Below are 1153433 nucleotides of genomic sequence, written 5' to 3'. Positions count from 1 at the left end.
TGCTTATATTAAAGTCCCAGCAATGTACTGTACCTTTCTGGTGTCACACCAGCCACAAATACAGTGATCGCGAACGCTAAAGCAAGCACTGAAGAAGAGTCTTGTCAACTAGGAAGTAGAAATTTGCTTCATTGACAGGGAAGCTCATAGATCGTTTATTGTTTTGTTTTGTTTTTTTCAGTGAACATTGACAAGCTACGATGCTTCATACACCCTACAAGAGACTAGAGAGATGATGGATCAGGGTCACGAGTACTTGCTGTTATTGCTGAGGACCCAAGTTAGATTCTCAGCACCCATACTGGGTGACTCTCAGCTTCCTGTAACTCTGACTTTTGCAGGCACCAACATAAATGGCCGAGAGTGCATGTTTGTGCACTCATGAGCACATGCACACACAAACATACACTCCCCTTGGTTAAAAATAAAATACATGAAAAAAAAACAACAATGTATGAGATACTACCTGAACATATGTTTGCCCCAAAGAAGTTCATATGTGAATGCTTACTCTCCAATACACACTCGGACAACCGTAGCAAGCAGCAGAATAAGATAAGCAAACAGCGTGGTAAATGATCAGGAAAGGCTGCATTTGTCTGACAGAATAAAGCAAGAATTTTATAGAGCAAGAAGCATATAAAAGGGTTTAAAAGGCTGTGTTAGGTGTTTTGCTCATGGGAAGAAGAAAAAGCAGACCCTTGTCTTAGCAGCATTTGGAAAATGCATTCCATCCCAAAAGAAGCTTAACCCTAGCATCGAACAGAAGCCAGGGCTCATCTGGTCCTAAGAACTTTAAAATGTTGATCAAACAAAGCCTCACCATGCCGGAGATGGGGTATGGGTCCACAGACTTGCACCCCTCTCTCAGATGGGGACACTAAGATCTAGAAAATAACAGTGTTTACTCAAGCTCACTCCCTGGAAGAGACAGCAGGTCGTTCAAGAATGCCGAAGCCTGAGTCAGGGGAGATGGAAGCTCCTGAGAGATGCCTTGTGGCTGAGTGAGACGCAGCCAGCACTCAGGTGATTGTCCAGGGAATCCAACCTAGGAGGAGCTTGGAAAGTAAAAGGCACGGGCCTCTGTATGTTCAAATGCAGAGAGGTAGAATGATAATGTCCTTTATGCACTTTTCGTTCTTCCGAACTTCTAGGTTGGCACAGAAAGTAATGGTTTTCATTATGGCAATTTCACATGTGCCGTTCTGGATTCTAAACTGTGTCCTTCCCCTACCCTACTGTTTCCCCCTTGGCTCATGACACATATCCCTTATACATTATTCTAAGTGAACCAGGCCAGTACTCCTCAGGTACCTCTGTCATGGTCAAAGCCTAAAATGTCAGGGGAAACTGGAAGGGATGTGAGTCTCCTTTACTTGCAAAACAATTCTCCTTGTGGAGGTAGAAATGGTATGGGGCTGAAAGGTAGGTTATGTTGTGCAAAAGTCTTACGGCATTTAAATGTTAACGGCCCTGTTTATGTCCAGGCACATGACTGGGTAATTCTTGCTGATGCCCATGCTGCTGTTAGAAACTGACAGCTAAAGATGATACCAAACGTTTGAAATCTCCTTGTACCCGTGCGGCTTATTTACTGCTCAGGGAACAGCGGCACTGTGTTCTCTTAATAATGTGATCCTATTCCTCTGCAGTTTATTGGCAGCCGACATGCATAAGGCTGTCATGTCAATACAGACACAGCCTTTAAGTGGACATGCACCGACGCCATCCTGAACACCCACCACAAATGAGACCCCCAACCCCCTGAGGGAGCTTTGTTCTCATAGAGATCATTAAAGGGAGTGGGGTACTCTTCCCATTTTTGATCAGCTTCTCTGAAATTAGCATCCACAAAAACACATTCTTACTCAAAGTATGCTTTACTGAGCTCATGTATTTCCTGTAAAATCTGAAATTCCTCTTTGGTCTTTATTTGCCTCTTTAGTAAGTTTTTACTATTCTATTTATGCTCATTTTATATTTGGTTTATTAATCCAGCAGCTGTGAGGGTTAAAACGCATATCCCCTCCCTCCAAAGACCTCTATTTCTGTCCTCTATGAGTTAAATCATTAATATTCTAATCTTCATCTTGAGTAGTCTCATTTACTATGTTGTTTAATGATAATAATAACAGTTATAATTTATTGGTTATTTATTATTGGGATTTTGCTTTTTATCTGACTCCTGTGTTGCTGGGATCAAAAAGGCTTGGGATGGCTCCTCCCAATATTCTGTGATAAGGGTTTTGAGCATGGATACCTTTAGTACGGTGCAGCGTCTGGTGGAGGAACCCGACACTTTTCTTGCGACCCACAGAATTCCTGGGCTTTAATTTTATAACAAGGGATAACTAACTCCCCTGTGAACACTAGGTGCATGCCTTTAAAATGGGGACAATCTTCTAGCCTCTTCAGGTGCAGAGAGAACTGTAAAAGGAGATGTAAAGCCAATGGCGTTTCTAGAGCTGAACGTTCACAAACCGAAAACAGATTTTAAAGGCCGAAAGTTTATTTTAGCTGTTTAAACCAAGTCCTTCCACCTCTTCTCCATCGTTTTCTTTCTAATTTAAATACGTCATGTATTCTGTGCAGCACCACAGTACACAGCCGGATACATCAGCCCGCCTGCCCGTAAGTTCTAAAAGACATTCGGGCAACCCAACATCTATTTCCAAACGTCTTTCGTATGTAAATGATGTTTGTGGCAGCTGTTCCCAATAGCCATCATTTGGATACACACATCACTGTATGGTCATTTGAAGTTATATAAGTTTTAAGTGACCCATCTTTCAAAATCTAACCTTTATTAACACAGGGAATTTTAAATGCGTGTTTATGAGCATTTTCATGCATACCTAAAATGTGTTTATGAAAGCCACCCCTCAAGTTTATCATGTATTTTTGAACAAAACAATTTACTTAATAAGAAGTCAAATGCATGGTTTTTTTTCATAATTTCACCATAATTTTATTTTCTATTTACAGTCTTCGATTTCTAATGCAGGGTCTAGTTGAGCATTGAGGGGATGGGGGTTGAGGAAGAGAGATTGGGTTTAGAAGAGAGGGTCAGAGGTCTGGCTGAGACAACAATCTTAAAGCTAGCAGGATGTGAAGGTCTTCCAGAAGAAATTCTTGCAGCCCGCCTTGCGTTCCCGGGGTGCCATGGCTGGGTTCGAGTTGGCAGACCTCTGCAGCTCCAGCCTCATTTCATCCTGCTCCGCTGCCTGGGGCAAGTCCTCGGGCTCCAGGGCATCATTCTCTGTCTGGTTGGGCTCGGACAGCAGCTCTGCCAAGAAGTACTTGGCCAGTTCCTGGATAGGGCAGAGAGAGGAGCAAAAGGAGGAATGGGAGAAAGGGGGAAATGTAGTTTGAAAATAATAGCCACTCAAAATCCAGTTTTCACAACAATATGGATGGTTGATGTATTCACTAGATTATGGGGGCGGGGAGCCTTCAAAAAACCCAAATCTGCTCTGTCTCTATAGGCTTAAAATACAGTGAAACCGCAGGTGATTAAAACAAAGGTGGTTTTATAAATAAATAGAAAGCCAACCGTTTGCGCAGCTCTATTTCCCTTCTCTGAGATACAGAGTGGACATGAATTCTTGCCGGTCCCCCACCCCTACCCCATCCCGGAGGTAAAGGCAAACCTCCCCGCCAGACTGCAGACTCCATAGCCCCAGCCTCGTTTTGTGGACTAGCACCGCGCTTCAGGACCTGGGTCAGCAACCCTCGTGGCAGCACCAGGGATAGAGCCCAGTCCCGCCGGGCTCACCCTGTTTGTGAATTTTCTTGGACGCCAGAGAGGAACTTACCTGTAAGATGATCCAACAGCTCTGATCAAGTCGGGATAGAGTAATAAGGGACCCCACACTTCAAAAGTTTCCCTGGGAGCTTAGGGACTGAGCGACTCTGAGAAGCGCTAGCCAAACACCTGTCGCAGGGGCTTCAGCAAAGCTAAGGGTCCGGGAAGGTGGGGAATTCTCAAGAGAGACGAGTCCCGGGCATTTCCATACCTGTTTTCCTGCGGCAGCTGCCAGAGACTTCTGCAGAAACTGACGGAGTCGGGGGTCCGAGGGGGCGCCGGTGACACCGCCCAAGGCCAGGACGATGCAGAGCGCGGCCAGTGCACACTGGAGGCGGCAGGACAGCATTTCTGCGGCCACAGGCAGCCGAGCTGGAGCGCGGTGGGTCAGCGGACGCGGGTCCTTAGCAGCAGCGACGGCTCCGGGTAGCGTCTCCTTCAGCCGCTATCGAGCTCTCCACGGTCTCCCCCTTTTAAACTCTCTCTCTGACGTCAGTCAAGGAGGCGCCCCCAGATCTCACCAGTGCTTTTACGCACCATTAGTCTCGCAAAATCAATCACAGAAGAGAGGGGAGGCGACACAATCTAAAGTGGCTTATTTTTAAAAAGGAAAAGAAAAAAAAGCCTGCACCCACGCAGGCACATGAAATTCCCCACGCCACACAGACCACACAATCTTACTTTCACTCAGTGCTGACATGTGTATTCCATAGTTCAATCACATACGTGCACACTCAATTACAGAGAAAACACCCAGTCCTTGGTCAGCATCACACATAGTTGGGTACCTGTCTCCGTACCCGGACTACTGAACTAGCCATCCTGCTTAACTGTGTTGTATGATAAATGAGACTTAAAGCCATCGTCTAGGAGCAGATGTGAGAGCGAAATATGCAATTAAGGGAGCTGAACTATTTCCTCTCCCTCCAACTCCTAAAGCCTTGTAGGAAAAAGGATGACTTGGGCCTTAAGGGGACCTCACTTTTGTCTAATCTACCTATCCTTCTAGTGTGACAAAAGAAAGACCCTGGAGGGACAAACACACACGAGAGAGAAGAGGAGGGAGGGGAACCACACCTGGAAACAGCTCTGCAAAGCAGTCTCAGAAATCATATAATAATGCCTCAGAAGTTCAGTGAAGAATGCCGAGGAGATTGGCAGACAATCGCTCTGTACAGCTGGAACCAAGACCAGACATCTGGACTCCAAGGCCAGGGTTCTTCCTCACCATGATGATTGTTCTGACAGATTCCTGGCCAGTAGAAGGAACCCTAGGTTAGGAATCCCCAGGACAGGTATATAAAAATCCAGGAGCCCCAGCAGTGTGACAGCCATTGTGTATCTGTGTGGGGAAAGGATCAAGAGACTCTCGGAGCCTCTGCCTTCTACTACAGAGGAAGTTTAAGAAGGTCTGCTTGTCATCCAGTTTGGCGAATGAATCTAGTTGGGGGCTCTGGCTGCAGTTTTCAAAATGACTGCTTATTAGGAAGATGCCAGCTCTGTTCCTGGCATAGAACAGGTGATCTCACAGGCTCTTCAAGGATTAATATTTTGGGAGTGTTAGAGAAGTCAATAGTAGAGGGTTTTTTTCCTTTTTTTTTTTTTTTCAGCCCCAGAAGTCAAATGAAGCAGAGGATTTGCCCAGTGTTGCTATGGGCCGTGCATCATGAGTTAGACCATTCTCAATATTTGCATTCAGATTAGGAAGTATACGGGTGAGAGGGGTTGGCTGGTATCTTGAAGTGGTTTGGATAACATTCCCTTTGGTATCTCTAAGCCAAAGCAAAGAGAGTATTAACAGCAGGAAGTGCTAAAGCTTCTTGAGCTCACCAATTCCAGGCAGGGTAAGCCCAAAATAAAGCGTTACATTGAAAACAAAATCACTCATGTGTTGGAACACACAGTCTGCAAACCCAACCCTAGAAAATAAGTAGTAGTCTCTGCACCCTGGATCTTTCCAGGCGCAGGTTGTGGCCTCAGAGTCTGTACTGGTCACCCATCGTGAGGCATTCTCGGATCACCGACCCCCCTCTCTCCTACTGTGGACCTGGCCCTCGGCAGCCCCACAGCGTAGAAAAAGACAACCAGTTAAAGAACAAGTGGCATCTGGCTATCTCGCTGTCATCTGCCTCCTTCTCCAGACCATCCACATGCCTGCCCTTTCCCTCTCCAGTTTGACCTCTCTCTTTTCCTCTTACCATACCCTTCTCCTAAATCTCTCCCAGACTGTTTCTCACTCCCCTTGCCTGCCCTCTCCCTATACTCCCAGCTTTGCTTCTTGTTCTTAACCTCACAGTTCAGTTACTTTTCTGACCCTCCCTCTGCTTTCACGGTTTCCTGCCTTTGCCTCTCCATCCCCCTTTCTCACCCTGCCTGGCTAATGCCTAGCTCAGACTCTGCCTCTCAGCAGCTTTCCTCTCTGGTCCCCTCTTCCCTGTCTTGTCTCCTCCACTGTTTCCTGCTGAAAACACTCTTCTGATTCGGGAGCAGTCTGAGCACCTACTCTGGAATCGCAGAGCGGGAGCTGCTTCTCCCACGCTCCCCCCGAAGTGCTGAGGCTGCAGATGGACGACATGACTCCTGGGGTTTGATTCTCTCTTACAATCCTTGGATTGTTAGGAATCTGAGAGCCACTTAAAGAAAGAGGCAGGGCGCATTTTTTTTCATGCCCCGCAACAGGCAATCTTAGTACAAAGGACGGTTTAGCATTGAACTGCCTCAAACTCGCTAGCCTGCACACCCTGAAATAATCTCCAGAACCTCTGTCCCAGCTCTCTAGGCTAAGAGGGGAAGGTAGACTGTCCTGGTGGTCACCCGGAGTCACTTGCCCTCGTCCTTGTGCAGCCTCTAGGGGTCACCAACACTGCAGGCTAAGTTGCATGTGTCACAGAAGGAGATTGAGGTCCTGAGAGCATAAGGACTTTGCACTGGGCCTGAGGAGGGGAGTAATATGGTCAAAGGAAAATGCACCATGTTTCTCCCACAGCCAGGATTCGCCGGGACTTGATTCGACTCACTTGCGCCCCTAGTGGCCAAGGAAAATTCTTGCTGCAGTTACCAAAAGTTCTGCTGGCCTAGAAGTTTGGGTTCCAGAGGGGACAGAGCTCCTGCTTGAAGACAGAACAAACATTTCATTGATCTGGAAGCTCAGAGTTCCTCCTGGCCACTTTGGGATTCTTATGCTCCTAAACTAACAGCTTAAAAAGGAATAATAGTATTGGGAGGAGTGACTAATACAGAATGGCAGGATGGTAGGGGGTGATAGGGTTGTTTCTCCACAATGGAAGTGAAGTTGTTTCTGGGGTGCAAGAGATTATTTAGGGTGTCTCTGGTTATTACTATATCCTTTAATTACAGTCAATGAGAAACAACAGTAACTTAACCCAGGTAGGATGACAAAGGGCCCTTCGGGAAGGAAGATGTGGTCCATTTCTCCAGAAAAAGAACTCAACCCTGCCCAGTTGCTGTCTGAGAGTGGAGGACACATAGAACGCAGAGGAAGGTAGTTTTAAACACCAGCTAAGGCCAGTTGCAGAAAGATGGTTTGTAATTAACATGAGTGTTTCTACTTAAGTATTATTAGTAGCCGCGCACATTAGTGCATGTATGCACACACATTAATTATTATTAGTAGCCGTGCACATTTGTGCGTGTATGCACACACATTGAACAATGTCTGTGTTCCTCTAAAATGTTTTCACATTTCTGAAAATGCAAGAAATTTTTCTGAGAGTTCCTGAGAATTTCAGAAGCCTGGGCGTATGCTGATGACTTCTCTTGGGCATCTTGCAAATGGAAACGCTTTTACATTCCACAGAGAATAAACTGGGAACAAAGTCATTGGTGGGGAAATTAACACAGTCTAGAGGGACACGGGCTACGTGTCTGAGACCCTAGGCACAGATATCCAGGTTTTTCATGCTGACCATCACCAGAACAGTTCTTACAGGGTTTAAGGACCAGGTCAGGCAATGGAAGTGAAGGTGCTGGTAGCCATGAATCAGTGGAAGACTATGGAGGCAAGGTGTTGCTGTCGTTCCTAGATGGAAGTAGCCAGCCCTACCCTGTGGACTTATACCGAATGAGTCAGCCAAATACTGTAGGAAGTAAGCTGTTCAAACTGATGTCGCGGCCCAGTTAGACAAGCTTTCCTCCTGGGGGCAGGGAGGGCATGGCCCTAGAGGCCAAGTAAGAGGTTTTCACAAAAAGGCAGCAAATGGATGTTGACCTTCCCCCCCCCACACACACACACACTAGAAAACCCTCTTTTCTCCTTCACACCTTTACCGTGGAAACAAATGTGGTGTAATTTAGAAATGATTAACTGTTTTGTATGGTTTTACCAGAATTGCTTTCTAGATTTAGAGCTGGCTCACAAAAGGTTTAAGTCAGGTGGAGGAAGATGCATTTGCAACATGCAACCCTCTCCTTACAGAGAGCAGACTTGCCAGGGTATGGTGGTAGAAATGAGAGTAAGCTGTATAGAACCTATTCCTCCCCAAGGGCAAAGCTGCTTGAGAGAAACTCCCATGAGTGCCCCTACCATCAAGGAGCTCAAGAATGAGCATGCATAGTCCTCCAAGGATTCCGCTCAGCTGTAGGAGTCCAGCTCACCCCCATGAAGTTGCTGATGCCGATGGAGACAGACGTTGCTGCAAACTTCCACAGAGCCTATACCACAGTGACTGCCGTAGATAACAAAGAGTGAAAAGCTTGCGGGTTTAACATTGTCTGTAGGGAGGAATGTGTGTGGTAACATCTTAGAACTATCTTATCTGTTCTTTCTCTTCTCCCCTTCCACTGCAAAAGCTTTAAACCCACTGTCCTCAATTCCGAATACAGACACACCAGGCAAGCAGGCATGTTTCCCCAGATCCAGCTTTTCTAAATCAGGCTCACACCAGGCCACCCCTCATCAGTCAGTCCTCCTGGTCTCCTAAGCTCTGGTTCCTCAGTGCACATGCCCTGTTCTCTCCATAGCCACTTGTACCGGCTGTTTCCTCTTCCTGGAATATCTTTGGTTCCTCTCTGACAGTTAGGTGGTACATAGTTCATTCCAAGATATTTCCAATGACTCCATACTAAGAACAAACCAGCTTTCTACTGTGCCCCAAAGTGGGTCTTCTGCATCCATTGTCCGAGACCCTCCCAGGTCATTCTATATATTTCTGTGTCTTGAGGGTCTGCGTCTCATCCACAAGCCTAGGGACTCACGGAGTGCAGTCACCTGTCCCAACCATGTCTGCATTCTCATTAGACACAGGCCAGGCTTGGTGCCCTGTACCTGCAATTCCAGCACGCAGAGGTCAAAACGGGTAAATTGTGGCAGCAAGGTCTGTAAAGCCACCTGGCAAATCTAATGCCCGTTGGGGCTTGATATAAAATCCTCATCTTAAAACAAGAAAATTGGGCACACGGTGGTTGTTGAAAACCGATGTTTAGGTTGCAGACGAGCTTCTTCCTCCTTACGTGTGATGCCTCCGTGGATTCTAGGAGTAGGACAAGCATCATGGGGCTCAGGTTCCTGAGGACCACATCCCTTGACAGATGCTACTCACTGCGTACAGTCTTCAAGGACATATGTATATTGGTCTCTTGTTCCTTTCTGAGCTTTGTAAAGAAAACAAATCAACCTAAACACTACTCACTGTGGTTGCTTCTATGCTGAGAGTTTACACTGTCCTATGACATCCTAATAGAGTTTGAAATATATGCCCTCCTAGTGACCGAGAGATCTGGGTAGGAAGCATCATCAACCGCCAAAGCAGGCTTCTGTTCCTAACCCAGCTCTCGGCTGTGTTTCACGGTTGACTGGGTGCGTTAATGCCAACCAGACAGGGGCCCCGTGCCACAGTGCCTCTGCAGCTGGATTGGCAACAAGGCCTCTTCTGCCACTCTAGCCTGTCACTGGAGGGAGGAGTTGGGAAGGGACTTCTGTGCCTGTCATCTCCCCATGTCTCCCTTCTCTATGTGAATTCCTTTGGTTTCTTTAAAGTCTGCTAAGGACTTCCTCGTGAAATGAAAGCCAAGCTCTGTCCCCAGGTAGTGCCTGTGAGATCCTTTCCCCCGTGTGCCCACTTTCAGAGACTTAAAGCTGAGGCGCTCCAAGAATTTCCCCAGTGCAGTCAGTAAGGAGCAGCACTCTTGGCCAGAGTCTTCCATCAAGGGGTCTGAAAAGTAGGGTTGGAGATCACTGGCCTACTCCTCAGACCAGCTGGCAAAAGACATCTTCGGAGTGATTTGAAGTCCTCTGTGTTGATAGATTGATAGAGTCCATCTGAACACAAAGGACCCTTGTTAAATCAGCTTTCAATTTCCCACATTCAAATCTGAGTACTACTCTTAACCCTGACCCCGTGTCGGGACTGGCAGTCCTGATCTAGGCTGGCCTCACACTCAAGAACCTAAGTTTACAACTGGAATTTCACACACACACACACACACACACACACACACACACACACGGAAATCTACTCCCCCGATATCATTTGTCTATTTCATCCATCTCATGTTCACCTCTGCCTCCTCACTGTGTCCTTGCTGGTCCTCTCTCCCAATTGTTTTCCTGGCTCCCATTCTCTCTTTTGTCTCAATCACAATCCTCTCCTCCCTTTCTCTCTGGGGCTCAGCTTTGTGGAGTCTGAAGAACCTGCTCAGCAGCTTTCCCAGGGTTTCCCCAGGTTGAGGGCAGAGGCAGAACTGCCGCGGAAAATGAAGACTAGTCTAGACCAGAGCCTTAGAAAGCACCTTATTTCACACCAGGAAAGCGGAAGCCAAGCAAGAAAAGGGCACTGCTGGGGCTGCATGACTGGCACCATTTAGACCCTCGGCTTCCCCTGGTCTGTTTTCTTGCCTTGTGACAAGTACCCCATGAGTTAATCCTTGGTTCCTTTCCCCTGCACACGCACACACCCTTAAGTGGTTGGAAACCACACTGTGATGGGGCAGCTCCTGTTCTATTCTCTACAGACCCACAGCGCGCATGCCTAAAGCCTCAGAGATTGGCTCCCCGACAAGGGTATTATTCTGCAGGAGAAGCTTTGGTAATCACTAGGTAGAAATGTGAAAGTCCTCCAGGCTGTCATGCCATGTCTCTGTCCTTTGGGGTATTTTCTAATCTCATAAAACCAGCCAGACCTGCTGTGCTGTCTTGTGCTGCGCTCACAGGGGAGTCTACCGTTGCTAAACCGAGCTCCTCTGCCCTCTGCTGGCCCCACCAAGAGCAGACGAGCATCCTGCTTAGGGCGGGCTTTAGCCAATGTTTCACTCTCAGTGTTACAGGTATTGTGCTTGAAGTGGGAAGCCCACAAAAACACACAAACTCAATTCTGTTCTCAAACTTCCAGTGTTTCAACAGCTTGTGTCAGATGCTGGGCAAGCAGACACGAGCAAGACTCCATCCTTGGTTTCAGGAAGGATCCAAAGGCTTGGCCAGTAACAGATTTTTCCCCCTGAGCCATGGGATGAAAAGTTTAACACTAAAAGGGACCACCAACCCCCTCTAAGTCTCTCTCTCTCTCTCTCTCTCTCTCTCTCTCTCTCTCTCTCTCTCTCTCGCCTACTTCCTCCCTTTCCCAAAGGCATTTGGGGACCATCTCCTCCCCGCGTGCACAGGGATTGCCCAGATAGAGGGAGCATGTGTATTTCAGGAATTCTGCCCAATTGACAGGTTGATGCCAGAAAGTTTCCTAAGAACAAGAGTTGGAGAGGAAACCAAGTTAGAAGGCAAGGGTTCTAGAACTAACTCTCCTCTTGCATGGGAATGGCCCACCCCGGAACCTATATGTACAATCAGTGTCGCATTTCTTAGAAGCTGCTGCCAGAACCAGGGATATAACTGCCTTTTCTCACCTTCACGCCAGCAGATCTCACTTCTTTGGCCGGCGGAAAGGAAGCACAGGAATCTTGTGTGTTGTGAGCTCCCTCTTGTGGCTCTTCTCTGCATTGCCGACGTGCCTTACCAGGCCTTTCAGGGCTCCCTGTCTGGAACCAAGGACCCTTCCTGACCAGCGCCCCTCTTCCTGATACGCAGAGGGACGCCTTACCTCTTATCCTAATGCCCACTTGCATCCAGTTCTTAAAATACTTGCTTTTAAACATTTGCAATAAATTTGGACGCTTCCAATTTAATCTTTGGGGCCTAGATCCCCGGAACCCCACAAGGCAAATGGCTGGACCACTGAAGATCCCAGCTCAGTGTGTTCTTGCAGCTCCTCAATCTAGATGGGGTGCTCTGTAGCTGCCCTTCCATTCTGGAAGCACTGGTGCTCACCTTTTTTCTCCCATCCTTCTAGACCAGTGTTTCTCAACCTGTGGGCCGCCATCCTTTGGGCCTCAAATGACCCTTTCATAGGTGTTACCTAAAGCCATCATCGGTAAACACAGATATTTACTTGATGATTCACAGCAGTAGCAAAATTAAAGTTATGAAGGAGCAACAAAAATTATTTTAAGGTTGGGGGTCACCACAGCGTAAAGAAGTGTACGAGAGGTCCCAGCATCGGGAAAAGTCGAGAATCACTCTTTTACACAATCTCATCACAGAGCTGCCTGGCTCCCTGTTTATTGAAACACAGAGTTTACTAACTGTAGGAGGCTGAGTGGTGCCCCTCTCCCCAAATTCTCGTCTCTTTCCTAACACCTAGAAACTTCCAATATGCACGTGTTCAGAAATGGGAGTTTGGTAGCTGGAGAGTGCTCAGAGGTTACGAGCACTGACGGCTCTTCCAGAACACTGTATATATAATAAATAAATAGATCATTAAAAAAGAAAAGAAGTGGGAATTTGCAGAAGTAAGCCAATTAGGGTTCTCCCGGTTAGGTCTCCTGGGTTATCCAGGTGGAGACGGTAACCAGGGGCAGGAATCCTTGCTGGAGACGGAGGAAAAGGTGGCGGAGAAAACCTTGTGTAATCTGAAGACCAGCAGGGAAGTGACACGGCCCTGGGCCCTGGTACACACAGAGCCACCAGAAGCTAAAAGGTACCACAAAGCCTCCTACCCTTTCATCTTATGAAGTTTGGCCTTGGCTCACACCTCAGTTTTAGATTTCCATCCCCACCCCCAGAACTGGAAGAAAAGACTTTTCTGTGATTTTAAGTCACTGTCGTAAAGGTTAATAGCAGCCATGGGAGCATACAACCACTAAGCCATTCTCCGCTTTCTACTGACTCAGACTGGCCCAGAGAGATGGATAAGACCGGCTCAGTTCTGCTCTACACTGGGACCACGTTTCCGGTCCACCTCAACTGGGTTCCCAGAGCCAGGCCCAGACATCAGGGTGCTTTTCCCCAAAGACTAGGCTCTACTCAGGCCTCTAGGGTCTACTTATCACTGTCACTTAAAGCGAGTTCCTTGATCAGGCTCCATCTTCGTCAGTTAAATTCCAACTGGGGCACGCTGCCGCTCTTGTTGACCTGAAAGCCAGGCTTAGCATTGCTATAGCAATCTAGTGGGCTGAGTGGGAGGGTTCAAGTCCTAAGGAGTGAGAAGATTTGCCCAAACTACACTGAAGTAGAGACAGGTGGCTGTTAGCAACATAATGAGGAAGAGTTTGGGAATATTTACCCCGTTCCAATAGCGTTATAGAAAATATACTGTTTACATAGGCAAGGTCAAAGCAAAATGCAGTGGGGTATTTTGTATCCACTCAGCTTTGAACCTTTTCCCGTCGCCATCTGCTCCACTTGCTGGAAGGGGACTCATCGCTCCCATGCTCTCGTTTACCCTAGCTCGGCACCTCTTACTCATGAAAACTTTCAGATAAATTGATGAACCAGTGTCATGCCTCGGGGAAAAAAAAATAAACCATTGGCTAAGCAACATTTGACAGCAGGAGTCACAGGGAAGCAGATGTCAACTTTGGGCTCCTACCAAGAGGACTGGCTCAGCAGAAAGCTGTTCTTAGATGCCTCGAAAGGAGAGACGAGCCCCAGGCAGGAAGGATTCCTGCAATGTGCAGACGAGTGCAGAAGATACCCTTCTCGCACCCCACCCCCACCATCACTCATGCCTCGGCCTATGCTCATCTAGGGTTGTATCTTTTGCAGGCAAATCCCCATTTCTTTCTCTTAAAAAGAGGACACGCATTTTTGTAGCCATGGCATTGTGCATGCCAGGCAAGTGTTCTCTCAGTGAGTTATAGCCCTGGCCCTCTGGACACTTTTGACCACTTCATAGGATCCAGGCAAAAGCATGCACCCAGCCTTCTGAGAAGCCACAGGACAAAGGGGCAGACGTACTCCTAAATAATTCTGAAACAAGACATGTTAGATGCTTGCTTGTTTTCCATTACAGCAATTGTGTTATTATTTGTCTTTAGTTCTCCTGTCTGTTGGTTCCTTGTTAAAGAGGCTTGGCCTTTGTTACCAGAGAGCTTTTCTTAAGATTTAGAGACATGCTTTCTTGTCTTGGTTTGCCCTGAAAACTGCCTGGATATATATAGTAACTTCTTGCAAAAACACGTACGGAGCATTGCATGAATGTGTAATGTCAATCATAATCTTCAGCTATCAGCTTTATGCAAATGACTTCTAAACTAACACACACCCTTTCCTCATCTGCCTGCCTCGTTGTCCCTCTGTCTCTCTCATTTCTGATGTTGTTTTTAACTACTGCCTTTGTGGGTTATTTAAATGTTTCTTGTGTGTTTCTTCTTAGTTTCTCTCCATTATTACCAAATTAAGCCCGCACTCCAACTCAGGACCACAGTGTCTCTCTTGTAGACATTTTAAAAGCTTTCTAACTATCCTTCCCATCACCTGGTGTCCCCATCAGCACCACCAACTCTCTCCCTTCCAATTTACCCTATACCATGTGTCCTCACTCAACTTCTAATATTGATTGGGCCATGTATCTGTCTTCACCAAATAATTCACATAGAAATCATTGGCATCTGCATGCATAGGAGGTCCCCAGTCCTGAAACTGAGTCTTGAGGTCCTTCAGAATGACCTTCTAACTTCTTCAGTTCTGTTCAATGCACACACAGCCTCATTCAGAGGTCACGTGTGCTCACCGTTCCCTAAGACTGCTGTAGTACGGCCACACCCATCTCCGCTAGCACACACTTTTGTCAGAACTTTCTGCTTCCTAGCCTCCAGAAGGAAGTGGAGCTGCTGCAATTTGGTATGGGCAGGCATGGGCTCCTTAAGAAAAAAAAATGTTGTTGCGTGACTGTGGTGGCGCACACCTTTGATCCCAGTACTTGGGAGGCAGAAGCAGGAAAATCTCTGTGAGTTTGAGGCCAGTCTGGTATACAAAGCAAGTTCCAGGACAACCAGGGCTTATCTTGACAAACCAAAAAGGGGGAGGTATTTTTAATTTTTATAAATACAGAACTCTCTCTTCACAGAGTATGGAGAGTAATAGAAATTCACTGCACAAAGAGATTGAAATATAGTAAGGATCAAGATTCTAAATTAAATTCCCAGGAAAGTTGCCTGATGGGGGGGATGGTAAAGATGAATGTAAAATGTTGCTCATCTCTACAAACCTCATAGTTTCCAGCAAGAGAAAGGGAACTATACCAACATGAATGATGCGGGACAAGATGCACTCACTGAGAACAGATTTGAGAGAGAGGATATGAGGACATGCTAGACGGGACGCTGCTGTCTCTAAGTCTACCTCAGACCACAAAGGAAGTCTCTGATAAGGAGACACTGACTGACAGTCAAGGTTCGCCCTGTTGGTTGGACTAGAATAAGCCACCTTTTGCTGAGAATGAGAATCAGACATTGTAGGCTGGGAGGTTGCGTGTTTAAGGGCAGGGAACAGCTTAAAGGACAAGGCACAGGGCCATGGAAGTGTGCTCCAGTGTGAGAACGCGTCACCTAGATGAGACTGATAGAATGGTCATGATTAGGTTTACCTCCTGGGACAAAGATAAAACTGCCGCGGCTTTTGAAGCAGAGCCCCTTGTTTCTTTCTTGAATTCTTGCTTGATGATCCAAGAATGCCAGGGCACTTGGTGATAACAGGAGCTGGGAGAGCTTCTGTCTTGTTCCCAGCTTGACTGTCGGCTCAAAGTTGACAGGCTCAGTGCTGAGACAATTTGGAAAGAGAATGACGCCAATGCTCTGATTAACAAAGAAACAGCAACTATTCTATTGCCCCGAATGGGAAGCAGGAGGCATTTCTGTGGTTGGAATATTATTCATGCTTCTGTCTCTGTTCCAACATAATTCTGGAGTGGAGTTGGCCTTACCTTGATTGCTCGTCATCACACCATGGCCATGGATGAGAATGGTACTGTCTGGAATTGTTCGCACTGAATAGGTGAGCTTCCTAGCCTGGCTGTGAATGCCAGGCCAGCTCTTTTCCTCTCTCTGCCCTTGTATAGACACTTTGACAAATAAGCACAAACGTATGCATATTCAATCAGAAGCTATTATTCTCCTGGGTGTGTTCATGCACACCTGGAACTCAGAAGGCAAGGCAGGGTCCTAAGTTCCTGGCTAGGTTGATCTATGTGGTAAAGCTTTGTATCAAAAGATTTCATCTACAAGGAGCTATTAATTTATTAGCTCATTAATTTATTAATTTGTTGTGAGGTGGTTAAAGGAGAAGGATTTGATGTACTCATGAAAATGATAAAAACTTAAGGTTATCAATACATTATTTATCTTGAATTTATGATCTCCAATAGACACATGAATCAAAACATCACATCATAATTCATTAAAGGTACGGATACTATGACAATACAACTTTTTAACTATCTTTAACATCAGGTCTTCTGATCCCACCCACCTCCCTTTCTCTCCCTACCTCAGAATAAAACAAAATGAAATTTAAGAGAAAAAAGATGAGGGGAGAAAGGGAAAATCTCATCATGAAAGCTGCAGTATGACACAGTGAGTCACGCAGTAAACCCTTTAGCTATACATTTTTACATGCAGGAGTTCACCGCAAAGAATTGTTGGTTTGGTTGAAGGCCCCTGCCTTCTGCTACACCATTGAGACTGGACCCTCCCTGGGATTCTTCCTGGACATTCTGCTGCTGCCCTTTGTTCTGGAGATCCTGCAGTCCTGAATCCACAGGACTGACCCCACTCCCATCCTGTGCTCTGGCAGATCACAGACTGGGTGGATGTTGGAGTGGGCCAACCATAATCTTGGTTCTGGGCCTGGGTAGTTGCAGGGTTGGTCAGTCCTCCAGCTCTTCTCTGTTTTCACCACCAGGGGGAGCTCTCCAGCATTACCCTGGCTAGTTCACCTCTTACAGTGATGAACAAGGGCTGGGGCCAGTTCTGCTGCTTTCATATCCTCAGGGTGTGTCCCCCACACCCACACCCTCAGGGTCAGCTCTACTGTGCTGCCCAGGTGAGGTGTATGTGGTACTCTCCTGAGTGCTGCAGCTGATGAGGGGCAGGGACAGCCTCTCTTGCTCCTATGCCCTCAGGGCCAGCTCTCCCACCTGCCTCTGATGTGGAAGAGCCTGTGGAAGGGATATGAAGGCATCACCCACCCACCTATGCCACCACTTGACAGAGTGATGGGGACAGCTCTCTCATGCTCACAACTTTGGGGCTGGCTCACCCACACATCAGCCAACAGGGTTGGCTCTTTTGTGCTTTTGTTTTCCCATGGGTGAAAATGGACTCAATCCTTTGACTGTCTTGTCCGAGTAAGGTGTGATTTCTGGAGCCCCAGCAATCACATTCCTTCGCATGCCTTCTGTCCTCTTTGTCAAGTAGCCTGTAGCCGTCTACCAAACAGCAATCAGTGACTGACTTGCTTATTCCATGGTGCAAAGTGAGCAGAAAGAAACACAAGGCATTTAAAGAGCAGGGACTTGACATACAACACAGGGGCAGGCAGACTATACACAAACAAAACCAGGGTCTGCGGACAGAGCTGCGGAACAAACTTGCATGAGCTCTACGAGGGCTCTTGCGTAAGCTTTCTATTTTCTCCACTGTTATTAGTTCTTTTAGAATTTCGTATACTTTATTTTGATTGTATTTACAAACTTCCCCATGAATGAAATAAAAGGAGGAAGACATGACTACCCCTCAAGTATGGAGAAGATTTTTTTTTTACTGCGGATAGAAGGGAGAAAGCAGGCAGAGGGAAAAGTCCAGGCTGAACATGGCTGGCAGACTAAACAGGACCAAGAGAGGAGAGAGGGAGAAGGAAAGCAAGAGAGAAGCCAAGAAGTGACCCAGGTCAAGAGACCAAGAGACTGGAGTGGCCAAAATGGCTGAGTTATATAGGGATTGGGTTGAGGGAAGGAAATTAATTGGAAGCCCAGCCCCTGGGGGTGAGCGGTTCCTTGGAGGTGTGGTGAGAATTGCTGAGAGGAACCATAGATACTGAAGGATGCCAGGAGAGCTTTGGTAGCCACAGGTACTGAATGAGACCTGTCTTGAGATCGAGACCTAGCATTCCAGCCTACTGTTGAGGAGAAAATGGGTGACAATCTCTTCTCTGTGTGCTGCCTTAACTGTTTGGAGTTCATATGTGTGACTGCCGTGTGAAGAAGAGACTCCCTGAAGCCATTCATTGTCATGTCTACGACAGTTCCAACCTTTCTGCCCCCTTTTCCTCAATGATTCCTTGAAGGCAATGGTCCTGGGAGGGAGGGATGTGCTATAAACATTCCATTCAGGGCTGGGCACTCTGCGGTCTCTTATTCTCTGCACCTTGTGTTGTGGGTCTCTGTGTTAAGTGCCATGTACTGCAAAAGGCAGCTCCTTTGATGGGGGTTCACTGGTTCACTAATCTATGTGCATACTGAGAAGTACTGATAAATTATTTATCAAGAAATGATGAATTAGGAGTCAAGTCAGCACTATACCCATTGAACATAAATGATAGTAGATTCTTTTCTAGGGTCTATGACCTGTCTAGCCACAGATTCTTGTCCCCAGTGATAATGTCAGGTGCTCATTTCAACTTATGGAGCAGGCCTTAAATCCAACCCAGAGGTTGGTTACTCCGATGCCATTTATGCTAATACTTCACCAGTGGGCATGTCTTGACAGGCAGGTCTTTGTCGCAACTTTCTGGGTTTGCATCTGGATAAAGCTGATAGTTATTCTTCCCTGGTAAGATGCATAGACCCTTCCAGTTTTGAGAAAGCTAGCTAGTAGGGATGAAACTTCCAGGGATGCCTCAGACTGATTTCACCATGTTCTAGGACTCAGGTGTGTTGTATCATCAGCAATAGGGAGTCGGTGGGACCTCATTGACCAACAACTCCAAAAACGGCAATACTATTTAAAAGCATTCTCTCTTTCCTCTCTCTCTCTCTCTCTCTCTCTCTCTCTCTCTCTCTCTCTCTCTCTCTCTCTTTCTCTGTGTGTGTGTTAGAAAGCTTATACAGTAGCAGGTTTCTATATTACTTTTTAAAAATGTCTTTAGCATTAGATTGTCCTTACCCCCACCCCCTCATCTATCATGCCCTCCCGTCCCTCTCTCCATTAAATCCTTCTTGTATTATTATTATTCCATTTAACCCTTTATATAACTGCCTTCTATCTACCCTCTTTTTAAATCTCCCAGCCATGGACCCTCACTAATTTTCTGACCTCTGTGGGTATTCCAAACGGAACATTTGTGGTTTAAATGCATTGGTGATTACCTCTAAGTCACCAATAATGCATGAGTGTTTCATTAAAGAAAGAAATGAAAGCACTCCCCGTGGAGTCATTTGACCAAGAACAAGTCCGGCGTTGAACTCTCTCCACCTGCATCTTCCATCTTCTGACTGTTGCGTGAGTCCCTGTCTGTGACTGCCTGGAAAAGGTTGTCGTGTAAATTTGTCCATGAATCTGTGCCTGTTCCTGCATGCGGAACTGTGTCTTCTGTCTGTGTGTTTCCTTCCCTAACAAAGAATTTCATTCTGTCTTTATTGAACAGCCTAGAAAGCGTCTCATGGGGAAGGAATAAGGGGTAGTTTACAGGAATCTTTAACAGAGTTTTCTAAGGATGGAGTAACTGGTTGCAATTGATCCCAACTGAACCCGACTACAAGCATCATCATTTATCAAGTAATATCCATAAATGGTGGCTTTTAACTTCTGTATTTGCAGCTTTCAGCAAATGATACATGAGCATTGCTTACGTCAGGGGCATAGAAGAGCACGCTACTTAAGACTACAGCTGTGTATTAGCTTAGGTTGCAAAAGTTGATTACATGGGAAATCCAAGGCAAATAAGTCGGTTATTACATTGTGCTTTTAAAAACAGATTACTTTCTGTCTCCAGATGGTGCTGGGAAGCCAAGCTGTCACCCAGATATTAGGGGGTTGGTTCTGCTCTCTTGACAAGGTGTCATGGTCCTTGCAATGGCTGTTGAACTGAGCCTCATTATGTGCTCTTGTCTTGGCTAGGGTTTCCGTTGCTGTGATGAGACCCTGTGACCAAAAGAAGCATGGGAAGGAAAGGAATTGCTCCACTCACAGTTCCGCGTAGCAGTCCATCATCAGAAGCAGCGAGGGCAGGAGCTCAAGCAGGGCAGGATCCTGGAGGCAGGAGCTGATGCAGAGGCCTTTGAAGGGTGCTTAGTCCTTATTACTCACTTGGCCTACTTTCTTTTAGACCCTAGCACCACCGTGCCAGGGATGGCACCATCCACAATTGACTGGCTGTCCTCCACCAGTCACTAATTAAGAAAATGTCCTACAGGCCTGATCTTACTGGGACATTTCTTAGTTGAGGTCCCCCCTCAGATGACTTTAGCTTGTGTCAGATTGACATAAACCAACCAGCACAACTTGACACACAAGCGTCACTTTTCAATTAGAAGCCTTCCTTTCTCTTTTATCCTCAGTATGACACATTAATATTCCTATCACAATATAAAACATAAATAACTTTTAAAGTGTAAGTCTTTATAAATTCAAACACATTATAAGTTTAGTTACAAAATCCTAAATCTCTTCTAAAAGTTCAAAGTCTCTCCACTGCGGGCACCTATAAAAATCAAAACTAAACAAAATGCTTTCTTAATTCAAGAGGAAAGAACCAGAGCACAGCTACAATCTTTAAAAACAGCAAAACCCTACTTCGGCAGTGTAAATAACTCAATGTTCACTATCGGAGATTAACTCACAATCTTCCAGGCTCCTCCAAGGGGCTTGGGGCATTTCTCTAGCTCCACCCTGTAAAACACCACAGTCTGTCTCCCAGGACCCCGGTGGCTCCCCTCCACTGCCGCTGCTGTTTGTGATGGTCATCCCATAGTTCTCCAAAATGCTGGGGTCTTCTGCAACTGGGCTGCACCTTCACCAACAGTCTCTCCTAGGCTCTCTTCACAGTGCCAAGGCTCGACTTCTCTCCATGACCCCTTCGATCTTGGGCCTTCAACTGCCACTGAAGTTGCACATTCACCAGTGGCCTCTCCTGGCCTCTCAAAGTGCCAAGTCTCAGCTGCTCTCTATGACCCCTTCATGCCTTTAAAACTAGTACCACCTGGGTGACTCTTATACTACCAAGTGTGTCTCCCTGTGTCAGGTACAATCTTGGCCCCCTCTGGAACACAGCTTCTATATGCTCTCAGGAAACATTTTCCAGAAGACTTCACATCAGTGATGCTGGTCCCTTAATCACTGTTAACTTCTCAGTCTGGCTAACCAGCGTCAACTGTCCCAATATCTTGAAGGTTTTACTTTACAGTGCTGGTCTCTTGTTAATCATGGCTGATTCTTCAGCTCCAGCTGACCAGACACCACAGATTCTTCACACAAATGGCCTAAAAGAGGTTTTGCTTCTCCAGGAAACTTCACAAGCTAGGCCTCCATCATCTGTACTATTCTCAATACTCTTATCTTTCAAGCTAATGCAAAACAGCTCACCAAGCACTAAACACTCAATGCACTTTGCTTGCATAAACTTCCACAATCCTCCCCAAAACAACATGGTCATGTCAGTAGCAAAAATACCCCCACAGTCCTGGTCTAATGTGGGAGGTCCTTCTGTCTATATATTGCTTGTATTGGTTAATGAATAAAGAAACTGCCTTGGCCTGGCAGATAGGGCAGAACTTAGGTAGGCATGGAAACTAAACTGAATGCTGGAAGAAAGGTGGAGTCAGAGAGAAATGCCATGGAGCTGCTGCCTGAGATAGACATGCTAAAATTTTGCTGGTAGGCCACGACCTTGTGGTGATCCACAGATTAATGGAGATGGGTTAAATTAAGACGTAAGAGTTAGCCAATAAGAAGCTAGAGCTAATGGGCCAAGCGGTGATTTAATTAATACAGTTTCTGTGTGGTTATTTCAGGTCTAAAGTAGCCAGGTGGCCGGGATGAACAGGCGGGCCCTCCCTCCCACACCAGTCTGTCTTAGGGTTTCTGTTGCTGTGATGAAGCATCATGACCAAAAAACAAGTTGGGGACTGTGGTGAAATTATTAAAGACTCTGGGTACTTTTAAAGTTAGATTTAATGCATTCATGTATTATAATATGGTTACAGTCTATGGGGGCCAGAATGTGGTGGTCTGAAAGAAAATGGCCCCACAGGCTCATAGGGAATGGCACTATTAGGAGGTGTGGCCTTGTTAAAGTAGGTGTGGCTTTGTTGGAGGAAGTGTGTCACTAGGGAGGCAGGCTTTGTGGTGTCACTGTAAGTTGTTTTTCATCTTTTTGGTCCCCAATACCCAATACAGAGTTACTGTTTAATTAGCACAATTGACTAATTCTTGTCCTGTTGAGTACAATATTTCTTATCTTACCTTTCTTTACCCCAAGAACAAATTGCATGGATTATAATTCCTCTCGTAGAGATGAGAAGGGAATCTTGACTTTGAGCCATCATTCATGTTTTATTTATTCCTAATAACTGACAATTTATATGCTAGAGTTACTGACACAGGAAATTGAAGCTTAGTGAGTTCAGTATTGTAAACCTTTGTAATTGCCTGAAAGCTGGTACTGGAACCCAGAATGCCAAGAAGTATAGAATTAAGCCTGGTGGTCAAGACCTATGGGGTAGGGTAGAGCAGCAATGAGGCATCTGATGGCAACATGTCACAAACACAACATGGGACACGGTTGCCAAGAGATGTGAGGTGGAGTAGGCAGTGAAGAAGAGTGAGAAGACAGCATTCAATAAAGCAAAGAGAGTGTTGGTTAAACTGTGTGGGGTTGGGTAGCACAGTGCAGGAAAAAAGAACACAGCATACAACCAACATGGCATGGGAAATGGTGGCCAAGCAGCATGGGGTGGAATAAGGCAATGAAGGGGGATAAGCAAACAACACTCAACATGACATGGGGCATGGTGGACAGATTCTGAGGAGTTAGGTAGAGAGCCAAAGAAAGACAAAAAGAGAACACTGGATTGTGAAGAAGCAGAAGACCTGGGTTTGGCCAGGCTGATTTGATAGGGAGCGACTGGTGGTCAGATTGCCTAGTTTATGTGTCTGGAGCTCCGTGTAAAAGCTTGGAAAGCCATAAAGACTGAGAGTTCATATGTGGTAAAAATCCAAGTTGTGAGGAGAAAGTTGGGAAGAGGGGAATCTTGGGCATCCCAAGTATATAAAGGATGAATGAGAGGAAATGTCCCCAAAGAATATTGCAATGGAGAAGGAAGATGATTAAATATGAAGAGCCGGTGCCATACAGCCACTATACAAGTTCCTAGGGAAAAAAAACTAAAAATAGAAGTTGGTATATACACCAAAGAATCTAAGTCAGAGAACCACAGAAGTGCCTAAGTTTATTATGACAGTATTTACAATAGTCGAGCTATGAAATCAGACAAGGTGCCCATTAACAGATCAATGAACAAAGAAGAATATGTGATATGCACACAATGGAATATAGTCAGTCATGAAGAAAAATGAAATAATGCCATTTACTGGGAAGTGGATGGGACTGGAGATCATATTAAGCTAAATAAGTTAGATGGAGAGAGGGAGGTATCATATGCTTTCCCTCGTGTGTGAAATGGAGATTTTTAAATACAAATATGAAGGCAGGAAAGGGATCGCTTGGGGACGAGGGGACCAGTTGTTGGGGGGACAAGGAAAGGTGACAGATGGGTGGGTGTGGTCTAAATACATGGTCTATGTGTGTGGGAACATGAGAGTGAAACTCGCCTTTTCAATTAACAGAGCAGTTACAGAAAAGGAGGCCTGTGAAAGGCTGCAGACACGGGAGACAGACACAAACAGAGAAGCAGCCAATGTTTTGATCGTGAGTATGGAGTGCTGGCTGTAGGGGCAGAGAAACGAGATTTAATGGATTAAAGAGGACATATGTCTTGGAAGCAAATATAATCTACTCCCCCAACCCTGAAAGGGTAAAAACATCGCCGTGGTTGGAAGAGGACAGATGTCAAGTCAGGGAACAATCTCACTCTAGTTAAACATGAAAATGAAGAAATCATTCTTTTCTGAGAAAAACTAGCTGGTGGAAAAACTTTTCTTCTGGAAACGCCCCGCCTTGTTTCTCTTCACCTATTCTAGCTTCCTTGCCCGGCATCCATTTTTTCAGCAGGGCTTCCTCCCTCTAAGGCAGTGGCCAAATGCCCCAGCTTTCCTGATCATCTGAGGCATGACCTTTTTCCTTTGACAGAATCTTGGCAATCTGTTTCTAGACACAAAAACCACATTTTAGCAAGAGATGCAGCCTGGCGCCTTTTATCCAGTCCTGTCGCTCAGTGTTGCTTTGAGGTTCCCAGGGTAGACAAAGCATGGGATGGAAGCCCTCTGGAAATTTCTTGATACCCAACTTTTGGTGTTCTTCTTCCTAGAAGTCACCCTTGTCTGCCATTGAGCAATTGTCCCTTTGGGGACAAATTCTGTAAAAGTCTAACTGAGCTCAGAACTACTAAGGAACAGTTTGTATTTCATTTTAATTAATTTAAATTGAAACAGTCACACATGGCCAATGGCTAACCCATTGGGGTGTGTGCCATTGACCATTTAACCCCCTCCAACCCACCCGCATTTCCACCACTCCCACCTCCACTCTTATCCCAGACCTAGCACCAGAGTGAAATATTGAGCCTTTTACAGCTTAGAAGCCAGATGCCCAGGAAGACCAGGTGACTGTCCCTGTGTGCTGAATGGAAGGTAGGCACGAGGCACTGCTGTCTCCAAGGAGAACCATGCAGGACAACTAGAGAGAACTGAAAGTGAGCCTGACGATATGACAGAATCAAGAGGAGACCTAAGGCTAAGAACATAAAGCAAAAGAAGGGCTGGTGGTGCCTGCAGAGCGAGAAATGAAGGGGACAAGACAGCCGTGTAGACTTCAGACTCAAGCCGAAGCCCAGCAAGCTCCCAAAATTCCCACCTCTCCCTCCTTCTCCTCGTTGCTGTGAAATTAGCAGAAAGACCACTGAGCATCTCTGAGGGCAGCTTCCTCGTTTGGTAGACGAGTGAGCAGGGTGCAGATGATTGAACTTGCAGCAGAACCAAGAAACCGAGTCCTCAGTCTCAACCCCACACCCTCTCTGCCCCCCACCCCTGCTCCTAACCAGCTTCCCTAAAGAAAGCCAGAGCGGCCTCGGAAGAACTGCAGATAGACAATAACCAGGCAGAGGGTACCCCAAAACAGACACCAGCGAAATGAGAAGAAGTTGTAGACAAAACCGGCCTGGCCTTTCCTCTTGGAGGCATCGGTATAGGTAGCGTCCTCCTCCAGCAGCTTCTCGCTGGGCTTCCAGTGCACGATGCCTTCCTGGCAGGCCTCGCAGAACTCGCTGCGGTGCAGCCCGCTGTCCGGTCTGCTGGCCACGTGGATGCGGTACTGGCCACCATCTTCGTCGTAGCACTGCTCACGCAGGCTGGTGATGAGGTTGTCCACCAGGCCCTCGATGTTCTCCTCCAGCATGCTGGACTCGTCCAGCCGTGAGGTGCCGCACTGGTAGCACAGCTGCTTGAACACGCGCATGCGCACTGAACCAACACGCTGGGCACGGTCAAGGTGCATATGGAAGAGGATGACCACATTAGCCGACTGCCAGGTGTGCCAGCACCAGGAGCAGTGGAACCTGGCAGGAAAGAAAGGAGGACTAGAGCAGGTGAGACTCTCATGGACAGCCAGAGCTGAGGAGCACAGGAAAGAAAAGGCCAGAGCGTTAGAGGCTGAAAATGGAAGGACATGTTTCCCAGTCTATGGGGTCATTATCACTGGAGGCAACCAACCAGCCACCATCTCCTCCTAGTGGTCACCCTGGGGGACCCGAGTAGCATCCTTAGCCTAACACTGGAGCCATTGGGTAACCAGTCAGTTGTCATCGGGAAGCAGCCTCCTATGCGCCCTCCTATGACCTCTGCCCTCCTCCCAGCCTATTGCAGAGTGGCATCTGGTCAACCTTCAAAGAAAGCATGGCTCTCCTTCTCTGCAACTCGTTTCTCATCTGCTACCTGCAGCTTGATGGTGTCCGTGCTAGACTTTGTGCTCAGACATCAATGTGAAAAGGAATGGCAATGTCACCCTCTGACTCCTGAATATGGCCTGCTCTGATGAGATGACGTTCAGATCCTAGCACATTGTAGGACTGTAGTAAGCTCGCCAGAAAAGCAGGATAGATTGACAGCCTGCAATAGACAGGATCAGAGAGAATGCCAAGTTGGATTCTTACACCTTCACTGCCCGTAACGAATCACCCCTAGTCACCGCAGCCATCCTGTGTGAGACGGGAAAAGTAGACTCTGTTCCCTTGCATTCTCACCCTCACCCCAACTTTCATGCAGGTCACTTTGTCTAATCTAGACTCTTAGAGTCACCACCTCAGAAAGCTGGAGGGCAGTGGCCTGGGGCTCACCTGCCAAGCCCAGCTCCTCCTACACACCTATGATGGAGCACTCCTTAACTCCAGGGAGGCACCTGTGACCCTGAAATGTCCTCTTGTAAACCCCTGCTCACAAAAGCTTCAGAGGAGCTTGCATGTCCACCGGGCCATTTCTGTCCTCACGGCTGGGTCTGCCTAAATCCACTGCACAAAGGCTTCAAAGGGCCTCTGATGAAGAACTCAATAGATGTAGCCAGCACCAACTGTGTTTTAAGCACTACTCAGCCACTGTGGAATAGCAGTGACAGCAAAGCAGCCTCTGACCCCTGAAAGTCACTGACAGCATGAGCATTGAACGATGTGCTACCCAAGACATAGTCAAAAGGGAAGGGGAATCGGGCTGGCCCTGGATTGGAAGGCTTCCTCTCTTCTCCATCCCTGCACTGTCGGACCTGAGGTTTAATACATCTGAAAGATTAAAAGCCAAAGGGCTTTGATCAGAATGACTGTGTTTCAGTTCTTCCTGAGGCTGGCTGGAACTGAGCCCTAAGATAAGAAGCTCTAAGAGCCTTCGGAGCTGTCCCCAAACTCTGGAAGCCCCACCTACCTGTTCCAGCCTTTGGCACATTGTCCTCCAAGAGGTTCAAATGCTTCCTGTTTTCAGTCTCCTATATCTTTTTAAATAAGTCAATCCATTATTTCCCCTCTCTCAAGCCAAACCCCACATCTCCAGAAGTACCTAACGTGGGAGAGCATTTTGGGAGCAATGAGACTGAATCATAGGAAATAAGAGAACACACAGCTACTTAGAAGAACACCCAGTGCCCAGTGTCTATAACAGGCGCCAACATAAACCAGTCACCCTCTGCTTTCTGACTTACATCAATGCAGGTTTGCATGGTCTGCAGTAAGACTCCAGATGCTCAGGGTCCCCACCCAAAATCTGCCTCTTTCTACTCCCACCCTCATGCCGTTCTCTACCCAAGAGGCTTCACACCCATACACTATGGACAACCCTTGTTCTGTTCACACCTCCACAACATAGTCAACAGCTGGTCTCACATGAATCCGAATGACCAAAGAGGAGACTGGTTAGCGCTCCTGCAGGTGGCCTGGAGGCTGTGTGAATGGGAAACTGTGACCCCAGTCCTAAGGCATCAGTCTGAAGGGGAAATAATGTCGGCTTTAGAAAGCCGCAAGGGACACTCGGCATGGTGGGAAGTGAGGAACACTTAGAAAGTGGAGAGTCTCTATTGTCTGACACAGGTGGGAGAGCTGGCCCTGTGGTCATAAGCATGGGAGCGCTATCTCTGACCCCACCAACTGCAACACTCAGGAGAGCAAGCATTGCATCTCACCAGGACAGCACAATAGAGCCAACACGGTTCGCGCAGATCTCACTGAGACAGTCCTGAAATTGTGAGCATGGGAGAGCTATTACCATTACCCATTGGTCTTGTGGCCACATGGACTGTGGCCGCATGTCCCCTCCCCCACTTCCATCAGTGCCTGGAGCAGGTGGGAGAGCTGGCCCTGTGGTCATAAGAGCAGGAGAGCCGGGCTGGAGAGATGGCTCAGGGCTGGAGAGATGGCTCAGTGGTTGAGAGCATTGCCTGCTCTTCCAAAGGTCCTGAGTTCAATTCCCAGCAACCACATGGTGACTCATAACCATCTGTAATGAGATCTGGTGCCCTCTTCTGGCCTTCAGGCATACACAGAGACAGAACATTGTATACATAATAAATAAATATTTAAAAAGAGAGAGAGAGCAGGAGAGCCAACCCTGTTATTGCAGGTATGCGTGAGCCATCCTCAAAGTAGTAAACATGGGAGAGCTGTCCCCATTTCTCATCCTGCCGGCCAACCCTACAGCTACCCAGGCCTAGACCCAGGGTTATGACTTGGCTCACCCCAACATCCACCCCACCTGTGGCCTACTGCAGCATGTGGAGGAACCTGTCCGTCAGACCCAAAGCTGCAGGATCTCCACAGTACAGGGCAACAACAGGATTTCCAGGAAGAGTCCCTGTGAGGACCGAGCATCCACCATGTAGGAGAAACCAGAGACTTCAAACCAGACCAAGGACTCTTTGCAGTAAACACTTGCAAGTAAAGCTATATGGACAAAGGGGTTTATGGCATCACTCACTGTGTCACGTTGTGGTGTCCATTATGAGAATTTCCTGTCTAAAATATTTTTCATTTTTTTTCTTAAATTTTGCTTTATTTGGGGGGAGAGGCAGTGGTTCAGGGTTGAAAGGCAGATGCAAAGGGACAGAGGAATGAATGGGATCAAGATACATAATGTAATAGACACATAGAATAGATTTTGAAAAAGTCATCATAAAATGAAAAAAAAAAGCGAAAAAGAAGAGAGTCTAAGGGAACCCCTGCGCAGGGTCAGCAGTTTCATCACCCATTCAGAGTGAAGTCAGAAGGGTTTGAGTGATACGCTGAGAGGAACTGAGGTGTGAAAACTGGGAGACAGAGAAAGAAGAGGGTATGCTCAAGTGCACAGAGCTATGGAATCAAGTTCTCAAACGCACCATGTGTTCAATAACTTATTCTGTCTTCAAGTCCAGTTGCATTTGACTGAGCAGACGGATACCGGAGGCCCAGAGCACAAGTCCCCGACTCCTAGCTTGGCAATCCCCATGGCATCTCCTCTCTATTCCAGCTACACCAAGCATCTGAATTTTCAAGGCACTGAAGAATTACCACTCTTGATCTTTTTACGGAAAATTGAGATTCAAATGCAGAACACAATTTGCTCTGAGTAACGGGAGAGTCTGAAGAGCTGTGGTTAGATGCCAAGCCTCTGTGGCTATCTATTCTCTGCTTGTCACCTGAGCTGACATGGCGAGACCCAGTGCAGGACCAGACTTGGAGGTTCCCCAACAAGGGGGAGGTGCTGCACACATAACCCTCCCGCCAGCCTCTCACCTGCCTGAGGCATGCTGCTCCAAGTACTGCTTCCAGCCCGGGCCCAGTTCGTTGGGCTTGAGGTTCGGGTCTATGATGAGCTCCCAGCTGTCAGCTGGCTTTGCCACCTCCATCTTCTCATAGAAGACCTTCTTCCACTCGCAAGTGGTCAGGCTGGTGGACATGATCCCGCCGGCCTGGATGGAAATGTGAGCCCTGTCTGAGGAAGAACACAGAAAGCGTGGATGGATGCAGCCCGGGCAGCCTCTGTGGTCCAAAAAGCCTCACCCACAAGACCCAGCTCCCTCTTTTGTCACCTTGGAAGCTGTTGCTATGACAGCCAGGCAGGTACCAGGAGCCAGAGCTAGGGAGGGGGAAAGTCCCAAGTGGGAGTTCCAGGGTTCTGAACTAGATCATAGAGGCAAACTGAGTAGGAATACTGACCAGGTGGAAAAAGCAAGTAGGCAGTGAGCCCCAGTCCAAACTACCCAGGGCTGACAGAGGTCCCCAGGGACAAAGGCTATGTGGTGGCCCTGTTCACCCCACTGCTCTTCCACACTTTCTCCATCTGTGTGCTGTGGCAACCGTAGTACCCTAGGGAGCCCTGAAGAAATGGTATGGAGGTAAGTGACCTGACGCTCCCACGCTGTTGATACTCTATGACCACTGTTCGTTGCGTACCAAACACGAGCTACTTGACCTGTGCATTAGCCCAGACAGACCAGAAAACAGGCTTACGTAACCTCCAAAAGCTCATCCACAGTTCAGATCCAGGCCTTTCCAAATGATACCTATCCCTTTGATTGTTGCAAGAGTAACTAAGCTCCGGGCAGAGTGATTAAGAGAGGAATGACACTTAGCCCTTCGCTGGAGAATTCTCGGTCCAGTTGGTGAGACAGAAGTAATGTAATACACCATGAAAAGCACAATGAGGGCAATTCAGACTACACAGTTGCACCATCCACGCCCTGCTCCCAAGGCTCACTGAGGCTGCTTATAGGGGAGCTATTTCCTTCCGAGCTGCAGGTTGCTGCTGCCTCAGCTGCTGCAGGGCAGGCAACAGAACACCTCAGCTCCCTGAAGCCCAAGTTAAATTCTTTAGAGACCAGAGGGGACTTAACTCTACGCTTGCATAATCCAGGCGAAGGTGATTTCCCCACAAAGGGGAGGCAGTCTTGGGCAGGGAGAACCCCGGTAGGCATGATGTTATACCTGGGCTTTGCTCAGAAAGCTGTGAGGGTTCCATGATGCCTGTTGTCTGTCAGTTGTAAGTTCTTTAACGAAAGCTCCGGCTCCCTAGAACCCCGGAGACAGCAGAAGTGTGCAGAACTAAAGAGGGTTGCTGGGGCTGGGAGTTCTCAGGGCTGCAGGGTTCCAGAGTTGTCATGTGCCTCCATATGGTTCCCATGTGGGATGAGTTTGGAGCAGTGCCACCGGGTGTCCTCTGGTGTCCTTTAGAGCAGAGAAGTGATCTTCCTCTAGCTTTGTGCCCACAACCTCAGAAAGGGTGAAACTGTGTTATAAAGCCATGAAGAAGACTGATTTCTGGTTTTTCTATTGTTCTTAACTCAAATCCCCACTCCCCATCCCTCTTTTCCTTTCCTTTTTCTTTTAAATTTTATTTTTTATTTATTTCCTTTTTGGAAAGGTCTCACTATGTAGCCTTGACTGACCTGGAACTCACTATGTAAACCACACCGGGCTAGAACTCAGAGAGATTTGCTTGCTTCTTCCTGAGTGCTGGGACTAAAGGCTTGGACCACCACACCCAACCCCAATCTCTTCATAGTGAATCAGGACAACCGGGGCCTGGAAATGGGCAACTACTCCCCAAAGGAACCCAGGGCTGGGTGGCTCCCTGAGGACTGTCCTGAAAACAGCTACAAAGCAGGTGGCCTGCAGGACCCATGAATTCCCAGGACCTGAAGAAAGCTGAGAGCGGACTTGGCCTGCCTAGAGCTACATGCCACCGTCCAGCTCTGACCTGCCTAGAGCTTCGTGCCACCGTCCAGCTCTGAGAGGTACTATGCCATGCCATTGTTCCCAGACCAAAGGGTAGTGGAGGGAAGACAAAGGGACCACGAGGACTGCCAGGGTTCATCTGTTTTGCTTTGCTTTGCGTTTCCCTTAGATGATGCAATCCCCATAGGCACAGGATCACACTTAAGTTAGAATGAAATCCTTTAAGCAGAGAACAGTGCCGTTCATCTTTCTGTACAACAGTGACGTTTGCTGGAAAGTCTTTCCTGGGGTACCATCAATGGGTGTAGCAATGACTAGACAAAGAGTGTAGCAATTACTATTCAACAAGGTAGCAATTACTAACTCGGTCTTCTCAGTGTGGCGCTGGGCTGCACCATTCAAAAGCTCTCCATGTGGGTGCATTGTTTACTGGCAACTTATGTTTCAGAGCCTCCTCCTCAACACTCTGGGTGATATTCTTTAGAATGAACTAAATTTAGCCTTAATAAAATAACACTGTCCACCCATCTCCCACAAGCAAAATAGGCCACTCTTGTACTCCTATATGGAATGCTGAGTAATAAATGTTTTTGCAAAATGTTCATCATTTAGAGTGTAATTGTCAGAATACGGTAAGACAGACACATCAATGTGGGACCTAACATGATGAAGCAATGAAGAACTAGGAAGTATATAAATCAGAATCGTCTGGGAGATTCCTCCCAGAGATGCCTGCACACGCTCTTCAGGGAACACAGTCACCCTCTACCAGCTCCGTGCTGGGCTGAGTCCCCGCACAGCCAGCCATTGTTACTGATGGGCATCTGCTAACCCATTGGGTACCAAAAGTTTAAGTTAAATAACTTACTGGCTCGTGATATTGCTAAAGAAATCCGGGGAAACAAAGGCGGTGTTATACCTTTCTGTCTCCAAGTTCAAAGAACCTTAGCAGGTCCTTGGTGGACCCTTTTCAAATTATTTCCATCTACAGACCACAGCACTCAGCTCACCGTGGTCCATGAGCCACTCTTTAGGTGGAAATGACCTTGGAGTCTTAGGACAGTTCACAGGCATCCAGTAGAGGGGCCTAGTGAAGAAGGCACATTGCCCACATTGCCCTTTCATCAGTGAGCAGCAGCCAGGGCAAACAGCAGCTGGCCACATTCTACTACCACTAATATTCCAGGGCTTTAGCTCTCCCCACTTTCTTCCAGCCCCTGTTGGCTCGTAACAATTTAATGATTAGACAAAAATAAAGCATTCTGGTGTGCACTTGCACACAAGGGTGACTAAGGATAATGATGCCATACTGGATAATTCAAAAAACTAGAAAAGTTATTTTGAATATTCTCACCATAAATAAGTAATAAATCTTGAGGAAATAGATACGTCCATCTTAATTTTAACATTATACAGTGTATACATGTATCTCTCAGCATCATATAACCCTCAACTAATTTTTGATTTTCACATGTTTATTTAAATTAATTTATATTTTAAAAAATCAGACTGTCTGGTCTATGGATATGTCTCAGTGGTAGAAGAACACTTGCCTAGATGAACAAGGCCTGAGTTTGAGCACTAGGACCCTTACACAAAAGAGAGTGGCCACATCTATCTAGTTATACCATGTTAGTTAGTTTTCTCTTGCTGTGATAAAGCATCATGACCAAAGCAACTTATTAAAAGAAGGCTGCTTTGGGCCTGCAGTGCCAGACATGATGGCCATATAAAGGCGTGGCACCCAGAGCAGAAAACTGAGAGCTCACATCTTGAATCTCAAGCATGAAACAGGGAGAGAATGAGAAACAACCCAAGTCTTTTAACGCTCAAAGCCCGCCCCAAGTAACACACTTCCTTCATTAAAGCCACACCTCTTGTCAACCTCCCAAATAGTGTTATCAAATGGGGAATAAGTATTCAAATGCCTGAGACGATGGAAGCCATCACATATACCGAGGCAGAGACCCAGGAGAGGATGTCGTACTACTTATGGATGTTAAGAAGTAAACAAAAGATCAGGGAGGGAGAAAGGGAAGCTCTATGCAAGGATCATGGGCAGGAGCTGAGTGGGAAGCAAGGGACACTTTGAACTAGCACAGTTGGTTCAAAGTTGAGGGACTCCATTAAGTTTCCTTGGCTGTATTCTGATGCTGCTAGTTCAACTGGGTGTCATACACAGAAAAAATTATGATTCTACTCTGGTACAATCCCAGGCATCAAGGTGTCAGGAAAGGGGAACCCAGGGTAGCTTTGTTGGCTTTTCAAACTTTCATTCTAAAGTGACCCCAGTCCTTTCCTGTACTGATTTGGATGAGAAATGTTTCTCATAGGCTCATGTATTGAAATCCTTGGTCCCTAGTTGATAGCACTGTTTGGGAGGTTATGGAAGCTTTAGAAAATGCACTTTTTCATGAACAATGGCAATGGGTTCTTGATCCTATTGCACGTAATGGCTTTGTGGGAGCCCAGGTAGTTTGGATGCACACCTTAATAGACCTGGATGGAGGTGGGTGGTCCTTGGACCTCCCACAGGGCAGAGAAACCTGCTTGCTCTTTGGGCTGAGGAGGGAGGAAGACTTGATTGGGGGAGGGGGGGATGGGAGGTGGTGGCGGGGAAGAGGCAGAAATCTTTAATAAATAAATTAATAATAATAATAAAAAAAAAGAAAATGCACTTTTTCTGGGAAAAATATGTCACCATAGGACGGCTTTAAAGGTATATAGTCTTACTCCATTTCTTGTTCTCTCTCCCTCCCTCCCCCGTCCCCCCCCTTAGGTCTATGTATAAACGGAAACGTGACCTTCCACCTGCTCCCCTTGCCTCTACACTCTCCCTGACTGTTGCCATGCCTTTGCCCTCACTGAAGGATTTTATCCCTCTGGAAATACAAACTAAACCATTTCTTTCTTATGTTGCTTTTGGTCATGGTATTTTTATCTTGGCAACCAAAAAGTTCCCTGCCAAAAGCAGACAGCTTGATAAAACAATGGAATGAATGGCCTTTTAAAGATGAAGTTACCACACCAATTAGGTGGCAGTATAGTATGCTGTATGGCTGGGGCAGGGCTCTCCAGAAAGTGCTATGTGTTTAGAAGCAGTGTCCAGTCCTTGATCATATAATATATCTCCTGTAGCCAGGATCTACAGGGTCAGGAACCAAAGAGTAGAAATGGAAATGGTTCCAACTCAGGTAAATGGTGACCCACTTGGGAAATTTCTGTTACTAGGCCTTATATTTTACTGTCCTAGAATTATCATTCTGTTGAACTGGAAGCCAAGACTTTCTCCTGGATACTTCTGGCTTCTAATGCCCTTAAGCCAACAGACTAAAAAAATAGTAATAGCAATGTTAGGTGAGGTGGTTAATCTAGATTACAGTGGGGAAATTGGATTGCTTCTTCAAAGTGGAGGTAAGGAAGACTATGTCTGGAGTACAAGAGATCCTTTAGGACAGCTTCTTGGTGTTACCGTGTTCTGTGATTGAAGACAATGGTGGATTACAGCAACCCATTCCAAGCAGGATGACAAAGTGCTCAGACACTTCAGGGATGAAGGTAAGGTCACTCCTCCAGGACAAGAACCAAGACCTGCTGAGATGCTTGCTGAGGGGTGGAGGACACACAGAACGGGTGGCAGAGGAAGGTAATTATATAAATATCAGCTGAAGTCACATAACCAGCTGCAAAAATGAAGATAGTAATTCACAAAAGTGTTTCTATCTTATTTTGTGTTTCTATATATACACATATATATTAACCTGAGAGTTGTGTTCTCTTTTCTGTATTTCTCTATTGGGATATGTAGCTTCAATTACAGATAATATCAGTGGTTAAGTGTTGAGAGTCTGTGTTATAGCATTTAAGTGATGAGACATTCAAAGACTAAACACTCCTCAAGGGACTTTGCCACTTTATCTAAAATACACACTGTGCCTGTGGTTGTATTTGGAATCATGATGTTATGTTTGGTAAAATTATGATCTTGCTTTCATTTTCTATGGAAATTAAACATAATATAAGGAGATGTGATTGGGCGTCAACTTGATAAGGGGTGGACTTGTGAGGCTTCATAACGGCTGTCAACCTGACTAGGTCTGGAATGAACTGACATACAAGTTTCTGGGCACTTTCTATAAGGGACTTGCTTGCTCACTCTAACTCTGGGTGCCACATTTTAGTGCAGCCCAGATAAAAGGAAATTTGTGGTTGGTTCGAGCACATTAATGATAAACTCCAAGTCACCAATAATGTGCTGGTGACATCAAAGCATTTCCCTCTGGGGTCATTTAACTAAGACAACCCAGATCTGAATTCTCTACTTTGTTCCCCTGTCCCCTGTTCTGTCTTCTGTCCCACATCTGTTTGTTATATGAGTCTGAATCTGTGCCTGATAGAAGGTCATATTGTAAATCTCCCCCATATCTTTCTATGCCTACATCTGTCTGTCTATCTGTCTATGTCTGCGTGTGTCCATGTCTGTGTCCATGTCTGTAGATGGAAAGCTTTTCTCCATCCTTCTGGTCCCACTGGACCAGTTTCTCTCCTCCTCCTGGGTCCCCATAGCTGCTTATGAAAGAACCACTCTGGGGCTTAGTATCAGTTGTTTGGTCAGTGGCTTAGGCTTCTAACTGGCTAGCTCTCTTTTTGATCTGTGTATCGTCACACGGCCATGGCCTTACTTCTCTATTCTGGCGTCTGTCTTCTTAGGCTGCTGCTGGTCTCTCTTTTCTTGGGTGGCTACATGGTGTCTTCTCCTCCAGCCCTCCTCCGCCTTCTTTTTCTCTCTGTATCTCTGTTCAGATTACCTGCCTTGGTATATTCTGCCTGACCATTGGCTGGAACAGATTTATTCATCAACCAATAATAGAAACACATAATCACAGCATGCAGAAGGGTATCTTATATCACATGTCCATGTCTGCCTGTGTCTTTCTGTACCCATGTTCATATCTGTGTGTCTGTCTGTGTCTGTCTTGTATCCGAGTCTGTCTGTGTCTCTGTCTCTCTGTATCTGTCTGTGTTCATGCCTGTATCTATGTCTGTCTATGTCCATGTCTGTGTCTGTCTGTGTCTGTGTTGTCTGTATCTGCCTGTGTCTGTCTGTGTCTGTGTGTCCCTAACAAAGATCTTAGGTATGTATTTATTGAACAGCACAGAAAACATCATATGGGGAAAGAATAAGAGCTTCTTTACAAAAATAGGTGGTCATTCTATAAAGGATTAAGTCACTGATTCCAACTGGCCCAGATACTAAACAGCATTACAAGCGTCACTGTTCATCAAGTAATATCTGTATGTTGTATTCAACATTTACAGTCGATTTTATATGATTGATTTTAATTTCTATTTTTGCTGGTTTTGGCAAATGATTAGAAGATGCCTGCACTACTCCCGGTCATGGCCTTGGAAGAGTACATAACTTAAGATTACAGCTATGCTTTATCTTAGGTTATGAAAGCTGATTGCATGGGGGATACAAGGCAAGTATGCTAGTTGTTAAGTTGCTCTCTTTAAAGGCGTGTTAAACAAGCAGACTGAGTATACAGGATAGCAGTCGTAGGTCTTAAGGGATCTCCAGGTACATAATTAACTATGGCTGTGAGTTAGGCAAAAAAAAAAAAAAGTCCCAGTCTCTTAGCATGCAAGAGATGTTTTCATCCTCCTGCATCACCAGGGATGGGAGAAGGGAACATCGCTTTTTGCCTGCTTGCTTTCATTTTAGTTGACAAGTTTATCAAGCCTATGACTGCTGCATCCCTTCTCTGATATTAGAAACAGTTTCTTTGGGATTCCAACAGAGCACAGCATGAATTCTAATTGGTCTTCATAATAAAAACTCGGAGTCGGCTATTACCGGGTGAAAGGTGAAGGATCAGAGAAACTGAACAGCCATCCAGTAGTTCTTAACTCTACCAATGTTCAGACCAAGGGGGCAGTCCTGTCTCTCAGACTGAATCCTCAGACTGCAGCTGAGCTCCTGTCTCCTCCTGCCTTATATTCCTCTCTCTGCCCAGCCATATCACTCCTGTCTCCACCTCCCTAGTGCTGGTGTTAAAGGCACGTGATCCCAAGTGCTGGGATCGCCTTTGTGAGAGCTCTGTTTCTCTTTTAGACAGATTCACTCTCACTTAGGCCAGTGTGGCCTTGAGCTCACAGGGATCTGTCTGCCTCTGTCTCCCAAGTGCTGGGATTAAAGGTGTGTGCCACCACTGCCTGGCCTCTATGGCTAACTAGTGACTTAGTTCTATACTCGGATCTTCAAGAAAACTTTATTTGTTAGATTACAACTGAATACCACTGCAACAGAGAATGAAGTCCGGAGACTCTCCAGAAAGGAATGCTCCTGGATTTCAGCTTTAGGGTGGAACTGTTGAGCTATCTGCCTCATGGACTAAGCAGCTACTGAATTCTTGACCTTTCCCGTATATGACATCCTTTGCTAGACTACCTAGACCATACTGTGTGAGCCAATCCAAAAATTCTGTGTGTGTGTGTGTGTGTGTGTGTGTTCTATACGGTCTGCACCTTCAGAGAACTCTGAGTGACAAACTTCCCCTCAGAATCCACTGGGAAACAGCACACCAACCCCACTAGGATAGGAGGGGAAATGAATCCTTCAGAAAGGAGAGGCACTTTGAGGAATGAACCCGAGTATTTTGTAGGGGTGTAAAATCCACCATAACATTCCCTGAACGAAGGTTAGGAAAAGTTCTACTGTGTAGGATTCCCAAATCCTGCTGCCAGCTGTTGGCCTCTTGACTGGCTCCCTTGTGATCAGTGAACAAGAGGCCTCCAGGAAGATCCGTGTGTCACGACAACTGCCCTATTGCATGATATACATGTGCTTAACAGACAGAGGGCCACTGTGGTCCGCACCGAGTGGCGCAGAATCTTAATCCTGGACCTTTGGAGAGCTACTTCTGAAGCCCTGGCCAAATCCTCTTAAGAAGAAAGGCAAGTTTGTTTTCTAACTAACAAAATAGGAGGTAGATCTTAAGGACCCCAGCTTCGAGAACTGCTGTGACTATTTGAAGAGGCATCGATTTGGAGGCCAGAAGCAAGGCTGCTGCTCTCTCTGTTTCCAGTCCCCGGAAGACTTGATTAGATAGACTAACCAATTCTATGAACATCATTTTAAAAATGTGCTTTAAAATATTATGTGTAAAAGCCCCGGAGACAGAACAAGTTGAAATAAGTCATCAGCCCAGATTTGCTCCGAGATAGAAACCCAGCATGAGCAGAGTGTTACAGCTACCTGTCCTCAGAAGGCCATTGTCAACTTAAAGGGAACAAAACCGTGTATCTCTCCCTTTAGAAACCCAAGTGGGGGGAGCTGAGGAAATAGTTCAGCTGACAAAGCACTTGTCATGTGATATGATCCTCAGAACCCATGTGAAAACCTAGGCATGGTGGCATGTACTTGTAGTACTACAGCCAATGAGGTAGAGTCAGGCAGATTCAGGGCATGCTGGCCAGCAGCCTGCCTAATCGGTGAGTCTTGAGCCCTAGGGAGAGACCCTGTCTCAAATGAGCAAGGTGGATAGCTTCTGAGTAATGGCATCCAAGGATGACCTCTGACCTTCACATGCAGGTGTGTTAATGACATAGTAGTCACATACCTCTCTCTCTCTCTCTCTCTCTCTCTCTCTCTCTCTCTCTCTCACACACACACACACAGAGAGAGAGAGAGAGAGAGAGAGAGAGAGAGAGAGAGAGAGAGAGAGCAAATACATGATGGAGAAATGGGAGAGAAGGGGAAGGGGACTGGTTCATGTGCTGAAGAAAGAGGAAGAATGAAGAAGCAATGGCAGTGGAGAACAGGCTGGTATGGGTGGCCTGCTTGTCACCTGGTACCACGGTGATGTCCAGGCCTAGGCTGCTGCCAAGGGCCTTGTCTGGGTCCCTGGTCTTACCCCAGCTGGGATCTGTGGCCCATGTTGCTCCCTAAGATCACAAGGATGACTGGAGTCTGGGTCACCACCTGTGCCCATGTTGGGGTCTGAGAGCCACACTGCCGCTGCTCCATACTGACCTGAGTGGCCTGTTCTGCCACCTGGGGCCATGCTGATGTGAAGGACTGAGCTGCAGCTGGGCCCATGTCTGGCCCTAGCAGCCAGGGTCTGGGTTGATGTCCATGGCTCCTGTTACTATTGAAGTCCATGTGGATACCCAGAGTGTGGCCAGCCATCCGAGACTGCCAGTGCACCATGCTACTGCCTTGGCCATACTGATCTGGGTGGTCATGGTGACCTCCGGGCCTCAGTTGCTGCCAAGGGCTGTGTCTAAGTCTGGGGAGGCCCAAAAATGTATGTCTATTCTGTCTTGACTGATGGTCAGAGAGTTGGAACTTACTTCTATTCCTTCAAAGTTATTGTCTGTTTCTTCCTCAAAGTCCCACCTTAATTTAGGTCAGAGTTCTGCTCTCCAAGTTTATTGGCAACAGGTGTGACTAATATCCAGCCCTGCTATTTCTGGTTTTGAGAAGTAGATCTGTTTCTACCTCAAACAAAAGTCTACGGATCCAACTAAGTTCCCACTCCCTTAGGGAGATAACTGTGGATTCCACCCAGGAATGTGGTTTGCCTACAGAACGGTTTGGTCTAGGATGTGAGTGTTTCTTGACTTGTTCTGGCAACAGAACATTTAACTAAGAATGTAGCCCGTAATTCTTCAAGTGGTCTGTTTATTTCCTTGCGTCATGTTAATGCAGTTCTTTTTTAAATCTTACTTCTACCTTTTGGGGAAGGGGTTTTTAGACAAATGGAAAGTAAACAAGGGCCATTTCGGTACTCACTGGAACTCCCTCCCAGAACTATCCCATGTTCTGTTTTATGATTTTCACTCGCATCTTCGTTCTTTTTACTAATTTTTAATCCTCATTCCTCTACCCTGGTAAGTGGTATCCTTGTCAAAACTGGTCTCCAACACAGGACTATATATGGTCCAGTTGCAACTGGAGTCTGTGTTAACATTCATGGCTCATGTTACTACATTTATACAAATCTGAGGGTCATACTGAATGGGCACCACACTACAATGGTCCTGGGAGAGCTGGCCCCACTCCTCTCTGGACACAGTAGCAGAAGAGCTGGTCCTGCCCCTCACAGAAGAGCTGGCTCAACACTCAGGAGAGCTGACCTACCCCTCACCACAGGAGTGAGAGACAGTATAGATGTCAAAGAGTTGGCTCCACCCCTCGCCTGAAAGGGGTAATCCCAGTGACCCAGACTGACCAATTCAGCTACCACCCAGAACCACATCCAAGGCTTTGAGTTGACACACCCCAGCATCTACCCCATCTATGATCTGCCTGAGGATATGAAGGGACTGGTCCTGTGGAGCCATTTTCAGCAGGATCTCCAGGGAGATCCAGGATGTCAGGGAGGCATCTCAGTGAGGGTCCAGTATTGATGGAGTACCAGATGCCAGAGGTTTTGAACCAGACCAACTCATTGCAATGAACATTTGCAAGTAAAGCTAAGTGGACAAAAGGGTTCACTGTGGAACACATGCAACTGCCAGTACCACTAAGACAACGAAGAGGATATGGAGAGGCAGGAAAGGTGGAGGAGCAAAGTGAGGTTTTTTGTTGTTGTTTTGTTTTTTGTTTGTTTGTCTTGTTTTCAATTAATGTATTTTTTTAAATTTTCTTTTGAAAGAGATGGTAGGGGGGTAAAGAACAGATATGGAGGGACTGGGAAATGAGTGAGATTGGGGTACATGGTGTGAAATTTCCAAAGAATCAATAGCAAATTATTGTAGATGGAAGTTACTGTCCTACTCAGTCCCACAGCCATTCAGTCCCAAAGAAACACACAGATGCTTATATTGATTATAAACTGTTTGGCCTATTGTTCAGGCTTATTACTGTCTCTTACAACTTAAATTAACCTATAAGTCTTATCTATGTTTAGCCATGTGACTTGTTACCTTTTCTCAGTAAGGAATTTTCATCTTGCTTCCTCTACTTCTGACTGACAATGGTGTCTCTGCCTTTCATCTTCCCAGAATATTTCTAGTCTGGTTGCCCTATCTATACTTCCTGCCTAGCTACTGGCCAATCAGGGTTTTATTAAACCAATATTAATGATAAATCTTCACAGTGTACAAGAGCATTATCCCACAGTAAATTATGTTAAGAAAGAGAGGAAGGAAGGGAGGGAGGGGAAGGGAGGGAGGGAGAGAGAGAGGGAGGGAGGGAGGGAGGGAGGGAGGGAGGGAGGGAGGGAGGGAGGGAGGAAGGAAGGAAGGAAGGAAGAAAGAAAGAAAGAAAGAAAGAAAGAAAGAAAGAAAGAAAGAAAGAAAGAAAGAGAAAGAAAAGAAGTTTGGGCAGGAAGAATTATACAAGAAACTCCAGAGAACAAAAGGCAAACAAGATGTACCCAACACTGATTAAACAAGAAACAGCTATAGGTATGAGCCTGTGCATCAGACAAAATGGGAATGCAGAGTGGGGCAAGACTGACATGGAAAATCAATGCAGACCCTGGTTCACTACAAGCATAGTGGATTTTCCTTTCAATGTGACACCAGTAGCAATGAGCCTACTTATTACATACACACAAGTTTCTCCATTAAGGAACTAAAAACCGTTGGAAAACTCAGATGAACAATCCCTCATTAGCACTACTGTTGATCAGTGATGCCTGCTAGCTAGTACCCCACCCCCGGGACAGTGGACAATGGCATCTGCAGATGACTTCTCCATGTGACCTGAGTTCTAGTTGCTAGAGTTCAAGAGAATGCAAGCCTACTACAAAAGCAGTGTCTCCTTTCATGACCTGCTCTCAGAAGGCACACCCACTATTGCCCAAAATTAAGAGGAAGGAATGGAAAGTCCCATATTTACACATGTAGAAAGGCAGAGTTATGTTGAAGGAAGAAAATAGAAGCCAGGAAACAATGTTGTGATTATCTTGCGGTGGTTCACATTGCCATGGCTTGTGGGGAAGCTGAAGATTATTCTAGAATATGGAGACATACATTTATCCTTAGAGAATGAGAACCTAGCAGGCAAACAGGGAGGGCAATCTGTCTGGAGCTGTGCAGCCTAGGCCCAGAAGAGCATATGTCCAGTGGGTTTCCTGGGGGCAAGGCACCCGTGGAAACAGATTCTCATTTGACAAGAACCAGTAGTCTATGGGACAATGTAGGAATTTGCAAACTTCAGGTAGCTTGCAGACTCTTTTCTTTCTCATTATATTGTTGTTTCTTTGAGTGGTTTTTGTTGTTGTTGTTTTGTTATACTTTATCAGTCACACACGCAATAGCTCTAATTTTTCCTGGAAATTCTGTTCTTTCTTGAGTGTTTTCCCCTAAGATTCAGCAGGAGGCTAATGTTTCTTAAATCTCTTACCTAGAATTACTAACTACAATGCCTAATCCTGGGAACTTTTCTGACTCAATAGAGACAATTAGGTACATATGAGAACAAACCATTTGGAACATTAACCCTGTCTAGTGGTTCTGGAAAGGAGAGGAAGGCGGCACGCATACATAGAATAGGGAGAGAAGCCTAGGGAACACACATAAAGCCAACTGTTAAAAGCAAGTTTCCTAGGCACCAAGCAGATAAAATCAATAGTAGGATCTCACAATGATCCAAGGGGAGAAATGCAATGTGAAATATGGGATGGAGAGATCCATCTTTACCATGCACAGGAGCTTGTATTGGTGGGAGAAGTATGGACCAGTGGGATGGGGAAAGAGCATCTTATCAAAGGCCGCCTTTTATAGAGAGTGCAACATCGAACCCTCCTGTAGAAAAGGGAACTGCATGAAAGCGTAAGCTGCAGACATGAAGGGATTGTTTGGGTTTGAATATCGGCATCATTATAGCCTTATACCCATGTCTGTTACTTTTTAACTTTGTGACTGCGAGCAGCTGCCCACTGGCATAAGCGCTGCAAGAGCAGGGTGTGTCTGACTCCAGAGTTAAGCCTGAAAAATTGCTGAACTCTACGTCTAGAATAAGGTTACGTAGGAGGTAGGAAAGTGTACTTGGGGAAGCATAAAGGGGAGCAATGGGAGCTTTCATAATGATTACAATGTACTTCTTAAAAATGATGTATTATTTAAAAGTCAAAAGTAGGAGCCAATAAATAAAGCTGTGCATGTAACTCTGGTAAGAAAATTTTTTTTAAATACAAATAAAGATAGCTAGAGCTACTCAGGCTGGCTAGATCTATTCAGGGCCACTTAAGTGTAATCCACCTGGTGCTCCAAAGTTTTCCTTGCACCAACTCCCCTTTCCTATCTCAGGACCTGAACCCAAGCTGAGGCTGGACTCTGGCATAAACCCCTTCATACTGAGCAGAAAGATGCATGTAAAAAAAATCTAGAACCATTTGTAAAATTCCATACCATTTGGTATGCTGGGTTAAAACAGAAGAACAGTTAAAACCAAGACCTCCAAGATATGTAGGATGCCATTTCTTTTTTACCCTCAAGAGTTAAGTTGTTATTTTAAGGTGATGCATAGTCTCTGAATTGATTTAATTCTCAACCACATGATCACTTCTGCCTTTCGCTAACAGGCTACCTAAATACATTGCTCCCTCTGGTTTCCTGTCCTGACCGGTATTCATCATGTTTCCTTGACACATTCTCTCTGATTTCTGCTCTAATTCCTTGAAACTCCAGGCTCCTCTGGAAGAGATGACTTTAGCACACACTCCACTCCACTGTCCAGACAAATTCTGTGGAATGTTCTTTGCTCGTTTCTAGTTAGAACTTGCAACATTGGGTGTTACAATGAAATGGAGAAATAATTGACTGTGTTTACATTGGAAAGGAATTAAAAGTACTTGCCAGAATCAAATATTGAATTTCTTAGTGAGACTTTACAAGTTTTTGTGGCCTAGTCCCTAGTGAAGCACATGCAGACTAGAAACATGCTATGACTTGAACTTGTCCCTCAAAAGCTGTGTCTTAGAAAATTACTCCACAGTAGAGGAACGTTGGGAGGTGGGCCTTACTCAGAGATGAGTAGGTGGCTATCTGTTTTTGCTCTCTCGACAGGACTAATCTTATGGAAGTAGATAAATAGTTTTGTTACCATGAGTTTAACCTTGTTTTAAAAGTGAGATGACTGGAGAGATTACTCAGTGGTTAAGAGGATGCTCTGCTCTTGCAGAGGATGAGAATTCAGTTCCCAGCATCTGCATCGGGCAATCACCACAGCCTTCAAGTCCAGAGCCAGGAGATGCTGTATTTCTTTCTGGCCTCTGTGGTCACTGCAGTCGTGTGCACACACACACAAGAAATTTGTCTGGTCATGGTGGCATGTGTTTGCAGTCCCGGCACTCAGAAAGGCAGAAGGATCATTGAGTTCAAGGCCAGCACTATGGAGGCTGGCAAATCTCTGTGAGTTAGAGGGCAGTCTGGCCTATAAAGTGAGTTCGTGGGCAGCCAGGGCTATTATACAGAGAAACCCTCCCCTTTCCTAAAAAAAAATTAGAGAAGTATTTAGATGCTCCTTTTTGGGGGGGTAAATCTATCTCAATAGGGTTACAAACTGTTACCTCTCCAGGATTTTGAGTTGTGAACTGTGAAATAACTCAGTGTGACTCGCTAGTGTCTCTTGCAAGTTCCTTGAGTTTCAGTGGCATGACGAGCCACGGCCAGGGAAGACTCAAGTCCTGGGTAACTGAGCAGGTGAGGAACCCTGGGAACAGTAGGCTAAGGAGTTGGACACCTGTGGTTTCGGTGAGTGGCTGACTTTCCCAAACATTCCAGTGAGCATGCACCTCCTGTCTCCTCCCCCACTCTCTTAGACTGGAGAAGTCAGAGGCACTGAGGAAGAGTTGTCGGCTCTATGGGCTCCAGAGTCACCTGGGAGATGGACCCCTGGTGTGCCTGTGGGGGGTGATCTTCATTTCATTAATTTTCATTAATTGTGGTAGGGAGACCCACGACACATGCACACATGCATACAGACCACACACACATCATACACATACCATAGCACATCACACACAAAACACACCACACATACACACGATACACATACCACACACACAACATACACATCATACACATACCATAGCACACCACACACAAAACACACCACACATACACACGATACACATACCACACACACACCACATACATACGTCATACAAATACCACAGATAAACCACATACACACCACATACACACAGGAAGTGGCACCATTCTCTAGTAGCATGAATTCATGCCTCCTTCTTTGCGTCCTAATTATGGATGCAGTGTTACTGGTTATTTTCTGTTCTTGCCACAGGAACTGTACCCTGCAAGTGTGAGACAGAACAAGTTCCTTGTCCCTTAAGCTTCTTCTGTAGAGTCTTTCATTACAGCAACAGAGAGAGAAGCTAAGACAGCGAGTATTTAGGGGTAGGGGGTTGTCCCGGAAATCACCGCTATGGTCTTTTCAGTTGCAGCTAGAAACCTGAGCCTGAGGACTATCAGCTTTCCCACCAAGGCTGAAGGCTGCTCAACACTGGCACCAGATCTTGAGTGAGGGCTGTTTGTCTGATCTCATTGTGGTGGGGCCCTGCTCCACAGAGATTCAATAAGCCTCCACAGTCACCCAGTCTCGGGGTATGACCCGAACAATGTCTGGGTGCAGTTCTGCCTGTCACTGAAGGGTAACAGTGAGAGTGGAGGTGTGCCCATTCCACAGCCTTGGTAGCACAGTCTGGGTGTTCCTGGAAGCTTCCTCTCTAAATCCACCCAGAACAGGCAATATCACTCCCCCCAAACCTTCCAACTCTGAAAACTTAATTCTCCTCTTGAACGATGTTATGCAATGGAACAGCCGTGCACTGGACCGTGCAGAGACAAGGCCATGAAGTTCTAAGGAATGGCTCTGCCACCTGGGCTCCAGCCTGGCCACTTACCAGTCCAACGTTCTTAGCTCATTCTCACCATTTGCTTGTCAGTTAAGGTGGAGTTTTTCTTGTTTTGCTTTTGTTTAACCGGTAAGATGGTGGTGAGGATCAAAGCTCTTGGATTGGAAACTTTTCTGACCTAGAAAGTGCACTATGTTCGTTAGCGGTATTATTTGAAGGACTTGGAGGGCTCTCGCAGAGATTGGCCTCATTTGACTGAAAATTGGAGCAGGACTTCCGATTTCCTCAGTGTTCAAGGAAAACTAGAAACCTACAATTCATAAAGAAATGCCAGAGTGGAAATTTACGCTCTCAGGTAGGCCCTCAAATCACACCTCATAAGCCACTAACCACTTGAGTTGAAAAGGATTAAAGGAAGGGAGAAAGGCTCCTATGGGAGGGGCTCCAAAAGACAGCCCGACCCAATTTGCATCTTCTTGGGGGGTGCAGGGTGGGCCTTGGGGTGGGCTTAACTAAAACTGCCACTTCTTGTCCTACCCTGCCACCTTGTGGCTAATTTCAGGTTGCACAGGTAAAATAGTCTCAAAATGGGCAGCCAAGAGTTACTCAGAGAGGGAAAACCAATTTAGGGTGAGCGCCCAGTTGGTTCCAGTGATCAGTCCCCAAAACACACATACTAGCAGCACTGAAAGGGCTCAGTATACTGTGTTTATGTGTTTATTTGTGTATATAAACATATATGAAGAATGATTTAAAAAAGAGGTTATGAATTTGAGAGGGAGCGTCTTCCCATCTCGATTAACTTAATTTTATCTAATTCCTACTAGGCATGCCTAGAAGAAATTCGTCTCTCAGTAATTCCAGATCCAGTCAACTTGATAGTCAATATTAACTATTTCAAGTCCACCCTTTGTCAACTTGACACCCAAACACATCATGTTTAAGCCATAGCCCTTCTGCTCCTTGTCCCCATAGGCTCGGGGCCATTTCATAGTGCAAAATGTGTCCAGCCCAACTTTGAAAGTCCCCATTGCCTTTAGCAGTTCCAACACTGTTTAAAAGTCCAAAGTCTGAGTTTCTTCTGAGAGTCAAGGCAATCCCTTAGCTGTAAACTATTTTTAGTTGTGAGCTTAGCCTTTAATGGCTGAACCATCTGTTCATCCCATACATACCTACAAAATTTAAAAAAAAAAAACATGCTATAGACCCACCTGGGAATTGGAAACAGACAAGATCACCTGACAAAATTGGGAGCATGGGGGTCAGGGGGTAGAAGGAAGGGGAAAAGGGGAGGACTGAGGAGAACTTGAGGGAATGGGATAGTCGAGATGAAGGAAGGACAGATATGAGAGCAAGGAAAGAGATATCTTGATTGAGGGAGCCATTATGGGGCTAGCAAGAAATCTGGCTCTAGAAAAATGCCCAGAAATCTACAGAGATGACCCCAACTAAGTCCCTAAGCAATAGAGGAGATGGTGTCTAAACTGTCCTTGCCCTGTTGTCAGACTGATGTTTATCTTAAATATCACCATAGAACCTTCACCCAACAACATGGAAACAGAGGCAGAGAACCACATCAGAGCATTGGACTGAGTTCCCAAGGTCCAGTTGAAGAGTGGAAGAAGTGAGAATATGAGCAAGGAGGTCAAGACCATGAGGAGTTTACCCACTGAGACAGTTTGCCTGAGCTAATGGGAGCTTACCAACTCCAACTGGACTGGGAGAGAATGAACATAGGATCAAACTAGTCCCTCTGAATGTGGTTTGACAATTGGGGCAGACTGAGGGGCCACTGACAATGGCACTGGGATTTGTCTCTACTTCATGTACTGGCTTTTGGGGATCTTATTCTCTTTGGATGTATACCTTGCTCAACCTAGATGTAGTAGGGAAGGCCTTGGACTTGCCACAGGGCAGGGTACCTTGTCCTCTCTTAGGATTGGAAGGGGAGGGGGTGGGAAGGTGTGTGGAGGGAGTGGGAGGAGGGGAGGGAGTGAGAATTTGGATTGGTGTTCTCTTAAAGTAATAAAATAATAAGAAGAAGATATAATGGAAAAAAGAAAAAGAAAATACAACCATTTAGATAGTTTTAATACATAATAGTATCAAGTAAGCATTCCCATTTCAAAATGGAGAAATAGCGACATAACAAAGAGCGATCAGACCAACTGATCTTTCAGTGCAAACATGAAGCTCTGAGTTCAGTATCTAGAGCTTGTTAACTTCATCCGGGCAGCAAAGAGATGAATAGCCCTGCATCTACAGCTCTGCCTCCTATAACACACACACACACACACACACACACACACAAAGAGAGACAGACAGACAGACAGACAGACAGACAGACAGACAGACAGACTCTGGAATCCACTCTATATCTGCACCTTCCCTTAGCAGGAGACCTGTGGTCCTGGCATCTCCATCATTCTACGGGCTCCATTGCAACTTTAGCGGCTTCTTCTCCCCAGTGTTGCGTAGTGGTCTCTTGGGTCTCCTGGCCACACATTGCCTGGCCTGACTGACTTTTAGAGACCTTGGTGCAAGTCTGCATTTTTCTTTTACTCTTTCGTCTTTCCCACCTGCAAATTCAAAGTCAACTAGAGTATGCTGCCAAGTTCTACTGCAAAAAGAATGGCTCCTTGTCTTCTTTATGAATAGAGTTGTGGTGGCCTCTGTGTGCCTTGATGGACGAATCTGTGAAAATGTCCTCCTGGGTGGTTATTTTGAGCAAGAAACTTTTATGTAACATTCTTGTTCAGACTCTCATTTCCAAATGACATTCGCACTTTCACATGAAGGAGCTTGTGATTGGTGAGTTCTCACTCTTGGGATATTATTTTTACCAATAACCCAATGCAGCACAGGAGGTTTCTCTTTGGTGTTACTGATCTCTTTAACAATTCCAGCCGTTTTCTCACCACCTACTTTACCTAGACCACCAAGCAATCCATTCTCGTATGCACTGGCTCCATTATTGCTCTTGCTCACTGCAGACCTGGATCAGAGCAGCGAGCTGTAGCTTGTATACCATCCTATCTCCAGATTTTTCTCCATCAAAAAGATTAGTCCATTGCTTCTTAATTGGGCCTTGTTCACATTCTCAGAACAAAATAAAGTCAGACTCTGCCAGGATATCACACAGATGGCCTCTACTCCAGTTCCTGATAGATACTGTGCTCCTCCCTAGAAACTCGTGAGCTGGGCCTACACTGTTACCACGTCTCTCAGCATTCTGGTCTAATCGTCTCCCACAGGATGGCCTGTTAAGTTCTGCTCATAGCATCTAGGGCTTCTCTAAGCCACAGTTCCTAACGTTGCCACATTCCTCCCATAAACCAGTCCCAATGGCCCAATGACCACCTGTTCAAGTTTATCCCAGTCACAGCAATCGAAGGACCACTTCTGGACACCAATATTCTACAGTAGTTACTTTCCTCTTTGCTGCACCCCAATACCCAACAAGAAAAAACTTTAAGAGACAAGGGTTCATTTCAGGGACTGGGGAGATGGTTCAGCAGTTAAGAGTACTGCCTGTTCTTCCAGAGGTGCTGAGTTCAATTCCCAGTAACCACATAGTGGTTCACAACCATCTATAATGAGATCTGATGCTTTTTTTCTGGCCTGCAGGCATACATGGAGCCGAACACTGTATCCAAAATAAATAAATAAATAAATAAATAAATAAATAAATAAATAAATCTTTTAAAAAAGAGAGAGAGTTTAAGATTACAGTCCAAGAGAATACAATCTAGAATGGTGGGGAAGGGATAGCGGCAGGAAGGTGGGGTGTCTAGTCTAATCATGTTGTATCCACAGTTAGTATATAAGGATATATGAGCATTGGTGCCTAGTGGACAGTGAACTTTCTCTTTTCTTTTTTTTTTTTTTTTTTTTTTTTTTTTTGGTTTTTCGAGACAGGGTTTCTCTGTAGCTTTGGAGCCTGTCCTGGAACTAGCTCTTGTAGACCAGGCTGGCCTCGAACTCCCAGAGATCCACCTGCCTCTGCCTCCCGAGTGCTGGGATTAAAGGCATGCGCCACCACCGCCCGGCTTCTCTTTTCTTTTGTTTCAGTGTGTGTATGTGTGTGTGTGTTATTGGTTGGGACCAAATCCAGGCCTTATTCATATACTAAGTAAGAGTTCTGTCTCTGAGCTACACCCCAGCTCTTTTTGTTCAGTCTCAGACCATAGATCATGGAATGGTGCCATCACACTTAGGCCATTAGGGTAGGTCTTCCCAGCTCCATGAACACATTCTCTGAACTCCCTCACAAACACACCCAGAGGTTAGTCTCCTAGGTGAGTCTAAATCCTGTCTAGTTGACAATCAGTATTAACCAGTACACAGTCATTAAGATTCATAGGCATTAATGCAACGTGGCTGATGTGTCTTTGTTTTTTTTTTTATTGTAGGTTTTCTTCGGCATTTTATTTTTTCTTATATGTTTAATTGGATATGATAGTTCTACACACTTATTGGCATATGTGTGCGTTGGTCCACATAGGTTTGTAATAATCAGATCTGCATAGCCTCACTTTATTAGTCACTTCTTCATGGTAAAACCACTCAATGTCCTTTCTTTTACCCAATTTTTAAATATCTCCTATAAGAGTGTTAATAATTGTTATTATCTATGCAATACATCACAAACCATTCCTCCTACCTACCCTCTGCCTATTGGCCATACTTTCTCTATTTCTAACAGCGATCTCTGGTTTCTGCTGAAGCCATTCAACTACAAATAATAGATCCCTTCTTTTACATACCACATTTTCTTTATCCGTTCATGCACGTATTGATACTAGGCCATCCCCACTTCTTGGTGGCTGTGGCTCACTCTGCAGTGAATATGGGGTGCTGGTCTATGATTTCATTTCCTTTGAATGTGCATAACCAGCAACCAGATTGCTGGCTCATCTGATAGTGACATTTCTAATTTTTGAGGAACTTCCATACTGCTTTCCATAATGGCTACATTAATTTACATTACCAAGAATCGCATGTAGAGTTCCCCTTTCTCCACTCATGTGCCAGTAATTAGCACTTCTTGCCATTTTGATAGCAACCATGCTAGCAGAATAAGGTGATAGCTCGCTATGATGGCGATTGCATTTCTCTAATGATTGATATGATTGAACACTTTTTTCATGTTGCTATTAACCATATGAATGCCTGATAAATCGATACCATTTTTAAAAGTATTATTATTAATTATTAGTGTACCTATGTGTGCAGGCACGTGGGCCACAGTTGTGCTTGCAGGGGTCAGAGGCAACTTTGTGTATTTGGTTCTCTCTCTCTCCACTTTTCCATGGATTCTTGGGATCAAAATTAGGTCACCAGGCTGTGTGGCAAATGTCTTCATCCATCCACTGAGCTGTCCCACCAGCCCCCATAACCACTTTTAGTCTGATCTTCTCTTGCTTTTGAGTAGCTTGAGTATTGTATAGAGTCTAGGTCTTGACCCTTTGCTGAAGGCATAGTTTGGAGATATTTTTGTCTCCTTCTATAGGTTGTCTCTTTGGTGTGTTGAGTGTCTCCTTCTCTGTGCAGGAGATTTTAAGTTGGTGTGGTATTAAAGAGGTTAGTTACATATGTACTTGTGAGAGTGTACATGTGCATACATGTGCATACACACACACACACACACAGAGAGAGAGAGAGAGAGAGAGAGAGAGAGAGAGAGATTTCTTGAGGAAAAAGACAGACACAATGTTTTCATAAGCCAAAGAGAACTGAAGATTGCTAGGAAGCCACCAGAGGCTCAGAAAGAGGCCTAGAGCAGACTCCTCCACTTTACTCAGGAGGAACTCGTTTCAGAAATCCAGCCTCCAGACCTTGGAGCAGCAACTTCTGTCGCTGAAGCCACTCACTTTGTAATATTTTGATATAGTAGCCCTCACAAGCTCTAGAGATGGTCACATCAAGAAAGATAGCTCTTTCCAAATGGAGGTGCCCTGCCATCTCATAGGGAAGGCTGGGGCTCTTGAGACCCCCAGGATACTTATCTCAGCTCAGCTGCTCAGCAAGTTTGGTGGTCTGAATGAAAATGACCCCCAGAGGCTCACAGAGAGTGTGACTATTAGGAGGTGTGGCCTTGGTGGAGTAGTTATGTCCTTGTTGGAGGAAATGTGTCCCTGTGGGTGAGCTTTGAGGTTTCAGAAGCTCAAGCCAGGCCCAGTGTGGCATTGTCTCTTCCTGATGCCTGTCAGTTCAGATGTAGACCTCTCAACAGCTTCTCTAGCACCGTGTCTGCCTGCGTGCCACCATGCTCCCCACCATGATGATAAGGAACTAAACCTCGGAACTATAACCCAGCCCCAATTAAATCTTTTCCTCTATATAACTTGCCTTGGTCATGGTGTCTCTTCACAGCAATAAAAACCCTAACAAAGACAGCAAGGCTGGCCACCACGTAGTACCTCGAGGTAGCAATGTGCCATTCCAACTGTCTTCCCTCTCTAAGTCCCAGAATTCCTAGGATCATCACTTATTGACCAAAATTTTAATGCCTTTTCATATTTCTTTCTACATTATTCATGGTAAAGTTTTCCAACCTAACTGCAAATGTTTGAGGGCCTGGATCATGCTAGAAACCTAACTCAGGAGAAAAGGAATCTTCCTGATCATAATTCTTGTTGTGACCCTTGATGTCTTTCGTTTCTGGGCCTGGTTTCCTTGACTATGTGAAATAATTATAATCCCTAAAGTGCCTCAGTTACAATAGTCAATGATTCTCACTCCGTGCATGCTTGCTACTTAACCAGCCTGGCTGCATAAGATATAAAAGCAAAAGAAAAACTTTGTATGGTGGCTCACACTTATAACCCTGGCCCTACAAGTTCAAAGACAACTTGGGTTTGTAGTGAGTCTCAGACAGGCCTGCTATGTCTATCTTCAAAACAGAAGGACGGCTTGATTCATTTGTTAAGTGTACTAAGCAACTATTCATCTAGGAAGGTGGACTACCAAAGATGGGAGGAACAGTGGTCTTCTACACATCTCCAGACCCTTCCTAGACTCCAAGTTCTTTCTGCCTTGCCCCCCTTCCTAGAACTCTGCTTTCTCAGTGCCTACTGAAGAGTTTTCCACTTGTGATGAAAATACCCCCGATCACCGTGTTGGTGTTGCTGGGTACCCTAACCCCCTTTCTCTTCATTGGGGATTAAAGGAACTTGGTCTTTCCCATTGGTCACAGTACTTTGGGTAGACCAAAGTTTGTATTTTTTGTGAGGAATGCAGCAAATGCCAGCCACCTTTAAGAAAGTTAGACGTGCAGCCAAGGAAGTCGCTCCATTGGTAAAGCACTTGGCGTGGGAGTGTAGCAAGCTGAGCTCAGATCTCCAGCAACCACAGAAATGTTGGGTTGCCTTAGCAGCTGCCTGGAACCCTAGCACTTGGAAGATGGAAACAGGGGGTCCCTAGGGCCAGCTGGCTAGGTAGATTGGCCAAATCAGGAAGTTCTGGGTTTAAGTTAGAGGCCTTGCCTCAATAAATAACATGGGAAAAGACTGAAGACACCTGAGATAAACCATATGGTCTCCACCCACATAAACATGGGTACCCACATGTAGGTGAACACACATGCACACACATATTTCACACACACACACACACACATACTCCAACGGCAGTTACTGTTTTGTTAATTGTAACCAATTGCAAACTTTGGTTTAATTTAATTCTGAAATGAATTTTACCCAAAAGGATAGGAGCCATGGGAAAGCTATGGCAAAAAGTGTGTGTATTCTTTATGAAAAGTCACCAAGTTATCTGCTCTACTGATCCACTGTGAAATGCAACCTTTTATTATAGTACCATAATTAAATGTGAAACTGGTAACGTAACTATTGTAAAAAAAAATCCCCAAAGTCGGACACTATCTTTCAGGGTTTTCTTTCTTTCTTTCTTTCTTTCTTTCTTTCTTTCTTTCTTTCTTTCTTTCTTTCTTTCTTCCTTCCTTCCTTCCTTCCTTCCTTCCTTCCTTCCTTCCTTCCTTCCTTCTTTCTTTCTTTCTTTCTTTCTTTCTTTCTTTCTTTCTTTCTTTCTTTCTTTCTTTCTTTCTTTCTTCTGTTTTACCCCAGGAGCAGCAGTGACAAACAGGTATGAGCTAGCTGATGTGGATGCTGGGAACTGAACTCGGGTATTCTGAAAGAGCAGCAAGCCTTCTCTGCCAAGCAGTCTCTCCAACCCCTCGGGTTATTGTTCCTTACAGTCGTTAACACAAAATGATCAAGTTGTTACAAATGAATGTATTTTTCCTTGCCACATTTTAGGGAGCACTGAAAAATGTTTCATTACTTAACAGTCTCACACTCGCCTTTAGCCAAAAGGGGGAGCAGTTTAGCCAAAAGGGGGAGCAGTGTTACTACTTAACAGTTTTCAGTCATCTCATTTAGTAGTCTGACTGTAGATAGTTTCTCCTTTGCTACTTCAGAAACTAGTAAATGACCCTTTTGATACATTTTAAAGTAGTTATGTCAATAATAACTTGGTAAATAAACAACTTAAAACCCAAAGATATATCAAACATGAAATATAAAATATCTATGAAGTCTTGCTACCAGCATAAACTGTGCTCTGATTCCAGGAGATAGGAACCCATACAGACTAGATCATGTAAAGAGAAGGTGCTGGACACAGGTACCCTATTATAAACAGTTGTGAGAAATAGCCAGGCTCTGACAAAATTTGGGAGCGTGGGGGCAGGGGCAGAAGGAAGGGAAGAAGGGGAAGAGGAGAGAAGAAGGGGAGGGTTGGGGAAAGCTTGAGGGAATGGGACAGTTGAGATGGAGGAAGGACAGATATGAGAGCAAGGAAAGAGATATCTTGATTGAGGGAGCCATTTGGGGGTTAACAAGAAACCTGGCTCTAGAAAAATTCCCAGGAACCCACAAGGATGACCCCAGTTAAGAACCTAAGCAATAGAGGAGAGGGTGCCTTGCCCTGTAGTCAGACTGATGATTATCTTAAATATCATCATAGAACGTTCGTCTAACAACAGACGGAAACAGAGACCCACATCGGAGCACTGGACTGAGCTCCCAAGGTCCAGTTGAAGAGCGGAAGGAGGGAGAAGATGAGCAAGGAAGCCAAGACTATGAGGGGTTAATCCACTGAGACAGTTTGCCTAAACTAATGAGAGCTCATCAACTCCAACTGGACTGGGAATGAATGAGCATGGGATCAAGCTAGTCCCTCTGAATGTGGTTTGACAGTTGTGGCAGACTGAGGGGCCAATAACAATGGCACTTGGATTTGTCTCTCCTGCATGTACTGGCTTTTTGGGATCCCATTCTCTTTGGATGCATACCTTGCTCAACCTGGATTTAGTGGGGAGGGACTTGGATTTCCCACAGGGCAGGTGCCTTGCCTTCTCTTAAGATTGGATGTGGTGGGATTAGGGTGTGTGGAGGGAGTGGGAGGGAAGTGGGAGGAGGGGAGAAAGTGGGAGTTTGGATTTTTTTAAAGTAATAAAATAATAATAATACTAAAAGAAATAGCCAGTCTCATAGAAACGTAAATCCAGGAAACTCCAAATAATAGCAAGCTCCAGAGAACTCTGTATTGGAAGATCAGCTTGCTTTGAGAGCTTTGCTTTGGGGCTCTGCCATTGATGGGGCCTGACAAGTGCCCAAGGGGTCAGCTCTTTCCCGGTTTTCTTCCCCACTTGTTTTCCTGAGCATGCCTCTGGGAGAACATGAGACGGTTTCTTATTAATTACTGCTGCGAGGGACACAAAGAAATGAAAACGAGCCGCCTGAGTCCTAACCATTGACGGAACTTGAAGTTCTACAAATAGCTGGGTGTGGGAACTCAGGCAAGCTGGACACTTAGCTGCATGACCTCGGACCTGCCATGTCGTCATTACTAAATCAGAACACGCACCTGTTTTTTCCAAGGGCTGGGGTAAGGAGGAATCTGGTCTCGGTACTTGTCCAGACACTAGATGGCAGCCGACCTGTTTCCCCGCAGTCCCCTAGTGGGTCATAGGAGACGCTTGAACTAGAGGGTTCTCTCTACTACATGTCTTCCGACTCCTGAACAGCTCTGCTTGTGTCTACTCAGTCATGTCCATAGGTCTACTGCCATGACTTGGATGTACAGTCAAGCCTCCAGCCCCACCAAAAGCTATAGTTTTAAAGGCTTATCCTCATATATATACATATATATATATATGTATATATATATGTATATGTATATCCTCAGCTGGCAGCACTATTTTAGAAGGTTCTAGAAACTTTAGAAGTTGAGGCCTAGCTGAAGGAAATAGGTCACTCCAGAGCATGCCCTTGAAACTGTGTCTTGTCCTTCTCTCTCTCTTTCTTTCTATCCACCATGATACCCTGTCAGAGTTAGCAGAAGCAAGGGCTATGGACAGAAATATCTGAGCTGTGAGCTTAAAGATGTCAACACTTCCTTGCCGTGTTGAGCATTCTGCCACAGCGGAAAGAAGTCTGGGTTGTTCAGTTGTCCACTCCACTCTCGCCAGGGTCATCTGGAAGTAGGAACCTCAACTGAGAAATGCTGCCCTCAGACTGGCCTGCGGACAAGTTTCTGGGGACATTCTCCTGATCTGTGTTGCTGTGGCAGTGTCCTGGGCAGATGGGCTAGGGTGGCGTCGGACAGAAAACAGATCAAGCCACGGAGAACAAGCCAGCAAGCGGTGTTCCTCCATGCTTTCTGCCTCTTGTCTTGCCTCTAGGTTCCTGCCTTGAGTTCCAGACCTGGCTTCCTTCATGGTAGACTGTGATCAGGATTTATAAGCCCGATAAACCCTTTCCTCCCCAAATTGCTTTTGGTCAGTGTTTTATCACAGCAATGGGAAGCAAACTACAACAAAAGCTAATACACCTACCTCAATACACACCTCAACTTAAACCTTTGCCCCTAACCCTTCCATGATATGAAGAATATCAATTATAGCCTGGTTTCTGAGAACTTTTTTTCTTAATATGAAAATGGATTCACCCCATGTGTTTGTAATAAAATTCTCTCTCCCCTTCGCTCCGGCTGTATTCTTAATAACTCTGTTTAGAGATGTTTTCTTTTTACTTATTATTAATCGTCAGCTGGCTGTAGCAGCTCTGTCTTTGATCTCCCTTTTGTCGGAACACCGCCCTCCCTGTCTGCTCCTCCGTCTCCCTCATAAATAGTAATGATACAAAAACAGACTCTCAGGAGCGAAAGGAGCCTGGGGCCAGCCTCCGTCAGGCCTGTGAATTGTCATTCCTGAAGCTGTCTATTCCCTAAGTTCTTCTGCCAGGTTTCTATGGGAGCCGAGGGATCATTTTCTCCCTTTCCAAAGAACAGGGTGAGTCGAGGCCTTGAGCTGGCAAGTCCTTTAAAGTCATTTTCAAAGGAAACCTGAGCTGCAAGGCCATGCGGTTGGCAGAGGGTGGCGTGACTTTCTGAAGCTCTCTCTGGGGCTTTGGGTGGTCAGCTCCTCCAGCTTCCAACACGTGCTCAGAGCCTGCTGCAAAGTCACTGCCAAGAGCTGATCAGTGGGCACATGTCCCCTCTCCACTGCCACCCAGGAACAGGAAGGGGATGCCGGCTTTCTCTTCTGGGCCCATTACCAGAACCACACTTGTCTTCCCAGTTCTCAGATCCTGCCAATCAAACTTGGTCCTCGGGGTTTTCTGAGGTAAAATAAAAATGGATGCCAAAGCAGGCCAGTGTGAACTGACATCTGAATCACGGATTCATAAAAGGTCTAGTTAACCCAGTCGCCTCTCGGATAAGCTGGGACACAGAGCCATGGCAAAAATGGTGACCCAACACACACAGGAGAGGTGGCTGTGCTCCAGCACAGGGGCAGAGGCTTGCTTGGCCTCTGTCCAATCAGAAAGCGTTGAAGTCTATAAATGTCTGTTGGTCACCCAGGAGACCTCAAATGCACTGAAGCTGAGAAGTGTGTGACTTAAGCCTTTGACCTGCCCTGTGTAGCCAAGTGAAGGAAACTTGTTTACGAAGCCAGGGCCAAGATGGGTCCTCTCATTTTAGAAAAGAATAACCACTGAGGCTCAGAGCAGTGGGGGAAGGGGGGACTATGAAATGTTTGTGTCTAAAGCGCAAGGGCAAGCCACAGAGCGCAGCCCAGAGTTAGGGGATTCAAATCCTCCACCTGACCTTCAGGCTGGGGTCTGCAGCTGGTCGTGTGCTCAGGACAAAAATAGGCAGAAACAGGACAAACCCCAGTCTACCCTCAAGCAACGACCCTCTTTAACATCTCACTGACCAGCGGCCCCTCCCTTCTTAGAATGGCTCCCACTGGAACCCGAACACTCGGAGGTCGGACCCGCTTGGATCTCCATGCAAAGATAGAGCTTCAGAGACATCTCCCTTGACTTTTCAACGTTTTATTCTTATATTTGTACAGCTATATTTTACAACGCAATAATGCAGTTTAGACACAGCCAAACCCTGTCTCCGGAGTAATTATAACGACAAGCATGACGCAGAATGTGGGAGGAGTCAGACATTCCCAAAGAGAGTTTAGTTAGTGACAACTTCAAGTCCCTGTGTCTGCTTACACTTCAGAAAGGGACGGCGCACGCTCGCCCATCGTTGAAAACTTCCGTGAAAAAAGGCACCGTGAGGACACGTTACAGGTATATACAAACTGAAAACTAGAACAAAAGTATACATTTCTCCTTCTGCAGCTTTTTTTGTTCTTTTTTGTTTTTAATACACACTTTTTAAATTGTAAACCTTCACTTGCAAAAAAATACAAAGACACTGAGGCATTTTAGACAAAATATTTTCTTACTTATACAGACGCAATACTTAAAATATTCTCTGAAGTGCTCTTTCTCAATAGATTCTCAGATCCGTGTCTGCCTGCAGATACAAAATCGAGCCTTTAACGCAGTTCTATATTTTCAATATATCTTTTTAGGTTTATATATTTATATTATATATATATATATTTATATATTTACAACTCTGCCATATATTCCTTCACCTTTGGTTAAAAAAATTAAAGCCCTCTCTTTGACAACATACTGAAGTCTTGTCTTTGAAAACAATACACATTTACATACAAAAGAGATTTCTGTTCCCACAGAACGTTTACATTCCTCGCGTTGCAACCTGTCACGTCAGAACTTTTGCCTTCTCCCCTACTTTGATATAGAAGATGATTTTGCTTTTTGCTGACATGGTTTGTTCGCCTTACACATAGGAGAAGAAGCAATAGTATTTTCTTAATGTTGTATGGCAGTGTGGGAAGGGGAGCCGCCTTGGCTCCCGGTCCCGCAAACCCCACCCCCACCCCCCACCCCAACTATGATCTGCACTAGTGGATGAGAGAGGCACTACATCATGGGGTGACCTTTGTAAAGTGTTACAGCATCCTTTGGGGAGGTTCTGAGAAAGGGCTAGGGAGAAAAGAGTCAACACTCCATGCTTCAGCAGGCTTTGGGGAGCTCCGGAGGCAGGTCAGCAGCCGACACGCGATATTGCACCTTGGTGTTGGTGATGGCGCCATGCTTCTGGCGCAGGTGAAGTCGCAGTTGGCTTTTGTGACGGAAGTGTAGGTTGCACTTCTCACACTGGAGAGACACCAGAAGCAAAACGTTAGTTATCAGCGACTCAAGAAATGAGTCCTTTCTCAAAAACCCAGAGCAGGCAGTCTCTGTGAGGGAGGGGTGGAGGCAGCTCCTCCCTCTAAAAGGGAACCCATCTGAATCCTGGCTTCCACTGGAGGTTAAGTATACACTGCTCAAATGTCCCTGCTTTCCCTTCCAGGTCACTCATGTTTCCCAGGCTTGAGATGCACTTCCCTGACTTAACTGCATGATTCCAAATCTTATCCAAGACACAGTTCCGATGCAAACTCCCCTAATGAGTAACCCATTTCTGAGTCTAAGATAAACATCCATCTCTTTTTAGATCTTGGATTTACAGCCGTGCCCCGCTACCATCTTTGTGCATTCACGTTCTCATCATGTGGCTAATACTTTGAAGTGCATACTTCTCATCCAAACCTTGGATTCTCCCTACGATCTAGCAGAATGCACCCTCAGAAAACTGCGACATCAGTCTGAATACAGCAGCACAGTTGGATTATATGGCCTAAATTCGTGGAGATTCTTGAGTCTGGGAGATTTGTTTTCAAACTGCACGGGTCCACGCCAACTGTGCCACCATTGTCCTGCATCCTGTCATGGCATCTACCAAGCCCTTAGCTTTCCCTTCGGTAAGGGATTGGGCCAATTAATGCCAAATGTCACTCTCAGTTCTTGTTGTCTCTGTGACTAAAATCAGAGCAGATCATGCCGTGGCCACGAGCTTGAGTAACTGGAAGCACTGAATGGATTAGTTACTTAAATACAGCCGGTTCATGAAGTAGGCACTATTTTCTGGATCAATGTACAGATGAGGAAACTAAAGCACTCAGGGTGAAAATAACCAATTTACCAAGAGACCAATAGCAAATACAGAGATGCTCATTCAAAGCCCGCTGCCACCGATGCATCAAAGCAATCTCAGAAGCTATGGAAGCAAATCAGTGTGGCTCTGTTCCAATTATATGTTATTTAGGTCCTACGGAAGTTAAATTTCACAAAACTCACAATATCCCAGTTTTAACCTACACAGCATTTAAAACTTAACCAGTGGACTGTAGTTTGCTGAGACTCCGCTCTGGCACACGCTCATGCCAACAGCCTGTCCTTGACTTGGCACAAAGCATGAGGGCACCTGCTCTTTCTTTTGAATTCCATTTATTTTTATGTACATGTGTGAGTGATTATCTATATCTGCACCATATGCGTGCCGGGACTGGGGGAGGCCAGAAGAGGGGGATGAACCCCCTGAGCTGGAATCATAGGCTGCTGTGAACCACCCAACTCAAGTGCTGGGAACTGAACAGCGCAGGTGCTTTTCACTGCAGAACCCCCCACGCTGTCCCAGCCCACTCGGCCTTGAAACGATGTTTTCTAGGCTTATTTTTGGTTCTGGTTTTGGTGTTTTCCTTTGCCATATTTCTCTGGTTGCTCTCCTACTAGGCTCTGCTTTGACATCTTAGGTGCTCTTCAATACATATCTAGTCTAGAGCTACGATGGAGACACTCGGAAAATATTTGTGGAATGAATAGCCCAATTGCGCTGCCTTTCCTAAGACCCAGGTCACTGAGACCAATGCCTCCGTTTCCAAGATGAACACATTGAGACCTGGGACCTCTGCTGCCCTCCGGTTCCGCATCCCTCCCCCTCGGGGCAGCCAGCGGCCATAGCTAGGGTTTACCTACATGGTAAGGTTTCTCTCCTGTGTGGATGCGCAGGTGGCTCTTTAGAGTCTGAAGGTGCCTGAAGCGAGTGCCACAGATTTCACAGGGGTACGGCTTCTCTCCCGTGTGGATGAGCACGTGGGCACGGAGGTGGGCCACCTGGAGGGGGAGCACAGTGTGAGAGACGCTGCCTGGGTGCTCGGCCAGCCTACGCCCAGGCCCTCACCCCACCCCACGGCACCCTTTCTCCTTGCCGCCCTGCTCACCTGCACAAACCTGGCCCCACAGGTTTCACACTTGTAGGGCTTTTCTCCAGAGTGAATTCGAGTGTGGGTCTTCAGGTTGGCTGGCCGATTGAACTGCGCTCCACAGATGTTACAGCGGTAGGGCTTCTCACCTGTCGCCAGACACATGGAAAAAAGGGATCATATTTAATGAAGGTCTACACAGCCCCTTCCTTTCAAGGCAACTGGCCAAGATGACTTAGGCCTTCCCTTCTCCATAGAAAGGTCAGAGGGAGAATCTAGGGCAGTGGTTCTCAACCTTCCTAATGAATGCTGTGACGCTTAATATAGTTTCTCGTGGTGTGGGGACTCCCGATCATGAAATTATTTTCGTCGCTAACTCATAACAGCAATTTTGCTACTATTAGGAATTGTAATGTAAATGTCTGCGTTTTCTGAAAGCCTTAGGTGACCCCTGTGACAGGGTCATTCAACCCCCAAAGGGATCACAACTTGTAGGTTAAGAAGCACTGATCTAGGGACCCGCCATCCTTCACACACACACACACACACACACACACACACACACACCACACTCAGCAGGGGACAAGGCCCAGAAACAAGCAGTGTCATGGTGGGATGTGGACAGTGCTACGCCTGGGACACACGGGGGAGGCTTCGAGAAGCCCGACCTGCAGAACAAGTGTTGCCATTAGGGCATCAGCCTATAAGGGCTTGAGCAAGAGACTGTCCTTCTCTGGGCCTCAGTTTCCCTCCCTGAGTGGGAAGGGCTGATTTAGACGACCTGGGAAGACGCTTCGGGTTCTTCCCTTGGACTGACTGATGCAATCATCCACTCGCTCGCCAGGGAGATACAATCAGGCTGCTCTAGTTTCTCTCGCAGAACATACTTTTCCGCTTGGGGCAGGCACCTACAGCTGTATTCCATTTGCAGGCCAGGCGGGGTGTGGGGCCGAACAGAAGCTGGGCAGAGGAAACCAATCTAGGGTTGAGCCTTCCATTACGGAAAGTTTTGGGGATAATGGGGCCACTGGAAGGTCTGAGAGCTAGTTAATGCCCACAACAATGAGGCTGTGCGACTTGCCCTGGGAAGAAGACTGTAAGTTGGTTGATAAGTCCTTGAGGGGCAGCAAGCGGCTTTTGTTGTTAGCTGGCTCTACCCGAACCCAATCCACTTTGCCACTACCAGCATTGGTCTCCTCACTGAACCCCAGCAGAGGCGGGGAAGCAGGACACACAAAGGGTAAGGGGAATGGCAGGGACAAGACAGGGCTAAGCCCCTAGTTTAGTGGTTCTCAACCTTTCTAACTCTGCCACCCTTTTATACAGTTCCTCATGTTGTGGTGACCCCCCCCCAGCCATAAAATTATTGTCATTGCTGCTTCATAACTGTAATTTGCTGTCATTATGAACCATAATGTAAACATCTGACACGCAGGATAACTAATACGCGACCCTGTGAAAGGGCCATTCAATTCCCAAGGGGTTGCCACCCCTACGTTGAAAATCACCACCCTATGCGAAGTCAGGGTGGGGCCTGCCTTCGGCTTCACTCCAACAAAGTCCCCAGGTTTATCCTCTTGTCTGTAGCCCTAACTGGAGCACTCACTGTGGGACAAGGCCATACCCGTGTGGACGGTCTTGTGACTGGCGAGGTTGCCTTTGTAGCGGAAGGAAGCCTGGCAGCGGTCACACTTGTACGGTTTGTCGCTGTGCGTCTGCAGTGTGTGCCTCTTGAGTGAGGCCTCCTCGGAGAAGCGGCAGTCACATTCATTGCAGAAGAAGGCCCCGTTCTCTGCAGAGAATGGAGGGAAACCACGTCAGCATGGTAGACAGGTAGACACCATGGTAGAACTCAGAAGCCTCTGTTCTCTGGAACTAGGCCAGTGCTACCCTGGACCCCGGGCTCCCTAACCAACACTTAGGGGAACCCAGAGGACCAGTGGGGGTTTTTCTCTTTCTCAGCATTTAGTCGTGGAAGACAGAGATGGGAGACAGATTGAATCTCAAGGTCTAGGGCTCTCAAACGGCCTTACCAATTTGAGGACACCTTAGGCTTTTTTCCTCCTGGAGCGCTGAGAAGGCTTTCTTATCAGTTCAAAGTTCAACGTCTATTCATACACAGCAGCCCTGGGGCAAGACTCTCTAAGCCTCTCTGAGTCTCCCAAGTCAGGCTAATATCCTTGTCCTGCCTACTCACAGGAGCACATTATACTATGAAAAAGAATGATAAAATTATGGGGACACGAGACCCAGATCTAACCTGATTAGTCTTTAAATCCCTTCAGGAGGGATTAATGACAAAGACTCCATGGTCATCTTTGCATCAAAGACAAAACCCTAAAGGTGATGGCAGAAATGGAAACAGAGGCCCAGAGGCAGGAACTGGATTGCAGAAGAGTCATCTGAGGTCAGGCGGGCACAGTCCCTGTTCTCCCTCTGATTTGTGGCCCGGTGCCACGCTGCTCACAGTCAGCAGCTTCTCTATTTTGTCACAACAGTTTGAGAGTGGTATATCCCTGCAGTTTAACCCTGATTATATATCTCCTTGGTCACAAAAGATAGTTGCTTGAGCTGTCTTCTAGAGTGAGACTTTTTACCGGGTTAAAAACTGAGGGAGCCAACACTGACTATACGGAAATGTGAATTTAATAATTCAGTTCAACTAACTTAATCCAGCAAACCTTTTCTAAGTACCTCCCCCATGCTAGGAACCAACTAAGGCCTGTAAAAAACACAGGAATGACTAAAACCAGAAGTTTCTCCAAAGAGAATCTATAGCCTTCCAAGAAACACTACCATGCATCCAGGTCGGTACAGTAGTTTTGGCACAAACAGGCTGAGGAAGCTCTGGGGGTCCCAGCAGCCCTGCAAGTCACTGTTGCTGGAGTGAAGCTGGATTGCTCAGCCACTCAGTTACCCAAGTTCAACGCCTACCCCTGATCAGCTCCGTTCCTGGTAGACGACGGGGCGGGGACGACTAACTATTGTTGGTGATGGTGAGTACCAATGGATTTATAATCCAGGTCATTTCCCAGAGACAGCAGCACCAATAAAATGGAAACAAATCCCACGGAGCAGAGGGGCCTCCCTTCTCCCAGGCACTGAGAGGCAAGGAGGAGAAAGGGACTCACCACAGCTGGAATCTGAGTACTCTGAGTGAGTCTCTCCCATCTCCTCGGGGAACGTGGGCCCAGCAGTATGGAGACACATCTCTGTATGCTGTGGGGACTGGGAGCCACAGGACGTGCACTTTGGGGGGTGCATGTAAAGTGGCGAGTGGCTCTCACTGCTGCTTCGGGGGGAGCCTGTCAGGGACCTGTGGACAGAAAAAAAGGGGTGTCAGCAGCCAGCAGTAGTAGTCCACATGGTCTCCATGCTAACCTCTCCCTGTATGCTCAGGTAAGCCCAGAGATCACAGTAGCCTTCTGCAGTTCTAAGGGTCACCCTCCTCAAGCTCTCTTCTGCTGATTGGTGTCAACAAGTACCTAACTTCCACTTCTAGGCTCAGTTGCTCCTCCTAAGGCCTGCAGCCCACAGCCTCTTTCGGTCTAAAAGGAGGGTCCCCTGATCCATCACGACCACAGGAAGTGCCTCTGGGATTTGTGGAATGCTTTTCTCCCACACAAGGCAATGCTCTCTCTTGCTACAGAAAACAAAAGAAAATGAAACAAAAATACAACTTCCGTGAACTATGCTTCATGACTCAGGCTAACTCACGCTCATACTAGTCCCCCTCAGCATTTCAGATAGAAGGCTTCACAGCCCTGCACTCTGCATCCATCCTTGGCTGGGAAGCTCAGAACTGAGCACAGGCAACCCCTGACCTTAGACCCACGGCCTCTGAAATCACCTGTTCACGATGTTATTCAGTCGGCTGGCTTGGGGGATAGTTGAGTCCTCTCCGTTCACACTGAGCTTGGTTGGGGACTGGAGACCAAGGTTCTCAGGCTCCAAAGGTGGCTGGCAGACAGGTGGGGCTGGGTAGACTCGAGGGGAGAGGCGGCCCAGCTCTGCCTGCTCAGTGCCCTCTGATTTGGCATTCTGGTTGAGGCTGTTGAGCACAATGAACTTATATTTCTTCCAGTTGCAAGCTTTCGGGTCAGTGGGGCTCTTGGCTGGAGGGGAGCCAGAGGCCTGAAGGATGCAGGCGTTCTTGCTACTGCAGGACTCTGTGGGTGAGTTGGGCTGGCAGTCAGATTTCTGGGGACTCTGGGGACTAACCAGACCCTTCCGGTTCAAGGGTGCATTAGGGGGCTCGAAATGCAGGGCGATTTCATCCTCCGAAGAGGGTCTCTCTTCTTCTTTGCTGGCCTTGTCACAGGGGAAGTATGGGGCATTCCGGGCAGAGGGGGCAGCAGGCTTGGGGCCCTCAGTCACACTGTAGTGCATGTCACTCCGTGCCTCCTCTGGGACTGCCTCCTTGGTTGAGTAGATGTTGCTGTGGCACAAGCTGGGGGACACCTCCATGGCCGGTCTGCTATATTCACCGGGGACTGGCCTGGCACTGTCGCAGGAGAGGGTCCGTTCCTTGGGGAAGTGGTTGGCCACAGGCATGCGGGCATGGGCATCTCGTAGCTCTTCATCAGAGAAAAGGAAGCTGCTGAGTGGGAGGTGGCTGTACATAGGATACGAGGCTGGCGGTGTAGACAGGCCACTGTAGAGGCTAGGGGGAAAGGCTCTGCTCTCACACCCAGGAGGATTTCTTAGCGACAGGTTGTTCTCCACGACCTCACGCCCTCTGTAGGCCATGATGTCATGGGGCATCAGCATCCGGCTGTTCAGGAACTCTTCTCGGGGAGGCTTAAGTGCTGGGGCCATTTCTGCTTCGCTGTGGGGGTTAAAAAAAAGACCCCAGGTTAGAACTGTTAATCAGGTGACCTTCCACTGCTATATGACCACTTCTGGGTCTGAGTCAGCTAGACATGGAAGATTTGACTCTGGAGTTAGAAACACAATTATAGGGCATTAATACTCTGAGGTCTAGTAGCTGGGCTATAGTTGGGGAAACTGAGGAAGATGAGTCACTCAATTAGTCTGTGTCTGACTGAACCTGACCTTGCAAATGGCGAGGCCCATATGTATGCATGTCTTGGGGACTATAATTCTTCTGGTGACGTAGAATTTGATGGGCTACATAAAGCATTTAAGGCCCGTATATCGTTTCAAGCAATGAGCTAAATCATTCGAGTAAAACCTGCAGGGAAAGGCAGGCATGTTATACACATGGAAGCAAGGAAGGAAGAATGTATGCAATGTTAGTATGATACACTCGGAGAATATCATCTAAAGACCTGGCCCATATGTTCAACAGATGCACTGAGAAGACCACAGAGGAGGAGAGCAGGAAGTGACCAGTGCAAAAGCCCTGGTTCCGGAGCAGCCTGGCCTGGTTTGCAAACGCAGCTCTGACCTGGAGCAAGTTGCTTAACTATTGGGAGCACAAGGCCTGGCCTGTATAAAGTACTCCCAAATGAAGGCAATGATGAACTCGCCGCCATTATCACCCACTGGAGACAAAAACATTGGCTGCAAATACTTAAAGGGACTTATGTGGGTGAAAAAAGTAGGCCAGCTCAACCCGCTCTTCAGCTAACAGAGCCAGAATCAAAAAGTGAGGGCTGCAAGAGCCAGATTTTAAGAGGCTGTCAGGAGGGATTTTCCAGTTACCCCAGGTGGATGGTATGGCGCTGAGAACATGAGTTCTTAGTCCTTGGAAGTGGTCAGATGCAGACTGAAAATGCCTTCTGTTAAGAAAGAAGGCCATTTCCCTGAAGCTGCCAAGGTGAGTGATTCTGAGACAGTTGAGCCTCAAGTAGCTGCTGCATTCAGCAAGGCTCTCCACTTCCTCAGCTCTCAGCATCGTCGACCTCCACGGATGTTCACGTCTCCTACTCTTTGGGTAAGGGCTAGACCAAGTGAACTCGATTCAATTTCTTACGCATCCTCCCAAGGGGAGCGTGGCTATATGGGTGAAGAATAAGGCAGCCACATACACTCTGGCGGCCCGTGCTCTGGTAGGGCGTTAAGGCACATGTGTAAATAGTTACAGTAGAAATCTAAAGGAGGGCCTACATATGCACACAATCGTTAAGAGAAGGTTGGAAGGAAAAGCAAAAATGCTGCCTGCCAAACACAGAGGAGCAGAGGGAGTTGGCTAAACCTCCGCGGAAAAGGTATCCAGTTCTGGCCCTGCAGGGTGAGTGGAAGGAGAGAGACTAAAAGAAAATGGGGCAGGGTGTGGGGGGCAGAGGGTACCCAAGACATACACATCTGGGCTGCTGCAAGGAATGACATCTGCCTAGAGTACACGAATAAAGGGTAGAAACACGCAATTTTTGTAGCGAGGTGGGTGTAATGCGTCCTAGATGCTGTCGTGGCAGGCACAGTTTCTGATCTGAAAGTATCCTTTCTGCACCCCCAGCTTCTACCTAGAGAGCAGCTCACCTGGCCTTGATGAACTTCCTGCACGTGTCCACAACGTGTTCCATCTGCAGGTACATGGCTGTAGCCATCACAGCCATTATGTTTCCTTCCCGCAGGTTGAGCCTAGATGTATACATGAAGTCCAAGAGGATGCAGAACCCCTCAGGGTTGATCTCAGGATCCAGATTGATTACGCTAAGGTTGCACTTCAACTGGTCAGTGAAGATGCTGTAGAAGAGGCCGCTGTAAGACAAACAGAGGTGCAACTGTAGGGGTCACAAAGCCTCTGTGTCTTGTCATCCCAGAGCCCAGAGCCCTAAGCTCTGTGGCACTTACTAATACCTTCTACCTGTGGACAGCCTAGCAGATACCAGGAATTTGTGGATGGGACTGTGCTTTGGTTTCCCGGCCACCCAGACCCGAACAGTCACACAGAAGCTATATCAATCACAACACTGTTTGACCAATGGCTCGGGTGTATTTTTAGATAGCTCTTACACCTTTAATTAACACATCTATCATATCTGTGTATCTCCACGAGCCTGTGGCCTACCGGTAACGTTCTGGCATCTTTCTCCTTCAGCAGTTACATGGCATCTCCTTGATTCCATACCTACTCTCTCTATATATCTCTGTTTGGATTTCCCGCCTGGCTTTACTTTGCTAAGTCATTGGCGAAAACAGCTTTACTCATCAACCAATAAAAGCAACACATAGACAGAAGGCCATCCCACATCAGGAATTTTTTAAGTGTTTTGTATGTTTACATTAACCTCTGTCCTTTCTAATCCTGTGAGATATGTACCACCAATTTCCATCTTTACAAATGGGGAAACTGAATTCGCAGAGTGTGGGAATCACGGCCTGCTTTCCTGTTGCCTGACTTAGCTCTCATCTGCAGCCACTACTCTGACTTTAAGTTTTTGTCTAAGTATTTCCTCTCTTTGCCACAATATCCTTATTTTAAAAAGTCGATGACATGAGGAGCAAATTAGGGCTGGGTGACAGATAATAATATATCCATATGCTCCACCACCTTTCTCAAAGGCCAAGGATCATCAGGACGTCAGTTATTCCTAGAAGATTTGAGGTAAATCCCAGGCCATGTCTTCAGGTCATGTTGTCTATTCAGCTAAAACTAGAATTCTAGACTAGCTTGTCATCTCAACATTACTCTTTCTGGGTGGGTTGCCAGAAACGAACCAGACCTTCCTTCCCCAATAAGCAATTCTTCAACCTTGTCTAATACCCTTAACTTCTCTGTACCTTGGTTTCCTTATCTGCCAAGGTAAGGGGAGAATTGTGTGTGCTTAATAGGATTGTGGCAAAAATGAAAACTGTTAGCGGTACCACTGATGCTTGGCACACAGTAAACACTAGCTATTATTTTATGTCTGTACAAATTTCTGTTCTCTGTATTTTAAATTTTTAGTGTGTGTGTGTGTGTGTGGTGTGTGAATATGCTACGGAATGGGAGTGGAGGTCAGAGGACAGCATGTCAGAGCTACTCCTCTCCTTCCACCATGCTGGTCCTAGGGTTGAAGTCAGGTCATCAGGCTTGGAGGCAGGTGCCTTCACCTCCTGAGCCATCTCATCAGCCAGCCCTTCACATTATTTTTTAAGTGCTATTATTAGACATTAGCTACTTTCTCTAATTGCAACACAGAGCTGAACATCACTGCATAGACCTGTTCTTTGCTTTCATTGCAAAATGGAGACAGGATACCATCCACAGGAGACGGCTTGTGGGGAGAGCTTAGAATTGACTTAAGATGATATCACCCAGGAAACTTGAAATTCAGGAAAATACGAAGAATTATCAGACTTACTCACTCTCTACTTAAACCATGGAACTATAGTTATAGTATAAATTAAGTCCAACAATCTGGGCACAGTGGTTCATATCTACAATCCCAGCACTTGGGGTAAGAGGATCAGAATTTCAAGGCCAGCCTTAGCTAAGTAATGTGTTTAAAGCTGTTTCAAGAAATATTTTGTTAATAAAGTACAGCCGTGGCATAAAAGGGCAAAAGCTATGGGGCTTAGTTAAAGTATTTAGAACCTGCCCTTTGCTTTTCATCCGCACACTGGATAACTGCATGTCTTTTAGTTAACCAGCATGTGTCTGTGTCTCCCTGCTGGCTTCAGACGCATCGTGCCTTTGAGAGTTCATTTCTTCACCCCCTATGCCTCTGTTCTCTAAAGCTGTGTTCCTTCCATTGTTTCCTGAAAGTCCAGAACACCAGGCCAGGTGCTGAGATCTGGAGACTAAGGGAATATCATCACAGACACAAGGAACGACCTACATATTCGTCTCGCTGGCGGCTGCCAATCCTACCTCCCCGTCTTATACAGTCACCCCTCACTCCAACCCCACTCACCTGCAGGCCATGAGCACTGTCTTATGGGCTCTGAACTGTTCACGGCTCACCACAATGACAACATCCGTCAAGATGTCCCGACTCCGGAGACGATTAAGGTTAAGAAGAACATCACTCGCATGGCGGGTGAACTGAATGCAGCTGTCAGCCGGCGAGGCCATGTTGTCTTCGCCTGAACAGAAATTAAATTCCTATTAGTCCTCTAGAACCTACTCCCTGCTTACGAAAAGACGTAGACAATGGTTTAGCAAGCTAAGGTGTAGAACGCAACTCAGGTATTTAATGGACAATTCCTAGTCCATCTCGGACATTTCTATCCATAGCTGTCGAACAGGGAGAATAAAAGCAAAGGTAGAAAGCTCTTTAGGGGAAAGGGGAAGGGAAGGACTGTTAAGTGTTTTTCCCACATACTAAAGACACTGCCAATCATTGAGAGGCAGTGAGTATGTTGCAATGAAGAAAACCACTCTTGGAGAGTTACCCAGTTCACTTTGCCTTTCACCAGCTCTATGACGTGGAGTGTGCTGTTACTGTTTCTGGGCTTTGGTTTTCCGAAATAGGAAGGGCAATACCTATGTGGTATTTAAAATTAGAAATATGTGCCTAGACCATAATAGGTTCTTAAAAAAAAAGGTGCAGCTATTTTTATCTGTATGTCATTTCATTATCCATCCCATGCTCTGGGATTGTGAGTTGTTTTGTTCAATAATTTGAATACTTTAGCACCAGCAAACCCTGGCCGAGTAGGTGACCAGACTAGCCTGAACTGTGAACGAATAAGGGATGAACGAATAATACCATGCAGCGCTATTTAGTCAGTTAGTATCAGGACAGAGGGGTAAGCGCTGAGATCTGTACAGAGAGAAGTCATTATCCTTTGCTCGTCAAGCGAAAGGTGGCAAGCTTAAAAAGAAGCACACATGCATGGGTGGGTGAAATTCAAAAGAAATAATTCACCTACAAATCTTACAGCCTATGATTCGATTTACTCACCCAATGCCTTGCTTCACAGTCCAAAATTTTGCTTTAAAACTGCAGAGAAGAGAGCAAACAGAGATTGACTAAATGAGTGTAAGATTGTCCACTCGGTCTTATTTTAGGACACACGTAGTTAGCTTTGCTTTGATAGCTGCAGCCTGCCAGCTGGTGCGGTTTTCCCACAAGCTAGCAAACATATTCCATCTCTGCGCTTATAGAAACAACAGGCACTCAAAGCCATTTGGTAACAATGCCTTAGCCTTACTGCTGGGAATACCACTGCCAACATTAATTACAAATACCTGTATACATATATTTCCTTTCCCAGGGTAAATATATATATATATACACACACACACACACACACACACACACATCAAAAGACCATTTGAGTTTATGGGAAACAAAAAAAAAATAAGTAACTCTTTCAATATTAATGATAATGATTCTTCAGGGACCGAAAAACACTGGATGCTATTCAAACCCTTGCTAAAAATATTATCTTTCAAGTCTTAGAATGATTCCACAAGGCTGATACGGCCAATATCTTTATCCTTATTTCACTGGTGATGAAATTGAGACTCAGGGTTCAAATGACTTGTTCAGGACAAACAGCCAGGCAGTATCTCCTCATTCTCTGGAACACTTAAGACGGAATACCAAGTCTACAGAATAAAACCCGAGACATCATGTTTGTGCATTCCTTGAGTATCTTTGCCCTCTTTTTCAAAGTTTCCCCTCCCTCTATTTCCAGGTCTAAAACTAGACAGAGGACTGACCATAGCTTCCAAGTTTGGCCTTCTCCTGGCTGGTGAAAGATTTAACTGTGTGGTTTAGCTGAGAACTGGCCAGGGAGCCTTAAAGAGATTTAATGAAATATGTGCTCTCTCCAGACTGGTTTCTCTAAAACAAAAATCATTAAGAACATAGGTGCAAGACTCCCCTTTATGATCGGATGTGGGCTGCAAAGCAGAGTGATAATATATCGGAACTCTGTTCTCCCATTTAAACAGCACGGCCCTCCAGAACTGCTTTCCCAGTAAAGTAGCCTAAGGCCAGTGAGGTCATGTCGGGCCACGTAGATCACTGATGGCCTGGCCCTAGGTCTTCTGGCTTAGATTCCTGTCCTCTTTCCAAGTCAGCCTACGTGCTGTAAAAAACGCAGGACAGCGGCACCCTGAGGTAGGTGAATCTCAGTTTTAAGCTCCTTCCCCCACACCAACTTTGTCCCATTCCACGGAGCTGACTCTTACCAAATGAGCACTCTAAAATGAGAGGTTTCCTTGAGTCTGTAACCACTCAGATATTTCTCTGTGGTGCCAAGGGCCAGTCAGTCAGTCTCATCAGCTTCGAGCTTAAGATGTGTGTGTGAGTGAGTGAGTGGGTCTGGGGTAGAAAACGGGGGAAGAGAGAGGGCAGAAAAAGACGAAAGAACCTAGTTCTTCATGAACCCACCCCAATCCAGAGTGAGGAAACAGGTTTCACTTGGGCCTCACGGAACTTCAATAAACTTGTCTCTTTTGAAAATAAATGCTGCAGACACGTGACGTTTATTTACTAACTTTCTCCTGCTTCCCCGCAGAAGAGATCCACAAACCCTTCTGGAATACTTGTGCTGAGCTTCAACCACTTGTGGATTTCCAGTCACAGACTTTTGGAACCACAGGAGGCCCAGATTTGCCATTTCACCATGACAAGTGGCAATGACTCACTCCAGATGAGGACAGACCGAAAGCAAACCAAAAAGGCAGTCCTGCTAAGTCCACTGTCAGGCTGGCCTTGGGCTTTTCCTTTACGCCTGTCTCCTTCTACACAGCGCTTGCCCAGACCCCAGCAGCCTGTGCTCTGCAGAGTCACTGGCTCTAGGATTCACTTCTATATGAGCCAACTGTTCTCAGCAGGCCCCACCACAACTCCCAGGGTGCCGACTAATGTTCTAGCTGAACGGCACCTCCCTCCAGGCGCTGCAGACACGGAAGCTCCGCTAACCAGCCTTTCCCACCCATCATTGTACCTTATCTTTATAACGGTCAGGATTCACTATGAAGGAAACTGAGGCTCCCGGAACAAGCCCTTGCCCAAGATCTCAAAACCATCCTCCAACAAGGTTCTATGAAAACAAGCCCAGGGAGAATCAGGCCAGCAAGGAGAAGGGAACCAGAACTGGATCTCCGCTCTAACTCCAGGTCCAACTGCAGTAATCCCCAACTAAGAATTAAATGATGACTAACCCACCCCTGCATCCTTTCCCTCCCTGGGCGCTTTCCTTGTGTGCACTCAGTGAGACAGCTTCTCTAGAGGAGCTTCAATTGGGAGGAAAAAAGGGGGGGAGGAGAGAGAGAGGAAAAAAACAGGCAAAGAAGGCAGCAGAACTGGGAACAACTGGGCAGGAGAGAGAGAGAGAGAGAGAGAGAGAGAGAGAGAGAGAGAGAGAGAGAGAGAGAGAGAGAGAGAGACAAGCAGAGAGACCTGAGAGGTGAGGCAAGAGCTAGCAAAGGAGCCAATGCGAAAGAATTCATCCTTTCCCTTCCCTTTTGGGCGGAGGTGGCACTAGGCAGTCGCACTGCTTGCTCACACACACCGGCACAAACCCCAGCCCCGCCACCTGGCAAGCCTGCGCAGACTCGCTCACCGCACCTGGCTGTCTGTACCTGTCTTCCTGGGACCGCCCACCCCCTGGCGATCGGTTGGCACTGCTGCCCATCCGCCACGAAGCCCGGGAAGGTGCGGCCAGGGCCGGGTGGGAGGACTGTAACGGCCCTCAATTTGGTTACATTCAAATAAATGTTTTCGTGAACGTCGGTAGCCAACATTATGTGCGACTTTTTTTTTTTTCCTGTTACTCTGTCAAAGTAGGGGGCCACGAGGGGAATGGCACAGCCCTCTCATTCCCGGAACGTTGTCGACCTCAGCTCTGAGGATTTCATAGAACACTCCTGCCCAGCGCGGGCTCCAACGAGAAGTAACTTTCCAGGAAGCCCAATCCGGGTTTGCTGGCTATGCAGCATTGGCCGGGGACAGAGCACCCTTTCCCCTAAATCCGCCGTCCACATGGGTTCTGGCTTCCAGGCCCGAGTCCACCTGGTCCCCATCCCTGCCCCCAACAAGCTAAAAAACCGCAGTGTGGAGCCCAGGAGTCTGGAGACAGTCCGAGGCTCGCTCCATGATTTCCAGTTTGCCCCATTCTGACAACTGGGTGGCTGGAGTTTGTTTGCTTTTGTTTTGTTGTTGTTTGTCTTGGGGGTTTGATGTTTTTTTCTTGGGGTTTCTTTTTGTCCTCTTGCTTGCTATTTTTAGAAGGGAATGGGTGGGTGAGAAGTCAAGGTCAAAGAGATCAAGTCCCCCAGGAGTAAGGGTCCCCACCCTTCTAGACCTGGCCGAATGGGAAGAAAACTAAACCTAAAAGAAAACTAAACTGAAAGTCTCTTCCGCCTACGTTGGCAAGAAAGGGGAGGTTTCCGCCCAGCCTTCTTTAGAGCCAGAGCTACCAGGCTGAAGCCAGACAAGCTCCGGGATTTCAGAATCTTATTTTCCCGAAAACGTAGAGACAGGGTAACCGTGCCGACTGCTGTCCGGAGCTCTAAGACCCCGCAAGGCTGCCTCTCCATCTCAGGAATGTCCCCCGCTGTGACCACCCACTAAGTGCTCTCAGCCGCCTGCGTCTTTGGGACGGTTTCTGCACAACCTAGTCCAGTCCTAAAAGTAGCGGGTTGCATCTCTGCGCCGCAGAGGCGGGGTCAGGCTCGCACCCCAGGGATGGGGTCTCTCTTCTCTTAAGATCCTGTTTTCTGTTTTCCTCGTCCTTCGCCCTGGGCTAAGGGAATTTTTAAACCGGACCGGGTTGAATATCTGAGGAGTTACCGCACTTCTCACAAGTGCAATCACATTAGTATTTACCTCGTCCCGACGCTAGAGAGAGCCCTCCATCAAGGTTTGAAACTACAACTGGCTGCTCGGCCCGCCCCTCCTTCCCATTGACCTAGTTTGGCCAGTGTCTGGATTTGGAGAACGCCTTTCCACTCCTCTCTATCCAGGATGGTTGCTGGATTATTGGTAATCTAATAACTCCAATAGCTCGCCGAAGAATTCCAAGAGGATTCTCAAAGTGTAAAGCACTGTCTAGGGGCAAGGAGTTTGAATAAGGCCAGGTGGGGGTGCGGGGCTGACGCGTTGAAACATGTCTCTGGGCTCCAACAGGACCGCTCTTTCCTAACAGGGTACTCAGGTCTAGCCACCGCGTTCTGGAGATAACGGGTAGAGTCAAAGCGTTGCTTCTGTTCAGGAGGCAGAGGAGGACAATATTGCTGCTCTTGCCTCTGGGTGGCGATGACACTAAAGATAATAAGAGATATTGGTCGCGTGATGGCCTCCCAGCTGCTTGAACTAAACTAACCAGAGGATTTTATGTCCTGACTTTCATTTCTGTCACACGTCCTGCCCCAGAGCTCTTGCAAGGTTGCAAACTTCGAGGAAATAAAATAAAACAAAGGGATGTGTTTTATCATCAAGATCTGAAGAGCCGAGGGGATGCTCCCCATGAACCTGGCCAAGACAGCATCCAGAAGGCCTGCAGACAATGCCAGCAAACCATGTCCTTCAGCAGAGATCTCTTCCCCCATCCTGGCTGAACTGGGATCGGCCTTGGGGTACGGGGGGGTGCTGTTGAGCAGGAGAGAGACGCATGATCTCCCCAAGCAAACAATGCCTTTTAAAATTCGATCTAGACAGAAGTCAGCCAAGGTCTTTATTCACGTTAATGAAGATGGAAGGCACTAACTGTCCTTGGAAAGCGATGAGTCAAACTTGACCGCGCTTCAGACACGTCCCCAGATTCGTTTCCAACACGAACAGAGGCGCATTTCTCCGCGCGGCGGCCTGGGACAAATCCCGCAGTGATAGAGGGTGAACTGGATTCCACCCGGCCTGGGCGGGGGAAGACAGCTGTGTCTCTGCGGTGGGGACGCAGGCTGCCGCTAGAGGTCGCCCGCGCGCCGATGCAAGCGAGCCATCTCAGTTAAGAGCTTTGAGAAAGAACTTTACTCAAGAGATGGGGCACAAATTTTCAAAGAATAATTTAGGCATAACTAACTTCTCTCTCTCTCTCTCTCTCTCTCTCTCTCTCTCTCTCTCTCTCTCTCTCTCTCTCTCTCTCTCTCTCTCTCTCTCTCTCTCTCTCTCTCTCTCACACACACACACACACACACACCAACCTGCTTTCTCTCCAGGCCACTGAGAAAAGGATAAACGGGATGTAAAGACAGACAGCTAACTGGCGCACATCCCCAACTGGACTAAGTAGTCCCTGGCCACCCAGTACAAGCACGTGCAACAGCTTTGAGACGCCCCACCCCCTCAGTACCTCTGTAATCTTTTCATGTCTATTGTCAAAAACCTCATGCTAAAGAATGGTAGAGAACGCTCTCCAATGTGCACTGGCAACTCCAATGACCTACGGTTAAACTGCTGTCCCCCCCATGAACTGAGATTCTTTGGAATTCAGAAACTTACTGTTCGGCCTAATTCCACAAAAACAACGACGAAGTAAAATCCTAAAGATCCTGAGGGTTTCGAGTGTCATCTTTTTCAGCTACCAACTTTGTCCGTGAAGTCACAGATGTCCTCAAAGACAAGACCGTTTCTTAGTTGAGATAGATATTTAAGACTGAGCGAGTGTGGATGTGGACGGCGTGAGCATATGGTTTTCATCTGTCTTGTCAAAACTTTGAAAGTCAAATGCCATCTTCGTTGGAGAATGCCCTTCCCATCAGTTCTGGCTGATCAGATCAGACCACCGCTCGCTCCGAGCAGGAACCTTGACCATAACCTACCACTAGGTGGCGGACTCAGTCCGTTCAGTCTGTTAGCCTAGACTTCCACGGTAGCCCTGTCCAGAGGCTTTCTGTCTGTTTCTTGGGGGTGGCGGGAGGGGGGAGGGGGAGGAGATGCTTCCAAAACTGAAGTAGGAAAACATTTAGTTGAGCAGATGCAATTCTGTTCTTCCGGTGCTCACGCCTCTATCTAACACCGCACCGTTTCGGGAACTGCTTTCGGGTATTATTTGGTTATTTGTTCCCCTCCTCCCCTCCTCAAAGCTGGCTACACTCACTTAAAAAAAAAAAGTGATACCTGAAAGTTTTAAGAGAAATTCATGCAAAAGGAGAGAGAAAGAAGAGGAGAGAGAGGGAAGGGGAGGGGGAGGGGGGACGGAGAGGGAGGGAGGGAGAGAGGAGAGAGAGAGAGAGAGAGAGAGAGAGAGAGAGAGAGAGAGAGAGAGAGAGAGAGAGAGAGAGAGAGAGAAGCAAAGGCCTGGAATAAGCTCATGAGCCATCCCCACGGAGGAAGGGGGAGCCGGAGTTAAGACCTTGACCCACTGAACAAAAGCAGGAGAAGGGAACCGAACCGACTATATCCTTCGAGGGGGGCTACTGGTCTGGAAATGGGAAACAGAAAGGGTTGGAAGGAGCGAAAAGAAGCCGGCCAGCGGGGCCACTGTGCAGAACCCTCGCGCGTCGCTGAGGTTCCACTTGTTGCGCAGTGTAGGAAATCGGCACGCGCCACACTGCCTTGACTCCCACATGGCTGCAGCCCAGCCTACCGCTGCTACCTGCGGTCCACAAGCCTCTCCCCACCACCCGGGCACACGCCACCACAGACCCGGGGGAAACTAGGGCACTTTCGTTCCTACGGGTTTTCGCACCAAAACATTCCTTCTATTCTCAAACTCAGACCATCAGCAGACTTCGGGTATCCTGAGCAGTCAAGTCCGAAGTGGAAAAATAGCTACATCAGCCCAGTGAAGACGCAGCTAAGAGCCCACCTCCACCCCGGCAAGGGTGTCCCTTCATTTACGGGAAGAACATCGTGCTCGTTTTGAAAACAACGTGTTTCTATCCTATTTAAGAGACTAACTGCAAGGTATTAAATTTAAAAGTTTCATCTCTCAAAGTTTTTGAAAATCTCTCAGAGGGAGTTGGGGCCACATGCCTAATTAATTACGGTCATTTCGCAATTATTTTTCAAATGCTCGGCTTTTACCAATAGTTTCGCCCACCAAGGGGTGGCGCTGCCGCACCACCTCCCCTGAAACTTAATTTTTTTTTTTTTTTTTTTCACAACAGAGTGGGATATCCCCAGCAGGGGACAGAGGGAAGGAAGGATTTTGACATCTAGTCATGGCATTTACTCAACCCATAACTGCAACTCCTCCTCGGGGCTCAGTAAAAGACAACTTAGAAATCTAGGATGCCATTCCTGACCACCAAGCCCAGAATAGATTAGTCTTTTCAAGAAAATATTGCTGTAAACCTTTCAAAACTGAGGAGAGGAACAAGGTAATGCGTAAATACCCGTTTTTCCGGGCGGTCTCTCCCCTCCACTGGCTTAGTTGTCCTGAACAGCATCCAGCCTTATTGTGGGTACCAAACAGACCCTTAAAATCATTCAACGCCTGAAAGTATTAGAAAAGAAATTCTTCCAAATAGGATACTGGAAACTTCTATTTATAAACGGGGATGGGCGGTGGGGGTTGTCTATCTACAGGTTTCTATTTTGGCCCCAGGGCTCAACTGCAGTCGTTTTAGTAAGAGAAAATGTCTATCCCCTGGTGTTTTCTCGCCATTTTCTCTCCCCCCAGGGACAAATCTCTTTCCTTTTTATTAAAATCGGTACATAAAGAAGAGTATGATTTCATCTCACTCCTTTGAGCTCATGTTTGCTACCTCCAGGAATAGCGTGTGGACTAGGGCCAGATGAACTTCAACTTGGGCTGCAGATTTACGAGGTCCTGCTCAAGTGCCAAAGGCTCTTGGTAGCAAATAGAGAGCAAAATAGATAGCCGTCTCCGGATGGGTCATGCTGCCCCCCTCCCTTATTTTAAAGTTATTTATTAAAACCACACACAACACCTCGCAAAGAAAAAGGGAAACCAGTGAACTGCAGAGGAAGCCAGCGGCATAGCTCAGAGCCACAAACTCTATTTCTAAACAGTCCTTTCGGAAGATCCCCCTCTCTCTCTTGCCCCCTCCCTCTTTTCTTTTTTGCTGTTCTTTTTGTGGATAGTAAAGCATCCACTGGCATAGCAATATCTTCCTCCTGGGAACTATACAATGTTGGGGGGGGCAAAGGTAAAAAAATCACTTTTTAAGGAGGTGGGGTGCAACGCTTGTCTCAAGGACCATGTAACAGCTCTAGAAGGCCAGCACCAGGTTTGAGGTAATTTCTCACTATCCCTAGCACCAAAACTAAATCTCTACGGGAGAGAGCACAACACAGAGGTTATTTATTTTACTCTTAAAAACAAAATGTTGGTTGGTGTTTTTTTTTATGGGGGAGTTTTAAAACTCATTTTTGCAACACTAGTTCCATTTTCTCCAGGGCTCCAATAACACGGTATTATAAAGGCAACGCAACCCACAGTTCTCAAGACATTTAACGTTCACTGTTTCCGGCAGGGTTGCCTCTAGCTCCCGCTGCCCCCGAGGCAGCCAATTTCCTAGGTTCCAACTCCCAACCCACTCCCGCCCCGGGCCGCCGCCGCCGCTTTTACCCATTCCTACTCCCTCGAGGAGAGCCACAGGTTGCAAATCCAACCAACCTCGCAATCTGTTTTTGCAAAATCACTCACAAAGATCTCCCTTTCGCACCCGCTCCTCCCATCCCGGGTCCCCCAGCCAGAGTCACAAAGTGTCCTTCTTCCCTCCCTGGTTTTTCACATCAGGAACGCGGACTGGGGCTCTGTTTTCATTCCTTCGCCCAAAAGAAGGACCTTGGGAATCTGAAGCCTGGAATCCGCTATACCCAGGCCCATCGCTGCCTTTTTACACAGCTTGCACCAAGGGGGAAAAATGAAATTAAATTTAGGAAAGGGAGGGGAACTACCGCTGAGAGCCAACACAGTCACGCAGCACCCAAAATACAAACACCGCGGCCGCCAGAAATCCCGCCACCTCCCCGGAGCTCTGGACGGGCTGGCCAAGATCCCCGGGGTCCTGCACGCTGAAAGCGCCGCAGGTGCAAAAAAGAAAAAAAAAAAAGCCGCGCACCCCTCTCCCGCTCACCCCCAAAATCCCTGTCCCGCCTTCAAGCCTCCTTCCTCGGGCTGGGGAGACCGAGCGCACCCGGGTTCCCGACTGCCTCGACTCACAACCAAGAAAGAATAATTTTCAAAGTATTCAACATCCCCGCCCCCCCCCCCTCGTGCAAGCGAAGCCTCCCCAAAACACTCTTGTCTCTCCTTGGGAAGATCACGGCTCTCAAAGGAAACTGCAGACACGCTACTTCATCTGGCTTTATGACCAAAAAGAAAAGGGAAAATAAAACAACCAGCCGAGGAGTTGGCTTGCATTCCCCCCCATGCCGACTCCCGGCTCGGCTGCAAGGCAAGGGACTGGTGCGGGGCCGGGGCCGGTGGACGGCCGCCAACGCGGGCACCGGGAGAACTGAGCGGGGAGGGAGGCAGCGGCGGGGAAGGCAGTTTGCAAGCGAGCAGAGAAAGCAAGCCAAGCCGCGCGAAGCCGGCGGGGCCGCCGCGGTCCGCCCTCCCAGGCCGCGCAGCCCAGCGCCCGCCGCCCCGCGCCCCAGCGTCTCCAAACACCGAAACAACACCGGGCAGGGCGGCACAGCCTCCCCGAGGCGGCCCAGGCGCTCCAAGACAGCAAAAAAAAAAAAAAGAAGAAGAAGAAGAATACGTATGCGTAAAGCTAGATCCTACAGTGGGAGAGACGTGGGGCTGATCTTCGGCATTTATTTTAACACCTGACAGCTAGAATCAATAAATAGATACATTTATATCAATAGATACACATAGGAAACTTGGAGCCAAAGCATTTGGCAAAAGCGGGAAAAAAAAAGAATTAAAAGGTAAAATCATGATCATGAGCAGCGGCGGCGGCAGCGGCACCAGCGGCAACAGCGGCGGCGGCGGCAGCGGCAGCGGCGGCGGCAGCAACAGCAATAATCACCTGGTGTCCGGCCTTTCCTAGAAACTTCTTGCATCACCACTTCTAAGAACCCCAGTTCTAAGAATCAACAGAGCTCAATTCTCGGAATTTGAGCTGCGGGCTTTACCACTGCTCCGCAGCAGGGGAGGACTCGGTGACGGCGCCGCACACCGCGGCGCCCTCCTGGCCGGCACAGGGCCTCGGAGTCACGCCGCTGGCCACCGTCCGGGGCCGATCGAGCTCCCCGCAGCACCGCCGCCCGGAACACCAAAGGTCCCGCGACGGGCGAGCGCAGCTGGCAGGCGACCCTCCCTGCCCCCGGCCGCCGATGGAACAGCCCGCTCCGCCGCCGTCACGTGGGCTCCTCCTCCGTGACGTCGGCGTCTTCGCTGTAGCAAAGCTCGGCCTCTGGAATTCTGAGAACTAATTTGCTATTCGGTGACATAAGAGGGGGAGTGCGCTACGCTTTCCCGGGGTCTGGGGCTAATTCTTCCTCTCCTACCCATAAACTCGGCTCCAGGAGCTAAATACACAAAAGGGAGCGAGAGATCTGAGCCGTTGGAACAAGTATGTTAGAGGCACGTTTAGAGAGGCGAGTGAGAGAAAACAATAAATACCACAGCTCCTTCCAGCTAGAATATTAGGCACCACGAGAAAAATATTTGCCAAGCAGTTTTCGGTGGGTTCATTTGTTTTCTTTTTATTTGGGACAAAGTATGTTGGTGGTGGGAGGTGAGGGTTTTCTTTTTCTATTGGGGTGGTGGCTTGAAATTGCGTTTTGTTGTATTTTGATGATTTAGAGGGCTTTTTTGCTTCTGATTTTTACCTTTTGCAAGTTTGTGGCGTTATGTAAAGCGTAGGACCCGTCATCCGTTGGTTTTATTGTCTCTGTTCTTTCCCTTTTGAATCGCTCAGGCATTTAAAATATGCATTATTTCAACCCCAATACCATTGACAGAAGCTTAAATTTTTTGGCCACATATGACAACCTCAACCCCCCCCCCCCCCCCCCCCGCACACACCGCCCTTGGTGCAGCTTCCTTTTCCTCTCGGACTTTTACTGACGGGAGGCTTTCCTGCACTTGAAAGAGATGTAAAAGGATTTGCTTTGCTTTGGTTTGTTTCTTTCCAGGACAGCAAGTGGTGGGTTTACTCTTTCTGTTACTATTGACTCTTAGGAAATTTCTGGCTGTTAGAAACGTCTGTGTGGGTACGTGTTTGCTTGTCGGCTACAAAATTCTCTGCATCCAAATTCGTGTTTGTGTTCTGCTTTTTCTTAAGGTCTGGAACATTTTTTTTTTCCTACCCTCCACCCCCCGGGTTCGTTTCAAGGTCGTTAGAGGAAAGAAAAAAAAAATCTCTTCGGTGCGTGTTGAAGGGATCAGCCTGAGGGAATTCTAAAGGCCTGCCTGCCAGGATCACAGATACTGCGTGTATTGAGGACAGGCTGTGCCGCCACTAGACGCACACTGCACGCAGTCCGGTCCTCTAGGCCCTGGAGCAGAGCTGAGAGAAGGAGGGGGGATCTTTCTTTCCCTTCTTTCTTCTTTTATTTTAAAGGTGAATGCAGGGCCAAATCCCTTTACTGTGGGCCCTGGTGTGTTTATTCATAGCTGCCAGTTTGCCTGTTTAAATGTTGGTTTTTTTTTTTTCCCTCCTACTCATCCCTGAATGAGGGAGACTCTTGTTTCTATTATGTCTGTCTCTTGAAAGAAAGGTGTGAGGGGAAAATAATATTCGGATTCCTTAAGAATGAACCCCAAGTGTTTGGAGCAAAAGAGGCTTTCAAAGGTCAGGCTGTTCTAGACTTTAGCTGTGAAAGTCCTTCAAGTGGCTTGTTAAATCACGGATGGGCTCTCTGAAAGGTTCTGCAAAATGTCCTCATATATTAATTTCTCGTGAATATTTGTGGGCCACAACCCCAAACGTGGCCTTAAAAATACAGATGTGAGCAGAGCTCTGAGCGCTGCTGACGGTTTGGGGTTTCGGAGGAATCTCTGTCCCCCAAAAATGGTCCTGTAAGAAGTTTCAGCTATGTTGCTGGAGTAACACCATCGCTTCAAAAGGTGATGTCACGGGTTTTAGAACTGCGAGAGTCCAAAGGACCTGATTATTTTCCTCAGGGCTGGCACTTACAAAATCTGTTGTCTGTCCCCGAGAAATCTGAATATTTGAATACTTACTGGCAGATGAATTACTGCAGTCCCGACGGAAAAGCCTGTCTTGGGAAGGAGATTTAAAGGCTATACATAGGCCTAATCCTACCACTGTTGTGGAAATGAACATTTTACTTCCAAGACACATGACATTGTCAAATGGGTCCACGCTGCCGGGAAGCAGGCTAGCTGCTTTGGTTTTTGTATTTAGAGTTCCCATTCCCTCTCATTTTAGAGGATTAAATAAATCCCATTGGACCACAATGACACCCTGATGTTCTTTGTGTAGCTAGCTGTCTACTGTTCCCGAGCAATAAGTGCGTCCGTTTTCTAGCTGCAGTTGTAGCTTTGCAACAGGAATTGTATGGTTTTGCTGTATTGTTATTCCTATAAATAGAATTACTTTATTTATTTTTTGATTATTTTCTTTGTCCAAGTGACCGTGTGCCTCATCTCGACTCCTACCCCAACCTTAATCACAGGCGCGCAGGCACACACATCTTGTTCTGTCCATCTAGTGTTCTCTTTGCTTCGCCACTCTTAGCCCCATGGGGGCGCTGCAGAGCAAAGGGAAATGTGCTCCCTCAGGCGGTAGAGCCAACCAGAGTGGGGGCTGGGAAGGAATTTACCCTTCTCATACCTCAAGCCCTGCTTTGATTCTCTCAAGAGTTTCCGGAACAAGAGCCCACCAGGCCTACTTATAGATAATTATCCCCATCACCAGAGGCCTTACATCCTCCCTGGGACCATGCGCCAGAGTTTGTATGCCTGTGGTGAGTTTTTGTTGTTTTTGTTTTTTATCTCTCTCTCTCTCTCTCTCTCTCTCTCTCTCTCTCTCTCTCTCTCTCTCTCTCTCTTTTCTCCCTCACCAAAGTGTTGATGTTGGAAGAGATTGACCAGCCTCTTTTCTCTCTCCTGAATGTTGAGGAAAATTGTGCTCTAACCTTTCGATTTTTTTCGATTTTTGGGAAAGTAACTTTATCAAGTCTTATGCCATTTTAATTTCTTTCTGAATATCCTTCCTCCCCTCATTATTAGTCTTTCCCCATCACTTCCAGTTATGTGGACTCCCTGAATTCTACAGTGCTATCATTGGGCTAAAATAAATAAATAATTAAAATTGGCATATATTCAGCGTCCTTTAAATTATTGTTATGGAGCCCACACGAGCAATTCTATTCCCTAGGGTCCTAAGGAATATTTCTGCAAACTTAAGAACACATGTATCAACTAATGCCATGATTTAATATTCCTGGTTGCTATTCCTCAGAACAGAGGCTCGGCCAGGCCAGCTTCCATGCTGACCCACGGACTCAGCATAGGAATGGGTCCCTGAGCACAGCTGCTGGGTAAACAAAAGCTTTAATACAAAATAAAATATCCTGCTAGTAATATTACATGTGTGTAAAGAATGGAACATATTTCACACCCAGTTCCCATCACAAAAGCTTTCCCGCAATTCAGCTATCTTTGAAGAGGAGCCTGTGGCATAAAGATTGTCCTGTCCATTGTCCCGTAACCTCTCTGTGGAGAGTTAGAAGTGTGTTCCAAACTGCCAGGAGATTCTGGGACCTTCATAGGTCTCTAAAGTGTCCTATCAAGATTGTAGATTTTAGAACAAGAAGGGGCCTTACAGATAATCACTTCTCCGGGTCCTTCTTCCCGAAGGCGGACTGGCCCTATGAAGGGGTATTGCTAATCTAGGATCCACGAGGCTATGTGAATAGAGGGCCGGCCCTGCATCATTTCTGAAGCTCAGGCTGAGCTGACAGTCTGCCCTTGGGTTGTGTATCCTGTTTCTTGCAGAATGGAGGAAAGAAAGACTGCATTAGGCTTCACGTAAATTGTAGCTGGTTCCGAGAACCAACCCCAGACCATCCTTATGGGAGCTTGTTTGGCCATTTGGGTTTGGTTATGTGCATGGCCTGGGCTCTGGAACACGACTTTTGAAGAATCTGGGGAGATGTTTGTTAAAGTGTGCCTCTTTTTCTTTCTTTCTTCTTTTTTTTTCCTGAGACAGGGTTTGTCAAGCTTCAGAACCTATCCTGGAACTAACTCTTAGAGAGCAGGTGGGCCTTGAACTCCCTGAGATCCTGCTACCTCTGCCTCCTAAGTGCTGGATTAAAAATGTGCACCACCACCACCTGCTAAAGTTTGCCTCTTTATTCATGTCAGACCCTTCCCTCATTTAAAACTGCTGTAAACAAGCCAAGCTAAATCTGTAACCCCAGTACTCGGGAAGGTGGAGGGGAAAGAATTAGCTGTTCAAGGCTGCGTAGCCAGTTGGAAGCCAGCCTGGGCTACATGAGGACTCATCTTGGAGAAGCAAACTAAACAGCAACAAACAACAAGACCAACCTGGATGAGCCCTGCTGAATATTAACCCTTAGACACCAGAGAAGACTCGTGCCTTTTTAAGAGTGCAGGGTTAGGAGAGTGCGGGAAGGTGGAGGGCAAAAGAGGAAACTGAGCAACAATGTGGAGGTCTTGGGATAGGAGGGGTCAGACCCAGGCTCAGTCCCAGCTGTCACCTTCTGAAGAGGATGCAGCTGCTCTTCATTTTCTCCTCCTGCTCAAAGCGGGTTCATTTGCTCATCCATCCATCCATCCATCCATCCATCCATCCATCCATCCATCCATCCATCCTTTGTCATCATCATCATCATCTTTGTCACTATCATTATCTGCTCCCCTTTAGCAAACCTCTCCAGCCTGACTTAGAACTTTTCCATCACGATGCTGATTGTCCATGTTTTCCTCGCCGACTTAGACAGGCCAGGCATATCTGAATTTTAAAATGGAGAAGTGTTGGGGATGGGAACACGCAATCATTTTGGTGTTTTGCATTCGATCACTGTTTTGAATAGCAAGGTTTTCACTTCCTATGAAACCTTAGCATGAGGAAAAGCGGAAACTGGACTATAAAGTGAGAGCGGCGCAGGGAGGAAGGAGCCTGGGTGTTTGTAAACGCAGAGCGGCTGGCCTGCCTGCCAGACTGCTCTCCTGACTACCTGAGGCTCAGAGTGGAAAAACTTGATTTACGTGTTGTGCCTGCCTCTTTCTTTTTTTTTTTTTTCTTCTTCCCCACACCGCCCTCTGTACACCTGACCGTGCACAAACCTATCTGAAGCTGGCTTGGTGGCAGGGAAGACTGGAGAGCGGAAGAATGTGTGGAGGGAGGGCGGGCTGGTACTTTTCCATTCACATCTCCACAGTGGCTTTTCTTGTTTATTTCAGCCTCCACCCGCAGAAACTTTTTCAGCTGCCTGAAATTCAAGTCATTAAACTGTCCCCTGAGGTCAGGCTGCCGAGGCTGGGTGCATGTGCCCTACATGCCAGTGTCTGTGTAGCCTGTGCACACACAAAAGAACACAAACCTGGCTCTGAGGTACACAGAGTGAGGGAGGAGAAAAGGCTGGGCTGGCTGCCCAAAGCTCTTGGTATCTAATTACAAAGCTGCCTGGAACTGTTTAGAAGGCAAGGGGCAGAGCCACTGTGAGGACTCAGTTTCCTCAGCCGTGGGAAGGCAGAAGAATAGCCCAGTGACTTATGGAGTGCCAGGGGGCTGTGGCTTTTACGGCTCTGTATCCAGACATACATGTGTGCCACTTTAGAATGGGGGCAGAACAGGTCTGGTGTGTGTCTGGGTCTGGGCGTGGAGTGGAAGGTTAAAATGTAAGCTTCCAAGTAAAGGAAGGCAGTCCTCAAATACTCGCCTTATCAATTTTTAACCAGTTGTAGACCAAAGTCTCTGATTGTGCTGAGTGAGTCCAAAAGCCAAGGGAAGGTTTTAGATGCTCAGGATCGGAAGAGGCAGGTTCCGAGATACCGAGACACCGTGCCCCCTCACTCACCCCAGCTCATGATCAGAGGTGGCAGACACTGGAAACTTTTCTGCCTTTCAGTTTTTGTTATTTTCTTTTTTTATTATTTTTGTTCGGGAAAACTGTCCCAGTCAGTGAGAAAAAAAGAAGGACAGCTGTAAGCTGGGTAGTCTTGAAGCCACGGGACTTCTGGTGAATCTGGGAAATACTTCCTGATGTAGAGAGGGAGGCATGGACAAGCAAGCAGGCAAGCCAGCGGCTTCCAGAATCCATTAGACCAAACTTGAAAGGAATGACACATACTTTCTATTATTATTTCCTAACATTGTTGCTCTCTGGTCTTTGAAAAAGAAAGGTCTGACGTCTCTTGAGGCCTGATTGTCTAAACAATCTATGACCTTTTCCTGGCATGGTCAGAAAAATAATACAATTCCCTTAATTCTTTAGCAGTGCTCTCCCTTCCAACCGTCTACCACTTAGACTATCTGAATACGGGACCTGTGTGTAAGGAGGGGTGAAGCCAATTACATTCCTTCAGCCTAAGACTCTTAAGTGTGCTAAAAGTGGGAGAGGCCTTTCCTCTACCCAAGCCAATGTAACAGATCTTATGTCGCTAGAAGTTCACCGTCAGAGAGAATGCATCACCTTGTACTGTCACCGAGTTGGATCCAAAGCTCATGCCCAGGTCTGGAACTCACTGTGGTAACTGCATTGTTCATTAGAGAAAGCAGGAATAGGGTGGGCAGCCTGGTACAGACGCTGTTTTGCATGCCAGTATGAGTGGCGTTTCTGTTAGTGGTGCGCTCACACGACTGCGAGAAGGCCGTAGTTCCCTTACAGGTCTTACATTCAGGACCATAGAGTCACACAGTGCTGTGGTTTGCTGCTCTCGCCGAGTCTGCAGCATCTTACAAAAAGGCAATTGCATCATTACCCTGTGTACGCTGGTGCTTAAAATGTAAGCTCTGAAATGTGTTTGGCCTTGACGCAACGACCCACAACAGGCACACCTAGTGCCTAAACCTAAGTTTCTCATATTCGAAATGGAGTTTCTCTGGATAGCCCTGGCTATCCTGACTCTCCTCTGTAGACCAGGCTGGCCTGAAACTCAGAGAGTCACCTGCCTCTGCCTTCTAAGTGCTGGGATTAAAGGTGTGTGCCACCACTGACCAGCAGTCTAATATTTCTTATTGATACGAAATCGAGAAAGAAGACTCCTTGGGGAAAGGGCTGCATTTAGAACCAGAATGGGAAATAGACTAAATAAAAATGAAACAGGGTGGAGGACGTGAGGTATATAATTCTGAAAACAAAGCTACAGTCAGGGTACTTCCAGGCTACATGGGACCCTAGTGCAGAGCTCTACCAAGGGTGGACAGATTTGGGCAATGAAGTAGAATAATATTTCAGATTATTATCTAAAATATAGAAAAACCATCCAGAAGTCCATATATTATAAATTATTTTTAAACATTAATAACAGAAGAAAAAAGACAAATAACCAATGCAAAAATCCAAATAATTTATATAGGGGAAGCATGAATCCTAACTCTTTATAGACATTTATTCATTTGTTTACTTAGTTGTTCATATGTGTGTATGCGTGTGTGTATACATTTGTCATTGTGTATGTGTGTGTTGTGTGTGTAAACACACATTTGTCATGGTGTGTGTGTTGTGTATATGTGTGTGTAGATCAGAGAATAACTTGCTAAAATCAGTTTTCTCTTTGGATTTCATAGAACCTTTTCCCAAAGATACAATATGTAGAAACAAGTAAAGGAAAGTGAAAATGAAGAAGTCTGGCAACCCTATCTGAGCCCGATGCAAGAGCACTGCCAGCAATAACAAGTCATGTTGATAGTATGTGCCCGTTCTACGATGTGATAAACGTAGGGTTTTATCTTTGTGGTCCTATTTCCATAGTCCATATCTAATCATAAGAAAAACATCAAGTATGCTAGTAGGGACATCCTACAAAAAGCTTGACCAGCGTCGCCTGAAACAAGGCAGGTTAGAGGGAGTATCACAGCTAAGAGCAGCCTAAGTGACATGGCAAAAACAGAGGAGCATCCTGGATGGGATCATTGAACAGGAAAAGTCATAAGAGAAAAGAAACCCAAGTAAGACTGAATCATGATAGCAACACAGAATGTCGTTTAGAAACATGCTTGTTACTAATTACCAATAGGAAGGGAAATTAGGTACAGGGTCACTCTCTGGACCACTTTCTTACTTTTCTGTTAATGAAAAATTATGCTTAGAAATAAAGCCTATAATTCAAAAAATGATATTTATGTGTGATTTTATTTTCATTATTAGAAACCTCCAAATGGTGACCTAGGCATCTATTAAATTCAGATAAGTCCTTATCATCACTAAGAGTCAAGACACCGTGTTTATTTATTGTTTGCAATATCTATTTATCCATTCATTCAATTGGTTCTTTGAAACAGGATTTCACTATGTAACCTCCTGATCCTCCTGCCTCAGTTCCCAGGGTTCTGTGACCAGAGCTGCCAACAATATTAGTCAGCTCTTCTGTTTATTCTCCTAGCTCCTAAATTGAAAGCACATCGTCTTTATGTGCCACGGTCTAGATAGCCATGAGATGGCCAAGGCCAAGCGCAGGTATAGGAACAGATGACCCAAACCTTTTCATCAGTCCACAAACTTAGCATTTCTCTGTGGAAACCCTCCATGGAAACAAAACTCTCAGTAAACCTGCCGTCAATCCATATGGGACACACAGAACCTAGGGCTTTGTTGCTGAAGGTATAGGAGCTCTCAACGTACAGGTGCCTCTTACAGAGTGTCGGGTCTTATTCAATAACTCCAGTGGGACTGTGGGTCATCAGAGTTGTAACTCTGGATGTGAGATGTGAAGATGAGCCATGGACTGAACCCCCAGGCACGAGCTTGCCTTCATTAATCTCATACAACTCAGTCTAAATGGGGAAAAGCCTCTGGTTTAACCTTCATTTGATTGAACTGAGCTCTCTAAGGCTGTTTTTCGTACACCCATGCTCTCTAGTCTCATCTTTGTACTCACGAGTTTTATGTTTGGGGAAAATTCAGAAAGGGAAATAGTTTACAAAGGCCACCTAGCCAGTTTATGTGGCTACGTCCCATCGGATCTACACTGAATCCATTATTTAGCCTCGGTGACTGCTTTAGCCAATTGCTACATCGATATGTGTAATGACTTTAGATGTCGCATTAATTCCTAGCTGCTTGTCAGTGACCAGTGGCTTCTAGTTCTGAAGCTCATTCAAGTCAAGTGTCTCTTTCCTACTCTCCTTTGGCTTTTCCCACATCTCCTAGCCTCTGTGTCAACTATTACAGGGTCTTTGTACCAACACTTACATCCATTGTATATATAACATTTAAAAATAATTCTTGGAGAAATGCTGTAAGACTGAGTTCTACGTTGACTAATACATCTTTTCCAGAAACCTATCTAGTCCCATGTGTCAACAATCGTAAACACAGTCATGCCCTTTGACCCAATGTTCCACTTCTAGGAATCCACACTCTGGGTAAAATTAAACTTTCAGGAAAGCAAAATCTTTGAATATATACCTGTTGGCACTGCGTCAAATAGCAAAACTTTAAACAGTCTACATGTCTGATCTTGACTGGGCTGGTAGAAACGGTATTAGGCAGAGAATGGTTAAGTAAATTACAAAATACCAAGTCTGAAAATATATTGAAAAATATCCACAGGGCTGGGCGTGTTGGCCTGTGCTTTTAATCCCAGAACTTGGGAGGCAGAGGCATGTGGATCTCTGTTAGGTGCAGCCAACCTAATCCACAGAGTAAACTCTGGGCTAGCGAGAATGACTTGGTGAGACTTACATCAAAACAAACAAACAAAACAATTAAAAGAATGAAGTTGGATACGCATACATATACCTATCATAGGTCCACATAATATACTTGCAACTATATTTCAAAGTATTTATAGGAAATAGATGAGCTATAAACAAGAGTATACCATTAACAAAATGTGTAAGGTGACTATTTTACAGTAGTAGGATTATGGATTGTTTTTCTTCTAATCTTTGACTTTAAAGATGTCTAATGTCTAGCACCTATCTTGCCAGCTCACACTCAAGACATGGAAAACCCCAAGTGAAGCAGACAGGGAGTTGCTTGTTTTCCAGTTTTGAATATTTGACGTCAAGTGGCAATCACCTCTGTGAGGCTCACAGTGAAAGTGAGAGTTGCCTGTGCATTTCTGGAGAGAGAGGGCCCTCTACTCTGGAGATACCGGCCTCCCCAAGAACAAGCTGCCACCTCTCCTATGGGCATTGACTGCGAAGAGATAAAGGGAATCTGCAGGTCTCTGCTCTGTCTCCCCCCCCCCCCGCACCCCGATAGTGTGGGTATCTTGTTGGTTAGTGTTCCACAACATTTGCGAATGTCAAAGGGGTTCCTGGGGCTGTGCTATCCTGGCAGCTAAATCCCCAAGACCCTCTTGGGTCAACGGGTGGTTGATAGCATGTTTGGCTAGCAAATGCCGGGGGGAAAAAGCAGATAAACTATTTCAGTGTGTTATCACCAGAGAATCACAGAGCTGTTAAAAACTTTGGGGATTACGCCATTATCAGAGTCACTGGTCTTCCAAGAAGGGTATGGCTGTAGATGTCAGGATCTACTAGAAGGTGAGAGCAAGGATCGTGGTTCCAATCAGACTCTGTTAAACTGCAGACACGATGGCTTGCTTTTTCATGCATGTACTTCCATGTTCAAGCTCACATGTTCCATTAACCTTTTGTGAGGTAGACACTGTGCTGAATGAGCAAAGTGTGGGATCCTCACCACAGGTGTTCACCATCTGCTGAAGGTGTAAAGATCCAGAAAGGTGGTGAGACATGGCTTCAGTTATGCAAAAGATGGCGCCTGGACGAAGATTGGCCCCACATGTCCTGATGACTTCTCAGAGGTTCTTCCTTGACATGACTGTCATATGAGGGTGAGGCACTGGCTCCCTCTTGACAGCATCAGTTCTTTGAAGCGCTTGATCTAGTATTTATAAAAATCGAGTCTAGCCCAATGTGTCGATGTACCTTGAGGTACATCTAGCTCTCCACATAGAGAGAGCACTAAAGATGCCCACAGCATCAGCTTTGTCCCCCATCATCAGCCTTTTTGCCCAACCCTCAGACCACAGCAGCACAACTTTATCCCAGGGAGGCTAGAACCCCAGCTTAGATCTGACTTGCTCTTTCAACCGCCTTGAAAAGCCTATTGTCCTGGGCTACATGTTCAGTACCTCCTGGGCTCTACCATAAATAGAGATCACCCAGCATTATGTTCTTCTGCTGCACACAACCTCAAGTTACATTCACATCCTGGACTCTAGACTCCAACATTGTTCACAGCAGAAACTGGGCACCATGAGGTCTATTCATCCAAGGCTAAGTGCACCTCTGCTCTATGGGCATTCTAGAATTTGGGGTCACAAACCTTAGATATTATGCACCAGCCCCACAACAAGATGTGTTTCCACAGCATCCCAGTCATCAAGACCCAGCCTGCCTCAGGTTGGACCTCTCAACCAGGAGTTGTGACTATTTTACATAGACAGGCAAAATAAATTAGATACTGTAGCAGTCAACTTCCTGTCCCTATAACAACTGCCAATGCAATAACATTTAAAGAGAAACCGTTTATCCTGGCCAGGTTTTAGAAGTCTCAATCTGGTTCGTTGAACCCGTTGTGTGGGCTTTGTGGCAAGGCAGCTTATCATGAGAAAGTGGTACATTCACTGTAAGGTTAGAATGCCGAAAGAGGTCACACCCTTGATGAACTGAAGCCCTCCTAGGAGAGCTACCTCTTAGAGTGTTTCACCTCTAGTGAGATGGAGTCCAAACTTTAACGTATGGCACTGTTGGGAGGCATTCCCAATCCAGACTGCACAGATACTGAGATTTTACAATTAATCGAATGTCTAGCAGCTTTCAATGTTTAAGCATCCTATTACTGAGATCAACCTTGCTGCTCATAAGCATTGGCAGTAAAATTTCAGCAAAGTATTCAACACAAAATCGACAGAAAAAGACTAATAATGATGTTTTAATAAAGGCCATAATTTAGAAAGGTTTATTGGGAATCAAGAAAGTGATGCTAAATCAAAAAATGAAGCCCTTTGGGCTCTCTGTCTTCTTTCCAATCCCATACACACAACTTTCTACACTGGACTCCCGTAAGAACCATGCAGTTTCTCCCACTCCACACCCACAGCCTCCATGCCTTGTTCTCTGCCTTGGGTATAAACTCAGGATGAGAGGTACTTTGTTTTTGTTTTCTTAGCATATGCCTGACAGACGATGCTCACTTAGCAAATGTTGACGGAGTGGAAGAAGGAAGAACTGAAAGAGAATTCAGTGCAAAGCCCGAGGACCCAGGTGACAGCGAGAAGCTCCACAGTTGACTAATTCTCTGGATCTCAGTTTCCTGTTCTCTAAAATGGTCATTTCTATCAAGGGCGAACCTAAGAGGCATCTTATGAGGATTAAGAGCAACAGAGGGAAAGGTGATCCAGAAGTTACAGTTCGGAGTGGCCTGGGAATCCTTAATTGGATAACAACTGTTCCAGCCACAGCAAGGCATTCCCTCATTTGATAACACACTCCAAGAACCACATTATTTCTAGAAAAACTGTATTTCAAGTGCCCTGTCTTGACTTTGTAACCATTCTTAAATATGATAATTTCACTTCCTTAAATGCTTTAAGCCTTTAAATACTGGAAGACATACATTTCTGCTAAAGATAAACACTGATCCAAAGAAAATTTAAAAAGATCATCAGAAAGTCTTTTTGTTCTTGAAATGCAGAATTGGAAATGAACCATTTTCTTGTAGTGGGAACCGAAATCCAGTGTTAGATCCTTGTTTCTGGTACCTTCTTCCCCTTTACTTTAGCTCCTCCCTACGCCTCTTCTATACCCAAATAGGAAAATAGCCGTTGTTTTCGGCTAACCTCACTCTTAGAAAAATGAACAGTGAATTTCCAACTGACTAAGCCTGCGTTCTAAGATCTACAAGGTCACTGCTTACAATGTTTTCAAGCCATTGAAGGGATGAGTGCGTTATCGAAATAACGAGGGAGGATAATTATCTACCCCCGAATCCTCAGCGATGGAAAAAGTCCTGGTCTAGCTCTATCCCACGAGAGAATCTCTACATCTATCCCTTTTATCTCTGCAGCAAATACAGAGCCATCCCCAGGATATGACAGTCAATAAAAGAGGATCTTCATACGGATTAAAGGAAATATCAGCAGTGGTATTTAAGGGGGAGAGTCAACCACTAGCTGAAGAAGGCAATGATAAAACAAAACAATAGATGTTTGACATCTGCTATGGTGTAAATTCAATAGACTAACCACTCGAAAGCCCACCTTGTGGGGCTGGAGAGACGGGTAAAGATAAGTAAAGTGCCTGATGCATAAGTGTGAAGACCTGAGTTCGAATCCCCAGCTGTCATGCGAAAATCCTGGCATGGTGGTGTGAATCTCTAACCTGGTGTACATCTGAGGACAGAGAGGAAGGCAGACAGAGTCAGGCTCTTCCTCAGATTGCTGACCAGCCAGTCTGGCCAGTTGTTGAGCCCCGAGTTCATGGAGAGACTCTGTCTTAAAATATAAAATGGAGATCATTCAAACAAGACACTCTGTGGTTGACTCCTGGTCTCTACACCACACACACACACACACACACACACACACACACACACACACACACACAAAAGCCAGTCACTGTGGAGTACATCTGTAACCTCAGTGCTGGGGGATGCGTGAAAACAGCCAAAGCCCTGGAGCTCAATGGCTAGCAAGCCTAGACAAATTAATGAACTCTGGGTTCAGGGAAAGAGCCTGCCTCAAAAGATATGACAGAGGACAGTCATGGAAGATCACGGAAGATACTCAAAGATCAATCCCTAGCTTCCATATGCATACGATGAACATGCATACATAACGTGTGTATGCTCACATGAACATACACACATATGTTCATGTATATGAACACTCATGTTTATGAACCACACTCACAGAAAATAAAGCTAAATAAATAAAATAATAATTTAGAAGTCCTCCCCTTTCCCTCTGTCCCTCTCTCCCTCCATTTCTTTTCCTTAAAGATTGACTCCAAACTTACTATGTAGCCTAGACTGGCCTTGCAGACCTGACGTTCCTTCCTCTACCTCTCAAGTTATTGAGATTAAAGGTGTGTGCCACCATCTCAGGCCCATTCCCTGTGTATAGTCTACAGTAAGTACCTAAATGGGACAGAAAGTTGAGGGGATTCCACAAGTATGGATTCCCAGCACCTCCAAAAGGCTGAAGGTGGCAGGCTGTAGCATGGCATGAGAACTCCCACAGTATGGAGCTTGCCTGCAGTACTTGCCAGTCTAGTCGCACCAAGTCCACAATTAATAGGGCTTTTTTGGGGGGATTCTGAGAGGTAATGTGGCAAGAATATTGATGTATATTATATAGACTAAAAAATGAATATGGGCGCACTGGAACAGAAATTAGGATCCTGAACAATGCCCATATCGAGCAAGGACAGCCATCTCCCACTATGGATCCATTTTATCCTCTTTCCACTTATCCCATCCCCAACACCTTCCACCCAATTGTACTTGTGGGCCCCTTATTCCCACCCCAAACTAACTATATCTAGGGCGAGCAAAGCAGAGGAACTATCGTAACAATGTCTGTCCTTCTCAACACTGGAAACTGAGCTTGTCCAAGAGGAGAATAGAGTACTGTCTGATTTATGGAGTCTAGAACAGAAACATGGACAAACTAATCACAATCCACTGTATTCCCCAGTTGATCACTGACTTGGTTGTACTTTTTCAGCATGGGATTCACCACAGAGACATATCTTCAGGACTTACTAAATCGACAACCATGAGAGTCAAACCCACAAAAGTTAATTATGAACTGTACACCGAGTATACACTGAATTCTAGACTAGAGTTAACTAATACAAAAAGCACAGACACATCCCTGAAGGAACTCACGTTCTACACGAGGAGACACACATTCACAAATCGATCCTGCCAAATTGTGACAACTGGGATACAGGAGATAAGCGGAGCAATGAGACTAGGGAAGGCCACAATTCACCCAGGCAGACAGGGATAGCTGGGAAGTAAATTTTAATATGAGATTTAAAGGAGGAGGCTGCACTAACCAGGCCCAAAGTGAGAGAGAGCTTGTTAAGGTCAAGGAAATAGGAGCGAAACATTTCAAAGCACAAATTTATGGTATGTTCAAACGGCTGAAAGGCACCGGAGTAAAGTGAGCTGGGGGAGAATCTGGAGGTAAATTGGGTGGGGCTTCACAGATCACGCTTAGGACAGGTTATTCCAAATGTTTAATGAGATCATGTGAGGGTTTGTAGCAAGATGGTAACAAGATCTGACTCCTGTTTTCAGAAAATTCTGTCTGAATTTGCTTAGTAGTACTGTGATAAAGCACCATGACCGAAAGCAATGCAGGAAGGAAAGGCTTTATTGGACTTAGAGTTTACATCATCAGGGAGGCAAGACAGGAACTCAGGGCAGGAATTTGGAGGCAGGAACTGAAGCAGAGACCATGGAGGGGTGCTGCTTACTGGCTTGTTCCCCATGTCCTTCTCAACCTGCTTTCTTATCTCAACCCAGAATAACTTATCCACAGTGGCTAAGCTAGCACACACCAATCATTAATGGTTGCCTGTAGGCCCATCTTATAGACTTCTTTTTTCTTAAGTTGAGGCTTCATCTTCCCAAATGACCGTAGCTTGTGACAAGCTGACAAACACAGCTCACCAGCTCATCCTTCCAACTGTTTATGGAAGAAAGGGGCCTGAAAAGATTTTTTTTCAGTTTTTTGAGACAGGGTTTCTCTGTAGCTTTGGAGCCAGTCCTGGAACTAGCTCTGTAGACCAGACTGGTCTCAGACTCACAGAGATCCACCTGCCTCTGCCTCCTGAGTGCTAGAACTCAAGGTGTGAGCCACCACGGCCCTGCCAGAAGAGAATTTTTAACAAGGCTATTGTAGGATCCGTGGTGGGAGGTGAACTAACACGGTCTAAGGAATTAGCTTTGTAGATGGGAAAGCCTGAAAAGACTTGAGACATACTTTGAAGTGAGAACTGACAGGATTTAACAACAGACCAGGCTGAGCTGGGGTAGGTGGAGAAGGAAGGAGAGCTAGCGATAATAAATCTCAGAGTTTTTGACTGGGCATCTGGAAGACTGTTTCTATTTATTCACTTAGAAACAGGGTAATAAAATCTATTAGGGGCAATTATTCAAAACTCAGTTTTGAACATGATATGTTTAGATGTCTCTGAGGTAGGTGTTTTAAGGGAGGCAATTGAATATTCAAGACCTGAATTCAAAAAGGATGCCAGTTTGGAGACACAAATTTGGAATTCATCAATTTTTGATAGAAGGAGAAAGAATTGATTTTTTGTACCAGACAAGTTTAAAACAGAAACACCAAAAAGAACTAAGGCCAAAGTGGTGGCTGGGGAAGGTGGCTCACTCTTGCGGTACCCATCCTCAGAAGGCTGAAGAAGGATGCCATGAGCTTAATGCTGCCCTGGACTGTAGCAAATTCTAGGCTAGCCTGAGCTAATCTAGACCTGATGTGCAGGTTAAACAATTTACCCATTCAATGCTTGTTCTGAATTAGAGGCAACCAATGAATAGGAACTTCTATTGAACTTTCTGTAATATCTTGCCTTCTCTTTCCGTTGTTCAGTTTTTAAAATACAGTTGTGCTATGGCACAATGACTACTAACGTGATGCAAGAACCCTACAGGTGCACTATTGGCACAGATACCTTGGCAGTAACCAACAGCTCTCTAACTGGACTTAAGGCCCACTCAGCAGGAGGGAAATCATGCCTGGTGATCAGAAGAGAACCTACAACCACAGCTTTACTGAGCCAGTACAATCCCTAACATTCCAAGTCTTAGTTCTTACTCAGAGAAGTGTAGTCCCCACCCTTGACAAGGAACCCTTTTCCTTTGCAACTGTTGGAGAACATTACAGAAAACCACAACCAACAAAAATCCAAAATGTTGGAGCCCTGTCTCAATGGATACATCTACAAAACAACTCTCACACCCATGACTCAGGGATCATTCCAGAAGAGGGGACAGAAAGATTGTAATAGCCAGGCATTTGCATGAGATTGTATGTCTTAGGAATGAGAGAAGTTACACCTATAAAGTCTCACCAACATGTCTGGCTAAGCATGATCTAAACAAGAACAGCAGTAGACATACCAGAGTGGAGGGAGGAAAGTCCAGAAGGCCTTGCAAAGACCGACAGGCCACTAAGGACTGAAGGAGAAAAAGTCTTCCCCAGCAGGTGGTTAACCAATCCTAAACGGTCAGTCCTGAAAACACAGCTACAAATAACATTATACAGAAAAGGAAGCTGTATTTAGGAATATATATGTACATACATGTATGTATATGCAACAATAAATAAAAATGGAGGGTCATGAATTTGAAAGAGAGCAAGGAGAAGGATATGGGAAGTTATGGAGGTAGAAAAGGGAAGGAAAAGTGATGTAATTAGATTATAATCTCAAAAAATAAAGTATTTTAAAATATATAGTTATTTAATGAAGGGTGTAGTAGCTGCTATCCTGCATGGGCAGGCATGTCCCTGTGGTTCCAGTTGCACACTTTCTATCAACAACGATTTAACATGCACAGACCATGTATACAGAGGCCAAAGACATAGCCTCTGTCCCTCGGTGCTCCAAGGTTGACGCAGGAGGGTGGTAACAGCAAACAGAAGCATTGACCAGAGCCGTCGGAGACAAACAATATAATTTAGTTGAACATAATTCCATGCTACTTGAGACTAAAAGATCGAGCGGAACTTCTTAGAGGTGAGAGATTTTAGCATAGCATTGAAACAAAGAAAAAAAATATACATACCCTTGAAATAACAGGCATAAAACCAGTCAACGGCTTTGAAATGACTAGTCCCTTTTTACCATAGTACCCAGTACGGACTGTTCTAAGAAAATATTTTGTATTTACGATTTATTCAGTCACCGTAACAATCTTAGAAAGTTGTTGGTGGTGGTAGTGGTGGTGGTTATTGTCCCTATCTTACAGACCGGAAACAGATATGTAGAAAGGTCAAGCTCCAGACAGCTGAGCTGGCACCTGAACTCCGAAAACCTGCAGCGTGCACTTCGTTGTTATTCTAGACCCTTATGAGTGACGCTCAGAACTTCAAAATGCAGGTCAGGGGAGGGAGTGTGGAGAGGCAGCGTTCTAGTTTCATCTCCATGGTCTCCCTGTGTGGTGGCTTTCCTTGCCTTTCGAAGGGGAAACAGCTGGAGTCCGACTACTTCCCGGAAGCCTAGTGCTTTTCCCCGAGCCGTTCTCACATCCACGTTCAGGCTCTGCTCAGGTTTTGTCACTAAGAGCCCTGGGACCCTAAGAATCCACAGCATCACCTGTGAGTTCATTAGGTAGCTTTTCTGACAATGGAAAATCCCAATTAATATCTTCGCCAGAATCTTCCGGTTGCTCTTACATTTGGCCGCCCTTTCCTGTGTGGTGAAAGTCAATATTTAAATATGAAACCTGGCTTCAGTGTTTTCAAAAAAAAATTTAATTCCGTTATTAGAACTGATTGAAACCGGGCTTCGTGTCTGTGGAAATGGCTAGGAATAGAGCAGCCAGTGATACCCCAGGCTCAGTCTATTGCTGAAATAATGACAAAACTCTGTACTGCACTGGTGGTCACATAGGTACAGTTCAGTAAGTACCACTCCTAGGGCACAGATTTAGACCCTCCAGGGAGACTATACAATCAGTGTTCAGAGAACAGGACTGGCTGCATAATGGATCCTGTGGCAAGTAAGTCAAATGCTAAAAGAAAGATAATCAAGAGATGAGAGAAAAGTCACAGCCAGCTTGACAGCCTCTGGCAGCAAGGAAGGGCTGGCTTCCCAAGCACCATCAGATTTGTTTGTACATGTTCAGTCAGGGATCCTGATGCAGAGGACTTTGTGTTTTGTTCCTTTGTCTTCCAGATTCTATCACAGCTCTTGGGAGGATTTGATCTCAGCCCAGAAAGGCAACATTTCCAAAAGACAATAAGAAAGACAACTAAAGCTTTGGATGCAAGAAGAGAGAAGACACAGGGCAAAAATTTGAATATTATTTATCATATTCAACTTACATATACATTTTACATATGATTTATCAAGGCTATATTTCTTTCCAGAGAAAGGCCTCATTCCTAAATGCTGTCAAGTCTTCCAGAAGAGTCTCTCCTCATTGTTCAACATCATTATTTCTCTCTAGGGCTCATGCTTTTGGTTTGGTCCTTTGTAGAAGGGAAAAGACACTGCTACCATGTGGGCAATACATTGAGGACAGTGGTATCTTGTCAGCATCAATGCAGAGAGTGGACTTTCACATGCTACCATTCTCTTGGCCTTCTGTTTAAAGGGGGCAGGACTAGAAAGACTCATTGAATGGAGCCTTTTAGATCACCTGAGGATGGTAGATGAGCGGGAGGAAGATGGCCAAGTGTGCCTTGCCCGAGTGTGAGGGCACACAGGACCTTGGAGGGCGATGGAACACTAAGAACCCTTGAACTGGGGCCTCCCTCTATGCCTTTCAACTGCAGAGGCTCATTTCTTCCTGACCAGAGACACATGAAGCATGTACCTATATTTTATAAGTTTGGAACCCAATTAGAAGACCAAAAAGTGGGTGCAAGGCAGACTGTCAGGGAGGTGAAGCTGAACCCAGATTCCCGAGTCCACAGACCTGACTCCAGCCCATCTCATCAAGATTTTCCTCTCTTTCTTCCTTTCTTTCTTTTTCTTTTCTTCCTTGCTTTCTGTTTCCTTTCAAAGTCCTCTTTCTTGAACTTTCTGTGGTACCTTCTGTGCACAGGGGTGGCCCAGGAAGGAATGTTTGTTTGAATGGTTTGAGTCCGCGTGTGCACCACAGTGTAACTTTCCTCTGTGTGGCTCAGCTTTGAAATCCGAAGTGGTTTGGTGTACCCAAAGACCCAGGCTTCCTTATCTCAGCACTCTCTAGTGGGCGAGTCACATGGGAGGAAAATTGTGCTTCTTTGCCTCCAAATACCAGTGTTCCTTAACTACAGAAATTATAACCTCAAATTGCCTATGTGTGTTTCCTATGGTCTTCTGAGGTCACTGCAAGGCACTATGCCCCTCATTTCCTGTTACCAGCACACGGAGGTACTATACAAAATTTTTTGTGTATTGATTTTAAAATAGGATCTCTCAGCATTGTATACACATTTACAGGTTAGGCATGTGTATGAAACGTCTCTGCTCTCTGGGCTCTGTTCATCCATTTGTACATCCGTCATCCATCCTTTTGCGAATATGAACTTACATATTTACGGAAACTGTGCCTTCACCATGCATATTCTACATGTATCCATGAATATATTTAGTAATCGGTGCTAAGTCCCGTTCAGTGACAGGCAGTTGCTGAGTGACTATCATACCAAAGATCTTACTTTCATTTCACCAATTTGAAAGGGAAACCTGGTGTATAGAAAGACCAGAGGGCATCATTCCCGGCCCTAGTTTTTCATTTACTCTTAGTGAAAATATCTATCAAATACCTGATTTCTTAAAAAAAGAAAAAAGTCATCATGTACAGCAGAATAAAATATTCACAGCCCTGGGCCTGGATAGGTCCTGGTTGCAGGGTTGGGCGCACCTCAGCCCTCTTTCCCACCTTTAGGATGTATCGAACAACTCAGTCTGGTACCTCTTTTGGCTCTGCTTTAAATGTATCTACTTTTCTACATCCAGGCTGCTTGACACAGCACCATCAGGGCTTAATTGTTGGCATTAAGGTGTCTGAACAGGCAACTTAATGGAAAGGGCACAGGCTATAGAGATGAAGATTTTCTTCCCCTGAGATTGACACTAATAGCCGCGTAACTGTGGGTCAGTTAAACAACCTTCCTGAGCTTGAGTCTGCGGGTCTCTAAAGGAGGTAGCACCATCTAATGCGAGCGAGCATGTATGTAAAGATGAAAGGAGAAGCGATCCCTGGTTGTTCCGGGAAGAAAGAGCACCTTGTTAGGACACTCACCACATCCTCAGGAAGGTGTGCCTTCTACCCCACCCCTCCAACCCCCATTATATTACTCCCCTAGCCAAAAGCTAGATGAAGGATCCCCCAACTAGCCAAAGTCTGGATCTCCCCTCCCCATTTCCTCACCACTGAGATGAACCCGAGGAACTTTGTATCCACACACTCACTCATCCTACCGATCCCTACAGTGGCCCAGCTCTTGGAAGTGGAGCACCTTCCGCTGTTCACCTGGTTTGAACTCCAAACAGTCCCCGGGGAATTGCAAGCCATGACCGTTTTGGTAGATGTGCGAGCCGAAGGCGGGAGAGGTTAGAGGTAGATCACAGTCATAGTTCTAGATCCAGCTCCCTGACTCTGACTCCCACTATGAGCTGTCCATTACACCAACAACCACAGGGGGCCATCACTTACAAGAGAAAGGTAATGATAATCCGGAAGAAATAATGTCAGGAAGGTAAATGTTGATGGGGAAAGGCCAGAGGGTCCAGTCTTACATGGTACCATCATCCACTCTCTGGGGCTCTGTTCTGGGTCCTTCTCTTGAGCAGCCCTGTTCAGAATCTCTCTTAGTCTGGTCCTGCCAGTGATGTGACACCTAACCCAAATCCAGTTCCTTTTTGATAAAAGTCTTTGGTCAATTGCTCTATTTATTTATTTGCTTGATAGTCACTAAGCATCTGATATTAGTCTCCACTTGTGGAGTCTTTCTCTAGCAGACATAGCAATGAATTCAATAGCACATGGAGAACTTGTTATACACCTGGAGTAAGGTAGAGAAGCTAGGAGGCAGCTAGAGGGAGGAACTGTAGAGAAAGAACCACACCCTTCTCCAAAACCTTCAACACCAGAAATCCCTTCACTTAGGGCAGTGGCTCTGAACCTTCCTAACGCTGTGACCCTGTCACACAGTTCCTCAAGTTGTGGTGACAGCCCCCCAACCATAACATTATTCTCATTGCTACTTCATAACTGTAATTTTGCTACTGTTATGAATCATAATATAAAGATCTGATATGCAGGATATCTGACATTCGATCCCTGCGAAACGGTCGTTTGACACCTGGAAGGGTCTTGGACCACAACCTGAGAACCACTGCCCTCGTCCAACCAGATGACCATCCAAAAAGATGAGGGCCTAGTCCTTCAAGATCTTCTTCAAAATCTCATAGCAACTGTGTTTCAACCAAGACTGAAGACCAGGCCTCCATGGGACCTTCTCTGATGCAAATTTACTATTCCATGGGAAACATACCCAGTATTTCCATACATTACTTTCTTGGTTGACAATACAACCCTAATCAGTAAGGCTCTGATGCTGAGACAAGACAATGTCATGGCCAGTGTGGTGCTCTGAGAAAGAATGGCTCCATAGGCTCATGCATTTGAATGTTTGGTCCCCAGTTGGTGGACTGTTTAGGAAGGATTAGGAGGTGTTGCTTTGCTGGGGTGTATCACTGGGGATGACACGCCATGCCCAGTTGCTTTCTCATCCTCTTGCCTACAGATCAGCAGACCGAACACAAGCTCTCAGCTCCTGCTCCGGGGCTGTGCCTACTGGTCTGCTCCCGGGCTCCATAATGATGATAACCTAAGCCCCCAATGAAGTGCTTTCTTTCTTAAGTTCCCTTCGTCACAGTGACTCTTCACAGCAATAGATCAGTGACTAAGACACCCAAGGTCACATGGCCTGCGGGGTGCGTTCCCAGGCCTTTTTGACTTCATGACCTCCTATTGCCATAGCTGGCGCCTCATCTGACAACTCAACTCCAGCACATCAGCATGTCCACAGTATGCGCAAGCGCCTTAGGGGCTCCCGGAGTCCCAGCAGGTTAGGACCCTCTGCATCAGTGTCTTAGTGAAGTGGTTTAACTTTGAATCCACGGTATGGACTTTGGAAGCAAACTGCCTGTGTTTGAATCATGATTTTGACACTCATTAGCTAGTGACTTTGGCCCAACTAACTTGCATAAACCCCAGTTTCCTCATCCGTAAATGAGGACAACGATATACTTCCCTCCAGGGAGGTAGGATTAAGTAATATTTATTCCTATAAATCACCTAGCATGACCTCTGACATGTACAGTGTATGTGCGGTAAATGTTAAATATAGTAGGGAAATGGAAGACATTTTTTTTAAACCCTAGAGCTATTTTGTAATATACTGTCTTAATGCTTTCAAAGTTGATCCTGTACCAGTCAGAACTCAAGCAGGAAAGTGGAGCCACAATAAATGATACAAAAATAAGAATTTATTATGGAGTTAGATCTTATATACATGATACAAGGTCACAGACACATAGCACCAAGTCCTGAAACATTCTTTGGAATGCCAATGAGAAAGAAATAATAAATGCATGTATGTATTATAGGCGGCATATAAATATGTATAAGTGTGTGTGTATGCATATGTTATATTGTGTATATTATATGCATATACAAAACACTGAAAATAAGCTCACTAAAATATTAACAGTGGAACTCTTTGAATGACCGAACAATAAGAAGTGTAATTTAAAATTCCATTTATTTGTTCTCTAATTTTGAATGGTGAATGATTATTTAAAAAACAAATTATTTATTAGTATATATTGTTCATTAACTTCTTAGTTTTTCCAAGATTTCTTGTCTTGCAAAAGTTCAGCATGGGAGTGGAAAGATGTTAACCTTAGTAAAGTTCCCAGCACCCACACTGAGGAAGCTCACGACCACCTGTGACCCCAGCTTCAGGGGATCAGACACCCTCTTTTAGACTCCGCAGGCACTTGCAGTCCCATGGGTACATTTTTACCCACAGACACACAAACACATGTACTTTAAAATAAGATGAATCTTAACCAAAGAAATTCAAGCTAATGTCTTGGCACACTACAAACACAAAGTTATACACGGGGAAGAGAAAGTAGATGAAACAGAGAGCTCCATCCAGTGCCAGACTGTGTCGTCCAGTTCTGATGAGATAGCTGGAGACTATTGGCTGCAAAGCTGAGCCGTTTGCCCAAGATTACAGGGCCCTGACAATAACCTGGGGCTTCCTACTCCTAGCTAAGTGTTTCCCACCACACATCCGTCTCTCTAAGTTTGCACTCGTGGTTAATTTTACGGTGCAGGTAGTGATCAAGAGAGGACAAGATGGGGGAAATAAGTCTTTATTCACAGACTTAATCAATAAGAAGTGGAAATTTCCCCCACAGGTGGGCACAGTAAACTGAACTGTTTCCACAGGTACCCTGCTGTGACCACCGTAGCAGGCTGAACAGTTTCTCAGGGGGTGATCTGTGCCAGGCAAAGTGTGAGTACGTGTGGACCAGCTCTTGCCGCTCTCACTAGCATGAGAGATGAACTTGTCTATGGTCAATCCCTGGGCCATAACAGCAATATCATAACTGGATACTGATCCCAGAATGCCTTCTTACTAGTCAGGTTAAAACATAGCTAGCCTCTCAACTACGACAAACAATCACCAAGAAATGTCAAAAGGTCTGGCTTGGGTTTGCAGGGTTCTGGTTTGGGTCTCAAGAAAACAATTGTAGGCTAATAAATCTTCAACCCACACTTAAAATATAACCCTCTCCCTTGGTATTGGGCCCAAACTGTAGAATCTAGAGCCTTATTCTTGGTGTAGATTAAAAGCATTCCAAATAAAGAAAGTATATAGTCTATTCCATGTTTGTAACTATCATCAACAAACAAGGTATTTCACATCCTGGCCTCTCTGGAAAACTGTGATAATATTTAAACCCATCCTTTTATAACCTACTGTTTAGAGACCAACAGAGTCAGCAGAACAACATTTGAACATCATCATTTGAATCACTTGTAATTCTAGTATGGTTGTTCAATGACTTTAGGTCTCTCCTCAGAATGAAGTTGATCTCTTTGTATCCAAGGCTCTGAATGGTTTGGGATATGCAGGGCATGCAAAGAAAACACCATTCCTTTCCTGGAAAGCTATGTTTCTTCATCCTCTTCTTGGAGCAAAATCTCCCAGCCACCCCACACAGCACAGAACAGAGGCTTCTCTTTGATGTCACCACTCAACCAATGGGCACTTTCACTTCCCCCTTTTCACAAACAGATTCAAAGACCTTGTGTTCAGGCTGTTCTGGGGACCATGTTAAACATTTAGGGCCCCCAACTCAACACGTGGAATAAGCAAAAAGGAAACAGATCTGAGAAAGAACAGGGATGGTGAGAGGAGAGATGGTTGGTTCCTAATGAGAATTAATTTAGTTTAGAGCCAAATGGTTTCCTTCCAGCAGAGTAGGTCATAGCAACCCCAGACAGGAGCAGGCAGGAGCAGGAACATGAGCTTATTCAATGAGTAGGGATGCCACCACCCATTTGTGTTTCCTGTGAGAGTACCAGAGCAAGCCAGGCCCTGACACCTTGCTCTGCTTTGACAAGCACGGGCCTGGCCTTTCAGGTATAGTCCTAACACGGAAAGGCCTTTCTTTCCAGACTTGGGTTCAGCTGAAGCCAAAGTGAGCTCCGAGCCTGGCTTGATGCACACAGAGGCAGCTGCCCTGAAGATAATCGGTTAGACTAGACTACTCCTCCACCAGGTTAGCAGATCAACACAAACCCGAGGTAAGCCACGGGAATCCAGAAAAGGAGACAATTGGGGCTTTCTGAAGACCCGGGAGGCAAGCACTAGCCAAGAAACCCTTCCATCACTACGCCAGGCTTTAATTCCGGAGTCATTCTCCAAACCCTGAACTTTAAAACCAAGACTCCACAACCTTACCAGATCTGGAGAGATGCTTCGGATGCCTCTGGATGCCTCTGCTGACTGGACCAGCTGTTCTCCCTGCTGCATTCCAGGTAATCCCATGAACTTCCTCGCAAGTAGCTGATTCTCAGATGGATGAGGGAAAGGCCAGCCCCATAGACAACAAAGCCAGAGCTCATTACCCAGTGCTCACCCGTGGGCAGCGCAGGAGTGATTAACCAGTCGATTTGATGCACGTTCTATTGGGAAATGCTGCATTTTAAGGAAGTGCAACCTTTTAAATCTCGAGTTAGACCTGGCAGCCCGCCAAGAGAAGGAGTGGATTAAACGGCAGGAGAATCTGGTGGAGCCTGGGCACCGAACTGGGCACCAACCAAGGAGGCTTTGGGATTCTCAGAAGATCTGGGGGAGAAATGAACAGATAATCAGCAGGAACCCTAGCAAATACCAGCAAGGTGATCTCGCTCCCTTCTGCTTGCCAAGTCCAGGTTCGGGCATGTCAGTGTCCTCTACTGACTTTATTATTTATATTTATTTATTTATTTATTTATTTATTTATTTATTTATTTATTGTCACAATGCTGCCATTTCTATTTTAATTGCATTGCATGGCTCAGAACCCCGGAGCCCAGAGTTGTCAGCACTAAGCTTCAACTAACCGTGTGTCATCTCTCTCTTCCCTAACAGGGTTGATGTACAGCTCCTTTATAAAAAGAAAAAAATCCCAATATACAGCCTCACACCCCTACTTCTAGAGTTGGCTTTGTCAGAATGAGGGCCACTAGAGAATCATAAAAGCCGTTGGGTTCAGAGGAAAGTGAAAGACCAAAAAAAAAAAAAAAAAAAAAATTCTCTGTTTGAATCTCTAACCCATCACCTCTGTGAAAGCATCCAGTTTGGGGGTATCTCTAGAGAACAATCTGTCTCTCAAGTTAACTCTTTCTATGTTCGATCAAACTGGGAAGTGGAACAGTTTGAATTTGAACTTGTGGGCTAGAAAGAGGGCTGAGCCCTTACAGGCTGGACTGACAACCAAAAATATTCGTTTGAACTCTTTGCTGACTTAACTATAAGAAGAGATACTGTCACAATGCAGTATCAGTTAGTAATCATGTTTAGGGATATGTGGGACTTCAATAGATGGAAATAAAATCTGGAACTATGCATTGTACCCCAGCTCCCTACCATATGTACTTACGGTCAGAACAAGAAGGAAGAGGGAAAGGCCATTTGTGAAGCAGTGCGCCTACTGCCAGGACTAGAAACAATGTGGACAGGCATCAGACTTAGGTATCGGTGACGAAGGCTGTTGTGAAAACAATGGTCTGTCACAGGGGAGAAGAGCTGGACTGACTCACTTAAATTTGAAATTCCAATTTTAAAGAGCTGTGTGGACAGATGACCAATACTGTGTCTATTTGGACATGCTGTGGATAGTTACCATCTCCAACACCTGAAGTCATTGTTATAGATTTTTCTTCCTTGTCTGGTCTTGAATCTATGTCTAAAACTTCTGAATCCATAGAAGTAGGTTCCCGTCATAGTTTCAGAGGAAAGTTGTTTTGAGGCCAAAAAGACAAGCACCTGTGTCTAAATTCACACAGCTCTTTGATATCAAATCAGAAGCGAACACATCTCCCAATCCTATTTTTGGTGCCGTTCTCGTCTTTATCAACAGACCACATCCAGTGTGTGTAGGGTGTGATAGCCTTGCTGGGGTGCTTTCCTGAAGACACTAAAGAAACTGTTACAGAGAAAACAAAGGAGTCAGCCTCCTTTGGCTTTGAAGGCGACAACAGTATGAAGCAATATTGGTCTAAAAGCAAACAAATACAGCACACACACAGTCTAGTGGAATCTTGGTTCAAATGTGCCAGACAATCGTCCTCGTACCAACGGCATCTACTGTGTTGCAAGTGCTTTTCATACACGATTGGTTCTCAGCTTTCCGACAGCTTCATAGGTTTGGTTGTTTTTTGGTGAACATGCTGAAGCCCGTCAGGCGAGTAGCCAACGTGACAGAGCTGAGGTTTGGCCTGTTCTGTTTTGACCACGACTACCACCTTCTCTAAACTGTCTCAGACTCAGCTGAAGTCTCACTCAAGAGAAAGCCCTAATATGACTATTGCTAAAGTACCATAGACTTGTTTCGTTTGTCTAAATTCCTGTAAAATTAACTTAGTTTTATCTCCTCTGTCAGTTCAAGATGCATCTTCCATATTAATTGGGTCCTTGTATTTAAAGTATTTTACAGAAAATATGACAAATTAAAACCTTTAGCATTTGGTGGCAAGCTAAAATGTATGACAAGTAAATAAATAGAATTCTGAAACACTTATTCCCCTTTTATAATTTTAAAAATTGTTTGTGCTAAAACATGTTCATAGTTTAAAAAAATCTATAAAGTTTAAAATCAAAAAATTTTCAAGAAAGCTAAGTCTAGCATTTGACTGTTAATTGTTTGCATACAATTATTATTTCTCCAAAGTATATTTTTTAATGTTTAAAATGTGTCTTAAATCAGCATTTCATTCTTTTATTCAAGTATCTACTTTTGAGGTTAGAATAATATTTTTGTGTTCCACAAATAGGTCATGGGTTCTGATAAATCTACTGCTATGTTTAAGTAATAACGAAGATGACTTAGTGACCTTAGAAGACTGGCCTTCCCTGCTCCCCTCTGAGTTGAACGTGGAATTCATAGACCCAGCGCAGAGTGTACAGTCCACTCGCAGTGTGGCTATAGAGAAACGTGACAAACAGCAGCTCAGGGGAGCCTGTCTCTGCGTTGACGGGCAACCATCATCTCAGCCAGAAGGTGTTAGAATATGTACGATAAATGATGCTGTGCACCTATCTCAGATCTGAGTAGGATGCGAACATCGTCTCTTCCTTCCGAGATTCTCTGGATACTTCAGTCTAAATTTACAGAGTTCAAAGCACACACAAGTAGCCAGCCTTTACCAAATATTTCCTATCAGCCAGCCACTAGTCTGTGTACTTCACAGGTATCAACACCTTGTTCTTCATAATGAGGTGATGGTAGAGTTGTTATTACCTCCTCTTTGCAAACATTTGCATGACTGCTGACTGGGAGAAGCTTTGTTTAGAGTAGTGGTTCTCAATCTGTAGCTCATGACCCCGTTTGGGCATCACATATCAGACATTCACATTAGGATTCATAATAGTACCAAATAACAGTTATGAAATAGGAACGAGATAATCTTATGGTTGGGGGTCTCCACAACATGAACAAATGCATTCAAAGGTCACAGAGTTAGGAAGGTTTAGAGGCAAACAGAGTGAGTCTAGGTCTTAGGGTCTCCTACTATTCTGCTCCACTACCTCTGTGACGCCCCGGCAGACTGACAGGGTGCAGTCATCACAAGGACCAAGAAGCAAGAACGTAGTCACCAGTGTGGTAAGAGCCTCAGCGGATCTTTGTGGTTTAGGCATCCTTGGTGCCGCCATCTTTCCCAGAGAGAGCTTCCTATTTTGATGGGTGAGTCATCCGGTTATTCTTCATGCCCTTCAGCTCAGTTTCCTCCCCCGAGGGTCCTTTATTCCTGCTCAGGATGAGGCTTACCTTAATGGCCACCTGTCACGTTCTGTTGGGGATTCTCTGTGTTCAAACAACCCTTCTTCTTTCAGCCGCATCTTCGTACTTAGGCTTGAAAAACATCAGTCATTCGCATTTTTATCAAAGATGAGTCTCCGAAGAACAGAGCAAATGGCTGATGTATTCTTTTCTCCTGTGCCACCTGTCCAAGGCATGGCAGCCTACTTACAAATGCTGCAGGACAGGCTGAGGGCTAGCCAGACACAGCAGGCTCCTTCGATTCCTTCAGGAAATGTTTGCTGCACAGCCACTACCTAGAAGGAACGCGAGGCTCCGTATGGAAGAGAGACAGGCTCGGATTTGAAGACTGGCGGGGTTCCTCACCCATTTACCCTGTTCTTTCAGTTAATCAAAGCGCATTTAGTGAGGGCTTCCTGCTCTACCCCCTGTATAGTGTATGGGAGCGTGGACGTGGAAAGGATTGGCACCACAGAACCCGGGATTCCAATTTGACCTCCCCACTTCACAGCTATAAACTTAGACACCTGTTCAACCTGTGTGAGCCTCTGCCTCCTGCTAAGCAAGGGATTAACGTTGTTGGTCAGCAGAAAGGGTTAAAGGGGATCTCATGTGTGAAGTGCTCCCTTATCTCTTAGCATTTGATTGGCAACTGAAACAAAGAAAAACTGTTGACCTCAAAGAACCATGCATCCACAGCAAGGGAAGAGTTCGGGCATGGGGTCCAAATATGACAGCCAGCAAGTCTCAGATTGACCTTGCAATGATGGCAGGAAGAATCAATTTTCCTTTCTTGGGGAGATTAAGATTATCTGGACAGGCAGAGAAAGATATCCCCCAAAAGTAGAAAGAGTCCAACCGGGCAGTTAATATGAAGACATAAATGGGTTAGATCAAGACAGCACAGGGAAAATCCTTGACTATATTGTGAAGGTGTATTTTAAGATCCAGGCAGGCTCTGTCCAGGCTCTGTCCAGGGATGTCTCTGTGCATTCACCTGCATCATTCACTGCTTGTAATTTTGTACCATGGTGCTGGGACTCGAACTCAAGTCCTCTGGTAGAACAGTGAGCCCTCTTAGCCACTGTGCTGGTTCTCCATCTCTTACCTCTTAGATTTGAGATAATACAGTCTTTTCTGCTCCAAAATCTCGATTGCCTCCCAATGTGCCCTTACGGCCATTGTTTTATTTTGATGTTATCTAGTAAGGTAGGGCGCACTGGCAGAGGTGAGACCAAGACAAAAAGCACGTGGGGAGGCCAGGTATCTTGTGTCTGGCCACGCCTGTTACATGGCTCAGCTAAGATGTGAATGTCATTGTTTCTGATTTCAGGAGTCTTTTTTGAAGTAGGGTTTAGGGAACGCCGATATGCGAGAATAACAGAGGCCAGGTAGCCTGCATGGCAGAGCGGAGACATTTGGACAGCTCTCCTACTTGTGATTTGTAGTAGTTAAGTGCTATGAAAATGAAATCAGCTGTAGATATTTTCTTGCTCTCTTGGCTTAGCCTGTTGGGTACCTTTCTTCTGGCTGCATCCCAGGTTTTTTAAAGGACATCAAAAGAAATTGTTATTGACCAGACTCTGGGGTAATTTATAACGGACATTCCATCTCTCAGTTTTACTGTCCTCCGTGGAAGAGCTGGGCTCTTGATCTGAACCTTGGGGAGTCAGAAGCCCTGTTCACTCTATTTAGGTTTCAGGACATTGGATTTTTTTTTCTGAGAAGCTCAAAGTTCCACTGAAGATAAAAGTAGCCTGTGCCCAACGTCTTGACCATTTAAAGAACTTACCTCTTTCTATTTTAAACCTATCCTCATACTTCCCCAAACTGAAGAGTCCTCTTTATTCCTTCCCCCTTTCCTCTGCACTCAGAAAGTAGAAACAGAAAAATCCCTGTGAATTCAAGGCCAGCTTTGTCTACATAGTGAGTTCCTGGACAGTCAAAGCTGTTATACAATCTTGTTTTCAAACTTGTCTTGAAAAACAAAACAACAGCAACCACAAACAAACAAATTAAAAGAACAATTTTTAAGCATACTTTAAAGGAAATTTACTTATGTTATAAAATATAAATATGCTCATACAGCCATTTATTTAGAATTCTGTGAGGTTTAGTTTGGGAAAAGGCTCAGTCTCTGTGTTCTATGTCTTTTAAAGATTGCACATTTGTCCTTGTGCACAGTAAATGATATGTCACTTAGAGATCATGTACATGTCTCTCTGTGAAGGGAATAGCTATCATCCATAAATACACAATTTCTGTAGTTTATATATGTGTTCATAATCCTGCCTACTAACCACCCTCTCCCTCTCACATACAGATGTATACACACAAATGCACACATAGACAGACATGCACAAGACACACACACAAACACACACATGCATAGACACACGGACACATGAACATACATAGAGACGCACATATACACAAACACAGGCACACAATACACATATACACACATATACAAACATACATGTGTAAACAAATATAGATACATACATACAAACAAGTACATGCCCCCATGCAAAGACAGACACAGACACACATAGACACACACAAATACACACATACATATACACACAGACACACACACATATACACACAGCCACAAACACATCCAAATATACACACATGCAGATACACACATACATACAAGCACATGCCTGCCAGGCACACACACACAGGCACATGCATAAATTCAAAATTGATTAGCTCTATTTTGCCTACTTTTTATGTATACTGATTGCAAGTCACACACAACATTTGAATGTTTTCTTTTGGTAGTGTTGATTCAAGGCAACATCAAATGCATCTTGCAGGCCTCTAATCGGTCTTTTTGCCTAACAGTTATATAACCGAGGGTTCTAGACACTTCGGACTTTAGTTTTTTTTCATCTAAAAAATGGAAACAACAATGGGATCTGACTCTTCTAGAATCAAATGGAATGATGGGAAATAGGAAACTTCGCTCAGTCCTTGACATGTGCTCAATAGGTGTTTGTTAACATGTCAACCGTATGTTTTTGTCAAGATTGAAAGAACAGTATGATGACATGATAAGCTACAAATAAACTTTGGCATTAGGTCAGGTATAAAAATTCAACAGTTTCTAAAAGTTATTTCTACATTTCTTGTACATAGTCTGTCCATTTAAGCAAGGTATTACAAAAGGCTTACGGGAGACAAGAGAGACGATGCACTAGCCTCTAACAGTCCTCTCAGCTTTCCCAGAGGACCTGAGTTTGGTCCTGGCATCTCTACCAGGTGACTCATGACACTCTAGAACTCCAGTTCCAGAGGAGCCAATGCCCTCTTATGGCTTCTAAGGATACTGGCAAACATGTGGCATACACTGACGTGGACACATACACATAAATAAAAATAATTTAAAAGAAAACAAGCAAGGGCTTCACAATAAAACAATGTAAACAATACCCTAGCTAGCATATGTGTTAGAAAAACGAAGGTCATCAGCTGACATTTTTGGCTGTGTCTGTCTTTCACAGGCTACTGGTTGGAGCTGGAATCTTATCTCTTCCAATCCTTAGTTTTCACAACTGCTAGGGAGGCATTATCGCCTCTCGTATCTGAGGGGGCGTAAAGTGACTTGCCCCAGTTCTCACCACTTAGTATGTGGCGAGGCTGCAGATATGTTCCAGAGCCTCCGGTCACAGGGCCGCCACCCCCAGGAAAGAGTGGGGAGACCATCACCCCTTGGAATGAGCTCCAATCACCAGGTTCCTTTTTCAAGGTCAAAGCTCTGCTGAGGGTACTAAGGCAATAACCCGCTCTGGACTGGGTAAGTCTGTTCTAAATCTTGGTCCTACTGCACTCTAGCTGTGTGACCTGGGGCAGGGAACACACTTCCTTCAGCTTTGCTGACTAGTCTGTAAGAAGAAACAGTGAGTCTTTAGGATTCCTGTAGAGATATAGCACTGATTGCTGGAACACGGAGTATTGGTGTCCTGGACGAAACACGTCAGTCTACCTTCGGCCTTGGTGGCCCTGAGGCTGGGGAGGCTTGGCTGTTAGAAACTGACTCAGAAAGAGGATTTGACTGTTAAAGGATAATTTCCAAAGAGGGAAATCCAAGCTCAAAATGGCAGATGGAGCCTGTAGCTGCCCGACCCTTTGGACCTGGTTGGAATACAAAGAGTATTCGAAAGAATGAAACTGAGGTCAGAAGGTCAGAGTTCAACAACGCTTCCTATTGTTGATTTAGTTGTGTAGTAACTGGTTCATTCTTCTGAGCCTCAGTTTACCAGCTGAGGAAAAAAATGCATCAAGAATATGATGGCTTAAAATTCCATCACAAGTTCCAGGGAGTGCAGATGAAGGAAGGTAAAGTTGTGGCTGAGTCTGGCTTAGCTCATTAGTATTAACTGACTTGAATGAAATACTGCATACGTTAGAAACAACCTTGTCCTGAGGTGTGTGTATATCTTTCGGAAAGATCACTGAACAAACCTCCACACCTGGCTCCTAAAATTGGGTGTCATAAAGTTAGCTTCCTCCATCCCCCAGCTTTCTTCTCCACTGAGGAGATCTGGGAGAGACTGTCTACCAGACGTGACCACTGTTCTTTCTAGGAGTCAGTTAAGGCCCTGGATAACAGCTTTTAGCCACTCACTGAACAATCTACACAGAGTGCTGTCTAGTTAGAAAAGCTAATTCTGCTCACTTTACATCATGAGGTGGTTAGGCAGAAACTGTTTGTGAATCCTTTTGCCAGAGAGCAGACTTGGTATTGGGGAAGTCTGTAAGCTCTGCCTGTGTGAAGCCATCAAGCGCAGATTTGGATCGCCAGCTGAGGATCTGGAACCTGTCCCCAGAGCTCCCACACTGTGCTCTGACACCTCCAGACACTTCATTCCCGCTCATCAAGAGCACAACCTGCCTCAGCCCAAACCACCCGATAGCGTTAGCGCCCGTAAAACAGTTGGCTTTGTCAAGGCTGACACAGTGACATTGCACCCATGCCTGTCACCTTGTTTACTCAGGCAGGAAATAATAGTTGTCTGGATTTGACAGAGTGATGGAACCCACCCCATGCGAGAGTGATAGGGCCCTTAGGTCTGGGAGTTGTCCACTTGGCCAGTTACCGGTTGGTCCTTCAGGAGTATCTTGCAATTTGCCATGCTTGGTACCATAGCAAGATCAAGAGCACATGAGACCATGTCTAAAGGAAGCAAAAATTGGACTAGCGCTTGCTCAGTGGTTTAGTGTGCTTGCTTACTGTTCTAGGGGACCTGAGTTCAGTACTCAGGACACTTAGACAATTGTAAGAAACCATAATCCCAGTTCTTGTTCCTGAGTGTTGTCTGACATCTTTTTATAGTATTTTTAGTTAAAAAAAATTGTTTATCATCATGCATGTGAATGCTGTATGTATCTAGACATGCACCTGTTATGGACATCAGAGGAGAATTTTATGGAGTCAACCCCTCCTCCTCTCATTTTATGGGTTGCAGGGATTGAAGTTGGGCTGACATGCTTGCTCTGCAAGCTCTTCACCTGCTGAGCCATCAACTTTGACCCCAGACATTTTAATGACCAAAAGTCTAACACCAGAAAGAAGTCAACCTATAAAGAATGTGTCTCACTCTAAATAGTGCTTTTGTTTGTTTGTTTTTTTTGATCTTATTGTTTTGTTTTCGCTTTTTGAAGTGGGCTTAACCATAGTCCAAGCCTCAAACTTTCTACAAATTCAAGAATGACCTTGAATTCCCTATCCTTCAGCCTCCAGGTCCAGAGAGCTTGGGACTCCAGGCATGTAGCACCACTGTCAGCTGAATACTCTTTCCTTAAGGATTTACAGAGTGTCTCTATATTCCATATGCATTTCAAAGTAATAGAATACAGAATTGGATGAATAAAACAGGTACATTCTTGAAACAACAGAGGTTACATTTATTGAGGGGGTGAACAAAAGAAAAGACACACACACAAAAAGAAAAGACACCGCAGGTTTTGCCGAAGTCTGTTCTAAGAATATCTTAAGCAAAGCACACGGTGCACAAGGCCAAGGTGATGCTTCAGTTGAAACACGAAGGCGTGCACCTGTGGCAACTGGAAGGAAGACTGTTCCAGACATCATTTGAAGTGGTACTTTTTGTGTGAATTTAATTGAGCATCCTCGGAAAAGCGAGGAGGCCAGGGGACCAGAGCAGAATATGGAATGGCATCCACATGTCAGCAGGAGAACCTGCTGGGCATGTGGTTCTAACTTTGGAGGAGATGGGGAGCCATGGGGGGGGCATCTGAATAGAAGTTCCACATGATCCCACAGGGTCAAAGTGATCATTCCAGCTGCGGTGGTGGGGAGAGCAGACCTGAGGATAAAAGGGAGTGTTGAGAAAAAAAAAATGTCTTTTAGGTTAGAGCAGGAGTTTAGAACTCAAGCAAACAATAGTTCATATTGTTGGGTCCAAATAAAGCGAAATCTCTGGGCTATGTTTGGGCCTAACTTAATGTTGTAGGCTTGAACTATGGGAGGATGGGTTCAGGAATATTTAAGTTTGGCTCAAAGTTACTTGCCAGTTCCACCTGTTTATGGTGAAGTTGCCAGCAGCACATCTATCTGAGAGACAGATTTTCTTTCCAACTGGTTCACACACCCAGCCATTTTCCCCCTCAAGCTTCAGGTCCTTTATGTAGACCCTTCTCTTCCTACATGAACAAGCTCAACACCTCCTTCTCAGTGTCCGAGTCTAGACTTTAGGGGCATGGCTGAATGCGAAGTACATCTTTTCATGTTGGTTGTCACTGTGGAGTGACGATGGTTCCAACAATCAGTTGTGCCTTTCAGAGTAGCTGAGAAGCTGTTAAACATTCTCAACCTAAACTGATGATAAATACCTCCAGTCATAGCTGCACCAAATGCTGCACCGAATGCTTGATCTAATCATCACGTGCTGCATATGGAGACTGAAATGGCACACTGTGCTCCACCTGGACAATACTGCAGAACAAACAGCAGCAATCTCTCTATTCTCACTCAAAGCTACAGGACTGGGGTTTGTTCAGGGCTCACTCCTTCACGAGGAAGCAACAAAAGCCTAGGGTAAGACACCAGTCCTTTCCTTAAAGAGTGCTAATCGGAGGGAAAGTCTGTTTGCATTAGGGGGAAGTTGTTGTGGGTGCTTCTGTAGAGGATACTGTTCTGGTATCTTCTCCTCTTTCTGTAATTCGTAATAAGTCCGTGAAGCTGTGCTCAGCAAAGTACTTATAGGAACGCTCCAATTAATTCACCAAAATGCTTCAAAATGAGTGAATCAAGGGCCTCCTTATAAATGGGGGAGAACAGAGACTTGGAAACTATTTGATTCTCCTAAATACTGAAAACATTTTGTCATCTGTCATGGTTTTACAAGGTTAATGTGTCCTGTTTGGGGTGAGGGGTGACGTGACCTGGAGCCACTCTTTGGAATCATGCTTCTCAAATGACCAGAATCTAAAATCTGAGGGAAATGTAGAATTCTTTCTATCTGAGAAGTCTTGTGGCTTTTTCTTCACTTCCAGAGGTGCTGGGACTGAACCTAGGGCCTTGCGTGCTAAGCAAGAGCCTTACCATTGAGCTAGAACCTTAGCCTTTTTGTTACTCACTGTTGTGAGCCAAGTTTTTATCTCCCCTTGAAAGTTGATCTCACATATTACCCATCTGTAATGATGATCCCTCATCCTAAGGCCCATGCTGATGGCCACCATCCTGCCTTCGGGTGTTGGAGCTGTTCTTTCCTTGCATGGCTGAAATGCTTGTGCCTAACATTTTCTTTCAGCTGGGTTTCCTGAGGTTGAGGTCATGCCTAACTCACCTGTTGACTCTACCTTGTGACTTACAGGGTTTTTACTTGGTGTTAGTTCGGTGTTCTGCTTGCTATTCCCTGGTGACTCTGTCAGGCAGACCCCAGGTTCAGCTGCTCTGACAAGGTCCACAGTAAGAATGGCGTAAACAACAGAATGGTTTCCTTCTGGTTTACATTGCTAAAGTTGCCTTAAGGAGAGAGTGGGTTGGTACCGCACTGAACAGCTCTGGAAAGCCAGCCCTGCCCCTCTTTGCTAACACCTCCTCCAGACAGTAGCAACAGCCATCGAGTTTGTCACACAGTTGGGTGGAGGACAGAGGCTGTGAATATTAAATAAGAAAGTTCTTGTGAACATCTTGGGCTAATAATCTTAAGTAAGATATGTAGGTTTAAAACAGAACAGAAAGCAGGTGAGGGAAGTGTCAGCAAACATTACCAGGCAGCCAGGGGAACCGAATTTGATTCTAAACTTCTTGGAAACTTAACCAAAAAAGAGAATAGGTTGGGTCAGTAAATTTCTCTTTCTAAAGAGACAAAACTTGTGAAGTCATCTGCTGCAGAAACCAACTTTCCATGATTATTAAAGTGGAAATATCATTTCCCACTCAGCTGGAGTTTAAGCTTTATCACATCTCTTGTACAGAGGATGGCGAGGGGGAAGGCGGAAAGGAGAGGTGGGAGAGGGAAGAGAAAGAACACACAAGCAAGCAGAGCGAGGAGCAGCGAGAAAACAAGCTTTCAGACTCCTGTAAGACATCCTGCATGAACACCCTGCACCGCCTGGCCCCTCTGGTCTCGGCTGGGTGTCTGGCTTCCACTGTTGCTCTCTATCATAAATGCTCTCCTGAAGGGCAATTGTAAACCCGGCCTGCCTCTGTCTCGGTTGCAGTGTTTGTACACTAGACATTCTTAACCGTGTGAAACACTTGACCTTGACCAAATCATGTCCTTTATTTCCTTTACATGAAATTTTACTGGCTTTGCTCCTGATCTTGAAGTGCTCTGCCTTGGTTTCCGCTACAACTTCATAGGCTTCTTTCTATTAGACATTGGCATACTTCTGACTTTCTTTTTCTGGACTCCTTCCACACTTCCTTCCTTCCTTCTCTGCCTTTCTTTTTAACTCGTCTTTTCTTTCTCTTTCTAGAAACTGTCACCTACTCAGATAACTTTAGTTTAGTCTCTAGATTTTAATAATTCCCAATTTTGTCTTCACACAAGTTTATTCTTTAGATGTTTACAATTAACTAATTTATTTATATGCATGTTTGTCTGTGTGGGTGTATCTGCACAGACATGTAAGATGCCTGTGGAAGCCAGAAAAGGCACTGGATCTTCTGGAGCTGGAGTTACAAGTATTGCTAGTCCCCAGGGAGGATGTTGGGAACAACACTGGGGTCCTCTGCAGAAGCAACATCAGCACCAACTCCTTACTTGAGTTTGTAATTTGCATATTCAAAATCTTCCTGAAATATATATGCGTGTGTGTATATGTGTATATGTATATATTTATATATACATATATATTCACTGAATTGTAATATTTATAATATATCCTAAATTGTTCAATTGCAAATGTCCCAAATAAGCCAATATTTCTTCCTTTTTTTTTTTTTTTTTTTATAAATTTCTTATGTCTTCTTGGTCTCTGTGAAGGGCTCTACCTTCTACTCAAAATTTCAAGACTAAAGGGTAGTGGCGTTGGATGTGATACATTGTGAGTAGGTATAAAATTGTGAAAAAATAGATAAAAACATTTTTAAAAATTCCTGTCGTTCTCTTTAACTTTCCCCTTCTGTGCCTCACCCCCACCCAGCCTCAACAGCACTAAATCACAGAATCCTACTAACCCTACTTCCTAAACCCCCTTCAACGAATCTATGGATCCTATCCCCAGTGTCACTACCTGTGAGTCCCTGGGATTCGCCCTAACTCATAGACAAGTTCCCTGCCCCAGGCTTGCCATTCTTGTAACTGGTTCTCTACAAAGTGTCCCACGTGACCTTCTGAGGACACATTCTGAGCTTGTCTTAAAATGTAAAATGCAGTGGATCTCAATCAAGCCCTAGCTCTATACTGAAAGTTAACTGCTCCTGGCTGAGCCAGCTCCTCTCCCTCTTACAGCTTATCTCTTCCTCCTCCAACTACAAAGAGTTCGCTCTCTCTGACTGAATCCCTTCTCAGTGGCACCCTGTTATTTGTGCTGTGCCCATGCACCCACACATCTCCTGGACTGTCAGCTTTCCACTCAACCTTATAAACAATCTATTTGTATTTTAAAAATACAGTTTATTTATTCTCTGACTTTTTCATGTATGTATGCAATGGGTCAGGGTCATATTGTAGTATTGTTTTTTATTTATTAGTTTTTATGTGTATGTGTTTTTTGCCTGCATGAATGTATGCATACCAGATGCAAAGGGTATCAGACCTCTTGGGTCTGCAGTTACAGACAGGTATAAGCTGCCATGTGAGTACTGGGAATTGAACCCAGGTCCTCTAGAAGAGTAGCCACAGTGACATCTCTCTAGCCCTGCTCTTTACGTATTTAGTTAACAAATATGAACTGAGCACATATTATGTGCCAGGCACCATACAGTCATTTGTAACATAGCAGCTCTCTGCCCCCATGGTGCTAATCAGAGATGCCTTCCTTGATTATTTTCTGGAGTGTGTGTCCTCTGTGGCACCATGTCCCATGTGGCACTGTTTTCCATGTATTTAGTGACTTTTTAGTGAGCTGAAATCAAGATCAACTCTTTGTTTCTATAAATGCTATTGACTGAGGTTTTAGAACTGCAAGGTCCAGGGTCTCTGTTAGTACTACTTAACTTTGTACTGACAAAGGAAAGGCACACATGAAAGAAGTGTTACGACTGTGCTCCAATAAAACTTTATTGATGTCCAGCCCGATTTGGCCATTGGCCATATCATGCAGAGCCGAATAGCAAGAATTAGATATTGTTGTTTACTTTCATATCTGCAGTGTAAGCAGAGTATTTGACATTACAACATATCAATAAAGGTTTGTTAGATAAACACGTGAATGATAAACCAACAAATTAGGGTTGACCTGCTTCCTGTTTTTCCTCTGCTCTGTATGTCCACCGTTACAGTATGCTCCACATTCATTCTCTGTAGTCAGTGACTGCATCTGCCATCTCTGCCGTTGCTGTTCCAGCTGCAGTGTTCATCCATAAATAGTGTGTCATCCATTTTGGTTCCTTTGTTGGGAGTAGTTGGGCATTAAAGGTTGTGAACCTACCTCTAGTCATTTCCTACAGGAAGTATGCGTATTTTCTTTCTTGAGATGTCTGCTAGTTTTATATTATCCATCACTTATAGACTTCAGTAGTTTTATTTATGTGCATGTAGATGTATAGGCATGCCTCAGAGATATTGTGGGTTACGTTTAAGATCACTACCATAAAGCAAATACTACATTAAAGTGAGTTACACATACACACATTTTGTGTATGTATATAGATATATCTACATATACGCCATATACATATGTATACATTCACACACATATACATGCTTTTGTGTATCCTAGGCTGACATTAAACTCATTATGTAGCTGAAACAAGTTTTGTACATCTGACACTAGCCTGTACAGTTATAGGGTAATCTTTTTTTATGCTGTAAAGAGATATCTCTGCCTAAGGTGCCTTCTGATTGGCTTAATAAAGAGCTAAATGGCCAATAGCTAGGCAGGAGAGAATAGGCAAGACTTTTGGTGAGAAAGAGGAACTCAGGGTTAGACACTAAGCAAGCTGGACATATAGAAAGGAGGAGAAGTAAAATGCTACCTGGCAGAATGTAGATTAATAGGGAAAGGTTAATTTAAGTTATAAGAGCTACTTGAGACAAACCTAAGCTAAAGGCCAAGCTTTCCTAATCAATAATAAGTCTCTGTGTCATTATTTGGGATCTGGTGGTCCAAAGAAAGTCCAGCTACACTGTAACCCCAGAGTGCTGGGATTGTCGGCATGGACCACATGCCGCCATAAACTGGGTACAGTTTATGTGGTGCTGGGGATCAATGCAGGACCTCATATGTGTTCACCAAGTACTGTACCAACTGTACTATAAAACTTACTCCCATACAAAAAACATTTTGTTTTCTTAGTGGATGTCCTCGCCTCAATTTTGACAACTGTTGGCTCGTCAGCTTGGTGGTTGGTAATACTTGGGACAGCTGTAGCAATTTCTTAAGACAAATTAATACTGGGAATATTGGGTTTAAAGCATCAATGATTCCTCCTTTCATGAATGATTTCCCTGTAGTATAAGAAACTGCTTGATTACACATCTTGTTTTTTTTCTTTTTTGAGACAGAATCTTATTCTACAGCCCTGGCTGTCTTGAAATTCACTATGTAGACCAGGTTAGCCTCCAACTCTCCCTCATGCTGGGATTAAAGGCTTGGATACTATGCTGGCTGATGGAGAACAACTTCCTGATAATAAACCAGCCATTCTTCTCAAAGAAGAACTGCTCTTCCCTCTAAATTTGTATAGTATTCAGGAGTCTTCATTGTTATTCAACAGTGTTGTAGCATCTTTGCCACAAGTAGATGCCATGTCAAAAAAAAAAAAAAAAAACACTTAAAAAGCTAGTCTTGGCCGCTTTGCAGATGCCGCTGTCCCCTCTCACCGCTTGCTGCAGCCATGGTCAACCCCACCGTGTTCTTCGACATCGCGGCCGATGGCAAGCCCTTGGGCCCGTCTCCTTCGAGCTGTTTGCAGACAAAGTTCCAAAGACAGCAGAAAACTTTTGTGCTCTGAGCACTGGAGAGAAAGGATTTGGATATAAGGGTTCTTCCTTTCACAGGATTATTCCAGGATTCATGTGCCAGGGTGGTGACTTCACACGCCATAATGGCACTGGCGGCAGATCCATCTACGGAGAAAAATTTGAGGATGAGAACTTCATCCTGAAGCATACAGGTCCTGGCATCTTGTCCATGGCAAATGCTTGACCAAACACAAACGGTTCCCAGTTTTTTATCTGCACCACCAAGACTGAGTGGCTGGACGGCAAACATATGGTCTTTGGGAAGGTGGAAGAAGGCATGAACTTTGTGGAAGCCATGGAGCGTTTTGGGTCCAGGAATGGCAAGACCAGCAAGAAGATCACCATTTCCGACTGTGGACAGCTCTAATTCTTTTGACTTGCAGGCTTCTTACCCATCAGACCATTCCTTCTGTAGCTCAGGAGAGCACCCCAGCCCCATCTGCTCGCAGTACCCTGTAATCTCTGCTCTCACTTAAGTTCTTTGGGTTCCATATTTTCCTCATTCTCCTTCAAGTCTAGCTGGATTGCAGAGTTAAGTTTATGATTATGAATAAAAACTAAGTAAGAGCTGAAAAAAAAAAGCTAGTCTTCACTTTGTAAGTTGTATGCTGAGACTGCACCAGTCAGGGGCTTCTTCAGACTCCCCATGCTCCTCCGACTGTGCCCACTCCATCTGCAGTTGCTCCTCCACCGAAGTCATAAGCCCTTCAGAGTCATCCACATACACCGGGGCCAGCTTCTTCTAAACTTCCGTTAATTCACGAGACCTCCCACAGGTTACAAATGTCCCTCATGGCACCTGAAAAGGTGCACCTTTCCCCCAAAGTCTCCAGTTTACTATCCCCGCATCCATCAGCTGAGCTGCTTCTCTACAATCTGGGATGTCTTTGAAAACTAGGACCCGAGTTTTGGAATTGCTCCTTGTATGACAGAGTGGATGTTGTGTGTGGGGAGGGGGGGGGGGCGGTAAAGCATTCATCTCACTGTGAGTCCCCATCTGAGCTCTTAGGTGCTTTGTTAATAAACAACGATATTGGAGATAAATGAGTTTACTCTTTGGGGGTAGTCATCACAACAGTGGGCTTAATTCTCAGTAAAGCAAGTTATAAACAGATATACTATCATCCAGGCTTTGGCCCATTTAGCCAACACAGCAGAGCAGATTTAGAACCGTCCTTAAGGGCTCTAGGCTTTTATAATAGTGAGTGAGCTCTGCCTTGAACTTTGAGTTACCGGCGGCATTGTCTCCTGGCAAAAGTCAGTCCGACCTTTGAACATTTGAAACCAGCCACTGAATTCTCTGTAGCTCGGAAAGTGCTAGATAGCCTCCTCATCCAAGACCAGTCTGCTTTGTTTACAGTGAAAATCTGTTTCAGAATGTAGTGTGGCTAGATCCGGAGCCTTTCGGTGGCCCCTATAGCAAGGCTCGATGCTTCACATTGCTTTTTTTTTTTTTTTTTTTTTTTTGTTGTTGTTGTTGTTGTTATGGAGATGGCTTTTCTTCTCTCCCACTTCAAGCCCTGGGAGCTAACCTCTGCTACATTTTCTTACGCAGTTTCCTGCCCTCTTTCAGCTTTCACAGAATTCAAGAGAGCTCAGGTTTAAAAGAATGTTATGGCTACTTTGAACTACCTAAACCACGAACTCTGCCTCCATGTCATCAGTAAGGGTGTTGACTATCTATGTTATCACTCTTGTTGGAATTGTATTTTTAAACTGTTTGCTTTGCATTCAAATGGCTCCTTTTGGGGGGGGGGGGTAAGGAGCCTAGTTTTCAACCTTTTTCAGTTTTTGACATGCTTTCTCAAACATACATTTCTAAGTTTTGATTCAAAGTCAGAAATACAAGATTCTTCCTCGCATTTGGATACATCTGGGCCACAAGGACATCCTTAGCTGGCATAATTTCAATACTGTTGTGTCTCAGATAAGGAGGGGCAGGAACAGGGATAAAAGTGGAGAGGCAATTGGTGGGTGGGGCAGTTAGAACACCCAAGGCTCTCTTCAGTTGACTTGGCTGCTTTTAAAATAAAAACTCTTGACATCCCGGAAATTTACATCAAAGACCACCAAGTAAAGCGTACCTTCACATATGTAGCAATAACAGGACCGTGTGACATGGTGACAAAATGATAAGACTGTGACACAGATAGCTGGGCATGGTGGCATGTGTTTTTCAACTCAGCACTCGGGAGGCAGAGGCAGGCATATTTCTGTGAGTTTGAAGCCTGGTCCACTCGGTAAGTTCAAGGACAGAGGGATCCTATGTTAGAAAGAAAAGCACAGAGATACAACAGGCATACCGTTGGGCAACTGACATTAATAGAGCAGTTTTTGTTTGTTTTGATGCTATAGAATCTAGGGGAGAGAGTCCAAGGTGTTGTACGTACCAGAGAAGTATTTCCACTCAGCCGTAGTCTCAGTTCACTTAAAGACACGTTTAATTTAGGGCTGCAAGAACCTTTAGGCTGTAAAAGTGTGTTATCTGCAAAACACAATAAAATGCCAGGCAGTAAAAAAAAAAAAGTTATGTCTGTATGAATTCCTTTCCTATGTAAAACTCAAAAAAAATTTTAAATTGGAACTCTTTCTTTCCAGGTGGGACGTTAGGGGAAAACCTCAATTAAGTCAACATATCAATCATTTACTACACACTGGGGAAGGTTTCAATGTCACCAGGGCAAAGACAACTCAGATAAGGCAAAGAGAGCAAATGTCAATAAATAATTCGAATAAATTGTCCAAAGTCTTCGAGGCGGTAACCAGCAAAGTACTCCTGGGACTTTCAAAGGAAGTGAAATGTAGTCTTTGCTTCAGTCAAAGTGATTGAAGAAGGCTCGACGGGAGAAGAATCTGCTCTGGGAGTCAGGAGGTAGGTGCGTGTCTGCAGTGCAGCTATGACGCCAAAGGACCTTGGTGCAGAGAACCACACAGGCACACCCACCTGTTACTAGAAAGCAAGTTTTAATGAGGCCGTGTCTAGGGAATGGTTGATAATGTGAAGCCGAATCTCTTCGAGAAAGGGCTAAGTCCATTCTGGTGGCGAAAGCATTGATAATTAGAAGCTATGTTCACGGACTGCAAAGTGACATTCTACAGTTCTCCCCCTGAGAGAGAACCCCGATCCTTTACAGTAATTAACACCAACGGGAACAGGTGTGTCAAAATAAATCACCATGGTCCAAACACAGACACAATCAGTTCAATGGTTAAAAAGCATGCGTCCTTATTAGCTCCACCTACACACACAAAATCAGTGGCAATTAACATTCAGAATTAGACAAGACAAGGGGAGTTCACAGCTCCCTCCGCAAAATTCTGTCTTATGGTTAGATTCACAGTAATGAAGGTCCATTTGCCCTTCCCAGTCTTGGTCATGTTAATTCATTGCTAAAGGATCATCTTTGTTTCCTGAGGGTTATGGGGAAGAACTTGGATTCTGAGCATATGAAATGTTTGGGTTGGAATGCAAAGGTGTCCTCTGCCAAAACACAAAGTGTCTGCTCGTTCCCTCCTTCATGTCTTATCATGTCTTCTTAATGGAGACCAAGACATATTAGTTGTTTTTCTATTGTTGGGACAAAACTCGATGACCAAGGCACTTAAATTTTTAAAAAGCGTTTAATTCATCTTGTGGTTTCAGGGGCTTAGAACCCATGATGGCGGAGGAAAAACATGGTGGCAAGAGTAGCCAGAGCAGCAGCCAAAAGCTCCTATCTTGATCTCTGAGTAAAGGCACAGTGAGAGCACACATGGGGAATGGCACGAGTCTTTTGGAGCCTCAAAGATCATGCGCAGAGACACACCTCCTTCAAGAAGGCTCCACCGGCCGGGCGGTGGTGGCGCACGCCTTTAATCCCAGCACTTGGGAGGCAGAGGCAGGCGGATCTCTGTGAGTTCGAGACCAGCCTGGTCTACAGAGCTAGTTCCAGGACAGGCTCCAAAACCACAGAGAAACACTGTCTCGAAAAACCAAAAAAAAAAAAAAAAAAAAAAAGAAGGCTCCACCTCCTAATTTTTCCCAAATAGTTTCACCAATTGGAAACCAAGTATTCAAACATATGAACCTATTGAAACCCTTCTCATTCAAACTCTTACACAAGGCAGTTTGCTGTGTCTCCAAATTGATAGTAGAGCCGGGCGGTGGTGGCGCACGCCTTTAATCCCAGCACTCGGGAGGCAGAGGCAGGCGGATCCCTGTGAGTTCAAGGCCAGCCTGGGCTACAAGAGCTAGTTCCAGGACAGGAACCAAAAAAGCTCAGAAAAAAAAATTAATAGTAGAATCTGCCCTGGATGTCTTCAACTAGTGTGAACAGCATTGATTTGGAGCAGAGAGGCACCACCTGTAGAAGTCCCAGCGGCCCACACTAAAGAACAGAGGTAGTTGCCGTGGCTCAGATGCGATTCTCCACGTAAGAGTTCAGAGGTTTCAGGTTTGGTTCTTAATGAGGCAAAGTTGAGGTGATGGGACCTTTAATAGGGAAGGAGCTCTTTAGGTGGTTTGAGAATGTTGCTTTTGGAAGTAGTTAAGTTCACTCTTCAGGATCTTAAATGAGTTATTATGATAACGACTTAGTATAAAATCTTGACTCCAGGGCTGAAGAGATCATTCAGTGTTTCAGGGCACGTGCTGCTCTTTCTGATGACCCAAGTTCGGTTCTCAGCAGCCAGTTTGGCAGCTCCCAACCACATGCAGTTTCAGGGAAGCACCCACACACACGTGCACATGGAGCAGACGTACACATACGCATAAGTAGAGATAAAACTAATATTATAAAGATAAGTTAAAAGCCTTGATCCGAATCCCTACGTCACCGGGGTTCTCTCTAGTGAGGCTATCTGTCCCTCTGCCATGGGCTCCTTTTGGTGCCATCTATGGCAAAGCCTTCCTTAGAGCCAACTGAGTATTAATGCTATGCTATTGAGCTGCTTGAACAATGAGTTCAATGAACCTGTTTATTTTATAAAGCTCTCCCGTCTTGGGTATGTTATTATAATGACAGAAATCAGGTTAATGCAGCGGTGAGACACCTCAGTGTATGTTATGAAGTTGTCCTTGCCATTTTCTCACCATGTCACATCTCTATCAGGGATTGAGCTTTCGCTGTGGAACTTAGGTGTCAGGATACGAGGGGGCAAACCTGCCATGGAGCTGTGGAGGAGCTGAGGAGAAACACAATATGGTATCATAAAGAGGACACTGGTCAATGGTTCAGCAAGACTGAGTCTCAGCTCTGTCACTCACTGTTTTGTAGACCTGGTTAAGCTGCTTATTCTCTGGTCTTAGTCTCCCTGTTCATAAAATTAAGGACTTAGTTGGGCCACCTTACTACTCTGGGATCCATAGATTCTTGCATGTTGGTGTTGTTTGGGTTTCTACCCTTATAGCACCAAAGTCTTTCACCTTGCCCTTTGCCACTCAGTGACTTGGAAAGACGTGGTGACTGAAAGGTAAAGTACTTAACCAGTTTTTATTCTTCATTTCCAAATCTGTGAAAGTATTTCCCATATGTCCTTTCCCCAAAGATTGTCACTTTAAAAACACATGATTGACCTGCAGTACGCAGAAGGCCTTATACAAAACATGGCAGAACACACAGGTCATTGAGAAAGACTGAGAGAATCAAACAGAATTAAAGTGATATGATGCGGAAATGTAACTGAGAGCTGAGAGAGGAGTTAGCTTAAAATGGCATATCACACACAGAACAACTCAGGCCTCTTGCTTCTAAATCCCCATGCCTTTTTCCCTTTGACTTTAGAATGTTCAATCTGAAATTGGGACTTATAGATTGATTAAAACATGTCTATTTTTATCTAAAGATGCAGAGCTATGATCCACAAATAAGAGGGGCCATGTAGCATTTCTGGGTCTGAGTTACCTCACTCAATATGTTTTGTGGTCTGAGCCATTTACCAGAAAATCTCATGGTTCCATTTTTATTTATCACTGAGTAAAATTCCATTGTGTGTGTGTTCTACGTTTTCATTATCTGTCCATTGGTTGATGGACAGCTAGGTTGCTTCTGTTTCTTCGCTATTGTGAATATAGCTGTAATAAACACAGGTGAGCAAGTAGCTCGACAGCAGGCTAAAAGTCCCTTGGACAGATGCCAAGGGGTTGGTAGAGCTGGGTCCTTCAGTAGATTTACTTTATCTTCTGGAAAATTCTCCACACTGATTTCTATTGTGGCTGTATCAATTTGTGGTCCCCCCCCCAGTAATAGATGAGACTTCACCAGCATTGGTTGTCAGCTATTTTCTTGATCTTTGCCTTTCTGTCGGTGATGAGATAAAAGCTCAAAGTAGCTTTAGTTTACATTTTCTTGATTGCTAAAGACAGAAAACACTTAAAGATACCTCTTAGTTATAGTTATTCTTACTTTTTTTTGAGAATTCTCTATTTGGTTCCATAAAACATTTTAATTTGGATTGTTTGTTTTCTTGATTTTTGTGCTTTGACGTCTTTGTATAGTCTGGATATTAATCCCTTCTCAGATATAAAGCTGGCAAAGACTCATTTCTACTCCCTGATTTTCTCTGCACTCAACTGATATTTTCTTTTTAACTTTTATGAGGTCCCATTTGCCAGCTGTTGGCCTTAATTTCTGAGAGAATGGAGTTCTATTCAGAAAATCCCTTCTTGGATGTGTGTGTGTGTGTGTGTGTGTGTGTGTGTGTGTAATCTTAGACTACTCCATATGCTTTCTTCCAGAAGTTTCAACATTTACAGTTTCACAGTGAGCTATTTGATTCATTTGGAGTTGCCTTTTGTGCATAGTGATAGATATGGATTCAATTTCATTCTTCTGCATGTATGTGAACATTCAGTTTTCCCAGAATCATTGGCATCTTTATCAAATGTCAGGTGGCTGTAGTTATGTGAGCTTAGGTTGGATCTTTAGTTGTGTTTCCATGGCTCTATGTGTCTGTTGTGTGCTCATACCACGCTGTTTTTATTGCTCTAGCATTATTCCTTTTCTCAGGATTGTGGCTGTTTGTTAGTTTTATGCTTTTATATGAATTTTATGATATTTTCTGTCTCTGTGAAGAATTTCATGAAAATTTTAACAAAGATTTTATTGAATCTGTAAATTGTTTTTGATAGGATGGCTATTATTCCAATATTAATTCTACCAATACATTTTAAAGGGATGGTCCCACATGGTAAAGCTAGGCAAGATCCCATGATGGGAAAGGTCTCAGACCCTAGAGGAGAACCTACTAATGGCATTTTCCACTATAAATATGTTATAAATACAAATACATAAACACTTAGCATTATACCCACAAGTGCAAGTCTCACCCCTCATAAAATAAGCTTTTTTTTTTTTTTTTTTTTTTTTTTTTTTTTTTTTGTGCAGTAGACAGAGGCCAATACAGAGATTCATGGCTGCTCGAATGTAAACGATAAGTGGCCATGGGGAACCCAGCCATGATTGGTATATGTATAAAGTAACCCTTACCCCCTAAGGCTCAGGAAACAGCTTGGAAGAGAAGGTAGAAAAAGTGAAAGAGCCAGAGGACCAGAACACGCACTGTAAAATAATGTCTTCTAGACATGACAGGGATGCTGCGCCCATGAACGATATGGTTGCCTTTTCAAGACCTCCAAAAAGACTGCACCAGTTGCTAGTTCAACATACATGGGGAAGCTTCACATGGCCTTACCCGCAGATGCGTGGAAGAGGAGGAGAATCTGTTTTCTTGAGGGATGAGTTCTAGGATGGCTGTTCAATCCTAAATGCTCATCCTTAAACACATGCACACGTGGATAATAATAAACAATAATACTGTTGTCGTCAATAGGATTTTGTGTGTGTGTTGGTATTATACACATAATAACAATAATAATTAGAGAGGAAGAGGTCACCAGTTCAAAAGGGGTAGGGAGCAGGAGCAGACTTGGAGAGGAGAAGAAAATATGGAAACGATGCAATTCATTGGATTTGTGTATGAAATTTGTAAAATAAAATGAAGCCTACTTTAAAAGTTTATTTCTAAATCTCTCTGTGTGTTTGGGGGTTGTACACAGGAATGGGGGTACCTGTGGAATCTATAAGGCAGCGTTAGATCCCATGGAGCTGGAGTTACAAGTGGTTCTGAGCTCTGGATAGAGATGCTGGGAATCAAACTGCAGTCCTTTGTAAGAGCAGTGCACGCTCTTAGCCACTGAGTCTTTTCTCAAGCCCAGAACACTTCTGCTTTAATTAAAAATGTCAGTGGAGCTTGGCAGTGGTGCAGAGCGGTTAAATCTCTGACCGATAGTTTTTGTTAGGGCAGCATTCACTTTATAGATGTTTTTAAAAATTATTTGTGTCTTTTTTTTTTCTAGTAAAGCCAGTCTCCCTGCCTTGCAAACATACAAATAATCGGGAAGTCTATTTATTGGCTTGTTTGTATAAAAACTTAAGACTCAGTGCCAATATACCCTACCCTGTGTTTCTTTCATTGAATACATCTGTGTTCTATGTCACCTCACTGACTCTTTCTTAACAATTATCTCAGCCATTTTTCACAGTCCCGTGTACCTGCTCCTTTCCTTCGTTACGAAGTTTTAAACACTGAAAACTTGGAATGACTTCATTTTCAGGGACATAAACGGTACTCAGGTACATTCTGTTGGATACATAAATGAAGAAAGCACTTCTTCCATATCTCAGTTGTGGCCTCAGCGATTGGACACTTGGTCGCAGCCTCTGTTTTGTTCTAAACAAGGAAGCAGAAGGGATAAGGAATGGGCCAGACTCCAGGTGTAGGCCAGGGGTAGAATGCTAGCCTAGTGTGTGCAAGGTTCTGGGTTTAAGAACAGGCAGATATATTGGCCGTGGCTGCATCAACTTTCTCATCTAACATCTTTGTGAAGGTAAAATCATAGAGTTTATCCATGGCCACTCATGGGTAGCTTAAGTACACAGAGTGATCCTGCCAGGAAAGGGGAGAAAGGGCAAAAAGACAATCCATAAACTTTGGGTTGCCAGACTCAGCATGAGGACATCCACGAGCCAACCCCCTACCGACTTTGGACAGGGTCCTGGATCTGTGCTCTGTACGTTAGCATAGAGCAGCTTAGCCATTGGGAAGGGAAGGTGGCAAAGGTTAAACAGGACCTGGGCCCGCAACAGCATTGACAGGAGCTGGAAACAATATTCTCTTTTCTCGGGTGCTTAGGGGAGGAGAGAAGTAGCAGAGAACACAAAAAGCCATTAGACTTCTGTCCAACACCGTGGGCAGGAAAGCACAGGGGGAAGCTGGCAAATGTTGGGGAAAGGTATGCTGGCATCAGGGTAGGAGCGAGGCCTCAGTGGAAGAGCTAAGGGCCCAGTTAGACTCAGTCCCTTGGAGTCTGAACAGGTTCCAAGGACCCCCACAGAGTCAGCACAGCCCAGCACAATCAAGCCATAGGCTAGTTCTCAACCATGTTTGTGAGTGAAAGTCCTGTAGACTGGAAGGAGGGGGAGGGATGGTATGGGGAATAGAGAGTACCAGACAGAGACAGGAAGACTGAGAACAAGACCAGGAAAAGGGAAGGAAAGAAGGGAGCGAGGGAGAGAGAGAGTAAAAGATGGAGGGAGAGGAGGAGGGAGCGAGGGAGGAAAGAAGGCTGACGTACCCAGGGAGAAAGAAAACAAGGATGGGGTGAAAGAAAAGCTTGAAAAGATGAGGAGGAACGGTCACAAGACGCAGGACAACTTCAAGCAGGCCTGTGCCACTCAGTTCAAGAAGCTCACTTTTGTAAGCCTGGCACAGGGAAGATCTGGGCACAGAGGAAAATGTGCTGACTCCCGCCTGCGGCCATCAGAGGACAGAAACAGATCAATTAGCCTGGGTGGAGTGCTACCGCCAGTGATCAGTGGCTGGCTGAGCCAAGCCAGGCCAAGGACTCTTACATGATCATTGTGCTGTTAAAAGGCCAGTGGCTTCGGGGCAGGCTCAGCCTTTACCTTGAGAACACCCCTGTGGTCACACCCCTCTGCTGGCCTGGCCACTAGTTCTGTTCCAGGATCAGCTGAGGACCCAGCTAGACTAGGCTCCTTGGAGTTTGAACAGGTTTCAAGGACCCTTCAAGGAGTCAGCACAGTCCAGTGTAACCAATCCATACGATAGTCCTTGGCCTTGTTTGTGGATGGAACAATGGTCACTTGGAGCAAGATAGTCCTCATAGATCTTCAACCAGTAGAAAAAAACATACTCTAGGGAGAAATTTTTCTGTGTAAAGAGACCTTTGAAACAAAAGCTAGGCCAAAGAGAGGACTCATAATCCATACATTTGGTATTTCTTCACCCACTGTGAGCATCTGCCTTGCATGGGCACTGCCACGGAGGCTGAGGATACAGACAAGAGTAGACACACATCAGTGTCCTCTGGGGAGAACAGTGGCAATGCAGCTCCCCCTGCCCAAGATAAGAGAGTGCTTCAGAGCTCAGAGGGAGCATGGATGCTTCTGTTGTGAGGCAAGTGAGGTATTTAGGAAGGGAGACAGACATTGGAGGGCAGTCTTGAAGGCTGAGTAGGACCCACAAGGCAGACAGCGTGTAGGAATCCAAGGTAAGGCAGGTAGAGGCAAAAGGTAAAAGGTGAAAGGTGTGAATTCACATGGAAGTTGGATAGTTGCAGGCAGGGCAGACTAGACAAGGCATATAGGTGAAGAAGAAATAAGGTAATAAACAAAAAAAGCATAGGTGAGGGTGATAGTGGGCATGCTTGTTTGAAGGAGCTTAAAGGAGTGCACATGTCATCTGCCCAATTGACATTTTCAAAGACTATTTGTATAGGAAGAAATCTGTACAGGTGGGACAAGTCGGAAGAGTACCTAAACATGGTCACAGGATGGATGCTAAAACAAGGCAAATGTTGACCCCAGGAGACCCCTAAAACAGTTGGTGGTGTGGGAAGTCCTTCTGTCTATGTGTTGCTTTTATTGATTAATAAATAAAGAACTGCTTTGAGCCTATGGCAAGGGCAGAACAGAACTAGGTGGAAAAAGCTAGTCTGTATGCTGGGAGAATGAGGGCAGAGTCAGAGAGAAGCCATGGAGCTGCCAGAGTCAGACATGCTGAAAATGCCAGTAAGCCACTGTCACGTGACATTACACAGATTAATGGAGATGGGTTAACTTAATATGTAAGAGTTAGCCAATAAGAAGCGAGAGCTAATGAGCCAAGTAGTGATTTAAATAATACAGTTTCTGTGTGATTAATTTCGGATCTAAGCTAGCCGGGTGGCTGGGAACCAACAAGCGGCCTCCTCCTCCAACAAGTTGGTTCTCACTGGTGACTTTCTTTCGGAGAAACCTTCCTCTTCATGCCTGCTCAGGCATTTTTCTTTGCTCCCCTGTTACCTTAGCTGTGACCCACTTTCTTCCTTGGTGGGGGGGGGTCTCCTCAGCCCTGACCTTCAGGCTGTCACTCTAGAGCTAGGTTATCAGACAGTAAGGGCTTCCTGTCAATGCCACCATCCTCAAACAACAAGCATTTCAGGAAGCATTTAAACAGTTGGCTCATCTTTGAGAAAGGGCAGCAAACGTCAAAACTACCCTTCCCCCACTTAAAACCAAGAGCCTAGACAGTGCAGGATTTCCCTCCACTCTGTTAACATTTGTCTATCAGGATATTTTTCTCAGACCTGACGAAGAGGGAGGATTGTAAGCTAATGTCTAGCCTGGCCTATACACTGAGAACATGTCTCAAAACACTACCACCACCAACACCAAAAAGAGCATTTTCAAGAGCTAAACACATTGCTGTGCACATTACACTGACGTTCTTATTTATAGCAAATACTGACCTATACTTTTTCCCTTTAATGATCTATTTATTAATTTACTTTACATGGTATGTGTGCCTTGAGTTTATCGACGTGTTCCCTATGCATGCAGCTAATCCTGGCAGCCAAATGCAAATGCAATCACTGGATTCTCTGTAACTAGGCTTACAGGTGGCTGTGAGCTGCCTGATGTGGGTGCTGGGAACAAAACCTGACTTTTCTGTAGGTGCAATAAGCACCTTTCACTGCTGAGCTGTTTCTCCAGTTCCAACAAAGTTTTTTTTTTATTTTATTTTAAAATATTTTGTGGAAACAACTCCACATCCTATAGACTAGACATCTTGCCACTTGCTTTACCGTTGATAGACATTGGTGATGATTTGACATGTTTGAGCGTACAAGTGACACTGTCACAGACAGGCTCATGCAGGAATCCTTGCATATATTTGTCGCTATTGCCGCTATAGCATGGATTCCTAGAGGTTAGAGAGTTGTATCTATGAAACCAGGCGTTTATAATCTTAAGAGGAACGGTGTCATTCTTTTTCCAAAGGTCACACTGGTCTATATTCCAACTGGCAATTGCTCGATTGTCTCCTCCCCATTCAGGCCCCCAGCAGCAGGACTGTCACAGCATATGACAGGTACTGAATGCCAGAACCAAGATCTACTGTCCACTGCCCCCGTACAATAAGGTGATGCACGTAAATCAGTAAGAGCAGTGCCTAGCATGGGACAGACGCTCACCAGATATTTGCTGTGTTGGTGTTAGTAAAGCGCATCGCCCCAGCGAGAACCTTCAGCTTTTCACAGCTGCTTTAGTACCGGAGATGAGTAGGGAAGGAGAGAAAAGAGTTGCGAAGAGGCTCTGAGTTGGTCTTTCTGTGCTAGAAGGTAATACTTTGCCTCAATTCCGTGTGTCCTCCGCCATCTTGAAACCTCACATTTAAATGTGTTGATTCACTGCCCACCACACTACTTTCCCTGTAGGACACACACACACAAGTGAACAGGAGTGTTCTCTCTCTTCGGAGACTAAAGACAATAGGCTCCGACGAGGGAGGCACGCTCACTTACATGCCCACTGGGATCGAGAATCACAGCTTTTGGAGACGGCATTCATTCAGTTGTTTAATGCCCGAGGGTTTCCTGGGAAAAAAGCAGGCTTTGCTCATAAGCCGGGTTGTTGCTTTTTTTTCCAAGCGTTTCCCCCCTCCTCAACAAGCATGGAAACTCTATAGAGGACAGACTAAAGCTTTTCTCTGACCCATCACAGCAGCATGGGCGGTGAAGGACTTCAGAGACCACTCGATACTCGCAAAGTGGGGAACACAACTTATTACTGGTTTTTCGTCTAACTTTAGGAAATTTAAAGCCACACCTCCTGGAAATGGATTGATTCAATTACTATGCGAATGTTTATCTCAGTCAAAGTTACCTCTGCAAATGATGAGCTGTGCTCAGAGCTGTCTTAGGCCGGATCACTGCTAACTACTCCTGCACACTTCAGCAGGCCAGGCCTCTTGGATCTGGGTGGGCCAGAGAGAAATGTCTGGGGAAATGGGATTGCAGAAGGTAACAGTTATTGGAACAATTTGGCCCCAAAGCCAAGGATGCCTCAATCAATATGCATGACTTTCAAAATTCCTATTTTAATCAGCGAAACGGAAATGAAATTCCCAATGTAGCTTTTAGTTAAAAAAATAAATTACAAGTGGTATATGATATTCATGCATACCATTTCCTCTGAAGTTCTTTTTAAGAATTGAAGAAAATAACCATAACACATACTGGAAAGAAACTAGCCTGCGAGTCCCGAGAGTTAGTTTCATGCCTCAAATCTACCACCAGGCAACTATGGGATCAAAAGCTATAAGTTGCCGCCTTAGCTCTTTTCACTCGTATATGGAACGAAAGAGCTGATGATTTGTAAGTTCCCCTCAATCCCCATGAGACCGAGTTGCTAAGTCCTATTTAGTTTAGTGTCAAGAATTCATCCATCCATCCATTCACCCACGCATCCTACCCACGGATGTTTAGTGAATCCCTACCTGGATGGTATCCATGTGATTCGAGTAGACAGGTCATGGTAACATCATGCTTCTGTGCACCCAGACACATCTTTGGTAGACTTTGACTCTCAGCTCCTCCTCTGTCACTGGCCTCACCTTCAACAGGCCTTGTTTGTCTTCAGTTTCTGCTCTATCCAACCTCTTCCATATCCTTCCTGCTGCCCTTCTTCTAGCCCTGCCTTTTCTCGTATGAGTTGTGGCAATAAATAAATAAATAAATAAATAAATAAATAAATAATAAATTCCTAACAGCTGCTAGACTTTTCCTTCCAAATAACATGCTACATGCTGTGTCCACAGCTGTCTACAACTTTCTGGTTCAGTCAGCAGTTTTTGAAAGGCTTGATGAATGGCAGCATTGTTCAGAGAAGAACACCAACACATTGCTAGATATGAAGACATGATGTGGGGCTCTGTTGGGGAAGAGGTGTTCTGGTGTTAGGCCCCTTCATCTCCTCTCACAAAGGCTTCACCTTAATCATTCCATTCCTTTCTTATGCTTCTGAGCCCTCACCTTTCAGATCCAATTGCCATTCCTTCTTGAGCTGGTTCTCTTCCCCAGACTTAGTAACTTGGTCGCAGGGATGGGAGGAGGACAAGCCATCCTTTCACAGCCTTGGGGAGAAAGCCAGACCCTGTACTGGGCATTGAAAGTCCTTTAGAGCTTGCAATTACCTTTCCAACTAATTCTGCTAATTAACTCACCTCCTTTCTCTCACTACAAGTTCATCTCTGAAGTCCCATCCTTCTGCCATGGGGCAGTACAGCCTTCCTGGAAAGGGTGGTGACCTCCTCCAGGGCTCTCACTTCCGTTCCTCTTGAATGCTCAGTATAGGTTGGCTGCCTGGAGTACCCTAGCCTCCCTTCAAAGCCTGGTTTGAATTCTATCTTTTCTAAGAACAGAGAGTTCTTGCACCGTGTCAGAAACAATTTTTACCAGCTTCCTGATATTTCTTATGGTAAACATCCTGATTGTGTTAAGGTCTCTTTCCTACTTACTTGCTATATAATGCTGACATTTTGGAAGACATGCCTGTGTTGCTTGGATTTTGAGGTCTTCTACAACACAAAGAACTTAGTGCCTGATCCTTGCATGTGCTGATTTTGCATGGAACAGCTGTCATATGCCAGTTACTGCCCGTGACTTATGATGCTACATCTTTTTAATTTTCCTTGCTGGATATGAAATCCAGGGTCTTGTATATACTGGGCAAGTATTCTCCCACTGAGCCACATCCACTCAGTCTTTCACGACGCTTCATGGTTACAACAGACGATGAAACTGGACCCAGACCAAAACTAGGTGAACTACCCATGGCATCAGCAAGCAATACAACTAGGGCGGCATCAAGAGTACCTCCTGGCTGGGCAGAGGTGGTGCACAGTTTTAACGCCGGCACTCGGGAGGCAGAGGCAGGTGGAACTCTGGATTGGAGGCCAGCCTGGTCTACAGAGGGAGTTCCAGGGAAGCTGGAGATACACAAAGAAACTCTGTCTCAAACAAACATACAAATAAACAAAGAGTACCTCCTGTTAACCTGGCCCTCTAATTCCCACAAGAGGCTCCTCCTGTCCTTGCTGGATGCCTTACACACATAACCATCTGGACAAGTGGGAGATGTATTTAACAAAATCCTCATTACCTAGAGAGATTTCTGAGGTGTTTGAAAGGAAGGGGCATCTGATCTTGGTGCTGAATAATAAGTAGTAGCCATTTGACAAAGATGCAAGGATATTGTAGGAAAAGAACTCAATGAGAGCTGGGTCTCCCAGTAAGTTCAAGGGATGCTTCTGAGGAGAAGAAAACTATTGGTTCATTCAGGTCCCCAGCCGGATTGTTAGCATTCTAGGGAGGGAACTGCTTTGTTCTTGCTCCAGGCTCTCCTAGCTCTACTGTTTGTGTCCAGACAGCACTCGTAGGATAAATATGTCACGGGAATTACTCTGCTCAATAAATACTGCTTGAGCGTTTCCTGTGTCTACACTGACAGTAAGCAGTGGATTGGGATACGTAATACTCTCGCAGACTCTATGAAGGTCTAAGGAAGCTCCAACCAAATCATAGACCCTGAAAATGAAACCACAGACCCCGGAAGTTTCCCTGACAATCCCTGTTCCACGGACTGGCTGAGAAACAGAACAAAACAGAGCAAACTATGAAAAAGAAAAAAGAAAAGAAAATCTTTCAGTTCCAAGACTTCTTTATTTTCAGTATTTGGAGACTCGAGGGCTTCCATGATGTCAGTTCATTTCCAGTTGTGTGTGTGTGTGTGTGTGTGAGAGAGAGAGAGAGAGAGAGAGAGAGAGAGACAGACAGACAGACAGACAGACAGACACAGACACAGACACAGACACAGACACAGACACAGACAGACAGACAGAGACGGACAGGCAGGCAGGCAGAGCACGCCTCTGCCACAGGCATGGATCTGCCCCTGCAGACTGAAGTATTAAGTAGCGGCTGCCTGTGTCGGCCTGCAAGGCTTCTAGTTTTGTCCTAGAATAGGCTATAAGCAGGTCTGTGTCAGTGAGTGGTTCCAGGCCACATTGTGTTGAATCAGTGAGTCAGAAAAGCCTTCGAGCAGAGCTAGTCTAAGGAGAACAAATCATGGGGAGGTAGGAAGTGTCTTAGCTTGGGGTTAGCAGGGGAGAGAATAGACTTTTCGTTCTCAAGATTATGTGAAAGACCTTTTGCAGTCAGCTCTTTCCTCTGCCTTGATTTCTCTCTCCGGCTCTGAATGGCAGACCCTTATTGTGGTAGAAGGAAAAAGAAAACACCGGCAAAATACTCATAGTTGGCTTAGGAAAGGAGACACAGCTCTCTATGGACATGTCACATGGCAATAGAGGTTTTTTCTTCATTCTTTCTCAGGGGTTCCCACCCTCTGGACAGTGACGGCTGGTTGAGATACAATGATTTGTTTTGAGTGCCGCTCTGTGAAGTTTCAAATGTTCTGCAGTATCTCTGATATACAACCCCCACGAGTGATGTCCACCTTTTCCTCTTCACTTGGATACCCCAGTAAGTCTCCAGACACTGTCAGATGCTCCTCAAACAAATAAACAAAAATGCCTCTACTTGAGATTTTCTGGTTTGGGTTGTATTGTCGGTCCAAATGGATGGATGTGGAATGGGAATCACTACAGAGACTCCTACAGTTCCTATGACCTAAAGATAGGGTGTTCTATGGAGCCAGAATAGGCAGGACACCTGAAATTTTCAGGCAGAGCTCTATGCTAGTAGTGACTGGCTGTGATTCTCATCAGCTTAACCAGCCTCTGTGAGCCTCAGGGCCCACATGACCCCAACAAATGTAACTCTTCTCCTCCACGAATCCTTCATCCCATCCTCCGTCATGTCCACACACTGTCACATGGCTGCTAGGAAGACTAAGTGTTAACGCATGTGGGCAACATAAAAGAATGAAACAGCAACAAGATAGAGCAAATGTGTGGGGGCTTTGCTGTTGTTTTTGTTTCTGTATTTGTTTGTTGTTCTTCTGAAAAATCAAAGAAGCAGATATTTACTCCTGGGCTTTTGTTGATGCTGATTCTGCCAAGAATGGTAATGGTGGCATCACAGGTCCCCTCCCAGAAGTTATAAAATCAGACAATGACGAGCTTCATTCTTCTGCCATGGGAGTTACTCTGCATCTCTCCAGTATATACAGAAGCCCCTCAAAGAAAGTGCCACATGACAAGACAAGGTCCAGAGAACTTTAGTTGACTGTCGGTGTACCTGGGAGTAGCTTGGCTTAGTGTTGCTTCTCTCCTCAGGAAGCCTGTCTTCCTGCAGGGCGTCTGAGTGACTGTGTCTTCAGTAACTGAGATTCTCAGAACTGAGAGAAGTGTTGGGTGAGCTGGTAATTTCCTAGGAAGAGATGGCCTGAGCTCTGGTCAGTTGGACTAGGGTGGATGGCCCTCTCAATGCCACAGGCCCAGTCAAACTAGGTCCTCTGGTTAGAGTTAAATTGTTCAAGTTCTAGCAAACAGAGAAGACCTTGGGCCAGCAGGCTACAGACTGCTCAGCATGCTGCTCAGTTAGTTTAGGATCAAACTACAGTTTCCCTCTTCCTCACCATTTATTTATTTATTTATTTATTTATTTATTTATTTATTTATTTATTTTCAAGACATGATCTTACTCTGTGACTGAAGCAGACCTCAAACTCATAATTCTTCTTACACCTCCCAAGTGCCAGGATCAGCTTATGCCATGACACCAAGCCAAACTAGAATTTTCCATCAGAAGCCTCTGGAGTTGCAGATCAGGTTCAGGAGGAAGAATGTGAGCTACAGGGGTAGACACTTTTGCTTCTGGCCTGTTTCACCTTTTGCACGCAGTGTGGAACAACGGAGAAGAATGCTCACCCCCAAACCTTGAGCCCTGCTCTCCCTATCTCAGTGCCTGTGGGCAGCTGTATGGAGAAATGCAGCCTGTACCACTCAGTGTGCCACTTGGCTTCCCAGGAGCCTCTTGGATTAGTGGTGTAATCACCTTCCACATTGCACATCAAGTCTGAAGTTCAGACAAGGGCACCTCCACACAGCATGCCCTCCTCTGAGGTCATGCTTCCCTTTCAGCCAGCTGAATGCCACCTGTCCCTCAGAATCTGTGCAAATGTAACCTCCTCCACATGTTCGGCTCCCAAAGGAGCATTAAGCTCAGCTCCCTATAAGCCCGATAGCATTTTGTTTGTTCTCTGTTTCACTGTGACACTCACTCGGACCAGAAAATCCCCAGCATGAGAAACATAACACACAACAGTGTGGCCAAGGTCACAGGGAAGCCAAATGCAGATCAAAGAAGAAATTCTTTCTTCCTACAGCCGTATGCCATTGTTCCTTTGAAGGGCATGATCTCTTCAAGATACAAGGGCAACTCCATATATGCTACCTCTCTTGGGAGGACGGACTAGGTTGGTAGCAGTCACTCCTGATCGACTCCTACTCCAGCACATAACCAAAACTCGAGGGGCCGGAGTTTTCAAATGCTTAAGAAGTGCAAATGGTACAGAACCAAGAAGAGCTTGCTGATGGGTAGACAGTGATGTATGGTGGCAACCTATGTAGAAACCCAGCCATCGCCCAGGGCGATATGCTCACATTTCACAATGGCTGAGTAAAGGACAAGAGTCAGCTATAGAAACATAACCCTACTCACCAGTAAACCAGAGAGAAATCTGGAGACGGAAAATGGATATGAGTGGAGACTACCTCATGCGCTTGAGCCTGACCTGTAGATGTCTGCAGCAGCATCCCAACCCAACCCTGACCTTTCTTGATTGGTCAAGTCATAACTTATCACCTTAAAAGGTCTCTAATTATTCTTCTTCTTTGTTGAGGAAGATGTAGAAAATATTTAACATTTGTGGCTGAGAAAGTTTCATTACAGGGTATTGAGTACAATCTAAATTTCACGGTAGTTTCCTTGTTCTGTCTGTTTTTTTGGGGGGGGGTTGAAATTATATTGATTCTGTATATTAAAATTTTAATTTTCATAGATAACACACACGTTAGGCACAAAGTCAATATCCTCCAACCCCCAGTTTTCTTCTAAGTGTTATATCATTCATTCCTGAGTTTCCAGCTTGCCAATGTCCATTTGTGAGTGATTTAATGCCTCTTATTCCTTGAACGTTCTCAGGAACCAAAAAGTGCCTATAAAAAAGAAACGTTTTCAGTGCAATCCATCTATGCTGGTAAGATACAATTATGCCGTCGTCTGCATGTTGCCTAACCACAATTTTATAGCGTAGATCCTTCCAAAAAAATGTTCCCAACTGACAGCAGTATTTGGAGGCACCCAGTCAAGACATGTCTCCTTGACAGGTGCCTGACCCAAAGATTCCTGAGAGAAGTTCCCAGGACTCGGCAATGGTTTCTTTCTCAAGCTTTGAAACAGAGGACAGAACTGAGGTCTCTTGGATGTAGCTACCAAAACGGTCACCCCCCAGCCCAGGCTCCTAAAAACAGATGTTCCTCTCCACAGATGAGACTGACAAAGATTTCTTCACCTTACTCTGCCTAGGTCATATGGTGTGAGTGTGTGTGTGTGTGTGTGTGTGTGTGTGTGTGAGAGAGAGAGAGAGAGAGAGAGAGAGAGAGAGAGAGAGAGAGAGAGCATGTGTGCATGTGAATTCCAGTACAAAGAGGCAGATTAAGGCTGTCATTTCCATAAAGTCTGCTCAAAATAGAGAAAACCATTCTATCTATACTTACTCAAACTCTGCCCTCTTCAAACTTATCCTAACACTCAGAAGTGTGTTACCAGGGCACAGGTTGTTGTTTGGGAGTCTCTGCTGTGGGCACTGTCCAGGGCCTCTTCTCCCACCCTACTGTCACCATTTGCCACCTTTCTGTGGCTGTTTAGCAGTCATTCCTTTAGAATCGGCACTGTGGGTCCTTCCCATGGCCTATCCTCCCCACAACAGTGCCATCACTTGCCACCTCTTTGTGGATCTCTTCCTCAGCAGCCAGGAACAAGGGCATTCTGGGACTCACACCAGTTTGGAAGTCAACTTGCCAGTGAAGTAAGTCTCCCTCCTCCCTCTTTTTCCTCCCAGGACCCATCTGATAGAGTTACAGAAGGCATCTCAGCTTCTCAACAACCCTCACCAGAACCTCACTGAATAACACATCGTCTGGCGGCAGGAGGCGTTTGATTTCACTTGGAAAGGATGCCTGTGTCAACTCCAGTTGTCTCTGCAATGCAACTGATGGGCCTCACGTGCAGCCGTCAACAGTTTGCCCTCATCCACTCCCCTCGCCATAGCGAACCTTCTTCTGGGAAAACAAGAAACCTACGTGCCACCCTGAGTGAGAGACAAACAGGAACTGGGTCCCGTCTTCACATCCCAGGCACGGCAAGCAAGAGACGCGCTGAACCATCGGCAAGTCATGCTTCGAGCATCTCCAGAGAAAAATCTCGGAGCCAAGAGACCCAAGGACTCTTGTCGCTGCTTGCATTTCAGCTCACAGGCCTAAGTCCTCGTGGCATAAAGTACCACGCTGCTGTCCCCTTTAGCAAACCTTCTGACCCCCTTCCCCGTTAATAGCTTACTTAGCTGTGATCCTGTGGGCAGAACTATGTTTTGCAGAAGTGCCCCTGTCCTAATCTTCAGGACCTTTGAATGTGTTACTTCACATGACAAGGGTCAATTAAAGCTCCAGATCGAATCAGGCCTGTGGCAGCTGGTTTCAAAGGGGAAAATGTGCGGGCTGTCTGTGTAACACCAACGCCATGACAAGTATTCATGAACAACAGTGACCAGCCGAGTCCAGAGCAGAGTGGTGGCATCTCAAGAGGGTTCCACCTCCATTGCTAGCTGAAAGATCGGGCAGGAGGACTATGAACCAAGAGCGGGGGCAGCCCTGGAGGCCTGGAAAATGGATTCTTCAGCCCCATTCCCTGCATTTTAGCTCAGTGAGAGCCAGGCTTCTAATGTCTGGACCTGCATAATAATAAACATGTATGGTTGCAACGGCAGTAAGTAGAAAACCTATCCGGTGAGTGTGGACCTGGAACCTCATGTTGCAGGGCTTTTCCAAAGCCAGGAGCTTTACACCAGTTGTTAGGGACCAGCTAAGGAACTGAAGCCACTTCCTATGTCTATACAGAAGGATTTGCAGTTAAGTCGTGGCTACACAGGTGATTGGAAGAGTGAGAAGCCGTTGCAGGCATTAGCAAGAAGAGTTGTTATTCCATGGGCAGTTGGTGAGGCCAGTGGGACAAGGAAAGAAGGTCACGTAATTGAAGACCAGAGTCTAGAACCTCCTAGTGAAAGCCGGGCCATGGTGGACTCCAGCCGGAGCAGGAGCCAGGAAGATGACAGAACCCAGCTGAAGAAGCCTTTCTGTTGGGGTAGTAAAGGAAAAGTTCCTCCCAGCTTCTCCCTTTTGCTTGTCCCAGCATTGTGATGTTGTTTCCCAGCTAGGGGCCTGCTGGTGTGGGAACCTGGATTTGTGGCAAAGCCAGACAAGGGCAAGGACGAAGTTAATGAATATATTGTCGAGGTGGAAGTGGGAATGCACACATCGTCTGTGTTTGAAATTCTTTTATTTTTTCTTAGACGCCCTACAGTATGGTTCTTCCCTAACTTCTTGGCCCTCTCCAGTGCTCTCCCTTCTTCCACAGCAGGTCCCGCTCCCCTTGGCTCCTCTCAGGGCCTGTGCCTTTGTAATCTCCCTTAACTTGTTTTCGTATGGGTCTCCGTTGTCTGTCATTTGGTCAGATCAACCCTTTCTCCATCTAAAACGGACCTGACACTCCAGGCACTGAGGCCACCCCTCTGTTATTATGTCCATATTATGGGGGATGTGTTGTTGTTACGCGATGGCCTGTTCATCATACCCCCAGCCCGCCACCCTGGACACAGAGCTCTCTGAGGGCAAGGGTACTTTCTTCGCTCTTGCTGTCTTTGTAATCAGCGGCAGTTAGCTCTCTCCGGATGACTGTATGTGTTCTTGGGAACATGGTGGATCATTTCAAATCCTTTTTCTTGAGATGGGGTTTCTGTGTGTAGCCTTGGCAGTTCTGGAACTCACTTTGTAGACCAGGCTGACCTCAAACTCAGAGATCTGCCTGCCTCTGCCTCCAGGGTGCTGGGATTAAAGCTGGGATTAAAGGCATGAGCCACCAATGCCCAACTTCAAATCTGTTCTAGTTAGGTGAGCTTAAGTGCTAGTTGCTAGAATTCTAGTGGAAGTGTACAATGCAGCTGTCTAGGACAACCTTCTGTGCCCATTCCTATGAGTTTCACCTCCTGCCAGGTAACGACAAGGCCCTGGGGAACGGTGGAGGCACAAGATGAAAGAAAGTCCGGCTCCTGAACTACTAAGTTCGGTAGAGTTGCCCCAGCAACTGACATGCCCAACCAGGACTGTCATAGGAACGAGAAGGGAATCTGTGTTGACTCATTGTGTTTACCTGCCCAGCAAACAATCCCCAGTGCCAAGAACCGCCTCCTGGACAGCGATTGGCCCTCAGGAAGTAGTGAGTGTGGGACCAAATAGTAGATGCTCAAAAATGGAGTGTTTCCTGGTAGGATGTCCGGTCCCCATTCTCACTCCTCATCCACTCGGTACCACGAGGACAGAGAAAGGTTCCATGTATTGCCTCACACGGCGTGCTTAGTCATTGCTCAGCGAATGGGTGTGATACTGAATTTCTAGGTTAGGTAAGGGGAACGCTGGCTGGGAAGCCTGGTGGGAAGGCATGAGACCCCAGACATAGTCGGGTGCCCTGCCTTGGAACAAGCAGTGCTCAGCTAGAGTTGACAGAGGGCTCTTCATCTTGCTCCTGTTGTGATCGCAATTTTATAGGTATGAGATTTGAGCTCACAGGGGTTAAGAATCCCGTGAGAGCATAACTTTTGAAGCAACAGTGCTGGAATTAATTCATGGTTCAAAGATATTTATTGAGTGCTTACAATACGGGCTACGCCCACCCCACACCCACTCTGGCTAAGCTCTCTCACCTAGTAAGGGCTCAGGAAATATGAGAACCCAAGTTGTGAAGGAATTAGAATTACCTCCCAGAAGATCCATGCTGGGAGGGGATGGTGGACTGTAACCAGGGCAGAGAACAGTCACTGAGGTGACTGCGTGCCACCGATGGGTGCCTTCTGTGTTTCTGGGTGGTCTGCCAGAGGGATCTGAAGTCAGCAACATCTCTGACCCCCTCTGTGACTCTCCCACTTGCCTCAGCTAATGGCCTTTGCATTCCAAGCCTGCCCTTTTCCATACATTCTTTCTTGCCCTGAGTGCCAAGATTTTGGTCGACCGACGATTTCGAGTGGGTTCCGGGCCATTTAGCTCTGTCAGAGATTTGGGTGAAAGTTTCCTCCCACTCGGCCTAGGCCTCAGATAACCCGACTGGGAGGGTGTGAACAGCCTCTGCAGAAGGGCGGGGTGGGGAGCTTCTGGAGGTTTTCAGGCAGGGCATTAAGGCTGAGGTGTCCATAGCTACTACGTGTATCAGCCCTGATCCAAGTGAATGTAAGGTGTTGCCGATGAGCTGATTGGGAAAATTAGGGAAGAGAGCTGAAGGCAATGGAACGTGTCTAAACGGACACTGCAAAGGCTCCCGGAAGGTGCCTGGCAGCTTGGGTTATCTGTCAGGGTAAGGGGACAAGTGCAGGTGTCTGACACGTCATCAGTGGAAAGGGAGGGAGAGAAAGACCACCACGGGGGCATGCAGGGGCTGCTTGCACAGGGAAAGGTCTCAGCATCCCTGCAGCCTGGAGCCTGGAGCCTCTCCTTGCTGAGTCTGGGTGCCTCTCTCGGTAAATAAATTCCCCAGTGCTCTTCCAGAGCAGAGTGTCCCAAGAACGGTGCATCTGAGGTGCGGTGAGAGACAAATAGGCCTTTTCATAATAGCTTTACACCTGGAGCACTGGAGGACTGGTTTATTACCTTGGTAAACACAAGTGAGAATTCAAGCAAAGTACAAACTTTGCCCAAGGCGCTTTTAACAGCACACCCTGTGTTTGTGAAGTGAGCAGATAGAGCCAGTGGGAGGCGGGGCCCCGCTTTGTTTTCTACACCCCCTTCTTCTCTTGTCTGATTTCCAAGGTTTAAAAGTTCGTGTGTGTGTGTGTGTGTGTGTGTGTGTGTGTGTGTGAGAGAGAGAGAGAGAGAGAGAGAGAGAGAGACAGACAGACAGACAGACAGACAGACAGACACATCAGATAGACAGAGAGGGGGTTTGAGGGCTAGTTTGGGGTAATCTATTTTGGCTCTGGCTTTTCCCAGCATTTTGAAATCACTTTACTTGGTGTGAAAAGAGACATGGGAGCCAGTTTCTATTGTTTCCAGAGATAAGTTGCTCCTTGTGGCTTCTGGTGACAACTAGTGTTTCTGAGCGGGAGATCAGGGTGAACCAGTTTGGGGAACACAGAAGGAATGAAGGTCTGCATAAAAATCATACTTAAATTAAAGATTTAATTTGCAGTAAATATCGACTCAGTTCCTCTTTCATGCCAGGTACTGAACATGAATTTTCCATAAATATTATTTAATTTAGTCTTCATAACTACATGAAGCAGGGACTTTTGAATGAAATGTCCGTTTTATGGGTCTGGGGAGATATGGAGGACTGTCCAGTGCTTGAAACACAAGTGTGGTAACCTGAGTTTGATCCCCATGTGAAAAAAAGAAACAAAACAAAAACCAACATTTTTTTTAAGTCGGGGATAGTGCTTTGAGCTTGCGTTCCTATAGGTGAGGAGGCTGAGACAGGCGAATCCCTGGAGCTTGCTAATCATCCAGGCTAACCTAACTGGCGAGTTCTAGCTGGCAGTAAGAGAAACAAGATGGACGCCTTGTGTTTACCTGCCCAGAGGTTTACTGCTGGCCTCTATATGTATGTACACACATGAGTACATACACCTGTGCACACATGTACGAGCAAGCATGCACATGCAATAACACACACACACACACACACACACACACACACACACAGTCACTATCCCAGGACTTGGGAATCATGCTAGGAAGACCAGAAGTTTAAGATCATCTTCAGCTACATAACAGCTTGGAGGCCAATCTGGAGGATGGGCCAGGAAACAGAAGTCCATGGCTACTGGGGTGATCTGAGCCTCAGGGGCCTAACTTCAAATTCAGGACTTTCTACACCACTCTGTAATCTTTATTTAGGGTCACAGACTATGTGATATGTGAGTTTCTGTTTTTTTCCTGCTACCCCCACCCCTGTCTTTCTGCCTTGCTCTGCCTGGCTTGGACCTGGTTTTCACTGTCCTTTGGTAAACTTCTACACAGTGGATTTACCCGCTTTTTCTTTTACAATTGATTTTATTTTTAATTGTATGTATATGTATATATGGGGGAGGTTGCAATTGCCCCCTTGGAGGCCAGAAGGATTTGCTCTCCCTGAAACTGGACTTACAGGGAGTTGTGAGCTGCCTGATATGAGTGCTAGGAACTGAACTCAGGTCCTCTGCAAGAACAGTCTGTATACTTAATCACCCAGCCAGGTCTCCAGCTCCCGCCCTGAAGCTTATCTGATGCATTTATGCTGGAGGTGGCTGGACCTGCTCAGGGGTGTGTGTGTGTGTGTGTGTGTGTATGTGTAGGCCGCAAAATCTAAGCCCTACTCTTGCTTCCTTGCCTCTGCCTCTGTTTTCAGGCTGGCAGGGTGTCCCCCACACTCCAGACCCTTCTCAGGGAGTTCTGCCCCCTCCCCGGGTTTTCAGAGCAATGTTATCAAAGCAAGTATCCTTAACCAAGTTTGTTCCCCAGCTCTGGAGAACCCCATTCCACATCCCTCCAGGGCTCTGGCAAACAGACATCCTGTTTAATCCATTTGCGACTGAAATCTCTTCCATTGTAACACCCATTCTGTGTTCCAAACTTTTCCTCAAAACTCGCAGTAAATAGGTCCAGAGGCAATCCTCAAGGACTCGAATTAGCAATGCATTAACAGCAGTGGGGGGTGTGAGAGCTGGAGTGGGGGAGACCCTGTGTTCTCTTGATATGCTCTGGCACCCTTAGACTGCTGAGCTGATATTGTCCAAGTGACATGACCCCTCTCTAGTGCGTTTCCTTAAGGTACCTTTTCTCTGTGAGGACCAAACACCAACTGACTCATTCATTGAGATTTCTTTGAAATATAAGCCTGAAGAGTTCACCCTCACTTGGGAATTAAATGGGACTTAAAACTGTGGATGAAAGAGTTAAAATTTCACGGAGATGAGGGGCATAATGGGCAAGCCCCGGCTGAACATTTGAGGAGCAAACATGTCCAGCTGGGCAAAGGTCGTGAGGCTAAAGGCTTGTTTGGAAAAGCTTCCAAAAAAATCCCCAGGCTTTTACTAAAGCTGATCTGTGCCTCTAACTTTGGTGACTCCATTCTGAAAACCCAGAGGAAGCCGGGGTGAAATAAGAATTCTCAGATGACTGTGAAGAGCATATTTTAAAGTCACTGGCAGCTCAGAACGGAGCAAGAAAGCCAAGGTCCTCAGGCTCAGCCTCCACCATGGCAGACCCGGAGAAAGTGAAGTGAAACGCCAAAAACTGGCGTTCACTTTTGGCGTGGCTTTTCTTCTCCTGGCTTTTCATCACTGTTAGTCAATAAATATCCACAGATTGAGCCGCTGGGAATACGTTTGCCTTGAGAAAAAAAGTGAGGCTGGAGAGATGGCTCAACGGTTAAGAGAAAAAAAGTGAGAGACGAGAAGCTTGGAGTGCTCCCGAAACACTGACTGGGAAACTCAGTGTGAAGCAATCCTGGTGTGTCTTGCCTTGGTCATGACTCTAGACCAGATGAGCCATGATTCGAAAAAAAAAAAAATGTGGATTCCTGTTTTAGGTTCAGTCTCACTCTCATTAGTGTTTGAGATTGCCTTCCTAATGACTCTAAGATAACCAAGATTCTTGCCATTGGAAAATGCACTTAGCTCATGGCTGAGTTCTAAAGTGAAGGGAACTAGAGGGTAGTATGAAACATGCATACTGGGGCCTAGAAGGAAGCTGGACCGGATGCTTCAGTTGACCAATGGCTACTGTGGGGGCCCCCGAGGTAACTTTTCCTGGTTTGCTCCATGAGTTAATGGCCTGTTAATTTCGGAGTCAGCCAACCATGTGGAAGAAGGGTCCGATCTTTCCTCAGTGAAGAAGTATCTCCCTTTGTAACACTGGGTTGGGTTTATGAATAATAAATGAATTGTGGCCAACTCCAGGGACTTGAGAGCTTACTGCAGCTTGGGTTTAATTAATCTGCGTTCATCTGATAGAGATGTGGACAACAACTTCTTGTCATCTCTTGTTTTACGGAAAGATGGGTACCCAGAAGCCAGAGGAATTTCCCAAGATTCCAGGATTGTCGGCAAAGGCTCTCTGGTGGCATGTGTTACCAGATGAGGAGGCATGACATACATACCCATCTTCACACTGTGGCTGACCACGTGGGAGCTTTTGAACAAGCCACTTGGGGCCCAACCCGAGTCTTGGTTTCTCCAGCAGAGAAGGGCTTCACTTGATGGCTGAGAGCACTTTAGCTCTGATGGCTCTGGCTCTTCAGTCTCCAGGCTTAGGCTTTGTAGAGCCTATAATACAGCTGTATGCAGCTCCCAACCAATTGCAGAGGGATGCTCCTGCAGGATGTCCCACAGCAGGAGGATCAATGAGTTCTGCCTCCACACACCGGGGAGCAAAGTATCTTTAGTGATTTGTATGCATGATAGTAATAATAATAACAATGATGCCGATGAATCTACCTTTATTTTTTCCATAATCCTTTTTATCAGCTTCTTTGTGTTTGTCATCGCTTACCTGCTCAGAGGGCAAGTGGACTGTAATCGGCAAACAGGAGAATTAGAAGCAGGATATTTATTATTTTCTGCTTTTTGAGATTCAAGAAGAATAATACTGAACACTTACCATGTATCACATGGTTCATGTATAGTCTCAATTAAGAGCTATAATGAAAAACAAATAGACAGGCTGTGAACAATCAATGCTGTCAAGTTCCTTTTATAGAAGAAACAATGTATCAAGTTTGTGCAAAAGTGTTAAGTAATAAAAGTTAAGCTTGAAACCGGTTTTTTTGACTCCAGAGTTCATATTTCTCACAATTTTTTTTTAAAACAGCCAAAAATACAACCATAATTTAGTTAGGGAAAAAATCCTAATTTTATGTAAAAATATAAATGTATTGACTTTTTATTGGAAGATTCAGGGGATGATGGGTCAGCTTCCTGGGACTGCGATATTTAAACAGCTGTGATACAGGCCAAAGAAGAAGACTCAGTTTGACTTTGCCCAGTATTTTAGCAGGGTTCTACTTCCTTATCTAGAATTATTCCAATCAAAAGGATTTTCCAAGCAAGGCCCTGGTGGTGCACTCCTTTAATCCCAGCACTCAGGAGGCAGAGGCAGGTGAATCTCCGTGAGTTCAAGGCCAACCTGGTCTACACTGCTAATTTCAAAACAGCCAGGACTACACAGAGAAACCCTGTCTCGAAAAACAAAACGAAAAAAGAATTTTTACCAGTACATTGGCTAAAAGGCTGCATGGAGGTAGCTGTCACCTTGGGATTAATGTCAGCTCCTATGTGTCTTAGGTATCTAGCCCTGTCCCCAGTAATCAATCCTGTAGTCCTTCTAGGGACACAGATGAATACCAAAACACGCTGAAGAATCAGTTTCTGGAGTCTGTATGGCTCTCCTCAAATTTGCCAATCCAGGGATCCATAAACCTACAGACCAGCATAGGACTCGATCCTACAACTTGGCTCACTTACTTCCTAACAGTTTTGGGTGCTTCCAGCTTGCTGCAGGGCTAGCCACAGAAGACTTATCCTTAACTGGCCTTGCACAACCAACCTGAGCTAGGTCTGGGCCGCAATAAAAAAAATTGTAGACTGCCTTGTCCTGTACTGCTTCCAAGGTCTAGGGTTAAATGTCAAGTCATGTGGCAAAAGCACCATGTTTTCTGTTTGTATTTACCCCAGAGTGGAAGCCACAGGGCCCAGTCTGTCACCAGCCACAAAACAGAAGCCTATTAAAGTGCGAAATGACTCTGGAGATCCAGCTGTTGCCTCAGTTCCCTAGAAGAGTTCCCTCCCTCTTCTAGGGTGGCGGGCATTGGAAGATTTGTTCGAGGTAACCAAGAGAGCATGGGGCTAGACTGGAGCTAAATCTGGGTCTCCAGGTTCCAGGTTCAGCACTCCTAACGTGACAACTCTCTCATTACCTTGATATCAGAAGGCCTTAAGGAGTTCGTCTTAGGGTTGTTTAGTTGAAAACTTCAGGACCCAGTAAATAGATCAATCCGCTTCCACAAACGGCAGTGCTTATAGTTAAGTTAGACTGATTCTATAGCCTGGAGGGGTGGGGGTGAGGTGGGGGTGGGGTGGGGGTGAGGGTTATCCCACACTGCAGTCGCTATGGACAGTTTGAATATCCCAGACCTGCTTATGCTTTGTGCTCAGCCTTCCCTAGGATTGCAGTACCCTCCCATTTCTTCTCAGAACAGGTGATTATCCTTTCAAACCTAGTTGCACTGTTCCCTCTCTGGAAGTAGGGTGGGTCTTGCCAGATTAGCACAGGCAGACAAACTACATTTCCCAGAATTCCTTCCACTGCATTGTTACCTGTTGATATTGGCCGTAGGAGATGTTTTGAATGATACCTGGCATATAGAGGTGAAGCCACCTTGTTTAAACATATAGAAGGTGGCTGGTTCAAGGTGTTGACAACATGTGTCACAGTGCCAGAAACAAGTTGTCCCTGGTTGGCTGGCTTATGTGGTTAAGGAGTGGTATCAGCTGACACTGCCCAGTTCCTCCAGTTCCTACACGCTTTCTTCTCAGGGCAACTCTGAATCCCAGACCAGCACAGGCAGGGTGTCCCTGTGGGGTCCAGGCTGTCTTTTTTCCTTCCAACTTACTCCATTCCCCTTTCCCTTTCCCAGCTGTCTGCCCTTTGGATTCAAGTGAGGCACAAACTGAAGAGCCCCAGCCTGACCTATTTTAATTAGCTGGTGCTTACAGCTGTGTGGATTAAGGCTCAGTAACAAGTCTATGCTGTTCTTCCATGATCCACAGCCTCTCCCCGACTGCTGATGTTAGCTGACTGATAATGTCCTGTGTGCTTGTTTTGGGCCCAGCACTGTTGTGAGCCCTGTTTAATCCTTACAACCACACAGTGAAGCAACGGATGCTATTAGTATTTCCATTTTAGAAACAAGGCAACTGAAAACCAGGCAAAGCAAGTGATTGGCCAATGCTCTCTCAACCAGGAAGTGAGAATCCAGGACTCAGGAGCCTGGCCCCAGGGCCAACACTCCTCTCCCTGAGGTGGCTCTCCCACAGATGAATGGGTGCTCTGTCTACTTGTCTTGAGGAGAAAATGACTTTTCTAAGAAGTCAGAGTTGAGAGAAAGTTGATGAAAATGAAAGCTTTATGGCCTAAGGTGTTTCTGCATGGATCTTCAGTGCCGTTCTTTTCAGAAACGAAGTCGGTATTCTAAATGACCCATCGTCAACCCTTGTTGGTAGATCTGCCGAGCAATTTCCACCTGAGAGCCATCAGCACACTCCGTGGGAGACATAAATATTAACCAGACACACCCCTAGATGAGCTTGCTTTCCTGCTAACCCGACAGTGCCCCACCTTGGGCGGAACTCCCTGGGTTTCCTCTGGGGGAGAATTGAGCCTGGATAGATGGAAGGGTTCCTGCACAGGTGCTAGGCATGCAATTGATATATGACACTTCACTTTTTATATGAACAATGAAATGCATTTTTAAACTATGCATCTATACGGAGTAAGCGCAGATGGAGATGGTTTCGTTTTTAATGGTAGATTGTCAACAACCAGATTCAAACTAAAATGGAAAGCTAAGTTTACAGTTCAGACTGAGTAACTGGGGCGGTAGAGAGTGCCCCGTTATTCCAAGTGTGCAGTTGGCTGGCCCTGCTCCCCTAGGTATAAGGACTGCAGGAAATGTCAGGGCTCTAACTTCTGTGATAAAACACCACATAGATCCCCTTTACACACAGAATAAAGAAAGAAAACGAAAAGTGAGTGGAAAATATACATCTAAGAAAAACAATGAAGATTCAAAGTTGGTGCCATAACATCGAGGTCACATGCTGGATTGTCCTTCTAGGCACAGAGGGTAGACAGATAAAGGGCAGACAGGGTAGATGCGTAAAGGGCACAGAGCGAAGATGGATGAAGATCTAGAAGCTTGGTGCACACACAAGAGAGAACAATACACTTTACATTCCGTACACCATGGTCATCGTCATCACTGTGTGTATGGTGTATGTGTGTATTCCTGTAGGTGTGTGCACACGTGCGTGCCTTCATGTCTATGTAGGTGGACCTATGGGAAGGTCAGAGGTCAGCATCAGGTATCTTCCTTGCCACTTCTCTGCCTTATTTTTGGAGAGAGGAGCTGTCTGGAACTCGTTTATTCAGCTAGACTGGCTGTCCAGGGAGCTCCAGGAATCTCCCAGTCTGACTCACCAGCCCCCGAATTACAGACGTGCACCAGTATGCCCAGCTTTTCCTTGGGTGTTGTGGATGCGGATCCGGGTCCTTATGCTCTTTGCTGCAGCACTTACCCCCAGAGCCATCTCCTCAGCCCTTACTGCTTCCTACTTGGTATTATGCAAACGTCCCACAGGAGCCAACGCATGAGAAAGGAAAGTAGGATAAAATTTGAATTCATGATCCGTATTCAGGGCCAGACTTGGAGTGGAATTGGATTTATCACGTTCAACCTTTTATTTGCAGATGAGGAAACAGGCTCTGTGAAAATAGATCCTCCAGTTCTGGGAGAAGCACTCAGGAGAGCCTTCCTCCAGGTAGCAGCAGCAGCAGCAGCAGCAGCAGCAGCAGCAGCAGCAGCAGCAGCAGCAGCAGCAGCAGCAGCAGCAGAAGGCTTAGACATGAGGCTTGGAGAGAGACTTGTTTTCCTGAATGCAAAGTCCTCATGAAAGAGACTCATCTGCTGCCGGGACCAGGACTTCCCATGTCTCCTCAATGGGATGCTGCTGTACTAAGATGTTGATGTTCTAACTTGGAGTTCTACTGGCAAAAGAAAGAAAGAAAGAAAGAAAGAAAGAAAGAAAGAAAGAAAGAAAGAAAGAAAGAAAGAAAGAGAAAAAAGAAATTGCCATTTCCCAGTCTGCCTTATGTTCTAACCTTCCTCGGACTTTAGTCTAAACTCATACACTCATACATTCTTCACGTACCTGAGAGCTAGCTTCCCTAAGAAACCTGCTACATCCCATTGTCCTTAGGAATCTCACAAGGACACGGAATTAATCCAAAGGGGAAAGGGACCAAAAAACTTTGGAAAAAAAAAAAAACCTTGAAGGGGCTTGGGCTTGATTTCCCAGTTCTTTTATACATTGTCCATAGTGCTTTTGCAAACCCTCATGCCAGAGTGTGGCCAAACTATCACACCAGCAAACACACACTGTCTCACTCTCCAGGTGAGCCGAGTTTATGGAGGAGACGAAGACTGTGATTGGTCCAGGTGGGAGTTTACGGGGGGGGGGGGGACGATTCCAGGCAGAGAGGATTATATTTGGAAGGTATACAGCAGCCCCTAGCTTGGTTACCTAATGCTGTCAAGGAAATAGTGGGGAGAGATACGGGAAGAGAGCGGTGCAGGGCCATTCCCATTTGGGGAATGGTTCCTTGGAATAAAATATGACCAGTGCAAAAGACCAGCAGAGATGTTCCATAGTCTGTGTGGTAGATAAAACGGAGGCTACAAAAAGGAAGTGCCCTGTCTTATGGGCACACAGGTAGGCTGGGACTGAGGGCTCTTCATTCAGGGTGTTGATAACCTGAAACTTGGGGACCCAGCTCTCTGATTTTGAGCATTTGAGTTGTTTTCAATTTGGTTGGAATTGACAGGTTAGATAACATGATGTTCTTATCTTAGAATACATATCAGGGTACCATACATATGCTTCCACGTCATTGAAAACAAAACACCATCTGCTATTGATTCCTGGTGACAATTTTTGTCAATATTTAAATTTGATAGCAATTGAAATTTCATTTTTTAAACCCCCAAATCTTTATTATTGTGGTTTATTGTGATAGTCTAAAGGGAAACGAAAAAGTTGGAAAGAAGAATTGTGAACTGCTTGTAATGGCATTGTACAAGGGCAAGAACCCTTGTGTAGCACCTTGAGAACTTGTCTCTGTGGAAATCCATATACATTGTCCATAGTGCTTTTGTAAACCTCTATGCCAGAGTGAGACCAAACTATCACACCAGCAAACACACACTGTCTTACTCTCCAGGTGAGCCGAGTTTATGGAGGAGACGAAGACTGTGACCAGTCCAGGTGGGAGTTTACGGGGGACACGATTCCAGGCAGAGAGGATTATATTTGGAAGGTATACAGCAGCCCCTAGCTTGGCTACCTAATGCTATCAAGGAAATAGTGGGGAGAGATACGGGAAGAGAGCGGTGCAGGGCCTATAATGTGAAGGTTGTACTTTGAATAGCTTCTCTGGCTGTGCCAGGCACAAGAAGATTCAACGGTGTGTGAAGGATGCTCCTTGGGGCACTCACAAGCCAAACTGCGCTTTTTCCTCCTGAACACCACGATGAACCACACAGACTGCAGTGAGATTGCCAGGGTTTTGTGGAAAAACAAGTAAGACCCTGAAACGCGGCAGCCTAGTCTGGCAGAGGCAGAACATAGCCAGGCTTGCATATTCTCTACTTTTCCCTTTTGCACAGAAGCATGGATAACTTGGCTGCAGAACCTGCATGGGTCAAATGTAGACCAGTAGCATGTGCACACACACACACACACACACACAGAGAGAGAGAGAGAGAGAGAGAGAGAGAGAGAGAGAACCCTACCTGAAACATACTTGTGGATACCCTCTTATAAAACAGGCAATCTCTACCAGATGTTTTGAGGAATTGTGAGTGCTCCTGCCCTGGAAGGACCTGCCTCATCCTGTGGTCCTTGCACCATTGTGGGAGCCTGGTTCACACGTAAATGTTGTTTGGTCTCCAGACCACCCACAGACAGGAGACCATTTCCAGACAAACAGGATCTCTTCCTTTGGGATTTTCCAGGTCTGTATCATACACACCCCAGGGGCATGCTCTCTTCAGCAGGTAGGGTCGAGGGCTCCTTGTTCGGACTCTCAGACCACAGGGCCCAACAAAGACCTCTGAAGAGTAGCTGCAAGCTAGGTTTATCTGTGATGCAAACCCTGAGCTGAGCTGATTCAAGAATTACCTTCTAGAAATCACTCCACAAACATTAGGATGCGATTATAGCACTGTATATTGTGTTATGGCTCTTAGGCCTTGTCTCTTCTGACTGACACTGGTCTTATATAAGCCTTAGATCATCACACCTATCAAATGAAGATACCAAGGTTCAAAGAAGCTCGCTGACTGGGGCCCAGGTGACATAATTCTCTATGAATTATTGGGGGAGAATCAAAGGCCTACTGGGTTTACTTCATGGGTCCTAGCCATCTAGGGAGGGGCACTTAAAAACACACACAGAAAGAAGGCAAATGAGCCAGTCTTAGGGAGTAGATGGTGATGAGGCTGAAGGTGCATGAGAGAAGCTTAGAAGAAGCCTGGTTTACTGAGGCACATGGGCCAGCTGCTCCCCACCCAAGAAGAGCATGGGGACACCAGGGTGACCTGAGTGCTCACAAGCTGTGCAGGGTCGCACGCACCTCACGTGAGTTCTAGACACTGCTGAGTCACCGCTGACCCTGTTAGTGAACCTGGAGGGATATGGTATGGGGCTTAGAAATGAAATGGGTTGAAGAACTCAGGGCAAGCAGCTGGATTCTGAGCAGGTGTGAGGGAGCCAGCTCCCCTGGTTCCTTCTGTTCTCTATTTTCACAGATTGTTGGGTGGACAGGCCCAGAGTTAAACTGAAGGGCCATGGCAGAATGGCCAGGAGGTTTGGGGAAAGAAGCCTTTTCCTTTTTCACGCTCTAGCAATGATTTTCTTGGCAAGACACCGTGTTAATTTGAAGACGCTCTTGATGGATAAGTTATCAGGTTAGTGTGTCACACCAATAAACAGCACATTTTGTAACTGAAAGTTAATGCTTACCAACTTGAGAAAGTAAAAGCTTCAAAGAGGAAGTGTTAACAGGCTGGAAAAACCCAGGGATTTTTTTTTTTTTAAAAAAAAACCAGATTAAATTATAAGAATACACATCTCCAGCATCCTGTAGAGCTATCCTTAGGGAAAGAAAAAAAAAAATCAAGAATGTAATTAGGGCTGTCTCTTCATTCCACCTGCATCTCCAGTGCTGTGAAGCAAAGCCCTGCACCCCAAGGATGCGGTCTCTGCTTCTGGGGGTGAGTCTTTCAAAGGGTCTAGCTTGCTACCTTCCTGACAACAGCTGCCTGGTTACCAGCAGGTAATCCTTTCAATGTCAGCTCTAGAGAACACAGCAGTGTGTAAGTCATGGATGGTAACGCAGTGGAAATCAGCTGTGTATTAAGTTCCTGGGACTCGACAGGTCCTGCACTAGACAATAGAGTAATATCCTGGACCAGGACGCAGGGTGCTTGCCCAGAGGAGCTTCTACTCCACCGGTTCCTGCAGGTGGGAGAGGCCACAAAGGCAGTTATGTGCTCAGAATGAAAAATAGAAGTCAGTCAAAGCTGGAGTGAGGACCGAGAGTCTGTCACTCACAGCTTCCACTGCAGTGATCCTAGATAAGTTCGTGTCACTTACAGAAGAGGAATGAAGGGCTCTGTACTTCACAGTGTGATCCAGACACAGTTGAAGACGGACGCTTCAGGGGATGTGGGCATAATCAAGGGACAGATCACTAAACAAACACAGTTACCAGTGAAATGTTTTATCGTTTTGTTTTCTGGGGCAGGATCTTCATGGGTGGACCAGGCAGCTCCCTGGCTCCCAGGCTCCTTCACTTTACCTGCCTTAGCTTCCACAGTGCCTGGGACTACAGATGTATGCCCCATGCCTGAGGAGATGTTTAATTTTTAAAAAGGGAGGGAAATGTTCAGCATTTAGGTACTTAACCTGAAAAAAATACCAGTTCTTGTTATACTCTTTCCTAATTTTCCAGATCCTTTTGTTTGTATTTGCATTATATCTACTAACCAGAAAATAAATAAGTCAAGATAATTACATTAGTATAATATAGGGCAATAATTAGTGCAATATGGGGCGACATTACTTTGAATAACAAGAGGGTACATTTTATGCTATGCATATACTGCAAAAATTCACAAAACAACGACATGTGCCTTGGAACAGTGATTCTTAACCTGTGGGTCTCAACCTCTTTGGGGGACTGAATGATCCTTCCACAGGGGTTCCATATCAGACATCCTGCATTTCAGATATGTACATCACAATTCATAACAGAGGCAAAATTGCAGTTATGAAATTAGCAATGAAAACAATTTTGTGCTTGGAGTCACCCACCATGAGGAACTGTATTAAATAGTGAACGCATTAGGAAGGTTGAGAAGCACTGCCTTGGAGGTTATTGGTCTGGCTCTCACCAACAGAATGCCTGGGTGGGTTCCTTACCGTGTGTGCTCCACGAAGGAACTGGAGCCGAGTGTCCAGGTGCTCACAGCTGCTAGTATGAGTGAAAGGTGTGTGCAGAGTGTCAAAGGCCACAGAACAAATCCCAAGTCAGATGGGGCTAAAATCTTGATGCAAACTGGGAAGAGCCACTGTGGCTGCTGAATTAGATGCGTGCCTTGAGCATTATATATGAGAACATGGCTTTCAACAATTTTATACCCACATTAGTTTTATTTTTCTTAATTTTCTGTTCTATTTTGTTTGTATCCAACTAGTGAGTCTACAAGCCCACTAATGAAATAAACCCGTTCAGGCAGCGGTAATTTTTGAGACAGGGTTTTTCTCTATGCTCAGAATACCATGGAGCTTACTGACCTCAAACACATAGGAATTCTCCTGCCTCAGCTTCCCAAAGTGCCAGGATTATAGACATAAACCAGCCCCCCTTCACTAGAATACAGTTTTAGATGTTCTGCTAACATGTCTGCTCTTTCAGATGAGACAGTAGAGTCCAGTGCTGATCTTTTTTATTTCCCTCTGCGGGTTGTGTTGTCAGAACGCATCGTCTGACAGGGAAAGCCTCAAAGCTGCCTGGAGGTCAGCAATGAACCTGAAACACCCGGAACCTTGCTAAGTAGACACCATGCTATTCCCACCTATGCCTTCGGAATGTCTTCTATGGTCCCAACTAGCTACATGTTCCGGGGAGTTTAGGAACACAGACTACACATATCCTGGGCCTCTGGATGTGGACAGATTCTTCCAGGGTGTTGAGACAGCATACAAGGAGGTGGTAAGTGGAAGGATGTCCCTGGCCTGGGAATCAGTAGCACTGTCCCTATCTTTCCCTGCTGTGGCTTCAGGAGAGCCAACTGCTTTGCTCATGTTTCCACTCACGCATTGGTTGGTGAACGAACCCAGAACGAGAGTAGCGAGTCTGCCAGATCTGACTCTCTGATTCGTTTGCACGTTGACTGAAGGTCACGGACTGAATCGTGCCCCCTTAAAATCACTATGTTGATGGCCTAACTACTAGTAACTTGGAATGTGATCTTCAGTAGAAATAAGGTCAGGACAGATGTACTCAAGCTAAAATAAGGGCTAATTCAGAGTGGGCTCTAATCCAACACGTCTGCTATCCGTGTAAGAACATCTGTACAGAGACAGAGATCTGGATACAGGGAGGACGCCGTATGAATAAGGAGAAGCCACTTGTAAGTCAAGGATGTGGCTGGGAACAGATCCTTTCTTCTCAGCCCCTGTAAGCAACCGATTATGCCCACACCTAGACTTTGGGTATCTAGACTCATGCCTGGAAAACAGTACCTTCTGATGGTTACACTGGCTCAGTCTGCACGGTGTGGCATTCCCAACAAAGACATCAGAGTGACTTTTTGCCACATCCTTCCCTGTTTTGAACTTTCTCCCACTCAGCTACTTTTTTATTTGCCTCTTATCTGGCTTTTTAGGCACCAAGACCCATAATCTCTAGAAGAGACACCCCAAGCAGCTTTTCAGGCAGTTCCTTGTAACTACTCCCTAAGAGCCTTAAAATCTAAGAAGCAAGGGTTGCATTCCATGAGAATCTCAACTCCAAAGCGTGGTGGGGCGGGTGGCGTACCCTGGGCCAGGGTGCGTTGTTGATATATGCTAAGCACTTGGTGAACAGGGAGAACGGTCTTGGTTCCTAAGTGTCTCTGATCTCATTCTATGGCAGACTACAGTTTGCTCATTCTAATGAGCTCACAGAGGGTGGAGATGGGCACAGAGGCTTGGCACTCACCTGTTGAGGTGAGAGAAGAAAGGTTGGTACACCACTGCCACCTGCAATGTACTCTTTTCTTGGTGGCTTGATGCCTAAGCTGATGTTCAACCAGTTGGTTCAATATCAGGAAACCAGAGGCCTTTGGATTTACCAAGTGAGCTGTAATAAGCTTCAAGGCCTCAGGGTTCATTGCCGTGGAACAAAAGGGTTTGAACAAATTGGAGGCCTGCCGTGTTGCCAGCTAGGCCGTCACAGGATTAGAAGAGGCACGCGAAACACTAAGGGAGAAATAAGCCCCTCACTAACAAACGTGATTACAGAGTCCCTGCCAGCTGAGATGTTTTGAGTTCCTCCGTGATCCTAGAATTCTAGAATTCTCAGTCTCAACCCTAAAAAGGAAGCACAGAGGGCATGGGTCAGGGAGGAAAGCAGGAGGGCTGCCAAACCCAGAGAACATTCCAGTGAAGGAACACAGGCTCTTTTCAACTATGCCCCGGATTATGCCACTCCTTTGCTCAAGTCCTCCCTCGATGCCCCGTTTCTCTAGAGCGACACCCCAAGTCCCTGAAAGCACTTACACAGTCTTGCAAGCTTATCCCCATGTTGCCTCCTTGTCCTCAATGCCCACTCCCTTCCCGTGCCCCTCTACCCAGACATGATCCAATGCTGTTGCAGCTACACGGCCTCCTTGTCTCTAGAATGTACTCCGAGGCTGGCTCCCGGGCAGGAACCTCTCCGACTATTTGCTTGGTCAGCCCCTGCTCTCCACTGAGGCCACTGGAATCTCATCTCCAGTCTGTGAATCAGGTCCCTGGTCACCCCAAGCCAGGGCTTGCTGTTGGGACGTAACCCCTCTTGGCACAACAGTTCCTTTTCTTGCTTGTGATGTTGAATAACATTGGTCTTCCTGCTAGGAAGTGAGGTCTACAGAGGCAGTGTGAGGTGCCTACGGTGTCTGCTCAGGCAAAGCTGCCCAAATGGAAGAGAATGCAACTAGAGAGAACCTAAGAATTACCTTTCTTGAGGTAGTTTAAACTTCATCCAGCCGTGACAAAAACAATACAGGTTTCGAATGCACTTGCAAAGATGCATTGTGTCACACATTTCCCTGGAGACTAGTGACATTAATAATAACATCACTAGATACAATTCTAACGGCACAGGCAGAAGAACCTTTGGGCTGCAAATGGCCTTTCCTCCTCGGCCCTTCCTTCCCCATACTCTGCTCTCTCCTCTTCTTTTCCCTCCTTTCCTCAACTCCCAGACAGATCCTATCTTTTGAGGCCAGGGAGGACAAAGAGGAGTATGCCATGAACTGACAAGGAGGCTTATCAAGGCTTCACGGTTGGAGAGAGAAGGAGCAGGGCTACCAGTGACCTGGGCCTTCCTAACTCACAGCTTGTCCCTGGTTCTTTGGGCAGTGCAGCCATTTTTCCAGTCAGGCCCCTGTTCCTCCGCGCTGGTTGCCGGGGCTCGGGTGCTTTACTGACAAGGTGAAGATGGCAGCTGCCACATGGAGGCTGGGATGGCCCCGAGCAGCTGTGACCCACGCTACAAAGTAGTGAGTCACCAACATTTCTGTCCTCTGCCCTGCACACTCTCCCTGCACTCAGCCCTGTGCTCTGTGCCCACAGCACCAGAGGGAGGAGGTGCTGCCCGTCGCGGCTTACCACAGGGTCCTCAGGCGCCCTGCAGCCTGGCCGCTGGGATGCCATCTGGCACCCACCACAGCTGCAGGGCCTCCAGCCTGGCCTAGAAGTTCAGAGCGGGGGCTTGGCAACGGTGCAGGGAAGCCCTCTGGCCTCTTCTCGTGCCCTGTCCTTTCGTAGATGGAACAAGTTTCTGATTGGCTCCAGGTCTCACACTCCTCTGCTGTCTGGTCAGGAGAATGAGTGGCTCTGGTTCCTTCATCTTGTGTTTTCTCAGCCCTGGATCCCCCTGATATTCAGGAAGGAGCCTTAGGTCCCATCCCCAAGTAGGAAAATTACTAAGCATGGAGAAATGGAGAATCGCGAGCAGCGGAAGAAGAGACCGAGGGAGAGAGCCGACAGGGACGCAACTGCAAGGATCAGATGACTTAGCATAGGTCAAGCATGTAGTCAGTGGTCAAATATTTGCAACGGCAGGAGTGAGAATGACATCTGTCCTGAGTCTCAACGGCTCCTGCCACCCACCCTACGCCAGGCCCCCGCTTTCTGCTGCCATGCCCTCTCTACGCTATCAGCACTCTCCCTCCCCACCCCCCAAACTCCGTCTTCCTAAAACATAGCTGCGTCATGCATTGTTTTCCTGCTCAAAATCCTACATTGACTCCCGGGCATCCCTCGAGATAGCACTAATGGTTCACAGTGTCAGTCAAGAGTCCCAGCACACGAAGCCACCTCCTATCTTTCCCTCCATACTCAATTCCAGCCCTCAAGGCCCGACAGTAGGTGATAGCTGTTGATTTCTGGCAAAGAGCAATTCTACGTGACTCGGAGGTCAGAAAACTCATGCTTGATAACATGTGACCTTCAGCAAGCAGTGTGACCGCTCTGAGCCTCCGCGTCCCCATCTCGACAAAAGGGTCTGATGATGGCGCCTCTGGCGCAATGGCGATAAGGACAGAAGCAGGATGGAAGGTAATTGATCTCCAGTGATTCCCACTGAGTATGTCTGTTCGGTAATCACAGCCTGTATTGGCTGGGTTCTCCCTAGGACTTAACCTTTTCCTGGCAGTCTCAGCAATCATGCCCCATCTCTCCTTCCTCATACGCCCAAGGAACTCCCTGCTTTCCCCTTTGTAGGGCAGTGATTTGACTGTTTTTTTTTTTTTCTTTTTCTTCAGCCAGAAGTGAAAATCCTGGACGTAAGAAGGGGCCTGTCACCCACAGGTATCTTTCTCAGCGTCTCGGACAACGCCCAGCACTTCCAAGTTGTCTACTGGAGTACAATGGATAAAAGGATAAGACAAAGAAAGTAGAGCAAGGATTATGGATCACTGAGATTTGGGGGAAGCGCCTTGTAATTTAAAGGCTGAGTGATCTCTTCCACAATTGGGATACAAGATGACTGCGTGCCAGCTCTAAGTTAGGCATGTCTCCTCCCATGAGTGGATAAAGCCACCAGGGAGCCTAGACTGCATGACGTTCTTTACTCATGACCGTGGGGCAGTGGAAGAGGCTTAGTGTGATGGACAAGTGAGGACAAAGAGTTCATGGGGGGAGGGGGCAAGAGAGGCAAAGAAAAAGTGAGACTTTGTTCCGGTTTACCTCTTACCTGCTGGGGCACTTGGAGAAGTTACCTATTCTGTTCCATGAAATAGAGGAATCAAGCTCTTAAAAGACAAAACTAAACCCCAAACAAAGCAGTGACTCTCAAAGGTCATCACCAGAGCAGCAATGGAGTTTTATAAAAGAGCAACAGGAAGCCCCGTGGTGGCGCATGTCTTTAATCCCAGCACTCGGGAGACAGAGACAGGTGGGTCTCTGTGAATTTGAAGCCAGCCTGGTATACAGAGAGAATTCCAGGACAGGCTCCAAAGCTACAGAGAAACCCTATATTGAGAAAGAGAGAGAGAGAGGGAGAGAGACAGAGAGACAGAGAGACAGAGACAGAGACAGAGCATGCGATAGGAATGACATTGTGTTCTGATAGTCAGAATCAGCAGCTCCACAGAGGAAGCCAGCTAGCCACCTTTTTGATCTGGCCCTCGGATATTCTGAGGCATGGTCAAATTTGAGAACCACAGGGCTATACACCTGGGGGCTTCTAAAGTCCTTTCCTTTCGGTTTGTTATCGCCACAGATTATTCTCCTTTTCAGTGAAGTCTGAGGCCCCTGGCTGATGAAGAAGCCGGGCCCCACACATTCCCACTCTGCACTCTGCTTTGGAAAACTCTCGGCCTCTAAGACCTCAAGGATGTCTACAGTTTAGGACCCTGGGGTGCGTCTAGGTAAGGGTTCCAGCGGTTGATCCTTTGAGAGGGTATCCTATGTCCAGTGGCCCACCCGGCCCTGGCCAGGATTCATGTCAGAGGCCCAGGAAAGCCCTAGTGAGGAGGGCGGCTGAGGTTCAGGTATGTGACAGTGTAATTCCCTTACCACAGAGGAGGCAACTACTGTTTCATACCTGAGGACATGAGGGATAGCTGTTCTGTGTTCTGGGAGGTTGCAGCCACAGTTGGTTTTCACTCTGTCTGCTCTTGGAGATAAGATGGCACCACCCTGATTTTTAGATCCCTTTCATGGGGCTCGGCAAAATACCATGAAGCAGTCAACAGGCTGCTTAAAAAATACTCACCCACTGGGACCCACAGACTCTCCCCTCCTCCTCCCCCCATGCCATGATGACTCACTTCAAGTCTCTTCCCGTGCCATTTTATGGAGTCATGGTGATGGTGAGGAGGAGCTTTGGGGGTACAGAGTGGTTGGGGAACCCCGTGGTTAGAGAACCTCACTACAGGCTGCACTGTTGCAGAAGCAGAAGTTGGAAGGTTTGGATAATGCTCTGTGTGATAGATGGAGGCAGAAGAGCCCAGAACCAGAGAAAGAGCAGGCATCTTTTCACTGATGGGGCCAGCATCCAGGCCTCCACTCATTTATCCCAAAGCAGAAACCATAGCAAGAATAAAAGGGGGAGGAAGAAGAGGCAGGAGGCATGCTGGACCCTGGAGCTTGTGTGCCAGTGGGCACCTTCCTAACCTCCCAGCAGTTGCGCCTCCAACAGTCAGGCAGAAGGAAGTCTCTGTGGTCTGGGGCCCCACCCCTGGATAGTTCTGTAATGGTGCCATTCTCAGCAGAAGAGGAAGTACCATGGCATGGGCAAGTGTTGCTGTCTTCCCACGGAGGGACGGAGGGACGCCCCTCATCTTGGTCCAGGTGCTGTGGAATGAGACCCATGCCTCTTCCTATCCCTGGCTCTTGGTCTCTGAAAACAGGGAATGGTAACAATGCCAGCACAATCCCTCTGCCTAGACACAGGAAAAAGCACAAAGGGTAGGGTTGGTCATCCTGGCATCTTTCCTCTAAGTTGCCAGTCATAGGAGGTTTCACATCTCATCTGATGCCCTCCGCAAAGTCTGGCCACAAATTCTTATCCTTGTAAGAAAGACAAGATCTAAAGAAGTTGATTTCTCCCAGGGTCACACAGTCTGGAGAGGCTTGGGTGTTTTGATTTGGGGCTTACACCTTTCTGCTGTCTCACCCATGACATGCAAGGCATTTTTCAAGAAAACGTTTCCTCCTGATTGTGACACCATTGCTTCATGTCACTCCAGATGCTTGCCGCCCTCACGAACAATATCCCATTTCACCCCATTCCTGAAGCTCAGCTTTCCCCTCAACAGTCTGTAACTCCGTTTCCGCTTGACAAGGCTGTGACTTCCACCCTATTTTTCTCAGAGCCAAGACAGAATTCCTCAGGATTCCACAAGGACTTATTGCCTTTACTAGTTTTCAACGAGGTCAAAGGGAAACACCGCTTTCTTGTGGATTCTCGGGAACATGACCTTGCCCTCTAAAGTGGTTTAAGCTCAGAGACTGCAAGACTTCATAAAAGAAGGAACGGTTGGGGGGCTTCGCAGTGGGCATGCTCTTCTCCATGGTTGGAAATCACAGTGTGGGCTCAGGCGCCTATTGCTCCAGAGCTAGGCCCCTTGTCCCACCTGTCTTCATGGTGGCCCGTCCCTCACTTGTCTCTGAATTTTCTCTTCCCCGCTCTTCTGAAGACAGGATGGCAACAGCTGTCTATAAAATTCCATCATGCACTGGAGCCAAGAATTGTGGAACAAATGAGCTGGGCCTAAACTCACCTCCCAAGGCATTCAAGTGTGGAATACTTGTAGAAACCCAAACGCCATGGCCGGAAAGGGTATTTTAGCAGTTCACGTACCACATCATCTATTCAACCTCACCCTCCCTGAAGCCTCTGATGTGAACCCCACCTCAGGCCTTCTGGGCCACTGGACCAACACTGGCTGCCTCCTCAGGTTAAGATGGCCCTGTGTTGTGCTTCTTGAGACAGCCGGTTTCCCTTCCAAACAGCAACCCACTTCCCTGCAGCTCATCATTGCCAAGCAGCTCTGTCCTGAAACAAGTGGGAAACTGTTTTCCATCCCCCCCTCTGAAAGAACTGCCATGGTGAGCCTGCCTTCCACCTCCATTTCCTCCAGTAGACAGAAGGCAGCCTTACTGTCCTTTCTTTACAGGGGGCTTGAGATCGCTCTCTCCAGTGAGCCTGCAAAAGTGGCTTTAGGCATTGAGTTCTACCTTCTCCTGGTCCTTCCCTTTTTATCTTGGAATGAGGGCTTTCTGCATTCTCCATCCCCACATGCTTGTGCCCTAGAGGGGCCTTCCAGTTTGCCACCAGAGTGCTATGGTTGGGGCCTGCATAGAAGAACACCAACTTGATTGAGAAAACTGTAAAAGGAAGGATGGATGGAAGGGTGAGGTAGCTACAGAGGGTGAGGGCTTCTGCTGGAAGATGGAGAAGGATGGTGTTCACTCTCTACAGCATGCCTGTGGCCCCCGGAAGGGATATTCATCACAGACACACCGTGTTTAGTCTTCTAGTGAACACATGCCGCAAGACTCTTTCATCATGAAGGATGCTTAAGGCTGCAGATGTAACAGAACAATGCTTCAGAAGCACTAGATCATGTACATAGCAAAGAGTGTCTGAGCTCAAATCTCTAACTTTCTGAGACTCATTTCGTATTTGAGGAGCATTGATCCACGGTCAACAGATTTGAGTTCAAAACCCTAGGTTGGAGTATAGACTTCCATTTTTTTTTTTTTTGGCTGTGAGATATTGATCAAGTCATTTCAGTTTTGTGACTCTCAGATTCTCAATCAATAAAATGGAGGAAGAGCATCCCTGAGGTGTGTGTGTTTTGTTGCTGATGCTTTCAGTATTAAATGTGTCACAATTTCTTTTATCACCTACTTCAATTATTGTTTACTAATTAATTATTATTATTAGAATGGCCAGCCGCTGGATCATCCTGTCATTCAAGATATCAAATGCTAATATGTAATAAAACAGAGTGACAGACATCCTTTTAGTACCCTCCATGTTTCAGGATGCTATATTGCATAAAAACAGTTCTGAGCTTTTACCGGAATCATCCCTATATTAACTAGTGAGATAACTTGTTACCGCTTGCACTCTAGTCTGCTCAAATGCATTTTGGGAAACGAAATTTTTGTATTCCGTTTTGGTTTGAAATCTTTGTAACCTATCAAGATATGTTCCCATTTGTGTAGGGAGCAAATGAAGTCTGGAGTGGATGGGTATTGTTGATATTGATGTAAAAGACCCCAATGCCTCAGACATATAGTAATTGCAAGGCCTTCCCCAGACCAGAATGTGAATACTGAGAACATCTACAGAAAGTCTCAACACAGCTTCCTCCTCCCAGGGTTCTACAGTCTGAGACTCTGAGACTGCTCTCTCTCTCTCCTCTCTCTCTCTCTCTCTCTCTCTCTCTCTCTCTCTCTCTCTCCCCCCTCCCTTCTTCCCTCCCTCCCTCCCCCTCTCTCTCTCTGTCTGTCTGTCTGTCTCTATTTCTCTGTCTGTCTGTCTGTCTCTCTCTCTCTCTCTGTCTCTGACACACACACACACACACACACACACACACACACTCCTTGTTCTGGTGTATACAGTAAACTTGCATCTTAATTCAGGTATAACATAAATGTGCCAAGTCTCCGGACTGTTGGTGTGTCACCATCAGAGCACACAGCCTACCCAAAGCCAGTTTTTCTTTTTTTTTTCAAAGCCAACTTTACTGTTCATGTGTCTGTGTGTCCTTCTATCTTTGCAGCCCCAGTGAGGACAATCCCTAAGCTGTACATATCAAGGCGCAGTTGCCTTTGTAGTATATCAAGTTACGTTAGAAAGAATTTATACCCAGCCTATGACCCTTGCTTCCCATTGCTCCAGCAATTCTTTCATTCATTTATTTATTCAGCGACCACACTCACTACCTCTGCTATACGCAGTGTAGGCCTCAATATAGTTCTTCATCTAAAGAACTCACTCTGTAGTTGGGGGTATGAGACACACACACAAATGACAGTCTTGTACGACAGCGTGGAGTAAATACTGCAGGTGTTTCTAAGTACGGAGATGTGGGAACTCAGGGAGGAGTGACCAGGCCCCTACCAGGAGGACGAAGGAAGGTTCTGCCTGTTCTGGAGAAGGGACCTCACAATGACTGTGGTAACCTACCATTATCATAGGTTTGGTACCTGACTTTCACTTTTCTTAGCTGTGTGACTCTGGAGCTCTGTGTCCCTCAACTTTGTCACAATTCTCCTCCTCTCCTAGGATCACCCTGACAGTTAGATGAAGTGACACAGGTTGGGCACACCACGTTCCCTGCTCCTAGGCTGGTCCCTCTGTGATTGCACGCCAGAGGTGCCAGGCAGGTGAGCATCCCTGGGAGAGCATGGTTGCGAAAGCCATGGAAGGGAGACGAGGCTGCTCCAAGGAGGAGCCAGGTGGAGCAAAGTCCCAAGGGAAGAAAGTTTTCAGAAAAATGACTACCTTGTGCGTTTGTGCAGCAGAACGTGTGGGCGATGACAGGGCGGGGCGGGCCGGAGACGATGGAGGTTTGGGTAAAGAAGTAGGTCGCTGATCTTGGAAGGCCAATGATTTTGATCTTGGTTGAACAAGCTTTCTAAAAGGAGGCACACGCTGCTGGGGGGAAATGAAAATTGAGCTAAATTTTCATTTATATTTACTTTTACTTTAAAAAAATAGAAAAGCATTGACATTACTGTTATTTTATATGTGCCCTGACCCCTTTGCCCAGTGGCTTCTTGTTACATCAGCAGCTAAGGCTTTTCTGAGGCACTATGAGAATGGCAGACTGGGGGAAGGGGGAGGGTGAATCTGCTATGCTCACTCCTTCAGCCTGTTTCACGGTTTATGGAGTCCTTATATAGACCACACCAAATAAACCCTCACAGGGATGGGCCAGTGTTGAGCCATTCGGACACTAACCAGGCGTGACATGCTAAGTTCCTGCACTTGGGGCACTGAGGTGGGACAGCCGTAGACAGGCATCTGTATTCTTTAAAGATACCTTTGTAAACCCTGGGAGATGAAGAATAAACCCAGAAGAAACAAGCAATTGGAAAGATCATGATGGGGCTTCCTCTTGTCCTGTTTTTCCTTTAGTTACACTTTGGGGACCAAAGCCAGTGATGTCCTGGTCATATGGAGCAAATAGTAGGCAAATGAATAAATATCTAGGGACAGAGCTTGAAAAAATAGATTTCCTACACTAGTGTTAATGGTGAGCTTCCCGAGCTGCTAATTAGTCCTAAGAACACAGTGCAATGCTGTTGAGATGAATACATTTAGAAGCTTTCTCTTGTACTAATAATTAATAATTCTCTTATTTTATAATTTCTAGCTTTGATTGGTTATTATGTGGCTAACATATTGGGATGGATTTACTGGGATAAGTTCGCATGTGAGCCATGAGTCTCTAGGGCCGCACAGGCAAACTATTTTTACCAGCAGAACTTACCATTTCGGAAAGTTTGCTCGCTGCATTAGACTATTTGGAGCCATCACCAAGATGCCCAGACAGTAGGAGTTAGGCTCTGAGCTGGATTGGCGGGTGGGGGTGGGGCGGGTTGTGTGTGTCCCCATCTCATTTTCTCAAGGAACCCAAAAAGTGTTGAAAAGGAATGTAGGAGGTGGAGTCGGGAGGTGAGTTGTAAAATAGCTTGACTCTTTCCCCCAAACCTTTCTCTTTTCAAGGTAAGCCACTGACCTCAAACCACCAGCAAGAACTATATGGGTCTTGTTCTGTGAACCAACCCTTCTCTGGCTGCAACACAGGAAGAGGGCAATGGGAAGCCTTCGGCTCCTTCCTTTCTCCCCAATTTCAATTTCTTCTTGTAGAAGAAGCCAGCCCTGAGTCCTGTCCTGTGTTCTGAGATGGAATCCCAGGCTCACCTGTTTGAAGGAGGCAGCGTTCTAGGCTCATCACAGGTATGGATTCGGGACTCGGGCAGCCTGTGTCCCCATGCCGGCTTTCTCAGCAGTAGCTGGGGGCTAGTTATTTTCTTTATGCTTCAATATCTTCCTCTGTAGGGTAAAAATAACCTCCACACCTGTGGGGTAGTGTGGGAGAATAGCAAGACCATAGAATAGGAGTTCAGCTCCTCACGGGGGCCATGACCCGAAGGGCCTGGGGTAGAACCCAGGAGACTTCCAGGAATGTGGATCCTTCACTCTTCATTAGCAACACACAAACACAAGAATCCATCCCCAAGGCGGCCTGCAAGCCCAGGGATGCCTCTTCAGGGACCAGCTGTTACCTTGGGTCACCCTCTTCCAGTTCACCTGGTACTTTTTTGCGCTCAGGCTATGGCTGTAGCCTCTCCCGAGACGTTATGAAGCCAATGATCTGTACAGTAATGCCTGGGTGCGTAGGTGACCCTGGGCATGCAGCCAATCCTTGCACACTTTAAATTTCCGTAGCTTTACTCGATTCTACATGTTTAATTTCCTGAAAGAAAAAAAAGAACAACATGCTAATAATCAAATTCAGAACTTTGGAATGTAAAGCAATACTCTGAGTTTTTACAGGGTGGAATTTGCCCAAAGGAGGAAAGAAAAAAAGATATTGTGGGCAGGGAGGATACAATCTAGTCAGTCCTAGCCATGCCCTTTTTTATTTCAACAACAACAACAAAACTGGAGGATAAAACAGGAAGGATAGCAATAATCAAGCTATCATATTAATAACTGCTCACTTATCTCGGTCAGAAGATATCTATAATGCTTCCCTCTCCCATAGTAACAATAACGATACTATTCTTGAGCTGGTCCTTAATCACCTCTATTCTCTTTTAATCTCCTGGCACTTCCAGTGATAAAACCAAGGTTCTGAGACTCTCCAGATCCCAGATGAAAAAAATGGACTGCGGAGGAGTCAGTCTTGGGGCTCAGATCCTCCTTCCCCCTCCCCCAGTTCATGTGACTTCCATGGAACAACTCCACATCACTAAAGGTCCCTCCTTTTCTGTTTTAGCCTTTTGTCTTTGGCAAAGACACCCTTATGCTAATTTCTCTGGCTAGCAAGTTTTGCACATGGTCCTGCTGACCTTGGAAAATTGTCTCCCCAAGCAGGCACTTTCTTAGAAAACTGGGGTCCTCTCTACTTCACCTGTGGGTGTCTAGCACCTAGCCCAGAAACTTGGATGTGCTAAGAGTTGAGCCACACCTGCTGATTAAGAGACCTGGAAGCTCCCTTGCAACTCTTGAATTCCTATCTCCTCTAATCCCAGTTTAGGGCCTTGGGTATAGCCTTTGTTTCTGCAGCGCAGCAGAAGCACAAACTCCCAGCCAGATTCTTAGAGCAAATGAATCTGAACCTTATCTTTGAGCTCACAGGGTTCTTGAAGGAAAAGATCACATCTGAGTTCCCAAGGGGTTGCTCATGGGACCTGGGTCAGCTCTGGGAAGAGTGGGAGCATGTGCCCACGCACACATGACTGCCTGCATTTTGGTAAGAGCTGGTGAGACAGGTTGGTGTCAGAACCCAAGGTGCCTTGCCAGGAGCAAATTGGTAATAGACAAGAGCTGATAACTAGAGCCTAGCCCCTCCCTGGCCTATCAAGGCCCCTTTCACAATCCTGAGACTGTCTCAGGGATGTTTTTGCAGTTGGGGAATTCCTTGAAGCCAGAAAATTGATCTCTGAAGGGACTGAGTTGGGAATGAAAGGTGTCTCCACAACTCACCTGTGTGAAGATGTGTGACCCAGTGGCTTACTGTCAGGTCGAAGCCAAAGCCAGGGGCTCTGCGAACAGCTGGTTCTGAACAGACACAAACCTGCAAATCTAGATAGTGAATACGGTGGGGAGCCATTACGGTGAGCTTGCTTCAGTGGCAGGAGGACTGTGATTAAGAGCTGTGTGCCCAGAGAGATGACTCAATCATTAAAGGCAAGGCTCACACTCAAAGGGACAAAAGTTGTTTGGCACCTATAACCCCAAAACTCAAGAGACAGAGGTGGTGGGAAAGAGAAATTCAAGGTCATCCTCAGCTAGTTAACTAGTTTGGGCTATAAGAGACCCCTTCTTAGAAAACAACAGAAAACAGCAACAAAGAAAGACTGGGATTAAGTTAGTCCACGGAGGTGAGAACCAGCTCTTGATCACGTTCAGTGTTTTGGACCCTGTAATTCCAATGTTAAAGATCTGCTCTAAGAAAACAGTGAAAAACCACGGGGAAACGGGAGAAACGAGGTCTTATTGAAAACAAAAGTGAATCCCAGGTAACCTAAGAGTCTCACCTTGGCATCTGAGTGCTGATATAAGTTAGGATATGTCAAATAATGAGTGCTTTGAAGTCACTTGCCTCTGTTATTCTTAGGACCACATTGGTATTACTCATTGTGTGAGGCTCACAAAAAAGATCAGAACGCAAAGGCATCTTTGTGCTCTATGTCCAACACTGGGGGTGGGAGGGGGTAATGCTTTTTTGGAAAAGACAGGAAAGAATGAAAATAGATGGTTTGTAAAGATAGTAAGCCTGTGGGTGGCTTTTTATTTCCATAATCATGGTATTATGTTTTTGTATAATTTTAAAAAAAACTTATGTTAATCAGAAACTTGAAAGAATAACACCTTAACGAAAATGTGCCGCACACCGACGCCGTCCTGAAGAAGCTAACTTTCAAATTGCTCCTCACGGACTTTGTACACTTGAGTCCAGTGGAGAGTTCCCTCACTGACAACAAGTTTGAAATCGCACTCGTGAGAGATGCAATCCTTTGCACTGGAGATGGGCATAGAGATGGTATGGATCCAGACATAGACTTAAATAGAACTTCCTTCAAATACAAACCTCTCACATCAAATGTCTGATGCAAAATTATGCCTATGCAGGATGATCGGGAGAGATCATGAATGTATGGATTTCAGTGTCCTGGCAAATGCAAGGGAACTTAAAACCAAGGGGTGGGGACCGTGTTTAAGGCATGCCCGTGGAAGACACTTCTAGCCTTTTTTCCAGATGATTCCCAGGTACCCACACCCCCGTCACCCCCAAGGCTCCATGTCACTTTGCTCAGTATCCCTTTAAACCTGTTAGCAATCTGAAAACCCAGATATCTTTCATCTCAGCAAGACTAAGATCTATGTTCTCCCTAAATACCAAAGTCAGTATGAAGGAAACTATCACAGCCAAACCCCAGACATTCCCTACTCCACCCCTCAATTCTCCAGAGCTCCCGTTTCTTTAGCTACCACAAAGAAATTCTAGGTCTTTTCCAAAGGCCCAGACACCAGGTTAGGTCTTCAACTCTCTTGCCTGAGAGAACAGCAATTGAAGTCATCAATAAAGTTATTATACCAACACATACCTTAAAATGATCTATAATTTTACATATCATATCCAAGGATTGTTAGGAAATACATATGAAAAAATTATGCATGTGATGATCATTCTCAGAAAGCTTTGACATTCTAGTGTACACAGTATTTTTTTAAGTCTCCCCCAATTTTTTTAAATGTACTTCGATAATTAAAACCCAACCAGAAAACCAGGTTTTTGCTTAACAGAGTTTGCATTATTACTCACAGTGACTGGAAAATACATTCTACAGCTTGAAGGCTATTTATATATAATATTTTATCTCTCTCACAATCTCAAAAATGCTTTATTTTCTTCTAATTTTCTCACATTTTTACCACGTTTTGGCATATTTGACTAAATGTCTTAATTCAGAAAAAGTATTTTAATAAAAACTTTAAAATAAAAAGCATGAAAATTTGCTCTCTTTGCAGTATTATACAACTTAAATATTAGTAACAATCAACAATTTATAATTAAACAAGAGGAGATAGTACGAATTCAAAATTAATGTTATTTTCAACCAAGACCACAATTTTTTGAAGCTTTTCTAGTTTTTCTTGCTTCTTCTAATGGACCTATCTTGCATAAATTTTAATAAAATGGCCAAATATATGTTTTTGTTTTTTCAAGATCCACGGCCAAACCCCCAAATGGAAATATATGAAAGTATTATCTTGGATTTGTCCTGACATATATGAATTCAGACTTTTAGACTTCTGACTGAAGCTCATCTTGCAATAACCATATAATTTATAGACCACAGATAGCACAGAAATCACTTTGAATTTGGGCCTAGGATTCCAGTTCAGAGCCTTTTCTTGCCTTCGTTCCCATTACTGATAAAATAGTCTTGCTTTCGTCAAGCTTTGAGATAAATGAATAAAACTGAAGACAACTGCTTTGACTTCACACATAAATCAAAGCCTGAAACCCCTGCCCCACCCCCAGTGTGCAGCCAGTGAAACTCATTTTGACATCTTTATTTTCTCTTTGGTGTAGGTCAGAGATGTCCTTGCGTGTTCTTAGTTGTTTGATGTGACTTTGCCCCTGGAACAATCTAGGTCAATTTGTTAATGAAAACTCTTGTTCTTTCTTATTTGTCTTATGTGTTGGAACATTTCGATTCCCTTCCAAATGATTTCCACTGAGTCCAGAACTTTAGAAAATTCCCTGAGAAGGTGGATCAAAAGGTTAAACTGTTTATGGTTTGTCAGATCATTCCCAACCAGTAATTTCTCTTTTCTTTATGTGGGGCAAAACCAGAGTGTGTTTATGAATGAAAAATCCTGAGAAGAAACAAACAAGGGGCACTCTGCAGTTCTCTGTCTCAGAGATGCAATATTCAGTGAAGTAGGTGTCTACTTTCAGCTCATAACACTGAGCTCACAGCCCAGCCCATTGCTGGGGAAGGAGGATCCGAGTCACCCATCTGTCCTCAAAATCCCACCTGGACTTCTCTGTCCACGGAGCCATTTGTTAAGGAACTAGCCCGTTTACCTGTCATTTCTTTTTCTGTTTAAGCTTCCTTCTCCTAAAAGTCCCTGGTGCTTCTCCAACCCACAGCCTCTGTCTTCAGCGAAAAGTCATGTTCAGGCTCCCCTATTTCTCTCAACAACTGTACCAGTTTTGCTTGTGAAACTCTAAAAACTGCCCTTCAGTAGGGTGGCCGCAGACACAGGCCAGCATTTAAACCCTAGCCGAATAAGATACAACAAGGGTGACCATCTTCAGTTCACCATTTGCCTTGTCTGAGCTTGTGGTGCTGACGGGCACGAACACAGAGCATTTCCATGGTGGCAGAAAGTTCTAGCAGACAATGCAGATTTAAGGAGGAAGGCTACATTTTCATTGAAATGTAAATGAAAGTCAATGGAAAAGAGCAAATTAAAATTACTTTTCACACACATTTCTTCGAAAATATTTTAAATATTAAAAATGATGAATTAAGATTCCTAGGAAGTCTATAAACAAACTATAATTAAATGATACCAATGTCTTAAAATAAAAATTCCTTGAGAAAAGCCAAGGTTTTAAATTTAAGATTTTGAAAATTCAATCTGTCTTAGCTGGTTCTTTAAACAAGTTGAACTGCTTAACAACTCCAGTTCCTAATGGCTACTTAGTTGAAAATGTCATGGATCAATATCATACCAGGTATACAGATCTCATTACTTTAAAAGGAGTAGGACTTGCTTAATTTGCATAGTTTCCCTTAGCTGCCGCGTGGAACAGTTGGACACCCATGCTAATTCATGACCACCTCAAGAGGCACAGAAGAGAAAATAAAGAGAGAAAGAAAGTAGGCACTCGGGTCTAGAGTTAGCACACATTTACACAGCTGAGCTATTTAACAGGAAGAATGTCCCCACTAATGGACTGCTTTATCCTGTCCCCACAGTACTCCAACCTCATTCTCCAAAACCTTAACCATCTCCCCAAGTCCACAAGGAGCTCATCTCCCAACCATACCCAGCGGCTTGCTGTGTCTGAGTCATAGAACAAATGAGATCTGAAGGCCCGGAAGGGTCTGCCACAAAAACAAACAGCTTGGGGGTAAGAAGCAGATCCTGAAGGACCAAAATGGCTACACCTCCTCTTTCAGATTCATGTGATTTTGTGCTCAGGCTGCATGAGGACATTTGTCTTGACAGGTGAAGTGAGTGACCTAAAGCAAGGAGAGCTCAGCGGTAATGTGGAGCTGGTTGGTTGGTCTGACCTAGCACTTACAATTGATGATCAATTCCATGCGTTTCGTGGAAGTGCTGTGCTCGGTTTGCCCCGGCTAGGAACCTCAGTGAGGAAGCACGGTGGTCCTTTCATTCCATTCTACCTGGACCAACCAGGCTTTGGAGGCATTCAGTAGTTTGCCCAGGATAGCTCAGCTGATTCGCCACAGATCCAAGTGCGAAAGCAGAACTTTCTGACAACAAAGCTCTATGTGTAACTGTCGTCTGTCCCACCTCTCTAACTACTTTGTGGACAGGAGAGTCTCCAGACCTCCAGAGCTAGTCACCCAAAGGATAAAGGTGACCCAAAGCTGCCTTATCTTACGGCTGAAGTAGGGCTGACCATGGAGAGTGGGTAGGGACTGGCTCAAGCAGGAGCATGATTACGGAAGCGTGGCTTCTACCCTCACACAGACTAGTCACATCTTTCCTGGTTCTAATTCTCCATTTGTTTTCCTTGGTGTTGCAGGGCAGGTACCACTCCTTGCTATCTTCTTAAAGATGCCCTCATTTCGCCCCAAGCAACTGATGTAGCTGAGTCTTTACTCCCACCAACCTCCAGAAGAGCCTCGGTCTGAGCAAACATTGGGTTTTTGCCCCAACCCCCAACTGACGCCTGCCTTTTCATGCGTTCTTCCTTTAGCTACAATGCCCTCTTTCTTCCTGCCTGTTTGGAGAAAACATGTAATTCAAACGGCACACTCAACATATGATGCACACCCGTAGAGGGCTGGTCACACCATCCTCTTCCACCTTCGGAGTGCCTTCAGCTCTCAGTTACAGCTTACAGGGTCCCTCTGTGTCCACTCTCTCACCAGGGAGTGTGTTTTGAACTTACAGCAAGGCCCTGCATCCTTGCTGCTCCCACCACGCACAATCCCCGATTTAAAAAAACAAAACAAAACAGGCTCTTGGTTTGCAATATGGCAAAAAAAAAAACAAAAACAAAACAAAAAAACAACAACAGCAAGAACAAAAAAAAAAAAAAAACGAACAAAGAGACAAAGGTAGGTGACCCTGAGGGCCTCATGTCCTGGGAGAAGACTTTGTCCCCAGCACCCACAGCCCCCTTTGAGCAATATCCCATCCATGGCATTGAGCCACCACTTGGAGCCATTGCACCAACTGGAGCTTAGGGTGGGGCTAGCACAAAAACAAACAAGGAAGACAAAAACAAGCTGTGTGTTGAAACCTGGAAGGGTTCAAGCTGGCCACGCCTTCTAAGTCAGATGGGTGCTTGGTGCAATGTGCTGGGATCGTGACCATCCCAGGTATAGGATTTTAGGATCAAAGCTGAGGAACAAGGAGGGAAACAAAGGGAGAGGAGAAACCGATCTCTTTGTTTAGCTTTTTTTCCTTGTGTTTCTCTTTCCAGATGGAGGAAACTCTGACCTTCCTCAGCTTAATTACCTAATTATTTTGACACCTTGGGTTGTTGCATCACCTCAACACTGTGTTTGTCAAGGGCACCGCACTGGGTGTTTCGAGGCTTCGAGAAAAGTGAGTGACAAGAGACAAGTTCTGACAGCCAGAGAAATGTTGAGCTGAGGACCAGAGCCAGCAGAGGGAGGAAAGGGTGGGGGAAGAGAGAAAAAAGGAAATGCTTGGTATGCTGGGAAGAGACTGTCTTGAGAGAGGTGTCATCGAGGTAGCAGAACTGGGTGTCTAGGTCTGGAAGGTTTCCTTGAGCAGACTGTGAGCCATGTGGCACCCAAGCAGGAAAACTGGCATGTTGCGGATCTACGGAAGGCACCCGATACAATACGGTTTGTGAGTCTGGGGCAGGCATCTGGGTAAGAGGTTTTCTTTACTCTGGACCACCTTCAAGACAAAGTCAGGCTAAGGAGGTTTTCCCCGAAGCACACCCCAAATAGTCCCTACTGAACTGCCTTTAAAGCAAAAACTAGGAGAAAGAGAGCAGTCGTAAATCAAACTATTCCAAAAATTAACTGTTGAGAATTCCAAAATCAAACACGAACAAAGATTATTTAACAAAATTGTGAAACACAGCCTCATCACAGCCCAGAGAGTTCCCGCTAATTTGCACTTCCCAGGACTGGGTGCAGGGATGCAAACAACAGGGATTATAGAGTCACCAAAAGCTTGAGGGTCTTGATGCCTGAGGATAAAATAGGGTTCGGGGGTGTGGCCTAGGGTGGGACTTAGGAGACCTGCACCTCTGACTAGCTTGGTATTGATGCCTCATATAAATCAGCCTAGATCTTCCAGCTGCAGAAGGACCTAGCTCTGTCCTCATGGCCTCATGTTGTATGGACAAACCCTGGCAAGATATTGGTAGCCTCTTTGGTGAATCATCTTGCAACTTCGATTTTAGTGTATTGGCAAAGGCTTTTAAACTTTGTTTGGGCACTGTTAGGAGTATAGTTCAGTTATAAAGTACCCACTGTACTTTATTGCAAACATTAGGACTTGAATTCGATCCTCTGGACCAGGAGAGTTGGTTAAGAACACTTGCTGCTCTTCTCAAGGACCCAAGTTTGGTTTCTAGCCCCCACATGGTGGCTCACAACTGTCTGTAACTCTAGTTCCAGGGAGATCTGAATCCTCTTCTATCCTCTGGGCACCAGACATACACATGATATGAACTCATCCATGAAGATAAAACACTCAACCACAGAAAATAAAAATAAATTATAACAGTCAATAATAATAATAAAAGCCAGGTGTTGTGGAACACAGATGTAATCCCAGCTCTGAAGAAGTAGAGACAGGTAGATGTCTGGGACGTGTCTCAGAAACCTAACCTAACATGTCCAGGCCCAGGTTCCAGTGGGAGACCTTGATTCGAAAACATGGCAGAATACTTCTACAGACCAACACTTGAGGTTGCCCTCCGGCCTCTGCATGCAGGCACACACCCCTGTACCTCCCACATATCTGTACATACATGCACACACACACACACTCACACACACACGAACCCAGAAAATATTCTTTTCTCATTAAAAAAATAATGTATTTGTTCAACAAAATATTTATTGGGCATCATTCTATGCTAGCTACTGGTTTAATATGAAAGTAAACACAGGTATTTTGTGGAACAGTGTGAATAAGTTATATGATCTAAAAATGTACCCTGAATAATTATTTTTTATCAGCAGGGTAGTTCTCAGCTGTAATCACGGCTCTTCCCTCCGACAACATGACACACGTTTGTCCTTTTAGGCCCCTTTACACACATCAAGGAGCAGGAAAGTGTCTGACCGACCTTCAGTCTCTCTCGTGCAGGTAAAGCTTAGACGCCTGAAATGATCCATCCCTCATTACTGTCACTATGGAAAAACTGAGGAAATGGCCAGGTCCAGCACTGCTGTACACCTCTGAGATCCCTAAATATCCAGGGTGCTCAAGACCCACTTTTCTTCTCCAGAAAATGAGAAGAAATGCTGAGTGTGTCTGCATGGAGAGGGTTATCCTAAGGCCGGCATGCAATCACATTGCAACAGAATTCAAAATTCTAAAGAGCTACCTTTAGGTATCTGTGGCTCACCTAAAGCATGCTGGCGTGGAGCCTGTACCCCTAGATAGGACTCCCCGACTCTTGCTGGAACGGCCCTCTACGGCTCTGACACACTAGGGACCCTCCTCTACTGCAGGTAGCTGCAACCATGTCACTGCCACACACAAGTTGCAGTGATCCACAGAGGAGTGGACGAGCGCACACTCACAAACGGCAGGTAAGAAGGCAACACACTGTCTATCGTCATCAGTTTGGAAGCGGAGCTAAGAAGCGAGTAGACAGAAGAGCCCTGCACAGAGAACAATGCCAAAGTCCCCACAAGAGCAAGTCCAGGCAAAGGGAGTTCCCAAAGGAAGTGAATCACTCAGGGAGGGTCTCTTTGATAAGCCACGAGGCAGTGCTAGACGGATTTTGATTACGGCAATATCAAGCCTAGAAAGAGATGGACGACCTAGTATCCTGGACCACTCCCCGCCTTACCCCAATCCTCGCATCTCCTCCCTAGAGCTTCCTCCCTGACTCAACACTGGGAGCACTTGGGCGGAGGTAGAACTTTTCAAGACCATGCCAAATGCACTCTGGTGCTTTCTGCTTCTTTGAGGCTCTTATTCAAGTTTCCCCTGTTGTGTCACTGGAGAAACGAACACCGCCAAGAGACCACCGTGATTCAAGTTTCCCGTCACCGCACATTAGAGAACACCCGGATCAAGGAATCCCGGCTTCCCTCCTTATCTTAGTCATGTGTCCTTTCAACTCAATTGTTTTGTAGGTTCATTGAGAGAAGAGACCTGGTTTTCATGGTTTGTCATAGCAACTGGCACACCTCAACATCAGAAGCAACACCTAAAAGGCCCTTTGCACGGTATTCATCAGGATCTGCGTGCCCACACACATCTGTATTTCCTGCGTTTCATCTGTAAAACTCAGTGGTTTGGTGAGATGAACTTGAGCCCCTTTCCATTTCTAGCTAAGTTTTAGACAAGCTGAATACCTTAACACCATATGCAGAAAGAGTGGGACTCACTTTAAGGAAGTGAGTGCGAGTCCCCGAGACCAGTGAAGATGTGGGGACAGAAAATAAGTGAGTGTGAGAGATGAGCTCAGCTTCATGGAGTCACAGTCCTGGCAGAATAATTGCCTAACCAGCATGGGCAGCGGTAGGCTGTGAAGGTCAGTGGGAAGAGCCTCAACACGATTGGGAGCCAGCCATGTGCGCCTGTGCTGGGCCTGTCCTTGTTTGCCCGAGGACCTAGGGAAAGTCACCTCCTTCCTCTGAGTTTCCTGTTAGCGTGGTTGGAAATCACAACATCCATTCTTCCAGAATGTCACGAGAAAGCAAGGGTCTTAACAGCGGGCATTTCTGTCTGGGTGAGCACTGATTCTCAGAAAGAGTTGGAAAGCTTGCTAACAGCGTCCTTAATGACACACCCCTCAGTGCTCTTGCTGGTCAACTGATCAGCAATTTGTGACCCAGTTCCTGTACAGTATATTATTCTTTGGGGAATTACTGTCCCCCACAAGTCTCTATTTTCTGTGTACCAAGCTCACATTAGTCACTCACGAATCCCATAGTAACTAATTGCTTGAAAAAATGTCTAATTTTGAGCCTTTTCTCCCTATTTTTTAATCAAGGGAGGGTTACTCACTTTTTTAATTCATGAGGCAGTTCCATACAATTGATTGGGATTAAGCATTGGCTGGATTGACGTTTTGTTTTGGGCTTACTCCAAAGTGATGTACCCAAAGTCCGGTCATTTTCCCTCTCTGAGTCTTAGTTTCCTGGTCCATAAAATTAATAATGTTTACTTTTGGACTTGGGAGAATTGGACTGTTGAGAGAATTAAGTTGAGAATTCAGATGAGGTGGCTTGTCCCATAGAAGTGCCATTAAGTAATTAAGAAGACATATTTTTTTTCACGGTTCGACTTTATGTACGATCCAAGTCCCTTTGGCATCACTGACCATCTTATTGGTCTCGGTTCTGTTCTCAGAGCCTAGCAAAGTAGGCCTAAATCCCATTTCTACCTGGCTGTCTTTCAAGAATTTCCATTTGACCACAAGCCCCAATGCATGGCAAAGGGCCTCACCAGAGAAACTGAGGTGGGAAAAAAAAAGTGTATCCAGGGCTTCACCACAATCTGGAAGGAGAACCAAAGAATTTCTGACTTCTGCCCTGGGGTGATCGACCACTCCACACCTCCCTCCAAGAACAGAGGGGGCAGCCAGAGCTCTTGGAAAACTGCATCCCGCTTACACAGGCCACTGAAGTGCTGAAATACAGCCCTTTGATGTGGCCTCAGTCCACAATGTTGCTTTATTTCCATAAGCTGGAAGATAAACCTGGCCTCTAGAAGAACTTTAGTCAGGAGCACAGCATGGCCCCAGAGGCTTTTAGGGATTCCCCACAGAAGGACTGGAGCCAGTTGGGCAATTCTGAAAAATGTTTTCATGCAAATCTGTTTGGTAAATATGCAAAATCATTCCCTGAATTGTTTTTATAACCCCACATCCCTATACTATCGACATTCTTAGATAACCGGTTCATCCTTTCAGGTAGAAATAATATATGAAGCAAGAGAGAGTTTGAGCAAGGAACCAGAAACTTGGACAAACTGTTCTGTGTGCTCAATAGAAACTATAAGAAATCTATGTACTGCCTTTCTGCCTGCTTGGGATGTGAGCATCTTGGGATCCCTTGTTTAGAACTGAGACCAGCAGACAGTGGGAAAATACCTTCTTCCTCTTTATGTGGTCCTGTCACTTGTCCCACGGGGAGCCCTTCCTGTTTCTAGACGATTTTGAAGCTTTAGTTCCTAGCTGAACACAGCTTATTAAGGATATCATGGTGAGACTATTTCACCAGGATATAGGGTAGGCTCACCATCTTTCAAGATTACTTTTAAACCAGGAGGTGCTATTTTCTCATCTACACTTATTCTAATGGTGAGATTGCTTCTGGGGAGAATCTCATGAAAAGGTGACAGTGGAGGCTGCATTCACTGGTAACGCAGAGTCATATGTCTTGGTCAAAGATCCAGGGTTTTAGTGTGCTATTTTCCATTTAAGAATGGAAAAAGTACTCCGTCCCATGACTGACAGCTTGGTGAGGGTAGGACCAGCCATGGGTTTTATTTTTTCCCTACTGTCTGTGTCAGGGCGGGGGCCCAGGGCACTACTATGCTAGCTAGATCATAAAGTTGACTTTAGTAATCACCTATAGAATGTCCCAAGCAGTGTTTGACTTCTAAGAGTCTCAGAGTTGATTCATTCCATTTTCTGTACCTGGAGCATCTAGGATTCAGGGCCATTTGCCTGCAGTAACCAATGTCCTTTGCTGCCTATCCTAGGATAGTAATACCATGGCTTGATCTCTGCGTGGGGTTGGGACTGGGTGCGGGATGACCCACTGAGCTTCACAGTAATGTTAAGTTTTTCAAAATATACAATGTTAATTTAAGACTATGGGAACAATAAAAACCAGCCAGGTTTTTGTTTCTGCCCTCTTTGCTTCTAAAGTCATACCTAACATGTGAGCCTCTTCCATGTGAACCGGTGAGCACCAACTTGCCGCCACTGCCTGACTCAATTTCCCCACTTCGTGAGAGAATCCGTAACTTAGAAGATGTAGCCAAATCCCAGGAGTTTCCTCACATAAACTAGGTGAAAGGCATTGACCCCATCCCCACTCCGTAGCAACCCTAAAATAGAGTCTACCTCAGGTCCTGCTCACTCAGCTCAGATATGGTTTCTTCCCAGAAGCAGTCCCTGACTCTCCACATTCCTCCAGCCAAGCTGGAGACATGATTGCTCCGTTCTCGAAACATTCACAAGTCTTGTTCTTTCTTTTTCTGACAACAAAGAGCAGTTTTTGAATCCTGGTAATTCCCGAGTCAGTAGCTTTCTAGACTCTGACATGGCGGGGGAGCAGGAGGGGTCGTCTTAACGATGTGTTGCTTTCAATATCCCTCAAACCACTCCTGGCGAGACGAATCAGATATGAAAGGAAACTGGAAGATGAAAGACAAATTAGCTGGACAATTTGCTTTTTGGCCACAAAAGCACTTCTATTTTATTAATTTGGAAATTTGAGTTCCTCAGGAGGGATTTTTGGGAGCATTCTCTTGGGAGCTTTCGAAAATTCTAAAAATCCATGGCAGATTATTTTATAATTTTAATAGCACAATCTAGAAGCAAGCAAGAGCACATGGAAAGCATTAGACCTTGCCATGAAGCCGAGAAGCACAAGCGAAAACAAATTTCAAGCATTTACATATTAAAGCAGAAAAACCCTTTACGTAGCAAACTGAATACTTGGAAGACTTGAGGTTAAATTGGTTAGCAGTATTTTGAATTAACACTTTTTTATATACAAAACAGTATGGAAGTCATAAGATGTCTGGGCACAGTTCCCCAGTCATCTCCTCGATGGATTCTGGAATCCAAGCAAAGGTTATGGAGCTTAACAACGCAGAAAGCGAAATGCACAAAGATCTTCATGAAATCATGATTTTTAAAAAGCAAACACCGAGAGAGAGAGAGAGAGAGAGAGAGAGAGAGAGAGAGAGAGAGAGAGAAAACTTAAGGCAACTCAAAGGTTTCAAGTGAGAGCATGATTTTATTAGTTAGAAAACATCATGCAGATTATATTATCCAGGCATTATAATGCAAACTTTAAAAGGAAGTGCTCATTATGTAATGTTAAGTGAAAAAAATCAGGCCATAAAATGAAATATGCATTATGCATGCATATGATGAAAAGACAAGAAATAGATAAGAATATGCAGAAATACAAATAGTTGGATATGGTGTGGGATTCTGGCTTGTTTTCTGCTTTAAAGACATTACATCATCTTCCCAGTGACAAGCTACATTCTGAGTTATTGAAAACAAAGTCTCATTAGCTTTGTCCCTGCATAAATTCCCGGAGAACACATTATTCTTATTGCTTTTCACCTCTGCTACTTGTCTTTGATTTGGACCTGCTCCACCTTCTTTTACTTTTCATTCCTTAACTAGTCTGGAAAAAGAAGTAGACCCTCATGACACAAGGAAGCCAAAGGCACCAAACTGCGCAGAAGCCCTGCCGTCCAAACTGGAAACCAGCGGAGCGGCTTTAATACCTTAGCTTCTCCCCAACGTCACAAAGACAGACCCAGATTCTTCAATGACCACAAGTGGCCTCAGTTTAACAAGCCTTGCCAACAAGGCACAATGTTCCCATCCTCAGAAATAGAGCCCAGCAGAGCTTCCAAGGACCCATAAAAGTCTGCACTCTTGGAAGAATGTGGCAACCCTGGCACCAAACACAGATTCGTCATTCTCTATATTAAGAGAATGTTCAGTTGCATCAGGCTTTTGAGCAGGGCCAACACTTAGTAAAAATTTGAAGTTGGCAAAGTCACTTTTCATCTAGCCCAGGGCTCCTTTCCCTCCAGCTGATCGATAAGAACACTGTAAGACTTGACAAAGTCCTTCCACACTCAGCTCTCATCTGAATCGTGTTATCGCCCTAATTACATTGGTGTTCTTGCTAATTTGACATTTCAGAAGTGACCACCGAGGCTCAAGCAAGGATAGTGTTTTGTCTAAAGCTCCTCCACTAGTCCAGAAAGAGAAAGAGAACAGGAGGATAGTGAGGCCTCTGACTGGCACTCATCCTCTTTCTTCTGAACACTCACCTCATATGATTCTCAATGAGTACTTACTTGGTGCATGGTCCATCTCAAAAATACCCATGTTTTTTTAAATGACAAATAGGGAAAAGGTAGTAGACAGTGTGCAAACTGTGAGAAGAGAAAGCAAGGTGGGATTCTGAAGATGCTGAACTAGCCTGACCCGAGGAACCACAGAGAAACAAAAAATTACCATTTTTATTTTATTTATTTTTGACTGTGGGGTGTATGTATCTGTATGGTCCCTATTTAAAGCAGAGAGTATCCACACTACAGCTGTTGTTGCTTCTCCAAGTCTCCATCTCTCATTTCCTTCTCAACCCCATTGCCTTGGAACCTAGATTTCGTGAACAGGGCTCTCTCTCAGGGTGATGCTGAGACCTGGTACCTGAGTGAGAGAAATGAAAACACCAGATGCATCAGCCTTAGTTTCTCATCGCCTCATCCTCTCCCTTAAACCTCCAGGGCTGGTGGATTACAGTTTCTTCTTCACTAAGGGCACATTTGAGGAGTTAATTGGTGGGGTGAGGAGTGGTCAGTTCTGGTTTCTAAAACCTATAAGCCCTCACTCTGGGTTCATCTTCCATCCCCAAGCTCCACCCTGAGCTCTTCAGTACCTGCAAAATGGAGTCTTGCCTTCATCTTCTGCCATCATCGTTACTGAACAGAACCACTTTAAGAAGTGGAAGCTTGCTGGGTGGTGGTGGCGCACGCCTTTAATCCCAGCACTCAGGAGGCAGAGGCAGGCGGATCTCTGTGAGTTTGAGTCCAGCCTGGTCTACAAGAGCTAGTTCCAGGACAGGAACCAAAAGCTACAGAGAAACCCTGTCTCGAAAAATCCAAAAAAAAAAAAAAAAAAAGTGGAAGCTCATGGCTCAAAGATGAAGCAAATGTTTCCAAGTGAAAGGAACAATTGACAATTCCACAGAAGTCGAAGGTATTAAAAGTGACATGTCAAGAATTTACAAACAACCTTTTCGTCCTGGGTTGCCTCATCCAGCTGGATATAAGGGTTTGAACCCAGTTTTAGTGTAACTTGTTAGGACATGATCTGTGGATATCCCTGGGAGATGGACTATTGGGTGGGGGTGAGTAAACACAGGAGGAGTTAATCTGGGGAAGAGGGGATGTGGAGGGAGGAACTGGGAGGAGTGGAAGGAAGGGAAACTCAGGAAGTAATGTATGAGAGAAGAATAAAAGTTTAAAAAATTCCTTAAAAGTAGTAGCTGGAGTGGGAAAAAAAAACTAAACAAGGATCAACTAAATTTATCAACAGCTAAATATAAGTGGGGTTTACCCACCCCAATGGGATAGTGAAAAAATTGCACACACAGTAAAGGGGTCCTGTTAGTAATATAAAAGGAGTCATAGAAAGAATCAAATAAAATGTTGAGGGTAAAAAATAATTTGGGGCTGGAGAGATGGCTAAGTTGTTGAGAATCAGTACTGCTCTTTTAAAGGACCCAATTCAGTCCTAGCACCCATGTCAGGTGGCTTACAACTGCTTATTGTTCCAGCTCCAGAATATTCAAAACCTTCTTCCGGCCTCTGGGGGCAGCCACACACATGTGTACATACTTACACTTAGACACATATGCATATAATTATAAATAAAAAAATCTTTAAAAGTATGAGAATGTTGATAATGGTGGCAACTAGAAGCATAGATTCGATAGTTCAAGGGGATAGCAAACTGGGAGATTGGCTTGAGGAAATCGTTTTAAAAGTAGAACATATGTAGATGTTGTGAAGCAGTTTCCTCCAAGGTTGAAAGGAAGCTCCTTCAGCTGGAAGATAACCAACACAAAAGAGTTCCAGGAAGTTCCTGAAACTGACCAGATTCACCAGGCACTTCTCTCCCAAGGGTAAATGATAAAGACTGCCAAGAGTCACGTTCAGACAAACCAAGATACAATTAAGGCACTCAAACCAGACCAGTCGCCTGGAAAAAGCAGAAACCAACCAAACGGCCTGGAAGAGGTTTAAACCGACTGGGTCATTTGGAAAGGACACTCTCTAACCTGCTGAGATGCCTGCAGGCTGTGCAGTGTGCTCCAGGTTCCCGACTTTTGTGAACTGTCACCCATCCTGGGGTGAATGTTGGTGATGCAGCTGTCCTTGAGTCATTTCTACTCCTGTAAACAACCCCTCACCCACATTCCTGTAAATAACTTCAGTCAAGCTCATTGGTTCACCAAGCTGATGTTTGATAGAATCTGGACTTTGGTTTGTCATTGGCTTCCTATCTGGAGTGAGTAGATGTGCGTGTTCCATCTCCTCACAAAATCTTGTTTACACAACAATAGTCAATAAAGAAAAGCCAATGATAGTCCTAATTTTTTTTTAAAAAAATGGGGAAGAGGAAACATTTAAGAGAATAATGGGAGATAATAAGAGGTAAAAGCTCAAAGATTGAAAAAACTCATAGAAGAAAATAAAATAAAGAAAATGATTTTGACACTACTGGTCCAATACTGTCAAGATGATAAGTGGGGTTACCAACTTCTCTCTTCGTTGCATTTGAAGCCTGATCCCAGGATGAAATTTACACCTAAAAACTGTAAACATGATCAAAACCCATGGCTAGGGAGGGCATAGGCTCTACTGTAGAACTTACTGATATTTCTTTTGTAAATGGTCATTGAAAGGGCTCTAATAAGCCCAAGCATGGCAAACATGGCTCTGGCAGGCCTTGCCCTTCCCCCATCCCCTCTTCCTAGCTAACAGTCATTAGATTACACCCTAGTCACCAATGTCTTTTACCTTATTTGGCCACTACCTTCTCCTGAGGCTGACCACCAAGGTCTAGCTATCAAAGTATTAAGGTCCAGAAATCAAAAACTGGCTATTGAATACCCTAATTAATATTCCCATCAAAATTAAACATGTTATTTTAACACAGAATTTCTCCATTTTCCTTTAAAAACTGCCATTTGCCACTGCTGTCTCCTCTCTTCCAGAGGCCGTCTCTTGCCCCTCTATGGTAAGTATTCGTTCCCCTCTCCCTTGTCCCTTTTCTCCCCTCCTCATTCCTCTTGCCTTCTCTCTTGTTCTCTTTCTCCTGCCTTTTTCTCTTATTCCCTCTCCTTTGCTCTGGTGGAGAAAATAAATCTCCTTTGGGCTGAGAACTTGGTCTTGGGTGTCTTGTGCTGACTTTGGGGTCCTTTCAGTTATGTTGTCAAATGGCTTTCTAAATATTTGTTTATATCTATAGACTAGTTCTGCTCTCTACTTCAGTCAAAGAAGCTGCCTATTGCAGTGTTAGTGCAGAGACTGTCACTGTGCAGAGGAAGTAAAAAGAGCCAGAGGATAGAGGAGTGCTGTGAAATGGATATGGCTGTTGAACGTGTGAACTCACGGCAGCTGTTCAAGACCTGCATAAGAACAAGCCAGTTAAGAGAGTCCAGCATGGAGGAGGGAGTTGTTCCTGAGGCCCTGGCAGGTGATGGCTGTTGGGGCAGGGAGAGTCACTTTTCTTTATCCTACATCATTGGTAGGTTCCCCCTGCCCCAGCAAATGACCCTACACTTAAGTGTGTATGCACAGCACTACTTGACTCAGTGTAAAAAAGAAAGATATGTACTTGGTTTTAAAAAGAGGGCTTGAAGTTGGGAAGAAAATTGGGTGGAGAGTTCCTGGAGAGGTATGAAGGGAGGCATATATGATCAAGGTATGTTGTATGTATACATGCATGAAAGTTCCAAAGGATAAACACAAAGTAACAACAATGATATTAAAATTTTTCAGCAGTAAGCAAGGATGTAAGAAGACGGTGGAGCAATGTTACCAATTATTTGAAGATCCAGAATTTTGTATCCAGTTGAATGTTCACGCAAATGGAAAGACGTGCTAAAATGCACTAAAACATGCAATTTTGAAAGCTTGGCATGCAAACAACCATATGTAGAAAACTTCCAGTGAAACACATGAGAGGCTGGTGCGAGAGATATGTCATGTCACGTGACCGAATGGCTTTGTAAATTTCTTATCATCTTAAAAAACAAATTGAGAGACCAAAGAAAAGAGGAAGTGAAAGCATGTCCAAAAAAGCCAAGAATTGAAAGTCTTGGTGAGATCCCCACAGGTAACAGGTAAGGGATAGTGAAAGTACATTGAAGATCATGTTTTATATGAGTGAAAATATGGACAACTTTATAGAACATAATCCAAAGAAGAAAAAGAACACAGGGACATGTAGAAAATTGATGTTGTGCTAGAGTAAAAGGAATAGTTATATGAGTAACCACTTCAGATATAAACTAGCCAACTCATCAAATAAAAAATAAATCTACGTATTTGCTCTTTATTACACACATTCTAAAATAATATACATTTGAAAATATGATATAATGTTTAATGAAGAAAGAATAAGTAGAGCAGTTGTCAACTTGATGAGATACAGAATAGCCTGGGATGTGGGCCTCCCAGCACGCCTATGAAGATCATCGTGATTATGTGGACTGAGGTGAGAAAGTGAGGCCTCTGTGGGTGGCAGAATTCTGGATTGTGCAAGCACAGAAACGAAGCAGAGCAGCATGGGGAGCATTTATGGCTCTCTGTTCGGCTGCCTCAAGCACCTGCTGCCTGAATTTCTCCTTTGTGATGAGCTGTACTCTGGAACTATGAGCCAACATAAATCCTCCCTTCCTTACAGGATTTTATTTCAATACAGCATCAGGCAAAGAAGCTACGACAGTTACTATTATCAGATAGCATGAAGATTACAGATTTTATACCAAAAATAATGAAGGACTAAAATGAGAGAGAGAGAGACCACAGCTCAACAGAATTTTAATAAATTTATTTTAATAGTTTAATTTTGTACACTGAACAAATCCAATGGTACATGATAATTTAATATTGGAAAAGCTATAAACATAATTCATCTTATAAACTAAAGATTACCAGTAAATAAGGGAAAAAGAGAAATTAGGTGCTTAATGACTGGGAAAGAGGAGATAAAAAATTGCCTTTTTTTCTTTTTTGGCGGAGGGTATATTTCTTTTCTTAGAAAAATTGTGGACTGGAGAGATCTCTCAGTGGTTAAGACTACTTGTTAGTCTTGCAGAGGATATGGGTTGAGTTCCCAGCACCCAAAAGTTAGGTAAGAACCATCGAGAACTCCAGTTCCAGGGGATCCGACTTCCTCTTCTGAACTCCCCAGACATCATGCAAGCACATGATAGGCATACATACATACATGCATACATACATACATATGGGCGAATCACCAGGACACATAAAATAGAAATAAAATTGTTAATCAATGGAATATTACTCAGTTGTTAAAAAGAATAACACCATGAAATCTACAAATGAATGGAACTAGAAAAAAAAATTCTGTGTGACATAACCAGACCCAAAAAGACAAACATGGTCTGTACTCCTTATAAGTGGGCATTAGCTGTAAAGGATGACCGTGCTACAATCCACCGGCCCAGAGACTAACAAGGAGGTCTCAAGGGGAGGGGCGATGACACATGGATCTCCCTGGGAAGAAGGGATCAGGTCATGGGCCGGAGGGAGAGAGTACTGAGAGAGACTGGAATTAGGGGGGCATTTCAGGGATAAGGTGCCATGGAAACTCCCAAGAATCCATGAGCCTTATCCATCCATCTTCTATAACCAGGCAAGGCTTCCAGGACAGGGGTTGAGACACCAACCTAGCCAGAAAACCTTTGCTCTACAATCTGTCCCGCCTGCAAGATGTGCCAAGAGAAAGGTGACATACAACTGTGGGAGTGGCCATCTCAGGACCTGTCCAACTTGAGACGCATGCCGTGAGAGAGAACCCATGCCTGGCACTGCCTAGAGGGCCTGGAACCAGAGTCTAGACAGGCCAGAGACCTAGGGTAGAACCAAACACAACTGGGGAGTGGGGCAGGGAACATCAACAACATGATTCCTAATGATACTCTCCATACTCATAGATTGAAGTCCCTCCCACTCATCCTCAGAGAGGCTTCATCCAGCAACTGATGGCAGCAGATGCAGAGAACCATGGCCAAACATTATGTGGAGCTCAGGGCATCCTGCAGAAGGGGGGCGGGTAGATTGTAGGAGACAAAGGGGCAAAGAGCCCCACAAGAGTACAGCCCACAGAATCAACTAAGGAGGGCTCGTAGGGGCTCACAGAGACTGAAGTCAGCACCAGGGAGCCTGTGTGGGTCTGACCTAGGTCCTCTGCATATATGTTATGATTGTTTATTTTGATGAACTTGTGGGACTCCCAACAGTGGGAGTGGGAGTTGTTTCTGACTCTTATGCCTGCTTTTTTCCCTTCTACTGCATTGTCTGTCCTCCCTTAACATAAGGGGTGTGCCTAGTTTTATTGTAACTTGACATGCCATATTTGCTTGATATCCCTGGGCAGCCTGCCCTTTTCTGAAAGGAAACAGAGGAGGAGTGGATCTGGCATAGAAGGGAGGTGGGAGGGGAGGGACTGGACGGAGAGGAGGGAAGGGAAACTGAGTTAAGACATAATATATGAGAGAAGAATAAAGAAAAAGAAAGAAAAGCAACAGTATTTGACTAGAGTGACTGATTATAAAATTTATTTGAAAAAGACATTTGCGTCTCCACAACAAGCAACTAGAAAACATTATTTTTTAAGGGTAACATCTTTTGTAGAAATATCAGAAAATATCAAATCCAGGGGAAAAGGTAGGTACCAAAGATAGGCAAGACTGCTGTGAGAAATAGAATATGTTATTGGAGATTCAAGGACAATTTTCATTCCTTCCTCTCTGAAGTTTCATGCTTTCACTTGGGATTGCTTCATGTGTTGTTTGACACACAGATTCAAAAAAAAACTTTTAAAAATGGAAATGGCTTTATTTTTAAAGAATATTTTTGTTAGGGATCAAGGCCTTTTTCTTTTGTTTTTGTTTTCTAGACAGGGGTTCTCTGTATAACAGTCTTGGCTGTCCTGGAACTCGCTTTGTAGACTAGGCAGGTCTTGGACTCACAGAAATCTGCCTGCTTCTGCCTCTCAAGTGCTGGGATTAAAGGCGTGGGCCACCACCGCCTGGTTGCTAATGTTTTTAAATGTGAATGTTTCCTGGTTTGTTTAAGTTCATGAATGCTGTTTCCTCCTTAGACTGTTGGAGACTTGGTGAGCTTCTTCTCTTTGGGGGCTAATTTTACTACTACTACTACTACTATTACTATTATTATTATTATTATTATTAGAGACATTCTGACCAGTATCAACTCAAATACCACTTTTGCCTTATTCTCTCTTCTCTTTAGTTGGAACCTTTGACTTTATCTCTTATGATATTTTTCTAAATCAATTCACAGGCCAGTTGTAAATGATGGTATTTTTATTCATGCTTTCCATTTTTTTAAATTCTTTATTCTTGTGTTAATATTCTTCTTTGGGTATATCTGTTGTCTTGTTCTGAAATTCAATATGTTGTCTTCTATTGGTCCAGTATGATCTTATATACTTTTAAAGAATCTTTACTTCTTAGCTACTATAAGAATTATAAGAATTTGAAGTGTTTAAAATAGATTCTATAATACTATAAAATGAACTTTCTTTAAGCTTTTCATGTTTCCTATGTTTTCTTGAATTTAATAATCACACACTTCTGGCCCTGATAAATTAACTCCAGAATATGATTCACATCTGAGTTTAGGAGTCTACCTATTTTTTCCTCTTAGTTTGCAGTTACTTGTTCATTAATGTTAGTGTGCCTTTTAAGTTTTGATGTAATACTGAACACTGTAAATGTGAACTTCAGAAACTTTTGGGTGTCTTATTTTTATATAAAGAAAATGGAATTTGTTTCTGCCAGGGGATAGGTGAGCAATGAGCACACGGCCTGGTTTTAGACTTTGTGAGACATGGTCCCCTTCAGTCCCTCTTCCCATAATGGTACCATTCCTCTCTGGGCTGAGACTCTTTGTGAGCTTTAACAGAATGCCCATGTGACCCACTAGGGTCCTTTGCCATGAGAGTACTTACACTCTGTCTTCTGGGCCTGAAATACCTTCTGTTATTGACAGCTTGGCTCAGCTTAGTAGATTTCTTTACATGTGTATCTCAGGAACTGGGCAGAAGTAAAGAGAAATTTCTGCTTCTCTTCTTTTTTTTTCTTTTCTTCTCTTCTCTTCTCTCCTCTCCTTTCCCCTCCCTTCCCCTCCCCTCCCCTCCTCTCCTCCTTTCCTCTCCTCTTCTCTTCAGAATTTACCCTTCCGGCCTATCTAACCTGTCAGAACTCCTCCCTCTTCTCCTCAGCCCAGCTCCTCCCTGAGCTTCCCTGCTTGGGTTCTATTTCCCCACAACTGAAGTGGAAAGGGGGAAGAAAGAGGAAAGAAGAGACCTTGTGAGCTTCCCATGATTCAAGCGTAGTAATGCCTCAACTTCTGCCTGATTTGGCTTCTTTCCATGATTTCCTTCTGTTATCTCATAGACTTTGACCAAGTTTAACAGTTAGTTTTCATAAGAGGCATAGTCACGGCTAGAACTATAAGTTTGGAAAACCACACACACACACAAACACACAAACAACTTGACACTCTCTTGCAAAAGTGAGAATTTATGGACGTTATGAACTCTACTCACATAACAGTGCTTCAAAAAACTCTTTACATGTGTAGACCAGAAATATGAAAATGAACATACACAGAATGACTGCACATGCCAACAAGCTGTTAGAGATGCACTCAATAGGAGAACTGATCACTACGCCACTGGACATTCTCACAAAGCAACAGTAAAGTTGAGTGAACTGTAAGAAGCAATGTAGGTAAATGAGTCTTCACAGTACAATCCTGGTTAAAAAGGGACAATATTTGAGAGCCAATTGCTCACAAGGTTCTTTACACAATGTTAAGAACAATATTAATAAGACATGCTTTAAAATAAATACATGCAGGTAAGAAAGAAACTGTGCAGAAAAGGAAAGCAAGGAATGAGAAATACACAGCAGATTCTTTGGCCAGGAGTGGACTAAAAGAACACACAGGTTCGTGTGCTCAAAGACCTAATTTTCACACAGAAAAATGTTTTGTGAGTGTTTACTAAATCAGCTAAGTAAATTAAAGGCTACATATGCCAAAATTGTGACTAACTTAGTCTTAAGTTCTTGTGTCTGTGCGAGTATTCCTATGTACAGGTATATATATATTTATATATATATATTTATATATATAGTATTCCTATGTACAGGTATATATATATATATTTATATATATAGTATTCCTATGTACAGGTATATATATATTTATATATATATATTTATATATATAGTATTCCTATGTACAGGTATATATATATATATTTATATATATAGTATTCCTATGTACAGGTATATATATATATATTTCAAACTGCAGAGCTCATGCACTGAGGCCCTGAAGGGGGAGGTTTTAGTAGTAGAGCCGTCTGAGTCAGAATAATTTGATGACCTTTGCTTCATTGTCTTTGAAGTCCTACATAATTCCTTAAGTGTGTTTTGAAGACCATGGGCAAAATTCCTAACTGCACTGCTCAGATACCTTGACATTAACCAGAGTCAGGCACATGGCTTCTGTAGGAGTAGTAACCTAATGAACGTCCTCAGCCCAGCTCTTCCTTACAGTCTTCCATCTTAGCTTTCCAGAGTGCTGTGAAGTGCAAGGTTGACCGGATGGTGTTTGCTATTTCCTCTGGAATCAGGCCTTTAGATGATTTCTATCTGCAGAAAATAGAAGTAGCTTTGTGTCGTCACTACACCCTGACTATGAATATTCATGACCTGCACAGTCACACTTGCCCTGGGCTTTTGTCCATACCATCCTGTCTACAATGATCAAGTTCACATTTTATTGACATTTTACTTATTTTCAAGTCTCAGTTCACTTTTCACTCATTTGCCTCTGTCTCTCTCTGTCGCTTTGTCTCTGTCATCATCTCTCTTTCTCTCTCTCATGCGTGTGTGTGATACTGTGTATTAATGATGTGTGTGAGCTGATGTTTATATGTGTGAGTTCAGGCACACATGTACCATGGTGCAAGCATGGAGGTGGGAATCCAATCTCATATTCCTACTACATTCTATTATAGTAGGAAGGGCCACTTGTTGGTTCCCGGCTTTCAGCCCTGAAATAATCACACAGAAACTATATTATTTAAATCACTACTTTGTCCATTGGCTCTAGCTTCTTATTGGCTAACACTTATATCTTAATTTAACCCATTTCTAGTAATCTGTGTATTGCCATGTGGCTGTGGCTTACCGGGTAAAGTTCCCTCTGGCTCCATTGGGGCTACATGGCTTCTCTCTGACTCCACCTTCTCTCTCCCAGCATTCAGCTTAGTCCCACCCCCACCCCCGCCTAGTTCTGTTCCCTATAGCTCTGCTATAGACCCAAAGCAGTTCCTTTATTTATCAATGGTAATCACAGCATACACAGAGAAATCCCACATCATTCTATGTTTTTTGACACCAAGTCTCTTCACTGTTTCCCCACTGTGTGCTTCAGATTAGCTGTCCTTGAGTTCGCAGGTACTCGTCCAGGAATACAAAGATCACAGATGTGTGTGCATCCAATTTTCCTGTGACTTCTTGAGATCTAAACTCACCAGGCTTTTGTGGTAAGTACTGAGCCATTCCTGCTGCTCTTCAGTGGCCATTTCTTTGAATACCTGGGAAGAAGCAGCAATGGTTTGAATATGAAATATGCTCCAAAGCCTCAAGCACTGGGGCCTTGGAGCTAGCTGGTGAGAAGTGGTTTGTTCCTGGGGGCTCTGACAAAACCAATGGATACATCTCTTGATAGATTTGTAATATCTTGGCATTATGGGAATAGGAAAAGGTGGAGCCTGATTGGCAGAGCTGGACCTCTGAGGTCCAACTCTGTAAAGATGTATCTTGTTTTTAGTTGTATAGTGTGTGTGCCCATGTCCCCCATCCTACCCACCACCACCACCACACACATTTCCTGAATTTGAAGAGTTAAGTAGTTTTCTCTGCTGCACAATTGTGACACCATGGCGTTCTGCCTCGATTCAAGCTTACAGCAGTCTAGCAAGTGAACCAGGAATGAAATCTCTGGAACAACAGACAAAAACAGAAAACCAAAACAAACTTTCCTCTTGGAGCTAGTTTCTCTCGGGTGTTTGTCACCGTGATGGAAAACCCAACTGACACAAACACGGAGAACTAAGCCAGGCCTGGAGCTTGCAAATTGCCTCACAGTAGCAAATGTAGGCTTGGTTATGGAGGTGTCCCTCTGGATCAGAGGGACCAACCTTAATGATTCTAAAACTCTGTCTCTGTCCCAGCCTCCCAGGCATGGTTTCTAGGCAGCATGCTGTATGGACAGAAGTCAGGTTTTGGAATTAAACCAACATGGGTTAAATTCTTGATCCCTCTTTCCCAACGTATCAAATGTTTGGGAATTAAAATATTATTTAATAAGGGAACCATTTACAAACAGTGCAGATGGTTCTGCCCACTACTTCATTAAGCTAGTAGATGGGACCCAGCAATCAGGAGATGACACACTGGAACCCGGCGCTCACGCAGAACCACACATTCTGCGCTTCGGCAACAACCTGAAGGATTTCCAAAGCACTTTTGAATAGGAACAACTATTTTTTAAACTTATTTTAAAATTTAACCCTTGGGTGAGAGACTACTCTGGCTTTGCAAATGAGAAGCGTCCTCTCGGCCTCTCTGAGTTCAGATTTCCTTATCCTGAGATACGCTTAGAAAGAATGCATTATTCCAAATAAGGACATGCTATCTCTGATTGTCACAGTTCTCTGCTGCTATAACCAAACACCATAGAACACCTTAGTTCAGGGAGTTTATGAAGAAAAGAAGTTTAAGTAGAGCTCAGAAAGGTTATCTCACATCCCATAAGCTGCTCACCCTGCTGATAGTTTCCTTTGCCTGGCCAAAGTTTGAATTTCATGTAATCCCACTTGTGAGTTCTTAGACTGTTTCCTTGGCTATTCAGCTTCTATTTAAAGTTCTTGCCTCTCCCTGTGTTTTGAAGTGGATGCCTTGTTTTCTTCTCACATGGGGCTTCTGAACTTCCCACTGTCGAGACCCTTTCATATCGTTCCTCATGTTGTGATGCTCACCACCTGTGAAATTATTTCATTGCTAGTTCATAACTGTAATTTTGCTATTGTTATGAATTGTAATATATATTTTTATATATAAGATATCTGACATACAACCCCAGTGAAAGGGTCGTGTGACCCCCCCAAAGGGGTTGTAACCTGCAGGTTGAGACCCTCTTCTCTAGTAGTTTTATTGTTTCAGGTTTTAAATTAAGGTCTTTAATCTCCTTTAATTGATTTCTGCTCAAGGGGAGACATAAGTATGTCATTTCATTCGCCAATGGGTATATTCAGATATACCAGCACCATTTATTAAATAGGCTTTTGTTCCCTTCAGGGCTTATTTCTTATACATTTATTTATGGCATGTATACGGAGAGCAAAGGACAACTTGCAAGAGTTGACTCCATCCTAACACCATGTAGGTTCTGGGCTTTGAACTCAGGTTGTAAGGCTTGATAGCAAACACTTTTACCTGATGAGTGACTTCACTAGCCCCAGGATGTGTTTTTGATACTTTTCTCCCAAAAGTAGGGGATAATAGCTGTATGGGTTTGTTTCTAGATTCTCTCCAGTTGTTCCATGAATCTGCGTCTGTCCTGGTGCTACGATGTCTTTGTCATTCTGGTATTGTAGTATAGTTTAAGGCCAGATATTATAACCCCCTGCTGTGCTCTTCCTGAGTAACAAATTATAGAAATTGCCTCTTAAGAGATGCTGGGTTCCTTCTACTAGGGATTGCTTTGGCTATCCATGGTTCTTGTGTTACTGTATATAGTTTTGCATTTTTTTTCTAGTTCTGTGAAGAATGTCACTGGATAGGAACTGCATTGAGTCTGTAAATTACTTTAGGTAGTCCCATTCATGCAATACTGATTCTGCTGATACAGGAACGTGGAAAGTCTTTACATCACTGGTGTCTTTCACCTCCTACTCTCTCAGACTTGTTCCCAGACATTTTTATTTCTTTTTCTTATTGTGAATGAAATATTTTCCATATTTTTCAGCAAGTTAATGATTAACATATAAAAAGGTATTGATTGTCATATGTCAGTTTTGTATCCTGCAACTTTACTGAAGCTGTTTATTAGATCTAAAAGTTTTCCTGGTAGAATCTTAATGTGTAGAGTTGTCCCATCTGTGAATTAAAGTACTTTAACTGCTTTTCCAATTTTTTATCTCTTTCACATCTTTCCCTTGTCTCATTGATGTAGCTAAGAATTTGAGTACTATATTGAATAAGCATGGAGAGAGTGGCCATCCCTGTCTCATTCAAGATTTTAGAGGAAATGGCTCAATCTTTCCCCTTTCCCCTAACTATAGGTTGTCACATATAGTCCTCATTATGTTGAGTTACTTTCAGTCTGTTCACAGTTTTTCAAGGTATTTTTTTCCATGAAGCCATGCTGGGCTTTATCAGAAGTCTTTTCTAACTCTATTCATACATTCTCTTGTCTCTAAAGACAATTGACAGTGTGTATTCCATTTGCTGGGTTTTATATTGAATTAACCTTGCAATCCTGGAATGAAAGCAACTTGGTTAAGTTGCATGCTTAACGTGTTCTCGACTTTGATTTGTAATTCTTTTGTCATTGATTTTTGAGTGCATGTTTGATAGAGAAATTAATCTGTCATTTGTTCTTCGATTCTACCAGTTTTGGTATGATGGCAATGCTGGATTTATAGGATAAATTTGGTATTTTGTGGATCAGTTTAAAAGTGTTGGTATTGAATATTTCTTAAAATCTTTGTAATATTTGTAATTTAGAAAAAAACACAAAAATAAACATCACAAACACCACCACCACCATCAATCAATACATTGGCCAGTGAACTTATCAGACAAATCTTAAAAGAAGAAATATGAAGAGTTTTTTTTTTTTTAATGTTCGGCATCCTTAACCATCAGGGAAATGCAAATTCAAGCTACTTTGAGATTCAATCTCAACCCAGTCATAACGACTGTCACCAGAAAAACAAAGGACAACAAATGCTAGAAGAGATGTGAAAGAAAGGGCTCTGTCACTGTTGGAATGAGTGCAGGTGACTGAAGCCACCATGGAAGTCCAGGTGGCATTGGCTCCAAAACAAAAACAACAAACAAAATAAACAGATCAGTATATATCTACCTTGAGAGCAGTGATGCCTCTTGATGCATGTTTGAACAGGGCTCTATGTTCAAACCCAGAGTGCTTGCATGTCCACTTATTGCTGCTATAGTCACAAAAACAAAGGTATTAAGGCAGCCAAGATGTCCATAACTTGATGACTGGGTGATAATTTTATTCCCCCATAAAGTAATATGAAGTTGTGAAGTTTGCAAAAGAATGGATAGAACTGGATAATATTATTTTGATTGAGGTAACCTGGGCTCAGAAAAACAAACCCTACACATTCTTTCTCATGTGCAGATCCTAGCTCCCAATTTTTATATTATACTTGTGTGTCTATGTGGGAGTGGGGGAATGGGTGTGGACAGAGTTCATGAAAGTAGAAAGGGGCCCATGAGAGAAGAAAAAGAGTCTTAAGAAAAGGGATGGGGAAGGTAATAGAATTCATGTGACTTGAAGGCAGAAGGATAGTGTGGGGGTGGGGCTGTGACTTGAAGGCAGAAGGATAGTGTGGGGGTGGGGCTGTGACTTGAAGGCAGAAGGATAGTGTGGGGGTGGGGCTGTGACTTGAAGGCAGAAGGATAGTGTGGGGGTGGGGCGAAGGGGTACAAGTGGTAGACAGATCAAATTGATGGGGGAGATAAGCAAGGTGGGGGAAACATTGACCAAAGCTGAGTGTTATAAAATGTCCTAAGGATGTCTGTTGTTGTGCTAACTGGGAATTTCAGGGACAGAAAACCTGTCTCTGCAGAGGACTTCCAATACTACATCATAACATGGTAGAATGTAAAAGAGGCCGTGAGAGCCAGCTGAACTACTCTAGAACAATTCACTCTAGGAACTGGCTTGCTTCTGCAGCAATAGTGTTGGTCTATTCCTTAGGGCCCTGCCTCTCTAACCAAATCACCTCATAAGGTCCATATTTCAGGACTGTTATATTAGTAATTCAAGTCCCAAAGTATAAACTTCTGGAAGACACAGGCCAATCACTAAGCTCACCATCTCTTTGCTTTCTCCCACTGAAGGAGTGGAATTTACACTCCCTGGTCGCCCATCTCCACCCCTACCCCCCCATCCCCCACCCCCTGCAGTGCAAGTGAAGGTAGAACTTGCTTGTCAGCAGCAAATTACACCACAAAGAATACAAAGGACAGGACCTCAGTGCTAGGTCAAAAAGGTCACCTATCTCTTGCCTTAGGTGGTAGGGAGGTTGGAGGTTGAGCCAACATCACAAGTAAGGAGGATCATTACCTGGATGCCACCATGCTGGAAGAGAGCTTCAGTGACAGGGAAAGGTGACTTTCTAGTGTTCTAGTCTGAGCAGAGAGGCAGTATATACTTCTAGGACTGGAAATACTTCCCGATGATTCTAATCTACAGCTGTAAACCTCCAACCTGTGCCTCTTCCAGCCGAGGCGCAAGCATCCTGAAGTAGAAGCAAACTGACTCTTTTATGTGCTTTTGGATTCCTGGTACAGAGAATTCATACTCCTAGTGAACTTATTTTGTGTCTCTGAGTTTTGGGTATAGTTTTCCAAGTGTCAACAGAAGTTGAATATAGGAACTTTGAGCAATGAACAAATTGTATTTGATGTTCCAGGTACAGCCTGTTCCAGTGCTGTCAGATGCCTGGCCTTGTAGCCTTAGATAAACGTTTGTTTCATGGGTCTACAATTTCCCCTTAGATATACGTGCCCAAGTCACTCAAATGGTTATAGTAAAGATCAAATAGGGTAGCGGATGTGAAAGCACTCTGGAAGGTCAAATGATCTATACAAATCAAAGAGGTGACTGCGTGTATATGATACCTGGTTGTGAAGGATTCTGATTGGGAAGAGCTCTATTAAGAATCCTGTAGCAGTTAGTATCTGAACTCCTAAGGCCAAAAATCTTGGCTTGAGGTCTCAAATTAATCCCTTGTTAGAGATCATTAAATCCAACTGCTAATCAAACAAGAGTTTACTATATCTATTATACGATAGAATGGTTGAATGCAGTGTGTTTTGTGTGTGTGGGGGGGTGAGAATGGAAAAAACAAATTTAGAGCAATCAGTCCTACTGTCAAACAAAGCCCTGTGTTATTTGAATGTCAAACAATGGACATAATGACAGAATATACCAGGAGCTTTCTACTGGCTGTTTCCACAACTCCCTGGAACGAGAGAGGAAAGAGAAGAGAATTAGCATGCTTGTAGAGTCTACAGTGTGCCAGGAGCCATGCCAGACTCTATACATGTGCCATCTCACTGGACCCTCACTGTGGCTCTACAAGACGACTTACATCGTCTGCCTTTCCCAGTGAGGAGACAGACATTTGTGTCGATTGTCTTGGCTAAGGTCATCTCTGTAGCAAGGCAATGGCAAAGCTGAGGGTTGGAGATGTTATCCCATGTTACTAGCCCCAAGTATATTTTCTCCATGAATCATTTCTCTACTCACATTACTAAAAATCAGAAACAAAAACAAAACAAAACAAAAAATGGACACTCTGCTCAAGTATTTGCCTGTTGGTTCATGGAACTCTTACTCTATCAATTCTAAAATCTCATAGTAAAATAAGTGATATCTCATTTACACAGGACTTCGGTGTTTACAAAGTGTGTTCATATATTTTATTTCTTGATCTTTAACAGTCCTATCAGGAGGGCATTGTGAGAGCCAGCATCATACAGGTGTTCAGCAAGGGAAGGGTCTGTGCTTCATTTGCTGCCACATAAAGGCTTTCTGTCATGCACAGGATGTCCACAGAATGGCGTCTTCACATCCTTGACTATATCATAACAAAACACACGCTTTTGTGAAGCGTGACTATAAATCTATTTTCAAACTTACTCCTGGATGCCTGCAGTTGCTCTGTGGTTGACTTCCTGTTGCCTCATGTTGGATAGTTATTTTGTGTCTGGTAGAAAGAAGTTTTCTCCCTCACTATCTGACCAAAGATGGCTTTGAGCATCTGATCCTCCTGCCCTTACCTCCAGATTCTGGGAGGACAGATGTTAGGCGTCCTACCTGGCTTATGTGGTACTGGAGACTGCAGCCAGGGCTTCAAGAATACTAGACAAGCACTCTAGCAATTGAGTTACCTCCTCAGTCAGGGAAAGTTCTAGAAGATACAGAATAGGCAACTCTATTCTCTCCTTGTCTGATTCTCCTTGCGGCATAGATATTATCGTCAATCTGCTAGTTGTCCAAATTCTTTATGGGAGAAATCATTTTACCACATTGAGGTCCATTTTGAAAAGATAATACAGGATAATACAAACTGCAGATCCACTTGATTGGGTACCATTAACTAGTGGATGTCACTGTACTGGATGTCTTTGTATCCCTTGACATAAGCTAGAGTCATTAGAGAAGAGCCTCAGTTAAGGAAATGCCTCCGTGGGATCCAACTGTAAGGCATTTTCTCAATTAGTGATCATTGGGGGTGGGCAGAGCCCATTGTGGGTGGTGCCATTCCTGGGCTGGCGGTCTTGGGTTCTATAAGAAAGCAGGCTGAACAAGTCAAGGGGAGCAAGCCAGTAAGCAGTACCCATTCTTGGCCTCTGCATCAGCTCCTGCCTCTAGGATTCTGCCTTGTCTGAGTTCCTGTCCTAACTTCCTTCAGTGCTGAACAATGCTGTGTAAATGTAAGCCAAATAAATCCTTTCCAATCCACCATCCTTTAGGGCTTGATATTTCATGGTAGCAATCAGAATTAAAGTCAAAATCCTAAGACAGTCACAACACACTGAGAGTCAACAGATTAACGAATTGATGTGGGGAAGCAAGGCATGTCTTCTTACACAAGTGTCATCTTCGTACTCAGGAGGCGGAGCTAGGATAATTGTCCCAAGCTCAAGGCCAACTTGGTCCACACGTAAGCTTCAGGCCTGCTAAGCAACACTGTGAGTCTTTGCCTCAAATAATCCAAAACAACAACAAAAGATCAAATGTGGATTGGGACAACCTTCAATTCCCATTCTCCCAGTTGGCTCCAATGTTACAAAATATGCACACATATAAGCTGGCAAAGTTTTCTTTATTTTTAAGATCTAAAACATAAATAGAACTTCTTGGTGACCATGAATCTATATCTGGGGGGGGGGGGGAATCAAGAACACATGCATAGGGAGAACATGCAATTGTGTGTGATCTCAACACAAGGCCTGTGGCTTGCAAAAGTACTGATTTCCCTGATTTGATTTTGAACGGCAGTTGGAGAAAACTAGGTGAAGGGTGCAGCAAGCCACCGTTGATTTGGCCTTGCAACTTCCCGCGTGTCTACAATTATTTCAAAATATCCCATAACCAGGAAAGCTAGCACTTTGGCACTCCACAGTCACTTGGTGGCCCCTAAGGGACAACGGTCATAGCCACTCTGAGACCTGGAAGAGGTGGTCTCCTCTCTCAGGCTCAGTCCCCTCTTCTGGAAAACGGGAAGTTATTCATTCAGTTCTAAAATTCTGAGACTGCGTGTGCAGGCTTTTGAGTAGGAAGGTATAACTGTTCCTTGGTTTGGAGTTGGCTGTGTTTATCTCTTCCATATATAGTGTTCTTTCCTGGAGCGTGGGCTCCTTCACCTTTCCCACAGGATCCTTCCAAGGGGTTCATACTAAGAAAAACACAGACTATTTGAAAGCAAAACATTTTAAGATTCATTCTATTTCTCTCTGTGTGTTTATGTGCACGTGTGTGTGCTGGTGCCCCCAGGGATCAGAAAAGGGGTGTCAGATCCCTTGGGGCTGGAGTTACAGGCATTTGTGAGGCACCTGATGTGAGTGTTGAGATCCAAACACCTGTCCTTGGATAGAGTAGTGAGTGCTCATAACCACTGAGTCATTTCCCGCCCTGAAAATGTTTCTATCAAGCAATCTGTACCCAGTGTCCCAGAAAGTGAGTGAAAGGGAGAGGTGACATTACCTGCTGAGATGCTCACCTCTTCTGGGCCATGCAAGTGCTTGCTAACTGTTCTTTGCTTCTGTGGCCTCTCCAGGCTGTCCAGACTGCTAGCTGCACAGGTAATGGCCCTTCAGCTCCCAAATGATAAGAGATTGTAAGGGGATTTGTGTAAGGCTCAGAGCATGTTCAAAATTGTAATGTCTCCCTGACGTGGAAGAGGAAAGTTGTCCTCAGATGCATAGCAATTAAAAGCACAGAAAGCTGGGGGGAGGGGCGGGTTATGTTGTTCCAGATTTGTGTACATCTCCTGAACCTTGGAAACTGCTCAGCTGGGAATAAATATTTATCTAGGATACAAGAACCAGAATGATCCTTACAATGTCTATGGGGGTAGCTGGGGTAGTGCCGTATTCAGCTACATATCCTCCTATGATCTTGTCTGTTTATCTGCATTTATCCACATCAATAGCCACATGTTGATAAAGAGATGGATATAGACATTTCCTTACAGCAGCATGCTTGAATGTAAGACTCTGAAAACAGTTGTAAGGTCCATCAATAGGGGAGTGGTTAGAGCAGTGGTTTTCCATTTTAGCAGAAATGATATAAAGATGACATATCTTCTTTTATGCAATAAATATTACAAAATGGTATTAATCAACAATGCTACAGCCCCATGCAAAAGAAAAGGAATAATGTTAGGCAGATGTTCTATACAAGAACCTCTGGAGACTACTGTCAGCATGCTGGCAAGGAAAAGGTTCTTCAGTGGGTCAAATGTTGATATCTGTAGAAAACTTATAGATTAACATTAATATTTTATCAACCTTAATTTCCCAGGTCCTGGTTTTACTAAATGCTGAGAGGACACTCACAAGTAATCCATATTTACAACTCTTTTATAAGCCTGAAATCATTTTATAATACAGAGTTTAAATTTTATCTGTCCCCTGCTCAAAAAGAGGAAAATCATGCCTGGTACTAGAAACCCAGCCAGCTATTCATGGCTATTGAAAAGTTGTGGATCTTGGGGGAGAATGTGTAATCACCACTTTACTACACCAGCATAATCTGATGTGGGATGTTTTGCTTTTATTGGTTAATGAATAAACCTGTTTTGGACTATAGCAGGACAGAATATAGTCAGGCTGGAAAGATAAATAGAGAGAACAGGCAGAGTCAAAGAGACACCATGTAGCTGCCAAAGGAGACAGATGCCAGACCCTTACCAGTAAGATATAGCCTCGTGCCAATACACAGATTAGTAGAAATGGGTTAATTTAAGATGTAAGAGTTAGTTAATAAGAAGCTAGAGCTAATGAGTCAATTAATGCAGTTTCTGTGTGGTTATTTCAGGACTGAACAGCCGGGAGCCAACAAGTGGCCTCCCTACTACACATACACATGAAATAAAAATAAGTAACTCTTTAAAAAAAAAAAAAAGGAAAAATGCAACTTGTTAAATTTGCAGGCAGATGACATGCACTTAGAAAGTATTGACTAGGCTAACCCAGGCTCAGGCAGCTAACACTGTAGCCCTGTCTCCTGTGTGTAGCCTAGCTTCTGAGTTTTATAAAGGGACACATGAGGCAGGGGGGCAGGGGCTTAAGGGAAAGGGATGGGGAGTACACAGGTTACATGAAAATAGAAGGAGGGAAGAATACAGAGCAAATGGTGGAATTGGGGGGGCGATCTTATTGGAATCTACATATATTAATAACTGGGGGCAGAAACAGCCATTTGACAACATGGTAGTACGTCTTGCCTGGGAATTTCAGTAACAACAACATACCCCACCCACCTTAATCTTCCTTGTCAACAGGTCATTGGAAGGTGAGGAAAGCTCAGTTCTCCCTGTGGTCAGGGCTGCTTGCCCAAGCCAGGATTTTGAGATAGGTGGATTCAGTCTCAGTCCATGTTTCCCCCTTCCTTCCTTCCTTCCTTCCTTCCTTCCTTCCTTCCTTCCTTCCTTCCTTCCTTCCTTCCTTCCTTCCTTCCTTCCTCCCTCCCTCCCTCCCTCCCTCCCTCCCTCCCTCCCTCCCTCCCTCCTCTCTCTCCCTCTCTCTCTCTGGTTTGGTTCATCTGCTGAGGGAGGAGGTGGTAAGCCAAGAGACTTACTTTCTGAACTAGTGAAAGTAAAGCCTCCCCTCTGCTCATAGTGAAACATCCCTTGGAAAAGAGAAGTGACTGCTCGCAGCCCCTGGTGACAGTGTTCGGTCTGTGAGCTCTAAGGGATTGTGTTTGACGTGCTCAGTAAATATTGGATAAGTAAATAGAGCCTGAGCTGGCCCTAGACTAAGATTCTCTTGTCACTCTGGAGCCCGTGCCCTTTTCAAGCGACCTGCATCTTCCGCTTCCTTAAGTGTGTGTGAGCCGCAAACCCCGTGTGTCTTTATTCATGTTTGTTTCTGTCCCGGTACTTTGTGGATACAGGGACTTCATAAGATTCATAGTAAGAGTTCAGTCAAATAACAAAAACAAATAACCTGTAATAATATTTAAAGGGACCCCTTTGCTTATTTGTTGGTGACTTTTTTCATTACAAAAACTACTCTGGTTGCTCATCTTTATGGGTATAGTGTCTGCGCAATACTATAAGGTAGGTTCCAGTGTTTTGTCCTGCACCATCCTTCATGGCTGTCTCAGACCGAGTGAGTAGTGTCTCCAATGTGTCCTGGCATCTTGTCATCTTGTTTATTTCTCTGTTACACCGTGTGAATAATCAAATGTTCAGATAAACAGTCTGGCCTGTGGAGGGAATATCAGTTTTCAGAGCAAAGTCTACACCCTCAGCTTTTTTGCTGAGGAACTAAACGTGGGATGACTATATCAGTGTTTTTTTGGATAAATGATCAAACAGTTTTGAGGTGGAATAACCTTAGTTTGGGACTATCTTGAAATGTGCAGCTGGATTGTTGTTGATGGGCTGCTTTGGCCTGGGAAACCAGATGTGCGAAGCTGAGTAAGCTTGTGCTGTTTGTTGTAGTTACTGGCTGTTTGTTGAACCATCTACGTTGCTTGGTGCATTGCCAATATGAAAGTATGAAGCCAGAGTTGAGAGTGTCTCTCCTGTGCCTCACACGTCTTTTTCATTAGGCCATTGTTAAGCCAGCAAGAAGTCCCAGCTTAGAAAGATACAGGTCTGTGATCCCTGGGAGAGGAATCGTGCAACTAAAAATCCCGCCCGTCATGCGCCTCGGAATCACAGGTGTACTCAGCGCTTAGATAAAGAAGTGTTAAGAAATCATCAATAGGAATCATTTAGAGAAGACACTGTGGATGACTCCCAATTCTAGCTCATTGTGCCAATTACCATATTCCTGGTGGCATTTGTAATGTGGTTTCTCTTGCCTTAATTACACAGATAAACATTAATTCAGACAAAGTAAAGACACAGGCAGAATTTTGCTGGGAAAATAGAAGATTCAAATATGACCATGACAGCTTTTTTCACACGTTCAGGTGGAATATGGGTGTGGGACTTGTAAAGGCCCCAGTTACTACCACCAAGAGGCTGGCGAAGCATCATCTGGACTTGGTCTGGTTTACTGCAGAGAAGACTTTTAAACTCCAGGTGGTGGAACACACAGACATCCGAGCACTTAAGATACAGTATCTGCAGGTTCAAGAGTTTATTTTTATTCTTGTCTTCAGTAAGTTCAAGACCCAACTGTATCAAAAAAAAAAAAAAAAAAAAAAGCAAGAAAAGAAAAAGAAAGAAGGAAAAAGGAGGGAGGAGGAAGAAGAGGAAGAAGGGGAGAATGAGAAAATGAGGAGGAAGAAGACAACGAGGACTGCTCTGTTAGAACCGTTTACAAATGACAAATGGAACAGGCTGCTTGGGAAGCGAATGAGTCATTGTCGGCTAAACACTGTTTATTGGTATTGGGTACAAGCTGGGCACTGTTTAAAGAAATGAAGTTACAGGGAATAAGGACAGCCAAATTATTGATCTAAAGCAAACACAAGTCAAGGAAGCAACAAGAGTAAGTGAGAGTATTTTGACAAATGGTTCCAGCAGCGGTGGAGGGGACCTACAAGGCCACAGGAAGAACTTTTTAAAAGTCTCTGACCAAGAAGGGCTCCAGAGAGAAGATGAGGTTTGAATGGAAGCTAAGAAAGTAATTCAGCCATTATAAAATACAGGAAATACTTAGGTTTTGAGGGGGTGGGGAAACAGTAACTTTGGGAGGGACTGTGTCGGATAACTGGATGAACATTTTTTTTATCCCAAAGTGTCTATCGCTGTCTTGCTTTGAACACACCTCAAAAACTTCAGCTTTGAGGGTGGAAGCAGCAAGGATGATGTAATTACATTTTAATTAAAAATAATAAATTTAAAATTTTCTGTTTCTCTCCCACCCCAGGAATACAAAAATTTAGAAAGTGAGTATCCGTAAGGCTCGGCCAGTAGAGTAACCACTCAGGACAGGACCCTGCATTTGCTGTTAGTAGGATGGCAAGATGTTCAGCTGCTTTGAGTACTGCGGGTCCTCAGAACATGCTCTGGGAAGAACAGGTTTCTATACTCTTGTAATTCTATCACATTTCCCATGTTCCCAGAAAACCCATTCATGACGGACGGCATCAGGGCAAATTATAGTCTGTTTGGATGATTCGTGCAGTGCCACATGGGATTCGACTCTCAGAGGCTTCCGAAAGAATTTCTGTTCTCCATCTTATAGACAGAGCCTCGGCCAGTAAAAGATGTTTCCTTTTTCTGATGAACTGCTACCCGGATGACAATGCATCTACAATGCGTTCAATAGATTCTAGAGAACGGTTAACAAGTGAGATCTTTGGTGACCTGGAAGTTTGTCGTCAGGCCTTGGTGATCACTTTTTTCGTCTGGATGTTTTGCTGCATCAGCTATCATCTTGACTCACCACCATGACGGGGGGTGGAGAGAAAGACCCAGGGTTGCTCTTGAATTTCCATGGGATCTTGTTTGTTTGTTTGTCTAGTCTGTTCTGCTGGCTGCCTGCCTCCTGAAGGGAAGTTCTGATGCCTAGACTAATTTGCCTCGGTTGCTAGTTTCATATCCTGTATTAGTCAGATTGACTCTAAAATAATTGATTTTTAGAAATCCTGCAACACCGGTCATTAAGTCACCTACAACTGGAATATAAGAAGGACAGGCACACTGCTTAAGCTGAGACGATTCAGCTGTCTTCCTGGACCATTTCTACCATCTTCCCTTCAAGTAATACTAATTTCCTAACCCATGTTTACCAAAATTTCCAGAAATTAATATGTATAGAATTTTATTCATGATCACCTAACACTGGAAACAACTTACACGCCCATGGATTGGTGGATGACTAAAGCACTGGAAAATTCACACAATGAACTTATCTTTGGCAAATAAATAAATAAATAAAATCTGTGCACATGAGTTTCCAGTGAACTATAAGTAGAGAAAACAATTCTAAAAAGTGATTCTGTGATTTATTCCACTTATGCAGTATAGACAGAAGTTTCTGTTCCACCTGGCCCCTTAGCTGTTCAGTACCAAAGAAACACACAGAGGCTTATATTAATAATAAACTGTTTGGCCTATTAGCTCAGGCTTATTATTAACTAGCTCTTACAACTTAAATTAACTCATAGTTCTTGTCTATTTTAGCCACATGGCTTGGTACCTTTTGTCAGTGCAGTATTCTCATCTTGTTTCCCCTGCGTTTGGGTGGCAACTGTGTCTGAGCCTTTCCTCTTCCCAGAATTCTCCTAGTCTGGTCGCTCTACCTGTGTTTTCTGCCTGGCTACTGGCCAATCAGCATTTTATTAAACTAATAAAAGTGACAAATCTTTACAGGGTACAAGAACATTATCACACAGCAATGTGGGACCATTAAAAAGAAAAAATACAGCACTGACTACCAGGATTTTGGGATAGGAGCGGTATTGATGAAAAATGATCAAAAATAATTTTACTTTTCATTAAACTGTTCTATGCTTTGATTGTGATTGTCTAGACATCTATATTCATAGATGTCAAAACTCATAGAATTAGATGATAAAGATGGGAAGCAATTATTGTAGATAATTTATAAATACATAAACCTGATTTGAAACAGCAATGCAGAAACAGAACAATCTCTTTTATTGAACTGGACTTGGGCCTTTCAGTCTTATTCCCACCCTACACACACGCACACACACACACACACACACTTTTGACCCATCCTATTTGCCAGCTTGAACTTCCACTTTCTGTGTTTTGGGTTTCAGTTTACAGCTGACAAGATTTGTATGATGTCTGCACACTCTGCTCAGCGTCTTCTCGATCCTTAGCAAACTCTACAAGTTTAGACCCTCCATCAGGTGCCCCTCCCCTTAAGGAGGAGCCTCTGCTTACTCTTGTGAGTAAGGCTCCTGCCTTCTGAACTCCCTCAACACTCACTCATTCAGATGTGATAATCCATACTGGCACCTTTGTAACTCCTGTGTGTTAATCTCTTACACAGAGGAGCAAACCTGCCACATTCCTTTTTTTAAATAAAGAAAATATGATCTCTTATTTAAAATAGTAATAAACTCATAACAAGTTAAAATGGAATATTAAAAACAAAACAAAACTCTTTTCCTCATCAAAATAGATGCAGTGAAAAAGACAATTACTGTTTTTAACAATTTTTTTTTTTTTTTTTTTTTTTTTGCAAAATCTCTCTAGTGTCTTGCCTAACTGGGGACAGCTGAACTGTCCTAGCTGCTGCCACATGCCCTTGGTTGCAACATCACATGTCATGTTGCCTCTGGAAAACTCCATCCACATTCGTGATTAAATGAGTGTGAGAGAAACAAGTAGCATAGTGTGCTGGGGTCATTATGAAATCCGTGTTGTGAAATTAGCTCTGCTCTGTATGTCTATTCAGTTCCAGAGAGCCACGGGGGCTCCAGGACCACACTCTAAGAACCACTGCTTATAACGGTCCCTGCTTTTTATGTTGCAGCGGTTTTAGGTAAGAACAGCATGAATGGGTTTCCATATAGTCCGTCCCTACACATGTACAAATCCCCTATTATTGATGACCTACACCCCAGAGGAACATTTCTAGGTGGTGTCCCTACAGTGAATGACACAGTATTGTCACTCAAATCTTCCAGTTTTTGCATTAGTGTTCACTGTAGGAGCTGTATGCTCTCTGGGTTTTGACAAAGAGATAGATGATGCTAGGTATCCACCAGGATTACATATTATTTTGTCGATCATGAGTGGGTATTAGATTTTCTCAAATGCCTTCCCTGTATTATTAATCTGCTCCTGTATTGTTCATTTTTTTTAACTTATCACCACATGGTTTCATTAACTGGTTTGAGAGTGTCAAACTACCTTTTCTTTAGACACTTAGGATAAGCTCCACTTGACTGTGGTTCATAATTATTGATTGACTCTGTGTGTGCGCGTGCGCGCGCATGCTTGTGTGTGCGTGCACGCGTGCGTGTGTGTGTGCGTGTGAGCGTGTGTGTGCGCACATGCGTGTGTGTGTGTGTGTGCGCCTATGTGCACTCTTGTGGGGGCCAGAAGGAGGTGTCTTCCTCTATCATTTCTCATCTTACCTTCTTGAGTCGGGGTTCTCTTACTGAACCCTAATTTCACCTTTCCTAGCCAGGCTGACTGGCCTATGAGGTCCTAGGCTCCTCATGTCGCCACCTCCCAGTGCTAATGACAATGTTAGGTAGCCATGTCTGGTGGGGCTCATTTTGGGGTGCTAAGAGGCAGACTTAGGTCCTCATGTTTGCAGAGCAAATGCTCTTACTCACCGAGCCATCTCCCCAGCTCCATGTGTAGAATCTTTTAAAGCATTGCTTGATTCAACTGTTATTTTGCTCCAGAGCTTTTGTCTCTGTGTTCATTAGCGATGCTAGCCTACAGAATTCAGCTTTATTTGTACTGACTGTCTGGTTTTGGTATTATGGCAATGTTGGTGTCAGTGAATGCATTGGGAAGTATTTCTTGTTTTATTATCCTCTGAAAGGGAATTGGCATATTTTTTTCTTTAAAAATTCACTAGTGAACCCATATGATTCCCTCCCCCTTAAAGAAAAATGCATCATGGTGACTGTAGCCTTAATTCAGGTGTAAGTGGAGACAGAGGCAACCTTACCTATCATTGATCTAGTCTCCCCCAATGCTAACATCTTGTGGCTGTGTAGTGCTATATCACAACCAAGGTCTTCGTATGTGGTCCAGATTAACATCAGATTCACTGTGTAGCCTAAGCTAACCTCAAATTTGCAGCAATCTTCCTGTTTCGGCTTCCTGAGTGATGGAACTACAAGGCATGTCCCACCATGCCTGCATGATACAATCTATGTTATTTAAATTTCTTCATTTTGCTTGTACTTGCTTTTGCATCTCTTTTTAGGTCTATGAAAATTTAGCATAAGCATTGTCGTGTTAACTGTAACCGGAATCCAGATACAGGAAAACATCTAGATTCCTTTTTTATCCATATGGTCACAATTTGGACGCATCTTTGTTGTGATGGTTGACATTGATTTCAACCTGACAAGATGTGATATCACCTAGGAGACAAGCCTCCAGCTATGCCTATGAGAAAGTATCTAGATTAAGTTAATTGAAATAGTTACGGGTGTTTTAACTGTGGGCAGCATCATTTCATAGTCTGAGATCCTGGTTCGAGCAGTGGCATTCATTTTTCTGCTTCCTGGCTGTGGATGAAATGTGACCAGCTGCCTCCCATGCCTCCCTCCGCAACTTCCCCACCACAATTGACCCGTTGCCCTCAAACCCTGAACCAAAATAAGCCTTTCCTTGCGTAAATGGTTTTTGTTGGGTGTTTCATCGTAATAACAAGAAGAGTTGCGAACACAATTGCCAGCACATTGTTTTTAGGGGATGGGCAGGAGCAGTTCTCAGGATGTTCTGTTGTCTGTTGGAGAAGTCTCATGGACCATTGTGATCTGCGGCTCGTGTGCTTATCTCTTTATCAGTTACGGAATTCAGCATCATGTACATGTCACATACGTGTCACATCTTAGGTATTAGGAGCTGATGGCCACACCACGTCTTTCCCCAGGTGAGAGATAACTTATCTCCAGTTTCAGAGCTGAACGACAGCCCTCCACATCTGTGACAGTCAATAAAATAAGTGTCACGTTCGACCTCACTCCCAAGAGTGTGTGATAAGGTTGTGTCTACACAGCGTTTTGCAAGTTTGGGAGAGAGTGACTCATTATATAGCCCATTTATGCATCAACCGGTTTTGAGAGATGCCTTTTGTGTCAGTCCCAATAAGGAACTAATGATGAGTTGAACGAATATTTCTACAAACAAAACTTATATACCAGTCAGGAAAAGATGATATTTGCATGTCATTAGTCTTCTGCAATATGACCTCTTTACAGCACTGTACCCAAGCCAGGCAAACAGCATTCACTAGACCTCACATGGTGTCCTTATTCTACTCTTTTTTATGTTATTTCTCCTCTCTTTAAGAACACTTTCGCAATACCCCTAGCAGGCTCTCTCTTTCCCCTGTAGGACGCTTTTCCTCGCCATGAAATGCCATATACTCTAAGTCACTTACATGCATGTCTAAGCTCCCTGGTAGATAAATTACTTGGCTAATAGGAACAAGGTTTACAAAACTGAGGTCCTAATCACGCGTCCCCTGACATCGGCAAATGCAGAAACGTTCCGATAAAGCACAGGCAGTCTATAAAGCAGGAGTCATGCCTGCTCCCCCCATCCATATCGCTACGCATCAAAAAAAACTGAAATACAGTTAGGTTGGGAGCATTTGGCGTGGAACTTAGAAAACAGGCGCATGAAGTGCAGGACCAAAAAAATATATTCTTAAATTTGTTTTGTAATCCCAAAGCTGACAGGCATTCCTTGGTTTCCTGCGGTAAAGAACATCCCTCTAGGTTCTAACTAAAACTCCCCCAGGAATAGAAAGATTAGGAAACACTCTGCAACAGAACACGCAGCTGAACAGTGCCTTAGGGATCAGCGCAGTCAACAGACTTGTTTCAAATATAAGGAAACTGAACCTCAGTGGAGGGTGAGGGTTTGTTCCCGGTTACCATGTCAACTCGCCAAGCCAATTTTGTCCTTGCCCAATAGTCTGCCTAAAGACACAGCCTGACTTGACCTTGAGTGCTCAAGCACATCGTCTAGTGTGCCCTCCACGAGCCTGGCCAGCTTTGTTTGAAGTTGACAAGCCCTAGAGAAGGAAGAAGCTGTGCCCAGCATGCCATCAAGAGAACTGAAAAGCCTCCAGTGACCAATGCAAGAAAAAGTTCGTGGTGCAGCTGGGAGGGAGTCCATCTTTAGAGTGAAGGGAAGAACCCTGGGAAGCAGCTAGAAGAGAAACCAGGAACTGGATATGAGAGGGACCTCTCAGGTTCTAGAAGTGAACCTGGGCGAGATACTAACTCCCCATCTCTAGCACCCAGTCTCCAACCTACGTAAAACCAGCAGGCATTAAATGATACCAAAGGTGTTTTTCAGAAATGTGATTTGTTTTCTACAGAGCCTCCTGTTTCCTGAGTTTGACAGGCGAGGAAGCAGATGTAGTTCTTTTGAAGTGAGGTGGTAGCCTAGCTGTGATTAGAGCCAAGGCCAGTTTTCATCCATTGCCCATGTGGCTGGAGTCGTCTCTTCCACATTGTCCTGGAACCTTGGTCTGCCCTGTGCATTGCTGTCCTCAGGCTCACTCTTGACCTCCTTACCCCCGAGACGATTGGCAGTGTTGGAGCCTGAACACATTCCGAAAGTGGTACATGGGTCAGGGAGTCGTCTTCCCTTTCCCTATTAAAATGAAACCAAAACAGGTCTGATCAGTACCCATGCTCAGCTGTCATCAGAGAACCTTTCTCCTTCAGCAGATGGGAACAAATACAGGGACCCACCACAGTCAGACATGATGCAGAGAGCAAGAGACCTTGGGACACTCCGTCCTAAATGGGATGTCTCCATCAAAGTCCTTTCCTCAGTCTTCATGGGCTTCAGGCAAACCCATGGAAGAAGAGGCAGAGGGCGTGTAAGAGCCAGATGGGATGGGACTCCAAGAAAGTACAGCCCTCTCTAAAGAGCTTGTTTGATGGACATATGGACTCATGGTGACTGAGGCAGCACACACGGGGCCTGCACAGCTCTGTACCAGATGGGGTCCTAGAATGGAAAGAAGTGAAGCATGCCCCCATCCCGCACCCAGAAGCTATCTCCGACTTATAGCCACTTGCAAAGGAAATTTTACTTTTTTTAAAGTAGTCTCACAGGAGTACGAAGCTACTCTTAAGGGCAGGCTGCCTGTCCAGCAGTAGATGACCAACGCAAAATGAACTCAACAGCGTCTTCGGAGGTTCCTTGTCTTATAAGATCATATCATGACCTCTTCTTTTTTTTATTTTTGTTTTTATTTTTAATCCAACAGGTCTTTTGCATATATTTTATAGCTTCTGGTCTTGTGTTTTTTGGAATTCCTGGGTATGCGAATGAGTGAGTCTCTGGGTCCTATATCTCTTTCTTGTACCTTTTCTTGGGCTCTTTTCCTTCTGTTTGTTTTTTGTTTATTTTTGATCTATTCTGATTTAGCTTTGTCCTATCTTATTTTTGTATTTTATTAAAATCCCTTATATACCTGTTTTTTTTTTTTCTAATAAGAAGCAAAACGGAGGTAGACATGGAAGAGAGGTGGGGTGGGCAGGAACTAGGAGTAGTAGGGGAAGAGAAACCCTAATCAAGATATATTGTTTAAAAAAAACTATTTTCAATAAAAGAAAAAAAACAAACACCTCTGTGCATGCCCATTTTTAAGATTGGGTAAGTATTAGAATTAACCTGACTCACAGGCCAAGCTAGCAAAGCCTGCATGTTAAGATCTCCTACCTTGTAGACACAGCTGTCAGCTCAATGCACTCCTTATTGCCAGAAAGTGGATTTGTCACTAGTTTTAAAGAGATTCCCTCCTCTGAATGGAAGCAAAATCTTTTTAACACTAACAGTCCCTCCAGAGAGCATGCTCTGAGCAGGGAGCTAGCACTACAAGGAATGTCTGAAGACAGCACTATACCAAGACGGGGATTTTAGATTTAGGATAAATACTTCGTGTCCTCTAGGTATATTCTTATATCCGAGGCCTTTACGCCATTCAATGGTCTCCCTAAGATATTGTAGATTAGATAGTTTAAAAATAAAGAGGAAAATTCTCAATTGAGTAACTAATGGAAGTAAACATTTAAATTAAAACAAAAGAAGGGAGGAATGGAAGAAACAAAAAGTGAGGTGGTTTTAAGATTTCATATCTTTAAAAACAGAGTCTCAGATACACTCAAATCCCATTTTCAAATGTATACATATATATATATACACATAATGTATATAATATGCACATATGTATATATATACATATACGGGCATATGATCTCACTCCTTAAACTAGTAAATAAAATGGGTGTGGATTAAAACTATTTAAACTAATTGTGCTTTATAAAAAGAACAAATATGGATTTTTTTAAATGAAAACAAAACAAAGTTCCTCAAAGTGGACGGGAGGACAGAGAGGCGGGACTGGAGCTGCCCCTGAGCCTCTTCATGTATAGACCTTTTGTCTCCCAGAAGAACAGATGGGTCTGCCTGAATTCTGCAGGGTAAAGCCAGGCTACAAGTTAGGGCCTGGGAGTGAGATTACAGCTGAGGCCACAGAGCGGAGGCTGCATCTAGCCTTGCTGGGACACTGACTTCCTGTTTGAAATGGCTTTTGAAATGGACCATCCCTGGACAGTTTCCCAACCATTACTAGAAATCGGATGATGTTCTTATCTTAGTCATATGTGACCTGGGTCTCTCATTTTCCCCTCAAAAGGCCACATGACTCCATCTATGCCCCGGTCAAGACAGCTCTCTTGAGACTGCCCAGTCTTGACGTGACTTGACCCATGTGGGAGGGCAGCATTGAAGGCAAGGTTACATAAATCGCCTGCCTCCCAGTTCCTGTCCTCTGTTGTTAGAGGCCTATCATGAGGGTAAGAAATCAAAGCAGTCACCAGAGAGACAGTGTAACAATTGCTGAGTGGTTAAGAAAGTGCAGAAGACCAAGGTCAGAGGAGAACTTGAGGCCATCGGGAGTTGGCCAGATTGCATCCAGGTCCTCAGGAGAATTCTGCCCTGATAGCTACACAGAGGCAACTTTGGAAGCCAAACCCAGGCCTGTGCTTCTAGAAAGGGGTCAGATCTAGGCCCTTCTGAATCCAAGCTGTGCAGAGAGCTGGACCACAAGCTGGACCCAGGCTGGAGCACACATTTTTCATCAGAGACCTTGAGACCCCAAAGGGACCTTAATTTCATTCCAGCTTCTCACTTTGTAAGCACAGACATCAGAGTGCCGAGTGAATGGTGGGATGCAGAAAGTGCACACAAGGTCACTTGGCAACTTAGAAAGAGCATAGCAGGATCATGGTGTTGGCTGTGGTGTATGACGGTGCTCAAAATGCCCACGTGGCCACTTCCTAGCTAAGACCCACCAGGTAAACCACCTGACCACCCTGAATATTAAGGTTGGGAATGTTAAGTGGGGACCTAAGCACACCTTCCAAATTACAAGGCTGGTTGGACAACTGAAGATGTGATCTGCACACCGGAAGTCATCCTTCAAGTGTTAGCTACTGCTGACGTGAACCGACAGGCTGGGCATAGTGGCGCACTCAGATATTCCCAGGTAATCAGGAGTCTATGATGGACGATCTCCTACTTGAACTCTTTAATAAACAAAAGTAAGATAATCAAAAGTCTTAATCCATCCTAATAATAACAGCAGCAAGTTTTCTGCGAGCCCACCACGTGCCGAGCGCTAACATTTTTTTCCCTTTTCTTTTCTTTCTTTTCTTTGTTTGTTTGGGGAGTTGTTTTGTTCATGCATTGGCTCCAGGACTCTAACAGTCACATATCTGAAGCCAGTTTCAAGTCTGTTCAGATACACAGCAGATTTGAACACAGCCTCTGTTAACGTTTCTTCAGCCCAGCTACCTGGGCCTTGGATTGTGCTCTTAAGCCACAATTCCTTTCTAACCCCCACTCCTGACTCTCACATTGCACAGTGAGGAACAGGTAAGCAAGCTCCTAACCTCTTGTACTTTGATCCAAAGACAAACTTTGTTTTCCTTCTTATGTTAGGCACGGGAAACTGCTAACAAACTTTCTCCTCATGAGTCCCAGTGAATGTTGGTCACCACAAAACAAATCCAGGCAGAGTCACAGGAGGAACTTCAGCTCCAAGAAAAGCCATGAACTTCACTAGGGAAAGCAGCCCAGAGCACCGAACCTGGTTCTAAGGATAGCCACCCTGTCTTTCTTTGGGTTTTCCTAGACTAATGACCATTGAGAACTCTGGGAACAGTTTGAAAGAGTAGAGTCAAGACCAGTTGTTTAATAACCTTAATTTTAGAACCCAGAATACGCAAGAATGTTTGACTCCAGGACAAATAACACTCTTTCATTGTCCTTCTTTTTTTTTTTGGTTTTTTCGAGACAGGGTTTCTCTGTAGCTTTGGTGCCCATCCCGGAACTAGCTCTAGTAGACCAGGCTGGCCTCGAATTCCCAGAGATCCACCTGCTTCTGCCTCCCAAGTGCTGGGATTAAAGGCGTGCGCCACCACCGCCCGGCCTTCCTTTTGAAAAGAATCAACTAAAAGTAGTCTGCAAAGTCAGACACGTGACACTGGGATCTTCTAGACAGCTAACGTCTCTGATCTCAGCTTCCTTGTCTCTAAAATGGGGTTTAATAGCCAAATGATGGGACTAAAGGGGGAATTAATTTGGTAGCCAAGAGAAAGGTTGTGAGCCACCTGACCCGGGTCCTGGGGAACATACTCAGATCCTTAGCGAGAGCACTATGAACTCCACAGCTGAGCCAGAGTACCAGCCACCATCACAATTGTTTTAAATACAAATAATTTCAAACTAAGTGATTGACAAATGTTATCTTGCCCCCCCACCCGCACAGCCCTTTCTCTTCGCTTTTTAAAATTTTTACTCCTTTGATCAATTTAGAAGGTAATTGTTGATTTTATTTCCTGATTAGTGAAGTCAAAGTCATAGGCTCTTCTAAGGGCTGAAGTTGAGTTTTAGGTAAATTCTGATCTAAATGGATGGGAAAGAACCACACACTGGTGAAATGTTCATTCCCACTGACAAGATGCAGCAAGGAAGGGCTTGCACGGATAACACGCTGCTCTTGGCAATCTTGCGGCCAAAGGTATTTTTAAGGCTCCTATTCGAATGAACTTATTACTCATCAGCATGTGTCAGTTCTGGTATTTTTTTCTTGTTGTTCCATGAGTGAAATATGGCATATTTTACCAATTTCAAACGGGCAGCATTAAACATGCAATTGTTTTGCGTACCAACAGCATAAGGTTTGCATATTTGAGAGTGGTGGTCTATATTTTATTACTAAAATCCAATGTTCACATGGAAAGTGGCCTTGGAAAAGATTTTCACCTGTTTAAAATCACTTTCTAGTTATTGCAAGATATGTTGGAAGAGTTCAAGCTGAAGAGTCTTCATGCTTAACATAATGGTGATTGGGACTGGAGAACTCGTGTTACTGGTTAAGAGCTTGTGTTTCTCTTACAGTGCAGCTAAGTTGGGCTCCCATCACTCACAATGGGTGACTCACAGCTACCTGTAACTCCAGCTCCAAGAGAGTTTAAGCCCTTTGACTTCCAAGGGCACTAGCACACACACACACACACACACACACACACACACACTTACACACATATGAACACATTTAAAAATATGTTTAAAAATTAAGGTAATGATGATAATAGCAGTGGTTCTCATTTGTGTCACATGACTTTCTTTGCCATCATTTCTTTTAAGGCTCCACCCTATGAATTAGGCATAGAAACATGGTTTATCTCAGATAAAAAAATAGAGCACTCACAAGTCTCAATAACTCATCCAGAGGCATGAGTCTCATTTCCTCAGCCTGAAAAGACCACACAGAGCTCCAGCAACTGGAGGCGGGAAACAGAAGAATTTATTCACTCATAAATCCTGGTAATGTGTGAGCCCTGTGCAGACAGCAAGAGCAGCTCCATACTAGCCCTCCAAAGGGCTGAGTGTGTGGAGCAGAGAGCACACAGCCCATCAGCCCCTGTGGTAGCTGGATAAGGGTTAGAAGAAAACCAGAGTAGGTGTGTTTGGAACTGAGGGCCATGAGAAGGGGCTGTTGTGAGTTTCTGATTGCTGCTCTAAGGAAGTGCACAATCGCTGTGGTTTCAAACAGCACAAGTTATCTTCCTAAGTTCTAGATGCCTCTGAAGTCTACATTAAATCTAAGGATTCTTTTTTTCGTCTCTTCAGTCTCTCCTCTTTGATTCGAACCTCTTCCTCAGGTTTTAAAGTCCATTGCTCAGATATCTCTGCATGGCATCCACCTCAACTCTCCTTTCACCTCAGTTTTAAACAACCCCGTGCTCCCGTGGTCCCTTCTGGATGATCTGTGACGCTGTTCCACCTCTCAATTCTCAATTTAATCCTGTCTGGGAAGGGGGGTAGCATGCATTCACAGCTCTGGAGATTAGGTCGTGGGCATCTCTGGGGCCATCTTTCAGCCTATCACAGGTGCTAAGGTGACAGGCGGGTGGTGGCAGTTGTTTGGTGCTGGCAAGTGCACCACTGGTTGTGTTTGCCTGTTGAAAGTCACTCTCCTCTGCCACCTGACATGCACGACCAAAATAGAGCCCGTGTCTTCTGAGTCAAAATTAAATGCTCTTTCAGGCTAAGCACACTTTGCCTCTCAGCCCCGGCATTCATTCTTGCAGATAGCCCGTCCTTGTATAGATAGTAATTAATATTTGCATAATGCTTTAGAGTTTACAGTGTCCCTTTTTATTTACATGAAATCATTAAACCCCTACAATAACCTTCTGAGACAGTTATTATTAACACAGTTTTACATATGAAGACACTAAAGCTCGGAGGAGTGAAATGGCTTGTCCAAGGTCACCCAGCTGGTAAGGACAAGACCACAATGCAAAACTCTGAGCCTTCACTATGCTCAGCTCTAAACAACAAGTCTGACTTGTCTGACCTCGCTCGATGCAGTAACTGCTCCTTTGCAGGTACATGGATGACGTCTGGGATCTCAGACACACTTTTGAGAGAAAGTGAGTTTAGTTGCGTCTTGGTCCTTTGTAGTATGCAGAATGACTCCCAACACAGTTCCATCCTTTCTGCCATCACAGACATTACCAGCACCATCCCTTTCTCCCTTGGTTCTGGAGACCAAGAACATTCAATAGGTGAAAACACTTGATTTTGGTTTGGAGTATTGACCCCCGCTATGTTGTAGTCCTTAGGAACAACGCTGTTTTAATACACCTAAGGGTTCTGTGGCTTGTTGTCCACCATGCAGGTGTGACTGTTGAGAGCAGCCAAACTCTTGTGTCCTTAAACAAGGTGGCTCTCTGCTTAGTGAAGCAGGAGTCCTTGGGCACATTGCTTTATTGTGGCCCTTCCCCATGCATGGTGATGCCCACTATCTTTTATTCCCTTTTAGTTTCTCCTTCCTTTCTCTCTCCTTCTCTCTCTCCTTCTCTCTCTCTCTCTCTCTCTCTCTCTCTCTCTCTCTCTCTCTCTCTCCCTCACTCCACCCTCCTTCTCTCTTCCTCTCTCTCTCTTTCCTGCAAGGCCACTTGCTAGGTATCTCAAGGCTGACTACTTGGCTGGAAAGGAGGAATTCAGATTGAACAGGATGCAGGACAACGGGGACCGTGGACTGTGGTCAAGTCCTGACTGCTCTTTCTCAGGTGGAACTTCACTTCAGCACCCCTCTGGCTCTTAGGCCTTTTTTAAGAATAGCCACCAGCATCTGAAATTTGCAACCTCAAAACCAAACTAGGGGTTCACCTGGCGGACTAGCCAATCTGCCCGCCACATGTGGGGAGCAGTCAGCCGGCCCCCACTTCATTTGAGTGAGACCGCCAAAAGCCTTCACGTGGCGCCTTGGCCACAGGAGTGTAATTAGGAAGTGCTCTCTGCCCTCCACCATGGCCACCCTCACTGGGCCAGGCAGGGGTGACAGAAGGGAGGCAGGTGCATTCAAATGGTCTTGGTTTGACCAAGGGAAATGAAGTACTAAAACCAAGACAGTTCCACAATGAGTCAGAATGGGGGTGGGGAAGACTTGTCTCGGGCCCTTGTTCTTAGGAACGGGTGGTGCTTCTGGTAGTTAGCCTTACGAACCATGGATCTGGTACTGGATTGCTACCAGAGAGGTGCTAAATTGTTTCTGGCCCTTATCAAGAATGACTTTCACTTTAAAAATCAGTTTCTTTATCATGCAAATTCCAGCCATCTGAAATGTTCCCTGACCCCAATAATCCATGCCTCTGCTTCTTCAGATCCCTCCCGTACGTCATGGTCACAATTACCTTCTTAGAAGTCTTTCCTTGGCCCAGTGAGGTGGCACGTGCCTGCAGTCTCCACCCTTGGAAGACCATAATAGGATGATTGCTGTTGAGTTAAGGACCAGGCTGGGCTACGGAGTGAGACCTTATTTAAAACACAGCAGTGAAAAGAAGTCCCTAGGCAAACCTAGGAAGCCCTTTGCCACCAGAGCGCTCTGTACCCTTTCGCTCTCATTTATGTTTATCAAATTGAAAATGAAAATGGGTTCTCACCTAAATGTTGGGCACCTGCTAAACATTTTCACACTTTCTGTTGTTTAATTTGCTGTTTCACTCCCTAATACTAGACAAACAGCTCCATGAAGACAGAGAGAGACAGTCGTTCTACCCCTCACCCCCCCACACACACACCGGGCAGTATGCGCTCCATACATCGTTACTGGATTAACAATTTTAGAAAACGACTTGAAAACAAAATCTTAGCCTGGCAAGGGACTTCAAGTTAGCCCGGAGTGGCCTCACTTTGCTCCTACCCTGCTTCGGTTGCTTCAGAAGGCCCTTCCCATGCCTCTTCCCCACTGCAGCCCTCTTTCTGGGGTCCCTCTGTGATCCCCAGGGGACTCTTCACTGCCAAGTGAACCTTTTTGCCGTTTTCCTCATTCTCAGACCCACAACAACAGCATTTTCATTCAAAAACCAAAAACAACTGCTCTGTCCAGTCCTCCAATGTCCTGGGAACCAAATCTAGTGACTTGTACTTGCTAGGCAAGCACTCTACCACTGAGCTACAATCCCCATTTCAAGGGCTTTAAAGATCTCTCTTGGTCCCCCAGTGTCCATCCTCTGATGTGTGCATGTCAATACTGAGATTCTTCAAGAATCCACTTTGAGTTTCTACCTAGTTCTTCTTTCTAGCTACACTTCAAATCCTGATGTGTCCAAAATCCCATGCCACTTGCCCCTAATTCTCCCCCCCGCCCCCCAGCACTACGACTGCCTTCCTGAACACCAGCCTCTGCGTCCAACTCCAGTGGAGTGCTTCCCACTGCCATTTAGAAGAAAGTTCTCGAAAGCAAGTTCTCCTTTTCCATCCTCTCATTCCAGGGGCTGAATCTGCTCCTGGTTGTTTGTGCTCGGCCCTGATTAGTACCATTTGCATCGTCTACACTGAGGAGTGAGAGGGCAAGCTTTCCTTGAGGGCCACATGCCAACCACTAATCCCAAGGGTTAAACTTCTGAAGATAAGATCTCAGCTGTCCTGCCCTCCCACCCATAAAGCCCTGGCTCAAGTCCTCATTTCTTCTAACAGGACCCCTGCATCACCTACCCCCCCCCCATGTCCCTTCGTGTTCTCCTTAGAAAGCAAATATAGTCAAGGTATACTCCCACATTAAAAAAACCCCTTCTGGTCCACTGCCTACAAAAAGGAGGTAAGATGTTCTGGCTGGGCACACATCCCTTTTGACAACTTTTCCTCTTCATCTTTGCCACCTCATGCAGCTACTGAGAGCTCTGAAATCAACAGCCCACTTCCTTCCATCATTTGGGGCTAGGGAGGCCCTGCACATGTCTGTCCATTTTCCTGGGATGTGCTTCTGTCCTCTGACTGACAAGCTCGGTTGTAATTCAAGACCTCAAGGACGCTGCACCGTCCCTGTGAAGTAGCCCCCTTTCCTAGCCAGACAGACTGTGTGCCCGCTGCTCCAATAGCCCACAGCAATTGTTTGGATGTCTGTAATGCCCCATCCTGTTGTAATTCTTGTCTTCATATGTAAACCAATGTTGTAATAAGAGCGGCAGGGCTGCGTCCCCAGCACCCAGCCGCCCGCATGGCTAGCTTATGCCCTGAAATAATTACACGGAAACTGTATTCTTTTGAACCCTGCCTGGCCCATTAGTTTCAGCCTCTTATTGGCTAGCTCTTACATATTGATCTAACCCATTTCTAATATTCTGTGTAGCACCATGAACTGGCTTACCAGGAAAGATCTTAACCTGCATCTCTCTGGAGTGGGAGAATCATGGCAACTCCCTGACTCAGCTTCTTTCTCACAGCATTCTGTTCTGTTTACTCCACCCACTTAAGGGTTGGCCTATCAAATGGGCCTAGGCAGTTTCTTTATTAATTAACCAATAAAAGCAACAGATTAATACAAGACCCACCTCCATCAAACCAATCCGTATGCTTTACGATCGGGAGGTCTGACAACCTGCGCTCCCTTTCACTGTCCTCGGATTTGTTCATCGTCAGCCCTCTAATTCCTTATAATTAAAGATTAGGAAGCACACTCAGAGGTTCTTTGTGATAAAAAGAGACCTTTCGGTGAAATGAAATTGTCTGTAGATGCTAGTTCCAGATCTAATAAAAAGAAGATGAACTTTTCAGGCACATGCGCATACTGGAATTCAGATCTTCCCTCTATGAGAAACTCCACAAAGGATGGTGAGCAAGAGGCCTCAGTTCTGTTTCTTCATCTCTAAATACCTAGCTCTAAGTATTGTAAAGTATGTAAAGTAGAGAATATAAAATCCAATGAATAGACAGGATCACTAACAGTAACGGAGTGTTACTCTGAATAGTCCCTTCCTCTCTCTGGGACCCCCTTCTAAGAAATGAGTTTTCACTCCTGTCCCTGAGGTGGTAGCAAGCTCCACCAACCATCCAGCCACGAAATTTACCCTGCCTCAATAACTTTTTTTTTTTTTTTAAGACAAGGTCTCACTACACAGCCTTGGCTGGCCAGGAACTTGCTGTATAGACTAGATCCAACGGCCTCTGCCTCCTAAGAGCTGAGGCCAAAGGGAAACACTACCACGCCCAACCCTAACCCTTCAATTATGAACTCCAATGATCTCTTGAGTTGGTCTCTTGAGTGTAAACTTTGCTCACTGTCAGCGAAGTCAAGTTCCTGAGCCACACAGACACTCCCTAAGCACACCAACTGTTTACTGCTCCCTTCCCCATTGTGTCTGATTCGGGATAGACACTGGAAAGGCCCCGGAGTCTACCCGTGAACAGAAGGAGCAACTGGAAAAAACCCAAGACATCTCCAGGGGTCAGCGTGGATCGCCAGGACAAGGCAGTGCAGATGTCCCATCAGCTCCCGGCTGCAATTTGGTGAACGTATTTTGCAATCCCTTATTTGTCCCTCAGCTCATTCTCATTACTGCCCTGCTAACAGCTTCACTGGAACTGTGGCTACCGTATTTCACACAAAGAACACATATGAGTTCTATTTAAATGTCTTTGGAGCGTCTCAGGGAAGAGGTGGCTTTATCCCACATTTGCACATTTAAAATTTATTTTTGACATCTTACTATGGTTGTTTTTGTTCTAGTAAAGCATTGGAGCAGAAAAGAAAAATAACTGGTTATGTTTAACCCCCCCCCCAACATTAAAAACAAGGGAAATAGCCAATTATTTGGAAGTGAGTTGTTTGGGGTAATAGTTGAGGTCTTTCCGAGTGAAATAATTAGTCATTTCTGAAAAATAAAAAGCAGAGGACTATGGGAAAGCAGTGTGCTGAGGCCTTTGTATGTGTGTGGGGAGCTTTCCCACTCCAGGAGGGGCGATTCCAAAGATCCACTCTGTGGTGGGAGGGGCCTGAACCCCAGCTTCAGCCCCGACCTGGCTTCCACCTCTTATCCTCCAGTTGTGCAATTTAGGGAATTCCTATGACACTGCTTCCCCATTTATAAAATGAGGACAATAATAGCGCATATCTTACATTGGCACTGGAAGGATTCAAAGAAAAAAAGTCTAGAAACCATAGTGTATACACAACAAATGTTAAATCCTGAACTATGAGCAAGAATAATCCCAAAGGATTGGAGTTATCTTCTTGCCTTGCCCTCCACTTTCACTTAAGACTGTATGTATATGTATACATTTATATACATATATATGCTTATAGATGTATACATATTCAAGAGAAAGTAAAGGCAATACAGTAAGTCAGGCTGAAAAGTTTGGCTCACAATATGTGAGATTCTTTAGCCTCAGGCGAGTGCCAAAGGTCAGAAGTCTGGAAGATAACCTGTCACCCAGGGAAAGCCCACAGTCTTCCTGACTGAAAAAGCCAAACAATTTTTTTAATGGAAAATGTTCACTAAGAGACAAGAGATCTAATTCCCTTCCCTATGGCTGAGTGACCTGGTTCAGATCATGCTTACTGCTCTGGCCTTCATGTCCTACTTGGTACACAAGGAAGACTGGGCAAGGTGAGCCTCAAACCCCTTCTAATGCCTAGGTTTTACAACCTTGTCATTTTTCGGAGAACATCTACAGTTTCTTCATCCAGCTGCTCACAAATGATGAGACATTTTCCCTGGGATTTTTCAGTATAGATAGGAAAACTCATTCTTCATCTGTAAATGTGGGCTGTTTCTTTCTCGTCAACCACAGGCCCCCTGACAGAACTCTACAAACCAAGATTCTCCATATATACCAGTCTCCACATCAGCAAGCATTACAATGGAGCCATTGAAGGCAACTAATGGTAACACGGGCAGATCTAGATTGCCAGATAAAGAGAAGTTATTTCCAGAACTGTCTTCTTCACGTCGAATTCCCAACGGTTGGCCTTTTTGTGCGCACAATTCGTCATTTCCTTTCTTCCTCGCTCTCAGTGGGTCTTGAGGAGGGCGTGCGCTCTGCTGAGATGCTGAGCGTGAGGAGTCGCTCACCCTTTCTCAGGAGCATGAGTCGGTGGGATACAGCTGAAGCTGACTTTTTAGCCATTGTGTTGTGATTTGTATTCTAGCTCATGCCAGGACTTCGGTGAATGTGTCTCTTTTATGATTGAGAAGGTTAGATGGAGAGGAAGAACTCTCTTTCTTTCGGATACAAAGAACGTCTCTCTCCATCAGAGTGATGCCACTCACTTCCTTTAGTCTCCTCTGAGCCCCCATCCTGCAAACACTCCTCCACACTTTTCTCAGTCAGAAAAACTCTGCACTCCCCTAAATTCCCTCCTCTTCCTCCATGTGCCTTTCTTCCTCCAAAATGTCTGTGCCCTTGCTCCTTGCAGACAGAGTGAGTCACCCAAGACCTCTGAGCAGCTACGAACAAGCCAGAACTGAAATTCCATTGTAATTTGCAAAGTCCCCAAACTAACACCTCCATCCCCATTGGTAAACAGAATCTTTAGTAATCTTTAGTGAAATTCTATTCTCAAGGCTCCAGGAAAGCATTTACAAAATTCTTAGTAGTGCAACAGCTCCTGTCTTTGTTGAGTTTCTCAGTGCTTCTATGATGCCAACAGTTCCCCCAAATGGTCTGCACATCAGGCCCTCTGGTGATCTTCTAAACCTTCCAGGGTCCCAAGATGCATCCAGTGTAATTGTCCTGAACTCTCTGATGGGTGGTATGAGCCCTTAATATTTTGATAAGTTTCTCCCCAAAGATTCAATACATAGAAACATTCTGGAAACAGTGGCTTACAGTAATGTCGTAACTCAAACACAATAAACTCTGTATTGCAATTATTAATACACCACTGGTTATAAATTGTAAATTAATTGTTTTATTTAATTTCTGTTCTCCACAGAACCACACCAAAGGAATAGCACAGAAATATTATTAAATAATTACATTGATTTACTTAGGTTCTAGCCTGTCAATGAATACAGGCAAGTTAATGAGTCCAGACAGCAGGCTTGGGATGGTGCGTATTTGGGGACAAAAGCCCCTTAGTAGAAAAGACTCTGGAGTTATGGCTGCACACAGTTTAAAGAGGGGATGGGAACTTATCTACCACCACATGAAAGCTAGGCCAAGAATTATGAGTCTCTGATTTAATTTTTCTAAGAAAAATGGGTCTAGGCTTAAATAGGTTAGATTTTAGAAACTAAATCCTAAGGACCCAGAATGGAAGATTCTGGATTTGTAACCAAAGAAAGGTAGAGAATCAACTTTTAAGGAGAATTTAAGAAAGAACATAACTATTATTTTTACTTGTTTTTATTTTCATGTTTTACTTTTTGAGACAGCTTCTCCCTATGCAGCCTAGGCTGTCCTGGAATGCACTTTGTAGCCCAGGCTAGCTTTCAATTGGCAATTCTCCTGCCCCAGCCTCCAAAGCGCAGGCATTACATCATGGACCACCATGCCTGGATTGCTTATAGTTCTTAACTGAAGAGGCTGGGTAAAACATCTACTAAGAACTACAAAGAGAATTTATTTTTTCATCTGTCAGTGTGGTGAGTTTATGATGTTTGCTTCGGGTTACAAAACAATCCACTGTATTCAGTCCAGGCTATAAATCCAGGCTTTCAGATTGCTCAGAAGACTGTTTGAGAAAGCAGGAGGCAGAGGGTCCAATCTGGCTGCTCCACGTGCCAGGAGTTATTAATTATGTCTGTTCTAATAACAAGCGCCGGGGAGCAGCAAACTCAAAACATGAGGGAAAACAAAACAAAATAAGATGGTGGTTTGCCTTAATGACAGGAAGCAAGCGGTCACAGCTACAGTCCAAATCCTGCCAGCAACAGATTGCAGCTGTGCCTGGGCATGATCACCATTGCTATGGTGATCTGAGAACGTGGAGTCCCAGAGGTCTCTCTAACATCTGCCGTGAGCAGTGAGGTCACCTTCTCTCCTGTCCTTTTCAGGGAGAGGTGAAGGAGGATTAGTGACATTAAGAGGGGCCAATCAGCATTTACTGCTCTATGGATCGTGGGTTATAAGAGCTGTGTGGTATATTCTACAGATCAAATAAACCGCCCAACCCTAAGCACTACGATATGTAAACAAGCTGCATTCTCGAGAAACTGAGTGGAATAAGCCAAGTTATCAAACAATAGCAAAGTAAGAGCTGGGCTTTCCCCATTCTCCTTTCTGCCTGAGACAACGGCCTGCCTTAGCTTCCTACCACCTCCCACAATAGTTACGAGGCTCACTTCAGAAGATATCTAGGCGTGTAGGTCTTCATTTCGCCTAGAGCATCATGGGCCTCTGCCCAAAGAGTGGCCACCACTCATCCTATTCTCTAGTCTTTCCTTGGTGTAAGGTTCATAAAATCAGGCTCTAAACAGGAGCCGGCGTTCATATCAGATGGCACATGGAAGCTCTGATGGCAGGACAACCATCATGTTACCTATGAAACCGGTAGGACTGGTTCCACATAGGAGACACCAGATTTGCCTCAGGTTGTCATCCCTTGACCTACTAACGTTTGGCCAGCTGCTCAAGAGTCTCTAAAGACAAAGGCACAAGCCTTCTCTCTGACCCACTAGGCTCCGAGGCAGGAATAGATCATGGTCATCTTTGTATGCTGATTGCTGTCGGGATGACCTTTTAGTGTATTGTAATAAATGAATGGGTCTAGCACTTAGAGAGGAAATCGTACTGATTAGAGCTCACACTCAGGGAGGGAGCAACCTGGGTTGTGGGATGACAAGAATTTTTGAGGAATGAAGGATCAATTCCAACTCAAAGAAGAGGCTAGACAAAATACTCACTGGGGAAGCAATTATTGTCTTTAAGTAGCCAGGGGCTAAGTCTGGGATGATGAGCAGAAGCTAGCTCTCAAAGGCTTCAGGTGAACATGAGAAGCCCTGGGAAAGGAAAAGACGGCCCATGTCTATTCAAGATACTCTCATTAAATATGCAAAGAGGAAGAAAGAATTCACCAGGAAGACAGTTGGACAGTTTGGAACTGGCAGGGACCGCTGCCGCTGTTACAGGAGGCCACACTAAAGGCAAAGGAGGAACCCTTGCACTAAGTTGAACTGGAGACAAGGGGTAGGAAAACGTGAGTTCAAGGGCAGGATAGGTGTGTTTGTCCCTCCTAAGTTCGCTCTTCATTTAATAGCAGACTGACTATTGAGTGTTTCTATTTGCCAAGCGCTGTATTAAAACTTCAACCCTACTGACAATAATCCCCACAGAGGAACAATCAGAAAGTTCCACTGCATACAAGCTGAACTTGAAAAAATAAAGGAAATTGATTAAAAAAAAAAACAAGTTGGCAAGGTTTCTTGAAACTGGCTTTCTGTGTTGCACAGAAATTGAACACAAATTGAAACAATCCGTTTGGAGAGCCATTTGGCAATACCATTCAAGAGCCATAAAACTCATCTAGTGATCCTACTCCTAAGGATTTACCCTAAGGCAAAAGTCTCTTAAAAAAAAAAGAAAGAAAGAAAAACTGTATGCTCAGAGCTCCTTCAAATAGCAAAACCTGGAAAGAAACCAAATTCCCTGGGAGATGGTTAAATAACTTATGATATATTAGCTCCATAGAAAATTATATACCCATTAAAATGATAAACGAGAAGACTCTGTGGCAACATGAAAGACACATAGCAAATAATGTTCAAGGGTACAGTGGAACTCTTATCTATACATATGTTCTGATGGCAAAAAATAAAGCTAAACATTGAGACATAATGAAGACACATAAAAATTATTGAAATTTTGTGTATAACTATTGCATATCTTTAGGAAAATGAAAACAGATGAACACTTACCTTAGCTAGAAAAAAATCAAACCCATAGCATGTTAGATACCATCTTTTATGTCCTCCGTTAATGCTCTCATTTTACAACTAGACAAATAAAGCTCCGAGAAAAGCAGCTGCTTTGTTCCCTAGCCAGCCAGTGACAGACTTGGGATTGAAACACAGGAGCACACGGCAGAAGAGCCCTGGAAGATTCTGTTGCAGAGAATGGCAATGCGTGGAAACACAAATGAAGGACATTAGCAAAATTCGGGCCAGAAGTTTTCAGATGTGGGCAGCAAATGCTGTTGGCAAGAAGGGACTCTTCCCCTCTTGACTAAGGCCAGCGATAGCCACTCACAAAGTGTGCTCAGTATGGAAAACAGTGGCTTGTCGCCTTGACAGGTCATCTTCATCCCAATCTCATTACATTCCCCAAGGTCAAGTTTTCTCTACCAATCACTATATGAACACTCGTTCAATTGTTAAGCCTGGAGATCCTTTGGAGAGCGGGCCGTAGACGGCTTGTGTGCTAGCGGTGATGTCACCTTATAGTGGAAGACAGAACAAACAAATCAGGGATTTGCCATTGATAGTAATGGGTACTAATCAAGAAGCAAAGTAAGAAAGTCAACAGAGACCAGTGAGGAAGATCATTCAGGAGGGGACTGGGAATGGTCTGAAGAGTCATGGGTAAGAAACCACATGGTGTGGGCATTTGAACACTTCTGGGGCCTTTGTTTCTAGGACATTTGAACAGCAGTGCCATTCCTCCCCTCAGCAACACTTTCTGTCTTTTCTTACTGTAGTCAAAGAGGTCTTTCAATAATTTAGATGGGATATTGTATAAGCTGAGGACAAGGCATGGTTGATGGGAAGACTTTTATTGTAGATTTGGGAAGAGTACACTGGAAGACTCCAGAGCAGAGAAAGTAGTAGATTCAACCTAGTGGGCAGACCTTCCAGGATCATGAGAGAGGGAGGGAGAGGAAGAGAAGTAGAGAGGGTGTAGGTTAAGAAGATGGGGTGGGGAGAAAGAGATTAGAGGGCCAAGGAAGACAAGAGGGGGAGGAAGAGGAGAGGAGAGGAGGTGAAGGAGTGGCAGGGCAGGGGAGGGGATGGGATGAGGGGGAGGGAGAGTGTAATGCCAGGACCTGGAGAAGTTTAGGGTGAGGCAGGGATGAGAAGAGCTGAGAAGAGCCAGGGGTAGCTGTGATACTGAGGGCATCTAGAGGCCAGCATGTGCTTTAGTGTACTGGTGGGTGCCACAGATAGTCATCTGTCCCGAGTTTCTTTTGGATCCGACAGATAGGACATTGCCCCTCTGGAAATTGTCAAAGATCCTTGTGAGTGCCTAGCTAATACCCTAGTATTCAGCACAACTGTGAAGGGCTCCCCACTAGCCTCCCACACAGCCTTCCCAGTTAAAGAAACAGTTCTCCACCAGAGTCTCAGCTTTCCTTGGCATGCCCACCTCCTGTTCCCTGCTCTCACGGAATGCAGCTCTTATCTCTGGCTGGGCACTGGGATGGGGCATCTGCCTCTGTGATCATCATTCTGTTTCTTGGCTTAGAGGATCCATTCCCTTCCTTCCTCGAGGACTATTTGTATGTGTGTGTGTGTGTGTGTGTGTGTTTGCCACTTCTTAAAATTCTTTCCTCACTTATCCAGGCAGAGGAGACGAGGAGATTAGTCCCCAACTTCTGTGTGCTCAAAACATGCTTGGTTCACACTTGTACACATCAGATTGAATCATAAGCATTTGTGTGTGTGTGTGTGTGTGTGTGTGTGTGTGTGTGTGCACAGAATAAACTGCTGGGAAGCAAGCACCGTATCTTCATGTTTTTATAGCTAGAACTAGGCACAGACTGCATGCCTAGCAGCAGTGAGTATGTAAGGATCGATAGGGTAGATAAATCATTGGATGGAAAAAAAATGTATGCATAGGTAGGTAGGTAGAATTTACTGTTGCATAAATGAAAGATGGTTGATGCCCCATTTTCCAAGTAAGCCAGCTGTGGTCTGGTACACACTCTTGGAAGAGAAGACAGAAGAGATGAGGCGACTTTAAAACTCATTTCCAGATCTGATGTCCTTGGGTCTAAGAGTCAGTAAATCACAAAGGATTATTGTCATTGGAATCAGAGATCCTACTTAGCCTGGTTGCTTGCGATAACTCCAAGGGCTTCCAGGTTCATAAGTAGAGAGATCAAAAAGTGTGTAGTCTCTGACCTGAAAGACAGATATACTGGGATTTAAAAAAAAAAATGTTTGGGCACAGGCTGAATGTCCTCCCGTCCCAGTTGGCAACATTCATAATACATCAACATACCTACCCAGGGAAGAAACCTCTAGCAAAACAGGTTCTGGGCTGGTTCAGAAACAGCACGGCTATACATTCCTGTAACTTTCCAGGGCTGTGGGAGGTCTTGATCAGATGTATATGCACCACCAGTTTCCATGATTCCAATGGCCAGCTTTGCCTTTCCTCGGCCCCTATGGGTATAGAGTTTAGAACAAACTTGCACAGATTTAAGTCAGATGTCAAGACAGAGCCTCTAAATCTGCTTCCAGCTGGAGAGGGTGAAGATGCAACATTCCCTCTCTGCCTGAGTAGAGAAGAAGTTCATCTGCAAGGCCTACCTTGATGCGGTCACATGCTAAGCCCTGTCTTAGGTGATATGGAGGACACAGGGGACAATGCAATGCCTCAATCTTTGGGGAGTCTACACGTGCATGAGATCAGTGGCATGCCATGATGGCGCCACTAAATAATACGCAGCACTGAGAGGAAGCAATGCACAGATGAAGTCCTGAAGGAGGAAGGGGAGAGGAAGTGTGTTCAACAAAGAGAAACAGGGATTCGCCATGTCAGCTAGGAAAACTGCTTAAACAAACGTGTTCAGCCGGGCAGTGGTGGTGCACGCCTTTAATCCCAGCACTCGGGAGGCAGAAGCAGGAGGATCTCTGTGAGTTCGAGGCCAGCCTGGTCTACAAGAGGTAGTTCCAGGACAGGAACCAAAAGCTACAGAGAAACGCTGTCTCGAAAAATCAAAAAAAAAAAAAAACAAAAGAAAAAACCAAACGTGTTCAGGGCTTGACCATAGACACCAGAGAAGAGCGAAGCGTGGGTGAGAGAAGAAAAGAGGATGTTGATCGTATGATGTTTGAAGATATGACAAAGAAGGAATGGCCACCTCTAAGGACCTGACTCCTTATTTAATTTTTTTAAAAAAATTATCTGGTGCCAGTTTCTGCGAGACCCTGCTGTTATCCCTGAATACCAACACCCACATTGTAGAACACGCTGCAGGAAATGGAGATTACTAAAGAGCTGTGTGACCTTGCATCCCGCTCAACCCAGATGACCACTAGCAGAGAGGCTTGGTAGTAGTCCCATCCACATGGAGAGCTAGATACGAAACCTCTCTGACCTTTTTCCAAAGAGATTCTGTGATAGAGTATCTTTATAACCAACACAAGGAATTTGTAGGAAACAAGAAAATGTTCACACACAGACACACATCCAGATGTCTTTGATGTCACCGGGAACTGCAAAGGTAAAATCTAGAAGCCTGGACACCTGAGGCCAGCTCTGGTGGGGCAGGCTGCTGGGTCCCATGGACCCTGGGATCTTACAGATGACTGCCTTCACTCTGAGCTATGATCCAGGCCTCTCATCTTTCCTGCAAGCAATAAGTTTTCAGGATCAGAGGTAGGAGGAAAGAGAGCTGAAGAACAGAGGGCCTTTGCTCTGGAACTCAGAGAAACTATGTCCAGACCACCAGAGCCCAGGCCAAACAGACCAAATCCTGCCCTTAAAAGCATAAACAGCACCTGTCCATGGTGGCACACGCCTTTAATCCCAGCATTGGGGAAGCAGAGGCAGGAGGATCCCTGTGAGTTTAAGGCCAACCTGGTCTACAAAGCCAGTTCTAGGACAGCCAGAGCTACACAGAGAAGCCCTGTCTGGGTGTTTGGGTGGGGAGAGGGATTGTAATCAGCATATCAGCGTGGAAATCACCAACTTCCTTCTTCCCCTTCCTTCAGAGGGAAGAGCCACAGTGAATTCATTGTAAAAAGGTGGTGAGTACAGGGTTTCTTTTTAAAGTGCCCAAGAGATAGACAGGGATGATTCAAGTTCAGAACACAGGCAAAGCAAGACAGCCATGAATGTAGACCTGCCTGAGTGGCTTTTTGAAAGCTTTTCTCACACATGTGGGCTCTCTCACTATTTTTGGAAGGTTTTCATTTTGACTGAATCCTGGGGACTCTGCTCATCCCTTCCTCTGAGAACTCTCTCAGGTCTGGACTGAGGGCGCTCACACAGAAGAGGACTTGATAACCTTCAACAAGAATGATGAGTTCCTAGAGCCCCAGAGTGAAGTCCCGTGTGGGTTCCACCACCATCTTCTGTTGTGCCTGAGTGGGAGGCATTCTGCTTGCCATAGCCCTAGCCAGGCCTCAGCAGATATGGTGTGTGTGTGTGTGTGTGTGTGTGTGTGTGTGTGTGTGTGCATGTGTGTGTGTGATATTAAATCAGCAACTGTCAACCAGACTTGGGCATGAGGCTGTAGAGGACTCACAGACCCTCTCTATGCCTGAGTTTTCTCTTGTAAGAGATAATGGTGGGCCAGCAAGATGGCTCAGTTGGTAAAGGCACTTGCTGCCAAGTCTGCTGACATGAGTTTAATCCCTGGGAATCATAAGGCTTTAGATCAACCACCTTCTAGTTGTCCTCTGACCTCTGCACACATGCTGGAACATGCTCACACACATAGGTGTGGACGAGCGTGCAGATGCACGTGTACACACACATAAATAAATCAGTAAATGTTAAAAAAAAAAGCTGATATGAAATGGTGACATTTGCAGTTTTCTCTCTGCGACCTCTGGCACAATTGTTGCTCTGTTCACTGATTTTGCTCAAACATCAAGCTGGAGAAACAAATGAATCAGACTGTTTGTTTTCCCTAACCTTTTCCATCTGTCTGTCTGTCTGTCTGTCTGTCTGTCTATCTATCTATCTATCTATCTATCCATCCATTTATCCATCCATCCATCATCATCCATCTATATGTCTATCACCTATCTCTCCACCTCCCTTTTTAAAGAGTTCCAGCTGGGCACTCATTATGTACTCCAAACTGCTCTTACCCTCTTGGAAATCCTCCTGCCTCAGCCTTTCAAGAGCTGCAATTACAGTCATGAGTCACTGTGGCCAGCTTTCCTGGTATTCTCGAGAAGAAGAGTTTGGCAATGCAATAGCCAACTGTACACCCAATGATATTCAGCATGTCTGCTGCTGAATTTCTACAGGTCACCAAACTGAAAGATGACAAGATGCTTTATCACCCGCGGCAGCGCCAGCTATCTCAATGGTCTGGCTAGCGACGTCCTACAGTCGCCATCCAGATTTCCACCCTTTCTGCATTTCCACTCTGGGTCCTAGAAAATGAGAAGCGACAATGCTAATTATGCCATCGGGTGCTGACAGATCCTTGGGCACCTTGTGAATCACCGAAGAAAGCTTCAGTCACACTATCGTTTTCGCGTTCAGCAACGTGTGTTGTAACTACTTCTTTGGAAACCTAGAATCTCAAATGATATGGACGGTAACCAGATGAACCAGAATTTTCCATTGCCTAGAATACTCCATTCCCTGGCTGCTTTCTGTAAACAGGGACTTGCTTTAACATTAGAATAATAATAACCTACAGTGACTAGATAGTTGTTGTCTCTGACTTGCCAACTGTCTGGTGGTGTGTCAGTCACAGGATTGCTGTCCACGGCAGCCAGGTATTATGGGGACCCAATCAGATCCCATTTCAGAAATCATGGGCGGTGTTTCCATGGAGCTCTGCCCAAAAAGAGGTGATCTAAATCTTACATGAGAGATGTACATCAGCAGGGAGCTTTGCCTAGAACACTGTGACCTACAAAACCCTCCTGAGGAGCTCAGAATACACAATCAGTTTCAGAGACGTCAGGTGACCTTGTGCAAGGCATCCCACATATATTGCCTTGCCTACTTTGCTGTTTCCCCGAAAATATAAGCGACTGCCTCTATAAACACCTTGGCCAGCAGCACCCCAACCTGGGAGCGAGCATGCTGGCTTTCACTGCGCTGTTTTTTTAATGGCTTGTCTGTTGATATTTTTAAGGCAGTCCACTCCTTCCAGCAATCATCCTGTTGCCTGTGCAGTCTGGAAAGGCGCACACTGATTCACAGGGAAATGCTGCCCAGTGCTCAGACTGGAGCAGCATCCTCACTGTGTCTCCTGGAGGTCCTCTCGTTTTCCTTTTGATAGCCCTTAACCAAGGATGCTCGAGTATGACCAGGAAGGATTCGGCTGACCCTGATCCATAACTTCTCTCTCTTTCATGGATTGCACAATGCAATCTGCCCCCTTTCTTTTTGTCTGAGCTCCTAAGGACCTCAAAATCATGCTGCATGCCTCATTAAAATTATTCTTATTGTGGGTTTTCTTCCTCCAACTGTTCTCTCCCATGACAAGGTCTTAAGCTTTTCTCCATGCCTTAGTGATCACTGTACCCTTTTTGGAAATAAGGGGTCTGTGGGTAAAAATTCAGGCTAATAAATCTTATGACGGATTTCCAGATAAGGACATTGGGATGCTTAATCTGTATTCTCTGCTTGTTTGCTAGTGCTTCATGGCCAGCACAGGTTAGCCATTAATATTCTAATTTCTATAGGTAAGGCAAAATGATGAATCTTTGAATAGTTCTTTCCATCTATAAGGCAAATACTTCCCCATGCATGATCTCATTTGGTAAGTAGTGACTGCACTGTCCTGATGGGGAAAAAGAAGTTTAAGAGATTAGATGGCTAGCAGAAGGTCAAAGAGAAGCTTGGACCTTCTAATGCTAAGCTGGGTTCTGTTGAAGTTTTCCCTTGGTACCACCAGTTTCGCATGGACTTCTCAATAAGCCAGCACCTTCTCAACATTCCTGAGCAAGCTTTTTTGAATATGTCAACTAGAAGTAAGTAAATGTGCTGTCTTAGTGGATCTTTCCCATCTTGAGATGGCCTGTGAAATGTCTGGAAACCACTCATGGCTCCCTGGAGGAGACCCAAGCTCCCTGTTACCCAGGGTTTCATGTTTTAGTATCCGATAAAGCTTTTCCCAACACCTAACTGTCATATGGTAGCTTGTTGGGACAGTCAAGGAGAAGAAGGGCTATGAGTTGTTGGGGCTTCTTGGTGAGAAAACACATGATAAGATCTCAGGGTCACATGGTTCCACTAAGTGGTTCAGTTGGCTGATTTCCTTTAAATGTGACTCTGAAAACAAGGTGTCGGGAGGCACTGCATTCGTGATTCTGTTTTCTGTCATTTCAGGTCACTCAGCCACTGCCAAGGACTTGGTGAAATGCTTTGGTGATGGTCCAGAGGATCCTTTGCCTGTAGAACCATTTGGAAACCCATGCATCCGTGATGTTGTGTCTGATCCCTCTTCTCTAGATGAGGCTAGACCCCATTCTGGCTTCCAATTAGGCCCCAGATCCTGCCCACAGTCTGGGGGCTGGAGAGGCTAATCTCAAAGGGCCAGATATGAGTCAGTTTCCACACTCAACATCAGGCGTGTGGCTTCCTGAAGCACAGACGAGGAAGTGCTGAATTTCAAAGAGCGGGTCTTTTTTTTTTCTTTGCATACCATATCCGGAACTGAAACCACCGATTCATTTCACTTAAGATCTCACACTAAACTCAGATCATCAATTACATTCCAGAGATAAGATACTAACGCTTCACGGGCCCAGTCCTTGTCTCCCCTGACTACCCCTTTTCTGTTGCTATGTTATTGTAGGGTTCTTCCTTTTCAACGTTCCCACTCTTTGTCTGAACAGCACAGACTGTGTGAAGGCTTGTCTCCCTCGCTACCCCGCCCTCCCTCCACATAATGGTGTTTATGACCTAGGAGCTCAATATCCAGACACCTGGAGAGAATGGGTAAAGCTCAGAACTTTCTACTTTCCCTGCTAGTCACCTCGGCTATCTGCAAGTGTGGCCAGCCGGCCATATGTTCAGTTGTCCCGTGCCTGGGGATAAGTGGATTGGGGAGAGTGACAGGCCACCTCATTAGCTCGTGACAGCGGTTAAAGGACAGAGTCTGCGGACAGATTCATGCAAAGCACCCTCAGGAAGAATGAGGCAACGGAAAACAGACACATCCTCTAGGTGCTGTCTGCAGCATCAGCCTGCTGGCAGGAGGAAGGACTCCTGTGGTACATAGCATAGGACAACTTTACAAACAACTTTCACATCCTTTCTCTCTCTTGATTCTTACCAGAACTTGTGAAATCAGTCACACAAGCCTTACCCTCTCCACTTTAGAGATGACAGGACCTGATGCTAATGAGAGTGGGAAGATGGGCCTGCGCAGTAACAGTGAGAACTCCAGAGGCACCAGGGCTATGGTTCCTAGGCCAGTGTTCCTGTTACTTCCATCTAACCTTACATAGAAGGCTTTATTGCACCATCACCCATGAGCTAATGCTACAGGCACTTGGCGACTTCGTAAATTTCGGGATCTTAGAGGTCAGACTTCCTGGCTATTTGGTCATTACATTGACACAATCCTGCTAGGCCTCGGTTTTCATTACTCAAAAGATGAAGAAATGGTATCAAATTTAGTGTTGCTTTCATTTCAAACACCCTGTGGATAATGCATGAGTGACTGCTGAATTCAAAGTGTTTGCTCTGGAGTGTGAGTTCCCAGAATGGAAGTACTGTCGGGCAAACATGCTAACCTGACTTCCATGACAAAATAAGTTCGTAAAAAGCACCATTATTCAAAACAGTGCTTATCTCCAATCCTGTTTAAGACTTCACACATCTATGAAAGGGTCTACAGACATGCAGCATTCCTCCGACTCGGCCCTAGACCCTGGATCTCACGGAATAAGCATTCCATGGTGCCACGTGACAAGCCGTAAAGCATCCCCAATGATCCCATTGGGCTCTCAAAGCAGTAGCATACATTCTGACCTAGATTTCAGAACCACTTCCAGCCTATAAACCTCCACACTCACCCCTGCTAGCCTTGTACGTTCTAGACTATGCAGTGTTATCCTCCAAGTCCAGCCGGAAGTTAAGCGATTCCAGCTGTCCAATTTGAATCCCGATCACACCAGCCACAGAAGCTTTGTGTCAAAGAAAAAAGAAAAAAGGAAAGAAAACTCACAACCCACTTGAAAGCAAAGATTTCCACATGCCACCTGAGTTTAGGAACAGAGACAGTGCCTTGTGTTGTCTTGGTCCTTTATTGCCCTTTTATTTGCCCAGAGAGCAGAACCCTATCATTTCCTTTCAGCAAGAGGGGAGAGATAAGCTTGCCTAAGTTCTCATCTACTTATTGCCATTCCGTTCCCATTACCTTTCTAGAATCTTCCCCATTCAAAGAAAGGAATTCTAGACCTCTGGAGAAATTCATGGGAAAGCAACTGGGACATTTTCCTATCCTGCAACTGTCTTGCTTTCTCTTCCCATTTATCACCTGTCCTGTTGCCTCTGTCGGAGGGCTTCCGGGATGAGGCTCTCACGAACTACAGAGCAACGCAGTTCCATGTTTTATCAGCTTATATTTTTCAGACGTTCTTAACTGTCATCTGTATAGTAGCAACTTTCCCCTCTGGGGTTAGCTTTGATCAAGTCCGATCCTACACCCAGAACGTGCAGAACGTACGGTCTCTAATTTGTCAGGTTTCCCCCTTTGTCTGAAACCATTATCTTCAAGGTCCAATGAACTGCAAGCCTTTCCAGATCCACAACCTTCCTATCCCATTTTTTAGCTCTCTCTTCCCATCTCATCTGCTCTGGAGGGCAAGTCTTCGGGGTGTCACAGATATGGATCACCTCACACACAGTGGGGCCTCCATTCAAAGTTGAGACGTGAGCTGAGGTCAACAAACAACACAGAAAAAGGTAGTACTCCTACTTCTGCTCATAGACAGAACCGGTCCATGGTTGCAGATTCTCAACCTAGTGACACAATGAGACACAAATCAGCTTCAGTTCTAGACGGCACCATGCAGGATCTAGGACTGGGTGATGCAAAGGAAACTTCGGGATGAAAGACGGCTGTACCACACAGACGCTTACACCGGCCACCAAAGCAGGGGCTACCGCTTAGTTGGTAGAGTGCTTGCCTAGCATGCAGGATGTGCTGGGTTTGACCCCAGCATCACACATGTCAGATGTGGTGGAACAAGTCTGTAATCCCAGCACTCAGGAGGTGGGGCCAGGAAGACAGTTATGAAGTGCGTTCATGAGACCAGACTGTGATGCTTGCTTCACTGTTTCAAAAACAAAACAAAACTTTGGATATCCTGTTTTATTTAAACAAAACAAAACAAAAAAAAAATTGGTTTTCACTTTTCCTTGAATTGAGGTTCTGTGGTGTTTTCATCCATTCGGCCCTTGAAGATTTAACCCAGACATTTCCCTTTTGTTGTGTTATTAATCTACCTTCCTGTCTTGTCAGGTCAAAACTATTGCATCACACCATCGTGTTTTAATTATTTTACAAGCACACTGATGTTTCTGAGGTCACTATTATGGGTGAGAATTTCAACCTTTTGTCTTGTTATCAGAATCCTGGACTGTGATTCAAACATCGATCCCTGAATGACACTGGGCTACTCTTGTTCTCTCTTTGCTGTTCTATAATCATGAAGAGATTTGGGGATAAACTAAGATAATCCCTAAGAATCTAATCTTGGTCAGCATCTAGCAACTGCATACCCTTATCACCAAGGAACTGCAAACCCTTATCACCAAGGAATCAAAGAAACAAAGTCGAATCCAGGAGTGCAATCTTTTCCTCACTGCCTGGCACCCTTTGGTGTGTTAAAAATATCCAGGCACTATCTTTTTATCTAAAGGACAAACAGCCCACGGCCACTCATGACAAGCACCATGACAATCACTATTTTTTACTGTAGAAACTCTGCTTGGTTTAAGTGAAGAAAAATTTGAGAGAAAGTTCAAGTCTTGAAACTGCTAATGTCTTCCTGTTATAGAATGTGGGACACCATGGGGGCGGGGAACAATAAGCCAGACAGTCATTCTTAGGGGTAACCTCTTTGGTTTATGTAAAATATGTGACTCAAAGCAAATTTGCTCTTGTAGACTGTGGTGCCCAAAGGAGGACTTATCCCACCTTAAAAGTAATTGAGCTTTTCATAAATTTAATCAGTTGCAATTTTGCATTTTATGTTGTGATGGCTAATTTCCAAAGGAAAGATCATTTACAAACCACATAAACGATGACGCTTTTGGAAAAGAAAAAAAAAGTTGAAAAGGAAAGCCCACGACTCCTACAAGTAAAGATTTCAGTAAGAACTTGCCTGCTATTTGTATTTTACACCTACAGTCTTGAGTCTATTATCTCCAGAGCAATTTCAGTTTCCAAAGAGCATTGGTAGACTCTTGTGCTAGGGGCTTTGGATAAACAGTCAAGTTTCTGCAGAAAGGAATTGTGTGTGTGTGTGTGTGTATGTATGTATGTGTATGTCTATCTCTCTCTGCATGTCTCTGTCTGTGTATCTGTGTGAGGTTTTTTTGTGTGTGTACGTGTGTGTGAGCGTGCATTCATGTCTCTGTTTCTATCTGTCTCTGTCTGTTCATGTATCTGTGTGCATGTGTGTGAGTGTGCAGGCATGTCTCTGTCTGTGTCTCTGTCTCTCTCTCTTGTGTGTGTGCATGCACACGTGCGCATGTGTGTATTGAGACACAGACTGAGTGAGAAAAGCTGTTGGGCAGAGGGAGAGAAAATAAGACAGCAAATCCCTGACCCATCATGGCTCTTCCTCCACAGTATCGTTTGAGACTACAAGGACCTTGTAGGCAATTTCATTCAGGCCCTAAGAAGAAAATGTCTCAGGAAGTTTTGTGTATGAGCGCTAATGCATAATGATTTCCTAGTTATACACAAAAGCCTATGAAGCTGATGCTCCCAGCCCATTTCACAGATTCTTTTTTCAAAAGGTGAATGACACTGGGGTAAGCTCTCAAGTTCCTTTATTCACCCTGAATTAAAATTTCATCTGACCATCGTCGCAACCTCATATATGCTTCTTCAGCGAGATGGGATCTCAGGTTCTTTTGAATGCCCTGTCTTCATTTTCCACCATTGCTGTGATTAAACAAACAAACAAACAAAAAACAAACAAACAAAAACTAGTGAAAGCGACTTATGCTCGAGCATAGCTCAAGGTCCAGTCTATCATGGATGGTCAGAAAAGTCAAGGCGGTGGGAGCTGGGAGCTTGTGGCCACATCGCGTTTACAGTTGAGGAACACAGAGGCCTGAATGCACACTATGATTCAGTTCCCTCTCTACATTTATAAAATCCAGAGTCCTCTGCTCAGGAAATGATGGTGCCTGCAATTAAGAAGGGTCTTTTCATGTTAAGTAATGAAATCAAGAAAGAATTCCCCACAGTCATGTCCAATTAACACTAACCATCAAACTGCCTGAAGCTTTTTTAGAGCACCGAAGCCTCTGCCTTAAGTCACAGAAATGGACAGATGTCAAATAGTAGAAGATTCTAAGCTGCTGGTCAAAGCCATATTGAATTCACACTGTTTTCCCATTGCACAAAGAAGGCTCCAGCACTGTGTGACTCTTAGGGGGAAAAGATACAGCAGGTGCCTCTGATAAGGTATGGTCAGCTAACGAGCCTATCAAATTGATAATCACCACCAACGTGGGGCCTTGGAAGCTAGAAGAGAATCAACTCCTGCCACTTTGCTAAACTAGTGTAATTCATAACTTCATTCTAAATACTTCTCCCTGTACCTACAGATAAGTGTATTTCCGACCCTTCGTGCTTCTTCTCGCAGTAGATGGAAGTCATTACAGAAGCCACAACTGGTCAAATACAGAGGTCAACTGACTGTGCGGTGACCAGACCCAATAATACGTTGACGACTCATCCCTGCACTTAAGGTTCAGGGAGCGTCACGGAAGAGGGGGCTGGAAAATAGTAAGAGTCAGGGGACAAGGACATATGCTGTGTGACAGCCGGAAAAACAAAAAGAGGGCACAAAATAGAGACAGCAAGGAGTAGACTTGGTTGGAGTTAGAGGGAACAGCTGGGGTGAATATGATCAAAATATTTTGTATGAAATTTTCTAAGAAATAGCAAAAAAATGCATTTTTAAAGAAATAAAGATAACCTGCTAAGGTTCTTCCACTTTAGCCTTTTCCAGCAGAGAGGGATGATGTGCCTCAAATAGAGGCCCCTCTCCCCCCAAAAAAAGAAAGAAAAGAAAAAAGTAAGTTAATTTAATTAGTTAGGTGGGAATCAACTCAGGACAGATGACTCCCAAATGAGACACCTCTCTCCGTTACCCCTTTCTAATTTCTGGCACTGTGTTATAAAATGATGATTCCTAAAAAAATAAAGTTGGTCTGGTTATATTTGGGCTAAACATTTGATATGGGTTTGAGTGAGTCCTCAGGCTTGAGGATGAGTTCCAAGGTACTGGATGACAGGTGGCCTCTATTTTTGGTTACAACTCAACGCGTGTGCCTACCAAGGCATGGGGAGATGAATTAGTTGGTTGGCATCACCAGAAGAACATGAGTCATCCTTCTCCCCAGCAATAAATCCAGTGTGCCTGGCACAGGGCATTTGAAATGCAGAGTGGCCGTAGAGATTGGGGCATTCTTTAATCCCTTCCCAAGCTGGCAGAAAACGTTCCGTTGTCCTTGCAATGATGGTCAAGGATTTGTGAGTAGAGGCTTTTTTTTTTCTTACTGTTGCTGGTGGCTGAAGGAGGGGGAGAATGAAGACCGTCTGGGTAGATGGAGTGATAAGTAGGCAGAGACAGGAGGTCCAGGAGTGTGTCCCAGCCTTGATTTTGACTCTGCGTGACTTTGGACATGACACCTCTCTCTAGGGACTCCATTTCTCCTTCTGAAACTTGAAGGGGCTCCCTTTCTACTCGCAGGCTTTGCCGAACCCACGAGCTTACTGAGTCTTTCTCTAATGTGGTGCTGTGCTTGCTCAAGCAAGCAGCAGTTTAAAAATTTCTCACCTCAGCTAACAGTTTTGACAGAACCAGGTAGCGGTCACTGGAAGCACCCCAAGAGTAGAGTCAAAAGAGCAAGCTCAGCTTGAGTCTCAGCTCAACACGCAGGTGATTATGAGTTAATTCCCGGCCTGTTTGTTTATTTTCCAGACAGGACCTCTCTCTCTAGTCCTTGTTTCCCTCAAACCCATAGTGATCCTCTCGCCTCAGCCTCCTGAATACTGGGATTAAACATGCACCATCATGTCTGGCTTAATTCCCTTTTGGAATCTTCAATTCTTTCTTTTGTCAGACAAGTAAGTTATAATGTCTAGTTCACAAAGTCATCTTGTGTGTGGGTAGATGGAAGTGCTGGGAAACTGAGAACCTGAAGGAACTGGTCCGTTGGACATGAGGATTTGCTGATTTCCCATGAAGACACACATGATCTACAGGTTCAGGTTCAAGAGCAACAAATGTAAAGAGGCAGATGTTCTCTGAGCTGCTGTGTGTGTTCTTCTAACCATGAGAGCTATGCCTGCAGCTCGCACATAAACGTTTACCTTAGCATCAAGTCCCCCAAGGTCTCCCTAATCCAATAGGAGCTGTCGTCTGCCTTCCGTCTTACGCCTTTCTTTTTCCCCACTCCATTTCACTGGAGGCCCGATCAGGATGTCAAATCAAATCTCCAATTTAGACTTCAACCTTTCTTTCTCAGTCTTGTAGATTGTTAAAGGGAAACAGCTCATGGATGGAGTTCTCTCCGTCCATTCCCTTCTTCCCCTTTGACTTGAGGTCAGTGCAGTTTGCCCCTAAGGCAATCAAAGCTCTTGACCAGAAAGACTTTCTGTCTTCAAGTGTTTCCTTGGCACCAGATTTCTGGGTAATCAGCAGGTACACTGGCATTTTGGTGTGGTAAAGCTGAAGCTATCTGATCAAAATGATACATTTAGTGCAAAACTTGGCCTTTCATGCTAATTCACAAGTTTATTCAGCTATGAAAAGCTTCAAAAATGTGTTATTAACTTCAGTCTTCTATAGTGTAAAGCGCGGGAAAAGCGTTCTGTGGAAGAGAATGGCTGTGCGGTATCGTTTAGACTAGAAACAGAGGACATTCAAAGAGCATCGAGAACACACTTGTCTTTGGATAGATGAAGAAATGGAGGCCCAGTGCTGACAGACTTTTTGAATTAAAGCACCATTGCTGACTTGCATAACCTCTGAGCCTAAGTGTGCTGCTCATTTCACAAGACCCCATAAAATATGCACAGTATGGAAACCGCGTGAAATCAAGATTTGAGGTTAGCTGATAAAACAATGGGCTGTCCAGAGGCCTTGAACCAGACCGGTGACTCATTGCAGTGAGCATTTGCTATCAAAGCTGATAGGACAAAAGGGTCTAGTACGTGACACACTGAGGCTCCCAATGCTTCTAAGACTAATAAAGAAGTGTTGGAGAGACGGAAAGACAGAGGAGCAAAACGGGCTTTTTGTTTGGTTGGTTGCTTTGGTTTGACTTGAATGTTTGGTTTTTCAATTTTCATTTTTTGAGAGGGATGCTGCAAGGGTGAAGGGCAGCTATGGAGGGACTGGGAAATGAGTGGAATTGGGGTATGTGATGTGAAATTCCCAAAGAATCAATAAAGAGATTAAGTTTTAAAAAAGCGGGTCATTGTTTATTTACATCTGGGTAAATAAATTTACATTAACGTTTCCGAACTCCCGTTTACCCTATCAAAGCCGCGTGAGGTATTCCTGTGGACAGCGTTATGAATGTACAACTGTTTTGTGATAGAGGTTTGGGACGTATGGCCATAGGCAGAGGCTAACTACACAGATTTGTTTCATCCAACCCTGAAGGCTGGATAAGCCTCGGAAAGGGCAGTTTGTTAATCTCAGGAGGCAGCTTGTCTGTGGTGATCCAAAGTTGGGCCTGACTGGGTGAACGTTAAGCCAAGAAATGCAAGGGCTTATGTGTGCCTTGGGCTCAAAGCCTGCTGCCTACTGCAGGCTCAACTGCTTTTCAGGCCAGCGGTGTGCTTCAAATGTTTAGTAGCCGGTTCACAGACAGGAAGCCCTCATCTGCTTCTGTTTGCCAATGGCCTTGGTGAAAAAACACTTCCAACAATGGCCGAGTTCAAGTTGGTAATGGAACATCTCTGAACATAAAATTTGGAAGACCCACAAGCTATACGTCATTGTATACTCTCTCCAGCATACCAAGGACTGATAACGTAAGCAACATCAAGTGTATAGTTACTAATACTAAGTCAAAATAAATAGGAAACAGCAACTTGTAAGCATTTAGTATTGTTTTGCTAATTCTTTTGTTGTGTGAATTAACTATTGTAAATTAATATTATGATTTAAAATAATCTTTCAAGCCAACTGACCGAGCCTCTGAAACTCACCAGTCAACTCTTGTGACCTGGAGGAAGCTAGCTTTCAACAGTCCTTTTTCTGTACAGTCATGAGTTTGGAACCAGCCTATTGATCAGCCAGTTGTGTCACATCAGGTGACACTCCCGAACTTCTTGGAACATTGGTTCTCTCATCTATTGAGGGTGACAACAATAATAATATCATCATGGTTATTTTGTATGGTGAGTAAATGAGTTAGCAAGAACAGGGTAGAGAAAGCTCAGCAAATAATTGCTGGTTCATTCTCAAAACAAATTCAGATGCTTAATAGTTTGCAAGAAATATGTATGTATGTATGTATGTATCTGTCTTAAGACAGGGTCTTCCCCCCACCCCCGAGACAGGGTTTCTCTGTAGCTTTGTAGCTTGTCCTGGAACTAGCCCTTGTAGACCAGGCTGGCCTCGAACTCACAGAGATCCACCTGCCTCTGCTTCCTGAGTGCTGGGATTAAAGTCATGAGCTACCACTGCCCGGCTGAAATAGGGTCTTACTCATAGCCCAGGTTAACATAGAGTCCACTGTGTAACCCAGGCTGATCCTTCAACTTCTGATCCTCCTGTCCACAGAATGCTGGGATAACATGTGCAGCCACCACCCCCAATAAATAGCACTTTTTAAAATAGCATCCTATTCAGACATTACTCTTGCCTTGCCTTCAAGAAGCTGATTGGAATATAAGACAGAGGCAGCAAAATAAAATGCAGATTAACGTGTGACCAGATCACTTAGAAGCAAAGAGTATGGTTGTAGCGATATTTTGTTTGTAATCTAATCTAACATATAAACCTTGCCTGAAGATTAGAGTGCAGGGCTAAGGCACTAGTTAGCCATAGAAGCCAGATGGTTGTGGCACACACCTTTAATCTCAGCACTCAGGAGACAGAGGCAGGCGGATCTCTGGGAGTTTCATGCCACCCTGGGCTACACGAGATGGAACCTGTCTAAAACAGAAATAGAGCTCATACAAAGGTGATCCCAAGATTTAGGATCACACGCCTTTAATCCCAGCACTAGGGAAGTGGAGACAGGAGTGATATGACTGGTCAGAGAGAGGGAAAAAAGGCAGAAAGGAGACAGGAGCTCAGATACAGTCTGAAGATTCAGCCTGAGCCTGAGGTCTGGGGATTTGTAGGGACAAAGATTCGTAGGGACAGGATGGCCCCTTTGTCTGAGTATTGGTAGAGGTAAGAACTCTCTAGTGGTTGGCTCCTCTGCTTCTCTGATCTTTCAACATTAACCCGTATATCTAACTCTGGGTTTTTATTATTAAGAACAATTAGAATCGGTGTTACACATTGGTAAGCATGGGCAAGAGGGATCAGGAAGGATTTGTGGAGGCAACCACATGCAGTTCAAGTATTTCAGAACAGATATGACTATTCAGAGAGACACCGAAGAAGGCCACCAAATGGGGTCCAGAAGAGAACCAATGATGAAGACCCAGATGGTTTTTAATTCGGTAGAACAAAGCTTATGAAAAGGAGTGGTGGAGGCAACATCAAAAGATAGCAACTTCTGGATGCTGCTAGCCCAAAAGCTAAGGAGTTTGCTTTATGCTTACCTGGGAAACCAATGGCTTGAGATTGTCTGGTAGATGACATATATCATTTAAAATACCTGGCTGTTGGGTAACTACGGATGGTAACTGCGAAGAACTACAAGGAAGCAAAGATATTTGTAAACTAAGCAAGTTTCCCCTCTAGGCGGAAATGCGCTGTGTGCAGGAACGGAAGGTAGCATTAGAATTCTTCACTGACCACTTTAGAAACCAGTATGGTGGATTCTCAGAAAACTGGGAATCAATCAATGTAAAGACCCAGCAATACCAATCTTGGGCATATACCCAAAGGACACACAAGCATACCACAAAGACACTTGTTCAACGATGTTCATAGCACGGTTATTTGTAATAGACAGAGCCTGGAAACAACCTAGATGCCCTCAACCAAAGAATGGATAAAGAAAATGTGGTACATTTACACAATGGAGTAACACTCAGTGGTTACAAAAGAAAGAAAGAAAACAATGAAATCTTGAAATCTGCAGGCAAACGGATAGAACTAGAAAATACCATGCTGAATGAGGAAACCCAGAAAGACAAACATGGTATAGATTCACTCAGAAGTGAATATTAGACCTAATCCAGGCTACAATCCACAACCCCAGAGAAGCTGGGTAAAAAGGAAGGGGACATGTGTGGAGGGATCCAGGAGAGGGAAAGAGTTAAGATCTGGGCCAATTGGGAAGGGGAGTAGAAGGGAGGTGATGGGGAATGGGAATATGAGGGCTCGAGATGACCCGGCGGGGGGAGGGGCAGAGAGGAGGAGAAATGAAAGAGATCTTGACACAGAGAGACATGGGGTTAGAGAGAAACAGATGCTTGGGAAATTCCAAGGAATCCACAAGGATGATCCCAGCTAAGATTTCTAGCAACAGTGGAGAGGGTGCCTGAACTGGCCTTCCTCTATAATCAGATTAGTGACCACCCTAATTGTCACCATAGAACCTACCACCAGTAACTGATGGAAGCAGATGCAATGACCCACAGCCAAGCACTGGGCTGAGCTCCTGGAGTTCAGCTGAAGAGAGGGAGGAGGAATCACATGAACAAGGGGGCAAGGGTTCAAGATCATGATTGGGAAAACCACAGAGACAGCTGACCTGAGCTAGCGGGAGCACATGGACTCTGAGCTGACAGCTGGGGATCCTGCATGGGACCAAACTAAGCCCTCTGAATGTGGATGGCAGCTATGTGGTTTGATCTGTTGGGAGGGACCTGGCAGTGGGACCAGGACTTACTGGGTGCATGAACTGGCTTTTTGGAGTCCATTCCCTATGGTGAGATACCTTGCTCAGCCTGTTTCAACCTTGTTGGTAAAGTGGGGAGGGGCTTAGTGCTGCCTCAACTAGGTATACCAGAATTTGCTGAGTCACCAAGGGAGGCCTCACCTCCTCTGAGGAGTGGATGTGGGGGGGGGTAAGGCAGGAGAAGAGGAGGGAGGGGAAACTGGAGATAGTATGTAAAATTAAAAATTTTTTAAATAAAAAAGAGATTTCTTAGTCATTTATTTACAGACTTTTGTAAACACAGGGAAGGTTCTAGCCAAGGGCAGTATTTCAAGGGTTCTGAGTTGTTGTCTGCTGTGCTCCTTTTGCATTAAGGCTCATGTACAAAATTGTCATGTGACTTACATCTTTAACTGCTCCAGTCTGAAGCTTCTATGTCTAGGCTTTGGTTATGAATGTTCCTTCCTAAGGAAAGGTCGGGCCTTGCATAAGTACCATCAATGCAAAGCCCTGCAAAGGGGGGCCCAAGCGGGAGGTGTGCAAAAGTCACTGCTGACAGGGAAATCCTGGCAGTTTTTTGAAAAAGCAATGGTCTTAAGCGTTCTCACAGAGAAACCTTGGTGTGTGGTTCTAGGGCCTTTTCCTTCTGGCTAATAAAACCCTGTAGATGTGAGCCTGCTTTGAATCAGCAGGCAGGCTAGAATACTCCCACCCAAAGCACACACACATACACACACACACACACACACACACACACATGCGTGCACACATATGGGTGCACATACTTGACCTCATCAGACACGGTGGGTATGGTTAACTCCTCCTCCTCACATCAACCCCCATGGAACATCTGGAGGTGGAACTGGGGAAGGCGCCTCTATCAGATAGGTACAAGCTGATGTGAGGTTTCCGGTCCTCGACACAGGCAGGGTACCACAGCCACACTTGGTCAACACTATAGCACCAGAGGAAGGTGAACTCTTACTTTTAATCTGAAAGTTCCCAGGTTCAAATACCACTTCATCAACTGCTCTCTCCAGCTGAAGCTTCAGGATGAAAGCTTGCGAAGATGGTGCCATTTTAGGAACGAGGCCTGTGACTGAATTTGGAGCCTTTCTCAATGTCAGTCTCTTGCCCAGAGTGAAATGACTTAGCAATTATGCCAAAGAGATGTGACATTTCCTTCCCTCAACATATAAGAAATTGAAATTCAGAGACAAGCAATGACTTGCCCAAGTTGCCTGGATGGCTAAGGAGATGAGCTGGATTTGTGATAAGGTCATTGCCTTCCAAGATCAGGCAGGCTCTTGAGAGACTGGGTCAAAGACTACTGTCCTGTAGCCAAATCCTAGCACTGGGATAGACAGCGTTAGCATATAAACTAGGAAATGACATTGTGCCATCCTCAATTAGGCAAGCCTCACACTGGAGTCATGATAATACGGGGCTCACCTTGTCATACTGAGTAACATGTCCCGTTGAAGGGCAGAAGAACCTGTTTCTGCTTTTATAGCAGCTAGTATCAGGTACCTATCCCTGTATCTACTCATTTACATCTTATAAGAAATATTTTTGAGGCTGTCCCAGGCCCTGTTCTCCACACAAGGGCCACTGTGTTGTATGCAAAACCATAAGTAATGATGATTTCATGTAACTTACATAAATTGGTGGCTCCCCATGTATACACTTGAAGATAATCTATAATTACACAGCAATATGACACATACGTAGCTTCCCCCTTTTCTACCTCCTTGAAGTGTGAACCCATCAGGGGCAGGAGTCCCACCTAATCTACTTATGAATCTTATCGTCTAACACCAATAATTTACTGTTTGTGTGATCTGTGAGGTCTCGGATACTTGTAAGAACTAGAGCTGATTTGGGTCCCTTCTCTCATTTCTTAACCAGCTATAAAGAAAACTCTGTTCTTTAGCTTGGCGGATGAGACCACATGTATAGCAACCTCACATCTTCTACCCATAAATATCGGGTGTCCCCTACCTGACTTGGTTTCATCCCCTAAATGACCTTAGTTTGCCCTTCTCTAGGGTGTTGGTGTCTTCAGTCCTGCAGATAAAGTGTTTCTGATCACTTTAAAGTTTCTCAGTTGACAGCTAAGAAAGGTCTGTGCTCCAAGAGGTTGCCAATAGAGGGATTCTGAGAGAAAGACTTGCTTCGATTTGCATAAAACAAAGTCTAAACTCTTGGAACTAAATAGGAGAAAGCAAAGTAAGCAGGAGCTCATTCTAGGGCAGCAAGAGGGCTGTCTGATCAGATAAAACTTTCGACAACTGGAAAAGTTCCCAGAAGACAAGTACCACATCAATAACGAGGCTGGGAAGTCACGCATGGGGTGGAGAGGATAGCTATCAAACGCCCCTTCAGCCCCGTCTTCTATGCCCCTCCACTCTTCATCATTAGAATCACGGCTATACCAAATCCATGCAATTTCACTTCCCTTTCATCTCTGTTCATCTTCCTCAGTTCTCAGGTTACAGTAACAGTGCTGATCTGAGGCAAATCTCTTCTAACTTAACTTTCTTCAGACTCCACATGATCGCACATATACCTGTCGCAATCCCCTTCCGACTGTAGGCTAATGTCCCATGTAATTAGTACGACAATTCAAGACCCTTTACCATGAAAGTCTACCACACCAGCCTTGAGTCTAACATTGAGCCCATTTCTATCACACTTCTGCTTCCTTTGTCTGCTGAACGCGGAACTTCTGAAACTCCCATTTCCCTCATATCCACAGTAGTCTCCACACTGTTCCAGTACCATCGGCACTCCCGCCATCTAAACCCTCATGCCTTGGAGTGTATCTGTGGACTTCATTGTCATCTGCCCTGTGCATGCTCAGATGATCTTCACTGGGTAGAAGTCAATTTTTTTTATCTTACAGAAAAAGGAAGAGCACACTGGCCAATAACTTTATGTGAGTCCTAGCTTTGCTACTGGCTGATGAAGACATTAGTCAAGCACTAGCCCTTCATAGCACCTGTAGGTCGGGAGCAGTGATGGCCCTACCTCATGAGACCTACATGAGCTGGGCTTTGTACTCACTTCTGGGCCAGCTAAACAGCTATCTACTTGGGTTGTGACTGTTGATTTCCTAATGTGCCTTTATCTCTCCCTCCTCCATGAATAATAATTCTATTTTCCATGTATGAAGCACTTTAGAGTTTACCAAGACCTCTTACATGAGTTTTCACATTCAGTCAGCCCAGTTCAATGCGAGGTAGGTGTTGCTATTGTCTGAGCCTTTGGGTGACACAGGTAATGCATGGGCGGCGGAGAAGGTGACAGGCCCTGGATGATTCTGGTTTTCTATGCACAACGTGATCAACGTTCTCTTCCAAGGCTGAAGCCTTGGAACAGTTGGGATGCTGTTCGCCACATCATCTCCACGAGTTCCATACAGGTCCTTGCAGACCCAACGTCTTGTTCTGGTTCCTGCTGAGCCTGAGTAGTACATCAGTTGCACTTCTGGGTCAGCTGGGGAGGCGGGGATGGGCTGGTTCACACACTCCCTGGAGGCTTCGTGGTTTCATTTCACCTCTGCTGCTGATTGCTCCGTGACCTTTGTGCTGTGTCTGTATGTAGACCTTTCTCCGTGCAAGACACCACGTAACAACAGAATCTCTAAGGAGAAGAATAACTTGCCCAAGGACTCCACTACTGTCTGTGCTCCTCCTCAGGGCAGGGCCATGTTTAGATGCTGAGTAAATAAGAACAGGCTGGGTCTGCTTTCCAAAAGCATGAAGCTTGGTTTGCTCCTACTCACTGCCTAGAATGAGACATGCATCTGCCACATGCTAGGCGCTTCATAAATGCTTCTTGGAAAAGTGATTGAGTGAATGGCTGTCCTCTCAGCCAGTCCCAAGCTGAGGTGCAGATTGCCAGGCCAGGGCATCACTCACTGCTCACACTTTCTACCTCCCCACTTCGGGACTCCCAGTGAGATCTGAGGAATAGCTCATTGGCGGTGAGGCTCACGGTATGCAAAGGCATGACGGGCATTTCATGGTTTTCTGTTTATTGTCTTTATTGAGTCACAAGTGGATTTCAACTCACCATGTATGGTGTTTTCCCTACCTCTCTCCTCACGTGACGGATCATCAGAGGGTCCTATTCAGGAGCAGCACTGACAGTTCCAGAAAAAGTTTCTGGAACTTTTAGACTGTCTGAAATATCCAGTAACTCATATCGACTGCTAATAGACACCTTAGTATGTTTCAGGGTTCCCGCCTACACACCTAAATTTTAGTTCATTTTATAGTGTCCAAGCTTGAAGCCTTGGAGACAATTTGTCTTAATAAACCCTTTATGGAACAGACGCAAAGCTGAGAGTAAGGTCAGGTGTCATGGCATGTGTTAGAGGCCCCTGCCTTTAATACCAGAAGACAACAAACCCACGAAACAGAGGGAGAATGCACAGCGCTGATATTTACATGGCTTCTCCAGAGTGTCTTGTTTGTCTACACAGACCTTGGCCTCCACTGCTAGCTCTGGGCCTGACCCTTCCCAGAAATCCCGTCTCAGCCAAACACTGCTGACAACTGGGTTGATCTCAGAGAACCTTCTCATGTGACACAAGCCCCAGGTTCACAGCCTGGAGAACTCCATGTGGCTCAGAGGAGAAAAGAGCCCATGGCCTTGGAATAACGGTGGTGGGATGTGAAGCCGGCCTCTCACCGGTGCTCCATCTTCTTCCTTTATGCTCCACATATTCCGATATGAAAGATGTTTATGGGGTGGATGAATAGAAGACTTACGAGCACAGTAATCAATCACTTGCAAGAGACAAGTCTGACAAAAATTCACCCCAGAGTCTCCTCAGGGAGAAGTCTTGTTTTTAGTCATCATGGTGACCTGCTAGAACTTTCTCTACTTGACACCTGATACATGAATGAGGAAAAGCTAAGAACATCTAACCTCTGTTTGGTTTCTCTCATGTTAATCTTTATCCAACTGGAATGGTTCAACGGACCACAAAGAAAGAAATCCAACCCATCCTAAAACCACACTTAGAGATGACCAGGAGTTAACATCTTGGTTGAGTGTTCACTTTTCAGTCTTTTTAGTCAAAGAGTATGTACAATTTTTTAATAAATCTATCCTCAACAAATGGCTTAGAAATGTTTCTTTTTTTCTTCATTTAATAGTAAATCACAACTATCTAACCTGATGTATATACCAAAGGAGAGAATGAACATAACATTTTGACAGCATTTAATCCTTTGAGATTCCTAAACAGTGCCTTCCACTGTTTTTCTCAGGGGCCGAGAGAAGTTATTTGCCATCTTATGCCTGAGATTTCCTATGTAAATTGACTAAGGTGCTGATGTTGTTAAATGTGAGCAGTTGTAAGGCTTGATAGTACAGACCTATAATCCCAGTTTCAGGAAGCTACAGCAGGAGGATTGCAGATTTAAAGGTCTAAAAGCATGGGATAAAACCGGACTCGCTGAACATAGAGGACAATGAGGGCTGCTGAGAAGTCAAGAACAATGGCACTGGGTTTTGATCCTACTGCACATACTGGCTTTATGGGAGCCTAGGCAGTTTGGATGCTCACCTTACTAGACCTGGAAGGAGGTGGGAGGTCCTTGGACTTCCCACAGGGCAGGGAACCCTGACTGCTCTTTGGGCTGCTGAGGGAGGGGGAACTGGTTGGGGGAGGGGGAGGGAAATGGGAGGCGGTGGCGGGGAAGAGGCAAAAATCTTTAATAAATAAATAAATATTTTAAAAAAAGATCTGTCTGTGCTACAGAAGAAGTTCAGGGACAGAGAAAGAACAAACTTTTGTCTTAAAATGAAAAGTAAAAAGAGATGAAAATATGACTCAATGGCAAAGTGCTTGCCTAGCGTGTGGAGGGCGCTGGGTTGATTCCCTAGCACTGCAATGTGTACACACACATACATGCATAGATGCATATATACATACACAAATATGCACACATATACATATATACACATATACATGCACAAATATGCACATATATGTATATACACACATGCACATATACATATACATATACATAGATGTGTGTGTCCTCCTCAGTGAGAAGTCCTGCTTATGATCATGATAGTCTGCTTTGTGCATATGAAAATATACACACACTACAGTGTATGCACACATATTTTTCACATATACATGAAATCATATACATTATATAATTATTACACATTATATGATATAATCAATCATATGAAATATGTTGACTATATAATTAAATATATCATGTAAATTAAATATAGATATAATTCACACATATATGAAATTAAAATACTTTTGAACAGCAACTTAGTTGACACTCGTTCTTGCCAAGTGTGCTCAGCAGGCAGAAAGGGAATGGCATCTATCTCCTTCATGATGCACATCAACCCTGGAAGAGAGGCAGTTCTTCCACCCTTAGTTTGTTCTGTTATTCATAGTGTGTGTTCATAGTGTGTGCATGCGTGTGCATGAGTGCATGCATGTGCACGTGCATGTGTGTGTGTGTCTGAGTGTGTGATGTGCTCACCTGCGTCTGCAGAGGAGGATGTCAGAGGTCCCTTTCTGTCCCTCTCTGTCTTATTTCTTGACGCAGAATCTCTCTCTGAGCGAAGGAGCATGTCAGAGGTCCCTTTCTGTCACTCTCTGTCTTATTTCTTGACGCAGAATCTCTCTCTGAACGTGTGGCTGAGCAGGCCTGCAATGGATGCTTCTGTCTGGATCTGTAACTGCCCTGGTGCTAAAGGGGGACTTGGTCACACTCAGTTTTTACTTGGGTTCCTGGACCCAAACCTAAGTCTTTATACTCTGGCACTCTTACCCACCGAGCCATCTCTCCAGGACTCCCTTCCAATAGTTTTAGACAGAAATGGAGGCTCAGGGAGGTCATATGACCCAGCTGGATTCATTCATTTACTCATTTGTTTAGATACTATCTTCAAACGTACAATTACTTTAAAAATGATCCGGTGTTCAAAGGTAAGTTTCCTATGGCTGAAGGCTAGTGATGCTTTTGTTTACGATAGACTGGAGACTGGGAGACATTTTGGCCTTTCTTTTCAGCTAACCCTTATTCCTTACTGCACTGAGGAATGCCTGAGAGTCTTGACTCTACTTCAGTCCACAGACTGGGAAGTACATCTAGGTGATCATGGCAGTTTCTGTGTTGCCCAAGCGCGACCAGCGTCGAGTGCTGACGGTGCGTTCTGTGGCCTCCACCGATGGGCTGAGAGTGCCTGTCACATCTGTGGACAGGATTGAATTTGATTAACGTGGGCCACTAGTCAGGACACCCTCTCTTGTTCAGCCAGGCAAGAGCTTCTGGGCATGGCTGGCTGGAGGGCCACTGAGTGGTTGTGATTCATTTCTGCCCCGGGCGCCCACCTGGCGAGGGGCCTGCTGCAAGTGCTGTGGGACCTGGGGAAAGTGAGAGGCTGCAGGCGCCTGCCCGAGAGCTGAGCCTCAGGAGTAATAGCGAGAAGAGGGTGAGAGCGGCAGCTGCTGAGGTCGATATTTATATAAGGGCTCTCTGGCTTTGAGGCAGGAAGTGAAACCCGTGGTGTGCTGAAGCACTTTCCTTCCCCCACACCTCTGCCCAAGGCAGCTCCTGAGGGTCCAGCCTCAGCAACAGGCCCAGGCAGGGACTCCCCGGGCTGCAGCACCTTAGCTGGGAAATCGGAGCAGATTCCAGAAGGAGGTTCCCCTCTCTCGGGGCTCACATCGTCCTTGGTCCTTTTCTTTCTCCCTCACCTAGTTTCTACCGCGGTGCTCCACCCAGTTTTGCCGGGAAGCAATGGGGCACGCGGGACAATACCTGTAAAACATTGATCGCACTTCTCTGCAAACGTGCTGTGCGCTGTTCTGCAGGGGCCACTTGCAGTTTTTTGTCGCCTGAGGTTTCTCTGGTGTTCCCTTCTGTGTCTCAAGTAAAAATTCTGCCTCGTTTCTGAATCAGAGTCTGAATTATAAACAAGACCATCCTCATGGTCCTTCTACGTTGAAAAGTCCTACCTTGTCCAAGATACTCAACAATAGGTAGAAATAAAAACCTCAAAGATAGCGGATCTGCCCAAGCCACCATCCAGAATCAAGATGGACCCTAGCAGTATATTTAATATATGAGCCTTTCCTCACACAAGGCCTCCGTTGAGATTGAAGGCAGTACCAGCAGAATGTTATAAATAAGGCAACCTCTCTTTTAACTTTTACACCAAATTTTACTGATAGGTATCCTATTAACTTTAATTGTTGGCTTGACAGCCTACAGTCACCCAAGAAGGGAGTCTCAGTTGCGGGCTGATCCTGATCAGACTGACCCGTGATCGTATCTCTGAGGCTGGGTGTGCCTTGACATCAGAGGTTAGCTGGTGTAGGAGGCAGCCTTCTGTGGGTGGCAGCATTCCCTAGGCTCCTGGGGTTCATAAAACCTAGCTATGTGTGACCCTGGAGCAAGCCAGGAAGCAGAAATCCTTCACAATTTTCTGCTCCCAGATCTTACTTGAGTTCCTGCCCTGACTTCCATTAACAACAGACTGACCCAGACGTGTAAGCTGAATGAACCCTTTCCTCCCTCAAGTTGCTTTAGGTCAAAGCGTTTTATCACCGCATCAGAAAGGAAAGTAGAACAGCACTGTTCACTTTATCTAAATAATACAAGATGTGAATGAGTTGTTATTGGCTCCTCGAAGCTCTTGCCTGGCTTGAGGAGCCCTGACACCCACTGCATTTCCCAGTATCCAGTATTGCTTAACAAAGGGTTCCTTTCCTCAAAAAAAATTATTTGAAAAGAAGTTTCTGGGTGCTGGCAAGAAAAGAGAAGTGTATTATCAGGTGTCTCGGGCAATTCTGTCAGGGAACTTGCATGGAAGACTGTGAATGACAATATATTTTAGCATCATAAATGGACAGAATTGGGAGAGATAGCGGAGATATTTTATTCCACCCCTTCCACTATCAAACGAAGGTGTTCCATCACAAGGAGAAGCAGACATTTCGCTCAGGTTCATCTAGGACATTACTAGAACATAGGAGTTATCCGTCTCGCTTGCCTCTCAATCCAAGACTGTGTAATGTCTCTTCCAACCAAACGCAGTGGGCAAACCAAATGCGTAGATCAGTAGGACTGGGTAGCATGTACTGGAGGATTCTGGAGCAAGTAGTAATTAAAGGGTGGGGTTATTGTACAGAATATAGTCATTCTTCTAAAAGGGAAAAACTTTTTATATTATTAAACCAGGAAAAAATGTCCCGCTCCCCACAGAATTCCACCCATATGTTGGGTGACCTGGACGTTATAAGATAAAATGCTACTTTACTGTCTGGACCCTATAAGAAAGATTGTTAGCATGGAATGGCCTATAAGGTGCAAAATGACAGGTGCATTTTAATGAGCCATTGTTCTTTAAGAAATCAGAACTAAGCTCCTAGGAGGGGATGACTGGCACAGAATTTAATGTTAAGTAATGCAAGGTGTCTGCCATTGGTGTTTTATAATAAAGAACTAGTTGGCATGGTGCCATGCTCATGAATGGTGTCGGTGCCGTAAAATGTGTTATACCCTGCCCATGCAGAGGATAATATCAAAGACCTGCAGAAATTACAAATCTGGGATCAGTAAGATCAGAGTTGAGTCTTCCTTTACATTTAAATGAATGAATCAGAAGTAAAAAGACATAAAGTAATCGCTTTTCCAAATACTTGCCACAGCGCCCCACTGTCGGATTATGCTGCTTCACTGTCCGCAACCCTCAAAGCACTCCATGAGGTCGGTAAGCAGGGAGATGCCTTCTGTCCATCCATGTTTGACACAGGGAACCCACACTACCAGGGACAATAGCTTTCCAAAGCGTAGGGCACTCGAATCTCAACTGGTCTCCAACCTCCTCTTTCTCTTGTGCAGTGTGGACGGACGCTACCAGTAACCGCACATCTCTAAGGCTGGTTTGCATCGGGATGATTCTGTAGTGTGAAGGCAAGCCCCCGTGAGGGACCAGGAGAACATGAATTGCTGTGCACAGTTATCCTGATGAATTATGACAAGGACGATCTGAAATAGTAGGATTTTTTTTTGTCTTTCTTCATATAAGGAAACTGAGAACAGGTCAGGAAATTCTCTGTTGCCACAAGCTAGAACTTGTCAAGACTTGAATTTTAAGCCAACTGGGCTCAAACTCTGTGTCCCAGATCAAGTATTTCTGTGGTCTCAATGTTACAGGAGAGAGAGAGAGAAAGAGAGAGAGAGAGAGAGAGAGAGAGAGAGAGAACTGAAAGATGTTAATTGACCAAGATTATAGAGCTAATAAATCAGATGAAATTCACATTGGAATCATCTGACTTTAAACCTCAAGGATATAGAGGTCTCAGAAGAAACAGAAAAGAGGGGTAACAACTGAGTCCAATTTGGGCAAATATGGAACTGTCTTGGGGAAAGCATATGACATCTCTATTTCTAACACTATGGAGTCCAGCAGACCAAAACTCAAAATATGTTCCATGTGTTTAAAGGTATTTCATTTCCCTTCCATAAACACATTGAACACAGGGACCCTGTCAGATACCATTCAGTACACTTGCATGGATCATTCTTTTTCTATCTCTTAAGATTTAAAACCTTTACTTCCTATGTTCATGTTTGTCTGCATGGATGTAGCTACTTGTGGCTGTGCATACATGTACATGAGTGTGTGTTCACCTGTGTGTGTGTGTGTGCATGTATGTGTGTATGTGCATGTTCATATGGGTGCGTATCCAGGTGAAGGTGTGTGTGTGTACAACTGTGCGCAGGCCAGAGATCAACCCAAATGTCCTTCAGGAGCCATGCTGTACATACCGCTGAACTATGGTTGGGACAGTCCTGTGCCGGTAGGGTGTTTTTACTTTCTTTCTTTGAATTGAGAAACTGACAATAGGTCAGTAAGTTGTTCATGATCACAAGTTAGAAACTGACGAGCTCTGAAACAGTCAAGTGGGCTCAAATTCTGTGTCCCAGGTCAAGCATTTCTATGATCTCAATGCTGCAGCCTTGAGCATTTCCTGTTGGGGGCTGTTGTTTGTTTGCTTATTTGTTTGGTTTGTTTTTGGTTGTTAACCAATCATCTGTTTGTTTTCAGGCCTGTAGTTCATGACTGGGGAGATGGCTCAGTGAGTGAAATGTTTGGTACGCAAGTATAAAGACTTGAGCGCAGATCCTCGGCATTCTGGCACTAGCCAGTTTTGGTGCTGTGCACCTCTAACCCAGCCTTCTGAGGAGAGGGTGTCAATAAGTGGGTCCTGAGGGCTGGATGGCTGATCAGCCAAAACACCAAGATCCAGTTTCAATGAGAACTATAGAAAGTTCGTGAGCCACCCTTTGCACAGGACAGCAATGTGTGGGCTCAGAAACGAAAACCATGGAGGTCCTATTCAGGACCTTAAGGAAAGTCTAGTGGACCAGGAACATAGGACAGAAACAGAGAACTGTTCAGGTCACACGTATGATGGAAGCCTGTTGGTATACAGGCGGAAGTGAATTTCTCCAACCGAAAAGGAGCCAGAAGAGTGGGGATTTGAGAAAGCATGATAGCATGGAACTGTGCACTTAATCAGCAAATCTCACAACAACAGCCTCCTTCACCCCCCAAGTTTGCCAGGATTAATTTTAGAGTCAATAAAAGGAAGTGCTACTTTGCACAGTAGATGCCGAGCTCCGTGAGAGATAGCAACCGCTTGGCCGCACACAGGCACAGGTGGCCTTAAGAGGTGATTATTTAAACACCCGGATCGACTTCAGCCCATATGGGTCTGCTGAAGACGCGTGAGACCATGAAGGTTAGCAGACAATAAATGCATCGACTTCCTAAGCCCCTGCTTGCTCACCCCTCACAGGAAACAGTCACTTCCACGGCCCAGCATTTAAATTTTGATAGTGTTCAGTGCCAAAAAGTCTTCCTTAGCGTTCAGCCAAACCTCCCTCTACAATTATCCTTATTATATCCGTTTGGGCTCTATTTTTGAATTTGAGATTCCAATCAACAAATATGAGGCTCATGTTTTATATCCTCTAGATTTTGGATTCTGTAGTCAGTCCTATTTATTAAGGCCAGAGCTGTGAGCAGAATTCTGATACACTGAGTGACTACATAAGGGAATCTTAGAAACCAGAGGAATTGTACTATTTATCCTTCCTAGCTTTTTGGAGGCTACAGAGATAAGTGTTGTTACGGTGCCTCAAGAAACCTGGGTGTCTGGCAGTCCTGTGACTATCTGAAGTCCACATCACAGAGTCGGCCATCCATCAGCAGACGGACCTCACGTGTCTTATTCACATTACCGACTGCAAGATACAAACTGTGCATGGTAGTGTTTGTTTTTCCTTCTGGCATGTATCTATTAATCTGTGTGGTTCTGAGACCCATGGCTACATCTCCTAACAACCCCTTCAAAGTATCACCCACCGCTGGGATGGCATCGATCCAATCCCCCAAGATGCACCAGTGTGAAGTGGACATTTTGTTGACTGGGGTACATATTCATTTCCCTTTCTTTTCCAAGTCTTTGACAGCATGTCAGCATCCTCTTTCTTTGCTTCAGCTAAGCTGCTCACAAGTCACCAGAGGAAAGTCAGGAAGAGATGTCACTCAAGAGACAGAACGTATAGAAACTGAGTGATGATCCACGTGACAGGAACCATTCTACAGACAGGTGCAGGGCCAGTGATCTCGATCTTGGCCAGTGATCTTGTAAAGCATAGGAGTTTCAGGTGACAAGTGTCTTTGTATGTGGAAACCACTTAAGAAACGGAGGGACTATGACCATTCTGTGGAAGGTCCAGGGCAGCACACTGGAGCATCTTGAGAGTCCCAGGATCAGGTCCAAGACTCAAGCAAGGCTCCCAGTCTTGTGTTGGCATCTTAGGATCCTATGTGTGTGGTTTATGCAACTTCTGCACGGCAGCACTGTGCTAGACTCTCCAAAGTATGCTCTTCACTCTGGTCCTCTTTTCTTAAAGAGAAGAAGCGGGGACTTCGGCGCTTTAGCTAATCAGTTTTTATTATTGTGTGAGCATGAGCAGGGCACATGGAGGAGGCATGCCTACCACAGTGTGGGTGTGGAGGATCAGAGAGCAACTCACAGCATCGGTTCTCTCCTTCAACCTTTGCATGGTTGTAGGGACCAAACTCAGGTTTGGTGGCAAGTGGTTTTTTTTTTTTTTTGCTAAGCCAATTCATTGACCCACAGCTGCCTTGCTGACAACAGAAATGAATTTCACTAAAGAAAGAAGTATATCAAGTGTTCTGATATCAAGGTTCTGGTCTTTCGTTTAGAACACAGATGCTTCTCAGCTTGTCCACCTTAAACAGTTAAAAAAGAACACAGTTCATCCTTCTTTTTAAAAATGTAAGGTACCCTTGTGAGACAAGCATGAATTTTTTTAATGCTCATTTTTTTTCACAAATGGAAGTCTTCAAAGAGAATTGGTGCCTATCAGAGGCACACACACACACACACAGAGAGAAAGAAAAATAGCACTGAAAAACTTTCAAGAATTCCACTAAAATTTAAACAAACAGCAAAATCAACGTGCTGAGTTCATGGGATATGTGAATGTCTTTGTTATGGAATCTTATCCCCCAGGCCTCTTTGTGACCCCAGAGGATGGAAGTGTGGACTGAGAATAAAGGACAGAAACTGATACTGGGGGTGTGGGCCAGCCTGTCTCCTGGGATACCCATGGGTTTTTTTTTTTTACACCTTGCCTCTGGCTATATATTTCTGTCCATCTCTTCCACTTCAGTTTTGTAAATAAATAGATAAATAAATAAATAAATAATAAATAATGGGCTCCCAGTGCTCAGGTCAGGAGATGTAATTCCTACACAGTTCAGATGGCGATTGATTTTAACTGGACCAACTCTCTGGTTTTGTGTGTCTCTGTGTGCGAAATAGGGTTTTCGAATAAATGATACCCAGGACCCCTCTCCGAGGTGGTCTCTCATTCCCTTCTGTTAGTATTCCCTCTTCTCATGCAATGAGCCCCCAGCAGCGTAGGATGAGTGGCCTAGTGCTTTGAGGGACTCCCCGGTGCTCCAGGGTGGGCGACTGCAGGGCCCACTACTCTGATTTATATATGCAGATAAGGTCCATGAAAAAGCAAGTCCACTAAAGAGGAAATGACTTCTTCTTTGTGTTCCTTTTGGCCTTGATTTTCCCAGAATCATGGGAAGACAAGAGATCAAGGCAGGGCCCCCTTCTCATCCCTTCTTCCTGAAGTCACCTGTGTGGTATGAGTCAGGATGGAGAAGTTCCTTTCCATTTTCAGTGGGGTATTCTATTCTACAATTTTGTTAGGCCTTTGAGAGAAAGAGATGGGAATGGGAGGAAGGAGGGGAAGAAGGGGGAAAGGGGAGAGGGAAAAAAACAGAAATAGGCACAGAGAGAACGAAATGGGCTTTCGGGTCATCCTAACAGTCAAGTGGCCCTGGGAAAGCTAAGCCCGCACTGCCTGGGTTCTGATGAAACCAGGCTTGTCTCCTTAACCAATTCTCGGTGTCTACTGACACATGAGTCCTCACAGAACACTTCTTCGGAAGGGAGTTAAGGCCACCTAACTCCAGGTCCAACCTCTGTCCTCCCCCCATGTCCCTTTGCTCCCCTCGCCCCTGTGGGGGCTTCTGTGGTTGTGTCCACCCAGCTCAAGTTACATAAACCATGAAGAAACACAGGCATGGGTGCTCGCGCAGGACTTTGATATGGTGTCGTCTTTCCCCAAATAGGCTATGAGCTTTCTGATTTGGCCTAGCTCATGTGGAGCACTCTAGCAGCTGCAGAAGCCCAGTAACGTGCTGGGCATATTCCCCTATGACTTCCTCTTGAGAAGATGCACGGTGCTACATAAGGGTAAAATGAAAACTTTCTGATTCATTCAGGTCCCACCCTCAGAAGCTTCTTCCAGCTTCTGTTGACTTCTGTTACCAAGCATTAGACAAGCAGTGCCACCTCATACCCAGTTCCTCGGTTCCCTGATTTACAACTCCCTTGCCAGGCTTTCCCTTTCTGCTCACCACCCTCTGAAGGTATTTATCTGCATGTCCATCAGAATGAATCTCAGTTTACTCTGGGTTTTATGGTTGATCCAACTGAAGCTTGGATTCTGGAGCGCTGGAACCTCTCCCTTCCTCTATGTCGTTATTAACTCATGGGAAAACTAAGTGACAATCAAGACACGGAGGAATACAAATTGGAATGCGATCGCTTTCCTAACAGTAAGATTTCCGTGTGTTCAGGATGTAAAACACGTCGAGAAGTAGCTGTGGCGTCAGGCAAATGGCCACAAACACTCTAAAACTAGGAGAGCAGATGAGACGACCACAAACATACTCAGGGTTGGAGGGTTAGTCCGAAGATGCGTTTGGAAGGGACCGAAAGTCTGAAGTTGGGTTTGCACTCACTGGACTGGGAAACAGGAGGAGACTAACAGTGGAAAAGTACAGGGGAAGGAAGCATGAGCAGCTTTACCTGGCGGGCGCACAGCGCTGCGTGCTCAAACTGGAGCAAGAGGGAGAGGGCTAAACAGGAAGGTTGAGATGCAGGCAGGGGTGTAAGGAGCAGAGAGACCAGTTGGAAGCCTTCTGAGACACGAGAGGGCGGGAGCAGCGAAGACTGGAGGGAAGGCATAGAAATGAGAAACCCAAAGGGTTTCAACACAGTTGCCCGAATTCTTCCAAGGCCTTGACTCATGCGCCTTCCCCTGCCCCGCCCCCTTAGAAAGCTTATCTTTTGATCCTCCAGGTGCATGACTTTCTGCCCAATTACTTGTCTTCAACCCCTCAGAGCAGGTCAACCATGTAGCTCAGAAGTCTCGCTGTCACACTTGGCCTCGGTTGCTCCTGGCACTGTCTGCACTGCCGGGACTCTGCATCGGAGCCTCAGGAGGAGAGCAGTAGCCTGAAGCCCCCGGATCCTCACGGAAGGTTTCCTCATAAGATGCTACCTGCAGAAGGATCGAGCATAGGATGGCCGTGGGGAATATCCTCTTCTGAGTCTGATTAGAGGACCTGCCATGATCCAGCCCGTCACGCCCACTCCCGTGGGGGTAGAGGGGGTGGCAAGCAAGAGGAACAAGTTAAATGGGTAGGGAAACCAGATCAGAAGGAGTAAAGGGCCTCACTTTGGTAAAGGAGCAAACTCAGCCACGATCACCACTAGTCCTGAGATTCGCAGGCCAAGAAAATCAGAACAGAGAAAGTACAAGATCCTGGGCCTCTTTCCCTCTCTAGGCCTTAGTTTTATTCTAGAAGATGGGAATTATGACATATCCCTTATTGCTTTGCTGGGCTGATTTTCATCTAGGAAAGGATGTGGAGGCAAGATAAGGACAGAAATCACCAGACTGTATCTCAGGTGACTGTCACCCCACTCTCCAGAACACGCAGGCATGGAGAGGAGTGAGAGAAAGCCTAGCAGGAGAGGGGAGGCTGTGGATGCCCTCTTTTCCACGTCAGACTGAGCACCCGGGACCTCGGGCTAGTCTCCTTGTGCGACTGGTTCTCACAGGAGAACCAATGGTCCATGATCACAGAGTGAGTCATAGGATAAGTCCAGGTTGGGAGGATCCCCGCCTCCCAGCCTCTCTTTCACCACCCTTGCACCCCTGGCTAACCAAAAGGAAGCTCGCCAGAACACAGTCCATGGCCCAGGGACTAGACTCAATTGACTCCTGAATTACTCCTGAATACTTACATAATTGGGAAGAAGGAATTGCTTAGCCCGGGGCTGGATCAAGCCCCGTTGTTTTGTTTTTGTTTTTTAAATCATCTTGTAGAATCCTCAATAACCATTTCCTAAGGTTTACAACATTCATGCACTGAGAAGATAGTCCAGGGTCCAAATCTGGGGTTTCCCACCTACCTCCCTTTTTTGTCCCTAGGCACTAGTTGGCCTCCAAGATGAAGAAATGATAGTCCTTTGTGCTAGCTAGTACCTGCCCTGTAGCAAAGACTTTGTAGGAGCCAATCCTCCAAGAAACGCTTTCCAAGTGCCTACCTTATTTTCTCCTCTTAACAACTGGATGGGAAGTTAGGATACTTCTATTTACAGGAGGAAGAAAGAGGGAAGGAGGAAACCTAGAGTTTTAATTTGGAGAACTCAAGTTAAGACCATTCTGATCACAACAGTTCTCAGAGAGGCTGGAGCTTCCATTCCAGCTCTTTAAGAGCAGGTCCTGTCTCCCTCCTCACGGACAGTATTGTTGGACAACAGAAGCCTTTCGCCCTCCCAGGAATCTATAAACACAGACTCTGCCTAAGCCACGAGCCTGAATGGTTTAGCCTTCTGGTGAATTCATTTCTCTGTGAGCATCTCCCAAGGACAACACTTAGCTGGGTTCCAAGAGGCTGGGCCACTCCCTGGTCGTCAATGCTTTGAAGGTGAGCAAGCAGCAACGGGGCATATCATCAAGTCTGTTCAAGGGAGGGTAACTGGGTCACAGGAGGGAAATAAAGATTCCTGTCTGGAGCAAAGAAATCAGTGAATAGGAAAAAGGGATATGTGCAGGCAGCCAGAGCATCCAGGACAGGCAAGCCAGGTGGATGACCGGCAGAGGACAAGCTACAAGAAGGGAGAGATGGGGCTCAGGCCAGAGACAGCCAGCATTCTGGTGAGCTCTGAGGCTATACCGGGCTGCTCAGTGAGTTTGCTGGACCTACTTCATCCCAGATATAAGTGGCATGGCTTCTTAAAGCCTCAGTGTCCCCTTCTGTCCAGCAGAAGCCAGGAGTGTTCTCCATAGATGACTACGGGAAGGCTGGATCAGGAGCGCGCCGGGAATGCTTAGGTCTCCCCAGGCTTGCGCGCAAAGGCAATGCAAACCTTAGTTATTTATAATGGCGCCAAGTGAGGCTCTGAAAAGACATTGCCTCAGCTGCCAAGCACTCCCTCTGGAATCCTGAAAGCCTGCTGCCTGCTGCAGGGCTGTGCCCAGATCCCAGCTGGAAGCAGGCTTATCTCTTCTCAGCTCCTGGCGCTTCTTTCCCGGCTGCCAGGATGTTCTTCATACAACAAACACTAAGCTGCCTGCATAATTCCGCCCACGGAGGAGAAAGTTCTGCCATCCCCTCGCAGAGAATGAGGCTAGATCCTGCACACTCTTCATGGCAGGTTCCTTTTCTGTGCCATGAGCATCTCACCAGGCAGCCCAGCTCAGGCTGCTCCTTCAGGGCTGGAAAGGCCTTGGCTTGGGAAACAAACCAGTATTCCCCAGTCTCTTAAGGCGGACCTTCAATTGGTGGAGCTGTCCCCTCCCAACCAGCCTTGTGCTAGTCCTGAGGGACTCAGACACCGGAAGGATTAATGAGCAAGGCAGGGCTGGGGTGGCAGAGGGCTCTGAAGGAAAAGCAGTCTGTGGGGTTCTAAATGTAAACAGAACTTCCTCACCTATGGTAAGAAGAGAAAGGCTACAATGTTTTCAATTTTTTAATCTTCGAAATGCAAATGAAGTCAATTTTCAAATATAATCTTCATTTTTCATTCCTCCTCCTCCTCCTCCTCCTCCTCCTCCTCCTCCTCCTCCTCCTCCTCCTCCTCCTCCTCTTCTTCTTCTTCTTCTTCTTCTTCTTCTTCTTCTTCTTCTTCTTCTTCTTCTTCTTCTTCTTCATTTCACTGCATGGACCAAGTTGTCTTATATAGCCCAGGCTGGCCCTAAAGTCTCAGTAATCCTCCTACCATAGCCATAGGTGTTGGACTGCAGGCATGTACCAGTATCCTTGGTTGTCTTATTCCATTTTTTAAATTAGACATGACTTATACAACTGGACCCCATTTCTTGGTGGCCCTCTAAGGAACTTCAGAGAGCAAAGAGTGGTGCATTCCAAACTTGAGTACACATGTATGTCTAGAGTGGACATGTCTGTGTGCAGGCTTTGGTTTAGAGCCTCACAGGTCTGGAACAAGAGCTGAGAATCTCTCTTTCTAGAAAGTTCCTAGTTAATATGGGAGGTGCTGACTCGTGCACCCAGTTTTAAGTAGCAAAGGCCAGGAGCTCTAATTAGAGAGGTTGAAAAACTATACATCTTTAGGGTAGGGAACCTCCCACCCCCATCCCCAGAGATGAGAGGCTTCTGGATTGCACCTCTCCAACCGCACCATGCCAGGTTCTTCTGCTGACCCCTCCCTAACTCCTTCAGGCTCTGGATGTCTATTGTCCAACTGGCAGGCTGGGGAAATTCCTAAGTGCCCTGCCATGAGGAAGAGCTTGAAGGCATAGCCTTTACTCCAACAGAGAAGTACAAAAGGTCAAGTCAGGCCATCCCATCCACACCTGCCACTGGAGCACGCCGAAAGAAGAGAGTTGGGCTGGGGGAGACAGCTCTGGCAGGCATTCTCTAAGGAGGACCTTGGAACATCCACCTTCCCCTGACCTCTCCTAACCCCATCTGATGGAAGTCACATTCCCTCTTTAAACCCTCAGTCCCTCAAGTCTGCCCCCTTTGGGTCCCAAGATGCTCTCACTGAGATCAGGAGTATTTTTAGTAATGCCATGTGGCCCAAACTTCGCCAGCCCTCGTTGGACATTGATTCTGGATTCCAGGTCTCTGGATCCAGGATGGCTGGGGTGGAGGGGATATGTGAGCGCATTGGAAAATGCACTGTGTGGCCTTTTGAAGGTTTAACCTGGTTGCTCTGCCTGATTAAAACAATACCAACACCTGCCCTTTGGGAAGCATTTCAGCATTTACAGAGCATTCAATCTAAACTTCTTGCATCCTGTTTTTCCAGGAGGCCCTCGAGGAAGATAGGGAAAAGACTGTCCCCTTTCCTATTAGTCGGGTAGGCAATATGACACAGTTAGTAAGTGCCCCACTTGGGTCACTTAGCTCCCAGGCCTACCCTCGGGGCCTTTATCATAACCCCTTGCAGCCCTATTATGCTTTGGTTTTGAAATGTCCTCCCATGTTGAAATTCTTGCCCCTGGTGCGTTGATAGCATTGATATACCAAGATGGGGCTTTTGGGGTATCAGTGAATCATGAAGGCTATGACCTCATCAATGACTTAATCCCTTGATTGGTGGGTTCACAGTCTGAGGGGCTATTGGGAGGTGATGGAGGGAGGAAGTAGGATCTGTCATTCAGGGTGAAGCTTTGGTAGCTAGATCTTGTCTCAGGGTCTCCCTCTGCTCCTACCCCCTCCCTGTTCTTTTCTCCTCTTTCTTCCCTCTTTTTCCCTCCCTTGCACATCCCCAAATTTCTCCTTCTCATCTCTGTGAGATGAGCAATTTTTTTCTCTTACATCTCTCCTGCCATGGTGGTCAGGAAAAAGAGGAGCCAGGTGACGATGGATCCAAATTTCTTTCTGCATTTAAATTATTTATTTCTGCTATTTTGCCACTCTGTGAGAAAGCAACTCCCATCAACTCCTACCCTTGCTTCTTCTTCTATAACACTTTAAAAACAAAAACAAACAAACAAACAAACAAAAACACTGAGAGAGACAGCATCCATAGACCATATTACTACCTGGTATCAGGCTGGAGACATAGTTCAGTGATTAAGAGCATACTTAAGAAGCACTCACTTGAGATGGCTCACAGTCACCTGTAGCTTCAGCTCCACGGGATCTGGCACTCCCTTCTGGAAGTCCAGACACATACCCACTCCCCTGAAAATTCCCACATCCTCCCACAAAATTCAAAACAAATTTGAAAAACTGGAGTCAGTTTTAATGTTCTTAAGACATGTTAGAGCAGAAACAGGAACCAGGGCAGAGTGTATCCGTGGTCCTGGAAACAAGAAACACATTCAAAGTGCAGGAAGGAAGAGAAGTTAACGGTGATTCCCATAAATGCAGGCATGGTTGAGAAGGTGTGGGAGACAGCCGTGCGTCCTGAGGCTTCCAAGAACCGAGAGAGAGCTCTCCCGGTCCTGAGCCTGAAAGAACAAGGGGAGAGGCAGTTCCCTGAGTCTAGGGAATATTGGAGAGGTGTGGAAGAGGCCAGCCTGGCGATAGCCTCAGCGCTCATCTGACTCCAGCAGGAACTAACCGGCCAGGGATGCTTCCAATCAGTATCCACGAAACCCATCTTCCTGGAGAGGCTGGGAGAAAGGTTTGTGGAGAGGATGTGGCGCAAAGTCAGGGAGCAGGCTGGCTCTGGCCTTCCAGAATAAGGTTCCCTAAGCTCTGCTGCAACTCTCTGGAAGCCAGTCTGTAACGGGACCTTGGGAGAGCTCCACAAAATCCAGAGCAAGAAATTCAAGAAGCCCCACGAGCTCCAACAGGGTTAGGGTCCCAGCCCTTGCTTTCAATCCCAATCTGACTATTCTACTTGATCTCAAGAGACAATTTTAATAACCTCTGTGCTGACACACTGGGGATACTGTATGGGGAGCCACAAACAAATACCATGTATACTCAATGGCTGGGGTGGAACTGAACCTCATCTGCCCTCTGCAGACCACAGCTCACCGCACCTGCATCTCAAGAAGTGAAGCTAGAGAAAGCCTGAAAGGGCGTGGCCTCCTGCAGACAAAACTCCTACAAATGCATAATCAACTGCTAGGTTACAATTTCAATCTATTTTAATCCCATTTCTTTTAAAATAACGACTCCCCCTCCCACCCACAGGGCAGAGGCTGGACCCTCTCACACAATGTCACAGTGAACCTCCCCTGTCTTTGCCTGTGACCATCACTAATGAGATCTTTGAGGGCAACGTCAAAGGTGGATGCTTCACCTGGATGAGAGTGTGAATCCCCGAGAGCAGCAAGTATGGACACTGGCTGAAAGCAGGATTCTAGGAGTGTAGGACATGGGACAGATAACACTGGCAAAGATTCGGGTTCAGGCCATGGCAAGTGGATGGCTGAGAACACACCCTAGTCTGACACAGGCGGGAACGGCAACCCAGAGAAGCTAATGGGCTCAACAGAGCTCCCGGCGCTCAGTTCGCAAAGCATTCCCTCAGCAGATGGTTTAGGGAACAGTGTTCAGTAGACATATTCAAATCTAGACTCCAAAGAGTAAGAAAGACTAGACTGTGTCGTGCTTTCCTGAGGATACCCTGAGCTGCGCAGCACATCTTAAACTGAAAGGCAAGCTCCTACTCTCTGTGAAGGGCTCCAGCTTCTAGACTGGGCACCTGTCACACCCCACTGACCTCACCCTGTTCTGCTTCTGTGTCCTCTGCCCCTTGATTGCTGCTCTGCCCTGGAGGTGGGGGAGGGTCTCAGTCTCTCCCTGAATTTACTCAGTCATCCCACTGAGGCCCACAGTTCATCTCAAGGAGTCCCTATGCTCTATTCTCACCTTCAAGCCCAAGGTGACGAAAACTATCACACACACGTCACCAAAACACACGTGTGATCAGGACACAGGCTCAACTGAAGCGCAGACTCAAGTCAGAGAGCAAAGCTTCTTGCTGGGCCTAGAGGGGCCTTTTCAGCACAAATATCCTAAAGAAGAGAAGCCCTGAGCCGAGAGGCCTGAAAAGCCCCCATCTTGAGTGCCACCAGTATCTAAAGGTGCACAGCATTGTGTCTCTGTGCTGCAGGCGGTGGGGTGGGGGTGTGTGTGCGCGCAAGCTCTAGAACAGACTCCAAGCTCCACTACCCACTGTGCCACCTCACCTGAGTTGTAAAACCTCTCTGAGCTGCTGTCTTTTCCACCCCTGGGCTACAGTGTCTATAGAGACCTTCTAAAAGACTTGAGAAGACACTCAGGCTTTGTTTTCCAAGCCACACAAATACTCAGTGAAAGGTCACTGCTGTTGGAGGCACTCTCAGGCCAAGGAGAGACACACAGGCTAATCTAAGGCCGTTCACCTTGTTGGAAGACCGAGGGCTGTAAACTAGATGTTCTAACAATCGGGCCGCATTCTTCCCCATCTACAGCCCTCCTGCCTACCGTGTTGATGTAGCCTTTATCCCACTAAATGCTCAAACAAGCCAGGAAGTTTTGAAACTGTGTCCCTATTACAGAACCTTTCTCACTGTGGGGCGCGAGAGAGGTCCCACTTCTTCAACTCCTGGAACCTCGTTGCTACTATCAACCGTCTGCCTTACTCTCTTGACAGAAAAACTGGAGTCCCTCCCCGCCTTCTCCCACAGCCCTGCTCCAACTCCTGCTTCCTGTTCTTATCTCTCTGAGCCACTGTACTCTTCAGTGGCCACTGCCTTATCTGCTCTGCTCTGCTTAGATGAGGCTTGTTTGGCAAACCTGTGTGAACTGCCATGTGAAAGCCTGGGGTCCAAGGCGGCTGGAGACCCAGTTGATCCTGCTTCTCTATTTTGGTGGCAGTAAGCCAAGGAACACTGGGATTTTTGATATCTGTGAGGCAAGATACTCGTGACACCACCGCCACGTATTTAACAGCCCACTGAATGCCGACAACCTGCTCCTAATTTTGCTCGAATTCTCCTGAACTATATAGAGGGCTCAAGATTCCAAAGAGGGCACCATGGTGTTAGAAATGAGCTGTCTGACCCTCTTTATTGCAGGGACGGTGATCTTAAGAGGTGACAGGGGAAAGCGTTCTGAAATTGGACTCTGTAGCCAAACTGTTTGGGCTTGGCTCTGTCGCCGACTGTGAGGCATGAGCCAAATTGCTTCACAACTCCATGCCTCCGTTTCCTTATTTGTGAAAGAGACATGACAGTCATGTTGCAAAATTGCCGCCAGGGAGCTCCCAGGCTGGATGAGGGTCTTCAGATTCCCCCTCCTCTACTGAGATGGAAGATGTCACAGACCATGGTCCTAGAAATACCACCTTGTACTTTCCTTGTGCCCAAGAAGCTCTTGGAATGGGCCAAGGCAGAATGGGATCCTCAGCAGGCAGACCCTCTCCATCAAGAAAGAAGTCACTATGGCCATGGGCTCTGCTGTCCTGCGAGGCCCCTTGGAACCTTGGGAAAAGACGCTGCCGGCACGTGCTCGCTGGGGCGTCCCGTCAGACAGCCTGGACTCAACAGTTTGTTGGGCACGCTCGCCCTGCTCTGTCTCTGTGATCTCTCATCTCTTCTGTTTGATCTTCTTGGGGTGGCTGATGACTCAGAACAGACTCTCTTCAGTCCCACCCAGGTATTCTCCTTCAGACTTCAATTCCAATAAAAGAACCCAGTGATTCATTCGCCACTGCCTTTCTCAGGTTCCGGGCCTGGGGAAGCAAGAACGGCTGAGAAAGGGTACAATCTGCTTGACTACAAAGCGTCCTATCCTAGAGGGGGCGCTCTCACTGAAGACGGCGGAGGGGAGGCGGGCTTCGTGATGCAAGATTGAGTGCCAGGAAGCTCTGGGGACACCTGTGCAGCTGCACCAGAGAGGAGTGTTGACCCTGGTGCTCAGAGCAAGAGAGGAGGAGACAGGTGTTCAGCCCCCCCCCCCCTCGGCGACTTCTCTGACCCTGGCCAGCACAGCTAGCTCAAGTCCCCATGGCCTGTCAACATTCCTGTCTCTGAGCCCACCCTCTTCTAACTTAACTCCCAAGGGTCAAATTTCTATCGTTTTTTTCAATGCCCTTAATCCTCAATGGTCTTAACTCCTACAGTCCCCTCAGTCGACCCAAATTTTAGGGTTAATTCTTTACTCTCCACGAAGAGTATCTCATCGGGAATCCTCCATCAAAATCAGGTTCTGATCCTTTCCTCTCTGGTGGTTCAGAGAAGTTTATGTATTCTCCTCGGGCCTCAGTCTCTTCATCTGCAAAATGGGATTATCTGGAGCCTTTTTTTTTTTTTTTTGCAGAGGACTTTCATGAAGAGGAACTGAGATAAAATGAAAGCTCAGAACACAGTATCATGAGCACACAATGCTCTAGAAAAAGTCAGCGTAAATCACAGTAATTAAACTAATAAAGGCATCGTTCATTGGCTTATCTCACGTCATCTCTTTGGAAAGACCTTCTGTGATCTCACGTCGGAACCCCTTGGTCCCATTCCACACTAATTTTTGAAGCAGGGTCTCTCACTGAGGCTGAATCTCACCTATTCATCTAGACTGGCTAGACATGAACTCCAGGGATGCGCTGCCTCTCCCAATCCCTGCCCCCCATGCTGAGGGTACAGATGTGGAACGCTGCCTTGCTTTATGTGACTAGTGGAGACCCAAAACTCGGAGCCTTGTGATTACACAGTAGGCTCATTACCAACAGAGCTGTGCCCCCCTTGTATTTTTTTTAAATTGTCCTGCATTCTGCAGGACATTTCAGTGAGTTACTCACTCACTCTGTTTCCTCCCTTGAAGGTAGGACGGTGACAGTTCCACATCTGAGCTCTTCACCTAACCTGAAAGTGGTCCTGGAAATTCCCACCAGCCTTTGCTCTGGACTGTGCATCAAAAGCTTAAATCAATGGTTCTCAATCTTCCTGACGCTGTGGCCCTTTAATACAACTCCTTGTGTTATGGTGACCTCCAACCATAACATTGCTTTCATTAGCATTTCATAACTGTGATTTTGCTATTGCCATGGACTGTAGTGCAAATATCTGATAGGCAGGATATCTGATATACAACCCCCCAAAGGGATTGTAACCCATGGGGTGAGAACGTCTGGCTGAGAGGCCTTTGGTGGTGGGGAGGAGTGGGGGGTGTCTTCTTCAGATAGAGCAGCTTTTTATGAAACATCTCTGCCTCCATGGATACACACTGTAGCCTGGGCCGCCCAAGGGACCGAGTAGTCATCTTGGTGAACGTCACGCTCACATCCCAGCACCCAGAAGTCAGAACTAATAATACTGTTCTTTTTGGCCGGGAAGATTGACGGTAAGCAAGTTCGAGAGAGAAAGTTCATTTATCACTGAGAATCTGCTTGGTGATGGGGGAAGAGAATGGCGGAGATCTTACTGTCTAAGAACAGAAGCAAAAAAACGAGAGTGGAGGGAAATGATCTAAGCCTCGGGATCCCAGGCTGAAAGAGCCTTGATGTTGAATAAGAAATTCTCCTTTGGGTCCACAGCACCTCACAGCACGGGAAGCAGAAACTCAGAAAGGCCTCACATTTCTTAGTCATCTGACCTACACAGCTGCCTCTACCCCAAGACAATCGTATTTGAAATTCTCTAGGCTGCAGTCACGACCAAACTTAGAGCCCAGTCACAGAATTTGGTTGCTCTGCGGTTCGGTTCATGTCACAGTTGTTATCCTTCTGCATTTTAGTTTGAAAAAGACAAGAGTCAGAAAGAGGTCTGGATCTAAAAGAAACCCCAAGCATCACCCAGTCTACTTCAACCCTAGCCCAGAAAGGAGGGGCCATCGCAGCAAGCAGCGACAGAGCAAGGTCTGGAATGCAGCTCTCTGGCTCTGAGTCTGGTGCACTTTCCACTACCTCAAAATGCCCCCATGGCTGTTCGATCCAAGGACATAACCCCTGGGGAAAAGAGGTTGTGAAATGCTTCCACTTGAAGCCCAGGGCTGGCGGCAGGCCCGGACGCTTCTCTATCAACCCGCCGCCTAGTCTCAGCTCAGCTCAGCGGTTCCCATCCTGCCGGGTTATATTAACCATTCTCCTCCACAAGAGCAAGCCCTGTCTTCCTTCCCTCTTTGTCCTTAGGACAGTTGTCACTCCCGCATACCCACCTTGCCACTGAGCCATAGACTTTGCAGCCTGACAGGTCTTTGTCCTGCATATTGCTTAGCAACTCTAAAAGCCAGTAGCCCAGATGTTTATTTTAAGCTCAAGGTTGAAGAGGCAGCTTTGTACTTTTTCCTCTTCCCTCGGGTTACTAGAAACTTAGGGTTCTTGGACTCTTGACCGTTCCATAGGCCTCCATCTCACACTTGCTTCCAGTCGGGTACAGGTGACACTGGGAGGTCCTGGGGAGGAAGAAAATGGGAGCATGACCCTGGAGACGAGGCTGGGTCTCCGCCAATCTCCCCTCCATCCCTCCCCAGGGGCTGTCAACCTCCCACCGCTTTTCATCACATTTGCCCAGCTATTTCGTTATCTCTCATGTTTGTCCTGCAGTTTTATTGTTTTCAATGCTTTTTAATCTTTCTCCTTGCGATGGACACTCCAGCACCTTCCTGGGGGAGAGTCAGGACGGGTTTGAACAGTGGAGGGGAGGCAATCCGATATATTTATACTTATATCTGGATTTGTATCAACCAAGGTTACACAGTTAGAAAGAGGTAAGCCAGGGGGCTAACAAGATGGCTCAGTGGGTAAAGGGGCTTGCCACCACACCTGGTAACCTGAGTTGTATCCCCAGGACCCCGTTGTAGAAGGAGAGAACCGACTCCTACAGGTTGTCCTGTCTTCTGCGAGCACAAGAAGGCACATGTGCAATACACATGCATACACATAAACATTCATTAGTCAATTAAAAACTTTTAAAGAGAACAGGAGAGTCCACCTGACTCCATACTTGGTGTCCCTGTGATCTTCCTGCTGCTAGGCACTCTTTCTTCTTATTCGTCTTGCCCGTCCAATTAAATAAAAAGCTTTCTAGAACACTGTTCTTCTCAAACTACTTGCCCATCCACATACCCTCAGCAACTCCGAAACATGCAACAGTTAAAACTCCAGCCTTTTATTTGGCTTCTCTCTAAGACCATACCCAGTGTGGCTTCGGAATGCCTTCCCGACATCATTTCCACAACTTTAACCGGATGGGTCTCCTTGAACCCCATCACTGCCGAATGTTTCCTTACACTTCAGTACAGACCTACCCTTTATTAAAGATTACCTCCTACTGCTTGGTCCTGCCTCAACTTGATACACCAGGCTTTGTTGACTACCATGGGAGGCCTGCCCCTTTCTGAACAGAGACAGAGGAGGACTGGGAGGGAGTCAGTAGATGGGATGAGGGGGTGGGGGGAGAAAACAGGAAGAGAAGAGGGAGGGGGAACTGCAGTTGGTATGTAAAATAATTTTTTTTTAAAAAATGAAATAAAATACCTCCTACTAAAACATTTCTGGGTTCACCCCAGCTCACAGTGACCCCTTCCTCAGAAGTCCGGAAGCTTGAGCTTGCCTCACCACTGGCTCTCTGAACCTGTAGTGAAGAGGAATACCAGGCAGGGTATTCTGTCAATTGGACCCAAACTAGAGTCACCTGGGAAGAGGGACTCTCAGCTGAGGAACGGCCTCTATCTGATTGGCCCGTGGGCGGCGTATCTGTGGGGCATTTTCTTGATGAAGGATGGATAGGAGAGAGCCGAGCCCTCTGTGGAATGTGCCTCTCCTGGACAGGTGGTCCTGGGTTGTGTAAGGCTGGACATGCAAAAGGTACATAGTTTTAAAACCCAAAATCCCAGCTCTGAGCAGGGGAAGTGGACACAAAGTCCTGCTCCTCACTAAGAAGCTACGGGGATGGATGCCTGCTGGGAAAGGGAAAGAGGAGTTTTCTCCAGCCGAGGGCCACTGGGTGTATCCACCACAACCCAGAGCAGGCCTCACGCCCAGGAGTAGCTGGCCGGCACCAAGCAGACCTCATGCCTTTCGTGCACTTTTTGTTTGGGTGTTTATGTTGTTGTTGTTTTGGTGGGTTTTTGTTTTTAGATTTTGGGGTTGTTGTTGTTTGTAGCAAGAGCGAAAGAGAGAGAGCATGAAGTTAGAGAGAGAGGGAGGTGGGGAGGATCTGGGGGAGATGGGGAGTGGGGAAAGAATTTGATCAAAACATATTGTATTAAAAAATTACATAAAGATTAATTTTTTAAAAAAAATTGGAACCTCAACTCTTGGTCATGATGGGTTGTTTGTTTTTTGTTGTTGTTGTTTTGTTTTGTTTTTACTATCTAGCTTATTAATAAATGAGTCATTTTGGACAATTAAAAAAAAGGAAGAATCAAAGAAAGAAAGCAGTCTGGGCAAAGCGGCAGGAGCACTACAATAAGCTGTGATCCTCCCCAGCTTCGACTTCCGCTCCTGCCACAAGTTCCTGCCCTGACTTCTCTGGGTGGTAGAGTGTGATGTGGGAGTATGAAGACAAATAAGTCCTTTCTTTTCCAAAGTTGCTTTGCATCATGGTATTTATCACAGGACCAGAAGGCAAAATAGAATACCCACCATCTCCCACCTCGGCCCGAGGCTGGGCTTGGCAAGCCAGGAAAGGGTTGCTTCTGAGCAGCTCATGGTGATGATCTACTGCAATATCAAGACTGGACTTGAGCAAGGCTTTTACTCTCAAGAAGTAACAGAAACAGAAAAAAAACAACAACCAAAATTATCCTTCCCATGACTCTTCCTCATCAAGGACTGGAGGGGGACAAGCTGGAGGACTATACTTGAGGTATAAAAAGGACAACATTCATGTCTCTGGTTCCGAAGGGTTTTATAAAACCCACCTTGAGTGCATACTTGGGACCTTAGATCATTGCTTCTTGGAGCCTCAATTTCTTTCACTAGAAAATGGTGACCAGCCTCGCCTGTTCCATCCCTCTGGGGCACGGGTGTGAATGTACTGCTCTAAGACACACATGTGAAAGGTGATTGACTTCCCAAGCCCAGGTACCTGCTGGAGCACCTGCCTTATGGCTTCCTCTAGTGTATTTCTGAGCCTACTGGGATCTGCAGAGGGCAAACACTGTCTTCTGTACCTGTGCTCTTAACTTGTGGCCTTCTGATGCTGGAAATGCCCCATGATGCTTGGTCTATTATTAGGTTTGGTGAAATTGGCAGAGGGAGGCTAAAAACAGCCAGCATAGCCAGCACTAACCTTTTGGTTTCCCATTTCAGGAGCCTGTTTCAAAACAATTTCTAATTTCTTGGCTTTTATAAACCCAGTGCATTCGGGCAGTTCTGTACAACACACGGAAAGGGAAAGGGGTTTGTCATCGTAAGACCGGGTAGTTCGTCTTTTCTGAGTTAACTCAGCTTTGGTCTCTAACCTAGGAACGTTAGTTCCAAACTAGAACTTGAGCGTTGAAATTCAGCCAAGTTGGGTGGACTCCCTGGTGCCTTCCCGCTGGGCTGTCTAAGGCTGGATGCCCTGCCTGCCCTGGAATGAATGCCCATGATTCCAAATGGAGCAAGTCTTCAGGAACAGCAGGAGGGTGGAGAGGGAGGAATTTGGGACTTAGGAACCCACAGTTTACTGCTCTAGGGTTAATTTCTGCCTCTGAGTTAGCCAGAAGATTTTGTACCACCCACACTTGTTTTATGTATTTGTCATTTCTTTAAAGTGACTAATTAAAATTTCACGTACTTAAGACATGCAGCATGATGTTTTGCTATCGGTACCCATTATGGAGTGACTAAATCAAGCTAATTAATATATGAATCACCTTATCATTTTTGTAATACTGAAAAGAAATTCTTTGCAATTTTGAAGCAGACAATCTATTATTACTATACATCAAATCTGCTCATCATGCACAATGGGATTCTTGGATTTATCTCTTTTAACTGAAATTGTGAATTATTTTGACCAACATCTCCCCGATCCCTTCATCCAATGACCTCTGTAATAACCATTCTCTTTGCTTCTGTGGGTTCAATGTTTTTGACATTGCAAGCATCCTATTTTCACCTTCGGGCCCAGGGTTCCCAAAGTGTGACAGACTCAGAGGCCTATCCAGCACCCCAACACATGTGCACCCTCACTCACTCCGCACCCCCACCAACTCTAAATCAGCCCAGATATTTTAAACCTTGTTTTGATCTCCTTTGCATATCAGTTACACTATTTCTGAGTGTGTTTATTTTTATTTTTGCTCGGGTGGTGAGCACATTGCTTTGAGCCCTCGGGTAGCACGTTCCCACTTCCTCTCACCTTCCTGCATGCCTCTGTGACCTCCAGGCATGGGGCTCAGAGCAGGCTCGATGGTTTTCACACATCTGAGAGCTTTGCTGTAGCCTGGGGACATGGGCTCTCCCACTGCTCTTCCACATTGCTCCCGGCATCCGCAGGGGTGAGATGAAATTCCAGTTGTTTCTTTTGCCCCGGCTCCCAAAGAAACAGGTCTCATCCCCAGTCTGATGTGAGGGAAAGACACTGAATAGCACACAACAGAGACCAAGAATTTACTCCCGGCTGTGATACTGATTTTCTGAAAATTCCTCACCTCCTTTAGGTCAGACCTAAAATTTCCGAAGTTCCTATGTGTGTGTATTTCTAGGATACTCAGCAGCCTGGGAACGCTGCTGTATCAATACAAAATAAGTTATGTAGTAAGGGCCATGTGGAGCCCGGACCTGGGACCAACGCGTTAGCAGTACAAGGAGCTTTAAGAAAGCAGTTCCAAAAGCGATTATTGAGGGTTTGTTTTTGTTTTTTGAGTGAGTTATCCCTTTCGGATGGCATCTTGTGAAACGTGTGTGATATGACTTGTGAGACGTGCTTGCTAAGCTCTGTGAGTGTGTTGTGCTGTGTTCGAGCCACACACTCCCACATTTTTCAGACAGCGGCATTCCCGGCAAGGAATATCATTTGCCCAGAGTACTGGGAAAACAAACACACTTATATCTCGCTGGTTAGCAACCTGCCTACTGATTCTGACTGCGCTGGGCAGACTTTGTTTGGAAAGCCCTGCTTTAAAGATCTCGGTTCCTTGACTATCCAGGAAAACCACGGCATGCTGACCTGTTAGAATATGAAGTCTTAGAGTGGAAGAACAGATAAGAGGCGACTCCTGAAGCCAGACCCTGGGATTCAGATCGAAACCCCCATTTGCCCTTTGTGCAGTTTGGGACACTTCAAAGCCGTCTTTGAAATGGAAACGAAGCTGTTTGGCCTGCACAGCCCAGGATGAGGTAACTGCCCGCGTCGGTGTTCAGTGCTCAGTACAGTTGGCTCGTCTATTCCAGCGCTAGACAGGAAGTTAAAGGTCATCTGGTCCTGGCCCCTCGCACTTAAAACAATAGGAAACTCTGACTCTCGCCTCCTCGCACAGATCTCTCAGAGTAGCGGTGACTAGGACTTCAGTTTTGATTTTGAGACAGCATCTCTGTCGGTAGCTCAGGTTTGCCACAGACTTGCAGCAAACCCCCTGCCTCAGCTTCTAGTGCTGGGAGAACAGGCACAAGCCACCACCCCTGGCTAAGTCTTCTGATTTTCATGCTGTGATTCTACATTCCATAGAGCACTGTATTTCTTTCTTTATAACAAGCACAGGGTTCCTGAATTTTCAAAACGTTTTCCTTCTCAGAACCTAGTTAGAGGTTAGGGCTGTTTCTATTTGTTTCAAGCTAGTTTAACAGCCAACCTGCCTAAACACAGCAGCTTGAATGAGGTGATGGACCTATTTGCCTTGTATTTTAAGTGCGTAGTCAGGTGTCAGCTTCCTTGGCTTGAGAAGAAGCAGGGATGGGTAAAGTGGCTGATGGGTACAGATTCCAAAGCTACCAGGTTGTGTATCCAGAAGTCTCATCTTACATATGAACATACTGTAACTCTGGACATTGTACACAACAGTAAAATGAAGACCAGACAGGTGTAAGGGGTTTCCCAGAATTCCAGAGAGATGGGAGAAGATACTGACTGCTTCCCCCAAACAATGAATAGCCTCATGGCCTTCGACTTCAATTCTTCATTTCAATGTTGCCAGACTAAGCTTCAGCTGTCAACTTGACATTAGCCTAGAGTCACCTGGGAAGGGAGACCTTCAGCTGAGGAATTGCCTACTCAGATCGGCCCATGGGCATCTTCTTGATGGCTAATTGATGGCGGAGGACCGAGCCAGCTATGGGCAGCGCCGTTCCTAGGCAGGTGCTCCTGGGCTGTGTAAGAGAGGCAGCTGAATGTGAGCAGGAAAACAAGCTAGCCCATCCAGTGAGTAGCCGCTCTCCATGATCTCCTTTGCAGTTCCAGTTACTGCCTTGAGCTCCTGCTGAGATCAAGGCTTTTCCTCTTGAGGCTGCTTTGGGTCATGGTGTTCATCACAGCAACAGCAACCCAACCAAGACAAAAGTGGCTTGCCCTTTCTTACCTTCTGTTTCCCTTTGCCGCAAAGAATTCAGGTAACTTACAGAAAATGCAATAACACACAGCGAGGAGTGTAGAGCAATTAATGCCAGTATCATAAAAGTAGACTATAAGATATTTGGGTCCATGCTGCCAGTGTGATAGCTGTGTGTTTATCTACCTTAAATTAATTAAAATTAAATATGGCTTAAAATTTCATATCAGGGCTCACGGAACATATTTTAAGGCTTAGTAGTGACATGTGGTTAATGACTATCTGCTGGACATTGCAAACAGGAATACTGCTACCGCTGTAGGAATTTCTACTGGGCAGTGGTGTCTAGACAGATAATACATTTGCAATAAATTACCAAAAACTTTGGCTCCGAGTGTCATATTATCCAACCCAAAAGAGGAAAATGAAAATCAGCGTGGCATTGCCAATTCATCAAGGAAAACAAACCTTTTCAGGGGTCCCCTTGTGGTGCTTCACACAAATACTCCCAGACTTACAGCAATAGAAGCCAAAGCTATAGAGACAAGGCAATAAGATTTTAACATAGTTCTTGTCCAAGGTGAAGGTATTAGTTACTCAAATTCAACTCACTGGAAGTAATTCCTCAGCAGTACAGTTGGAATTTGCAGGAAGGTTTTAGTGACTTAGCTCAAGTGAAGTGGAGGGCCAGATGAGGCTAAGCAAGGTGTCGTGGCCAGACCAGAAAGGCCTGTGTAGTCATGGTGACCAGTTCAGCAAGAGGGGCTATTTTACAGCTTAGGAAAAATCAGGCAGTGGGCTGGGAACACAACTCATCCGATGGGGTAATACGGTCCTGTAACCCCAGGACTGTAATCTCAGGGAGCGAAAGCACAGAATTCTGAATACAAGACCAGTCTGGGTTATGTATAAAACTCTGGCCCATAAAATGAAACCCTGTCTCAAAACAACTGTAAAAAACTGAGGGTGGGGTGAGGAGAAAAAAACAGCCACTGCTCTATGAAAATATGGCTTTACAGGGTGGTCAGAAAGCGGGCAGGAAAAGTAGGAAGACAGAAGGAAATAAACCAGTCACCTGTGGAAATGCTGAGACACCATCTAAGTTGAAGGGAATTTCAGATATAAAGTCAACATGACTTGAATGATTGGTTAAAATAGAATTTGAAAAAAGGGAAGAAAATTGCGATAATTGTTCTGTTCGCTGCTAGACTAGACACCACTCGCTGTGATGACAAAGATTTGAGAAAGAGGAATGGGAGCGGGGAGGAATTGATCCAGAGTGTAGTGTGGTTCCCAGTGTGTACGGAATGCCATTACCAGTAAAAAAAAAAAAAAAAAAAAAAATACAGAGCTCTCAGCTCGGGGCTCCAGGGAGAGCTGGTAAAGACAGAGGTTTGGAGTTGTCCGGGTATAGGTGGCTTTGTAAAGCCATGAAATTCAGAGGTCCCCCAGGAAGTGTGTACACAGCAAACAACCTGGGAGCAATTCAGACTGTGATGTACAAGAGAGGGCTGCAGAGAGGCAAGGAGGCGTTGGTCACTTGGGATCCCAGAAGCTTGGAGGAGAACATGTTTAAAGAGGCACAAAGTCGCAATGCTGTCACGCCGTGCTCAAGAGCCCAGTTAGCTGAGTACATTTTGGCTTTAGAAGAATGTAGGTCATTGGTGACCTTGATAAAGGCTTCTTAAGTGGCGTGATGGGTCAGAAGAAAATTGGAGCAGAGTTGAGACAAGACTGGGAGCTGAAAGAAGTGCAGACAGGAACTGTAGATCTCATTTAAAAACAAAAACAAAAAAACCAAAACAACTTTTGTGACAGCACCAAAGGTAACAACAGAGTAGAGGGACAGATATACAGGTCAAAAGAGAGTTACTGATTTTTTTTAATGGTTATTTAAAAGGTGTATTTGGTGGCCAGAGGGTATATACTTTAGGACCAGAGAGATCTGTGTAACAGGAGACAAAGACAGAAAAGGAGGTGGGATCTAGAAGGAAGATGGAAGTCAATGCCATTAGAAGGAGCTGGGAGCAGCTGCAAGAGAAACCGACACAGGCAAGCTAAGGAGCCACTGATAGTGATGAAATGCTTCTCTGACAGTGAGAAAGAAACGTCATGACTCTGAGGTCCGGGGGTGGGGCAGAGTGTGTGGGGAATAGCAGGGGGCCGAGATCTGGGAAAGTTGATCCAGAAACTGAAAAGATAATTTTCTGGAAGTGACTGTGGGGCCCACCTGGTGAGCCCATAGAAGTGTCTGATCATGTACTTAAAGGGAGCCAGTCAGTATAGCTTTTTTGACAGCAGCCTGTTGATGAGGTGCAAGAGAACACTAAGAAGCATGGTGTTTTGCTAGCTGGGCGCTTGCCATGTACAATTCAAGGGACCCCTGCAGGAGAACTGAGATGGTTAGAGAGAGAGGTTACAAAGCAGAGTAGGCGGGTTGGAGTAGGGAGTAAACCCAGCAGTCACCAATGGGCTGCTCATATAGTCTCGCAGTCTGCCAGGACCCATTAGAACACACAGTTGTCTTTCCCCCCATAAGGAAGCTCATTCCTGATTTCCCCTGGACCCTGCCAGATTCAGAATCCCCCTCCCATCAGGGTTGTGCTTTTCAATGAAATCTCATGCATTCCTTAGACCCGGGAGGCAATGTGGTTGGCAGGAGAGAACCTCAGACTTGCTGGGAGAAGACCTGGGCTGGGGTCCCTTTCGGTGGCATTTAGCAGATGGACCCGGTCCTCTCCCACTCTGGACCTGTTCCCCTCTTGTGGTAACCACCCAACCCAAACTGGAGTTTGGCGCACAGATCTGATGAGACGGTAAATGTCAAACCGTTAAGAGGGAGAAATTAGAAGACCGGGAAAGTTACCGGATTCACCTGATGCTGCAAGGAGGCACTGCACACAAATCTAAGACTCTTACTGGTATGAGGTTTGGATTTCAAATGTCAGCGAATATAGGTCACCACGGCCCATAAGCAATTTACCTGAAGAGTAGAAACTGATGAAATTCTCACAGGGAAAAACAGAGCATTTCAACATCGGCCATGGGAAGCAACAAGCTCTTTGTGCAATGACTGGTCAAGCCACAGCTCACACAGGATATTGCTGCAGGTGGCCATTCTGGTCTCTCCAGAGTGAGAGAGACAACCTGTGATCACTCTGAGTGCCGTGGTCTGTAGAAGCCCCACTTACCATCTCTGCAAGGAGTGGAGAATCCTGTTACTTCCTCCTCAACCACATCAGCAAGATGAGATGATTATTTTTTATCAAGAGACAAAAAAATCACAGCTGAAAATTACTTTGGATTGCTCTGAAAAGACGACTAGACAGAAAAGTGAAGTGTCGCTATTATTAAGTGTGAGGCGATCCTTCCCACCCCACCTGGTCCCAGGGCTACAGGGCGAGCTGTGTGACAGGCTATTTTTAAATTCCCATCTCTGGAAACATATGGTCCTGCACCATGCCAAAGAGAGAAAAATGACCTGCTTCGGTCTGTTTGCTTGTTTGTTTGGGTTGAATGTTGTCTGTGTTCCCAAGAAAGATGATGTTTTCTAAATGTTCAAGGTGAGTGGTAAATCTCTCTGGCCTTGTCTGGAAGAGTCCATGGCTTCGTGGCTTACTTAGCCCCCCCCCCCCCCCGAGAGTTCTAAGCTGGGCAAGGAAGTATGTACACAGATTTTCTCTGGGGTTTCTCTGAATCGACTGAGATGTTTGGAAGTTAGTGGCTTATGCGGCGATCCGTGATTTTTTTTCTCTCGTGTTCAGACATTACTGTTCATTCCATGACAGTATCTCTAGCTGCAACGATTTTTTGCAAATACGAGAGTTTCTATTTCATGAAATACAGGAGGCGCCTGTGCTTCAATGTTTCCTACAAAAAGACAAGACTCATCCTGTGGTTTTCCTGGTTGTGCCTCATTATTTCTTTTGGTTTCTGTTTTATTCATATCAGCTGCTGTTGACCAAATCCTTTTACTGACACAAATACCTGGTAAAGCCATCATTAACTTCAGATTCGTTGCCTTTCGAAGCGTATTCACTATGCTGGTATTTGAACCCAGGACCCTGTCCATGCCAGACAAGCACTCCAGCCAACACTGAGCTTACTTATTACTATTATTGTTATTTTAGCAAATACTGATTGTACAAATCAATGTGTTTCATGATTCCATTTTTTATTTAAATGTAGAATGCAGCCTCCTGTTGGTTTGTCTTTCCCAATTGTCTCTCTTCTGTTTTCATGTTGATATTAATCATCTAGAATCCACATATAAGAAGAAACACATGATAATTATCCTTCTCATTGGTTTATCTCACTTAACATGATGGCATTTAGTTCGGTTCATCTTCCTGACAACGGCATAATTTTCTTCTTCTTTACAACTAAATAATATTTCATTGTGTAAATATACTGTATTTTCTTTATCAATTCATCCATTGGTAGGGGTCTAGGTTGATTCCATCACTTGGCTATTATTATAAATGGTATTATAGTAAACACAGACGGGCAGGCGCCCCTGCAGTGTGCCAATCTGGATGTTCTCAGGTGTCTAACGAGGAGTGGTATAGCTTGGTCACACAGCACATTTCTGCTCTTAGTTCTGTCCAGCAACCTCCATGCTCATTTCTGTAATGGCTGGACTAACTTTATTCCCACCAACAATCTTCGAAGGCTCTTTTGCCCACATCCTCAGCATAGCTGCCCTTTATATGTGACCTAACCTTCCCCCTCTGTCCAGCTATGTGACGGCCTTGTTCTCAATCTTGTCAAACTTCCCGCTCGCTAGATTTGATTTCTGACACAAATCCCTGAAAAGACATTCAACTGACCAGCTGGAAGAGCAAAGAATGAAAACACTTATTTCCCAGGTTATACAGAACCTGAATTTTTAGCCAAAGGAGAAAAAAAATCCCATTAAGGACAATATGAATCTCATAATTTTTTTCCTTTCTTTCCTCTTTTCCCATCTCTTTCTTTTTTTCCTATAAGGTCCAGGATTCCACTCTCCTGCCTTTAGGTCATGATGAATGAAGACAGAATCAAACATATTTCAATGCACTTTATTCAACAAAAGGGAAATCATCACTGAGATGGTGAGGCTTACTCAAGAAGGCAGGCATACATCTTTTTTTAAAAATGGGGGGACATAATCAAGAATTTATAAAAAGGAGTTTGGAGGGTTTTGCACAGCCCTGGGGACTAATAGTTTAGTAGAGCGTAGTGTTTATCTGGTTCCCAGCTCTCAGGAAGCTGAGATAGGAGAATCATAAGTTCAACCTCCAGTGCACAATGTATTTATACTTACAGAGACAAGGGAGAAGATGTTCATCTGGGTTCACACTTTCAAACAACTGCTGTCCATCACTGGGGAAAGCCTGCTGAAGTTCATGGCGATGGAAGTCTGTGGCAAGGTGTTACTCACTTAGCAACATACGGGAAGCAGAGTCCAGTCAGAACCAGGGCTAGGTGTAACCTTCAGGAGCCAGCCCACAGTCACCAACTTCTGACCAGGAGGCTCCACCTCAGAAGCCTGGCCCTGAGCATTCAAAATGCAAGCCTGGCCAAGGAGGACATTTCATATTCAAACCATAATCTTCCCCTGGCTCCTAAAGGATCAAGCCATCTCATAATGAAAACTGCATTCAAAGCAACTTGAAGAGTCCCCAAAGTCATGGTAGTCTCAAGATTGTTCAAAAGTCCAACGTCTTTTCTGAGATTTATCATAAACTCTTAACTGTGAGTCCCTCTAAAAAAAAGAATTAAGTTAAACACTTCCAAGACACAGTGGCATAAGCATCCCCATTGCAAAAGGGAAGAAGAGGAACATCCAGGAAAGGCTCGACCGAAGAAAGACTGAAGCCCAGCAGGACACATATTCAACCCGAGAGTTCCATGGATGGGATCTGGGTCACATGAAGACACTATACAAACTCCAACACATTTGAGGTCTATCTGCAGTACATGTGGGCTCTCTCTTAGGGCTGCAGTTTTCCTTAGAGGGTGTTTCATGGTGCTGCCATCTCTAACTTTTTGAGGTCCCCAGTGCAGCTTGGGCTTCACTTTAATAGATCCATAAACTAGCTTTTCAGGGCCTCTCTTCAAGACATCTATCCATGTTCCACGTTCCCTGGCTCCCTAAGCCATTCACTGTAATCTTTAATGCGAGTCACCATAAGCCCAGAACCATGTAGTTAGGCTTGATTACAGTTAGAATCCTCCTCCATGATACCAATTTTCTGAATTAGCTGCCTTTCTCATCATGACCAAAACGCCAACAGAAACCTGTTAAAATTGGAAGAATTTATTTGGGCTCACGGTTTCAGATGGCTTTCATTCACCAGGGAAAGGAAGGAACAGTGGTATTCACAGCAACGGGAGCATTGTAGCAAGGAACTTGCTTGCATGGCTCCAGACAGGATGCAGACACTGCAGCCTGAACCAAGGTTAGTTATGACCAGGAAAGGCCAACCAGGCCCACCCCTAGTGACCAACTCCCATCTGTCGGGCTCCACCTTCCCAGGGCTCCACAGACTTCAAAGTAGTAGCCCAAGCTGGGGACCAACTATACAAACCATGAGCCTATAGGGGACATTTCAGATTCAATGACTATAAGTTCTGCTGTATAGAAGTAGACTCAGTTTGGCTGGACAGTGTGTCATGTCTGTCTGACCTGCTTATGTTGTGCCAGTGAGAAGAGATGCCAATGAGAGAGAACACAAAGCATTTGGGGGTGTTTTTGTCTAGGAGATCAGCAACCTGAGATGTTGCTCTGGGCACCAATTCATCTGTGTTTTTTTTTTTAATTCTCTGACAACCACAGTCACCCTGTCATGTTGAAATAAATTTTAAGATGTTGAAAGTATAGTCCTTTTCCTCAAGAAAATATCTCTCCGAATTTTCTAGTAAAAACGTCTGCCAACTTTGTTCAGCCAAGTTCCTCTCTCCCTTCTTTTCTTTGACAATGAAAGCAGATTTGGTGCCAACACTCAGATCTGGCAGGTGTTTGATGGCACATGTTCCTGATAAATGTTGATTACATAAGTTCATTCACGCTAGCTACCATAACTTTGGAGCCTTCATTGCTACTTAATATAAACTCTCCTTGAAAGCCAGATGTCCAACACACACCACAAAGGCCTATTTTATTCTTTCTTCTTCTGGGTTCTCTGGGTTCTCTTAGTGTCTGGGTGCAATGGAACAAGGAGAAATCTGGGGCTCAAATCCTGAATCTGCCACATGTGACCTGCATGGCCCCCCAGGAAAACCACTTCACTACTCTGAGCTTTGGGCTGTCCATTTCTAAACTCAAGAGGTCGGAGCGGTGATCACCAAGATCTTTAACATTTTCTGATGAAAGGACAGACTGGCGTGGCAGGTGGGAAAATCCCAGTGGGACAGGAAGACTGTGTGTCCTTTCCTCACTGGGAATATACTTGACACGATGGAATTTGCTGGTTTTAGTCTCGTCGTTCTGCAGTCAGGTGTGAGGTTCTGCGGCTGGCGGGGATGCAGGATGCGTGCAAGGACAGTTGACTGAGGAAAGCCAGGCTGGGGAGAAAGACCTGCAGACAGCAGCATGGCCTTGGCTGTGTGGCACTAAGTTCTGGGCTTATGCTGAGTTAGAGTGCAAAGACCTGCAAGACACTTCAAGTGTAAAATCCTGGGGGAGGAAGGCCACCAAGGACGCTTCAACCCCAAGACTGATCTAGCTAAACAGGAGCTTCACTTGGGAGCTTTTAATTTTTTATGACAACTTACTTTTTAGGGAAAAAAAAAGTTCAGAAAGCTTGCATGTAAGCATTGAAAAGTAGTAAAGCTGTCTATTATGAGTCCTCAAGGAACCACACGGTGGGCTTTTCCGCGAACCCGAGAAATAAATTTTTCCATTTGCTCTTTGAGGCAATCCTGAGAAATACGCCGCCATCACGGCCTTCCTTTACCAGGTGGTAGAAAATCAAGATGCTAACACATCAAACCGCTTGTCAGAAAACTCAGGCGGTGGGGGCAAGGCTATGTGCGCTCCAACCCAGATCCTTCCCTGCTGACCCGGAACTATCTATTGCTACTATGCTCCCAGGCATTTTTTACTCCACAGGCTACCCTTCTTTGGCCTCTGGCAGCCAGTTCTGCAAGCCCGAATTAGGGTCATGCCCCTGAGTTCTGCAGACTAATGTAGAATCAAAGACCATCAGAGCAACAGAAGGGTGCCAGACGTTAACTGACTTGTTCACCTGACTTTCTCCGCTCTCTGATACTCTGGGATCCAAAGCTGGCGAACTGAGCTCCGGAACCCTCTCCTACCTTCTCCTACTCTTTTAGAGACTTACCACCCAAAACCAACGAGATTCCATGGGTCCATCGCCACAGACACGATTGGGAATTTTGCGAAGCCATGTGCTACTGCTGGCTAGGACTAGACAGAGTTAACATTCACCTCAGTTTCTGTAGGGGCTTCCATTAGCCAACCTAACCAATGAAGTCCAGTGGGACTAAGGCAGGAAGAAATGTGACTGCCTGTGAGTCATTCAGTCTCGACCTTCGGCATGTTTTGAAAGTGTGTCGTGAAATGCTTTCCAATCAATATGCCACTGGGCAAGAGCAAGGCTGGGGGTTGTGCAAGAGGGGAAGCGGAGGAGCATTTGTGCTGGGTCATTTGAGAGGCATCTAACTCCTGCTGAGAACAAGGACCCCAAAACACAGGGCCCCCATAACAGTAGCTGATGGGTTCACAGAGAGACCTAAGCATGAAGGAGGAACCAAAGTGGACGCATTTATTTGCAGGGGCTCAGGGGAAAGGGCAGCCTATGCTCATACTCCCAAGCTAGGGAGTCTAGGCTATTCCGTCAAGGTCCAAGACTAGAGGTAACTCAAGCTTGCTGCTGGACACTTCTGTGCTGCAGACAGTAGCCTAATATCCAAGCATTTCAAGTGTCTGAGGGGAAGAAAGCAACTGGCAAGAGAGGCAGGCTCACAGAGCGAGGAAGCTGGAGACGGTTAAGTCCCACATGCCACTTGCAAGGCCTATAACTGCAGGAGTGGCCACATCACCTGTCAGACCCCGAGGCCTTTCCTTTCCACCAAGGAGAGGAGGCATCTGCTCCACGGACCCCATGAAGCTCAGAAGCCACAAGGGGTCTAAAAACACTTTTGCAAGCCTCACAGTTGCAGAGGACTATTAGCGGGAACCCATCGGTGTGATTTTTGCAAGCTCAGATGGAAAGAATCTCCCATTTAAGGAATGGCACTCAGGTATGACTTGTGGTTACAGTCAAAACCAGCCCTGAAGACGAGCCCGTGCAGATGACAGAGAACATCTGAGTGCCAGTTGGTGCTAGTCACACTTAGCAGCAAGCCTGGGTGACTGGTGAATGTTTAACAACTGCTCCTGCGGTGGTGACCCAAACCCTGAAATGTGAAATTGGCTTGGTTCTGTTGAGTAAGTGCTCGCACCATGGCCTATTGACTTCGCAGTATCAGTAAGCTGTCCATACCACGAGGTGGGGAGAAAATGCCCACAGCTCGCCCACACATGTAGGCCCATGCCAGTGCAAGCTCTGCTCCCCACTGGAAACTTCAGAAAAACTGCTTAGGACAGCATACTTTGCTAGCCTGATGGCACTCAGATTAGAGCCAGTCTCTAGAGCACCTCCTCTAATGCTTCAAATGGGGGGTGGGAGCTGCAGAGATGACTTGGGCTAAGAGCTTTGCTGCTCTTCTGGAAGATCCAGGTTCAATGGCCAGCACCCACATGGCAATTTACATCTGTCTGTAACTTCCATTCCCGGGCATCTGCCACCCTTGCACAGACATACATGCAAGCAAAACACCAATGAACATAATATATGTATATACATACATACATACATACATACATACATGTATATATATATACTCAGATGGGAATTCTTATTTTTATTTAAATTGGTATTGGTCATTGTTATAGGGAATCTTAATTGTGTCTCTGTCAAGACTGTTGATCCCTAAACGACAGTGCTGACATTGTTGGTGGTGGGGTTGGAGGAGATGATCCTTGGTTTTCAAATCCAATGACTGAAGAGTTGAATCAATAGGGTAGAATGAAACAATGCAGGGAAGAGGAGTCAGAGAAATCTGGAACCATCAGTCACCTTCTCGGTGAGGCCTTGTACACGCTGCCTGTTTTCTGAGGCCCAGGCTCCATCTGTAAAGGGGGATCAGCTCCGCCTTTGCCTCCCTCACGGCGCTGCAACTCAGAGACCAGAGACACTAACCCAAGGGCAGGAGTTTTGAGAACAGCAAGATCAGATTGTTCTGCATTGTTGTTATTATTTACCTCAATCATTGATTAGCAGGACCGCTTGACTTCACTTTTGATAAGTAGGAACCTGTGCTGTAGCAGCCCAGCCCTGCCCAACAATTCAAATCCCATTTCTAGAGCTCAAGTCCCTATAGTGTCCTCTGAGAAGGGACACTCTGTGCTCAAGAAGGGCTGTGAGGCGTGCACAGAAGCCCCTGAGGGCAGCCGGGGAGTGGTATTTTCCTGGACCAGGGGACATTGGGAGCTGCTTTTGCCACAAGCCTTCATACCACCAGTGATCCATGGAGTTTCGAAGCAATATGCAGGCCAAGCTGTGACAGACACAACTTAATCATAGCCACCAAGAGCAGGACATGGTCCCAGCCAACTTTAAAGCCTCAGCATTATAGAAACCTGGGAACCTATATTTTAAACAAGTGGTCACAGTAATTCACTTAGAAGCAGAGCTGAAGCAAAAATAAATAAATAAAATCTGCATGATATGAAACCTGATGGAGCAGAACAAAGGGAGGATTCTCTATTGATTGATCCAAGCACTCAATAGAATACAGAGCTTCTGGGGAAACCCTGCCTGTGCGGTGGGAGCCCTCGTAACACACTGTGAGGCTAGGCTTCTTCTTCCTTCATTACTAGCAAATCAATAATTCTATCCACCCAGAAGCACACACACAGGATGGCTAAGATGCACAGCCATGCCCAGGGAGGCATACTTGACCTCTGTATAGAACAAAGCTATTCCCTCCTGCCTAGCTCTTCCTGAATGTCAACCAAGAGAGGACATCAGACACCTTTACCTAAAACACAAAGCTCATCCACTCATTCCTCCAGACTCCTTAGAGGAAAGTTTTGGCAGTAGACACAATGTGTCTTATCCCTATCCCATCAGGCATCACACCCCAAACTGTTCACAACTGTTCACCCTCAGCCTGGTGTGGTGGCACACGCCTTTAATCCCAGAACTCTGGAGGCGGAGGCTGAGGATCTCTGTGAGTTCGAAGCTAGCCTGGTCAATATAACAAATTCTGGGGCACCCAAGCCTATGTAGACAGACCCTGTCAAAAACAAACAAACAAAATCTGTTCAATCTTTGTATCCACTTGCATTATCAACAAGTGCTGATCAGACGCCAGCTACTTTAGGCAGACGTGTAAAGCTGGAAATGTCGGACGTGCAATTTCATTTTAAGGATCGGAGATTGAAACTAAGCCAAGAGTCACAGCAGACGGTGATGAGTCTGAGATGCACAGGCTCTGTGGTGCTTCGAGGAAGAGTAGCCTAGCCGGGTGTCATTGCAAGGGGACCCGGCAAGTACCCTAGAACAGAACTCAGGTTTGCAAGAGAAAAGGAATATAGTCTTTACAAGGCATGCTCCAAGTGTCGAACACTGAGGGAGGAGCCATCGCATGTACCAAGGGCATACACGGTGGCCTGCCTTGCTAGAACATAGGATTTGTAGGGCGTGTGGCAGCAGATGAGGCTGGAATTTAGCAGGGGACATGCTCACGTTCCCAGCCCCGAGTGTAGATTTCTCCTTGAAAGCAACGTGCAGTCTTTCTGAGAGTCTCCAAAAGATGATGTCTGCTTTCTTTTAAAAAAAAGAAAAAAAATTAAAGACCAGAGCTTCTAGAGAGGCAGTGTGGAGCCAGGTTGAAATAGCAAGGCGAGCTGAGAAGGAATTACGACAGTGTTTGGGTGAGCGATGACAGCCTTCTGAACTACAGCAGTGGGGATGGGCTGAAGGCAGAGGGAGGCTATCAGTAAAGAAGTAGAGTTTCCAGGACAGACTGGGTATGGGTGGGTAGGAGGTAGTCCCCAGGGTGGCTTGTGTGTGTGAGTGTGTGTGTGTGTGTGTGTGTGTGATACTAATACAATGAGCATGGGGTGCTGGACTAATTTTAGAGGGAAGTTAACAAGCGCACTTTGGAAAATGTCCCATTTGAGGTGACTTGGGAAATTAAGTCTGAAGTTTACAGATCCTTACAGACAACTAGAAACACTGACGCAAAATAGGCAGCCAGAAAGTATGGGGAGGAAGGCCAGAGTAGAGGGGCTCCAGCCCTGTCTGCCTTCCACTTTCAGCCCCAGAGCACATGGTTCTCCAGGAGCACATGTTTTGACTAGAGCAGTCTGCCAAAGAGCTGGACAAAGTCTCCCTAGTTATACGGGATACCCTTAGGTTGGGGGGCACATAACATCATCACAATGATGACTTTCAGAATTGAGAAATGGGGTCCTGTCTTTATCATCTTCGCGGGGCAGGGACAGTAGTCATTTACCCTTTACAGGTGTGCGTGGTCTCTCGCGGCATTTCTCGGGCCCTATTTAGGATGTTCAGCGCCTTCCCTCGGATCCAAAGTGAGAAGGAAGCAGCAGTAAAACGACACCCTTTCTGACTCCAGAGCACACCACCCCGCCATCCTAAGGCCTGACCCTCGCAAGTGTCTTCTGAGGCAGTTTGGAGGAAACTTGACTAGGCCTTCGCTCAGCCAGAAAGGAATCCTAGGGAGGGCTGCCAAACGCCCGTGCTCTCTCTTGCTGTTTGCGCAGGCAAAGGAGGCCTTTGACTCTGTGATATACCCCAACAGTACCCAGGCACTCAGAGTCTTCGCGGGCTCTCAGAAGGAAGCGCTACTTCAGGCTTCAACAATTCGCTTACTGGCACGATGAGGTGCTAATAACAGCAGCCACCAAATGGCTGGGTTCAACTAAGCTAACTTCCCCCCTCACTAATGTCTGCGGCCACTTGTCCCCACATAGTCAGCCTGGGGTTTGGAGTCCCTTTCTCTTTTCCTTCTAATAGAATTCATCTGCGTTGAGCTGAACCAGATAAAAAACCTGAAAACAGCCAATCAATAAAACAGCCATCTAAACTGGGTGACAGTGGCGCCCACCTTTAATCCCAGCACTCACTTGGGAGACAGAGGCAGGTGGATCTCTGAGCTCAAGGCCAGCCTGGTCTACAGAGTGAGTTCCAGAGCAGCCAGCACTACACAGAGAAACCCTGTCTCAAAAAAACAAAGAACAAACAAACCAAAAGAACAGCCATTTAAAAATAAGTTTGTAAAGAATCATTCAATGAAGCTCCCCAAAATGACTCTTCTAAGCCATGTGACCAGATGTGACCTCACTGACGCTCTCTGAAACGTAAAGTCAGCAATGGCCCTCTCCAGCCTCACTTCACAGATGGGAGGGTCTAAGACCATTGTCAGGTGTCATTAAGACTTGGATACCTGTCACTCAAGGGGCAAAGTGGTATCAGAAGAAACAATAGTCTCATAAGGGCAAGCACGCGGACAAGACGGGAGACACTCCAGGTGACAGCCACAGTTATACAGTGACCCTTTCCCACGAAGATCCACATTGACAAATTGACTAGAAAACATAGTTAGAAACCGCTCCCAGGAGTCAATTTGTTCCACCATTTTAATCCCCAGGGAAGAGAAAATGTACAAACTTTCGGTAATCCATCAGTTCTACAAGCCTCTTGCAACCTTAGCCAGACCTTTGAAAACTGCTGGTGTTCACGTTTTTGAAAGGTGACAGACAGAGGTGGGAGGAAGACACTGGGGTTTAGTCAAAGATCATCTTGGTCTCTAAAGACTGAACTCTGTTCTCCGATAGAGGACAGGAATCACAGTCGGTAGGGCCAGATAACCTTCCAAAGACCTTTTTTTTTCTCATTGAACCCCACCCCACTCACACTGCAGAAAAGGAAACCCAGACTCAAAAAGATAGGGCCCTGCTTCCAGCTATACCTCAAGGCAGAGTCAAAGCAACCGTGAGCCGTTTCTCTTTCCTCGGCACACATTTGCTGAGTGTCCCCCGAATTCTGACTGGGGAAACAGGAGGAAGAAGTAGAATTCAGGGAAGACAGCAGTACAAGCAGGACCCCAGCCCAGAGGGCACACGCTATATTAGATAAACAGGGCGTTATGGAATATGAGAATTTATTGTGGTAATTCCACCCCGGGGTTACCAGAGAAGGCTCCACCCTGGAGTAAGCTTCTGAGTACTTAAAGCAGACAGAGAGCATTCCAGGCTCTCCAGGGGACGGAGTGAGCTAAAGCAGCGGGTAGGAAGAACACAGGGTATGTAGAAAGCACCATACACGAGTTTGAAACAGCTGGGGGGGGCGGGGGTTAGAAAGTGCCCGCGAACTATCTCGGGACGGCAGTAGGGCTCAGCTGCTGTTCTCCACCTCATTTGGCATGCTCCCTGGGGCTATGGCCCGTGTCCACCTAATGGGCCAGTGCGACACCTGGCCAAGTGCTGATGGCATGGTAGGGCTCAATGAATTCCCTTTGAAGATGAGAGGCTGGTGAGGGAGAAAAGAATTTGCCACTCAAGTGAGTCAACTGGAACGGAAGGTGTGTCCTGGCTCCCTAGGCCTGATGCTCTGGCTGCCCAACCAGACAGCTGGGGTCACCTCCCCGGGGACCACAGGGTTCCACTTGGGAACATCAGGTCTTTTTTTTTCACTGAGTCTTACAAAGCCACAAAGCTTCTGCTTCACTCCTAGCCTCTGTAGCATCACCAACATAATTGCTCCCAGAGCTCTGCTCCTGCAAACCCATTGGCTTCTTAGGGAGTGATGGCACACATGTGCCCTCCCTACTCAGAGCACCTGCACATCACAGCCCACCCCTCCATTCCACCCCCATGGGACGGTAAAGAGGACATGCAACCAGAGGCATAAATAGCACTACACTTTAAAGTCTTCCTTCTGGGTGCTCTGTGCTTCCTGTCCTGAGCTCCACTTTTTCCTTTGGGGGCGGCTGAGACACCCAGAAATAAACAAAGCCTTACAGCGACTCTCTCCCTGCAGAGGTGAGAGTGTTTCAAAATCTCTGTGTAGTCCTACCTTCTGTTGGCTAGTTGCCGGCATCATGGGTGGGGACAGGAGAGAGCACGGAGTATGACAACTCCTTCAGGTGTTCTCACACATATACCAGGTCTGCAGCACGTATAAACACCCAGGCAAACTGTGCCAGGATGCACCGTGTTGGGGGAAGCCATCCACATACCACGGTAGCCATTAAGCAGCCCAAACAACCCTCAATGACTAAGGTTTTTTTCCACTTACACTTGGTTCTTTTGCTTTCACTACACAGTTGTATTAGCAAATGAAGAGTTCTTAACAGGCAAACAGGTCCTTCCCTGATTCTCCTGCAGGAACGAGGTCCTTAGTTCACTCCAGTGTCAGGGAGCACCTATTCACCTAGGCTTTTCAAAACACAGCTCCCAGCAGCTCTTGCCACAGAGTTGCTATGCTCCGAAGAGTCAAGGGAGTGCAGGAGACAAGGGACAGCCTGCAAGCCAAAGAGACCGGGCAGGGAACGAAACCAAAGAGTAGTCAGATACAGAGAGTGGATTGCAGTTTAGGTGACTGACAGAGGACGAGCACCCGGGACACAGAAGGGAAAATACACACAGAATGGAAAACAGAAAAAAGCTATCAGACTGTGCATGAACACGCAGAGCTGGGGAAGGAAGCGATGCCTAGGCACACAGATGCCTTCACTAATAGCCAAGGGAAGGCTACTGTGAAAACAAGAGCTGTCATTTTACAGTGGTCCCTTTAGCCAAAATGGTTTACATCCGACAACAGGAAGAGCTGGCGATGTTGAACAGCAATAAGACAATCAACTAAGAGCTGATAGAACTCTAGATGAATATAGCCACCATGGGGAGAAATCTGCAATACCCCCAAAGGGGAGGCTAGGCACACCCTGCATTTGAGAAGCTCTACTTGGCCTTGTACAACTGAGGAAATCCTTGCATAAATACACAAAGGACCCTTGCAGAAGGATATTTTCTGCATCATTGCTCCTAAGAGGGAAACGCCATTTAAAAGCTCACCAGTGCAGAATTCCTTAAGACTTTGTGGCACACACACATAAGGAGATGCTATGGAGGCAGAAGTTAAAGTGAATGAACTCGGGCTAAGGCACCAGTGCTGGTATGCCTAAAGCAACAAGGTTAAAAGAAAAAGAGCAATTTTCAGAACTAATCAGTATTATATCATTTCTGAATTTTTCGAATAATAAAACAATGCTCTATATTATCCTGGACGCTTATGGTATAAACAAGCCAAACATAGACAGGACATGAACACATCTTTGGGATGGGAGTTGCACTTGCAAGAGAGAAAAGGCTAGGAAGAGGTCAGCTACAAAGGGTGGGGCTATTTTTGTTTCCTTAAAAGGCTGCAGGGGCTATGCAGAGAGTCCAGATGGCTGGAATAAGAGGAGTCAGGACAGACTTCACGTCCGGGAACTGCATCATGGTCGTCACACCACAGGGACACTGTGACTGACCCTTGTTCTTCAAACAAGGACTTGGAACAAATGGCTCCAGGTGGCCTGACCTTCCTTGCTTTTGTTTACAGTTCTGGAGGGTGACAACAGGGAAAGCCTACAAGCACCAGGGACTATCACCTGCAAAGATTTAATCAAGTTCAGGGCCTGTCACTCAAATTTCCTCTTGCCTTGGGCATAGTGCGATACCTCTAGGGCCTCAGTAAAACCGGTGGGGTGCACAACAATAACACATCTCTGAACAGTTGTGATAAGCAAATACATATGTAAAATGCTTTGTGCCTGTAACGTGCTATGCAGATGGTCACTACTATTAATGACCTGGATTTTACTGCAAAGGAAACCTTGGGCCAGATTTACATTTCTGGCCGACAGTGACTCATACAACTTCCCTCCTCGAGCACCTGGTTGAGCAAACAGGCCTAGGCATCATACTGCGGTTAACTGCTTGAAGAGTTCACTGATTTTTCCTTAGGCAGGTGAGTCTCCAAGCAGGGATTGAGCACAATTGCAACCGCCCCCCCACACCCCCCCAGGATGCTGGAGCAGCTCAGGTGAGAAGATTCTCTAGGCCTGGGATCCACACCTGCCCACTGCAGGATGAAGGAGAATAGTGTTAGCAGAAGGTTTAGTTAGCTTTCTCAGGTTTGCAGACCACAAAGCTGAAACAGGAGGGGCAAAAATAGTGACCCTCCTCAAACAGCAAGAAATGGGGGGTTCATCCAGGAGTCTTTTCTTAATTCAGGGTAACCAGGGCAAGACCTTTCTGCTAAGTGCGTTGGTTTCTATATATGCAAACGTTTTTAAAATTAAACCCGACCTCCATTGTTCTAATGACTGCTATCTGAAGAACACTCAATTCTATTAACTATAAAATGCAATAGAATTTTCCCTAATTGATCTTTCTGATCCAGGTGTTGGTTTTGCTGGGGGGAGGGGGCTTCTTGGAATTTCTTCCTTGACTCCTCTTGAATGGCACATCTGACCCTAAAAGATGGTTACTGGTGTTTTGCCACTAGTCCCGCCTCTGCCTTACCTGGTGAACACTCCTACCCACCTACATACCTGCTCTGGGACATGGCCCAAAAGACCTTCTAGGGGCGGCAAAGCAGAAAGGTCATAATTCAGAAAACAGATGTGGCATTTGAATACAACCCCCAAGGTACTCCCAGGGGACTGTGTGAGTGGCAATATTGCTGCTAACATTTCCCCCAGAGACTGCAGGAGGCTACACAGCTAGAAACAGGGGTGCTTCTGACAGGCAGCCACAGTGGCATCCTGATTTGAAGGGAGGGGAGGACCAAACTCTTGTCAGGCTGCCTAAGAGCTGGACCCTAAGACTGTAGTATTCCTTCCCCACAGCCACTAACTTGCTCCACTAGCAGCCCCCAGGATTTGAGAAAAGACTAATATCCCCGGGCATAAGAAGAGGGGTCCATGACACCTGTAAAACTCATCACCTCCAGGGTATCCTCATGCCTGTTAGTTCTTTGATTTTCATGCCGACCTAGTGGGGGGGGTGGCTGGGGAAAGGCTCCGCCTCCCTTGTAGATGAAGACTCGCTTCTGAAGGCAAGAAGGTTGAAGAACTTGGGTCAGATCTTCTGATTTTAATTTCCATTCTCTCCTCACGTACAGTTAACGTATCATCAGCTTGGGGAAATATTTTATTAGGGATCAAGACAGAAGGCCAGTATTCTAAGCCATCGCCAAACGCATAGGAGCTAATCACCCCTGCCCTTCAGTGAACAGTTTAGGGGAAAGAACCATTTGTGAAATTATGCAGCATTTACACTGCAGTTCCCATTGTCTGGTTTCTAGAATCCAGGTCTTCAGTGTGTACCCCTCCCCAACCCTCACTGTACTCTTTTGTCATCTGGCTTCTTCAGTTCACTAGATGAAGAAGAGAAAGGTGGGGACAAAGCAAAGGCTCAGAAGAACACCTGCCCCCTTGCTGTGCCTCTTGCCATGTGTGCCCAACATCAGAATGTCTACTTAAAGCATTCTCAACCTGTGGGTCATGGCCCCTCTAGGGACCGAACAACCCTTTCACAACAGTCCCATATCAGATATCCTGCATATCAGATGTTTACATTATGATTCATAACAGTAGCAAAATTATAGTTATGAAGTAGCAACGAAATGATTCTATGGTTGGGGGTTCACCACAACATGAGGAACTATATTAAAGGGTCCCAGAAGATTGAGAAGCAGTGCCTAGAGAGACATTTTAAGGCTGGAGGTAAGAACAGAAACACTGCCCTACTATCAAGACACTTCAAAGGCTTCCTGTCGCGACAAGGGGTCCTCAGAACACCGCAGAAGCGTCACCTGGGAGTTCATTAGGAGTGCAGAATGTCAGGGCCGCCCAGACTGCCCTAGATCAGAACTGTATTTTAATGAGACCGCAGGCACCGGCTGTACCCTTGGCTTTCTCCTGCAGGCAACCCTCACCAGCTCCATGGCCTCCTGTTTCTGTTCCAGCCTGGGATCCTGCAATTTCTTCTCTGTCCTTTTGTCCCTTGGGCTAAATCTTTTCTAACCAGTAAAGACTGCCTTTAAAATCTCACCTCCAGCAAGAATTCAACCAACTCTTGCCATTTAGAGGTCTCTTCTTCTTCTAAGTCCAGATGCCAGGGCCTTGAACTTTCTGCCTCAGATTATGGGATTTTTTGATCGTAGTTTGATGGAGTAGTTCCTCTCTCTCTCTCTCTCTCTCTCTCTCTCTCTCTCTCTCTCTCTCTCTCTTGCTCGCTCTCGCTCTGTGTGTGTGTGTCTGTCTGTCTGTCTCACTCCCTCCCTCCCTTTCTCTTTCTCTCTCTCTCAGTTATTAGCATTTCAAGCTGAGGTCTACATCTGATTTATTTCTGTGTTTCTCACAGCACTTTGGAATGCTCCTGTCACAAACTAGTTCCGCAATGCTCCTGTCCATAATGCTTCTCTTTGTTTCTACTTTACATATTGAAAGAGATTTGTAGTTCCAATTATTAATTACTTTTGTTATTTTCAGTTAGTTATTGCCAAATATGATTATGATATAGACTCAGAAATAGTTACCTAAAATGTTTATCCACACACCTGCAGACATACCCTGCTTCAAATACGTGTGTGTGGGCTTACGTGCATGAACACGCGCACACACACACACACACACACACACACACAGATTTTAATTCTTTGTTTTCCCATAGCTGGAATCACAACTAGTAGGAATTTATTAAGACTATGTGGGAAATGACTGCTACCCGCATTTCATAATCTTACCAAGAGAGACAAAGGAACATGATCCCATAATAGAATGGAACATAATGACACACACATCTCAGAGTCTCTATCAGCATCTGCATTTGGGACAAGCAAAGGTCCCCTGGCCCTTGTTCAGTTGCTTAATGGAGAAGACTCCAAAGACAGAATGCCACTGGTGTCCTTCCAATTATAGAATCATCTGATTAGAATTACAGTAAATGCATAGCTCAGTTTGCATTGCCCTGACGTGAACTGCAAAGGAAGACTCTCTTCCTGGGCCATCTGAGGGTATTGAAAGCTGCAACTGTACTGCCTCGTCACTTCAGGATCCTCACGCCAGGACTGGCCTAGAAATGGGGCAGAAACAAGTTAGGACATTCCATATCTGGGGACCTTAGAGCCCAAGGCACCAGAGCTAGACAGGGTTTTTAACGAATGCTTAGAAGAGAAACTGGAATGTCATACACGTTAGCTTTTAGCTGAGTCTGGACATGTAGAAGGAAAGTTGTCTGGGGTAATTTTAGAATTTGTTATTCTAGCTTACCTCAGTCTGGTTTATGGACTCTAGCGGTGGTCTATAGATCACAAGTTTGTAGCATCCTAGTCCGTGATGAAACTGGTTCGGTGTCCTATCTGGGTAAAGAAGCACAAAGCAGGAATTCTTCACAATTGCAAACGCATCCTTTTCTACACATTCTATTACAGCTTGAGGCTTGGGCCCCATCGGGTTTTGGAACCGACTCTTACTGTTGTGTCATTACTGCGTTTCTCTCGGTCATCAGACTGTGAAGGAATACAGCCTGAAACCCAGCCGGAGCCTGCGCTGGGATGGGAGCTGCACTTGGAAGTCACTAAGTCAGAGTGCTAGCGGCCGAAACTCTGCTCTAGTGAACCATGAAATAGGCTTTCAAAGGGGCAGAGAGTAAGAGACGTGTGAACCATGAGTAAAATTGTCTCACCAGCGTGGTGACATTCATAATGAAGTAAGCGGAAGCCCACTGTGTGATGGGCATCTGTCCAAGTCACTTGCAGAACCAAGCCAAATGGAAGCCCAGAAGCACCAGAGAGTCAGCTCCGGAGGTCTCAGGACCTTGTGCCACTATTGTGAATGACAAGACATAAAGTCACAGCAGACAACTTCGTTCAGGTGTAGTTGTCTTTAGTGCTACAATATACTACCCAAGTGACCTTCTGAGCCTACTCCTTCCTCAAATCCTACTTACCACACTGGGTTCTCTCTCTCTCTCTCTCTCTCTCTCTCTCTCTCTCTCTCTCTCTCTCTCTCCTGACTGTCCCAAAACTCTATACAGACCAGGTTGGTCTTGAAATCACAGAGATACGCCAGCCTTTATTTTCTAAGTGCTCAGATTAAAGGCTTGTGCCATCATGCCCAGATAGCTAAAGAAATTATATAAGAAAGTTACACTAATTCAAGTTGGGTGGTGGGGAGGATAAATCCACTTTTTAAAAACTGTTTTATCCCAGGATAAATCAGCCAGATTCTCCTTGGCTGTCTTAGAGCTTTGATTGAAGTTCTTGACACTTTTTATCCCTGCTTCAAACCAACCAAATGAATAGATACATGAGGGATTATCTAGATTAAATAGAGATATTGCAATCAAGGAATACGCAGATATCAAATCATAGATCTACTATATATGTACACGCACCATTGTGAATATGTGAAAATAGGCGAAGTACTAAATTTCTCAAGCAGACTCTTAGCAGGCAGGGGAATTAATCCTTAGACTCCTGGGTGAGGGAAATCACTGGAGAGTGGAGGTGAAAGGGACAGGTTTAAGGGTTGCTGGTTTGGACCAAGTCAGTGTGCCTATCTGCACTCTGGCAGGCCACATCATGGTAGCCACCATGGTCCCCCAGGATTGCAACAACTGAACCCTGTGCTGCTGGAACTCTAAATCAAATGGCATCGATGCAGAGGCCTCACCAACCAAAAACTATTCAAAGTGTGTAGAAGGCATCCATAAAATGCTAGTGCTGCCTGTGTGGAGGAAACCCTTTTTAGATTGGATTCAGACAGCAGAGTACGGGCAAGAACAAGAGTGGGCCCTTCTGGTCCATGAAGTAGACAATCTAGTCTCCAGCCAACGACCCAGTCCACCAATCAGGTGACCCGAATCATTTTAGATGCTGCCCACTGTCCTCTGCAAGAGCTACAAGGCCTTCAGTAGCTGTCCACCAACTGCTTTGTTTTGGGAATGAGAAAATGGGGCTAGAGTTGGGAAAGCAGCCATGTCCAAAAGTCACCAGAGAATACATGGTGAAGCCAAGACAAAATGCTCTGTCGTGCCTTGAGAGATGGTGTCCACATAGCCCATCAACACTCCGAGAAGTGTCACAGTCCACACGGTTCCCAGGAACATAAAGCCCCCAAGTACCATGGAAATCATTTTGCAATTGTCTCTGAACACTGTAGAATCTAACCATCCTTAGGCTCTTATATAACAAAGCAGAAAACCCTGACCTGGCCTAGTTTTCAGCAGGTGGTCCTTAAGAATGTGGGATTCTAGACTCTGGTCCCATCCGGGACCGTGATCCTTGTATATGATGTCCTTTGGCTCCACACTGACGTTCCTTTGAAATTCTTGGAAGACAGTGCCAAGAAATGGAGGCAGTTCTCTCTTCGCAAGAGCATTCCAAGGAGCACAAGCATCGGTTCAAAGCCCACCTCTTCATTTTAGGTATATGTGGGCATGGAAATAAAATGCCACACCTGTCCACTGGAGACAGACGCTGTACCTCCTGGGTTCTATGTGTGTACGGACACGGTCAATCCCAGCTACGGACATGGTCAATCCCAGCTATGGACATGGTCAATCCCAGCTATGGACATGGTCAATCCCAGCTATGGACATGGTCAATCCCAGCTAAGGTGCCTTCTTTCTGTTTTCACCATCAACCACATTGCTTGGTTTCTTGCGTCTATAAACAAATTCTGTGCTGTACCAGAGCACGTGTTCTATTGCATTCAAGGAGAAGGAGATGATGACCCATGAAGGTCCTAGTTACTGAGAAAAACCAAGAATGAAAACCAGTGAAAGCCAAGGCCAGGGCTCGGCAGCTGCTTCTCAGAATGAACTCAAGGGCATGACCCTGGCAACAGAGTTCAAGGAAGTCAGCACAGTGTGGCTGGCTTCCAGACCATTCTGTCTTGTTAATTTACCGGCTTACTTGTCCTCCTATCGGATTCCTTTCATTAAGGTCGTCATTCTGGAACATCTTCCCCTGTTGCTGTTCCCTGTGTCCACTGACCTCCCCCCACACACACACACACACAAGGAACACCTCCTGTTTGTTGCTCAGATTCAATTTTGATGCCATTTCTTCAAAGGGCCTTTTCTTACCACTCCCAAAGTACCAGTTCCCCCTACTCTCTGGACTCACTACCACTGTTAACATTAACAAGTTTTGAAAACCATCATTGAAATGTGGCCATTTCATGCATCTCTAAGCTCCTCAAAGTCAAGACAGTTCTTTCTTCTGAGTCACTTCCATAACTTCATCAGTAGCATGTGCAACCGAGGGTCCACACAAGCGATAACTGACTGACTGTTAGAAAAACCAAGTATGCGAAACTTCAGCAACTCCTTTCTTATTCCTACTGCTCTAAAGGCTTCTTTCAATCACTTAACCACTGCCATTCTGCTGCCGCTTCACATCTAACCTGGCACCTGACATTTCCCATAGTCCCCCATGCCAATACACTTAATTACCATGACCCTGGTTCCCAGCCCCAGATTCCATGTTTAACAGAAGCTTCACACTACAAGATGTATCTAAAGAAGCTGAGTTATCTCCCTTGAACTCTTTACTGAGAGTATTCAGCGCCCATTCTATCTTTCTGTGGCATCCTGTGGATTGTAGTAGAAAGTGGCAAAGCAGTTCCATTCACCTGCCTAAACATCTTCTACAATGATGCTACTTATAGGTGGTGTTCAGAGACTCTCAAGGGATAAGTCAAAGGACAAAGGGCTCTCTTAAGGGACACTGAGCTTCTCAAGAGCTCAAGTCCTTTAGAAATCCCTCTAGTGTAGTAGCAGGCTAGAGCACAGGGTAGGTAGTCATGGTGAATTGGCTTGAAAATCATTCATCCCTGGAGGTGATATAAGGAGGCAGAGAAATGTGGTACAACACCGCGATCTCTGAAGTATTATAGCTGAATGTGCAGTATAGCCATAGGAGAAGGCTTAACTCACTGAGGAGAATGCCAGTGCCTACGACCAGTGTGGGAGTGGATGTTGACAAAGCCAACATTTGCTGAACATCCAAGACGGACTCTATCTCCATCACACTTTTCTTCCCTTCTTTCCCCAAGAATCATGGACAGTAACTTCTAGGAACCTAAGAGTGCTCCATGGATTGAAAGCCCAGAGTTAGAGACCCTTTCTCTTGTTCTCATAATGCTTCTACCCTTTAGTGTCTTCTCAAACTCTGTGCACCCCGATGGAGGGAGGGGTGACAGGAATAGCCTCAGAGATGACTCAGTTCGGTGACTAAGGCGAGGAGGTACTGGTAGTGGGAAGCAGGTGGGGGCGAAGAGGAAATGAGTGAACGCTCTATCTGATGGAGGCTGGCTCTAACATAAGGAGATCTGATCTGGTCCCTGTCCTGGCTGTAACCACACAGACACACTGGGGCCCGAGCGCTTCCTTGTGTATTCTTCTACTTTTCCTCACAGTGTGCTTCCTGTATGCCCTTCAGCACCAACGCTGAGCATCCCCAATCCTCCAGAGACAGTTACCTGGACATTGGACACTTGCATACCACAGGAATGTGCTGGATGTTTAAACACGTCCTGTATCACCAAGGTCAGTGTGTATCAGTTCTAATCCCGACAGCCGGCTAGACCCCAGACTATGCCCCATAGTTACACGTTGACATCCCTGAGCATTGGGCAAGCAGCAGGTCTACACAAGGTACCAGCTCACCCGGCCACATTCGTCTCCTCCGCTGGTTGACTGTGCCGCCATCTACCTCATTACTCAGGCTAGACCGACCCCAGCACATTCTGGGCTCCGCTTCCTCATGTGTTCTTAATCACGCCTGTGTCTAGATGAACACCAGCCCCAGGATTTTCACACATCTTTTCTTTTTCCTTCCCCTTTGCGGTTGAGCTGGACAACTCACCACCATCGCTCATTGGTTGCTTCTCACCTTTTCTGACTTCTCTCCCTGCCTCCTAGCCTCAGCCCGGTTCTCAGTTTGTGTGCGGGACAATGCTTTCAGATTTCATGTATCGTCTTGCTGTGCGTCGGTTTACCGTCTTCCAATGTAGTTCTCATAGGATGGTCCAGATTCAGGCCTTTCATCATCCGACACCTCTCTGCCTGCTGGTTTGGCCGGCTGTCCCCAACACCAAAACTCAGGCTCACAGCGACACACCCAAGATTGCAGCCAGCCCTAGGAGTCCTGCATCACACCGCCCTCTTCCCATGTCTGAATCTCTGATCATGCTTCTCCTCTACACAGAGATGTGCATCTCAGGCAAACTCTCTGTCTTCTGCATCTGACTTGGATTTTCTCTCCCATGGAGTCCTCTACTACACCTGTTTGATTATGCTTTTCTTCCCCCCCACACCCCCGCACTGAGAGATCCTTGAAAGCAGCTTTCTAAAATACCTGCTAGACAAATGTCTGTTGAGTGTGTGGACTATCAAAGGCAGGCATGAAGTCCTGGAGCCTATTTGAGCCCCTGGCCCCCAGGGTTCCCCCACCACACAGGAGTCTGATCTTGGCAGCAGACAACCACTGCAGTCTCAGATCTCGGGCTATATTGTTCTTCAAACAGGCAGCTCACACTTCTGACTTATCAGTCAGCAGAGGAGATTGCTGAGTTAATTTTCCCAAGGAAAGATCGTGGGTTCACCTACACACATACACACACACACACACACACACACAAAAATGGCTGCTTTCAGAAACTCAGGTTGAAGCCACAAAATGCCTTAACACTAGCACCCAGAACCTGGGCCACCTTAAAACAGGATTCTAGCTATGCCACCAGCATGGCTGACCTCTACCCACTGGGTGTTCTTTCGACAGCACTCACCCAAAGATTGCCACAGCATTCAGGCAGACGAGGGTGATAGCTATGTGCAAAGAAAGCCACCCACAGAGTCTCACCTCTTCTGGGTCACCGCTCTCCCATCCCTTCCCTTTCCAGTACCACCCACACTTTGAGGTGCCACCCACAAAAGCGCTCTCTCTCTCTCTCTCTCTCTCTCTCTCTCTCTCTCGCTCGCTCTTTCACACACACACACATGCACACACACACACATGCACACACACTCGCGCGCGCACGCTCACAGAGTCAGCTTGTCCGTCTACAGACCCACAGTTCTACACTTCAGACCACCTCACCTCTCGAAAGGAAACCAGTGTAATTTAGCAGTGCCGAGGGCTATGGTTTTCCAGGTTCTAACAGCAGTCTGCCCCTCGCTGAGCAGCTTCTGCCCCTGAGAAGACCTGAGCTTAGATTTTTCTGGGAGAATTATTATCCTCTCAGGCCCCCCAGTTTTCTTATTTATAGGATAGCACCGAGGGCTTTGCTTACTACCTCCTTCCTAGTAAAACCAAGACGCATCAAACCAAAACTTGCAAATGCGTTTTATGACCACAGGTAGAGTGTAAATATATAAGATTCATAGTAATGATAAGGCTAGTAGGTACCAGGTTCTGTCTCTAAGGAAGAGTATCCTTTCAAATAAAAAAGAACAACTAAAATCCAAACAGTTACTGGGTACATGTTGTGTGAACGAGAGCACCACCAACCATAGCCATAACTACTTTATACTGCACTTGATAACACAGCCCTTTAATGTATATGTTTGAAGACAAATGCTCTACATTTGAGGTTTAAATTTAGGTTAGTGCATTTTACGCATATGGGAAAAGAAACAACATTTGCATATGTACTGATATGTGTGTTGTTTCTGAGAGAAAACAACACTTGCCTGTATTCACTTGTCAGGAATAAAGCATAAAGAAAGGGATGAATTTCAGAGTAAAACATATATACATTCACTCATGCATACATACAAATAAATACGTAGATTTAAATCCTGACTTACTCATTCACTTTCTGATTCGGGATAATTTTTACTTAACTAGTCTCAATTTCCCTGCACTAAAAAGAAAGAAATTAAGAAGCCAGTCGTATAGATTTCCTGTGTAGATTATACAAAAAATACATTATCTAGGACAGAGAGGGCCCAATCCATGTCATGACCCCCCCCCTTCCTGTGTTCTCTCTCTCACCCACACAAGGTGCAGCCTAGGGCAAGTCACTGACCCCTGGGAGGGCGGGTACTTTCTCATCTCTAGGAACAGGTGGTCTGGATGACTCCCTGGATTCCTTCCAGACCTCAGATGCTGTAATATCAGATATCAAATATTTATTTTATGCATGGGCCTGAATCTAGATAATGAGCATAGCCCAGGGGAAGCCCCCACAGCCCTGGGCTCACTCCCTTTCCAAAGCGTTTCCTTTCCCCCAGCGTGCCAGTTGCTTCCTCTCCTACTTTCAATACAGGGCCCATTGATGACCACAGAAAGGAATGCCCAAGTGCAGCTGCGGGCCCACTTGAGGCCTCCGAGCGGGCACGCTCAAGCCTGTTGTGGGCTCTGTGTTCCCAGAGCCTGTTGCTGGAGTGCTGTCTGGAATCCTCAGCACCTGCACGCCAGCTTCCTGAGCATGCCCACTGCCCCCTCCTCCCCATCTTCCATTTGCATCTGAAATGCAGCTGCTCTGGCCCCCTGAAAGGGGGTGGGGTGGGGGAGCCAAAAGGACAGGACATCTCCTTGTTTGGTCTCCCTGGCTGAGCCCAGCCTAGCCCGAGAGCTCCTCTGTATGGAGCCTTTTGTGGTTTTGCCATTATGTTTAAATGAGCTTCGTGTGCAAGAGAATTTCTTTTCTTTTCTTTTTTTTTTTTTAATGAAATAAAATGAAACAACCACAAAAGACCACAGCAGAAGACATCTGGTCTTTAGATAAAAGCTCTTCTCTCCTCTTGAATTAAAGCAAAAGAAAGAGGAAAAGGAAAGAAAGAAAGAAAGAAAGAAAGAAAGAAAGAAAGAAAGAAAGAAAGAAAGAAAGAAAAGAAAAGAAAAGAAAAGAAAGAATGTTGAGCTTTATTTGTACTGTGCTCCCTCCCCTCCCCAAGGAAACCAATACAAACAAATTAGCACATGCTTGGGGCAATGAGAGCCAACGGATAACCTGAGACAAGAGGAAGGCAAGAACCTTCTCCCATCCCTTCAGCACGGCCTACACACTTCTCACCAGAAACCCTCGGCCCCGTTACTTTTTTGAAAGAATGCTCCATCTTAGACTCTTCTGCGCCCACTTCATAGATGACATGCCTACGAACTGTCTAGCTGTGATTAAACCCCTGACAACTTCCTTACTGAGCACCACAGGTGGGTGTGGTGTAGGTGGCACCTGGTAAATAGTTTGAGAAGCAATGCATGCCCACAACTCTATCTCCACTCTAAATCCCCCCTCTGCCAACAGCTGCTTCTTCCTCGCTAGGTTCCTATCTCTCTGACTGGTTCCCAGCACCCACATTCCAAGCACCTGACACCCACCTTAAATTTCTGTATCAGACTCCAAAGTCCCTCTCTCCTCAAGAACGCAGCATTTATCCCCCTGCCCTACTGCCAAGGTCTGTGCTGCCAAAACATCTCTGTGTTTCTCCTCTCCCCACCTTCGTCATCATTGCTGGCTGAGTCCAGACCACTCTACCCACCTGCTTGTCCTGCGTCTAGACAGTCCTCGCACTTAGCAGTGCTGACAATGACCATTCCTTGAGCAAAACACTTAGGAGGTTCTAGGTTGGCTTCTCCTGGACTGTATACTGTCTACTCTTAATAGCCCCTGCCTATACTACCACTGCAGCCCAAGCAGACATCAATGGTCTGCCATCAGTGTGCTCCCTCGGGCTGGGGCACAGTGCCGCTTTTTGTCCCTGGGGCATTCTCCTGACTCTGTCTCGGTTTCTCTATTCTCTCTTCAGGGGCCACTCTCTCCAGAAGTGGTTCCTGACCACAGCTAGCAACCCCCATCTTCCAAGGGTTCAGCACCCTGCAGGTTGTTCTCAGCGTGCAAACACCACCTGTCTCATGGCACTTCTTCAATGTCCTTTTATTACTTAATATCCCATTTTCTCTGTTGAAGAATCTGATAACACAGGCATGGATCTACTATCCCATATTAATACAGTCCCAGCCCTTCATCTGCTACCCCCATACCCTTGCTCTTTTGATGGAAAGACCGCTTTCAACGAAAATCAAAATAGGGGGGAAAAAGTTAAGCATTTTTTAAAATGAAATCTTCCTGTGGACTGACTTTTAGGAGTATTCAAAATACACATAAACACACACTAGAAAGTTCATCTACCACTGCGATTTCCTTTCCCACTCTCAGACCATAAATCTATTTACGCGAGCGAATGTCAAGCGTGAGGCTTCTTCACTTGCAGACCCACCCATAAGAGAGCCCCTTATCTGCCTCTCAAAGTCTCCTGATACCCTCCTTTCCTGAGATTCTCAGTCAGCCTGCACTGGTTATTGACCCATGCCACGCACTTTGCGAGTGTCTTAGGCGATCTCTTTTGCCTCCTCTGTGGCACAGGGACCCTTCTCTACTGTCCCATGAAGGAACAATTCACCAGGCAGGCAATGGGACGCACTGACTTGTGCTCCCACTGCTGGGCGTGGCAAAGGTGGAGCATCGCCTCTGCTCTTCAACTCGTATGGACGAACTTTGCAGTTCTAGGCTAGGTCCTTTCAAGGAGTGAGAATCTCGAAAGAGGATTGTTGCATAGAGCAGGAAGCTTTCTCTCTCAGAACCTGGGTAGTAGCCTAAAAAAGAACAAAGCCAGCAGGATCCAAAGCCCAGCCCAGCTGAAAGGCAGCAGCTGTAAAGCCAGGCTCTTTCTAAAGTTATCAGTCACACTAGACCTCCCAGGCAGGTGCCATTGCACATGGCTGGGTGTCCTTTCATGTCTGCTCTCCATGTACCTTCTTCAGAGTCAGGGAAACTGCCACCATTTTAAGGGACCAGCTATAAAATGGAGCAACGGTAGCAACTGCCTTCCTGATTAAAAACTGCACTTCCAGGCCCAACGTTCAAAGTAAACAGTTCTACTTTGTTTTTGATAATTGGTCATGAGCGGAGCAACAACTTCTTTGCTTCTTTCCTGCTCACCTCCCATTCTTTCCCCGGTTGTATTTCCTTGGGGAGAGGAAAAGGCACATGCCTATAAAAGCAGCCAGGGTTATGGTTCTAACCAAAGACCATCCACGGGATTGCTGGCTCTGGGTGAGTAGGGTCGGCTGAACTTGCTTACCACTTCACCCCCTTCACACACTAGAATCTTGAAAGTTAGACTTGTAAGAGGCTGAAACAAAGACTCTGGTGTGAGGTCAATGCCCCTAGATGGTCCACTTTAAGCCAGTGCTCCTTGTGACAAAGTGGACTAAGAGAAACTGATTTTCTCATTCATCCTGGGTCTGAACACATGGACTTGGGGGCAGATTGAGCACAGGGACTATAAAGGTGGCAGAGCAATCATCAGTTGACATTTATTCAGAGCCAAGTAAGAAATCTTGAAACATAATAATATTACGTATGCAATTTAATTTAGTCTTGAAGCCGTGTAAGGCTATTTTGACCCTTCTTTTACAGAGAGAACCATTGGCATTCCCGAAAACATGGAGCATAGCAGCGTACCCTGGAGGAAGAGAAGACACGAAGTCAGAGCCCTGGGTTATAAGAATGAGCAACGAAATAAATCTAGGCTGTGGCCTTTCGGGACAGAAGGAGATGGGAAAGATCAGTCCTCAGCCTTTGACAAAGAATTGGGACAACAGTGATGTCCCACGTACCTTCTTTAGCCGTTTCCGAACATCTCCTTTACCCTCTGAGAAGCTGTGGAGAGGACAAGGAAGTCCTTGAGGGAAGCATGTCCAGTGGTTGACATGTGTGCTTTGTGTGCCTGTCGGAAGGAAAAGACACCAACTATTGAGGCCCGAAGAAGAGCTACTGGAGCAGTGGTGCCGAAAGCCTGGCCTGGAATGTGGTGAAAGTGGCAGCAATTCGTAAACCCTGATACTAGAGCCTCTGACCTATGAACAGAGGAGAAAAATAAAATACACACACACACACAAAGAGAACCCCTCACGTGTCCTGCACGTCCCACTGACATCCCACCATCTCAAAGGTACCAAGCAAAGCAAGCATCGGCGTGAGTATCATGGCTCCCTGCCTAATAAGGACAGCATGTATATTCTTCAATTTAAGAGCCAAGGAATTCAAGTATTAGGAAAGTCAATGTTAAGTGCCTATCGGACACCCAGAACTAGGGAAAGATGCAGAGTCGATATGGGGCGTATCGACTAGCAAACAAATTAAGGACAGAAACACTTACAAGGTTAGAAGGCCAGGATGTAAGAGCGCAGGACCAAGCATAAGGAAAATGGCAGATAGGATGGCCTGGTTCTTCAGGGTAGGAGAGAAGAGTCCTGTCTGAAGAGATGTCCTTCATTACTGTGAACCAAGAAGAGGAGGAGAAGGAGGAGGACCAGCCCGCGGGAAGCCTCTGAGGATGGAAAGCGAGGTGGCCACTATGGGGGGGAGGGGGACAGGCGCTGTTAAAAATGAAATGGACTCAGAGTTGAGAGGGAGCTTGGAGAAGTGTGTATGATCACTCATGGTATACGTGTATGAACTTCTCAAGGAAACGGCAGAAGAATTTCAAACAGATGCATCTCTGGGGAAGGTAAGGCCTAGACTCAAGGGTCATCTAAGCCTTGGGAAGAACACAGAACTTCCATGAAGGTGCTGAGGACAGTGGGAAGCCGTCTGAGTCTCAAGTAGGGATGTGACTTGATCTCTTAACATGCTGTTTTAAATGGTCTCGTCTAGTGCGCAAAACGGATTGGATAGAACAAGGAAACTGTTACTTACAGTCTCACAGGAAGTTGTTGGGTAGAGCTCCAGGAAGGTTCAAGAGTAAGTGACCTTGACCCAAACCACAGGCCCTTTATATAAATCAAATAACAATTGTTTATGATTTATCATCTTTAAAATGCACATCATGTTACTAAACTGAATCAGATTTTCAGCTGTCTTATCAACGTAGATCATAAGAGTCAGAGAAGGTTGCTACAAGGAAGTACAAATTCTAGATGATGCTCCTAGTCGCCTTTTTCTGCTTCCCAGGTGTTCCAGGAATGATGGCGGAGAGGAGCGGTGACAACGAGGGATGCGTATATAGGTCACTTGTGTTGGGTTCGCCTACACAGCCTCAACCTCATTACACAGCCACAGCGACAAATGTCAGTGGCAGGAAGTACACAACAAGAAGAATTAACCACATGGTTTTTTTTTTCATCCAAATTCAAGAGTCACACACACATTTACAGTTGGTTTGATGGAGCTTGGGGGTGGGTGGGCTGGCTTCTCACATTTTTTTAACCAATAGGATTCCACGGCAGCCTTCAGCACAACAGCCTTTGGTAGCTGACCTTTCACGCTAGAGGGTTTGAAGGGAAGAAGAGAAAGAAAAGAGAGAAAAACATGGACTCTGTCCATTTGTCATACTAATGGCTGAGCACTGAATCGGTCTGATGTTGCAGATGCATTAATTTGATTAAGATACAATCCATGGGTCATTCAGGCATATAAAGTACCCTTGCTTAATTGCAAAATTAACAATGGGACAGGATAAATCATTACCAAACTGGAGGTTATTCTGGGACTCATGGATTTTTTTTTTTCTCACCCAATCCATTTTTCTCCATCTAGAGTTGTTTTTGACACTTGGTTAGAGGAAAAATCTGGACGAAGGCAACTGTGCATGCATGCCAACTCTTCAGGGCATCCGTTAGGGGAGGTTAGGCACACTGAGAACAGGAAGTACTGGTAGACCCATCTTACAAAGAGCTTCCCAGAGTCCCTTTGCCTCCCAAGTACTCATAACCATTCCATGATTCACAGGGCTTGGGAAGCCATCCATTGCCTCAAGAAATCCTGGAAGATTGAAAGCTGAAAACTTACTTTCCATTTTTTAACCACCTTGAATTTTTTTTTTCTAAACAGCCTGATTTTTAAGCATAAGCAACTTTTGGTCCATCACTTACTGATTATTTATTATATGATGTAAACACACTCTCTCTCTCTCACACACACACACAATACAAAGATTTAATCCCTGACACAACAAGCTTCCACTATGATCAGTCACTGGTTTCTTTCTCTTTTGTGATTCTATCAAAAGCACCTAGCTAGACATCAGAGCCCACAGATAGCTGGAGCAGAAGAAGCATTCGAAGAGACCATGAAGACAAAAGTAAATCTATCAGGGAGTGGATGTGGTTGGTATTGGCCTTACACTATGGGAAGAGTTGTCATGCAGAAAGGGGAAGAAAGAGAAAACAACATTCCCTTCACAGACAGTCCCAACAAGAAGTACAGGTCCTCGTGGTCCCTAGGGAGTAAGATCATGGGAGAACGGAGAACATATCCCATACCACACAGAAGGAAGGACTTTGGTCTGGCACGCAAGAGACATTGTCCTGTATCTATGGCCTTGAACTGGGTGTTTCACCTGCAAGGACCTTGATTTCCTCATCTGCAGAATGAGAATAAAGATCCCGCACTGACTAGTTTTATGCCAGCTCGACACAAGCTGTAGTCATCTGGGAGGAGGGAACCTCAATTAAGAAAAGGCTTCCATACAATTAAGAGGCCACTGGTACAACCTTGGTAGCAGTTGAAGACCTGGGATTGAAGGGGTCATGAAGACAGTTGGCACCATGAAGAAAGCCCAGGGGATGCTATTGGTAAAAGTGCAGCTCAATGACAAGAGACTACCCCAGAATTTTAGAGATGCCAGTAACAGGGGGTGACCCCCCAATGCCAAGAACAGCTTTAGAAAGGAGGCAGCCTGAACTCGAGACAATCTGTGTGTGCAGCAGAGGGTGGAGCCAGAGAAATGACCTTTGGAGGAGGCCAGAAGATCATGAGTGAATCCCAGACGTTGAGCATTGATTTATTTACACTAGTGGAGTTTGGTTTGATTTTTGATCCGATTGTGACTGTGCCCAGATTTTTCCCTCTTGGAATAAGAAAGTATTTATTTTTGATTTTGCTGGAACCCACAGTTGAGAGACTTTGGACTTTTAAAGAGGTTTTGGAGTTTTGCAGAGATTTTATGTTTAAAAGGACACTGGAGATTTTTTTTAAAGAGACAACCTTTAAAGTGTTTGAATGTGTAAGGCTATGGGACATTTAAGTGGATAAAATGTTTTATATTGTAACTTTGATAGTAATGTGTGATTTTGGAGATAAACAAGAAAGGAAGGGTTATGTTTTAACAGTGGTGTGTTTTTGTGTCAAGTTGACAAGGGTCTGTGGTGTTGGCTAGATTTATGTCAACTTGACATAAACTGTAGTCATCGGAGAAGAGGGAACTTCAATTGAGAAAAGGCATCCATAAGATTGGGCTATAGGCGAACCTGTGGAGCATTTTCTTAATTTGTGATTGATGTAATAGAGACAAGCCCATTTTGGGTGGTGTCACCCTGGGCAGGTGGTCCTGAGTCGTATAAGAAAGCAGACTGAGCAAGCCAGGAGGAGAAAGCCAGTAAGCAGCATTCCTCCATGGCCTCTGCATCAGCCCCTGACTCCGGATTCCCACCCAGTTTGAGTTTCTATCTTGGCTTCTTCCCTCAACGAATTTTGACTTGGGATAAGTGAGCCAAATAAACCTTTCTCACAAGTTACTCTGGGTCATGGTATTTCATCACAGTAATAGAACCCTGACCGACACATAAGGCAGATCTCTCTCCCATCTACTTCAGAAGCCCTTTTGGGAGCCAGTGAAATCATACATACAAATTTCACTGACTGTATAAGGAAACGCTGAGCTTCAAATCCCTTTTTGATATCTATGAAGCAGATGGATCACCGCAAAGCGGTCATTAGTCAGAGATAGGAAGTCACTCTCTAGCTGATGTTTAGAAGACCACTTATTCTGTGCTCTCACAAATGGCTATAGTTACCAATATAGCAACGGGGCCAATTTCTCAGGATCAATGGTCACACGGAGAACAAGTGACATGTGTCTTTTGATATGGTCTCCACCACCCCTGTTATTCAGACCCGCTGTTTCTCAACTATCTCATACAGTGTGCTGCAGCCGAGTCCCACAAGGCATCCTGTCCGATTTCTGATTTACAGAGTCAAAGCAATCATTCTGGCCATGAGTGCAGTCTCAAGAGATCTGTGAACTAAGTCAAGAACCCTTGGAAAGGACCTTGCCTCTGGAACCCCTAGCACTTTGGAGGAAAAAAAATCAAGAATGAGAAAAACAATTGATAACTGCTTCAAAAAGATTCATCACTGTATGATAGCTAAGATGAAACTCCAAAATTATGGGCATCTTGCTTTCTGAGCCCCACTTCTGAGAGGCTTGACGTGTTCACAGAGACCAAGGCACAATTTTGCCATTGGTAATCGCTTTATTTCAGAACTCAAGGCTCCACTCTTCCCATTTCGAAGTGAGACATGAAAATGCCATGTCAGTGGTGATGGTTGCTTAGAGCCAGAGCAGGCTGTGGCATTTGTTCCATCCATCCCAGATGGCAGCTTCATCCCTTTGCTCTCCTGTTGTTACTAAGAGAAGAAGCTGGTCCACTCTGTAGGGACAGCCCAGGGGACTGGCGGGATGTGTTAGGTCTACTCTGCAGCTTTAAGCACACTTACGCACATTCCCAGTTTTGATCTTTTTCCAGTGTTAGCCTCAAAAGGTAGACAAGATCTCTGCTATTTCTTTCAGTTCTAATAGCCTGAAAAACTAAAATTCTTCCTACTGTACTCCATTAACTTGGCCAGAGCCAATAGTCATGGAGAAGAGGATCACTTGGGGGCCTCTCCTCTCTCCCCTCTGGAATGAAGATGACAGCTATGCTAAAGGGTCCTTGGGAGCATTAAGTGTGATACATGCCAAGCTGCTAACAATGTGTTTGGGACCACTGTATGCCTACAAGTGGACCTTGAGCCCAAACTAAAAAAGTCAGCTGCCTTCACACCCCATGCTCCAAATTCTAGGCATCTTCACGCTACAGGCACACGGTCCCTGACCTACTGTTGATCATCTCAGGCACCTGAAGCAAGTACAACATCTAGACATGTATAAATATGAGAATAATGTTCTTATTCTGCCTAGAGGTCATGTGGAAAGTCTATAAGGTTTTCTGTTCCTTTCAGCCTGGAACCTTGCGACCATGACCTACGGTGTGCTTCAGGTATCTGAGAAAGACACCCACAGGAGCACTACCCTGCCAGGTGGTGATGACACACACCTTTAACTCCAACACTTAGGAGCCAAAGACAGACGTATCTCTCTGTGAGTTTGAGGCTAGCCTGGTCTACAGAGCGAGTTCCAGGACAGGCTCCAAAGCTACAGAGAAACCCTGTCTGAAAAAAACCAACAAAAAGAGGAGTGCTATCCTCCAAACAGCTGCTTGACAGGACACGGTGGCACATGCTTTTAATCTCAGCATTTGGGTAGCAGATTTTTCTGGATCTCTATGACCAGCCTGGTTTATGTAGTGAGTTCTAGGCCAGCTAGAGTGATGTAGTGAGACCCTGTTTCAAAACCAAAACCAAGTAACCTCTTTGTCCACTGTGCTTGGGTTTGTAAATGATTTCTCCATCTCTGTGGTGGCAGAAAAGAGAATACAGGAGATGGGAGACCCAGAACCTAGAGTCAAAGCAGTCGGTGCCATTGGTTTGTCTCTGCAGAAGCAGTGGAGAAGGGCAAGCTTTCCTCTGCCCCAGCAATGTCATGACAGGATGCAGGTTGGAGGTTCTAGGAACATCTCTTACTTGTTCGCAGTTCTCATCCCCTGAAGAATCTGCAGAAAGAAAATCAGAAAATTCCATTTGCTTTTTCCTATTTAATGAAATCGAAGATTCTTAAGGATTGAAGAGGGCAGGTCCAGCACAGCTTTTAGTTAGCTGCAGGAACCTGTGTTCCAAATGAGCCTTGTCCCCAAAGCTGCCAGCTTTCTCTTCTGAAAAAGATGGGAGCTCAATTGCCTTTTGCCTGGACAAGTCCCCCAGCATCAAGGTCACATGGAGAAATGGCCCCCAATAGAATGCCAGAATTTGTACAAAGACCTTGAAGAAAGTCGATTTCGATCAAATTTGGGGGTGTTTTTGGATAGCCAACATGTGATAGTGAGCTTGGGTCAGTTTCTCCAAGCCAATAGCAAAAAAAATAAGGACTTTGGAGTCAAATAGACCCTGAGTGATACCTTGCTTTCTCTTCTGAGTGGCTGTGTGCGTTAATTCAGGACTGGTAAGTTCTATCCCCACATTGGTGATATAGAAACCTGTGTCTACTGCCTAGGATAGTTGAAAGGAGTAAATGGGTCTTTAAGTGCTCTCCAATGCCTCTTCCCTTTCCTCCCAATTGCAAGACATGGCGAGCCTCCCTGCTCTGCCCCTTTCCCAGGGTTGAGCAATGGACCAAAGGGATACTGTGATACAAAGATCAGAACTTTGTCTCCTGGCTTTCCAGCCTGGGGCCCTGCTCGCTTTCTGGCTGTGTGACCATGGGCAAGACCCAGGGCCTCTTTGTCTATTTGCATTCAAAAAGAGAGTAATGTGAGTGGCTTCTCTATAGGATTACTGGCAGGTCTAAATTAGAAAGTGTACAAAAAGCCCTTGCCTAGTGCCTGGCACATGGTAAATGCACGATAAATTATTAGTTCATAACGGCAGCATTAACATCCGAGAGTGCATTGTAAAACTTAAAAATCCTCTACAACGTCCATCTTAAATCCTTTTTGGAAAGAATGCGTCAATGTTAGCAGTGCTTATGTAAATGTAAGTGGTTATTATTTATGTAGGAGAACATTACTGGGTATTATTCAGGAAGAGGGAGAGAACAATGTAGAGGAAGAGAAAAAATTTATGACAGGCTTCTTGGAGGAAAGAGGAGCATAGAATCTCTCACCCATCAACACAGAAGCAGGCGGCCAACTAACCTGGGGCAGCCCTAACTGAGGCTTAATCAGTAGTCTCCTTAAAAAGAGAAAAGGGGGGGAAGGAAGGGAATGGAAAACCTCATTCTGCTGCCTCTAAAATTAACCCTAAAGCTCTATTTTTTTAAACAGAATCTCACTAAATACACAGCTCCCGGGAGGCAGTGAGCAGGGAGTGTGCAATATCATGAGAATCCTACAGTAAAGACACAGCCAACCCACTGAAGGCAGAGAGGGGGTGTTAGAAATCCTTTCCACCATTAGTCGAGGTCTTTTTTATGGGATTTCCTTTCTTTATTATGCCATCTAATTTTTCTATAAAGAACACTGGTCAGTTGACATCACAGAACGAGTTATATGCAAGGGGTATTAAAAAATGGACATAGAAATTTTGATAAAAGTCAAAGGAGATGCCAATGGCAAATGTTAGAATCATTACTGGACTGAGCATGAGATTCACCCCGGAGTCTCATAGAAGTCAGGGCAAAATAAGAAACCCATCCCTACAATTTAATATTTCATAAACACATCCTTGACCTCTTAAGCAGTAGACAAAATCCAGATGAGGTCTTACTTGAGTTTTCTGTTCAGTGAACACCTGTAAAAGGCATGTTATGTGTGCTTATGGATTCATAGGGTAATGTAGGGAGACATAATCTTTTGTTCATTTGTTTCTTTTTTTGTTTTGTTTTGTTTTGTTTTGACATTTGGTTTCTCATTGTAGTCCTGGCTGCCCTGGAAGTAACTGTGTAGACCAAGCTGGTCTCAAACTCAGGCATCCTCCTGCCTCTGCCTCCCAAGTGCTGGAATTAAAGGCATGTGTCACCACTGCCCAGATAAAACCTTGTATTTTTTTTAAAGCACCTGTAAAAAAAAAATCACTAAACTTCTGTTGATGCCACTGCTTTTCATTTTTGTGGAGGCTGCAACTGGTTCTGCTCATGTCGATAAGGTAAATGCACATAGAAACGAAAATCTGAACGACCTTCAAGTCATTATGCCTGGCCTGCTAATTTTGTTTTCCACAAGGTTTTGGTCTCCCCAGGGCTCTGGTCTGTCCCAGGACTCTCTCAGGTTAATGCTGCTGTTCTTAGGTCGCCCCCACTTAGAGAGGTGGGTGGCAGTGAGGATAATTAGCCAATTGTCTAGAAAAGCAAAGCTGCCTGCTGGCAAGGATACCTGCTTCTGAGAATCACCCTGACTTCTGCATGCCACTGACTAAGAAAGGAAGGAAGGAAGTGATAGCGTTAAGAACCTAGGTCGGGGCAGGCTGCGGTGAAGCCCGGCTGTTATTGTGTTGGCTGGGTTCTGACCTATTGTTATGTCTTTTATAAATCTGGAAGAACCAAGTCTGCAAGCCTCTTTCGAAGCCTATATTTTAGCCTTTTAAAAAATATCATCCTTGACATGCTTGGGAGCTTGATCAAGGAGGAAGAGTTAGAGAGAAACAAACACAGGATGAAAAGTCGAAGGAGGTAAATAAAAAAAAAAAAAGAGTGTGGAGAAATGCGAGCCAGGGAGAGGGATCAAACCAGGGTAGCATGGGACCTTTCTCCGACAGGGCCCCTGAACGTGACTTCCCAGCCTTCGGCCAGTTGACAGGAAGCCATCACTAGGCCTGGGCTGAACAGTCAGCCTCCCCACACGTGCCGGCCAATGCTGTTCACATCTGTTCTGCACATTTGGCCCCTGTTCACTGACCAGCTGCTGGCTCCGAATCAGAAGGGGCAGGTGGGAGTCCTGGGCAGGGGCAGGAAGGAGAGAGGGGATTATGCACAGCTGCTCCTCACAGGGAATGAGGAGGCGGCCCTAAGAATGAGGCTGGGAGGGGTCAGGCCCCAGAGCAGCAGGGCAGGAAACCCACAGTGGTGGTGGGCCTGGTGCTAATCGCTAGTAGTGGCAGGTGAAGCCAATGCTTGAGGTGGGGGTGGGGGGGTGCATACAAGGCTTCGTGCCAGGTTTGGGCTGCTTCCTATGCTTTCTGAAGCCCCTTCTTGTTACCCCCAACACTGAGTCTTGGGGGGAATTTCTGACTAGACAGCACATTGCTACCTATGAAATCGAACAATTTATCTCCCACCTCCAACAATGCTTTTGCACTCTTTCAAGGCTCACGAGGATCTCCGAGCTGCTCAGATTCTCGTCATTAGCCAGAGAAAATATTGGAAAGACCAAGCCTGCCTGCCAAACACAGGCCCTAGGGAGAGTAAGGGATACTCCTGAAGCCACCTGCTCAGCCAGTGGTAGAAGCCAGAGCAAGCACTGGCTCTTCTTCCCCAGCACCATTTGCTCTCCCCAGATTTCAACTGTGAGCTGCGATATTGAGCTGTGAGTGGTAAATTCACTCACTGGGAGAGCCATCTTAGTGAGCCATCCTAGAAACTGCCTCATTCCACAGAAGCATGCTGCCTCCTCGGGAGGCTTGCCCGCTGGGGGATCCCTCTCAAGGTCTCAGCCCGTCTGAGTGGCCACCTCCTAAACAGAACATTCAAGTCACTTCCGCTGTGTTGACAACCTTGCAAGTTCATCAGCTCTGCATCTGGGCGCGCCTTTCCCATTGCCGGTGCCCCATGTGCTAGAGTAGGCAACGCTCCACATGTCAGCTGCAGCTGGTCAATTGTTCTGTCCTCGCGAGCACCAACATCTGTTTACTTCACTCTCAGCAGCCAGAAGGTCATGTTTACTTCTGGGTCATTCTCAGTAGCCAGAGAGGGTCAAAGCCAAGTGACAAAGAATCACCAATATTTACCTCAGATTTTATTTTATTTTTTTAGTTTTCTTTTAGCTTTAAATGCATGTGTGCTTTGCATGTGTGCCTCTGTACCGTGTGCATTTCTGATGCCCAAGGAGACCAGGAGAGGGCCACAGACCCACTGGAACTTGAGTTGCGGTGGTGAGTCACCATGCGGCTGCTGGACATTGAAACTGGGTCCTCTGGAAGAGTAAAATGTACTGTTAACTTCTGAGCCATCTCTCCCACCATCAGTCTCAAATTTTAAACATCATTCCATGAGCTTTAATGATACAGGCTCAGCCTTTGCACAGTGTTAGGGAGTCACACCTGTCCCTTGACACATATTTAAAACAAGGACACTGCCACCATTCATACCCGGAGGGGGCTGTCGGGAAAGAAATCCCCACCTGGTGTAACTGGCACAGATTTTGGCCACAAGCGTCACATGATCAGAGGTTTATGGAGAATGACAGTGGGGTTTTCCCTTTGTGGCCTGGGGGATGGAGAGGTTGGGGGTTGGGGAGTACCTGCTATTTATCTATCATATCCCACCACCCAGGGCTCCACTGGGTTTTCTTTTCTTGAGAGCCTAAGTTCCTCTTGTTCCTCTGAAACTCAACATGCAAAACATGGAAAAGCAGAGATTATACATTTCTTATCTATAGAAGAGGAAACCTCCTTAGAGGGCCTTCAGGTTCTTCCCAGAGCCGAGCCTTCTTCTCAACCTCCTCCTGGAAGCTGGTCTTTCCAGGACTTTACGGCCTTTTCTCTATCTTTCCAGCTCTCATCCTAGACCCCGGTCCTCGCCATGTACTTTATACTTTGGAGTACCGCTTTCCCAATCCCTAGCTCACCCGGATCCACATCTGTCAAACTACTGCTCTACTTCCCCCTCCTTCAGTTCTCATGCCTTACACTGCAGACAGCTGTGACTGGTCTCAACAATACCATGGAACGATGCCTGGCCATAGGATATACATGAACAAGGTATACCTGAGCAATTTCAAGGCCGCTTCCTGGACTATATTTTGTCTTGAAGTACTGTAGATGCAAAGTGTGTATCTGGAATCATTCTACCTCGGTCCCTATCTCAGAAATTCAACTGCTTCAGCAAGAACTTTATTATCAATATATTGACTGGCTGACATCTAGAGCGATTCTAATTTTGTGCTCAGCCCTACTTCAGGGTTGATGGCCTTGACTTTGTTTTGTGTTAGGAAGAATTTAAGAAATTGGATTCAAGTTCCTCCCTTTCTGTCACGTACTCTGAATCACTGGCTTATCTCATCCTGTCTTCATTCCTATAAACCACCAATTCTCCTTGTCTGAACTATTTAAGAAGCCAGCGTGGTCCAGCGCCTTGCTCCCCAACCCAGCGGTAGAATGGTCGCAGACCCCAGGCTTGAATTATCTGTTGCTTCATCTCTATCTGATGAGGTTTCAGTCTCCTAGCTTGTCAAACAAGGAAAGTGTCCTTATAGAGGGTCTCTAAGAATTGACATGTATCACAGAGTGTCACATAGCATTGTGTGGTGAACAGTTCCTACTTTCCTAAGGATGGACATTAATTAGACAAACTGAATACTTGATGCCAGCTATGGTGGCCAGTCATCACTTACTGCTGACACTTCTTGCATCCAAACACACACATGCCTACCAAACTCCCCATCTGAGTCCCCACTCCTCTGCTTCCTCCCACTGAGCCTTTGTGTGTCTGTCTGTTCTGACTCTTGACAGGTCTTGTGCTAGGGTCAATTTGTTACCAGTTATTGAGAACTGGTTCTTGACACCTCTTCCCAGTGGCCAGTAGCTATCATATTGGGAGCTCGAGAGCAGCCATAGTAGGGGTGATATGCAATACAAAATGAAAATAAAGACAAAAGCAAAGAATCCTGACCCCCACTGTGAGTTAGCCACTTGCCCTTCAAGAGTGGTTTGTTTATATTTACAGGCTCACAGGTGCAGATGGATATTTGATAGTTTTCTGTTTTCTTTGGACTTGATCATGGAGCTTGAACTTGCAACTATAATCCAATCAAGAGGAGGCCTCAGAATTTACATACACAGACTAGCCCTGCAATTCAATGGAAATAATGCTAAATCCTCATCAAGATCTGCAGAGTAACCTCGGTTTAAAGAATGGAACTAGGAATTGGATTGCTGCTAAGTGCTAGAGCATATGCCTAGCATCTGTGGAGTCCTGAGTTCAATCCCCAGCACTGAAAAAAGAAATGGAAACATCACAACAGAAGCCCAAACAGCAAATGAATGTACATTAATGTCAGGATTAACCCCACGACTAATGAGATCAAGGCAACACAGCCCAAATGCTTCCTCCCACTGACTCTTCTTCCTGGGGATGCATTCTCCTGGGCCAGGTGGTCCCTTAAGCGCTGATGGAAATCTCCCAAGCTCTCAGTGACCGTGTGTTCCATCCATTCCAGGAATGCCTCGGCTCAGCCTTGGAAAAAGCTCCTGCAGTAAAAGCTGTATGGAAGTAGGCAAATCCTTTGCAGATGAAAAGGAAACCCTGCCTTTCCTTCTCGGTTGGGAGAGCTCCAAACAACACACATGTGCTAAGGTACAAGCACCGTGGGAGCGCAAACCTCGTCTTAATTTGCAGCTCCTGGAGGAAGGAGGCTGGAGGGAGAGCAGGGGCTTCTTCTTCTCAGTGTCATTCAGGGAAGGCTCACTGGACCCAGGACTGTGGTGAAAGTGTACAAGAGCCCCTCAGTGCCAAGGCCACACTTACTATCCAGTCCTCCCGGAGAAAGACTTTATTAAAGAAATCAATAGGTGTGCTACCTGTGAGTAGTGGGGCGGTGGGAATATATCCTGAAAAGAAACTGTGTCTGCCTGTGAACCTACAACTCCTGGAAGGCGTTTCTGTGTCTGCAGAGACTGATGGCCCAGTAGGAATTTCAGTACTGTGAAGAGGCTGGAATTTTGTTAAGTTCAGAGGCTAATGACTCTCTCTTGGGCTAGTTTTAACCTTCTGGAATAGCTGCTCCTTGGCCCATTTTGTATCTGACCTAACACCCACTCTGAGAGCTAAGAATGTCATCAGGTATCATCTTAGGGTTATAAAACAGCTTCCCCATCTCGCTGTCCCTCCCTCTGGTGCACCCACTCATGTATTTTAAACTTGCCTAGATGCGTGACTGTCTTTGTTCTATAAATCTACGAGAACCCTCTGAAACAGCTTCCACATTGGAACATGGAATTTGGGTAACCGAAATCTGTGTTCCATGCCATGATTACTCAAGATGGTTCCAGAATAAACTATCTCTTATTCCTTTAAGATGAGAGCTGTGGTCTGTCAGCAGCAGGAAGCAGGGTAGGTCTCCTCCTGAGGAAACATTCTGCTGAGTTTTGAGGGCTGACAGTTCTCTGCTGTCGTGAAACCCTGCCCGTCGGTCACGGGGTTCGTGAGTCTCCTCTGAGAAGCTGGGTTTTTTTTCCTGTCTGTACTTGAAAGATTTCCCCACAGCCCAATCCGTGGAAATTCCTGCCAGTTAAACCTTAAAGCCTGTGTCTCCCCCACTGGTTTCTCAAATCCCACCTATTCCCATCTCTTTGTAACTGTAACTGCTGTGGAATGCTGAACACTTTCTCCCCACCCAAGTCCTCCCACAAACCCTGCAATCCCCAATCCTGGCAAGTGGGCAGCTTTCTCTTTGGGAGGTTATGACCATCTCCTCAGAAGTAACGACAGAAAACCAAGACCCGGGAAAAGGACAGAAGTTCCAGGACTCCCCCAGCTGTCTCCTTACCTAGGTCTCTCGTTCACACTGCACCTGACAAGCAAGCTGTTCTTCCAAACTTGTCCCCTTTTCTCCCAGCCTCTCCTCCTGCCTTTGAGACAACATCTCCTGCTGTCAGGTACACTATTGTGCTGAAGCAATGCCCAGGGGTCCTTCACAGCTTGCAAGCTCCATTTTTGGTCCCTTATTTTAGTGATGGTGCCCGTCCCCCCAAGTGACCTAGGCAGGCACTGATGTGACTCTCATCCTTTGGAAGAGGTGGGACTGGTATAGTGACTGGGGTCAGGGGACTGGTCACAGCACCTACGCTTTTCTCGAATTGTGTTTATGAGAAACCTACACCCTCACTTCACCTACCCCCACTCTACCCTTGCAACAGTTTCTGGTCTTGGCAGATGGCCTTCATCCCCAGACTTTCAGGGTCCAAGTACACACACCCAACTCTCCTCATTTTTCTTCCCATCTAGTGAGAGGAGACTTACTTCAGAGCAGTTCAGTTCTTCCTTGCTGAATATCTGCTTTCTAGTCCAAGGAAACAGCAATCATCCAACAACAGGAAGAACACTACTGTATTGTACTTACCGATTTAAGCTTCGACTGCCTCGCATGGATTTTTATAATCAGATGGATTTCTCTCCATCTGAATCAGTTATCTCCTGCCGCAGGTGGGGTCAGAAAACAGAGCAGACCAAACCACAGAAAGAGCTGCCCGGTGCTGACTGCCCGGTGCTGAGCAGATGTCTATCAGCTGGCTGGAGGATTCATTTATTCATTCCCTACACACTTAATTCATTCCCGACATTCATTCACATTTATTCATTCCCTGCACACTTAATAATAATGTAACCTGAACTTCAGATTATAATAACTAGCAGCCCGTTTTCAATTAGACCATGAGGCCTTTCAGAAAATCTATCTTGTAATGTTGGCAAGCTCAGCTAGTGCCTGTTTGGCCTCCGAGTCTTCATTGTATATGATGAGTAGAGAGAAAAATTCAAAGCCACCAATTGACCTTCTTCTGTGTTCAAGAAATGTAACATGCACAGGCCTACAAGAGGTAGCGGGGAGCTCAAAGAAGGAGAAGCTGGGGCTTCTTAGGAGGAATCAGGTAACTGCTTGACCTTGTAAGTTATGCAAATGGAGGAAGATTTAGAAACACCCCTACTAAAAAGAATACCCATAAACAGGAGGAAATGGGGCAGGCCTCATGGAGCAGAGCAGCTGTGCCGAGCTGACATAGGAGTCGGATCTCAGTGGGCCAACAGAGGGGCCAGTTCAGGCAGGGAACATGAGGAGCCATGGCACAGACTGGGACATCCAAGAGGCTCAGGGAGCCGGGCATGCTCATTCGTGACGGCAGCTGATGGAGCAAGCAGGGAGAAAGGGAGATGGGCTCGAAAGGTTCTGTGAGGTCAGAGCAGAGAGGCCAAGAGCGAAGCATGGTGAGGAGCTGGGCCAGGGAAAGTGACCTCACTGGCTAAGCTTGACTGAGCCCTGCCCCTCCTCAGACGGCCTGGGTGTGGGCCCAGAGCGGGGGCAAGTGGCAGCAACTGGCAGGGAGGGGGCTGGCAGCTCCACCAAGCTTGTTTCTTCACCAGGAAACAAGGTTTCCTGTAACTCAGGCCCATGAATCAGCATTTCCTCTGTCAATAATACCCAGCGAGAGATACGACAGCTCAGAGCTTGGGGGAATGGAAGAAAGGAAGGAATATTCCATGACACTGCGGCCTCTGCTTGCCTTTCCCTACTGATAAGCTCCCAAATAGCATTCAGATTTCATAAGGTCCTTTTTCTCTGAGCAGTTCCCAGTCCCCATGAAGACAATCCCTGGCTTTCCTTGCCCCGTTAGGAGTCTCTGTTACCAAGAGGAGCCCGCTCTTGGATTCCCCTCCTGGTGTGGGGCAGAACCAGCAGTGTTCTGACCCGGCAGTGATTTGCACATGAGTGTGACTTGCCTTTGAGTCTTGGCACGTCTGTGTCATGGTGCTCTTAAACTATCCCAATAATCCCATGAGGTTCACTGGGAGTACGCAAGCCTCTTCACTTGCAGAGACACCACATCAAGACAAGGAGGGGAAATGCTATCCTGTCTTGTTTACAAGAAGTCAAGCCTGACCTGGATCCTCAAAATCTCCCACCCAGGAGCCTTTGCAAAGTCACAGGCACTGCAGAAATAAGGGCATCTATAAAACACTTAATGTGTTTATCTCAAGTCTAGGTAATGATGGCAATTGAACCAATAAAATATTTAATAGACTTAATTTATAGTAGTAAAATAGTATATGTGTGTGTGTTTTACCTATCACTAGAAAGAATCATATTTGCTCTCTTACCCCATTTATCCTGCCAGGCTCTAGCCTAGATACACTCAGAAGTGCACAGAAACAGACACCGAGTTCTGCCCTCTATAAAGCTTATGGTCTGGTTTGTGCAGAGCAGACACTGAGTAAGAGACAAGAGTAGACCAAGCTGAAGGGATCCATTTGCACCATGTGTGGACCAGAGAGCACAGGGAATTGGGTGAGTGCACTGGAGAGGAATGGGGACAGTGTCTTTGAAAATGTTTTTAAAAAGTAGGCTCTGGCGAGGAAAACAAGGTGTATGGGGTAATGGGAGCGACAGAAATAGCGTGTACAAAGGCCCTGAGACCAGTACCCACTGGCGTGTTCAAGAAGCAGGAAGTAATGGAGAATGAGTGGAGTGGAGAGGGAACTGGGGAAAGGTTAAAGACACAGTGTGAGGTGGGACCCGTGAGCTGAGTTACGGAACTGCTATCATCTGCCTAAAATAAAAGCGTGAAAGACAGAAGAAGACAAGAGAAGCAGTAAATGGACAACGACCACCACAAAAACACGTGGAGGAAAGGAAGACGGGGAAGAGAAAGGAAGGGTGGAATGGAAAGAAAAGAAGAGATGTGGTAGCTATAGTCGTCTCCCTGACCCCCAAGCTGGACTTCACTCTGATCCAGTATCCAGATCCTGGAGCCCATTGCTATAGGAACTGTCTACAAGGCCAGCAGAGGGAGACCCCATCACTGGCATCAGATTCCAGGAAGGTTCCTCTCAACTGGGCCCCAGGACCCAGCAGATTTCCACTAGTCAGGACTACAGGGAGAACACAAAAGCTGCTCACATCGGTTCCATCGCAGATTTCCCAGGCCCATCTTTATCTTCGGAGGACAGCCCGTAGCAAGCATGAGGCAAGAGGCCCCAGGAGAAGGAGGGAGCAACTGACAATGTCAGCTCTATTTGCAAAGGCTCAGTCCATAAGCACAAGGGTTCATGACCTTGCTTTGTACCAGACTGACCTCTGAGGGTGAGCAATGTGGGCGTAGGGGTGATGAGGATATGGTCTGAAGGACGTGAGAGGAACAATGTCTTCACACTAGAAGCCAATGTTCCTTCACTTTTTGTTCCTTCTCTTTATTAATCCCATGGGTTTCACAGGCAAGCTCATATTCAGTTCAACCCCATATTGCCCATCCCACCTTTCTCCTACCTTGAAGAATTTTGTAAAAAAAAAAAAAAGTGAGTGGTGCAGTTCAGCCCCTGCAAGTCTCTGTTTGCTTTGCCTCATGGTGTCCAGAGATCAGAGCAGACAAACTCCATATCAGCAATGGACACTGGGTGGAGAATTTCCTTGTTGTCATCAAGCAAGGAGTAAAGGAGAGAGATGCTGTCCTCCAGAGAGAGGCCTGAGAGCACCCGATCAGCAAGGAGATATGACCATGATGGAGAATGAGGAAGGTAAAGTAGCTCTTTGTCTTCCGTTTCTCACCAATGCATGTCTACAGACAGTCTGGTCATTCTGCCACCACCATCACCGTTGGGGGTCAACTCTGAACTTTTATTTGAAAGCAGCCTTTTATGTCAACATGATTGCTGTTGAAAAAATTATATGGCGATTCTGTACACCTTTTTACCTGCTTTTCCAGATGTTAGCTTTCTGTCAAACTCTACTACGATATCGTGAACAGTTATCATTGATATTGGAATAGTACTGACCAGTGAACATCCATTGCCGAGGAATCCTTCATTACTGCTTCCTTGGATCCACGCCCACTTTTCTCTTGTTCCAACCTCTTCGGAACCCTGGAAACTGTTATTCTCTTCTTTGCGTAAATTTTCTTTCAACTTAAAAATATAATATAAATGGAAGTAGAGCAAGTGTAACATTTTAGTACCAGCGCTATCCTTATGGGATAATTTCTAATAAGAGATTTATCTAAGAGCCAGAGAGATGGCTTGGCAGTTAAGGGCACTTTCTGCTTTTCCAGAGGACCTGAGTTCAGTTCCCAGCATCCACACTGGATGACTACGAACCACCTATAATTCCAACTCCAACTGATCCCACATCCTCTTCTGGCCTCCTTGGACATCTGAACATATGGGGCATGCACTCACAGAGACATGGACACATTCTGACACTCCTAAACACACACACACACACACACATACACACACAGTGCAGACTCAGTAACATGAATAAAATATTCTTTGTGTGTGTAAAATAAAAAGGCTATAATTAATATAAGAAAAACTATATACAATAAGTATAAAGACTATATACAATATATACAGGCAATAAGTATAGCACACTGACTAGTCCATTTGATTCTAACAAATTCAGAGAAAGTACTACATATGTATCGTAATTTGATGAGTCCAAAGTCTTGTACCTAATTTACTTTCTTTTTTTAAATTTTTTATCACTTTATTAATAATAAGAATCAAAATTTCCACTTTGTCCCCTCCTCCCACTTCCCTCCCACTCCCCTACTCACCCCTACACCCCTTCCAGTTCTAAGAGAGGGCTGGGTACCCTGCCCTGTGGGAAGTCCAAGGCCCTCCCCCATCCATCCAGGCTTAGGAAGTGTGCATCCAAATAGAATAGAATCCCCAAAAGCCATTACATGCAGTAGAGACAAATCCCAGTGCCATTATCATTGGCTTCTCAGTCTGCCTCAATTGTCAGCCACATTCAGAGGGTCCAGTTTGATCCCATGATGTTCAGTCCCAGTCCAGCTGACTTTGGTGAGCTCCCATTAGATCAGGCACACTGTCTCAGTGGGTGGATCATCCCCTCGTGGTCCTGACTTTCGTGGTCATCTTCTCCCTCCTTCTGCTCTTCAACTGGACCTTGGGAGTTCAGTCCAGTACTCCCATGTGGGTCTCTGTCTCTATCTCCATCTGTCACCAGACGAAGGTTCTTTCTGGATCCTCGCAGCACAGGAGCAGGGCCTCTTGCCTGGCTCCAAGGACCTCTCAGTCACCTGAATAAAACATTTTAAAAAAATTAAAAAGTCCATTGTAAAGAGGAGATCCATCCAGAATATTAATCAGTAGCTGCTGATTATTGCTGGGTTAAATCTTGTGAATGAACGCTGTTCAGCTTGCCCACCTACTGAAGGGCACCTAGGTTATTTCCAACTTGGGACTATTATGAATTTCACGGTGTTTTCTGGAGTTACTATGAACTTTCCTGTTTAGGGTCTCGTCTGAACACAGGTCTTCCTTTCTTGAGGATAAATACTCCGCGTACACTTGTTTTGCATATGAAAGGTGTGTTTTCTTCGGCTTCATTTTAAGATTTATTTTACTGTTAATTCTGTCTCTGTGCCTGTTTACATGTGGGTATATGCACATGGATGCAGGTACAGCCAGAGCCCAGAGGCATATGACCCCCTGAAGATGGGTGCAAACCACCTGATGTGGGTGCTGAGAACCAACACAGGTCCTCTGTGAGAGCAGTCCACACTTAAACATGGAGCTGCTCTCCAACCAGCGTCATTTCCTCTGGGGTTTTTGCTTGTTTGTTTTATAGTTGGTTTTTGTTTGTTTGTTGGTTGGTTGGTTTTTTTGTTTTGTTTTGGGGATATTTTGTTTTAGTCTTTTAAAAGAGGGTTTCTCTGCGTAGCCCTAGTTGTCTTAAATCTCACTATGTAGACCAGGCTGGCGTCGAACTCACAGAGATCCCCCTGCCTCTGACTCTTGAGTGCCTAGATTAAAGACGTGTCACCACTGCCTGGCTTCACTTTCTTTGTTTTTTTAAAGACACCGCCGAACTACTTTCCAAAGAAAGGGTGCTGTTTTGCCTTCTCACCAACCATGGAAGGTGTCGGTGGGGGGAGCCAGTTTCTCTGCAGACTTTGCTAGCACTTGGTGTTGTCACTGCTTGCTGTTGTAGTTGCTGTTGATTTGGTACTCTGATGGAGAACGTCGAGATACGAAACTTGCCATTTCTACCTTGGGTCCCCACTCATAGATAACACTGAAATCTCTCCTTACACTTATTTGCCAGCTGTGTGTAATCTTTGGTGGAATGTCTTTATCGATTTCATTGATCTCATACTGTATGATTTGGAGAGTTTTTTTTTCTTATTTTTATTTATTTATTTATATATCTGCTTATTTATTTATTTTGGTGTTTTGAGACAAGGTCTCTCTGTGTAACTCTGACTGTCTTGGAACTCTCTCTGTAGACCAGGATGACCTTGAACTCACAGAGACCCTCCTGTCTCTGCCTCTCAAATGCGGGGATTAAAATAGTGTGCTTTTATTAGGTTTTTTTTTTTTTTGAGAATTTTGTACAATGTATTTTAATGGTATTCAGCTCCTTCCCCTAGCCCCTCTCTTCCCAGATCCCCTCTCCCTACACTGCCACCCCCTGAGTTTTGTATTATTTTGGAAAATAAACCTAACAGGACCAATCAATCTGTGCTGCATGTTTAATCTTAGATATGCAGCCTCCCACTGAGACATGGTTAACCCACCAGGGGCCACACTTTTAAGGAAAACTGTCTCTCTCTCTCTCCTTGCAGCTATCAATTGTCAGTAGCTACTTAGCTATGGGTGAGATTTCATGCTCACCTCCGCTCCCCGTATGGCAGTGTTTCTCTGGCATATTCTTGCAAGGTCTTACGCCTGCTGTCGCAATTGCTGTGAATGCACAAGTGCCCTGATGTGTCCAGTAAACACTGTCTCCTTGTGGTCATCCAGCTCCTCTGCCTCTTGCAATATCTCCGCCCTCTCTCCCACAATCATCCATGAGGCATGAGAGGAGGGCAGGTGACAGAGAGGTCAAAGGCGAGCGCTCTGCGGTCTCTTATTCTCTGCACCTTGGCCAATTGCGGGTCTCTGTGTTAATCAGTACTTTTTGCAAGAAGCTTCTCCGATGAAGGTTTAAGGAGAAATAGATATAAGTATAGATATTAAAGTCATTAGGGCTTGGTATAACCTTATGTTCATTTAATAGAGTAAGAGCGGTGTGGTGATATTTTGTGTGTGCTTTAACAAATAAAGCTTGCTTGAAGATCAGAGTGTAAAGCTAGCCACTAGTTAGCCATAGAGACCAGGTAGTGGTGGCACATACTTTAACCACAACACTCTGGAGGTAGAGGCAGAGGCAGATGGATCTCTGTGAGTTCAAGGCCACCCTGGACTACACACGCTTGATCCAGTCCAAAAGAGAATCAGAGCCAGGCAGTGGTGGCTCACACCTTTTATCCCAGTACTTGGGAGTCACAGGCCTTTAATCCTAACACTAGGGAGGCAGCAACAGGAAGGACTATAGCTGGGTGATAATGGAACAGGAGGGGTTGAGTGGTGTGGGGACCGTAAGGCTAGGGTTGAAGTATAGGGAGGGATCTAATACTGAAACCTTTGAAAATGCCAAATAAAAAACTATTACTTTAGACCCTTCCTAAAATATATGCATAGACACATATAAAAAGTTTAAATAGAATCAGCCTGGAATGGGAAGGCAGTGCCTCGTTCAGACACCAGAGGCTGTCAAAATAAAAGCCCAGTGTTGAGTATAGATTTCTTCTTTTTGAGTTGTAGGTTAGTGGGATGCTATAGGCATCCCCCCAACATTACAGACTATTCCATTGGTCTTGGCCACCCTCTAGAACTTTATGGTTACCCTCTAGAACTTTACCCAGTTGAGTCATAGAATATGGAGACATCAAGATGGTACCTACCAGATGCTTCATTCCTTCCAGCTACCATTCATAGTGCTGGAAGAGTCTTTTTGTTTATTTGTTTGTTTTTTCGAGACAGGGTTTCTCTGTGGTTTTGGAGCCTGTCCTGGAACTAGCTCTTGTAGACCAGACTGGTCTCGAGCTCACAGAGATCCGCCTGCCTCTGCCTCCCAAGTGCTGGGATTAAAGGTGTGCGCCACCACCGCCTGGCTTGGAAGATTCTTTATATACTACTAGGTGAAAAAGTCACCAACTGTCTTACTCATCTATAAGCTGCTGGGACAGGTCCCGCGGAACCGTAGCTTCATGATCTCCATGACTCGAGGCAACAGAAGGATACTGGAGAGGAGTTTCATTGAGGGTCCAGGATTGATGGTGTACGAAAAGCCAGAGGCCTTCAACCAGACCAACAGTTCATTGCAATGAACATTTGCAAGTAAAGCCATTTGGACAAAAGGGCACACTGTGTGACACACCGCAGCTCCCAATGCCACTAAGACAGAAGAAGAGGTGGTAAAGAGGCAGGAAAGACAGAGAGAGGTATTTTTTGTTTGCTTGCTTTTTAATTAATATTTTTATTTTCCTTTGATAGGGGGAGCTGCAAGGGTGAAGGGCAGATATGGAAGGACTGGGAAATAAGTGTGATTAGTGTGTATGATGTGAAATTCCCAAAGAATCAATAAGAAATATGATAAAAGATAAAGGGTCTACCTTCTCTGATATTAGCCAGCCACGTGTGCTTTCTTTGAGCAATGTCTGAATGAATGCTCTATCTTCTGCCCTTTTCCCTTTCACAGCCTTGTATGTGTGGTGAATTTCTGGGGGCAGCTTACATACATTTGTATCTCTATACATAGGTATGTTTTCACATTTCATTCAGGCTTTTATTTTTCTTTAGACACCATTTCACTCTACAGTCTGGCTGACCTTGAACTCACAGCGATCCAACTGCCTCTGCCTTCCTACTGTGTAGATTAAAGGTGTGTACCACTACATACAACCTATAGATCCACATATTTTACTCCACTTCATATTTTAGTTGACATACATGTACATAGTCATATCATTAACATACAACAAAATTACAAATATAATCGATGTTATCTGACATTTTATTTCTTTTTCTATTTGTTCTGTTTTCATTATCCTGCTTTTTCCTGACTCTTAAAATGTTACGTGAACACTTTAGGGAATTCTATTAATTTTATCCATATTGTTCTTGAATATATCACCTAATAAAAATTTTAAAAAATCAATTTCTTAGGCTTTACATCACATATACATGCCACAATTTAAAGTTTCCTAAAGTATAGAAAATCTATGTACCTTATCTCTTACTCCTTCTGCATTACATAGATCTCTTCTCGCTATAGTTTGGGGTAGAGTTAGGAAGCCGTATGCTTTGCATCAATCTTCAAGCGCAAATTGGAAGACTTGAAGGAAGGTCATTTGCACTTGCTGGAACTTTGGATTACTGTATTTTTCATTCTCAGTCTTGCAAGCCTTCTCATTTTTCACTCCCTTCTGTTTAAAGAGTGTCTGTTGACATATTCTCTGAGTCTTCCTCCTGCCTCTACCTCCCAAGTGCTGGCAGCCCAGGCAGGCATCCTCCTGTCCTCTTGCTCGGCGATTTCCTTACATCTGAGCATGTCTTGCTTTTCCTTCACTCTTAAAGGATGTGATGCTATGGGATGCCGGACCCTGGATTCACTCACTTCTCTCTAGAACTTGGACACCGCAGGGCTGCTTCTCCCTGGCCTCTGTGGTTTCTGATGGGAAATCTGCCCCCCAGCTGCTTTCCTCCTACAGTCAAGGATCAGCTTCTCTCTGGCTGCTTTCAAATGATGTCTCAGAAATTGGAGTATGGTATACCTTGGTATGAAATCGCCCAAGTTCGTTCTACCTGAAGTTGCCTCCCATCTGTGAACCTGTCTTTTGCCAAATGTGGAAGTTTGGGGATAATTTTTTGTTGACAGCGCTTGTCAGAGAAAGGAGCATGCCTTGTCACTGCAGACCCTCAGTAGAGATCCAGGTTGTGTACTTAAACCCTGCTGACATGAAGACAGGCTCTGCATTACTGCTGGGCAGGACGGAGTTTGTCCCCAGGAAGAGCTGCACTGAAACCTCTCAGTTCACAAGTGAAGGGAGGCCTCACTGACACCACCGGTGTGGCCCATCCCACAGAGCAGCTCTCACTCTCCAGCTGGGAAGGATACAGAGACTCAGAGCAACCATCCAGGGTCCAACATACATCTGGTTTCAGCTTATACTACGGTAATCAGAAAGGGCGTTATATCAACCCTCAGCTCAGGGAAGATACAAATAACCAGCCACCACTGCTGCTCTTTCTGGCACTAACCCGATGAACAGACAGATTTGGGGGCACAGCTTGGCTCCCCGAGGAACCTGTATTTCCATTTTTAAAGTTATATTATTCATTTATTTGTTTATGAGGAACACATGCATATAACATGGCGTGCCTATGAAGATCAGAGCACAGCTTACAGGAACAACAGTTCTCTTCTTCAGCCTTCTAGGTCTTTGAGACAAAACTCAGATCATCAGACTTGGTGGCAAGTGCCGTCACCCAGTCAGTCAGTTCACCACCCTGAAATCTGTGCTTTCTATTGGTTCTTTCTTGGATTTTGTTGGCACTCGTGAAAGAAAGTCCATGACTTTTATGGAGTTTGGTTGAGACAGAATCGTTTCACTCAAAAGTTTTCAGTTTGGTTTGTTGCCCCTTCTTCCATCTCTGACCGGGAAAACTAGACTTTTGTTGGAGAAGACTGTGTTATTTATATTTGTTTTGTCTATGTCCATAGGTCCTCACAACTGCTGGTGTCGCTAGCTCCATAAACTATAGGAGAAAGAAAAAAAGAAAGAGGGAGGGAGGGGGGAAAGGAGGAAGGAAAGAAGGGAAGAAGGGAGGTAGGGAGGAATAAAAGAAGGCATGGAAGGATGGAGAAAGGAAGGGAGGAAGGAGGATGGAAGGAAGGGAGGGAGGGAGGGAGGGAGGGAGGGAGGGAGGGAGGGAGGGAGGGAAGGAGGGAGGGAGGGAAGGAGGGAGGGAGGGAGGAAGGACAGTAACTGAAACAGGCAGTGATAGTCCAAACTTTAATCCCTTCATTTGGAAGGATAAGGCAAGAGTGTCATTGGAAAACTGACAATTCTTCACCCCCTCAGGTCTTGAGGGCCCTAACTAGTCTCCTTTCCTCTACCTGTCAAAATACCTTGTACTGGCTTTGTGTCGGTTCTCCGGGGTGTTTAGTTGCCCCCAAGCAGGAGGAATGCAAAGATCAGAGCCTATGCATCTTCCTAGGAGCCCGTGTCCCGCTGAAATCTGAATTGGTTTTGCAACGGCTCAACTCAGTGTCTTATCCCAGCAGACTGTGATGCCACTTGCGAAATACTGACAGACCATTTTCATTCTTATGACATCTTGAAGCTGCTGAAACAGCATAGACCCACCGCACGGTGTGTGAAGTGTTCATTACCCGTCTGAAGCCTCTGAAACAGCCTAGTGACCTACCGTGTGATGTGTGAAGCTCTCATTATCCATCTGAAGCCCCCCCCCCCTTCAGTTCGGCTTCTCCACTCTGGAACTCCCACCTCTCTCATATTCCTTGGAAAAGCTTCTATTTCTTGCTTCTCTTCTTCCTTTCTCCACTCCGTGCAGATAGACAACTCAGCGTTTCATTTTTTTCCCTCTACATCTAAGCACTCAGAAACTGGAGCCTAACTTTTCAGCTTCCTTTTGAATTTTCATGAGCTGAATAATCTGTGGCCTTTCTGTGATGTGGAATGCATCCTATATCTGCAGAGGTAGTTTGTGAGCATGAATTGATCTCCATGGACAGGCTGTGAGTTCCTTCAGGGAGTGTTCTAGATTCCTTTGTGCTGTTGACCGAAGGCAAGTTAGGGAAGAATGTATTTGGTTCAGCCTACAGGTTATGATCCACCACTGAGGGAGGTCAAAGGGCTTGAATTTGAAGCAGAAACAACAAAAGAGTGCAGCTTTCCTCACAGACCAGTTTATGCACATTGCTTTCTTACACAGTTGAGAGCCGTCTGCCTGGGGATGCTGCAGCCCACAGTAGACTTGGCCCTCAGCATCAGTCAACAGTCAAGACAATCTCACACAGGTAAATGGCAAATGGATGAACCAGTCTCATCTGGGTAATCAGTCCCTCAACTAAGACTCCTCAAGTGACCCTAGAATGTGACAAATTGACAGATAACACTAACTAGGACAAACATGAAGTTAGGAGTGACACTTTGGCCTTCTGTATAGGCCCTGGAACAATGTATACAGAAAGAAAAGTAGCTGAATAATTAACTTAAAATTTTTTCCACATATTAATTAGTTCAACCAAGAAGTTTCTTTGACTTCTCAAGTTCAAGTATTTAAAGAACTATATTTCAGCCAGGTGGTGGTGGCACACAACTTTAATCCCAGCACTCAGGAGTCAGAGGCAGATGGATCACTGTGAGTTTGAGGCCATCCTGGTCTAAAAGAGCTAGTTTCAGGACAGGCTCAAAGCTACAGAGAAACCCTGTCTCAAAAAAACAAAAACAAAAAGAATTGTATTTCCAGGACTAACTCATTAAATATGGTTTCTTGATTGTTGGAGAGAAAGCATCAGGCTTCACCAAGCCAGGCACTATGGGAGGACATGGTTTAGCTTTCAACACCATGACAACTCAGAATACTGCAAGTGTTATGTAATGATAACACATAGCAAGAGAACAAGAAATCCTCTGGTTGATGGAACCAACGCCCTTTCTCACACTGGTCAAATCAGTAGTGCAAATTCTTGTTGACCGTGACAAACCAAGCGAAGGCACAGTATGAAAAAGTGACTTCTATCTGTTCCCAGTTCAGCAGGTAGCCATATGCAATAGTATCATTGCAGTTGGCTTTGCAGAGAGAGGTCTGAGCTGGGGGTGACTGGCTCATCTGCCATCACAAACCAGGAGGAAGAAACTAGGCAAGCTGGCAGAGGCAGGATGAGAAAATGTGAGAGAGAGGCAAAAAGTTTTCTGTCCTTGAGACTGTGAGGACCCACTTCATTCTGTTGCCCTTCCTAAATGAGCCTCTTTTCTCCACGCTATGCCTACCCAAGGGCCACCTCCAGCAAAGAAGGGACATAAGTGGGGGGGTCAGCTCGCCTGGCATTCCCGTCAAAGTATATTCACTCTGTCTCTTGGGGCTTTCGTATGCCTCAGGCACATGCGTTATTTTAAGGGGCTCAAGGAAACAGTGTCAGGAGGCCCACTTTGTAAGTACGTTTATTATTATCTCCGCTGTTCAAGCCACACAAAATTAATGTCTGGCATTTCCAGAAATTGCTATCGATTCAGCAGCAGATTTTTACAAAGCCAATCAATAACAGTTTCCTCCCACCCTCCTCCTCCCTCGCTGGATATTTATTTGTGACCAAGCTTTCAGTTGATCCTCTGCTTTCTAGTGTTTATAACTGGTACAGAATAAATCGACGATTTCATCTTTTTCCAGGAAAAAAACAAAAGAAAGAGTAAGGACCTGGCTATTAAAAATGTCTCCCTCCCCCCACACCAAAGCAAAGGTGTGTGCATTCGTGTGTGTATATAAGACATAGATAGCTAGATGACCGAAGACAGAAAATGGATGTTTAGATGGGCATGGAGATAAGCCCAAGCTACAGCCATCACCATCGGCTCCTAAGCCATGGCTTCTGAGCTCTCTCAACATCCTACACCACACTGAAGTCCCAGAAAGCCACACAGACCTTTGTGGTCACAGGTTCCTCTATTAACATTGTCTATTTTAACACCATCAACTGTCACTCAGAAATTCAATGTATTCTAGAACTTGAGGCTTCCAGGCCACCTCCCTCCGAGGTCCCAAGAGAAAGTGGGTATCTAAATTCATGTCTCTTGTGTCTTTGTCCCCAGTGTTCTCTTGCTATCCCAGGACTACACACGTGCCACTGGAAAGAGCAGAGCGCCACAAACAACGGCAAGGAACTTGTGACACCACATACCCTCTCCTGCAGCTCACTACGGAAAGAAACTTGTCGCTTGTTCCCTAGTGTTTGGAGTAAGAACAGGGCTTGTCCTTCCTACTTAGTCCTTACACGGTGCCGAATTCACTCAAGAGCTTTGCCCCTGATCCACAGTGAGAGCAGCGTGTTGCTGGGCAGCAAATGGGTGTGGGCACATGTGGGCACCGTGCCAGCCTAAGCTGCTGATCTAAGTCTGTGCCCAGAACAACACTGTTTCCCTTGTGACGGGTTGAATCGTGTTCCCTCAAACTATGCGTCGCAGTTCTGGTTCTGTTTGGACCTCAGACTAGGACCTTTTTTGGAAATCATGTCTTTTCTGGGGTAATCAAGTTAGGATGAAGTCATCAGAGTGGGCTCTCATCAGATATGCTCGGTGTTCTTATAAAAAGGAGAAATCTGGACACCAAGAGACACACAGAGAGAACATATGTAGACGACGCAGACAGAGATCAGAATGTCTCTTCTTCGAGCCAAGGAAGGCCAGATTTTTATCAAAACACCAGAAGCTCAGAAGGGAGCCTGGGACAGATTGTCCTCAGAGGGCCCAAGTCTGTTGACATCTTGAACTTAGGCTTCTGGACTACAGAACTACAAGAGAGAGAATTACGTTGTTCAAACCACCAAGCATATGGTCTTGATATCTAATCCAGCCATGTCCTCAGCAGTGAGTATCCAGAGATCCCAGGACTAAGTCATAACTAGATTTATACCTTAGAAACTACCCTTGACAATCCTTCCCTAAAGTACAGGAGTTAGACGAAGGCTGGAGACTAATGAAGATCATTGTTGTAAGTGAAAGAAGTTCCACAGATAAAAACAGTGCCTGTCTTCTCTCAGACAGGAAGCCGGGGGCGGGGAAGAAAAGAGTCATGGGAACTAAAGGATCTACTGGGAATGGCAGGGAGGGATAGCAAGGAAAGCAAAAGAAGCCCAGCACTACCTGAGAGAAAAGTTAAGAGCCAAATATGAAGAAATCACATTGTGCCTTAGCTACTGTCCTACTGCTGTGAAGAGACACCACTACCAAGACAATTCATATAAAAGAAAGCATTTAATTGGGGCTTGCTTACTGTTTCAGAGGTTTGGTTCATTACCATCAAGGCAGGGAGCATGGAGGCACTCAGGCAGGCAGATATGGTGCTGGAGAAGGAGCAGAGAGTTCTACATCCAGTTCTACAGGCAGCAGGAAGAGAAAGACTCAACTTGGCCTGGGCTTTTAAAACCTTAGTAATACACTTCCTCCAACAAGGCCACACCTCCTAATCCTTTCAAATAGTGCCACTCCCTGGTGACCAAGCATTCAAACATCTGAGCGGAGAGGGGCCATTTTTAGTCTATTCACCACATATTGTATGTGCAAAATGTCAGCCGTAATAAAATCATTTCTACACATGTAGAATACAGTCTACATGTATTAAACATGACAATAATTTTAAGTGAGGATGTGGATAAAAATGCAGAGAACATATCCCAATTTCTCAAACAAAGGAAACTTTTTTTCAACTGTGGAGGAAGAAAAATATTGCCAAAATTAGATCAAATCAGTTGTCTATGTGGTAAAGCATAAATCAAGGTACAATACAATTTGTTCTGTGATGCGATGAAGTTCATTGATTTTCCACCAAAGCAGAATACTAAGGAAGAGCACTGTATCCTCCCACAATGGGATAAGACCTATTTCATGAGTCTCTTTTGAATGAACATAATACTATATTTGCCACTCTGCCTCACTACCAGAGAAGACCATGTGATCAGTTCTAGCCAAAAGATATAAGTAGATGTGACATCAAGCAAAGCCCAGAAAAGTGAATATGATGCCTAGGAAGACGGACTCAGAATTGAAGAACTGCCTCCATCAGATTGACTGTAGATATGTCTAGGGGGCATTTTTTTGATGACTAGTTGATGTAAGAGGGCAGAACAACCTTCAGGCATGTGAGCCTGGGCTACACAAGAAAGGTAGCTGAAGAGGAACCTGGAAACAAGCCAGTAAGCAGCCTTCCTCCAAGGTTTCTTTTTTTTTATTATTATTAATTAATTTATTTAATTATTAAAGATTTCTGCCTCTTCCCCGCCACCACCTCCCATTCCCTCCCCCTCCCCCAATCAAGTCTTCCTTCCTCCTCAGCCCAAAGAGCAAGCAGGTTTCTCTGCCCTGTGGGAGGTCCAAGGACCACCCACCTCCATCCAGGTCTATTAAGGTGAGCATCCAAACTACCTGGGCTCCCACAAAGCCATTACGTGCAATAGGATCAAGAACCCATTTCCATTGTTCTTCAGTTCTCAGTAGTCCTCATTGTCCATTATGTTCAGCGAGACCGGTTTTGTCCCATGCTTTTTCAGTCCCCGGCCAGCTGGCCTTGGTGAGTTCCCGATAGAACATCCCCATTGCCTCAGTGTGTGGGTGCACCCCTCGCAGTCCTGAGTTCCTTGCTCGTGCTCACTCTCCTTCTGCTCCTCCTTTGGATCGTGAGACTTCAGCAGCACAAACGCTAAGGACATCATTGAATAAATGGGACCTCCTGAGACTGAGAAGCTTCTGTAAAGCAAAGGACACTGTCACTAAGACAGAAAGGCAACCCACTGACTGGGAGAAGATCTTCACCAACCCCGCAACTGACAAAGGTCTGATATCCAAAATATACAAAGAACTCAAGAAATTAGACCGTAAAAGGTTAATCAATCCAATTATAAAATGGGGCACTGAGCTGAACAGAGACTTTTCAACAGAAGAAGTTCAAATGGCCAAAAGATACTTAAGATCGTGCTCAACTTCCTTAGCAATCAGGGAAATGCAAATCAAGACAACATTAAGATACCATCTTCCTCCAAGGTTTCTGCTTCAGATTCTGGCCTTGAGTTTCTGCCTTGGCTTCCTTCAACAGTGGACTGTAACCTAGTAAATGAAATAAGCCACTTCCTTCTCAGGTTACTTTTGGACGTGGTGTGTTTGTCACAGCAACAGAAAGCTACCTAGGAGGGACATCTTCTACACTCCCTCCTTTGTCTTGCAGGCACTAGGAGCTCGATGCTGAGAACTGAAGGTGCAAGTTAAAGTAGACATTGTCGCTAATTGAAGGGTGGCTACCTTGGAGAGCTGTGTAGTTCCCAGGGAAATTTCTGTAAGAAATTCTCCTATGATTCAGAACAACCTAACCTAACACTCTAGTCCATCTTCCTAATGCTGCCATCCTTTAATACAGTTCCTCATGCTGTGGTGACCCCTCAACTGCGGTGCGCAACTCCGCCAGCAGAGAAGACGACCACAACAGGATTCTTCTTGGAACGTACTTTATTGGAGCACAGAAGACTGAAGATAAGATGGAGGCGAAAAGACCCCTAGCCCGACGGCGGCGGGGCGGGGGGGGGGGGGGGGGGGGAATGATATATACAGCGCCTGGTCCGCCTATGATGTGTCATTGCTTGATTGGCTCGGCCCACACTGATGCGATCGCGTGAGCAGGACGTGTGAGCAATTGATAGGTGGAATTCAAACCACTCTTGGGCCAGAGGCGAGCATGCGCAGAAGTTGTTTACTAACTAGGGACAACTAGCAAATGGCGGCAACGGGCTTAGTGCCAGACCCTGAGAACATGACAGCGCCGTGGCGCGCTACACTCAACCATTAAATTATTTTGTTACTACTTCATAACTGTAATTTTGCTACTGTTATCAATTGTAATGTAAATATCTGTGCTTCCCGATGGTCTTAGGTTAGTTGAAAACCACTGCTCTAGCCTAAACCAACCCAATGGTTTCTTACTGCAGTGAGCCATATTTGACTGGTTCAATCTTTAAATGCCAATAAGCCATTTGGAGATTAATAAATTGAAATTTCTTCTGTTCGTAGTCATTGGCTGAGCGACCCACTGTAACTTATGTCCACCCAAACCACTTTGGACTCCAAGATAATGGCCATGGCTTCTCCATGGTCCTAAACGGTCTCCAGGAACAGCTTGGAAAACGTGTTCTTTCTACTTTTTGGTACAACTGTTATTGCTAGAAATCTCTTTCCTTGGGCCTCCTAAAAACAGCCTTTCTGTTGCTTACACCTATCAACCTTCTCAGTTCGACCCTCCAGAGCTCTGAAACAACAAAAGACAAGCTTTTACTTCCCCTAAACTTCTCCAGGCTACTATGATCAAAGTTCTTTCCAGAAACCTCATTAGTCAAGCCATCTCTAATAAATCAAATCCCAACAAAAGGCGCCAAAGCGTTGTCCCAATTGTTTTGTTGTGTGAGCATTTTGTGGCGTAAAAATTATTTCAAGCGAACGGAATTCCATGCCTGGTGCCCAACACCCTTGTAGAAAGGTTTGCTTTGCAGCAATCTCCCTCTCCTCCAGGTTTAACTTCTCCATTGTGCTGCTAAGTGCTTTGCCCGTGACTGCGGGGTAAAAAGCTTTCCACCTCCCTGATCTCAAAGAGAGAAGCCAGTGTCTGAGGGGCCGGTAAACAGACTGTGATTGCTGCATGAGGAGCTCTTTGCACAAGCTAATGGGCAGTCTAACCTCTGCCCACAGCCGTCCCCTGTAGGGTCTTCTAAATAGATTGCCAAGGAGTTGTTGATTTGGCGAATCGATACACGAGGTTTGCTGGACTCCTCATTTCTGTGAATGATTGTTAGGGACTTTAACAACACATGCATGTGCTAACACCTAGTGGGGCGTTCCTTAAAGGAAAGACGTGACCTGGCAGATGTAACACTAATGCAGACAAATCTATTCTCTCTTCCTAATAATTGACCCCCTTCATATTTTAGCTGGAAAATTGTTAAGATATGTATATACCGAGGCTTCTGAGTCCTCAAGTTTCCAGCTATCATTATAGCTCTAGCAGGAGAAATAACATAAAATTTTTCTTTGCACAGTTAAGCAATCAAATCAACAGAAAGGTTAAAAAAATAAAAATTTAATCTTAATATAATAAAATTGTTTATTTAAATTAGGCCATCTGGTATTGGCTTGACTACAGAAATACATTTATGTATTCTTGTGGGAGTATAAATTGAGGCAATTTTTCCGAAAGGCAATTTGGAAAATACTATCAAAAATATTCAAAGTAGGCATACCCTTTGACCCACACCCAGTGATTTTACTCCTAGGAGCTTTTTCTAAGGTGATGGTGATGTTGTTTGTATAAAATTTTTTTTTCACAATGATGATTATTGAAACATTATAACAGCAGCAAGTAGAATAAGACAAATAGCCAACAAGCACAATGACTTTAAACTGTTATATTATTATTATGTACAATGCTATGTTAGAGAGGCGGTAGGAATTATGTTACTGAAGAATTGTTACTATGAAAAAGTAGCCATTGTGTGATGCTGAATATTAAACAGGAAGCTTCAAAACAGTATTTGCAAGGTGCCCATTTTGGGAACACTGTACAAACGTAGACTAAAGACACGAAAATTCAACAGTGATTTTCTCTGGAGGTCAGGCTTCTCAGTGGCTTTTCTTTCCATCTTCAGTCTCTTCTGAACTCTTCTAAGAATTTTCTAACAAGCATATAACACACTTGTGTAGAAAATATCAAAAACAGACTTAAACTCATGTGTAAAAGTTTCAGTTTCTCAGTGTTTTGCTGTTACTAGGAAAGCGAGCCCATCTCTCCCACTGGCTTCAAGTGAAGGGCTAAGCTAATCAAAAACTTTGCTTTTGACTTTTCTAGCTGTTACAGGGCCAAACCGCTCTTTAAAAAAGCTTGAAAACTAATGAACAATTCCAAAGTCAGCCCAGAATCTCTGCTCGGTTCTTTTTGAAATAAAGAGGTCTGTGGAGTTGTTAGTAATAGCATCACCACTTCTCCAGAGCATCTGATATAGGGCAGACGGTTGCATGAAATCAGCAAGTGATCCCTAGGCAACTGGAGCAGGTCTCTTGGTGCTGCTTAGACTACAGCTCCAGACTGGAAAGCTCTGGGTTCATAGATAACTGAAAAATAAGTGATACAAAAGATCAAAGTGTATTAGTTAATTCTTCCTTTTATTTTTGGAGAATATATTACAATTATAGCATTTCCTTCCGTTTTTTCCCTCCAACCCCTCCCATATACCTTTCTTTGCTCACTTTCATATTCACAGCCTCTTTTTCCGTTAGTTGTTGTTACATATGATGTGTGCATGCATTCATGTGTGTACCTACATACATAAGTACAGCTTGCTCAATATGGATAATGTTATGTGCATTTTTTTTCAGGGATGAACATTTGGAATTGAATAACCAATTGGAGTGATCATCCCAAAGGACAATTATCTCTCCCACTCTCAGTGTTCCTTACTTGTCTGTAATTCTTGTGTAACACTGAGACCTTGTGAATTTTCCCTCATGCACGTTTGCATGTCTTTTTCTGTGGTCTTGCTCAACTCATGTATAGGCAGTTATGTTAGTGAGACTTTATGGATATAGCTTCTGACATTTCTAGGAAACACAAGCAAACAGCAATCTCCCTGTTCCTCTGGCTTTGATGGTCTTTCTGCTCTTCTCTGTAGTGATTCTTGAGCCTTAGGTGTAGGGATTGTATTGTAAATATATCTTTTGAAACTGGGCTCCATAGCTCTGCATTTTGATTGGTTGTGGTTTTCTTAATGGCCTCCATCTGATGCAAAGAGAAATAATTACAAGCTTCCAAAAGAAGGAAGCAACCATCAGTCTTACACAGCTGTGAAGTCGATAAGTCACAACGAACAGCATGCCATAATAACGCGCGGAATGCAGTACTGGCACACATACCTTGGCAGCAACCAACAGCTCTCTAATTGATCGTAAGATCTGCTCAACATGCCTACCAGAAACCTAACCAACTACCCAGGGCTAATGAAGTCACCAATCTTATAGGAGGCCCTAAAACTGCCAATCTTCCCACTCTGGATTTTTTTTATCTCTGTGGCTACCACAACCATCTTAAAATTACCAATTTTTAAAATCTGCATAATCCCTAACTACACTCTAAGAATTTGTCCACAGATAAATGGAGTCTTCACCACTTACTCCATCAAGTAAATTTCTCAACATATATTTATCTTAATTATTACCAAGGGCAATCTTACTGCTGTACATTATATAGCTTTGAGTCCTCTCTAACCTCCAGCCTAGATCTACAATAACCAATAACCAATTTTTAATACATAAATTTGGTGTTTAATATCTTAGTACTACATATACACATATATAAATGTATATAATATATAGTCTGTAGTATTGAATACATGATAGTATTCTTGTGCAGACTTTATGACATAACAATGTTATTCTCATGAAGACAGTAAGCATTTTTCTTAATGTTTACCGTAAGTAATTAACTAGAATGACATAATAATAATTCCTTTACAGATTAGATTATAATAAGCTGTGTGCTTTTGAGGCAAGTGTTTTAGAGTGGGGAATTAAAGAAATATTTTGTTACATTTCTGATTTATTTAATTTGTATTTAATTTAATTTGTATATTATACTTATTCTAGTATTGTCTTTTGTAGCTCATTTTTCCAAACATACACCCATGCGCCTAAATATCAAGAATATTATAACATATATTTAATTTAGGAATATATTTACCAACATTACTGAGACATTCAGTAGTCAGTTTTGGATATAACTGTTGTAATATGCGCGGCAGGGCTGCGTCCCCGGCACCCAGCCGCCCGCATGGCTAGCTTATGCCCCGAAATAATTACACGGAAACTGTATTCTTTTAATCACTGCCTGGCCCATTAGTTCCAGCCTCTTATTGGCTAGCTCCTACATATTGATCTAACCCATTTCTAATATTCTGTGTAGTACCACGAGCTGGCTTACCAGGAAAGATCTTAACCTGCGTCTGTCTGGAGTGGGAGAATCATGGCGACCTCTGACTCGGCTTCTTTCTCCCAGCATTCTGTCTGTTTACTCCACCCACCTAAGGGCTGGCCTATAAATGGGCCAAGGCAGTTTCTTTATTAAATGAAAGTAACTCCTCCATCATTTCCCCTTTTTTTGTTTAGACAAAAAAGAAAGACTTTAACTTTAACATAGTAAAATTACATATAACAAAATGGTTATCAAGCAAGAATTACAATATTTATATCTATTATATCTCTTATCATAACTAAGGAAAACTATAACTATCTATCCATTCTTCAACTCCATCAAAAACTCCAGAAGGATATAATATTACCTAAGCAAACAAGAGATCCAAAACTCTAGAAATGACAGAGACATCTCACTGCCTAGACAGTCACCCAAAGTTCTTTTGTACCGTTGGGGCATCCATCTTCAGCCTTCAGGCCCATAGTATCCAGCAGACATTTTCATCAAGCAGGAAATTCCAAAGACAGTTCAGTCACTTTTTGCTGTGTCCTACAGAATGTCTCGCAGACTCTTTTATGAGTCAGGAACCCCGAAAGACCGTCTCACCTTCAAGCAAGTTCAGCAGTCCTCTCTCTGCGGGTTCTCTGTGTCCAGTTTATGCAACAGTCCAGGCAAGAGCAGTTTCTTGCCCAAATGGCTATCAAACTCCTTAAGGAGCCTCTTCGATGCCCATCTTCCTCTTGAAGTAGATTGGTGCTGTCAGGAGCAGATGTGTCTCATTTTCATAAAAAGCCCTAAGTTATTAAAACATTAAATGCCATATTCTGTAGTCTTTGAAAGATATGAAGAATGCCTATCCAACTGAAATATATATCCCTAGCTGAAATATATCTATGCACATCTAGAAAATCTAACTAACATGACTAAAAGCTTTACTATTATCGATGATTATCCATTAACAACCTATATTTACATTACATTTTTAAATAAACTACATAATCACAATACCTTAAGAGCAGAAATACATATACATATAACAAAATTAACCTTAAAATCCATACCAATGCAAATTATTCATATCTATATCATTTCCCCCTTTAAATGTAAAAGAACATTTATAAACCATATTTGGGAACATGGGCGCAGTTTTTCTCTCCAAACTGCTTTCTGCTGAATGGGGGCGCTGTATTCAGATCTTTCATGGTGTAACCTGTGTGTCAGGGTCAACTCAGTTGGCAGTTGAGTGAAGTAATTTTCTGAAGGTGTTCACAGCAACCTTTCAGGAGGGCGTGGTCTATCATACCATATCGGGATAGACGCAATCCACAGAGTCTCATCCTCTGTGAAAACAAACGAAGACCCTCTCCAAAGCATCATATCCTTAGACCCATATTCTGAAATCATAATACCCTTATATCCATTCTGGTTTAGCTTGGCAGCCCATATAATGAAATGTCTCTTTGTACTTAGCTCCTTTACAGTCAAAAATTTTAAAGAAAACACAATAATACAAAGAATCCAGACTCTCTGTGAATTTTCCATTTTTACGTGGCTTATTTTTCTTTATTTCTTTTAATCTATAACTATCTGTACTCCGTCTCTTTAAAGACTTTACCCTTTTTTTAAGACATTAACTTTATTCTTTATATATATATTTTTTCTCTCTCTCAAGCCTACGTACATTCATCCAACAGTGTCTGAATCAGTTCTATTGTGAATCTGTAATTTTTTTACTATCCAGGAGCATTTCTTAAAATGTTAAGCACTTCTTAAAAACTTAAGTTGCACCATAGACAGATAACACGGTACCGTCTGTGTCCTGCCCAGTCGAAACCTTAACTGTGCTGTTATTATGGTAATTACGGTAGTTCCTGCCTGAGACCAGCACAGTTCAGCATGGCGGAGCTGAGCTGCTCCTGCCTCAGAGCCATTTGGTGACCCTGAGCCACAGCACGCAATGACTTCCTTTTAGGCACACAGCGAGTCTAGTTGCCATCAAACAAATCGTAGCACTTTATTCCAAATGCTCCATTCAAAGACTCTTTCTCCCGCAGGAGCCAGACAGAGATCGCAATGGCGGCACAGCCCAGAAAGTCGGCATTTTAAAACAGCCAGTTTTTTCCTGCTGCTGAGTCAGGACAATTTCTTTGCGGCATGCAACCCACAAACAGCAAAAAACTGTCTTGAATTCGCTCTCTCTCCTTTTTAAGCCTTCTCAGGTTTTACTTGGAGTTCATTAGCACGTTGGGTGCCACTCTGTTGTAATATGCGCGGCAGGGCTGCGTCCCAGGCACCCAGCCGCCCGCATGGCTAGCTTATGCCCCGAAATAATTACACGGAAACTGTATTCTTTTAATCACTGCCTGGCCCATTAGTTCCAGCCTCTTATTGGCTAGCTCCTACATATTGATCTAACCCATTTCTAATATTCTGTGTAGCCCACGAGCTGGCTTACCAGGAAAGATCTTAACCTGCGTCTGTCTGGAGTGGGAGAATCATGGCGACCTCTGACTCGGCTTCTTTCTCCCAGCATTCTGTCTGTTTACTCCACCCACCTAAGGGCTGGCCTATAAATGGGCCTAGGCAGTTTCTTTATTAAATGAAAGTAACTCCTCCATCATATAACAGCCCAAATAACCGGTTTTCTTGACCTTTTCCTGGTTATTTGTTGTATATGTAAAATCAAACACCTGTGTACAAACGAAACAAGTCTTAAATGTGCAGTTCAACACGAGTGTCAATCTAAGGTCTGTGTCAGACCTACTTAGTTAAAAATTAGTGCAGCCTGCCTTCCAAAAGGTTCTTACGCCCCATCCCAGTCACAGGCCTTTTCTCTGTTGGGGTCTGGCAAGGCCTGATGTCACCATTGCCATTTCCTGGAAACGCTTTACAGTTTCATCTAAGCATGGATTTCCGAACAGCATGGTGGCTTGTGTTTACTTTTGAACTTTATATAAATGGACTCAGGGAGAGAAAAAGTTGTCAAGATAATGGATACTTTTTTTGTCAAGTGCAAAGTACACCCAGTTAAATACCATCACTATCAGTAATTTTATTACGTGAAAATGGATTTTAACCCTTCAAAGCCAGCAGCTAGCATCACAGGTTTGAAGTTATTCTCAGTCAAGTTTAGATCATCTCATGCTCTCGGGTGGTAAGTGCCAGCTGCCGCTCGGGGGTCCATTTGGGCTGTTGGTCACTTCTTATGCCACCTGAATGGAAAAGTACTCACCGAAGGCTGAGGGGTCCACACTAGCAGGCTTCCCTCTCCTGGGTGAATTCCCCAGCTATTATCAAAGCTCTAAGGTCATATCTGGTTAATGGTTGGCTAGAAATTGATACGCAAAGAGCGATGGTTTCTGATAAAGGTGCATAATAAGCAGGTTCAAGCTCAACAAACTAACTGTCCTTTTGCTCTTAGATGTTGAAAAGAAGTTGCTGGCCTGCTCTCTAGTTGGAAAAATATAGTCCCACTCCACTACCTCAAGGACTAATTTGCTTTTTAACGAGGTCCTCTCTTTGTCCAGTCTATCCTGTACTTGGGCTTAGCTATTCAAAGGCCACTCAAATATTTTTCTTTCCTTTCTGTTAATTCTAAGGGAAAGTGTCAACTTACTTTCTGGAGGCACAAGACCTGGGGTTCTGAAACAAAACTGTCCCTCTTTGATGTTGGCAGCTACCTTGTGAACTGATCCATGGAGTTCCCGGTGCCCAAGGCTCAGGAGTGCTGGTGGGTTTCCCAGCTGGGAAATGACCAATGCTTACCATTCCTCCTGTGCAACCACCCATGTCTGTATCTACAAGCGTGTGTGTGTGTGTGTGTGCGTGTGTGTGCGTGTGCGTGTGTGTGCGTGTGTGTGTGTGTGAATGGGTGGATGTGTCCACGCATGTGTTAACATCGTGTCTGGCTCATTCCTCAGGCAGGCTGTAGCAGTAATAGTAAGAATGCCCTTCATATAGTAAATGAGTAAACAAACGAACGCATGACCAACGATGCACCTGGTTCAGTACCCCTAGCATCCCTCCTCTTCTCGCAGCTGAGGCCACCTGAATGCAGACCAAATATTTTGCCACTTCTCAGGCTAAACAAGACTTATTTGAACAGAATATCAGAGGCTATGTTCTACACTCCCAAACAATGCAGCATTTTTATGTATCTGATCTATGCTCCCAGGAAAATGCTGAACGTGGATTTGGATTTCTGTCTGGTTCTTCTCCTGTATGTATTTTTGTAGGCAGATCTGGAGCAATTTCTACCCATTTTGAGGTTCTTGCTGATGGTATCTACTCCTACAAAACTGGGTACTTCCTACTTTAGGACCCCACTTCTTGATTCCCCTTTGACACTCTGATGCCACCAGAGTCAAGATGTGATGTTCTCCCATCACTAGGGAGTTCCTGCCTTTCCCTAGTCCTTGCTGATCCCCACAAGATTCCCTTACCACATCTGTTGCTAGACTTCCTCAGTCTACTAGCAGCTGGGGCTGCCCCTAGGTTACAGCCACTGGCCTCCCTGTTCTGTAGCTCCACTCTTTTCTTGATTAGCCTTCCTTTTACTTGTAGAAAGGTCTTTTGAGTTTCAAAGTGAAAAGAGCAATAAACTTCAACAGGAGACTTTCAAAGAAGAAAATAAACAGAAAGTGATCATAAACGTTAGCTAAAATCAGGGCAAACAGAAAGACAGAAAAATGTCACAGATAGGAAAATTCAGTCCAATTAAGATAATAACTGGTTTTTTTCTTTTTATTTTGCTTTGTTTCAAAACAGGGTCATGACCTCTATCTCCTGATAGCCTGGAGCTCACTATGAAGCCCAGACTGACCTCAAACACAATATTTCTAACTCTACCTCCAGGGTTCTGGGGTTTTATGTGTAAGCCACCACTAGGCTAAAATGCAATCCTTATAAGTATTCATATAATTATAGGTAATTAAGAATGTTTCAATAAAAAAGTATAATTTTTTATTAATGAAGAAAGTGGTTCTAAGATCTATGTGTAAAAACAAGGGAGTTAGGATAACAGAAAAAAACAGAAAGAATAAGGTTGGAGGAGCCACCTTTGCGATTTCATAGTGTGCACTAAGGTACTCAGTGCTGTGTTGCAAAGTAGATGAGCACGGAGGTCACTGAAAAAGGGCACACAGTCCAGACATAGACGTACATGTGAATAATCAAAAATTTAAAAATTAAAAAAATCTGTGTTGTAAGAATTGGATTTCTCCATACAAATGCATGAACCACTTAGCATCATATCACATGAACACTAACTCAACATGGTCTGCTATGCAGAGGCGTTTGATACAGGAGTGAAAAGACAATGTATAGCAGATTAAAATGTTCATCAAACTAAATAAACTAAATTCATTTCTCTATTAATACTTCTGTTATGAGAAAAAAGCAAGGTAAAGAATGAGGACCGTTGATAATCATGTCTTAAGAAGGCATTTCTGTCTGTATATAAATAAAGCTCAGAACTTAAGAGTAAATAATTCTTCTAATTTTTAAAAAATGCACCTACGCTATGAATAAGTGTTTCATCTTTGAGGATGCATGGATGGCGAATGAGTGTTTAAGATGCTCAGCATTAGGAAATGAAAACGAAACACACCGTGCTTGCTGCATTCCTATGAGTGGATTACTAATGTGAAATCATTTCTAAAAGCTAACAATAGCAAGTGCTGAGAAGAGTCCAGTATAGCCATCACTCTCTCTTATATGATGGGAATGTAAAAGGGCAGAGTTTGACGGATTCGCACAAAATGAAAATCCCCTTACCACAGGACCGGCAAAGTATGTGCTTGTGTAAAAACCTACATATAGATATGATGGGAGTTCTGATCACAGTGCCCTTGAGAGACAACACCTTAAATCTCCTTAAAGAGAAGAATAAACAGATAACTGAGGGCTAGGGACAAAGCTCGGCAGCATTGCATGACCCCATTTCCATAACCCTCTTGAAAGGGGAATTAGAGCAGCAGGGAACACCATGGGTGCAAGGCAGGATCAGAAGGCCACGTGACTCTAACTGGTAGCACAAGGTGTATTTGACTTGATGACCATCCATCCTGACTGCGGTGGTGTTCACACAAACCTACATCTTACTAAAACTCATAAAACTGTACTCTACCCTTTATCGAGTTAAGAATACAACTTAAGAAGTCACCATACTGCAGGTATGTTTTTCCTATCTAACCCTGTATTGATAGAATCACTCTGTATTGCACAACATGGAACCCATTCTAATTTTACAATACTAACTTTTAATATAATTAAATCTGTGTCTGCATATCAAGATTCAGGGTTAACTCATGCTACACTGAATTGATATGAAACATGTATCAAGCATTGAATGCGACTGGGCATTCCTATCCAGCCTTATATTGATAGACTCACTCTGTATTAGACAAGATGGAACCCATTCTAATATTGCAATGCTTACTCTCAAAGTAATCTGTGTCTGCATATAAGTTTAAGGGTTGGCTCATGCTACTCTGAATTGATATAAAATGTATCAAGTGTTGAATATGGCTGGGCATTAGGGTTGATTATTACTTTTATTATTAGAAGCAATGTAATGATCATTCTTATAGGGAAATAGGTACATAAATCTTTAAACTTCAAAGATGTTTAACAGTGGCCTTGCTGGTCCAGAGGTTTTCCTTCAGTTTTCTTCCTTTTCTTTTTTCCCTTGCCAGTGTCTCTATGCTTGTCTGAATTGTTTTCAAGAATGACAGTAATAGACTGTGTTGTAGGATTAAAATATATGTATATATATGCAAATTGCTAAATATACATATACCTGTTTCTGCAATGACATGGTATTTTTTAAAGTCTTGATATATTTGTCAAGATATCCCTCAGGAAAAAAAAAATGGTGTTGAATTCCATTTCCAGAAGACAGGAAGCACCCAGCTCCCCAAAGCCTCCTTGCCCACTTGTTGCTATTACATGATGCAATTGGAGTTACAGCTTCTTTGAAATCCTTCCCCATCAAAGCATGAGGAATTATCTTCAAGAAACAAAGTAACTCTCAGGGTCTTATAAGTGACAAGACACAGGATGGGCTGCATAGTTGTATTTACATGCTGGTTAAAACAAACAAATACCCTAGATTTGGTACTGAGTTTGCCCACTTAAAGCTAAACTCTTTTGAGTTATTGATTTTTGAAACAATAATCATGAATGCAACACTGGAGCAGTGATCCCCAATTATTTCAAATCAACCCCACAAAAAAAGTCATACCAAAGCATTTGTTTAGACTTTTATATTTTATATGTGATAACTCTTTAATCTAGACCATAAAGAATAATAAAGGTTGGCTTCTTTTATACTTTAGATATTTTCTAGAATTTTCTTCCCACTCTCCAAAAGATAGTACTTTACATAACATCAATGGAGATGAATTGCGGACTGCTGTCCCTAGGGAGGATCTCTTCTGTGCTGAACAGGACTGGATATCACAGCTCCTGCCTTCAAGAGCTCAAAGCAACCCAGGAAAAGGGGCAAGAGAGCATCTATACTGCAGGTGGGAGAGCAAAGGGGGTGACTTAGTCTAGGGACAAGAAGGCCCTGGACAAGATCATGGTGAATAAAAAGATAGTTGAATTCTGTGCCCTGAGGGAGCCTCTCTCTCCCCCAGATCTTTCCAGGTGCAGTAGCGTCACAGGATGTCAGGGCGGAGAGGCCAACTGGGGGACACCTGCCATGTGTGACTGTTGGTGGGTTTTGCTTTTGTCTCCTTTTTTCCTGTTTGTTTCATGTCCTTTGTTCTCGCCTGCCTTTGGGACATCGTGACACACATTTCTGCTTCAGCAAGTACACTACCACAGCAAAGACAAGACACTCCTCTAGTAGGGAAGGCTGGACTTCATTAACTCAACCCTAAAGCAGTTGGGGGATAAAAAAAATCACCCAAATATTTTTTTTTCCAAGACAGGGTTTCGCTGTCATTTTGAAACCTGTCCTGGACCTAGCTCTTGTAGTCCAGGCTAGTCTTGAAGTCAGAGATCTGCCTGCCTCTGCCTTCCAAGTGCTGGGATTAAAGGTGTGTGCCACCACTGCCCGGCCTATTCAAATATTTTTAATCAACCCTGCAATAATGCTAATAATGATGGTGTCTCATAATGCTTTATTGATTTCTGTTCCATGGCTGTTGGTGTATGTGTATGTGTCTCTCTCTGTGTTGATACTGTTGCTATTATTGCTATTGTTTTGAGACAGGGTCTCACTATGTAACACTTCACGGCCTAGAGTGCCCTATGTAAAGCCTTAAACTCACAGAGGTTCATTTGCCTCTGCTCGCTGACTACTAAAGGGAAAGATTCCCACACCAGTGATCTGTTGATATATGAATTCCACTTTCCAGAGAATGGCAACTGTTCTCTAGAGACCTTCAAACTTTTGCTGGCTCTAAGGTACCCAATAATGTCTGGTTTTTGGATTTGGTTTTGTTTCTTTTCACTGTAAGATTTCCTTTTATTAAAGAAGTTGATCTTGCCCATGCTTATTTCAGGGGAATTGCTCACATTCCAGGTCAGCCAGGGTTACAGAAGGAAATCTAACCCCATAATACTTCCGATGGGGGAGGTACTTCTGGATGCTTTTGCAATTATTTTATGCAGATAAATAGATGTGCTTTGGAAAACTTGAACACTGTATCTATATGTAGGTTATCACTGCTACAATGTATATTGATGCTTTTCATGAATATATATATATATATTTATAATTCAAACTATTTACCTTTTTTAAAATATGAGGGGTTTCCTACATTATATACCATTGGCTGGCTTTAAACTCAATCCTTCTTTAGTCTCTCTGGTGCTCAGATAGGTCACCATCCTATCTCAATGCATTATACATAGATGGAATTATCAAAGAAGCAACTTCATTATTAAAAGGGGAGCTGGAGAGCTGGCTCAGCCACGAAGAATGTTTGCTTCATGCATTTGAAGAGGACTGGAATCTCATGCTAATAATAATGGGACTCAAGTTGTGTGGCTCACAGCTTCCTGGAACTCCAGCTGCAGAGAATGCAGCAGCACCTTCTGGTGTCCACGAGCATCTATACTCATGTCCAAAGGACACTCTTTCTGCTTCCTCTTCTGCAGGTTCCCTGAGCCCTGAGGGGAGGGATCTAGCAGAGACATACCTATTAGGACTCAGTGTTCCAAGAGCTCTCACTCTGCACACTGTCTGGCCTTGAGTTCCTGTATCTTTTCCCATTAGCTGTAGGAGAAAGCTTCTTCCATGAGCAAGGCACTGATCATATTTGGCTTTCTGGTTCTGGGTTACCTCACTCGGGATAACTCTTTCTTGTTTTTTCCATTTACATCTGATATTACATCCAAAATATATAAAGAACTCAGAACACTAGATATCAAGAAAACAAATAACCCACTTAAAAAAAAACTTGGAGTATAAGATCTAAAAATAATTCTCAAAAGAGAAAACTCAAATGAGAAACACTTAAAGAAATGTTCAACTTCTTAAGTCATCAAGGGAATGCAAATCAAAACTACTTTGAGATTTCATCTTACACCTGTCAAAAGGGCTAAGATCAGTAACACGAATGATAGCCCATGCTGGCAAGAATGTGGAGTAAAGAGGAACACTCATCCATTGCTGGTGGGAATGCAGATTTGTACAGCCGCTATGGATATCAGTGTGGCAGGAAGATGGGAATAGATCAACCTCACGATCCAGCTATATCACTCTTGGGCATATACCCAAAGGATGCTTCAGTCAACCACAGGGAAATTTACTCAACCATGTTCATTTATGTTCTATTCATAACAGCCGAAAATTGGAAATGACCTATGTGTCCCTCAACAGAAGAATGGATAGAGAAAATGTGGTACATTTACACAACAGAATGTTACTCATCCAGTAATGTCTTTTAAAAACAGAGAGGGAAAAAACACACACAAGTCTAAATGAGCAGGACTCCTCAAATTTTCTTAAAATATGGCTTGAACCATACCACCACCCTAATTAACAGTGGCAGTGAGATTTTCCCTGCACACACAAGTGTCAAATATTCCATGTGACATTCAAAGCACTGCATATTCTTACCTCCACCTTAACACTTACAATCTCCCACAAAAGACACGAAAACACATGTTTCTTGGTGCACATGAGTATCAGCCCTAACAACAGCCCAGACAGCTAGGAATCTAAGTGCTAAGACCCACTTTGCTGAGCACTTATTTCCCTCCATCTCTCTGTCTCTATCTCTGTCTCTCTTGGTTCTCGGTTTTTCTTTATCAGCCAAGGAATACAACCATCTGTGTCCAGTCTTTCTGTATCTCATCCTAATGAAGTCAGGACAATCAACTGTAGTAACAAACAGCGGTATTTCTTACCTTCTATAGGAAATGGCTTGATTTTTTTTTCTGAGTGCCAGTATTTATAGCTGGAAGAACAGGTTGAGGAGGATAAAAAAGCTTCATAGCATTGTTTTTACTTTTCATATGTGAAAAGTCTGCGGAATTCTCAAATAAATATATTGAGAAAAGAACCCAGGCTCCAGTCAAGGCTATTGGTAGCTCTCCACAAACTGATGGCAAGGCTCTATTACTGAAGACAATAGCTACACATCCCCTTGAACAGGGAGAAGCAGAGTTGGTATGTAAATAGAGCCTTCACCCCTAGTAAAGGGGTAAAGTAGTAAACTAGTATTCGTGCTACAAGAAGATACAATGAACACTACCAAAGAAGAAAAGTAAATATCAACCCAGCTACAAAAACATTTCCATTCACAATGGTGACCTGCTTGCAAGATAAACTGGTGCAATAGTGTCACAAAGCTTTAAGGAGTAACCAACCAATATCTGGTTTGACTTAAGACCCACTCCATGAGATGAACCCATATCTGATGTTGCTTGAATGGTCAAAACCCAAGACTAGATAGGCCTGAGACCTAGAGAACAACCAAATACTACTGGTCTGCTAAAGGAACGTAGCAATAAAAAGACATTCTGCTACACTCATAGATTAGTGTCTTGCTCAACTATCTTCAAAGAGGCTTCCTCCTACAGAATATGGGAATACATGCAGAGACCCACAGCCAGACAATATGCAGAGACTGAGAGACCTTGGAAGACTCAGTCCTAAAGGGGATATCTTCAGCAAATCCTTCCCCTCAGGGCTCAAGGAACTCTGTAGAAGAGGATATGGAAAGAGTGTAAGAGACAGAGGGCATGAAGGGCATGGAGGACACCAAGGAACCAAGGTCTTCTAGACACAACAGGGCTGGTGCACATAGGAATTGACAGAGTCTATGGCAGCATGCATAGGGCCTACAGAGGTCTGCACAGGTCTAAGATGGGTCTTAGAATTGAAAGAAGTGGACACATGTCCCATTCCTAACTGAAAAGCTATTGCCAAGTGATATCTATTTGCAAATGAAAAATTAATTTTCTCCAAGGTAGAAACAAACCCTTCTTAAGGGTATGCCTCATGCCCAGCGGTAGATGTCCAACACTAAATGAACTTGACAGCATCTTTGGAGGTTCTTTGTCTCATAATGTTAACTCATGTCTTTTCTTGTTTTGTTTTTGATTTTGGTTTTTGTTGTTTTTTAATCTTACAGGTCCTTTTGTGCGCATATTATTGCTTTATGTTTTGTGTTTTTATGGGATTCCTCTGTGTGTGTGTGTGTGTGTGTGTGTGTGTGCGTGCGCGCGCGCATGTGCCTCTGTGCCTATATATGCTTCTTGCACTTTTTCTTTTGTTGTTTTTCTTGTTTGGTTGTTTTGTCCTATTCCGATTTGTTTGGTTTTGTTTTGTCTTATTATATTATATTTTATTAGTTTTTCTTAGATGTCTGTTTTCTGACAAGAGACAGAAAGGGTGTGACTTCAGAATGGAGGAGAGATGGGGAATAACTAGGAGAAGCAGGGGGAGGGGAAATTATAAACAGAACATATTGTATAAAAAACATCTATTTTAAATAAACGAAAGAGTATGTTCAGGAAGTAGCTGGACACAACTGAATGGATATAAGAAAGCTAACAACCCAACATTCATCAGCATACAAATAGCAGTAAAATTTGAGAGACTATGACATTCATTAGGCTGAATATAATATGAAAAGTGCCTAAAGACAGATTCTTTCTTGTTGATTTTATTGAGCTATACATTCTTCTCTGTTCCCCTCTCTTCCTCTTACCTCCCCTTCAACTGTCTCCCATGGTCCCCATGCTCCCAATTTACTCAGGAGATCTTGAAAGACAGAATCTTAAGGGTCACCAGATTCAACATTATGGAAAAGAAGTATCCTCAAAGAAGACCAACATGCTGTAATCAAAAAGATAAAAGGACAACTAGAGATTTGAAAGTTTCAAAGAGGAAGGAAGTGGTAAACTGTAGAATGCTATAGAAAGCCAAGAAAGAAAGGGCTAAAGTACGCATTAACTTTGGCAGTTGGAAAGCCCTTCATATATCAACAAAAGCATTTCCATATGGTTAAATGATGAATTGATACTATGCTAAAAAAAAAAAAAGAGGACAACTTTTTCCAAAACTTAAATAATTATAGAAGAGAAAAAGTTGCATGACCTAAAAGGTACATTATCTTGCTGGTGGTTGCAAAACAAACATTATCCTATTTATTCATTAAAGGACAGAAATTAATCAACATTGTATACTAACAATACATAAAAAGGATTCTATATATCACAGCCAGTAAAGTGAGATTCATCCCAGAGGTGCAAGGTCAATATAACATGTGAAAATGATAGAAATAGAATAAAAGAGAATGATAATTTCAATATTCACAAAATTATTTGATAATGTTCAACATTATTTCACAATAAATTAAAATAAAACACTCAACAAGCTAGAAATTGAGAGAAATTTTCGAGCATCCATGAAATTGCAGAGCTATTATGTCCTTCAAAATGATATAATGCTGAATGAGTTCTTAAGATAAAGAACCAAAGGATGATGCCCATTTTCCACTTCTACTCAGTGTACTAAAATTCTTACTTAGGACAATTTAGCAAGAAAAATAAAGCAAATTTAGACTGAAAAAGTAGAAGTAAAAGTATTTCTACACATAGACGACATGATCTTATATATAGGAAAACCTAATCACAGACACACACACATATACATGCACACACACAAACATAGCGGAGAACTAATAACAATTATAGCAAATTTGCAGAATAACACTCCATTATATTTCCATGGACTGGCAATAAAAACTCCAACAACTGAAAATAACTATTTTGTTTATAAGAACATCAAGAAGAATAAAATACTTAAGGAATAAATTTAACAAACTACATAAAATACTTGTACAAAGGAAACCACAAGTTATAGTTATAGAAAAAAATTAAGAAATGGATTTATCACATGTTCACGGATTGAAAGACTAATTAAGGAGCTGGAGGGATGGCACACCATTTAAGAATACTTGGTGTTCTTACAGGGAACCTGGTAAATTCCCACCATCCTGATGGTGGCTCTCGATCAGCCCTTACTCTAATTCCAGGATGCACCCAATGTCCTCTTCTTTTCTCCAAGGGTTCTGTACACATATGCAAACAAAACACTCATACACATAAAAGAAAATGAATAAATCTAAAATTAAGAGGAAAGACTAAATATTAAAATAGTAACCCTCCCTAAACTATAGATTTAGTGGGAACCATTTTCAAGGCTCATTTAGCTTCTTGACAGAAACTGACAGTTGCTCCCAAAACTCAGATGGAAATGTAAAGGAGCAGGTGAGTGAAGGCTACATAAAACAAACAAACCTGGAGGATGGGCACATCCTGACCTCAAGGTCAATCAAAAGCCACCACACCCAAGATAGAATGTACTAGTATATATAGATTTGCAGGTCATTGAAGCAATCCTGATAACCCAGAAAACAAAACAAAACAAAAAACCTTTGTCAGTTGACTTCACAACAACAACACAATAGAGAAAAATAAACTTTTCAAGAATTGATGTCAGTATACCCACATGAAAAGGTGATTTGGGTCCTCTATTCTAGTCAATATATAAAACTGTAACTCAAAAATGGATTACAGACATAAACATAAGAACAAAACATATAAACTCCTAGAAGAAAAAGTAAGGAGAAAATAAATCTTTATCATCTGGATTTAGACCTTCTTTCAAGATAGGCAACAAAATTACAAGTAAATTGGACTTTATCAAAATTTAAAAGCATGTGTGCTATTAGAAACACAAGAAAATAAAAATGAAAAGAAAGTAAATACAAAAAAAGATGGAAGCTAAATACAAAAAACCAAACCAAACAAACAAAAGAACCTATAGAGTGGAATAATATATTTTCAAAGTATTAATCTGGTAAGGCACTAATACACCAAGAAAATACTTTTAAAAGTACAACTCAACAATAGACAAGCCAGACTTTTAAGTAGACAAAACATGGGAATAGATATTCTCCAAAGAGGAAACATAACAGAACGTCACATGAAGAGAGATTTGCTATCAGGGGTCATCAAGAAAATGGCATGTCATTTCCATTGAATGGGCTTGATATAATAAAAAAAATAGTAATATACACATTGCTGAAGGTGGGGAGGTGTAGCTGGGCCCTAACATCTTCCTTGAAGGGGAGATAAGAAGGTTTGATGTCAACGGACACAGACACCGAGAGTCTGGCAAAAGGAATACAGCAGACTCATTCATTTAACAATGGGGGGAAACTTATATACCCTCCCAGCACCCAGGCATTCCAATCTGTTGACACCACATGGTCACCCTTCATTGGCTAGGCATGATCAGAACCTCTGATGGTGCCTGCTGCTGGGCCTTCAGACAATATCGTGTGTTTCACCCTCATTGCCTAGGCAAAATCAGGACCTCTGATAGCACTAGGCAGACTCCCAGTTGACTTCTCTTGGCTTAAAAGACCTTATCATCATCCTACACACCCACCCTTTATTATTTATTACATGGGCACTCAGTGGGAGTCAGAGTTTTTTGCTCAGGCTTCCTTGAACTCAAAAGGATTCAGCAACTGGACTGTGTCTGCCTTAGGTTGGCCTGCTGAATAAGTTCTTACTCATCACTGACTACCAGTCTTCAAAGAGCATTCATTCCGGGAGAGCTGTCAGGATGGAAGGACTAGGCAGTAGTCTTTTGAATTACAGATAACCAGGCATGCATAACCTCTTGTGTAGGACTGCGAGAAGGATGCCTAGGAGCCATTAACACCTGAAGAGTCCTACTAGTTATTGTCTGCTACTGTTGAATCTGCTGCAGGAGACATTTAAGGAGAATTAACAATACCACCCTGCCAATTAATGGATATGTGAGCATCCAGGAGGGATCATATAACCTTCTTATATTATGCCAAACTTTTTCGAAAAATGGATTGTCAAAATAATTCATTCTGTCCTTAATAAATCAATTTTGGGGGGGAGTAATGAAATCAAGAAAGGGGAGTATAAGCTTTACCCATCCTGGGTTATTCCCTCATTGGTGGAAGCAAGCTGATCCATGGCTGATCGTACAGTTCTTACTGGGAACCATTTTGGCATCATGGCAGTCTGAGGAAAAACACAAGCATACCCTCTCCCACAGGTTAACAGGGGGACTAGTGGCCACCATTGGATGGAGATAGGATCTCTCCATCTCACCAGGGGCAGGAGTGTGCCCCTTGGCAGAGATGCCCAGTGCTTGTAAGCTGGGTTGAACCTCTTGTCATCAAAACTGAGAGAGTTCATATGGAAGAGGATCTCTGCTAAGGTCAGATGAGGATCTCTCCTAGTATCTGGTGAGATAGTCCTAGCCAACAGCTCCTTAAGAGCTTTGTTGATCCTCTCCACAATGTCTTTTCCTTGTGGATTACAAGAGATGCCAGTGACATAGGAAATCTTCCAGGACCCCAGAAGGGTTATTGAATGGTTGAGATGTATAGGCTGGGCCATTATCAGTCTTAAGTGCCCAAGGTACCCCCATAACTACCATGGCCAATTTGAGAGGGCCTTGATAGGATTGATGGCTTTCTCCCCAGAAAGGGCGAGGCATAAACAAAGGAGGAACAGGTATCTGTTATCACATGCACATATTTAAGATTGAAAAAGGAGTTATAGTGCATGCATGCTGGGCGAAGTTGAAGTGGTAGCTGAGGAGCTAGATGGCAAGGGGCTATTATTTTCACTTTTAGGAGTGGCCATAAAAATGGTCTTAAATATGGGAGAAGCATAAGCTGGACCAGAGATGGCAAGGGAGGAAGAGTTGGCAGGTGCACTCAGCATCCTAAACACAATGTTGGGCTTTGGGGTAGGTGAGGGAGCCATGGAGGCTGGGGTTATGACAGGCTGCTCAGCCTAAGGGACTCCAGGGGACTTGGTGTCAGTGAGTGGTGTTACAGAGGAAGCAGGAGTCAGCCCCAGGAAGGTGGCTGTAGGTTTGGAGTCTGAGGAAGTGCTGGCCAACGGCCCTGTCAGCAATTACAACATCACCAGCCAACACCACACCTCTCCAGATTTCTATTGGATTAGTCACTTTGCTGATCTTCTCAAAACCCTCCTTGGTAATAGAACGTGCCAGAACAGTAGCAGTGGTAGTGCCATCCCCAGCTTCCTCATTTGTGTTATTGGCAAAATCTTGAACAAGTATACTCCAATAATCTTGCATTTATCCTTTAAATCAATTGACTTTGTAACAGTGACCCCCACATTTCGTTACTTTGGGACTTCCCCAACTCTGCTCATTGATCACTGCTCTTCCTGTTGGTCCCATTGGTGGGCTGGCCTTGCCCAGGTAACTGCCCATGAGTAGGAGTTCAGCAGGGTCCAGGCCTCCAAGAGGTTCACAGAGGCTGCTAATGACAGCTGACTTGACCTGGGGCAGCGAAGCAGTGAATGTGGCCAAAGGTGGCCACACCAGTAGCACATGAATAATGATGGACTGGCCAGGGGAGGGGAGAAAGGAGGGATTTCACAAGGGCCACGCCAACCTCCATGACCAACCAGGCCAGTGTGACCACTTTGAGCGCTAGGCTGAGCAGCACTAGGCTGAGTGTCCCATGCCCACTGGTCCTCTACAGCAGCAGGCCTGGCCCAGACCACCCAACAGGGGCTGCTGCTGCCGCTCAGCCTCACCAGCCACTCCAGGAGTACTGCAGAGGAAGTGTATCTTCTGTGCCGGCTATGGAGCTGACTGGGAAGCAGCATAGCAGTCTTACCTGTGGCTGCACTCTCCTCAGCAGGCCTCTCGGGTCTGAACTGTCTCCTCTTCATCTGACATAGAGAGATCAGACATGGAAGGGTTGATTGCCCATCTTTGTAGAGAGAGACAATAGTCAGTCAGCAGGGGTGCGAAATTGTGTAAGAAAAAAAAAGTGCCTTTTTAATCAGATGGGTAGACAAACCTGACAGACAACACAAGAGAAGGAAAGGATGAGGATCCCAACACTTACCTGCCAAAGAAACTGAGACCTCATAACATCGAGGGGCCTTCTCACCGAAAATACATTGTTTTGGGGGGTGCTGTCCAGCACTGCTATTGAAGAGAGGGAGACAACTAGAATCTGTTTCAGGCAAAACCCCCAAATTACAGCTCCAACAAAAAGGAGGACTCTGACCAGGCAAACTCAAAACCTACCCTAGAAGTGTTCCAGGTCTAGATGTAGCTGGGTCCTAACGCCTTCTACAGGAGAGAGGGTAAGAAGGCATGTCGTCAATGAACACAGACACTGGGAATCCTGTGAAAGGGATACAAGGGACTCGTTTATTTAATAATGGCGAAAAACTTATATACCTGATGTGGAATTCCTCTCTGTATGCTGTGAATATGCTTTATTACCATTGGTTAATAAAGAAGCAGCTTCAGCCTATGGCAGTGCAGAATAGAGCCAGGCAAGAACAGAGATTAGAGAGAGTAGGCAGAGTCAGGGAGATACCATGTAGCTGCCGAAACAAAGAGACACGCCAGAAGCCTACTGGTAGGCCACAACCTCGTGATGACACACAGGTTAGTAGAAATGGATTGTTGTAATGTGAGCGGCGGGGCTGCGTCCCCGGCACCCAGCCGCCCACATGGCTAGCTTATGAACCAAAATAATTACATGGAAACTGTATTCTTTTAATCACTGCCTAGCCCATTAGTTCCAGCCTCTTATTGGCTAGCTCTTACATATTGATCTAACCCATTTCTAATATTCTGTGTAGTACCACGAGCTGGCTTACCAGGAAAGATCTTAACCTGCGTCTGTCTGGAGTGGGAGAATCATGGCGACTCCTGACTCAGCTTCTTTCTCCCAGCATTCTCTTCTGTTTACTCCACCCACCTAAGGTTTGGCCTATCAAATGGGCTAAGGCAGTTTTCTTTATTAGTTAACCAATGAAAGCAACAGATAAAATACAAGAACCACCTCCATCAATGGATTGATTTAAGATGTAAGAGTTAGTTAAAAGGAAGCCTGAGTTAACAGGCCAAACAGTGTTGTAATTAATACAGCTTCTGTGTCATTGTTCGGGTCTGGGTGACTGGGAAATGAATGAGTAGTCTCCATGTACATATACCCTGCCAGCATTCAAGTGTTCCCTTCTGTTGACAGCTCGTGGTTACCCCTCATTGGCTAGGCATGGACCTCTGACAGCAGCAAGCAGACTCCAGGCTCCTCCTCTCAGTCTAACAGAATTTAAATTCCTATGGGGGAGGGGGGGTTGGAAACTGAATGACTTCCTGGTAGGAATACAGTACAGTTAATTTGGGCAACATTTGCCAGTGGAGTATTGGCTGGAAAGTCATCTTTCTGCTAGCTTGTGTTCTCTGTGACAAGTATGAGTGAGAAGGGATTTGACACAAACTGGCAGTTGCTTTTTATTTTGGAGGAAAGATTCCTTCTGGTTCATAGTTTCAGAGGTTTTGATCCATAACATGCTTGGGGTGAGAATGAACCACCTTGGAGTAGGCAATGGGAGAAGAAAATTTCTGATCTCGTGGTGGACAGGGAGAAGAGGGGTATCATTCAAAGCCATATCCCACAATCACTCCCTCGAATACCATAACCTCACCCTCCATAGTTTCTACAACCTCCTAATAGCGCCATCAAGTTAGGGAACTGTGAGTGAATCACTCCATCGATTAGATCACAGCCCTCATCATTCATCTGCTTCTAGATATATGGGGCCATCATAACACTCTATGTCCCAGTAATTTTATTTCTAGGTATACACCCATGATAAATAGGCAAATTAAATGTGGTGGACTATTATCCGTACATTAAAGCGTTAATATATGCTACAAGGTGGTTAAATCTTGTTAACATCACATTTAGTAAAAGAAGGCAGATGCAAAAGACAAATTTTTAAAATATGAGCCCCTTTAGGTGAAATGCTCAGAATGGGAAAATTCTAGACACAAAAAGCAGGTAAGTGGTTTCCCGGAGCTGGGTTGCAGAGATAAGAAGACAGAAGGAGGACAAGGACTTTCTAATGTGTTGGAGTTGGGGTCTTTTGTTTTGATAGCTATATTCTAGAATTAGATATAGACGACCTATATGGCATGTTTATGAAACATTAGAGTACCTGGAGGGACGAGCTCTGTGACGTCAGTGATATCTGTACAGGGATGCTACGAGAAAGGAGGCAAGTGCTATGATACAGGGATGACAAGAAAGTCTAAGGCTGCAGCAGCTACTCTATGCAGATCACTTGTACAAGGTCCTTGATCCAATCTCTAATCCTGCAAAAACAAGAAAGAGGACAAAAGAAAGAGAGAGCGAAAGGCTAGCCAGCTATACCGAGGGCAGTCGTGGCTTCAGATGTTCCTGGGGATGATGAGCAGAGCAGAAACGAACTAAACCTGTGAGGAAGCCGGGGGATGGATTGCATTGAAGGGATTTGACTAAATAGCTTTCATTTTCTTGAAAGCAATGAGTTAGGAGTTTGGTGGGGAACCTGAGAGGGAGATGATTAAGTAAATGTCGCCCCATGAACATGGAAGAGTGGTGGCCTAAGAAGAGATAGCAGGAAGCTGGTATTTGCTAAGACTTCCTATGTGGCACCTGACGCTCAGACATGCTGTACTGTCTTTCTGGCACCCAGGGTCATCTCCGCTAGGACTTCAATACTATCCGTAAAGTATGCAGGCAGACAAGCAGGGTGACGGGAGTCTCGGGGCTTGGTGTGGCTGTTTTCCACACCACCGGCCATAGTGCCACAAGGTCAAGCACCAACTGTTTGTGGTTCCAAAGATTCTTGCTCCCACTGGGGCTCCTCTTGTTTAGTCTGTTGTTATGTTATATCCTGTGTCATGGAGAGCCTGTAGTTTGGGATCTACAGGCTCATCCCCTTCAAAAGTTCCAACAGTTCAGAGATGAGGTGGATGCTGGAGAGGGCTGACTCATAGCCATGGTTCTGGGTCTGGGTGGTGGCTGGGTTGGTTGGTCCATTTGCTGGCTTTCCCTCATTGCCACTTCCCTGGGAGAGCTCTCCAGCACTGTCTAGGCGACCTTACTCAGTACAACCTACAGCAAGGAGGCGGGCAAGTTCTACTGTTCTCGGGTACTCAGATCCGGGTCACCCACTCTCATATGCCAAGGTCAGCTCTCTTGTTTTGCCCAGGCAAGGTGCAGGGCCCTCTCTCCTGCTGTCAAGGACATAACTGAGTTGGGAGGAGGCACAATTTGCGGGATCAGCTCTCCTGCTCTGACACACTCAGGAATGGCTCACCTGCAACACTGACAACAGGGTCATTTCTAGTGTGCTTCCCCAGACGGGATTCAGGGTGTGCTGTAGCTAGGCTGGCTCTCTCACTCTCATGACCCCTGGGCCAGGTTTCCAGCCTGCCACAGGTAGTAAGGGACAGAGAAAGGATGACGTGTTCCCTCACCCAGGCCATATCAGTGGTGTAGCAGAAACCAGAGACCTCAAGCCAGATCAATGACTCTTAGCAATGAAGATGAACGGACTAAAGGGTAAACTGTGTCTCAACGGGCCACACTGAAGCTTCACAAGACGCTTCTCCTCCTTCTTCTGTGTTTTTGTTTTGTTTGGTTTGGTTTTTCTTTTAAATTTGGTTTGTTTGGGGGGGGGTTGCAAAGGCAGAGGGCAGATTTGAGGGGACAGGGAGGGAGATAAGTGGGATCGGAATACATGATGTAAAATTCACAAAGAATCAATAAAAGGTTTTACTTTTTCTTAAAAAGGGGTGGGGGGAAACCCACACAGATTTTTGCTCTTAAATTTACCATAAAGCAGTTCTGGAAAATGCAAATTTTGGAATCAGCGTAATTCACAGAGGCGGCTCAGGGATCCTTAGTGGTCTGCCAGTAGGGGCACCACACTTTCCTCTAGGAAGTCCCATAGAGGGGGTCACCACAAGGGGGTCCCTCTCCCCCACCTTGGATTGGGAGGGTGAGACGTGGTACATATCATTCAGGGGCCATTAGCAGTTGAATAAGCAGAAAGTGTGCCTTGGCTGGTGGTGTGACTCAAGAGTCCTCCCTCTGCACCAACAGAAGGGACAGTGGGGCAGCGTGAAGATACTCAGAAGTGCTTAACACACGCTTAAAGGCATGTCAACACATCCAGGCATATCACTGTAACACAGTCTAGTGAACTGCAGAACAGCTCCCTAAGCCCCACAGCTCTGACCATTGGAATATAATTGTCTTTTGGGGGAAAGGTGGGGAGAGCATCGTAGATGGCGTGAGAAATCCATTACTAGCACTCACGAGCGACAAGCGAAGGGGAAGAACACTGAGCAGTTGGCCCGTGAAGACTGACCTAAGAAGATGGCAAGTAAGTCAAGGGTCCTTGGCATCACTGGAAGCCAGAAGAGGAGAGAGTCGGGTTCCTCTCCCAAGGCTCATGGGGTCCCTTGACCTCCAGCCTGGCTCCAGCCTTTCTGTAGTTTTAAGCCATCCCACTGTGGCTGTTACGGCAGACCTAGAAAACTACTGTGAATGATGGCATTCGATGTTTTAAGCATCTGATTGTGAACCTGTAGAAACTAAAGAGGGGAAGAGAGCTCTGGAGGTCAGCTGACGGACGGTCATCGCCCCCTCCCTCGTCCTCCTTCCAGTCGGCAGACAATCACTGTCCCGGCTCCTCTTCCTCCTTTCTGAAGAGTTTTCAGTTTCCTTTCTAGTAATCACCATGCGCTTCTCCCACCACCACTGCCATTACAGGGAAAGAGACATAGTTAGTTGCTGAGGCTCCCCATGAAAACTTAGGTGCCAGTGTAAGGAAAAACATCCGGTTCAGAGCTAAACAGCGGTCGATACCCTCATCTGCCGATTCCAGGGTAGCTTTGGGCACCAGCTACTGTCCCCCTCCATAAAACATTTAGTGAGAATCAAATAATTAAAATTTAGTGTCCTCATGGGTTTCCCAAAGGGGAAAGATTTTTAAAAGTGTACCTACTAATGCATTCGTTTTGTGTGCGTGGGTGGAGGGGTTAGGGTGCTAGAATTCCATGGTAGCAGAACAAGAGTAAAGGGAAGGGCAGTAAATGAGGAAAAGAAGCTCAAGAAGGCAAGCATTGTGCTTCTCACCCCCACAGGGAGTATGGCCCATGATGGAGGCCGTAGGAGCTGGTGCCATACATAACAGCACACTCACGGAGCTAGAAGGAGCCAGAGGGAAAGTAAGAATATCAGTCACCCTCCTCCCAGGCCCCGCCACTCAGCACACCATGAATTCACTGACCTAGGCTCCTGTGTGGGGCACCTGGCTGTTTCTGGCAGCCAATGATGACGCTGGCTCCACTCATACCTCAGAGTAAGCTAAGAAAACCTGTGGGTCACACCTGAACCCCAAAAAGGCTGAATTGTATTAGTTCCCTGGCAGAAGACTTTTGAGAGGCCAGGCTGCAGGCCAACTCCATCTTGGGAATGGTCAGAGGACATTTGAGGTCTGACAGTGGTGGAAGACACCTTGAAGGCTTCCATCCTTGAGCAATCTGAAGACCAGGGAGCAGGTGGAACAAGCAGAAAGAACCACATATACATGGCACTGGTTTCCCTACAGCCAGGTCATAGTTTTAACTTCTGTTGTCTTGAGGAAGGGTTGCCTGGCTCTCTGTCTCCCTGTCTGAGTCAGGGTATCTTGCTCTATAGATCTGCCAGCCTTACTCTCCCACGATGAGTCCCCTAACTTCAGAATACAAGCACATGCCACCATGCCCTGCTCATCTGAGTCATTTTGATTCCTTCACGTGCACCAAGCACCATTTATTTGGATGTGATTTGTCCTACCTTGAAGAGTAGTATGTTAATGTAGCAAAGGTCTTGGTAAGGGTTTGGTTCTTAGCCAACACAGTCACAATGATGAGGACACAGACATTTTGGGTTTGACACACATGGTCCTGGGGCTCCCTGGGAAAGACTGAAGATGTAGATTTATGATCAGAGTCTTAGAGTGTGAGAAAGAAGAGGGCTCATGCAGCAGGAGAAATTGGTAAGTGGTGTCATGGGGCTCCAGGAAGTCCTACCCTTTGGAATTGGAGTGGGAGCAAGGTTTTATATCCTGATATTTTTTAGTCATTGGATCTAAGCTGCCCCTAGGATAAGTGCATCTTTTAGAACATTTCCTGGGGAGAAACCAATTATAATTTACAGTAGTAATGAGTAGCAAGAAAAAGTTCATTGATCCAGAAGAGGATCAGGGAGGTGAATCACAGGTTCCATGACAAATGTTTCTAGAGAACTGGAATTAGGAGATGGCGGCCTTTTTCTTCATCTCCAATTTATTTTGTTAGCTGTTTTCTAGTCTGCAACAGAAGCAATGTCCACCATCTTCGTAATTCTATGAATAGGAAGCCTTCTAATCCAATCCTCCTTTCCCATTTTAAGTTGTGAAACAGACGTGTTGAGGATTTTCAAGTCTCCTCATTTTAATGCCACCCCTCTCCTGCGGTGATGGCCTCAGAGGCTGACAGTCTCCTGAGGGTGGGCTCCTTGGAGCTCTGAGGCAGCCTCATGCTTGGAGGAGCTGTCCCTTTTGCTCTCTGCACCTCTGCTCAGAGCTGTCTAGTAGATGATCTTAGTCTGCTCCTCTCCCTTGTCCAGCTTCTGTCACTGTGGCTGGCCAGGTTAGTCAGGAGGCCTGTGAGCTTATAGGCCCAGACACTGGCCCCAAAGAGCCTCATGTCCAAGTTGCTTCTCAGTCTACAAACGGAGCAATGCATAGCAAGCCTTAACATAGCCGATAACCTTTTCGATTTTTTTTAATTCTTTTAATTTTTTTCAGTTTGTATTCATTTATCAAATGTTATTAAATGATGCCAGGCTAGGACTGAGTACTGGGGAAAGGTGAAATAAATAAAACAGGTGAGATTCCCTACTCTGAGTCTTTTTTGGTTGTCATTTGTATATTTGGTTTGGTTTCTTGAAAGAGAGTCTCACTACATGGTTCAGGTTGGCCTCAAAATTGTGATTTTCCTGCCCAAGCGACAGAACTGCAGGGCGCAAGCCATCACAACTCGCTTGAAATGTACATTTTATTAGGGGTAGGAGATTGTAAATGAATCTTAGGAAAAAACACATGAGGTCTTGTAAGGTACGTAGAAGTGCTGAGATAAGGGGTACCTGTAAGGGACAGCCTGGGGTGGGAGAATCAGCCTCAGGTGGGATAGAATGTTTCCTTGAGGTAGAGATATCTGAGCTAAGATTTCAATGTCTAGGAAATCGGACATGGGAAGCTATACAGGAAGATTCCTGACAGAGGTAGGAACAACCAAGGCTCTGAGGTAGGAATAACCAAGGCCCTGAAGTAGGAATAACCAAGGCCCTGAGGTAGAAAGAACCAAGACCCTGAGGTAGGAATAACCAAGGTTCTGAAGAAAGAATAACCAAGGCCCTAAGGTAGGCATAACCAAGGCCCTGAGGTAGAAACAACCAAGACCCTGAGGTAGGAATAACCAAGTCCCTGAAATAAGAACAACCAAGGCTCTGGGGTAGAAATAAAGTTGGCAGACTTCAAGACCAAAAGGTAAAACAGCTACTGAGAAGGATCACATGTAAGAGGAAGAGGACAGAACACAAACCCAGAGCAAAGACAGGGCAGGTCGCGCAGGGCTCTCTGTGCTCAGCCATAGTCTTCTCTAAAATGTGCACATCGCTGGTGCGATACTAGCGTTTGGAACCGTAAATGTGCAAATATTTGTATTGGAATAATTATAGATGTGTTTTAGACTATATTAGAAAAAACATAATTATCACATCAAAACTATGATTTCCAAGATATTATTCTTCTGGTGAAACTAAATTATAATGCAAATCAAGTTAAAGAGAATATTAAGTCAATTATAGTACAGGTGTTATGCAGCCTCGCCGAAGATCTCAAAAGTGGTGTTTACAGAGCTGGAGCCTGGGAACACACGGCTTACCAAGTAGAAAGGAGATGAGCGAAGGGCGCATCTGTACTCTCTGTTCACAGGCTTTCCACATCAACTGCTCAAAACTGAGATGGGGAGAAGGGCCCTGGAGTGGCAGCAATGGCCTGTGTTCCTCCAAATGTCCCTTGAGGCTGTCTTTTCCGTGGTCACATGAAGTCAAACCACACAACTCATGCTGTTCACACGAGAGGTAGAGAGGGCTCCATTACACTGCATCCGACAAAAGGAGTTTCTTTCCTAGGCAAGGCTCTCCCCAGTGGGATATTTTCTTCCTTGTAGAATTTACAGCCATAAGATCTCGCTGTCCCATGTCCTTTTGCATTGGATCACTGGCCTCTGTGGTATCTCCGTTAGATAAATTAATCAGTCAATATCTAGAATTATTTCCCCTTTGGAGGGTACCATGTCCGAAGACCATGACAAGCTAAGAGAGATGACTGGCTTCAATCTGCCTTGAGGAAGGTAGTAGGAAGTACTCAAAATGATCACCTTTCAAGAGAGGGATTTTGGTACTTCTGAGATGGCTAGGCGTATGAAACCTCATAAGACAGTTTTCATTATTGCCTGGACGATCATTCTGAAACATCACAAGCCAGATGCTTGCGCACTCCAACACGATCTATTCAAAGGAAGGGTGCAAGACTAGGAGGGACTAGGGCTCTGCACTGGCTGCATGAATATCTCTACTCTTACCACCAAACTCTGAGCCAAAGCCACCTGCTATTACAGGAGAAGGCTGGGTAGGAAGCGGGTGGAAAAGGGTTGGGTAAGAAAGCCCATCTCATGTGTTTTGCCCTTCATATCTGTTCCCGAGGACTTGACCCGGTAGGCTGTGATGCACAGGCCAAGTGAGCTCAGTCATGTGGTGGGCTCCGGCTTCACAGATCATAGACCCTGAAAACATTTACTCCCAAAAGAGCATGCCTGGAACATGACTTAGCCCTGCAGACCCAGAAGTCAAATGCCCAACACCAGCCTCCAGGTGCTTTGCCCTCCTTTGAAGAGAATCCAGACCGAGCATGGCCAGAGGAAAAAGTGGGGTTCAGCCAGTGGAACAGAGTTTTGAAAGACATGTGCCCTTGACAGGCTGATTGCTCAATCGGGGAGACTAGAAGTAGGTGACAGGACACTGGAGGATCTAAGCAAGGACTCAAGTGTTAACGCTGTTAGGTCTAGGCAGAAGGGAGTGACCCAGGCCTGAGGTGAGACAAGAAAAATCTCTCTTCCCAGCACTTTACAAGGAGGATTCAGAACTACTTCCAAGGAATTTGGTTTTGTTTCTCAAGACAAGGCTTCTCTGTGTAACAGTCCTGGCTGTCCGGGAACTCACTTTGTAGCCCAGACTGGCCTCAAACTTACTGAAATCCACCTGCCTCTGCCTCCCAAGCACTGGGATAAAACGCCCAGTCCAAAGAATTTTTAAACCCTAATAACAGAGATACACACACTATTGTGAGGTAGCATTAGCAATTGTAACCATCAAAAGAAAAAAAAATTACTCCTGTCAGAACAGGAGACTCTCACGGCCACCTTTTTGTGGTACCACTAGGACATGGAACTCCCACTTTGTCCCTGAGAATCCAGCTTAAGGGCCACCTTCCTTGACCCTCTGACCCTCCACCCGACCCCTCACTACTCCCAACCATGAACTCAATTGTGTCTCTCGACTGCTCTGCCTGTCCATCTACTTTATAATTTAATTGCTGCCCTGTCTTCCTGTTTGGGGCTATCTTTCTTGGTGGAAAATAAATTCCTTGAGCATAACTACATCTTCCTAAAGCCTAGCAAAGTGCCTGTGCTGTAAGACGGGCAGGAAACAGGTCAAGATGAATGAGTGAGTCCATAGTGTCCCGTCTCAACACTGATGTATACGAGGTGAGTTTCCAAATCACAGCTCAATTAAATGTCCCATGAAAGTTGAAAATGCTGCTTCAGGTCAAGTCTTGGTGATCTGGTTAGGGCTGCTCTCCTTTTTTGGGACACCACAGGAAGGCAATTGGTTGTTATTGAAAGACTGGAGGTAGCAGGCTTACATTGCTGTTGAAGCACGATGGGAAGAAGCCCCAGCCTTGCCATCAAGGTCAGGAGCCCAAGCAGGTCTCTCTGTGACTGTCCCTGGGACCAGGTGACAGAATACTGAAAGTCACAGCATCCCATGAACTGGGAAGAGACAGTTCTACAGAATCACACAAAACACTTCCTCTTCTAGTGTGACGCCCCCGGGCTTCTGCTCTCAGAATCCCTACCCCCAAAGACTCCAGAATGGGCTGCAGGTACAATCTGGACCGTGCCTTCCTCTTATAGACGGGGGTGGGGGTGGGGGGGTGGGGGGGTGCAGGGCAGAGAGGCCTAAACATCCCAGTGTCCAGACAGTGATAAGCAAAGTCAGGACCTGTCTGTGCCATTCTCCGCTCAGTGACGCAGCACCATGGATTCCAGTCATGCAAGGACGTCTGAGGCTCACTGGAGAAAGAGGAAAGGCACAGCTCATTTTCACTCTCACTTCCTCAGGGTCCTCATGGGCTCTAAGCGACAGTGACACCGCATAACAGTTAACCTTTTTGAGGTACACAGTTTAGCGTCATTCAGTCCGTCACTCTGCTGCACAACTACACACACACACACACACACACACACCCAGACAGTTACAAGGTATTTTCATTCTACTCGATTGCATGGCCAGTTTCTCCCTCTTCCAAGACTATCAACACCTGACTATTTCCCCTGGACATGGATTTGTTTAAGTAAATGTTTCACGTGAGTAGAATCCTAGCCTACTGTGGCCTTGAGTCTGGAGTTCTGGGTGTAATGTCTTCAGGGTCTATTGTGTTGCAGTATGTATCAGCATTTTGTTCCTTATGATGGACGAATAATATTCCACTTTGAACATACACAACATATTTTATCATATCTGCCTTTGATTAAAGGTCAAGGACTGGGGTGATAAGCAATCCTTCATCCTGCACTACTTGATCCAGGCACCCAGAGGGCTCAGGCACTTCTGGTGTTCAGGCGTTTATTGAATGCCCGCCACGTATAATGCTTGGTGAGGTTCCCGGGCCTGGCTGGTAGGATGATGTGCAGCTCAGACTAGATGTCCCATTCCACACATCTGTAACCAGTCGTGAAGCTGGAAGCAACTTCTCCCCGTCTCTGGGTCTGTTGGTTTGCCTCTAAACCAGGATAAGGATTTTACCTTAAGCCGTGGGGTGCAGTAACACCTTACATCATGGTTCTGTGGTTTAAGAGCAACATAAATCCATTTCTCACAGGTCTAGAAACTGGATTTCCAAGGTCGGGAAGCCAAAATGGTGAGGTTCTGGTGAAGATTTACTCAAAGATGGTTTGCTCAGGGCTACCACTGTCAGCTCTTCACTGCAGAGTGGAAGAAGGTGAGAGAGCTCCCCAGGCCTCTCTTATGAGGACACTGATCCCACCCAGAAGCACTCTGCACCATGAACCAAACATGAGGCCTCCACAAGTTACCACCTTCTGATATCCTCAGAGTAAAGACTGAGTTTCGACAGATAGATTTTAGCTCAGCACAAATATTCAATTGCACATCTATCCATCCACTTGTGGTGGCTACTGGGAGGCCTGAATGCAATTGTCCCCCTAGCGGATTTTATTATGTCTTATACGGAAGCAAACAAACCAACCTGCCCATCTACCGTAAACCTGTAATGTATACCTGTCCATCTACCATATACCCGTAAGGTATACCTGCCCCCTACCATACATGTAAAGTATACCTGTCCATCTACCGTATACATGTAATGTATTCCTGCCCACCTACCATATACGTGCAGGGCATACCTGTCCCCCTACTATATACATGTAAGGTGTACCTGCCCGTCTACCATTTGCCTGCAGGGCATACCTGCCTGCCTACCAAACACCTGTAAGGACAAGGTTATTTACAGTTGGCGATGAAGTGGAGAAATATTTTCTACCTGACTTTCTTTCAGGTGCAGCTTAGGGAAATACCTGGGTGGGCACAGAAGGCGCGTGACTGTGGGGTGCTACTGTGAAGAAGACAGAAGAACTCAGTTGCCTCTTGTTCAGACAAATGAACTGGAAAGAAAATAATAGCAAAAGCTACCCACTCTGTGGTAATCCCTCTTCTTATTCAAAATTTTCAGCAGTTATCAAACTCAAAAAGGTCTGGGAGCAAGTGGTTTTTTATGAAGACCGAGAGAGACGACTGGGTCTTGTCCTCAAACGGATACAGGGCAGGGATCAATGATCTATGTCCTGCGGGCATTCACGGCGAGTATATTGTGCTATTCATGTCAGACATCTGCCACTAGACGTGTGCCCCGGTGTGGTGTCACTGAGGGTTGGAGTATCCCCTCACGAAGGATACAGTGACTGCATCGCCTTCCACCCCGGGCAGCCCTCTCTCCTGACGCTACCATCTTCCTTTCGCTGTCGAGCAGTTTGGATTCAGAGGCCCTTTACGCGGCAGTCACGGGGAGATAACCTCTGCACACCACGGACCCCTGGAGCGCACACATCGCTGCCCACCCCGTGTACACTCTGCTGTCAGCAGCAAAGAACTTGTGCGGGAACAGCTTCCCTGAGGACTCAGCAAATGTCTTCTCTGCTGCTCAGTTGCCAGGTGACATGCTAGTTCCTGGCTCCGCGAGCTCCGAGCCAATACGATCAGTACGAGGCTTACAGCCCTTCCTGACACGGTTGGCATTATACCAGAGGCGATGTGGCTGCCTGTGAAATGCTCCAAACTTTGACCAAGTCCATTCCCCCCTTGAATCCAATCTTAAGAAAAATCCATAAAAGCACAAAACTAAATAAATGCTAAGATGTTCCTTTAAAATGTATCCATAATGCTAAGCAGCTGGGGACATAAATTTCCAGCTATAGGTAAGAAGGAGAACGCTCCCCATGAATCACCACAATGGCATCTCTGGAGCCATAAAATGAAGATTGGAGCAATATGGCAAGTGTATATGATATTAAGTGAAAACACAAAATGCCGAATAGCATTTGCATGATGATTGCAACCACAGAAAAGATATATTGTGTACGCACGAGATGAGAGAAAATGAAAATGCCACCAACGACGAAAGACAAACAGGTAAGTTTTTCTTTAATGTTATCCTTGACGTACTTTGCTTAGTATTTCAGTAGGTTCAAACCTGTGCTCTTACCCAGCGGGGTATCTGCATCTGTTTTCCCCACCCAGTCGGATTTCATACATCTGCCGCTATCAAGATATTTATAGTTCTGTTTGTGCTGACTTGTTGCTAACTCTGTAAGTGAAACCCGTAGGACACAGAACAAGCGGTGGCTCAGCAGTGGTGTCCCAGGCTGCTGATCTTGGGGAATGTTTAATGACGTGGACCTAAAAGGGCCATAGCACTCACAAACGGAAGGTACCTTTTCTGTTTGGAAAAAAGAATTATTTACCAATAGGCCTGAGATAACCTTCCCAGAAACCAGCACGCACAGAGGAGAGCTTCCAGATGTGATCGATCCTGATCCTCTCAGAGTAAGTGTCGCTCCATTACTACTAGTAAGCAATACAGTGGTCCAGCATCGTCACGGAACAGGAGAAGGGCTTCAGTGCGATGAGAAGGCAAGGCAGAACCCCACAGCATCAGTGGAAAAGGTAGGAGCAGCAACAAGAGACCAAGCAGAGTGAGAAAATATCCCCAACCTGTTGTTGGTATAACAAACAATATCCAGTTCAGGCCAGCCCAGTACATGGGGGGAGCTAGAGACAAGACACTTGGAGAGAAGAATGCTAAGAATCACTCCCCCTCGCCCCAGCCACCCTCAGGACACACAACCCTACTCCCCACCAAGATCTTCCAGAACTGACGCAACACCTGAGAGGACAGTCCCCATCCGGCTCATTCTGAGCTTCCTTAATCGCCTACCAAAGCAACATTTAAGTGCCATCCCACATGTTAAGCTCAGATTTCCTTCAGGTAATCTTCAAGTGGGGTCAAATTAGAGGTCAGGGGTTGCTCCAGGCTTGCCTGTGTTAAACGAGGTCTTCCGGCATGGAGAAGCAGGGTTTTGCACTCTGAGGAGAAAGACCTGGGAGGACAAATGCCCCCAGAGAACTCTGTGCGATTAGTGCTGCTTCATCCTGTATACGCATGTCAGGGAAAACCTCTGGTGATTGTTTGCCTGCAAATATCCCAGAGAATGAGGCACCAGAGAATCGAAACACACACTGCTTCGGGGAGGAAGGAAGAGGGCAAAGTGGAAGAGGAGAAAGCCTCGTACTATTTGAGGTTTCAAACTCTCCATTACTACACTGGATAACTGTATGAATAATGAATTAGCAGTTAGATGAAATCAAACAAAATGAAAACGTTCAGGGCAGAACTGTCGATAGCATTCCCTCGTGTTAGAGGCTGAGACTCGCCAGTCGACCGCATAGGTGGGGGACTAAAAACTAAGAAGAAAAACACCAAGACGACAACAAATGTGTGCTTTACCTAGGGGACCGCGATCATCATGCTGATGACTACTCCTTGAAATGCTCTCTTTACAATTACGGCAGCACTACACCATAAAATGATCATACACATCCCTTTAAGGAGAATTAAACTCATTATCATCGAAAAACCCATAATGAGCCATAATCAGAATTTCTAGTGCAGAGGCAGTGTCTGCAATGTCAAGGAAGAAATTTGATGGCAGTCAAAGTTTGCGACCAAGGTGCAGAGCATTGGCCGTTCAGGGACATGCTTCTATAGCCATGCAGCCACACGTGAGGCTCAGCTCAAGACTACGTGTCTGCCCACGTTGAGTCAGACATGCCGTGCAGTGGGACAGGTCAGGGACACTGAGGGACTTCACTGCTCTCTTCTCGAGGTGCTGGGTTTGCCTGAAGGGTAAAACCACTCAGCAGAAGGCCCATGTCTTCTAGGTGGAGTGGTAGCACCGCAGGAAGACAGTACCCCAGAGAGAGGAGGGCAGGGGGAATCCCATAGTGCCAGGGGGAGCACGGGTGTAGGCAACAGCTCTGCTATCAGAAGCCATGAGGCAAGTACAGAAATGCAGACAGTGGACACCTTACAAAAGACAGACTTGTAGAAGGCTAAGTCATAGTGTCTTTTCTTTTTTAACTCTAGAAATATATATATATATATATTTCTATTCAAAAGAACAGAAGCTTAGATTTCTAGTACACCTCTGAACAGTATGACTTGGGTATGAAGAGCCTCAAAGTGAAAAGAGAAAGGAATCAAAGCAGCCAATCCCCACCCGCTCCTGAGGGAAACATTACCAACTCTTCAGACATAGCTCAAAGACCCAGCATGGCTGGATGCTCTTGGTGGACAGCCTGAGAACAGCATCCCTGACTGTAAGAAGAGCTTACCCTGACTGTAGAGAACCAGGGAAGGCCATATCCCACCCCCAGTTCTTCCTGTGTGCCTGAAGCTATCTCAAGCTTCTACCCTATGCCTATAGTAACTATAGCCATGTCTACTGAACGCTCAAGTGCTCCCCGTCGCTCCTGCCTATCTCTTGACTCTCCTCACTGGTATTCGAGACCTCTAAAATATTATTCTCGCCTATTTCCCAGTCCTAAGTCCTTCCTTCCCCCTTGTATCCAGCTATGCCTATCTCTCTACAGGCACTGTCAGAGCCTCAAACTTCCCTTTAACTGAGTCTTCCCAAAGTAGTTGCTTCTTGTAGAAATTAAATCTCTTCTTTCCACTCTCTCAAAATGCTACTTCTCCAGTCCTAGCTTTTTTCCCCACCTCTACCCACTCCTCAAATGTCATCTTTTCTACAACCTGTACTGATCCGTTCCTCTATTCCTCCAAACACCTCATGTTGCCAGAGTCATCTGAGAAGGGGGAGCCTCACCTGAGAAAATGCCTCCGTCAGATTAGACCGTGCAAGCAAGCGAGCCAATGGTGTCTGATTATTGAGTGATGTGGGAGGGCCCCGCTCACTGTGGGCAGTAGCACCCCTGGGCTGGTGGACTCCGGTGCTATAAAAATGTAGGTCGAGCAAGCTATGAGGAGCAAGCCAGTAAGCAGCACCGCTCCGTGACCTCTGCATCAGTTCCTGCCTCCAGGATCCTACCTTGAGATTCTGCCCTGACTTCCTTCAGTGAAGAACGGGAAATGTAAGATAAAGTAAACCCTCCCTCCCCGAGTTGATCTTGGTCAATGATGTTTTAGCACACCAATGAACTCTAAGAGATGTAGTCAAGAAAACTTTCCCTCCAGACTCCTGAGACCACTTCCCTGTTAGGTGGAAAGCTGCTCTGGCGGGCCGGTTCAAGTGTCTCATGAATCTCTGTGTGTCTGAACAATCAAAGCCAAAGGCCACATTAAAGATCTTTTCTGCTCCCACCCCACTGTCAAGTTCAATATCAGGTTGAATGAGGTCTTCTCGGACTTCCTTCGCCTGGCTGCAGAAAACGCCTTCTTCCCGGGGCTGAGCAAGGCTTACAGTTCTTGCCCAAAGAAAGATAGCTCTCGGTCTGGGCAGTCCGTGTTTTTCCTCAACACAGTTCTGTGTCTTGCAGGCCCTCTGGCCTGCCTGGCACAAGTGAGGCGCTTGAGGAGAGTCACCTTTCTCCCGTGGGTTCCAAAGGCTACTGTTTTCCCATGGGAGGTAGGAAAGGCAAATTCACGGGGCCTACCGCACCGTCCATAAGTCTCAGCCTTCCGCCCTTATTCACCAGACTGAGCAGAGCGCTAATTCTTGTGTTCACAGAGAGACAAGCTGTTGGCGAGGCCAGGAGGTCAAAGCGGGATTCCTTTACTCATGCGTCCTTCAGGGAAAAGACAGAATTCGATTTCAATCTGTTTTCTGGGTAACTCAGCGTCAAAAAGCAATGAGGCCAGGGACTTGGCCAAGTCTTTGTTTTGTTTTGTTTTTTTCCCCTTTCCTCCAATCAGCGCTGGGCGCTGAGGAGTGGGTGGGTGTGAGGAGTGGGGGCTACAGTGTCAGGACTGAGGGGGAATGCTGAGCCGGCAGAAGTGGTCCATTGAGAGCTTCACGGGTGGCACCCCCAGCCTACTGCCACAAGGGCAGCTCTGTCCTGCAGGCCTGGGGCTCTATCCCACTGGCTGAGAGGGAACAACATTTCCTTATAAGGCCCCGGGGCTGCCTTGCCAAGGCTGGATGGCTCCAAGAGACTGTAGCTTTCCATTCTCCTCGACCGGCTCCAGTGCAGGCCTTGAATGTAGCCCTTGTTGTCAGGCCCCTCCTCTGCTCCACAGCCCCCACCCCACCCCACCCACTTCCACTCTCTGCCAGAGCCAGCCCCACTGGCTCAGGATAAACAGCCCAGAGGCCTCTCCCACGCATGGCCCGCTGTGGCTCAGGCCTGCTGGAGGCAGCACAGGGTAGCGAAAAACAGCGTCAGTGCTGCGCTCCGGCCTGCCCTGCGGTTACTTTACACATACATGTGGCTTCAGCAAAGGTCCTGACTTCTGGGAGCCTGTTTCCTCTTTTGGAGAATGAGTATCCAACTAACCAGTTAGCCTGTAGCCTGACTTCACTGCTTGATACTGTATTCAGTACCCCCAAGACCTGATTCCTCTCAGATCTCTCTGCCAGCCTCTCTCTCTCTCTCTCTCTCTCTCTCTCTCTCTCTCTCTCTCTCTCTCTCTCTCTCTCTCTCTCTCTCTCTCTCTCTCTCTCTCTCTCTCTCTCTCTCTCTCTCTCTCTCTCTCTCTCTCTCTCTCTCTCTCTCTCTCTCTCTGTCTGTCTGTCTCTCTCTCTCTCTGCTCTCTAGGGCTTCCACAGCTTCAGGTGTGTGGCTTTCCCCACCAAAAAGGCTCTCGTTTACCCTCACAAGGTTCCTCTCTACTGGTGTTTTTTCCTCCTGGGATGGGAAAACATGGGTCGCCTTGCTTTATCGCCCCAATATTTGTGTGTACCTCTCACGGTTTTTCATACTGCTTCATGAAAGGTCCTCATATGAATGCCCGGCATACCAAAAGGCACAGTGGTTGTGCAAATATTTTATAAAGTATTAAGTTTTGTGCACAAGCGGGCAGGTGATACAGGGAAAGGCCCCTTCATATAGCATGGTGGATCGGGACGCTCTCAATCTCAGATTTTACACTTAGTTATATTCTACAACCTTTGCCCCATCTGTCCAGTTCTGTATCCTGAATTTCAGACTGCCTGCAAGTCCTCAGGAAAGGGGAGATCTCTATCTCTGAGTTGTTATTTAACCCCCAGAAGCCTGGTGTTGGAAGCTAAAAGGAACCCATTCACCATTTCTGCCCTGGAGCCCATGGCTGCCATATGGCATCACAGTGAATGGATAAAGGGGCCCTGAGTTGCCCGCCCCACTTCTAGTACACATGCTATGCTTACCATAGCGTTCACAGAAAGGAAAGAAAATCTTGAGACTTTGAAGTTTCGGCACGCTAATTAATGCAATTTCAACATTGGCATTCAAGAATATGAAACCCCGCTTTTGAAAAAGTGCCTTCATCATGGGTCAGCTATGGCTTGAGACCTTATCTGGGGTCTCTGACTCCTGTTTCAGTTCTGCAACCATGATGATGGATGGACCTGCATCTCGTCAAGGTGGATCCTTAAGGCGCCGGGATGCTGTGAGTTCCAAATAAGGAATTCCAGTCTCCACGGGATGAATCTTTCTAACCTAGGACTCTACGAGTCACCAGGTCAGTGGTCCTCAAGCGCAATGCAGTGAGGTACTGCAGCGTGGCCAGCCTCATGCCTCACATCCCAGACTATGTAAAAGACAAAAGACTTATTCCTGATTTTTAAAAAATGCCCTATTCTTTCTCCATGTTCTCCTTATGCAAAGATGGTGTTTGTGGAGCAGTGCCAACTGATCATGAACTATATTCCGACACAACTATCCGCAGAGCCAAAGTCAGAACACAAGGTAGGGTCTACCTTAGGGCCCAACCGAAGGGAGACCTTGTTATCATTGTTAGGGGAAGAATACGCTGGATATGCCTCAGGGCCGACTCTGCCGCCAACAAGAGACTTAGGCAATGCTGAGCAAGGAGACGGGAGACTAAACTTGTGTCTCATTTCTGGTGCTCAATGGGAAGCCTAAAGCAAGCCAATTGTCTGAAAGGGATTTGTTTTCTCTACTGCATAGGGCTAGTGATGATGTTGCCCATCATTTCCCCTCCAAAGGCCGTGAGTTAAACCAGCCAGGATCCTGGCTACGGCAGTGTGAAGAAACAAGACCCAATTACGTTAATGGACGGTGCTTCTCTCTCTGGACTTGTTCTCCTGTCTGCTGAACACGCACACACACACACACAGTGCTTTCCTCTCTAGGTTCCTGTAACGTCCACTCCCCCAACTCTTTCATGGCCCCTGGAACCCATGTCATCACTGATAACTTTCCAGGAAATCGAGGTGGGTGGGGGAGGGCCCCTGCTGAGGAATCGCTTCAAGAGTCTGCAGAGGAAAGATGAGAACCACTCCTTCTCTCACTATGGTCCTCTCTACTTCCTTCCCAAGTACAGAGACAAGGAGTTTGCCAGCTGGGCTCTGGGAAGACTGAGTAGCTGACCTGGAAAGTCGTTTCTATGAACTGTCATCTCTCAAAAACAAAATGAAGAATTCAGACACAAACAATACACAAGTTTATGGCAACTATGTGATTTATTGCTAATGCAGATAAACAGCTTTGAGAATAAAAATTTATAATATTGGTAATCACACCAGGATGGTTATGGACAGGACGATCTCAAGAAGGCAAGTACACACAACATTTTACTGAGCACTGCTTCGGCCGGCACTGTCATAAAAACAAAATAATCCCAAGGAAAGGAGAACTGTTTCTTCCGTATCCTCTTAGCCACTTTTAATGACCCCATAGATTGTCTTTATGTTGTTCTTTGTCATTCAGTACAAAGTTTAAATTGAAAAAACTCTGCGTGTAACAGGAAACAGCTACCTCTTCTGTCCTCCGTAATAAGTGGATGTGGCTCTCAGTTTCGATTTTTTTTTAAAGACCTGGAAAAAAATCAAATAAGCATCCCTGTGGGAAACGCAATGTTTGATACCGGATGTGTGCCTCTTATTGGGCTATGTTCACAGGGAGACACTTGATTCACAGATGCGCACTACCTCTACCTAGGACCCTTGCACCTAGAAAGTTCCTTCATCTTCCTTGACTATGATAGTCAAGGCAGATTCTTTTAAAGGACCCCTGAGGACTAAGGATGACTAAAGCCTTAATAATGCGCTAAGTTGAAAATGAGGAAACCAAAGCCCTAAGATTGTTTTGTACAAAATTACCCAACAGGACCCAGATCCAGGTACAGAGTTCAGATTACCAACCCCTCCAGCATTCCCTTAGGGTCTGTCAGCCCAACAGAAGTATGCGCCCAGGAAAGCATCCCTGTCAGGGACCCAAAAACTATGATTTGGTTTTCTAAAGTAGAGGAATTGCATGCTATTCCAATTCTTTTATCTTGGAAAAAATGAGAATTAAAGAGTATTTAGGTCTAGAGCAGTGCTTCTCAATCTTCTTCATACTGAGACCTTATAATCCAGCTCCTCATGTTGCAGTAATCTCCCAACCATAAAAGTATTTTGTTGCTACTTCATAACTGTAACTTTGTGACTATTATGAATAATAATGTAAATATCTGATATGCAGGATATCTGATATGTGACCCTGTGCAGGTTATGATCATCTAGTTATGACCTAGCGTATTAAAACACACACACCATACACACCTATATTATTTCCAGCAAAGATTAAATATAATGCAATTTCCTTGTAAGTAAAGCTTCCATAATTCAAATTTCTTTTTTTTTTTTTTTTTTTTTTTGGTTTTTCAAGACAGGGTTTCTCTGTGGCTTTGGAGCCTGTCCTGGAACTAGCTCTGTAGACCAGGCTGGTCTCGAACTCACAGAGATCCACCTGCCTCTGCCTCCCGAGTGCTGGGATTAAAGGCGTGCGCCACCATTGCCCGGCTCCATAATTCAAAATTCTTACCAGAGCCTTGGAGTGCAAAGCAAAAAGAAACTTACAGCGTAGCTGCAACATAGACAGTTGGAAAGCGCCGAACTCTGCACTTGGGTTCTGGCTTGTATGACAAATTCCTCCTCTGTCATACAACCTCAGACCATGCTGTTTACTTTTTCCGGGCTTCAACGTCTTCATCTGTAAAATGAAAGCTCCAAGATAGGAAATGCTTGAAATCCCCCCAGTTCTAATTAATGCCCGTGAGCTCACGCCTGTTCAGTGCTTTTGAATGGGAATCATGCTCTTTTCTAATGTTATGGATTTGCTGCAGGTCCCTGGCAGCTTGCTGTGGGGTAGAGACCATGCGACAGGTCCACAAACAAAGGTCCCCAGCCATGTGGCGGCTGGCTGGTCCCCGGCGAGTGGTGTGGGCAGGCAGCGGGTGGGAGGCACAGATGCTGCAAGTCTCCTGTACTGCTGGGGACCCGAAAGCAGCCAGTCCCAGAGACCACACGCTAGGGAAGGTGGCTGGTCCCCGGCAGCGACAAATGGATAGGTGGTGGGCAAGAGCCACAGATAGGGACATCATGTAGAGTAAAGCTGGACATTTATTAGGGAGGTTATAGACAGATAGGCACATCATGTAGAGTAAAGCTGGACATTTATTAGGGGGGTTATGGAGATCTCACAGGAGCCACAGCCTAGAAGAAACCTGATATCAGAACTGGCCAGTGAATGGCTGATGCCTCTGGTTTCCACTCCTTCTCCCTGCTGTCAGTCACTGCAAGTGACCACCTGTCAACCACGGCAAGTTGTTGACACTACCAGTGCCAGATAGAAAGAAGCAAAGAAACGGGTCACCTGCCACAGCACAAACAAGAGATACTGGGTAAATCAGAGGCATTAGCCGTGTGGCCCCATTAGTTGATTGCTTGTAAATTCATACGGCTCCAGTAATCCTTTCTTAAGGCCTGATCATTTATTTCCTTCCTTCCTTTGCAGGTGACATGAACACCGCGGTAGGGAACTGTTCTTATAAGGTAAAAGAACAACTCGATGACACTCAGCCGTGTCACTGTTTATGTCTAAATAGTTCTGAAAGTGGAACAGAGAAATCCCAAAAGCATGCACACACGTGGTTTGTTTCATCCTAAGGACCAACAGCCTAGCTTGTGGTTCTGAGCTGAAGATTTGGATCCACGACATCAAATCTGTCTCTTTCCTTTCAGAGACAGGTGGAGTCAGGTGGGCTTGGCAACCATCATTTCTACTTGTTCTGCATCCACCTGTAGCAAGTCTTTCTCTGTCTCGCCTGCCAGCTGCCAAATAATGACATGAAGACTTCTTACTAATTATAAAAGCTTAGACTTATCTCAACTAGCTCTTATAACTTTAATTAACCCATTTCTATTCATCTACAGTCTGTCACATAGATTGATCCTCGTGTCTCTTGCACACCTAGATTCCAGGAGCATCAAGAAACCAAGAGACTCTATAGTCAAATGGTTAAGTTACATGGGAGTCGGAAAAGTTGGGGAAGGGAAGTTCAGGGACTGGAAAGGTTAGAGTAGGGCAAGCTGTGTCAGCCAGGAGGACTCTGTAACAAGTCCTTGTGGTGCTGAGGACCTAGTGGCCAGCGTCACTTTTGATGTGTTAGATGAGCACCTCAGTTAGCCATTTGTCCTGGGTTTCTTTGAGACCTAACATTTTCTTTCCTTCCTTCCTCCCTTCCTCCCTCCTTACCTCTCGTCCTCTCTTCCTTCCTTCCTTCCTTTCTTTTTTTATTTTGTTTTGGTTTTTGAGACATGGTCTCTCTGCATAGCCTTGGCTGTCCAAGAACTCACTATGCAGACCAGACTGGCCTTGAACTCATGGAAATTTGTCTGCCTCTGCCTCTCCAGTGCTAGGATTAAAGGCGTGGGCCACCAGACCCCACAACTTCAGTTTTTTTATCTTTAAATAACAGACCATAAAAACAGTGTAGACTTCATAGAACTATTATAAACCTCATTAACAAAACCACTTGTGTACTTTGTCAAGCCTGCTACACCACGTAGAGTAGTGTTGGCCAATGTTGTTGCTTTATGTTAGCTTGAAATATCATCAAAAAACAAGCTGTCAGGACTAGAGAGATGGCACTGTGCTTATGAGTATCGACTGCTCTTCCAGGAGCCCTGGATTTGAGTCCCAGGACCACTCACGTGATGACTCACAACCGTCTGTAACTTCAGTGCCACGGAACTCACCAAGTACACACATGGTATATGTATGTACATATTCAGGCAAACACTCACACACATAAAATAAAATTAATATTTTTGAAAAGAGAAATAGAATATTTTCATAAGAAAGCCCAGGACCAGAAGGACTTACCTAAGGAAGCATGGTGCCTGGCTGAAAAACTAGATCCAGCTCAAAACTCACATGGTCCTTTTTCCTTAGCATTTTTAAAAATAGAGACATAATATTTATATATCTTTATGGTACACAGTCTAATAGTGTGCTATGTATATAATGTATAATGGTTAAATCAAGGCAACCAAAGCTCTTTTATCTCATCAAACATTAGTTACTTTACATGCTGGGGACTTTATACTCTTCTACTTACTTTGAAGTACAGCACAGATTGCTATAACCAACAGTTATCCTGCTCTGCTGCAGAAAACCAAAACTAACTGTGTTTATCCAGCTTCTGTCTGTCCATCTGTGCCCTGCCTCTCCCACTCTCTCTTAGCCACTAATACTTTCCATTCTTCTATGGGACTAACTTTACAGTTTCCGCAAGTGGGGGAAGAGATGCCAACTCACATTGTTCTTTAAACTATGCACCGAGCCGAGACGCAATGTCAAGTTGTGTCTTCTTGTTTACACTCTCATTCATTTTTCTGTCTTAGTACACGAATGTACACTTGTTCATCCAGCAAATATTCCCTGAGCATCATGATTCTCTTTATTACTAAAACCCATCATTACTAAATCCTTCATTGCTAAAACCCAGACGTGGGTTCTATTCCCCAGCTCTTGTTCGCTGCCGAGAACAGTGACAAGTGGCTTCTCTTTAAGCTTCAGATTCTAAGGAAACCTGATAAGATTTTTCTCAGGCTCCTTCCAAAACAAGTGCCTATTGGCTGTCCTTAAATTACATACCCAGAAGACAGCAAGATGCAGATGATAGCCCTTGCCTCCTGGGAGTTCATAGTCCTGTGGAAAAACAACAGCACAACTGACATGCACTTGGTCCCTCATGTTAAAGAGTAGCGTTTGCACCTAAAAAATAACTTTATGACCGAATCAATGTGATGCAGCTCATAATCCAGGGTTATCAGGAGAGCTATTTTCTCATTGTTCTCCCCAAGGTGAATGAACGGTCATGGATGGAAACGTCAAATAAAACTGAACCCTGGTGGTTTTTTTGGTCCTGTGAAGACAGTGCCAACGTTTTGTTTGGACCATGCTGAGTTTTTAAAAATTTAACTCAACATTTAGCAGCTGAGAATTTCCTCATTAAAATTCAGGTTTCTGGCTGCCCTTGCAAAAGCTTGCAATCTATCAGCTCTGGCTGCAGGGCAGGTGATGGCACTACTAGGTTAAGAGCTTCGCTTTTTCCTTTTAGAATAAATGGGATCGTTTAAAGATTTATTTAAATTGTGTCTGTGTGTGTGTGTGTCCGTCCACATGCGTGCAGGTGGCCTCGGAGGCCAGAGAGAGCATCAGATGCCCTGGAGCTGGAGTTAGAGGTAGCTGGGATCTAACTGACATGGATTCTGCATATCGAACTCAGGTCCTCTGCAAGATTGACAAGTGCTCTTAAACACGGAGTCCCCTCTCTAGTCCTACCCCAGATCTCTACTTGATGATCCAGTGACAGCATCAAACTTCCTACACCCGAAACGAGGTTTTTATAGTCCTCCAAAAGTCTACGGCAGCCGTTCTCAACCTGTGAGCTGCGACCAACCTTTCCACGGAGGTCACATATCAGATATCCTGCATGTTAGATATTTACACCATGATTCATAACAGCAGCAAAGTTGCAGTGGTGAAGTAGCAACAAAATACTTTTATGGTGGTGGGGGTTGGGGTCACCACAACATGAGGAACTGTATTAAAGGATCCCAGCATTAAGAAGGTTGAGAGCCATTGTCCATGGTATTCCACCACTAAGTTCCTCCCACCCGGCTCCCAGCTGGAAAGCTCTGCCCGTGAGTCCTTCTCAGTCTCTTCTTCCCACCCAGACATAAATGTTACATGACCAACTCCTAAGTTTGCCTTAAAAGGTCTAGTTCCGTGCAAGCCAACCCAACAACCCCAAATAGGCCCGTTAACTCTCACCTAGAGGCCTGCTCGTTTCTTTTCTGCTTGCCTGCTCAGTTTCCTATACTCACTTTCCAGAAGATATCCAGAGGGATCTTTTAAGACCATAAATTAGATCATTTACTTCCTTGTTTCTTCCCATCCAAGGGCCTCCCACTGATCTCCGAAGCCCTATTCCTCCATGTTGTCTGGCACTTACCCGCCAGCCTCTCTGTCACCCCCTCAAGCTTGAGGTCTTTCCATCCTCTGTGTCCTGGCTCACCATTAATTATCTGCTGATTTTTCTCTTTGTCCCCGAATATTTGTCATCATCAGTTACTTCTCTCCACCCACCCTATTCCCCGTTCTACAGCCTGCCAGTTCTCTCTCTCTCTCTCTCTCTCTCTCTCACACACACACACACACACACACACACACACACTAGTAATTGAACGAATTAAGTTAAGGGCAAAGTGAAGAACTTTGATAATTCAGTTGTTTTCTTCTGGCTCTAACATTTTGCAAGCCTCTAGGCTTAAGGGTGTATTTTCATACTTACTGGTGCAGTTCATCCCCTGTCAAGTAGAAGGGAAGTAAATGGATGGGGAAAGAAGGCACGGGCATTCAGTAGCAGGGGAGACTCCCTGGAGGCAGTGACAGATGCACTGGAATTTTTCAGTGCTCAGAATTACTTAGCAGAAAGCATTCGTTATCTTACAGGATCTAAACTTCATTTCAATCGCCAACTGCTCTACTGAGCTTAAAATGTCATTGTGTTGGTAGGAACTTGATGGGCACACTTTTCAGGAATATCTGCCTTCTAAACTAAATTGTCCTTAAATGACAGTGAGCATGGGGGGGGGTAGGTGTGGTGCATGCGTGTGTTTCTGTGTATGTGCATACACGCACGCATGTGTGTTGATTACCAGCTTTATTTTGACACAGATAAGAGCTTACCGAATTGGCCCAGAGGCCCACTGACTTGACCCCCTTCGCTGGCTCCATATCTGAAGGATCTGTTCCACACCTGGGAGAAGACACACTTAGGACAGGAAATGAGTCATCTGTGTCCCACAGGACCGCTCACAGGTTGGACTATACTAAATGTGAAACATGCTGGAACAAAGTCGTGACATGTTTGTTCCTTCCCACACCCTGCGACATTTCACAACCCCGTAGTCCTTTGCCCTGAAGCTTTCACAGGTTTGCCAATATCACCAATTTGAGCCTCTTGGTCTATAAGGGGGAACCTGAGCCAGCCACAGGGTAAGAAGAAAAGAAAGAGGTGTCTCATAAAGGTAAAAAAGCCTACAGACAAAATGTAGACTAGAAACAGGATAATTTAAGTTAGAAAAACTGGGTAGAAACAAGTCAAGCTAAGACCGGGCATTCATAAGTAAGACTAAGTCTTCATGCATGTCTTTGGGAGTTGAGTAGTGGGCTATCAAAGAGTAAATAAAGAAAAAAGCTACATAAACTGATTGCTAAAACTCAGTTTACTTTTTTGTTTAGTGCTCATATGTAGCTTGGTGATTTATTTTTGACAATATGTAGTTTGGTGATTTATTTATGACTATATGTAGTTGAAAAGAATTAAATTTTGTAAGGTGATCTGCAGTAGCATGGAGGTTCTTGAGCATCCCAAAGGAATCAGCTCAAAACATTAAAAGGAGTCACTGCATGAAGAACTATGAAAGCCCATGCCTGCTTATAACAAGAGGTAAATGTTATTGGAACTCTCTGGCTATGTCATTTTAAACAAGCCAGACAATGAATCATTTTCATTTTCTATCTATAAGTAAGATGATTTATCATTTTTGGGTAACTTAAAATCTGTTTTTAAAAGTCATACAAGGAATTCCACCAGTCTGTGACTGGTGACGTGAATCGTGGTGACTGGAGGAGGGCATGAACTCAAAAGACAACAAGAGCTGTTTGTGAGGGCCTGTGCAATCACCAAGTGGACACCTGGATGGAGAGAATAACTACAGCATTTCAGGGCAGCTGCATTTAAAAGGGATGGCGCTTGATGACCAGCAGAATTCTTTTTTTTTTTTTTTAAGATTTATTTATTTATTATGTGTACAACATTCCTTCCATGTGTGCCTGAATGCCAGAAGGGGGCGCTGGGTCTCATTATAGATGGCTGTGAGCCACCATGTGGTTGCTGGGAATTGAACTCAGGACCTCTGGAAGAGCAGTCAGTGCTCTTAACCACTGAGCCATTTCTCCAGCCCCAGCAGAATTCTTTTGCTCCTTTGTTTACACCCAGTCAGAGAAGATGCAAAGGATCCCTCAGATTGTAGCAAGAATTAGAAACAAAATATGGCTCCTTACAGTTTCCTCTTTCCTTGATCTGACTCCACTGTCTTATGTTCCCACTTGTGTCAAGGAACAGAGTTGAAATAGACTCAGCGCTTCTGTTTCAGAGTCCGCTGCAAAACAGCCTTGACCAGTGGTCTTCGCACTTGGAGTGTCTAGAAGCCACCCAAGGAATCTTTTCTAGGGCCGCTTCCGGAGCATCACATTTCCTGAGTGTGGGAGGGCACCCGAAAACTGGCGCTCCCACACTCATGCCCAGCTCATCCAGACACACAGACATGGAGGAAAGTTCTCAGACCCTGCCAGTCCTCACTCGCTCTTCCTCCTTGTCTGTTCCTCCACGGGGGAGAACTGGTCCAGTCTCCTCTCTAAGCTTCTGCCCTGATTCAGGCAACAGAACTTTAATGACTTGGGAATTGGCTGTCCCTTGCCTCTAGTTGCCTTGGTAGTTCAAAGAGGCCATGTGCGTACGGAAACATTTGACTCAAAGATAGATCATTTATGCAGAACACAATGTGAAGGGTGCGGCGGCTGAGGGCTCCCAGCTGGTTCCTCCATGCTGCATGCCACCCACAGTGTTCTGACTGGGAGTTACTGTCTTCCACACCAGGCCCCGTATATACGATCACATCTTTAAGTAGGACCTGCACGACCCATTTTTTGTCCCAAGCAGGAGTGTCTGGGAAGTGAACTGAATCTCTCTAAAACGCTTCCTTTTTAGATCTGGAACCCATCAGACCTCTTCCCTCAGGCTCACCCCACAGAAGGATGTTCCAGGTGAATCAAGTTGAAATGCTCAGAACAAATAAACCCTGGGAAAAGGGTGAATTCCTTAAAGATGGGAGACACAATGCAGGTGAGTGGTGTCTTCTCTTCCCTTGGGGGTTTCAACGAATCCATGTAGCAAATTCAATTTTTTTTTTAACATTTGCAAATCCTCAAAATGGTGAGAGCCAGATGCCATAGTTTGATTTGATACAGCTCATATTTATAAAACTCTGATTCCTCTAGGACATAAGTTTTCTAGTTTTTTTCAATGCCCTAAAACTAAAACTTGTTCTTATTTATAATTGCCCATCATTCCCTTCTGGGAGCAGGTGTTTTCATCCAGTCCTTTCCAAGGTTAAAGACATCCATAAATCCCTAGCTCTACATGTTGACTCTGGACTATTTCTACTTATTTATTTACTTACTTATTTACTTATTTATTTATGTGCATGGTTGCTTTATCTGCGTGTCTGTTTCTGTACCACGTGCACATTCATCTTCCGTGGAAGCCAGGAGAGCGTGTCGTATCATCTGGAACTGGAGGTACAAATGGTTGTGAGCTGCCATGTGGGTGGGGAACCGAACCAGGTCCTCTGGAACTGCAGTCAGTACTCTTAACCCATGAGCATCTCTTTGGAACCCCTGGATTGTTTCTCTGAAGGTTTCTTGAGCCTTGTATTTTAAGATTCAACAGTTAGTCCATTTTTTCTTCATCTTCTCCAAATCCTTCTTTTATTTCTATATCTTTCATGAGATAACAAGGCAAAGCTCTTGGCTAAGGCACAAACTATCTGTCTACAGAGGAAAAAAAAGCACAAATTGTCAAAGTCAATACTGAAAGTACGCTGGCATGCTCATTGGCTGAGAGCTGCTTGAGGGTGGCTGAGCCCAGTCAAGCTTGTTTGGCTCTCATTGACTAGAAAATGCACCAGCCCTCTAGTTTCTGTTGGAACTATAGTGATGTAATATGATACATGCTTCAAGAAAAAGTAGAGTTATAATGAGTCAGCACCATTTTATGGTGTTTTAGACCTTTATTGTCAACATGGCATCTCATTTGGGGCAGTTCTGTTAGGTTTTTGGAAGCACTGAAAGTATTGTTGCCATGCCCCATTGGCTTGCCTTGAGATCAATCCCTCTTTGGGTGGCAGTGCCCACATTTCCTTTAGGAAACCATCTCCCCATCGCTCCTTAGTTTCCTTTTGGCTGTAAAAACTGTTAACTGATGATGCTTGAGAGATAAATCTAACTCTCCTGAAAATTTAGAGAAGAAATGACTCTTCGTTTCCACTAGTTTTTGCCAGCCATATTGCCACCATGAAGGTTGTGGGGATTTGAGTAAGAGCAGCCCCCAAAGACTCATATACTTGAAAGCTTAGTCACCAGGAAGTGAAACTCTCTCATAGCATTTGAGGGATCAAGAGGTGTGGCCTTGTTGGAGGAAAGGTATCACTGGGGTGGGGGTGGACTTTGATGTTTTCAAACTTCTACACCAGGCCCAATGTTTCTCTCTCTCTCTCTCTTTCTCTCTCTCTCTCTCTCTCTCTCTCTCTCTCTCTCTCCCCCTCCCTCTCTCCCACTCTCCCTCTCTCTCTCTTTCTCTCTCCCTCTCTCTCTCTTTCTCTCTCCCTCTCTCTCTCTTTCTTTCCCTCTCTCTCCCTTTCCAGATCAGGTTGGAGCTCTCAGACACTGCTCCAGACCCTGCCTGCATGCCCCCATGTTTCCCACCACAGTGATAATGCACGAAACCTGTGAAACTGTGAGCAAGCTCCCAATTAACTGCTTTCTTTCCATAAGAGCTGCCCTGGTCATGGTGTCTCTTCCAGCAATAGATGATTGACTAAAACCAGTGTTAAGTCCCAGCAGTAACTTACATGGGAGCAAAAATTAGAAGTGGTGACCAGAGACCAACACCAGTCTAGAGCAGAATATCAGGAGAAGTCAGCTCTGTCTCCAAAAGTAAATTGGTCTATCTTTTCTTCTCTCCTTTGTTTTCTTTTTGCTGTGGAATAACTCTCTTGTTCACTGTAAAGATTTGTCACTTGACTTGGTTTAATAAAAAGCTGACTAGCTGGTAGCCAGACAGGAAGTATAGGGGGACTACCAAAGTAAGGACACTGGGAAGCAGGAGGGTATAGTCAGGGGCGTCACAAGCCAGATACAGAGGAAGCAGGACATGTACAAAATGAGGTACGGAGCCATGAGCCACATGGTAGACCTTAGATCAGAAATATGGGTTAATTTAAGTTGTAAGAGCTAGTTAATAATAAAGGTGGGCTACTGGCCAAGCATTTATAATTAATTTTAAGTCTCCTCTCCATTTTGGTTATTTGGGAACTGGCAGGTTGGAAAGAAAAGTCTGCCAACACCCTTTCTTTTCTTTTCTGGCAGGCAATTCCAGTTTGACTTTTATCATTCACAGCTAAAATAATTCTATTTAATGCCCTCTTCAGTCATTACTACTAAACAGACTTCTGTACACCAATGATCCTTAGTTGGACATAACTAACCAAGGATGAGAATAATAAAATTTAAATATCAAACTCCTCAGATCATTGATTACTGAGGGCTTATCATGTAAAAAAAAAAAATTACCAGGACCTATAAGAAACAAGACTGCTTTACCTGTCACACTGTCCTCACAGACTATAGACAACCAAGGAGCGTGTCTTGTTAAATTAAAGAGTCACGTAGAAAGTATTAAGTGTCTTTGGAAAGTACCAACTGGTGCCATGAATGTTCAAGAAAGAGGAACTTCCAGGAGACATCCTTAGAAGGCCTCATAGAAAAAGGCTCACTGGAGTTTAGCCTTGAAGAGTTGAGACATAGTTGGTCCTCTTAGGCTAGTAGTGAGAAGCTTAAATTCAACAGGGGCTCTAGGTGGATGCTAACCCAGGGTCAGGATGGAAGAACAGAGCAGATGCTACTGGCTCCCCAGGCACTGGCCAGGCACTGCAAATGAACACCCAGAGCCCTCGCTTTGAGATGAGGCTCTGGCTGCTCAAGGGCATGATGGGGGCATGGTAAGACAAGGACTCCCCACTGTACAGCCAACTCATGGCAGCCAGAAATCATAAGAACCAGTATCGTAGAATCACAAACTAGCAAAGCTGGAAGATTGGTGAGTATCTGGAAACCTGGAGAGACAGTGGCTTGTCTAAGACCAGCCCTGCAAAGTCATGCCAGGGCCCCGGTCTCTGCAGAACTGGTTCACCACCGTCAATAAAGCAACGTCTTCATTTCAATCCCCATTTCCTGGGAGCAAGGGAATTTCAGAATTGTATTTCCAAAGCACTGTCTTTTAGCTGGTCTCTTCGGCCCCACAAGAAAGCCAAGGTGGGAATGGGCTCCTTCAGCCCTGGTGGAAGTGTGGATCCTATTTTGTGGTGGCAGTGTGGCAGTCTGGTTCCAGTGTTTGCCAAAACTTTCCTCCAGACGCCATAATACAACATAACCAATAGAGAAATAAAAGTGTATATGAGACGAGAGAGTCCACCTGAGTTCTGAGTTAGAAGCCTTTTCCCCAAAGCACGTGAAGAGTCCTGAGTGGGGTGAAAAGAAACCCCACCCCAAAGCCTAATCACCTTCCTCTTTTTGTGTGGACTTTGCCATTCACATCCATTTCCTTTTATATACAACTATAGATAAGATTTTTAAATGCTTTTAGTTTGTTATGTTGGCCATCGCTTTACTTTGCTCTTATTTGATGCCCCTTTATTATGACCCTCCCTCGGTTCCTGTGCCAACCCCTCTGCTTCCCTGGCTCCGGTCATGGAGGTTCTCGTTTGCTTTCATGTCACACTTTGGCCATTAATCTCTTTTCCCTCCCCTGCCTTACTAAAGATCTCTTCCTCCTCTTCTCCGTTCTCTGTTTACTTTCATATTCTGCACCAGGAGAAAAATCACACCTTTGTCTAAAGCAAGGCCTAGCCACTCTGCCATTGGTTTCCTGTGCTGTGTAGAAGGTTTGTAATTGGATGTAATCCATTCAGATGGGAGGGGGAGTATTCTTTGTGCCTTTGGGTTCTTTTTCACAATTGGCCTTTCCTGTGCCTAGATCTTGACGTGTTTTGATCGGTTTTCCTCCCGCAATTTCGAAGTTTCAGGTCTTGCATTCAGGTCTTTAATTCATTTGCGGTTATTTCCCAGGTGGGGAGAAAGATTTTGTAACGTTCTCTACAGGTAGAGGTAAGATTTTCCTACAACTCATTGATGAGGCTCTTTTCCTCTGATCTATGTTTTGGGCATCTCTGATCAAAATTAGGTATCTACAGCTGTATGTGCATATTTCTGGGCTCTACGTTCTGTCCCGCTGGTCTGTCTCATTGTGTTCCTGTGGCTCTGTAGCCTGACCTGAGCTCAGGGACTGTGATGTCTTCCACATTGCTCTTTCCATTTAGGGCCGTTTCAGCTGCTTGGAGCCGTTTGTGCTTCCATATGAATTTTAGGATTATTTCTCTGTTTCTGTAAAGAAGAAAATTGGACTTTTGATAGAGGTTATTCTGAGTCTGCAGATTGCGTTTAGTAGCACGGCCAATTTTACAATATTGACTCACCGATCCATGGGCGTCAGAGGACTTTCCTTCTCCTAGTGTCTTTGATTGTCTTAAATCTTCCACTGAAGGAGCCTTTCACTTTCTAAGATAGGTTTATTCCTAGAAATTCTGTGTAATTTTTTAAATTGGTATGAACAAGATCTTTTTAATTGATTATTAGCAAGGCAGTTATTACAGAGAAGGACTATTGATTTCCGTGTTTTCATTTTGCTACTTTGACAAAAGTGTTTCGAGTCTTCGGGTGGAGTCATGAGGGATGTTTAGCAGTAAGATCCTGTCATCTGTGGGCAGGGATATTCTTTCTTCTTCCTTGCTATCCCTTCTAATTCTTTTTCTTGTTTTACCGCGCTAATTAAGACTTTGATCATTATATCGAATAAGAGTGGTGACAGTAGCCACCCTTCCCTTGTTCTGACTTTCGGAGAAACACTTTCAGTTTCTCTCCACTCAGGATAACGTCTAGAGGTTTGTTGTCTGTAGAGAGTCTTTATTATTTTGACATGTGTCCATGATTTCTTCTGGTCTCTTATTGGAAAGTAATGTTGAACTTTATCATAGGCTTTTTCTGTATCTATTAAGTTCACCCTGGGATTTCTGCCCTTAGTTCTATTTGCATGTTGAATTATATTTATTAACTTATTTGTTGAACAGTCCTTGACCCACCCCCCACCTCCCATCCCCCCGCCAAGGTACTGTATCATGATATAGGATTTTTCTGTGATGTGTTCTTAACTATGATTTATAAGAATTTATTGAGAGGATTTATCAGGAAGACTTGTCTATATTTTATTTCTTCGTCTGCTCTTGCCAGTTTTGGTGACAGGGCAGTACTGACTTTGTTGAATGAGTTCCCTAGTGTTCTTTCCCTTTCTTTGTGGTGATGCTGTTTGAGGTGATTGGTGTTAGTTTTGAAAAATGAATTCAGCAGTGACTCACTTAGTCCTGGGGCTTCCTTTATGAAAAGAGGGTTTACAACTGCTTCAATCTCAGTGCTCGTTAAAGATCTGTTTCCATTGCTTGTGTCTTCTTGATTTAATTTTGATGGCTCGTATGTGTCTACGAATTTATCCATTTCTTATAGATTTCTGAGTTTTAGGTGGCCTAAATTTTCAAAGTATTAATTAAAGATCCCTAAAGGGAAACTGTTACAACTGCCCCCTTGTCATCTCTAGTTTTTACTTTGAGAATGATTTTGGTCAGTTTGACTAGGGATTTGCCAGTCTTGCTGATCTTTCCAATGGACTTAGTGTTTGCTATTCTTTGTTCTCCCTTTAATGCTGCCCTGATCTTTATTGTCGTGAGTTACCTGCTGCATTTGGGTGTGGCTGATTCTTGTTTTTCTAAAGTCATTAGTTGCATCAAGTGTCTCAGTTAGCATTAGCTGTCAACTCGACACTGCTTAGACCTGCCAGAAAAAGAGTACCAACTGAGTAATTGTTTTCATCAAGCTGGTCTATGGACATATCTGTGATGGATTGTCTTGGTCGTTTTAACTGATCTACGAGGGCCAAGCCCACTGTGGGTGGCACCATTGTACCGAGTGGCTCCAGAGCTGTAAGAAAAGCTGACCAAGGGTCTGGAGAGATGTCTCGTGGTTAAGAGCTTGTACTGCTTTTGCAGAGGACCCAAGTTCAGTTCCCAGGATCCATGTCAGTGCCTTATGATGCCTACGGCTCCAACTGCAGAGGATCGGACAACCTTCCGTGACCTCTGAGGGCACCCACATACGTGTTTACAAACATAAAACGGAGCACATACATAGTGTAAAATTAAAACAAAATAAAACAAGAAAGCTAGCTGAGTATGAGCCTGTGGGTGAGCCGTAGAGAAAGCAACAAATGAGCCAGCAAGCAGCTTCTCTCAGAGGCTCAAGTCTCCTGGTTTCTGCCTGGAATGCCTAACCTGATTTCCTTCAATGATTCATTGTGATGCAAATGTAGCCAAATAAGTCTTTCTCTCCTCTAAAGTGCCTCTGGCTGTGGTTTTTTTTTATCAAGGCAGCAGAGAAGTAACTAATACAATGAGGTTATTTATTTGGGATCTCTCTGGTGTTTTGTAAGTATAGGCACTCAAGGCTATTAACTTCCAACTCAGAACAGCCTTACCAGTGCCGGAAGGACTCCAACAGTTTCACTTGTTCTGGGAACATTTCAGTTATCTAACTGGCTCACTGTTTGTGGAAGAGCATATAACTTAGTCTCCATATATTTTGTAGTTTCTCTTGTTATTGGCTTCTACTTTTTGTTATTAGGGTTTTTTATCATTTTATTTATGTGTATGAGTGTTTTGCCTGTGTGCATGTCTCTGCACCGTGCGTGCCTGGTGACCTGAAGTTAGAAGAGGACGAAAATTCCCCTGAAACTGGAGTCATGGACAGTTGTCAGCTGCTGTGTGGGTCCTGACTCCGAGTCCTGTGCTCTGAGTCCTCGGCAAAATCAAGGGTTGGGTTCTTTTTTTTTATATTAATTAATTTATTTAATTATTAAAGATTTCTGCCTCTTCCCCGCCACCACCTCCCATTCCCTCCCCCTCCCCCAATCAAGTCTTCCTCCCTCCTCAGCCCAAAGAGCAAGCAGGTTTCTCTGCCCTGTGGGAGGTCCAAGGACCACCCACCTCCATCCAGGTCTATCAAGGTGAGCATCCAAACTACCTGGGCTCCCACAAAGCCATTACATGCAATAGGAACAAGAACCCATTGCCATCTAGATGTCCTTCAATGGAAGAATGGATGAAGAAAGTATGGAATATATACATATTAGAGTACTACTCAGCAGTGAAAAACAATGACTTCTTGAATTTTGCATACAAATGGACGGAAATAGAAAACACTATCCTGAGTGAGGTAAGCCAGACCCAAAAAGAGGAACATGGGATGTACTCACTCATATTTGGTTTCTAGCCATAAATAAAGGACATTGAGACTATAATTCATGATTCTAGAGAAGCTAAATAAGAAGGTGAACCCAAAGAAAAACATATAAGCATCCTCCTGAATATTAACCTTCATCAGGCGATGAAAGAAGACAGAGACAGAGACCAACATTGGAGCACTGGACTGAAGTCTCACGATCCAAGGGAGGAGCAGAAGGAGAGTGAGCACGAGCAAGGAACTCAGGAACGCGAGGGGTGCACCCACACACTGAGACAATGGGGATGTTCTATCGGGAACTCACCAAGGCCAGCTGGCCGGGGTCTGAAAAAGCATGGGACAAAACCGGTCTCGCTGAACATAATGGACAATGAGGACTACTGAGAACTGAAGGGTTGGGTTCTTAACAACTGAGCAGTCTCTCCCGCCTTGGACTTCTAGTTCAAATTCCCCATGATCTTAGAAGATACAGGAAATCACTAATTCTTTTTTTGTTTGTCGAGACATATTTTATGACTTACGATACGGTTTATTTTAGCGGGTCCATAAACTACTGAGATATATATATATATATATATATATATATATATATATATATATATATATATATATAATTCTATAGTATAGTTTAATGATTTTTTGTTGCCCTTCCATATTAATAACCCATTTAAAGATAAGATTGGGGTATTGAAGTCAGTTACTACTGTTGACATATAGGACCTAACAGACCTTTTATATGTATGGATGCTTGCTTCTTATAAGATTAAGTATCTCAACATATGGTGCTGCATATATAGTTTTAATTAGTATGTAAAGGCCTGTGTCTATTCTAATTTTGGTTAGAAGTCCACTTTATTCATTACAGTAGCTATGGTAGCCTGTTTCTAGATTTATTTTGCTTGATAAATTGATTTCTGACCTTTGACTCTCAACTTTGGGTGTCCTTATCAGTGAGATTGTATTAGAGACAATGAACAATTATATCTAGGCTCTCTATCAACAGCCAGTCTCTGTCTCTTTATCAGTGGGTTGAGGATACTTCAGATTTTGTTGAGAGGTTTATTAACCTCTGTGATTCTGTAGGTTGTTTTTCTTGTGGCTAGATTTTTGTTTCTTCTTTCCTTTTTCCCCCGTTAGCATGAGGGGGTTTCTCATTTATTGTTTGGATATAGCTTCCCGTTATCCATCTATATATCTATATATCTGTATTCTTTCCTTTGCTCTTATTACCAAGGCTGGCTTTTTTTCTCTCCCTTATGTGTGTACTATTCCTTCAGGTACCTTCTCCAGCCGAGTTCTGTTGTCATGAACTGCCTTAGTTTGTGCTGGTCTCAAAATGCCCGTATTTCCTGGTCAATTTTAAAGAATAGCTTTGCTGGATGTAGCAATCTTTGTTAGCAGTGATTTATGGTCTATGTTTTCCTGGCTTTCAGAGTTGTTTGGGGGAGAGATTATTCTGAGGTGTTATTTTTGTGGGTGAGTTGGCATTTTTTCCTACACAGCTTTTGATAGTTGTTTGCCTTGTATTCTTCACATCTTGAAATGTTCTGGAGAAGATCTCATCTCATGGTGTCTACTTGGTGCTCTAACTGACCCTTGTGTTTGGACATCCATTTCTCTAAATTCAGGAAAATTTTTGCTACAATTTCACCAAATAGATTGTCTATTCTTTAGCGTTTGTCTCAGTTTCTTTTTCTAGCCTCTGGAGTCTCCAGTTTGGTCTCTTGAGACTATCCTAGAGTCCTTGAATGTTGAGGATCCTGTCATCACTTTTTTTTAACTTCATCTACTCAGTTGAATGTTTTCATTTCCAAACTTGCTGTTTGTTTAATTTTTCAAAATCTGTTTCCTTTCTGAATTCTTCTTCCATAGTGCCCACTTTCCCCCCATATTGCTCATCTTCTCATTCATTTTGATGTCTTCTGTTTTATGTTGCTGATTTTCTTGTTAGGACCTGCCTTGAATTCATTTGCTTGTGTGTATCCTCCTTAAGATTCCTCATCATTTTTACTAGTAAACTTTCAAAGTCTTCATGTAATGTTTTACCGGTATTAGCATCTTCTCATTCAATAGTTAAGGAGCTGTGGTCTTTGGGAGGAGGCTTGTCACCTTGTCATTTGGTATCTCTTGTGTTTCTGTGATACGATTTTTGCATTTGTTGGACATCTCATCTAGTTGATTTGGGGATTTTCTTGTTGAGTAATCTACTCTTGAGGGCTTACTCTCCAGTACCAGTCAGTGGGGAGAAAACAAGCTATCCGAATGGGATCAGTACCAAGTGGACAAGAAATATAGGCTTAGACTTAAGATCAGCTAATGATCATTGACATCACCAGTGACCACGGACCAGGAAAATGGGCAAGCTGATGTGGAGTGTGCCTCCTGGCCCCCTTCAGGCAGCCCCACAGCTGGCGCTCTGTCTGGCAAGACTTTCTCTTCATGCAATGCCTGCCTTTGGCTCTGCCCTCTTTAGGAATCCTGTCACTACTTCTGTGCATTTCTGAATCACTTCCTCTTTCTCCTCTTTAAATTCGGTGTAGTTTTTCATGTTTTGATTTTTTTTTTCTCACCTGGTCACACAGAGGCAGGGTGACCTTACCTGGAAGTACTCTGCATTTGTTTTTATACTTCTACCTCAACAGCCTTTTGAAGCATATCAGACAGAACTTTATGATGAAAAAAAAAAAATCCCAGATAAAGTAACTGATGTTTTTAGATAGGGAGCAACCTGTTCCCTAACCCCAAGCTCAGTGGAGAGTTGGAGCAATCAGAAAATCTATGATACCTCGCTGGTGACCTCATACTTTTGGTCCATGGTCAGTCCTCATCCACCACTAGCACCAGTGAATGATGAAATGCCAGAGCCATTTTGTGAGTGATTAGGGGGCTGAAGCACGAGGTTTGTCTGATTTCATGACCCACGTATGACATTTGGCAAAGGACTGATTGGAGGGGATGTTATAGAGGAAACACACCCCAGTTGTTAAGTAACAAATAAGCCCATTAACTCTCTTACACACGAATAAGTCACACTTATTGGCTAAATTTCAGCTCTGGAGCTAAACAATGGACATGAGACTGTATCTAAGCCTTCTTCCTTTTCTGATGAGCGTGCATTCAAATAGGAAAAAAACACAGTCTTGCAGAAAAATAACTGCTCACACCCAATAACAACAGCTGAAGTACAGAGAGGTACAGAGGGCTCTGGGAGCCCAGAGGACGAGGATGTGACTAAGCCTCCTTCCCTTGTGATCAAGCCTTCTGCCCTCTGGGCTGTGAGCTTCCCAAGGGTAGCAGGGACTGGCATGACTCATCGTTATCAAACATAGCACAAGGAACATCTGAGATCACCTGCTAATGCTTGCCGAATACACTCTCCAGGACTCCTGAGGTGACTGCAGTACAGCTTACTCTGGGCCGTGTGATTGAGTCCGCACAGCTCCCCAAGTTCTCTGTCCTGTGACAAGGACCCCAGCCATCAAGGCCCCTGCTTTGGTCCTGTGATCAGAATCTGCTGGCCTGGAGGCCTCTCTCACCTGCCACGGTTATCTTGAAAAGCAGAGTGAGATCAAGGCTCCACAGTCTGCAGTAAGCCAGCTCATCCGTCAGGACTCCGGCACCTCACCTTGAACAAGGAAGATAAGGGAATAAAATAACACCTGACACAGCCTTATCATCTGATAATACAACTTCAGTTTTTCCATTAAAGTAACTGAGAGCCATAGTCGTGCACTTCGCCTGATAAAGAGATCACAGGAAACAAAGCTATTCATTTTTATCTCTGCTCCGCAAGAGCAGTTTGGAGCGAGTGCAATATATCTGGGGCTGGGGAGGGGATTACTCTTTCTAACAGTCCAACTCGATGATATTCTTTTCCTCCTCCTTGCTCATATTTCTCACATTTTATGTCAAGACCTCTAGGAGTTTCTAATTGCAGATGTATTCAACGCAGTAGATCTGACTTGGTTATCACCAGCACATAAATCAAATCTTTCTGTTCTCCATGCTCTAACCCTGTGCTGGGAGGGGCGGGGGATCTTACATGGGTAGTTAATATATAATATATGGGACTTGAGCGGTTCATGACTTCAGTAGTTTGGTAGTTCCATCTTTAAAATGAGGAATTGGACAGATGGTCACTGTGATCATCCGGCTCCTACACGTCAGGGTCCCAGGACTGAGTAGGTTAAATAGGTCACCGAGCAGGTTTCTGTGCAAAAGAGCTACAAGACAGCAGTAGAATCAGCCAACTGCCATTCCTAGTACAGGCTCCATGCCTCAGAGTCCAGAGGCCGGCCTTGCCCGCCAGGTGAGAAGCACACGAGACCACACAAATGTGCTCCCACAGAGTGGTTCCAAGTCAACATTCAGGCCATAGCTTATCTCTTCCCTGGTTCCTCATACCTAGGAAAGATCACAACTCTAGGACTCACATATTTTTTTATTCCTGTGGTTCACTACTACTTGTTTGTTTTGTTGACTTACTAAGGACACGTGTCTGAGCCTGGTTTATTAGGACTATGAAGGCCCAGACCGTAACCTTTAATAGCTCCAGGAAGAACAGCTCCACAGCTCCACTTCACCCTAAAGGTGGTCCAGGGATGAAATAAGCGAGTGGCATTTGTTATAGTGAGTGACATTTGTTATGGCCCTTAGAGGTCATGCATTAAAAGCTTGGGCCTCAACGTATCATTATTAGGAAATTGCAGATACTGGGGTGGTGGTAGGGCTTAAAGAAGAAAGGTGGTGGCGCACGCCTTTAATCCCAGCACTTGGGAGGCTGAAACAGGCGGATTTTTGTGAGTTCGAGACCTGCTTGGTCTACAAGAGCTAGTTCCAGGACAGGCTCCAAAGCTACAGAGAAATCGTGTCTTGAAAATAAAAAAAAAAAAAAAGGAAGAAGAAGAAGAAGAAGAAGAAGAAGAAGAAGAAGAAGAAGAAGAAGAAGAAGAAGAAGAAGAAGAAGAAGAAGAAGAGGTCCTTTAGGATATCTCTTTAAAATATAATGAGATAGTAGCCCCAGCCCCATATTTCCTTCTCTCCTCTCCTCTCTTTTCCTCTCCCTCTTCTCATCCCCTCTTCTCTCCTCTCTTCTCTTTTCCCCTCTCCTCTCTCTCTGACAGAATGGCCAGAGCTTTGCTTTACCATAGCTTCCACCATGTTCTGCCTTGCCAAGTACCAGAGCTTCAGAGCCAATTAACCACAAGCATGAAGCCACGAGTCAAAAATAAGTCTCTCCTCCATATTGTTGGTTATTCCAGATGTTTTTTTCTCCAGGAGAGAAAGCTGACTAACACAATAGTTTTATGTCCCAGCTTCACTCTTGAAGAATACTTCAAATGAAGAACATTTGAGAAACACATCAGTGTGAGGTGCCCACATCTGTCAGTGCCAGGCCCCCAGTGTCACCCTGCCAAGGATGTCTATTGACAGGGTCCCCAAATGCACTCTTAACTGGCCCGAGGATGTTGAGTGAGGGACGGAAGTGGTAGAACAATAGACTTGGAAAAATTCTTGTTGAGGATGAGGTGGGGAAAATGGGATTCTTTCTATGCAGATACTGTCAAATTGGGTTGCTTACAAATCTTAAGGTTAGATTGGAGAGATGGCTTGGCAGTTAAGAATACTTCACTGTGCTTCCTGAGTTTGATTCCCAACAACCACATGGTAGCTCACAAACCAACTATAATTGGATCTGATTCCCTCCTCTGGTGTGCATGAAGACAGAACATATATATACATAAAGTACATGAATAAATAAACCTTTTTTAAAAAAAAATCTTGAGGCAAACCCAGAATCCTTCTCCAGCTTGCCTCTAGGCCTCACTGCTGGAGTAATCTAATTTTATACTTTAAATGCACATTGTTGGGGGAAGCCACTTGTTCATTCCTGGCTGCCAGAACCACAAAATAATCACGCATAAATTATATTATTTGTAATACTGTTTAACTAATAGCTAAAGCATATTTTTAGCTTACTCTTATATCTTAAATTAATACACTTCCATTATTTTCTATTTTACCATGAGGCTCATGGCCTACCAGCAAGGATCCATTTGGCGTCTGTCTCTGGCAGTGGCTATATTTCTTTTCCTTGACCCCGCCTTCTTTGTCCCAGCATTCAGTTTAGTTTTCCCACCTAACTCTATTCTACTTAAACCACTGACCAAAGTAGCTTTATTCATTAACCAATAAAAGCAACACATGGACAGAAGGAATTCCCATACCATTTCCCCTTTTCTGTTTAAATAAAAAGAAAGATTTTAATTTTAACATAGTAAAATTACATATAACAAGACAGTTATCAAGCAAGAATTACAGTTACAACATTTATATCTACTTTATCTTTTATCATGACTAAGGAAAACTATAATTGTAACTATCTATTCTTCAACTCCATCAAAAAGTCCAGAAAGACATAATATTACCTAAGAAAACAGGAAGTGCAGTATAAGCAACTTCCAGAACTCTAGAGTTGACAGAAACATCTCTCTGGCTGGACAGTCACCCAAAGTTCTTTTGTGTCATTGGGGCACCCATCTTCAGCCTACTGGCTCATAGTATCAGGCAGACTTTTCCATGAAGCAGAAAATTTTAAATGTGGTTCGACCTATATTGGCAGTTTGTCGGTCACTTTATTCTGTGTCCTGCAGAATGTCTGGAAAATTCTTTCATAAAGCAGGAACTCCAAAAGACAGTCTCACCTTTAGGCAAGTTCAACAGTCATTTTCTGTGGATCTTGCATGTGCAGTTTATATGGAATAACATCAAGCAGTCCAGGCAAAAGCAGTTTCTTGCCCAAATGGCTAAGGAGTCTCTTCCATGCCCATCTTCCTCTTGAAGTAGATTGGTGCTGCCAGGATCAGACATGTCTCATGTTATGAAAAGTCCTAAGTTATTAAAACATTTTTAAATGCCATATTCTGTAGTCTTTGAAAGATCTGAAGAATGCCTATCCATCTGAAATACATCTCTGTATATCTAGAAAACCTAACTAACATGACAACAAGCTTGACTATTATAGATGACTATTAACCTATATTTCTTAATTATACATTATATTTTCAAATAAGCTACACAAACACAATACCTCAATCAAGAGCAAAAATATACGTATAACAAAATTGATCTTAATTTGTATCAATAGACCAAGATCCATACCAATGCAAAGTATCCATCTGTATAGCATGTCCTTCTTTAAATATAAACAAACATTTATAAACAATATTTGGGAATTTGGACGTAGTTCTCTTCAAACTACTTCCTGCTGTCAATTGGGCAAAGTAATGTTTGGGGTGTTCATGGCAGCCTTTCAGGAGGGTCTTGGTCCATCAAACCACATTAGTCTGGAAGGATTCCACAGGTTCTCATCCTCTGTGGAAACAAAAGAAGAACCTCTCTTTCAAAGCAACAAATCCTTAGACCCAAATTTTGAACTAAAGATACCTTTATATTGGTTTATCTTAGCAGCCAATACAATAAAATGTCTCTCTGTAGTTAGCTCCTTTACAGACAAATAATTTAAAGAAAACACAATAATATACATAATCTAGACTCTCTGTATATATTCCATCTTTACGTAGCTTATTTTTCTTACTCTATTGCTTTTTCTACAAGTTTAATATTTATTTTATTATCTTTCCTCCTTTCATCTATGACTATCTATATACTCTTTTATATTACATTTACTATCTCTTTACTCTTTTTCTTCTCTCTCCCAAGCCTATGTACATTTTCAAACACACTGTGTCTCATTTAGAAGTCTTTTATGTCTGAATCTGTCCTACTGTGTATCTGAAATCCTTTTCTGCCCAGAAGAGCTTCTTAAAATGTTAAGCGACTAAACGTCATTACTAAGACTAAGGCTGTTTTACCTTTTGTTTCCTCCCAGTCCAACATGGCAGAGACATGTTCGCTGCCTCTGGGTGCCATGCTCACAACCCCACTTTTAGGCACACAGCAGGTCTGTGTTGCCATTAAGCAAGTTGTAGCACTCTGATCACAGACCCCATTGAAATGCTCCATAGCTGAACCTCCCAAAAGTGTCAGAGCCATCCGTGCTGCTGAACCAGGAAGTCACTGTTTTGAAACCAAGCAGTATTTTTTTTTTCTGCTACAGTTGAATTAGGAAGACCTCTCTTAAAGGAGGTGTGGCATACTACCAGCAGACAGCAAAATGCTGGCTACCAAGAAGCCGTGCTTAATTCTGTTCTTTTGTGTCTAGAATTACTTTTTAAGCTTTCTCAGGTTTTATGTGGATATAGTCAACCAAGTTGGTATGCCAATTTGTTGTAGGAGTCTGCTTGTTTGTTCTCAGCTGCCTAGACTCAAATTAACCACACAGAAACTGTATTAATTAAATCACTCTTTGGCCTATTAGCTGTAGTGGGGAGCTGCGGGCTGGTGTTCCTGCCACCCAGCTCCTGGGCCGCCTGGTTAGCTTATGCCCCCAAATAACAACATACAAATTGTATTCTTTTAAACACTGCTTGGCCCATTATATCTAACCTCTTCTAGGCTAATTCTCACATATTAATTTAGCCCATTTCTAATATTCTGTGCAGCACCCCAAGGTGCACTTACCGGGAAGATTCTAGCCTATGTCCATCCTGGGTCGGAGCTTCATTGCGTCTGCCCTGGAGAGCAGAAGCATGGCATCTAGCTCTGAGAGGAGCTGCCCTGCATCTGAGCTCACTTCCTCTTCCTCCCAGCATTCTGTTCTGTTTACTCCACCCACCTATGTTCTAACCTATAAGGCCAAGCAGATTTTTTTATTAATTAACCAATGACTTTCCTCCATCAATTAGCTCTATCTTCTTATTGGCTAGCTCTTACATCTTAATTTAACCCATTTCTATTAATTCTGTATCACCATATGACTATGGCTTACTGAGTAAAGTTCTGACATATCTGTCTCTGGTGGCAGCTGCATGGCTTCTTCTTGATTCTGCCTTCTTTTTGCCAGCATTCAGTTTAGTTTATTTCATCTAGCTCTATTTTGCTAAGCCACTGGATGAAATAAAAGCAACACATAAACAGAAGGACTTCCCACACCAGCACATCTCAATACTTGTTGTGTTTGCTTGCAAATAAAACAATAGCTGGATTGATTTCCTTATAATTTAATCCCTATCCATCTCAAAAGAGAGAAACTAAAATAATCCAAATCAAAATACCTAATAGGGAATTATAGTTAAAGCACTAGAGTTTTAAATATGTAGATATGGGGGCTGGAGTGGTGGCTCAGTGGTTAAGAGCACCTACTGCCTTGCCAGAGTGTAGTTGTTGTTGTTTTTTGTTTGTTTGTTTTTGTTTTTTTACTCTTTGCTCTTTGGGGGCCCACCATCCAGTTTGTAAATAAATACATGAAGACTTGTTCTTACTTATGAATACCAGGCCTTAACTAGATTAATTTCTAGCCAGCTTTTTTTAACTTAAATTATTCCATCTATCTTGTGCCTCTGGGCTTTTACTTTTCTCTAGTCTATATTCCCCCTCTTTGCTTCTTACTCCATGGCTTGCTGTGTAGCTGGGTGACTGGCCCCTGACATCCTCCTCTCCTCCTCCTTTTCTCACTCCTCAATCTTCTCTTTCCAGATTTTTTCCTTCTATTTATTCTCTCTGCCTGTCAGCCCCACTTATTCTTTCTCCTGCCTACCTATTGGCTGCTCAGCTCTTTATCAGACCAATCAGGTGTTTTAGACAGGCAAAGTCAACACAGTTTCACAGAGTTAAACAAATGCAACATAAAAGAATGTAACGCATCTTTGCATCATTAAACCAATATTGCACAACATAAACAAACACAACACATCTTAAAGTAATATTCCACAACACCGGAGGACCCTGGTTCCATTCTTAGCATCAACAGGGAAACTAACAGTCCTCTGTAACTCTGAGTCTGATATACTCTTCTGGACTCCTCAGACACTGTATGCATATGTTGCATAGACATACATGAAGGGAAAACACCCACACATCTAAAAAGCTATTTTAAAAGGAAATTATACTCATGCACGCACACACGCGTGCACAAGCACACACATACATATGCGCTCATGCACACACACACACACACACACACACACACACATCATTGTATAAAATAAAGGAAATGATTATCCAAGGAACCTCACATGTCCTTGTCATTACATGATGTGAATCCCTGGAGAGAAACCGCCTCTGCAAAGATTGGTGGATGGATTAGAACTGCAGCCCTATGGAGAGGTTAGAATGCTGCCAATCCAGAGCCCAATTACCTTATCTTGAACTACATTAAGCCCCAAAATAGTCATTCCTTCTCCACTTCTGAGTCAGAACTAACACCTTGTGACTAATAGATAAAAACCTTTTGGGATCTCTTCCTATCTCCTATCACCAACTTCCACCAACCCAAAAGCTAAGGCCATCATCAGATAGCACCGGAGGCCAGTAGGAAAGCTTCCCCGTCTTCCTGTACCTCCTCTCTGCTACACTCACAAATGTATTTTCAAACTGCTTTGACTTATGGAGTTCTTCATTCTGTTACTATAAACCCCCCAAAACTGCTTCCATGTTGGAACACTGTATTTGGGGAGACCCATGTATATGGTTCCCTAGCCATGATCACTCACATCTGTTCCAGAATAAGCCATTATTTCCTCTGAGGTGAGAGCTGTTTCTTTCGATAACATGGAATATAAAAATGAAATAGTATGGAGGTTTCTGACAGCCATTGCAAAATGGGGCAGTGATGAATTGCCTGGCTGTGATCACGTGATCCGAAGGCTCAGTACCATTCTTCAGGGGAAGCAGCCTCTCACTGAACTGAGAGCTTCAGCTAGAATTTTTTCTTCTGCCTCCTTACATAAGAGGCACTGAGTGGCCAAAAAGACAAGCTCTTCAGCAATGGGTTTCCAGTGAATGTAGAATCATTTTCCATACGGGCGTTTATTATATTGGCATGTCTTAATAGCTAAGAATAGGTTTTCCGGGGGAAAGAAGTGTAAAGACCTCGCTAAAAGAATGTGAACTAATATGATGTAAGTAAACAAAACCGACAGAAGAATACAACTCTGGAAAACCAAAGGAATGGACTGTTAGGCAAACACATCTCAGGATCTTCCCAGACTCCTGGCAGTACCTGATGGTAAAGAAACACAAAATTCTATTCAGTGGGATGTGGAGATAAGAACTCAGTCATGACCTCAACTCCGAGATAAGATGAAACTTCTTTTTAAACGTTTTGTCTTTCATTCTAAAGTCTGCTACCATTTGATCATACTACTTTGTCCAAACCTGTCTGTTGATTTCAATAGAAAATTAGGTCTCCCAAAATATACAGTGAAGTTGGAATCCTAGAAACACTGTGGTTTGGAGTACGCCCTAGAAGTTATGAAGTCATACAAATACTTGTGAAAAACAAGACTTCAATGGCCCTTTCTCCAAGAATTCTGCATGACAAACTGATGAAGCAAGTATTATCCTGTTTCATGAATGGGGAGATTAATGAGCAAATAAATTAAGTAATTTCCTAACAAATTAATTTTTTGTATTGTACCAAAATACATAAAGTGTGAATGAAACCCATATTTCCTTTCTTCAAGCCCAGCCCTTTCTCTTGGCTTCCATGTTGATTTACTACTTAGGAAATAACCATGGAGTGAGCTAGAGGATCCCCCTGAACTCCAGGATTTTGCACTGGTGAAGAACAACACTCACTAAACCCACGATGAGCTAGATGAGTAAGATAGCCACACTAGGCTCCCCCGATCGTACACATAGCATCCCAGTATCTATACATGTCTTTTGATCTGCTGCCAGATTCCTCTTTAGCATGAGTCACTCTATGCTCAAATATTTCTCTCTAATCAATTTATCCATCAGTGATATCATTTGCCTGGAAGGAAGGAGTCTCCTTTCCCCGGGCTCCCCAGCAAATCTCTCCAGTCGCTATAATAGTGACAGTAAATCTTAGCCTCGGGAGCAGCTAATCGAAAGCAGCATGAGGCAAGGAGCAGGATGGGAAGCCAGAACTCTGGCCTCCGGGATCCTGAACTTGACTCAGCCAGGATATGATTGTGGGAAAAACTTCTTAATCCATTTGGTGTGGGATGGACCAGGAAATGATGAGGCGGTCCTCAACCATCCTCCCAAGAAGATGGTAGGAACAGTGAGATAATGTCTGGGAAGCTCTTTGAGCTCCTCAGAAGCACGAAGCTGCAGAAGCACAAGGTGTTATTACATCCAAGCCCACATCAGCCAAGGACACCACAGTTAAGGCTCCTACAAAAGCCTTCTCACTTGCCCCACATGAAAGGGCTGGCTGATCCTCGCGCTTCCCACCCTCACCCAGCCCCAGTCAACTCTCCCAAGATTCAGTGGATTAGGGGAGTGGGTCATCTGGTTAGAGAGGATAAGTGCTGTTGGAGTAGTCTTCCATCTTAAAGTCACAGGCTCTTGGCACTAAAGAGGATTTCAGCCAGAGTGCCTGTGTGCTTCATCTAAAGAAGGGAAAGCCCAGGACCCAAGCCTGCCATATAGCTCACACTCCTGATGGCAGTACAGGGTAAGATGGTGAGCAGGCTCTTCCCTCTGACTTCACAAACTTCTGCCTCAAGGGGGAGCAGGCAGCTTCTCAGGAATGTAAGAAGCAATACCCCATCTTTGCAAAGTGCCACCAAGACCCCAAAGCCCAGACTACCTGGTCCCGTTGCTGCTCGTCCTTGGACAAGTCACTTCAGCTTGTGAAAGTTTGGAAAAATGGAAATGAGGGCAATGATGTCAGCCTCTGTCGTTTTTTCTCATGATCAATAGCTCCCTAGTCTGTTTATCATCACTGATGGCTGCCGTTGTTGTAAGGAAGGAGAAGCACAGCAGGAGGCCAATGTCTCCACACTGCACACCCAGGACCCGAGGCTTTGATACGTCCAGCCCTGGTGTGTGACCCTAGCCTGACAAGGTGGCTCTTCTGGAGACAAAATAGGGCAGTAACTGGACTGTGGTCCTCGGCGGGCTACTTCTCCATTTATGGGTACCGGCGAGGTCTACCTTCTTCCTGCACAAAACGTCTGTAGATCTGCAATTCAGAGTGTCAAAGGTCAAAGTAATGAAACTAAGAGGGCTTGTAAGACGTATTTAGTCTAAGAAGAAAGTTTTGTAAAAAAAAAAATTAATCTCTTTTTCTTTTAAACTTAGCTACCAACAAAATATGTCTTAATCTAAATTACACAATATACTTTGAAAAGAAGATATTTTAATATTTAAATTATAAAGGAATACAAATACAGCCTTACTGTGAAAGGTGAATACCACCACAGTTAACATCACCTCGGCCAGAAAGTCAGAAACATTCTCCACTTTCGACAATTTAACGCCTGAGAACTTTGTATGCAATTCTGAGATTTTTTAAAAGGTATACAAATCAAACATTTAAACTGGTAAAACTAATAAAGAAATTTATTTTAAACTAGTTATAGAATATGCATATTGTTTCACCATATGCTAAAGATAAAAGCAGGTTTGCATACTAGTAAAATGGGTATGTTATTTGTTTGCATAAATAAATTTTGGCTAAATGTTTGTTTCTGCAGGATATGGAATGTCTTCAATATTTTTCAGAGTTGATCATATTTTTATTTCATAATCATCAATGCTGAGAATACCAGTTCACATAAATATACAGTACAGAGTGGCATAAATACGTTTAGGGCCATTACAGAGGATGCTAGGAACTCTGTCGTAATCCCAAGCTAAAACTCATTTAATGCCTTTAAATCACTTCATTCATCCATCTGTCCATCCATCCATCCATCCATCCATCCATCCATCCATCCATCCATTCATTGTATGTAGGTGCTTTGTCTGCTCACATATCTATACAACATGTGCCTGGCTACCCAGAGGCCAGAGGAAGGAATCAGATTCCCGAGAACTGGAGTTACAGATGGCTGTGAGCCACAGTGTGGATGCTGGGAATTGAACCCGGGTCCTCTGGAAGAGTCTACAGTGCTTTCCTCACTGTGCCACCTCTCCAGCACCCATTTAATGTTTGTAAAACTGGAACTCAACTCAGAAATAAGAAAGTAATTTTTAAAAATTTTCCACATGCTATACTTTTAAAACTTCCTAACTTGATGCATGGTGGCCATAGGAAAACGTTAAGAGTTCTTTATTTTTTCATAAACAAACAGTTAAGCTCCTGTAAGAACAGTAAACTTTGTATTACAATAGAAACACTGCCATTCATGACAGAAGGCGTCTCAGGTCTCAAAGGGATGTCTGGGCAGTGTTCATTGACGGTGTGTCGTTTTTCACGAACAGCTCAAACGGCAAAAGTCGTGCATTCAGAACAAAGTCTGCAGTGAAGTCTCCACAGCAACGTGGGCCAACACAGCCAGAAACACCCTGAAATCATTATACATTGATTTTGAATTAATTTTTGGTCCTAGTGTGTTCAGAAACATTTTACTATTGCCAACGATTTCATGATCTCCAGATCCAATGATGCTCCTACAGATTGAAGAACTGTTCCTTACTCTTGGCAATTTCATACATGTATATAATGTGTCTTGCTTGATATCCACCTTCACCCTTCCAAGCCCTCCCAAGAAGCCCCCCATCCTACCCTACCTCCTTCCCAATTTGATATCCTCTTTTTTTTTTAATATAAAACCTTTTAAATCCAGTCCCACCGAGGCTGCTCATATGCACCTGGACATGGGCCATCCACTGGGACATGAGGAACTGACCAGTGGTCACACTCTCACAGAAATTGACTTTCCCTCTCCAGCTACCAGTAACTGCCAACAACTCCTCAGCTAGGAGTGGGGCCTTAGGAGCCCCTCTCCAGCCCCGTGCTGGAACTTGCTTCTGACTTGATCTTAGGTAGGACTTGTGGTAACTACACCAGCTGCTATAGTTGTACAATGACCCTGAAGTGGGGTTGGACCTCTGCAGTGTCGCTGTCCCAGTTCCCATAAGCCCCTAGGGTGTGGACCTGTAGGCAGTGCCTATTTTTCTTTAATTTACTCTAATCACTGTTATGATGAATAGTTTTGCTTTTTCTCTTTAGAAACTCTTAAAATGACTGCTGGCAAGGAGAGGTGCATGGGAGGATTCGGAGGGAGAAAAAGACAGGAGGAAGTGATGTAATTATAATCTCAAAAGCTAAAAGAACTCTCTGAAAAGAATTTGAACGAGAAGATGTTTTCAGTTTTTACAAATCTACCAGATAGAAAAGCTGTATTCTCATCTTCTTGATAAAATGCGATATTCTCAATGTTCTAGACATTTTTCAACTTGATAATAAGAAGAACACGTAGTGCTTGTGTTTATTTGCATCTTCATTTGACGTTTCCCTTTAATGTGGGAAAATAAAGTGGTAACCGCCTCTAGTAAAAGAACGCAGGGACTGGGAGTGAAGGCACTAACTAGGTGACTTCTGAGTCGTGCCACTGACAAGTCGAGGGACCGACTCCTGGAAAACTGCTCAAGAGTCTCACCTCGTGCACTGCCTCGTGTGTGGACTTGCTTCCTAAGTGGTTGGCACCCAGCTTCTGAAGTTGATCGAACGAAGTTCAGCCAGGAGGGTGCATACCCCATCCTCCTCACAACTGCACGAGCTCCTATCCTCAGTAACAATATAGTCAGCCACATTTTCTTAGCAATCCAAGAGATTAAACTGTGAGTTTTTCATTATGGTTGCCTGGTGTGTGTGTGCATGTGCTTGCATTTTGTGAGTGTGTGCATGTGTGCGTGCGCATGCATATATGCGTGCATGCGTATGTGGGTGTGTGCATGTGTGCGTGCATGCATGCATGTGTGTGTGTGTATTGTTATTGTTGTTTGTTGAGGTGGTCTTGTTATGTAGCTCTATTTATCCTAATACTGTTCTGCTCAGGCCAGCCCTGAAGTTGCAGCAATCCCCCTGTTTCAGTCTCCTTAGTGTTTGGATTACAGGTGTGTACCACAATGTTAGCTTTTAAAATGCAATTCAACAGTTGTGTGTGGCAATCAACAGCTGTGGGATATGGATCTCAACATAGTTCACCCATGAGAATGTTTTTCTTAGTATATTTCTGTTGTCATAATTGCACTGTTAGAAAGTGAAGCACACTCAAAACCGAGGAAATTTGATAAACACAGAAAATTTGATAAACCCTTACACAATGAGTGTATTATACCTATAAATGCTAAAGAAGCAACAAAAGATATTTAATTTTTTTCCACAGAGTCCTGTTTCCTTATCCTAATCCTAATCCATACGGGGTCCACGGGATCTAAATGGGCTCCTCCCTTTCCCCCCAGGTGGAGCACAAAACCTAGGCTTATGTAATTAGCTCTGTGTACTGTCCAGCTTGTGATTGGCCCACAGGAGGACACATGACACAAGGAGGCCAATCAGAGTGAAATGTTCAGTTTTTTAGGAAGAAGGTTGGGCTGGAAAACTTTCCTGGTTTCCTACAGCACATGATCCAGATAGGACTTTGCTCCAGAAACTTCTGAAAGCCTTCATGGGGAAAGGAGGGTCTTATAATTGAGCCAACATAAAAAGAGGAGCTAAGAGATGGGAGAGGAGAAAACAAATTCCAGGACCCGCCACAGCCCCACACAACCTGACTTCCTGTTACACAGGCACAGATCCCATCTCCCCACAACACAGGCTTCCCAAAAAGCTTTCTCAGGGATGTAGTGAGGAGTCTGCACGCGAACACGCTCAGTGTTTCTCCGCTCACACAGAGGGTAGTGTCAGATCGAAGCAGAAACCAGGCCTGGAAGGCAGGGGCTCTCAGCTTTGTCTCTTTGAGTCTTGGGTTCTGTCACCATAAGCTCCTGAAATGGGACAAATAATAAGGGTCAAGATGCCTTCCTCCTTACTTTCCGAGACTGTGATCCTGTGACCACAGAGACTGTCAAGTATTGACTCTGGTAAGCATTTCATTTATTATGGGAAAGCGTGGCTTCAGTGACCACCAACGGAGTGGGAGGAGATCTGAAGAACACAAAACAGTTTTGTACCCTGTATCTTCAGTAGAACTGGCTCCAGAAGATGGACCAGCTTTGCACACAGAACAGTCTCCCCACTGGGCTCTTTGAGAAAACGCTTCAGTATTGTGGAGGGTGCCTCTGGTTATTCAGGGCTTGCCAGGGGGAACAGCCAAGAAAGACAAGAGGTCACATGGCCCGGCCAGCCACAGGCACAAAATGTTCTGCGCAGCTGATGGCTGGATAGGGATACGGGCTATTCCAAGCCCCGTTGAGGTTTTCTAAGAAAGGTAGGCCAACACATTCTGCAATCGAATCTACAGATGCTTCTGCAAAGCCAGATTTGGGTTGACATGAGTTGATCTAGAAGACTAAATGAAGATACATGCAAAGTGTCCTCTTATGCGTTCTTTTTCAAACATTGTAAATAGGTCAATTATCACCTTATAATGTTTACAGTTTATGTGGTAGAAAGTGAGATTCCAAGAGGTAAAGTTGTGGCAACTTGCTGCGTGTCACCCAGCAACAGTGTCACTGTTAATGTTGCCATTAAGGACAAGTTAATGACCCGCATGGCCAGTTTGCCTTGTTTTCTCCTGCTCCTCCACTGGTCCAGGGACAGGAGCCACCGGACACAAGGATCAGAAGTTTGTGCTCCAGTCCCTCTACACAGTTGTTTCATAATCACCCAGGCACAGAATAGTCCCCTTTGTGTGTGTGTATGTCACACTCTTTTTTTTTTTTTTTTTTTTTTTTTTTTTTGGTTTTTCTCTGTAGCTTTGGAACCTGTTCTAGAACTAGCTCTTGTATACCAGGCTGGTCTCGAACTCACAGAGATCCACCTGTGTGTCACACTCTTAATGTCTGGTTGGAAGCATCACCCCAGCTCCCTAACCCCTTTATACAAAAAAGTCTGGATTATTTGCCTGGGTGCTTTACCCCAACTCCATTTTAAGCCCCCTCTCCTGGGAGTTGCCTTAGTCCAAACTCCATCTCCGAGAAAACCCACTAAATGGTGACCACTCCCACAGGCTACTTAAACTGCCCCCCAGAGAATGAACACGTGGTTCCCACTTCTCTCTCTTTCTCTCTCCTAGGTGCCACCTAGGAGCATTGCATTAAACATGGGTGTCTTTTTTTTTTTTTCTTTTGGTTTTTCGAGACAGGGTTTCTCTGTAGCTTTGATGCCTATCCCGGAACTAGCTCTTGTAGATCAGGCTGGTCTTGAACTCCCAGAGATCTGCCTGCCTCTGCCTCCCGAGTGCTGGGATTAAAGGCGTGCGCCACCACCGCCCGGCAACATGGGTGTCTTTTAATTGGGTTTAATTTGTCTGATTGAAATCATTTGCGTTGGCAGAGAGGCTTGTCTTAAGAAATACCTAACACTTTGAGTGGACTTTGAGTTCTTGGATGTTAAGGCACCGTATGATTCAAAACCTAATGGTGTATCTCAGCATAGTTCACACAAAACAGTAATGTGGAAAACAGTCCCCCACTCTGACTCAAAGCAAGACTGGACCAGGGTTGGACCAGGGTTGCATCTGGAGGACCAGCAGGCAGTGGAGTCAGGAGAAATTCCAAACCAGGCATGAGACAGTAGGGAGGGGCAGGAAACAGAACAGAATGTGCAGGAACTGCCAGCACCACTCGGGTCAAAAAAGTTCCTAAATGGCGGTTCAGCCAATACATAAAATGGACTAAAACAGGCACTGGGTTGAATCCATTTGGCCCTCAGACACGTTTACAGCCCCTACTGAGGCTCAACTCCTGAGCACTGCACTCTGCGTGGAACCAACATCACACCAGTCTACAGTGAAGTCCATGACTAAGGGTCTCCATGCTCTTGTTGTCCTTGTCTGTTGTTTGGAGGAAGTGTTCGTTTCTTTTGTTTATTTTGTAGTGCAAGTGACCAAACCCAGGCCTTTAACACGTAAGCAAGCAGTCTCCCACAAAACCTCATAGCATCTTAGGCAAGCTGTTAGTTTAAAAGCTATGCTTGCCTCTAACTCCTGGCAATCCTCCTGCCTTTAACCTAAATTCTGAAATTATAAACATAAATAAGCCTTTAAAATTAAGCTAGTGCTTTTCTTAAAATGCTATGAGCTTCTATAAAGGAATCTAGAGCTCAGTTTCCACTCGTCTGGCAAACAGAATGTTGATCATATTCTCAGAGTGAAAGTCAACCTATATTGACTAGCTATTGGTAGCATTATATGGGGTAAATATCCTTTATCCAAAATGCATCAGTCTAGAAATATTTTTAAATGTTTTACTTCTTTTTGGATTTTGGTATATTTGAATGGACGTAATGAGATGTCCTGGATATAGGAACCCAAAACTAAACACAAATTTTTCTACATTTCAGCTTCACTTCATATACATCCAGAAGGTAATTTTATACAACATTTTCAGCCTACTTGTGTTTTGATTGTGACCTGTACATGAAGCCAGGTAAGGAAATCTTTTACTTGTTACATTTTACTTGCACTCAAACCTTTGGCACACTGTAGCCTTCATGGTTCAGCTTATAGCTCGAAGAGTCTTTAGGACCACAAAGTAGTTGATGAACCCCTTACTCTTAAATGAGAGCTCCAGTTGGGTCCATCTATAGAACATCGAGTCAGTCATTGTTGCCTTCAGCAATTATGTCGCTAGGACCACATCAGTGGGCAATCCAGACACAGTGCCTGCCCTCCTGAAACTTATGGTCACATCATCAGTTGAGCACACGAATAACTGTGTGGCATAAAACTGGTGCCTGAGAGGATCGCATCTGTGGTATATCCATTAGCCTTCGGGAATTAGGGAGGCAAACCACACATGCAAAGGAACCGGGGAAGAAGCTAATATACAATGTATGGCCACTGTAACCACACAGAGGAGGAAGACAGGGTGCAGTTTAAGAGACTGATAGAGGCCACAGCATCACAGGCCTGTGGGTTAAGAATTCTTGCTGTGTTTTAAGGGCAATAGAGTAAATCCCTGCCTCGGCTGGTAAGAGTGCTCTTTGCAGAGGCTATGACTTCATGGGACATCTTTTGACAATGGGAGTGTGTGCCAGCCAGGGAAAAGACTTTAAAACTCTTTGGTTTGGGAAAAGTTTTTTTCCTTCTTAGGTTTGCAAGTGGCATTACCTTGGTATCATCGATAGACACCCACTGGCATTAAGTGTTAGAGACCTGACATTAGTTACTTTGTATACAGTGTTATGTGACCAGATATTTCTTATCTCCTACATGAATGAACTACATTATGACCTGCCGGGACTGCCCATTAAATGTCATTTTTAAATGTTTTTAACATTAGCACCAAAAATATGTAGACATAAATCTAGTAAAATGTGAACATGATGTGCACATGACCTCTATGAGGAAAATGACAAACCACTTGTGATTTAAAAAGAAAATAAATAAATAACAAATGATCCAGATTCTGGAGAGAGAGTTCATTCATTAAAGTGCTTAGTCTGCAGTGTCTGGTCTTCTCTCTCTCTCTCTCTCTCTCTCTCTCTCTCTCTCTCTCTCTCTCACACACACACACACATCTGCATATGCACATGAACATGTGTACACAGACAAAATGATATTCTAAATAGATGGGAAGATATTTATTTCAGGACTATCTAGATGTCCCTGTTCCCCACCTTGATTTAAAGATTCACTGTAACAGCAATCCAGTCCCCAGGAACAGGAGGTCATGCTGAGAGATGCCTGCAGCGCCAGCACCTGGGAGACTAAGATAAGAGAGGCACAAATGGGAGGCCAGCTTTGCTGACATAGTAAGACTTTGTTTTGAAAGAAAAGAAGAAACATCTCAGCAAATTATTTTGTGGATATGAGCACCTACCCCCCAAACAAGCTCAGTTTAAAACAGAAAACTAAGGTTCCCTAGAGGCAGCATCGAGGCTCCTGATGACCACAAGATTTCTGACAAAAATACAAGTCATCAAAGAAATGACCACCTGAACTTCCTTAAAATTCAAAAGGTCTACTACAGACTTTTGTTGGTAGCAATGTATCAACACAATACAAGAAGAGAAGTGGGGGAGGAAGGAGAGGATGCATAAGGAGCTCTCTAGACATTGCTGAAAGGGTGAGAGCACAGGCCACTGACTAGGAAAAGAATACTTGAACGATATTTGATAAAGACCTGGCATCCAAAACATATAAAGAACTCTGTTTTGTTCTGTTTCAATATACTCAGTCTCAAGTTTCTCTCCCTCACCTCCCACTATCCCCCCCACTGCTGCTTCCCCTCTCTCCCAGACCCACTCCTCCATTTTGTTCTAGAAAAGAGCAGGACTCATAGGAATGTCCACCAAACACAGCATAACAAGATGCGGTGAGACTAAGCACAGACCTTTATATCAAGGCTGGACGAGGCAACCCAGTAGGAGGAAAAGGGTCCCAAGAGCAGGCAAAGAGTCAGAGGTACCCCTCCTCTCACTGTCAGGAGTCCACAAAAAACACCAAGCTAACAACCATGGCATAGCATGTAAAGAACTTTTAAAACTCAGCAATAAGCCTGGGAGTGGTAGAGTACAACTTTAATTCTAGTACTCAGGAAGCAGAGGAGGCAGGTGGACCTCTGTGAGTTCAAGGTCACACTGGTCTCTGCTAGGAGTACCAAGCCGGCCAGAGAGGCAGGGTGGGACCCTGTCTCAAAACAAAGAAACACTCAACAGTATAGAAACAAACAGCCCAATTAACACATAAGCAAAAGATCTGAGTGGATGCCTCAGAGAAGATAACCAGATGATATAAATAAGCATAAAAAAGGACACACACACACACACACCCACACCCGAGCAGGGCAGTGGTGGCACACGCCTTTAATCCCAGCCCTCGGGAGGCAGAGGTGGGTGGATCACTGTGAGTTTGAGGTCAGCCTGGTCTACAAGAGCTAGTTCCAGGACAAGTGCCAAAGCGACAGAGAAACCCTGTCTTGAAAAAAGAAAGAAAGAAAGAAAGAAAGAAAGAAAGAAAGAAAGAAAGAAAGAAAGAAAGAAGGGAGGGAGGGAGGGAGGGAGGGAGGGAGGGAGGGAGGGAGGGAGGGAGGGAGGGAGGGAGGGAGGGAGGGAGGGAGGACCCCAGATGTCATGTGCCATTAGAGACTTCAAGTTCAAGCAACAGTGAGACATCAAACCTATTAGGATAGGAAAACCCAGAATACTGACAACAGCAAATGTTGCTGGGGATGTGGGACAGCGAGGCTTTAGTCAGTTGATGGGACTGCAAAATAGAACAAAGTATGGAAGACAATTCAGAAATTTCTTACAAAATTAAATGCAAGCCGGGCGGTGGTGGCGCACGCCTTTAATCCCAGCACTCGGGAGGCAGAGGCAGGCGGATCTCTGTGAGTTCGAGGCCAGCCTGGTCTACAAGAGCTAGTTCCAGGACAGGAACCAAAAAGCTACGGAGAAACCCTGTCTCGAAAAAAAAAATCCAAAAAAAAAAAACACACACACCAAAATTAAATGCAGACTCATGATACTATCTAGCAAAAGCATCCCTTGGTACTCACCCAAAGGAATGAAAACCTTGCATGTGGATGCTCATTGCAGCCTCATGCATAATTACTAAACCTTGGAAACAGCTGAGATACCATTTAAGAGGAGAATGGATTTTCTTTGAACACTGTGGTACATCAATACAATGGAATGTTATTTAACAATAAAAAGAAATCAGCCGCTGGTCCATGAAAAAACACAAATTGCCAATAAGTATGGGGAAAAAAAGAGTCAATTGAAAAATGCTGCTCTCTGCACAAATCTAATCCATAACATTAGAGAGACAACCAAGAGTCCCAAGGTACCTGAGTAGGGAGAGGAAGTGAAGAATACACTGATGGACAGTAGTGAAATGGACTGCAGAAGTTCACCCTCTCCCTCCATCATGTTGGTCCTGAGATTGGACTCAGATCATCATGATTAGCATCAGGCTCCTTTAGTTTAGCCATCTTGCCAGCCCCTACGCTGTGGGTTTTGTAGTCATGTATTTGTCAAAACTCATTGAACTCAAAAATTAAGGCCTAAGGCACAATGAATACTACAGACTTTTGTTGGTCATAATGTACCAACACAAATGCAAGAAGAGAAATAGGAAGGAAAGACAGGATGTATAAGGAACTCTGTAGACTGTCTAATCATTATGTCTGTACATCTAAGATTACTTCATAAGTATGATATAGTTATGAAAAGTCTAATAATTAATAAAATGCATAGTGAGAAAACCCACCGTGTTTTAGCAGAGTTTCTGCATTGCATTTCATCATAATTGCATCCATGTATACTTGAGAAAACGGAGTGAGTAAAATAGGCCTGTTGGCAGTTCTAGGCAATCCCAAGACTATGCCTTGATGCAGAGATCCCTTGTGATGATTCCCCAGGTTTGAAAGAAGGAATTGGGGATCCACTGCTGAGAGATGCATGGACCTGTTGATTTAACTAATCCACATCGCCTTGGAAATGGTAGAAGATAGTGATGGATGCATAGTATTGATGTCGGTCTCCATTCCTTGATTGGGAAGGGCTCCTGTAATATCTGCCTTGCTGCAGAGAGGAGAGAAGTGAGTGCATGATTTTCTGTATGAACATGCAGCCAAGTGATTGTTATAGAATAGCTTCTTGACAGATTCACCCAAGCCAGGCTGTGTTGCTGTCAAGGAGAGCATATCAGGTTTGTACTGGACTGATGGACACCCAGTGTCTCTCCCATTTGGACCTGTGACTCAGATACGGATACATATTCTATTTACATTTATTTATTTTATGTTCATGAGTGTCTTGATTGAATGTATGCATGTGTACCACTTAGGTGCCTGGTACCCACTGAGGTCAGAAGAGGCCATTGGATTCCCTGGAACTGGAGTTAGGGATGATTGTGAGCAACCATGTGGGTCCTGGGAACCAAACTTGTGTCCTGTGCAAAACACTAAATGCGCTTAACTGCTGAGCCATCTTTCCAGCCCCTACAACCACATTTTAATGCCTAAATGTTTTGTAATCAGGGGACTGGGGATGGAATGAGATGCAAAAAAAGTGGGATGGTGGCACCTTCTTACAACCAAATTCCAATTAGTGTCATAGGCTCCTGGAGTCTGAGGCTCACAGGCAAACTTCAGTGGGATCCTCTACTTCTCAGGGCAAAAGCAACAGAAAGTCGTGTGGTTTTTCCATGATGATATTTCATGTGCAAAACTGTTAGCGCATACATCTCAAAACTCCAGTGTTGTGGAGGAATAAAAACACATCTCCTACACACAGCGAAGCTTTCACTGCGCTTATCCAGTCAAAGTATGTGTTCCAACTGTGTCCGAGGCACTAGCAGCGCTGGGTGCCTGGATAGCTGCCTCTCATCTAAATGATAAAATGTGTCCTAGACATGCTGTTCTCTGTAGCCTTGAGAACACAGGGACCCAGCATTTCCCACCCACTCTGCTGCCAATCAGGCTGCTTACCCCGTTGTTGGACAGAGCCCTGATAAGACCTCTGGAATCCTGCGCAACCTAGAGGCAGATTCAAGTGAGAAAGCACGAGAGACAAACCGCAAAGCCCCGTATAGGGAAGACAGGAGCAGGAACCAGAAGCCAATTCTGGGAGCTGATCCACTTTGACCAAAGATTTTTTGAATTAGTGAGAACACTGACAGAGACTGCATGGCTAGGTAGTGAATTCCCCTCTGCTGCAGGTGTTCACAGGCCAGACGATCAGCAGACAAGAGCTTGCAAATGAGACTTCTGCAGTCATTTGGAAATGGGGGAGGGGTACTAACGCTACAGCATTAACTTTCTCTCCAGACCCATCTATAGAGAGCTGTGCAGTACAGCGTTGGCTGTGCTAATTGTTTTTGCATTGTGCGTCAGGTTAGTCTTCTGGCTCCCGACTGTGTCTATGCATCTTTCACAGTTTGCAAAGCAGTCTCCTAAATACGACCCCACTCTTCTCAAGGTAACCGTTTGAGAAAACTAACGCACATATAAATGATCAACACTTTATTCTTAAATCATTGGGGAAAAAAAAAGCAAAACCCAAGTGATGTTGCCAATGACAAAACAGAAGGGAATAATCAGAACAGGATGAAGTCCCATTCCCCCCCTCCATTAAAGAATCAGAGACTTTTCAGTGAGAATTCATCAAATTTTCAGAACAGAGACACTAAGATTATCAAACTCCAGACAACAGACCTGTGTTTTGAAAGCAATGAAGATAACACTGATATCCGAGACGAGCGTGGTAGTATGTACCAGAGCATGGTGGTGTGTACCATAGTTCAAAAAGCAGGAAGCAGTGTCTGAAATCAAGGAGCTCACACCCAGCAGGTGTCTCCTCACAACACACTCCAGGGAACACTCAGGAAGACTTCTGACCAGAAGGGAGACAGCAAGGCTGTTGCCTCAAGAGTTGGAAAAGACAGGAAGATAGGACTGTCTAGGATGACACTGAGTTGAAGAAGTCCAGGAGGTCGATCAGGGAACCAAGCAAACGTGGTTCTTCCTGCGAGCATGCTTTGCATCTAACAATACAGCCCAGTGCTCTCCAAAGAGGGCACACGTTGAAAAAGCACATTGCTCCCGAGAGCTGACAAAGGCATTAACTTCTCTTTAATAACTGTGTTGTGTTTCTCTGAGGCCTTTCATCTGTAGATCTCAGAAGGTTTTGCAAACATCAATTAAATATTGCAAAATTCCCTTGAAGTAAATATTATGACACCTATTTTCCAGATGAGAAAACAGAGAGTCTAAGGGGTTTGCCTAAGGGCTACCCTTTGGGAGGTTAGGAGGTGGAGAATCTCCAACCTAGCCACATGAGCTTCGGCCTCACAGGGAGGCCGTGAGACCACTCAGCAGTGCAGTGCTGCTATCTGGCTCGGACAAAAAAAAGTTGTCAAGATCTCTAAGGTTCCCTTATCAAGGAGACTATGTTCAAAATTCAGGAGAGAGAGAGAGAGAGAGAGAGAGAGAGAGAGAGAGAGAGAGAGAGAGAGAGGCACTCGTGAGTCGTTCCTTGGCCTCTTAGGTAGATGCTATTTCTCACCTTTCACACAGTCAAAAGCTAATGTTTTCACTTCTCTATGGTTTACTTGGAGTATAATTATTTATGTGGCACCTGGTTTTTCTCACAAGACTTTGGACATTTCACTATCCTTCATGCCTGGATTGGAGTATGAAATCAGGAGTGGATGTGATTTTCATTTAGAGGGGAATTAGAAGGAAAAATATGGAATAGTAGACAACTTATAAACCCTCTAAAAACCAAGGTCAACAATTCTTCCCTCTATGAGAACAAAAATCAGGCCTGCCTACAACTCAGATTTTTCAGGTCAGTAAAGGCCTCACTGGGTTTTTATAACTACCAAATATTTCCAGTCTTCATACCAGTATTCTATAGGGATGCTCGAGATTATCCAAACTTACATGAGAGAGTTACGTGGGAAGCCAAGTATGTGATCCACACACAGGTCTTGGCACGAATATCACATCTTACAGCTCTACAAAGCATTCTTCCCACTTTTCTCCTTTTTATTCATTTGAGGACCCAAGTCCATGGGATGGTACCACCCACACTCCCTCCTCTGTTAATCCTCTCTGGAAATTTCCCCACAGACATACACAGACATGTGTCTTCTGGGTCAATCTAAATCCCATTTAGTTGGCAACAAAGACCAACCCATCATAAAAACTCACTTCTCACAACTGTTCATCATAACAACCCACCTCGCATCCCCAAAGGCTCACAGACATCCCCAAATACAATATGCATTTAGTTCATTTTTGAGAGTCCTCTAAACCCTAACATTTCTAATAGGGGTCAAAACCCCCAAGTCCAACCTAGTGCTTGTTTGCTCCAGAGCCTCACACGTCAGGGCTCTGCTGTATGCATATCTCTCCACATTCTGGTCTCCCAAGTTCCCACAAAAAATGGCTTATGGTTTAGAAAGTGTGTTTACAGAATTCTAGGGCTCCTCTAGCCCGCCTTTCCAAGGTCTTCCACATTTCTTGGCAAAGACTTAAAAACCATACCGCCAGGTTTGCCGTAGAAACCGTCTACTCCATTTCTGCAATAAACTATCTGGCAAAGCAACGTAAGGAGGGGAGGGTTTGTTTCGGCTCGGAGTTTGGAAGCACACCTCATCATGGTGGGAAAAACAAAGTGATACTAGAGGCGCGAGCTGTGGCAGAGGGAACATAAGGCAGGAAGTCACGTTGCATCTCTAGCCAGCAAATAGAGAGCTGGTGCCCTATAGAGCGTTTTATAAGTACTTACAAATTTGATCCTATCAAGACAGCATGGAGCAGGCAAATGAGATGTTATCATCTTATTGTATTGATGAGTTTCTTCGAGGTTTGTGACCTTCCCTAGTCTCACAATTAGTAACTGATAGGACTGAATCAGAAATAGAGACGCCTTGGAAAGACTCCTGCAAAGGCACAGCCATAGCCTCGTGAGCATCCGCCTGACCCCCAGGCTTCACTTCCACTACACAGAAAACAAAGACTTCTCGTGTGGACACCACCCTAGGGCTAGCCAGCCCGCTGTGACATCCTACCTTGACCACCCTAGGGTTAGGCAGCCTGCTGTGACATCCTACCTTGACCATCCTGGGGCTAGCCAGCCCACTGTGACATCCTACCTTGAGCTCTCCATACTAAACCTTTGAACCAATCAGCGATATAATTCTCCGTTCCTTAGCATGCCACCATAGTTGCATTATTAGCCCTGGATAACCCTAGGATTCTAGCTATCTACAATGGTAATTAACCTCTTTTGTAAAACGCCCTAGGAAGCAATCCTTGACATAACAGGCTTACCTGTGCTTAGTCACTGCTTTCACTATTCCACAGGCTCAGTTTAGCTCTATGCAGGAAAGGCAGAAATGGCTGCTTCCATGGTCAACCTTCCCAGCCTCAAGTCTCCCATGATCGTCGCTGGCACCCCCACACACTGTCGGAGAACTGCTTTATTCTTTCAGCTTGCTCTCTATCCCAGAGACCTACTAAGTGGAAACTGGCTGATAAGCACAACCAGTGTGGGCGAGGAAGAAAGCAGCCAGTGACCCACTGGGGTCTGGGAAGAAGTCTATAAGCTCAGAGACTGAACCACCTTTCCATACTCTGAGACAAAATACGACCTGCCTTTAACTCCAGAATGTTTAATGGGTCCCCACCACGTGCTGGTTCTCCACTAAAGTCAGACACTCAGGCACACCGCAGGCACAAGAGAGCAGACTATAGGGTCCGGTTCCCAGGGGCCTGCTCCACCTTCACCTGCCAAACTGTCCGCTGGGAATCAAGCTTGTCAACAAAGACCCGGGTCTCCCCGTGAGTCTGCCTGCGCTTCCACCTTTACTTAACTTGACAAGTGTGTCAGGCTTCTTACCTGGCTGTGTAGCCCCCTAGCAGTGCGTGATGCAAGGCGGGGGCTCAGTCAGTGTTTGTTGAATTATATTAACTTTTTGCATGATTACAAGGCACTTAGCAGAGTGCCGGCAGGACGACTGTTAGCTTCAGTCACAGGAAGCCCAGCAGCGACAGTGACGGAAACTACGGCAGCCGGATTGATGTTCCCTAAGAGCTCTTGGTGTCTGTGCACCTGCTGGGCCACAGGGTAGCTGTCCCTTGTCCTCCAGGGCTCTTCCCAGCAGTCAAGTATCTGTGTTTGGAAGACCCCAGCAAATCTCTTCCCAGATCTGCAGCAACTCAGTGATACAGGTCCAGAAAAGGACTTTGCTTGTTTTTGTTTGTTTGTTTGTTTGTGTTTTTACCAAGTTTACCCAGCTTTACCAAGGACAGAGGGAGCAGAGACCTGCCCACATGCAAGAGTTCGCAACGATTCAAACTCTGCATTTCTCATCCGGAGTATCTGGCATTGAACATTCTAATACACTATAATAAGTCAAAAATAATTGTAGAAAGGCAAAATCAGTAGATCTACAATTAAAGAGGACTTTGCTTTTAACCGAAAAAAAAAAAAAAAAAAAAAACCGACTTCAGCTACCCAAACATGATTTGTCTAAGTCTAAATTGGGACATGTATTTGTTAATAGACTATGGTAAACACACACTGTAGCACCATCATGAAGAGAACACAGACACGAGAGTGGAGGCTGCTGCAGCTCATTTGCGTACAGTTTTCAAAATAAGATATGAAAAGCACCTCGCAGGAGAAATCGGAGCTTTTGAACGGTGATATTTTGCAGTTCAGTGATTCTTTTTTTTAATTTTCTTTTTATCTTTGTGCCTTCCACATTATGTATCTTGAGCCCATTTGTTTCATGTCTCTTTGTATCCACCCTCTGCCCTTGCAAACCCCCCCAAAATAAAATTTAAGAGGAAAAACAAAGAAGAAAAGGAAAACTCGATTTCGTCGTGGCAGCTGCAGGGTGACACAGTGAGTCATGCAGTAAACCCTTTTATCCATTTATCTCTACTTGCCAGTGTCCATTGCAGAGAATCATTGGTCTGGTTCAGGCCCCTGGTTTCTGCCACACTATCCATGCTGGATTGTGGTGACTTACATACCTCGTTGCCAGCAGGGATCAATCAGGAGAGGTTCCTCTCATGGCCAAGGTCTTTCCTCAGTTTTCATTTATTTGATGCTGGGATTGAACCTGAGTCATCGTGCATGTTCATCAGGTGCTCTCCCCATTGAGCATCACAGCTTGTCTATGGCCATGATCGTGTTTGCTGTGTTTACTCTGGACCATCCTTAAAGGCAGATTTGATCAGGAGAGAAAGGAACTGGAGATTAGAAGGTGCCTAGCCTGTCGGCTCACCTCCAAATGGCCTGGCAACAGAAGTCACCACTGTTCCTTCCACCCACAGAGAGCAGAAAGAGGTCAGGAGCACCCCACCTTGGAAGCACCCATCTTGAAGGAATTGTCAGAATGGAGAATGAAGAAGGAAGAGCCCTTCCACCCCTAACAGACATAAGACACATCTAGAGAAACAGACTCTGGGCCATGGCTGCCTTGTCAGTTCTGTTGGGATAACTTCCTCCGAACAGCAGAGGGAATGAGACCAAGCATCAACACACACCAGAGGAGAAGGCACTATTAAAGACTAAGAGGTTATTCTATGGGGCTGATGAGTTCGCTCAGTGGGTAGAGGTGCTTGCTGCAAAAGCCTGCTGACCTGAGTTTGAGTCCTTGGAACTGTGTGCAGATTGAAAGAGAGAATAGACTCCACAATGTTGTCTTCTGGCCTCTACCCACAGGCCATCCCCATGGCAACACATGCACACAAGCATGCATGCAAAGATTAAATGTTTAAAAAATTGTTCCAATGTATAATATCTCTACATGGCTAGTTTCTCCCTTACCCCACGTCTCTCAGCAACAATATTCCTTTCCAGTAAAGGCAATAGTAGCTTTGATTTGATAAATGAGAGAAACTTAGCCACAAAGTGCCCTTAAGGGTTCTGAGTATAAAGTTGACCTTACATAGTGTATAAAAGGCAGCTTTTCTATTTACCCACCAACAATCTCGCCAACTAAATATGAGTGCATGCGAAGAGCAGTCACAGGTATCATTGAGAATCACTGAACTCACGCCGGAGAGTGGCCATCACACCACGCCTGGGTAAGACAGCCTCCCCAGACGTATAAACCACTCTCTTCCGGCGGCCACTTACTACAGAGAGTGAATTGAAGGAAAAGTCAGAAAAGAGAAACCAAACACCTCAATCCCTTGCATCTCCCACGACGTTGCTGTTGCGGTGACTGAGAAACACATTTGCTCATCACCTACACTGACTTCACAGCCTCTTGTTCAAGTCCCCACACGAGAGGCTTCTGGTTGACCAGCACCGACGAAAGCGGCTGGCATTGGGGCTGTCTGTCCATTTTCTGTTCCCCATCTGGGATCTTGAAGCTGTAGCAGCCCCACCCCATTTCATTCACCACCTCCCAGGGGTCATTCCTCTCAGGAGATATCTCTTTTCCATGGACAAGCACATCCGCTCTGGTTGTTTTCTGCCCTCTTTTCTCCACTGATCCTAGCCTCTCTTTTCTCATGAGTTGCGGCACTAACCACTCCCTCAGCCTGCCAACCCCGAAGAGCACGTGAGCTGTAGCTCCAGCGAAAGGCGGAGGAAGGTCTTCACTTTCTAGTGAAATTAGATATTACACAGAAAACACTTCACCAGCCTCAAACAATCCTTAAAAACACCCAGAAGGTACCGTGAGAAATTCTGCAAAAGTTTCTTATCAATAACCTCATCTATTGTGTTTCTCAGGTCCCAACATTCCATCCCCCTCTCTGCTGCCAAAAAAAAAAAAAAAAAGACAAAAGTACTACCCTATATAACTACTATTGTCTTATTGTTTCCAACACAACCATTCCTTGCTTCAACCAGGTTATAGGGCAAAAGCCTTTAGAGAGGTGAGATTGGGCTTTAGTGACCATTGGAAACATTTTCCAACATGTTTATGCCTAGAACTCCAAAGAACCAACTGGAACATGTCTGGACCCAACTCACAGATATGATGTACAAACCCTATAAACTTTGGAGAATTCCTCAAGGAAGTCAGAGGCTGGGGGTTAAAACTGGAAATCAGCCTTTCCAAACAATATGGATCCCCTATTGAAAGAAAAGGGGGGATGGCAATGGAATGCAGTCGGTATCTCAGGGTGGCCCGCCTACCTGGGAGGAAGGCTGCATACCACTTTGAGCACTTCTTTGGCTAGAATCCAGATGCATCAGCCTTCTTGGTTTAGTTGGGGTCCACAGATCGCCAGTCAGCTCTCTGTCTGTCTGTCCTCCTACCCCAGCAGTCTGAAGAGGGGAACCGTAAGTCCTGGGGCCACGGCCACCTCACTGTGCATGACTAGCTATCACACCTGTCAGGCAAAAGCAGCTGGGCTCGGGACAGGGTGGCTTACAGAGCATGGGTTGCTAGGGGATTTCGGGTTTTGTTAAAAAGAATAAAGAAAAGAAAAAAAAGCCTTGCGGGGTTAAAAGTCAGCAGTAGATGATGTGTAGAAAACTCTAGAAAACTCTAAAACTGTTCCAGGGAGGGAGAAGGCTTCGGGGGCCAGGGCATCCTTCTGGATTGGCCAAGGGTATGTGGTTTGAAAGGTCACGAGCTTATGGAGGTGAGTGACAGTGGACTAACTGGCTTCACGCGCTAGCGGGTGTGACTGTGTATAAGAACTCGAAGGGAAAGTCAAGTACCTAACACTCGGGGACTCCTAGGAAGCTGGATTCCAGAGCAGACCCCCTTGTCTGTCCAGGAAAAGACGCCTTCTTCCAGATCTATTCGAAGCTAGATTTTGGTGTGGCTTGTGAGGACGAAGCTGGATTTGGTAATCGTGTTGTTCTTCCTGCTGGGGAAGGGCAATGGTGCTTTCTTTCCAAGGAGGCTAGCGGAGAGTGACATCCCAGGAATGTTTTGCGGTAAGCAGGCTTACAACAGAGTAGAACAATGAGAGCACTTACTGTTCCCTGGCGGGGATGGGAAGATGGGCTAACAAGTAAGAGTACTTTCTGTTCTTGAAGAAGACCTGCATTCGTAGGTCCCGGCACCTACGTCAGAAGGCCCACAACTGCTTATAACCATAGTTCTAGGGGCCACAAAGCCTCCACGAGAACCTGCGTGCAGGTAGACTCTCTCACACGCACACTTAAAAACAAACCAACAGATAAAGCTTGATGTGAAACTGAAAATCTGCCTGCAGAGTCATCTCCTTGTCTTCTAGGTCCTATGTGTCGCCTCCTCTCTCAAAATACTTTGAGAGTCACTTGATCTGCACAATTCCTGATCTTCCCCTCCCCTCCCTCATGTACTCGCTCTCTCTTGGTTAGCCTTCCTCACCTGCTCCTCTGATTTCTAAAGAAATCTATTTTGCATACCATGGCGAGCTTAACACTCCTGAAAGCTAGGCCTGCCGCTGCCCCCCCCCCCCCCGCCCCAGCCCTTAGTCAGAACGGGCTGGGTCCACAAAACAACAAATGGCATTTCTCAGTCCCCCTGCACACCTTGGTTTGGCAGCCGGAGAATCACAGCTCCATTACTAGTCCCCTGGATTCGAGACTCAGGCTGTCAGACCAGCTGCTGCTTCAAACACTGCTGGGACTCGAGATGACAGAAAAGAAAAACACCGAGGGATCAGACTTGACAACACGACACTGGTGGATGTGGTGAGTGTCACTGCTCCTCACGATGGATTAACCCCACCCACAGGTAGCCAGGAGCTAAGGTCCTCTCAAGTGTCCGGAAGATACACATGGGAGCAGCATCTCCCGTGACTATTTTGTAACTCTTTTGTTTAAAAAAACAAAACAAACAAACAAACAAACAAAAAAACCCACGCAGGCTAAGAATCTGAAAATCCCATGTTTTCCAAAATCAAAACTCAAATGCTGCCTTCCTGTCTGGCTCTACCATACCTTCATAATGGCCCAACCTGGGACGTTTTGTGGTTTTAGCTCATTTTGAGTTCCGTGGCAGAATATTTATAACCCAGTCACAAGTCTAAGATGTACTTAAGAGACCATTTCATTCTTAAAGCTCGGTATGTGCTACCAAGTCTCTCTACTCATCTGTTTCAAACTCACAGTTCTGGGGAACTCGCTACCTCCCAGGTAACACATTCCACCCTTCCAAACTCCAACAGGCCTGATCGATAGCTAAAATAGCAAGTCTAATAACACGTGTGAAATCCTTCATCAGATGAAGTGTGGACCTTCTGCCTTTTCCCAAACAAGGCAGCCAAGTCCTGCTAAAAACGAAGGCGTTTCAGCAAGGGAAGAGCGCAAAGTAGTTCTGGCTCTGTTTGTCTCGTTGTTGTGCAGAGGCTTCTCGGGTCTGTACCTAAGGGACAGAGAGGGATGGAAAGATACCAAGGCAACCGCACTGCCTTGTTTACCAGAGAACTCAAGGGTACCTTCTTCACAGCTGTGCTAAGCGGAAGTATTTAGACAGAAGGCTGTGTGGTCCTGGGCTTTGTAGTGACACACTGGCAAGGCTGTCAACCTGAACTCCTGGAAACCCCAAGCCACGTGCTCCGGGTGGCCAGGGGGCAGAGCAGCAGGGGTAGCCTTCGAAAGGCTCTCCTGCACTACTGAGCAGATGTGGAAAGGGAAGCCTCTGAGCGTGGTGCACAGCTCTGTTGATTTGTTTTTTTCTTTTTGGTTTTTTTTTTGAGACAAGCTTTGTCTGTGTAGCTTTGGAACCTGTCCTGGAACTGGCTCTGTAGGCCAAGCTGTCCTCGAACTCACAGAGATCCTCCTGCCTCTGCCTCCCAAGTGCTGGGATCAAAGGCCTGCGCCACCACTGGCCGGTTTAAACTCTGCTGACTTTTGATAGTAGCAACATCACTGCTGTCTTGCATTTTGAACCTACACTGAGAATCACGGCACTATACTCATTGTGTGACCCTAGGTTGACCCCATCAGTGTCATGTGAGGTACACACAGGTCAAGTAACACTTTCTCAGACTGTAATGAGGTTCACATGAGAAACAGACAGAGGCCTACCATGCTGTCCTCAGTCGGTCGCAGCTCCCTCTAGTCTCTTTCTAGTCTTTCCAACCGGGTTTTGCACCTTGGAAGCTCAGACCAGCTTTCCTCCAGATGAGGGCTCCTCTACTGCCTGAGGAAATGAGGCAAGGAAAATTCTGCCTTAATCTGTCTCGAATTATTGCTCTGAGGCTTCAGCTCTGAGTTTACAGAATATAAGCACCTTGTGCCTACAGCGTCGTGATCAGTAACAGACCAAGAGACCTCATTTCACATCCTACACTTCACACATGCAAGAGGCAGACCCCACCCCGCTCCTTCTCTTTCCTTTATTTCTGAGTCTGATCAGCTAAATGCACATTTCTACTTAGTGTCTTTCCATTCTTGTGGCTGAATAATGTGCCATCCTAGGTCTATGAAACAACTCACCTCTCTATTCATCTGTCAGGAGACACTGAGTTTATTCCATCTTCTGACTTGCTCATCTCTGATGAAGACTAGTGTATACGGGGATCTGTTCTGAGCATTGTTTTGGGCTCATTGGTGTTTATGCTTAGGCCTGGAATAGCTGGCTTTATAGGGTACTTGTGTCTTTAACTTCTTGAGGCGTTGCGACACTGTTTCTGGCATATTCCTACCAGCGATGGATGAGGTTCCCATCTCTCCAGACACTGACCAACGTTTGCAATTTTTTCCTTTATCGTATGTGTCTGCAGCATAGCCCTTTAGATAAGTGTGACTTGGGATGTGGGGTGATGACTTCAGTTGCATTTCCCTGGTGACTAAGGATGCTGGGTAGCTTTTCATGTGCTGCCTTGGAGCAATGTCAAGGAGAATCTAATAGGATAGCTCACATTCTGGGGAACAAAAGGGAAATAAAGCCCCAAGATAGCTTAAAATAGTTACAAGTACCCAGTCACACATGGGCCCAAATAGAGTCAGTCTCTTCCTCATTTTGCTTCAAGTCCACCTCCCTAAAGCCATGAGCAGAACCATTACTAACTATATGTCCCACTCTACCCTCAGAGCCCTGGCACTCAGGCCCACATGAACCCATCTGTTCTCATTCCCAGCCCCAGGTACAGACAGCTAAGACCCAGGTTCTCCTTATGGCACAGCCTTACTGTGTATTCCTTTTCAGAGACCAACACATCTATGAGACCACATACTCCTCAAAAGCCGGAGTGCCCCGAGTTGAGGATGGGAACAGTGCTCCCCGTGCAGCTCCAAGTCCTGTGATTCTCAGTCTCCTCACAATAAAGGGAGCCATTGAAAGAAAATGACCAATACCCCTTCTCTACCCACTTTTCATTAGAGGAAGTTAAGAGTGGGGAGCTCTGGTTCAGGGGTCCAGGAATGCAGCCTGGTATGAAAGTAGAGCCGTGACCTGGGCTTCTCACCCACTTCATCTAAACATAATACAAAACCTCATTTCCAGTGTCACCAGCAGGCGATGGTTTAAGCAGAGACCAGCTATGCTTTTCTATGATGATCTCAGATAGATGAGGCAGTCACAACCAGGAGAACCAATGAGATTATGTATACGGACATAAGCTTGGAGCTCACTGGAAGATAGTAGATAACAAAGGTGTGTGTGTGTGTGTGTGTGTGTGTGTGTGTGTGTGTGTGTATGCTTAGCTTTTTTTTCTTTATGGCCTAGTTGAGGTGGAGAACCGTTTGGGGACAAGTTGGAGACAACATGTGCTTACTAACTAGCTGCACCTACCTCTGCTGCACATTCTAGTCAAGGCACCCAGGTAGATTTGTAGAAGGAACGGCAGGCTGCATTCCCACCCAGCTCCTGCATGGCTAGCATTATACCCAAAATAACAACACACAAATTATATTCATTTAAACACTGCCTGGCCCATTAGTTCCAGTCTCTTCTTGGCTAACTCTCACATCTTGACTAACCCATTTCTAATAATGTGTGTAGCACCACAAGGTGGTGGCTTAAGGGGAAAGATTCAGCATGTCTGACCTGGTGACTGGCTTCATGGCAACTGCCTCACTGCCTTCTTCCCAGCATTCTGTTCTGTCTACTCCGCCTACCTAATTTTCTGTCCTATCAAAAGGCCAAGGCAGTTTCTTTATTAGCCAATGAAAGTAACACATAGACAGATGACCCTCCTCCATCATAGAATAACACCCTTTCATTAAGAGGAAAACTGCTCTGTCAGACATATTCCAGAGCTCAGGGTCTGAGCCCTCTACTGTGAGTCTGTCCTAAGGATAGGAAGTAGTTTACACCTAGTAGGAGGGCAGAGCTTCAGAAAAATGAAAGAGCTGGATCACATTGCTCAACTATATATTTTTATATATTATTTATATTTAATATATCAAATATAGTTTATTTACTAATATTTATATATTATATATTGATAATGTTTAATATATATTAAATCAGAATGTTTCCTTAAAAACAAAATCTCCCAGGTGTGTAAAATCTGATACCGTGAAAGCCATCTTGACTAGATGGCCTCTGGCTCCTACCCACCTGAAACCATATCTTCTGCCTCCAGCTCACCAGTTTGAAATATTCCATGGTTCTATGCTGTAGGGAGGAGGCTGCTTGTTGGTTCCTGGCCACTTAGCCCCAAAATAATAACACAGAAACTGTATTAATTAAATCACCGCTTGGCCCATTAACTCTAACTTCTTATTGGCTAACTCTTACATATTAATTTAATCCATTTCCATTAATCTGTGTATGGTCACATGGCTGTGGCTTACCAGCTAAATTTGCATCTGGCTCCTGGGGGGCTACATGGCTTCTCTCTGACTCCACCTCCTTTCTCCCAGCATTCTGTTTACTTTTCCCCACCTAGCTCTCTCTGTTCCCCTATAACTCTGCTATTGGCCCAAAGCAATTCCTTTATTAACCAATGATATTCACAGCATACAGAGGGGAGTCCCACATCAGTTTTAGGCCATGAGATTGCCTTGTTTGGTTTATATAGAGTTAAGCAGGGTAGCTGGCTGGAAGGGGTGGGTAGGAGGGGGGTGGAGGTAGTAGGAAAGCCCTTTGAAGTGGCAGTTCTTCGACAGCAGCTTCACCATCTATGACTTCTGCCCAAAGAGGAAACTGAGGCTGGCTTGTTAAGATTCCAACTTTGTAACTTTTTGACCCAGGAAGTTTTGAGAATGATAATAAGGAAATGATTATAGAGTACTCTGAGCTTTGCAGAGACAAGCGGTATTTAAAATACAAGGTATTATTACCTCCGCAGAGGTTTCTTTTGACTACCACTGTGCTTGAAAATGTGGGCAGAACACTTTTATTTTTCAAAACTCAGGTATTTAAAAAAAAATTCACACGCACAATACCTGCCCTCAAGCCTTATAAGCTAGTCTCAGTTTTCTTGTCACTAGATAATTTAAATGTTCAAAGAAATCTGGTATTAGCTTTATCAGCTAACTTGGTCGCGTTCCCACTAAGGCTACCTATCCGTTCCTGCTCACTCTCGGCTCCTGCGGTTTGAAGGACGGCTGGATTAACTAACTGTGAAAACAATATTACATTTGAGGTCTTCGATGCAAGTACTAGACAGACGTCGCTCATTAGATGTGTAAGGGAGGAATGGGTCTTTAACAGACCCCAAGTAAATCCAGGCTGCCCTGGGCCAACTGATCCCTTGACTGAGGGCCCGCTGCTGAGTCCCGGAACTCATCCCGAGAGAGGATTCCGCACCTCCTCTCATGACCGAGACACCTGTGTCTTGGGAGATTCCGAAACTGAAAGCCAGAAGTCGGTTCAAGTCCCCGTTTCAGGTGTGTGGACTGTTCACTGAGACGGCCCTGAGGTGTCCCCTCTGCTTACTTGATAGCCCCACACCAGGAGTCCCACTGAAGTGGCACGGAAAGCCTGTGTATCCCTTACAGGGTGGTACCACGGACCCAGGCTCTGAAGAGAATCTGGCACCGGTTCACACCCAGGGGATCTGTGGCTGGCTGGAAACTGGTTGCTTGTCTGCTCTGAATCTGTTTCCTCAGCAGAGATGGGAGGCTATTCATAGCCTCCCTCTCTCTCTCTCTCTCTCTCTCTCTCTCTCTCTCTCTCTCTCTCTCTCTCTCTCTCTCTCTCTCTCTCTCTCTCTCTCCCTGGGGTTGTTTTGAGAATTTAAAGCAAGCACAGTGACCAGGACGTTGGAAAGACTCAATTCGTGTTAGTACTTATTAAAAAGCTGTAACAGTTCATGAGCCCGAGGGGCGGCGGGCGGTGGGAGAAGGCGGGGTGAAGGGGCGGAGGAGGGTGGCTTACTGTTATTTCTTCAGAGTTCTGCTTTCAGCGCACAGTGGAACTAAAGATAACCATGCAGCTATTGTCTCTGACCCGCCTGGGTGCTCTTTACTAGAACGAAAGGAAAAAGGAAATACTCTGTGGCCCAGAATGGGGCTCCAGAGAAATCCAAAATGAGCTGCGGTCTAAAAGTGACTTCTCTCCAAGCCTATTTTTAACCAGCTGTGAACTTCTCTAATACGCAAAGAGTGATGCTGGGCTCCCTGAATAGCTCCGCTGACAAGCTCCTGCCTGCTTCTGCTACTATGAGAATTTATGGAGTTCTGGTCTCACACTTCATTAAAGAAATATACAGTGGCGCGAAGACAGGAGGCCAGACACCTATAACTCTTGTCCTGGTCTCCCAGTGGTAAATCTTCCCTGTGCCTCATTTGTGGAGGAAAATGGAGTAACCGAAGAGATCTTGTCTCCAGCCCCTTTGTGGGTGGCTCTGCTTGGCTTGCCTTTCCTTCTCTTTTCTTTGCTCTACATTTTTTTTCTTTTCTTTTAAGTTGTTTCCCATAGACAACTTTGTTAAGAGATCATGAAACAAAAGTTCTGGCCAACAGCACTCTCAAATCTGTAAGATTCTCTTTCAGTCAGAAGTTTCCAGCCAATCCCTATTTTACCTCATGCAAAAAGATTGTTTGTCACATACAATGCTGCTTGCGATATTGAGAGGCTTGTAGACAGCAACGGTGTGCAGTCGAAACTCTCTAGACTTTGATTGACTGGAGGTTGAATTCTGTTGCCTCCAGTACCAACCATCACACACACACAGTCTCGGGGGTGGATAAAAGGAAAGTGTGACATCTATGTCACATTTCTAAGAATCCCTAGATGTGTTTTACCCTTTTACTGTCTTAGCTAAAATTAGGTCAAATGGCCACCCTCGAAGGGAAAGCGACTTGAACAAAAGGCTTGAAATGGAGGTCAGACTTCGAAAGTGTGTCTGTCACAACCCTGATAAATATGTGCCGAGGAACTAAATGAAAACTGGGTGTGGCGACCTAAGAGCCTAATCCCAGCACTTGTGAGGGAGGCCAATCTCCGATGAGTCCGGCTTAGTATCCAAGGGAGTCCCAGGCTAGCTGAGCTACATAGTGAGGCCTGTCTCAAAAAAGAAAGAAAGAAAGAAAGAAAGAAAGAAAGAAAGAAAGAAAGAAAGAAAGAAGGAAGGAAGGAAGGAAGGAAGGAAGGAAGGAAGGAAGGAAGGAAGGAAAGAAAAGGAAAAAAAAAGAAAAGAGAATTACTTAAAGAATGTTGGGTCTGGAGCTCAATGGTAGGATACTTTGCCTAGCACACACAAGGCTCTGGGTTCAATTCCAAGCATCCCCCAAACAAATGGCAACAATAAAATTTGTTTATAGAGACAGATCAGTCAGGTAGTGGTGGTGCATGCCTTTAATCCCAGCACTCGGGAGTCAGAAGTGGGCAGAGCTCTGTGAGTTTGAGGCCAGCCTGGTCTATAGAGTGAGTTCCAGCATAGGTTCCAAACCCTGTCTCAAAAAATAAAATAAAATAGGAAAAAGAAAGAGAGAAAAGAAACAAATCAACAAATGCATGACAGACCACCCTGCCCACTGATTCAACCGTCATTATTTTCTAACCCCGTTTCTAAGTAACACAGGCCTCCACCCCTCCCCACTCAACCAAATAACCCTGTGTTATGGGTCCCTTCTTGACTACCTGATCACTTGTCCTGCTTCTTGACTACTGCTAAGTCCAGTGGTCATACCCGTGCTTCCTTCTTTATTCTCTTCTTTGCCCAGCTCAGTGCCTAGAGTACACTGATTAATTTATAAGTAACTGTGGTTTTATCAACTCAATATATTCTCAAAACACATAATTGATCTATTATATAGGAAAATGAAAAGTCTACCAAATCCACCATTTGAGTTTATCTACCTAAAAACTTAGAACCATAGTGACAGCATGGTGGTGTGGTCTTCCTTAATGTCAATTAAAGAATTCAGAGATATTCTTTTCATTCTGTTTAGCCTAAAATATCACAAGTTATTTTTCAATGAATTAAATCTATTACTCACTTTAAAGCCTTTGACCTAAAAAAGAACGGCAATGCAGAACAAAGAATTGTATTAATAACGACACTAAGAGGACCTGTCTGGGCTGGATGTTGGGAAAGTAGGGTCCTTAATGATAGGGAAATGGGGTCCTAAAATGGCTTCTGAGCAGACTTGTTTACACTGGGGTACCGTGGGCTTCTCTTTTGGATTCCTGCACTCCCTAATTCACCCTGTGTATTGTGTGAGACCTCAGAAGTTAAACCAGGTTAGAATGTGCATACCTGTGTCAGGAATGTGTGACGGTCATGACAACGGTCATGTCTGCATCCAGGGGAGCCCTCTAGGATCAGAGTGCACCAGGTGAGAGGAACCTCTGGGAGGGGAGAATGCTGGGAATCCAGTAGGGGTCAGATCACATTTAATAAGGCCTTAACGATGAGGCTAAAGGGAGTAAACATCCATGCTTAAGCAAAGGAAGATCACTTTTGTGTGGCGATCATGTGCACCAAGATGCCTGTTTACAAATTCCCTCTGTAACATTCGTGAAGATAGAGTGGGGGGCTGAACGGATGAAGTGTCTGTGTTTGGAGGGAGGGGTCAATTCTCATCTTATTGCAACAGTCTAAGTCGGACAGGCAGGTCTCACTACCAAGGCAGTAGTAGCAGGAATGTGGCTACTGAAGGGCCCTTGGTGAGGTTGAAATCCAGATGTGTTAACTGGTGATTAATGTCAGTTAACAGGAAAAGCTCAGTCACTATTTTTAGGTGGGCTCTCCCCCAGTCTCCTGCCTCTTACTCTTTCGTGTGGAAGATTTCTCTCATTGGCATATTTCATCTGCCTCAGCTCTGGTCTCTGGGGAACCTGTGCTTAAAAAGTGAAGGACAATAGAAAAAGTCCCCATCCAGTGGAGGGTAGTCAGGGATATTAACTGCAGAGAACAGAGAAGAGAGGGTCTAAATGTCAAACAGCAACTCAACAATGGTGCAAGCGTCCTGGGAAAGACCCAGCACCGCGCTAACCAACCGCATGGCTCTACGTGGAGCTGGTGTGGCAGGGAGATGTGTCCTTTAAGTACAGATTGCTCTTCCAGAGGACCAGGGTTCAGTTCCCAGTTCCCACATGGAGGCTCGCAACAATCTATAGCTCAAGTTCTAGTGGATACAGCAACCCTCTTCTGGCCTGCATGGGCACTGCACATGTGTGGTGTACATGCATGCATGCAGGCCAAACATCATACACATACAATAAAATAAAATTTTTTTAAAAAAATTATGTGTACTGGTGTATGTGGGTTTTTCTAACATTGAATGACCATGAGAAGCTATTTATTTATTATTATTGATTGATTGAGTTAGGGATCAAACCTAGGGCCTTGTGCATGCCAGGAAATTGTCTGCCTCTGACCCCACCCTATGGTAGATTTGACCAATAGTGTAGAAGCAGAAGTGCTGGGACACAGCTTCTGATGGCCTTACTTAAAAGACAAGGAGTGTGCCTCTTCTGTTGCCTTCCTATCCGGAAGACCAGTGCGCTGGCTGGAACTCGTCACCGTCTCACACAATGAGGATGAGGTCTTATGTGGTCATACATGGCTAAAAGCAAACAAGCAAACAAAATCATTAGTGTTTGTTTAAAATACACATCTTTTCGGGAGGTGGGGTTACTTTCATGTAGGTATGAGCCCCACATGTTTGCAGTACCCATGGAGGCCAGAACATGGTATCATAGCCACATAACACTAGTGATAGATTGTTGTGAGCACCATGTGGGTTCTGGGAACTGCATCCTGGTCCTCTGGAAGAACAGCCAGTGCTTAAAGTACTTATTTTTATTTTATTTAAACAAGTGGGACGGTGTGGTTTTTTTTTCTTTGCTTTTTTTTTTTTAACTTCAAATTGGTAACTTATTGTATGTGAATGATATTTGGGTAACAAAGATGTAAGTGTATACTATTAACATTCAAGATAAGCGAAACAACTCTGTGTATGTACAATTCAAAATAACTTCACGAATGCTTTTAAATCACTGTCGTATGGTATATGAGAGACACTGGTTGGCAATCCCTTGATTAGACCGATGATCAGGAATACCTATAGCAAATTACAAATGTGTAGATACCAGAGCCATGCCTCAGGTACCTTGACTCAAACTCAGAGAGTCAGTTTGGTACCTAGGCCTTTAGGTAGTGGCCATCACACCAGTCTGAGGACATCAGAGAAAAAAACGAATGCACAATAGGCTCCATTTTCATGCATGATGTTGACTGAGTAGAGAATTTCCTCCTACCATGCACTGTCTGGGTTAAGGGAAGTCCTTGATGTTGAGGCCCAGAATTTTTTCCCACGGAGTGATGATTCCTAGTAATCTACAGGGGAAATTAAACTCGGAACTGTTGTTTAATGAGAGCAGGCTTGAAAAACAAGCTAAGACACTTGTTCCTGCTTAATGTCAGAGGGAGAAGGTTGGTGCGTGTGTCCAGCCCTCCTTTCCCAGGGGCTTATTTCACCAGTAAGTGTGTATATGTGTGTGAGTGTAGTGTGTGTGTGTGTACATTGTGTGAGTATGTGAGTGTATTGTGCATCGTGTGTGTGTGTTTGTGTGAGCGTGTGTGCACGCTCATGTGCATGTGCATGAACAGGATGCTCACCTGGGAAGAGTAGCTTGGATTGCAGCCCACCTGAATGCAGCCACCTCTGCGAAGGAGATGGTTCTGTGAGTTCCATCTAGGCACAAAATGACGCAGACCAGACTCACCAACAAGTCTCCAAATGAACACCTTCTGTGGCCTGGAGGTGAACTTTATTTTACATTAGAAGATCCCTAAAGGGTCCATACCAGGCCCTTTCTCTTTCCTCATCTACAGAGTTTGTATTCTCTATAGAGGGGATGAAAAGTTCCTCCACGGCTCCCTGATGTGCCCTCCATTGTCACTTCCCCTGCTGGCTTGCTGGTGTCTGCATGACTTGCCTGTGCACAGTGTACACTCCCCACCTCTGGCAAGACATCTGCTGTCAAGACCATTTCTCAACACTCCTGTCCCCAGGTGTCTGTCCCTCCGTGTTCTTCATTTCTTCCCAGGTTAGAGTTGTAAGTCGCAGTTTCAAGCTAGATTTGTCTTCCGCTTGTCAGCGCCTTGAAAGAGAAAGGCGCAGGTGGACTGTTCCCAGAGCAGATAAGCTCTATTCCTCTTCAGGCGGTGAATCCTTTTCTAACAAGCCATCATTCCGGAAAGGAAGAAACTGATTTGTCCAATGGTCAAACAACCCTGAACTGTGTTCTTTCCGCGGTAAGAGGCCCAAGTGACATCCCAGCCAAGCTCTGTTCTCACTGGTGGGTTATCACTCAGGCGCTTACAAAGCGCTGTCCCTTGTTGCCCTTCAGACCCCAAACCAGCACTACCCCAGGGCTTGGGAGGGGCTTTGCTCTGTGGGCCTGGGCTTATCATCTGTCTCCTGCTGTGTTTGCTTTCTCCATCTTTATCTAAGGTATGACAGTCTAACTTACACACTGCCTCCATGTCTCTCTCTGCCCCTGCCCAACCTCGGCTGCAGAACCACACTCTGAGGTCAGAAGGGATGCCTTTGAGCTCTCCCATCCCAGTGATGCTAATTTGGGCAAAGCACCCTCACCGCTGCAGCGGGCAGGTCACCTGTCAGCTCCCTCTCTGAACAGCAGGAGGGAGCCAGGTCGCACCCAGCTCAGTTAGCTAGCAGCTGAGCAGAACAGAGGAGCCTTTGGAAGTCTCCTAGAGGCAAAAGAAAGGTCACGCTCCTTCCTTTGTAAAGCTCCAATCGGACAGAAAGTTTGATGCTAGGCTGCAGAGTTAATAAAGAGATGAATGGTGAGTCTCTCTCCAGCTACAGCCTCGGCTGTGGACAGTTTCCCCACGGTGGTTACCTGGCAGCTGTCTTTTCTTCTCCTCCAAGTTCTCTCTTGCCTTTCTCTGAAATACATCTTAGAAAGAGGATGGCTTTCTAATGAGGCAGGACAAGCAAGACATCAACCTCCAGTGCCGATTTTAGCTCAGGAAGTTGAAAGCATCCGTTTAGTCAGTAAATGCTACCTGCAGGGCCCAACTGCTTGCTTTTTGAAATTTTGGTCATGGATTTGAAATGCTACCCCCATCCCGCCCCCTTTTAAAAAAAATAACTAAACATTCTTTTATTAGAAAGTTCTCTGTAACAAAGGCATGGCACCACCTTAATATTCCAAAACCAAATATGCTCTAGGCAAAGGAAGACAAAGACGCTTGCTAAATTCATCGTGTGTAATTCTCTGTAATATTTAATTCATTTACTGTTTGCTTCCCGAGTGAATAACACACACAGGGTACGGGTGGAAGAAGAGGGTACAGAGACACGCAGTTCACTATAGTCTAATCCTTGAAGAATTTAGTCTGTCTCAGCACTTAGGAGGCTGCAGCAGGAGGATTATAAGTTCCAATCACACTGTGCTGTACAGTGTGACTCTATCCCAATATATGCAATATATGTGCATGCACACACACACACACATATATTTGTGGGGAGAGAGAGAGAGAGAGACAGACAGACAGACAGACAGACAGACAGACAGTCAGAAGAGGTCAAAGAAACTCATACCCACCACAAATTTAACACAAGCTGCACAGGCCAGGCTAGAAGACATGGGATTGGTTGCTGGGACACACTTAAGTAGTGTTTCAAAATAGTGCACTGAAAAGGACTTCTGATTGGTGGGTTCATGGGGAAAGGGATGAATGTTTAATGGATGAAGCACCATTGGCACTCAAGAGTGAAGGCACACATGACTTGAACGATGTGGTAAAGGAAGGAACTCCCATGAGGAAGAGATAGTGTGAGCTGACACAGGGTAAAAGGTTAGATGGAAGAGAAGCAACCCCTATGCAGCTTGAAGTTCAAAATGAGGCTGGAGATGCTGGCTCGTGCCTTTAATATCAGCGCTTGGGAGACAGAGGCAGGCAGTTCAAGGTCAGCCTGGGCTACAAAGTGAGTTCCAGGACAGCCAGGGATAGAGAGACTCATTCTCAGATTGCAATGGGAATGACAGGTCGTACTGGTGCATAATCACAGACAGCATCTGGCCATGAAAACAGGACACAAAACCGGAAAGACGCTAGTAGGAGGGGACCATAAAGATGATTCCAATCTTCCTACCCTGGGAAATCCCACAGAAACTTTGGGGAAGGAGGGCCGAGGTTGGAGCTATGCAAGACTTCCCCTTGTGAATAGCAACATACTCACTCTAATGCTACAGAGAAGAGCATCCCCAGTCACTAACCTTCTCCACCTCTATGTCCTCACACCCTCCCTCCCCTCTGTGTTTTCCAGTCAACACTACAGAGACTTAAGCTACACCAGTGGCCTTTGATTGATATGTAAGAAAACAAGTACCACAACTCTCAGGCAAGCAACTGCTACTAACTTGCTGTCTACCACCTGTGGCTAGCAGACCACAGCCTGCTCTCGAGCTCCAGCTCTGCCCTGCTCTCCGTCATCACCTTCCAGACTGGTGAATGTCTACCCTACTCTCCGTCTCTCTCATTAGGAGAGAAGTGGGGCTAACTATATATGCTCTGTCCACCGTAAGAGTGGACAGCATCTACCCTACTCTTCTCTCCACCTCCCTCATTTGGAAAGAAGTGGAGTAATGATATCCACTCTGTCCACCTTAACAGAATGGGTAGCATCCATCCAATCGGAACAGCAGCCCCAAAGGTAGAGAGTAATCAAAGGCATTGCTAAGCAGAAGGCAACCATGAGGATGTATCAGCCAGGAAGGACCAGGAGACACGTGACCTCCACTTGGCGCCAACCCACATTCACACTAGACTCCAGAAATTCCAAGCCTTGCAGTTCTGATTGGACAGAGAGAAAGAACCTGTCATCGTGTCATCATTGTCCCAGGAAGTGCTAATTGCTGCCCCAAGTCTCTTCCACTCACTAACCATCCTGGATCTGGCTGGGCACAAAGAACATCAAGTCACAGTCTCCATTCCTAGCCTTTCCTTGGCTCGCTATTTTCCAGGGACCAATTCCTGGTGGTCAGAAAGCAGCAACTGTTTAAGTGTGGCTTTCAAAAACTCCCTGGAAGGGGTTCTAAAGAGCTTCTCTTCTCAGACTGGAGATGTGATGGCAGGAGCTCTGGCAACCATAGTTGCCCTGCAGGTTGTTCTGTGAATAGAAATCACACAGCAGAGCGAGAAGAGAGGATCGCTGATTCAGGGGACTGGAGCCACCTACCCCATGCCGCTTGCCCCAGATGTCTTTCAGGTGTTTATAATCCTTTCTAATTGCTGCTCTGTCAGCATAACATGGCACAATTTGTTTTAATCTTAAGGTTCTGTGGAGGTCTGGCAGGGATCTTGAAGAGATAGGATCAAGGTGTCAGCTGTATGTATGCCTTCCTTTCTGGAGGTTGCTGGGGAAAACTGGTTTCCTTGTTTTTGTTTAGCTTCTAGAAGCCTGCTGTGTATATTTCTTGAATCTGGACTGTCTCCTACTATCAAAGCAAACCATGTCAAGCCAATCCTTATGCCATTATATCTGGCCTCTCTTTCCCTTGGGATTGTATCTGTCTTGCTTAGGTAATGCAAAATCATCTGTTTCTAAGTCGGTTTATTAGCAAACTTAGTTTGATCTTCCTTAATTGGGGCTTGGCCTATAACCTAACTCATTTATAGGCCACAGGGCTTTGGGCCAGGACATCTTTGTGAGACCACACTGGTAGCAAAACCAACTTCCCTTGACCCAAACCATTGTAGGCATGTGTTACGCGTGCCTTACTGCAATGTATGTCAACTGAATTCCCACAACTCTCCCCAGCAACGCTGCTTGTGGTCTGCTGATTCTGGCGGCAGAACACATACACTTTCTGCCCAGCGTCTGCCCTTGTGTCTACATGTCCACAGTAAACCAGAAAGAGGTCATCCTGTGAGCTGATCACAATTCCTATGCCCCAACGCCTAAAGGTTTGCCTCTGCACCAAGAAGGAAACAGAGACTGCAGGAGCTGGGATCCGAAGTTCCACAGCAAGTTCGTGGCATCGGCCGCTCGGGAACCAAGGTCTCTGAAGCCATGCCTGTGTTACCTTCTCCCTCAAACCCTCCTTTGCTTTTCAAAGAAGGATGTATTAGTTATGCTACCACGGGGAGTGGATCACAGCCTCAGCCCAGATGGGCCCCATGTTCTCCTCCTTCCCGATCATTCAAATGACTCCAGATGTGGAAGGCATCTGCTAGATGCCTGTACCCTCTTCCCAGCTCTAGCCTACCACAGCCAAGTTCTCTGTCATGTGCTCCTGTTCCCTGCTCCCCGACTCTTCACTGCTGTCTCTCCTATGCACCACCTGAGGACACTTGGTGACCTGGAGGCCCTTCATTACAGTATTAGAAGAGCTGGTTAAAGACCAACAACCAGAAAGAGGCATCTGCATTTTGATGTTACGACTCGACCTTCATCTCTCTAGGCATCAGCTGGTTCCATCTTAGCAATGGGGCAGCAGCACAAAAATCATCGCAAGGGACAGCTAAAGAGATGTATTCCTAAGCTCTGCACCACCGTGCGTGCTGTCCTTAGCGCTGCTGACATCATCGAGCAAGGAAGAATCCTGCCTGCCCGGCTGGCTCCAAGTCCATCTGTCCATTCAGCTTTGTAACAGTAAATGAAAGCGAGAGGAAACAGAAACAGGCCTACAAGGTGGACAGAAACAGGAAGTGCTCAATAAGCCCAGGACAGGCGCACGGTGGGGAGCCAATGAGCCAGGCAGTGGGAAGGTGCAATCCTAAAGCCTCTGACTCCACTTCTTCTCTAAAGACATGATTTCTAAAAGCCTCTGGTCCTTTTTTCCAGTCCTTTGACCATGTGAAGAAATAGTCCACAGAATCATTAGCTAAGGCTTAACCGCAGATTCTTTGAGTTGAAGGTCAGTGACAATTTCTACACTACCTAAAACTTTGGACGATTAGAAGGACATTTGACTTTTATATATAGCCACAGACCTGTAGACCAGGCAGAGCATGACAAAGGGACAAGGTGGGACCCCTGTCAGAGTCTGAATGAAGACAAATAGAGCATTTCCAAAGGGGGAGGGGCCTGGAAAATGTCACTGAGAAACCTCTGTCCCCCTGGTTTCTGTGACTATTTATTTGAGATAAATGTTGTGAGTATGGTCTTAGGGGAGGAAAGCCGAGGGGAAAGTTTAAACAGAAATAATGAATAATTCACTGAACAAAAGACAATAATGTAATCTCATGCCCCTGACTAGTAGTCAAGGGGGCAGTAAAGGAGTCATGGAAGTTAGGATTCCAGAGAGTTAGCGGCACCCACAGACACTGAAAGATTCAATAGTAGTGAGGAAATGTTATTGAGGGGTGGAGGGATTATCAGAGAAAGAGACACATCTCTCCGAACAATTAGTCCCACCCCATCTTGACATCACCTTGGAGTGGGGAGATGCAGGTGGCAGAATACTCAGTGCGTGGCATGCATCTAGGTGCTGAGTGTAGACTTTGTAAGCTTGCCTCATGTGACTTCCAGGGGCTCTGCTGAAGACTCCAATGTTTAGGAAGGTCATGGGAGAAGACCTGACTCCAAACAAAGAAAACTTCCCTAAGGTATAAGCTGCCCCAAGGGAGACTACATCCTGGAGAGACTGCCTTGCCCCATGCCAAGGACACTCACTGTTCCTGGGGTTGGGGGCAGATTCCCATGGTGTTTTCTAATCCCTAGATTTCAGAGATTCAACTCTGTGAGTTCAAATTCACAGAGCGCCGCCTGCCTCTGCCTCCCAAGTGCTGGGATTAAAGGTGTGCACCACCACCGCCCAGATCGTATGTTCTATTTTTGAAAAATCTCCTTTAAGCTATTTTAGTTCTTTTACTATATGACCTGAAAGACAACAAATCTTGTCCAAGACCCCTACCACAATCACCAAGTCTTCTTACAACCACAACATATCTCTTCCTGTTAGTAAAGCAACTAAAACCAAGATCCATCTCTCAGGAATATTTATCATTTCTGTATGACTTTGGGCACCTGATTGGCAGGTCATCCCCTTATGGAGCTTTTAAATGCATCTTCCTAAGCGTTTTCTTTTTTGTTCTTTGTTCTGTCAATAAATATTGGATAAAATTCTCTAGTAAGAACCACAAGGAAATTCAATTAAAATTAAAGTGACTAAAGGAAAATAATGCTTAAAAAAATACTCTTCTTCTAACTCCTTCTGCAAGATCACCCATGTTTATGTGTTTCAGAAACATGGCGATAGAAACGCAACAGATTCTCCTCTTACCATCGGCTTTCTCATGTCTTCTTAGCCTGGAATTCCCTTTCCCCAAGTCTCTTACTGAACATTCAAGTTCCTGTCTCTCAATGTGAAGAGTTTCCAAACTAGCCCAGGAGATGTGGAACCAGCCTCTCTCCAAGGCGTATCAGTGGGTCTCATGAGAGAGATTTTTATATCGCATCTCATTCCCCTCCACCACACTGAAGTTTTTACAGGACCCAAATCAAGTGAGGTTTCCACGGGCCATGCACAAAGGCTCATCGGGTGTACTTGGCATGAGCTGATGACATGAATAAAATTAACATAAAATGTCATTTCCCCTTTTTCCCACGCCTTATCAGACATTCAAAGATATTCAGCATGTCCCTGACATTCTGTCAGGGAGACAGGAAGATGGTGACTTCCACTTACAATCTGCATCTCCGGTTCCACAAACACTCCGCGGAGGGGACGCAAGCTGCTTCTGTTAGATGTGCTTGCCAGGAATTACTAGAAATGGGGCACAGCTCCCCTGCTCTAGTAGGTCATCAGGACTCCTTGTCTTTGTTTTCCTGAAAAGTACATTTAGTGTAAGCTTTGGTCTCCTGGTTCAACACTAAAGAGAGCGTCCACAAACCAGAAATTGCTAGGTTCCCCCCTCCCCCGCTAGAGGAGGAATGCAGGATCTAGCGATGGTTCCCGTACTAAGAAAATGGCAGCGAGGCCTCAGAGGGAGTTACCTGCCGACAGTCAAATTTTAAGTTCCTAACACACAGAAATAAGATTGGGATTCCTGATAAAAATGCATATGAACACCTATGATTTTGAAAACAATGTGTGTGTCTGTGTGTGTATACATGTCATGCAAGTGGAGCTCAGAGGGCAACTTGCAGTTATCTCCTTCCATTATATGGATCTTAGGGGTTGAACCCAGTCAATCCCATCCTGCCACCTCCAGGTGTGAATTCCACTACATCCTCTGAGAACTACCTCTCTCTCTCTCTCTCTCTCTCTCTCTCTCTCTCTCTCTCTCTCTCTCTCTCTCTCTCTCTCTCTTGTTTTTCGATACAGGGTTTCTCTGGGTAGATTTGGAGCCTGTCTGCCTCCCAAACGCTGGGGTTAAAGGCGTGCGCCACCACTGCCCAGCTGAGAACTGCATCTCTTGTTGCACCCTCAGTTAGCCTGCCGTTCCTAAGACCATCAGTGTACAGGTCAGGCCAGCCTTGATCTCCTGCTGACCCTTGCTCTTAGTCACAGCTGGGTCCAGGATAGATGCTGTGTGTGTCCTCTCTTTGTTCCAGCAGCCACACCTGCTCACTTCCTTTAGTACTTCTGTTGCCAGGGAAGCCATGCATTAGACCATAGATTTAGTTGCTTATTTGTTTCTTATGGCAAACGTGTGGGTCATCATGTGAACTGCAGGGGACCCAAGTCACTTGCTCTAGGCCACACAGCCTGCCAATAGCCTGAGAGCCCAGGCAGGAATTAACGAATGAAAACAGAAATAGGCAGATGTTTATGTGCCTCCAGCCTGATGCAGCCCTGATCTGCTTGCTCACTCTTTTCTCTCAACGACTTCCATTCCCACCACTGCTTTGGGTGGGGATTTGGGGAAATCTGTCCTTAGCCTAGAGAGTCACCTTTTAGGGGGCAGTTAGAAGTTAAGAAGTTGGATCTTCTGATTGGAGAAATTTTCCTTCTAAAAGTGGCACTCACGACATTTTTTTTTTAAATCTGTAAATGGGATATTTATATTTCCTCAGTAGAAAATTTCACCTTCTGGGTAGAGTATCCTGTGGAAAATTCCAGGAAAGAAAGGAAAATTTCTTGAGGTGGTGAGCCATCACAAAAGGAATTTTGACACAGGATAAGCAGGCCCTCGGGGAGCCTCCAGTTCTTGTGACTGCAAATGCAGATGTAGTCCTACCTAGCAGATTGGTGTGCACCTCAGACTTAACAGGGACTCTGGGCTTGCCGTGAATAGAGACTCTCGCGAGGACTGAAGTCTGATGACCCAGTTCTGATCCTTGTTCAGCAACAAAGCCAAGAGGCAGGACAGATTACAGCAGCCTAAAGGAGAGCGGTATGGGTGGACTGGCAAAGTAAGGAGTTTCTCTCTTCAGTTAGCAAATTCCTGCAATCCTGAGTTGGGGGACTCGGGAGAAAAGAAAGGAAAATGGGGGGGGCATGGAAAGGGTGGGAGGTGAGGAGAAAACTACCCATTTGTGCTTATTGTTTTGTGTCATCTGAAAGGACACATTTCGGCCTGCGAGATGGCTCGGCAGATAAGAAGAATTGCTGCACAAACATGAGTAATTGAGTTTGACTCACCAGCAACCCTAGCTGCTCCCTGTAACCCAAGCACTCTGTGGGGTGGATTCAAGAGGGTTTCTGGGGTTTGCCGGCTGTCATTCTGGCCCCAGGTTCAGTGACAGCCTCCTTCTTAAGGGAGTAAAGTAGAAAGTGACAGCCAGAGCACAACACCTGATGTCCTCCTGTGGCCTCTCCACATGTGTGAATCCTCATACAGGCACATCACACGCACACACACACATATACACACACACATGGTGGGGGTATCATAAATTCTACTGTACTCTAAATTTGCCAGTCATGAATTTAACTCCGGTTTTGAGCACATAATCCACACATGAAAATAACACTCAGGGGGATTACCCAGGGCAGTGTGTAGTGTGTCCATTTACAAACCCCAATCCCAGCTAGTCAAGCCCCTCAGCTATCTCGTGGGTTTACAGTCTCCTCTTCTCAGAGCTGCCGTGGTGCTGTGCACGATCTCGAGGGCGGGCTCTCAGAGCAGTTGGCACTGTCAAGAGGCAGGAGGGATGCTCTGTGAGCTCAGCTCTGGCCCCTCTGACACCGAAGACCGTAAATACCTCCCCTGGAGGAAGAGACAGAGAGAGCAGACGTTCGGTGGGAAACAGGAGGTGAACTGTCTAACCCAAGAGACACCACAGGGAGCGGTGCCGGCTCCTTGATGGCATCGCTCAGCGTGTGCTTAGGAAATCACTCCCCGGGGAAGTGAAAGAGTACAAGAGATAGGACACGGCCTGAGAGTCCTGTCCAACTCCAGTATTTCATGTTTATGATTAAAATCACATAGGTCATTGTTTCTTTTGCTAGCTATACAGAAGTCACTGGGCTGAGCATCCTGAGTGGACGCTGGGTGTCTGCAGTTATGAGTGAACCCAGGCTCCTAGAACCAGCCTCAAAGGGGAGCCTGGTTCTTAAAGGCAGAAAGGACACCAAATTGCTGCCAGTGGCCTAACTCAAGATAAGGGATGAGACTTTCCAGTGTAAGTCAAAGGCTAAGACTGAAGCTGTTGGCGCCCTGGGTTTAGAGAGGGTGTTTCCCAAACCTGAGACAACCATCTTTGTCCTCACACCCACCATAATCAGCCCAACACTTACTATACAGGCCAAGCTTCCTGACAGCCCAGTTCCTTTCAGAACCTCGGAGGTCACCCACTCAAGATGGTCTTAAGCATTCCTACTAAATAAGTTCCCAGATTTCCCAGAGGTGACTCTGTCTTTAAAGGACGTTGATTTTGGAGAAATATCTTGGGTTGGTGTGATCCAAAGGTCTGTTTCTTTGTAACCTTTACCACTGGGCAAGTTCTGGCCTCTGAGGGCTCGCTCAACAATGCTTGCCCTTCTCTCCAAGAAACGCCAAGCCTTTGGCAATGACAGACCTAGCCATTTAGTCTGCTTCAGGAAAAAGAGTGCTAGCGCTTCTAATGACAGGGTTTTCGAGACTCTTACCCCAAGTTCTCCAAGCAGGATGTGAGACTGGGGGATAAAAGAACCACATATGAGTTGTGCTTCCACCAACAAGTTCCATTCCATATGCAATCAAAGGTCTTCTGTAGGATTAGTAAGAAAAATTTACAAACGATAGACTCTACAAAAATTATTGTGGCTCACTGCTACTACTACTACAGATACTAACGGGTATATTAAATAAGAACATATCCTAGCTGTCTCCTGAGAAGGCAGGTTAGGGAAGGCAGACCTCTCTTGTTCTGAAAATCACATTGCTGTGAATTCAGCCCATCATAGCCACAGCTATTTTGGGGGGCTGCATCTCAGACCTGGTTCATGCTGAGAGACCACTACACCCTGCAACCTCAGTATACAGAGCTGTCAGCCTCCGTTTCTCCAGTTCCTGCTCTTGGTTGGTTGAGGTGTTTACATTTGTTCCTGGTATCTTATTTATTTCATTTACTTCACCCTGTTCAGGTGCTTTTGGGGCTATGATTCAGCCACTAAAAACAGTGCTTGCCATTCTTGGCTTTGTGTCAGAAGCATCTTGGAAATTTTTTTATTCGTATAACTGTTTCTTCAAAGTCTCAGTCATGAGGTTTTGAGTCATTTAATTCTAGGGTGGGGCTCAGAGCCTGTATCCCAAATAAGCATCTTAAATGGTTCTTTATCAGTCAGAGAAGTGGGCTCCTCCCGTCTGCATCTGGTACTCCAAGTACACCACAGCCTCTTTGCCTTGATTTTACTTGCACACTTGATAAATATGATTTTTCTAGGGAATTGCTGGGGCAGGGGAGCGGCTAAGACTCTACCTAGATAAAATGCTGGTGGTGACTCCCATCTTTTGCATGCTATTAAGGTTTTCTTTCACAAGTTATTTCTTCTTCATTCCATGAAAAATTATATATACAGCAACCTGTAAGTGAGCTGGGCAGAAAGATCATCAGATGTACAAAAATTTTAAAATGTCCAATCTCTTTTCTTTGAGGCAGAATATTTCTTACTCATACCAGCAGTATACAATCTAGCCAAAGACAGTGTCTGAATAGACAGCCCTCCCAAAGGAGACTAAGTACATAATATATATAAGTTGAAACCTATTTACATGCACTATGTAGCTCGTATCTGACCTCTTAATTTCCTGGAAAAGCTAAGGTGAATAAGAGTAATTCTTCCTGGGCCAGAAGGACCCCTGGGCCTTTCTCGTTCGCTCTCACAACTCATTCGTTTAGTAAACACGTACTGAGAATACCGTGTGTTTTAGGCCGACATTATTGGAGAAGGAAGAGCCATAATCTTTTGTCTCCTGCCTGAGGAACCACCCGAAGTGGGTGGGGATGAGCAGCAAAGGTCTAGTGATCTTTGTTCTGAAGAAACATACTCACCTTTCACACAACAACATTAGTTTCCCACAGCAGAGAAATAAAAAAAAAAACACGTGACTCCTTAAGTCCACGTCTGCACCCAAGTGATCCCTTCAAATCTCATTTGGGGAGGGAGCTGCTGTCTTCCATCTCTAAGGCTCAACGCTCAGTGTCCTACGGCACATGCCGGGATCCCCTCCGCTGTCACACAGCTTTACTTCCTCTTAAGTTCTGGGCAGGTAAGAGCACAACTGTGCTATTTCTAAAGACCGTTTTCAAGTCTTCACTCTGTTAACGATTGAGGTTCTTCAACCAGGTGGCTCCTGAAGGACTTTCTGTGTATTACCACGGCTGTCGTCTCATTTTTATGTGACATACATTCTGTAGATCCAGAGGGCACTTTTGTGCACATTCAGGTTCCTGAAGGCCTGTAATAAGCCTCAGACTCACTGTTCTCAGAAGCAATCATTTCTTTAAACAAAATGGCATCGTGTGTGTAAGGCTCAAAACTCCCTTGTCTCTGGTGAGACAGGATTCAGCTCTTTTCCCACTATACAGGTATGTGGCATGCCCCGGAGTCTGTACTGACGAATGTGCCTGTTTGTCTTAGGGCACAGTTAAAAAGCACCTCTGCAGACGATGATTCATACTCTCCCTTTCTGCCTTTCTGGAGATTTCTGTTCATGAATCAAATGAAGAGGCTGATTGCGCTACTATTTTAAAGAGCCAATTAAAAAAGTTCATTAAGCCATACTGGAAGGCTTTTGTGAAGATTGTGGAAGTTCACAGCCGTACGCAAAGTTAACCAGCTGGTGGGGGTTGCAACTGGATTTGATGGTAGAATGTGTTCACTTTTACAGAGGAATCTCTCGGAGGATAATTGCGTTCTCCTCTAGAGGACAGGAGTGGGTCGTTAGAAGGTACCATTGTGGTATAAAACAGAAAGCCACATGTTACGTACTAGATGTTCACTGACGACAGTGAATGATTATCTCTTTAGAAGAAAAAGCCAGATTTGAACCACACCGCTTAAGCTTGGCCCATTGCATTGCAGGACTTTGGGAGGACTGGGGATCAAATAGTAAGACAACTCAAAGCAACTACAATGGACCTAGGACCTTGAGTGCAGATCTCTGTCTCCTGTCTAAGTTCATTCTCTTGGATTTATAAATGAACCCTAATATCCCCTTTTGGATGAGAGAACCAGAGTCCTACAGTAAATGATTCTAAAAGGAGATGATTTATCCTTTAGAATGTTCTAGGTAAATGGACTTTATACCTGTATTGAAACAGAATTTCTCTGTTGTAACCACCCTGGCTGGTTGGCTGGCTGTCCTGGAATTAGCTCTTTAGACCAGGTTGACCTTGAACTCATAGAGAGCTGCCTGCCTCTGCCTCCTGATTGCTGGGATTACACATGTGGGTTGTCATGCCCAGTTTATGACTGTGCTGGGGATTGAGCCCAGGACTTCATACATGCTAGATGAGCACTCTACCAACTGAGCTAAACCCCCAGCCTCCCATCCACCTCTAAATATTTTCTACTGCATTACAGACGGTTTGTTTTTAGAGTATAAAACCTTCTAACTTACTATTCTTCAAGAATGGAACCGTTAGCTACCCAGATGCTACAGACTTCCATTGTCAGGAAAGGTGAGACAAAGAGGAAAGAGTCATTTGTCAGGGCTACCCTGGGAGATTTCTGTCCCTGGCAAGAGAAAGGACAGAAACCAGACATCAAGTATTAACGAAATAGTCATGTACTGGAGACCAATGTTTTCTATGCTTCTGGTTCCACTGTCATCAAAGGCTTTCAGGCTGAAGCCTTGCATTGGAACCAATGGGAAAGCCTGGGTCGAGCACTGAACTCCTTGAGACTAAGTTCTGTAGTCTAGATCCGTTGTTGGCTTGTTTGTGAGGAACAGTGGGTCCTGTGCTCAAGGATGAGTACATAATCTCCCCACACAGTCATTTTGTATGAATTCTGAGTGCTCGTTCCAGGCAATCCTGCACATTCTTTAAAAAATGTGCTTTTATAAAAACAGAAGAATTAAATCTAGTCCCGGGGTTGGAACCTTGAGTCAGATAGTCTACCGGGAAGCTAGTTCATAGACATAGTTCAAGAGGATGGATGAGGAACAAAGCAAATGCAAAAGGAATTGCTTCACATCTAGCTCCGAAGGACTGAAGACTTCCAGCCAATGAGAGATGTTAAATGGTCCTTAGTCATCTGCTGTCAACCCCACTGCCTGTTTCAGAGCAGGCCAAAAGGACCACACCCCACACCATGACTTTGGGTCCCATCTAGAATGAAATCTCATGATGCTTAACACCGTGCTCCTTCCAGCTGGCTCCCATCACCTTCCCTATCACCTCCAACCCCACATGGCAGGCTGCTATCTTCTCAGCAAAGCCTGCGGAGGGCTCTGCTCACACCCTCGGGAGAGGTGTCTGTGACGCGCATGTGTGGGGGAAGCTCTCACAGCGGTTCTTGCTTATGCCAAAAACACCCCGGGAATAAATAAAGGCCCCCGATTCTAACACCTTCTAATCATACCCAAACCGCATGTGAGCAGAACAGAAAGCTTAAAAATAAAACTCAAGGAAATAGGGATTCTCTGCTATCGAAAGAAATTCCTTAACACACGCATCTCTCAGGTAATGAGTGCTTCCTTTGACGGAGCCCATGCACATTTTTAGAGCTAGAAATGGGGCCTAAGACTTGAGTCGCCTAAATTCCGGTGACACAAGTAAGCACAGTGCTGAGCAGAGGCGCGCATCTGGCCAGGCAGGCGGGGCGAGCTTTGGAAATAGAATAGCTCTCTTTTCTTCCCGGACTCCCTGAGGGGGAGGTGACTGGGCGGTGTTGCCCAGATGCTACAAATTAAGTAGCTGGAGACACTAAATCAGCATTCCTTTCAACTTCAGTAGTTGTTGCCTAAACCCTTCGTGAGTGCGAGAGAACAACGGCAGGCTTCAGGCTAGGTCACCCCTTTAGAAATGGGGTGTGGGACCCGGTAACCTACAGATTTCACTTTACCTGTGTGGGAGGTAAGGAGAGTGGACCCCGCTGTTTACCTAATTGTCCTGAGGATGAAAGAAATAATTTTGGTAAAACTCCGAGCCCCATGCCTGACAGAAACTTCAGGATGAGTGAAATGTCACATACTTCACTTGGTTTTCTGCTCCACCCATTACATCTTATTGCTTCCCTATGAACTGAATCGGGAAAACCAATGGGGTTTGTTTATTCCTTGGATTAACATTTGTTCTCTGAGTTTGAGGGCATTCTCACAAAAACAGCCAAGACCCTTGCAGACCAGACTTTTATTTCTGGTACAGTGTTGGCGCAGATGAAGGACTGAGGAGTTACGGGTGCCAGGTTAGCGGGGCAAATTGCTTTGTGCTCTTGAACCCTGAATGAGGTGTTCTGAGTGTCACTGGTATGTGCTCCTGTACGCATGTGCTTGCGCGTGTGTCCTCTCAGAGGCTGTAAGTAGACATCATATCTCCAGGAGCTAGAGTCATAGATAGCTGTGAGCCACCCAATATTGGTGTTCAGCCACCCAACATAGGTGTTAGGCATAAAATCTGGATCCTCTGTAGAAACAGCAAGTGCTTCCAACCTCTAACATAGCCACCAGTTGTACAATGATTAGACTATTGATATGATTATTTTACTTAAGCTCCACCTCTGCCTTCAGTTACCTCTAGCTTTTGAGTTTATTTCTGTCCCTCTGGAGTTACAAGGACAAACTTGTCTCTCTTCTGTCAGTTACTGAAGGAAGAAAGCCAATGCTTTTTTAATACCAGTGCATAAAGATTTATATAAGAATATCAAAACATAGACCATTTCACTCTCTAAAATTAACCAGAAATCTGTTTATGGTGACCATGGCAACAGGTGGGCAATTACACACACACACACACACACACATATATATATACACATACATACATACACACATAAACCTGTGGCTTAAGTTTTAACAGAGTTATAAGCTCCCAAACACCATTGTCAAGTGAAGATCAAGCTTAGACTTCATAGGCCAGTGTTAGGGCATTGGCAGGCAAACTGATCCCAAATCAAGGTTCCCAAATTGAAAGGAAATTGAGACTGTGGTGGAGTTCTAGAGCTCACAATAAGGTACACAACCTGCTTTTACATGTGTATGGAAGGCAGATTGTTGCATTTGTAGTTTCTGTGAATGAACAGTTTGAATTGCATGGGTTACCATTTCACACATTTGGCAAATGAAATCTCGATTTAAAAACAGATAACATAGAGCGTTGGGGTAATATCTGATCTTAGAACTGAGTTCTAACAATTCTCTCTCTCTCTCTCTCTCTCTCTCTCTCTCTCTCTCTCTCTCTCTCTCTCTCTCTCTCTCCCTTCTGGGAAAGAAAGCACATGTATTTGGTGAAGACAAAGATGGGCAAGGAGTCTAGGAAGCCTCTGGGGTAAGAGAAATCCCATACTGAGCAAGTCACAAGTCACAAGCTTTCCATAGTTGATAAAACTATTGCTGTCCTCACATCTGCCACCAGTATCTCTATTTCTTCCTGGGCCATCTCCTCACCCAAATGCAATAAGGCTAGGATTTCAGCATCCACATGATAATACTGTTCCCTTCCTTCTCAATTACATGAAAGCCTTCAGTATAGTCCTCATGGGTTCTTGGTCACCATCTGCAGCACGGGCAGGAAGTGCTCAATGTCCAGCACCCATCCCTTCGTTCTTGGAGTTCCCCAGGACCTTGGGCACCTTGGTGTTGGTAGGGTTCTGGCCCAGCACCCTCATCACATTTCCATATCTGTGGTACAGGTACAGGCCGTCGCCTGTTCCATCAAACAGTTGGCTGGCCTCCTTGATTTCTGTGGTCTGGTTCTCAGTGAAGTCACACATCTTGGTTACTCAGCTCTGTGGGACCTTTTCTGGAAGTAACGACCAACTGTAATGATTCCTAATTCCAAACCATGTGTGACTTTGTGTTTGAAAACACTTGGTAAAATATAAAGTGAATGATAAGTATAGAGATTACTGAGAAGCATGGTCTTTGTAAGTCTAAAGCATGTAGTAGTATCATCTGTGGGGGAAAAAAAAGGGCCAAAATAGTCCCATGAAAACTCCAGCCTTCTATACTGTTTTCTTTTCGATGGCGAGTTTGTGTCCAAAGTGTTATAATGACCCTTTTCATTCCAGACTCTCTTTTAAAAGTCTAGGAAACTGTTAATGGCCTGGACAATTTCACCAAACTAAGGGCTTTCAATGGTATGCATTGTATACATCAGTTAGCATTTTCTGTGTAACCAGCCAGGGTGAAGCTGAGTGCCAAACATAATTATTGCCCCACTAGTAATGTGAGCTAGAATCAGCCACATAGTCATTCTGATGAACTTGCCTTCATGTATTCAGACAGCTACCTACAAGCAGTAGGTCAGTTTATGACCAATTACTAGATATTATGTCTCTGTCATTTAGTAAGCTAGCCTAGGCTTTTCCACATGGCTGGGTTATGTATGTAAGAAAGACTACGTATGTACATTATGTATGTAAGAGCAGAGGCCACAATATTCCTCACCACCAAAGAACAGAAGAACAACAAGCCAATTCTGCCATCAACAACACCAGTCCAGATCAGTAAACTTCACTCCTGTATGAGAAAACTAGCAAAGTCATACTGTAAATATATGTACATATGGCAAGGTAAGATTATCATTGCCACCTATGTAAATGTACGATTGCCCAAATTAATGCCAACTTTTGCTTAAAGAGTAAATTTGTTATTTTTATTCCTTGATATTTCAACAAAGTACAGTACGTTAAAAAGAGCAGTTTGTGAAGCAAAACATATGCAAGTCATAAAGAATGTGAAAATAAATTTAAATTTCCTCCCCCCTTCGCTGAGAACTTGCTTAGGTCTAACCTGTGCACTCACATTGCCTTGATGGATTAATTACTTCTCTTACCCCTCTTACAAAATACCTGACAGAAGCAACTCAAAGGAGGAAGGGTTTGTGTTGTCTCACAGTCTGAAGGTGTAGTGAGCATGGCGGCAAGTGTGTCACATGGTTAGTCACAGGACCTCTACAGCCGAGGAGTGGGAGGAAACAAATGCTGGAGTTCAGAGTCTAGGCTGGCTTCAGAGTCATAGAGATCCACTTATGCTTGCCTCCTGAAAGCTGGGATTAAAGGCACATACCACAATACCTGGGTAATTTTCAAAATTAATTTGTTTTGATGAATTAATATTGTTATTTGACAATCTCATGCCAAATCTCTATTAGTGTATTCTCATTCCTCTGTCCTTGACATCCTCTCTTATATCCTACTATCCCTATCGGCCCTACCTTTTTTCCTGTCTTTCTCTTTTATGACTTTTAGTTTTGCTTCATAACCCATTTGATTTAACTATGGTCATCTATGAGACCACTGGATTAGAAGTGCCCATTGGGAAGCTATAAGGCAGTGGTGCATGCCTTTAACCCTAGCACTTGGGAGGCAAAGGCAGGCAGATCTCTGAGTTCAAGGCCAGCCTAGTCTATAGAGTGAGTTCAGGACAGCCAGGGCTACACGGAGAAATTCTGGCTCAGAAAACCGAAAAGGAAGAGGAGGAGGAAGAAGGCGTAGAGGAGGAGGAGGGGGGGGAGGAAGGAGGAGGAGGAGGAGGAGGAGGAGGAGGAGGAGGAGGAGGAGGAGGGGAAAGTAGTGTCCACTGGAGCCTGATGGGGTCACTGGTAGGTTTGAAATGTAAGACAGTTATTTCCCTGCACCTGGATCTATCATGGGGCCCCTTACTTTCCTCACCCAGACCTGGCTGTGGATAGACCCGTTCTTTTGCAGACTCAGCACAGGGACCTGCAGCTGCTCTAAGTCCTGGAGTGCAATTGCTGGGTCTCGCCCAGATTGTGACACTGAGCGCTCTTCTAGCTCTTGTGTTCCTTCTCCCCCACCCCTCCTCTTCTGCAATGATCCCTGAGCCTTAGAGGGAATGATATAAATGAAAGCCTTGTTGAGGGGGTGGATGCTCACTGACCTATCCCTTGGCACCTTGTGCACCCCTGAGTTTCTGTGTTCTCCACCACTCACTGCAAGGAGAGGCTTCTCTGATGAAACCTGAGCATAGTATTTGTACAAACAAGTACTCAGAAGGCTGTCCAACACCACGTCAGCTTATTAAACAACAGTATTCTGATCCTTGCTAAAACTTAGGTTTTCCCCCTTCTTGGGTTTTGGACTAGATTTACACTACCAAGAACAAATTCTCACTGTGGAGTGGATCTGAAATCCAGTCAGAAAACCAATGCTCCCCTGATCTTAGTCCCAATATTACACAGAAGGGCATTGCTTGCTTGGCAGGATGGCCTCATAGGTCATAAGGCTCGCATATGCACTGGACCACTGATGCCTCCTCTTCTCCTGCACAGTGCCCCATGAGAGCTAGCTGGTAAGGCAGAAGCTTCCTTCCTAGTTTCAGTCTGGTTTTTCTGTTTCATGCCTCCTAGTGTGTGGCATCTTCAGCAACAGGTCTTATGTAGTGATGAAGCGAGCAGGCCTGCTTTTCATCCCACCCGGCTCCCGCATAGCTAGCTTTACACCCGAAATAACAACACACAAATTGTATTCTTTTAAACACTGCTTGACCCATTAGCTCTAGCCTCTTCCTGGCTAACTCTCACATCTTGATTAACCCATTTCTATTAATGTGTGTAGCACCACGAGGTGGTGGCTTACGAAAGATTCAGCATGTCTGACCTGGCGGCTGGCTCTATGGCATCTGCCTCACTTTCCTTCTTCCCAGCATTCTGTTCTGTCTACTCCACCCACCTATGTTCTGACCTATAAGGCCAAGCAGTTTTCTTTATTAATTAGCCAATGAAAGCAACAGATAGATAGAAAACCCACCTACATCAGTCTTACCGTCTAGTTCCTGTGGGGAACCAAGAGCAATGGCAAAACCTTCAGTGTTTCGAGGGCCTCTCTGACCTCCCTGATCAACAACTCATTAGGAGGTAGCCCACCCCTGGCACTGGGAATTTTGTTTATTAACCCACAGCTTGTGGCTCTTAATCACTCTGCCCCTTGCTTCTTGGGGGAAGTGGGACTCAAACAAGCCATTCCTACAGATGGCTGTAGTGAATCTTTCTCTGCCCTGCCAATCATCTCCCAAATGGAAGACATGGAGATTTCTTATTAATTATAAAGTTTGACTGGTAGCTTAGGTTTGCTTCTAACTAGCTCTTATAATTTAAACAAACCCATTTCTATTCATTCTTGTGCTACCACATGGCTCATGGCTTATTACCTCATCCTGTACATGTCATGCTTCCTTTGCATGTGGCTGGCAACTTCCTGCGACTCTACCCTTCTTCTTCCCAGGATCTTTTGAGCCTAGAAATCCTGCCTAGCTACTTGCTGTTCAGCTTTTTCTTAAGCCAATCAGAGGAGCAAATCTTTACAGTGTACAGCAGATGGCCTTGCTTCATATAGCATTCACAAGGCTTTTCATAGTTTTAATACCTTTCATAGTTTAGTTTTAGTACTAAGTATATGCAGATTAGTTCCAAAATTTCTCAGAGCAAACAGTATGAATGCTCAAGACCCTTATCTATAATGGCATGATATTTGTATACCAGCTACCTATATCCTCCCATGTATTTTATATCTCTAAATTACATGTAACACTTAATACATGTAAATGCTATGTAAATAGTTATATGTTGCCTAGAGAATAGCAATGGAAAAAGTTTGTAAATGTTAAGAACTCATGCTTTTTAAAATTCAAAATTTTTCATCTATACTTGATTGACTGTGGATAAGGAGGACCAACTGCATAGATGTGCCTAAGATTCTGTCTTGGGCTGACGTTCATAGAAGAATAAGGGTAAAACATAAAGAGACAATTGGAAACATAGCAATGTTTAAAAAAGAAAATATAAAGTATTAGACCAGTACCATGAGTGCTGGGAGTGGTAGGTTATGTTTAGTGAGAATCTAGATGGCTAAACAGAAAAAGGAAAATGAGATTTTTTTTCACTTAGGCAGCTAAGATAATATATGAGAACACAACAGACTCAGCATGATTGAGTATGGAAAGTGATTGAGTATGATTAGTGATACTCCCTTTATAAAAGATTAGAAAACATACTTATTTGTGTGTTAAGGGATTGTGTGGACATAAGTGTGGTATCTACAGAAATTAAGGGCATCAGATTTCCCTCGAGCTGGAACCATTGTGAACCACCTGGTATGGATTCCCAGAACAAACTCTGGATTTCTGCAGGCCAATAGGCCCCTCTACCTATGCGAGAATCAAAATCAGACCAAATCAAACTGAATTAGAAAAAGTCCATGTTTAATGGATACCAATGCTCCCAGGTGGCCTTCCAGCTCCCCAGAGAGGAAAATCATGTGTTTGTTCTCTGGGCTACAATTTAAATGCCCTGGGGGAGTGGTCTTGAGCATCTCTGGGGAGGGGTCATTGTTTGGCAGGCTTTCTTGGAGGTGGAGTCTGGACTGATACAACTCCCAGGGGAGGGGTCTTGGGATGGAACTTCTACCAGAACATTCCAGACTCTTTGGATCTATGGATGCCAGGGGCTGGGGTGATGCTTCCACCCAAACAAGCAGTACAGACTCTTAACTGCTGAGCCATCTTTCAAGTCCTCTCTTGATTCTCTTCAACTACAGCACATTAGAAAGTCAACTCAACAATCATTGATAAAGATACGACATAGATGAGTCAAAACCATCATTTATAACATTGTAAATGAATAGTAGTTATCCATGTTTACATGGACAGTTAGTCTGATGGTGTGTATAACCTATGTAGTTGATAATATATCTATAAACACAATAGACTTTTCATATACTTTTTTATTGAATGCAAAAGTTGGTCATTTAACTGGAGCTGGGGACACACACTTTGAAGAAAGCAGAGCTTTCCTAAACTTCCAATGGCTTCATGAGAAAATGCAATTAAGGATTGCTAGTCATAAGGAGAAGCTCCAGAAGCTGGGGTTACTGAGTCATGCCTGATCATGACATGCTGAGTCATGCCTGGTCATGAAGACAGAGATTAATTGAGGACAGCTGGGTTTGGATAAGGCACGTCTTCACTTGAGAAGGTCAGCAGTTCATAGAGGAAACCTCTGGCTTTAAGTCTTTCTAGAAAGAAAAGATTACCCAATATGGCAGGAAAGTGATGGTCTGAGAATGGATGGAGAATTAGACTGAACTCTGCTGTAACTCGCTAAGCATTGTTAACAATTGTGGTACTTTGAGACTATAGCACTTGGACCACAGACAGCATCAGAGCCCTCTGAAAGCAAAACATGGCTTCACCATCAGTTTTGAATTGTAGAAGGCCAGCCTTGAAACAGGCCTTAGAATTATCTCAATCCAAATTCGTTTCTTCTAACTTTAGAACGAACTGCTCCACTAGAACCAAGTAAGTGACATTCCTAAGGTAGGAGCGTGTGAGTATGTGTGTGTCTGTTTGTGTGTATATACCTGTTTGCAAAACGACTATGACTTTAATGCATCAGTTCCAAAAGGAAATGCAGTGGACCACGTAAACAAAATATATAATAGGAAAAAAAAGACAAATAAAGAAGTAAATACTGTAGTTAAGAAACAAAAAAGTATCTGAAGGTCAGAAAAGACGTCTTAGCGACTGAGAACGCAATTTCTAGTGCTCTGGCAGGAGATCAGAGTTTGATTCACAGCACCCACATTTGGGGGCTCACACAGCCACTAGAAATGCTAGATCCAGGGGATTCAACACACTCTGGCTTGGCGGACACCCGTTCCCAGGTACATGCATATAGACATGGACATACACACATGCACACAGACACACAAATAAACCTTAAAAAGAAACTCTTTTTAAAATGTATTTGCTTGAGTTTTTTCTCTTTAACCTCCCAGAGCTATTGGCCCTCACTGTCTTGCTATCCTGGCAGAGGGGAGAAGTGCTGCAGCAATGGGCAGAGAAAAAAAATGCCATACTCTGGTTTTCCCTCTAGGATCTGCTGAAGCCCAGGACAAATGAGCCATCATCCACTTATTGATCCATCATCCACTACCTCTTATTGATGAGTATTATTATTGGGTGTTTTCAAAACACCAAGAGGCCTGCAGGAGTTCACCATACAGTACTACTACCGATACTACCATGACTACAGCTACTACTGTGCTTAGTCAGAAAGTTACGAGGCATATAGATACAGAGATGGGTCGCAATAGCAGTGATCTAACTATTAGGGACGTCTTCCTGAATACCTGGGCAATACCTGGGCAGGCCTTGAAGGACCGTAGAACTTGTGTTCAAGGGCATTTTGAGTAGTCCAGGAGGTGGAATTTTTTTTCTATGTGTGTATGTGTTATAGTAACATATATTACTGCTATGTGTACTTTATTATTATATACCATCTTATTATATATTGTACATATGTACTATAGATACTAGATACACACTATATTATACTATATTATATGTATAGTATATATTATAACACACACATATACACATAGGGCTATGGGGGTATCCCCTCAGATAGAAGAGTCTAGCCTTGCTGCATTCGTGAATTTTTTTTGCATACCTTGGTGCTGACTGGGGGCTGCCCCCCAAGTGAGTCATATATATATATATATATATATATATATATATATATATATATGCAGTAATATGTATTTATTTGTGTGTCAGTGTATATGGAGCCCAGAGGTTGTCTTCCTCAATCACCTTACACATTTTTTTGTACAAGTCTTTCACTGACTCTGGAACTTAATTATTGGCTAAGCTAGATGGCCAATGAGTTTGTGGATCGGCCTGCCACACCCTACCCCAGCATTGGATTACAGATGTGAGCCACCCAGCTACTCACATGGGTGCTGAGGATCTGAATACAACCATACAAACGAACAAATAAAAGAATATAATTATTTCCTATTTTTGAAGCACACACAGCATAGTACTTTCAAACATAATAACTAGATTAACTTTATATTAGCATATAATAACATAATAACTTTGTAAATTAGCTGTATGTAGCCTATCTATTCTTTTTTATTTAACAGTAGGATGCATGACTGCTTCAAAGATTATGCTTGGAAGCATTTTAGATAATAACCACTCAGGAGAGGTTTATCTGAAGAAGTCCTATCCTTCAGGACAAGCAAGACGTTGAGTCCCTGAATTTGCACGGTTTTGAGAAGGGTAACTGTCGTAGTCAGTGTTTCTATTGCTGTGATGAAATAACATGACCAATTGATTTACACTTCCACGCCATTGTTCATCATGAAAAGAAGTCAGGATGGGAACCCACGCAGGGCAGGAACCTGGGAGCAGGAGCTGATGCAGAGGCCACGGAGAGCACTGCTTACTACCTTGCCCTTCATGGCTTGTTCCTCATGGATCTTTCTTATAGAACCCAGACAAGCAGCTCCAGGATGGCCCTACCCACAATGGGCTGGGCCCTCTCCTATCAATCACTACTTAAGAAAATGCCTGCAGCCTTTTTCTTATCTGAAGTTCCCTCCTCTACGATGACTTTAGCTTGTGTCAAGATGACACAATACTGTGCAGCACAGCAATGCTACCAACCACATAGGATCACCCTATTTAACAAATTACAGCTAAGATTTATGTTTTGGATTTTGATTCAAGACTGAAGGTACCAGATCGGGAGGAGTTTCTGGCATTGTATCCACTCTCCAGGACGACAAAGATCCAAAGTTTATTATTTCGTAGTCAACTAATAAGCAGCGAGTTAGAGACAGGGACAGATAATTGCCCAGGAGTCTTAAGTCTCTATTCTTTGCGCCAGTGAAAGCTGCTCGCCTTTTGATGAAGTCGGATACATGCCATAGGAGACACAGCAATTTAGATCATTTTGTGAGTTCTAGTCATTAGTCATCATAAAATAGAAAGAAACAAAATCAAATCTGTTCCTTCTTGCATCTGCCAGGGTGATCAAGTGTAATCCTTTAACTGTAATCAAAGGTAGGATAAAATGTCAAAGACATATGCTTGGAAGAACTAATTAGGGATTCTGTCCTCATCCTAGTGTAGCGAGCACTTTTCTTCCTTAAAGAAAAACATTCAGGGTATTTAGACATCAATGTGAATCATTTAGACATCAAATCTTTATCTTAAGAACTTAATGCTGGAAAATCATTCCTGCTCTGGGGAAATCAAGGCTTGTATATACTGAATTCGGGTCAGTCTGAAGTTTGGGGTATCTTTTGTCAGAGATTGACCCATGAAGGGCCAAATATACCACAAGAGAGCATTGAAGGTTAAATCTGAGCAAAGGCTATTGGGTGGAACTTAGAAAAGCAGTTATGAATCATGAACTTACCAGGCATGGTGGTGTACACCTTTAATTCCAACATTCGGGAGGGAGAGGCAGAAGGATCTCTGTGAGTTCACGGTCAGTCTGATCTACAGTGCAGGTTGCAGGCCAGTCAGGGCTATATAGTATAATGACAGCCTGTCTCAAAATAAATAAAAAATTGTAAACTCAAGTACCAATGAGTTCTGCATTTGTGTAGTGCTCAGTTGCCAACACACTTTCATATTCCTTCATGGGCCTTACTCATGCCATAAAGAGACAGAAGAAGGTGGAGCGGGAATCGGATGAATGAATAAGTGGCTGGATGGATGACTAAGGATGGGGGAGAAGAAATACCTGAGGCCACACCTTCATCTGCAGAGTCAGAGCCTGAGCATCCTCCACGTGGACCTGCCATTTGTGATCTCTCCTACCTGGCATTTATTGATGCCAGGGAGCTGCTTATATACCTATTCAGGAGAACCATAGGGTTCCAGTGTTTCTCTGATTCTCTTATCACATGATGTGTCGTGGGCAAATAGAATGCTAATGGTAAACTACCTTGCTCAAAGAAAGCTAGAAGGCCAGAGTCTTCTTGGTAACTCTGGTTCTAGGCTGCAACCAGGTGGGGATCTGGAGCAGAGGGAACGATTGTTCACTGCCAGTGAGTCAGCACGTAAAGAGAAGTCGCATGCTGGGAACTGAAAACAGCAGGCCCTTTTGGCTTAAAAATGATCATTAAAAGAACGCAAGCATAGAGGCTATGTTCTAACTTGTTACTCTTGCAGAGGATCCAGGTTCAATTTCCAGCATTCACATGGCGGCTAACATGGCTGTCACTCCAGTACCAAGACATCTGTGGACCTCTTCTGACCTCCTCAGGGAACCAGGTATGCATGTGGTACACATACATATATAAGGCCAAAAATTCACACACATAAAATTTAATAAACTAAAATTAAAAATGCAAATGCAAGTCACTACTCTATTATTAATTATAAGAGAAATTTATTTCAGTTTGTTTATTAGCATTATTAATATTGTATATTCAGACCACATTTCAATTTTTCTGGTAAATATTTAGTACAGACCTATCCAATACCAGTGTTAGTAAACTCAATGAAAGCATGCAGAACAGGTTTTTTCTCGAAATTACTTTTGAGCCCACCATGCCCCTTTTCCCTTTGACTTTAGGACTCCCTGGCTGAGAGCTAGAAGCAGCAGTTAACTTTTAGCTGAGGCCATGTTGAATAAAATATGGGGATTTTTTTTTTTTTCGAGATAGGGTTTCTCCGTAGATTTTTGGTTCCTGTCCTGGAACTAGCTCTTCTAGACCAGGCTGGCCTCGAACTCACAGAGATCCGCCTGCCTCTGCCTCCCAAGTGCTGGGATTAAAGGCGTGCGCCACCACTGCCCAGCAATATGGGGATATTTTATTTAACTATTTTTTATGCGATATGTTGATCATATTCTTTTCTTCGCAAACTCCTCCCAACTCACCCAACTTCAACTTAATGCTGTCTCTCTAGTTCTCTCTTTAAAAAAACATGGCAAAAAGTCAAAAATCAAAAAATGAAAACTAAAACTAACAACAGCAAGGAAACAAAAATGCTAAGATGAAAATACTGAAATGAAACAAAAAGCCCACAAAATACCATAATGCCACACCTTTTGAGGTGGTGTGATCTGGGAGAGTGGAGCCAAAATATGATGCAGATTGAAGTTGCACTCAGTAGACAACTTTATCCAGAATCTCTGACAGTTTATAATCCGAGGGTTAAAAAAAAGTCACATAGTAAAGTCAAGTCCTCATAAATTCTCATTGCTGCATGCAATCACAACAAGCTGCAAGTAGCAAAAATAAGTTTTACTGTAGAGGTACGTAAACATTTCATTGAACAGCAACAGCAAGCAGTAGTGAGAAATTTGAAGTAAATGCAACTCCTCTTCCAACACACCTGGGAGGAACGCGTAAACACATTCCAAGGATAATTCCAAGTTTTTGAAGAAACTGAGACCTCAAGAGTCTTCTTGTTTTCTTGGTTTTGTTTTCATACTTACTCAGAATTCTCCTCACGCAACTCCATTCCCGGAGCATGTTCCAACACCATAATATCTATTTGGTGTTGTCCAACCACGACTGGCTGTGAGACCTGCCGTGCAGTGTGGCTGTCTCCAGTGACACTCCATTGGGGAGACCTTCCTCTGCAGGCATCAATTGCAAACAGCTTCTTGGTTAGGGGTGGGACTTTGTCTCCACCTCCCCTTCTCAGGATGGGACATCACGAACCTGTACAGGTATTTTGTGTGCTGTCACAGTGTCTGTGAGTTCATACGTGTATCAGTCCTGTTGTATCTGGAAGATGGTCTTTCCTTGAAGTTATCCATCACCTCTGGCTCCTTACAATCTTTCTGCCTTCTCTTCTGCATAGACTCCCGATTTTGAGGGGAATAGTTTAATAAAAACATCTCCTTTAGGGCAGAGTGCTCTGTACATTTCCAGTTGTGGGTCTCTGTCTTAATTACCGTTCACCAAAAGAAGGAATGCCTCTGATGAGGGCTGAGTGATACACTTACCAAATGATATAGCAGTATGTCATCAGGAATTATTGCTATGTTCCTTTATCATGATAGTAGCATTAGGTTTTTCCTTTGGACCAGTAACTTTGCTAGTCTCAGGTTCTTTTCTTTTTCATTCTTTCTTTTTTTCCCCAGACAGGGATTTTCTGTGTAACAATGTTGGCTGTCCTAGAACTTGTTTTGTAGACCAGGTTGGCCTCAAACTCACAGAGATCTATCTGCCTCTGCCTCCCGAGTGCTGGGATTAAAGGTGTGAGCTGCCACCACCTGGCTAGTCTCAGGTTCTTTCTCACATTAGCAGAGTCAGGGATAGAGTTCATCTCATGGAGTGGGACTTAAAACTAACCCAAAATGGATGGTTACTCACATAACATCTGTGCCACAGTTGCTGCTGTAGGTTGCAAGGTTTGTAGATGGATGATATTGATGATTACTTTTTTTATTCAGTAGTACCTTCCAGTACCATAAATGCTCACCACTGGGGTAAAGATTTTAGTTAGGCACCAGCTTGATTTGTCTATGTTTATATCATAAGTAAGTTGTGTCTTCCACAGTAGGGCCTTACCATCATGTTCTGGAAAGTAAACAATAGGTTGGTAACAACCTGTGATGTTTGCGAGTAGTGTATGGGACCCTTTTTTGGCCAATGACTCAACAAGAGATAACTAATTCCTAGCCCTGGAGGTAATACTTGGTAGCATAAGATGTGTAGTTGAGGTACTATCTCCCCCACTAAATATGGGAATATTTAAACACTTGCTTCAACTACTGAGTTCTAGGACAGCCAGAGCTACACGGTAAGACCCCACCTCACAAAAAACATAAAAAACAAAATAAAATTAAAAAGCAAAAACCTTGCATGAGAGGACTGACTGCAAGTGGGGCTTCCATCGCTGTGTGCACTTATCATCTCTGCTCACATTGGATTTACAGAAGTTAGAGACGCCCATGTCTGCTTTCCGGATCCAGAAGGAGTATTCTCACAGTAGAGAGAGCTTTAGACTACGTCTGGCAACTGATTGAGATGGGGATGAGTACGAGAGGGAGGCCCCTGGATTGTAACTGGGTAGATTATCAGGGGAGAGAGGAGGCACTGAGAAAGAGCTCCAGTACATACAACTTTAAGCCATAATAAATTTGATGATTCTTAAATAACGGTTGGATAAGCAACCTTTAATAAGCTTTACCCAGAGAACATCTACACAGAGAAAAAAATGGAAAGTTATCCACATCAGGAGTTTACTGAAGCATGATTAATAAAAACTCAGAGATAGAAATTGTGGTTCAACCTAAAGATCTAAAAAGCTCTTACCTTGACCTCAGTCTGAAAATGGCTATCCTGCCTCCAGGAATCTCAGAGTGAGGTTGTGTCTGTGAGTTGTTTCTTTTCATTTTATAATTCTCTCTAGTGCTGGCATTAAAGTCATGCACTGCCCAGCTTCTATGGCAACTAGCGTGGCTAATGGTATTAAAGGTGTGTGTTACCACTGCCTGGTCTGGCTGACCAGTGGGGCTGTTTGACTCTCTGATCCTCAGGCAAGTTTTGTTAATTAAAATACAAGTGAAATGCCACTACAGTTTATAGTTAAAATTACATTTAGTTGCAAATAAGAGACCCAGATTCATTCAATTTGTGGTCTAGTTTATTCCTTACGAGAATGTACGTGGGCAAGGGGCAGGGCTAGCAATGTGGATAAATACATTGTTAAGCCTTTTGAGATAATATCCTATTCCAAACTAGCAGGAGCAGACCATTAGGATTATTCAAGAGCAAGGTGAGCATCTTCCAAATATTAAATATTAAAAAGACATATTGCTTTTGTCTTATTAGAGATGCATAAGAAGATTTAAGTGATACATTTTGTATACGAAAATTAAAAAAAATAGATAACCAAAAATAATCCTGCCATTTAAAGATAAATATTTTTCAGAATTTGGAGCACCTATAAGGTCTGTTATGCTTTTCCTCTATTTTAAAATATCAAATAATGAAGAAAAATGAAAATAGATGTCCACAGTGAAACTCACACATGCATGTGGGAAGTAGATGAATGTGGATTATTGACATGAGCACAGCCATGTCGATTAAAGAAAAAACCTGTTCAAATCCATGGGAACAGCAAAGTCTTTTCCGGCCCAAGTATACATGATGACAGTGTGTGCAGGCAGTATCGACCACAGCTTCCTCCTCTCAGATGGCTGCAGCCTGGGACTGCTCCCTGTAGAGACTCCCCGCTGGGATTAGGTAAGCCCTTTGACCTCATTTGTGCTTATATAATAAATGTGTTGAGTTTCCGGGTTGTTGTTGGTGCAACTCCATCAGAGCACACGGCTCATTGGATTCCAGTTTTTCTGCATGTGTGCCTATTATTTCATTTCCTGCCGCCCCAGTCAAGACAATCCCACGGCTGTGCAGGTAGTGGCATAGGCATAGTCACATCAGCCTCCACATGAAAGCAAACAATCCCAATATTCATTAGCAGATAAGTAAACATAACAAGGCATAGCCACAGACCAGTGTATTATTTGGTCATAACAAGTAATCAATATATGATCAGCAGGTATCAATACATGATGCCAGAACATAGGCAGACCTTGAAAGTTAGCAAACATTATCCTAAGTGAGAGGAAGCACCTTAAGAAAACCATGCAATATATATGATTTATTCAAGTGACATGTCTAGAACAGACAAATATATACAGGCAGAAATCAGAGAGTTGTTTAGAGATACATGTGGGAATGAAGAATGATTATAAAGGGGAGTTAGGTTTCTTACTGAAGAGATGAAAAATTCCAATATTAGGCTGCATCAATGGGTCTACAATTCTTAAGTCTACTAGATTTACTAAAATCACCTGAAAGCTTCAAATGCATGAATCTTATGATAAAAAATATAGTTCAATTAAACTACATATATATGTAGGATATTTATAAATTAGTTTAATTGAGGGATCATTTTATATGTAATCATATATATTGAGAATATTTATGTCATCTGTCAATCACTTATTTTCTATTAGTCTAAAAGTGTCTTGAGCCATGTGTGTGTGATGGCACATGCCAGCTATTGCAGCACTTCTAGGATCAGAAACTTTAGGTCATCCCAGGCCATATGCTCAGCTGGAGGCCATTCAGTGCTGTTTAGAAAGACCCTTTTCCAAAAGTATAAAAATAAAACTCCATGCCTTGTGATGTGAAATTCCCCTCTGTATGCTGCAAATAAGTTTTATTACCATTGGTTAATAAAGAAGCTGCTTTGGCCTATAGCAGGACAGAATATAGCCAGGCTGGAAGAGATATATAGAGAGAGTAGGCAGAGTCAGGGAGACGCCAGGTAGGTGCCGGAGGAGACAAACAATGGATCTTCACCAGTAAGCCACAGCCTTGTGCTGCTACACAGATTAATAGAAATCGGTTAATTTAAGTTGTAAGAGTTAGTTAATAAGAATCCTGAGCTAATAGGTAAAGCAGTGTTGTAATTAATATAGTTTCTGTTGGGGAAATGAAGAACAGTCTCCGCCTACAACCCTGGGGTCTGTGACAGCTACTGCGTGGATGATACTGTGGATTACAGCCATCAGCAAAGGTTTTTTGTAAGCCTCTGCCATGAAGTCCTGGTTACTAAGTATGAGTAGACAGTCTTCTATAAAAACATCCTAAAGGGATTAGTGATGCTACTGATAGAAGCCTTGGCTATACAGAGCAAATCCTTGGACATCATGATCTACTTTCTGGGGCTGCTGTATGAAAGCAGAAGCGTGTTCTACATTTGACTTTCCCAGTGGGAACTAGGTATCTCCAGGTTCATTCAGCACCATCAGAGGGACTCACAGTAGCTGCAGTCCTTCCAAGCAATCCCTCAATCCTACAAACCTTTGTGTTAACACACAGGGTAGTGATTTTATTTACTCTTATGAATTTTCTTCATTCCCAAAGGTAACAGTTAGGGGTATCTTAGCTTGCTTTCCTGTTGCTGTGGCAAACACCATGACCAAAAGCAACTCGGGGACGAAAGGGTTTATTTCATCTTGCAGGTGCAACCCAAAGCAGGAACTCAAGGCAGGATCTTAAGACAGGTACCATAAAGGTCTAATTACTGTTTTACTTACTTGCTGGTTTATATTTCTCTCTCTCTCTCTCTCTCTCTCTCTCTCTCTCTCTCTCTCTCTCTCTCTTCTCTCTCTTCTCTCTTCCCTCTCTCTGGCTTTTTTTTTTTTTTTTTAGACAGAGTTTCTCTGTAGCTTTGGAACCTGTCTACCAGGCTGGCCTAGAACTCACAGAGATCATACTGCCTCTGCCTCCCTAGTGCTGGGATTAAAGGCATGCACCATCATGCCTGGCATATTTAGCTACTTTTCTTATACAGTCTAAACCTACTAGTTTAAGAATGGCACCACCCACAGTGGGCTAGGTCCTCATATATTAATTAGCAACCAAGAAAATGTCTCACAGACATATCTTCATGACAGTCCGAAGGAAGCAATTCTTCAACTGAGCTTCCCTTGTCCCAGGTATGTCAAACAGACAACAAGAAGAGCCATCACAGTAGATACATGATAGATAATTGATACAACAACAAAAACAACAAAAGGGGACACAGATGGTGTGTTTTGGTGTTTGAGCTTTAGATTCTTTCCAATGGACACAAACCAAGAAGGAATAAAGTTCTGGTTACCAATATCACCAATATCACACATTGGTTTCCGTGGTCATCATTTCTAGGGATAATTACAGCCCTTCTAGGCTCTAGACTCACCTTCAAATAGAGGAGATCTCCTGGATAAACTGTGAGTGGGAGTGTGAGAAGGGAGAAGACGGGGGATGGTAACATGAAGGATCAGGATGGTTGAGTTGGAGGAGGGATAGAGAGGGAGAACAATGAAAGAGATATCTTGATGGAGGGGTCCAATTTGGGGTTTGGAGAAACCTGGTACCAGGGAAACTCCTAGGAATCCACAAGGATGACCCAGCTAAGACTCCTAGTGGTAGTGGAGAGGGTGCCTGAATGGGCCTTCTCCTGGAATCAAATTGGTAACTACCCAGAAGAGACACTGAACGTTAGACATTTAAATAAGTTTGAGACTGTTATAGACTATGGGTCTTTTGAAGTTGGACTGAATGCATTTTTGCATTATGATATGACTACAAAGCTTTGGGGGCCAGGAAGTGGAATGTGGTGGTTTGAAAGAAAATGGCCTCCAAAGGGAATGGTACTATTAGGAGGTGTGGCTTTGTTGGAGTAGGGGTAGCTTTGTTGTAGGAAGCTATCACTGTGGAGGGATGCTTTAAGGTCTCATATGCTCAAGCCACTTTTAGTGTCTTAGTTTACTTCCTGTTGTCTTTGGATCAAGATGTAAAATTCTCCAGCACCATGTTTGCTTGCATGCCACCATGCTCCCTGCTATGAGGGTAATGGACTAAACCTCTGAAACTATAAGCTGCCACCTTAATTTTAAATGTTTTCCTCATAAGACTTGACAAAGTCATGGTGTCTCTTCACAGCAACAGAAACCCTAAGACGGTCGGTGTCATAAGGTCGGTGTCATAAGGTTGCCACATCTAAGATTGGGAAGTAGAGAGGGGAGAAGGGAGTGGGTTTGCTATACCAATTCTCTCATGAGGAACACCCAGGAGTCACAGGAGAGTGGCTTTATCTATCAACATTTTTGAGGGCAGGGCCTGCAATGACCCCAGGGTCTCACATAAAACCCCATCTCTCTTAAAGATCTTATAACCTCAATAGTGCCATACTGGGGACCAAGTCTTTAACATGTATACCTATAGGAGACAGACTGTATCTCAACTATGTCCATGACTTGGCATTTTAATGACAAAGTTGATGAGAACTGGTAAGATATTCATTGCTTTTATTACAGATGTGTTCTTGAAACAGACCTATATACTGAATTTATAAAATTTATGTGTACAATAAATTAAAAGTCCTAGAAGGTCTCAAAGAACACTATGTAACAAATGACAACTACGGAAGCCCAAAAACGTGAAACTATTTCCACCAAATGACCAAAGGTCAGAGAGTTGGAACTTAACCTCTTCCTTCAAGGTTATTGTGTTTCTACCTCAAACAAAGGTCCCACCTAGATATAGGTCAGAGAGTTCTGCTAGCTTAAGGTTATTGTCAACAGGTGTGGCTAATATCCAGACCTCGTATTTCAGGAATAGAGAAGTAGATATGTTTCTACCTCAAACAAAGGATCCAACTAAGGTTCCATTTCCCGTAAGGAGATTCTACCCAGAGAGTGGTTTGCCCACTGAATGTTGTGGTCTAGGGTGTGAGTATGACTTGTTTTGTTTTAGCAACAGAATATTTAACTATAGATGTAGCCCGCCCACCTTTAACTGAACTGTTTATTTCCTTGTATAGTGTTAATAGAGTTTTTTTATTTATTTATTTTTTATCTTACTCCTATCTTTTGGGGTCGGGGTATTTTAAGCGGTTGGAAATTCAATGTGGGTAATTTCAGTATCCACTGGAACTCCCTTCTAGTACTATCCTATGCTTTCTGTTTTATTATTTTCGCATCTTCATACTCTTTATTTCTATTTCTAATCCTCACGCCCCTACCCTGGCAAGTGGTATTTTGTTGAGGTTGGTCCTCGACAGACAGCCATCATATGTTCCTTTTGATTTGCCTTGTGCCTAGGGTACAAGACCAAGCTTCAGGACAAGATACTTGGTTGCTTTTCTAGAAAGCACAAAGGATTCTTTCTCTCTCGTTCGTTGACATTTAGTTATAAATGCCGGGTAACTGCCGTATACACGAAACACCATTAAGTGTTTACATGGGACAGCCTGCAGGCTAGTCTTACGTCAACTTGAAACAAGCTAGAGTTATCTAAAAGGAGGGAACCTCAGTTGAGAAAATGCCTCTATAAGATCATTCCATAAAGCATTTTCTTTTTTTTTATTAATTAATTTATTTAATTATTAAAATAAAGCATTTTCTTAATTAGTGACTGATATGGGAAGGCACAGACCATTGTAGGTTGTGCTATCAATGGGCTGGTGGCCCTGGGTTCTACAAGAAAGCAGATCGAGCAAGTCATGGGAAGCAAGCCAGTAGGCAACATCCCTCTGTGGCCTCTGCATCAGCTCCTGACTCCAGGTTTCTGCCTTGTTTGAGTTCCTGTCCTGGTTTCCTTCAATGATGGACTACAAGGTGGAAGTGTAAGCTGAATAAACCCTTTCCTCCCCAACTTGCTTTTGGTCATGGTTTTTTTTTTTTATCAGAGCAATAGAAACCCTGACTAAAACAGACAGAAGGGATTCAACTCATTTGAAAAATATAGAACTGCAGGATAAGCAAGTATGTATCTTTCTTAGAAGGCCGAAAGGTTACTTTCATTATCAGTGGAGGTCATGTGAAAGGCTAGGCACTGGTAAGACCATACCTTTCTGGGAAGCCAGCAGGAAGGGGCTGGGGCGGTGGAGGATGGAGGTATAGCCTAAAGTTTGGAAAATACCCACAAGGACTAGTTCAGGGAATATGGAAAGAGCAGCAGAAGGGTCTGCCCTTAAGTCCAATGATATTTTAACTTTGCAAGTTAAAGTGTGATGCCATGTCTTGTGGAAATGAACTTGGTTACTGATGAGAAGGCTGAATCAAGTTTGGAAGCTGGAGAGAATGTTGTAGAATATCAAATCCAATAATTTAACTACATGGGAGAAAGAAATTGAGACCGTGGAGGAAGTGACTCTGGGAGACTCCTAAAGAGAATGCACAACAACCCGGAAGTAAATCAGAGGCTTCCTTTCCTCACCATGAGCTAGCCTTGGTGTCACCTTCAAGTTTTTGGAGTTTTGACTCTTTCTGTACTTTCCCATTGGCCTGTTGCTATCTAGATCTTATTACTTGACGTTGTTCTCTGATGATTAATTTAAACATGCAGGCCTTCCGCCTTCTCCATTTTCCCTCTGCCTTTGGACAGGATCAACAGAAAGGAAAAACAAATGAAATTTTGAATGCCCACAATGACCAAGACAGGAATAATGTTAGGGACTCTGGGATACTTTACACAGTGTGTCAGAGGTACTAACCACAGAGCAGGGAGTGGTATGGAGGTGGCACAGGGGGTAGACGAGTCCTCAGGAAAGACGAGACTGCACAGGAGCTTGAAGGGTTGCTAGGTGGATGGAGAAGGAAGTTTATTGCGGAGAGCAGAACCTGCACAAAGAGCAGGCGCCTGTGCTTAGGAACCTGCTCTAACTTCTACTGGCTACATACAGCTGGAGGGTTGCAAAACTGCAGCAGAAGGCCCATGCCAGTGCCGGATCATCAAGGCAAACCATGCTGTGGAGTCCGGCCCAGATGAAGCAGCATCAGACTCATACCACCTCCCATCTTCCCTGGCGATTATGATCTTCCTATTTCGCCTGTAGCCTCCCCTGTGCTCTTCCTCTCCATGGCTGCGGATTATGAGCCTCTGCAATGGAATGTTCGCAGTGAGAGCAGATGGCCACTCTGCAGTGTGAAGACAGGCGCCAGGCTCCCTGGGTTCACTGTGGATTCTCTGTGTTCCCAAAAGCTCGTATTAAGAATAAGCTGCTTGGCTTCCTCCATCTTTCGTTTCCTCATGTACCAGCTACAGAAAGAAAATCAGCCCCATCAAGGGAGCTGCAGGTTAAGTGAATTGCATAGGAAGGCCTTACACTGTTGATGGGCACAGAGTCCAGAAAAAGGGTTATAACTTCTGAGCGGCCTTCGGGTATAGGAAGGTGGCGAATACAATGGAGTAACAGGATCAATCAGCCTGCCTGTGTTTTGCCACTAGACAAGTGACAAAGGTCATAGCACCCGTGAGCCTTCCTCTGGCCACAGGGCCACGCCCTCTACCTCATCTGAAATCTTGGGCTACCTTTATTTTCTGCAATGGTTAAGTCGGTATTTAAACTGCACTGTGTTTGCAAGTGTGAGCAAACTTTTGATCTGGCCCGTGTCTGTGCGCACTGCACGTGAGGGGACGAAAGAAAGCAGAACAACAAAGCAGAATGAGGCTTCTGGTTTGGGTTAGGACTCCTGATGGCCCGGCCTGTGGTTCACCAAACATTCAACTTCTGACCTTGTCACTTACACTCCTGGGGAGGACCTCAGGAGCTGCAACTACCTATTGTGATTAACTTTCTATAACGTTCATGCCTACCTGAGGAATTCATCAGCGTTTCAGGAGAAGAAATACAGTGATCTTCCCTAACACACAGAACACTTTCAACATAATTAGCAGCATTTCTGGATCAACACAGCACTCTTATAATATGTATGATGGGGGGGAAATGAATGACTCTAATTACACCTTATTAAATTTTATTAATCCTTATTAGAACCCTATTATTCTTTATAAGTGGGTTACGGAGAAGGGAATAAAAGCAAGCAAGCAATGCCGGTCAAGTTCCGTTATGTCTAAACGAGCACTGGGTGATTTCCCCACAATCAGTAGTAGATAGCACGCAGGACCCAGATTGGCGGAAAAGCTTAGGACAGAGGGAGCAGACTGTGATCTTTCAAAGTCTGAACGCCAGGAGCTTCCCTTCTGATACCAGGTTAATTATAAGGAGAAAAGATTTCATTATTGTGTGTAATGCATGCCACTCTTGATCTTCTCTGTTGCTGCATTCCGACTTTTGAACACGCAGCTGGGAAAGTGGTGCGGGGCAAAAGGGTTAAGTAGTTGAAACCCAGAAGTGTTTGAATTTGAAGACTGCAGGAGAGGCGTTGTTTAATAAACGTTAAGCACAAGAGTATGTACTCTGACCCTGATTTGCTTAATTCTTAGTCAAATGTCATCGAAATCGCACCCAAAAAGAGTCATGTTTAAGCTTCCCTGCACCCATAGGTTCTTGGTGTACTTTGTATGTGCATGACTGGCTTAGCTACAGGAGGTCAAGGAGCACGGGGGGGGGGATGGAAAGTGGCTTCGGAGTGGAAGGGTTCAGAAGCCTGTCCAGGCAGTTGTGTGGATACAACCCATTTGAGATGGTAGTAATGGGTGGGAGAGCCATTAGGGTGGGCTGGGGTTGCTGTCAGCGTGGACCAGGGTGAGGCATTTCTTTTGTGTAGGAACAGGAGAGACAAAAAGAACTAATCATAGGTTGTTTATGTTTTTTTTTTTTTTTTTGGCGGGGACAGGGACCACATAGACTACCTTCCTAGTGCTGGGATTAAAAGCCTTCAATACTGCGGCCCAGAGGGCCTCCAGTACCTCCTACTCCATGTCTTCATCTGGTACATGGGGTTCTCATCATTGCTCACTTTTACAAATATCAAAGACAAAAAAAAAAAAAAATTAACCCCAACCTTCCAAGAACAGGCCTGTCTTTATTCAAACCAGTTCACCCAGTTTGTGTATTTTCTTTTCTAAGCGCTAAGAGCAAGCTTTCTGGTATTCCGGCAGAGCAGGGTTGGGAAGCAAATCTTAAACTCCAAAGGTTCATTTCTGTTCTGAACAAAGAACAGGAAGTTGCCCTGATTGCCACTGTTACTCAAGGCTTGTCAACCGCAACCTTCCAGGAACTGGGGCTAGTCACTTCAGTGGGTGGTCGAATCATCTGCCAGGTCTAACTCGGTTCTCAGTTCACAGCCTCGGAGCTTGGGTCCTGCCTGGAGACGGAAACCCAGCTGGGAGTAGAGAATGGGCTCTGCTCCTAGATTTGCACTGTGTACGACTAGGTCAGGTCGCAGCTCCTGAGAGCTTCGGCGCTCTCACGTGTGAAGTGAACCGAAGTTGCTCTCCACCATCCCGTAGTTCTGAGTCCTACTGGAGTCCTGGGCAGGGCTCCAACAAGACTCTTGGGGTGGGGAGAGTGGGGGTGAGGGAGTGTTCCGTGGCAGGATCTCTTCGCTCAAACTCAGTTTTCCAATTTATCGCCTGCAGAGCGGACCCTAGTGTGCCGGTTTTTCGACTTCCTCCTGCATCTCCTTCCTCTTCCTCCAGTGGAGGCAGATCCCTCTTTCCCTTCCTCTTCCCAAGCTTCCTGCACCCCCGTGTCCCCTCCTCCAGGAAGTGCACTGCCCAGGGTCGCCCACCTCGAGCGGGCGCTGCCCTCCGCGCCCCCTCCCAGCCGGGCTAGCGCAGCGGCCCCGCGGGCACACGCCTCCCCATACCTTACATGGACAAATGCGTGCAGGCAAAGTCAGGAATTCAGGCCCCTGACGTCAGCCTCCAGCGCTCAGGGCACCGCACGGGAGACCGCGGGGAGGGGGTGGGGAGGAAGGAGGGGGAGAGCACCAACCAGCAGCCGCTCCCGGCCTGCCGAAGTTTCACTTTTTGTCTGTGGGTTCGCTCCCGGGCCCCGCTCCGAGCGTTCCCGGGATAAGTAGCATTAGCGGCGGGAAGAGCCGGCCGCTGCAAGGTAAGTGCCAGCAGCGGGGACCGGGCACGGGGAGGGCGCTGGGCCAGGCGGAGCGGCCCGCTGCGGGCTGCGGGCCGGGACAATGGGAGGGGGGAGTGCCCGGCACCTCCTCCTCCGCCCGAGCCTCCGCCTCCAGCCGTCGCGGCCACCGCTGCCCCGTCCGCCTCCTCCCCCAGGTATAGTAGCGAATACTTCCTCCCGCAGCCTCGGCCCGCGGGTGCCCGCTCGAACCCCGGATCTTCTCCCCCTCCCGGGGCGAGCCGCTGCGGTGGCGGGAGCGCGGGACCGCCCTGCTCCGCCCTGCTCGCCGCGGAAGTGCGGGCTCCCGGCCGGGAAGCGGGGTGCACGGCGTGGGGGGAGGGGCGACGCTGCGGGCGTCCTCGGTGAGCGCCCCTGGCCCGGGCTTTTCTGGGTGCCCAGGGGGCGGGGCCGCGCCCGGCTGCTTCGAGCTTTCGTGGAATCTCAGTTGTCACAGCGGAAAGGGCCTAGGGACCCGGTGACGCGAGAGTCTTCCCATTTTACAGTCAGGGCTGGCGAGGTACCGAGAGGCGGGCTTTCCTGGAAGTCATTCCTGGAAGGTGGAGCCCTGGCTAAGACCGGTGGTGCCTTAGGATCGCGACCACCTTTTTCTGTGAGCTGTTTTGGAGTTCCCACTGTTTTCAAGCACTGTAGGTTACTCCAGGCCAGACTTTGCCCTCAGGGAGAGCTCCCTGGAACGCAGGAGCTAAACCTGACCAAAGTAGGAAGAAGGCCAAATGCTGGGGAGAACTCGAAGATCAGGCTTTTTTAAAGGGGGATTTGCTGGGGAAAGAGCGTCATATTTCGGTCTCCATGAAGAGACCAGAAGTGGTCCTGGAGGGCTGTGTGTGTTTGTGATTGACTGTTCTGAAGGAAGGCAAGGCCTTTCTTGTCAGGGGAGGCAACTGCTGACCAGAGAAAGCTAAATAAGGGTGGGGATCGGCCATTGTGCTGATGGCTTTGGGGTGGGAGTATGACAGGAGACCATAGCAGTGGAGTTGTGGCTTGGGTACTTACTTGGACCGGAAGGTGGTGTAAAATGTCTCTAACCTCATTTCTGTTTAGGAAGGGGTCCACGGCCCCCCCCCCCCCCCCCCCCAGGAAGGCCTAGCAAGACCTCACCAGCCATCCTTTCTGACTTTCTCAATAGACTCCAGCGTTTTGTGTCTGGATCCCCTCTCCCCTTTGCAAGCTTGCCTCCCCAATAAAACTTTCTTTTCAAGATGTTGGTGACTTAATGGTTCACTACTCCCCGCCCAAGCAACTTTTTAGAAAACCTTTAGGGAAAGAGAGGTAAAGTGTACAGGGCTGCTGCGGAATAAATAAACCTCTGCCTGACCGCTTTTCTTCGTTTTTACAAATAGGGAAACCAACCCAGATCCGCAGAAGTTGAGTGCCAGTCCTGTAGTCTTTGGTGGATAGTGGTGGACTGAGGTGTGTGTTTGGGGGAGGGTGGTGGTGGTGGTGGTTTACAGAAACCCAGTAAGATTCTTCCTGTCCCCAGAGTCTCCTGGTGAGGGGCATTTAAAGAGGAAATTATGTATCTTGTATTTAATCTCTGGAAGGCAGCCTGTGGAGTTCAGAATGCTGTCTAGTGAGGATTCTCTGTGTGAAGGGTAGGGGGACATGCCAGGGGTCCTGAGACTTGGACAGTATCTTGTCTTGCATCTTCTGACCCTCCTTCTTCTCCCCCACCCCCAATTCCTTGTTAGCAGCTTTAGCCTGGAGTTGGGCTTAGCAAGTGGGAGGGGAAGCCAGTTCTTGACTTGGTCATTATTGCTGGGATTGAATGTCCCTTCGTGGAGGGACATTCTGGCAAGGAGGTGACTTCTCTGAGAGGGTAGACTTTGCCAGACAGTGATAGGTAGGAGAGGAGAGTTGGTTCTGGAAGGCTTTAGGAATGCCAGGCCATATGACTTTTGAGAGTTTCGAGCAGGCAGGAACATGATTTAGAGAACTGGCATGGAGAAGCCTCCTGCTGCCCAGGTTCAGTGAGAGAGGTGATAATTTGGCTTAAAGAAAATGATCATGGGTTGTTTGATTTGCCTGGCATGTGTTGCTGAACGCCTGTCATGCACCAGCCCCACTGTCAAATATGGTTGTTATTTTTTATTGAGGCAGATTTTATTAAATGAGTTCTGAGCTACACCTTTTCCCCATTTTTCTACCACTGAAGTGTGATGGTCTTTTAATCACAGATGCGCCCTAGCTGAACAAGGTTTTCTTCTAAAGTTGGTAATGCTGTGCATTTTACAGTTGCTGTTTTAAATTTGATAAAACTTGGTTGCTAGGTCCTTTATAAATGCACTTTATAAAAAAAAACCCGTTTCCATCAAATATTCTATGGGAATTTCTTGAGAAGTAAGCATGGTGACAGACCTTCTCCATTTTAACCCTTTACCTGAGGTTGCGGAGCTAATTAGAGGGGTACAGGAAAGTGGTAATTCCAAACTTGGAGTTCTTGGTGGGAACGTGTAACTTTGCCCCACAGTGGATCTATTGGGTTAGTGCTGAAGCAGAGGCAGGTTAGCTTTGACTTCAGAACTATGACTTACCGTGCTGGGGTCCTGGGACCAGGTAAACCAAGGACTGTATAACTTGGCAGGGCTGGGAACCAACTGCAGGGTAACCCCATACAGCAGAGGCTGAAGGCGGGGCAAGGAGGAGACCCAGTGTGGAAGCCTGCCTCAGGCCCCGAAGCATGCCTCAGGCCCGTTCCCTGTGGATCAGGGAGACACTAAGCTGGCTGCTGGGCATATAAGTTGAGGAGGCCACCCTTCCTTTGCCAGAGGAGAGCCAGGTGTGTGCCAATGCAGAGAAGCATGGAGGGTGTGGTCAGTGTTTCGGCTACACAGTGGGCTGGAAATGATGAGCCGCAGGGAAGCAAACCCCCGTCCATGGCTACTGTCTGAACTGAATCTCCAGCACTAAGGAAGAGAGGCGTGAGGGGAGGAAGGAAGGCCTGAGATGGAGCCGCTAGACAAAGGGTCCTCTGTGCAAGGGTAGAGGACAGGGCGGTTTATTTTAGCTGTGCTTTGAAGGGTCAGCATGTTTGGGGAGGTTAGAGAACAACTTTGTGGCATCTGTTGGGTTCCAGAAGCTCAAGCACCATGTTTGTACTGCAAGAACCTTTGCCTGTGGAGCCTCTTGGGCTGCCCTAAAAGGGAGGACTGATTTTTTCTTTTATTTTTTCCCGAAGTATAGTTTTTATTTGTCTTGCAGCTGTGGGGGCCATTAGTCAATCCTATTGAGAGTCATGATTCACAGGGTAACAAGGCTGGGCAGGGCCTCTGGAAGCTTCGCTGTGGGATCGAGTGTGTGATGTCGAGGCCGAAGGCATAAGAACACTTTTCATAAGTGGAGAAGTGAACCTGAGACTTTGATCCAGTGCAGTAAGGAAGGCCCCAGAGCTGGATGTGTGCATTGGTGGGTGGGGACGTTTCCTGGAATATGGCTTTGGAATGCAGCGTTCTGCCTAAACTCACTGGAGGAGCGGGGGTGGGGGGTGGGGGGTGGGGGGTTGTTGCTGCTGCCTGGTAAAGGTAGAACCTGGGTAGAAATCTGTTTGTCTAAAGGTGCATATAAAAACAGAACATGAGGGCGAGCCGGAGAGGGGCAGTGGAAGTTTGTTTTGGGAGTTTGCTGGAGCTGCCTCAAGGCTTGGGGTGTTCCAAATGTAGGTCACGGGAATGAGATTGGTCACTAGCTGAGGGTTAAAGGTAGAAAGGCTTAGAAGGTAGCCATCAGGCTGAGGCTAGAGAATGTTCATCTTCCTGTCCTTTCTAGGTAGCAGTGTAATTTAAATGTTTTGAATGTTTAGCGTATGCTCATGTGATCACCACATTGATTCCCTGAGATTTGATTGCTGTGACTTGGGTGTGGTTGAAGACTCAGTGTTGAAGGCTTGGTTCCCAAGTATGTGCAGAACAGAGGGACTTTTAGAGGTGAGGCCTAGTGGATTGTTCTTTAGGTCATTCAGGGAATGTCCTTTGAAGGAAGTTTTTTGAAATCTAACTTGGTTGGGTAGTTAGGGAAAAGCGAAACTGACTCCTGATTGGCTCTGGCTATTTTCCTGTTGAGTGGTGTGATTTTTCTCCCGTGGACTCCCCCCCCCCCGCCCCGCCTTCGTTATTTTTGTGCCATCCTCCAGGCCTTCACCAGAGCAGCGGTGACATTGGTGATGTGCCCTGAGCTTGTAGGAACCCTGAGTTAAGAAGGCCTCCTTTCTTCATTATGGTCCCCAGTCTCTAATATTGGCCTGATGTGATGACTGTCAGTCTCATTTTACAGTCGAGAAGATGAGTTTGGTGAAGTGAGGTTGCATGGCTAAGTGGCATGTTTAGTTCTAAGCCCTTGTCTGGTCTGTGGCCTCTTTACTGGACATGAATGTCTGTGTTCACAATCAAGAAAACTAGAGATCCAGACTCTTGTGCACTGGGCTCTGGGTTTGCGCCTGAGGATGAACCTGGGCCAGTGGGCTTCTGGGTTCCATGCTGGTGTTACCACAGACCCTTTCAGTCTGTCAGCAGGTTGCTATGCCTCCTCCCAAGCTGCATTGTGTGGAAATGGAGCCAGCAAGTCAATGCCCCTTCCACTGTGTCTCCCGTCCCATGCCCTTGCAACGCATCTGGATTCCATGCACCCAGGCGAGAGGCAGTTGGGGCAGTAAGAAAGTCAACCAATAATGGGAGACTGGTTTTCTGTCATTTCCCTGCCTTTATGGCTCCTCCAGGGAACCCTATTCTTCCTGTGGCTCTTGCCCTCCCGTAGGCTGTGACACTTTTGAAATAACCTTGGCCCTTGTCTGGTCAGTTCTTCTGCCATCTGCCACCTTCCTGCCTCAGGTGCACAGTTAGTGTTTTATGGCTCAGAGATAAAGCCCAGCCTTGATTACTGTGCTTGGAGCCTTGATAAAACACCCGGAGAGCAACTTAAGGAAGTGTTTGGCTGGGGAATCACAGTTTGAGGATTAAGTTCACCATAGTGGTGAAGTCACCTGTGGTCACGGTGGATGGTGGCAGAAACTTGAGGCAGCTGGTCACATCGCGTCCACGTTCGGTAAGTCGTGAGAGGTGAATGCTTTTGGTGGGCTGGTGTTCTCCAGTTTGTTCAGTCTCGGGTCCCAGCACTTTGAATGGTGACACCGACTTGGGTGGGAGGTTAGTCTTCCCACCTCACTTAACCTGATCAAGATAATCTTTCACAGGTGTGATGGGAGCCTCGCCTCCTAGATTTTCTAGGTCCTGTCTAGTGGACAGTGGTCCCAGTCCCAGTCTTATAGGAGCTGTTTTATTTGTGGAAGAAAGACAGACCCCTGCCTGCCCCAGCGCCCAGCACGGAACCTGGGAAAATTAATAAAACTTTTTTTCTTGTTCTCAAGTTCCTCTTATCTCTGATACTCTGAAGTAGCTGTTAAGTAAATAAGCGGTTTATAATATCATGATAGCCACTTGATAGGCTTGCTTTTTCTACTTCTGTTCTGCTTTGATTCTCCTTTTGAGGCAAGGTCTCATGCCATCCACGTTGGGACTGAACTCACTATGTAGCTAAGGATGGTCTCGGACTCTTCTTTATCCTGCTGCCTCAGCCTCTTGAGTGTGATTCTAGGTGTTTGCCGTTAGGCCTGGATTTCTTCTTTGCCTTCGATTGTCCTCATGCGCTGGAGATGTAACTCAGTGGTAGAGCCCTTGCCTAGCCTTTACAGACCCTGGGCTCAATCTTCAGTGAGAAGGAAAAGCTTCTCGAGGTTTGCAAGGATGTGTGCGTTACAAATGGCTTCCTTCACAATGCCTGGAAGAGCGCCTGTCACATGATAGCTGCTCTGGAAATATTTTCTGCCTAAAGAGGGGGTGACATTGTTAACTATGACCACAGGATGCAGACTTGGGGAAGGACCAGTGTTTTGACTGCCTGGGGCGTGCAGAGACCTGGAATTGGGTTGAGAATTGTCTCTACCTGCTAGAGGTGGCATTGGCCAATCATGTTGTCACTGGGTGAAGACCAAGGGGCTTCCTGGGTTATCCATGATGAAGAATTATTACAGGAGCAATTCCTCTTGCCTGTTTTCCCCCCATGCGTCTGGGAGGTCGGCTATTCTTGAATGCCCCTCTGCTTTTTGAATGGATACCTCTGTTTGCTCACCCGAGGTTCATAGACTCAGCCTTTTGTAAACTTGATTCTCAAGACCAGAGGTCAAAATCCACATTGTGACATGAAGAAATTTTTAGATTTTTTTTTTTTTACTTACTCTGTCTACCCTGTGGTAGGTATGACAGTTAATAGCTCCTATCTTGTATGTGTCCTGTGTGATTAGACTACCCAATGTCATGTAGACATGCTGCATGCTGACTTACAGGGAAGTCTGTGTTTTTGAGGAGACCCACGTAGGCAGCCTAAGGCCCCAGTGAGTTGGGGGGAAAGCAGCCAGATGGAGCCCTGAGAAAGGCATAGCTGATCACCTGGAATCCCAGCGAAGAGCATGGCAGAGAAGACCTTTGTGCTGGATCTTGAGGAATGAACAGGCATTCTCACAATAGAGACGGAAAAGCTTGACTGGCAGGGGAATTTTAAACTTTTTGTCATTATTGTTCTCCATCGGTTTGTGTGTGTGTACCTTGTACTTGCGTGTGTAAGTGTGGCGGGCAGAGGATAGAGGAACAGCTTGGGGAAGTTTGATTCTTACCTTCTGTTGTGTGTGTCCACAAGGTTTGAACTCAGGCTTGGCAGCAGGTGCTTTCGCTAGCTGAGCCGTCTCACCGACCCGTAGGCAAAGGACCGTCACAATATGTACCCAAGCCTGAGACCTAGGAGTGTTGGAGCAATAAAAATCAAAAAGTGTTTATAGATAACTGGGAGCATTGGAAGTGGTCAGGGAAGAGGAGATGGTAAAGTCTGGAAGCTGACCTGGTGAGTCTGGGGCAGAGGAAATGAGTGGCTTCTATTATAGGTGGTTCGAACTGCGCTCCACCAAGCTTTGGTGGCGAGTCAAGGCTGGACTCGGGGACCCAGCCTAGGAGGCTGTTGAGATGTTCCAGCCAGGGAAGATGGGTCTTTAGCTTATTAGAATAGAGGGGGGAGGACAGCAGACTCTGGGAGCTGTTTGCTGATAAGTACTGTCAAATTGCTTAGTTCCTGCTCCTGTTTCTGACTATTTGCCAGCTTCTCGGTCGTGGCTGAGAAAGAACCATTTCATGGACACTAAAGCTCACAGGCAGCAGGGGAAGCACAAGCTGCCAGCGAGGGCCTGCCTTCCAAGGAAGTGTGGGCTACGGTCGCGGCAGTAAACATTGCAGCCTCTGATGTCACAGGTGATGAAACATGATGTCACACAGATGAAACAGGAGAGGCACAGACTTGCCCAGTAGCACCTGGCCCTTCTTCCCAGGCAGGCCTTTCCTGCAAGGTCTTTAAATATTCAGTTTGCTAGGTCCGGTTCGGGGACCAGAATCCCAACCCTACTTCCACCCGCCCCACCCCCGAGTCATAATTGGAGTTCACTGTGTCTCAGGCTTCCTTTGAACTTTGAAAGCAGTGTGATTAAGGTGGAGGTTCAGCTGCAGGCTGCCTGGTTTGGGATTTCTTCACTCTACTGCTGTTGACGACTGTTACTGGCCCTCAAGACCCGCACTTCTGAACCTCTTAGCTTCCGCAGTTCTTGAGACAGCCCTTGTCATTGCCATTCCCCACCATTTAAGTTTTTATATATTTATTTGTTTTCTTAGCTGGGGTCTCATCATATAGCCCTAGCTGGCCTAGAATTCCCTATGTGGACCAGCCAAGCCTCCAACTTGCAGAGATTCTCCTGCCTCTGTCTCTCTAGTGCTAAGATTAAATGTGTAGACCACCATTCTAGGGTGCATGAACACTTTTTCTCATCCCTTTAAATCCGCATAGCATGACTTACCTCTCCAAGCCCATGAGTACTGCATTACCTTCAGTAATACTTGCTCTGCGGCAAATGCATTTTATAATCATTTTTATTACTTAGTTCCTGGTTACAACTCAAGAGATATATTGGTAAGATCTATCTTGTCTGGCAGAGTGGGTAAGAAGTCATGGGTGAAGAAACCTTGCCACTGAGGCCCAGGGCTTTGAGTGACAGGGTGAGAATTGGACTCATGCCCAAGCTTTCTGTGTTGCTCCTTAAGTTCTTCATGGGAACGTGAGATAATTGTTATGTGTGCCCTTGCTGCAGTGGCACAGGCGGGAAACAGTGACTTCCCTGTGACAGAGGCTTCACAGCAGCATGAGCTGCCTGTGTGGGGCTTTGAAAGCTTAGGGGAAGGTGACACTTGTGACTGCTGGGCCCAAGGGTCTGGGGCTATAAGTGGGCTGTCATTTTGACAGTGCCATCACTGGTGGCTTTTGTTGAAGGGAAAACAAGACATGCCTTTGTGCCACTCAAAGGTGCAGTGATCTTCAGTCAGTTCTGGAACATTCCTGAGCTTCAGGTCCCTTCAAAGGGATCATATGATGTATCAGAATGCACTTGTAAAGATCAGAGGCATTCCCGTGACATTGCTTCAGGGGCACTGATCCTGTGTCTGTGTAGCTCACCTCACAGGTCTTTTGTGAGGTCCTAGATCTCTGTGTAGGACCCAGATAATATGTAGATGTGGCCAGTTCAGGATGTCCAGCATGGCTTCTGACTCCTATGGTGACCCTCTCCCTGATGGGATAGAGATGATATTTAGATATTGGCACCTCTATGATCAAGCTTTACTTGTACCATTTAATAGGGGGACTCTCTCCAAGGCCTGACATTGGGACCTCTCGCTCATAGAAGGAACACTCTAAAAGGGAGGGAGTGCTTCAGACATTCACAGGCATTTCCAGCTGTGCACAATGTTCAGGAACCAGCTGTGCAAGGCCCTTCCTTCTGCCGTGACTACCCTGCTCTAGCTTGCGTTTTCTTTGGGTCATGTTTGCATCTTTCTAGCTACTGGCTACTTCTGTAGTCATTGACTGTGATGTGGCCTCACGTCACTCCAGGATGGCTCTCAGTAGCTAAAATGGAAAGCTATCATTGAAGGGTGGAGCCAGACTTTGCACAGAGTCACGGGTAACACGTAAACTAGGTGATCAGGCCAGGCCAGGTCACTGGCCTTTGGTGGCTCAGCACTCTCAGCATGTAATTTTTTTTTCCCTGCTGAAGCTGTTCCCTGTGTGTCTTTGTTGCTCATTCTGGCAGCTCCCAGTTCAGTGCCATCCCGCATAGAGCTTTGGGGTGGGTGCATAGAAGGTGCTTCCTCAATAGCTGATATTTACACCCTGGAGCCACCAGGCCTGGCTGAAACGCATCTTTTTCTATATTAAATATTTCTGTCTTTAAGGTCAGCCTCAATTTCCTTACATATAAAAACATCTACAGTGGGCTGGTGAGATGACTCACCCCGTCAGAGTACCTGCTCTGACATCTGTATGTGTGCTGCAGCATGCGAGCATGTGTGTGCACACACAACAAATACATAAATAATAAGGAAAATAAATAAGTAAGTACATGTAATTGATTAAAAGCGCATATGCAGCAGCACCAGCTGCCTCGGGTGAAGCAGCCGTCGTTTCTGCCTGTGCCCTGGCTCATTTGCTTTTGCTTCTTAGCGGTGCTCTGATTTGGAGGATCACTTATAGGTTGTCCTGTCTCCACGTGAAGATTGAATGGGGCCTGGTAAGTGACGTGCATGATGCCAGACCTGAATTAAGGACTCAGCAAACATCTACTGTCTTGTCTTGGGTGGGGCTTTGTACCCATGGAACATGGAAAGGCTGAAATTCGGGGTGTTTGCAGGTGATGGGTGCCAGCATTGTAACCACTGAGTTCATTCGGATGACGAGAAGCAGGTTCCCAGAATATGTGAAAGTGCTGTGGGGTTGCTGAAGTGGCCTCGTGGACTGGGGCGTGGGCAGGGGCCTGCTGGGAATGCTGGGCTTGTTGAGACATCGGGAGTGGGAAGGCTTAGGCCTAGATGTGCCAGGTAGCCCAAGTGCTCTGGCTACCCGGAGTTGAGAGAGATTGATTCTCTCTTTGCGTGCTTCCGGTGGGTTCCTGGGTCTGTTGCTTTCCGTGCTGTGACCACCTTGATAGTGATCCCTCAGTGTGACTATGGAAGCCCAGCACTGTACTGAACCACAGTGCCACCCACACTTACCCATTCTAGTGAGCTCCCGCCAAGTGCCGCCTTGTGTACCTTCCAGGAAGAAAACAATTTTGTTGGCACTTGCACCTTCTGTCTTGTTTGGTATGGAAAGGAATCCGTTTCAGGGACTAGGGACAGGTGTAGCCACCCAGAGGGCAGAGTGTTCTCTGACTCATGGGAAAGGTAAACTCTCCGCTGACCAGGCAGGTAAGTGGTACCTTTTCTTAGACAGAGGTGAAATGGAGGTCACCATCTAGTAGTTTGTATTTCTACCCCTAAGAGTCTTTTTTTTTCCTTGCCAGTTCACTTGGAGAGTATTAGTGTTGGCAGGTGGACAGAGCCCTAAAAGTGTAGTACATTTCCCATCAGTTTGAGCCGGTATATTCATTAATTCAACAACATGTGGTGACCTTACAAATATATGGCTATCTCAGTTGCTGTGATAAAACACCGTGACTAAAAGCAGCTTGCGGAGGAAAGGGTTTATTTAGTTTACACTTCCAGGTCATAGTTCATTACTGAAGAAGTTAGGGCAGGAACTTGGGGCAGGAACTGAAGCTGAAGCCATGGAGGAAGGCTGCTTACTGACTGGCGTGCTCAGCCTGTTTTCTTATCCAACCCAGTACCATCTGCCAGGGTTGACTCCCTCTCTCTTGCCATAGGATTGGTCCACCGACATCAATCACGGATTAAGAAAATGCACTGTAGACTTGCTTACAGGCCAGTTTTATAGAGCATTTTTTTTTTTTAAATTAAGGTTTCTGCTTCCCAGAAATGTCTAGGTTTGTGTTGATAAAAACCAGCAAGCACAGTGGAACAAGCATGGCTTTGGGAATTGGAAGCCTGAGTGCTGAGTGAGTGCCCATGTCTAGATGATCATGTAAGTTGCCAAGTCACTATGTACTTGGGAGGCTTTGGCAGGAAGAGATCATGAGTTCCGGGTCAGCCTGGGCTATAGACAGAAAGGCCCTTTGTTAGAGGAACAAATTACAGCTTTGTGTAGGTAATGTCTGCTGGCTGTGATTGGCTGGTGACGAACTTCAGGTCCTTTACAGGGGCCTCCGCAGCTCAAAGGATTGTTATTTGGGCGGGCATTGAAATCACAGTGGGAATTTGGTGAGCTGGGGAAGAGAGAGAATGTGTAGGGCAAGTAACGTGGAAGACAGACACTATAGAGGCAAGTAACGTGGAAGAGAGAGACTGTATGGGGAAGTAACTTGGAAGAAAGACTATCTAGGGGAAAGTAACTTGGGCAGAGACATTAGGTGAGGAACTGTGTGATATTTGGGAAAAAATCACATTTATGGGCATGGACTGTGCAGCAGAGATGCCATGGGGATGGTGGGTGTCAGCACAACTCTGAAGTGACCTTGTCTTCTGTCCTGAGAGTTCTAATTGTTCGTAATAACAAAAACCCGGAGTCAGAGGGGGTTGAAAGCTGAAAGATTAGGGAAGCAGAACAATCAGCCACTAGTTCTTAACTCTACGAAATCCTCAGATCAAAATTGGCAAGATCCTGTCTCCACGAATCCTCAGCCTGAATGGGGTATCCTGTATCTACAAGTTCTCAGACTGAATGCCTCCAGCTCCTGTCTCCTCCCATCTTCTATTCCTCTCTCCACCCAGCCATAGTCCTTCCTGTCTCTACCTCCCTAGTGTTGGGGTTAAAGACCTGCGCCTCCCAAGTACTGGGATTAAAGGTGTGAGCCACCACTGCTTGGCTCTGTTTCTCTTTGAGATTGGATCAATCTCAGGGTGGCCTTGAACTCACAGAGATCCCTCTGTCTCTGCCAACCAAGTTCTGGGATTAAAGGTGTACGTCACCACTCCCTGGCCTCTATGACTAACTAGTGGCTCGTTCCATACTCTGATCCTCAGGCTAGCTTTATTATACCACAAAGAAAGTATCACCACAGTCTTCCTCTGCCTAGTGTCATAGAAGGGCATCTTAGTCACTGTTCTGTTGTTGTAAGGAGACACCATGACCAAGGAAACTTACAGAAGAACACATTTAACTGGGGACTTGCTTATAGCTCCAGAGGGTGAGTCCATGGCCATCAAGGTGGGGAGTGTGTTAGCAGGCAGGCAGCCATGGTGCTGGAGCAGCAGCTGAGAGCTCACATCAGAGCCACAAGTTTCAAGCAAAGAGGGCCACACTGAGCCTGGCATGGACTTTTGAAACGTTACAGCCCACCTCCAGTGACACCCTTCCTCCAACAAGGCCACACCTCCTAATCCTTCCCAAACAGTCCAATCAACAGCGGACCAAGTATTCATATATATGAGCATATGGGGACCATTATCATTCAAATCACCACAATCAACTCATTTAAAGTTCACATACTCAGTTTCACAGAAACCAAAACCATGGCCGTTCTCTTCCTTAGGATACTTTCCTTTGAACTCTCATGGGTCATATTCTTTTTTTTTTTTTTTGGTTTTTCGAGACAGGGTTTCTCTGTGGTTTTGGAGCCTGTCCTGGAACTAGCTCTTGTAGACCAGGCTGGTCTCGAACTCACAGAGATCCGCCTGCCTCCCCAAGTGCTGGGATTAAAGGTGTGCACCGCCATGCCCCACTACCCCATTTATTTTTTACTTATGCTTAAAGTCAGTAGTAAACCAGCACCAGAAAGCAGAAGGTTGATAATCCAAGAAAGTTGGATTAATTGTGAACCCATTTGGGCATGTTTTTGGTAAATTGGAAGGACGGATGACATATTTTCCCATCAAATAAAATAGTCAATTTAGATTTAATAAGGCAGTTATCATCAGGTAATAAAAATTCAACTAACTTGCCATAACTATCTTGTTTAAAGTCAATTAAGAGCCTCATATTCCTCACTTGCTGGGTGAAATTTAATAGAACTTCAGTTAAGCATTTATTGCTTATTTAATTCAAAATTAAGTTAATCACCACAGTTAGTAACAACCACTGAGTATTTAATTAACATTCAGCAAACTATCTTATTAAGTCTAAATTAGATACAGTAAGGTCTTGTGTAGCCCTATCTATTCTCCTTGTGCCACATCCCCCAACTCTTGCCCCCAGCCACCCCCGAAGGACAGTTGATGTTCCCCTGCCTTTCCTCTTCTCAGTTTTTGTCTTCCGATTGACAATAGCCTTGAGTAAAGGGAGAGACAGAGCAGGGCTCTTTCTGGGGACTTTTGGTTGACATACAGCCAAGACACTTTTCCCTTCGATGTATTGCCTCTCTAGTTTGCAAGGCTTACTGAGTGCCTCCTGTGTGTGTTTCTTAGTTTAAACACTAAGAAACAGTGAAGGTCGTCTTGACGTTTTGGGTTTCTCTCATCTAATCGAGAGGCGTGGGTTCTGCTCGTTCATGACGCAAGGATGGACTGTAGCGAGCGAGACCACTTTCTTGAATATTCAGGGGTATCACACAGGGGTCTGTCCTTAAGGAGGACATACGGTCTAGAGTGGGAGCTGCCACGTAGGAAGGTGTCTTAGAATGCTGTGTGTCTTCGAGACCCTGGTTCCCAACGGCTAAACTGTTCTCTGTATGTAGTCTGGCAGAGTCTAAACTAAGTCAAAGGAAGTAGCTATCTTTACCCAAACTTTTCTGAAACTTTCTTAAACTTTCTTAAACTTGCAAGAGGATTGTTTCCCAGTGAGTGTGTTCCCTCTCCCTTTCTTCTGCTCAGAACGTTTTGTAGGATTGATGATCTGGTGGTAAAGCTGCTTTGTATTATGGTTGCTGTCTCCCACCTCTCCTAGCCACGGACGAGCGTGAATTTACTCTAGTTGCTATGACAGAGAACCACATCTGCTCTTGGAGATGATTTTCGACCTCAGACCCAGAATCTGACCAGATTTTCCTCATGGTGGGTCTTCCAGGTGAAGATTGTGGGAGCAGAGTACTTGTGGGAGCCACATAATCACTGAGCTGCTTGGGCGGACATCCTAACACAGTGACATACCTTAGATTAGCTTGTATCTGGAGGGCAAGAAACAGGAGACTGGTACCTAACTCTCTTTTTTGGGTTTGTTCCATCTGAGCAACCGCCGTCTGCTGAAGTGATTGCCAAGTCTTCTGTAAGGAAGGCGTTCTGGTACCTTCCTGGGGCAGAGCCCCACCCTTGAGAATCTACAACCTGGCTTGAAAGTCAGTCCTGCTTCAGGACTTGGTGGGCTGCTTCATCACTACAGGCCGGTTTTCATTCATTCTCTTATGGATCACATCCCCCATCTTTTCCGTCCTCCCCAGCTTTTCTTATTTTGGTGAATCACCTATTTTTTTTTCCTGATCTTTATCTGTGTGATCATTTTCATTTAAGACAAGCTATTCTTTCATATATTCTGTTTTATCCTTCACCCCAGATAATTCTACCAATGTTTGTTCTGGTAGAAACCAGCAGATGGGAAATACTAGATGCTATGGAGATAATCTGCCTACAAAATGTGCTCCACCATCTTGCTGGAGATGTGGCCCCAGGCCGCATCTTTTCAGTCTCTAGAATAGTCTCCTTGTTTCCACACGTGTATGGAAACAGGTGTAGGTAGAATAGCAGGGGGACATTTTTCTTCATTCTATTTTTGTGCATGAATATTCCTTTATCTGAACCTGTTTACCCATCAATGAAATGTATTAGGCTTGATGCACTTAGGGCCTTTTCAGTTGAGAGGGTATATTTCAAATAGAAACTGCTGAGCCTTAACATTTACTAAGTCAGTATACGGTGTAGTAAACCTGCATTGTTGATCAGACAACATTTTTTGAGGGTGGCTCTATGACAAAACTTGTATAGTGAGCCTAGCTGCATGCCCACACATAGTAGGTGTGCGTAATTTCATTCCTGCCCATAGTAGGCTGACATTCCATGAATTCCACACTGCTGTTAGGTCTTATGCTATTATGTTGGCTTGTAGTCACAACTCTGTCACCTGCTCAGTGTCTGCCCATTGTCTTTTCTATCTACTGCTCTCAGTCTCTGTTTTATTCTCCAGCATCTGCCCATGGAAGGTGTCTCCTTGGGAACCTTTTAAAGCAAAGACAAGTCACTGCAAATTTGGGAGAGACTGAGGGTTTTAGGATCTGGGCAGCCACTAAGCTTTCTGAGAACCCTCAGTTCTGGAGAACCATTATTTATTCAGCATCATTGTTGAGTGAGTGAGACCAGTGTTGTCCACTATGTAAGGAGAACATCTCCTTTTTCCGACAGGGCAAGGTATTTATAGGTGCTCTCGTGACTCTTGAGTGCCTAGCCGAGTCAGCAACCTGCATATCATCACTTAGCGTGGCGGACCCTGGAAGGTCTGTTTTGTTTCACTGTCTTCTGAAACGGACATTTCTGGAGCTCAGTACCATCAGATGTCAGACTGGAGGCCGTACTGTGACTGATGCCTCCAGCTTTCCTAGAGCAGCATCTGGAAAAGGCAGGCTATGGGGCGAGCGAGTACAGGTTCGTACTTAGATGTGGAGAGGCCGTTGACAATGGCGGTGAGGTCTGCTTCTCCGGTAGAGCTTTTCAAATTGGCACGTTTGCCTTAAGAAGCTTTCTGTTGCGTGTGAACAGTATGTGTAGTCTTCACATTTCCCTCTTTGTGATCAGTCTTAGCTCTATGATCATCGTCTTACCTCTAGGTAGACGGGCCACTTGAAAACTCTGCTAGTATTTGGAAAACACTGGTCTAGATATGCAGCATCGAAGAGCATGGGTTCTTCTGAGCTAAGCTGCTAGATTTGCATCTGGCTCTACACCTATGTCTCAGCTTGTTACTGAGCCCTTTCAGGTTCCTTCATCCATAAAACAAGCCTCTGAAAACTGTGTCTCACGTGGTTGGCAGCATAAAGGAGTTCATACACGTTAGGCGCTGTTGCTATGTCTTCTCCCTATGGCTTCTTGGAGCAGTGATTTGAAGGAGATGCAAGACCACCTAGATGAGCAGGGACCTTTGGTCGTTGTTGTTTTCTCAGCAAATAAATGTACACTTTTCTGGCAAGAAAAGCTGTGGGCATCGTATAGTGAATTTCCACACAATTCACCTTCGTGTTCATAGCTTTGACATGTATGTTATTTGGTATTTGTCAACACTGTGACGCTGACACGGGTACACTCCTGTGAGCCACATTTTATACCCACTCTGTGTTGATTTCACCAGGTTCTCCACGAATTTCCTCTTCTTGTCCAAGGTACAGTCTGCGTGGCATGTTACATCTAGTTCTCATCTCTCCCCAGTCATGAGTGGTTTTAATGTTTGCCCTGTCTTTGCCATTGAGAAGATGCTTTATGGGAAAATCCGGTACAGCCCATGATGTCTAATGAGTGAAGTGGACTGGCTAAGGATGGAGTGAAGTAGGACCCATTCTTCCCCCTGCTCCTGCTTTTTCTCCTTGAAGGGATCCCGGGAAAGCAGTCCATGCTCTTGTTTTCAATGGGAGGAGATGCAGCTGGCAGTGTTAGGGGAAACTGGAGCCTAGAGGAGGTGACAGGAAGGTCCTGGGCATTCCTTGAGTCCTGCCATTGAATGAAGGAGTGAGCAACATCCACAAACTCGCATAAATCTGCATTTGGATTCAGGCTCTTTCACCTTCCTCCTCCTTAACTTCAAAATACGATCAGTAGCCTGCAATGCTTTCAGAGGTAGAGGCTCACGGTGCAACAGTTGCACCTCCCAAGGTGTTCGCATCAGCAACAGCTCAGAACACAGTTCTCAAGGCATGCTTGCAAAGGAAGTCCCGAAAAGCCAGCACCACCCCTACCATTTCATTCAGGAGGACTGGGGGGAAGTTGATGAGAAAACCAGGAATAGTCAGTCATTCATGAGGAAGTCTGTGCTACACGCGGTGGAACCAGTGTACGCACTGCTGATAAGCAGGATGTGCTGTCTGCTTTATTCCTGGAGGCTTTTATCATACAATACAACCTTATGTGGCAGCCTGGTTTCCGCACAAATTGGATCCCAAAACTTCTTACGAGAATTAAAAATACAAACTCGTGGGCAGTATGTGTTTTATAAATTACACACAACAGAAGTGTAAAGATATGGCGTAGTAAGAAGAGGGGAGCCTGTAACGGGCACTAACAAGCGCCCAGAGGAATGCATGGGTGAGGCAGCAGGGATGGCATGGGAGCCAGGAAGCCTCAGCAGGCAGCGGGTGCGCAGCTCTGTCCTTAGTGCCAGTAGACTTGGAGGAGGGGGTCCTGCCGGGGATGGGGGCAGGGGGAGGTGGAAGCTGAGCTGCTGGGTAGGAAAGCCTCTGTGTATCTTTCTTGTCTTGCTGTTGAATGGGGCCAACTGTCTTTTGGAATCTTCACGATGCCCTTTCTAGTTCTCGCCTTTGTCCTGGCATGTCCGTAGTTTAAATCACTCTTCCTCTTCATCGCCCCTTTGAAGCCAAATTGATCTTCAGGCTTCAGCATGATAATACCATCTCCATAAAGTAAGTCATGATTCCTGCACACCTGCCCTAAATTGACAGACAGTTGTTTCTCATCTCCCATGGCCCTTTTCTATGCCACTGGGCACTTTCTTTTATTGTAGTTGTCTCAGTTTCGGCTTTTAAGTTCTTTCGAATTTTCATTCCAGCTTGTGGTCGGGCAGACGCACAGTATACACTTGAAGGATGGCTGCATGGAGGCACGGGTAGATGGAAGGATTGGTGGACAGAAGGGTAGGTAGGCTTGATGTTGCTCGTACTCAACTCAAACTTTCTTTTAGACTAGGGTTTTAACTTGTGCATATCTGCACCTTCTAGTGCCATAATTGGAGCAAGATGTTCGTTTATTCATTCCTTCATTCCATGGTAATTTTAGGCAGTAGATCAAGAGCTATTGGAACTAACAGTCCATGGTACTTTGTGGCATATTTCTATACTTTTAAGCTTTATCTGGATTGTCTTATTCTTGCTTATTTTTAGATATTCTTATGAAGCCTAGGATGACCTTGAATTTGTTATGTAGCTGAGGCTGGCCTTGAACTCCTGATCCTCTTCTCCCTCCTTAAAGTAAGGTTTACAGGTGCACACTACCGAGCCCTGCTTGGGTTATTTTTATTGTTTTGATACATAAGGATCAAGCCAGAAATGGTTTGTTATGTCTACATGTATCCCTGCGGTACAAAACAAATGCTTTAATTCATTTATGTGGACTTGTATTAAAAACGTGAGCACTCGTGCTTACCAAGACCCCATTTCTTCGGATTTTAATGTAATTCCTTATTGACTTAGCCCAGGAATCAACCAACCCCCTTACAAGTTTTTGAAAGACAGTGCCCGGTGCCTGTGTTCCAAAGGCTGGTCCTCCTTCCTCATGGTTTGATTTTTCTTTTTAAATACAGTGACAGACTATGTACCGCTGAGGTGGTAAATGGAATAATGTTCCCTGGAGGAAACAGACTATGTCTTCTGGTCCACTGTATTCATCTCAGGAGGAAGCTGTCGAACCCAATCACATGAACTACCCAGCTGACTTAAGTTCATCCCAGATCAAAGTCAGAGTGGAAAGATTGTGTGTGTGTGTGTGTGTGTGTTGTTGTTGCTGTATGTGTTGTTGGTGGTATATATGCGTGGAGGTGTTGGTGGTATGTATGTGTATGTGCACACGTGCATGCAAGGGGAGTGTGTTGTTGTTGTTGGTGTGTGTGCGCGTTGGGGTGTTTGTGTGTGTGCGTGTGGGGTGTGGTGGTGTTGTGTGTGTGGGGTGTTGGTGTGTGTGTGTGTGCGTGTGGGGTGTTGGTGGTGTTGTGTGTGGGGGTGTTGGTGTGTGTGTGTGCATGGGGGTGTTGCTGCTGTGTGTGTTGGTGGTGTGTGTATATGTATGTGTCAGGAGGGTGTTGGTGTTGGTATGTGAGTGGATGGGTGGTGTGTGTGTATGTGTGCATGGGGAGTGGATTGGTAATGCCAAGCGAGGAAGAAACTTTGGGCACTTGAGTGGTAGAGCTGGCAGGATCCTGAGACCATGGCAGAGTAGCTGCATCAGCTAGGTTTGCTGGACTTGCCCCTCCTCCCTTGTGGCCTCTGACATGGTGATTGGGTAGGGCTCATAGACTTGGATTTCTAACAAGTTCATGGGCAGCTCCAGTGAGAACTCCTGGTCTAATCTAGCTTCTGGTCCTCTCCCCGTTTCTTATTAAAGAGGAATAGATGGGGATTCCTGATGTTTTGTGGCAAGGTTTGGCCTGTCTGGTCAGTTATAGTCAGGTCACAGGGGCTGGCTCTAGACCACACCCTGCTGTTTCCAGTGCTCCTCAAGGAGCGACATCAATCCTAGCTCTCCCTCAGAGTCAAACCGAGTTTCACCAACGTTACTTCATTTGGTTGTCTTTCTAGGACCTTCTGTTTGATTCTCCACAACAAAGTGTCTAAAGGGACTTAACCTGCCTGGATTTGTGTTTGGACTAACGGTTACAAAGCACTGTTGTGGTCTAGTACAGACTACGGGTCAGACTGTCAGTAATTAGTTTTGTGGTTTCTTTTTAAATTTTTTTTTAAAAAAAAATTAATTTATTTATTTTATATCCCACTCGCAGCCTCCCTTTCCTCCCCCTCCCCACCTCCCTCTGCAATTTCTAACCCAACAGCAAGGGTAGTCTTTCTCCCAGGGGTATGGGTCTACCTGAGCAGGGTCCTCCTTTTACTCAACAGCGGTCACCACTAATATTTGGCTCCTCCTCCCTGTGCACAGGTGGGTTCCTGGAAGGTGCATCAGGAGGAGACAACCATGACTAGTGACATAAATTCCACATTGGGAATTAAGAGCGCTGGGCTCAAGCTCAGGTTCATCCCCAGACAGGCACCTATCTGAACTGTAATGTGAAGCAGGCAGACATAGAGATCAGCCGGTAGCACAGTAAGCAAGAGGCAGGGTGGGAAGTGGGAAGAGGTTGTGAGCCTTAGCCTTTTAATGGTGGAGCTGTCTCTCCAGCCTAAGAAGTATTACCAGCCAGATACAGAGTATCAGACAGACATAGTTATTCTGATGGAGAAGGATCTTGGTAGAAGGCCTGGGCATCCAAAGCCTGGCATCTGAGGGGCAGCCAGACCTAGGGGTGATCCACTGACAGGTGAGTGGGTGGCCCATCCCAGGGAGAGGCTTGCCCCAAATTCAAGAGAGGAAATCTCCTTTCCGTGGCAAGGCTGCTGCCAAAGAAGGCAGAAAGGCTCCTTGAAGCGAGGTTAAACTATCAGTGCAGTTTGGTGGAGGCATCTGCCGTAGACACGGGCCTTGAGAATCTTCCCCGGTTCTGTATCCTAGACAGTTGGTGGGTAGCAGACTGTCCTGTGGTTCAGATCTGGACTGACTTTGGCACCTTAATATTTGAGTACCTGTGCTACTTAGATTTTGCCACCTTGACATAAACTAGAGACACTAGAAGGCTCCTCAGTTGAAGACTTGCTTCAAGCAGATTGGCCTGTGTGCATGTCTGTGTGCAGTTTTCTTGAGTGCTAATGGACGTGGGAGGGCCCAGCCCACTGTGGGTGGCACCATCCCTGGGAAGGTAGACCTGGAGTGTATAAGAAAGGTAGCTGACCATGAACTTGGGTACAGGCTAGTAAGGGGCATTCCTCCATGCTTTTGTCCTGCAGATTCCTGCCTTATCTCGTGCCCGACATCTCCCAATGGCCTGCTCTAATCTGTGAGATATAGGGCAGCACCTTTGGCAGTGACAGGATTGGGCCAGAGGGACTGGCCGTGACTGCTGTGTCTTCTGTGGTGGATATAGGAGCACAGCGAGGCCCAGAAAGTTGGCTAGAAATTGAGAACATAAAGTGAAGGTATTCTAGGAACTTCAGCTTCATCATGTGCAGAGTGGGGTGTGGTGGTGGGTGATTCCGTTTGGGCTGGATTGAAGAACTTTGCTGTGGGAAGGCATTTCATGGTCATAAGATCCCAGAGAAGTACGTAGTGTTCCAATTACATGAATGTAGTGAAGATCTGGGGAGGGTTGTGAGATGGGCAGAAGGAGCTGCCCAGGGGACTCTGGAACATCTGTCTGGGAGAGAACTTTGGTAGCTACTGACTGAGGTGGGACAGTGACTCTGGGGTGATGACTGTATGGACTCTGGAGTCATAGTTAAGAGTCCATATAAAGTGTCATATGCTCCGGCCCATTGGTCCATAGTCTTTTTTTCTCGTCCACATCTGTCTCTTTGCTGCATGGGTGGACCTGAGAGACCCAGAAGGTGACACTCTTGGTTTATAAGCGTGGGAAGGATGAAGCTGTTGTGGTCTCGCTCCAGTAGGGTGTCAGGCTGTGCTGGTACTCCTGGGGTTCCCAGGTGGCCTTGTTACTTCACCGTGAAATCTCAGTGGTTCACCTTCCTTCCTAGGTCGGGAATGACGCCCCCTGGGAACCTGACCCTCGGTGAAGACACTGCGTGGCTGAGGAAGGGCTCCTGGAAAAGAGAGCTTCGTTCTTCTCCTTTCTCTGTGACAGTCCTCGTTGTCTCTTCCTGCTGAGTCTCTCAGAGGCTGTTGGTCTGTGTTAGTCCACTTCCTCTTTTCTCTTATGTCCGGGAGCTACTCCACGACTTTGTTGGTGGCTGGCCACTCCCTTTTCCGAGGTGTTGTTGGAATCTTTTTTCTCTCGGGTGACAACTGCAGGCTCCACCATCTCGTTCCCATAATAGTTTATCTTCTGCCCCTTCCGAGTTGCCTTCCTTGGTTGATATTGTATCCTTAGCCATCATTCACCTCTGGTTCCCTTGACTTTGGGTCGCACTGTTTGTTAGTCAGAGAGAGAAGCTGAAGAGGATGGATGTGTCTTTTGAAGAAGATTAACAGTTATTTGTGGAGCAGTAAGGACTCTTGTTGACCCTGCCCTCTTGTCTGTCATTCCAGAGAATGGGTACAGGTGCATAGTATCATTTTTGGCCTGGACAGGAGGTTGTGGTCAGCACAGGAAAGAGACATGCAAGCAGAAATTGGGCCAGCATTGAAGTCCTGCTCTGGTTGTGTATGCACTACATATAGAAGTTGCCCAGTACTTGAGAGTCCTTAGTATTGTAGCTTGGTGGTGTTGTGGACATGTGACCTATTAGGACCGGGAGGGAGAGAGAGATGTTGAGATAGATGGAGATTTTCAAAACACTGATATGCATCTCACTTATTCAGATCCTTCCTCATTAGCTAATAACCGTGGAAACATTTGCCCCTTTGAACTTGCACGCCCCCTCCCCCCCCATGGCTGCACACTTAGTCTTCAGCAGTCATGTATTTTAGTGGTGTCTTGTTCGAGTATAGCTTCTGTATTTGGCTTATGTGCATGCCCCTTCCCGGCAGCCCTCTGTCACACTTCGCCCTCCACCATACTCTGCTCCTCCTCCTCCTAGGCCCCTGTGCTCACTTCTCCAGTTCACTTACCCCATTGCCATCCCATATTCCCCACCCCCACCCTGGGCTTGGAGAGTTGGCTAGACCCACTTTGCCTTGGTTCCCTGAGACTCCAGAGCCCCTCCCTTCTGGGGTACCCATATCTGGGCCACACTTGTTTGCCTGGTACATTTTCTGCTGTTAGAGTTTCCCCTTGCTCTTACATTTCCATTTAAAGCCCTCTTGAGAGGTCTGAGTGTCTCCTGCCAGCAGCATTCCTTCTGGCTTACTGGAACCCCTCTTGGTATCCTGCTAGGAATCCAGCCATGAGTGGGCACCAGCAGACTCTCTGTAGCCTCCTGTCGCCTCCCAGACTGTGCCCTCCGGCTGTGACAAGTGACATGGTGGCCTCATCTCACCTCAGAGACCAGCCATTAGTTTCTAGCATCTTCTTTCTACTGCCTGGGGCGGGGGGATTTTTTTCCTCTTCTGCTCTGCCTCCTTCTGCCTTGGTTCTACAACTGGACAGTTGGACGGCGACAGCCACAGACCCCGCCTCTGCTTGCTACCTGTGCACGGCAATCACAGGTTCCTTCTGAGGCGACCAAGTACTGCCTGTCTTTAGGAGGAAATCTTTTAGATTGTCTTTTAGACATGCTTGGACAAGAACAAATATTTTTACTTCCCGATGCAAAGATTTGTGGGGCCTTGTCTGAAGAAAATTAAAGAGAACCATTTGAGAATAGAAATGGGTCCAGGACACTTAGTTCTCTTCTGCCCTGCCCAGTATTGGTTCTGTGGGCCTCACTTCTGCTGTGATTAAGGGCACTTGAGAAAGCGTTTCTCTTTCCACTCCCAGCTGGCGTCTTGCCTTCTTCCTCCCCATCTTCCTTGGCTATGGGTCAGTTACTATCCTCACACCTTAGTCTTGCCAGCACCTGACTTTGCCCGTGCCCAAGGTTCCCCCTGCCCCAGCCATTGCACTCCTGCTTCACTGTCCGCCCCCCAACATCCCGCCCCCCAATAGCATGCAGGTCCCACTGAGTTGCATCCATCTGTGTGTCGGTTTCCTTGCAGCCCCAAGGGACCACCCCTTCCTATTGTCAGGTAAATGCCTGCTCATCCTTCAAAGCCCAGCACAGACGTCTCCTCCTCCCTGAGTAGCCTCTAACTTCTTCCCCAGGGGGGAATGAAGGCAAAAGCAAACCCAAAGAAGTTTTATTATGTGTTGTATTTTTCTGTAATAAAAGTAGTACCACATGCCCATAATAGAAAAATTAAGAAACAAAACCATATAAAGAGAATGAAAATCACTCATAAATTCAGGGTTTAGAGGCAAGCACAGTTTATGTTTTTAATATTCTTTTGCAAGTCCTTGCTTTTATTAGTTCTTCTGCATTTGTGCTGTACTGAGTTCAGACTTGCTGGATGTGTGGTTTTATGTCCCCCTCACCGAGCAGTGGGGTGTGAGCCGCTTTTCATGGTGTGCCGCCTTCATATTCGTGATAACTACAACTTTTGCCATCCCAAGAGGACTTGGTGATCTGTGTTCTGCCGCTCAACAGCGCTGTGATCGATGCCTTTGTTATCAGTGGTTCCTGTTCTTTAAGCTAGATTATTAGGGGGTGCACTTAAACACAGGAAAAGCAAGAACTGTTCTGAACCCTAATTTCAAGAGAAACTGATGGCCACTGGAGAAAGTTAGGAACACCTGGGAATGTACAGAGAGGAAAACAAAACCCACCTATGGCTACTTGTAGTAACTAATACGAAATTGGATGTTAATTGAGTCTGTGTATTGCCTGTTGCTTTTACTCCAGGGGTCTGAAGATATTGTTTCTAAAGGGCCAGACTGAAAATGTATTAGACTTTCTAGGAAAATAGATTGGGTTCTGTAGGGTATATGAATCCTCCCTCCGTCCCTCCGTCCGTCCGTCCGTCCCTCCGTCCGTCCGTCCCTCCGTCCGTCCCTTCCTCCCTCCTTCCCTCCCCTGTCTTGGAGCTTGCTCTGCAGAGCAGGCTGGACTTAGACTCTCAGAGATCTGCCTGCCTCTGCCTCCCCAGTGCTCCATTTCTGCACCACCACACCTGGCTTCCTCCTCCCCGTTCTCTTCTTGCTCATCCTTCTCCGTTCTGTTTGAAATGTACTAACTATTCTTGGGGTAGTAGAGCTATAAATACCGTTTGCGGATCTTGTTCTCAAACATGGGGCTGTGAATGGGGGCTGGGGACACGGTTCTCTCCTGTGGCATCTTGAGGGGTTCTTTTCAGAGAACGGCACTCAGGTGAAGTCAGGATTTTTGCTTGACTGTGCAGTACAAGAGAATCTCAGGATGAGTCACCGTGAGGCAGAGTTGGATTTCATTAAGAGATTTTTGACATCGATTCAAGCATGGGCATCAGAGCACACCCAAGTGTGGGTGTGTGCTTCTCCAGACAGCCATTTCAGCATCATCTGGGGAATAGCTGTACTATGACTGCCGGTTTCTAGGAGACCCCTTCTCTATCCTTCCTCTTCCTCTTTTTATTTTTGCGAAATGAGATCACAAAGGAGGGGCCTTGGGTAGGATTACTACCTGAAACCATGGGTTACAAAGGCTGCCCAAGGGGATTAAGAAATAAGGCTTGTCTTTTACTGAAAATGGAGTTCAAAGTCACACTTGGTTCCTAGAAAATGAAAGGTTTACACCTGGGGAAAGAGAAAGGCCAACCCTGGCTGTGAACGCTTCTGCCCTAAGCATCGATGACGACTATTTCAGTATCCTGGAGAGAGCTCTGTAGGAAGGAAGCCTGTCTTTGTATGTTGACAGTGCCACAGCAGACTCTGGTTTTTTTTTTTTTTTAATTTATTTTAACTTTGTTTTATGTGCATTGGTGTAAAGGTGTTAGTTTCCAGGGAGCTGAAGCTACAGGCAGTTGTGAGATGCCATGTGGGTGCTGGGAATTGAACCCCGGGTCCTCTGGAAGAACAGCCAGTGCTCTTAACCTTTGAGCCATCTCTCCAGCCCCAACACAGCAGACTCTGTTAATTGTGCTGGAATTCTTGACTTTGAACTCGCCAGGGTTTTCAACAGACTTGTGGGTGATGGGCTCTTGTCTCTGTCCTCCTTTCTTGCCTCAGGACCATTCTGTACCCACGTTGTAATTGTTCTCTTTTGCAATTTAACTGCTCCACCATCGTTCCTGGTGGTTCTGTCTCATGCTGGCCAAACAGAATGAATAGCTTCCTTCCAGGATGGTCCCAGTGCCTCCCCTCCCCCTTTGATCCAGACCTTACAGCACTTTTTTATTGTGGGTATTCGCTGAGATGTCTCTTTTCTGTGTCTTGGGTATGTCTGGTTTCCCAGCCTGGCACATCCCCTGAGTGAGACTTAGTAGATGCCCAGCAAATCTGTGTAGGAAGGTCACTTTAGGCTTCAGGTTTACCTTTGCCAAGTGCTTGCATTCAGAACTTTGCTGTCAAGATCTGAGTCTTGGGCTGGTGGACTAGCATCATCTTGGGCCTGTTAGAAATGCAGCCCCATATCAGAGTTTGCAATTTAGCACACACCCTGAGTGCTTCATTTGCACACTGTGCCTACTGAGTAGCACCCTGGGTCTCACCTCCTTTCTACTGGGCATTTAGGGATTACAAGAATCTCTGCCCCGTTCTTCTCAAGGCTAAGAGCCTCCAGTGAATGGACTGTTTTTGCTAACTCAGGAATCCATCTGGGAAGTCCTCGGTTTCCCAAGTGGTCCCGGCTGTTTTCTTGCCTAGTGGAACTAGTTGGTGACTACTGCTTTTGTCAAGGTGGCGGTGTGTTGGTGGAGGAAGCAATCATTTAGTTTGAGGGGACGGATGGGACTGTAAGGCTTGCAATTCTTAAATATCAGAATTTGAGAATGCTAATTCAGCTGCAACCCTAGTCTTGATTCAGAATCTCTGAGAAACAGGTCTGGCATTTTAGAAGTCTGCCTTAGCATTTCTGCTGAGCTGGTTAAAGGATTAGCAGTCTCTGCCAGTGTTGTACAAGTAAGGAAAGCGAGGCCTTAAGCCATCTTTGGCATCCCAAGGTCACAGGGATTTTAACAGCAAGACCAGAACTAGATCATTGTGCATTTTCTCCAGGCACAGTTTGGAACACCTGAACTAGCCAACGTGCTCTTTGATTTGGACGAAGAGCCCTTGCCTTGGGATTCTAAACCTGACCTATCAAAATGCTGCAGGTGACCTGGGTCAAGGCTGGAGAGGCTGGGGAGGCTTGACCCAGGTACCTACTCTAACGTCTGAGTCCTCTTTCATCTTTGTGCAGTGGTGAGCAACACGCTGAGAGGCAGGGCCAAGAGGAGCTCTGTTCTCTTGTAGTTTCTCTGTGGCTCCCCTTGCTGCCGTGTCTGAGATTTTAATGGGGACTCTAGACAGCCTTTTGTTTCTGGTCTGTCATGTCTAGTCAGTAGCAAGGCAAATGGGATGTTGGCCGAGGCTTTGCAAAGACATCCCATGGAAGGGCTTATGGACTTCACAGAGACCAAGGGTGTGATTAACACTTTGATTGTGTGGCAGGCCGGAATGGGAAACAGGAATAGAACTAATTACCATGATAGCTGCCATTTATTGAGTGCTCACTCTGCCAGGCAGTCCGCCTGCATCATTTCCCTTAATCCTGTAATAGCCATGAGGGAGGGGATGGGGTGGCCAGCGACTTCCTCAGTGGTAAGCTGGGAGGTGAACTCACTGCTGCTGCCTGATTTCAAAGTCCTGATACCCTGCTTCTCCAGCCGCGCTCATGGCCTCTGATGCTACACAGATTATTAAAGATGGGTTGATCAGGATATGAGAATTAGCCAGTAAGGGCTAGAGCTAATGGGCCAAGCAGTGTTTAAAAGAATACAGTTTGTGTGTTGTTATTTTGGGGCATAAGCTAGCCAGGCGATCAGGAGCTGGGGCGGCAGGAACACAGCCCGCAGCTCCCACTACACTACTTGGTGAGTTCCAGGCCAGTGAGAAACCTTGTTTCAAACGCGGATGCCACACATACACATGTAGGCCCCCTGTGTACCTGCGTTCACTTGACAAGGCACAACATGCTTGTAAAGAATCCATGGTGGGGAGACTGGCGGCACATGCAGTCAGACCAGAACTAGCAAGCTAAATTGTAACTCAGAGACACAAGCATTCATCTTCTCTCCCTTCTTTCATTGTAGCTATGTGGGTACTTCTTGTTTTCTCCGTGCCCTGTAGGTTGCTGGCTTTGTGTCTCGTTCAATAGCCGCTGATTATAAAAAACAGTCTTGTAAGTTCAGACCATTTCTGTTGATTCAGGTCAAGCCTCCTGATGACTTCTTAGGTGCTCCAGCAGGCAATGGTTTTCTCTCATCCTGTCACGGGCTGGATCACTTTTTACTTGGTGGCATCTCACCAGCAAGCTGCCTGCAGATCAGAGGTCAGGGCTGGCTCACTGCTACTTGTCCTGTAGCACCGAGCACATCACTGGGTGCACAGTAAGTCCTTCGCGGATGGCACTGGGTGCACAGTAAGTCCCTCGCAGATGGCACTCATAGGACTGCAGAAACAAGAGGATGAGCTGATGGCTGGCATTCATTCCCTTGGCTTCAGAAACCTGTGAGGAGAAGTAAAGATGATTGAGGAGTGGATGTCAGGCCTGCGGGTACCATTTCCTCATTCAGGGCGCAGGCCCTGACTGCCTGGAGCTGCAGATCCTTGAGACTTACCACCTCAGGCCAAAATCTGCCTCCTTTAATTACCTCCTTTCCAGGGAACAGGAGTCCTTGTTGTCTGCCCTGAAGTTGCTAAATATAGCTCCAACCTCGAGGCCTTGTGTGCTTATGGGCCATAGCTCTGCCGGCTGCGCTGGCTGTTGAGTCCCGGCTTTCCTCAGGGATTCTTTACATTTTTAAGTTCTCACTGGGGACACCTTTGGTTTTGGAAGCCAGCTAAGAGAGTTGAAGGGCAAAGAGTGTTTAAAATTGTACCGGAAGATGGCAAGTTTGGGGAGCGTAGAGGAAAGGGACAGTTTTAAATGAAGGCCACGTGACCTGTGTGGACCCCTTGTCGCTGAGTGATCTCAAAAGATTGACACTTCGTCAGTGGTTTCCTAGAAAAGTCCCCTTTTTTCTTTCTTTCTTTCTTTCTTTCTTTCTTTCTTTCTTTCTTTCTTTCTTTCTTTCTTTCTTTCTTTCTGCTGAACTCTCAGCCATGGTATCTTAAAATATTATTATTATTATTAAATATATTCAGTATAACTTAAACATATTTAAGCAACAAACATTTTTAAACATTTATTTTGTTTGAGTATGTGTGTGTGTGTGTGTGTGTGTGCGCGCGCGCGCGCGCATATGAAGGTCAGAGGACACCTTTCCGGAGTTAGCTCTCTCTTACTGTGTGTGTTCTGGGGGTCCTACTCAGGCCAGCAGTCTTGAGGGCAGTGCCTCCCCCTCTTGAGCTTTTTTCCCAGCCCAAGCACTTCCTTTTCACATTGAGATACTTTTGCCTCTGTCTCTTTTGCTTTGTTTTTTTGAGACCGGATGTCTCTACATAGCTTTGACTGTCCTGGAACTCACTCTGCAGACCAGGCTAACCTCAGACTCACAGAGATCTGCCTGCTTCTGCCTCCTGAGTGCTAGGATTCAAGACACATGCCCTCATATCCCACTCGTCTTTGTCTTTAATGCTCATAACTTAAAACACAGTCCAGAAGTGTTTATAATAAAATAAAGATTTCTTGTCCTACTTCTTCCCAAACACAGTCTCATTCCCAATAGTCAACCGCTTGTACCCGGTTTTGTTTAATTCTTCTTGTGTTTACTGTCATGTCTGGGGAAAAACATGTTCCCATCTTTTCTTCTTGAGTTACTGGTTGGAAATATGCCTGTTGACTTTGCTCTAGGATAGACAAGGATTGGTTATTTATAGCCTGTTCACAACGCGCAGTTCCCTTAGTCCCTTGCTGTTAGCCTAGACTCTGTTTTAACCCTTTGTTTTCCTTATAAGTTTATATCACCTGCCTAGTGGAGATCGCTGAGTCAGCTGTCATAGTGTCTTCACACCGCTGGCATGTCCTTCAGCTGCCATGGTCCTCTAGTTTACCCTTGAACTTGTCAGTCATGACTTCAGCTACTGCTGATCTCCTAAAGGGTTATATGGACTGCATGTACACCTACATGTCCTTCGCAGCAATATCGAGGGCTTCCGTGCTCTGTCTGTGGTTTGCACTAAGTTGAAAACAGTGTCATGTACATTATGATCTAGGTGACATTGCTGCTTACAGGGGTAACTCATGTGCTGGGGCCCCATCTCCTTTTTAGAGGTCATGACCTTTAAGCCACTCACAGAGAACTAACATTTTCCTTACGTCAAAGTCTAGCTTTCCTCCAGTTCTTCACAATCACGCCAGGTTTTGGTTTTAATTCTACAATGAACTGGTTGGTTATTATGATGTATTTATTTTCCTGGAGTTTGAGGTTTGTTTCTCTTGCTGGGGAAAGGAAACTAACCACGCTGAACCACATCCTTTATGTCTTTTGTCTGTCTCATGATTTTTTCTTCCTGTACCCACCCACCTATTCTCTTCCCTTGGACCTGGTTTGCATATTTGGGCATGCTTTCTCACGGATGCAGAATTCCTCCCCTGGAGATTGCTGTTGCCTCCTGTCGTGCGACCTTTCTGGGGGAGACACGTTCAACTGTCCATGCACTTCCGACAGTGCTGATGGCAGACCAGAGAATTAATGCCACCCAAATTGAGATTGGTGGCACACCGAGTTGATTGTGTTTGCTCACAGGAAGGTGTCTGCCTCCCCAGCATCCCATCATGAGAAAGCTCACAAAAGCTCATCCCTGGAGCTTCCTGCCCAGTTTGCAGGCAACTCTAGCAGAGAGTCTCCTGTTTCCCAGGGATTGTTTGCTGTTTCTATAATCTTGCCTGTGGTCTTCCCAGTTTACTAACAGTCTTTGGTATTCTGGAGCCTTGTAAGTTTCCTGGAGCCCTGTGAGTCCTTAGTTTTCCTGAGTTTTAAGAGTTTCCCTCTTCCTGCCAGGAGGGAATGTTTCAATTCCAAAGAAGTAGCTTATAACATCTTTTTCTCCAGGAAAGAAACAGATTTACCTTACACTGTGATGGTCCGGTCTATACCACAATGTCTCCTTTTATCTGAAGACCAGTCTTAATGTAGACTCCTGTTTCTAGTCGGTCACTGATGTCTCCTGCTGGGGCTCTTTGAGTTGTGTCATTCTTTCTCAAGAGAAGATAAATTGAAATAGTGCTCTCCAACTTTTTCTTAATTATGCTTTTATTAAGCAGTTTCATCTGCTCCTCACCCCTCCTGTGATACTCATGCCTTTTCCAGCTTAGCTTATGGTTCTCAGGTGTGTCCAGCTGTTGTACGGAGTGCATGGATGTGCTGTTTGTTACATATTGTTGGATGAGGGTTGTTGATTATCGATCACACTGTTACGGGCATCTCTGTACAGAGAGCCCCTGTCTTTGCTTTATTTCATGTGGGTGCCGTTGCCAGCATGTCTGGGTACCGCTCTCATTCCTGGCACTTGTGATGGGTTTTAGTGGATCATACGACATACCTCATTTAAGAGTTTCGTTCTTGAAAGGATCAGCAGGGTCTGGGAGAAGAGCAGCATCTCTTGGGGGCCTCAGTCAGGAAAATACATTATGACTTGTCTTGGTCTTGTTGCTGTCTGGATAGTCATGCATCAGGAATGAGGCCCAGAATTATTCGTTCACCGTCTACTCTGTGGTCAGTTCTATCACAACACTGACACCTCCAGCTGGATCACCACCCATAATTACTAGAATTCTTTCCCAGTGACTTCTGGAAAAATGAGATTCTTTCTTAAAAAGCAAAGAAGAATTCTCATCAGAACACTGTGCATGACTTACAACTGCTTATGTAGTTGGTATAGCAGGAAGAGACTTAAGGACTGGCCGGTATTAGAATCAGCAGACCGCTGTGAAGAAAGCCCTCGTCCGGGGAAGCATATGCTTTGGTAGATGAAGGGAGCTTAATGTTCTGTTGCCTTACGAAACTTCGTCAGGCGACTTTGACAGCTTGGTTACCAAAGAAGCCTGAATGACATAACCTTAGGAAAACTAGACTGTGTTAACTCGTTGATGAGCACTGCGCACACATACCGAAGGGTGTATACCCAGATGCACTGGAGGAAAGCTCCGGGCTTAGTGACTCACAGTCTGGTTATTCGATGCGGTGTGATGATGTTGTATTGGAGGTGATGCGAGGCACAGAGAGCTAAAGTGGAATCGCTTGGAGTGGATGTGATCCGGCGTGAGAAGCAGGGCCGGACGGGAGATGGTCTCAGCTCACTCAGGGTTAGTAGTGAGTGGCATACCCCGTGCTAGACTTCATGTATCTCTGTCTCCACTGCTCAATTTCTGCACCACCTCTTAGGATTTTAAAATGTGTGCGGCTTAATTCCTCTATGTGGACTGTACTTTATGAAGATAGAAATGAGAACTTTTTCATCTAGGGCGATGCGGTGCATTAAATGGAGAGCAGACATATGGCTGGGATGGCCTCAGGGGGCCTTTAAGCTTAGACATAAGGAACCATTTCCGAGATGAGGGAAAGTGGCAGGAAGGGCTCTGTCATAATGGCTGTTGTTTTTAATGTTTGGGATACTCGGGGTTTGCTTTGAGCAAGACGCCAGTTTTCTCTGTGTCACATACTTGATGTCTACAAAATAGGAGGGTGACATTTGGTAGGCTGGTAGGGTCTCTTCTGCTTTGATTTTTTTCTTTCCTTTTTTTTTTTTTTTTTTTTTTTAACTTTGTGGTTCTGATTTAGGTCCCATGTCCAAGATAACTTGGAGGTAAAAAGTAAGCAAAAAAAGACCTTGCTGAATCAGTTGCAGCATCACCTGCCTTAGTCTGGGTGGGAAGTAGGTCAGAGCTTGGCAGACATGGGAGTGTGGTGAGCGCCAGCTGTGAGGTCTGCCCTTTGCAGACACCTGCCTCAGAAAGGCAGAGGGAATGACAGTGGGAAGTAGAGAAGGGCAGGTTTGTGGCTTTTGGTGATGCAGGCAAGGAGTGGTCCACGGTTGATAGAGGAGCCTTTTGGGCTCGCTGGGGGTCTGGTAGAGAAAAGGAGAGGCAAATCTATCTATTGCGAGTGCCTCTCTTGTGTAGACTGTGGGTTCATGCACTTGACTTCTCCCAATAACAGTGGGCTGGACCATGGATGTTAAAGAGAATGAGGTTGAGGCGTGGAGAGATATGGTTATTTGTGGTTCTGTGACTGGTAACGGAGGAGGGAATTGATATTGGCTTGATAGGATTGTGCTCTGCCCTCTTCTAGGTTCTGGGGCGAATGAGGGCAGGTGGAGCCCAGAGCTTCCCAGTGCTACAAGTTCATGGGTAAAGAGAGATAGGAGCCAGGTAAGGAAGTCATATTTCAGATATAGTGAACGTACTAAGCAAGAGAATGCAACCGTTTTAGGAGCCAGGGAGTAACGGTGGCAGTATTTCCACTTTCTACTCTGAGATATTGCGTGGCTGAGGAAGCCACGGAGTGCAGTGCTGAGATTTTTGGGATGATAATTTCTTCTGAGCCATAACATATACCAACTGTGTGGCTCGAGCAAGTCACCGCCCTGTTATAGTAACAACACTGTATAACGGAGGCGAAGTGGTTCAGTATCCACTTTAAAAACAACCTTCCGTTATCTGCGCACAAGGAACTGTTTTTTCAACAGTTTTGGTTACTTTTCAAAGGGAGATTTTTTATATTTATTTAGTGCCTTCTGTGTGCTCGGGGGAAACAACTGTTTCCTTTGCTTGTTTTCTTATTCCTGGAACGAGGGTGAGAAGGAGAATCCTTGCCGTCTGTCTTGAGCAGGTTTGGATTTGGTTGGCGATGACAGAGGACCTTGGATGTGTTAAACAGAGGGCTGGCTTTCAGGTTGTAGCTTTGAAAGGAGGCGAGGATGGGCTAGAGGGGCCCTGGTCCCTGGTCAGGAGGTCAGCTGAGTAAATGGCAGAGCCTGGAGTCAGATTGGGTCTGGCGTTGCCGTTGTATGCATGGGTAGTTGTTGAGTTCACCTTTTTGAGGCTTACGATGTGCCAGGCTGTTGCTGAGCAGGGAGGCACAGCAGCTACTGAATCAGCTTTGCGTCTGCAGAGCCGAGGGTGCTGGATGCTGGGAGTAATGAACTCTGTGTCTGAAGGAGCTCTCCACCCACAGTGAATTGGCCCTCGCTTTGGTAGATGCGCTGTCTACATGGACTGAGATGGTACTGAATGGCTATGGTACCCTGTACTGATTATCACCAGTTCTGCCAGGGCAACTTTCTTGCTGGTGTGTGGAGGTACAAGGCGTCCCAGAGAAGGGACTAGGAAAATTAGGTTGTCGTTAGCATACTTTAATCACCCGTTACTGTAATCACCCGATAGAAGGGTTTCCTTTTTCTTTTTAGCCAACGTGCAAAGAAATTTGTTAATCTTTTAGCAACACGTGTTGCCATTTGTCTGTGTCCTGGTTAGCTTAATTCTTGGTTTTCTCTCTCATGGTGTCATCAATACGATAACTGATGCAGCCTGAAGGTTTCATGGGGTTACTGATGCTCCAATTCGTATTTGTAATAAGAATAGGAGTTTGGGAAATCCAGGAAGAAGAGAGATCAGGTAAGAAGTAAGAGTGGAGTTGGGGCTCAACTGAGCCTTTTGGAAAATTGAGCGCAGGTAATTTCGAGTGTAGTAGTACCCCCTGAGGGAACAGTGAAGAAAGGGAAACCCTGAAGGAAAAAAAGCATCCACTTTATCCTTTTCAAAGGTTAGGGAAGAGAGAGAGAGAGAGAGAGAGAGAGAGAGAGAGAGAGAGAGAGAGAGAGAGAAAGGGAGGGAGGGAGGGAGGGAGGAATGTTGGGGTCGTGTTTTATTATTATTATTTTTATTTTAAATAACTTCTATAATGCCTCAGGTGTCAGGCAGTTTGTCAGTGTTGTTCCCAATCTTGCAATAACCCACGAGATAGGAATTTTCATCCGCCATTCACCTTGCAGGTTAGGAGCCCAGAACTTGGACCCAGTCACACAATGGCAGATACAGTACTTGGGCTCAGGTTTGTGGACTGCGAAGGCTGAGCGTTCTACACCTGCCGACCGCATCGCCTCCTTATCCGTCCATCTGTGTGGCATCCACGAGAAACACGGCTTTTCCTTGCACAAACGCTCAAGTGCTGAAGGGAAGCAGAGGTGTTATTACTCTTTTCTACAAAACGGGGTTGAAAGTTCTCATCTCAAAGGCTGGCAGTGCCGAGGCAGAAGGAAACCTCAGCTCCAGGGTGTCTGAGTGTTCTCTGCACCGCTGCCTTGAGAGCGCTGCCTTGAGAGCGTGGCGGCTTCCGTTTGTCTGTCTTCTCTGCCCCTGAGACTCGACTTTCCTTTCCCCGAGACAACATCCTGATGATGAGAGAGGGAATGTGCTGATCATTTGGATGGTGGGTGTTTCTGGTGTGTAAAAGGACTTTTTTTTTTTTTGCATATGTCGATGACATGGTTCCTGGTAAAGATTTGGCCTCTCCTGTCGCTTCATTATAGGGAGAGAAGGCTGATTGTGTGCTGTGCGCACACTCTTAATTTCTCGCTGTACGCTAGGTGGGTCTTCTGCTATGCTCCCACTACCTACAACACAAACAAGGATACAGAGGGAGGTGGCATAGCGCTGTGATGAGGAACACAGAGTCAGATGGCCTAGGTTTGTTCCCCTGCTCTGCCACAGTCTACTGCTGTGTCTGCTTTTGCCTCCGTTTCCTCACCTGGAGAGTGGGCACAGTGATGAAGGTAGTTGCTTTGCAGGATTGCGGGGACAGTGGAATGAACTAGTATTTCCAAAGTGTGGGAAACTGCCTGGCATCTACCAGATACCGTGTATGTGTTAACAATGAAGTTTCATGGACTGGCCCTGCCCTCTACTGCAAAGGCAGATTGTGGGCGGGGGGGGGGCGGGGGGGGGGAGGTGTTTAGCACCTTAGGTTATCAGGCCCTAAACCTAGCATGCTGATGGTAGAGTATTGAAGGAAGGGTTTTTGGTCAAGGCTGTTTTTTGCTGGGGACTCTGGTCAGTAAAATCAGCATGCCAATCACCTTATTTTTATTTCCATTTGGTGAATTCTCCTTTAAGAATTTCTCATTTCAGCGCTTCACCCTCTCTAGCCCCCCAGACTGCTTCAGTGAGTCATGCATAGTGTGAATCGGGATGCAAGTGGTGGTGAATTTATGTGGACCACTTGCATGCATATGCCTGTGGGTGCCCCGAGTGGGATTACTGGCGGTTATGAGCTGCCAGGTAGGTGCTGGGAACTGAAGCGTGGTCCCTTGCACGAGCCGGATCCCTGTGGTGTGTGTTTGTGTTAGGGAGCTACTCCTGGGTTCTGTGCTAGCGCCCAGTTGTATTTTCGCAGTGCGCTGTTGTGTTTTCGCAGTGCGCATGGGCTTTACGGTGGGCCTGCATGACACGTTGAGTTGGGGTTTGCCAGCGACTTTGTAGTGAGGGAGAATGAGACTCTCGAGGAAGGGAAGTCTCCTGCCTGAGCTCTATGTTAGCGGTAGCTCCTCTGACTAGCATGCGACACAATTGCTTTACCACCCCTCTGCTTCCCCAGAGAGACTGACAACAGTTGTCATTTCTAAAAGAAAGAGGAAAGAACATTATGCTGCTAATGTTAACATTAAGTTATATCAAGACTTTATTCTTAATATAGCCTAGGACTCATACTTAAAGTATAGTTGATTGTGAAGAAACCTGAAATTTCTTAATGAAATGACAGTGTAGCTCATCTATCCATTCTGTCTGTCTGTCTGTCTGTCTGTCTGTCTGTCTATCTATCATCTATCTACCTATCAACTATTATCATCTATGTAACTATCATCTATCTCTCTATCTTATCTATCTATCTATCTATCTATCTATCTATCTATCTATCTATCTATCATCTATCTGTCACCTAACTATTATCATCTATCTATGTAACTATCATCTATCTATCTATCTATCTATCTATCTATCTATCTCCTATTATCATCTATCTATGTAACTATCATCTATCTATCTATCTATCTATCTATCTATCTATCTATCTATCATCATCTATCTACCTACCTATCTCTCTCTCTCATCATATTGTAAGAAATGCATTGTGTCAGGTACCATGCTAAGCCCTGATTCATCCATCTTAAATCAGAATGACATGCGGCAGTAGTGAATTCATAATGTGTATAACTCACGTGAGCTGTCATTGGAAAATCCTCATCAGGTTTCAAAAGCTTAGTACAAAAATGATATAAAATATCTTTTTAATAAAGTTGATTTTTTGGTGCCTTTAAAATGGTATTTGGATATTGTTGTATTAGATGAAGTATGCTCTTGAAATTGGTCTGTTATTTTTCAAAAATGCAACTGCCAGGAATTAGCATTTCAGTGACGCCTGTGGTATGCACGCTTCTTGAGGAGAAGGCTAGTCTAGAGGTTTGGAGGGAGACATGATGTCTGTTGGGGATGCCGGTCTCTGAGCTCCGTCTCGCTCTCCTCTCTCCTTACATTTACACGGGTGTCTATACCCTTCTGTCTTTTTGCCCTGCCCCTTTTCAGCCCTGAGAGGTGTTCCACTCTAGTGTGGGAAGCCAGCTCCAGTATTTTGCAGATCTGTTCCATTTGGCTCCTGCAGTGGTACTGCCAGTCGGTATCCCTGGCATCCTTTACCTCTCTGGGCTTTCTTCAAAATTTCCTTGCTGGCTTCTGTCCTCACACCACAGATGTAGGGCTTACAGAACTTGGTCTTGGATCGTCTCTGTGTCTTGGTGTGCCACGGTGCTTGAGGTTTTCTGGTTTCGATCTCCTGAGCTGTAGGCCCATGTGTGTAATTGACACTTGGAAATGTTTAAGGAGACCTGAGACTCCACACGTCATTGTCACTGTGTAAAGCATCTCAGCGCCTATCTGCTGAGTCACAGGAGCCTGAAAATGGGAGTGGGGGTGCTCTGGATACTTGCACCCCTTCCCTGTCTTCAGATTGGATACCATGTCAGCTGGGGTAGCAGCCTCTCCACACTCCTTCCTCTGGCCTGAGGTGCCCTTCCCGAGTGCAGGCTTTCTCTTGCTCACTCAGCTGGCCTTCTTTTCCTGGTCCCACCCTTCCTGATTGTGTCCTCTGTCTCTCTAGCCTGGAGCTGTGGACTCAGAAATCTGCTAATGTTTACCTTTCTTTTTCAGATTCTCCAATTTCTTTGCCCAGGGTAGAATCCCAAATCTTTTGCATCTCTTAGAGGGGAGAGGTGGCAAAAGGCAGGTGTGTGTTTAGGTGTACCCCTGAATTTTCTGTAACCGCTACTAACACTCATGTTTCTTCTCAAGCGCTGGTGCACCTTCCAGGACTTCACTCTCTTACCGCCTTTGAACTTGCTTATCTCGACTTCCTCCATTTTTGGCTGTTGGTTGAACCTGGCTGCCTTTCCCTGAGGGAAAGGGATATTCTTTTCATTTCTATATAGTTAGGTCCAAGATAGGTGTTCAGTAGGTATTTGTTGAGCAAGTAAATGCTCAAGAATAAAGAGTAGAGGTGCGGTGAGTCCGGGGGGAATTTTAGCCAGGTAGGGGTGTGACAGGGAAGGAGTCCTAGGAGAGGTGACCCTTGAGCTCTGCCTTGGCGATACTGGGGTGCAAGGGTACAGAAGGGAGTCTCGTGGCCATCTAGTCTACTGTGTTATGTAGGAACAAAGGCATTGCAGAGGCCTGTCTTCTGGTCAACACTGTCCTCTTCATAGTAAACTAAAGGCGGTCACCTTAGGGGTCTTTTTGGGCAAGTGCCCGCTCTTCGCCTGTGGACTGGCTCACACCACTCAGAGAGCTTTCTCAGCACTTAGCTGGCGTACCAAGCGGGCTCCTCAGACCTTGCTGTGAGCTGCCCTGGAGGAAAGGAAGCCAGGACGGCTGCTTGCATTTATCTCTAGTTCTCCTGTGGAGCTGCGTTTTTGGGATAGCGGAGAGGTGACCTCAGCAGCCGGAGACAGGAAACAGCCAAGTGAATCATCTCAGGCCCCTAATGAGGTGCACGAGGGACCCTTCCCGCGAGCGAGGGTCAGGTGAGGTCATGCTTTGCCGCGGGTGAGTTTTTGCCTTGGGGCTCCGGTTGGCACTGGAGCAGAACTGAGCTAATTTTACCCACAGGAGCTGACTGTGCTGAAAGACAGGGCTTCTGACATTGGCCTTCTCATCTTGCTGTGCCCAGAGGTACAGCCCTGCTCTGTCTGGACTGCTCTTCCCTTTCCAGTTAGACACATCTCTCATCAAATGTGCTTGTCGGGAAGCTGAATGGGAAGCGCTTTGGATTTGGTAGACTGCTGGGAGGCTGGACCTGGGTCCTGCCTGCCCCCCTACCTTTTTCAATAGGCTCCTGGCTTTGGACAAGTATGACAGTTGAATGAGTCTCGGTCTCTTCATAAGACAGGACTTAAATCTGTGTCCTCAGATTGTTCTTCCATTCACACACTTGGTGACATTAGGAAGTGACACTGTGTACCACACTGCTGTAGCTGCTTCATCTGTATTGGTTCTGTGAGGAAGGTGTGCTTCTGTCCTTGTTCTACATAGAAGGAAACCTGTGCCCAGGGAGGTCAGACCAACAGCCAGTCCTGACAGAGATGGGAATTGAATGTAGGCCCGAGATGCCAGGGTGTACACTCCCAGCCCCTGGAGCTGGTGGTCTTGAAGCGATAAGAGTTTTTGCTTCGTTTCTAGCCAGGACTTAGTGTTTTTCACCGGTGTGCTGTGTCGGTGGCCTTAGGTTCCATGCTGAGTAGGAGGGCAGGAAGGCAATTGTGCTGTATTGGAAACGTGGTCGCAGTAGCAGGGCCGGAGTGTCGTGGTAGCCCACAGCTACAAAGAGGGCTATTTTAGTGCCTGATATTTCAGGTGCTGGGGGAGAAGTACCCTCACTCCTTTCTCTCAGTTCATCTTCACAAGTCCTCTGGCAGTTAGACTTTCTAATCATACTCACCCATCTTACAGATGAAAACAGAGGACCGGAGAAGCCCCGTATTCCTCAGCACACTTACTAAATAGAGACGGAATTGGCCAAATCTACTTAGCCTGTGCCTCTTTATCTCAATTTCCTCCATGAAATCTCTGTGTCCCAGAGTTGCTGTGACAGATAGAGCCCATACCTCATATCTGACCACCTGCAGGGGCCACTGTCCACAGACACTATCATCAGTGAAGCCAGGCAGGTCTGAACGGTCAGAGCAGGGGACAGAGAAAACTGAAAGAAGTGGAAGGCTGTGTTTTGTGTATTCTTGCTTTATAACAGGTTATCTTTAATCTTAGGGCATATAACAGTCATTTATGCGCATGGGTTTTCTGGGTCAAGAATTTGGGTGGAGCAAAGAAGACAGGGACATTTTTCTCCCTGGCTCAAGTCTTTATGGTACGAGGCCTATGGCCTTGGCTGGGAGATTTCAGGCTGGACACTAAAGGCGTGTCATGGTGACAGGTCACAGGTCAAGATGTCTGTGTGTGCTTCTCCATATAAGATTTCTTCCCAGCATGCGCTTCGTTTAAAAGCCTTGAAAGGAAAGATGGGGGTTAGAGGGAAATAGGGAAAGGACAGAGATGGGGAAAGGAGGGAGGGGTGGAGGGAGGGAACCGAACACTGACAACCCATGCTGGCAAGGCAGCAGGTGCTAATCAGAAGTGGTGTCCTTCTGCTGCATTGGTTGTACTAGTCCTGGAGTCACCCAGGTTTCAGGGAAGGGGATTTAAATCTTTCTGCAGTGGCAAAACTCTGTAAGAGCTGGGCATATTTCTGGGGTGGTCCTCCAGAGCATAGAGTGAGAGTCTCCTTTTAACCAAGAGGAGAAAGGAGCAGATGTTTCTCAAGTCCTGTGCTGTGGGGCTGTGTGGAGCTAGATGGCCCAGGAGCTCAGCCAGTAATCCCGTGAGGAATGAATCTGGAAAATAGTCCAATCTAGGACCTTTGTGGAGAAGGCCAATAATCATCTCTCAGGCCTGCTTTATTTTATGTGACTTGGTATTCACACTGATCATAAGCTTGTTTGTGTAATTGTGATTAGATTATTATTCCTTTTATGTCACTTTGAGAGTTCTAGCTATGTTGGCTTATTGCGATAAAAGTGAGGAGTTTTGGCCTGTACAGAGGAGAGATCTTAGCCATAGTGTCGGGCAGATGAGAAACAGAGATGGATGGTCCAGCCAAGTAACCAATTCTTTCTTTTCCTTCTGTATCTATTAGAAAACCACTGGGGGAAGCATTCTATATACTTTAAGTAGAAAGGAATTAATTCAGAGCCAGAGGTGCTAACAAAATTGTTGGAAAGATGCGAGCAGTGGAGACAGAAGGTGGCATCTCGAGCTGTTGAGTTTCCAAACTGATTATTGCCACGACCGAGGGACTGTCCCATTGCCCCCTTGGTTGGTGACTGGCCATGATTGGGTTGGCTGCCAGTGCAGAGGTTGTTTGACTCTGATCGCATTCTACCCTTTGGGAACAGAGAGAGCAGCAGGAAGATTTGGCTTCCCTGTCACACACAGGTACATGTCAGTGATGGAGCCTCATCTCCTAGCTTTGAGAATGTAGGGGCATGTCATTTGCAGCGGAATGCTTGTAGTGCAAGGGACCTCAGGGCAGGGAAATGGACTCTTAGCCAATGGAGAGATTTTACATGACCCTAACACGTTCCTTTAAAAGTCCCAGGAGTTATTATCCTGAAATACTTAATGTTTATAACTCATCTTAATATTTTAGTATTTTAATTAAATGTAATACCTTCTATTTAAGTTTATTTATATAAAATTAATATGCTTAATATCCCCAAAGAGTAGGCTATTTACCTACATTGAGTTTCTTAATTGTATTTTTCTTAGTTTTGACCAGAGCTGCTTATTTGTGATGTTCCAGTTCATGTTAATCTCTTTCTAGGCTCTGTGACCTAGCATAGTTGTTCTTTTTTTACATAATTTGCTTTCAGGCTTTTAATAAACACTGATTACAGACCTGACCATGAGCCTTACTTTGGCACTGTGGAGAGAGGTCTACTCTGGATTCTTCCTGGAAGAGCCCATACTGGGAAGGAGAATAAATCAAATTTCCTAGTAAGAATAGTATAAGGAAGATCATGATGGATGTTCTACATACGTTGGGAAATCCAGGAACGAGCATCACACTAAAAGGTTGGGAGTGAGGGCCTTTGCAGACCAGCATCTTTTTAAGGGGATTAGAAAAGGCACGGGATTGTTCTGTTGTCTTAGTCCCCAGAGGCCGGGTCACCAATGGTATTTAGAGGGCATGTCCAAGAGTGCTAGATGTTCTTTTGTACAGGACATAGAGTAGATAAATAACTTACTTTCTCCTAAGGCAGTCCCACCCTGCTGAGAGTTCCTAGTATTCCCCGAGGGATATGTAGAACATGCTTCTTTGGTTGGAGACTGCAGAAATAGGAGGGACTTTGTGAGCCGAGACTTCAAGGAAGTGTCTTGATGGCAGTGGGATGTATTGACCCCGGGAACAGAGTGTTGAGGCTGGGTTCTGGAGACGCTGGAGCTATTACACAAAACCCTGGGACTTTGCGGTCTTTAGGAACTACAACGCCATGTAAGATATTGGAGCAGGGTCTTCGCGAGTACGGACCTTCCCTTCATGTACCACGTGCTCCACAAAAAGATCAGCAGTGTTTCGATTTGTTTTGTGTTGTGTTTCTTCGTGATTGAGTGCCCCAGACAAATGGTTTCCAGGACTTGGCTTAGGTGACACCTGGCCTTTGCCAGGTCTAGGGTCTTGTAGTCTGGAGAGAACCTGACAGACAGCATTAGCTCTTTGTAGAATAAACAGGGGGCATGCTGGCCTCCACGTCAATATCGCCTTCATAGCTAAACAAGAATGTGGTGGCCAGGTGGTACCAATGGGTGCCTACGCTGACCAGAGAAGCAGATCTTCCAAGAGTCCTCTGGGAAAGTGTGTTGTTTCCTCTTCTCCCTTGTAAACCATCAGGGGCCTAGATTCTCAGCCATGAGGTGTGCCGGGTACATACTGTGTCCTTCATGTTAACGTTCTTGCATCCTGAGTTGGTTGTTATTGCCACTCAGCCCAGCGTTTTGCTGACGAGAGTGCATGCACTGTGACGATGGCCACAGTTGCTGTTGGGGAGCGACTTGCTGGTCTGTGGGATGGTGGCAGCTGCAGGCTGTTCCCTTTACTCTTCTGGAGCTCCCGGTGGGTTTTTGACACTTCGGGTAGGTTTTCCATGGCTTTGGTGGTTGGGCAGGGAATCTCAGGAATGGAACTGACCAAATATGCCTATGTGTGTGAGGCGAGACCTGGTTTCATTTCTGACAGCTTTCAGGGTGACATGGAAGGGGCACGTGGATGCGTAGGGCGGCTTGGTAAATCTCCTTTTATGGATAAAGAAACTGTGGTTAAAAGAATGAAAATGACTTGCCTAGGGTCCTGAGTGAGCTGGCCTTGGGCCTCCATGGCCCCTTTAATTGTAGAACTTGAATTGCACCCCACTATGAGAGAGAGAGAGAGAGAGAGAGAGAGAGAGAGAGAGAGAGAGAGAGAGAGAGAGAGAGGGAGGGAGGGAGGGAGGAGAGAGAGAGAGAGGGGATGTGAGTGAGTTAGTTCAGCGCACATGCTGCAGGTCCTAAGTGGGGCACGTGACTTCTGGCTCAAGTACTTATTAGAGGACTATGTAAGATGGACAGCGTGGTTTTATCTGCCAAGAAGCCTTTAAACAAGGGAGGCACGCGAAAAGCTTTGTCACTGCGAAGAACCACAGAAACATTCCGTCATGGTTTGGATGTCTGTGCACTGGTCATTGTTGGGCCCAGCTTTAGCGAACGCGTAGGTTAGTGAAAATACTCCTGTTCCTACACGTCATCCCCAAGGGTTCACGTGTGCACTGTACCGTGAGGAGATCAGGTGCCTGCGACTCCTTTGTTCTGTGTGTGTTGGGATTGTCCTCACCCCATCTGTGCACACCAGGCACCTGCAGGTCAGAGGGCAGCTGGGACTTCTCAGGTCACTTAACCACTGTCTGGATGCTGGTGTCAATCAATATGCAGAGACTAATTCTTTCCCTTCTTCTCATGGTCTGGAACATGGTTTTTTCGTTTTCTTTCTGTATCCTTGACTGTCTCGGTTGTTGTCAGAACGCAAAGGCCCGGGATTGCAAAGTTTCTGAAGATAAACCTTAAGATATTAGGAAATAAGTTGTTCGTAGAATTTGGGGCTCAAACTGTGTTTCTCAAACTAAATTACAAAAGAAAACTCTGGGAATTTTATGCATGTACACAATGAAAGATCAAATACATTCTGGCTCCCCCAACCTCTCCCCATGCCTCTCTTCCTCTGATAATCCACTAAGTCCAATTAGTGACATATTTACATGGGTATGGGGCCACCCACTCAGGTATTGGAAACCTCCCAAGGGCCACACCCTCCAGTTTTTACATTCTTCTTTCTTACTCATTCTTTACTTCTGCCAGGGTGTTTGTTTGGGTTGAACATGTCCACAAGTGTACAAAGGCATGCAATTATCTTCTTTCCCATGGATGACCAAGATACAATTAATTGATAATCACTGCAGCCTGTATTGTGGCATTCTGCTAACTTGTTAGGCGAATTCATTGTCTTGAAGGTCTTTTGAGGTGGATGTTGTCCCTTTTATAGGTGAGAAAACCGAGATTTAGATAAATGAAAGAATTCTCTTGAAATGTGTTTTTATTTAAAATAGCATTACCTCATTTCCCCCTCTTTCCTCCCTTCACTCCCGCTGTGACACCTTCTCTCTAACCCCTCAAGCCCCCAAGTCACTTTTGCTTTGATTACTATTGTTATCTATGTACATACATATAATATGCATACAGCCACACAAAAGCACAACCTGCTGGATTTATTTTTGTTGGTGATGTTGGTTTCAAGGCTGTCAGTATCAGCAGAGTGCAATTTCACAGAGTCCCATCCCTAGACAAAAATCTCAGGCAACTCCTAACTTCTGGGAAAACAGGATTCTTTTTTTGGAGGAGATACTTTTGAGATAGGGTTTTTTTTTTTGTGTAGCCCCGGCTGTCCTGGACTCGTACTGTAGGCCAGGCTGGCCTCAAACTCAGATCCACCTGTCTCTGCCTCCTGAGTGCTGGGACTCAAGGTGTGTGTCACCACAGCCGTGAACATAGAATTCTTACCCCACATCCTTTATTTGGGAATTCTTTGTCTGGTACTATGCCGCATCCATACTATGTGTGCTTCTCATACAGCTAAACCTACAAAACTGTGAAGGAGGTACCTCTTAGATCCCCAACGTTACTGACATCAGAGATGGAGGGTCCTTAAAGAGTTCAGAGTGCTGATGGTTTTCAAGCCCTGGTGGAGGTTCCAGTGTGGTATGAGAGCTGGGGTGCCAACGAAGTGAGAAGTGGAAGGCTTGAAGCCTGCTGGCAGCTCTGGTTTCCCTGGGCTTAAAAACCAAACATCCCATAGTATTCACTTAAAGGAAGAATTGTGCTGAGCGATGAGAGGTTGGAAATCACCATGGTAGCCTAACAAGTCTTTATGAAGGCTACAAGGCCAAGTGGCTTAGTGTAGCTACTAGCTGTGATGGTCGCAGGGCGGAGACACCCAGCTCTGCAAGGCCTGGACTCCCTGACACCTAGCTGAAACCCTCTCTTTGAACTCACATTCCGGGCTTGGTGGGATGTGGCTGTTTGCCTTTTTCAAGAAAGTATTTGATCTGCTGAGCTCCCTCTGAGGTCTTGGGAACAGCAGCTGGAGGTTCAGGGTCATTCAGCTCTGCACAGCTGCGGAAGCCTCAGCCTAGGCTGCCCTGTGCACAGTGTCCTTGAACTGTGCCTGTCACCCTGGCTAGGTCTCCCGTTTGACCTTGGCAGTCTTGCTTTGCCTGGTTTAATTTCTGTCGAGGAAAAAGAGAACGGTTATGGCCCATATTATATTACCTTCCTGACCCAGCCTTCTAGAGACAGTGCCCGTTTAAGAACACACAGCCATTGAGTGCTCACTGGCAATGGCACAGTTATTGTCACCTACTTTTGGAGGCAGCTGTGCTACATCGGATTACTGTGCGTGTGTTATACGGAGCGTATTTTATCTCAGGGAAGTGACGTGGGTAGAAGGTGGGCTAGAAGGTAGAATGGAGAAGAAGGACATAGAGTACTTTCGGGATTGCGAGGGGTCAAGTTTGTACTGTGAACACGTTAGTATTGGCCTCTTGCTTTTATCATCTCTGGGATTTTAATAGGTTGTCTTTAGCATTCATTCCCTCTGTAATATGAGAAGAGAGTGCCTAGCTCATACGGTTATTACTGCCGTTAAATAATGCACCCCGCACAAATCTCTGTTCATGTGAACTGTAGTACAGTTGCTAACATAAAGCAAACCTTTATCACACTCTAGTTACTGCTGTTAGTGTTTCTCAGTGGGGGAGCAAAAGCTTATTTTTAAAAATCTTATCAGTGGTGTGATCATGGCTTTACTTCCGTAACAGAAACAAACAAAGCAAACACCCCCCCTTCCCCCCCGCTCTTTGATCTCAGAGCAGTTGGTTTTATTCAGGGCTTTGTGTTGCCTCTGTTTCTGTCCACCTCCCTGGACACCCCTCACCAGTGACCTGTGTACCCTGGAGACTGACTCCAGCCGGCTGCTGTCCCCAGCATGTCTTCTCAGTGCCTACGCTGCAAGCTTTCATTTCATCTACCTTTTCCTGTGCACCTTCGTGGGTGTTTTCTGCTGCAGCCACTTTTAATACCTAGCCCTATGTCTGACCCAGCCACTGGGAGGGAATCGAGGAATTATAGCTGCCCTGCACAGTAGTTTCCTTCTAACAGGGGAGACAGCATTGAACTGCTTTCAGGGGTGCATTTCTGGGGACTCTATGGCCCCTCCGTAAATGACAGTGAGTGCTGGATTCTTTGCAGGACCTGAAGAGAATCCTGACAACTAGCATGTTGGAAGAGGCTTGAGAAGAAGGCAGACAGGAGGCTTTGCTCTCTGAGCTGCTTGGGACCCCTCTTCACGGTGGTCTTCAGTGAGAAGGCTGGTATGTAAAGAGACCAGTTAACCCTTCTGGCTCACAGGGGCTCCACCTTACACGTGCATGTATGCCTGACTCCAGATGGAGCGCCTGTGAGCCAGAAGGGTTAACTGGTTGGAGATCCTTATCCTTCTCAGTATCTGCAACTTGAAATGTCTTATGCCCTTGATTAATTCATGCTTGGACGCTTCCTCAGGCTCCTTGGTAAATAGCTCCTTACGGTACATCTATTTCCCCACGGGCTTACTGCAGTGAGACTGGAGCCAGTGTCTCTAACAACTGCTCCAAGGAAAACATCAAAGGCCACCTTTCCGGAGCCAAGACTCTCAGGGGTCTTCCAGACGTCCATCTCTCTTACCTCCTTCTTGCCCAGCCTTTGCTTTTAGCTGAAAAGGGAGGTGTTTTGTCTTGAGCGGCCCTGTAGATGTATGCGACTTGGAATTTGAGACCCTGACAGCTGCTGCCAAGCTTTGAGCTCCCAGTGTGAGCAGCTTATAGACGTAACCTGTAGAGCGGGGATGGTTCTTTCTTGATTCCCAGGGCCTAGCGTTTCTTTGTCTTGTCAATGACCTCATTGCTTTTTGTATTTGTAATGGAATGCAGAGTCATTTACAAGTAATCACCCAGTAATCCCTCACACTTGGAGAATGCCTACCTCTCCTCCAGAGGGCTTCTCTCTCATTAGCTCATTTGATCCTTATAACTGCTCCAAGAAGGAGGCAGAACCACTGCTTTAATCTCCGATTTTCAGGTGTAGAAACCGAGGCTTAGAAAAGTTAAATAGAAAGCCAGAGGTCACACGTTGAGTCTAGGACAGTCAGACCTAGAGTCTCAGGGCTGCCTACTCTTCTGTTGCAGTGACCTCGGAAGTAGACATGCGGGCTCGGAGCCTCTGGCTGCCTTTTGTTGGCACAGTGGGTATTATGTTGCTCTCAAGGCAGTTTTGAGTAGAGAGTCAATGAGACCGCCTGGGAGGCATGTATGCATGGTGGAACACGCGAATAACATGAAGCCCTGTAGTCCCCCACCCCACTGAACATCTGTGAGGTCCTCCAACCCTGTGATGAGCAATTGACCTTGCTGACCCGTGTTGTTCAGAGAATTGTGCTGACCCTTCTTTGCTACAGGATTCATTCTTAATGGTCTTTGGAAGAGCCTTAGAGGGTGCATTTTGGGGTTAGGCAGGACTGGATTCTAATACTGAAGCGTGGGATCTGCATTACAGACTTCATCTGTGAGGGATGGGCTCATAGCGGTGCTGGTGGAGTAGAGGCAGGTTTGCTGGTTTTGGTTTCCCAGTGAACCAAAGTTTATTTGCTGTGCATGGTAGCACAACCCTGTAATCCAAGGTGCTATGGGGGCCACAGCAGGTGGATCTCAATCTTCAGGTACCTGGGGTATAGAAGTGAGTTACAGGATCATCTTGAGCCACTTAGTGACCCTCTGTTTCAAAGTAAAAAGGAAAGAGGGGAAAGAAGGCTGAGATTCAGCTCAGTAGTAGAGCACTTGCCTAGCTTGTCTGTATCTCTCTTACACACACACACACACACACACACAGTAAGTGGTGGGTGGGTGAAGGAGAGGAGAGACTGGATTTTGTAGGGCACTTTTGAGTCACAGGATAGCAGTGTACCTGTTGAATGTGTTACTTAGCATTGACACATTGGAAAACACTCCAAAGAATGGATTTTATCTTGGTAACAGTTGAAGGATGATGGGGTCAGGATAACGGCAGGGTTGACTGTGGACCCAGGGCTTGGATAGCTTTGTTTCTATATACGCAGTTACCTACAAACATTCCACACCAGGGAGATGAGCTTTGACATATGGTTCTCAGAAGCAGAATGGGGGCAGGAGGTTGAAGACCAGAGAGTCAGAGTTTGGTTCCATATATGGAAGAACTTTCTTGTGCAAAGATGGAATTAACAGCTGTAAGAAATATGATCTCGGTCTCATGGGAGACAGTGGGGATGCTCAGGGGGATTCAGGAACAGTCAGGCATATTGGGTCAGAGGCGCTCCATGGCTGGGAGGAAGAAAGAACCCAAACACGGAGGGCATGAACCGTCCCTTGGCTGCTAAGGGGACTACCCTCTAAATGTTTGCAAAGTAGAGGAGAAATGTGAGTCTTTTGTTCTGATTTTCACGTTTATCCTGATGCCTCCCTGCTTGGAACTTGATTTTGGAAGTTTTCAGCCCTTTCCCTCAGAAGTGTTTACAGCAGAACGTCTTATTTCTCTCTGAAATGCTCCTGCCTGTGCACGAGCGGAAGCTGTGCTCCAGACAGAACTAGGACCACTCCTTTCCCCTCCATCCTTGCTGGGGTGGGCAGGGAGGGCTGCAGCTTGGGAACTGAGTACTGAGTTCTGGTTCTGGTGTGTGGTGCCGGTGCTCTGATCCGGTTGTGTTCCCTATTTCCAGGGTCACTTATGTTTGTGTCCACATGCTTATTAAACTAGCAGTGAGTTTTCAGAATAAGCGTGGATGGACTGAAGAACTCAAAACCGCTTCTCGAGCACATAGCTGGGTAATTTGGGGCTAGCTGGTCAGTTTCTGGATAAGGAAATGTGAGCCGCCGGAGCAGAACTGACGGGCACAGCCTTGTCCGTTCAGGAACAACTGGAGAACAGTCCCCACCAGCACCCATTGATTCTCACGTCTGCCTGTCATTCTCCTTTGATTTGGCCTTGAGTCCCTGAGACCAGATTCATTCTTGATTAGCTTTCCGGCTCCGATGTAGTCATCAAACATGACACAGAAGTTTGGGGTTAGAGTTGATGTTTACACATTTTACTATCTGATTTGCCTTCCCTTCCCCTAGCAATCATGTTCTGCTAGTAGTCTGACGGCTTGACTGCATCAGGGATCCTGATGTCTGCCTCGTGATGAGAATTCATGCTAAATCAAGTGCTCAGGAAGGTCCCCAGCCCAGAGGTCTGCGGAGACTTGTTTCAGTGTCTGTGTCTCATGGGCTGCTGAAAATGCCATGTATTTTTATGTGTATTATTACGTGTAAGGTATTGATTTTTTTCCACTCGACTTAATGTTGTCTAGAATCATTGTACACAGTGCTAGGTTGTGGTAGGACACTTCAACACATTTATGTTGTATGTTCTTCTCCCACCCCAGCCCTTTCCTACCTCCCCATTCCCACCTTGAATTAGTTGCTGTCTGCATAGACAGGTTTTCTCTTCTGCGTCCATGCTATAAATACATAAGTGATTTTGTGTCTATGTAAAGTCAAGGGACTACAAATGAGAAAGAACATCCTACGTTTCCCTGAGACCGGCATAATGCTCTTCGTGTGACCATCTCCAGCTGCATCTGTTTTCCTGCAGGCGGCATAACTTTATTCTTTTTTATGAATGCCAACGTACTCCATCATGCATATATGCCACATTTTCTCCATCCACGCCTGTGTGTTCTGTTTCTTAGTTACTGTCAATGTTGCTGTACTACACACGGATGTTGGAGTATCTCTCTAGCATGGTGACTGAGAGCTTTGTTTTGGTAAGTACCCAGGAGTAGGATAGTTGGATCCCATGGTAGTTGCGAGTTTAGCTTTGTGAGGGACCTCTATCCTGGTCGTCATAGTGGCTGGACCAGTTTTCATCCCACCGACAGTGTTTAAGCGTTCTTTTTTGTCCACATACACGCAGCAGTTGTTGGTAGAGAGTGACGGACTGATTGGCGTGTTATGGAATCTCCGTGTAGTTTCCACCCGCAGTCCTCTGATGGTTGGTGACATGGACCATCTTTCGCTTGTTGGCCATCGTGTTGCATCTTTTGAAAGCGGTGTCTTCTGCCCGTTCGTTCATGGTTTGGGTTTTTCAATTTTGTGTTGGTTGCTTTGTTGAGTCCTTCGTTTATTCTAGACATGAATCTTCTCTCAGATGAATAGCGAGCGAAGGTTTTTCTCCCAGTTGGTAGGCATTTTGTGGCAGTCTGGACAGCCCCATTTCTCAGGTAGACTTTAAGCTTTCAAACCAGCCACTTCCTCTGTTGGGTGGGAGACTGTTTTCCTGGAACAGGATCCTCCCCTCCCCCCCCACCCCATCTCTCTTTCTCTCTGTCTGTCTGTCTGTCTGTGTGTTGCAGCAGCAGTAGAAGTAGCTGGTACTCGGTGTCTTTTTGTATGTCGTAGTAGTAGTGGCCGAGACTCCATGTCTGTGGGGTTAATGATTTACTCAGTTTAAGGAGGGCTGCCTTGTGTGGGGCATGTTCTTGAAGCGCCAGAGAGAAGGCTGATTTTCTGACATCCTCCAGCCTTCTTCTCCATATATGGAAATGTTTACCCACCACACTCATCTATTGGAAGGGAAGGAGGTGACTCAGGGTTTGGGAGAAGCAGGATTTGAATTCTCGTTTCCTAAAACCAAGTGGAGCCCCCTCCCCCGCCTCCTGCCCTTCCCCCTCCGTGCCTCTGCCCCTTGCTCTGGGAGGCACCTCAGCTCAGTTCCCCTCAGGCTTCTGGAGCACACCCCTGCGTCTTTCTGTCCTGGGTCAGGCTTCCTGAGAGGGAGCCAGGGCAGTGAAGGCCCCCCGCTGTGGTGGTGACCTCCTCACGTGAGTACATCATTATTGCCAATGGCATTTCTGCTAGCCGACCTGGGATGCTTGCTGGCGCAGGGACGGCGGTGGGAAATAGTGTGAGGCCCATGAGTACTTCCGTCTGGAGTGGGGACAGCTGCTTTCCCAGGGGAGCAATTCTCATGGGTAGATTTAGAAATGGGGCCAACCAGAGGAAAAATTTTATTTGTTCCTAAACCCACACCAACAGACAACAAACTTAAACAGATATTTGTTCCCACCTGAGGCCTAGTTTCGGTTGGGTAGAAAGATAATTTGCGAGTGTTGTCTGCTTACTAGGGCGAAAGATCGGACCAGAAGGGATGTGCGTGGGAACTTGGGGAGGGGCGGTCTTACCCTGCAGAGCAGAGCTATGGTTGGACTTGAAGTGTGACACGCTGGTGTGTCACATTTCTGTGGTCCACAGAGTCTGGAATAAATACTTTGCATGTATCACCGTGTGTAGATAGCATGGGTTGCCCGTGTTGCAGAGAGCCAGCCCTTAGCCAGTCCGTCTGTTGTGCTGCATAGCAGTGTGCTGTGCAGGAGGCCTTGAGAGTGTCCTTGTCCTGGTAGGTGACTCTGCAGGCTTAGAATCCAGAAGTCTCTCAGTCAGTTCCCCTGACCGTGCACCCAGTGCTGTTCTACAAGCAAGGCAGAAGAGGCCCTTGTAATGAATGGCTCTGCTGAGCTTGGGAGAAGGAGGAAGAGGGTACAGGAGGGAGCACTTGACTGACTGCTGTTCATCTGTGTCTGGCTCGGGGAGCACATCACTGCTTTCTGAGTCTTGCCTAGAAACCGTGCTGTTGACAACATGTACTTCGTCTGTGCCGAGCCCTACAGTAAGCAGTCTGTAATTACCTCTAATTTTCCCATGATAGAAGGTAGATGTTCTGATCCTAATTTACCTATAAGGAAAGCAAGGCCTAAGGAAGCGTGAGAAGCTGCCTGGGTCCCTCACTAGCCCTTGCATACAGGCTCAGTGATCTGGGTCTGTTTGACTGTGAGGACCAGGGGTTAGCGCAAGGCTAACATTTTCCCTTAACCTGCCGGGCTTCTTCTGTGTCATGCATCCGTCTAATCTTATTAACTCCCAGGTCTGTGAGTGTGTGTGTGTGTGTGTATGCAGGCTAGAGGACATCTTTAGGAGCTGTCCAGTTTTTAATTTTTTTTTTTTAATTTAAAGATAGGATCTCTTATTTGCCCAGAACTCACGAAGTACCTATCCAGTACTTGAATTACAAATGTGTGACCCCGTGCTTGTATTTCTAAAGCCTGAGTTCTAGGACTTGGACTCAGTCCTTTACTGACTGAGCTATGTCCTTGGTCTCCCAATGTTATTGACCATCAGAGTCTCTACTGCTGTACCTTGTTCTGTCGCAGGCATTGTCCCAGCACAGGGTGCGGCCTGCATAATTAAATATGCAGAGCAGCAAGGGTGTTCTAGGGGAGGAGATAAGAAATAAACCTGGAAATGAGGGGGAGTAACCAGTAATCTAGAGTCACAAAGGGCTGAACGTGGGGGAGGGGCTCCGGAAGATCTGTTGCAGTTGAATCTGAGTGAGGTGGACCAGCCATGGAAAGAACAGAGGCAAGGGCCCTGCGTGCAGGCAGTGGGCAGCCGGTACAAAGTGGGAAGAAATTCATGTGTGGTGAACTCGGGCTTGCTGTACCAGCAGCTCCAGACTGCAGGTGCAAAAGCAGCAGAGGTGAGCCTGCGTTTGCTTCCAAGTCCCCAAGTCTATGTCTGCTGCTACCCCACCCCCCAAGTTACGTTTTTATGAATGTCTTTCTGACAGCTGTGTGAGGAGTTCTTTGAAAGGTGAGGACAGTAGTGGAAGCGTGAAGCTTAGAGGCGTTTGGCACATTCCAGGTGTGTGTGTGTGTGTGTGTGTGTGTGCGTGCCTTGGAGCAGTGCTATGGCAGTGGGATGGAGGAGGGAGAAGTTCAGGATTTGATCGAGTGATTCCTTTGGAGAAATGTCAGACTGAATGGACCCAGAGCTGCAAACAGACACATCAGTGTTATTTTGTGTAGAAGCTACCAGAATTCCAGACCCAAGAGTATGGACTTTGAATTCAAATCTCTAGCTTCTAGCCAAGCAGTTGAGGGTGCAGCGGCTTCTGGCTTCTGACTCCTACCTCAGAGCAATAAAAATGCCCCCAAACAAGGCCTTCAGAATGTGTAGCTGCTTTTGCTCTCTCAGGATTTTTTTTTTAAATAAAGTATTCCTTATTTAAGCCTTCTGAGCGATTATATTTATCATGCTCTCTTTTTGTCTTGTCCAGCACATGTGTGTTCTACCACTGAGCTATGTCTCCAATTCTTTTTCAATATGTTTTCTGTTCATGAAGAGATTTCTGTCTCTTGTCCTAGACCTTTAGCAACAAACACACTCTCTGTCATATAAAACGGGACCTGCAAAGATCCCAGAGGGGCTGCTGCATCAAAACCCCTTGTGGCTAGCGACTATGACAGGAGGCCACCTACCTGTCTTCACTTGAGTTTAGCTTGCTCTTGCCTGGTTCTCCCTAGGCTTCCTGTGAATGAGCTGGGCTTTACAGAAAATCCCCCTGCTTTTCAGCATAGAGAAAGGTCTCCGAGTGGTTAGGCAGTGGTTTAGTCAAAGTCCCACAACAAATAATGTCAGAATCAGGTTGAGAAGCTACAGTGACTAAGCCCTTACCTCTAGTCACCAAGCCAAAATGACCTTGCATGGGTCCTATGCCTCTGGTTAACACATGGTCACCTCTACTAAAACTGTCTGTTTTGGAACATTCTTCAAAAAGTCCTAAGTCTGTGAATAGTCATTTTTGAGGCTTCTTTACATGGTCCTTTTCCAGTAGTTTACAGTCTAAAGTTACCAGGCTTTCTAAAAAGGGAAAAAGAAATCAGTTTAACACCATCTCTTAAAAAACTGTGCTTTGTTTGTGCTTATTCGGTTTTTTTTTTCTTCAAAATTTCTTTCATACCACCCATTCAGTCAACAAACATTTATTGAGTTCTTACTGTATGCCAGGCATTGTGCTAGGTGCTGGGGATTGATTCAGAGATAATTTGGAGGCGTATGGAAGGGGAGTGGATAATTGCAGCACAGTGAGATCAGTGCTATAATAGAGGGATATATAAAGAGCTAGAAATAGCACTATGAATAACATCTCTGAACAAATTGCCGTCTTTTTTTCCTTCTGGATTATTCCCTGATGTATATTGCCCAAAGTGGGATTACCGGGTCATTTAAAAGATGAAAACAATTTGGCACAAAAAGATGTAATGGCTTCGCCTGGGGAATAAAGCTCCATTTTCAGCAGTAGAAGAAACTGTTGACAACTCCGGATTTAGACCGCTTCTCCTGTAGGACCGGTAGCTTTCACACTACACTGTATCAGCGCGGTGCCTTCTGGAGGGGGAGCACCTGTGACATACGTGTCAGCTTACATGCAGGAACACATGTCTTCACCGTCAGCAACACAGATTCCTTGCTTTCACTGTAACCTGGCTCTGAAAGTGTCGTTTTCATCTTATAACTGTGTCCTCGTTTAAAGGAGGTGACTTGCTAAAGACTCTGCAGGTGAAACTGGAGAAATCCATGACTGAGTGGAGTATAGTTTTTTACTCTAATTCCCGCCCCACTCCCCATGCTGTGTTCAGAGAACCTGGGCACTTATGCTCCAGGTAGGGCCCGGTTCACTAGTGTCGTTTCTCAAGAGTAGGATGTTCCTACCCCTAAAACGTCAAAACTGCATACAGCATCCTTCTCTCCATCAGCTCAAAGAAACCCGAGGGCTCCATACTATGTGGCGTCCCCCAACCCCGCCCCACCTTGGAACATGGAATCCCAAGGAAAACTGAAACTGTGACATGGTTCTCTTTGAGATGTGTGGTTTCTCTAGTAGTCACAGTTTGAAGCAATACTCCTGTCCCTACTATTGAGTGCCTCTCATAACTGGAATCAAAGTGTGTGTTCACCTTAGACTCCAGTGATACCCCCGTCTCACAGCGCATTCTCTGCCTCTCCCCAGACATCCTGCACTTGCTCACCTCAATGCTTCCGCTCTCGCTGTTCATGTAGAGGTGAGATGAGCTCACTTCTCTCTCTCTGTAGAACTCTTGTCCTTTAGAGGAATCAGTCGCTGTCACCATCTGCTCCCTACCACCACCTCCTTTGCCCTCACAGAGATTCTACTGTGTTTACAGAGTGTATATGCTCATGTTTAGAAACACGAGATCCCGGCTTGGCTCCTGGCGGTGGTACTTCCTAGCTGTGAGCTGAAACATGCCAGAAACATATGACTGAATTCCTTTTTCATGACATGGGTGTAATGAAATGATGACCTGTGTTTTCTGGGACATAGTGTTTTCTGTGCTTCTTCCTCAACTCTCACCCTTTCCCCTCTCCATTTGTCACTCTCCTTTCATATGGAGCTACTTAAGGGCACAGAGAGAGTATTTCATTTCCTGGATCTGTGGATGGATGGAATTGCTGCCAGGACTCCTTTAAAGGACAGAGCAATTCTATACATCCTAATTGAGCACATCTAGCTAGGGCATTGTTAACTGAAGGTTCTGCTTTGGTGTGCTAGGCTGGCTGGGAAGGAGCTTTCTATTGTGGGATTCTCAGCACACACAGGGATGAATCTGGTGGGATACTGCTTCTTGAGAGATAGGGAAGAGTCTAGCGCTCTGCCTATCAGAAGTCTCAGACAATCCAGGGTCTCAGCCAGTCGAGAGTCTCAGCCACTTGGGAATCTCAGTCTATTGGGAGCTCATGGCAGAGTGGGGGTCTTGCTTGGGCATGACCTAGCTTCTTTCCTGTAAGAGTTGCAGAGTTAGAAGGAAGGGGTAGTGGAGCTGAGGCTAAGAGTCCACTCAAAAGCCATCTTCTCTAGGAAAATCCCTTCCATGTTCATATCTTGCTGTTATGGAAGGTTGACTATAGAAAGGGATCTTTATTAAAATGATAGTTCAGTCGTTTAGCTTTTTCTTGTATCAGTCCCTCAAATGCAGCACCTACCATGAGTCTACAATTCAAGTCCTCTAGACCAGGATACCAAGTCCTCCATGTTCTGGCTATGTCATCTGTCTCCAGGTTTATGTCTCACCGTGTCCTTTTAGCTAAGTGCTGCTGTCCTCACTAGGGTCTCTGAGAATAGCCTGGCTTCATCCTCAAGGCCTGTGCACCTTGGTCTCCTGTGCCCATTCTCTTCCTTTATAGGCAGAAGCCCTCTTGGGTTTTCAGGCTTCCTTGAAAAGCCGCCGCCTCAGCAGAACATGGCACGGACTTTCTTTTATAGTCTTTTCACCCAGTCTTGCATGTTCAAGCATTAGGGAATTTAGACACGTGTCGGCACCTGAGCCTGCTAGGTCTACACTGCTTCATCAAAGCCCGGCTACTGGTAAGCATCTGTTTTCTGGGCACTGACTGCGGGGAATATGCCATCATGTCAGCTAACAGCTGTCCTAGGGGGTCTTAGAAGTCGATACCAGGGTTACTCAGGATTTGTTTGATCAAGAACGCAGCTGTTTGAAATCTGTTTTAGAATTGATCTGGTGCTATGTCATGGCTGTCCTTTCTCAGGCCTATTCTGGACTCCTATAGGTGTGTCTGATTCATGCCGGGCCTCTGAGCTTTTTACTTAAGAACTTCACAGCAAAGTAGAAGAGACAACAGATTTGCAGGTTTCTTACATGAACGTTAAAAAAAAAAAAGCAGCCATTATTTTTATACCAAAGCAATTCGAAGTGTGAAAATGGCAGTTTTTTTTAAAGGTATATTTCTGCCCCGAGAAGAAGAATAAATGTCCATATTCTATTTGTGACTATACTTAATAAAACCCTTGTCATAGAGTTTGGTTTTTGAAGACTCTGGTTTAAGACTGGTGCTATAATCCCCCAAACCTTTGATGTGCACACCAGTGCTCAGGTTCCTCTGTGAGGTAGGAGCTCTTTCTCAGTGTTGATAGAGTTTAAAGAAGATTTTGGATGTGAAGTTGATTAACGTGCGATTAAAAATTAGGTTTGGAAATATTTTTGAAAGTACCGAATTTTTAAGCAGTTTGCGTTAGAAGGAAAATATATGTAAAGCGTTCGTGTACTTTATTTTTGAAAATGATAACATAAATAAATTTACTTTGGAGGACCATCACGTATCTTAGGGAACATAAATGATCTATATTAAGTTTTTAATCCAAATAATTTATGTCTGTAGGTCATAGTCGTTGAGAAACGATAGAGACCTCAGTGCGCATGTGTAGCCTCTGTAGTGCCTCTGCTGAGTGCAGAACTCAGGGAAATGGTTGTCCACACCCTGAAGGACAGGTAGTGTCGGCCCTGTTTTGTTGACAGGAAACTTGAGCTCAGAGAGGTTCACATCATTTCCACAAGCCCCGGATTTGCAACTGTACTGCTGATGGCTTTTAGAAACCCTTCTAGTTATCCACGTGCCCTGGCTTTGTTTCTTCTCTCTGTCCTCTTTCACCATGACGGTGGCTGGTTTAGGGCCAGATCAAGCAGTGGCAATCTGCAGTCGCGACCCCTTTGATAGTGGGGAGTCCAGATGAGTTTCTTGGCATTCGCTGCCAAGAATGTGCCTTCTCCCGGCTTCTTGGGGAGACATTGGTCATTTCCACTTCAGAAGCCAGGAGGCTATGTGAAGAGGGTTCCATAGTTTCTTTTAAAACATCTAAGTGACAAATCAAATTCACTAGTGTTTCTCACCATCTTCTGGAACATGCAGACTCTGTGTGAAAAAGATGTCCATTGGCTAGAAATTGGGAGCTGTCTTCCTTGGCTATATCACTCTCCAGGGAGACGGTTTCAGACCGACCCCTCCCTTCACTTACAGGTCCTTAGCCTACTTACCTGGTGAGAGTGCGGGCCCTGATGTGATTTCTAAGGTTCTAAAATTCTATATATTTTTTCAAAGTCTCCAAGCCATGAGTTTCTGCTGAGCTGCACATTCCTGCAGCTGTTTCTCTGACACTTTTCAATCTTTACATTTAATCTCTTCAACAATGTATAATTTTTTAAAGGGAAGCTCTTATAGACACTTCTGAAATATAAGGGAGGAGGGAATAAAAGGATGTTAAAAAATAGAAAACAACCAATTAAATAGTATATAGCATATAATTCTCCTTGGAAACTTACTGCGAAATTGAGGAGCACTTTAACAACTGGTAATTTAAATTGCATTTGAACTCTACTAATGGTTTGTTTGCATGGGAACCTCAATCATTTCACAGCAGTTCTTTAGCAAAGCGGCTTGTTCTCTTTATGGCAACGGAGAAGAAAATTATTAGAAGAGAAGTTGACTCTGGGAAAGGGCGGCCACTTACACTGGCACACCGGAGGAAGCTGGAGCGTGGATGTGACTCCCCGGGGACAAGGCTAGAGGACTGTGTCTTTACTGAGGCTTAGAAATCTGAGGAGTCAGACGCCCTTTGCCTCTCAAAGAAACTGTTTTGAGTTTCTCTCCCTCACCCCTTGCTCTGCATAAGGAGCTTTGATTTTATGAGGTTTGGGGTTGGAGGTATTTACTGTCCATAGTGGTAAAGTTGGCCTCTTACTGATCAGTTTCTCAGCAATTTTGAAGTCCTATCTCTGGTAAAAATGATTTTCGAGATTTCTGGTATTGGAAGACCTCAAATTCTCAGGAATGAACGGCTTCAGTGGGCTCGTCTTGAGTGAATTCCGCTTTCCTTATGGGATTTCTTTCTGTTGTTGAGGTATACTTAAGTGTATAAGAACTAAGGCAGGTTCCTGGCCTAGTTAGTCTCTGTTAAAGATGGGCAGTAACTATATGTAGTGGGCTGAGCCCTAAATCCCCTGTTACTAGTGATGGCCATTCCCCTACCCCCCCCACCTCCCCCCGCCACTCTAAGCTTATACACTGATGGGAAGACTGTTGTCAAGGACATGGAGCAATTATATGATTGGTTAGAAGATGCTCAAAGATTCTATGAGAATGAGGGTGGAGTCTCAGTTCCATGAACCTTGGACAAGCGTTGCAATAGTCCACAGCTCTGGAATATACATTTTATAATCCCAAGAAAAGAGCCCTATTTCTCAATGAGATAAGTCTGCATTGAGGATTTACCAAGGAATATTAAAACTTCGCTGCTCTTTATGACTCCCTTGTTCTCATATTACAGGGAAGGAAACTGAAATTCAGAGGGCCGCTACGTTGTGTTTTTTTTTCCTCCTTGATTGCTCTGTATTGGACTTGTGTTGTTTAGATGGGCCTGTTTTCCAGGAGTGCTGGAGACGAAGAGTGGGAGCATTCTCTTCCCACTTCCTTTGAGACAAACTTGCTAAACAAGAGCGCCTGGTGCTGACTGGAGGATTTGGAGGTCTGGAAGTCAATCAGACATCATCCAGTATGGACCAGTCAGGGACATTGTCAGCCTAGGAAGCCGTTCTGATGCTGGTTGGAGCCGGGAGCCTCAGCCATTCCTCTCTCTGTTTTCCGCAGGTGGGAACTGAAGCAGAGAAGCAGAGAGTCAGCTGGTTCTGCATTTGTCATCGTTCCCTGGTCCCTCATTGGAGAGGAGGAATTTTCCCTTAGCTGGTGAGTGCTACACGGAAATGTGCTTCTTTTTTAATAGCAAAATATATATTTTGATCAGTTTTTAAAAATCACAGGTTCTGGGAGCAAGAGTTGAGAACTGGATAATTCTAAAATGTTCATCATCATCATCATCTGAATTGGTTTCATGGCAACAGACCAGATATAACAATGTCAATAAAATCTGTGGCAAGCAAAGGTGGGCTTCACGTCTGGCAAGGTGGCATACAGAGAAACTGGAGGAAAACTCAGTGGCAATGATTTCATCTTGCCAGTAATTGTGTGGCTCCCTTCCTTTTCCTTTGGCAGAAAGTGGAGTGTCATTGAACTTGAAAGACTGGCATGAAGATAACCCGGAACAAGCTAATGTTTTTTTGTTTGCTCCTGTGTGATGTGCTGTTTTCTTTGGCAATCTTATTTTATTTTCCCATCAACCTTTGGAGGTGGAGAGGGCTAGCTTAGCCTTGGCAGAGTGTGGAAGCCCCCGTTTTAACAACCTGCTAGTGCTCTGGTGCTAATTGAGTGTGGGTTTTGTTGCCGTCCTTCGGAAAGGAAAGTGGTGATAGATGTGTTGTCTTGCAGCGGTTCTCTAGTTCATAGGTGCATTGGTACGGTGGATACGGTATGTCCTGGGGCACCTGGGTAACAAGCTGAGGGGATTCTTGCTTCTACTGACTGTAGTTCTGTGGTTTCCATGATGAGGATTAATCCCTATGTCCTACAAGGATTGACATTAAACTACATAAATAATGTATCCCACTATGAGTGTTGTGGAGTTTTTCAAAACACAGCAAATGTTATTGTGATTGGAAAAAAGCCAACTTGATTTGAAAGTGTAACTGACTTCATCCTTGTCTTGTCATTTTGTTTGACTCCTTTTCGTGGAGGGTTGGTGGCCATAGCATCAGTAACCCGTACTCTTTTTCTTTGACTTTGCAGTATTTATTAAAATCTCAAACATGGACTTGAATATACCACTCCCACAAGTTATGGTTGCAACATCAATGGAAAGGTATATTACCTGCTTCACCTTTTGAGTTTCTCAGTATTTAATCAGAAATTGTGGTAGCCTTGAACTTGGGTTTAATGAACTCGAGTGTTGTAATGGTAGAACAGGAAAGACAGCCTTAAACGAGGCAGCTGGAGGAGACTCGGAAGTTTCTGTTATCCTTAGATTGTTATGATTCAACGGTGGCTCTTGCTTCTGAAGCCCTGACGTGGCCTGGGCATACGTTATTTAGAACCAGGTGGAAGGGTGACCTTGCAATCCCAGAAGACCTGGTTCAGAGGGAGATGACTTTCGGCTCCACTGGAGTAGGATGTCATCTCTGATGCTCTGCCGTGTTCTTTGCTCTGCCCCTTTTTGGTTGCTGACTCTCTCATCCTCAAGGTATTTGCCTTATGGTTAGTAGATCACTGCCCAGTGATCAGGCTGAAGACATCTGCTTACCTGTTTGGAGGAGAGGAGGGCCTTGTTGCCACATTCACAGAGGTTTTGGTTACTGCCCAGTGATGAACCGTCACTGAGGCCGAAAGGTTGGGACTATGATACTTGGAATATAGACACCAGAGACTGTCTACTCAAACCTCCTGTCAGTCACACAGCACAGATGAAGCGGCTTCTCAGAGCAATTATACCATTGGGGAGAAAGGACTAGAAGCCTTGCTCTCAGCCCTCATTAGTGTCATGCTTCAGTGCTCACGGCATCTTTTGGAAGGGATGCTAGTCAGCTGGACTCTGCAGAGGTTCTGAGAAGACCAAGATGATGTGCCGTCAAGAGCTTCTTAGAAGAGTGCGATTGGAAAAGGCAGGATACTGGGTCATACATGATCTTGACCTTCAAGAATATGGTACCCACGGGGCTGGAGTGATGGCTCAGCGGTTAAGAACACTGACTGCTATTCCAGAGGACCTGGGTCCATTCCTAGCACCCACATGTCAGCTCACTCACAACTATCTGAAACTCTAAGATCTGACACCCTCACACAGACATTCATGCAGGCAAAACACCGAAGTCATAAAAATAGTTTTTGAAAAATAGAATACCCAGCCAGAAGAAGGACACTCTCTGCCTTTGTCCTATAGTCTAGTGGGGCATAATAATTACATGACACATTTTCATGGATAGAAGAATAAATCTAATTCTGAAGGTTGGGAGTGTCCCTTTCCCCAAGGCTGCTCTACCAGGTCCTGACTAAATCTGTTGGGGTTGTTTTACAGCTGGATAGCATGATTTTATGAGGACTAACCAGATGACTGTACAGAAGGAGGCTTTTGAGAGCAGTGTAGCTTCAGACATGTACTGTGAGTGCGTGCAGTGGCAGAGTATGGCAGGATGGGCGAACAGAAAACCTGCCCAATGTTAGCCTTTCTTTGCCTTCATTTTCCGGATCCCAGAATTGTAGGTCACATTGATTGTCTTGCCTGCCCCTTAGGTTTGCTTTGTGCAAGTCTGTTGGTAGTCATTTATCAAGTGTGGTCCCTTCATAGGTTGTTGTAATTGTTTTCTCCTTCAAAATTCAAAATGAGTTAAAGGGAAGTAAGATACTGTAAAGGTTGTGTATAGCACTGTGTCTCGGACATGGTATTTATGCTTGCCATTCGTCCTTCTCCATGCCCAGACCCTGTCCTCACCAAGACTGGGTGAGCAGTAATGCGTTGCGTTCCCAGTCTTGGAAAGAATTTGGAGCTTTTTTTTTTTTTTTTTTTTTTAAAAAAACATTAAAGTTGAGACCTAAAGCAGGAAGAGGTGTAGCAGGTAGATGCAGAGACCTAGGAAACTGAGTACCCAGAGAAGCTGTAGTCTAGCCTGTGGGACTCTTGCTTTGTTCTCGTAATCATGCCTTCTGCCCCAAGCATGCCTGGCCCTGCAGGAGTCAGGAAGGAAATGATTTCCCTCTTTGGATATCCACGTACAATTGTTGTAGCCAAGGCCTCTCAGTTTTAATATTTCCGTTTTGGTCTTAAGAGCTACCAGGTATTAGAGTCTGCCGGAAGCAAAGCATTGGTCATTTCTGGTAGAGGTGTGTGTCTTGGCTCCCTGCAGTTCCTTGGCCAGGTGGCTTCTGAGTATTTGTCACCATCTGCTAAGCCAGGTTTCATTTTTATTTACTTGTTTCACAAATTACAAGGGGACTTACTGAGTGGGAACCGAGGCCCATGCAGTCTCCCAGAGTCAGTGGGTCTTCCTGTAATGCTGGGAGGATTGCTTATAGGAGATAGGATTGCTGTGAAAGAAAAGGCAGAGGAATTTCTTTTCAGCCTTCTTGACTTTCAGTGCAGCAGAGTTGCCTCTTTCTTTCCTTGCTATGGACCTAGGAGATCAGAGTTGTTTTTAAGAGTTCTTTTTCATTGGTTCCTTTGTGGTAGAAGGTGTCAAAAGTCTGTACGGCTAAGTGTGTTGTACCATTGCTGCACAACTACTTCTTGTTATAGTATATACCGTTATTTTCTCCCCTTTGTCAGAAAGTTAGCAACTGCAGAGTCTTTTTGTTTTCCTTTCTGGAGTCCTGAAGATTGAACGCATGGCTTTGTGTATGAGGAGCAAGCTGGCACTGAGCTCCATGCGCAGCCCAGTCTTAGACTCCTTAGGATACAGTGGCGAGTTAGGCTCACTCCCTGATCTCTAGAAGCTTGTAACTTTCAGGGAAGTTTCAGCAAAGAGAAGAGTAACACACACACACAAAGCCAAAAGATGCATAGAGAAGACAGTCACCCACAGTGGAAGAGATGCAGAGAGAAGATGGTCACACACAGGGGGAAGAGAAACATAGAGAAGACAGTCACACACAATGGGAAGAGACGTAGAGAGAAGACAGTCACACACAGTGGGAAGATATGAAGAGAGAAGATGGTCATATAATGGGAAGAAAAGTAGAGAGAAGATGGTCACACACAGTAGCTCCAGATGCAGAGAGAGAAGATGGTCACACAATGGGAAGAGACGTAGAGAAAAGGCAGTCACACACAGTGGGAAGAGATGTAGGGAGAAGAAGGTCACACAGTGGAAAGAAAAACAGAGAGAAGATGGTCACACAGAGTGGGGAGAGATGTAGAGAGAAGACATCCCACATAATGGGAAGATGATTGATTACAGTATTTTTATTTGTCACAAAATGTGTTTCAAGCCTTACTATATTGGGACATGGAGGTAAGTAAATCACAGACCCAGATATCCCTGAGTCTAGACAAAGGGCATGGAGAGTGGACAGGATCTTATGGACAGTTTCCGGGGAGAAGATTTATTTCTAAGGGACACCCGGGGGATGGTATGGTGAGCCTGTGACCATAGTTGCGCCACAGAGGTCAGTCAGTATCTGAGGATGGAAGTGGATAATATAAAAATTTGACTGAACACGTCAACATTTCATGTGTGATTCTGTTTCCAGCTCATCTCTAATCACATGCTTCAGCAGAAAGTGCTGCCCTGAATTTTATACCCTGCTGTTATATTCACAGTTATGCGTGCGTGGCCAGGGTGTGCCTAGCTCTGTGTCCCAAAGGTAGACAGCAGCTCTGTGTTCTTGAGCAAAAGTGTTTCTTTCCAGGAGAGTTCCTGATACTGGACCCTGGTGATCTGATTCCTAGGCTTAACGCAAAATAGTAGATTTAGTGGGGTAAATCAGAAAATATTCTAGAATTTGAACATTCCAAACTCTCATACAGTATTATCTCATATAGTATTACTGTTTCTGTGTAACATTTCCCCCAACTTTTCCATTAAAATAAGAAACATCCATTCAAGCTGGGTGGTTGGCAGTGCACACCTCTAATCCCAACACTCAGGAGGCAGAGGCAGGCAGATCTCTTAAGTTTCAGGACAGCTAGGGCTACACAAAGAAACCCTGTCTTGGAAAAAACAAGAAATAAACAAATAAACAAAAACAGAAAAGAGAACCATCTATTCTTTCCTAGTTTCTATAGGACAGAGATTTGGCAGCTTAGATGGGTCCCTCAGGCCTTCTCCTGAGGTTGCAGGTGAGCTTTCCCACACTGGTTGTCTCTTCTGTAGGTTCTCTACAAAGTCCAGTCACATGACTGCAGCAGGGGGAACTAACCCCCTCAGGTTGCTCTGAGGGCTTCCACTCTTGCTGTGAAGATCTGCCCATGGGGCAAGCTCCAAGGCAGTTGACTTCTCTGAGTGTCAAAGGTTTTTTTGTCTGTGTTGTAAGCCATAGTCTTTTTTTTTTTAAGTTCATTTTGTTTTACTACTCTTAATAACCCTGGAAATGATACACTCTTCTTTGTGTGAGATGTGTTTCACGTGGGGTAATGGGAGGGAAATGACTTGACTTCCAGGTTGAGGATTATAGAGGACTATCTGAATGCCTTCTGGGTACAGATTTCCAGGCTACCTAGGATACGCTGAGAGTCGGATGACCGGAAGCTACCGAATAAACTCAGCATCTATGTAGATCAATTTGCCTTGGAAGCGTTTTGGAGGAAAATTCCATGAGAAATTTGCGATGAAGACATTGATGCACACACAACAGCATGGAAGCAAAATCTCGCAGCTAACGCCATCCTTTTCCCACCTCTCCATTTTTGGCTTTTGTCAGCAGTCAGAGCTGCTTTGGTGGAAATGACTGGAATTCTTGCCTGAGCCCTTAGCTGCGTAGGTGAGACGCCAAGAGCCGGGGAGGGGACAGACCTGCCTCAGTGTGCAGTGCAGGGAGAATTCGTGAAATTCCTCTCAATATTTTTTTCCCTCCTGCCCACCTCAGCTCTTTGAAATGACTCCATGTAGCCTAAAGGCGTGTTTTCATTCCTTTTTCTAACCTTTCTTCTTTTCCAGAAATGGATTAGGTCAAAGTAAGTTAAAATTGGCTCGTTGAGCCTCCATCGTGTCCCCTTCATTATGTTTCAGGGCTGCACTGCCTCTGTTGGGTCATACTGTGTCCTGAGAAGTTGAATAAATCAGTGTTTCTTGGCTCAGACAGTGTGTCTCTGTAGTTATGAATACCATTTGCATTAGGAACAGAGAGCTGATGCACAGCCGTGCCACGGGGATGACGGGATCAGACAAGAAACTTCAGCCAATGCCTATGTCTGGCAGAGAGTTTCTTTCCAGGACATCCGTCTCTTTCCCTGACCCGAATAGTCTTCTCCTAAGAACAGGCTCAGCAGGTCATCTTATAGGTGGGTGTCAGATTCCCATGGAGTTCATCCCCATCACCACTCTCAAAGTCAATGGAAAGAGAGATTTAAAATCAGGGTCAAGGTTATTAGTAGCCCTGGAGCCCAAGACAGAGGAAAGCGTAGCTGTGGTCATTTAAAATGCTACTGGCCAGAAAGTCACTTCTCTGTGCTCGATGGTCTCTTTCAACTGTCCTTTTTAAATATACTCTCAGTGCATTCAGAGTGTTCCATGCCCAGGATTTCATTTGTTGAAAACATAGGAAGGCATTGAGTTCTGTGGCTGAAGGCAACACATTAAGGCCGAGTTTAGATGCAGAACCTTACTTAAGTGTGTTCGTTTGAAACCTGCTTTCACATCTGGTTGTGGGACATAGAGTGCCCACCTTGTACATCTCTGTTCTCCAGAGTGTTGTGAACATGTAGTTGATGTAGCATTAGTTTTATCTCTTCTTCTTTTTAAGATTTATTTATTTTAATCTTATATGGGTGTTTTCTGCGTGCATATTTGTGCACCACATGCATGCAGTGCCTGCAGACGCCAGAAGAGGGCACCTGATTTCCCGAACCTGTAGTTCAAGGTGGTTCTGAGCCACTCTTAAGTGCTGGGAGCTGAACCTGGGTCCTCTATGAGAGCAGCCAGTGCTTGTGACTGCTGCCTTCCCTCCGGCCCCAGTGTTCTTCTTTCTAGGGCATGTATAATCTTAGCTGGAAGTCGCTCTTAGTCATTTTCTCTACTCCACCTTTGTCTCCACGTTTTCACCCTGCGGTGCCCTCGTGGTTGGGGGGACTCCTCAGTGCTGGCATGCCAGTCACCCCAGATTTCATGTTTTCCTGAATACCCGAAAGCCTCACTATTGCTCATTTACTCCAGTGGATTCTGGGATATACATTCAGACACCACATGATGCTCATCTTTGTTTCTGAGGAGAATGTCTGTAAACTGTTTTATGAGGGAGGCTTTGGGGGCACCAATAGTGTGTAGGTGGTTTTTTTCTGATATGAGGACGGCCCTCATGCAAGTTCTGGTGGCCACTCTGCGTCTCTACATAGTGTTGTCTCTAGACCTGCCTGGTGATGACCTTCCTTGGTTCCTCCTTGGGCCTGCGTAGCATAGAATTACCTCACCACCTCAATGGCAACTGACTTGAATTATATCGGTTATTAAAAATGATCTAATATTTTCCTTTTAAATCAGTGGGCCTGGCTCATTCTCTGATTTAAGCTAGTGATTTATTTATGATAAGGTATGAGACGGCTGTAGCCACTCTATGATGTAATCTACGAATGACATGAAAACAAAATGGGCTTAAACGTAATGAAGCTATTCCTGTTAACCAGTTGATGTTGAGACTGGAAATAGGCTTTGAAGGTCCCCTTACCTCCTTTCTTAACCTGCCTTTCTGTTTTGAGTTTTCAAGCCATTAAGTTAATTTCACCAGGGTCACGTGAAACTGCCCAAAACCTGCTTTATTCCCCTATCTTCCCTGTTCCCTGCTTCCCTGACCACTGCCGTCCTTCGTGGCTCCTGTGATTCTCCCTGCAGCCTCCCTCCTCTGCTTTCTCATGCCAATGCAGTCTGCTAGGCATAGCTGCTCCACTGTGGTAGTTCTGCTCATAGACACTTGTGTCCTCTTTGACATCCAGCCCTGCAAAACCTTCTGGCCCCTCTTAGAAACCTTTGATGCGGACTTCTCATAGCTTAACGCAGTAGTGAAGAATAGCTAGGGGGTAACAGAGTTAGCCGTGGAGGTGGGCTTTCTTCTTCTAGATTGGGCACTTCATCCTGAAGTTGATCCAGGTTGTGGCCTGCCCATGGACCTCATCTTTCCTGGTCTGAGGAATAGGGGTTTGTATTTCATTTTCCATGGTCCACTGGTATATTGGCAAGGTATTTTGGATGGATCATAGTGGAAAGGATCCCGAGACTGCATGCTGTTGAGCCGAGGCCATTTAAAGAATCTCCTGTGGTTAGGCAAAGAAGTGAGAGTGAAGGCATACAAGAAGTTGCTTGACCATTGGCACTAGACAGTGTGAAGCTTCTCTTGGGCATATGGGGAGGACTCAGTCAGTGCAGTACTTGCTGTGCAAGCCCGAGGGCCTGAGTTTGGCTTCTAGAACCCACGTTTAAAGACAAAGCAAAAACTGGCTGCAATCCCTGTTCTGGGAAGACAGGAAGCCTGGCTTGCTGGCTGAGCCCTGGCTCGATGAGAGACCCTGTTTCAAAATATAAGGCAGATGATGGCAAGGAAGAGGGACACCTGGAGTTGTCTTCTGGCCTTTACACATTTGCCACCAGACAGTGAATAAACACGTAAAAATGAAGTTCTCTCTTTGTTTTGCTCTCTGATATTCTTTGGTTTGTTTGCTTTTAAGTGTCTTTTCCATGACCACATAGCAAATTGTAACACTAGACTCAGTTCTCAGTTGTAGGGGAGGTTAAAAGTTCCATACGCTGCTGTCAAGTTTAACTATATATGCTGCTTGAAAGAGTTGAGAAACTTGGACCGGGAGTGGAAGGCTCCTCACTTTCAGGAGCATGACTTCCTCAATTCTGTGTCTCCGCATGAAGTAGGACCAGGAGTCGGCTCTGTCTGTTTTTGTTTTGCTTCCCCACAATGTTCTAATTTATGCTGAAGGTGGCAGTTAAAGGTCCAGGTCAGAGAAGTAATTGATGCCCCTGGAGTCATTCTTGAACTGACCTTGCTCCTTGATGCCATTAGATCTTGTGTCCTCCCTGCCTCTCCCAGGCTCAGTGGTTAGCTCTCAGCAAAGAGCCCGACTGTCTGTGTGCTAGGTCAGTTCAGAAGCCATGTCATGGAATAGTGAGAGAGGCATAGAGGAGACGGGAGAGACCACTACCGTGGCTGTCTTCCACCCTTTCTGCTCATCAGTGATCTCCTTCTGCACTGGCTAGGTGCATGGAAAAAGTCTGGAGAGGGAGAGCTGGAAGGGATCACTGTGGAACTAGCAGAGGGGATGGTGAACTTTCATGGGACTCCAATAAGAGCTAAGCACACTTTGACCTCCGTGGGAGCTCTGGGGGTGTGGACAGAATAAGAGAAAGAGCGTGAGGCTGCATTTTCAATATGGAGAACAAGCCACGTTTAGAATTTTTGGGGAGGTGGGGCAGGGAGTCAAAGAGCTCCATCATTACAGTCGTTTAAGTAGGGCAATGAACAAGTTAGAGTCTTTCTCAGTGAGCAACCTTATTGCCTTTTACAAATTACTTTTATTTTATATGCATGAGTGTTTTGGCTACATGTATGTCTGTTTACCACCTGTGTGCCTGGTACCCTCGGAGCCCAGAAGATGGTATCAGAATCCCTGGACCTGGAGTTGCAGATGGTTGTGACTGCTGTGTGGGTGCTGGGAATTGAACCTGTGTCCTCTATAAGAGCAACCATTGCTCTTAGCCACTGAGCCATCTCTCCAGATCCACCCTTAGCATGTTTTTGGAAGGCTTCCACTGTCTTAATCTAAAACTTTCTGAAACTGAATTTTGCGTGTATTTAAAATTCCCTGGTAGGATGAAAGCTCGGAGACAGCGATTCTTCTTTATTTTGCAGGCGTTGGCACCCGGAATTGCTGATAGGGCAGGTGCACACAGTGCTGTTGGTAAGGAAGTCTTATCGCATATAAAGCTATTGATAAGGAACACAAGGAGCTAACTGAGGACTCGTTAGAACTTCTTTAAACTGACTGTATTTTTGTGAGTGTTTTTTTTTTTTCTTCTTTTCATGAAAGTTCCAGAGACTCACGTGCTTTTGGCCTTCTCACCCTTGCCACTCATGGTCAGCGATTTGCTGCTGGTTACCTGGGTGCTTTGCCTGATTGTCCATAGAGCATTTACGATGCTTTGTTCTGTTGCTTTAAGCCATCACCAATGTTTCCTTGTCCACTGGATTGAAACTTATTGAATTCTCCCTTAATTTCATTAGAGGTCTATGGTGCCTGACATAGTAAATCATTCTAATGGTGACTTAATTTAAGACCTTTTGGGCAAACGCCTGCAATGTGCTAGACCCTATTCTAGAGGGTAGGCGCACATGTGAACAGGGCTATGAATGAGACAAACCAGAAAGCCAAAGAGACCAGAATGGGGACAGAGAAAGTGTTTCAGAATGAGTGAAAGTATTTGCAAAGCTCCCGATGCTGAAGTATTCTCGGTCCATGAGAGACTAGGCCGGCACAGCTGGAGCTAAGACCGAAGGAGGGGGGTCGTACAGTCTGATAATAAGAGTGCCAGCAGATGCCATCAAGCACACTTTGAGGGTACTCTGGAGGAAGGGGAAATGCGTCGATCCCTTAAAGGAGCCACAGAGATGTAGCAAAAAGATTTGCTCAAGTGGGGTTGTAACTCTGGGTGGCTCAGTGTAGAGCCTGAGAGTTTTGGTTTGCCTCCACCTGTAGCTCTCCATGGTGTGGTGGGGGAGTGGTGGTTGGGGGGAGGCTCTCGGTTCAGATGTTCTGCTCCTGTGCGGCGCACACCTGCAAGGATGCTCGGCCCGTGCAGATGGGCAATTGCATGCCTAATCACCCACTCAGGCACCCACTTATTTGTTTTCCACATGCAAATGTGGGTTTTTTTTTTTTGCAGATGGATTTAGTATATTTGTTGCTTCCCCATTTTATTTAAAACAAAACAAACGGCCAACCATGTCAGTTGGGGGTAGCAAATAGAAAGGTGAATATTATTTCTCTGCTGTCAGTTTCAATTACATGGCTGAGAGGGATCGCAGGCAAATGAGTCTTTTCTGAGCTCAATTTTACTTTTGTTTTCTATCACCTTTTCTTAGCCATTATCAATTTTTATTCCTTTAAAAAGTTTAAAACAGGGCTATGCTGTTAATTTACTTTCCCAAATAATTTTCTTATCATTTAGGCTTTGTATTTTTATTGTGTGGTTTTGCTTTCATCATCTTAGTTTCTGAACTTGGGTCTGTTATCTTAAAGAGACATTATAGAGTTTCCAAAGGCCATTGGTGGGTGATGCAGAAACTTTCTTAGCCTGGAAATAAACAAACAAACACAAATGAGAAGTATGTGTTCTTTCCTGTTGAGGCATTGTTACTGTTGATCGCACAACATCAAGCAAAAAGTAGCTTTTGTTTGTAGAGGAGGTACCAGGAGACCCCAGGAACTAGATGGAATGCGGCATTTGCTTGTATATACGGCATTTGCTTGTATTTCTTATGGAATTTCCACAGGGTCAGGTTGGAGGAGACAGCACATGGTTGTTTCCCTGGCCTGGAGTGATGAAGAGCGCCTAACCCTGCAGAGGGTATTATCATCATCATCATCATCTTAAGGTGGGGTTTGTGTTCAATGGTGTCTGTGTGTCTCATTTTCCTTTATTTAAAAGCCTGTTTTGTATTGAATTTTAAGCAAAGAAGTAGGGAAGGGGAAGGTAGAGGGAATTGTTTGGAGCTTGCCATACAAAAGTTGATTATTAGGTAAGAATGATGTGTGTGTGTGTGTGTGTGTGTGTGTGTGTGTGTGTTGGGGAGGGGCATCAGATCAGAGTGGGCAGAATCTCCCAGCAGGAGAGGTTAAACTCTCCCGAGATAGGAACTTCATTTTAAGTACTGAGTTCCTAGGTGAAGTCTATTGCTTCCTCGAATTGACCATTTATTCTGCAAAGGAGAGACTGATTGATGCCATTGGTGGCTGAGCCCAACACAACCGATGCTAACTGATGGGTTACCATTTAGAACAGCATCCTTTGGTAGGCGTTTTTACTTGGGAAAAGGATGTTTGTAACCCCCACATCTTATTGACTAGTTAGCTAATGGGGTATGCACGTGAGAGGAAGCGTTGGCCTTCTTAGGGGACTTCCGCTACCAGATGCAAGTTTTGAAGCAGGAGCCTGGCCTGGACTATTAGAATCCTGTATCAGGCAGGTCCCTCTGGTCCTTGCAGGCTGGTGCAGGCACATAATCAGAGAGTAGATAAATCCTTGGGACCATGGACCTCTTCAGCAGCTATGTTAAAGTAAAGCCCTGAAAGAGGTTCAGAGATGAAACTCAGTTCCATTTGGTAGGGCTTTTATATGGTGAATATGGGGCCCTTTACTTTAATATGAAATATTTAATTAGAATGTTAAATTATGAGACTTGTGTGCCAAGACCAAAGTCGTCGTCGTCATCATCATCATCATCATCATCATCATCATCATCATCATCATCGTTGTTGTTTTTGAAAGTGGTTTTATGGCAAGAATGTCCACGTGAGTGAAAGGACAGTTTTATATGGAGAGTATGAGATAGGAAGGGCTAACATTCCCTGTCCTTTCTGCGGGAACACTGAAGCGTCCTGGGAATCTTACTGCCTTAATATGCAGCCTGAGCTGGGCCTGCTGGGACCTATCCATGCAGGCCACTACTGCAGTGTACCACCCAGCACCTACTCCATGCATCTCAGGCTGACTCCACTGCACACTCCTGCTTGGTGTTTGCTATTGACTGTGCTTGAGCATGTGAGACAGGTGACCCCCAGGGATCCAGGTATCTTCCTTGGTTCACCCCGTCTCTGTGAGACTCTCCTTTGTCGGGCGAGGAGCTCAGAACTGACATTCCACTTGTGTTGGCTTGATAAGAATTCATTTTCTGCTTACTTTAAATGAGCCACCCTATGTTAGAGCACATGGTAGCATAGTTGGTTATTTCTCCCCCCCCCTTTCGCTCCCTCCCTCCTCCTCTTTCCCTCCTTCTCTCTCTCTGCTGTAAAGAAAGTGCTCTTAACTCCAGGCTGTTCATCAGAGACAGTGGTTTCCTAGTGTGTGTGAGGTCCTGAACTGGTTCCCCCACAGTGGAAAGGAAATCCCCTTTATTCTAGACACCCACCTCTCTCATCAACAGGGACAGCCTGTTTTGAAGGATCTCTAGGGAACTGTTGACCTTGTTGGACCTCCTAAGCATTTTGGATGGTGGGGTTTCAGATGTGGGAACCGTGAGTTTTCTGTCCAGTAAGAAGGATTTGCACCGGGGAATAAGGTGTTCTGAACATAAGAAAAAGAGGCCAGATGCACTGCTGACTTCATGGAAAGAAAGATTTTCATTCCAGTGACCTCTGTGCTCCTTGGAGAACTCTGCACTGCTAGATTTCATGACGTAATGCTGAGAGTCATGATACAGGGACTGCTGAAGTTAAATCAGAGGACAGAGGACTGTCCTTATTGGGCTAACCTGTGCTATGCAGACATACTGTTCTTTAGCATTTTTTTTTTTTTGCCTTGTTTTTCCAGTAGTGTAATGTTTTATGAGTAACTCCATCAAACTCTCAAATATAGGGATCAGGCAGAGAGTGCAGAGCATCTGGGGAGTTGACCCTAATGGTTGCCTGCATGGAGATTAAATTTTAACATGGTCAGTGGCTAAGCCATTGCATCTGCTCAGTGAGTTTTATATTTATACGGGTATATCTTCTTCTCACCTCCTCTCGACTTGGTTCTTTTTGAATTTAGGTTGCTAACCAAACACTCACACACTGACTCGGGGGGCAGAATTGTTGAGCTCTTACCCCAGCTTTGCAACACCTGCTGTGTCCAGACTATTAACAGACGCGCTCATTCATTCAACAAGTATTTAAATGAGCACTTTAGACACCAGCTCTGGAGACTGTAAAACATGTAAGATGCGCTTTTGATCCCTCTGCCCACCCTCAGGAGCACAGAGCCACGTACACAAATAGGCCACGGAACCACTTCTCCTTTCTCAGTCTCTCTTTTCACGTGCAAGAGCCAGAATTGGACAAGAGGATCAGCGAAGGGTCCTTCGGATGCTAACGTGCAGTCTCTCACACAAATTCATTAACGATCCAACAGTTATTTATCAAACTGAAAATTGGCAAACATTTCCCCTTCCTCCCATTTGTAGACTATAATGGTGAAGATGAATGGGGCAATGTCTACAAAATGCTTTAATAAGTGAGTTGGAGAGAGATATTATATAAGTTTGAGGCACTATTATTAATGGAAAAACGAAAACAAGGGCTGATGTTTTCAGAGGGAACAGATGGTTCCTTTGTTTAGAATTTTGAGTATAAAGGGGAGAAGGGGGGAAAAGATACTTGCCATATTGTGTAGGCCTTGAATTTGAGTGACTTTAAAATGCCAAAACAATCTGGTTAGGAAAGTCCCATAGATTCAAAATAGCTCCTCACTGATCAAACTGTAATTAAACTAACAAAAAAAAAATGACAGTAAGAGACTTCCTAATAAGAAATGCCATGGTGACAGTTGACACAGCCTCACAGACACTCCCTTTGAGGAGTGCTCCAGAAATGTAATTTTTCGTCTCTTCATGAGTTTCAACACATCATGGAACAAATCCATGAGAACGGACTGTGAGCTGCTTCTTTCTAAGCTCTCATCTCAGTCCTTCTCTGTGCATTTAGTTTCTCGTGACTCGGTTTGATCCCTGGGTCCCATGTGATGGAAAGAGATCTGGTGTCTGAAGTTGCCTCTCGACCTCTACACATGAACCCCATTTTAAATAAATGTGAAAAAGTGAGAAACGTGGATCTTCCACTGCCTCCCTTTAGTTTTGGTAAGAATTATTTTGTATTTGATAGGCCCTGCTTTTGCACAGGTCAAATACTGGAAGATGTGCTGTATTTTCTTGTTCTCCATCCATGACATCTGCGATCGTCAGTCATCACGACTGCTCTTAGACTCTGCTAGGGAGGACACCTATGGATGTGTCTCAGTGGGTGTTTCAGAGCTGTTTAGCTGAGGACTGGAGACCCTCTCTGAATGTAGGTGGCTGCGCCTCCCGGGGTGGGGTCCAGAATGAAAGGAAAGCGAGTGAGCTGGGTACTAGCATCCATCTCTTTCTGATTCGTGACCATGGCTGCCTGTGATCACTGCCTCACCCTCCTGGGGCCATGGCTGGAGCTGCTGTTGCTGGCATACTGCCTTTTCCATGGTGCCGCACCTTCAAACTAAGCCAGGACAGCTCCCTCCTGAACTTGTTTGGGCCAGTCCTTTGTTATAGCATGGACTAACATAACCACAGCGTCCTTGTTTTTCTTTGTTTTTTAATTGATGAGGAAAATGGAGATTTTGTAGATTTTGTGTGTTTTCCTATTTTATTCCTTGGATAGCTAAACTGCTTAGATTAGCTTTGAATTTGTCACCTTTGTGTCTGAGTCCCCTAAGAGTACCTACTCACGCTATTCCTGGAATATTCTGTTTGTGATCTTAATTGTTTTATCTTTGTGGGCAATTTTTTCTAACCCCTAATATTCACTGACCTGTAAAATATGGTTATTGAACTAGATAATTTCCTTTATTATTTTTTCAATAACATTAAATCTGTAGTGGCTGAGGGCTTTGGGATCAGGCAGGTTTATCTAGGTGTCTGATTCATTTTCCTACCCTTTAAGTAGGAACGTTGACCCATCACGCTCAGTCTCTCTCAGACGCCTCTAGGAAGCAGCCAGCCTGCAATTTGTTCACTAATCTGTTTGTGATTAACTTCCTCTGCCCTTTCTCATATCCCAAACTCACTGATTGAAATTAATTATAGGGAATTCCTTCCTCTCGCGGAGTTGTGTACCACTTGTGTGTCATTTCTTTTACGAGGAATCCTCTGCTGACTTTCCACCTCTTAATTGATTTAATAGTGTAAATAGGACTTGATATTATAAATATTCTTTTTGCTTCAGGTATTTGCTGCTCGGGTCTCACTAGTCTCTGGAGATGGGTGACAGCCTGGGAGCCCCGGAAGTCAGCTGTGTCAGCAGACCCACTCTTGGCTTGCCTCTGATGTAAAGAAGACATAGTGTGTGTGTGTGTGTGTGTGTGTGTGTGTCTCTCCCCTGAATTCTTCAGTTGTGTGAGAGCCTTCTTACTTTGTTGATGGGGAAATGGAATCTTAGTAACAGTAAATTACTTGCTTAAACACACTGATCGAGGGAGTGGCTCTGTACCTTACTGGTGACTGAAACTTTTCTTTGATTCTAAGGCCTCTGTCCAGAAGTTATGGGGCCTCAGGGCCGTTTGCTAGAGATTGGCAAAGCAAGCCTGGTGAGGCCACAGTGGTGGCGGCATCTTCCTATCTTCCTCCTCTCCTCCTTCTCTTCTTTTTGGGGGGGGGTGTTGATTTTCAAACCGGGTTTTTCTGTACTTTGGAACCTGTCCTGAAATTTATTCTGTAGACCAGGCTGCCCTCCAACTTACAGAGATCTGCCTGCCTCTGCCTCCCGAATGCTGGGATTAAAGGTGTGCATCACCACGACCTGGCTCCTCTTCCTCTTTTTCTTCAGATTTATTTCTATTATGTGTCTATTATTGGAATGTATGATGTGTACGCATGTGTCCTTGGTGCCCATGGCGACCAGAGGAGGGCATCAGATACCCTAGAACTGATTACAAAGGGTTGTGAGTTACCATACACACGCTGGGAACCAAACTGGGGTCCTCTGGAAGAGCATCAGGTGCTCATCACGCTGAGTCCTAGCTTCAGGCCCACCTTATTATATAAAGACCTGTAAATCCAGTGTGAAGGCCTGAGTGTGCATGAGAAACAGTCACTTGAATTTTTTGAGCCTCTCTAGAACCATTTTGAAATGGGGCTCTGAGCCATCCTGGTGACTTTTGGAGAAGTTGTTTGTCCCGAGGCCTGTAATTTAATAAGCTCATCATATTCCCACGGTACTGGTTGTTAGGTACTTTGGTTAAAAGGTTAAAGCCTTCATTTGTTAGCTAATTGGTAGTAAGGCAATAGCTCTGGAATGTAAGGGATAGTTTATACAGTAGAGTGTAGAGAAGCTAATGAAGGTAAGACATATTTAGAGTGGTTGAAACTTTACTAATTGCTTCTTTGGAGTAGCAAAATCGGTTTTTTTTTGTTTTGACATTTTCTTGTTTTGGAAGTTTGAGTAAGATAAAAAGTAAGTTGATGCTATCAGTGGAAGTCAAGAGGTCAAAGGTCATAGCATCAGAGGGTGGACACTTTTCCTGCAACTGAGCAACTGAACAGTAATTTATAACCCTTAAGTTCATGGCTTGCAAAATTGACTCCCTGTGTTAAATTCTCCAGAAGAACTTTAAACAAACAATTTGTTTTTAAACTACCCATCCACATTCAAGTGTCCATAGTGGGGACTCGAGTGACAGTCTCAGTCACCTCCCCAGGTTTGAGGACTGATTTCTAGCCTTGAGTTCCAGCTGTTGCATTGATAGCATCTTAGTTGCTGTCTGTCTTGATAGGCTGCAGCTCTGGGTTATCCCCTCCTGACACTCAAGTGAGAACTGCTGTCCAGTCAGGAGTTCAGGCCAACAAGAGCGTCAAGGAACTCCCTGAGAGAGCCACCTAGCCCGAAGTCAGCATGTACAGGAAGGGCAGGAGTTAACTTTTTTTTTTTCACTATCAGAATGTGCTGCCTTTTTATGCTTCCGCGAATGTTTAAAATTGATAGCAAGTAGTATATTTCATTGCTTTAATTGTTCAAGGTCTTTTTAAAGGATGCAATAAAATACCATTTAAGCTTAACTGACCTTTATATTTTAATGCTCTTTGGAAGGGAACAATACCACGTCTTATGTTGCAGCATAACTTTTCATTATTTGGATCTTCAGGCAGCAGAGCCTGCCTTGGAGTCCAAGACTAAGGGTCTGTGGCTCTCCCTGAGATTTAGCCCATTTCTGCATAAGCATTGAGTTCAGTTCTGTTGGTGGTCCTTGACACTTACCCAAGAAGGGGACTGGATTCCTACTTGTTTCCTCTTGGAGGTACAGGTGTGGGAGGACGGCACATATGACCTAATCCATAATTAGGAGGAGGGGAGCTCTCTGCTCCCCTTCCAGTCCATTCAGCAACAGTGTTTAACCCCAAAGGCCACCGCTAATAGGTTTTTAAAAATTGATGCTGTTAGATATAGCTCATTTTCCAGCTCTGAACTTGTTCTTCTAGAAGGGAAATAGTCCTCAGGTTACAGACACAGGGCACTGGAATTTCAGAGGCTTCTGTTGACCTATAAGTCTTGGAAAGGTAGATGGGGTTCTGTTCCCACTGTGGCCGAGGACATGGGTTGTAGTCTGCCCATGGTGCTTAGCAAGAAACAGGATTCTTTTTTCTCATGCTAAGAAATTATACACAGATACTTAGGTAGCTCTGAGAAAAAGATCTGTGTGTACATATGCATCCACATACACAAGTAGTATATGTAATGACATAGTTCGGGCTGAATTTAAAAATCATTTTCCAGTCATGCTAAAAAATAGAGTGAATTCTCAATTGTTACATTTTTATATTATTCCCCACTGTTTGTTTTTTCCCTGAAGCCCTCTATTATAAACAATTCCAGTTTAAATGCTTTGGAAGCAAGTGGAGTCGGTATCTCTTCTGCACAGTCATCTGTTGTTTATATTTTGTCTCCTTGGTTTTATCATCTCCCCACCTGTGTTTCTGCTGTTTCCCTACTTTAGATGCATAATCTTTTCTGAAGGATTTGAGGATCAGTGTGCATTGCTTCTTGAAGTTTTGGGTAAGATCAAGCGAGAACAAGTTGCGTAAATGTGCGTGGTTCCCTACCCCTGGATACAGGGCACGCTTCCCAAGAGTAGGGGAGGTGACAACCCTCATCCTGTCACTGTATGGTGTTTCTCTCTCATCACCTAGCCTGGTTATATTCTCAGTGCCATTCTCCTCCTTTAGCACCCGGGCCGGCCTAGACTCATTGTCATCGTGTTCTCATTTCTCTTTGGTCTCCTTTGATCTGGAACGTTTTCCCCATCCTTTCACGGTGCTGGCATGTCTGCACACATCAGAACCCCGTCTAAAATATTTGTTTTTTATATTAGCTAACTATTTATGTTTAGGTTGAATTGTGCATTCCCCTGGAGGATGTCGTGTGACTGCTACACGTCCTCATGTCACATGGGAGACTTTGCCAAGATGCTCTTTGATGTATGCTTTATATAGCTATTATTCTGCTCTTTGCCGTTATTGTCAGCGCTCTGCTTGTTATTTTGGTTTCTTTGGGGATGGAGTCTCACTATATGCTAGGTTGACCTTCAACGCCTGACCCTCCTGCCTCTACCTCCCAAGAGCTGGGCTACTGGCATGCCTGGCTGCCCTTTGCAGCTTTTCAACAATCCACGAGGAGATACTTTAATCTTGCTTCTATGAAAATTATCTTCTAAATTTGTGCCTAAGCCAGTCTGTGTAATGATCATGGCATTCCCACCTTCGTTATTCCTGCATGTTTTCTTTCCACGTCTGCTCTAAGCAGAGTCTCCTGCTATGCTCTCCCTGGCACCCTTCCTCCCTTAGGTAATATGGCTCTTAGGACTTTGAGTCCCAGTTCTCAGGATCCAGTGCTGCCATGCTTCAGTTTTCTTCCACAGTCGGCTCCAGCATTAGCCGGTGAGAGTAAGGTAGCTTGGTGCACATCTTATTCATGGGTGTTTATGTAGCTGTTGGGAGTAAAAAAGGCCTTCCGGTATCATCTGCCCTCATTGTCTTGCCTCTGGAAATACCTTTCCCGCAGTGTATTCTCCTTCCTTTGAGTGCAGAATGTCACTGGATACCAGTGTCTGAGTGCCAGGTGTGCTCGTTGCTATTGGTAACTTCCTTTCTAGGAAATGATGCATACACATGCACATTATGTATGTAGTCATGGGATCAGTTTTCTTTGTTTGCTGGCAGTTCCCTTGTTGGAATGTCCCACAATCTTCTTTTTTTTTTTTTTTTTTTTTTTTTTTTTTTTTTGTTGATTAACTTTATTTCCTGTCATTTCTGATAAATGAAGCATTAATTCCTGAGTACAGATAGATACATCAAGTTTTGACCATTTCTAACATAACTAGACAAGCTTATCTGAGGATATGTGTTTTTTTTTTTTTTAATTTATTTTTATTCTTTTTTAATTAAAATTTCCACCTGCTCCCCATTTCCCATTTCCCTCCCCTCCTCCCAAATATTGCCCTCCCCCCACTTCCCTCCCCCTATCCCCACTCCTCTTCTCCTCCCCCCACTCCATTCCCCCTCCCTCTCGATACTGAAGAGCAGTCCAAATTCCCTGCCCTGCGGGAAGACCAAGGTCCTTCTATCTACGTCCAGAAAGGTGAGCGTCCAAACAGGCTAAGCTCCCACAAAGCCAGTTCATGTATTAGGATCGAAACCTAGTGCCATTGTCCTTGGCTTCTCATCAGTCTTCATTGACCGCCATGCTCAGAGAGTCCGGAATCAACCCATGCTTATTCAGTCCCAGACCAGCTGGCCTTGGTGGGCTCCCAATAAATCAGTTCCACTGTCACAGTGGGTGGGTGCATCCCTCGTGGTCCTGATTTTTTGCTCATGTTCTCCCTCCTTCTGCTCCTCATTTGGACCTTAAGAGCTCAGACCGTTGCTCCAAATTGAGACTCTGTCTCTACCTCGATCCATCGCCAGATGAAGGTTCTAAGGTGATATGCAAGATATTCATCAGTATAGGATAGGGTCATTTCAGGTTCCCTCTCCTTAGTTGCCCAAGGTACCAGCTGGGGACATATTCCTGGACACCTGCGAACCCCTCAAGAGTCAAGTCTCTTGCCAACCCTAAGATGGCTCCCTTAGATAGGATATATACTTCGCTGCTCCCGTATCCATCCTTCCTATATCCCAACCATCCCAATCCTACGAGCTCCTCCCATCCTCCCCTTCTCATATTTCTCATCCCATTTCCCCTTTGCCCCATGCCACCTCACCCGCAAGTTCCCAGTTTTTGCCCTGGAATCTTGTCTACTTCCCCCTCTCCATGCGGATGACTATATGATTTTCTTTGGGTTCACTTTCTTATTTAGCTTCTATAGGATCACACATTATATGCTTAATGTCTTTTATTTTATGGCTAGAAACCGATTATGAGTGAGTACATCCCATGTTCCTCTTTTTGAGTCTGGGATACCTCACTCAGGATAGTGTTTTCTATTTCCATCCATTTGCACGCAAAATTCGAGAAGTCATTGTTTTTTACTGCTGAGTAGTACTCTAATATGTATATATTCCACACTTTCTTCATCCATTCCTCCATTGAAGGGCATCTAGGTTGTTTCCAGGTTTTGGCTATTACAAACAATGCTGCTATGAACATAGTTGAACAGATACTTTTGTCATTTGATGTGGCATCTCTTGGGTATATTCCCAATAGTGGTATTACTGGATCTTGGGGTAGGTTGATCCCAAATTTCCTGAGAAATCGCCACACTGATTTCCAAAGTGGTTGCACAAGTTTGCATTCCCACCAGCAATGAATGAGTGTGCCTCTTTCTCCACAACCTCTCCAGCAAAGGCTATCATTGGTGTTCTTGATTTTAGCCATTCTGACAGGTGTAAGATGGTATCTCAAAGTTGTTTTAATTTGCATTTCCCTTATCGCTAAAGAGGTTGAGCATGACCTTAGGTGTCTTTTGGCCATTTGAATTTCTTCTGTTGAGAATTCTCTGTTCAGATCAGTGCCCCATTTTTTTATTGGGTTCATTAGCATTTTAAAGTTTAGTTTCTTGAGTTCTTTATATATTTTGGTGATCAGACCTTTGTCTGTTGCAGGGTTGGTGAAGATCTTCTCCCAGTCAGTGGGTTGCCTTTTTGTCTTAGTGACAGTGTCCTTTGCTTTACAGAAGCTACTCAGTTTCAGGAGGTCCCATTTATTCAATGTTGCCCTTAATGTCTGTGCTGCTGGGGATAAACGTAGGAAGTGATCTCCTGTACCCATATGTTGTAGAGTACTTCCAACTTTTTCTTCTATCAGGTTCAGTGTGTTCAGACTAATATTGAGGTCTTTAATCCATTTGGACTTGAGTTTTGTGCATGGTGATAGATATGGATCTATTTTCATTCTTCTACACGTTGACAACCAGTTCTGCCAGCACCATTTGTTGAAGATGCTCTCTTTTTTCCATTGAATACTTTTAGCTCCTTTATCAAAAATTAGGTGTTCATAAGTTTGTGGGTTAAAATCAGGGTCTTCTACTCGGTTCCATTGGTCGACTTCTCTGTTTTTATGCCAATACCAAACTGTTTTCAATACTGAGGCTCTGTAATAGAGTTTGAGGTCAGGGATGGTAATGCCTCCAGACGATCCTTTATTATATAAGATTGTTTTGGCTATCCTGGGTTTTTTGTTTCTCCATATAAAGTTGATTATTGTCCTCTCAAGATCTGTGAAGAATTTTGATGGGATTTTAATGGGGATTGCATTGAATCTATAAATTGCCCTTGGTAGAATTGCCATTTTTACTATGTTGATCCTCCCTATCCAAGAGCAAGGGAGATCCTTCCATTTTCTGGTATCCTCCTCAATTTCTTTCTTCATTGACTTAAAGTTCTTGTCAAATAGATCCTTTACTTCCTTGGTTAGGGTTACCCCAAGATATTTTATGCTATTTGTGGCTATCGTGAAGGGTGATGCTTCTCTGATTTCCATCTCTGCTTCCTTATCCTTTGTGTATAGGAGGGCAACTGATTTTTTGGAATTGATCTTGTATCCTGCAACACTACTAAAGGTGTTTATCAGCTGAAGGAGTTCTTTGCTGGAGTTTTTGGGGTCGCTTATGTACACTATCATATCGTCTGCAAAAAATGAAAGTTTAACTTCTTCCTTTCCAATTTGAACCCCTTTGATCCCCTTATGTTGTCTTATTGCTATTGCTAGAATTTCAAGCACTATATTAAAGAGGTATGGAGAGAGTGGACAACCTTGTCGTGTTCCTGATTTTAGTGGAATAGCTTTGAGTTTCTCTCCATTTAATTTGATGTTAGCTGATGGCTTGCTATAAATAGCTTTTATTATAGTTAGGAACGACCCTTGTATTCCTAATCTCTCTAAGACCTTTATCATAAAGGGATGTTGAATTTTGTCAAATGCTTTTTCAGCATCTAATGAAATGATCATATGGTTTTTTTCTTTCAGTTTATTTATATGATGGATTACATTGATAGATTTTCGTATGTTGAACCAGCCCTGCATCTCTGGGATGAAGCCTACTTGATCATAATGGATAATTTTCCTGATGTGTTCTTGGATTCGGTTTGCCAGTATTTTATTGAGTATTTTTGCGTCGATGTTCATGAGTGAGATTGGCCTGTAGTTCTCTTTCTTGGTTGTGTCTTTGTGTGGTTTTGGTATCAGAGTAACTTCAGCTTCATAAAAGGAATTTGGCAATGACTTCTCTGTTTCAATATTGTGAAATACATTAAGGAGTATAGGTATTAGGTCTTCTTGGAAGTTCTGGTAGAATTCTGCATTGAAGCCATCTGGACCTGGGCTTTTTTTGGTGGGGAGGTTTTTTATAACAACTTCTAATTCTTCGCGACTAAGAGGTCTATTTAGATTGTTCACCTGGTCCTGGTTTAACTTTGGTATATGGTACTTATCTAAAAAAGTGTCCATTTCTATAACATTTTCCAATTTTGTGGCATACAGATTTTTGTAGTAAGATCTAATGATTCTCTGAATTTCCTCTGAGTCTGTGGTTATGTCTCCCTTTTCGTTTCTGATTTTGTTAATTTGCGTATTCTCTCTCCGCCGTTTGATTAGTTTGGATAGGGGTTTATCAATCTTATTGATTTTCTCCATGAACCAGCTTTTTGTTTCATTGATTCTTTGGATTGTTTTCTGTGTTTCTATTTTGTTGATTTCAGCCCTCAATTTGATTATTTCCAGTCTTCTACTTCTCCTAGGTGAGTCTGCTTCTTTTTTTTCTAAAGCTTTCAGGTGGGCTATTAAGTCTCCAATGTGTGCTTTCTCCGTTTTCTTTAAGTGGGCACTTAATGCTATGAATTTTCCTCTTAGCACTGCTTTCATAGTGTCCCATAGGTTTGAGTATGTTGAGTCTTCGTTTTCATTGAATTCAAGAAAGACTTTAATTTCTTTCTTTATTTCTTCCTTGATCCAGGTGAGGTTCAGTAGTTGACTGTCCAGTTTCCATGAGTTCATAGGCTTTCTGGGGATAGCATTGTTGTTGAATTCTAACTTTAATCCATGGTGATCTGATAAGACACAGGTGGTTACCGATATTTTTTTGTAACTGTGTAAGTTTGCTTTGTTACCGAGTATGTGGTCTATTTTCGAGAAGGTTCCATGAGCTGCAGAGAAGAAGGTATATTCTTTCCTATTTGGGTGGAATGTTCTATAGATGTCTGTTAAGTCCATTTGATTCATTACCTCCCTTAATCCTCTTATTTCTCTGTTAGGTTTCTGTTTGATTGACCTGTCCATTGGTGAGAGAGGAGTGTTGAAATCTCCTACTATTAGTGTGTGTGGTTTGATGACTGCCTTGAGTTTTAGTAACGTTTCTTTTACATAAGTGGGTGCTTTTATATTAGGGGCATATATATTCAGGATTGAGATTTCATCCTGGTGAATTGTTCCTGTTATGAGTAAAAAATGTCCATCTCCATCTCTTTTGATTGATTTTAGTTTGAAGTCAACTTTCTTAGAAATTAGTATGGCCACACCTGCTTGTTTCTTAGGTCCGTTTGCTTGATAAACCTTTTCCCAGCCCTTTACTCTGAGTAGATGTCTGTCTTTGTGGTTGAGGTGTGTTTCTTGTAAGCAGCAGAATGTTGGATCCTGTTTTCGTATCCAATCTCTTAGCCTGTGCCTCTTTATAGGTGAGTTGAGTCCATTGATATTAAGTGATATTAATGACCAGTGGTTGTTAACTCCGGTCATTTTTCCTTTCTTTCTTTCTTTCTTTCTTTCTTTCTTTCTTTCTTTCTTTCTTTCTTTCTTTCTTTCTTTCCTTTGGTAGTAGAGTTTGTGTGTTTCCCTTCTTCAAGTTGTGCTGGTGAAGGGTCTTTAGATGTCTGAGTTATTGTGGGCATTGTTGGACTCCTTGGTTTGTGATTTTCCTTCAATTACTTTCTGAAGGGCTGGATTTGTGGCTACGTATTGTTTAAATTTGTTTTTATCCTGGAAAACTTTGTTTTCTCCATTTATAGTGAACGAAAGCTTGGCTGGGTATAGTAGTCTGGGCTTGCATCCATGGTCTCGTAGTTTCTGCAGTATATCTATCCAGGACCTTCTGGCTTTCATGGTTTCCATAGAGAAATCAGGTGTAAGTCTGAAAGGTTTACCTTTATAGGTAACTTGACCTTTTTCCTTTGCAGCTCTTAATATTCTTTCTTTATTCTGTATGTTTTGTGTTTTGATTATTATATGACGAGGAGATGTTTTTTTTTGATCCAGTCGATTTGGTGTTCTGTATGCTTCTTGGACCTTCAAAGGAATATCTTTCTTAAGGTTGGGAAAGTTTTCTTCTATAATTTTATTAAATATATTTTCTGGACCATTGAGCTGTAGATCTTCTCCTTCTTCTATCCCTATTATTCTTAGGTTTGGTCTTTTTATTGTGTCCCAGATTTCCTGAATGTTTTGTGATGAGAATTTGTTGGTTATGCTGTTTTCTTTGATGAGAGTGTTTATTTTCTCTATGGTATCTTCAGTGTCTGAGATTCTTTCTTCTATCTCTTGTAATCTGTTGGTGGTACTTGTCTCTGTAGTTCCTGTTCGTTTATTCAAATTTTCCATCTCCATCCTTCCCTCGGTTTGTGTTTTCTTTATTACTTCCACTTCGTTCTTCAAGTCTTGAACCGTTTCCCTTACCTGTTTGATTACTTTTTCTTGTTTCTCTTGGTTTTCTTGGGTATCTTTGAGAGATTTATTCATTTCCTCTACCTTTTTGTTTGTAATCTCTAATTGGTTGTGGCAGTTTTTCACCTCCTGTTTAAGGTCCTCTATTATTTTCATAAAATTCACTTTTGAGTCGAATTCTTCTAATTCTTCTGTATTAGGGTTTAGACTTCTCATTTCGGGATTCCTGGATCCTGGTGATGTCACGTTGCCTTTCAAGTTGTTGGGGGAATTCTTGCATTGGCGCCTGCCCATCTTTTCCTTCAAATGGAGCCAGGAGAGGCCTGATGTCTTGGACCAGTCTTTGCTGTGACTAACTCTCTAGGTGTATCTCCTCAGTGTAGGGGCAGGAACCGTTCCCTTCCAGGTGAACTCCTCAACACCAAAACATGGATGCGTGGTATTCCAATGACCCGCGTAAAGAAGGCCGAATGCAAGGGGTCGGGCGGGGTCCAGTAGAACACAGGCGACACTGCAGTACAAGCTAGAGGTGCCTGCGCTCCCTTTCGGGGGTTGCTGAGGCCTGCCCGCTGCTCTGGTTGGGTAGCCTTAGTGTAGGGGCGTTTGTGCTCTCTACCGGGACCGTCCGCCCCAGGATAGTACACACTCACCCGTCCCGATGAAACTTCTTGGCACCTACACAGGAACTCCTGGATGCCCCAATGAGCCAGGGACTAATGGAAGTAGGGCGCAGGCAGAGCAGGTCCAGCAGATCACAGCAGAGACTGCAGCCCCAGCAGCAGGGGCCCCTGGCGGGGACCTTGAGGCCTGCCCTCTAGTCAGGGACTCACTGCTCTGGGTTGGTAGCCTTAGTGAAATGGCAGGAAACTGTTCCACAACTAAGGACCTTGCAGACAAGGCAGGTTTGGGGGTGGGGGTGGGGGCGGGTGTGTAGGAGAGCAAGCCCTGCAGCAGGAGCTGGGGGAGGGGTGTTTGTGCTCTCTACCTGGACAGTCCGCCCCAGGATAGCACACACTCACCCGTCCCGATGAAACTTCTCGGCACCTACACAGGAACTCCTGGATGCCCCAATGAGCCAGGGACTAAGGGAAGTAAGGCGCAGGCAGAGCAGGTCCAGCAGATCACAGCAGAGACTGCAGCCCCAGCAGCAGGGGCCCGCTTTCCCTGGCGGGGACCTTGAGGCCTGCCCTCTGGTCAGGGACTCACTGCTCTGGGTTGGTAGCCTTAGTGAAATGGCAGGAAACTGTTCCACAGCTAAGGACCTTGCAGACAAGGCAGGTTTGGGGCTCCCACAATCTTCTTTAGCCAGTGTCTGTTGAACTTTAACTTGTTGCCAACCGGATGGGTGAGAAATAGTTTGGAGTTGCTGGTACCCTGGTATAAGTAAACCCGGACATCTTTATTCTTTGTCTCAGTGATCATATTTATTTATGATTTTCAGTTTTGTGAATTGTCTGTACCTTGCTTGCTATTATTATTGCCACTATCACTATATTGTCAAGTCACAGTCTCATCCCTTAGCTCAGGTTAGCTTGGAATGCAAACTCCAGTGAGCTTCCCAAGTACTGAAGCCTTTCTAGGGTTTGGTTTACAGATGTGAGCTCCCCTGCATCCCTCTTAGTGGCTCCTCCTAACCAAAAAGCTTGAGTTTTTACCTTCAGATCTGATTAGTTTGGGGTCAGTGTATACAGTTTCACGTTGATCTAAGTTTAGCTTCTTTTTCCAAACGATAATTTATGTTCTCGCAAGATTAACTGTGAAAACATCTTTGCCCATATTGTCCGAAATTGGTCATTACTTTTTTATTATTTTACTTTTTTTCATGTGTGGGCAGTGCCCTGTTGCCTAGGCTGGTTTAGACATTCTGGGCTCAAGGGATCCTTCCGCCTTAGCATCCCAGTAAGCTGAGGTGACCAGTGCTTACCACTGTCTGGTTACTGTTAACATTTTAACACGAGCTCTGACTAGGTGGGAGGAAGGACAGTGACGGAGGCAGCTGGGAAATTAGCGGAGAATCTGTTCCTGGTTTGTTGATGTCAGGAATCAGATGAAAGCTGAACTCTCTTTATATGAATTAAGCATACTTGACCTTTTCCAAATCTGCCTCTCTGATCTCTCCCGTTCTTACCCCTCCCTCCCTTCATCCCGCCCTTCTTCCCTCCCTTCCTGGTAACTTTATTAACAGGAAGGAGCGTGGCACAAAGACTGGTTTAGAATTGCCCCTGCCTTCCCTCTTAGCGGCCTTCCTGTGTGCATTCTGGGAACTTGATTGCATGGATCTTCAACAGCAATGAGACTCTAGTGTCTTTTACTCCTGTCTTGTGCTAAGTCACCACTGTACCCTTTTCTGCCAATTGCTGTTTCGGTGGGGCCTTTGCCCATAGGACACCTATAGCCACATAGGGTGAGAAGCTGACCAGAGAAATTTGGGGGCTTGATGATCTGTGTGATTTAGGTAGGTAGGGGAAGTGGACTGGGCTGTTTATGTGTCTGTAGTTGGGGACTAAAAGTATCTTTCCTCCAGAATATTGGCAATGAGAAATTCCAAATACATAAATTTTTTGACCTCGAAGAATCAAGACATTTAAAATTTTTATAGAAAGCATAAGCTTTACTGTTTCTTAAAGAAAAATAGTTCCCCCATAAGGTGAAGGTCTTTGCACATGCTGTTAATCTTCTTGATGTTGTTCATCAGTATCCCATGAAAAGGGGAGTCAGTTTGTGAACAGGCATATTTGGAAACATGTTTACTTAAGCAAATTGAGACCGCCTTTCTTTGCTGTAGAACTTCTCAGAATATTTGCTATGAACTAATCTTTCTGGATCTCTCCCCGCCCCATCCCATGTGTGTGGTGGTAGTGAGGATGGTGATGGTGATGGTGGTGGAGGAGGTGGTGATGGTAGTGGTGGAGGTGATGGTAGTGGTAGTGGAGGTGGTGGTGGAGGTGGTGGTTGTGGTAGTGGACGTGATAGTGGTGATGGTGGTGGTAGAGACTGTGGTGCTCTTGATCAAGGTGGTGATGGTATTGGAAGTGGATTAGACCAGGCAAATGCTAGATAAGAAGTCCAGCATTGAGCTGCATCCTTGACTCTTGGTTTCATGAGTCAGGGCTTTCCTATGTGGTCAGGCTGGCCTTGAACTCCCTATGGTGCCGCAGAAAGCATAGAACTTAGGACATAGTGTCTCTCCTTCCTGAGTGTTGGGACTACAAATGTGTATCTCTGTTTATACTTGAATTTCTCAGGTCTGTTAGGAACAAAAGTTTGCCATTGCTTCCCGACTAAAGGACATTCATCCTCTGGTCTGTAAAGGTAAACTTGTAGGTGATGGCACTGGACTCCTTGTGTCCCCCTAATTTATTATCTTCCCTTAAATTCTTTCCGAGTGGAGCTCTCTGCAGGCGGATTATCTGTTTAAGGCATGAATGCGTACCTGCACCCCACAGCCTGCTCCGTAACAGTGGATATTGAACACTCCTGAGTGTGAAGCTCTCAGCCTTCCTTTAGTTTTGTTGAAATGTTTGTGCTTTGATTCTGCCTCCTACATGTAGATGTTTTAAATAACAGATTCTTACTTTTAGTATAAAACAAAAATCAATAAACGTATTCACTCAGACTTGTATAAGTAACTCCTTGGCCTTCCTAAGGATGTAAGGCTTAACCGTGAGTCACTGAATATGCTTTAACTACTGCTGTTCACCACACAGAGCAGGCGCACACAGATAGACGTGTTTCACCTTCTCTCATGCTGCCCAGAGCCACCTCAGATAGGCACAGAGGAATATATAGTATAATATAGACATAATTATATCTATCTATAATTATATATAACACATATATGATATGTAATACATGATAATATGTAGACAGATATAATAATAGACATAGGTACGTGGGTTAAGCTTAGCTGTGTGCTGCCCAGGATGAGCACCTAGAGTTGGCTATAGTTTCAGCAGCAACTCATACGCTGGCTGATCCTGCTGTTCGGTTGGGGATGTCTGCTGGACTCTGCTCTTGGTTTCCTAAGTGCCATTCCTCTTTTCCTGTGCAGCAGGTATATGTGTGTGTGTGTGTGTGTGTGTGAGTGTGTGTGTGTGTGGTGTCCCCTACTCCTCTTTTAATTTCATGTGCTTGAGTGTTTGCCTGCCTGTATATCTGTGTAGCAGACATGTGCCTCATGCCCAGGAGAGCCAGAAGAGGGCATTGGGTTCCTGGAACTGGAGTGATGGATGGATGGTCTGGAAGCTGCCGTGTGGTGCTGGGACTCCTTTGACAGAGCATCCAGTGCTCTTAAATACCGAGCCACCTCTGTAGCCCTGTCAGCACGTATTCTGTTGTGTTTTACTTTCCGAGGCTCTGTGAGATGAATGTCAGTCTTTTGGAAATTGTCCAGTTTTCCTGAGCATATAATACATCCAAACAGGATCCCGTGCATGAGTCATATTATATAGGATCTAGTCTCACCTGTACATGTGTGTGTGGATGGGTGCACATGCATGTGCCCACATGCACATACACACACACATATACACGTGTGTATTTTTTCATGCATCTTCTAGCAAAGGACAGTATGTTATTTGTAGAATCTTATGTAGAATATATGAACACAAAATTCTGAGCATGCTATCTCCCTTTTCATTTACTCTCAACTTCTGTCCCTGGAGTATTACTGTTTTTATTCAAAATGACCTTTATTGGTGCTCTTTGAAGATAATACATGTATTAATTCTTTTAGAAACCTCTTTCCCCCCAGTGGACACAGGAGGAGCTGGAAAGGGAATGAGAGGAAGGAAGATGGAAGGAAGAATTACCTATAATCTTATTATTCTAAATGACAGATAGTGCATAATGTTAGTAAGGTGTGTGTGTGTGTGTGTGTGTGTGTGTGTACACTATGGACTGCTATTCTGCTGTTTGCCTTTTAAACCCATTCTGTTTTAAGGACTGTCATGGAAAGAACATTTACAGTAGTTTGGTATTGCAGCACTCAATAGAATACCTTCACTCAGTGCCTGCATTGCACTCAGTGCAGTGAGCTATGCCAGTAAAGTGACTGTAGCTTAATTCACTTTTCTACTCCCAGGGTCTCTCTCCAAAGCTGTCTGTATACAAAGTGGTTTCACACAAAGCGTCTGGTAAATTTAAGTGAGTACACACTAAGCTGGAAAAATACCTGCCCATCTTTTCTTAAGAAATTAAACTTGGCACATGATGCGTTCCAGAACTACAAAAGAAAGGTGAGAGCCAGAGCAAGCGAAGCTGCCCTTATATGGACATGAAGAAGCAGACTACAGTGTGGTAGGTGCTGCCTTTGGTGCATGGGAGCTGTCTGATGCTCTGAGACAGGGCCTCCTGTACCGCATGGTCAGTGCTGTTTGTGGCTGTTGTTTATTAATTTGGGCCCAGGTACCCCTTTAAATAAAGGATTTTCCTGATGGGAACTGGCTTGCATTAATCAAATGTTTAAGGCAGCCTGTGATTAGCTCGATGTAATGTTCACGTGCATCTGGGAGCATGAGCGTGCATTCATGCCATTCCATTCATTGCTGGTGTCATCACTGGTGTTTTCCCTGTGCCTCCGAGGCTTCAGAAGTGGAGTTGGTTGTCAGAGTCATTGTGTGGTGAAGGATGACTGACGTAGCACTGAAGGCACCGGCATCCCATGTCATCAGGTGCAAGGGAGAGAAATCCTTCACTGCCTTTCCGCAGGTCGTTAGCTGAAGGATATATGGCCTTTCTAAACCAGCTCCCAAAATAGGGCTGTCTTCCTGCATGCTGATGTCCTCAGCAGACATACATGGGCATTTAGACCTCTAGAGACCTTAAACGTGCTGTATTGTCAATCACTATATGGTTTTCCTCTGTGTAATCATTGGTAAACTAAGATAAGTCCTTATACCCTACTTACACATGATGCTTCCAAGATGAAAGATGAGAGCCCAGATAGCTGAAGCTGCTGGAAGCCTTGCTTATCTTATGGAAGGGAACTGGAAAACCTTAGAGTGATTTGTGTAAGTATTGCTTCTGCTTCAGCTCCCTCACTCGCTGCTTTGAGAGCTTGTTTTTGGTTCAGCACGAGGTTGAAGTTGTGAACCAAGTCGAAAGGTGATAGAACTGTGGTTGTCTGAGCTCTCCGACTGTGTGGGTTTTCTGAGCTCACCTACTCTGTGGGTTGTCTGAGCTCACCTACTGTGTGGGTTGTCTGAGCCCACCTACTGTGTGGGTTTTCTGAGCCCACCTACTGTGTGGGTTTTCTGAGCCCACCTACTGTGTGGGTTGTCTGAGCTCACCTACTGTGTGGATTGTCTGAGCTCACCTACTGTGTGGATTGTCTGAGCTCACCTACTGTGTGGGTTGTCTGAGCTCACCTACTGTATGGATTGTCTGAGCCCACCTACTGTGTGGGTTTTCTGAGCTCACCTACTGTGTGGGTTGTCTGAGCCCACCTACTGTGTGGGTTGTCTGAGCTCACCTCCTGTGTGAATTCATCCTGGGAAAGTAGCAGAAAAGAGACTATTGATACTGAACTTTTTCGAAGCGTGTGCTGAACGCCCCGCTAGATGCACTCTGTATACATTTGCTCTCTAGTACAGCTGCAGAAACTTAGGTGTAGTGACCATGTTAGCCTTCCCAGAACTGAGGCTCAGTCATGTTGAGAGAGTGTTGGAATGTGTGCTTTCCCATGTACCTGCCACCTGCCACATCCTGTCAGAGATTATTCGTTCTTTGAGTTGTTCATGAGTCTGGGCAAGCAAGCTATAGTCTAGGGCTTGAAGTCTTGTGAAGATTTTTCTGGCCCCTCCCATTCCCCCACTATGCACTCCATGAACCTTGTAATGGTTGGTTGTGTGCACGTTTGTCTTTAGTGTGAGGTGTGAGCTCTTTTAGATGTCTTGCTGGACTGTCTAGTTGGTTGTAGGTATTTGATACATACGCCTTGATCTCTCTTCCATGGTTTATTTGCTGCCTTTCCATAGTCACGAAACACCCATACAGTTAGGTAACCCAATTTAAGAATGCCCAGATTTGACATTAGCATTTGAATAAAACCTGCCTTGTTTTTAGACATCTGCTTTTAGCCTTTAGAGGGTAAAGCTGCCCGGCTCTCACCCCCATTAACATTTTGGTCGCTTGAATTTGTGCATAGCAATCATTGTGTGTATGTATGATCAGAGATGCTACCACTTTTGTGTGAGTACAAAAACATTAACAATGTGAACAGATAAGTACAAGTACTTCCGAGTTGCTATTGACACCCAGATAAGCACCTCGGAATGTAGGAGAGCATTTTGCATGCAATATGCAATGAAAATCTTTTAAAAGTGTTCATGCGCTCTAATTAGTCAGTTGAAATATTAACATAAATATTCTGAGTAAAATGTTATGATGGTCATGTGAGCTTTTTGGTGGATAAAACACTTTATTAACAATTTTGAAATAGTTAAAGTATTAAAGAAATTGGTGGTTCACATATATTTAGACTAGCTAAATATTAGACTACATGAACTCAGTTCCTGGGAAGATTATATTCTTTTGAAGCCATCAAGTGACTATGAAATATGAATTAGAATGACAATATTTTTTATGAGATGAGATTATATCATAATTATAATTGTCTTAGGACTGCTTGATGAAATCATTAAACAGAATGACCATTAAGAAGTATTTTAAATTTTTAATTATTTAATTTTACAAAAGGCTATAAATCTTTCAAGAAAAAGTCTACTTAAGAATTTCACATCTAGTGATTTAAATCGAATAGCTGTACTATTCCCTGGAACTCGGGTCAGGGTCAGGAAGCTTTCTGTTTATTCTTATAAGAGTTCAGATGCGGACAGTGATGGAGTTCAGCACTGGTTTTGGCTGAATACTGATTTTAACACTTAGCCATTTGGTACTGGATCAATTGTTATAGCAATAAACCTTTATTTGTATAGGGAGGTACAAGCGCCAGTGGGGGAAAAAAATTCCCATTTATTGTCTATCAGTTCACTTATAAATGGTTTCTTTTTATGTACTAATTCTTCTGTAGGAGAGAATTAGTTTCTTCTTCTGTTAGAGAGAACTGTTTTTGGTTTATGTGAGTGACATATGTATGTATGTACATGAGCTGTCTATTGTTTTTCTCCTGCATGTTTTCATGCATCTTTATTTTCAGCAGATAATCTTGTCATGGAATGCAATTTCAAATTTTCATATTAATCTATTTGCTTGATAATCACGGTGATGTTAACATCATGCCAGATCTTGGGAAAAAACAGCAACACGTAAGACATACACTGCCATTTCCACTGTGCAGATGCGGAGACTGAGGCTCAGAGAGGTCGAGAGGACCTGCTTGCACCCCCCTTGGAATATAGTGGTCTTTGTTTACTTGTTGCTTGTCTAGCTCTTCTCCAATCCTGGATCTTAATTACCCATTGCAACGCTCCAACACAGAGGGCTGGAGATTGGGCTTGCTCGCTCTCCCTTTGCCCTGTCATGGTGTGGAGTGGAATGTGACAAGGCTAGCTCTGGGCCCCGTTTGCAGGAGACCTTTGGGTGGTGCTCTTTCCACGATACTCCTGCTTCTGCTGACAGGCCCAGCCGATCCTGACATTGTCATGACAAGACGCTCACTCTCCAAGTAATGCCAGGGAAACAGACTTTGCAAGTGAGTTGATTTTCCCCCAGGGTTACTGTGATGCCCATGCTCCATGGTCAGCCCTTTTGGTTCACCCACATTCTCACTGTCCTGTGATCATTTCTACTTCCCCACCCCTCCCTACCTAGTTGCATGTTAAAATCACCTGGGTAGCTTTTCATCCCTCAGCATGGTTAGGCTTCCCTCTCTGGGTTCTGATTGGAATGGGCTGGGCTGGAGCCTGCTTGCCTAGGAAGAACAACCGCTTCTTGTTTGCATCCCTTTTTTGGTGTGGTGGACTTTCTATTTTGAAAGCAGCAAACCCTCAATCTTACGATGTTATCATTCCATCGAAGGGTAGGATTTACTTACTGAGAATTTTTGCGGGTGGCCACGGCTATGGAAAAGATGCTACAGGCATGGGCATGAGCAGATGTTGAACTTTGTCGCCTTCAAGGAGGGGACTGAACCATCTGGACTGGATCAGTGAGAGCCACCTGAAGACACAGCGGTGGCTTTTGCCAGTGTTCCCTCCATTATCTTCTTCCTTCCTCACCAGATTTTCAACTCTGAAAGGATGTATTTTCCAGTTGTGAGGAACAGTCATTCCCAGCAGTTTTCCCCAGAACACATTATAGATCGTTTACAATAACGTCGACATTTGTTTACAGTCTCTTCCTCTTTTTCCTCCAACATCTTTAATTTACTGGTACACATAAAGATCCTCCTCAACTGTCATACTCCCTAGGGCACACACTGTGCGTACGGTGACAGTCTGCCTTGTTGCTGTGGAAATACCCAAAGTCCCTAGCCTGGCACTGAGTGTTCTTTTCAGAATTAAGGTCATCCTTTGCTGCCCTGGGTGCCAGCCAGCGGAGCTGTACCCTGGCCTTGGATCTGTCCCATCCGACTTTGTTCCGGTGTCTCCTGGTGGTGGAACACTGACTGTCCTGGAGCCACCTGTCATTCTCCCAGCTAGAAATAATCTTCCCCTTGCTAGAGCCACACAGTGCTTTGAGTGGGAACGCGGAGAACTCATCACATTGTACCTCGAGCGTCTGCCACTGCCCGTGTCTGGAGGGTGGGGTGGCCTCTGCTTACTTCTGGCACCTTCTGCTGTGCCAAGAATATGGGAAGCATTCCAGAGTGGTTTTCATGAGTGACGGTGCTGCTTTTAGTTCATCTCAGCAGTTGTACAGAGTTAGCCTCCTGAGCTCTTGGAGGCTTTGGTGAGCGTGTGCAAAAGGTCTACAGTGAGGAAGCAAAATCCAGTGACCTAGTTACAGCCTGTTCCCTGCATCCATGCTTCTGAGGAGGCTCCGGCCTCGGCTCTGAGGGAGATGTTGCCTTCTTAAGGGGCTTGTTGTTGACATGTCTTCCTAAGGGACCTTTTCTCTTTTTCTTTTTTATTAAATACAAAAACAGTGAATTCTCGTGTAGAAAATCCATTAAATGCAGACTAGGACTCAAAAAGAAAATAAAATTCACCTTGAGTGCGTCTAGCTATTGCTTCAAACCTGCCCTGGTTTAATAGGCATGACGGTGGGGCGACTTGTTCGGGTTTATGTCCTGCCCAGTTCCCCACAGCCAGCAAGCCCCCAAAAAAATCACACAGAGACATCCGTAAGTTATAAAACTGATTGGCCCATTAGCTCTGGCTACTTATTAGCTCTTGTAGCTTATATTAACCCATTATTCTTGTCTATGTTAGCCATATGGCTCAGTACCTTTCTCAGCAGGGCAGCTCACATCTTGCTTCTTCAGTAGTCTGGGCAGAACTGTGGAGGGAGCTTCCTGCTTCCCAGAATACTCCTGTTCTCATTGCCCCGCCTCTGCTTCCTGTCTGGTTGACCCACCTATACTTCTTGCCTGGCCAATCAGCGTTTATTTAAAACATGATCGACAGAATACAGACAATTCTCCCGCACCACTTCCTGAATGTATGTATGTATGTACCTATGTACGTACATGTCTCTGTGTATACATGTATATTATTTGTCTATCATCCCTCCCTCTGTCCATCCATCTTTCCATCCATCCATCCATCCATCCATCCATCCATCCATGTATCCTTTTTCATGATTGCATATTTTGCCCCAAATTTTAAATATTGTTTTCTTAACTGCTGGTAATATTTACAATCCTATATATCTTCATAATTAAAGCAATAGTTTAGTTACAGTTGAATATTAAGTACATTTGCTACTGAAATAATTCCTCTTAATTTAGGAAACAGTATTAGACTGTGGCAGATGCTGTGCTGTGTGCTAGGATTGAAAAGTGTGCAATATGCTTATTCTTGCCCTCTCGAGGCTCCTAAGCAAGGGAAACAGGTACGTTAAAAGAAAAGGAGCCAGCAAGGTGGTGCAGTAGGTAAAGTCTCATTTTGCCACACAATACAAGTTTGAGGATCAGGGTGAGATCCTAGAATCCAATTAAAGGTGGAAGGAGAGAGCAAACGTCCCAAAGTTGGCTTGTGCATGCTTACTCACACGCCATATGACACATGTAATAAGTATGTTTCATAAAGGAGAGTGGCTTGTGCTGTAGGGAGCTGTGAAACATCTTGGAGTTGATGGCTCTCCACTCTGTTCTTCCCCTTCAAAAATGTCATATGAGCTCATGTGTGAGATTGGAAATTACACATGTGTGGAAAAGAAAGGACATTTATCTGTGATCCTCCCTTTGGTGACTAGCTACTGTACATTTCTTTTGTGGAAATTAACTTGGCGATATGACCCTAGGTGGTTAAGTCTTAACTGACCCTCTGCAACCACCTTCTCAGCCTACCTTATATAACACTGTTAAGAACTGAAAAGAAAACAGTATCTCAACTAAAATGATACTTGTATATTTTTAATACACTTTCTTACCTTGTCTGTCTCTGTGTGAGCCTGTGTGTGTGCGCGCGAGTGTGCATGTACATGCACATACTCCAAAACATTCACTCACACATGCTCCTTCTCATATACTTATACACTCACACACTCACACTTACATACTTACTCACACTCGTACACATTCATATTCATGCGTACATACACACACACTCACTTTACACACACTCACATATACATACTCACATACAAACATATATATACTCATGTATACACAGTCACATACACATACACACAAATGGTCTACACAAGCAGGGAAAATTATGCTAGGTGAGAATCAGCCTCATTTTACAGATGAGAAGACCAAGTCCTAGAACTTGTCCAGGATGACATGCAAAGCTGAAGTGGCAGTTGCACGCGCTCAATTCCAGGTCCACTGAGTCCCTTCGGCATTCTCCATTCTCCAGTGACACTGTCTTGCAAGGTCTTCGGAGCAGTGGCAGAGGGAGAACGGGAAAAACACGTCCATTCTCAGAATGTCCTTTAGCGGAGCTATTTTTGTGACTATTCAGTACATGTACAATGCTGCCTCTTGGAGTGTTCTGGCCAGACTGAGAGCCCATTCACTGCTGGCTGAAGCCGTGCTGTTCCTCCATGGCAGATTCCATGGAATCCTTGGCCCAGAAACCAGATGGGAACAAACTATTCCAATAAAAAAATATCCAATTTTAGAGTGAGAATACATAGAAAATAAATTAGCACATGCGCTGTCGGACCAAATACGTTTCAGTGCAAGAGTGACTTCTGAGTGTGTTGAGTCGAGGTGGGGGTGGCGTTAGGGTCTGGTTACCATCTAGGCTTCAGCGTGTTCACCAACTCCTGTCTGTTTTAAATACAAACCCCGAATCGTTCCTTCTCCTTAAGCCTGATCATGCTTTGCTCCCAGTTCCTTCAGCTGCTTCCTTGTGCACATGGGACAGAACCTCCTCTGGTCTTGCCTCCCAGCTCAACTCATGACATCTACAGAGAGGGTCATAAGAGCCAGTTTCTGTAGCATGCTGCTCCAGAACCAACTTGCATCTCACTTGCTGATGCCACCATTGGGTCTCCTGTATCCTGGACATAGGGTTTCTATAAAGTGTAGATGAGTTAATCTGTGAACAGGCTCTAAAGAGTTCACAGTCTACTGCATAGAAACTGCTGGTAGTTTATGACATTCTCTCCTAATCTGGGACTGATAGCGTTTCTCCTTTGTGCCAGGCTTCTGGGCACACCTCTCATTTCCCACTTCTGTAGCTGTAACCCTCAACCCTGAGCTATCATTTGCTTTCTTGGATTTCTGTCTGCCCAGTCTTACCTCTTCTTCAACCATTGTCTAATGAGTCTCCATCTTACCTCTTCTTTGGCCAATTCTCTAATGAGTCTCTGTCTTACCTCTTCTTTAGCCAATTCTCTAATGAGTCCTGTCTTACCAATCTTTATCCATTGTCTAATGAGTCTCCATGCATTTAATCTTCATTTGCATATTTGTTCATTCCTTTAACAGGCTTCTTTGTGTGTGAGGGTGTCTACTGTGTGCCAGGGTCATTATCTAGGGAGCCTCTCATAGTCCTCTGAGCTACTTGAGGTCTGTCTGGAGTATTGTCACTATGGACTTACCGTAACGTTCAGACGGGCTTGTTCAGTCTCTCCTCCGAGGACATAAGGGCCATGGAAGGTAAGGTGCATATTAGTAGGTGTTTATTATCCTTTATTTAAAAAGACAGTTAGTGCAGGTCTGTAATCCCAGCTCATTGAAGGTGGAGGCAGGAGGGTTGCAAGTTCAAGGCCTGCTTGGACTACTGAGTGAGTTCAAGGTCATCTTGAGATGGTGATGAGCCAGTCTTAAAATAAAAAGTGCAAAGGGGACAGGAATGTAGCTCAGTGGTATAGTACTGGACAAGTAGGCAATGCATTTTTTGAGGAGTTACCCCTTCCAGGGCTTTACTACCTTTGAAGAAGGCATGGTTGATAGAAATACTGGTTCATGAGAGAGACAGGAGATGAGAAGAGAGGGTCAAGGAACCTTGGAGTAAGTATGAGGGTGTGTCACTCTCTCTTCCTGTGACCTGGATGTAAAATTCTCAGCTCCTCCTGCGTGTCTGCCTGTGTGCCACCATGCTTCCTGTCATGGACTAAACCTCTGAACTGTAAGCAAGCCCCAAATTAAATGTTTTCCTTTATAAGAGAAATAAAAGAAAAGAATGAGGGTGGGTCTGGGGCCAAGAATCACTTCCATGGTCGAAGGAAGACTAAACAGAGGAGAGGGGAGCTGTGGGATCTCAGAAACGGAACGAGGCTAGGAAATCCTCTGGGCCATACAACATTCACCTCCAGAAGCCCTTTCCCTTAAGTGATATAAAATGTGAACCTAAGTGGGTCCAAGGTGAGGAAGGGAGATGGGGTTTGTGGAAAGAAAGTGATCCTTCACTGAAGAGGGTTGCCAAGGCAGAGCTGAGGCGGTGGGTCTCTCATTCTTTGAGCGTCCTGATCGCTTTCCCAATCCTGCCTTCCCCTCTGCCTTCCCTCCCACACCACTCCAATTATTGGCTGCTGTGACTCCAAAGACAAAAGCAGCTACACAGTGAGCAGATGATTTCAGTGTGCTCTCACTGCCAGGTTACAAAAGTTCACCTTCGGTGTGTGTACCTGTTCCACTCATCTCTTTTCTATTGGCTGCAATTCCCTTCCCCCTTTAGTACCTCAGTCCTTCCCCATTTTCTAACTTCAGGCCAAGAGCAGCATTGGGTAGTATAGCTGGTTTGGGAGAAAAGAGCAGGCAGTTATGGATGGAGAGCTGACACTGGAGACTTAGCAGGAATTGAATCTGTAGCCTTTCCATTTTATATTGTTTTTCAGGGTTTTTTGTTTGTTTGTTTGTTTTCTTACATTTTAAGATTCGCCTAGCAGCACATAAGAATAAAGCTTCCCTGTGGGCGTGTGTTTGCTGACTGCCTGTGGATAAAGGTCTTGAAGTAACTTTTGGGAGTGCCCCTGGGAGCCTGGCTTTTGGGGAAGGACCTTGGGAGTGGTCAGGGGGAGGTGAACAGGTGCCCTCAACAGTTGAGCATCCTTGGAGTCAGGCTGCAAAGTCTGCAGTGCCTTGGCAGAGCCAGGTGCTCTGCCCCTGCAGCTGCGAGGGGCGGCATCATAGATCTCTAATAGTTTCATAAACAAAAGAGAAGCTTGGAAGTCAAAGGGTGTAGCAGAGTCATGAAGACAGGGAGCGGAATTTGGGACTGGTAGGCCCAGCCTGCAAGGCTTGTGGAGGTGAAGCATCTGCCTTCAGTCCCTGAGTTCTCCAGAGCCTGCTTACAGTGTTTGGGGCTTTGCTTCTAAAAGCTGTGGAGAGCTGTTACCGTGGAATTTTGGAGACGAACCGTTCTAAGATTACTCTGGGGTATGTGTGTTATATTTTGTTTTGCTTTTTTTTTTCTTTCTTAATTTCTGTCTTTTTAGGAACTATTAGGCAACTGTACCTCTGGGGAATGTGCCCTGCCTGTCTTTATATGCCTTTCCTTTCCTGTTCTTTCTTGCCTGGCTCAGTTCCTTCTCATGCTCCTGATAATGAAGTGTGGCAGTCCGGCCCCTGGCACAGCAGTGAGACCTCAGGGCCCACCCCGTGCAAGCCCTTGCTGCTCTCTTCTCCCCCCTCCTCTTCTCTTCCTCCTTCCTCTCTGTCAGCAGCCACCTCCAGCAGCTGCAGCCACAGCAGCACTCCCCTCCCTAGAATAAATAAGCCAGCCACTCAGAAAGGTTCCAGGCGCGTTAGTCACATATCCCAGAAGTTTAATACAGAAGTATTTTGACAGCGAGCACAAGAAGGTGCTTTCTAGCTGATCGCACAGATCTTGCTTATTCCAAGCGGACTTGCTGCCGCACAGACAGATGATATGTTTTTAGATGGAATGGCTGTGCCGCCAGCACCTGGGACTGTGACGCCTCCCTTGGATGTGTAGCAAACTGCTTGCTACCAAAAGTGTCTGCGATGAGATAGAAAACCAGCGTGGGGATGGGAGAGAGTTATTTCTCTCTTCCTTGCTTATTAAAGTCTCAAGAGGTCTATAACAATGACACCTCCCCCCCCCCCCCCGCATCAAAACCTTCCCCAGTGACAGAACACCCTGCTCCTACAGGGCGGGTAGCAGGCACCTGTCCCTAGAACCCTCTTTCCCCTCTACTGCTGGTTTCTTCTGGGCAGGGGAGGGGGAGGAGGAGGATATCAAGTTTTTATTGTGAGCATAACTTTCTCCCTAATAGCTTGCATGAGTCACTGGGAGATCTCTGTTTATTTATTTATCTGGCTGGCTTGTCCTTTTTAAAATCCAGGCTTATGTGTGTCCTGAGAGTCGGGACAGATGCAGTGGCTGCAGTGCGGGTGGCTCGGCGTGCATTCCAGCTGAGTGGCACTGCCGGAAATACTTCTTGACTCACTTATTTTTCACTTTCTGTTGCTGTTACTGGGCAGGTTAAAGAGGCCTGGCTGCCCTGTGGTCACACGAGTTTAGAGCTGTGGCATAGAAGGAGGAATGAAGAGTTTAGGCGCCCCTACCCGTGAGAGATTCCCCCCCCCCCCCCCGCTATTCCACCAAAGCACCCGAGGAGTGCAACATGTCTCCTCTTGCCTACTTGGCCTCTTCCTTTAGGGTCCTGCCAATAGGCAGGAGGCCTTTTCCTGAACAACAGATTCTGAAGGCTTTGACTGGCTGTGATAGGGGCAGTAAATTCTTTGACCCCAGCGTTTTCAATGTTTTCTCTTACTGAGATCTGTTTTAAGAAACTCTTCATAAAAATCCAGTTGGCTTCTACCGTGGGCCAGGCCAGCTGTCCATGTTGGTATGTCTCCATGGAACCCACCGTGGAAACACTGTATTAATGCTTCACCTGCGACCTGTGCCCTGCCTTCTGTATGTCTTTGGCTACTGTCCATCTCTCAAGCCTGAGAACATGGCATCTGTGCAGCTGAGGACAGACTCCACAGGGGCTTAGCATGAGTCCTTGCTTGCCCCTTCTGTATCATTTCTCTCAGTAGGTTCCATACCCAGCATTCCTCAGGTCTTCATACCTCAGTCTGAACTTGCATGTCTGGGCAACTACTGGGCAGCTGGGCCATCCTTCTGAGTTGTTCATAATCCTGTAGAGACCTGACATTGACATTCTCAGGAAGCTCTTCACCTAGTGTTGGGACTTGAGGACAAAGGCCTCTGTCATTGGAGTATTTAGGAGAAATGGTTCTAAGTTGTTTTTAGGAAAACATCAGACAGAATCAGTTGGGTCAGTGGAAGCTACAGCGTGGATTTTTTTTCTCCTCAGCAGCTTGCTGATGCTTCTCTGGCCCCACGTTCATGTGGACTGTGCTGTTCTGACCTTTGTGATCACATTTCATACTCTTACGTTGCAAGGCGATTTCTAGAGACCTTGTCTGACTTATGTCTCACTTGAGTCTTATAGTAACTCTGAGGCAATGGGGACTGAACCGAACAAGATTATACATGCTTTCCCAAGTTGACTGGTGGCAAAGAACTGTGGGAATTTGAACCTAGGCTTGCTGGCTCTTGCCTTAGTTCTTCCGCAACCATTGTCATTCAGCAGGAATTAGAAATCCTACTGAAAGGTTCGGTGGACTTGGTGCTTAGTTGTATGTCCAGCACTGTAAGATACTTCATTAAAAGCCCATTTAATCTTTTCAACTACACTATAAAGTAGAAATGATTATGTCCAGTTTGTAGATGAATGCCTAATTATATGGTAGATAATACGTTATTCACTGTTCAGTTTTATAGAACTGAAGATTCTATTTAGAATCACCTCGGATGTGGGGGGCGGGGCTTCCAACATAGAATGTGATCCTTGCCCATCCTGGTCCTCATTAGGAAGGTCAAAAAATAGAACCCCCCCAAACTAGCAAAGGTGTCTCATGGGTGACCACATACTGGATCTTACATGGTGCTCAGGGTTTGCAGTTAGATTTTTTTCTCTTTCCCTTTGCTCTTGGGTGCTACCATGTCTCATAATATTCATTCTGTTGATTGCTTTTTACAAATAATATTTTTTTTACATTCATAATGAAATTATTAACCTTCTACTCTATAGAATTGTATGCCAGGCAAGGTATTTCCACTTCTGATACCTTGTTTTCTTCTGAATAGAATAGTTATTCTTCCTGCTCAAACCCTTCCTAAGTTTTATATGACTTGAGGATGTGTAAATTGGATTTGAATAGTGCTTTAAGAAAGTGTTGTTTGGACTTAATTACAGATCCTTAAAATGTTGTTTTAGTACAGGGATATTTCAAATAACATTTTTGCTCTTGTAATGCAGTTTCCAAAATTTGAAAGTTGATACCACTTGAAATATCTGTGTCATAGCGGGAAGACAAACACTCAACCTAGGTTCTTATTGGCTACTTGGTTGCCTCTTGCTTTCTTTTGAATTACCTTTTTCTTTTGTCCCTAGCATTTATGTTTACAGCAGCTCTCCTTTCCAAGCACACAAGCATGATTGTGCTCTTGCACACACACCCACACCCACCCACCCACCCACCCACCCACAGACACCCACACAATTATGCAGTGTTTATTGCTCTAGTTGACAGCCTGAACCTCAGAGAGCGGGACCTAAAAATGAGCCTCATGCAATCACCAACTTTATTCAGAGCATCAGACAGTGTGTGCTCGGAGGGTAAAAAGAGTCCCCAGTAAAGTGTCCCATCACAAGGACAAGCCACTCATGATAAAAACCGGGTTTTCCATAGACACACGAGTGACACCAGCTGAAGTCAGCTCATGCCTGTCCACTACACCTGGGAGAAACACGCAACCGCATTCCAAGAACACTTCTGTGTTTGGAAGAAACTGGTCACAAGACTCTTGTCTTATTGTCTTCTTCCAAGGTCTCAGAAATCTCCCACAGTGTCAGTCATGGATGGTTTTCCAACAATGGAGAACAGAGGCCTCTCACACTTGCTAACCCTTGCCACCTTCTTTTCCAAATTTGCTTCTCATCCCCTCAGGTGAGCCTGAGAACACGAACCAAAACCCAGCCTTTTCTTTCCTTTCTAAGTTTAGGGTATGAATCACTTCTCCCTGCTCTCTGCATTTCAGTGAGTGTTTCCTAGATGTACTCAGTGGGTTTCCAGTAAAGACAAACAGCTCAGAGAGCAGATTGTATTCTCCTACCCACAGCCTGAGTGAGTTCTGGGACCCAGACATTGGAACTCAGTGCCGTATATGGTCAAAAGAGGAGCAGGAGCAGGAGCCGAGGAGGATGCCAGACACGGCAGCACATTCCTAAGAAACACGCACGCAGTGCTGAAGAAACAGGACCCTCCTTGATTTCCATGTTATACAGAATGTGAACTGTGAAGTTCTGAGAAAGAAGCCAGTGTCCCAGGCATCTGCCACAGGGAACAGTTTATTTTCCCTGGCTTTTCAGACACAAGTCGGCTTAATGCAGTTACTGTTCAAGTCAATACAAGCATGGGATCAGAACTAAGAAGTGATTCTTACAGCCAGCAGACATAGGTTTTCTGCCCAGTTCAACTGCCATTCAACTGTGAAACTCACTTTCTTCCTGGCATGTCTTTTTCCATAGTAAAGTGGCAGGCTTGGATGCGATGATCCGCAAGGTATCTACTGTAACTGTTTGCCTGACATCTAATTTTGCCTGAGATAATTTCATTTCCTGTGGAATTCCCCAAAGGAAGCGTTTTAAAAGTCTTCCAGATATTTTCTGTGACTTGAATGGAAAAGACAAAATAAATACTGATCTTGCATCTTCCTTTGTGATTTCCTTAAGCATGCTGTCGTCTTTGCTTTCCTGGCAGACCTCTTCTTGCTCGTAGGCGCATGATGCATTTTGTGTGCCTTGGTTTACTGCTACCCTCATCCTTTTATTGCTGGACAAGTCGTGCATGTAGGGGAGGGTTCATCCAATACATGCTGTCATGGGGCAGGTTTACACTAAGTCAATGCACCATGGCGCTGTCAACTGTCTGCTGCAATCACACATGCAGTCTACTTTGTGGGAGAAGGGGGACCAGGAGTTCCTTCCTATTGCTTCTTTACACAAGATAAACTGGACATGAGATAGTTTCCCAGCTAGTAACTGGATGAGCCCCTGGCTGTCACAGATTTTAACGATGGAAAAGAAATGGGATCGCAGAACCTGGCCCTAGAGTCAACTACAGTCACCTGCCTGTGAGACGTGAAAGGCTTCAGATGTTTTTCATCTTTTTTTTTTTCAATTTGTTTTATTTTTTTATTTATTTTTATTTTATTTATTTTTTTATTCTTTTTTAATTAAAATTTCCACCTGCTCCCCGTTTCCCATTTCCCTCCCCTCCTCCCAAATATTGCCCCCTCCCCCCAGTCCCCTCCCCCTATCCCCACTTCTCTTCTCCTCCCCCCACACCATTCCCCCTCCCTCTCGATACTGAAGAGCAGTCCAAATTCTCTGCCCTGCGGGAAGACGAAGGTCTTCTATCTATGTCCAGGAAGGTGAGCGTCTAAACAGGCTAAGCACCCACAAAGCCAGTTCATGTATTAGGATCGAAACCTAGTGCCATTGTCCTTGGCTTCTCATCAGCCTTCATTGTCCGGCATGCTCAGAGAGTCCAGTTTCAACCCATGCTTATTCAGACCCAGACCGAAGGGAGGATACGGGAGCAGCGATGTTTTTCATCTTTATGGGTTTTGCAGTCTGTTGTCACCAAGGCTACATAGCCTTGTTACAAGCATTTGTGACTTACGGTCCTTTCGGTAAAAGGTTATAGTCAAAGTTGACCTATTCCCATTTCTACAGTATATTTCTCACATGAGCTAAAGGAATTTTCTTTGCTCCTTGACAGTTTTCCAGCCCGTGGTTATTACCATCTCAGTGGTGGCCTGTAGCCCAAACTTGTCTATCCCGAGTAACTTTGGAAAATTACTGCTCTGAGAAAATCGTAGTGGCTTAAGAGTGCCCCTTCCTTCTGTTTGTGGAAGACTGTGTAGAAGGTCTATTTCTCGGTTACAGTTCCCTCTCCTCAGGCTGGCTACAGAGCAGCCACCTGGTCCTGGGATGAAGGGAAAGACAGAAATGAGGCTGTTATGAGAATGGGATTGCTCTGGAGACAGGGAGAGAGAGATCTGTGGCTGGTGAGTCTGTGCCAGAGCTCACTCGGAATCACGGTGCTTCACTCTCTGTGATCTTCGTTTCTTTCTCTGGCAAGAATTGTTGTCAGTCCTCGACAGTTTCTTCTAGCCTTAAAGCCAGAACTCAGTGCGTGTCCAGTTTTTTTCCTTATGTTTCATATTGTCCCTTCTTGCTCTCCTCTGATATACCAAGAAGGTCAATTTGCACCAAATTACCATTGCTCTCTTTTATAACGCGGAATAGAGCCCAAACATAGCCACACCTTGCATTGTGTGTATACATTGCATGGCCACGCCTTTGCATTGTGTGTATACATTGCATGGCCACGCCTTTGCATTGTGTGTATACATTGCATGGCCACGCCTTTGCATTGTGTGTATACATTGCTTGGCCACGCCTTTGCATTGTGTGTATACATTGCATGGCCACGCCTTCACATTGTGTGTATACATTGCTTGGCCAGGCCTTCACATTGTGTCTATACATTGCATAGCCACGCCTTCGCATTGTGTGTATACATTGCATGGCCACGCCTTCGCATTGTGTGTATACATCACACCAGTGCAGTATTGGAGAGCAGATTCTTCAGTGTAGCATTTGACTCTTTTTGTTACCCTGGTACCTACGGATGGTGCCAGCTGAGGGAAACCATTTGCTGCCTTGTGTGGTGCCATTTTTATGTTGAGCTAACTGTGAGTCCTTTTTACTGTAGAGGTAGGAGTGCGAAAAACAATGAGGACACTGAACACTGGCATGGCAGCCTCTGGGTCAGGACTAGAACTGCAGGGTAGAGAGCAATCAGGATGTCTGGGTTCCTGGAGTAGACTCTACAAAGAGTTCAGAGGGAGACTTTCGGATATTGACACCAGTGCATCTTCTGTTTCAGTAAAAGCATAAATTTTAATGGTTACAAATGCTTGGTGCTATTATGAGAAAACCACAGGAAAGACCAGTCATATAAACAGTAATAATTTGTTGACCATGACTAATCCTTTGGGGAGTATGATATGTGACGTAGGCATATAAGCCCTTTACAATGGACTAACCTCTTTCACACTTACTAATTTATCAGATCCCTGTAAGTTGTCCATAAGGTGGCAGACTTAGGAATATTACCTCCATTTTACTAATGACCGCAGGGAGGCTCATAGAGCATTGTGTGGTCAGGAGGCGGCAGGATAGATTCTTGTGTTTTAGGCAAGTACCTTTACTTTTGTTTAAGACAACTTTCCTTACGAAGGAGGATGAGAACCACACTCAGCTGTGCCTTGTACACAGCTATACACAGAGCAGAGGAGGGTAGGGGATGGTATTTAATGATGTGCGCTGAGCCAGTCCTGTGGTTGGCAGGGCTGTGCGTCAGCCAGTTTCCTTTCACAGCTGAATTATCCTGGGCTCCCTGCTGGACAATGGCACTACGGAGGTCTGGTTGCTGATGTTCATTCACATGTGCCTGCTTTCACTTAAGGCAACAAAGAACTAATCATTCTCGAACTTTGCTCTTGTGCCAGCCTTTGGGGCTGGGTGCTGCTCTTCAGAAGTAATTTGTGGTTGCAAATTCAAGGCCTGGGAAGGACCTGAAAATGTATGGAATGTAAAGCGGTGGCTCTGGCTGGCCTGACACTCCAGTAGAGCAGGCTGGCCTTGACTTTGAGCAGTCCTCTTGCCCCTGACTCTTAAGTCTTGTGATTAGAGACAGACGTGAGCTTCTGTGCGGGGCTCTCCTGCCTCTTCTGTGTTGTTGTTTAAAGACAAGGGCTCCCTGTGTAATCCAATGAGGCTTCGGGTTTGTCACCCCCCACCCCCCCAGCATGCCCCGGTTCCCTCTTGTCCCTCAGGCTCTTTCCCAGTGTTTGTGGCTGGTGATGAGTACAGCTTGACTGCTCTGGGAGATGTCTGCAGTGGAGAGTGGCTGGAACCTTCACTATTTAGAGCTACGTATTTAATTCCTAGTTTTCACTAACCCACAAAGGCACAAGAGTGTAAGGAGAACTAGGCCTTTGTTTTAAACTCCTATTTTCTTCTTAAACGTTTCTTAGATTTATTTGTTCTTTCTGTCTCTGTGTCTCTCATTGTCAGCTCTCATTTTTCTAAAAAGTCCCTCTTCTCTGTTTTGAGACTTCCTGCCTTACTTAATCTGGAAAGTACAGACTGGAGAAGTAAGCCGTTCTGTGCTTCCCCCTTTGATACCATTTCTTTTGGTAGTGGAATCACATCCACACAGTGGCTCAGGTTTTGAGTTATGTAGGAACATGCTCTACACCCTTTCACATGATATGTGAAACCTAGTTATACTTTTCTTATAGCCACGGGGGGGACCATGACAGCCCTCTCAAATTGCTCTGGAGCATAAATTCTGAGGTTCAGAGTTGCTGTAACTCCAAACAGCTAGCCCAGCGCCCAGTGAATTCAGCGAGTGTTGAATTGCTTTGTGTTTCTTGTTCTCACTGTTCTTTTTGCTTCTTCCAGGGAGGATGGGTGTGGACCTATCCAGTGTGATAAATGAGTGAATCTTGGGGTTTGCCTTCCTCCAAACCCCAAGGGCTTGTGCTTTGTTTAGATGTAAGAATGCTGAGTAACTGATAAAAACTAATTCCGAAGCACTCTGCAGATAGAAAGTGCTTCATATGTAATAAATAATAATGGTTTCTCAAGATGAGGCCCAGCCCCAGATAAAAGTGCCGACCTTGCAGGCCATAGCTAGACCTTCTGGTAGAAGGGTGGTTGGTTGAAGCTGATCCCCTATCATCATTATGTGGTGGTTACCACGCTCACCTCCAAGTGATGGCACATTTCCCGTTGTGAGCAGTGTTTATTTTCTGAACTCTCTAGGAATGAACTCCTAGTTCTGGTTGGTCAGTCTAGCTGAAGGAAGCAGTCACAGGCAAGCTTTTAAGTCAGGGCTGGAATCCAGCCCTTTCCATGTCCTGTCCCATTCTCCAATAAAACAGGAGTTGCTTATCATCTTTGTTACTTCAGTTCTTAACAGTGAGTGTCTTTTTTTAAAACTTTTTTATTAATTGAAATGTAAATTTTGAGACAGGGTTTTATTAAGTTGACCTGGACAGTGTTGAACTTACTCTGTGGTCCAGGCAGATCCTCCTTCTTTGTGAGTAGTTGGGAGTATTGACTTGTGAGAACAGGCGTTATCCTAAGAGATGGATGTTTGTACCACTTCCCAAAGTAGTCAGTGGCTCCCCCAGGATCTCCTTTGGTTCTGGACCATCACTTTCTGAGTAATGTTGGTTGATCGGACAGGGCCCATTTCCCCACACTCCCTAGACAGGCCCTTTCTCCTTGGGAATTGCATGTCTTTTGTTTGTTCTGGCAATGAAGGTCATGTCATTTTGTGCCAAGTTTGGTGACTAGATGGTGGCCCTAGACAGATCCTTTTTGTTCTTGAGATTTCCTCTGGGAGACTGCATGCCTAAGGTCATTTGTGTCAAGGTGACTGGACGGTGGTCATTACCCAAGAGTCATGAACCAAAGTTTCAGCAGTGTTTTCTCATCTTCTTAGTGCCAGGAAGCAGAAGCGCCCACTGAATCTTTCTCTTGCAGACCCTGAGAGTCTTCTCCTCCTTAGCAGTATGCATCCAGTAGGACTGCAACAGAGATTTAGTCAGGCAGGACCCAGCATGTCCCAGGAACTTCTATAGGCGTAGGTCAGTGAAAATTCCTTATAGCAAAATTAAAAATCTGAACAGGAGTTTGATTGTGAAAAACTGATCTGACAGAAGTACACTTAAAGATATAACAAGCGAAGTTGATGGTATCTCTTTCACCGGCCTTTCTTCTATGCCTTTCTTCACTCCCCCATCGGTGTTTCTCCTGGGTAGTCGCAGTTGGCATTGTGACCCAGGCTGCTCTCTCTTGTTTGTCCCCTTGGGCTCTTGGACTGTTTGCACAAGGAAGAAGTAAACTTGGACTGAAACTCAGCTTTATCTAGCTGCTTTCCTTGCTCCAGGCATGGGATGAAAGTGGGTATTGAGAATCTGAGAACCTGGAGGGGAGACTGGCTGGTGGCCGTGGGACCTTAGGGCCCATCTAGTGTTACTGCTTTGTAGGATTCCTTTAAAGAAATGATGGCATCCCCAAAGGCTGTGGCCTGGTTGCCTAAATGCCACAAAATTTATTCACTCAGACTGCTATACTTGATAGAAATTATTTAATAGTAATAATGATAAATGATAGGTAAGAGCCTAGTAATAAGATGTAAATCAGCTTATTCTTTTTCTCTATCTATCTATCTATCTATCTATCTATCTATCTATCTATCTACCTACCTATCATCTATCTATCTATCTATCTATCTATCTATCTATCTATCTATCTATCTATCTATCCATCTATCTATGACAAGGCTTCTCGTGTAGCCCTGGCTATCCTGGAACTTGCTTTGTAGACAAAGCTGGCCTGGAACTCAGAAATTCAGATAGAGGATTAAAGACACATGCCACCATGCCCAGTAAGAGAGAACTAATTTGTTCTTTAGTTTTATGTTACTGTACCTATTTTAGCAAGTTCCATAGGAGGCATGGAGCAAGTCCACATGTTAGCTGTAGAGGACCGTGGAATAGTCTGCTCTTGTGAAGAATACTTCCTTGTTTTGGAATGAAAATTTGGGCCACATTTAACATTCAGGCCAAGATTTCAATGGCAGAATTCCGAGATCTGAGGTCTGTATTGACCAGGAGTTAGGTCGTGCTCTTCTCTGACTTCCACCAGAGCCTGGAGTTTGAACATGCCTGACCATCCCTGCACTACTGGTGCCCATACCATGGATTAAATGTTGAGGAGTAAGGACAGCGATTGTTCCCAAGTAGCAATAAGGCAGAGCCTCTGGGAACCAGTATTTTCCTTCTCCATCCTCTTGGCATAGACCTCTGACCTCTGCTTCTTCTCTTGTCTTTGTCTCTATGCCAGACACGAGCCCCCCACACGCTGAGGTCATTTGTGCTAGCATGATTGTGCTCATTGACTGGGCACACACAACGTGCACCAGGCAGGGCGGTAAAGTGCTTCTTGTGCCTTATTTCTTGTAATCCTCACATCCATCCGGGGCAGCAGGTAGGTTATTTATATCGAGTGGCAAGTGACTGGACAGATGCAAACGGTTTCGAATGCTCCAAGGTTATGCACGTTGTCATGGCAGGGTCAGGGTTAGAAAGAATTCTCTCTGACAGAAGAGTTTGATCTGTGTATGCTGTGTTCACCGTTGCTTTCTTCTTGCTCTCCCCCCTCCCCCGCCCTCCTGTCCCTGCTTGGAGAGGGTTCTCACTGAGGCCTGTGTGAGTGCTCTGCCCTTACTTCTTCCTCCCATGGCGCCTCTCGCTGGAGCCCGCCCCGCCATCCATTATTCAGAATCTGACTCTTCAGACCCTGTATTTGCTGTCAAGGGTAAATTTGCTACAAAATACCTTCTAATGAGTTCATTATTTTTCACGGCTTACTCGGTTTATCGCTGGCTGGGGACAACTTGATATTTGCTTTCCTGTCTGTAGTCTGGGACGATGTACAGATGTTCTCACTGTGTTTCTTTTTACATGGCCCTTATAATAAATACATCATGGTGTGGTACAGTCTAGAGACGTTTCTGAGCATTTGGGAGAAGCCTGAGAATGAAGAATGAAGTCTTTGGAGGGGCCTGGCCATTGCTTCTGTCGGTGGATGGTGTTGGAGGCTGTGTAGTACATCCTGGCACATGTGAAATCCCCACGCTCTCCTGGGAGCAGCCTCAGCCTCAGGCACTTATAGTATTGGTGCTTAGCATTTTTGTATTACTTTATATTTGCAAAGTGCTTTCCAGTGATTTATTAGCTGTTCTTGTTTTTAATAGCCCCCAGAGATGAGTTGGTATTCAGCCTTCCGAGAATATAAATGCATAGAGTAGGCTCATCTCATCCGATATTATTGGATCTGGGTCCAGGACTCTGACCTCCTGGGATAAGGCCATTTGGGGTCACTGTCTTCTGTGGATTAGTAGGGGATCAAATGGACTTAACTCTGGCTCCCAGAGTCTCTAAGGCAGAAATGGAATGACTCCAGCTATTTGAGGATGTGGGATAGGAGCTGTTAGCATGAGCTAGATAGCAATCCTGCCTCTGCTGTTGGCCGACCCTGTTGAGTCTGCACAGCTGCTTTGCTGACCCATGTCTCAGACTCACTCACTGGCACAACAAGGGCTTTCTGCGCGGTCACTTCAGGGTGAGGATTGTGTTAGGTGTGGTTCGGTGCCTCTGGCATTTTTCTCAGGAGCCCTGGTGCGGCTCATGGATGATAGAGTGGGGAAGGTAACTATAGATCTCATGGATGATAGACTGGGAAAGGTAACTGTAGATCTCATGGATGATAGAGTGGGGAAGGTAACTATAGATCTCATGGATGATAGAGTGGGAAAGGTAACTGTAGATCTCATGGATGATAGAGTGGGGAAGGTGACTATAGATCTCATGGATGATAGAGTGGGAAAGGTAACTATAGATCTAAGCCGTTGGAGACCTTGTATTCCAAAGATGCTAGCCTTGCTTTTTCTCGGATCCACGGTCTGGCAGTGAGGGCCCTTTATTTAGCTTTATTTTAAGAAGCACGCTGTCCTAGTCATGGTAAAACGGAGAGAATGTGTGGAGCTGCTGGTGAAAAACCAGGCTGGAGCCAGAACTATCAATTCTCTCTCTTCTGGGTGTTGTAGAAAGTAATTAGCAGTCTTGATTATCTCAGTGGTTCAACGTGTGTTTTAGGGCTGTGATGTAATGCGAGGAAGCATTGAGTTGTCAGGCTTTAGGGCTGTATCAGATTTATTCGTGCAGGAAAAGTCTAGTTGTCCTGGCAACCTGAAATTGATTTTCTTTTTACTCTTGTCAGCTGAAACTGGTCCCCTTTGAATCATTCCTCTAATTTAATATAGAGAGCTGTATGTCCCCACCTGGTGACTGGATTGTCCTTAATGACAGGCGACTCTAGCAAATGGTTCCTCTCTCCTACCTGGGCCAGGAGCTGTAGTTTATTATGGCTGTCACCTTCTGTTGTTCCCTTTGTGGTTATTTATTTGTCTATGGAGTTAGGTGTAGAAAGCAAGTGGCATTCAAATAATTAAGAATTTAATCAGGCCTGGGTGACGTAATTGGCAGCCAATCACATCCTTTCATTTTCAGTTACCTCAGGCCTGAGTGGGATTCCAGTGAGCTCCAGGAGGGGGAGTCATTTTGTGGGGATGCCTAGCAGTTTCTTAACCTTGGAAGGGTGATTTTATGGCCCAAAATACAGCGAGAAATCAGAGGTTATGTCTGTCTTTTTTCTCTGTCAAGGAGAGAGAGGTGGCCAGAAGATATAGAATTGACACTTACTGAGAAATTGCTGCTCATGGCACACGAGGAAGAGGAAGAGGGTCTTTATGTTTGCCTAAATGATCCCAGGCCCTGTGGGCTGCATCTGAGGCATCTCAGGGTCCAAGGACAGAGACCTTCTGGTGAGGACCTGCTCTGCTGCCAGTCATTTTGATGAAACCTGGAACCCAACAGAAATGCCAGAAGTGAGGAGATGAGGACAGAGATAGCAGTTATCACAAAAGCTGCTATCCGGAGTCTCGAATCTGCTCACTTCAGTGGTAGAGTTCAGAGCCAGGTATCCAGAGTCTCAAATCTGTACAGTTCAGAACCAGGTATCCGGAGTCTTGAATCTGCTGACTTCAGTGTGATCCCTGGTAGAGTTCTAGAATGATTTATTTCACAGATGCTATATGCGTTTTTGAAGAGAAGCCATTTTTACCGGGACTCAGCAGGGTCACTTAACCTTTCGCTAGCAGCAGTGTTGGAACATCCGGACACAATGAGAGAGTGCTGGCTCTTCACTGGGATTTAAAACCAGGAGTCTCTGCTTTGCAGCCCCATGATCTTAGCCAAGTGGCCTTGTTTCTGTGACAGTATTCTCCTCTGTCAAAGGGCTAATGGGACCTACAAAGGCATCGGTGAAGTTCACGTGAAATGTTCCAAGGACAATGTGCTTTCATTAAGCATTTCATCAATGCTGCTATGGTTATTATTTTTCAGAAGGTATTTGAATGCACCAAAACGTTCAACAGCCTTTAACATAGTTGTGGATAAGGTAGGAACATGCCAAATGGGTTATCCAATAGGCAGTGGCTGAGTTTGTGGGTTCATGTGTACTGGTCAGTAGTAATACGGTAGAGAAACAATGTGTGTCTTCGTGTGAGAAGATCTGAAGTCTTGTTTCAGGAATATACAGGGAAGATGCAGGGCGGAGGAGAATTAATGACTATTTTTACAACTTACCCATCTAACTAACTAACTAACTAACTAACTATCAACTAACTAATTCATCTCTTATACATTTTTTTTCTCTCACGAAGTAATCATCATGAACAATTTAGTATATGTCTAGTTTCCCAGAACGCTTTCCTGCCTAACATATTTTGGTTGAGCAGCTTCAGCAGTCATGCATATGAAGTTGCGCCCTTTGTTCCTTGTGTGACCTGTCGGGACTGCGCGTTGAGCTGTCCCCGAGAGTAGCAGTGCTGTCTGAACCTTCATCCCTGCGTCCACAACGCAGTGTAAACTGTTTTCACTCTCACACCCGTGCCTCGGGAGACTTGGCCTTTTCCTTTCTCTGACACTTTCTAAATTGTCTGTCCCCAACCCAGATTGTCTCCTCCACTCCTTTCTATTCTCTCCTGTCTCTAATTTGCTATCTACTTGTCTTACTGTCTTTCTTACAGACTTAAAGCTCTTGCCGACTTAACATGAATCTCAATGACCAGCCATTTCTGACGCGATGGATCCATGGAGAAGCAGGCTATGGCCGTCTGGTCTCTTTTCTGTATTACCAGGTTCCTTATCTGGAACCCTGGATGTTGTGGAGATGGGTTGTCTGGCCTTAAAGCCAGGACTCTGTTTTGTAGTCACATGAGTCAACTCTGCAGCCTAGGAAACCATGGCGGGGTATGATCAATACATGAGTTGTGCAGTTTCTTATCCTGTATGCAGGCTGATAGGACAAAGGCTTGCATACATTTATTTCCCCAGGCTAGCTGGAAGGATAGACTTCATCTCCATTAATCCCAAGAGCAGTGAGCTCAGCACCTCGGTCAGGAGCCTGTTTCGTGTTTGCTTGGCAGAGTCATGTCCCTCATTGGAGTGACACCCTGCCTCAACTTCTCTCTGCCTTTCTGTCCAGCGTCTCTCTGCACACCAACTTTTCACAAGCTGTCTCAGGAGACGGCCATCTCTTCCAGGAACTCCTTCATACCCTCTCACTTCCCACGGCCCCTGAGCCCCCTTAGCTTTCCATTTGGAGCGATTCCTCCACCTTCGACCCGTGATACATGCTTGTGCCTTCAGGAGCTCTTGGGTCTTGGTGGCACCTCGCACCTTTCCTTGAACCTGTCCTGTGTTACACTGCGGAAGTCTGAGGTGCAGAGGGTTAAGAACAGGAAGCCCAGGGAATGAGAAAGGCCTCTGGGAAGTTGTTTTAGGGGCCGAGCTCTACATAGCAGCTGCTAGTCTTTTTCACCACTTCTCTTTAACCTTCTCCCATGCAGAGGGAGACAGAGGCATGCCTGCTCCCGACACTGGGCTGCTGCAGCCAGGAGAGAACATTGTCTGTCTTCCAGTGCTCAGGTCCTAAGGGGTCACCCTTTTATCAGAAACATTTGCCCTTTCGAGCGAGGAAGTGGTTTGCATGACGACCTCCTGGTGTCTGACTTTGAGTTTTACCCCTCTCTCCTTGTCGCGTTTATCACCAGGGATGGAACTCGGAACCCACCTCTGCCACTGAGGTGCTTCCCCAGCCTCTGATCGTTTATCTCCTTTAGGAAGACTGCGCGTTCACCCTGTTACCAGGAAAGCAGACACGGCCAAGGTGCTGTGTTTATGAAATTGGGGGAAATTACAGCTTTGTTTTATGAGTCTGGCCTTTGGCAACGGTCCAAGGTCAGACTGCTCCCCATTGTCCTCGATAAATCCACTTCCCACCAGCACTGGTAGGATCTTAACTAGATTGCTGACGGTGAAACGTCATCTCCTGACTTGCAGTTCAGGGCTGCTTCGAGTGACTCATAAGCAATAATCCTTTATGTTTAAATGCTCCTGACCCAGAATGGAAGGAGAGTGAAGATCTGTGCTGGCAGGGACCGTACAGAAAGAATAAGCCCAGGATAAGTTCCCAGTCTGCCCACACCAGATGAGATGCGTGAAGCTCTGTGAAATGGGCCAGTCTTCAGGAAGGGTTGTTTTGTGAGTTTTCTGGGCTTATTTAAGAGGAGCCCCTCTCAGTGTGCCTGGCCCTTTCAAACACTACGAAAATACCGTCCTTAAATGGGCAGTGTCCACAACTCCTCCTCCGTGGCCATATCACCTTCCTCTGTCCTGGTTTCTTTTTTGGAACCCGGACCCTGGTGCCGACCCAGTTACAGAAATGCTGATCTTACTGCTGTCCCCAGACTGGGAGATCTGAATTTTGAATTATTTCTTATTGCACTCCTGTTAGCTGCGGTTTTTTGTAAGTTCTAAGCTTAGTGCATTTTACTCTTATAAACCATGATACTGGCTATCCAAAGAATAGAGTGTGAAGAGTGTTAGAAGTATCCTTAAAATCGTAATGTTGGAAATTTGGAGAACTCTGTGAATGCTGATTTATTGCCTCTCAGTCTCAAAGGGGAGCACAGCAGGGTTTTCAAAGCAATGAGAAACTTGGTTTTTTTTTTTTTTCAAAGCCTGATATAATTCTAAACTGTATCATTGTTGCTGAATAAACATACTTAAGAAAATTAAAATAAAACAGAACAAAACCCAGCGGTGTCATAGCAAAGATGTACAGACTCGAGAATCTGAGCTCGGAGGCTTCTTGTACTTGAATGACGTGCCCGACTTCAGCGAGACTGAATACCAAAACCTATTTAAGTCTCAATCTCAGTGACTTTCATTAGGGGTAAATATGCCTTGTGTGCTGAGTTGTAAGGATCAGAGGATACCTGTCAGGGCCTAGAATAGTGTCTGGTACACGACCCTCCCAAAGGGCCAGCCTCTGGAATGTGGGCCTTCCTATCGGGGTGGCATGCTCACAGGTGCTGGCTGCTGTTCAGCTCGCTGGCCGTATTGCCTTGCTCTGTCCCAGTTTCTCTTTAGAATCCCAGACCTTGGCACCAGCCTGGTCCTAGAGTTGCTGATCTTAGGAAGCTATAAACCACAGTGTGCATAGCCAAGGGCAGCAACTTTGATGGAGGGGTTTTTAGAAGGGTTGATGAAGGACTCTTGAAGAACCTGACTGAGTGTTATCCGAAAGGGTAGTAGGGGAGGGTTGAGGCTGGTGATGGAGAGGGCGAGTTAGTGTTCACTGTAGGTAAAAGTGACCAGGCCTGATCTAGAACTGTGGCAGGTGAGGCTGGGAGGAAGGGTGGGCAGAGAAGAGGCCAAGGGAGAAGCTGAAGTGTGAGGTGTGGGTTTGTGATCGAGTCTGAGATAGTGTAGACTTGCAGCATATAGCTGCCGCATTCTGCAGGACCATCTTTTAGTCCGTGCCCCATGTATGTGTTTGCATATCTGTGCGTAAGTGTGTATGAATAACAGGGCCGGTGAGCTCAGGGACTTACCCAAGGCCGTAAAGCTAGGAAAAAGCTTTCGTTTGACTGAAGAGTTAAGTTTGGTAATGACTGTGAGTGATAGCAATGGTCGGAGGAGCTCCGAGGGAGAGGACTTCTGCCCCGTTTCCTGCCCCCCAGGCAGCTATGAGTAGGAGTTTGAAGTTTCAGTATTTGATAGCATCACCTCCTCTGCTTTCCCAGAAGCTATTCCTCGAAGTATGAATTGAGTCGTTGCTCTGTTGGGAGATGTCTCAGTTCAGAGCTGACTTTCTGCTCTGCTTGTTTACTAAAACAGGGTAACAACGGGTAATTTAGAGGTAGCAGAGTCAAATAGGAACAAAAGGAAGCAAATGAACAACAGCAGTAGCAACAAAATACCTAATGCTGTGGCATCGGGAGGCCTGGGTGGGGGTCTGGAGGCCTATGTGGACTGGACAAGTTCATGCCGCTGCTTCCGGTTGCCACCTGTAAATCAGAGGCTGATGGTTTCTGTGTGGTAAGTTTATTCTGACAGTGTTTTGCAAACTGAGTATGGATCATATGATCATAAGATTCAGGGGGTATGGACTCGAATTCTCTTTCCCCATACCTGAATTGGAAGTGAAGAATTGACCAGCGCTTGGAATTTGTGCAAGTCGTAGAACATGGCAGGGCCCTCATATAAGAGCTGTGTGTTTGTGAGTACATGAATGTATGCATGTGTACACACATGTGTATGTCTACACACATACCCACATACACGACTTGTTTTAGAGTGTGGTGGTTGAATCTACCCACTGTGTGCTTCTACTCTACCCTTGGTAAAGGCCTGCCATCAGGGTCCTCTGCCCAAGTTAGGGAATAAGAACCCTTTAGGTCTAGAATTTCTTAGCTTACTGTGTTGCCTTGTGAGAATTGCTGAATTTCTAGCCCTTTGATAATAATAATCATAATAAGCTCACCTGTGCCTGCATGAGTACGTGAGCTGGAGAGATCGGTGAACTCTCCCATGCTTGCTGCTAGTGGCCTAGAACTCCCTTAGTTTTCAAAAAAACTTACTGGTCAGAAGAGGAAAGGGAGAACATTGAGGGGGAGGGGATTCTCTAAGGGCCTTGGAAATCCCTGAACTCAGATCTATGCCATACCTTGTTACAATGCGCCACAATTGTGAACCTGTTTTTTTCCCCCCTCTGTACCTAGGTCTTTCACAGAAGAAGACAGAGATTGCAGGGTTATTTAGCTCCTGAATTCTTGAGAAGGTGGGAGAAGCCTCTGGTTGGTGCTGTTTAGATGCGGAGGCTCTCCTTCCCCTCCCCTACGTGTGCCAGTGACTCCTTCCTTGGCTATTCAGGTTTGAATGAGTCAACACACTGTGACCCTGTGGTGTGCTTGGCAGCACACTAAAATTAGTCAGAAGGCTAAGCTACTTGTTCTAACCGTAGAACTCACACACTCTGCATGGTTGACAGTCTCTGAACCTTCCCTTCCATGACCATGGTCAATTTGAGAGTCTTCTCTCTCTTACTGCCTTATATGAGGTTGATGTGGAAATCAAGAAGAATTTTATTTTAAATGTAATATTGTACTCTTTAGAGCTCAAGCTATTTCAAAGGGGTAGCTAGGGACAAGTAGGATGATTCAGTGGGTAAAGGTGTGTGCCAGTAAGCCTGGTGACTTGGGTTTGAGCCTCAGAATCTCATGGTGGAAAGAGAGCGTCAACTCTCAGAAGTTGTCTTCTGTGAGTGTTACACTATGGCTTACATGCCCTGCTCCCTTAACATATAAGGCTAGAAGAAAAGAAGCAACTTATATCTTGCTTCCTCCCTGAATAAATGTTCTGATTCTAAAAAAGAAAATCAGGTTAAACCTGAGGGCAATTGGAAAGTGGTCCCTGAATTTAAACTGGTACCATTTTGGGGATATTTATTTGATTCAAAAGGAACCATGTAAGTTTGAGCTGAAGACATTTAGCCTTCTTCCACCAGCCTCCACCCATCACAGTTCAAGTGTTGCCATAGATCCATGACCTTGAGAGCCCCACTTTAAAAAACAATCCCCCCAACTCGTATGTGTACCCATGTTCATTTTTGTGCCAAAGCATACATGTGGAGGTTGGAGGACAGCTTGAGAGAAGGAGTCTATTCCCGTGCTTTGTGGGTCTTGGGGGTTGAATGCAGGTGGTCAGGCTAGGAAGCAGGTGCCTTTACCAACTGAGCCATCTCTTTGACCCCGGATCCCTTTTTTGAAGCAACCCATGGAGATATGTTTCTCACGGGGACATAGTCACCGTGTGGCAGAAGGTTCCTACTGATAAGTGGAGGTCTGGCAAGGTCACTTGTTGAGGAAATAGCAAAGTCGAGACTAGAAGCCATCACTCCCATCCTTGGTTCTCTGTTCTTTCTAACACATCACTCCTCCCCGCTGTCAGGTGAAGAGAGAACCAGATGGTTTGACAAACGGTTCTTGTTTCTGTCAAATCTGCCTTTCTTTCTGCTCTGACAAGCAGTTCTTACCTTCCCTCTTTTGGGAGGGGGCGATGATGGAAGCGGAGGCAGGTGGAGGAAGGAAAACAATCTGCCGGATTCTTTATGTGGCATAAGTGTCCAATAAGCTCTCGTTTCTCCCGCAAGAAGCAAGGCAAAGGTAATGAGTAGTCGTCACCTTGAATTTCAGCACACAGAGGCCTAGAAATGGCAGGCTGTGTTTGGAGACATCGATTTCATATATATCTATCTTCAAAAAAAATCATGTTTCGGATGCTATATCCATAAATACTAATAAGACTGTCTGATTCCAATTTTCAGGTGAGATTAGCTTTTATTGAGTATTTTATCTGTCAGATTCAATACACTATGTACCATCCTCCCAGGCTTATTAGCATAATTGCCGTGCTTAAGCAACAATAAAAAATTCAGCAGTAAAATAGCAGTTAGTGCAGGCAATTTGTTATCAAAAGCTTTTACTTAAGGACAGCTCCAGCCTGCATTTATTAGCGAGTAAGGGTTATAATTTATTTTTATTTGGAAAAACAAAAATAGGGAAAAAAGAGTTTTCATTTTTTATTTTAGAAATAATAGAGGAATTAGAAAGATTCGCCTCTCTGGAAAATGGTCCACATCCTGTCCTCTGTTGCTGAATGCAGGCTGTGCTGGGAATAGACTCCACTTGAGGCATGTTGGCTCAGACAAGATGGTGCTCTCCCAGGCATTGGAACAAATGAGTAGAAATGTCCCTTCCTGTTTGTACAGACATTTCCAAAACACTTTCAAATATGTGTTACTGCTTAAATTTCATACCAGTTCTGTGAGGCCTCTGTTCTTAGAAATAAGGAATTGAGTTGGAATCAGTCTTGCTAGTTGGGGCATTTCAGTGACATAGCCTCTCAAGACCTCTTCTTCCAGCCTCTAGTCACACCTCTGCATGGTGATGCTTCATGTCACTGTCCCCAATTCCTGGCTTGGGTATTATTTACCCTGCTGTGTGATGCAGGATTTTTAGCATGCCGTATCTCATTAGGTTGTTCTGTGCATACATACATAGACAGACCAAATGACAGGCAGGCAACATACATAAACATATCTTCACACACAGACTTGTGTGTGTGTATACATATATATGCATATCTATGTGCAAACATATCTAGCCACATATATTTCCCCCCTTCAAACGTTTTTTAATTTATTTTGTATTTGTGTGTTATATGCATGTGTGCATATGTATGTGGTTACCCTCATCCCTGTGGGTGCACAGAAAGGCCATAGGTCCTGTCAGCACAACTTCCTTTTTGAGACAAGGTCTCTCATTCAGACTGGAGCTTATTAATTTGGCTAGACTGGTTCTGCAAGCCTCTGGGACTTGCCTGAGTGTTACTCTATTGGTGTTACAGACAGTGTGCCTCCATACCTGGTTTGTATTTGGGTGCTGGGGTTCCAAACTCAAGTCCTCTTGCTTGTGTGGCAGGCATTGGACTTACTGAGCCGTCTTGAATTCCTTGTTCGTTTGTGTTTTCTTAGGTAATTCTGCCACATGAGTTTCTCTCGACTCAAGTGTCTTCCACTCTCTGTCTTTAAAGTCTCGGTCTCTGGTCCGGTCTCTGGTCATGTCTATCTGTCGCTCTCACTCTCTGGATGACTCGGCATAGTACTGGTGATTGCCACCTGGCAAGGGCCTGGTACAGGAGAAATGGTTTTTATAAGTAGCACGTCAGCTTTTCAGAGCAGATGGATCGAATTTTCAAAGGTGGGGATTTAGAAGTCATTTTTCATCTGTAGTTCTTGAGAAATGTAGTATCTGAAATGAAAAAAGAACATGAAATTGATGCTTTTTAGTGTGGTTTAGGCTGAAATTATGGTAATAATTTTCAAATTGAAGATAAAGTTTTTGGTGAAAATGGGCAATTGAAGCTCGTAAACTTTAAGAAAAGCTATTGGAGCGTCTTACATCTTTTGTTTGCTCAGTAAGTTCCAGGAAAGACTATCATCACCAGTTGAAAAGTCTGATGTGAGTCTTTGTACAGGGCACTTGGGGTTTATTGACTAACCCAGTTGGTGACAGAAGACTGAAGACGCGTTTCTACTTTCAGAAGGGACAGCGCTAATAAATGAAAACGTTCTCCTCCTTGAGGACCTGTCATATAATAGGAGCTCAGCTAAGATGCTTTCTTAGGACATTGGGTTTTCATGTTGCATTAATCTACTCATTGAGTGAGCATCCATGACGCATTTACTCTGTATGAGACAGTTTGGTGTGCTGCCCGCATCATCTCGTTTAATTGCTGTCAAAACTGGTAGCCTTAGTTGCTGGTTTTGTTCCCAATGTGTAGATGAGGAAGCCTAGGGTGGAGGGCCTAGGTGATTGGTCCTTGTCACACACCTGACAAATAGCAGAGGGGCCCTGCAGCTCCCCCCCCCCCATACATCTCATTGTACCACTTGGCAAAGGAAGAAAGTAAATGGTGGTGGTGGAGAGACTGAATGGGGAGACAGATGAGCCATAGTACAAGATGTGGAACCTAGAGATTGAAAGAGCAATGAATTTGAAGCTGGACAGGATCCTTCTTAGTGTGCTTCAAACAACTCTCTCCCTCTCTCTCTGATTTTCTGAGACAGGTGTTACAGCCCTGGCTGTCCTCGAACTTGCTTTGTAGAGCAGGCTGGCCTCCAACTCACAAAGGTCCTGTGCCTCTGCATCCTGAGTACTGGGATCAAAGGCGTGTGCCAACATGCCTAGCCCCTAAATCTCTCTCCTAATACCACAATGGAAATAATTCTCTCTTTTTAGTGTCATTATGGAAATAAATTTGACAGAAGGAAAAAAACAAGGCATAGGAAGGCTAGCAGAAGTGCATGATTCCTGGTGATGTCTAGCATCTCTTGAGTTGCCCTAGAGGCAGCAGTTTTGTGTGCTGGTAAGGGACAGCCACCAAAGTTGTTTTTTTTCCCCTAGGTCCATTATACTTCATAATATGTGACCTTGGAAAACATCTTATTTGTCCATCGGTTTCCTCATCAGTAAAATAAATTCCTTAGGATTATGAGCATCATGTGAGGATTACATAGATTAAAATAAAGTATGCAGAATAGTACTTAGGATGTACAAGCCCTTACAGTGTTAGCTTTTCCTGCTTCCTTGTGCTCTAGTGGTAAGAGAATCCTATAGGATTCTTGTCCAGTTCATCAAGCACAGTGAACAAGTTTAGCTTTGGAGGGAGGAATTGATTTACTCAGCTACCGATGTCCTTGAGAGCTTTGTGTTTCTCTATCTTTGACCTTTGGTATCAGCAGATAGTGGAAGCAGCAAGAAACCTTAGGTGACAGGGGATGGGTGGGATGGAACGCACCTATGTGCCTGATAAACTGTGCTGGCAAGTTGCCTTGTGGCTACCACAGGTCAGCTTGCTGGCCAGCAATGGGCCGAGAGTGGTATTTTTCTGGGTCTTCTTGGCAGGTTCTCTTTCTTTGGACTATACATGCCTGGGTCCTGTCCTAGAGCTGTCTGACATTTCTCTTCTCTAGAAAGCATTGACAAGTTGAAAGTACCAGGGGCTGGGTAGAAACTTTCAGAGATGACCTACTCCAACTAAGCCTCATCACCCAGCCACTGTAGGCAGTTTTACAGGTGTCCTGTGGAGGTGAACGCTATGACGGAGGCTTCTTCAGGCGATTGTGCTTTATTGGTCTCATTGTTTTAAACAGCAGCTGTGCAGTTTGTGTGTGTGTGTGTGTGTGTGTGTGTGTTTGTGATTTCTTGGAATTGATAATGTGGATTTGGGGGCATTTCTTTGACCTACTCAAATGGCCTGCTTTGCTCATATCATTAAAAAAATAGTTATAGGAAAGGACATTAAGATGAAGCCTTATATGGAGTGTGGGGCTTTGTGGTTTCTAAAGCACTTGAACCCATTTCCTTCTGTGTGCTTCGTGGTGTCACCGAGAAGCAGGCAAGGCAGGGCTGCCCTTCTATGTAAGTCACAGAGGGTCATCGAGGTGCAGTGAGTTTCCTTGCAGCATTGATGGATGTCAACCCACAGCGTTTGGACTCTGGGGTGGGTTCTGTTTTGCTGCCCTGCTTTTGAGTTCATTGAGCTCATTCTTACCAAGAGCTACCAGGTTATATATAGAGAGTGGGAATTTATCCTGGTGATGCTCACGCTGCCTCTCCTCCTTCAAGTAGGTTGGTTAAAACTATCTGTAATTAGCTATGAATTAAGTATAAATAGAGTTAAATCTCTAGGACTTTCAGTTGAACCAGCATGTGTTTCTCAAAAAAATCAAATGTCAATGTATTTCCTGAAACTTGCTTTAATGAACAGGAGAGGTGAAGGAAAAACTCTTTTTTTTTCTTTTTTTTTCTTTTTGCGTGGTGATTAGGAAACAGGATGTGGGAACCCGCTGTATGAATTTAAAGAGGTGCATCCATGCTGATGCCAGACCTGGATGGGCACCTCACAGGGTTTCATGCTGGCAGAAGTGTTAAATGAGAGAGGTTCTCCTTGAGTATGTTAATTACTTTGGTTTGGGGGAAAACGAAGCCGTTTCGCTAAGTTGGATCCGAGAGGTTACATGTCTGTATACATAAGAACAACCAGGCCTGACTCAAGGATCCAGTTCTGGTTACACGGCGCCTTTATCGTAGAGTCCTGAATGTCCTCAGAGGGCAGAGCAGAGGGACAGAGATGCTCTTGAACTTCTTAAGGGCTCAGACTCTGCATGCTGCTTACTTGGTAGTGGAAAGGATTAAGTTCTCTCTGATGCATGCTTTGGGAGTTCCTCAGAGTCGAGCACAGAGAATGTGTGTTTTGGATTATTATTTCCTATCTTCTTACTGCCTAGCTTCTTATGTGCATCTCCTGTGTGTTCCGTTGTCACACTCTTGAAGGCCTGCCGTGGAGACAGACAGAACACGCTTCCATTTGTGTGGCTGACTCTCTTGATTCCTTGACTTTCTGTGTTTGGTGGTTTTTCTTTAGGTCTGCGGAGTCTAATAAAAAATCCTTTTTAGTGTGATTGACGCATCAGGTAGGGATCAGCCTGTGCCTTTCAAGGTCACATAGTTGTGGAACCTCTCCTTTCAGGGGAGTCTGTGTATTGCACGCCCCTTCCTCCACCTCTCCACAGAGGCTTAGGGATGAAATCCCTAGTGTGGCAGGGGAGGCACTAGAGGACTTGGGGGATTTTCCTCTGTGTTTCTCATATTTTTTTGTTGAATCAGGTGTTGGATGTGTCATCTCTGTTCGGTTCTGAACTCCCGGAGGACAGGTGTCCTGTACTGATCACCACTTTGTACGTGGCACACAATGGTGCTGATTGCTAAGTTGTTGGGCTTTTTGATGTTAGAAACTGAAAAGGTGGTTTTTGGGTGCAGAGAGATGGTGGTACATATTGGTTTTCTAGTCTATTTCAAGGTTGTCCACTCAGAGCCCTGTGCCTGTAGCCCCTGCCTAGGGCCACACCATCTAGCTATCTCAACTTTGAGAGCTGGGAAGCCAACCCTTATGCTCTCCTGATATCTGTGTAGAATGCTGTCACCTCTGCCCACACGTTATAAGTATGTAATATACTAATGTAGCCCTTTTCTTGTAGGCCCATATTTCTGTATGGCACAAGAGCCATTAGCCTGGTCTGAGCTGATCACGTAACTCTGTAGACAAGTTGTCTCTGTTTAACAATAGCCAGGATGTGCTGCTCCTAGGTTTTTTTTTTTTTTTTTTTTTTTTTTTTTTTTTTTTTTTTTTTTTTTGTTATAAATGTAGATTACCTGAGAAGAGATGTTGGCTGAAGCTGATGACTTAAGAGTTTAGGAGGTTTGGTGCTTCCTTCCTTTGTAATTTGGAGGATGTCTTAATAAGATGCTAATTCATGGCCTACCTGACTGCTAGCATACAGGTAGATGCGGACATGACTTGAGCCCACGCACCAGGTTGCCTAGGAGACAGCCTAATGTGTTTTCCAGCTTAATTTATGTGATGATATATAAGGTGTTTGGATAATAAAGAAGAGATCTTTGAGGGAGAGATCTTGCCCTTCCATGATGACCGTGTAAGCTGTGTCCGTTTATTCCTCGCGACTCCGTTCCAGTCCAGTTAGGGAATCTGTGTTGGACCCACACGGGCCCCAGCATTTTCTTAGTCACCTTTCTTGTGAGATAACCACGAGTGGTTTTGGGTGTAAAATAGGTACTGCTCATTTTTTTGTAGATGGAGTTTGTTTAATTCTAAAATGTGGATTGGTAGAAAATCAACATGCTATACATCTTTAAAATGGAACATCGTTCAGCAATAAAAAGATACAAAATGCTGATTTTTGCTAAATCATGCCCAAACCTTGAAAACGTTGTTCTAAGTGGAAGGAGGTCACAGAGGACCATGCTCCATGGATTCCATTTCTCCGAAAAGCTCAGAGTCTATCAACATGTATTTTAGATTAGTGGTTGCTGGTACGTTTGGGGTAGGTAGTAGGGACTGACAACTGATGGTATGGGTTTCTTTTAGGAACCTTGAACATACTCTTAAGATAGATTTTGGTGATGGTCGTACAAGTCTGTGACTATCTAAAACTGCATATAGACTTTATGTTGTATCTGAAATACTTCTCAGTATGATTATGAAGAAAATCAGTCCGCACTTCAGTGAGAAATTTTTTCGAGTTCCTTTAGGAAATCAAAGTAGTAGAAATTGCCAAGTTTTTAACTCACCTTGACTTGTTTGGGGGCAAGGTTGTTTTGCATCCTTTAGTGATGAAAACAATTTGGAAAAGTTTGGTGACACGACCGGAGCCACCAAACCGGAAATATATTTCTCCTTTACTTTGTGCACAGCCTGTTTTATAAGCTTTAAAAATTTATACTTCCTAAGATGTTGATTAGTGAGATATCCGATAAGAAATAACAGGGTCCTGACAGCCTGATTATATAAATAGGCGTCTGGGATTGTGTTCCTGGTGTGCTTGTCAGCACAGGAGAGCTGTGTGATTATGTTGAATGATGCTTAATTTTCTTATCCACCCATTTTAAAAATAAAGATATACAGCTGGAAGACAGGTGCCCGGGAGGTACAAAGGAGACTTGCAACCCTATTACTGAATTCCAGAAAGGGTTTAGAAGGAACAAGTTCCAGTGTAGGTGTTGGCAGTTGAGTCCTGGCCGAATTCCGGTCATTCTGTAGTGTTGGAATCTGTGCCTGGTATAGACTGAAACAAAGGATGGTTCATTTACTCTTGTTTTGGGGTGAGTCTAGACAGCTGTCCCTCCTCTTCCTTATAGGTCATTGTCCTGTCCTAGTGGATGTGTGTGGAGGCAAGAGAGGACTTGTCTTTCTACTTCTGCATGGGCACGATTCGTACACAAACAGTCCTCTTTGATTAAGTATCCAGTGAAACCAATTCACATGAACTCCAATTAAACTTTAATGAACAAGTGGGTGTATTAATATCAGCTGAGTAATGTAGGCAGCGTGGATTCCAGTAAGTGACTCACTTCTCCGAGGAGCTCATTGCCCATGCACGGTTAGAGTTACTAGAAAGCTTCCAGCTCTATCTGAGTGGATCTGGTCTGGGTCTTGTAATTCTAGCAATCCTCGGGACTTGTTATTCATCTAGTGACACAACCAGAGTCATACAGACCTCTGTTTTCAGAGGCGGTTTGGGGCTGGGAGGCTTGTTCACATTGATCAATTAGGCTTCCTCTGGCGCACTGCCCATTAGCGCGTTTGTGTTCTGCCTTCTTTCTGTGATTGCCCCCACTCCTCCAATGGCAATTTTTTCCTCCTCAAAACCTAGAGGCACCTGTTTTGAATTAGCATCTCAGTAGCCTACTTCCATCTGTGTCTGTTGGTCCGCCTCTGCCTATGAACTCTCATGGCCACACCCCAAACAGCATGCTGATCTGGGAATGGTGAACCTTTGTGGGTATAGCCCTGTTCTGTCTAGAGAATGATGATTATACCTTCTTCTTGGGAAAGATGATAATCAATATAATGTCTTAGTTTGGGACCTGGCACATAAGATCAAGGGGCTGTTTAGTGACTTGGATAAATGGAAGAGGGCTGAAGAAGATGACTTGGAGATGAATGGTTCAGTTCCTAGTTTTTGTAGACCATCGGATTTATGTTGAACTTGAAATGGCTATATGATTTCAGTGACAGAGGACAGATACTGGGAAGAGGTCATATGTAGTGAGGATTTAAAGAACAAAGAGGCGCTGGATACTGGCTGCGTGTGAGAAGGCGAGGGACTGGGGCAGACACAGGTGAGGGCTTGGAAAGGCAGTCCCAGGCTAACCGTGAGTGTGAGCAACAGTAGAGGCATGGCTGTCCAAGGCGGTGAGCATTCAGTGTGTTCAAGTAGGAATGAGGCATCTCATCAGTGGGTTGACATTTGCCCTTGGCCACCAAGTATCATTCCAGTTCCATTTGCTGTTCTGACTGTTCTTTTGGACTTACTAGAAACCAGTTGAAGCTGATGCAGAGGCCAGGCAGAGAGCTTAGTATGAAAATTGTGGAAAGGTTTTAAGTCTTTTGGCTCAGCGGGCTTGGCAACACAGTAACCTGAGTCATTTGACTTTCTCTTGGGCAATTCCTCCTCCATAAGGGGCTACATCAGAAAATGCCCAACCTTGCAGATCAGGGAGTAGAAGCTCCAAGTAGTCAGCTGAGTCGCAGAGGTTTGGAGGAAGGGACTGGCTGCACATGACTGGTTTCCTTTCTACAGCAGACAATCCTGTCATTCACCACCTCCCTTCCTGCGGGGAACAGAGGGATCCCAGCAGAAAGGGAAAAGGCCAGAAGGGCAGGAGATGTTCTGATACTGCCTGGCTTCTTGCCCTCCACACTCTCCACTGTCAGTTCAGTTCCTTTAGGGGAAAACTGGGAGGGAGGGCAGAACAGAACGACAGGGGCAACTTGGGGAAGCGAGGAACCGGGCATGGTTTTCTGAGCAGGCACTGATGTAATTCGGTCTGTAATTTAGGCTGCCTAATCTACTGATGCAACTGCCCATGAAGGCCACACTTAGATAGCCGAGTCTTAAACAAACAAATCTTGTGCAATGCTGTCAAGGTCTGTGGTCCAAGGGTCAGCTCCCAGGCAGAAATAAGCATTCCTTAATGGCAAACTTGGGACAGACCTCTTCAGCATCAGTGTGGGTCTCCTTTCCAAGTATATTCCTAGAGTCTGTCACAGGCTAAGAAATGTGAGGAGAAAAGGGACTCATTCCCTAATAAGCTTGGTTCAGGGTAGTTAATTGACAAGGCCCAGGTTTTGAAAGTTAGAGGAAAGCAGAGGGGATTCTCACAAATCAATAATCAAATAGATCAAGGCTATGCAAGGGGAACTGTAAATTGCTTATAGAAAACAGGGATGCCTATAGATATTCAAAACACGAGCCAATAGTCTGCTTGTTCTGCATTTCTCCATTTTTTGGGTGTGGACTACAACATTTGCATTTTGAAACCCTTCTTGGGTAATTCTGATGGATACTGCTCAAAATTTATCAAATTTCAGCCCATACCGATTTAGTTATACAGTGCTTCAAGTGCCTGAAAGAGAAAGACACACTGCGAACACGGGAAGAGTGAGGCGGCCACAAAGGTCATAAATCGGGTGTGGTCCCAGCTGGAGAGGAAGCTAGAGGAGACGCAGGGGAGGAAGAGAGCATCCTGACCGCCTGCTGCTGCTCTGCCCTAGGCTGATTCTCACAGTCTGTCTTTAATCCGCCCAACTCTACGTGTGCACTAGGTTCTGGTCCATGGGAGCAGACTGAGGGCAATTCTCAGCCTTAAGGAGTTTTGTGGGAGTCCTGTTCTATAGGCTTCAGTGTTTTCCTAATGAACCCACCGTTTCTTCTGAACTGAAGCCCTCAGCAGACTGAACCTTTTTCTCTACATGTTCTCTGTATAATGAACCAGCCCTTACACCTGTAGGGGCCCTTTAGATTGTTTTCAGAATCTGTTAATTCTTTGTCAAAAAGGGCCGACCAGACAGACACTGAGTTTGCTCCCTGAGGAAGCCATTGTTCTTGCCCCAGCGCAGGCCCCTCCCTGACCTCCGTGTGCACACCATGCAGAGGTCTTATTGTAACTTTGCAGTCATATCTTTCTTACTTGGAAACCATAGAATTTCTCCTACTGCCTTAGCGGGGAACACAGCGTCAGTAAATTCTAATGGAAAACGCTGTCTGCTGCAGGGACAGGAAAGTTTTGCAAGCAGCCTTGGTGGCTCATCCTGAGAGAGCAGCTAGACTTGAGCTGCCTGCCTTCCTCTGTGCTGAGGCAATAAGTCTACTTGGTGTGATTGTCGTCTTAAGGCCTTTTGAATCTCCCTCCCTGATGTCCCGCTTTTGAGTCTCTCCTGTCTAGATTACTGCAACCGTGTCTTCTTAAAAACCTGTGCTAGGTAGGACATCCTCAACAGGGGCCACATGACCTTGTGAGGCTCACAGGCCTTGTGGGCTCTTGACAATAGCAACAGTAAAAAGTCCAGCAGGGCTTCAGGAGGGATGGGGCGTAAGGGGCAGGCCGGCGAGAATGTGCAGCTTTCTGTTTCAAGCAGGATGGTAGAACTGTGAGGTGAGAAGGGAATGAAACTGTTTCGGTGTCCTTTTAGAGAAAAGTGAAACAAACCCCATTTCTTAGCAGAGTGAATGGACCTTGTGTTACAGCAGGGAGCTAGGAAGCTAGGCCGGCCTCTGTTGCTCTGTGCTCTTGAACTCTCGTCCGTCATGGATGCTAGCTAGTTCAATTACAGGTTACAAAGGCTCTTTTTGGAAAATTGACACACAAGTACTTTGGGGCACTATTGGTCCAGTCAACATATGTAACTATATCACATGCGCGCACGCACTCACACGTACACGCATTTGGTTTTGTTCTTTTTCCATTTTTTAATGTTAATTTTTTAAATTATTTTCTATCATATAACATTCTCCAAATAAAGTGCTTTAATTGTGTGATGCTGAATTATGTGTTATATGCATTGTTATACACCAGGATGTCACTTCTTTTCTAAGGGACAGCTCTTTACCATGAAAAAAAGTACTTTAAAATGAGGTAGGGGCACTTGACCATATTTTTATAAAAAAGGAATTTGAAGTATTTGATGTCATCTCATGCCTTAGACTGGAGTTCAGCAGTATTTTTGGCTAAGAGCTCGGTGAAGGATAAAGTTCATACATATAGAATTGATACTGTAGAGAAAATTCTTGACAAAATGTGGCGCCCTTTGTTGTGTTACTTAAGGTGACATTAGTTAGAGAAACAGTGGCAAATCATTCAGTCATCCTGTGACTTTGCTGCCTTAGGCACGCCCCTGTAGACCTCTGGAAGGTCTTTCCTCTTCTCATTTTAGACGGGCAAAACAGATTGCTTTGCCCCAAGCTTGTACTTCTTATTGTTGGGCAAATGTCTAAAATTGTAGCTACTGTCCCGTTAGTACATGGCCCGAGATGAAGAGAGTACTCTGAAAACTTGTATTTGTGAAAACCTAGGGGAGAGATTAGCTATGAGAGAGGCCATCAGCTGTTGCGGTCCTGAGATCCTGGATCTGTCTCCTGTCTCCCTGCACGCCTGGGTAGCATCTTGCAAACCTGCTTGTCCTTGTCCTTGGCTGTTCTCCCACCACCTAACTGTCTTGCGGTCCTTACCTGTGTTTCCCGTCCTTATTTGTGACTGGTAAGTGTTGATCAGCTTATCTTCGTCTATGCGAGCTCATGCCGGCCATCTATTTCCAGGTCAGTGGATGATTTTCATGGATAAACCTCCATTACATTTGACTTAGAGCTTCATGAGCACGAGCTCATGGGAACCAGAAAGTGAAAATGGCGAGAAGAGCCATTTTTTGTTTTGGTTCAAGATCTAAAAGGATGTTCAAAACTGACTGGAGCACCCATTCTCTAAAGTTCCCAGGATGTTCTCAGAAGAATGCATTTTGGGTAATATCATTCCAAATAACATTTTTCTAGCAATCAGTCACCAAGACATGGAATTAAAAAAAATTGTTTACGTCAAGTGGAAAATTTGCAGATATGCCCAAAGGCCTTGTCTTCAAATGCATTGAATCAAAACAAACATATTGCAATATTTTCAGAATGTTAGATGTATGATAATGGACAAATGCTGGCCAGAACTGAAGGAACCTGATGAACCATTGATGAAGCCAGTTCCCTGCTATGTCTGGGAAAGCTGCTCTCATATTGTGTAATCTTCCCATCAGCCTTGCAGTGTACTAGTAATCCCAGTTTTGAATAAGAAAGCAGAGACTGAGACCCTGTGTGGTTTGTTCAAGTTTACAAGTCTTGAGCATGGATCAGAGACGAATTTGACTCTCTGGCTCTTGTTTTCTGCAGTCAACAACACAGAAAACATGCAGAGAACTTCAAAATCTTGTGCTGCACTTGCCTACCAGCTTTCCGCTTCAAACCTTAGAACAACTCAACCCTGTAAAGAACCCTACAGACAGCCCAGGTTTCAGTTCTTTTCTCCGGAGACTAGACGGTTTTATACAAGCATAATAAAGGCAGCTCGAAGCATATGGACAAAAGATTGGATGTGTAAACATCACTATGAAATTTGGCATGATAAGGGTTTCTTCCTATTTATCTTTAATCCAAGGCTAATTCCCTACACAATCCTACCCAAAAGACACATTGGTGTTTTTCCACAAGGTACATTCTAGAAAGGTTAATAAATCATTGAAACGAAGAACATTTCCTCAAACTTTGGTAAGCTCTAGGAAGCTGAGAAAGATAGCTATTGTAATATCTTATGCCAGGACAGCTGTTACACTCACAAATGAGCCCAGAATAGTAATGGCTTCTGAAATCATAGCACATTTAGTTCTTAACTTCCCATAGGTTTGAAAGCCTCCCCCTCCCTTTTTTTTCAATCATGCTAAACTGTAACTTTGCTAACAACGCTCTATTCTGGGTAGGAGTTCATTTTGGCACAATTAAGAATGAAGAAGGAAATGACAAAGATATTCTGCTATAGAATTCATCCTATGCGATTTTATTCCAAGGTTTAGTTCTTATTTTACTCTTTAAACAGTCAACTGCCTACCGTGTGCCCACATGTGTGCTGTGTGGCAAGAACATACCAGAACAGAGGTCAGCTCACTTTTCTGCAAGGGATGACTTTTGCCTTTGTGTCCATGTCGCCTGTATTTGACTACCAACTCTTCTCTAAGACAGTACATAAAATACAAGAGACAGTACGTGAGCAGTTACCACAGAAATCAACCCGGAGCACAGATGTTGCCTTGTTTTTACTTTATTTGGTGTGTGATAGGTGCCCGGTACAGATTTGTTGAGTGGATGTATTAATTCATGAGTGAATGCATTAGAACCCATGCTTTGATCTCTATGCACTCACAGTCAAATGGGAGGTTAGGAAACATAGATTTGCAATTCATCACTTTAAGGAAGTGTAAAGGACTGTAGAAAGCAAGAGGAGGGTTGTTTGGCAATCAGAGGAATTGGCATGATTCTTGGAATAGATCTTAAAGGTTAATATATGTCACCAGGTAGAGACGGGAGAAGCCCATTGCAGGCAGAAACAGCTCTCAAAAGAGACAAAAGAGGTGACAGTCCTACCGAATAATGAACAGATCAGAAGTTTTAATCTGAGGTTCTCAATTTATCTGATCTTCACAGCCAGTTGCTATTAACCTGGATTTTCCTTGTACTCCTATTAGACTTTGGCCGGCTAATACTTGAAAAGGAGCATGATTCTGAGAAGACACGCTGCAACCATTTCCTTTTGGAAATAACATTCTAACTTTCCCAAAGAGGACCTGTATTGAAAAGTGGTGTCTAGACCTATAGTTAATTCTATCCCGTCTGTGCCACAGAATGGATGAAGCACCTTGCTGGAAATCCACTCTTAACCTGTCTGTCTTTAGACATTCCTTGAGGTGTGGGAGCTCAGCAGCGTTTTGTGAGGAAGTGATATATTGAGTCAGTCAGCTAAGGTTGTGTTGATTTGAATGACAGTGTCAAGTCTGGTGTAGTTATGTGTAGTTACTAGATCTAATGCGTTTGGGTTTCTGGTTGGAAACGTTTGAAATGGGAAACTAGTTAAAATGACAGTAGGAGCTGTATCTTCTTGTACCTTTCATCCAGAGGGTAGTTTAAAGCCTGTGTTTCCTTGTAATGCCCTGGAAGGACTGTATTATCTAGGCTGTCTTTGTGAATATGTCTACTAAAGGGTGGGCTGTCAATTGTTTGAATTCTGCTACTCACTTACCAACAGAATATGGTGCTGATGTGAAGTTACTCAGCTTCGTGTTCTTTTCGTAGCATCATGCCCGTTTTATAATGAAAGTCATGAGTGTTCCTTCCTTTGGATGCTTGCCACAAAGTTACGTTTTTCTTTTCTTTAAAGAATCATGTGTGTGTGTGTGTGTGTGTGTGTGTGCACCTCTACACACAAGTGCCTGTAGAGGCAATAATAGGAGATGGGGTCCTTTGGAGCTGGAGTTAAGTGCATTTTTGTGTCATCCGATATGAGTGCTGGGATTTGAACTCCTGTCTTTGTGGTTGAACAGTAAGTGCTCTTAACCATAAAACTATCTCCCTAACCCTATGAAGTTGCATCTTAGTCTCGTCTCCTAGGCCAGTAAGCTGCTGTTTCTCCCCTGCAGCTTGAGCTCTGTTCTCCAGAGAGCATAGCATAGATCCTGGCACCTAGTGGTGGCTGTAGACTTGAGATACCCTGAGCGGCTTTCCTTTTGGCAGTGTTATTGTCAGAAGTGTCAGTCTTCCAGGAGTCCTGAAGTACAAAGGTGCTGTCTCTTAAACTACCTTTAGAAAAAGTTGAATTCCCCATTTTGGCTGAGACCTTTCTTAACAGCTCTTCTGATCGTTGAATGTCAGCAGCTTCAAAAAGAAATGTCAGCAAATTATCAGAGAAAGCAATTGCACATTTACTTAGATGGATATATTATAATTGACCATAAATTTATAGGAAAATACCAAGAAAATTCTCCTTTTTGGTAAACTTTTTTGTTTGTTTGTTCCCATACTGTTCTGTTTGGTTTATGTTGGCGTAATCAACATCATGACCAAAAGTAACTTGGTGAGGAAAGATTTTTTTTTTTTAAATTTTATAGGTTATTGTCTATCATCACATGACACCAAGGAAGGAGCTTGAAGCAGAAACTGTGGAGGAGAGCTAATTACTGGCTCTCAGGCTCAGGGGCAGCTACTTTTTCTATACCGTGCAGGCTCATGGCCTATTGCTGACAGTGAGTTGGGCTCTCCTTACATCAGTTAGCAACAGTCAAGAAAATGCCCCCAGACATGCCTCACTGCCAGTTTGATGGTAGGCAGTTCTTCAGTTGAGGTTCCCCTCCCTCAAGTGTGTAAAGTTGACAACTAAGATCATCCATCGTACATATTTTAGGAAATGTAGTTTTTATTTCTCTTGATTGTGGTTATTTATTGGGCCTTTGTTCCTTCCGATAGATATATGATGATTTCTTTGAAGTGGAAACACTTAAAACATTTATCTCTGCATCCTACAGACATCTGGCTGTGTTGCCCTTGTTTGGAAAATATGTTTACTTTAGGGAATACCCTTAGAAATGGCCAATTATATGCTGAACCCACCTTTATTTTGCAGTTCTCAGTTCAGCAACCAATTAACATCTGACTTTGCATGGTTTGTGCCCAGCGTGGGTTGTGGGGATCTCTGGAGTCAGAACACACAGTGAATAAACACAGATGTTGTCTGGTGGAGTGACTGCATGCATGTAACCTGAGTACTCTAGAGACAAGGTCTAGAGGACGGAGTTCATGGCCAGCGTGGCCTGCATAGCTAGACTGTTTCACATTGACTAGGGGGAGCATAGAAAGACGTGGTTAATTTGGTGGGAACGCTACCATAAGGAGGCAGTGAATTCTGGCAATGGGAATCAAGAGAGGTTTCAGCAAAGAACATTTGAGATGAGTCTTAGTGTGTTCTAGTCTCTTTGATATTGATCTTGATCTGTCAGTATAAAAGCAGTTATGTATGTGAACACAGTGATATTTTATGTTTGTGATCAGTTCACCTACAGATTTAATAGTATTTTCACATGAGGTGAGACAGGAGCAGAGCAAGTTTCATGACGTCATCTGAGGCTTTCTTCAGACCTGAAAGACTGGACTGCAGGAACAGATAGTAGCAGTAGTAGTGACGTGGACGAGAGTTTCTTGGTGATGGGTTCTGCCCCCGCCCAATGGTTTTCTTGTCTTGTTCCTACAGGAGTTGGAGTTTTGGTTTGGAGGCCCACCAGTTCGACTCTATTTCTTTTCTTTTCTTTTCTTTTCTTTTCTTTTCTTTTCTTTTCTTTTCTTTTCTTTTCTTTTCTTTATTGTTTTTTTTGAGATAGGTTTTCTCAGTGTATAATACACTGTCCTGGAACTTGCTCTATAGACCAGGCTGGTCTCAAACTCCCTGAGTTCCGCCTGCCTCTGCCTCCTGAGTACTGGAATCAAAGGCGTGTCAGCCTGAGTCTCCTGTTTATTGTGACTGAGGGTTGTTGCTTACCCATTGCAAGGCTCAGTTTCCCTATCTTTGGAAATGGTGATAATGAAAAACAGTCTCACGTAATTTTGGGATTAAAGGGGCGCAGGTCTGCAGAGTTCTCTTTTGGTGTCAGGATGTGAGAAGTCAGATGCCTGCAGAGCCAGGAGGGTCTTGAAACATAAGGCGCTTTATCCAGTGCAACCTTTCCTCCCTGCATAGTGTTGAGGACGGGGACTATTTTGTTCTTTTCCTTAGGTAGCAGTGCATGCCTTCACTGGTGCAGGACTGGCTCCTGGCTTCACTCTGCTGGTGAGTGGGGAAAGAGCTTTGGGGTGTGACAGGGTGAGGGCAGCAGGCAAGGACCACCTCAGAAAGAGGTGACGGCTGTCCGGGCCTGCCAATTACTGCCACGCAGGATTCATTTCCTTGAGGTTCCCTGTAAAATCATTTGTTTAAAAATCAAAGGTTGTCTAATGGTTTAGATGTTTTGAAAAAACCACAAGGGGAAAATGCAACCTGTGATATCACGCAGTATGCCAAATTTTCTTCCAAACGGCAGTAGAATCCTTTCAAAGTTTACCCTAGGTGCTCCGGACAGAACCCATCTGAAGACCAGTTCTCCAGTTTGCATCTTCTGTTTTCTTTCTTTCTTTTGTCTCTATCAAATGTGGAGTTATTCAATGACAAGCATTTTCTACAGCTGTACCTGTGGAACATCACATGGCAAAAGTGAGGTGTTTTTTTTCCCTCTACACTTTTTTCCCTTTTTAAAAAGCTTATTAAAAATGAGGTTGCTCCTAAAAATATAGAAAGAAGTAAATGTAAATTCACAAAAAAACTGTACATTATCAAAAAGTCACTAAGACACCACATTTGGTTATATGAAAAGTCAGTCCCTTTGGCTGCAAAAGGAACATGGAAACTTGTCGGTGTTGATGATTTCTTGCTGTTACCAGTTAGGGGAGGGGACGCAATGGGCAGGTTTTTTTTTTTTTTTTTTTTCTTCCTGCTTTCCTCATCAAGTACTCTGTCAGTAAGAGAAAATCCACTTAACTCCAGGGGCAGTGGAGATGAGGAAAGAAAAGTGAGAACTGGCCCCTTTGATCATGCCATACCCCACTTCTTCAGATCAAGTCTAGGACCTCCACCCCACCTTACGAGTGCCTGGTCCCTAGGAAAGAGCTGGAACTGAGGAGGAGCACAGAGCAGACAACAAAGTCCACACTCTCCCTTCCTCCTCTAACAGTGAATGACTCTAGTCCATTTTATTCCAAGGGAATCTTGCCATGGGGAGAGTTATCCCCAGTTCTAACAGTTCCAAACATCTGACTGACACAAAGTTTGTTACGGCTCAGTTATTTAGGTAAAATATAAATATTTATGAATAATAGAAAGTCAATTTAAATATTCTTCAATCCACCTGTTACTTAAAAGCAAAAAAAAAATTTCTCAAATAAAATTAAGTTTTGAGGTTTATCGACAGAAAAGGTGACTTTAGAAATAGGCAGTAGAGAATATCGTGAGGGTGGGGTGGGAAAGAGTAAGGGCTGCCCAGGAAATGCACTCCCCCCACTCCTCTCAGTATGGCCCCCACCAGTGGAACATTGCTTGGATGCCTCAGCTCCTGGCTTAGGCCAGCTAGCAGCCACCTCCCTAGTGCAAATACCCGTAATTTCTGATGGGAGGGGCTCTGCTGATGATGCTTGTTAGCTAAATGTGGCGTGGCACTATGGAATGCATTCTAGCCAAATAGCTTCGAATTTTCATCATATTCTTGCTTTGCAGTAGGTGACAGCAAACACTGCACCCGTCCCATGTACTAGGCTGTCTCTACAATTACTTATGTCATGGAGTTCCCGTAGTAACCAAAGAGGTCTCTCATTTTATAGATACAGCTCATGGGAGCTCAGAGAGATTAAGCATTATTTCTGAGACCACGCGGATGGGCTGTCATCAGAGTTCCCAGCAAGTCCTTCAAAGTCATGTGTACCAATGGCTCTCAATCCCCATGGCTTGTCAGGATCACCAGAGTGTCCTTAAAACTGCTGCTGTCCAAGCTCTCTCTCAAACTCAAGAGTGTCAGGGTGAGACCCCAGTGTGGGTACGCTACACCTCTGGGTAGAATGAGAAGCAATGGCCTTGCCTTTCCTCTTGGGATGCACACCCTGCACACCCCAGATCCCCTCTTGGTACAGCAGTGCCTTGCATATTGGAGGTGCCCATTAAATACTCACTTGAATAAGTGTGCTTTTTCTACAGGAAGCTTGCAATCCACGAGGGAAACCATGCATACTTGCTTCTGTGAGATCAACTAGTAACAGTAATGTTCAAGATTGCGTCATTGACACTCAAAAAGCTGTTCATCTCTTACGTGCTGTTAGAATAAATTATCTTGTGCATTGAGTATGCTGTGTACTAATCTTACTCCTCTGTGTGTGTGTGTGTGTGAGAGAGAGAGAGAGAGAGAGAGAGAGAGAGAGAGAGAGAGAGAAAGACAGAGAGAGAAAGACAGAGAGAGAAAGACAGAGAGAGAAAGACAGAGTGAGAGAGTGTTTGGGCAGTGGGGTCACGCTCTTATTCCCTGTTTGGATACAGCTTTTCGGTGAGGCGACTAGAGGTAATAAGTAGAACATTCTAAATTTTGTCAGCCAAGTATCAATCCATATAACACATTCAGTACAAGAGTAGGATTTTCTCCCGTCTACATGGAATTGGGATATTTTCTTGCCTTTCCAGAAAAGCGTTGCCGGCTACCCTGTAACTACCATGTACAGAAGCGGTTCTCAACCTTCATTCATCCAAGACACTCAGGATGGGTAGCATTTATATTAAACATACTATGGGCTAGGATAGAAGGTTGGCAAGCCAAAGCAAGGAGTCACCATAGAAGAATCTGGAACTTATTTTTTTGCTCCGCTGACTTAACAGAACGACCCTGTTACAGGGATAGCTTAGGTAGAGCACCATTTTCTAAGAAGAAAAAATCATTTGGAACTTTAGGACTTTAGTAGCTACTTACCACAAGTTGCCTGTGACACACCTGACAGTTGATGAACCCTGGTGACAGTGCAGACAGTCATCTGCTGATATCGCCCAGGCAGTGAACCAGCATCGATGACTAAACTGGTGCCATTAGCCATTCGCTGGTTGCCTCACCATTGTCTATGGAGTCACAGTGGGTCAGGATGCAGCAACTAAGAGTCACAGATGTGCGAGTTATTGATAGAAGCACATGCACAGACATCTAGGTTGCTTATCCCAGACAGAGAAGAGTGGAAAGAGCCTTTCCCGCATTGGGAAAGCTTGTCTTGAGTGCCTGGTCTTCCCACCTGTTGCTGGTGGCGGCTCAGTGAAGCACTTGCTTCTTTCTGAACTTGTTTTGCCTTGTGGATGACAGGAGGCAGGCAGCTTTGCCTCATTTACTTCACAGCCTTCCCATGCTGACGGAGCTCCTGGGAGAGCGGTGGAGAGCTGACGTGTGTGTCATAGGCAGATCATGGCGAAGGCTGTGAGCGTGGGGGCTTTTCTCGTGGACAGACTGATGAGCCATGCCTTTTCCATTTAAAATCCCTCTGGAGGCTCACAGGAGGGGCTCAAGGTGGGATTTGTCTTTGCTGTCATTCTCTAGAAAACATGCATTTTCTGCATTCCAAAGAGAAAAGTCACTCTCATTCAGAGCTCAGCTGTGGAGCTCAGCCAAAGGGTCTGAGTTTGTATCTGATTAATTTTCATGGGACGTGCCACGTGTGGGGTAGCTGGTTGTTTTGCAAATGGGCGATTTGACAAAGGGGAAAAGTTGGGATTCACTTACTGGAAATTGCAAGTAAGAAACAACAGAAAATTAAATATTAGAAGAACTTGGCTATCACGAAACCACATACTTTCACATCAGTAAAATGTGGAGTTCTGAGTTGAGTGAAATGTGAAACTTCTTGCCGACCACAGAGAGTAAAATGGAGTACTTTTGTTTCATTATTAATACCAGTGTCCTTGTTTCTTCAAATGAGAATTGATAGCAACCATATCAGAATCTTTTTCAAGAACAAAACAGGAGAGGAAAATAAACAAAATCAGCACACACAGAGGCCCTAACACCACCAATGCAGTGCTCGGGGGAGCTGTCTTTGCACACACAGATATCCTAACATCACTATTGCAGTGCTTGAGGGAGCTGTCTTTGCACATACAGAGGCCCTAACACCACTATTGCAGTGCCTGAGGGAGCTGTCTTTGCACACACAGATGCTCTAACACTGCCATTGCAGTGCCTGGGGGAGCAGTCTTTGCACACACAGGTACCCTACCACCACCAATGCAGTCCTCGGGGGAGCAGTCTTTGCACACACAGGTACCTTACCACCACCAATGCAGTCCTCGGGGGAGCAGTCTTTGTACACACAGGTACCTTACCACCGCCATTGCAGTGCTTAGGGGAGCAGTAATTTTTTGATTTGTACTTTCTAGTATTGCAGGCCACTCAGAAATGGCTTTCTTTTTCTTATTCTTTTTCTTCTTATTATTAAACATTTCTCTCTCCTTCCTTCCTTCCTTCCTTCCTTCCTTCCTTCCTTCCTTCCTTCCTTCCTTCCTTCCTTCCTTCCTTCCTTCCTTTTTGATCCTCTGTCTTTTTCTTCCTTTCTCCTTTCTCCCTATCTGATCCAGTGACATTTTCTTTTAGTAAAACTGTAAGGTAGGTAACTATGTTGGTATTTTCTTTTATATATAAATTTCCAAGTAGTATGTGTCAAGGACTCCATGAATCTATGTTTTCTGTGTTGGTTGAAAAGTTGCCTTTGGGGCTGGAGAGAAGACTTAAGTAGTGGTTATGAGCATTTACTGCTTTTGTAAAAGACATGGGGTTTTAGTTCCCAACACCCTGGCTGGTGACTTAGTTCACAGCACCCTGGTGGTGACTTACAGCCACCTGTACTCCAGCTGTAGGGGAGTCAATGTCCACTTGTCTTAAGGGCACCTGAGCTCAGGCAGTACACAGCAGCTGATACAGGCACACAGACATGAACTGAAATAAGTGAAAAATGAGCGTTAGAAAGAAAAGCCATGTTTTCTACACATGAATTCATCAATGCTTAAATATTTGTCTTTTAGTCTTTATATTTTATTATTTTATTTATTGATCCATTTTTACTGTGTTTTGCTTGCATGTATGACTTTCTACCAGGTATCATATATCTATATATATGTATATGTATATATGTATATGCATGCATACTCATTTTGAGGGGCCAGAAGAGGGTGCTTATCTCCTGGCCCCTGGAACTGGAGTTACAGATGTGAGCTCCTGTGTGGGTGCTGGGAACTTATCCAGTCCTCTGGAATTATAACCTCCTAACCACTGAGCCATCTCTAGAGCCAAGTATTTACTCTTTTAATGCTTTGAAATTTGCATGGCTTTTTGAATCTGCCACTTCATGTACCACCACCCCATTTTCATGTATTACAAATGTATTATGTAACTGTCTGATGGGGTCACCTTACTTTCCTTAGGCATTTTTTTAGGAAATTCTGTGGTTTTGGTCCTTGTTGATTTTTCCATGAACTTTAGAATGCACTTGTTTAATTTTAAAAATAATTCTCTAGTGATATTTTTATGGGCATTGCTTTCCACTTACTCAGTATCCATATATACAGTACATTATAATATGTTAATTTTTTTTCTGTCTGGGAATGTCTTTTTTTGTGATGTCAGGGATTGAACCCAGTGTCACACAGTTGCTCGGCAAGTGTTCCACAGCTGAGCTATGTCCTCTTGAAACCTGGAATGTTCCCAGGAACATGTACATGTTTCTTCAGATAGACCTTGCATGTTTCTTACATGATTGCCTTCCTAGGTATTTCTGCTTGTTATAATTACAATTAGGTATTCTATCATTTAATTGTATGTATGTGGGTTTAAAGTCTTGAATTCTGTATAATGACTTTCTTCTCAGCCTCTTTACCAAATTTTTACTTTAATTGAATATTTAGGTATATCTCTTTATATTGTTTTTAGGTCATCACATCATCTGCCCAAACTCTTAATTTATATTTTTCTTTGAAATTGTAGAATGTCTTAGGTTTCTTCTAACCATGTTGCTATATCCAGAAGAATTTACTTGAGAGTAAATGTCTTACTGCACTTGACTATAATGGAAACGTTATTAATTGTGGTACTGGCTTTTGGAATCATCTATATTATGCTAAAAAGCATGCATACTTATTTTGAGAGTTTTCACTTTAAAATGGAAACTGTTGTTAAATGCCTATCTGAATCTCTTTTTAGATTTTTTTCCATTTAAAAATGGAAATCATACATTTTAAGAAAATGGCTATTTTTTCATTCTGTACATTTGCTGTACTATATAAATGAAATTTCAAATATGATATATTCATATTGCTCAGATATTGTGTATGTCTATGTGTGTGTATGTGTGTATGTGTGCACATGTGAGCTCATGTAGCTAGACTCAGGGAGTTAGTAATTTTTAAGTGATTTTTCTATTTTTTTTTCAGATTATTTGGAAGTTCTGCATGCAGTATGTGTTTATTAGCATTTTAAGTTTTAGCATCAGCGTTGTGCTTTAAATTATGTAAACTAATAAAGGTTTTTTCCCCTATTTTAAAAACTGATTTAAAGACCATCTATACAACTTTTTCTTAAAAATGTTATAGAATTTCCCCCTGAAACTACCTTGACTTGGTGCTTTGTTGTGCATGTGTATGTGTGTGTGTGTGTATAGAGGTTTATTCTCCTTAAATTTTTTAATATTTCTTTAATAATGAATAGATTTCCATACATATATTTCTGTGGCCCTTTTCTTAGATCTTAGGAAACCTATTTTTCAAATTCATTTATATCGACTTTAATTACTTGAAGCTGACTTGTATTTGTTTATTTTCATCTTACAATTTATAGTTTCTGGCTTTTTGTTGTATTTATCTATTCTCCCATTTGTTTGATACAGCCAAAGTTAATTATTTATTTTAAAAGATCAACTTCTGTCATACTTTTTGGCTCTTCCATCTTTTTATTGACTTAGATTTGTATTTCCTTTTTAAATCTTCATAACTCCCATTTTGCCTGGGTTTATTTTGGACGTTTTTCTTTTTCTTTTATTTTGGTTGTGTGTGTTGCGCTGTGTGTATGTAGTGTGTGTTCTTGTGAGTGTGGGTGTGTATGTGTGCATCTGGAGGGCAGAGGCGATATAGGGTATCTTTCCTTCACAAATTGCTGCCTTATGTTTTGAGACAAGCTCTAGTCCATGAATCTGAATCCACTCATTTGGTGAGACTTGCTGGCCAATGAACTTCAAGGACCTGCTTGTCTCTGCCCTCACCATAGTTCTCACCCAGGGCTAGGACTACAGGGCAGTGATATCGGGGATCTGACCTTAGTCCTTATGCTGGACACTTTCCCAACTGAACAACCTCTCTAACCCTAGTTCTGTTTTTTAACTGATATCAGTATACTATAAAATTTCCTCTAACAGGTTCTTAGAGGAGTTCAATACATTGTATATTCTTTACTACTTTGTATTTTTCATTGGGTGACTTGACTATGGACAGTTGAATGGTATACAGATTCCATGAGAGACAGTACAGGAACCCTGTCTGTTTGACTTATGCCTTCCACAGTGCCTCTAATGTATTTCATAGAGCTTCATGTATTTAAGTGGTAAAATATTTTGTAATTTCTTAGGCTAGTGGGTGGAGACTCTCGCTGCCCAATCCCTGTAACCCGTGTTTGATTTCCAGAACCCGTGGGAAAGTAGAAAGAAAGAACTGACTTCACAGAGTTGCCCTCTGACTTCCTCGTGGTGGTTGTAGCGCAGCGCGCACCTGAAGCTCACACACAAAACCGAATAACAAAATAAAAAGTTAAAATTATATTTGAGCGTTTCAGATAGAGTTGATCATGTGGACGTTAGTCGGAGTTGGCAATGCCCAGAGAATGTAGCTGCTTGCCCCTCCCCAAACTTTTCCCGATGCATCTCTTCACCTGTGTCCTTCGAGATAACTTTTTTAACAAACCTATCATTATAAAGAAGAACAGAGAGGAAAAGGAAATGTTTTCCATGTAAGAACATCATTTCTCAAGGAGTTACTGGAACTGGGGCTGCTTTCCTTGCATTGCGTGTGTTCATCCTTGCTTTGTCAGACATTCTCTCTAGGTATCTGCCGCTGTGGGGGCAGAAGGTAACGGTAGGCACCCTTCACATCACTCCTTCAGAGCATATTAATAGGTTTATTTTTAAGTTCTACTAATACAATTTCTTTTATGTCAAATAAACCTGGATAATCTTTCTAAGAGATTAACCCGTGAGGGAAAAGTACACCGGCAGAATCAGGGTACCAGACAGGTGGGATAGCAGAGGTCATAGGATGCTGGTGACCCTTGTGGTCTTAGATGTGTTGCCCAGCTCCAGCACTGAAATGATAAAGACAGAACCGTGCCAGGGGAGGAAGCCGTGCTGAGCTGGGGAGGCCAGACCCTTAGCTGCCGGCCAGCTTTCTTCTGCTCTTCCCTCATGATTCTTTCCAAAGCCAGCTTTCATTCAGAACTCAAGCTTCAGATTCAAGTGCAAAGGGAAATACAAAGAAAACAACTGATTGCAGTACTCTGAGTGCCATAGAGCTGTCATGAGAGACTCCGACACGACTCTCTGCCTCTGTAGCCAGTGCTGTTTCCATTTTCCCTGGGAGCCTTCTGTATCTTGCCCCACTGTGCATTTTCAGAAGGACTTGACATTTGATTACTTCTCTTGGCAGACCCAACACTTTTTGCTAAGGCACAGGCTGTGTACTTGCTGATCGCAGAGGGGAATCTGTGATGTAGCTTCCGAGGTCTAAGAATTGCAGACTTCCATTCTAGTCTGCTGATGAAGCTGCTAATCTGGGTGCCAATGGTGTTTCTCTACAGGGACACCTGCCCACACAGCATGATTAGAAATTATAATGAGGACGACGATGAGTCTTCCAGGACACCCACGTTTTTTGCAAGATATTTTCACTAATCGTCTCTACCACAATCAGTTAGAGGAATTTTTTTTTTCTCTCCTTCCTCTTTAATCTCTTTAATGTTTTCTCTTTCTTTCTAAGTCCACCGAAAATGACGGTGCAATTCTAGTATAGGTTAAAGATATTTCATGTAGATGATTGCACACCTCTGAACATGCAGTATGATGAGAGTACACTATACCACACAAAACAATATTTGACATCAGACTCCAGCAGTGCCAGATATGCCCAGGTTCCTTCCAGTCTTTGCAACTGTACCTCCTCTTAAATGGATATCCAGTTCTGTTGTACTCAATATATTAGGATTGTAAGACTCAAATAAGGTCATAAGGAAGGAATGCTTCATTAAGGCTACACCGCTAATGAAGAGGATTGTTATTCAAGCTATTTTTGCATTATTGCCAACTTAGCCAATTAAGGTTATATTTAGTGAAGTACAACCAAGGAATGTAGGTGTGAGAACTGGAGGCCGATTGCTATATGAAACCAATACTGGGAGCGGGGGAGTCAAGATAAATAGAGAACCAAAAATACCTGCACTGTGCTGTTTTAAAGGGCTCTTCTTTGAACTGCCATCTTGAACTGGGGAAAAATTAGGGCCACAACGAGCTGGTGCTTAGGGAGAAAAGTGGATCTCAGGAATGAAGAGTCTCAATGGAGGAGGAAGAGGAGAAGGATGATAATGGAGGAGGAGGAGGAGGAGGAGGAGGAGGAGGAGAAGAAGAAGAAGAAGAAGAAGAAGAAGAAGAAGAAGAAGAAGAAGAAGAAGAAGAAGAAGAAGAAGAAGAAGAAGAAGAAGAAGAAGAACAGGAGGAAGAAAAGAGGCGGGAACAGAGCTTGTACAGGTGGCTCGAGTGTGTGTTAGTGGAGTGAAGTTCTGGAGGCAACAAGAGCAATTAGACAATTAGAAAAATGCTAGCACTGTCTTTGGACACATGTATCTGGAGTGTGGGAGGACAGGCAGACTCACAGGATGGCTGTGGGGAAAACAGCATTCTCCAAAAAGAGTCTTCTCCAGGAACGCTCTCCGAGGAAGGCAGGAACGGGTTCCAGGCTGTCACACAGTCTTCTCTCATTGAGTCTTCTTTGCACCTGCTAATTGTGTACTTTGCTTCCCACCTAGTCCTAAACATATTGGGGGCTACCTTTTTATTCAAGGTCTGAGCACTCAAGGAAATTCTTAAGAGGGCTTCTAAACAGGAAAGAGCTAACAAGGAGAAATTCTGGTTTTCTCTGCTCCTCTGGAACATTTTGGGCTCCATGATACTTCTATGATACTCATTCCCTCTGTCTAAGGGAAAATGTTTTGGTTATGGTTAAATGTTATGATTAAAAAAATCATTTGGCGCATAGGTAGATATTTTGGTTATAGTGCTGTGGGAGTCTAATAATTTCTTTTTTTTTTTTTTTTTTTTTTTTTTTTTTTTTCCTTTTATTTATTTTTTATTCTTTTTTAATTAAAAATTTCCACCTGCTCCCCGTTTCCCATTTCCCTCCCCTCCTCCCAAATATTGCCCCCTCCCCCCACTCCCCTCCCCCTATCCCCACTCCTCTTCTCCTCCCCCCACACCATTCCCCCTCCCTCTCGATACTGAAGAGCAGTCCAAATTCTCTGCCCTGCGGGAAGACGAAGGTCTTCTATCTACGTCCAGGAAGGTGAGCTTCTAAACAGGCTAAGCTCCCACAAAGCCAGTTCATGTATTAGGATTGAAACCTAGTGCCATTGTCCTTGGCTTCTCATCAGTCTTCATTGACCGCCATGCTCAGAGAGTCCGGAATCAACCCATGCTTATTCAGTCCCAGACCAGCTGGCCTTGGTGGGCTCCTAATAAATCAGTTCCACTGTCACAGTGGGTGGGTGCATCCCTCGTGGTCCTGATTTTTTGCTCTTGTTCTCCCTCCTTCTGCTCCTCATTTGGACCTTAAGAGCTCAGACCGTTGCTCCAAATTGAGAATCTGTCTCTACCTCGATCCATCGCCAGATGAAGGTTCTAAGGTGATATGCAAGATATTCATCAGTATAGGATAGGGTCATTTCAGGTTCCCTCTCCTTAGTTGCCCAAGGTACCAGCTGGGGACATATTCCTGGACACCTGCGAACCCCTCTAGAGTCAAGTCTCTTGCCAACCCTAAGATGGCTCCCTTAGATAGGATATATACTTCGCTGCTCCCGTATCCATCCTTCCCATATCCCAACCATCCCAATCCCCCGAGCTCCTCCCATCCTCCCCTTCTCATATTTCTCATCCCATTTCCCCTTTGCCCCATGCCACCTCACCCGCAAGTTCCCAGTTTTTGCCCTGCAATCTTGTCTACTTCCCCCTCTCCATGCGGATTTCTTTGGGTTCACTTTCTTATTTAACTTCTATAGGATCACACATTATATGCTTAATGTCTTTTATTTATGGCTAGAAACCGATTATGAGTGAGTACATCCCATGTTCCTCTTTTTGGGTCTGGGATACCTCACTCAGGATAGTGTTTTCTATTTCCATCCATTTGCACGCAAAATTCGAGAAGTCATTGTTTTTTACTGCTGAGTAGTACTCTAATATGTATATATTCCACACTTTCTTCATCCATTCCTCCATTGAAGGGCATCTAGGTTGTTTCCAGGTTTTGGCTATTACAAACAATGCTGCTATGAACATAGTTGAACAGATACTTTTGTCATTTGATGTGGCATCTCTTGGGTATATTCCCAATAGTGGTATTACTGGATCTTGGGGTAGGTTGATCCCAAATTTCCTGAGAAATCGCCACACTGATTTCCAAAGTGGTTGCACAAGTTTGCATTCCCACCAGCAATGAATGAGTGTGCCTCTTTCTCCACAACCTCTCCAGCAAAGGCTATCATTGGTGTTTTTGATTTTAGCCATTCTGACAGGTGTAAGATGGTATCTCAAAGTTGTTTTAATTTGCATTTCCCTTATCGCTAAGGAGGTTGAGCATGACCTTAGGTGTCTTTTGGCCATTTGAATTTCTTCTGTTGAGAATTCTCTGTTCAGATCAGTGCCCCATTTTTTTATTGGGTTCATTAGCATTTTAAAGTTTAGTTTCTTGAGTTCTTTATATATTTTGGTGATCAGACCTTTGTCTGTTGCAGGGTTGGTGAAGATCTTCTCCCAGTCAGTGGGTTGCCTTTTTGTCTTAGTGACAGTGTCCTTTGCTTTACAGAAGCTACTCAGTTTCAGGAGGTCCCATTTATTCAATGTTGCCCTTAATGTCTGTGCTGCTGGGGATAAACGTAGGAAGTGATCTCCTGTACCCATATGTTGTAGAGTACTTCCAACTTTTTCTTCTATCAGGTTCAGTGTGTTCAGACTAATATTGAGGTCTTTAATCCATTTGGACTTGAGTTTTGTGCATGGTGATAGATATGGATCTATTTTCATTCTTCTACACGTTGACAACCAGTTCTGCCAGCACCATTTGTTGAAGATGCTCTCTTTTTTCCATTGAATACTTTTAGCTCCTTTATCAAAAATTAGGTGTTCATAAGTTTGTGGGTTGAAATCAGGGTCTTCTACTCGGTTCCATTGATCAACTTCTCTGTTTTTATGCCAATACCAAGCTGTTTTCAATACTGAGGCTCTGTAATAGAGTTTGAGGTCAGGGATGGTAATGCCTCCAGACGATCCTTTATTATATAAGATTGTTTTGGCTATCCTGGGTTTTTTGTTTCTCCATATAAAGTTGATTATTGTCCTCTCAAGATCTGTGAAGAATTTTGATGGGATTTTAATGGGGATTGCATTGAATCTATAAATTGCCCTTGGTAGAATTGCCATTTTTACTATGTTGATCCTCCCTATCCAAGAGCAAGGGAGATCCTTCCATTTTCTGGTATCCTCCTCAATTTCTTTCTTCATTGACTTAAAGTTCTTGTCAAATAGATCCTTTACTTCCTTGGTTAGGGTTACCCCAAGATATTTTATGTTATTTGTGGCTATCGTGAAGGGTGATGCTTCTCTGATTTCCATCTCTGCTTCCTTATCCTTTGTGTATAGGAGGGCAACTGATTTTTTGGAATTGATCTTGTAACCTGCAACGCTACTAAAGGTGTTTATCAGCTGAAGGAGTTCTTTGCTGGAGTTTTTGGGGTCGCTTATGTACACTATCATATCGTCTGCAAATAATGAAAGTTTAACTTCTTCCTTTCCGATTTGAATCCCTTTGATCCCCTTATGTTGTCTTATTGCTATTGCTAGAATTTCAAGCACTATATTAAAGAGGTATGGAGAGAGTGGACAACCTTGTCGTGTTCCTGATTTTAGTGGAATAGCTTTGAGTTTCTCTCCATTTAATTTGATGTTAGCTGACGGCTTGCTATAAATAGCTTTTATTATAGTTAGGAACGACCCTTGTATTCCTAATCTCTCTAAGACCTTTATCATAAAGGGATGTTGAATTTTGTCAAATGCTTTTTCCGCATCTAATGAAATGATCATATGGTTTTTTTCTTTCAGATTATTTATATGATGGATTACATTGATAGATTTTCGTATGTTGAACCAGCCCTGCATCTCTGGGATGAAGCCTACTTGATCATAATGGATAATTTTTCTAATGTGTTCTTGGATTCGGTTTGCCAGTATTTTATTGAGTATTTTTGCGTCGATGTTCATGAGTGAGATTGGCCTGTAGTTCTCTTTCTTGGTTGTGTCTTTGTGTGGTTTTGGTATCAGAGTAACTTCAGCTTCATAAAAGGAATTTGGCAATGACTTCTCTGTTTCAATATTGTGAAATACATTAAGGAGTATAGGTATTAGGTCTTCTTGGAAGTTCTGGTAGAATTCTGCATTAAAGCCGTCTGGACCTGGGCTTTTTTTGGTGGGAAGGTTTTTTATAACAACTTCTAATTCTTCGCGACTAACTGGTCTATTTAGATTGTTCACCTGGTCCTGGTTTAACTTTGGTATATGGTACTTATCTAAAAAAGTGTCCATTTCTTTTACATTTTCCAATTTTGTGGCATACAGGTTTTTGTAGTAAGATCTAATGATTCTCTGAATTTCGTCTGTGTCTGTGGTTATGTCTCCCTTTTCGTTTCTGATTTTGTTAATTTGCGTATTCTCTCTCCGCCGTTTGATTAGTTTGGATAGGGGTTTATCAATCTTATTGATTTTCTCCACGAACCAACTTTTTGTTTCATTGATTCTTTGGATTGTTTTCTGTGTTTCTATTTTGTTGATTTCAGCCCTCAATTTGATTATTTCCAGTCTTCTACTTCTCCTAGGTGAGTCTGCTTCTTTTCTTTCTAAAGCTTTAAGGTGGGCTATTAGGTCTCCAATGTGTGCTTTCTCCGTTTTCTTTATGTGGGCACTTAATGCTATGAACTTTCCTCTTAGCACTGCTTTCATAGTGTCCCATAGGTTTGAGTATGTTGAGTCTTCGTTTTCATTGAATTCAAGAAAGACTTTAATTTCTTTCTTTATTTCTTCCTTGATCCAGGTGTGGTTCAGTAGTTGACTGTCCAATTTCCATGAGTTCATAGGCTTTCTGGGGATAGCATTGTTGTTGAATTCTAACTTTAATCCATGGTGATCTGATAAGACACAGGTGGTTACCGATATTTTTTTGTAACTGTGTAAGTTTGCTTTGTTACCGAGTATGTGGTCTATTTTCGAGAAGGTTCCATGAGCTGCAGAGAAGAAGGTATATTCTTTCTTATTTGAGTGGAATGTTCTATAGATGTCTGTTAAGTCCATTTGATTCATTACCTCCCTTAATCCTCTTATTTCTCTGTTAGGTTTCTGTCTGATTGACCTGTCCATTGGTGAGAGAGGAGTGTTGAAATCTCCTACTATTAGTGTGTGTGGTTTGATGACTGCCTTGAGTTTTAGTAACGTTTCTTTTACATAAGTGGGTGCTTTTATATTAGGGGCATAGATATTCAGGATTGAGACTTCATCCTGGTGAATTGTTCCTGTTATGAGTAAAAAATGTCCATCTCCATCTCTTTTGATTGATTTTAGTTTGAAGTCAACTTTCTTAGAAATTAGTATGGCCACACCTGCTTGTTTCTTAGGTCCGTTTGCTTGATAAACCTTTTCCCAGCCCTTTACTTTGAGTAGATGTCTGTCTTTGTGGTTGAGGTGTGTTTCTTGTAAGCAACAGAATGTTGGATCCTGTTTTCGTATCCAATCTCTTAGCCTGTGCCTCTTTATAGGTGAGTTGAGTCCATTGATATTAAGTGATATTAATGACCAGTGGTTGTTAACTCCGGTCATTTTTCCTTTCTTTCTTTCTTTCCTTCTTTTGGTAGTAGAGTTTGTGTGTTTCCCTTCTTCAAGTTGTGCTGGTGAAGGGTCATTAGATGTCTGGGTTATTGTGGGCATTGTTGGACTCCTTGGTTTGTGATTTTCCTTCAATTACTTTCTGAAGGGCTGGATTTGTGGCTACGTATTGTTTAAATTTGTTTTTATCCTGGAAAATTTTGTTTTCTCCATTTATAGTGAATGAAAGCTTGGCTGGGTATAGTAGTCTGGGCTTGCATCCATGGTCTCGTAGTTTCTGCAGTATATCTATCCAGGACCTTCTGGCTTTCATGGTTTCCATAGAGAAATCAGGTGTAAGTCTGATAGGTTTACCTTTATAGGTAACTTGACCTTTTTCCTTTGCAGCTCTTAATATTCTTTCTTTATTCTGTATGTTTTGTGTTTTGATTATTATATGACGAGGAGATGTTTTTTTTTGATCCAGTCGATTTGGTGTTCTGTATGCTTCTTGGACCTTCAAAGGAATATCTTTCTTAAGGTTGGGAAAGTTTTCTTCTATAATTTTATTAAATATATTTTCTGGACCATTGAGCTGTAGATCTTCTCCTTCTTCTATCCCTATTATTCTTAGGTTTGGTCTTTTTATTGTGTCCCAGATTTCCTGAATGTTTTGTGATGAGAATTTGTTGGTTATGCTGTTTTCTTTGATGAGAGTGTTTATTTTCTCTATGGTATCTTCAGTGTCTGAGATTCTTTCTTCTATCTCTTGTAATCTGTTGGTGGTACTTGTCTCTGTAGTTCCTGTTCGTTTATTCAAATTTTCCATCTCCATCCTTCCCTCGGTTTGTGTTTTCTTTATTACTTCCACTTCATTCTTCAAGTCTTGAACCGTTTCCCTTACCTGTTTGATTACTTTTTCTTGTTTCTCTTGGTTTTCTTGGGTATCTTTGAGAGATTTATTCATTTCCTCTACCTTTTTGTTTGTAATCTCTAATTGGTTGTGGCAGTTTTTCACCTCCTGTTTAAGGTCCTCTATTATTTTCATAAAATTCACTTTTGAGTCGAATTCTTCTAATTCTTCTGGATTAGGGTGTACACTTCTCATTTCGGGATTCCTGGATCCTGGTGATGTCACGTTGCCTTTCAAGTTGTTGGGGGAATTCTTGCATTGGCGCCTGCCCATCTTTTCCTTCAAATGGAGCCAGGAGAGGCCTGATGTCTTGGACCAGTCTTTGCTGTGACTAACTCTCTAGGTGTATCTCCTCAGTGTAGGGGCAGGAACCGTTCCCTTCCAGATGAACTCCTCAACACCAAAACATGGATGCGTGGTATTCCAATGACCCGCGTAAAGAAGGCCGAATGCAAGGGGTCGGGCAGGGTCGAATAGAACACAGGCGACACTGCAGTACAAGCTGGAGGTGCCTGCACTCCCTTTCGGGGGTTGCTGAGGCCTGCCCGCTAGGCAGGCACTCACTGCTCTGGTTGGGTAGCCTTAGTGTAGGGGCGTTTGTGCTCTCTACCGGGACCGTCCGCCCCAGGATAGTACACACTCACCCGTCCCGATGAAACTTCTCGGCACCTACACAGGAACTCCTGGATGCCCCAATGAGCCAGGGACTAAGGGAAGTAGGGCGCAGGCAGAGCAGGTCCAGGAGATCACAGCAGAGACTGCAGCCCCAGCAGCAGGGGCCCGCTTTCCCTGGCGGGGACCTTGAGGCCTGCCCTCTAGTCAGGCACTCACTGCTCTGGGCTGGTAGCCTTAGTGAAAGGGCAGGAAACTGTTCCACAGCTAAGGACCATGCAGACAAGGCAGGCTTGGGGGTGGGGGTGGGGGCGGGTGTGTAGGAGAGAAAGCCCTGCAGCAGGAGCTGGGGGAGGGGCGTTTGTGCTCTCTACCGGGACTGTCTGCCCCAGGATAGCACACACTCACCTGTCCCGATGAAACTTCTCTGCACCTACACAGGAACTCCTGGATGCCCCAATGAGCCAGGGACAAAGGGAAGTAGGGCGCAGGCAGAGCAGGTCCAGGGGATCACAGCAGAGACTGCAGCCCCAGCAGCGGGGGCCCGCTTTCCCTGGCGGGGACCTTGAGGCCTGCCCTCTAGTCAGGCCCTCACTGCTCTGGGTTGGTAGCCTTAGTGAAAGGGCAGGAAACTGTTCCACAGTAAAGGACCTTGCAGACAAGGCAGGCTTGGGGGTGGGGGTGGGGGGCGGGTGTGTAGGAAAGAAAGCCTTGCAGCAGGAGCTGGGGGGTTGGGGGGGCGTTTGTGCTCTCTACGGGGACAGTGCGCCCCAGGATAGCACACACTCACCCATCCAGATGGGACTTCTCAGCACCTATCGGGAGTCTAATAATTTCTAAACTCTTTTATTTGATGGAAAACTTCAGCTTGTAAACTCAGCTGATGATTGTAGTTTTTATTCTTCCTGTCTACTGACATGCAGAATATGATAGACTTTTAATTTTTCCTTCTGTTGTTCATTCATTCTTTTCTTTCTGGGTGATTTATGAGTTATGTAAACTGAAATTTCAAAATAAAAAATATAAATTATCATGGAAAGTTTTGAAAGATAAAATTTCATAATTCACTTGGAAGATTATTCTTAAGCATGGTACAGAGTTTAATAGCATTTCCAGTGGGAACTTAGACACCTGGGCACACCTGATCTCTGTAGATCTCTGCCAGTATGTTGCCTGAGAGTCTTTCTCTCTGATAGACCTCCTTTTAGGATGTCAGGACCCTATGTTCTTGGAAACCATCTCAGGAGGTTTGGAAAGATGGTTCTTTCTTTGCTTTCTGAGACAAACTTGCTGTTTGGTTTCATCTGGCCTCAAAAGAACCCTCCTGCCTCAGTCTTTTGGGAGCTGTGGTCACAGGTGTGGACCAGTATTCTCAACTGTGATGATTATTTCATTGTCACCAGCCCAAGCCCAAAATTAACCATTTATTTTACTGATGAACAAAATGGTAATTTTACAACAACAACGTCTTGTGGTAATGAGGGTCAAGTTGACTTTTCTCATCCACTTATTTCTTTTATTTTATTTGGAAAACTGTTGAATTCAGCTATCTATCTATCTATCTATCTATCTATCTATCTATCTATCTATCTATCTATCATCTATCCATCCATCCAGTGAACCATAGAAACTCTTAACCTTTGTAAGAAGAACAGAGCCCAAGTTAACGCTGTGTAATACCCTTCACTGTTCAGCACGAGCGGCTCTTTTACTGATGACATTTTTCTTGGTCTTGAGGTAGTCTGAGTAATATTTCCCTGTTGACTTTGGTGAGGTATAAGCACAGTTTAGAGAGCTCTCTAGGCATCTCCCCAGATTCCTCTCATGTTACCAGTTCACATAAGCAAGGTGTGCTTATTGGAGCTAAGAAGTTGACTTTGGTGTCACCTGACTGTTGAAGCTAGGGATTTTCTTCACAGTTTTTCCTGGTGTATTTTGTGAATCAGCATCCAGATGTGGATGGATATTCCTTTGCATGTAGTCATCATGGCTTTAATTGTTTTCCAGCTCTTCTCATGTTTTATGACCTTGACACTTGAGAAGTTCCAAATTTCCAAGCCTGGCTCAACATAGCATCTCTATTGATTTTTGTTTATTTAATGCCTTCCCATGATTAGACTGCAGCTCTATATTTTTGAGTAGACTATGACCTGGCAAAATGCTTTTTTTATTGATTTGTGTCATTGAGTATATGGGCTCAATGTGACTTATGACTAGTGATGTTACCTTAGGGTTGGCCAGTTTTGCTTTTTTGTTTTCTGTTATAGTGGAAGACTGGTTGTCTTGCATTGTTAACATTTGACACCTTTGCAAATTACTGGCTATTGTTCATACTGTTTTATAATGGAGAGTCTAGACTCCAAAAGCACATTGTTTCCCAACCTCAATTAGAATACATGGTTTATAACTAAAAACCATGTTGGAGCTTGGTATTCATAACCTTCAAGCCTGAATCCTGAGCTCAGTTGATGGATAGATATGAACTGTAGTTTTGAGTATGTGTGTGCCTACCTAGTCAGCGAATAACACATGGACTAGGGGCTGGTACAGAATGAGTCTCCAGTGGGAAGGGTTACACTAGAGAATGTAGGAAGGAGTGAGAGATGTCTGTCTTTCACTCTGACTACTGAAAATGTCCGTTCCTTACTAATTACAGCTTAATTGGTATCCCCATTCTCATCCATGAGCCGGAAAGAAGTGATGGAGGGTGATGGGGAGAGTGTACTATTATTTGACAAGGGCATAGAAATGTCTTCACTGATGGACCCCAGATCAAAGGCATAGATAAAAGATGTTTTCTCAATACTTTAGATATCTTTATGCAGTGAACCTTTTTACTTTTTATTGAACTCTTCCATCGTTGTGGTATTTTCTAAGGATGGCCAGAGGGTTGGCAAGAAGAAGTATTGGTGGTTAGAGCTAGAATGGGAGCGTGGTTTCAAGCCACAAAGGCCTGTGGGTAAAATCCCAAGTCTCAAATGTGATGCTGTCTGCACTGCCTCTTTGTCAGTATCCCCTGGTCCTGCTTGCTTTCCTCATCTTCACATACTGATGCATTTCATAGCCATGGCCATTTGTCATCACGGTGTATTCCAGGCTTTTGGTCCTAACGGTATACAATTGAGAGAAACTATATCTGAATCTTGACAGCTATTACTCAATTTATCTCCGTGTCTTCATCAGATGCTATGGTCTGCTTCTAGGCTGGGAGGGTGACGCTGGTAGAGAATTGGAGATGAGCTGTACAGCATAGTAGCCACTATTACCACATGTTGTTACTGAGTACTTCAGATGTGACTAGTGCCATGTGTTGAAAGGATTGTATTTTGGATATATTTGTAAAATAAAATTTTAGCTTATTTTTAAGGCATATCTACTAGAAAATTCAAAGTTATGCATATGACTTTTATTATATGTCCATTGAACATTTCTGTGTCAGAGTCTGGGGAGAATACAGAACACAGGAAAATGCCCTGTGTTCTCATTCTGAGTTCTAATAATAATTGGCATTAGAAGGGAAAGCTACAACAGTCATAATTTTCATTAAAAATATTCTGGATCAGGAGAATTGGCTGCTTTTATGTTATTGCTTGGACTGGAGAAGAATTTGACATTTGGTATTTTCATAATTGAGAACATAACTTGCTGCCTTTTAAAAAAATCACAACATTTTGTGCTTGGCCACAGGTATCAGATTTTGGCTTTTGGAAAGCAAGGACCAAGACTTTTCTCTTGTTAGCATCCTTGGCACTGCCCGAAAGTCCACACACATGTGTGCCAGGCAATCAGCTGCTTGTTGAGAAACTAAAAGGCTTTGAAAAGGAGAACATTTTATGAAGCTACCCTATATTTAACGGGAAAGAGAAATGTCTACCTTCAAAAGGCAGCTCATTTTCTTAAGACAGCCACCAAAAATACAGAACATGGTTGCAAGTGTTTATTTACTTCTTGATTTAATTACTATTCTCATCAGGTGTCCCTGTCAGCTCAGCTCCTGATAAAGAATCTTTCAAAATACTTAACCTCCCACCCCCTCTGGGTGAGGGAGACAGAAAAGGATGCTGCCTACACATGTTAATCTTTACCTCTGCTCAGATGTTCTATCCGAATGCCTCCAGTCTAGATTATTCTCCCTTCTCCCGTTCTTTGATCCTTTCCCGTGCCTATCTGTCGGAGGAGGTGTGGATAATAGTGGAAGAACGAGTTTAATCTTAGACTAAATTGACTTTTTCTCTCCTTATTTTATTTTATTAGACTTTATAATGAGTCAAGCGCTCTCTGAACTAAAGGCCTCAGTCGTTCACTCCCTACTTTCGTTTGACTCTTGCTCATGTGGTGTGCAGCCTAGTACTTGGTGAGGGACAGGGTTTTGTGTGATGTTGTGTTGTCATGGTAAATTCAAGAGCCTTCATGATTCCAGGACAGCTAAGGGCACCCCAAAACCAGCCACAGTGTGGTCTTGTTCAGAGGCCATCCTTCCAGAATCTACTGTAGCCCTATTATTTTTTTGTCTCTTCTTAGGCACAGCCTCCTTGATTCTGCTGTAGAGCAGAATGGAAGATAATGGGTACTCTTGGGGGCTACAATGCTCAAGACCCGGTTTGCTTCCAGGGTCTGTTGTTTGCTAGTTGCATCACTCGAGGCAAACAGCTCGTTGCCAGGGAACATGCATTTTCTTCACCTGTCCAATTGGCCAGTATCTTCTGCCTTACAAGGGTATCGCCATTAGTTGATGTATGTAGGATACCTGCCTCATGTGGATACTTGGGATTTAGAAACAGTAAATTAATAGTTTTTTTTCACATATATCTGATTTTGCTGGTCATAGGCCAATAACCCTTTTCCGTCCTCCCTTTAGAGGAGGGAGAAAAGGGCATTGGAGTGGCTGTGTGGTAAAATCCACTTTAATTCTAGCTGTGAGAAAAAGAACAGTGAAAATGTGGTAAGCAATTGCTTCTAAAAAGCTCGGACTAAAAGCACTTGATGGATTTGTGCTGGCTTCCCGGTAGACTGGTCTCAGGGCTGCCCGCATAGCACAATTAATAGTTATTACTTGAGAAGGAACAAATAAAAAAGGGAGAGGGAGAGAGGGAGCAGGCATAAAAACATCCCTTTCATCTTCCTGAGATGGCTCCTTTGTCAGGCCTGTGGAACCATACCTGTGAATCATCTCAGGGAAGCACAGTGTGGGGGACCAGAGGGGAGATCTTGCGGGGGAAGCACAGTGTGGGGGACCAGAGGGGAGATCTTGCGGCTCCTTTCTTACCCACTTCCTATGCTGGGGAGAAGCATCTGAGCTCATCTTTCTTAGTGGCTGATGTCTTGTCAATATCTCTTGCCATTCACCATGCATCTTCAAAAGTGCAGGCCTCTTTCTCACATCCGTGCTGCAAACTGTGTAGCGGCACGACTACTTTCTTGGCAGACAATGTTACAAAAGTTGGAAGTCAGTCAGGTGCGGGGCTGTAGCAGAGTCCTGAAGTCAGGTGCGGGGCTGTGGCAGAGTCCTGTGCTGCGAGAATGAAGACTTAAGCAGTTTTGATGAGTATAGGGACTGGCCTGTGCCCTACTCCAGCTATGTTCGGTCTGAAATGAATCACAGCCTCCATGAGATCAACTGCTTTGCCTTTAGCTCCTCACTCCATGACTGCTAGAGTCTGTGTGTAAGAATTTGTCAGATGTGGTCTTGAAAAATCAGTTACAGGAAAAGGGAAGTCTGACTTTGAAGATCAGTGTTCCAAGTGAGCCTACCACTGCCCCCTAAACCCAGTGTCCTAGGCAAAGGGAAATATGGGCTCGTGACTTTAGGGTCTGCTGCATGAAGGAGTCCAGCTGATACTGATGTGATTCTGAGTGTTATGTAATCTCTGTGAGCATCAGTTTGACATTTGTTAAATAAGCATGAAGTTCCTGTCATATTAGAAGCCAGCACACGTGAAACTGCCAGGAAATAAGCTCTCAACAAATGGCTGCTGTTTTTATTATTATCTATAACCATTTCTCAGGGCTCTCCACTTTCGGCTCGATGAAGTATTGGCTGTGAAAGTATCGTGCATGGGATAGACAGAAACTACTTGGTTCTTTAGTGGGAAAGAGTCAGTAAAGTTCAGATTCAATAATTCAATCGTCTTACTAATTTCTACTCATGTTATTTTTCCTTTAGCTTCACATATTTTCTTATCCCTTGATTTTTTTCTCCTTTTTCGTAGTTTGCCTGTTATTGTTCTAACCAAAACTCTTCTTCCTGCCCATCCTAATGGTGTTGCTGCCTCTGTAGTCTCTTGGGCACTTCTCTGAGTGTGGTCCACAGAGCAATAGTAAGATCTGAGCATTTGCTAGAAAGGACTCACATTACCCTCACCCAGACCTGCTGTTGGATCATGGGTTGTGTTTGCTCACATGATGCAGGGCCTTTGTCTAACCCGTTTTAACACACGCTTGCCAGTGTATGTTTATCCTCTTTCGGGGTCCTTCCAGACTGTGAATGATATCCCTGCCCTCTTCAGTTCACCCAAACTATTGTTTGGACTCTGACACTAAATCTTTTGTGGTCTTTTTCAGCATCTCATGGGGAGTTCTCCTGGAATATTTGAGTGCATCATATTAACATAGCTTTCCCTTGGAAACCGCACAGTGGATTTTCTTGTGTCTGCAAACATTTAAGGGGTGTTTCCATGGCCTTTGAGACCCTAGGATATACGCTAGCTATCACATTTTATGATTGTATTCAGTGAACTCTAGACATACAGATTTGTCCTTGGCCCAGCGTACACATCAAGCTTGTTTCCACCTGATGGTAGGTACGCTTAGATAAAATTGACATGGAGTCATGATATAAGCACCTCAAATGTCATATTTTTTAAGAGACCATCCCTTATCTTGAGCTCCAGCATCGTGAGTTTCCTTGATGTTTTCTTCTACTGTGTTGTTTTTATATTCTGTCTTGTGCATATGGTTCTCTGAATACATGATTAGTACTGGAGGTATTTTTGTTTCCTTTATTATTTTGGCAAATTCTTGGTAGGAGGGATGTGTTCTAGGAGGATTTTCTGTTATATGGGATATACTCTATACAGCGAACAGGTCATCAGTGAACTTGATTGTCCCATTCTCATTAATGGATTGCTAATCTGTATTTTTGTCTTCCTCTTGTCCTAAGGATGTCAGCTCCTTCAGGGTACAGCCTATGTCTGCTTGTCACATCTATAAACACCACTTGTAGAAAGTCCCCTACCAAAGTTAGTTTGTTTAGGAAGTTCTTGATTAGGAAATGTTCAGATCCAAGAGAACGCCACAGGAAACACAGAATCTCTTTCGTCACTGATTGGAGGTAGTATTTCTCTGGGGAAAATACCAAGTTTTTTTCTTTTCTTTAGTCTTAAAAAAGGGGAACAGGTGCTGGGATCTGGATCTAGGATTTACTTTTCTGGCCCTGGATATAGATGATGATCCTGAATTCACCTGTTTGGGAGAGTGGCACTTGAATGGACACAAACTATTTCTATACCTCCAGTTTGGTGTTTGGTGTGGCTGGAAATACCAGACCTTCTGACTTTTATGTTCGTTTTGCGCACATTAGTGATGTGCGTATATGAACCTTTTATTATTATGGACTCAGCCAGCCGTAACCATGGTGAGTAGACCTATCACACAGCATTTTTTTCTGAGTCAGTTTAAAATGCTGACAATTAAATATACCGTACTCTTTTAAGCAATCCATCAGTCTCCCTTGTTGTCATGGTGACCGGAGTATATTTAGAAATGTGACAAGTACACTGAGTTCAATTGCACTTTTGCCAAAACATAGTTTTGCAGCTAAAATTGAATTTCCTGATTGAAGATCCAAGTGCTGTTAAGGGGGATGATCATTTCTATACATTAGTCTACAAGTTGAACATATCGTCCTGTTAAATCAGCCCTTGAGGCCCCACAGGCTGTGAAGATGCTGCTTGAAGTGATTTTACTTTAAGTTAGTGAGGAAAAGTCAAATAAAGAGGTCGCTGTGCTCTTTCTTCTTTCCACGTGAACTTACGCCTGACTAATATAATTACTTTAATGATTACCTCCTTTATATATTTATCTCTGAATTCTGTGTGAATTTTGTATGTCTGATTCCCAGCATTATATTTTAATCTAGGGCATTATCAGGGTTCTCTTCCTCACTTTCCTGCTTACAGTCTATTCTTAGAAAAATGAGAACATCTTTTTGTCTTTGGCTCTGACCTTGGATAGACAAACATCCCCACATTCCACAATCTTTTGATTTTCTGATTTAAATTGAAGTATAGGAGTAGTATTGAGTAAGAGTTTTTGTTCAGGTACAGGAAAGGGGGGAAAAAGCTCTTTCTTATCTAACTATAAACTTGGTTGGAATCTTCATTTCTGTTTCTTCCGTTGGCTTGTCCGTGAAGTTCTGAGAATGACCACGGTTTGAGCTACTTGCTCACTAGATCACATAAACTTTGGGATAGACATAGTTGCTGGGTCATAATCACAATTCTGATTTCATTTCAGCCCAAATGTTTTTGTCTTCTGCTCCAGAGGTGAGAAACCAGTACTCCAGGACCATCATAGTTTATCTGCATATTATATTCATTGTGCAAAGTAATAGTTTCTCTTATGTATCCATCCCAATGAGTCCACCATTGGCATCCATCATGAACCTGTGGGTATATATGATTAGACAGTCTTTATTCGTTTTGAGAACATGGCCTGTAAGCTTTCTTAAGCTATGGCATTATTGCATCCTAGATGATGAACGTATTGGATCGAATATGTTATTCCTTGGGTCTGCATTGTTCCTTACAAAGCTTCCTTTAATTTTTACTTTCTGACAAGGAAGCAGCTCAGAATGGAGAACAAGAGGATAGATGAAGTGATAGTGAGAGCTGAATTCTGATCCAGATGACTTGTGACTAGTGCATCAAGGAAGATGTAGAGTGTGTGGTCAGTTTTACTTAGGAGTGGTCTACTCCATGGCGAGCGTGTACAGAGCTGTTGTTCCAGGGTCTCTGTGACATATCCTTTCTCTAAGGATGAACAGAGAGCAAGTGTTTCTTCTATCTTGGCTTTAGAATCTAAAGACATATACTGAGTAGGGAGAGCTTAAATGCCACCGAGTCCAGTGATTTAATTTCTGAATTCCTTTAAACTCAGAAGAAATGAATTTTTATTCAGCTGTGGTAGATCTAATATTATCTCTCATATTAGAAATTTAAAATGAGAAAAGATAACTTTAATGAAAATGTTTGCATGAAAAAGTACATTTTTGTTTATGTGCTGTCCGAGTAAGCAAAAGAGGTACATTCTCCCTGCCCCCCCCCCCGCCCCTTGAGCCTGCGGTGTCTGTCAACTTGTAAATTGTTTACAGATATGCATGTGGGAATGTGCATTTATGTGTGTGCACTGCCTGTGCAGGCCCGAGCTTGGTCGTGGGAATCTTCAGTTACTCTTCCACTTTATTGCTGAGGGAGGGCACCGCAGTCACACCCAGAGCTCACCCTTAAGGCAGACTAGTCAGGCATGCTTGTGGGTTCTCTGGTTTCTTGCCTTCCAAGGCAGGCATCCCAGGTTGGCAGCCATACGCATCCAGCCTTTTGACATGGGATGGGAATTAACTTCAGACCTTTTCCTTGTGAAGCAGACACTCGACCTGCTGCTCCATCTCCCTCACCCCAAACAGAAAAGAACAAAACAAAGAATGAGAAAATCAGTGTCTGGAGTCTGAATTTCACTGTCGTGGGCCTTTGTTTTGAGTCAAGATCACAAAGAAAACCCAGTCTCAAAATAGCTCTCCAGTTGGAAGACGAAGGAAGGAAAGGAAATTAAAAAAAAAAAAGGAATTGTGGGTTTTCTTCTTTGATGCTATACCAAAACTTAATCTCGATAATTACCCAGATTGGTTATTTCTTAAAGGTTAGTTCTGATGCAATTCTGAAATTATCATAATAAAACGTCTACACGTATTACTGAAACCCACTGGCCTGTTCTCTCTGGGTCTTCTGAGAGTCAGCATCCTGTATTCATCAGCTGGAGGATGCCGCCTCACTGAGTTATTCAGACCTTCCCAAAGTTCCCACAATCCACAGTTCATTCCATGCAACAGAAGTGATACTTATGAATTTCACCAACAATTTTATCGAAAAAAATAAAACCCCTGAAGAATCAGGTGCACAGTGCTATGTTTCAGACTCTCAGAATTTTTTTTTTTCACTTTAAAACTTGAATTGTTATTAACAACAAATGTTACTGATTGTTTTCCTCAAAATGCTAGACTCTTGGCCTGCCTTTTAGAAAGTCTATCAAAACATGCACTTACAGAACCTGAGCCTGAGACAGGCGGATCAATTACCAAACTGAAGACCCAGACCTAAATCCACACACCCATGGACACCTGACTTTTGACAAGGAAGCTGAAATTATACAGTGGAAAAAAGAAAGCATCTTCAGCAAATGGTGCTGATATAACTGGATATCTGCATGTAGAAGAATGCAAATAGATCCATATCTATCAACCTGCACAAAACTCAAGTCCAGCTGGATCAAAGACCTCAACATAAATCCAGATACACTGAACCCGATAGAAGAGAAAGTAGAAAATAGCTTTGAACACATTGGCACAGGAGCCATCTTCCTGAAGAGAACACCCATCGTGCAGGCATGAAGATTTACAGCAAATAAATGGAATCTTGTGAAATTGAAAAGCATCTGTAAGGCAAAGGACACTGTCAATAGGATAAAATGACAGTCTACAGAATGGGAAAAAAAATTCCCTTCACCAACCCCACATCTGACAAAGGGCTAATTTCCAAAATATATAGAGAATTCAAGAAACTGGACATCAGTTAACCAAATAATAGAATTAGAAAATGGGGTATGAATCTAAACAAAGAATTCTCAACAGAAGAAACTCAAACGGCCAAGATATACTTAAAAAAAATGTTCAATATTTCTAGCCATCAGGGAAATGCTAATCAAAATGCCTGAGACATACCATTTTATACCTGTCAGAATGGCTAAGATCACAAACACAAGTGAGAGCTCATGTTGGAGAGGATGTGGAGTAAAGGGAACAGCCCTGGTGGGACTGCAAGCTTCTACAGCCACTTTCGAAATCAATATAGCAGTTTCTAAGACAATTGGGAATCGATCTACTTCAAGACCAAGCTATAGCACTCTTGGGCATATATCCAAAGGATGCTCAATCATACCACAAGGACACTTGCTCAATTATGTTCATTTGTAATAGCCAGAACCTGGAAACAACCTAGATGTCCTGCAACTGGAAAATGGATAAAGAAAATGTAGTACATTTATACAGTGGAGTATTACTCAGCAATACAATGATATGAAATTTGCAGGCAAATGGATGGAACTAGGAACAAATCCTGAGTGAGGTAAACCAAGACCTAGGAATATGATATGTTCTCTCTTGTAAGGGCATAGATATTATCTGTAAAGAATATTCGTGCTACAGTTCTCAGGTGCAAAGAGGCTAGGTAACAAGTAGGCCCAAGAGGGGAATGCTTGGATCTCCCTGGTAAGGGGAAGTAGAATAGATTTCGTGGGTGGATTGGTGGCAGGTAGGGATGGGAACATAGGGGATGAAGAGGAAGAAAATTAAAAGAGATGACAGGAAAAGAGGGACATTTTGGGGCGAAGTAGAAAACCTAGTCCTAGGGGATCAAGCCAGTAAGCAGCACGTTTTCATGGCCTCTGTATCAGCTTCTGCCTTTAGGTTCTTGCCCTGATTGAATTTCCACCGTGACTTCCTTCAGTGGTAAACAGCAATGTGGAAGTGTAAGCTGAATAAACGCTTTCCTTCCCAACTTGCTTCATGGCCATTCTGTTTACAGTTGCAGCAATCGAAACCCTACCTAAAACAAGTTGCTACTATGGTTGAGGTGTTGCTGTGATGGACTTCACCGTGTTTTGGGGAGGATTGTGTTGTGGAAGGACTTTGGAACTTTGGGCTAGAAGAGCCACTGAGTGTTAAGAACTCTCTGGGAGGTTCTCTGGCAGCTTGGAAGATAAGATTATTGAGAGCAGTGGAGAGGCTGGAGGCCTGGCTTGTGGAGTTTCAGAGGGGAGTGTAAAGATTGTATCAGGCACATTTGTTATTCTGAATTAAGAGTCTGTGGTTCTGGTTAGCTGGGGCTGAAGAGTCAGCTGTGATTAAGAAGATACCAGAACTGCTAAAGCAAAACTTTGTCTTCTTTGCTTGGGTACTTGATGCTGATCAGCTGGAGCTAAGCAATTAGAGGCAATTAAGAAGAGACCCACCAGAAAGAAACCTGATACAAGGGAAGCTCCTAGGAATCTACATGGACGACCCCAGCTAAGATTCTAGCCTGTGACCAGGCAAGACTTCCATTGAAGGGACTGGAACACCAGCCCAGCCATAGAGTCTTCTACCTACAGTTTGTCCTGCATACTGAACGTACGCTAGGATTGGTTCCTAGCACAGTTGACATCAGAGAGGCATTTTCCAGAAACTGATGGAAACAGATGCAGACTCCCGCAGCCAAACATTAGGTGCAGTTTGGGGAATCTTGCAGAAGAGAGGGAAGAAAGACTGTAAGATTGAGAGGTGTCAATGACACGACAAGAAAACCTACAACTGAGAGACCTGCGCTCCTAGGTGCTCACAGAGACTGATCTGACAACCAGGGAGCCTGTGTGGGACTCACCTATGCTCTGTACATATATGTGACAGTTGTTTAGCTTGGACTTCCTGTGGGACTCCTAACAGTGGGAACAGGGACTGTTTCTGACTCTTTTGCTGGCTTTTGGGATCCTATTTGTCATATTGGGTTGTGAGGGAAAATGCTTAGTCTTACTGTAACTTGACATGCCATGTTTTGTTGATTTTCTTGAAAGGCCTGTCCTTTTCTGTATAAAAATGGAGGAGGAATGGATAGGGTGGGGGAAGTGCTAAGAGGAGAGGAGGGAGGGCAATCTATGGTTGATTTGTTTTTTTTTTTTTTGTTTTTTTTTGAGACAGGGTTTCTCTGTGCTTTTGGAGCCTGTCCTGGAACTAGTTCTTGTAGACCAGGCTGGTCTCGAACTCACAGAGATCCGCCTGCCTCTGCCTCCCGAGTGCTGGGATTAAAGGCGTGCGCCACCACCGCCCGGCCCCAATCTATGGTTGAGATGTAAAGATAAATTAAAAAAGTGCCACATTGAAACTGATATTGTATATGCTAATTAAAATTATATATTAAATATATTACATATTATATATTAGATATATATTTTAAATACATATTTAAAAGAACCTAGGTTTGTTCATTACTTTTTCAGCTTCCATAGAGTGGTCAGTTAGCATCTCTCAAGGCCATTACCCAGGGACAGGCATAGAAATAACTGTTATTGCTTGGTTTTTAGTGTAGATGTTTTGTTGATCCTCGAAATTTTCTCGGAGTAGTAAATAGGTTTGTACTCAAGAATATTGAGATAGTAACATTAATATTATGTATCAATGGCAGTCTTAAGGAAAACTGCCCAGCTTTAATGTGTGAGACAAAAGATCGTAACTGCAGTGACTACCAATACCATTGTTTTAATGGGTATTTAATGTTTATGCAGAATTATGGGCTGGCACACGGATACACGATCAACTGAAGGCAGTTGTGTTTCTGTTACCTCAAACCCACTCTTCCTGGATTTCATTGTGAATCCTCCACTTCCCCTTCCCTCCTTCTCATCTTCTCCTGTCTGTCCCCTCTTCCCTCTTTTTCTCCTCATTTCGTTTGGGGCTGGTTGTGGAATACATTTCTCCTTCTTTCTCTTTTAGCTGTGGTTACTATCTTCTGTGACCTGTTTTGTTTAGGTAAAACTCAGCTGTGAAACTGTAGAAAATGGAGAAGGTTGTAGAAGGAGACCCAGCCACTGCACCTACCCGTCTTTGTCACTTCTGCTTTGGGGGAGCAGGAGGAGAGGGGCGCTTGTCCTTGCTGGTGCTAGTGTGTAGGTGGGTACATGGATGAGCACTGTAAAGTCTAAGTAGGCTTGCAGCTTCTTGAATACATGGTCTTAATTGAGAAAAGACTGGATGTTCATCTGCAGGTTCTCATTTCCCCTCTCTCTTCCACTTGTGAACTTCTGGAGTTAAATATTAGGAACTTCTCGATTCCTCACTGTCTTTCTCAGTCACCCTGAAGTGTGATCTGATTGGAATATAGGTTACCTCTGTGAATTACAGCTTCTGTGCTTTGGTGGCAGACTTCATCCGTATTGCCTGACTGTGGGTGTTTGAACTCGGGCATGTTCTGCCTCCCTCTGATTGGTAGCATCCTACACTGTTCCTTTGGAAAACAAGGAAGGGTAATAGAGCTCACCTCCCGGATGCAGGCGTCTGGGGATGTGCTGAGTAGTTTGATCCAGGAGTCTTTTCTTTAGAAGCCATCTTTCAAAGTTTTATCCAGAGATCTGTGATCTTGTTTTGCTCCCAAGGTTGAGCTGCTTAAGCCTCGGAAATACAGAATGCAATTGCCCATCCTTCACTGCAGATGCCTACTGAGGGCATGATGTCACACATGGCTTCTCTTAGTGATGGCTGTTTGACTCCTCCATGACAAATACCAGCTCTGGCTGAAACACTTGTGCCCTTCTGTGGGCAGCCTGGCATTTAGAACTGTCCACCAAATTGTTCTGAAACCAAGTTTTCCGTTATTTCAGTCTTCGTGTTCTATGTTCTTGTGTGGAGACATATGCTGTGGTTTAAACAGTGCATGTATGTCCTAAGGGTCATATATGTCCTTCAGTGCCGGGTTATTTCCTTCAGTGTATCTCTGTCATCAGCATTTCCCTCATACTTTTGTCAACATTGCTTTTGCCTTTTCTGTGTTACATTCTGGATTTCTTTATGCTGTCCAATTTTAGGGACTCCTTTCGGCCCTCCTCTCTGTGTTCTGAGAACATGCTGGATGCAGTAGATGTCTGTATATCTAAAGGCTAGGGTATGATTTCTAGCATGATGCTTTCCAGGTATATGTGAGCTTAAATTGGTTACTTTTTCTTTATTTTTAGTGATTTTATTTTTATTTTACATGTATGAATGTTTGCCCGTGTATGTACCACGTGCATACTGAGGACCCTGGAAATGTCAGAAAAGGGAGTGGGATCCCCTGTAACTGGTGTTACCGATGATTGTGAACCTCAGTGTTAATCCTGGGAGCCATACCCGGGACCTGTGCAAGAGCAACAAACACTCTTAACCTCTGAACTGTCTCTTCAGTCCTTTATGTTGTCTTTCTAAGTTCGGATTACTCCAGATGTAAAGCTGATTTAGTAATGACTTTCAGGAATAATATAAAGGATAAATGTACATAAAATATCTAACTCTGCTCTGAAACTTATTAAATATTATTTCTTCAAATTTAATTTACTCTGAAGTTTTGGGGTGCAGTTTTTTCTCTTTTCAAAATTATTGGGTATGCTTTATATCTGTAACATCAGATATACATATTGTATAATGCCTAGTATCATCCAATCCATTTAACATATCTATCATCTCTCATTCTCATTGACAAAGGCAATTATAATCTGTTTGTTTAGAAAGAAAGCCCTATTACTAGTCCTGTTACAACTAAGAGTCCTTTTGCTTTGTATTAGATAATTGACTTGTTCATTCTACGTATTTGTTGCATTGTATTTTTTGTTCTACACACCCCATTTCCTGCCATAGGACCCAGCATCCCAACTCTGATAACCGTTGTATGCATTGTACACATTGCTTCTAGCTGGATTGTTTTGCCTGTGTCACACACAGTTCTGCTTTTCAGAAAACACTTGCGCTTGGTTTTTTAGAATTTATTATTTCAAGAGTTCCTCTATGTTTATGTCTCCTTCTCACCATGATGCACTGGATTTTAGTAACAGAGTCATGAAAAAGTATGGAAACTCCCAACTTCACTAGTCTTATGTCCTTTCATTTTTTTCCCCCATAGAGTTTAATTTTTTTTTTCTCTCCCAGAAATACTGTTTTCTTAGTCATGAGTTTCTTAGTAGCTCATATATTAGTAATCGCCTTAATGGCCTTCATGGGAAAAATAGATGCCTACCCTTCTCTAAGGGGTCAGTGGCGCTGGTCTCATGGCAGGCTTCTTTATTCCTAGCGGATCCCTCACCTACCTCCAAACTTTTAGAATCACTTGTACATCATTTTATTACCATCACTATTATTATTATTAATAATATTATTATTATTTTGAGACAGGTTCTCACTATGTACTCTTGGCTGGTCTGGAGCCTGCTACGTAAACCAGGTTGTCCAGACTCACAAAGATTTGCTAGGCTCTGCTTCCCAAGTGCTGGGATTAAAGCTGCAAATTTTAATTCACACATTTTTTTTATTTACAAATATGATTTATTTCTCAAATTGTTCTGTTTTCCTCCTTCATTAGATGACAACATATTTACAATCAGAAAAAAAATATTTTACTGATATAATATTTCAACTAATCTTCCTTGAGCATTGTTGTAATGAGAAGCGGCAGGGTGTGTTCTGCCGCCCGGCTAGCTTTACCCAAAATAATTACACGGAAACTGTTCTTTTAAACACTGCTTGGCCCATTAGCTCTAGCCTCTTACTGGCTAATTCTCACATCTTGATTAACCCATTTCTAATAATCTGTGTAGCACCACAAGGTGGTGGCTTACCAGGAAGGATCTTAACCTGCGTCCATCTTGAAGAGGAGAGCTATAGTGTAGCCTCACTTTCCTTCTTCCCAGCATTCTGTTCTGTTTACTCTGCCTACCTAATTTTCTGTCCTACCAAAGGGCAAGGCAGTTTCTTTATTAACCAATGAAATTAACACATAGATAGAAGACCCACCTACATCAGAGCATCAATGAGACAGCTCAGTGGGGGCATGTCTGTGGTGTGCAGTGCTGGAACCTGACCTTATCAGCATATGAAGATGGCCAAAAATAGATCCCTCAAGGTTGTCCTCCACACTAGACGGATCTCCTATGGCCTTCAAATCCCCTGATCATAGTACAGACACATACAACAGAAATGTTTTTGCTTTTTTAAAAATAAATCTCATTGCCATTAAATTATCTGGTATCTCATTTCCATTAAATTATCTGGCTTCCCTTAGATGGCAGTATTTCAAGACGAAGTGACAGATAACTAAAGAGGACATGAAGGAGCATGGAACACAAAATGATATACACATATCCATAGCACATCAGGCTATGTTATGATTACATAGTGTTGATTGCTTGTTACCTTATAAATTTATGATTTGGATACACACAATACAAACCACAACCACAACTGAAGTATTTGGTTTTGCTCTTCTCTATTAAGCATTTTAACATATAAGACTGTTAAAACATTTAACAAAACAACACACAACATTTTCTAAATACATTATGGACAACAATCATTGACTTCACATAGGTATTCATTTGTTTTTCCCAATAACATTGCCTCCCCCAGTTCTGTCATTTCTAATCCCCTCTCTTTGTTTCTTTAGTCAAGCCGTGGGTTAGGATTCAATACAGTAAGTTTGTTAGTTCTATTGAAGGTGTGTGATCAACGAGAAATGATCAAACGCTGTGATTTTGGTGTTCAGTATGTGAATCTGGGCACCAAGGTAGTCTTCTCTCTAATGACCTGGCATAGTATCTTGTTCTGTAGTGCTGGTTCTTGAAGGGCTTAGGCAGTGAGGTCACCAGTTTCAGGCTAGCCTAGACTACAGGCCTCAGAAAAACGCAGAGGCTTGGCTTCAGAGGTAAAATGAAAGAATTAATTTTGCAGGAAAATGGATGGATCTGTACGATATTAAATGAAGTAACCCAAGACCTAAAGATAAAATAATCATGCCTTTATCTTTGGTTTAAATATAAGGACATGGGAACAGACCCTAGTCTATGGTCTTTGTTTGTTTTCAGTGGAGGTCAGGGTGGGTTTTGACTGTGGGACTACAATGAATAGTAGTAGTCAGGGGGAAGATGCAGTGTTGAGGAGCATGTGAGAGTTTGCATGTAATTGGCCCCCATAATCCCAAGGGAGTGGCACTATTCGGAGGTGTGGTTTTGTTGGAGTAGATGTGGCCTTGTTGGAAGAAGTATGTCACTGTAGGGGCAGGCTTTGAGGTTTCCTATGCTCTGGATACCACCCAGTGTATCCAACTTTGTTTGCAAGAAGTAGGACTCTTGGTTGTTGCTCTAGCACCATGCCTGCCTGCATGCCATCATGTTTCCTGTCATGATGAAAATGGACTGAACCTTTGAACTGTAAGCCAACCACCCCAATTAAATTTTTTTTTTTTTATTAGAATTGCTACGATCATGGTGACTTTTTACAGCAATGGAAAACCCTAACAGGACACAAGTGGCACAAGAATGGGAAATCAGACAATAAAGGGGAATTGAGGGGGTGGTGAGAGCCAAGTGGGGAGAATGAACAAAGACAAGTTTTGTTTGAAGATGCCATAATGAGACATACTGGGAATGCTAAGTAAATGTTAATAATAAATTTCTTCTAGGGAAAAAGGTCTGCCTCGTCAACCTTTGCAGTACCCCAAAACCTTTGCATCAAAGGGGACACTTGAGGTCTAGTAGGGCCAGAGTCTACAAGAACGACATGACACACCACATACCAAGGGTTGGCTTACCTTGGATTCCAAAGCTGCTCTTTGAAGACCTAACCTTTATGTTTGTTTCCCCCCTCCCCCACCCCTTTCCTACCCCCATTGTATGCACCCAGTGGCTTCCTTTCTTCTGTTCAATTGAGAGTCTCGAGATAGGTGCAGAGTAACTCACATGCAAGTTTTCCACTCTTATGGACTCACTTTGGGACCCAATTATTATTGCACTCATGCGTGTGTCTATTTCTAGGTAGGAATAACATTAGTGTATTAGCATAATCTCGTGCCAGGAAGCTGTGCGGAGTATTTTCCTGTCATTTCATTTATTTCCTCTAAAAGAGTTTACTGCTCAAGGTTTCCTAAGTGTGTTTCAAACACTGTTTCTGATATTATCACTGAATAATTATATATGGAGGATTTATATTTTTTCCTCTCTACTGAGTAATTGTGGTGTGTTGCTAAGTTCACATAGAGCATGAGGCCAGGCCTGTCCATGACTAGGTATCTAGCAGTTGTTTTGCTGTATCTGGAGAGATGGTGCAGTTCTTGCTGCTCTTCCACAGGACCTGGGTTGGATTTCCTGCACCCACATGATTGCTGACAGCTATCTGTAGCTCCAGTTCCCCAGGGGATATTATATCCTTGTTTGGACTGTGGGCTTCAATCATACACATGGTGCACAGGCATATATATATGCAAAACACCTATATGCTTTAAAAAAAATCTAGGTGTTCCTTTGTTGTTTGAGCCTCAGTGGTGGGCCTCCTGTCTCATGCAAAGATGGCTACTATTACTAATAACACCAATCCTAGCTCGCTCAGTTCCTCTTCTCTGATCAATCTGCATGGAAACATACATTGAGCTGTTGACAGTTATCAATATCAATGGCAACTTCTGAGTAGCCAGATTATTATTGACTATTATATATTATATTTAATGTTATTTTATGTACATTATTAAGTAGTATTATTTAAGGCAAGCTCATACTCATTCTTCCTTAACATATCTCTCAAATATTCCGAGATAACCACGCCTCTTCCTGCCTGCAGGCAGGCATGGTCCACTGTTGTTCTGAGAACACTAGTTGATTAAATTTCTTTTTAAAGATAGTCTTGGCCTTTTAATGTTCACATCTCTAGATGTGAAAATAACTTACATTTCTCCTCGGGTCTCCTAAAGTCTTCTATTTAATTTTTAGATTGTTCCATTGTAGACCTCTCCTAAATATTAAATTATGAAGTTGTGCATTACCTGTAGGCCAAAGCAATTTTACTTTAAAAAAAAATCTTGATTAATTTGAACATAATCAGCTAGTATGTCAGATGATTTCACTGTTTCTGATCGATGCTGACAGGTGAGGAAATTAAAATCAGGGAGGGAAGCAATTAAATACTGACAAACATTACCTTAATGAGACAACCAGATCATTTATAAGCTGTTGAATATGTTGTATTCTTGATAAGTATGTTAGGATTGTGACTGAGATAGTATAGTTAAAAATCACTTGGCGCCGAGCGATGGTGGCGCACGCCTTTAATCCCAGCACTCGGGAGGCAGAGGCAGGCGGATCTCTGTGAGTTCGAGACCAGCCTGGTCTACAGAGCTAGTTCCAGGACAGGCTCCAAAGCCACAGAGAAACCCTGTCTCGAAAAACCAAAAAAAAAAAAAAAAAAAAAATCACTTGGCTTTTGATGGTTAGAGTTGGGGGCCACCCATAGTTGTCGTCTAATGCCTTTGTCCTAATCTAACATTTTACTTGCGTCTGGGGACTGAATTCCAAATTTATATCATAACATCATTTACTTGAAATAACTCTTACTATAAGTAATCTTTTTTGCCACTTGCAATTTATGAAAGTACAAAAAATGTAGAAGAAATAACTTTTGGAATTCTCTAAATGGTTTCTAGGCAGCCGTAGTCTAGACCTCTGAGCAGAGAAACTCAAATATATATCTTTTCTTACAAACGTTAGCCATCAGACCAGGAAGCTCTGCAGGAGCCCAGGTGCTCAGTTCTCTCCTTGCAGAGTTCCTTGCTTGGCAATGATCCCTATTCAGAGATGGCTGGGATGATGTGCTTACTAGACGTCAGCAGAATTGTTTTTCTCACAAAGCTCTTGTCATATTGCTCATTTGCTAGATTAGACTTTGCTACTTAAACTTTTTGTTGTTGCTTTTTTTTTTTGTATTATTACATTAGGGTTTGAATTTTTTATTGCTTGAAATGATAGATTTGAACCATAGTTCATGAAAAGCCCATTGAAATGATCTCTGTTGTGTACTGTGGTGTATGTGTAGTATGTGTGCATGTGTGTGTGTGTGTGCACATATGTGTGCGTGTATGTGTGTGCATGTATGTGTGGTGTGTGTGCGTGTGTGCCTGTCCTTATTGTCAGCATTCTCTCTGTTTTTTTCTCCTGTTTTCCACCATAGATTTTACATTTATGCTTGATTTTATATTGAATAAAACAGAAAATTTTAATAATGCTATTTTAATTTCAGTTAGGTTCTGAGTCTAACTTTACATAAATTCCAGTTAATAGGTTGAGAAGATACAAGTTTGAATTTGAATATATAGGGGTTTTTTGGCATTTGTTGTTTTTTGGTTTTTTTCTGGCTGAAATTGCTTCTGAAGGTGAGAGCATTCTTGGGAGAGGAAAGATCATTTGAGAAGTGATTTATCTATTCCTTTGGGCCAGTAGGCCTAAAATCCACAGAAGCAACCAAGGATATCTGGCTTCACTGCCAAAGTTGTCGTGGGTTTACCAGTTGTCCTGACCCCGTGTGAGTAATGGAGAGTTTCACTGCCTTGTGGAACACCCGAGAGCTGTAGAGGACACCTCACCGTCAAACCCTGCGCACAGGCTGGTGACTGCATGGCTAGGAACCTTTCCACTGCTGTGAGGAGAGGTTTTGATGAAAGTCTGCTTGAAAGCCACGGTTGTAGGTTCTTCTTTAGTGGCTTGTATCTTAACACTTTGGGTGAGGACAAGGCATCTGTGAAACTTCACCGGGGCGGCCCGAGAAAGTGTTCATGGTCACCTAGAACTGCACACTGCTTTACTTAGTCATGTGTCACCTTCTGCTGAGACCACAGATGGAAAGTTGTTCTTTCTGCCCTTTTACTTGGTGCTAAGGCACAATCCAAACTAAAGCGCATTTTTAAGATGGTATTTTTTATTTGTACACCTGACTGGCTTTCATCACGATCTCTACAATGTACTTCAGTTCTGTTCATTCATGTTTCATGCACTCCCAGCCCCTTTACTCCATCAGTTCCCCACTTTCAAGCCTCCCTCCCTCCCTCCCTCCCTCCCTCCCTCCCTCCCTCCCTCCCTCCCTCCCTCCCTCCCTCCCTCCCCCCTCCCTCCCTCCCTCCCCTCATCTTCCTTCTTCCCTTCTTTCCTCACTTTCTTCCTTTCTAAAATCTATTTTTCATTCTGCATATATGAGAATACAGGAGATATTTATTTTTCTGAATTTTGCATTCTCTGCTTAATTGGAATTTCTGTTTTACATACTTGTTTTCCAGTTCCTGAACTTAAACCGTTCTCTCGAATCAGGAGGCTTCTCGCCTTTTATAAGAGGCAAATGCTTGGTATAAGGGTTCGAGGTTAAATTTTCATCTGCTCTGTGTTAGGTTTGTGACCTTTGAAGTTGTAAAATTGGAGGTATAAGGACTTATTGAGCATATAATGAAGATGATTTAGGATGTAATGGGCATGTTCTATGTTCTAGACTACAAAATAAAATATGATGTTAAAGAATGGTTAACGGTTAGGAGATGAGATTTTGACAGGACATTTTACCAGCCATGTTTCTGATTGCATTTTGAGTGCTTTGTAAAAGTGGACATTCAGTGAACCAGTTTTCTAGCCGTCTGTGTAAAATATCCACTGAGTTCTCTCTGCTCGCCTCAGGCAGTGCTATAGGCACAGACCTGGAAAGACTGCAAACTTGGAGCAGCTCTTCTACCTAAAGCTCCAGCTTTAGTTTTTGCAGTTTAATAAGGCACTTGAGTTTCTAATATTATTGTAATTTTTGTTGCCTTGTGTGTACATGTATGCTCATGTGCATTTGTGTGTGTCTGCTGAGGCCATTTAAGACTGACATAGAGAGTAGACATTGCCAGGGTTTGGTTGGTGCCTTTGATCCCAGCACTCTGGAGGCAGAGGCAGGCAGTTCTCTGTGAGTTTGAGGCCAGCCTGGTCTACAGAGTGAGTTCCAGGACAGGCAGGATTATTGTGAAGAGGAACCCTGTCTTGAAAAACCAACAAACAAACAAATGACATAGATTATCTTATGATATTTTAAAACTAGGACCACCAATCCCAGAAATAGCCATCTCAGAATGGCTCCAGCAGTGTTTGTTTGACTCATGAAAAGAAATATTAGCAATTTGTGCATGACCACTGTGGATATGGAGGAAAATCTCCCTGCTCCACTAAAGGTTTAGGTGAGGACAGTTTTGACTAGGCAATACAGATAATCTTCATTTTCTCTTTCTCTTTCTCTTTCTTTCTTTCTTTCTTTCTTTCTTTCTTTCTTTCTTTCTTTCTTTCTTTCTTTCTTTCTTTCCTTCCTTCCTTCCTCCCTCCCTCCCTCCCTCCCTCCCTCCCTCCCTCCCTCCCTCCCTCCCTCCTTCCTTCCTTCCTTCCTTCCTTTTTTTCTTTCCTTTCTTTTTTCTCGAGACAGGATTTCTCTGTAGCTTTTGGAGTCTGTCCTGAAACTAGCTCTTGTAGACCAGGCTGGCCTCGAACACACAGAGATCCGCCTGTCTCTGCCACCTGAGTGCTGGGATTAAAGGCATGCGCCACCACTGTCCAGCCCCAATAATCTTTATTTTCATAAGATGAAGTTGATGGAGACCTTTAGTATCTTGCCCCAGGCCATTGGCGAGAGTAAGACAGTTGCCAGGCTCTGAATGCCATGCGTTGTTCCTGTTCAGCACATTCCTTATTGTAGTGACATAGAAACTGAGGCAGAAAGCGTAGATCACTAAGCCAGTGGAGAAGCCTCGTCTTCTGAATTCATGTTCTGCCATTTGTTGTACTGTACTATATATTCTTGGACAAGTTATCATTTCTGAGCTAAAGGCCATTTTTAATGTTGTTTGTGAAATTCTACATAAGACTTACCAGTTCGCTTGTCTTTCTCTGCCTCTCTATGAAGTCCTACCTCCCTCACTTATGAATGGGATAATCTCTTTCTGCTTATTTATCTGGCTCACATGGATTAGATGAAATTATGAATGGAGAAATGTTTTCAAAACAAAATGCTGCATAGATATAAGGTTGTTATTATGGATGGGTTAAAGTACGCTTGGAGTCCAGTGCCCACAAGTAACTTCTGCCTGTTTTAATTTACAGAGCCTAACACATCGTCTGGGTGAGCCTTGCCCATTGTCCATTCCAAGAGCCAGAAGCTGCTTGAGGTAAGAGAGGATTGGAGTCTTCACAATTACATAATGCTAATAGGCACCCTATTATGCTTAAGGTTGATTCCCAATGGAAGACACAGAAAAGTATTTTATGTTCATCAGAATTATGAAAAATATCCAAGATGGTAACCTGCCTTCTCTTTATGTCTTCTTGTTTTAATTTTTCCTTTCAATTTCTGCTCTTTGAACACCTAAAAGGGAAGCATCTGGACAATATGGAAAATTGACATTTAATCAACATCGGAGAATCCACAGCGGTGCTATACATTAGGGTAGTCTTTTCCATGGTTTTAACATGCCATTGACTAATGTATAACAGGCTGGCTTTCAACCTTGTCTGCTCAGCTTTCCTTCTTTGAGTGTAATTTTTACTCTGTGATACCATCAGAATTGTTTGACTCTGGGCTAAAGAATGCTTCTTGGGGTTAGTCATTGTGTCTGATCTGCCTGATAATCATCTAGTCCCACACCAAGGACTGCAAGGTTTCAATGAAGTAAGAACATAGAGAGTGAGTTAGTCTTTTACAGTGTCTTGCCCCTCTGTTGATGGATCACTACTAAGGCCAGAGAGGTCATTGGAGAGAACCTCAACATGGATTACTGAGTAAATGGAGGTTGTTAGAAGAGAAAAGGAACACCTGTCATTCAGCTCTTCTAGTTTTTCTTATAGCCAGCCTGCTGGCCTTTGCCCTTCCCAGTGAAACCTCTGTGTTCAGTATGATCGTCTTTACCAGGAGGTGAAGTCGTCAATAGGATGTACCTGACCCGAGGTCTTGGAGTAGAAAGCGGTCCTAGATTTGGAGTCATCATTTAGATTGCTATAAACGTTTGTTCCACAGAACATTTTGTTAATAACTTTGGTGTACTATTTCCGTGATGATGAATTGCAAACATGACTTCACACAGTTCTTTTTTAAAAGACCTGAAATTGGTTGGTATTTTCTCATAAGCACAGGAACTACTCATTTAGAATCAAGTGGGAATTATAGTTTTAGGCTAATATGATTTTCAAAGCTAATATTTATCAAATATACTAAACATGTAACAGGTGGGTGACACAGATTGAGAAACGTCTTGAATTAACTCAGTTGTGAGTATAGGTGAATTTTTCTTAGCTCTACAAAAGAAAATGTTATTAAGAGACGTGTATGCCAAAAAAGATGCAAGAAAGTTTCTTTCAGTCATACTATGGCATACAAAATTCCCGCACAAAGCCTTGTGTCTAACATATCATTGTCATGGGCAAATATATCAAAAGAGAACTTCCTGAAGACAGCTCTTGTTCCAGCTTTTGATAGACCCCATAACATGTACATTCAAGTTGGAAAGGAAGAAAGGTAACTTTCCTCTATTCTCTGATGTCAATATGGGGTCTAACTTTCGGGGTGATCTAGCCAACTCACCCACAGTCAACCCCCTAAAGAAAAGGGAGTATGCCCATCTGTCCTCTGAGTTATACTGGGTGAATCGTTAGACCGAATAGGACAGGTCAGAATGCCTAATGCAAAGGGGGTTTACAAAGTGAATCTACCTAAATTTTCTACTTCAGAAATCTGCTCGAGAGAGCTGTTCCTTTAGGGACTGCAGTTATCACATGCTTATTCCCGTAGTTTCTCTTATTAAATGGTGATGGGATAAACCGGGAAGGTTATTTAGTTAGCTGCATCCCCTCTCCTCAATGGCATCCAACTCAGGACTAAAAAGCTATTTTAATTCAACCTTGAAAAGTCATAAAAATTGCTGTTTAAAATGGGAAAATTTTCTACCTACTTACCTACCCACCCCGCTACCAATTTACCTATCTATCTACATCTATCTGTCTGTCTGTTTATTTCTCTTTCTCTCTTCCCACCTACCTACCTGCCTCATTACACATCTGTTTGTTACCCATCCATGTGCATCTGTCAGTCATCTATATATCCTGCAATGTAGTCCCTATCTTTTGGACTTATAGGTTCGTGGGGGACTAAGAGATAGAATTATCTCAACCTTTGGAAGATGGAGAACTAAATATTCTGGGAGCATGATGTACACGTGTAAAACAGTCTTGTAAAAATGGGTATAAGTGGGAATAATAAAGAATAGCCATTTAAATCTGTAATTAGACTTGACAGTATACATGTCAGCAGATATCAATGAGTGTAATCATTGTTTTTCCTCTCCTTTTGATGTTGATCCACCAACTGTGGTGTGTTCCTTGTCCTGTTTCCAAACCAAATCTATTTAAAGCCTCACTTCATGGGATTTGAAATTGTACACCCTGTTTACTCTTAAAGAACATAAGGTATCATTTCCAAATCGTTAGTCTCTGTTCTAGAATAAGAGCTGACTTCTGGCCTCCTGCAGACCATTGGCTGTCTCCATTTTCTGCGTGGTGACTCATTAGAGGAATAATACCAAATTAATCCCCATGGACTTGTTTATATCACCTATATGCAATGTTAAATTTTTAGTTTTGGGAAATTGTCTTGGTCTGCCTTGAATAAACCTAGTCAGCTACTGTTTCTTCTCTTTGACGTGGAGCAGAAGTGGTAACCATGTGTGGGTTTCTTCCTTTGCTACCTGATAGACTCTCATTGCTTTGGGGCGTGCAGCAGTATGCTCTCTGTGGCATGTGTACTGGAAGGAATCAATGAGCCTGTGACTGTCCCTCGTCTTGGTATCAGCTGATTGTGTCACCTTGGGCAAGGCCTCTTCTGTCTCTGGGATCATCCTAGCATCTGCTGATGGGCAAAGGTGGATCCTGGTTTTTCTTCTGTTAAATATTCTAGTGATTATAATATTATCCTTCTCCCTTCTTCCATGTTTCTGCAACCCCGTGACTTCATCAGAGAGCCTGGTGTGGAAAATTGGGATTGTATTTAACCCTTAATTCTTTGATCTAATGGAGAACAGTTACTGATGGGAATTTTAGAGTATATGGATTCTGTAATTGGGTATTGGACACCTGACTGTCCCAAGCTCCAACAACACGCAATTGCAAGTTAGAAAGCAAGGGGCTCAGCCGTCTATGTCAGTGGCTGTTAGCCCTCCTAATACTGCAACCCTCTAATACAGTTCTTCATGTTGCGGTGACCCCCAACTATACAATTGCTTTGTTGCCACTGTATAAGTGTAATTTTGCTAGTGCAAATACTTTTGGCGATAGGGGTTTGCCAGAGGGGTTGTGACCCACAGGTTGAGATCTGCTGCTCTATCGATATTGTTGTGTGTCCTGATTATCAAGGCTCTGGTAAACTCACCCATTACTAACACCATTAAATAAAGGTTAGTCCCTTGTCTGTTGTTTGCATTATCCAGTGTGTTAAGTCAGAATGTTAAAACTGGAGAGGGTTTTTAAGAATACTAAGATTCGGAGATTAGGAGCTATTTTGCTGTCTGTGGTTCAGACCCTTGCTCTGGTCATTGTGTGATGACATTAGGAAGGGCAGGACTTTTCTTTGAACCTCTGATTCTACTTCAGCAAGTTGAGAGTTGGTTAGAGATGCTAGGATCCCCAACTCTGGTTTCCTTAATTTCCAGTTTACCTCTGCTCTCTTAGCAAGTTTTCAGGCATGCTAGGAGCGAAATACAGAGCATCCCTTTTGTTTAATATGATCATTGCTACAACTTGGGTTGGTGGAGACAGGAGAAGAGAAAGGGGACACGTACAAAACTATGACCTATCTCAAATATACACATCCTCAAAGAATGCCAGACAGCTTGAAGGCTTTATAGATACTCTGAAGGCAGTATATACATGAGTTCTAGGGTAGACAAATGATATTTCTCTATGTGAGAAGCTAGATTTTTCCATTTGGTTGTTTCATGCTTCATGTTTCTTGGGTTTTTAATCATAGATCCTGTGTTATTTTTCTCTGCCAGCCTTCCTTACCATGACTCTTGACATTCACACACACATACCTGGAACTAGCTCTGTCCACCAGGCTGGCCTCAAACTCATGGAGATCCGCCTGCCTCTGCCTACCAAGTGATGGGATTAAAGGCATGCACCACCACCGCCTGGCAACACACACACACCTGTTAAGTGATGTTTTAATCTTGAAATCCTTATTCTTCTTGTTCCATTTATTAAGTTATTCTTTCAGTAAGTGTACTTTTAACTCGGGAATTTGCTAGGTGCTTATAATTTTAATACAGTAAATTATTTACTTTCAAATTTTATTTTAATATGATGAACTCAAGCCCCCCCCCCCCATAAAGAACTTAATCCTAGAAAGTGGAAATTCCTGTTCAAAGCAGTGTGGCTAGTAAAGAGCCAGGTTTGGATTCAAGTCCAGAACAACCACAAAACACAAGGCATTCCGGAGATGGCGTTGAGTATGAGTAGGAATCCTGGTAGGTTATGGTGAATGGGCCTCGTCCGAATGCAGGGCTGACATTCTGGGATTTTTGGCGTCACTTATGTGATAACTCACTAGTTAACATATCTCAATCTTCGGGCAGAATAATGAACATCAGAGAATTATAACTAACTCATCGTTTCCCCTTGGTTTTGGACCCTCTGGTATGGCTGTCTTTGTAAGAGAAGGGAGAGCAAAAAGCAGCTAAGGTCACAGCGTCCTGAGTAGAGTCTGAGTTACCGACAGGTGTGGGACTTGGGTGCTTAGGGAAGTGTTTATTCTTTCTTTTTTGTTGTCCCAGGCATGGGGCTTCTTATAGAGACATATTTCTGTCTGTACGTATTTCCACGTAATTCCAGATGTGAACAGCTGGGATTTGGTTTCTGCCAAATTGTAATGACTGCCACATGGATGAACCCCATACTTAGTGCTGGTGACCCACTGTGAACGTATGTGGGAGCCAGAGAGTGAAAGCCTATGCCAGAAGCAGAGGAGGCCTCAGTGGTTGCCGGGGCAACACCCTGGCCTTACAGGTGGGGAAGTGGAGGCAGATAGAGCAGAGGCGACATAGCCAGGTTCAGGTAGCAGGTTAGTAGCTCCTTGGGAAGAATGGAGAGGAAACAGATTCCACAGCAACTGTGTACGGGAATGCCTTCTGTATTTCCTGTTTTCTGCTGGCACAACCTCACTGAGAGGCCGGTGTACCAGCTCTGTTACCTCACGGCCCTCACAAGGATACTTGATTCCATCTGGTACCCTCAGCTTTGTTGCCCCTAAAATGGAAATCATACCCTCATTACCAGTCCTGCAAACCAGTCCCTCTCAACCTTCCTAACACGGCAACCCTTTATGTCCTCAGCCATAATGCATTTTAGTTGCCACTTCATAACTGTAATTTTTCTACTGCTAGGAATTGTAATATAAATATCTGATGGGTAGGATTTCTGATAGTGACCCTCGTGAAAGGGTTGTTTGACCCCCCCAAAGGGGTGGCAACCCACAGCGTGATCGCCACTGATTTAAGTCCTTAGTAATCCTCATGGCTTCATGAGATAGACACGGTTTCCTCATTGTTACTTGCTCTATTTCCTCACAGTGTGTTTTAGGTCCTGGCCCATCAGAGACCAGCAATGCCCATGCTACCTGGGAGTCTCCTAGAAAGGCAGATACATCCCAGACCTTACCCTCCACATCTTGAATCAGTCTGCATTGTTACAGAATCCCCAGGTCTTTCCCATGTTTATTAGCACATGAGGGACATTCTTATAGGCCACAGCCTGCTTGCAAGCCCTGGCTCTCTGCCAGCATTCTTGGGGCATGTGGTACCCAGGTCTCCAGAGAGAGGGTGGGAACACCATGAGGTTACTCCTTGGGAATAGGGGAGGACTAGGCTGAAGGGATCCAGACGGGTTTATCTTTTCAACACCCTTCATTTCCTCAGAAGTACCGTTCACAGAAGCCAAACTGGAGTGGATTCCAGAGTCTTTCTGATCCCCCAATCCATGTTCTTTTTATTAAATTGTAATGTCTCAGTCAAGAGGAATGCAGGGTGATGTGTATGATAAGGCTTCTCTCTCTGTAACATGACTGTGCCACACTGGTGCTCCGCTCTATCATTCAGTTCCTACGGGGGAAGAATTTAAAAAAAAAAAAAAGAAGAAGAAGAAAACGCAAAAAGCTTGCGTTGAAAGCCAGGATCCTGCAGCTTAATCAGTTATTTTCGTTTTTTAATGAGGGTGACTATTGTGAAATAAGTAATTATTAATTACTCAAAACTAATGAAATATTTTAGTTTCCTCGCTATAAAAGCATATGGAAGCTAAGAGAAAGCATATGGGTGTTTTTTTTCTGGAGCATATTGGTGGATGGACAAATTACGGTTGTGCCAATATGCCGTAGCTGTCTGGCTGGGGGCATGCCTATGCTACGTGTGCTGGCATCTGAGTCCTCATCTGCCAAAGGGCTTCTAAAGCCTCCCGCCTGATTTGTGCCTTGGGTTGCTTTGGGAGTTACAGAGTTCTGTGTCATAAATCCTTCCCATTCAGATAGTCTTGGTTGAGTGTGGATTCAGTGCAAAACCTTTATGGCAAGTGACTGCAATGGGGCTCCCTTGGCAGATGTCTCTAATCCAGCACACTAGATGGAGAGAGCCTGCCCAGCTAAGGATGAGACATTGAGAGTTTATCTACCCAACACAATAGCACACGAGGCAAACAGTACCTTGTCCCAGCTGACATTCCACGTGGGACCCTGTGTGAGTCCCATGGGCACACTCTCTGTCTCCACATCCTGATGTACTTGCTTCTAAAGAGGCACAGTAGCAGTGGTGTCCCATTGTTCATGTGCATTGCTGCCTAGCCAAGCTGCAGTCTATGTCAACAGTTCTTTTGCTTCATCCATGGCATGTTAAGACACTCGGTAGGTTGGAAGGTGATTGGAAATAGTGTGTTTGATTATATACATGAAGGCTTGTAAGGGTCTCAGGCAGCATGGTGCGTTTGAGGTGGTAACTGGCTAAGTGACCGAAAAAACATTTTATAGCCAAGCCAAGTCCCTGAACATTGATGGGTCACCTATATAAAATAACTTACTCTACGGATGGAGCCAGGAAGCATATGGAGTTGAGTTTGATCTAGGGCCAGTCAGGATTCAGGGCAGTGTGTGAGCCCATTGATAGCTTGTGAAGTGATGTGTAATCCCAGCGATACCTTGTGGGGTGAGGGGATTTGGAGAAGCTATTTTTTTCTTAGAGGTTTCTTAGATGCCCAGAGACTAGAGCTATCTTTGAAGATAATTAATTGGATCTTGATAGAGCAATAAAAGGAGCTGGAGATTCAGCCTCTGACATACAAGGAAAGGTTGGCTTGAGGCAGATGAACTTCAGAAATGGCAGAGACTGACGGAGATCACAGAAATACGTTCTTGAAAAGAGGCTCTTTTTTGTTCTGATTTTTGAGTCTTTTAAGTCTTGAACCTTGAACAAGATAATTTTCAGACACCTTGAACACCATCTGGAATTCTACAAGATTTCTTTTCTTTATTTTGGCTTTTTGAGATAGGGTTTCTCTGTGTAACAGTCCCGACTGTCCCGGAATTCATTTTGTATACCAGGTTGGCCTTGAACTAACAGAGATCTGCCTGCCTCTGCCTCTAAGATTTTCTTGTTTCTCTAGGCCAATAAGCCCCTTAGCTAAACCTACTGTGCTAATATGGCAGTGGAGCAAGCCCGCAGCCCACGTGGTCTTCATTGCTCCCTCTCTTTCTGCCTTACCCTTCAACGGTGGCTGGGAGGGTGTTCATTATTCTAGGTCACATGTAGGAAATGCAGACTGTTAAAGTCACCCAAGATGGGAAGCCACTAAACTCACCAGTCTCTGAGACTGATAGCCTCTCTGCTGCAGGGTACTAGCTCTTATGAACACCCCCCTGACCTCCATTTGTGTGTATCTAGTACTATCTAAAGGACTGTCCCTCTGTCTAGGGAGGCCATCTATGTCTACCGCTTAGCTTTGGAATCTGCCTTACCATTTAACTTGGCTATTTTTTTTTTTTTAATTTTTCCTTTGGGGTGGAGTCTGTTACACAGGCTGGTCTTGAAGTCCCAGGCTCAAGTGATTTTCTTGCCTCAGCTTCCTAAGTAGCTGGAATTAAAGACACATGCCATTACATCTGGTTCAGTTTTCTTTTATACCTACATTTTATTTTGTTTTGCCCTGCCTTTATTGCCTCCCCTCTTCCTGAGTTTCACTAGACAGAGTTTTCAAGGAAGCAGCTCACAGAGTTATATTCTTAATAATGTTTCCTTCTGCTGTTGCCTGTATCTGAGCTGGGTGTATGAGGCTTACATGCTTATCTAGTCTTAGAAGCCTGAAAGAACTTAAAATAATCTGTGTATTGCAGCCCACTCCCCTTCGCCACCCGCTTTATCTGTCTGGTTCCTGGCAGACTAGAAATTCAGCCCAATGTTACCAAGCCTGAGAGAACTGGCTGGTCTCGAAGTCACTGTGTACCACCTAAGGCCTCGGCTGTCTCCTTTGTTTCTTTGAGAGACCATGAGGAATAATGTGGTACAGGTAACATTAATCTTGGACCTTACAGATGGTTACAAGACCGTATCATACCCCACTGGGTGTTTGCTATGTGCCAGGTTCTGTGCTGGCTGATGTTACCAAAAGCTAGAGTTCCCTTTTCTCTACAAGGGAGGGAGATAGGTTGCTTAGCAATAGGGCAGTTAGCAAAAGCTCTCACTGTATGCACTGAAAAGTAATACATGGTGCCTAGGGGCTTACTTGTACCAAACGGGTGCAGGGCTCCGTGGAGTGCCTGCGAGCCTGCTAGAAGGGGTGAGGATTATGGAGGCGAGTGAAAATTGTCAGTGGGCGTGACTGGTGAGGAGGGAGGAGGACACAGCCGCCCAGATTCTTGCTCATGTACATCTTTGAATCTTTGCAGAGGTAGGGCATAGTGTTTGACTGAAAAGCTCCTAGTGTGCTTTCATATGCCCTTACATCATGTTCTCCTTTCCTTGCTGGCTTTTGGTCCCATTGAGAATCTTTTCTCTTTAATACTCACTTCTCTTCTGTTTCTTTTACTTCTCCCACCCAAGTAGCCCAAAGTCCTGAAGGCCCAACCCTAGCATCGTCCCCTGTTTCGGACTGCGGGCAGAGAAGACAAGTCGCCGATCTGTGAAGCCCACAGTAAAAATAGCTCATGATCTATGGGATTCAGTATTAAGCGAGATGATATTAACGAGGCTTGAGTGCTGCTTGGAAATGTGGCAGCTGCGCACGCATATTGGCTGTGTTTCTCCCTACCTCTGGCAGCTCGCTCGCGGTGTTACCATGACACCCCTTGTGCTCTGTTTAGATCAGCTATTTTCTGAAGGAGCCCCTAACCTTCCCAACAGCTTGAAATTGTCGCCGTGGTCATATCGGAGCTTCTTCATCATCCATTTGACTGCTGGGCCCTCTTGTCGCTTGGAAACTGTGGGGCCCAGACATTGAATGTGTAGGAGCAAGAAGAGCTGGTAAACATGGTCCAGCACTGCTCGTCAGTAGGGATTGCGGCTGCTGAGTGTCAGTGGCTGGAGGTCTGATTCTCAGCCAGGTGGTGCTTCTCCTGTCATATCGAGCCCTGCCTCGCTATGAATGGAGCAGGGTGCAGTGCAGATATCACTGTTCCTCAAAGTGGCCAGAGAAGGCACACAAACGGGACAGTAGCTCAGCACAGAGACAGAAACACGCACGGTGTTAGATGTCTTCTACCAAATATGAGTAGGTAACCTAATTCTGGTGCAGCAGGATGGCTGCTGGGCTCTTTTAGAGGGTCATTAGATTAGAAAGGCTCTGCCACCATGAATGCTGTGATCACAGGAGTGGCATAGTTGTCGCAAAGTGGGGGTTATGATAACATGAGCTTTCCTGTCTTGTGGCCTTATGATGATGGAGCTTTCCCCTCTTGCTCCTAGGGTATGATGACTGGAGTTTTCCCCCTTTCTTCACCTGCCTCAGTCTTCTTTTGCCCGTCTGCCTTCTCTCATGAGATGATATTAAGGAATATTATCTTAAGCTGTGTTGCTTTGGTTTATGCTGCAGTTGTTTAACTCTGTGAAGTTGTGATTCTTTGCCTGTCTCAAACACCTGGTGGTGCTGAGAAAGAGCTGAGTGACCAATGGCGATGCAGGAGCAAGGGTAGGCGGGACTGGCAGGCAGAAAGTGTAAATAGAAGAAGAAACAAGAAAAGGAAACAAAACAGACAAACAACAACAACAACAAACAAGCGAGGAGCAAGAGAATAAGGAGAGGAGGCCATTAGGGGCCAGCTACACAGCAAGATGCGGAGGAACAGTGAAAGTCAGAGTTGCAGAAGAGAAAGCTAAAACCCCATGGACAAAAGGAAGATGAGATAGTTAAAGCAAAGCTGGCTAGCAACAAGCCAAGCTAAGGCTGGGCATTCACAAATAAAAATAAGACTCTGTATGTGATTTATTTGGGAGCTTGGTGGCAAGCCCCTGAAAGAGTAAATAGTGAAAAGCAAGCAACAACGAGATGACATGGCACAAAGCCCCCATCAGATGTTGCTACACTGTTTCTGGATTTCCCCAGGACCGCAGTCCTGGTAAACCTCCATTCTTTCTTTCTCAGTTGCATAGTATCAACTAGCCTGTTAGATCAACTCAAATGAACTAAGATGAGGATTAATGCGCTCAGAGCAACTGCCAAAGGTGCTGAACTGCAGCCAGTGCCCCTGTGCAGAGCCATGGTGGCTGGACAGTCCTGTCGTATTCCACATCTTCAGTTGGAAGAACAATGGCATGGTCTCTGTTGTTGGAGCCGTTTCCTCTTGCCATGTCTAGCATCCCTAAGTCGCACAGAAACCGTTCACTACCAGTTCCAGGCTTTCTTTTTGTACTTTCTTGTCCAGTTCCACGTGTTCTTCTGAAAGCTCGCTGTCACATTGTAAAATGAGTGAACGTTCTTAGGGACCGAAATGGTGGCTTGGAGGACTTCTTCCTTTCCTCCCTTGTCTTTCAATCCTGGCATTAAATAGAGACCTAAACCAACAGGTCAAGCATTTACAGTAAATGTTTGTTGAATTGAACTTAGTGGGATTTTTATGAGCTCTTTAATATTTTTATTATCTGCTGTTGAAAATTGGCAAATTTAGATTTTGGGGGAAAAGTGTTCTCACCAATTTAGATTTTATTAAGACTTCTGGTATGCTATTTAATATTCATAACAGCCCCCAAAATTTTATTGTCCACATTTTGCAATGAACATATGAAAGTGAAATTGACCTCAAGTAAGTGCTTGTGGCTGGAAAGATGGCTCAGTGGTTAAGAGCACTTGCTGCTGTTCTAGAGGACCTAGGTTTATCTTAGCACCTGATGGTGGCTCACAACTTTCTGTACCTGGGGATCTGATAGTCACTGCTGGCTTCTGTGGTCACCATGCATGTGGTACAAAGATAGGCACGCAGACAAAACTTCTGACAATAAGTAAAAAATTTAGTATACATATAAAAAGTGACTGAGAATGGATTGACATCCAAATATGTGTACTATATGCTGTGATGTCACTTCTCTTCTGCCCTAGCACTTAAGCTGTGATGTCACTTCTCTTCTGCCCTAGCGCTTAGAGGCTTCATTCCTCACCAGCGCTTCAGGTTTCTTCTGAGGAGGCTCCAGACTCTGAGGGTTGTGATCTACCTCTATAAGAGTTTGGGGAGTTAATGATAAGACTGAAGTTCAAAAAAGCCATTACACTTTGAGGGGTACAGTAACTAATGTATTTTCTCAGTAGGCCAAGGGAAAAGGACTACATTTCTGTCGATGGTTTCTAAAATTTCCAGCAACTTTGGAAATAGTTTATGTGACTCCTCTAACCTTTAACAGTGGCATATGCAGGCTTTTTGCTCTGTACGATTCGATTCATGAAACACACACTGCAGCTATATTCCTTTCCGGATTGCTGAAGGATATAGGAATTTTTTAATTTGACCATTTAAGTCTTTATTCAATATTGGCCTTATTTATTAAATGGTGTTCATTTTGTTTTCCTAAGGTTTTTAGACTCTGGATGAGTTTTGTTTAATAATTATATTATGTGTGTGTGCATATTGTATGCATGTGCGAGTAAACACATGTACAGTAACATGTATGAATGTTAAGGACAGCTTTACTGGGGCAGTTAGCTCTTCCGTTTGCCCAGTTCTGGGCATTGTACTCAGGCTGCCAGGCTTACACGGCAGACACCTTTACCCACTGAACCTGGGTGAGTTATTGATAGCATTTTATTTATTGATGGCATTGGCATCTTTTCTGAGAAATCACAAACCTGGAGCACAAAACTGGATCAGTTAGTTTTCTTTTATATAAAATAAAATGTACTCAGAGAGAGAACATTGCTGCCTAATTTAAACCAGTATTGAGGCAAACTAATTTGTAGTAAGTGTAAATCTGGCTGTGTATAGCTCTCAGGTTTCTTTTTTGTGCCTTTTTGAGTGTTTGGAGGGGAGCGAGTGGAGTAATAACAGTGTAGAGTCCAGAGAGAAAGTTGAAAGCACAAGAAAAAGTATCTGTCTTGGTCTGCCTTTGTAGTGTGTGTGTGTACACATTCTTGTGCACTTATATGCCAGTTTAATCTTGTGTGTGTGTGTGTGTGTGTGTGTGTGATGAAGCCTACTTGATCGTGTCCAATGGTCTTTGTGATGTGTTCTTGGATTTGGCTTGCAAGCACTTTCAGTATTTTTGCATCTGTGTTCATCAGGTAAATCGTAATTGTTTTCTTTATTGAGTCTTTATCTGGTTTGGGTGTTAGGGAAACTGTCGCCTAATAATTGGGCATAAATGAATTGGACCATGTTCCTTCGGTTTCTATTTTGTGGAATAGTTTGAGGAGTATTGGCATTAACTCTGTTTTGAAAGTCAGGTAGAATTCTGTGCTAAAACTGTCTGGCCTTAGCATTTTTTTGGAGGGGGACATTTAATGACTGTTTTCTATTTTACTAGGGTGATAGTCCTATTGTTCATCTGATCTTGATTTAACGTTAGCGAGTGGTGCCTATTGAAAAAATTATCCATTTTGGTCAGATTTTCCAGTTTTGTGGAGTCAGGTTTTGGAAGTATGACCTATAGATTCCATGGATTTCCTTGCTGTCTGTAGTTATGTCTCTCTTTTTATTTCTTATTTTGTTAATTTGTATAGCCTCTCTTGGTCTTTCATTAGTTTGGATAAAGGTTTGTCTATCTTGTGGATTTTCTAAAAGAACCAACTCTGTTTCATTGACTCTTTGTACTGTTGTCTTTGTTTCTGTTTTATTCATCTCAGCCCTCAATTTGATTATTCCCTGCCATCTAAGCTCCTGAGTGGGCTTACTTATTTTTGTTCTAGAGATTTCTGGTATGCTGTTTAGTAGTTAGCGTGAGATCTCTCTAGTCTTTTTATATAGGCACTGACCTGAACACCAGCCCAGCCATAAAACGTTCAACCTACAACCTGTCCTACCTGCAAGATCTGCTGGGGCCATGGTAGTGCAGGACTTTTGGGAGCAGGCAGCCGGTGTCTGTTTTACCTAGAGGCCAACAGCACTAGAACGAGCCCATGTCTGGCACTATTTGGATGGCCAGTAACAAGAGAATGAGTAGCCAGAGAGCTAGGGTAGGACCAAACAGGAATGGAAAAGAAATCAACAATTGAAGTGATTCCTCATGATATTATGCTATATTCCTGGGCTGATGCCTTGTCCAGTTGTCATTAGAGAGTCTTCCTCTGGCAGCAGGTGGGAGCAGCTGCAGAGATGCACAGCAAACATTATGTGGAGAGAGAATCTAAATTGGAGGAGTCTATTGGATTCCTCCCTTTGGAGCTCAGAAGAGGGGGGGTGGGTTTTGTCAGAATCAAAGGGGACGGAGGACATCAGGGGAATGTGGCTCAGTGAATCAACTAAGCAGGGTCCATATGGGCTCATGGAGACCAAAGTGCAAGTTTGGGCCTGCATCGGTCTGCACCAGAGCCTCTCTACTTACATTAGGGTTCTTAGTTTGGTGTTTGTGAGACTACTTACAGTGAGCAGGGCTAAGGCTGGCTCTCTTGCCTGTTTGGAGGACTCATTTTCTCCTGTAGGGTTCCCTTGTCCAGCCTTGGTGTGAGGGCTTCTGCCTTGTCTTATTATATCTTGTGTTGCCCTGTTTGTCTGTAGGCTCTCAGAAGCCTGCTCTTTTCTGAAAGGAAATGGAGAAGAGAGGAAGGGGGTATAGGGGGAGGGGGATGCAGGGGTGAGCTGGGAGGAGTGGAGGGAGAGGAAACTGGTTGGGATGTATTGTATGAGAGAAGAATCTATTTTCAATTATTAAAAAAGGGGAAGAAAGGAATTTCAGGGAAAGGGAAAAGTTGGTGGGTGTTAGTATGAGATGCAAGTCAAATACGCTTTCTCTAAAAAGAATGTCATAGATTTCAACATATTGTGTATTTCTTACTGTCTAGTGATAGCCATACCTTGTTTAGTTGTATTAAGCTGCGTGTGAACAATTACTCTCCCTAAGAAAGGAAAATGCAAAAAGAGAAAGAAAAAGAAAAGAAAAAGGAAAGCAACAAAAAATACCCCCAAACCCCAAAAGGCAAAACCCCCAACCCCCAAAGCATGGCTTTGTTTGTTTGCTCTTCCTACCTTCCCCTCCCTCTGGGCTTTTCTTGCTGCCTATTTCCTTCTGGAGCTGTGCAGCACCCTGAAGACAGGAACTCTCTTAATGTGCTTACGACAGTGGCTTCATAAAGGTGGGAACAGGAAGTTAATGCAGTCTTTCTAGAACCCTTTGTGGGAGCATGAAGACTTCTCCAGAGTCTCTTCCCAAGTCACTCCTGTCAGTCACCCCATCTTCCCACTCCTCAGGCTCCTTGCCAAAGAGGAACATCTTTCAGGAGTGGAGTAGCCAGCGCATACACCAGCCCAAACGTCAGTGGAGGGGACACTTTCATAGATTATAAACTGCTTCAGAGCTAGACAAATATACATGTGTAGTAATATATAGAGTGGATATATATGTACATATATATGATCTGTTCCCTGTCACAATATTTAACCCAAAGTGCTATTTACAGTAATGAATCAAAATGTCAATTTTAAAAATACGAAGTGCCAGAGTGTTCCCACGTTGCAGATACGGTTGATGTGACAGTTTGTTAATCATATGACTATTACATCCACTGTGTCTCAGAAGGGTTTCTGCTCAGCGCTGTGTCTTGTGGCTCCTCATACTCTCTTGGTGAATTCCTGGTTCAAGTTACTCACCCACGGAGCGCAATTGGGTTGCGTGTCTCCTGTACCTCACAAAGGCTGCTGTGTTTTTCTGTACTTAAAAATGAATGGATTTCACATCGTTTCAGACGTTTGATTTTGTGCCTGACACATTTATGAATAGTAGCTTTTTTAAAAAAAAAAAACAAAACTTTAATCTTTCTATTTTCACTGCAGAACCTTCCCTGGGACTTGAGTTTATAGAATGGGTGTTTAGAGCTTTCTCAAGCTGTTTTCCCTAAGTTTCAGAAGCTATCTGTGTTTGTTGCTGGTCACTCCTTGACCTTGAATGCAGGTGTGACTTTTGCTTGGCACATTGTTTATGTCAACTAGGTCATCCTACAGGTACTGAATTTGGGAAAATGCAGTCTGGTTTCTTTTAGGAAAATTGACAACTGTGCTATATACTACTTCTGTCCCCATGGGCCACTCTTATTTATTCTCTGTGCCTCAGTCTCTTCTGAAGAGTCATTGAGGGTGACATTTGATTGTATCAGGTTTTTTTTTATTTTTTTTATTTTTATGTTTTAATGCTTCCGCTAAGGATGCTAAGGTTGGAGAAGTAAGGCTTTCTAGGAGACAGTCTGAAGAGGACAGTGATTCTCTGGGTCTTGATTTGTTAGTGTCTGCTCTCTTATGCAGTCACACTGAGGTGGGAGTTGCACACTGTGGATACCAGTCAACCCATTTGGGCAGAAGGTAGTGTGTTCTCTGACTTCTTGTGGTTTGTCTCCTGCAGGTTGTTAGTGGACATCAGTGCCAATTGCTCCCACCTGTTCTGGTGCCTGTGTAAATCCTCTCAGGTTAGAGCTCTCCACACTGACACCTGAACTGCGGAATTCTGGGAATTAACTCATCATCTGTGTCTGACTTTAGTTTTTGCTTCATTTTAGCTTTTATTTCCTTTTTGTGTTGCGGGGATGGAATCTAGTTCCGTTTATATGTTAGGGAATCTGTCTACCATTCAACCACATCCATTTTTGAATTGTTACCGTTCATAAATATATGGTCCCCGCATCCCAGGACTGTAGGGACTTTGTCAAGTGCCTTGTCTGCTTCTAGTAGAGAACATAAATTTTATTCTTAATGAGCTTCTATCTGGCTGGGGAGAAGGATGCATACTCAATTGTTGTTACTGGTCCCTCCTTAACCATTGCATGTGTTGATTTCTGCTCTCTGTACTCTCCTCCTACCTCCAGACACAGCTGGCACTACCATGAACCTCTTTGCATGGTGTATTTCTGCCCATATCCTCAGATCTGGCAGGGTAGCATAATTTAAAAGCTCTGAATGATAAATAAGCCTGGAGGCTGTCAGCACTTGAGGCAATCTAGGCATGAATTTATAAGAACTTTCAAAAGCAAGTAAGTATTGAGAAAATCAAGTTGGGATTTGAGTTGGAACCATCGCCACCACTTACTAGAAGACTATAAATGAAAGCATCACTTGTTAAGCCAGGCAGTGGTGGCACACACCTTTAATCCCATCACTTGGGAAACCAAGGCAGACAGATCTCTGAGTTCCAGGACAGCCTGGTCTATATAGTGAGTTCCAGGACAACCAGACTTACATGGAGAGAGCCTTTCTCAAAAACAAACAAACAAAAAGCATAGAAAGAAATTTAAATGTATGCCCAAGCAGCTGGTGATGATGATGACATCATTAATTCCTAACTGCAACAGAATTTTGTGGTCACAAGTCTCATGGTTTCTGGGCTTCTTCCTCCTGGCTGCTGAGGAGCTATTACTGTCAGTATTGTATGGGTCAGGGGTCACCACTGAACTTCAGGCCCACAGAGCCTGCACCCACGAGAATCCAGAAACTGCAGTCTTGCTCAACATTTCTTAATGCTTTGTATGACTTTCGAGCAATTACAAGTTCTGTTTGAACTGTTCCTTTTTAAGGCCCTATTCAATGACATTGGATGTCTCATACCCCAATAAAGGGAGTGCATTGTTACTGTCATTTAAAAATATACTAGAAAACAAAACAGAAAAAAACTGAATTGAAAAAATAATTTCCCAAGGATAAAAGAAATACACTAAATCTGGGGAAAAGACGAATAGCTATTTCCTCCATATTGAAGCATTATGACTACATTTCTTAAGCTATAAGAGTGTGGAATCAATTCAGTACTGTATTTTAATGACTGAAGTCCACATGGGAAAGAATGACCAAATATTGTTTTTGAACAAACGTTGAACTCTTTCATATAGGTCTTATAGTGAGACAGGCTCATAGTAAGAGATGTCTAAAACTGCTGAGCCCAGAAACAGCAGCCGAGGACCAACTTCCAAGTGTTCTTTCCAAAGTCCCTTGTCAGCCAAGGAGATGTACCTGATAGATCATGAGTTTTCTTGACTCAATGTCTCATTTTTATTATCAGCTCCCTTCCTCCTGGTGTGTGTCTGCTTCTTTGTATTTGCCTAGGTTCTACCTAAGCCTTGAGCCCACACTCCGCACACATTCATTCATTAGAAATAACCGTGAATCCTGCCCTCTGCTGACTTGATTTCAGGTCCTCAGGTACTTGGTGCTGGGGGAGGGGTCATTTATATTTTTGTTCATCTTCTAGGTGATGCTGAAAGTTTGCAGGCAGACTCATTGTGCTTACTGCTGCTTCCGTTTCCGTTATGAATTTCTCAAATGCACATGCAAGCAGTGACATCTCGCTGGTCATTGTCACGCATAGGTTTGGAAGCTGATGGTTGTGAGTATATTCAGGTTTCCTTAAAAATACGTTGTCCGCAGTCAGAATACATCATGAGGAAGTGTCCTCTAGAATTGTGTAAGAAAGTGCACCCTTTCCTCAAGGATGCAAGTATCTATTTTCTGTATTGCTGAAAAGAATAACTACAGGAGCCTGTTAAGGAAGGAAGGGTTTATTTTGGCTTTTCTTTACAGGGTACAGTCTGTCATGGCGGGGAGGTCATGGTGTTACATTGCATGTACAGCCACCAGGTCACCAGGGTGAGTGGTGAATGGTGATACTCTGCTCAATTTTTCCTTTAGTCAGGGACTTCAGCCCAAGTAATGGTGCTGCTCATAGTTTAGGTAGATGTGCCTGTCTTAGTTACCCTACTTACACTCCCTCACAGGTATGGCAAGGGACTGATCTCCTGGATGATTCTAGACCCTGTCGTGTTGACAATAATAACAATGACAAATACCCACTCTGCAAAATCAAGGCCTGGCATTAAGGAGTACATTTTGCTCAGAGGACTCCCTTTCATCTTGGAGATAACCATGTGTAGGAGACTAAGCAGCTCTCGTATAAAGCACAGTTCACTATGGGGACAATGACAAGGTAAGGAGAAGGCTATACAAACCCACAAGTGGACTCGGCTGCAGGTGATGGCATTTGAAGTCACTTTCAAGGTTGACAAGTTTCAGCAGATGAACTCAAAGTGCAGAATAGACCGGAGGAAGAGTGCTGGTACCTTGAGCTCCTCCTAGTGTTCTCTAGGAAAGGCTGTGGGCAAAGGAATGTGGGAATATCTCCTTTGCAGTCCCTTTGCTGATGCTCTCGGCCATTTGACTATGCTTATTACTACGGGTTTCAATTTCGTGTACTTTCTTTTCTTACTTACTCGTAGGCCATTTCTTTGGCTACTTTTCACTCACAATTTTCTTACTAGTCCTTCGTTTCTGCCCCATGTGGCTTATCCATGCTGCCTTGTTTCTTGGGCTTTCCTTTTCATCTTCAGATATTTAGTTGAACCATGTTCCATCTTTTACAGCTATTCTTGTTCGCAGCGTTCACAGGAGATTCCGCTTTGTTTCCCTGTGTTGGTTGAGCCAATGTGTTTGTTCTAGGAAGACATTGGTTACCCTCTTGCTGGTGTCTGGTCACATTTGTTGACAAATTCTCATGTAGTCAGCTGTGTGTGTATTGTGCTTGGTGTTGACGAGAGGCGATGAAGACGCCACAAGGAAGGGTGTTGTCGGACTCCATCAGAGTTGTCAGAGAATGTAGTTGAGACTGTGTTCTGTGGCCCCATCAGCAGGCCTTTGGCTTTTAGAACATTATATTTTGATACTTATAATAATGCAAGAACATTTATATCAACTGGCTCAAGGAAACTTTTTTTGCTATCCACTACATTATTAATTCCAGATGGGAAAATTCATTAGGCCTCAAATTTTATTTGAGGCCAACTGTTTCTTAAATTATTATTACAATTATTATCTATTTACTTTTTTACAACTGATGGGAAGAGAAATTTAGCAGCTGTGTGATTAGCAGGGCATGAAATTAAAAATGTTTTGCATAGAATCAAGAGGTTGTTTGCTACAGAATTCCTCATCGGAAAATTAAGTGTCATTAAGATTGGCCGCAAGATGCCCCATCTCACTGTTCGAGTTTGATTTCCATTGCTTTGCTAAAAGGCCCTTTGCATTCTCCGGCAGGGACTTGCCTGTGGACAAGAGCATCAGCTCTCATCATGGTAATAGTCAAGGTAACAGCCGCGGGCCCTGGACTCGCTAAGTAACACAGCTAGTGCTGGAGGCTCTCTGCTTCAGTGAAGATTATGTAAGTTCTGGTTTGAAGAAACGAGACAAGTTAGTAAAGATTTCAGCCTAGTTGGTCTCCCTTCTCAGGTACCAGCGCATGTGTGTGTCCACAGGAGGCCATAGGAGGCAGACTAGCTCCCTGGACAGTCATGTTTATCTTTCTATTGCCTTCCACTTCGATACACCCTTTATTTCTTATGTCATTTGCCTACAACTGTTTTTATTCTGCTTCTAGAAAATGCTCCTCCCTTCCACCGGGTAAGATGTTTGCCGCTTTTTGTACAAGCCGAGCATGCTAGCTAGAATGCCTTAATTTAGGATTGAAGATTTAATTCCTCTCCAAGGACATGAATTCTGTGCACCTCAGGCCTCATTCTCTTCAGGAAGAAACAGTGACTCTTAAGGGTTACTGTGGTGTGTGACAAAGTTGTTAGGACTGGAAAATTCTCATTCATGGTTGACACTGTTAATGTTAGCTACCTCTACTTTCCACTCCTTCCCCTTCCCTTTCCCTCCCTCCAGCCCCTCCCCTTTCCTCCTGTCCTGTGCTGTTGGGGACTCAAATCCAGGGCTTCACACATGTTTGTGCTCTACCGCTGAGATCCGTCTTCAGCCCTACCTCTAGCTGTCCCCATATGAAATGTCTTGTTCTGTATTTGAAGGCATTTTCTCTCTATTGCATAGTCCACTGCTCAGCTTCCAATCCGGAATCCTTCGGCTCTCTTTGCCTTACTGCCTTTGACAGAGTCTTTCCCGTATGATATTTATTTGCATTATTCTTTAATCCAATATTATCTTTTTAAGACTAATTTTTATTACATTTAGTTGTGTGTGAGGGTTTCTGCATGGGTATGCATGTGTGTACACACACTACTACATGTATGTGCAGGTCAGAGGAAACGTTTTGGAAGTTGCCTTGTGGGTGCTGGGGGTCACTGGCTATTAGGTTTGGTACGAAGTGCTGTTTCCCACTGAGCTATCTCACCAGCTCCAATTTTTATCTTCATATTTGCTGAAGTAAGTCTACATAGCCTCTTCCCTTAAAGGTCTGCCATTTGGGGAAAATGGGTTTGGCGGCAATCAATGCAGGTAACTTCTCTTGGAGATAGACCTGAGAACTTTTTAGATATATAGGTAATGGATCTGTGGTCATCAGAGGACAGAAACAGTAATTTTTTTGTTGGTATCTGAGACATGTATAGGCCAGTAGCGCCTTCTAGAAGGAGAAGTGGTTGGAAGTATCACCAGCATGTTGGGAAGAATTTGACATGCCTCACAAAGGAGGGGAAAAACGTTTCCAGGCTGTGACGGGTATGAGCTATGCCTGTTTTCTCTTACTTGCTGTTCGTTACCATGGTCAGTGCTGTGGAGAGGAGTCACCTGATGTACCAAGGCGCACGCCTCAGGGGATGTGAACAGTGACTGAAGCAGTCACCTCGTCACCATGACAGAATATCTGGCAGAAGCAGTGTGGAAAGAAAAGGTTTTTGTTTTCTCATTATTTCACAGCATTTCAGTCCATCATGGCAGGAAGCTCATGGCAGTAGGGATGGCTGAGATCATGCCAGAGGGAGCATGTGACTGTCCCCTTGTAGCTATAGGCAGGGAAACCAGAACTAGCGCAGAGACGTGGCTCCTTCAGAGACTGGCCCCTGTTAGCCCATGAGTGCCAAGCGAGGCTCGTGTCCCAAAGGTTCCAGTTTCTCAAAACTGCTTCCCCATCTGAGGACCAGAGGAATAAACACATAAGCTGTAGTGGGATGTTTCCTCCATGATCCATGAATACAGTGAGCCAGGAAGGAGCTGCTGGCACATTCTAGTGAATGTCTCCCAAAAGGGGCAGGCCTCTTTTCTGTGAGAGACAGACTTTCACGGGAGGGACTAAAGCTGAAAATGGTGAAAGTGTGTAGAAGAATTGGAGAGAGAAAGACCTCTTTAGAAGACTAAATCAACTAATAAAGGAATACTACCTAGTCCTATGTCTTATTTACTTATTTACTTTTTCCATGAGTTTAAAACATAATGTGAATACACAATTTGATCTTAAATTAAAAAGCCAATTAAAAATATCAAATTTTATTCCATATGTCTTTAATTTCTTGCGTGCCAGCACTCAACTGCTCTTGTCCTTTGCCATTAAAAGGTGAGCCTGTCCTGGAATGCTCGTGCCGTGCAGTAGGTCTAGAAGCCATAGCCCCTTTGCTGTGGGCACTCACTAGGATACTCCCAGCAGCTCTGCACCGGTTGGCCAGTGTGTTTTAACCCTGTTGGTGCTATTTCTCCTCCCTACGTGTAATGGCGGTTTTAAATTTACTGTCACGACGAGGCACCGAAATATGCTTGTGGCTGGCCACACATTCTATGCCATACCTGTGAAATCATAAGGCCGTCGCTGTGGCCAACACCCCAGAGCATGTAGCAGCAAGTGCTGGAGGTAATCAGGCAGCAGTTTCTCTGTGGGCGGAATGCAGACATAGGAACACCAACTCCTGAGCTGCTGCCATTGTTCAAAACATCCTTGGAATTTTTCCTCCCTCTCTTTCTCTGAAAAAGTTTTATTTGTATTTAAAAACATTTCTATTATTTTTCTTCTATAGTTGGGATATGAGAAGTTTGTACATTTAAGACGGGCTCTATATTTTGATATATATTTTGCACTGTGAAATGGACATGACAATCAAGCTAGTTAACAGATCTGTCAGCCTGCATAGTGGCTGTTCTGAACATGAGGCTAACTGCATTGAGGGTATTGCTTAGAACTTTCAGGTGTACAAGGCAGTGTTAACCTCGCCCTCATGCTGTCCGTTGCATTCTGGGACTTCTCACCTTGAGTTCCTGAGTTGCTCTATACTGTCATCAGTGCCTCCTGCTCTTCCTCCTTAGTTCCTGGGGACCAGCATTCTCTCTGTTTCCTTAGCTAATTACTAAACCCCACATGTAATTGACTTCATGTCTTATGGTGTTTTTTTCTTCCTGTTCTTGGGATATTTTAGTGGACATGATTTCTCCAGATCCCATCCATATTGTCAGAAATTGAAGAAATTAACTTTTAAAAATTTACTTATATTTGCTTACTTTTTTAGATGGGATCAACCAGCTTTCTGTTGACCTAAAGGCTGAACTATTTTAATTGTGTGTGTATCTATGTCTATCTATCACCTACCTACCTCTCTAATCTGTCTGTCTGTCCATCCATCCCTCTCTCTGTCCCTTCTTCCCTCCACTTATCTATCCCTCCTTCTGTCCATTTATCCATCCATCTATCCATCCACCACCCTTCCTTTTCTCCCTCCCTCCCTTCCTCCCTCCGTCCCCCTCCCTCCCCTCCTCATATTTCAGCACCTGTCAGTGAACACTGTGTTGGTTCTGGGTCCATTTGTTGTGAATACTGCAAGTGTTTGTCCGTGAGATTCCTTCTGCTGTAAGATCAGTATGGAGCTGAGGGCCAGCAGATGCTCACTTGACTCCGCTCATCTGGGAGCCGCATCTCCTAGCACTGTGCTTCGCAGGCTTTGCGAGTAGGGTAGCACAGGAAATGGAGATGTCCTTCCCACTTCTTTCTATCATCTTTTCTTATTTCTGTGCTCTGTGTTCTGCAGTCTGCCACTTGGATGCCTTAGCTGTTCTACAGGTATTTGCGTGTATGGATGCTTCCTCAGATGCCTTCTGGGAGGGGTAAGCACTGCTAGCTTTGTTTTCTTCATGGTGATACTCTCCTTTGACTTGTCTTCAGTGGTAACAGTGCATCATCCCTCGAAATCACACAGCAGTGTCAACTGAAAACATCTCATGGATGTGAGAACACTGAGGCCCAAGATAAATCCTCACATGTACTGCAGGGCCCTTCTATTGGACAGGACTCTCTAAGTTTTGTGCCCTTGCTAGCTCCCTTGCCTGATGTTCTCATGTGTTGTTTTTTCCTTCCACAAAGAGAATTGATTCATTTTTAGTTAACTGTATTGAGGGAGGTGGGGAGAAGCAGGAGATAGGTGATAGAGGAGGAGGAGGAAGAAGAAGCAGCAGAGAAAGGGAGATTTCCCTTGGCCTTGTCTCCTGTCATATCACATATCATTAGTAGAGGGAGAACCAGTCCTTCAGGAGTGCTTTTATGTCTCAGGAAATGCTCAAGAAACAGAAGTCATTTTAGCTGACAATGATTGGACCTAGATGTTATCCATGAATTAGATGACAGATTTGCTATAGATAAAAATAGCTTGAAACATACTAGTTGATATGTAAATGTAGTACTGGTAAAATAGTTGAGCATGCAGTTCTCAATGAATGTGGTGTTTAGCTTAATTTTGGGATGGGGTGCTGTCAGATGTAAAGCCATGTCCTGTCTCAGTCACTTTGTACGTTTGGCGAATGTTTCCTAAACTGTGCGGCAGAGTGCCAGCTCCACGTATGGCCATTCACTTCAGCAACCCATGCTCCTTAGTCCATCCATTTTGGGGTATGGCCTGTTTGTTTACCAAGTTTAACTTTGAGAAGGTCAAAACAAAGCAACAAATGAGCCCAACTTCTTTCCTGCTGTGCTCAATTTTGGCTTTATCAAATTAACATTGTATTGGAATGGTTTTCTCAATAATATCCCAAGATTGTAGAACATTCTTTGGCCACCCTGACTTCATTGTTAAAATCCTTAAGGTGCATACTTGTGTTCTTGCAATCTTGTGTGAAATGTGAATTTATTTTTGGCTTCATTGTAGACCTCTCCCTGTCTACCCTCTCCACAGGAGAAATTACAGGTTTGTTTAAGTCTTTAAATGAAATATAAGGTGGAGGAAACCATTTAGAGTCTGGCTAATAGCAGTGAAAAGACATCATTGCACTGGCCAGACCAACGTGTGACTTTGACCTGTAACCCAGATGGCTTTCTGAAAGCAGCCTGTTTTTCAGCAAACGCCTGTTATTTACAGGGGCTAGCCTTTTCACTACCGAAAACTCTGCGTCTTGGGAAAACCAAAACCAACCAACCAACCAACCAACCAGTGAGAAACATGCATCTTTGGGGATTTTTAAACTGGCTTGCATGTGTATTCCGTCTCAGAACTTGTGCAGAATTAGCAGTTTATTTAAGTATTTGGAAATAGTTGGTTTGACCATCATGACATTTTCTCTTTGCTTGTTTGGAATTTAGCTGTTTAGTTTGGAAATATCCTTAAGATCTCATAGAATCCCACACTGTACAGATGGAGAAACTGAGGCTAGTTGGCAACCTTCCTTCTGGGTCCCTTGTTGGTGACAATGCTAGCCCAGGAACTGTCACCTAATGCTGCCGTTTATCTTTTATGCCCCTTAAAACAAAACAAGATAGAACCCAAACACCGAATCCGAGAGTTAACTGTCTCTTTGGTTATGTTGTAGATGCATAAATAGGAGGTAGGTGGTCAGGTAGTCCGTGTTTGGAAAGTTCCTTAGCCTAGAGAAGAGTCTCCACAGGCCTTCGACTGTTTCCTCTTTAAAAGGACTGCGTTGACCTCAGGCCAGTCTTTTTAAAACTAATCCATTTAAAAGGAAGTGTGTGGAATAGTGGGTCGTACCCTGTGTTTTCTCCATCTGTCTTCTGATAAAGTTATCTTTAACATGTGCCATAGGAATTTAATACTTGCTAAGTGTGTGGTGTGATGGGCTTTTGCTTACTTATGTATTTTGTGGTTTCTTCTACCCAGTTCCACCTCCATTGTCTTTGTTGAAAGCTGGAGTCTAACTTTCCATAGAAAAGGAAGGTAAGCTCTAGGGAAGATTTTTGTTTTGCTAAGTTTAATCAAATCAGAGCAGACCTGATATCTATTAACACGTGCCTTGGTTTTCTTGACACACACAGAAAGATTTGAGGAGTTAGGGATCATGGGCAAGATCTGTTGTTTAAATTCCCCATTTAAAAAGTTGGTTCGGTCGAGACCAGCCTGGTCTACAAGAGCTAGTTCCAGGACAGGCTCCAAAACCACAGAGAAACCCTGTCTCGAAAAACCAAAAAAAAAAAAAAAAAAAAAAAAAAAAAAAGTTGGTTCGGACTCCAATCTGATATAGCATCCTGTGAATGGAAGGGACTTCACCCTCAGGCATGGGTAATAGTTGGGGGCTGGACATCTCTGGAAGTAGCAACAAAGGTACGGTAAAGTCAAGAGCCATCTCAGCAACACTTGGCCCAGTTTCTTCATTTTGGCTTCAGCAGTTGTGACCTGTTCTTAGCTACCGTCTGGGTGGTTGTAGGGATTAACTAAGATAATAGATATGGAAAATACTGTATGTGAAAGCTACATTATTGCCAGGCATAGCAAACACACACTGCTGCCTGTTAACGCGGTACTGTCTTAATCACATGGCGTTTTGGGTACCTCCGATTTCTGACGGCAGTTCTCCTCAGTGAATGACCCCAAAGCATCGTGAAGCAGAAGCTCTTGGCTCCAGGTGTTTCAGTGACCGACTTACTGCATGTATTTAGGTACAGCCCTTCTTTTCCTTGGCCTGAGAATTCCTTTTGTAGATAGAACAATAGACGCATGTAAACTGTACAGCTCCTTCTCTTTAGACACACGGGATTCTTTCAAATGATTGTTTTGGGTCTTTCAGGCCCAGTTGCTAGTTCATCAGAGTTCACTTTTAACTGTGTACTCTGATAATCTTCATGTCACAGATAAGGAGTTTGGGAAGCACAGAGTGCCCTTGTCAGCTCTCTAAGACTGCACAGGCAGTAACTAGTGGCACCAACCTTCGACCCTGGCTCTTGATGGCAGCTAGATAGACTGGTATGGCTTGCTGGCAGTGCAGGTGTGTGATGTCATTAGCATCTGGCCACATCTAATCAGCAGCATGATTATCAGCCAGCTCTTTAGGTTTTCGGTTGGTCCTATCCTTAACTTCACAATTAGCTTTCCGGCATCTTGATTGCAGGGTTTCCGTACTGGAGTGTGTACTCCCAGCACTGATCAGGGCTGCTAGGAGGTCATGTCCTGCCTGATGAACGCAGTGTGTTTCTTGTCTGTCCTTTTGATTCTCTGAACCCCTCAGGCAGAGCTGCTGCTGGCATCTACCACAACTGGGTTTGGCAGAGCTGTGGTTCGCATTGCCCCATGCAGGGCGGGGAAGGGCATTTGAAGAGGCTGCTCTGGCGTGCTTCTGAACTAGTCTCTCCCCAGGGGAAGCATGCTTTCAAGTCGTGGCCTGCTTGTTTTCCATATGGCATGTGTGTTCACCCTGATTGTTCTCTGTGTAACTCAACTAACATCTTCTGGGTGCCGCAGTTTTGTTTTGCTTTGTCCTTGTTTCATTGTGTTTTTCCAGGGATCTGGTTTTCTGAGGCGCTGACCAAAGACAACACAGGATCGTAGCAGAGAATGGCACGTGACAGAGTCATGCCCGTGAACACCAGGAGAGAGTTTACTCTTGGATGGCCAGGAAGTTGTTGGAAATCTTAGTGCAGGCTTTATTCCCTGCATTGAGTTATTTGAAGTCTCCTCCTGGTGCCATATTTCTTCCTATTCGCACACTCACTGCCTTTGTTTCTCCAATAACACCTCAGAGTTTAAATCCAATTAAACAGCCTGCATTGAAATTATCAATTATCTACATATGTTTGGTAGCTGTGTGTTGGATACTGACCCTGCCTTAGATCATACTAACATGGATTGGACTGAGACAGGAAGCAGATACAAGTGCTCTTCTCACAAGCTTTGGTCTAGGAGAAAAGCATTCCGAATTTTGCATCTAGTTTTGTAGCTATGGTTGCCATTCACAGTCTTGCAAATGCTGCAGTCGTCCTAAGTGCTGCAGTGGAATGGCATCATGAGCTGTGGGGCAAGCTGTGGGTTGCTCTGACCTCGTTGGAGGGGGCGTACCTTTGCCCTGCGGAAGGTCGAGAGAGTGGCAGCCCAAACATTACTCAGGTTTAGAGAGGAAGAACCTATGAACTCATGAGTTTTCTTTGGTGTATTGTGTATTAAACTGTGTTTTTTTATATTCAGGTAAAGAGGTATTTGAAATATTTGGCATGCTCTGAGTGTTGTGGTATGAGAAGTATCATGTTCTTTCTATATTATGGAAGTGCAAATAAAATTTCGTGTTTATGAATGGCAAAAGCTGTTGCGATAGGGGAATGGCACAGCCAGTTAAGTGCTTGCTTTTTAATCACAAGGACCTGAGTTTGGATCTCCAGTACTCGCATAAAAGCTGAGTGTGTGTGTGTGTGTGTGTGTGCGCGCGCGCGCGCGTGTATGAAAGGAAGTCTGTGACCCTAGCTTGGGGCTTTGGAGATAGTCAAATTCCTTAGAACCCACATGCCACCCGCCTAGCTGAATCTGCAAGCTTCAGGTTCAGCAAAGACAGTATGCAAAACCAAGGAACTAAGCAACTGAGGAAGGTAGCTGATGTTGATCTCTGACCTCCCCAGGAACATGCATACATTTACATACACAGAACCATAGAAATATAAACCTAGAATTTTATTTCCCCTTCATTAGTGTATAAAGACCACAATGCTTTACAGGTACACCGCACACACACACACACACACACACACACACACACACACACACACACTCTCACTCACTTGAGGACAAAGTCTCTTCAGCTTATTCTCTTCCCGTTTCATCCTATATAAGTGGTTGTGGTAATGGCATATAACTTTGGTAGTCACTATAATGAGGCAAGAAAAGTATCTTTTGTTTTTATTACATTAAAACTATTCGCTACATTTCATATGTACAAAACTTTTTGAATCAAATTAGTGAGAAGAACACTTTTCATGATGTTCTTAGGTAATGAGAAAATGATCATCTGGTAAAAGTGTGTGTGTGAGAGAGAGAGCGAGAGCGAGAGCGAGAGCGAGAGAGAGAGAGAGAGAGAGAGAGAGAGAGAGAGAGAGAGAGAGAGAGAGAAGGAGAGAGGGAGGGAGGGAGGGAGGGAGGGAGGGAGGGAGGGAGGGACAACCAGACAGAGACAGACAATTCTGACTTCTGTTCCAACCCGGGATGCCTTCATGTATGACATATGTCTAGAACAGTCATTTTCATTGTGAGGCGATTTCTTCTGTCCCATGTGCATGTGTTCTGGATTGTTGGAGAAGAGAAGAGAGTGGGTTGAGCCAGGGATGCTGCTTATACCTACTTAAGTTGTCTTCTTGCAAACTGGCTAAAAAACCGTGGTCTTCATTTGCTATGTATCACGAGATCCAGTCTTTTGTTTTGTTTGTTTGTTTTCTAATTTTCACAGAAGCACTTACTTCCTCTCAGCGGACTGCGTATAGGAATATATAGCTTGTTTGGTTTTCTCTGAAAGCACACGCAGGCTATTTATGGAGCCAGACGTGGAAATAACCACAAATGATTCTACTGCTGTCCAGACCCGTGTGATGGCTTTTGAGGGTAGAGAACGGAAGTTGTTACCTTTGTTTTACTCTAGTGAAGAATCTGAACCAGGCTGACTTTGCAAGAAAAAAAGCAGGTTATTTAACTCAGGGTCTGAGGAGGGCAAGGGATGGTAGTTGGCAATGCATTTCTTCCTGATAGCGAAGAAGGCAGCAGGTGGCCTTGGTGGAACATTCCTGTGTGCTCTCTTGTCCTCTTCCTTTGAAACAGCAGGGGTTGAATCATGAGGCCCTTCCTTCGCTAATGACCTCTTCTAATTCCAGCCACCTTTTAATGTCCCTAACCTCTAAACACCATCTTTGGGATAAATTTCCTTCTTTGTGCTCATTCACAGTAGTGATTAAATGTCAGCATATGGCTCATTGGGGTACACTCAGATCGTATCCAAATCACAGCCATGTAACCTCAAAACGATGCATTAGAGCAGTCTCTGAGAATGCTTCACGAACAGCCATGGGTGTATTGAAATGGCTGGAGTAGAGTTGATCGTGGACTCATGAACTCATGGACATGTTGAGACAGATGAAGCTGGCAGTACAAATGAGGCAGATCCTGGGGTTTAGGAAGAACCTTTAGCTTTCTGAGACGCAGTTGGCAGTTGATTGTGATAGATGAGTGATATGACCTTGTGTGTATAATTTGAGCCACCCAGGTAGGTAGGAAAGGGTAGCTACACAATCACACCGCCCTCGCTCTGATGTCTTTCTTTCTGGGTGCTTGCTTTATACCTCAAGTACGGAGTGACAGTAATCTCCCTTTGAACTCCTTACCTTCCTATTGTGGATTAGTTGTAGCCTTGAGTAGTTTCTTATATTCTTAGAATATGGGATTTACCTATTAATTGGATACTTGAGTAAGCAATGTGGGAGGAAGGCAGGGTTCAATCACACCCTCCCCAGGGCAGGGCCAGAAAGTCAGGGTGAGCTATACCTGCAGGTCCTGGGAGCCCACAGACCAACCTGGAGCCCACGGGCTGACCTAGACCTCACAGGCTGGTACGAGCACCGTGGCCACATAGTGGAAGGTGTGCTATGTCTTTTACACACTAATAATATTTATCACCAACAAAAATGACTGAGGCCTGTTCTAAGGTACATATCTAATTGAGAAGACAGCCATTTTAGTGTGAACATTCAGATACCAGATTGGACGAGAAGTATACTTTAGGAAAAAACTAAGTGGAGACTTTTACTAATTTGCCAGGGTGTTCCTCTCAAGATGTATTTAATCCAAAATTCTACCTACCTGCCGAGCCTGCTGTTTTTGTTTGTGATTTTTGACTTCCATTCTCCTGGCTGTTATTTTTATTATGATTTGAAGAATATTGGGAATATAAGATTCTCTTTTTAACATGGCGAGCAACAACAAAGCAACAAACCTCACAAAACGATCTGAGGGATGGCTGTTTTGAATTTTAACATTGAGGAAACAATGGGCATTAAGGACGGGTCAGACACGCGGACCTACCTTGACCACTGGCCAGAGAGGTTGGTGGCTCGGACTCTTAGTGGATTAGGCTGCAGGCACAAACATGCAACTGTATGTATCTCCCCACCTCACCCACCATTTCTTGCTGTCTTTTAGATAAAGGATGATTTCTTTTCCTTGTTCCTTTCTAAATATTACCTCCGCTGGGACCTAATTACAGCTGTTGCGAATGTACAGAACATCAGAAGAATAGTTGTGGACTCCCAGTGTTATCTTTAGCTCTCACAGAATGTTAGACACTAATTATAGACGTCCATTGCACACACAGGTATAAAACGCTTCCCAGTTTGTTGTCAAATTGCTGCGAGGAAAAGTCAAGGAAATAGTTCTCATTAGCGCTTGAATTTCATGTAAAGTCCCCCCCAAGGGTGATAATATTGAAGAAATGGACTTTAGGTTCTAAACCTAACGCCCAGAGCCAAACCTCACCTTTAGTTTTTTATGAGTGTTTTTGTTAATGGTAACATTTTAGAAAAGGCTGTTTCTTAGTGTGTATATATATATATATATATAAAACAAGCTTTGTAGAAAATGCATCCTTTGATGTCTGCTGCTTTGTTGAATAGCCATATTTAAAGAGGAGTTTAATTCAAACTGTAGCTCATCATAGCATTTTCTGAAAATTTAAAAGCAATTGCTGTCTTTGACATGTAACTGAACACTGCTATTTCCAATTACATATGTATAGTCCATGAAAACATTACACTCTCCAGAGTTGGCTTACCTGTAGAGAAGCAAGGGAACAAAATGCTATGTAGAAAAATAATGCTATTTCTTAAATCTGGAGGAGACCTGCATCACATCTCATTTCTGTTTCTGTTTCGAGGGTCTCAGGAGAGATATTTCTATCACTTAATTCATTTCACATCACTTAATTCATTTCATCCATGCTGAAATTGCACTTTTTTTTTTTGAGTCAGGCTTTCTCTTCTTTGCCTAGGCTGTCCTGTAACTCGTTATATAATCTAGGGTGGCCTATAATTCAGAGCAGTCTACCTGTTACAGCCTCTCGAGTACTGAGTTTACAGGAAAAGCCACCATACCATTTTTGTATTTATACAGTTATGATCTAGTCGGTACCTAAGATTTTCTGCCTTCTATATACACACACAGGCATACATGCATGTGCACATACGTGTGCTTGTGCTTGCACACACACACACACACTTCAACTTAATTGAATAAAGTTTCAGCATTGTATCTCAGCTAACATTGAAGATGAATCAATATCATTTATAAATCTACCCTCATGCAGCTTCAAGTTATCACTTTGTGATTGCCTTTCTGGGGTTCTTCTGTTAGCATAAATTATCTGATGCTGTGTACCTCAGCTCTCTATATTAAACATCTCACCTACTGCCGCATTTTATTAAATGATTATAATTTTAATATCTCCTTAATATTTCATTGAGTGGCCAGGCAGCAGTGATAGATGCCTTTAATCCCAACACTTGGGAGGCAGAGGCAGGTGGATGTCTGTGGGTTCAAGGTCAGCCTGGTCTACAGAATGAGTTCTAGGACAGGCTCTAAAGCTACACAGAGAAACCCTGCCACGAAAAACAAAAAACAAAAATAAAAAACAAACAATACTCCCCACCCAAATTTCATTGAATGACTTTAAATATCTTAGTTACACATTATATTATTTTAAAATTGTTTTGTGATCAATACTTTGTGCATACATACCTCTTAGTTCCTCAGAAATCTCAAATGTGAGGTCAAAAGTTTGGGATGTCAGGAGTCAGAGGCTAACCTTTTATATTTATTAATACCTATTTGTCATCTTTTTCTCTCTGTGGCATTTCTGTTTCTTCCACAGGAATATGTGAATCTCAGTCATTCTCTCTCTCTCTCTCTCTCTCTCTCTCTCTCTCTCTCTCTCTCTCTCTCTCTCTCTCTCTGTGTGTGTGTGTGTGTGTGTATGTATGTATAATTGGAGTTTCCTGTTTATTGTAAGATTAAATATGCCTCCATACTTAGCAAGCCTAATCAAGATTTCATATCTCATTTGGAAATGAATGGTTTGTAAAGTTAGGATCACATTTATATCAAAACAAAAAGTAAACATCTTAATAAGCATTATGAATTCTTTTAAAAGGAAATTCTAGAACTTTTTTTTTTTTTTGGTCATGCAATGAGCCCTTTGAAAAAAAATTGAGAGGTATGCCTTATTTTAAAATGAAATGTAGAGATTGGCGAGTGGTCATTTACCCCCTACAGGTCTGTAATCTGAGCACATTTTCAAGCCAAGTGTTCTTGAATTTCTTTTTTTAAAATTTTCAATGTTTTCAGAATTTCATACATGAGTACTATATTTACATAATTCCCACCCGTCCCTCTCCCTCACCAACTCCTCTCTGGTTTGCACACTTCCTCTTTAAGTCCATGCCCTCTTCTCCTTCAGCTATATTGGTTGATTAAATACATGTGTATATGACATTAGTTCTCACATTAATTCCTCCCATATGTATCTGAAGTGGGTGGTGTCTTCAGCAACAGGTTCTTACCTTCAAGTTCCGGGAGGCAACCAAGGTTGATGGTAATAACCTCATATGTACAGACAAACACACACACACAGAGCAACCAAGGTCGATGCTAATAACCTCATATATACACACATGCACTCACAGCAACCAAGGTCAATGGTAATAACTTCTTATACACACACAGGTACGCAGGCTTGGTGTTTGTGTATGCATATATATGTGTATATATATATTTTTTCTTCTTTGTCATTAGTGTTGCTTGCTCTGTATGTTTAGGGATGACTAGTTGTGACTGAATTGAATTAGGGGTTCATCCCTGGGGAAGATGAATTTCCCTCTCTCACGTCATTGATAGTTACAGCTCTTCATCTAGAAATAGAGCCTGGGAGATTTCCGCCATCCCTATTGGCCAGCCAACAGGTGTTGTTCTTGGGCTTCTCTTGCTTTGATAGCCATATTACTGAGATTCTGTGACTGTATTCCCTGTCACAAACACAAGATCATCTCGAAGATGTTCTGGTCTGCCGGTTCTTTCTGCCACCGTTTCTGCCATGTTCTCTGAGCCATCGGTACAGGGCTTGCATTCCATCACTCATTGTTGGCCAGCTGTGGGTCTCTGCAGTGGTTTCCATCTGCTAATAAAGAAGGATCTGTGCTTAAGGGCGAGAGGTGCATTTGTCTGCACGTATAGGGATAACTATGTAGAATGCTGTTAGAAATTATACTGGGTTGGTAAAGAGACAGCAGTAGGTCCTCTTCTAGGGTTGATGATGTCGTTGACTAGGTTTATAGTTCCAGGTGGAGTTCTCTTCCATTGAGCTGGCCCCATGTTCAATTCGATTAGTGTCAATGTTGTATCCTTGGGGATGTCTTACTGGGATGATCATTGTTGTGGTTCCTGGGCTTACAGCTTGGTAGGCCTTTGATTGTCTTCTCCTACGGCAGTTTTATCACACACTCCTCAGGAAGGGCTTCTTCTGGGTTGATTCTTTCAGGTTCTGAGTTGTGTGTTGTCTCTTTAGCAACAGGGTTTTTGGTTTTGGTTTGGTTTTTCTTTTTCTTTCTTTTTGTTTTGTTTTTTATTTTTGGTTTTGTTTGTTTGCTTGTTTGTTTGTTTTTGAAGACAGTTGTTTTTCTTTCTGTGAAACAGGTCTTGCTGTCTTGGAATTCACTGTGTAGACCAGGTTGGCTTCAAACTCACACAGATCTGCCTTCCTCTGCTGGGATTAAAGGCATGTGCCACCATTGCCTGGAGTATATAATGTATTTTTATGTAAACATAAAATAGCATTTTCTATGGTTTTCCAAACATTCATTCCCCCTATATATTACCCACCCTCTTCAGTCTCCAATTAAAGTTCTCTGCCTTTTCCCCAATTTTCTCCTTCACAGCAACTGTGTCCTAATCGGCCCCTCCCTGAGGACATCCCCGAACCCACAGTTTTTCTTTACTTTCCCAATATCTGCAGTTGCTCCCGGTCGCATACTCACATATAATGAGTTGGAGCTGGGATCCACAAACAGGAGAGAGTATGCAGTGTTCTGTTTTCCTGGACCTGCGTTGCCTCAGTCTGTATAATATTTTCTAGTTCCAGACATTTACCTGCAAATGCCAAGATTTAATTTTGCTTGCACCCAGATGGATTCACAGAAGGATTCTACCAGTCTTTCACTCCTTCACTGAAGCCAGTAGTACACTACTACCCAAGACAGGCAAAGACGGATCAACATCAACAAATAGAATATTCTAGGCCAGTATCTCTGATGAGCACAGTTGCAAAAATTATGAATCAAATGCTTGCAAACTAAATACATATATATATGTGTGTGTGTGTGTGTGTGTTATACACCAAGATTAAGTTGTCTTAGCCTTTGATATGCAGGACTAGTTCAATATATGTAAATGTAATAAATCATATAATTAGACTTAGAAAAATCACATGATAGTTCAAATAGATGGAGAAAAGATGTTTGACAAAAATCTAACATGCTTTCATGATAAAGTCTTAGAGAAAGTATGACTGGAGGGAGCATATTTCATTATAATGAAAGGTGTATATATGACAAACTGATAGCCACTATCCCCCTAAATAGAAAAAAATAAAATCCAAGTAAAATCAGGAATGAGACAATTGTCCACTGAATCCATTCTTTTCAATATAGTGCTTGAAACACTAGCCAGAGCAATGAGACAGAAAAGGGGAGGAGAGGACAGCACATAAGAAAAGAAGAAATCAGCTCATCCTTATTTGCAGATGGTTTGATATGGTGCATAAAAGAGGCCATGTGATATTATGCATTAGCAATCCCAAGAATTTTACCAGAACAGTTCTAGAAATGATCAATGCCTTCAGCAAAGTGGCAGAATGCCAGTCAACACACAAACACTTCTGCATTCCAACGGCAAGCATAGAGGTGACAAAGACAGAAGTCATGGAAACACTGTCCTTCACAATAGCTTCAAAAAAGGATGACTTAACCTAACCAAGGAATGGAGACCTCTGCCCTGAGGAAAGTCCTAACACTGGAGAAACCTGCCATGATCACGAAGTGTTAGAATCAATGTGACTATTTTATCAACAGCAGTTTGCCTCCCAGCCCCTCTTGGAAGTATTTGAACTAGTAATTCGCTGCATGTTTTCTGAACCTGCCTTTCTATGCCATCTCGATGCTGAGATCCAGCTGTGGATAACGTCTGCGTTTGTATTTCTGTTTATCTAGGTAAACAGATATCCACGCTGGCCGCTTCAAAGGACTGCCAATATTCGATTTCACTTCTAACTTAAGTCATTTCTGTTTTCTATTTGGTAGAACTGAGAAATTGATGAAGACACTTGTATAAGCCACTTAGAAAACTAAAAAAATAAAGACTTTTCATTAAAAGCTTTTGAATTAAAATCTAATCATAGCATTTCCCTCTTCCCCGTTCTCCTCCTGTGTTCCTCAAATTGATCGCCTTTTTGATTATTATTGTTGCATACTTATATAAAATGCATACATAAATGCATGTTGCCTGCTGTGTCCGTGAGTGTGGCTAAACGAGACCTGAGTGATGATACCAGGAAACAAGCCAATGCAGAAAGAGGAGTTGGCATTTGTCCCGCCCCTAGACAAAGAACTGTAGACAGCTCATTCTGCTGAGGGTGGGAGAATTACAAAGTGGGCAACCCCGAAGTCACATACACGCAAGACTTCTTTCAAAGGAAGTACTTTGTTATTTTCAAAAGTTTGTGTTTGCCTGTGCATGTACTTGCATGTGTGTTTAGGTACATGTAGAATACTGAAGGGATTAATGGATCCCTTGGAGGGAAGTTAGAGGTCGATGTGAGACACCTATCAAGGGGATTCTGAACTAAACTCATTTATTTCCAGTGGCAGTTCACGTTCATATCCACCAAGCCATTCTCCAACCTCCTTTTGTATAAGTGTTTGACCAGGTGTATTGGGTATTGTGTGTGTTTGAAAATTTGGGCATGTGTGAGCATGTGCATGTGGAGGCCAAAGGTCATCCTTGGATGTCATTCCTCAGGGGCTGTCCCCGCTGGTTTTGAGACAAGGTCTCTCACTTAGTCAGGTGTTCACAGAGAGGGTAAACTGGTTGGCAGGTCTTGCTCTACCATCTCCTTCCTGGTACTTAGGTTTGAAGTATGTGCCACCATGCTTGGCTCTTTCTTCTGAATTCTGAGGAAGTATGCTAGCAAGACACACCCCTGCTCACTGTCCATTCTCCCAAGGAGCACACTCTGAAGAGCACACTTGGTGAGATGGTTATTATGAGGTAGAAGTGTCATTTTCTCAGGGCCCTGTCCCACGTCCGTGGTGTGTCATAGCTGAAATGTTTGTGCTGCCCCTCCCTGCAATCTTTCCATTGTTGTGTGTGCTACAGGAACTGAGAAGATTGTGACAGCCTCAGCTGGTTTCTCTTCTCCTTTAGACACCATCGTTTGCAACAGTTCTGATCACCGTCTTTCCTCAGCGATCACATTGTAACGTTACTGCTGTATTTAATTCCCTTTGGTTACCCTGACGTGAGAATATTTATTTATAGCTTTCCTTGAAATGCCTTTGCTAGTACTTTTCCTTTCTGTGCACACACACATACACGTGTATGCACACGCACACACACACTACAAAATTCTCATTCAATTTTGCTAAGCCAGTCAAAGACTAGTGTTTTCATTTACAGCCGAGGAAACTGAGGTCTGTGAGCCCCGTGGGGCCTGAAAGCTGTGGTGTGAGCTCAGTCAGTGCTGGAGTTGGTACAACTGCACCTTCTCGGCCCTTCTTGTTATTTTTCATCATATTTACCAAACTTTTTCCATCTCATGAGTTTCTGGAATTTTTCTTCTTTTTGGCATGAGTGAATTAGTGACTTTTCTTGAGCAACATCAGTAGTACTGAGTTTGGGGCATAGTTCTCTCCTGCTTTCTGTCAGTCTCTGTACTTCAAGAGGATCTAGGCTGTGTAAGTATCTCCCCTTCCCTTCTTTCAAGATGCTGAGATATTTCCAAAGAGAGATGTTGTGGAGCTAGCAAGCTCCTGCTCTGGTATGTTTGCAGTCCCCCGGCGACTCCCTCGAAGTCTAACTGTAGATTGTTAGTATCTGAACATTTGTGCTCAGGGATTCCTTTGCCCCTTTAAGCTGTTTCTGGCCTTTTTTTTTTTTTTGTGACCTTTGTTTCTTCACCTTCATCTTTGAGGGAACTGAAAGTTTAGGAAGCTTGGTTACAACAGGAATCCAAGTAAATTCCCTCATAAGCATGAAGACTGAGTTGCGAATGTTGGAGGCAAGGGACTTCCCCTGTGTGTTGTCTTTGGTTAGAGAAACAGCCTGCAATGGAGCTCAGAGCAGAATGCTGAGATTAGATGTTTTGGGCAGTAATTGGCTTCATCATCAGCATTGAGTGCTTTGTTGGTTGAAACCTAGTCTTCCCAGAATCTACAAGCTCTAAGAAGAAGGCCTGGCTGCTGTCTGCATGGCTCATTTCCTGGGATGGCCCATCGCTCTGCACAGACAAAATGGATGACCTGGGCATGTCTTTTTCTCATAATATATTGTTGCTGTCCATTTTGTTAATCAAATTGTTAGAACCTTGTGGGGGGTTGTTTTTCTTTTAAAATCAGGATTTTGCTATAAAAAGTCAGCTGTTACAGGTATTTAAGTAGAAGAGATTCAATAGGGCTTTAGTAGCTCAGAATCCATCAAAAGGACCACATGGAATAGATGATCTATTGACCATCTAGAATTGAACCCCAGAATTACAATTAACCCCATTATTTTATAGCCAAGAAAGAGAAAGGTCACCAGGCGTTCTCTCAACTATTGAAATCAAGGATATACTCTATAAGAGGCATGATCAGAAAGGTGGTAATGGCTTCTAAGACATGGGATCCAGGTACTGTCTGCCACAGCTGCTGCTGACAAGTCCTCGTGCTGAAGAATGGCTATGAGGCTGTCAATGTAAGAGACAGCCCCCTGTCCTCCACCAGGGTTCCCAAAGAAAACAGGCAGAGTCCCAGACATGACCTCTGCCCGTACTAGCCTTCCCAGTTTCAAGACAGTACCTATCTTTTGGCAGCATTTTTTTTTTTTTTTGTAATCCATGCCTAGCACCAGTGCAGCCCCTGTGTTCGGTGGCACGTGTGAGTGCTAACTCACTGTCCACCACAGTGAGTTTGAGGGACTTCACCGAACGCTGTGGGGCTTGAATGTGTGGTCAGCACTCCGATGGGGCTCTGTATTAAGTCTCTGCTTGACAGTATCATCTATTATATAACCACCTACTTCAGGGAAATCCTTTGGGGAATTCCTGTTTTTCAGAGAAAGTGCCTAAAAGGGAAAGGCCATGACCTGGGAGAGTAAAGTGTTTCGTTACAACATTTTGGAAAGTCCTAGAGGGAGACCCAGAGTATTACGGTCGTGGTCACTGTGTCTGGGTGAGTTCTGTCTTAAGCAAAGGTTGCCAGATTCCCACCCTGGGTTCTCAACTCTGCCCTGTTCCTTCCCCAGCCTTAAATGTGTGCTTAGAATTTGCAATGGAAATCAAACAAAACAGTTTACTTAAAATATATCATATAGAGATACGACCTGTTGGCCTATAAGTAATTATTTCGACTTCTTTCTGTATGCTTCCGTAACACTGATTTAGAAATGTGAGAAAATTGTTAGCAATTCTGCTTGCACTACGCATGGCTGCCGAGCGAATTGCTTGAAGCACACGGTAGATGCTCTTTTTCATGTTCTAAATTAAGTCCCAGGTAAACTTTTTTTTGCAGTATTTTCAAGAAAATAAATATTATAGTTATTGGTAGTGCAAGGTATGGGAAAGATGGATGGTACACACGTTCTTGGAGCGTTTCAGTTTGTCTTTGTAGCAGGCAGTGTTTGCTACTCTAGGAGAAAGGGCATAGATTGAAGTTTGAGCTCTTTACTTCCTTTATGTGACTGGGATTTTCTTATCCTTTCTTTTCATCTTATTTGTTTCTTTTGAGATTTTATTTAGTCTTATTTTGTGTTTACGAGTGTTTGCCTGAATAATGTCTGTTTACCATATGAGTACAGTGCTCACAGAGGCTAGAAGAGGGTGTTACATTTTGGGGGACTTGGGTTGCAGATGCTTGTGAGCCACCATGTGGGTGCTGGGAATTGAGTCCTGTTTCTCTGCAAGAGAAGCCAGGACTCTTCACTGCTGAGCCAGCTCTCTATTCTCCAGCCTTTCCTCCTTAGTTGGGGGCAGATGCTCTCGAGTATCAGTCCTAAAGTGTGCCTCCTGCTGCTCATTGCTCTGTGCACCTGTAATCAAGTTCCAGGCTTGAGAGACTCATAGGTCTCTGAATCCCTTGGATCAGTAGCTGACTGCATTTGAGCTTCACTCTTGCCAAGGGAATAAGACATCATCACAGCTCCTTGACCGGGTTACTTATTATCCCATTGGAGCCACTTTGAACAGCTTCTTGTTAATGGGTACATCAACCAAAACAGCAGCATAAGCTGAATTTACAATCACTTGTAGATAGGAGGAACCGTGGAGAATAGTGTCTGGCATATGACCTAATGATTCAAACTTAGAGCTTAACTCTTAGTATTCCCAAACCTTTATGATTTTGTGTGTGTGTGTGTGTGTGTGTGTGTGTGTAGTCATCCTCTCTGGTTGAGCAATGATGGGATGGACTCTGGGCGTTTGAAAGAAAACTAGGGAAGGTAACATCAGCGTTGGCCATTCACTCATAGTCACCGCTCCAATTATTGTGACGTAGTGGGTTTCCAACTCAGTTCATAGCATACGGGGAATCAAGGAGGATGCCTTTTATGTTCATGAACAAGGTTGGCTGCATTGACTGTCCTTGACTAAGGTACCGCAATTTAAATGTTCCAATAACTGTGGTTTTTCCCCCCAATTTTCTAGTTCATAATTAGTATCTCCTTTAAGATAGACGGCAGAAAGCACTTTGTGTGTGTGTGGAAGAAAACTTTGAATTTCATTGTGTAAAATGTGTCCTGAAGGTCAAAGACCAATTTTTGTTTTTAGAGAACCAGACAGAACTTGTGAGGAAGATATACATTGAGCAGGGAATTAATGACATTACTTGTTTAGAGGAGCGCCATGCATTAGAGAGTCTGTGGTTACCGAGCGCAAGTTGAGATGGGCCGGTAGTCCTTACGTGTGGATTTCAGCTGTGAAGAACTTTATAGCAGCCATCACGGTTGTGTCATGGAAGGGGTTGTCTTAAGATGTAAGGAGGTACATGTGGATGCATTTGCATTCCACAATAGAAATATTTGAATAATTTTATGTCTCGTTGATATTGCTTTCTGTAGTGGCCATTGTTATTAGCTACTGATTTAAATTTTAACTAAAAGTGTGTGTGTGTGTGTGTGTGTGTGTTGTATGTGTGTATTGTCTCTTATTTTCCTTGACTATTCAGTCAGTTTATTGTGGTTTTAATACATTTTAGTTCTTTAGCATTGTGATTAAAAAATGCTTCAGAAGGCTCAACAGCAGTGTTCTTGGAGAGCTTTCAGAAGGACAAACCCCCTTTGCTGTGCTTCTGAAAGGGAGCTGAAACATCCAGCCTGGTCTTGCTCTGCTGCCATTGGTCAGTGGCTCACCAGATTTTGCCTTATTTCAAAATCTTGAAATAAAACTTGAACAGTTTCCAACATTGTGGAGAAAGGTCTACTGTTGAAACTCCTCCCAGTTGTTCCACTGTGAGTAACTGCAAATGTGGCCTTCCTTATGTAGTCTGAATTAATTGCCTGGCTTTCATACCATTTCATACACGGAGTCACAATCTGGTTAACTTTTTAATTAATCAAAAAATTATTATTTTAAAACCTAATTAAATATATGCATAGGGTTATTTCTTCTCGTCTTCTAAAATCCTTTCATAATATTTCTTGAAAATCTCCATCACCCTTACCATCACTTCATTTTTCCACTATCTGAGCATTTAAAATGTTAACTTTCATTTCTATTTCACTTTTAAAACAGAAACTTAAAATAGTTTAAATCACAAGTGGAGACGCGGTTTATACCACAGCGTTTATCCTAACATCTAAAGCCCGTGATACTAACTCCAGTAAAGAGTGATCAAACTGACTTTGAAAGCAATGGGATAGCTTTGCACAGTGGCTGTTTCCCAGGTGTTGGTGAGTGCTGTGGTGTTTGGGTTTCACAGACACGCAGTGTTATGTACAGAAGTACACCAATAGCACCCTCCTCATGAAAAATTTAAGCATCTCTCCCTTTTCAAGTTATTAGTAAGATGGGCTTTGTTGTTCTATCCCTATTTTTGTTAGGATACAAACAAAGGCATTAAAGAATTAAAAGTAATTAAAACATACCTCAAGTGCTAGTAAAATTCCACGGCCTATCTAATGGGTACAACAGACTTGTAAACAGATAACTAAAGTGTGGCGTTTAATACAAGTTTGAACACGCTGCTGAACGCAGACGAGTGAGCAGCAATTAACCTGCAGACTTGAGCACTTATTGGTAGGTATAGCAGGAGAGATTCCAGATAACCACTAAAGAGACTCCTCAGCTTTATTAGGGATTATATTGTTGGCTTTTCCCATCTTCACTTTCTCAGCCCTTGGAAAGGCAAAACCTTTGTCAACGGGGCACATAGCATCTTAGCATTGTACATCCCGATTTCCATGTTCAGAAGTAAATTCTCCGAGTGCACACAAACTGAAGTAGATCTTTGCTCCTCGGTTTTAGCTGCTCACACATAGCACAAGTTTGCTGTAGCCTCCTGGGGACGACATTTTTATGTAAGCCTAGGGTTCTGCCCAGAAGAGCAATGTTATCAGAGAGTATAAAATGCGGTGGGAGGAAATTGATTTTAGAGTTGGGGAAACTGAATCTGGAGATATTTTTTTTTCTTGTTCTCTGTGTCAGACAGAGCTGTAGAATGTGATTTAGAGTGAATGGTTGGGTATCAGGACTGAGTCTTTGGGAAGAAAAGTGCTTCATTCTCACGGTCAGTTTAGTTATCTTTTATCCAGTCTTCCTGGTTATCATCCAGTGACCAGCAATGCTACTGACAAACCTAGACAAGCTTCCCACTATGAATGTTCTTTCTGGTAGAATATGTGGGCCTGCACCCTGCCTCTGATAGCTTCTAACTGCTTTGTTAAATCGGGGTAGCCTCTTCAGCTTCTCTAAATGGGTGGGGACTTTTGCATGTTACATTCCAATGAGAAGAAAACACATTAGTTCCTAATGTGTGTGGGACTCCCAGTGACCTCTCTATTATCTGTAGCGTATCTTGTCGGCTGTCAGCCATCTTTCCTTCTTCTGCTACTGCTAAGAAAGTGGCAACGGAATCTGCCTAGCGCTAGTCCCCTCTCTCCTGGCCTTCTCCAGAGCCCTGGTGTTCAGTGCTGTTCCTTGTTTCTTTTTCCAGTGATACTGTGAATCTGAAAGCCAGGTGCCTTCTAGGGGCCTTTACTCCCTGGGACCTGCTGTTTTTCCTTTGGCTGTTGCTGGGTTCCTTTGGGGTTTTCAAATGCAGTCCGATTTTTCTGGCTTCCCACAGTGTTGCCAAGAGTAGCGAGCAGTACATCAAGTACATTATTTTCTATGCCAGGCAGGTCAAGAATCTGTCTTGATTCCTATTCTACCCCTCCATACCTCCTCAGTCTGGGGGGGGTCAGAATTTCTAGTAATTAGAACTTAGGTTTTATACGAACCCTCAGTTGACTCAGCTTATAGTCATGGGGAACTATGGGACAGGAGAGTTATTGGACAGTGTTTGCAGGAAACTCATTCTAACTTCCAGCTGAGGAGCCGTACTGGATTTTAAAGGTATACAGGGCTAAAGTCAGAGAGCTGATTAGTGACTGAGTGAGCAGTTGTGGCTGACCGTTCTGTGTCTAAGTCTGGTGCTGCTTCCAGTGTGTCCAGCGCCTCTGAGAAAGCCTATATAAAGGGTTGGCATTTCTGTGGAGTTCTTCTCCTTGCTCTTTCTGAGCAATGCCAGCTGTCCATGCAAGGAGTGGGGCGTATAGCCAGTATCCTTCCAAGCTGTCTGTAGAGAGAAGTTAAGGGAATACATGACATTTTCATCTCAGCCCGGGTCCCGCTTTACCCTTCCTGTTCTGTGTGACCTGATGCTTCCGAACATGATTGAGTTTGCCATTCTGCTAGCAATTGTGTGTAATTTTCAGCCCGCCTCGTTCCTCAGCGCTGCCTTCCCACGCTTCCCTCACCCGCTGCAGCCTATCTGCTTTGTAATTACCCTGGCAGGGACTTACCTGTGCTGTTTGGAAAAGCTTTGCCTAAAGTGCTTATTTACTTGTGCATAGTAAGTCTTGATTGATACCTTGGTAATCACTGAGATTAATCCAAGACTCCCACCCATCATGGGAAGGGTCACAGAATTAGGAAAACAGGTAACAAGAAAATGGGGATGGGGGGTGGAAAGACAGTGTATTTCCTCTGATGAGCTGAGAGGAAAATTATAGCTGGTTTGGGAATCTTCAGACCTAACTTTACTTGGTTTTTAATAGTTTTGCTGTCAGGATCTTTTCAAAATGCATGATGCCTGCGAGGAGACTCATGTTTAGTATGCTCCCAATCCAACTCTGGCGTCTTCAGAGGACATTTGCTCCTAGAGAACTAAAGTTGCACTATAGGCTCCTGTCTGAGCTATGCCTGAAGGCTGATTCTGAGCTTCGAAGGTCAGAAAGCCTCCAGCCAGATACTGGCATGTAGTACAGGATGGATAGCCGTGCCCTCACTAGTGAAGTGTATTGTTGCAGTTGAAAAGGTAGCAATAGGGGTGGGGATCGGTAGCTGACTGGAAGAGGACTCGCTTGGGTGAACGGTGACTTGTGTTCAGATCCTGCCTCAGGGTGGGGGAGCGAGGGGAACATTGAAAAGGAGAAGGAAGGCATGATGAAATCAGCTTTGAATTTCACTGAGATTCCCTTATTCAAGTCCGAATGACTATCTTCCTATATTTTTGGTTGTGAGCCGAGCTTTTAGTGGCTGAGCCATCCCTCCAGGCCCCAAATGACCATCCTCAAATAAGAACACCAAATGCTGATAAAGACATGGGAGAAGAGGAAGCTTTTCTGCTATCTACCATTCACAGGTGACTTAGTTATGGAATCAGGCTCTGTGGCACCAGAGACAAGTGGGGAAAGAAAATGGAATGAGTATATGAGGCGGGGTCTCATCCAGCTACAAAGAAGAACCAACATAGATTGTTTGCTGAAAAATGTGTGCAACTAGAAATCATACATATTTGAGGTACAAAACCCAGAATCATAAAAACAAATATGTTTTTCATGTATGTGGAGTAGGAAAAGAAATGTGAAAATAGGCAGAAAACTATTAGGGAAGAGACAGGAGACCAGAAGGAAGCGGGGCAAGAGAATAGCAGGAGGGTTGAACACGTTGAGAGTATATATAGACATGTATGGAAATGTCATAATGAAATCCCTCTTTTTGTGTAACTAATAATGCTAATAAGACTCCTACAGCAGTATTTTGATAATTCGAGAAAGGCACTGCCTTTCCCCTGCAGAGGTCAGCTAAGAGAAACCCTTCATGGTTGAGGAGCATGTTATTTGAGTCTTAAATGCCTGTTCACATGAAAAATTCTGTTGATGATGGACATGAATGCTAAACTGAAGTCTGCCATCAACTTCTCTTGTTTGAACCACAGGCCCTGTCTCCAGTTCCTACATCACTGAGTTAGTGGGTGTTAATTTCTGTGCCTCCCTCCACATCATCAATTTATTCATCACACTGACGAAGCAGTTATTGAGGGACTAAGGCAAAGATGAATATGAATGCTTTGTGCCACTTAACTCTCAGCCCTGAAGTCAGAATGTCTACATAAAGATGCTAGGGCTCCATCTCAGCCGTGCAATGCTAGCTTGCCACACCCTAGGATCTGTGAGACCCCATCAGTGCAAAGTAAATAATCAGAAACGTAAACAGATCCCACATGAGCACATTTGGAGGTGGCTTTAGAGACCACAGTTTAAAGCTTATAGCACCAGATGTTGCATGATGCCGTTTAACGGTGGCTTGTTCTTCAGTGATCTTAGTTGTGCTTCTAGAATTCAGTATTGATTTGGAGGGAAGCAATAGGAAATCCTGATCCACTATCAGCCTGTTCTCTGTCACTAATGCGGGTGAATTGGCATTCATAGACTCCTGGAGAGGGTTTTTCATTTTACTGTGGTCCTCAGTTTTCTTTACTATACAGGGAGGGTCTTGATCATCATCAACATCTTTGTCTTCTCTGTGGTTTTGATTAGTTTGGTCTGTTGGATATTGGCTTCGTCAGTCTTTGATTATGGAGTATGATAGAAAGGATGTATTATAACCACTATGATCCAAGAGGGGCAGATGGGGATGGTAAGAGCCCAGACCACTATTTCCAGAGATGCAGACTTCCGGGAAGAATTTATCTTGAAGCTTTTTTACGTTTGTGATTTGGTGGTTGTATATCCTAATCAATTTGTGCAACCTCTTAGAACTTTCCTTTTGGGGATGGTTGGGCAGGTAGCAATACTTGGGGTCAAATCCAAGGTCTTACCCATACTAGACAAGTGTTCTGCCACTGAGCCATAGCCCCATCCTCAGCCTTATATTCTTGAACTTTAAAATGTGGGTCATGATAATGCACCCCCATATCATACTGTGATGACTCTGTGGTCCTTAGACATCACTTCACATATAGTCAACCCTTAGAAGACACTCAGTATTTCTTGTCTATCGGCTTTACTGTTCCTGTATAATTGCTGGGGAGAGATTACAAAGAGAGCCACAGATATGGTGATCAGTGAAACCATGTACATTTTTTCTACTTGCTTTGCACTGAGCCCAGACCCTGAAGGGACAGGGCACAGTGTTTGTACTCTTTTAGCAGCAGCTATGTGGCTAGGATCAGGGCCCTTTCTCCTGTTTTCCTCCCTAGCAGCAGCCATTGGCTGGGATCAGGGCCATTTTTCCTGTTTGCCTCTCTCCTGGTGCTGCAGCTTCATTTTCAGTGTCTGGGGCGGGGGTGGGGGGTCTTCTGTTTCACTTCTTGATTTCACGATTGATGATCATAAGCCTAGAGTGAAACCTGCCTCAGAGGCAGAGGAAGGAAGAAGCTGTCAGACAGAGGAAGGAAGAGCAAGGTGAGGGCTGGGACAGCAAAGCGCGCTCTCACCCCTGCCTGCGTGTGTGTTTTCTTCACTGGTTCTGTCCCTGACAAGCTAATAGGGGCCTCGGCAGGCATTTGCCATTCCATCCGTTCCTCGAACTCGCTTATCAAAAGTAAGTTGAAGATGTAGAGAAAGAAGACAGCTATAAAACATTAGAGCTTTTGGAAGTTTACAGATGTTCAGTTTGCAGATGCACATTTTTTTCTTGTAAAAGTCTCTCTAATTTAACTGAGACTCAAAATAGGGCCAGAGGGACTCCATATTGAAAACATTGCATTTACCATGTTCCTTGGATCCATCTTGCATGAACTAATATCTCTATCCCTTACACATACATTGATTTGTTTCTGTTTGTCTCTTCCTCCCTCTCTTCCTCCCTCCTCTTCTATTTTCTCCCCTACTCCCCATCATGTTTGTGTGTTATGTCAGGTCAGGGTACAACTTCAGGTATCAGTCTTTGTTACCTTGTTTTTGAGGAAGAGTTTCACCGTTTTCCACTGTGAGGGCTAGCTGAGTTAGACTTTCTGGGGGTGATACTGTCCCTAGCTACAATCTCCCTGTAGTAGCATTGTACAGATGTTCACTACTCTGTTCCGTTTTTATGTGAGGGCTGGGGATTTGAACTCACGTCCTTACACAAGCATGGTAAGTGCATTAGCCACTGAATCTTCTCCTCAGGGCCCGTGTTGTTCATTCTTGCCATGGTTCTTGTTTCTGTTATATTTCCTAATCTCACAGCTCTCCAGGTCCTGATAGGAGCCGCCTCTCTACACCTGCTCTCGTTCTTTTGACAGATCCTCGCATTTTCCTGTCTCCTTTCTATGTTACTCCCTTCATTGCACTTAGATAAATGTAACTCCCCCAGACATTATACTTTTTGAGTCACGGAGGAGATTCTGATTCATCTGGAGGAATAGTGATAGGCATGCATTTATTTGATCATTAAATTAATAGGTATTTTCGTTGCATTCTTATAATGAACTAGACTTTGTGGTTATAATATGATAAGAGTTCTGCTCTCAAGCATTGGAGACTTGACTTTGGGACATAGGTGTGCTGCCAGCCATGTGATAGTTTGTGACAGCAGGGCAATAGTACTGTGACTGAACAGGGTATCCAATCTGGACAAAGGATTTTAAATGCATGGCTTACAGTCTAAAGAACCACCGGCAAGTAATTGCTGGGCCATGAGAAATTATTTGTAACTGAGGGGTAGCCTTTTTGAATGGGTGCAGTGATAAAATCTTGAGCAAAAGATGAATTTTCTGTAAGATGTAAATGCTGTCACATCATCTTAGGAATATTCTCATAAAGGTATTAGAGATAGGCTTAGTATCTGTTATTAAAGTATCATCACATGTAGAAGTATTTTCACCAAATTCTGATGAACCTCTGAAGATCAGATTATTCAGGGTCCTTATTAAGTTAATTGAGACCACACTGGGATTCAGAGCCTCTGAGAGTGAAGTCTGCTAATGAAAAGGAAAGTGGCCAAGGGCACACCTCTGCAGAATGACCTTAGGACCTCATGCCCAAAAGTCAGTACAAAAGATGAATTTTGCAATTGTATGGCAAAACACTATAATTGTAATTTATAATTTTTTCTAGGATTACTAAGATGTTTCAATATCTGGGAATCTATCAATATGATTCATTACGTACTTACATACATACATACCAAGTTAAGAGAGATAAAGAAATTGTGTCAATGAATGCTAATGGGGAAGTGGAGTCTCTGTACAGTTGTGAGTAACTGCAGAGGAGGTACATATGCTAATCAACCACTCCTGCTTAAGATATTTTCAAATTGTCTGTATCTTAGGATAGCACAGTGACACCACCCAGCAATTTCCCAGTCATTGCAGCAGGTTGGGAGATTGATAAGTTGCTTTCTAGTAAACTAACATTAGTGTGTAAAAGTACTAGAAGAATCCAGTAAAAGAATATGCTGCTACCCCTCCCCCCCATAGGATGGTCACACAGCCCAGCATCCGAGTTGGGGGGATTGGAAGAAAATGGAGTCAGTGGAGCTAGGCAAACCATAAAGACAGGGTCAGCAACACAGAAGATTATGAACCCCGGAGCACTGATGACATCTAGAAGATGCTGTGCTGGCCATGTGCAGACAAATAAAACCCTCTGTGGAGGGCAAGCTCCAAGTGCTTCACGCGAGGGCGAAGGCATGGCAAGGAGAGCTCACAAGACAGAGGGTGCAGAGCTGAGTTTGATTTTCATGAATCTTACCCTCTTCCTCCTGCTACAGTTCCAGCAATTACCTTTTCCTTTATGTCTGCAGCGTAGCTAATTAACCCAGCACCCTAGAGTTAGTAAGTAGTGCTGGCTGGCTCTGCAGATCTTTGGCTTTGTCTTCAAGACCATCACAGGCTGTATTAGTTCGTATTGAAAGGCTTTTGTTTTGGAGTAGCTGAATGTGCAGCAAAGGAACCGGGATGCTATTAACCAGTTTAAAGATAAACAATCAAAATTTATACTACAAGCATGCAGAGGGCTTTGGAACTTTTAATCCTTTCTGGATTTCATTTATTCACTATTTTCTCTTCACCTTAGTCGTGCTGAGAGTAAAGATAGTACTGTTATCCCAATTTCATAAAAGAGGCTCAATTAATAAAAAAAAAGTTTTTTCCCCCCTCTACTTTAGAGAAAAGTTTAGTTTGGGTTTGAGTACTTAAGTCTGTTTGAATGATTCTAAATGCTCAGCTAGATTTAAAAACTCTTAGTAAAATAGACATTTATTGATTATTGTTCTTTATTGGTTTTGTGGCATGCCTTAGTGCGGAAATTTGTGGATATCTAAAATACAGTCCCTGTCTTCTCATAAGCTCACAGTTTGTCAAGTATATGTGTCTTGGCACATGTACACAGGGGAGGACAAGGAAAAGAAGGGTTCTGAGACCTGAGGGCCACCAGTGTCATCTTTGGCCTGTTTCTTTAATCTCAACTTCCTTCCCTTTGGTTATCCATAGAGTTACCACCATCTTTGGAAAGAATAATGCCTGTTTCTCTCTGGGTCCAATGATCTATAATTCTCAGTCACTTTCTGTGAGAATGCAGGCATTTCCCCCTTCGTTTTCATTACAATTGATGGTATGTGCATAAAGCCCTTTGGATTTTTTTTTCCGAGACAGGGTTTCTCTGTAGCTTTTGGTTCCTGTCCTGGAACTAGCTCTTGTAGACCAGGCTGGCCTCAAACTCATAGAGATCCGCCTGCCTCTGCCTCCTGAGTGCTGGGATTAAAAGAGTGTGCCACCACCGCCTGGCCTCCTTAGATATTTTTTAAATTGGTTTTCATAAAAGCTCCATGAATTAAGGCAGCCTGGAATTTTTAAATCATGATTCTTTTGGCCCTGTCCTCAGTGGAGTCCTAGATCATTCTGTGTGCCCGTGGCGTGGGCACACACGAATTCCTCAGAATACTGCTTCACAACTTTTTCTTCCCTCTTGATTGCTAAGCCACATGCTGAGGCCTCCATTTGTTCCTGCATTTGCTCTGTGCTTTGTCTTTATAGACATCTGGAAGTAATCATGCCACCCTCTTAATTAATTCAGTTCAATTAATAAATTACTAGGTGGATTTGGGGCTAGGAGTGGGTGCAGGGCCTCTTCCGGCCTCCCTGTGCTGGAGGGCTCTTGCAATCAGGCCTGGAGGGCCCTCCTCAGAAAGTCAGTGAGACTCTTTCCCAGCAGGCAGGCTACCTGGAGCAGTGATTGGCATATCCTGACAGAGAACTCGAATCTCTCTTCACACAGAATGGATACTCTGTTAGAACAGTGTCTGGACTGGGCTGGTACTCCCTCATGGAGATACTGTAGCTTTTTCTGCATTTCCCGGCTTAGTTAGGTGTTAGCGGCCTTTCTTTGATTTGTCAGGCCATCATTTCATTGCTGATGTTGAACATTCTTTCTCTAATAAATGTAAGTGTTTGTTCCAGGCATTTTGGTAACCAACGCCTCTCTGCCCTGCCCCCCCCAAGTGACTCTTCAGGGTAGGGGGCAGCTAGTCTTGTCGAGAAGACATGTTGAAGTATGCTGTCATGTCTCTGCTAAGAAAATAAATATTTCCAGTTTTTCTAATGCCTACTGGATAAATTTAAGCCCGGGTGTGTGTGTGCAAAATTTTCTCTTGGGCCCCGTCACCCACTCTAAATTTTTGGTCAGCTTCTTTCTCATACGTCCCTCCATCCACACTGAACATTGTATTGTCTGTTTTCTGTTTTTCTAACTGCAGATTTCAACCATGTCTCACCCATCTTGGCTGCCACCCAAAAGCACTGGTGAGCCTCTTGGCCATGTTCCTGCACGGATGGAGACCACCCATTCTTTTGGGACCCCCAGTATCTCAGTGTCGACACAACAGCCACCCAAGAAGTTTGCTCCAGTAGTTGCTCCAAAGCCCAAGTACAACCCGTACAAGCAACCCGGAGGAGAGGGTGAGTCGTGGGGCCTGGAGTGGGAAAGAAATCAGCATCAGAGATGTGATTTGTAGTTAGGTAGATCAGAGAAGGAAGCTTCTCGGTGTATTTCCCACAGTTTATGAGCCGCCCCATTTTAATGAGCTCCCCATAGTCATCTGCACCAACCACCTTTTAGAAACAAGGAAATTAAATCCTCACAGAGTTGGATGGCTGGGGTTTTACATTAATAAAAAGCAATAGTGGCTCAGATAGAAGCGTGACCTCTTTGTTTATAGCTCAGAGACTTTGTGTAGCCTGACGGTCACCTGTCCCTATCCTCTTGTGGGGATGTGTCCTCCACCCTGTGGTTCTCGTTGTTGCCATCAGACAAGTGTCAGAATGGCACCAAGCAGTAGTCTAATGAAAAGCCATAGGACAAAAAACAAACAAACAAACAAACAAAAAACCTGCAATAGTCCCTGGACTATGTTGCTTTTCTCTCTCTGTCAGACAAAGTTGTCCTTGACACCCGTGTGTGTTGAATTTACAGCTGGTTCAGAGAAACCCGAGTTCAGTTCCGGGGTTTTTAGTAGCAATGCATTCATTGTACATCAAGTAGATTTTGAATGTCTGCATGAGCTGAGCATGCAATGTGTGGATCTTCCATGCGCTCTCACATTAGCATACTTGGCCACTACGGCGTCTTTGTATCTGTACCAATCACTGTCTAAATCTCCTTCATGTACGAAGCAATAGAGATGAATACCAAACAGAGTAGCGTGAGACGTCTAGAACTTGAGAATGAAATGCATGCTCTTTCTCTCTTCTGTGCCATCCGACTTTTGACAAATGGCTGTTCTGTCTCTAGGGTTCCTTCCCTTGTGTTCTTGGATGACATCCTTGTGTTTGTTATAGTAGGGTTGCCGGGGATTATTTCATACCCCATGGTATTGCCTCTACTTTCTGGTTTCTCTTGAGCCATCCCCACCTTCCAGGAACCACACCATTAGTCTGCCACTTTATCTACTCGGTTGGCCTGCTAGTGTTTTAAGAATTTTGTCATACCTGTTGTTCAGATGTCTGCCTTCTGTGAGGTGACTTCAGGCCTAGAGGATATGGGAAGGAAGGCCAGGCCTCTTTGCATACTCGAGCTGTGTATCTTTGCGGGTTTCTGTGGTCCCTTCCTTGAAAAGGCATTGCCAATGTATGAGCATGCTTTTCTGGGAAAAGTACAGGCTGTCCATGTACTCCCTGAAACCAGAGCCAGGACTGGACGCTTCATGGCCCTTGGAGGAGACGGCACTTCTGCAGTTCATTAAGGTCTTTGTGAAGCTGGTTTGCAATGACTCTAGGCAGCGATTGTCAACCTGTGGGTCATGACCCCTTTGGGGTTATGAAACAACCCTTGCCCTGAAGTCCTATATCAGATACTTTACGTATCAGATATTTATATTGCAGTTCATAACAGTAACAGAATTACAGTTGCGGAGTAGTGACAAAAGAATTGTATGGTTGCGGGTGGGGGGGTCACCCCATCCTGAGGAACTGTAATGAAGTTCCAGTATTAGGAAGGTTGAGACCCACTGCTCTCGAGAGTGGAGGACTCAGACATAGTTAAGGGGGGCAGCCCTTGCTCAAGAGCAGGGGAGCCCTGTGTTGGCTTCCTGGCTTGTTTTCTTGGTTTAGTTCGTTTCCTACCTGGGGAGTTCAAAGGGACTTCCTGCTAATAGGAAGGGAACAATGGCGGAGGGCTTACACAGAAAAGGGTTGTGTTGTGGGAGCTACAGTGGACATGGGAGCTGAGCAGATGTTAAAGGATCGTTTGTACGCGGGTTCTACAGAAAGTACGTGGGCCATCCCGAGGAGAGACACAGGCAGCGATGTTCTTTCTTCCCTCCTGAGCGCTAGGAGTCATCCATAGTGTCTGCAAACATTTTCCTCGCCGTCACATTTCTGGACTTTTTACTGTTGCTCCTGCTTACCTTCTGTCGCTCACTGAACAGGTAGTATATACCCCATTCTTCTGTTTCTCTTGGATGGACATTTCATGGAACCCTATGACGTAGCCCACACCCACTCCCACAAAGAAACTGAAGCTCCCAGAGGGGAGATAGACCTCACTGTTTTCTGGCTAGGGATTTTCTGTGTCAAGGCTGTTCTCTTAGGCAGCGTGGGTCTTCAAGCTGCCTATTTCAGTGACTTTCCTTCTCCCGTACCCATACCATGACGTTTTCATTGGAGAAGTTGCTAAACAAGACTGCCTTCAACTTACCAACTGCGTTTCTCACATTAGCTTATGTCTGTGATCTCTAGGGTTCGCTTTCTTACTTTTAAATTCTGACTGTGAAAGTAGAAAAGCACCCACATGTTTTCCACATCAGCTTATATTTATGTGTTACCCATATGCTATAATTTTCCTTATAAATCATTATGGTACTAATCTTTGTCTAAAGGGCTTTGACACACGGTTGGGTGTGCCTTCTCTCGGTCAGTGGTTCTTTAAGCCTTAAGCCCTTTGATTCTCAGAGATTTTTAAATGAATTTTTATTTCCTCAACTGCTTTGAATGCCCCTACATTTCCAAATACCATCTGTGTTCAGCACTGAATGCTGAGGTAGACCCCGGCCCCTCGTGTGTGTGTGTGTGTGTGTGTGTGTGTGTGTGTGGTGGTGGTGATGTTGTTGTCTGGTATGGAATGCATATTTTTTATTGTGTATGAATGTTTTCTAAAGCTCTTTGATATGGATTATGATTTTTTTTCCTCAAGAGAAATGAGATAGATAGCCCAATTTTCTTCAGGTTCATAAAGTGCCACCTTCCAGGACTGTTTATCCTGTAATCTGGCTTCTGCCTTAAGAACAACTAGGCTAACAACTAAACTTTGATGGTACAGGGAAGTGGAATTCTTTTTCTGTTCTGCAAAGGCAATGAAGTATGCCATCTTTCCTAAGGTATTGTTTATTTGAAATGGCTTTGAGGTTATTCTGTTATTGTCTGTCTGCCTGACTCTGTCTCTTTTTCTGTTTCTCCATTGTTTGATAAGTTTGTAAAGTTGGAGTTGCCTTGTGATGTAGAATTATCTTTCTGTAATCCCTAAAATTCCATTTTTAAAACATTTTTTATGTTTGACAAGGGACTCTGCAGAGCCCCGACTCTGGGTGGTCACGTGGTGCGGTCCTTGATGGTTGGCTCAGCATTTGCATTGCATTGTTTTGTTTTTAAAAATTTTCAGAAGTTTTACTGTTGCTTTCTCAGGTCAACAGAACAGATGTTTTTCCCATTTTACTGATTGCTAGACCACCAGAAATGAAGAGCTTGTTAAAGAAGGATGTAACAGGGCTGAATATATAGTACTGTATCGAGTGCACGCACACATGCATGCATGCAAATGCACACATGCACGTGTGTGTGTGTGTGAAGACATGCATCACATAACAAAGGTGATTCTTCATTTTCATATTCCTACTGATTGTAAGATTTAAAAAAAACTTTTAAAGATCATTTATTTTATTTTATGTGTGTATTTGCCTGCATGTATGTCTGTGCATCATGTGCGTGCATTGCCCATAAGCTCAAAGAAGCCCTCATGTTACCTGGAAACCCCCATGGAGTTATAAACAACTGTAAAATACTAGGTGATGGGTGGTGGGAATCGAATCCAGGTTCTCTGGAAGAGCAGCCAGTGCTCTTAACCCGAGCCATCTGTTCAGTACCTGATTTTAAGATTTTAATGTATTATGTTCTTTGGCTATTTAGCTATACAACCTTGTATTTCATATAATTCTACTGTTCTTATATTTCGTGATATTTGTGTGCAATTAGATTTAAAGGTTGACCCTTTCTGCAAACTATTCTTAAATATACTACCTTGTGCACTTCTGCGTCAAGAACAATGCCTGTGCTTTTCCTGGTCTGAATCTAAGAGGGCAGAGCAGATGAATGTCTTCAGATGGGGATTCACAGGCCAGCACGTTTTCTTCTCGGTTCTTCTGTGCTGTCCTCTGATGTCAGTAACTGCACTCCATCCAGAGGAAATAGTTGCAGAACATCGCTAATGAGGCGTAGTTAGTAACAAAATGCCTTGACTGCCTTAAGAACTGAGTTTCCCTGCCAGAAATATATCTATGCATATTTCTTTTCTGTGTTCATAGTTGGGGCATTTTGCACACATTAATATCGAGTTGTTTTGAGTGTTAGAAACAGGAAGGGTTTGAGAATTGTTTTGCGTAGTCCTTCCCTTTGATGGCTGTATATGCATCATCCAAGTGCTAGACAAGCGCCCTACAACAGCACAGCCCTGCCATAAAGAGCTGGGGCTAGCACCCATAAGGTGCAATCCCACCTCTAGAGTCCTGTTACCTTTGTTCCCGTAAGGTCATCTTCGATGTGACATTGGAACTACAGATAGCACACGTATTTTAATGTGCTAGCCCATTCTCATAAATCATCAGTAACCATAGTCAAGCTGTTGCAGTGTATGAGATTTTGCTTGTCGTATTTCAGAGGGCATTCTGAGGATCTTCAACATTCAGCAGGATATCGGCAACTCCTCTGAGCTGTGGTGACGGGCATGCCCTGTGAGAACCTCACTCTTCAGTCTCCCTGGTGTACAGGACAAGGCTGTGGATTTTCAGATCCTCTTGGGCAAAGAGGACCAGCTGTTTCTTCATTAAAGAATCAGATGCTAATGGTGTTCAATTGATGGTTACATCTTGAAGAAGAAGGAACTTGTAATTCCTGGGATATTATCAGGTCACAGCAGGTGTTCCTAACCCTCCCTGCCACCCATTCTACCACACAGCACTGGGTGGATGGTCTGTGTTAGTTTTACCATGAATTTGGACAGAATACATTTCTTCTTCACAGTCTTGTTTTACAAAGGGAACTATCTGGAAATATTGTTTTTCAGATTTTTGAGGGTCAACTATGATGGTAACTATGAAATGTTTTTAAAAGGCAGAGTGCTTCTGAACCTTGGGGAACTGTTACTGTATGCTCAACCCTCACAGCAAACAGATTTTGTGGTAGACACTCTTCTAGGGGCTGAAGTAACGGCAATTAGCAAGATGGAGTCTCTTTGCTAAGTATTTTCCTTTACAATAATCATGAGTTACTAATAATCAAGGTACTAATATTTAGTATCTTTCTAAGTTATAAAGTAGAATTTGTATAATAAATTTAGTTATAGTAGTAAAATATTATTGTGAGTAATTCTAAATTACAAACTGTGATAGCAATAACTACTTATTTTATTTGTATTAATAAGTATTTATGGATTCCACAAATACCAATAACTATTACTAAACTTATAGTGTTAAAAAGCACACGGCCTAAATGCTATAAACCGAAAAAAATGATATCTCCAGGCAGACAGAACACTAGAACTTACCTCATACATTCTTTCATTTGCTAAATAACAGGAGTTGATTCCTAGTTATGTTCGTAGAAGACATGCAAACTTTGCCCAGGAATGCTTGCTGGCCAGCGTGGCTGACTGTGGAGTGCAGGCAGAGGTTATTACCCAGGGATCAGGGACTCCAAGTCTGAGTGACTAGCTCAGTATTAGATCACAATAAGTGAGAGAGCTGAGCCTTGGACTTCTAGGATCTCTTGCATGATTACCATAACTGTGCATCGCAGATGACTTGTTTGGAAGCTACCCTGAGAACTAATACACACGAACAGAGTAGATTAGATGTTTGAGAACAAAGAGGTGTTCACATAATTGGTGACAAAATTCTCATTTATTTTGTAGCCTGTCAGCCTAATTAACTGTTGAAATGAATGTGTAATAAGGTGGTGATGGATTCCTGATTCTTACACGCTTTGAAAAACAGTGATTAATACTGATCTGTATGGGAGGCCCTCTTTATTCATCTTCACTTTAAAATGTATAAATGTATACTCCATTGGCATGTTTTAAACCTGTCTTCATGTTTAAATATAGAAATGTATACCACTGTTGCTATATTTTAAAGTCAAATAACTAAATTTTTCTCTCACCAATAAAAATTGAGAGCCCCCAGTGCGGACTTGCACAGCTTCCAGACAGGTGAAGGGAAAAGCCTCACTACGGGGATGAGTTTTCATGGCATGGCTCTATCCACAGGCAGTTCAAAGAGGAGAAAACTGCAGAGATGAGCGATTGCTAGTAGCCAGAGATAAGCGGAGTGGGGCAGAGCGTGGTGCTCATGCCAAGAGAAAGCTGAAGAAGCCTTCTTGTGTGGCGGAAGTTCTGAGTGTCTAATCCCGAGGTGTGTTTGTTGCATAGAGCTATACACACGCATGCTGATGGTGTAAGCCAAGAATGCTGGAGCAGGATGACATCCACCCACTGTTAGTGGGAACAGTTTCTGGTCTTGATGATCCACGGAAGCTATATGCCATGTTGCCATAGAAAGAAGCAGGGTAAAAACATTCTATAGATTTTATACTATTTTTGGAAATTACTATTATTTCATATTTCCAGTAAATTTTTAATGATTATGAGACAAGTACGTGATTTCATAAAGTGCTTTATGGCCTACATTCTATATTTCATGAGTTACTCTTACATCTATTTTAAACTTCCAGTTTTCAGTGGTAGCTGGTTTTCCAAAAACTTGAAAGACAACAGAGAAAAATCGCATGTCCTGTTTAATCTGTGTATAAATAACAAGTAGTATTACCAGTTAATTCTGATCGGTATTCAGTCAAGCAGTGGTCTTCATGAGTTTATTCCACGACCACCAAGGCCCAGTGTTCTCATGTTAGAGTGTGCATCCCAGTGCATTCCTCAAGGTTACAGACAGTAGCCTTGAGCATCTGTTCTCCTGGGAGCAATCATTCAGAACCTAAGTCATTCTTCCTAATGCTGTACCTCTCCCTTAGTACTCTCTTCTATGATACCAGGCTTTTACATACATCGTTTCAACAGGTGTTGCTTTATGATATAAAAATAGAAGGTTTTAAAAGAACAACGTGAGATTGCTTCCTTGAAGATGGCTCAGGAATACTCAACTTTTGACTTCCCAGGTCTTTTGCTATTTTGTTAACTTCATATAGTGATATCTGAAATCTCCGCTGATTTTGGGTCATAGCAAGTCTATGCAAATCGTCTATAAATGGATTCATTATGGCTACTATAAAAAAAATTCAACACCTGAGCCTTTGGGCAAATAGACTATATTGAGAAATCATGGCCTAGAATAATGGTTGACCTAAGGAGCTATAAAAATAATCGTTGCATAGTATTTTTGTCATCCTTTCTTAAAAATACTCATGGACTGGATTGTTGAGAGCAAAGCCCGGGGGGAGGAGGGCATATCCCAGTTGATCTGGCACTCTGGGACGCCCAGCACTTTTCCCTGTCAACAAGCTCTCCGACGACCTGTCCGTCATGTTTTCTGTGTGATGCTGTGCTTATGCAGATTAGATAGTCTGTAGTCAAAGTTATCTCATATAGAAGGTCACACTATTTATGGTTAGTGTCATAAGAGAATTTGAAACATCCCTTATAGGAACACTGGGGAATGCCTCATGGGGACAGATATTTGGTTTATTGCTTGGAGAAAGAGTTCAGGCTTTACCAGGCAGAATACATCAATCTACAGGATCTGTCTGCAGAAGTAGGAGGTTCAGCTTATGATCCTCAAAAGTACACAGAGAATCCTGGGGCTTCTCTGCCATGAAAATGGGGTGAATTCACTGTGGGTCAACCCATATTTCCCAGTAATCTCATCACTTACCTTTCAGAACAGCTCGTACAGAGAGCAAAGGGAGAAAGGAAGGCATGCCCGTCGCATAGCATGGTCGGCAGCGTATGGTGCTAGCCAGAAGTGCCATTGACAAATCTTGCTACATCTCTGGCACCTTCTGATGAAATACTTCTGTGAATATAGATGCTAAAAGGAGAGTCATTTTTCTGAAGCCAAAGATAGACCTTGACTTTTTCAAACATACACCCTATCGAATATGCGATTAGATCCAACCTAAACTTTTTTGTTTTCTTTACTGAGTTATCCACACATACTCAGAGATGATTTGGAGAAAAAAAGTGTAAAAATAGGGTTCATTTCAAAATATTTTTTAGTTCTTTAAAGATCATGTATACAAATGCAATGTCATGTCACAGTCGCGCTTAACCTAGTTCAATTGCCACAGGTCATTGAAACTTCATTATTGTCTTTACGTTGTCTTTGTTCCTAGTGACAAATGAGTAACCTAAGATTCAGGAGACTCACAGTGAGAATAGCAATAGAGAACACACATGCAATTAAGTATTAGTATTTCCTCATGTTAGTAATTTACAGAAGCCTGAGCATAATAATCATACTTGCTAGCAAGTGCTCTTTGAGTCCTCATCCCCTCTCTCTCCACTAACTGAAACTCTTTAAAAAACAGTTTCTCTCATAAATAATATATACATGATGTAAATACCTTATATTAGATGTGTAACATTTACTGCATGTGGAATCCATTTGTATTTTGTTTGTACCTTCCTAGCTTTGCTGTAAAAGATGCTATCACTTGCAGATAATAGAGATCACAGAAGGCAGGAGATCCAGCTCAGTGGTAGAACACTTGTGTAGCTTGCCTCTCTCTGTCTCTGTCTCTCTCTGACTCTCTCTGTCTCTCTCTGTCTCTGTCTCTCTCTGACTCTCTCTGCTTCTCTCTCTGTCTCTTTCCCTCCCCACCCTCACACATGAATACAATCACCCAGGGCACAATTGTGATGTAAATCTTTTTCTCTCATCATAAGGCAGTTTCTTCTTCTTAGATCAAAGTCTACACTAACAATTTTGTTACTTAGTCTATTAAAAAAGAACATTTTACTGTTACTTTCCATACTGATTGTTACTGAGTGCTCCTTGAAAGTTAACATATAAATATATGACTTAGAATCGCCTCAACTTGGATGTGAATGAGGTATGGCAGTATCCACCAGCCATAGGAATCTGAAGTTACAACTAAGGAGACATTATTGCAGAAAGCCTTGGGAATAGCCCTTTCAAATGTCCACTGATTCAAATGGGTTGTGTCATCTTGCTTAAACTTCTTAGATGACACTAGTAGTTTCCATGACATTAGAATGAAATTAAAATGACATATTAACCTGTCGTTATTTGATATTGACCTGTTAATTTCTACTGTAGTGATTTGAGTTTTATTAAGTACTTCTTTAAAAATTACTGTCTGTAAAATAAATCTATAGTTAATATCAGCTGTTCCTGGAAATGACACCCAATATAGGACCTCTCATGGATATTTTACTTTTTTATGTCTTGCTATCATATTAATTAATGCCCACTCCATTATTCAGTCCAATTCAGATCTATTTAATGTTTTTTTTTTCTTTTTGAGATTGGGTCTCACTGTGGAAACCTGTCTGATCTGTAACTCACTATATAGACTAGGCTGATCGTAAATTCACAGATATCTCCCTGCCTCTGTGTCCCAAGTGCTGGGATTAATGTCATTGGCCATCACACCCCACCTCTTATGCTATTTTTATTTAACAAGGATATGTAACTATAAGTTAAACCATTCCAAATCCTTAATAAATACTTTATATTTTCAGGAGAAAGTTGATCTATCAAAATGACCATTTCACTAAGAATATTAAGTTTTTATTTAAAAAAGTCATAGTTTGGAAATTGGCTACATGTTTAACTATCAGAAAACTCAGAATGAAGAGTTTTCTTGAGTTTAGACCACTGAAAGACCAAAAAGAAAACAGACTTGGGGTAGGCCATTGTTGGGTGTGTGCACTTGAGTCAGACAGTTCTGGGCTTCATTTTTGGCTTCACACTTTAGTTTCTCTGGGAACTGGACTGCTGGGCTGAGTATCTATCGTGATATTGGTTGGGACTATGCCCTAGAGATGTACGGATCTCCCACAATTATGGGCATTCAGTGTCGAATCAGCACCACACCTGCTGTTTAATGGTAGGACGTCAGGGAAGGTGCATCAACAGTGTTGCTAATATTAAAAATAAATCATTAAATAGGGGCTCTTAATCCATAATTTCTGTCTATCTGTTTTAAGTCATAAGTGCCACAATGTAAATCATCCTGGCAATTTGAAATGAATCTTTGGCAGTATCCCTTTGCAAGTGCTGCATACTTAGTGCCCTGCACTTTCCAATTGTTTTGGGGTTGGTTTCTCCTTGCATTATGACAGGTAGATGTGTCTTGTGGAATGTTCTCTTATGCGATGAGATTCAGCCAGTCTCCATGGCTGTACTGACACTCACACGTGTCCCAGATCCCCAGACACTTAGATCCCATGCCCTGCCCAAGTGGTCTCTACTCTCAAGCCACTTATATTAGTGTTGCTTAAATATTAACTGGGTTTCTATTTTCCCCTCCCCTCTCCCAAGATTTAGTGTGCGGTCTATGCAAAGAAGACTGTGAAAAGGTGCTAATGATGGACTTTCCCATTTAGAGGCCACCAGGTATATGTGTCTAGTCAGTTATGATATGTGGGTTTTAAACGTATTCATATTTTTTCTCCCCTTTTCCCTTGAAGATTTGTACACCTCTCCTGGGCTGTGCTTATTTGTGCAAGGCAGGGTGGGAATGGATGTGCCCAGAGACTTTCCCCCTGAGAATGAGGCCAGGAAACGATGCTTCCATCCATTGTGCAGGAGAACAGACTGAAGCTCGAGGGTGAGACATTTGTATGGCGTCCTGACGGTGGGAAATAGTCACAGTGCTCCCGACTCAAAAGGAGCGTCTTAAGCAATAGCGTGATTTTGGTTGCTTAGCACATAACTAGTACCTGTACGTTTTAATTTATTCCTCTTACATGGGAATTTCAAATGCCATATTTTTTTTCTGCTCCATTATTGCAGTTTTGAATGATGATTCATCAGTGCAGTGGCCTATTTAAGTGAACCACAATAGCTTGGGTAGAAAGAAGAAAAGATCCAACGTACTCGAGAATGGAAAGCAGCCATCTTTTTATAGCTGAAATTGCAAACATCTGGCAATTACTCTGTTCTACCTCCCCTCAAAAGAGAAGAATTGTCCCCTCAACTGGAGCCTGCTGCTGTGTTTAATCAAGGCAGCTATGCAGGCCTTAAGGAGCAATAGGTTTTGATTCAAGGAGGCCATTGCCTCACCCACTTGGGCAGTGAGGCTTTGGAAATACACTGCTTAATGTTCCCCATATGCTACCATGTTACATAATGATACCGGCGGTAACATAGCCCTTAATAAGTACAGAAAATACCCTTTGCTGTTCTGTCTGACTTGCTTGTGTGACTCTTACGGCAGCATTCGCATTTTGAAAGTTCGTTCCTCAGGTCAAGTTTATCTCTTGACTAACCGCCCTTAAGCCTTTTGTGTCCTGGAACAAAGATTCTACTAAATCAACACAGCTAATTCTTTCTGATTTGCTTGTTTTATAAACTGGTCTAGTGACACTGAAGGAACAAACCCTTGTCATTTTAAAGCTTGGCATTGATCTTTTAGTCAAAAGTTAGTCTGCCGTGTTCACTAGCCTCTCCTACCCCACCCGCACCTTCGTGTCTTCTTCGGATCATTGTTTATGAAACTAGTTCTTCCTCCACTGGCAAAAGTCGTCTCGGTGGGCATGGGAAGTGAGAGAAACTGGTGGTTTGCAATAGATGCCGAGAGTGAGGACTTCCTCATATCCCTCTCAGGGCTGACCTGGGTGCTCCCCATGGCCGCCACTGACGCCTTTTCCTTTCTGTTCCCCATTTCTCTCTCTCTTCCTCTGAGTCTCTGAAGGTCGGGGATGGTCTTTACCTACCACGGCCTGTGCTTTTCTCCTTCGTCATAGGTCATCTTGGGAAAGAGCGTTAGCAACCACGGAAGAGCGAACAGGGTGTGATAGGAACAGCAATCAAGGCTCCCTGGCGTAGTGGTTCTCAAAAAACAATCTCGCATCCTAAAAATAGGTCATTCTCTTGTGTTGATCTTGTACTATCTGAGCTCAGAGACTTTCAGTGAGGCCTTTGAGGGTTTTGTTCCCCTGCTTTTGTTCTTATACCTTGACACAACTGTGTTGATTGAACAAAGCCAGAGCTTTCCCTCTGATTTACTGGGCTGTCGATTCCCAAAGTCCCAGTGAAATTTGCTAACAACTCATCAGGCTAAGTCCATTTTCTGAAGAGCGAATGGGAACGGTTTCTAGCCAACACAGGAGGACGGGATGGGAACTTTCAATAATCTAACGTGTACAACTTCTTCAACTCAGCCATTCCATGTGGAGCTTGATCAAATAATGGTCTCTGTAATATCCAAATAAACGTCTTTACTTTCCTCCACCTTTGTCCATTTGGATAGTCATGATGGCCTTTCTCTGGATGCACATTTGAAATTTGAAATACTTCATTATAACCAGTCTTGATGCCGTGGAATTTTTCCTTGATGACCTTCCAAACACAGAAAATGTTATGCAGTGACCCTTCCCATATCTTACTTTTATTGACGGGCTTACAGTTTGCGAACTCCTAATAATACAGGCATTCTACATAATACAGGGGATCTAATTGTGTACCGACTCTTTAGCCAGAATTAGTTTGAGAGCTGAAACGTATGTTGAGGGCTGAGCTCCATCCGCTCAGTTGGAGAATACTTGACTGTCTCCTGCAATGTATAGAGAAGTCAATCCTTGCATCATTACCAGATAATGGCAGCAAAATCAAAGCAGTTATCAAAACTGGGCAATGTCACTCCTTTCTAATATAATCAGTTTGGGATGGGCATTAAGTTTTAAAATCTTCCTTTTTACAAAGCTACACATAGGCAGGCCGATTGAGAAAGTTAACAATTGCTGGCCGTGTGTTTGGTTATTACTTAAAGCTACAAGCATCCACCATCAAAAACAGTATCGGAACCAAAACCTCCTCGCTCTGTTCTCATTTCAGCAGTTGTTTCCCAGACCTTGTCACTTGGGAGCTCTCTTCTACTTTCTGGTCATCAGTCTCTGAGAAACAACAAGACACCATAGGGAGGGGATATTCTGAAACGAGGGAACATTAAAATTTGCTCTTCGACCTGACTGTTGACAGAAAGCTGCAACCCAATGCACGGAGCTGAATGCATTTCTCTCCTTTCTAGTTTTATGACAATTTGACACATTCTAGAATCATCTGAAAGCAGGGACCCTCAATTGAGAAAATGCCTCTGTAAGATCGAGCTGTCAGAGGGTATTTTCATATTTAGTGATTGATTGTGGATGATGTTATTCCTGGACTGGTAGTCTTGGGTTCTATAAGAACGCAGGCTGAACAAGACAGTAAGCGGTACTCCTCCATGAACTTGCATCAGCTTCTCCCTCCAGTTCCTGCACTTTTGAGTTCCGGTCTGGACTTCCTTCTATGATGAAAGTGTTAGCCAAATGTGTCCTTTCCTCTCATGCTGTTTCATCATAGCAATAGTAACCTTAACTAGGACAGTGGCCAAGACATGGAAGAAGTCTTGCTCAAAGACTTGCACCTTTATGCAGCCTTGAGTTTTGTTTGTCCTGGCCGTATGGCAGAGCTGATAGCATAATTAATTTATAGCATTTTCCATTGTTATAAGTAAATTGAAAGTTTTTTCCCCATATTTATTGAAACCTGCTGCTATCCAAATCTATCTTTGGTCCTGCCTTTCTAGATTACAAAACACATACCTAAGCTCTTTTTGTTACCTCATTAAACATTTCAAATGTGTCCTATCTTCTTTGACTTAAGTTGGGTGGTTCCATTGCAAGGTCTCTAATGCATTAGTGACTTAATCTATCTTGTCCTGAAAGTTTTGTGTGATATTCCAGAACTGTATGCAATGGTACTGAACATAGGTAGAAAATGGCAAGCTCTCAGACAATTCCTGTTTACAATTAGTGCCAAGAAGCAGTTGTTCATTTTCTATATATTGAGTTCTGACTTATGGGACTGTCCTGTATGTTGTCATTGTGGCTGATTATTCTCTCATATCTATCATCTATCTATCTATCTATCTATCTATCTATCTATCTATCTATCTATCTTTCTATGCGATATATAGATATGAGAGAATATATATATTAGAGAATAATCTCATATACATGTATATTCTCCAATTTATATATCTCACTATATAACTATATATATATAGTTATGAGACTATCACATATATTCAAATTTGAAAATCTTATTGATTATGCATTAAAAATATAGTTACTGAAGTCATAAAATGAAGTTAAACAATTTCTATCACTTGAATTGATTAAGAAATTATTTTTCTGAATAAATAATTTGGAACCCAAATAAGTATAATGAAAAAAATTGGCATTCAGTAAGACTTAAGAAAGTTTTCAGAATTGCTTGTGTGGTTAGCTTTTGGTTGTTTAACAGTTGACCTAGCTCATCTTGTTTGTGAGTTTAGCTATCTTTTAGTTCTTTGATTTTTGTTATTTCTTTTATAAAAATATGCTAATTATATCTTCCCTCTGTCCATGTCAATGATTTCTAATGTTTATGTTGTAGTTGTATAGCACCAGGACCTGCGTCTAGTGCTCCAAACCCTCCCAACTCACATGCTTACAGTGTGGAAGCTGCAGTGGCAGTTGCCCTTGGACACTTTGGTGATTTGTTACCTGGTGTGTTCACACGCGATTCCTATCTGTGAACATCTGGAGCAGAAGCACTGATGAGGTTATCATCCTAAATTGTGGGGACATCTCTATAGCAACCTGTGGAGACAGACACATAACTCAAAACCTATAAAATAAGCACAAGTTGTTAAAATTGAAGATACTTTTAGAGTATGCTTGATGACTTGGATCATTTCTTATAGCATCCTCTGGATTCATATTTTTTTTTTTTTTGTGCTGGGGTGTGTGTAGATTTTATATCTTCCAGAATTTTCAAGTTACTTGTTGAATAATTTCATAGTTGCTTTTTTTTCCTGACAGGTCTCTTGGTTTCTGGATGATTTTGTTCTTTCATAGAACTATAGACATCATCTCATTAAATTAATGACTTTGAGACATCATATTTTGCTAGTGTTGAATTTAAAGTTTCTTTTGTTTTTGTTTTTCCTGTGTTGAATTAGTCTATATAGAGATGTTACCAGTTCTGTAATGAAATTGTCATCTAGCATTATTGTCCCTCATCCTTCAAATCAGGCAACCTGAGACTGAGTGCACATCTTGGCTGATAGAGTCTGTATTTGGGGACAGTAGAGAATCTTCATTCTCTTGAACAACTAGTTTGCTGCCTGTTGTCATGTTACTAACTTGGAAGACTGTTAGAAGTGAATAAGAAGAAGGAAAGAGAATAGAGCTTGAGCTACAAAGGAAGGATGGAAGCTTGTGGGTAGAAGATGGGTACCACGTGGATTAGCAGCATAAGCCTACCCTTACTGCCACCTGGTATCTCATTGTCATTCTGTGAAGAGCTAATACTGCCTTGGTCTGAGCCACACTGAAAAGGAGTAGCATGCAGCCAGAAAGGCTGAGCATGAGCTAAGTCATGGAAAAGTGTGAAAATGGACAGAGCACAGGCCTAGTCATGATAGTCACTAAAGAGTGGGGTTTGTTTACTCAGTTGTAAAAATAGTGTGACTGAGCAACACATCTTCATTTCTGTCTTACTCTAAAGTGCGAGAAGGTGTGTTTCAGCTACAGAAATTGTGAAAGACTGTTTACTGCTGAAAGGTATAGAGTAAGATTGTCTTCATGAAACATGAATTTAGTCAAGTTATACAGTAGACCTTAGAATTTCCATTCTGTGTTCCCTCTAAGCTTGCCTATGGGCTAATTCTTTACCTATTCTTCCACCGACGTTCATGAGAAGTGTATGTTCACCATCTTAAGTGTCTCTAGTTTACATGTGATCCCTCATTAAGTATGTTCCAGTTGCTTGTTTTGTCATTTTAATAGCATTATTACAACTTGACACTGACATTTCTTGTTTGGAAACAAATGAAATTGAAATTCAGACACATAAGCTATCCAAGGTCTTGTGGCGGATAAAGAATGAGGTTTTGATTTGAGCAAAGCTATTATGTCTAAGTGACAATTCCATAGTCTAATGTTCTGCCTTCCAAAGTCTTTGTAAGAGTTTTTTAGTTGAATGTGCACACACCAAACTTTGGATAACTGTGTGTATATAGGTAGTTAGCTATGTAAATGGGAGAGCTCTAAATTGTTTATGAAAGTATATTACAATGGAACACTGCTAGCAGGGTTTCAGTTTTTATAAAAAGCATAACCTTAATAGGCATGAATGAAATTTGAATAATCAAAGCTCACACTGATAGGAAAGGAACACAGTAGGTTGGGTGTCTTTGTGTAGATGTCACAGATGATCATATATGAATTTGCTTTGAATTAAGAAAATTTTATTTAGAATTTTATTATTCAAAAAAGTTTCAACTGTGGTGTGTGTGTGTGTGTGTGTGTGTGTGTGTGATATACAACTCATAGGATTTAGTGCTCTTTTCAACTTTTGGGTTCTGGGGATTGAACTCAGGTCAGCAGGCTTGGTGCTTTTACCTACTGAGTCCATCTTGTGATTCACCAAAGAAAAGTTCCAGGTTGTCTTTGTGATGGGGAAGTTGGTAGAATACATAGATGAACGTGAGTGCCTCTTCCAAGCTATGTGAAGGAAATATCAACTGAGGACAATTGTGATCCTTGTTGGGAATCTTTATTTACACACTTACTCTGTGATGCTTGATTCTTGGTCTGTTCTGAGGTCTGTTTTTAAAAGAAAGTCCCAAGTTTTCCGGTAGTGTTTTCCCCCGAAGTAGATGGGTGACTAGGCAGGCTGACTAGGAAACTCAAGGAAAGAGCTCAAGCTCAACACTCAACCCTACAAGCACTGAGCAAACACATGGGGTTTTAGGTTTTCTGCTCTCAGCTGGGCTTAACATTGGGACCACAAAGGTATGACCTTTGCTCTGGCTGTTTGTAGTCAAAAAGCAATGAGAAATTCAAGTTTCTGGCCAAGAAAAATCATCAGCGTCCTTATCCAAGTTGGAGATGGATTCAGAATGGTGTTTTCTGAATCACTTTCTCATAGGTGAAGTAAGAAAATATCATTATATTAGGTAGCATGGGACTCTTAAAAAAAGTGCATTGTGGAAGGTGGGGCTGATCTCTTGGGAACTCACCAAGGCCAGCTGGACAAGGACAGAAAAAGCATGGGATAAAACCGGACTCTCTGAATATGGTGGACAATGAGGGCCGCTGAAAGCCAAGGACAATGGCACTGGGTTTTGATCCTACTGCATGTACTGGCTTTGTGGGAGCCTAGGCAGTTTGGATGCTCACCTTCCTAGACCTGGATGGACAGGGGAGGACCTTGGACTTCCCACAGGGCAGGGAACCCTGACTGCTCTTTGGACTAGAGAGGGAGGGGGAGATGAGTGGGGAGTGGGGGGAGGGGGAAGGAAAAGGGAGGGGGGGAGGAGGCGGAAATTAAAAAAAATAAATATACGTAGATCCAAAAAAAGTATACTACATGTATACTACATAGATTTGCTTAGCATAAAATTTATTTTAATGAGAATATTAAATAGCAATAAAAATGCTAAACTATAAAAAAACAAAAAAATCAAAACAAAACAAAAAGTGCATTGTGGTGTTATCAGCTGCTACAGTGGTGGGGACCAGTGTTCTACCATAGCACAGCTTTAGAGCAGGGTGAATCCTTTGACTTCACTTGGGGCACGGCTCCAGGAATCGTCATCTGTGGGAGCGAGAGGGTTAAGAAAGTCCATCAGTTTGTAACAGGCCCAGGGATCTTGTATGAGCCGTGTCAGGATGTTGTCTGCATGCTGTCTTTGCTGATCACAGTAATCGGGTCATAAGAGAAAGAGAAGTAATAGAGTGTCTCTTAGCAACCAACCCCAGGAGAAAGAGAAAATTACTCAAACCAAGCCTTTCAGCCAGGGAAGTAGAAAGAAAAATGTTCTGAAAGACTGAAAATGTTCAGGTTCAGTCTTCAATGCAGCAGACGGGTGGCAGGGTGGTATGGATTTTAATAACAAAAAATCTGAGAAATTGAAATCGTCTCCCCCCCCCCCCCGCTTCCCCTTTCCTTCTGTCCCCCCCCCCCATCCAAGGAGAAAGAAATGGTGAGCAGGACTAAAGAAACATTGTCTCCTAAGACAGGACCTGGGAGGTTGAGACATGGGAGAAGAGGAGCTGTGTGCTTGCATGTGCGTGGGTGCGTGTGTGCATGCATGTGTGTGCGTGTGCACATACACACACAGAGCTCTATATGGCAGATGTGTGAAATACAGCTTCCTTTACCTGGTCTGTCCAGTGGTGAACTGGACTGTTATTCAGAAGGAGTGTGGAATCTAGGGGTGCTGGGTTCCGTTCCCCAGATTTCCTCCCCCCTTTTCTACAGGCCAGTTGACTCGGTGCGCGCCAGCTTTGTAGCTACTTGTCCCTGAGCACTCCTTCTGTGACTGTGACTCTCACACACTTTTATGGTTTGTCCGTGGCGGCAAGAAGTACATCTTTCTTTGAGAGTGGTGCATATATAGTTTGAAATGGGATTTTCTTAGCAACACATGCTTTTAATTTATGTGTTTTATCCTTGTGCTTTTTATTTTATTTTATCTTAAAATCTTCTGGAAACCCACAAAGTTGATATCGTGGCCCTCCGTGAGTATCTTTTCACCATTGAAGACACCGTAGTCCAAATACAGTATTTGCCTTGCATTTGGGCTTCATTAAAATGTTGCAGAACAATTTCAGTGCCGGGGAAGCATCCTGCAAGACACTGGGGTGGATACTCAGGGTCACAGTATTTTAAGTTTTTGTCCTTTTTGTTTTTTCCTTCTGTCAAGTAAATGTATTTTAAGAGCCTAGTGTAGGTTCAAGCCATAAAAGGAAGTAAACCCAAGGCACCCTCCCACCCCAGATCAGCAGAGGGTTAGAAGGGTGTTCATGAGGTGGCCAGGAATCACTGGGCCAGAGAATGCCACAGATCCCTTCTGTTTCTATCATCCTGGAATCCAGACCTGGAAGAGACCCTGGGAATCACTCACACTAACGTCTGTTTCTAAGAGTCAGGTCTAGAAAATGAACATTGATCAACCCCTGACTTTCTTTAAGGCTGTTATGAACAGATATTTGCATAAGGCTGTTACTTAATTTTGAAATTTAAATATTCCAGTGTAGTAGAGGAATATTCTGCGTGTATGTGTATATAATATGTACACACATATACTATATTTACATATAAATTTTAAGAAAAGATACAACTTGTTAAAAACTATGGATGATGGAGAATTCAGTTTACAAAAAGCAACTCTGGAAAGAGGATTTGGATGACAGTCTTCTCGTTGTATTGGCATAGACCAGCAGTTTTCAGCCTTCCTAATGCTGAGACACTTTAATACAGTTCCTTCTGTTGTGGTGACCCCCAAACAATAACATTATTTTGCTGCTACTTCATAACAAATTTTTCCACTGTTATGAATCATAATTAAAAATATAATATGCACAATATCTGATATGCAGGATATATAATATGTGACCTCTGTGAAAAGGTTGGTCAACCCCAAAGGGGTCGAGACCCACAGGTTGAGAACCAGTTGGTATAGACGGAGCCAGCATTTGTATCCAGTTTCTGGGGATGAGATTCATGGTGTGCTATCACTGCAGGTAGATACTTGTTTTTGGAAAAGGAAGTCTTTCCTGCTCTCCTGACTTAGATTTTTACTTCAGTGGTCTCCCATTGTCCTTTATTACCGACATACATTTTACAGTTGGCTCTTGCCTCCGCTAGCATGTACAGCCCATTGCCAACTGCTTCTGGCTAGGTGAAGTTTCATTAGTACTGGGCAGTATGATTGGATTTGGGAAAACTTTCTTTCCATCAAAATAAGGTGTATATGCCCTTAGGTTTGAAAGAAAATAAATAAGGACATAGAAATTAATACCTATTGTCTGTTCATAACAAAAAACACTTTAATTTTCTTACTAATTTTCTTTTTCCTTAAGGCAAGAATTCAATTTGATGGCACTTTTTTAGGAGTTTGTTGGCCATAGAAATACCCTATTGTTGAGTATGCTGGAAATACTCGCCCATGACGTCACTGTCTGACCCACACTGAGGTTTGTTATTAAGGGAGAGTTAGCAGAAGCATGTCGTGTTTGTCCTTTGTTTGCAGATGCTCAGGGCACACATATATCTTATTCTCTCTCTGGTGCTTTCCCTCACCCTAGTATAATGTCAGAAAGGTTTATTGTTTTCCTGTAGTTTGTTCTCTGTCCTGTTTCCTTGGCACAAATCCCTTCTGAAACATTCCCACAGAGCCCTCATGCGTCCTCTGTCTCAAACATAATATTAACAGTGACAGAGGCCAATAAACTCTCTTAATATTGTGCGGTGTCTTATAACACACTTGGAGAGGCATTATTTGATTTGATCTTCAGAACTCTTTGAAATCTAAATGCCAGGGTTATGCTCATTTTATGGAGATTAAGCTGACTGTCCCCAGCTGTTTTCATGTAATACCACTGACTATAACAATGCAGAGCAGGGGACCAGAAGGGTCAGGGTGAAGCAGAGCCTGGAACCTGAGCTAGAGTAGGAAGTAAAGATATAAACTCCCTAAAATTAAAAGCCGTACCCATTTCACCATTTATACTGCTGTTCACATTATAGGAAGTAGAAAACATGACAATGTTTTTTGTGAGCAGCCGGCCCACACACCATTCCCTAGGCTGCTGGTGAACACGGCTCTGGCACAGTGCTGCCTCTGCAGGCTTTTGCCTGCTCGGTCTCTGAGCAGCCTGCTGCTTCTGTTCCAGCTGCCTCATTTTGGGAGGCATTTTTAGTGACATGCGTTCATGTATCTGTTAAGAAGAAAAGTTTCTGTTATTAGGAAATGTTGCTATTTTTGAGTGTTTTAATGGTATAACTCTATCTTGGATTCTTTTATTTGAGGACTTTATATACGTTTGAAGATTTTTCTTCAATCATATAATGGCTTTATAAGATAAATAAATGACTTTGTAAGATCAAGAAAGCAAATTTACTTAAATAAACCCATATCTTATTTTTGCGATTTGATAGCTCCATTTCTTTATAATCATTGCTTGTCGTTATATGTCTATAATTTTCTTAAAGGCTTATCTTTTTAACTGTGTGTGTGGGTATGTGCATATGTGAGTGTTTGTACCCTCAGAGTCCAAAGGAATATGGTGTTCCCGCGAGTTGGGAGTTATAGGTAATTGTGAGCAATCCATCCAGTGTGGCAGATGGGGAACAAACTTAGTCTTCTACAGGAGCAGGAAGAATTTATAACTACTCAGTCATCGCTTCATCCCCAGGTCTGTAGTTTTTATAATATGCAACTTGCAATAGACGTCACTTTACATTTTCATTTACTATGATAGAATAAAAATGTGTCATGTGTCTTATCACTTTTAGCCACATCTTATTAAAGTTATTGCAGTGGCATAATAATTTTTATCACCATTGCCCTATTACTGGTCATGTATTTTTCCTATATCATAGGAAAAATATCATACACACACACACACACACACACACACACACACACCATAGTCAGGTTCTTCGTAGGTATAATTCTGTGGGTGAATGTCTTGGAAGAATTCAGATGTTCTGCCTGCTTCTCTGAACCAGTACTCTGCAATGTATGGCAGTCATGGTAAGATGTTGGGAACCATTATTTGAAAGTGTTCCATGTGTTGAAAGGGGTAGAGGTGGCTCCACCTTTTTTTTTAGTCATATTCACAGAGCTTAAACAACAAACTCATCAAATCAGGTGTAATTTGATGACAGCACCTGAAATAATATCCTTTGGGGACCTGAGAGGGTATATAGCTTAGTGGTAGAGTACTTGCCTGGTATGTATAAGGCTGTGAGTTCAAATCCCGCACTGAGTATATGAACCAAAGGAAAAGCACACCATTTTCATTTTTGTGGCCCACATAGTTTCATTGCAGTAGGTGATGGATGACAAGTGAACCAATAGACAGAGATCAGTTGGCATGTGTGTCCTTAGAGCTACTTCTGTCCCTGCGACAGACTGAGACTCCTCTTCTTAGGGTCCCTGTTGTAATAATACTAATGAGACCTGTAATCAAGATTCTCGAGTTTTAACTGTGTGCTCAATACCCTTCCAAATCTTGTTCACCTCTCTCAGTTCTCACATTGATTTTAAGAAATAAGTTTGTTAGTTTTTCACTTGATGCAGGCCTGGATGAAGACTTATCACGGCCACACTTCTTCCTTCTAAGGAAACAGAGGAACCAGTCATGGCTTTGCAGCCAGACTGAGGTCTCCTCCGTGTTCATATTTATTAGACGTAACAGAGGTGCACTCCCGAGGCGCAGATCAGAACTAGAAATTTAGCGGTCTTGATGGGGTTGTCCCAAAGCAGGAAGAAGAACATTGCTGTGACAGCCAGCAGGGATCAGTCTTCTTTGCAGCTTTCACTGTTTTCTTTAGCTCTTTTCCTGAGGACCATGAATCTGGCACACAGTTGGTCTCCACTGTTAATTCCAGATTCAAAGGAACGAATGAATAGTTAACTATTGGACTACTTATTTCTTCTGTATTTGGATCATGTGTGATCATGTATGGCATTTCTGCTAATGCAAAATCTTGTATAGTCTTAAAACATAATTCTGGAATTATGAAAAGATGTGAACACATTTCAAAGTCTGTTGGTTTGATTTATTGTTTTCTTGCTCTGGTGAAGATAGGGGATGAGCCCTTTCTGTTTGGTGATTAAGTCACCCGCCACCTGTTCTATTCTGGTGGTTGTGGTAATAGATGTTTCCTGGAAATTTTCCCCCTGTTCTATTAATACAGTAAAAGGGGGTTACAGCCGTGACTCACTCCAGGAAGTTGGCCGCCATTCGCTTCCTCAATCTCACAAAACAGTCCGGCCCCTATGCACAGAATCAACGACTTCTGCAAATCACGTACTTTACAGTTCTTCAGAAACTTCTAGAAAATACAGTATTTGTGGTCGACTCTGCGCTTCCTGTGATGGTGGGGGAATGTACAAAAGTTCATGTTTTACTTCTCAGTGTTCTTTAAACCCTTGCCCCACTTGTTTGGTAATATGGTTTCTTTTAAAAGAACTCCTAGTTGACTCCAAACAAATCTTCTAGGAACCCATCCTTGTAAAGTTATACCCCAGGGTAGTGGCTTCGTCAGGTAGGAGCTAGAGGTCAGGATCTTCAGTGTAGATTAGGTGTGTGCCAGCTCAGGGACCCACCTTCACTCCTTTGCTCTCTTTTTGATGACCAGATGGGTACATTATCACATGAATTTTCCCTGTGTGTTTGGCATTGTGTGTACTATTCAACGTCCTCAGCATGGACTCAGCGCCTCTCTCGGGAAGCTTCCACTCTCCTTACTGTGACTATTACATAGTTAACTGTAGTCAAAGAATTTCAGAGCATGAACTCATCCTAAAAGTGACCAGCCTCTACTGATGTGAATAAAGTTGTGTAGAGTAAGCTAAGCCATTTAATTCTATGCTGTATTTGGCCTCGGCTTCATCTAGAGTTTAGCCTCCCCTCACTACTCCATTTAAGCACAGCAGTGCAATTTCACTCTGTATTTCTTTGGACCTTTTATTTTCTTCTCTGTCTTATAATTTATATTCTTTCTTAGGTGTTTCTTTGGGTAGTGTCACTGTGTGACTTTTTCCTGAGTCATTGACATTTCCCCCTCCCTGCCCTCCTTTTCTCCCGGAACATTGTGAGAGAAGTCGTACCTGTTCATTGTTTTTGGGATTTGCCAACTGTGTGACATTTGACCAGTGAGTGAGCTTCTCTGAGTCTCTGCAATAGGAATGGGAGACTAACAGCTCCTGCTTCTTGTGAAGGTTAGATATTATATTTAACATTCTTTTAATAGTGCCTGGTACTTAGTAAGCACTTACTAAATGCTATCATAAATAAATGATCTTTCAGCTACTTATAAAGCAGCCGCATGGCATTTCCTTCTAGGATTTTCTTATAGTCCTTTATGATGGATAGAGAAGAGACATGCGGTCTAGGATTTCATGTCAGCTTTCTTTATATAAGAAGCCAGATGTAAATATGCTGTTTCAGTTGCATGCATCTCATATTCTTGTTTGATTGCTGACAAAACATTAAGTAACAATTATGCTATCATTTTCCCTTAGATGTCAATGCAGGGTCTCATTAAAGTCACAGATGTTTATCTGATACTGCTGTCCCCAGTTCTACAAGTCATGATATTAAGTACAGTCGTCGTTTAATGGTTCTTCTTGCCCTTTGTGCATTAGTGGTGATCTTTTCCCCATTCTGACTGTGAAGAAACGACTTATACAGCCCCATCCTTCCCTTTCATATAAAACTTTGTTTAATAAAGGGTAATGGGGGGATTGAAATTTTGCTGCTACAGAAAAGGACTGTAATAAGAAATACCTCCTTCCGTCCCTTCAAATGCAAGCGTGAATATATTTATATGCCTATACATATATGTTTATACGTCTACATATGTGTCATACATTTGGGTGGATGCATTTTTGTATATATAATTTTCAGAATTCTCCTGTTACTTGTTGACTAGTTACCTGTGTGGATGCTGCTGCTTAGATCTCGGAGTCTCTTTCATGATGGCAGAGTCAGCAGTCAGTGTACTCCAAATCAAGGGTTGCTCTATTATGTGTGGACATGTCATCAGAAGATAATGTGCATGCATGGCTGGAGGTCAGAGTTGAAAGACGCACTTCTAAGTCCTCAGTACAAGTCAAACAACAGTGGGTTTGCATCTCTCCATCTTTAACACTCTTCACAGTTCTTCTTATTAAAATTGTCTCCATTCTCTGATAAGCGGACCCTGGAAAGGACAATATCAGAGTTGAATGGAGTGGCTCCCGTGCCCTAAATTTACCATTGAACACTTCACACAGTGTCGACAGTATATGGGTAACCGTTTGTTCATTGCCTTCCTCTTTATAACAGTTCAATCATTGTCTTCCTCCTGTATTCAGCTTTAACCTCCACAGGTCTCCATTTCATGTTTTGGGTCTACCACAATGCTTAGCAGCCTGTAGATGCTTAGTCATTGCTGACAAATTATTAAGTCACCTGGGCATAAAAAATGGTAAATGATTAAGTTACCCAAATGTAGAAAAGTCTAATGTAAGTACTGGAGGGACCTTTTTAAATTTCTTAGTTTAAGTTGATGATATGTTAATGAGAATCACACCTGTTCCGGCCACCGACACAGATAGTTTGCATTGCTAAGCAAGACATGGCATCTGTTACTCCAGAGCCTGGTAATTTCTCATGACTATCTTAAAGACTACAGAATCTAGGCAAAGTTTGTTTGGAAGAACAATCAGATAGGATACTCCTCTCCTGACTGTGGACATTATATAAGCCTCCCTGGAGACAGATTTCTTCTGTATTTTTGTGAACAGGTTTTCCATGGATAGGGGCGATGCTAGGAAGTGACTGGACCAGCTTGGAAGAACCACCGAGTGCAGGGCACAGTGAGCCAATGGCGAAGGTTTTCCACTTTCCATCAGAAACTGCGTCTATCACATCTTCTTTCAACTGTCTATGCCACCATATTCCCTTGTTCCTTGTTCTTGTCACAGGTTGAATACTTGGCGATGGTTTATAAGACTAATGTGCCATGCCTAGTAATGTGTCCTGTGGTACCCTGGGCAAAAAGATACCCTCTAACATCTGTAGCACGAAACAAAGAAAGATGTAACCTCAGCTATTCTTGAAACTTTATTTTTTTTGACATTTGATTATATTTTTATGTGCCCATCAGTTCAGTCTATTAAAAATCATTATGTGTATGGCTGTTTAGACTGCACGTCTCTCTCTGAACCATGTCTACATATTGCTTTGAGGCCAGAAGGTGTTGGATATCCTGGAACTAGAGTTACGGATGGATGTAAGCTGCCCGCCCGGTAGATGCTGGAACGTGGGGCCTTAGAAAGAACAGGCAGTGTTCTTAACCACTGAGCCATCTCTGACACCTGTGTTCCATCTTCCTTGTGAAGAATTTTCTAAACTTAGGAATCAAACTGGGCGCATTTTAAATAGAAGCTCCTTTAATCTAGCAACAGGTCCATCAGGGTGCTGGTATTTTGCCCTGAGGGTGTCCCCACCTTCTCAGGAAGTAAACACCCTAGGGAAGCTGATGATTTAGCACTGGGTCTTTTTTTTTTTTTTCTAGAGTCTTTCTTAAGAGCTTGTTGGAGGGGCCAGTTTTTGTGGTACACTTTTGTAACCCGGATCTGGAGGCTGAGACCGAAGAGCGAAACAGATGTGAGATGTTTGTCTTTTAAAGCCATTCTGGAGATGGTGAAACTGCTCTAGGCCTACAGTTCTTCCTTTTGTTTCAAGACAGGACAGAAATAAACAGAAAAATCATTCACAGAATATTTGTGACCTCTCCTCTCAGCACTCAGGTTTCCATGATTTAATGGCTTATTGAATATAGAAAGAAACACACTCAGTGTTCCAGAAGGGAAATTCTATAAACTCAGACTTCATTTAATTGCTCATTTAGCTGTCTCTTCAACTGCAAAAGTGACTATTCTTGTCAGTGACTGAACACAATACATAAAAAGTGAACTTGTTAGTCGTTATAGCTACAAGGGGGTTGACATAACAGAGTACAAACACATTCAGCCCTTGCCTGTCATTGCCATTGCAGCCTGGCTCTATCTCTGGCAGGCCTCTTGACCTACCTTATATAAACCTAGCCAACCTGAGTTTCTCCATGAAGCAAATGCAGATGAGAAAATATTAGCCTGCATTTGCTTCCCTTCCACTAGTGGATTTAGTTGAAAGATGGTGGTGAATTTGAAATGCTGAACATGTAGGGAGGGCTGTGGTTATCTCCCTTTGACTGAGAGAAATTGGTAGGATGAATCAGACGGCTTGCACTTTCTTTTTTTTTTCTGTTTTGACCCCCATAGCTTCAGAACTACTTTCTCTGACATTCCTAGTTAGCAGTGGGGAATCTTATACAGCAGTTTAAAGAGATATATACCATTTGTACTAGAGAACACCTGTAATGATTTGCCGTCAAGTATCTTTCTTAAAGCCTTGTTTTTGTTGTTGTTGTTGTTGTTACTGTTTTGTTTGTTTGTTTATTTTTCGAGCCAGGGTTTCTCTGTGTAGCTGTGGAGCCTGTCCTGGAACTTACTTTGTAGAGCAGACTGGCCTGGAACTCACAGAAATATGCATACCTCTGCCTCCCCAGTGCTGGGATTAAAGGCTTGCGCCACCACACAGGGCTCAAAACCTTCTTTCTTAGTGAAGTTTTTCCCTTCTTCCACGTCCCATTGGGCAGGGATGGGGACATTTTCATCCCCTTTCCACCCAGTGTTTTTATTTTTCAGTAGAAACATCTATGTAAAGATGTTGTGGAATTCCTCTCTGTATGCTGTGATTACCACTGGTTAATAAAGGAACTTCTTTGTGCCTGTAGGAGAGGTATAGGGGAACAGAGCTAGGCAGGGAAAACTAAACTGAATGCTGAGAAAAGAAGGGCATAGTCAGAGAGAAACCATGTAGCTCCGCTGAAGATAGACGATGGAACTTTACCCAGTAAGCCACAGCCATGTGGCAATACACAGATTACTAGAAATGGTTTAAACTAATATGTAAGAGTTAGCCAATAAGAAGCTAGAGCCAAGGGTCCAAACAGTGATTTATATAATATAGTTTCTGTGCGATTATCTTAGTTCAATATGGCCGGGACCAACCAACAGCCTTCCACCAACATAAAGGCACGTCTTGTGTATATGCATTGTGCTTAATAATGCCGAGGGGACTTTCTTCACAATACTTAGCTCAGCTTGAGCCAATGCTGAAATGCCTGGAAATGGCTCTCATGTATGCAAATGTCTATCATTTTACCTTAATGTGCAGGGTCAGCTTCATTTTGTTACTCAGTCTCACAGGGCCCTCCTAAACCAGGGAAAGCAACAGTGGCTTTTTGTTTTCTCTAAATATGTCCCTTTCTGATGTTCTCCTGGCTTTGCCAGTCAGGCCGTATGGTCAAGACATTAAGGATTGAATTGTTGATCAATTTCATTTCATTTTTTTATTTTGAAAAGCAGCATTATAGTCTGACTGTGGGTAACATTTTCTCCCTTTAGCTTCCGTGCTATCTATAACCTGTTTTGACCATCTAACCCCACTCTGCTTTTCACATTTTGTTTCTCTGAGTTGCCTTTAGTCTATGCTGATAGATGGAAATACCGTGCCTCATCCCGGTGTTCCCTGGTGCTGGTTAGTGCCTCTCGGTCCTTAGTGTTCTCCAGGCTTTGCCTCAGCTTCTACCACCCTTTGGGTTGCTGATGTCTTTCCTTTCAACATGGCAATGAGAGGGGGTAAGGTGGTGAGTGACTGTTTTTATGTTTCCTTTTGCTGCTTCTCTCCGTTCTTTTAAACCCCTGTTCTTACTTTCCAGCTTTCTAGAAAAGCTGCTTTCCCTACATAGCACCTGCTGTTTGTCACTTGTCCTGGCTGTGCTCTGGAGAACAGGTGCTGATGACTCCAGGGCTGGAGAAAGAGCTTCCCTCTCTCCCTGTCCTTGTCCCCATTGTAGAGACTGTCTGAGCTCCTAGAGCTGGAGAGCCCCTGATGCGAATCCACAGCCAGAGAGCATCATAAACACCCACTGAGAAAGACTGACAGGCAAGCCGAGTGTTGCAACGTTGATATGCGGTGCATGGAACCTTCGAATGACTGTGCATCTGCCATGGCAGTAGCTTAGCTGAGCTGCTGTGCAGCATGCCAGGCCCTCCGTTTCGGACTGCTTTGCAGAACAGGCTTTGCAGATCATCCATTACGTTTTCCATGTCAGTCTGTGAAGACAGAGCTGAGAAGCATATGATTAGATGAGAACATAAGATCTGAAGCAAAAATGACTCATGGTACCCATGACCTGAAGGTGTAGAGAATGCTTTTCTCCTGGTGAAGAGTCAATACTGTTGCTACTGTACAATGATATGATATGATATGATATGATATGATATGATATGATATATATTATTGACTCTCAGTCTTCATCCTATGGAGCATAGAGAAGTCTTGAAATCGAATGATATGGGAGAGTAGACTGGAGTTTATCTAATGCTCAGAGGGTTTAATATTATACATAGGCCGGGTTTTGAAGCTGTTGACCCAATGTGTAGAGTCCCAAAGAGGGTGTCAAGGGATTAACATTAGAAGGGGGCTCAAATATTCAAGGAATATTTTGGTTTCCTTTCTGCTCTGTGGATTTCTGCTCCAAGGTGTTTATGGAAGCCTTTAGGTACACAATATACTCTAGAAATACATAGTGCTGGTTAAAGTGACATAGCCATCATTTCTTGGCCACATTCCCACCTTTTCAGGTGTGTTTTCTAGCTTTTAAATGTATCTACAGTTAGCAGTCCTGACATAGAACTCAAAGAATCTTCTGTTTGAAAAATGGGACCAATGAGGCAAGAGAATGTGAGGTGTCTTCTGAGAGAGAGACGCTGAATTGGGGTTCAGAATCAGTCAGGCAGGTTGTGGCTCCCAGGGCTGTTTTGAACCCTTTATCTGAGGCATCACATGGACATGGTGTCAGCCTGGACCTTACCATTTCTCACCATATTTATGCTGGTTGCTTAGTAAAGACTGTTTGGCACTCAATAGGTTAATACTGCTATCAATAATAACAGAAAAATAACATTTTGGAGGATGAATAATTGTTCGATTTATTTGATTTGAATAGATCTACAATACTAATATTATCTTGATAATGTGAAAACATTAATATATTATCTTACAAACTGGTCAGATTTTCGCAAGATATGTTTAGACACAAATAATGTTTGATGAACACACATTGGTAAGCAACCCAGCGGGGCCTCTGGTTCCCTCACTGTCCACACAACAGGAACCACTGCTTCAGGCTCCCTAATGACTTTAAACAAGCATATTAATGGGCTTCTGTCTGCATGACTCCAGCCTTCTAATGATCTAGAGGCTTACTGCTCCCTACAAGAGTACCCCATCGTGTATGCTCACTGTATTTCATGATTTGTCTCCATTGATACACCACAGAGTGATTTAGGTGTGTACGTCTAAGTCCTTGGTCCTTTGTACTTGAGCGGCTGGGGCATCTTTATGCAGTCAGGACTGGTAGGCTGAGGGTGTGGTTGGAAGTCGTGAATCTACATGCTCAGTCTAGCATCTTCTGTCGGTTTGTTTTACCTCCAGACTACATGAGGGTCGGAGTATCTTACCGAGGTATGCTTGTCTTGTTTTGTCCTGGCTTCCATGGTACCATGGAAGCATTGAAAGTTTTGCTAATATAATGGGGACAGTAATTGTTCCCAGTTCTGGATTCTGTTTCTAGATGAGAAAAACTCACTCAATGTCTCACAATGACTGTGTGGAGGAAGTCTCTCTCCCATGAGGGCAAAGTGTCCTTTTCTGGTCAAAGAGCTGTCTAGGACCAGAGTTGCAGGGAGTCATATGGCCTCTCAGCAGATTTTAGGAATGGGAACCAAGTCCTTTGAAAATAATGCCTTGGCCAAGATAGGCCACTGTGCTGACACTCTTGAAGGACCTTCCATTATGTTTGTTTCAGCATTTACTGTGTGACAATCATCCTAGAGACTTCTTTCAGGTCCTTGAGAAAATGATTGTAAGCAAAATAAGCATAGACTTTGGTTTTATGAGACTCTTAATTTAGTTGGGAATACAGGTGATCAGATGCTCATGGAAATATGTAATTGTAAACCATGGCATTTGCTATGAAGAGAAACAAGAATAACTATGGTGTCTTAATAGTTGTCACTGGCTGCTGTGTATGCCTATTTGATGAAGGTTCATGCTAAGGCGATTTTAGGTCATAGGCTGGGAAAGTTAATGTAGTAATGGATTAATCAAAGTTCTCTAAAGGAATAGAACATATGGAATGAATGAATATCCTCATACATATAAGTTATATAAATGACACATAGAGACAGACATAAATAAAGTAGAGGGGATTTTTTTTAAATATTTATTTATTTATTTATTTATTTATTTATTTATTTATTTATTATGTATACAATATTCTGTCTGTATGCCTGCTGGCCAGAAGAGGGCACCAGACCCCATTACAGATGGTTGTGAGCCACCATGTGGTTGCTGGGAATTGATCTCAGGATCTTTGGTAGAGCAGGCAATGCTCTTAACCTCTGAGCCATCTCTCCAGCCCTAGAGGGGATTTTTTTATAAGGATATAATCTTTGTGTTTTACCTCTACTCTGGAGAGGCCAAGAATCCTGGAGGTGCCCAGGCCGTGAGGCTGACTGTACAGCAATGGCAGTTTGGAACTGAATGTCGGGAGGGTTCCTGAAGAGTCAGTCTGTATTGGAAGTTCCTTCTAATATTGGTGAAGGAATGCTTAACGGAGATGCTGAGGGAAGTAGGCAGAAAGCAAAAATCCCCTTCTTCCATGCTTTTTCATCCAGGCACCAACCAACCACATTTAGGAAGGGTCTTTCTGCTTCCTTCAGTCTGATAAAGAAACCCCTATATGTGTTTTAGGTAATTCCAGCTGCAGTTGAATTGACAAGGAAGATTAGCCATCCCAAGCTGGGGAGGACATTCAGACAGAGGCCAGAGGGAACTTGATGGCTGCTGGGTGTGACCCCACCCACCCATAATTGCAATGTTTAGTAGGCAGAATCGGGGCTAGAAAGAGAGAAGCCAGCCTGGCCTCCTGAGCGCTAATCTGCCCATGAAACAGGAAGATGCGGTTGCTTTGACTCAGTTCATCTGTTTTCCATATTTTCATTTGGAGGTTTGCAAAGTGGCTCAGGAGGTAAAGGCACCTGCTGCTAAACCCAATGGCCCCGCCACCTAGACTGACATGTCGGAAGGAGAGGACAGACTCCTGAAACTTGTTCCCTGCCCCCATCACACACTCAAACTCATTTTCAATTTTGTGTTCCCATGTTCTGGAGTCTGGAACTGGACAGCAGACTGTGGGGAGGGGAGAGTGAAATGAGGCCCAAAGGGTGGGTGACAGGCTCTGCCTTGTTCTTAGCTCCCTTGAGTTTTTTTCCATAGGCAGCCTTATACTGATCTTGAAGAAGGTTGCTTTTGGCATTTCTCTCAGACAGAAAAGTTTTTCTCTCATTTTCAAGAGGTCTAAATAGGACTATGTAAGTAATTTTTAAGTGTTGAACAATAAGAGATGGTGTGGTTTTGAAATTTATTTCTGTTATCAGTATATCACTTACTGTTCTGTGACTCAGGCAACATATCAGGTAATGTTCAGAGTCATGTCCTTGGATTCCCTATAGGTGCTTTCAAAAGATAGCATTTGTGGGGTCTTATGTGATGGCTCAGTGGGTGAGGGTGTTGTTGCCAAGACTTAAAATCTGAGTTTCGTCTCCAGAAACCCATATGGTAGAAGAGGGGTACCAGCTCCAACAGAATTGTCCTTTGACCCACACATTTGCACTGTGTAACACACACATACACAGAGAGGCATGTGTACACTAAAAAAATAAGTATAAATTGTTAAAACCAAAAAGATAGCACCTTAGCTCTGAGCAGGTCGTCTGGCTCACTGATCTCTATCCCCTACATTTTCTCTCTCAGAAAACCGTCACTGGCTATGTGGCAGACTATTGTCTGAATACTCAGTATTGCCAATAAAGTTCTTAACAGTTCTTTGAGAATTTGTTATTTAAATTGGTTGTTATTAGGGGAAGATAGAAGCATCTCTCCTTCCTGAAGTGACAGACATGAAAAATAACAGCAATAAATGGGCTGACCTTGGCTCCTTTTCTACCCATTCCTGACCTCTAAACCCTTGACTTGATAGTTAATGCCTGCTGCTTTGCCCCCTTGCAGGATCTTCTGTGGAGATTTCTTTATGACCCCTTCACATTCTGAAGGTTGCAGGGGTCATAGCACCTAGTGACAGCCCATGGAGTGAGAACAACCTCTTTTTCCTTGTCTTTTCTAGAGGGAGCTAATCTGTGTACCATTTTATAGTCACTCTTCCGTGTCTTCACCTCAGTTTGATAGTATTTTCTATCCAATTCTCTACCTTTTTGAACTTAACTGTCCATTGTTTAAGGTTCTTCCTTAGCTGGGGCCAACATTCTGGGTACCTAAGAATTGTCTTCTGCTCTTCTGCCATTATCTGCTTTTTAGAATTCTTAAATCAGTTTACATATGAGTCTCACTCAATCTGAAGTTCCTGCTTGTACCAGGACAGCTGACCCTTGATCCCTTGGGATTCACTTCTGTCTGTCCTTAGTGCTGGAGTTACCAGCGTGTAACTGTACCTGGTCTTTTACATGGGTGCTGGGATTTGAACTGTTGTTCTCCCTCATGTGCCACAGGCAATCTTGCCTAGTGAGCCATTTTTCCATGCCCTGAACTCCGTTTCATGTACAATATTTATTTAATCCTGGAAATGATTCTGTAATGCTGTGGGGAAGAAATCCGAATTCAGCTAGGAAACTCGGAGCCTTCATTGGTACCCTCTGCTTCTTCAGTCTCCAATCCAATTTCTCTCCATCTCCTCGCTGCTGCTTGGATTAGAGCATGACTTGGTCTCTAAGAGGCACCATCACTCCTGTCCTCATCTTTTCACTTACGGTCACTCTGTGTCCGGTGATATTTCAACACGTCTCCTTCCATGTATCTGATATATAATATTTATCAGAATAGTAGTGCCGCTTCTCGTAAACTTCCCCTGAGGGTTAACTGAAAGGTAATTTTGTCTGTGTTTCTATCATATGTTACGGGTTTCTCCTGTTATTGTATCTTAAGATTCTGTAGACAAGGGGATGGGACTCTCTTAGTTCACAGATACAGTATACAGAGCTGTATAGTCTAAATTCTCATTTTCACTTGAAATATCATATTTGTTCTATTGTACAATTTTTTTTCTTTTTCATGTATTTATACCTAAAGTAGTATTATAGAAGCCCAAGAGCAAATGGCCTTGTAGTTTAACTCTTAAAAGCTTAGTGTAACCCATGATATATGTGTTTGTGTTTGTGTGTGGAGGAGTGTCTGTCTTAACCTAATTTTCCATAAAAAATGGTGGAACAATTACCATTACTATTCTCACTTTATATGTGAGAAAAGAGAGGTCCAGTGATGTTGCAGAACTTGTCCACAGCTGTGCAGTAAGCACCTGACAACCAGGCTGGCTCCATAGCTGTGCTTTGAACGTAGCTGCTGTGCTCTGGGTGAACAGGGACTGTCAGTGCATGCTCAGTTCCATGTTGTTAGCTCTTATGTTCCTCACTGCATGTGCAACAGAATCCCAGTATATCTTGTCAAAACAAGTGTTATCACTTGAATATTTTTTTAGTGTTCTCTTTTGGACTTAGGAAATTTGCAATTTGAGATAAACTAATCACTAATTGTTTCCTTCTCGCAGCTAAAATCATTTGTGTGTATTATTTGAAATCATTTTTACTTTACTCTTACTTTACTTTTGCATAGTATATATAAGAACTATCTAACTACTTGTCCTCAGGTATGTCATAGATGATATGTTAATATTCATATTACCTATTTTATTTTAGGTTTATAATAAACCTATGTTTACTAACATATCACCTATAGCTATTAATGAAACAATTTTTTCTTAGATAATGGAGAATTAGAGAAGCATTCCTTTTACAAGTAAGATGCAAGCAATAGTCTGATGTAGGATTCCCCTCTGTATTCTGTGAATATGTTTTATTTCATTCGTTAATACAAAAGCTTCTTTGGCCTCTGACAGGGCAGAATAGAGTCTGGGGGTGACTAAACTAAATGCAGGGAGAAAGAAGGCAGAGTCAGGCAGATGCCATGTAGGTACTGAAGGAGAAAGATGCTGGAAACTTACCGGTAGCCCACAGCCTCATGGTGATACACAGATGAATAAAAATGAGTTAATTTAACATGTAAGAGCTAGTCAGGAATACACCTAAGCTATTGACCAAACAGTGGTGTAATTAATACAGTTTCTATGTGATTATTGTGTCTGGGCATCCAGGAAGTGAACAAACAGTCTCCATTTACAATAGTCAATGCCTGATTTTCTGTTCGTCTCTGAGCTGGGACAGAGTCATGCTTAAGCACTAAATAAGTGGAGTAACAGTTGTATTGGTGAAGTAGGTATCATTGTCAGTGTGGATGGCTTCTTTTTTCTTGTTTTTGACTTTATAAAGATAAATTATTTAGTTGAGATCCCAATGGAATCATAAAACCATTATTAGTAATTTTAGAAAGTAATAATAGGAGTAATATCACGGGCACTGACAAGGAGGGAGAACAAGGTACCACCCACGCTGATTGTCAACATTTCTGAAGAGGTGTGTTTGCATGTTCAAGGGAAGTAGAAGCTAAAGTGCCTAGGTTAATGATTTCTCTCTGATTGGTTCATTAGGAAATGCTGCCTTGCTTGCAGTCCTAGCTTAGTGTCAGGTCTTTAGCACTTGGACTCCTCATGGTGCTTGTGGGAATTTAATTCTGGCAGTCCCCCCTTACCTGTTTGGAGCCCTGGATTAATACCATGCGAATAACGATGGCCCTTCCTGATGGTCATGTGCAGCACTCTGGTTTCCAACCATGAGCTGTGTACCCCATTCCTGACGGTCATGTGCAGCACTCTGGTTTCCAACCGTGAGCTGTGTACCCCATTCCTGACAGTCATGTGCAGCACTCTGGTTTCCAACCGTAAGCTGTGTACCCCATTCCTGACGGTCGTGTGCAGCACTCTGGATTCAAACCATGAGCTGTGTATGAAGCAACAGAAGCTGTATTTTTAGTTCATTTCCTTAGGCAAATACAAATATTTTACTTGCACAGCTACCTTGGGCATTCACAAACTAGACTGCCAGTGTAAACAGTTACAAGTCAGCATGTGCCACGGGGAAGCTATTAGTTTTGCATCCAGTAGACACCTCCTCAAGCTTCTGAAGAGAAAATCGAAAGGGGACTTGGATATGGGTGAAACACCACATGCATCTAACAGATTCAGTAAGGTTAAAAACCCTCTGGCCTCCATCAGTGATAGAACTTCGGCTTAGGATGTATTGAGCTATGTATGCTTTATCTCATGAGGCCTGTGCCATTCAAACAGGAGAAATGCCCTATCATACAACAAAAGTATATGCTCACCTATGTTCATAGCAGCATTGTTTGTAATAGCCAGAACCTGGAAACAACCTAGATGCCCTTCAATGGAAGAATGGATGAAGAAAGTACGGAATATATACATATTAGAGTACTACTCAGCAGTAAAAAACAATGACTTCCTGAATTTTGCAGGCAAATGGACGGAAATAGAAAACACTATCCTGAGTGAGGTGAGCCAGACCCAAAAAGAGGAACATGGGATGTACTCACTCATATTTGGTTTCTAGCCATGAATAGGGGACGTTGAGCCTATTATGCGGGGTCCTAGAGAAGCTAATTAAGAAGGTGAACCCAAAGAAAAACATTTAGGCGATGAAAGGAGACAGAGACAAAGACCCACATTGGAGCACCAGACTGAAATCTCAAGGTCCAAATCATGTGCAGGAGACAGAGCACGAGCAAGGAACTTAGGACCGCGAGGGGTGCACCCACACACTGAGACAATGGGGATGTTCTATCAGGAACTCACCAAGGCCAGCTGGCCTGGGTCTGAAAAAGCATGGGATAAAACCGGACTTGCTGAACATAACGGACAATGAGGACTGCTGAGAAGTCAAGAACAATGGCAATGGGTTTTTGATCCTACTGCACGTACTGGCTTTGTGGGAGCCTAGGCAGTTTGGATGCTCACCTTACTAGACCTGTATGGAGGTGGGTGGTCCTTGGACTTCTCACAGGGCAGAGAACCCGGATTACTCTTAGAGATGATGAGGGAGGGGGACTTGATGGGGGAGGGGGAGGGAAATGGGAGGTGGTGGTGGGGAGAAGGCAGAAATCTTTAATAAATAAATAAACAATAAAAAGAAAAAAAAGAATGTATTTCTTAGCCTACGAACATTCAAACTTGTTCCGTGTCTTTGAAAATATGTATACTGTTTTTAAATTTTTGTCTTGGAAATTTTCAAATATTTGAGGTAAGAGCTATTTTTAGCATATCTCTCTGCATACACCACCGTCTGCAGTAACGGTCGCCTCATTTGCTTGTCTGTAGTTCTTCTACTTCTTTCCTTCTGTGTAGTCCTCCTCTGCACAGTATTCCGTCCTTCTGTGTAGTCCTTCTCCTCTGCACAGTATTCCGTCCTTCTTGTGTGCACCCCGATCCTCTCCTCTGCACAGTATTCCGTCCTTCTTGTGTGCGCCCCAATCCTCTCCTCTGCACAGTATTCCGTCCTTCTGTGTAGTCCTTCTCCTCTGCACAGTATTCCGTCCTTCTTGTGTGCACCCCGATCCTCTCCTCTGCACAGTATTCCGTCCTTCTTGTGTGCGCCCCAATCCTCTCCTCTGCACAGTATTCCGTCCTTCTGTGTAGTCCTTCTCCTCTGCACAGTATTCCGTCCTTCTTGTGTGCGCCCCAATCCTCTCCTCTGCACAGTATTCCGTCCTTCTGTGTAGTCCTTCTCCTCTGCACAGTATTCCGTCCTTCTTGTGTGCGCCACGATCCTCTCCTCTGCACAGTATTCCGTCCTTCTTGTGTGCGCCACGATCCTCTCCTCTGCACAGTATTCCGTCCTTCTTGTGTGCACCCCAATCCTCTCCTCTGCACAGTATTCCATCCTTCTGTGTAGTTCTTCTCCTCTGCACAGTATTCCGTCCTTCTTGTGTGCACCCCGATCCTCCCCTCTGCACAGTATTCCGTCCTTCTTGTGTGCCCCCCGATCCTCTCCTCTGCACAGTATTCCGTCCTTCTTGTGTGCACCCCGATCCTCCCCTCTGCACAGTATTCCGTCCTTCTTGTGTGCACCCCAATCCTTCCCTCTGCACAGTATTCTGTCCTTCTTGTGTGCACCCCGATCCTCCCCTCCTGAATTATTTTGGAGATAATTTCAGGTATCATACCATATGCTAGTATAAAATTTAACCCTCCTCAGGTGTGTCTAAAGCACTTCTTTTCAACTGTAAATAATGTCATAAATTACCTTTTTTTTTGCAGGGTATTTATTGATCTTGTGGCTTTTGGTTTGGGGAATATCACAGAATAAAAGTTTTAATTGCGAGTGGGTTCTTTGGTTTTGTCAGGTGATCTGTGTGAATTGTTATATAGAAAATTAAGATGTTTAGTCAAATAAGCTATATTATCATTAATGATCCTCTTATATTGGTAGTAGAGTTTGAATTTACAAAATGTAAGGTACAGAAAGAAGCACAGCTGTATATGGCCAACACTTCATTTGAGTGATTTCTCTGACTTCCTAAATATGGGCAATAAGTCTTTGTGTGGTAAACCCATAAGTGTTGCAAGTTTTATATACTTGGATTGAAGAAACCCAAGGAAGCACAGGTAAGGGGGCGGGGCATCTACCATAGCCCGAGTGCACTGATAGATACTCCCCAGCCCCAATTGCCTGTTTTCACACTACATCTCCACAAGAGCTTCCCAAATCAAGGGTGTCTCAGAGTAATCCTTTTAGGGGAAGGGAGAAGAGTGTGTGCTGGGACCTGTTCGCCCTGATCAGTGTGTTTCCTATTCAACACTGACTTCCCCAGGCACTGGGAGAAGTGCACTTTTCTCAAATAATCCTCTCAGATGCACTTTGAATCTTGCAAAAAGCAATTATGGATTTTAGTTTGTTCTGTGTCACTGTGACCAAACACTGTAATGTAACAGCTTAAGGGAGGTGAGGTTGATCTTTACCCATGCTTTCTAAGGGAGACTGGCAGTCCATTCCATCAGGGAAGGCACGGTGATACAGCTCAGGCTGTGGCTGTGTAGTGTCTGCTAGAGTTCTTCGCCTTGCTGGCCATGAAGCAGAGAGATAGAGCATCACCAGAGGTATCTCCCATCAGTCAGGACCCAGTTCCTCACAGCGCCATAGCTTCTAAAATCGTTCTATAAACTGGGGCTAAAGGTTCAAAAAGGATTTGGTGGGGGCACTTCATATTCAAATGATGGCACCGTGAGAAGGAAAAAGTCTGAGAAAACTTTCTCATGAGCACTTATTTGTCTACCAAAAAATGAGACAGCCTTTCACATCAAGCCTAGATCTAGACCTTAATACCCCGTTGTTAATAATAGAATCATCATCCGGGCATGCATGTTTCCTGCTATCAAATGCATTGGTGCTCTATGGCAGAGCTCTCCTTTTGAGTACAGAGAAGTCCTGGTTATGTGTTTTGTATTAGTTGCCAGGTTCTTGTGGTTCTCGCTCGTACTCACTTCTCCTTCTCTTGCAGTTGGCCTGTCTTCATTCAGGGGCTATTGCTGAAGAGGGGGTCCACGGTTTCATTGTCGCAGTTTGATGGAGTCATTTCCTGCACACTGAGTGAATTAGTCAGCTTGTAAATTGGTCTGACTTTAGTTTTACATACCCCATGATAGAAAATTTCAGAAATAAGTAAGTGTCTCATTAAGTGACAAGCGTGCTATTTCTGTCCACCCATACAACATCAAATTTTTTATGTGTCTTTCCTGTAATTTTTTTTTTAATTAGGCTTTATAAGATGTAGAAACCCAGCTTGTGAACATCTTAGACTTGCTGGAGTTTGGATTTTCTTATAGATTAGCCTTGCATTCTTGAGAGCATTGTCTCTGCTTTGTGTTCATTTTCCTCTATTTTAGGCCAAAGATCAAACTCTCTTGCCTTTCCTTTTGGCTTTGAAGACTTACCTATTTTGTAAACTCTGACCATCAAACCTTATGATCACTAGGCAAGAACTCTGCCGCTGCTCTACACCGTTGGCTCCTCACAAGGCGGCTGATTGATCTGGACACTGAGCACCTTCTCTGGGGACAGTGAACTTGCAAGCCAGATTCTGTTCCTGTGAACCACTTGACTTGTTTCTGATTGGTTCCTGTTGATGGAACGTAGTCTTCTGCCCACATGATGAGCATTGATTTTATTCTTAAGACGTCCATTTTGTACCTTCATCTCTGACTTAGCAAGTACGACACGATGTCAGGAAATGTAGTTAGCTTCTGAAACCACTTTTTAGTGTAATTGTTCCCACCAGAATGTCTAATTTCAAAGAGCATTTGTAAAGTTGAAAACAGGGAACATAGATTAGGATCATAAACAGACAATCAGTAATGTCGAAAACTGTTCAAGGCATAGATCCTCTTTGTTACGTAAACTTAACGTGAGGCAGCCATATGGAGTAAGGAAGGCCCGTTTGTCTAAGACTCCGTTTTCCTGCTGAAACTCAACCAGGAGTTCTGGAGTTCAGTTGAGACTACCCCATTTTAAGGTTAGAGGCACCTGGAAACCTCCAATGATGTGGGGTGTTCGTTCTCATGAGGAACTGATGCAAGCTCTGCTGAGGTGGTCAGAAGACAGGGATCATGTGCCACAGCAGCACCTGGAGGAACCCAGATGATGCCGTAAATGGGATCTTCAGAAGCACATCTTCATTCTGTAGGAAAATAGTGGTGGCAACATGACCCAGAGGTAGAGTAAGCTCTCTGGGAGGCTCAGCCAGTCTCAAAAGAGGATAGCTGAGCCTCAGGCCAGTGACCCATGACAGTGCCAAGATGCACAAGAGAGATCAGCTTTTGCCTCTCGTAGTTCAGCCACCGTCCTCTAAATATAAGATAGGTTCTATTTATAGAATGATGAATAAATTGTTATGCTTTCTTTAAACGTGGTAGCCTTACGTGTAGGATAATTCATATATGGTCATGCATGGGTCAATCATGGTTTCTCCAGATTGAGCAAACCTAGAAATTCACCCGTCACTTGGACTGGTTTCTTCCCACAAGGAAGCTGGGATTGGGATATATTACAGTTTGTATTAGTTTTGCCAGTTTCATGCTTTAATTAAAAAGAACCATATAGCATTATCAAGCCTTTTTAATTCATCATTTGCATTTGTTTGTGTGTCGGGTTTAAATAGCTGTGCTTTCGGCAGCTTTCCGTATTTTAGTCTACAACATAACATGACAGTGTTAGGGGTAGAATTTGAAAAGTCATGTGATCAGTGTTTTGACTTGTAAATTTAGGTTGTTTCTGGTTTCTTGTTACTAAAGTCTTTGGGTTCATTGCCCTCTCTTTCCATCTACCATACCCCTTTATTCTTTTCCACACAGTAGTTCAAATTGATTTTCATATGTGGAATTGTCAAGTAATCCAATACATTTTAAGGTAATTGGATTCATTTTCCTAAGTTCTTACACCAAAGTCACCAATTTATGATTCTATCAGTACATAATAAGCTTTTCTAGTCATATGCTCACAGTAATGTTAATCTGTTAATTTTATGGGGAGGCTTTTTCTTGAATTATTAATAAGGCAACTTTTCCATATTCACAAAACAATTACATAGTTGGTATGTACAGTTAGCACCGTGCGGGTTCTTTATAAACATTGCATCTTAGTATCGCTAATGTTCGCATTCTCGTTGTTCAGATAGGGAAAGTGAAATACAGATTTGAAGTGATCTAACAAAGCTGCTTAGCGCCTTGTTTGGGATTTTTCTCCCTGCTCCATTGCCCTTGCTATCTTGTTCTCGCACCTCACACATGTAATTCTTTTTGATTCAGATGTGTGGGGAGGGAAGGAGATGGATGGGGAGAAGGAGGGAGGGGGAGACAGAGATTATGTTAGCATATATGAGCATGTGTATTTTATGTACATATATATTAGTTTTATCTTTACATTTGGAGTGTCTTTTAATTTTGTTGTAATTTGCAAGTGAAATAAAATTCACTCCAGTTTGTTTTTGGTTTATTAACTGTTGGTGAAGGGTGAAGACTGAAGCACTGTCTCTTGTGTTTCCTCTCTAATTCTCCTGGCTCTCTCTGTGTGTTTGCTGTCAGTTTGTTCCACTCATGTGTAGCTCCTCCCCCTCACTTTATGTTTTCTCTGCCATCTCTGTGGTTTCTCTACTAGGACAGAGGACTACCCTTTCTGCCTTCCCTCATTGTACTGCCTGCTTGCCTCCTTGCTGGTCACTGTCTGTGCTAAAGTGTAAACAATGCTGCTCAGCACCTCTCCTCTCCACCTCTGCTTCTCCTCTCCACCTCTGCTTCTCCTCTCCACCTCTGCTCATCCCGAAAGCAGACTGTGAAGTGTTTTCTCATTGCCTGATCTGTAGTAAACTCTCCTGAGAAGCCAGGCCAGCCTTTGCTTATCAGAATGTCTTCATTTAACATCCATGACAGGGCTAGCTAGCATCAGTACTTGGGGCTTTCCATAGCATTGCTATATACATATTTCAACAATGTTTCTCTGTGTACTATGTCACTGTTTTAGTTTCTATCCTTCTCTTGCCTTTAGTACAATATATGAATTGAGGTTTTGAAGGAAAGTAAGGCCTGGTGACTTTCTCTGTTGGCATAGCTTCATTGGAATGAAAAGAAGGTCCAGAATATGCTCATGTGTTGGACTTTTTTTTCTACATTCTATTTGATGTTATAATTTTGAAAGAGAAAGTTAGATTTCATAATTTCTAGACACTTATTGTGATCCTTGGGAAATGGAATACATCACCCTGTGAACATATCAGGGATAAATCCTGACCCCCAATATGGCAGTTGCCATTTATATGCTTCTGAATTTTAATTTATATTAATTAAGATAAATACAATTTAAGAATTAGTTTTACCCACTTTTTGTATTTCAGGTGATGAATATTAGTCAGCAAATGCTTGGGCTGTTTATAATATTCCAGTGTTTCACAAGGTCATATTTTCCAGTGTCAGTAGAAATGACTTCATAAAGGGGAGTGTCAGGAAAGGGGGAAATTGTGGTGAGCTGTGCCTTACAGCTTTCTCTAACTCTAGTGCAAGCAATATTCGCTTTGTTGATAATCAGTAAAACATTGAGATGCATGGGTGTCACAAATGGAAGAAATCTGCACTCTCAGTGTGTCAGTGACACAGGACAGAGCGACACTTAGGCCTGTTTTATAACTCAGAGGATTAAGAGTGCCACACACCTCAATACCTAAACTATCAGAGAAACAAAGGCCACAGGTGTTGGAGTTGTTTGTTTGGAGTGCTGTTTCCAGAAATGTGCTCTTCTCCTGTTTATACCCCCGCTGGCTTGGGATAAAGCGCCACAGTGGACCCTTTAATGTTGGGGCATGTATATCAGAATTTCGAACTCTACCGTGTCGTCTAATTCAAATCCAGTCTGAGGTCGAAAAGCAAAAACTTGACTATTAAAATACAAAGGTCAACCAAGTAGAATGTAAATGAATGCCATGATGGTTTTGTTGTTGTTGTTGTTGTTGTTAGATGGAATCAGAAGGTGTGATTGATATGTTCTGGTATTTATTTTCCTAAGAATGACGTTTTGACAGATATGCCAGGACAGTATTTCCCCCTTTGGGGACAGACAAGAAGCAAACTGTAGTTAAATTTCATTTCCAGAGCACTGTGCTTTGATTTCCATTCATTGGCACCTAGGATCTGGTGTTTGCATTGTGACTAAGAGCAGTGGGTGGGGGGTTCCTATGAGAAATTCCACAGGGAATAAGTTAATGTTGGGTGCCAAAAGCTCACATGTCCTCTTTAAGGCTGTGTGAAATAAACCGGACCCTCCTAATGAGGGTGGCCCCAGAGACTGGATTTAATCCTCTGGCGTGACTGCTTTCACAAGTCTTTTCAGGAGCCTAAGCACCATAAAACACAACCACAAAAGCTTTCGCTCCAAAGAATGTGTGTGTCGGTTCATGTCAAGAGCTCTTAGCGTGGAACAATGAGCCTAAAGCCATAATCTAATAAGCAAACAGATAATCCAGTTCAGGTTTGTCTAGGTAATATAATGTCTCCATCAAGCTATTTCCTGCACCTTTAGCTCTATTCAGAGGGAAAGGGTTCTGCGTGGGAATGTGTGTGTTTTCTTAGGAGGAGGATATGGCTCCTGTGACTGCGGAGCTTGTTTTTCTCTTCTGGGTAAGTCTCGTTGCTCATGGTGGGAATTTTCCGTCTTGGTAATTTGGTATTTTCCTTGGGTTTTATTGTGAAGGCTGGAGATGTGTACACCTTCATTTCAGGTGTCGTGTTGCGTCATCCCTGCCAGCTTCCTTGCTGTTGGCCAGGTCAGCCAGGACTCGCCCGTCTTCATGCCTTTCTACCCACCAAAACTTTCTGTAACCACTGAGCATGAAGGCTAAACTGTTTCCATGAAGCCAGTTCAGAGATTCCTGGGGGAATTTCCCAAGGTCCAAACTCCTCTTTATTCCCTTGAGACAGTTGAGATGCTTGTGGAAAAGGACGGCTAGTGACAGGCAGGACTTCACTTTGGAGAAAACTACTGGAAGCTTATTTCCAGTATGGCCGTGAGGTCTGGGCATGCTGGGGTCAGTCATTGGCAGTGCACATTACTGGTTGCTGTTTGTCTGATCTTGCCTGGAGAATTATGTTTTATGTATAACGTTCAGTGAGTGCCTCCATGCACTTGAGCTAACTGCCCTGCCATAACAGCAGGGGCTATTTTCTGGCTACTCCAGTTAAAAACAAGTCTGAGTCTCTTGGCTGTTAATTGACTGTCGTCTTTTGAGTCATGGAGTCATAAACCAACAGTGTTGAAAGGGTCTTTAAAAGCTATTAAGCAAGTTCTTCGCACTTAAAGAGCTGTAATCTGCATTACAGGGTTCCTGTGAATAGCCTTCTGGCCCCAACTTGAAAACGTGGCACTCTGCACTTTCTCAAGCCGGCTATTTTCTAGATCAGTTTTACTCTCAAGAGTCAGGACCTTAACAGATGCAGTTACATTGTATTGACACACTATTGCCTGTGTTTCCCTGGAACTCTTTATAGTTTTTCTAAACAGACATTTAGTATTTCCAGCTATATCCTAACAGTAGCACCGGCTGATAACTCTGCATCTCCTAGCGTCAGGCGTGTGTATGTCTGAAGAGATGAATTCAGTTACAGTGGCTTTTCATCATCTCAGGTGTACTTCCTGGGTATAGTTCTGCCCATGGTTTGTTCCTTAGCCTCTGCTTAGAAGCCATAAACTAACTAACTCTCAGATCCTTGGCTCTGATATGGACCATCCTCCTCTGGGGAAGCCTCAAAAAGTTTTGGAAGCCTTTTCTTTTTAAATTGATGGAGTGAGATAAAGAAAAGCAGCCCACAGGTAGAGTCAAGAATTGTCTTAGCTGAAAATTATAGAGATACAAAGAGAAGAACAATGTGGGATGGACAAAATAGAGTGTTGAAGTAATGTCTAAACTTAGAAAAGATCCTGAAATAGGAAAGATTTCTTAGGAAGTTCTGGGAGCTTCAGACACTCCATGCCCCAGCTGGAGGGCACTCCCTCTGTACTAAGGAATTGTTCTTCTCTCATCTTTTCATACTTTGTGCTACTGCCTCCTTCATGGCACTCTCTGGCAGGTGGAATGGTTGGTTGGATGATGCCAGGTCCTGATCATTGCAACTTGTGAGTAGTTTCATGACATGGCAAAGGGGAATTCATAAATGGGAATTTATGAGTTTACATGGCTAAGCATTCTGAGGGTGAGCCCAAAATTCACAGGAATTTCCTTAGAAGTCAGTGCAGGGCAGCAAAGAGGTATTGGATAGAGACTATGAGAGAAAACCCAAAGAGTGTTTGCTGGCTTTGAAGATGGAGGAAGGGAGCCATATTCCAGGGAAGGAGAGCCACTTTTAGAAGCTGGGCGGTGGTGAGACAATAGGTTCTCTGCAGAAATTTTATAAAATAAAGCACTTTTGTAGATACTTTGATTTTAATTCCCTGCTATGCACGATAGACTTTTGTTCATAAAACAATAAGACCAGAAATTTCCATTAGTTTAAATGCTAAAGTGGTAATTTGCTATAGAAACAATGGAAAACTACCAGAGGCCACATTACACTGAAATTGTTTGTTTGCTTCCTTCTCCTTTTGGAAAAGGAATTTCTCAAGTTCTACTATGTCTTAAAACAGTATCTCAACACAACTCCATCTGAAAGGGACATAGAATCCCCTGAGAGATCAGTCAGAACTAGTGTTTACCCAGTCTGTGTACAGAATGTCTGATATTTTGCTTTAAAAATATTTTTTTGACTTTTTGATAATAAGTGTACCCTTACTGAATCTAAATTTTCTTTCGTATAAAATGAGTTTGTGAACAAGATCAAGATCAGAAAGCTTTTCTATAAGTCCTCATAGTTGCTTTATATAGACTATAGGAGTATGTAGTATTTTCTTCTCTCAGTTTTGCCACTGGAATGAGAAAGTTGTCATACATAATAAGTAATTGAATGGTTGTGGCGGTGTTCCAATAAAGCTTTATTTGTAAAAGCAAAAATTGGGCATTTGCTCATTTAGAAATTGTTTGTGAACCTTAGACTGTTGAACTTTCTTATTCTGTTCTAATTTCCTTCCAACCTGATTATTTGGTAGGTTTATAATGTTGCCTAGTGACTACTTCCACATTGTGGGAGTATCAGTAGGATTTATATCCAGCCTCAAGTGAATCTTTTTGTCAGAAGCCCTGTAATATTAGCAGACGTAAGTGCCAGGAAGGGAACTGCTACCATGTCCTTGGCAAATGAACCTGGGACAAATGCTCTTAAGGAGGAGACACAGGGAACCCCTCAAATGCCAGGGCTGAGCTCACTGAACTTGAGACTCTCAGAACCGCAACTACTGTTGGAAGAGTATAAGGGTGCAATAAATCCATCGTGCTAAGGAATGGTAGACCTCTCGAGGCCGCTGGCCAAATGAAGTCAAAGGAAGGAAGGAATTCCTCACTCAGCTAAATTATGTCTTTGGGCTGGTGAAACAAGTCTGCTAAAATAGCAAGGTGCCTGCACTGTGGTGCCCAGAATACGTCATCAGACACTGCTGTTTGGAATTGTCTTCCATCACAGGACCTCTGGGTCTGAGTGAGGAAGGCGAAGTGAATGAAATGGAGGACTACCTTCCTAGGGGCAAAACTTGTTTTGTTCCAGGGAATTTCCTAATTATTGATGTCTTCATTTTATCTTGATAATTGGATGATAAACTAGTGGATTTTGGATTTCCTATCAAGTTTCTACTGGATGCAGGACTTGAGCATGTTTACATATTGGGTATGGTTTATAGAGTAGCATGGGGCAAGAGATCCAATGTTCTTTGTGCACATTGAATTGTGTATATTGGTCACCAGATTTGGTCTGTGTTTTGGTTTGGCTAGTACATTTGATTTTGAGGGCAAATCTTTTCTCTTCTTGCTATTTGTCACATTTCTTTGTTATATCTTACAAACTGTTAAGAACAGATTGTCCAGTAAGAAAAATGAGTTGCCTGGTGATACCCAAGCCCAGGGGAATGCAGGGTTGGCTGTTACAGAAGAGTTTTGTGCTTTGGATATTTTGAGGAGAACCAAGCTATCAGCAGTGAGGTCTTCCTCTGGCTATCTCTAGTTACACATTTCTTTTTCTTTTCTGTCTCTTCAACTCTGCCCTTGTGTCTATGGAACTAAATGAAGTAAGGGCCATTCCTAGTAAACTTAGCATATTTAATTATATTTTTTATATTTGAGTTTTTAAATAGTTGTGAAGAAAAGGGGATCATTAAGTTAATTAAAAAAAAAAACCACCTCATAGTTAAACCAAATATACATTTGTATAGGACATTCAAGTTTTAAAGACAGCCCAACCCTAAGTAGTATCTAAGATATAAACTGTTATTCTTATTTTGCAAAGGAGTATAGACCTAGAATCTCATAGTTTGCCCAAGTTTCTGAACCTAGTAAGTGATTTGCACGTGATGTACCCTCCAATGAAGGCTGCTTGTGTTCTGTGTCTAAGTCCTCATGTTCTGGGCATGGGCGGATAAGGGAGCTCTTTTGGAAGAGCTGTCTCACGAGCTGGGCCTCTTGTTTAGTTTTCACTTTTTCTCTTTCTCTCATCCCTACCTTCTCCTTCTCCCTCTGGATAGAAAACAACACACGAGGAACGCTGGGTCAGGTCTCTTTAGAAAGCCTTATATGGGGAAAGCAGGTGTGTGTAAACTTGATCTCAGGGAAAGCCCATGACTGCACACTCTTCTGGGGCAGTTCTGAACTCTCAGATGAGGCTTTTCTTAGAGTCAAGCACCAGCATCCTCTCCCACACTTTACCCTCAGCCTTCTCCTCTTTTTGTCTTGTCTCTCTGTTCCCCTCCCATACTCCCACAGATTTTTAGACCAGTATCTTTGCACTTTTTTCAAGTTGTTTCTTTAAGGACTAACTTAGGTGGCTGAGATTCAACTTGGGGGAGGGGGAAGAAGAAGAATGCATGTACACACTCAGCAAAAATTTTCAAGGCTTTTTACTCTTAGTTGTATAAGTCTTTGGAAGAGGTGCTCTTGGGATAGACTATGAAGCTGATATGTTAGCTGCTGTCAGGGACGGCACAGGGCAGTGGGGTAAATGTTTCAATATTTTTCATATAGCACCAATGTTAATTGCTGTAGATGTGTTGTAGAGAATTAGTAGGTGGAGAAAGTCTTTGGGGTAGCTAAGGATATCAGTGTAGGATTGTGTGGTCTGCATGTTCAGGAAGAACATGGGCTTCTACATGAAAAATAAACAAATAAAGCCAATCAAACAAAATCCCAGCAGACTGGGTGGTACTGATAGGAAGGTGTGAATGAGCAGGGTTTTTTGGGTCTGGAGTAGAAAAGACACAACTGTGCAGACCACCAGAGTGGCTGAGTAAAAGGGAGAAGCCATCCTCCTCAATATGGCTGCAAAATTTAAACACATCTAGGAAAATATTTAAGGAAGAAAATGTGTGAAATGTGCAAAGAAAATCATAAAACTTTAGTGAAAGAAACTCATAAGGACTCACCAAAATGAAATATCATAGGTTTATAGATTAGAAAATTAATATTGTTAAAATGACTGTGGCAACTCAGTAGTCTTCAGTTCAGTATAGTTCCCATCAAAGTACAAATGACAGTCTTAATAAACACAGAACAGATGAACAGTCTAAAATTTATGTTTCACCACAAACATTCAAAACACTCTTATACAATTACCGGAGTAGGAGGTGAACAGTGCCTCGCTTCAAAACTTTCTATCAAGCTGTGGTGACCCAATGGCAGAGACACCAATAGGAAAGGTGATCCATAGACCACGGGAGCAGAGGAGAGAGCCCTCTGATGCATGCCACAATTCATGAAGAGCATCTATTGGAGAAAAGACACTGTCTTCAGTACGTGATGTCAAGAAAGGTGTGTGTGTGTGTGCATGTGTGCGTGTGGTGTGTGTGTGTGTGTGTGTGTGCATATGTGTTTATGTGTGAGCCCATGTGTGTGTGCAAGCACAGGAAACTAGATCTCCATTTCTCGCTGTACATTAAAAAAATCAAATAAAATTGGGTCAGGAATCTAAATATGTAATTTAAAACTGTGAAACTACTAGAGAAAACATATGTAAAACAATTCAACACATTAGTGTAAGCAAAGTTTTTTTTTCCTTAATAAAACCCCCAAGGCAAAGGCAATAAATGTAAAACTGAAAAACTAAAACAATCTCAGAATCAAAGGTTACACAACAAAGAACAGTCAATGAAGCAAAGAGCTAGACACCCAGAAAAATGAGAAAAACATTACAGCTGTTTATCTGGAAAGAGATTGATATTTAGAATTCATCACCACTCAAGAAAACGATAGGAATAACCCACTAAAAACATATAAAATGACTAAATATTTCTCAAGAAGATGAGCAACAAATATACAGCAACAAATATACAGAATAATTTTTCACATCACTCACCACAGGGAAATGCAAATCAAAACAGCAATGAGTAATCATGTCACCTATTGAAGTGGCTATTACAGATGAGCAGTAATGGATGGTGATGAGAATATGGTAGAACGTATGCTTTGCATAGTGTTGCTGGGAGTGCAAATTGGTACGCCCACTGAGGAAGACCATGTTAGGATTTCCTTAAAGTAAAGAATGACCCACAGATCTCCTTAGTGAATATATAACCTAAGATAATGAAATCTCTAGATCAGGGAGATATCTCTGCTCTTATTAAACAATATCTGAGATACAGACTCAAGCAGGACTCTGCCAGTGAATGAAAGAATGCACATGAATAGTTATATAACGAATAAAACCCCATCTTTTACAGCAATATGATTGGAAATTATACACATCAAAGAGATACAAGAAGGCAAATACATGTTCTTGGTCATTTATAACAACTAAAATAAATTATTCTCAAAGAAGAAGACTGTGGGATGAGGTCACTAGAGAACTGGAAGGGTGCCATGAAAGGGAAAGCTGATGGGTAAGGCTCATCAAAGTATAGCAATACTTTACAGCATTAGAGTCTACACTGATCTCGGATGGATTTCAAAATAATTAGGTTCAGAAGTTCTCAGCACAAAAGAATGGTTTAGATTTGAGGAGGTGGAGCTGATAACTCCTCTGATCTGTTCACTTACATTGATATACACATGTATGGTTATTGTGTACCTATGCATATACACTGACATGGCTCAACCAACAGAAGTGTGCATGGAACTTCTGATGTCCAGAGAAATTGTTTGCACCTAAAAGATGCTAACTGGCCAGTGTATTTGGGTGCTGGACCATACCCACTGATCTTGTCAGTTCCTCTATATTCTTAAAGAGTCTTCATCTAGCTACAGAATTCCTTCTATCCAGAATGTGATCTTGTCAAATCTTGGGGAACCCCAAACAAGGCTTCTCACAGGCTTCTATTTACTATTTCCCCAAACCCTACCCTGATTGCCACAGGATCTGTCTGCCCCAAGTCGAGGGCTTGTGTCTACACTGTCCGTTCTATCCATTGGAGGATGTTTTCCCTTTTGCCAGCACGAGCTTGTTTTTCTTACTATGGTTTTGTGTCAAGTTGTGAAATCTCGAAGTAGATCCTTCTCCTTTAGAACTGTTTTGGTGATGCATAAGGGCATCATTGGGAGACTCTGTCTTGGCTCGTATAGATGTTACTTTGGAAAGTCCTAGCTCGGGAAGAATGGAACCATTTGGACCATTTCTTTAGTCTAAATATGAGGTAACTATGCATTAAGTATAATATTTACATAGCAGTAGAGATGAAGAATAGTAAAATAAATTAAAAAACATTGAAGGTAATTTATTATAGTTCCCTTGCATTCAGATCAGATGCCTGGGACAAAAACAATTAGGCATTTTTCAGCTTTGTGATGTGGAGAAACTGAGATAAAATGAACAGAAAAGTAGAAGGCATAGAATGAGGTCAGCCGGTCTGTGGCCAGCGTTATCTAAGTCAGATTTTGAGTACCGGGCTAGAGATTTAGTCACTGATGCTCAGCTGATACAGTGATCAGAAACATGGAACGGGATCAGCGAGTCTGCATTGCTTGTTAATGGCATATGCATTTAGAGTTTCTTCTTTGTGGTGCACATTTTTTGTTACCATGGTGGCAGTGAGGCAATCAGAGGAAAATAGCTGGGGAGAGTGGCAAAAGTGACCTGGTTGAAGACAGTTTGGGGGAACCTTCTGCAGTTTAGTGTGACTCAGAGAAATGGTGCTAGGTGGTTGTTGACATGTGTTTGATTTTTGAAGTGAATGTTCTTACTAGGGTTGGAAATCCTCTGCCTTCATCTCCCAGCGACTAATGTTCCTGTTCTCCAGCTGAGAGAGACTAATTCACCATCTTGTGTTGTAAACACTCACTCATTTTAACTGATTACACCTCCAATGATTCTCAAATCACTAAAATTACTAATTGCTATTCCTTACACATCAAAGAGTGAATCCTGAATAATTAACCCCAAATAAAATTAGATGAATTGGCCCTTTTAATTAGAGTCCCCGCTGCTGTTTGTTCTGAGCTTCCTTTCTTACTGCTAAGAGACTTTTAGAATGATTAAAACTGTTTAAGACTTAAACAGCCAGTGACCTTTTAATACAATATAAATCCATGGAAGCAATATTTCAGCTAGCAGGTGGTGAAGTAAATTTTTAGAGCAAGTACCTGTCAGCTCCAGTATTCCTGTGGGGGGGAAATGCATGCCAAAAAACAACCACCTTGAAGTGAAGTGAGTGTCTCTATTTGATTATTTTTATAGCATTTATGCATTTGCTAAGCTTCAGGCTTGATGAAATAAATGGCAGGGTTGAAGGAGAGTGAGTAATGGTTGGCATCATTTTATATAAATAGTAACAAGAATTTCTCAGCAAGAACTTGAAGTGCATAAAAGATGAAGACTGGAGAAGTTGCAGAAGGCTCCTAGTCACGTGGCCATTCATGTCTGCATTTTCCTGAAACAGAGGAAGGGACAATGGAGAAATGGTAATTACTGGGATTTCTGCTCCTATGGTCGGAGCGTGGATTACCAGCCTACCCACGCTGTAAACCGCATTTAGGCTGCTTTTGGTTGAAGTCCTATTCCAGTTCCTACCGTCTACCGGGGACCCCTCCAGTGGTCTTCAGCTTTTAGGAGTTGTAAGAAGGGTCTGTTCTTCCTATTTCCCCCCAGAAATCTCAGTTCCTCACCTCAAATCTGCCATGGGCTTTGAGCTCAGGAGAGTTTGGATCGGATATGTATTCTACACTATTTGGCTCTTCGCCATACTGGCACCAAAATTCTCCATCTAATAGCTTGAAATGATTCAGTTATTCAGTCTTTATAATTGAAATTTTCTTAACAGTTCAATTTCTATCATTTAAAAGTGAATTTTAGCATGCTATGCCGAAACAATTGCAGACTTTATAAACATTCAAAAACTTGTGTCAAGGATACTTTATTACTTAGTTTACCCAAATATTCGCATCTTATGTAGTCAGTGTAAACCTACCTACAGCAAGTAGTTATCATATACAAATTAATAACACGTAGAACTTACTCAGACTTCGTCAGTTTCTATCCTAATATGCATTTTTAGTCTCAATTCTGTTGAGAATTGGGTTTCAATTATTGATTCTTTTCCATTTGTGACCTCTGACTGTCATTCATGTTGATCAGTGATGCTTAAGTGGGAATACATATCAGCATCTCCAGGATGCTTTGCAAAATACCTGTGTTTGGCTTCACAATGCAAAGATTCCAGTTTAAGAATTCGAGACTGGTGCCTTCTAGTTCCTGTGGTAGGTGGCAATATATGGGATATTCCAATGCTTATTACTTCATTAATGCATCCCTATTCTTAGAACCAAACCAATAATATATGCTTATGTGTATATTAGCTTTCTATCACTTTGCTAAAACATCATGATTAAAAGCACCTTGGGAAAGAAATGGTTCCTTCATCTTATACCTCTACAACAAAGTCCATCACAGAAGGGAGTCAGGGCAAGAACTCAAGCAGGGAAGGAACCTCAAGATGGATTGGATGCAGAGACCATGTGGGAATGCTGTTTACTGCCTTATTCTTCCTGGTTCTCTCGGGTTGCTTTCTTAAATATCCCATGACAACCTTCCAAGGATGAGTTTGGCCCATTGTGGGCTAAACTGCCCTGCCCCAAATCAATCATGAATTAAGAAATTGCTCTGCAGATATGCCTATTGGCCAATTCTGTGGACCCCCCCCCCCCCAATTGACGTCCCTTCTTCCCCGGATACTCAGGCTTTTATGTCAGGCTGGCAAAACAAAAAACCCAACTAGCACAACATGCAAACAAAGGTACATCTGAGTGAAGTGTGATAGAGAAAAGGGAAGAAGAGAAGCTAAATAGTGGTGGAGGAGGAGAGACTGAATGCAGGCAAGTAACAGGAGTTGTTGCAAAGGGGGACATAAAGCTGATTTCCTGGTTCTAACTCTTTCATGGGCTTTTCATTTTTGGTGGTAAATAAGTGTAGGAAGAGAGGGCCACTTGTTGGTTCCCAGGCGCCTGGCTAGCTTAGACCTGAAATAACCACACAGGAACTGTATTAATTAAATTACTGCTTGGTCCATTAGCTCTAGCTTCTTATTGGCTAACTCTTACATATTCATTTAACCCATTTCTATTAATCTGTATATTACCACGTGGCAGTGGCTTACTTGCTAAAATTTTAGCACGTCCGTCTCCCTAACTCTGCCTTCTTCCTCCCATGCTATAGGCAAAACCAGTTTTCTTTATTCATTAACCAATGAAATTAACACATAGACAGAAGGAACTCCTACACCAGATAAGTGTATAAAATATGTTCAGTAGAGAAAGTATAAAACCTAGTATGGAGTTCCACCACTTCTGCTTTGTATGCCTGCTCTAACTGCATCGAACTTCATTGAACTGTATAGTGTGGGGCTGGTAAATCTTGATGTGTGTGTGTGTGGGGTTGCTATTCTTTATACAGTAAAGTTTAAAATAAAAAAGCAAATAATAAGATATAAAATTCAGATTTTTTTCTACAGCCCTAGCAGTGGTGTTTGGGAATTGTATTTCACCTCTATTCCCTGTTCCATCACAGTTTCAACCTTACAGAATGAGGCTTTTTTCCCAGAAATTCTTGGGGGATTTGTAGAACTTTCTGGATACCTACTGATTATAGATTTCGTGAACGTCTATTCTCGGATCTTTGGTCAGGGAAGAAAAATCCAGTGCAATGAAGATAGTTGCAACCCTCCTGGATGCTGAAATACCCCCAGACCAGATGGTAATTTAGGGTTCAGGACTCGGTCATTACACTTGGCAGACTCAGTAATTTAAGGTGTAAACAAACAGGAAGACATAAATCAACAACAGCAACAGCAAAACAAAACTTGACAGGTCCTTTGAGACTGGCATGGTTCCCTGCCTGGCTGCCAGGGTCACAGAAGACCTCTCATCCCTGATACTAGTCTCATAGGTAGAAGTTGTGCTGCATCTTCCATCAATAATTGGAAAGGACCAAACTTGATTGTAGCAAAAATAGATGTGTTCACTCACAGTTCATTTGAGTTTATATCTAATACATGTTTACTAATATCTACATGCACCTTAGAAAACACATTCTCAGTAAGTAGTAATAATCTGATGATAAATTATTCAAAAAAAAAAAAACAACCAGGAAGCCATCTTTAGCTATCTCCTACCTAGTCTAGTAGGGAAGGCAAATAGACAGGCAGTTAATCTAGAGTCAGAATTTGTACTGTGGTGGTTCTCAGTACATTGTCATTAGTGATGGTCATTCACAGTCAGAATCAACAGAGGCAAAATGTTTTCAGTTACCCAATGCATTGTGTTGAGAAAACACACCCCCTCAGACACTGTGGCTGCCTTCAACTGGAAGGGAACCTTCTGTATTGGATGGGCACTCCAGGGGATGGCCTGTCTCTAACAGGATGGGATAATCTGGGGAGACTCTTTCAGTAAGCCAGTATTCACTGCCAGCTTCTTTTCTGAGTTGTAAATGAAGATTCTTTTTCTCCTTTTTTGATTTTGAGTTGATCTTTTCCCATATGATAACGTCTAATTTTTTTTTCAGTTGTCTTCACACTGAGAATTTCACATTCTAGTATTGGGGCTGAGGGTGTCTCACTAACTGCTAGAAGACCAACACATCAAGGTTAACCCATTGTCCTGCTTATTTCTATTGCCTACATTTGGAAGTCAGAATATATATGGACGTGGTTTGTTGTTTGGATAGCAATTACTATGCTTTTGTCAGACAAGTGGCACCCGACAAATTCAGACGTGCCTTTGGTTCAAGTCCATCTTTCTGAACCAAATCCTCCTTCACTTTTCGTACTCTGTGAAATCCATTCCGTGTTTTCAACTGAGAAAATGATTTTTCTTTTTCAGCAAATCGAAACTGCTATGTGATAGAGAAGTATAATATGCTCAGTTAGAAACAGCACACTGATGGTCGCTGCTGCACAGAGAATTTATCTGGAATTTAAACAAGAGGATTGTTGAAGACAGTGAAGTCCCAGAAATTCGGTATTAGCTAAATATGGAGTGAGACTGTCCAATTTGAAAGTGGAGAGACGTCATCCTCTTGAAAGATAATAAGTCTTCTTGCTTTTAATTTGAGAATCTCAAAGAGCATTTCGAGCTAAGTTATTTAGAAAGATGACAGCACATTAAATTTTAGCTTGGGTAAATATAGTGATGCATTAAAATTACACTCTGAGTCTGAGTAGATTCTGCGATTCATTTCAAAGTATCTTTCTTCTGATTCTGAAAAAATGCAAGGATACAATTCATATTTATTGTATGGAATTAACTAAGAAGGAGAGGACTACAAAACAACATTTGTTTTGCCGTAAGCTCCGGCCAACCTCTTATTTCCATAGAGCCGGGTAGAAAGGCAGCACCGTGCTGGCAGCCCTGTGCGGAGCCTGCCCGTCTCTTCCACTTGGTAATATACTCGTTCCTCCTATCCTGCCCCCAGATATTTCGTGACTCACTCCCTTACTCCATTTAAGTTTTTCCCCAAATGCCACTTTGGTGAGGCATTTCTCAATCCTGTTCTTTAAAGCTGCAGCATCCCACCACCATCCTACCAACTCCCCTTCTGACTCTGTGTTTCTTCAGTATGTTCCTTGCCACGTGACATCCAGACTCTAGGGTCTAGTACAGTGGTTCCCAACCTGGGGATATCTGCTATGAGACCCCAAGAAAGGGGTCTCATAGCAGATATCCTGCATAGCAGATATTAACATTACAGATTATAATAGTAGTAAAATTACAGTTATGAAGTAGCAACGGAAATAATCTTATGTTGGAGGTCAGCACCGCATAAGGAGTGATATGAAAGGGTTGCAGCATTTTAGGAGGGTTGAGCACCACTGGTCTAGAGTAATACCCGGTGCACAGAGAGCAGAATGGGTGCATACATAACAGAAGCGGGTGGACACCATCAGCCTGATGGCTCTCCTGCTTTCCCATGCACAGTACTGCAGATTCTTTGTGGGCAGGACTGTACTGATTAGCATTGTGATGGCTTTCTCTATATTGCATCATGTTGAAGATGCAGACTCTGCTTTGTTGCATGCTTTTTTTATGTTACTTTGTTGCAGGATGAATTATTGAATGTGGATATTCCCGAATTAAGGCCTGTAAATATCATTAAGTACTCGTTACCCTTTGCAATGTACTGTAAAGGGATGTTTTAGCTGATATTACTTCTGTTCCTGCTAGGAGCACATACGCCTTTTTACATGCTCATGAATACTGTGTTTCAACTGTATTTTTACGCTTACATATATGATATTTCTAATTGCAGGGTGGTAGTTATAAAAGCTTATGTAATCATGTCAGATGTAAACTTTTGATACATGCATATGTGAAAGTAGGCACAAAACAGGGTAATTAGCATATTTCTCACCTAAGACATGTTTTCCATTTGTAATTTTAACGTTAGTATTTTCCTAAAAATATTTTTTTCTGTTAGAGAATTAAATATCATCAGAGTTAGTAATTTGTTTAGTTAACCAGAAGAAAATGAGGATGTAAAAAGGATCGAGGATTAGTGTTCCAGTGCCTTGTTGTGTATCTCCAGGAGCCCCAATGTGAGGTTGTCCAGGTGGCAACTAAAAGCACCTTAGTTGATGTCACATCTCTTCTTATGGACAGTGGAGGCTTCCTCCCTGGGGAGGTGTTGTTGCTGAGTCTTTGATGATGAAGATGGACAACCAGGACTGCCCATTATTTATGTTGATAGTGAGCACTGCCCCAGCTAGTTTTCAAAAGAGCTGTACACTGGGAGACCAGGAATCTAGACACTAAGTAATAAGGGCTCTGTGAGGGAGGCTCCGTCTTTCTATGGGACTCTGGGTGTACTTGGGTGATGTACAGACTTCTCTTCCTACTTCCTCTCCACGTAACCTCATTGCGGGAGCCACCACACTCACTGAGCTCCAGTTGCTATGCTGTGTTCTGTTCTTTGGAGTTGTCCAGTCAGACCCAGAAAACAGACACTGAAGCAAGAGCTGAGTGAAGAGAGTTACAAGTTCGAGCTCACCTATAGAGACCATGTCCCAAAGAAGAGGAAGGGAGAGAAGAAGGATGGATATTCTCATAGGAGTGTCTGGATCCATGAGTTTGGCAACCTCCCCTTGTCAGAGGATAACCAACCTCTGGGGGAAGCATGTGAAACAGCTTCATCTCCAGGAGAAAGACATAGGTTCATATTTTTGGTTATGACAGAGGAGTCCACAGGTTGAGGAGATGGAGACAGTGATTCCTTGAATGAGACAAGGCTTCCATTTTTCTCTTGACCTGCCACGTCACAGCCCTTTCAGATAGTTTTCAAAGCGCTGCTGCTCAGCTCACAGTTTGGTAATGACCTAAGTTCTTCATATCCCTGGGGCTCCCGGGTCCGTGCCTACCCACAGTCTCTCTCCCTCTGCCCTCAGGTGGATGTGGAAACATGGTCACTGTGGCATTCAAAGGTTCTCCCTGTCTCTTCAGGGATGGTGGGATCCAAACTTGAAACACAAACATAGGAGTCCTTAAGAGGAAAGGACAAGGAGCTGGGTGCCCCTTCTCCCAGTGTGAAACAAGAGGAATAAACCTAAGTGGTTATGGTTCAGCTTAAGACAGCTTATCATGGTCACGGTTCTCCCCGAGAATACATATTGTGTGTGCTTATCACGTGTGTACACTGAGCATGCTTGTCTGCTGGCGGCTCATCTACACATCAGAATTGTCATCATTCTTGGAGTGATTTCAAAAGTTGTCCAAGTTCTTTCTGGATATGCAGCCCATGCACCCCTTCTCAGTGCATCCCCTGCCTCCATTCTCCTCCCAGTACCCCACCCCGTTTCCTATTAGCATGACATTTACTAGTTCTTGTCTCTAATTCTAAAATGTGAGTCTCAGAATAGGATGTATTAACCAACCTTTGAATGGTTGGACTTGCAGAACTAAAACCTTGGTGGGAGTTAGTATTTGATGGTTGAAAGGTTATCAGTTGGGTTTTAAAAACCTACATGATCTTGCTAAGGATTAGGAACTTGGTTGTTTTTACATTATTTTTCTTTTTTTAAAAAATCAGTTTTCTGTCCGTGTAATCCTTCCAGGATTATCTCCAGCCTGTTCACCTCTATATTTCATTTTTATAGAGAAATGGGGCGAGGAGGAATGTCCATAGAAGGGATCTCAGAGACAGAGTACTGTACCTTTATTTTCTAATGAATTTTCTATGACATTTTGTTCTCTTCGTGTGCCTTTTATTCTCCCTGTGTGATAGGAATGCCAGGAACGCTGTCGGCTTTAATAGTGTATGGTGCTCTGATAATTTTGACTGTCACACAGAATCTCATGGATCAGAAGGTTCTCAGAATATTGCTTTAAGGAGATCAGAAGACAGGCCCAGAGAGAACACTAGAATCGAAACTTAGGATGGGAATAACCTCGTCATGGCTTCATCATGTAAAACCTTGTACATAGTTTTCTCCTTCATGCTGATATAAGGTAGAATTTCACGAGGTGTCCAGCCACACCAGACTTCCTCAGTTCTTGCTGCAAGTTGAGTCCCCCAGGCTTTAAAGAAACATTGGCACCTCTCATTTTGTCCAATCCCAAGGATTCTCCCTGAATCAAATCCATATGAGAGAGTTTGGACACCCCTAGTTTTAGGTGTCTTTCTTGGAGATTCCAGTTGTGGCCAACGGATGGGAACTGTTAGAGGCTTTAAAGTTGTAACAGGATAAAAACATGTTTAGAAAGTTGTTTCTCAGCCGGGCGGTGGTGGCGTACGCCTTTAATCCCAGCACTCGGGAGGCAGAGGCAGGCGGACCTCTGTGAGTTCGAGGCCAGCCTGGTCTATAAGAGATAGATCTAGGACAGGCACCAAAGTTACACAGAGAAATGCTATCTCAGAAAAAAACAAAAACAAAAAAAATGGAAGGAAAGAAAGAGAGAAAGAGAGAAAAAGTGTTTCTCAAGAGAGAGGCAGAGATACAGGCAGATCTTATATGACAGAAGTTTTGTAGCCTTTCTAATCCTGGGGTTCTTATGCAAGTATAGAATGTTCTCTGGAAAATTCGGTGAAACTTGAAGTATGGTCCAAGAACTGGGGCCACTGGAATTGCCTGGGCTTTTTAGAAAAGCGAATCATTGGTGCCCCTCCCCCTGACACACAGAGCTGCTCAGTCATTGTCTGTGGGCGTGCAGGCCAGCAGTCTGTATCTTCCAGTACCTCTCAGAGGCTCTGATGAGCTGGGAAGTGAGAAGTATTCTCATAGAGGGTGATTGCAGGACGGGGAGGGAGGTATGGAAATCAACCAACCCACTGCCAGCTGCCTAGGCACAGCCCATTTGACTGAATGGGATGGCTCAAGGGACAGTGTCTCAGCTGCTGAGTGTGGCAGAGTTAGACCTGGCTGCTCTTAGCCGCCCCTCCCAGTATAGCACTCTAGGTATTAAAGACATTGGAGTCCAGGTGTTTCAAAGCCCCATTGACTCTCCATCCTTCACAGGACTCCTCTCTCTAGTCCTAGACTGACTTTCCTTCCAGGTATCCATGTTGTGACACTTTGGTATTATCTAGAAGTCTGGTTCTGAAGCCTGCTTCCTGTACCTCACCAATTGTTCAAAAGCTGAAATGCAAGGAACAGCGACTTACATGTACAGAAAACTTCTAAGTGGAGCATCGAAACGACATTTTTAAAGGCACAACAAAAATGCTTTTTCCAATGGCTAAAAAAATAAGCCAACCCTGGTGTCCTATTTCCTAACTAAATTCATTTTAAAACCCTTTTAAATATTTCATACCATGTCATACAGCTTTGGATGTTTGCCTCAGACATCAGTAGACACACATCATTTTTCCATGTGCATTCTTGCTGGCTGAAGAGGTTGGGGACGTTCTTGTCTCTTAAGTGTATTGTACTTAGATATCTGAACTATCTACTTTGTGGTCAAGTGTCCGCTCATCTAGTCTGGTTCCTTGTCTGCACGGTGAAAGCTGGACTCCTTCTGGGTGTGACTCACCTAGCTGTTTAGCACCCAGCTACTTTGTCTTACTTCTCCTGTTTGGATTCCGATGGTTTTTGCTATGGTGTAGTTGACTTTGTTCATGTTGTAGCTTACGTGACTTGTATGCTGGTATTCGTTTGCTGCGTACAGTGCGTCTGTTGTCCAGGTCATACAGGTGAAGGTAATGATAGCGCAGCCTTCCTTTGTCCTGCCTGTATGCAAGCTTTATTTTAGCTAACTTCTCAACGTTTGTCTTCCTCATAAATTGAACTTCTTGTTATTTTTACATATCTACAAATCTTGTCTTCCTCTGCTTGGTTAGGATTTTATTAATGCCAGTTATCAAGTCTTTTATTTCAGTGTCCCTAGTCCCCACCTCAAGCACACCCCTTGCCTTTGCTTAATGTCCTTGTCCCCTCTACACTTAACTTTTATGCCATTTTATAATATCAAATTTGGCCTTTTCTCCTATGGTGGCTAAGGCTGTCAATTAAATCCATGTTAGCTAAGTAAGGTAAGTTTTTTTATATAAGGCAAACACTGGGTCTAAACCAGTTTCAGTAAATTGTCAGCAGATGTATCTTTTAAACGGTACTGTGAAATGGTATCCCTCTTAAAATAGCATATGTATTTCCTTTCTCTAGGTGATTTTCTCCCACCCCCACCTCCACCTTTGGATGACCCTGGTACCATTCCTCCTGGCCCTGGACACTTCCCTCCTCCTCCACCGCTGGATGAAGGTGCTTTCAAAGTGCAGGTAAGAGCAGACGGAGATGTCAGGTTGATAAGACATGCTAGGATGTCTGTGACTTCACCAGTGATTTCTGTGTCGTGAGCACTTACCTCGGGTCTATCGGGAGCTTTGCACCTTGCAAGGAGTTAACATACTTGAATGCAAAATGCCCAAGCCGCACTTCTCAGAGTTCTTCTGGCTTACAGTCTGAAGCCAAGGGAAACTTTTACATATTAATTTCATTTTAAAACCTAAGGTGATTTTTTTTTAAAAGAAATGTGTTTGAGAAGTTTACACTTTTTTTTTTTTGGCACAAACCCAGGCCTTTAAAATTTATCTTTTCTCTTTGTCCTTAAGCTCTGTATTCTTATAAGTAAGTGATATTTAAGGCTCTGCTTATTCATTGTGGACTCTCACTGGCAGCTACATTGTTTTCATGAAAGCAATAGCAAGACACCGTAGGGCCGTTTTTTTTTAGGTTTTCAAAGATGAATATTATAGATGCGTATCAGTGATATATGAGTTTTGTGCTCAGGAGAGTACGAAGTAACTAACTGCAGCTAGATGTTGAGTGGCAAGAGAAACTGACCAAAAGTGATTTGTGACCAGCAGCCCCGCTTAAGCTTGAAGACATCATGTCAGCACAGAAAAATTATAAGATTACTAAGATTGCCATTCTCAGATAAGGTGATGTTATGCAGAACTTGTCTTAGAGAAATCCTGGCTTTTCAGATGAGATGTCATGGTGTTTGGTGTTTGTTTGTGCACAGTCAAGCATCAGAAACTTATGGCTTACAACACAGGGACACTGTGTTAATGTTGACTGTTGTGTGGCTTGTTCTGATAGTTAGTGTGCTCGCCTATGTGTGTCTGCAGTGGCCCCCAGGGAATGGGATGGAAGGGAAGCTGTAAGGAAGAATTGTCTAGGGTCTGATCTGTTGTCCTTTCTCTTGAAGATTAGGTTGGGAGAGCAAAGCAGAAATTATTCAATTCTTTCCAAATAGTCTTCGTTCCAGTGTAGATATTATCTGAGCACTGGAGATCTTAAGGCACGAAAGGCAAGACTAGTTTGCAAGGCTTTGCAAGGAAAGGGAGTATGAGCGGCATTGTGTATTCAGGTGGGGTTATGTGCTGGGGAAGCAGGCATGTGGTGGACTTGCCAGAGTGGCCTTGGTGAGTGGAACCTCCTCAGGACAGCGCCATTAAACAGAAGCTTAAGGTAGAAAGGCATTGTAAGCAGATGGATTCTTGTGGAGTATATTTTCATGCGGTTTAGTCGTATTTTAATGAAATATTCTTGGTTGCTTTTTATATGCTGCTGTTTATTATTGGGATGCTTCTTTGTGTATTGGTTAATGGGCATAATTTTAAAATTCTCTTCTGTTTTCTTTCCTGGATTGTTATTAAATCTATTATGGTATGTCTTGAATATTTCTGCTGCTAAATGTCTGCAGTTTGAAAAGTAGTTGAGAAGTATGTTCCAAGGCAATGCCTGTGGGCAGATGACATCTAGCTGTCCTTTAGAAAGAAGGTAACGACCCCTCCTTAAAAAGGTGATAAAGTACCGATGTGTTTCAATGGACTAGTTAATATAACTAGGTGGTATTTTGATATTCCTGCTGATACTATGTAAATCAAATAGCAACAATGATAATAAGATTGTAATAGATATTGTATGAAGCTGATAAAAATAAAGCTATGATTGTTACTATGAGAAGTTACTAATCACAGTTACAAGAAAGTTTTGCCCATGGGTTCCATTTAAAAAATCATCTAACTCCTGAACATAGACTCTTTAAAATAATTACCCCTTGCTTGACTTTTATCAGTGTTGGATAGTTCATTGTAAACATCTTTCATATCCTTAAAATATTATATTCCAATTTATTTATGTTTTTGTAGCTACTATGAATGTGACTTTTTTGATTATTTCTTTTTCAGAGTTGACTGTTAATATAAATAACCTACTTACCCTTATAGGTTGATTTGATATCCTGCAATTTTTTGAATTTATTAATTTAATAATGCTTCTTTGATATTTGGACTTGTCTGTGTGTTCACTTTGTGTGAACAGGTACAATGCGTCTTCCTCCTTTTCCAGTTTGGACCCCCTTTCATTCTTTGTCTTGTCTAATTTCCCTGGCGAGGACTGCCAGTTCTGTGCCGAACAGAAGCAGTGAAAGTGGCGTCCTTGCCCTGTTCCTGGGGCTTTCACGAAAGTCACAAAAAGTCCCTTTCTATGTGGACTTTGTTCTGATAAATGTACTCAAGCCATGGCTTTGTTTTTGAAGAGGAAGGAAATAAACAAGAAGCCTGTTGCCATGTTGGCTTATGTTCTCTGTAAAACAGAAGGGAGGATGATAAAAAAATAAAGCAATGTTTGCCAAATGGAAAAGGACAAATCTGGTAGGGAGAGGGAGTTGTTTTTGAAGCTCTTCCTATGACATTCTTGGTAACTTAAAAACGATGCCCATGTCCCTCTGTCGGGCAAGAGTGAGTTGGATGTGACAGCGGCTGACCCTGCTCTGGCCTTGTATCAGCACCTTTAGATGAAACTCAGTGCAGCCAAAACAGTGTAATCACTGGGGACGATTTTGCACTTTTTCCTCTCAACTCTGGTAAAGCCTCATCTTGCCAATTCCAAATCATAGCTGGTAAATGTGTGTTTTATGTAGAAGTCTGTTTATATTTCCAGCCAGATTTTCAACTCGGAGCCAGAAGACTGTCTACTAAGTAGGGCGATTGCAAGATACTCAGGGCTGAAAGGGAGTTTGGTGGCCATTGAATCCAACCCTAGGGCGAGATGTCTAGAATAAAGCACTTTCCATCCTCCACTGATGGAATTAATTCCCTGGCTGGTCCGACCCTCTTTGAAAATGGGGAGTCTGAGACTCAAAGAGGTGTCTGTAGATACTGTTGTTCTAACAGAACTCTCACCTAGAAGCCTTCCCTTTTGGCCATAGCTCCCCACTTCCACTGTTGATTGTTTTTATACTGTACTTGGCCTGTCTTAGTACTCTCTTAAGCCGTCAGCTCTCGGATGCAGAGTAGGGGGTTGCATGTTGTATCTGGCAAGAACAGGTGCTGCTGGAGTTTCGCTTGGCTCTGTGCATTTATGATATATGTTATATAAACCTCCATACAAATGTAATAAATATTTATTGCAAAGAAGTATTCTTGTCTTGAGAATTCACTTTTTTTTTTTTATGGGAATGATGAAACTGAACACAAATGGGAGATTTGATTTGCTTTCTTTGCCAGAATCCATTTAACTTTTCTGCCTGTAAAGTTTGCACTGGCCCATTGACAGTCCCTGCTTTCATTTGTTCTTTACTCTTTCAGAATAAAGTGAATGTACTCAGTAGGTAGGCACATTATGCTCCAGGTAGTCTAGCCTCAGAACTTGGCCTCCTCCGTCTGGCAGTCCAGGAGTTCAACCTTGGCACTTTGCTCTTAGTGGATGTCACAGTCTGCAAATTCTCCTTTTGGTCAGCCCAAGAGCAGGTGCACAACATTGCTTATCACTTGGATAAGACAACAGAATATCCTTTGTAAGGTATTTTAAAATATCTTTTAATAGGTCTTATTTTCCAGGAAATTTGACATCAGACTTTTTAACTCTTTCTATTATTTAGTTGGTAGGGGTTTGCTATTGTCTTAATTTATGTCACTATTTATATAGTGAGGCAATGGTATGGTGGTGGATAAAGAGATAGATTGATAGATTAGATGTAACACACACACACACATGCACGCGTGTGATCTCATGTGCATATACCACACACGGAGAAAACAAACCACATGCACATAGCTCTGAGTTGCTTGATGGCTTCCCAAGCTCCCTTAACTGGCCCTGTATGTGACACTATGGCTTGGTCTTTCCATGACCTCCAGGAAACCACCTTTTGCTTGGCCTGGTTGTGGTTTGACTCTGTAGCTTGGTTCTCCTTTCCTGGTGTGCAACAGTTGCAATTGGTTGGTTGTCTTTTCTCTGTTTATCTTTACTCAGGCCAGTGCTTACATATATATAAAAAACTGGTTGGTTCACTTGTTGTAATAAGAGCGGCGAGGGCTGCGTCCCCGGCACCCGGCCGCCCACATGGCTAGCTTATGCCCCAAAATAATTACACGGAAACTGTATTCTTTTAATCACTGCCTGGCCCATTAGTTCCAGTCTCTTACTGGCCAGCTCTTACATATTGATCTAACCCATTCTAATATTCTGTGTAGCACAACGAGTTGGCTTACCAGGGAAGATCTTAACCTGCGTCTGTCCGGAGTGGGAGAATCATGGCGACTCCTGACTCGGCTTCTTTCTCCCAGCATTCTGTTCTGTTTACTCCGCCTACCTAAGGACTGGCCTATAAATGGGCCAAGGCAGTTTCTTTATTAAATGAAAGTATCTCTCCTCCATCATTTCCCCTTTTTTTGTTTAAACAAAAAAGAAAGGCTTTAACTTTAACATAGTAAAATTACATATAACAAAACGGTTATCAAGCAAGAATTACAGTTACAATATTATCTATTTTATCTTTTATCATAACTAAGGAAAACTATAACTATAACTAACCATTCTTCAACTCCATCAAAGACTCCAGAAGGATATAATATTACCTAAGTAAACAAGAAATAAGAAACTTCAAACTTTAGAAATGACAGAGACATCTCGCTGCCTGGACAGTCACCCAAAGTTCTTTTGTACCGTTGGGGCATCCATCTTCGGCCTACAGGCCCATAGTGTCCAGCAGACACATTTTCATGAAGCAGGAAATTCCAAAGACAGTTCAGTCACTATCTGCTGTGTCCTGCAGAATGTCTCGCAGACTCTTTCATGAGTCAGGAACCCCAAAAGACCATCTCACCTTCAGGCAAGTTCAGCAGTCCTCTCTCTGCGGGTTCTTTGCATCCAGTTTATGCATCAGTCCAGGCAAGAGCAGTTTCTTGCCCAAATGGCTATCAAACTCCATAAGGAGCCTCTTCAATGCCCATCTTCCTCTTGAAGTAGATTGGTGCTGCCAGGAGCAGACGTGTCTCATTGTCATGAAAAGCCCTAAGTTATTAAAACATTTAAATGCCATATTCTGCAGTCTTTGAAAGATATGAAGAATGCCTATCTAGCTGAAATATATCTATGCTCATCTAGAAAATCTAACTAGCACGACTACAAGCTTTACTATTATCGATGATTATCCATTAGCAACCTATATTTCCTAATTATACATTACATTTTTAAATGAATTACACAATCACAATACCTTAATCAAGATCAGAAATACATATACATATAACAAAATTGACTTTAAAATCCATACCAATGCAAATTATTCATATCTATATCATATTCCCCTTTAAATGTAAAAGAACATTTATAAACCATATTTGGGAATATGGGTGCAGTTTTTTTTTCTCCAAACTGCTTCCTGCTGAATGGGGGCGCTGTATTCAGATCTCTTTCATGGTGTAACCTGTGTGTCAGGGTCATCTCAGTCGGCAGTTGAGTGAAGTAATTTTCTGAAGGTGTTCACAGCAACCTTTCAGGAGGGCGTGGTCTATCATACCATATCGGGATAGACGCAATCCACAGAGTCTCATCCTCTGTGAAAACAAAAGAAGACCCTCTCCAAAGCATCATATCCTTAGACCCATATTCTGAAATCATAATACTCTTATATCCATTCTGGTTTAGCTTGGCAGCCCATATAATGAAATGTCTCTTTGTACTTAGCTCCTTCACAGTCAAAAATTTTAAAGAAAACACAATAATACAAAGAATTCAGACTCTCTGTGAATTTTCCATTTTCACATGGCTTATTTTTATTTTTCTTTTAATGTATAACTATCTGTACTCTGTCTCTTTAAAGACTTTATCCCCCTTTTTTTAAGGGCATTAACTTTATTTTCTCTCTATATTTTTTTTTTCTCTCAAGCCTACGTACATTCATCCAACACTGTGACTCATTTAGTGGTCTTTTATGTCTGAATCTGTTTTATTGTGAATCTGTAATTTTTTTACTATCCAGGAGCATTTCTTAAAATGTTAAGCATTTCTTAAAAACCTAAGTTGCACCATTTAGAGGTATTACGGTACAGCCAGTGTCCTGCCCAGTCTAAATCTTAACTGCGCTGTTATTATGGTAATTACGGTAGTTCCTGCCTGAGACCAGCAGAGTTCCCATGGAGGAGCTGAGCTGCTCCTGCGTCAGAACCATTTGGTGCCCCTGAGTCACTCACAGTTCCAGGCACACAGCAGTCCACATTGCCATCAAGCAAGACGTAGCACTTTACTCCAAATGATCCATTCAAAAGCTCTGTCTCCAGCAGGAGCCAAACAGAGATCGCAATGGCGGCACAGCCCAGAAAGCCGGCATTTTAAAACAGCCAATTTTTTCCTGTTGCTGAGTCAGGACAATTTCTTTGCGGCACGCAACCAACAAACAGCAAAAAGCTGTCTTAAATTCTCTCTTTCTCCTTTTTAAGCCCTCTCAGGTTTTACGTGGAGTTCATTAGCACGTTGGGTGCCACTCTGTTGTAATAAGAGCGGCGAGGGCTGCGTCCCCGGCACCCGGCCGCCCACATGGCTAGCTTATGCCCCAAAATAATTACACGGAAACTGTATTCTTTTAATCACTGCCTGGCCCATTAGTTCCAGTCTCTTACTGGCCAGCTCTTACATATTGATCTAACCCATTCTAATATTCTGTGTAGCACAACGAGCTGGCTTACCAGGGAAGATCTTAACCTGCGTCTGTCCGGAGTGGGAGAATCATGGCGACTCCTGACTCGGCTTCTTTCTCCCAGCATTCTGTTCTGTTTACTCCGCCTACCTAAGGGCTGGCCTATAAATGGGCCAAGGCAGTTTCTTTATTAAATGAAAGTAACTCTCCTCCATCAGTTCACTGTTAAAATTTTCATATTCAAATGCAATCTTTCCCTTTAACATTTATTTTTCATACCTCGATTACTTTAGTCCTTGAAAATGATGCACAAAGGGTCAGTTGGGGCTGGACAGGATGGAGAGGGCAGTGTACCACAAAGAGCTGGTCAGCAAAGCTGTGGCTAGAGGCTGGCATGTTAAGGCTAAAGTGAACTCCGTATTGTGAACTAGCCTCAGAATTACCAGTACATAGGAAGAAGAAACCCCCCAATTCCTTTCTTAAAGTGAGATTCGACACCTTTAAGCAAACTCACCTTTTTTGAAAAGAATTTAAAACATATATGTGTGTGTGTGTGTGTGTGTGTGTGTGTGTGTGTGTGTGATGGCTGATACTTTCCTATTTTCCCATTTTACACAGTTTAGGCATAATGACCCCAAGTCCACAGCCATGGCCACCTTCCTTTGTGAGCCCACAGAAACTAGCTTACCATAGTTTGAATGATTCTTATCACAGAAGTTTCCTCTTCCTCTGCCCATGAATATGATGAGGGAGGAGGATACTCACACAGAAGCAGATCCAGGCTCCCAAGCCCCAGCCGGTTGTAGTGGGGTGTGTTGCAGGATCATGAGTAGACTGGCCAGCAGAGGCGCTAACCCGATCTAAGCCACGTGCCCTTTCCTTAGGGTGTTCTTACAGAGACACGTGATGCATAAAACGATGAGAAAGCTTGTCATGCTCTTCTCTGCGTCACCCTTCACCCTCTTCCTCTTAGGCGCGTGGGCCCTAACTGATTTGTAGATAGTGGTCCCGGCTGAAGAGCAGCAATCGGGGTGGCTGGCATTGTGATTTTCTCCTCCGTCTGTTTGTGTTTGTATCCCCCACCTCTGTGTGTGTGTGTGTGTGTTTAACCAGACTGGCATGATCTTTGAAAGTTTCTGAATTTGCCTGTTTGCTCTTTGTTCTGATTTGGCCCCTGGCTGGGCATTTAGGTGAGCTGGGCAGATGGTGGAAATGTATGCTTGTAAACTCCTGTGGACAGCGAGTCTAATGCTGATGGCAACTCTTCTAGTATTTCCTGGACAATATCAATTCTTTCACATGGTACCTTCCTCCTCCTCTGCTTTTTCACATGTCTTCCTTTTTCAAGGGGCCGGGAATCAAGTCGAGCACTGTATACTTGCCATGGCAGTGGTTCACAGCATCCACAACCAGTCTCTTTCTATTGTTACATTTGTTCAACTGGGTGTAGTTTTATACACCTAGAATCCCAGTTCTTAAGAGGCTAAGGAAGAATTGTGTTTCAGGCCAGCCTGAGCTATGTAGCAAGATCCTGTTTCAAAGTCAAAACAAACAAATGATGAATTCATATGCGTTATACTGTTTGGGATTTGATTCTGGAGATATATGTATACCTAACTTTTCCAAGCCTTCAGAAATAATCCAGGATACGTCTGTGTTGATAGTGGTGGAAGTTTAGTGAATCTGTGGTCAAACAGTCCCTGGGGAAGTTGGTCCCGCCCAGTTCTGTTTGACTGTGAGTTAAGCAGTGTGGTTGACTCTCAGCCGGAGTTGTGTGTAGGGAATGACTTCTTATGCTGTGTGCTCCTGACACGTTCCTTGGGCCATAGGAATATGAACCTGTTGTTGGCCTCTTTTGAAGTTTTGGAAGTTCATATCCATTTTGTCTTTCCCATCATTAATTTTAATGGCTTCATTAAGGCTGAATGGTGTATTTTTTTTTGAAATGGGTGTTGCATATTTTCTACTTAAAAGAAATAATGTAAGGAAATCAAGTAATATAGATGAAAGATTTGCATGTTTTTTAATCAAAGAATAAGTATACTCTACATTTTATAGACAGAGTAAATCTTGAGTAGAACTTGTTTTCCCTTGCCTCGTGTGTTAAGATGCTTTATTGAGAGTGACTTTTAGCATTATTGTTCCTTATGCTGGATTTTGTGACCACAGCACCCTGCTCTCTCCCTTTCAGGCCTATACTGTCCTCTGGTTTGTGTTTGCTTTCTGTTGCAGTCTTCTTCCCAATTCTATCCTTTTTGCATGTGCTTGCTGTTTATGCTATCGTGCTTCATGAGGTAACTTTATGGAAGGCTATATGAATGACCTATTCTCCCAATTTTTCAGTATTGGACAATACTTTATTTCTGAGTAAAATGCTACCTAAAAGTATGATGATAGATTTACATTTACCATATCTAAATACTATAATAAAGATCAGTCCTGTATCCCATAAGAGAATTGAGCAGGGTTGCGAAGGTTACTAATTTCATTCATGTATGCTATGATTTGAACGATGTTCAAATCAATGTTCTAGTCATCAATGTGTGTCCACCAAAAATTGGAGACAGTGACATATATACAAGGAAATCTTAAGTGGCTCCCCTTAAAACATGGGAAGACACAATACCATAGTGGACACATAACAGCTGTCTCAGTGAGTCAAAGCAATCGAATCATTGCAGAGATCTTTGGCACTTGGAACGCAAAGCACTCCCTGCTTTCCGAGCTCCTACCATGAGTTGCAATAGGAAGCCTTGCATACTTGCTTGCCAAGCTGGGGGTTTGTTTAGTAGGGACTGTACTCAGAAATTAAACTAAATTAGCCACAGTTTACAACCCAGGCTTTTGCCTGGGAGTTGGAAGCCTTCAATAGACTCCGGAGTTCCAGCTCTGTCGCATCATATAGGTGATGCCTTTGCTGCTTTTGTCTAGTGGACAGGGCAGACTTCCTTTAACTGCTTCCAACTCTGCCATCTTCCCAGAACCCGCTGTCTGTCCTTTGACTCCCCTGATACATTCCCCTTACTGGATCTTCTTTCTTCCTGTTGGTCCTTTTGGTGCCCAGAGAAATGTCTTCCTTTGACCTTCTGTCTTCTCCCTTTAGAAACAAGAATCTTAAGAGAATCAGCTCAGTCGTTGTTCGTCCGCTGGCTCGACCTGGTTATGATTCCTGCTATGTATGATATTTGTAGGGATCGTCATTAATCCTTTAGGTTTTTTTTTTTTTCCTGCAGGAAAGCCAGCTCTCTGTTTATTCCCAGTGTTCCTGAAAGTGTATTCATCATCTGGTTTGACATGCATCATATTTTGTAGTCTCCCACACTCTAAACCCTGTGGTTCTCTGATCATTGTTCACATGTCCTGTTTTTTTCCCCTGTATTTATCAGCAAGGTCTTTGGGCATAAAAATGAGTCTCAGCTCTGTTCCAGTCCATTGATTTCATTGCCCATCATTTTAGCTCATTCTTTCTCCATAATACAAGTGACTCATCACCTATATTCTATTTTTTCATATTCTAGCTGAATATCCCTAAACAGTTAGTGGTCAAGAAATTATTATTATTTTCTTCCTGTGGCTGTTTTACTTCCTGCCACATGAATTTTCTCCTTTTATCTAGCTGTTCAGAGCATGCCATGGCCTACCTTACTTATACCCCAGTGTGTTCTCTGTATGACCTTTGCTCTTGATATGATCCTTCCATTATTAACAAATGCCAAGTTAAATTTCCCTATTTCATTCTTGCTATCTGACACTTCCTCCTCCCTTTTCTTTTTACTGGCCAGTCATTCTTTTCATTTTTAAGGAAAAAAAAATGGTACTTTATTATACACTCCTTCTCATGTCTGCCCAGTGCTCTGACTCCTTCTCTGCACCTGCCTCGACACTCCTGATGTCCTATGACTTAAGGATTAAACCCTCCTGTATGTTCCTTACCTTCACATTTCTCAGATTCATGTGCAAAGTGTCAATTTCAATAATATTGTCCTAGAAAATTCTTCTGTCTAGCAATGTCTGCCTCATTGTGAAGGCGACTGTGATAATCATTTAATGCTTCTTCATGCTCCCGTCATCTTACGTATGCCTCTTTGTGGGGTGATGTGATGAGTTCGTGTACATTAATCCTGACTCTCAGCTGTGTTTCATAAAACCAGAAGTACAACATAGTATAGAGAACTCCTGTATAAGTAATTTAATATCATAAAACACTAGATTTGACTGGTCCCTTTGACTGGTTCCCGCCACTGGTCTTATGATGAGGAGATAGGCCCATATTTCTTAACTGGACCACGCGTCCATGGCAACACAGTTGCTAGGCAAGCTGACCACTGACTCAGTGAGAAGTTTTGGTAGTTCTGCCTTTGTATTCTTCTCATTGTTTCCCTTTTTAGCACCTACCTAGACTGTACCACAGTTCCTCTATGATCCATAGTCCTCACTTTGTTCTGAGGACGTAGATTAGCAACTTGTATAATATGTGTGGATCAGTTGTGTGATTCTGTGATTTGACAGTAGGAAATTTTGGAAAGTAGACTATGGAATATGTGCCACACTTATCTGTTTGATGCTGTTGTGAGCCTGCCAAGGGTTCACCATGTACTGCTTCTGTTGGCTTAGGGCAGTAAGAAAAGGAAACGGGAGAGGAAGTTATATACATCTTGAGCAAATCAAGGTTTTCTATTCTTAGTCTTTTGCTACTGTTTGGAAAGTACAGCCTCCATTCATCGCAGCCTCGCATGTGTTTCCTTAGTGCCGTTTCAAAAGGGAAATAAATTTGGGATTTTTTTTTTGTAGTGAAAATAGTAAAGTCACATAGATTTCCCCTTTTTCTGTTGGTTAAACCTCAACGCAACTAAGCAGATTCCTCAACTTCAGCCATGTATGTCAAAGCAAAGCACCTAGAGCAGGAGACTGGAGCCATTGAAACCCAGTATAATGAGATATACAGAACCCTTAAGGGACAGTGCAGCAGGGAACATGGAGCCACTGGCACTGCTGCTCCATATTCAGTGAGCTGCTTTGCACACATAGGGAGTTGCCCTTGTTGAATGGGGGCTCAGAACTGGTTACATGGGGACAGATTGCTGTGTTCTTTTGCTACAGCTATCCCTTCTCCATAACTTTTCATGGTAACATTTACCCTGGGTGTCTCACAATCCTTGCTCCCGGTCCCGATAAACAGATGATTCTCTTCAGCAGTTAGGATTGGCTTTGAAGACTTTTTCTAATTTAAAGCTTGATGGATTATTTGAGAACGATCAAAAGCTGCATGCTCATGCCTGTGTCCATCTACTGTGTCCTCCAAAGGATAGGACTGAAGTTTCTGTCCTGCCCGGTCCCACAGCCATTTGTCCCGAAGAAATATACAGAGGTCTACTACATTAATTCTAAACTGCTTGGCCTGTTAGCTCAGGCTTCTTATTGACTGATTCTTACATCTTAAATTGGCCCATTATTCTTGTCTATGTTAACCATGTAGCTTGGTACCTTTATCAGTGAGGCATTCTCATCTTGCTTCCTCTGCCTCTGGGTGTCAACTGCAGATTGAGTCTTGCCCCTTCCCAGAATTCTCCTTGCCTCACCTCTACTTCCTGCCTGGCTACAGGCCAGTCAGTGCTTTATTACAGCAATACACGTGGCAGAATAAAAGACCATTGTCCCACAGCACTCACCTGAGCAGAAGCAGCAATGGAAGGATGGCTTGGCCTCCTTAGAGTGAGACTGTGGCTGGATGTGTAGTAGTCACCCTGATGTTGGCAAAGGGAGCTTTGGGAAAGTGAGCATTTTATGAAGCAGTAGCTGTGTGAAGGGAGGCAGGGCCAGGTGGTGCGGTCGGAGCAGGGCACAAGGTCTTTGCAGGAGTCCCTCTTTCGTCAGGGTGGATGGTTAGGCATGGTTTTGTGTTTCTGGAATGAAAATATCCTCCGAGGCCAATGTGAGTACATATTACTAGAAGAAATGTTGATAATATTCCCTCCTCAATGAGGGGTTCTATGCAGTCTCCAGATAGTGTGGCAGGAGGATGAAAATAATGCCCTCCTAATTTGTAAATTTTGCCATATTGTTGTCATTGTTCTTTAATTAAATATGTATTAAGCTCCACCAGGGTGCTACAAATAGTGTCAACTTATAGTCAATTTTCCAGAACACTCAGAAGATTTATAAACACCAATAAATGGAAAATCACAGCACCCCTTGGAGGTCGTAAACATATTTACCCTTTCTACAAATGGGAAGTAAAGTAGGCTGTGCTCAACCCTGCTAGGAGTGTGCATGAAAGCCAAGAACTAGTGAGTAGAGAAAAGTATTTTCCATCATTAGGGTTTGGATTAGAATGTATTATTAAGGAATTATGCTTAAATGTGCTTAGAGCTGTAAGGTTTTAATTAAATTGTTCCACTTACTGTTAGCTTTTCGGTTACCAACAGGCTGCCAAACTATGCCACTATATTTCAAATTTAGTGTGGAAAAGAATTTGGAAAGAGACTGAATTCTTAAGTTTAGATTTGCTCACAAATCTAAAAGCTCACAACTTTAGATTTGTTCAGTCCAGGGGACGTGTTAAAGCTGCACCTGTTAACAGATGTCTCCGAATCTTCTGCATCGAAGACAGCGTACCTTCCCTTTGATGCCCAATTCCAGCCTGTTTTTGTCAATACAATCTTTCCCTGGAGCCAGGACTCTTCCCTTCATCCATTAACAGTCTCCTAGAACTTAGCTCATGTGAGTCTTCTCCAGAAGCATTACCTGTTACCAGTTGCAGAAGGCCTGCCACATGCCCAGCCTTCTGACCCGTGTGTCTCTCCCTCCGCCCAGTAGTCAACTTTTATCTCTGGGGTTGTGATACTGTTCTCCTGTTTCTTAAGTGGAAACCAAAGTGAAGAGCATATGAGTTTGTTAAAGAGTATGTGTCTTTAAATCCTTCCCATTTAAATCAAGTTGGGACTTAGATTTCACCTTTAAATTTGAACCACACACAGGAGACTTTTTAGACACTGAGAAAGTCGTAAGTCAATTATAAAACCTTTAGACCTGGTTGAAGTGAAATGTGACTTTGAGATAAAATTCCTGTCTGAAGAGGGGAGAGCTGGGAAGTCAAGGCAGAATGACCAGTTCAGATTTTCATTATTCCTTTGTTTGGTGATCTTATTCACACAGATTCAGCACTGAGCCCTTGCTGAGGGCACAGTAGGTCTTTGATTACCATTGACTCTGAGTAGGCAGTGAACAAGGAAGTGTTTGTCAGCGAGGCCTGCGATGAGCCAGGGCAGAAGTCTGAATTAGAGGAAGGCTTTTTAAGTTGGAATGAGAATAGTCAGACTTGAAAAGACATCATCCCTTGTCACCTACAGAATTTCTTCACCCTCTGGATGCTGACATCACTTGTCATGGCCGTCTGCTAAATTGTCATACACCCACAGAATAGGTTTCTGATTAGGTCATGATTGTTATGCTGCAGAATCACGCCTATTCCCGACTCGGGCAAGATCAGTGGTTTTCTGATTTTGTCTCAGACTCAGTTTTTATCAATGGTAACCTTGGGCATAAAAATAGGAATTCCTGTTGGGAGTGTTAATGTAAACTATCTGAGCACTTCCTAAAATATATGTGATTCATGCCATGTGTCTGTTCCCACATCAACACCGAGTCCCAGGATGCAATTACCCATGCCCACTCTCTGCTTCGTCATGCGCTGTGTTTATCCTTTCAGCAGCCACATCTGGGAGCAGGGCCAAGCTCCTTGTAAGATCTATACATGTGTATGGCGTGATCACCCATGACCCTCTGAGTCTGGCCTCTCTTTGTTCTTTCCTGAAGAACAGTCTTGTTGCTGGGCTTGCGTACGCTGCACTCTTCCGCCAGCATCCTCATGCTCTTCAGCTAAACAAACAGCTTCCATGGTCTTCTCCATCCAAAGTCCTCCCAGTTGTTGTATTGTCCGTGAAGCCCTGTCTACTTTTACTTTTTGTCTTCTCTCTTCGTTTTTGATTTGTTTTCTCTCGTGCCTTTTGCCTCATACGCTGGCCCGCATCTACTCCGCTTTCTAATGAGATCTGTAGATAAATCCACACTGGGAGGACTGATCCTTCCTGCTTTCTCCTTCCTTCTCTGTCTTTCTTCTCCATCCCTCTCTCTCCTTTTTTTGCCCTTCCTTCGTTGTCATCTACTTTCTCATCCATTGTGCCAGACAGTATATTCTTGATAAGTAATAGCATTTTTATAGGAATGTGAATGAAATTATCCCACATAGGGTATTAGAAGGCAAATGAGATTGTTATCAATGCTTGGGTTTCTTTTTGAAATTTGAGAGTGAGGGGCAGGAATTGAGAATGCACATGTGCAGGTGCACATGCAAGTATGTGTGCATGTGTGTAAAGTCCAGAGGTGGCTGGTTTCAACTAGGCTGACTGGCCAGTCAATTCCAGGAATCTGTTTGTATCTTCCCCCAGCCCTACCCCAGCCTTGGGACTCTTGGTGCTTAACCACCATTCCCCCCTTTGAGGTCAGTGCTGGGAATCTGAACTCAGGTCCCCGGGCTTCTGGGGTATGCTTGTCAGCTTGACACAAAGAATTGTTATGTGAGAGGAGGGACCTTAAATGAGGAAGTGACTCCACAAGACCTGGCTGTAAGGCATTTTCTTCATTAGTTATTGATGGAGGAGGGCCCAGTCTGTTGTGTGTGGTTTCCTCCCTGAGCTAGTAGTCCTTTGGTATCCAGTTCTGATAAGCATGAATCATAAGATCTCCAGGTTTCTAAGGCTACTGGGATACTTAGTGCGAAGTCTGTGAAGCTTTGCTCAGTGTAACTGATCTGTTGACCATGACAGTGCAAAAGGCCGGGCACATGAGCTGCATCGCTGGGCAGTGACTGCTGCACACGCAAAGGCTACTCCTCAGAAGGGAAAAGAGGTTTGATAAGGAGAAAATAGCATCTAGACTTGGAGCGCCTCTCCGGCAGCTCATCTTCCTTTTATTGCTAGCAAATACGGTTTCTCTGATTTTCAGTTCTTCAGCATAAACGTGACTTCCATTTCAGGTCTTCGTCATAGGATGTAATATGTCTTGCCTTTTCCCCGCCTAACTGTCTGCTGGAATCCAGCCATTCTCACCTTGTTGCTTCCATCTCCTTGAAGCAGCAGGTGACTCTCAGACAATGAGCTTCCTCTAGAAAAATGTTATCACTGCCTCAATTTGAAATGAATATGTCAGGCTGAATCTATAACTTCTAGAGTTCCGCGTATCAAAACAATGCTTAAGCTAAATGGAAGCCGAGCGATGTAGCTAGAAAAGAGTGCTATAGGTGAACACAAGACACACTACAAACTAACTAAAACACTTTATGCCTCTGTATTGCCGTGTAGGCTGCAGTCATGTGATTAGACAGAGCATCACTTCCCTTTTGTAAGAGCAGAAAGAGCAAGTCCCGGCTCGTATTGCTGAGGAGAGGCTTAGAAAAGGACAGTGATTTCCCAGCTTTCCCTTGTATGTGGTGGCAGAGCCAGGATAAGATGCCCAGGGTGGTGCTTTGCTCCCTGTCTGTCTCAATTGATTGCTCAGGGAGTTTGGAAGTTGACTAGTAGGCAGTGTCATATCTGGGTCTAAAATATCTAAGTGGTTGCTCATGTTCTGACATGAGCTCGTTTATGAGCGCCTTAGCCACTATCTCCTTTACTTTTGAGTGGGGCTTTTGAATTAGGGAACTGTGATAGCAGGTCTGCATGTCTCATGGTTATCCCGTGACTAGGTGACTGTTAAGCTTTTACTTCCTTATTAAATGAATAAATATTGGTAGGTGCCCAGAGTCTGACTGTAAGGCTTTGTAGACACTGATGGTAGGATTTCTGCAGTGTGTGTGTTGCACTGTAGACGAGCTTGAAGATGGGCTCTTCTTTGCTTTATTTTGCTGTTCCTACCCCATCAACGAGACTGGCAGTCAGTGAATGTTGTTTTCTTGGGCCCCTCTATTATCAAGGTTTTCTCATTTGGAAGAGGGAGTAAAATTAACTTTCCCGTTTATTTTATAGGCTTCTGAAATGGCCCTTTGATGCAATCTATGTGGTTTAGCATTAGAGATGTTTCAGAGTATGTGTGGGGAACAGGGGGCACCTTATAGCCTTACGGCACTGTTAATGAGCTGTTATCTTAGACAGGTCAAATCATCTCTTTATGAGAATTTTATCCTGAACGAAAGAGGTTGTTGGAAGAGCTCTTTGAGCTCCCCTTGCCTCCTAGGCCTAACATTTCATTAACCTGCCTGCCTTCTCCTGTGCTAATCGTTGTCAGTCACTCTCGTGAATATGCCTTCCCTGCACACCCTGATTAGTGGTTGTCCTAGCTAGAGTTTCTATTGCTGTGATTAAACACTCTGACTAAAGTAACCTGGGGAGGAAAGGGTTTATTTCATCTTTCACTCGGTGACAGCCCATCACCAAGAGAAGTCGGAGCAGAAGCTCAAGACAAGCAGGACCATGGAGGCAAGAACTGGAGGAGAAACTCTAGATGAACATGATGTCCTGGCTTCCTGATTCTGCTCTCTGTCCACCAGGGCCATCAGCCCAGAGGTCAATCATTAATCAAGACAGTGTTCCATCAGCTTGTCTGCAGGCAGTCTTCGTAGGCAGAGTTGAAGCTTCCTCCTGTTAGACAACTCTAACCTATCTCAAGTTGACAGAAAGCTAGGCAAGTACCTGGTCTTAGCTTCTGGAAGAGGAGCCTGGAGTTTCCCGGAGTTTCTCAGGCTCACTTGTCTGGCATGTCCCTTCTTTCTTAGTTCTAGTTACCTAGCATGGAATACTTGACATGGGACAGAACAATTTTTCTTGATTTCATATTTTGCTGGCGAGGTCATAGAAAGAACTCAATCAAAAAGGTTTGAGAACCCAGCATCAAGCTTATAAATATCCAGTCCCTGAAAAATGTGTGAACGTTACTATACCCAACTTACTGAATTGTGTTGGATCAAAATATGCTTAAATGTTAATCTGCAGTCGAGTTGTTGCAAGACAAAGCATTATTTGTTTTGCTGCTACTGTGATCAAAGTATTTATTATACAGATATTTATCGGGCAGCATTTAGCAAGTATGAATTTAGTATCTTTACTGCTTTATGACGTGAATGGGGATCTAAGTTCAATAAGTTAAACTTACAAAGCAAGCAGATATTAGATCTGCATATCAAACCCTCATGGTGTGAATCTAGAGTCTTTGCCAGTACTCATCTTTGTGTCACGTCTTTGGGGGCAATGATTTAATTAAAAAGAAATAGACCATATAATGATCATGTCCTCAGATACAGATGATCACTAAATTAGATAAACATTCTAAGCTTTGTTGGTAATAAAGAATATGCCCTTTTATTGATTTTTGAATATATTTTGGCCATCTTTTTCTCCTACTATGCTGTAAGTTGGGTAATTATGAATTTTTTTTTTGAAAAAAAATTTTCTGCCTCCTCCCCGCCTCCCATTTCCCTCCCCCTCCTCCCGCCCCTCTCCCCCTCCCCCCACTCCTCTTCTCCTCCCTCTCCAGTCCCAGGAGCAGTCAGAGTTCCCTGCCCTGTGGAAAGTCCAAGGTCCTCCCCCCTCCAACCAGATCTAGGAAGTTGAACATCCAAACTGTCTAGGCTCCCACAAAGCCAGAACCTGAAGTAGGATCAAAACCCCGTGCCATTGTCCTTGGCCTCTCGTCAGCTCTCATTGTCCGCCATGTTCAGAGAGTCCGGTTTTATCCCATGCTTTTTCAGTCACAGTTCAGCTGGCCTTGGTGAGGTCCCAATAGATCGGCCCCACTGTCTCAGTGGGTGGGTGCACCCCTCGTGGTCCTGACTTCGTTGTACATGTTCTCCCTCCTTCTGCTCCTCATTAGGACCTTGGGAGCTCAGTCTGGTGCTCCAGTGTGGGTCTCTGTCTCTATCTCCATCCTTCGCTAGATGAAGGTTCTATGGTGATATGCAAGATATTCATCAGTATAGCTATAGGATAGGTTCATTTCAGGTTCCCTATGCCCAAGGAACTAACTGGGGACATTGCCCTAGGCATCTGGTAGCCACCCCAAGTTCAAGTCTCTTGCCAACACTGAGTCTATAATTTGTGGTCCTAAGGAAGCTAAACAAGAGGGCAAACCCAAGGAAAAACATATCGTTATCCTCCTGGCTATGGGAAATAGACAAGATTGCCGGGCAAAAAATTGGAATCTTGGGGGTAGGGTGGGATGGTGGTAAGGGGAGATGGAGAGAGAAAAGTGTGAAGGAGAGGGTGAGGGGAACTTGGGGAAACGGGATGATTGGGGATATAGGAAGGTTGGATAGGGGAGCAGGGAAACTCATATCTTAGTTAAGGGAACCACCTAAGGGTTGGTAATTATGAATTTTAATAATTACAATAGGAAAAATAGTCCATTTGCTTTCATATTAAGTCATTGAAAAAATAGACTTGAAAAGACAATAACAGTGACATATATAAGTATGGTTTGCTTTTCTTACTTATTTCCTGAATTTCCAATGATGAAATTGTTTTCTATTCCTAAGTGTTCTGGAAGAAAGTTATTTTTCTAATATCACACAAGGGAAGTGCAATCTTGGTCATTGCATGACGGACCCTCTTTTCTCGTTTTGTATGAGCTTGTCTAAGGAGTTTCTGGAGATCTCTAAAGCTTGATACAAACACACACACACACACACACACACACACACACACTACCGTTTAGAGCATTTAAGCTTCCTTTCTTTCAGAAATTTTTGGTTTGTTCTTATTTCTACTTTTTAATAGTTACATGCACACCTGGGTTAAGTCCCTCTTAACATGATATGCCAACATGCTTTGTGAGATTCTGGGGACTTCTGAATGCCAGTGACTTTTGTAATCTGGGTGTAATATTGTATGTTGGTTGTGATTCTAGGAAACCAAATTTCTAAAGTGACTAATTTTTTTTTAATTTTTTAAAATTTTTTAAATTATAAAGTAATTACATTATTTTCTCCCCTTTTCTTCCCTCCCTTCCCACACATCTCTGCTATCTTTCTCTTAAATTCAAGGGCTCTTTTTCTTTTATCATATAAATCTCTCCCTCCTTCTCTCCTTCCCTCCCTCTCTTCTTCCCTTCCTGTTTTCAGCGGCAGCAGGAGCCCTCCAACACTCTGATATGCTCACTCTCATGATTCATCCTGCTCCCTCACCTTTCATTGAAATGAATGCTTGAAGCTTTATGCCATGCAAAACAAGATCAGTTCATTTCCATTGATACATATTGATTGGCCTGACTGGTGTACAGCCGGTGAAGCCAGCATCACTTCAGGCAAGGACCGTGTATGGCCACTGAAGCCTGTGGGCAGATTATCAGTGGAGGTTCCAGTACAGCCTCACATATATTAACCTATAAATACCTCAGATACTTTTACAGGAGTAGAAGCTGATAGAAACTGCCTGGATGATGTCAGTCATCAAAGTTAGCATTACAAGATGGGATTTCTAGGTGAGCCGACAAACTTCTTGGTGGGATGTAGTTAGAAAGGCATGCCTCACGCTTATCATTTCTCTCTAGCTCGTCTGATCTACATTGAAGAATCAACCTCGTTCAGGTTTTATAAGCTGACTTGGCCTGACCGACAAAGCAATAACAAAGCTAGCCTGTGAGATGTCAACATTTCATCAAGGATTTAGCTGCAGCATCCGATAGAGTTCACAGAAGTGGGGTGCAAGCGTGAAGAAATAGTGAACCGCGGGAATAGATAAATGAATAGAATTCCTTGTTCATTTTCCAAAACATTTTTGATTTCTAGTAAAAATGTTAAGTGTGAGGAATGAATAAATAAATATAACGTCTCTGCCTTCCTCAGTGCTGTCGCCTCCTTTCTTTTGCCCTTAGTTGGTTAGTAACATTTGGGCTAAAGGATGGTCCATCTACGTCAGTCTGCCGGGATAGTTTGCCTTTATTTTTCTCACATGCTGTATGTTAGTTTGGGACCTGTGTTTCATGTTCTCGTTTTTATGTTCTTGCCACAGTGATGTCATCTCCCTGTAACTCTGCTAGTAGTGCTGAAAATTAAGGTTTTGTTTCCAAATGATATGATGAGCCTCCCATGTAGTTTTAATTTGGGTTCAGTCATTTACATGTATATATGGGATGAATGGAAATACCTCTTATGGCAGATTAGGTCTTGTGAACAGTTCCATCATGGGAAGCACGGTGTTTGAATACCCCTCTTTAGCCGGACATTTTTCTTCCTAGTTCATTCTCGTGTTCTTATTCTAGCCATTGCTGCAGTGACGAGCTCTGCATGGGTGTGATGCGGTGGGACACGTGCTATCAATCCTTTGTCCTCACCTGCGCTGGGCCTTCTTCATAACCATTTCTGTTGTTTGATCCGTGCTTGGGGAAGTTTGAAGTCCTATAGCCATTGCCAACGAGTAAAGGACAAGAGACCTGAGAGGAAGCATCTCTCTTCATCCTTCTGCTTGGGAGATCTATGGACCGGTTTGCGGAACAAGTCCTAAGAGGACGGATGAACTGCCCAAACTGCTGATAAGCTCAGTCTAAGTCTCTTGAATGGCACTCTTCCTGTTCCCCTGCTCTTCCTGTCCCGTCAGCATTCACCCTTAGAATTGACTCCCCAAATAACGTGCATGCCGGCCTTGTGTCGAGGGCATTGTGTCTCAGGGAAGCCAGCCTTAGACAATGGGATCTTTCTAGTTATGACTGGAGAGTGTGGGAACTTACTACAATGGACACTTTATTTGAGTGCCCACAATATCTAGAACAAAGCTCCAGCAGAGCATCAGGAGACTCTTCCTAGCCGCTCTTCAGCCTCTGGTAAGTTATTTTCCCATCCGATTGACGGCAGGGGCACAGTAAGAGTTTGCCATGGAGATAGGTTTGTAAGACTGGAGGATTCGTCCAGCTTCTTTTAAGACTGTTCTGTGGGAGCACAAGTGTATGAATCCAAAGGTTCTGAGCATGGTTGAGAGTTTCAAGGAAGGGGTTTGTGGGAGAGCTTGGGCTGAATTCCAGTGATAGAGCCAAGATCCAAAGGAGACATCTGGGAGGGAGAAAGCGTTCTTTCCTTGTTCATAATGATGGCCACAATGAGACACCAAGCTGTTATATCAGGTCAGGCCAGGCAGTTTGGGGTTGTTCCTATAAAGGCCACTTGAGTGAGGCTGGGGCTCGTTAGTCAATTGCATCAACCTATTATGAGAAAACGAAGTGGGGATCAGTCCCAGCTTAGACAAGAGCATAGGCAGCTGGAACCAGTGGAGGGCTACAAGCTCGGGCTTCTTGCCTTCTCTAATTGCTTGTTTCACTGTATAGCTCAGGTTAATCCTGTGACTTGGGTCTCGGTGGTTAGAATCCTGTGACTCAGGCCATAAGTAGTTGGGTATTTTGTGTTAGAGTAACGTATAGAAGTTGAAGACCTGATTATATCCTGTCTCTTTGCTGCTACCCCAAGGGAACACTTAATGAGTGATGCTTGCCTCAAGAAGAAGAAGAATTAACAATAGCTATATTATGCCTATTAATTTATAGTTACTGGTTGCTATAATTAATGCTATTTATGAAAATCATCATAATTATAGTGCTTTACAAAGTATGTTCCCATCCACTTTCTTATCTGAGTCTTCAACATCTCTCTTGCTGAGGCAGGGCAGGCGATGGTCTCCTTGCTTTCCAGATGAAGAAACTATGGTTCTGGGAAGCATTTAACCAGGCTCCAATCCAGTGTCCTTGCCATTTTGCTGTGTTAGCTATGTGTATGTGTGGATGCCCCTATCAGATTTCTGCTCATCATAATTTCAAATCCATACACAGGAATACCAAATTCATTTGGTTCTCAGTAGCCATCCTGTGGGGTGGTATGTCCTGCCCTTTCACCTAGTCCCAACTCTGTCTATGCAGAATGTTCCCCGACACTTCGGAGGTCTTTGTCTTTACTTTTTTGAGATGTTGATACAGTTGTATTGTGGGTAAAGATAGGACTCTGTGATAGAGAAATCAATCAGTATTACTTCCCTGATAGAAACACATCTACCCTCATAGCTTTGCCATGGGCTAGTGAGATGCCTCCGTGGTTAAATGTTTGTGATGTGTACATCTGGTGACCTGGCTTCTATCCTCAGAGGACACATAAAAGTGGAAGGAGAGAATCAATACTACAGAGTTATCTTCTAACCTCCAATGCAGGCTATGACCTGTGGGTGCCTGCCTGTACATGCAACCCACATGAGAGTGCAAGTGTGCGTACACATGCACACACACATACACACACACACACACACATGCACACATAAGCACCCCTCATATCGATAATAAATAAAAGAATATAAAATTAAAAAGTTGAATAAGACGGAATCTCAGGATTAGATAAGAACACAACTACCTAATACACCACTCTTTTTCCAGTGTTGGCTGGTGTACAAGTTCTGAGAGTAATTTTTCAGTTTTATAAATCCAGTCTTGGAAACTGTGCTCTCCATCCCGCTGATCGTTTGAATCAGGGTGCTCACAGGTGCACATAGTCTGAACTATTTGATTTCAATTTTTGATCATATAGTAGAGTATTTCCTGTTTCTTGGTATATATGTCATGTTCAGTACCTGGAAGATGTTGATACAAGCAAGGCCCTGAACGAAAATCCTTGGAATACTGACGGTGTCATTATTCACCAATGCATTTAAAAAAAAAAAAGTAGATTGCCTACTGAAACATGTATACACTTCAGGCCCTGAGCAGGAGACTGTGGGGCACAGTGTGACCTAAACGAGTTGCATCTTTATTTTCATCAGTCTTGCATTGCTGTAGGCATGACAGGGCCGTATACAAATGGATATAAAAGAGAGCACATCATTGGTGGTCAAGATGACTAGCCAAGTGAACAAGGCAGATTGAGGGGATAAAGGAACAGAGTCGTCTCGGCGCATATCCCAAACGGCAAAACACCTACTTTAGATGACGTGCTAATGGGCACCCATTTTAAAAGAGGGCTCACACACAAGGAAGCAAGGGTAGGATCTATGGAACTGATGCTCAACTTTCAACATACGAGGAGCTGATTGTCCAGTTTTCCTGGTGTCAGCCCAGGACTGGGGAGGCTTAGCTTGTGCTGACTGTCTTTGCACAATGCCAGCCAGTACATCAGACTCCAGTCATGCTACCTCACCACACGTAAATAACTTCTAAGACTCAGGGAAAGTGGCGTGATGAGAAAAGCACTCAAAATAAATAAATAAATAAAGTAAGTAAGAAAACGAAGAAAGAAAATAAAAATAGGATTTAGTCAGGTTCTGCAGTGGCATGTTGGGAAAAGCACTCTAAATAAACAAACAAGTAAATAAACAAATAAATGGGGAAAGAAAGAAAGAAAGAAAGAAAGAAAGAAAGAAAGAAAGAAAGAAAGAAAGAAAGGGGGAACTAGTCGGGTTCTGTAGTGTTCCTGATGCCATTTGTTTTATAAGAAAGTATATTTGATTCAAAGTTATAAAGTTAATACACCACTCTTCTTCTAAATCTTCTTATGTGTCCTTGCTTTGAACTGGAGGCCGACTTTTGCTTGCTTTCCCCAGCTCTGTGCACAGCCGCTGAACGTGGCCTGTGACAGCACTGCTGCTCTCCTGTTCATTCTGAGGGCAGGTGACGCGGACCACTGGTGGCTAAGGCCCATTGCTCCCCAGCTCCCTCACACAGGCTCACTATGCCTGCCTCCTGTGCTGCTCTGTGGCCGCTGTCCTGCGTGACCTGCTTCCTGTGCTGGCCAGTGTCTTACGTGACCTGCTTCCTGTGCAGTTCTGTGGCCAGTGTCCTACGTGACCTGCTTCCTGTGCTGCTTTGTGGCTTCAGTCCTAAGTCACCTCTTTCTATTTCATGTTTTATGAGCTGTGCATGGGCTCCCTTACATACACTGCTATTACCTGCTGACCACTGACCAGATCAATAGTTTCAGGCTTCATGGTGCCTGGCGTTGATTTTTCTTATAGGACACTGTTTCCCCTCCCTATCCTTTGCTTCTGTACTAAACCATCAGCAATTATTTCTGAGTACAGAGGGCCTCTGAGATTCTGATCCTACAGTGTAGACATGGGGACATGAATTTCTTCTACTTAAATCTTCATCAGAGTGTCTAAATATATGACTTCAGAGAAAAACATTTCCAGTTTTTTTCTGTTTTCTTACCTATCAAAAAGTGATGATAATTTTCTTCTTGCCTACCTTGTTAAGATTTGATGCAAAACTAAAAAAAAAAAAAAATACGTGTAGGAAATAGTACAAAAGAGCAAATTATAGCATGAGAGATTTGAACTCATAATGCTATCCAGGGAGGTTTATTGAATTCTAATGTGTATGTTTTTATCAGGGAAATCCTGGAGGCAAGACCCTGGAGGAAAGGCGGTCCAGTCTGGATGCGGAGATTGATTCCTTGACCAGCATCCTGGCTGATCTGGAGTGCAGCTCTCCCTACAAACCTCGGCCCCCACAGGTAGGTGCTGTCCACAGCATCCCTCCTGCCATGGTCCTCACCCTATCAGGAGAATGAAGTGTGTCTTAGAACCTTCCATTCTTTCTCCAACTCCTTGAAGTTGGTGGCCCAAGATGTACCTTACCCCTGATCTGAGAAGACCTCGCTGTGTCACAACCTTCCTGTACCACATCCCAAGTGCATCCATGATAGGCATCCACCTCCATGCTGACAACGGTTCGTCTTTGTTAACTCTCAGCTCATGTTGGATCACCAGCAGTGACTTCTTAAATGTGCATTGGCGGCTTCTTCCTTTAAAAGGACACAGTGCAGCTTCTCTGGGTTAGAGGAAAGCACAGCTCATTTCATTGCTGTGCCCTTTTCCTGAACCTGTCTTTGTGGATATCCACCTACGCATTATTGCGGTCTCTACATATATGACTTGGCATGCGTGTCTGTATAAGGTTCTAGTGAGGGCATGTCTTGTTTTCCTTATGTTGCATGTTGAGGAAGCGTCTGTTTTTGTGGCTGTTAGTAGTAATGACAAACACTAAAAGACTTCTACCAGTGTGATTCCCACACACAAGAGAAAAACAGACTTTTTTTTTCTGTCCTCTAATTCCTATCCCCTGCTTTCCTCCCCTCTTTGAGACTAGGTCTTGGCTGACCTGGAACTCACTATATAAGCAAGGCTGGCTTTGAACTCATGGAACTGCCTCTCAAGTGCTGGGGTTAAAGTGATTTGCCACCAAACCTAGCCTTTTGGAAGTGTGTGCACACTGGTAGAGAAGTTGAACTATGTTGGTTTCTCCTAGGATTCACAGGAATTAAACAGATCAGTTATTGTGTTTTTAGTGTTAATGGTGCATTGTTAAAGTTTTGTTTCCTATTTTTGCTTAGAACTTGAAAATTTTTCTGCATTTTCATTCATCATCTACATTTTTGGAGCTGGTATTCCATCACTGAGCAGCATCCTCCACCTGGCTAAATATGAAAGGGGTGAAATCCATTGCAGGGCTCTGTGTCCTCAGAAGGATTCTAGATATCAAAGTTAGGTGGGTCCTTTTTGTCACTGTGTGGCTTGATCCGAAAATGCTTTTATTTTTCTAATTGACAGTACATGCATCGCTGCGTGTCCCACTCTTGTTGGTGAACAAAGGCCATTGTACTGTCAGTGATCCCTTAACAAATTCTAGAGCAGCCCAGCTTCCATGCTGTCAATCACTCGCTGCTTATCTTCATCTAAGATGGAAGTGTCCTTTTTAGACACGTTCCCTATCACCCGCCCTACTCATGTAATGGGACTGGCACTTATGTTGGGAACAAAAGGCCAAACAGACAGAAGATGAGCTCTTGTGTCTGAGTGGCTTTACCAGTGCCACCAGTGCACATGCTCTTCATGTCTTACTCATTGGCTGAGCTTTGGGTGGAGAGCAGGCATGGAGGCTTTTGTCGGGAACTGAGAGGCAAAGGAAAGTGTTGGGAGCAGAGTCAACATACTCGGTAGTTGTCTAGTAGCTCCTGGTACTCTGTGAGATAAACCGCAGCTGCTGTGGCAAGGGCACAGGAAGACGGCGATAGATTTTTAAGAAGGTGGCAGGACCTGAACAGTCTTACCCACAGGCTTGTGAATATAGCCAAACTGGGTGGAGTCATGTCACTGGAAACCCAGGGCGAGATGGGACTTTCAAGCCTATGAGGCCATGGAAGCCACTCCACCAATGGCTTGCCTTGACTTTGAGGCCCTGGATCAGTTTTGATGCTCAACTGACGTTTTAGCTCGTCAATTATAGAAGGAGAATGGAAAGTTCTTAAAGGGTCTCTAGCAGGGGAAAGCTAAAATTTATTCTGAACAGAAATGCTGGAAACAAGACCAACTCTGAAGATGCAGGGGGAGAGATGGAAGCTCCTCCTAGAAATGATGCCTACATTATCATCTGACCTTAACCAATTTATAATTCCAGCCAATCAAATAGATGCCACATGCCTAGTGTCTCAGGATAGCAAGTCCATGCCCTGCCACTAGACCAATCGCCTTCTGTAAAATGCTTCTATGCACTCATTTTAAGCAGGGTTTTTGTTTAGTCTTTGTTTTTCACTTCTAGAGACTTCTTATTTTCCCCTCCATTTTTCTTATACTGAAAGTTTTTCTCATAATTTTGTGGTTCCAATGTACTCTCCCCTAACTCCTCCTGAGATTCTTCCCACCATTCCTCTACCTCAATCCACATCCTTTTCTCTGTCTCCTTAGAAAGCAAGCAGGCACCTAAAGAATAATAATAAAATTAATATAAAACTAAAGCGAACAAACTGGAGTGGGGCAAAAGGATGATAAAGCATCAGAAACAAATATAGATACAACGACACATACATTCATACATATGGGAATTCCATAAAAACTCAACAGTGCAAATAACTAGTAAGTTGTGGCGGGGGGAGAAAGAAATGCCCCAGCAAAACATTTTGAGACAAAGAAGCTGTTGTATGGAAAAGACTCTGCTGAGAGGGTTCTCTTTGTCATGGTTTTTCTTCCTTAGGTCTGTGCCTACACATGCCTCCCATGAAAAGTAGTGCATTCCAATTGGTTCATTCAGCTGTGGTCTTCCTGTTGGAATGGTCTTACTATACATGCACACTCACAATCACTGACAACGTGCACAGCAGGTTACTGATTGTGAAGCCCATACCCAAGACTCCACACGTGAGCCGCCATATCTCGGAGGCAGGGGCTATGCACTTGTTTTGTGGACAGAGCAATCAAGACTTGCCCTGTAAATGACTTCAGTTTTTGACTACTATGTGAATACAGCTGGACCCAAACCATAGACTTTTGCTTGACTGTATGTTCTAAAACTGTATTAAGACTTTGGTTATTTATTTTTAATTGTCTTACTATTGGAAGAAATCACGAAGTCGGTCATGTAAGTGACATTGTTCCTTAGGAATCGCTTTCCCATAAAAAAGCAAAACATTCATGAGGTTCAAATAATAATTAGGATGACCTCTAAGTTAAATAATTTCATAATGAGGCTGAAGTCTACTTTCAGTGTGTCTGTTCCATACTCAAATCAAAGGTTGGTCTAGTCTGTTCTTTTCAATTATTCTAATTTAAGAAAGCAAGAGTTAATTAGGAGCTCCAGCTCCTCCTGAATTATCTTCGCTCCCGTGGAACTGAGGTAGATGCGTTAGTATTTATTGCTAATGTAATTATATGTTGTGAGAACAATAATCACACACTTAAATATTAAAATACGTGCCAAGAGCAGATGATGTCTGCTGTAGACCGTGTTGTGTTGTGGCTACACGACACCTGAAATGTCCTCGAAGAATAGACTTTCATGCCTAACTTTGATGTTTTCTGTTTTTGAGGCAAACCAGATTTCAAATTCACAACTGGTGCGTGACCTGAGCACCTCAAGTAGGTTCCTAGGTCTGTGGTCCCGCACTCCTCAAGCGTTCATTGTGTCTTACCAGTTTGTTTCTTAATTACCTTCGTATGGCCACTTTGACTCATGATCTGCAAAAAAATGGTACGTAATGTTTAACGTTTGTGCAGGAAGAGGTCCCAGAGAGCAAAGTCCCATAAGAACTCCGAAAGTGCCTCTGCCCTTGGTAGACTTTGCCAAAGCATTTTACCCTTTTTAAAGAAGGATCTCGCATCTCATGTTGCCCGGTGTTAGTTCAGCTTCCTTTTTTTTTTTTAAATCCTTGTGTCTCTTTGGACAATGCAGCTGAACTCCATATATTTGAAACTATAAAGGTCTTTTATAGCCAAGAGACAGAAAAGTTGTCTGGAGCAACACAAAAAGGACCTCACTGTGCTCTTTCTATTGCCATGTGCCCCCCCACCCATGTACTGAAACTATATCAAAAAATCACACAGATATTAGCATTGTGCATTTCAGAGTCAGGGGGACCCCACCACATAGACAGCCATGTGTGCTCTTGACTGCATCTGTCCTGGGAAGTTCACTGAATTTCAGAAGTTCCAACAGTGATGACAGTGAATGTCTTGTCTAGTGCATAGGTTATTGCAAACAGCAAAATAAAGTGTGTGGCCTGTTAAGGAGATTGACAGATTTCAAAAATTCAGATGCGCCTAAACCTAGTAGCAGGCTTACTGCTTAAGGCTTTCACAGTAAAGAGGAATATTTATTAAGGAGATCGATAGTGTTTCTAGTGCCTTTACTGAAGTTTATATCAAGTACACACACACATACACACACAAAGATATATTTATGTATGTGTGTATGACTATCATATAGATAACATGTCTCTATAATGTTTGATATAGCATAATCTATAAAATATTTTAGGTAAGTTTATATGGTATAGATCATATATAAGTATCATATAAAGTATAAAAATCAATATGAAAATACGTTTGTTAAAGTTTACATAATTAATGTATATACACAATATATTGCACATAAATTATATATATAAACCACCCTTTGCAAAATTTACATGATGGGTATACAAGCACACACATACACAAACATACAAACATATCCATGACACTACATGAAATTATATAATTAAATATCTTAGTGTTTAGAATCAAAGCTTACAAGCATTTCATGTTAATAGAGAATAATCTCAGAAGAATACACATGAGAATTGAAAGGGATTCTAGGTGAACTGCAGCCCAAGATGATCTAAAAATATCAGGACTTATTTGGCTCTTAGGTCATGTAGTCAGACTCATAATTTATAGGTAAAGGGTTTTTGTCCACACAAGGAAGGACCATGGCTCTTAAAGGCTTACTTAGTAGCAGGCAGAGGAACTGTTTTCATTTTTTCTGGTCCATAAAAGAGCGGTTCTCTGTGATGACAGCAGCCAGCCAGCAGAATTTCCATTAATATCTTCATTTTATTTCCAAAATTCTGTTTTATATGTCACTTGCCTTTTAATATCTTGCCGATTTATCAAAGGATTAGATGTACCAAGAGGATATCACAAAGGTAAACAGAACATGTCAGATGGTATGCTACGCTTCCATTACCCAGTCCCATCTATTGAATGTCTTCGCCACCAGAGTTGCAGCCTAGTTGGAGTCACCTCGGGTTCATGCTGACGTGTGGACCCAGAAGGATTTCATTTAGCCTAGTGTAATACTGCAGATTTATTATAGAGTTAGTTGTGATTGAGAGAGAGTAAAAGAGAGAGAGGCAGGGGGTAGAGAGAGCCAGCGCCCCATGATGCCTACTGACAGTTTTCCTAATACCCTCATAAACTGAGTGGTAAAGGTGACAGGACAGAGGAACAGCGTCTGTTTAGTACCATCTTCCCTTTGACTCTGATCCTGATGCAGGCCCCCTAACCCAGAGTACCCGTCGTTGATAGCACTGCTGTTTCTCTTTAGGAGGTGACTTTTGAAGAGCTCTTGGATGAGGGGAGAGTCACTGAAAAGGCAGAGCTGTCACTTAAAGACTGAAATTTTTGGCTCTGTCTTCCATCTTCAGAGGCAAGGAGAAGAACTGAGATTGAACAGACCACCTTTAATGAAAGCTCTAAAAATCCCAGTAGATTGAGCTCAGAGAACTTGCTAGTGCGGGAAGGTGTCCATGTGCCTGCAGAATGGCTGTCCTTAGTTACACAGGGACAGAAGCCTCTGCAGTTAGGTCCTCAGAACTTCTCTTTCACATCTTTTCATCTGTGACTTTACCTTGGCCTCTGCAATTCACTGCCCAATGTAAAGAGAAGACTCCCCAAGTTCCTTGAGCCACTCTGGCAAATCATCAAACCCATTTCGCTAGGATCACCAGATTGAAGCCAAGTCATGCAGAAATACAAATAACCCGACAATCAGTACTTACAGCTGGCATGGGACTGTGCTCAGCCTGTGGGATTAGAGGCTCTGCAGTGGTTAGAGGTGTGTGGTGTTGGAATTGAACTGTTGGATATTCACTGGTGTCTGAGAGTAGACCTATGAGGGAGAAAATGGTTATCAAAGTGAAGATTTATGTGGAGCATACATTCAGAGAACACAAGTGTGTTTTCCTTGTCATCTAACAAGAAACAGTTGGAGAGCTTTTAGAGGCCAAGGTTATAATGGGTCTACCATTGGCTGCTTTGTCTCCGAGTCTGCAAGGCAAAAAGTGTACTGCTTCTTCACAGCCATGGGATACACCCCAGAAAGATCTCCCTTGACAGGAACTGGCCTCCAGCACTGGTTTGGGTAGGACTGCTTTTACTGCTGTCCTGGAGGTTATTAGTACATGTCTGGAGTTTGGGCTGATTCCTTCTGAAGATCCCTTGTACTGAAAAATATCACCTCATCCTTTCAAGGACAGAAAAGTATTGAAATTTCTTAGTCTCTTTGGCGGTTGAGTACATACATGCTTCGTGTCGGTATGGATACAGCCTGAACTGCAGCCTCAGCCCTCCCACGCTGACTTCATTTTATAGAACGGTCACCTGTGAGGCAACCCGAGAAGTCCATTCATGGAAGCCCATGTTCCAGTGAAGGTTGTTTATTGAGACTTCAGGTAGCTTGAGGTATTATGTACAGTCATCAAGGTGGAGTCTTGTGGTGCCATGAATTGTCTCTTCTCTTGTGCTCCCATGTTCTAGCTTGCAAAAGGTGGGAGCAGCTGCAAGAGAGATTTATTAGTAATTAAAAATGTAATGTGTTGTATTATTCAGCGCTATCTAAACATGCTGTTTACTGGAAGATCAAAGCCCCAGCATGCTCATACTGTGTGAGGAATCATGTCTTCCTTACAGACTAAGGATTTTACCTCCTTGTGGTGGCCACCTTCTTGAGAATCGTGATATGAGCATAGTGTTCTCTGTTGAAGCAAGGACTGGGATAGTGTCCTCACCATATTCCTCTTCCTGTGTTGTTTTCGGTGAAACATCCCAGGAGCAGACCCTGATCTCCTGAGAGTCAGTTTCTCTGCATACTGACATGGTCTGCTTACTATAGCTCTCTCTCTCTCTCTGAGAATGTGGTTAAAGATGAAACGCTTTAGAAATGTCATGTGGAATATTGTAGCTGGAACACAATAAAATGTGAAAAATAGCCCTTTAGGAAGCAAACCGATAGGCATTTTGCAGTGCCCGTGTTTAGAGGATCTGGGTTATTTTGAACTAGTCTGTACCTGCCAGAAGACCTAAAGTTAAATAACAATGAAGTGGGGGCGGACAAGCGGTTAGCTGACTCAGAGTTGCATGCTATGGGTTTGATGATGGGCAATTAATTTTTAGATTGCATATAATTGCACCTCTATAACATTTATACCCCTTCTTTCCTTTTAAAAAGATGATGCTTATGTTTCTGTCATACGTGATCCACAAAATCAAGCTTAGCTGCTAGATTTTGTTGAGAATGTTACGAAATGCTATATTCAGAATGAAAATTTAGTCCCCCAAATCTCCCTTGCCTTGTACCCTGCAAACATGAGGGCCAGTTTAAAGTCTCCAGTGCATGCATCTCCTCTGACAGTGAGCAAATAGCTGTGCAGTGTGCTACGGAGCACCCACTCTGCTGAAGCCTAGGAAGTGCTGGTCCATCTGGGGCAGCTCAGCTGTGGTCCAAGAGGTAGGTAGCCTTTTGCTGAGATTTCCTTGATCGACCTTGGTGATTTCTCGGCACAGAACAAGTGTTCCATTACACTGAATCTCTCAACCCAGTCACTGGTTTACAGGAAACAGACAGAGCTACCTCTTTCTTGAGTGTTTCTATTTTATAACAGCATCTTAGTGTACATAATCAGCCCTATGTCCATGCAGAAGCCCACATCACATTTGCAAAATTAAAGCATGCTCTTGTTAGAACTGTTCTCTGTGTAATTTCACCCTCTCCCACTGTTTAAATGTCTTGCTCAGACACACCATGCTTCTTTTAGGCCCCCCCTTTTCCTTTTTAAATCAGCAAATAAGTAATTTAAAGCAAATCCAATTGTGCCTTTTTTTCCATGTAAGATTTTTAGACATAGCCACAGAAAATAAGTTACATTTTGTGTGTATGTACTTTAAGAGTAAAAGCTGTGTCTCCACATTGATTGGTCCATTTGGATACCCTTTATTTGGTTTATAGCCAAAGTAAAGTATAATGATGGTGATGGCGTCTATAGACTAACAATTGGAGCGTTTAATCACCAACCTTACATATAACATTATTAGACGTCGTGAGTGACTGGCTGGCTCTTCACCCAAAATTCCACGTGAGGGCTTTAACTACTAAAGTTATTTCACATCATAGGAAATTTCCAGAGAAAATCAAACATTTTCTTTTAGTTGATATGTTTATTTCTTATATGAAATTTGGGTTATCTATGTTTTGTTGCTTGAACATACCTATTTCCTCACAGAACTAATGAATTGATTTTGCATTGGATTATAAGGTCAAATTGGACACACGGTACTGTTGCCTCCATATTCGTTGTCCTTTTGACTCTCATGTGTGAATGGAGGTGAGGCTATTTGTGTATTTAGAACTTATCTTTCTGGTCTGACATCGGGGCCCCCACTCAAGTGCTTGTGTAAACCATGCTGTCATATTCAGGTTTAGTAGCACAGAAGAAAAGTCAAACTGTGCGTTATTATATTGAACCACAAATTATTCAAATGAGAAGTAAAATCTCTAGACATTTTGCCTCACGAAATATGCATTACTATGTCAGTATAAATTATAAAATCCCTTAACTTTGAGAAATTATCAAAAATGATTGTGATAAATTCCAGAAGACCCCAAGGCAAGATCAAGATTATCACCTGGCTCGACACAAAAGAAGCACTCATATTTATGTTTGTTCAATAAACAATTGGAAGCTGTCATCAAATCCAGGCATCTGCCCTTTAGAAATGTTCTAGAAACCTTGTCTCAGGCTGCCGTGGGGTTAGTGCAGCAGTCACACATCTGTTTTTGACTTTTCTATAATGAATGTATAATTGTGCTATAAAAATGTATTCTAGGTAAACAGTGGTTTCGCAAGGGCAACTGAATGGCAACCACTGATTGACGTGAACTTCTCAGTTTTTCTTAACAATAACTTGTGTCATTTGAAGGCAGTGGATGTTTTGAGAACATGTTCTTACTGTGAACTATAATTCAATATTATACCCATTCTCTTATTATTGGAATGACAAAAAATACAAACAAAACCTTGTGTGTGTGTGTCTGTGCTGACCCTGCCCCCCTCTACATGAGACCATCTCATGCTAATTTCAGAGCAACTACCAATGTGATAAATTTCTTGGACTCATTGACAGGAAACCAAAGCTTACCTGGCTAGTGACCTGGTGAGTTTTTCTTTTCCAGAACCATGTAAACGACCTACGAATTCTGTCTCTGCTGCAGTCCACAGTTGTAGGAACAGCACTTTTGGTCTCCTTCTTAGTTGGATTTTATTTCTGGTACTCCAGCCTAGTATTGGCAAAATGGTGTGTGTGTGTGTGTGTTATGTTTGTGCCATTTCAACGTACATTACTTGCCTACCATTTTGTCAGGCTTTTATTAGTTCTTTGAGCATTTCATGTGTGTTGATCATATTCACACCCCTCCTTAACTCTTCCAGATTTCTCCTTCCCACCTAACTTTTTGTCTTTCTCCCTCCCTGAGGACGAATTTGTACTGTCTAAAGTCTCTTGTCTGCTGAAACATGGTGGACTTATGAGAGGCTACACTCTTGGAGAAAACTAACCCTTATTCTCCAACACCTAATTATTACCAAGAGTTGGTCAGCTAGGGGTAAAGCATCATGTCCAGCTTCTCTCTCCCTGATGGGGTTTGGTCTGGCTTCAGCTTGCACAGGTCATGTGCATGCTGCACACCCATTTCCAGTTCATATGTTCATCCTCCCGGCTGGGCCCAGAAGGTATTTTTCCCATGGTCATCAACTGCCTCAGGTTCTTATGTCCTTTCTACCCCTTTAAACCTTTGGAGGAGGAGGTATGATCAATGTGTTCTTGGAGGACATTCTCCAGTCTCTTAGTCTCTGTACCTTCACCAGTTGTAGGTCTCTGTTTTGGTTGCCATCTACTAAAAACAGAAGCTCCTCTGACAAGAGAAAAGTGATGCATGAATCTAGAGTTATAATGATAAGTCATTAGGAGTTGGTTAGATATTCTGAATACAGTTGTAGGTTCTCTCCTAGAAACCATGATCTTTATAGCCATGGTGTGTCTTAGCCCCATAGGGATGCCACTCTGAGTTTAATCTTGTGGAGTGGCTTTTCAGTCAGAAAGTGAATGGTATGGTAACTCCCATGCCGCTTGTGCCACTATTATGCTCCTTAAGTGGAAATAACTTTATTTACGTATATAAGCTCATGAATATTTTTAAAGGTACAACCTGTAGGCTTTATGTTAAGAAGAAAAGAATTGAATCCTAACTAGATTTTTGCATATATGTCCAATAATCAGTAAGTTCGAAATGGCATCCTGCAAGTGCAAACAAAATGTACAAATTTCAGTGGATTAAAGGATGAACCAGTTCGATTATTTCAAGAATTCAATATTTTATTATCCTTTGATTTCTCATAGTCACACAGTGAGCCATTTATATGGTGTCTGGCACTGGTTTTAATTCTGTTTTGATGTGTACTGCACATGGGAAAGTAGTGAAGTTGTTACTTGTTAGTTGCTGTTAGGGATGCTAGGCTCCTTCTCAGTATGTTCCTCCTCTGTGCCTTTCCATCTCTTCAGCATGCCCAGAGTCACAGTTTACTCCCCCAAATGGACCGTTTATGTAATCCTTTCTGGCAGCCAAAACCAGGAAATAGATTTATAGTTATTGCTTCCAACAGCATCCCAGATGACTTAGTATTTCCTGGGATTCCAGTTGTAGAGCCCATCAGCTGGGCTATACAAAGCAGAAATCTAAGTTTTGGCTTTGGGTGTGAGGAAGTGAATTTCCCCATGATGTGTGGATCTGATCTCACAGGAAGAATTATAGTGTTCTGTTTGCAACAGTGCCAGAACAAGTTCCTTGGAGTCAAAAGGAAGCATGTGGTCAGAGGAAGGTGAATTTTTCATGGCCCTCAGCTTTCTACCATTTTTGATCTGATAAAGTGAGCAAAGGGGGTTGAATGGATTTTCTAAAGGACAGTGACATCAACCTTGAGAAAAAACCTTCAAAGAGGATGTGAGCTTTAAGACAGTGGCCGTTTTTCACCTACTTACTTAAGGATTGCACGATTCAATCTTGAACTCTTTTTCTTTGATTATGAAATAAGCATAAACCTGTTCAATTTCTCAAACAAAATAGGTCCTAATTACATGGAAAGATATCCAACTTTCATTGTTTCGGGATAAACATTTTAGATGGGGAAGGTAATATACCTTGTAATTGGATTAATAGTTTCGAAGAAAACCTTTCAGAATCCCAGATGGGTTCTTTTTAGGATTTGATGAGCTGACCCTGAAACTGAGTTGCATTTTCAAGCAACTTGGAAGTGCAAGATGGTTCAGAAAAAGGCAGAGGATATTAGAATACTAAAACCATTTCAGATTTTATTACAAATCTCAAAGAGCCTGGCAATGTGGTACTGACCTAAGGTAAGTGTAGATATTAGTACAGCAGATTTGAGTGTCCAAAAGTAATCCATCTTTATCGTTAATTGATTTTTTAACATGGTCTTAAGATATTGAAGAATATAAAGATTAGTTTTCCAACAAATCATACTGGTATGACTAGATTATCCATTTGTAAAAGATTAATGAACAGCTTCTTACATAAGGCACATAGCTCACAAATAGAGATGATACAGATAAACCAAACTTAATGGAAATTAAGCATTTCCTGTACGTCAGATGACTCCATCTCATAATGGAACAAGGCATAACAGGCTACTTGTAGATCACATGCCTGAGAAAAAAATTCATATTTAATATGTATTAAAATGAATCTACCTCCGTAGATGACAGCTTAATTCAAAGTTGGGCAAAATATTTGAATGAACTTTTCTCACGAATTAATGTCTAACAAGGACAGGCTGTGATAGCGTTTGTCATCAGAAAAATGCAAATCAATGTGACTGTGAGATACCACTATGTGCCTACTAAAATATCAGTCATCGTCATTGTCATCATGGGCTGATGGCAGGGGACAGGAATTGAAATCGTTAGATAATGCTGGTGTATTGTGAAAAATGTGTAGGTTTGCAATAAGTCTGACTGCTTTCAAAGCATTAAGCATTAAACATAGTTGCCACATAATCATACAGTTCGACTTGTGTGCATGATATCAAAGTGAACTCAAACACACGGCCACACAGAAACTGCCTCCATTGAGTATGCATAGCACCGTGATTCACAGTAGCTAAACTGATTGTGTGCCTGCATTTGGGCTGAAGGGCAAGTAGGGTAACTGCCAGTATCCAGCTGATGTATTTTGGGAAGACTGAAATTATTCTAGAAATATTAGGATACATTGCATAATTGTTAAAATGTAATTAGTCCTTTAAATTATAGGTTACTATATTTTCCTATATCACTGTGTTTTACCCATGTGTATGTAAATGCACTGTGTCTGTGCATGGTGCTTCGGGAGGTCAGGAAGAATGTGTCAGATACTCTCAAACTAGAGTTACAGATGGTTCTGAGCCACCATCTGAGTGCTGCTACCTGAATGCAAGAGTCGCAAAAGCTTTTAATTGCTAACTGATCTCAGTAGGCCTAATTTTTTTACTTTTAAAGGGTAAATTTTTTATGATATATGCATTACTGTACCTAAAAACTTAAAAATACATGATTAGGAAGTTGTTTTGAACAATGTTTCCAGAATACACACATGACATTGGAAAATGAAGCTACCCTCATGAAGCTTGTAGTCTAATACCTATAGAGAAGTATAGGCAGAATGTAAAAGCATATAGGATGCTATGAACCCAGTGATGAAGAAAGATGCCCAGAAGATCATGAGAACTCCTGATCCCTCCTATCATCCCTTATTGGACAAAATCAGCTATACAAAAAATTCTGACTATGCCCCACTTCCAGAAACATGATCAAGACCAATGGCTTTACAAGCCAAGCAAGGGCCATCAACAATCTAAAAATGCTGTGTATTTTAAAGAACTGGCACTTGGAGTTTAGTGACGCTCACTTTAGAGCATGGCGGGATGATCTTCTGTGGTGACATTTGAAATGAATTATTTAAGCTCTTTATAATACATAAGCTCTTGGGGGTCTGAGCTAGTAATTCAGAGTTGACATGAGGACTATGTGGAATAGTAGGCAGTCGTTAGTGTATGCCTTCAGTCTTATATAATGTGTGCCATGTGGAATAGTAGGCAGTCGTTAGTGTATGCCTTCAGTCTTACATAATGTGTGCCATGTGGAATAGTAGGCAGTCGTTAGTGTATGCCTTCAGTCTTACATAATGTGTGTCGTTATTCCTATGGCTCTCACCATTGCCAGCATTAGCGAGAGAATCTGCTGTCAGTGCAAGGGCAGAAATCCAGACAGCAGATGGAAGGACTGATGTGAATGATCTGAAATTTCAGGGTTTTCTCATGTCTAGCTCTACATCTTTAGGAACTCTCATTCTTAGAATTTTTTGTTCCCTGCTATAAAGCTTGGAAGGATAGATATCTCTGATTCTGTTCCAGGCCTCTAGTTGGCTATTCTTGGCCAAAGGCAAAATACTCTCCTAACTTAATCATGGCCTTGTAACTTGCCGTGATGTTGCTGTAGGTGCTTCACTTATTCGAATTATTGCAGACAGAAACCTCCAGTGACCTCAGAAGACAGCCCTAATGCGTAGCAGTCATTATAAACACATAAAAAGGGTCCAGATGCAGCACGAAGGGTCTCGCAGAAGGAGACAGGTTTTCATTCAACCTTGCTCATGCTGCAACCCTTTAATACAGTTCCCCATGCTGTGCTGACCCCAACCATAAAATCATTTACATTGCGATTTCATAACTGTAATTTTGCTACTGTTATGAATTGTAATATAAGTATCTGATATATGACCCCCGTGAATGGGTTGTTCAACCCCCAAAGGGGTGGCTACCCACAGGTTGAGAACTGCTGATTTAAGATGTTTTCAGGATGGGATAAAAGAATCTAGTGGCTGATTTCTAACCCTCACTCAAATTCAGTATTGTTCATTGCCCAATGTATTATGAAATGCTATAGGCAGCCTTTCATAATCATGATGGCTTTGAGTGGGTATTTCTTTTGCTACATATTACACACCAATATGAACATTATTTTTGAGCATTTGTTATTTTATTAAAGTGATACTGTTTAAGATTAGTTATTGTAGTTGATGGGATTGATTTTAAACAATCAGAGGTAGATATTTGAAGGCGGCAGTAAGAGCCAATCATGCTCTTGACAGTCATTTGACCCCAAATTCATTATGTTTAGGATGAGGTGTGTGTACACATGCATGTGTATGTTTGCATGTGTGTTTCCCTTGCTAACTTCGAACTCCCTTTGTAGATCAGGCTTGCTCAGAACTCCCTGAGATCTACTTGTCTCTTCATCTTCACTGATGGGGATAAAAAGACATGATGAATTGAATCCAAGCTTATGCAATTATTGAAATGTATCATATAATTAAAATAATGGATTGTAGAACTGACATGCTTTATCATCTAACCTTACCTCTATCACTTTTTAGATGCTACCTGAATAAATTACTTAAAGCTCTTGTGCCTCAGCTTTCTCCTCTCTGTGAAGAGATAATCCTTTCTCCTAGGATAGCAATGAGGACAATATTAGTCAAAATAGTAGTTTATAACGAGTCTCAATGTGCAAAGCACTTAAAACAGTGTTTGGCATATAGTTAGCACTATATACATTAGCAAATCTTATTGGAAGCTCAATGCCTATTTTTAAATTGTTATTGCTTTTCTGTAAAGATATTGATATATAAATTTAGTCTGTGGCATTTTATCCAAGTCTGAAATGGTTCATCTCACTCATTTGAGCTGGGCATCCTTCTTACATTTTTCAAGGACAATCCAGCTGTCTGTAGAGTTTGCCCAAACCCTTTGGCTGTGTCCTTGGTTTCTAAAGCATGGTCTCAAAAGCCAGAGCTTGTACCGTATTCTGACAAATGTATGAGTCACTCCTGTTTTTGTGGATTACAAGGTAATTTTTCTGTTGAGTGAACAAAGTTCTCTTAAAAACTAAAATCATGAGTCATAGATTATGAACTTGCTGTAAGTTAGTAAGTCTATCATTGGCCTGTTGTCGGGAAGTCTCAACTGTCCAGAGACTAAGCCCTGTAACGTAAAATGCTTAAAATCACCTATGGATATTTATGGAAGGCAGCTGAGTAATTAAGGTTGGGTGAAACCAGAGAAAATGGGAAATAATGGCTTATATTTGGAAACTAATAAAATTGAGAAAGTTCTTGTTTGCAAATGCTTAACTCTTTTGTATTCTGCTCAATGATATCTTCAAGCAATTACCATTTTGGTACTGGATTTTTTTTTTTAAACTAGAGTCTGATTCACAAATAGGAAAACCCACAGTTATTTGAGTGTTTGTTTCAATCAGTTGCTAAACTTATTTTTCTTTTAATGACTCATTTCTTCAGCAATCTCGCAGATGGTAATCTCATGTTATTCAGGGGATTCGGACTAAACTTAAAGGAACACAGTGAACAATTAGCCCTTCTAATGCTGTACTGGACTTCTAACACATGAAGTCAATGTGTAATTATGGGTCAAATGACGCTGGGCTCATAAACAAGGTGATGGATTCACTGAGGATGATGCTCCGCTGTCTTTCTGAAGCCTTTATCTGATGACATCTAAGCAAATGGGTTATGAGCACTGGAAATGCCTGGCTGAGGTGAAGCTTAGGCAGTGAGAGCAAATGTCATGAGTCAGGTCTGAGAGGATGGTAGGTAGTTTCTGCAGATTCATTGCCTCCTCTGCCTTCCTGTCTGTCTATGAGGAGATCATTTTTGCATGAGCGTGGCTTTTATTGCCCATTCAAGCATAAGCATTTGGTACTAGCTAGAGGGAGCTGGAGGCAGAGATAGTCAGTATGAGCCCTTTCTACTAACCACGAACAGCTTCTCTTTGTATGAGAAACTAGGGTATGAGCACTTAAGAATGATAAATGTACAGCCTCGAAACCTAGGATGTCAACTTGGAGGTCTTTGCAAATGAGATGGCGGAATTTATGCTCATTGATTGAATAACCAGTAGTGCAAAGAATTATTGCAGTGTGTTCATAAGACTTCCCCTTCACAGGTTTCAGTGACCCCATCTTTCAAAGAAAGTATTTACTCGTACTTTCTACAGCTGTTTCTTCCTCCATTGTCTTCTACTGGATTATTCTATGTCATCCTGCCACTCAGGATCTGTACTGAGCATGTGTGTAGTAGGGCTGGACTGATTTCTACGTAAGAGCCGTTTCGACATGTCATGGGCCAGTCACCCAGAGTGGGATAAATTCAGGCATGGGCAATATGTGTGCATATTGGCATTGGAAAATCATGTCCATTGCCGATTTAAATGCCAGCTGATAGACCTTGGACAGTATGTATGGAATTCTAAGAGGATCGGTAGATGATCTTGATCCAAGAGAAGTATCTGGTCAGTAGGGTGGGATTGGTATGTAGGTGAAGCTTAGTTACATGGCCCTGGGCTTTTGGTCCTGGGTTCTGTAAGAAAGCAAGAAGAGCAAGCCAATAAGCCACACCCTCCATGGCCTCTGTCTACATCAACTTCTGCCTCCAGGTTCCTGTCCTGCTTGCGATCTTATGCTTACTTCCCTTAGCAGTAGACTGTAATATGAAACCCTAAGCTGAAATAAACTCCCCCCCCAAAAAAAGAATATAATTTCTTTACTTTTAATTTTTATTTATCTTTGGGGATTACTAGTTTAGTCTAGGTATCAAAGAGCTAAAATGAATTTCTAAGTAGAGCTAAAGTAGATGTAGAAGTAGGCAGAGTTTTAGTTCTTACCTTTTCCAGCTTCTAGAGGCTGCCTACATTCCTTGGCTCATGGCCTCTTCCTCAGTCTGGAAAGCATGCATTAAATCAATTCTTTGTGTAAGCTTCTTTTGCTATGACTGCTTCTGACCATAACTGGGAGCGTTTCTGCTTTGGGAGCCTATCATGATTAGATGAGGTCCAACTGAGTAATTTAGGTCTTTCTCCCCATCTTGGATTTTTATGGTTAATCACATCCTCACTGTTCATTCTGTCAAATAAAGTAATGTGTCCACAAGATCTAGGAATTAGAATTTAGCTATCATGAGGGTATTTATTCTACCCATGACAGGCCTGGCTATGTTTCTTTATAGTAGTTGGAGGGATCAGACAGAAAGTCTGATTTGGACTTTGGTAAAAACATTCTGAGGTTATGTTGATTGTAATGGGGAATTGATGCATTTAGTACAGGGATGCTCTATCTGTCAGGCAATATCTCATTGAGGCCAACAGCAGGTCCCCAGGAGGCAACAGTGATTTGTCTCAGTTCCTGTGGGAAAATGAAATGCATTTTTTTCCAACCTGGTCTTGGATCACAGTTCAGTATCATGCGTGTTAGAAATGTTTGCATCATTTTTCTCTTCTTTCTCCTTGGTTGACCTTTGTTGGCCCCGAGGGAATGCTATTCACGGTACAAAGCTTTTCTCCGAATTTTCCTTGCTTTTTGCACTCCATGTTTTATTACTGTAACAAAATACCAGAGGCTTAAAAAACAGCCCTGGAGGTTGACATCCAAAAAACATGGCTCTGTTAACAAGCACAGTCAAAATTTTCGGCCCCTGCCTCATGATAAATGACACCATAGAGGAAGTACTTTGATGGGACAGATCTCCTCCGAGTACATCCGAACCCAGGGTTTGCTCCCATGGGCATTCACTCACTGAGCTAATGTCTTCACTAAGATTCACCTTCTGAAGGTCCCCCCATCTCAATAGTACCATGTTGATCAAACTTGCAGTTTACGGACTGTGGCAGGTCATGCTAAGCTGTATGCAAACCAGATTACTGATGCTGTGAAAAATTGCCTATGCTTTTGGAAGCAGCCTGTAGCTGGGACGAGGACAAAGCGATTATGTACCTGTCTGCCAGCGCAGCACACTGGAGCAGGCGTACACCAAGGAGGTGTGTGACCTCCACGTATTCAGCACAGAAGCAATACCCAGTTTCCCTGGGATGGGGAACAGTTCTAGGAAGTCTAATAATTTGCTTCTATTTCCTGATGCCTTTAATGCAGGAGTAGGTGGTTAACCTGTACACTTGACTAAGAATGACTTGTAATCCACATGTGCCGAAGCACAGAAATAGATTGAAAGATCCTCCTGATAGAACAGGGAAGCTAAGATTTATTGTTCAGTCAGTTCCAATTACACTGTTGTGTTGCAGAGCGAAGCAGCGAAACAGGATGTTCGCTTGTAGCTCTACCAAGGTGGGATCAACCTCAAAAGAGACGGTGTCTGTGTGGTATGCCCTGCCTGAGCCTCTGCCGTGTGAGTCACCAGCGTGAAAATATCTTGACACAGATAGAATCGTGGAGCCCACACTGTATCTGATCACAGAAATGTTACTGCATAATGGCAAGCTGGTTTTGATCTCTATGGGATTGCAGGCTGGGGGATCAGGAAGGGTACATTTTGAAAGGTCATCTCTACTACTCGGGAGAAAACAGAGTATCACATCCTCTGCATCTGTGAGCTTGGGTATGAAGCATCAGAAATGAATTCAGTAAAGGAAAACTGCGAGTTATTCTTCATGTGTGAATGTGGCTTTCTTTTTTTTTCTGGAAGAGTTTAGCATCCTGAATCCTTTCCCTTCTCTGTTGTAGTTGATGCTATCTCACACCCACTGGCGTGTGAAGAGGAAGAAACTTCGATCCCTGCTTTCTGCGTCAGTGATGTGGCATAATGTTTTCTGGAAATGCCACACAATTTCAAATGTGACTTCTTTCTTAACTTGTGAATAGAGTTGACAACAGTGAAATATGTCCTGTAAACAAACCCTTAAAGACTAGCTTTTGAATGAGTGGTAGTTGAATTCATCCCAAATCACAGAAGTGGGAAGTCCCACGTGGAAGGAATTCTTTCTGCTATCCCTCGGCACATGAGTGGCACTGCCAGGGCTGGAACCTTTGTCACCTAGCTACCCTTGTTCTGGTCCAGCACAGGTGACTCCAGGTTTTATATTTCATGCCTCACAATCCAAATCTATGTTGACATATATTATTTTGCTTTTATCGTAAATCTGCAACCTACTTTTCTAACTGATTGAACTGCCGAGTGAGTTTTATGCTATTAAATTTTCCAGTCATATCTTATTTCTAGCGCTCCAACAGCAGTTAACCGAAGGAATCATTTATCTCTTTTTATGATGTACTTATTGAACATTGTTGGGTGCCAAGCTGTTTTCTAGGCAGTGAGGGTACAGCCACAAATAAAGCAAACTGTTTGTCCTTAAGGAGTTCATTTTCCTGTGGGAGGAATTAAAAGGAAGATTATTAAATATTAAAGTCTAATTAAATGCTAGAGGGAAAACAGAAGATAAAACATAAGAGGGGAAGGGATGATCTACTAGTTACTGATTTACATGGGATTCAGGAGGAGTTGGCATTGGAGCAAAGCCTTCTGGGATATGATGATGTGTGGTACGGAATACATGTCACAACGTGTTCCAGACTGGCAGTCACAGGTTATGGCCAGCACTGGCATTGGTCAGAAAGTAAAACAGCTGGAATAAAAGGTGCAAATTGTGAGCCAAGAGGCTAACGACTCGGTGCAGCCAGCATGGAAGCAGTCCCTAGTCATTACACAGGGCTCTGGGCTCCAGGTCTCACTTGAGTGAGCTGGATCAAAATCTGAATGCAAAGGATGGCATGGCTATGCAAATTGTCTTGGGTACATGCTGTCTGCTGTATATATGACTATCTTTGTATGGACAGCAAGCCCTCGCTTTTGTAAATACAGTGGGAGGAAGATAGGGTTTTTCATTTTCAAAGAGCATTAGTATTGCTTTCATATTAAGGATAGGCAGGTAATCTATAGACAACAAAATAAAATGCCTAACATCTGTATTTGTTTTACTCTATCCTAGATATGTCCTTACCTCTGTCTTCCCAGATGTAATACAGGAAACTAAACTAGTCAATTGCCAGCATTCTCTGGATTCAGAGTGCAGTAGATGGGAATTCTGGGAACACAGGAATGGTTTCCTCTGCTAAAAGGTAGCCTGGTCTCCATCTTGTGACTGGCCCCCATGCTGAATTTAGGCATCTCATTGTTCATACGTTGAGAGTGTACGAGTTCCACAAGGCTCTTTAGTGAGGGTGAACAGTGAGACCTACATACCCCATCAGCAGTGTGTGTGACGTGGCCTCTTTGGAATCTCATCCCAGTGCGAAGGGACGAGATGTGCAGAGGATGAAAGAGGTTTGGACTGAGGAGCCAGTGATGCGGTTGGGCTTTTATGAGCTACAGACACAGTGCATATTCACAAAGACAAGCCTTTGAGAGTCTTCTTTCTCGCTTTTCTATTTCCATGTTCACAGAATCCACTGTTTTCACCGAAACCGAATAACAAGGCCTCCGTTTAGTTCATCTGTCCAAGCCCCTTGGAGTCCTCATGCAGGCCATTGCATTTGCCAGTGTTTGGTTATTCCTTGTCTCTGTCAATGCCAGGAAGAGCAGTATTTTTATTGAAGAAAAGGTACCAACCATCCTCCAGTTTCTTATTAGAGAAAAGAAAAACACCTCTCACATAAACCCACTTTAGAAAACCTGAATGTAGCACTGTTTCTCAAACCATCTTCTTTGCATACTGGCTGTCCCCAGCACTTTTCGTGACCTCCTCCTCCCAGGCCCCAAGACCCTCCCATCTGCTGGGCCTGAGCATAGAATAGCACCAACCAGCGGAGCAACAGAAAGAGCCCTTAGTTTCTCTTGTACCTAGACCCAGATTCTGCTTCCCCCATCAGGAACAGTGGGAGTTCTTGGAGAATGCTTCATGTCTCCAGATGCGAGTCTCCCTGATAAGCCAGGCAGGAGTGAGGACATCTGGTTTTTCACAAGGCCAGACCTAGGAGTGAAAGCGCATGGAGGGGGTCTCTCGTACACTACCTGACACCCAGTTGATGCACTTCACCTCCCCTCTGTGTGGTCCAGGGTCTCTGAACTATGCTTCTTCCCTAGAGCATCTCTGGCCTGTGCTACCACTGAAGCACATTCCACCACACTAAGGAGTCTTTGGTAATCACTGTGGACTGTTTCCAATTTAGTGAGGCACCGGCTCTGTTGGCATGCTCCGTCCCATTGTGGTGTTAGTTGGTTTGTATGTTTCTCGGACTTCTGTGATTTTATAGTCTTCCAGTCAATGTAGTGAAGCGTAAGTGAAGTATCTAAAATGGGATCATTTAGACCTGCCTTCAAACCCTGTCTCTTACATTAGCCTACTGTTTGGCTGACATTGTATCATTGCTTTCTTCATATTTAAATGCCGTTCCTGTACCGTAGGTCTCCCCAGAACTGTGTAGGCTATTGAAGACCATATATTTAGGCTTGAGTTACTAGATGTTCCAAAAGGAAGGCCATTCCTTTTTCTGTTTCCTTCCTATTCTAGAATAAGAAGCTATATGTTCTCTGCCAGAGTACAAGGTTGCCACATTTTTATGTGTCCAGCTGATGTAGGAGTCCAGCCTCTGAGGACTGGCCTTTCTGATTGATAAACATAATTGAGTGCATTTACCTAAGATTGCTGTTTGCAATGGTCATTTACCTGCTGGCATTGAAGTTTCCCTTGACAATACAGCATTCTTTCCATGGTTTAGACATAAATCATCCAGCTGAGAGTTGGTTTGTCCACATATTGTAACTGGTGCTTTGCAGCCTGAATTTTAAGCAGGTCTCTTTCCCAGGCCCAAGTCCTGTTGAAACTGAAAGTTAAGCATAGTCTAACTTCAGGTTCATCAGTTCTTAAATAAACCTGTGTTTTCTCACCTGAAGATGAAGTACCACTTTCCATCACTTCCTCTAGCCTGTGGGAAAGTCTGTTTTTCTGTCATTTGTTTCTCTGAGTTCTTTATCAGCAGATCCAGCCACATGGGTCTTGAGTTAGCGACTGCCCCGGCAATTGGCAAGTACAGACTTGTTTCTTGTTATTCTACCTACGTCACAACACAGCTACTTAAGTAACAGTTATGTCCCATTACTTGTTATAAATAATCTGAAGATCACTCAAAATGCCCAGGGGAGTGCACACCATTTCAGTGCAAGTACTGTGTCCCGGGAGGCTCTGGGTAAATTTCCTGTGATAGTGAAGGATGGCCCCATTGCATCTTTCAACTCTTTGTCAAGCTAATGGGCATTTGACTCAAGTGTAGACATTTGCTGTTGGCTTTTATGGAGCTTGGTGTAAAACTTTCATTATGATCAGTTTAAAAACTTCACCGATGCTTGCTTCTCCTAGACACTATTCTGCTACCCAAACTCTATGAAAAGTATGTTTTCATTAATAAGCAGCCTTTATCTCTCATCCATGATATTCCTCCCATATCTATTAATTCAGTGATTTTGTCAATACGTGTCCTATCCTTTTACTAAAAAATATAGTCAAATACTATAGTGCAGGAAGAGTACAGAGCTAAAATACAGGAGAGTTTTCTTAGCCAGTCCCTTGCACTAATCTTTTAACATTGGCCAGGGCCATTACTTCTGAACATCTAGTCTTCCTTGTATAACGCATACTTCAGCTTCTTTTCTAAGGTTCATTTCAAATGTGCGGAATTCCCTAGCATGTTAGAATTTTCATTCTACTAAGTTTTCTTTTTTAATTTTTCCCTGTGGAATACCTACTGTATGCAGGATTAGGAAGCCTGTAGAAAGCAGTCTCTGTTTGAAGTAATAAAAGCAGAACAAAGTTTGAAAGAGGGAAATGCTCTCAATGAGGAAACTCTTGGGGTATAGATATGGCACCTGGGTGACGCTGATTTGTTGAGAACAGAAGGTTCTAGTCTGCCTTGTGTGGGGTAAGCAGTCTGTTGGCAGGAGGGGGAAGGGTCTTTTGGTTTGAGTTTGCAAGCACTCCAAAGAATATAGGAACATTTTGTATTTTGCGCACGCACGCATACACACACACACACACACACACACACACACACACACACACACACACACACAATGGCCTGACTACCTATTGCTCTGGCCACTTCAGTTCATAGACTATAAAGGTTCTAAAGTAAGTAAGTTCGTACATCTGAGAAGTGTGGCCACAGCTGAAAGAATTCAACCATTCTAATGTCTTGGATTCTTGAGTGTCATCTGGGATTGTAAGCATCCATCCTTCCTCTAGGTTGAAGTTGTCTGTGAGCTAGAACTTCGTGCTGGTTCCTGAGCTGCCATGCTGCAGCGTCCCTGTGGGTGAAACTCAGTGGTCAGTTCTCAGAGGAGCCTCTCTGCCCTCGTTCATCAGAGTCCCGGAGGAAGGCTGACAGTTTTCTTATATAGAATAATAAGCAGGGCTTTGTGTGTGTGTCTTTTAATGAGCCACCCATAACAAAATAGAACTCGAGCAGAATTGACAGCCTGGATCTGTAATCTGCCTGACCTGACAATTACAAGAACTTATTACCGTGTCAGCCTGCCAGATGGATCGCCTTGAAATGTAACGTGCTGCACTTCTGAAGTCAATTCAGCGCGCACTTCCTTTTCTCCCCCCTTCGTGTTTGTTGAGTTTGGGAAAGAAGCAGTTTTACTTGAACTAAACCCACTCATTTCAAGTGTGTTTAATGACAGCAATATGTGGCAGATAAAATAAAATCCTACGGCCTTGTTTGATGTTTGTTTTAATTTCAGACCTTGGTGAAAGAATACAGAGAAGATAAAACAGTATGGCTCAAGTGAGGAGCTGGAAACAAATGCTCTCTGAACATCATTTAGCAGTGTCTCTCCTGGAGCGGTCGGGAGGTCGGATGATCCGAGCAGCGTTTATAGAGGTTGTTGAGGTTTACGTGGTCCTTGGCCTTATACAGAGTAGGCTTCTGTTTTGTGGTTACAGCTTTTTGATGACCGGCCCAGAAGGCACACCCTGCTCGCACACAAGTGGACTGTGCTATGTCAGGTTCTAATTCTGAGTGGCATAGCTTTCCTCAAGCCTATTCCAATCAATTTTAATGATTCTTCATGCACCCTGTCAGGCCCACTCACTGGGCACGTATGTGATATAGTAGGGTACTTTGTGCATGGCCTTGTCTTTCAGCTTTACTGAAATGTACTTTTGTATGAAATACTCAGTTCTCTTTCCATGAGAGCAACAGCTCTCAACCTGGCGCTCAAGCAACCCTTTCACGGGGTAACAGATCAGATATCCTGCATAGCTTATATTTATATTATGATTTATAACAGCAGCAAAATTACAGTTATGAAGTAGCAATAAAATAATTTTATGGTTGGGGAGTCACCACAACCTGAGGAACTGTGTTAATGGGTCACAGCTTTAGGAAGTTTGAGAACAGCTGCCTTAGAGTATTTGAGAAGAAATGGAGGTGAACAGAAATGTGTTTTCTTCCCCACCCACTGCTTCCACAAGCTAATTGCCCAGGTCGTAATGCGTGGTCCTTGGAAATGCATTAGTATGTTCCTAATATACACAATACATACTGTAGGTATGTAACTGTGACGTCATAAAGTGTCTCCATTATCTACTGTCTCTAATTCACTCTTTCCCCTTCTTTCTTTGTCAGTTAGAAGGAATAGGCATATGTATTTTAATGCTTACACAGAACTCCATCATACAAAACATAACATTATTTAATGTATCATATTGCTTGGTTTCACCTTTTCTTAGTAGTTACAAGATAGAAAGATGGGCTTCTTTGCTGGTCTGCTTCGGCATGGAAGGGAATTTGGAGTTGCGGTCTAGCCTGACTAATGGTTCTGTCCTCATGCTAGCTCATGTTGTCCATCCAGGCTTCCACTCACTCAGTTGCTTGCTTGGGAACGTGTCGCTCAAGCACTTCTCTAAACAGACACTTGTGACCAAGAGAGAAAATTTGGAGGAGGTTATTTTCTATAGCCCTGGAATTTGCATGGAGCTACTCGTTGTAGAAGAAGAATAGGGTAGACTTGTCATAGTTTGGTTTATTTAAAAGTCATCACTCCAGTGAAATAGAATAAGATGCTTAATACTGTAGAAATAGCTGCTGTCATTAAATGTGTTATTGTAGCACTACCTTTAGCTTGTTCATTGGTAAGGAAGAAAGTACTAACATAATCAGCCATTATTTTTATAGATTTGAGTTCTCAGTAGTGAGTATGGGATTTGAATGTCCAGAAAGTGACTTCCATGCCCCAAGTCACCCTACTTCCTTTGACATTCCAAGTGCTCATATTGGACGTAGTTGAGAGGCCCTGAGCTCAGAATTGTTTTGTGAATTAGAGAATCTCCCACAAGCATTTTCCCAACCCAGAGATGATCTGCTGTTCCATAGCAAGCACAGAGATGAAAACTAAGCTCTCATCTCTTTATTATGTTTTATCCACTATATTAATAAATTATTCATTTTAAAAACCATCATATACCATATGATGCAGAATTCTGTTTATTTACATTTTACTAGAATAAAGAAATGTTCATCGGCTTTGTTTAGTTACGCCCTTGTGATACACAGGAGGTCAAGATGATTAACAGTGGATAGACAAAGAGGTAAAATGTACAAAAGAGAAAAGAAGATGTATTTGTTAAGAACACCTGGCTTCCTGGAGATTTGGTATGTAATTGCAGATCCAACGTAGCTAGTTTTGTTATCCTTGGAAATGAACTTCCAGACCCACGTTGAGTGGTCCCTAGACAAGGACTTAGCTTCCCTCCCTCTTTCCTTCTTACTGTTGGTGGTTCTCTTTAGTTTTTTTGTGGACGGAGAAGGTCTTTCTGTGGCCTTGTGGCTTCTTTGTACTATCTGCCTTACCCCACTCCATCCTTGCTCGTGGTTATTCCTGCTCTGGATACTTACACTCAAGTGCCCAAAGCAGTGAGGCCATTATTTTAGCTGGTTTTTCTCCAGGACAAATAGGGAAGGGATTCATCCACTAACACAGCTCATGGGTATCTGGTCTGGCTTTGGTGTAGTCTCCAACCCAATTATTTGTGGCCAGAGTTCAGAATTACCTGTTACACAACTGTGGCAATGCATTTATTAAAGTAAACAAACGCTTCTAGAGGCTCTTTGCCTGACCATGGTGTGGAGAAACTCCACATTTTATCGTAGTGAGACTCTAAAACTTGGGTAAATTGAGGAGGCTTAAGATCCAAAGAAACAAAGTGCTTTCAGAAAACCGACGTTCAGTGTCTCATGTTTAATAAAGGAAATGTCTGCAAACGGGTTCTTTTTGAGCTTTAGTCCTTTTGGAATAAAAAGGGGGTGAGTGCAGCGCTGAATGTTCTCTGTCTTTGTTCTCTGCGAGAGAAAGCAATTCTTCTGGAGGAGAAGGCCCTTATTAGGGAATGGAGAGAAGGAAGGGTTAGAGTAGGCATTGAGGAGTATGATCAGGAATAGAGTTGGTGCCAGGCGGTAGTGGCACGTGCATTTGGGAGGCAGGAACAAGCAGGTCTCTGTGAGTTCAAGGCCAACCTGGTCTACAAGAGCTAGTTCCAAGATAGCCGGGACTGTTACACAGAGAAACCCTGCCTTGACAAAAAACAAAAAACAAACAAACAAAAATAGATCTCAGCCATGTCGGGTACCTGTGTTCCTTGAGAAAAGATGAGTGTATCTATAGACACCAGTAGATAGCTATAAAGAGAATAACTGAAGGAAAAGAATTCTGCCGCATAGAATCACTTTCCTCAAAAGCAGGGCTCAGTGTTCTGTGTGGATGAATTAGATGCCGAGGCGGTGGGCTTTTTGAAGTAAAAAATGCACACATCCATTAAATGATGTTGTTGCTCTGGGGCTCAGCAGATGTCATGATCAGGTCTGTGTCATGTTTCTCCTCTGTCTCAATACCCCAAGCCAGTTCAAAGCACATTGCCACCATCTCTGGTTTAAGGTTAGCAGAAAAGCAGATGAACAAATTTTAGCAGAATGTTGACTGTGACTTCAGAAAATAGATTGCACAGGTCTCCACCTCTGTCTAGAAATAGAGACTTCAGGCAGATGGCTTCAGTGTTTGAGCCTAGCATTATCAGAAATGTATGGATTTGGCCTTGAGCCAAAGGAAACCACTTTATTTCTACAAAGATAGCCTTGTCTTACTGGTGACCTGAAGTTCTCTCCTGTCATAAGATTGCCTCTTGTACACTTCAGGAGTTAGAGATACAGAGAAAAGTGTGATATTGTAGACTATCTACCTGCCAAGGGCTGAAACAGAGCTGCTCCGTTTCCCCTCTCAGACTCACTACCAGATGAATGTCGCTTCTCCTGAGAACAGTGAGTGAAGGAAAGACACAGGTAACACCTGCGTCTCCCTGGACGCTTCTGTCCTTTGAAAATACAGGAAGAATTTCCCTTCTGTGATGGAACCATAGTACTATTTTGAGATGTCCCTGTAAATATCTAGCCTTCTTCCTCAAATGAGTAGAGACGTTCCGTGGGCTAGAAGAAAGTAGAATAATGCAATTTCTCTGGAAGGCTGAAAGAGTTTAGGAGGCAAAGGGGCGATGAGGATGGAATTACGTTGTGGGAGTGGTCGATGAGGATGTGAGGGGACTAAGCGCTGAGCGTCCCTGACTGGCTGTCAGCGGTCAGAGGGTCAGGGGAGAGGGAGGACTTAAAGTCAGTGTGAAGCAGAGCTTAGATTTGCTTCCCCTCAGTCGTGTAACCTACAGAGCTCTGTAACTCCGAGAACGGTTCCTCCCCGGTTCCTCCTGCCTCTCCTCTTGGCCTCTAGATCCACATTTTCCCATTTGTGTTTAGATTGCATTTTGAGTTTGTTTTAAAAAATGAGAATCCTTCTTGTACTTTCTGTTGGGAGGACAGAATAGTGTCTTGTGGTTAATGTAAAGGTCCCAGGGCCTGGACAGGACGGTCACGGCCAGCCTTGCCCCTCATCTGCGGTGTCATAAGCCACCTTCATCCATCTTAAGGGAGCTGATAGTGTTTTGGTTGATTCAGATTTCTTGACAAAATTTGCTTCTCAAATGAGATTCTTCTCACAGGATTATGATATAAAAAGATCACTGCAAGGGGTTGCTTTTCCAACAAAATCCACATCTTAATGGCTCCTATAAGGGGTAGCACTAAGTGTGTATGTTCTTCCTTTCACTGGTGATCAAAACAGTATTTATAGAAGTTTAGTGGACGCTCATGTACCGAACCCTAGCAATGAAGGCTTCCTTTCATGGTGGCTCTCCATTGTCTGCTCTCTCATGGTAGGTATACCATTCAGGTGGGTAGAACACACCCTTGTAAGCGCAGCATCCCTGAATATGTAGCAAGAAACCTTTCGTCAATGGAAAGCATTCCTCCGAAGTGACAATATGCTTTAAAATATACAAATTCTCAGTGTCTGAACATTACTCATCAATTTTTTTTTTTGGGGGGGGGTTTCGAGACAGGGTTTCTCTGTGGTTTTGGAGCCTATCCTGGAACTAGCTCTTGTAGACCAGGCTGGTCTCGAACTCACAGAGATCTGCCTGCCTCTGCCTCCCGAGTGCTGGGATACTCATCAATTTTTGAAAATGGGATTGACTCAGGCATTAGACAGGTGTAAAACACCAGTGCTCCAGTTACTTTCAAGGGGCTTTCACAGCCATTTTGATTTCGCTGAAATGTGAGGCCATTGGTTTCCCCCTCTTGCTCCTCCCCCACCCCTTGTGTTATTACCGTCTCCCGCTACCTCCTCCTCTTTAGCCATTGTTGTCATGTGGACATGTACATGAATATATTACAAATATAACCTGCTGAGTGTGTTCAGTTTTGCCTGTATGAATGTGTTCCTAGGGCTGAGTCTGTTCAGTTTTCCCCGCATGAATGTGCTCCTAGGACTGACCACCATTATTGGGTGTGGGCCTCATCCCTGAGAAGACTAGTTCTCCCCTCAGAAGTTGTTAGTCCCTTGTCAGTCTTCATCGAGTTTGGGACCCTATGATTTTCCCCCACCCACGCTGGCATGTCAAAGGTTGCCTTTAAGCAGCCACGTTGTTGAGATTTCGTGGTTCAGAGCTGTCCTTGCTGGAAGGCCTGCTCACACGCCACTTCCTGGGCCTCTAACTGCTGCTCGGTTTCTGTTCAACTTGACATTTCAAACCATTTCAAAAGTTCTTGAAAGGGAATTTATTGTTTTTTATATAAAACATAACATTTTTAATGTATCTTCCTATGGTTAAGGAATTTAAATAACAATAAAACATCAGATTTAAAATAATGAGAAACATTTAATATTTGATGCCTCCAGGGGAAATTGACTACACTTCAAGGATGTTGTTTTTGAACATTTGTCTTTAGAAAAAATACATAGAAATCCCTTTATTGAGAAACTTTCAAACTCTGTAATGAGGACCACTCTCCTTGTAAGAGATGCAAGTTAGCTTTATGTCCTGTGAAGAGATGGTACGAATGGAGGTGGGGGATTGCATAGCATCTTCTAGGGTTTAGGAACAAAGGGCTTCAGAAAGAATCTACTAGTGAGAATTATTGTTTTATAACAGGACTGACTTTTTCATTTAGGAGGAGTATATATGAACCAGCCTTAGCTGTCTATCCTCAGTGCCTCAGCACTCTATGATTTGATGAGCAGATACTGGCACACTGTATCCCGCCCTTACTTGTCATGTATTCGTGTGTATGTTTCCAAGGCAATGTATAAGGCTCCCCTCCTGGTTCCTTCCCCTAATACGTACATTAGATTTTCGCACGTGGTTGGGGACTTTATATGTCTCGATTCATAAGTGTGGAATCAGAAATCGGCAGACAGTTTTTGATGAATTCGAGGTAATTTTTCTGATAGAAGAATATTCTAAAAAAAAAATACATCTTTTAAAGCTGCCATTTAAAACAACAAAACAAACCTAATAAGACATATTTTCCCAGCTCTTTGCCCCGTGAGCTATCAGAACTCTGAGCATCCTAGAGTTCAGTCAGGAAAACTTTACTGGTTAAATGACACCATGAAGAGGAGCATAACCTCACTTTTAGTGTTGATTTAATTTTCTCAACATTGTTCCATTTTAACAGTATTTATTTCCTTGCCCATGTGTATGTGGAGGGGGCACTCACTCCTTGGCGTTGGTGGCCATCAGAGAACAACTTGTGAGGGCTGATTCTCTCCCGTTCCATATAGGTGGCAGGAATCAGACTCAGGGTGGCCAGGCTCAGCTACAAGCACCTTTTCTGGCTGATCTGTCCCCCAGCTCCACTCTTGGTGTCTGTTGGACTTCCCAGAATTGTAGCTATTCATCTATATGAATCTCTTTGAAAATTCTCTAAGCATTTAACTATGGTTTCATACAAATTAACTTCTCTGGTCCTTTATTTCCACATATGTAAGATGGATCTAATCATAGATGCTGTTTCATAATGTCGTGAGGAGTGTTACATAGGTAAAGCTGTATCTTTATTCTGTGAAGTATCTTTTTATTTATAAATTAGCGTTTTATGTGTCCGAGTGTTTTGCCTACACGTTTGTCCGTGCAGCACATGTGTATCTAGAGAGGCCGGAAGAGTGCGTCAGACCCCCTGGAACTGGAGTGGCAGGTGGGTTGTGCATTGCCGCGTGGACACCAGAAATCAATCTCTGGTCACCTACAAGAGCAGCAAGTGCTCTTAGTAATTTAGCCATCTCTCAAGGCCCCAGTGTCTTACCCTTGAAAGTCAGTTTCTTAGAGAACAAAATCAGTCGGATAAACTGGCAATGTTATTTCTTTCTTCATGTTAAAAAAGAAATGTTCAAGTCCATGCATTCACATAACCTAAAGCATTGTGTACCATGTTTGTGTTTGTTTAACTTCTGGTTTTAAATTTATTTTATTTAAATAACTTGTTAAAATTTATTTTAAATACCAACCAGTTTCCCCTCCCTCCTCTCCTCCCTTCCCCTCCCCTTTCCATCTGTTTTCCTCCCCATCTCCTCCTTCTCCATCTCCATTCAGAAATGGCCAGGCCTCTCCTCTGTGATTGTGGTTCTTACTGCAGTGCCTACCACACTTACAGAGACTTACAGAATATTCCAGAATATTTCTGCTGTCATTGGTTAAAATTTATGGCACCGTATTCATAGCTGTGGTAACTCCTATATGTTACTACATTGTCAAGCAGATAGTTTTTATGATCCCTGGTCTTCCCTGGTCTTTTTTTTTTTTTTTTCTTCCCTAGTGATGAGGACTGAGGGAGAACTCAGGCCTGTGAGTTTGTTTATATGACCTTATAGAAAACAGAGATTAAGGAAACATAAAGACTGAAACACTAAGCCAGTAACCCACCTTCTCTAGTGACAGACATCAGAAGTGCAGATAGACATGTCTGTGTGCTTGCTGAGAAGGTGGTCCAGGGCTCCTCTGAGCAGCTGGTCGCTGAAGAGAAATCTTAAGGTCACCATGGCAACTTACCCTTGGTAGATAGATCTTGTGCTCCAAGGCAGGAATGAACTTGGGTCATTTTTGGAGCTGGCATGAGCCTGAGTGGAGCAGGAACAATTGATGGCTATATTCCTAAGGGAAGAGAGTGATTTTAGGGTCCAGATAGTAGCCACTGAAAATCTTTGTTTGAAGAGCAAAAGAAGATTTATTACTAAAGCTTACAAGCTTGAGTTTTAGATATATTTGAGAGTTCCATGTCCCCATGAACAGGGCCAGCCATTGTGAATCCTTGACCCTACTTACCCAGTGAGCACACTGGAGGCTGCAGCTAGGGAAAGGCTTCCTCTTGGATTTTTGTTGTTTTGTTTGGTTGGTTGGTTGGTTGGTCAGTTTTGGTTTTTCAAGACAAGGTTTCTCTGTGTAACAGTCGTAGCTGTCCTGAATCACACTCTGTGGACCAGGCTGGCCTCGATCTCAAGCAAACCACTTGCCGCTGCCTCCCGAGTATATTATATTAAAAGTGAACGCCACCACCGTGCAGCTCTCTTGTTTTTTAATGACAATTAGGTTACTAATATCTAGTTGAGTCTCATACTTACTTAGATGTCAGTTTTGGAGGGCCTTTTAAAGCTTCAAATTTTACAAATACAAATTTTTAATGCTATTAATCCTTAAATGAATATTCTTTATACCCTATGGAATTGTTCTATTAGTGAAATCACTGTGTCTATTTCAATTTCTATAATTCTTCATATTATTTCTTTTAATACTAGATCTTAAGAACTTTTATTTCTGCCTTGAAATAAGACATCTTACATCAAACCAAGATATTTCTATTTCTCTTCTAATGAATATCAATACTTGGATGGGAGAGATGGCTCAATGGTTAAGGGAACTGGCTGCTCTTCCTGAGGCCCCAGGTCTGATTCCAAGCACTTGGATTATGCCCCACAGCTGTCATTAACTGCAGAAGGGGATCTGATGCCCTCTTCTGGCCACCACAGGCATCAGACAGCCACATATTGCTCAGATGACATTAAAAATAATAATAACAGACCGGTGTTTTCTACATAAGGCTTTGCTGCCACAACCAGGATGTAGTAGTCTTTGCTCATAAGAAGGCATGCCTTTGAGATTCTATTGAAAATAGTTAGTTTCTCTGTAGGAACCAGTTCCTTGTGACTGGTTTTAGGAGTGTATCTTGTAGCTGCCATAGGTTTCTACCTGCTGAAGAACCACATATAAATTAGTCCTTTGCAGAAATATATATATTTATGTAATATGAAATATTATAATACAATACTCATGTTATAATATAAAATAAAACATAATATATTGTATTAATATATATTTTGTATATATTATATATTCATATGTGTATATTATATATGTTATATATTGTATTAATACATTGCATTAATATATACTTGCAGTTCTGCTTATTTATTTATAAATATTTATATGTATATATTTTTACTATCGCCAACATAACTGTTCCCCTTAAGGCACAGTAGAGTCAAAGCATATAAGTCATTGGAGAGGTTAAACTGTATGGAGATTATTTGATAACTAAGGTTTTTTTTTTAATATTTTCAATATACAGTTCTTTTCTTTCACATCTGTAAATCCAATTAGCTTAGCTTTTTAAGGAGTTGATCAATACATTAAATTAACAAGTATTTTTTTGAGTGCCTGCCGTGAGCCCTAGACATTTTATGTGCTAGGCTTAAAACCCAGTTTATAATGACGTTTGCATTAACAATGTTCTGTGCGGGTTTAAATACAAGTGCTGAGGTCAGTGTCGTTTGCTGTGCCTTCCTGTTGGAAGCACGGGGAAGTCAAATGTTGTTGATTTGAGGAGTTCTTTGAGAAGTCTTCTGAGGGGTTATGGTAACATCTGTAGTCAGAAAGTCTGGGAAATGGAGAAGACCAAACTTTTCTGGGAGAAAATGTGTGACGGCTCAAAGTAGCTCAAGATGCCTGACCAAGTGACAGGTAGGAGGGACAACAGTTGCTGAGTACTGTGGGTGGAGAGTCTGTCCTCCAGCGAGCCCTGTGTGAGTGTGCCCTCTATGAGGTCACAAAGAAAGGAGAGGCCGACTGCAGGATATATGTCATGGCTTGTGGGTCACAGACTTTGCCACAGTTAGTCTAGGCAGTTGACTTAAGCAGAAGGCCCCACAATTTTAAGAGTAAGATGTGTATAAAAGATTCGTGTTTTTGCCTTTTTAAGGAGTTTGAAGTGCTTGGAAAATGGAGTAAGTAGACTAGAGAAAGAACGTATCTGAAAGAATGCATTGGTGATGAAGGGGGTTCAGTGCCGTGCATTGACTTTGTGTATTGTGCACCCTGTCCTGTAGGCTGCTGGGGAAATTAGGGATATGCCTGAAGAAGAACCAGAGAACACTGAAGGTTTGTGATAACAAAGTGGTGTGCGGTGGAGAGGTGACTTGTGATAGACTTAAATTGGAAGGGCCTTGTGTTGTGAGTGAAAGCCAAATTTGGTCCTCCTCCTGTTCGCGGGCAGGGTTTATCCAAGCAGAATGTTATGTAAACCCTCTCTAGTTAGCCTTTCTGCAGTCGTAGCTAAGTAGTTCTTACCTTAGGGAAGTTATACTTAAACAAGATATCAAATAATAACTGACATTTATTAAGAATCTTCAATATGACTTTCATTAGTCTAATCACTTGTAACAATATTCATTTCTCCATATTTTACTCTTGAAATTTTAACAGAAAGGTGCAAACCACTAGGTTATTTTGTGCACAGATGTGGTTCTTAAGCTAAGACGGTGTGGCTCTTCATCTAAATACATGAATTGACAAGCTGACACTTAGAGCAATCCTGGAAAGAGGTTTTCCTACTCTGCTTTTGAACGGTTCAGGATTATACTATAATACATTCACGCCATACTTAGTCTAACTGTTAAAACATTTACAACTCTATCCCCCTGTCCGCCACTTATCATGCCAGCCCCAGACAACTCTCTTAGTTGTTAAGAAGCTTTTACATAAATATCTCAGTTTAGTTTGTCTTTGTCTGTTTCTGCGTTGTTGCAGCCCAATAATCTCACTAATTCAGGAGCTTATTGTTGAGTGAACTAGGAATTGTGCTCTGGACGAAATCAGTCACTTGGGTTAGTTAGCCCGGCATGAAAGAAGTAGAAAGTCTGTGAGTCCTTTGTCAGGAGAGGACGCAGCCCTGGTCGTCCCCCAAGTTCTCTGCAAACCTCACAGAGAGGGCAGATTTAGAAATAGAAGAGGATTCCCGTATGATCCTTTTCACAGTGTTGGGAGATCATGATGATGTCATTTCCCTCTTCCCTTTCCTTCTTCAGAACCTCCCGTGGATCCCACCCCCTGTTTAAATTTTTGGCCTTTGTTTCTTTAATTGTTGCTGGTGGCAGCGGTGACTGTGTGTGTGTGTACTCCTAAATATATAAATACAACTTGTTCAGTCTGTATAATGTTACTAAGTTTTGATATGCTAGTTGAAAAACTTGTTTTCTTGTTTGTTTGTTTGCTTGTTTTTTCCAGAAGCCACTGATATTCAATATCTGTGAAATAATGGAATGTTTGCCATTTTAAGATCAATTCTTCATCAATTTAAAGTAAAATAATGTTCTCTGTACACAGTAGAGAAGTAATCACTCCATATGAAGAATGTGTGTTGTAGAGGACCTTGGTGGACAGTTGGTCTCAGCAGGGAACATCAGATAGGACCCTGAAATGTCACTGCAGTGCCCGAGTAGCCGAGCCTCCTTGTTAGCACTGAGCTCTAGGCTGCCTTAAAATAAAAATCGCAAATGCAACAGATTTAATCAATCCTAGTATTTCTCTCTCTTATTCTCCCATTCCCGAGTTAAAAATAAAATTCGCCTGCCTCATTTTCCTGCGTGTTAGTTAGTGGGATTAGCTCAAGCTCTCGACGGGAAAGCAATAGATCCAGTAGACGCCATTGTGTGGTGGGTGAAAGCCCGGTAGAGATAATTATACACTCACTCCTACTATGTTACCCTTCAAAGAAACTGAGCCTGATATTCTCCTCCTAAGCAATTTAACCAACTTCTAAAAAAAAGTATAAGATATTATTTAGAGAATGAAATAGCTACTGTATATAATCAGGAGGGAGAATTATAGCAAACTATTACACGCTTTTGATAAGTGTATAGAAACCTACATTCAAAGCTTTGTAGTGAGCCTCTTCAGTAATTGCTCAATTTTCCTAACTGTCCTGTACAAAGGGCAGTTGAAGAGCTACTAAAAAAGTCAACCATTGTGGCAGAGTCCCCTCAGCACAGACTAGGTCCTACTTTCGTGTTCCATGGGATCCAGCTCCTTTTGTTCTTCAGATGTTGTAAGTGATGACCCCTTGTCTGTTTTCCATTTCCAAAGAAAATGTCCATGTATACACACAGAGAACAATAAAATGCAATAAAACTGTATGTTGCTATCTAGTGAGCATATGTGTGTATGTATGCCTGATTGTATCTGGACCTATTCTTTATATGTATACTCCACTCCAAAACAGTTTTTCCCAAAATAAGACGGTAGACAGAACTTCCCAGAGTAAGGACAGCCCCAAATCCCTCAACTTGTCCACCCACTTTATCACCAAGTTGACAGTAATATTGGGGTTATTTTTCCTTTGATTTTCTTTAAACAGAATAAATATATAAGTGTGTAAACATTGACACTTCAGCGATTGAGGACTTGTGTTTGTGTTTGCCATTATATTTTCTCCACCAAGACAAACAAAAATAAAGCAAATAGAATAAAAGTTGAACTAATTGCTATTAAGAGAAGCTGTGCACTATCGATATATGGCTGAACAGCCTTTATAAGCAGTTGTGCAGTTATCAGACACTCTTAGAGGAAACACTATCCATCACTTGGCAGCAGTGCTCAGCTAGTATCTTAATCTCTAGATGCTTCATGAAAGAATCCCTGAAGGTATAGGCTCTAAGACTAAATCTTACTCCCTAACAGTTGTGGGCATGAACCCTGATGTACATGGAACTGTGGAGCCCAGCATCTCTCACATATGATACTTAGTAATTCTATACCATTTATTCCTGTTAATTCTTGTTTCCTATTGGTCAGGTGGCAGTCATGATCTAGTGGTCACCGTGCAAGATCATCAAAATCGATCATGAACGTTGACAGCATGGATGATGGCCCTGGTGACAGTGTCATTCCTGCTGGGCGTGGTGACAATATGGAGAAAATAGAAGTATTATGACTCTCAGTTGAAACTTGATGCAAGGACTGAACTCTAAATGTGAAGAATTCTTTAGAATACTAAAAATGCTTCAGTCTGCTTTGCATACATTTGTTCCTAACTGCAGGGGAGTGACACATGATTTAATAAAACCAATGTAAGTACATAATTTCAAGCCATGTCTTTCAACAAGTATATAATAAAAATTTAATGAAGGAACAGCCATGATTTAAATGACAACAATTTTTGTTTCCAGAACTATAATAGCAGAGGATATGTTTTATAAGCAGTGCCTGTGATCTGATGAGACAGCACAATAATCACTCACAATGTTATGTTCCTCATTAGAGGTTAATATTGCTAGGATGAGGGGGCCCATGGGCCTTTGACTCTAAGAGCACTATAAAAGGAGGTTTGGGAGTTATCAGAAGAGTGAAGAACTTGAATTCTGACTATATAAGTGTGTTGTCCTGTATATCCTTGACAGTTGTTACACAGACCTGAGCTGAAATTCATGTCTACCAAAGATTTGTTTCTTTATCATTTTTTTCTGGATTATGAAGATTTAGTTGAATGACAGAGGAAATCCATACTATAGCTGAAGTAGGAGGGCTAAGTCAGAGCCCTGGTGACTCTGGTCATAAAAGATCACCACATCTGCCTACAGCAGACTTCAACCATTCCTTCTGCAGCTTGACCATCATATGTTGAGAAAGGACCTTGGCACATTATCTCAATAGCCACCCTCTCAGAATTTATTGATCTCTGTCCCAAACAAAAGCTCGCTATCCGGAACAGGCAATGACTTGTGCTACTCCATTACAGCAATGACCCCTTTGGCTCACAGCTCATTTGCATGGCTTCAACAGAGGCAGTGATGTGCTAACAATGGCTTGCAACCTGGAACGTTTCTTGTGCATTCGTAGTGTCAGAACATTAGGAGAGCACAGGCCACAGAATCAACTGAGCAGGGTTCACCGGGGGGTTCACAGAGACTGAAGCAGCAATGGTCCTCTGTATATATAGTATAGTTGTTAACTTGGTGTTTTTGTGGGACTCCTAAGAGGGGGAGAGGTGGATTCTCTAAATCTTCCATCTGCTCTTGGGACCCTTTTCCTCCTGCTGGTTGCCTCATCCTGTGTTGATATGAGGGTTTGTGCCTAGTCTTATTATATCTTGTTAAGCTATGTCCAGCTGATTTTCCTGGGGTAGCAGCTCTTTTCTGAAGGGCAATGGAAGAAGAGTAGATCTAAAGGAGAAGACGGGTGGCTGGGAGGAGTGGATGGAGGGGACATTGGTCTGGGTATATTTAAAACAAAACAAAAGAATATTTGAAAAATAAATTAAGGTGTTATGAATAATAACTAAAAAAACAAGTGTTTTGTGTAGATCGTGTCCTTCAGGCATCATTGTCGTCTACAGTAGGCAGGTGAGAAACCAAGACCCAAAGATCAATTAACTTATTCAGGAGTAGCAGGCAGTGAGTTGCGCAGCAATTGTAAAGTTGTGCGCTTCAGTTTGCAGTGAACCAGAATTTTTGTTTGATTCAGTCTTTTCTTATCTCAGTGGTGGTGGGGGTGGGGGTCAATCGAGAGTCTTGGGAATGTTAGGTAGTATTCTGCTACAGAGCCATAGCTAATCATACTGGGGTTATTTTTTATGATTTTTTTCTGGCATTTATTTTTAACCTATTGAAAAGAAACAAATACAGTTGAAAATTCTTCCCCCAAAAAATAAAACAGTGAGCAACGTGATTCCTATAGTCTTCTAAGAAGATAGATTCACTTGCCTTTAGCCTAGAATGACCACCTCTAAGGTGACATGGGTCTTCGCTTGGTATCAGCCTGAGACCTAGAAGCACCCACCATTTGATAGCTTTGTTCCCTTTGCCATTTGATCTTCAGGAGTCCTCAGTAGTTAGTGATCAGTGGCATGGTGCTGCCCTAGTGGATGAAGCCACCCGATTTCAGCATCACATGACCAGCTGATCACTAGCAGTCTGCCAGCTCTGTTAGCCCTGTCTCACAGAACCAAGGAATATGGTACCATCCACAGCTCTGCTGGAAAAGAAATCACATGACCTCACGCCATCCAATAAAGAGTGAGCACACCAATCTGCCCAGCAGTCACTGCAGGTACTTTTACGTGTGTGAGAAATTTCGCAAAGTTGAACATTTAAGTGGAAATCAGCAGTTAATAAACAGAGACACCTGAGGTCAGCCATGGGTCCACAGCAGGGAAAGAAGGCTTTCCAGGCCCTAATGCCCAAAGAGATTCATGGTAGCTGTCCCAAAAGGAAGCCTACAGCATCCAAAGGTCTCTGGGCCACCTTACACATCCAGCTCGATTAAAAGCTGTATGTAGTAACTGTGTGCCTGCCTCCTGAATCTCCTGCAGCCTTTAATAGCAAATGTTCCTCAAGTGCTTCAGGCTCCCTGTTTGGGTAGATGTGACTGAAATGCAAAGTACCTTTCGTGCCTTATTTATTGCTCCAGCGAGCACGCTATATGCTGGCAGCATTTATCTTCATTTTAATTTTATCTCCCACAAATATAGGCATTAATTTAAATCACATACAGAACATAGCAGTTTTTATCAAGGCAAACTTATTCCAGCGTGCTGCATTTTAATATCGCACTTCACCATCTTTTCTCACTTGATTCAAGAATAGTATCTCTTCCTGCCTCAGCATTTAATCTGAGGACAACAGAAACTTTCCGCCTGTGTGGATTCTTGCTCTCAAACTTTCTCTTCCTCGCCCCCCGCCTGTTTGCTGACTGAAGACCGTGTGTGTTGGGTGCAGGTAGATGCCTCTTCCCTTCTACTCTTTTGCCTCCTTAATTCTTGATCTAGGGGCAGAGTGTGGAGCATGAAGGATTTTACGGCTGTCAAGAGCCCAGCTGCATTTTGGATACCTTTCCTGATGGTGACACAGAGCAGAGAACCCCCCCTCCTGTCTCCTAAGGCACGTTTGTCAAAGAAGCTCTTAATCATCTCCCACACCCCCTCTGTCGCTTTATTCAAAGGTCTCTTTTCTGTCTTCCTCATCTCTACTTGTGGAGGCTACTTAGCAGCTTTAATCTTACCCCTGCAGGAAAATGGACTTAATGGGCCCCCTGTATTTGTGACTATGAAACATCCCACATAGCTGTCACACCCTAAGCAAGGATGCTTTCCCTGTCCTTAATTTGTGGCCTGAAAAGCTGCAACCCTCCTCAATTAATTCTCACAGAGCGGCCCCTGATGTGTAACATGTCTTCCCAGAAGTCAGGGCCTGAGAGGCAGAAACAAGTGCCTCAGCAAAGACGACTTGGCTTTCAGAGCTACCTCAGGCGCTCTCCACAGGGGCCTTCCTTCCAGTAATGTGTATTAAAGAGAAAGTACAACTCCCATTTGTCTCTCTGCTGACCACTGGATATTTAGGCTTGGCGTTTTGGTGGTTGCCTTATTTTTTTACCATTAGTCTGCTTTTTTTTTTTTTTAAAAAAAAATGTACTGGCAACTCTTCCATTTCCTGTCTTATGACCGTCATTTTGTTGATGCAGAAGTGAAGCTTCGAGAAGTTTAAGTTTCCCCAAATCTCACAGCTGTGCATGGTGGGGCTGGGACCGATGCACTCTGTCCACCCTTACTAATGTACTGCTGGCAAAGCTCTTTGCAGCCGAAATTCTTGACCTCCTGTTTGTTGCTGACTCTTTCCAAGCCCTTCAATTTTGTGCTCTCAGGTGGATTTTATCTGTGGGTAAGAACATGGTTACCCTGGAAACTCGCTCGCTAGAACAGCAATCCAATTATAGCACCATCACCCGGGTTTATTAAACTAGTGTTGCTAATGACGTAGACTTTTGATTGAAAGATGCTGAGAATTGGATTCTCACCATGTCTCAAGCCATGAGGGGTCACTTTAATCTATACTTCAAATTCAGACCAAAACATGTTCTTTATCTGATGGATTAGCTTTAGGAACCGAATGGGGACTATCCATTTGGCCCATCAGTTTTCTGCTATGGTTGGAGCTGCCAGTACAAGGAAAGAGGCTGGGGACATTTCTGCCTCTCCTCACACTGCATCTGTCCCCAGCCCAAAGGCCTGCTGACTCTGGCCTTGCTTGAATCTACTGTGGCTACAACTCCATGGGAAGTCCCTGTTTTCTCTTTATTGCTGTCTATTCAAGGTCCTGTTTAGTCCAGGAATGGTCATAGCTCCCCCTTAGGCTCTGGTCCTTCAGAGACTTCTCATACACCAAGAATTTCCTTGGGTTCAGACTGTTTGACATATTGCCTTTAAATTACACAGGTTAAACCATCCAGTCCGTGTGGCCAGAGTTTTGTCTTATCGTACCAGCTTGCTGGAAAGCCCTTGATTCATGCCCGTGGCTTATGAGCAAACTGTTGTTGCATGAGGCAGGCTTGTAATATGTTAAGGTATTTGCATCTGTATAACGTGCTGTGCCAGGCTCATCACCTGCTACCTGCTGATTGTCATCAGCTTCATTGTTATTATTAACAGTTTTGTGACTTGTTTCTCCGAATGTGTAATACCAAAGCTATCAACAGGGTCCTGCTAACCTGCAGGGCTATTCAGCCATGCGTTTGGGCACTCTGCAGCTCAGCGCTCTTTTCAGCGCTAGTGATTCAGTGTCTTGACTTTCCTCTGAGGAAAGGGTCAGAAATATTGTCTCTAAACCCTTGAAGTTGTTACTCTTGTCTAGAGCCATTATCATCTTGCAAACTGCACACCTTTAGCAGAGCCTTGTGTAAAAGCATAGGAATTGGGGAGGAGAAAGGCGAGGCTTCATCTTTCTGTGGCCTGGAGAGTAATGGTTCTCGGTTTTCTTCTTATCATCCCTGGCTAGACGTCCAGACCCAGGAGTTCAGGTTGGTAAAGAGGTTCTCTCCTGCACCTTCAGAAACCATTGTATTTTCTGTGCTAGCCTTCTGTTTTCAAGATAACTTGAGATCCTCATGCAGGGGCTGGACTCTAACTCAGTAACGCCCCTCTGTTTGGTCCTCAGAATTCCTTGTCATACTGAAGAAATGTAAGGTTGCCTTCTCTCTCACATTCTCTTTGCTTACGCTATCTGCCTAAGATTTACCCGGCTTCTATTTATTTTTTATATAGTTCATCTCTAATGGTTGACTCTTGAACTAACGAATCAAATTCTGTTTTATTTTTTCTAGCAAATTCTCTAATTTCTTGAATGATGTGAGCACTACTATTTCAGTTCCTTCCATGTCTAAAGTATCCTTCCGTCTATAATCTGCTTGCTGTGTCCATGTTAGTGTACACGTTTTAACCATTCTTCCACATTCAGTGTGTCCTTCCGTATAGAATTTCAGTGCTGTTTGTATCCATGTTAGTGTACATGTGTATAACCCATTCATATTTTTAATAAATGAAGAGGAAATATATGCTAATAGTTGTTAGATCTGGGGGCATGGAGACCTTTCTTTATATCTGTACATAGCCCTAATGTTTCTATAATGCGCCTGTTGGTTACCATTCTACATGTATAATTTTTACAGATGTTTTACCAATGTCTATGTAGCATGTATAGTGTCAGTGGACTTTCTGTCACTGTAACAACATACCTGAGAAAAGCCGCCAACAATGAGGAGAGTGTTATGGTAGTTTGAGTTCAGCGTTGGTTGGTTCTATTGCTTGGGACCTGTCACGAGGGCACTGTCATCGCACAGCACACAAGGAAGAAGAGGCTGCTTACCTCATGCCTGAAATGAAAATGAAGATGGAGTGCTAGGCTCATTATGCCCCGCCAAGTGCATGCTTTCAGGGGTGTAACTGCGTTCCATTAACCTCTACTCGCTAATGGCTCTACCCCTCCTAGCAGAACCTACAGTAGAATCATGCCTTAATGTATGCTGCGTTTGGGGACATTCTAGATCTAGACTATAGCAAACAGGTATAGTTTAATATATAATTTAACATATATTGAACCAATTTATTTCAGTATTTTGTGTGGTGCAATATGTATACATGTGTGTGTGTGTATATTAGATGCATACAATATATTTGACAATGTAGAACTCACGATATATGTCAAGATATATTATAATTTCCATTCTCGCTTGGTCCTTTCCTTCCCCTCTTTCTCAGCACCCCCCACCTCTCTACTTCTCTCTCTTCCTTTCCCTTCTTTCTTTCCAGAAAATCATTGCCTGGTACTTTTCACAGCTGAAACTGTGAACCCTAGACCTTAAATATAGGATGGCTGAAAAGCGGGGTGAGAGTTTGTTTTACAGGAAGTAATTTGCCCTTGTATATAGAAATCCTTGGCCCAGTATTCTTACAACAAAGGTATAGTTATTACTTGAAACATTAATGTCAGTATTTTTTTCAACAGTTCTTTCTCCTTCACCACTGCCCTGACCAGAAAGGACAGTTAGTTTGATTTCCTGTCCCTTCCTTTCTCCCTCTCTCACCCCCTTCTCCCTTTTTCTTCACCTCCGGTCTTTTCCATGCTTTTCTCCTTTCCACTTCCTCCTCTCCAGATCTCTTCGCTTTAACTTGTCTGGAAACTTTTGACTGGCTTGCCTTTTCTCATACAGGAATTTTGGTCACCAGATCTAAAGCTAATAAGTCTTATTCCTCCTCCCCTCTTTAATCTGCTTTTATCTGCTATAATGAGACTTAATTTTCCCCTTTTCTGGGACTCTCCCTGTTGAATTTAAATGTGGATTGCCCTCCCCCCCTTCCTGCACAACAAATGCTTTGTTAACAGTCAGTCTTTGCTGTGATTACTCTTAGCTCTTTTAGTACTTTTATTTAGTGTTTTTAAGGGGGAAATAGTTTCTCATCATAAGGGGACTTAGCAACCCATCCCCAATGGACTTCTTTTTCTGCTGTAACAGTCTCAGCCACCTCTGCAGCAGCCCTAAGTGGTCCTCGGAGTCACCAAGGATGCTCCAGCTACCTGAGCCTTCAGTGCCTGTAGCAGAGGTTCAGCCTGGGGAGGAAAGGGTGGGGGCTCTTTCAGTGACTCAGTGAAGCTGCCATAAATGTTATAAGTGATTATTTCTCTTTCTCATTTCCAGCCCAGACTGAGTCTTGACTTTGCAAAATCCATTCAGTGAAATGTATTTCCTGTGCCTGTTAGTCAGTCATTTACCGAAAGGGGCGAGGTGGTGAGACAGAAAGCAAGAGTTTGTAACAGTTCCCACGTACTTGGCCTTCGCTGAGTGAGTGTTACCAAAAAGCAAGCTTGGCTAACCAGCATTCCCACTTGGATTCCTATGGCCTGAGCAGTCTCTAAATCCTGCCAAAAGCATACCTCAGGCCTTTGCGGAGATGTGGGGCCAGGGGTGGGGTGGGAAGATGGAGGTGTGCCTGTGGATGCACTTCAAACCTTCCTTGTGGAGGAATATGTAGAAGAAAGAATAGCAGGGGGAGAAGATAGGAAGGCTGCATTTTAAACCTGGTTCTGATCCATCCCTACCCTACAAAGTTTATCTACCCACCTTGTACCTTGTTGTCATGTCCAAAATAAAGATACTGTAGTAAGATCTTAAATTCTCAACACTTTCTATTTCCAGTTATTTCAATGTGGAAAAAACGGATATGTTCATCATGTGTCTATGACCAAGAAAAAAATGTTTAGAAAACTAAAGCAATCAAATAAAAAATGGAAAAAAATAATTTTGATTATGTAAGATCTAATTTTATATTTTCAAAATATTATTAAAGTTTAAAAACCACGAAAAGGTAGGTGCTTAGGTTCAAATATCAGTTCCTATAAATTATAGAACTGCTGTGCAGCCATTGTCTGGAAGAGTGCAACTGTGGCAATAGAGAAATAAATATTAAATAAATAAATAAAAACACCATCATGTTATGCTGTCCAAGAGAACAATGCTATCAAAAAGAAGCACTTTTCTCAATAATTTTTTTCCAAGTTCAAAAAAAAAAATTTAAACCTTCCCTAATTATCTTTGACATTTGGGGAAGAATTTTGTTTTGTGGACTTGCTCCCCTCTTTTTTGTGGCTTATACCCTGGAATGGGATTCATGCGCCTGTCTTGTTGAAGGCCCTTGGGAGGCGCATTCCTGTTCTTTTCTTCTTAGGAGGAGGAAGGCCTGTTTCTTAGAAGTGTCTGGCTGGGTTTACTTCATGGTGGAAATCTTGATGTAGCAGGAGAGCACACTCGTCTTGGCATCCGGGGCATGTGTTATGGTTTTCTATTCCCAGTCAAAGGTCACTGTGTTTGATAATACCCACAGAGAGTTTGGTCAAGGAGCAGAAGCAGCAGGGGGTATATTATGGGGAGTGATTCTGTGGGACATCTAGGAAATAAGAAGGTCACATGGGAGGGTAATGACAGCAGGTTTGATGGAGGAGTTACTTTCATTTATAAAGAACTGCCTTGGCCCATTTATAGGCCAGCCCTTAGGTGGGTGGAGTAAACAGACAGAATGCTGGGAGAAAGAAGCCGAGTCAGGAGTCGCCATGATTCTCCCACTCCAGACAGACGCAGGTTAAGATCTTTCCTGGTAAGCCAGCTCGTGGAACTACACAGAATATTAGAAATGGGTTAGATCAATATGTAAGAGCTAGCCAATAAGAGGCTAGAGCTAATGGGCCAGGCAGTGATTAAAAGAATACAGTTTCCGTGTAATTATTTCGGGGTATAAGCTAACCATCAGGGCGGTTGGGTGCCGGGGACGTAGCCCACCGCTCTTATTACAACACAGGTTGACTCCCTTGCCCCCAAAGGGTTGAGCCTGCTGCTCTCCAGTGGCATTCCCTCCCTCACCCCGAAAGCCTCCAGCCTGCCTTACAAATGACAGATTCAGGCTCACCCAGATAATCCCTTATTAAAAGTTACTTGATTGGCAAGGCGGTGGTACACGCCTTTAATCCCAGCAGAGGCAGAGGCAGGTGGATCTCTGTGAGTTGAAGGCCAGCCTGGTCTACAAGAGCTAGGAGAAACCCTGTCTCAAAAAACAAAACAAAATAAAACAACAATAACAAAAAAAAGCACCTGATTGGATTTTAATTAAATCTAGGAGATATCTCCAATTAATGTTTGGTCTCAAGGACAGTAAATGAAAATGCCAGTCTGCTTCCAACACACGACATGCTGGGACCTGGGCTGGAGAAGCATGGCTTGGCAATGAGTACATGCGTGTTCTGCCTTGCAAACTGCAGTGTTGGCTGTTGCCTCTCGTGTATTCTAGTTAGTGTTTTTCTTATAATCTGTTTTCAGAGTACAACAAATGAACTGAAAGATTATCTTGAAAATTTTTTTAATTTAAACACCTCACTTTTTCCCTCCCTCTCTTCTTCCTAGCCCCTCTCAGTACCCTTCCTCCAACCCCTTCCATGATTCCAGTATCAAATTGTTAGCCTCTTTTTATTTAATTATTACTATTACATAAACACATGTATGCACAAATATATAGATACATTCTGTGGAGTTCTTTTCTGTCTCCCTCCCTCCCTCCCTCCCTCCCTCCCTCCCTCCCTCCCTCCCTCCCTCCCTTCGTCCCTCTCTCTCTTGCCTTCTGTGTATATGGTTTCAGGACTGACCACTTTGTATTGATAAGCTCATTCGTGGGAGAGGCTAATTCTCCCGCTCCGAGTAGTTATTAGTTGTCTAGATTTTTGTCTAGGGGTGAACCCTGTGAATTTTTCCCCCTCCACATTAGCATTTGAACCCACTTCCTGGCCTTCTGTCTCTTAGACTCTTTCCAGCCTTTTCCTCCAAGTTCCCTGTGCCATGGTTATAGGAGCTGCCATGTAGATGTATCTATCTTCCATGCTGTTGTCCTCCAGAACATTTCCTTTACTTCCCTGACCACAGGGCCGAAGGCTTCTCTCCTGCATCCAGTCCTGGTAGAGCATTTCAGGGCCCTGTTTGATGGCCTCTTGACCTATTGTTCTCTCATTCCTGCCACTCCACCCAGCTGTAGTCATTAACATCCTGAATCTTATAATTGCTGGTCCATATTTTAACTCTGGACTCATAAAATTAGCCTCATTCCCACAGCACACCCCGGTATTTTTCCAACTCTCTCCCTTAGGCAACTCCCAGTTTCTAGTACATGTTTACCTACGCTCAATTTTACTTCTATCTCCCATCAGTGATGTCTGTATTTCTTTTCTTGTCCAACACAGAATTGGTGGCTCGGTTCTTTTGACCCTTCTCATTCCCCTTTCAGTAGTTTGTTTTTAGAGTTTCCCACCATGCCCACCTCAAAGCCAACCTGTGGCTCATTCAGGTCTCTCCAGCCATTTAAGGTCATCACACACCACCCTCTTGGTTTTCTTCCCAACTTTTCTGCACAGTCCCTCTTTAGGAATCTCCTTAGCGGTTCCTCTTGTGCCTCTCAAATGGTGTTTTTCTCCAAGTGAGAGCATCCTTTGTAGGGCCTGTTCATGGCCTCAGCTCCCTGTGATGTCGTGTTGTTATGGACTATATTCTACTTGTTTTCTTGCCCTTCAGACGTGGATGATTTTCTCTGCTTCTTCAAAGTATATTTGGATATGCTACAGAAATTTCAGTCTCTGTGTCCAAAAGAAATCTCATCTCTGCAGAGAGTTCTTTCTTCTGTGGTGTTTACTGTGGCACTGCTTTCCAGCCAGTTCCCTAAGCAAGACATTTAGGTACTCTGTCCAGGCTCCACTGTCTCTGAGACTCTGCTCTCTTAAACATTTTGCTTCTTGTCTCCCCTATCTTCACCACTGGTCAGTAATTTCAGATCATTGTACCATCCCTTGGACCCAGGGTACATTAGTCAGCTTTTTGTCAGTGTGTTAAAGTACCCGATATAAAGGAGGAAGGGTTCGTTTTGCCACATTCCTTCACAGATTGTCCACAGTGCTATGGGCCTATGCCGGGTCAGAGCATCCTGGCAATAGGAAGGCATGGCAGTGCAAAGCTTCTCAGAGGAAGGCATGGCAGGGGACTTACTTAGGGCTTTTATTGCTGTCAAAGGTGCTGTCTTACTTAGGGCTTTTATTGCTGTGAAGAGACACCATGACCACGGCCACTCTTATAAAGGAAAAACATTTAATAGGGGTGGCATACATTTTCAGAGGTTTAGTCCATTATCCTCATGGTATGACAGGCTGGCATGCTTGCAGACATGGTGCTCATGACAGAGATGGGATTCCTACCTCCTGACTCACATGTAACAGGAAGTGGTCTGTCTCACTGGGAGTAGCTTGAGCATTGGAGACCTCAAAGTCTACTTCCACAGTGACACACTTTCTCCAACAAGACCATACCTCTGAATAGTGCCATTCCCTTTGGACGCCATTTTCTTTGAAAACCACCACAGGTAAAAGGAGAGGTGAGCCATTCCCTACCCCATAGGACCTGCTTCTTCCTGCTGGGCCCCACCTCCTCGTTGTATATCCAGCTCTGCATCAATGGATCAGTCCATGGATGTCATTAGCATTTTGTGCTCTCATCACCTCTCAAAATTTATTAGCTAAGCTTTCAGTACTGGGGCTGTAGGAATACTTCCTATCTGATAATAACCATAGATTATACCTTTCTACATCAGTTCCTTGTAGCCCATTGCCTCCCCTGAGCTGCATCTCAATTCATGTACCAACCAACTGCAAAACTTCTGCATTCATCTGCATTCATCCTCTCAACACTTGTCGTAAGCTAGTGCACAGCACTAGTGAGCAGGAAAGCACACCCTGAAGTCAATAGCAACAGGTTTGGCTTTCACCTTTCATATGAGTGAGAGACAAGGACCTATAGTACCTGTTTGCAGGTGGTGTACCTCTGTGGATTCTTCTCCTTCTGCCCCAGTGTTGGTCTGGCCACACACACGGGGCAGATGCTGAACATCCTCATGCTCAGCTCTATGCAAGGAACCCTGTTTCCACTCCAGCCCTTCACTGCTGTTATCATATATGACAGTTCTCTTAGGATTGTTCAACAAACTCCTCTTGCCTAGTTCAGTTTTCACAGCCTTGGGGTATTATTCTGTAATTTTACTCTTAAATTTCCCAAAGCTCATACTTTCCACCGTCTGAGTGTTTGTCTCCTGCTCGCAAGGCTCATTCTCGCTGCACCCATGGTAAGTTCCATAAGACCCTTGACCTGTTACCCATACCCGTCTTGTTAAGCTGCGTCTTGTTGACCAGTGCTTATGGCCATGTCTAGATTAGGCGCTTGATGAAGATTTGGGAAATGATCATAATGTGACCTCCTCATTTAGTGCATTGGGATTTCCCATAAACTGATCACAACTTTCATTTCATAGGAGAAAACATAAAATAGAACTTTGTTTCTGCAATGGCTCCTTCAGAAGCTGACTGCTTTAGAGAGCTGTCTGTATAATCAAATCAAGTGGCATTTTCCAAGGAGGAAAAGCCCCAGGCCAGTTCTTTCTCTAGTCCTCAAAGTGCTATGACTGATCTTCCCTTTGCAGATCTTGATTTCAGCAAAGCAAATCCCAGTCCCTTCGCCCAACCGCCTTATACTCCTATCAATTTAACTTGGGCATTGAGAATTCTAAACCCGCACTATTGTTTATAGTAGGTAAGTTTTGGTAGGGGCAAACAGGTACCCTACTTAGTATAACTTGAAGATGTTTCTGGGTGGTTTAAGTATGAACATTCGTGGAAAACTGCTGTATTTTATTGTCAAGCTTTGTTTGGGGGATTTTTTCAAAACAGTTCTATGTGATAAAAGGAAGTTTATAATTTTTAAAAGGAAGTGTGGCCTTCTTCATTAGCTCCTTTTACCTCATGCTGACTCATGGATGAGAGAATTTGTAGGCGGCTAAGCCGCAGGAAGAATAATCCCGTCATTTACACTTGCCGGTTGTTATGCTTTCCAGAAAACTCTTTCTGTAGGTTGCAAAAGTGATTAATCTCCCGTTGGAACTGACGAAGAGGCTCTGATAACAGAGAAAATGGAATGGGTGGGCTTTAAAGAGCAGGCTACTCTTTCCAGTTTTAGATGAGGAAAAAAGTTTCCATGCCATTTTTGGATTGGAGTGGGGTGTATGTGCCTGAATCTGATCATGACCTGAAATGACTAAAGGAGTCTCTATCGGAACTGTACCTTTCTGCTTTCTTCTTGTTGCACTTAAACTATTAATTTCTGCGCCCCATTCTCTTGTTTATTTTTTTGCTTTCTGTGTTTGAGTCTTTACTTCTGAGAGCCAGATTTCTTGAGCAGACTTCCTTTTTGATATGAGACGTGGTAAAATATGCTCACACCACTGCCTACATTAAACACAGTGGGTCACAAAATGAAGGAGAAGGATGTTTGCGCAAAGGGTTCTATTGTAAGTGGAGAGTGTTAGTTAGGAATGGGCGGAAGAGCCATTCGAATGCATTTTATACAGCTATAGAAATGTTTGAAAGACCAAGTTATTTTTTTCAAAAAATAATCTTGTTCCTTCTATCAGACGACTTGCCCCCTCTGTGAGAAACTGTGTTCCTGTTGTGCCTCTGCAACATGCAACTTGGGCCAAAGTTGTTAATATGATTGAAGTGCAATATCCATTCTTCGGATTTTTCTTCATAGTTTTGTTTTAAAAGTCATTTTTCCACTGAGGGCAGACAAATAATGGTCTGGTCTTTGATTGGATTCCACCTCCCTGTATCTCCAACTTGAAGAGATAATACATCGATCTCTAACATACTCTAACTCGTACACAGCCCAGCAGAGAGCTTTTTGTCTTGAGCTGTTTTGTTTGTTTTTAAGTCGGGCTATGTTGCCCGGGCTAGCCCAGAACTTCTAGCCTTGGCCTCTCATTTTTCTTGAGACTCTGGTAGTGTAGACTTCCTTCACCATGCCCACAATTTGCATTTAGCTTCTGTAAGTGGTCTGATTTTTTTTTAAAGACAAGTTCTTATGGATTCCTAATGCCTTGCCTTTCGCCCCGTTCCTTTTGGTTTTCCACCCCTAAGCCTACCGTGTTATTTGGGGGCTGTGTCGGGTTCCTTTCCCTTCTCACCTTCTGTGCTCCTCCTCATCCCGTTGAGAACCAAGTGCCTTCACTGTGGGTAGGGTGGAGAGGATTTTCTCTCTACTCTACCAGTGCTGTCTCCCAGCCAGGAGGAGAGAAAGAAATGTCCTTTAAAAGTATGACACATAAACACATGGGTAGATATACATGTATACAGGTACATGCACCGCTGGGCGAGCACCATGTAAATGACACTATTGGGCATTCTTTTTGCTCCTGGTTGTTGTAAGGCTTAGTCTGTAGCAGCCTGTGCAATAAATAATGCAGTGTTTGGGAAAGGGTCTCTTTGGGGTATGATGAAGTATGAAGACATTTAATGTCCTTCATTTAATAGAACAAAGTGATTGCAACTAACAAGTATCTATATGCGTCTGTTTCAGTTTTTACAGCCACAAGGGAATGACTTTTATGCCAGAAGGGAGTGGGCCCCTCATTGTGGTGGTATTATTTATTATTGCCACGGAGATTAGCTGTCTTAATTTACATTGCCTGCAGTGCTTTTAAGTTAGAGACATTTTGATTTGATATTTTTAAGAGAGAAAGGTTCTATACATATTATGGAAGAGCCTTTTTCATAGTTAAATGCCAACAGCAAAATTTAAACCAAAAAGTATTCGTGAAGCAATGGTAATGAGATCGGATTGAGGTTTCGTAGGGGAGAAAAATCTCTGGAGGGAACGGTGCACGTGCAGTAAATTATGGCTCGCTGTTGAGGAGGTCTCGTTAGTCCACACTGACTGGGCTTTACTGACATTAGGAAGGGATCTGAAAAACTTTGGGAGTTACATAGAAGACAGCTTGGTGTTGAAGTAAGGAATGTCGTTATCAGTCTAGGTTTTTTGATTGCGAAACATCCAGAGAGCAGCCCCTGTGCCTCAAAAACCTACCTCTTAATGAGCACTTTCTAAGAGAATGAACCCCAGAATGCTGGGCAGTGTAATATGTGATATGTCTGGTTTGTCCCCTCATCCTAGATATTTGCAGCCAAATAGAAGGAGCTATAAATGTTGCAGAGAAAGTTCAATCAACGGAAGCGCTGAGCCCAGGAGAACAGCTATTGCGGCTGTTTCTTCCCAGTACCCGACCCTTGTCTGCAAACCAGAGTACCAGATGCTAAACTCCACCAGATAATGCATCTTTAATTAAATATTTTATTTGCAATACAATTAATAATGCGATCTGTTTCTTTAACCTCATTAAGAAATTAACATAATTCTCATATGATAGGCTAATAAAAAGGCAGAGTGATTTGAAACAGCCGTTCCTAAAGTGGTTATGTACTTTGTGCCTGTTGAGTTTTGGATTTAGATTAATTGATTGTGGGCAAGAACTGCATGGTACAATATACTCGTGACTGTAAATCAGGAACGAATCTAGTAGAATGTGTAAACTGCAGACTGAAATAGCTCCCTCATCCCTCAGTGTGCTCACTCCTTCAGAGGCTCAGAGAATGATTCCCTACTTGCTTTATGCTTCTGCCCTCCTCTGACTCTTTTTAGAAGCTCGGTGTAAAGCAAAGAGCGCTAATCCCAGTCCCCAGTCCCTTGTGCTGTGATGGCTCCTAATGAATGGGAGGTCGGGCTTCTGGTTCTTTGCTGTTCCTGGTGGTGTTTTAATTTTCACAATGTGTTAACATGATAATTAAATTTCCCTAGCTGTCCTGTGAAGAAAAAAAAATTTAAATTGCCCTACATGTAGAAAAAAAAAGTTTAGTGTTAAAAAAATAATATCAGTAAAACTGAGATCATCTGTTGGTACAGAGTAGTGTCTATAGCCATGACAATGGGGCTCTAATAAAGTAACATTTACCAAGCCGTCCTTTTAAAGACTGTAGGAAATGTCACCCCCACCTTCAGCTGTACAGAAGTAATTTGCATCAGAAGTGTGTGTGCCCTTAACTCTTAATGAAGAAAGCAGCCCCTCTCTGCAGGGAGTAACTGCTGTCCCTGGAAAGAGGGTTTTTTCTTCTTTTTTTTTTTTTCCAGCACTGTCTCCAGCTTGCCCTTCATTTACCTTGTGATGTGTCCCGTAATTGTATCAGATTAGTTATCAAGTAAAATTAAAGGCAGCTGCTACCCTTCCCAACTTGTCCTGCTCTCATTGTGTAGTCGTCTCCCTACACTGTAGAGAGGTGGCTGACGGCAGAGGTGGGAGTCATGGAGTCTATAATATGAACCAACAGGACCTGTGCTCATGGACAGCTTGCAACTCTCTGAACTTCATTTTCTTCATTGTGAAAGCAGAGACAAAAATAGGATCTTCTCACCCCTATGTAAAGCATTTTCCTGAGACTTGGCATAATATCTGTTATTATCCCAATTTATCATGTTTGAATGCTCTCTAAATATCCTCTGACCTTGTCTCCATGACTCCGGTATATGCCGAAAACAAGACACTTTCTCTCACTTCCAGAGTAGGTGTGTGTGCGCACAGACACAAGAGCATCCAAACAGACAGAGCTCAGCCCGTCTCAGCCTTCTGGATTGAGGACGATCCGTCTGAAAGCTTAATATAATAATTTCTCTTTGCCACTTAGCATTTTGAGTTGTATGTTGCAGCCACTTAGAAATATTCTGTCAGTTTTATTGACATATAGGCTCTCAAGGCTGGGGATATCTGTGCTCAGTTTCTCCCAGTGCCTTGAGATAAGCTGTTACACCTTATTTACTTATATATGATTACATGGTATAATCTGGTCTTTTATTTTAATTAAAATAAAACCACTTTCTGTCTTCCCTTTCCTTGCTCCAATCACTCCCTCTACAATTTAATGTTCAGTGTTATTTTCTTGTATGTGGTTTCAGGGCTGATCACTTTGTATTGGATCCTCATGAGTGAGAATCCCCAATAGCACGAATCCTCCTCCTCTGGGCTCTTGGTATTTGCCCGCTATTCTTTGTCTAGGAGTGAGAGGCCCTGTGATGTTTCCCTCTTTACACATTAGTGTGTCTAGTGGTCTTGCCCTTTGTCCAGTTCTTGTTTGGGCAGCCATATTGTTAAGGTATCATGGGTGTAGCTTCCCTGTGACTTCTAGGAGACACTAGCAGACTTCCTGTGCTCCTCCAACCCTTAAAACCGACCTCTCTTCTGCAGTATTCCTTGAACCATACTCAAAACAAAACAGAACAAAACAACATCTTAAACCTAAGTCATGAAAAACCCAAAGTTGAGTTGTTGGTCGCTGTTATCCAAGTGTCTCCCAAAACAATTTAGGCTATTGTTGCCCTTGGTTGCCTCTCAGAGGTTAAAGGTCAGTCCCTGTTGTTGAAGGCGCCACACACTTCAGACACAACTTGGAAGACTCTGGCTGTCTCTAACCTGAAGGCCTCCTTCCTAGAGTCTAGCTTTTATAGTAACAGAAGGTGCTATATCAACGGCTGTGGCTTGGAAGTTTATCAGTGCTATCCCGTTGTGATAGCTGTGAACCCAACAATGACCAGCATGACAAAATGCCCCTAAAGCTACAGTAGTGGTGCTTATATCTTGGAGGGAACCAACAGCTATGTAGTTGGACTTAGGGTTCACTTAGGAGGAGGAAAATCACACCTGATATCATCGATCATAGGGTGGAACCTAGTACTGCCACTTTAGTAGAGGAGCAGAATCCCTAGCTGCATTATGAAGCTTGAGCTCATACCCACGGATCAGTCTAACCTTGGCCCTGCATCACATAAGCATCTCTTTGCAGCAGTTGGAGACCATTACAGAAACCACAACCGATCCAAATACAGAGGTGTGCCCAGCCCTAAGCAATCAAATACAGATGGTGTGCCCTGCCCTAAGCAATCACATAGCTCTTACACCTACAGTTCTTGATGTGGTCTCTTATTTTCACATTACAACTTGTGGCTGGTTGGACAGATGACATAGTGGGTAGAGTGCTTCCTGAGCAAGCATGGAGACTCCAATTTGGATACCCAGAGTCCATGTTAAAAAAAAAAAAGTTTGCACATGGGGTTACAGGGAGTGGGGTAGAAATACATGGATCCTAGAGACTCCCTGGACAGGTGGTCTAGCTGAAGTGATACAGTAGAGGTCCATTGAGAGACTGTCTCGAAACAGTAAGGTGGAGGATGCTACAGGAACACACACATTCATATATGTACACACATGCACACATGACCACATTTTCTGGGAGTTGTTAGTGGTCTGGAAAATAGGAGGACATAAACTAAGAAGTGTATATAGCCTTAGTTTAAGCAATAGGTAAGTTGCTTTGGTTGCCATTCTCATTATTTAGTTCTATGTTTTGCAAAAAAATTTAACATATTCCTTGTTTAAAGATAAATGAAAACAGATTTGCTACTTCAACATATGTGTGGCCATCTTTATCAGAAGTGAATTGATAGCAGCATTTATAGGCATTTGGTTTATGCACATGGATACTACATATACAGACACTGTGGAAGATACCTCTCCTACATAATTTTTGTTACAGGAGATAATGTTTAAATAAACATTTGTTATTGAACAATGTCTATATGGCTATATTCAAAAAATCAAAAGCTTGTATGTCTGTAAAAACATGCTCAAAAATGAAGTTTTAATACCATTTATAAAAGTTGTTGTTTTCTAAACCTTTGAAACGTTTTCTGAGGCTCAAAGTTTTTTTTAAATTTTTATATATCGATACTTTTCAGTCCAGTGTTTAGATAAAAAACCACAAAAATAGTTTCATGAAGTCTACTGGGTAATATTTTATTGAATTTAAAAATGTAGACTTGTTTACAAAGCATATCTTTAATGAAAGTCATGCAAAGAATGGCTTATATAACTATTGGAAAGGATGAAAATATTGTTTTCTTTTCAAAGTGATGTCAGATTTGATTTTGTATGTTTTAGTTTAGGGTTTTGCTTTTTGTTTTTTCTTTGTACTGTTAGCAATGTCTGTGATCTTTTTCTTTCAACACTGTTTGACGTAGGCTAAAATGATGTCTGTGGATCTGCAGTGCTGAATGAGGGCTCTCCTAACTGATGTTGGTAATTGTGACATCTCAGATCTAGTTAAGTAAGCTGACGAACATGATGAACATGTAATTCTTTCATGGCAGTATTAGAGATTGTTGCCCTTTGCAGATGCTTTTTGTTTATATATAGTACTTATAGAAATGAGCATATATCTTTTGTGACTTTAGATATCCATATAGTAAACTTTAGTTTCTAATGGGCATTAATGTTTGACTGACCGCTGGCCACTGGTGAGGAAATGCTGTGGAATGGCGGGAGTATTGTAATCTGGAGGACCCATCCATTCGCTCGCTAGCTTGAATTCAGGCTTAGGGTAAAAGTGTAGACTCCTGTTACTAGATCCTTAGAACAGAATTCTGTTTCCTTGACCCAGGATCTCTAAGATCATGTATGAAATTGAACACCACTTGTCAGTTTAGTGGTTTAACAGATAGAAACAAAGGGTGATTTCTGCCCTTAAGATAAACTATTTTTTTAAAAGTCAAGTAAGTATCAAACAATGCCATTTGTTACCTGTTATTTCTCTTCTCTGATATTTTTCCTTCCTGCCTAAGCACTCAGATAGGAATTCCCACAAGCCCATACTGATTTCATAGGTAGAGATGAGACTGTCTTCATTTTTACTAGGAACAAGAATGTTCATGTTACATAGATACCTGTGTGTGCCTTGAAGCGAGTTGTCTACTGTGTTGTTAAGGCATATGCACTAAAACTGTGTTGCTTGGAACAATGAAAGCTATTAATCACTCCCCCAGAGATTCTTGGACTAGAGAATGTGAAGACCACTTAATTTGCCATCCTGAATTTAGGCCTCCACTTCTGTCATGAAAATTATTCCTGATTCTTTTTCTCCATTTTTTTTTCTGATGCTCTAGTTTATATTTTTCTTAACAAAGACTTTTAAACATATGTTCTTGACTTCTGTCAAATTAGTCACATTCGTGGATCTCATTTACCTACGCACATTTTCACTGCACAGTGTGAAAAATGCCAGCAAGACTTTTGCTGGGCAGAATCTCCGCAATTCTCAGCATCTTTGCTAATATCCCAGTCGCTTTTCCTTTAGTATACCGTCCTTTCTTGCCTGGGTTTTGTAATCCCTTTCTGGTGTGCATGACATAGGGCTTTCCACAATGCACCTTTCCACAATGCAGTGATGCGCTCCTACCGTAGTTGTTGATTCCCCTATAGTGGGGTCTCAGAAGGAATGGGAGCGATGGAAAAGCAACAAAAATACTACTGGCAATAAAATCACTCATTTGTGACTGCTTTTAGATGCTTCTTTCCATATATCACTGTTTTGAGACTAGAAACTTTAGGAATTCGATACTGGAGAGTTTAATACTGAGGTATTTGGCCTGTGTCTGGCTTACTGTACAGTGGAGGCTGGTAAGTTGCTGTAATACGGAAGAAGTAAGGGAGATGGTCAGTTGACATTCTGTTAGAAGTGTGTTCCTGGCATTTTGGTATGCCGCTGAACCTTTTTATTCGGTGTTTTCAGAAGCAACTTTTTAAAGAGAGTGAAGTCTAATTCATAGCTTTGCCACAATTCCTTAACGTGTCGCTTTATGGTCCTCATCTTGAAGTTAAATGTGTTTGAACAATTGTGCCCTGACCGCATGTGTCTCTTGAAGCCAACTGACTTCTTGCTTAGGACGTTACAAGTAGCTTCTTCAAGAGTTTCAAAAAGTTTTAAAACATCTATTGTCTAATGTTAAATGAAACATAAGATATAAAACTTGACATAAATGGGGTTTATATTTAAACACTGACACACATCTTTGCCACACACACATGCATAAATATACCGTATATAAAAATAGAAGATGTAGGAAAGACTGGGAAATAAGGTGACTATATGTTAGACTGTTATCACTGAAGTTTTTTATTGATAAATTTCCTTGTGGTTTTAATACCCATATAGCCAACATTGAACTATCTTTTATATATAAAAAAATAAATCTTGAGTAGAATTGTTTTCTATTCTTTGGGTGGTCTTCATGGAGAAATTGTATGTTTGGCTTTTTCATTGTTCTTTTTATTGACTCTTTCCTGCTGGCATCCTTGAGGGAGACATTTCCCAAGAAAGACTTGGTCTCCTGTGTGCCTGTGCATCTAGGCATCATTTGCTGGTCCTTCCATCTCTTGGCCTCGTCCTTTCATCCCTGTTGGGAGTCTTTTTCCAGTCTTCTTACTAGATGCTCTCATAGTTGTTGCTGTGGATGATGCTTTTGTATTTCTCTGAAGCACCCCTTGAAGTTCCCCTACAGATCTGCACAAATTGGAGAGTATCGAGAAAATTAGGAAGAAATCTGTGCTTAAATATATTCACTCATTCTAACAATTATTTATTCACTTCTCAGAGACATTTTGGTGCTTAATTTTGTCTTATTGACCTCATGCTAACTTGCTTTAAGGAACATAAGGTAGAAAGAAGAGGATTGGAGTAGGCCCCCACTCTTGAGTTTCACAGTTACAATACTAATCTATCTCAGGTTTTGAGTCTGAGATGTTCTCCCATAGGCTTGTGTGCTTGAACACTTATTTCCCTGCTGAGTGGCACTGTTGAATCCTTAGAGTTATGGAACCTGCCAGTTTGTGCTAAGTCACAGGGATGGATCCTTAAAGGTAATACCCACTCCTGGTTTTAGCCCAAGTATTCTGCTAAACGTCTGTCATGTGAGGGATTCCATTCCACTCTGCTGCCATGGAAACACCCACTATGCTTTCTCTGCCGCAATAGATGGTATGGCCTGAAACTCTGAGCTAACACCGCCTTTCCTTCTTACATAGTTTGTATCAGGCATTCTGGTCACTGCAATGCAAACATAACTAATACCAATACTGCTTTTTGAACCTGACATTTATTTATATTCTACATAAGTATATTCATCTGAGCTCCATGGAGGGGCAAACTCATGTTTGAAATCTGTTGCTGTTGTGTGAAATTAAGAAAGCATTTTTTTTAACGTAGGATTTTAAGAAGGAGTTAAGTCATGGAGACAAGAGCATGCCTAAAAACATTTGCTAATTCAGCATAGAATGAAAGCCCTGGCCTCTGCTTCTGAAGCCAGCATCCTTTGGCTAAGGGATTCTGGCATGTGTTTGGAGCATAAGTGGGTTGGCGTGCAAGTAGACCACATGTTGGAATCAATCTGAGACTTTTTCACTGGTTCTTTGCCTGCTTCTCTGACTACCTGTGGGCTCACAGAAGCCAGGAATTCTAGAAAGGCCATTTGTTTGTTCCTGGCTTCTCAGCCCCAAAATAATAACACAGAAAGCATATTATATACAATGTTGTTTGGCCAATAGCTTAAGCATATTTCTGGCTAGCTCATATCTTAAATTTACCCATCTCCATTAATCTGTGTATTGCCACAAGGCTGTGGCTTACGTGGTAAAGTTCCTGTGTCTGTCTCCCGAGTGGCTACATGGCTTCTCTTGACTCCGCCTTCTTTCTCCCAGCATTCAGTTTAGTTTTCCCCACTTAGTTCTACTCTAACCTATCAGAGGCCAAGACAGATTCTTTATTCATTAACCAAAAAAGCAACACATATACAGAAGGACTTTCTACACCAAGGAACGACAATTCCCTCTGTAGCAGGCTACATTACTGATATTATCTGCTCAGTCAAAGGTAGCTGAGTGTGAATGACAGCACATTCAAAAGGGGATTCTATAGTCATGCATATAAAAGCCAGCAACGTGTACGTCTTTGCTTTGGGGTAGTTTGGGAAAAGGTAATGGGCTGTCTAAAGGAAATATTTAGAGATATGATTAGTTTTCTTTGCAAATAACTATATTATTAACTAAAAAGAGAAAATTGTGGAAGAAAAAGCACCATGTCTTGATTTCTACTTCTCACAGTCACTATCCAAAGCTATTGTTGTGTTTTTCTTGGTACTGGATTTTAATCATGATCTATATACAAGTTTCTTTCCTGTCACTTTCTTATAATCTTACAGCATTGTAAGGGAATTAGCATTTTATAGCCAGTCTAGGTTGAGATTTGAGGGAAAAAAATTGAAAATATGCTCATTTGAGATTGATCTTTTTATAGTCTGTGTCAAAGGATCTTGGTTACCAGAATTTATCCATTATAAAAAGTGTCCTTCCAAGAATCTTTCTGTTTTAGCAAATCATTTATTTCTGTAAAGAGGAACATGAACTGCTAAGTAGGATAGAAGGTCATTTCTCAGGCTCATTATTTTCAGGCATTGTTCCTAGAGAAGAGCAAGTCCGAAGGATATTTAGTCTGGATTTGCTGTTGTTCCCTATTATAAAAAGAATGGGAAAGAGATGAACTACTTCTTTCCTTCACTTTCATTTCTTTGGAGAAATTAATCTCAAATAATTGAGTTCAACTGTTCACATCCTCATTCGAGGAAACCACGTCCTACCCTTGTTGCTGATCCTTTTGTGCATATAGTTAAGGCCCCGTTCCCTTATTCTTCATAGTGCCCTGTTACTGCATCATGGCAGCGTGCCCTACTAACCATCCATAGATTCCTGGCTAACAGCAGGCATCAGTCATGACAATCACCAACTTTCTGTGCAAGTTGTGTGGCATTACTACATGATCTCAATTATCAAATACGCTTCATCAGAAAGGCTGTCGAAACTACAGGTAAAATAGCAAAGGGTGTTTGGGGGACCACGTCAGCAAGCACTGTTTTATTCTGTGAGATGTTGTTTTTATTAATAATACTATTCGTATGTTGTGAATCATATGGCCAAATGCCTTTTACCTCTGAGGTTATAGCAAAGGCAATCTGTTTTTTCCTATAGGATAGGTAGAGACTGGTGTGACCTGCCTTTTTATCATTTTCCTTTGCTTTCTTTTAGTTCAGTGATTGTCCAAGCGAGGTGTAAAAGGCCCTTTTTTCCAGATCCTTCTGCTCTCTCTCTCACCCTTTTCAAGTCACATTACTGCAGTAATGAATCCGTCCATGTGGTCACCGCGGGGTTCGTCTGGGTGTTTGCTGAACCTGCTTACGCTTGATTTCTTCCAAGAGACATGAATTTGGCATGGGAAAATGAATTCTTTCTGGGACGGCAGACGTGCCTGGTACACTCATTTGCTGTAACCATGTGTGCTGTGGTTGAGGGAAAAAAAATGAGAGTGCAGGATTGTTGAAAGTGGAGGGTTAAAATAACAGAAGCATTTTGGTGATTACACAGAGTTAAAATGTGAGCAGTTTTGCCACAGTTACTCACCCTGTGCTTCCATGGCTTGTTTTACAAGGATAAAGGGATGTGTGCAGGTCTGCAGAATAGAGCTCTTCTGTGCCCTTAATAGTCACTCTGTGTGAAAACATTTCCACCCTTCCTCCTACTCTGTGGCAAAAGAGTTCTTTGCTCAGAAACTCTGTCCTTCTCAGTCTGTTCCTTTTATTTGTCTATAGCCTCTGGATCAGCTGCTTGTTTTTCTCAGAACAAACATGTTAGTAGGGGAAAAAAAGCCTTATTTTGCGATTGAATATACAATGGGGTTGACATGGTTTTGAGCGTAATGATACAGTGATCACTTTGAAATGAATGTGTTTTCTCTGAAGAAAGAAGGAAAACCCTGAGCAAAAGTCTTGTGACTCTGCTGTGAATATGGCCTGCTCTCTAAGTGTTGTTGTTTTTTTTTTCTGTTTTAGTTTCAGTAAGCCTTGTTTAGGGGATTCTCTGAGGTCTGAATCATAATACCTATTCTATTTTTGCTTTGTTTTGGGATACCCAAATTCCTTTGGTATATGTGAGGGGGAATCAAACATAGCCACTTGCTCACATGCATGGATTTTCTGGCTGAATTCCAGCATCAAAACACAGCAGCCCAACTGGTCCCCACTGATTCCACACTGCTGCCTGGTATCTCAGCCCAGAGGTCTGCTTCTTTTGGAATCATAAACAGGCCTTTTTACTTCTGTAGATTATTAGAAGGTCTGGTCATTTGGTGTGGTGGTTGGAACTACGTTCTTCAGTTCTGGAGAAGTGCGCTTCTGACCATGATGCTTACAGGCCTTCTCTGAGTGAATCTTGCCCAGCTTTGTTTCCTTGAGGAGACTCAGTGGCGATCTGTGGTCTCCACCTTCTGTTCAGATCAAATGTACCATGATGCTATGAAGACCGTCATCTGGTTCAGTTTTGCTCAGATCAGAAATATCCTTTATTTTTTTTGTTACTGAAAATCCCTTCCTAATATACTGTTTCAAACAACCCTTTGCAAACTCTGGCTTTGGCAGCATTCATAACTTAACCTCTAATACAGTAACACACACACACATCCAGAAAACCCTGCAGTGCTGGGGTTTAACCTCTAATACAGTAACACACACACACACACACACACACCTCTGCACTGCTGGGATTTTCAAGCCAGAAAGAAGCACACCATTTTGTCCTTTTTCTTTTGATGGTTTCTGAATATCAGAAGTAGTCTGATTACTATAGTAGATTCTTATTATAGTAGATCAAACAATGTGCTATTGTTGTAGGAAAATCATCGTGCCAAACTACTTACCATGTACAGGAAGAAACCCAGAATTCATCAACTCAGAGTTCTTCAAAACTAAGTTGAGTTACAGCACTCTTCATTATGCCCAAATATGCTTAGATCGATGATTGACGTGTTGGCCTAGCACTTCTGGTACAGGGTAGAGAAGGCTTTGAGACAGTTATGATTTGGCTAACTCTCCAGCATTAGCTTATTGAATTGATTTTCTCATGGAATTTATCACTGATACAGGATTGAAGTGATGCTGAGTGTTTAATGAACATCCCTTCCTAGGCCTACAAGATAGAATGCTGAACTTAGTCCTGGGCCACATGAGCTCAGGAAAAGTGCCTATTAAATCATAATGGAGGAGCCAGGATGCTCTAAACTGGCATGTGGAAAGGTGTTGCCACTGGATACCTTGACCAGTTAGGGAGTTCAGGGCTGACTGGCATCCCAGAAACATCGTTTTATTCAAAACCTAAAGGATGGCAATGCACTGTGGGGGGCTAGGGCTCTGAGTCCCTTGTCACCAGAAGTAAGAGGGCAAGGTCACGCTGTGCAGCTAAATAGCAATCCATCCTATGAACACTAAAGTTCTTCCAGGGAGTTTAATAAAGGCAAGAGCCTTCAGAATATTCTGGTGCCAGCATACAGTTATGTATTATAGGACAGAATAAAACCCAAAATCAACAAGCAAAGCAGTGAATTTAAAACGACACATAACCTTGCTTCTGCTGCCAAACGGGGACAGTTTTCCTTGAAAGGTCCCACACAGTTGAAGGAGACACCCAGTTTCTACAAGTTGTAATCTGATCTCCACATGTATCCCGTGGCCTGTGAATACATCCACACTCCCACAGAGGGAGGTTAGAGTGAGAGACTAGATGCTATCATCAGTAAATAAGTAATTATATATCAATGTACATTTATGTATTTTAGACTCTCAGTCACTGGTGATACTGGACCAGACAAGCCCACCAGAAAGCTCGTGTTGAAAAGAGGGAACATTATTGGCACATAGAAATATCAAGTAGAGATATTTGTGGCATTCCATCATGTTACAGATTTTTAGGTATGGGTCTTCGCTTATAACTGGTTTCCACAATGTTGTCAGTTCACATAGACCCTTTCTTCCGATGAACATTTCTGTTGCATGCCCTTCCTCTTAAGCTTTATAGCATTCCCCATATCTATGTGCCATAGTTTCCCCATTCTTTTCTTCATTTTTATTCATATAAACAGAATAATTCATGTGTATCTTAATTATTCTTCATGGCAAGGTTGCCCACTAAAGGAATCATGCTGATATTCTTTGTACAGATTAGGGGAAAATATACCTTTCTGTTCTCGTCCTAAATCGATTTTGTATTTCCTTGGCCTGACGGGAGAACCTTGCTAGGCCTTGGGGGTGTGATAGCTCAGTTAACAGGATTTTTAGGTATGGAAATGGGCTCTTTTCTTATCGCAGTCCTCGACAATAGTATGCTTAAATTGAATAAACCTTCATGTCAATGTGTTCTATCCAGGTATGGACACATGAATGCTAGGGACTTCGTGGGCTGTGCTGTGTGTATTTATTCCATTAGAAGCCTTGGTGATGTCCAAAGTTCAAACTGATGATGTCTCCTTTGAAAGATGTTTGGGGTGGGTGGGAGGCGCTCCTTACAGTGCTGGCTCTCTGGACTTTAAGGATGCTCTTGAATTTGAGCATGTCGGCCTCACCTGACCTCTGGTTTGTCTGTATAAAAATCAAGGAGGAAAAAATAAAAAAAAAAGAACAGTTTCAAGGGAGGATCTGAATGCCCCCACTTGACTTGATTTTACTTCTGAGAAACAACTTGACATCAGTGCCATCCTTAGCCAGGGAGCTGCCTGTCTTCACAGTCTTTTATACCCTCTCGGAAGTGTGGCGAGAATTAATTAAATGGAAAAGCTTCTGAGACCAACTGCTCTAGAGTGCCACATCAGACCATACTGTTTCTGCTATTTCTGCCTCAGAAGTTATTAAGAATAGCCCATCACTAGCTGTAGTATGTGTTTGCAGAGCACAGCACTGTGAAATGAACAAGTGTGGATGTGAGGAACAGAAGCGAGATGTTTATGCCTGCATCTCTCTGGCAGGAAGTCTGTAGAGACTTTGGAAGGCGAGTGTGTGTGTGTGTGTTTGTATTAGGTCTGTCCCATGTTGGGATTGTCCCAGGACACCACTTGAAAACATCTGTTTTGATTCTGACAGAAACATTTGCAATTATTTTAACTATCACTACGGAACCATTTATGAGCGTGCTTTCTTCCCCCGTAATATGCAAAAACACAGGAAAGAGTGAGCAAGTGTCTCTTGATTAGATTGCCCAATGTAAAACTTTAATCAGATAAAATATATTAAACCTTTGTTTTTGCTGTTTTCCTTTTGTGTATTTGTTACACTAACGTTACTTAATATGCCTTAAGCATATACTTGCTTATATTTTTAGGTGAGAAATACTGTTGCACAGATTATATATGTTGATAAATAATATTCATTTTTAATATTTTGACCTCTTAGTGGTTAGGTCTATAATATGTTTTGTTATGTTTTTTTTTGGGGGGGGGGTGAGACAGGGTTTCTCTATATAGCTTTGGAGCCTGTCCTGGAACTAGCTCTAGTAGACCAGACTGGCCTCGAACTCACAGAGATCCACCTGCCTCTGTCTCCCGAGTGCTGAGATTAAAGGTGTGCACCACCACCACCTGGCTTATGGTATGTTTTTTGAAGGCCTAAGTGATTCTGTTTTATGGTGAGATTTGAGAAGTGCTCTTAAGATATACATTAGTATTTCCTAGACCCTGGCATTGAGTACTGTTGCCCGCCTGTTCATTTATTCATTTGTTTCTTCTAGTCAGCAGTTCTCAGACTGTGAGTTGTGACTCTGTGGGGTTGCTTATCAGATATTTACATTATGATTCATGACAGCAGAATTGCAGTTATAAAGTAACAATAAAATAGTTTTATGCTTGGAGGTCACCACACCATGAGGAACTGTATTAAAGGGTCACAGCATTAGGAATGAGAACAACTATTCTGAGGGAAAAAAGTAATTTCTGTGTCTATATCATGATCACAGAAGTTGAAGAAATATGAAAACCATAGATAGTCTGAAAAGGTCTTTTGAGGTGTCGGTGGAGGTGCTGGTGGTGGTATGTGTGTGTTTGTTTTGATTTGGTCTGTTTTTATTGGTGAGCATTAGAACTGAATGGTTAGAATGGTATGCTTTTGTTGTTGTTTATTTTGGTTCTGATTTGTCCAATTTTGAGACAGATGTCTCTTTATATAGACCAGGCTTTTCTTTAACTCGTGATTCTTTTGTACCAGTCTCCCTGATTTGGGAATTACAGACATGCATCATCATGCCTAGCTTAGAATAGTCTCGTCTTTAAGACACCCAGTTGCAGTCTTAGACAACCTGGGCTTGACCAGCATCATCTAGAAAATACGATTGTCATTCTTCTCTCAATTGTGATTGTGAGAATTGTGTATGAAATGCACTTGACGGTGTTTACATAAGATGAGTGCTATATAAACGTTTGTTGTTATGATGTATTGATTAATTTCCAGCTAGTCCTTTAATTTCTGTTTTCTGAGACACAGAAGGCAACATGGATAACCACAAGAGAAAAGCATCGCATTTGTCAAGTAACACATAGCTGTTGTCATGAAACAATACTCCCTGTCCCCATTGTTTAACAAGTTAATTAGGAATCCCTCTGTACATATTTTTCTGTTTCGTGGCTATGTGGAAATATCATTATGCCCCTTCAATTATGTTGTATAAAAGGCTGCCTCACAGTTTACTCTTCATTTCTTAGTTATGTTTGGGCATTTTTTATGTCATTGCTTTCCTTGATCAAGATATAATGTGGGTGTTTGAATATTATCCTGCTGTTTAGATGTGGATCTTTACCTTTTACCACTGTCTCCTGTTGTCTTAGAAAATTTCCATCCTAAATAGAATTTATTTTTACTCATGTATATTGCTCATCACATTCTTCACATTACATTCAGTAAGCATGCATTTGCCAAGAATCTCCACCATCCTTGTCTTGTTGCAGCTCGAACAATTAGCAATTTCTGACACGGAGCTTCCTTACAACAGATGTTTATTGAGTAAAAAATTAATTGTATTTGTGTGGATATACATGGAATATTTTATTTCCATGTTTTTAGTTATTATTTGATCTTTTCATTTTGTTTTTGTTTTGTTTTGAGAAATCGTTTCTCTGTGCAGCCCTGGCTGTCCTGGATCCCGCTCTCTAGACCAGGCTGCCCTCAGACTCACAGAGATCTGCCTGGTTCTGTCTCTCAAGTGCTGGAATTAAAGGCATGCAACTACCACCATGATTTTTTTTAACCTTTGATACAGGGTTTTACTGTATATCCCAAGCTGGCCTCAAACTCACTCTGTATCCTGGCCTGGCTCTGAATTTGTGGTAATCCTGCTGCTGTAACTTCCTTTCCCTATGCCCCATGAATGCATTTAAAATTATTCTAGAACTTTTGCCTGGGGGTTTGTAAGAAGATTTGAAGTTAGAAATTGCATTTGCACTATAATCATTTAAAGGATAATATGTAGCCCAGTGTCCTGGTGTATGACCTGTGATCCTAGAACTCAGAAGTCTGATGTAAATTCAAGGCCAGTCTCAGCTAGTTGATAAAACCCCCCTTCTAAAACAAGCAAACAGAAAAAAAAGCAGGACCTCAGATGCTTCTTGAAAGATAATAGTATTACTAATTCTATCTTAAAGTCAATTTACTAGAGAAAAGAGGGACCTGATGGCACTACTATAGTTAAGCATGTATCTAATGTAGCCATGTATTTAGTCTCAATTTCATAAGGAAAAATAGATGTTGGTATTTTGAAGTTTTTTTACAAGACAAATATTCATTCACTGATCAAATGCCTTCTAAATTTCTTCTGTGGGCTATGATGTTATAAACTATTTAGATGTCTGCTTCAGTAAAAGTGACAAGTCCCTTTCTTTGAAGAAGCTGACACATACATATAGGATATTAAATAAAAGGAGAAATGGGGAACACTCCAACAGAGGGTTCAAGCCAAGGTTTGTTTAGGAGCTGGACATTTGGGTAGCCACAGATGTGAGAGAGCTTAGTAACTCAGATATGGATGAAAGTCAAGGGCACGGCATGTCACTAAGACAGGAGATGGAATGGTTCCAGTCCATTATTCCACAGACTTACACTTAAATAATAAGTGAGTAGGATTGTATGCAAATCTGAGAAAAATCACTGTAGCTGCAGACAGAAGGATCTCCTGAGGAATGACCAGGTTGGATATTGTTGAAGAACACCAAGTGCTTTCTTAGCAACGTGGACATACCTGGAACAGGAAATTCCCTATTTAAAGATTGATAGCAGGGTTCGGCGTTTGAGTGGTCATCAGGGGAGAGGCTCAGGTAGCCCCCTCTGCTCTCATTTGAGCTGGCTGAATTAGGAAAACTAGAATAAAGCAGCTGTAGGAGGGATGAAAAGGTTTTCATATGTTAAATCTGAAAAACATGTAAGACATTCAAGTCAATAGATGAAGTAATTGGTTGAGTGTCTAAGTTCAGGGTAAGAATACAGATGAACCCAAGAGACAGTACTTTTGTGATACTGATCATGTTTCAAGCTCTGGACGTGGATCTGAGAAAAGAATACCAGGAAAAGAGGTCACTTTGTGGATTGAGGGCTTTTGACCAGCTTGTTGACCATTTTTATTGTTATTAATTCTATGTAAAGATTACAAAATTATTTGTAAAGATATGAAGCTTAGGTATTTTAATTCAGGTATGTAAGCAGAGACTGCTCATTCTCTCCTGGCCTCCCAGACCAAATAATCACACAGAAACTGTGTTAATTTCAACGCTACTTAGCCTTTTAGCTCAGGCTTCTCATTTACTAACTCTTACATCTTAAATTAACCCATTTCTGTTATTTTATGTTTTACCACAAGGCTCAAGGTTTGTTACCTCTTGCTTCTTGAACTGCTACATGGTGTCTGCCTCCTTTGGCAGCTACTTGGCACCTCTCTGATTCTGCCTTCTTTCCTCCTCTATCTTTGTTGGGAATTCCTACCTAGTTTTATTCTGCCCTGACACAGACCAAAACAGTTTTAATTCATTAAGCAATAAAAGCAACACATATACAGCAGGGCATACCTCATCATAGGTATGTACCTTTTGTACACTTAGGTTAAACAAGAGATAAAGATGAAAACATTCCCATGGGGCAGTAGATTATGATCTCATTTCCAGTGGTTTTCAGCCGGATACTTACTGACCTGGGTAAGGTTGGAAATTAATATAGACTTTTGATTACATGATTATTATGAGCTGCTATCAACATTGAATGAACAAGAAGTCAACACATCAGTTGTAAACCCAAGGTGATAGCAATGCTGCTTGAGAGATGCCAGTGGCACATTGACTGTGAATTTTTTCTATTTATTTATTTATTTATTTATTTATTTATTTATTTATGATCTCTGCCTTCTCCCCGCCACCGCCTCCCATTTCCCTTCCCCTCCCCCAATGAAGTCCCCCTCCCTCATCATCTCTAAGAGCAATCAGGGTTCCCTGCCCTGTGGGAAGTCCAATGACCACCCACCTCCATCCAGGTCTAGTAAGGTGAGCATCCAAACTGCCTAGGCTCCCACAAAGCCAGTACGTGCAGTAGGATCAAAAACCCATTGTCATTGTTCTTGAGTTCTCAGTAGTCCTCATTGTCCGTTATGTTCAGCGAGTCCAGTTTTATCCCATGCTTTTTCAGACCCAGGCCAGCTGGCCTTGGTGAGTTCTTGATAGAACATCCCCATTGTCTCAGTGTGTGGGTGCACCCCTCGCGGTCCTGAGTTCCTTGCTCGTGCTCTCTCTCCTTCTGCTCCTAATTTGGACCTTGAGATTTCAGTCCGGTGCTCCAATGTGGGTCTCTGTCTCCTTTTATCGCCTGATGAAGGTTAATATTCAGGAGTTTGACTATATGTTTTTCTTTGGGTTCACCTTCTTATTTAGCTTCTCTAGGATCACGTATTATAGGCTCAATGTCCTTTATTTATGGCTAGAAACCAATTATGAGTGAGTACATCCCATGTTCCTCTTTTTGGGTCTGGCTCACCTCACTCAGGATAGTGTTTTCTATTTCCGTCCATTTGCCTGCAAAATTTAGGAAGTCATTGTTTTTTGCTGCTGAGTATACTCTAATATGTATATATTCCATACTTTCTTCATCCATTCTTCCATTGAAGGGCATCTAGGTTGTTTCCAGGTTCTGGCTATTACAAACAATGCTGCTATGAACATAGTTGAGCATATACTTTTGTTGTATGATAGGGCATTTCTTTGGTATATTCCCAAGAGTGGTATTGCTGGGTCCAGGGGTAGGTTGATCTCGAAATTCCTGAGAAACCGCCACACTGCTTTCCAAAGTGGTTGCACAAGTTTGCATTCCCACCAGCAATGGATGAGTGTACCCCTTTCTCCACAACCTCTTCAGCAAAGGCTATCATTGGTGTCTTTTATTTTAGCCATTCTGAAAGGTGTAAGATGGTATCTTAAAGTTGTCTTGATTTGCATTTCCCTGATTGCTAAGGAAGTTGAGCATGACCTTAAATGTCTTTTGGCCATTCGAACTTCTTCTGTTGAGAATTCTCTGTTCAGTTCAGTGCCCCATTTTTTTAATTGGGTTGATTAACCCTTTACAGTCTGGTTTCTTGAGTTCTTTATATATTTTGGAGATCAGACCTTACAGCTGATAAACACCTTTGGTAATGTGGCAGGATACAAGATCAACTCCAAAAAATCAGTTGCCTTCCTATACACCAAGGATAAGGAAGCAGAGAGGGAAATCAGAGAAACATCACCTTTCACAATAGCCACAAATAACATAAAATATCTTGGGGTAACTCTGACCAAGGAATTGAAAGATCTATTTAACAAGAACTTTAAGTCTTTGAAGAAAGAAATTGATGAGGACACCAGAAAATGGAAGGATCTCCCTTGCTCTTGGATTGGGAGGATCAACATAGTAAAAATGGCAATTCTACCAAAAGCAATCTATAGATTCAACGCAATCCCCATCAAAATCCCATCAAAATTCTTCACAGATCTGGAAAAGACAATAATCAACTTTATATGGAAAAGCAAAAAACCCAGGATAACCAAAACAATCTTATAAAATAAAGGATTGTCTGGAGGCATTACCATCCCTGACTTCAAACTCTATTACAGAGCTACAGTATTGAAAACAGCTTGGTATTGGCATAGAAACAGAGAAGTCGACAAATGGAATCGAATAGAAGACCCTGGCTTTAACCCACAAACCTATGAACACCTTATTTTTGATAAAGGAGCTAAAAGTATACAATGGAAAAAAGAGAGCATCTTCAGCAAATGGTGCTGGCAAAACTGGAAGTCAATCTGTAGAAGAATGAAAATAGATCCATATCTATCACCATGCTCAAAACTCAAGTCCAAATGGATTAAAGACCTCAATATCAGTCCGAACACACTGAACCTGATAGAAGAGAAAGTGGGAAGTACTCTACAACACATGGGCACAGGAGAACACTTCCTACGTACAACCCCAGCAGCACAGACATTAAGGGCATCATTGAATAAATGGGACCTCCTGAGACTGAGAAGCTTCTGTAAAGCAAAGGACACTGTCATTAAGACAAAAAGGCAACCCACTGACTGGGAGAAGATCTTCACCAACCCCGCAATTGACTGTCTGAGTTCTCTCTTCTGCAGCCCTCCCTTCTTGGTGATTAAATGGCTACACTCCTCACCTCTCACAACTAGTCGTCTCCAGCCTCGAGGAGATGATGGTTACTCAGTGCAGGTTGCAGGTCCCTTTTCTCACCCTGCCTGCTCACCATGTACACGATGCCTGTATGTATCAGTTCTTCACGAATGCCTGGTTGGAGCATGTTCTTGTCATTTTTCTTTGGTTCTGTTTTGGAGGATCCTGACTCCTAAGGCTATCTTTCCAGCATATTATTTTTCTCAAGTATGGTTTCCTGGGGAACTTGTAATTCTAAGACACAAGGTCTAATTTTAAATTCCTGATTTGGTTCCCTACAGGATTCTGTTGAATACAGAATTTGTTTAATTTTACAACTTGTCATTTACTGTCATAACCCAAGCATTTTGGATGTTGCTAGATAGGTGAAGGGTTCCTTTTCATTCAGGTGAAAGTGATCTTCATAGTGTCCAATCAGAATAGGAATGTGTGTGTGTGTGTGTGTGTGTGTGTGGTGTGGTGTGGTGTGGTGTGGGGGAGTATGTTTAACTAAGCAGTATATTATTAGAATATACAAGCTGAAGACATTAATGAAGAAGGACCCAGTTAAGACCTTGACATTCTGTACCAGACCACATGGAAAAGTAAACTGAACCTAGAAAAACCATAAAGTTAGACTTTTTCCCCCAGTCGATAATGTCAATCATTAACATGTCACAGAGGTGAAACTGATTGCAGAAGGGATTAGCTTTGATTTCTTTGATGACTCATCAGCAACAACAACATAGAGTTCATACTTTTTTTGTTGTTGTTGTTGTTTTTAGAGACAGGGTTTCCCTGTCTTGTTCTGGAGCCTGTCCTGGAACTAGCTCTTGTAGACCAGGCTAGCCTCGAACTCAGAGATCTACCTGCCTCTGCCTCACAAGTGCTGGGATTAAAGGTGTGTGCTACCACTGCCTGGATAGTTCATACTTTGAACATCTTACAGACTTGACAATAATTGCATACAGTGACTGAGGAACTGGCCTAACAGAAGTCACATTCTCTAGTACAGCTGTAAACTCAGCCCTGGAACAGATGCTTAAAGTTCCATATCTTTTGAAAACTAATGCCAATCAATTGCATTTAAACAGTGCAATAATGTAGCCCTCACTTCTTAGAAACAATTCACGAGTTTTCTTCTCGATAAGCAGTTTCTCTCTCTCTCTCTTTCTCTCTCTCTCTCTCTCTCTCTCTCTCTCTCTCTCTCTCTCTCTCTCTTCCACATTCTTTGAGTGATGGTTTCAGAGCCCCATCTTCAGAGCCATTGTGTGCTTGTCTAAAATTCCACATGATCTCTCCTGTATGCAAGACCTCATTTTGAATTCTTACATGTGCTTGCATGTGTGTGGGTGTGAATGCTGATATAGCTCCTTGAGTTAGAAAGGGACTGAAAGAGAAGAGAGGAGGGTTGAAGGAAAGGGGATAAGAGGGTACTAATAGGACGTGTTTGATATCAAAGTGGAAAGGAGACAGGGACAGGGGCAAGGGAAACCACCCCCCAAAAAAGAGTCTGTATGAAAATGCCATAATAAACCCATTACTCTGCTAAGTACCAAAAAGAAAAGCATTCCCTAGGCAAACCTCCCCCATGTCCCCTTTTCTCCACTGTGTGTTTTATTGCGTGTGTGCTGGCACGTGTTTGGATATTTTTATCATAAGTGTCTTTAAAACTAGTATATTTTGGTGTATACAGTTTTCTTCCCAAGTTTTACATATTTTATCTTATTGGATGTGAAAGGAAAAAGAGCAGGAATAATTATTTTAAAGTGTATGTATTTGTGTTCTTCATGGTTAAAGAAAACTGTGCCAATGCTTATCTGGTCCACATAATCAGTTAATTGAAGAGTCATGTTGCTGAATATTTTCTGTTTATTGGATTATTTGGTGGTTCCAAGAATATATTTTGACATTTTATCTTATTTTTGATTTTGTACGAATTCTTGAATTTTTGTCATAATTTAACACTTCGGTTTGGAAAATCGAGCACATTTAAATATCACACTCATCTATACATGCATGTATGTGTGATTTTCTGAGACTTGAATCTTTTTATGTGCTGATTTTTCCACCATTCGTTTTCCAGGCGTCTTCGGTGTATATTAATGAAGCCCTGTTGTGTTAGTGTGTGCCTGAGGTAGCACTCTTCGCCGGGACACAGTGAGAATTGCTGTGCACATGAGACAGGAAGACACGGCTTTGGCTCTGACCTGTCCCTTTTTAGGAGCCAGGCCTTGCCTTCCCTTTTGGTCATGTCAGGATAGCTTCTTGTTTTCCTGTCTCTTCCAAGAAAACTCTCATTGCACAATATATTATTGATGATAGTAAGTACATTATTGAACAGTGAACCTTCACAGCTTATCTTGCTTGACTGAGAATAGATCAATTGATTGGGAACGCCCTGTTTAATATCCACACCCTCCCCCATTATGCTGGCTAGTTTTACATCAGCTTGATGCATGCTGGAGTCACAGGAGAGGAGGGAGTCTCAACTGGGAAAAATGCCTCCGTAAGATTGTCTGGTAGGCAAACCTGTAGGGCATTTTCTTAACTGGTGATTCATGGAGGAGCGGACATCTCATTGTTGGTGGTGCCTTCCCTGGGCTTGTGGTCTTTGATGCTACAAGAAAACAGCTGAGCAAGCCAATAAGCAGCACTCCTTCATGGCCTCTGCATCAGTTCCTGCCTCTAGTTTCCTGGGTTGCTTGAGTTCCTATCCTGATAAACAGTGGTGTGTAAACAGAAGCCAAATAAACCTCCTCCCCAACTTACTTTTCTTCGTGGTGTTTCATCACAACAATAGACACCCCAACTAAGACACCAGCCCTTCTCCACTCTCATCCCTATTCTTGGCTTTGGTGAATCTTAGGTATTTTCAACATTTCATGTGGTAAAATCACGCAATATTTGTCTACTGATAAACATCTTAAGTATTTTTTCTTGTTATTGTAAATTGTGTATAATGAACATAAAAATGACACTTTCTCTTGAAGATCCACATTCCAATAATACTGGATATGTACCAGTAAGGGAAATTGCCAGGTCATATGTTGTTCCATGTTAATATTTTGAAGACTTCTCTACTGTATTTCCTGTCTGCCCTGTTATTTTGCCTTCCCAACGGCAGCATGCAGAGACCCTACCATTCTTGACAACACTAGTTTGCCTGTTGGCTTTGCCTGATTACAAAGATTCTGATGAAGATGTGACTCCTCATTTGAATTTGGTTTGCATTTCTATATTAGTAATTTTGAACTGTGTTTAATGTTTTGTCTTTTGTATGCCATTTAGGGATGTATTTTTGTTGTTATTTCTAAATCCTAAGGCTTGTGTTTTAAATTTTCCTTTTTTTAATTTTTATGTTTAGTTTATGGACATTTTTTGCATGTGTACATACATGTATACCATGCGTTTCTAGTGTCCCATGAATGCCAGAAAACAATATCAGATCCCCTGGAGCTGGAGTTATGGGTGGTTGCGAGCAGGCATGTGGATCCTAGGGACCGAGTCCTCTCTTGAGCCCCTCTTTGTCTCTGTGTACTGTGCCATAAGGCTTTCTTAGTGACTTTGGTGGTTGGCCCCTTACCGGGATACGTAATCATCTGCTTCCATTCATGGCTTGCATTTCATGATGTTTTTGCTGTGTAGAGATTTTCAATATGATATCGTTTCCCTGGTTCATTGTGTTTCTGTTGCCTGTGCTTCCGGTGCCATATCCATTACATCATTGTCGAGACCATTCTCTTAAACTTAATTTCTGTGTTCTCTCCTCGAAGAGTTTCCATCTTTAGAAGGATCTTGAGTTGGTGGTGTAAGACCAGTCTTTAATTTGTTTTCTGGTTGATGAAGCCCAGTGTTTCCACACAATCTGTAAAAGACACTGTACCTTCTCCACTCTTTGTTCTTGGCACTCATGTAGAAAATAAGAACTTTATATGCGTTTGTTTGTTTCCAGACTGCCTTTTCTGTTCCTTCCATCCTAGGCCTCTCTTTAGTTTGTTTCCAGTCTGCCTTTTCTGTTCCTTCCATCCTAGGCCTCTCTTTATGTTGTTGCAACATTCTTTTTTATTAAGATTGGCAGAATATTTTGAAATTAACAGTGGGGTGAATCCTGCTTTGCTCCTCCTTTCCACGAGTGGTTTGGCTATGTGTGGTCTCTTCCGTTCCCATCTGAGTATGAAATAAATAACTGCTCTATTTGTATGGTTTGATAAGTATCACTCTAGACCTGAATTTTTACAAATTTATTTACATACTTATTTTCATCACTGCTTTCCTTTTCAGTCAGTAAATAGTCCGTGTTTTGGTTAAGCATATTCCTGGTGTTTTATCTCATTGGTGCTGCACACAATGACTGAGGTTCAGTTAGTGAGCTCCTTAAGGAAAGGCCATGCCTTATTTATACATTTTTCACCTAATTCGCCATTCTCCCTGTTGCGTATTGTTTTTCTTTTATTGCTGATCGTTTGTTATCAAGCTTCTCTTTCATTTCAGGGCTCTGCTAGTCTAACATCCTCTCCTCCTGTGTCTACTCCCGTCACGGGACATAAGAGAATGGTCATTCCAAACCAGCCCCCTCTGACGGCAACCAAGAAGTCGGCGATGAAACCACAGCCTTCGCCCCAGGCTGCACCCATCCCAGTTACACCCATCGGCCCTCTCAAACCGCAGCCTCAGCCAGTTCCAGCCTCTTACACTACAGCGTCCACACCTTCGAGGCCCACCTTCAATGTGCAAGTGAAGTCGGCCCAGCCCAGCCCACATTACATGGCTGGCCCATCTGCTGGACAAATATATGGCCCAGGGCCTCAAGGCTATAGCACTCAGCCAGTTCCTCCGTCAGGACAGGGTCCTCCTGCTTCAACTCGTGCTGCTGCTGACTATGCTTATGTTCCACCCCCGGGGCATCCGCCTGAGCCGGGATACGGGTATACCCCCAACCAAGGACGCTATTATGAACCGTATTATGCAGCAGGGCCTGGTTATGGGGGCAGAAATGATGTGGATCCTTCTTATGGACAACAAGTTCAGCCTAATACCTGGAAGCGGGAACCTGGGTATGCTGCTTCTGGAGCCGGGAATCAGAACCCTCCCGGGATGTATCCCGTCAGTGGTCCCAAGAAGACCTATATCACTGACCCTGGGCCAGCCCAGTGTGCACCACCACTGCAGCCAAAGGTAAGAAGTTGACTGACATAGCAGTGGGGGAAAAAGGCAATATCTGCTTAATCTGCCTTCCCTAGAGAGCAGCACTAAAGACAGACATGCACGTGCGCCTCTTTCTATTAGCAGATGGCACCCCGGAGGAAACCAGTGAAGCAGGAAAGCTGAGTGTGGTCCTGTTTGCTCAGTACCAATATAGTCACTGTTTAACATCCAGTGCAACCAACTGCCCAGTAACGAAGGATTTTCTTTCCAAACACGAATGAACATATATCTCAGAAAAATCAGATCTGGAGGAAGTAACAAAAAATAATTCATCTTCCAGCTATTATATTCTGTCCATTACAGCATCCCTTTCTGGATAGTGCAGAAGCATCTTCAGACATGTTGCACTTGCATGGCACCTGGATATTATTGAAATATCTCATGCTTTGTCAGGTACAAGGAATTCCCGAGTCTATAGGTGAGACGTGTCCAGGGCAATCATATGAGCTACTGACAGGCAAAGCCCATGCTAAGGTGGTAAGAAGTCAAGCAGCATTGGTACCACAGTGGCCACAAGAGTCAAACAAATAGCCAAGGGCAGGTCAAGTGTATCTAAGACAGGCAGGCTACTTTCCTTGGGAAATAAGCGTAGATCATAGGGCCTGTCATTGGCCCTTATTTTTTAGATTACATATTCTCTGGCAAGAGTCTCACCCTTCAGTCTTTAACTCCATTAGGAATGTTTGAAAATCCGTTGTGAATGGCGGCTCCCTTCTGTTGCTAGAGTTAATAGCCAGCACCGTATATAGATTTCGTTTAAAATCAGTTTACCCGGTTACTGCTAGTGACTACAGGCACTATAGAGCAACAGTATATACAATACTCCCTACTCATCGTAACTTGGGTGTTCCCCTTAGTCCCGGGACAACACTGTGCTCTGATCAGAATTACTATTAAGGGGATGAAATGAAGAAACTGAGCCGGCTTTCAGTCCCTGGCTTAGGACAAAGTCCTCCTTCCCATTCACTAAGAGGTGTGAGGATGCCAGGCTTCCAGCGCCTTTGTATATCTTGAAGCTGAATGGGAATTTGAGGTGATGAATTGAGGAGACAATTAGACTGTATTTTTTCAATGATTTCCAAATTTTGATCAGATTGTCAATGTCATAGCAGATCTTTCTCATACTCAACTTTGGAGCAAAAAATAAAATTTTAAAAATGCCCTGATATGTGCGAGCACTAGTTCATCGCTCTTATGTGAAAGTTGCTCTTGTATCATTGTGCTCCAAACAAGTATCAGAGTCTGTAAAAGTACATGGTGTTTCCAAGTGGGGCCTGTGATGTGCTGGAGGAATCTGCAGGCCTCATCTATGACCTTTTATCAAGGTAGGCTAACCTGGATCATTTTTCTGAGGCTCCTGCAATCAAAGTCAAGTGGCTTTTGGAATATGACTGAAACCTCCTAACACAGAGGAAGCTCTTCACGGCTGGGAGATGAATTTGTGGGTAAATTGTGAGGACCATTAAGTGTGATGACCCATATAAAAGCTAGATATGTGTGGTGGCCCTCCTGCAATCCCAGCACCAGAGAAGCAGAAACCAAGGGAGTCAGGCTGGCCAGAGCAACAGAGATTGCAAGCTTCACATTTAGCGAGAGAGACCAGGAGTTGACCCTGCCTCGAACTACAAGGAATCTACTGTGATGTTTAGGAAGGCTGTGGCCATGCAGCTTATTTAAAAACAAACACAAACCTAGCTTTTTTTAAGGGATGGTATGTATGCACACATAGGGCATATATGTGTATGTACTTATGTTCACCCATGTGAACATGATACGTAAGGTTGATTTTTGGTGTCTTTATCATTCTGCACCTAATTTATAGAGGCCTACTCAGAGAAAGAGGTCATGTCACAATCCTTCAAAGGTGTTATTTCACCTTTGGTAATCAGAGAAGACAAAAGTACATATATAATAAGCAAGGCATGTTTTGACCCCGGATATTATAAATCCCAGTTCAGTATTTGTTATAACTCCTGAACAGAGGGTGTAAAACTTTTGTTTGATTCTTACTGGAAGAAGGTAATGGCCCCAAATGACTAATAGCATCACTGCCAATTTGGGGTGTCGGTGGATTGCATATCATTTTTTAAAAAGTGGAAATATTTGTTTCTCAACATTGTCGTGTATTTTCACCACAGATTCAATTTGCAAATTAAAAACGAAACTCAGTCATGTACTTTTCCCTGTGATTATGGAAGAGAGTGGTTCGAGACTGGTATTTAGCCATCTGTCTGTGCTGGGGGAAGGCAAAAAGAAGGATGAAGCGCCATGGCATCTTCTGTCAGTAGGGTGGTCTTCCGCCGATGAGGAGTGGGCCCTTTGGCAGACACTGTCTAAGCAGAGCACTGCCGAATCCAATTCCTCCTGTATTGAGTCTATTTGGCTGAAAGATGTGATTTCTTCCATCAGAAGTAAGCTCCTAATTTCTATCGGAGTTCTTTCTTTACATCCTTTGATCAGTCAGAAGAAAAGCTCTTGACTTCTTTGTCATATTTTCAGCCAATGCTGAAGGCAGGGGTCATCTTCTCTAATTAATTAGCAATGACAACGAGTTGGACATTTCTACAGCTGGAGTAACTCCCAAGGGAGGGCTAGCCACTGGCTTTCACTTGTTTTTGTTTATTTAGATACTAATGGAAAAGATGCTTTGTATCTTTAAACAGGGATTTAAATCTTTAAATCTTCATTACACTGAGGGTTTCAGAACACTTGACAGTGAACCTATTAGGGCTTTTTTTTTTCTTTCCTCTGCTGTATTTGGGATCTGTGGTTTTAATTTTTCTACATTTTAGAACATGAAAAAAAAAGAGTGGAAGCATGGGAAAGATGAGGAAAAGAAAAGTGTGAAGAAAGAGAAAGTCAGAACTTGTGAGGTCAGGATTATATTTGTGTTCCCACAATGCCTTGAGCAGCGAGTTTGCGTGCTTCAGTAGCCTGCAGTGTGCTCCCAGTACCAACCGGGTTGAGATTCCCCTGAGAACACTGTAATAAGCAAGCCCTTGCAAGGAGCAGACATTTCCTTCTCAAAGTCCTCTTGAAAATACACTAGCATCTTTTCTTCCAGGCTGATTTATACAGGCTATCTTTAACTCTGTTTCTCTGTGTTAACTTCCTTCTGAAGAGGCCTATGTGTTTCTTGCAATATTCAGGTAAGGTGGCCCAGCTTGCTGGATGCCAAGGCAGCGTTTTGGAGGCATCGTGATTCTCAAGCATATATTGATGAAGTGAGTTTAGCAATCTGTTTTTTTGCCATAGACTAAGATCTAGATTAGCCTCAGCCATGGGGCTGAGGGGACAGCTGTTTGCTGATGTGTGAAGACACGGGTGCTGTGCACCCGAGAAAAGTTGCAGGACTATCTTCCCCCGTATTATACTTATGTTAAAGTCTAAAGTCATGTTCTATTAATGCGCCCTTGAAATGCCCTCCAGGATGATTGGTTTTTAAAAATGTCAGACCCTCCCTCAATGCACCTAACACAGAAGGTTTCATTACCAGAATGCAACAGACTTTTTTTTTTTCATTTAGATTTGGGACATGGAGATACATAATAGTTAAGGAAAGAAAAAGTGTCAAAGGAATTCTCAGTCCTGTAATTTCTATAAAAATTAAGAAAATATTTGAGATGGTGTAGTACCGTTCCATACATCCCAGTAGTGTCAAAATGTAGAAATGTCTTTAGCTTCTTACAGTGGTGTGTGTAGAGTGGACTGCAAGGAACGGCTGGTATATTAATGAGCCATCTTTTTGGAAATCCTCGTGTTGGCTGCCTCTCCTTCCTAGGAACAGAGGAACAGTAAGGAAACATTCAGGGCCTGCAGAAAGGTGGGCTGGGACATGCGTCTAGCCTCTGCCATTGGCATCTCATGCCGCATGGTGATGAGGATGGAAACGGTAACTTGAGGCCAGTGGCAGGGATGTTGGTCACTGCCCTTGGGGACCACTGTGGCCCTGCATGACCATGGACATTAAGTGAACTCAAGTCCAAGCTTTATTGTTCCTCATTCGTGAATCACTTGCCTGTGTCATGTGTCAAGTTCCTAGAAAGCCGCAAAGTCAAATATTTTGGAGATTATCTGCGTTCTCAGGGTAGCAATGACCTGGGTCTTGGCATCGCTGGGTATTTGGAAGGCAGACGCTCCGTATCCATGCTGTTGCACATGGACTTACAGTGGCCTGGGCTACTGTGCGCTATGCACAGGCCCCAGCCTAGGCAGCTGTGGTGCAGTGTGAGTGAGGTCAGCGGTTTGGGGGAAGTGGGAAAATCCCCACTACATCCCTATAACCAGGCTTTCTCTTCTCCATTCCTCATTGTCCCTTATGGTTCACGGAATGATATACAATGGCCATACTTTAGATTTGAAAAAGTGAGTCCATTATATGTTTAGCAAGCGAAAGTAAAAAGAGAGAAGGGGTGACACAAATGCACAAATCATCAAATTGGAGGCTCCAAACATGCAGCAGAAATCATCTGGGGAAACCCCTTTAAGATACCCAGCTGCCATTCCCAGAAAGAGAGTCCTAGGCACAGCACGCTTTCTCCGTAGGTAAAGCTTTTAAGAAAAGAACATATAACAGCAGGAAGGTATGACATCATCAAACTAGACGATACAGGCATCCAACAGAAATTGACTGGCACACTGAAGCAGGATGCTAGAGGACCCAAAATGTCCAGCGCAGAGTAGTGTCCCAATGTATCACACACACCCCCGACACTTTTATATCATGGTAAACAGTAGGAACTTCTCTTGGAAATGCTTTTACTTCTCACTTTTCTCAAGAACACGTTTCTACCTCATGAGCTGTGTACCTGAGCTCTTCCCTCCCTATCACAGGGGAGGGGCATCAGTATCCCATCCAGGGGCCTGGGAAGATACTTGACAACAAGCATGCTTATGTCTGAAAGTGGGGACACCATTTCCTTTTGCTTCTGAGTTCCTTTGTTTCTCTCCTGCACCCTTGAAATCATCTGTGTTTGCTGTGATCTGAGTCTAACTCAATGGTAGAGATCAGACCTGTTTTGTTCTAGGCCCTGAATTTGATCACTAGCTCTGGTGGTCAAAAAAAGGAAAAGGAAAAAAGAAAGTTTTCAAGTGTTTTCCCTAGCGTAGTGTTTTGCACTCGGGCAGCCACGTGGGAGAGGTCAAGAAGTTTCTCACTTTCCCAGTGCTTTCTCATCAGGCCTCTGGCTAGCCACTCTTCTGGGATGTAGTCCTGTCCACTGTGGTTTAAATTTACATTTTTCTTTTGACTGCTCATGTTTAATACATGTGTTGGATACTCCTATTTCTTTCTCCTGTGTTAGTTTTCATCAAAAATTTGCCAATTTTAATTGTGCCGTAACCTGAATAGGGAAGAGTAAATACTGGGTGATAAAGAAACATGAGAACCTGGTGATGGGCACAGGAGGCTTGAACGAGGTATAAAACTGTGTTTTCTATCGTTTTAACCCTGTTATATTTTGTTCTGCTTTCGTTTGTGTTTGTTTGCTGGTTCGCTGTAGTTAAGTACATAGAAGTATGATTGGCAATGAGCGTATGAGCTGCAGAGAAGCTCGACAGCCCAAGAATGGCTGTTCTAGCTGCTGCTCTCGAAAGAACTGTAGGTGTTTTATAATTCCAGCCCTGCCTATGCCCGCCCTTAATATTAAATGTTAGTTTCCAGAGCCCCATCCTAGTACTTAAGAGAGGTTTGTTAATTTTATTTTTCATCTATACCTTGTATGTGTGACAGTGCCTAAAAATTCACATCGCTAATGTTTTTTTGAAAAATTAAATAATTGCAGCATCAGATATTAACAATGTGGTTTTTCTGTGTTCACAGTAAAAACCTATTTCAAATTATTGATTTCATCATTTTGCTTCATTGTAACTTTATAGCAAAATAAATCCCTGGCTTATGGACCTGTACTTTTGAAATTTTCTTTCCTTCCTGGCCGAGGCAAACCCTAATGCTTCCCAATTTCAGAGGCAAGTCTCTGGTTGTTCTCTTCCTTGAAAACAGAAATGTGCCCTTTATTGATCAGTGGTGAGTATTACAAACTAATTAATTTAAATATACAATGTCAGGATTTTTCCCACGGTGGAAGAGAACTTTTGGGGGGCTTGGTGGAGAGGACAAAGATGGGAGGATATGACAAGGTCTCACTATGTAGCCCAGGTTGGCCTTAAACTTGCAGAGGTCCTTTCGGCGCAGTGTTCCAAGTGCAGGGATTTATAGGCAGGAGTCTCTCTGCCTAGTTAAGTCAGCTGTTTTAGCTCTGTGTCATTGTTCCAAAAATAAAGATTTACTTGTTATTTTAGATCTCTGATTTCCTGGAAGATGGAAAATCCAAATTTATAAATATTCTTAGCCAATAATATGATGTGTTTGCTCCATTTCTTCCTTGGAATTTAAGGAATGTTCTTTAGAAAATATGGTTCTTTTTTCCTGACTCTGAGTTAAAAACGTCACTGAACTGTATACAATAGCATGTAATTTTTAAAAAGCACACGGTATAAAGTGCACGAAGCATGTTCACACACAGGGAGCACCCACAGTATTTGCAGAGTTAGCCTTTCTAGTCTCTTTGCCAACCCTGAGCACAGGAGGAGAGATGTGAGGTCACTCGCCAAGGCCCACCCAGCGGCGTTATCTCCACCGCAGTGTCTGCCTCCCTCCATCCCTGGGTGTCTTTGTTTACGTAGTCATCTCATCGTTCAGTTGTCCAAACATAAAATATTCCTTGGGCCTAGTGGTTTATACACTTATATTTAGCATTGTCTTTCTGGGACCTACCATTTGAAAACCCAGTATCTGTCAAGATTTGAGGAGGTGAAACTATAGCCTAAATCTAAAATCAAGATAAGAGGTCCTGGTTTTTTTATTCCGTTTTTATAAATGTCATGCATATTGTTGTCTCTGTTGTTATGTATCTACGGATTGTTCAGATGGGAACAAATGAAGTGTGTGTCTGACTCTTAGTGCTCTTCATTCGTTACTCTTTATGGTTCATACAAGTATTCTGTCATGCCAGTTTGCATAGAATTACCTTAGGTAATGTCTCAGCATTCCATCATTATAAAAATATTGTAGGGCATCAACTTATTGAGAAAATGCTGATTTTTGTTTACTTGTTTTGAAGGATTGCTATGGCATATGAAGCGTATTGGCAGAGAGATACTTCCAGAACAAGGCTTGATTACTTCATGGCCAGGACCTGAGGGAGAGAATGGAAAGAGACTTGGGATTGACAATACCCTTTGGGGCGTGCCTTTAAGGACTGAAAGATGACCCCCACCCCCAGTAGGTCCCAGCTTTTAGCACTTCTGTTACCTCCCAATAGCATCAAACTAGGTACCAAATGTATAATAAGCAGCCTTTAGAGGGCTGTGAACATCTGGACTACAGTAGAAGTCACTTACAGTTTATCTGAGGAAGCCTGCTACTAAGCCATCCATAAGACAAACATCTGTTCAGAGTTATCTAGGGGACAGCTGGTGCAGGTGGTCTCTGCAAGGACAATGAATAATGGGTCCCTAAGAATTCCTGGAAAGCTGCCTCGAGAAGATAGAAAATGACCGTGCTACCATGGCCCATGGACTAAAGCTCTCCTTAGCCTTGTTTTACAAATAGCATTTACGTACAGACATCCTCGCTAGTCCACATAATGTCCATGATGTCTTTATTCCTCAACAGGGACAGTGAGGTATCATGGAAATCCTATGGCCTACATAGCTTAAGACATGATTTGTATGTCACTAACAGAGGATGGTCCCTGATCCTTTGTCAAAAACGTGATAACTTGGAGCCAAATAAGATGGCTCTGTGGATAAGAGTGCTTCTGTAATGCCTGACTTCCTCAGCTCAGTTCCAGGGACCCACATTATGGAAAGGGAGAAGCATATGTGCGTGCACACTCATGTGTACATGTGTACACACACAGTCATACACACACACACCTCACTAATTCAATAATAAAATTTTTTAAAGGAAATAAGAAAGCTTGAAATTATGTTGCTTCTTCCTGCGTGCTGATTTTTTTTTTTTTTTTAATCTTGAGTTAGAATGTGCTGCCATAGTTGGACTTTTTAGGGAGAAAAGAAGTAAATATAAAAGTGAAAACTAGGGGCTGGAGAGATGAGTCAGCAATTAAAAGTACTTGTTCCTCTTGCGGGAGACCAGAAATCGATTTCGAGTACCAAAGTGGCAGTTCTTGACCCGCGGCAACTCCATTTCCAGGGAATCTGATACTCTCTTCCAATGTTCCTGGGAATCATTCCTGTATGTATTGCAACATACATGCAGGCAAAGCACTCGCTTATAAAATGAAAGTAATAAGTCCAATAAAAAATTTAAGTGAGAGATTAACTCACTGTTTGCAGAGTGGTTCCAGCAGCCTGCCCGGTTTTCCCAAGCCTAATGAAATAAATACTCCTGTTCAGTTTTCCTATCTAGGTGTTCATGAGGCTTGGCCATTCAGCTGGCTTCCCTATGATCAGCTTATTCTCTGGAATTTTTCATGGCATCACTTTAATTCTTTGCTATGATATGTGCTTATTGGGTATATCTTATATCTTATTGTGTCTATATTATATATTATTATATCTTCATTATATCTGTATTATAAAAATAGTGTCTTGGTTGAGATGATTTGCATCTGATGTGTATTTTCTGTTGTGTGTGTTTGTGAGAGCGAGGTTGTGTCACCCTCTCAGTCACTGCCACTTTCTCACCCCTTATAGAAACCCCTTGTCCTTAGCAGTTTCGCCCCTAGCATAGCAGCTGCAGATAGTAACTCAGCTATCACCATCAACGCATAGACCGATTCTGACATGGAATCATATATGGTCTTACATAACTGTCTCATTAGTCTGGTTTTTCAAACTCCATCCGTTTGTAGTGTAGATGAGTAGGTCCGTTCCCTTTTTGTTACTGAATAGTAACCTCACCGGTTTTCCAAATCGTATCTATTCTTTAACAAGCTGATGGCTTTGGATGTTTTCCTGCTTTCTGTTTGTATTTCTGGGGCATGTCTTTCCAGCTGTCTTGCATGTATGTCTCGCAGTAGAATTGCCTAGTGATCGTGAGCATTGTGAGGTATTGCTGGACTGGTTTCCAAAGGAGTAGCAGGACTGTTCTCCAAGACCGATTGCGTCCACGTGAGAGATGTGCAACGGTCTCAGCCTCTCTGTATTTTCCAAACCTCATTTGATTTAAAAATCTTTACTTTTTAAATTAATTAGCTGGTTTCGGTGAGACCATACTGTGTAGCTCAGATAGGCCTCAAACTTCTGATCCCCTCCTGCCCCTGCCTCCCAAGTGCTAGGCTTATCTGTTTGGTCTGACTCCTGTTGTGTGACCTTCCCTTCAAGTAGAAAGGCATGTACTTTGGGAGCAGGAAGCATGCATGTGCTCTCCTTTATTTGTCTCTGACACAGTCAGTACCTATCCCGAGTCAGGCACTCCTGAGCAAATCAATAAAGCAATCATAAGTGAAATGGTATTTATTGATTGCCATGGATTCGTGAGTTGTTTACATGGATTTTTAATGTATATTTTAAATGAATGTCTTCTTCTTTAATTGCAGTTGTGCTCTTCAGTCTGGTCGGCTGCTGAAATCCTACTTTGTATCATAACAAATTAATCTCCACTGGCTGTAGTCTGTTTTAGTCACTGGGGTGAATTTCCGGCCCCATACCGTTACAGTTTTCCTTCTTTGCGCTACAGTAACTTGAGATGCTTTACCCCTGGCCTGTCGGGGTGAAGCTGGTTTCATGCTCAAGGGTCAGTATGGAAATATTGCTTCCCACTCTTCCCCCCATTCAAGCCTACTCCTCCCACTCACAATCCTCATCTCTTCAGAAGTGTTGATTTTGCTCTTCCAGAAACTCAGGCTTGAAACCCGAAGCCATTTTTTACTATTCTTTTCCTCATAATATATTCTTCTGCGTTTCCCTAAAACCTCATATAGGATCTGCACCTGCCCAGTACTCCGGTGCCCATGGGCTGGCCTGCCCCATCACGTCGCCTGAGTCGTAATTGATTCCTATTGCTTAGCTCCCTTTGTATCTGTCTGTCTTCATGCTGTTGGTCTCCACAGTGATTCTCTGGAAGCCCTGCTATCTTAGTACAGTCTTGGTGTGCTGGTGAGGCCCCTCTAACGCCATCCAGGGATAAAGACAAAACAACTGTGCTTGCAAGTCTCTTTGTCCACTTACGACTGTCACGATCTTACCTACCGTATGTCACTACAGTCCTTAGCGGTCACTTTGCATTCAGCCATGCACCTGAATACAGGCCTTGACTTTGCCTCCTTCTACTTAGAATGGTCTAACAAGGTATCTCCGTGGCCCAGTGTATATCCTATATGACATCATTCACATAGTACTTAGTGGAGGTCTTCACCACTCCACCAGAGATACTCTGTAAACTCTCTCCACTCTGTTTCATTTTCCCCTGTAATATTTATCACCACTAAACACACTGTTTTCATACATGTATTATGTGTGTGATATTTACATATAATATGTGTATATACAGAATGTCAGATATGTTTGAGTACTGTTTGTGTGCTATGCAAATATGTGTGAATGTTTACGTATGTGCTTATCTATGTGAATGAACTTTGGGTGGCATTCTTCAAGAGACATCCTCATTGTCCCTAAAGGGACAGTCTCTCCTTGGGTCCTGGGACTTGCAGATTTTGCTAGAGTGGGTGGCCACCAAGCCCCCAGGGCGCCTTCTTTCCTGTAGTGGGTTTACAAGTGCTCTCACGTGTCCTAATCACCGGTGGGTGCTGTCTATCTGTTGCCCTCAGGCCCGTGGGAGAAGCACTTCTCTGACTGAGCTATCTCCTAACCTCTTGTTATCCATGTTAATCATTTAGATGTTGTTTTTTAGGTTTTTTTTGTGTGTGTGTGTATGTATGTGTGCTTGTCATTTTAACTGTTAACATAGCTAATGTGATTTAAACACAGCGAGTTCTCAGTGAAAAAATGCATTTCTAACAAAAGAACAAGCAAGCGTTGGTTTCAAAATCTCCCTTCCCGAAAGTTGTATCCAGGTAGCTCTGCCGTGCTGTGACAGTGTCTTCTGAGAAGCGGGAAGGCCATATGATTCTGATGTCACCATGTGTGATACCCACTTCTAGAGGAATCCCGCGAGTTTTCTCCTCTCCGTCTCCATCTTGTCCTCCGCCACCAGCAGTTGCTGTAACTCCGTGTGTTGTCTGTTGACTTTGGATTTCAAAGGAGAAGACAGATTGTGCCCTCCACTGTGGTGATAGATGTCGAGGCGCTTTTTATTCTAAAATGCCACTTTAACTTGACGAATTGTTCTCCTGCACTGCTGGGCTTAGACTAAAAATAGGGCCTAAGATTTTTAAATGATAGACAATCTTTTAAATGTCTTAAAGCTCTATGGATTAATAACTGCCGATATTGATTGTTTTTGTCAGGCCCAGTGCTAAGAGCTTATGTGGATTGACTCATGTTATCTCATTAGCATGTTCAGTAGATGAGATGATTCTCCTTCAGATAACAAAGCTGACAGAGATCAAGTACTGTACTTGATTTTCATTTTATGAGCTTTCATAAATATAAACATAGGTGACTATTAAGACAGAAGGGCTCAATTATATGTCAACTTGCGCATTGTAAGATCATCCCTTGAAAAATCAGAATATCCAACTATGATTTGGTGCCAGGGTTGGACTCAGAAAATGATAAAATTACTTTATAAGCTCTTTTTTTTTTAGTATAAAATTCTGTTTATTGGAGAGAGGCAGTAAGATACAATCAGTGACCCCTGCTCTGATTCATATAAATATTCCTACTATGAACTGTCTAGTCATCTTGACTCCCCTTCCTTTTATCCTCAATCTTCTCCATGTCCATTTCCTCAGCTGAATTTGCATTGGTGACATGTTTTGAGCTGGGTGGCATCCAGGGTTACTGATTGAAATAGCCGACTTAGGGTGAGTCTTGGAATCAATGACGTCTGGACCAATGCTAAGAGGATGAGCTAAGTTCTAAGGACCGAATGAAAGCCATTACAGGCTAAGGAAATAGGGGCAATGCCAAGTCCTCCAAGCCTGCTGTTTACAGGGGTAGAAGGAGCGAGGGTGAAGCCGTCCGTGGAGAAGAATGGAGTTAAATGGCACTGGAACACCTGCCCAGATTGCAGTGAAGGATTGGTGAAGCCACTCCCCTCACCGGAGTGTGTGCAGAATTTTCCAGAGAGGACAGCCTAAGTGGGAAGGGCCCTTAGAAGGCAGGCAGCAGTATGCTCGGGTTCTTAGGCTAGACTGGCAGGTGGAATACGAGGAAGAAGAAAGCCAGTTAGTAGCTGCTTTTTCATTGCCCGACCTCTGCTCCGACACTCTCCTTGGTGTGATGGGCACAGACCTGCACAGTTATGACCTAAGGAGGTTGCTGATGTTGAGTGGCGTATGCCAGATATGTTGATGCAGTTGTCAAAATAGAATCCTTCTCATAGATTTGGTAATCTTTCAGGACTCAATCTGCTCACCCGTTCTCCCTGATTCATTACTGGCTCAACTTTCTTTTTTCTTCCTTCTTTTAATCTTTTTTTTAAAATCTACTTTTTATGGAACTGGATCCTTTCCACCAGAATCAGGTATGAGTTATCTCATGCTAAACAAGAATGGGTTCTGAGGAGACCACCTCTCGGGGCTAGCGCCAAAGGCCATCTAGGAGGATCAGGACTTGCTGTGTGGTGCCTCTGACTGCCAGTCACACTGCCAGTGTGTGTGGATTCTACTCAGACCCGGATTTTTCACCTTGCAGAAAACTGAGCCTCAGGGGGCATTAAACCTTGGAGGCATTCTCCTCTAGCAGTGGGGTGGTTACCGATCTAGGGCTTCCCTTACCTCATTTGTCTTATCCAGGAGACTAGAACTGTTGCTAGAATTCCAGCAAAGAATAACCAAAGTTCCCGCCCTAACTTTCCTACTACACTTTACTGCCTGTTTATAAATAGGTAAAAGATGCTCAGCAATGCTCACCAATTGTGAAATCACTTCTCTTTTAATGTCAGGCAAGCCTTGCGTGTTAAGGTCCTCAGTGTCACTCCTTAATATGAAGCCACAGAGTGACAGCCAGCAAGCTTCCTAGTTATTTTTTGAACAAAGGATATCAGGCTGTCTCTTTGTTATTCATCATCTAGTCCAGTGGCTCTCAACCTTCCTAATGCTGCGATGCTTTAATAAGGTTCCTCATGTTGTGGGGACCCCCATTCATGAATTATTGTGTCCTGCTTCATAACCATAATCTTGTGAGGCTAACAGTTTGTACTATTAGCACAGGTCGGAGCTGGTCAGTTCTGTTCTGTGCTGTCTACATTGGAATGAGTTACACTGGAGTGCGTTTGTGATTGTTCCCAGCACACTACTGAGTACTTCCCTGGTAAGAAAATGATCTCCGTGTGTGTCTCAGCCACTATCCCCCATGTGCGTGGCTAATTTTACGTCAGTTCTAACATGGGGCACTAGGTCTTTGGCCTGCCTGCTGTCTCTTTCTGCAGCATAAGCCCCATGCTGGCTGTTGCAGGACACATAGATATCACAGCGTTTTTGACTCTCTGTATCAGTGAACTAATGCAGAGTAGAAGCGGGACCATTAGAAATAGTCTGGGAACTCATCCCTATGACATGGTAACTGGCAGTGACATGGACTCAGATTGTAGCAAATCATATTAAAGTAGCTTGTTACATATGGCTAAATGTCCCTGAGCCAGCAGAATAGCTCAGTGGATGAAATGACTTGTCACCAAGACTGACAATCTGAGTTCTGTTCCTGGTGCTCATGTGATGGAAGGAAAGGGCCAACTCCCACGAGTTGCTCTCTGACCTCCGTGTATGCAGTTTTGACACATTTGAGCTCACATACACACACACACACACACACATACACACATGCACACACACAGATGCATGCATGCATGCACACGTGTGTATGTGTAACATTGATGCACATGTATGTATATACATATACATACATATGTGTGCATCTACATAGACACACAATAAATAAAAACGTAGTAAAATAAGTTTAACAAAAGAAATAAAAACGTACCTCCTTCATTTCCCTTATCTGTCCCCCCACATTCCCATGATCACAGTGATACAGCCTCACAGGAGCAAGGGTGGGTATCCATGGCCATACTGCTCAAGACCCTCTCAGGACTTCATCACAGTCCAGTATAGGTGTGCGCCCTGGATGCTGCTATTCCTTTTTCTCCATCCAGATTTGTTTAAAAGTTTTCTTCTACTCTGGCTACTTGCTTGGAAGTCATTCCTTCTGTGACTTACTCCTTCCCCTTGCTTTTATTTCTTCATCAAGCACTGTTTTTTTTAGTATTTGCCATGCTGTGTACCCCATTTGAAAGATTAGACACCCATGATGGTGTTGACAACAGAAACAGGAGAGTCCTCAGACCTTGTTCTTACATTCAGTTGAGTGCTTAGCCAAGACTTCTCTAGGGAGTTCCCTTTATTCTGGCCTAAAGGGAGTGTGGTTGAGATTGGGGAGACTGGGGAGAGGAAGATGACCCCAGTGGTGTGCTGCTGGATGTTGCAGCACTTCTTATGGACTTGCTCTGGGTTTGCAACAGTTCTAGTCTCCTGGATAAGACAAATGAGGTAAGGGAAACCCTAGATCGGTAACCACCCCATTGCTAGAGGGGAATGCCTCCAAGGTTTAATGCCCCCTGATTTAACAGGTTGAGAATTTCGAATCGCCTGTCTGTTCTGGAGACTCTAAGTCATTTCTTTGAGAAAAAAATCTGAGTAACATTCTACCAAGACTCGTGCCTCAGTACTAAGACCATGGGAGAATGAATGCTTGTTGGACCCACTTCGAACCTGTTCCTGTGTTCTCCTCTGGTCTTGAGCTTCCCTCGGATTCTGTTGTCCTTTTTCCTGTCCCTCATTTGCAACTACTCCTTTGACTCAGCGTTACAGAAGTCAGCCTGTTGCTGACCATATCACTGAGCTTTCCTTGGCGCAGACAGAGGACAGTCTGGCAAAGTATCTCATTTGCCTGCAATCCCGGGCAAGTCATGGGCTCTGCATTACCCAGTGTGATCAGAACCAATGGGGGCATTTGAATATTTACACTTTGCATAATTATCCCTGGTTATACCAGTCTGTTAGTATTTTAATTTTTATAGATGAGCTATATGCTACTGCCAGCTTATTGAATTCTGGACTACTTAGGGGAGGGATGACAGTAATACATATCACTGTCTGCTGTCTGATAACACAAGGACACCCACCAATCTAACCAGAGGCCTTTGCGGTCATGGCCCACTATACCGTTAAGTACAATTCCTTAGAGTGGCTCTGAAAATGTTCCTGCATTGGTGGTGTCATGGTTTCCCCAGCTGCTCTCTCTATAACTTGATGAGAAGAGATAAGCATAGGCAGCCGTGTGGGCTAACCGCCCTGAAGACATTTAGCAGTGACAGAAGCAGGTTTGTAACAGTATTAGCTTAGCCCTCTTGTGGGAATGGCTATCTGTATACTGAGTTATTCAAAGTCGTTATGGGAAAGACTATCCCAAACCAGGTCATCTATTTAAAGTGAAGAGATGCTCTGTTTAGAGCATTAGCTTTCGCAGGATTTTGTGTCCCATGGTGATTTTCCTAACACATAATCACCTAACAGTGATTTTCCTGATGCTATCGATACATTAAAACCAAATGAGATTGGGTGAGGGCCAGCATGCTAGCACAAAGAACCTGCTGACCTTTGGCCAGAAACAGGTATATACTTTTATAAAGCGTACAGGTGAAATGGCAGAAAGAGAACTGGAAAATTCGTGGCATGTCATTGTGCTTGTCAGTCTGATTCGCAGGTCTGTCTTTGGTGGATGCCAACTCGTATATTGTAGACTGTAGAGCTTTTTCTGGTTGCTCTTTTGATTTTAGTCTGGAGCATTAATTTGGAGTCTTCGAACTTTTTGATCCCATGTTTTGCCTTGTTCCTGACATGGCTCACTGATTCTCTGGGAGAACTCTTAGATGAGCTGTGTAGTTTGATTAATCCCAAAGCATACACTGGCTTCTTCCATCTGGTTTAATACACGATATATTGGCAGAAGACCTATGCAAAGGCCGAATAAAAATGTTCCATATAAACTATGCCTATATAAACCATAGAAAATAGAGTCAAATAAACATCAAGCACTAGGAGGCACTTAGTGCTTTAGATTCAGGAATCAGAGTTTTTTCCTTTTCATTCTTTTTCTCAGACATTCAGGTCACCATCCTGAAGTTTCCCTATTTAACTTTATCACAGGATGGGGGAGCTTATGTAGCGTGTTTTTCATATCCTTATTTTTCTTATTTGTCCTGCAGACACTCACTGGCCACTTATTTATGTCAAATCTTTTTCTTGGTGTTATAGATTAAAAGGAGATGATGTTCCATCCCTCCCAGGTAGTAGGGAAAGAAATATATGGCGGGATTAACTCTTGGGTCATTTACTTAAGACCTCCTTGGTGTGGAGGATCTAATAGGCTAGAGCAGAAGCAGCAATCCCTTCCTGTCTGCCTTCTGATTCAGCAATCTCAGGGGTCCTTCCACTTAACCAAAGACTTCCAGAAACAGTGAGACAGAAATAAGCTCTGCGCTTTGTTGCATAGATCACAGATTCCACGGATTAACTCTGTTCCGATGAGAGGTTTTGAGTGGGTCCAGTGACATCTGGAAGGAGGAAGAGTAAACGTGACATCGCTAAGATTGCAGCAGAAACCCCGGTCTCACTTTCTGGGTTGTTAGGGAGCTGGTTGTTAGTATTGCTCCTTCCCATTGCGCAGGCACGATGGGAAAGGCTGGTTGCGTCTAAGTAGGCTCTGAGGGTTTGGATGCATCTCTAATCCACTTTCATTGGAATGGTGGAGCGTAACGCTCACAAGACACCTTGTTCTCGGGAGCTCACCAGGACGTTTGGTTCTACTTTCTCCACAAATAATGTGAGAAAAGGCTTTGCCAGATTATGCTGACACGCTCAGGCATGGTGTTTTGAACCATCTAGGGTTGTATGTCCAAGCACAAGGGAAATACAGACAATCCTGTGTGAGTATCAAAGGGGCTCTGTCTCTGTGTGGGGTGGGGTGAGCTTGGAAATTGCCCCAACAAATCAGCATTCTATTTACACATCCAGAAGTTCTGTGTTTTGTAACTTGTTACCGTGAGCACTGAGACGATATCCTGGGGTGTGGAGAAATGATGTCGCCTTCACTTGAAATAATGAGCATTCATTTCTCACATCTCTCAAAAGACACAATAAGCTCTTAATGTTTGCTGAAGTGAATGCTGATTCCTGATTGGAGTTCAGTACTAAAGGGAGTTCAGTGGCCCTGCTGATGCTGATGGGGCATGGGGAGAAGACAAATTGGGGAGGGGAGAGAGAGACGGGGTGCCCTTGTATAGGATATAGGGAAGCTCTACCATGCACAGAGTTGGGATTACACTGACAGTTGGCTTATAATTAAAGACTCTGCTTTTGTTTGTTTGTTTGGTTGGTTGGTTGGTTGTCTTTTAGACATAGTATGTCTTTAGAGTCCCTACCAACTTCCTGAAACAGACATAGAAAGGAAAGTTGAATCTTTTATAGATTCATGGATAATAGATCCTAATGACCTCCCAGTGACAGACACTCAAGGCTTTAAGTCAGACCTGTAGGATACTGGTGTGCCTCTTCTAACTGAAGCAGTCTGCATAGCATGCACTTCTGCTGTGTGCTGCCTTTGGCTTCCCAAGGGGTCTCTTTTATGCTATTCCATTTTTCTGTATATGGTATTATCCAAAATGACAGACACTGGCCACAGGAAGTAGAAGCTCTGACCTCAGGGTGAAGACCAGGATTGTTTTCTATACCATGACAAAGATTAATGGCATATTTTTTTAAAATCACATCTTGCCACGCCTAAATTCATGTTGATTTGTTTTATTCCTGAGCAAGTAGCGTTTATTACTATACCGTGCACTTCTCGATGACATTGACCATACCGTTAACATCATGTCTGCATAGGCTTGCTCGCACCACAGTTTATTCTAAATCAGCAATCTGGGGTGAGTTTTCCAAACTCAATGATTCCAGGGATGAGGGCACATTTGTAGTCGATTTGTCTCAGCAGGTGACATCTAAAGAAGTAATTAAGGCCCCACGTTTCTGATTTGCAGCACACAGCGCTGTGCCTTTCCATTAGAGGAGAATAAGTGAGAGGATAAAGGGAGACTCTCACATTGCAGTCTGTGTGACCTGTTTTTGAATAAACATCATCATATTCCACAGTCAATTATCTCCTGAGTACATGGTGTTCTCTAGCCAGATAGAGGGGGAGGAGAAAGGGAGAGAGAAACAGAGGCTGTCAGCAAAGGACACATGATCTGAAGTGTACATTCTTCTTTTGTCCGCTGAATAATTTTATACAATTTGGGAGGGGGTGAGGAAGATTATACAGTATTCTTATGTGATTTCATAAATATCAAATTGTAGTCTTCAGTGAGAGGGACGAGCATGGTTAGGAAAACAAAATGAGGCTTGTTATGTTCAACACAGTAATGGGCCTCAAAACACCAAAGGAAAAAAATAAGTCGTTAGTTAGCCCTGTTGAATAGAAGTGGTCTAATCACGGCAGCAGCGAAAGTGTCCCATTGTACTGTGGCTTCGTTACATGTTTTTGCAAGACTCTACCGTGCCAGTAGCAGCATTATTTTCCATAGCAGCCCGGCAAGGGTTCTGAATCTAAGAGCAAAACCGTTATTTTTGTTTATAGCTTGCAACTCTGCCGGGAGAGTAAAGAGTGTTTTGGCTGCTATTTCTTTTATCTGATCTATTCTCTTCACCTATGAAAAGATCAAAATTGTAGAAAAATATGTGTTGGGGTGTGATCACTAAAACACTTAGGCTTGATCAAGCTAGTGTTGGCCACAACGAAGACTAAGACAAGTATGTACACAGCCCCGAGAATCAGTGGGGGATGGTTTGCTTTTATTTGTCTTTTCTTTGTGGTTCCTAGCCCCCCTCCCCGCCACCCCCGAGGTAAAATTGGAAGCAAAGAAGTTTTAGCTGCCCCAAAGTACAGAAAGACTTCTGTTAATTGACATGGGGACCACACAGTCTCCCACAATAGCTGTGGCACTTGGCTGTTCTGATAGAAACCTCTTTTTTTCTGTGTGGCTTGGGGTTTAAATCCAGAAGCCTTTGATCCTCATCCTCTCTCCTGATTGGGTACTAGGCAGTGTGGCCCTGATCCAAAGGTCATGTCCATACCCTTGTTTTTGTAGCGGTGAAGTCTGATTGTTATTGATAATATTGGTCCATGCTTCCCTCTTTATTCATATGCTTAAGACCTCTACATTTTAGGGCATAAAGCATCATCCCTGTGTTACACCATAAGGCTGACCATGGAAGACCAATAGTAGACTACCCCTCCTTCTCATCATACCAACCAGTCCTCAGAAATTATTTATTTCTCATTTTAGATGCTGGACAGTGACTCACTGTGCCCTGGAAATATTATCGCTGTAGTAATTTTCTTATGTGGCTCAGCTTAATGTTCGAGAAATGGCTAGTTACAAGTCCAGACACTATAAAGATTGGGCTAAATATTCTAAAAATAGGATGTTTGGTTAACATTTCAGAGTCAACAACTTTCCTCCAGCCACACACGGTGCCGGACGAAGAAATGGAATAAATGGCCTCATGTAGCTCTTGGTAAAACCATGCAGGAGGCGAGGAACCTGCTAACACTAAGGGTTTGGAGTGTGCTGGACCCATCTTCCAGGGATGTTATGTGGAAGGAATCCCTTTTTAACTGAAAAGATTAGTATCTGGAAGAAAAATGTCTTCCTTGTAGTTGATAGATGGCAAAAAAGCTGACCCAGAAAAGTAGTTTCAATTATAATAATATGAAGGTATCAGAAAAACTGATGACTTTTTGGCCACTGAAAATATTTTTCTCTAGTTTAGGTGTGAAAATAAGCAAGCTTGCTAATTAAGAGTGGATAAGAGGGAATTTTTTTATCACTACTGCATTTGTTCCTTTTTTAAAGTTTTGAGTGGAGACAGAAATTGATGACCATTTAGTTTACTCTAGGATTTTGTAGAGGAAAGAAATCAAAAGATCAGGAAATTAAGGAATATCCAGGGCCAAAATGGCTACATTGTGGCAAACTATATTCAGTTCATTTTGCTAGATGAATGTAGCATTTTCATTCTTCTGTTTATGCAGAATCCAGAACATTCTGGTGTCTAACCCTGCCATCTCATCACTTCATCTTCATTATGCTGTTGGATTCCATTAAATACATACTACAGCAGTTCATCATAAGTAAATACATACTACAGCAGTTCATAGACTCATCAACAAAGTCTAGAAACACCTGAGACTTGGCTCTTCAGAATGCCGGCATATATATTGCTAGCTAGGTTAACTGTGATGGCAAAACCAACCCTAAAAGTAAGACACCCCGTTCACTGGCCTTGGTTCTTGAACTGCATTACAAAGAACACTAACACTGAGTGCTAGTGTTCCCTGTTTCATGATTGATGTAGTGGAACCAGTGGCCAGGCTTTCCCTTCTGTGATTGACTAAACCCTGGGACCAGTGACCACATCTTCCCTTCTCTGATGGATTGAACCCTGGGACCATCAGCCAGCCCTTCCCTTTTCTGATGGACTGAACCATGGAGCTGTGAACCAAAACAAACCTTTTCTCCTCTAAGTTGTTTTACTTACAGTGTCTTTTCACAGCCATGAGAAGAGTGATGAAGACAAGGACCAGACCTGGAATTCATCAGCTGGCGTTGACAAAGGTTTCTGTCCCACCTGGTTCCATAGCCTTTCAGTCCCAAGAAACACACAGAAGTCTACATTAATTATAAACTGGTTGGCCTATTAGCTCAGAATTCTTATTAACCAATTCTTACATCTTAAATTAACCCGTAATTCTTGTCTGTGTTAGCCACGTGGCTTGGTACCTTGTATCAGTGAGGCATTCTCATATTGCTTCCTCTGCATATGGGTGACAACTACAGACTGAGCCTATCCTCTTCCCAGAATTCTATTCTGGTTACCCCACCTGTACTTACTGCCTGGCTACTGGCCAATCAGTGTTTTATTAAACCAATACAAGTGACAAATCTTTACAGGGTACAAGATCATTGTCCCACAGTAAGCCGGGAATCACATCGCCACTACAGGATGATATAGAGATGTTGTGCCGTTTTTGCCAAATGTATACCACATGAGCCTGAGAATTAATTTCTCTGATATTTTCATTAGAAATAAACAAAGTTGTAAATTCCTCCAAGGGGGGGAAAAACCCCACAAATTCCTTGAATATATTAGTATAAGTAGCCTAGCAGTTTAGAATTAAAGCTTCAACTCTGTGTTTCTGTAACTTGCGATCCCAAGCATACCTTAGAACATACCTGAATTATTACTCTAAACGACTCAGTCTTTGTGTAAGATTCAGTGTTTATCTACTAAGTACCATCTATGTTGCAGGTTATGTTTGGACACGTGTACGTACACGCACATGAGTTACACACACATGCACACACATACACCAAGCAAAACTATTGGGCTGTTTTCCCTAAGCAACTATAACTAATGCAAATAGCAGAAACACTGACAGAAAGTAGTGCCAAGGTAGAGATAAAGATATTTAATATTTATAGGAAGGTAAAATATTACTGCCTGGTACTTTTTGAAAGATTTTCCTGAAAAACGCAATGTATCATTATCCAATATCGATTGAACACTCAGCTGTAAGGCAAGTGTTTATATTAAGAAAGAGAAATTAGATCATTTTTCCCATTAGAATATTCACAGTTAAGGCTGTTTCTGCCTCTTTTGCAGGATTTTGGCCTCCCACTCCTTATACTGGGTCACCTTTTTCAGCCTTACTACATGGGCAGGTGCTTATTCTTTCTACAACTTGATATGCCATGCTTCTTTGATATCCTTGGGAATCCTGCCCCTTCCTAAACAGATTGAACTGGAGTGGGGCCAGAAGGGATATGCAGAGAGAGACAGGGAGGAGAGAAGGGAGGGAAGACTAGCTAGAATGTAAAATTATTAAGTTTTTAAAAGAATATTCATATTTTGTGAATAGATAGAGGAATGAGATAATATGTTTCATTTTTCCACGTTGAAGTTTAGTAGGTTAGATTTCAGTAGAGAAAGAGTTACAATTCATTTTTAGCAAAGGGAGGCAAAGTGGGGGGAATTAAAATGCATCTCCATGATTGGCATGAGTAGAAGGTGTAGCTACAAGAGAAAGTTCTAGGGAAAGAACTATGGAAACTTGATTAATAGATCCCATCTTACAGAATTTGTCAAAAAATATTCACATGTCCTGGAGAAATTCTGGAGAATGTGGCCTCAGAACACAGAAATAGCTTACATTGGGAGGTATGGTAGTTTGGTTGTCCTCAGAAGCTCATAGAAAGCAACACTATTAGGAAATGGTAGCCTACAGACTGGGGAAAGACATGCACTAACTCCACTTCCAATAGAGGGTTAATATCCAAAATATATAAAGAACTTAAGGAACTAGATATCAACAAACAAATAATCCAATTAAACAATGGGGTCCAGCACATACAGTAGGAGAGGGAGGGGGAGGGGAGTGGGAGGAGGGGAAGGGAAATGGGAGGCAGGGAAGAGGCGGAAATTTTTAATAAAAAAAATATAAAAATAAGTAAAATAAAAATAATAAAAATTTTAAAAATGAGGTCCAGACCTAAATAGAACTCTCAGCAGAGGAATCTGAAAAGGCAAAGAAACACTTATAGTGATCAGGGAAATGCAAATCAAAATGCCTAAGATTCCATCTTACACCTGTCAGAATGGCTAAGGTCAAAAACACAAGTGACGGCCCATGCTGGAGAGTGGAACGAGGAGGACCCTCCTCCATTGCTGGTGGGAATGCAATCTTGTATAGACACCGTGAAAGTCAGTGTGATGGTTTCTCAGAAAATTGGGAATCTACTTTAAGATCTAGATATACCACTCTTGGGTATATACCAAAGACACCCTGTCCTTCCACTGGTATACTTGCTCAACTATGTTCATAGCTCCTTTATTCATAATATCCAGAAACTGGAAAACAACCTAGATATTCCTCAACCAACGAATGGATAAAGAAAATGTGGTACATTTACACAATGGGATATTACTCGGCTCTTAAAAAAATAAATGGCATCATAACATATGCAGGCAAATGGATGGAACTACAAAAGATCATCCTGAGTGAGGTAACCCAGACCCAGAAAGACAAACATGCTATGTACTCACTTATAAGTGGACATTAGCTGTAAAGGATGACCGTGCTTCAGTCCACAGATTCAGGGGAGTTAGATAAGCTTTTGTGTCCAATACTTCAGAAAAAAATTTACTAATACCTTCAGTCTTTTCTTAAGTAGCCAATCTAGGCCTTGAGTAATTTTTGATTAACAGTGTCTGAGAACTCAGTGGGTCCAGCGGGCTGTCCCCTGGACTTGTGGTTTTAACTGAGGCAGAACATCCCTAGGCGCTAAGTGCCAATAGCAGCTGTGTCTTGGGAGCTTGATTCCCTTCTTGGTAACACCCATTGTGCCTGTGGTGCTCTGGAATGGAGAGCGCCTTGCCCTTCCTCACTCCTCGTGAGGAATTGTTTGTAGAACCGTCCATTTGGAAGTCAGCTGGTTTATGCAATCTTTTCCTGATAGGATTTAAGCCTTGCCTTGTCCTCAGTATCCTGGGTCCGTTCCTTAAAAATATTTTTTAAAAGAGAAGAAAAAAATTTTTTAAAAGGATTCATGAAGGATACCTAAAATAATGTGTCAGATTAATAGATGTAAATTCAGTAAGTTTTATAGGAAAATGAGTGTTTCAAGCCACTGTGAGGGTCACAGTAGCTTCCCCTGTCACCGTCGCGTGTATCTTAGGAGTTACATTTCAGCCTTCGTCAGTTTAAACAAAGAAATAAAAAAAAGGAACAAAAAAACAAAGTCACCTAAGATATTTTCTGGCCTTCACCTTAGGTGGAGGCCCCATATTGATGCAGAAAATTCTCTTTCCTGATAGCAGGTTTGTAGCGCAAAGGGAATATTATGGGAGTGACATGGTACTATCCTTGGCCATTCATGTAAGTTCCTGGTCTTCCCTCAGTTTTCCTTCAGGGCTTGGCTTAGAATGTTGGGTCACTTGGTTACCTGTGATAGCAATTTAATGCAAAATAAACCACAGATATTGTATGCTAAGAGAATTCCGGTGGCTAGAGCTTCAGTCCTACAGCCTAGCCCTTTAAGCCACAAGAATGCTAGGAAAGTCTTTAGATAATTGTTTTTAGGGTATCGCATACATTCATTTGATCTGCTCTATAACTGTGAATGGCTTAAGGCAGTGTTTCTATGGTCTCAGTTTCACTAATGAGGCTACCGACACCTTTGTGTGAGGGCAAAGTTGTCCAAGTAGCTTTATCCATGGTAACCCAGTTTGTTGTGGGGAGCAATCTCAAAACCATTCTCTTATACATTTAGAAAGCAGAAACCCTGGAGTTGCCGAGAAACAGCGCCTTGCCACAGCTGACGTCTTCCTTAGCTAGTTCTTTATCTCTTCCCCATTTGGCAAGTGAAGGCCGCAAACAAGCTAGACGTGGTCTCTTTGATTACGTAATGCGGAAGCTTGGCAGAACAAACCTTGGAAGCTTGAAGGCCATAGTCCCTGGCATCTGGATACTTGGTGCCCAGTTGTTTTGATTTAGTGTGTTTACACCGAAAACGTGTCGTCATCTTTAAATTATTTCAGTCTTGATTCAGATCTCTTCCCTGTCTGTGCGTTTGTATTTGACTCACTCCTTCCTCTCCCTTCTTACAGTGAATGTCATGTACCCATCTGGGTACTGACATCTAACCCAAGACATCATGTGAGTGTCTCACCTATTTTTCGTACTTTGATGAGTCCTCAGCTCATCCTGACTTTCTTGCCCATTCCTCTTTCCTCTTCTACAGCTGGGACTCCTGTTTCGTACTCTATCCTGGGCTCCCTGATGCTAACTAACTCAGTAACAGAAGGGAGTGGAGTTGAACAGGGGGCTCTGCCTCCATGTTGATGCTGCTGGTCCTGTCCCATGAATGACACTGCTTGCCTTGTGATATCTTTAGTAGTCCTCATATAGTGCTTCCTGTACGTATACGGTACCCAGCACAGTTAACTAAGGAGTTTGACTTGGTGTCTGTTAGTCTATTAGATAAAGCTTATGAATGGATCTTTTATTAATAACAAGCCATTTCCCAGAAAAGACTATAAACAGAAATGAAGACTTGATTCACTTACTCCTTTTCTCTCGCCCTCTGTTAGGTTTGGTTTGATTTAGTGTGTTTACACCACAGGACACGGTCAGTACTGATGCCCTTCCAAGCTTAAGAGAAAACTTTCCCTGCCTCCAAGCCCGACCTCCTCAGACCTTTTGGACACCTTTAGGTGTCAACAAAAGCAGTGTAGATGTGAGACAGGGAATGCATTCACATTAGTCCCAGTTATTATGAGGCACACGGAGCAGGCATCCCATCCATCCTGTCCACACGGGATTAACTCAGACCATCTGAGGCCAGAGTTTACCTCCAGCACATTCCTTCAAGCAAAGGGTCACTGCCGGTCATTTCCCTAAAATATCATCGCTGTCCCGACCTGATCCTTCTCAGCTTCGCCTTGGATACACGAGCATACTTTCCACTCGTCAGAAAAGTGTCCCTGTTTTATAATTAAGCGTGAGGTGGCACCAGTTGAAGGGACGGCCTGATGTGGTCAGCACGCAGAGCCTGTGGTCAAAGATAGGACTCCAGTTGTCGTTTGGTATTTGGGAGCCTAAATGTTTTGATTTGTAAGTCTGTTATAATTATATCAGATCTTTTTCTTCTGTTGTGTTGAGGTTCAAAAGTTGGTTCGTGAGAACAGTCTCTGTTGACAATAACTTGTTAGATAAATAGGAAAACAAATTTTCAAACCTTCCTCACAGTCCTCTGCCTTATCGTAGTATTTAGTCTAAGCACATGGCATAGGTAATGTTATGATGAGCTTGACTTAAGTGTCTCTAGAACAATCTCTAGCCACTAGTGTGATTCTGCAGTCTTCAGGCCATACCAAGGATGATTTCTTTCCACCCTGACCTGCTTGTGTAAAAGATTCTGCTTGATGCACATAGGTAAATCTAAGCCTCCCAAACAGTCCATTTGAACTCACAGAGATTACATGATGCTGAGTCAAGACAGAAAGTTTGATATTGGTTAATGCTTCTGAGGTCTCCCTTCAGACCATCACCTATGGCCCGTTTGCAGTGAGATCCCTGACCTCTGTGCTCTGGTCGCCTACCCTCCACTACCCCCTCCCCAGTGTGTTTCTCTGTCTTGATGTCCAGGTCTCATTTGGTATTTGGGGAATGTCTCCATTTTGTGTAGACTTTGGTGCCCAAAGACTAAGAAGTTTCCACTTGGTGGATCTGGCCCCGGAGATTTGTTTTTCCCCTTCGATTTTATTGGTGTCCAGCTTGGACCAGCATGTTGCTAGGCTGTACTGGTTTTTTGGCGCTTATAACCAGGCGAAGTTGCACATGTCAAAACAATTTTTCGTGCCTCTCTGCAAAGGTCTTCCCCTCCTTGTATGCGATGCTTCAGAGAAGGAGAGGTTATTCACTTGATTCTAATTCTGACAAATGAAGTACTGGCTTACATTTTTTGTAAATCATTTGTGTTATTTTGTCAAAGTCTTATTGTCATTGTCACTCTGAACTCAATAGAAGAATGTTCTGTTTGTACCAAGGTTATCCCACACTCAAAGGACATTTTACACACAATAAAAATCAGTACGGAGACACTAATTTTATATTTCTAAAAACCCTCAGTGTATAATGCTCTGATAGTGCCATTTATAGGATAAAGCTGAACTCATCACTGTTAATATATCTCTGTTATAACACCACTGTTAGACTGTAACTATACAGTGTGTGAGTGTATGTGTGTGTGTCCTTGTATGACCATCCTAGCGTTATGATTGTGGTTCTGTGGTTCAGTTAGTTTCAGTGCTTACAATCAGACCACCCTTCATCTCAGTTTCTACAGAGAGACAGGGCTTGACCTGACTGCTACCCAGAGTCCCTGTAGTGAGGCTCGTACTGCTGTAGAAAGTAATAACCATAGCTAAAATTGTGGTCTGGCTACAAACCATCTTTTCAGTACTGAAGTGAAATCAAAAATTTAATAGTTCCTTGTCCGGCGTCCAGTTTTTCAGTCTTCAAGTGGATAATGAAGTTTTTACCTTATCAAGTCCTCTAGTTAGTCATGCAGAAATGGAGAAAGGAAATAGGGGGAAGAGGAAAGAAGAGGAGATGGGATGAGACAAGACAGCAAACAGAGGAGAAACAGAAATGAACTAAAATTTCTGAGTGCAGTATGATTCTTGTCTTCAAATGCTCATATTTAAGAAGTGGAGATGGATGTGTAAAACCTAATTTCAATGCCCTGTGCCAATTTTCAAAAACATGATGAAATACATAGATGGCTTTGGTGAAAGATTTACGAAGGATCTGACCTCAGCCAGATGTCATACCATGTTACTCTATTTCCATCTTGTCCAACTATGTTGCTTAAGCTACCTAATACTTACGTCTGTATCTTTGTATATTTTCCAGCTCATGCTGTGCTAAAGAATAGATTAGATGTCTCACTTGGTAGATAGTACTTCTAGTCCTCCACCCAGCCATGAAAATGTACTGCAACCTCAATGTAGATTTCAATTAAATAGTAACATATAATTCAAAAACAGAGAGAACACCACCACTAAAATATTATGGATGTCTAGGGGAGTTGAAGAAACAGTGTTGTGTGCTGTGACTGGTGCCATCATCATCTTACTCTATACAAGAACAGTGCCTATGAGCTAGATCAAATCTCTGTACCCACTGTTCCATGGGTGTTGACTATGCATTTATTCTGTACTAGTCTAAAGAAGGACACACTACCTCCAGACAGTAGAAGGCATTGTTTTCTGATGCTGTGTGCTTCTGCAAGTGAGTAGAATTGTCCCTGTGCCTGCCATAGATGAAGGATGTACACACTGACTCTTAATGCCTGCCTTTCTGTTATCCTTTGTTCTTGTGGATGGGTTTCAGTGGACTTGTTCTTGATGGACTCATCAGTGAGAAGTTAAAAATCAGGATGCTCAAGTATTCTCAGAGGTCCAAACATTAGTTGCAACTTAAGATTAATCATTGAGAAAACTGATGCTTAGTGTTCTCACCATTCCTTGGAAATATTAGAAACAGGAGAAAGGGAGTCTGGGGATAAGTCTCAGTTGTAGTTTGCTTGGCTAACATCTTCTTTATGCTAGCCGTCATCATCCTCCAACAAATAATCTAAAACTGTCCAATGGAACTAGAAGATAGTGGCCCATGGGACAAGGCCAGTCTATGACCGCGATCATAGATATGTCTCTACTACAATGTAGTCATGCCCCCTTTTTAATGATTTGTCTATAGGTGACCTTGCTATTCAAAGTTGAGTGGTTACAAAGGGTTAAATGGCCCTCAACCTCTGTAGTATTAACTGTTTATCTCTTTATTTCAAAATGCTTGCTGGTCTTTGAAATCTAATATTAATATTTTGAAATAAATACTAATTAGTGGAAAGCAAAGGAAAATTTTTCTGTCACATAGTTCTGAATCTCTCAATTAGATTTAGAAAAATTAAAACAGAACAGAAGACACATATACACAATGCCTTTAGCTAAGAGATGATGAAAAAGGAGTGTATACAGTCCCCCTCTTTGTCAGTTACTGTTTTATACAGATATCCTGTGTCTTGGTGATTCTGTAAGATCCAAGAGTATTGGCACAAGGCAACGTGGTGTACTTCTAGAAGTTCCTCACCTCTGGTGAAGATGAACTTCACATGCAGGAATACTGCGCCATCCTGTGCTAGGACATGAAATAAAGAACTAAGGAGAGGCTGGACACACAGGGACTTTGAGTTCCAGGAAAGATCTCACAGGAAAAGTAAAATAAACCTCTGTAGCTGGGCAAAATAAGAACCAAATGTTTGCTTTCAAAGCACTTCGTGTCTATAGTGAAATAATTCGATATGAAATAGTAGATTCACAGCATATGAAATACTGCTACAACTTTTATTTCTTTTGTCTCTTCAGTAGAATTTTGTTATAATCATTGTCTCCATTTTATTAAGAAAAAATCTTGTTCCTGGCAGCGATGTGATTTGCTCAAGGTTCCAATGCTTATAAACAGCAAAACTGGCCCAACACTATTTATCCTTCCAAAGCTATAGGACTGTCTCTTTGGTCAAACTTTCCTGGCCTCAGTCTACAGAGATGCCCTTGACCTTGTAATGAGTCTTCAGTCCAGCAGAGAAAGGCCTCTGGCTGTAACTGCACTGGAATGGGCTGTCTAGTTTTAGACAGTGCCATGTTCTGTTTTGTTTTCTAGATTTTCACCTGATGTCACCACACTTTCTGCTGGCTGCATCACCAGGAGTCTGGATGCCATCAGCCTCCCCACTGCCTCACTGCCCTCATTAATGTCCTAAGACTCTTGTTATAAGTGTTGTTGCTGATTTCTCTACTTCCCCTTCTCTTCTCTTTGTTGTTAGAACAGCCGTGGACCCTCAGCAGCTGCTTTTACCTTCTCATCACAGTTTTTCTTCCACAGCAGAACTTAGGTGAGAGGAGGAGGTCTTCGTGTCTACAGTTCCTAATGTGGGAGCAAAGAAAAGAAACAGGGCCCAAGCCCCAGCATTCACTGAGCCCCACAGTTTCCCGTCTGAGGCTCCACCTTGCATGCTCCTTTCCCTTCTGCATACTGCCCGGTGTCATTCATTCATTCATTCATTCATTCATTCATTTATTATGTAAACAATGGTCTGCCTGCATGTATCCCTGCAGACAGAAGTTGGCACCAGAGCTTATTACCGGTGGTTGTGAGCCACATGTGGTTGCTGGGAATTGAACTCAGGACTTCTGAAAGAGCAGTCAATGCTCTTAACCACTGAGCCATCTCTCCAGCCCCCTGTCTGGTGTATTTATCACATAGATGAGCTGTCTTCTCTCTAAATCCCTGGCCCCCAAAGATAAGGCTCTTTACCCCACCAAGCCTGTTTGGTCTTGGTTCTTCTCTGCAATGGATCACAGAAATTTCCGGTGGTGGTTTGGAAGTGTGCCGCCTTCCCTAGTGGCCTTTCCGCAGCTGGAGGAAAGATTGATTGGGCTAACTACCATCTTGTAGCGCTGAGTGTGGTCTAGAGAAGTTGGGTGGGGCTTTCAGCTCTTTCTTAGATGGAAGAGCACAGATGGTGTGAGACCGTCTTGTCAGAGTCTGTACTCAGGCTCCTGTTTGCGTGACTTCATTCTTTCCTGAACGGTGAGCACCTCTCCTAGCCTCTGTGGGCATAAGCTATGACAGAAATTCTACATGAACTTTCCTGGACGCTTGTGTGGATTAAATAGGCACGTGTTCAAGCTCTAAGAACCATTTCTAACTGTAAATTTCAGTTATTTTCATTATTATCATTTTCCTCTTGTGATTGAACTTGTCATGTCATGTCTCTATTTTGGGTTCCAAAAACATGGTTAACATAATTACGGGTTTAATAGAATTTTTGGATTAGCTTATGATCCCAACATTCAATTATAGTGCTGTTTTTATAAGACGATGAATTCCCGAATTCATTCCAGGCAGATGAGTTTGAAGGAATGTCTTGGAGATCTTTGAAGTTGCTGAGGGAACTGATGGTGAGAGGCAACTGAACAGCTGCCATATTTTTATTTGCTTCTTTGATAGGTTCATACAATATGATATGATATTTTGATTATATTTATCCTAATTTCTCCAAGATCTATACTCACCTCCTTACCTCTCAATTTTATGTCTTTTTTTTTTTTTTCATAACCTCACCACACCAGTTTGTGCTAGCATTTACTTCTAGATGTGAGACTATCCATGGAGCATGGTCAACCCCTCAGGAGCCAGACCCTTAAAGGAAACTGACTCTCCCTCCCCCAGCTGTTTATGGCCCCTCATTTACGGTGGAGCTTGTCAAGCCTTCACCACTCCATCCTCGAGGATTGGCTGGCTCAATCTTGTGCCAGTTTTGTAAAGGCAAACAAAACACCTCTGCATTTGTGAGTGAGGAGGTTCTGTCATATCCAGGGGATGCCTTTTTACTCTGATAAAATTTTCTTTCTGTGGTGCCAGGGATTGAACCTAGGGGCTTCCTGCATGCCAGGCAAGTGTCGAACAGTTAAGCTATACCACCAGCCCCATTTGAATGTAAATTCTTTCTATGCTGCAGTTTGTACGCATGGGCATTTCTTTTGACCTGGGATATGTTTAGTCTTTCTTACTCTGTAGTACAGGCTTACACGGTATCAATAGACTTTTAAATCAGGCTGCCTTAAACGTTACAATACCACGCCACAGCGTTCATAGGCTCATCTGCTGAGTCTACCCCTTGTAAACTATTGTATGCAAGCTTCATTCACTTCATTTATGCTGTCAATTTTTTTTGCCTTGATTTTGTTTTCTTGCATTTGACCTTATCTGTTCATGAGTAAAACTGACCATTAACTGTGTTATATTAGTGGTTGTCCGCCTTCCCCATTGCTTGTTTCTCTAAGAGGGATTGCCATGTCAGGTTCCAATGACGCTGGCGAACTTGATTTCCATGTAGCTATTTCACTATTTGCCTGAATGTCTATGACCCCAGTTTTCAACTTGTAAATAAAAGTCATGGGAGATTTTTTTTTCTGATGGCTACCATCATACCTAGAAGAAGAAGAGTACCCTAGTTTATATAAAAATAAACCCAAAAGGTGTTGCACTGCTGTGCAACTCTCTTTCCAAATGGATGTATAAAGCCTAGAGTGCTGAAGACTGAAGAGCACGCTGCCATTTAGGACCTGAGATGGGTTCTGAAGGGCAGTGCTGCCGATCAGGTCTTGTCACGTGAACTTAGGCAGCTGGACTCCTAACGGGATTCAGAGGGCCCATTCAGGATAAAGCACGAGAAGACAAGGAGGTGGGAGTTCTGAGAATTTCTTGTTTGTTTGTTAGAATGCCTTGAAGCGGTCTATGTTACTAATTTATCCATATTTTACTGCAAGATTCCCACATACTTTCTGGTGAAAAGCAACAAAACCCTTAAAATTCAGATGATTAAACTCTTTCTGGCTGAGTTGTGTGTGTGTGTACATATATACCCCGCATGTCTTTACAAATCAATGACAATGCCAAATGGAGCCATTTTCCACAGTTTTCTTCAAATAACTCTGTGCTTAAACACTGCACTCAGCTGAGTGAGAAGCCCATCAATATCTCTCAGTCCTGTTGAGTTTCCACGTCAGGGTCAGGGGGAGAGCCATTCTCTTCTGGAATGCATTGCTGGAGATCATAGAGTCTGCTTCTCCACATGTGTAGATCCCTTCAGGGATAACTCCTCTGTCACTGCAGCCTCTGCTATGTGTAGTAAGTCGGGAGTTAGAAGACAGTTGCAACTTGGCCATGCCCAGCAGAGAGAAAGCAATTCGAATCATTCTTTGTGTTCATGCTCAGAGACAAAACCAGAAAATTCAGTCTAACAATTGCGTGCCGTAGGTCAGCAACCTGGGGAGAAACAATTACAAAAAGGCACATAATTTACATAGAAAACAAAACTTTATGCCAGTGGTAGTGGCACACACCTTTAATCCCAGCCCCGGGGGAGGTGGAGGCAGGCGGATCTCTGCAAACTCAAGGTCAGCCTGAGTCAGCCTATTCTTTAGAGTGAGTTCAAGGACAGCCAACGCTACACAGAGGAATACTATCTCAAAACAAAACAAAACAAAACAAAAAGCTAAAATTTTCATAATGCACATAAGTGCTTCTCGAAGGAGAGGATAAACCTTTTGTGTATTAGGGAGAATTACTCTATCCACAAGTTTAGGTAATGTAATGTTTTAAAATTTTTGGTAACATTATATCGATTAGAACAGCGGCTTTATCCTGGTACAAATAGCAACCAATGAAAGTCTTCTCTCTAGAGAACTCCTGGATTTTAAGAAGGCCTGGGTATAATACCCAGGCTTCAAAAACTAAGTCCACGGATCTCCCCCCATTCTGCCTTCAGATACTGGCTGTCTTGATGATGTGACAGCCAGTGATTTTGTTCTGTAAAGTCGATTTCCAAGCTGTGCAGTAATTGCAAGCTGAGATCCCAAATCCGAGAGCGCATTGTGTAGATGCAGACAGGGAAAAGCAAACAATTAAATTTAAAAACACAGTACTGGAAAAACCCAGCAACAACCATTTTCCCTACCTGCCAAGGCCTTGAGGCAAAGCTGTCAGCTTTGCCAAATTACAAGCAAGGGACGCCAGGCAGTGTTCCTAAGCTACTGGCGGATGAATTATGTCTTTTGACTAAATCTAGAGGGGCTCTGGAGCCCTCACTCTGGATGTGCTTTCCCGCTGTCTGAACCTATAATGCTGAGCACATCAACCTCCTTTGCTTCGTGTGGAAGGAAGAGTCACTGGCAGCAACCTGCTTAAGCAAATGACAGTACCTAACACCTCACAAGAGCACCATGCATTGGTGTGCAGTGTGCTATGGGGGTGAGAGGTTCCCAGTGGCTCAGGGAATAGAAGAGGAAACAGGATCCCAGAAACAAGCTCCACATCACAAGACCAGGCAATTGTGAAGAGAGAATTCAAATCCGAGCTTTCCAGTACCGTGTGTTCTCTCTGCCACGTGATCCTGCTTCTTGTTAACCAGCCACTCAGTGGTTCTTGAAACGGGGATTATGTTTCGTGCTTTGGAGGTAATACTTGATCCCTCACTTCTCACAGGGCTTTTCAAATAAAGTATACACTGCCCCATTTTTTTTTCCTCTGAATAGTTTGCAAGCCTTCTGGTATTTTAACTCCTGAATTGTTTAGGGGATTTTAAATTGGCTGAGGCTATCATATCAGATAGTTCCTTTATGCAAGCATCTCCTCCCCTCTCTCTTCCAGCGTACCTGTTCTTCCTAATACTGTAACGATGGATGGGAAAGTTCCAAAGAGCTAGCAAAGTCTGGATGTTCAGAAGCAGGGAGGACAGGCTGTTTATCACCTCTACTTTGGTCTCGATGAAAGACAGAGAACTGTGTGACTGTGATGTCAGCTGTAGCCTTGGCCCTTTTACTGTTATTCTTGGCTTTCCTTGCTGTTCCAAATACTGATCAGTGGTGGCGATCAACTGACTTCACCACCAGTTTGTTGCATTTTATATTCTGTTTTCATTTTGGATTGGCCACTTTGCTCTCTCTTAGTTTATCTTTTAATAGCTTCCTTTGCCTATAGATGTGAGTATCTCTTTTAGAGGGTGTTTGTTATCTCTGAAGAATGCTCTCCCAATATTCCTTTGCAATTTCTGAAAGACCTCTGGAGCAGGAAGACTCTCACTTAAGTCTCGGTATAACACCACCCCCCAGGAACTCACGAGAGACCATCCTTGCTGCAATCACACGAGTTTTATTGACGGGACAGGGGCCAGTGCACTGGGGCCAACACTCATTTCCCATACAGGGGTAGAGAATTCGACCCCAGGTAGCTGGGAGAAGGAGTATTTAAGGGAAGAAACCATCCAAAGGGGGTAGGGAGGGCGTCCTTGGAAAATTCCGAAAATACCAGTGATCATTGAAAAATTCCAAAAATACCAGTGATAATCACAAGGGGGTAACTCCCTGTTTCTCAAGATTATTCTCAAGATTATAATCTAACTTTAGCTTCAGCTAGTTCCTGAAACAGAGTCACTGAACCAGCTAACCTAGATTTTTGGCTCTATTTTTTCTGCTAGATTTTTGGTTCTATTTTTCCTGCTAGAGAGGTCTGGATTTATTGAGGTTTTTCATTTCCAGAGTTCAACCATCCCAAAGGAAGAGCTTGTCTCCATGTCCTTTATTCCACTGCGTAATAAATTTCTTTTGGCTTCTAGTAAATTGTTCCTCTATAGAGATGCCGTTTGAAAAAAATTTAACTTGACTAATTTATAAAACCAATGTATAAGGCTTTCCCAGCCTCCCAGAGATGGAAAGGACAGTGTCTGCCTTGCATGCTTACAACTCCATTTTTCTGTCACATTGGCATCATGGGAATGGTTCTTCAAGGGGGAAACAGCACAAGGCAAGCGCAGATATATCCAGTCTTTGTGCTCTGATTAACCTTGAAGGTCCCAGGGATGTCTGAAGTATTTGTTAGTTAATCAGCACAGTGACAGCAGTGATGTATGAAGAACCAATGCTACTGTCACTTAACCATCAAGAAATGTTCTGTATTTCTCCTGTTATTTCCTCATTAATGTGTGCTCTTCCTTAAAATGCTAATAAAAACAAGTAGTACAGAATAAATATTATCCCTTCTACACCGTTCCTGCTCCATTCACCAAATCCTAGTTCAGGAAGGACGCTGCTGGGTGCACATGCCTGAATATGCACAGCTCCATGTTCTGAAAACATGGAAAATGCACATTGTCTGTCCCACCTAGTCCTGCAGCCGTTCAGTCCCAAAGAAACACACAGAGGCTTACATTAATTGTAAACTGGTTGACCTATTAGCTCAAGCTTCTTATTAACTCTTATATCTTAGATTAACATAATGTATATATATGTATGAATATATATACATTAATCAGTAATTCTTGTCTGTGTTAGCCACATGGCTTGGTACCTTTTATCAGTGAAGCATTCTCATCTTCCTTTTTGTCTGGGTGAGGACTGCAGAATGAGCCTTTCTTCTCCCAGAAGTCTCTTATTCTGGTCACCCTGCCTATACTTCTGCCTAATCACCCCACCTATACTTCATGCCTGGCTACTGGCCAATCAACATTTTATTATACCAATACAAGTGGCAACTCTTTACAGGGTACAAGACCATTGTCCCAGAGCAGCACATGTTCTGTCTTTGCCTTCCTGAATCAGAAACATTATCTATAGATTTAATAATAGAAAGTTGTGAGTATGAGATCCATATGTATCTTAGCCTTTTGAGAAACTCCTTCTACCTTGGGGGACATTTATCCAACCCTGCTATGAGTTACCCTTCTGTTACTATCATAAATCTCATGACCAAAAGCCACTTAAAGAATAGGTTTCTTCAGAAGGAACATTGCCAAACACTTTATGAGGCTACAATTACCCTGATACCCAAACCACAGAAGGACATTACTAAGAAAGAGAATTACAGACCAGTCTCACTCATGAACATTGTTGCAAAAATACTCAATAAAATACTGACAAATCAAATCCAAGAACACATCAGAACCATCATCCACCATGATCAAGTCAGCTTCATCCCAGAGATGCAGGGATGGTTCAACATATGAAAATCTATCAGTGTAATAAACAAACTGAAAAATAAAAACCACATGAACATCTCATTAAATGCTGAAAAAACTTTCAACAAAACACAATGTCCCTTCATAATAAAGGTCTTGGAGAGAGCATGGATACAAGGAACATACCTAAACATGATTAAGGCAAAATACAGCAAAGCAACAGCCAACATCAAACTAAATGGAGAGAAAATCATAATGATCCCACTGAAATAAGGAACAAGACCAGGTTGTCTACTCTCTCCCTGTATATTCAATATAGTTCTTGAGGTCCTACCTAGAGCAATAAGACGCCAAAAGAAGATCAAAGGGATACAAAATTGGAAAAGAAGAGGGCAAACCCTCAATATTTCCTGATGATATGATAGTTTACATAAGCGATCCCAAAATTCTACCAAGGAGCTTCTACAACTCATAAACACTTTCAGTAATGTAGCAGGATATAAGATTAACTCAGAAAAATCAGTAGCCCTCCTTTACACAGATGATAGATAAATGGGCTGAGAAAGAAATCAGAGAACCATCACCCTTCACAATAGCCACAAATAGCATAAAATATCTCAGAGTAACTTGAACCAAACAAGCGGAAGACTTGTATGACAAGAACTTTAAATCTTTTTTTTTTTCGGTTTTTCGAGACAGGATTTCTCTGTGGTTTTGGAGCCTGTCCTGGAACTAGCTCTTGTAGACCAGGCCGGTCTCGAACTCACAGAGATCCACCTGCCTCTGCCTCCCGAGTGCTAGGATTAAAGGCGTGCGCCACCACTGCCCGGCAAGAACTTTAAATCTTTGAAGAAAGAAATTGAAGAAGACACCAGAAAGTGGAGAGATCTCCCATGCTCTTGGGTAGGTAGAATTAACATAGTAAAAATGGCAATCTTACCAAAAGCAATCTACAGATTCAATGCAATACCCAGCAAAATCCTAGCAAAATTCTTCATAGATTTCAAAAGAACAATACTCAACTTCAATTGGAAAGCAAAAATCCAAGAATAGCCAAAACAATCCTGAACAATAAAAGAACTTCTGGAGGCATCACAACCCCTGACTTCAAACTCTGCTACAGAGCTACAGTACTGAAAACAGCCTGGTATTGGCATAAAAACAGACAGAAGAACCAATGGAACCAAATTGAAGACCTGGATATTAATCCAAAAACCTATGAACAACTGGTTTTTGACAAAGAAGCAAAAAAAAAAAAAAAATCAAGTGGAAAAAATAAAGCATATTTAACAAGTGGTGCTGGGATAACTGGATATCAACATGTAGAAGAATGAAATAGATCCATATCTATCACCATGCACAAAACTCAAGTCTAAGTGGATCAAAGACCTCAACATAAAGCCTGCCACACTGAACCTCATAGAAGAGAAAGTGGGAAGTCCATTTGAACGCATTGGCACAGGAGACAGCTTCCTAAATACAACCCCAGTAGCATACAGACACTGAGAGAAAGAATTAATAAATGGGGCCTCCTGAAACTGAAAAGCTTCTGTAAAGCAAAGGACATGGTCAACAAGACAAAATGCCAGCCTACAGAATGGGAAAAGATCTTCACCAACCCAGTATCAGACAGAGGACTAATTTAAAAAATATACGAAGAACTCAAGAAATTGGTCATCAAAAGAACAAATAATACAATTTAAAAAAATTGAGTACAGACCTAAACAGAGAAATCTCAACAGAGGAATCTAAAATGGCTGAAAGACACTTAAGGAAATGTTCAACATCCTTAGTCATCAGAGAATGCAAATCAAAACAGCTCTGAGATTCTATCTTGTAACACCTGTAAGAATGACCAAGATCAAAAACACTGATGACAACTTATGCTGGAGAGATTGTGGGGTAAAGGAAACACTCCTGCTTTGCTGGTGGGAGTGCAAGATGGTACAGCCCCTTTGGATATCTGTATGGTGTTTTCTGAAAACAATAGGAAACAACCTTCCTCAAGACCCAGTAATACCACTTCTGGGTATATATCCAAAGGATGCTCAATCATACCACAAGGACATGTGCTCAACTATGTTCATAGCAGCATTGTTTGTCATAGCCAGAACCTAGAAACAACCTAAATGCCCTTCGACTGAAGAATGGATAAGGAAAATGTGCTACATTTACACAATGAAGTCCTACACAGCAGAGAAAAAAATGACATCTTGAAATTTGCAGGCAAGTGGATGGAGCTAGAAAACACCATATTGAGTGAGGTAACCCAGAACCAGAAAGACAATTATCACATGTACTCACTCATAAATGGTTTTTAATCATAAAGCAAAGAAAACCAGCCTACAAATCACAACCCCAGAGAACCCAGACAACAATGAGGAGCCTAAGAGAGACATACATGGATATAATATACATGGGAAGTAGAAAAAGACAAGATCTCCTGAGTAAATTGGGAGCATGGGGAGAGGATGGAAGGGGAGGGGAGAGGCAGGGAGAGGAGCAGAGAAAAATGTAGAACTATAAAATCAATTTAAAAAAAAAAGAAGCCTGAAAAAAAAAGGAATAGTGACAGGAATGGCATGGCTCAGTGGCAGTAGCAAGGAGCTGGTTGGTCACATTTCATCAACACAGTGAAGCAGAGAAAGAAGACAAAATCCTGCAGGGCTCACCCCTAGTGAGGTTCTTTCTCCAGGTAGGAACCTTATCCTAGAGTTCGATAATGTCCCAAAGCAGTGCCACCATCTGGGCTCCAAGTGCTCGAACACATGAGCCTATGAAAGACACTTCTTAATCAAGTCCCTGCACCCTCCCAACTCAGGAAATTCAATATTTACCAGACAACTTCAAGTTCTTATGATGTTGCAAGAGGCTGTGCCATTCTGGCCCTTTTTGCTGCCTCTATTGCTGACCTGCTGACTGATGGTTGAGGTTACCTATGTTACCCTGAAGACAAAAGAGTCATTTGATAATCCCCTGGAGCCCCATTTCTACATAGCTCTTAGGTTTGAAATTTGCAAGAGGATTTAGTGAAATAATGGTGGAGCAATTTGGAGATTTGTGTTAGCCTTGATTGGTTGCGTATGTCGTACGTCTCTTTCTCTCGGGGGTTTCATGATCATGGAGTCAAATGACTGGAATATGCTATAGGGTGGAACATATGATCACAGCCAGGAACCATGTAGCCAATAATACTTTCTAGCAGGACAAGCTTCACATATTATATCTGCTTGGAAGCCTTGCATCTATAACGTAGGATCTCTAATGTTATACACAGCTATCTGCATAGTTCTATAGCTCATGTTTGCCAGCAAAGGGACTGGATGACATAGTATATAGTCTTGTGCCATTCATTTATTTAAGAATATTTCTTTGGGTGTATTCCAAAGTTGATTTGTATAGTGAAAATCTATCAGACAAGCAGGTAAAACTAGTTGCTTGGGGTTGAGCCCCTGCAGAAGAGGAAAACAGCCCTTTGGGTCCTCCTCTTCAGTTCCCCTAGATTCCCACAAATCCTTTTTCCCTGGCAAGACTTCTCACAGAAACTCGTTACGCAGATCAATGTTTGACTGGTTTATTTTGTTTTCATTTTATGTTAAGGGTTTTGTTTGTGGTCTGGGTTCTGTGCCACACAAATACATTCTCCTGTGACCAGCCACAGGATCAGAAAGCTGGAAGAGTCCTTTGAACCTTATTGTTCAGTCCCCCCGCCCCACCAGTCTTCTTTGCTTCCCAATTTGTTTTTCTCTTTTCCTATTAGAGGGATAAGCTCATTATGGGCTGTATTGGTGGTGTTTTAAAACATAAAGGTTTGAGGTTAATGAATTGAAAAACCACATCTAATGTCAAGGCATCTGTCTGCATGGTTGTTGGTCCTTCGTTTTGCATTCTCAATGTCCTCCCCTGCTCATGAAGTATTGTGGACCGCCCTCTGGTCAGGGTTATCGTTTCTTACCCAGATTAATTCCCTCAACAACATATTTATTTGTTTTACATTTTCATATATAAAGAGAGAACCTGAAATACTTCTCATAGCTCTTTAAGAACGCTTCCAGTCCTGTCCAAATATGAATAATTCACATGCTAATGTGTTCATGCTTTCAAGTTTATGGGGCATATGTGTGTCTACTGTTTAATTCTCTTCACACAAAACTCCTTTTAAATATTTAGTACTAGTCTATAGAACTGTAGGAACTGTTAAACAGCTAAGCTCAACAAAGTAATCAAATTCAACACTTCTGTAAAATTTTTCTTTCAGCTGTTTCAGGTCCCAATAATAAACGCCATAGAATGTCCTTTGCGATATCAAATGATCTTCTTGTGTGTGGCTATATGTACCGTATTTTCCACTCATTCAGCAAAAAAGCCACCGTTGGATCGTATGCGAGCGTGCGGCTGGTTTTCAGTCAGCTGCCTGTGTTCTAAAGTAACTGTACAGCTGTGCATTTCCACCTGCCGTGGAAGAGTTTCCCCTGTCTCTCCGCCTCTGAGCCGAAGGAGTATTTGGTTTTTACATGGCCAACTACATGTTAATGATGCGTTCCTGCTGTTCTCCATCATGGTTCCTGGTGGCATATGAGGTTATTGTTGAGCATCTTTTTAACACTGCTGGGCAGCTCCATATTCATTCTGCAGTGAAGTGTCTACTTGCTTCATGGTCCATTCTAAGTGCATTTTCTCCTACTCTGTTAAAAGTTTCTTGCATATTTTGAATGACAGTTTTTCATTATATTTTTGGAAATATTTCATAAAAACACATTGCTTATCTTCCCATTCCCTTAAAAACGATGTGGTTCGGGCCAATTATATTTGCCTCCTTGACCCATTCCTCTGCTAGAGCGTCTCCTCCTATGACTTTCAAAGTTGAAGGCTTGGGCCAGAAAGATGTTTCAGATGATAAGGCACTTGTTGCACAAGCCTGAGAACCTGCATTCTACTCCCAAATCCCAGATCCCACACAAAGCTGGAGTAAGAAAGTTAATCCACAATATTGTCTTCTCCCCTCCACACCCAAGCTGGATCATGTGTACCTACACATGTTTCACACATGATACAGTACTAGCATTTTTCAAAGTTGAGAGCAGTTGTTTTGGTTTGCAGGACAGCATTCCATTCCTTTCCTTTCTTTCTAGATATTGATAACAGCTGAGGGCTTAGACACAGTATACTAGGGGCTCTGTGGTTAAGGGCACTTGCTATCCTTGGGGACAACCTAGATTTTGTTCTCACCACCCACATTGTGGCTTTCAACTGTCCATAATTCCAATTCCAAGGGAATCCAGCACCCTCTTCTGGCGTCTACAGGTACTAGACTCTCACAGAGTGCTTACATACATTCAACCAAAGCACTCAATCATACACATAAATAAAAATAAATCTTTAAAAACGAGTATTCTGGTCATTCTTGAATACTAAAACATATGTTTTTAAAACAAGTAAAATTTTTTGACATGCACATGTACACACTTAACATGTCAGAATTAGTGGTGGAGCCAGAGAAGGCAGAGAGAGGAGAGCCAAAGAAAAACCACCGGCTCTGTCTTCTAAATATAACAATGGAAATACTTGAATCAGTTCCCTCTACTCTACAGAACATTTCTAATTTATTTCTTCCTCCCCTGAAAGCCCCTTAAAATTTGAAATAGATTCGTGTGCTGGGTAGGATCTAGGAGTGTCCGGCAGGTGGTGAGCCCTTCCTCAATGCTTCCTGAAAGACACTCGCTGGCCTTGTTTATCCTGAAGTGACCCAACGTCGGTGGGCTTCTCGTCTTCTCTTTAATGGCTTCAGTACTGCACACTCTGCCATTTTTTGGTTCCAGTGCTTTCAGAGCATGCACTTGGAGCCTTGCCCTGCTGGGGAGACCGCATGCCTGACGGAGGTCTGGTTAATTAGTATTTGTTTCCTATGTGTTTGTTTTCATTCTTCTCCCAAAGCTCTATTGAAAAAAAAAATCCTGCCTAATACGATAACAAATGGGAGAAAATACTTTGAAAATTGCACTTAACTCTTCAAATGTAAAGGTTAATGCTATTGTAGCTGTTCCTAACCACAAATATCTTATTATGAGCCTAAGCTTAATTGCGTAAAGAACACAAAATTTAAAGCTATTTAGGGATGTGTGAATCAGCATATCGCCTATATATGATTTATCTTCCTGCAGTCCACACTGTACTGAATTTCTCAAAGGCATGTGACTTCAAGAAATCTTTAAGTCTGTAAATAGTATTAAAGGCCCTGATGAATTGCAGATGAACTGTTTTATTCTGATGTCTGAGTGATGCAACAAAGAGCTCCAATTCCCTGCTGGATTATTCCTGTCACATTTTACATTAATAAACATCAGTCAGCCTGCAAGAATGGTGTGTTATCTGAATTTAATGAACTTCTGTACTGAATGGAATGCATCTAATTGACAAAGTGTCATCAAACAGAACAGACGAGAGTACGAATCTCCTGAAAACACAAAGGAAGGGACAAACACAGGAAAGGAAAAAAGTCAATCCCAGAGCCCACTGTACATGACAGGGTTGGGGTGCACAAGGAAATTGCAGAAATGCGTGTCTATATGTGGACACTGGTGGAAGGTTCCTGTCAGGAGTCTTGGGGCTTAGTGAAAGCCCCAACTGGCGACCTTTACTTTCATGGTAGATAGAAACTCAAGAGCAAACAGAGGAAGTGTCTTGTAAAAGATCATCCACAATCAAGGTTGCAAGCAGTTAGGGAAATGTGGTATTTCACAGGCCGCTTTGTTTTGGGCCTTTAAAATCTTGTACCCAACAAACAAAAGATAAACTCTTTTAAATAAGTTCCACTGCCAGATTGCCCAGCTACCTTTTCCTTAGTATGTAGACCCTGTAGCAAGACTGCCTACATTTGGTATGTATACACACATTCAGTACGTGGATATTAGAAAGCACAGCTAATGCTTTTTCTGACACTAAGAAAAATAGGAAGTGAGAACTTGCAAAATATGTACTGTTGTCAAGACATTTTCAGGATGACAGTTAGGAGGTATTGGTTGTATAAGAAAGTGGATACAGCATTTGTATAGACAGACCCTGGAATGTACACTGAATTTTTAACAGCCGTGTATGCTGGGATAACTGGACAAAGCCAAAGGGGTGGTGGGCTCATTTTGGTGTGAAGTGTTACCTCCTCTGTGAGCTTTTTCAGGTCCTTGAGTAAGATGATCGCTTCCTCCCTGAATTCCTGTTGTCTTTTTATTATAACTGTGAACGGAAATCTCCCCCTTCATATTGATATGATTGCCTGTGTTAGGTCCCCTCTTGGTCATGGGACTCTGGGAGGTGAGGTCATTATAGCCTTGCTTTGGTTTGCTGCCACATGCAGAAAACCTTTCTGAATGGAAAACAGTCACAAGTGATGTTTCCATTTTACCTATTTTTTTAATTGTTCCATGATTTTGTGTTTGATGATGATACTATTAGACCATATCTACATTTATTAAGCACTGTAAACTTTAATGTCTTACGTATTTTGTAATTAACTCGGTGGCCTAATCTTAAAAGTAATTGTCATATTTATCATATTGCTCAACATCGTCATTAGTCCTTAGACAGGAGAGAGAAAGAGAAAGGAGACAGAAAGGAGGGGATGTGGAGGGAAACATGAGCAAGAACTGAGTCACTGGTTCCCTCTCTAGCTATGTGGAACAGTAAAAATGTTGAAATATTTCTGAAGCTGTCAGGCTCTTGTGTTTTGGATTCTGTGCAAGTGATCTTTGTATCAAAAGATTGGTTCTTCTTGTCATTGGGTGTAGAAATCCTAGCAGAGCTCCAAACAGAGGAAAGTGCTAAGTAAGTTAGGATGTAGTCTGCTGCTTTCCAGCTAATGCTAAAACTCCATACTTTGGCATCCTATGCTAGAGAGTTTCCCCTAAGAGGGGATGCCCCATACAGGTAAGATACACTCGTGCCTGGTTTCCACCTCACAGGGCCTGTGCACCGCCAGCATTAAGCCCTGGGAAGGAACAGACTCCTCAGTCCTATTGGCTTCTGAGAACCGCTGTTTAGATTTTGTAATTAACTAAGATGGATCTATGTGGTTCTTATGTACTATGTTTTTGGTGTGTTTGTTTAAATTTATTTTCAGGGGATAGGTAGTGGCTGTTTCATGATGTGTACTCTTTGACCTCATTACTTTCATTTTATGCTGGAGTTGATCGCCAGTGATGGTTGTAATTTGTATAAGACTTTTTCTGTGCCCGAAGGGCCACAAATATTCAGTACTTCATAGAACCCACAACGGTGTAACTTTCTAGAAAATGTAAAATTTCCAGACAATCTAAAGAATGGAGTTTTGGCATTCAGAGATCAGAGGGAGTTCTGATAAACCAATTTATTTTATTGTCTTCCTGTAATTTTTATTTTATGAAAAAATTATTGACTTCTTGCTAAACAATTTTACCTTCTCTCTGTTCCTAAGTATAGTTAAGAAGTCTTGAGTCCGATTTAACTTAATAACTTGACCTAATTTTTTAAAAACTGGAGAATTATGAATTTTGCATGTTAGGGAAATTTTGCATATAGAGCATAATTGTATCATCTCCTGTAAATTAACTGGCAGGACCTGACCCAACCTAGCTGAAATTAATGTTTTAGCAGAAATTCAGTCCTTTCCTTTTATCTTCCTCATGAATTCGTTATCATTTTCTTCATCCATCTAGTCGTCTATCTCCGAATGCCAACCAGCTCTGTCAGCCTCTTTCAAGTATTAGCCAATTCCTCCAGAACATATAAGTTAAGTGTGAGTGTTGTGGCCCAAGAAACTTATAAACTAACCACAATGTTAGCAGTTGTTAGTATTCCTGTAATACCTTTTAATAAACACATAGCTCATCTGTATCTCCTACTCTAAAGATTTAAGACCGAATTCTTCCTCTCTAACCTGACTTAATTTCATTCAGTCCAATCACTGGTTGGGTGTTTTATTACATTGCCGCTTTTCTTGTAGGAAAGAACCTTGAAGAACCAGAAAGCTTTACACAACTTTGTTCGTGCTCATATAAGGTGGCCTAGCTTTCTGGACTTTAGAAGATACATTAGAGCAGCACGGACTGGTGGAGAAGCCACTTGCCATTAGGGGTTCTCTGGCTATTCGGGCTAAGCAAGATATTGAATTTGAAACACAGTATTTGCTCAGTTGGGAAGCAGAGTAATTTGCATGGGGTTCTTTATTTAGCACATGATTTCTGTGCAAAGAAGGTAGGAAGGGTTGTGTTCAGATAGGCTTAGCATTGGGTACCACTTGTTCTGCATATATTTGGGAGAGTCCCCTGTGAACCAGTCACTCCTCTCGAAACTGAGACCAGGTTCTAATAAATATCCCTGCTCTCTGGATTGCATGACATTGAAGGTTGAAGGGGGAAATAGTGCCTCATACCTTGATGACATCTTCAAGCACCTGTCCAATCCTTGCCTAGCCCATCCCTCAGCATTGTAGAAGCCTTACCCAAACAGAAGCCATCACAGCTGTTCCTTAGGGCTGCGTGTGTACACAGAGAAGACATTGTCATCCCTTAAGCTTCCTTAACGTGTCTTTGAAATTAGCGTACATGCTCTTCGTAAATGAACACAGAAAATTTTGCAGTGGTTTTATAGAATTTATTTGAAATCAGTTAGATAGCTAAAAGTCAGAGTTTGAGGTCATCTTGCCCTCTCGATCTACATCAGCAAGTAGAATATGCTGTGGTATAGCAGGAAAGGACGGCAACCCTGAACTCTTTAATAAGTGTTTACATAGGACCCCTCTTTATATCTGCCCCGCCAACAATTCTAATAGTTATTAGGAGGCGTGTCTTCCAGATGTCGAATCAGTAACTCAAGGATTTAATGGAGCCAAGAAGTAGAACAGCTAAGAGTGGCAATAGAGTCACACCCTCCCCACCTCACCCTTCTGGAGTTTTAACTCCTCGCACGCTTACCATTTCTGACCTATTGACAGAGACAGAATGAGTCCATTGTGCTCACAAGAGAGATGCGATGCTTGGCCGCCTATTGTCTCCTCTCTTTGTTAGGGACCATGCAAAATCCGTGCATGACTCTGAAAAGAGGATCTTAAAAATTGGTATGGTTCCTGTTCCCAAGAAAAGAGAGACTTGTCTTGATGAAGTCTTGACGGCAGCAAATTGAGACGAACTGAAAGCAAAACAGCCTACTCAAGGTTAGACAGTGACTGGAGTCATTTCATGCACTTAAACAATATTTAGGATGACCCTATGTAAACTCATATTATCACTTAAAGCCGGTGTAAAAATATACCCCATCTGCTGTGGTAGGCCTGCTGTTGCTTGCCACATTTCTCTGACAAGCTGTTACCTCAGTATAGAGAGAGAGTATACATTTTGAAATCCGGAATTTGAGTTTGGGGGAAAAAAATGGTATCTGGTACATATGGACTAGATTCTGTTCTTCCAAATGTAGATTTGTAACCTCATTTATTCTTAAAAATGATGTATTAAATTAGGGCTTTTTTTTCTTTTCTTTTTCTTTTATTTTCCCCCAATTTCCTGGGTTTGGAGTTTTTATTTGATTTTTTTCTTCACTCTGAAGACTGTAGTTCTCATGATTTTAAGCCTGTGTCATGAACAGTGTGCAATAAAAAATTGTTTAGGTTATTTCTGTCACATGGCATGCAGAATTGGTGTTGGGAGTTGTGCATAGCACTAGCAGTTGCTGAGTTCCAGGCTACCCTATGTAGTATGGTGTCCTTCACTTTTCAGGTATTAAGGAAAGATTTAGGAAGTATAGTCTGTATGATTGCTTCCAAACAAATGCATTTGGAACTTAAGGGCTCTAATTCCAGGCTTTCTAGTGGCATCGGAGCAGCCAAAAGATAATCTGCTTTCTTAGTGGGTATTTGAGCATGAGGAGCAAGACTGGGGTTTAGATCCTCATGCTTCGTACTTCCTTCTATGCTGTGTAGTTCTATGAATAACTTGTTTAGCTGGGAGTTACAGCTTGGAACAGCAGGGTAAGATTACTGAGCCATGTACCATTGCTGGGTCAGTCACTTCTCGCTCTCCCGCTGAAATGCTGGAAATAACCAAAAGTAAAGCTGAAGAAAACAGAGGAGCAGGGCACAGTCCTTGAGATGTCAACCTTACTGCTTCTCCTTTGCTTCTCCAAGAATTTTCTAGAACTTTTTTGGTAACCATAACCTAGTAGCCTGCTCAAAAACTGACATTTTAGTTGTTATTCTATCCCACCATTATTTATTAGGTGACTAATGTTTTCTAAAATTTAGGCTCCAAGCTCTGTAGAAATGCAAACACAAGTCCCGCAGAACCTTCACGTGGCTGGTACACAGTCTATAGTGCAGGAACAGCGAAAAGCAGGGTGTGGAGTAGCTCTCTTCTGACTCTGGGCAGCAGCAATAGGGACAGGGCACCGAGACTTTCTACATTCATGTCTATCCTGAGACTGAGAGAGAGAATTTCGCTTACTGAGAGAGAGAGCATGCAGCATGGAAAGTCAGAAGACCGAAGGCCATGCCCTAAGTCTTGTAAAGATGGAGGAGGGAAATGATGTCTATGTGTTACTTTCATTGGTTAATAAAGAAACTGTCTTGGCCCTGATAGGGCAGAAAATTAGGTAGGTGGAGTAGACAGAACAGAATTCTGGGAGAAAGAAAGCCGAGTCAGGCAGTTGCCATGATTTCCTCCCCGAGGCAGACGCAGGTTAAGAATCTCCCTGGTGTGCTACACAGATTATTAGAAATGGGTTAATCAAAGATGTGAGAATTAACCAATAAGAGGCTAGAACTAACGGGCCAAGCAGTGTTTAAAAGAATACAGTTTCCATGTAACTATTTCGGGTGTAAAGCTAGCTGGGTGGCAGGATGCAGCCCTGCCACTCCTCAACATTGTAGGGTCAAAGCCCTTCTTCTCGGACAGAGAAGATCCAAGTCTGCATAAGGAAGGTCGCATCTATGGTCTCAGAGACTTCAGGCTTTATTTAAGAAAATACTCAGATTAAAACTCAGGTTGTTTATTTCTCCATCCAAGAGATGATTATGCTCGTTTGCCTTCATGTCTATGGTCACTGTTATCCAAGGCCACTTCAGGCTCGTATTTGGGATCTGAACCAATTTCAGACAAGGGCCTTTTTAAGACAGGGATCTCATGTTGTACTAGACTCGCTTCTGCATTGGCTCAAATGCTGCTTGTTCCTTCCCTTTATAGTTTCACTCCTGGATTTAACCCATGTGGTCAGGGTTGCAGCTTCCACCACAAGAATATTTGAAGATTCCATTTACGTTTGAATTATTTTATCACCAATTAGATAACTAGAAATTTGGGGTCCCAATATGTAGTTGAGACTGTAAATTGTCTCATCTACTGTAAACAGATTTTCATCCTGGTCAGTGCCCTGATTTATGGTATCCTCATGGTGATCTTCAGTTCCTGTTATTTTCTTCCATGGCCATTTTGGTCTTGGATGTCATTGCAGCCTCTTGGCAGTTGTGGGTTTCTAACCTAATGGGTAAGTTGCAATTGCTCCCACATAGTCCACATGAATTGTGTTTCTTACACATATTTACTTATGCAGTTTAGTTCTTCCTGGATTGTTTCCTCTGTGTCCTAAGCCATTCCAGTTTTCCAGTGTTGGGTCAAAGTACCACACGTTTGAAACAAGACTTCTACCTTCTCTGTGGTACTTATGTGCTTTGTCTTGACCACTAATCGTATCGCCACACTGTACATTCACAATTTGGGGAGGTAACTGTCCATATTTTAGAAATGATCCCTTTTGCTTAATAGGTCTATAAGGAAGAAGTTATTTTAGCTCAATGTTTCTTATCCCTCAACGAGTTTCATGCGTGCGTTAGCAGTCACACTGAAATCTGTTAAAAAGTTGACAATGAGTGAGAATTGTTAGTGTTTCCTTCAATTTATAAGGTCTCAATAATTATTAACATTTTTACTATTTTGTTTTGAGGTAATAATGTAATTACGTCATTTCTCCCTTTCCTCCATCCAAATGCAGCCATGCTCTATATGAAATATATAAGTGCAATTGATTAATGCCTTCTGATCCCGCCATAGGACATTTATATCTTGACATTATAAAGGAGACACTTTTGTTAATTTCAGAATCTATCCCATTGCCCTCTTGTTTGTAAAGTCATAGATTCTGAGACATGTTCTTTGGGGAAGGCCTGCTTCTCTGCTACCATTTCTCTTAGTGTATTTTGATATGTGATGGTTGCTTAGTCGTTGATTCATGGTGCATGGGTAGCCACAGGTCTTTTTTCATAACTCTTGATGGGGTAGACCCCAGGATTCATAGAGGTATGGTAACTTCAATCCCAAATTGGCTGTAGTACTTAGGGTAGCATTTGAATATGGCACAGACTGATCATTTAATAGCAAATGACAACTCTGGATATTATCCTGTTTTTGCATTGTTTATTGCATCTAATTAAGAAATAAATGTTCTTCAGTGATCTTATTTAACACTGCCACAAGGGACTAAGAAAATATTCTTTACCAATTGTTCAAATGAGTGTACTGAAAAGCCCCCATTAATCTTCATCTTTGCATTTTAAATGTTTTGCTGCTTATACTTTAGGTGTCAAGAGACTGAAGCAGTCTGAACTATCTGCACAAGAATTTCACTAGGGACTGGGAGGAGTGGAAGTGAGGAAGCTATTTGCATTCCTGGAAGGCAGAATTCAGGTTTACAAGCTTTCATGGTGCTAAGAAGTGGCAGTTTTCCCAGTGCTATTGGTTGTAGCATTTGTCTTTAATTTTTCAATTGTTACAGATGTTATTTAAAATCACCAGATGGAGCATAGAGAGAGAATCTGTAGGCATGTCCATATCTATATCCACCCCTCAAGACTCAGCCGCCTGGGCTTGGTGCATTGACTTCTAGACTCTAGATTGGGTTTCGGTATGCAATGATTTTTTTAGTTTTTAGAATTGTTACTGCTTGGTTAGGGTGCCTACAGTCCCTCTGGGACACTGAAGGTGCAATGATTTTACAAGGCATATGACCAGAAACTTTGTCCCCCAGTTGTTGCCCAAAGTGCCCTGCCCTTGAAGCTCCTAATAATCCTTCCTTGTCTTCTCAAACACAGTGTTTTCCCACTTCACTTTTGTGAACACTTAAGATAAATGATCATTGATTTTTGGTAATTATTGTTGCTATTTGATTTTTGAGGTGTTAGGGATCAAATGCAGGACCATTTATCTACTCTTTAGGTCAAACATTCTACCTCGGAGCTACATCACAGCCCCACATTTCAGCATTTCATGAATAATTTTGGTCCTCTTTACCCTCTCACTTTTTAATTCATAGAAAAAAACGGCCTGGTTTTCCACCCTCGCTGCCTGCCTTGGGTAGAGTCATGCATTTCCATCATTTAACACACCACAGTCTGCAGTATAATTGACTTCAGGAAGCTTTTCATTTCGAAACCTCAGTTGGTTTTGGTAACGCTGAGGTACCCAAACTCAAGCTGAATTAACTAAATCTTGGGTTATTAGTAAAAGAAATAAGAAGAAAGAGTAACAAAATGAGCAGCTGTTTCTCATCAAATGCCGAGTAGGCTTTCTTGTATCAATTCCAATTTATTCGCGAAATAGAGTGCCATCTCTATTTGTAATGTCAAATCTGAAACCAGAAATATTCACCACGTGTGTCCGTGTGGGAAGATAACTGAGCTTTGAACTCAGAGCATCACTGATTGCGAGTTCTATGTTCTTTCCCTTCGTGGGAAAGTCAAGCACTGGGCCCTCCAGGGGCTGCCATGTGTTTATTACTTCAGATTCTGTAATGGTCCAGTGTGGATGCTGAGTCAGAAACGGCAACTCAGTGGAACACTGTTATGGAAGTTGCTGGCAAAGTGAGTTCTGGTGCCCTCTGACACTAGTGGCTGTTCTGCTCAGGACTTCCAAACGTGATCTAGAAAGCAGTATCTCCACACAGCATGAGAGACTTCTCTTCTCCTTTGCTTTCTCTTGCTGTGATATGCGTCACAACCATAAGCAACGTGGCAAAGAAAGGGTTTGTTTCGTCTTAGAAAATACAGGCCTCCTTCCAGGGAGGAAAAGATGGAAACCACAGAGGACCGCTGCTGCATTGACTTGCTCCCAGGCTCACTTCCAACTGCCTTGCTTATATAGCCTGGGCTCGCCGGCCCTGGAATTGTACTGCCTGCGCAGCTCAGGGCCTCCTATACCAATTAGCAATCAAGGGAGTCCTTTCATGGACACACCAAAAGATAGGATGCAGGCATTTCCTCAACTTAGGTTTCCTCTTCCCAGGTACGTCAAGGCTTAGGATCATAGATGAGTAACTTGTTTATCATGAAAGAAAAGGAGTCACCCTGCTCTGTGTTAGTTAAAAAGATGGAAGAATTGAAAATACTGCTTCAGACTCTGGTACAGAGGCCTTGATGACCGGACAGTATGAGTGGGCTACGTCTGGACAGGTAACCTTTATCTAGAGTTTCATCAGCCAACTTGCTTTTCTGCTTACAACGTAAACATGGAAAAAGGAAGCCAGGTGGTGGTGGTGCACGCCTTTAATCCCAGCACTCAGGAGGCAGAGGCAGGTGGATCTCTGTGAGTTCAAGGCCAGTCTGGTCTACAAAGTGTGTCCCAGGACAGCTAGGGCTGTTACACAAAGAAAAGAAAAAAAGAAAAGAAAAGAAAAACTGAACTGGAGGCATGGAGGACAGAGGAGGAGTTGGTGGGCAGGACTGAAGTATGTTGATTTGGTGCTTAACTATGACATCCTCAACAGAACAACTTTTTTCAAAGGAAGAAACGTGAAGGTGGAAGGGAGAAAAGATTAAGAAAAATTACCTGAGAATGGCCACAGCACACCCCGTGAAAAGGCTTCAGATGCGTCCTGTACCCTCTATTCAGAAATCCTGTGGTAAACTCTGTCAGACATAGAAGCCAATGCCCATAAATGGAGTTCTGCTTCCACCTCTGAGTTATGGTGCAGCAGCTTCCCTGTTGGACTTGGAGGGATTGGACACCGTATTCAAGGTGCTGTATAGCATGGAAGGATTCTACAGTTCTTAGTAAGCTTTGTCTGTTTGCATTACAGAAGAGTATGACAGCCAAGAGACCCTGCAAGAGCTGTGCTCTTTCTCATCAAGGTGTGGAAGCCTCATCTTAGTATATAAACTTCCTAGAATCATATATTTCAATGCTTGGCTTCAAGTTTTCCTCCACTGTGCATTTTGTGTCCATTGCTACAGTGCTCTCTCTATACTCAAAACCAGTAACATATTTAATAATTGCCATCGGGTTTTGATTTTGGAAGAAGACTACAAAAAAAAAGGCTTAATAGCCTATAGGTTGGAATTTCTATTGGGATACATAGATGAATAGAAAATAATTGTAAGGAAAATGCATTAGAAAAGACAGGAAATAGCCAGATGTGGTGGCACACACCTTTAAGAGACAGAGGCAGGTAGATCTCTCTGAGTTTGAGGTTAACATGGTCTATAGAGAGAGTTCCAGGACAGCCAGGGCTATATAGGGAGTCCCTGTCTCAAAACCAACAGTAATAGAAAAGGCAGAATGTTTTGGAGATAAGGTGGCAGTGACTGCCATATTCTGGTGGAATCCAGCTCTTGAAGGTACCTACTCAAAGACAGACTCCTGTTTTATAATTCCTAGGAGGGAGCTCCAGATTATTGAACAACTACATGTTATTTAGGTAGCTCAGGATACCCAAATGAGAAAATGGTTATATCAAACCTCAAGAATATTTCATCTCCTGCTGTTGGCTTCCATTTCTTGGGAAGTTTATGATATAGAAGGCATACCTAGAAATTAATACTCAAGTCAATCAGGAATAAGTTTTCAAGGTGATTGGGTCAGAGAGGCCTTGTCCACTTCTCAGCGGTCTGGGCAAGATTCTGGGATGACTTATGAGACTGGAGCATGTTTGGGGGGGGGTGGAGGACTCCCCTGTGCTGCAACAGATCACAGCCAGACTGTGAACTGTTCTCAAACAACTGGAACAAGAAGAACTATTTGAAAAAGTCCCAAGCCCATCCATTCATACTTTTTATTCTAGTTTCTAGTATATTGTTCTTTATTTCAGATCCAGGATGAGCACAGGCCATCTACTTCCAAGCCTTAATTCTCACCACATGGTTGCCTTGCAATAGCAGGCTTTCTTCCACTTTGAATGAAGAAGGAGAGAAGGAAGGGATGGCTGAGCTGGTTTATACATTAGTATAGCAAATGAATTTCTTCTCCACTCTGACCAGACTTAGCATTTGGTCTAGTATATGTGCTTAAGATTTGTATGTTAGCATTTTTCTAACTATATCTAAAACATTTTTGAATGGGCCATGCAAAGAATGTGGGGAAATCCATTGGAATGTATCTTAACCAAGAAAATCCTGATTATCACATAGCTCAGCGTGTACCACAAACTTCTGTCCTAGTAATTAGCAGAGAACTTGAGAAAGTTACAAAGATTTACCCAAAGGCTCAACACAGAAATACTAAGAAAAAGGTGGGATCCCAGTATCTATGATTCTAAACTTTATTCCCTTTCCATTGCATATTATATATCTAGTTATCTGTGGAGATGGTCTATATACCACGATGTCCTAAGCATTGCGATAGGTATAGTGAAGGACATGCCAACCAATAAGATCTGGAATCTGGCCTCATGGGAGAAAAGAGTAAGCTAGATCCTGAATCCTATGGGAAGAAAAAGATGCTTAAAAGAAGACTAGAAGCAATTGAGAGAGATTAATTTGTAAGTTTGCTGATACAGGGATGTAACTTAACTTTTCCTCACAGGAAACATGGGAGCTAGTAATTTCTTGGCTTGGGAGAAAAGAGTAGAAAAATATATGAAGTGCTGACTTCCGACTTTAACCCAGAAGTTAGTGTGTGTGTGTGTGTGTGTGTGTGGTGTTGTGTGTAAATAAGTTTATAAATATTTAGCCACTCAGAGGAGCTGATGTATTTGCATATGACCGTGAATGTGTTGTATTGTACTCCATATGGTCACTTTGTACCATGACGCTCAAGCTGTCTCCTCCATCAGACACAAAATTATTAATAGGAACAGCTTTGGATGAGCCCCTCATTAAATGCATTGCATTCTCAACCAGGACACTCGGAGCCTCTGAAACCCTTGCTACCTCAAGGTCATCACTATGAACGTCTATTAATATGCTTGACTGAAATGCGGCCATTCTCCTCTCGTTTCCCCTCGGGCTGTCAGCTGCCATTTCTGCTGTGACTAAGTGGCCTCTTGCAGTCTTCCCCGCCACCTTCAAATGTTTATTGGTTCCAATATCCTCTGGCATGAGAAAGAAATAACAAAATTGGCATTAGAAACATTGGTGAATAGGAGCCAGGAAGCATGAAGGGAAGCCGGGCAGAGCTTCCCTCCCAGAGGAAGGCTTTCTCTTGACTGTTTACAAACAGAGCTGCCAAGGCTGTGCCCCCTGCTGTTTCGCCTTCTCCGCCTCCTTCTCCATCATTTTCTTTTCCTTCTCTTCCCATCTCTCGGCGGAGTCTGCACAGGTAGGCTGTAACTACATACTCTAACCCTCAGCCTGCTCAGATTGCGTTCTTCCATCATAACGACGTGAGGCTGTTTCTAAACCAGACAGTTTCGATTGTCTCCGTTCTCTGACTTCAAGCTGTACACGGTTGGCAGCTTTGAGCCATTTATTTGGACTATCAGGCAGGAGTGCTCACAGTCTTTCTGATGAACGAAGACATCTTTATTTCCTGTTCACACCCTTCATAATAAGAAGGGTATTTGAAAAGAAGCCAAGAAGCATGCTTCTCAAACTTCAGGTTTCAAATGCTTGTTGGAATTAGGGAATATTTCCTTACTTGCCCCAGCATAATGCTTTTTCTGCAGTAGAAAAATGACAGTGATGTACTCACAGTCCAGGGAAAAAAGTAAAACAAAACAAAAAACCAATACTTTGCTCACTCTATAGGAAAGGGTTCAGTTTTCTCACAGTTTTATTTTTATGAAGTAGCCGGAGCAGATACTCAATGGGGAAAGATACTTTTTTTTTTCCCGTTTTACCTCCTTCTGTCTTTGTGCCTCCATGCTGTTGGTTGCCAAAAAGAAGCCTCCATAACAGTTACCAAAAACTTCTTTGAAATCAGAGGAAAATATCTTTAAAAAACAAACAAACAAAAACATATCTTGCTCCTTTAGTTAAGGTGAGAACTTGGGGGCTAGAACAGGAAGGTTTTCTGCGTTGGCCAAGACTTCCTGATAGAGTAAAGAGAGCTGAACTAGGAATGCCACGCCATCCCCGATGTCTGCATTTCTCTGTTGTACCCTGGGACTCGCCCAGGGTCTCCAGTCCTCCTTCCTTCATGGCCAGGGCAGTCTTCTCTGGCCCCAGTTCTGCACTCTTTCTCCAGAAGTCTCTTCTCTGTGTCCAAGAATGTCCATACATTTGAACGCCCTTCCCTGAGAAGGCTTCCGTTGTCTTGGCATTTCATCACAGGCAATGGGAACTGATCTGGTGCCTTGTCTTTGTGCCTTCTATAAACCAGATCTATGCTTCTGATTTATCTGCTTCACTTATGGGTCTGTACCCTAATGTAGTTTTCAAAAACATGACTAATATTTATGGAAATGCAAAGGAGGGGAGTGAGGATAAATTACTACTAGGAAAAACTTATATTGTAATCCCTAATATAACAGTATTGTTATAACAATATATTACATATATATTATAATGAGTAATGTTATATAATAAAACAAATATTGTTTGTCACAGGATATAATGTAGCCCAGACTGGTCTTGAATTCATAATTCTTGAACCTCTACCTCCCAAATCCTGGAACCTGAGCCTTTCCAACTTGGTGGGGCTACACAAACACTTTTGACTTACATGCTCTTTTTGTTGTCTACAGTGTTCTTTTATGTGTATTTCTGTGTCTCTCAGCACTATCTTGATACTGTGTACATCAGTGTGTAGTGTATATGTGTGTGTCCATTTTGTGTCTGTGTGTTGCTTACTTTGAACAAACTCACAGATTCATGTAGAAACTGAGCTCTGTAGGGGAGACATTGCTGTGCTGACTGCCACAGCCTCGCTTCCTGAAGGGTAGGTACTTCCCAAGAAGGAAAAGCTCAGTGACGATCTGCTAGCTAATGCGTCTTCGCAGCAGTCGGCTAAAGTACCTGGAGTGTGCATGTGGTATCTCGTTTCTGCAGGTTGAAAAACTAACTTCCTGGGACCTGCTCAAGGTCGAGAAGGTAGACCCTGAGCAGATGAAAACTTACTTTTCTGCCTTCTATTTCCATATTATCTCTTTGCTGGCTTCTGGGAATTTTCTGCATTAATAGCAAAGCATGAAATGTCTCACAAGGAAAATTTGCTTCCAAATTTAAATTCATAATGCATACACAAGAAATGACTGACTTTTCAATCCAATGCCAATGCAGTGTGTGTGACTTGGGGACAGGCAGGCTTTCGTTTCCATTCTCTTGCCTTATTGGTATGTGTCAGTGAACATGCATGGACACTGTACATTCCATACTGGGTAATCTTCCAGGCTCATGTTAATTCCTCCACCGGTTCTTTCATAGCTTCTGCTAGACCAGGTACCTTCCAGGTGACCCACATCTCACTTCTTGTCGGGATGTCAGTATAGAAAGTACAGAAGGCTGAGGGGAGAGTTAAAACTGACCCTTCTAGTGTTGAGCTAGGCCCAACAAGTGGTTAATTGGAGAAGTCTATATCCAATTTTACTAGAGCTCATGCCACAAGAGGAGCAAACATCTCTACCACGGAATAAATCAAACTGAATATTCCAGTGTGCCAGTAATCAAAGTGAAATCCTGATGGAATATCATTTCTATTGAAATGGAAGCTCTAGTGCACTGGAAAGAGAGAGGACACAAACATGGCCGACCATAAAGGGCAGCCCGTTAGCCCTGCCGCCTAGAACATAGGAGCTCTTACGCTGACAGCGGCAGCAGAGTAGAGGTGCTGCCACAGACATGCTCTCTTCTCACTAACCTCTCTTGTTCTCTTTAACGTCTGTGAGGGGACATGAGGTATACAGTGCCCTCAGATCATAGAGTAAAACACAAGGGAATTGTATTCACGTGTGCATGTTCCATACACACACACACACACAAAATTAAAAACCTGAAAAAAGATTTCTGGAGGTAAAAGGAGGCTTTGGTGGCTCAGCAGTTCAGTGCTCACTGCTCTTGAGGAAGTTCTGAGTTCGGTTCCTCGTACCGGGTTCTGGTGGCTCACGACCACCTGTAACTGTGTTACCGGGGGAAGCTGATACCACCTTCTGTGAGCGTCTGCACCCACTCATGTGCCCCTCTCCCATCTGCTCCCCCTCCCGAGCCCCACCCCATCTCAGTCTCTCTGTCTCCAATACAGGACGTTAATACAAGGCAGAAGTAGCATTGGCTTTTTGATGTATGTGGGTAGGGGTGAGTCACTGAAAATTGTAAGGAAGTGATCTTAAGTTCTGGAGGCTGATGCAGAGTCTGTGGCAATGCCAGTGAGTAGCCCAGGAACTCTGTACAGCCTATTTTTATGCTCACTTAGGCAGATGGTAATAAGGTAATGGGATGTCTAGTCTATGCAAATTCACAAGTCTGGTTCTGCATTTGACCATGAGTCAGGCCTTGGACATGGTTTCTTCACATAGACGCCTTTCTTTCCCATTTCCTTTCTCATAAATGACTGAGGAGATTCACTGGAAGCTGCTGTGCTTCTTGTCCTGGAATTATCAGGGAGGAAGTGCTTGTTCTCTAAGATTTCCTGGTCTCTCCCCCATGAAACATGTCCCTCCTCTGATGTCACCTTCTGTACACGGTTTGCAGAGATGGATTCCTGGGCTTTCCCACTAGTCCACAGTTCAGTTTCTAGTTCCAAATTCTGGCTGCCAGTTCCATATTTGGTTAAGATCCTGTTTCTGCCTGGTTTCCTAGGGAAACGGCTTATACGGGCTGCTGTGTCCATCTGCCTCGCCTGCCTGGATTTTTGACTATATACCCTGATTATTTCCTAATCGAGAAAAGAAGCACAGGGCTGCAAATGCAGGGAAAACCCTTGAAACGTGCTGAAAGGAAGTTTGTGGAGATGAGCGAGCACTTACAGAGTTGTGCGTGAGAGTGCGGGGCATGGCACATGTGTGTGTGATTCTACTTGTCTACACATTTATAGTCACTGTGATAAAGCTAGTCTAAGTACATCGTTGGGATGTGGCCAGAGACTTTACACTTACGGTGGAAATATGGACCTGGAAACCTCTTCCTGCACACCATTCCCAGTCAGCTGAAGGGAACCTCAGTTTGAATTTTGGACCTAAGATGAATCGTTTAGCTTTAGTCTGGGTCTTGTCTATGAGACGTCCATCCTCCTATTGCTTTGGGAGTTTTGATCCTTTGTGCTAGAATTTCTGTGACCAAATTGACTTATTAGGTAATTCTACATTTCATTTTCTGACTTTTATACTCCCAGCTACATAGGTATTGAACCATCAGAATTGTAGTTTGTGTCATCGTGGCAAAGGTTTTTAATCCCAGACAGAAGAATCCAGAGGTCAGGACTAGCCTCAGTTACAAAACAGGACCATTTACCTCAAAGCAAGCAGTGTAGAGTAGCCTAACCAAAATCCTATGCCGGCTTAATTTTCATATCAACGAACTATCTCCTCCAAGATAATACTTCTATTATATATACTTTTCAAGTTTTTGAAAGTTTTAAAATTGCCTCCTTAATTTCCATCCAGCACACTTAATACGGACAGCAGGTTATGAAAAATTAACCTATCTGGCTGCTAAGATCCTAGTTGATAAATTCACCTTTGGATATAATAGGTCAAAGACTAACAGAGAAGGAGAAGGGAGCATAGATTTTGACATTATGAACACACCAGCCTCAACCCAGACATGGTTGGTATTCTAGAAGATGTAGCTGAGCTGGGAATCTCACCGGAAGCTCAAGAATGAGGACTGTTTGGAGGAGAAGCAGGACATTGTCATATCGTAGTGTTAGAGATGAAGCCCTCAGCAAATAGAATCTGGTGTTTCATTTAATTACTTTTCAAAATGCCATTACCAGAATTTTATGTAAATACCTATTTTATTCCCTGAGGCATGTTAATATGAAATAAAAATTATACAGCACTAAAAGCAAAACACAATTTTCTTTCTCTTTGCTGGTTCTCTTTAATGTGTTATGGGGAACATCTATAAGATAATGAAGATGCTCAAACTTGGCCAAAGACTATTTCTGAGGTATTCCTGCTACAGAATCATAAGAATGTCATTTTGCTGGTCGTTAACCAGCTCACAGAATGCAGTTCAGTAGACTGTGGGATCAACGCCTGACCTCCTGCTGTGAGACATGCAGGTACCCTTAGGAACACAAGCCTTCAAGTGCCCGCATAGTGTGATAAAGGCACAGGGCTATATTATGGGCTGGTCAGTGATTGGTACCTCAGAGAGATATGTCTATTTCTTATTAGGTGTTTACATGTCAATCACCGTTCATATGTCTTGTTACCCACACCATCCCTAGAACTGCCCTTGCATGTGTGGCTGCTAAATTATTTCTATTTTTAGAGGAAACTTAACTATAGCAAAGGTGAGTTTTTTTGTCCAAGGCTATCCAGTCGATAATAATTGCCCAGGCCGTGAGTTCTGAGCTATCTCCTCTTATTCTACTCTTTGAAAACAAACTGAAAAATATTATAATGAGTTTGGTGGGTTAAGAGACAGACTTTCATAATAGAACCTGAAGACTAATGGACCAACCCTGCTGATGGATGGGAAGAGGGTTGGAATGCCTGGCTATTGGTGTACATAATAGGCGTTATGTGAGGAATGGGTGGCCCTGAGGTAAAAATGTTCTCTGAGCCAATGTTGAGAGCATGAAGCAAGCTGACTGAAGGGGGGGGAGGGTAGGTAATAACTGAGATTTAAACAAACCTTAGAGGCGGAGTTTACAAGCCCTTGAGAGTGAGGCCAGCAAAGAAAGCCTCTATCCATATCTAAGTAGCACCACTAGACAAGTGTGATGGTATGATCAGTGCAGCAGAAAGATTATGTCTTATGTCCACAACAGAATTCAATTTGATGTCAGAAAGCAGCTATTTAAACATGCTATCCTGAGAGAATGCCCAGTGTGTAAACCAAGTAAGCTAGACCGTTTCTCTGCCAGTCAGTCCTTTGCTTGAGCCTTGTGGGCCTTAGTAGGCAGTGGACTCAGGTTGCCTGCATCCTCTATCCCCTCTTGGGAAACTTTCTTGGCTTTTCTGTAGATAACTTCTGGTTTATCACTTTAGAACCTTATATCTGTGCACAACAATCTATGTGGTAATGATTTTGATAGAGTCAGATCCATATCCCCTAGGCCTAGTATTTCCAGGACTGGGGTCAGATAGTCTTGAGCCAAAATGGTATCATTTATGATCTATGTGATATTCAATTTCCTAATCCATACTATGGGGATATTAACTGTATTTGCCTCACAGGAAGGTTTGGTTATTAAATAAAATAATCTACTTAAAATATTTTGCCCAGTACTCTGCACAGAAGTACCAATAAATGTCGCTTTTATGATTATGGTTAATAGCATGAAATACTGATAATGAATCTTGACAAGGAACCTCATATGTCCTGTGCTTATCATCTACCAATGACAGTAGAAGGTACAGAAAATTCTAGGCTCCCTGAGGGTGGAAGTTGGACTTATCACCATGCCTTATTCTGCAGGCTAACCTATGAAAGATGTTCCTAGGAGGGAATATAATGAATACTGTAGAATATTCTGATACAGCCAAGTATGCCCGGGAATCTCTTCCGGCTAGTATGCCCAGGAATCTCTTCCGGCTAGTATGCCCAGGACTGGTGTCAGAGAGCCTTGAACCAAAATATCATTCATGACCGATGTAATGTTCAATGTCCTCATCCAAATCACAGGGTGGTACCCATGAGGATGACAATCCATAATGAAGAAAGAAAAGTTGGCGTAGCTCATGCCTTCTGTTGTTTAAATAGCAGCTGTGCTCATTCCTAGCTAACCTTCAGAACTCGCTAGGAAGCCTTTTAATCCTGTTAACCTCTTGGCCTCATTTACAGGCAGAAGTCTTTGGGGAAGTATTGCTGTGACTTCAGCCCCCAGTGATTCTGATGAGCAGTTAGCTTAAAGAACTCGTGGAGTAGGTAGACGAGGCTGGGAGAGCGTGGGAAAGTGGTTATGGTGGCACATACAGTCTCCGTGTAGCAAGGACTGACCGAGAGTGCAACGAGCTAAATCTTGGCTTCTGCTAGCTTTCTTATCTGTGTGGTGTTTGCAGGAAGTTTGAAGCAAAACAAAGGAAGGGGGAACCACAGCACCAAGGATGTGAAAGTTGCCCTATTCAAGCAGGTCTTAGGCATCAAGACTTGAGCAGAGGGGAAAACCAAAGGAAGCTGGCTTGTGTGTGGTTAGGAGAAACATGGTGCTGACTGAAGAAACACAGGTCTCAGTGTCAAGCTCTCCAAAAAGCCTGCTCCTAGCTTTGCTGGTCTTCAGTTTTATGGTCTACAACTGTTGAAGCTACTAGGCCACAGGATAATTTCAAAGTCATGGTCAGACCAGTAGCCCTGGTTAATCTCAGTGTGTCACCAGAGGAAACAAATGGACATATTTAGTTATACTTACCCCTTCTTCCCCATGCTTCCCGGTAATATCTAGTTTTCTGTTAGGGGAAATAAATATTCTAGTTTCACTCAGCCTTGTCCATTGTACAGATGAGCTAATTGTGATGCCAAGTTCTCATCACAGTAGAGACTGATCTCCTGGCTGCCTGTCTACCGCTCCAGTCTAGTGATGACTTCAGAGACATCAGAGACATAAGGACCAACTTTTATATGTCCTCAGCTTTCTTACTGACCCTTTGAGATCTCCAGAATAGCTTAGAATAGCCCCATACCATCTTGGTTAACTGGTTTTGCATCTTTAAGAATAATTGACATGTCTCCTTTTTTGTTGACGATGCTCTTACCTCAACTGCCCCTGACAGCACTGTAGAAGGACCCATGACCTTGCTGAGAACTGCTGCATGCCAAAGAAGACTTAATTTCCTCTAAGTACTTAAGAGGAGAAAAACAATAATCTATATGATGGGTTTTTGGCTGAAACCCATATCCTCTAGAAGGTAGAATTTGGCATAACTCATGTTCTAGCTTAAAGAAAAATGTTTCGTTCTGATGTCATCTGCCTAATTAATGTAAGAGAGGATTGGATTTTTCCCTATGCAATGTCATTTAGCCTTTGGGATTTTAAAGTGGCCCAGATCAATCACTGTCTTTTTTGAGGCCTTACAGATGCCCTCAGCTGGATTGACCTGCCTCTGGAATTTAGAAGGTGGTCTACTTATGACTCAGATGCAGTGCAGGCGTGTCCTTTCTCACATTTGCTTGTTCATGCCATCATCTGTTGACCAGCACCCACCTGCCAGGATAAGAAGAAGGGCAGTAGTGTGCACAGCATGTGGAAGAGGGGACTGTGAAGGCAGCACCGCCATACACTTACTAAGCAATAGTTGGCATGTTGATGAAGAGGGGAGGAGGCTTGGGAAGATACATTGTTAACCTCACTAGATTTGGGCTTTTTAAAAAAAAAGAAAAGAAAAGATTCCGATGGTTCATCTCTTCAGATGAACTTATTGAAAACCTGTTTCATGGCAGACATAGTGCTTAGTGAAGAGACAGGGAAGAATAGAGATGGTCCCTACCCTCAAGGAGCTCACAGTCTATTGAGTTACCTTTCTGATTCTCCCACTAGATTGTGAGCTCCTGGAGGGCAGGCACTTGTATTCGCCTGAAAAGGTATATACGATTCGGAATTAAGCTTGAATTGCAACTCTTGCTCTATTGCTTTTATTAGAATTGTTCCAGCTCTGTGGTCTCTTTAGGGGAGTGGAATGTAGACAGAGTGAATGAGAAAAGGAAGAAACATGTTGACACAGTTTTCTGCCTCTTACTGTTGATGCCCAGTGAGCTGCTGCTGCCTGCCTCATTCCTTGTGCCTTGGGGTTGGGAGGAGTTAAAACTGAGATCTCTGACGCCTAGTTTTGGTTGGCAGCAGATCCTTTCTCTGATTGGTCAACTCATATGCTCTAGGCTGTAAAGTAACAGCCAGGGCCAGGCTTGGGCTCTGGGCTCTGGGCTCTGAATCCCAGCATGCATCTTGCAAAAGTCAGAATCAAAGTCAAAAGAAAATGATGAAATTCCCTCTCTGGCCAAAATGCTATTATTTCACCAAGGACAACCAAGTTCCTTGGCACGAGGAGTTGATTTGATTGTGCTTATATAATAGGTTGTATTTGCAAATGACAGTCATTCTCACAAGTGTCTTAAAGGGGAGGTGTTGGCTGCCTCTAGTCTGTGCTTGAATATTTATTTCTCTGAGCATTTTTACAATTCATTACTCATTCCCAATAAAGGCTCCAAAGTCCTCGTGGTAGGCGTTGTCACCCTTCACGATAGTCACTGGGTTATGAAGCATGACTAAGGCCCAGAGAAGTTGGTGACTGGCCTGAAGTTCTGTAGCTCATTGTCTTTCTACCTGCTCATGGATGCTCTGCGAAAGGCTCAGAGAAACTGAAAGAGAGAAGTGCTACTAATTTTCATCTGGCTAACACCTTGGGAGCCCTGAGCTTCTATTTTGGCTTGTTGTTCAGAGAAGTCAGAATGGGGTGTTAAAGATTGCTCCCTCGGCTTCTGAAAATACTGTTGTCTGTTCCTTGTCGGTCCTGAGCATTGTCTTCCATGCAGAGTCTTGTCAGTATTTATGTTTAACAAACTCTTAAGTAGTTGCATAGTGCTCCCAGTGGCCAGTCTTGTTCAAACCTCCTCTATCCAGAATAAAAACAGCATAGTCCAGAATAGGAAGGTGAGATGTAGGGAGGTCAGAAGGTACCAGATACGGGGATTACCTTCTGGCTTTCTGCTTTCTGAGTCTGATTTTCTTGTACTACACCGTGTCTCAGTCTCAGGACTTGTTCTCCCTGCTGTCTGTTGTTTGAGAATTACAGCCTGGTCAAATGGATTCTAAGTTTGCCATAGTAGCATGTAGTATCTGTTCATGTAAAAACAAACCACACATTATTCCAAGAATATGCTCCATTTGTTTAAAGAAACGTATTAGCAGGGCCTACCTCTAATTTCTCACAAAAAATATAATCTATTCAGCTTTTTTTTTCTACAAATTGAAAGAGAGAAGTTGGCCTAATTCTGCATTACCTCCTATCACAAGTAATAATACATTCTAAAGGATGATGAATAGCTTGTCGGGAATGTAGATGGGTTCTATAAATGTGTACCCAAATCTCAGTAGTCTAAGTTCCGTACAGGAGAGGACCGCCTCTGCGACCTTGCTCCCTGCCTCTCTCTCGCCTCCTTCCAGACCTACTTTGGTTGTTATGAAAATGAAGGCCAGAGTCTCAGACAGACGGGAATGAGAGTCTCGTTCTTCCTGCATGGCTAGTTAGACCTCAGATGGCTGCTTGAATGTCTTGGCCTCTGTTTCTTCTTTTCACTTCCGTCTTCCTCTCCATTTAAAACTCTTGAATCTACATATTTTCCTATCGAGAAATAGTATCAACTGCACCTTAATGTCAGTTTAAACTGTGGAAGCATTAGTGTTCTACCTCATGCCTTATGCTCACCTCTACATTCAAGGGTCTGCCAGCACGGTATCTGCCACCTGTCTGCTCGGTTTGTGCAATTTGGACTAACAAAGTTTCGCCCCCAGTTATGATTGCAGTATAACAACATGGCCCAGAGTTTGGAAATGGAGAAGGGAAAGCAGATGCCAACAGCAATGACGCACTTAAAGTCTTCCACATTGTGCTAAGGTCCGGGATTGAAGCTTGCCTTGGACTTGGCTGCAGTAGCTAGAGTGCTCGTGATACCTTCCATTCCCATTGCTGTATGAGGGCAAAATGGAAATACATAAGCAGGGAAAATGGGTGCGTTGCGGGTGTTTAGAGTAGAGCTTGCCTTCCCAAGTTTTAGCTGTCATGGTGCCATGGGGATAGCAGGAAAAATGGATGCATTACTGGTATTGAGAGTAGAGCTTCTCTTAGTCAGTTTTAGCTGGCATGGTTCTAGGGAGATGGCTTAGCACCCACTGCTCTTGGACAGTCCCTCAGTTCAGTTTCTAGCACCCACGTGGTGGCTCACAACCTTTATAACTCCAGTAACAGGAGATCTAATACCTACTTCTGACACCCACAGGCCCCAGGCATGAACATGGTGCACATAGACATACATGCAGGCAAGACAGTCATACACATAAAATAAATGAATCTTGAAACATTTTGCTATCATGTTGAAGGAGGCTAGGGATTGTGGTGCATCTTATATGTTTGCATAATGTTGCTTCTGCTCCATAGTTTCTTTCAAAAGAAAAAAAACAATGTGTGAAGGGGATTAAGATTAAAAACAGGAAAATAGACCCTCAAGAGGTGAAATGACTGTCTAGTAGCATTTGAGAGATTTGTAGCAAAGAAGAATCTAGAATTAATTCATACTGGCCAGGCTGCTGTGTCCTTACTTTTTATATTTCTGTACTTTTCTTGTTAAATAAATAAATAAGAAGAGAAAAAAAAAAAGAAATCCCTGAATCTTGGTTACCACCTATAACTGTAGATCCAGTTGTAGAGGCATTTGACATTGGACCTTTAAAAACTGTCCCTTGTGAGAGAGTCACCTCATCCACTGGAATGTGGGGGCCTAAGCGGTGGATGGGGAGCGCTTCAGCTAAGCCCTTATGTAAAGTCAGCACATAAATACTTTCACGAATCTATGGAAACCGCCAAAGGAAAAAACTAAAAGCAACACAGCTTGCGTTACTACTCTCTTTCTCTTATGTGGAAGCATGACCGTCTCAGTGAAGTCCCCGGGCACTCAGATCTTCACCTCAGCCTTCCTCTGCGTGCTGAGTTGTTGGTATCAGAAAACTCCACAGCCTCTTGCAAGCTCATTTTCTCCAGCCTCTCATTAAAGCAATCACTTTTAAAAATCAGCAGCAAGAGCGTGCATCTCAGTGAGTAATGTTTGGCCTCGTCTGGAACAGCTGGCCTGCTGTGCCACGGTCCTGAGGTGATCTGTAGACAGCTCGCTCAGCAGCCTTGTGCGTGGGTTGACGCTGGCAGCAGACAGTTTCCACCCCTTCACTAAATACACTGCCATCTTCCTACTCAGCACGGACAATGAAGCAAATGAGGAACAGAGAGACAGTGAGGAGCCTGGCCCTGGGTTGACCTAAAGGAAGGATGCTTCCAGACTGCTGCACTCATTCTTCCTCCTCAGGGGCTCTCCTATAAATGCCACTTCCCACATCTCTAGATGTCTAAATTCCAATCCCCAAGACATAGTTCAAATGTTACTTTCTCCTTTTGAGTGTCTCTTACTCATGCCAACTGCAACACCCCATTTTCTGTAGAGGACAATAGCATGCAAACAGCATCTTTTTTTTTTTTTTTTTGGATTTGTAGACATTCCTTTAACATTTTTTCCCTTCTCTCTAAGAGGACAGGTCCCGTATCTCATTAGTTTCTTTAGAAAAACACCAATAGGCATGTGGTTGGTACTCTTACAATGATGTTGTTTACAGCCAGCTCACAGTAATTAGAAATGTGCAAGTTGAAGCAGTGTGGAATACACACTTCATGCTTTCTGCTTTCCTCCGAGGGCCTCCATGAATATCCAGAAGCACCAGAAACTGAGGACTCAATATGGAGCATGCTCGGTAGGGCTAGAGACCTGGGTCAGCTGAACTATAGTTGTAAGTCAGCACAGTAGAGCCTGTGATAACATGGTTCTACCTCTTGCTCAGAATGGAATGGTGGAGCTGGTAAAACATCTAGACTTGTGGAATATTCTTGATTATGATGTAATACTACACCTGTATTTGTGGGACTGAGTTGCATCAAATATATTTCATTCTGATTACACTGATACGCTGGATCACCATCTCGGTCTCTGGAAGTAAAGAAGTTTCTGGAGTCAGTGGGCTTTATTATAAATCCTGTCTCGTCTTTATCTCAGCTCTGTGATCTTGAGCATTTTCTTTAGCCTTATTATTTCTCCGTTTCCTCATTTGTGAGATGAGGTATGAAGCTACTCCTTATGGAAAATGGAATGCATGGCATAAGAAAGCAGACAGGTAAAATAGCACCAACAGTATGATGACTAGGATGAAGAGGTGGCCCAGCAGTTGAGAATCCAAACTGCTTTTATTGAGAGCCTGAGTGCCGCTCCCAGCACCCACCAGTCACAGCTTACAACTACCTATGACTCAGGCTCTAGCGCGGTGGTTCTCAACCTTCCTAATGTTGTGACCCTCTAATACAGCTCCTCATGTTGTGGTGACCACCAACCATAAAATTATTTTGTTGTTATTTCATAACTATAATTTTGCAACTGTTATGAGTCATAATGTAAATATCTGATATGTTACCCAAGCAGTCGTGACCCACAGGTTGGGAACCACTGGTTTAGAGGGATCTGGCACCTTTGGTCTCCACAGGCACTTGCACTCACCTGCATATACATACATACATATATACATACATGCATACATACGTATACATACATACATAAGGAGAAGGGGAACCAGATGGAAGGAAGAAAACAATAAAGGTAAAATAATGAAATGTGTGTGTGAAGATGCTGCAATGAAGTTTATTTGCATGCTAACTTAAAATGTACTTTTCAAAGCTGCAAAAAGAAATATAAATTAAACCTCAAAAAATATTTCCTTCACTAACTTATTTCAAAGATTAAAGAAAGAATTCATGTGAAAGTCGTTGATTTTATAAATATTACTGTTGCAATTCCCAGGCATACAAGGTCCCAAATGAAGAAAATACTTTCCATAAAACAGTAGTGTTTTTCTGAGAAAGTCAAGTCATTAGAAAATAGCAATGGAAAATGGAGGGGGCAATGAGTTTTAACCTCACCTTGATGGCATTCCGCCCATGGATAGGGTACATGGGCTGAGGAGCAACACCCCTCACTGATCCAGAAAAAGAAAACTGAACAGGGAATAGCATCAGCACAGCCAGACGTGGAATTCACTGTGGACCACATCTGTCTGTGCCAGCTGTTGCTGGTCTGTGTACACTCGCCAAAAATAACAGCAATGATTTTCACTTTATAGCACTTTCCTTCTCTGGATCTCAGAAGAATGCATCCATGTTGATTAGGGCTCCCAAGATTTTGGCCAAGAATGGGCAGGCTTTGCAGAGTGTGCCACTGTTCTGAGGGAGCCTTCGGGGGTGGAATGAAGAATAAACCAGTTTTGGATTAGACCTGCTTTTCTGATCTAGATTTTCTCAGTTCCACCCTCTATTTTTAGATAACCTTAAACACACAGCTTCCCTCCTCAACTCTCCTTTAAATAAATAGATAGTAGATAGATAGATAGATAGATAGATAGATAGATAGATATTTAGATAGACAGACTGACTAGAAATCTTATTTAGATAGATGGAGAGAGAGAGGAATGGATGAACCAAAGATCTCATCAACTAGCAAATGATGTGCAGTGTGCTTTGTTTCTGAAAAATGACAGTGTTGTGAATCTAGAAATGTCTCCTGAATTTTAGAGAGGCCTTGCTTTTTATGGAAAGTGAGGTACTGCCATAATCTTTTACCCATCTTTCAACCAGGACCCAGTAGGAAATCTTATCATACTGGTCATTAGAGAATGGCCCCGAACTTGAGCTTTTAATATAAAAGAGTTTTATGGTTTTTATTTTCTTCTCTTCTGAGGTTTTGCATTGCCCCTTTATCTGACATCGATAAGGGAACTGGCCTTTGATAAACAGTTTGATTGTGCTTAATTGTGATGAAGACATTAAAGCTGGGCGTGTTCTCTGAATTGGGAGCTTTCCTTCTGTACCCAAACCTGTGTAGATGCTTTTCATCTCGTGGTTATTATCTTTGTGGAGAAAAAGTAGTATTTTCTTTTAAGAAAGTTTCCATTGATATTACTTTGTAATATGTAATTAAATTCCTTAAGAATAAAGGGTAAATGGGGGGGGATGTAGACGGGTTAGGAAGCTGGGTACCTTCGTCATGGTAAACTTCAGTTTCTAGGATGCCCAGCCCGAGTTACCTACCAGGTTCTTCACTGGCTATCATGCCTCAGTCTCCCCTCTTGGCAAATCAGTGTGTCTGCCTATCAAAGTTGCTTGGTAATTAAATGAGCTACTTAATGGGAAATATTTTTTGATATTACCTGGCACCTGCTAAATAGTACACTTTAATTACATTCAGTCTTCCAAGTTACAAATCAATAAATATGTAAATGAAGCTAATGCATGTCTACCTCTCAGAACTCATGGAAGCGTTCCTTTGCTAGGACCGGCGTTCCATTGCATGGCTGATTGATCAGAAATGCCAGTGCCCTTTGCCTTTAGATTCAGGATCAGAGTGTGATCTTTCTTCCCCCACTACAGTGTTGCTGAATGACACTAAGTCATTCATGTTCTCTCGCCCACCTTCCTGCCACATTTGAAAGACATCCATAGCTCAGATTTGACAAGTTGTCTGTACATTTAACACAAATAATCATGAGCCCCTGTTAAATACTAGCACATGGCATGTATCATCTGCAAACTATTTGTGATGGCTCTGGAATAGGGCAATTGTACCCTTTCCCTGTGTGCCCCTTGTGTCGTTTATATGTGAAGAAGCTGTTATTAAGTTTAAACAACAAAAAAAAAGATTAAAAAAATAAGAGAAAACCTTGTGAAGTGCATAGAGTAAGTCACATACTTCATATTGCTCTGCCTCCAAAACCCACACTTTCTCCATTACACCACAATCAGTGTTTCTGAAAGTAAAAGGGGCCACATTAGTCTTCAACCTCTGGTATAATTAGCATCTCCCTTTAATCAGCAAGGTTGACTGTCTTGATTAACCTTTACGATAGATCATGTAAGTTTCATATTTCTAAATGAATATATAAAGATAGCTGTAAATCAGTGGAAAAAACACCCAGCTAGGAGCAGCAGCTCCCATTTAACTCCCGGCTCTGCCACTCCTGGGTGTGGCTCTCTCTAAATCACTCCCCCGTAAGTCAGTTCACAAGCCACTGATTTGATTTCTCTCTTCATAGCGAAGAAAGAAAGGTGGGGGTGGGAAGGAGAATGGAAAGGAAAGGGAAACCCCAGGCTCATCCTGTGACAAACTCTGGTGTTTGTGAGCATTATGCCAGGTTGCTTATGAACTGTGAAGGAGCAAAGAAATCCAAAGGAAATTTAATCTTACAGAGGTTTATCGTCCCCAATTCTGTTGCGCCAGGTCCTAATTTAAGCCCCTGGTCCTCTTGCTCAGTGTTGGCCACAAAGACAGTTTCTGTCCTCTTGAATCCATATTATCCAGTGATGTGTTTGCACAGCATTCAGACAGCCCGGGAACGTCGAGCAGTGACATTAAGTTCTCATCCACCACAGGATGCAGTGGCTGATAGGGGCCATTTTAAATGCCTCCTGGGATAAGTACTGTGAACACACATCTATATTTTAAGCAACTAGGATATATTTGATAAAATACATCTTTTGCCCTGGGTGCCAATTGTTGATTCATGGATATGGGATTAAACCCAAGGAGAGTCTAGAACCCCTATGTTAAGCATCTCCGCCACACTGCTTGTAGCCAGCTTTTTGCTTTTTTCCTTTGTTGTTCCTTCATCTGCCTTGATTTCCTGACTGAATTATAAATTGTTGAACTCGATGTGTCACAGCTATTGTGATGATTGCCTTAACACCGAATTAGTCACTAATATTTGTGGGTAATTTAGTGCGGATTTAATTAGAGGCTGCAATTTCCTTTACTGCCTGCATACCCTAGGAATAAATGAGGACTTTTGACTAATTCTTCGTTTTGTCTCTAAGGATGCCTACGTCCTCCCAACGTGATGTGCTTCTTCGGTTTGTTTTCCATGAGTCAAACAAAGAGTTCCTGTTATTCACTCTTAAGCACCTTGCCTTTTTATCTCCCTGCAGTCCCAGACATCCAGTATGATCACCTGTCAGGGGCATACTTGCTTGGAGAGGGTGGCCTTTTCACAGAACAAAGCGTTGGCCCTTTCTTTGCCTCCCAGGTGCCTTGGATTGCTGAGCAAGACAGCCCTCTGACTCAGATGAAAACTGCCTTGTGTTAGGTGAAATGATGGGGAGTTAACCATTTGTTTGCTGGGTTGCGTTTCCCACGAAAAACTCAGAAACAGAAATTGACCTCAGCCGTGGAAAGTGATGTGCCAAGCAGCATATTTGCATATTAAAACTGAAAACGAATTTGCATGTTATTTCAATGTCGTGTGTCTTACGTTCAGGCATCTGTCAATCCCACTTGCTAGAAACAGCTTGTGCAGTGAGAAAGTGCTTCTGTGCATAGAAGACTGAGAAGTTCGGGCCTTTCGTGTTTTCCAACCTGTCCACACTCCAGATGCCCTCTGCTCTCCTGGTTTCCTACTGAAAATACTAAGGAGACTAGAGCCTCATGTTTCAAAAAGCATATTTGTTATTTTCTAAAAGTCACTCATTTTCCTGTATTCTATTTAGACACTTTAAAAGTGTTTTTAAATAAGCTATCCATCCTGCCAACTTTGCTGGACTTCACCTAGTGCCTGGTTTTTTTTTTTGTTTGTTTTTTATGTTCACAGTTAGTTTGTCTCCGTTAGAATGAATAAACGGTTAGACCTTCTAATCAATAAACTTTCTCTCCCGTCCAATGGAACAACACATGTCATGAAACATTTCTTTCAAACAAAGGAGCAAATAGCTATTGCATTTTTCCAGGCAACCAAATTAAGGTGAAACTTTTTCCTCTAGAAAGCCACTACCACCTAGGCAAGGCATAGCAAAGATACAATTTAATTTGAAAGAGCAACCTCAGTTTATTCCATTCATCGAACTTCCCTGTCGTTCATCTTTGTGAGGAAAAGACGAACCAAAGAGGCCGATTCAACAGGTAGATTTTAGGCATCACAGTATTCTAGAAACAGCCGCTGTTAGCCTCGGGTAAAACAAGTTGAGAGGGATCCTCTCACTCCTTGGTCAGCTTGCTTTTCATGGGAGAGTAGCCCTGGGAGGGCCAAGAAAGGAAGCGGTCAGGCCATTACTGTGGCTTCACTTTGCCACTGTCGGCTGAGATGCCTGCTTGTCTTCCCTAGCTCTTGTCTCCCCCAGGGCGGTGTGGCATCACTGTTTGTGGCTCCTGTGCCTGGGATGCATCCAGGCTGGAAAGGGAGAGGAAGGGCTACTCCACACCCAGCTAACATGAGCCTCAGGTCACTGGTTTTGCTTTCAGCGTCAACACTTCGGAGGACCAGCAAAGCCTGGCTTTACCAATGTCAGCTTTAAGAGACTTACAGTCAAAGTAGTCATGATTATCAGGTAAATTGCTATAACAATCTGTGAAAATCAGGAATACCACACTGATAGAATGATGGTGGGTTACTGGAAAAAGCAGTAAGCAAGCATTCCACTTCCTTCTTTAAGAAGAATAGCACCGTTAAGCACTCCGTTTCTTCCCTAGTAACTATAACAGCAATATTTTTGGTAGCATACAGTGCTTCTTTTTCTGGATTAGATACATTACTCTTCAGCTGATAGATAAGAAAGTCGGTACTAGAAAAGCAAAACCCTAGGAGAAGTTCAAAGATAGTGGAACTCAAAAGTCAGTGAGTCGAGGCACTCACTCTTGACACGGAGACAGAGACAGAGACTGAAGAGTGGTTAACTGAGGAACGGGAGCCCTTTGGGCTCTGTTGGAGTGTCAGGAAACCTTGGTGTGCTAGCACTGCACTTCCTCACGGATGTCCAGCCTTTTCTCTCAGAAGCTTTTCAACAAGCCGCTCTTGCTGAAACACAGGGTCATTGGTCCTCTCCTTTGAAGACTTTGACTTAAAGACTGTAGCTTAGAGACAGCAACACTTGGCGTGAGAACAAGAATATGACCAAGTAGAGGCGTGGGTTCTCACCGAGAATGGTCAGGCAGGTCTCCCTCTCCTACCACGTGACTTCTCCATACCCCTTGCTGTCAGTTGCTATAGCCTAAAACACCACAGGTATCCCAGCATAGCTTCTGCCCTGGGCCAGAAAACGTACTTCATCCCTTTACACAGTGAGGCATTAAGAGTTGAGTAGGACAATCAGTAAGAATCCAAAAGTAAAAGCAGCCACAGAAAATTGCAAAACGCAAACTTGACACAGGGGGTACTATCAGAAATATATTTTTTTTCTGGCAGGCTTTCAACTCTAAAATGGGGCTAATTCTACCTTTTGAAAAGAAGATAATTTCAATGTTTCTTTTTTACAAGAACACATAATTGAAGTCATTTTCCCTCTAAGAGAAGGAACCTCTTGTACATCATTACAAATGGACAAGAAAAATGAGTGTCTCTTCTACCCAAAATGATAGAGTGTTCATTATCATGGAATCTTTCCGAAGATTTTGGCTGCTTCTTCCTGGTGTTTTATTTTCCTGGGAGTGCTTTTCTGGTAAGATTCAGACTCACAGTAAGTTCAAGTAGGTGGTTCTTTGCAGATAAGAACTCAACATCAGGTAAGGGCACAGGAGGAAAATGACCCAAAGCAAGGGGTCATTGTCAGTAACTTGAGAGGCTGATGCAATAGTGGTTACCGAGTGGCCACTTTGCAACAGGGATCCTTAGAACATTGAGCTACATGGCCGGAAGGGACCTTCGCTGAAGGGACTGAGTGTTGGCCTGAGAACCTCCACTATTTGTATCTTAGTGAGGGCTCTTGATCATGTATCCTCCTTCCTCAGAAAAGGTACTGGGGCTCATACCTATCTTTCTACCACCTTTGTGGCCAAGACAGGAGGGCAATGGTTTTGAGCTCAGATTGGGCTGCATAGAAAGGGTCAGGCCAGTTTTTCTACATAGCAAACTCCACCACTACCCCTACCCCCCCCAGAAATGAGTGTTAGTGGAAACTTTCATTCTCTACCCAAGGACAGGGCATGGAGGATGAAGTGGTTAACTTTCATAGCTTCTTGATTTCGTAACCCAAGTGTAGTGAAAGTTCAGTAGGCTGCAGAAGCCCTGCAAGCTGCCCGCTGCTTACTCAGATTTGGAGCACTGAATGAAGCTCGGATGCCTCAAAGGATGCTGACAAGTCGGTTACGTCCTCTTATAATGGAAACCTCTGTATTAATGAGGTTTCCACTGACTCAGTGCGCATTTACTTTTACAGACTACAAAATATCTCTAAATATAGAGATATGTGATTTCACTCTCAAGAGTCGACAGTGACACACACTATATTATGGTCACAAACACGTGCTGGAGTAAAACCAAGGAATCTTTGAGAGTGTTAGATTATAAATGAAGAAACAGGCCCAGGAATTAAAAATAACTCCATAAAGGTCTTCCGTCAAGTTAAAGACATAAAAAAATATTAAAGGGGCTCCAAATAGTCAGTTTTTAGCCATGTAATAATGTACTTATATCCTGTGTAAGAATATACAAAACACTCCAAGCATCGTGAAATGTTATACGACTTTGCTAGGTAGAAGTTGCTGTTTGCCTTATTATTGATACGGTGAAATTTCCTTGTTCATCAAGGATTCTGTCATTTGCATTTCCTTTGCAGAAACCACTCTTCGTGATTGCACAGCATCACCCGGAATAATTAGGAGAAACCTCGACTTGTATATGACTGCATATCTGGCACCGTAATGTCTTTTCTAGTGGCAGTTACCTGGGCAACAGTTTATTAATGTGGACCAGAACATGTAGATACTTGGATCTTTTATCTGAGAAAAATACGTTTAAATTAAGGGAACTACAGAATGGCATAAATAGAATAGCATCACTGTTTCTCATGACTCTCAGCACTGGCCTTAGAAGATGTTAGTTTCCATGTTCCCTCTAGTGTGAAGAAGCTCAGCCTGCGGGGTAGAGGCCAACTCTTCATCCAGTAACTGAAGGACTAAGCCTCCACCTGCTTGTGCCTCTCATGGCAACTTCTGCCTGAAAGAGGGAATCAGCAGTACTTTTTGTGTGCCCAGAGACGAGAAAGAAGTTGGTAATTAGTCACACTGAGTAAATATCAAAGAACTTTGAAATTGTATTAGTTTTTAAATTGCCTAGAAATACCCTCATGTCTGGGTGAATTTTTAATGTGTGTGTGTGTGTGTGTGTGTGTGTGTGTGTGTGTGTGTGTGTGTGTATGCTTGTTCACTCAAATGTGTGCATGCACATGGTTGTAGCGGATAGAGTACAACCTTGGGTGTCCTTATTCAAGTCATTCACCTTCTTTTCTGTTTGTTCTTTTTTATTGTTGTTGTTATTATTGTAGTGACATTGCCATGGTGCACATGTGGAGGGCGGAGGACAGCTACTGGGAGAGGGTTTCTCCTCTTCCACCATATGTGCCAGGGATACCCTCTAAGAGAGGAGCAGGGTTGGGTTGGGAACAGGTGGGTACCTTTACCGCCCCGGAGCCACCTTTCTGGGCAGTGGTATGTTTTCTTGGGTTTTGTTTTGCGTTTATTTATTTATTTGGAGGAGGTTACCATGGTGCTCTCTTGGGGGTTAGAGGATCACTCTTGGGTGTCCTTTTACCTTCTACCGTGTGGATCTTCTGGATGGAATTCAGGTTGTCAAGATTTGTAACAAGTGCCTTTATCCCCAGAACCCCCCTCACACACACCTTGTTTTTGTTTTTGTTTTGTTTGTTTGTTTTTGTTGTTATTGCAACTCACCAAGTAGGCCTGACTCTGCCTCCCTAACCCTGCGATTACAAGCATCACAACACAATGACTTTTTTTTTATAAAATCATAGATACTATGGATTGAATTAAAATCCTCATTGTTGGAAATCAAGTTGAGCTATTCCTCCAGTCCTGACTACATTTTTATACAAGCTTACGATATAAAAGTATTCTGCTGTATTTGTAACTTTAACATAGGCAGCTACCACTTGAAAATCTAATAATTTTCTCTTACCTAAGATGAAGACTTGGCGTTGGCTGCTGTCTTCATTCTAGATCTTTCCCCATCTAAATGTTGACATTTCTTCTATGTACATCACTCTTGTACTTCCTCTCTATCTCCCTTCCTCTTTTCTCTTATGAAATCTAATTTATCCTTCAAGGGCAAAGGCTCATATGTCCCAGGAGCCTTCTCCTGGCATGCTAGACCCCTGGAATCATACATGCATCTTACTGTTTCCACGTTTTCGTGATTGTCTACTTTGGATCCTTTTCTTCTACAACTCCTAAATTGTCAGAGGTAGAAACTCTTTATAATTTGACATGATATTCTCAGTCCTTGGCACTTTAGGTTAAGAAGAGTTTCAAGTTGTCTGACGTCTGACCCTTTGAGAAGTCACCTGTGTGTCTTAAGATGCTCTTATGCCTTCACTAAGTGATTCAGACGTTTCAAAGAGCATACATATTAGTGATTAATGTGGATATTTAAAAGAACATCTTTTTTCCAAAAAAAAAGCATAATACTGAACAGTAATCTTTTACTCACATACACAAAAAATCTTGACTTATATAAGGGTAAATAGATAAACATCTAAACCACTATCAAATAATGCAACTAGAAGGGCTTGAAGACACTAGTGGGGGACCCTGAGTGTAGCACATCAACACCCCACTCTGTTCACCAGGAAGTCTGCTGTTTCTGTGGTCCACCACAGGGTTGCTCACTGACCCGCTTGACCTCAATTTTCTCATCCATAACACAGATTTTCATGTCATACATGAGTATCTTCCTTAAGATTACTTGTATGTGATGCAGGTACCTTGGAAAGGGTCATGCAAGTGAGGAATCACTGGAACCCGGGGACTATTATACCACTGATGTTAGCACTTCAGAATGAAGAACCCGGAAACCATTGCAGAACATCCCATCCCAATGACCCTTCATACATTTTAACTTGTGTGTTACCCTAAACTGTGCCGTGAATTGCTCACTTGAAAATAAATGTTGGACATGGTTGTTCATTTTCCTTAAGGTCTCATGAGTCCTAGTCTATACTGGGCAGGAGGAATTCCAGGGATGCACTTCTGACAGGACTGAACTCAGTATCTTAGGCTACCTTCCCTGTGGTGACAAACCAACTGTTATCTAAAGAATCCTTGGTTTCCCAGCATTTATCCCAGAGGTATTCCACATTATACACTGGATGGGGGCAGGTAGGCAGTGTAAACAAAATTCAGAATACTGTGCAATCATCTAGGTCCTTCCTCATAAGCTATAACTCTCAACTAACAATACAGGTATGGTCCCCAGCTTAACCGTGGTTCCACTTGTGATGTTTCAGCTGTATGTTTTGTGAAAGTGGTATCGATTCTATAGAAAGCCCACAGATCTGAGGTGATTTTTCCTTCAGGGAAAAATTATATGTAGCATAATATTGTCTCAAGCTGCTGCGCAATGGCAATAGGCTACAGCTCCCACTGGGCCACATGCACACGGCAAACAGCCAATGTTTATAGCGCATTGTTATGTTGTGATGACCAATAAATATATTAGGTGTATCACAGACTCCATTGGCGTATAATGTTTTCAAAGTAAAATGAGTCTATAAGGACATATCAGCATGATAAGTCTGATGACATCAATATACAGAAAGTCGAGTTTAAATATAAAAGAGCCCTTCTAAATTTGGCAAGCAAAATCGGCAAGAATACTTGAAGAATGGAAAGGATGAAACATTTTTTAAAATATCTGTGAAATGCTGACAAAGTACTTTGAAATTAGTCTTTTTGAAATGTAAGTGCTAAGGGTAGACATTTCTACCTCTGTTTTGTGGGAGGTGGATTTAGTTTCTTACCTCTTGTTTACTTATAAAATTCAGATACCTAGTCTGGCTGGGACAGTCATTAAAGCAGGATTATCGTGTGTTCTTTACTAGCTGTTGAGTGAATTAAAGCAGCTAGCATTAGTGCTCTGAGCCGTGACAGTTGGTGCTTTCCAGTGCTTCTGTTGGAAGCCATGTGCAGTATGTGGTTGAGGGAAAAAGATACATGGGTACCATTTGGGTTTAGATTCAGGCACGAGCTAGGCTCAACCTCTCCTTCTATTGCACACCTGAAGAAAGCAGTTGCTCCTGTGCCACCTCCGCTGTCTGTTTTGCCACCTGAAGTAGCTAGCCCCTTCTTCACAGGGTTCTGAAAGTGTTCCGTCCTCTGAACCCGAGTTGCAGGTTATCTCACTGTGCTCCTCTTAATGACGGAGGGAATATAAGCTTACCCAAAGTGCATAGGCTTGCCAGAGAATATCAGATCAGATCGGATCTGTGTCATCATTTTAGAATTATTCGTGTTCTCAACCACGGGCTTCTGACTTGAAGAGAAACCCCAGGTACCACAGTGTCACGAGACAGCACTCACCACAAGTCCCTGTGTGTCCTCGTCACTCCACTTTTAAACATAGCGCCGTTTGTAGTTTTTCCACTCACACAAAGTCGCTTCTCAACTCTGACATTTCGCTACTCTTGGAATCCTCCACTTGGCATGGATTATTTAGAAACTTATTCCAGGGGTTTAGGAGTAACCAGCATATCTTTTATCACTTGAAGTTATTGTGGGTTTCTTTTTTAAAGTCCCATTTCATGAATTTCAAAAGTAGCATTTACATAATATAAAATAAATCCATCAGCTGTCTTAATCCAGCCATGAACCCTGGACTTCAGTAATGACTAGTGTGATAAGATATGTCCTTGGCATTCATATTATGGGGATTAAACAAGTGCTTTCTGGCTGGATTTAAGATCCTCTGCACAGTACAAAACAATGGCCAGTACTGAAAATCTAGCCAATAAAATAATTCTATTATTTTGCTCAGTGGATATAGTATTAAATCTTCCTCTAACGCTGCATCTAAAAGTATAGTTTTCAGACATGGTCAGTGACATTTATTTGTGCAGTGGATAGTGGTTCACACACAATTCACAGCTGGTCAAAGTGTAAAGAATAATTGACTCTAGAGCAGTGATTCTCAACCCGTGGGTCGCTACTCCACTGGGGGTCAAACGACCCTTTCACGGGGGCCACATATCCTGCATATCCGATATTTACATTACGATTCACAACAGTAGCAAAATTACAGTACTGAAGTAGCCACGAAAATAATGTTATGGTTGGGGGTCAGCACAACATGAGGATCTGTATTAAAGGGTCTAAGCATTAGGAAGGTTACGAGCCACTGCTATAGAGCACACAGCTGCAAACAGGACAGCTGTATCTCTCCCTTTTCCAAGGCTCAGGGATTATTTTAGAAGGGGGCCAGAAAGATGGTAAGTGCCAGAGGTCAGAGAGGAGTCAATCAAAACAGTGTCTTCTGGACGTGGCAGGATGACTGTGCTCCCGAACTCAGTGGCTGTGTTTGCTACTCAGAATCAAGCCAGTCAACATGGTAGCATAGTGCAGGGAGGCATTCTTAAGCCCCAACTCCTAACTAAGGAGCTAAGGGCAGCTGGTGGCTTCTGATGAAGATTGAGGGATGACGCTCCTGGTAAGCTAGGCACCCTCCGGTGGACGGGTTCACACCAATGACTATATGAACAGCTCATAACAAATTCCTAGGTCCTAGATGAAATCGTCTTACTACTACTATCCTGTTACTGTTGCTATGACTCCTACTCTGCTAAATAGACATAGTACTCCACCAACTTCTGATGACTATTGCAACCTTAGATTGATGCTTCTCTCAGTTCTCATCAGAGAAACTACTTCGTTCAGTAGATGCAGTTAACATGGAGACTCCCAAGAGTCAAAGTGTAGAAAAGAGATTGCAGAACGCTCAGTGCTGAATGGCACATCTGTATCTCATCCCTCCTCCCAAAACTGCAGCATCTTTGAGGGAGATGGCAGGGAAAGAGCGTAAGAGGAAGAGGTGGTGAGTGACCACAAAGAACGCTGACTCTTCGTCCAGCAGGATGGCTGCCTATAAGAACCCACCGTGTTGTAACAGTATACTCAAAATCTGTGCAACCTCAAGTTATACAGAATTCCAGCACGGAGAAGATAGGTGTACATAAAGTCTCACCCCTCAGCTTATAGCTACTTAGAGTAAATGGGTCTGTTCCTTTAACTGGGTAGCATCTGGTAGGTCACCCACACTCCTTCGGTAGACCATACATCCAAGGGTATATAGGAATCACAAGTTTCCTTGATGGGTTTAAAGAAAAGAGTATTCAAAGTTGGATGGTTAGGGAAGTAGAGATGGATCTGGGGTGATTTGGAGGGGAGTAAATTGGACCAAAATATAGTAAATTCTCAAAGAACAAATATAATTGAGAAAAAAGAAAAATGAGTGGATAAACGAAAAAAAAACTAATGATCTAATTATTTCTTTAAGGCACACAACAGCCATTCATGGCAAAATATTGTCTGCAGTTGAGAACTTGCTCTAGATATAATGTTTAATGTTCATTGGATAAATGAATTAGTCTAGAATGGACTCTTGTCCTGACTTTACCATAACTAGCCCTGTCCTGATCTTTTGGCATTTCTTATTCCCTGTCTCACACAGAGGAGATCATACACTGACAGAAGCCTGTCCGTGTGTTTCCCATCTCTAATGCAAATATTCTAACAGGGAATAAAATCCTAGAGCAAGACTAGTGGCCAACAAAAGTTTCTCAGGCTCTTTACATTCAGCATGTCTCCAGTACACACTTAGGTATATTTCCAAAACAGGGAAAATAATATAGATGAAAGACTACACTATCAATGAAGTCTTATTCGTGTCAAGGCCTAGATTCTATGCTGTAGAAATCACTCAGGTCAAATCGGCATTAGGAGTAGTAACGTCTGTAAAGAGATGGATATGTTACAAGATGCTGTGCCTGAAGAGAGGAACTCTCACCCAACTGTTGCAAGAGTCGTAAACACCAAGAAAGCCCACACTCTGTTCACTTCTCTTCCCATTGACAGTGGCCAGTGCTGTCCTCATTTCTAAACTGCTAATAACAGCATTTTTAATTTATAATTTTCTGATTAAAGATATGAGGTGCTATCGACAATGGCAGGTTAAAATGTAAGAAAGGGAGATCTAGTGAGCTCCCTTTCATGTCTGTAGCATGGAGCTCCTTTCCCTCTACCATCTGACTTTCCTCTTTTTGCACACTTTGGGACATTGGTTGGCTGTGCGCTTTCTGGCCTCACTTTCTGGTCTCTTACTTGGCATTTCTGCAGTCTCACCAGCCTGCTTACCCTACTGGCCACTCAAACCCATCTGATGTCTGCCTGCTCGCAGGTCTAGGGGGGAAAGTTGCTGAGCTTCCCTAACTGGAATAAAAACTCTTTGCTTTCTAGATCCCAGGAACCAGTAAGATTCATCTCATTTACCATCCCAAATGTTGTATTTGAACAGGAAAACACAGTGCCTTGGAGCTTTTTATTGTACCTGAGTTTTTTCACCTACGTATAGCAAGTCTTCTCAGTTTTTCTCTTTTCTTTGCATTCTCTCCTAGGAAGCTTCCTTAGCCCCTGACCGTGCACTCTCTCCAGAGGCTCTGGCTTTACTGATGTGCCTGTAGACTTTCCTCTAAGCTCTATACTCTTTATTCATCATATTCCTTATTAATACACTAACAGTAACATGACAACTGCTGAGCAGTTATTGAAAAATTAGATTCCTGTTATTGGAAACACAGATTCTAAAGTGTGATAGGCACATCTGGAAAAGGGAAGTGGATGAAGTGTAATACCAAAGGTCAGACTGGGTAAGTAATCAATCTGAGTGCACAACATGATTCTACAAATGGATCGACCCGTGCTGCTTCCTCCATGGTCAAGTAGCTTGTTGTAGTGGGTGTTTAGACTACAATAAATGGTTGTATGTTTTCTTCCAGAGCGGACACCCTGGGTCTATGGGGCCTCCTTCTGTTGCCCCATCATTCCGGCCAGAAGATGAGCTTGAGCACCTGACCAAGAAGATGCTGTATGACATGGAAAACCCCCCTTCTGACGAGTACTTTGGTGAGTGGGACTTGGAGCTGAATTCCTAAGGAAATGCTCATTCCATTTTCCCTACTGAGGAAGTGGGGTTATGATCAGCTGCACTGGTGCCGTGTTTGTATCCAGTGCATGGGAGGTAGTGTTTATGCACACAGCACTGTGCATTTCTCACCAGACCACCATGAAGAAGAAATGCAGTCTGCTTGTACTCAAAATCTCACTGGTTCTTGCAGTTATTTGATATGCACAATCAAGACACACTTGGGACAATTTATTAGCTGCACATAAGGCAAAAATAGAGCATAGATCATCTTGTGTCCATGTAGCTCTAAATACTTATGAATAACTTGGAAATTGATATGGCTTAACTGTATTCTCGAGTCTTACCATGACTGAATTCAGGAGGGAGAAATACCCTTTTCTGTTTGTCACTTCTTCCCTCTTCAAAACTATGAATTACTATGACTAGTTAGTGTTATTCTTCCCAGTCCATCAATGCAAGTTGGAGGTACGTGTCATTTGTGAGATGCTATGGATAGTCAGGGGAACTGTGATGCAGAAGGGATGAGACACACACACACACACACAATTGATCGTGAGTGTGTAGAGGAAAAGCCGGGAGTCCTCTGTACTCTCTGGGAACACTGAAAAGCAGAAAGTCACACTTGAACCTGAAGTCTCTAAACCAGTCTTCAATGTAGAGATTGTTTGCCATTATGTCTCATTTTTTTTTACAAAAAATGGTATTTTTGTAGCATGTAAGTAAATTAATTCTGGGAAAATAAATTTTAAAATGCAACATATTAAACTGTGAAATAGGAGGTGAAGTTTTATCATGACATTTAAGAGACACTAAATTACCCGCTTTTGCTGATATAATAGTTTCTAAACATTTTTTTTCTCCACTTCATGTTAGTGTCATCACATGCTCTCGGAGTAGGTTCTCGAAGGATATGTAGAGAAAGGCCACATGGGTCTCAGTAATGAGTAAAGGCTCCAAGGTAGAGAACTGAACAGGCTTTTGCATCCTCAGATATTCCCTGTCTTCATGACTTCTCTTTAATGTCTTATTCTGTTGGGGACTGTGGACCCCCAGACCATGAATTTTCTATGACTCTTTGCCCGATGGAGTAATCAGCTTGTTTTCCTGTGCTTGCAGCTGCTCTGAGCACAAGACCCTGATGGCAGGGGAGTGGTTTCTGGTGGGTTTGCAGCTGAAGGATCCCCAGAGCTAGGACGTGGCCACTGGTCAGAAAAGGCATTATAAGCTGCCCTGGAACACAATAAAGTTAGCATTCTTGATTCAAGGGGACATTCTTTGTATTCTTGTTTCAAGGATGACCTGTGTCTCTGTGTCTGTTTCAATCTCAAGCCCCTTGCCTGGTGGTGAACCATCCTGTAGTGCAGGTGGTGAGCTACAGACCTAGTACCATAGTACGTGTAATACAGGTGCTACAGGACCACAGTACACATAGTAGTACTGAGTACACGGTGGAAGAAAAACTGAGGCCCCTGGCCCGAAGCTGGAAGTGTATGGAGGAGGTGTGACTGGTATATGGAAAGCAAACACTTCTGTACACAGATGTTTCTATAGTTTAGCTCAAAGGGTGGAAATAGAGAGCTCTGATTCTTGAGCCTGGGAGATGGCTCAGCTGCTCTTCTGGTTTGTTTTGCTCTTCCTCTCCCTAAGTGGCATGACCAAAAGCAACTTGGAGAAGGAATGGTTTATTTCATTTTGCAGGTTACAGTCCATCATTGAAAAAAGTCAGGGCGCCGGGCGATGGTGGCGCACGCCTTTAATCCCAGCACTCGGGAGGCAGAGGCAGGCGGATCTCTGTGAGTTCGAGACCAGCCTGGTCTACAGAGCTAGTTCCAGGACAGGCTCCAAAGCCACAGAGAAACCCTGTCTCGAAAAACCAAAAAAAAAAAAAAAAAAAAAAAAGAAAAAAGTCAGGGCAAGAACTTAAGGCAGAAACCATGGAGGAATGCTGCTGCTTACTGGCTTGCTCCCAGGCCTGCAGCCACCTTTCTTATACAACCCAAGCCTTCCTGCCTAGAGATGGTACCACCGATTGTGGGCTAAGCCCTCCTATGTCAGTTAGCAGTCAAGAACATTACCCATAGACCCACTGGCCACAGATCTGTACACAGGCCAGTCTGATGAGATACAACTCTTCAGTGATGGTTCTTTCTTCCCTAATGTGTCAAGCTGACAATCAAGATGTCAATAGCTGAAAGGTATATGCGCCCCAAACCTGGAAACCGTTTAACCCTAGAACCCACATAGTGGAACAGAACCGACTACTGCAAGTTGTCGTCTGAATTCACAAGCATACTGTGGCTCATACATCTCTCAGGCTCATTCCCTGAGCCTCTGCACACACTAAATAAGCAAGTAAATGTTTAAAAAAAAATTTATATAAAAAAGAAACCTGATTCTGTTCCCTGCTGTGCCCCTGACTAGCTAAGTATAGCTAGCAGGTCCCTCTACTGCCTGAGCCTCGTTTCCCACCTTGGTGATTCAAGGTGTATAGAACAAATGATCCCTTGCATTTCTTTCAACACTAGCAAATTCACAGTGGAAACAACATCAATCCAGTGAAGTAAAATGGTGAGGCTATACATGAGACTATGGGAGTTGGCACAAGCACATGGAAAATAGCAAGACGGAAACAAGCAAAGGTATCTGCTTATATCAGGGGATAGAGAAAGTTTATTGTACTCTTCTCATTGTAATAGGAGAAGGGTGGGTGTTAGCATCCATGATAAACTGAAGAAAAAGTTAATGATGAAAAGTAAGCCATCTGTAATTATATTATATTAAAAGTGAAAAGCAGAATTCTAAGTGTGCATGTTCCAGCTATTGTGCAACAAAATCTGCAGTGATAAATAAAGTAAACCGAGCAACTGTGTCCAGGGGCAAATGCTACCCACTCAGAAAACAGACAAAAACGACCTTTGAGCTCTCTTAGCTTTATGACAGACTAGCTTAGAAAAAAAACTCTCAGCCCATGATTCTCTCTCTAGGCCTCCTCCCGTGCTCTTTCCTCCACAGTGTGGAAACAATAGCTGTCTTACACTGTGATTGTGAGCAATACATGAAACATTTATAGAGCACACTCAGCCAAGGTCTTGGCATGTAGAATGTGTTCGATAATCAGAGTTCACCAAAGCTCCTGAGACATGCAGCTTCTTTAAGAAAACAAGATATCCCTATTAAAAAGCCATCAATAACATTTGATTTAAATTTAAGTTCTAGCAAAAGTAAAAGGTGTGTCACCAGCAGTCAAAGTAATCATTGCCAAGTGGAGTTTGCTAACCGTGAGAGAGAGAGCTGGGGAAGGGCTGGGTTTTACTGAGTGTTTGTGCCGTGGCATTAGTAGTTTATGAACTTCAGAAATTAGCTTATTTCATCCTTATGGAGGAATGTAATCCTGTGAAGTAGATGTCACTATCATCTTCCCAGTAGAGAATTAAGGCCCAGGAATGTTAAGTGTTTACCCAGTATCTCCCAAGTAAGGAGCTGCAGAACTGCATTGAAAACTGTACACCAGGCCTATAGCCTTGAACACCATGCCCTCAGATGGGGGGGGGGGGTTAGATCATAAACTCAGGGAATGGTTTAGAGGAGAGATTGCCTTTGGAGAGACGAGCAATTAAGGATGGGGATTCTCTTCTAAATAAATAAAAACAACATGTAAGTGATGTCACGATCGTGTGGAAAACTTGGGCCTGGTTCTGAGCAGGCTAATCTCGCGGTGTTTGCCACAGGCCTGGGTTTTCCTTGGAAAATGTTTGTGTCCCACAGGGACTGGTGAAAAATTATGGTGTGTTATTGTAACAAGAACACAAAGTGATACGTGACTTCATCCACATTCAGCCACCATTCTGAGAAACTTCAGGGAAAGAAGGCATATCTAGAAGCAGCAACAGAAGGATAATTATGGAGTCATTAAGCTTTGGATGAGCATTTTTACTTAGTTTAATTAAACTTGGGAAATAGGAAGATCCTAGAGAAGTGGGACCATTTCTGATGAGGAAACTTTTGACACAAAATGCTGGGGGTCAGAGGCAGATAGTGGAATAGAAGCCCTCTGTGGCAAATATCAGGCTTGAAGGAAAGAGTCAGTGGAAACAGGTTCAAAGGGTTTCTAAGCCCTGACTGTGGCCTTTGGACTTCACCTTCTCTAAGGAGTCACCTGCTGGCACCCAGTGCCATGGGGACTATCCATGGGAAGTGTTCACAAGCATAGCCTCAGAGCATAGTTTGAATGTCATCTTGGTTCATGTTGCTTAGCAACGTAAAGTCAGGAGCGACAGTACTTATTACAAAACTGCCTTGACTATCCTACTTTTAAACACGTTGTCCCATCACCTTCCCTGCTGCAGAGAAGCCGTGCCTTCGATGGGCACAGACAGAAGCCCCGGGGATTTCAGTATAGTTGTCAGCACAGTGGTATCATGTGAGTGAAGGAAGAGGGGGTTCACATGCCTACCTGAAGATGGGAGCAGGGAGGTGAAGTACCACTTTTTAGCTAACAGAGGTAGCGAAAATTATCTCTTGCTGTCTATCCAGAAAGAGTAGAGGGGACCACAAGGTATTTGGAGACGAGAAAATTCAATTAACCATCTTATTAGCAGCAAGGATGCAAACTTTGACTCAAGATCTTATATCCCTTGCAATCTTACCTGTCCTGGGGAAAAACTAGAAGGGTGTGTTTACATTCGAAGGGGGCCTCAGCTCCAGTGGTGGATGGTAAGAGTGACTAAGAGGTAAAGAACTAGAAATCCTTTAAAGATAACTTTAAAATTAGATAGAAAATAATAAAGGGTGAATCTCTAGAAAACGGAGCAGCTAGCATAGCTACTGAGCCACTCTGGACTAACCCTTTACCAGTTGTTTTCACGAAAATGTAAAGGAAAGTTGAGCTGTAGACAGTCTTGGAATTGGCTCTTTGAAGTTATCTGAGAGTTTTTTATGTTGACTAAGATCACAGACTCCAAGATTTCTGTTTTCATCCAGTTCGAAGGGAAACGTAATTATCTTGGCATTGTTTGTATGATGTTTTATGGGGAAAAAATGATGTTTGTGAATTTCAAAATTTCTTGCTCGACTATTTGAAGAATCATTCTGCCTTTGGAGCAACTCAAGGTCAACTCTTATCTAAGAGAACTTTATACTTAACTCTGAGTACAGTTGGTGGAATTTTTGCATGGAAGTAGAATTTTGATTGGAACTAGAGTTTACTTTCCTCCTGAAGGATGCTCGGACAGAAGTGAGGCAGCAGCAGGATGAGGCCCATGGTAAACCCCAAAGGGAGAATGGTAGGGATGTACTGTCGTTCCTGTAGTGATGTCAGCTGCTCACCAACTTAGTGATGAACATCTTCTCAACAGAGATCAAATTGGAAGTCAGATGATGTTCACGAACCAAAACAGCTCTAGTTTTTGTTTGCTAGTTGGGTCACTCAGTAAGTGACCATATCCACTGCTTGGCCTGAGATGCTTAGGATACCGAGAACATGATTTAGGTGTGTTTGAAATTTTGGAGGAAAGAAACCCATCAGGGGCCCAGCCTGATAACTGCTGAAAAATAAGTAGCCTGTGAAATAGACATGGACAGTAGTAACACAGGCAAGGCGTGGGAAAGTTGGAAATTCCCAGTCAGTATGGAGAACTAACTTTTGAACAGACAAAGCAAAATCCTTGTGAAATGTAGCTGAAGAATCATCTCTCTGATGTTGAAGCTGATGGTGACTCCATCTTTCATCCTGAGCACGATTCTGACATTATGTGACTTTGTTTTCTGAAGTCACCCTTCATAGATGGGCCTGTGAAAGAGTCCATTACATCTAGTTTAAACGCCAGCACTTGGGAGGCAGAGGCAGAGAGATCTCTGAGTTCAAGGCCAGCCTGGTCTGTAGACTATGTTCCAGGACATCCAGGGCTACATAAGGAAACTCTGTCTCAGGGGGGGAAAAGTGTGTGTGTGTGTGTGTGTGTGTGTGTGTGTGTGTGTGTGTTTAATGAGTTGGATTAAAGTTTTTATAAAGACATTTTAAAACCCTTGCTTGCCTCTTCTATCATCTGAGCTAGACAGCAGCGTGGGTAAGAGGGCAGTAAATTCCTTTCTATCCATAGATGAAGAAATCCAGGAAGCAGGTAGTAATGAGCTCCCTCGCTCTCCAGGACACTATGCTGCCCTCACTATCAGAGCACCAACAAGGAGCAGCATGGCCATGGCTCAGACCTTCAGACCCCGGTCTCTTCTCTGCTCTTCTTTGTGCTCTCTCACCGTGTGGCCGAGCTGGTCACGGACCAGTTAGATCAGTTACCGTGCTGTGTCTGAGCTTTCAGATCTGTACCGAGAGCCGGGTGATTGCTTTGGAAATTGCTTTGCGGGTCTTAACTAAGGTACCGGGTGATTTGAACTTGATTGTCTTTATTGTTGTGTGACAAGAAAATGATTTCCAAAGTGTCCCTGTTGATTACAGAATGAGGACTGACGCCGGGTGTGCAGTTTCTCTTAGTGAAGATGGAACCTCAGGCCTTGGGGATCTTGTTTTCACACACAAATAACTTAATTAAGTAAAAACCCCAAAACCACAGCCTCGGAGAAAAAATAGAAAATGGGTAGTTTAGAGAAAAGGTGGTATCGATTAGAGGGGAAAGTTGGGGTTTTTTGGTTTTCCTCTTTTTTTTTCCTTTCTCTCTCTTGTTTTAAGGTAGCCATGGATCATGGGAGTGCAGTTTTTAGTTAGATGTATTAGATATGCTTCCTTTGTGGGGGTAACTTCTTGTAAAGTATTGGCTCAGTGCAGTATGTGTTTACAGCACTAAATAAGTAACCCCACGTTCTTTATGTCTTCCATCTTAGCACATGTTATTTTTTAGTACATTCAGCCAGTGTGCTATTACTCATTAATTTGGAACCCAAGATTTATAGTTTTACCAAAAAAAATGTAGTGATTGAAGTTATGTAAAATAATTTTTCATTTTCTAGGTAATTAAAGTCCCAATGATTCATTCAAGGTCAAGGTCATATAGCTGAGAGTTTTGAAAACTGTAGATACAATATGTTTTCTGAATAAAGGGGGTAGAAATTACGGCTAGAGAGATGGCTTGGTTGGCATCCGTGCCTATTGTGTAAACATGAGGATCTGTGGCATTCATGTACAACTTTGGTCATAACTGCACATGCCTGTGACCCCAGTGCTGGGTGGGTCTATGAAGGGAGAGACAGGAAAGATGCTGTGGTTGGCTGCCTTCCAGCCTACTCCAATGGAGCGAGTTCTGGGTTCAGTGAAGGATTGTATTCCAAGGGAATAAGACACAGAGAGATAATGGAAGTCACTCAGCATCCTCTTTTGGCCTTCATGTGTGCACCTGTACATTCATGTGCACACTCGTGCACACGCACAAAATGACTAATTTTTTTTTTAATGTTATGGTGGAAACAGGAATGGAGCTTTTACAAAGGTAAAGAAGTAAATTGGACTTGATATTTTTACAAACTAAGACCTGGACCTTTGCTATACTTAGTTAAGAATGCAGAATGCATTTGCCCTTAATATAAAGAATATATATATATATATATATATATATATATATCCTTAATTTTCAAATACAAAAAATGTTTTTATAATCTATTTAAACATATATTCTTTTAATTTTTTTTTTGCCCATCTTCCTCACTACTGTGTAGCTAGGAGTGAGGACCGTGTGGTTAGTTCACTGTGGTGCCCCCATCTCTGCTACTATCCCAATGACAATGAATAAATGAGAGTGATCAGCCGACAGTCACTACAGGGCGGGAATATGCTAGTCACTTCTTCATTTGTCACCTTGAGGACCATAAACGCTAATCATGGAAGGGATCTCAGCCTAGGAACCTGCCTCATCTGGGGAGATGAAATTAGGTCCCCAGGGTCACCGTCGCTTAATGACAGAGCCATGAATTATAACCCGGATTTTCCCCATTTCTTCCTTTTTAATCATATAAGGACACTGGAGAATGTATGGATAGAATAAGATGTGGTTGCTACATTCTATGAGCGTAAATTGGACTGACACCCTTGGACTTGATCTCCTTTCTGTATGTCTTCTGTGGAATTCACAGGTACACTGGTCGACGGAAAGCTTACATAGTTGAGATTTTCCTTTTAAAATACTATATCCTGTTTTACTTTACACTGTGTTTCCTTTGTAACCTTTGGCTCCCAGGAGAGATTCTTGCCTCTAATTTGCTCCTGTTCTAAAAGAATTGGGTCAGAAAAAAGACTGTCAAATTGAAAGAAATGTGCACCTGTGTGTACATAGCTGTCTATAGCAACTGTCCAGAAAGGTCGCCCTTAACCTAGCTCCTCCAGTGCTGTGAACTGCCATCCACAGGTGCCGCTTTCTCTGGGCTTGATCCAAACAACAGACACCAAGTCACGTAATTACTTTTCCCAGAATCCATCTTATCAGAAACATGAAGAAAGTAGAAAAGATGCTCCTAGTTCATAATTCAACATCCTTTGACCGTAAACTGTGCACGCAAACTTGAATTTCAGAGAGAAAGCATGGTGGGCCACACACGGTGTGTGGCGTAAGAAAGTCTCGCTTCCTCCACCGTCCGCTGTTTTGTATTAAGACGAGGGTAGAGCTGAGCCCTGAAGCCACAAGTGCTAACTCTGCATCTTCTGACCTTAACTCCCAGCCATGCTGCACAGAGAACAAATCTGTCTTTCCCCTGCACTCTGCCCTTCCTCCCTACAACCTAAAATTTCCCCTTGACCTTCTCTGAAAACACCTGATGATTATCTCCTCGCAGACTTGGAAATGACATCAGCCTTGTTGGAAGACATAATTAATTTACCATCAGCAAAGCCATTGTTTGAACATCTGTAGACAGATGCTGAAGTCGGCGTCTGGTGTGCCTTTAATTAAACAGGTTCATCCATCTACAAATATTTATTGAGTGCCTACTAAACAACGATCATTGTACTGTATAAGACGGGAGATAATGGAAATTAGGTACATTAGTGACCAAAAGGGAAAGCCATCTGTTCAATCCTCTGCCGTCAAAGACTTGATGTGGAGTATAGTTTACAGCTGACGGAGGAAAAGCCACGCTTTCCCACCAAGTTCTTGAAATTTTGCTGCAACACTGAATAACCTATGCTACGTGAAATTCTAAAGTCCCGGGCAATAAATACATATCTCCAGGGTGAAAATGGTGTGCCGATGGGGGATATGTTGGCAGAGTCTGCAGAAAACACAGTTGAATGCCTATCAAAAACAAGCAGACAGTACCCAATGCCCCCATTAGACACGAAGTCCCGCAGACAGCTCTAAGCAGATGACATTGTCCCCATTCTGACCCTAATGCTGACTGATGTCAGCCACGTTGTATTAAATTCTTCTGCAGTTATATCATACTGCATAGCACTGATCTCATTGGGATCCTGGCCGAACTCTCATTTACGCATTCTGTTCCTGGCTCCACTCTTGCCTGACTGTGAACATTGTTAGACTTCAGGACAAGCTAACAGAAGCATTGTCCAGGAATGTCTTGCTGAAGGAAACTATGACAATGCAGTAGGCAGGAATCATGGGAACAGGTTTTAAACCTCTCCTGGTTGGCCTTCTGATCTTGGCAAAGGTAGACTGGAGCCAAGAAAGCATCCAGCCTGTGAACTCCCCATTAGTCATTCTGTGTAGGGGATGTTCATAATTTTATCATTTATAAACTATCCATTGCCATGTGTTTTTTATTTATATCAATTAATTTTTAGTCTACTTTATTGTTCATAGATGCTAATAATATTCGTAATTGACCTTATCCCAGTACTGTCCCGAATGCTGGCTAATAGCTGCCATGATGCCTTAAACCCATCGAGGTTCACCTCAGTTATCTCCAGCTCTGAACTCAGTCCTCCTTTGTTTCTCTGGCTCTCAAACTTTAAATACAGTTTGATATCAATTTTTTTAAAAAAAATGAAGACATTCATTATCCTGGTGCTAACCCAATTCCCTGGGGTTTATGAGGAGGTTGACTGCACTGAAAGTTCAAGTGCCAAGTAACCAGATTAAAATAGGGTTGTAGACTATGACAAAGCGTAGGATTGATGCCATACACGTACTCTGCTTAAGGGTTTCGGGGGTCAGTGTTACTAATGGCACTTGGCGTAAATGGGAGATACTAATATTGCTGACCATCAATGTGATATTGGTATTTAATGTAGATGATACAGCGCAGCCGTAAAAATGACCACATCTTCATTTGACAGATGGCACAGTGGAATGAGCACCGGAGTTGGCGTGGAGGGTTTCAGACTAGGTCTGTGTCTTTTTCTCTATGGCACTACTGCCATTTGATTTTTGTGCTCCTCTTAAAACATCTTCTTATATGTCACCAAGAACGTTTGTGTTAGCAGTTGTCAGATTTTGCCAGAAAAACTAGCTTATCTAAGGACAGATTGAGAGATGTAACTAGGCCCGGGCGCGTGCGTAATGGTAGGAAACATTGCCTAGGATGCCTAAGTCTCTGGGTTCTAGTCCCCAAATCAAAACAGAGAATGGACCAATGAGAGAGTGAGAAGAGAGGCTCTGTCATGGGATTTTTCAGATTTTTTTCTGAGCTTCAGTTATTTAACAGGAGATCATTACCTCTAATCTGTTGTGCATGCTTATTTCCAGAATCAAATTAAATAAGTAAATATGTTCTAAACCCTTAGTAGAAGACTCAGAATCTCAAAGAGATGTTAGCACTGTCTCCCAGGGCTGCATCTGGTTTGATTTATGTCATCTGTGATTAGCATATGATAATCTCTCCGATATTTTCATGAATTAATGCTTTGTGATTTTGTGTGGTGTTATCTTGTTATTGGAATATCATTAGAGGATCTAATACACGGGGCTTAGTCATTCTGTGTGAGAAAGCAACACCCCAAGATACACCACAACGTTCTCATTTGCTGAGCAAACTACTCTTGCTTTTTAATGTGGAATGCAAAAAAACTAATTGAACAAAAAGACAAAATGAATTTTGACTCAGATGGTGCAGGATGAATCATAACCTTCTTTCTTATCTAAGATGTAAAGAAAAAAAATAATGCAAATGCAGTACCACACGGCCTGACTGTCTGTGTCAGCATAATCGATACAGCCTGTTTTTCAACAGAACAGAAAGCACATTGCTACCAAGCTGAGAGTTGCAGGTAGTACAAAACCCTAGTTAATTTTCTTCTTTGCCGATACCCTGATGAAAGGGTCTTTTATGTCCTTGATTCAAGCATGCCAATCATAGGGTTCTGTTCCCATCAGCATATGTTGCCTAAAACCATTCAGAAATCCACCTTTAATCTCAACTGAGCAATTAGGGGCCAGAAAGTTGACTGTGTACTCAACACATGGTCCTCATAGCAGCTTGCCAGGTGGCCAGGACGGGTGGGGGGGGTTGGGGGTGGATCGTCAGAACCTGCTCCCTGATCTGTCAATTAGCCTGTGAATATAACTTATAGAAATAGTCTTTATTAATTAAGATGCGCTTGAAAAACCTCCACTTTTTTTCTGAATGTTCTTTTTCATTTACAATTGTTGTAGGTCTCATCACAGTCATGCGTGTGTGTGTGTGTGTGTGTGTGTGTGTGTGTGTGTGCGTGCGTGCGTGCGTGCGTGCCTGGGGTTGCACCCTACTGTATTGGTGTATTCTAAGATTCCCCAAATAAGGCCTAGAACTGTGGTTTGGGGGGTTGTCTGTAAGGCCTAGAACTGTGGTTTGGGGGTTTGTCTGGTTTAAGAAGTCCCTATGCTGCTCCACCAGGTCCTTTGCTTGCAGGACATGTTCTTTGGAGTAGTTTGACTCCAGAGCATCCCTCTATTGGTTCTCAGTAAAATGGGATTAGCATCCAGTGAGCATGTACTCAACTTAGTTTGTGTTGCTTGTATATCTTTACTGTGCCCCTTTGATCCTCTTCTTTTACAAATGATAAAACAGAAGCATAGGAAAGCTAAAGAGGTTTCCTAAGGTGTAGCGATTATAGTTGTAATTTGAACCCACAGCCTGACTTTTGTCCCCAGCATATACTGAGACTATGACCACAGTTGGCAGAAGGGAGGCAAGGCATAGTAAACCACAAATTCTGTGTTCAAATCCTAACCTGGGTCTCCCTCTGTTTCTTCTGGAGGATATTTCTTAGAATGCTTTGCTCTCTTCTCATTGAATGGTCTCACTAGTGACCAAACATGAGGTGGGCATTGAGACGTGCCAGTACTCTGTTATACTATACCAAATGTCTGCAGAGACAAGGAGTGAGCCCATCCACAGTAGTGTTCAGCTGAACTACTTAAACACCAAATCAATGTTCAGTGTTGCAGTTTTTCTTGTGAGTGACACCTGAGATGCTCATCCCCATTCCTTTTCTCATCTTAGACTTGACTGAATCTGGTTATTTGTGCTTTTCGCAGTCTCCGTGTTCAGAAGCTCCACGCACTGTCTCAGGCTAGAGCTATCCTTTTCACAAATGGCCATAACTTGATTTTTAGCAGTCCATCAGAGTGGTTTTTTTTTTTCCCTAGGCTAGGGAGCCTTAGAAAAGCTGCTCCACTTCACTGGCAAACTGGAAAAGAGAGAACAAGGGAAAGGAATTCATCTTGAAAACAAGGTTACCCTGTTGACATGTCCTTAGGCAAAGGAGTTCAATGCAGTAGCTAGCAATTGGCTCGCTCGGTCGGAAGTTGATGCTATTTTAGGTCATCAGCAGGAGTGTCAAAGTATCTGTGAATTTTGGCATTTTGTTTCATTAAGGTGGTTCAGGAAGCCAGACACTGATTAACTGATTATTCAACTTGGTTCCCACTCCTAATTTTGGATGTGTGGTGTCTTCAGGCAGCTGTTGTGACACTCTGCTTCTAAAGAAAACTTTGCTTGTGCCTCTAAAGCAATTCTGGGAACAGTTTACCCCACATCCTACTCTCTTGGATTCTCTGCATCTCTGGTGACAGATGCCATGGGGATACAGTTGCTTCTGGATCCTGGCATTTCTAGGAAGTACCAGCTATGTCCTGCCAGTGACCATCCACACTGCCTGCATTCTCTGGTGTACTGGGCTCAAGGTGGACCTTCTCTTGGAGATTACCCAAGAAGATGCCCATGAGAGTAATGACCTCAGCACTGAAGAACTTGTGAAGGGAAGAGAAACCCTAGTACAGGCCACAGGATGTATATAGGTAAGACTAGGAACATTCTAGACTCTGCTGGTAAGAAACTGGAATCTGATTTTTATTTATGAGTGTGCTTTAAGTAGGAAGGAAGGACAGAGATTTCTAGTTCAGAGGCCTAAGTGTTCTTTATCTGTTTATTTATTCATTGAATGGTTTTTGTAGACCTACTATGGGCTGAGCATTTTCACTAACCGTTGATCTAAAAATTGAGGACAGAAATGCCTACCAAAAAAAAAAAAAAGAAAGAAAGAGAAAGAAATATGTATGACAAATACTAGACTTTGTTGATACTATGGAAAGAAAAACTTGACTGGGATTGAAAGAGCCGGGAATAGTTAGCTGATCTAGATAATGTTGGAACTGAATAATACCTGGATTTTCCTGATAATCCATGCATTCAAGACACAACAGTTCAGTAGGAGGTAAGGAAGAGAACCAACAGAGAATTACAGAAAGTGCAGTATGACTAGAGAAAGCTGCCAGGAAAGAGAAATGGGACTACAGACTGACCAATATCTAGATCCAGAGGCCTATGTTTGATTGTTGATTCTATCTCAGATGGGAAATGATACCATTAAGTAAGAAGAGAAAACAAAAGCTTAGTAGTAGTTCTGCCATGAGCCCACTGCGATCTTCCCTATGGGATACAGTGGAATTTCCATGCATCTGTACTCATTGAGCACCTACTGTATGCGTCCACACATTGTTACAACAGCAGAGAGTCGAGCAGACAGAATTCTGCTGGGAGGCTCACGTTCTGGTGAGTGGAGATAGTACGTGAACACACAGAGAACGACATTCTATCGAGCAATCGTTCTCAACCTGCCTGATGCTGTGACCCTTCAATACAGTTCTTCATGTTATAGTGACCCCAACCATAAAACCGTTTCCATTGCTATTGCATAACTGTAATTTTGCTACTGTCATGAATTATAATGTAGATATCTGCATTTTCTAATGGTTTTAGGCAACACCTGTGACAAGGGTCACAAGCCACAGGGTGGGAACCACTGTTGTAGAGTATCATAGAAAACCAGCAGGAAAACGATGATAGCACACAAAACAGATGCGGGTGCATCAGGCTGGAAGCAACATGGTAGTGGTGGGGCAGCTGTAACCTTGAGATCCCATTGGTGAGATCTGCTATGTCCAATATTGTTTCTATTGTGTTGTTGTTGTCGTCTTATAAATTGTTTGCTTTCTGCCAAACAGGAAAATATACAATGTCAACATTACAATTACATTTATCTGTATGTAGCAATCTATGTTGTCAACATAATATATGCCAGGGAAAAAACATTAAAAGAGAAGGAGGGGAAGAAAATCAGACACTAATCTTTGTTATTCTAAAGCTAGAGTTTCAATAAAAGACCCCTAGATTTAATCCAGATCTCTCTGAGGGTGGCCATCCAATTTGGCATGACTAAGTGCCATTCCTTGAGCTGCTTTGGTAGCTCTTCTGGGCATGTGTGGCCCAAGGGTCACAGTTTGTAATAGATTGACAGAGAAACCTAAGAGCAATCAGGAAGTCATTGTTTCCGAGGCATTTCAAACACTGAGTCTTCTTGAAGCTTGTGTGGGGATCCTCCCCAGGCCCCACATCAGAGAGACCCAAAGCTCAGGATCCAAGTCAAGGATTGAGTCTCGCCTCTGCCACACACTGACCATGAATAAACCAGTTACTACCTTACACCCCTGTCGCACTGTTTCTGTGAGAACTATAAAACCAAGAGCATTGGAATGGGAAGCGTCCTGAGTTTCTTGGTTCTGAGGATGAAGACTAAGAGTCACCCAGGGGAATAACTTTCCCATGAGACAACACTGTGGTCATATATACATCTTTTTTTTTTTTTTTTTTTTTCGAGACAGGGTTTCTCTGTGGTTTTGGAGCCTGTCCTGGAACTAGCTCTGTAGACCAGGCTGGTCTCGAACTCACAGAGATCCGCCTGCCTCTGCCTCCCAAGTGCTGGGATTAAAGGCGTGCGCCACTATCGCCCGGCTTCATATATACATCTTAAGACCCGCACCCACTGACAAAATTTAGCTGACTATGGCATATTCTTATGTATCATGAAACTAAAAACTCAGTTGAGAGTTACTGATCGAGTTTCATCTGGTCACATCATAGAGCTAAAAACAGAAAAGCAATGGTAATGGCTCTCAGAAGATCCTCTGAGACACATCTGCATAAGGAACCCTGGTTCTCCGACTTTCGCCAATTGTCGATTTTCATTTTAATTTCACAAAACTCTATTTCTGGGATATATTATGTCTTGCTTCATGGTCGTGGTGGCACATACGCCAGCAGGCAGTGGTGTTTAGTTTGCCTGGCATCCCATGACAGATCTGTTGGTAAGGGAGAGTGTGCTCATGGTTTCCTGCTGATACTCACCTGCTAGTGAAGCCAGAGCTCGTCAGCACATTCTCACAGTGGGTACGTCTGTGGGCTGCACGGCTTCTGGTGTGTCTGTTTTCAATTTCTGTTCCTTTGATAACTGAACAAATAACAGAGATGGTGAAACCGAACACAATTAATCTCCTAGATTGTCATTTCTCTTTTTCAGTGAGTCAGTCTGTTTGGTAATGACACGGGAGATTGGAAGGTTACGAGGTGTGCTTCAGTGGATGTTTGTGGAAAAACCTATTTGTCCATCACAGTTTATTTGGAGTGGATTAGAGTCACTACACAAACTAGCTAAGGTGGAGAGAAGAGAAATGCATTTGGAAGTCTTTGCCCTCAAGAAACTTATAGACTGTCACAAATTAGACAATGAAAAACATGTAATAATTCTTCCCCCTGTGAGATAGATAACATGAGAAATTAACTATACATATGACTTAAGAATGTCTTGGGACATGGAAAATATTGGTAGGTTACGGGGGTGATACCTGATCCAATTAAGGAAATGTAAATTCCCCCCACCCCGATAGAAAAGGTGAAGAAAGACATGATATAATGAAATACGAGGTAGAGAGGGGGGGAAAGCCCAGATGGTGGGGACAATGCCACCCTCTTCTGGTGGTGACAGCAGAGTGTCCCACACTACTAGCACAGTGGTGAGCCAGTGGTAGCGGCATGAAGGGGAGAGAGTGGCTGCCACCAATCAGTGGTCGGTAATGCAGGGAAAACCCATTTCTGTTGCCACATAACACTGCTGGTGGCCAAGACGATTTTATAGAGAGTAGAGGCTTGCCAGGTGACACAAAGATGATAATGCTATCTTCTTCTCATGCTTCAAAACAGGAAGTGCCTGCATCTCAAATGAAGTCAGCCCCCTCTCCCTGCTTTTGAGTTTTTGCATGTCAGCAGCACTGTAGGGATCCCACTGGGTGAAGATTCCGCCGCCCTCAGCAGGAGGAGGATCATCCCATCTTTAGAAGTGTAAATGTGTACACATCTAGATTTGATCATTCCTTCCAAGATGCAACAAATAGGCAAGCTGTCAGAAAACCCCTACCGTGTTTTCTTACTTCTGTGTTCTTGTTGCTTGTGTTTGTTTGGTCGTGCGGCCTGCTAAAGAGTTTGTCTGTGTTTACCATGGAAAGGATCTTGGACGCCATCTCCAAGTGTGCCCGTTGTCGTTTGTTTGTTTTAAATGAAATGATACTTAAGAGAAGCGATAGCCTCGGTTACAGCCACAATGTCTAAGAACACAGTTAAAATTTGATCCTTTCGTGTAGAATCCTTGCTTCTTCTTTGTATTCCTTCTTTATCAAGTGTTTCATAGTTATGAATTGAGTAAATTATCCCAAGAGATACCCTGATACCAGTCCCTGTTGTATTTAATACAGTTTCAATTACCGAGACTATTGTGGCTTACATATACAAAATGGAAAATTCTAGAAACAAACAAATCATAGTGTTGAGTTATATGTCATTCTGGGGAATGTGGTGAAGCCTCATGCTGTCCTTGTTCATCACAGATGGAACACAAGCCCTCCCTTGGGCCTTTGCCATACACCTCACATGACACCTGTTGCTTAGGCACTTGGTGGCACACTTCACACCAGGCCATTGCACTGTCGGAGCATGTACGCTCAGGAACCCTTCTTCCACTTAGTAATGGCCCCTGAACAAAAACAGAGGTGCTGCTAATTCAGACATGCCAAACAGGCTGGCAGGTGCTTCCTTTAAGCGCAAGGGGAAAGGGCTCTTGTTAATAGGGGAAAAGGGAAAAACCCAGATGCAGTGGCTGCTCAACTCTGCAGAAAAACAAACCTTAGTATCCATGAAAATGTGAAGAAGAGAATTCATGATAGCTTTTCTATCCTACTTTAAATTGCAGAAGTTCTGATTACAGTGAGTAATAACCCCCCTCCCTCCCTCCCTCCCTCCCTCCCTCCCTCCCTCCCTCCCTCCCTTCCTTCCTCCCTGTCTTTCTCTGTCCAGTTAGCACTACCACATACATGCATTAATGTGGGGCCATCCTTTGGAGTATGAGGAATCTACAAGCATCTATATATCCACCATTAAAACTTTCTCTCTCTCCCTCCCAGCAGCTATCTTTCGTGAAGCCAGTAGCTCTGGCATGGAAAAAGGTGGGCTAAATGATCTCCAATCATCTCTGGACAGGGCCATTGGAAGGGGAGTGCATCACAGTCTTGTACCCTGAACCTTCTCCCTTCTTCTCCAATTGGCTTGATAAGATGGAAGAGGAAGATTACAGATGATGAAGATTGTATCAGTGTTGGTTTATGATGCCTACATTAGTTTCCTATGGATGCAGCAAATTACTGCAGATGTAGGGCCTAGAGCAACATAAATTTGTTGTTTTACTGTTTTGTGGTCAGAGTTCAAGATATTCATAAAACTGCTTTGCTTTCTTCCACCTGAGGGGTACTCCTGTTGGCCCTTTCTTTTCCCTGGAGCTTCTCACAGTCCCCTCCCCCATGGTGTTTCTGATGAATTTTTCCTAGTCACTCTTTCCACTGATGACATCTTAGGGACTCGGCAGTTTTTGAGGACCTGTGGGATCAGATTGGGTTCACCTAGATCACCTCAGCTACTCACCCCTTAAGATTGTCATCCTAGTTACCAAATCACTAGAACCAGAACCTAGGTGTCAAGCATTAAGACGAGGTTATCTTTAGGGGATTTATGCTTCTGCCGTGGCCTTCCAGAAAAAAAATCCCTCAGTGACCTAAAGATAGCAAGGCCAGCTTGGTTCTTGAAGATAGGCAGGCGTCCCAATATGTCTTGTTTGTTAAAAGACTGAATTATTGCTGAAAACACTAATCCTGAAATAAAGAAAAAATTCAGATGTGATGACAAGTTCTAATGGTGCTTCAGCTGTGGAAGACAACATTCTAACTTAACAGGAAAGCCCGGTCAAAGTTAGAACAACTCGAAGCTTCCAAGTAAAGTAGATCTCTTTAGTAGGGCATTGGAAGTGATAAAACCCTGGGGTACCTTTCCCCAGCATTTCTCATTCTCCTTTGCCTACTAAATGGTCCAGGCTTCCTCTGCCTTTCCTCTCTGTGCCTTTATTGCCATTGCCCCCCCCCCCACTTCTTTATCAACAGAGTAGCCCTGGGTCAGGATGAAGAACTGGGGGGATGAAGAGGTGGCAAAGGTAAATGTGTTAAGTAGGAAGAGGTAATGGGTAGCAGTTGTGGCCCACCCACCCCCATCCTGTCTTATCAGCCAGTTTTGTTTCCTGAGAACCTTGAAGTTGGGTTCTAGAATTGAGCAGTAGAAAGCTCTAGTCTGGTGGAAGGCTGGAGGGGACTTAGGGGTGCGTGAGTGATAGTCAGAAAGGACATGTGCGTCACAGCACAGATCCTCTCTGAGGAGAAAACAAACGTGGCTCCCTGTTTGAAATGTTTTTCTCCAGCAGTGGAAACCGGGTCAGATGGAGTTCAGAAATGAATAGCGTTGTCTTAAGATCTAGAGAGAGGATAAGCGAGGAGTGCGTCACGCTTAGAGATGAGCTCGAATTGACGGTTCAGAAGCCACTCTCCCATGAGCTGCAACGATTCCCTTACCGCTTTAAAGCCGACCAGATAGGACATTATATCAAGCAAGAGAAGAAAAACAAACTTCTCTATGATGCCTGAATCGGATTATATTGTCAAAAAAGTAAGGAGACAGTGTACACTGTAGAATGTTGGTGTCCAGATCAAGCTGGAGAATACAAGTTAAAATATTCTTTAAGTTCAGCTCCCAGTGTTGTGGGCACTCTACATCCTGGTCCTTTTTGCTTTGTATTTTGCCCTAAAGATAAGATTTTCCCCTTGTTTGCCTGGGTGAGGGAACAGCTAGTCCGAGCAACACTTTGGTAATAGGTTGAAAGCGGCTGAGTCTGAATTCTTGGCCACCAAATGTTACGCTTGGACTGAGCCCTGGGCAGTAGACCAGCTCTCCATACAAACTCATTTGCGACTGTGAGTGGACCTGATCTGTGAGGGACCACTCCTGTATCGCTGCATTGGAAAATGGGTTGAGATCACAGTCTAGTTTAGGAAATTTTTGTTTTCCTTTACTAAAAAGACAAGTGTCTGTGTGTGTGTGTGTGTGTGTGTGTGTGTGTGTGTGTGTGTGGTATGCGTGTGTGTTTACGTGTTCTATATATTTACGTGTATGTGTAAATGCTCCAGTGTTTCAGTAGAACCTCAGGAGGAATCAGTGACATTTCAGAAAAATAATTTGCAATCATTATGTTGTCTAATAAATCTGTGAGGAAATTGATTTCTCTCTTCTCCTTTTGCTGGTGTGCCGTGATGATGGGAACATCCGTGTGAAGCGTACAGGATTTAGAGGAGTGACTTCTTCTAGCTCACAAAGGGCTTCCTTACTTAACCACACACTCATGTGGATCAGAGGCTCTCAGAGTCCTGTCTCTGCCCCCCAGTGCTGGGGTTATAGTCACATATGGTCAAGCCTGACTCTTAAAGAGCCATCTGCACAGCGCCTGAAATCAGTTTTCAAATTCACCTTGTTCTCTTAAAGTACCACATCTTCCTTTCTTTGAGTTCATAACTTTTATTGTTATTTTTTGACAGCTTGATTGCTGTTGTACAGTCTGTGTTTGTTTCCATTTCTCAATGATGATTGCAACTAGGGTGGCAAGGTCACTCTGACCTTGACGGCTTCTGCATCCAAACACTGACTGAACTGCATCAATGACCAACTTTTTGATGGCTTCATTGATTATTAGATTATTGAAAGTTTTGCTGGGGGGGGGACTTGTCTTAATTGTAATGAACAGGGTTTTCACCTGTGTTAGCGTGCTGATGTTGGCATGTTTGTCCTTTACAGTTTTACAGTCTTTCTTCCCTGTGTAGCTAATGTACTTTGATGGCTTTTCCATTTGCCTTCTGAGTTAAATATTCATAAGTGGTGTGCGTGTGTGTTTTTACAAAGTGTGATTGTTTCCCAACTCATAATTTTTAATATTAGTTTTAATTCCTGCACCTTACTTCTTTGATTTAATTTCTCATTCAATTTTGCAACATCATTAGTTCAATTGTTTTAGTTTAATTATATTTAAATTCTAGCACACCCTTCTGACTTTATATGTGGCCCATGGGTTTTAATATTATTTGACTTATTAAAATATTTTATGATTCATATTTCCATCTGGGAATTATTTAGAAATTTGTTTTCAAGTTATTTTTAACTTCTCAGTTATGTTTTATATGTATTTTTGAATCTTTTAAAGTTACCATTTGAAATTTATTATCAACATACGAATTCTTGAGAGGACATTAAGAAAAACTGGTCCAGTTCATTGCTCAGTTCGGTATTTTGTAAGCTAGGAGCACTGAATACCTCTTCCCTAACTGGGTATTTTTCAACCTCAGAGCAGTTTTGGGGTTCCTGGATACTTTAGCATTTGCCCCATGGCTAATTTGGACAACATCCATTTCCTTAGGGAAAGCCAAAGAGTTGCCTCTTTGCCACCTGTGATTCTTGGGAGTCAGCATCCTGGAGGTGATTGGAAGACACAGAAATAATTCTTGTGAGAACTTCTGGAAACTACTTCCCTGGGGACTTTCTCAAACAGTGAAGAACCATTTGTTTGGGGTCGTTTCTTGATAGCAAGCTTGCTTGAGGGAAAATGCATGGATAGGGTGGGTTGTGAGGATATCAGCGGGAGGGATATATTTATGAAGGTTGAAAAGAGACCTGAGAAAACATCAACTTTAGGGGTATATGTCACAAGCCTGACAGTATTGAGCCCTTCTCGAAACTGTAACTTCTTGGTGTCTCTTGATAGCCTGAATTCCAGAGTACTTTGTGAACTCAGGGATCAGTTGTTACATGCTTGAAGATTCTGTGCACACGTCACTCAGATTGGAGTAGCTTGAATCTTTGCTAGTCATAACAGAATCCTCTTTTAACAGATAGCTTACCTGACTCATGCCTAAAAGACGTTGAAACATGGTGAGCTTGCTTCTTTCCCACCACAATAAACTGGATCCTCTCAAATTATAAGACCAAGACTCCCCCTTCCTTTAGATTGGTTTTTGTTAGTTGGGGTAACAAGGAAAGCAACTCATATAACTAGTACACCCACCAGGCAAATCCTTAGACCTGAAAGCCCCACTCTTCAATTATATTGAACTAAGGAATTTATTCTTAAATCTGACAAAAGAATGATTTAAACATTTATTTTATTCATTGTACAGTTCCTGAAAACAAACAAAAACAAAAACAAAACATTTATTTTATTTTACTATTTCTTTTTATTTTGAGATAGGGTTGTTCTACATTGCCCTGGCTGTCCTAAAACAGAACACAGACCTACCTGCCTCTGCCTCCCAAGTGCTAAGATTAAAGGTGTATGCCACCACGCCCAGCAAAATTGCCTCATTGCTTTCCTGAAGCATTTTAGTGTGATGCCACATGACAGTTTAGTTTTACTTCTGGTTCCTGTATTTTGGGGGCCTCATCTAGAACCTCCTGCCCACTACCGTGTCCTCAAGTGCTTCCCCATGCTTTCTTCTGGTAGCTTCACAATTTGAGGTCTTAGATTTATGTCCTTAATAGCACTCAGTTGACTTTTGTGACTGATGAGATAGGGGTCTGCTTTCAGCTTTACAAATATATGGTTGTGCAATTTCTTAGTAAAATTTATTGAAAAATCTGTCCTTTTGCAGTGCTTAATACTCAGCACCTATCAGGGAAGATGGCTGTGTGGGCTTTTTTCTAGACCTTTCTAGTGTATTTTCCTGGCCCCTGTGTGTTTTGATGTCACTGGTATGATTTTTTTACTTTTACTAAACCTTTGCAGTCAGCATGTAGAATCTCTTTCTTCTTCCTCTCAAGATTGCTTTGTAACTTGAATTATTCTGAGCATTCCATGAGAAGTTAGGACCACTTTCTTTTTGATATGATGTACCAATAGAGATGGCGCTGGTATGGACAAAAATGGAAATACGATTCTTTTTTTTTTTTTGTTTTTTTTTGTTTTTTTTTTGTTTTACGAGACAGGGTTTCTCTGTGGTTTTGGAGCCTGTCCTGGAACTAGCTCTTGTAGACCAGGCTGGTCTCGAACTCACAGAGATCCGCCTGCCTCTGCCTCCCAAGTGCTGGGATTAAAGGCGTGCGCCACCACCGCCCGGCCGGAAATACGATTCTTTAATCAGTGAGCATGGGACGTGTTTCCATTTCTAAGAGGAGATCTCCCAAGGAAGGGGAAATCAAATATAGTGTTATGGAGAGATAAAAGAGAAACTAAGAGGATTGGTGAAGGGGATGGGGGAGCCGGTTAAAGGGGGGACTATAAGGCAGAACAGCTAACACTGAAGGTCACTTACAAATGTGCATGAGAGCCTGCTACTGCAGAAGCTGCCTAAAATACGTGCATATGTATAGAATCTATACTTGGTTCTTTAAGATTTATTTTTGTTTATGCATATGTTTGTATATATCTGAGTGAATGAGTGTGTGTTTGAGTGTGCCTGTGCGTATGTGTGTGTGAGAGAGAGAGACAGAGACAGAGAGAGGGCGAGATGAGGCGGGGCGGGGGGCAGAGAGGAGGGGCTTGGTTTGGGTACCCACAGAGGTCAGAAGAGGGCATCAGATACCCTGAGGCTGAACTTACAGGCAGTTGTGAGTTGTCTGATGTGGGTGTTGGGAACCCAACTTGAGTTGTCTGACAGAGCAATAATGAACTCTTAACCACCGAGCCATCTTTCCAGTCCCCATATTTGGTTTTTGTTCTTATAAAGCTCTACTTAATTTATGCCTTCCCCTGACAACAGCAAGGCTTACTTCCTATAAATCAAGTAATAATGGACCTTTCAATTCCCACTATTGAAAACATTATCGGGTAGAAGTGTCAAACTCCTTTCTTGAAAATGGCTGTCTTGTTATTTTTAAATACCTTTCAGAAATGATGGCTTTCTCCCATGCATACTGATTCGAATGCTTTATGATACCAGGCACTGACTGAGATTCCTGTTAAGGACATAAGTATATGAACAGTTTGTATTGTAAGCTTAACTCCAGAACTAGGGGTTGATCTAGACGTCTGCATGATTATCTTCAGCACACACTGAATTCACTTGACTGCCCGTTAAAATGTCTACAGGAACGTGATGACGAGAGAAGTTCCATATGCTTTTGAGGGTAGGAAGAAGGGCTTCATGAACAACCCAATGAAAAATGGCCAGGATTGTAAACAGCTGTCCTGCTTTGCTGTCTGTTGCTATGCTTAAAGACCGTGACCACTACCAAAAGCTCCATGGGGAGGGAAGGTTTGCTAATCATAAAATTCTAGGTCACAGCACATCACTGAAGGAAGTAAAGGCAGGAACTCAAGCAGGACAAGAACCTGGAGGCAGAGGCCATGAAAGAATGCCGCTTGCTGGATTAGTCCCTGTGGTTTGCTCAGCCCTGCTGTTATATAACTCAAGACCTTGTGTGCAAGGAAGGTGCCCCCCGCAAGAGTCCTGAGCCCTCCCACATCAATCATGAATGAAGAAAATGTCCCACAGTGTTGTCTGCTGGCCAAGGTGATGGAGGCATTTTCTCAGTTGAGATTCCTTCCTTCCATATGACCCTGGCTTAAAGTCAAGTTAACAACAACAACAAAAATTCTCACCTTGACAAGTGGCAATTTACAGAAGAGGAACATCATAATATTTGTTAGAAAAAGAAAGAGGGGAAAGGGAATTCTAGGGTGAGAAAAGGGAGGAGATATGGGGAACTAGTTTCCTGGAGAAGGCAACATTGGAGACACATTTTAGATGGTAATGTAGCCTGTGAGCTGTGAAATTAGATACAAGGTGTCAAGAATTTTGAACTAAGACCTGGAACTAGGGAAAACTGGGCAGATGAGAAACAAGTCCAGAGACCTTACTCAATCATAGTCATGTTTTATGTTTCTGTACTGGGGTTCAAAGAGTAAACCAATGCTGAATCCTCGGGAGAAGAAATCCTGAGGAAACTGGTGAGGTGGATGATCTGGTCGCGGAGGCGGGGTCTGTCAAAGAGTCACAGTGGACCTGCCCTGCCCGTGAAGCTCTGTGGAGACACGATTCACTGTGGCTCCTTCAGCTGTGGTCAGTCCACCTTTGTTCCCTGCAAAAGGATAGAGTTAGAATGATTATGTGATAGTGAGAAAATTTTACTGACAACCTTTTTGTTTTATATTCATCTCAGAAAGCATCCTAACACATAAGCATGTGACATTTCATGACTGTAGCTGTATTATGACTAGCATCTGTCGGCCATTGTTGATGTTAGTCTATGGGCATTAGAAAGGTTTTTTTTTTAATGACTTTTGCTTTTCATGATGAAAATATACAGAAACCAGCAATCATATTATCCACATGGCTCCACTGCCCCCCAATACATCCCTATGTATGCTAGATTCTGTAAAGCAGAAGAAGCTATGGTCCCAGTATGGGAGCTAATGTAGACACTAACAGGCATCCTAGAGTCAAGGTACCTAGTGCTCTCATTCTCTGTTGCTCTTGCAATAAGGACTGTATTATCTAGGGGGCGCTGTACTTTAATTTGTTCGTAATAATCACATGAGTAAGTGGACCCACATGCCACGTGTGGACTTCAAGAGTGTTTTCACCTACTATTTAGGCCTTCAAGAAAATGCTATATCTTATACTCTGCTACATTCATATTTTCCAATAAAACATGATGGTTCAAATCAAATACCCTATATCAGTTTTAACAAAAAAATACATTTAATTGTGTGTCTGTTCTTCCACATTAATCCACTGTGAACATTTTATTTCATTATATTAGATAAATTACATTTCCTTATTAATAAAGAACATCATTACCAAAAGAATGTTTATAACTTAGGACTTTATAACTTACTCAAAGTATTTCAGGCACAATTAATGGTAAGAAAGAAAACAAAGACTGAGTTTATATGATAGGAGCCATTTCAAATCTCTTTTTCTTATTGTTATCAGACAGTTAAACTTGCATGATGTACTCAGCAGGATGTGGGATTCTTAGCTTTCTGGGGTGACCCAGGAAAGATGACATCATCATGACAAAATGCTTCTCAGTTTTAGTGAGCGTAAGTTACAGGCTGATTTGGCATTTCCCACCACTAGAAAAACTAGTATCGTGTTGCAGAACACACGTATTTATGTCATTGTACATGGAGATAGCAAGCTGTTGTCCATCTCAATGTTCTATCTCTCCTGACTGTTGCTGGAAGGTACTTGCTACCAGAAGAAAAGTAATCATCAGTGTCACCCACCAACAAACCCTACAACCTACCGCAGTGATCCACCAGCAAGATTTAATGTGCAGTAGTGGCACAAATGGTATAGGTGTAACCAACAACTTTCTGAATGAATTTAAGGCCCACACCATGATATAGAACCTGACACTGCTAAAGTGGCCAAGAACCTAAGGCTGGATAAGTTACAGGCCATAGGAAAAGACATACAACTATATTCTGCTAAAGGAACATAGCAGTACAATGACTTCTGATGGCATTTTTGCAATACTCATGGATCAGTGCATCACTCAGTCCAGTCAGCAGCCTTCTTCTTGCAATAAGTGGTAATTAACATACAGACCAACAACTTGAGAGTGTACAGAAAGTGAGAGAGTTTTTCAGTCACTCAGTCCTAAATGGCATGTCCTTATCAAACCCTTCCCCTCAAGTCACAGGAATGTATGCGGAAGAGGAGACAGATTTTTAGAGTCGGAGGCAGTGGACGACTCTTAGAAAGCAGTATCTCCCAGGTAAAACAGGGCTGATACACATATGAACTCACACAGGCTGTAATGACAGCACACACAAGACTGGCAGAAGCTCAAGCCATACAGAGTCCCAGCACAAAGACCAGAAAGTGACCATACAGTCCCATCCCTAACAAAAAGCTATGTGCAATTGATAGCAGCTAGGAGAGAAAAATCACTCCTATTGGGTGTCACAAGGTATATCAACCAGCTTCGAAGGCAGGACCTATGCCTAGGAGTAGTTGGCCAACACAAAATTGACTCTATATTTTTTGTGTGCTTTTTTGTTTTAGTTTGGTTTGGTAAGTTATGTGGGTACTGATGTGGGGAGGATCTTGAAAAAGTTGGGGAGGGGAAAATATTATCGAACTATATTCTATGAAAAAGAGCTTAAGTCAATAAATAGAAAAATTAAAGAAAAATAGTCTGGGTTTTTATGTTTGTTTAATATAAAAATGAAGTATTAATTATTGCCTACTGATAAAATATAAAATCTGTTGCTGATCCTCTCGCTAGTCTGTTTTCATGACCATACACAATTATATTTAGGAAATGAGCAGATTTGAGAAAAAATTTAATCTGGAGAGTATTACATAATTAAATGTGAGACTTTTAAAAATATGTTTTTATTTTATACTATTTATGTGTGCCTACACACATACATGTGCCCTTCATGCATCCATATGCACCCTGTGTATGCCTAGTGCCTACGGAGGCTAGAAGAGGACATTAGATCTCCTGTAACCAAGGTTGTGAACAGTTAGCAGCTGCCTTGAGTGTGCTGCGAACAGAACATGGGTCCTCTTGGAAGAGCAGCAAGCACCATTAGCCCCCAGACATCTCTCCAGCCCCATGTGTTCCTTTTTGTTGTTGTTGGTGGTGGTGGTGGTTTTCGTCTGTTTGAGACAGGGTCTCACTGTGTAACTCTTGTGAGTATAGAAGTCATTATGAAGGTCAGGCTGGCCTTGATCTCATGAGATTCACCTGCTTTTGCCTCCCAAGTGCTGGGATTAAAGGGATTTTGTCACTGCCACCTGCCAGGTTTGAAACTCTGCCTTATCTGTGCTCTGTGTCTCAGTTGTCATTGCCTTATGGGAAATCTTGGTTTCCCGCAGCTTACATCCTCTAGCAAGCTGTAGGTGGCTGTGCCGCCCGCTACTTTTGAGGCTACGGTAACAATGCTACAAGTTCAATACCAGCCTGAGCAGCAGCTCCTTGCCTGAATTTCCTTTTAGTGGAGATTGAGGCTGAGGACAAAACATCTTCCAGCTCTGTTATTCTTGTCAAATTGGTTGGACTATTTTGTATCCTTTTGCATTTTAGAAGTGACTTGTCAATTTATAGTTTAAAAAAGCCCATAAGATTACTCACATCAAATGAGAAGAATTGACACCTTAAAAGGACTTCCAAACTATGAATGTGATGTAGCTATTTCTTAACCTAAGTGTTCTTTTATTTTGGTCAGTGGTATTTTTTACTTTAAATTATAGAAACCTTGTGTGTTTTTTGAATCAAAAACTAGATATAAAAGTCAAAAATTATAAAGTTTTTATGAAATAAAAACTCCCAGAAAGTTCTTATGAATTCAGGGCAGTAAAAGGTTTAACATATGATATATTAAAAAAATCCATAAAAGAAAAAGGATGAATTCTATTTCATCCACATTCTACAAAGTAGGCATGGTGCTTTAAGCCTGAGGTCCCGGGACATGGGAAGCTGAGACAAGATGACCAAAAACTGCATCCCTATCAGCCTGGACTGTGTAAGAAGACCCTGTCCTCAAAAAAGGAAAAGCAGAAAATTCTAAAGTCTGTTTTCCAAAAGAAAGCATTGAAAAATGAAATACCAAGCCATGCATCTAGACACACATGCATGCATCTAAAAATGTATGTGTCTAAACTATAGAAAGCACTTTGATGGCTCATTAAAAACAAAGGGGGCACAATTTAAAAGTGGGCAAAGTGATAATCAACTGAAAATATGCTCCATATCTGTGGCCTTAGAGAAGCAAATTCCCATGGAGTCCCTGCACATGAATTAGTAACAAATTCAAATGGAGGAGAATTGACACACTGACGATCCCATGTGTGACCGGAAACACCAAACAGCTGGGATTCCCATGCAGTTCTGTGGAGGGCACAGTACAATGGATACTTTGTAAACACCTCCGTAGTGTCTTTACACACATTCAACATGACCCAGATTTTCTCCTAAGTGTTGGCCTGAAGCAAACCAAAAAACCCATTTTCACATAGATTTGCACACAACAGTTGGTAGCAGCTTTGTAATTGACAAAAACTGTCAGTGTCCTTTCAAGTACAACTCCATCTGTAGGTGAAAGGATGAACTGCAATGTATTTACACACTAAAATAGGACTTGTCTCTATGAGGTGATAATATGCAAAAGAACAGTGGCTTGCTGAGGGTTGGGAGCAATGACAAGCTCATAGAAGTGTGCTCTGGCTTGGTCATGGTGATTGCCATAGCCTATATACTTATTAAAAGTAATTTGAATGCTCACTTAAAATGGGCTCAGTTATAACATGTATAGTGTACTCAAAAGTATAGTAGGGCTCAGCAATTAAAAAAACTTTCTGCTCTTACAGAGGACCCAGATGTGGTTCCTAACTCATAGCCTGAGTTGTTCTCAGCCTCCTAATTGCAGTTCCAGGGGACCTGATGCCCTCTTCTGGCTTCTGGAGGCATCTGCATGCACTTGATGCACACACATGCAAGCGGGCACATATTTTTCCGATGTGTTTTGCAGAAGGCAGAAGCACTGATACCCTTAAGTGAGGGTTAGCAGTTTTGTCTCCGTGTGAGCCAACCACACTGCGTCATTGCTTCATGTGCTCACACCGCTTAGATCTTTAGAAAAGAGGAAGAATTTGAAGACATTCATGGAGATGTTGTGATGCACCTTGCTTTGAGATGTTCATGCTTTTCCCTCTAACATTTTGAAGTTTTCTTGCACAAACCCAATTGAACAGTTTGCCTTGGCTACTTAAATGAAATATCTTGATGTAACTATTCCAGTCCATTCAACTTAGATTCTAAGAACCTGACACCCCCCCCCCTCTTTCCTTACCTCCCTCTCTCTCTCCCTCCCTCCCTCCCTCCCTCCCTCCCTCCCACCCACCTAGTGTTTGGGATTGAGACCCTTACTTGTGCTGAGTTTATCAGAATTGCAATAGTAGCTTCAACTGTCAGGAACAGATTTGGGATCAAATGCAGTGATTCCAGTAGCTCACAGAGCAGGGATGAAGCCATGGGTATTGATTGGTTATGCCCTGTTAAAGGCAGATAGCTAAAGAGGCTTTTGAGTATAAATGGAGTCCATGTTTTACTTTTTCCTTTGTTGAGGTTGCTTTGGTTGGGTCTGTGAAGGGGAAAGTATGCAGGTATACTGGACAGTAGACTATTGGCCTGCTGCCTAATCTGGGTGTTATGGGTGAACTGGCTAGATAGAAGACACGGTGCCTCTCCTTTGTTTCTCCTTGAGAATCAGCCACCAACACACAGGAGAAAGCATTCGTCATGGAAATTCCAAAGCTTGAGGAGACTCTTAATTAAATGGGATTCCCTATAGCTTCCCTTGAGGCAGCATCCCACCTGTAACATCCCAGGCGCTCTGCTCAACATCTTCCGAGGCCTGCAAGTCCTTCCTGCTGAACGGAGGACAAAAGGAAAGCCAGTCACAGATGGGACTGCATTGAGTAGGCGAATTTAAGTGACCAGTTTCCCATCCTGATGTTGCCTCATTTGGGTACCTACGCGATTTTGAGGACCATATTTCTATTCGAATCTGGTCAGGTCAGTCTGTTTGGGGTGTGTGCATGCGCATATGTGTGTGTGTCTTCCACGCTTGCCAACTATTGGGGTAGTGCGAAGGCATTTGCATTCTAGTGGGAACTGGACGATATCGAGTTTGCTTTCTCTTTCAAATAGCATTCTTCGTGGCAGGTTTTAATATTTTACTTACAATTACTGAACTACCACCGTGCACACACCACAACAACTATAAATATTTGGAAGTGTACCTACCTATATATACACCCATATACTCACCAGCAAAGGCATAGCCATAAATGCACAGGTGAGGGCCCTTTATTATCCTCACCTCTCTGGTCACCCACAAAGCTATGTCCACAGTGGGAATGTGGAAGCTGTCTCTCATTTTTCCTTCTTTGCCCATTTAGTCTGTCCCCTTGCCCTGTATATTTTTGAAATACTTTTTAAGTGACTCCCTCTTCCCCAACCACGCTGTCAGCTGCCGGTACCAGCCTGTATTGCTAGGCAGAATAGACAGTGTGGTTTTTAGCATTGGGTGATGAGTAAGTGTTGGCTCTGCTTATATTGACTGTGTGTTGGTAAATGACATTTAACTTTTTGGGGCTGCCTTTGTCTTAGTCTGCAGATTAAAGGAGATAAGGCTTAGCTGGTAGGTAGGCAGATAAAAGGCAGTAAAACATTTCTCTTCTACTTTTATTTCCTCTATAAAGAAATATCACAGTGGCTTTTAAACTCATTTCTCAACCTCTTTATTCCTCTGTAGTCATTCCTTCACTTTAAATCTAGAGTTATTAAAGCGTGTATATAGTCATGTATGTTTGTGACATAAAACCGCTTATATCCACTTGGCTACATCCACTTAGATCCACTTGCTTAGTCTGCTATAGAAAACCCTCTTTGGCCTGCCTTGGGTCCATGGCTGCTGGCAGTCCCTCCCTTCTCCCATGCCAATCGTTCCAGACTGCTAGGTGCTCTCACTCACTGTGTGATTTGTTAAAGTGCTTTGTGCCTTCCATCTTTTCCCCTTCTACTAAATTTTCCACTTTGTTTTCAAAGTCAGAGTCTGCTCTCTCTCTTCTACGCCTTATCTGATTGGTTCCATATATTAGGTTGTACCTGTGTGCCCGTGTGTTCTAGGGAAGGTAGATGCCAGGTTCCATTTATCTTTATCTTCCTAGTGACTTCTGATGCCTGACCTGTATATAATCACTTGGTATTTGTTAATTTGAGTGTTTATATTCTATGTTGTCTATTCTGTCTACATGTCTTTAAGAGTGGTTGCTACATGCCCAATAACCACTCTATTAAAATATTTTCAATCTTATTAGAAATTGAATGAGTATTCATTTATTCTTCTGTGGTTTTTTAGCAAGCCTGTGTTCATCGTTGTATTTTGAGTGCGGTTCTGGGGGAGTAGCGATATGGAACATGTAGGGCATTATTACAGAATCACATAAAAAGACCACAAGAGTCAGGTAAGAACGAAATTCTCTCAAACAGCGGGCTTGGATTAGACCCAAGACGCTGATGAGATAGGGTTTAGAAGGAAGAAGGGGAAATTCAGGATACATGGAAAACGAGGGAAGCATTTTACAACCCCTTTTCCAAGCTGTGGAAGGAGGTCACTGCTGTCTGCTGGATGGCCACATGAATAGGTCAATAAATATTTCATGCAAGTACAACTTAAGTAGCCGTTTTAAATAGTCTAGGATCTTTCGAGTAAGAATTGTTTCAATTACATTGTTCAAACTTTTTAACTCCGTAAATCTCACATACAAACTTTTGAAGTTGGTGAGGTCCTCAAAAACTATCCTAAGGAAAGGGGTGGCGTAAACAAGATGGATGAAGAGGCTCACCACTCTCTTTTGTACGTTCTCTCTTTGTTCCTTTACCAGATAGTAAGACCTCCCAATCCCTGGGAATCATCATTCTAACAATGCTGGAAACCCTCTGAATCTTCCTTGGTCACCTACTAGCTTATGAAAGCGAGACTCTGGCTCCGGGGGCTCAAATGACCATCTTTCTCTGGATGATAGAGCCAAGCCTCCCATCTCATTGCTCTTGACGCTAGCTGTTCATCCAGTTTCTGTTTTGCACATCCCATCTGAAGCTCTTGAAGTTTCTGTAATAAACATCATCTCTCGCTCCTGAGACGCCCTCTCTCTTGGTTGTACCACCTGCAGCAAGCGAAATTATTCCTCGGTGTTTACACCTTTCGAATATTTATAGACCGTCATCATGGCACTCCTTAGTCATCCTCCAGCCTCGTCGCATTGCATATATAGCTCCTTTAATCCTGCTACAAAGTCAGGCTCTTCAGTCTCTTAATCACTCGTACCATTCTCTCTCCAGCGCCTATAAGAGAACAGTTTGAATGTATTCCAGATGGCAACAGACTAACCCCAGCATGTTGTAACTAGGGGAGAATAACACACTGAGGAGATGAAAGGAACAATCTACAGGTTAATTAGTAGTGTGGCCACAAATATGTGCACAGTTTGTTTCAGAAATAAAGCAAGCTGTATTTGTTGTAACTGCCTCCACTTTGAACTCGGTAGAATGTTGACAATGCCAGGCTGTGTTGACGGTCCAAATAGTCACTAAAGACCTTCAACTTTGTACTCCCTGTGTGCAACTCTTGCCCAAGATGAACTTCAAATAAGAGCCCATAATAAGACAAAAAGACGTGACCGGTTTCTCTGTGTAGCGTTAAGTGTTCTCTAGTGTCTGAGCTTCATCTAAGCTCGGGAAGGGAGGATCTTGGATTTGGCTCTCTATTAGGCACGTGGGTGTTAGTCACCTCATAAAATTAGCTGTGTTTACTGAACATGATAGCCCAAGTATGGGAACAACATTAGCACAAGTAGGGATTGCTGAGAAGTCCTTCACTAATATCAATAGAACATGGCCGTTTCCAGGTTCTCTTCTTTGTTCGTTTGTTTGCTTTTAATTTCATAACTTCCATAACATTTTTAAAATGTAGGGTCTTAAAAGGCTATGCAGAAATTGCCACTGATTTTCTCTGTACCCTGGGATAGTCTTGATTTAATTCAGTTTGTGTGCTTTTCTTACAAAATGTATCTTGGAATGAAAAGCTGAAGTAAGAAGAAGCCCTTTAAAAAAGCTCTTTGATTCCTATGTATATTTTCAGTGACAGGGGTGGATTTCGAGGGCATTGCATATTGTACTGTCATTTAGCCAAGTGGGCCTGGGCTGTATAAGAAAGGTGGCTGACCAGGTATAGTCATGCCTGCCTTGTGATCACAATACACAGGAAGTAGAAGCCAGCTGGTCCCTGTGAATTCAAGACCAGCATTGTCTTCATAATGAGTTCCAGTCCAGCCTGGGTTACATAGTAAAACCCTAAAGAAAGGAAAGAAAACCTGGAAACTTCCAGATTGTTTCTCTGTTGCTGACCAAAATCAACAAGGGAGCAAGGGGCAGTGCTTACTTGCTTTACAGGTTACAGTCTAACATGGAGGAATGCTACTTACTGGCTTGCTCTGCCATTGTTTTCTTCAATTACATTTGTTAGACAGCCCAGGCCTACCTGCGGAGAATCGGGGAATAGCACCACCCACAGTGCACTGGGCCATCAGGTATCATTCATTACTCCAGAAAATGCCTCCTGGACATATCTACAGGCAAATATGATAGAGGTAGTTCCTCAACAGGGACTTCCTCTCCTCAGATAGCTTTGTCTAGGTTTGTGTCAGGATGACAAAAGCTATTACAGAAAAGTGGCTGAGGATGAGCCTGAAGCCTGGAAGTTTCCCCGCTTTAAGCTCCTGTCTTAAGTTTCTGCCTTGGCTTCCTTTGATGATACATTGTAAACAACAACATGAAATAAGCCCTTCTCTCCCCAGATGGCTCTTGGTCACACTGTTTACCACAGCAACAGAAAGCAGGATAGAGGGGATGTTATCAGGCCAGATCTGTATGACTCCTAGGAAATGTTTCTTTTCCCAAGGTCTCGCATGGTCCATGAAGCGTTCCCTGCGCCCAACCAAGTTCTTCCTAGAGAATTTCTATCTGTGCCTTTCTCCTGCAGGTGTCTCTGACATTCTTACAGGTTGATCAGCTCTGGCGATTTCTTTCTGCTTTCTTCTATAAAACATTTGTTTGCAGCTCAGGAAATATGAGTGCCAGCAGAGTTCATTAGAATACTTTCAATCTTTTATATTTACAACCAAGCAATTCTGCCAATCTGAAGGTGGCGAAGAAGGACAGCTATTTTCTCTCACATCCAAAGCAAGACTGTGAAGGGACTTAGTCTCTGAATGAAAGAGAAGGGGGAAGTAGAAACCTTCTCATGTTTTATTCGGATGTTAACAAAGAAATTGAGAAGTGTGTTTCCTTAAAATTGACACCATTTTTGTCCCAAATGTTCCGGTGAGTGATAGCGGGCGACAGCAAGCAGGAGCGGTAAGGGGAGCATTTTCCAGGAGCTCGGTCCCGGTGGGAAGTATTACCTCCAAGTAATACACTAATCACTTTGAATCCTGCATATTTTCACATACTGTGTGCATACATACGGATATTAATAACTGTTCCCCAGACGTCACTTCAGCACTTGGAGAGCTCCGTGTTGCTAAGCAAGTGCCGGAGATGGAATCAGATACAGATGGCAGTTGAGCAAAGAGGAATTTACAGAGATGCATGTGTGTGAGGGCCTGAGGTCCTGAGACTCCATGCCCAGAGGTCTCTCATCTTGTGCCAGCTCTGCGTGGTATTCATTGACCCACTCCACTGAGAATACAAATGACATTGCTAGTGTTTCAGAATCCGTCTACTCTCATCATCCCTACATTTCACGCAAATGGTTTTTGCGTAGACTTTCCTTACAGTGTGGTCCCCTAATAGAAACCATAGATATATGTGTACACTTTACTCTTTTGTATATGTGTTCCATCTCCATATTTACAACAGTATATCTTAGAGGAATTCATATTTTATAATACACATAAGTGAGTGTGTGTATATTATATAAGAGGAAAAAGAGAGAGAAGGAGGGGGGAAAGAGCCTCTTCTCCATACTACCTGCAGATATCTCCAACTAAGGTTGAAAATCTTGTAGTATATAGGGCTCCAGTAGGTGAAGTGGCTTGCTTAAGGTCATATGTGTGGTATATCTAGACCAAACCCAATTCTTCTACCCTGAAATTTACAATTACTCTTGTGCTTCATGTTCATTTAAAAGAAAACACAAAATGGGAAGCCTTCCGTCAAGTGACTATTTAACAGTATTGTGTAAAACAGTTCACACAGCGGATGTGGCCGAACCGGGCCTGGAACCTTGTGCTCTTGACTCAGATCTCCATCCCATCCTGCTACCATAACTCCAGGTTTCAGTACCCAGCAGATAAGTCTGCGGCGTGCCAACCTGCTTCTGAGAAAATGAAATGGTCATGGTGGCGTGGATGGTCCAGGAGCGTCACTGGTTCTGGAATCATCCTGGTAGACTTCAGCAGCAGCCCAGGCAGTATCTCAAAGAAATGTTTTCATCAGAGAGAGGGGAAAACTGAGCGTGCTCAGGAAATCACATTTGATAGGTCAAAGACACCCCGACGGGATGTAGCATTTTTGTAAGAGAGTGTGCACAGCCTGAAGGAGCGCGAGGGCCTGGGACTCAGTCCTGGTTCTGCCATTAATTGCTATGGGATCTTACTCAAGTCAGTGTCTCACTTAGCATTTGTTCTATGTTCTGTGTTACTAATAAGAAGATTGAATGAGATAATCAACACCCTACACATTCGGGGCCTGTCTGAAGCCTCTCAGGAGCACATTCTAGATATTGGGTCTCGAAGTAGACAAGGAGACTAATTGGCTTCCTACAGAGATTGTGCCAATTGAGACTACTGGTGCCGGCCTTATATGTCAGGGTCATATTAGCTGACGCATAGATCGCTGTTGGATCCCTCAAAGGTCAGCTCTGCTACCCACTTCTCAGCTCATTCACGAGGTTATTCGCATGCCAACTCATTTGATGAAGGGGGAGATGGTCTTATTTGCAATTCCAGATGAGCCAGAAATTCAAAAGATTGTACTTAAAACGTGCATTTTTGCCTTTTTGTGATTTAAATTTGTATCTCCTCTTGGAGCAGGGATTGAAAGGCAGAAATCTTTTAGTAGCCACACAATGTTAATAGTCTGTTTTATACTGCTATGACATAACAGCTTAGACTAGATCATTTGTAAAGCACAGAGATTTCTTTATAGATCTAGAGATTGGCTTTTCCGACATAAGACACTGGCAAGGTTGTTGACTTGTCCAGACCCCTGTGTGCTTCCAGGATGGTACCGTGTTAGTGCATCATTACTTAGTAGCTTGCTGCATAAACCCTCTTAACGGCCTTCCCAAACGCTGGAGGGAGATGCCCTTGTGACCTTATCATCTCTTCAAGGCCATACCTTTTAATTTGATGACATTGGCTAAACCTGAGTTTTGGAGAGAACATAGTAAATAAATAATAATAAAATATGTCTAAGATAAAAAGGAGAATGCAGCTTTGAAGGAAATCAACCAGTAAGTTAATTGACAAAGTGTGTGTGTGTGTGTGTGTGTTCAATGCTTGCTTTCTTTTGTGAAATGGAATGTAAGAAGGACAGTTGAAAAAACCCAACTCCCCTTAACAAGATGAGTCCTGGTTTTCCATCTGTAAAGAGAACTTCCTTTCACCTGTTCATGCCAGCATGTTTATTATAGGTCACGTACACATCCCCACCTCATTTGTAGGATATTCTTTTGCCTGAGCTGATTTGGAGAAATGAGTTCCAGAATCGGAGCACTAAACTTTCTGCCATTTCAGCTCTCATTGTTGGGAAGAGGGTGACTCATGGTATTTGCTCTAAAAGATTATTGAAGGTTCAGCTGCATCAACATGTAAGAAAGTTTCTGAAGGCTGCAAGGCACTATGTTAAAGTAAGGAACACTTGTTGATGTCCGGGGCAGACACACACTGCCTGCAAAGAAGCATCCCCAGAGGTCACCACAGTGTTAGGCTTGCCCTGGGATAACCACAATAAACTACACTATTTTCTACCACAAAATCTGAAAGTAAGTGGGCCCATTTAACCTCTGAATGGAGGAGCTAAGGGTAATACAGATTTTCATGATAGAAACCAGGGGATAAATTCAACCATACTGCAAAAATAAATGTTCCAGCCGCGATTGCTATTCTACTTGTTAGTGTCGGTTTCTCTGTTAACAGATCAGCCATGAATGCATGCTAAAGAGGATGGCGTCAGAATGAAAAGTGGGACTACACAGTGCCTATGTATAGAAATTAACTCTAGAAGAAACTGGCATTGGTCAAAAGACAGGCTAGTATTCTTACTTTTATTAAGTGTGTTCTATGTTTCATAAACATTCTTTCAGGCCACATGTGTTTAGGAATTTATATTTCCCGAGTTAGTTGGTGGGTAGACTCTGAAGCTAGACTGCTTGGGTTGAACTTTCAATACTGGTCTCTCAGGCTAAGACGAGGCAATCTGTCTGTGCCACTTTTTCTTCAATATGATGGGGCTATACATCTGACAGAAGATTTGCATCTAGACTTTACAGCCAATGCAAAAATCTAAATAATAAGAAACCAAATGGCATGCTAACAATAAATAGGGCAATGCAAGGAGCATGTGGTTCTCAAAACTTAACCGCAAATGCACAGTAAATGTGGGCAATGTTCAACCTCACCAGTCATCTTGGAAACCCAAATGAAAACTCCACTGAGATTCCATTTTACCTCCATCCCAATGCAGTCATTACGAAGACAAATAACAGGGAGAGTTGCAAAAGCTGTGAGCAGGAAGGAGATGCCAGGTAGGAGTGTTAATGAGAATGCGATGTAGTTCACCCATTCTGAAAATGAGCATCACGGTTTCTCAGATGGCAACACATGTACCAAATAAGACAACTCGCCCGCTTGTCGGTACTCACCTCAAAGACTGCAGATCACAGAGATACTTGCATATCCATGGTTTTTGCATTGCTGTTCACACTTTACCACAAGGACTGTAAGGCAGCATGTCACGTGCGTATCAGTGGTTATGGTAGCACTGTTCACAGCAGTGAATTGATGTAATGAGCCTAGGTGTCTGAACAGAGGAGGGATGAAGTTGGGGCTGGAAAGATGGCTCCAGGATTAAGAGCCTTGACTGCTAATCCAAAGGACCCAGGTTGGATTTCCAGCAACCCCATGTGACTCCCAACTGCCTGTAACTACAGTTCCCGGGGATCCACCTCTTCTGGTCTCCTCAGACACCAGGCACACCGCTTGGTGCACAGACATTCATGCAGACTGAACACTTATGTATAAGAAACAAATAAGACTTGAACAATGGCTCTAAGTAGAATTGCTAATTCAGAAGAGTAACGAATGTCACTCTCAGAGGGCCCTGCAACATAAAGGACTCTAGGCCACTAATGAATGCTGAGAGCACCGGAACCCAGGCTTGGCCCCTGATTGGTTATCCAATACAAAGTGGTCAGCTCTGAAAGCACACAATCATGCACGCAAGCACACACACACAAACAAAAATGGACACAAGATGGCGCGTGTGTCTGTGTTTGTGTGTGTACAGTGTGTGTGTAGTGTGTCTGTGTTTGTGTGTATAGTGTGTGTGTAGTGTGTCTGTGTTTGTGTGTATAGTGTGTGTGTAGTGTGTCTGTGTTTGTGTGTATAGTGTGTGTAGTGTGTTTGTGTGTGTACAGTGTGTGTAATGTGTTTGTGTGTGTGTAGTGTGTCTGTTTGTGTGTGTACAGTGTGTGTGTAGTGTGTTTGTGTGTGTACAGTGTGTGTGTATAGTGTGTAGTGTGTTTGTGTGTGTACAGTGTGTGTGTAGTGTGTCTGTGTGTGTATAGTGTGTGTGTAGTGTGTGTGAAGCAATAATGGAGAAAAAGAGGATATCATTATGAGAGTGGGCTGGACCAGGGAGGAATTGGAGGCAGGAAAAGGATAAAGGACGTAGGATAATTATATTTTAATTAAAATGTAGAAATTAATTACTTAATGTTTTTAAAAAGAAAAAGGAAATCAGGCAATGGGGACAAGCCCAGGAAGCAGTATTTTTCCATGGCCTATGTTTCACTTAAAAAAAGAACAACAACAAAGTAATGTCATTGGTAGGAAAATCGATACAGCTGGAGATAATTTTATCAACCTAATTAAGTCTCAGAAAGACAGATATTTCATGTTTTTTCTCACTCGTGGGTCCTTGATTTTACGTGTGTGTGTGTGTGTGTGTGTGTGTATGTGTGTGTGTGTATGTGCACATACACAGGCAAAATAGAAATGAAACTGTCTAGGCTAGCTGCCTTTGGGTTACTATTGCTTTGATAAAACATCATGATCAAATACAGCTTGGGAAGGAAAGGTCTGTTTTGCTTACACTTCCACATCACAGTTTATCAATGAAGGAAATCAGGACCGGAACTCCAGCAGGGCAGGAGCCTGGAGGCAGGGGCTGTGGAGGGGTGCTGCTGACTGGCTTCTTCCCCAAAGCTTACTCAGCCTGCTTTCTTATAAAATCCAGGATCACCAGCCCAGGGGTAGCATCACCCACCTTCCCCCATCAATCACTCATTAAGAAAATGTCCCACTACAGCATGACAGTATGAAGGAATATTCACAATCAAGGTTCCTTCCTCTCAGACTATGACTTGTGTCAAGTTGACATAAAACTAGCCAGCCCAATAGCAAAGGGATTAACAAGAGACAGAAAGGGCTGGAAAGAGGGGGCAGACGCAGCAGAGTGTGAAGCCAAAGTTCTTATACACTTTCTTGAAAATGCCCTTTGCTTGCAGTCATTATTAGGAAAGTATTTTAAATAAAATATTCTTTTTGCAAGTTATAAAGTGAGCGCAAGCATGAAAATAGTTCTATTCGCTGGTAACTTTACTTGCTTAGCCTGTTGGTTTTCCTAGACTGCCCCTCTACTGACATATTGTCTATTATTTAGTTGAAATAGTCTGGCTGTTCGGGTTTAGCTCAATTATTAAGACTCTCATAAGGCCTCTCCATTTGTAGTAGTAAGACAACCACAGGTTCAGAGTGATAGCCCTTGTAGTCTCCCAGGCTAAGGAAACCTGATTTACAAAGTTGGTTTCGTCAACCTTAAGGAAGTTGCTCCACATGGGAAACTGGAGAAAAGGGCACAGGCTCCAAAGCCAGCACAGACAGTAATAATATATGAAATCTCCTGTTGTGTGTGGAGGCCCCCTGATCCTCTGCCCTTGGTTCAGTTGGTTTGTTAAGCATTGCTCAGAAGTTCTGGGTGCTGGCCCTGTTTCCGAGCTCCTGCCTCCTGTTGCCTAGTCAACTTGTGTTTCCTTTATCCCTGATGGCTTGAAGCCTGTCAACCATCCCTCTGACCGTGCCTATTTAAAGCACCGATGATTTTATCTAAAAGATGGGCATTGAGGTCATGATACCTTAAAGGATACCCTCTGCTCCAGTCGCTCGTCTTGCATTCTGAATGCCCTCCCCAAGGAACGGTTTGTACAATTTTGTTAATATAAAGGGGGAACATTTGGGCACCTTTTCTCTGTTGCTGGTTTGTAGAGCTATTTTTAACTTTTGTTCTTTGCTGATTTTTTCTGTGCCTGTGAATCGTAAGGTGCCAGACTGGCTGCCCTTGAGGCTGGTGTCCCTAATTTATCCCAAGAACGGGAACAATACAGGGGGTGGCAGAACTGGTCATGTCTGGGTCCAGCACATTAGCCTGACCTACTCTGGGAGAATATTGCCCAGACATAAAGAGGGAATTGTTTCTGGGAATGCAGGCCATCTGCTTTGGTGGCGAGCAGACAAAACCTTTTGCCATCACCAGGCACTATAATGTTTTTGCATCCAGTAAGCCACAGACATCCATCCTTTCTTTGGGGAAAAACTGCAGTGTTTTTCTCCCTTCCTCCTCTACCTGTCAACATTCTTTAAGGTCAAATTCAATTGCCTGTTTCCTCAGGAAACTCTCAGACAGCTTGCTTGGATGTGACTTCCCTTGCATATTTCTATAGGACGTTCTTCCGCAGCGTGCTGTACATGTATGTAGTCATGGACTGTTGAACATAGGAAGCTGCCACAATCACTGTAAGAAGCACTGATGGTGACTGGTCCTCTTCTTGATGTCACACAAAAGCAGACTGTCGTACTGGACAAAGAGCAGACCCTTGGAGTCTGCTAAATAGATTGAAAACCAAAACATTCCTGTCGAGAGTGGGCTTTTCCTGTAAGCTAGTGATTAAAGTTGTTCCAGGCCCAGGGTAGCTGTCCAGCTCTGCAGATCCCTTATGAACTCGGGCTCTTGATTCCATGAATCGCACTTTGAGTATTCATGGTCAAGACCCAAACAACTACTTCTGCTGCTGAGTCAGCCACCATGGCCATCACACGATCCCGTCCTTATTTTGGCAAAGTACGTTTCATAGATCCTATGTGCTTCTCAGTATCCTATTAAGTGATCTTTTGACTTATTGAAAGAGAAGTTAATATAGAAAAATAAGTGCGTTGACTTATACTTAGTTCATATTATAAAATTATACTTCTCAAGGTAATTCAGCAGGTTCTTAATAATATTCACATGGCTTGGTCAATTTGCCCCACCTTTCAGTCTGTTTTCTACAATAAAATGTCATTTGTTTGGCATGAAATCCTCAGATGTATACCATCAATTTTCAAAGCATACTCAGTTTTTTAGTAAACCAATAAAGTTTGGAGAATGGTTTTTGTTGTTTTGAGAATAATCACAAAAATTGCACCCAGTGAAAGAAATTAGCTTTCTTATGATGAGTGGAAAAGGTACATGACTTGGAAGGAGTATTTCTAGTTCTGTGTCTAATGCTAAAAAATAAGTGTAAGGGAACTCTTGGATAGAAGTTTATCATAATTGTGTTAAATATCAAAAAACACAATGCTGGGGCTGGAGAGATGGCTCAGAGGTTAAGAGCATTGCCTGCTCTTCCAAAGGTCCTGAGTTCAATTCCCAGCAACCACATGGTGGCTTACAACCATCTGTAATGAGGTCTGGTGCCCTCTTCTGGCCTGCAGGCATACACACAGACAGAATATTGTATACATAATAAATAAATTAAAAAAAAAAACACACAATGCTGAAATTTCACAGCAACACCACTGGAATACAGACAGTCATTTTTATTTTTATTTATTTATTTTTTTTTGTCAGACAGTCGTTTTTAAAGACTTGAACTCTTCCCAGTGTTTGACTGATGATGCTTCAAGTTTGTTTGTTTAATTTTTTAAGGATTCCTCCAGTCCTGCAACAGAATCCGAAGGAATATTTCCAGGACCAAATACAACCCGAAAGAAATCTATTTACCTCTTCTTATTGAAACATTTACCCCTCCCAGTTTCAAGTGTGAAGTGGCTGTCAGTCCAATGTGACGGGGTGCTGAAAGCCTTCTTCAGTGTGAAGTCACTCCATAATATTTTATAATGCCAGATCCGCAGCAACGTTCATACAGAGCTCAGAACTGGCAATGCAGCCGTGGGGTTGGAGTAGACACTACTCAGGCAGGGCTGCTTGGGCATGAAATTAGTTAAATATCTTCTGTGACTTAACTTTCCCCGTCTTTAGAGTACGAATAGTAAATCCACATAGAGTGCCATGAATAGGAAATGAGCTGATCCAAGAACTTCAAGAAAATGTTAGCCGTCCATGAGCTAGTTCATGTAGCGATGGCGGTGGAGACCGTGGTGGGGTCCCTGGTTAGGGTAATAATACCATTACTGCTGTGTCTCTAGCTGCTACAGGATGAGCCTGCTGCCTCCCTCACCTTGGCTTCTTTGGGATGACCCAGGAGTTCCTGTGTAACAAGCAACCCTTTATCTTGCAGGCCGCTGTGCTCGCTGTGGGGAGAACGTGGTTGGGGAAGGGACAGGATGCACCGCCATGGATCAAGTCTTCCACGTGGATTGCTTCACCTGCATCGTCTGTAACAACAAGCTCCGAGGACAGCCTTTCTATGCTGTGGAGAAGAAGGCCTATTGTGAGCCCTGCTACATTGTAAGTCCACACACTGGGTCTTCATCTGCTCTGCCTTCTTTGACAAAACACCAGTCACTCCACATAAATGTCGCCATCAATGCTTTGAACTTCAAAAGATGTGTGCGTGCGTAAATTGCCATACTGTGTTTATATGTGTGTGTGTGCGTGCGTGTGTAATTAGCATCATAGGCGGTCAGAAAATTGTGTTGGGAGACAGTTGCCTTTCAATTAGTGGTTTGCCAGAAAGGTTTCCTGGCCTCTATGTAGAAACGGTATGTTCTCTGTGATGTCTACGAAAGGTTGCTCGTTGGCAGAGTCCTAGGTCCTGTTACTCAGTCTCATTCTGCAATTGAAGTCCCAGTACTTTGGAGAAGACTTAGTAGATGGGTGGATTTATCAGTGGTCTTCCAAACTTCTGGACTAATGATCTCTGGAAAATTATTTTTAGTTCCCCAATCCCCCAGGTTGTCTGTGATATAGAGAACCTCTTCGTTATAGAGTACCTTGGGGTAGTAAGGCTGTTCTGTTTTAAAAGAACAAACCTATGCTTAGTGATTGAACATAAGTCACATTTTCTCAGCATTTTACATTGCTTTTTAATCTACTAAGCTGCCTTCCGATCTTGTGGTTGATGAATAACAAAATGATTTCCTGTCCAAAGTAAATTCCTTTGCTGTCTTTCTGGCTGTGGTTTATATGTGGAACATATTTGTGGGAAAAGTAGTACCTTTTGCAAACCTACAAAACAGCCTTGGTTGTCCCCACTGCCAAGCCCTTCCAACATTAAAGAAACCTTGAGGAGCTGGGCGGTGGTGGCACAGGCCTCTAATCCCAGCACTCGGGAGACAGAGACAGGTGGATCTTTGTGAGTTCAAGGCCAGCCTGTTCTACAAGAGCTAGTAGCAGGACAGCCAGGGCTGTTACACAGAAAAACCCTGTCTCGAAAAGCCAAAAAATAAAGATATAAAAAAAAAAATAAGAAAAAGAAAAGAAAACTTGAGAATAGGTACTGGACTCAGAAATTTGCGGGTCTCCAGAGTTCGGAGTTATTGGCATTTCTGCCTCAGTTGGTGTCTTAATGAGGGTGACTGTTGCTGTGGCAAAACACCATGACTAAAAGAAACTTGGGGAGGACAGGGTTGGTTTCAGCTTATATTCCCAGGTAACAGTTCCTCACTACAGAAAGTCAGGGCAGGAACATGGAAGCAGGAACTCATGCAGAGGCCATGCTGCTTACTGGCTTGCTCCCCATGGCTCACTCAGCCTGCTTTCTTATAGAACACAGGACCACCAGCTACAATAGTCTGGGCCCTCCCCCACCAATCACTAAATATAAGACAGTGCCCTACAGGTTTGCCTACAGCCCAGTCTTACGAGGCATTTTCTCAATTAAGATTGCCTCCCTTTTCAGTGACCTTAGCCTGTGTCAAGTTGACACAAAAATAACCAGCCCAGTTGCTAACAATATTCTGGACCCATTGAACTTATTGAAATGCAGGGCTGTACAGCACAGAGCTCAGCTTTCCATACTGAGATTTTATATATATTCACATGATATTACATTGCATCTCTTAGGTTCATTTTTATTTTGTTTTCCTTCCAGGAGCAACATAAACACATGTAGTGTCATTATATTGTCATCAGCTGAAGATGGGAGAAAAAGAGAAAATAAACCATTTTAAGGTCACTTGCCTAGCTTCTTTAGAAGGGAGAATAGAGATACAGGAAAGAGGTGACTTCTGCTTACCACTGGACACAGCCAGGGCTGTATTAGCCACATGTTCTTCTGGTCCTGTGATTTGGGCAGTACTGATTGTATTTATTCAGACCATAAATGCCATGTTGTTCTGGAAGCCACTTTGTCTACATAAAAGTCTGGGCTGTGAAATCTCACCTCTTAGATCATTCAGCCCAAGTACCACCCTTTGAAATCTTTGCTGAAAAGAGGAAGGCCTCTTGTAAGTCTGACCTCGTTTAAGTGGGCTGCACTTTCTAATGGCTCAGGACTCTGTTGTAAAACCCTTTTCATTGCTGCGAATTTGGCAGTAGCAGCAGCAAGCCCTAGCATGCTTCTGACATGGAACAGTTACTTTTTTTTTTTTTTTTTTTTTTTGGTTTTCTGAGACAGGGTTTCTCTGGCAGTTACTTTTTTATAGCTCCTGTTTGGTCCTTTTTTTGACTGTGTCTCTGACTGTTGCTATTGTAGCAATGCTTTTGTGGAAGATTTCTTCAGCTGTTCAATTTTATGCTTTTTAAGCAAGAGTCTCACATCCAGTACTAAGAAACCATGTAAGAGTATGCAGAGAACATGCGTTTGAACTGGATTCAGTCAAAGCTTTCCATCTTAGACAAGTTACTTGATCTTTCTAAGCCTTGGTTGTCTTATCCATATAATGGAATTGGTGGCACTGGTTTCCCATAAGACCCCTGAAGATGGAATGAGGTAATCTTTGTAAGCACCCTTGGTCTGCTCAGGAAAAGCTATTGAACGAGCATTCCATTTGAGCTTAATTATAATTAGATTTGGTGACCTATTTGCCATTCCTGACGTGTGCAGTGAAACTCAGACGCCCTCTGCTCTGGGAAGCTGTTTCGCTTCTTAGATCTACCTAGCTCCCCTTTTTCTTTTCCTTAATGTTTACTTTCCTGGGTGAGTAACAAGGCTTCAATTTTGTATTTTTAATCATTTTCTAGTGCATTGACTCAGAATGCAGACTGTTGCAAGGATAAGCTATCTGAGATTATTTAGGATGCTAGAACTCTCTGCTCTGGTCGCATATCGTGTGCTGCACTTATAGCCAGGAAGACTATCTGGGAGATATTCAATCATACACTTGGAAGAGCTGTGTAAATTCAAATAATGAACTTTACTATCTCCTTCGTGATTTCTCCCCATCGTAAGAACCTGTAGTCGGGGCCCTTCTTTAATGACATCTTTCCATAGCTACTTGGAAAGATAATTTAAGTCTTATCAGAATTCAATTCCACTCTACTCAAAGACCTCCTGTCCAAAATTGATTTCAGAGTTCAACACAGGCCTTCAAAAATATTAGCAGTTCAACTTCTGCGAAACTTTTACGGTTCTAATAAGCTGCATGCTGAACCTACAGAGAGAACAGAGAAAAAGGAAGTCAGTGTTAATCAGGACAAACTTGTTTTGAAGGTAGACTTGGTCAAACGGACATCACTAGGGTTCATTGTCTCTCTCCAGCAGCTAAAATTCTAGAATAAGAGATACTGTTTATGTGATTTATGCGGGGAGCTTCTTGTCTCGCTGCTGGACATGGGTGTCCCAAAGAAATTGTCAAGATAGCCAAGAAAATTAAGTCCCTGGGCATCATTTAGACGGGAGTTTCTTTTCTCTTTGCTTTATTGTTGTTTTTACTTAATTGATGGAATAGGAACATCAAAGGCAGTGACTTAGTTAATTATTTCTTTGTAAGGACCAACCACTCATGTCTGACTCTTGATCTAGGAGTGAGGCCTGTAAAACAAAGATTCAATTTCTTCATAATCAGTTATTGATAAGCCTATAATCACATTTATATTTAATATTTGTATACTCTGACATAGCCTTAAGATCTCTTCATTGTGCACCAGCACCTGTGGTCAGTTGGATTTGCTTCGCTGGGGTAATGTTGTGCTCTTCATGTGTGCTTCCCTTGTTTTCTGTTTATTAGCCCAGTATGAATATGTGTGCAGTGTGCCTCGGCAGCGCTCGTCACTGTTAGCCTCTAACCTATTTAGGTTTACCTTATGTTTATGAACTACATTCTAAAGCCAGATATATTTCCCAGTCTTCTGTCATTGCAATATGCTTAAAGAACATTGAGTAAAATATTTATGTCATTCGAATGACTTAGCATTTTTTTTTTCATTTCAATTTCCAACTCAAGTAATAATAAGATGATACTGAGTGTGTTGGCTTTACCTTCCTACAGTTCTCAGTTTTGACCTAAAACTCATGGCCTAAGTTCCAGAGCTGTCCTGCATCAGCTTTGTTGGTGCTGGGACATGCCGCCATGCCTAGCACGTATTTCTCTAGAAAGCTGTTTCTGGTTGACGAGACCATTACAATGAGCTCATTTATTAAACTATATGCTATTTCCTGCTAGATATATTTATTCACTGGAGTCAATGTGATAAGTTCACTACATCCTAATTATTTTAACTGATGCTTGTATTGTTGGTAGTTAAGTCAATAAATCTTATAAATGATCAGTTTTTGATTAGTTGTATAGTTTCGAATAATAAACAGATTAAAACGAAGAGCACTAAACTTTATGAGGAAGTAAAATGATTTAAATAGAATCTATCTATCTTGGCCCTAACTCTCTGATTATAGCAATGGGTACCTCATTTACCTTCCTACGACCAGAGTGTTCTTTTTTTTTTATAAAGTTAGATATCAATTCCTTAATGTCATCGATAAGGAATGAGCAAGTGGGTTACTTTTTTCTGTCATGAAACTATTGGCTGCATAATGGATGAGTCTGATAAGTGACTGTGTCATTGTGATACAGTCAAGAAGTTGTAGCACACAATGGGGCATGTCTTCGCTGCTGTTGCTATAGAAATGTTGGAAATTGGCTTCATAGAAGGAACACAAGGGCACATGAGGAGACCAGTGCTTTGCTTACAACCATTTGTGTCTTCAGGTATGAAGGGCATCAACAAGGCTTCCTGTTTCTTTGACCTTCTGCTCTTACTGAGACGAGCATACTCCCAAGCCTGAGTGTAACAAAGGAACACTTGCCTTCTTCTTAGCACTCAGTCTGGGCCCAGCAACACACACATCAGAAATTCTCAGCCAAAGTCCACTTATGAAACAGTGATTCAGGGCTTTGGAACAGAGTGGCTGGAAAGGTGGGACAGGCGTTTTTATTAGAATTGAAATCCTAATGGCTAGCAAGACCTCTGGAAGTGGCTAGCCAGTCTCCTTGGAGACAAACTTGAGGATACTAGACCTGGCACGGTAATGACCTACACATTAGAAGCCTTTTTCTCTCTTATGTCGCTAAATGGCCAAGTTAAAGCAGTGTAAATTTTCAACTCCATTAAGAGGTAGTTTTTGTGCTTCTGCAGGAAAGCTGTTCTTTTATGTACTCAAGTTCCTCCTAATGGAATGTTTTAAAAGCAGTTAGAACCAGGGCCTTGTGTGGGCGTTGGAAAAGGAACCAAAGAGTTGGGACGGAATCTGAAAAATCCACGCGAACATCCCTCTTCCCTGACCGCCCACCTCTGCTCTCCTCACCGGGAAGTGTCTCCTTCTGCCTCCCTTCATCTCTGACTGCACACGCCACCCACACACTTAGACACATTCTTTCCTGGTGTCTTACTGTCACCCCGCCAGCACTCTCCCAATAATAAGAAAAGTGGTTCAAGAAAGAGAAACATCTCTAAAACACTCTCATAGGAGGTTTGACCACAGGCACCCTAGCTGTTGTATCCCCCATTCCTGAGCGTCTGTGATGGTACGATGTGCCTGTTGGAACTACCATAGGCAAGGGAAAAGACGAAGTAAAGACCAGAAAGTGTTCTTCTGAGCTGGTTTTTCCCAAGGTCCATGTTACCACTCTTAAAAGTAGCATTCCCCTTCCTGAAAACCCAGGAATGCTGCCAGCCCCTGGCTACCTACTTTAAAGTCATGAGGCCTTCTGTGTTCAAGATTTGAATTGATGACTACCGGCCTGAGTTGTGTCGTTCAGCGTTACAGATCACGGGTAAAAAGCTGTGGTCCCTGGTCTTTCCTTGAATGTTCACAAATCTCTCTGCTCATGATGCCTGGAATCTCAATAAAAAAAAAAAATGATTTTATGTTTAGAGTTAAATTTAGTCAGACAAATAGCATCTGCCCGACAGTATAGTTTTGCTTTTTAATATTTTTTCTTATTATCCTCGACGGAGCCTTGCAGATAGCTCTAGTTCTTTTCACTGTCGTTTCCAGTAGCGAGACACTGAGGCTCAGAACACCTATGAACTCACAGCGACTGAAGCAGCTTACACAGGGCCTGCATGGCTCTGTACCCAGTCCTCTGCACTAGTATCATATTTGTGTGGTGTTGCTGAGTGTGCGAACAAGTGGGTCTGTGGTTTTTATATCTTGTTTTGGGCTCTTCTTCCGTTGGTATGTCTTGTATAACTTCATTGTGATAGTTTTGAATTTATCTTATATTTTATTTTGTTTTGTTTAAATTAATGCATGAATGAATTAATGAATGAAAACCTAGCAACTAGGGTAAAGGTTATCAACTGAACTGTCATTTATGAAAGAAAAACAAATAAGTTTTCTTCAATAGAGTGACTTGGAGGTATATTGACCACTTTAGGATGGGTCTCATGTTCGAGAGTAGTTGACCAACATGTAATGAACTCCAATTTTGTATGTGTGTGCTTTTATTTGCACATAGTTTCTTCTGTTTTGGGGGGTGTATTTTTTTTATACTCCTGTTTTGGGTGGGATTGCTATTTTATTGGGTTTTTATTTGTTTTTTTGAGAAAAGACTTAAAATTGGTAGGGCACACCTGGGCGGTGGTGGTGCACACCCTTAATCCCAGGCACTCAGGCAGAATTCTGTGAGTTCAAGGTCAGTCTGGTCTATGGAGCCAAGTTCCAAGACAGGCTCCAAAACTAAACAGAAAAACCTTGTCTCAAAAAACAAAGCAAAACAAACAAAGAATTAGTAGGGCTCGGAGGGGGAGAGGATTAGAAGGACTTGGGGGAGGGGAAGAATATGATCAAAGTATATTTAAATTTAAAAATTGTTTTAAATAACTAAAAATGTATTTAGAAAAGGGAAAGGCAAGGATTTTTCTTTCTCAAAAGAAGGGGGTGAGGGAGAAATAGGAAGAGAAAGAGAAAGAAAAAGAAAATAAACTGAGGGTCAGAAAAACCCTGCTCACTCTCAGTTCTAGAACTCACAATGGTCGGAGGTAGAACTTGACATTTGGTTCTTATGTCCCAATCTTTCTATCTGACATATGTCACTGGAAATCTCAGTTGTTGCTGAGATCCCTTCTTCCTGGCTGCTTTTGCTCTATTGACCTTTTCAGGTGGTGTTTCAGTTGGGTTGTTTGTTTGTTGTTTTTTTAAGATTTCATTCAAGCTGGATTTTAGAGATATAAACTTCATCTTATTTTTTAGGTATTGTAGAGAAATGTGGAGGCCAGAATTATGTTTTGAATGGTAGCAATTCTTTTTTAAGAACACCTTTTTGATATGCTTATTAGAGAAAATTAGCAAAAGAAAAATATCAAATCCTTCTATGTAATGTCTGCACTCTGCTGAATGTCTGTCCATCTTTTGCCTCGATTCCTGAGTGTGTGGACATAACTATGGATGCGGCCACACCTGTGCCAGATGTTCCCATCTTATCTCTAATTAGCTGCTTGCCTTGTATACCATTGTATCATACTTTGCCTTTTACAGAAATAATCTCTTAAATGTTCCATGGGTATTCTAGAAGAATCTATTCCCTTTTTGACAGTGACTCAGAGAAATGGTAAACACATGAATGGAAACAACACAAGGAAGGTCAAGATCAACTGGAAGGGTGGAAAGCACGGAGCCAGGAAAACTGCTTGCTGATTGTTGAATTTGAGGCCAGCCTGACCTACAGGAATAGTTCCAGGACAGCCAGGGCTACAGGGAGAAACCCAGTCTCAGAAAAAGAAAGAAGGGGAGGGGGGGGGTTGGAAGTGTGCTCAGTGGTTGTCTACTTGCTTAGCGTTGGCATGTGCGAGGCCCTGGCTTCTATCTCAAAGTGTAAATGGGGGGGGGATAAAAAAATAAAGAAATGGGTAAAGAGACACTAATAAGTTAGTATAATTAAGTTATAGTTTTTCAAAAGAATATTTTTCAGAGTCAAATATCAGTATCCCATAATGCAAAGCAAAGTACAATTCAGGACAAAACTATAAATTGGCCAAAGGACATGATGTTGTTGGTGAGCATCCCATACCCCAGTGAGGACCAGCCCCAGGCCATCCTGTAGATATCACTATCTGAAATGTAGATCACACAATGTTGATGAGAGTCGAGGTGAAATGCTGACCTCTGGGTTTGGAAAACACCTGCCTTTCAGTGTTTGGCCAATCAATTACATGAGTTGGATAATAGCATTAATAAGACTGATTAAATCTATATAATAATGAAATTAATCTTCCCAGATATCCAGAGAATTATTTAGAAAAATATTTATTGTGTCAAAATCTGAAAGAAAACCACAGGCTACACAATTTAGTCCTATATTTTGGGAGGTGTAGCAGGCATATTGCAAGTTCATCGTCAGTCTTGATTATAGATGGAGACCCTATATCCATTGGTAGAGTCCTGGTCTAACATAGTTCAATACCAGCACCATATAAACCAGATGTGCCAGCACACACCTGTAATCCCAGCTGTTAGGGGTGGTGAAAGACAGGGAGATTGGGAGTTCAAGGTTAGCCTTGGATGCAGGAGACCCAGCCCCTCCAGAAATTACACTCTTCATAGACGATATACTTTCACTGAAAATCTAAAATATGCAAGAAGAAACTCAAATAACCCCACCAGTGTGGATGAAAGTCAGAACTGCTACCTGAGAAAAAGCAAGGAAATGTCACTAACAGGATTTTTCGTATCTTCAAAGAACAAATGATGCCTGCAGTGTTTCCACCATTAGAGCCTTCCCAGAAAAGAACTTCTCCAATCACTTTATGAAGTCGCATAAGACTAGCGTGATGCTGATGGCAGAAGCTAACTTTGCCTGCCCCAAGGAGAAAGCGCTATGCTAATATAACTGCACATATATAGAAATCCTGAAAGAAGTTTTTGAGCTGAATACTACATAATTTGAATGGTAAATTAAATGCCATGTAATAAAATATTCTAACTTATTTGATGAGTGCAGTGTTGGGACCTTTAAAATATTTTGTCAAACTCATATAGCAAATTAGAGGGAAAGAGAATATGACTGTAGCTATATCAATAGATAGTTTTCACTGAAATGATACTTCATAAAATTTTGTTACAAATTTTTTGTTTAAGATTTACCCGTGTGTGGGGGGAATATGCAGTGCTGATGGATTCCAGAAGAGGGCGTCAGGTGTCCTGAAACTGGACTTACAGGTGGTTGTAAGCCTCCTGTTGTGGGGTGCTGGGAATCAACCCCAAGTTCTCTGCGAGAACAGCAAACGCTCTTAACCGCTGAGCCATCCTACTAGGTTGTCACACCTTCCTTTTCAAACAAAAGCAATAATCCCAACACAAAGCAAGCTCCAGGTAGAATAAGAAAATTTGGTTAGTGGATAAGACTTTCTTACCACGCCAGACTTCCTGCCCCTGGATCTGGGAATGTGGGGGATCATCCCTTGTATTCACAGCTTGTTAACATGGCAACTTTTGAAGTGGAAATTAGAAAACAAAGAAAAGGCTAAATGCGTACTTGCATATATGTATATTTCTAACACATATATAATGAGTTGTTGGAAGAAGGGCGCTTATTCTTCCCAGCCGCCCAGCTAGCTTAGCCCTGAAATAGCCACACAGAAATTGTATTAATTAAATCACTGCTTGCTCTAACTTCTTATTGACTAACTCTTACATCTTGATTTAACCCAGTTCTATTGATCTGTGTATTACCACTAGATCGTGGCCTACCAATAAAGTTCCAGCACATCTATCTCTGGCGGCGGATCCATGGCATCTCTGACTCCACCCTTCTTTCTCCCAGCATTTAGTCCATTCTTCTCCACCTACCTAAGTTCTGCCCTATCAACAGGCCAAGGTAGTTTCTTTACTCATGAACCAATACAAACAACATATAGACAGAAGGGCCTCCCACACCAATGAGTAATATAAAGGGCTACATATCTGTTACCAAATTTAAGAAATAAAAATTTTTGAATTGCGTTGGATTCTTCCTTCTGATCAAATTCCCAAAACTACCTTTAAAAAGTAGCTGCTGTTTTAAGCTTCTTTTTGTCGTATCTGTGGGTTTCTCATACACATCTCCAACAATACATAATGCTGTTTACATGCTGTGTTTCATAATTCCAAATATGGAACATAAATATTTACAGACAGGGTTATACTATAAAACATGATTAAACCTCAAGTCATAGAGCGAAGCTTAGAAGGCTGACAAGAAACCATTTTCGAGGTTTAGACTTAAAGAATACAGCACAAGAAATAGGCCTTTCACGGAAGCCACAAGGAAAACCGAGCAGTCGTGTAGGTGAGGCGTGCTGTAGATCTGTGGGAAGGAACTGAAGGTGCTTTGGGACAGGCCTGTCGTTTGTATGCCACCCTGAGAGTCGCCCGTTCTTCACCATTGGCAGCGTGCCCACTCAGTGGCTATTACACTGTCCTTTGCTAATGACACATAGTTCTGTCCCCAGCCGATCTTGGCTCACATTCTCACACCCCCACAGCCTCTGAGGCAGCACTTTACTGTCAAGGAAGCTGAGGTACAGACCTCTTAGTTGGTTGCCCAGAGCAGCAATAACTCCTAGTCGAATATTCCGTTTTCCTGCTAACTCCTCTCCCGAAACATCTAACTTGTGTTATAGAATTAGAATGTTCAAGGGCCGGAAGGAACCTTAATTCAGTCGTTTTAGGACCCAAAAAGCTAAAAGCTAGAGAAAGTTTCCCAGTTTGCCTGGGTTCACTGGGTTTGTTCATGGCAGAAGCAAGAATAGAGACCGTTTGCTTTGGTGGTGCCTTCAGAGAACGGTTTTCTTGGGAAGAGACTTGAAAGAACTGAACGGGTGTGATTGTGGCTGCAGAGAGATCCCTGGGAAAGCTGGGCTCGCCCGACTTGGGTAGCACCACCTTGATGCAGGACAGCATTGCTTTAGCTTCGACCAGAATGAAGGGTCTCGTATTTCCAGGTTCAGTGCCTCTGAAAGGTTTTGCTAGAACCTTCCTGTTGCCCCAGTTTGTTTACTCTTAAATGAAGCATGAACTCACCACCCAGTGTTTGGCAGAGTTTGGATGAATGTCAGCATCAGGCCACTGCAATAATGGTTTAAGATTATTTAATCCCATTACTTATCCACTTCATTAGGCTGAGTGAATTGTTGGCTGTGGTTCAGTAAACTTCCTACTTTAAACATAAAGGATGGAAAGAGAATAGGAAAGAGGCCCATGTATTCCTTGTTTTCTTCGTTTTTATCTTACGGCTCTGAACGGATAAAACAAGAGCAGTTGGCCATCTACAGCATACAGTCTGTGCTTCTGAAGTCTGCTGAACTGCTCCGCACCTCCCGAAAAAAACAAAACTGTCCATAGCTTTAAATTTCCTATAAGAAGAAAAGAAAAGGACGGGCTTTGAGGTAGGAGGGACCATGCTATAAAATTCTATCTTGAAATTAAACCTGAAAATAAGTTCCAGCATCCTCAGTAATAGAGTCTTTCACTGAGGGGAAGGGAGGGGTACAATAGGAAGTGATTTTAGAGAGAAAATTTGGAAATTCAAATCACCATCGGCCCAAACCAGCTCACATTCAGTATCTGCTCGTTTTCCTTAGCTTTGATTTCTGAACAGACAGAATGAAAATTTCTTCTTCCCTCATATGGTCACATGGTTAAGTGAGCATTCAAGAGAGGAGGGGGCTAAGCTAGAATCAGTAAGTGCTTTTGGAGTACCCAAGGCACGTACACAAAGGCTTCAGAAGGGATTTTTCCTAAGTGGAGTCTGCAGCTCCCTGAAGCACCCCAGACTCTGCTGATCTCAGAGCTCAGGGAATCAGAGGGGTGGCAGGCCCAGAGGTTCCAAAAGCTTGATGTCCTCAGCAAGTCTCGCCTGCTTTCAGTCACTGGCAATCCTCATTAAACACATACTTCTAGATCTCGAAGTTCTGCACAGAACAGGCTAGCACCTTCTATAAGGCTGATGGCTGGGGATGGCCTACAGTTGGTATGTGCATGAAGGTCTGAGATCCACTCTATTTCTCCACCTGAATAAGAGGGGCTCCCAAGATCTTCTCCCTTCCTTCTTCCCACTGCTTTGATGCCACTTGCTCCCAGTGGCCTCTTTGGGACCTTCCACTCTGAAGCCCCTCTGCCCTGCTCTGCCTCCCTTGTGTCTCTTCCCATCTTTGTCCTTTAAATACCTGAATTAGCTTTAAAAAAAAAAACTTTTTGGACAAGATTTTCAGGTTCCTGGGTTTTTTGTTTTGTTTTCTTTTGTTTTTGAGAGAGAGAGAGAGGGAGAGAGAGAGAGAGAGGGGCGGGGGGAAAGAATTTGACCATGAAATTAGGTGGGTTGGGAGGGAGGAAGGATCTAGTAGGAATTGGGAGGAGGGGACAGAGTAGCTCAAAAATATATTATATGAAAAAAATAGATAAAATTTTAAAAAACCTTGTTTGGAAGTTCTCCAACCAGGTGTGACTGTTCTTAAATATACGATATCTTTTTCCCACCAATTGCATAAGGCTGAACCTTGCTACAACTGGTATAAAAATTCTGGCATCTCAGCATATTCTTTGATGGTATGAACCCTTGGGGAGTCTATAAAGGGAACGAGGTCACGTGTGACTCACCTCTGTGGGTTTTTTTTTTTTTTTTTTTTTTTGCCTTGTTTATCATTGCCTGGGATCCTGTCATTGCCCTGAGCGTTTGGAGGGTTGGAAGGCGACCTGCTTCGAGCCAGAATCTCCTCCCAGCGTTTGGCTTATCTGTGTTTGCTTGCCCTTTGGTGCACTTGGACTTGAGACTCTCGGTGAGATTGAAGGGAGCAGGGAAACTTGGCGACAAGAGCGTGTGAGCAGAGTCACCGCTGAAACGTAAATATGAAAGATTCAGAGGGAAGAAGCAAGAGTGAAGCCAGCAGTCTAGTCTGTGGCTCTCAAGGTCAAGCACTCAGATTTACCCCAGGCAGTGGGAGGAGAGTTCTCCTCTGTTCCGAGTGGGACAGGCTAATTCCCTCCACAGCCAGGTTCAGATAAACAAACAAACAGTAAACTACGGTTAGTAACTTCCAGGTCCTCTTTAGCATACTTCCCTGCTGAGGAGGAAGTGGCAGCCCAGGCCTACGCCAGCCTTCCTACCAAGCTGATTTCCCTTTTCACCATTGTACAGTGACCTATGTGGGAAATGAGATGCCTAACTGGAAATCTGTGTGGAATGTCTCAATTGGATGAATCCCCTGAATGCTCACCTGACCCAACTGTCTGAATGTCTTAAGTGCAAACATAGGCTTAGTGACATTTTACATCCTATCGGTTATTTTTAAATAAAGACCTTCTGTAGCAGGGATTCTATTCTCTGAACCCCTTAACCCTATTCAGGGGTGGTTGAGGTGCTTCACCTGAATACAGCTTATAGACATATCGGTTGAAATGAAACTGAACCTTCTAAGATATATTTATCTTAGATGATAAATATTTAAAAGTAAATCTTTATATTTCTTCTAATTTAGCTAAGTTACCTTAAACAATCTATTATAAAAAATAACATAGATTTCCAGCAAGTGGAAGGTATTGAGCGTATTCAGGCTCAAAGGGACGCATGAAGGCAGTATAGGCTCTTATGGGGGGAGGGCTGGGAGGGGGGGATTAGGCCAGCAGATCTTCCTGGAGAAAACTGCCTGTAGGTGGTGGTAGATCAGATGGCCTCTCTAGTTTTCTCATTTTGAAGAAAAATGGAAACTTTTCTTATTCTCTTTTTTACCGGTAACAGAATCAACGCATAAAGGACTGCTCATCTTGGAATTAGGGCAGAGGCCCCCACACTTGCTTTATCTTCTGTAAACAGATCACAGGACGTGAGATGTGCCGTCTTCATTGTCAGAAGGCTCCTGTGTCAGCTTTCCGATTCTACTTCCATTGCCTACCTCTGTTTCAAGAATCCTCCTGATTGGCCTCTGACTGGATGGATGTGCTCCCTCTGTGTCTTGGAAGTGGCTGGTTGTGCCTCTGTGTCCATCTTTCACCTCTTAGTCCTTTGCCATCTCCTCTCCGTATTGGTAGATAACAATTATTTCTTCACACACAGACAAGAGCTACATAGGAACAAGCTTACTTTTCTGTTTTCTTTGTGTCTCTCTTCTTCATGAAAGCCCAAACCTTACTTCTAGCATCCAGCCTAGTACCCAAAGCATCCTAGGGAGTACACTGGCTTTTAACAGACACAACCAGACAAAAGCACAACAGCAAAAGTAACCATAACCAGACATCAGAATTGGGGGACTTCAACAGCAGAAGGCATCATTTCTCGTAGCTCTGGAGGCCCGAGACTGGGAAACCAGATGAGGAGGTTGGTAAGGACTCCCTCCCTGCTCTTTGTGCGGCACCTTCTCAGCTGCCCTCACTGTGGGGCAAGTGTAATGGATTAAGTAAAACTCTGCAGGTCCCCCAGTGACTACAGCGGGCAGCGGGTCCCGAGACCTGAGACCACGCCACAGGTATCCTAAAGTGGTGGCAGGCAGCAGGCAGCGGTCCTGAGAGCAGCCAGTCCCTAGCAGGGAGCTGCGTGGTGGGTGATAGACCTGGATGGGGCAGCCAGTCCCACAAGGAGAGACAGACAGATGGGCACGCCACGAGACCATGCCGCAGGTCTCCAAAGGTGGCTGGTCCTGGGCAGGGAGCCACAAGGCGGGCGAGAAATAGAGACATGGATAGGCAGGCCATGCAGAGTGAGGCTGGATATTTATTTAGTGGTTAATGAAAGGGGGAGTGGGTGGGGCTTGTCTCTTAAAGGGACAAGACAGACCATTACAGCAAGTGCTGTTGCGCAAGCTCTCTAGAGAGTGTTGCATGATTTTGACTGCTATGGAGCCTTTAAACACTAAGTCCACTCACTAGTTTAAATGCACTACTTCTCTTCTCTTCCTGGGGTGCTGCCCTGTGAACACCCACTGGCACACATTCCAGGCACCAGACAGGACAACCCTGACCAGGCATTTCATGCTACATAATGGAGTGAAAGCCTAAGCCAGAGCAAACCTCCCCTTCCTTCAGCTGCCCCTGTGAGGCATGCTGATCGTAGGCGCACAGGAAATAACTAATCCGCATGGACATAGACTGCGTAGCAGTTAACTGAAGTTACCTTAGGTCGATGGATGCTTTATTAGTACTGTGATGGGGTAGAAATAAGAATCCTGCCTTCCTAGCCACAAAAGCAGAGTGATGGCTAGCAAGCCCTTCCTGAGCACCCCTTGACTTTAAACACACCATGGCAAGGCTATTGGTACTTAAGATACTGTGTTGCTGCTATGTTTTCCTTTTTGTATATATTTTTACTCGCTAGATATTACATCCCGAAGAAAACAAGGAAGACATTGTTAGAGCAGTTATTTCCGGGTGCTATTAAATTGTTGAGAAATTGGCGCTGTCGGCAGGGAGCCAAACTGGCCCGAGTCTGGCTGGACAGTGCCTACTGGCCGTTTCAGCAAAGTTGCTGGCATAATGATGTGTTCGCCCCTAAAGTGCTCTTTGTCAAAGTATCTTGTAGAATTAACTCCCCAGGCATAGATCAATAAACGTCACTAGTTTGCCAATGTAGTTAAGGGGTAGCAGATTAAGCATTACTGTTAAGTTCAAAGTGTACCAGAACGAAGGTCGTTTTGTGACTCGTTCCTGGAGTTTCCTCAAGGATGTTAGAGTTCTTATAAAGGGAACTGCAGGACGGGATGGGGGGCTGTCTCCGCTTCTTTGAGGGGTGGAGCAAGTGGATTTTCTGTGCAAGTTTTGAACTGAACAGTGAACTGGGCGCCAGCTGTGAGAGACATAGCGTGAGCCCAGGACAGCTGTGCTCTGAGAATGCAGAGCCCAGCAGACTTGGCTGTGCTCCAGAAGAGGAGCGCTTGGATACTCAGAAGGGTCAGACAAGCACAACAGAAGGGAAAGTTATCTGATTTAGGCTTGAGAGACTCAGACCCTGCTGAGTGAACAGAGAAAAGTATACACCCTGCCCTGAGGCCAGGGGAAGGGCTGACCAGGCTCAAAGAACTCCACTGGGAATGGGCTACTTTTGACCATTTGACCTGGGCCTAGAAAACCGGCTTATTATCCAATATCTTCAGAAAATAATATATTGTTTTCCAATTACTGTTGGATAGTATTAAGTATAGAGGAGAAAAAGTTGCTTCTTACCCTTGATTGAGAATTGTGCTTATGACATAAACTGACAGTTGACAGATGAACAGAAGAAAGTTGTTTATTAACTACATGGGGATATCACAGAACAGAAAGGTGATTACCCAGAGAAACTTCTATACCTTTCTCTTAGAGGATGTAGGAGATCTAGGCAGCTCATTAGAGATGTTCTAGAGAAGGGGGGAAAGAACTCTGAGAAGAATAGGGGCTAGCCTGTGATTGTCTGTGGGACTCTGTTGACCTCTGGTCTCTGCTCCTTTGATATTGTTTATATTCTCTGGTTGATGAGATTCCCAGGGGAGCGGCTCATGACAGTTGTCTTCCTTTTAAGTTTACTAAAACAAATAAACCAGCAAACGACTGACCTGGGCTTTAGAGAGAAGGGAAAGAGAAGGACAGTGTGATCTTGAAACATCCAGTCTTTCTCAACTCAAAGCCCACAGCCTATCCAAGCACCACAATTTGGTGCATCGTTTCCCGAGCCCCAACTTTGGCAGCTTCTTCTCTATCTGTGTTAATTATACAGCCTTTAACCCGTAACACCTGTACCAATTGCTTAGCATAATAGCATTTATACTTAAATGCATGCGCCCAAGGAACTTTCATAGTTGTTTTGCGTTTGATATGCACAGCAATCCCATAAGGCAGATGTTTTCTGGGACAGATGAATGGGAACTAAGACTCGGAGAAAGGACCCCAGCTAGCTAGTCACAGAGATGGGGCTTTGCTGTTCATTGTCTGTATGTGAGGCCACTTTTCTCACCATTTTAGCCCGGTTGCCTGCCTAAGTGGCCCAGTCCCTTGAAGTCAAGAATGCATACTTACTAAGCATCCTCTGTACTTTAGATTTTTAGTGCAAATTTTAAAAGAAACAGCAGTCCTTGAGAAATGTATGGTTTACACTTTAGATATGGTTTACATATTGGGTGTGGTTTATACAAATGGGTAGTAGAAATTTAAATTCAATGGCATATGCGTATAAATGATCCTCAGAGTTGGCCAGTGGGCAGGGGTGTGGAAGATTGAGGGGGATGAGCTTTGCAGTTTGTCTAAACAGGGCGGTCTGCCATGGGCACCTGTGTTCTGGTCTTTGTCTCCATGTTGCCTGGGGCTGCTCGCCTTAACCTCTGCTAACATTCCTTTTACTTCCATCGACAAGGCTGTGGCTTCCCCCTCCCCCCTCCTTAAAGAGAGTTGTGATTGATTTTGTCGAGTACACAGGTTGGAATTCTACTACAGGAAGACCACGTTGTAGATTCCTTTATTTCGGTCATTTAGAACTATTATTAGGACATTCTATAGCTCATTTCTATACCTTTTCATTTGCTGAACTCTCTCTAGCGGCCTTCTTGAACAAATATTTCTCAAAAGCATTAACAGCAAGGTCTTTGCATCGGGAGAGATTGTAAAGTGTGAGGGATCGAGTCTGCTGTACATTAGAGAGCACTGAAGTGTTGTCTAGCAGAAGTCACCCAGCCCTAGCACTTGGGCAAATGTGCACAATGAAGTGAGGAAGAAACGAATAGAAAAGGTTGCATTACCCACTGCCAAGGCACACACCCGTGTGCACGTACAGACGTGAGAGCACATACATGGGGAAGCCAGATCCACTGGGAAACAAAGTCATACCTTCCTGATTCGGGGGATCGAAGAATTAGCTTCTCATAAAACAATTTTTTTTTTAGAAAAAGTACATGCAAATTTATAAACAGACACTACAGCACTAATTTATCAAGCAAGCAGCAGTTTAAGTGGGACAAGAAAAAAGGAAACTGTAATTTAAATTTTTTTTAGTATGGTACTTCTGAGTGTGTGCGTGTGTGTGTGTGTGTGTGTGTGTGTGTGCGCGTATGTGTGCATAGGGATGTATTGAATCTGAGAGTAATTTATGGAAAGTGCTGCTACCGTGGTATTTCAGATGCTCCACAATTTGAATTTAAACTACTCAATGGGATCATTAAGATTATTATGCATGTTTTCCAAAGAGTTTCAAATGACAATTTTTTAAAAAAATGGATGCCCTTTAAAAACCAAAGAATGTTATTGCACTTGTAGAGATTCATGCGGTTTGAAGTAATTGCCACCGCCCCTTCTGAGCAAGTACCTGATGATGAGTGTTGAGGAGACGGGGGTGTTAGAGGAGTGCCATGCTGAAGACACATCCGCTGATGGGGCCAAGTGGATCATAAAGCAGACGGCATGGACAAAGACTTATTTCATGTGGTAAAATTGACAACAGAAAGCTGGGGAAGATACAGCACTCATATTCGTGAGAATTAATGTCAGGTTCAAGCACAGAATACTCGACAGGAGAGGCTCAGGGAGTGAGCATGAAAAGGTTCCTTCAAATGAGCCTCTTCTGCCATTAGCTCCCCTTTGTATGGGAAAGTCACCTTCCCTTGTTTGCCTGTTTCCAGCTGAAAGATATACAAAGGTAGGAGGGATATTTATGCATTCTTCGGCAGTTAGGGTGGTTGGTTTGCTTGTTTGGGGCAGTATATTTGCTATTGTAATTTTTAAAAATAATTGTAATTCTGATACTAGGAAACATGCTAGTTCTTTTGTTGTCTGGTTTTGGGGGTTTTGAGACAGGTTCTCAATATGTAGCTCAGGCTAGCCCAGTAGCCCAAATTGGCCTTGAACTTGTGTCGAGAGCACACTGTACAAGAAATATAGAAGAACACATTTGTTCCTTTCCACGCTGCTAAAATCTATTGATTTTACAAACAGCGTCAATTTCCTGGGCTGCAATTTACAAAGTAGACCCAATTTCACATGATAGCTAGCAGTTGGCAAACACTGTTCCTTTATTCCACTCATAATTACTAATATTAACTCCCAGAACCCACATTGCACTTCCTACAGTAATTATATGTATATTTGTAGGTTAAGGAATGACTACTGAAAGGTTACAGAGGCTGCTGAGTTCAAAGATGTCTCCTTGGGAGCAGAGGTGGAAGGCTGATGCAGATGCAAAGAGAGTCCCTGCAGGTGGTTAGGTGAGCTACAGGGGAAGCAGGTGCAAGCTGAGCAGTAGAGGCAAAGCACAGAACTAAGTCCAGAAAGACAAACGGATGAACTTGCAATGACAGTTCTAATGGGTCATGTTGTATGGACCCTGATGAGCTGAAGCCTCCCCTTGTTCCCAGTCAGTAGTTCTCAGCCTGTGGATCCCTGGTGCAGGTACTGGATGGTCCAATGACAAGTCAGTGAGTGGAGCTGTTCTGTCCCCATATTGATGACATTCTCTACTTTCCAGGGTCTAGATGGGAGGGCAGCGTCCTTCCTTGACCTGCAGTATTCAGTAAGTTCTCAGGCCTGTGCCCCTGCGTTCATATGTTTACAGTGCGCTTTAGTAAGTTTAGCTTGGGCCTCGTGGGTGGTGCTGGACTTGTGATGTTTACATGCACAGCACGGTGCAGGGTCATCTTCCTGGACATTTGCAAGCAGAACAAGCCAAGTGCTGCCCTGGAAAAATGGAATCCGCCAGGGAAAGTTCAGCCTGCAGCCACTGTTTTACGTAACACAGGAGCAACAGAGCCAGTGACAGCCCATCTCCACATCTCTGACCGCGCCCCCTTTCCAAAGTGCTGGGATTGCAGCCATCCCACCATGACTAAGGAACCACCATTTTGCTTCACTGAACTCTCTAAAAGTTATAGTTCCCTTCTTTGGGGGACAGAAAATTATGCCCTCCAACCTCTTCCCGAGTCCTTGTTGTGCTCAGAGAAGACAGTCATCTTGCCCTGCCCTGTCCGAAGTGATTGACTCTGTCTGCATCTTCACCTGTCCTGTCTATGCTCTGCTTCTCATCCTTCCTTGTCTATCAGGACCTCACATGACCTTGACCCCTTTCTGCTTCTGAAGTAGCTCTCGGTTGGGGGGGAGGGGGCGCTTGCCCAGCCTGCTCTGCAGCCAGGTTTTGATTTCCAGCTACATATGGTACATAATCCTATAATCCCAGGACCTGGGAGGTGACATGGCAGGGGGATGAGACACTCCAGGTCATCTTCAGCCACGCAGTGAGCTCAAGATCAGATCAGTTTGGCACACATGTGACCTTTGAAAGTTGAAACTCTTCTGCCTCATCTCCTAATTCAAGTGGAGTCAAACGGGATTGGTACGTGCTCTCGCTAATCGCATTTCAGCAGAAGGGAAATGGAAGGGCCTGGCAATTACCACCTTCTGACACATAGGCATAGGGTCCGAGTTGTTAATTTATTCTGGGCAGAAATGAAACAGTGAGATTAGCCTGTGCCTCTTACAGCTAGGGAGAGGTTGGCTTTACCAGCAATTGGAAATCCCCATCAGTAGATATCAAAATCAGTAGCTCATAATACTCAGCATCATTCTTGGCACTTGAATCAGTCTTCCTAGCCTAAAATTCACTGGTAATATACAGGGTCCAGCATTTACATCAGAGAGACATCGCCCTGCTACTTCCTATTTCTAAACTGAAAGTGATAGGGACCAAGGTCCTTCAGCTTCCTAAAGCAGGTATTTCTGCCTACTAAGGGAGGGTGGTAACAAAGAGGTTCTAACTTTGTTAGGTTGTCAGAAATGCTAGATGAGCTCATCTGTGTTAAGTGCCTAGCATAGTGTCACCCTCCTGGGTGACTCCCTGTATTGACTTTGACCCTGAAGATGCCTGTCACAGCGTCCATTTTCTGGCAAGTGGACTGCAAGCACACTGTGAGCATTTATATTATGTCCTCTTCCTTCGTTCCTTTGCTTTTCTTCCCCGTCCCATTTTCCTGGCAGTACTTCAGTCTGGATGAATGCACTGCTTGTCTTTTGCTTGCCAAAGCAGCTGACTATTGTGAGAGCAAACCACATGGCCAAGCATGATGACATCATTGTACATTCTGACCAACCTAGCTCTGGGCCTCAGTCCACTCTGCATTCCTACCTTCTGCTCCCAAGCGGTTGGTAAATTCTATAGTCTTGCCCAGTTTTAGCCAGTCCCATTTCTACTCCTTGCTCAAGAGATGGTTTGATGTCATCCTTCACAGTGGAAATGGTAACTTCTAGAAGGAACTTCCTCAGCTACTGTCTCAGTCAGTGTTCTTTTGCTGTGAAGAGACACCCTGACCACAGCAACTCTTTTAAAAGAAAGTATTTCATTTGTACTTGCTTATTGTTTCAGAGGTTTAGCCCATTGCATGGCAGGGACCATGGCAACATGTATGCAGACTTGTTGCTGGAGAAATAGCTGAGAGTTCTACATCCGGATTTGCGGGTAGCAGGATGAGAGACTCTGGTCTATAATGGGCTTTATGAAACCTCAAGGCCCACCCCCAAGGACACACTTCCTCCAACAAGGCTCTAACTCCTTATCCTCTCAAATAGTGTTGCTCCCTAGTGACTAAGATGTCAAATCTATGACCCTATGGTGGCCATTCTCATTCAAACCACCACAGCCACTGATATCAAACTTTTGTTCCTTATTGCTCATTAGATTAGCATGTGTTTTGAACCCATTCTCTTCTGCCTTCTGGGGCCTTTTACTCCCATACTATCCATTCTTTATCCTGTGTTTTCTTCCTTCTCCCTCAGTTGAATTCTTCTCAATGATGTCCAGATGTGTTCTACTATGACCTATATTTTGCTTCACCGATTTCATGACTTTGTCTTGGCTACACGTTTTCGCACTCTTTCACAGCTAATGTTTAAAAGTAGGTCGTTAAAAATCTGTCCCATATCTTCCCTCCTTCCTAGTTCCCTCCCCGTCACGCCCACGTGATTACAATGCCTGAGAGGACATCTGTGACTCTCGTGTTGCTGAGATATAGATCTAAATCAGTGTTCGTTTACTATGACAGATCTTCATGATGGATGGTCATTTCATCCAAGGTCTCCTCCCAGCTTCTTGGTACTCTCAATCTCCTGCTTCTTATAATTTCTCCCCTTAGTTTCCTTTCCTGGTTTATGTACTGGGTTATCAGTTCTTGTGGATTCCTTATGGACTCCATTAGTCTCGTTAGTCTTATTTCTTTCCCAGCTTTTCAATGCTCACAATGCCGACATGTTTCAAATAAAGACCTTTGTAGTAGAGGAGCTGCAGGCTGCATTCCCAGTGCCCGGCCGCCCAGCTAGCTTTACACCCGAAATAATTACATGGAAACTGTATTCTTTTAAACACTGCTTGGCCCATTAGCTCTAGCCTCTTACGGGCTAACTCTCACATCTTGATTAACCCATTTCTATTAATGAATGTAGCACCATGAGGTGGTGGCTTACCGGGAAGGATCTTAACCTGCATCCATCTTGAAGAGGAGAGCTATAGCGTCTGCCTCACTTCCCTTCTTCCCAGCATTCTGTTCTGTCTTCCCCGCCTACCTATGTTCTGACCTATCAGGCCAAGCAGTTTTCTTTATTAATTAACCAAAGAAAGCAACAGATAGATAGAAGACCCACCTACATCAGACCTTAATGGTACTATGCATTTATCTTAGCCTTTCTGATAGGTTTATGATAGCGTCTCGTTTGAGGTTAAGTTTTCAGTTGTCTAGTAGTGAATATAGTTAAACATTAGTGCCAGAAAGGATGTTGAAAACTGGATAACTCATGCTTTGCAGGAAGAATGCCAAATGGCTTGATACTTCAGAGATCAGTCAGGAGTTGCTTCTGGAACTCTATCTGCCACTACTGCCTGACTCCGAAGTTGTACTCCTAAACATTTGTTCCAGGAAAGAACGAAGGCTTGTGTTGCCTCAACACTATGTTCATCGCAGCTTTGTTCCTAACAGCCCCAGCCTGGAACCGTTCCGTATGTTCTTCAACAGGTGAATATTTCAGCCTTCTCACCCAGGGAGTACTGTTCAGCAGTGAAAAGGAACCAAGGAAAGTGATGCTGAATGAAAGGCCAAACTCCGGAAAGATAGCATGCTCGGTGATTCTGGATGTGGCATTCTGTACCTGACATTGTAGAAATAAAGAACAGATCAGCAATTGTCTCAGGTCCCATCTAAGTACCTAGAAGCCTTTATTTAAATTACCTATTTCTTTGCCATGTACCCAGTCAGTAATGAACTCCCCCTGGGGCAGAAACACTCAAGGTTTTTTTTGTTGTTGTTGTTGTTTCTTTTGGGTAGCAGTGGGGATCCAACCCAGGACCTTCTGCATGCTAGGCAAGCACTCTACCCCTGAGTTCAGTGAGTTGTATTGTTTGTTTTTTTTTTTACAAGGGGTAAGAAGTGAGGAGTTCTGAAAGAATATGAAATGACAAACTAGAACATCCCCCACCCCCTATACACACACGCATGCGCACACACGTGTATGCGCGCACACACATGCATGCACACATGCAGGCACACACGTGCACACACACACGATTCCAAGGAGAGGCTGTGAGGTCAGTGGCCCTGTGCCTGGTAAGTGCTTCCACAACCCCGCAGCCTGAACCGTTGCTCCCAAGCATCTTAGTCAATTCTTACACGCGTTGCCAAAAATTATTTTCAGTTTGCTTTTATATTCTCTCCATCTCACCCACATTGTGTAGACTAGAATAAATCAATGACTAAAGATCAAATTTTATTAATAAGGGACATTTAAGACTCCGTCACTTTTTTCGTGTGAGGCTAGCTGCTCATCAAGAAAGCAGAACTGAAGAATAGAAGTGACAGCCCTGAATCCCGAAGGGGAAGTAAGGGACTGCTTGTGAAATGTGCCTTTAGTCCCTCTGGTGGGCACAGGTCCACATCACAAACAGCCCAGCAGTAGCGGCCATTGGCTTCCTCGGATGGGCTAGCTGACAGGGGTACTTTAATGTTTCTTTTGAGGGAACAGAACAGCAAATTTTAAAAACTTGGGCCTTACTTCATTTTCCAGAGAGGAACAGAGCCCACTCACAGGCGATGTAGCCAGTCTGGTCACTGCTATTGGGAAGCAGCGGTGACCAGGAGTCCACCCCACTGAAGCCTCATCCTGGGTAGCATGTAGATCACTAATTTGCAAAGGGATGTTAGGGCCCTCGTGGAAGCTGCCCTCTTCCTAGAAGCTTCCTGTCCAATCAGGGCTAGAACCTTTGTGAAGCTGCACCCTGAGGTGCAGGGGCAATATGGTAGATATTGGGCACAGCTGGAAACTCTGAGGTGCAGGAACAACATGGGCACAGCTGGAGCCTTTGAGGAACTCATATTCCTTTACTCATTAGGGAATTTCATCTTGTCCTGTATGCTAAAGTGGCAAAGTACATGCTCCTTTGCAGAACAGGAGAGACATTCTTCTTCTCTCCTTCCTCCCTCCCTCCCTTCCTTTCTTCTGTTTTATTGTTGTATTTGATATTGGTTTTTGTTATTGTTGTTGTTATTTTGTTTTTTTATTTATTCGGTCGGTTGGTTTGTTGTTGTTGGTTTTTTGAGACCGGGTCTCATTATGTAGCCCAGGCTGGTCTAGAACTCAGAATCCTCTGTCCTCAGCCTGAGTCAGTGGATGCTAACATTACAGAGATGCACCCCCATACCCAGCTGGGTGTCCTTGTCTTAATGGATACCCAGCCAGGCCTTTCTCGGAGACATCTTAGGAGCTTCCAGTTGAGAATATGTAATGGCTAGAAATCCCAAAAAAAGGTAACTTCATTCAGGAAATACACTGAGGCTGCTTTCCAAGAAGGGTTTGGGTAGTCTTTGTAAGCCTGCTATCCCTTCTACATCACTCACACATGGATATTTGCTGTTAATAGTTGATCGTTCTTTGAATATGTAGACCAGTGTTTCTGACCTCTAGCTGAGTATTAGAATTACTAGGAGAATTTTTGTTTTTAATTCTGGTGTCCAGGTCTGAATCTCAGAATGATAAAATCATCTCCCAAAGCAAGACCTAGACATTGGCAGTTTATTACTGTTTTGAATGACACAATAATCAAATATTATACAAAAGTTATTTGGGCGGGAATATTGGGGGAAGGGTTGCTTGTTCACCCGGCCGCCCAGCCACAAAATAACCACTCAGAAAACCATATTATTTGCAATACTGTTTGGCCCATTATCTCTAGCTTCTTATTGGCTAACTCTTACATTTAATTTAACCCATTTCTATTAATCTGTATATTGCATGACAGTGGCTTAACAGCAAAGTTTCTGGCATGTCTGACTCTGATGGTGGCTCCATGGCATCCCCCTCACCTCACTCTACCTTCCTCCTCCCATGCTATAGGCCAAGCCAGTTCTTTATTCATTAAGCAATAAAAGCAACACATAGACAGAAGGACCTCCCACACCAGGGCTAAAGTTGATTGAGAAATTCACAGTGTAGCTAGGCTGGCTTCAAAATATGTGGTAATTTTCCTGCTTCAGCCTTTGGAGTGCTGAGATGACAGGATACACGATCAGAAACAATGTCACGTAAATTCTTAGCAGCCTGTTTGTGAGAACATAACTCTCCAGTCCCCAGACATCGCTAGTTTAAAGTGAATGTTCAAATGTTCTGGCATGTTCTCCAGCAGAGGTTGGGCCACACTGGTACTGTCTCCCACCATTCTCTAGCTCCCAGTTGATATTCTGCTGGGCTCCTGTCATAGGACAAGGAGGGGCAAATAAAATAACCTTTTCAAATGCATTTTAATATGCAATTAAAAAAAGAAGAAAATTCATCAGAGAAAACCACAGAAGAGATTTGGGGCACTGCACAAGAAGAAATGTGACAGTAATTAATCTATGAGAGTGGGGGGCTACCCCACAGGAAAAATATTAATCTATGAGAGGGGGGGCTACCCCACAGGAAATCATAGCCTGAGGTTGTTGATGATCTGGCTGAGACCTTTATATTAGAAAGGAACTAGATAGCCACCAAGGTCCTGCCCAAGGGCTCAGTAGGTTAAAGTGCTTGCTGTGCGAGGCTAATGACCTCAGGGTCAGAATTGCAGTAAAAGAGAGAACAGACTCTGAAAAGTTATCCCCTGACTGCCATACACTCATGGTTTGTGTATGTATGTGTACATATAAACACAATAATATTGATTTAAATTAACTAAGAAACGGGAAGGAAAGGAGGGAGGGAAAGGAAGGAAGGAAGGAAGGAAGGAAGGAAGGAAGGAAGGAAGGAAGGAAGGAAGGAAAGAAAAGAAAGAAAGAGAAGAGAGAGAGAGAAAAAGAGTGAGAGAGAGAGGAAGAAAAGAAAAAGTCATGGGGCCAGCAAGATGCCTCATCAGGTAAATGCTCTTGCTGTAAAACGTGGTGGTCTGAATTTTACCTTTTAAACCACATAACAGTGAAAAGGAAACATATTCCACAGACCTATATTTACATGTATATGTGTTTATGATATTATATCATCATTAAAATTTTTTTAAAAAAAAACTTGGTGCTTTAACACAATAAATAGTTCATTTTGCTTCTTTCAGTATGACCACTGGGTGCCTTCCTCTTGTGGGTTCAGGCACCCGACCCCACTTATCTGCTACCTCCACCATTTCCCTAGAGCTCTAAGGTCCATGCTGCAGATTCAGGAAAGAGGGTGGCCAAGGTCTGGTGAAGAGTTGGTGCTGTTGCCGATTGTCAACCTGGAAGAGTAATGTAGTTCCTTCTGCTCAGATCCCATAGTCTGGGACGAAGGCTATGCTTCCGAGAAGGGGTTGGCAATGTGCCTGAGTTGTGCCCAAAAGGCAGGGTACTTTGATGCATGGCTCCCCAGTCTCTGCTATGCTGTCTGTCATTGCTTCCGTACCAGGCTTGTTGTAGTTCAGTCTGAAACAGTGAACCCTCCCAATATCTGCAGACCAAGCTCTGTGGTTTATTTGGCTTTCTCCAAGTAAAATAAGCATGTGTAAGGACAGCTTGTTTTTGTTCCTATATATCTTTCTTATAAGGATCTAATTTGGATTAATGACTAAAACATATACTTGGTTTACCCAATTAGGTAATTTAACCTCTCATTTCTCCGCTTGAAAGTTGGGGGTTATCTTACTTTTGAGGAAGAAAGTATCTATTAAAATATATATTATTACTTTATTAACAAAACTCGTCTGGAGGCCTGCTAAATGTTTGTGCACTCTGGATGTTGACTGGGCAGTGACAAAAGACCTAGGGACTGGGGATTTTCTTTTCTAATAAGGGAGGTCCATAGAGCTTTTCAGAGCAAAAGGGCGGGTGCTGTCCTAAAAGATTTAGGACAAAGGATCTTGACCTAGACAGAAGGGTCAGGCAGACATTCCTGAGGAAGTGATACCCTACTGAGCTCTGAGGAATGAGCAAGAGCTTAGACATCTCAGACAGTGGAACATGCTGACTTGAGGAACTGAAAGAGGCCAGTGTGGTCAGAGATGGAGCGAGCGGCATGAAGGAAGATAGGTTTTGTGATGGATAGAGGGCTTGCTGAGGATGTTGGCCTTTCTCCCAAAAGGAAAAGACGGCTCAGCTATTTCATTATTCCTTACACACTCATCCATTACCAGCTTTTCCTGAAAGGTCTTTGGCAGCAGGGGAGAGGGGGAAGCAGCCCTGTGAGTAAGTGAGCGAGCAGGGAATCATCTTCTTAAGTGTTGTGGTTTCTAGCCACACACCATGTATTCTGCATCTCTCCAGCTCGCCTTACTTTCTTAAGCGAAAAGGAAGCCGGGCTCAAATTAAACATGGCTCAGCTCAGACGCCACCTAAAGAGTAAGCCATGTTTCCTGTCCCAGATGTGAACACAGCTGCATTTCCTACCACATGATTTAGGAGAGGCATCTTGAACTTGGAGCCATGTCTCTTCTTGTCTGGTAGCCAGTTCTTAGTACAGATGGCTTTCTGGCTCTTGTGTCTAGAAAGAGGTCCAGTGTAAATCCTCTCGGTGCTTAGGTCAGAACACTCTACACATTTCTCTACAGGATGAGCTATGGGGCTCCTGTTTTCATAATCTTAAAAGTATCCCTCCTGACTGAACTAGATCTCTTTAATCTTCTTTCCTTTTCTTCCCGATGAAACGGCAGGTTTCCTCTCCACAATGTGGCCAAGCTTTAAAATTGGATCTCAAAACTGCCAACCTCACACATCTGCCCTTACAACACATTTGTTGATCATGTTTTCTCCTCAAGGAATAGAGTAGCTCCAAGAGGCATTGTCTTTAGCTAGTTGTCCTGGAAACACAGATACAGTTCTGGGCTCAGAGCCGAGGGCTGTGGGCTTTGGTGACTTGGCAGAGCCCAGCAGGAGAGAAGTCATCAGGGCATGAAGTCTGTCTTTGTCATAATTTGCTAGAAAGCCAGAGTCAGGATCTCAGCATGTTCCTCCCCAGACTGCCACATACCATGGGGGTGGGGGATAATTCAAGTGACCATAAGGTGTATAAGACAGTCCTTCCCAGGATGCCTCATGAGTAACTGTTCCTACAGATTAAATGTTGCTCACAGATTAAAATCATTAAAGCATCTAAACCTCTACATGTGGAAATTTTGTGAATTAGAAGGCTTGTGTTTGACTCCTGTATTGCTGGTGGGAGTGCAAGCTGGCACAGCCCCTTTGGATATGAATATGACAATTTCTCAGAAAATTAGGAAACAGCCTTCCTCAAGACCCAGCAATACCACATTTGGGTGTATACCCAAAGGATGCTCAATCATACCATAAGGACATGTGCCCAACTATGTTCATAGAAGCATTGTTTGTCATAGCCAGAACCTGGAAACAACATAAATGCCCCTCAACCAAAGAATAGATAAGGAAAATGTAGTACATTTATACAATAAAGTACTACACAGCAGAGAAAATTAATGACATCTTGAAATTTGCAGGCAAATGGATGGAGCTAGAAAACATATTGAGTGAGGCAACTCAGACCCAGAAAGACAAATATTATATGTACTTACTCATAAGTGGCTTTTGGACATAAAGCAAAAAAAAAAAAAAACAAAAAAAAAAAAAACAAAAACAAAGAGGACCCTAAGAGAGACATGTGTGGATCTAATCTACATGGGAAGTAGAAAAAGATAAGATCTCCTGAGTAAATTGGGACCATGGGGAACATTGGAGAAGGTTGAAGGGGAGGGGAAAGGAAGCTAAGGGAGCAGAAAAAATGTATAGCTAAAGAAGGCTTGTGTTTGACCCAGATTGTCTGACCATATGCATCCTATGCTGCACTCATGCTGACCTTTTTCACATTCCCCCAAAAGGTCATGTCTAACCTTGCCTTTCGCATTCTATGCCTGGCACTGAAATGCCCTGGTCACATTTTTATGTCTAAATGTTAAGTGAACAATCTCAGTGCTGTCTTGTTCTTAAGAATCCCCTTTGTTCAACGTGATCATTTTCTATACTGCTTGCTCTGTGACATAGATCATCATCTTCTTCTGTAGATGGAGTGCCACTCTGTAGTGATGAGTGGCGGGCTGCGTTCCCGCTGCCTGGCTCTCGGCCGCCTGGCTAGCTTATGCCCCGAAATAACAACACACAAATTGTATTCTTTTAAACACTGCTTGGCCCATTAGCTCTAGCCTCTTACGGGCTAACTCTCACATCTTGATTAACCCATTTCTAATAATCTGTGTAGCACCACGAGGTGGTGGCTTACCAAGAAGGATCTTAACCTGTGTCCCCCTTGGAGAGGAGAGCTATGGCGTGTGCCTGAATCTGCTTCTTTCTCCCAGCATTCTGTTCTGTCTACTATCTAAGCTGCTATCCTATCAAAAGCCAAGGCAGTTTCTTTATTAACCAATGAAAGTAACACATAGACAAATGACCCTCCTCCATCATTCGTCTTCTTTCTTTTCTCCTCCTCCTCTTCTTATTTTCTCCTCCTCATTCTCCTCCCTCCTCCTCTTTTCTCTGCTCCTCCTCCTCCTTTTTTTCCTTCCTCCTTTCCTTCCCACAAAGCTTGAAGACAATTTTATTAGGATTTAAAAGAAAAACCCTCAGATCAGGCCTAAAAGCACAGCACAGAGCAATAACCCTTGGGAGAATGGCAAACACAGTAGACAGAGTCACATGATGGGGAAATACTCCCTTAAGGCTAAGGAAACACTTGTGTGTACACACACAACAAGCATATGGAGAGAAGAAAGAGATCCTGCTTAAAGCAGAATAGAACTCATAAGCCTGAATGGCCCAGCCTCCCCTCCAGGACTGGGTAGGTCTTGTCTTTGAAGGATCCTTCCTAATTTAGGATTGGTCAGTTTAATCAGGGTGACTGACGGCCCATAACTGGTATGTCAGCTTGTCCTGAGGATCTACCAAAGAGAAACAGTCTTCCAGCCCTTGTTTTACGTTCTCAGGTTTATGTGTCAAGGGGGTAAGGAAGAAGCCAGCCATCTTGGAGAGAAGAAGCCATTTAGAATGTTGCTATTACCTAGTCGTAGCCCTTCTCTTGATTGTCCCTCTGTGGTTACCGGGTGATACAAGAGAGATCTGAGTCCTCCCTTGTGGTTGCTACTGAAGTTGCATGGCTGCAGCCCGGTAGTTTCCTGCTGACACAGATTATTTTATTGTACGACTCACACATTTGTGTCTGCATTGCATACTCCCCCTAAGAACGTATTTTTTGAGGGAAGAACCTGTAACTCGCTCTGTGTTTGTTTCCTAGAGCTCCTGTTGATGGGAAAAATAATACTAAGGTTAGAAGATAACAAGGTCAAGTCGAGCTCTGATGGAAGCATTTGTTTATGGACTTCGACAGACCTATTAGTGTCCCTATGTCTTTGGACAAATGTACTACCCTCCCTGAGCCGCCTAAATTCTCCTCCAAGAAAGTGGAGATATCTCACTAGTAATGAGCTACGTGAGGATATGCTCTAGAGAACTCAGGTTAAGTACTCAGTGTAGTGGCGTTTTAAATGTATTTTAATACATAAAGACCGCCTGAAGACCTGAGAGTAAAACAGTCCCACTGGTCAGCCTTACAGACCAGATTATGGCAACACACACCTTTAATCCCAGTAGCCACTCTAGTTGCCATAGAAATCGGGTGGTGCACGCCTTTGTTCCCAGCCCAAGAGAGGAATCTAAGACAGGGTGAGACAGCTCTCAGATGCAGTCTCCTACGGAGATTCCCAGAGGCAGGATCACCCTTTTTAGACTGAGGTCGAGGTAAGAGCGGATCTTCAGGGTGAACCCCAATTTCTGACCCTGAGCTTTTATTAATCGTGCTTCAACACAGAAATAGCATTCTACACCCTTCATGCACCTGTGTCCCTGTGCTTAGCCTTTTGTATTCACATCACATAAAGCATAAGGAACAGTGCTCACCGTAATAGGGCGTGAACACAAGGCTTGTGGATCACACTGCATCCTCTTATTTAACAAAGCAGAAAACTTAGGCTTAGATAAATTGATCATTTTTCCATTTAGCTTAGTTGTTTTTTTCTTGAAGATTTATTTTTATTTTATGAGTATTTGCCTGCAACTATACACACATGTGGGCAGGCATGCACACATGTGCGCACGCACGCACACATGCACACACACTCACATGCATACTAATATGTCTCATACCTGGCCAAAGAGACCAGAATAGATTATTAAATCTCCAGGAACTGAAGTTACAAACAATTGTGAGCCACCATGTAGGTAATAGAAACCAAACTCAATTCCTCTGCAAGAGTAGCAGATGCTCTCAGTCACTGAGCCTTCTCTGTAGCCCCTGACATAACTTCTAAACAAACTTGAAATTGGCCCCAGTCTCTGGGACCTGCCTGCTTGACACCGCCTCCTGGCGTTTTCCCAGCTCAGCAGATAAGGCAGATCCTAAGCCTGGCACTCTACAGGAGGATAGTGACCTCTGTTGTTAGAGGATCCTAAAGCTGCTTTCCTCTCCAGGCTAACCATCCAAGTCCATTCCACTTTTCCTTCCACATCAGTTTTACAGCCATGCCTATGAACATCCCCCATTGCTTGGTCCTGGGAAGGATCCAGTTCTTTTATGTACATCATAAAGTACAGGATATGGTTCTTGGAGATATGACTTGGGGAGATGGGAGAAATAGTGATACATAGTTCCTAGTATCGAGAAATAACGTCAGTGAGCCTGAATGTACCTACCACATGTCAGCTTGGTCAAGCACTCACAGCAGCTGGGGGACGAGAAGCTGGGATGGTGCTGAGTAGAAACAGCCAGTTACAGCTGAGAGAAGGGAGGTTTCAAGCTGGGAAGTTCCCATCTAGATTCGGGGCTTTGGGCTGGAGAGATAGCTCAGAGGTTAAGAGCACTGCCTGCTCTTCCAAAGGTCCTGAGTTCAATTCCCAGCAACCACATGGTGGCTCACAACCATCTGTAATGGGGTCTGGTGCCCCCTCTTCTGGCCTTCGGGCATACACACAGACAAAATATTGTATACATAATAAATAAAATAAGTATTAAAAAAAATAGATTCTGGGCTTTGATCTCATGAACATGAACTGCCTCTCACTGGTGAGTTTTGTAGCTCAGGGCCCTATAGTACAGCTGTAGTTGACTGCTTGAAAGCGTGATGAACTGTTTGTGGGGAAGAGCTGGCTCGTTGCTGGCTCACCTACATGTGCGGAGCTGTTTTCTTTTCTCCAGTGTAAGCCAGCGCTTCTCAGTAATAAAAAAATAATCCGGATTGTGTCCGCCGCCTTTTAACACGCTTCCATTCAGCCCGCCACAGCAAGGAGATCCTGATTTTACAGTATCGCCTCTTGCTTTAAAGATAAAGTTTCCCACTCAGCCGGTTAGATCGTTAACTCTCACGGCGGCTCCAGCGACTGCTAACGAAGTCTGGACTTCATTTTGAACATTTCACTCTATTCTTGAATTTTAAAAAAATGTAATCAGAAAGAATTATTGCTCTTTTAATACCCATTTAACCTTTCTATTCACAGTGGATACCAAAACCACTTAAAATTTAAAGCTCTCTTTTTATGGACTGCTGTGCAGATCCATTTCTTCGGAGGTTTCTTTGCAGTTGCTGAAGCATGCATGACACTCAGGTCCCGACTCACCTCCCCCTTCACCACTGACTGCTTTCCGTTGCCATGTACTGGGGTCTATTAATTATGTTAACAGCGACTTGCTGTTTTAAGGATGTTCTTTATTAATGCCACTAAATCCCTTTTTATGGTTGAAATAATTCTTCTTTCCACTATGAGAAGTATTTCATGTTTTTAGTCTTTGGAATGCGTTAAATGTCTGCCTAGCTATAAAGTGTTCCTGGCTGTCCTAATTTTATAGGCCTTCCCAGAAGAAAGGTAAGTAAGTGCCGATCAGAACACTGAAGTTTGAGTTGTAATTTGGGATTCACTTTCCTCCTTCGAGCAAGTTCCGTGTACCTCAGCGTGTAACACAGTAGTGTCTTGATTTTTTTTTTAATTTCCTTATTATATAAGTACTTCAGCTTGTAGTCCAAATCAAATCATACAATATAGAAAATAAACAACAAAATTCTTCCAAAACTCTCCCTAGAAGTCACTGTTGATAGCTTAAGTATTTACTTTCTGAATCCTACATATACTATAAAACCATGTGTGTTTGCATAAAATACATGCAGCAAATGAATATTACTATATGTCTTGCTTTTGCTTTTACCCTGACAGCGTGTGCTTAGTGCCTTTGTTTAAAAGGCAGTGCAATATTTTTTTTTAATGCTGGCAAGTCATTCAGTTGGCTCCTTGGACCACAACACTAAGTCATTTTCCTCCTGATAAGAGTTTATATTTCTGATTTTGCCTCTAAAGGTTAATTTATTTATGCAATTATGCACATTGGATTTTAAAACTTTCTTCGGGGTTGAGCTTTGGAGTAGACTTGCTAAGTCAAATATGTGTGTGTGTGTGTGTGTGTGTACTTCCTTTTCATTGCCTACTGCAATAGCACCTACAAAGAGACTTCGCTTCATTGTCCTCAAGAGTGTGTGAGAATGTCTGATTCCCCTCATTCTCTGTGACCTCAAATGTCTGCCAGAAAAGTTATCTGAAAGTGGAATCTTATGATTCTGGGGTGTGTGTGTGTGTGTGTGTGTGTGTGTGTGTGTGTGATTTTCAGTGCTTAGTAGACACTTGCTTCCACTCTTTTTCCATTTTATGGTTGGATTATTCATGTCTCCCTAATGACTTGTATTAGAAGCTTGATGAATTCTAACATTTTGTTAATGGTTAATTTGAAACCCCTTTTCAGAGCTGCAAGTTTCTTGGAGAGTAAGCTGGGTAGGGAGAGACAGCTTGACTGATATATCCTCCATAATCTAAACCCCTTTCACTACAGCCACTAACAAACCCTGTTCAAGCAGAATATCCCATTTTCCCCTTCTAATTCCTAATGGCCTTTGAAATTAAGATTAAACTAAAGTTTCTGAGCCTAAAAAGGAAATCTGAGAACATTGCTTTTGGGGAAAGAATGTCACTTTTTTTCTCATGAAGAGATGTTGTGGAGACCAGGCTCTACAACTCAGCATTAAAAATTGGAGGACCCTTTAGAGATTTAATTTAGTTCCTGTTTTATTACAGGCACCAATAGAACATAAACTATAGCTAATATAAGTTGATATGCTTATAATACAGGTCTGTAATTAATACCACAGCCTCAACATGTATTTCAAACCATGATATACTCCTATGTCCATAAGTAATTCTTGGGGCTTATGATTAAGATGATGATACTTGCATGTGTGTTTATTATCTACCGCTGTATTTAGTGCATCCATGATAGATTTATTTGAGTACATTGCTTCCTTGGGGCCTGTAAATCTGTTACAGCTCTTTATAGCTTATCTGATTCAAGATTCCCATTCTGTAGGTTGAGTAAATTTTTGTGAATGTCGAGGCAGTTAATCCTGGAGAGTTGCCCACAGCCATAGTGTCTGACCCCTAGAGCAGTATACTTTCCCTCTCAGCCCTTCACTGCTAGTAGTTGTGAGCAGGGTATCTTGCCTAAGCTTCCACTTTTTCCTTCACTTTTTCAATTGTAAATTAATGCATGTGTTGACATCCTGACTGGGCTGGAGATTAGCCGAAAATGATGGTTTCTACTTTTGTGAATAAGCTTTAGTATTTTTTTAAAAACCGAGTGATTATCTGAATAGCTTTAGCCCTTTGTTGCAGTAGTAACAGTAGGATCACTTTCAATTGTAACTGCAGCAATTAATGTTTTTATTTTAGCATATTAAATTATTATGTAGAACTGTGTTGATGTTTCGTCTCTAAGTCTCTACTTTTGTAGGCTTGCTTTTTTGCAGTTTTAGATTATCTTTAGAAATAGCTCTGGGTTTAATTCTTTCATTTTCCCTGAATTAAGAAAAATCATGACTACAAAGAGCCAAGGAATGGCTAACTGATCAAGGTGGGGTAGCCCAGGGACAGTTTTGCAAATGCTTCCTTCCGTGTTCTATCTTTTAAGGTCCTGGTTTCAGCAGCCGTCTACAGACTTCCTAGAACTGTTCAATCATTAAATAAGACATAATAGAGTGGGCCAAAGACTTACTAAAATGGGTTTTAAAATGGGAAAGCAGTAGATTATTGTAAAATAAAATGTAATAATAGGTTGTCGTAGCATACCATGAGTTCCTGTTAACTTGTAATTTTCAGTTAGGTAGAGTCATTCAGGCAGATTTATTATTCTTCTGGATCTTCCACTCTTCCCACCCACATCCTCTTGTCTGCTGTGATTCCCAAGCCTTAAGTGCAGGCATTGTGTTGTGGGTGTATCACGTGGGGCTAAGGGTGGGAGAAATAATCTTCTCCAAAGAAGAGCCCTCCAGTTGGTTATCCGATCCTCTGTGGTCAGCCCTGGATAATAAGTGTGTGTGTGTGTGTGTGTGTGTGTGTGTGTGTGTGTGTGTGTGTATAACTTTACACTGACTGAGCATGTTGGATTATATATTTATTTTTATGTGTGTGTGTAACAAAAATTTAAGAAATAGAGGCAGTGAATTTGAGCGAGAACAGACAGGATTCATGAGAAGTGTTGGAAAGAGAAAAGGGAAAGGGGAAAACTATGTGACCCTATTTGGATTCCAGTATTTTTAATTATTCATTTATTAATAACTCCACAGTCATTGAGGGTGTGGTTTATGTGAAGTTGAACTTTCGTCCGAACTGGCAGGGTACAGTGGCAGAAATGCAGACTTTACCAGTCCGTTAATGGCTACGACCAACTAAATTCCACTTAAGTGCTCAGTAAGCTTCCACTCCAGTCCAGACAAGTAGGATGTTGTAGTTGAACCTCCTCATAAAGGACTGAGTCATAGGGAAATAAACAATTAACAAATGATACCAATGAGTATCTAAAATGATAGCTTTAGTGTATAATATAAATAAATTTCTGTATCAGTGCATACTTGGCTCAGCTCTTACAAAGTGAATATACTCCAGAAACAGCTCTGAAGAGAAGATGTCATTATCCATACATCAGTGCCTCCTTCATGCTAGTCTGACTTTGTCTCTTTCTTCATTACCTAGAAGACCAGTCATAATTTGGTTTTGTTTTGTAGACGTTTTATAATTCTAGATTTTTGGAAGGTTTTTCTTAGTCGTGTTAATCATTATAAAGTGAACAAGGTTCAGTTTTTGCCTGTTTTTCTCCTTATGGATCCCAGATTGTTTCAGCACCATTTGTAAATTAGGTACCAGTGTGTGGACTGGAGGAAGGACGTGTCTGTCTCAGCACTTGCTGTCCTGTTCTTCATCCGCCTGTGTATCTGTCCACCCTCGAATCCTCATGCTGTCTTCATGATAGTTGTGTAGGGGAATATTGAAATCAAGTGCTATATTGTGTTTTACTTTTTAAAAAAATTATATTGGGTGGTCTGATTACTTTGCCTTTAATTAGTTTGTCAATTTTAACAAAAATCCTGCTGGGATTTTGATTGGAATTGTGTTGAATCTAGGGATTTGTCTAAGGAGAGATGAGATATTTACAATACTGACTTTTTTCTATCCTTGAATACTTTAAACTTTTCCATTTACTTAGATTTTTAATTTGTTTAATCACTGTTTTCTATTTTAGCTTGGAAATCTTGTACATATTTTGTAAGATTTTTAGTAAGTGTCTTATGATAGGAAGGATTTTATAAACAGAATTAAAAAAAATCAGTTCCAAATAATAATTGTTACTATATAAAATTAATGTTAATTTACATACCAGTAGTCCTGTGACCTTATTAAATTTATTAATCCTAGAAGCTCTAACTTAAAAATAGGAAGATGTTTATGAACATTTTCTCTAAATAAGACTTCTTTCGTTCACAGCCTTGGGAAAGCACTAAGGATTTGTTGTCTGTGGTGTTAGATGTGGGATTGTCATAGGTACTCTCATCATGGCAAGGAAGTTCTTTTTTATTCCTGTTTTTCTTAAGAATCTTAGTCATGATAGGGGATTGGAGTTTGTCAGATGTTTTTCAATATCAGTTGTTGATTAAGTGGCATTTTCCTTCCATGGTCTCCTAAAATGAAGGAATACACACATTTTTTTTATGTACTGTAAAGACATTGTGTTCCTAAAATGAGCTGACTGAATGGTTCAACTATTGTTGGATTTAACAATAATGTTAAATGTTAATCATTTTTAAGGGGTTGAGTGTGTGTCATGAGGGACACTGGTTCACAGATTTTTTTTCTTTTTTTGATATGTTTGACTTCATTTGGTATTAGAGAAGTGCTGGCCTTGTAAAAGAAGTTGGCAGTGTTCTTCTCAGACTGTTCTGGAAAAATTGTTTAATCAGTGCTATTTCTTAAGTGCTTGGTAAAATTTGCTGATGGTAAATGGACCAAGAATTTTCTTTATCAGAAAGCTTTTATTTTTGTATGCAGATTCAATTTGTTGAATCTACACGCTTGAGATTGAATACAGGACCTCACACACGTTAGGCAATGTTCTACTACTGAGTTACATACTTAACTGTGGGCTTCAGATAGGTCTCGAATTTGTGAGCGCTTGCTTGCCTCTGAGGCAGTTGGGATTACAGGCTTTTGAGCTTTTTCTTAAGAGCTGGGAGAGTTTGTGATTGCCAAGAAGTTGTTGATTTCATCCAACTTAACAGTAAGTGTGGTAGTGATGTTTTTACTTCATTCAGGTTTTGGTCCCCTGAGTCTTATCCCCCCTCTAATCAAAATCTGCGTATAGCTTTCACTTTTGCCAGCCTTCCTTCTCACTGAATTGTCCATGTTGCACTCAGTTCCTAGTTTTGTAGCTTTCATTCCATGCTTTGTTTCTTTTAGCTTTCCTAGGATTAGTATGTTCTTCGTTTTTTAGGGTTCATGCTTGAACTATCGACCTGGAATCTTTGATTATTTTAATATAAAAATATAGTTAAAGATTGCTTCATCCTACAAAACTCTTATATTGTTTCTTCACTTTTATTTTATATGTCGTCTAGTTCTTCTTTTGACCCGTGGATCATTAATTGCCACATTTTGACCACTTTTAATGCCTTTGTGTCATTGACTCCGGCATACTTCCTTGAGGTCTGAAAACACACTGTGTATAACTTCAATTCAATTACGTTTGTTAAGGTTTGTGTTATGACCAACTATGTAAGTTGTGTTATTTCAAAGGACATGTTTAGTAAATGTCAGGGAACTTAAATTTAATGACAGTATTATGCAGATTTTCTTTCTTTACTAATTTCATCTCCTATTTCTGTCTATTATTAAGAACACATTGCTGACTCTCAGTTATAACTGTAAGTTCATTATTGTTTAACTTCTAATTATGTGGTTTTTGTCTATTTTAATAAGCTTTGAAGCCTTGCTATTAAATGAATACACATTTGCACGGGTTGTGCTTTCTTGGTGTCCCCAACATTACATTGTACTCATTTTAACTCTAAAAATACTCATTTATTGGACTCTGGTGTTAATGTAGTTTCCTTTGATTAGTTAACATAGTATTTTCTCCAAATCATTTGTTTTTATTCTATTTTTTTTTTTGTATTTGAAGTGAGTTATTTGGAAATGGGAAATAGCAAGGCCTTACTTTTGTATTCATTCTGACAGTTTGTTTTATTTGTTTGCTTAGACTACATTCGATGTTATTATTGATAGAGCTTGATAAAATTCACCACCTTCCTGGCTTTTTCTACTCTTCCATCCTTCTTGTTTTTCTCTTTGGTATTTTTTTTAAAGTATTTTCCCAAGTGAAAGAGAATTTAGAGCCTCTTTAGGCCAATAAAGCCAAGACGGAATTCATTTCTAGCAGACTGTAGTAGAAGAAGTACCAGGCAGACGTTTTCCAGGCAGGAGGAATGCGACAGCAGCCTGATAGTTAGATGTACAGAGTAACAAATGAAGAGTGTTTCTATGGTTTGGGACACAGCATCATGTGCCAGAGACTCAGTGTGATGCTGAGAGGCAGTGGGACCTTCAAGGTTGGGCCTAGTGGGAGGTAATTAGGTTTTAAAGGAAATTACCAGAGTGCACACTTATATCCCTGGTAACGCCTATGATTATGGCTCCGTTCAACCTTATTGTTCTATGTGGGCTCGGAACCACCCTGAGTTTTTTCTTCTTCATCTTCTTGCCATGTCACATTCCTTGCCTTTTCATGGTCTCTCTTTTGTTTCATGATGCCATCTTCCATGAGGCCCTCATCAGAGGTGAGCAATGTCCCCACCGTGTTCTCATCCGCAGCTGTGATCTGACAGTCCCACAGATTGCTATGTGTTTGCATGTTCAAAGTGAAAGGAATGATGGGACCGTGTGTGGCTATTGAAAGTAGTCTTCTTATGACTCTGCTTTTCTAGCATTTCTGTTGTAGTCTCATAAAGCAGTAAGAAGACATACTGTGATATAATAAGACATACTCTGTCTCTGATGATAATGTGTGTTTTCTCCCTTTGCTGTGAAGGCTTGTAACATTAATCACACTTATTTTGATTTATTATTCCAAGGTTCGAACATCTGTGGTCTTTCCGAGTCTGCTTTTTTTCTTGTTTGTTATATTTACCTTCTTGTATGTCTTTTCATCTTCATTGAAAGGCCAGATATCTTACATAGAAAACAGATAGATGACAAATATATTTTATGCCTAGAACTGGACATGTGTTCTCCTCTATTAGACCTTTCCAGTGTTGAGTAGAAGGACCTGTGTGTGTCTCTGAGCCTTCCCTGTAACTGCCTCTTTCCAGCTTCTCAACATGCGTGGCAGCAAAGGCTTTGTCAAGGTTCCTGTCCTCTGCCAGGCACCGTTGGATCGTGCTGGATAGGGGCTGTAATGAAGAATATAAACCGAATGTGTTTTATCTGTCGTGCGAAAGGGTCCTGTCTCCTGAGACTTGTGCGAAGACGACCTTCTGCAGCTGACTTGTGTCAATGTTAGTTGACTTTCTCTTTTTACTTAATCTGGCATTTGGAGGCATTTGCCTCATGTAAGCAAATATAGCCTTTCCCCTCTTAGGGGTATTGGCGTTTAATTACAACTCAGCTGTGCAGCCCCCGCTTTCCATAGAATTGGAATCTGGCGTAAGCTTGTACTCATTCATCTTTCTCCATCTTATGTAGAAGCCATTCAGTCTTCAGTTCGTGTCATGTTTTAAGCACATTACAGGAGGATCCGAAGTCTTCAGCGTAGTAAATCTGAGGTCAGCCAGACCCTGTCTCAGACAAAAATACCATAACATTTCCAGCTATTTGTTTAAGAAGGTGACAAGGATTGGGGAAATCACTCATTGAGTAAAGTTCTTTCTTTGCCAGCATGAGATCCTTTGTTCATATCCATGGCACCCACATAGAGCCTGTATGTGCGGTTGCGGCATCTATGACCTCAGTACATAGAAGAGCTGAGCTACATCCCAGAGGCTCACCAGCCAGCCATTCTATCCCACACACGGTGACACGTGCACAGGAGCGCACGCGCACACATTCTCTTTCTTCCTCTCTCTCTCCATCCCCCTCCCCTCCCTTTTCCCTCTCTCTTTCTCTTTCTCTCAAAGGATTGCTGAATTATTTAGGATTGAATCCATTACCACAGGAATGTTTCTAAAAGTGTGTGTCTTTTGATACACTCAGAAAATATTTCTCCGAATTAACATAGACTAGAATCAGTGAGCTATAGAACACATGTGGCTTATGTATGTACAATTTTTGGTGCTGGAGATTGGTCCTAGGAGCTTACACACTCAAAGCAGGTGCCCCACATTGAGCTTCATTCCCAGTCTAAGATAAATTATTTCACATCAAAATTTAAATGAAATATAGTTTCTAGGAAAGGTGACCAGAGAATGTCTTTTACACTGTACCATCATAGTGATGCAGGCCCTTTCCAGAGATTAGCTGAGGATCTGTTATTAGAGTAGGCACTTAAGAAACAAAAGGCAAAAGAAGTCACGTCTGTTGAAAACCTTGAAAGATGGAACACAGCCACTAGAAACTAAAAGAAGGAAGGAAGGGAAAGAGAAGCATGCACACCGGCGTTGATCTATATGGATTGTTAAGTACAGCTACCAGTCCGATGAAAGGTAGCTGGAAATTGGATACTGGAAATGTGTTCTTGATGTCTGGCCCAATGCTCCCCAGCTGGGTAAACAATTCACTTTTTCCTTCTTTAAAAGAATAACAGTAACACCAGCCGCAATGAAACCCTTACAGCACCGTGCATCTCGTAAGTGCTCGGTAAGCATTAGCGTTATCATCACCATCATAGTAATCATCTGACATCAATTCTGTCTTTGAATAATTTCAGGGATTTCATAGAACTTTGTCCTTATTAAGGATGAAGGGTAGGAAGGGCTAGGACAGTTAAGAAAACTTGTTACTCTTGCAGAGGACCCCGATTCAGTTCCCAGAACCCATAACCACAGATGGCTCATGTCAGAGTAACTCCGGTTCCCGGGAATCTGGTGTCCTCTTCGGGCCTCCACCAGTGTCTTCATGCAAGTGACGCACATATTTACACTCAGGCCCATAATTTTTTTTAAAAGAATAACATGTCTGACCTTGTTTTACAGTGATTACTGATATTTGGTTCTTTTGTCCTAGAAAAAATAACCATTCATTAAGCATCCCTGGTACATTGCATCCTTGAGGACCACTGTATCTGAAATTTTCAGCTCAAAATAAAAAATCAAATATGGTTATACAGATGTTGTACAAATATGGGTGATGAGGAGGAGACTGCAGGCAGGGACATCCTCATGTCTCTGCCTTGCAGAGCAGTGGGCAGACAGCATTCTTCACGCAACCAGAGAACTCCAGAAGCGGACTTCTAGCACCGGCCTCCAGTTCCACAATGATAGCACTGGTGGGTTTTACCCTGTGTTTTAGTGATGAATGTAACCCAAACATAAAGGACCTAAATGCATGCTTTGAAGGAATTTGCAAAACTGACGAGGAGGACCCAAAAAAAGCTCAATTCCATTTGTTTCTTTCACATCTGTGTTTACTTTTCCCCTCCTCTTGTGCATGGTGAGGATTTTCAAAAGATATATTTTAAAACCAAATATATATTTTCCAAAATCTTTACTGGTGGAGTGCATCACTGTGATCTTTGTAGGTGTGGACATTAAATTATTAAAAGGACTAACCCCAGTGTGGCATTGTCCCCTTTATCCATCAGTAATGAAAACTTCTACCACTTACCAAAGAGCTAACTATACTATCCCAGCTTTTTGGAATATTTAATGAATCTTACTTCTTTTATTATGATTATAAAGATACAGTACAAGTTAGTGGGTCTCCCTATAACATCTGTAACAGGCAGGGAATGTTCCCTGGACACACCGTTCGTCCCTCCCTCCTTTTCTTGCCTTACCCTCTCTTCCTTCACCCTCAGCCCTTCAGCTTTATCTTTCCTGATCAATCCTCGTCTACTTTCAGGTTGTCGTTTCCCGCCTTGTTGACAGCTTCCGCAAGTGCTTGCTCTGTGTTGCTTCACATCTAAGAAGAGTTTGATAGGAAGCAAAAAAACTCTGTACTTCTTTATTGTCTTTTTGTGTGTTATGTTAAAAGTATCAGTTAAATAAGAGAAAGAGGAAGAGAAATGACCCAAATCAAGAGAAACTAGCAAGGGAATTATGATTACTATTATTGTTAATTGATATTTTAACAGTTGAGAAAGCTAGTAAGACATGACAAAATTTGATACCAAGCAGTAAAACCCAAAAACACAGAATTTGTGTTACTTATGTATTCCTTAACGCATGCTTAATGAACCTCCTAATGGATAAACACTATGTGTCAGCCGGTTGTAAGATATTTTCTATGATCATTATTGGTTCTTGGCTAAATAATAGTGGATACTACACAACATCGTATCATGCCTTTTAGGAATTGTCATACTTCAGAAAGACAATAAATGCCATTGAGGAGTTTCAGTCCCTACTCAAACAAATCTAGCTTATAGAAAAGAATTCTAGGGGAATTCTGTTGGCAGAACATTCATTTAGTATCTGTCCTTCTGAGTGAATCACAATGTTGTGTTAGGATATGTTAAAGAACAGTTATCTAGGGGTCATCTGGTTTAGAAGATGAGAAGGTTGCCCCAAAGAAACACAAAGACAGTATCTGAGATAAGAAGAAATTTCACAAGTTTCACTTTATCAGTATTTACAGGACACCAGCTCAATTCAAAAAGTCATGTTAGAAAATTGGTATCCCAGGCATAGAATAAAATCTCCTTCTTTTTTTATACCTTTGAACTTGTTAGTCCATGCGAACACAGAAATGGATCTGAGGGATTTAACCTCCTCAGTTCAATCTGAAGTTGAGATTCCATCCGGGTGCTCTCTTATCTGGATCTCATGATGTCTGTTCCTTCAGATACATTAAACAGTTTCTTTTGGGTCAGGTAGAGTTAGAACTTCCTTTTGTTGTTTCACAAACTTGTCTTTCTTCTCCTGCACGACAGTGTTTGTTGAGACTTGGATGGGGTCACTCTCTGCCGGTCTTCCTTTCTCACGCATGCACTGAAGAAAGCTAGTTACAGGAACTCTGTGCGAGCAAATGTGTGACTCATCTCTTGTCCAAATTTTACATTGCTCTCATCTATCAGCCTTGAGAGGGACTACATTAATTGGTTAGAGGCAGAGTCTAGAAGATTGCCCTACTTTAAACTGGGTATCATTGGTCAAGTTGCTTCCCCCTTTCCAAGGCTCGGTCCTCTTTTCTCTGAAATGGAGACACTAATAATGAGTAATGGTGATTAGATGAGAAAGCGCATGTCCATCATCGCAGTGACTCACACAGAGTGGCAGCTTAATGACCGCTAATGTGAGTAGAGTATCTCTGAAGACCTAGATACAGAATAAGTGCTTAGCCCGTTGGAACTGAGTAGGAATTAGTACCCCCAATACAGTGCTGCTGTTCACCGTGTGAGTAAGAAAGCTTTATTATACCATTTGGACTTAATTTGGAAGCCAACCCCATTCTCTATATTAAAGTCAGCTCCTAGACCACCTGGGTAAGTGCCTGGCATGGCAGTGAACACACTTATGTGACACCAGCGTGATTAGATGGTGCAGATTGTGGTTTTAGTCTCCAGAGTTTTCTGGAGAGAGAAAGATGTTGGAATACTTACTATAAAACTAGGAGTTTGCTTGGTTTTGAAGCACTTTAACTTTGACTCATTTCCTTTTGATGTTGGTTAAAATAATGTAATCATGAATTTGGAACTATATCTGCATTAGGTTCGCTAATGGGATTCTAATTGCCTATAAGAGGCATGAGTTGACTTTCACATGTGGGCTAAAACTCCATGGAAGATTTGTTGATCTAAAAGCAATTGTTCTATGGGTATGTGTGTCCATTTGGCCGTTCTACTGCTGTGCATGTGTTTCCAGAGAAGATTCTGGGTAAACACTGTAATTTTCCGAAGCAGCTGGTCTTCTCCAGGCGTTATTACAGGGTCAGACGATTTCCTTCTAATCTGACCATAATGTCATAAAATGCTGGCTGTTCCCTTGGCAACTCTTCAGTGTAGACTAGCTGCTTTCTCTGCCTGAAGCCAGCACTGGGCTGCAGGCAGGCTCCTGCAGGCAGTGAGGATGCAGTTCTCCTGCCTGAGGGTGTTTGTGTCAACAAGTCGCTGGCCTTGTTTTCCTTTTCTTTGGAGAATCCACATACAAACTTTTTAGAGGAAACAATGAACGTGGATCAGGCTCATGTGCTTTGTTTCTTTCCTGCTTTCTTTTTACCCTATGTAAAACTGCTGGCCCTGGTTGACTTCTTTCCAGTGAAATAATTGGTAAGAAATCAGAAGCTAAAACTGAGAGGCTGCATGGCTATTTGCTTTTGCTTTCTCCCCTCATCCACGCCTGACTTTCAATACCTGTGGAGCTCTTCTGGGGCTTTTCCTGATGGATCCTCCCCCCCATCCTAGTCCCTAAGTTAGGGCAGAGCTTATATTTCCTTCAACATCGCAGTCAAGTCCATTTTCTTAGGGAAATGTGGCCTTTTGCCTCTTATTTTTACCTCCCTCCCATCTTTTTTGAAATCCTCTGCCATGCAGACTGAGTACCAAACAAATTAGTTTGTATTTTCTTGCTAAGTAGTAAAAAGAACTTAGAAGTGTTGGGGGAAAGTAGATCAAGTTGCATGAAAAACTAATTTGTTTTCCTGACTGCTATAAAGTATCTTGTATGAGTCCCCAAATTTATCATAGCACTGAGCACCTAATAGGAATACAAACATACTACAGTTTAAGTTGTTTACAAAACAATAAGAATTGTTAAAGGAAACATCAACAAAGGTTAATTTTTTCTTTTTTCTTTCCTCAAGATTAAGTAGCAAGAAGTGATACCCTGTTTTCCTGTGTAAAAAAAAAGAGAAACCCTTTTTGATTTTTGCACTGAAATGCTTGTTTATAAATTGAGGCGAGGAAATGTGACTCCTTGAAAAGGCAGGCCTGTTTATTACATACAATGTCTCTGTGGGTCAGCGTAGGAGTTCTGGACCCACTGGGCCCTCTTCAGGTCATCTCTTTGAGGTAGCTTATAGGAGTGCGTGCGGTGAGGGCACCAGCAGCCAAAGCAGGGAAGTTGGAGAGCGACTGGGTCCGCTCTGCTTCCCGGCAGCCTGTGTGGTGTTCTGCAGCCTTACCAAGCTTTCATCCAGACTACACAGCACAGTGAGTAATAACCTGCCAGATAACCCTTCCGAGCAAGACCTAGATTGACCCAGTTCCGAGCTCTGAAAGCAAAAGTCCATCTCCAGCTTCCTAACGGGCTACTAAAGCGATAGCTCCGTTGGATAGAGATGTTCAAGGGAACACAGCGAGCTGGATCGGCTGCTGCGGCCATTCCAATTAAGATGCCAAGTGTCCCGTTCTTCCTGCCTCTGGCAGCGCATCCTTTGCTCTGAAGCGTATCACACCTTCTTCCTTTCTACAAGTATTTGTGCTGCTACTGCCCCTCCTACCCCCAAACGACACCCAACCCTGATGGGATTCCTGTGGGCTGTGGTAAGAGAGAGGCATCTGAAAAGACTGCAGGGTTGCTGTGTAGACAGAACAAAAATGGAAAACCAGATCATGTGTTTGTCTGAAAACTAAAATTCCAAAAACCTAATCTGAAGTGAAGGAACACACGATAGTGCGAGACAATGTCCAGACTCAGCTTTAAAGGAAGCCCAGAAGAGAGTCCCAGTTCTGGGTTTTTAGAGTGTCTCTCTTTCTCTCTTTTTTTCTTCTTCTTTTCAGTAAGCCATTGGTATTTCTAGGAAAATGATACAGATCATGATTTGATGCACATGAGGTAACATTGCAGGCATGAGTGACCTCTCTTCATAACCCGTGAGGTCCCGCGGGTCTGCTGTTAACCTCACCCTTAGAGCGGCCCTGCTGTCCAACCCTGTACTCAAGTGAGCAGAGAGACTCAGCTGACAGCCAAGCAAGCAGGATGACTTGCTGAAAATACCACAGCAGATTCATTGCCTACTCTACTGAATATCAAATTTCTTAATTTTTAACAAATGTCCCTTAATTTTTTTTAGTATCGTTTTCTTATGAATAATAATGTGTGTAGCATATGACAACTGTTTAGTAGCTGACAGGGTCGTGCGTCTTCATCTGTGTCTGTAACAGTTTTAGTGACTACTTCTCTCCCTTTCGTTATTTCTTTTCTTGAACCTCCCAACAGTTGTCAAGAGTTTCAGAGTTCCTGCTAGCTGGTCAGATATTACTCTAACGGGCTGAAAAAAATAGAAACTAGTATGGGAATCACTTGGTTATTATCTGCAGTGAAATTGTTAAGCTTATTATATGTGAGAGGCAGTTTAGTGGAATGGAAGAAACAGTTGCTCTGTTACCCTGGGATTTAAGGACCCACTTTATTGTTTGGAATAGTGTACCTTGGGCAAACTGAACTGTTGAGAACCATTCTCTTCAGACAACAGGTGAAGGTAGATAATATACTATACTTGAGAGACTTATTACTGTATTGTCCTTGAAGCACCCAAATCCTTGTGAGCAGTACTGTGTGCCGGCCTTCTTCCAAGCCCAAAGGGTTATGTCTATATTCATTTCGGTTGACTTTTGACAAGGGAAAAAATAACTTGCCATGAGTTCGGACATTGATGTTAATTTTAAGATCCTCTCCCCCCCCTCATGTGTGTGTGTATGTATATGTGTCTGTATGTAAAACCTATGTTGGTTTTCATCTCTGTTATTCTTAAATAACCATTCGATTCGGTACTTTTCTTGAGGTACCTGAAAGCCTGTTGTGAGCCACACCTGGCCCTCTGAAAGTTTATCAGACGGAAACCCATTTTAAAAGGTTGTAAAAATAAAAGCTGGTTTTTAGTAGATAAAGAAATTGCATGCAGAAGGCATTTATTCTAACCGGGTAATTGGCAGTTCTTTGTGACAGAAGAAGCTGGGTCTTAAAACGGATCAAGGTCTTTGGCAGGTGATGTTACTGGGAAAGAGAGACCAGGATAAAGAACCTGAATGAAGACTTGCAGATGGAGAAGACCGGCACGTAGGCAGTACTAATCCACCTGCAGGACAGGAATGGAGAGCGTGAATGGAAGACACACATAGGAAGCCTGCAAGGACCCACTAACAGTGGGTTTTGAGTGGCGAACTCAATGGCGACATTCGAGAGCACTGCCAGGCATGGACAGAAGTCTACCTGCAGCAGCTAAACTGGGAGCAGGTCAAACTGAGGGGGGAAATCTTCAGGCATTTTATCGGAAAAGGAAGCTTTTGTGTCCCCCTTGCAGTGGGTAAAAGGTCTTAGGAGGTCGCACATCGTGATTTCAGCTGCGTGTGCAACTCCACAAGACGCGGGACTTATTTTCACTCTTGTGTAATGGGGTGAGTTTTGTTTTGAGCAGATTCTCCCAAGGAAGTGTGGTAATCACATTTCTAAATCCATCCCACTAAGTGCTGTCAGCGGTGAATCATTGCTTGTGTGTTAAAAGGTCAAAAATTTTCCCCTTAGAAATTCATTATTATGCCCACTGGAAAGCTTGGCTGTCCTGTAAATCTGCATGTTCATGTATGTGATGTGTGTGAATTCAACAGATACAAGGAGAGGAGGCACAGAAAATTCCATGTTATCACGTTAAGTTAAATATTTATAAAATATTTATAAAGTTATACTTTAGAAGTTTGCAAAAATCAAGTGCCCACATCTTGTATTTGTGTCTGGGCAAGGCTGTGTGCTGGCTGGTATAAAAGATGGAGCCTGTGCTCACATTTGCCAATGTGAACCGTTATACTTTCTGTCCACGTTTGTTTTTTCTCACTAACACACTCACCCCAAGAGATCTCAAGCTGATTTTCCTAGAATTGACCTATCAGAATGTCCCAAAGTCAGGATTGAATTCCATTATTCATGTGTCTGGCTGTCCAGTGAAAAAACTATGTTTTTATTTCCTGTATTCTTGAAGGATCCTTTTCTTAGTATTAGTAGCAGTAGCAGCAGCAGCAGCAGCAGTAGTAGTAATAGTAAATTTAGCTTCTCCTGGAGCAAATCTAGACCACTAAACTGAAGTCACAAAATTAAAATTTAACAATTTTCCTTTAGTTTTTATGAGAAGCCTAAATTTCTGTTTAAAAAAAACAAGTCAGGTGTGGTGGTACACGCCTTTAATACCAGCACTTGGGAGGCAGAGACAGCCTGGTCTACAGAGTGAGTTTCTAGGCTTCAAAACCCTGTCTCGAAAACCAGCAACAAACAAACAGACCTAGATAAACAATGTCTCTATGAGTTATGAAGCGTTCAGCAGTGTAGGTCTGAGAGAAGTGTGATCTCTTTATCTCTCATGTGTGTTTGAGAGTTTTGTCTGCATATATATCTATGCACTACTTGTGTGCTTTGTGTCCATGGAGACCAGAAGAGGGTGTTCGTTTCCATGGGACTGGAGTTGGAAACACTTGTGAGCCTCCATGTGGGTGCTGGGAATTGAACCCGAGTCTTCAAGAGTGCTGTGAACCTCTGATCTCTCCAGCCTCCCATGAAGCTCTTGATCTTCACCTCACCGGTGCTGTTTCACATGCTGTTCTAATTCTTGAACATGCTTTTAATCCCATGTCATTTCCGCTGTCCTGGTCAGCAGGATGCACATATTCCCCACATCCTACTCTCTGAAGTAGCTTTCCCTTTTAGGTTTTGTCCTTTTCAAAGATGATGTTCAGGCACCACATCTAGCCTGTTACTTTGGGTAATCCCAACCCCAAAATGTATTGTTTGCAGTGTTTTCCAGTGTGGTTTCCATAATTGTTACATTAGACATTCTCATGGATACAGTAGACATTCCTGAGAGGAGACATTTCATGGATACAGTAGATATTCCTGAGAGGAGACATTTCATGGATACAGTAGACATTCCTGAGAGGATACATTTCATGGATACAGTAGACATTCCTGAGAGGAGACATTTCATGGATACAGTAGACATTCCTGAGAGGAGACATTTCATGGATACAGTAGACATTCCTAGGAGGAGACATTTCAAGTCACATGTTTTCTCATCATATATTTTGAATCAGAAACATTTTAAAATAAATAGCCAACACATCCTCTTCATTTCCCATAAAGCTTTATTTATTTTATTTATTTATTTGTATGTGTGTGTGCCCGCGCCCGCACGTGTGTTTATACTGCTTTTGGGTGGGTGCCCTTAGAGACCAGAGGAGGATGTTGAATTCCCTGGAGTTGGAGTTACAGGTAGAGCCACCTGACATGGATCCTGGGAACTGAACTTGGGTCCTCCAGAAGAGTAGTAAGTGTTCTTAACCAGTGAGTCATTTCTCTCCAGCCCCATCTTTTTAATTTTTGAAAATAAAACTACAGTCTCATATTCACATATACAAATTATATTTGTTTATACATTCACTCATATATCAGACCTATTTATAGACTTGTGTATGACATATTCTCTGGATTTGAGTAGTAGTGTAACATTTCTTAGGACTGCACCATTCTTTAACCTATCCTTGATTGCTACACATTGAAGGTACTCTTAGGCAACTCTGTCTTCACGTGAGAGGAAATTGTGATTTCTTTGTTTCTCTGTGGGCTGAGTTCTTTCCACACAAAGGAAAGAGTAGCCCTTATGGTGTCGCTTGTTCCTGGTGTCCCATTTCTCCTGACCTGTGAAATACGGTTCTTTTCTCTGTTCCTGAAACCTCAGTTTGTAAGAAAGAGCTGTAGAGCGACAGGGCCACATCTACCTGGTCACGTGTTCCTGGAAAGGATCGGGTCCATCCAAGACAGGCAGAATGGTCCTGAAATGGCGGCAGGGACTTCTTGGGGTAGACATATAGGACGGCAGAGCATTCTCTTCTCACATACGGAAAGTAGAAACTGTCTGCTCGGGCTACTTGAAATCATCCCGATTTAGGTGTCTGAAGGGTCACGAAGATCTGACACAAACTCTGAGAGAGGATGGGAGAGTGATGGGGTAGTAGCTCATGAATGGTAGCGCTGAGACTCCATGGGAACTTAGGGTACCTAATCCCAGGCTGGTATGATTTCACTAGATACAATATATTTGGAAGGAAGGTTAAGCACTACAACAGGATGCCAAAAATAATCACTTAATAGGGATGTAAGATTATCTGGGGCCTGTAAGTTGTGCCCATTGCTTTTTGGTCTGGCGGCGAAGGCCCAACCAACATGTTATGGTCAGGATAGGATGGTATGGTTGGTCACGATAACAAGATGTTCAAGCTAATCACCTAATAGAGATCAAAGGGCCTGCAAGTTTGATAATTCCAACCTAACCCCTGTCAAGTTGACCCATTGCTTTTCGATCTGGTCGGGAAGGCCCATTCTAACATGTCATGGTGACATGGTGTAATGAGACAAAACCATTCACCTCATGAAGAAAATGAGGATAAAATGTGAGCAGGGTCGCATACTCCTCTTCCAGGACATATCCTCTGTGACATGCGGACTGCAGTAGAGAAGTTCCACCACTTCCCCTTAGTGCACCCTGGGAGCTCAAGTCTTTTTCTCCTTAATATTTGTTTTTCTTTCTCCTATGTATATTCACGAGTGCATGCATGCATGTATGTGCACCGTGTGCCTGCCCAGCATCTATGAATCTCCTGGAACTGAAGTTATAAGGAGTTGTGGACTTTCATGTGGTTCTGAATATCAAGTTTCAAGTTCTCTTTAAGAACAGACAGTGCTGTTTACCAGTGAAGTACCTTCAGCCTCTATTACATGGGTCATTAAGGGATGTCTACAATCTAACCAGAGCAGAAAGTAAGGCGGGAGTGATCATCTCTGTCTCGGATTGGAGGCAGTGTGGTTAAGTTCTCCACTCCCTCCTCAGGTGCTGCCATGCTCATTTGGTGCAGCCTTATGAACATTACTTTCTCCCTTACACTTTTACTAGTTTGGATTATTTTTTAGACTGTATGAACAGGGCAGAACTTGTCATTCTGCCTAGGACACAGTGGGCACTTCGGATATGTTTGTTGAGTGAAAGCAGCATGAACCATCCCAGCTTTTCCGTCTAGTGATCTGTTTTATGATACAATTTCCAGAAATGCATTGTGTCTAAAATTGGGTACCATATGTACAGGAAATCTTTTCTATGTCAGCATGAAATCTCTCCAAAGTAAGTCCCTTCATCCTTTGTTGTTGTTTTATTTTTTGATACAGAAAATAGTAAACTTTGTAGTAGAGTAGCTGTTTGGGGAGGATACTGTACCTTGCAGAAAGCTGGGCACAGGCTAGATTGTTTTGCACCTTTAAGATTCAATTACTTCTTTGCAAGAATCCCATTTAGAGTCCCAGCCAATCTGTAAGCCACAGAAGACCAAGCCTGGGTACCAATCAAAGTCATCGGACATAGATTTTTTTCCATCTCTTCTGGAAGATACAGATAAAAATGAATGGATTCAGGATGATTAAGAAATCTCCCCTTGTGCCCAAGAGGGTACCAATGAGTATGCTGAGAAGGCTTTCATCTTTTGTGAGGTCTCCTCCTAAAGCAGGGTATATATGGAGGACTCCCATGGTCCCTGTGTGATTCAGCTCACTCTTTCAACCCTAAAGTCCCTTGAGCGGCAGTACAAATCTTTGTTCTAGGGAGGGTTCATTCAGGGATATTAAACAAAATGGTATTTGGATGGAAACTTGGCGTCCCAATTTGGAAACATTTTTTTATTGGGTACAGATTGGGGGGGGGGGGGACGGGTAAGAAAAAACAAACACAACAACTATGTTGTAAATGTTAATAAAAAAGAACAAGTAAAACAAATTAAAATGTTTTGTTTTGCTGAGGCTCTTTTGCATTCCCATGACTCCAGAATACTTTTTATGACAATCTATAACTACTTTAGTATAAGAAGACAAGGAACGAGGGAAGCAAAGGAAATCCCAAGGGCAACAGGAGTATGATGGACAGTTGTACTAGTTGCTTGCTACACATTGTAATGGGATTTGTTTTAGAATGGCTTTTATGAGTCCAAAAAAGTGTACTGTTAATAATTTTTAACATGGGGTTCCAAATTATGTTTCCAGTCAGCCTGTTATTTGTTAGGCCTAAAACTCTGCTGCCTTGCCCAGTGTGCGTCTGTCTGGCCTCTGGAAGATTCCTGCTCTTGCCGATTGCTGAAGATATTTGGCTTGTCAGTATACTGCAATAAGAAGTAAATGGTCATGATTTGATTCAGGGGTCTGTTTGGATCCCACCGTCATCTCAGAAATGTGGATGTAAGTGGAAGGAGTCAAATCGAGAAGGCCATGTTGTGTTGGCATGTGTTGTGGATGCCGTTGGACTGGCTGGGTGGTTTTAAGCAGCGAGGTTTCCCAGATAGCACCCATGCTCTCTGAAAAGGCATACACAGACTTAAGTGGGATGACTCCTGATGGAGTGAAATGAACATCTTGACATGGGTCCTCCTGTGGTTTATTTAACTGTAAGATAAGTAGAAGCAAATGAAATTTAAAATGAAACTCTTTAGCTGTATTTCACATCCTCCATAATGATACGTTGCTGGTGGATGCCCCGGTGGACATTGCCTGAAGAATGGCCTCATCAATGGAGAGAACTGAGCTCACATTGGTACTGACCTGGACTACCAACTCCTTCCAAAGGCCCGGGGTTGAAGTTTGGATAGTTTCTCCCTGAGACAGGCATTAGGCTTCTGGGATACTACCATTCTCAAAGGCTCCTGTCTTCACTTTGGGTATGTGTAATACTGTGGACTTGGCATGCAGGAAGTGGTGCCTATTTTTTGCCAAATGGCGTGTCGGCACAGATGTGGAACCACTGGACATGCCTGCTTTTTCTGAATTTCCTTACAATCATTTTTAAGTGCCATATGTCCAATGTCATCTTTGACACATTTTTATGTCCTCATCTCAGTTCCAAAGTAGAACCTCCCATCATCATCGTAGACCGAGCTGTCACAGGCAAAGGTGATGACACACTGAGCTTTAGAAGCTGAAGGTAGAATGGGATAGTAGTGTTGGGAACGGGGTGGGGGGAGAAGGAACATGTAAGAGTCACGTTACTGGGCTGGAGAGATGGCTCAGCCGTTAAAGGCTAGGCTCACAACCAAAATATAAGAATCACGTTACTATTGTGGATTGGCAGAAAGTCAATTTACGTGGCCAGAAACAGCTGCAGCCTAAGCAGAAAATGCTCACTCTGCTTGTGACTTGCTGCCTGTTGGTCTCCATGGAAGTCTAGGATGAACTACATCATCACATTCCAGAGTACTAACTGGGAATATCATGTCTGCTTCTAGTGCCATGACACACTCATAGATTAGGCCCCTTATGCCACCTTTGTCGTCTGCCTTTCAGCCCTGAATAGATGCAGAAGCCCCAGCCTTTCTCTCAGCCTGGGCACATGCATGCACACATGTTTGCATGCTTACACTTTCTGCTCACTTGCGGGTAGAAGGACTTTTTTTTCCCTTGTTGCATGGCAGTATTTCCTGTTTTTTTCCACCACAGACAGCTATTTTCGAATTGCAGTCTTACCGTAAATGAGTTCGGTGGTCTTGGCATGCGTTACTTTTTAGTGCTTTTACCTAAAACAAGAATAGTAAGCTTTCTTACGACAGACTTGGAATGCAGATAAAATTGGAATTCTAGTATGTGTGGATATAAACATTTACATATGCATATATGCCATTGAGCATACATGCATATATTTATATATAAGAAAACATAACTGCACAGCAGATCATATACATATATGTCACTTAAAATGGTTTTCCTGCCCCTCATAGGTGCTATTTAAGTATTAACTTTTAAGTTAGCTGTAACTGGCCACTGACAGGGAGCAAATAGTTAAATATAGTTGTCATGAGGTGTGCAAATTCTTCAGCAACTGAAGGGAACCTTTCTGTGCTTTATGGGCAAGGACAAGGACAAGGAAAAAAAGGCAGTGGGCTGAGCCTATTATGTACTCAGGCTCAGAAGGTATCTCATCCAGATGCATCTTCATGAGCAAAGACGTACAAACTCTCTTATACTTTCTCCCAGAGTCCTATAGACTGCCTAACTGAGTACGATGGCAAGGTGTCTTCATTACAGTCATGCATCCTCCTGACTCTAGGCACTGGAATGAGTCTTTCCCTTCTAAGTGGGTCACCAACCATTTAGTTAATCAGACGTATCCTTCAGAACAAGTGCACAGCAATGCCCAGTGCTTCCCAGTACTCTGAATGTCTGTGCTGTGCAAGCTTTCTTCACCACCAGTACCCTCCTCAATATTCTTCCAGCACACAATCTCCAACTTCATATTTATTTTCTTGCCAGATGCTTATATTGAAGGACCTTGGGTCCCTCTATTCCTACCTTGACTCGGGCTCAGAGATGTCCTGTTCCCATGCTATTGATGTTGACAGAAGCAGGGCACATTTTTCTCCCATGTGCTGCTGATCTCTCAGACAGAATGTACAAGATGTTTTCTGGTTGCCAAGGATACCCGGTGGCATAATCATACCTAGCCTTTCTTTCCCGCTTTCCGCCCCCTCAGCTCTCCTCTCACCCTCTCCTCCCCTGGGTCTTTATGCGCTGCTCTATAGAGCGTACAGCTTGTGCTCTATAGGCTCTCATCTATTCTATCTCAGGAGCAGCTGCCAGCGCAATTACTGAAGAAAACACTCCACTCCAGACACTCCCCGATACGCCAGTAGACAGGCTGCCTCCAGAGAGAGCGTGCCACTCAAGCGCGCTTAAACACGGAAGGTCTTTCGGGTGCTTGTTTAGTATTGTGTTTTACTTTACAAAAGTGGGTCCAGTTGGAACTTTCTTTAGATGAGGATAGATAAGAAAACATTCAGTGCCCTCCGGTTCGATGTGCTTACCAGAGACATCCTGCCACCCTCAAGTTCAAGGTCTCCTCTCCGGTATGTTTAGGATAGAATTTTAATAGGCAGAAGAGTATGGATGGAGAGGAATGTGGCTTAGTGTATGGTGCAGGATGCTCTTATCTAAGAAGGCCTGTCTAGAGAGCTTAGATCGGCACACCAGGCTCATTGTGATCTCACTTGTAATGGCTTTGGCAATTCCCTTCCTTTATGTCAGAAGTAGACATTCATTCCGTTATCTTTGCCTGGAATTCCTCATCACTAGCACAAACACCAGCATGGACTCTTCGTGACCCAACTTAAATATCTTTATCTCTCTGAAAAGGTGGGCCCTGACTGCCCCAGCTGAAGTTAAATCTTTCTCTTGACATCTTCCACACTCTCCCTCTCAAGTCATTCTTGGTCACTTCCTGGTCACTGTGTAGTTGATGATGCCTTAGATCTAACACTAGCTGTCAGAATCCTGTCATAATGTTAAGGTGTTGTCCTTTCTGCCCTGTCCCCCTCTGGTTGGTCTTGAGACAGTTCCTCCCACCCTACATCTGTCTGAAGAATACTTACTGGGTGGGGGAATGAACAAATGGCAGAAACCAAATGTAGAATGCAGTGCAGACAGACCCCTTGGCGGAGACTAATGAAAGGAGCCTGATTATCTCCGGGATTGGAATAATTTTAACAGATTTGAATATTAAAATTGGCGTGAACTTTAGAGCAAATCAGGTACTGCCGCTTCAAGGAACCCATCTTTGTTTTCAAGTAAGATTCAGACATGGGTCTGCTGGGTCATATCATGAGTTAAGATAATAGAGCTAAGACTTGCACCCCAGAGCTGCCACCAGCCCAGCATGTCCTTTTGAAATAAGATCACGATCATGTGATGTTTACATTCCATTGCCCAGACACATCCCAGGGGGCAATCTCCCACCGCATAGTACTTGACACTATAGAGTTATTTGTCTGCTGGTATAAATAGTTCAGACAAAATAATGTCAACTTAAGAGGGAAGCATGGTTATTTCTTTCATGTGGTGATTCTGTATAGAAGAGCTGGAAACTGAGCAAGCAGAGAAATTCTACTCTGCCTCTGTGGAAGACATAATGGCTGGCAAGCCATTAACTGTGCAAGAGGAAAGTTGGACTGAAGGCTGGCCAAGAGTCTGAAAACAGAAAGAGAAAGGAGAAACCCCATGCCTCGGCATAGGAGATGGGTATACAGCCAGTAGTGGTAGGGCAAGGGGAAGATTCCTCTCCAAAACTGTGGAGCAACGTCACGGGAGTGAATTGGGAGCCTGTAGTGTGGTCCAGGCTGAGTGTCTGCTGGAATGTGGACTGTAAATCCCTCATCTTCTTCTCCCCCGACCTGCAAACAATCCCGGAACACCTGCTTTTCTCTACAGGGCTTTCTCTGTCCTCCTGCCTTTGCCTGCCTTTCCTTGGTTGACCTCAGCCCTCTTCTGAGTGTTTCCATCTGACCCCAATGTTCCACAGCAAGTACGAAGTGATCACAAGACTCATTGCTCTGCTTGGCAACTGTGATCATCACCTTCTAGGTCTTGTTGTCAACAACTGTATTGATGGTCGTTGAGGAGACTGTAGTGAAACTCTGTTACTTACAGCCTGATGAAGTGATGCTAATCAAAACGATCTCTGTGTAGTATGCACAGAATATTGGAGGCTCGTATTAGTCCAGGAGGAAATAGGGGATGGAAGGGGAAAATGGGCTCAGGGTCTCTGCTGAAATTGAAATCCCAGCACTATCCTTTCCAGTCACAAGTAGCCTGGAAGGCTAACATCTCACTTGCCCTGGGTTTTTTCATTTGTACATCAAGAATCCTAAGGGATGCTGATGTCTCCTTGAGTTGTCTTATGCAGATTAAATGATGTGGTAACACGTTCAACAAATAATTTTATCCTGATTGTTTTTATTATTAGCCTGTTAAATTACATCTAAGATTATATTTATGTATTTGTTTGCTTATGGGTATACCATCTAATCTTGTGTCTGCTGCTTTCCATTTTTTGCAAAGTTTCTACAAGTTTATTGGTGCCTCTTCCTCCTGGGCGCTGAACTTCTGAAGGCAGGAGCCGCAGGCCACTTGACTCAGTATCCTCCATGGTGCATGCGCACAGAAGATGCTGGAATATTTCTTTTCTAGGCACCGTAATTGTATATGCATGACAATCTGTAGAGCCCTCTTCTGAACCTCATCATTTTTGTGTCGCCTCAAAACAGAGGCTACATTCCCCTTTACCTGGTCTCTCTCCCTCCTACTCAGCATGATTTCCACATCTCTGAGAGAATGGCCATCCTAGCTCACTGGCTCCTCCTCCCTTCTCAGAGCCACTCAGCTTCTATAGCTGTGTTCTGCTTCCACACCATCCTAACTGTTTACGTCGCTCTCCATGTATCTCCGCACATTCACCAGCAACTGTATCCTCATACATGAACGTTTCCTAACTGAAGCCTAATATTATACTTTCACCTTTGATCTTTTGAGTCTCTATGTCAGTTATAAACTTCCTTTAAAATTAGATCTATATTGCTGTCATGGAAAAGAAACTCAAAGAGGTGAAGTGAGAAGTCCAAGTATTTGTAGCTAAAAATGGTAGAGTCAGCACCTGCTCCGTGTTCCCCGAAGTGGCAGAATGACTCGGAAATGCTCGTGCACCGAGTTGAATCACCGAGTTCTCCACCCAGCTGTGCCGATCACTCACTGTATGATCATACAGGGGCTGTTAAAGCCGCAGCCCCCACATCTGTAAAATAAAGAAGTTCTTGCCCTCTTCATTCACTAGGCTAGTTTCATGACTAACAGGTTAAATAATTTCAGAAAGTATAAGTCATGTGTAAAGTAGCCGGATATGAATAAGGCCTGTAAGAGTAAAACAGTGAGCAGCCTGCTCTTGGAGGATAGACATGGATTTTTTTCACATAGTGCAAAAACAAGACTTCTCTAGTATTTTTAGAACTAAATAATAGATGCAAATAATCTAGAGCGTAACACATTTAAACCTATAGGTTTAAATAAGAAGTTAAATTTCAAATAGTTAAAAATTAGGCATATTTATAGTTCCTGTCAACTAAATATTATTTTCAGTAGCCCCCTTCTAGAAAGTATACTAGGGAAATAGGGAAGGTTTTCTTTTTGAGAAACTTCCAGTATACTAGGACAATCCCAGAGATCTCTGTATCCTCTTATACAACTCAGGAATGTTAAAGGGTGCCCCATAAACCTACCCTATTATATGGTTGGGAGCTTGGTATTATGGGCCGAGGGAATCCCGTATTCCAGGTACCTAGTCACATCCAATGATTTTCTTGAGTTGCTGCTGAACTGGATGTTACTCTACAAATAAATTATTCTTTTGTGACTGGAAATAATGATATCATTTAGAATTTTGTGAAATATCAATCCTACGGTGTTTCATATTATATAATAAATGCCCACTAGATTTATAGAGCTTATATTACAAAAACAATAATTCCTGAGCAGCTACTGAGATTTCTCTACTGACGTTCTGTTATGCTACCCAGAAAGCACAAGAATTTGCCAGGAAACAGTGCTAAGAGAGAGCTTCTCCTGAGTTGGCAAGAATGGACTGAGAGACATTAGCACTCTATCCCCACAGACTGCAGCTCTCTGGGACCCGTGGTCTGCAGAGACTTGTAGGATCTTTGCCATGTGTGAGGATAAATTCAAAGAACAGTGCTTGCAATATTAAGCAGATAAAAGAGCTCCCTGCTAGGTGCTAGAGATTCCTGAATCCTTGAGGCCTGGAAGCCAGGGCTGACCACAGTTCCCTCTGTCAGGATTGAAAATGACATTTTTGGTATCTGTCTAAGTACGTAGGGAATGTCTAAGTATGTTCCCTTCTCTGTCAGCCATCAAAGACAGACTTCCCACGTGGGGAATCCCACAGGAGCCAACCCCATGGGCCTTACCACCTAATACCTCTAATTGGTTATAGACATACACTGTGTGAGTTGGATTTTGATCCAGGCCAGATAGATTCCCTACTACATGGCATTCTCTAGAATAAAATTGGGAATTATAATATTCTAGGTATGACTCACCCAAGATCATACAATAAATTCATGTCAGAATTGATGCCTTCTGAGTCTCAGTACAGACTCTCCCTCTGTGATGAATTAGTAATGCTTCCCTCTACTGTGTATCAAGCTCCATGTATCTTCCTATACATCATAAAGATGATTCCTGGGGACCTTGAGGACTGATATGTCTCCATCATCTGTACATGCATTGTTAGTGCCTGTCATCTAACATAAAATAAAATAAGGATCCCAGAAAAATGGTACCAAATATTCAACTTCCACATTTTGTTGAGGTTCTAGTAAGTGGGTAGGAATACTGTTTACTCTGAGCAACTGGAAAAGAAACTGACAAGGACTTTTCTCTACAAGTCTCCTATAATTGGTTGTTGTAGAGGACAGGCTATGAGGCAATCGGCTGTGATCTGTCCTTCTTAGTGATTAGACTTATATGTGTACTCTCCTGAAATGTGAGCCTGTATTTGCTTCCAGTGAGTAGAACATGAAAATGTGGAATGGTGTTTCATCATGAGCACATTACTTATCTAAGGGTCCACCTCAGCAGACCCGAGACAGAGAAGCCCACCGGGCACAAAGAGGTGAGTGGGCTCCGGGACCAAAGACTGGCCTTCAGTCAGTAGCCAGCAGAAGCTCTTGGCCCAGAGTTGTAAAGTTGTAGGGAAATAGATTGTGACATCTGAAGAGCCTAAGAATGCCTCTCCCCAGCACCTTCGGACACACCCTGTGATACAGCCAAAGACCCTTAGAAGCTGTGCGATGAGAGATTCACATTATCTTCACTAAGATAAGGTTAGATGGGCAATGAACACTAATATAATGCTACCATGTGTAAACAAATTCTGTTCTGAATGGCCACTGCCCTGGCAATGCACCCCTTTGTAGTTTTCTGCATACTGTAGTAGCTTTCAAGGTTCTGTTGAACCACCTCCAGTGACTGGGAGCTGTCATGGGTCAGTCAGTCACTTCTGTGTTAAGCAGGTCTGCATGTTGTCAAGAATTGCTGGAGAACACACTCTTCACGGATAGACTAGTGAGGGGTGCCTCATTCTTGTGTTTCGAGGTTGTCCCAAGAGCTTTTCTAGCCTCTTGGAAGGAAGATTGGAGGATAAGCATGTAACCAGTCCCTTACACTAGATCTTGCCAGCAGTACAAACTTCCATCTATTTAAATAAGTTAATGAACCCTGTTTTGTGTACTTTCCTCATGGAATTGTAGCCATCAAGTGAGATAGCATCTATGAGCATGTTTGTTGGCTGCAAATCAACAATTGATTGGAAATTATTATTATTAAAATAATAGTCATTTGTCAGTAAATATTTGTTGAAACTGGTCTGCTTTGATGGAGACAGGCTCTCCAGGGATCTGCCGATGTGAAGACAAGGAAGGAAGCAGCCCCAGTTCGGTTGTTGCATCACTGGCTCAGGGTTCCCAGTGGAACTGGCAGGACTTGCCTCAGGAATCTGTTTTTTGTTTTGTTTGGTAGGAACAAGAAGCCCCTGGAGCCAGTTACGTTGTCATCAAACTTAGTTGGTAATTAGGCTCCGAAGCAAACCTGTGGCAGAGACAAGAGTTGAAACACGAATTCCTCTCTGCAGGTGGAGGGTTGGATCCTAGAGGCAGAGTACAGAGCTCGGCTATTTTTATGCTTCTGCATGCAAGAAGGTTCAAGAGAATCTGGGAAAAGCAATTAACATCCCTCTGTCTGCAGGCAGAACTCGCTTGGACATGTTTCTGTGCCCTTGAAGGCTGCTAGAGCTTTGGCAGTTTTCTGACGAAAGATTCCACTGAGCCAAATGTCTTCACCTACAAACCCAGCCACTTTTCATGCCCCATCATTCCAAATTCATCTCTTTCTTTCTCTCGCCTTTTCTATGACCACAACCTAGGAAGAATTAAATTCCCAAGAGCACAAGAAGATGTAGGGTCTCTGACAAACCTGTGCAAGGATGCCCTACAGCACTGCTTACTAACTCTTTCAACATAGACTGTTCAAAGGTTTTGATTCTCCTCACTGGAAAGAGAAAAGATGCTTTTGTGAATATGTCTCCCAACGGATGTTTCACATGAATAGTAAATGTTTCTCCATTTCACTGAAGGTTTATTTTACTTCAGAAAGAAACCATATCAATGTCCAATTGTTAAAACCAAAGTCTTTGACAAGCTTACATTAAGAAGATTTCATAGCCATCCAGCTGTTACTTTTGACTCAGTATTCGGTCCTATACAAAGGTTACCTCTATTGGTCTGGTTTTTATCCTCCATTGCATATAGCCTGTTTTGTTGATAGTATGATACGTGTCTTAGTGATAATAGATGGCAGTAGGAGGTAATATAATTTGCACCTTCACCAAGCCTAGTTTTTATCCAAGGTTCCTTGATCTGTTTGCCTGTTTTCTATGTTGAGTTGGGTTGGTTTTGAGTTTTGGAGGACTTAGGGTTTTGTTGCATTTTGGTTTTCTAGTCTAGGTCTGACCTTGAATTTATGTGTGAACTATGTGAGCATGATTCCTTGGTCATCCCTTGGTCAAATACCCACGTAGTTCAAAGGTATCAGCCAACCTTGTTCTTCAGGGAAGTCACCTACATCCCCATCTGTGACCTTGAAATTACCTCCAAACAATGGTAGTAACATACTACTGAGGATATTTTGGTTGGCGCCTCCATCTGCCGACTAGAGGGTGACCTCTGGCTCTGTCCATCTTATGACACAGATCTCAGGGAAAGTAGCCTTCTCTATCTGCTGATTCCCGAAGCAAGTGCTGTGCCTAGGTCCCATTTTCCCGTAAATCAGATAATACAGTCCTAGTGCTTGTCACGGCTGTCAGGAAGAGGACTTGTGTAATCAGTGGAACACTGTGCCAGCAGCTCCCGCGTCACAGATGAATGGGCGCACTACAGTTCACAAAGTATGACAGATTCATTTATCCTTCCCAGTTTGCAGATGAGGCAACTGAGCCCTGAGAGACCTGTCGAGCCAAGTATCCTAGGAAGAATTTCTGACAAGGCTAATTCCCACCTACTTCCGTGTGTTTTCTGTGCTGCTTCCTCTCATTTGAATACAGACGTGCCAATTAATGATCTGTATGCAGAAATGACCCCCACGGAGGCAGATAGAATCCAGCACTAGCCATGATAGCTCATGTGGTTACAGCGTCATTGCAAAATAAAACATGAAGATGGTGGCAAACCAGGGGAGGGTACACTGTACCTGTGGTAGAGTTAGCACAGGAGTGGCGACCCAGTGGAGAAAAGACAGAGAGCATGACTACAGGACATCACCCATCAGTCAGACAGCAGGTAGGAACTCAAACACTATACTAGCATTGTGCCCTGTCATCAGAGCAAAGAATGCAAGCCTTTCTAATTGCCTCATGCACACATTTTCTTACTACATAATTCTTTTTACTTTTGATAAAGAGTCCGTGACTTTATTTGATATAAACATTTGTCTGCAGGGATCTATAAGCACTTTCAGGCAACATTGCCTTTTATTTCACAAAAATTCCATGAGCCACTTCTGTCGGATCAAGTTAGATTCTTCAAACCTCCAGGAAATGTTTGTTTTAATTTTCTTTGAGAAGAGACTAGAGGAAGAAGCCTGCGCTGGCAGCCTGCTGCTTGGAGCTCTCTTTGTGTGTGCTTTGGCACCTATACCCCTTGAGCTTTACAGTCTTTGATGTTGCTCTTTAGGCATAAAATGAAAGATTATTATCTTTAGTCTATAGGCTTGGAGGAGGGCAACGATGAAACATTCCTGGGTATTCATATTTCTATGACAATAATTGATGTGATCTTAAAGCTGTCATGCTTGCCGTCGCCTTACATAACAAGTATCTAGTGTACCATGAGTTTTCAATCTTGTCACCCTTCCAATGCTGTACAGCTTTCCCATGCATTTCCATTGTTCTAGTGTGAGCAACCCAACAGGGATCTCATCCACAACCCGGCTTCACTCTGCCCCTTCCGGTCGCACCATGCATTCTACACAACAGGGGCTACATACATGAAGGAATGCATATGTGAATCTTCTGGTTTGGCTCCATGAGTACCTTTGTTCTATCTGATGTATCACCTAGGTTTTCATAAAACTTCAATTTTATCTACTTATGCCTTTTAGTATGTTACAAATGTTTTCTGATATATTCAGCAGAACCCAAATCAACAGAAATTAAATTATTTCTAATTATAGAGTCATAAATTTTATTTTATCTTCACGCAAATGGCACTGGGTTCACAAAGCATCTGTTTCTAGATTTCATGGCCTTGTTTGGTCCCTAGTTTCTGAGTTCCTGTCTAAATCCTATTGTTTAAGTCCTGTACATGCTCCACATTGCAGACTTGCTACTTTGGAAAAAAGAAGCCAGTCAAGGCTGAGTTAGGAAATACAAAGACATCATTGCCTAAGAATTAAGACAGGAAATCAGGATGTAACAAGCCAAGGAGATCCTAGCAGTACATCCTTTTAGCTTTGGCAGTTCGGGAGAGCTGGAAGCCTTTTGTCTGGAATAGGAACAGCTTAGGGATTGCTCTAGGCAACCGCCTCATTTGCCCAGTGCTCTTATGTAAAGCACTATCTCTGGGTCAAACCTTGTTTGGTCAGGTAGATTTTGGTTAGTAACAGCTTCAAAGGATGCTCAATAGTTTTAGCTAGCCAGGTTTGTGAAATACTTGCATACTATCACACCTTTAGCTATTTAAGTTGTTTATTTTGATGATAAGGTCTCTATTTTTGTTTTAGTATTCTAACTCTATTATTCTGTGACTAGTTCCCAGGTATATTTCAGTTTATAACTGGAAATAATAGATTCTAGGAGGATAAAGTATTTAGTGGCGTAGGTTAGATTCTCTGGAAGACCACCCACAAACACACTCTGGCATTCCTGAACCATGTCTTTCCTCTAAGGCTATGGCGATCCTAGTCATCTAGCAAAGTGGCAATGCCAAAGAGCTTGATTTAGCCAGTTCTGACCCATTACTGCCTTCTCTTCCAGAATAATCTAGAAACAACATTGGTCTCTGAGCAGCCTGACTGATAGAAACAGTTCCATCCGTGCTGGTGGCTCCCATCCCTCTTTCACAAATTAGAAATCTAACTTGTTCTCGGCTGCTGGACGTTGAAGTCAGAATGGGGAGCAACAGTTTTAAGTGATATTCCCATTCTTGCCTTTTACGTGGCTGAAAATCATCAGGGACATTTTCCCTCTAGACTAAGATTCTCTGGGAAAGAGACCCTAGCTGTGCCTGCATGGCAGCTTCACTCAGCCACTTTAGACTCCAAAGTAGCCAGCATAAACAAGAAAATGTCTGCATGGGTGCTTTAATGGCACCTTATCTAAATATCTAAAAGCTCACTCCAAGCCCCGATTGTAACTTTAGGTTAGGTTTCTAGTCCTACATCCCCCTGTCGTGTCAGCAAGTATAACTGATTGCTCTCCCGCAAACACTCTGCACTTCACCCTGAGACAAGCAGAAATGTGGCAATCAGGGCAAGGCCAAGCAACACATCTGCGAAGGGGCTGTTTAAACAGCACGTCGACTCAGGGGAGGGGATGGACCAGGGAGGACCGAGCCAGACCAGACGGAGCACACAGCTCAGCTGTTTACTTCGTTCAATGAACTTCACTTGCAACATCCATAAACCGTGAAACATGGCAGCTTCTCATAGAAGACGGGGTCATCCCCATCTCAAACTATTCAGAGACAGATTTATCACCAGAAAGAGTTGGCTAGGCAGGCTCTGAACTCTCGATCCCCTGCCTCAGCCTTCTGAGCGCCAGCATTACAATGCGCGCTACCACATTCATCAGAGGTGTTTTCCAGCGGCCTCTGTTCTCCTCTTCCCCGTGGTTCCCTTCCTCCTTCGTCCAGATGGTGGTGAAGAGACACATGATGTGTTCCAGTCTTTGTTGTACACGTGTATTCAGAATGGATCTGTATCCATTGGGGTGTGCTGGAACTTGAGTAGTCTGGATTGTCTACATTCACAACTCAGATCGAGAGGGGCAAATCTTGAAAATGCGAAGGGAGGCCGTATTGGCCATATTGTGTGGAATGCCTGACCTCAGAACCTCAGAACCTTGTGCCCTGAGAGCAGGGAGAACCTGAGCTTGACCCCAGGTCATCTCATTCTCTCAGCCTCACCAAAGGGTCATCATCACTCCTCAGCACCGCCTTTCACTGGCGAGGAGAGGGTCAGCGGAGTGATTGGTCTGTGCCATGAAAATCCATGAGGCAGGGCTAATGGCCTCCCCTGCCCTGTAATGAGGCAGTTTCTCCTCCATTGTGATCCGGTCTCCTCAGCAAGCTCAGTCTCTCCCTCGGTACTAATGATGGAGCCGTGTGATGTGACAGCCATCCCAAGCTCCGCTTACAAACACACTGCTCTGTTTGGGACTTGCTTTGAATCCTCTGTAGGAGTGGCCAGAACGTCCACTGGTGGAAGACTTCTAAGAGTTCCAAGGCTTTGGCTATACTGTGGGTCCTTCACAGAGCAGCCCATGAAGTTACAACTTCATAAAGCACCTTAAGAAGCCAGCCTCGGAAACTAGGACCTCTCTGCCTCCAGTGGTCTAGTGGCAGGGCTGAGTAGGGGTGGGCATGTAGAGGGGGTACATGTGAGCACCCCTGACACCGTGGGCCGGTGTGTGAGCAGAGCTCGTCCCGAAACTCAGAAACCCATAACCCACTCGTGTTTCCCGATGCTTCACCTGCTCTTTGGGAGGCGGCTTTCTCCGCGGCTCTGTGAAAGGAGCTAACTGAACAACTGCATATCGCAGGGCTTTTTAAAAGGCTATTGTGAATAGGGATTACTTAAGCAACAAAGAAATAGATCTGTCTCTAACAATGCCTTTTTTAAAAAGCAAAATTTTCATTTGTCTGCATTGAAGGCATCAAGCCTTTTCTTAGGTAGCCCATTTATTTACCTGCGTCAGATGGACTCTAGAGGGCATTTTTTTCTACTTATTTTGAATATGTTTACTTGTGTTTTATATATTCATGTTATATTTATTAATGGTACCAATTCTAATGTTACTTCCCTTTTTTTTACAATGTTCTCATTTTTATTAAGGCATAATTTTACACAAAGAAAATACTCAGGTCATAAGTGCTCAGTTTGATAAGAATCGACTATTATATATCTTACTCCAGAAAATTTTCTCTTGCCCCTTTCAAATCCAGTCTCACCCATTACCCTCAGAAGCCACTGATTTCTGACTTGTTTTACTGTATTTCTTTACTTCCGATAAGTCTCAGTGTCTCTGTACCTCTCCCTCTCTCTGTAATCTGCCTTTTCTCATTCAGACTGTAGTTTCTGAGATTCATTCATCCCTGTTGCTGTATCAGCCATCTGTTTCTTTTTGTTGTCTAGTATTCCATGAATATGCCAAATTCCACACTGTGCTATAATTAGGTTATCCATTCTTCTCCACTTTTTTCCATTTTTATTGTATCGTGAATTTACTTAAGAAAAAACACGGGAACTCGAGTACTGAATGTGGAGATAAATGCATCTTCTCTCAGTGTTCCTAAGGTCCCAAGAGGCCCTGCAGTTATTCCTTTCCTGGTGTTATGAAAATGTAGGTAGAGAGTAAATTGGGAGCATGGGGAACATGGGAGAGGTGGGGAGAGGAAGGAAGGGGATCGGAGAAAAATATATAGCTCAATAAAAACAATAAAAAAATAGAAAAAATGTAGGTAGACCATGGACTGGTGATGGAGAGACCTGTGTTCAAGTGACAGCCCTGCCCTGACTTGGCAGTATGACTGTTACCTATCACCAGCTCTGTTGCTGCGTCCGTAAGCTTATCTGGCTGGACTGGAGTGTTCCTTCAGGTTTTTCATCTCTGGAATCCAGTTGGCCTCTAAAAATCCCTCCTGCAAACACCACATCCTTCCCAGTTGCTACTGCCATCCGTCTTCGCATCTCTATGGTGAAGTATCCCAAGGCTCTTATTGACGATAACATCTTTGGTCCTCATCTCCCACATTGCAGGCCATTTTTTTACATTCAGAATCTAGAAGTGTCTGAATAACATGTGTCAAGGAAAACTTAAAAAGTTCCTAAATTTTCATATTTTCAAGTTCTCAGGATGTTACTAACTTGCAAAACCAATGGTGATCAGTGTACTTTACTTGCTGCCAAAATTCAGAATAACATGATGAGCCCATTCTTCCTGTTTCCCTCCCTTATTGAGTTGCTGCTTCAGGCACTACTTAAGCCATCGGTTTATTTTCTTTCCTTCTAGTTAATTATAGAATTTATATAATCTGTCTTTAGATACCAAGTAGTGAAGCATTCTGGCCTACCTGCATATCAACTAGCACTGGCTAATACTCATTTGGCACTATCCATTCTACTTTAGGACTTGGCGTATCTAATAGAATTCTCATAGAATAAAAGGCCTCTATCACACAGTCATGAGTCATGTCCCTCCCCCGACAAAGAGAGCAGGTTTTCTATGGTATTTGTTTGCTTTTTTGTTTTAAAGATAAATTTTGCAACGACTTAAGAGAACTTCACATTTTAATATTTTCTTCGCAGCACAATGGGGTAGAAAGAACATAAGACTTAAAATGGAGATGATTAAGCCTTTTTGGTTCTACTATTTCTTAGATAATACATGTAAATTGATGATATGCAAGCTCTAAAAGCTGCTGAGTGGTGACCCAACCCCAGGGGGACTGCAGTGTGTGCCACTTATAGCACTAAAACCATGTCGTTTAATATTTACTGACGTGCGAAGCTTTGAACACTAACTTTGGCACTATAAAACAAGTGTGCACTTCATCCTCAGACACACAGGGCCTTACCAAGCTGTGATTAGATCCAGAAAGTCGTGTTTCAACGGCCTCACCCAAGCCATTCTCCAGTACATAGTCCATAAAGGAATAATCAGAATGCTGCTTGAGAGAGCGCCCACTGAGCGGCATTGCAGAAGCATCCTGTGTGTGTGGACTTAGGATGCTGCAGCGAGAACATGCACCTCTCCAGGACCTAGAGATCCTAGAACTAGAAGGGAGGCTGTGGGGTAATAGGAAAAGCTTGAGAGAGGTTGAAAACCCAATGGGCTCTAAGGAGCATGAATTACCATCATAGTATTGAATTGCAAAAGAACCCACCCAGGAAAACACATTTTCACTTCTAAGAGACATATTTACCTAGAAATTTAGAATAATCCTGTCCTCAGGTTTTCTTGAGTGTCTGCGATTAGTTCTCCTTGATTGGACCTGACTGAGTGACAAGCATTTCTGAAGACTGCTCCCAGCCAGGTTCTTCTGTGATTCTTCTCTGTGCACAGGCCTTGTCCCCTTTATGAGGAGAGTCAATTGACCGAGACATCCCTGTTCCCGTGAAACCTGCATTTGCCCATGAAGTTTACTGTCTCCTAAATGAGATGAGGATTGCCTGTTAACCTCAACAAAGTCAACTCTTTGCATTTTATTTACTCACTCCCAGTCCAAGGTCACTCACTATATATCTACGCTGATGACAGACACTTTGCAACCTATAGAATTGAAAAGATAATTTAAGTCATGGACCCAAAAGTTCAATGTACAGCACTCACAAAACCAAGAATACAGTGAAACAGGCTGCAAGGGCATGTTTCTACCTGCAAAGCGGTTTTTTTTTTAACCTTTCTTTTTATTCATTCTTTGTTTATTTCACATCATGCATCTCATCCCATTCATTCCTCCACCCCTTCCTATCTGCCCTCAGGCCTTGCGACCTCACCCAAAAACTAAAATGAAATAAAATTAAAGAATAGTAGGTTCTATCAGAGAGAGACTCCAGAGGGGATCAAAAGTATGGAAACATCCAGGCAGATGTTGGTGAGAATAACATTAAGAGAGCAGCTGAGCAGGGCGATGTGTAAGACAAGTCCGGAGAACCGCTGGGGAGCTTTGGCTGGAATCTAGAGAACATGCTGACCATAGGGGAACGGGTGCGTGTCCGGCAGCACTGGTGCCGCTTTGCCATAGGGAAGCCTGTGTGTGGCTCCTCAGTAGGGAAGACATGCGATCCTTTCTTCTTGGTGTTCATTCCAGGAGACGATTTGGAATGTATTGAGGTACTTTCTATGCACATTAAACACTGAAGGCTGGGAAATAACTGGCCTCCAACCATGAGGTACATGCATTTGTGTAGACAAGGGTCAGCTCGAGAAGGAGAAAACAATAGGCATGTTCATTTTCCGCTTGGTGAGGAAGTGGATGCCCCTGGGCACTGCAGGCAGGTTCCGGACTCCCGCTGTGTTGACATCCTGCCCCTTCCTCCAGAGGATGCTTTTTCGTGCCCTTATCCAAGTCTCCTTAATACAAAGCAGCAGGAAGTACATATTATTGCAGGCAGCTGTGCCTTTAGCTACCGTCCATCCAGTTTCTGAAGAAAGGAGAGCAGCGCTTACTCACACTCCAGCAAAGGGATAGCACTTCCAGGATGGAATCCCTGTCCTACCCAAGTCTAAGGTTTTGATTCTTTTGTGGACTTTTACATCTCAAAGATGCAATCTTTAATTACGAACACTTTTCATATGTACAGAGTCATCATGTGTGTCCACATTTCTCAGTGTTTCCTTTCTCTTATGAAATATTTGTTTTGTTTTTGTTTTTGTTTTTACCAGTTATGGAGATACGAGTCAGGCGAGACTGTGTCCAATTCCTTGGGACTTTGAATACATGTAAATAAAAAAAAATCTATGTTTTGTTTTCTTGTATAAAATTTTAGCATATTTGATCCTGGTGTTCCTTTGAAGATTTAATGGGTTAATTTGGTAAAAAGAGCCGCACCCTGTACTTAATATGGAACAGGCATCTATTACTACAAATCTCTCTCCTCCAGCCCCAAGGCAATCTAACGTTCCCTGAAGGAAATTAAAGGGAGACCAGCCCCTTAACTTTTCTGAAATCCATAGAGGAATTTTCCAGTCTGTCAAACTATCAGAGAACTGTACTGGAGGTGCCTGACTTTATCACCCTAAAGTAAGGACTAAATATGCTCACAAACCGTTGTTTTCCAATGCAATCTTCGGATCTTAGCGCTGTCCCAATGTGCCCGGTGTAGTTTTGTGTCAGTATAGAAAGGCCGAGTGACATGTTAGACTTTACTCTGGCTATCTCAGAGGAGATGGTGGGATAGCATGCGCGAGATAGAGTGGCAACAAATTACATATTTTCTGACAAAAATTAATGATTCTTGGTGGGAGAAGGATAGCTGATGCTGACCCCATGTCAAACAACTTTCAACATGTTTGCCAAAAATAAATTAAATCCTTACGAGAAGAAATTTGACCGGAAAATCAATCATCATAGTAACAATGTATCAGATCACAGAAAAGTGAATGACGCCCTTGACTGCGCTACTTTAGGAAGGTGTATGCAGGACTCACAGTAGCTACGGAGACTACAGTGCTGTGTTCTATTCTGGGCCCCCTGCCTTGAAGGGAACCAGGACAAACTGGAACTTGTGCTGAGGATAGTGGTGGGGGGTACGAGACAGAAATAGCTCATAAGCAAGGATGGAAAGCGTCCAGGTAGTTATCCCAAGAGAAGGCTCAGAAGGGACAATATTTTCAGTCTTCTTTAGGGCTGTTGCATAGAAAAGGCAACAGACTTGCCTATGGAGGCCAGAAGGAGGATTAAATATAATCTCCTAACAATTAAGTGGGCCAGTAGAATGGATACCTTCCAAGAAAGTCTACTGTCCCTAGAAATGATAGATCCTGGCTGGATAAGCCCTGACCAACTAAGGATGCTGTATAGGGAATTTATTCACCATGCTGACTGGAACCGATATCTTACTTCAATACTTTCTCCATGACCCTCTCCAAAGTTTTAGATGTTATAAATTCCTTTGATTATATGGTTAAAGAAATATATTGTTTTTGTTAAACGAAAACCATACAAGAGAATATTGTCTTTTCATGTAGAAATGGCAAGAATAGCAATGGCTACCCAGGAAGAGAATGAATCTTCCATGCATATACATTTTCCTGTGCCTTCCTGTGTGTCCATCATCCACATATATGCATCTTCCTGTGCCTTCCTGTGCATCCATCATCCACATATATGCATCTTCCTGTGCCTCCTGTACATATGTCATCCATGTGTGTGCATCTTCCTGTGCTTTCCTGTGTATATATCATCCAAATATATACATTTTACTGTGCCTTCCTGTGCATCCGTCATCCACATATATGCATCTTCCTGTGTATCTGTCGTCCACATATATGCATCTTCCTGTGCCTTCCTGTGCGTTCATCATCCATGTGTGTGCATCTTTCTGTGCCTTCCTGTGCACCCGTGTTGCTAGTAGGAATAAATAATGGCTTGGAGGATTTGGAAATTGCCTACTCTATGGAGAAGGAAAATCTATTCTGCATTCTTACTCTCTGGTCTTGTCATTATTTTCACTCAGCATGCCCAATCATTTTGAATAAAGCTGTCTTCTGGAATTTACAGTACATGGGTCAAGAAACTGTCCAAAATATCTTACTCATTCATTCTCTTATTCAATCATTCATTCATTCAGGGACTTACAAAACAATCTCTACTGTGTTTTATGAAACATATATAGTGCTACCAACATAAAAGAAGCCTAAAGTCTTATCTTTGAAAAACTTTTAAACATATGGACGCTGTGTTTTTAATATGACTGCCACCATAATGAATTGATAACAAATTTGGGGTTGTAAAGCAATATTTTTTCTTTTTTTTTATCTTCTACATGCAGTTGGCCAGGGATCTCTTAGTCTCTCAGCCAGTTCCAGCTGGGAGACACTTCTGAGGGCTCTAAACGTTGGTCTCTCAGAGGCCAAGACTACTGGTCAGCTCGTGTGGAACAAGTGGACCTTCTCACCCACCCCCTCTACTAAAGATGGTCTCTCCATCATTACAACTTTAGTGGAGAACATACCCTGTGGCAGTTTAGAACTTCGAGAGAAAATCTTGTCATAGTCTGTGCGTACCACAGAGAATCATCCAAATTCCATCCAAAACTCCATTACCTAGGCTCATCCAGCTCTTGCTGCTTAGCCGCTTTTCACATGGGAGGACGGAGTCCATTGTGATGTGTTCCTCTTTGAGATTTCAGTTTGCTATGGGATATATACAGGTAACTCTCTGCAGGTCCTCACCATAAAGATTGTATGACCACTGTGAGGCAGGCGGAAGGATAGGCAGATAAAACCAGTAACAGGTAACATCCAAAGCTAAGGCTGGCTGGAAAGGAAAAATAAAATATTCAAGACAAAGGTCCCAGTGATTGAGGAGCAGGAATACTGAGTGTGGAAAAGTTTGCGCTGATAGGAGTGAACGCTGACCTGAGGAAGGGAGCGGGATGTGTGTCTGGAAAGGGAAGGTCTCACAGTGTTCAGAAGGACCATGATGGCCAGTTAGGAGAGCTAGCAATGGGAAGCCATGCCTCGCTTCCGAGTACAAACATGAGATGCGGAATGATCTGTTGAGCAATCTCCCTTTTCTCCTTTTCTTCCTGCCTTTGATAGTAAACATACCATCTCTATTAAAATTGGCATCCCAGCTAAAACTGAACACAGACTCTGAACCGTCGAATCGCTCTGGAGTTTTTTTCTTCTTACACCCCACCAACAACTGGGATGGCATGCATTTGAACAAACCAAAAGTGATTTCACTCTTCTAGTTTTCAGAGCTTTTTGGCTAAATGCAGAGTGAGAAATTCATACCTTTTTCAAACAGTGTGGGTTCTTTTTCCCAGTTCCTCTCATCCATCTGGTTCTCTGGAGGTCTTGGAATCCAGGAAAGTGTTAGTTCACTGTGCTGAAATCCAAAAAAGACTGCTAAACTGTGAAAGAAAATTTGCATTCCAGACACACTGAAGGAGTCAGTCCACAACTCTGCGCGGTGAGGCGCAAACATCTGTATGTCTGTCTCTTTTGTCTTTGAGGCGGTTGGAAAACCCTGTGGCTTTGGAAAAACCCTGTACGCGTTGTGCCTGTCTTACCTAGTTCATCTAAACCACTTTTGGTGTAGTGGGGAGTGCAGGAAGAAGAACCAAAACATGTTATTATTTTATTTCTAGTGTCAGAAAATATTACAGGAAAGATACAGCTTAGGAGAACAGCAAATCATTTTGCAGTCTTCGTGCGATTCCGTTCTCGTGAATGGGTTCCCCAGCCGGGTATATGGCAGACCCATCAGCAGGCCTGTCCTCAGATGAAACCACAATCACCACCGCGGCACTGGCGTGTCATCGTGACCTTTCTAAACCATAGCTCTGTCTTTTGTCTTCCATTGGCAGACGCGCAATTAGGAGGCTTTGTTTGCAGCAGAAGCCAAATGATTGCCAAATGTGCTCAAGTGATCTCCAGAAGTTCAGAGCAAGCTCCCCGCCCTCTGGCTCTTCTCATTGCCACTCCCAGGAGTTAGAGGCTTAAAGGTTTCCCTTTCTTTTGAAAGTCGATCAAGTTTAGTTCAAAGACACTTTTCTGTCATATGCATAAATCCAAGGAGAAAGCTTCCACGACCCTGGTTACTGGCTCAGGCCACTGCAATCCATAAAGTCAGGTAGAAACTAAGGATCGGGGCAGGGCTGAGTTTCAGAAACCAGACACGTGAGCAGAATGGTGCAAAGAATATTTCTAGTCTTTGCTTGCAGATGCCAATTCTAATGGATGATTCAGGGTGGTTTAATTCTGATCTGATCCAGGTAGGTGGTTATTACTGTGTGTACACAAAGCTGGAAGGATTCTTGCTTAATTTCGTGGTTTACAATGTCCCTTAGATGGGTCAATGGCCCTTGATAATCAAATGACATTAAGTAAAATGCCCTACTGGTTGTGTGTGTGTGTGTGTGTGTGTGTGTGTGAATAATTTCAGATCATTTATGGTCTTAGGGAAGTTTTTATCAATTTTTTTTTTTGAGAAACGCTCTTTCTGAATGAAAACAATGAAACCTAGGGCCGAAACACATTCCCATGTTACTTTACTCAATGGCATTCATTTTTTTTCTTCATAAAACAAATGCTTATTCCAGGTCTGTTCCGACTACATACTGCTATGGAGGCTGCAATTGTAGCAGTCTTCAATAGGCTTGTGACAAACAGTAATACAGCCTGCCACTGGCAAGAATGAGACAGGACCTTAGACATCGTGCCACGAGAGTCAATACTTCCAGGCCAGACCTTCCACTGCCAGCAGTGTGTAACAGTCCTCACACCCTCCACTGCATCAGTGTGTAACAGTCCTCACACCCCCTCCACCGCATCAGTGTGTAACAGTCCTCACACCCCCTCCACCGCATCAGTGTGTAACAGTCCTCACACCCCTCCACCGCATCAGTGTGTAACAGTCCTCACACCCCCTCCACCGCATCAGTGTGTAACAGTCCTCACACCCCCTCATTCCATCAGTGTGTAACAGTCCTCACACCCCCTCCACCGCATCAGTGTGTAACAGTCCTCACACCCCCTCCACTGCATCAGTGTGTAACAGTCTTCTCATCCCCTCCACCCATCAGTGTGTAACAGTCCTCACACCCTCCACTGCATCAGTGTGTAACAGTCTTCACACCCTCCACTGCATCAGTGTGTAACAGTCCTCACATCCCCTCCACCCCATCAGTGTGTAACAGTCCTCACACCCCCTCATTCCATCAGTGTGTAACAGTCCTCACACCCTCCACTGCATCAGTGTGTAACAGTCCTCACACCCCCTCCACCCCATCAGTGTGTAACAGTCCTCACACCCCCTTATTCCATCAGTGTGTAACAGTCCTCACACCCTCCACTGCATCAGTGTGTAACAGTCCTCACACCCCCTCCACCCCATCAGTGTGTAACAGTCCTCACACCCCCTCATTCCATCAGTGTGTAACAGTCCTCACACCCTCCACTGCATCAGTGTGTAACAGTCCTTACATCCCCACCACTGCCTCTTCATCGAATAGGGATAATATTGGGAAAACCCACTGGACACACTGTCCTGACACAGGGCACAAGGGAACAGGAAGCTCCAAATTATTTTTGAAGTGTTAAGGGACAACAGAATGCCAGAGATGAGCAAGGACGTTTTGTGGGGTGATGTAAATAGGAGCAGCGGGGCTGCGTCCCCGGCACCCAGCCGCCCGCATGGCTAGCTTATGCCCCGAAATAATTACACGGAAACTGTATTCTTTTAAACACTGCCTGGCCCATTAGCTCCAGCCTCTTATTAGCTAGCTCTTACATATTGATCTAACCCATTTCTAATATTCTGTGTAGCACCATGATCTGGTGGCTTACCAGGGAGATCTTAACCTGCGTCTGTGTCTGGTGGGCGAATCATGGCGACTCCCTGACTCGGCTCCTTTCTCCCAGCATCCTGTCTGTTTACTCCACCCACCTAAGGGCTGGCCTATAAATGGGCCAAGGCAGTTTCTTTATTAAATGAAAGTAATTCCTCCATCAGTGGGGTCGCCATTACAGGGAACTAGTAGAAACTTACTGTGTAGCAGAAAGTGTGAATTAGAGAAAAACTTGTTTGCCCTTGACTCGGAGAACATAAGTTCAAATCCCACGTTAAGAGGCACAGCCTGGAAGTCCCACCTTCTGCCTCCTCGTGCCTTGAAGCCGTGGAGATAGCTGAGGTCTTGTGTATGCACACTTAACGTGTCCAGGTGTCTGCCAAGTTTTGTGTGGGGTAGATAAAGGAATGAAAATGATTTTTAATTAATAAATGTTATTTAATACTAATGTTTAAACTAACATTACATACTGGGTCCTTTCTTACGTGGGACATCATTTAACTATTAAAACACATCAATGGAGACATAGTCTTAATAGGTGAGAATCCCAAAAGCCATAAAAGTCACTTAATTCTTTGACTTGAAACCCCGCCTCCTGAATTCATCACCAGTTCTTTGACCTGATGACAGGCCTGCTATGGCTGTCACCTGAATAAGCCCAAACAAGACTGTGCCTTGAAGATGTTGTAAAGACAGATCTCTGGTCGGATTTGGCTTGGAAGGAGAGGAATCTTCGTCTTTATTTCCCTCTCACGATAGTCTCACTGGAGTTCTGTGATCTTTTCATTTGGCCCTGGCATGAAGGTCTGCATGTGAATGCCAGCAGCATCACCTCCCCTTGTTTCTCAAGGATTCTGATACATCCAAGAAAAGTACCGCGGAAGGCCTACCAATCAACATGGCTTACATGTTTTAAGGTGAACATCACCTCCCTGACCTGTGAGGAATTTGTGTAGCTATGCAAATGTCTTTTAACCAAAACTGTCTATTTGTTGATTTGTTCTTCTGGGTGGGTCGATCATTGACCTGGATCTTGCTCAATAGTGTAGACTTGCTAGCCTGTGAGTTCCAAGAATCCACTTCTTTCTCCCTTAGCAACACTAGAGATTACATGCATATATCACCACACCTGGCTTTTAAATTTTTTTTATATTTCATTTTATGTGGATGGTTTTTGAGCTCTGTGTATGTCTGTGCACCACGCACAAGCAGTGCCCACAAAGAACCAGAATTAGGTGTCAGATTATCGGAACTGGGGTTATGTAAAGTTGTAAGCCGTGATATATGGGTTCTAGGAAGTGGATCTGGGTCTTCTGGAAGAACAACCAGTGCTGTTAATCGATGAACTATCTCTCCGGTCTCTGGTCCTGCATACCTGGCCTTTTTATTTTTTAATTATTATTGTTCTTTAATGTGAGTTCTGGTCATTAGACTCAGGTCTCTGTGCTTGCTTGACAAGCCCTTACCAGATGAGATATCTCTCCAGCTCTCTTGTTTCTTAATTTTAAAGCCAATTAATATAGTCGAAATATAAACAAAATTCTTGTTTTCAACCTCATAATCCTATGCTAATAATTCTATGTCCTTTTATATGTTCAGTTGTTCACGTGCATGTTCATCCCTGAAAATACTGGCGTCTTTCACACCAGTTCACAGATTTTTTTGCTCTAGTATTCTACCAGTAGAGTGAGTTTTGTTTGAAGGCAGGCTTATTTGAGACATCTCTCAAGAAGGCTTAGATAATGACGAAGATTCTTGTTATAACGTACCATCAATGTCAAAGAGTTTTAAAATCAGTTTTCTTTCAAGTGCCAATCCAAATACCAGCAAGAAGAGATGGCTAGTCAGTCATAAACTGCAGGAATCGGCCTGCTCTCCCCTCTCTCTGTGTCCCACTGCAGTTTGCTCAGTTCCTCTTGAGAGCAATGTACCACATCCTCTGCCTTTAATCAGTTGTTTGTAGATGTGCTTATCTCTCCTGTTGTGGTGCAAACTTGTAAATGAACGAGTGGTATCTCAGACTTCTCTTTGGCTCTGCACCTCCCAGGATGTTAGACACTTGCTCCCTGGGCTTTCTGCAACGGTAGGGTAAGTGGGAGGCAACTTTTTAGATGAGACATATGAAGCGTTTGTTTAAACAGACTTGGTAAGGAATTTGAAGAATTGGAGGTAGCAATGCAAAAGGGGTTATACCTAGAATTTCATACAAAATAATGAAAGTTGAAATTTTTTAAAACTGTTTTTTATTGTGCTATATATTTTCTCCACTCCCCACTCTTCCTCCCCTTTCCCCTTCTATCCTCTCCCATGACCCCCATGCTCCCAATTTACTCAGGAGATCTTGTCTTTTTCACTTTTCTATGTAGACCCACATATGTCTCTCTTAGGGTCCTATTTGTTGTCTATGTTCTCTGGGGTTGTGGACTGTAGGCTGGTTTTTCTTTGCTTTATATCTAAGAGCCACTTATGAGTGAGTACATATGATATTTGTCTTTCTGCGTCTGGGTTACCTCACTCAATATGATGTTTTCTAGATCCACCCATTTGCCTGCAAATTTCAAGATGTTATTATTTTTTGTTGCTAATTAGTACTCCATTGTGTAAATGTACTACATTTTCTTTATTCATTCTTTGCTTGAGAGGCATCTAAATTGTTCCCAGGTTCTGGCTATGACAAATAATGCTGCTATGAACATCATTGAACACATGTCCTTGTGGTATGAATGAACTTCCTTTGTGTATATACTGAAAAGTGGTATTTCTGGGTCTTGAGGTAGGTTGTTTCCTAATTTTCTGAGAATCACCATACTGATTTCCAAAGCATCTGTATAACTCTGGACTCCCGCCAACAATGGAAGAGTGTTCCCCTTACCCCACAGCCTCTCCAGCATAAGTTGTCATCAGTGTTTTTGATCTTGGCCATTCTGACAGGTGTAATATGGAATCTCAGAGTTGTTTTGACTTGCATTTCTGTGATGGTTAAGGATGTTGAGCATTTCCTTAAGGGTCTTTCAGCCATTTGAGTTCTGTCTGTTGAGAGTTCTGTTTAGGTCTGTACCCCATTTTTTTTATTGAATTATTTATCTTTTGATGTCAAGTTCCTTGAGTTCCTCATATATGTTGGAGATTAGTTCTCTTCGCCTATGGAGACCCTAAAGCATAACTTTTTCTCAGAGCATTTTTGCTCATCAGAATTAAAAACAGATTTACAGTCCATAAGTGAGCTAGACAATAGAATTACTTTAACTTAAGTAATTACATTGATGCTTCCGGAGAAATTTGCTGAGTCACAGGCCAAACCCTTTCTGCTGAACCACATTGCTGTTCTGTCAGTAACACACTTGAAATGTGCTTCCCGAGTTCTCACCTCACCAGTGGTTCAGGTAGAGAAGGATGGGGTTTGTTCAGAACACTGAAGGAACCGGAACATTGTGGACCCAGCCGACGACTCAGGGCCACTGAAACCCTCTGGTCCCTCACAGCCCTCTCAAGTATCAGAACACCTGAAACTCACTGGGAGTTCACTGTCTGGCAGGTTTTATATGGTTATATAAAATAATTTAATTTTAAATAAATGATCCACAGTTTGTTGGTTTTATCGTCTGATTAAAATTCATGAAGCATTAATTTTTATGCGGAAACACTATTGTAAATGCTGGGATCCAACAATGAGTTTTCTGTCTGGTAGTGTAGGAGTTTGGGGGACAGATGGTCTGAAGAGCACGATGTTTCCTGATTTCATTTCTTTTGCATGTAGCTTGCAGGTAGTTAAGCCCGAATGCCTTCTGGTTGCAATGGAAAGTGTGTCTACAAAAATACAGAAGAAGTACAGTCTGAACATTGGAACCGTTCCCCAGTGCATAGGGAACCAGGAGGTGTGAATCTGCTTCCAGCCACGTTCTTGATCCAGACCTTGGTTTCTTGATTCTGCGGGTGCTTTGTAAACACTGTAGTATGCATCTCCCAGGTCTCTGCCCTATGCCACTACTCATCTGCCAGTCCGTTTGGGCTCTCTTAGATGGGCCCCTTGGCATCACTGCTCTAAGCATGAAATTTCAAGGGATGCAAACACGGGAGGTTGTAAAGTCTAGACCTGAGAACTTATGACAACCAGCTTCTGATATTTTCACCCTCCTTCTCTTTTTCTTTTTATCACAGTAAGACCAAAACTTCCTCTAACACATGAGCTGTCACCCCATCGTCTTAAAATCCTTCCTGTTTCCATGATACTGCTCATTTAGCCAAAAATGTAAGATCGTATTTTAACTCGACAAACTTCAAAGTTTTAACAAAACTTTCTAGTCTTCCAATGCGTCTTACACTCACGTCTCTTGATGGAACGTGCGCACACTGACCAGTATGTTCCTGTCGGATGAGCGAGCTGTAATAACACTCCCGCTTCCCTCGCTGGCAGTTAGTGTTTGTGCTGCCTGGGTGCTTCATTTATATTCAGCTGCTCCTTCCAGCTCTTCTGCTTGGGAATTAGCGAAGTTATTTATATAACACCCAAGGATATAAAAACTACAACCAGATTGTATCTCAGATTTAAAAACAGTTGCATTGGGGAGTTTTGAGTACAAGTTTGTTTGTGATTTTTACTTTAATCTTTAGTAAAATTTTTGTTTCTAATCACAGCTGGATCTTCATCATTTCAGGGAAGTTCGTAATTTGCGCCTTTCAACCATGCAGCCCCTGCTTCTTTTCTGCTACTCTCAATTCTTTGCTTTTTAACCATACTTTGATTGGAGTAACTGCCCAGAGTAGTATCTGTTGTAAAATTAATAAAATAGACATTCTTCACGGAGCTTAAGTGACAAGGTCCCCATGGCTCAGTACCAGTTCCTACCCGGCACCATGAACTATGCAGGTCCAGGGCAAGGAAGACTATTTGTGTGGATGGTATAGTGTGCTGCCCAGATGTCTCTTCAACATTGAGGCTCTCATTGCCCCAGCTGCTTGGGAATGTTGACTGGCGAAGGCTCACATCCAGGTCCCTCTGTGCTCATCCACAGAAGGAAAACATTTCAGTCACAGTTACATGTACTTCTTGGGGATCATCTTGTGTCCACAGACTGAAAGGTGCAGCTATAAAAGTTCTCATCACTAGCTTCATGGAAAGACAGTTCTGCGTGTCACTCCCAGCTGTCACGTCCTCCATGGCCCCACTTGGTTTTTGTGGTGGCTACATCATAGATCTCAGCTAGCTGCTCCTTAAATCCCACATAGATACCAAACACAAGGATACTGCTCAGTAGCTTCCTGTGTGCGAAGTTGTTTCAGAATCTGTTTCACAGGCAACACATCCTCGGATGAGAGTTTCGTGGGGAGAGAGAAGAAAGATCACTATTTGGCCATGTAGATCTCATAGGGAATGTGTTCCATAAGAAACCCAATGGGAGCAGAAATGTGACTTATTTTAGCATAACAGAAGGAAGATCAGGAAAGATTTCTTTTTCAGAATAAGTGACCTTTGAGATTGATTTGGAAAAATAAAATATTTTCTAGGAAAGGAAAAGTATACGGTGACCTGGACATGTGCACTGTTTTTAAAAGATGTAGCAATGAACTCAAGAATGGTGACTAAAAGATGAAGCCCATGTGTGAGATGGCTGAGGATGAGGAGGAGCCAAGTCACAAAGCACACCGCTGACTGCAAGAGTCCCCAAGCTGTAGTGTGCTCTTCTGCTGTCTCCCTACCTGACAGACATGGTGCCTGTTCCACATAGAAGATGTGACCTGGACAGACTTAGAGGCATCTCTTCCACTGCGTCTACTGAAGTCTGTTTTCTTCAAAACTGTTATTTTACATTCCACTCTATCCTACTTTAGCAAAGCTCAATATATACACGATGAGCCCAGCTTTTTGGTTAAAAATAGCCATGTATAAAAAGATATAAAACGTTCCATTGTTGTGCTTAAAATTTTATGATTAGAAATTCTAAAAGTTTCAAGTGGGGAGACAGAGCAGACATGGAAGCCCCGCTTTGAAACCTCTTTCAGGGGATTTTTCCTTTGTTTCTAGTGTGGATCTGGTAGAAGGAAATTGGTCTAAATCTAAATTGTGTTGTGAGTACTAATAAATAATTGTAAAATTGAAGAATTGGGATTAATCATTTACCTTTGAAAAACCTGAAATCTGGAGCAAAGCAATCCCACAGAAGAAATTATTATAAAATATGATATCCATAAGGTCATACAGTAGGTATTGTCAAAGCCAGGACAGTGTGGCATGTTCCTTATGTACAACGTTGCCCTTGTTATGGTTACCTAGGAGTTTGCCAGACTCCTCTGAAAGGCCAGAGTCAGAAAAGTAGAAGTGCCAACCTCAAGTGCCCTCATGAGCTCAGTGACCCAGTTAACCAGTCAGCTCTGAGCCTGGTACCTCACCTGAGAAATGACAGCCTGGACTAGAGGGAGTGCTAGCACCCTAATCCTGACAGTGTGAAAGGGGGGCAGACTGTACAGTAAAGGGAGTTGTTTAATGAAGGTTAAAGTGCCCTTCGTGGCCTGTGTCCAAGCCAGCTACTTTCTTGGAAATGTCATTTTTTTTTTTCTGATTCGGGGACATTTTTCGTGAGGCTAATTTTAGGCATATTTAAAGCTTTCTTCATTGTAGAACTATCCAGTTTACCCATTCTGTGAACAGAGCACTCACAGACCATAATGCTTTCCCTTAGAAACTAAGCTTTGTATGTTGCTCAGAGCCAAGCCTCAGTGCAAACAAATACATTCTCTGGTCTGGCGTTTTCTGGTTTATTCAACTCCATTACAGACTGGACTTAAGAAGAAGAAAGGTTTAAAAAGTTAAGCCTCCAGAGAAGCAAAACAGAAGCCCCAGGAAGATGGTTTGAGTTACATTAGCTCAAATCAGTAGAGGAGAAAAGAGGCAGATTGCCATTCTCCAGACCGTCAGTGGCCCCGGACCTTTACCCCGGGAACCTCCGCTATTTTAATTTCACCACTTCAAGATGGAGGGAAAGTAGGTTAATAGTTTCCGTGAGTTTAGACTGTGACCGAAGGCAGCTACAGAACCTCAGGCAGCCGCAGCTCATAGGGGAGGATGATGATGATGATGGATTTCCCAGTTCATCTTGGGAATGGATTCCAGTGTTGGAGACAGTGGACCAGTGCTGTCTGCCATTCATTCTTTCTGTAGGCATTCATCCCCAGCTTGTTTTTGTCCCAAGCCATCTACTGAAATATATTCTTAAGAAGCAATCCCTTCCTTCTATGAAATCACAGTATTGTAACGTAATGAGGTAGACACAGTTTAGTGTTATTAAAAAAAAAATAAACTTAAGTAGGGAGAAAGGAGAAAGAAGTAATGCATTCAGGTGGGTCATCAGAGAGTCTTCTGAGCTGTGTATATTAGAAGGTCAGAATGGCAAATTGCAACCGTTCATGTGGTCATGAGTCAAGACACAGAATCTCAGGGATGAATGAGAATGAAGCACCGTGCCTGGGTGTGATGAGGAACTGAGCCTAGAGAAGGATAAAATGTCCTCGAGGGAATTCACTCTACATTACAGTGCCATGAAGGTGTGTTGTCAGGAGAAACACCTGGTCCCATCGTGTTTCAGGAAGCAGATTGGTCATCCTTGTAGAGGCCAAGGGGGTTATTTCAGGAGGTTATATAAACAAAGAAGCCAGTGCCAAAGAGTTGCTTTGGGTCAGTTTTCAGGACACCTGTTACCTCAATACAGGCGTAGCTCTCCTCAAGGCATCCGAAGGCAGTTCTTCCTTAATTTCCATGATCCACCCACTTCTGTGTCTTCTGTTGACCTCTCCACCCTACGTAATACCTGATTTTAGTGAGTCACTTCAGATACTTTGTCTAGAAAGTAACACACATCACAAGTGAAAAAAGATCTTTGGCTGAGACGACAGCCTGGGAAGAGAGGTGGGGCTCACAGCTGGCCCTTTCGAATGCTGACTTGCTGACTGTTAGCTCTTAAGGTTCACACGTGTTCCTAAAGCTCAGTTGTGTTTTTGAATCCAGATAAGCCGAATTTCCTAGATTACTTTTCACAACCAGACCACCAACTTTATGCTCAGCCTTTCTACCAGGGCTTCATTTAGCCTGGGTTTTGAGGTTTTAAATGGGAGTTTTGACTTGGGCTTATGGAATAGTATATAGTGTCGCTGTCATTACACATTAGGGGCCTCACTGCCCCTACTAGGTCTTTAGTTTTGAGTCGAGTTTTACTTGTAACAGTAAAGCAGTTTTTCTAAGTACAGAACCTGGGCGATATAGCTCAGCAAGCACATCCAACCTACCCCTCTTTCTGTCAATAAAGCTTTACTGAATTACAGGCCCTCTGCTCGTGTGCACTCAGAGGCAGCCTTTGCGCTGTGTGGGAAAATTGAGTGGCCAGTACCACGAGTCCTTATTATCTGAGCCTTTGTTGAAAAATGTGTCTTCACTCTTGGTGAAGTAGAAAGGAATGCCATAGAAGGCAGACAGTGGGTATTGAAAAAACGTGGGTGTGCTGCCTACTGTCTGGGTGATCCCCTCTGACCTGCCTGTGCGTCGTTCTCACTGATGCCCACCGCCTTCCCTGGAGTGCTGTGATACACACCAGAGCCATGGTATTGTGCTGAGCAGTTTTTTTTTCTTTCCTCAGAACACTCTGGAGCAGTGCAATGTGTGTTCGAAGCCCATCATGGAGCGCATCCTCCGTGCCACTGGCAAGGCCTACCACCCTCACTGCTTCACCTGCGTGATGTGCCACCGTAGCCTGGATGGCATCCCGTTCACCGTCGATGCCTCTGGTCTCATCCACTGCATCGAGGATTTCCACAAGTAAGCAGCCACTCTCACCTCCAGCTTGCCAGCCCTCTGAAGTTTGCTCCTATTGCCTGCCACTGGCCGTGATTCTTTCTGAGAGACATACCCCAGTATCTAGGGATGTATCCTGAGAGTTATCTGTCTCCAGTGTGGGCTTGCCATTCGGGAATCCCTGACCTTATCCAGCTTAGCCTCTCCTCTGCAATCAATCGATCGTGACATCCTTGTGCAGCTATAAATAGGGAGCTGTTGACTCAGCTCAACAAGGGGCATGGCATTTGACACGTTGCACAATTAACTTCAAGTAATGGTCTCCTAACTCTGGCAACCTCTGCACCCTGGTTACTGAGCGGGTAGGAGGCACTGCTGGTAGATAGGTGTAGGGATGCAGACAGCAATTCTGTCACACAGTTCCAGCGTGAGAGGTAGCCTCATGCCATAGCCAACAAATCCACATCCTCCCTTAACTTCTTCCCCACCAAGGGTTTAGGTGCCTCCGTACGCTTCCTAATGACATCGGTTAGTGCAGCATGTACCGCACTTTGAGAAGGATAGGAAAGAAAACTCTCAGGGTCAAGTCTACTAAACCACAGGCGGGCCTAGAAACATGCCTTCCTTCTTCGTGTTTCCGATTTTACAGTGCCTCTCTCTTCGGCTATAGGAGGCTTTGAGAAAACAATAGCTTTGTATTTCTTTCTTAATTGTGCTGGTTTTCTGGCTAACTGGTTCATGGCATCAGTGCCCGTGTTTATTATGGTCTGTGTGGAAAGCGGCAGGTACGGCTGGCTAATGCGAGACAGTGCGGCTTCCTTGCTTCCGTTTGCTGGGCATGCACTTTAAGAGAGCTTTGTAAGGCTCCCAAAAGATGAAGCACATTGCTGACCACTTTGGACTCCACTCTGTGGCTCAGGATGGGCCTGTGGGTTTCTTTCACCACTGTTGATTGTCAACATCCAGAAGGGACTTTCCACAAGCACTTTGGGGACCTAAGATTCGTATTTTTAAAATGAATTTCCTGACCACTCTCCCAAGGAGCAGTGAAAGCAAAAAAAAAAAAAAGAAAAAAAAAAAAAAAACCTCACCAAAAGACATGAGGCTGAATGAATTATAAAACCCCAGAAGCAGAAATTTTCAACCTGAAGTAGACAAGAAAAGGCTTGCTTTTAAAGGGCAGTCACAGCATAAATCGTACTTCACATTATTGCTATTTTTAGCTTGTAATTACACATAAAAAAAAAAACCTGCATCTATTTAAAGGAAGTGAAAAGATACCAACGGGGAGTGTTTTTCTGTCACCGTTTCTCTCCTCTTTGAGAGTTTCTCCATCTGAGAAAGACAGGTAGATGTAAGCAGGGCACACACTCTTGTGCGGCTGGGAAAGCCTGAGCTATTACACCCCTCAATTAAAAGAGGAAATCGGTGCTGACAGAGGAAGTTTGTGTCTCTGCCACTCACCTTTCATTTCTAGTGGTGGGGAGCATAATTAGAGACTGGCAGCGGGTGGCATAAGTGTGTGGGTCTGAACCCTCTAAAAAAGCAGCCTTGAGCAACTGAAAGGTAGGGGGGGAATACATATCTCAAGCCCCAACCCCCTCTTCCTTTCAGTGCATGTGAAAAAAACATTAATTTTTCTTAAAAAATATAATGTCATCTACATAATTACCAGATATGGGGCGGGGACTTTTAGAAGGAAAATAAAAGAACATTTTGCAGAGCTCTCATCGCTTAGCTTGGATAGTACAAGAATAGAGGGTGGCTAGTCTTGCATCTCAGGATGCTAGCCTTCCAATCTGGGGTGCATACTGCACTGCCAAGGGGACCAACGGAGTAGCAGAGCATACCTCTCTACTTTGGGAAAGCTTTTCTCTTTGGCTTTTCTGAATGGGTCTCTACTGTGGGCTTTTAGGAAACATGTTTTGCTTCAGTTCTCATGTTCACAGACTTCTGTGTGCCAGCAGCTGTGTTGAGTGCAGGAGAAACTGGACACAGAGAGCTGGACGGAGGTAGTTGTCAGTGCTGGGATTATGGGAAGGAGGCAGAATATGCCAGCATCACAGGGATGCAGGGCAGAAAGGGCGGCGCTGGGAGAGGAGGTAGGCACAAGGAGAGCTGCTCTGTCTTCTTCAGAGCGGATCCTTTGACTCCGGGATCCAGGCAGGCCTCATGCAAGCAGGACTGGAAGTGTGCCGAGTGAGAAGCAGGAGGATTGCTGATAGAGAGGATATGGGGTTGGCTCTGGCAAAGCCTCTACAATGGCATCTCAGAACCTGTCACTGGGAGGGCAGAATCTTGAGGCTTAGTAAATTGACCGTTTCCTTATAAAGACCTTTGGTTAAGGTTGAACTTCTTCACAGACATGCTCACCAGTAACTGTTGAGAACTCCCTTGTAGGGAGCCTGTTTTTGGCCCTGTACACAAGTATGTGGGAGGTGGGCAGTGAATGCACACACACACATATACACACACACTTCTCATTTTACTTACATGGCTTTCTTTAAAGGCTAAACTTACTATTTTAGTAAGGCTTCTTTAATTTTGCCTCGCCTCATCCCCAGTCATGAATTTATGCTACGTCTATATTTGAGCAATTTTGTAAGTCTATTATGATGTTGCCCATGACCTATACATGTGAATAAGTTTTTACAGTAAACAACTTAAATAAACTTTGCAAGAAGGTAGGCTATATATAAAAGTTTAAAGCAAATAGAGAAACATGAAGAATCCCCTAGCAGGTCTGTGCTGGCATCTGAATCTGTCCTCCTTGTGCCGGGGATAGTGGGCTTGCACTGTTCTTCTTAGTGGTGTGTGGCATAAACAGTGACCTGTGCTTTTCCGGGAGAGGTGTCATCCGTGGTGATAGGCAGGCTTCCTGGCCCCATGACAAATCCCCAAGTAAGAAAGGTCTATTTGGGCACATGGTTTTCAGAAGTTTTAGTCCATAGTAAGCTGATCCTCGGCTTCTGGACCTGTGGTGAGGCAGTCTACAGTGCAGGAAAGGCATGCTTGAACAAAGCTGTTCACCTCATGGCTGCCAGGGACAAGATGTGCCCTTGAACGGTATGCTGTCGTGACCTGCTTCCTCTCACTTGCTCACCTTCTGCATCTCCACTGCCCCCTGATGACTCCATTGCACTATGACTCTAATAAGGATGGATGTGCCGGAGTCAGAGCTGTCACGATCCAGTCACCTCCCCAAGGTTCATCGGCTGGCAGCTAAGTGCCAAGTCTATGAGCCTGAAGGGGACATTTCATATCCAAACCATAGCACTGATCCATTTGGTTGTTTAATTTGGCATTCATTTGTTAATTGCCAAAAATAGGTTGGCTATGAAATGACTAGGTTCATGGCTCCCTTGACTGGAGACTAGAAATCATAGAAATACTTCCTCATAACATGGCTATCAATGGAAAATAATAACGTGTATACAGTGCCTAACAGAACTTGGCAGGTAAACAGTAACCATCAAAACTGTTTTCACCCCATTTATATTTGTTATTATTATTATTATTATCATTATCATTATCATTATTATCATCTACTTGGCGAGTTAAACACTGGAAAATACCGCCTAGATCATGAGACCACAGTGACAGCTTCTGCCTCTCTACTTTGCTGAGGGAGAGTGATTGGTTAGTGAGAACATAGCTTCAGACTGTCTAGAGAGGGACCATAAGACCAGACATAAAATCTAATAATGCCTTTTTCATAGAAAAATATAGCAGGTGGTTCATGCCATTCAATATTGCTCAAATTCTTCCTGTATGAGCCAATATAGTGGTCACCAAAGACAGAAATAATTACTACTAAATAAGTAAAGTAAAAAAAAGAAAAGAAATCATACCCTAGATGAATACATCAGCCCGGGACAAATGGAAGGAGCTGTGGCTACTTCTGCCCTCACAGTGTCCTAGGAGCCGGGGAAAGGAAGTTTTGCAGCTGATATCAGAAACCCGCGAATTTTACTACTGATGACCCAGATTCAAAAATAATCAGGTAATCCAAAGCAATTTTTTTTGCCACTGAATATAAACTTCTTGCATAAAATATCAATTATAACAACCCTGATTACTACCGCAGTTGTACCATGATCCTCTTAATTTTTCTTTCACAGCAATCAATCGATCTGCTACTTAATTCATATTTATTTAGATTACAGCCATACAGATGCCTTTTGGGTGCCACCAGGAAAATTAAAATGTACATAGAGAGTATAATGTATGTAAAAATACTTTGACAACCATGAAGCGCTCTGCCGAGGATTAGATTACTATCATTATTTTCTTTTAAGTCTTACTATAAGTAGATAAATTTTAACATCATTAATCTTAAAGCCATTTCCATGAAAAGCTTTAGTAGATTGCTCAGTATCTCTCTATATATCCCTTTCTCTCTCTCATTGGTTTTTAGGTTTTTTTTTCATGTTTTATTTATTTATTTTTTTTATTAATTAATTTATTTAATTATTAAAGATTTCTGCCTCTTCCCCACCACCACCTCCCATTCCCTCCCCCTCCCCCAATCAAGTCTTCCTTCCTCCTCAGCCCAAAGAGCAAGCAGGTTTCTCTGCCCTGTGGGAGGTCCAAGGACCACCCACCTCCATCCAGGTCTATTAAGGTGAGCATCCAAACTACCTGGGCTCCCACAAAGCCATTACGTGCAATAGGATCAAGAACCCATTGCCATTGTTCTTCAGTTCTCAGTAGTCCTCATTGTCCATTATGTTCAGCGAGACCGGTTTTGTCCCATGCTTTAAAAAACAGGAGCTCACTCAGTAGCCCAAGCTTGGTTGGAACTTGGGGTGATCCTCCTGCCTCAGCCTCTCTAGTACTAGGATTTCAGACATGCTTCTGTGTCCTTGAAGGGTTTCCTTCAGTTCTTATCTGTATCCATTCCAAGTCATGCCTTATTTCACACCTTCACAAATGCTATCCTTCAATTCTAGAAAATTTAGATGGGTTCATAGCCCATTTTTTTCAGGCTCCTCATCTAAGACAAAAAAGTTCTATTAGCCAATAACAATAAATTAAGAAATATATTAAAGTTCTTCACCAGTAGCTTCAAAACCTTACATGTGTGCATATATGTGTGTTTATATAGACTTTGACCATACTAAAATCCCTTGTACATATAGACTTTGATCATGCTAAAATCTCTTGTACAGACAAAATATAAATAACATGTACTTTGCCTTTGTGAGTTTTTCATAAAATATATAGTAAAACCCCTAACCTCTGCCGATTAGTAAAACCTGTGTGTTTGAGGATTTTTTATGGAATTGAAGATACATTTTAAAGAAGAAAGCTGTAGAGATTCCTAATTCCAGGATTTGTCTAGGGCACGAGGGAGGCACACTAGCATCTAGAAGCAAGTCAGAGGGTAATTGGAACCTACCATCCATGTTCAGGCAGGACCTTGTTTCCTGCATTCAGCTAGGTCATGCCTAGGGAATAATGTGGTTCTCTACACAGGACTCCTGCACAGCACATGCTGCCTGCTAAAGAGTTCCTTGAAAGGTCTCTATTAAAAACAGTTCCCACTTTCTTCTCAGTTCCCACCCTCTTTCCTGTCACATACATAGCACGCACCATCTGTGGAGGCCTCTACTGTCACATTCTTTAGGTCAAGGTCACACAGGAAATGCAGACCAGGTGTCAGCCTGTGTTCCTCTCCAGCTGCATCTGTGCTTGACATCTCACCATTTTCTGTCTCTTTTCAGGAAATTTGCTCCACGCTGTTCTGTGTGCAAGGAGCCTATCATGCCTGCCCCAGGCCAGGAGGAGACTGTCCGCATCGTGGCTCTGGACCGTGATTTCCACGTGCACTGCTACCGCTGTGAGGTCAGTGGCATGCCCAAGTCAGAGAAATCTTGAAACCTGGAGACCCTGGTGCCTAACAAAGACCCTAGCGTTAACAGACAGGATCTAGCTCTGATACAGACAGTTAACGCAGTGACATCACACAGGCCACCCCACTTCACACAGTCATTCTCTCTGTACAAATGCTTTGAATTCTTACCCCTCCAGATGTAGCTATGAGACCGAAACACAAAATTACATAGTCCAGGATATTGTAAACTATTAAAGTAGAGGAAAGGTGATGATGGTGATGATGATGATGATGATGATGATGATGATGATGATGATGATGATGATGAATCTTTAGCTTATGTTGTAGTTAACTGCTTCTTTGGGCAGAGGGACCATTATCACCCAGTGAGAAGGGCAAGAACTCATTCACTTCAGAGGTGCAGGAAGAGATTTATTTATATAGCAGTTGGCTTCCAAGTCGCTTAAGAGGTCACAACTGTTAAGAGCTATGTGAGAGTCAGGGCAGGGTGCTGTAGAATCCATAAGCCAGACCCAGAACCAGCCTAGAAGTGAGAAGAGGAGCTTAGCTAACACTGTGAGGGGATATGCAGCCATAATACAGCAAAGGGCAGAGGTCCTTCCCCTCATCATTTGAGTCTTAAAGGACGGTATCTTGAGAAGGTGGTTTGAAAATATTTTACCGTCTTCTGTGAGCTACCCAGGCCCCTCCTTCCAGTTTTCTCTGTCATTACTAGCTCTTATGGATAGAGCCCTTTCCAGCCCTTCTCCTATCCGTGTGGGATGCAGGCTTCCTCATTCGTTCCCTTGTCCTCACAGCCCAACAGAATGAAACCCAAGGTTGTGGAGTGTCAAGGCTCTGAGGACCCCAGAGAATGTGTCCACTCCGTTCACTTCCTTGTCTTTAACTGGCCACCTGTTTTTGCACTGTGCTCTGTTCCTCCGTAAAGTCCAGGTTATATGCCCCTCTCCAAGCTTAACATGAAGAAGTACTATAACTAATGTGAGGTCTAAGACCAGGGAGGAAATGAGAACATCAATCAGTGTTCAGCCGTCATCGTTCCAGTGCCCCTGTGATGAGGCCTCTGAGTATAGAGATCTTTTAGAGGACATTTGGCAGCAGATACCGAGGCTCCAAGAACCCTCCCCCAACACGCACAGACATACACACACACACACACACACACACACACACACAGACTTAAAACTGCCATCTATGAATGATGTCATTGTGAGTTGAAATCATTCTTTTGTTTAGTTCCATGACTCAGTTCCTGAAGACATCTCACAGTCCAATATATCACTGGTTCTTTTTGGCAAAGCCAAATTTCCTGTGGATCACAACTGTGTCTGCTACGGTCCTTTGGGTCAGCCCTGTTTATACCAGGAGTTTATTCTTTGTCGGCTGTAGTCATGGCTTCATTCATCTCCTCGCTCCTCTTGGAGAGCAGAGCCGGGAGCTTTGCAGCAGTCGTGGCCTGTGACAACTTCTAAAGTGAACTGGGCACACAGTGCTAACTATGGCACTGTTGATTTTCCAAGCAAACCCGCGTTTCTTCTAAAGGTCAGGACTGCCATCCAGTGCTACCTAACGCTTTACAGAGTGGACCTTCCCCGGTAGCAACACTAGCGTGATCCTTTGTACATAGGTGATCCTGCATTTGGTACAGAGTACGTTCATATCCCTTCTCAACTTTGGCCATCCCAAAAGCTTGATAATGCACAAATTGCCTTAATTATTTTCGGGATGGTGTTCAGTCTTGTGTGTAGCCTATACAGACAGTGACAAAAGTAACAGTCGCACCCGGGGAGCTTGTTTCGGTTATGTTATCTGTCCCTCTCCACCGTGCTGGCCCTTTTGGAAAGTATGACAAAGTCTTAGTCCCCCCAGCCCTCGCATTTTTGTGCCCTTGCTACAATTGAGTAAATAATGCAAAAGCCATTGGTAGCCTTGCTACATGACAGAAATCACCTTTCTTTTATTTAAATAGCAATAATAAACATCCATTTTTGCCCCTGTTCATTCTTTTGATGAAGGGTAGTGTGCATTAGGGACCATGCTTTCCCCTCGCTGTTGTTGAGGAGAGCACATTAAGCCCTGGGACCCGAGAGCTAGAGACTCTTTCCTCCTTTTACTGTGTTTTTGTATTCAGTGATTAGAAAAGTCATTTTACACTATTTGAATTTGCTTATTTTGTTTGGACATTGAGTCTCTATAGTCCTTGCTGGCCTAGAACTTGCTATGTAGACCAGCCTGGCCTCAACCTCGCAGAGGGTCACGTGCCTCTACTTCCTGAATGCTGGGATCAGAGGAATGCACCACCACTCCTGGCTCCCATTTCTCCTTATGTGATTAACCTCTAATTTGGTGTCCTTCACGATCTGCTATGTCACGTACTGAGGGTGCAGGACAGCGGGCACAAGACGGAAGCCTTGTCAAGACGGCTCAGGAAGCTGGACTTGTACCTGTGCCTCACAGTTTCACTCCCATCCCTTCTGCCTCCATTTCTCTAGGATTGTGGTGGTCTTCTGTCTGAAGGAGACAACCAAGGCTGCTACCCTTTGGATGGACACATCCTCTGCAAGACCTGCAACTCCGCCCGCATCAGGGTGTTGACCGCCAAGGCAAGCACTGACCTGTAGAGTCGGTCGCCCGCTTCGCCACCAAGCGCGCGGCACCAAGAAGAACGAAACACAAGACAAAGATAAGAGAATAGAAAAATAGAGGCAAAGCTCTCAACCCCTGGAATGGTCTCTGTTCTTCATCTGCTGTTAACCTTTTCTTTAGAAGCACATACAGGATGAGATTTGTTTAAGTTCCTACCAAATACACATTTCACATTTAATCATGCAAGGCCTTGATGAGCCTTTGTTGTGAGGACCTCCACATTTTTGCACAGATTACGCTCCGTCCCATTCACTTCTGCATTCCTGTAACTTTTAATCCCCGTGTCTGTCTCACTTTCCATCTGGCTGAGTAGGTTTTTAGTGTGGTATTTGCTGTCACATGATGTTTCCTGGGTGGATTTGCCAGCCTGCAGGTGCCTTTAGCTTGACATCTCCTCCTGCCCCCTTTCCCTCTGGCCGTGGCCACAGAAGTCAAGCCGTTCTGTTGCCAGGGGTTGGAAAGGTGGATTTCCCCATTGCACTGTACCACTCGTGTCTGGTAAAAATAAAGGTGGGGAGAGTGTGCATTCTTCTGCTAGGCTATACAGAATGTACTTGAAAAAATATATGAATTTACAGGAGCTCAAATTTAGTTTGCCATTATCCAAATTCAAGATGTGCAGTGCCCAGTGGTCAAGGCTCATTTGAAGGCATTTTTTTCAGCCAATATCTAATAAGTGATAGAACCACCTTTCACTGCTGAGTTAAAGAGACCACATCGGAAATCCTAGCCAAAGGACAGCTTGAAAGCAATTTCAAAGCATTTGAAAAGCCCAGCATATTTTCAACAACTCTACCTTGAGCTTTTCCTCTCCGTGCTATCTGGACATAAGACAGACAGACTTGCTTTCGGTACATTTCCAATTCTGTCTGACACTTCATCTTACAAGGACTGTGAATTTTCCCCTACCACACACACGTGGTTACTACAATTAACATTTATCTACAGAAAGATATGTATTAAGAGGAATCAAATTCTTCTCTTTCTTTCATTTTATAATAACCCAAATCTATTTTTTTTGAAAACTGCAAATTTGGACCCATAAAACGAAGTTACATAATCATGTTTCCTTTTCTTTGAAAAAGAAGGAAAAGCTGGGCAAAGATTGCGAAACCAGAGTTTTATTATTCTGACAATCCTTCTGTAGCTCAAGTACATATTGCAGGAGACATTTTCCTATCTTCAGCGTGACATTTACACCACACTTTCAAAGACAATCCCTGAAAACAAAATTGTCTTCCTGAGCTAAAAATATGCAGAATGCCTGACTAGAGTCTTTATGCGAACTCTTATTAGCCAGCGAAACGCTTGCTTGCCAATTGGAGCCGGTTTGCTCGGTGGAGAGGAGACACTTCACTTAGCAATAGCAGCTGGCCATTTTGTGAACTCACGGTTCTCTATCTTGGGACGAGATTTCCCAATCCTTTCTTTAAATCTTCTACAAATATATACTTTAAATTATGGAATACTTTAAATATACAGAAGGGTATAAATAATAATATAATGAATCCCTCTGTAGCTAACACCCAGTCCTAGACATATAGAAATATAGCCGCCTTAAATCCCAATATACCTTTTTATTTCTTTATGCGGTCGGTGCTGGGAGTTGAGCTGGTGCCTCAAGTGTTGGCAAGCACCATCCCACTCCTGCATCCCCGGCCCTTCTGTGTCTTTTTATTTTTTTAATCTTTATGACATGATGATCTTCTAGTCTGACAGTTTTAATTTTAACATTTAGAGCCAAAAAATTTTTAATTGCTTGTGCATGTTTCAAATTGCAAACCCATGCCTCAGGAATTCTTTATAAAGTTGATTTTACTTGAATAGAAGTCATCAGAAAAGTGATTAAAAGAAACCCTCAAGCCTTTGTCACTCAGCTCGTCTGGGTCAATGTAAGGCTTCTTTAACTTTACTCGCTAAGCAGTTTGCATGCTAGAACCCCTAAAGCTGGATTTCAGGGGCACCCTCTACTGCCTGCTCTTACCTGCTTCTCTTCTCTGGAGATGCATGGAGGGCAGCTTATGGATTTCAGGATATAGTGGGTAGTGGCTCTATCCCTGAATTTCTGTGTTCCAATTCAGAGGCTCACCTGTGCCATTGACCTTGAGGAACTCTGACTGTCGGACAGTCGAGGTGGCAATACAGTCCGCTTGAACTGACCAAAATCTTCAACATGAAATTCAGAAAACTGTCTTGATGCCAAAAGTAGGGTCCAGTTTAGTGAGGGCAGGAATTATGTCTAGAAATGCAGTAATATTGCTATAAGTTTAGACACCAGAGGAAGAATTTATGTCCTATTTATACTATAGAGCAATAACATCATGTGTGTATTACATTTAACTGCTTCTGGAACCAGATGCTTCCATGCAAGAGGTGCAGGGATTGCCACCACCATTTCTCTCCTGAGGTCTTAGGTCAGAGCTCTGCCTGCTTACAGCCGTCCCCGTGCCTTCTCACCATGTAACCTCAGAGTAGCTTTACCAAAGAGTTTTAAAGTGAATTTCTTCTTAATATAGACATATACTTTTATAATAACGAACGTGCACATACACATATACAGAAATATTTAGAATTAGATGTTTTTCTTTCACAAGGTCTAACAATGTAAAGGATCCTACAACTTCACTCTGCAATTTCTTTATAATATATGATTTGCCTTGCTTTCATATTTTCTTTACTCTGCATTTGATTTCAACAATAACAAGTCATTCTACTCATTACTCTGTTAGCTACATAAAGTTTTGCCTACTGTAGAGATATAAAGATCGTATTACTTTAATGATTATACACACTGCCTTTTGATATATTGCCTTACTATCGTTTAAATACATAAATAGAAAAAAATATGTCTGTAACTGAAAACTTGTAAAATGCTATCTGAATTGTTTAAATATTGAGAGCACAAACACTTGGTTCTTCTTTATAAAGTGTGATACGTAGGACAGGGGGAAAAACCTACTGTCATGGGCTCTGCAGAGAACATTTCAAAAATAAGATTCTATTTCTAGAGTGGTAGGGATGGCTCTCTAAGCCTTGCATGAAACAGACAAGTGCTCTCCCATAGCTAAGCCTCCCATCCAGCACAAGATTTTGCAACTGTTTGGAATCCCATCTCAGACTGGCTCAATATGGAGTTGGGCAAACAAAATCGCCTTTAAAACTCATAAATAAGTCATCACGAGTCCTAACTCAAGGCCTCCGTGTTAATGAAATATTGCCATCTCTGCAGCTCAAAGATGTGGGTTTTTTCCCCCTGTCACCAGCACATTGTTGTCCCTGTTGGAATGACTTCTCTGATCAAAATGACAACATGGGTTATATGCTGATTAATGAAATGAACTTAAAAACACTAATTGTTTTCTATGGGGAAGTCTGCAGATATGTCTATGGTGGGCTGTTAAAAACATACGGACCTTAATGATGATGAACAGCTATTTTGTATTTGGGTCCAGGGGAGGGGGAACACACTCTGTATGTGGCTGCAATAGAGCGTTGGTACACCAGAGACAGGCCTCCGCCAACACAACTGTCAACCATCTTCCTACTTACTACAAATCCTATTAATGTGAACCAGTCGGGAAGAACAGTGTTATTTCTATTTGATACGGTTTGGGCTTCTCCTGTCAGCTCTGTGTCGGTTGCCCCCTGATCCTTCCATTATCAAGTTTTGAAGGGTGTCGGGCAAATTATGGCAGCTGCTAAGGAGATCAAGGAAACACTGATGCCACCTCCCAGCCTCTCACCATCCCTCTTGGCTTGGAAAGGCATATTTTTTTATATATACATGTCTAGAAATATTGCCATTCTACCTTAGTATTTCACATTTGTAGTTTAAACAAGTGATTGTCCATCTGTTGCCTCGAGCTACAGTACATGTGTGTTATGAATGAAATATGACAGCATGTTCCATACCCCTGCTTCAGCCATCTGTAGACAACCAGCAACCGAAAAAGATACCTCTGCAAAATGTGCCTTGAGTCCTGTCCTGGGATGGCTCTTCGGGTGTACTTTCGTGAGAGACAATCAGAAGCCACCCATAAGTGTGCCTTATTCTTAAATAATCTGTTTACATTACTATGACTGTTGCTCAGTATAGAAATACTAAAATTCCAGAGCTTCACGATATCACACACAGACCCGAGGCGGGGGGAATGGAGAGAGAGAACTGTAGCAGTTCCATCTTAGTGTACTGTCTTCCATTTGGAGGGACCTCATGGGTGTCTGTGAGAGCGTGCTCCCTGCCAAGGGGCTATGTTGGGCATCCTAAGTGCTTGTGATTGGATCTTCCTCTTGCTTTGCTAGGATAATAATACCCATTCACCTTTAAATTGGATTATTTGTTTGAATTAATAAGGAGCAGTCTTGATTATTGAGCAAATTATAATTGTGGGACAACCATGAATATTTCCAGACAAGTGATTTAGTTGACTGATAATTGGAATGGACATGCTTGTGGTGCGGTAGGTTTGGTTAGCATAGCTGTATTTCAGATCTTTTACAATTAACCTGGCCAAAGCTACTGTGATTAATGCAATTGTTTAGGCCTTGCTTTCTCCTCTTCTCCCCTTTCTCACCTTCCTCCCTCTCCTTATTCCTTCTTTCCATTGTACCTACTATTGCTGCCCTATTTGGCCCATCTCATTAGTTAGGATACTATAACATTACAATTGCATTAAAGGAGAAAGGCTACCAGAACATATGCTTACCATCCAGACAAAACTTGTTTTACGGGTGTGTACTCTTTCAGTTGTGTCTGTTCCTAGAGGGAGCTGCCGTCTTTCCACTGTAATTTAATCAGTCCTTGTAGGGGACTTCGGTAGTAGAGTCCTTTAAAACCGACCCGGTGTTTTCACTCATGTGTATGCAAAGAGATCTTTCTAAAGCTAGACTGGGATTTCTTTTTAACACAAGCACATTTTGACCACAAAATACTTGTATTCTTAGTGATAGAACATCATGTTGTCCCTTTGAAATGAACTTGATAATTTTCTTTGTGGCAAGGGGAAGCTACTAACTTTGAACATTGCAGCGCTTAGCCCATGGTCCATATTAAATAATAATAATTGACTCTATTTGCAAGGGATAGTTTAACACTAGGATTTTCGTTAGAATGTAGATTGTTTTGCAGGCATATTTTCCCTTAGCGCAGAGGAGAAAGATACTAATTTACTTTTTTGTTCTAATTTTTCCTTCCTTATGCAAAAATTTGAGACAATATTTTAGTTAGCCACCATGCAGATGACTAATTGTGGAGAGCTATGTAAAAGACACACTTTTATCCACGTGATTGAAAGAAAATGTTCCAATCTTTGCTCTTTGCTTCTTCTGATTGTTGTTTCTTTTATAGCAGTATCTAAGCAGAATGATAAGTATCTCTACTTCTGGCATTTGTTAAAAATTAGCATACTACGAATATTAAAATTCTTTTATAATATTTAGAGTGAATGGCTAAGTTAAGTTTTCCAAGATGCCCATCCACTTAGAAGCAAGCTAAAACTTCCTTTATCAAACTCTGATAGCCATCTCCTGTGATCCAGTCGAATATTGTTTAAATAGCCACAAATGCACTCTATGAATTTATCTTTGAACAGAACTTCTAAATTCAGTTTCTCAATCCGAGAAGCAGAATATTCTGCCAAGAATACAGATGTCACCATGTCATCCCGTGCTCTACCCGAGCGCTGAGGCGGGGTGGGGTGGGGGTGGGGTGGGGTGGTTCTTATGGAACACAGACATACTCGGATGCTGTGCCTGGGTAAGCAGTTTAGCGACCTTATAAAGATCTGCATCCTCTTGCTTTCGTGCCCGAGACCATAACATTTATTCCTTGGTATGGCCCGTGTGGAATACTACTCAGAGCAAGCCAGCCTAGTTGGAAAACCACATAAAACCATTGTAGATTCCAGACTTTCCCCCTCTTCTCTGTGGTTTGACTCACCACCGAGTCCTTCAGCTTCTCATTGATTGGCAGGGACAGTGCCTTTCACTCTCCTGCCACCAGTGTCCACATTATCCCCAATGTTTCCTAATTCTGTTCCCATCCACTCTGTGACTCAGCGATGGCTGTCCATCGGGGCGGGAGAAAGCACTTTTCTTGGGGTGGAAAGGAAAAGGAATAGGAATCCTTCAAAGGTAAACAGTGACCTCCCTGGAAAGGAAGTCCCCTGTAATGGTGGGGCCACGTGTACAAAACAGCCCTCTTATTTTCTGTGCTGGTTGGTTTGTTTAGCTTGTTTTACTCTTGCTTTTGATGCTGACAGAATCAAAGTCATTGAGAAGACAGGAAGTGAGCTAAGGGAGATTCCATCCGTAAGAGTCCTGCTGTCTGGCAGGACATAAAGTGTCTCGTGTCCTTTTCCTTTATGCTTGTCTTCTCAAGGATCTCACTTGTCTCTATTCCCATGAAGGATAGAGAAAAAGCTTCTTGACACTTGGTAAGGTTTGCATCAGTTCTAGTCTTTGGTTTTAAAACTCTTCCATTCATTTCTAATATTTGTGTCTAACGCAAGCAGCTTCTCTCCGTGATCAATTATCCTCTCCATTAGAGTTCATGATCTATCTTGTTTTGTCGTCTTACTATCCTTATTCCTTAACTGATCTTGGTTTAATGATCACTGTTTACTAACTCTGAGAGTCAAGCTGACTGCAATAAGATCAAATAGTCTGTCTGTATTTCTTCCTAGAAAGGTGTGTGGCCTGGAAAAGACTAGTTCCCCACAGTGGCCTTTGTGGGAGTTCGGGGAGGACATGTGAGGACACCCTAGGCTGACCTACTGGCTTCATTGGGAAGTTGGAGGAAGAGTCCTTAAGACCCAGCCAGCCAGCATAGGTTTCTTCCTGCATAGATGCATTGGCCACAATGCGTGGATTCTGGAGTCTTAATCACAGCAGGAGAAGCTTTTATATCTTCAGGCTCAGTGAAGGAGGAAAGGCATCAAAGAAAACTGAACTGCTAATCCCCTCCAATCAGCATTATAGTTGGAGGAGGGGGATGGTTGGCCAGACACACCCAACACATACAGACGGATAGGAAACAGTTTCCTGTGGTCTTTGTTGCAACAAGTACACTCTTACTCTTATTGAAGCACGCTACATCCTCAGCTCTTGCAGCACGTGTGCCTGTCTTTTGAGCCCTCCAAAAGGAACAAGTAGGCCTTGTCTACTTTTCTTTTCTTCTAGGAACACAACTAGGGCTCCCAGCCATCTGTCGCACTTGGTGTTCCCATTCTATCACGGACTCCTTGCTGCACAGTGAAGTTTGCTTAAGTAGTGCCTGTGTCAAGGAACTCATCACCCGGTGAGGAAGTCCCTTTGTACCAGCTGTCCTTGTCATTAAAAGAGAACCAGTCTCGGGGCTCATGTTTCCTTGGTCCATAAAACAAACCTACAAAACATAATAAAATGCCGGCGTTCCCCCTCGTTTTTACCTCCACTGTATTTGTTTTGTTTTTCGGTCGTGTTTTATTTTTAAAAACAACTTCCGTTTTTAGCTGAGGAGTAGAAATGCTTTACACAACCACAAAAAACAGCCGAAATGGTTTCTGACAGTCACAGGTTAGATGTTGTGTGAGTTCATCGGTTGTCTTTTCTATTCAGGAAACACCGCTGTTCTGACTGCGGTCAGGTAGCTTCGTGTCCTTCCTTCATAACCGTCAGTGAACAGTTTGCTCCATTTATCTGACCCATTGATAATGACCTTAAAAAGGTTGTGAAACCTCACTGTGTAACCTCCCACTCACAGAAGGAAAAAGTCCAGAGGAAAATATGGTGCTACTGATGAAAACTCACCACTTCTGATCAGTTCTTCAGCACAAAACCCTACCGTCCTTAAGGACAGGGATGTGTGGTTCTGCTTTCTATGTAAAAACTTATAAATTCTCTCGCCGTTGCCCTGGGTTACAGTTTAGCTAGCAATCATTAGTCTTAGGAAGGGCAGGCTTGTGTCTCCGCTACATCAGCTTTGAATCTGAGAGCCCTGTAGCAAGAGCCTGCTATCTGCCCCTGGGTAGGTAGCACCTATGGGTGAATTTCTGAGCTGTAAAATAATGAAATTCCTGAGAGAGCTTACAAACTGCGTTCACACATAGAACAGCCCTGGGAAGATAGTTATTAATAGCCCTGTCCTAGAAGAGAAAGCTGAGGTTCAGAATCATTAAGTGTCTTGCCAGAAGCAATAGAGCTGGTAAGTGTGAGATCTGGGCATCCACCCAGCCCTTGTCCCGCACATCTCACAGGTTACTGAAGGCCCTGTTCAAAAATAGCCATGGAAATTCACAGGGGGTTTGGTTATCCGTGGCGGGTGTACATGTGCGTTACATTGTTGCGCACCGTGAAGAGCTTGCATGTGCCTCTGTCATCTTGTGGGAAGCCCTGGGTCTTTGTGACCAGCACTGGGAGGGAGCCTGTGGCGTAAAGGTCACCGAGAGCAAATGGCTGTGCAGAAAGCACAGTGCAGCAAATTTCCCCAGAGGGCATTGGTTTCCATTAACCACAAAGCTCTCTGGGCCTGTCAGGTTCAGCATATCAACTGAGACCGTGTCATTTACAGTACAGTGGTGTGTGGAGGTGACCTGAGTTTTAGGAAAGCCCTCTATCCCGTGGGCTTGTACGTCCCACAGAGGCAGAAGCTGCTATAAGTTAAAAAAAAAAAAAAAAAAAAAAAACCATACTAGTCTCTCTGTTCACATTTATGTAGAGCCTGCCAAGAATATGCTGACAACAGGAATTTCTGATCCAATAAACCCGTGGCCAAAAGGCCTTGAAATACCTAAGCCAGTGCTATTGAGTGAATGTCCTTTCTGAAATTTAGCCTTCTTCATTTGATAGGCGGTACTTCTTAGGCTGTGGGATGTTTGTGATTAGTATACCCTCATCACAGGGAGCTTAGCACTATGTTTAACAACAATCTTACTTGAAGGACCCCAGGTATCTTCAACAAGTCGGCCCACATCACAGCACACCAAAAAAAATACCCTTTTGTGGCTGACTCACTGAGAAGCTGCTCATCCCATGTGCAGTCAGGGCTTTCTTTTTTCTATCTTGTCTACCTTCTGGTTATGTGCTACAAGTGGAAATCCACCGATTAATTAAAATATCCTTTCTCCACAGGACATCTGCACTAAATCTAGAAAGCCTTTCAAACGCCCTAGTTTGTAAATTCGACATTTTCCTCCCGAAAGTCTCTGCTCCATCCAGCCGCTCATCTGCCAGTTCCCTGAGATTAGGACGAGGCAAGTTAAGCAGCAAATAGCCTTCCTGCCTTTCCCAGTCTTCCCACCTGGGAGATTTAGGGCACAGAGAGGACCAGAAGGTTGGCGTCATTGCCTGAGCCCTCACAGCCCCAGGCGGGAAAGGTGCCTTAACTCTCTGAGAGCTTTGATGGATTTTATGGCCAGTAGATTGGGAAGCATTTCCTCTGGAACAGATGGGGAGCCCACCCAAACTATAGGTTAATTAAACCTTTTGAGCTCTTCTCAGAATTCCCAGATGAGTTTCCCGAGGAGAGACTTGCCACTGTAGAGCTGACCCCTCTCTTTAGACAAAGGGGCAGTAAAGAGGTGAAGGCATAAGGGTGTTCCTTCATGAAAATACTTTTCAGATACCTTTACAAATTGCCACAAATCCTGATTTGCCTTCATATAATGTAAAGAAAGGGAAAGGGGAGGGGTGAAATTTTCCCTTCTTCCACCCTATATAATATAGTTCCAAAGATTTAGAGAAAGCACAATTGTCTTTGAAATACACACACAGGTCTTCACCAAGAAAGCTGACAAGAAAGCTGATTCTCAAAAAAAAAAAAAAAAAAAATCTTATTTTAAAACATTTCACCTGTTCAGGCCAGGGAATTAATAAATTCCTATAGACCTGACCCATTTCCATAGCTGCCAAAAAGGAAAACAGAAAGCTACTTAAATCTTGTGTGGATCTATTTGTCTCTTAAAATATGTCAAAGCAATTTGATGCAGGAGTGGAAAGCGAGCTGTTTATATGCCTTGCTTGAGTCTCTCTGTTTCTGTCAGGGAAGGGGAAAGACTGAGGAACCAGCATTCTTGAGGCACTGTGTTGCCATTTCCCGTAACATCTGTTTCGCTCCTTATTGAGTTGTAGGAATTCATATCTGCTTTCATAAATCCACATCCTCCATCACGGAGGAGTAAATGTTAAACCTGAATATCTTTGCTTACCAAACTATTTCACTCCGTTTCTCAGTCAGAAAATGTGAAATAGGCAGAGCTGGCTTTCACGTCTGCATCCTCTCTCAACCTAGGGGAGACTCGTGTGAAAGAAAAACATCCTAGTTCCTCCTCATCCCCTTTGCCTTTGGATAGCCATGATGCACATTTAGTAATTAAAGGTTTGAATGTGTTTCGTTCCTTCGAACAGACTGGGAAGAAAGGGATTTTCATCATTTAACTACCAACCATGAGAATGGTCTCATTTTGCTTAGCAAATAGTAAATTTGGCACTGATATTTGGGTGATATGTGCATTATAGTAATCTTTTTTGTTCTTCTTGATTTCTAGAAGAGTGTCAAATACATCATCAGTGTATGGGATTACATCATCAAAAGGCCTAGTACCAAAGACCTCATTCACTTGGTGGCAAACTGAATTAGGCTGGACCCTCCTCCTACCTCAAGCAGAGAGTCTGAACTGAGATGTGTCCTAGAGGAGATGTAGGCTCCAGGAACTCTCTGATCATAAATGTTTTGCAGTGATGTATTAGTGAAATCTCTCAGTGACTAGCCTTTGCTACCCACTGTGTCACCGGGGACACTGACAAGCAAATTATCCACGATCTCTCTCCTCACCAATGAAAGGTAGAATAGTTCCCTCTGAGGATCAGAAGTGTGTCTTTCACTCTTTGTTCTTTTCTGTATGTTTGTTTGTTCTTTTGTTGTTGCTGTTGTTGTTGTTTTTATTTAGAGACAGAATTTCTCTATAGCCTTGGAGCCTATCTTCGAACTCGCTCTGTAGACCAGGCTGGCCTCGAACTCACAGAGATCCACTTGTCTCCACCTCCCAAGTGCTAGGATTAAAGGCTTGAGTCACTATCACCTGGCTGTGTTCTGCACTCTCTTTCCAGAAACACGTCAAGGAGGAAAATAAACATGGCACATGACTGTCTGCTTCTGGAGCATGAATGAGATTGCCTCGTGAAATTGTGTGCCTTTCACAAAACTTTACACTTAGAAGCCAAGTTTGTACCGCTGCAGGGAACCCTGAGCTCTGGGCTCTGCACATAGTCAGCCTGGTTTGGTTTGGTGTTGTCTGAATCTACGCCTTTATCATTTCTTAACAGATTCAGGGCTTCTCTTCCTCTACTGCTAAGTATGGGATGTGTGCAATTGTGTTGAACTCTCTTAAGTACTAAGCACGTGCCACCAAGTAGATGTGGCACAAAGACAGAGCTCATGGATCATAATTTTGTCTGAGCTACACACACAGGCTCTTATTTCACGGCATTGTCACGGGCCTTTCTCCTTCTGTGCCATCACCTTTGAGAAAAAATGATTGCACCTTCTTTGAGCCTGCCTTTTTAACAGCGACAGTTGAGTTGGCAAGACTTTCCTAGCTCTGAATATAGCCATTTGCCGACTCCGGCCTCTGTGAGACTGATTCAAATCTGTGATCTTCTGTTCAGCACACACATCAGCAAAGTGAGAATATGGGTGCTAAATATAGGCTCTATTAACTTTACTTTTAGATGTACTGCCTTCAAAAAGTGCCTATTCTGAGAAACATAAACGTTATTCCTACATATGTATGTACACACGGTACCCGGAGTCACGCTGTTCAGCCTTCGGAAACACCATCCGAAGGAGTAGGTGCTGAGCTAGGGGAGGAATTGGCTCATTTCCATCCTCCGCCACTGTGGCTACCATGAAAGAGGCCGAAACAGAGTCCCCGGCACTTCCTACAGCCTCTTTGCGCTTACATGCCTGGAATGGTGGCAAACTGCTGAGGAACTTGTTCTCCACGGAAATAATTTGCTCACAAACATTTAGTCGGGGGAGAAAAAGGCAATTAATATATGTCATGTGTGTGTTTATAAACTAAGTATTGCTAAGTTTAGCGTGTCAGCAGGTTTCTTTTCTCTCTCCTGCTAACAGAGAGAACTAGAGAAAAGTCTTGGCTATAGGGAATGTAGGCTCCGGAGGCCAAGTGTCCCTGCCAGATCCTTGAAGCATTTTCCCTCCAGCTCCTAAGAATACTAGCGCTTGTGCTATTTGAGGGCTTTTGTTCCTGGAGCTCCATCAGCGATGGAGAAGCTCTGGGTGTTTGTGATGAGGCCGCAGCATAGCCCGGAAGGTTGAGTTTCTGCCTAGTGGTAGCAACAGGAGAGGAGCCAGGTAAATATGCTGAGGTGGATAGAGACTGTATGATTGTAGAAGGGTTGAAGGGAGGACATGGTTCCAAAAAAGATTGTTCTCAATGTGTCGTCTGACTCAACCAGCTGGCAGATCACACTTGCCAAGTCGCTTCCTTTCCTTCTAAGTCACTTGGCTCCGCATTCCCGCCGATACGCCTCTGAGGACAGGAAGATGTGTCCACTTAGCCTTTCTGAAACGACGCATAGTGACGTCCTCTTGGTTACAAAGCTACCAAGAAATGCCACCACTCCCACGCAGTTTTGCCAAGTGATAGTAAAGGTGACAAGCTGTGGAAGATACATTTTATGGCACCATAGTCATCAGCCATTCCACTTTCCATATAGGAGCCCAGCAAACCCAAACAGGAGCAGAGGGAGCAATGGGGCACTGGGGGGGGGGCAGCTCCCAAGAGTGTGGCCCTGCTGCTTTAATAGCCTCATGATTGGAGTCAAGGGGATTTTGCAAAGAGAGTTGGGCAGTACTTCCCTCCAAAATATTCTCCCATTGCCAATCCTTTTATCTCTGTTAATTTCAACACTAGTAGGTTTTTTTTTTTTTTTTGATGTGATCAGATTTTAATGCTAGAAAAGAATGCCAAAATGTCTGTGTGATGTCATCAAGTCTCTGGGAAACATAGGTTCTCGTCCTTGGGAACGGATAAACTGAGACAGCCCCAACGTGGCCTTGCTCTGGGTTTTAGTCCCCGTGACTCGTGACCACGAGAGATAGCTCTGTGTGAGAACTAAGTCCTGTTTAATGGTACAGGTCAAGGATAGGGGAGCAGAGCCGTGAGCTTTCTCTGTGCCCTGTGTGCCCGCTGGAAGCAGGTCCTTGCTCCTAGCTGATCGCAACCGCAGCCCCACCAGCAGCAGCTGAGAGCCACAGCAACATTTCCAACAGGGGAAGCCACACAAAAGTGTATAGCATAGGATGTTTTTCATTCATGTGATGCTGACAGCGCCACGGTATGTCCACAGGGTAAGCAAACTGCATGGGTGCCCTGCCTCATCAACCACCCCTGACATCCCCACAGCAACACATGTGGTTCCTAACAAAAGGGAGACGAAGTTGTGTTATCAGACTGTGATTTGGGCAATATCTTTTGTATTTACACATTGTTGAATTATATTAAATCATGTTTTTATTTACATTCTATAAGTTTTGATCATGTCTTCCCAGTGCTCTATGAGAATAAATACAAAAATCACATTCTTTTTTTTTCTGTAAAAGAACTACTTTATATTTAGATATCCAATAAACTTCTCATTCCACGTCCTTGCCTATGTGTGGAATTCTTTGGGGGGGTTAGATGATCTCTGTCTCCTTTTCTCATAAGCCCGGGTACCATGATTCATTTTTTTCCACCGGTTGCTCTCCATATGGTCCTCTGAGAATGGGAATGCTTCATGGGAGAGCGAGGATGCTACGAGAGCATGCAGCCTCCCACCCCATCAACACAGGTGAGCTCAACTTCTGACATCATGTTCTCAAACCGCTTCAGCACCCTCTGGACTCTGCAAAAAGTGTGTGTGGAGCGGGGGCCCTTTAATGCTAGTTCCAGTTTTGAGGTGGAATTGGTAGGGGCTCTGCCTTCATTCAACAACCCATGTTTCCTCCACTTGTACTCTGAATATTTCTCAAACAGTCACAATCCACTCTTTGCTGGTACCTTGAGGGATGCAGGTATAATAATGGGGCTGAATGGGTAAGCGTGTACAAATCGCTATGAGAAAGGGATGGGAGAATCAGATACAAGGAAGAATGACCACATTTTCAAACTTTGCACCTAGTCATGTTTGATGGTTCTGTAATTATTTTGTCCTCGGTTATATTCTAAGAATAAGAGAAAATAATCCAAGACCATCATTTAGGAAGTTCACTTTTTCATATAGCAGATGTATAGGAAAACCAAAACACCCAGTCCGCTAGGCCTCAGGTGTAAGTTAACTACAGCACCCCTGAGTCCCCCATCACCAAAGCCAGGGAGTGCAGCCCCTCCCCCTTCTCTCTGGCACTCAGGTCTCAGTTGCTCTCTCCAGTATCTGGTTTGTGTCTACAGATGGTAAAACATCTGAGAATTGTGAGTGCGGTCTCTCCCAGGCTCCCAGAGATGGATGTTTGTGAAGCTGCCATATAGAAGGCATGTCTTTTATGAATGGCAAGTAAATTTGGGACGTTGTAATCAAAAAGGGCACGTGTGAGGTCATTTTGCATTCCCACCGCTTCATTTTCTCAGTCACCTATAGTCTTTGACAACCCCACTCTGTTCTCTGTTGTCTAGTGTTGTATGTCACACTTTGTCCCACACGTAGAACATGAAAGCTAGAAGGGTCCTTGGATAGCATTTATTATGGTCTGACAAGGAACACTAAGTCCTGGAGATATTAAAGCATTTCCCAAGGTCCAGAGTAATAAGGTCCAGGGTTTGAGACCTGTCTTACTCCAGGGCTATCATACAGATTCTTTAATAATGAGCGACACCACGGGTTGAACAAAAGCTAGAGAATATAATGTCACTAGACCCCCAACTAAAGAATCAAAAAGCGATATTTCAAGAAGAAAGAAAAACCAGGGAAGAACGGCAGTATAAAATGAATGGTTCGTGGAGAAAATAGCAGCCACATAGTTAAATCTGAGCAAACTGTTCCACTGAGCAATCTTTTTACTTGAGGGGATCAACCAACATAGCTAAAGTACTAGACATTATTAGAATGTAGACTGAGAGAACAAGAATTCAAACTTTGTGTGATTTTTTGTAGATTTAGGGAAATGGTGCACTTGGTTAACCAGATTTTAAAATTAAATTTATACGTAGATGTTTCAGTAGCTACCATGTAAAGAACGCAAGTATATATCAATAAAAACCAATAGGAAAAGGGGTATGAGAGAAAGGCGGGAATAAAGAAAAAAATGGTAACACACTGGTCTTAAACTCTCAATGTAGCCAAAGATGACCTTGAACTCCTAATTCCCCTGCCTCCGTCTGTTTCTTGAATACTATAATTGCAGTGTGGGATACCAAACCCAGGCCTTTGTGTATGCTCAACCAATGGAATGTCGTCCTCCGCCCCAAAGTAAAATTTCTAAAGAGGCAGAAGAAACACATGGGAGACATGCAAAGCTGTCGAAACCTGAATTCAGAGAAATGCGCGCACACACACACACACGCACACACAGATAATATGTTTTAAAGGCATGAAATTTATAAGTACTAAAAACTCTAATACATAGAAATGGTAGAATCTCTGATTAAATGTCATTTTTAAGAGTAGAAATCCTGCTTTATGCTTAAATATGAACCAGACACAGATTAAAGTAAAAGAATGGATACCTTTATTTTCAGAAAGTAAATAAATTAGAATAGACATATCAAAAAGGGAGGAGGAAGAGAAAGAAAAGATGGAGAAGGGGAGAGGAGGAGGAGGGGGGAATAAGAAGGAGGAGGACGAAGAGGAGGAGGAGGAGGAGGAGGAGGAGGAGGAGGAGGAGGAGAAGAAGAAGAAGAAGAAGAAGAAGAAGAAGAAGAAGAAGAAGAAGAAGAAGAAGAAGAAGAACAAGAACAAGAAGAACAAGAACAAGAAGAACAAGAAGAAGAACAAGAAGAAGAACAAGAAGAAGAAGAACAAGAAGAAGAACAAGAACAAGAAGAACAAGAAGAAGAAGAACAAGAAGAACAAGAAGAAGAACAAGAACAAGAAGAACAAGAACAAGAAGAACAAGAACAAGAAGAACAAGAACAAGAAGAACAAGAACAAGAAGAACAAGAACAAGAAGAACAAGAACAAGAAGAAGAAGAAGAAGAAGAAGAAGAAGAAGAAGAAGAAGAAGAAGAAGAAGAAGAAGAAGAAGAAGAAGAAGAAGAAGAAGAAGGAATCTTTTAACACAAAAGAAAAATTTTAGATTGAGGTATTAATTACTGGTAAGAAAGTTTAATTTCATGAAAGAATACATACTCGTTTAAATTTTATTCTATTTTATTTTTTTTCCTGTGGAAATGCATTTGCCACTGTGCACAAATGGGGTCAGAGAAAGACTTTGGAAGTCCATTCTTTTCTTCCATTATGTGGGTTCCAGGGATTGAACTCAGGGCATTGGAATGGCTTAGCGTGCACCTTTACCTTCTGAGTCGCCGCTCTTGTTCAAGAACACATGTTCTGAATTGACTAAGTCTAATGACATCACTTCAATATTTATAAAACTACTGTAAAAACCCATGAATTCAAATTCCTCACAGGATTGTAACAGAATTCCCTCAGCATCTATAAGATTTAAATCACTAAAGACATAGAGGATTCATACATTATTTTAAAACTTGACTTATTTAAAAAGCTCCACAGACACATTAAGACTAAGCCCTCCATTTTGAAGTGCACGTGACCACTAATTACCTTCTAGGTTGGGTATCAGTAAGCTCAAAGCCTTGCATTATAGATCAAATATTATAGCAATGAAGGTTTAGTTCCAATTTAATAAAGTTGAGCTGTAAAATTTTAACATTCTTGTAGTAGCAGTGAACACTGGCCCCTCCCTAACCCATCTCAGACTCTCATGATTTAGTTGTACCTCCAACTCAGCCCCAAACACAACACCAGTAAGAGTTCCCGACATCTGCACTCCATCTATTCCACAAGATCTCTAGGACTTTTGCTCCAAGTCCAATAAGAGACCCTGGCCCCACCCTGTATACATTCACCTGATCTCCATTTCCTCAACACTTACCCTAGCCAAGAAGCCAACTGCACAGCATTGAGCCCACCCCTAGCCCCTGGAAAGCTAAAGACTTTGTATCCACAGATGTGCAAGTAAACTAACCTGCATGGAGACCATTACAAAAAGCTACAACTGGTCATCACGGAGAGAACAACTGATCATAGAGAGCCCGGTCCCAAAATGTTTCCACAACAGAACTCTTTCACCTAAGGTTAAGGAAATATTGTGGAAGAGGAAGTAGAAAGATTGTAGGAAACATAGGACTCTCTGTGTGTGTGTGTGTGTGTGTGTGTGTGTGTGTGTGTGTGTGTGTAATAATCAGAAAGGTCATCAATTTGAGAAGAAGTGGGGAAGGGCATGAGAAGGGTTAGAAAAGGGAAAAGGCAGTGGAGAAGTGATTTAATAGTATTTAAATTACAATTTTAATAAGAAAATCAATATCCTAAATTCAGGTGTGTGGGTCCCATCACAAAAACACAGACAGTATGGTTAAATTAATCTAATCCCCTCTTCCCCATCACAAGTCCCATTACAATGTTCCTGAAGGAGAACAACTTAGGAAAGACACAAAATTCAAAACAATTATGAACATGTTTAATGAGTCCAAAGCCTGCAAAAGGAACACAAACACCCAAATAAACTTGAAAGGATAGTAATAAAATTATTGAAATCCAAGAAAACACAAACAAGTAAATGAAATAAATAGGACAATCCAGGATATGAATATTAAATCTAATCAATAAATTGGAGCACTTCAGAAAACCCAAACTGAACTGGAACAGAAAATGAAAAATTCAATATATCTAGTAAAAAGCTAGGTGAAAGTGTCACCAAAAAAGTGGAACACACAGAAAGATGAGAGACTGTTGAGGCCTAGAGACAAAGTAGAGAGACTGGGTCACACAACCAAAGAAATGATATGGTAAAAAACATCTATAAACAGAATATGCAGGGACTGTGAGGTACCATGAAAAGACCAATTATAAGTTATGAGCATAAAGAAAAGTTTCAAGGCAAACATTTTTTAAATCATAGAAGAAATTTTTCCAAATAGAGAGATCCATCCAAGTAAATGAGGCCCACAAAACACCCAACAGCCAGGACCAGAAAACTGATACCTCAGCATGTGTTATAACCAAACACTGAAAACAAACACAAAGGCCTTGAAAGTTGCAAAAAAGAAAGACCAAATCTCATATAAGAGAGAGCTTTGGGGAAATAGTTAAGATTTTGATAGAGGTTTTTAGACTTAGATGTGTTTGAAAAGATGGATTCCAAGTTACAAACAAAAGCAATTATCAACCCAGGATATTATACCTAGAAAAACTATCTATCAAAATTGAAGGAAAAATAAAACTTTTCCACAATAAGAACAAACTCAAAGGATATATGATCACTAAGTTGGCTGATGGAGGAAGGTCATTTGTCAATAAACAAACTGCCTTGGCCCATTTGATAGGCTACCCCTTAGGTGGGTGGAGTAGACAGAATAGAATGCTGGGAGGAAGAGGAAGTGAGCTCAGATGCAAGGCAGCTCCTCTCAGAGACAGACGCCATGCTCTCTTCTCCAGAGCAGACACGATGAAGCTCTGACCCAGGATGGACGTAGGCTAGAATCTTCCCGGTAAGCGCACCTTGGGGTGCTACATACATGAACAGAAATGGGCCAAGCAGTGTTTAAAAGAATAGAGTTTGTGTGTCGTTATTTTGGGGCATAAGCTAGCCAGGCAACCATGAGCCGGGCTGTGGGAAGAGGCCCGCAGCTCTCTTACTACAGTTGGCTTCACAGAGCAGAGCAGAGGGAACAGTTTGGACTGAAAAAAGAAGAATAACCAATCTCAAAAGTCAGTGGGGGAGTGAGGAGATAAACAGTGCCCTCACTAATCAAAGATGTTTAAGAGCCAGGCGGTGGTGGTGCACGCCTTTAATCCCAGCACTCAGAAGGCAGAGGCAGGCGAATCTCTGTGAGTTTGAGGCCAGCCTGGTCTACAGAGTGAGTTCCAGGAGAGGCTTCACAGCTACAGAGAAACCCTGTCTTGATACAAAACAAAAAAAGAATAGTAGAAAATAAAAAGTAATGGATATTAATGAACATCAAAACTTTTTCTGAGTATTAATGGAATCAACTTCCCTATAAGTGAAGACACCAGTAATCCTACCCAGCTATGGACCCCGTGAACCACAGTATCAACCTGCTGGGCAAACGTGTCCATATGCCCACATGTGCAACAATGGCCTAAGAGTGGTAACCAACCACTCTCTTGTTGGGTTTGATAAAAAATGATGTATTAAGAAACTCTATCTTCTAGACTCAGCATAACCATTGCGAGCATGAAATCACAGCAACTGAGTTACCTACCCTAGGCCTACACAAGACTGTTATGGATGACTGAGGGGCTCATGTGGCCCTACTTTTCACTGCTGAACTCTTGGCTATATTGATTCTGTGAGAGGCGTTGTTGTCTTCCATTGTGTACCCATAGCTTAGCCCGCTAGGCTGGAGCAAACAGATAGCTCCAAATCCACCTTCACGCAAATGGTCCTGATAGAACACAGTTAGTCACAAAACAAAACAAGCCGATGGGAATGTGAGAGGCATTTGTAGGGAAGAGAGGTGGGGTGGACAGTAAATAGGGAGATAGAGAGTTGGAGTGAGGATGGTCAGGTACATTATACCTGTGAAATTGTAAACGATGTTAATTAATAAAAAAAGTTGTAAAAATCCTTGGAATAGCTTATTTTAAAGAAATCTTAACTGAATAAGAGATCTGTGGAGGTGAAAACTTGGAGCTGTTAGTTCAAATGGCTTCTAGAAGAATATAATTCTTAAGTGGTTAAATAAAAAACACAAAGTGAAAATGAATGAGTTTGTCATTCCTCACAGGTTAGCAGAAGAATAGAACAAATTCCCCAAACACAAGAAGGCAGATAAAAACTACAGAACTGAGAACACCACAGAAAAGGGGCTTGTAAAATAAATCTAAATTTGGAAGTTCCAAAAGTAATTACAAGTGTCAAGAAATGCTTATCAAGGCAAAAAAATAAAGGAGCCATAAATATACAATATTTATTTGCAGATGCCGCAATGAGCTGATACAGGAGGAAATCATGAGCAATCTGAAAACAGATAAAACAAAAATCCTAGGAAACTAGCTGAGCAAAAATGAGTCAAAAACAAACAACTTGTGATGATGTAAGTCACAAATCAATCCCATACCAGTTCAGAATTATGAATAATAAAAGAGTTATTTATTTAAGGGGAAAACTTACAGATCACTGTCCTACACAACAGTCCTCTGCCTGAACAGGAACAGAGTCTAGCAGCTGGAAGAGGGAACTGGAAGCAAGAGAGAAGGCACACATTTACAGCTGCTTTTAAAGTATAAGAGACCACGCCCAAGTGGGCTGGTATCTTAAAGGCTATTAGCTGAAGAAGCAGAATGTGCTCCCACAGCAAACTTGGAATTCATTGAATTGTATTAGTAATTTAAAACTTATCAAAAGTGGACAGCTAGATGGCCCAGCTAGTAGAAGTGCTTGCTGGGCAAGCCTGGCAGTGTGAGTTCCGTCCGTGAACCCAGGGTGGAGGGACAGAACCAAAGCCTGTCCTCTGACCTCCACATGGGATCCATGGCATGCATGAACTGGTGTACACATGTGCAACACACACACATACATGCATGCCTCAAACACACACACATATAGTCATTCATAAATCAAATATTTTTAGTCTATCTTCCTAATCATTATTGTCTGCAAGGAAGAAGGTGAAAAGCTTTATGGTAATGTTAACTTTACATGAGAAATATTTCATTTCACAACCTCAATTATTTTTATAACCATACTCAGGTTGTCAAAATGTATTAGTAAATATAGTTATACTTGTGCATTTTATTTGCAGTTTAGTGGGTAATTTTTTTAACCTAAAAAATGTGAAATGTGATTTTAGCTATCAATTTTACTGGTCATGTCTTTTAAGTTAGAATTATTATAGAAAAAAAAAGGAGAGCTGGGCAGTGGTGGCAAAGCCTCTAATCCCAGCACTTGGGAGGCAGAGGCATGCAGACCTCTGTGAGTTTAAGGCCAACCTTGGTCTACAGAATGAGTTCCAGGACACCCAGGGCTACACAGAGAAACCCTGTCTCAAAAATAAAATAAAATAAAATATAAAATAAAATAAAGGTTTATGAACTAATATATAACATGTAAGTGACTTATTTATGAGTATGTGGATTAAAAACTTATAAATCAGGCCCGCCAGAAAGCTGCTCAGCCTGAGTGAATGCAGGACACTCACAGGCCCACCCAGGAGACACCCACAGGCTGGTTAGTGCCTTGAGGTCAGGTCTGACTGAAGACACCTACAGAAGCACCCACAGGCTCGCCTTGCACTTCAGGGGGCCAGTTCCATTTTGATGAGCAAACGTATGGTGGAGAGATGGGAAAGAAAGGAGCAGAGCGGTTTTTGTTCTGTAGAGGCAGAAATGAAGAAGGGGAGATGGTGAGGAGCAGGCTGGCATGGGTGGCTGAGGCTGCCACCCAGGACCGTGGTGACACCCGGTCTGGGCTGCTGCCAAGGGCCATGTCTGGGTCTGTGGTCTTACCACAGCCAGGGTCTGTGTGGATGTCTATGGCCTGTGCTGCCACCAAAGGTTACAACTGAGTCTGCCTTACCCTCTCGGTACAGTTCATGGGCCACTGTACCGTGTGCAAGTAGGGCAGGGGCCTGGAGATTGAAAGAACACACAATTGAAAGACCTGGGTCATTCAAAAGATCAGCCGATTGCCATTTATTCAACCTTGGGAAAATCCTTACACACCTAGCTACTGCACAAGGAATTCCCCCCAGGCAGGTGGGAAATCGCCACACCCAATATGGAGTAAACAATGCCCTATAGCTAATCACCAGGCGGGGCAGAGGGAGTACAGGAACAAGAAACCCTGACTGCCCAGAGACTGTCCTCAAAATGAACCCTGGGAGCAGGGGTAGACCAATGGGTCCTACAGAAGGCCACACAGATGTCAGGGTCTGGGCTGCCACCTGTGGCCATGTTGGTATCTGAGAACTGTGCTGCCTCCAGGGTCATGCTGTTCTAAGTGGCCTGTGATGCCACCAGGAACCATAGTGACATTCAGGTCTGTGTTGCTGACAAGGGCCATCCTCGTTTGAGTTCCTGGCTCCACAGTAGCCAGGGTCTTCATTGCTATCCCTGGCTCCTTTTACCCTGGAAGGCCCTGTTCATGCCCAGGATCTGGATCTTCACCTGTGGCCATGATAGTGCCCGTGGGACAGGCCATTTCCAAGGCTATGCAGATCTGGGTCATGGTGTCATCTGGGCCTGAGCTGTCGAGGGCCATGTCTGGGTCCATGGTCCTACAGCAAGGAAGGATTTGGGGTCTGGGGCAGTGAGAGGGGGCAAACCATGCATGTTGAAATCCAAGGGCCTTGCTGAGCTGACCTTCCCCTGCCACTTGCTAGCAGCTCCACCCCACGTCTCACCACAGGCACAGGAGAGCTGGCTCTGCTCCTTGCCAAAAAGGTGGTTGTCCCAGTGGAAGCCCAGACTGACCAACTCAGCTACCAATGAGGCCCACATCCAGTGCTCTGAGTTGGCCTACCCCACCATTTACCCCATCTAGGACCTGCTAGAGGGCTGGATAGGACTGGCCCTGTGGAAACAGAGCCTCAGGATCTCCATGATTCATCTATCTGGTGCCAAAACTGGATGAGGAAAACCCCACAAGGCCTCAACCCTAGAAAAAGAACTGTAGGCAACTGTAAAAAGCTGGCAATGGGTAAGGAGGCCTTTCTCAGAAAAGAGCACACCAGTTCAACCTTGAATTCAATACTATAATCCATGTAACACTGAAAGAGGCACAAATATGTATGGAATGTATGAAACAAAACCCCAGCTCATTATAGGTATTATTACTGTAGAAAAAATTATATGGAAGAGGTATTTAAAAGGGATTATCAAGTTTACTATATACAATGTATGCAAAATAAACCATGTGAGTATATAGGTGATAATGTGTGGATAAAACAACTACAGGCCTTGTTATGTATTTTGAAAGAACTATATACAAAAAAAAACCAAAAATGTAAAGTACCTATCAATATCTTTTTTAAGTGTAGAAGACATTAATGGAGAAAATCATAAATCAACACTGAAAGGAACTAAAGAAACAAGTTCAGTGCATCATGTTCAAGGACAGGAAGACACTACCACAAGAGTATAATTTTCATAACATTATCCGTAAGCTTAGTTTAGTTCTGATATGAGTCTCATAACTCCCAGGGACGGTATTCCTGGGCCCTGGAAAGGACAGGTAATGAGAGTGTCTGCCTGGGGACAAACATACCCAATGTTTAATGCTTGTAAACAAACCAAAGACCTGGCTTAAAAATCATTATGACCTTCAGGTTACAAAGGAGTTCTTTAACAAAATATAAATTATAAAAGCTGTAGATGAGAGAATGTACAGTTTAAGCTCCATGAAAAGTAAGACATTTAGTTCATGAAAGGAGTCAATAACTTTTGTCCTTTCATTAACTAAATTAATAAATTCCTAAGGCAAAGAAAATTCAATAGAACAATAGCCACAAAGACTTTGTGGGAGAAGCAGCATACATCACCAGTTGAGAGAGGAAAGAAAATGAAGCTAGTTTTGGGAAAATGGAGTCAAAACTAATATGAGTTGGGAGAATAGGGGAGGTCTGAATGGGCAGGCTGGCTCCAAATGCATTACCTGTATGTAGAATAGTAAGTAAACTATTTAAGTAAAGTAATAAAATAACTAATTGAATTGCTATTTTATAGTAATTAAATTCAGAGGAAAAAACTTACCCCAAGTATTTGCTCTGTCTTTGTTTTATTCCTTGTCAATGTTCCTCAGGGTCTTGTCTGGCTTGAAATGAGGGAGGCTTTGATGTGCTGTCACAGGTCCATTGATTCATGTGTGCATCAGTTCTGTTACGTTTGGAAGACAGTTTCCTTGGAGTCATCCACCACCTCTGGCCCTTACAGTCTTTCCACCTCCTCTTCTGCACAGATCCCCAAGTCTTGAGGGGATGGGTTTGATGAAGACATTCCATTTAGAGTTGAAAACTCCAAAGTATCTCACTCTTTACACATTGTCCAGGTGTAGCTCTCAATAGGAATTACCATCTGCTGCTAGAAGGTTCTGTGTTGAAGGCTAAGTGGTACATTGATCTATGTGTATAGCAATATGTCATTAGGAGTCATTTTACTTCTTCATTCATCTAGCAGAATAACAGTTGAAGGTATTCTCCTAGGGCTTATGACTTAACTATTCTTGGGTATTTTAGCAGTGCCCAGTATGGATTACACACATGGAGTGGTTTGTTACTGTGGTAGGTTGAATAAGAGTAACTCACATAGACTCATATATTTGAATACTTGTTAGTGGAACAGTTTGGGAAGGATTAGGAGGTGTGACTTTGTCAGAGGAGGTGAGTCACTGGGGCAGGGCTTTGAGGTTTCAAAAGACTCAGTGTCATTCTCAGTTTGCCTCCCTGTATCCTACTTGCTGTAAGTGGAAACTGTTTGCTTGTTTCCTGGCCACCCAGATCCAAATAATAGCACAGAAACTATATTAATTACAACAGTGTTTGGCCAATAGCTTAGGCATATTTTTATCTAGCTCTTACATCTTAAATTAGCCCACAATTTTTGTCTGTGTTAGCCACGTGGCTTGGTACCTTTTATCAGTGAGGCATTCTCATCTTACTTCCTCTGCATCTGGGTGTTGATTGTAGACTGAGCCTTTCCTCTTCCCAGAATTCTCCTGTTCTGGTTGCTTGACCTGTACTTTTTGCCTAGTTACTGGCAAATCAGCATTTTATTAAACCAATACAAGTGACAAATCTTTACAGGGTACAAGACCACTGTCCCACAGTAACTATCACTACAACTTTCCTCTCCCACCATGGACTCTAACCCTCTAAAACCATCAGCCCAATTAAATGTATTCCTTTACAAGTTTTCTGGGTCACTGGGCAGTGGTGGCTCATGCCTTTAATCCCAGCACTCAGGAGGCCTAGGCAGGTGGCTTTCTCTGAGTTCAAGGCCACCTGGTCTACAGAGTGAGTTCTAGGACAGGTTTCAAAGCTACACAAAGGAAAACTGACTTGTAAAACTAAAATAAATAAATAAAAAGTTTACTGGGTCATGGTGTTTTATCACAGAAAAGTGACTAAGATAGCTACTTCCTTAACATTGTTGTCACTGTTGCACCAGTGCGTATATCCTGCAGGTGGGTCACTCTTGACGCTCAGAGTTTATAATTTGGTGATACTGATGATTAATTTTCTCCTCCTGTGTCATGGATAGCACTTTCTAGCATTATGAGTGCTAGTCAGTAGGGGTTAAAATTCCAGATGAGTACCACCTTGATTTCTCCATGTTCTATGATATAATGTAGATAAATATAAAGGTGTCTTCAGCCATAGAATCTTATCATCCCACCAATTATGGGATTATGGAGGATAACCAATTGCACTGGCAGTAGCCTATAATATTTGGTGGGGGGTCAATGGGGGGAGGTCAATTGGGACACCATTGGCAAATAACTCAAAAATATGTATCCAATTACTGGTCTTGGATTTTGGGTTGCATGTGATATTTAGTTGGGATATTGCCCCCTCCTCCAATATAGTAACCCCATTTAAACTCATTTTATGTATGTGTATTTTTAGGAGGCTTCTACAATAGTAGGTTTCCATATAGATTTTCAAAAGGTCATTGATGTTAGTTGTCCCTCCCCATTTCCCTCTTGCCCACCTCTCCCATTATCCTCCCCATTTAACCTCTCTATTCTAATTTTTACTTATAACACTATATTATATTTCTCCTTCCTTGGAAGATCCCCTCTTCCCCCTGGTCCTGACTGAAGTAACCTAGATACAGAAAGACAAACATTGCATGTTTTCTCTTATATGTGGGCGTTAGCACTTTAAGCTTTAAATATGTGTGTTTAGTTTAGAATAGTCACAGAGTTTAGGTACCTAACCTCTGTGAATATTATATATATTATATAATATATATCCTCCTACAAGCAATTGCTTTTGTAAATAAGAATAAGAGCAATTAAAAAATGAGCAAAGCTTTCAGTGTGGATCACAGAATTCTGTATTTTTCTAACTCTTCTCATGCTCCTCAGCCCCTGGCATATTATATAAGAATTCCAGCATGGCATTTCCAAGGCACGAATTGGTAACCACTGTTCTCCTATATAATATTAGTGTTATTTTGGTTTTTTTGTCCTGGAACCCACTATATAGACTAGTCTGGCCTCAAACACACAGAGATCCTCCTGCCTCTGGCTTCTGAATGCTGAGATTAAAGGTGTGCACCACCATGCCCAGCTGTTTCCTATTATTAATGTCTTGCATGTGTATGTATGTATATCTGTGTATGTGTGTCTATGTGTGTGTGTGTGTGTGTGTGTATATGTGTATTGTGTTTCTGTCTCACTCTCTCCCTCTTTAGAGTATAAGAAAAAACTTCCTCATGGAAGTTCCTCATGGCCTGAAATCTTCCGGTTTTCTTTGTAGCATTTCTTTACATGTGAAAATGTTCATGGCTTACAGCATGTGTAGATATATTAACCCCATGACAGTATTGCAACTCTTACACATTGTCATGCACCTTATGTATGCCTGTTCATATTTAGAAAAAAACTATTTTCTACTTCTAAGCTTCCATCTAGACTGTGTTTTAGTCAACCCTGTATGCCAGGTACGTAAGAGGTCTTGAATTAACATGTGCTACTAGATATGTGGATGAATAAACAAACACATGAATGAGTAACGATGGGTCGGAATGCTATCTCCTGTGAAGTCACTAATCAGAAGAAGTCAATTACATTTCCTCAGGAGGAAAACAAGATGGAGCAATACACCCTTGTCTTTTGTCACCTCTAAGATATTTTCTGCTGCATTATCCCCACCCCACCCCCAATCTTTGTTATTTTGTATGCAAAAGTATTTTAGTTTGTGGCTGTGAATAACTATCTTATATTCTGTATTGTAATGGGAGATGGGGATCTTGGCTGTGCTGTAATGGGGGGATAGGGGGCTCTTGATTCTTCAAACATGGAGGAAATTGCACAACAGAACTGGCTTCCTGTTGGCCATAGCAAATGCAAACGAGTGATGTCAAGCCAACCTAAGCTATCCCATTGTTCCCAACATGACTAAATACTGACTAATATTACTTCCTCTGACATTTTTTTTTCCTGCCTCAGCACTATGGAAAAGTTCCAGGCTGCTGTTATATACTTCACTGTCTGCACAAAATGACTTCCTCACATCACGGCTGCTGGAGACTGAAAACAGTTTATGTGGGAGTGGGGTATCCAAGCTCCCAAGGGTACTCTAAAGTTTAGCAATGTGATACTGGTTCTTGAGTTTTATTGTTCTGAGATATTCACAAAAGCAGTAAATAATTACGAAACCCAAATTGGAACAGACTTTGCCTGTGTGGACTGGTGAGGGCTTTACACTTTCCCTTTTCATCCTAAGAACTGCAGGATTGTGAAGACATTGATCCAGGAGCCTCAGCCTCAGGCTGCATGCGAATGCTCTCTCTCTCTCTCTCTCTCTCTCTCTCTCTCTCTCTCTCTCTCTCTCTCTCTCTCTCTCCTCTCTCTCCTCTCTCCTCTCTCCCAACAGCTATTTCTTCAAAACCCAGTCCTAATGCCTTTGGGCTGCCAACAGTTTCCACGTCCTCCCTATAGATCGTCTCTGTTTTGTCTTCTGGGACATAAGGATGTTTGCAGACTCTGAAGAGATGCAGACACTTGTTCCCTGTGGACTAGAACACTAGAGACATGGTTAGGGATGACTTTGTCCAGAAAGAAAATGGAGGAATCAGCCAAACCATAGCAGAGGGAATGTCTTTCATGGTTAGAAATGGAGGCTGCCTTTCTTTCAAAGTTGCCTTGGGGAGATTGCATTGGGTCGTGTATTCTTTCTTTCAATTCACTGCTGCTATAGGAAAACAAAAAACATGGCTAGAGGGCACCAAGGTAGCTCAGCAGGTAAGGGTCCTTGCTTCTAATTCTGATAACCTGAATTAGTTCCCAGAGTCCAAAGGGTGGAAGAAGAGAACTGGCTCCCACAAGTTTTCCTCTGAATGCCACCTGCTCACTGTGGCACATACACACACCCACACATAAACATATACATACATGCATACATATGTGCATATATACATCACCCATTTCCTGCTACCTTTGTCGGTATCTGCAGTAAGCTTTCTTCTAAACTAGTACCAGCCTCAGTTCCCATTTGGTTCTCACAATCCAGCAGCAGCCAGGCTCAACTCTTCCTTGCTACTGGCATAGAAAGCTTGTTATCCCTTGACAAGGGCTCTCTCTCTCTCTCTCTCCTCTCTCTCTCTCTCTCTCTCTCTCTCTCTCTCTCTCTCTCTCTCTCTCTCTCTCTCTCTCTCTTTCTCTGAGACTTCTGCCATTCTCATTCTCTCAGGAAGAAAAGTGGTCTAGAGGGGACACATACACACACACGCACGCATGCACACACCCCACAAAATGAACCAAAAGTCCCTTGCAGCTCTGGAATTTCTTTTTCTCATGGTGAGCCATATCTAAAGTTTGGGTTTCCAATAGTTTGGGGGTCAAAGGAAAATCCAGCCCCCACAGGACTTTTCAGCTCCCTGGGCATTGGGAGAAAGGATTCGTTTCATGGCAGAGATGATTGTGTTTTGTTTTAACTGTAACTGGTGGCCCAGAAACCTCAGCCATCAAATCCAGATGCTCCACCAAGTCATTCCTATTACAGCTACAAATTAGGTCTAATGTTCACAGTGATGAGTTGGTGGGGGCGATAAGCCACTTCTTCCAGTGATTGAACTTCAATGACCACAGAAGTCCTTCTCTTGCAAAGCTTTTCTGAGACAATGAAGAGGAACCACTATTTGTGGCAGATCTGTAGCCTAGGAGTGTAGATGTACAATACCCAGACACATTGTGTCCTCCGGCCGATACCTGAACTACCTTTTTGGTTGTGGTAAGACACCTCAGAGGACCTCATGTGACACCTCTTGTGGAAAAGTGTAGAAGAAAATTCACTGAGTTTATAACAGCCTGGCTATGTCCAAATGCTCAGGCCTCATCCGAGAGCCTAAGTAGGAGCACAGTCAGTGAGTTAAATAGATTTGGAGACATACTGTCGTGGCATGAAAACCTGAGTGAGGGCTGGAGCCCTTTTCCATGACTTATTTCCTAGCAAAACTGCGGGTGTTCCCTCAGTCTTTTCAGAATCTGTCATGTACCTTTTAAAAAAATGGTACAAATATATTTGCTTGTTATAGAAAAATGGAGAATACAAAGCAGCAAAAAGAAAGTTGTAGACTTCTATGATTTCCTTCCCTACAGTAACAACTTCAACAGGCTCATTTTGGTATTTTGGACTAGATCATAGGCTGACTGTCTTACATTGGCAGACAGTTAGCAGAACCCCTGGCCTCTACTCCCTGGGTACCATGAATAGACTCTTTCTCATTTGCCACAACCAAAATGTGTCACCAGACACAAAAGTCATTAGGTAAAAGCATTCTCACTGACCACCAGAGTCTAGACATAAACAGTGATGCCATTTTTGCCTCCCCTGCCCCCACCCCGGCCTACAACAATTTAGAGCAGAGCTGCTATTTTGTATTTTTATTTTCCCTCAACAGTTTCTCAACCGCATCTGCTCTATGACATCAGCCTCGTGGCTCTGTTTGGCTCCATTGCCCGGTTCCGCCATAGTTTATTTAATATCCAGTTGATGGACATTATTTCCAAGGACAATGTAGCAGTCATGATTCTCTAGAGGAAGAAAAATGACAGAATGAATGAGTATATACGTACATGTCCATATATAATATATATGATCTGAGTTTAGTCCTCAGAGTCCACATGGTGGAATAATAGAACTGGCTCCCACAAGTTGTCCTTTGACTTCTGCATGCTCACTGTGGCACATGTGCACCCCCACACATAAACATATATATGTGCATATATGTACATATACATATACACATATGTATGGGATTTTTTTAGAGTGGTTTACAGTGGTCTCACAAGCCTAACAATGGTTGTTCTAAGAGCCCAGTAGTTATTTAGTCCTTGAGGCTGGATGTCTCAGCTGGTCTTCAGTCTACTATTGGGATCAGACAAAAAGCACCTTACCCTAAGTGCTGCCATTTGAACTTCAGACTCCATTTTACCTTAGGGTGAAACAAAGTTCAGGTTCCTAAGCCCTAGAGGATCTGAGAACCTTCCAGTAGCTGACCCACCTCCTTCTTAAACCATAGAAATAATTGTTACTCATCTTTAGTTCTCTAGAAACATAGCAGTTCCTAACAGCAGAAGGAACAAAGGAATCTGATTGGTTGTATGTCAACTGACAAGGATGGAACATTCGAGGAAGCCCCTAATCTCTAAATCCCGGTTAGTGAAAATTGTAGCTGTATTGTGGCAACAAATGTTTGTGATTTTTGTACTTAAAAACTTATTTCAAGTGACATTTGGGGTCGCAGTTCAGCGTGGGAGTCCGTTCTGCAGAGCTGATTGATCAGCCCCCCCTCTCCTTCCCTCCTCCTTTTGTGCTGCCTTGCATTCAGTCTTGCCTTGAGTAACCTCTTGTGTCTGCTTGGGTGGACTAGGAGCCTCGGACCACAGCATTTCATTGGAATCCTAAAAATCACGTTGCATACCAGGAAAGGAATTCCTCAGCAGTGCAAGAGTGCGAGCAAGCAGGCGAAAATCAAAAGGTTCCTTGTTCTTCTAAGTAGGCTGCTACCGGAGAGTAGGACCCACGCTGAGTATAGGTCTCCTGCTATTAAACGCTCAAGATTTAGGGCAGGTCTTTCCTCCGCAAATGGTCCAATCAAGAAAATCCCTCACAAGGGTACTCTGCTGCTTGCATTTTGGTTGATCCCAGAGGTGGCCAAAATGACCACCAAGACTAACATCACAGTCAGTTATAGCATTAAAACACAGACACATATTTTTAGACTTATTTTTATTTTTGTTCAAGAATGTTTTGCCTTCAGGCATGTGTGCGCACCGTATGCATCGATGGTCTGATCCCCTGGAACTGGAGTTACAGATGCCATGGTTTGAGCCACCATGTGAGAGTCAGGAATCAAATCTGGGTCCTCTGAAGGAGCTTCCGATGCTCTTAACCTCTGACCCATTTCTCTCTAGACTCATAAGAAGAATTTCCAATTGTCTTACACGGTGGAAGGGAGGTTAGTGCAGCTCATAAGGATAAACAAGTATATCTTTGTACTGCTTTCTTTTGCCTCCAAAGTTCCTTGGGAGCCTGAAGCAGGGAAGATTCCTTAGTCAAAACCTGCTGTTCCTGCTGCTCTCAGGAGAGCATTGAGAGCCCGAGTAGAACCTGCTGGGGGGTTTGAGGCTAGGAGTCAAGAATGGGGAGTCAGAAGAACATATATATATATATATATATATATATATATATATATATATATATGAAGAGAAACAGCTTAAAGATGGCAGTGAAAATGGAGACCAAGGATGAGGAATCCTGGGAAGTAAAGGGCAAAGTAGTTGGGAAGGAGTGGGTTTAGACTGAGTGGATGGTGAGACAAGATAAAGGTGGCTCGCTCTCTGGTAGGATGGCAACATCTCCATTGCATACACCCTCATTATAAGCTCAGCACACTTGTTGCCTGTGGCCTGGGTACCTGGGCGAGAGGACATATCAGGATGGGCTCTTAAGGGTTGAATACATTGTAGAAAACAGACAGTTGAAGTGAGGAAAGACACGGAATAAAAATGGAGAACTGAACAGAAATTTCAGGCAGAACAAGAGTCACCAGAGATCCTGAGTTTGAGGTCACAAGGAATCTTGCACGAGAGGCCAGAGTGACTTCATTAGGACAAGCAATCTGAGGAGTGCCTAGTTATCAGACAAGCAAAATTGATCTTTTCAGGTTTGCTCTTATAAACAACGCTGGATGGATCACTGTTGGAGCAAGTTATTAGCACATATCCTTCACTTTTCTAAGATGGAACATTAAAAACGGAATTGCAGAGTAGAAGTCAACAGAGCTCTGAAGACTTCCGATACGTACTGTCTAAATGCTGGCAAGAAATTGTTAGTAATAATTTGCTCTTTTATTATATAGTCAGCAGAGATAACAGATACCTTTTCCATTAGTTCACCAGCATGCTGTTTACTCTTCCCATTTCTATGGGAAATAAGGCTCGCCAAGGTTCACAGGGTAGTAGAGAAGAATCAAAGCTCATGTTTCTCTGACTGTGAATCCCATATTCTTTTAACTGTGGATGCCACTCCCTTTATCAGAACCAGGGCACATAACTATTATGAGATGTAGGCAACCTCATTGCTCAGATATTAAAGCCAAAACTTGGAAAGTTCTTGTTCATTTGGTCTCTGCTTATATCTCCATCTTTCCTTATCTGGAATGGATAGTTCCTTTCAGCATATATTCTTAATTTTTTCATTTGGAAATAATAAAAAGTTGTCTGCTTTCTGCTACCCCTTTGGATGGTCTATGCCTTTTCTTCTCTGCCATCTTTGGTGACTTCTGCTCTTCCTTCAGACTGAATTTAAATGTCACTTTCTTGTGACTCTTAAGTTCTGTTTTATGGGACCCCATTGTTTCTGTTTTAGTTTGTTTCTGAAATGTTCTCTAAAACCTCATCATTGGTTCAAGTCTTCCTCCAAATGCACTGGTACCCCATGGAAAAGATTAGACCAAAAGGATTCCCACCTTATCCATGGAGTGATCAGGTGATACTCACAGCATAATTTATCATTGGAAGGAGTGGAAACGTTTGAAAGTGGGGCCTCATTGGAGCTATTGGGTCACAGAGAAAATCCAATGAGAAGTGTATTTTGCTTCCTGCTTCCCACTGCCGCCTTGCTGTGCCATGGTGTGCCCACCATGCGGCTCTGCCTTCCCACAGGCGTGGACTGAGACCTCTGAAAGTGTCAATTGGGTTTCTCAAGGGTTTAGTCACAGTGACACACAGCTGACCGACATAACTCTGTGCGCCTCCGCTGTAGCTTCCACGTCACCAAGCAGGACGTACAAACTGTGTTGCCAGATGTGTCTCCTCATCTGTCTGCCCCAATCATCCGTGAGGAATACAGGACATCACTCCTAATTAACTTGTAAACCCAGGACCAGCTCTTGCTGAGTAGTCTATCCTCTTTCGAATAGACAGGCATACTCCAGACTACTGGAATTTTAGCTATGTTTGCAGGTTTTATCAACATCCTGTTTCACTAATGCATGATTTCCTACTTAACATCTGCAGCCACTGGGGTGCAAATTCTGTAGTTAAAAAAAAAATTGATTTATGCCGGGAGGAGAGTTTCCCAGAAGCGAATTGCCTGATAATAACCTTGACCTTGACCTTGACTTTACGTTGCAACACAGTCTTCTTCTTCACATACTTCTTAGTAACCTCAGTCTTGCCCACATGACTGGGAGGTGCCAGAGGGCAGAAATTAGCTCTGCTCCCCATCAGATCACCTCATGCCAGGTGGTCTCTGAGTGTATGAGAAGCCAAGATGAACTAAGCAACCGGCTTAGCAACTGACAACGTTCCAAGACTCAACAACTTGCTTCCTGCCCAGCCAAAGGCTTGCTGCTCAAAGGCAAATGTCACCGTGTAGAGTTGTCTTAATGAGAAAGCATGCTTGCTTCTCTTCTGGGGGAGTTTCCTAGAGCGATGCTCTTAGAAACTCCTTGGCAGGAATCCTGAGCCAGGCTTGGCATTGACAGCGTCCTCCTGCTGGCATTAACAAGCCTCTTATTTAAATGTAAATGAGCTCTCGGTGCCAGTTTGTGAGTGAAACACATCGCTTGTGTTAAACCAGAGCTGGGATTGCTACCGCACACCAAATGTCGGCTTGGTTTCTACTTCCCTACCACACTCAGCGGAGCTCTTTGCCTTGGCGTCTCCATCTGCAGAGCTGGGAGTCCTCAGACAACAGAGGGGATCTGTAGAGTCCCGTGGTCCCCTCGTAGCCACAAATGCACCTTGGTAAGCTCCAAGATGAGGTGGTTAGATGTGCCCCTAATGGGGGTAGTTTGACAACAGCACCAGATCAAGTCCAGGCAACAAAGAGGCCTGCAGCATCCATGATGTCCAGCCGAGGGTTGCAACTGTGGCTGCAGGCTTGCTGCTGGGGTCAAACTGTTACCAGGGTCCTAGCTGGGTTGTACATACTCTGATCCTCATGTACACTCCTTTTTGCCTGGATTGCTTCTCCATATTAAAAAATACACGTGGGCCAATATTGCTTAATATTTGGTCCTATTTAGCCATCTGCTGTTGTATTCCTAGTCTCCCAGTCCCTACCATCCACATTTGCACTCTTTTTTTGGTCTTTCTCTTCATTTCTGGGTCTTTCTGGAGATGAGTAGTGCTTCTCCAACATGAGGATCTTATTAATTCCTCTCCTGGCTATCTCAATATCCAATATATGTACAGCTCATGATATGCTATATGCTATATTCCTTGTTTCTTTATATCCTACACAGCTAGGCAGTGGGTGTATCTTGAGGCCAAGCCTAGGTCTATGCTGGTGGCCTCAGAACTTAGTCAAAATCTGAATGAAGGAAGAGATAAAAGAGCGAAGGAAAGAGTACAGAAACCCCATTCACTCAGCACAGTCTTACTATAGGAGTCCAAGTGGGGCTCATTCCGTTTCACCATCCTTCAGTCTGGTGTATGATTTATAGCTGAGTGTATTAGTCAGAGTTCTCCAGAAAAGCAAAACCAATAGGAGATAGATATATATATGGGAATCGGCTCACACAATTATGGAGGCTGAAAAGTCTTACCATCTGCTGTCTGTGAGCTGGGAAATCAGAAAAGGCAGTAGCATCATTTAGTCTAACTCCAAAGGCCCAAGCCTCAGAAGCTCTACTATCCAAGGGCAGAAGATGCGGCTCAAGTAGAAAGAAGTGCAACTGGCCTTTCTTTTGCTTTTTTGTTTTGTTTTGTTCTAGTCAGGACCACAGCAAATCAAATGACCTCAAGCATGCTGGGGAGGATAGTTCTGTCTACTGTGGAACACTATGCTTATCCAAAAATCCACTCTTCTTTTCTACCACGGAACACTAAAGACATGGACATTTTAGAAAGAACAGAAATTTCTTTCTCATAGTTATAATGTGTGGGTTGCCTAAGATAAAGGTGTCGGCTTCTGCCAAAGGATGCTGTATGTCTTCAAGGGTGCCTCATCTCCCACACCACAGAAGGCAGGACAAGAATGGCTCAACTCCTTTAGTGATGTCCTTTAATGGGTGTTCTGAATCCCATTAGTGAGAGCTGAGCCCTCATGACTTCAGTGCTGCTTAAGAATGCTATTTGGTAATACTATACCAACTATACTTTTAAAGGAACACATCTTAATCATTAATATGATCAACTTGACAGTTTCTAGAGTGCCCTATAAAACAAACACCTCTCGACATATCTGTGAAGTGGTTTCTAGATTGGGTTAATTGTGGTGAGAAAGCCCACCCTAAATGTGGGCATTAGACTAAATAGAAAGGAGAAAGCCAGAAACTGTCCCTAATGCTTTGGCTGGCTCTTGGGAACCTACTCCTCATACTGGGTTGCTTGCCCAGCCTTAATACAAGGGGAGGAGCTTAGACCTACCTCAACTTGACATGTCTTGATTTGCTGATACCCATGAGAGGCCTGGCTCTTTCTGAACAGAAACAGAGGAGGAGTGGAATGGGGGGGGGGGCAAGGGTGCAGAGAGAAGGTAGGAGAGGGAATGGGGGGAGAGGAGGGAGGGGAAAAAATTAAAAAAAATAAATAAGTAGGGAGAAAGCCAACTGTACATTGGCATTTATTTCTCTGCTTCCTGACTGTGGATGCAATATGACCAGCCCCTTCAGGTGTCTGCTGCCACATTCCCTGTCATGATGGACCCTCAAATTCTAAGCCACAACAAACCCTTTCTTCCCTAAGTTGCCTTTGTCAGTAATTTTTATCATGGCAAAGATAAAAATAGCTCATCTAATATCCAAACCACAGCATACGGTCACAAATGTGCCCTAAAATACTGTTTGGCCAGCTGTCTGGACGTCACTGATCCAAAGCACCTTGATACATAAAACGAATCATCATTCCAGGGTTCATTTTGACACACTTCACTGCACAGCACAGGGACAATTGGGTGACTCTATAGGAGGCGCTTCAAACATTAGAGATGTATCATAGAGACCCTGATTAATGTAAAATGAACACTTGGAAACAGGATGCAAATGATAGGAAGGAGCCCGTGGGATCCTTGGGATCCTGCAAAATGCCTTTGCCATAATGCAGAACACTGTAGTCTACTCTGCAATCAGAACATCTGTTTCTGGACCACCTCTGCCCAGCGACTGACCAAAGGACACTTCTGCTAGCTGACCCCAAGCTAGCAAGCTGTAGTCATCACACCCTGTGCCCAGATCCCAGTCTCCATCAGGTAGGCAGTGTCCCGTGGTAGATTCTGGTTTATGGTTTGCACCAGAGAAGAACATTCCAGATAGCAGTAGTGAGTAGGTTCACTCTGATTTGGTGTCCAGTGTGTTGGCTTTGAATAGGTCTTTGAGGGGCTGAGCTTGGAACAGAGGATTAAGTCAGAGAGAACAGAGGGTAAAACCAAATTGTCTTTATCATTTCAACCACAGAACCGACTCTTAAAGAGAAATGTCTGCTCTTCTAAAGGCCTTGCGAAGAAGCATTCAGTGGGGTGATGATATTTCAGGAGGTGGGCACATCTGTACTTGTTTGTGCACACCCACCCTCTCCCTTCCTCACGCCTCTTCAGCTTCCCATTAACCCACGCTGGACACTTTGTTCACAGAAGCAGAGCAGACACAGGCCTTACCTAAGAGTCTCTTTTCCTGGGGTGTGTGTTTTTCCCGTTCCTGAGGGGATACTGCAGCAGAATGCGGTTTGGGGGCTGACAAGCCTGTGTAGTCATCAGGTTTACAGCAGCAGGGGGTCAGAGGCTAAGTGGAAAATGCCCATGTAAAGCGTCTATTTCCCTGAAATACCACCTTCCTCTGTGAAGAGGACACAGGAAGTGATCTACTGCTCTTTGGCCCTCTTTATTTAAGGAGTTCCCCCTTAACTTTCCAAGAGCATAACCTCCATTCGGGATTCCATTGACATTTTGTAGGATTGGGCTGGTGGCTAATTTTCTGGGAATGGACCTGTAAGTGCGTCTGTAAATGAGAGCAAAAGGAGGCCAGAGGATTCACCTTAGAGAGGCCGCAGCGCAGTTAGGATTTGGGCTGCCTTGTTAGCCTTTGGCCTGAGCGTCTGAATCATGGAAATGAATTCGACTTCGGTGGCATCCACACGTTTCATCTTTGGAAAATGCAGTATCTCATGTCTCTTCCAAGCTACTGAAGCAGCCTACGATGCTTGTACATTGCTTGTCAGAAAGGAAGCTACTTTGACCTGAGAGCCTAAAATCCTGCCCCACAGTTAAGTAATTCATACTTCCGCTGCATTCCCAGTTGTCCAGGTTGCATAACTTCTCAGTGTGTTACCTGTGAATCGGCCCCCTCCTACCCCATGTAAGAACATTGCTGTAAAGCAAGGCCGAGCGGATGGTAGGTGAGATACATCTAAAGTAGACAGGGAAGTCTTGGGGGTAGGTCAGCAGGTGCCTAGGTGCCATGGTGGCCAGGAAGCTTTTCTATGGAGTGGGAGTGGAAGCCCCCAACGCATGTCCATAGGCAATGGTAAAAGGCAAAGGGATGCTCATTCTCAGCTAACTGCCCCTGGCCACCCTGATGCTTCAGGTCTTTAAAGGAGTAGTGGCTTTAGTTTAGGAGCTCCACGACACTCTACCTTGGGGTGCATGGGACATCATACTATCTTAACCTAGGTAAAGCAGCAAGAAGTATCTCTGACACCTTGAGAGTAAATCCATGAACGATGTCTGCGCTCTTGACACCTTATATTCACTCGAACTTGAGATGGCAGCGGGAGGATTTCACCTCAGTCTGTTGCCGGGGTCAGTACAACTGTGTGGAACCAATTGAAATATGTCAAATGACACCTAGGACAGCACTGTCTGTCGGAGCAGATGTGAGTCATCCCCATCGGCTTCTCTGAGATAGTGGACGATGGATGAAAAATGAGAACTGGACAAGGATAAGTAGAAGATCACTGAGGGACAAATCATGAGCCCAGACTTCAGATGAGGCTGTGTGATATACGTCAAACAGGGGACTTGCTTTAACAATGACTGTTAGGATTATTGTTAATGAATGCAATGCTTGTTTAGTATCTAGCACTTAGCGTTTAGTCACAGGTACTACATAAAATTTCTATTTATTGACATGCTACAAGAACCTAAGTTTCAGTTTATAGAACTGAAAAAAAAGACATATATTAAGTATGTTATTGTTTTATCTAAAAATATAAAGCATTTTATTTACTTTGCCCTGTTAAATGTTCGAATGTATTGGTCATGTATATTTGCGTATAATATTTATCATCCACTTTTTAGATTTTAAATACAGCTGTATGTTCTAGAGTAATTATATGCTATGTGTACTGAAGGCAGCATCCCTGTGATGGCTGTTTGGGTGATGTGTAAGAGCCAGAGGAGAAACGTTAGAGTCCTGTGTCTGGGCACCCTGCAAATGGCGGACCTCTGCCTACCCCACTAGTCCCTCCAGTGTGTCCAAGGTCACCTCTGTGCACACTCACAGGGAGTTCTATTATCTTTCCTTTTATTTCCCACATCAGATCCAAAATAGCCATCATACGAGAGTTAGCGTTTATGAATGGTGCCCCTAGCCACGTGATTTAGCTTTTCTAAGCCTCATTTTCTTCTGTAAAGTAAGGATAACGGCACCATCCCTGTTCACTTTTTGAAAAAAAAAAAAAACATATCCCAACTGCAAACAGAATGTGGACAATTTGAAAACTGTAGATCCACTCAAATACATGCAAGGTATAGCTAATTGCCTGTTAGAGGTCGCAGAGGATCTGTTGGTCCCTCCATTGCCTGCTGCTTCCTTCCCTACGGCTGCTGTGCTTCTGCTCCTATCCAGTTCCTCTCATCTGTCTGACCGTGTCAGCACTTAAATCTCATATAATGCTCTGGGTTTTTATTTTTTTGTCCTATAACAGATGTCCCAGATCAGGGTTCCAGCACTGCAATGTGTCACGGTTCACTCTCAGGGCTTCTAGAGGGTGCAGAGATAGGGTTTTCCCTCCCGTGTTTTATTTTGTCAGCTCTTTCAGGCTTTCCCGCCTAAATGGACAGGGCCTCAGTTTCAGTTCTACCCCTGCATGACCCCAAGTGAGCCATGTCCTGTATCATCAGCGTTTCGTGATTATGAGGAAATGCTCGAAACAGGACACTTGTGAAGAAGAGGCATAAATGTCCCATTGCCCCGGTCTCACCAGCCTAGTGATCAAGTTCCACAACATGGACCTTAGAGGGACACCCACGCCACATCCAGACGACAGCAGCCCCAGTGCCATTGCCTTAGGTCCTTCCCCTGTCAATCTTCCACTGGCAAGTACCAGGACAAGCCATGACCACCTGCTTTCTCTGTGTTTTAGCCAGGCATGATAGCACATGTATATAGTTCCAATACTCAGGGCATCGAGATAGGTGGACAAACCAGGGTGCTTAGCGAGATCCTGTCTCAAAAAACTAAAATAACTCAAATTAAGATTACATGTATGATTTTTAAAAACCATTTGGACTGAACCACTTTCGGCAAAACTCCAACAACGTCTAGTGCAGGGGCTCTTAACCTATAGTCAAATATCAGATATCCTGCATATGGCATATTTACATTACGGTTCATAATAGTAGCAAAGTTACAGTTATGTAGTAGCAACGAAAATAACTTTTATGGTTGGGGCTCACTGCAAGACAAGGAACTGTATTAAAGGGCTGCAGCATTAGGAAGGTTGAGAACCACTGGCCTAATGTCTTGCGTATGGATTCTATGATCCCTTCTTAAAGATCATAGAAATGTAAAGAACTATAAAATGGCACATTATACATGCTTAACTAGTCAAGTTATAAATTTGTGTCTGCCTGTGCCCCCACGGGAGCTCTTGTCAATGGTTTAAACATCATGTACTCTGCCTCGCATGAAAAGGTACAGCTATGGCAACCTCATAGGGTTGGTAATTGGCAACCTGCACACACTGGGTTTTCTGGCATTTAACCATTAAATCTGACATTTGTCAAATTTAACTAGCAAGTGTGGCAAAGGCAGAGCCCATCATAGAACACACAGAATCTAGGAGAGCAAGCAGAGACCCCACGCAGGTGCTCTCACTAAAGACTCATCTATGCAGAGAGCAACCAAGTAAGCAAACATTGGCAAAGCCAGCAGTCCCTTGTGAAGCTATGGTGGGCTTCTAGATTTTGTTTTACATTCTTAAGATTTTATTTTCCACGGGATCCGTGGCTTTGCCCTCAATCTCTATCTGCCACGTGATTTTTCGCTCTGTAACAATTGCTTGGAACTGAAGGCTCAGGGGCAAAACTGAACATTACTCCTATTGACGCAATGAGTGGCGATGCTGAAGGAGGAAGACGGCGTCTTCAGCTTTAGCATAACGGGGCTCTTTCCTTGGTGTCAAACTCAAGCCTATACATGTCAAATGGTAGCTACTGTTCTCCCTTCCTGCTGCAAAAGCCGTGACCACACTTAAAACAGAATTTCATCTGGGGAAAGAGCAAGAGATCAAACCATTAGGTTTTCATGGCCAGCTGGAATCCTTCTGAAGCATCTGTTCCCCAAAAGCCCCAAGCTCGACTATCTTTACTGTCAAGGAATTCACCCCGTGCCCTCTCCCCTCCCAGTTAAATTCTCTAAAATAGTTTGACTTTGCCCCTGTGCAATATTTGACTTACAATTCCAACTCACTCATTTTAGTTGCATCCTCTGATGCCACACAGGAAAAAAACGAAATCAACAAATCTGGCTCCTTCTTTTCATGGCAACTTTTTTTGATTCGAACATGGTAAACTATTTTAATTCACTTTCTGTTGCCGTGGCAAAATGTTCCGTGAAAAAGCAACTGGGAGAGGAAAGGGTTTAATTTGGCTTACCCTTTCAGGCCACAGTCTGTGGCTGAGAGAAGTTGGGGCAGGAACTCGAGCAGGAAATGAAACAGAAACCTTGGAGGGATAGGGCTTACTGGCACAGTCTCTCTTTCTCCTCCCCTCCCCTCCCCTCACCTCTCCTCCTTTCCCCTCTCACTTCCTCTCCTCTCCTCCCCCTACTCTCTTCTCCTCCCCTCCCCCACAGCTTCTTCAGTTTTCTTCCACTGCCCAGTCACACCTGCCTAGGGATGGCACCACCCACAGTGGGCTGGACACACTAATAATAATTAGATTAGATGTTAAGAAAATACCTCACAGACTCGCCTCAGGCTAGTCTGATCCAACTGGGACTCCTTCAGATAATTCTGGGCAGTGTCAAGTTAACAGCTGAAGCTAAGAGAAGATAAATACGCTCTTAAAGAATTATTTTTCAATTTTTCTACAGTATATTAGACAGTTTATATTAACCTCCCATTCATCCTACAACTATGTTATGGGATTAGATACCTCTACATACTTTAACCCATTAGGAATTAGATGGAATTCTGAAAGACCACCCACCTTGGAGGTACCTTGTAAGGGACTCGGGACCAGCGCTAGGAAGGCCAATTACTTCCTTGAATTTTTTCTAGCTTCCAAGTACTGTGGAGTCTGGCAAACCCTCAGTGGATAATACTGATCAGCTGCTATGAACTTTTACCAAGGGTGAAATTAAACCCCAGGGTCTTCGAAGGGCTAACTGGCCAGTGTGTGACCATTTAAGCCATCAGTTTAACCATTACACAAATAAAGCACCAAGCCTACATAGAACATTCACCCCTGTGGTTGTAGTGTCTTTGGTACAAGAAGTTACTTTTCAAGGCACCAAAAGAGTATATATATTGGATGTATGTATCACTCCAACCACAAAACCTTTGATCTACAATGCTATCCTGCCTACAAATATGTCAGGACAATGGTAGCACAAAGCTTGTAGGAATAATTACCCAATCTCTGATTTGACTTAAGGCCCACTGCAGGAGACAGAGTCTGTAGCACAATTAATTAAAAACCCAAAGACAGAAATTGGGGCTCAACCTGAAGGTCAGAAAAGCAAAGCAGACAGCCAGAGGCTCTTACCTCTGTCTTAGTCCAAAAAGACGATCCTGTACCCAGGAATCTCATAATGAGACTGTGTGTGAGAGCTGTCTCCTCCTGTCTTATATTCCTCTCTAGTGCTGGGATTAAAGGCATGTGCCACTATTGCCCAGTTTTTATGGCAAACTAGTGTGGCTACTGGGATTAAAGGTGTATGTCACCACTGCCTGGTCTGCAGGGCTGATCAGTCCTGTTTTACTCTTTGAACTTCAGGCAAGCTTTATTTATTAAAATACAAATGAAATACCACTACAGGAGCCCACTGTTTGGGTGACCAAGAACCAGAGACTAGATAGCCCAGAGACCTAGAGTAATACAAAATATTATAGTATTTAGAAGAAGAAAAAAAGCATTAATAAAATGACTCCTAATGATATTTCACTATTTCGCTATATTCATAGATCAGTGCCTTATTCAGCCATCATCAGTGAGCTTCCTCCTGCAGGAGATGGGAACACATGCAGAGACCCACAGCCAGATGTTACAGAGGGGGGGAGGGGGAGGGAGAGAGAGGGAGAGTGAGAGAGAGGGAAAGGGAGAAGGAGGGGCAGGGGGAGGGAGAGGGAGAGAGAGAGGAAAAAAGAGGGAGAGGAAGAGAGCAAATGAGAGAGAGCTTGGAACTCTAAACTCTAAATGGGATGTCAGAAAACCCCACAGAAGAGGAGACAGAGTGAAGAGCCGGAGGGGATGGAGGACACCAGGAGAACAAGGCCCTGTAAATCAATTGAGCAAAGCTCCTATGAACTCACAAGAGACTAAAGCAGCAAGCACAAGACCTACATGGGTCTGCCCCAGGTCCTCGGTATATAGACTATAGCTTTCTGTTTAATGTTGTCATGGGATTCCTGAGTGGCTGAGCGAGTGGGTCTCTGATTCTTATGCCCTCTCTTGGGCTCTTTTCCTTCCTTTTGTTTTCCTATCTAACCTCAGTGGTTCTTATCTTACTGAATTTTATTTTGTTATGTTTTGTTGTTATCTCCTAGATGCCTGTTTTTTTCTAATGAGAGTCAGCAAGGGAATGGAGTCCAGATGTGAAGGGAGGTGGGGAGGGCCTGCAAGGAGTAGAGGGAGGGGGAACTGTAGTCAGGACACACTATTGAGACAAGAATCTATTTCCAATCAAAGGGAAAAAATGAAATGCCGTTCTGGACCTGTGTACCTCAAAACAAACAAACAAAACACCAAGTCTCTACCCCTTCGTAGTATTATAAATACACTGCTTTGCAAGATTTTAGAGGAAGAACAAATTTTCTGCTTCTGAGTTGGCACTTGACTCTTGAGAGTCCTACTTCCGTTTTCTCTTCTGTCTTCCTTGTCACCCAGTTTCAGAGAATGATTTCATCTTTCTATATGTCTTCATTCAGCATGAAGTCAGCCTGGTATCCTTTCACTCTGCTAACAAAGGCTGTAAGAGACATGGAATAGCAAATACATCAAATCTGGAGATCAGATGTTATTAACGTAGTCGGTGGGCATCCACCTTGCAGGAATCGTTCATACTACACCCTCTCTACAAACAGCCCCTTCTCTGATTCCATCACTACCTGCTGATTCTCTTCACTGTCAAGGGAAATGAGAACTCTCCTCATGTGCACATAGAAATACCAGCATATAAAGAAACCATGGCATGTTACCTTGCAAAGTAACGTATCCCATACCAGCTGAACTCATACTTCAGAAGCATCCTTCCAACACATTCTTCTCTGCCTATGGTAATAGAAAAGAAAGAATTGCTGGTTAGTATAGCAAAGCAGGAAAAGAAGGAGGAAAAGGAAGGAGGAAAAGAGGGAAAGGAGGAAGGAGGGGAGGAAGAGAAGGAAGAAGAAAAGGAAGAGAAGTAATTGGTCCATATGCAGGAGGTTGTAAGACTGTACACTTTTGGAATATCGACTTCTTATTGTAAACAAGAATCCCTTCTGAAGCCGGCTAAGGGTAGGGTTCATTTTAAGTTTTTAAAAAACAGATTTTAAGTTCATGAATAAAGTAATGGGTTTCATTTTGCCATTTTCAGGCATACCTTATTCTTGTCTGTCTTCCCCACCCACCTTTTCACCCTCTTCCTGTACAGCCTTCTCCCTGCCTCCTATTGTGGTCTCTTTTCTCTCCGGCACACCATCCGTTCTGCTTTCATGCCAGAGTTCCTTTGAACTGACTCAGAGTTCAGCTGCAAGTCCGTACACTCCTAACTCCTAACAGCAAAGAAAACAGAAGATGGACAAGGATTCAAACAGGGATCTTGACTCTCCACCATGGTGCTAGAGACCCAAAAATAGGAGGTTAGCTACGAATTATTAAGGTCTGTACAGCAAAAAAAGGGGTCAGCCTTTCCTTTTCAGTCATGAGGGCCAGGATGACACTGCTAGGACAAATGACAGGTAGTGGGAGAAAAGTACAGCACGGTCACTTAACGTTTCTGTGTATCCGCGCTGTGGGAGTCTTTGGAAGTGAACACCAAACGCTGAGAAAGAAAGCTCTCATATACAGACTCGAAGAATGGACAACCATGTAGAAATGTGACCGGACAAAAGTCGTCAATAGAGTCATCACAGAGTGGAGGGGAAACCATCCCGGCTTGGACTTGGTCAGACTCCTTTTGGTTGCTCCGTGCAGCATTCCTTCTTTACAGGTACATGACACTGGTCACAGAGGGGCTTCAGAGAGAAAGGAAACAGCAAGAACATGACCTTTCTAGTGTCTGTGTCTTGCTTTGAAGGGAAGGGGTTCTAGTTTCCACAGTCCACCTTATATCATCAGGTTTCTTTGAGTCACTTGGTAACAAAAGAAAGAGAAGAGACAGAAGACAAGAGAAAGTTAAAAACTTGCTTCTGAGGCTCCTAAAGAGTTCAGAATACTCAGTCTAGCAAGGTGCCCTCCTTTGGAAGTGCTGTCTTCTCAGTCTTGACATCCAGAACAAGTCTGTGTGGCGTCCCAGCCGGCAATCATCTTATGGCAATATATTCAGGAGACAGTTTTTTTTTTTTTTTAAATCTTTCCCCACTTACTGCTTTAGAAACAGAACCCACGGCCTAATTGAGAATCCTTTCTGCCTAATTACTCCATTCCCATTTTTTTTAAAGCAGCGGAGTTGCTGTGGAATTATGTGCTGTATAATTTCATCATTTAGCAATATGTAAATCGGTAGAAGAAAGGAAGAAGGAAGGAGCCCTGCAGAAGAGCAGGCGCAGCTGCAAATTTCTATGTGGTAGAATGGCTGGAGAGGTGTGTGCAGACCAGGGAAAACCCGAGTCTCTGGAGATCTGGGCTTGAGTTTCAGTCTCCACTCACACACTCCTCTGCATGTAGGCATCTTTGTGGGCTCCTAACTTCTTGTCTGCCAAAATTTTACCCAACATCTACTTCAGCTCCTGGTTGACAGTGGCGTCTTCATGAAAGAACAAAGGAGAGCCTGGTTTGTCTCCCTTATGGGTTCATCACACAGTATGAGGCCATAGCCATAGGATGACCCTGGACACTTTTAAGAAACTCTGAATCATGGATTTTGTATAAAATGCCTTGGAGTCTAAGGGAGAAGATAATAGTTACTAGTTTTATCAAAATAAAACAAAAACCAAACCAAAAACCCAAGCACAGCACAGACCTTTCCTTGCCTTATGGATAAAGAAGCTTGCTTCATGGAGTACAAATAGAACATTGCTTTAATATCCCTGTGTCTACAGCAGACGAAGTCACTTTTGACTTTTCCTGCTGTCTGGCCTGTTCTGCAGATGACAGAGAGGTAGGGCGGGGGCTCGTTTTCTCTATGAGTTTAAGGAAACTCTCCTGCACCATGCATTCCTGGATGCTGTTCACATCTGGGGTTCACAAGGTAGGTCCTTCATGGTTGTTGTTCTCAACTTGGCTCTACAGACTCCCTGTAATCTCGTGGGGTGACAGAAATGAGCCCCTTCAAATGGGCAGAGGGAAGACTGCTCTCCTGGTCTCATACAACCCAATCTTGCTTGCACAGAAGCGACACTACCCACAGTGGGATGGACAATCTAGAAAAGGCCTCACAGACTTGTCTAAAGTCCAGTCTTATGAATGAATTTTCTCAACTGAGGTTCCTTTGTCCCAACTCTAGCTAATGTCAAATTGACAAAAAAAAAAAAAAAAACAAAAAACAAAAAACACAGTGGGTTATTAAAAAAAAACACACACACAAAAAAAACCAAAAACAAAAAAAACATAAGGCCGGGTGGTGGTGGCGCACGCCTTTAATCCCAGCACTCGGGAGGCAGAGGCAGGCGGATCTCTGTGAGTTCGAGACCAGCCTGGTCTACAAGATCTAGTTCTAGGACAGGCTCCAAAACCACAGAGAAACCCTGTCTCGAAAAACCAAAAAAAAAAAAAAAAAAAAAAAAAAAAAAAAAAAAAAAAAAACACATGAAGTTTGTAGGGGGAATATTCGGGGTAGATGTGATCATATTTCATTGTATACCTACATTAAATTTTTGTGAATAAAGAGAAAGTAATTAAATGATCCAGCTCATCCATTTTCATTGACCAGGATCACACCAGAAAATGAGCCTCACCGACTATTTCTCATTGAGGGCAAGGCTTTGTCATACCTGTATACATCATGCAAGAGAGTCTTTCAAAAAGAATGCACTTTGGTATCAGTGGACCTGGAGCTCTGCCAAGCACAGTCACGTGACTCGCCTCGAACAGAGGGGTAATAATAGGCACCCCATAGACTGTCACAAATAAAAGGCTATGGGTCTCTTACTAAGAATGCAACCAGTCAGACAGAGTCTCCACGCTGTGCCTATGTTGTGATGCGAGAATCAAGAAGCAAGCAGAGAAACAAACCTGTAGATTCATGTTCTCCACGGGTGTAACAAATCAAGCGGGTTGGCGTGGTGCTTTGACAGATTTGGTGATGACTTAAGGCCTCTCTGAGCAGGCGGCGCTAGCTGGAGCTAGAAGGATGATAATGAGAGTCATGGAGGAATGGTCTCTGAGACAACCAGAAACTACTTGATGCCTAGAAACTGGGACTAGAGTCTTCCCCTGCAGGACCCGCTGAACCACGTTGCTCTTCTCCTGAAGCCAGAACTCACATGTCTGTTCAGTCAACCCAGATTTCCTTGCTTAGGCTCAGATTTTCTTTTCTTAGCAGTCTAGGGAAGTTTCTCCACGTCTAACCTGGGCCAAATACAACTTGTCAGCAAGCTCTCAGGGCCCATTTTTTAGTATTTGTTCAGAACAATCATATCCCAAGTCTCATTATTCTAAGTGTCCATACTGGAAGTTACACAGTACCTCCACTGACTTCAACAGTGACTGGGTTTGACTACTCAATAAGTATCCAGGGGAGACCCTTGGTGAGGTCAGTAATAGCTAATGTGCACCCATGAGAATGCCCTACAAAGTCTATTTGTTAAGATGTGGGGAAAAGACCCATAGATAACTTTTAAGTGCTTATCAAGTATCTTTTTTGCGTCATCATGGATATATAGGACAATGACAGTGTCCTAGTGAACGATGCTACGGGGATCACAGAAATCAATCATAAAAAATCTGTGCTGTCAGGAAATTCCGGGTGTGATGAGGACAGGACTTTAAATCTGCATGTGATTATAATGCAAATAAACATATGATTATAATGCAAATAATTGACACTGCAGGCAGAGACTCACAGAAAAAATACAGCAATAGAAAGGAAAGAATGCTATTTTCTTGAAGGTGAATCTTGGGAGACTTTCAGATGGGTAGCATTTGTCTAAACCTTGACAGGCTGAGATATCCACCCTACAGATATTTTATATTCTGTTAACATTCCAGTAAATATTTCCTTTGTCCCCTTAGCTAGTGAAATCTAAGTGGAAGGAGGTGTGGTTGAGGCAGGGATGTTGCAGAGTCTGCAAGCATTCACATGCAGGGACATGTCTCTGTCTCTGACTCTTCTGTGCCCCTCTCCATAGGCCTCAGTCCCACACAAGCTGTCTCTGCGCACAAGGACACAGAGGGCACTGTTGGTGATTTCTTTGAGAGCAGCATCTACAATGACTCCCTTAATCTACACAGGAAATGTCATGTTTGGGGATTCGGTCCTCTTGTCAAACTTGGCTCAGACCTAAGAGCCAGAACTTTGGCCAAATGATGATATTTGTTCTCAGCAACTCATCTAAGAGATGTGTGAGCCATAACCCTTAAATCAGAAAAAAACAGGAGATGGCCAGATGAAGGCTCTGATCTCTTCAGATTCATCAGTATATTGGTCCTTTAGGATCTAAAACTCTACCTTCTTGTTGGCATTTCCCTCTCAATACCCATCCCCCACCCCAGCCCTGTTCCGCAGCTTGGGCCCTGCAGATGTGCTAAGTTTATTTCATCTACTCTCTTCCCCAGATTTGCTCCTTTTCCCATGCAAATTTTAACTAATTGTTTATCTAATTAGCAACTGAAGCTGGGTCACCAAATCACACTCTTCCTTTTGTGTATCTGCTTTCTCACTACCTGTTCTGCTTTCTCACCATCTACATGCAATGACTTGCCAGAGCCTGACACATTCATAGCTTCAGTGTTTAAATCTTTCCCACATTTGTTGTCCCATTGCTAGTGGCTGTCACTGACTATTGCACAACTTCCAGATAGCCATCTTGCCCTACCTGCTTCCCTTGGACATTGCCTACACTGTTGTTGGAATGGCTTTTCAGAAAGATGAAATATTCCTATAGCATTGCTTCCGCACAGGGAACATTTCTTAGATACTCTTCTATTGCTGTGACAAAACACTATGGCCAAGGCATCTTATAAAAGAAAGCATTTAATTTGGGGCTTACGGTTTAAGAGGGTTAGCGTCCATGACAGCAGGCAGGCAGGCAGGCAGGCAGGCAGGCAGGCAGGCAGGCCTGGTACTGGAGCAGTAGCTGAGAATTTATATCTTGAGACTGTGAGCTATGTGGACTTTTGAAATCTCAACGCCTGCCCCAGTGACACACCTCCTCCATAAGGCTGTACCTTCTAATCCTCCCCAAACACTTCCACCACTGGGGACCAAGCATTCAAATATAAGAGCCTATAGAGACCATTCTCATTCAAAGGGCCACAGGATACAAATGGTTTCAGACTGCACTCATGGTCTTCCTCACTGTTGCCTGGATATAACCCCCACACATTTTGTATTTTCTTCACATTTTAGTATCTGTTCCCTCTATTCAACTACCCAACAAAGTCTTACCTAGCCTTCAAAGTAGTCCAAGTGTCACGTTCTTTGTGACAGCCTTCTTCATCCCCAGTCTTGCACTGGAATTCGCAGCTTCCTTCCAAGTAAAACATTCCCTCTAGGGGAGAGGGGAGGGGCTACTGAGCCTCAGCATATGAACTTCATACATCTGAGAAAGCCAAAACATGCAAGATTCACAAGACCCCAGAGAGGTTATACAAGCAGTAATAAATGTTGGGGCGGGGAGGTCAAGACTATCTAGAACTGGTCCAGCAGCTATGAAGGAGATCCTTAGCTTTGTTGAGTTGCCTGCAAACCCTGCAGAGAGCTCCAGGGCTGCAACTTTAGTGAGGTTCTGGTATCGGGATGTGCTTCTTGCAAATGCAGCTGCTTTTGAGTCATTCCTGGTCCTACAATTAACCCCTCACCAATACTCCTGTAAGTAATCCCAACAAACTCATTGATTCATCAAGTCAGACTTTGGTGTAATTGTTACTTTAGTCTGCCTTGGGTTCCTTTTCTGAGATGAGTGGGGTTGTGTGTGTGTTTGTTCCCAGGAAAAGTCTCTCACAACTGCCTCTATTGGGCTTTCCAAGCCACTAATTGTTCTTTTAAGCGGTAAATAGAATAATGACACTCACTATCACAAACATCATCATCCCTGAAACTTGGAATATGTGATTTTACCTAGAAAAAGATCTGCAGGTGTAATTAGGTTAAGGATCTGCAAATGAGGAAATTACCTTGCATTACCAGGCAGTCCCAGTTCAATCACAAACGTCCTTATAGGTGGGAGGCAGAAGGTCAGAGAGGGGATGCTTTGCCGCTGTTTTTGAAGATGGGACAAGGTGATAGGAGTCAGAGAAGGTGGATGGCCCCAGAAGATGAGAGAAGTAAGCAGACTATGCCCTTCTGAAGTCTCTGGAAGGAGGAAGCCCTGCCACCCTCCAGAACAATGTGGTAGCGGTTTGGTGTTGCTTCAAGTTGGGTAATAGCTTGTTTATGCTTCAATAGCAAAGCAATGTACTCTAGTTGTTTTTGCTTATTTGTATTTTATTATATTGTTCTTTAAACAATAAACTCCTCGAGAATGGGGTCGATTGATCAGATTGATGGCCATACCCACTGGGTACCTGCCCCAAGGATCTGCACATGGAGATTCCTAATATGCCTTTCAGTGTAAAGCAAATGGCATACTTGGGATATTTGAGTTGGAAGAAAATCAAACCTTCCATAACTAGATTGAAATAGTAGTGCATGCGAACCCAGGCGGGCTGACACACATTGTGGGCATCATTTCAGCTGGTTGTCTTTCCATGGGGCAATTCTGCCAGACCCAAGCCTCAGCAGTGGTGAGAAGTTCATTAAACAGCATCTTAAAGTGATGATGTTTTGGGGCTTGTGCTGTTATTTTACCTCATTGATACTCTGTATTGTTTTTGCTCTTCTTAAATTTTCCACAGGAATATATGTGAGTATCCTGGTCAGGAAAAATGAAGACGATGGTTATCTCAACTATGAGGTACCTTCAGCTAGTCTCCTGTCTTCTGTCAGTTATGTCTTCTCAATACATTCATTCATTCCCTCAACACACACACACACACACACACATGCGTGCGCACACACACAAATTCAACAACTATCAAGACTTTTCTATGGCTTGTATAAGGATCCAGAGAAGAAACAGGTAATGTATTGGGCATCAAAGTGTATGCATCAGAAAAAGGAGAGGAGGTAGACAAGGTAGCTATGACCTTAGATCTTACCTTAGTCATCTTTTCTGTTATTATGACAAATGCCACTTAAAGGAGAAAGGGCTCATTCTGGCTCACAGTTCAAGGGTACAGTTCGTCGTGGTGGGGAAGTCAAATGAGTGAGAACTTGAAGCAGCTTGTCATATCCATCCACCACCAGGAAACAAGACAAATGAATGCCTGCTGACACTCAGTTCCCTTTCTCTGTTGATAATACAGTCCAGGATCTCAGGCGGGGCATTGTACCCCTCTGTGGTACTATCAAATTCATGAGGATACCCATGTGTAATATTTCAATCTAGCTCTGAGACCTTACTCAGAGGATCATCTGATTTCAGTTCAGATACCCACAAAGAAGATGTTTGCTTTAAATTCAATCTAGTAACTCAATCTTCTCAGACTGGAGAGATGGCTCAGAGGTTAAGAGCACTGCCTTCCCTTCCAAAGGTCCTGAGTTCAATTCCCAGCAATCATATGGTGTCTCATAGCCCTCTGTAATGAGATCCGGTACCCTCTTGAGGGAGAGACCTGGTCAGTCATCTTCATCAGCTTAGACCATGAAACCCAATATGGAATATGAGTGAGTCTTCCCACTTCATGTAACATAATATAATCAAGATAATCCAAAAATAAACAATAAACAAATAATTTAAAAACATAATCCTTCAACAGTTGTGTCCAGGAGGCCCATCATTTAGATGATTCTAGATTCTGTTTAGTTGACAACACAAACCCTCATATATTTATGCTAAGTTGTCCATTGCACAGCTATGTATTTTCCTCTTTATCATTTCTGTAACTTCTACCGCATAGGCAAGACTGAGGTAACTGTGAATGCTGTTTGCTTTATACTCAAGGTCCAAGCTTTCTCTTCTTGAGGCGTTACACTCAACACATACAGCTGTACTGGTGGGGTTCAGGCTTCCTATTCAGCAGAGCAGCTTTTCAGTGTAATGGGCTAGATCAGTGGTTCTCAATCTGTGGGTCATGACCCCACAGGGGTCACATATCAGATATTTGCATTACAATTCATAAGAGTAGCAAAATTACAGTTATGATGTAGCAACAAAATAATTTTATGGTTGTAGGTCACCACAACATGATAAATTATATTAAAGGAAAAGTTGAGAAACACTGGTCTAGATAGACAAACACAAGATCACCCTTCCAAAAAATAGCCAGCATGCCTTCTCATTGGCATTTAGTGGGTCCAAATTATTAAACTCTCTTCACCACAAATCATAGCTGCTCTGTTGCTAATTTTCTGTATGATTTGGAACATTCCCATCCAGTCTCTTCTGATTCCTCTTCCTCCCTGCCTACCTTCTAGGAGTATTGCGGAAACAAATGTGATAATAATGTATGGGATGTTGCAGACTAACAGCTATTTTTATGTGCTGCCCTTAAAGTAATAATAGTTATTTTAATATAATATTTACATGAATAATTATTGCTGTTTTTCTTATTGCCTTCTCACTATTATTAACATGGGAACGTTGTTATTTGCTTCCGAGAATGAGGCAGCTGTCATTTGTCAAGTGATTTACTTGCCACAAGATAAAAAAACCAGGCTTCATGAGGATGCACTCAAAGCCCTCTTCCATGAGCAGTACATCTTTCCCATCAGGACCACGATAGCAGGTTTTATCTATTGTGAAAGTGCTTATTGGGGCACAGAAGGGATGACTAGTTCTGAGCCTTCTACAGGCATGGTCTGATGGCTCTCACATAGGTGGAGAGGATCTGCCTCTGTGCAGTAGGTGACCACGACCTACCAGGATCAGCTGTTGGATCCCATGCTATTCAATCTGTAGACTTTTTTAGAGTTCACTGTCTGTCATACACAGTTACGCCTCCATCCTTTTGACATGGCCAGCCTAACTAAACATATTTACCTTCTCAGACTCCGAGGAAGTAGATTGTGACTTTCAAAAGTCTGACTTCTTTCTCCTGTTGTTACTTCCTCAAAGTACGTTTGCTCCTACTTAATGACAAGTCCCCAGTTAGCCTCCTTAATGACTTCTATCTCCCCTGTTGATGAACTACAATCAACAACGTTTCAATGTTATTTGTAAATGCTGCAGCCTAGCAACGGGGTTTCTCTGTTAGTCATGATTAGATATTAGTTCAGAAGATGACCCGACCCTGCATTACTGCTTCCAGGATGAACAACTCCTGCCACGCTCAGTGGACGACTGCTCCTGGAATGGGCAACAGAACCTGGAGATGAGGGTCTCAGCCCTGTTATTTATTGCCCGTGTGGCAATTTATTTCTCTTTTCTCTGTATAATGGGCATATACAAATTTCTTTGCAGCATATATCATATGTGTTAGTAACTAGGGAGTGCTGTACCAAGATTAGATCATGGGAAAAGATTCTACTAGAAGATTTTAGGGCTTGAAACAAGGAAGGTATATATTCATCATTTTTTCATTATCCATCCCTACGAATGGCAGAGGAGGGAGCTGGGTGGCAGGGCCGTTGTGAGAACGGGTGGGGCAGATGATGCATTTGAAGTTAGGAGAGCTTGTCCTGGTCAGGTGTCCCTGGCTCAGAGTTAGGACCACCCAAGCAGTCTCCTTTCCAGACCTTTCGTAGCCTCTGTCTTATTAGCTGCTAAACGCTCTGCTGCTAAAGCAAGACTAAGCAAAGCACATTTTAAAACATACCAGAACGATTAGACCAGATGATTTCTGCTGTCCCCTGTTACATAATGGAATAATTTCAATTTAAAAAGCTAAAGAAATTAATAGTTGCGGGGGGGCGGGGGGGGTGGGATGACATTCTAAAGTCAAGCCACCGTGGCTTCATAGATAAGGGGTGGTTGGAGAAGGAATCTAAATTGGTCAGCTCAGGAGACAGCGGTGCAGTGGCAGCGTCACACCCTATGCATACTGAAGGGCAGATGACTGGTCAGGAAATCTGACAGCGAGCTCTGTGCCTAACCCAGGACAAGACTGGGCCTTAACCTACTCCTCACCAAGCCAAAAGGTGTGTACTCCAAGTTTCTTTTTTCTTTTTCTTTTCTTTTCTTTTCTTTTCTTTTCTTTTCTTTTCTTTTCTTTTCTTTTTAAGCAGTTTCCACTTCAAAGCCCTGGAATCCAACTCTGAGTGTATAACTCCTAACAAGCCCTGGGCCCAAAGAATCGGGCCGGCCTCCCTGTGCGCTGAGAAGTGCCTGGTTGGAGCAGATGGAGCGTGTCTATCATGGCGGCTGCAGAACCAGTCTGGTCACTTCAGATGTCTCTCCAATTAACACTCATGGAGGCGGCCAACTGCTCGAGCAGCAGAATGTGATGGTGGAGAAGATGGTGGGAAGGCCTGGGCCTGATGCCACACCTATTATCTAAGCCTCCCGCCTGAGAAGGGGAGGAGTAGGAGGGGCCAGCCAGACTTCACAGAATGTGGGAGGTGGGAGGAGGGCCGGGTAAAAATGGGAGGTGAGATGCCTGCTCAGATTTCTTTAGCTGCCGAGTCCTAGAAAGTTAGAGATGAGGAAACTCATTCAGGAACAGCCCTTACTACACACTTTGATTTCATTTCCTCTTCTTCTTGCCGTTGTGCTGGACACAGGGCGCTGTCCCCTCTTGCTTCTGGCCTCCTCAAGCATCTCTGCCTTCTAGTCTGTTATTTTTCTCTTTCAAAATCATGTCCTACAAGACAGCCAGAGTGAGATTTCTAAAATACAAATAAGGTTGCTTATATGATTCTCAGTAGCAGCTCCTCATTGCTTTCACCGGGGCAGGGGGGATGTAAACCCGGTAGCCCAGTGGTTCTCAACTCGTGGGTTGAGATCCCTTTGGGGGGGGGGCGTCAAACTACCCTTTGATAAGGGTCACCTAAGACCATCAGAAAACACAGATATTTACATTACAATTCATAACAGTAGCAAACTCACAGTTATGAAATGGCAACAGACTTAATTTTGTGGTTGGGGGTCATCGCAGCATGAAGAACTGTATTAAAGGGTCTCAGCATTAAGGAGGATGAGAACCACTGTTATAGCTTAGCATGCAAGTTCCTGGGAAATCCCACTTCCTGCCCCTTCCATCATCCCACAGAGTCTAGTCATCGGGGGAAATCTTTCTGAAATTCCCCCAATCCTCTCCTTTGCATATTCCTTCTGTGTTTTTTTTTTCCGCTTTGTCAAAGAAGCTGATAGCCTTTAAATCTCAGTTTAGATATGACCTCTCCTGGGAGCCGTTCCTAGACCTGCCCTCCAAGGTCTGGCTCCACAACCTGACCTACTCATACCTGCTGGATAACTGTGCTGAGAGTTTTCACCTTCTACGTTGATCCCTATGTACGTCACCTTCTTGGCTTTATCGCCTGAGATTTCAGGGAATGGGGGATTGTTCTGCTGCGAGAAGCAAGACTGACTTTGACAATGGATTTATTTGTTTGAGACAGGTTTTCTTTGTGTAGTTCTGGCTCTCCTAGAACTCACTCTGTTAGATCAGGCTGGCTATGAACTCAGAGATCTGCCTGCCTCTGCCTCCCACGGGCTGGGATTAAAGGTGTGTGCCGCCACCACAGAGGGACAATGGATGTTTTAGTGACCTCCAGAATCATTTTCTACTGGAAAATCGAAATTCCGTGTTTCCTTCACCTTGGTCACCTGAGCAATGGTGGCGCACGCCTTTTATCCCAGTACTCGGGCAGCAGAGACAGTCGGATATCTGTGAGTTTGAGGTCAGCCTGGTCTACAAGAGCTAGTTCCAGGATAGGCTCCAAAGCCTCAAAAAACCAAAAACCAAAACCAAAATAAACAACAACAACAACAAAAACAAAACAAACAAACAAACAAACAAAAAAACCAAGACCTTGGTCAAGAAAGAACCCTTAATACAAATTGCCTGATTAGATCCTGGAGTTACAGACAGCTATGAATTGTCATGTGGGTACTGGGAATTGAATCTAGGTTCTCTGGAAAAACAGTCAGTACTCTTAACCGCTGAGCCATCTCTCCAGGCCTGAACTGCCTGATTGGAGGAGCCCTTTTCTTCAAACCAGCCAATAAGAAGGAAGTGATTCCTGGAGGCCACATGGCAGGAGAGTCTAGGCTGAGACACCCTTGACGCCCATAGCAACACTCCCACACGTCGGTAGCTTCACATGTCGGTAACTTCAGCCAACTCT

General features: G+C 43.7%; 4 protein-coding genes and 1 pseudogene across 7 annotated transcripts; 1 reads left to right on the top strand and 4 right to left on the bottom strand.

Annotated features, from left to right (window-relative positions):
• Positions 1-2952: 2952 nt before the first annotated feature.
• On the bottom strand, positions 2953-4278 carry Sst (somatostatin). The gene is made up of 2 exons (XM_057765847.1): positions 4017-4278; positions 2953-3311 (listed from the first exon to the last, which is right to left on the bottom strand). Exons 1-2 carry the CDS (start codon positions 4152-4154, stop codon positions 3099-3101), a joined length of 351 nt encoding a protein of 116 aa, XP_057621830.1. The 5' UTR covers positions 4155-4278; the 3' UTR covers positions 2953-3098.
• A 20969-nt stretch (positions 4279-25247) lies between these two features.
• Rtp2 (receptor transporter protein 2) lies at positions 25248-29606 on the bottom strand. Its single transcript, XM_057766098.1, has 2 exons — positions 29443-29606; positions 25248-25755 (listed from the first exon to the last, which is right to left on the bottom strand). Exons 1-2 carry the CDS (start codon positions 29604-29606, stop codon positions 25248-25250), a joined length of 672 nt encoding a protein of 223 aa, XP_057622081.1.
• A 28962-nt stretch (positions 29607-58568) lies between these two features.
• Bcl6 (BCL6 transcription repressor) lies at positions 58569-81728 on the bottom strand. Of its 3 annotated transcripts, none has more exons than XM_057764440.1 (10): positions 81443-81728; positions 71499-71537; positions 70506-70677; positions 68146-68367; positions 65552-66529; positions 64833-65017; positions 63326-63493; positions 61720-61850; positions 61475-61612; positions 58569-59773 (listed from the first exon to the last, which is right to left on the bottom strand). In XM_057764440.1, exons 3-10 carry the CDS (start codon positions 70664-70666, stop codon positions 59630-59632), a joined length of 2127 nt encoding a protein of 708 aa, XP_057620423.1. In that variant the 5' UTR covers positions 70667-70677; positions 71499-71537; positions 81443-81728; the 3' UTR covers positions 58569-59629. The 3 variants fall into 3 exon arrangements, with proteins under 3 accessions (XP_057620423.1, XP_057620424.1, XP_057620425.1); XM_057764441.1 differs by lacking the exon at positions 81443-81728 and adding an exon at positions 76992-77656; XM_057764442.1 differs by lacking the exon at positions 81443-81728 and adding an exon at positions 72737-73295.
• A 223752-nt stretch (positions 81729-305480) lies between these two features.
• On the bottom strand, positions 305481-464670 carry LOC130871301 (myosin light polypeptide 6-like; annotated as a pseudogene).
• Positions 464671-486938: 22268 nt separating this feature from the next.
• On the top strand, positions 486939-1110660 carry Lpp (LIM domain containing preferred translocation partner in lipoma). 2 transcript variants are annotated; one of them, XM_057763582.1, is made up of 12 exons: positions 486939-487048; positions 546596-546691; positions 664339-664403; positions 715325-715526; positions 776964-777076; positions 802067-802189; positions 877517-878200; positions 960459-960585; positions 1003590-1003759; positions 1088355-1088533; positions 1094236-1094356; positions 1096859-1110660. In XM_057763582.1, the coding sequence occupies exons 4-12, from the start codon at positions 715334-715336 to the stop codon at positions 1096985-1096987; spliced, it is 1839 nt and encodes a 612-aa protein (XP_057619565.1). In that variant the 5' UTR covers positions 486939-487048; positions 546596-546691; positions 664339-664403; positions 715325-715333; the 3' UTR covers positions 1096988-1110660. The 2 variants fall into 2 exon arrangements, with proteins under 2 accessions (XP_057619565.1, XP_057619566.1); XM_057763583.1 differs by lacking the exon at positions 486939-487048 and adding an exon at positions 535595-535678.
• Positions 1110661-1153433: the final 42773 nt, after the last annotated feature.

This window comes from Chionomys nivalis, chromosome 3 (genome assembly GCF_950005125.1).
Source record: "Chionomys nivalis chromosome 3, mChiNiv1.1, whole genome shotgun sequence".
In the NCBI taxonomy this organism is placed as follows: domain Eukaryota; kingdom Metazoa; phylum Chordata; class Mammalia; order Rodentia; family Cricetidae; genus Chionomys; species Chionomys nivalis.
This window is presented reverse-complemented; position numbering and strand designations above follow the sequence as displayed.

What these genes read in the sequence shown, in the direction of transcription:
- Sst (XM_057765847.1), bottom strand. Translation starts at nt 4,154, where the DNA reads ATGCTGTCCTGCCGCCTCCAGTGTGCACTGGCCGCGCTCTGCATCGTC. An exon ending in CAGCTGCCGCAGGAAAACAG is followed by an intron (nt 3,312 to 4,016) that starts GTATGGAAATGC and finishes TGCCCTATCCAG; the next exon opens with GAACTGGCCAAGTACTTCTT.
- Bcl6 (XM_057764440.1), bottom strand. Translation starts at nt 70,666, where the DNA reads ATGGCCTCGCCGGCTGACAGCTGCATTCAGTTCACCCGCCATGCGAGT. An exon ending in GTACTCAGATTCCAGCTGTG is followed by an intron (nt 63,494 to 64,832) that starts GTGAGTCCCTTT and finishes CATTCTCTGCAG; the next exon opens with AGAACGGGGCCTTCTTCTGC. An exon ending in GTGGGGCCAGGTTTGTGCAG is followed by an intron (nt 61,613 to 61,719) that starts GTGAGCAGGGCG and finishes CTCCCCCTCCAG; the next exon opens with GTGGCCCACCTCCGTGCCCA.
- Rtp2 (XM_057766098.1), bottom strand. Translation starts at nt 29,606, where the DNA reads ATGTCCACCAGCCTGACCACTTGCGAGTGGAAGAAGGTCTTCTATGAG. An exon ending in GAGCAGCATGCCTCAGGCAG is followed by an intron (nt 25,756 to 29,442) that starts GTGAGAGGCTGG and finishes CTTTCCTGCCAG; the next exon opens with GTTCCACTGCTCCTGGTGCT.
- Lpp (XM_057763582.1), top strand. Translation starts at nt 715,334, where the DNA reads ATGTCTCACCCATCTTGGCTGCCACCCAAAAGCACTGGTGAGCCTCTT. An exon ending in ACAAACCTCGGCCCCCACAG is followed by an intron (nt 802,190 to 877,516) that starts GTAGGTGCTGTC and finishes CTTTCATTTCAG; the next exon opens with GGCTCTGCTAGTCTAACATC. An exon ending in CACCACCACTGCAGCCAAAG is followed by an intron (nt 878,201 to 960,458) that starts GTAAGAAGTTGA and finishes GTTTTCTTCCAG; the next exon opens with AGCGGACACCCTGGGTCTAT.